General features: G+C 41.7%; 2 protein-coding genes across 7 annotated transcripts; both read left to right on the forward strand.

Annotated features, from left to right (window-relative positions):
* The first annotated feature begins 156,534 nt into the window (after positions 1 to 156,534).
* THSD7B (thrombospondin type 1 domain containing 7B) lies at positions 156,535 to 668,174 on the forward strand. Of its 3 annotated transcripts, XM_084643355.1 has the most exons (29): positions 156,535 to 156,651; positions 231,756 to 231,896; positions 245,756 to 245,918; positions 352,299 to 353,109; positions 363,323 to 363,574; positions 370,089 to 370,258; positions 378,846 to 379,001; positions 380,664 to 380,861; positions 440,075 to 440,266; positions 445,711 to 445,945; positions 449,005 to 449,120; positions 456,737 to 456,869; positions 459,540 to 459,643; positions 523,868 to 524,062; positions 537,016 to 537,279; positions 549,702 to 549,880; positions 609,160 to 609,293; positions 610,589 to 610,742; positions 631,326 to 631,467; positions 632,712 to 632,827; positions 633,420 to 633,537; positions 648,347 to 648,492; positions 656,822 to 656,981; positions 657,489 to 657,662; positions 657,758 to 657,853; positions 659,595 to 659,677; positions 661,101 to 661,293; positions 666,930 to 667,017; positions 667,926 to 668,174. In XM_084643355.1, exons 3-29 carry the CDS (start codon positions 245,783 to 245,785, stop codon positions 668,005 to 668,007), a joined length of 4,827 nt encoding a protein of 1,608 aa, XP_084499481.1. In that variant the 5' UTR covers positions 156,535 to 156,651; positions 231,756 to 231,896; positions 245,756 to 245,782; the 3' UTR covers positions 668,008 to 668,174. The 3 variants fall into 3 exon arrangements, with proteins under 3 accessions (XP_084499481.1, XP_084499480.1, XP_084499482.1); XM_084643354.1 differs by lacking the exon at positions 231,756 to 231,896; XM_084643356.1 differs by lacking the exons at positions 231,756 to 231,896; positions 666,930 to 667,017.
* Positions 668,175 to 757,198: 89,024 nt separating this feature from the next.
* HNMT (histamine N-methyltransferase) lies at positions 757,199 to 823,222 on the forward strand. 4 transcript variants are annotated; one of them, XM_084643226.1, is made up of 9 exons: positions 794,153 to 794,230; positions 795,097 to 795,151; positions 799,132 to 799,258; positions 800,372 to 800,518; positions 804,543 to 804,595; positions 810,192 to 810,299; positions 815,334 to 815,464; positions 817,742 to 817,835; positions 821,815 to 823,222. In XM_084643226.1, exons 4-9 carry the CDS (start codon positions 800,382 to 800,384, stop codon positions 822,168 to 822,170), a joined length of 879 nt encoding a protein of 292 aa, XP_084499352.1. In that variant the 5' UTR covers positions 794,153 to 794,230; positions 795,097 to 795,151; positions 799,132 to 799,258; positions 800,372 to 800,381; the 3' UTR covers positions 822,171 to 823,222. The 4 variants fall into 4 exon arrangements, with proteins under 4 accessions (XP_084499354.1, XP_084499353.1, XP_084499352.1 ...); XM_084643228.1 differs by lacking the exons at positions 794,153 to 794,230; positions 795,097 to 795,151 and adding an exon at positions 757,199 to 757,220; XM_084643227.1 differs by lacking the exon at positions 795,097 to 795,151 and having other exon boundaries at positions 794,146 to 794,230.
* The last annotated feature ends 249,193 nt before the right edge of the window (positions 823,223 to 1,072,415 follow it).

The following is a 1,072,415-nucleotide window of genomic DNA, read 5'->3' on the forward strand; positions in this document are numbered from 1 at the left end:
AGTACTTTACTAAACTGAGGCCTTTTCAGCATTCAGATAACCCATTTTTAAAGAATAGTTTGAAATTAGAGCTAGTTGAAAAATTTTCAGTGAAGCTTTTTTCTTTGTAACTAGAATGTTTCATGGTAATATATTTTCAACTGGAAAATTTGAGCATATGCCCCAGAATAGCCTGGTGGTTAGGGCACTCAGCTGGGGTGTGGGGAACCCAGGTTCAAGTTCTTGCTTCCAAACAGGGAGAACATGGACTTGAACCTGGGTCTCTCACATCAAAGATGGGCATCCTAATTACCTAGCTGTTCTGGGGTGGGTGGGCTTTTTCACGATACTTCTAAAGGTCTCATTTTTATTCTGCATTGGAAAGAAAAATTGTGAAACCTCAAAAAATTTCACAAGATGGAATTGTTTGTTGGCCAGCCCTATTTGAGATAACACACGAGTCAGAGGCTTAACTCTCAATTAAAATAATGAATAGAGTTTACAAAGTTTGTCTAGGCTCACCAATGAATACAATTGGGGAGCAGTCTCTTATTCTTTGTAATAATAATACGTGATGGAGCTATTTTGGATGAAAGTGTTGATCCATCAAACCACTATTAAAACTAAAAGAAACAAACACACACACACACACACACACACACAAAAAGGAGCTACCTCAAACACAAATTCATGTCTGCATTCAGCACACAGAATGTAGCACATTGTACTGTTGTCTAAGTAGATTTTACTAAAAGGGTTTTCTAGTAATTGCAGCTGAAATTATTGTGACCTCTCTTTCAGAAGATCTAAAGGAGTCTTTCCATGTACCAGTATTTAGTTTCTACAAAGCCCTCTTGCATTATGTACTTAGAAAAATCTGGCCACTCTAACTATATACACTATGGAGTATTATAGCAGAAGACAGGTAGTTTTTCTATAGCTAAGGGTAAGATCAGCTTTCTGTTTAAAGGTTGAGTGTTCTAAGTGGTCTAAAATCTGCATGGTTAACAGATTGCCTTGAAATTTGGTGTGTTTCATTGGGATGGAGGATATGGTCATTGATCGACAGCCTCTCTCTGTCTTCACCCCTGGCAGGCCAAGCAGAAATCTGGGGGTGGGGGGCACTTGACCTCACATGCTTCCCCTACATGTTGACTATGGTGCCTATCTCAGTGCCAAGCACAACAAGGATCTTGATTCCAGTTGGGGACTCTGGGTGTTACTATAATATCGATGTTAAATGATTTAATAATAATCTTGAGTAAGCACCTCAAGCTCGCACATTAGCCTCCCTCTATGAAGGCATTAACAATTTCTGCCATCAATGTATCCTTGACAGCAAAGGGTCTGGGTCTAACTTGCAGGCTGCCGCAACACCTCTAGGACTTGTTTGAAATAACTCCAGAGAAGTTGTTTGTCCTTAAGTCATGGCTCTGTCCCTGCTGTGGTGGCCATTGTTGTCTGATCTGATTGGTTCTTGTCTGCTACGTGTGAAGAATTTTTCCAACTATCATAAGGATCTTACTCTTTCCAGACAGATCAGGATTTACCAGGCTGTCAACTAGTTGATGCAATGGTGGATAAGTTGAAGAAAGATAAATATTTCTTGGGGAGAGGTGGAATCTTCTTCCGTGGCACAGAAGCCCCTGAAACACATCACGATTCTGGATGGGGAGTTTCCATATATTCAAGCTGCGAAACGGGGGACTGCTATACATGTGAGTGGTCTCTGTTGCATATCAGTCTGCTTAAATGGGGATATAGTTTGCATGGTGTTTTGGTAGAACTGTCTTTTGTAAGAGGGTGAAAAGTGACTTGAACTGCATCTTACAAATACTGAATGAACGCAACCTGCCTTAAGCTTTGCAGTCTCCTGTCCATTCACTTTCGCATACATTTGGCTGTGGAGTCAGGAGAGCCCAGAAAGCCATCTTTCTGCTTCAGGGATTGTAAATTTTGTACCTGCACATACTCTCTTTCTCTGTCTCAGAGAATCTCTAAGTAGGTCACCTATTGTAAATTAAATTAGGCTGCAATTAAATTTAAATTACAGTTACAGCAACCAAGGCATTGGGTAGCTAAAGTGCTGCAAATTAATTACACTGGTGTTGCTAAGTAATAAATAATTACACTTTTTTGAGTATGTAGTTAAAAGGAATTTGCTTTTCCAATGATCATTTTCTAGCTGTGCTGCCCACTAGCTCCCCGAACTTTCCATTCCTGTGACATGCAGGCTGTGACATCCTTATAAGCTCCAGATGCTCAGTCTCCACCCACCCACTTTAGAAAACATACCTGAATATTTAAATATGAATTAATTAATTCAGAATTTAAAAAATGACAACAAAATGTACCAAGATAAGCCTGCATGATAACATCAGCAGAGCAGGAAACAGCTGGGGCAGATGGCTTTGGGTCTGTCAGCCTGGCTGTCTGTTGCTAACGAGCTTGTCTGCTGACATCAGGTAGCACTCAAAGCCCTACCTTGGGATGAAGGGAGAGGGTATCTTTCTCCCTGCTCAGTCATGCTTCCAGTTTATCGCTTTACAGGCCTGCTCTTGGGATTCACAGGGCTGGGGGCAAAATGTAAAAGTAGCCTCATGTTTCCTGGTTTAAAATCAGCCCTCTGCTCCGATTCTCCTCCATCTTCTCTCTGCCATCACTGCCTCATCTATGTGCATTATTTTTAACTAGCTCTTAGGAGTTTTTAAAGATCACTTTGAAGTAGTTCTACAATAATAAGGTTTGTGTTCCTATTTGTTCTCAGCTGATGTAGCAACATTGTGCCAGACCAGGGCCTGGCAAGGAGCCAGGACTCATTTTGATCAGGTCAGTAGAGACTAGCAGGAAGGTACAGATATGTCCCTTTGGCTGTGCAGTTTTCCAACTGCAGAAGAGAAGTGGTGCAAATCTCTCTTTAAATGTGTTGCTGCTACTGGCTCCTCAGCATGTCTGGTCCCAGGAATGAGACAGACACTTTCCCTGAATAAAATATGCTTGGAATGGGCTGGGAAGATGTAACAGAGGCTATGTCTACACTGCATAATAAACCTGATCTGGTGGAGCCTGCACCTGCCAAATCAGTGTTTCCAAGCCCGTGCTTGAGCGTCCTATGGATGGAGTGCTGTTGTCCTTTATCAGGCTTTGGAATTTGTTGGAGTCTATGAGTGTTTGTGGTCTCTAACAAATTAGGGTCATGGGTCTTTCTTGTTGCCTGGGGGCTGGAGGGGCTGGGATCACTGCCTTAAATGATCTGTCCAAGACTGTGCCTGGGTCGTGGTGGCCTCAATCTTGACATCTAGGCTGAAGACCAGGTCCAGGGTCTGATTGGCTGCATGAACTGGACCAGAGATGACCTGGTGATAGTCCTAGGGAGGCAAGTGAGGAGATGAGTTTTGGGACTTTTGTATCTGTGGCGTTGCTAGTATGTATGTTGAAATACCCCAGACTTGTCATCCTGGGAGATTTATCACCATCACCAATACGGTACCAGTGAGCTTCTCTATGAATCTGTAGTCTGTGGCACTCCGTAAATGAGTATAAAACTTGTTAGCTTTGGCTCTGGTTTCTACTTTCAGATGGGTGAATTCAAATCAGGTTGTCTTACCTGAGGCACCTCTCTTACATTTGAAGTTTGCAGAGAAGATGAATAGACAGCTGCCTGCCTTCTTGTCTTGTCTAGGTCTGTGATGTGCTGCGTATCCTAGGGGATTGTCAGGCTCTGGGCTCTAGGTGGTGGTTGGAGCAATGGTTGAGGACAGGGAGGGGAGAGGGATAGCTCAGTGGTTTGAGCATTGGCCTGCTAAACCCAGGTTTGTGAGTTCAATCCTTGAGGGGGCCATTTAGGGATCTGGGGCAAAAATTGGGGATTGGTTCTGCTCTGAGCAGGGGGTTGGACTAGATGACCTTCTGAGGTCCCTTTCAACCCTGATATTCTATGATTCAATGACAGGGGTTGAAACCAGACATTGAGTCAGGACTGGGCCATGGGCACCACTGAAACTGGTGTCTGGAGACAGGCCATGGGTCAGAACTAAGGTCAGAATCTGTAGACAAGCCAAATCAGGACTGAAGTCACAGTACAGAAGCAGGGCAAAGGTTGAAGCTGGGCTGGAGTCAGTCTAAGAGCCTCAGGGTCAGGCGGCAGGTGCAGGTCTGGAGCAAGGTTGGAATAGGGCATGGACAAGGCTGAAGCAGGCTCGAACAAGGCTCAGGTGAGAACAGGGGCAGGATCGTGGGCAGGCTGGAAGCCTAGGGAGTCTGTAACACAGCAAGGCAGCAGGAGAGTTGCTAGCTGAGTGGTGCTGTTCCACAGACTAACTTGTGGCTCTGGCGGTAAGAGTGAAAATACCAGTGCCTGGGGGCCATCTGATCTGAGCCCGGCCCAGGGATAGCCCTCTGCAGCATGTCTGAGGGATGAGTCACTGCAGGCTCTGCTTGAGAGATGAGTCAGTGTAGCTGAGCGAGCAGCCCTGGTGTGGCTGCAGGTTTGTTTCGGAGTGATGAGGTGAGCTATTGCACAACTTGTGGTGTCATACAGCCAAGTCTCAGTGATGCAGCCTATATCGGGTGTCTCATCACTGATGAGGTTGTGTTCTGTTTGTTTGTAAGTGGCAGATTTTGCATTGATCAGCATTAACTTTCCTTCATGTCACTTTTTGCTGTCTGCATCCACCCCATACCTAGTTAGTGGTCCTGTGCAATCAATAGCTATTAGATGCCTGGAATCTGTGTTTTTAAAGTCTGCTTTCCTGGGTAGTTCTTCCCAATTTGAACTGTGATGAGTGAAGTGGATGATGACATGGGATGGTTCAGCAGAGGAATGGTTGTCTGGTTCATTAGATGCTATGGGAAAGGCAGGTCTGAAGGATACCTTCTGCAGCTATAAACTGTTTGAGTCCTGGGAATGGGTAGAGCTGGAACTGTGTGTTCCAGGAGTAGTGGTGAGTGTGCCGAAAGCACAGAGGCACAACAACAGAAATAGTGAGAGTAGTAAAAGGTAGGGATGAGCCTGACTTGTAAGGATCCTTGGGACTGAAACCTGGGTCTTCAGCCATTGGGACAGCTGATGTTCCCACATCTCCACTAGAAGGTTATGAAAAGCTGTGGCCAAAGAACACTATGGAGATTAGGCACCACAGGACGTACTGCTCAGAGTGTTCAGAGACAGCACCCTCTGGCCTTCTGATTGACCCAGGCTCTCTATTTAACCCTGAAATGTAGCCCAGGAAGCTGTTTAGGCAACCATACAGACTTCTGGTCTGCAGTGACTCCAGACTGCACCTTGCTTGCTGATCTCCAGTTTCTGACCCTGACTTTTGCCTTCTGTTTCCAGCCTGGTAACAATCTCTGATCTCTGACCCTGACTCTTGTCTATTGATCCTGGCTCTAGTGATTGTGCTGATCCCTGTGTGCTGACTACCACCCTGTGATCATCCTTGACTTGGTGACGCCAACCCAGATGTGACCAACAGGCAAGACTGCCTGCTCCCTGGACCCTGTTTGCTCTGACCCTTTTGACCCCCCGTCAGCGGAAGCCTCTTAGCAGGCATCTGAAAGGGGTGGGTCTGTCACCACACAGTGGACCGGGGGTACCAGATCTGCAGGCATGAGTCATTCAACTCCAAACCGAGAACCAAGTGCTATGGGCCCAAGTGGTGCAACACAGCAGAAAATCAGACACTCCATGAGTAGCTAATGCAGTCCCAGAAAGAGAAGACTCTGCTCCAGGCTTAGGCTGGGCCACTGCCCTCTGAAGAGGACCCCGGCATACTGCCACCTGAACTTTCTGATGGGAACTGCCAGATATTCAGGGGGTTCCTGAACCAGTGTCATCTCCTTTTCCTCTTCCGCCCTTGAATATAACCTATGACCAAGCCAGGGTGGGACTTGTTAGCTGGAGAAGTGCTGGATTAGGCCTCCCCACACTGGAGCAGGACAGCTCTGTGTTAACTGACTAGAACGCCTCCTGCAAGCGTTTTCCACTATTTCTGATGAGACACTTCATGCTCACTCAGTGGAAGCTACCCTGTGATGGCTCCGGCAAGGGCGAGGGCCCGCTGCCTCCTGCGCTCCTCAGTTCTGGTGACTCACAGTTGACATTGAGTGGAATGAAGCAGCTCAACTGCGCCAGCTTTGGTGTGGACTTAGTGAGGACATAAAGGGTGAGCTAGCCTGCACTGAGACCATGACCAGCTTGGATGCTTTTTTTGACCCCTCTCTCTCTCTCCGTACTGACAATTGGCTGTGTGAAAGGAGAAGCAGGGGACCATGCTGTTGCCTCATCCACATGCAGTGCCAGAAACCCCAGGCCCAACCACAAAGCAAAGGTTTTTCTGGGCCACTGATGCTTCCCCCCGGAAGAGAAGAAATTGCGATTGTGCAATAATTTATGCTTTTATTGCAGAGCACCAGGACAGCGGGGAGGGATAGCTCCGTGGGGGGGGGGGAGGGATAGCTCAGTAGTTTGAGCATTGGCCTGCTAAACTCAGGGTTGTGAGTTCAATCCTTGAGGGGGCCATTTAGGGATCTGGGGCAAATATTGGGGATTGGTCCTGCTTTGAGCAGGGGGTTGGACTAGATGATCTCCTGAGGTCCCTTCCTACCCTGAAATTCTATGATTCTATGCCCTTGCCTCGTAACCATAGCTGACTGCCACCAGTGAGGAATTGGGAAACAAGCAAGCCCAGGCTGTATGAAGGCCCAGGCTGGGCATCCCAGGGGACTATGCTTCAGAATTCAAGGGGAACCTGAACTGGGACATGCGGGTCCTCTCCACATTTCCAAGTACAGATAGGGTTACATACCGCAGATGAGGCCAGGTTGATTCCCCACGCCATGGACCTTGATCAGTTCTGGGGCTACTGATCATTTCATAGATGCTGAAGCTGCCCAAACCCTACAAATCTCCTTCTGGTTAAAGTTTGTCAATTCTTGTGGAGACAACCGATAGGGTCTCTCCTGTCCTCAGGGCCAGTGACATAGGAAACAGTACCCCTAGAGACAGTAATCCAGGGACATTGGGAGGTGCCTCAATTCAGTATGACTCATTCCCCATCATTCCTCTGATTCTCAGAGGCACCTGGCTTGCATCTCCCGGAGAGAGAAAAGAGTCAGCTACCATGCTAACCATTGCCAAAGGATCTCCCTGCATACTGCCAGCCCTGTGCCTGCAGCCATTTGGAGGTGACAGCCCCTGTTGGGGAACCCCCAATGATGGTGGCTAGCCAGAAGGAACTGCTCCCAGCCTGAGCCCCCATCTCCCTGATAAGTATCAGGATTATGTGGACAGTTTTTAAAAGAAAAATGTGGACACTCTACCTCCACACTGGGGTTATGACTGCCCCATAGTCCTGAAAGCCAGGGTGAAAGCGCCTTATGGACAAATCTATAGAATGTCCAAGCCAGAAATGGCAACTCTTTGTGTGTACATCCAGGGAAAACTGGCCAACACTTCATCCAGTGCTCCATGTCCCCATCAGGGGCTCTGGTCCCTTTTTTAAGAAGCGTGGGACGCTACACCGCTGCATAGATTACCTGGGCCTTAAACCAGCTGACGGTCTGAAGCCGCTATGCCATGCCCCTCATTTTGGAGTGTCTAGATTATGTACAGTCTGCCAGAATTTTCACCAAATTCAGAGAACCTGGAGTGGCATTTTTACCATGTTTGTTCCATCCTGGAAAGACTGTGGAATCACGGCCTCTATCTGAAACTGGAAAAATGTACCTGTGACCAATCCTCCACAGAATTTTGGAGGTATATCCTTTCTCCATAGGACATTAAGATGGACCCCCTCAGAAGGTGGAGGCCATCTGGGCTGGGCAGTGCCCAGGTCACACCAGGAGTTGCAGTGATGTCAACAGTTCAGCTGTGACTGCTAAGCCAAAGTGTCTGTGCCCCAGTCCTTTATGTACTATAGCTGGAGGAAATGTAAATGCCTCAGACATCAATAGAGTTCTGAGTTGTGAACTGAAATCTCCTCTCTTTAATAGCCATATTTAAACAGTTTGCAGTGAGTTTAGCTGGGAAAGATTGGTTATGTTTTAGGGTACTGATAGGTTTGATATGAGTGCTTTTAGGATTGGATTTAATAAAGCAGAATGATTATTATCTTGTTCTCTAGGGAACTGAATTATATCAGTCTCCTTTCCTGGTGATCATCTTACTTTTTCTTCTGCTACTATTCCTTAAATGTAAAAGAAAAGGCTTTTCAGTCACTCTTTTGAGGACAGCTTGTGTCTGGGATTTCCTATAAAGAAAGAACAGATAATTCCAAGTACACCACCTAGCCCTTATCAGACGTTCTGTATATCAGTGTGCCAAATATATAGCAAGTACTGCTATTTTTTAGCTAAAGAGTGATCCTAAGTGTAAAAACAGTGAAAAAGGAAAACCTTAATTTAAAAAGTTGAGTACCGATGCAAAGAAGTTAAATTGACCCAATAATGGCCTGCATTTGAGTGTCTTAGGTGTGACAGATCATTATGATACACATCATTCTCCTTATGTCTTGCTGTACATTTCAGTGAGAAATTGCATCTGGGTGCTTCAAAGATAGACAGTTACTCATTTGGAAGCATCTCGGTCTTCTGTATATTGTGATTGATTATTACCATTAGTACACTTTATTTAAAGGCTTTCATTAAATGTATAGTTTTTGTTATTAATTTGATACTAACAGTCATTAAAAAAGAACTAGGCGGATAAGCCTTCATTGACAATGGTATTTTATTCAGCCTAACTCTTCCTAATTAGGTGTTGCAGAACTATACAGTTGAATAGATGCAGTCTTTACTACATTTTGAAGCTTGCTAATTACTTTAGCAAGCCACTGGTTTTGAAAACAGGGTCGGCAATCTAGTAATAATTTAGAGCAAACATATTGAGATCCACCTTGGTTTGTGAACAATACTTTTTGTGTGGCTGAGACTTAGAAATGAAGTAAAATAACAAACACACTAAGAACTGACTCCTGGGATTTCTTAAAAGAAGGGAAAAAGGCATCCCATAGAGGGCATTTCAGCTAGTTAATGAACTGACTTAGCATGGCAATCTTATATAACTTGCTCTTAAATAATTTCAGTGTATAAAATTATAGCTTATTTTCTCATCTGCCCTTGGGAGAGGCTGCAGGTGCAATGTGCCCGAAGAAAACAATCCTTGCGGCACAGTATATTAGATTTGTATCTTTTAATACTTGTTCTTGCAAGTATCAAAAGTGAGTGAGGTGGGTAGGAAAGAAAGATGTGCTCAGGTTTGTGGTAGCAGTTCTAAAAGCGCACTGATATTTCCAAACCTTTATTATTATTATTCTATTATGTATAAATGTAAAAAGAGTAAGATCACTTAGGTGACCCAATCCCAATGCCTCTGACTTACCTCTGAGGGTATGTCCATGTTGCAATTAACAACCTGCAGCTGGCTTGTGCCAGCTGACTTGAGCTTGGGCTCAGGCTGAGGGGCTATTTAATTGTGGTGTAGACCTTTGGGCTCAGGCTGGAGCCCAGACTGTAGGATCCCATGAGATGGCAGGGTCCCAGAGCTCGAGCTGCAGCCCCTGAATGTTTATGCCACAGTTAAACAGCCCCTTAGCCCAAGCCTGAGTCAGCTGTCACAGGCCACCTGTAGGTGTCTAATTGTAGTGTAGACGTACCCTAAGAAATCGCAAGTGACACTACGTTTACAGCACCTTGGTATTATTTCCCCTCTATAATTTTGAAAATGGTCTCACCTTTGTTTTATGTGCTTGCTGAGAGTATTTGCCTTTCCTCAGTGTTACACACATCACTGATTTTATTATTCTGCTGTTGTTGTTTTACACTTTTTTTGTGCCTGGTGAGCTCAGACCATCCAGGCATTGTGAAAAGATTTGTCTAACTTTTAATATATTAATTTGATTGAAAGCATTTCACATTAAAAATAAAAAGAGCCAAAGGACTTCTAAGAAAAACAACTATGGACTAGAGTTGGCCGTTTTAATGGTCAAATAAAACAAGATCTGATTAGACTCTTGTTTATCCCCAATTCAGAGCTTCGGTGTGAGGGTGTATGAAATCCTCATTCATTCTTGTTTAACCTGTAGCCGGTTAACCATTTTCTAATGTGACTGTTGTTTTGGTCTTGCATTTTTTTCCTGTGGCTGAACTAGTTTTCAGACCTGGATTTCTTTATTTGCAACGTTTTGGGTCATGTTTTCTCATGACTCTCCAGTCACAGTGCTGGACACAAGTTAATAGAAATACAAATATAACCTTACTGTGATATGAACCCTGTAATGTATTCCTGACAGTATCTAGTTAGTGTTTGTAGGTACATCTACGCTGCAGAAAAACCCAAAGAAAATCCCCACAGCAGTGAGTCTCAAGAGCCTGGGTCAGCTGACAAGGCTAAATATTGCAGTCAGCCCGAGCTGGGTTACAGAGCTCCATTGGTTTCTGTGTGAATGATTAGTCCCAGCCCTGGCCAGATGTGCACAGATGAGATTTGGCAGGAGCTCAAGAGGCAGGCCAGGGAGGGCCATGCTGGAGGAGAAGAGTTGGCTAAGGAGAGCTGATTCTATGAAGAGAAAAGATTGCAGCATGGTGAGCAGGCTGCAGCCCTTTGAGCTCCGAACTGTAAGCAATCGGGTACCAAAGTGGCCTGCAGTTTGGCTGCAGTCATTTCAATGCTCTTTTCCAGTGTTTGTTGTCTTGTTGCAGCTTAATCAAGTGAGCTCCAGGAGAGTCTGAAGCCATAATAGTTTATAAAGCAGTATTCAGCCCCAGCAGCTAAAATCTTTACTAAGATATCAAACCCAGCACGATTCAAGACTAAGGACCACTCCAACAGATCTGCCATCGTCTCAAAGCAGAGGAGAAAAACAAATCTCTACAAAGAAGAGTATTGCTGATGATTAGTCCTCCAGCAAGAGCCAGGCTTCCACAAGAAAACTGCTGGCAATCAATAGAATAGCCACCGTGCTGCAGTGAAAGCAAAACATCCAGGCCTCACGGGGACTCCGTATTCATTTGGCCTCTGAATTATCTCATCAACATCTGTTTTTGTGCTGTTTGGTTTTGTTCAAACTTTTCCCATATTGTCACATGACGACTCTCATGGTATTGAAATAGTATTTTCCATTTCTCTAGTGCTTTCCATCCAAAGGCTGCTGTGCTTCACAAACATTACAGAGTGAATCCTTTGCTTACTACTGGGGAGAGGTTTTCCTGTGATATGATCGTGTTTTACATGCAACCATTTGTTTCCGTTTCTAACATTGGTTTTTATTTGAGTTTCTGTTCTTTCTCAGATTTCTGTTTCTTCTATAATTCAACTCAAGTGCTCTGTGTGATACATTTTTCAGAGTAGCAGCCATGTTAGTCTGTATCCGTAAAAAGAAAAGGAGGACTTGTGGCACCTTGGAGACTAACAAATTTATTAGAGCATAGGCTTTCGTGAGCTACAGCTCACTTCATCGGATGCATGCAGGAGCAGTGATCTAAGGTAAAACTGGTAAACTGTGTATGTTGTTCCTTTGGGAACAGAGGATCTGGGGTTTCTGTGGGTATCCAGTGACCAGGGACTGGATGCCACAGGGGGATATTTTGAGAGGACTTGTAGGAGGGGGTGTGTGCGCATCTGCCGTCATCCTGCAAGGCAAAGACAGGACTGATGTAATCCAGAGGAGAGTGCTTGAGTGGCTGACAGGATGGTTGTGTTGGGAAGCTAACACTTAGCTACTACAAGCTGGACTCCCTCACTCTGGAGGTAGGTGGAAACAAGGTGACTCACAGTCCAAGAAGTGTCATACCCACTCTTCATTCCTTTTGGTGTATGACCTTGATGAATGGCTTCTCTTTATCAAACATTGCAACCTTGCTTTGGCACTTAATAATCTGCACAAGCTTCTTAGCACTTTGTATGCTCCTCAGCCACCTCTTTACCTGATGATAAAAATATTTAAGTTGGCAGTGACTTTCATCTATGCAGCTCTGCCAGGGGATGGTCTAAAACAAAGACTGTTCTTTATAGCATATTTCTGAAGAAAGGCTCCTGGTTAAAATTGCAGTGCCAAATTCTATCTGGATCAATTTACATTAGCTTTAATAAATGCTTTGAAGTGCACGTGGCTACACAGAAAAATAATCATCTATGACATCAAACAGGTGTCTTGATGCTTACAAACATACAAGATGAGGAAGGGATATATGCAGTCTAAAGCTATGTCTACCCAATAAAGTTCAGTCGACTTAAGTCATGTTGATGTACAGCCACGGCTGTAATGAAGCTGCTGTTACATGTCCATACTATGCTCCTTGTGTTGGCAGAGTGCATCCACAGTAGCAGTTCTTGCATCGACACAGAGAGTAGTGCATCATGGGTAGTTATCCTGCTGTGCAACTGGCTGCAGGGTGTTTTGTGAAGGGTTTGAAATGCTTCATGGGGGCAGGTTCAGTGTCACATGATCCAGGTTTCTCAATCCCATCATTCCATGGGCATACTATGAGGTTTCCAGCAGCTTTTCAACTGCTCTGGTAACCTGCAAGCCAGCCAGCTGTGCCAGAAAGCACAGATCCTTCACTGCTCTTCATTATTGTTCTGTGCATTATGAACACAAGGCTATAGGAGGAGCTCAATGAGGGGGCTATGCACCAGCACCCCCCTGACCCCGGCCCCCTCCTTGTAGAAGCGGCATGTCTGCAGCTCTGCACCAGAGGTGACTGTTTGCCTCCCTTGCCTTCTGCTATGCCTGCTGCAGCAATTTTGATTTTTTCATGGCACTGCTGCGTGTCCCTGTCGGAGCCTTCTTCCTCCATGCCCTGAGTACATTCCTGCAGCTGGAGAGCTGTGACTGCACAGCCTCCTCTCCCCACAGAACCAGGAGATCACCACCTCCCATGTACTCCAGGCAGGAGTGCGTTTGCTGCATGGAGCCGACCTGCTTAGCTGGGCAGTAACTATGTGAGCTCTCCACACCAAGCAAATAGGAAGAGCAATTTCAAAACTTCCCTGGGCTTTAACAGAGGAGGGGCGTGTACCTGTGTACTTGGCTGCAGGGCAGTGGAGTTCAAAACTGTGACCAGAGTGGTCACAGTTGGTGGGCATTGTGGGATACCTCTTGGAGGCCACTTAGGGCGAGATAAGAAATGCTGTGTTTACACTGACACTGCATTGCTCTAACTATGTTGCCTTAAGCCCTATGCCTCTTGTTGAGGTGCTTTATTATGTTGGCGTAGCAGGTGAGTTAAAGCAGTGGGAGGAGCATTGCTATGTGTACCCCTCCATAGTTAGCTGCCTTATGTTGGCAAAACTGTGTAGTGTAGACATGGCCTTAAAGTGGATAGCATCATTAATTCAGCTTATAAAGCATCAGTGGATTGTTAGCAGAAAAAGTATCAACTGTGTTTAAACTGTGTCAAAAGAAAATAATCATGTTATCCAGAACCCAGCAACTTTTAACACAAAGCAGCAGTAGTCTTTCTTGCTGTCTTTCTGTCTTTTTTTCTAACAAAACTGCCCAAATGCAGCCCAGGTTTTGAGCCACTATTGGCACTTGACCATTAATAAATAAATCTTTTAATGTCTGAAAGATCTTCTATCCTTGAGTAACTCAAAATGGATTTTCTTTAGATTTTTTTCTTCAAGAAACATTTATTTCTATGCTGAGAACAAGCATGAGAAATTTCAGCCCAGAAGATAAAGTTAGAAGTTGCTAGAACTGAAAATAGGGGCTGAGAATGAAAATGCCATGTCAACTGTGAGTCATAATATCAAATCAAAAATGTACAATCTGCTTTAACATATTGTTTTGTGAGAGAATTAATGTGTATGAGAAACACAGTTGGTATAAGATTCAGAGTAGCAGCCGTGTTAGTCTGTATTCGCAAAAAGAAAAGGAGTACTTGTGGCACTAATGACTAACAAATTAGTGCCACAAGTACTCCTTTTCTTTTTTTAGAGTTCGTATAAATCTTCCTTAATTTTATTGAAGTCATATTAAACAGCTGTTCCTCCTAGATGAGTTAGAAGCTGTGAACTTTATGCAGTGAAAGCTTCACAAACTCTTGCCTAGTTAGCCTGTAATTGCCAGTTTCCTAATTCTTTTGAATATGGAAGAATGATGTGGTAGTTTCTCACAAATATTTACATTTATTTTAAGAATACTTAAGGATGCATGATAAGTTTGAGTGAAAGTTTATAAGACAATTACTTATTTTTATGGACTTGCTGAGGTTTACCGCTAGATGCTGGCATCCTACACCGTCCTGTGGTTGTCTAACCTAGAGGGGCGAGTAGAGGAATTTCTTCAAAACTGGTCTCAGGTTAATTCTTTTTGGTGTGCTGCAAAACGTCTGAGATGCACTGACTCATATCTTTAGGAAAATGCCACTTTTTGTGTGAAATTTTCCAGATTCTTGTTAATTTAAAGATTATATCACTTCAATTTGATTAAATCACATGCTTGGAGCTCTGGGCTTACTTTGCACCTGATTCACTCTAAGACATCAAAGGGAGGTGGGGTAAGGTGGAGCATAGGAGAACCATGCTTATAAGAATGAGGGTCAAGACAGAAGGCCTAACATTTTTTCAGACCAGCAATGACATCTGAAGTTGCCGCTCCTGCTTTCCAAGGCTGGCCACCTATGGTGAGAGGTGGTGACAACTACCTCTACAGTCTCAGCGTCTGAAAGACCACCCGTGTAAAAGCTCTGTACTGGCTACTACCTCATCTCAGTCTTTGACAGCAGCTAAAGCTCCAACAAGGTGAGTCTGTGAGTTTGAAGACCACAAGAGCTAAAGAGTTTGAATTTTTATTTTTTTGTACTTTTCTATACTTTTGTTTAAGAAGCTGGGAGATGTCTTCAGCTTTCACTGTTTTCAAATATGGGGATGCAAAAGTGTGTGAGCACCTGTAAATCTCCAAAGGAAAGTGACAGAAATTCCTAAGTTTAACTTACCCTAAGTGTCATCTCTTCAAAGATATTTGTTAGACTTTTTCCGTTAGAATACTTAGACTTTGTAAAACTGTTTATAGGCAAATTATTGAGCAATACTGTTAAACCCTGTCTTATTAGCTTTACCAAAGTCTTTATTGAGACTTTTGTTGGGGTTGGGGAAAACAATACTAGATACTATTTCACAGATAAAACCAAAGAGGGAGGCTTTGATTGTCTCTGAGATTGTAAATTAGACCTAATCAATAATTTGGTCTGAGCATTACATTATATAATCAGGTTTAGCTGATGAAGTAACCATGGGTTAAAGATCTTTAGTTGGGATATAACCTAATAGACAGCAACCTCCTTGGATTTCAGTTTAGGATTTGTAAGAATTCATTACTTGCATTCAGTGATTTCACTAATCAGATGATTTGATATTAATCCAATACCTCTGTTAATTCATTGGTTTATTAATTTGATAATTGTATTAATCCTTAGCTTAGTTCTATTTTTTTTTGCTTTCTAATTTTATAAAAAGACTGAATCATTTCCTTTTCAATAGGCAACCTCTGGTCAGAACTATTGAGAATCTGAGTGAAACAACTGGTTTACCCAAGAATCCCATTGCCTCCCTTTTTAAATTAAACTCTTTAGTTCTCACACTGCATTACAAGTGTATTTTCTCTCTAGGCAGGGACAACATCTAGAACCCTAAGTTATGCTAACTAGTCTACTTACTAGACCCTCATCCACTCCCCACTATCCTAGGATTATCTAACCTTACTAGACTTTATTTCATATCCACTTGCATGGTATTTTTTTTCCACAATAGCCCAAGGTACAATATATAAAAACTTGAAAGCTCTGCAGGCACTAGGAGAGACAAGAAGCAGTCTTACCGTGATCCAGTGTGTAGATTGAACAGTAGATTTCAGAACTCTCACTGCTTAACTTATTTCCCTGTCTGCCTGTGACTAAATAGTAGCAGACTACCCCACAAACCCAGAAACCCTTCTCATGAAGGATTCTGACAGGAAGCACTCGGAACAAAACTTCTGTTGAGAGAGGCAGGAAGACAGGTTTCAGAGTAACTGCACTTGTGTGAATTTAAGATTAACTTCATGGCCAGAAGCAAACCCTAATACTATTAAAGCCATCAATAGTCATCCAAGTAGCTCTCTCTGAGCAAATAGCTATAACAAAATGTAGCAGGCACAACCAATGCAAATAACTGTCCATGTTATAACATTATGAAAGCACCATGTACTGGAGTTCAGCTTCAGCAGATGAACAGCTTGCTTTGTCAACCACTGAAGGTGCATGTTCCTGCAAAATGGAAATCTAACTTTTGAGTGCACTACCTTTTAGGAGAGGGAGAGAATTTGCTTTGGGGTGGTGAAGGGGCAAACTGGCACCATCTTAAGTATAAGGATACTAACTGCACCAGCTAAATGCTTCCAGAATGATTTCTTAGATAGACAGTACATCTTGTCTGAGAGTTACATTTATTTGGATCAGTCTAATGTTAGCATGGGAGAGAAAACTTGTTACTGGACAGAAGAAGAATGGTTTCTATTGGGAGTGTGAGAAGATGTGTCTGAGCAGAAGACTGGAAGGCAGAAACTTCTATCTGCACTTGGCAAGTAATACTTTTTTTTAAAATGTCTGAAATATTTTCCATACTGAAAAGTCACCACTACTCTTTTAAAAAAAACTGGTTGCTTGTTTTTGTACTGCGATAGGCCCCAGCCCTATTGTGCTAGGCACCGTGAAACCACATAACAAAGATGGTCCCTGCCCCCAAAGAATTTACAATCTAAGTGCAAAGCTATAGACAGTAGAGGGATTAGTAAACAGATGGAGGGGGAGAGTATAAACAAGTTTGAGTGCGCCTAGGCATTACAGACCAGTGAGCTTTGCTACAGTACCGTCTACATTTGTTCAAATACGTTTTATGAAACATCCAGATAAACCTGATACTCACCACAGCCTCTGTAAAAGGAAATTATGCTTTTCACGCCTTTAGAATTGACTGTTTGGAGCCAGGAAACTTGTGGGTGATGAAGAAGTAGCAGATATAGCTTATTTGGACAAAGCCACTTGAGAACTAAATAGTCACAAAGTTCCAGCATGGATTAGGAACTGTTTAAGAGAAATAAATATGGACTATTATCAGCATAGGAAATAAATTAATAGCTGGGTGCCCCAAAGATTTGTACTACGAGTTGTGCTAATGATCTGGAAAAGTATGTCAACAGCAAGGTTCTGCAATTTGCAGGTGAGGCAAAATTACTTAGGGTGGATTAATAAAGAGATGACTGTGTGGAATGTTCAAAGGCCAAACCAAACTAGGCAATTTAGTAACACAATGGCAGATTAAATCCAGTGTAGACAAGTGAAAGTAATTCACACTGAAAGAACAATTTGAACTAATCATACTTATTGATGGGCTTGAAATTAGCTGTAACAATTCTGGGGAAAAGACATGGTCATCACTGTGAACAGCTCAGTGAAAACCACTTCTCAATGCACACCAGCAGTCCAAAAAGCAATTGAGATGCTAGGTTACATCAATGTGCTGTATTAAGACAATATCTGTAATATAGAAACTGATGCTGCACCCTCACCTGCATTACAGTGTTCAACTCCCCTCCATCTCAAAAGGCATAAAGCAGAAATAGAAAAGGTCCAATGGAGAGCAACTAATCTGATTAGAAACATGGAACTATTTCAGTATGAAGAGAAATTGGGATTATATAGGTTGGAGAGGAGACTAATAAAACATGACATGGTAGAACATGTATAAAAATGAGTGGTAGAGAGGTGAGTCTTCCTGTTTGCTCTCTTGCAATATGAGGAGCAAGGGACACTCAAATGAAATTAAAGGGCAGCATACTTAAAACTGATAAAATGAAATATTGTTTACACCATGTAGAACTAATATATGGAATTTGCTGCTCAGCCTTTTACTGAGACAAAGAGATTTGGGGCAAGATTTTCAAAAGTGACTAGTGATTTTTGGGTGCCCACATGGGCGGTGGGTATCATAGGCCAGGGGAGGCTGTGCCTCCCCAAACAGCCTTGTGTGGCCCTGCCCACACTCCACTACCAGACCCCTTCCTGCCTTCTTCCAGTTCCCTTCCCGCTGTTCTGTGGCTGAGAGGCTGGAGCAGGCAGGCTGAGATGGGTGCTTGCAAGGCCCGGGGCTGTGGGTGCAGGGGCTGGGACCTCGTTGCGCTGCTCAACCAGCACTCTGGAGCTGGGGTTGGGGGCACTCCAGCTGCACTGCCCACCTGGTACGTTGGGGCTGGGGGCTAGCCTCCCCCAAAGGCTCGTTCACCCGCTACCCATGGGTGCTCAGTACCTTAAAAGGATCTGGAGTGAGTTTGTTTTTTTCAAAAGGGCAAGTGCCCCGAACTTTCTGAAGTTCAGGACTCTTCATGGAATCTCAAGCTGAGCACCCCAAATTGCTAACCACTTTAGAAAACATTGTTTGCTAAAATAATTCTGAAAAAATAATAATTACCTGTTAGGTCAGTAAAGCCATTGATTCTGATCTATAATTGTTATTTTCCTTACACCTTAAGAGAGACAGAATGGTGTAATGGAGTGGGTAGTAGACTGGGACTCAGGCGACCTTGGGGCTATTTTGGGCTTCGCTATTGATTGTGTGACCTTGAGCAAGTCATTTCACCTCTCGGTGCCTCTGTTTCCCCTCCTACCATATTACAGTCTTGCATCTGGTTATGTGCTTGTACAGTATGTGTCACATGGGGCTGCAGTAACAGGGCTTCTAAGTGCAACTGTAACAGAAATCAACTATAACCTTAACCCTGTCTCTAGCACTAGAGACTAGAGCTGGGGAAGATAGGGGCAGCGATTCCTTAGCCTCGTAAGGCTCTGGACCATTTTCATATACAGGACCTCAGCCATGGCATAATTCCTACAAAAGATTTAGATTCACTGTTGAGAAGACAATAGTACTCATGATATTAAATGGACTGTCACTAGGCTGCATTTCTAAACCAAGCCATTCCCTCACTTATTTCGTCACTGGTTGGCTATGATTTCTAACCAGAATCACTGAGAACAAATTCTGCCAGTGTGCCTCTTTGCAGATTTTTCAATCTATAAACATATTGAATGCTCTTGTCTCTGAATAACATATTATATAAACTCTCCTTCTCCTCTTGTGTCGTTACTTGTTCCCTGCTATTCGCACCCTGCTCACTGAAATAAACGTGGTGGTATCGGAGCTGCTTTCTGTTAATTATATTTTAATTAATTCTTTTAAAATACCTCATTCTTGCTGTCTGATGTGGCAAATAATTGAGAATAATTGGAAACAAAATAGTTGGTGTGAATTCAGATTGTAACATGAGTAATCTTTTGCTGCAACACTGGGGTAATTAGACACGAGCTACAGGCATATTGTGGCACTTTAAAGTTAACTATAGATCAAAGGAAAATGAAATGGAAATAATAGATTACATTGATCTAGAACCCTGGGTTACTTTGCAGCTCCATACATTCAGCACCATTGAAATGTAATCCCCTGTGGTGTAGAGGGTGGCAGACAACTAGCATACTCTATACTGGACAAGTCTGAGGAAACTTTCTATGAGAAGTGACATGGGAATTTTAAAGAAACAGAAACTTTGTTCAGGGTTTCACCCAAAAGAGTATAATAATTATTTTACATTATATTTCAAAGTTGAATCACTTGTCATTATTTAATGTATTCATTAACTGGAGACATGGAGATCATGAAACTAGTAATAGTCCAGTGGTAAATATGGAGTATCAAATAGTTTGAGAGTTTACATTTGCAAGGGCTCTATATGAATCCTGCTTGCTGGTCCACAGACATACTTGCATGTAATGTTGTCCAGGCTGGCCAGAGAATAGATACAGCATTGGCAGCACGAATGTAAACTCTTCAGACATCTTCAATCACAATGAATTAGCTCATCAGTTGAGTAGATTTGGGTGACTGGTGGAAAACACTTTTGGCCTGATCCAGATGCCATTCAATTCAGTGGAATAACTCTCGTTGACTCCAACAGTGCAGTCCTTTATGGATGCTTGTCTGCACTGAACCATTAATTCATTTCAGTTCTGACCACACCCCTTCTCTGTTCATTTCCTGTGAATGTTGACGCAGTGATGTTTTCCTGGCAATAATATTGATGAAAAGCAATCTTTGAAGTTCTTTTTCCATGATAATTTGCACCAGAAACCAGTGGAGAAGAGTAAGAATACTGTCATAAATATAAAGGGAAGGGTAAACCCCTTTAAACTCCCTCCTGGCCAGAGGAAAAATCCTCTCATCTGTAAAGGGTTAAGAAGATAAAGGTAACCTCGCTGGCACCTGACCAAAATGACCGACAAGGAGACAAGATACTTTCAAAAGCTGGGAGGAGGGAGAAAAAACAAAGGGTCTGTGTCTGTCTGTATGCTGCTTTTGCCGGGGACAGAACAGGAATGGAGTTTAAACTTTTAGTAAGTAATCTAGCTAGTTATGTGTTAGATTATGATTTCTTTAAATGGCTGAGAAAAGAACTGTGCTGAATAGAATGACTATTCCTGTGTGTCTTTTTTGTAACTTAAGGTTTTGCCCAGAGGGATTCTCTATGTTTTGTATCTAATTACCCTGTAAGGTATCTACCATCCTGATTTTTACAGAGGTGATTCCTTTACTTCTTTTAAAAGTCTTCTTGTAAGAAAACTGAATGCTTTTTCATTTTTCTAAGATCCAAGGGTTTGGGTCTGTGGTCACCTATGCAAATTGGTGAGGATTTTTACCAAACCTTCCCCAGGAAGTGGGGTGCAAAGGTTGGGAGGATTTTGGGGGGAAAGACGTGTCCAAACTACGTTTCCCAGTAAACCCAGTTAAAGTTTGGTGGTGGCAGTGGAAATTCCAAGGGCAAAGTGTAAAATTAATTTGTACCTTGGGGAAGTTTTAACCTAAGCTGGTGAAAGTAAGCTTAGGAGATTTTCATGCAGGTCCCCACATCTGTACCCTAGAGTTCAGAGTGGGGGAGGAACCTTGACAAATACTAGGTGATTTATGCAGCTAATGATCATGAAGCATCACAGCTCAAATTTTGAGTGTCAAAAGAGTAACCAAAATGTAGCAGAATTTTGAATAATGCATTAATTTCTAAACATTGGGATCCAATTGAGGACATTCCACAAGCAAAAAACCCTCAGATTGTTCTTTTTGAATTCTATTCTACTGCTGAAAGCATCAGTTGGTGATTTGGATGATATGGATGCCTGTCTACTATAGTTTGGACTGAGGCCATAACTATCGTCCCATAAGTTACTGAATAACTTGAATAATGGGAACTCCCAATGTTCATGAGACATTTAACATTTAAAATGAGACTCATTAAGACGAAGTCACAAACTAGCATTTATTAAAGTTCAAAATTCATCACGTTACTTCAGAAGCTATGTAAATTAGTCAATAAGCTCCTGTATTCAGATAAGATACAGAGCATCCCTTTGGATGGCATTTTAAAGTGTGGTTTGTCATGCTGGAACCCCATGCCTTAGACATCAATATTACACTTTTTTTTAGTCGATACATACTTGGTGAACTATTGTTGCAAATATAACTTACATAGAGCGAAACACACAGAACAAGACAGTCACAGTACTATGACATGCTCTTGTCTTTGCTATTCCAGACACAGATAATGACTGTGAAAATAACAGTAGAGTGCATAAAAGTACCTTGAGTAAAGTGACTTGTAATAGTGCTTGACCTCTGTATGTTGCCTGTCCAAAAGCAGAAATAACATACATTATTTAAAACAGTTCTGTAGCTATTGAGTGATGTGCAGTCATATGTTTTTCTACTTTCTTCCCCGTTTCTTTGCTACCAAAGAAAATGGCAAAAGAAAACGTATTTATTTGTTTAAAAATGGTTTACTAGACACTTTTCTTCTAATGTCAAAGTGTTCTTATACTATTACTTATTACTGTGCATTGTCTGCAAGGGCTATATTTTCTATCACCGGATTTAAATTGCTTCTTGTGCTGTACGTGCTTTTCTGTATCTTTCTTTTTAAGGCAAGAAAGAAAATGCATTTCTCCATAACAGCAACAACGACATAGAAAAACTTTATTTTGTGTGGCAGGGAGAATAATGGAGTTGGAAAAAGCCTGTAAACTAAAAAAAATCTATTTTTGGCACTTAAAAACCAATCCCTTCATAAGACAAGTATGTGTCTGTTCAGCTAAAATACAGAGTGAAATACAGAAGCATAGACTGTAACATAATGCAATATTCTTCCTAATAAACCCAAGTCACCTTCTAAAAATTCCTTAAGTTACGCTAATATGTGGAGTTAAAGGTGATGATCGCACTCTGTTGTCTTGGTGTTGAACTGATTGTAGGTGTAGGCATAGGAGCCAATCTGCTGATCTGAATGTTGATTCAAAAGCTGGATGAATTAGTAATGAGGAGGTGAGGAAAACCAGAGTGACTGATATGAGGAGACTAGGAAATGTAAATCATAAAAGGACATGGAGGACAAATGAAATGAACACTGAAGAAATGATAGACCCAGAGCCAGTGTCCACCATTTGAGTGCCAAACATCCCCTTTAGTACAGTAAATTGTTGATATCACAAGAAAATATCAAAATGCATATAATAAAGTATAATTAAAACTGATCATCTAGTTAAAAAAGAGATTAAAATATCTACGATCCGATGTCTTTTATATTTTAGAGTAACTCTGTATTTGCATAACTGTAGCTTTTATGAAATTTAGATATGACAGAAAGCAACAGGTTTATTTGAGGCAGCTTAAAGTTTCACATTTCCCCCTCTTGCTCCAGCTAAGGGGTAAGGAATTATGTCAATAATAAACCAGAAAGAGAGATGTTTAAGTATGTACTTAAGCAGTTATCACGTTTGTAACGATGGCCACCATTCAAGCTGTGCTAGTTGCAGATGATGTAGAGTGCAATGAGCACATGCTTATCTTTAAGCTTGTGAATAGTTGTATTAAAATCATTAAGACTACTCACATGATTAAAGGTAAGAATGTTTTTAAGTGTTTTGCTGGATGGGGGCCAGAGAGCTCAACACCTTGCAGGATTGAGCCTACGCTGACCTGCCAATCGGTTGCTTATGAGGAGTAAATTTGGAACAGTTTTATTATCCTGCTGATAATAGCTCATCTTAATTAATTAGCCTCTTGCAGTTTGTATGGCAACTTCAACCTTCTCTGTATGTGTGTGTATATATCTATATCTATCTATCTTCTTACTGTATGTTTCATTCTATGCATCCGATGAAGTGGGCTGTAGCCCACGAAAGCTTATGCTCTAATAAATTTGTTAATCTCTAAGATGCCACAAGTAGTCCTGTTCTTTTTAAATTTGGAAGAGGCATTCTCTTTTCCTTCCATTTTTAATCCTGGTAACAGTTTATTCTTCCCTGTCTAAGCAGAGAGGATTATAACTGTATATGTTTCATACTTACAGCATTAAATGCACCTGTGACACTCTACCCACCGCCACACAAGGCTTGTTGGGGTTAAAGTGGCTAGGTAGGCCAATTAACTGCCCAGGCTGCACCTGAGGAAGGAGACAGGGAGCAAGCCACTAATTGGAAAAGGGCTCAGCTGGGCAGGAACAGGGCCTGTAAAATGCCCAGGAGCTATGTGTACTAACAGGGGCTGCAAGGAAGTAGTCCATGGCCACTCTTTAGGAGGAGGGTGTTGAAAGGCAGGTAAGTAGGAAGAAGCCCAGGGAAACAGCAGCAAGGGGCAGGACTATACAGACCCTGGCTGCTTGTTATAGGGTCCCTGGACTGGAACTCAGTGTAGAGGGCAGTCCTGGGTTCCCCTACTAGCCTCTGAGAAGTGATGCAGGGTCTTGAAGATGCCAACTGGTCTGGAAGGAGGACCTTGATTTTCCTGGAAGGGGAGGATCTTAGTGACCTGGCTGGAAGGCCAAGCTAGCAACAGGAATCTGTAGCTCCAGGAGTGAGAAGCACCACAGGATGAAAGAGATGACAGGCAGAGACACTGCCAGAGGAGGGCAGTGCCTGGCAAGAGCTAAACCCCTGAGCTACCAGCAGGAGGTGCTATTTGTGGCGAGTGGACCCTGTGAGAGGTCCGTAAAGGGAATAATCTAATAAATCTGTAGATATATCTTGCATGCAGCTATCAGATAAAGTATGTGGGTTGTTTTTTTTTTTTTTAAACTAATTTGGGCACAGTAATTTAAAAGAGAATATAAGGAGTCCTTATACATACCTGCACACTCTTTTTCTCTGTGGGTCTTTTGTGTGTTTTGATGGGTGCTGTTCTTCTTGATATTTGGAAATGTTTAAGCCAATATTGAAGCAGAGACTTTATTTAGTTTTTTGTGTTCTATACATTCCAGTTTTTGGCCCTATAGAACTGGAGAGGAAGGATGTCTTGCAGTGAGAGCACTGGAGTGAGTATCTGAAAACCTCGAGTCTAATCTTCACTCTGACACAGGCTTCCTGTGCAGCCTAGGGCAAGTGCACTCTGCTTCAGAACCTTATTTTACATTGGTGGAAAATACTTCTCTTCCACTAGGGATGTAGTGCTGCTATATGACTGTATGGAAAGCACTTTGTTTTCAGATGGAAGGTGCTACAGAAAACAAACCCATGAGGAGCCAAGGGAGCTGTGTGAGATCCTCAGAGCTTGGCTTATCCCTGGGTGTATAGCGGTCAAACCCTATATCAGGCAAGGAAGGAAGGAGACAGAGAAGTTAAAGTGGAAACTCAGTTATGCATTCAAGGTATGTATGTGTTGTTTTTTAAACAAATATTTTTTTAAAACTGTGGTAATACTCTGAGACTTGGTGCTGTAGAAGAGCTCTGTCAGTTTAAGGGTTGATCTGGAACTCATTGAAGTCAATAGAAAACGACACTCCCATTGATTTAACTGACTCTAGATCAGAGCAGTTGTCCATGTAGAACTTCTGTGTGGGCTAATGGGAACGTTGGGGGCACAAGGAATGAAAGATCTGGTCCATATATTGTTGCCATTTATCCTTTAGACTGAGGGGGGCGGGGGAATGGAGAAATTCTTAGGCCTCTTGGTGCAAAACTGCCATAGAGGCAGCATAGGTGGCTGGTGCAGTGCTCCTCGTGCACAAGGGAATTCTCTGGTGGTACAAACACTGTAGCAGTTCCTGTGCAACTGCCCCTCTCTTGCCCTGGCACAGTGAGGGTTTGGCTTTACCCACTCGACACCCTGGCAATTCCTGGCTGCCAAAATGACCCATGTGAAACTGCTGGCAGCTGGTTATTTTAAACAACCTGAGGCTGCTCTAAATCTACACTGGGGGCTGGGCTGGCACAGAACTAGCATCAAAATTGGTACAGTAGGCGCACAAAGGGCTAATTTGGGCACAGCTGAGAGTATGGCCTTTCGCCTTAGGAATGGCTAGACACTATAGTGCAGGGGTTCTCAACCTTTTCCTTTCTGGAGAGCCCCCCACCCCCAACATGCTATTAAAAACTTCACGGCAAGCTTGTGCCACAACACCACTTTTTCTGCCTATCCAGTAGATTAAAATCCAGGGCTAGCATTGCGAGGTAGCAGGCAGGGCAATTGCCTGGGGCCCCATGCCATGGAAGCGGGAGCTCCACAAAGCTAAGTTGCTCAGACTTCAGCTTCAGCCCCAGGCAATGGGGCTCGGGCTTTGGCTTCAGCCCGGGGCCCCAGTGAGTCTAATGCTGGCCTTGCTCTCTGGCTTATTTTGGCAGACCCCTTGAAACCTGCTCGCAGCCCCCCCATGGACCCCTGGTTGAGAACCGCTGGTATACTGCTTGCTGCTCAGTAAACACATTATGCGTGTGAGGAGTCTCTGTGTATTGTGTAAATGTTCCTTCAGGGACCTTTCAAAGCTGCTGAATTGTTGGGCCTATAGACTGTTACTTGATGATGTTGGTAATTTAGTTACAGGGGCTGTCTACAACACATAACATTAACTCGAGAAAATTCAAGAGTGTCATTATATCATTGCAGATGCAAAGATTTAAGTGTGGAAATGTATTCTAGTGGCTGGAACAGGAGACTGGGAGACAGGAGGTCACATGGGCTCTCTCTGACTCCCTTATTTATTAGCTCTGTGCCTCCGCTTACCCACCTATATAACACCTCAGAGTTATAATTCTCACAGAAGCATTTGTAGGCTCAGATAGAAGTTGGCAAAGATACTTCAGCATCTTGGCTGCAAGGTGCTACAGAAATGCAAAGCATTATTTAAAAAAAAAGGTGTTCAAAAGTTAAATGTGTGGTGTCGCCAGTTATGAAGTAACGGGTCTTAATTCCCTCCATCCTAAGTACTCAAAGGCTTTATTGTCTATGTATGAGGACCAATGGCCTAACCTTTATGCGAATGAAAAATAAGCCTCTGTGTTAGGGGAGCACCAAACAGCTTATCTCTAAAACTGCACTCTTGAAATAGAAAACTAGCTAAGTGCTCTCATTAAATGTGTGCTGCCCATTTTTACAAAAAAAAACGTGCTTAGTTTTGTAATAAAACTCTTAGAAAACTTCAACTAAGCTCTTTCCAATGGAACTTCTTGCCTCTACTTGTGGCTCATTGGAGCTACCTGTGTATTTTTCTGGGAATGATCGGCTCACTTAGTCACCAGGGCCTCTCTTCAGGGAGCAGGTTGGCAACGCTCCCTCCCAGCGTTGCCAACTCTTGTGATATTTGATATTTTTCTTAAAGCACCAGCTTCTAGAATTGAGAAATTTGTAAGGGAATCTCAACTTTTAGTTAACAAAAATAAAATAACCTCTAGCTTTCATAGTTGCAGAAAAAAGCTTGACAAGGTCACCTGAGTGCACCCTACAGGCTCAGAAACCAGAGAACAAACAAAAGGAACCCAACAGTTGTGATTCCCCCATGCTTTTTAAGCAAATCTCATGATTTTTGGGGCCTGAGTCATGATTTTCTTTGGACATTTGGGGTTGGCCGGACCGCTCTTCCAGTGGGGAAAGTGGACAGGTGCAAGGACCTGATGGCGAGTGGATGCCCTCAGTCTGATTAAGGAAAGCAAAAGTAGGCTGGAGGAAAGAACACAGTATGTGGTTCCAAGCTGCCTCGCAGAAATGCCTGTTTCTAGAGATTTAAAGGTACAGTACCCAGAAAACAAAGGCCATGGTTTCTTCCTGTAAACACCATTGCTCAAATTGTCCCTGGAGTAAATGTGCAGCATCCACACATGGCACATCACAACCGGGAGATCTTGGATGAAATTCTGGCCTCATTGATGTAAATGGTTTTCCCATTGACTTCAACTGAGGCAGGATTTCGCCTCTTGTGCTAAAACACTGATTCCTTATGAAGAAACTGGTGTACCTTCTTTAAAGGAAAACGAATATGTAAAACACTAGAGACAACACTGGGGGTTTCGACTGATTGCTTTTTCAGAGTCGCTACCTTTTAGGGTCTAAATACACTGACTTCTCTTTGGGTCAGACTTTATCTGCTCCGTTTCATCCCAGAGTACACTTTATGTCCACTGTATATAAAGTCCTGAAAACAGAGTTTAGAATGGAAAAACAGACCAAGCTTTTATTACAGTGCTGCTGCAGGTAGCGGCTGTAGTAAATCAAAAACTTAGTTACCACAAAAGGTATTCCTGAAACCTCACGCGTGATACTTCACTTCTAGAGAAGTCCCTCTGATAATGGAAGAACAGAATTGTTTCCGTGGGATGTAATTTGGATTTAATTATTGTATGTTAAGTGGTCATTGTGTGTGGTAAATGTCTGTTTAATGGGACACAATTTGTTTTTAAGTATAACATGAGGAGTTATACTTAAAAACTGATGCCACACTGGGCTTTTAGTAAAAGAGAAGGGAATTGGGTAACATATATCAGACTTCTAAGGGCAAGACTGTATTTTTTTATTAAAAAATGTAACTAGCAAATCCTAGACATAAGCATTCTCTCCAGAAAACTAATTCTAAATGACACATGTCCAATCAAAATTTTGAGTGTGCATGAACACTGTTTTGCAGATAATTTACAGACCAAAAGAGTTAATTGCCAAATTTAAAATCATTATTGAACTATACAAAAAACTGCAAGCTGCTTGAAAATAATTCAAAGAGAGAGAGGTGAAGTTAGCCAGATAAAGAATTTACTGTGCATTATTTGCCCAGCTGTAGTCTAAACAAATACTTTACATTGGCAAGGTACATGGGGGGGGGGAAAAAAAAGAACATTGTTTTATAAATACAGATCACCTTCACATTACTCTTTGGCACAACTGTTCCCTCAGGGATGTGAAATCATTGTACTTTACTTTTGGACTTTGTGAATTCTCATTATAATTACCCTAGTTATAACAAGTTTGTATGATAAATATACTATTCTTCTAGGGTTAGTAATATGAGAGTGCATACTAGAGACTACTTGAAAATGGGGAGACAGAGTTTAAACAAAATTATTTCACATAAAGAGTAATACATGTGTGCCAATATGTTATAAAGGGCCTTTGCAAGTAGAGAACATTAATTAACTCAGGAGACAACTAAACAAGTTCTTAAGTAAAAAGAGAATAAAGACAAATGGGAAGGAAATGGGGGGAGGGGGAAACAAAGGAGCAGGTATGAGGAAAATTACTCTGCTATGCCATGGAAAGCAGAAGAGCAAATCTAATGAGTGTCATTGCTTTCAGTCTTTTTTAAGAAAACGCCATTTCTCAGATATGAAATATCAATGACAGATAATGGACCACATGTCACGAAGATTACAGGCAAGAATATTTTATAAAATACACTGGCTAGCTTTCCTCCTCCTCTTTCCCCCCCCCCCAACTCAAAGTTCAGGGATAAAAGAACCTTGAACCACTAGGAGAAATCAAAAATATTTTTCTTCATATTAGTCAGCAAAAATCAATGCAAAGTTATAATTAGTAGCTGATCCCTTCTTCACCTATGAAGTGGTGCTATATAGGGATCTATTTGCTTGCCAGGCAATACCTGCACTGTCTGAAATGTTTTAAAACCCCTAAAAGGGATGCTAATCATGTCATGTTAATTATTCCACATAAGTCAAATATGTAACCAAAGTGCATATGCCTCTTCCTACTCCTGCTCTATTCCCAGTTAATTTTAGGAAACAAAATGACCAGATAATTTAGTTGCATCTGAGGAAGTGAGCTGTAGCTCACGAAAGCTTATGCTCTAATAAATTGGTTAGTCTCTAAGGTGCCACAAGTACTCCTTTTCTTTTTTAGATAATTTAAAGAGAGACATTGTCTGTTATACTGTGTATAATAAACCTGCCATTAGGGGGAGTAGGCAGATAGTTAAGGAAATGTTTGGCTGTTCCAGGGTTGTTGTGCATTGTCAACTTTGGAAAGTGTGGGTCAATGGAGCTATTGCAAAGATATATGCAAGTTGTCTGAACTAAAAAGACTGTTAATACTTGAAGTTGGATTATATCTCGTTTATATTACAACATATGGCGATGAGGAGGACCTGAAAGAAAAAAGAGAGAGAGAGACAGAGAAAAATAGGTCTGGGAAGACATCTGTAAGTAAGGTCTACACACCCATAGAAACACAGAGGAAATGGCTGCAGCATATGGGACCATTTCACTATTTAATCCACAACACTCAGTTTGGGAAGAATCCTGAAAAATATATTTTGTTCACTGCTAATGATGTTATAGGTGAAGATAAGATGAAACTGTCATACTTGGCATTGTAAGGACCAAGACTTGCTGTTTAATGAGAAACCTGCTAACCCTGAAAAAGCTCAGAGATAAAATCTCTTGATGAGCTTAGTAAAGCTGTTCTTTTAAAAATAAAAACCACAGAATCATTTGAGTTTAACTCTGGGTCAAGGAAATCCAGGATGACAGGAGGAGAGTTTGTGGCAGAACCGAGGAAGCTGTCTCAAGATTGTAATTATGGTGTGCCTCTGACACAAATGCTAAGAGACAGATTAGTCTGTGGCATTAATGATGACAAAATGCAAAGAGGATTACTGTCTGAACCACAGTGAACATTTGAAATAGCTCTGAAATTGGTCCAGGCTATGGAATCTGGAAATAAAAATGTACAGGATTTACAAACACAAGTCACAGAAGCCTGGGGAGATAGAAATAGCATGCAGGAAATACAAGGTACTGTGCACAAAATTGCAAGGCAACCTGGAAACAGATCTAATTGTCTAACAGAGAGTATTATTGTGGGGGCAGTTAAAACAGATGGTTAATAGGCACCAACGGTCTGCTGATTTAAAAATCACATTTGTGGATTGACTGGGCACATTCAAGAAGCTTGAAACAGAACCAAGAAAACAGACATACAAAACCATGATAAAAAGAAATCTAATAGCTATGGTACCTTTTGTGTACTGGAAGAGGAAAACAGTGAAAAGGAAAAAGTGGAAGTAGCTTATACTATCTATAGTAAATGGGTAACAAATATTCCTAAAGTAGGTCCCAGTCACATTGGACTCACTGTAGATGGGGGGTGGGGGGAGGAAGTATGATTATTATGAACCAAGAAGTATATGAGACCTTGTGAAAAGGTAGTGAACCACCTCCATTGCAGTAATGTAGGATAAAAGTAAAAACATATACTAGAGAAGTGGTAAAAATAGTGGGAGCCACCAATGTGAAGGTTTGCCATCAGAGTCAAGTAAGGCATTTATTGTTGCTAGTGGTTACTGGTACTAGCCCTAATTTGCCCAGTAGAATGTAGGCTGTCTTTTCACTGGAGTGGAAAGGAAAAATGCATCACTTGAAACCACAAGATCTAATTCTGGAAACTGTGAAATATATGTAAGGAAGCACTTAAAGATGAACTTGGCAATTTAAAAGGCACTATTGGTAAAATCTACAAACATCCAAATGTTGTGCTTTGTTGTTTCAAACCCAGATTTGTACCCTTTGCTGTGAAACAAAAAGTTGAAATGGAGTTAAAAAGACTACACACAACTGGTACTCTTGAATCTGTAAAGTTTTTTCTGAATGGGCTGCACCAGTAGTACCAGTGTGGAAGCTGGATGGCTCCGTATGCATATGTGTTGACTATAAACAGGGTTTCACAATTAGAACAGTAGCCAATTTCAAAAATTGAGGATCTGTTTGCAGTTTTAGTAGGAGCATAATTGTTCGCCAAGTTACACATGAGCCATACTTAACAACAGATTTGTCCTGGAAGAAGATTACAAGCAGTCACTCAAAATACTCTCAAAGGACTGTCTTAAATATAATCAGTTACCTTTTGGTATGTCCTCAGCCCTGGCTATTTTCCAAAGAACCATGGAGGGATTGATTCAGGGAGTTCCACATGGGGCAGTATATCTGAATGAAATGCTAATGACAGGTACCACAGAAACGGAACATTTACAAAATTTAGCAGAAGTGCTCAACAAGGTAAAGGGAACAGGTCTGCACCTAAAAAAGGATAAGTGTTTCTTCCTGATACATAAGTGATATACTTGGGATATAAAGTGGAGGCCCAGGTACTGTGCTCAGTGAAAGCAATTTGGGGTGCACCTACATCTAGGAATATTTCAGAGCTGAAAGCCTGCTTACGCTGGCAGAATTACTACAATAATCCTAAGAACTTTACTAAAAAGAAATGACAAGCCAGTTTGGTTTCCTTCTTTGACAAGGTAACTGGTTTTGTGGATGGGGGAATGAGGTGGACATAATATATCTGGACTTTAGCAAGGCTTTTGACACAGTCCCACATGACATTCTCCTAAGTAAGCTGGAGAAATGCAGGCTCAGTAGAACTAACATTAAGTGGATACATAATCAGTTAAACAACCACAAACAAAGAGTAGCTATTAATGGAATGATATCAGATTGAAAGAAGGTCTCAAGGGGGTGGGTTCCACAGGGATATGTTCTGGGTCTGGTGTTGTTTAACATCTTTATTAATGACCTGGATGTAGAAATAGAGAGCATACTGAGCAGATTGCAGATAATGCAAAATTGGGGTGGGGGTTTGCAAACACTTTGGAGGATAGAACTAAAAGTCAAAGGGAGCTTGATTAAATTGGAGAACTGAGCTATAGGCAACAAAATAAAATTCAACAAAAACAAATGTAAAGTGCTACATTTAGGGAATAAAAACTAAATGTACAAATACAGAATGGAGGATAACTGTCTTGGCAGCAGCACTGCTGAGAGAGATCTGGGAGTTGTGGTGGATTTCAACTTCAACATGAGTCAACGTGGAGTTGTTGCAAACCAAGAAAATGCATTTTTGGGTTGCATTAACAGAGGCATAAAATGCAAGTCACAGGAAGTGCTCTACTTGGTGCTGGTTAGGCCTTAGCTGGAGTAGTGTGTCCAACTTTGGTCACTGCTGTATAGGAAGGATACAGAGAAACTGGACAGGATACAGAGGCAAGTGACAAAGATGAGCAAAGGGATGGAATGCAAGCCATATGAGCAAAGGCTGATGGAACTGGGTGTGTTTAGTCTGGAAAGGAGGAGATTAAGGGGGCACAGGTTAGCCGTCTTCAAATACTCAAAAGGCTGCTATATAAAAGAAGGAGGAAAAATTGTTCTCTCTTGCCACAAAGGGCAGGACAAGAGACAATGGGTTCAAACTATAGCAAAGGAGATTTTAGACTAAATCTCAGGAAAAACTTCCTAAATGTAAGAACAGTAGGACAATGGAACTGACTGCCTAGGAAAGTTGTGGAAGCTCCTTCACTGGAGGTTTTCAAGAAGAGACTGGATAGCCATCTGTCTTGGATGGTTTAAACACAACAAATCCTGCATCTTGGCAGGGGGTTAGACTAGATGACCCTTGTGGTCTCTTCTAACCCTATGATTCTATGCTAAATTTTTACCAACTTTAGTAACACTTGAAATGTAGATGTTACTGAAAAAGGGGATTAAATAGTATTGGAAATCAACTCAGGGACAAATATTCCAGGATTCTAAACTACTGCTGTAGACTTCAGGATGCCAGCTACCATTCAAGATATTACAGGGTCAGTCTCGTACACTGTAATTCTGGGGGACGTCAGGGTTATGCACCTACATGTGAATCAGCTGCAAAAAAGGGATTATGGTTAACTCGGCAGATGTTAGTACAGCAATAATGGACCTGTCACCTGAAAATGCCCAGTTAAATTCAACCTCAGTTTCTGGAGGAGCAGCTGCTGGACACAATATCAACTGTTACAGAGAGATCTCATGGACAGACTGCTCCAGTTCCTACACTGCAGAATGACAGTTTTGAACCAAAATTTTTTCCTGAAAATACAACATTGATGGCAGAATTGCCTTTTGCAAAGATTAACTTGAGGTGTCCGGGGCGGGGGGGCAGGGAAATGCCCACCTATCTATTTAAAAGATTATACAGTGTAACAGTGACTGCCTATTTATTTCTTATTTTCAATTTGAAATGGATTACTGGTGGTGGTGGTTGTGTAGTTAAATACTTTAAAAGTGGGGAAATGTTATGTGTAAATAATAAACCAGGGGGTAGGCAGATAGTTAAGACAAGGAAATGTGTGTCTGTTCCAGGGCTGTATGTTTTGCTGGCAACTTTGGAAAGTGTAGGTCTGTGGAACTATTGGCATGTTGCTGAAATAAAAAGAATATTCATGTTCAAAGACATTGGAGTATGTTTGACCCTATAGCACTGTCCAAATAGCTTACCTAAAACAATTCCAGTTTTGGAATAGTGAATTGTAAGAGATTCTCTCTATGGGTGTGCTTTAGGGCAAAATACAAGCGAAGATTGAGGCTGTGATTCTCCAGCCCATGTTATTTCACTCCATTGGAAGCACACCAACATGGGACTTCTCATTAGAACTGGTCACAAAATGTTTTTCCTACAAAATATTTCAGTCACAAACTATTTTTCTTCTTCAGATGGGTGCTTTGGTGCCCCAGGGAACCTTCAGGTACTTTATATGCTCATTCTTCTCTATGGGCTGGGCTGGGCATGTAACATTTTTGTTTTGCTTCAGCTAAGTCTCAGAGATCTTAAAAATCTCCGGTGTTCAAGCCCTTTGAGTCTGTTCAATTTCTCCTGTCTCTGCTGAGTTCAAAGTAAAAATTTGTCATGATCAGAATTCCTAGCTCTTCTATCAGATCACACTTTCTCTAACATTTGTTTCCTATCTTACGACTTTTTAATGATGGGGAAAAGCCCAAACCATTTATCTAAAGTCCCCTCAGTGTTGGGAGTCAAATAAAATAAGGGATTAGTTACCTGTGTTTTGGTTTTGAATAAATAAAACCTGAGATGTGGCTTTGTCCACACTTAGCTCTTTGGCATGACCTCAGAGCATTTTTTATGGGGGAAGTAACTTTATATTTCAGCTCAGGAGGTATTTGCATGTGTAGTCCTACTTGGCTTCAGGTCCTCCTTTGTCACCATTCTCTGCATTCTCTATTTCAAGTACATTTAAAATAACATACATCAAAATTGCTTGAAAGTTTCTGAAATGAGATTACTCCTGACTCAAGCTCAATTTGACATCTCAGCTTTGGTCAGCATGGTCCAGGCAGAGTTGGGAGAGCTGGGTTCTCTTGCCAGCTCTACCACTGTCTAGTTGTGAGAACTTTGAACCAGTCGTGTCAGCTGTGTGTGTGCCTCAGTTTCCCTATTTGTAAATTTGGGGTAATGGTTACACCGTGTAGTTAATGTTGAGATCAATGGATGAAAAGCCCTATGGAAGCACTAGTAGGTCCTTGTGGCTGTTTTTATATCTTTGTCAATCTCCTCCCTACCAAACTTTGGAAAAAGTGTAAATTCTTTCTTTTCCCCAACCAATATTCATGTTCTCTAGTAAATCTAAGAAAACACAATTCAAGATGACAGGTTTCAGAGTAACAGCCATGTTAGTCTGTATTCGCAAAAAGAAAAGGAGTACTTGTGGCACCTTAGAGACTAACCAATTTATTTGAGCATAAGCTTTCGTGAGCTACACCTCACTTCATCGGATGCAATTCAAGATGATCAATATAAACTTCAAAGAAACCTTCAGGACAGGATGTAAATCATTGCAGCATTTTCCAAAATATTAACACACAACCATTTCCCTCCTCTTCTTACCATTCAGTCTTTCATGACTGGCTACCAAATTCTCTTCTTCCTCTTATTTCTTTTTTACTTAATATTTAAATTGAATGTATTATCAGGTGTGCGAGACCCAAGTACAAACTGATGACTCATACTTCATGCACATAAACCCTTGAGCACAGTGAGCCAAAATAATTTTTGAGATAACTCCACTGAAGTGAGCGAACTTACGACAATGACAAACTTGGCCCATTATTACTGAAAAACATGGCAATTTCTCACACGGCAATTATATTTTTTTCAATGATGCCTCTGTCTGAAGAGACTCTTTCCTTTCAGCTGAAATACAAAAACAACAAGGAGCCCAGCTGTCTGTCTTTCTTTGTGTCATCCTGCACACTTCTAGCTTTGATCGAATGTAAATGAGATGTATAGGATTTACATGATATGTAATGGGTATCCAGGCATTTAAATACAACCCAGTCCACTTTCAAGTGATGCCAGAACAGATAGGCATGCAATAAAGGGGAGGGAGATTGTTCAAATGAGCAAGTCACAACCATTTTCCTCTAATGGAATTTAGGAAAATTGTCAAGTTGCTGGGAGCAGCTTGGATCTATCAATGGTGAGCTCACACAAACAGTTGAATATAAAGCTCCAATCACACCCTCCAATTCACCTGTTGTAATTACCACATGATTATTCACATATCCTTATGTCCTAATGAATTTTTTATAGCATCTTACACTGTGTCTACATGGAGAATTTCACTGCTTAATAATTTGCATTTCTGTAGCAACTTTCCTCTGGGGGACTTAAAGCATTTTATAGCACTTCACTAAGACTCACAATACACCTGTAAGATTCAGTATATAATAATTATCGCAACGTTACAATGATTCTGTTTGTTTAACGGATTTACCCAAGGTCAGAGTTAGTGGCAGAATGAAGAATAGATTTCAGTAGCCATGACAGTCACACCCACCATTACATCATGCTTTTTCCAAAGTGGTTTGGCATTGTATTATTCCCCCTATGCATCTACCCATTTTATATTATTTCCACTCAGTGTTACATAATGGTGTAAAGGACCACCCTGGGGAGTTATGCCTAATACGTTTTAATACATGTAGAGTATCAGGGCTTAGCACTTGTGTTTACTGCATGCCTATGGAAAAGAGACTGTGCCAAATTCACCCCAGTGTAACTCCATTAAAGAGAACGAAGTTACACCAAGGATGTACTTAGTGCAATCTGTGTTTTCTCCCCATTACTCAAGTCTACAAAGCCAATGCAGGAAAGGGAAATGTGATTGTAAAGAGGAAATTGGAACAAATGCATATTCAGTGATTTTTTTTTTTTGGTAAGCAGTATAGTTTTAGCTATGTCAGTCCCAGGATATTAGAAAGATAACCACCTCACCCACCTTGTATCTCTAATTCAGTGATTTTGTAATTCTACCTATACTAAGGCCAGAACAGGGAAAATATGTCTTAAATATACCTCACAATGGTATTGCATCTCTCATTTATAGAGCATCTTTGTGAGCCTTGCAGATAAGAGTTGTTCATTCCTGGCAGGGTGCATAACACTGCTGAGTCCTTTAATCTGAGAGGCTGAAAGGTGGTCATTGGGCTGGGAAAGGGTAGTTAACAGAGGCCTTCTATTACTCTGTTGCTCAGGTTCATTCTATCTCTATCACAGCCCACTGAGAGACATTACTTCAACACAGAACAAAGGATTGTAGCTATACGACTCCATTATCAATGGGATATGTATTTTAACCCGCCATTCAGTGCTTTAAATATGTAAACTGATTATGTCATTTATTAAGTAAGGAAAGACCAAACTAATGTCACAATCTTGCATTCATGTTCTATGCAGACTTGCCATCTTCCCAGCTAGCATCATGCCTTTTACAGTATGATTAGAGTATAGGAAAACCAGAGAATATAGTGAGACCTGGAGAAACCTCAGGGAGTTCTATTTCCTGTAATTCTGATAGTTCTGCAGCAAGCCACACTGAATAAAGAAGAGTAGTGAACGGGAGAAGAGAGAAACTCATTAGAGTAAAAGTTCAAGGCCAAATTTTGCTATGAACTGAAAAATCAATAGAGTGACTCCAGTTTTACAGTGAGATCAGAATTTGGCCCTGTTATACCAATCTTCCATTTTTAGCTGCCCCTTGCAGGTACCCACGATGTATGGAGATTAAAGCTTCTACAGCCCCGTTGTGTTTTACTAAATCGCTCAGAGGCCAGGCAGTCTTTGTCTGTTCTTCAATAGGCATCCTTGCTGCTGATTTTTTGTAGTAGAGAGAGAAATATTATTCACATGCAGATGCACCTGCCCAGAGCCAAAGCATGACTTAGGTTTATGGAAGCCTTTGTGAGAGGCCCTTTAATGTTCCTGGTCTGAAGCACAGTTGCTCTGAATTCAGTGAAGTCCTCCTTTATTATAATAAATCATTCTGTGGATTTTACCTGGGAAACATCTCACAAGGAAGAGTTTTTTCTGGATAGGAGGATTTCATTGCAGCAAAGCAGACACTCAGAAGAAAGGGGAATATTCACCATGGTTTCAGGCAAAATAAACACTAGCCTTTTTAGCCATTTAAGGCTATTCAGAACAGGGCCTGTGCTGTTTCAGGCAATTAGTTTTCCTCATATCTGATCAGTTTTTTATTTCAACATTTCAGGTCCTTTGGGATCAGAGGCTTCAAATATCAAGATGCCTCTTTCTTATTTAAAAAGGAATCTCACATTTTTAACATGTCAGCCTGTTCCTTATTAAAACCACACTTTCTTCCCACACAGGAAATACACACACTGCGGGTTTGTTCAGCTCTGGGACGCTCCAGTATCTCTCAGCGTAACCCAGACACTGGGCTCTGGCTACAGAAAGTAATACACTGGGGGTCTGGGGTGTGGGGAGGGGGTGTTATAGTGGCACAAGGAGCCTACAAATGCTTCTTCTAGGGAGATCTTCAGCTGGTCAATGCTGTCCAAAAAGTGGACAGCAGTGGCTAAAGAGAGGTATGGCTCAGGCTGTCTGGAATGAGGATTTTCAGCCACAACTGCCCAGTGTCAAGGCAGCCTATGAGCATAGCTGAGCCTATGAGCATAGTTGAACATAGTAAGGCAACCTGATTGGCTGAGGAAGTCAACAAGCCTGCTCTTAAGCCCAACAGCAACAAGTGAGCTATGGCTTTGCTTAAGCGCTGCTCCTCCTTTGTTCCCAGCCCTGCTACTGTCCCACCCCATCTGCTCCAGCCCTGCTTGGTTCTATCCCTTGGCTCTGATTTTGTGCTCTTCCTAGCCTGACTGCCTCTGCTCTGACCACTAGGCACGATTGCTCACATGTTGGTTAGTGACAGGGGCACAAGAGATGATCTGATTCAGCATGACTATCATTGGCAGGGTTCCTATGGAACCTTCAACCAAAGTTACTTTCCCTCCCCTGGCAGAACCCTTTGGGAGGGTAATGATGCAAAATGCCCTGCCCAGAAGTAAATGCTCTCTTTGTTGCAGCTGCACCAGCAGGGTTAATCTAGGGCTTTTCCTTATCCTTATCGAGAGTGGCTGGTCCAGCTGGGTTTTGTGGCTTTCCTAGATCAGCAAAAAGCTGCTACCTTCAGCTTCTGATCTGTGGCTGATTTAGGGAGTTTGTCGCCTTTTAACTGTGTGACTCTTGCTTGGAAAAACTGTTTCTGCATGTGCAGTACCTGTGCCACTGTACAAAGCTTTATGAACTATTCTGTACACTTTTGTACTTCCTCATCTGATTGCAAGCACGATAGGAAAGTGGGGACATTTTACTTAGAACGTTCATTTTGTTTTATATTTAATTATAAATCAATTTCCAGCAAAAGCTAGGGTTGAACAAATGGTTTTAAAATGGTTTTCATTGCTTTTCTTGGAATCCTAATTCTGGACTTTGCATAAAGTTTGTACGAGATGCTTCCTGCTGTACAGATAGGTCACTACTCAGTCTGGCATCTTCACTGTTGATTTTTGTCAGGCCTAAAATCCCCATGGAGTTGTATAGCATACTCCATATTGCTCTGTGTTTGTGTGTGTGTGTGTGTGTGTGTGTTTTGCAGGAGTGAAGCTTGACAAAGACTGTTTGGTCCTCAAACCCTTTAAATGAGGAACATGATGATTTACTATACTTATGATGTATATCTAACATATATTGAAACAAATTACAGCAAGGTAATCTTATAATTAACTCTGTTGAAGTGAACTGAATACATATTAAGCTGTCTTGAATGACTGATGCCACTATGTAGTAGACTTGGTATTTAAAAGTTTAATTGTGATCCCAAGGCAGTCCCTTGGCCTCATCCTGAAATATAGAATAAGAAATGGAATATCTGGCACTTTCAGGATCACTTTCAGGATCTGAACTTGGGGCTCATCTCTATTTACAATGATATTTTAATCATTTTTGAATTCTAGTTCTACCTTTGACATATCAAGTGAGAGTGTGCACATGAACTTAACATTGTGGATATGTCCTCTCCCCCATTTTTTCAGGTTACTGATTGGGAAGTGGACCAATACATTGTAGATAAAGAAGCAGAGAGGGGTCTTAATGGAATAAATTGTGATGTTAAGATGTTTGATATAGCAATTACAATATAAATTTTAGAACTGCTCAACATTTTTAAAATTTTGAAATGTCAATGAAACTTTTAATTGTCAATTTTTGACAAAAATGGGAAAACTGAACATTTTCTCTTTTGCATACCATTTTGATCAGCTTCTATGAAGATTAATCTCATTTGAATAGACAAGTTTAACTCTGAATTTTGCAATGAAAATTAAATGCTATTTATCAATCAATATTTAATTTGATGTCCTGTGTATATATAATAAATAGCTGGTAAACAAATTACCATTGTCATGGGGGTGGGGAAAGAAAGACATAGTAGACTTTGATAGTGATGATCAATCATATGGCCTGCATGTTTTTAATTTAGATCAAATTTTAATATAGATTGACTACTTAGGGAGATGCACCTTGGAAATTAAATGTCTTCATAAGCACCTAACGTCGGAGCACAAGTTCCCTTGAAAATCAATGGGATTTGTTCTCCAGGTCGCTCTTAGGCACTTCTGAAAATTCCACCCTGAAGTCCTGAAGATCAGATCCATAGTTCAGACTATGTATCTTTAGCTGTCTTTTTTTCCTTCTGATCATGAAAATAATCTAGATCACATATACAAATAAGACTCTCATTTGAAACTTTCCTCTGGGCTTCTTTCAGCCCTGAAATAGGACTTGCCTTGCTATCTCCTCCCAGAACTGAAATTTAAGCACTGTTGTGGCTGGCTGGAGAGCTCCTTCTCCACCAGCTGCCTCAAATCTGATCTGCTGGGAATTTAAAATGCTAGAGACCCAGAAGCCTCTGCTGCTGTCCCCTTGGGCGTTTGTGCTGCGTTTAATGACAAGCTTTAACAGTTAGTCAGAATGCATCAGTTCCAAGACTGTCTGCTTCCTTTCTTCCCAAATAACTTCTGCTCTCACTCTTGTGTAGTTTGAGTTCCTTTGTGGGGAGTTGGGTATTTGGGAAGAAATCCTCCAGGGGGACCTGACACTTGACCATATATAAGGTTTGTTTCAATGATGTTCGCTTTTGGCTCCCCTTCTCTTCTCCCCACCACCCACCTGAAGCTTTTCTCTTGTACTACAATGGTGACAATAACCATAACAATAACTGTAAAGATATGACAGGTTTCAGAGTAACAGCCGTGTTAGTCTGTATTCGCAAAAAGAAAAGGAGTACTTGTGGCACCTTAGAGACTACCCAATTTATTTGAGCATAAGCTTTCGTGAGCTACAGCTCACTTCATCGGATGCATACTGTGGAAACTGCAGAAGACATTATATACACAGAGACCATGAAACAATACCTCCTCCCACCCCACTCTCCTGCTGGTAATAGCTTATTTAAAGTGATAAATGGACTTTAGCAAAGCTTTTGACACGGTCTCCCACAGTATTCTTGTCAGCAAGTTAAGGAAGTATGGGCTGGATGAATGCACTACAAGGTGGGTAGAAAGCTGGCTAGATTGTCGGGCTCAACGGGTAGTGATCAATGGCTCCATATCTAGTTGGCAGCCGGTATCAAGTGGAGTACCCCAAGGGTCGGTCCTGGGGCCGGTTTTGTTCAATATCTTCATAAATGATCTGGAGGATGGTGTGGATTGCACTCTCAGCAAATTTCCGGATGATACTAAACTGGGAGGAGTGGTAGATACGCTGGAGGGGAGGGATAGGATACAGAAGGACCTAGACAAATTGGAGGATTGGGCCAAAAGAAATCTGATGAGGTTCAATAAGGATAAGTGCAGGGTCCTGCACTTAGGACGGAAGAACCCAATGCACAGCTACAGACTAGGGACCGAATGGCTAGGCAGCAGTTCTGCGGAAAAGGACCTAGGGGTGACAGTGGACGAGAAGCTGGATATGAGTCAGCAGTGTGCCCTTGTTGCCAAGAAGGCCAATGGCATTTTGGGATGTATAAGTAGGGGCATAGCGAGCAGATCGAGGGACGTGATCGTTCCCCTCTATTCGACATTGGTGAGGCCTCATCTGGACTACTGTGTCCAGTTTTGGGCCCCACACTTCAAGAAGGATGTGGATAAATTGGAGAGAGTCCAGCGAAGGGCAACAAAAATGATTAGGGGACTGGAACACATGAGTTATGAGGAGAGGCTGAGGGAGCTGGGATTGTTTAGCCTGCAGAAGAGAAGAATGAGGGGGGATTTGATAGCTGCTTTCAACTACCTGAAAGGGGGTTCCAAAGAGGATGGCTCTAGACTGTTCTCAATGGTAGCAGATGACAGAACGAGGAGTAATGGTCTCAAGTTGCAGTGGGGGAGGTTTAGATTGGATATTAGGAAAAACTTTTTCACTAAGAGGGTGGTGAAACACTGGAATGCGTTACCTAGGGAGGTGGTAGAATCTCCTTCCTTAGAGGTTTTTAAGGTCAGGCTTGACAAAGCCCTGGCTGGGATGATTTAACTGGGAATTGGTCCTGCTTTGAGCAGGGGGTTGGACTAGATGACCTTCTGGGGTCCCTTCCAACCCTGATATTCTATGATTCTATGAAATCAGATGTCAAGAATTATAACATTCATAAACCAGTCGGAGAACACTTCAATCTCTCTGGTCACGCAATTACAGACATGAAGGTCGCTATCTTACAACAAAAAAACTTCAAATCAGACTCCAGTGAGAAACTGCTGAATTGGAATTCATTTGCAAATTGGATACTATTAATTTAGGCTTAAATAGAGACTGGGAGTGGCTAAGTCATTATGCAAGGTAGCCTATTTCCCCTTGTTTTTTCCTACTCCCCCCCCAGACGTTCTGGTTAAACTTGGATTTATGCTGGAAATGGCCCACCTTGATTATCATACACATTGTAAGGAGAGTGATCACTTTAGATAAGCTATTACCAGCAGGAGAGTGGGGTGGGAGGAGGTATTGTTTCATGGTCTCTGTGTATATAATGTCTTCTGCAGTTTCCACAGTATGCATCCAATGAAGTGAGCTGTAGCTCACGAAAGCTTATGCTCAAATAAATTGGTTAGTCTCTAAGGTGCCACAAGTACTCCTTTTCTTTTCGTAAAGATATGGTAACTAAACATCTCAATAAGGAAGATGATTGAACTTAATCTACCTCGTTTTTAACTAGTGGCTGTGGGAAAAGGCTGGGATGCACCACGTGTACCTGCCCCCTGTTGGATGGCAGGGGACATGCACTCATGGACACTGACATATTACACCCCGAGTCATCCCCTCCAGGGGCACCACGTATCAGCTATGCTGCCAAGGCTCCGACAGCCAGAACACTTAAAGATGCAGCCCGCAGGGAAGAGTGACAGATTAATACAGCCTGCTGCTCTAACGGCTTTCCTAGGGACTCCCTGTGGGGTTTGGGGGAATGAAGGCATGCTGCCTTGGATGTGGGCTTATGGAAAGTGATATAGCATCTCTGTATTTAGGGATTGGTCAGATGCAAGGACAGATCAACCCAGTAAATATTCCCAAGGCTTAGACTGTGTGTGCTCTCCCCCTTCCTTTAGTTCCCATGTGCATCTGCTGTGGTAACCCATTATACATTTAGCACCTGTAGCAACTGCTCCACTAGGATGTCTGCTAAATCATAGATTCATAGATATTAAGGTCAGAAGGGACCATTGACTGGACACCTATTGCTTCTGCTACTTGCACCTAAATAGACCTAGCCTGCATATTTATATGGCCTTCAGAACCATAGTATGAGAGCACCACCAATCATTAATAGAATTTATGCTCACAACACTATACTGAGTAGAGGAAATACTAGCCATGTTTTATAGACCAGGAGCTGAGGCATGAAGCAGATTGAGTAGCTTGCCCAAGGTGACACAGGGAGTCTGCCGTTGAAGCAGGAATTGAACCTAGGTCTCATGAATCTTCTCCTGCCCACTTGACTAACATTCCCACCTTTGCCTGGCTCTCACATTGCCTTCGGATTGCATCTTTCAGGTTTCCTTCAATTTTTCTCCCTATAACTTCAGCTGTTTTGCTCTTTCCTATGTTTTCTAATGCCCGAAGGATCACTCAGCAATGGTATTCTGTGAGCCTTGTCTGACAAAAACTCCATGGTGTTGACTGTCCATCAAATGAATAAGTCAGCTGTATAATGAAAGGGTATTCATATATAGTACCTCATGCTGGAAGAATGGGCAAATAGCTATTCAGGAGAGTTTTGCATATTAGTCTCCTGTTGTGGACTGGTGCGCCAAGATTATATTAAATGAATACATAATCCCATGTATTATGTAGCGATTAAAAGTGACTGTAATTTGCATCAAAATGATGATGGATGGAAGCTTCTTGCATATGCATTTGCCCAGTAAACTCCATTAAACAGCAAGTCTAGAAGGATTTAATATGCTGGTTTCAGAACAGACTAAATCAATAACATGGGTGAACTTGGCAAGATATTTCTTCTTTATTGTGTAGACCATAATGGCTCTTATTGAAAAGTGTTCAGTTTTTTAAACTGTGGTCAGAGTCTAGATATTATAGTGATTACCTAAGATAGATAAATGATCACCTACACTTCTCCCTCTGAACCTGACACTAGTCACATTCACTCATCACGTTTATTGGCATTATTAACTTCTCGTCTTTACAGACTAAGGAAAGTTACCAATATTCTGTATTGTGAAGGCTTTATGTTCCCTTTGCTGGAGTGTGTCTCATTTAGATGTCCTGGGAAATGTTCCCTCTTACCCCTCTAATTGCAGCATCTTTCTTGGTGAATAGGTGCGATGCCCAGCTCACATTGTAAACTGGTACTTCTGGTCTTGGGACACAAGAGGACAAACATCACTCATCTGATATCTGGTCTTCTCTTAACTAGACAAATTTCATCGAGAGGTCACTAACAGAGCTGAGACTTGCACTACCTCCGTGCAGGAAACTGCTAGTGCCACTCTACAAGTCATCAAGGCGGTAAAAGCTAAGATTCCCCAATAATGTAAAAGAGCTTTCAATAGTGCAGCTTGGCTCTTGGTTGAATACCATTCTGTAACTCACTCTTACAAGCCTAAGGACCTCTTCCACCCTCCTGGAAGCCCAGGTGCTATTTCAGCAGCAGTTTGTGACACCGGAACTCAATCTTAACTACCTTTAACTTTAAAAATTAAAACAGGAACTTTTCAACAGTTCTCACTTCAATTTTTACACTTCCAAGTGCTTGAGATCCCCAGAATGCTGCTGACGGTGCAACTTGGCATTATGGAGGGAAGGGCCAGTTTAAAATGGTCTCTCCTTCTCCATCTCCTCTCTTCATCCTAACCAACAAGCTGCCTCTCTTCTCTCTGTATCCTTGTTATCTTTTCTACACTCCCATACAGTATAATGGGCCATATGGGCTTTATTTTAAAAAAGGAAGTTCTAGCCATTGGGAGTTGGTTCAGGGCTGTGTCATCACCAAAAAATGTCCACTTGGCCAATCAGAACATGAGTTTCGACAATTAGTGCCCAAAGAAGGACTATATTCTTTTTAATCAGAACCTTATGGGGCCTTCATGGAGTTAAAGCTGTGTAGACTTCTGTCTACTGGGTAATATGTTCAATAAAATCTTGCATCAAGTGTCCATATGTTTATATAAATATAGCTAATGTTTTATCTTAATATTTGGCATGTATATAGCTCACTTCATGCACGGATCTCAATGCACTTTACCAAGGTTAGCAAACATTACTTCCCCCCATTTCATAGACTGATGCACTGAGGTTAAGTGACCAGGTTGCACAGCAAGTAATTAGCATAGCTTGGAATAGAACACAGATCTGCTCTAGTGTCCTACGTATTCAACAATACTGCTTCCCTTATGAAATGAATTTTCTATTGCAGAAGTTGAGGAGGAAAATGAAGTAAGACCAATAAAATAAGCATCACTTGTGCTATTACAGTTCAGGTCCATGAACAACAGGAGAAGGTGTGTGCTCAAATCCAAAGTGTGTTGTAGTTGCCATTTACATTGTGGGGACCATGCTAAAGTATGCATCTGTGCTGTTCATTTATTCACTCCATTGGGGAATAGTCCTGGTACATAATTTGTATTTTCAAAATATTTCTTGTCTACCTCTGGCTTGAAGTCAATTTTTCCATCGGAATACAGGCATCAGTGCCTTTCTTCAGTCTTTACCCCTTATATAATTTATTTATTTGACCAGTGCAATCCTACACATCTTCTAGAGATTGATAGTCCAACAGCCATCAATTTAGTCAGCTGTTTATTAAGTCCTGTTTCAGAGAGACCATATATCAAGGAAACTTTGGGGCTGTATATACTGACAACATTGTGCATATATATGAAGTACAGTTTAGTATTTCTAACACATCCTATTTACATGGCTATTTGCACCCAGAATTTCCATATTTCTCTACCTCCTCAAATCCTATGACATAACTCTTGTGGCTGGTTCTCCATTGCCTTGCACCTTGTATAAACATTTATACGTGTGCAAAGAGGATGTAAATGTGTCCAGATGAAAACTTGGGCAGTTTCCCTATCCATTTTGCACTGGTGTAAATGTCTACACAGAGTGTAAGAGGAGAATCAGACTTCCTGTTTCTAGTTTACACATGCAACCTTAGTTTGTTTATAATAGGCATTATAGAATGTGCACGATTCAAATGTTGAGGTGCAGAAATTTCTGAAAACTTGTCAAAGAAAAACCTTCAGTGACATTATTTTGAGTTGAAAAGGCCGAGCCTAAAAAAGGAGAATTGCTGAACATATTGCGGGAGCAGAGAGCTATTGAATGTATGTATGACATAGGGGAAAAAAATAAGATTACTGAGAGTTTGATAGGTTTCAGAGTAACAGCCGTGTTAGTCTGTATTCGCAAAAAGAAAAGGAGTACTTGTGGCACCTTAGAGACTAACCAATTTATTAGAGCATAAGCTTTCGTGAGCTACAGCTCACTTCATCAGATGCATATCGTGGAAACTGCAGCAGACTTTATATATACACAGAGAATATTCAGGAAACTGCAGTTTCCACGATATGCATCTGATGAAGTGAGCTGTAGCTCACGAAAGCTTATGCTCTAATAAATTGGTTAGTCTCTAAGGTGCCACAAGTACTCCTTTTCTTTTTGAGAGTTTGATGTACGCAAAGTGTTTTACTTGAAAGTGTGCTACAGCTCTGGATTAAAGGTAGAATGATTGGATTGAAAGAATAGTTGCTGGAAAATAAATGGAGTTGCCATTAGAAGTGATTTTTCCCATTTTATTTACAAAGCTGAAATAATTAGCCCTATGTAGGTTATCTATCCCCTATAATGTGGGTTATTTTGTGAGATAGTTGACAGATAATTACAGCTTCTTACACAAGCTGTCAATTTTTTGTTCTGGTCTATTCAACCCATAGTGTCCCGATTACCTACAAAGAACCCATTTTTATTTAGGTCGGTCACAGTCCTTCCATAGTTTAGAGTTATATATTGTGCTCTGTACTCCTGAGTTTTGCCTCAGTGAGGAATACAATATATAATTCTACTGAGGAAAGGTTGTGACCTACCCTAAATAGAAATGGGTCCTTGTTATGAAGAAGGAGGTCAAAAGATAGTCTTTAGATCTTAATGTGTGCCTGAAAGCAAGGATCCTATACACAAGTAATAAAGAAAATCTAACTCATGTATGCAGGATCTAGGGAACATAACAACAAAATGAGGATAACTCTTTTGCCCATGATCCGAGACCCACACATGCTGGAGAGTTATTGAGGGTTCAATCCTACTCCCATTAAAGTTAATTGAAGTCACTGTCATTGAAGTCACTGATAGCAAGACAGGGCCCTTATATAAATAATTAGAATGTTGCTTTCACTGTACTGAGTTACAGTATTAATGTGGGACTTAGAAACCTGAGAGATCAAACATTCACACAGTTGCGTTTCTTGCTTGCAACCCATGTTTTTTTTCTCTCGGTACTCTTATTAAATAATAAAGGCTACATAATGTAACATAATTTATAAATCACTTAATGATGAGATCTTTCTACTACGATGCACTCTGTGTTGGGGGGTTGGGCGGAAAGAGAGGGACATTGGAAACTGTTCAATTATATGCTCTCTTACCATTTTAAGAAGATGTTCCATAATAAATGAAAAGTAGTTTGTGAAATGGCAATTACTAGAGAAATTACCAATAAGCCTTGTCTTAAAAATGAGAGCCCTGTCCGCTTCCTGTTGAAAACAATGCCAAAATTCCCACTGCAGGCAGGAATCAGACATTAAAACATCATAGTTTTATAGTCAGGACATGTTATGGTAAACAACATGTAAATATCAAGACGACATCACAGAAAGCACTGAAAATGGAACTGATATTCAACTACTCTGGCATTTGCAGCCTGCCCATCATCATTATCCCCTTTTAACTCTTACAACATTTTCTAGACTGTAGGTAGTGAGTTGGACTTTAAAATTAATGTAAATGTATTGTGTATTGACTTGCAGAGAAATTTACACCTTTATTCAAATTCATTCTCCATTGGTCCACTTCTGGGGGAGTTTAATTATGTACTGTACATACAGAAACAGAAGCCCAGTGTTCTGTATGTATAGTGAGTAACTCTGTACACTAAGGGCCAAATTTTGCCTATCATTACATCTGAGCAACCTTATTGGCAAGGGCGCAGACATTGGGGGGCACAGTCACTTCTGTGGTGGAGAAAGTGGGGAATGGGCATGGGGTGGGAGTGGGAGTGGGGATCCATGGTATGGGGAGGGGGTGAATAGGGAGGCGCACAGCCCCTGGCAGGTGTTGCAGGGAGGGTGGCACACAAAGCTCAAGAGGGAATGGAGGAATACAAGGAGCCTCTGCTGTGTGGAATGTGCTCGGCCTATAGCAGCACACTCTGGTGTGTGACTGTCTAGTTATATTCTAACACTACTTTTATGGGAATATTATGTGGTATGAGTTGTGAATGTTTAGAACCACTATGTTTAGAACATCACTAGTGCGATGGCTACCGCCACTGAAAATGTAACCTGCTAAATAGATCAAACTGCAAAATGAGAACAATGGGAGATGGAATGCGTTACCTAGGGAGGTGGTAGAATCTCCGTCCTTAGAGGTTTTTATGGTCAGGCTTGACAAAGCCCTGGCTGGGATGATTTAACTGGGAATTGGTCCAGATGACCTTCAGGGGTCCCTTCCAACCCTGATATTCTATGATTCTATGATTCTATGTCTTACAGACCAATCAACTGCAGATGTTTGCCCATGCACTTAATGTACAAAAAGGTAGAAAGAAGCATGATGCTTTTCATGCATCATGGACAACTGCAGGGGTCAGCAGGGACTCAGGTATATACATATGTTACTCCCCAGGACCTTCTACACCAAAAAAATTAAAATTCTGGGCACAATATCTTAAAATTCTGCAAATTTTATTTATCAAATAAACGTGGAGGCTCAAACATGGCAGTGGGGAGCACAGCCACTGGCTGCCCAGAGGTGGGAGATCACTGTGTAGCTCCCCCACACCGCCCCAGGACTCGGACTCAGCGGTGAGGCTGCATCCAACCCTGACACAGTGCAAGGACCCAGCCTGCCCCAGAAACACCCCAGGGCCTTGCCCCTCTTTGTGTGGGCAGGCAGGCTCAGCAAGGCAGGATCCAAGTGTAGAGGGGCTTAATGTGTGGGGATCAAGGTGCGGGTTTAGAGGCAATCTGGAAGCAGGAAGCTCAGTGGGGATGAAGGTGAAAGTGGTTGGAGCTCAGTGGTGGGCAGGGTCCAGGTGTGGGGGGGATCGAGCTCAGCTGGGGGGGCCTGGGGAGCTCAGTGGGGAGTCCAGATGCTGGAGGAGTGGGGCTCAGTAGGGTAGGGATCCAGGTGCAGCTGGTTGGGGCTCAGTAGGATGGGGATCCAGGTGTGGCAGGTGTGGGTGGCTCATCGGAGTGGTCCAGGTGCAGGGGGAGTGGGGCTCCTGGGGAGAGGTTCTGAATGCGGTGGGGGGGACGGGACTTGGCTCGGTGGAAAGGTCTGAATATGAGTGGGTCTGGATGCATGGGGGTTGGGCGGATGGGGGAGCAGCTCACTGTATGTGGATCCTTCCCCTTGCAGCTGAGGAGCAATGGGTGCAGGAATCAGGGGGGTGGGGGTGCGGAAGGTAGGGGGGAGGGGGCATGAGGGGATTTTGCAGAGCTTCCTGCAGCCGGGGAAGAAATCAAGGAGTGGGTCTGACCTGGTCCCGGATGCTGTGCAGAGGAGGAGGAAGTCCAGCGCAGCCGGGACTAGTAGCTGAGCCTTCCATCCACGTCTTCCCTAGTCCTGCCTCCTGCCCCACAGTGATTTACCACTCTGCCGGCTACGCTGGGCACCTGAAACATACTACTGGGGAGGGTTGCGTGACGGTTCTTGTGGCTTCCCCGTCAAAGTCATTTTTCTGCAAGGAAGCAAAGAAATTGGCGGGGGACATAAATTTTGTGCATATGCAGTGGCGCAGAATTAACCCAGAAGTAATATGTCAAGTGCCTTGGTTGGGGAGGAGTGAGTGACATTGCGAGGAAGAAAAACCTCCGCTGCTGTTAAAAATCCTCCATGTTTGTTGCCCAAAGGTCAGGTTTTTTGATCTTTCTAGTGCAGCTGGAGATGAGGGAGTGCATTGGAAGGAAGTCTCCAGGCCTGGTCAGTTGTCTCCGGTTGGTGCAGTACTCCTGCAAGTATGAGCAAATGGTTTCTTCATTCTGGCCGAGTTCTGTTGACTAACTTGGATGGGCACACAAGCCTGACATTAGATGTTCAAAGACACAGAGCTCTGTCGAATGCGGGGAAAGCTAACCCAGTGTAATAGAGGCTTCCCCCCCCCCCACGCCCCGCCGTGGATGCTGAATAATATATCACCCTATTATATGTAATATTATATCTAATAATTGAAGCAATAAGCCACAATAGAAGGTGTATCCATGTGCCTTTGCTGTAGACCTCCCCCAGCACACCTGGGGCCTGATTCCCATTTCACTTGTCTCAGGGTAAATCAGATAGAACTCTACTGAAGTACAAAATAGTGAGAGGCAAATTAGCTGCACTGCCTTTTAACCATCTCATTTTCATTACGTGCTTTTGGCACCCAGGGAGCCATGGGAAATGGGTTAAGTTTGTGGAGTAGTTGATGTTTCAGCTAAAATGATCATCTCTCTGAGCTATTTCTGGCTGGCTGTAGGCTGGGTAGACAGTCCTGCATCTGTTTATACATAGTTTAGGCCTTCAAGGTTATGTTTCTATGAAGGCTAGAAACAAAGGATGTGATTTTCCTCCTATACCAGTTCTAAACAAGTGTAATTTCATTGACTTCAATGGAGTTACCCTGACTTGCACTCGAACAGGTAAGAATGGAATCACAAGAGATCTATGTGTAATGAAAGCACAGTTCTACATCAAGAGGTGGATTCTACAGCAAATGCTATTGCTATGGAATCCTGGGATACCCGGATCCCTGAGAATGATAGGCAGTTAATCAGCAGTGAGAGAGGAAGATGGCAAACACTGGTAGAGTCTGAGCAGTTAAGGAAGAAGGATACATCCAAGTGGAAAGAGGTGAGTAGTATAAGATCAAAGGTGCACTAATTCAAATGATGAGGGTTGTCTGGAAATTGTAGGCATAGCCCTGCAGTCCTTGCTGTGCTAAAGGCACTGGCAGAAGTTTTCAGACTTTCCTGGGAGTCTGGGGCCTGCACAAAGCTACTGGGATTTGTGATCTTCTAGTGTTGGCTGAGGCAGCAGGGGAAGGCAGATCCTGCTCTCACTCCTAGAGTCCATGCTATGTTCTGGCAGCTGGCTCAAAATCTGAGAAGCAACTTAATTCATATGATGTAAGCAAGACATGAGAAGCAATTCTTCTACTCTGCTCTGCACTGAGAAGGCCTCAGCTGGAGTATTGTGTCCAGTTCTGGGTGCTATATTTCAGGAAAGATGTGGACAAATTGGAAAAAAGTTCAGAGGAGAGCAACAAAAATCATGAAAGGTCTAGAAATCATGACCCATGAGGAAAGATTGAAAAAATTGGGTTTGTTTAGTCTGGAGAAGAGAAGACTGAGGGGGAACATAACAGTTTTCAAGGACTTAAAAGGTTGTTACAAGGAGGATGGTGAAAAATTGTTCTTATTAACCCTCAGGCTAGGACAAGAATCAATGGGCTTAAATTCCAGCAAAGGAAGCTTAGGTTAAACATTAGAAAAAAACTTCCTGTCCGGGTAGCACTGGAACAAGTTGCCTAGGGAGGTTGTGGAATCTCCATAATTGGAGGTTTTTAAGAACCGGTTAGACAAACACCTGTCAGGAATGGTCTAGTTGTTGCATAGTCCTGCCTTGAGTGCAGGGGACTGGATTAGATAGCATATTGAGGTCCATTCCAGCCCTATGATTCTATGATTAAGGAGCATCCTTGCTCGTATTACTAAAGGGAATGGACTAAGACATTTCTGAAAATTAGAGGATGAATTGTGTAAGAGCTAGGGAGAGGACAGGGATCCTGTGAAAAACTTACAGCACACTTAGAACATCCCCTTAGTAGATATGCTGCATCAAGGATCATTTGTAGAGTTGGACTAAGGCCATGTCTACACTGTAGTGGCACAGGTATAGCACTGCTGCTGTATCACTGTGGTGTCGTAGTGTAAATGCTTCCTACATCAATGGAGGGGATTTTTCCATTGACGTAGTTAATCCACCTCTCTGAGAGGCAATAGCTAGGTCAGTGGAAGAATTCTCCCATTGACCTAGTGCTGTCTACATTGCAGGTTAGTGGATCAACCTAACTATGGTGCTCAGGGCACTGAAATTTTTCACAGCCCTCAGTAACATAGCTAGATTGATCTAATTCTTAAGTGTAGACCAGGCCTAAAAGTATAGAAGATTTACATGAAAATAACATTAGTTTTATCACAGTTTAAGAGAAGGTAAATGGATTTGGAAGTTCTGGTGATATCTCAGAATAAGAACTGTTTGCAAAACTGCTGGTAGTAAGCCTATCTCTGGATAGAAATTTAGAGTCTTAAAAGAAAACAAGTTTAAACTTCACAGAGGCCATATACTATACACATTTCTAGTGCAGAAGTGTTTGGATTCTGCAATCCAGTTAGTTTTTTTGACAAATGAATGCTGGGAAGAAATAGTCCAAAATGCAATAGACTTGCCTTTTGAGATAGCTATTCTGTGTCAATGAATATAAGACTATATATACATTTTTTACAGGATTCCTTTGCAATTATATTAAAGATTGTGGAATTCAGAAGTGTTGTTATTATAATAGTGATGTTGACCTTTTTGTGCTTATCTATTTGTAGGTATGCGGCGGGGGGGAATAAAATATAATTGTTACACTGCAGACTATGCACTTGTATTTGAGGAGAAGAAAAGAAAGAGATAGGATATGGGTTGGTAGTTAGAGAGGTGGAGGGGTGGGATGGCTCTCTGAGGCTGGAGGAGCCCAGAGAATGCTTGTGTGATGAGGGGAAGGAGTGAGAAGTTAGAGGGGAAAGCTACACAGTGGGGAGGAACTGCATCAAGGGAGGTCAGACCGTCTGGGGGCCTGGGGTTGCGGACACAGATGGAGGGATTGGAGGCAGTGGAATCCTATGCCCATTATACACAGTGTGTACCATTGGCTGGGGTGCCGGTGGTGGTGGTGGCAGGGATATGTTGCCTGAGTGGGGAGAAAAGAGGCAGTTTTCCCTGTGGCCCCATTGGAGAGGGACCCAAACCAAGTGGCATTTTGACCCCATGTACCAGGTCGCAATGGCATTCACTGAAATTTGGCCCTGTGTCTTCTCCACTATGTTTAGTTATGCATACCATGTGAAAAATGTCTGCGGGCACCCTTAATTAGAGGTGGACAGCATGGGAGACACTTTTTTGTCATGGCAAAATTATTCAGGGGAGGGGAGCAAGCATCAGGGATATCATAGTCCAGCTTGTCAATCTTAGAAGAAATCAGCAAGAACCTGTACGACAAGGGAGAAGAGTACATGGTTGGAGGTTAAGGACTGCCATGAATATGCAATGTATTAATATTGAATAGATGAATACTGTTAGCTGACTGAACTTTACCATCAGTCAATAAAAGATGTTTCCTGTAATTTCTGGTAAGCGTATTACAAAATGTTCACTCTGTTTCCCTGCATGTGAGATTTCTATTAAAGAATCACAATACACAGTGAAACCTGTTTTTATAAGTGACCACTTAAGGGACCAGCAACATTTGGTTACCTAGCAAAAATGCACTTCAACGACAGGTTGAACGGAATTGTTCTGGAAACTTTAAAATGATCTCTTGAGGTAGTGGTGGCCTAATGGAGATGGGGCCCTTGTTGTGCAGCATTTGCGGTGTATGTGTGTGATGGGAGTGGGGCAGTCCCTTGCTCAGTTTCTGGAGGTATAATTATTTTAAGATCTATAGAAAATGTAAAATGGTAAGCTTTTTTTTTTTCCCCTCTGTTGGGGTCTGCAGATTTTACCAGGTTCAAATGAAAATAATTGGCTTTGACATCATTCAGACACTGAAACTCAATTTTCAGTGTAGGAAAGTATTAAACACAACCAAAACAAAGAAAAATGGCCTAAGTGCATATAGTTGTAATAGATGCTACATTTGTACCATCCCACCAGGATACAAAAACAATATCGTTCAGGCACTTTGCTAGGATGAAATAGCATCATTCCTGTGGTATTAGTTTATAGCACATGGATTCATCTCTCACTTGTGGGAAAAGTCACTGAAATAACTTATGTCACTATTAAACAGCTTCACTGCTGATGCATTGCAGCCTCAGCACATTAACTATATTTACTGTCTGAGATACAGAAAAGAGCCTGTGTTCTATCTGACGAGGAAGCAATAAAGTTTTAGTGAAATGGAAATAAATCAAGGTTTAAGTTTGCCTCGTAAAAATACACCCCGTTATGTTTTGCATCATGTTTTATTCATTTAAGGATTTTTAGTTAGCATTGTAAATAAAATCTGAATTTGTTGATAAATACATTTGTCATATTGTCTGTTGTTTTGGTCCGTTAATTCAACATTAACAGAAAGGAAAACAGAAGTGTGTGTCCAAAAATATCGTCTTTGTCTTCTGCAGAAGTTGGGAAATGCAGTGAACACCTTATCAAAGGGGAAGGGGTGAGCTAGTTAAAAGGTGTAAACTCCATTAAATTTTGAGGCTTGCAGTCCATTGGGTTCCAAGTGTATATGCTGCTGCATATATTAAAAGGGTTACCAAGGTAATTTAGGGTACGTCTACACTAGAGTGGCACTGTAATGTAAACACTTGCTACAGTAACAGAAGGGGTATTTCTGTCACTGTAGTTAATCCACTCCCTTGAGAGGTGCTAACTAGGTTGAGGGAAGAATTCTTCTGGTGACCTAATGTTGTCTATACTGAGGCTTAGGTTGGCTTGACTATGTCTCTCAGGTGTGTAGCTCGGTTGAACTAAGTTTTAGGTGTAGACCAGGCCTTAGAGTTCTAACATTCTTCTGAAACTTGTGGTTTTGAATACACCAGTTGCTTTATTAAATCATTCAGCAGGTAGCCATGTATTGCAGAATAGCTTCAAGGTAAAGCTTATTGCTCTCTGCTAAAGTGTCATTATGCCACTATGTCCGAGGAATCTCTTAATGCCAACTGGCAAAGGGCATTGAAGGAGTAAATAGGGGTTACAGGGAGGCCCTGCGTCTGAGGTATACATAATAGTTCACCGAAGGGTGATATGAAAGATCTGTATTGAAAACCTGTGTCACACCGGTCATCATAGTATCTGTACATACAGATCATAATTATTATGTAAGGAGTTGTGGTATATACTAAAAATTATGTTCTTCTGTTATGGGGCTTGGGGGTCAGTCACCAGAAAGGTGAAAAGCAAGTATTCTTGAGGCAAGAGATGTTTATTCATCTGTTTACATGTAAACTAGATAATTGTCTGGTTCACAATGGGGAAACATTTGCAGTCTGAGCCGAATGCTAATGAAGGATTGTGAAATCTCTGAAGAGAGGAATTTACAGGAAGAAGTGAACCAACAGCAGGGAGCCCAATTTACAAGCGAAAACAATGAACTTTTGGGTTGTAACTAGAGGTAGGTAGACTAAAGCTGTAGCCTTCACCTAGGAAGTAAACTGACACCAAGTTTGCTTCATGAAAAGGGAATCTCAGCCAGGCTTGGTTGAAAATGCTGGAGAGAACTTGGTGTGTGAGAGACTTCTCTAGAGAGGTGGATAACTTGTTAGTTAAGTTTAGCCTGTAGAATGTGTATATGACTTTTTTTCTTATGTAACCATTTGTTTCTCTCTCTCATACAGGTTTTAATTTGAATTTCTATTCTTTCTTAAATAAATCTCCTTTTATTTTATAATCGAACTTAAGTGCTGTGTGTGATACAGAGGCAGAGGTCTAAGGTAAAGCTGGTAAACTGTGACATACTGTTCCTTTGGAATCAGAGCTGGATATCAAAGGAGTACACTTTGAAGGGACTCGAGGCTGGGGTACATCAGATGTCAGCCTGCAAGGCAAAGGGGTAGCCTGGAGGAGAGTGCTCGTGTGGCTCTCAGGCTGGTTGTGTTAGGAAGCTAACATCCAACTAATTCAAGTAAGACTCCCTTGTGCTGGAGGCAGGTGATGATGAGGTGATTCTCATCCCTGGGTGCCCCAAGAAGCATCAGAATGCTACTCTGACTGCATAAGTTAATCAAAACATTATGTGAGTACAGGGACCAGTCTCCCTGATTTTCTTCCTGCCCTGATCCTACAAGACAATCACTCATGAGCACCCACTCACTCAGTGCTGTCCTTGCGCTCTCTCACTCCAGTGTGGAAGGCTGTGCCTTGTTAAAATACAAAAATGAAGGCTGGCCTGGTGGTGGCTATCGCTAGCATGTGGCAGAGCTAGATTCTGAATGTCATGCTAGTCCCTTGCTTCTTGGGTTGTGGAGGCAGTCTTGTCCCACAGCAACCCCTCTCACTCATTAAGGATTGGCAGAGACAGATGCCCAAGCTAATCAGAATCCCAGCTGCAAGTGGGAGGGATTCCACACAGGGAACCTGGATTTGGGTGGTAAAACTTGGAAATTGAAGGAGATGGCAAAAGGAATGAGGGAAATCCATTTCATAGGGGAAAATTGTCTTCTCTAAAGGGACTGCTATGCATCTCTTCTTGCTCCTGTCTTCCTTTGATATCTCTTTTGTAGCAGATGAGCTTCTTTACATCACACAGTGTTTGATTTCTGTTCTCTAGTGGCTCTAGGCCAAAATGATTGATTGAGGCATTGTAACCATTTTTAAAAGCCTCTGTGATGGGGTGAATATCCTCCCTGGCATAGGCGCCAACTCCATGGGTGCTGCGGGGCTGGAGCACCCAGGGGGAAAAATTGGTGGGTGCAGTGCACCCACCGGCAGCCAAGCTCCCCCCTGCCCCAGCTAACCTCACCTCCACCTCCTCTCCTGAGCGTGCTGCGTCCCCGCTTCTCCTCCCAGTGCTTGCTGCCACAAAACAGCTGTTTTGCAGCGTAACAAGCTATAGGAGGGAGGAGCAGGAATACGGCACACTCAGGGGAGGAGGTGGGGAAGAGGCGGGGCCGGGATGGGGATTTGGGGAAGAGGTTGGAATGGGGGCAGGGCAGGGGGTGGGGGAGGGTCAAGCGCCCACCAGTGCCAGGAGAAGTTGGCGCCTATGCTTCCTGGTGACACATGGAAGAAACTGTTAACAAGCTCCTGAAAGGGAGAGAAAAGTCCTGCCACCCCCCCAAGAATGTTGTGCAAGCCATCAATCATGGGGGGGGAGGGGAACCAGATATCTGGACCTTGCTAAGGGAGGTGTTTGAGCTTTATACCCACTGCTTGCAGCTAGCCCGTAGCCAGGGATGAGCCTGCATCTAGGACTTGGTGGGTTGCAGCATTTTGACTTCTAGGCATGCATAACCTGATAGGATAGTGGCCTCCTCTTAAGAGGAGCTGTCATTCCACTAAGGCCTGGTATACACTACACAGTTTTGTTGGCAAAAGGCAGCTTTTGCTGACAAAACAATGGAGGTATGCACACTACAAAGCTATTTTTGGCAGCAAAACTCTGCTGTTTTTGCCAGCACAATAAAACCACCTCGACGAGAGACATAGACTTTCTAGTGGTAAAGTTAAAGTGACAAAGCATCAGTGTAGACACTTCCGTTTGTTATGTTGCCATAACAGGCCTCTCCCAGTATCCCACAATGCCTACCGTGACTGCTCTGTGCAGTGTTTTGGACTCGGCTGCCCTGCATCTAGCTACGCAGGCAGGCCTGTCAACAAAAATTCCAGGCTCCAGGGCCAGGGGCGGAAGTGACGAATCTGTCACTTCCCGGACTGCCCATGCTGGCCTGCAGGCAATTTAAAAGGGCCTGGGGCTCCTGGCTGTTGAGCCCTTTTAAATTGCCTGGGTCCCTGGGCAATTGCCCCCTTTGCCTCTTCCTCCTCCCCCCTCGCCCCCAGTCAGTGGGCCTGTATGCAGGCATGCTCTCCTTCCCTTTCAAAGTTCTGGGAAGAGTTTACATTCCTCAGCCTGGAGAGCTCGCAGAGCTGCTGAGGATGCCACTCCTGATAGCTGAGGAGTCTGTGAGAACTCAGAGGGTTCTACAGAACCATAAATATGGAATCATCAGGCAGGTAGAGTGGGCTGCTGCTGCTGCAGGAGGGAGGTAGGAAGAGACTTCTGTGCAGAGCCAGGGGCAATTGTGTGTAGAGGTATCTCCTTCCCCCGCCTCAGGATTGGTTGCTTAGGTGGCTGGCTGAACTTCGAGACAGCATGCTGATACACTCGCCCCCAGTGCACACACTTCCCCAGCACACACACGGTCTGTCTCTCATATACATTCCCCGCCCCCCACCCACAATCTCTCACATACTTCCCCAACACACACTCTGTTTCTATCTCTTTCCCCTCACCCCCGTCACACACTCTTCCCTCCCCCCACTTCAGTTGAAAAGCTGCTGGCAATCTAGTAGGATACCCGTGGAATGAGGGGATTGAGAAACCTGCATCGTATGACACTGTACCTGCCCCATGAGGCATTGCAAATCCTTCCCAAAACACCCTGCGGCCTGTTGCACAGTGGGATAGCTACCCACAGTGCACTGTTCTGTGTCCATGCAAGAGCTGCTAGCGTGGATGCGCTTCGCCGACACAATGAGCATAGTGTAGACATGCAACAGTGGTTTAATTAATGTGCTTTAATTAAAGCCACATCACTTTTGTCAACAAAGCTCTGTGGTGTAGGTAAGGCCTAGGGCTGGGGCTCGCTGGTGGTCACACTTCTCAATGTGCTTTGGAACGTGCACTGCAGTGCGTGGCACCAGAATAGCTGCCCCCATATAAATCCTTCGTCCGCAAGAGGGAAGTGCTCCGCTGTTAAATCAACCCCTGTGTGTGACTCTCGGAACTGAGATGGGAGATGAGTCTTATTGTGCTTTGATTTTACATTCTCAGTTTCTTTCTCAATAGGACCATGGATAGGTGCCCCAGTGGCAGAACTGCCCTTGCAAATTCTGCTATGGCTAGGTACTATCAGGTGTGTTACCGATGGATATTAAGCATTACATTCCTTTGCTTCTCTTGGTTTAAATTTGATCCTTATGGTTACTTTACTGTAGTCTTCTCTTGTTTAGATTCTGAAGTTGTTACAAATTTCTTTTGACAGATATTGTTAAAACATGATCTATAATGCAAGATTGAGCTGCAATATGTCCAGGCAAAAGGATGTATTATCAGCTTGTATAGAATCTTTCATACAAACAATGTAACAAAGCTCAACAAGCTATCTCAACATGTCCCCATTGCCTATTTTAACAAATGCATATTTAAGATTGCCCAAGTACAGCAAGGTCACTGTCTGGGTAATCTGACACTGACAAAGAGATGCAGTGTAATATGTCTACTGGTCTCCAAAGAGTATGTATGGAAAACTAATAGTAGAAGTGAAAGATAACATGTAAGCATTAGTAAAATGGCAAATAGCACTTCTTAGGCATGTCAGTCCTGGCACCATCAGTCCTGCCACTAGCTAGATGGCGAATGAAAACAGAAAGGAAATGTCTCATTCTAACACTGAAGATTACATGCCATCAAAGTGATAAAATTCCCCAAGACTCATCCAGACTATCTAAAAAGAGGGATTGGATATGTACAGCACATTGAAACTCCAGCCCAATTTATCACTTTTGTGAAAACCAATATTATGTATTTTAAACAGCACACAAGGTGCATTAAATAAATAAACCAACCTTAAAGGCTGAGCCCAAGAATGAAAATCTGAGCAGACTTCAGCCTTCATCACCTTAGCTCTCTGGGTGTGACAGGCAATTTTCCTTTTTAATTTTCTCTAGCAGTGAGAAATCCAGTAGTACATCTTAAAAGATATGACCTTATCCTTGTAACCTACCTGAAGCTTGGCAGGAAATACGATGGCTTCGGTGCCTATGAAAGGCCAGCTTGAAGGGATAAATTCCCCTGGGTTTGCCTCAGTGGGCTGAGACATGAAATGAAAGACATGGAATGAAAGATTTGTTTTTTGCACACGATTCTTTTATTTAAAGTGACCTTATTGCTTAAGGCGCTTTTAGAGAAACATGCTTAGGAATCACTCAGATATTGCATCTTCCAAGGTGGCAGTACTGTGTGTTTGCTGTATATCTCTTCACTTTGGGCAGCATATCTCTTACATTTAAAGTTTACAGTCAGAAAAGTGACTTTTGGCTAGACTGTGAACCCCTTACTCGCAATTAGCTGTTACACACCTGCGTAGCCTTGCTTGAGCCTAGAATTACTCACCATTGTAAGCAAGGGGTTCATAATCCAGGCCATCATATAAAAGGTCACCACCTTTTTCACAGAGTTGCTCCCTTCAGACCAGATTCTGCCACCCTCAAGCTCACTTGTACTTGACACCACAAGAGTCTCTTTTAAAACCAATGGTGTAAAGTACTACTCAACATAGGGCTGGGGAGGAGGGGCAGAATCTAGCCCTTTGAGGTTAATATCTGCTATTGTTCTGACTACAATACATTTAATTCCACATTACAATCCCGTCAACACTGGTGCGTGTGCATAACAGGCAGTTTAAACTGTGGCTGTCTGCTGTAGGAGATGAGGAGCCGTTGTGTACGCTGGGTAAATAAGAGCAGAATTCAGGTTTTCTCCAGGCTGGCAGAACTCAGAATCTGTCTCTCTAACAGCAGACAGCCACAGTTTAAACTGCCTGCTAAGTGACTTGTCCAAGATCATAGAGGAAGTCTGTGGCAGAGCAGAGAATTGAACCTGGGTCTCCCAAGTGCCAGTGACTGATTTAGTGGGCTGTCCTTCCTCATTATTGGCTTTAGAGTTCATGCTCCACTGAAGTGAATGGGGCAAATCACATTTGTTGGGCTATTATTTCAGGTGTCGGCAGATGGATTGGTTTAAATTCATTTCAAAAGGATTTTTGCAATCATAAAGGTTAGAGACTTTTTTAAAAATGAAAGCAGAGACTCTGAAACAGAAGATACTTTTCCCTGGAGTCTGCAACAGTTCATTTGGTGGCTGGAGGCCAACACACTCTGCCCCTTTATTTTGATTTGACTTTGCAGGATAGACTCTGGGGTTTTTTTGTGGGAAGAAGGAGAGCAGATTAATCAGGAAGGCACTGAGCCCTGGTAAACAACCTCAAGATGGCACATTTACAGAGTCATTTTTCAGATTAGAAGCCCACTTTAAATAAGATGCATTATAACCTCCTTGCACTGTTACAGCGTCATTACATGCAATTATAGCATCAAATAGCAACGTTATACACTCCGGCAGTTTTGCTACATGTATTTACATGAATAGATCACTTTAAATAGTGAAATAGATTACTTTAAATAGAGCAAATTCATTGTTTGATTTGATTGTGGTAACTACATCATAGCATGATAATCAAATACCATTTGTAAAAGAATTCACAGAATTAAAGGAGCACTAAAAACCATTAAAATTAAAACACAAGCCTAGTCAAGACAGTTTGCAGTGAAGGAGTAAACAACCAATGCATAGACAAAATCACTATCCTGCTGTGCTCCATAGGCTTTAGAGCTAATTCTTACCCATGGATGCCCATGTGATCACAAGTTTGCCCAATAACCTTAAAAGTCTTCCAATTGTTTAGTTAGTCATTAATATATTGCTGTGTGCAGCTGCCCTTTGTATAGGGTGTTCTGCTGTTATACCAACCCAGGAAAGGGATCATGACTTCGTTAGCCTGCCAAGCCTTCCTTTCTCTGGCATGGCCAGAGTCTGTAGAAAATTACTAACCTCCTCCATGCTGGCTTAGCTGTGCTGGCTGGTGCATTGGTAGGGAAGGGTTGGAGCTACCTCTGCCTCCAACTGCTCAGGGGAGAAGCAGCAGCCGCTGTGCAGTTTCCTCTTTATCCTACAAAGCCCATACAGGAGAGACCATGAGGAGGTGCTTATTTTCTCTTAAATTTCCTACATGGCTGTGTAGCGTTGGCCACAATCTGGCACTTAGTTATTAGCATTTAAGGGCCTATTCTGCATGCCTCGTCGACTGAAAGGACACTCTGGCTCAACACTATGCACACCAATGATTTTTTTATTTTTCTCTTCAGTTGGAGTTTTAGGTATGTAAGTGTAATGGGACCTGGCGGGGGTGGGGGAGGAGCCTCCAGGCAATATTCTGTATCATTGTACACTCCCTTTCTTCCTGCACCTCAGTGTAACTCTTTGCTGAAGCACAGGCTGGAGTTGTCTCTTCATAGAGCATTACAAAGTTAAACTTCTGGTCTATTGTATGTAAACCCCTGATAAAGGGATGTTAATTCCCAGTCAATTTCTGAGAGAGAGAGTACTAGACAATTTGTTAGTAAAAGATTTAATGCACACCCAACCCATTGTAAGTAGTATACAATATTGTAAATAGTATTTGGAATATTATGAACAACTTTTTAAACAAAGTTATTAGTCAGCTTTCCTGCTTGTGTCTGTTACAAACATACACGTGCACATTTTCATCATGGCTTCTTCCATCTTCCGCACACATTGGCACAGCCCCCTCTGGTCTTTTCTCTGAGATGATTTCTCAGTCTTTGTAGCATGACCCTGGTATGTAGTGTGGCGTGTCACTTGGACTCTTCAGAGCTTGAAACATGGCAGCATCTCAGTCCATTCAAACACTTCAGAACCCTGTTAGCAATCAGTCTGGGGAGCTCCACAGCTAGTAGCATTCCAGCCCTTGTGTTAATAGCGGATTCGTCTTCTCAGTTGCTGGTGAAACAGAAGTCTGTAGCCTCTCTCCAAAGTGGTTCAGGGACTGGGGTCAGCATATAAAAATCCATTTCCTGGATCTCTGTAAGGCTTTCACTTTATAGGATACTATCTTCTCTCTGTAAATCCAGCTAAGTTAGGCAAGAATTCACAAAACCTCAGCACACTAAGTGCTGCCCCATTCTCTTTAATTGAGACACAATCCCAGTTTAGAGTTGATAGCTCAATATAAGTTCCATACTGTAGTGTCTGGGGATAACAGTCACTCCCTCCGCCTCCCCAGCTCTGTCTCCAGGTCCATAAACCACACCAGGGTGGGTCAAACATTATCCCAACAGAGTGTTTCAGAGTAATAAATAATGCTAGAATGGCCCTGACCTGTATCCAAAGTGATAGAGCAAGTAGGACCCAGCTCTCACCATAAGGAACATCTCTTGGTCCTGCATTGATAAGCCACTGAGTCCACTAGGCTGTCTTTAACTCCTGTATTTATAACCTTCCCCTGTTGTGCTCTGACTGGCTCAGCTCTCAGAAACTGGCTAAGGTGTTACCTACCAGGTGGGCCCAGGATGAAAGATTCATATGCAGCTTCAGAACAGCTACTGAACATGCAGGTAACTGTCACACCCTGTTCTGGTCATTTCTGGGTCTTTCTAGCTGCATGCGGCACACGGAGCATTCAACTAAGATCCATGTCTCCTTTGTAGAAACAAAGTGGAAAAAGACTGCTGCAATATAAAGCATGTGGGTTATACAAGGAATGCAGGGCTGAGCCCTAAACAGTTGTCCTTTGTCAAATAATATGAAATTGCTTACGCCACTGAACTTGTTTTTTCTGACTAAGGACGACTTTGGCTTTAAGGGTTGCATTAGTATAATGTCACCTTATAGCAGGCTGTTGACAGAATCCATGTTAGGGGCAGGGGTTTAAAGGGCTACTGTGTTAAGTCTGCAATTTGCTAATGACTGTCAGGAGAAAAGCACTAGCTAATAATGGGTTTGAGTCAGCAGATAAAAAGCTTGTCGATGACTATTAATCTACTAAAACTCCTGTACCCTTCAGCATCAAGTCAAAGTGCAGTTCTTTGGGGAAAAGTTCCTTTTCTGATCAGTGGGACAATTTCAATAATGCCACAACCTTTTCTTTTTCTGAGGGGAAAACATCTACCTAGCTAGATTGATTGATTCATCAGAATGATGTATGGGACTGTTGAATATGAGGAGACTCCCAATTCTCTTTATTGTAGAGAGAGTCTCTTTCTCTGCTCACACAATTCAGTCAGTTGAGGAGGACCTTAAAGGCTACATAGCTAGGGCCCTACCAAATTCATGGTCCATTTTGGTCAATTTCATGGTCATAGGATTTTAAAAATTGTAAACTTCATGATTTCAGCTATTCAGTGCAGTTGATTCAGTGCAGTTGCCTTCAGAGCTGCGCAGCTGACGAGCCGTGGCTGGTGGCCTGGAGCCCAGCTCTGAAGGCAGAGCCACCACCACCAGCAGCCGCGTAGAAGTAAGGATGGCTTGGCACGGTATTGCCACCCTTCTGTGCTGCTGTTGGCGGGATGTGCCTTCAGAGCTGGGTGCCAGGCTAACAGCCGCCACTCTCTGGCTGCCCAGCTCTGAAGGCAGCGCAGAAGTAAAGGTGGCAATACTGTGACCCTCCCCACCCCTACAATAACCTAAAAGCCCACCCCTACAATAACCTAAAAGCACAGAAGACCAGATTTCTTGTGGGGATGAGGGGGCAGATTTCATGGTCTGTGACACATTTTTCTTGGCCATGAATTTGGTAGGGCCCTATCCATAGCCCAGAGTTTGAGCTCTATCCTATCAGGCCCTGACAATTGTATTACTGAGCTCCAGGCATTTCGCGAAAGGGAGTGAGAAAGGGCTGTATTAAACAGCTGTATCTGGCTGACAGTGGGAACAATCAAGGAAGTCAGTAAAGAACAGGAAAAGGGACATAAGGGCTAAGCGATATGACTGTGGGTATTTAATTGCTGCCAGGGCCATTCCAGGTCACCAGTCCCACCCCAGGGTTCCAAGGTGCATTTAGCCCATCAGAGGATGAACGGCCTTAAAGCATTCACCTCTCAGTGTGGTCACACTGTACAGATTCAGCTCTTAGTTTGGGAGGCTTGAAATTGGAGTTCCAGTTTTTAGGCAGCTGTGCAGTTTTCGGTGACTGATTTCCCTAGTGGGCCAACCATTCTGAGGCACAGAGGGAAGAGATCCCACAGACACGTGGCAGTTGAGGCTTATGGCTTAAAGCTCCACACATGATTGTTTCTAAATAAAAACCTAAAGTAGGTTTTAGGTTTTAGTAGGCAGTAGGTAATTGGGGCAGGTTGTAAGGTTGCAGCACTTTGCAGGTAGGTGAGGGAGAGGGAAGTATCCCGTCAGCACTGTTCGTATTGGAGCTTTTGTTTTAATGCAGCTTCAGACAGATAAGACTTCCTGGAACTATTAATTTATCAGGAAAACAACAACAATTAGAGTTATCAGTTGCCCTTTTCTTTCCTCTCCCTCCCCCTAACGCTAACTGACGATTTACTAGTCCAACAGTGTATTTAAACTTATTTAATCTGAGTGCTGTATTAGTAAAGAGATTCCTCCTGGTTTTGAAGTCCAAAAGGGTGCTGATTTATAGAGGTTGCATTGTTTACCTTGAGAGGGAGAGAGACAGAGAGAGAGAGAGAGGAAATTACAAAGCAATAACTAGAGTTCTGAAAGCAGATTCAGTCATTCTCACACATCACCTAGAGTCTAGTTTCTTGGACTCTTGTATTTGTCTTCAATCAAAGGTTCTCATTCTCTTCCATACCAGGATCTCTGACTGCTGTTTGTGACACTCCCTGACCAGACTGAGAACCCCTCTCCAAGGTTACTTGAGAACCAGTTACTCACACGTAGTCTGTAGGAAATCTGGGCACTCAGTTACTACTGTACCGGGCACCTTAAAAATTCCTGTAATAATCAAGAGCCAAATCCTGAATGTATCCTTGATGTGAATGGGACTTCTGTCTGAATAAGGGAATATTAGGACTAGACCCAATTATGATGATAAATTCAATGATATAAATCTGTAATAGAATATGCTTAATGACTGATTCTTTTCTGCTGTGACTGTAGGCCCATATAACTCTAGTGGCCATGCAATTCAGTCCTTTAAAACAAGAGGAGAAAAATCAGTTTTAAGGCCCTAAAACAGTGGTTTTCAACCTTTTTTTCATTTGCAGATCCTTCAAATTTCAAATGGAGGTATGGACCACTTTGGAAATCTTACACGTAGTTGGTGGATGCCCAGGGGGTCCCTGGACTACAGGTTGAAAACTATTGTTCTATGGTAATGACAACCTTTCTCGGACCCCTTAGACATAGTCTGTGGACCCCAGGTTGAAAAGCATTACCCTAACTCCCCCCCCCCCAAAAAAAACAAACAAAAAACCTAATGACATTTATGGTAATTACTCAGGTAAATTTCCATTCCCTTCCTTTCCAGAACCACCCACTTTTTTGCATCTCTGTCTCTGAATGCCTGCCATTACTTAAGTGCCATAAACACAGATACTTAGGGGGACCTCTTTAAAGTGCATCAGAGCAGTGTAGAAATTATTTTTATATTATTTGCCCAGAAATAAGGACTGCTCCTCCTAACTTGATTTCTGAGCAGGGACACTTGCCCCATAGGCATCAATGAGCCACCGAGAAGAAGAAGAGGGTACAGCTTTAACAATGTTGTTTAAACACCCATCCTACTCCAAATCTCCCATTATGATGGGAAAAGATTCTCACTGAGAATAAATGAAACTGAAGCAGCAATTTCATTTTGCTGGAAAACCTTTTACCCAGCTTGGGTGTAATTATTTGGATGATTTCTTAACATATTTCTGCAGGTTATATGTAATCCAGTGCACAGTCCCAGGTTTTAACTGCCATTATTAAATTCATGTTTTAATCAATACATGAGTTACATGAAACTTCCTTTAGCAGTAGGTAATTGGGGCAGCTTGTAGGTTGTAAGGTTGCAGTACTTTGCAGGTAGGTGAGGGAGAGGGAAGTATCCCGTCAGCACTGTTCGTATTGGAGCTTTTGTTTTAATGCAGGCTGCCCTTTGTAACAGAGGTTTAATAAAAAAATAGCACAAAACACAGCTGACAAGCAGATGAACAAACAGGCAATTATCCCTTTCTCCTGCCTTTTTAATACACATTTAGTGAATTAGCCAATGTAGTACTGACTTTGTGATGGTGATTATGGCAATTTCTGCTTTGCACATTGTCTTCTGTTCAGACTAAATTATGACAGAAAGGTTGGGAAAGTCCAGAGAGGCTTGGGACAGGGCCCACAAGAGAGGAAAGGGGTGAGAATGTTAAGTTGACCCAGACACAACCTGAGAAAGGAGAGTGGGAAGGGAACACTTATTGCCTAATATGGAAACATGAGAATGAAGGGAAAATGCACTCAGACGGAGGAAAAGATGCCTAGTAGAGGAAAAAGAACAAATGCAAAAATGGCAAAGTAAATTTACAAGTTGTTAAAAGGGTGGATGCAAAATTGTACAATAACCACATGTAGGAAAAGTGATGATGTGAAGTGTCACTGGGGTTAACCCATATCCCCCCTGATTTTTGTTTTTTTATGTTGAATAAGGCTCTCCCTCCTGGTTCCCAGCGCACAGTCTCCAGAATTACAGTTGGGAACTGGAACCAGGATCTCCTGATGTCCATATCTACCTTCTACTACCATTCTCCCTGAAAATAGTGATTTTTCTGATTGGCTGATTTAGCAGTGTGAGCAGAACAACGTGCTGCTGTTTCACAGAACCAAAATTTAAGATGGATGGCCAGATCTTCAGCTGGTGCAACTTTGAATTCAGTGGAGCTGTGCTCATTTACACTGGCTGAGAATCTGGCCTCTGTTCCTGGATCCCTCAGACCCGGATTACTGAAATACATTTTCTCACTCAAGGATTCTATATTGAAAATGTTACAGCGTTGTAACTGAAGTGGTCCATTCTATAGTCTGAGTAAAAGATATGAAGCTTAAATAAAAGGATTTAAGCTGAACACAGTACCTTTTGAAATATGAAGTAGCTGCATGATCTAACAGGCTAGAGTCTTCAGTAAGCACCCATTGGAACTGTAAGTATTTTGGCCATGACAGGGCTCCCATATTTTTCATCAATTTTTACAATTAGAGCTGGGCAAGTAACTTGGGTTTTTTTGTTAGTTGCTGGTTCTGAAACATTTTGCACAATTTTGCAGAACCGAATCAGGAAATTCCAAAAAAAAATTCACCACACTGATGAAAGCCCTTTCAGGTCAAATGGAACATGTTGTTTCACTTGAAAGACTTTGTTTCCAGGCATTTTTAAAAGGGTAGCATCACAAAATGGCTGGAGGGGAGGGTGAAACTTGGATTCAAATTCTGTTCCAAAATGGGGACTCAAATCTGAGTGTCTCACATCCCAGGTGAGTGCCCTACTCACTGTGATACTATTTATAAGGTGGGCACCGCTACCACCACCTCCCCCTGCCATTTTGTGAATCTAATCTGAAACTTTTTTCTGGCTGAAACTATTTGGTGATCTTGTGTCAAATTCACAAATAGTTTTGGGTCAACCGAACCTTCATTTTCCAGCAAATTCTGCCAATCTCTGAATGCAGTAGAAATCAAATAGAAGAGCAATGAAGTTCATAGTGTATATTTCCTTGTTCATATCAAGATGTTAGCATTTACCCAAGAAATGTAGGATGAAAACATAAGAAAAGTATGATGTTGAAGAACAAACTTTTTCTTGTGGCTTAGACGTATCTTGTTATTGGTACCATATTGTACAGCATCTTTTTGTGAGACTGTAGAACGTGTAGGTCTGTTCAACAGTACTGAAGGTAAAATCTTGGCTCCACTGAAGTCAATAGCAAAACTCCCATTGGCTTCAGTGGGGCCAGGATTTCAACCAAAAGGAATAACTTGCCAGGAGAGTACCTAAAATGACTTAATATTCAATTACGTTTAGATATGAATATTAATGGCCTTCAATCACAATCCCAACTTTGATTTTTGAGTATGTTATGTGTCTGGGGCTGGATCTAGTTGTGCATAACTAAGAAGATTAGCTCGCAAATTGCATTAAATGCACACACAGATTAGGCAAAAATATTGCACATTTATGTTCTGACACATTCCACTCTAAAAGCAACGTCCTCAAAAGGGATGAAAGTGACTTTTAGTTATTTCTTCCATAAGGGCACAGTTTCAGAAGTGCTGAGTGCCCACAATTCCAGCTGAAGGCAGTGGGATGCTCAGCACCACTGAATCAGGCCCTACGTACTTCTAGATTGTCTTACAGGTGGAATTAAGGGGGGTACTGGAACCATCAAGATGTTCAAATAATTAAAGTTAAATGAGGATTTCTTCTCTTCCAGCTGGAGTCATGTTTTGAAAGTTTGGAAAGACAGCATGTTAACTTAGATTATAAGCTCTTTGGGAGTAAGGATATTCTTAGTGTTGCCTGGTTGTATAGCACTTAGAACAAGGGGGCCCAGAACCCTGACTGAAAGCTCAACTACTGCAATGCAAATTGTAATTGTGACTGAGGAAACTGTCTGGAGAGTAGAAGACTGCTGTACCAGGGAAGTAACTAAAAGTGTTCTCATTAAAGTGAATTTCTGATTCCTGTCTTTTACATATATCTGAAATACAGATGTGTAGATTGAGGCTTAACCAGTCTTACTTAATAATCAGTATGAGTGAGGCGTGATGGACTAAGAGTAATCTGTGATTTGCTCTGCTTTATTTTTCAAACAGTGCAATTTCTTCCTATTTTGTGTCCACTTTGTCTGAAATAGTATATAATGTGTAAGTACTTTGAATTTTTATTTTCCAATTAAAAAGGCATTTATGCCCTACATTTCAACACTTCTTCCTCCTGTTTTAGTGGGCAGAGAGATCGGTTTGTGCAAATTACTTTGTTCTGTTGATTGCTTTGTTGGCACTTATCTGTCACATTGCTACATCATCTCACTTATAAGATAGATTTGATGTTGCAATTTTCTAGTTCTTAGATAACTTCCTCTTTCTCAGAGGACATATATTTTGTATATTTTGAAGGGAGGAAGTTAATATTCTTTTACTGTGCATATGAGAAAGCTTTTCAACTCTTCAATAAAAGGGTTCTTGACTTATGAAGGCTGCTTACTAATATTGCTGAACTGGTTAACCAGTTCTGTAACTGTAAACTGCATGACAATCAGAAGTAAAAACTATTTTTTTGTAGTTTTGCAAAAAAAAAAAAAAAAAAGTGAACTTCCTTTTCATGTTAACTCATTTGATTAATGGCAGGGGAGATTTTCAAAGGCACAAGTGGCAGTTAGATGCCTAACCTTCGCAGTTGCAGCTGTCTCCTACCTGTATTGTAACACTGTAAAATGGCTTTTGGACATACACCCATAGTGATGTATTAAATGTTGTTTAAGTCAATTTTATAATTCTTTATTTTTCCATGACAGAGAATCCTAGAGCAGGCAACAATTAGGAACACTTACGCTATTACCCAGAAGCAAAGCAGCTATCTAATAGTAAGAACTTTGCCTAAGTATTTGAAGCCAAATTGAGCATAACTCCATTATCAAGGTGAAATACAGCAGTATTTCAGTCTGTCAGATATTTTAAATATCTGAGTACTCGTCACATCTCTAAAGCCTTACCTGTTATATTTACAAAGATAAAGGTTTCTTGAGCTATGGTCCTTGTGTTTTTGTTCTGGAAGAGATTTATAGTCAATTTCCATGAGACAGCACAAAGCAGACATTTGGAACCAGGTATTTATGGAATAAGGAATCTATGAATACAAATAATGGGCCTGATTTTTCATATGTGAGGTGGTGAGTGGTATGAATTTAAGAATAACAACACAAGATGTCAGGTAACAGGCTCAAGCAGAGTTTAATCAAACTCGATTAGTCAGAGATTAATAAACCATAATATAGAAAAGCTATACATACAAGACTAGAGAAATGACCTTGCAGCTTGATCCATTCCTGACTTACTCCCAGAACTCTTCCCTTTATATTCTGTTTAGAATGAAGAAATTCTTTTCTCATGATTGATCTGAGTTCTATTCCAGATATCTCAATTTATCTACTCAATAAACTAAAGATATCTGTGACCATTTCATTATTCCCAAAAACATTTGTGACAATAAGTGGTTCTTATATTCCTAAGCATCAATCAATAGTTCATTATTTCATCAGAGAACACATCTGATAACAACCCACCCTTGTCAATCACCAGGATCTCGTCAATCACAGAACATGTATGAAAACAAACATCTCTTGTCAATTACCAGTGGTCCATCTTTAGGCATCTGGACACAGTTTTCCACACTTTAATGGAGTCCGAGTAAAAGATTATACTTATTCTGTTATTGATTACACACATTCCTTCATTTGATCAACCTAAGTTTTTCCAGCAAAAAGGGTCAAGATATAAAAGGAGAGAACAAAGATGCCTGGCCACCTCTTTCCTACCCCATCTCTGGACTGGTGAATTCTAACCAGGGAAACTCTGAACAAAAAGACCGAGGTCTCCAAAAGTATTTGAGCAACCCAGAGAGATTTATAGAAAACTACAGGTTAACATCCCTGCTCTTAATTTGGATGATATACTTTGATCCAACTGTAGTATATTTTATCTGCTTTAACCATTTAATAATTCTCATTTCTTTTTCTTAGTTAATAAACCTTTAGTTGTAGTTTTATTAAAGGACTGGCTATCTGCATGGTTTTTGGTGTGTGATCTAAAGTATCCATTGATCTGGGTAAGTGACTGACCTCCTGGGGCTGGAAGAACCTAATGTGTGGTGTTTTTTTGGTTATAATAATGAACATCACAGAACTCCAGTTTGTCTGGGAGGTAATAAGGAGCTGGAATGCCTAACGGGATTGGCTGTGGCTCTATGGTAAAACTAGTGTAGTGATCCAGGAGTACATTTTTATTACTTGGTAAAATCTAATGATAGAATATACTGCCTGTTTGTCAGAAAACAGGGCAGACACTCCAATCTGTCCTGAGGTTGACATTTTTAGATGTGACTCACTCCAGGCAGCAAGACACTAGACCTTAAAGAATTGTAGGAGTTTTAATATCAGTAATACTAACAGATAGATATTTGCTGCCTAGATTTCCAGTCATGGCAGCACTAAACTACTTGGCAAGGTGTTTATATGAGGTTATTGTTAATTCGTTTATATGAGATTTGTTGTTTTTGTATTGCCATTTGTGTATTTTGTTAAATTAATATAGATAAACATAACACTATTTGTACAATAATTAAAACGAAACTTTAATGCATGTGTTGGAAATAAGTAGGTCCAAATCACCATCTCATATTAAATCTTCTAGAGCCCCTTCTCTTTTATGCATATCATTGCTCATCTGAACAATATGGCATCCTTTCAATCTAGCAATGGTTTTAAATGTATCATTATGGATAAATCTTTACAATAAAGACTGTTGCATTATTCTCAACATCTTTTAGGTGGTCACGTTCACTCTGAATAATAGTTTCATTTTGGAAGACTGACAGGCATAATTATAGTTGGGCTTGGAAGAATTAGATTTGTATTAGAAAATGTTTGTAAATGTCGATTGCACCATATACACACATACCACAAATATTTCCATTGATGATGATCAACATTTACAGATAGGCAAAGTAAGAAAAATGCTGCTTGATAACTTCTTAGAGTTTGGTTTAAGGATATTTACTTTGTATATTTTGACATGTGATGTTGACAATTTGTGTTTGAGCAGATATAAAGCTTTAACTTTATGAATCTCAATATCTGTCATTAAATAATTATTGTCTGACCCCACATATTTCCTGCAACTGTGAAAATGTAAATTCATAAAAATAAAAAAGCTTAAAAATATTGATATTATCTTTCACAATTATAAAAAATAATTAAATTCTGCCAAGCTTAATTATAATTTTGCCAATAAGACTGTGTGCTTGAGGAACAAAACAGAAATTTGGAAAGGGGACATTACATGAGAAGTTTCCATACAGAAAGTTCTTATGGTTAGGTACCATACAATATGTCCATTGATGCTACACGTTACTTTTATTGTTGGAAGAATAACATGGTTTACTACCACCAACAGATATTTGTTTCCCTTTTTTAGTCTTAGGTCACAGTCCTACAAAGTCAGTCTGCAAAGTAGACCATGGTCCTGAATTTCGCTGTGGTCTAAGAGTTGTTCTTATAATAAATAATTGTCACAGTATTCCTTCATATTATTTTTTCAGTTGGTAAGAATGGCTTTACTTGGTCAGACCGATGGTCCATCTAGCCCAGTAGCCTGTGTCTGCCAGTGTCCAGTGCCAGACACTTCAGAGGGAATGAGAAGAACAGGGCAATTTATCAAACTATCCATCCCCTGTCATCCAGTCCCAACTTCTGGCAGTCAGAATTTTGGGAACCCCCTAAAGAAAGGGGTTGTGTCCCTAAGCAATGTGTTGGGGGGCATGCGAGATCAAGTGACACCCCCCAGATTTCTGCTTGGCCTGCTGGCAGGGGGGAAGGGAGAGGGGCTCTCTCCTTCTCCCACTATGCCTGACCTTTGGCACGCTCAGGCCCTGTCTCTGGCAGCCAGACCTAGGTGGGGAGTGGAAGTGGTAGGACCAGCCACTTCTCACGCCAGCTGCTCAAGGTCGCTGCTCTGTGCAGCATGGCGACTGCCTTAGAGAGAGCCCGGCTGGGGAGGTTGCAGCAGCAGTGGGCTGCCCCCAGACCCAGCTGCTGGGGATAGAAGGGGTGGGACCTGCCACTTCTCACGTCAGCTGCGCCAGATCGCTGCTCTGTGTGGCCGGGCGCCCACCCTGTCCCCTCTGCTCCCCACCTGGGCCCGGCTGCTGGGGACAGGGGCCAAGCAAACCAGAGTCCCCTTTCCCTTCTGGCATATTTCCAGCTTGCTTGGCCCCTGTCCCCAGCAGCCAGCTCTGGGTGGCAGGTGGCCTGCTGCTGCCTCCTGAGCCAGGGTATCTCCAGCAGCTGCTATGCCGCACAAAGCAGCGACCTGGAATGGCCATCTTCAGCTACATGAGAAGCAGCTCTGTCCTGCTCCCATCCGGGCCTGGCTGCCAGGGAGAGTGTCTGAATGTGCTGGGGTGGGGGTGGGGGGCGGGGGAAGGTGCAGCAGGAGACGGACAAAGCCACCTACTCAGGTAACATGGGGTGAGGGGGAGCACAGCAGCCCCGGACTAGGCGCAGGGCAGAGGAGGTTGCTGGGCAAAGGAGACACATGGGGTGGTCATGTGTACTCCCCTTTAGATTGTGCTCCACCCCCAGTACGGGGAGGCACAAGTCATCTATGGCTGACCATCTTGATTTATGTAATTTTTTTTTAACCCAGTTATACATTTGTCCTTCACAACATCCCCTGGCAACAAGTTCCACAGGTTGAATATGCATTGTGTGAAGAGGTACTTCCTTATGTGTGGTTTTAAACCTGCTGCTTATTAATTTCATTGGGTGACTGTTGGCTCTTGTGTTATGTGAAGGAGTAAATAACACTGCCTTGTTGACTTTTCATAATTCACAATTTTATAGACCTCTATTATATCCCTTCCTTGGTTGTTTCTTTTCCGAGCTAAACAGTCCCACTCTTCTTAATCTCTCCTCATATGGAAGCTGTTCCATACCCCTAATCATTTTTGTTGTCCTTCCCTGTACCTTTTCCAGGTCTAATATATCTTTCTTTTTTAGATGGGCAACCAGAACTGCACATAGTTTTCAAGGTGTGGGCTTACCATGTACTTATATAGTGGCATTATGACATTTTCTGTCTTCTCTATTGCTTTCCTAATGATTCCTAACATTTGTTACCTCTTTTGCTTGCCGCTGCACCTTGAGCAGATGTTTTCAGAGAACTATTCGTGATGACTCCAAGATCTTTCTTGAGTGTTAACAGTTACTTTAGACCGCATCATTTTGTATGCATAGTTGGGATTATATTTTCCAATGTGTGTTTCTTTCCATTGATCAACGTTGAATTTCATCTGCCATTTTGTTGTCTAGTCACCCAGTTTTGTAGGATCCATTAGTAACTCATCACAGTCAGCTTTGGTTTTAACTATCATGAGTAATTCTGTTTCATCTACACACTCTGCCATCTCACTGTTGTCCCCCTTTCCAGATGTTCCAGATCATCTTTGAATATGTTGAATAGCACAGGTCCCAGTACAAACCCTCAGGTGACCCCAATATTTATCTCATTCTACTGTGAAAACTGACTATTTATTCCTACCTTTCATTTCCTATCTTTTAACTAGTTACTGATCCACAAGAGCACCTTCCCTCTTATCCCATGATTACCTACTTTGCTTAAGAGCCTTTGGTGAGGGACCTTGTCAAAGGCTTTCTGAAAGTCCAAGTACACTATATCCATTGGATCACCTTTCTCTACATGTTTGTTGACCCCTTCAAAGAATTTTAATAGAGTGATGAGGCATGCTTTCCCTTTACAAAAGTCATGTTGACTTCCCAATAAATCATATTCACCTACGTGTCTGATAATTTTGCTCTTTACTAGAGTGTCAACCAATTTGCCTTGTACTGAAGTTAAGCTTACTAGCCTGTAATTGCCAGGATTGCTTCTGGAACCTTTTTAAAAAAATTGGCATTACACGAGTTATCTGGCACAGAGGTTTGATTTAAGTGACAGGTTACATACCAGAAGTAGTAGTTCTACAATTTCATATTTGAGTTCCTTCAGAATTCTTGAGTGACTGGTCCTGGTGACTTATTACTGTTTAATAATAAACCTCCTCTACTGATACCTCAATTTGGGGCAGTTCCTCAAATATGTCACCTAAAAAAATGGCACAGGTGTGGGACTCTCCCTCACATCCTCTACAGTGAAGATGATGTGAAGAATTCATGTAGCTTCTCTGCAATGGCCTGGTTTTCCTTGAGGATTCCTTTAGCAGCTTGATTGTCCAGTGGGCTGTTTGGCAAGCTTTCTGCTTCTGATGTACTTAAAAAAAAATTCTGTTAGTTTTTGTGTCTTTTGTTAGTTGCTCTTCACATTCTTTTTTGGTTTGCCTTTATACTTTACACTTGACTTGCCAGAGTTTATGTTCCTTTCTATTTTCCTCAGTAGGATTTGACTTCCAATTTATAAAGGATGCCTTCCTGCCTCTACATATCTCTTTCACTCTGTTTAGCAATCATGACATTTTTGGTCCAGGTACTATTTTTTTTTATTGGGATATACATTTAGTTTGAGCCTCTATTATGGTGTTTTAAAATAGTTTTCAGGCATTTCACTTTTAATTTCTGTTTAAGTGGTCTCCTCATGTTTGTGTTTCTCCCCTTTTTTAAGTTAAATGCCACGGTGTTAGGTTTCTTTGGTATTCCCCCCTCCCCCCCCAACGATGTTAAATTTAATGACCGTATGGTCACTATTACCAAGCAGTTCAGCTACAGTCACCTCTTGAACCAGATCCAGTGTGCCACTTAGGACTAAATCAAGAATTGCCTCTTCCTTTGGGGTTCAATGACTAGCTACTCCACAAAGTAATCACTAATGGTGTCCAGAATTTTTTTCTCTGCATCCCATCCTGAGCTGTCATGTTCCCAGTCAATATGGGGATAGTTGAAATCCCTCATTATTATTGTGTTTTCTGTTTTTGTAGCCTCTCTAATCTTCCTGCGCATTTCACGATGCTGATCAGGTAGTTGGTAGTGTATTCCTACTGCTATACTTTTATTATTCAGGCAGAGAATTTCTATGCATAGAGATTCTATGATACTGTTTGATTCATTTGAGATTTTTACTGTAGTTAAGTCTACGCTTTCTTTCACATATAGTGCCATTTCACCACCAGTGTAACCTTCTCTGTCATTCCTATATGTTTTGTTCCCTGGTAAACAGCGTCCCATTGATTACCATCATTCCACAAAGTTTCTGTGATGCCTATTATGTCAATATGCTAATTTAATACCAGGCACTCAAGTTGACACACCTTAGTATTTAGACCTCTTGAATTTGCATAGAAGCAATTTGTCAATATTTAATTGTCTGCCTTCATGTGATGTAATTGAATGGGACTCTTTTCATTTGACTGTGGTTTTTTTTCAGCTCCTGCCTGTACTTTTTCAGCTTCTATCTCTTCTCTTTACTAGGATATAACATATCCCATTTAATAAATCCTCCCCTGAGGGAAGTCTCTGTCTGAACCGAATGCTCAAGCTATGTGCTCCTCTACACCTATCAACTTTCTCTCAGCCCTTAGTTTAAAAACTCTGCTATGACCTTTTTAATTTTACGTGCCACCAATCTGATTCCATTTTTGGTTTAGGTGGAACCCATTCTTCCTATATAGGCTCCTCCTTCCCTAAAAAGTTCCCCAGTTCCTAATAAACCTAAGTCCTTCATCCACACATTGAGGCCCTGCAGTTCTGTCTGTCTAACTGGCCCTGCGCTTAGAACTAAAAACATTTCATAGAATGCTACCATGGGGGTCCTGGACTTTAATCTCTTACCTAGCAACCTAAATTTGGTGTCCAAGACCTCTCTCCTACCTTTCCATATGTCACTGGTACATACATGTACCATGACCATTGGCTCCTCCCCAACACTGCACATACACCTGTCTAGATGTCTTGAGAGGTTTGCAACCTTCACACCCAACAGGCAATTCACCATGTGGTTCTCCTCATTACAAACCCAGCTATCTGTATTTCTAATAATCAAATCCCACATTATTATTTCTTGTCTCTTCCTAATAACAGGGGTCCCCTTCCCCAGAAAGGTAACAGGTCTCTGTTGCTCAAGCCAATTTTAATTCATGAGGTTTTTATGGAGAATCTTTTGACAATTCTTTTCCCACCTGCACCTGTTTAATTGCTTCTAATAACACTGTATCCTGCTTCTGTAATTCTTGCAGTCTGTATCATGCTGACTGCTGACACAGGTACAGCTCCTGTAGTATTAACTGCAGAAACAGAGACGTGCAGAATTTTGTGTGTCAAGATCCACTTCTCAACCCCTTTGAACATCGTGTTGTGCAGGAGAGTCAGCAACAGAATTTTCAAAATGAAATGGAACTGGTTTTTGCTATGGAGTTTAACCTTCAGAACAAAGGGAGGGGAGAAGCAAGGGAAGCAATATAGGAAAGAATTGATGCATGAGCCAGGGAAGATCATCAGAGCATACAAAGTTGTGAAAGTGCCGGAAGGGAATGAATTCTGTAAGAGCGCTGCAGGCCCACACAGCTTCAGAGAGAAAAAGTAATTGTAGATGAGAAGTAGCGAAGTGTTCCAGTGTGCACGCTACAGCAGGGAGTTCAGCGTACTGGGCTGAGTGAGGCTTACAAGAAAAAGGGGCGAGTATGATGGAAAAAGGACGAAGAGGCTAAAACCAGTGAATGGTTTCCTGTCTTTGTAGAAACTGGATGTCATAGTTCAGGGCAACAGCACCTGTATTTTCCCCTTTGTGGTCCAGCAAGGGCACCCATTTTTAGATTCCTAGCTCCTCATGTGTAACCTTTCTTGGGCAGAGACCCGAGTCCCTCTTCCTCTGCTGACCAGAGTTTTTCCAGGCTGCATAGTTCCCTGTTTACACTGTGTTATTCCTTGCAAGCTAGACTTCCTAGACAAGCCAGCATCTGCGCTTTGGCTTCTCCTAAGAGGTTATGACCAGGTAAATGTCCAGTTATACATTACCACACAGCACTTTATAAGCAAGCAGATTTATTCTTAAGATGATAGCATTACAGAGAAAACATATTAAAACAATAAAAGAACATACATGCATGCTAAAAAGCATACCAGAAGTCACCCCCAACTCCACTCTTGGGCTCTGGCTGGTGTCAGTCCTTCCAACTCTTCCCAGGAAGGATTTGGGCCCTCTTTCTTATCCAGCAAATGGACAGAACCTTCTATACCAGAGGGCCCCTAATCATTTGGATAATGAGACTCATGATCCACTTACAGTATAAACAGTATAGAGGTTTTCGACTTTGACTGTCACAAAGTCTGGGTGCATAGCATATCCGGACATATTTGCAGCTGGCTACCTTAAGGGAAAATAGGTGACAAAAAAGAAAGGCCTTGAATATTGTAAGAATAAATACAATAAATGTAAGAAGTGCTAGGTTAAATAAGGAAGAGGAAATAATGTCAGCCAACAAATAGAAAATGCTTGACCATGTTCTAATAAGGTATGTTGTTGGTCAGGGGACCATTTTATTTGCACTGGGAACAATTGACAAAAATGACTGTTGGAAATTGTTTGAATTGGAGACAGAGGGGAGAGATAAGGAGCAGAAATGCATGCAATGCAAGGACTTCATGAGACATGCATAGCATTAAATAATCAAGCTAGTTAAATGAAGGAGCAGATAAGGGAATTAAAGTGTAATTTAGAGACAGAAACTCAACAAAATAAGGAACTAAAACAAGGATGGCCTGAGTAGTCTTAACAGCTCTCTGTCTTGTTGGTTGCAGGAGGCAAGAGGGAATATTGGGGAATGCAAGCACAATATTCTTAGGAGAGCAGTAAGAGATTAAGCAGGCAGAGAAAGACTAAGGATTTGGGGAGTGCATACTGAGTAGAAAAGGTTGCAATAATTCATTAAATACATGGCTGTTATAATTCATTAAAATGAAACCATATCTTCTTAGTTTGGGAGAAGAACATGGAGGTAATAGTGCATCCTAAAACTAATGGCAAAGTGAACAGTGAAACAGAAAAGTGTAGAGAAGGAGGAAGAAGACTCAAGTAAAGGACTTTCAAGCAAGGTGTTTTGGGCATACTATTTGTGTCCTGTTCAGGACTAGAGAAATCTCAGTGGATTGCAAGTCCATGCATATTTGCAGGTGCTTCTGGGAGACTTTTGAAATTGTGCTGGGATATATGGAACCTGTATATAGAAAGATACTGATATGGATATACTTTTTATAGTAAATGGATACCTTTTTTTAGAAAAGATAACATTTTTATTAGCGTGCTTTTAAAAAAAAGACAGCAACAAATTATCCCCTTAATTCTAAAAATAATGTAGTCATCCAGTTCCATGCATAAGAAGCATAAGTAACTGCAGTATCTTCTTACTGTAACACTTATTTCCTTGGGCCTGACTATGTCTTGTTTTAAATGAGATTGCAAACCCTTTGGGTTAAGAACTATGTCTATTTGCTCTGAAGTGCATAGTGCACATTTAGACACTAGATAAATAAAAGAATTTTCTGTGACCAGAATAAGCCAAACATATAAAATGGAATAAGATTCCTTAAGGTATAAGACACGCTAACATAACTGGGGACTCTTGTGGCTGAGTAATACCCATTTTAAGATATGAAGCTGGCGCAATCTCTGAACATCTCTCTCAAACTCATGGGTATTCTGAATTCACAGGGTTTACTATATTTTACACAGCACAATTTGTAGATTTAATTGTTCTTTTGGTACAGTTTCTTGTAATTCTAATATGAGTAAATCACCTTCAGAGATCACAGTTGAATACAAAGCAAGGAAGTCTTCTCGGCTTTGCAATCTGAAAACTTCTGAACACAAGACTGTTTCCTTAGTAGGAAAAGTTGTGTTATAAGTTGTAGAAAGGCATCTAAGTGGTGTAAGAAAACAAGTTTTATTACTTAAAAAAAAATTAAATTAACTACAGGCTATTTCTTCCTCAGGGTACGTCTTCACTACCCACTGGCTCGGGGGGTAGTTATCCATCTATCGAGGATCGATTTATTGTGTCTCGTCTAGATGCGATAAATCGATCCCCGAATCGACGCCTGTACTCCACCTCAGCAGGAGGAGTAAGTGGAGTCGACGGGGGAGCCACCGCGGTTGACTCACTGCCGTGAGGATGGCCAGGTAACTCGAACTAAGATACTTCAACTTCAGCTACTCGAATAGCGTAGCGGAAGTTGCATATCTTAGTTCGAACCCCTCCCCCGCCCACAGTGTAGCCCAGGCCTAATACTGAAAAGTATCTAAAATCAATAGAACTCTTCATCTGCATCCTTGAAAATGATTTAAAGAAACAGTGCAACACTGCGATGGGGTCCCCAGGGTTCAGCCTGGTCCGTGGGACCTATGATCCCTCCAAACTCACCAGCCTGGGCCATCCCTCACACTGTGATGCTAATATCAAGCTACAAGCCTCTGAGCAGCACTGCACTTAGCCATTCACAGGCAGGGACAGACCCAACTGAGTTACATAAATGATCTCCCAGCCAGTCATGAACTCCCTTAGATAGTGCAAACTCATTAATTAGTTTGCCACTTCTTCATGGGAAAGTGGGCATGCCCCAGCCTTTGTAATCTGAGCTGAGATTCTCCAAGCACTTCAACCAAAACATACTGTTTCAGGTAAAATATAAAACAGATTTATTAACTACAGAAAGATAGATATTTTTAAAAAATGATTATAAGTAGTAGGCATAGAGATCAAAGTTGGTTACCTAAGAAATAAAAATAATTTTGCAGTCTAAATTCTAACTTAAACAGACTAAGTAAGATTTGAATCAAATAGTCCCACACCCAAACAGATGGTACAGACAGCTTATGGTTCCTCAATACACAGATGGACCCCCTTCCAGCCTGGGACCAATCTCCCTAGTTCAAAGTCTTTGTCTTCCAGACAATCTTCCAGGTGTTTGTTGAGATGGGGGGAGGGGAGAGGCCAAGTGATGATGTCAATGTCCCTCTTTTATACGGTCTTCCAGCTGCTAGAAAGATCCTTGCTGTGATGTGGATTAGCCTGCCCTCATTGCATACGTGCCTTTCCTGAGAAGTCTCTGGAATAGTTGATTCTTCTTGATGGGCCATTAACACTGTCTGGCCCTCCTTTGTTGCAACTGAAAGGCTGGTCTGGGTGTTTCCCAACCTCACAACATATTTCAGTAGCACGTATAGCAATACTTCGTAACTTCACATACAATGATAGCACATACAATCCAATAGCATATTAAAATTCAATAGATCAAGACTTTTTGAATGATACCTCATAAGGCATACTTTCTACAAAGCATATCCTAATCCTATGACAGTGGTCAATATGGGGGTTCCAGGGTGCTACTTTGAGGTACAGTGTCACAAACACCCACTATGTAATGGCTTACTTTATCGGTGTTGAGGAAGTCTAGTAAATTGACTAGCTGTGACTCTACAGTGATAGAACAGTGAGTGCTAAAAGACAATAACTTTTTTTTCAAAAGAAAATCTCAGTGCATCACTTGTTCCCTATAAAAAATACTGCATCTAAATTTACCATGCATCTATGTTATAGTAGTTTGTAATAATGGCACTGCTCTGGTGTGCAGCTGGACCCACTTACAGTAGAGTACTACATCTGCTCCGGGAATATATTTAATGGAGGACACTCATTATTCTACAAGACTACAAAGAACAGTTCAAGCATTGAAGTGCACAAACTCTTTTGAGAAGTTGAAAACCCCAGTCTAAAGAACCCAGAAAAATGACCAAAGTGGGAAAAATTATTAACACTGCTGATAATGTGTATGTGAATTCCTTCTTCTTTTTTCCAGCTCAACAAATAAAAATTTGGACAAAATAACCACACACGTGAAAATTAACACTTAGCATCTCCATGTTCTATATCATGTAATGCTAACCAGATATAGGACACCTTCAGGTCATTAGTTCAAATATGACCCAGGACAATAGTAATTAAAATCATTACCTTCTGAAGACTGTTCTGTGTGTTTTGAATGAGTTTCTACTGAACAATGTCCACCAAAATAACCAACATATTTGGCATTTTTGTTGCCAGTCTGCAAAGAAGTCAGAGACTGAATGCACAGGAAACTAAATCATTTTCCTAATCATAGATGTCATCCATGCTCAAGTGTGAGGCTCACAGTCAGTGTGGGGGAAGTCTGTAGTGCTGTATCTACTAGCAGGATAAACAAGCCCAAAAAAGTAACCTGGACAGGAAATCTGCATGATGTATTTTGGCATAAAATGCTTAGAGTTTCTGTTGCTCTTCAGTGAGGTGTTAGTAGCCATTTTTATGCTGCATAGTGCATCTTTGTGGTTCTGTGGTTCACTATAGCCAGGTTTAACTGGTAGACAGGTGATACCTAAGCCTCTGTTTAACATTCACTTCTGAGACCCTACATGACTTTATGCAAGTGATGTGAGAGTGTAAGCACTTCAGACTAGGGAGACAGGTTAATTGACACAAACCCTGCTAAGCAACTGTGGAGTATGTGGTGGGGTTGGGCATGCTCTCTCTCCATGAATTTGATTATAAGTTGGGGTAGAGAATGAGGGAGTTGCTTGAATTTTTTTTATATTATTGTTGTGTTTATATATATATATATATATATATATATATATATATATATATATATATATAAACACAATGAGAGAGAGAGAGAATATAAATGTGTTATATATAGTGATGGGTCAAGGCCAGATCGCTGTAGGAAAGTAGTGGGAGACAGATATATTAGCCCCAGGCTAAACAAATCCTTGTAACCAGGGTAAGCAAACAGCAGTTGCTCCAGGTCAATGAAGACACCTGGGGCCAATTAAGATCCTTCCAGAAACCAGGGAAGACAGCTTGGTTGATTGAAACACCTGAAGCCAATCAAGGGGTGGCTGAAACTAGTTAAAAGCCTCCCAGTTAGTCCGGTGGGGGCATATGTGTCGGGAGCTGTAGGAACACACACACACACACACACACACACACACACCTCTCTCTCTCTCCAACAGAGCAGTACAAACCCTATCAGGCACAAAGAAGGAGGCCCTGAGCTAACAGTGATGAAGATATTGAGGAAGTGGGGGCTGCTGTGGGGAAGTGGCCCAGGGAATCGTACTCATCCTGTTTCCAAAAAGTCAGCGACCAAGAGCTGCTACTTTTAGGGTTCCTGGGCTGGAGCCCGGAGTGGAGGGCGGGCCGGGGCTCCCCCTCCCTTCCCTGACTAATCACTGAGACTGGGAGACAACAGAGACTGTGCGAGGGAGGATAACTTCTCACCTCCCTTGCTGGCTTATGATGAAAATGGCTCAGTAGGCTGTGACCCTTGCCTCTAGAGAGAGAAGGGTTACATGGAGGGTCACAGTGAGCCTCTGAGGCTAGCGTAATCTGCCAGGAAGCGCGGGACCCACTGAGACAAAGTCAGAGCTTTGTCACTATATATATATGTAATATATAATATGCCCCTTATAAATATGATAGTTATCTGTGATATTATCCTAACTGAATACATAGAGTTAAACCAAAGGACACCGTAAGGGACAAACCAACAGAAAACAAAACAATGGCAAAGATAAGGTGCTATCATATGGTGTACCTAGAGTCCTTGAGGAAACAATGGAAAAATAATTAATAACAGGAATACTCCTGCCTGGATCCAACTAGTCTGGTGAGGTGTATTCTTCCCAGACCAAAAAGCCTAAGATCAAAGGGTATCCTAAACCTTTAACATGTCATCCTAGGGAAGAAGCAGAGGAGTGGGTTATCAGCAGTGTGTGTGACAGCTGGACTGACTGGCTGATATATAGATGAGAGCATGCTGAAGCAGGGCAGTCAGCTTCTCCCAGCCAAAGATGGGGTTAACTGGCCGGAGGGAAGCTTAGAAATAGTTCTTGGGAAAGATTGTGTAGGTAAGAAGAAATATGTATATATGACTTTGTTGTTGTAACTCTTTGCTTTGTTCTATACATCTGTGGGTGAAAGACTCAATAGTGCTTTGTTTGGAAGAAGTAGTTTTGGAGTCACTATTCAGCCCCTGTTACAGGCACCCAGAGGAAAAGCTTACATATGCCAAACTCAGTTGGACCTGTCAGGTTAACACAGTTGTGAAATGGGCAGCTGCAGCCCAGAGATCTGGGCTAAGAGAGCTTGGATTTCTCAGAGTGAGATGATTTCTCACAGAATGAGATGCAGGAAGCCAGGTCTGTCACCTGAAGAGTACACTCAAGATGGACTAAAAGGGGCCTAAATTGCAGATTGTCCAGTAACCATGACATCTGTCTAGAAAGGCTTTTATCTAGAGATGAACTCCAAATAGGTTGTTTTTCCCTGCAGCTTGCGTACACACTTACTAGTGCTCTGCTTACAAGTCTTGCTTCATGGAGGCATGAAGGAACTTTGTGAGCGTGTTGACAGTCTAGCTAGAGGCTGTCCTGTACTCTTCTTTGAAGAGGGGAGGAATCCAAAAGGCTGTCTGTTTTTAGATTGGCTACAGCCTTGATTTTAGTTGGCACTGAGGGAGGGGAAGCTGTCTTGGGAAAACAGCAGGAGCATTTTTTGGGAAGCTGGTCCAAAGTGCTGCCTCACTCAGTGCCCTAGACAAGAGTTCCCAGGTTCAAGGTGGACAGGAAGTCCTTTCTGCACTTGATAGTGAGACCACAGTGGGAAGTACCCTAGTGCTCCTCCTCTCGTGCCTGACTGGGAAAGAATAGCTAATTCCTTTTACCTTGGCTACTAAAGCACTTGTTGGGACAAGGTAACCAGACACTGTAAGACAAGTTCAGCATTGGATTTGGCAGGGCTACACATACAAGGTAGAAATAGCGGAGGCATGCTGGCATAAGACCTACTGGAACAATTCCCTAACAAATGTTCTTGGTCTGAGCATAGAAGATCCTCAGTACTTGGATTCTTTTGTGGCTTGAAGAAGGGTGATGCACAGCTTCGTAAGAAAGACTTTTATATTACACACACACACACGCATGTGTGTCTATGTGACCTAGCAAACCTGCAGATTCAGCAAGGAATAAACTTCTCCCTGAACAGCGCAGGACAATGGGTAGATTTTAAATGTGGCTTTTGTTGCTTTCCCTTTTTTTGAAATGCAAGCAGCCAGCAGGATACCAGACCTAATGGCTCATTGGTATGATCAGGTCTAGCAAATCCTATATTTCTACCACTATGTACCTCACAGATTTAAGTGCTTTATCTGCACTAATTTCAAACCATGCCTTTGTTTCTAATTCTACCAAACTGCAATTGTGGCACTAGTAATAACGTAACTGCAACAGAACACAGACTGAAATTACACCGTAACTGTGCAATAATATTTAGAGATTTGCCATGAACTCTCAATACTATATAATTGCCATTTGAGTAAAATGGAGATACACCAGAATCATAAGTAATTATCCCAATCACTCGTCGTGCCTGTGATAAAAATGTATTTCTTGGGGGTCATGACTGTAATTTTTGATAGAGCTATTCTTGCAGTCCTATTCTTCAGGTTATTGTTCCAGTGTCTCAAACCCACTTTGCAGGTCAACTGCTTGTGTCACTAGAATTCTTCTTATGCAAATGGGAAGAAGCTCTACCACAGAGGAACATGTCCACATTGTCAGATGACTGTTGATTAGGAGGCAACAATGTAAACCAGGATCTTGCCCCAAATCAGTCTTGCAGAACTCTCACCATATTTTACTCCAACACTAAATTTATCCTCTGAAGTCATGACAATGCACTGTTTTATAGCAGGTTTCAGAGTAACAGCCGTGTTAGTCTGTATTCGCAAAAAGAAAAGGAGTACTTGTGGCACCTTAGAGACTAACCAATTTATATGAGCATAAGCTTTCATGAGCTACAGCTCACTTCATCGGATGCATACTGTGGAAACTGCAGAAGACATTATATACACAGAGACCATGAAACAATACCTCCTCCCACCCCACTCTCCTGCTGGTAATAGCTTATCTAAAGTGATCACTCTCCTTACAATGTGTATGATAATCAAGTTGGGCCATTTCCAGCACAAATCCAGGTTTTCTCACCCTCGCCCCCCCCCCCCCACACACAAACTCACTCTCCTGCTGGTAATAGCCCATCCAAAGTGACCACTCTCCCTACAATGTGCATGATAATCAAGGTGGGCCATTTCCAGCACAAATCCAGGTTTTCTCACCCCCTACCTCCATACACACAAACTCACTCTCCTGCTGGTAATAGTTCATCCAAACTGACCACTCTCTTTACAATGTGTATGATAATCAAGGTGGGCCATTTCCAGCATAAATCCAAGTTTAACCAGAACATTGGGGGGGGGGGTAGGAAAAAACAAGGGGAAATAGGCTACCTTGCATAATGACTTAGCCACTCCCAGTCTCTATTTAAGCCTAAATTAATAGTATCCAATTTGCAAATGAATTCCAATTCAGCAGTTTCTCGCTGGAGTCTGGATTTGAAGTTTTTTTGTTGTAAGATAGCGACCTTCATGTCTGTAATTGCGTGACCAGAGAGATTGAAGTGTTCTCCGACTGGTTTATGAATGTTATAATTCTTGACATCTGATTTGTGTCCATTTATTCTTTTACATAGAGACTGTCCAGTTTGACCAATGTACGTGGCAGAGGGGCATTGCTGGCACATGATGGCATATATCACATTGGCGAATGTGCAGGTGAACGAGCCTCTGATAGTGTGGCTAATGTTACTAGGCCCTGTGATGGTGTCCCCTGAATAGATATGTGGGCACAGTTGGCAACGGGCTTTGTTGCAAGGATAAGTTCCTGGGTTAGTGGTTCTGTTGTGTGGTATGTGGTTGTTGGTGAGTATTTGCTTCAGGTTGGGGGGCTGTCTGTAGGCAAGGACTGGCCTGTCTCCCAAGATTTGTGAGAGTGTTGGGTCATCCTTCAGGATAGGTTGTAGATCCTTAATAATGCGTTGGAGGGGTTTTAGTTGGGGGCTGAAGGTGACGGCTAGTGGCGTTCTGTTATTTTCTTTGCTAGGCCTGTCCTGTAGTAGGTGACTTCTGGGAACTCTTCTGGCTCTATCAATCTGTTTCTTCACTTCCACAGGTGGGTATTGTAGTTGTAAGAAAGCTTGACAGAGATCTTGTAGGTGTTTGTCTCTGTCTGAGGGGTTGGAGCAAATGCGGTTGTATCACAGAGCTTGGCTGTAGATGATGGATCGTGTGGTGTGGTCAGGGTGAAAGCTGGAGGCATGTAGGTAGGAATAGCGGTCAGTAGGTTTCCAGTATAGGGTGGTGTTTATGTGACCATTGTTTATTAGCACTGTAGTGTCCAGGAAGTGGATCTCTTGTGTGGACTGGACCAGGCTGAGGTTGATGGTGGGATGGAAATTGTTGAAATCATGGTGGAATTCCTCAAGGGCTTCTTTTCCATGGGTCCAAATGATGAAGATGTCATCAATATAGCGCAAGTAGAGTAGGGGTGTTAGGGGACGAGAGCTGAGGAAGCGTTGTTCTAAATCAGCCATAAAAATGTTGGTATACTGTGGAGCCATGTGGGTACCCATAGCAGTGCCGCTGATCTGAAGGTATACATTGTCCCCAAATGTAAAATAGTTATGGGTAAGGACAAAGTCACCAAGTTCAGCCGACTCCTCCTGAAGGTTGAAACAGCAGACTGGACTTCTACACAGAATGCTTCCGCCGACCTGCACGGGCTGAAATTGTGGAAAAGCAGCATCACTTGCCCCATAACCTCAGCCGTGCAGAACACAATGCCATCCACAGCCTCAGAAACAACTCTGACATCATAATCAGAAAGGCTGACAAAGGAGGTGCTGTTGTCATCATGAATAGGTCGGAATATGAACAAGAGGCTGCTCGGCAGCTCTACAACACCACTTTCTACAAGCCATTACCCTATGATCCCACTGAGAGTTACCAAAAGCAACTACAGCATTTGCTCAAGAAACTTCCTGAAAAAGCACAAGATCAAATCCGCACAGACACACCCCTGGAACCCCGACCTGGGATATTCTATCTACTACCTCAGATCCATAAACCTGGAAATCCTGGCCGCCCCATCATCTCAGGCATTGGCACCCTGACAGCAGGATTGTCTGGCTATGTAGACTCCCTCCTCAGGCCCTACGCTACCAGCACTCCCAGCTACCTTCGAGACACCACTGACTTCCTGAGGAAACTACAATCCATCGGTGATCTTCCTGATAACACCATCCTGGCCACTATGGATGTAGAAGCCCTCTACACCAACATTCCACACAAAGATGGACTACAAGCCGTCAAGAACACTATCCCCGATAATGTCACGGCTAGTGAGTTTGTGTGTGTGGGAAGGAGGGGACGGGGAACCTGGATTTGTGCTGGAAATGGCCTACCTTGATTATCATGCACATTGTAGGGAGAGTGATCACTTCAGATAAGCTATTACGAGCAGGAGAGTGGGGTGGGAGGAGGTATTGTTTCATGGTCTCTGTATATGTAATGTCTTCTGCTGTTTCCACGGTATGCATCCGATGAAGTGAGCTGTAGCTCACGAAAGCTCATGCTCAAATAAATTGGTTAGTCTCTAAGGTGCCACAAGCACTCCTTTTCTTTTTGTTTTATAGCAGAGGAAACTGTAATTCAGAGTACTATTTGCATTTTTCTGTGCTTCAGTGCACTTCGCGCTCTTGTACAGCACCAAGAACCCAGTCATTGCTTAAGAAATATAAACAATAAAATGCTGTGTCACCCACAGCCTCTTTCAAGATGGAGTATCTGGTTAACAATGTAACTTGGCTTTGCTATGCATCAGGAGCAAGTATGCCTCTTTTCGCTCCTCTAATGCATTGAGCATCATCTGTCTTGTCCTGTTGCCAATACCACCCGAATAGATCAGTGCCTCTCTGAATACAGGTACTGGTCAGTAATTTCCATCCCTATAAAATTAATTCACACACACTTTCCCCAGATTTACATAAAAATCAAGTACATCCACTGATGTAGTGCCCACTCGTATAATCCTTAAACAGGTAAAACTCTCTCTGAAGGACAGTGCTCTTAAATCGGTGACTGGTAATTGAAAATACCATTGAATACCTTCAAAAAATGTTTTTAAAGGTGTTAATAAATGCCGAGCTGTGTTCTGATAAATAGTAATAGTTTAATTTTTAAACGGTCAAAACATTGTTTCAATATTAAAACATGTATACATTATATATGAATATGTGGGATAATGTAGGTCCAATTGTGCATTATCAAGTTGTAATTTTATTGAGGAGTCTTGGTGAGATCACAGTCCATCTGAGTAATGCTCAAGTGGATTACTCCCAAGAAATGGGATGCATGATATAGCCACTACAATCTGTATCTCATCTGCTGAGTTTTCTCACTCTGTGGAAACCAAATACTTTATTCTCCTGCCTATTCCCCGGCTGCTGTTGGGGGTAAATTGGCTTGCTGTCTGCCCCTAAGACAGCATAACACAAACAAGTGGGGGTTTTATTAATGCTTCCATTTGTACTGGCACTCCCTTGTTTGACTGTCAGCCCCTCCGTGTCCTATACATTACACAGAAACACCACTTTGTGACAATGTAGCACTGGAGGAAGCGAGCTCCGGATTTTGTCACAACAGTGCTGCACCAGATGCTTACAGTGCAGCTTTTTTCAAGCACTGATATCACTGATGTCAGAAACAACTCCCAGCACCATTTTTTTTCCAGGTCAGATTCTATTAACTTTGATATTGGAGCTGATTCTGCAAAATGATAATATGAATGTGAAAGTGTTGGCATCATAGGAAAGATGCATTCTGTTATAACTGACCCCAAAATTGAGCATTAATGTTAAATGCTTTAACTTTAAAATAAGTTCTCTCTGCGTGTGTGTGTACACACCAAGGAATGTTACAATTAAAAGAAACCTCAGCATTTGAATGTATGGAAATGAACAGTTAAGGGAAGGAAGATAAATATTCAGAGGTTCGAAAGTCATCACATTATAACAGGTTTCAGAGTAGCAGCCGTGTTAACTGTATTCGCAAAAAGAAAAGGAGGACTTGTGGCACCTTAGAGACTAAAAGTGCCACAAGGATCACATTATAACTGCAAAATATCACCCTGTGCACTTAAAGCCTGATCCTGTACCACTAAAGTCATTCAGAGTTTTGCCCAGCTTCAACCAATGGAACAGAAACGCTCTTAAACCCAATCGGTATCAGGTAGGCTTCTGATATAGGCTACAAACCTGCGCATAGACTACCATCCAATTTAGAACATGGTGTGGGCTAGCGATACCAGCTCGCCGCCTTCTTCCCACCATCTAGTGCAGCAGTTCCCACAGTTTGGGTTGAGACCCCACATGGGCTCATGCCATCAGCAATTGGGGTCATGGTCATGTGCAGATGCCATGTTGCTCCACAGAGTGTGACCTCACATTTATAGTGTGTGCAAGCTCATGATGCATGGAGGGACACCATTTTACTCTGCCCAGTGTGGCTTCGCATACACCGTATGTAGAAGGTCACAGTGTGCAGAGGATACCATTTTGCTCTTCAGAATGGTGTCCTCCATGCTGTCTGGAGTCCCAGAAGGAAATAATCCGTTAAAATGGAGTCATTGTGACAAAAAGTTTGAGAATCCCTGAGGATCCACCTTTCTCCTTACACTGTCCCAGTGTCCCTCTATAGTTAAAAGAGCAACATATTTCATCTTCTCCATTTACAATTCAGAAACTATATAACTTTTTCTACTTATTCCTTGATGAGGCAAGAACAATCTGCTTAACTGGTAACTCACTCTCCTACACAGACTGAAAAATCCTGCCATACCTTCCATACTCATCCTCTTGATACAAGCCATTTCCCAGATACAGAGCATATATCCACTTGTACCCAATCCATGCTGTGTGCCTCTTTGGTCTATGGACTCTTCATAAAAAGTGAGCATCGGGCCCATGCAAAGGTGTGTTTTGCTTTCCCAAACAATGTCTTATTCCTGTTACACAGGCCTTATGTTTCCTTCAAAAAGTGTGCGCATTGGCCTTTAATAGCAATTAATGTTGTCAAGATTAAAATGTTGTCAAGCCAATTTTAGCTAGAAAGATCTCTAACAACTGCACTTAACACTTTTAAGCATCTACAAACAATACAACATGTGAGCAGTTGCTTTGAATCTGTCAGGAGTTTGCCACCAATAACAACAGTATCTTATCCCCTTCAAACTTACGTTAGAATATTTTGAAAAATCTGAATGCAATTATAAATACTTTACTTTTCCCGTAAAAAAACAAAAACAAAAAACAAAACAAGGTTTCTAGGGCCCAATCCTTCAATGTACTTTAGAGAGGTGCAGAGTGTCCATAACTCCCAACACACTTTAATTGCACACTGCCTTTCTTGAAAGTGCTCAGCACCTTGCAGGAACAGTTTCATAAATCTGTATGGCAGTTAACAACCCAATCCATATTATGGAACATTTGGAATGTTAATAACTGTCTCTGATTTGTTATTGGCTTATTAGGTGCTAATAAACATTTCAAACTGGCATTTTTTTTAATTGCATCTAACACACCTTGACCTATATCTCTCCAATCTTTGCCAGAAAAAATGTTTGGGTGTGAGTCTGCTGTGACAGTCGTGTATATCTGTATCAGACTGTGAGCTGCATTTTCTATTAGGACCTCCATTTTGTATTCTGTACTGAACACCTGTCTAACCTTGCCTTGGACAAAGTTATTAAGTGGTTTTTCCATATGGCCAACTTGCCCAGGAAAGATGCTTAACACATGGTTGAAAGACCATAATTGAGAAGCCATCATAGCAATCTGGAGCCATCAACTTTGATTGTCTCTTAACTGCTCGCCCAACCCCAGGGAACAATGTTTTTTCTACGCAGGGGTACCAGTATGGCTGGTGGATCTGCAGCTTCTCAGAATAGGCACATGGCAAAAGAAACTATATTAAGGGGAGGGGTGCTTCTCTGAGCATTGAGGCAGGCCATCAGCACATGTAAGATGTCTGGCTGGAGAGGGATTGAAGGCAGGAGGGACTCTGCTTAGCTTGAAACACTGACAAACCTTTGGACCCGCAGAAGGGGTGAGATCAGACTAAAGGGGGCATTGCAGGACTTCTGTTGCTTTGCAAAGTTCTGTATCTCTCTCTAGTTTTCTTTTAACAGTAAAGTGACTGTGGCAAAGAAATTCCTTTGCTAAAGCCTGTGCTCCTTGCTTCCTTGCCTGAAGGGGTTAAACTAGAAGCCCAGAGTGCCCACAGCCAGGTGGAACCCTGAGGGAGTGTGTGCAAGTGACTGGAAGGGAGAATTTGGGAGGTTTGATTCTCTGATTTCAGGGTCTGGGGCAGCTGATCTGAGGAGTCCTACATCCCCAGGAAGAGCTCAGACAAAAGGTCTGAGCTTGGGTGTGTGCCCTAAAGACCCAGAGCTAGAAACAGTGACTAGAGTCTATCTAGAGCCAGTGAGTTTAGAAGCATGTGGGAACAAGTGATTTGGGCCACTCACAACAGACTGGTGTCCGTTCAGTGTGGTACTGGGGCAGGATGTGACCTCTTACTGCAAATAAACTCACACATTATTAGATAAATCATATGTGCCTGCAAAGCTAGGACAAGATCCTTGGTGCTTCAGCACCAAAACCACAGGTTTCTGCCACTTGAGCTAAAGGGGACACTTTGTTAGCTGCGAAGAGTGTAAGGACCGATTCTCTTCTTAACTTGCAATCAGCCATTACAGGGCAAAACTTGTCTATGTCTTTATGTATAGGCAGCAAACTCACTAGAGAACTAGATGCAACAATTTAAACTTTATTTCATTGCAACTTATTTTTCTTCAAATATTTCTTTCATACTAGTTTGCAAGGGGATGGGATGCTCAAATGTGCAGACAGAGGACATTTTAAGCTATAAGGCCAATGTTTCAAGTTATAGTAATTTAAGTGACCTCATAACTCAAACAGCATGACCAAGTTTCTTCAGATTTTTTAGACAAAACTCTTTTGTCTTCATAGTAAACCTGGCAATTTTCAGGCAAGGTTCCATTTTTTCTAACCAAAAATTATATGGCGCTGAAAAAAGAGGTTATCACAATTTAACTATGGAGCCTTGATCATGGTTCCGTCCTACTAATTAAAATAAGTGGGGGGAAATATATATAGTATGTATATATAAAACCAGACTGTGCTAAGAAACTGTGAAATGAACAGTGTTACCTTAAGACAGCTGTCTGTTTTCCTTCATTTCTATAATTTATCCATGATGGGTTTTCTCACTTCCGTCTTTCATAAAGTACATTGAACAGTGTGATGGGAAGGATTAAAAAACAAAACAAACCCAATACTTCTAAATGTTCCTGTCCGTCTGCTTTGTCACATAATTATGTTGTTTTGGTTATTTTTCTTTTGAGTATGCAGTGTGGCACAACTGAATGGTTGCAGCATGTTGATTTTATATTGCTGAGTGCTACAGGCTGACTTACCAGGCTGCTGGAGCAGTGTTAAGTGTCTAAGACAGATATATTTTTCTAGTGTGCTTAAAAAGAACCCTTCAGCAACTGAAAATAATAATTTCTACTTTTTTTTCACTATGTTTCAAGGAGCACTGGAATAACTTTTTTTTAATTCATAGTACTGTCAAGGTTCCTCCCCCACTCTGAACTCTAGGGTACAGATGTGGGGACCTGCATGAAAAACCTCCTAAGCTTATCTTTACCAGCTTAGGTCAAAACTTCCCCAAGGTACAAAATATTACCCCCGTTATCCTTGGAATGGCCGCTACCACCACCAAACTAATACTGGTTACTGGGGAAGAGCTGTTTGGACGCGTCCTTCCCCCCAAAATACTTCCCAAAACCTTGCACCCCACTTCCTGGACAAGGTTTGGTAAAAAGCCTCACCAATTTGTCTAGGTGACTACAGACCCAGACCCTTGGATCTTAAGAACAATGAACAATCCTCCCAACACTTGCACTCCCCCTTTCCTGGGAAATGTTGGATAAAAAGCCTCACCAATTTGCATAGGTGACCACAGACCCAAACCCTTGGATCTGAGAACAATGAAAAAGCATTCAGTGTTTTACAAGAAGACTTTTAATAAAAAATAGAAGTAAATAGAAATAAAGAAATCCCCCCTGTAAAATCAGGATGGTATATATCTTACAGGGTAATTAGATTCAAAAACATAGAGAACCCCTCTAGGCAAAACCTTAAGTTACAAAAAAGATACACAGACAGAAATAGTTATTCTATTCAGCACAATTCTTTTCTCAGCCATTTAAAGAAATCATAATCTAACACATACCTAGCTAGATTACTTACTAAAAGTTCTAAGACTCCATTCCTGTTCTGTCCCCGGCCAAGACGACTACAGACAGACACACAAACCCTTTGTTTCTCTCCCTCCTCCCAGCTTTTGAAAGTATCTTGTCTCCTCATTGGTCATTTTGGTCAGGTGCCAGCGAGGTTACCTTTAGCTTCTTAACCCTTTACAGGTGAGAGGAGCTTTCCCCTGGCCAGGAGGGATTTCAAAGGGGTTTACCCTTCCCTTTATATTTATGACACGCCCCCCAAATCTCAGCTAGGGTGAAACACTGGCTGGGATTTCTTCCTGGAGCTCTAGGAAAACAGAGTTAATAAGACACATGCATCTCTAAATATACTACCAAGTACATAAAGACTAACAATATTTTCCACATCTCAAGGACGATTTTAACCAGTTGATTCTGGGAAACTTTCACGGGAGAGTGCATCAGCCACTTTGTTAGAAGCTCCTGAGATGTGTTGGATGTCGAAATCAAAATCTTGGAGAGCTAAACTCCACCGAAGAAGTTTTCTGTTAGTTTCTTTGACGGTGTGAAGCCACTTTAGTGCAGCATGGTCGGTTTGCAGGTGGAAACGCCGTCCCCAAACATATGGGCGTAGCTTTTCCAGAGCGTAGACAATGGCATAACATTCTTTTTCAGTGACTGACCAGTTGCTTTCCCTCTCAGACAGTTTTTTGCTGAGAAACACTACAGGGTGGAATTCTTGATCAGGTCCTTTCTGCATTAAAACTGCTCCCACACCACGCTCGGATGCATCTGTGGTTACTAGGAACGGTTTGTCAAAGTCTGGGGCCCTTAGTACAGGGTCAGACATGAGTGTCGCTTTAAGCTTGTTAAAGGCCTTCTGACACTTTCCGGTCCACTGAACAGCATTTGGCTGTTTCTTTTTGGTTAGGTCTGTCAGTGGGGCAGCGATTTGGCTGTAGTGCGGTACAAATCGTCTGTAATAACCGGCCAAGCCTAAGAAGGATTGAACCTGTTTCTTTGACTTTGGGACAGGCCACTTTTGGATAGCATCCACTTTGGCCTGTAGGGGGCTGATAGTTCCTTGACCCACCTGGTGTCCAAGGTAAGTCACTCTGTTTAGGCCTATTTGACACTTCTTAGCCTTAACAGTTAGTCCTGCCTCCCTTATGCGCTCAAGGACTTTTTGTAGATGTTCCAGGTGGTCTGCCCAGGAATCCGAAAATATGGCCACATCGTCAAGGTAGGCGACTGCATATTCTCCTAATCCCGCTAGGAGACCATCTACAAGTCTTTGGAAAGTGGCGGGTGCATTTCGCAGCCCGAAAGGGAGTACATTAAATTCATACAGCCCGAGATGTGTGATGAAGGCTGACCTTTCCTTGGCAGATTCATCTAGCGGTACCTGCCAGTACCCCTTGGTTAAGTCCAAGGTAGAGATGAACTGGGCCCTTCCCAGTTTCTCTAATAGTTCATCTGTGCGTGGCATGGGATAGTTGTCTGGGCGAGTTACAGCATTTAGCTTACGGTAGTCCACGCAAAAACGTATTTCCCCATCTGGTTTGGGAACTAGAACCACTGGAGATGCCCATGCACTTTCAGAGGGGCGGATTACACCCATCTGTAACATATCCTGGATCTCCCGTTCTATAGCAGTTTTAGCTTGAGGAGACACCCGGTAAGGTTGGACCCTAATTGGGTGAGCATTACCTGTGTCAATGGAGTGGTATGCCCGTTCAGTCAGTCCTGGGGTGGCTGAGAACGTTGGCGCGTAGCTAGTGCACAGCTCCTGGATCTGCTGTCGCTGCATACGCCCAAGGGTCATGGAGAGGTTCACCTCTTCCACACCACCAGCACATTTCCCTTCGTAATAGACACCTTCAGCCCACTCAGCGTCGTCTCCTCCCTGGGCTGTAAACTGACAAACCTTTAATTCTCTGGAATAAAAGGGCTTTAGAGAATTAATATGATACACCTTAGGCTTTCGGTTGGAGGTGGGGAATGCTATGAGATAATTAACAGCTCCCAGGCGCTCCTGGACCACGAATGGCCCTTCCCACGATGCTTCCATTTTATGGGCCTGGAGCGCCTTTAAGCCCATGACCTGGTCTCCTACTTTGAAGGAACGCTCTCTGGCATGTTTATCATACCAGGCTTTTTGCTCTTTTTGAGCATCCTGTAAGTTTTCTCTAGCAAGGGCTAAAGAGGTTCGGAGGGTGTTTTGTAGGTTGGTTACAAAGTCCAGAATGTTAGTTCCTGGAGAAGGTGTAAATCCCTCCCATTGCTGCTTCACCAACTGCAATGGCCCCTTAACCTCACGGCCATATACAAGTTCAAATGGGGAAAACCCTAAACTGGGATGTGGTACAGCTCTGTAGGCAAAGAGCAACTGCTGCAATACTAGGTCCCAATCATTGGAGTGCTCATTTACGAATTTACGTATCATGGCCCCCAAAGTTCCATTAAACTTCTCCACCATGCCATTTGTTTGATGATGGTAAGGAGTGGCAACCAAGTGATTTACCCCATGAGCTTCCCAAAGGTTTTTCATAGTTCCTGCCAGGAAATTAGTCCCTGCATCTGTGAGGATGTCGGAGGGCCAACCTACCCTGGCAAAAATGTCTGCTAGTGCCTGGCACACACTTTTAGCCCTGGTGTTGCTTAGAGCTACTGCTTCCGGCCATCGGGTGGCAAAATCCATGAAAGTCAGTATGTACTGCTTTCCTCTGGGTGTCTTTTTCGGAAAAGGACCCAGAATATCCACAGCTACTCGCTGAAATGGAACTTCAATGATGGGGAGTGGCTGGAGAGGAGCTTTGACCTGGTCTTGGGGTTTTCCCACTCTTTGGCACACCTCACAAGACTGGACATAGGTAGAAACATCCTTGCCCATTCCCTCCCAGTGGAATGACCCCCCCAAACGGTCTTTGGTCCTGTTCACCCCAGCATGGCCACTAGGGTGATCATGGGCTAAGCTCAAGAGCTTGGCCCGGTATTTAGTTGGAACTACCAACTGTCTCTGAGGATGCCAGTCTTCCTGGTGTCCCCCAGAAAGAGTTTCCTTGTATAAAAGTCCTCTTTCTACAACAAACCTGGATCGATTAGAAGAGCTGAGAGGCGGTGGGTTGCTCCGTGCCGCCGTCCAAGCTCTCTGGAGGCTTTCATCTGCTTCCTGTTCGGTCTGGAACTGTTCCCTTGATGCTGGAGACATCAGTTCCTCATGGGATTGTGGACCTAGGCTTGGTCCCTCTGGAAGCGATATAGGGGATGGAGCTGTTTCTGTTGACTGTGAACCGCTCTCCGCTGGTGCACTATGTTGGGATTCAGGCTCCGGCTGAGCCTCTTGTGTAGGGTTATCGGCTGCTGCCAGTTCAGGTTCGGTGGGGCCCTCTGGTGTTGAGGTTGCAAGTACTGGATTCAGTGCTGACACGGGGTCTGGTGTTGGTTGTTTGGCTGGTTCCGGTTCTGGGACTGGTTCCGTCTGGGTCTCTGGGACTGGATCCACTACTGCTGTTGCAGACATTGGCCTGGGGTCCAGGTCCATCACCTCTGACCGGGTCCTGATAGAAGTTTCCGGAACAGAGCTAGGCCTCACGGCTTGTTTAGCCTGGTTGCGGGTGACCATTCCCACCCTCTTGGCCTGCTTCACATGATTGGCCAAGTCTTCCCCCAACAGCATGGGGATGGGATAATCATCATAGACTGCAAAAGTCCACATTCCTGACCAGCCCTTGTACTGGACAGGCAACTTGGCTGTAGGCAAATTGAAAGAGTTGGACTTGAAGGGTTGAATCGTCACTTGGATCTCTGGGTTGATTAAATTGGGGTCCACTAAGGAAGCATGGATAGCTGACACTTGTGCTCCGGTGTCCCTCCACGCGGTGACCTTCTTCCCACCCACACTCACAGTTTCCCTCCGCTCCAAGGGTATCTGGGAGGTATCTGGGCCTGTGGACCTCTGGTGTGATTCCGGTGCAATGAACTGTAATCTGTTGGGGTTCTTGGGGCAGTTGGCCTTTACATGCCCCAGCTCGTTACACTTAAAACATCGTCCAGCTGACGGGTCACTGGGGCGAGGAGGGTTGCTGGAGAACGGGGTGGTGGGACGATAAGGGGTCTGGAGGGTTCTTTGGGAGGTAGGTGGGGCTTTGGGCGGCCCCCGGTAATAGGGTGTGGTCTGGGGTGGTCCCTTCTGGTCTCCGCTCCAACTGCGACCAGTTTTCTTCTTCTCTGCCACCTCCACCCATCTGGCTCCAATCTCTCCTGCCTCAATTACAGTTTTGGGTTTCCCATCTAGGATGTATCTTTCTATTTCCTCAGGAACACCCTCTAAGAATTGTTCCATTTGCATTAGGAAGGGCAAATTTACTGGAGATTCAACACTTGCTCCTGATATCCAGGCATCCCAATGTTTTACAATGTGGTAGGCATGTCGGGTAAATGACATGTCTGGTTTCCACCTTAGGGCTCTGAACCTCCGACGAGACTGCTCGGGTGTTATCCCCATTCTGACTCTCGCCTTGGATTTAAACAGTTCATACTTGTTCATGTGTTCTTTAGGCATTTCAGCTGCCACCTCAGCTAAGGGTCCACTGAGCTGCGGCCTCAGCTCTACCATGTATTGGTCAGTAGAGATGTTGTACCCAAGGCAGGCCCTTTCGAAGTTTTCTAAGAAGGCCTCAGTATCATCACCTGCCTTGTAGGTGGGGAACTTTCTGGGATGGGAAGTGGTACCTGGAGAAGGATTGCTAGGGTTTGTTGGTATATTCTGCTGGGCCTTTATCCTCTCCATCTCCTCCACATGCTTCCTCTCTTTTTCCTTCTCCTCCTCCACATGCTTCCTCTCTTTTTCCTTCTCCTCCTCCACATGCTTCCTCTCTTTTTCCCTCTCCTCCTCCACATGCTTCCTTGCCTCCATTTCCCTCTTGTGGGCAGCCTCTTGGTGTTGTTCTGCCTCCCTTTCTTGTTCCTTCTTCAGCTGCATGAGTTCTATCTGTCTTTCATGTTCCCTTTGTTTTTCCTCAGCCTGAAATTTGGCTAATTCCAGCTGTAGTCGAGCTGAGGATTTGGCCATTCTAACCTCTCTGTTTTTAACTAACTTTACACCCGAGGTTTAGAAATAAACAAACAAAACTTGGCTGTAAAATTTTGCTGTGCTGGAATAGAATACCTATTCTCTGATAGTGATTGTCAGCCTACAGAAAAAGACAATCCCCTTGTCTCTGCTCTGGGCCCAAATTAAAGCAAAAAACCTCCAACTACTTGCTTACCCAGCCCAAAGAAAAAAAAAAATTTCTTTTCAAACCTGTGCTCCTTGTAAAACAAAAAAAAAAATCAAAATCCTAAAAAAACCCTGCCACTTTTGTCTCCAGGCAAATGGGTAGAGCACACACCCCCTATTTACTTTTAGGAAGAAAAGAAAAAAAAACCTCTGGGTTGGAAGACTGTGAATTTCCCTGCAGGAGTTAAGTACCCTGCCTCCAGGCAAAGAAAATCTGCAATTCACAAGATAATCCCCTTTTGTCTCTGCTTGGCCACAAAGCAGAGAGAAACCAAGCTGCTTTCAGTTTCAAAGCTGCCTTCTGGACTTCCTAAAAATTCCTTTTTAAAATCTGTATTTCTAGTTCAAAAAATCTCAACTGGATCTCAAAATGATTTCAGGTTAATCCCACCACTGTGCCACCATGTCAAGGTTCCTCCCCCACTCTGAACTCTAGGGTACAGATGTGGGGACCTGCATGAAAAACCTCCTAAGCTTATCTTTACCAGCTTAGGTCAAAACTTCCCCAAGGTACAAAATATTACCCCCGTTATCCTTGGAATGGCCGCTACCACCACCAAACTAATACTGGTTACTGGGGAAGAGCTGTTTGGACGCGTCCTTCCCCCCAAAATACTTCCCAAAACCTTGCACCCCACTTCCTGGACAAGGTTTGGTAAAAAGCCTCACCAATTTGTCTAGGTGACTACAGACCCAGACCCTTGGATCTTAAGAACAATGAACAATCCTCCCAACACTTGCACTCCCCCTTTCCTGGGAAATGTTGGATAAAAAGCCTCACCAATTTGCATAGGTGACCACAGACCCAAACCCTTGGATCTGAGAACAATGAAAAAGCATTCAGTGTTTTACAAGAAGACTTTTAATAAAAAATAGAAGTAAATAGAAATAAAGAAATCCCCCCTGTAAAATCAGGATGGTATATATCTTACAGGGTAATTAGATTCAAAAACATAGAGAACCCCTCTAGGCAAAACCTTAAGTTACAAAAAAGATACACAGACAGAAATAGTTATTCTATTCAGCACAATTCTTTTCTCAGCCATTTAAAGAAATCATAATCTAACACATACCTAGCTAGATTACTTACTAAAAGTTCTAAGACTCCATTCCTGTTCTGTCCCCGGCCAAGACGACTACAGACAGACACACAAACCCTTTGTTTCTCTCCCTCCTCCCAGCTTTTGAAAGTATCTTGTCTCCTCATTGGTCATTTTGGTCAGGTGCCAGCGAGGTTACCTTTAGCTTCTTAACCCTTTACAGGTGAGAGGAGCTTTCCCCTGGCCAGGAGGGATTTCAAAGGGGTTTACCCTTCCCTTTATATTTATGACAAGTACCATTCACAGAATTCTAATACAGAGCATAACACAGAATTAATCTTTTATAATTAATATAGAGAAATATAATGGAGGACTTGATATTTCTTTGTAGTACCTGAAGTAAAATTTAAAACACACAGGAGAACAGATTTAGATGCTTCAGGTATAATGCTGAATTAGATGGTTTGGGCATAATTTTACATACCGTGCACATACATATGCTTAACATTTTGCTTAGCTATACTCAATTCCCTGTCTTGCAAATACTTATGTCTATGTGCAACTTTACACATGTAATTCCATTGAACTTAGTGGGCCTGCCTTGTACTCATGTACAAAAAGTTACTCAGGTACTGAAATATCCATATGATTAGGATCTAAGCAATGTAGATCTCTGGACACTGTCAAACGTGAAACAATATCAGAATGTAAACAAAAATGTGAAGACTAATAGAGTAAATAAATAATAAAATATTATTAATTATAGTAATGCCTGCAGTTTGGACCAGCTGTTTTCCAAACATATTGAATGCAGTCCAATTACCATGAAGTAAATGGAAATATCAGGCTTGTAGTGAGACAAAGCCTTGAGGTAACTTAAATAAAAAAAGTAGTTAGGCCTATTAGAGAGAATTTTGTAGGCATAGCTAGTCCCGATCTAGACATATTATTTGTACAGCCCATTCAACTGATAAAACAGTAGTAAATGTGTACATAAAGTGCGTAAGCATCGTTCTTGGCAACATTTTCTGTAACAGAAATATATCTGGCTTTTGATAGCTATTATTCATTGAAATACTGATTGTCAATTTCAGCTCTGAGGTGATCTCTCTCATGCTGCTAGAATTAAAAGGAGATTTGTGAAACTGTGTAATGGGAGCAATGCTAGGTTTTTGTTGTTGAAGGGCTTGAGAGTTTATTATGAGTGCTGTGCTGGGATAATTGGGGATCTGATTGCAGAGTGTTATGTTGTATATTTTTAAAATGAGCATCGAGGGTACCCAGATTAGAATGGGCACTGTGTGTGTGTGAAATATAAATGTAACCAAATAAAGAAGTAAAAGGAACAAACCAGCATTATTTTTGGTGCCCTACAATATATGCTTTTTAAATATTTTAAAATATGATAATAAAAGCTATGACTGAAAACAAATAAAATAAAAATAACATCAAACATTTCTCATCTAAAACACCAGTGTGTCTTTCAGTTTGAGAAATCCTGAGAAGTTTGAGTTGAAAATCTGATGTTGAACACAAAAAGACCCAGCTATGCTTCCAACTCTGTTGTGCTGGGGATCATATTATAGTGCACTTGGTGTCATCTGTGCAGCTTGTACCAAATCGTGCCACAGCCCTGGTCTTTACACAGTTAAGCAACATGTTTTGCTCCCATCCAGACAGGGCAGTAACAAATATTTTGTGTATAGAAGCTGACAAACCCAAACCTGGCCGCCTCCTCCTGTGGTCCAAGGAGTGAGTCCCAGAGTTATCTGGGCTGGCTGCTTAGTCATTCAGTCAGCTCTCACTTGCATCGCGCATTCTGGGGTTAGTAGTATTGAACAAGAGACCTGCACTAAACTAAAAGCTTCAATCGGCTGAGCTAAAGGAGAACTCCCTTAGCTGTGAATAAGACAGTAGAATTGCCAGCCCCAAGCACTCAAAAATCATGACACAGCCCCCACCCCCAATCATGAGATTGGCTTAAAAATAATGAGATTTAAAGATAAAAGGAAGCAACATTTTAATTTCCTGTCTGGTTTCTGAGCCTTCAGGTTGCACTTTGGTCATGTTTTTAAGCTTTTTTTTTTTTTTGTGAAACCATGAGGGCTAGGAACTTACTTTTAAAAAAAAGAAAAGCTCATAAAATCTTTTGTTTCCAGCAGCTAGGACTTTATATAAACACCAAATATCACAAGATTTGTGATTAAAATCACAAGAGTGGGTAACTCTGAGGTAGCAAGCCATTATATTTTCTGTGGTCAGCCACTAGGCGGATCTCTCCCTCTCCCTCTCTCTCTTTTACACCTGTGACATTTAGACATGGGGTTTTGGTTCAGTCCCATTTCTTGTTCCTGAGCTGGTACAAAGCTCTGTTTAGTGGGTATTTCTACAGGATTTAACTATTGCAGACTCTCTGTGTTGGGTTGAATTTCACCCTTACATATGTAGAAGGTATGGGGCTAAGATAAGGCTTTGAGCCATAATGTTTAAGCTTAGGAAAAGCCAAACTACTCAAAAAGATGCAAAAATGCTAAAATTAGGCAATCTGCAAATCATGTTAAAGGAAAAATATATGCAACAATGGAAGAAAAGTTCTGCTTGTATGATTTTTCTTTTCCATTGCCAGGCTTCAGATTCAGGGTATCAAATGGATTATGATTGGTTCTTGATGTAAGTTTAGAAAGAGCTGTGAATATATAATGAATACGGCTGAGATAAAGATTTCAGTGTTAACTGGTTTAGTGATGCTTCACTTGCCTGTCTTTGCAAGTGGTGCCATTTGTGAAGACGTGGCTAATCTCCAAAGACATTCTAGACTTGTTTCATTTGCTGTTCTACTGAGTTTGCCTTTTGGCAAATCAGGAGCTGTTTGAATATCGAGGCTCAGAGGTCTGCCTTGAAAAGCTTCCATCTTGAAGTAGTAAAGTCTATCATTATAAATTACGGGAATAATAATTGAATATATAAATTCTAATTTTCAGTGACTGATATAGTGGCCATCGTTAATTTTTGCCAAATTCCTGAGGTAACTAAATAAATGTGACCTGAATATTTTTACAGTTCAAGCTATCCTTATATTAAGTACAGGAAATGCTAAAGTAATTGTAATTGCATATTTAGGACATGAATGGGTGACTACTATTAAGTTGATTAAACAGGTAAGAGAACAAACACTCATGTGATCAGCCAAAAATTCCTCATTCTGTAGGTAAGGGTTGTACCCAACCTTCAACGTTCAAACACAGTTGTGCTTTAAGACTTTGGAATACTTGAAAATGGTCACTTCAAATCTGATTGAAATTGGTCCTTACTACAGCTTTTTCTGTATAGAATACAGAGTGTGAGAAGAAAATACTTTATATTTCTCAGTTTATTTAATTGAATGCTGACAGGCAGCATAGAGAGAAATAAACAAAGGGAGATTTTTTGATCCAGTATATTTAAATTGAATGCTGCAATTTTATGGACCTATAATTTGAGAATGTATAACTTTTTCACATTTTTAAAAAGGGACCAGTGATTTCTGGGTGCCCCAGTTTCAGAGTGTTCAACTGAACACACTTATAAATGAGCCTGATTGTTTTCAGAGAGTGGGTGCTCATCACTTCCTGAAAGTTGGGCCATTCTATGGTATCTCAAATTGGGCACATCAAATATCACTAGTCACATTTGAAAATTTAAGCTGCGCTTTCTAGGCGGAAAACAAGGGAATTTTCTCATCCACTTGTGCCTTCTGCCTCTCCCCCACCCCATAACTTCAAATTCAAAAGCTCAAAAATAAATACTTTTTTCTTACAGATTTATTTAATCATTATCCAAGTACCACAAAGTGCTTTACAGACTTTGAAGGCCAAATTCCACAGTCAGTACTTACTAGGGCCAAACTCCCATTGACTTAACGGGACAAGTGAAGTAGTATGGTGAAGAGGAGCATGAAAGGGATAACCGAATTTTTGACACATATCTGTAAGTGTACAGTCTCTTTAACAAAACAATGAAGAATATAAATGATCTTTTTCTTTTTTTCACTCTGTTTATTCAATAGCTAAGGATTTTGTTTTTTATAAGTTTCCCAGATTTTATATTTTGAATTGATTTCTATTCCCCAAATCTTACTATCATTAAAGTATTTATTGGTGTAGATAATAAAGGCCTACATGTGTCATCAAAAGAGTAACTATTTTTTGGTAGTCTGTACATCATTTTTCATATGCTACTGAATTAGATATTGATATTACTTTGCATTGCTATACGAGGCTATGCTTAATTTTTTTAGTGTTCCAGTTTTATTCATTTCTGATATCTGTATTATACTAAATATTGTATTCATATGTGCAGCAACTTGCAGGTCTAAAATGTCCTTAAGTATGCCCCTGGGTGGGCTGTATTCTCATGTCTAAAATTACTTTTCTCTCATTTATAAACTTTTCTCAGTAGCTAGATACTCCACATTCCATATGGATGTGTGCTATCCTTTCCAGGATGTGTGCTATCCTTTCCATGTGTGCTATCCTTTCCAGGATGTGTGCTATCCTTTCCATGTGTGCTATCCTTTGTTGCAGTCTGCAATTAGAACCATTTACCTCAGAATTCCTGCTTCCCTAGTGTGTGTTGGTGTGTGACATTGATGATGTCTTCCTTACCCCTACTGTTTGTTTTCCAGTAAGTTTTTAGTTGAGCTGATGGATCAGACTACTTAAATGCTTGTTCAGTCTCCTTTTCCAGCTTGACTCTTAAATTGTGTCTGAGGAAACAAAATTCACTTCTCAAGTGCTCTAAAGAGAAACCTCCACATACAGTGGGAGACTGCTCATGCAAACAGGTCCCTGGGCCTACAGTTACCTGATTTTGCAAGTAGAAGCATGAGGGTGAGGAGAACCACATCCGAGGGTAACCCTCCGTCTCCAGGAATGTCAGGGCCCCTAATACGTGGGAAAGGGGAAGCAGAGCAGGATTTTCTGGAGTAGAACCCATTCCTGCAAAAATAGAATCTTCCCCTGCAATTGGGGAGGGGAGGAGAGGCAACTTCAGAGCCCAGCGACACCAGTGATGGCAGCAGTCTACATTCTATATGTTGAACTGTGGACGTTTTTGTCTGTCTGCAGATTGGTTGGTTGTTCCAAGCTCCTCCCACTCTTCTCCATCATTGTCCCTCCACCACTGGCCTCATTGTTCCTGTGTTCCATGCATCTCTTTGCATCCTTTCCCTTTCCCACCATGTCTACTTCTTCCTAATCCCATGTCCTATTAACTTATTCACTTGTCACTCCCCATCACCCCTTACCTGTAGCACCTTGATGTGTCTGAGTGCAAGGCTAACCACCTAGCCTCATAAAAACATCTCAGTGGTTACCGGAATGGAACCAATCTACCATTCCAGTAAAAATTAACACTGCCCATCCCTCATGCTGCATGAAGGCTCCTTGGGAAAGTCAGTTTCTGGAAACTAGGACTCTGAAAAGTTTGTGATTCTGGTGGCAAGAAAACACTTCAGAGTTAGTTACTGGAATGTGAGAACAATGTTTCAGCCATCAAAGATCTCACAGATCATCAGGGAGATGGCAGCTATAGACTTGAGGTCCTGGATATCAATGAGAGCAGACATCAGGTATTGGTAGGAAATGCTTCAAGCAAGGGAAAGATACTCAGGTTGCAGTGATAAAAAACACTCAGAAGGAGTACCATGCATTATGACAGATTTTGTGGAAGAATCACTCATCAGCTGTGACCCTATTAACCAATGCATCGTATATTCCATATTCCAAACCAGATTACTAAAGATGTCAATCATACAGTGCTATGGTCTGACAGAAAAACTTTGTGATGAGATAAAGATTGTGATGCTGGCAAACCATGTGCCAGCTCATGCCAAGGTCCCTGTGTGTCAACTGAACACTGACAAATACATAGCTGGAATTAGTCTGACTCACCTGAGTGTTACTGTTGTTAAAATAAATGTTAAGTTTATAAGAATGTGTTTAGACTTTAATATGTGCAGCCTCCTACAAGCACTTCATAATCTCATTTATAACATCTGTACCCTATAAGTGTTAGAACTGTGATCCTCTGTAATTGTGTAAGTCATCAAACAGGAAACAAACATTAATGAATGTAAAAAGCTGGCATCGTACAGAAGGTATTAGGTCCCGCCCACCAAAAGGGTCCATTGAAACCAAATGAGGCATTGGTGAAACATCAAAGAACAAAGACTTTGTTAATTGCATTCCTCACCACTCAACCCCCCAAGAGTGCAAGTGAACTCACCCATCATCTTGAACTTTGTGGGGAAGGGAATAAAGAACCCTGACAAGGAGAATCTATATCTCTATGCTGCTTGGACTTTGGAAGGGCAAGATTTTTTAAGGGCTTGTCCACACACTGCAGCTGCGCTCCTGTAGTGCCTCAGTGCAGACACTACCTGTGTCAATGGGAGGGCTTCTCCCATCAGCATACGTAATCCACCTCTCCAAGGGGTAGTGCACAGGTTGGCTGGAGAATTCTCCCCTCAATACAGTGTGGTCTACATTGGGGGTTGGGTCACTTTAACTGCATAATTCGGGGGAGGGATTTTTCATACCCCTGAGTTACATAGTTATACTCACCTATTTTCCTAGTGTAGACCAGGCTGAAGCATAAACAAGTGATACCCAGCTGCTTAGCGTGGATTAGCCCTAAAGGACATATAGAGCTTGCATATCATAGCAGCATTTATTAGCTTTTGGAACCTAAGACTAAGTAATTTTCAATATTGCCAAACCCAAATGTTCAAAAATCATGAGTCAGGCTCACCAAAAATCATGGGATTGACTTTTAAAATAATGAGATTTATGTACAAATATCAGCTCTGCAGTTCTTTTTATTTGCGTTCTGCTTTTTGAGCCTTTAGAGTGTACTGGGGTCACATTTTGAAGCTTTCTCCACAGCCATAAGGGCTAGAAAATTACTTTTTCTTTAAAAATGAAGGCTGAAATCATCACATATCCACTTGACGTCAGGAGCTTGGACTTTAAGAAAAACAATACTTATCGTGAGGCACATGACAAAATCATGAGACACGGCAACATTGCATTTGTGTGTATGTTTACCTACTTTAACTTTGTAAGTAACTCTTATTTCTTTTTCTTAGTTAATAAATCTTTGGATAGCTTAGTATAGGATTGGCTACAACTGTTGTCTTTGTAAGATCTAGAGTGCAGTTGACCTGGAGTAAGTGACTGGTTCTTTGGGATCAGGAGTAACTGGACTATTGTTGTGATTTTTGGTGTAAGGGACCATCTATCACAAAGGTAAGCTTGCCTAGGTGACAGAATAGACTGGAGTACCCAAGGGGACAGTCTGTGACTCCATGGTTAGGCTGTTATAGTTCATGAGGAGTTTACATTTGATATTGGTTGGTGAAATCTAAGTACAGAACTTACAGCCAGTTTGGCGTTTATGCCCGGCTGCTAAATTGTCTGCCTAAGGTTGGTGCTCATGTTCCTGAGCCACTCCAGACATTTTGACAAAGATGAGTTCTACAATTGCCTCCAAAGTGTGATTGATAAAGTACCTAAAATATGACTTATTCCTTGTAATGGGAGACTTTAATGCTAAAGTAGTAGGATGTTACAACCAAAGAATGGAAAGAGCAATGGGGAAGCATGGATTGTGAACCATCAACCAAAATGGTGAGAGACTCATTGAATGCTTGGTATCCAACCTAGTTCTTTGTAGTACCCTGTTTCCTCACAAAGATATATACAAAGAAACATAGAATTCATCAGATGGCAATATGAAAAATCAGATCACATCTGCATTAGCTCATGATTCAGATCATCCATCCAAGACATAACGGCACATCGAGCAGCAGGTGTAAAGATTGCAGTTGCTGGTTTCATTGCTAAACTGAAATTAAAATAGAGAAATATCAATTTCAAAATGGTAAAGAAAATCAACAGTGCAAAACTGAAAACAAAAAAGTACTGTGAGAAATTCCAACCTGAACTAAGGAATAGATTGAGGCACTGCCAGAGACATAGAAAGATGAGAGACAGACTGGCCCTGAAGAAGAATGGGCGGTGTTCAGAGACAATGTGACTCAAGCTGCAGCTGTCACAGGTAGATATCAACACAGAGCAAGAATTGGTTAAGCCAACAGATGTGATGTCTCATCAAAGAAAGAAAAGCACTGAAAGGAAATATCCTGACTGCTAAGACCAACAAAGTATTAGAAAAAGCAAAAGAGGAGTACACGAAAGCAGAAAAAGCCATGAGAAGCAATGCAAGGAAAGACAAACAAAGAAATGTTGAAGGCCCAGCAGCTAAAACTGAGACTGCTGCTATGGTAGGAAACCACAGAGCCATTTATCAAATGATTAAAACCCTCTGTGGAGATTTCAAAGCAGGACATGGGCCAATAAAAAGCAAAAACTGAAAAATACTTATATAAGAATATAAGAACAGTCATACTGGGTCAGACCAATCTAGCCCAGCATCCTGTCTTCTGACAGTGGCCAATGCCAGGTGCTTCACAGGGAATGATCAGAACAGGTAAACATCAAGTGATCCATTTACTGTCACTCATTCCCAGCTTCTGGCAAACAGAGGCTAGGGACACCATCCTGTCCATCCTGGCTAATAGCCATTGAAGGACCTATCCTCCATGAACTTATCTAGTTCTTTTTTAAACTCTGTTACAGTTTTGGCCTTCACAACATCCCTTGGCAAAGAGTTCCACAGGTTGACTATCTGTTGTGTGAAGAAATACTTCCTTTGTTTGTTTTTAAACCTGTTGCCTATTAATTTCTTTGGGTGCCCCTAGTTCTTGTGTTGTGAAGGATTAAATAACATTTCCTTATTCACTTCCTCCCTACTAGTCAAGATTGTATAGACCACTGTCATATCCCCCCTTAGTCGTCTCTTTTCTAAGCTGATAAAGCCCAGTCTTTTAATCTTTCCTCATATGAAAGCTGTTCCATACCCCAAATTGTTTTAGTTGCCCTTTTCTGTAATTTTCCAATTCCAATAAATCTTTTTTTGAAACACAGTGACCAGATCTGCATGCAATATTCGAGATACAGGTGTATCATGGATTTATGGAGAGGCAATATGATATTTTCAGTCTTATTATCTATCCCTTTCCTAATGGTTCCTAACATTGTTAGCTTTTTTTTTAAAAAAAATATTTTTTCTGCTGCACATTGAGCAGGTATTTTCAGAGAACTATTCACAATGACTCCAAGATCTCTTTATTGAGTGGTGACAACTAATTTAGACCCCATCATTTTGTATGTATAATTGGGATTATGTTTTCCAGTGTGCATTACTTTGCATTTATCAACATTGAATTTCATCTGCCATTTGTTTCCCAGTCACCCAGTTTTGTGAGATCCCTTTGTAACTCTTTGCAGTCTGCTTTAGACTTAATTATCTTGAGTAATGTTTTATCATCTGCAAATTTTGCACCTCACTGTTTACCCTTTTTTCCAAATCATTTATGAATATGTTGAACAGTAATGGTCCCAGTACAGACCCCGGTGCACACCACTATTTATATCTCTTCATTCTGAAAACTGACGATTTATTCCTACCCTTTGTTTCCTATCTTTCAGCCAGTTACTGATCCATGAGAGAACCTTCCCTCTTATCCTATGACTGCTTGCTTTGCTTCAGAGCCATTAGTGAGGGACCTTGTCAAGGTGCACTATATCCACTGAATCACCCTTGTCCATGTTTGTTTGACCGCATGTTTGTTGGCCCCTTCAAAGAATTCTTATAGATTGGTGAGGCATGACTTCTCTTTACAAAAACCATGTTGACTCTTCCCCCCAAAATTGTGTTGATCTATGTGTCTAATAATTCTGTTCTTAATTATAGTTTTAACCAATTTGCCTGGTACTGAGGTTAGGCTAACTGACATGTAATTTCAGAGTAACAGCCGTGTTAGTCTGTCTTTGCAAAAAGAAAAGGAGTACTTGTGGCACCTTAGAGACTAACCAATTTATTTGAGCATGAGCTTTCGTGAGCTACAGCTCACTTGCCGTTACAATTTACAGCTGAGGTAGGACAGAAAAAAAAAAGATGGGTGGAACATTTCTGTCATCAATATAGCCATCCTACCTCAGCATCAGAGTTTGATAAAACATGTGATCCTGGTCAACTTGACATTAACATTGGTCAAATAAAGATATCAGAAGTACAGGCTGCAATAAAAAAAACAAAAAATAAAGAAGTGGTGGGTGATGATCCAAATACAGCAGAATGCTAAAAGTACTTGATACAACCATTCTAACAAATTTGACAGAGCCGTTCAATTAAGTTGGAGAAAAGAGATCCCTCCTGACCGTAGAACAAGGGAATCATTGTCAGAATACCCAGAAGAGGTGATCTTACTGATTGTAACAACTGGAGCGGAATTACACTACTTTAAGAACATAAGAACAGCCATACTGTGTCAGACCAGTGGTCCATCTAGCCCAGTATCCGGTCTTCTGACAGTGGCCAATGCCATGTGCTTCAGAGGGAATTAATAGAACAGGTAATCATCAAGTGATCCATCCCTTGTTGCCCATTCCCAGCTTCTGGCAAACAGAGGCTAGGGACACTTCAGAGCATAGTTTTGCATTACTTTCAGTTGTAGGGAAAGCCTTTTGCAGTGTGATACTACACAGGATAGAAGAAGCACCTTAAAAAATAAGTGCCTACAAAAGATTCTGGGCATCGGTTGGAAAGACTTCACCAACAAAGAGATCTGAGAAATCACCAACCAGCAGCTCATTTCTACCAGAATATTTCTTTTGTAGCACTCATATCCACCTTCCTCTTTCCCTCCTATTGTTTGTAACACACTTGATTGTTGCATCCTATCTTAAATTAGATGGTAGGGTCTTCAGAATAGGGTGAATGGCCCTCTGGGGGGGTTTATAGAGTACCTAGTACAATGAAGACCTGATCCTGTTTGAGCCTCTTGGTCATTTACCACAATGTAAATAAAAGTATTAAATGGGTGTGCACCTATGAGATGCCTATTTTGAAAACTTGGCCTGTAAAATGGAGACATGCTGTGTGGTTTGGAACAATGTGCTTTCAATAATGTTGTAAATTCCCATCTTTATCCTAAATGGGTGGGGTGCCTTAGGCTTGAGCAGTTCCTGCATAATGTTTCTTATCTGGATATACTCATAGAAAGCTTATTCTGTACAACTTGGATTTCTTTTTGTTATGTAATTTTTAGACATGAATCTGCTTTTCAAATCACTGTCTTCCTTCCCCTCTGGGTCCTTTCGCTTCTGTGGAAATAGGCAGATTTTTGTCTTAATTGGTCGATTTTTGCCACAGTTCTTATGCATCCCTTTGTAGCTCACAGGTTCTAAAGCCATGTCTTGGAAGATAGCAGTAGTTCATATTTTGATCAGTTATACTGGAATCCATAGATGTTTCAAGCTGTTCTACTAACTTTTTAAACTAAGTACTCAATGTTTTCTTTGGCTATGTTAACTACTGTACTAGCAATGGATCACCAGCATATACTCATATTGTGTATATTCTCTTCTAAACTGATATATCTGTTTTTCTTTTATCCTAAATCTCTGTATTTTGCTGCATATGCAATGTCATTTGGATTAATTTCTTGCCTCATTTAAAAGTGACTCAAATATGATGCTACTGTCTTTGATATAGAAACAGCTTTTGGTAGGTTAAAATCAGCATATTAAGATATAGGCACAAATCTGAATGCAAATATACAAATAGAAAATGCATCATATGGTTGTAGTTCAAAGCAAGTAATATGGACCTTTTAAAAAAATTTCTATGCGTGTGTGGGGAAACAGGGTAAATATCTTTCCTCATTAATTGTTCTTGAGTGAAACCTTGCCAATTACAATACAAAAAGAGACACACACAAGTGCAAAGGAATATATGAATTCAAAAGCTAGTTCTGTGAAAATCTTAGTGCTAATTTCTTGCTGACTTCAGTGGGAGCTGAGAACACTCCAGATCTCATCCTACAAATAAGATTTAGTAATACAGTCCATCAAAGAAAAAAATTAAACATTAAAATATAATAAAAGTGAAAAAAGCTTTTACATGTGATTATGTGGGATATAAAATTGTAATACACTATTCCCAAAATTGTGATTAAAAAGTAGTGAATGTAGAACTCAGAGTATTCACTTTGGACAAGAGTCAGGGTAATTTTCCAAGATGGCCTCTCAGTCCAGATTGATCTGTAGCAAGTTGGCAGTTGCATGCATGACACCATCAGACTTGAACTTTACTTATAGGTTCATAAGGGTTTTCAACCACGGGAAAACAGGCTTCTATTCCTTACTCAGGCACACATTCGGCATATATCAGGGTTATAGTCACACAGCAGTGGACACTATTCACTGATTGTGGTGGCTACTTTTCATAGAGTTCTCCAAAGCCTTTTTTTGAGTTTCAAGGCCAGAAGTCCTGTTCTGACATCAAAAATTGTTTACACAGCTGTAGCCCTCATGCGCTAGCATAATGCTATTGAAGTCACATTTTCCAGCACTGTGCATGAAAGTTGGGATGGCTGGATATTCTGGTTTAACAGGATTGTCCCTGTTTGGATCTGGAAGGCCTACCTTGCTTGGTTCTAGTGAAACAGGCGTTTATATTGGTTTAATTGGAACTCATCATTTCCTCCATCCCACCAGTCACACACAACAGAAAAGGAAATAAATGGCCCAGGTGCAGGAGGAAGAGCAGCTGGGGAGCAGAGTTTGCTGCTGCTGCCCAGGGAGAAGGTGAGATGGGGTAGCAGCAGTAGGGCCTGCAAACAAGGAGGGGGCAGTGTTAATTGGCTGATGGTAGAAGAGTAGATTTTGGGGAGGAGTAACAATAATTAGTTGTTTGGAGAGGAAAGAAGTGGTTTTTAGAAGTAATATGTGATACACAGTGTTGCCAGTTCTTTCAAGTGTGATGGTATCCAGTGTTTGTTTGTTTTTCCCCCAACTCCAGCTCCTGGAGTCCTGTGATTAAGTAAGAATGCTGGCATTGATTTTTTTTTAAGTTTCTAGCCCTCTTCATTGCATAGGAAAGTTTGAAAATGTGAACCCTAAAGCCTCAAAAAGAAATAAATAAAATTAACTCAATTCTATCACTTTAAAAAATTCTTATTACTCTTTTTGGCCTGACTTGTGATTTTTTGAATGGTTGGGATTGATAATGCTTCCAGAAATGTAGAATTCAGGGGTTTCTAATTGTTGGTGATTTCTTCCAGAATTCCCAAACAAGAAAAGATGGCTTTTCGATTAATGTGAGTAGTAGTAGTCAATCCATACTTATCCCTTACTGTTTCTGTTGAGGCCAATGAAAGCTTGTATGAATAAGGACTAAGAATCACTGGATTTGGTACATAAGGCTTTAACTCAACTGACTATTCCATGTTTTATTTTAACAAAACTTAAAATTGGGGGCCTTACCTACTTGGCAATGTCCCTTAATAATAAGAATGCGCTGTTCATGAGTGTACTAAGATAAGGTGACCATTCTATTTTATTTATCTGTAATGTATGTTTACCATCAATATTTACTGCTAGGATTTTTTATTAAGGAGATGGGAAAGCTGAGTCTTATCTGGCAGGTGAAAAACAGAGAGGCAACAGAACTTTAAATTGTAAACCAGTTCAAATAATTATATCTATTTTTTGGTTCACCAAACTCTTTTTCTTCCCATGCTCTCTTATTTTAATGTAACTGATGTTTCATACCATGCAGCTCACTTCATGTTCACAGTGAATGTAGAGATGTATAATATACTTATCAACTTTTTATTTTCTAACAAGGAAAAAAGCACCATATCATTCCTAATATAATTTATAATAGCAATAATGAATCTTCTGGCATTTTAAACTAAGCATTTAATGACAAGCTTGCCTTGGGCCCTTAACTCCTTTAGACATTAATTGATCCACAAAAATATACCAGAGGAGTCATCATTAATTATAAAACTCTCATCGTGAACTCGGAAATTCTGTTGGCTGAAAATATTAAATATAGATTAATAAAACAAAATGCTAAAGTAATGATTAGCTGATTTCCAGTGAATCTGGCTGACTCAGCCTCTCATTTTATGTGGTACTGCAGTGAGTGCATCATTAACCCACACATAGCCTAATTCTGTTCTCAGAGACACAGGTGTACATCCAGACCAACCATTCATGGGGCTAATCTGGATTTACTTATACATAACTGGGCAGAATTTGGTCCAGGGTGCAGTCAGGGGTGGCATGCAAAGACAGCTGCAAAAAGGAGAAGGTCCGGAAAGGAATACAGGCAGAGTGAAGAGTGAAGCCAGGAGGCTCTATAAAAACTGCTGTGGAAGGCATTAGCAGAGGAATCTATTAATATCCTCACTGGAGCCAGAAAAGAGAGGCCGAAGAGCCATATTAATGGGTAACATGTAGCTGAGATTGAGATTAGGATAGGCTTTGAATTCCGATGGAAATCTATGCTGTACATTAGGGCAGCCTTGTGAAATTGTCATGAAAATTTACCAGCTTACCTGCAAAAATCTATTCTCCTACCAGTACCATGATTATAGGAAAATGTGTAAGTGTTCTGCAGACGCACCAGGGCATTTTTGGGGGGTGATAAAGTAAGCATAATTTTGCTAGTCTGTTTTATGAACTAATAGGCAAGGATCATAAAGCTAATAAAGTCCAATAAAGCCATTAGGATGAGGTTGAGCTTGAAGAATACCCACTTGCAAAGAGAAAAGGAGTACTTGTGGCACTTTAGAGACTAACCAATTTATTTGAGCATAAGCTTCCGTGTAGCTCACGGAAGCTTATGCTCAAATAAATTGGTTTGTCTCTAAGGTGCCACAAGTACTCCTTTTCTTTTTGAGAATACAGACTAACACGGCTGTTACTCTGAAACCTGCCACTTGCAAAGGACATTAATAGCTCACATTTAGTTGTATGCATGTTAGAGTGAAAGGGATGCCACAATTGCTTTCAACTACACTGGGCTATGCCATTACGGTTTACTTGAGTTGTATGCCACAATGTATGGTAAGAGTATGATGTGTCTGTCACTTCGTTGTTACATAAATCACTTCATTGATACATAACTCTCTTGTACCAGGAGAAACCAGTGTTGATTCTGCTGAGTATTCTCACACAGATAGTCTTCAAATGCTTTTGGAAGAAAATTTCTCATATCAGACCACACGGTGTTCTCAGTTTTACCACTGAACACCTGGTATAATTCTACTGAAACTAGTGGAATTACTCTGGATTACTATCAATGTAACAGAGAAAAGAATTAGGCCTTATTTACTCAGCACGTATCTGAAATGTCAGTGTGTAATGCTAGTTGAATTTCCCCATACATCTGTGTTTATTCCCTTGGGACAGATGTGGGGTTTTTTTATGTGCAGGAATTTCAATGTGCCCCTCTGAGAAAATGGATATACTTTGTTTTTTAAATAGCATAACGTTTATGACAGCATCTTAAATACTACTGCGATACACATGAGAAAACACCTAAAAATAGATAGCAGAATCATCTATCCCATGCAAAGCAATTTTTGCTATAGAATTACAATCCTGCAGTGTCCCATATCCATATCCTGCTTTATTGTTTCTATTGGGAGCTTTACATAAGGAAATAAGGGTGAAGATATGTACAGCTGTCTATCTGCCTGAATGTCATTCTTGTGGAGGTTGCGTCATGTCTATTATACTGGAATAACCGTATTGTACTAGAAGTGACCTTGTTAATATAAATACTAAGATGTTAGAATCCAGTGTAGTGACACAACATGCTAAAATGTTTTTGAAATTATAGTCCATTTTGAAGAAATCAGGGATTTAAGTTGCACGAACTATTTTATCCTCCCTAGAGCTCACTACTGTCTCCTTCTTAGAGTTCACAAGGTCAGCGGTGAAGGACACTGGTGAGGAAGTGTCAGGGAAGCTTACACTGTTTGTACCCATTCTGTAGGTAAGGAAAAATATTTTTCATCCATAGATTTCAAAGCACTTTACAATTTTTTTTCTCTATTTTACAGATCATGAAACAGAGTTGATGGGGTTGGTGAGTAGCAGAGCTAGGGTTAGAAATAACATTTCTAGACTCCTCATCTGGTTCCCTATTGACTGATTCAGAAAAAGAGCAAGCTGTTTGTAGAGTATTTATCTCACATTATTTATTAACTTAAATTTCACTTTAATTGGCTTTCAAAGAAATAGCCAGAATATGAAGGGAACCAATATACTGACCTTAACAAAAAAAATTAAAAAATTGCCTGACAAGACAGTGATGTTGAAAGCTAAAATTCAGTAGGGGTTGAGACTGATTGTCTGACAGTAAAGACTAGAAAAACAAAATATGAGACACAATAAAGGACAAACACTGGTAAAGGTAAAGCAAAACCCCTTTTGTAACTTAATAAGATTGCTCATTTTATTGATTTTAAAATAAAAAAGGTCCATATTTCTATGTGCTCCTGAATATACCTGCTGAATCCTGAAAACAAAGTTCATGCGGCCTCAGGCAACCCCCAAGCCCCTGGCCAATAACTCTTTCCTGAGTCAAATTACATGCCTTAAGTGTGCAGGTATTCTGTCTGCAAAGACATTCATCTGTAAACTTCCAGGAAAATGGAGGGAGAGGATTCTGATCTGCTCTTTATCAAAGACTCAGCCAAGGAAAAGCTGAAATTAATTTTCATTAAAAATTTAAAATAATTTTTAAAAAAGGGAGAAGAATCTTCTTTAAAAGTTCCAATTGCAAGAGTTTGATTAATATTTCATGTGAGAAGTTTCTTTCTTTTTTTAAAATAATTTGTTCCTGTATAAGGAAAGTACTAGACTTTCTGTTGCTGTCATTCAATCATTCAAGTTAGTCAAATAATGAAAAACCAGGTGAGAGAAAGGAAAAGTTCATTTCAGACAAAGCAGTTCCAAAGAACAAGGGGGAAATGAAGAGAAATTGGTTTAGGGAGGAAAAAAACCCGAAAGTTCCCTTATCAAGAATCCTTAGAAAAACAGTAACCTTCCTAATGCTCAGGTTCTCTGCTTGTGTAAATTAGCATAGCCCCACTGACTTTAGTGGACTCAAGCCAATCAACAGCCGCTGAAGATCTGGCCCAAGGATTCTGACTTGCAACCCTGTGTTTGAACAAATCCTCAGATAACTCACTTCAGAGCTGATTTTGAGGCCATTTGACTCTCGCTCTCAGAACTGGATAGATGCCTGCACCCCACCCAGAAACCCTGGGAGAGTCACTTCCCTGTGCCTCCATTATCATTGTTTGGGCAATCACTGATATTACTTTCAGGGAATATTGTGGGGTTGGTTAGCAGCTCTGTGGCAACTGTTTTGTTAGCCCTCCCCTTCTCAAGGCTTGAGTAGTTCTCTGTAGGCATGGAGACTAGTGAGCCCCCAGAACTCTGTCCAGGTGCTGCACCCAGGACAGGCTACAATACCATGGTGATGGGTGTGATATTTATAAATTTACACAGATATGGTAAGGATTTGGTCCAGAGCCAGTTACAGGTTTAGGAAAGTATTGTTTCACCCCTGTAAAAGTCATATTAGTAACTGGACAGCTGCTGTTTTTAGAAAGTCCAGGGATATCTATGGTGAGTTGTAGTTACTTCAGACTTCTGGAAATTGGAACTGAGAAAGGCAGGAATGATCCTGAAATGTCAGCGTACAGGTGAGCTCAAACTCCCATTTAACCACTTGATGTGAAAAGTGTCCTTATTGTCTGAAAAAGAAAAGGAGTACTTGTGGCACCTTAGAGACTAACAAATTTATTAGAGCATAAGCTTTCATCGGAAGTGAGCTGTAGCTCACAAAAGTTTATGCTCTAATAAATTTGTTCGTCTCTAAAGTGCCACAAGTACTCTTTTTCTTTTTACGGTTACAGACGAACACGGCTGCTACTCTGAAACTTGTTGTCTGTGTTTCTTGGGTGAGTGGAAATCTTTCCTTCTCTTCACATTATCCCCTCCTCTATCTATTCGTTCCTGTGCACTTTTTTGTTTTGCTAGCCAAACGACCCCTCAATAGTAGAATTCTCTCACTGGTGATGATTTGGTCCCACTGCTTGCTCCATTGCCTAAAGATGGCATCTATTTCCCAGCGTTCATTTTTGTAGCAGTGGCCCTTAGTGGAAATAGCATTTTTTAAAGAAGAGCATGGACTGGAGACTTATAAAGCACCTTGTGACAGAGAGTGGAGAGGAAAAGCTGGCACAATCTAACTTGCCATAATTTTTCCTTTGGCTATTGCTCGTCTGTGGAGCATATTTTGAAGACTCTGCCCTATATCACAAGCAATTTCATTTTGTAACCATTTTAGATTGTGTTTGGGACCCATGTTCCTTGTATTTTTGTACAGAAATGTGAGTAAATCAGTACTAGATTATATATAATATTTGAAATGAATGGATGAAGAAACTCAAACTCTGAATGTTTCAACATTTCATTTCCAACTCTGGCATTTCTTAGACAATTTCCTGAAAATTCCACTTGAAAATGGGCCTCTTATTCTAAGTGAAAGCTGAGCATGTTTGAAGTGAAATGTAGCTTCACAGTTTGTGTTATCAGCATTTTACATGTACTTAATGTGAAAATAGTCATGTTGTCATTTTCTCCCCATGTGGTAAAGTGAAATTTGAGAGGTTGGGCATGAAACAAGTGTAATTTTCCAACAAAACTGTGGAGCACTTTTCATCAATTTTGCATGCTCTTATACTAAAACACTGCCAGGTTTAACACTGAAATACGCATGAAATAAAACAGATTTTCCTAAATCTAACCCAACACTTGACTGATTTAAGACTTTGTATTCTAAGAGATACATGTATATAAGGAAATATGAAATAGCAACAGAATGCCTTGGGAAAATGGCCAATTTCTTCAAACAGTGACATTTTTAAATTAATTCTTTTATCAGAAAAGAAAAACAAACAAAACTAAAATCTCCAAAAGAGTATACTCCTAAAATAATCCTTGAAAGCCAATTACTTCAAGTGTTCAAAGGGAGTGCTAGAGCTTTATAGACCCCAATTTCAAAGCCCACTGAGTTAAATGAGAATCTTTCCATCCACTTTGAATCGAGTTCCACAGCATGTTCAGATATGGTGATGAACATAGTGTAACCACCTATATAGAAGTAAAAAATGGTTAGCAGAATGAAGACTGTGTGCACGCTTAGGAACCCGGATATTGAACATAGTGTGATAGTAGCATGAGCAGATTCATACCAAGGGCCCAATACAACTCTGATTGGAGTCAATGGACTTCTAGCCTGGTGCTTGATCTGAAGTCAAGGAGAGTCTTTTCATTGACTTCAGTGAGAGCTGGATCATGCCCAAGGGCATGATGGGCATGACTATGTGTGACCCTTTTTGAATAGTATTAAAGAAAATGGAAAAACAAAGATCTCATGGCTGGATGGGGGAAATATGCATAGTTTATGAAATATGCCTTCCATTTCACTAGAGAGTGGCGCTTCTCGATACAACTAACTGTATATCCTATTAAGAACAGTGCAAACGTACCTGAGATAATGTCTTAGACCTAACTTAAAGTATCCCCAGCTGCAGAAAGGAATAAATTGAAACATTTGTCTCTTATCCTGTGCCTCTTTGTTTGGCAAGTTGCTTTGCTTTGAAATGGCAAGCCCTTTTTACAATTATCATTTGCCTGGTTATGGTGGTGCTTCAATAAACTAACACATTAGTCAGGGAGGAATAAGCTGCCAGCACGCTTTGTAATTTTCTGGTTTGCATTAACTGTAAACTGTATTAGGTTTTTTGCTGCTTTTTGCCTTGACACTATCTTGTATGATAAAGGGAAGCTGGATATTATGAATCCATTTTGCAATGGTACAAAGCTAAGGCCTCTGATAAATGTGAGTGCTTCCTTAGTGTTTGTCTTGCTTATTTCAAACAAAATGCACTAACACTGTGTAAAGCAACTACTGTGTCTAACTCTACGATTGCAAAATGTATTAATATATTCTCTTTATCATAACCAATGGTGACTGTGCCACACAATCTGGCCCCTTTGCTTAGCATTTCCCCTCTTTGCTTGACCAGACAACTCCACCTGTGGTTGAAACTCTGCTCAGCCTGGCTAAGTTCAGGCAAAACAAGCTGAACGCCAATCAATGAATTTCATTAACACACTTGGAAATGTGTAAATGGCCCTGTGAGCCTGCCAACTAGGAGGCAGGCAAGAACAATTTTTCATATTGTGTGAAAAAAGATGCTCTAACTTCCATGGCTTGTGAGTCATTATGGACAAGGCTGGCATCAAAGCTTGTATAACTGCCACAACCACTCACCCTCAACCAATGGTACGTGTCTTCAGATTTTATTATTGGTGATTCTGCATTGCGGGAAAGGCTAAGTCCTTTCAGAGTGTCAATAAGCAATCTTAAAATAGAAGAAAAGAAAGGCAGAAGCTCTTTCAGCACTGCTGCTGGTAGCTCTCCTGCTCAAAGCAAAATCCAAAAACAAGCAAATATCTGAAGGAGGACAGAGAACTCATCCCTCTTTTTAACACTTATTTCACTGTAATTATTGAAGTGTTATTTTTCACAGTACTCCACTTAAGATTGTGTCAGCACTTCTATTGTGGGCTTCTATTTTCAAGGCTTTATAACTTGGCTGTAAACTCTTGCTCAGAGATAAAATTTGGCACCCAAGGTCTGTGTCTGAAATCAAACTCCTTTGAATGGACTTTTTTTAATCATTTTAAATTGCATGAAAGCAATTTTAATCATTTTAAATTGCATGAAAGCATAACAAAAGACAACTTTTCCAGTTTAATACACTGATTCCTATAACTGGAATACAGAATTGAGATATAAACCCAGATATTAACCTTTTGGTGGCTCCTATTATTTTAATTATCATCCTCACCAATCAGATGGCTAGCAGCCTGATACATGCCAGCATTTTGAGTGTCCATAGATTCATAGGTTCCAAGGCCAGAAGGGACCACTGTGATCATGTAGTATAGTCTGACCTCCTGTATAACACAGGCCATAGAACTTCCCCAAAATAATTCCTAGAGAATATCTTTTGGAGAAACATCCAATGTTGATTTAAAAATTGTCTGATGGAGAATCCACCATGAGACCATTGGTAAGTTGTTCCAATGATTACTTACCCTCATTGTCAAAAATTTACATTTTATTTCCAGTCTGAATTTGTCTAGTTTCAACTTCCAGCCATTGGATTGTGTTATACCTTTCTGTGCTAGATTGAAAAGCCCATTATTAAATATTTATTCCCCATGTGGATGCTTATAGACTATAATCAAGTCCTCCCCTTATACTTTTCTTTAAGATAAATAGACTCAAAGAGCTCAATCTATCACTATCAGGCAGGTTGTCTAATCCTTTAATTGGCTTTTGGCTCTTCTCTGAAACTTCTCCAGTTTATCAACATCCTTCTTGAATTGTGGGCACCAGAAGTGGATACAGTATTCCAGCAGTGGTTGCACCAGAACCAAATATACGGGGAAAATAATCTCTCTACTTCTACTCAAGATTCTCATGTTTATGTATCCCATGATCGCATTAGCTCTTTTGGCCAGTACTGGCACACTCATGTTCAGCTGATTATCCACTACAATCCCAAATCTTTCAGAGTCACTGTTTCCCACTGTGTCCCCCATCCTGCAAGTATGGCCTACTTTCTTTGTTCACAGACATGTACATTCACATTTAAACTATATTAAAATGCATATTGTTTGCTTGTGCCAGTTAATCAGGCAATCCAGATTGTTCTGAATCAATGACCTGTCCTCTTCATTATTTACCACTCCCCCAATTTTTGGGTCATCTGTAAACTTTCTCTTTGATGACTTTATGTTTTCTTCCAAGTCATACATTAAAAATTAACATTTGGCAGGCAATTCATTAATAATATGAGCTAGCTGCTTTTGGGGAGGAAGACTTTTTAATACAGCAAAGACAGTGAGGCTAAAAATGTTTCCATCTATTCTTAATCCAGAACCCTGTATCTATAGCTCATGTGGGTGCAAATCAGAGTTTGTGCCAAAGTAAAGGGTCTAGATTTTAAAATTTCCTGCTAGGAACTTTCCACCTTCTCCTTCATTACTGTTGCTCTCATAAAACTACTCTTGGGGTGAGAGTGTTTTTAAAAAAAGCATTTAAAATTTATTTTCAACAGAGACAGACTGTCTCTAGTAAACTGACATGAAATGTGATCCTAGGGTTTGGTAATCACCCTTTGACTTAATCACACTTCATTATATAACTCATTTTAAAGAAGGGATAAATAATCACACACACATTCTCAATTCAAAAACCACTCTGAATAAGTTGCATATTTGTGTATACTAAGGCTGTCCTTATGCAGCTTTGATTTGTGCAGCCAACCCTTATTCAGCAGTTCACCATAACTCTTATTGACCTTGGCAGCTGTCACATTGCTCACCAGGTTTTATGTTGCTAGGGGTGTCAATATTCAGGGGAAAAAATGTACAGAATATGTTGAGTTTTATTTGCAGGTTGGAGTGAGAGGCAGAACCCAGACCTCATTTCCAAAAGCGTTATCCTGAAGACAATAGTCCTAGAAGATCTGCAGTTGACTTTAACCTCTCGCTACTCTGCACTGGCTGAGAAGTTGAGACCAACAAATGAGAAAGTTTGGCCACTCAAAATTCTGATTTGCTCTAAACTAGAAGCTTCAGTTCTAGGGTCCTTCAATTAGCATGTTCTTCGCCAGATAAGATAAAACTAAGATCCAAAGCATCGTGGCATATTCTGTAAGAATGGTATCTTATACAACTTCTTATCCTGCAGTTAGAAAACCAATTTAGGCAACTTCAGCAGAGCATACTGAGGTGATTTAATTTTCAAATTTGCCTGCTGCTGGCCTGATTAGTTCTTCTCTACTTGACTGTGTGCTATGCAGCATAGGCTCTGTCCTGTAAGGTGCTCAGCACCTCACAATTGCCATTGAGCTCAGTGGGAGTTGGAAAAAAGTGCTCCGCACTTCGCAGGATTTACCTCTCTGTGGGGAGATTCTCACTCTTGTATCTGGAGCTACCGCCTGTGGGTATGGGTAGCACTCTTGACTCTTTCTTCTGAGTTAACATTTAAACTATATCCAAGCAGGATACAAGGGGCCAAACCATTGCTCAAAGTGCTGCCTTTCATGTGAGAGCAATTGCGCTCTTTAAAGACCTATGGCATATTTGTACGAATGAGGATGCTAATTTCTGTGGCCTGACAGCAATCCAAAATGTGGACAATTTCATTCTGTCTTCCTCAAGTCCTCCTGCATTTTGAACTGGAAAACATATTCTTTACTTCCTGTCCTAAACTGCATATGGGTTTCTGTGTATTACTGCATTTCAGCTGCAGAGGAAGCTATATGTCAATGAGAAAAGGAGTACTTGTGGCACCTTAGAGACTAACCAATTTATTTGAGCATAAGCTTTCGTGAGCTACAGCTCACTTCATCCGATGCATCTGATGAAGTGAGCTGTAGCTCACGAAAGCTTATGCTCGAATAAATTGGTTAGTCTCTAAGGTGCCACAAGTACTCCTTTTCTTTTTGCGAATACAGACTAACACGGCTGTTACTCTGAAACCTGTCTATATGTCAATGGTGGGTTAAGTAATCACTGTGCATAGTTTGCATATTATGCTGTTAAATTTGTAAAGTGCTTTGAGACAAGAGTGATTATATGCATGTAACATCATTCTTACAGTCATGACAGTCTTAGAGCTTTACACCTTGTAACTTGATGATGTCCTAATGATGTGGACAAACACAGAATCACAAACAGTTAATACTATAAACAGTCCTCAGAGTTTAAAACCTTTGTTCCTAACTCAACTGAGATTTTCTTTTGTTTCTTTGGGCTTTGAAGACTTGATTGCCACTAGGTACAATCTGAGAAACCTTCTGTCATAAATCAGTTGCTGCCACTGGGTACTAAGTAGGACTCGTGAAGCCATCCTCTGCTGATGGATGGGGCTTATAGAAGCTGCCCCAGTGAACCCCCCGGCACTAGCAATTGGGGCTTCTTATCTGTTATAATAACTCCTGATGACAGATGTCACCATTGTTGAATGGTCAAATCAGTGTGTGGCACTTTTATTTTGACCTAAAATTGACTAGCTCTTTTTGAAAAAAGGGTCTAGCAAATAATTATGCTAATCAAGATAAATCAAGTCACACAAGTCACAATTGAGCTGTGAAAGTCAGCATCATCAGATGGATACCAAATGCTCTCCAACCACTTGCTGATAAAGGTGGAAAGTGTCACAAAAATATTGCTTATAATTTTAGTATAGTGCTGTGAATGTCTTATTTATTGGCCTCTTGCCCTGAATAAATACCACCTTTGCTGTCTCTTATCGCTATAGTTAACTGTGCTTGGTTTGCAAAGGATCTCAATATAGAGAAATTAACCTAATTCTACTTAAACAGTATTTAAAAATGTCAAGTTGATTTAGGCCTTGTTTATGCAGCAAACCTTTCTCTCAGGTTCCAGTGTTTTGCTAACTTTCTTTAAGCAAGTATGAAATGAAAATGCAAGGACCATCAAGAAGCGTAACTTGAAACTGTAAAGAATTAGGGTGTTTGTGGGCCATCGATCTCTACCATATGGAATGTCATGAAAGCTCAGCTGTGTGTCACAATCCCAATACTGCTAATAGCCGGGGGGTTCTCCTATTTGTAGAGGCTTGTGCTGTTGGAGAAAAAGCATCTGAATTTTATCTGTGCTGTCACAGAACTTTATAGCAGATATGGTGTGCAAAGTAATGGGACTATCATGAAATCATAGATGACCATAGATTTGTTACAATATTTTCATTGAAATTAAATCGCTTACTAACCTTTTCACAGAGACAGTCCTCAGCTGCAACCTAGGATGGTATTTCCTGGAGAGGTGAAAAGTAGAGTTAGCAAGTAGTTTTAAGGTGTGAGAGCCAAGTGCCCCTCTCTGTAGAAAGGTTTCAGAGTAACAGCCGTGTTAGTCTGTATTCGCAAAAAGAAAAGGAGTACTTGTGGCACCTTAGAGACTAACCTAAAGGATGACCCAACACTCTCACAAATCTTGGGAGACAGGCCAGTCCTTGCCTATAGACAGCCCCGCAACCTGGATGACCCAACACTCTCACAAATCTTGGGAGACAGGCCAGTCCTTGCCTACAGACAGCCCCGCAACCTGAAGCAAATACTCACCAACAACCACATACCACACAACAGAACCACTAACCCAGGAACTTATCCTTGCAACAAAGCCCGTTGCCAATTGTGCCCACATATCTATTCAGGGGACACCATCACAGGGCCTAATAACATCAGCCACACTATCAGAGGCTCGTTCACCTGCACATCCACCAATGTGATATATGCCATCATGTGCCAGCAATGCCCCTCTGCCATGTACATTGGTCAAACTGGACAGTCTCTACGTAAAAGAATAAATGGACACAAATCAGATGTCAAGAATTATAACATTCATAAACCAGTCGGAGAACACTTCAATCTCTCTGGTCACGCGATCACAGACATGAAGGTCGCTATCTTAAAACAAAAAAACTTCAAATCCAGACTCCAGCGAGAAACTGCTGAATTGGAATTCATTTGTAAATTGGATACTATTAATTTAGGCTTAAATAGAGACTTGGAGTGGCTAAGTCATTATGCAAGGTAGCCTGTTTCCTCTTGTTTTTTCCTACCCCCCCCCCCCAGATGTTCTGGTTTAACTTGGATTTTAACTTGAAGAGTGGTCAGTTTGGATGAGCTATTACCAGCAGGAGAGTGAGTTTGTGTGTGTATGGGGGTGGGGGGGGATGTGAGAAAACCTGGATTTGTGCAGGAAATAGCCCAGCTTGATTGTCATGCACATTGTGTAAAGAGTTGTCACTTTGGATGGGCTATCACCAGCAGGAGAGTGAATTTGTGTGGGGGGGTGGAGGGTGAGAAAACCTGGATTTGTGCTGGAAATGGCCCACCTGATGATCACTTTAGATAAGCTATTACCAGCAGGACAGTGGGGTGGGAATAGGTATTGTTTCATATTCTCTGTGTATATATAAAGCCTGCTGCAGTTTCCACGATATGCATCTGAGGAAGTGAGCTGTAGCTCACGAAAGCTTATGCTCTAATAAATTGGTTAGTCTCTAAGGTGCCACAAGTACTCCTTTTTTTTCTCTGTAGAAAGACATTATCCTTTCTCCCAAATGCTATGTAGTTGCTATTGGAAATTCACCAGAACAATAGAAAGGAAAAACAAAAGCCACCATTTGTACATTCTTTTTGTCTAGGAGGGACAGGGCAGTTTGCTGCTGTTTTTAGTTGTTTGTTTATTTTTGTTTAAATTAGAAATTAAAAATATTAAAACTACCTTAGAACCAAAATACACAAATCCAGGAAATTTTTAAGATGCTCAGTTAAAAGCAAAACATGAGCAGCACTGGGGAGACACTTATGTTTCTAAAACTCTGATTCTTGCCCTCCCTCCTCCCCTCAAGTTGCTCAGAAAACTAGACAAATGCTGCCTTCACCCGGACGTGGAACAGAACATTTAAAACACTGACTTCCAGTGTAGAAACCCAACAGGCAGAGACCTCTTAATAGAGGTATAAATAAAAAATCTTCTCTGACCTGGGGCTTTCAGTGTCATCTCCTTTATCTGTCATAAATAAACAGTGAGGTGGCAAAATTTGCAGATGATACAAAATTACTGAAGATAATTAAGTCCAAATCCAACTGAGAAGAGTTACAAAGGGATCTCATAAAATGGTGTGACTTGACAAAAAAAGGCAGATGAAATTAAATGTTGATAAATGCAAAGTAATGCACATTGGAAAACATAATTCCAACTATCCACACAAAATGATGGATCTAAATTAGTTATTACCACTCAACAAAGAGATCTTGGAGTCATTGTGGATAGTTCCCTGAAAACATCCGCTCCATGTGCAGAAGCAGTTAAAAAAACTAACAGAATGTTAGGAACCATGAGAAAGTATTATGACATTATATAAATCCATGGTATACTTGCACCTTCAATACTTCATCTCAAAAAAGATATATTAGAATTGGAAAAGGTACAGAGAAGAGCAACCAAAATGATGGAGGTTATGGAACAGCTTCCATGTGAGGCACAATTAAAAAGATTAGGACTTTGGAGCTTGGAAAAGAAATAACTAAAGGGAGGTTATGTAGAGGTTTATAAAATCATGAATAGTTTGGAGAAAGTGAACAAGGAAGTGTTATTTACTCCTTCACATAACACAAGAACTAGGGTTCATCCAATTAAATTCATAGGCAGCAGGTTTAAATCAAACAAAAGGACGTACTTCTTCACAATGCGCAGTCAACCTGTGGAACTCATTGCCAGGGGATGTTGTGAAGGCCAAAAGTATAATTGGATTCAAAAAAGAATTATGTAAGATCATGGAGGTTCATCAATGGCTATTAGAACCAAAATGATTAGGGACACAACCCCATGCTCTTGGTGTCCCTAAACCTCTGATTGCTGGAAGTAGACGATGGGATGGATAACTCCATGATTGCCCTGTTCTGTTCTGAAGCACCTAGCCTTGGTACTTTTGGAAGACAGGAAACTGAGCCAGATGCACCATTGGTGTGACCCAGTATAGCCATTCTTGTCTTGCCTTGTCTAAATAATGAGCAAGTGTCCACTAAAGATTGTGAGTAACAGAGTATGGAAGTTGAGGGCAGGCGTGTCATTCTAAATAGTTTTCCTTGCAACTTTTTTTTCTTTTTTACTGTGTTTTTGTGCCTCTTGATCATATTGATTTTATTAGCTGTGCTAGCTGAGCAGCTCTCTGGATGAGTGATCATAATTATAACACATTGCATAGCTTGGGTAAACAGATCCATTGAGAAACTAACATTTTTAATTGTCTAACTGCAAATAAACATCAGTTTTTTGCAAGTGCCACTTCTGAAAGCCATTCACTTGTTACAAATCCTATAACACCTCTTCATTACTGTGTAGAAAAAAAGGAGAAATTCTGTGTTTAAATTCATAAATTGTAAAATTGTTCAAAGCAGATGAGCATTTAAGTGACAAAATGCAAGATAATTTTGATTTCATCTGACTAATTGTAACCTCTTTATTTGTACCTTTTGCCTTTGTTTTGACTGCTGTATTTGAGTTCAGACACTTGGCAGAATACATTTAAATGTTTGTTTTATGGTTGAATTGTAAATGTAACAGTAGTGCAAATGTTTCATATTTCATAGACAGTAATTGGTAATCATTATAAAATTCCACCCCAGAAAACAATGTTAAAAGAACGTTTAGGCTGCAAAGTGAATCTCTCAGAATTCAGGTGATGTCAAAGTGCTGGATGTAACCAGAAGCCTTGTGGGGGTGGAGTCCTGGGAAAGAGTGTGTTTATGTGCCGGGGAGGCTGAAGGGTTAGCACTGCGCCCAATGATGCGTGGTGGCTGAATAGAGTGTTCCAACACTCGGGTGTGGGGGGATGGATAGAAGATCTGCACCCGGAGAGTATGCCTAGGGGTTTCAAGAACTGGGCAGTGGCTGGACTCTGTTCAGGCTTGAAACACTACAGGGGATCCAGGGCACAGAGGCTTGGATTCCCCTCACAGTAGTCCTAGTGGGTGGCCAGGAGGGGGAGCTTGCTAGGATCTGTGACACATGATAATAATGGCCTATAATGAGGAATTTGTCCAATATCTGAAGGTTCCTTTTTTTATTACTACCTAGCCAAGCCTTATTCACTGGGCACGTGCAAAGTTTGCACAATTATAAAATAATAATATTCTAAAAAACTGAATCTTTGAAACTCTTCATAAGAGACAAACATGTGCAATGTGTTCCTAAATAGGATAAACCCAGAGGGGAAGCTTAAAGAGGAAATTGCTGGACAAAATCAGTTCTTTAACATGTATAACTGTGAGAGGGAGTGACCAGTGTGGGTAAAACTAGTGATGTGATTGGTTCCAAGGCCATATTGTTCCTTTGGTTTCCCCCAGGTGACCCCCATGGTTGTACCAATGGATTCAGTGGGAGTTGTGGGCACTTAGCAATTCACAGGATCAATCTCTTAGATGAAGACCAAGTCATTTCACTTTATGATTTGAACAGGATTTGCCCTCAGCCTTTGGGCTGAAAGGTTTGTACATTAACCCTTTGCATATTGTTTGTCTTTCCAGAAATTTCTCACTATTGTTTAATGCCAGTTAGCGCCACTTGTGGTAGCAATGTTGGAAACCCTAGTGTAGCATGGTCTGTGGCAGAGAGGGCAACTTCCTGCCGTATTCTTGGGAGACCTTATTGAATTATTAATCTTTTGGGTCCATTGTATTAAATGAATGGTTTCTGCTTTATGGCTGCCACAGTTCCTTCAGGAACCTAAAATTGTGGGAGGTGACTATGGCAAATCACCCAGATTGTAATACCCTAGAGAGGTACTACCTCCTGGGAAGGCTCGCATATACTAGTTCAGATTGGATTCCTCAGAGACGAAGAGCTAAAGAAAGGACTTTTAGATAAATAGCCTGAGATTAAACTGACTCAGGGCTCTTCCGTCAGATCCAGCAGATGGATTTTCTATTTCTATTTTCTATCACCCTTGCAGAAGGTTTGGGAAGACTTTAGCCTGCTAGGGGCCCATAAGACTGATGAGTAACTTGTGGTGAGCTTTTAGCAGGCACATTGGAATGTTTATTGGGGTTTTTTTTTTATTATGTGCTCTGCAATGCTTTCATCTGAAGAAAAAATGTTCTTGCTTAGAAAGAGCTGTGTGGTACATTTGTAGCTGCTGGCAATACACTGGTCCGAGCCCTATGAGAGAAAGTACGGCACGGGCACTGGCCTTTTAGGCAGACTGGCTTGCTGGGATTATCAATGTATTGAACAGGGAGTTGTGCAGTCTTAAAAACCCCGGTCAGGAGGGCATGAGACGTGAGTCTCCACCCAGGAAAGGTGACACCTGGGAGCTGGAAACCTTTAAGTGGGTGACCTCAAGGGACCATGGAGGGGGAATATAGGAGTAGTTACCCTGAAATTGTGACAAGGTCACTGGTTACTGCAGAATAGTAAGCATCATGTCATCTAACACTGCTCAGAGTAGATGATACAGTACTTAAAATTCCTGGGGCAGGTCTACCCCGGGGCTCTAATAATTGCTGCCACTAGTGGAGCTGAATGGTGTTACTAGCTGTGGAAATTTTTGCAAGTTTCCTTAGTGTAGACAAGTTCTTATTCTCTAGACTGTAGCATGAGGTGACCAGACAGCAAGTGTGAAAAATCAGGACAGGGGATGGGGGGTAATCGGAGCCTATATAAGAAAAAGACCCCAAAATTGGGACTGTCCCTATAAAATTGGGACATCTGGTCACCCTACTGTAGCATTTCCCCTTAGAAGGAAAACAGACACTGGACACATGCTCAGTTTTAGTGGAAAAAAGTTATTGCTCCCTAATGTTTTTATATGTAAGTAAACTGATGAAGCGAAAACTCTTTATAAGTATTCCTTCCTATTGGGTACATTATATTTTGTTAGGAATTTGAGTACTTCTGGAGATTGCACATGAAGGATATCAAGACAGTTTCCAAGCTGGGATGGTACATTTCTGGCAAAAGCCTCTTTTGTTTTATTGGGACATGACTACAGAATTCTTGCTACTGCTGAACTCTGCAATTAGATTAGAATGATTTTCAGTCTTTTTGGCCTTAGCTTGATTTGGGGAATGTCATGGTACTGTCTGTGAAATGCAACAATATGATCAATTATAAAGAAGAACTCCTGGACCAAGGAGCGTTCTTTCTGTTTTCCAGTTAACCCACTTATTGAGTGAAAAGTCATTTTCTAGGATGATCATTTTTGCTTAATTCATAGCACACTTTTTGGTAAATGTAAGTTCCAAACCCAATTTTTCACCAAATAGCTAGTTCATATTATTCAACCGTCTGTGGGAAGAATTTTCTCTGGCCAAGTCATGTTTCCCTGTAGGGGAAAAATCTGCATTGGGGGAAGAGAGAGAAACATCGTGAGGTTCCTCTAAAGGCAATGTGTCTAGATTTGGAGTAGGTAGAAACACTGCCACAGTGACAGCTCATGCACCCCTTTCCTTGCAGCGTGGGCAGCTCTATGTGTGAAGAGTCACTACTGCCTTTGGTTCTATGGTGCATGATCTGGTGTGGTGTTTGTGCATCATTATTATTTTATTAGTTGAGTACCAACGGTGTGTGTAGTCCTTTGAGTTTCAGAGTGTAAAAGTTTGGGCTGGTATATCCTGATTAATAACTGTATTACCACCCCAAAATGTTGAAAATATTTTTTGTTTTGTTTTTAATAAAACATAAAAAAAATTAAATGCTGATTTCCTATGATTGAAAAATCTTGCAAGTATATAACTAAACTAGTGTATTACACAAGCTTCTCCAGCATTGGGTATCTAAGACCCAGATCATCAAAAGTATTTAGGTTCTTAACAACACTGATTTCAGTGGGAGTTAAAATGATGATTTAACCTTTGATGATCTGCCCTAAATGCTTATTAGTCTTACTTTAAAACTCTGGAGGAAATAGGTGCAGTGAACACTTTCATTTTTCCTTTTGTGGATTCCTGAATATGATGACTGTGTTGAATTTGTAGCTGCTATTATTCATTGCAGAGAAGTCTCTAGATGCTGTTGAATACAATTCAAGCCAGTGAGGATTTTCAGAATTATTTATGTTGGTACCAATAAATGTTTACTATTTATCATTTGAGTGGATGGAAGCTCTTTACCTCCAGATAGACTGCAGTTAGAAAGAGCCCAGTAGTGCAAACCTTATGCACAGAGTAGCTCTTCAGTGAGTTGTCTCACTGAGATCAGCGTGACTCTAGTGAATAAGTGCTACTCACTGTAAGGCTTACACAATCTGGCCATAAGTAATTAGAACACTTATTGCATCACACCTTTGTGCTACAGTAGTTAGAAACACCCATTCCCTGTGAGTATTACATTATTTCCTGGTTTGCTGTTAAGCATTGTTGTACCTCAATAACCTGAGGCTGTTTGGCATGTGCAGTCTTGGGGATTTGTAAGTAAAAGTTCAGTTTAACAGCATACAGATCGAGCATGTCACTCAGCTCCCAGATGTCTTTTATTTTCATCTGTTTATAAGGAGTACCTGATTCATCTTAAATTTCTTTTTCCACTGGATAATAGATTTATTCTCTGTCAAATAGATAATAGGGAATAGATCTATTAAATGGATATTTGCCATTCTGAAAAGCATGTAAATGCAACAAGGTTAATGAACCACCATACTTATTTCTTAAGGACTTTTTTAAAGTCAAACAGTAACTTGAAGTCCAAGGGGGAGGTGCCATTCCTTTTATTACATTTTTATACTTGATTTCTTTTGGCAGGTTAAGACAGCAACTTTACATGAAATGGAAGACTGTCTGGGATTTTGTGAATTCTGATTTCCCAGTTATTTCATATCTAATCAATCACTGGATGGAGGGAAGTAGGCTTTTGTAGATGTCTCAGTATTCTTTTGTTAAAAAGACAGTGCTTTAAATAGTGTTTTTACTTATTCTCACCTTTGTCAGATTTCAGGGGCAAAGCTTTCCCCTCAGAAAGTCTATATGACCATTTCTATTATTCAGTGTTAGGCTTTGATTAAATGGAGCCATATAACCCATGTTGATAAAGGCCAGCTCCTGCCCCACATTAAGGCTCTTTGGGTATGTCTACACTGTAGCTGGGAGCGAATCTCCCAGCCCAGGTAGACAGACTTACAGTAGCAGGCGTAGCCATGTAGTAACTATAACATTAAACTTAAGAAAAAGGGTAAGGAGTTGGTAGTAGAAATGCAAGAGACCTGTAGCCTTTGACCTATAAGAATAGCTTAAGCAAAAGTGTGCATAAGTATAGTGCGTTATAGTCTGTCTAGGAATAGTTGCTCAAAAAGTTAGCATAAGTAAGTAAATTAACAGTGACCTTAAGTAACAAGATGGCCTTAAGTAACAAAGAAAAGGAGTACTTGTGGCACCTTAGAGACTAACAAATTTATATGAGCATAAGCTTTTGTGAGCTACAGCTCACTTCATCGGATGCATGCAGTGGAAAATACAGTGGGGAGATTTATATACACAGAGAACATGAAACAATGGGTGTTACCATACACACTGTAACAAGAGTGATCAGGTAAAGACTCTATTTATTGTTTTAAAATAGTACCAAGTGGTGAAAGAAGGCAGTTTGTACCAGTTTTAGAGTAGTTTTGGAGGGAATATTAGCAGATACTTAACCACAGGTAATCATAGTAATTCAATTGATGTATTGTATACATTAATGAGCTTTGCTTAATTAATTTACTAACCTATAGAATAAAGGCATCCCAAAATTATGAGAGTGTGGAAGTTAAGATATGGTAAAGGAGAGAAAAGCTATACATACATATGCATGAGGACTATCAAGGTCTATAAAACATCAGATCTCAGGTACAGCCATTGGAGTTTTTCGTTGGGATACCAGAGTCAGACCAGGATCTGTCTCAACCTTTAGCGGTCTCCCCAAGGATAGAGTGAGTATAGGCCTGTTCTGGTGCTGGCCATCCTTAGAGCTGTACTACATCGCCATAGGCAGTGAGTTATATGGGCCTGTGATGCCCGTGCTCCAGCAATACTCAAGAACGTGGGCCCAGCTCCACCAATGTAGGGCTGCTGTGGGCCTCTCCCCCAGCCCCGGAGCTCACTGCTGCCGTGGGGAGGAAGGGGCTCTTCCCCTGGATTTCGCTGCTGCTGGCGGGGAAAGGGCTGGGGGGAGTCCTCTGGCCCCAACCCCAGGGCAGTCTGCACCCCAAACTCTTCATCCCTGGCCCCAACCCAGAGCCCACACCCCCAGCCAGAGCCCTCACCCCCCGCACCCTAACCCTCTGCTCCGGCCCTGAGCCCTCTCCTGTACCCTGAGCTCATCCTCGGCCCTACCCCCACAGCCCTCATCCCCACATCCCAACCCTCTACCCTAGCCCTGAGCCCCCTCCCACACCCCAGAGCCTTCACCCCAAGCCAGAGCCCTCACTCCCCCCCGCACCTCAACCCTCTTTTGTAGCCCTGAGCCTCCTCCCTCACTGCAAACCCTCATCCCCAGCCCCACCCCAGAGCCCTCATCTCCCCCACACTCCAACTCTCTGCCCTATCCTGAGCCCCCTCCCACACTCTGAACCCCTCAGCCCCACCCCATTAATTTTGTTATGTGCAGGAATATTGAGGTGGTTTGTCACACATCACCTTCATATTGGTGCACATAACAAAATTCATTCCGCACTTGAGTGGGAAAAATTAGAGGGAACAGTGCTGTATATTGTCTGAGTGCCTGAGGGAAAAAATATGCAATTTAAATTCGGTGGTCAGTTTGGGGTATGATCGTGTTTAGCACAATACTTGATTATTTTGTACTCTTTAAAGTAAAGCATATAATTGGTTGTATAAGCGTGCAACAAAATATAATGTATTGAAGCAGGCAAGTGCTGATTCTGACGCTCCCCTTTTAAATGGCCCTTGTAATCTTGTGGCACAAAAGAAGGAGCTACATTTTGTTTTAATTTTAGAAAGTATTTGCTTTTGACGATTATTGATCCAAGAGTGCTTGGTTATTTCCATATTCAAAAGGGCTGTGTCATGATCATGTATAGACAGGAAGAATGTACTCAAACACAGTATGTCGTACATAAGTAGTAGTAATAAAGTTAATATTCTTAGTTAAATAAATTTTTCTTACAATAGTGATATTGTGCAATTCAGAGAAACTGTTAAACACTTACTGTTTCCAATCCATTATATCACTTACTCGGCACATGTGTGGGGAGGGACTTGGACCTGTTCTGGGCAACACCAAAAATTATACAAACCTGGCGCCCATGTACCTCGCTTTACTTGTCTGGATTGGTTTACTTATTGGACTAATTATTTTAATAATAAAAATTTTACAGTGACAGATGGTCTTCCCTGAGTGTGAGGGTTGTTGTCATGGGTGTGCCCCACAGGACTCCCAAAGCAGTAATTCTGATAATACTGGGCCTGATTTGAAGCTACCAAATTTCAGAGTTTTCACTGGGGATTCTAAATCAATAATCTAATCCATAGATCAGGCAACACGGGGCTTGAGCAACCATATTCAGAATAGCTATGTGGACATTCTGGCTCAGGCTCTCAAGCCGAGGGGGTCAAGTGGTCTTGAGACCTTGAGCTGGAATGTAAACTTTGCTATTTTTAGTTTGCTAGCTTGAGCCCTGCTAGCACAAGTCAATCTACCCTGGCTGGGAGGCTCACTCCCAGCTGCAATGAAGACATATCCTGTGTGCCTTTCCGGGCATGTAAGGAACCTCCTGGCACAAGGAAGCCATTAGTTTGTGTAGAAATAGCATAGCTAGAAGAAGTGTAGCTATAGCATGCCATGTTCCTGGCTGATCCTGGCTATCTCATGGCCCTTAGTGGCTGTTGCAGCTGGTAATAATTTAGAGCTGCTATGAAGCTACTCTAAATTATGCTTGGGTCAAAAATGGCCCTTACTGCCCCAAGGATTGTGGGAGCACAAAGGTGATATAGAGCTGTCTTTGCTCTCTTCTTAGTGGGGAAAAAAAGAACTCTGGCATGGGTCTAGCCCAATATATTTACAATTTTCATCCATGTTTATTTCTTCCGTTCTTTTTGTTGCTAGATAATCAATATTTATCATTTACAAGGATTGTTTTCAGATTTCTAGATGGATGGGAAAACATCAATCAAATCATGGATGCTTACCACCAATCAGACTTTGAATTAAGATTAACATGGAATGATCCAGAAAAAAATTTTTTTTTAGTACTGGACCAATGAAAGGGAGCTACTCTCAGTAATAAGTTGAACTCAACCACTTTATTAGTTCCTCTTCCCTCTCCTCACCAACCCAGAACTTTTTCCTGATTGACTGAAAGAACAAAGCCTATATACCACTCCAAGATTTACAATAGAACTGAAATATTCTATCGTGACAGGTTTCAGAGTAGCAACCGTGTAAGTCTGTATCTGCCACAAGTACTCCTGTTCTTTTTGTGAAATCTTCTAGACTCCACTGTACTTATTTTAGGGGTTAGGCTAGCACTGGATTTCATGTGAGCATGGCCTTGAAGATCTCTATTTATTCCCTCTTTAGCCCCATATAATGCTATTTGCCAAACCTTTAAAAACACTTTTCTACTATTTGGTGCTATTTTATATTATGCCTAGAAAGAATTGCATAAACAAGCTAAAAATCTGTGACTTTTTTCTGCTCCAGCTGCTCATCTGTCTTTAGATACGCATGGAATAACCTATCTCTTGCTACTGATCTCCTACCCTTAGCCATGTTGGAGCAGGATGGACTACCAGCAATGCACATCTGCTTAAGGGTCATCAAAGATGGTCAAAGTAGAATTGCAGAAGTAGTAGAAGTTACTGCTAAAATTTGTATAGGGATCAGATGAAACATGGGAATGCCTCTGAATCTGCTCATAGAGCATAACTGCAGAGGCAATAGCAAGAATAGATGCCTGTTCCACCAGACAAACAGTGGAGAAGCAGGAGTACTTGTGGCACCTTAGAGAAGTGGGTTTTAGCCCACGAAGCTCATGCTCAAACAAATTTGTTAGTCTCTAAGGTACCACAAGTATTCCTGTTCTTTTTGCGGATACAGACTAACACGGCTGCTACTCTGAAACCAGTGGAGAAACAGTCATGTATCCTTGATGTGCCCGATGACTTGGTGAACAGGGCACGTAGGTATGGTTATCAGTTCATCAGGGTGCTGTGGGATGAAGCTCAACATATGACACTCTTTTTGCAAACTCTATTCTATGAATTCCTTAGTCCTTGGTTCAGGATTCCTTTCTGGAAATTGAGCAGGCATACTGGCTGCCCTGCTCAGGCCTCCTGATAGTGAGAGATCACTGTCTATGGCTGAGAAAGTGTATGAGGGTAAATGATGGTTTCCCTATGCTGTTGTCTAAATCTGCTAAACCTAGATGATAGGGTCATGCCTAAGCCCTTTCTACAGGAGCACTGCTTCCATTGCTACCACCAATGGAGCTACCTAAGCCAGTGGGAGATTTTCCCAGGCAGTATCTGTAGCTCACAAAAGCTCATGCTCAAATAAATTGGTTAGTCTCTAAGGTGCCACAAGTCTTCCTTTGCTTTTTGCAAATACAGACTAACACGCCTGCTACTCTGAAACTTGTTTGAGATTATTGACTTCAGAGGTAGTTTTGAGTGTGAAACGAATGCAGAATCAGATCTTATGGCTCCTATGAAGAAGAAATATTTAAGAAACATTTTATTACAACAAATGATAGGACAGAAATCTCAAGAAAAGACCATCCAGTTATTATTGTCATAGTTGTGGTCCCTGGGAACTAAGAACACAATGGTCTTGTTGGTCTGACTGGATAACTTGATAATGATACTAGTGTACTGAAGACAATTTGGCCTACATGCCGTGGAAGTATTGTAGGATGCTGGTGAAAGGAAAACATGTGTAAAGTGCTGCAAAATGTAATGTATCTGCCACCTGTTCAACAATCATGACAGGGAAAGAATTCCACCTGCTGTGTAAAACAATAGGAGCATCATGGATGTGTTTCGCAAGCTATTAACCTTTCCTGATTGGAGTCTTGCTGTGCAGAAAGAGAGGCAGGCATGCTGTTGTAAAGCTGGGTTTTGCTGCAGAAGAATATCATGAATGTGATTCAGTACCAGGGAAACTGTGTGCTACTTGTAGTGATAAATTTTTGTGTGGGACTACTCTGGGACTTCTCTGGGACTACTTCAGGTATTCTGTTATGAAGGTGATGACAAGAGATAATAGGGCTCAGGAGTGGCTGTGGACTAATTATTTGATATGGGATCTGTCTGGAAAGTGGAAGATCCCATAAGTCTAGTGAAAGACTATGCCTCAAGGAGGTCCCGACCATTCAAGAGGATGCTCAAGCTGCATCATCTTTTGGTATGGTAAACACTGTTGCTATCCAACACATCCTGCAGGCTGTGCAGAGGGGACTTTCCTGGAAACCAAAGTCTACTGACTGGCCACGTTATGGGTACAATACAGGAAGTGGTGCACTACCTCACTCATGTGCTTCAAGCCTGATGTGGGGGCAAGAGGAGGGAACCAGCTTTAGAGACAACGACAGTCACCATCTGTGGTGGTGCTGGAAAACCAGGTGCAAGCTCTTGCCAAGGTTGTAGGCATCAGCTGAGCACTGACAAATTCATAAGTGAAAACCAGCCTAGCCCACCTGTATGTTAGTATTGTTCAGGATAGGTGTTAGGCCTGTAAAGATGTGTTTAGACGCTATAAAATGCTTGTAAGTTTCTGCATGCATTAATCTTACTTGTAACATCTGTTTCCCATGCTATCAGGTAATATGTAAGTTTTTTGCTTTATAACTGAAAAAAGGCCTGCTCTGAACTTGTGAACCTAGGCAGCAAGAGTGGTTCCCTCACCCATCAAGAAGGACAATCAAGACTAAATGGGCCATTGTAGGTGTCATAAATATAAACGGAAGGGTAAACACCTTTAAAATCCCTCCTGGCCAGAGGAAAAGACCTTTCACCTGTAAAGGATTAAGAAGCTAGGATAAGCTCGCTGGCACCTGACCAAAATGACCAATGAGGAGACAAGATATTTTCAAAGCTGGAGGGGGGGAGAAACAAAGGGTCTGGGTCTGTCTGTGTGATGCTTTTGCTGGGGACAGAACAGGAATGGAGTCTTAGAATTTAGTAAATAATCTAGCTAGATATGCATTAGATTATGATTTCTTTAAATGGCTGAGAAAATAAGCTGTGCTGAATGGAATGGATATTCCTGTCTTTGCGTCTTTTTGTAACTTAAGGTTTTGCCTGGAGGGATTCTCTATGTTTTGAATCTAATTACCCTGTAAGGTATTTACCATCCTGATTTTACAGAGGTGATTCTTTTTACTTTTTCTTCTATTAAAATTCTTCTTGTAAGAAACTGAATGCTTTTTTCATTGTTCTTAAGATCCAAGGGTTTGGGTCTGTGGTCACCTATGCAAGTTGGTGAGGATTTTTATCAAATCTTCCCCAGGAAGGGGGGTGCAAGGTTTTGGTGAGGATTTTGGGGGGAAAGACATGTCCAAATGACTCTTTCCCAATAATAAATCCAGTTAGACGTTTGGTGGTGGTAGTGAAAGTCCACGGGCAAAAGGTAAAATAGTTTGTACCTTGGGGAAATTTTAACCTAAGCTGGTAAAAGTAAACTTAGGAGGTTTTCATGCAGGTCCCCACAGCTGTACCCTAGAGTTCTTGACAGTAGGACAAAAACCTTGACAGTAGGACAAAAACTTTCTTGATTGCCCTATCCATCCATGAAGAAGTTACTAGCCTTTGTCCCATGGGTCTGAACTCTGGGAGAAGGGCAATAACCATTTCTTCTTGTGAGCATCTTTATCTCTTTGCTGTTTGAACTCTTATAGGGCTGGAGCTAAGAAACAATCACAATGATCCCCAGGGTCAACCTGAATTAGTTCTAAAATAGGGGTTCTCAAACTGGGGGTCAGGGGTCAGCCTCCACCCCAAACCCCGCTTTGCCTCCAGCATTTATAATGGTGTTATAAATTAAAAACACTTATAATCAAGATGGTCCATTTAGACAGTTGACAAGAAGGTGTGAGGATTCAATTTCCCTAAGTTAAGTATCCTCATACCTTCTTGTCAACTGTCTAAATGGGCCATCTTGATTATCACTACAAAAGTTTTTTTTCTCCTGCTGATAATAGCTCACCTTAATTAATTAGCCTCTTACAGTTTGTATGGCAACTTCCACCTTCTCTGTATGTATATATGTATCTTCTTATATGTTCCATTCTAATAAATTCGTTAGTCTCTAAGGTGCCACAAGTACTCCTGCTCTTTTTGCGGATACAGACTAGCATGGCTGCTACTCTGAAAACTGTTCTAAAAGACATTCAGTGGACAGATTATTACATCTCTCTCACCTTTTGGAACAAAAGAATGGACATAGTGGGTCAGACCAATGGTCCATCTAGCCCAGTGTCCTCTCTTCCGACAGTGGCCAATGACATGTGCTTCAGAGGGAACGCACAGAACAGGTAATCATCAAGTGATCCATCCTGCCGTTCACTCCCAGCTTCTGACAAAGAGGTTAGGGACACTCTCATGGTGTTGCATCCCTAACCATCTGGGCTAATAGCCATTGATGGAGCTATCCTCCATGAATATATCTAGTTCCTTTTTGAACCCTGTGAGAGTTTTGGCCTTCACAACATCCCCTAGCAAAGAGTTCCACAGTTGACAGTGTTGTATGAAGAAGTACTTCCTTTGGTTTGTTTTATACCTGCTGCCTATTAATTTCAGAGGGTGACCTCTAATTCTTGTGTTCTGTGAAGGAGTAAATAACATTTTCTTAATCACTTTCTACATAACAGCCAAGATTTTATAGACCTCTATCATATCCATCCTTAGTTGTCTCTTTTCCAAGCTGAAAAGTCCAGTCTTTTTAATCTCTCCTTACACGGAAGCTGCTTCATATCCCTAATCATTTTTGTTGCCCTTCTCTGTACCTTTTCTAATTCAAAAACATCTTTTTTGAAATGGGACGACCAGATCTGCATGCAGTATTCAACATGTGGCATACTATGGATTTACATAGAGGTATTATTATATTTTCTGTCTTATTATCTATCCCTTTCCTAATGGTTCCTAACATTGTTAGGTTTTTTTTGACTGCCATAGTGCTTTAACTGAGTGGGCTTAAATTCTACATGCTGCATATCTTCCTCAGGCTGAATTTTTTTGGTAAGTTTCAGCTAAAACAGTTTAGCCATTTCTGAGACAAAGGCTAGGGAAAAAATACGTAGTTTTGCTAATGTTATAAAATTCTTGGTGACCTTTTCTTTGAAAAGCTCTATTACTCTGGGGCGAGGACTTGAAATTTGACAAGAGGCAGCCTTGGTGTCAGGCATGTGCCTTTTGCCATCCCAGTGAAAAATCCACCCACATTTAGCCAAGTTACAAGCCTCAGGAATACCCCAACCCCCCCACCCCCAGCCCCAGTTTGCACGTGCTCAGTAGAGACTTTAATTTAAGCAGCTAAAATCTCCTTAGATTTAGTACTCACTAAGCATGCTTGAACCTCTCTCAGCTCTTAGTGTGGACCTGACTCTCCCGTGCTCTCAGTGACTTCTCACTGACTTCTCAGTGACAGGCAGTGTCTTCCCTGTGGCACCCAGGCAGCACGGAGGAAGCCGTATAATTCAAATGCAGAGGGGCCAAAAAACTGGATTAGGGGGAATGGATGCGGAGGGACTGGATTAGAAATCTGAGGGTGGGGTGTTGGAAAGTAAGGACAAGGAGCCAAGTGCAGAAAATTGAGACTTGATGAGAAACCTGGGGAGAGGGACTAGGACTGGAAGCCAGGGTGGTGGTGGTGGTGAGACAGAGAGAGAGGGGAGAGAAAAATCAGATGAGGAGCCAGGAAGTGGGGGGGTTAGATTGTCTGAGCAAGGAGATGGAGACAAGGAGTTGAGGTAGGAGAGTGGGAACTGGGATTGGCTGGGCAAGGAGATTGGGATGGGGATGAGAAGCTAGAGGAGTGGAAACTGCGACTGGGTAGGCAAAGAAAATGGAATTGGGAAAAGGAACTGTGAGTATGCCAGGGAGACAGGACTGAGACTGGGAGAGGCTGGAGGGGATCGGGTAAGGGTAGGGGTAGGGGTCAAGTTTCTGAGAATGGGCAAGAGTCTATGTTCACTAGAGCACACAGCCCTCCATAGCCTGGAATGGAACCCAAGATTCCAGAGTCTCACCATTCCTCTGCTGTCACCAAATAACTATGAAATCCACTGACAGAGTGTGTCCCATCCCCCTCTAGTGTGGGTCTACAGAAAGGAAGAACCATAGACTATAACTCATCTGTGCTTATGTGTTACCTGCTTTAACCTGTAAATAACTCTCGTTTATTTTTCCTAGTAAATAAATCCTTAGTTAGTTGACTATAGGATTGGGTATTGTGTTGTCTTTGATGTGAGATCTAAGGTACAAATTGACCTGGGGTTGGTTGATATCTTTCTAATTGCACAAAACCTGCCCCGTGCTGCCCTGCCCCGAGGCCCTGCCCTGCCCCACCCCTTCTCTAAGGTCCTGCCCCCACTCACTCCATTCCCCCTCCCTCTGTTGCTCACTCTCCCCCACCCTCACTCACTTTCACCAGACTGGGGCAGGGATGGGGGAGCAGACTCTGGCCTGGGGTAGGGGGTTGGGGTGCAGGATCCCGTGAGTGCTTACCGCAGTTCCTGGGAAGCGGCTGCCAGGTCCCTGCAGCCCCTAGACACATGGGCAGCCAGGGAGACTCTGTGTGCTGCTCTCGCGCCCTCAGGCACCGCCCCTGCAGCTCCCAGTGGTCGCAGTTACTGGCCAATGGGAGCTGTGGAGCTAGCCCTCGGGACAGGGACAGCACTCAGAGCCTTCCTGGCTGCCCATGCATCTAGAGGCTACGGGGACCTGGCGGCTGCTTCCGGGAGCCGTGCGGGGCTAGGGCAGGCAGGGAGCCTGCCTTAGTCCTGGGCCAACGCTGCGTCACCAACAGGATGACCACAGCCGCCAGGGTCCCTTTTCGACTGGGCGTTCCAGCATCCAGCTTGCTTGCGTGGCAAGATAGACTGGAGTGCCCGAGAGACTGTCTGTGATTGCATGGTAAGATTGTTACCGTGATCCAGGAGTTCACATTTGTCACTTGGTTGGTGAAATCTAATTATAGACATACCACCAGTTTGGGATGTCTGTCCTGCTTTTTGACAGTCTGCCCTGAAGGTGGCATTCATGATTGCCACTCACTTTAGACCGTGTGACACCATCCATGTCCATTCAACCCCTGGTCACTTCAGTGAGGGTCCCAACGAGGATGTTGATGAGTTTTTGATGCAGACAAGTGCCCACAGGAATCTAGTTTGATCAAACTCCTATTACAGAGCCCCGTACCCAGCCACCAGACTTTTAAAAAAGCTTTCACTCACTGCCAGCCTGAGCTGGATTTGCCTGCCTCTTTAATCTATGGCCAGTTTCTCTGTACACAAAAACATTTCTAACAATATTTTATCTGAGGAAATTCGTCTCCTCACTAGACTGTGGAATGATACCACAGCACAACTTATTACCGTAGCTAATTCCTGTTAAATTTCACATCAATTTGATATAAGATGTGCTCAGACAATATCTTGGCCTCTGCAATTTAAAGACAAAACAAATAGGATTTCAGATTCCATCCACTCGGTTTCTGTTGTGGAGTGATTGGGAATTCAATCAGTAACGTAATATTCTTTCATATCTTCCAGAAGTTGTTGTGATGTTACCCAGGGTACAATCTGGACTGTTGGACAGCTGTGTCCTCTCAGTTCTCCAACCTGGTATACCTTCTACACTACTTTGCTGTGAGAGCAACCACTCCTGGCTTGCTCTCTCACAGCCTTCAGCATGTACTTTACCTCCAGCTATACTGCAAGAGTGCTTCAGCAAGACAGCCTGCCACCCTTGAATTATACTGCAGAGCAACACTAGCAAATACCCAGTCCAAGACTTTCCTCCAGAAACTTGCATCTGGGCAAACTGCCCAGTACCTTCCTAGACAATACAAGCTCATATAAACTCTGTCATTTCATTAATAGAAAATGATATGCACAGACCTTGTTATCTCAAATGGAGTTCCCCAAACATGCCAATCCAAACCCACTGGCTTAGATAAAACAAGTTTGTTAACTATAGAAAGATAGATTTTAAGTGATTACAAGTGAGGCATAAAAGTCAGAATTTCTTTACAAGAATGCAACTAATAGCTAACTTAACAAACTAAAGTGAATTCAAAGAAAAGGATCTCTTTCACTACATGTTCTAGCAGTCTTACTGGCTGAATCCTTCCACCAGGATCACTTCCCAGTTCAATGATGCTTCCTTTGTTTTTCAAGTGTTGTCGATGCCGTGAGTAGAGATGAAGGGAGAGATAATTTGTGTCCTCTGCCCTCACTTATAGTTATTTTCCCTTTTGAAAATCATTTACAGCTGAGGTTCAGGTGATAGCAGTCTGTGGGATGGGAACTTCCAGCTGTTTCTTTGCCAATATGTAAATTTCTCGCTCACACCCTTTTTCCTGCCAAAGAATGGCCACTTAACCAGATGGTGGTCCATTTGATTATGCTGACACCTGCCTGAGGTGTTGGCTGGCCTTTTGTCTCTGGGGAACTGATTTGAAGCTGTTCCCTAGACTTGGAACATGTCTTAGAAGAATTTTATAACTTTACATACACTGTTGCCACTCATATTTTACTAGGACAGTAATATTCAGTGGCTTATGAGATTTCAAATGATACCTCACAAGGCATTCTTTGTACCAAATTTATTATAGTTTTGTGAAAGGGTGAACATAAGGGTACAGACTGTCACAGTTGTGTATGCCATTTAGACACAGAAATGAGGCAACACTTTCCACCCAAAGAACCCAAGCTCATAGAGATGATTGGGCTAGTTGTATCAGCCAGGTCTAATCACTGGATGCACTGCTCGTTTCTGACTGGAAAGCCTTATGTTAAATTTTGCTCAGGCGTAAACTACATCCCATGCAATCCCACTGAAGTCCTGTGACATTGCACAGAATATAGGCTGCTGAAGAATTTGCACCCTTGTCTTTGTCCCAGCTATCTATCATTTTTATAAAGGTGCCTGTTGTGTTGGTATCTAAATATTATACCACTTCTGGTGCTTTGTATACATCTGCCAGTGTCCTCACAAATATAAGAGTTTGTGTGTCTGTGTATAAGTATCATATATAACCTAATAAATACATAATACACAGTTTTACATCTAAATTGTAAACTCCTTCCTTGCAAATACTTGAAGAAAACTGGCAGACTCCTCGCAAAATTTAGAGATTAGGTCAGTTTGTCCATCGTCTCTGTTTCCTATAACATATTTGTCTTTGCTGAGGTCACAATTAATGCCATTCCATGAATCAGATAAGACATGGTACCTGTGAAGCAAACTGCCACCCTCTCCCACTTTCCTAGATCACAAGCTTGTCACAAGCGTGACATGCAGGAGCATCAGCAGCCTGGGTAGTGACAGACCCAAAGCCTTTCCTAAAGATAGCCATCTTGTGCGGTAGCATGCATCACTATTACTAAGTGATCAAGGCAGTCGTTCACATACTAACACCATACTTGTCGTTCCATAATCCTCACCACCTTATTTCCTACAGCTCCACAGTAATTTATGCTCAGTCTCAGAATGCACACACAATAAAGACAAACAACTTAGACAAACAGCGGTTTTACTGATTCATAGATTTAATGTCTTAATGGCCTTTCTGTACATATTGTCAAATCTGTTTTTAAAAGAGACTTTGTAATCCTAAACCGTACATATGCTGGAGCACATAGTTCCTCTCACTACAGTCTTCATTTTTCTAAAGACTCCACAGCACCTTGTAAGATGTATTTACAAAGCAAATCATTATACTTGTTTTTGCACCAAGAAACAAATGCACCTATTTTAGGCAAAGGCTCAGTGCTTCCTGAGGAGATAGCCAACTGATGGCAGAGCTCTCTGAACTTATTAGTCTGTGTTGAAGTGTTGCAGGATCAGTTATAATTAACTGTCATTGTGTCATTTTGTCTCCCAGCCACTCAGTTTTAAAAAAGACTCGCTGCAAGTATGATTAAAATATCCGTATTGGTTTCCTACTTACAGAGCTTTCAAGCTTTTCTCCCCCCAGTCCCCTATGCATTTGTTCACTGTACGCATACATAAACAAGAGTATTTCAAATAATAGCAAAATAGTAAGTTGCATAGTGTGTGAGACAACTAAGGCAAAAATTCAATATTAAATAAATGCGTCCTTATCAAACCCTTCAGTTTTTGCATTCCAGGTATAATAGCCTATGGATACCAATTGTTGATTTATTAGCTTTGTATTTCTTGAAGACACTTATTGCAGCCTGTAGATGTGTGTTCAAAAAATAATTAAAAGGATAAATATGAATTCATCAATGAGCCAATGTTACCTAATGAACCAATGTCAACTAAAACTAACCTAGAACTCTCCACAACTCAGGCTTCTCCCGGTTTGAAGTGAGAATAGACTTGTCTTGCAACATTGCTTTGAAGGTCAACAGAACCCAAGTTTTTCAATCAAAGGGGTGGGAAATGAATTCCAGAATCACTGAGAATACTGTGTACAAAAATAAAAATTGGGAAGCTCCTTTGTAGTATACATAAAACATGGGCTGTGAGCTTTTCCCCAGGTGAGAGTTTGCCATCTTTGTACAGTCTGGCACAAACGAACCAGTCCTTAATTAAAGGAATGCAGGACCAGGCCCATAAATGTAAATATTTTATGACTGCAGATAATCCTCTACATTAACCAGCTCTGTGTTGGATTATATCCAGTGTCCAGAGTGGTAATTATGCATGTAAAATATTTACTTTTTTTCTTCCCCCAGAGAAAAAGTTAATTTGCACTTTGATAACTTTATAATGTATAAAGTTCTAAAAGGGGCTCTTCCTGCTGTTGGATTTTGCCTTTTTGCAAGTTTCGTATTCGGAAGAAAAAGCAGACCCACCCCGCCTCAAACATTTTAGTTCTTAGCACCTCCCCCACAAAAAGAGAAATTGGCTGAGATCAGTAACTTTCAGAGTAAACAGTTTATTTACTTACATGTCCGCTATCCAAAAGGCTCTTTTGACTAATCTAGTTTTTCCAATACCCTAGATTTAATGGACAACAATTGTTACCCAATGTGGTATGTGCAGATAATGAGGGGACCAGTTGGAATAGGCTGCTTCTCTACAGGGTAGCCATGCCGCCACTATCTGATCCAGAACCACTGTTAATATTCTAGCTACATATCCTGTCTCTTTCCTACCTCTTAAGGAGCTCACTGCCCAAGTGTATGTTGAAGTCAGCACTGCTACCAAATTATGATTGGTGTCTTGATAAATCCCTCCATTATGTAGGATAATTGATTTCTGCCCCCCAAATAGGAATATTATTAAATTGAATATTTGTTAATCCCTGTTAAATCTGCCAGGGAGATATGACCCCTTATGAAGCATGAATGAATGACTTCATCTCTTTCTTCTATCCCCCCTCTAATTATAAATAAATAGAGTCCCCTGTGAATGCACAGAACTGATACTGCAAAGGAGATGCAAGCTCCCAATGCTGCACTTTGTTCATTAGCATTGATTTCTGAAGGGCCATCTCTAGGGGTGACAGGGTAGTTGGTTTTTTTTTTTTTTCAAATTCTCATAATCCAAGCACAGAAGAGACTATTAAAAATAGCTTCTGACCATTGATAGAACTCTGAAACAAACAGATTCAAGACAGTTTTCAGAACCCACTTTTCCGGGAAGTATTAAATCCCCAATAACTACAGCTACCCTCTGCTTGTCTTGTTTGTAAGATTTGCCTCCTTCTGTGCCTCTAGACTGTAAAACCTTTGGGGTTGGGATTCATTATCTGTTTGGCTTTTTTTCTTACTGTTTACAGTGCCATGTATGTTGACTTCACTACTTTACTATTATTGCAACAGAAAATGTATGGTATTTAGTACTTGAAAAATCCGCCATGGTTTTGCAGTTTCAGTACACTAGTAGGATTCATACGGTCCAAAGTTGTTCTCTTCCATAAATTTCCTTTAAAAAAAAAAAAGGCATGGGAGTAAGACCAGCATTGGTAGAATACTGTAAAAACACCATCACCAACAAAAATCCACTACCGCTTAACAAGAAGTATAAATCTGATTCATGAATAACAATAACTAACTTGGTTTGCTCTGATTTGTGGAGTCATCTTTACTTATTTGTGAATATATGAATAAATGCTGGGTATTTGTGAAAATGTTCACATATCCTGAAAGTACATCAGACTTCAGAATAAATAATTATTCTTACAAAAATCCGTACCAAAAATACTTAATTTCTTGTTTTTGTGAAAGTAGAATGAATTATATTGAAATTATAATTCATTAAAGAAATGCTACTTGAAGGGTTTGTTGAAATATAGTTGTCAGGAAGAGAAACATTTAGGAGTGTGAGACAATGGGTCCTCAAACTAATTAACTTAGAGCTCCTACTGAGCTAGGAGATTGGTAAACGTTAGTATGCAAATAAGATATGTATGTATATTTGTCGGTTTCTGCTTTCTTTTGTCTCTTATGTTAAACTGGCTTTGGCTTAGCTGTATAAATAAGTTATCTTGAGCCTCAGAGAGGGGCTCACATCTGGGTGCATTAGCAAAGCGCTTTGCTAATAAACAGAGTGGTCTGACAAATTATGTGAGTCCTGAATCTGACTTTGACATTTTGCATGTCATTATTTCCTTGTATTAAAATTAGGCTTGTAAGGATTAGATTTTTATTAGTCAATATTGGTAAATGTTGATTTCATGTTGTACACACAGGAACAGAAAAAAAATTTCTATGGCTGATGACCAAAATTTACAGATAAGCAAAATAAGAAAAATGCTGCTTGAGAACATCTTAGAGTTTGGTTTAAGGATATTTACGTTGTATATTTTGACATGTAGTTTTGACAGTTTGTGTTTTAATGGTTATAAAGCTTTAAGTGTGCAGACATCTATTGTCATTAAATAACGTTGTTTGACCCCCTCCATATTTCCCACAGTTGTGAAAATTTAAATTGATTTAAAAATGCTTAAAATAAACATTGATAATCTGTTGAAATAAAAAAAAATTGAATTCTGCCATGTGTAATTAAAATGTTTTAGTTATCCATACAGGGAGCAGAAAAAGTACCATGGGTTATATAACCAGTCCTGCAATATGAATAAAAGAATAGCAAAAAAAAGCTGAGGTAAACAGGTCGTACACAAGCCCTAGTCTTGAGAATTATTGGTTCAAACTATTCAGTGATTACTTGCAAACATTCAAAGAATAGGTGGATCAGTTTGTGAAAGATTTTCTAACAGAAAAGAGACTAAACTTGTAACTAATATAATTTGTAATGAATAGTTTGACCATCTTTAAGACAAAAAATTGAAGGTTTTGTTTCCTAGATAATTTTGCACTTAATTTTTTACTACTTATGGAAAGGAAAAAGCATACTTAGAGATGTGACTCTTAAATACAAGGTATTATATTTGAGCTGTTTTTCTCTCTCATGTTTCTTGAAACCCCATCCTTTTATTAGCCTGTAAAGCAGCCCAGGATATAGCAGGCTGGCTGAGACCCCCAAAGCACAGGGCATCAGAAGAGGAAGGCTTCTCTGCCTATCTTGCTGAAAATAGATCTGTCTGTAGTAAGTGACTTTCTGCCCAATTTCCTTGGAACTGGCTGCTGAAGTGTGAGTTGCCAAAATTTTGCACAATAACAAGCTACAATCTACATAACACCTGGCCTACACAAACTAGATTATTATGAGCTTTATCCAAACTGTCATTCAAGTGGCTTTGGTATTCCCATTTTAATCTGACCTAGTAATCCATAAAAGAGAATTATTTTAGCACTTCCAATACTCTATTGCAGGTTTCATTCTCCTTTACTTGAGACGAGTAGATCTACAGGACCCATCTAACAAGATGAGCAGGAATGACAGGAAGATCATCCAATTCCTAGATGAGGAAACAATGAACTGGGTTGAAAGGTGGGAAACTGATTAGATTTCTAAAATCCTCTCACTGTACAGTCTGTTTATCATCTCCTCATTGTCTCTCTCTCTCTCTCTCTCTCTCTACTGAGGCTCTGCAATTCAAATTGACCAGTGCAGATATGCCTCCTTGTTTACTTCATGCACTTCTTTTGGAAGATCTATTCTTCCAAAAGGCTTTGAGGAAATTTTAACTCTTGAGGGATTAGGATCTGAGCCAAAATATATGCTGGGGAAGGAATTGTCACTCATTTGGAATGACCATCTCCCATCCTTCTGCATGCATTACTGCTCTTTGGTGGGCTTGCTTTACACCTAAGGCCCTGTCTCCTCTGCGGATTTCAGCCATCGGTGGCCAAGCACCAGCGTAGCTGCTCTGGTGCAAACTCCTAATGTAGGTAGGCAAAGCTGATACAAGCAGCAACTTGCACCAGCGTAGACAGCCCCCTGCTTCAACTCAGGGTAAACTGCACTGGTGCAAACTGTACCTTTGCCTCTCTATACACAGTATCAGTGCTGCTACACTGAGGACTGGCAACTAGCTTAGCAGCTGGACTGGGAAATCTCCAGAACTGCTACTAGGTGAAATTAACTGCGTATGTACTCTAGTAGGTTTTTCTTTCCAGGGAACTTCTCAGGAAGATATCTGAAAACCAGAAGGAAATATGTGTTCCCAAGTGGATAGGACACATGCTTAGAAGTCAGGAGGCCTGGGTTCTATTCCTGGCTCTGCTACTGATTGGGGCGGTCTTCAGCAAATCACTTCACTTCTCTGTGCCTCTATTTCCCCTCCTACACTTTGCCTGTCTTCTCTGTTTAAATAGTAGGTTTCAGAGTAGCAGCCGTGTTAGTCTGTATTCGCAAAAAGAAAAAGAGTACTTGTGGCACCTTAGAGACTAACAAATTTATTTGAGCATAAGCTTTCGTGAGCTACACCTTACTTCATCGGATGCATTCAGTGGAAAATACAGTGGGGAGATTTATATACATAGAGAACATGAAACAATGGGTGTTACCATACACATTGTAACGAGAGTGATCACTTAAGGTGAGCTATCACCAGCAGGAGAGCGGGGGGGAGTGGGGAACTTTTGTAGTGATAACCAAGGTGGGCCATTTCTAGGAGTTGACAAGAACATTTGAGGAACAATGTAGGGGGGAGGAATAAACAAGGGGAAATAGTTTTACTTTGTGTAATGACCCATCCACTCCCAGTCTCTATTCAAGCCTAAGTTAATTGTATCCAGTTTGCAAATTAATTCCAATTCAGCAGTCTCTCACTGGAGTCTGTTTTTGAAGTTTTTTTGTTGAAGAATTGCCACTTTCAGGTCTGTAATCAAGTGACCAAAGAGACTGAAGTGTTCTCCGACTGGTTTTTGAATGTTATAATTCTTGACGTCTGATTTGTGTCCATTTATTCTTTTACGTAGAGACTGTCCAGTTTGACCAATGTACATGGCAGAGGGGCATTGCTGGCACATGATGGCATATATCACATTGGTAGATGTGCAGATGAACGAGCCTCTGATAGTGTCGCTGATGTGATTAGGCCCTATGACGGTGTCCCCTGAATAGATATGTGGACACAGTTGGCAACGGGCTTTGTTGCAAGGATAGGTTCCTGGGTTAGTGGTTCTGTTGTGAGGTGTGTGGTTGCTGGTGAGTATTTGCTTCAGGTTGGGGGGCTGTCTGTAAGCAAGGACTGGCCTGTCTCCCAAGATCTGTGAGAGTGATGGGTCGTCCTTCAGGATAGGTTGTAGATCCTTGAGGTGCGTTGGAGAGGTTTTAGTTGGGGGCCAAAGGTGATGGCTAGCGGCGTTCTGTTATTAGGTGTAGATTGCTGAATGGGAAATTGGGAAACATGTCTAGTGAACTAATTTTTGGTGCCTAAAGAGGTTGTCCCTGGTGTACAGTCATATCACAAAGGTCATATATTGGACGTAAAGGGCTTGATTGTCATTCATTAATGCCAGATTTATACCACCGAAGTCAGTGGAATTTTTCTTGATCCACACTGCTCATAATTAGGTTCACAGTATATGGAGTATAAGGATAAACCATCAGCAACAATGCAGAAAAAAGCCATGAGAAATAGCTGAATACATGCTGGAATAATTTCATTATGTATACAGTCATTTGGTACTTGGTTAATTGGATGTGAGCATTAAAATATCCTGATATAGGAAAAAGGGTTATTAAGTATAAAAATTGGTTGACTGCACTGAAGATAGCTTTTTTGAAACCTTCAAAAAGTATCAGTGAAGAATGAGAAGAATATTTCTTTTCTTAAAAAGTGACAGACTTCGCTCAAAAAATCAATATTCCCCCTTTATTTGAGAACTTCAACCAGTTTGGAGTTCTCTTGTACTAATAATTCAACTCTTGAAAATACAGGATAAGATTTTCAGAAGCATTTAAGTGACTTTGAAAGTCAATATAATTTGTGCTCTTGAGCCATTTCAGTGCTTTTGAAAATCTCACCCATACGAGTCATTATGGAAGTGCCTTAAATATTTCATGGTGAATACAATTGTAATGCTGAAGAAAATACAATATTGTGATTTTATTGTGCTAAATATAAAGAGTTCACTCAATATTGAGTTATTTCTTGGGATTATTATTAAATATGTAGTAAGAAATTTACAAAGTTCAATAATCTAGTTAATTTATTTAAGAAAAAAGAAAAGCAGTACTTGTGGCACCTTAGAGACTAACAAATTTATTTGAGCATAAGCTTTCGTGAGCTACAGCCCACTTCATCGGATGCATCGGATGCTGTAGCTCACGAAAGCTTATGCTCAAATAAATTTGTTAGTCTCTAAGGTGCCACAAGTACTTCTTTTCTTTTTGTGAATACAGACTAACACGGCTGCTACTCTGAAACCTGTCATTAAGAAAAAAGGTAAGAGTTTACTTTATCATGGTCTACAAGTACCTACCTAGGAAAGAGATTCTGACAGTAGATGCCTCTTCTTGTGTGTAGCAGAAAAAGGCATAACAGGATCCAGCTGAAGGTAGACAATTCAGACTAGAAATAAGGCACAAATTGTTAACAGTGAGAATAATTATCATTTCAACAAATTACCTACTGGTATGATGGATTCTCTGTCATTCAAAATCTGCAGATCAAGACTGTGTGTCTGTCTGAAAGATATGTTGTAGCTCAGAGAAAGAAGATGGGTGAGGTAATATGTTTTATCTGACTAACTTCTATTGATGAGAGAGACAAGCTTTTGAGTTTACAGAGCTCTTCTTCAGGTCACTGTAGTTCAATCAGAAGTTATGGGCCTGATGCAGAAATTGTCTGTGGATCTATGGACTGTATTATGCCAAAGGTCAGACCAGATGAACATAATCATCCCTTCTGGCTATAAAAAACTATGAATCTATGAAACTACGGTAGCAATAGTGGAAACTTTTAGAGAGAAAGAGCTAATATGGACATGCCCATAGAGAAGTAAAAGTCCTCAGTTGATTCAATGCATTTTAGTGGATTTTTCCTCTGTTTATAGTGAAGTTTCCATGCTAATCCCTTTAGAGTGCAGCATTTATCACCTACCAGATAAGTGTTAAGTGCTGTGTTCCAAAGGGATTATCATCTACTTCCTCTTCTTGTACTTGCTGAAGAGATAAAGTGAGTTGAGGAGAAGATGTCTCATAGGAAGAAGGCTTAGGAGGTTTCTTCTCTTGGTGCAGCTGCTCCTAATGAGGAGTGCAAGAGAAGCTGCTCCCTGTTGGAGTGAAGATATAATCAGACCTCTTCAAAGGTACTGCCTCAGCTATACCAAGGGGTGCAAAGACAGTGCCTCTATTCCTTGGGTAAAAAGGAGGTCATTTACCACTGAGCCCTTTCCCACTCTATCAAAACAGTTCCCGCACTCCCCCAAGCGTCAATATAAAATATCTACTTAAATATGGGCCAGATTCTGTTCTGACAGAGTACACTGTCATTTTCCTTAACTTTTTCACCATTGTTCTAGCACTGGTAATAACAGTGCCTGCGTGCTAGGTAGAACTGCCATTGTGATGTCTATGCCTCCCCACAATTAAAATGGTGACTGGAAGTGCAGGCTCCCACATCCCATGTCATTTCAGATCACTTGGCCCTTTGTAATTCAGTCCTACTCACCTGCCTAACAACTGACTTGCACACTTTGTTTAATCTCAAAATTAAAACTAATGAGCACTGGGATGGCTATTTTCTTCTTCTTCTTCAACGCTTAGCTGAATGGTTGGCTGTAGTGATCATTCACCATTTGGTCTGTTCCTGTGCGACCGCAAGGGCTTGACAGCCTGAGAGTCCAACACTGGAACAGACTTGATGAACCCATGTAATAGGGGGTCTGCCTCTGGGCCACCTCCACCCCTCAATGTTCGCTGGAACGTCTTGTCACGAGAACGCCACATGTCCAAAAAGCGTAAGATGCCATCTGTGGACAACGGCCCTGGGAGCCTGTAGACCGGAGTGACCGTAAACATCTGCATTACTAATGAAGTCATTTCACTTAATGCCCAATATATGACGTTGGCATTGTGTGTGGAAAGGCTCCAGCTTTGCCCAGTCTGAGCAGCATAGTGTCCAGGTTTCACAGGTGTACAACAGTATGGAGAGGTTACAGCTTGAATAGATCCTGAACTTGGTTGTTATGCTGAGATGATGCTGACTCCCCCCTCCCTGAGACAGACCTGTACCTCATCGTGGTGGAGGGCTGTAACATCTGAAGTAGAGGATTGCTTGTTTGAGCTATGCCATCAGCAATGAAGGCTTGTCCAAAATATCACCTTGGGCATTATGTGAGGTGGACAGGTCCAACAAGAACCGTGAAATCATAGCCAACACAGGCGGCGAAGATGCAGGGCAGCACCTAGCTACCTGAGGTGAAGGAAGTCACTGTGAGAGACTCAACGTCTCGGGCCGTATAGCGTGAAGCCAGTAGTTACAAATTACTGACAGCATTTCGGTGCTTTGGTGCAAACGACTGGCTTTGGCCAAAATCTTTTCTAAATGCTAGTCCCACTTGCAGTGTAGTGGGGATCCTTTTCCTTGGTTTTTATGCCACTTCTAAGAGAAGCCTTTACTTGTTCTAAATTCAAAGTTCTTTCTTAAGTGTTGCTGCCCCTAGATAAAAGGTGCAACTTGTTCTTCCCCTGTGTGCATCCTGCACTGGGCACCCGGGTGCTCCAGGGGCGGGTGACAGGCAGACTTGCTGCTGCTCTGGAGGAGCAGAGGGAGTGGAGAACCAGCCAGTGGAAATGAGAGACCCTCTTGCCTCCAACTTTGCCCTCTGTGAGGTCTGAGCCTTCTGTCTTCCATCATTCTCCCCCACCTCTGCTGGGGAGGGGAGGGGGATTAGGTCTGAACCCTCTAGCCCCCCCCCCCTTCCTGGCCAGGGAAAGGGTCTGGGCTCTCTGGCCCCCACCTCTGTGCAGGGGCTGGGGATATTTGAGACTTTCTCGCCCCTGGAGCTGCCCAGCGCGCGGCAGGTGTAGCGCATCCAGCAGGCACCTGAGGTCGGAGAATGGGGGCGAAGGATGCTCCCCCCCCCCGCAACAGGACAAGCCCAGGCTGCCGCGAGGAGCTGCTGTAATGCTCGGGAGAGGGCGGGGAGGAGGAGGCTGGGGCTGGCTCCCCCGCTTGCCTCGGGGAGTCACCTAGCAGCCAATGAGGCTGCCGCGCCGTACAGCAGGTGGCGTTCGAAAGCGCTTGTTCCGCCTCCAGCGCCGAACCCCTCTCGGCTGCTGCCTGCCCGCGCGCTGGGATGGGTGGCCCGCTGCGAAACCACCATCTTTCCTGCGCTCGGGGAAGCGCGCTGCTGCTCCCAGCCCCCGTGGCAGACTGAGGCAAGGCTGGTAAGTGCCCGTCCCTGAGCAGGGAGCAGCAGCGGCCTCGGCTCCTGCGCTTGCCGCCTGCGCTCCTCGGGGAGCCAGCCTCCCCGTGCTGACTTTGCAGCTCCTAAGAGGACGCTGATCCGGGAGCAGGCAGATTTGGGAGGCCAGTGTAAACGGTCACCTTAAACCTTGTCAGTGATTTCGGGACCTAGGCGGCAGCTGCTCGCAGGAGGGTTGAATCTCTCACACAACTGACTTTTCCTCCCCCCCCCCCCCCCCAGCTGGTTATTTTCTGAAAAAAACCTCCACAAACTCTGATCTGATTTCAGCCTCACCATGTTCTCAGATTGTTATGGAAACCTTTGAAGCCCAACAAACCCTGTTCCGCACTGTAAACTTGAGACGGAATGGAGCCGCTAGGGCGAGGAGCGCGTCAACCTGTTAAAAAACGAGAGTTGATTTCTTCTCGGTAGGGTTGTTAATCTGCATTGCGATTCCCCCAAAGTCTGTGCATGCCTTAAAACAAGGAAGAAATTCGCGGGGTTCTGTAATCCGCTAGACTATAACATGGTTAAACTGGTTTTATAGTAGGATCCTGTAGTCTAATTGACGGTCTTGTTTGACTAATATCAACTACTTGGAATCGGAGTTGAAACGCTTGCTGTGAAAGTGCCGCTTCTGTGGCATTAAACAAACGTTGCAACAGTGGTTAAACGAAGCAGATTAAAGCTGCGATTAAAATGTATATACTTCGTTGAAGAAATATCTACGTCTCCTAGCAGAACTCTCTGCAGTAAATGTCCTGATTTTAAATACCCTGCGATCCTGTGTAAAACTGAGATTTAGCTACATCTGTGAAAGCAAAACAGCGGATTTTTTTTTTGCTGTCTAGTTTCTGCACTGTCTTCAGTACTTTTTTCTTCTTCTTCCTTCAAAGAGCTTTGGGATGGTATCAGTTGCTTTTCATTTCTTTTGAAATACACTCTCTGTAAAAATGGTGGGAAATAGTTCATTGCTGCACTGGTCAACTGTAAACACCGGTTCTTGCATCACCAAAGCTAAAAGCATCTTTTGATTGGAAAAGTGAGGGATACTATCATGCAGTTCGTGAATGTACATAGCATCTGTCCTGCTGCAGGCGATGAACTGTCTCTGGAGGAGCTCAAGTAGTATTTTTCAGAATTATACAGGTAGTCTCTGCAGTGTTTAAATATCCTGAATATGTTGTATTAAATAATCATAGTACAGAATATGATAAAACATGTCCCCATTTTTTGAGGTTTTCTTTGTTCAAGCAATAGCTGAATGTCAAAATGATAAATTTATCTTTCAGGAAGAGTGTCAGGGATGGTACAGGTTTGTTGGGTAACTAGAAGGCAGCTAATCTTCAGAGATATCCCTTTGTGTCCCCTGGTATATGGCTGTAATAGCTGTTTTAAAACTGTCTTTAAAAGATCCAAAAGTGCTATTAAATATGAAATTAATCAGGGCAAAATATAATTACATTTTTACCTGCATGTGGAAAAAATGGGTTTGAGGAGATACATTGTAAACTCAGCACTTGTTTAAAGGCTTTTAAAAGTAGCATAGCTTGTACTCAGTTGTCATTTTTGGTTTACATGCACCTCATCTCCTATGTCCAGTGCTCGATGGCTACATAACTTCTGAAGTTGTACTTTGAATGTTAATAATGCAGCACATCTGTTTTGTCTTTTTTCTACATTAACACTTCAGTTAGTGATTGAAACAATGGACTTTTATATGTGCCTTATTTCCTTAACCACTGGGTTCTCAGGTTTTGACTTAGCCATCTTCATATTTCAATTTACTCCATGTCTTACTACTCAGCAAAGGTCAAACCATGTAGAAACCTGTTCTATATCTGTGTTAGAGACAATAAAGAATGATGTCCCGCAATAAACCTGTTATGATGAGCTAACCATTTGTGGAGGGTGTTTTAAAAGGATGTATGGCCATAAGGAGTACTTGTTGTCCATCGTCTCCAGTTGTCGCACATGATTTAAACCTTTATTGACATGAAACTAGCATTTTCAATATTTCATTTTTCTAATAAACAGAAAAACATTATGCATCTTAAATAATGAGATTTTTAATTTTATATTTCTTGGTAGTAAATTGTCTTTGAAGTTTGTGAAAGAAGCTGTGCAGAAGATGGAAGACAACTATTCATATTTTTATATCTGCTATGAGCAATAAAGAAGTGTGGTGAGGGGTAGAAGTGGGGGCGGAGGAGAATTTATAAATCATGAGAGCTAGTACAGTGCATCTGATATACGTGAATTTCAATCAGCGTATTTGAGAAGGGACCTGGTAATATTTTTTGCGGTTTGCACAGGCTGTGCTTTTACAGGTGTCTGATGCTTCCACAAGTTAAGCGCTGAGGGAATAAAATCTTTTCAGAAGTTTGAACAGAATGGGCAAACTTTTTAATGTTTGAAAGCACTAAAATGCTGTGTAAGTAATACCTCAAAGATGAGAAAGGTAACCTTATAATAACATTTATGAGGATCTTCAGAAATTATAATGCTTCTGAGATGGATACAGTACAATGAACTTTTAAAAATTAGAGCTTTCAGACATGTATACTCTTTAACAAGTAGATAAGCAATAAAGGGGTATTTTGATGCTTGAAAGAAACTTCTCATAATGAGATAAAAATGTACAATTAATGCTAATTTACAGTACTAATTAATGGTAAAGAATTACACTCTTAGCTACATTATTAGTGATTATTTGCATTTGATTATCACCCAAAAGCCCTAATCATCACCAGGCCTCCATTGGCTACATGTAGGTGGTGTACAGCATTCACATTATATAACAGATACTGAAGAAAATATTTTCCAGTGGGGTACATGCCAAAAGAATGGAATTTTATACTTCTTAATGTTGCACTACTAGTCTAAATACAGCGGTATCTCTTTGTTTGGGGCTCTTAAAAGAATTGGGCCCTGATCCTGAAAAAGTGTCTGTGTGTACATTTGTCCGTGAGTTTAATCCTGCGCGCTGTGGGTAGTCTCATTCATTTCAATGGGACCCATCAAAGAGCATTAATTAAACATGTGCACGAGTCTTTGCAGGATCAGGCACTTAGTAATTATGTGATCATTTAAAGTTCTTAAAATTCAAAAGCAGAGGGATTCTGTACCCACATATTACCTTTTAAAAGCGCTAATGTGGGCTTTCAATTAGCCTAGTGTTTAATATTTTAACTTGTGTGAATATTAATATGAGGAGCCTGATCCTTCTCTAAGTCAATGGTAGTTTTGACATTTACTTCAATGGGGTTGAGGAACGTGTATGATTACCTGATTATTGTTTACAAGTAAGTAGCTCTTCCTACTAAAGACTATCTAAAAAGTCTTTCCTCAAAATCTGACCAGAGATCTGTTTGTTTGTTTTTTTACTATGTTTCTGTGAGGAATAGCTATCTAATTTATCTAATCTATCTATATTAATAATTTGTAATTTGTAATTTGGTCGGATTTTATTATGTGATTTTAAAAAAACTTTTTGTAATCCTCCGAAGATACTAAAATACAATAAACCTCATATTTAAGGGTTAAACCTATATATTTTGGTTTAACATGATCTTCTTTCAGTGATCATGTTTCAATAGGTTGTAAATGGAAGACCAGACAGATGGTAGCTGCTGAGCTCCATATGTATGCACTAGGGGAAAGAGGTGATTTGTGCTCTGGGGTCATGTTACCTCCTACTTCATTACTTCTGGATCAGTAACAACATTCAGGAAAACTCTCTACTTGTTGTGGTGGCTGCTTTTTAAGTTGTGTCTCTGATGCTCAGGGAGTCTGAATTGAGGAATGGGATGTTTCTTCTTCAAGCTTTCTTAACTTCTTTGTATACACATGTATTGTTGACAAGTGCTCAAGAAACAGGACTTTTATAATACTGTATTGCTTGAAATTGGCAAACTTGTCTCAAAGTTTGAGTTTGCACGAGTTTAGTAGTTACTTAGGCCTAGTCCATACTAGAAAAGTTTCACCATGGGTAGGGGCTGTGACTTTTTACTGATATCATGATACTAGTATAATTCTTAGGCCAGGTCTATACTACACACTTATTTTGGTACAACTAGGTCGCCCTGAGTGACATAGTTATACCAACTTTAACCCCACTCTCCCCTGCCCCATGTAGATAGGGTGACCAGATGTCCTGATTTTATAGGGACAGTCCTGATTTTTGGGTCTTTTTCTCATATAGGCTCCTATTATCCCCCACCCCCATCCCGATTTTTCACATTTGCTGTCTGGTCACCCTACGTGTAGACAGCGCTATGTCGGCGGGAGAACTTCTCCCACTGACATAGCTACCACCTGTCACGGAAGTGAAGTTATTAAGCGGATGGGAGAGCTTGCTCCCATTGGCTTTGAGCATCTTCACCAGAAGCACTACAGTGGCGCAGCTGCACCAATGCAAGTTTGTAGTGTAGACCTGCTCCTAGTGTAGATATAGTTATACTGGTATAGCTTATTTTGCTTCCTGAACCAAAATCAACTATGTCAGTATAAGCACTTTTATCCCAGTATAATTGCATTCACACTTGGGGATGGGATGGGGGGTGGCATGGGTGGCTGCTTTAACTATCTTAGTATAACTAAAGCAGCAAAACTTTCTAGTTTAAGGGTATGTCTATGCTACTAGTGTAGTATAGACATTTACTACAGTGACAGAAAGGGTTTTTCTATTACTGTAGTAAATCTACCCCCTTGAGAGGTGGTATCTAGGTTAATGGAATAATTCTTCTGTTGACCTAGCTGTGCCTACAATGGGAGTTACGTTGACCTAGTTATATTGCACAGGGCATGACATTTTTCACTGCCGTGAGCGATGTAGCTAGGTTGACCAAAGTTTTTAGGTGTAGACCACACCTAAACAAGCCCGTAGTGTGGAAGCTATAGTGAGAGAAAAGAGGGGTGTAGTCTGTGGTTTTTTTTAAAACCAAAAATTCAAGAGTCTGGGAATCTTCATGCTCACAGCATAAACTAATTGGGGGAGGGTAGGAAGAAACTTCCATGCAGGCAGGTTAATTCATAACTCCCTATTCAGGGTTTCTTGCCCCGTCTGGTGAAGTATTTGGTATATGTCAATATCAGAGACAGGATACTGCACAAGATGGGCCACTGGCCTGATCCACTATGGCAATTCCTCTGTTCCTGTGTGTGTACAGAAATGTATGTAAGATGCCCTTGACCAAGGTACTGGAAATGAGGAAAAAGAGATATGACAGTATGAGGCTGTAAACAAATATAGAAACACAATTATGGTACAAAGAACATGAAAGCTATTAAAACTCAAGTGCATACAGCTTGACTAGGAAGTGTAGTATGAAAAGAAGAGTAGGGGAAGGCAAGTAAAGGAGCAATGATCATGCAGAGATAAACAGTTTCCAAATAATGAACATTTTACATTATTTAAATGTAGTAATGGGGGTGGGGGGGGGGGGAATGATAGAAGGAGACCTAAACAGAAAATGTGAAAAGGACTTCAAAAAAAGAAATAGTCTGAAAACAGTGAATATTGGGTAATATTAAAATGAATGAGATGATCTGGATTCTAAAGCAGAGTAGCAATAGTCTACTTCCATTCTGGCTTGGAATGAATAACTTTTTTTTTTGTTAATGGGCAAGTAAAATATCATCACCAGTACAGCAGCATAATGGTAACGGTGAGTACGTAGGTTTTATCCATGGGCTGGCTCATTTTCTGATCAGTTCAACCTTTCAGAATAAAGAAACATCAACTCACATAATAGCTGTAGAAATTAACTGTAATTTTGGCAGTTTCTGATCTATATTTCTTCAACAACAGGCAATAACACAAACAGCTGTATTTCCGTACTGTATAAGGGAAGCACACCGTCTTCTGTATGCTTCTGTTTTGTCAGATCATGGTGGGCAGAAGAAGCCCTGATGTAATCCCAGAAAACATGGCCAGTGGATAATCTCTACCTAGGAGTACTTTAGGGTCTCTGCTTGGGCATTTGATAACTTGAGTGTTCTTTGTTTTGGCTGTGGTACTCAGAACTGGTTTCCTAGCCATTTTCTTTTTACCAGAAATAGCAGAGACCAGAATAGGATCTGAGATTTACATTATGAGAGAGAAATAATTCCTGGGCATAGACGTGCTGGAACAATTTGTATAGTGGGGTTGCTGAGAACCATTGAACCAAGCTGTTAACCCTGTATCTGATGGAAACCATTTCAAGCCAGGGGATGCGGCAGCACCATCAGCACCCCTGGTTCCAGCACCTATACCTGGGCATAACACAGGATCTCTAAGATACTGTGACAACTAAAGGCTTGAGCAGTTCGGTACAGGTATAAACAGTAAACATAACTTATCCTTACTTATCATATCTTGTGTCACTGTTGCAACAAATTCCAGTGCATCTACTAATACTAAAAGGATATGTACTGCAACAATTTGCAGTTTATGTGGCAGCATTTTGTAGTGCATGACTTACTTTCAGTGAAACATAGCTTATATTTTTTGGGCGGTGAGGGGGAGGGAGAGGGCAGGTTGCCTGACATACTACCTAGACTGTGGCACACCTCATTCTAAATAAAAACAAACAGCAACAAAAACCCAGGCCTAGATTCCTTGCTCTCACTTTTTTTATATTGGTAATTGCCACTCGGTTGTGTGCTATGTCATAAAATATGCTGAAACAGATACAGAAAAAAGAATATTTCTAACCTATTTACCTGTTCAACGTGTATTCAGTTACACTATGATTATTTATAACATGACTGTTGCCCACAACATGGACTGCCTGTCTGTCTGTCAGATATGGTGAATAGTCATTAATTTATGAAATTAAAGCTCGACCTCTTTCTCTCTAATGGGCTGAACCCAGGGGTCACCCAATGAAATTAATGGTCAGCAGGTTTAAAACAAAACAAAAGGAAGTACTTCTTCACACAACACACAGTGGACCTCATTGCCAGGGGATGTTGTGAAGGCCAAACTATAACTGGATTAAAAAAAGAATTAGATATATTCAAGGAGGAAGGTCCATCAATGTCTCTTAGACCAGATGGTCAGGGATGTAACCCCGTGCTCTGGGTGTCCGTAAACTTCTGACTGACAGATGCTGGGACAGGATGACAGGGGATGGATTGCATGATGATTGCCCTGTTCATTCCTTTTGAAGCACCTGGCATTGGCCACTGTCGGAAAACTGGTTTCAGAGTAACAGCCATGTTAGTCTGTATTTGCAAAAAGAAAAGGAGTACTTGTGGCACCTTAGAGACTAACCAATTTATTTGAGCATAAGCTTTCGTGAGCTACAGCTCACTTCATCGGATGCATACTGTGGAAAATACAGAAGATGTTTTTATACACACAGACCATGAAAAAATGGGTGTTTATCACTACAAAAGTTTTTCTCTCCCCCCACCCCACTCCCCTGCTGGTAATAGCTTATCTAAAGTGATCACTCTCCTTACAATGTGTATGATAATCAAGGTGGGCCATTTCCAGCACAAATCCAGGTTTTCTGCCCCTCCCCGCCCCCCCCCCGGATTTGTGCTGGAAATGGCCCACCTTGATTATCATACACATTGTAAGGAGAGTGATCACTTTAGATAAGCTATTACCAGCAGGGGAGTGGGGTGGGGGGAGAGAAAAACTTTTGTAGTGATAAACACCCATTTTTTCATTGTCTGTGTGTATAAAAACATCTTCTGTATTTTCCACTGAATGCATCCGATGAAGTGAGCTGTAGCTCACGAAAGCTTATGCTCAAATAAATTGGTTAGTCTCTAAGGTGCCACAAGTACTCCTTTTCCTTTTTGTCGGAAGACCACTGGTCTGACCCAGTGTGGCCATTCTTATGAAACCAAAACCCAATTTCCAAGCACTTCTGAATTTCAACATACCTGATTTATATTTTCTTGGAGAATAAATTTATCCAGGAATCTAAGTGCAATATATTCTATATTTTCTGGAATAATACAGACAAGCCTACTCAGAGGCATTCAAGAAGCAGTACTTCTAGGGTTAAACCTTTGGGACTGGGTAGAGGAATAAGTACAACTTCCCAGAATGATAAATATCTGAATTTGGCTTAAACTTTATCAGCCTAAGTTACTTTATTGGGCAAATTCAGACATGCTATACAATCTGCAGTCACATGGCCCCATGATTCTGAGGGAGGAGTTTGCAAACTCTATATACATGTATTGTTTTGTGTGTGTATATGTGAAAATGGATTGTCATTCTAAGATGTTGTTTGTTCAGTGATGTTTTTTCCTGCTTCCTTAAACTTGTCTGTGTTACTTTTCTAAGTATGTTGCACTTACACTCCTGATATGTTGTTTTCAAACAGAATCATATAAAACTTGCATTAAAACTTCTCAATTTTTGATCACACTGTGTCCCAATTTCACTATCTTGAGCACAGGTATATTTAACTGTATCCGTTTGGAGAAAAGGTTTAGTGCAGAAATTACTGTAGGCTCTTCAAATACTTAAATTATTTGACTTTTTGGTGCTAAGCAATTTGTACTTTCAGATCCAGTTGAGCCCTAAGTATTTGGACAGTGTACTGAAACGATCAAGCAAAAAAGTGTAATTGGACAATGGTTGCTCCATGGTCTAATCTGGCTGAAGACTAAACAAATGTAGAGAGGCTTTAAAATGTCTACAGGTACCAGTAAGATAAATATGTGGTTCATAGAAAAGAAAACAGCTTATGTATTTAAAATAGCAGAAAATTACTTATGCTAAGGGAGGTGTAGAAAGACTATTAAAATTTGGTATGTGAATAAAAAGAGAGATGCATGAGTGAGAAATGGAAAGATGGTGGTAACTCAGAACTAAGAAGAGAAATGACAAGAAAGAGTTCTGGTGAATGAAAACAGGAAAGAGAGGAGGCAAACAAGGAAGCTGATAACAAAAAACTGGGACTGTAAATGTGTTCAGAAAGATCACTGGATTGAAACCATGGAATGACAAAGATGGAAGAAAAGGCAAGAAAAAAGACATGATATAGCTCTGGTTTTAGTTATCTGCAACAGAGAGAAAAAAGATTGGGGGTGGGGTGGGGAGAGCAGCTTATGCCACTCAGATCATGACATGAGTCAAAGCTAGAAAGGAGAGGAAGAGAAACTTTAAAGAGCAAACAAACGATGGAGAGAGAAACGGCTCAACAGAAAGTATAAGAAACAAACAAATACCCACCCAGTTTTATGCACTATACCACTGATGTGCTAAATACATCAGGCTAAATCTTTCTGATGCATCTACCTATACCAGGTCTAATTTTGGCAAGAAATGTGGAAAAACAAAACAACTCATAACAAACTAAAGAGGATCCCTTAAATACATCCATGATCAACCTGATGGCCTCTTCCCCAAGTGACACTACTCCAGCAGAGATCGGAGGAGCTTTCCACCAGGGTGATGTTCTTGAAAGATTCTCAATTCTGGAACTTTCTTTCACCCGGGTCCAAAACAGCCTGAATTTGTTAGCTTCCAGGCATGTTGCAAAGGTCATCCTTTTTGTCTCAGATGTTGAGGGTGAAAGAAGATTGATGAGCTGAGGTGATAGGGTTTGATTATTGTTTGGGAGGGAGGTGGGGGATCTGATCAATGTGGTTAAGCCGAATGAGTTTGTTTGTTTGGATATCTGGCGCCTCTAGAAGTCGGAATATTAATTACTTTCATTTTTATATTCAAAAATCAAAAGGAAGATGCTTGTATTTGGGAGTTTGTCTGAAGATGATGTGCATTTTGTTTAATTAAAACTGCCTCAAACACCAAGATAGAATTTTTTTAAAATTTAAATTAGAACGAATAAATTTGAAATAGGGCAGTATTAGACAGTGTCAATTCTGAGATGTAGGAAGAGAGGGGAACTGGAAGAGGGCAGACAGGTGCTAGAAATACAGGAGAACCCAAGAGGTTTAGGTAAGTTGTGGCTGTGCATCTAAAATTCTTTTGGGCGTACCCAAGCTGAACTTCTTAGCCCTATTGCCTCACTAATAATGATAGTAATAATCTTCCCCTGTAAAGGAGCATAAGGGAGTGCAGTAAGGGATGTAAGGCCCTGTTTATAAAGCTGCTAAAAGTGCTTTGGAAGGTGTTTGCCGGAATAGCTTTAGATGCTGGTGCAGCTAGATAGAATTGTTCAGTAAGGTTGGCTCTGTTTCAAAAGGTCTGGATGTTGAGTCAAGCCCTGAAGAGATGAATTTAAGAGAGTATTTTGCAAATCAAGATTTGAAAATGAAGATACAACTATTTTTCCAACCAAAATGATGACCGCATCTGCATGGTTAGAATTGATACGATCTGTCTTTTATGGGGATTTGCATACCTGCTGTTCTCTGCTACACTTGCAAAAGTAAAATCAGAATAATCCTGCTGGGACCAATAGCTTAGGGTCAGAAACGTTCAATAACAACTTTAATTCTTCCCTCTAAAGGAAAAAGGATCAAAACATTAAAGGACTCAATTAAGTGTAACAGAGAAAGTAATATTAATGACCAGTAAAACAATAACAGAAAAATTGACCTAATGGCCATATCTGAAATGCTTCACTTGCCAAATTGTCTATTACTTTCTACACTAAACAAGGTAAGCATGTTAATCACTTGTTTTGTGTTGTGAATCAGATACCTTAAGTACTATGGCTGTGCCCAAGAACACCTCCTTTAGCCTTGTCCTGTGTTCTAACACCATCTGCCTACCGAATCATACCTTGGATTGATGGATGATCATGCTTTTGCTGTGATATTTTCTAGGGTTTGGATCTTGCATGTTCACACGTCAGCCACTGCCCTGGGCCATCCCTCTGCATTTTAAATAGTATCTGAAGAGCACATTATTTCCCCCCCAGAAGCATTCAGTTTTAATCAAATTACCCTATACTAGAACCCATCTGTGACAATCAGGGTTCAGACACCCCAAGGGGAGAACAGAAGGTTTAAACCCCCAAAATGAGCAGTTGAATAAGCTGATTGCATACTATGTTATTGTACTATAAAAGTATATTAGGTGACATCTTTTGTGAAAGCTTGTAATAGTCTGCACTTGATGGTCATTATTATATATGTATACAGACTGCGGTTATAAATGTATGTATTTATGCATATAGAAAATTGTGTTAATAATCTATAATAGAACTTCAACTAGAACTTCACAGCAAGAAGGGGCCCCTGCTTAGCCAAGTGTTTACAGAAAACCAGCTCCAAGTAACCATCCATAGTCCGGACCAGTAAAAGCCAATGATGGGAAGTTTGAGACATCCTGGCTATCAAGCCAAGAGGGAATTTCCCCCACTCTGAATAACCATAAGTTACATGCCAGGAAAGGGCAGGGGGAAAGGAAAAAGTGTTTTTAAAAAGGAGGCTTGAAACTGAGGTTTTCATCCAGAAACCAAGGGACAGCCTCTATTCAGGAAGATGTCCATGAACACAGGAAAATTGTTCAAAGGCAAAAGGTAACTTCTATTAGACAAGGGATTTTATCTAATATGAAAGTGTAAAGCCTGAGGTTGTCTTTGTTTGCTTTCTGTGTAACTTGTATATGTTTGTGTCATAAATATAAAGGGAAGGGTAAACCCCTTTGAAATCCCTGGCCAGGGGAAAGCTCCTCTCACCTGTAAAGGGTTAAGAAGCTAAAGGTAACCTCGCTGGCACCTGACCAAAATGACCAATGAGGAGACAAGATACTTTCAAAAGCTGGGAGGAGGGAGAGAAACAAAGGGTCTGGGTCTGTCTGTAGTCGTCTTGGCCAGGGACAGAACAGGAATGGAGTCTTAGAACTTTTAGTAAGTAATCTAGCTAGGTATGTGTTAGATTATGATTTCTTTAAATGGCTGAGAAAAGAATTGTGCTGAATAGAATAACTATTTCTGTCTGTGTATCTTTTTTGTAACTTAAGGTTTTGCCTAGAGGGGTTCTCTATGTTTCTGAATCTAATTACCCTGTAAGATATCTACCATCCTGATTTTACAGGGGGGATTTCTTTATTTCTATTTACTTCTATTTTTTATTAAAAGTCTTCTTGTAAAACACTGAATGCTTTTTCATTGTTCTCAGATCCAAGGGTTTGGGTCTGTGGTCACCTATGCAAATTGGTGAGGCTTTTTATCCAACATTTCCCAGGAAAGGGGGGGTGCAAGTGTTGGGAGGATTGTTCATTGTTCTTAAGATCCAAGGGTCTGGGTCTGTAGTCACCTAGGCAAATTGGTGAGGCTTTTTACCAAACCTTGTCCAGGAAGTGGGGTGCAAGGTTTTGGGAAATATTTTGGGGGGAAGGACGCGTCCAAACAGCTCTTCCCCAGTAACCAGTATTAGTTTGGTGGTGGTAGCGGCCAGTCCAAGGATAACGGGCGTAATATTTTGTACCTTGGGGAAGTTTTGACCTAAGCTGGTAAAGATAAGCTTAGGAGGTTTTTCATGCAGGTCCCCACATCTGTACCCTAGAGTTCAGAGTGGGGGAGGAACCGTGACAGTTTGCCTTCCCTTACTATTTCATTTTTGAATCTGTGGTTTTCCTATAGAATAAACTTTGGTTTATTTTTATCCCAAGCAGGTCTCTGATGTGCAAACTGCATGGAGTGTGTGCGCTAAAATGAGCTGATAACTGGAGAGCTGTTTTCACACATTTGGGGGTGACAAACCAGAGGGGAATGGTTTGAGTGTCTGGCCCTTAAGAACTCAAGGAGGACAGTGCTGGGGACATTTAGGACTGGAAGGACTGTTGATGTCACATTGCAAGGAGTAACTAGTTTCTACTTTGTTGCTGAGTTCCCGTTACTTTAGATTATACTGAGAAATGAAAAAATACACATGCTTATTGAGCTAATGATACATATGCTGTCCCCAGTTGATGGTGGCATTAATGGGGCTAATATTATAAGAAATGTGAATTTTTTTTCAGAACTACAGATATAAAACTGCATCTGATGCATTCAGATGAAGTGAGCTGTAGCTCACGAAAGCTTATGCTCAAATAAATTGGTTAGTCTCTAAGGCGCCACAAGTCCTCCTTTTCTTTTTGCGAATACAGACCAACACAGCTGCTACTCTGAAACCAGATATAAAACTACAGTTCCATAGAATTACTGTAAACCTGACTCTGCGATCTTTGCTCACACAAAGTAGTCAGTAGGACTGTTTGCATGAGTAAGTGAATGAGCAATGGTTGCAGAACTGGCCTGGAAGGTTTAGCAGATAGTCATGGGTGGTGGATATCATAGGCTGGAGGAGGCTGTGACTCTCAAAACAGCCAGGCCTGGCCCCTCCGTTGCTCCGCCCCTAGCCCCCCTCCTGCCAGTTCCCCTCTGCATCGTGGCCCCGGCTAGGGCTGGTGCTAGGGCCACACTGCCCTCCTGGTGCTCTGGGGCTGGGAGGGCTGGGGCTGTGCCACCTGCCCTCCTGGCACACTGGGGTTGCACCGCTTGCCCTCCCGGTGCTCCGGGGCTGGGGGCAATAACCTGGGGTGGAGGCCGGCAGCCATGGGGGCGGGGCCCTCTGGGCTCCAGCAGGGGGTGTGGAAGGGGTGTGGTCTTCGGCAGAAGGGGCGGGGTTGGGGCTAGCCTTCCCACAGCTGGTGGTTCATGCACTGCCCATGCAGATATTAGGACTCTGTGAACTAAAGGTACTTTGCTTTAATGCCCTTGTTGCAGAAAAGACTTATAAGCTGAGCATGTACTAACTCCCATAGTTAAGATTGCTCAAGAGTTTTCATTCTAAAGGCAATTTGTGAATGTTTATAACGTTGCCAGACTTTTACCTTTTCTCATGCCAGGAGATTTTTTTTTTTTTTTTTTAATTTAAGCAAAAAATGAGTTGGCCGACTGTGGTAGTGAAGTGAGTGGAGAAAATATGCACTTCTGCAATCATGGGTATTTACTGAAACTCTTTTAAAATTGCTTTAGTTCCTCAATAGCACATGGCAGAAACGTGAAATTTGGCTCTCGTGTCTCAGATTTTCCTTTCATTGGTCTGGTGAAAATAATTTTGATTTGGCTAAGTTATAAATGTTCAGAAAAATGAACTTCTCCGATATGTGCAGCTTTTTGTAAAATTAATGATTTACGATTGTTCCACTAGTAATGCGTATGTGAGCTGATGGAAATATCTCTGAACGTACTGTGGGCATTCCGTTTACATGGACAATTTTATTTGTAATGTGTAGGTGATTGTGGAGTGTGATTTTGGGAGGGTGTGAATGGAACAAGACAGGTTTGGGAAAGAGCCCTGTATCATTCTGTATGATATATAATGCTGTGTATAGAATAGGTTCTTGCCCCATTATATACTATGTCAGGGTGGCCACCCTGTGGCTCCGGAGCCACATGTGGCTCTTCAGAAGTTAATATGTGGCTCCTTGTATAGGCACCGACTCTAGGGGTGGAGCTACAGGAGCCAACTTTCCAATGTGCTGGGGGGATGCTCACTGCTCAACCCCTGGCTCTGCCCCAGGCCCTGCCCCCACTCCACCCCTTCCTGCCCCCTCCCTGGAGCCTGCTGTGACCTTGCTCCACCCCACTTCTCCCCAGAGCCTCCTGCACACCACAAAACAGCTGATAGGGAGGTGTGGGGAGAGAAGGGGAGGCACTAATTGGCGGGGCTGCCAGTGGGTGGGATGCGCTGGGAGCAGGGGTGAGGGCGGAGCTGATGGGGGGCTGCTGATGTATTACTGTGGCTCTTTGGCAATGTACATTGGTAAATTCTGGCTCCTTCTCAGGCTCAGGTTGGCCACCCCTGTACTATGTGGACAGGACAATGTCTTCTTTTATTTCTGCCAGGCAAATAATTGCATATGATAGAATTTCTTTCTTTTTTCATTTTTGTAAAAAAAAAAAAAAGAATCTTAGGAAATTCCATAACAAAATTACATGAAGAGAATGCTACATGTGTAAAGCAAAGCACTCAGGTCAGAAAACACCTGAGTTGAGGTTGCCCAGTTAATCCTGTCTCTGGTCTTTGCACATATGTCTTAATTATATGGCATACTGTTCTCCCCTGCCACAAGATCCCTGCCCAATCAGTGTGATGGTTAGATGTGAGTGAGAAGGTTTGTGTGGCCAATACGGCTGACCTCTGGAGTGCCTTGTTGCGAGGTTTGAATGATATGAGTGTCTGAGGCATGGGGTTATACACTAAATGAGGAAGATGAAAACGTATATGCAAAGAAAAGCACTTCAAAGTCAGGAAATGCCAAAATTAAGGCAGCTCATGCAATCTTATTTCTGCCCCTTTGTGCCTATGCACTACAATAGTGTCTTTAATTATATGATCATATACTGGTCTTCCGCAGGCTACTCATTCAGGCTCTAATCCAGAAAAGCACTTAAGCATGCACACAAGTTTAAGTATGGGAGTAGTCTCATTGAAGCGAATGGAACTATTTGTGTGATTTTTAAAGTTAAGCACATGCTTGTTCGGCTAGCTCAAGGCCTTTATGTTTAGGGCAGACAGGCCTTTGTGTAATACAGCTATTCAATACTTAATGTTTGTTGTGTAGATTTTATATTGATTTTTGTATTTTAAAAAATTCTACAGTTACATATTGTAGAAAACGTGAGCATTTACATTTTAAATTAAATTTTCAATGGGCCCAGCTGCCCATTCAGTTTCAGGGGGTGTGGACTGATACAGAGGCAGGGAAGGTATATAGGTTTGTGTCCCAAACTGGACTGAATGGAGGTGCTTATCTTGGCTTAGCGATCTATGAACAGGAATGAGTCAGGTGGCTTAGGAGCCAAAGTAGTTTATTGCAGGAGTGAGTTAGGTGCCTGCCTCACTCCACACAAAATGGCTGCCACCAGAGAAGAAGGTGAAAGTGGGGCCCATTTTATAACTCTTAGCCCAGGGTTAAAGCATTCACCTGGGATGTGGGACACCCAGGTTCAATTCCCCTTTCTGCTGGAGGGGGAGGAAGGATTTGAATAGGGGTCTCCTGCTTCTCAGAAGCGTCATTCTCATTCCCTCTGGCCCAATGGCTGTCCACTGTGGATAAAGACTTAATCACCCAGAGTGGGGGGTGGGAGAGAGAGAGATTGAAAGGGGGGATGACTCTGTAGCCCAGTGGTTAGGGCATTTACAAGGGAGGTGGGAGACCCAGTGTCCAGTCCTCCTTTTCCAATTGCTCTTTCATTATTTAAATCTACAGTGGAACAGCTTCAGCAGGAGAGATTGAAAGGACCCTATATCTCATAGTTCAGTGGTTAGAACAATTTCCTGACACGTGGGAGACCCCTGTTCAAATTCCTTCCCCACCCAACACCAGGGGGAATTGAACCTGGGTCTCCCACAGCCCAGGCAAGTGCTCTAATCTTTGGGCTAAAAGTTATAAGGGATGGCAGCATCAGGACCACCTCCTCCTCCAGTCAGAGTTTGAATGGGACCTGATCACGTAGATAGTCTGTGAGCACACCTACTAGTTGGGTCTGCATGTGATATAGGTATTTGTCTGCCTGCCTGCCTTCCCCTGATCCAGGGATCACTCTGGGATTTATAAAAAGAAAAGGAGTACTAGTGGCACCTTAGAGACTAACCAATTTATTTGAGCATAAGCTTTCGTGAGCTACAGCTTACAGCTACAGCTCACGAAAGCTTATGCTCAAATAAATTGGTTAGTCTCTAATGTGCCACTAGTACTCCTTTTCTTTTTGCGAATACAGACTAAGACGGCTGCTACTCTGAAATCTGGGATTTATATGGTAGATAGGCTTCCAGACAGCTGGAGTGAGACAGCAGTGTGCATGACCGGAGGCGCTAGGGGAACTTTTATCTTTCAAACTTAGGTGACAAGTGAGTTGAAGCCCCTTCAGGGTTTGGTGGGAGTTTTGTGGATCTCAGTGGAGCCTAAAATTGGGATTGATGCACCTAAACATGAGATTTATGTGGCTAAATCTGGGCTTAGGTTCCTAACTACCTTTATTCCCCTTGTAACAAAACTCTGTGACCTGTCTGTTTTTTTCTACTTTTCAGAAAAGTTACAGAAGCATAAATGTCAAATTTCTTTAAAGTCTGAGCATGTCTTTTTAGATTTTAAGTTTAGCTTAAAATTTAAGGACTAAAGTCTGCCTTCTCATTATACTTAATTAGTGTTCTTGGCATTAGTTTTCTCAAGGTACCTTCTAGTATAAAACTCTAAAGGGTAGAATTTTTTGTATTCTCATCAACAGGTAAATGATTAATGGTATCTATGCTGCCTTCTGGATCACCTTGTGAGAGGTCTCCTTCATCAATCTGTCAAGGGGATTGTATGGCAGTTTGCACCCTAATTAGGGTCCCCAGCTGGGGATGTGCTGTTTAACAGATTACTTGTAGCTGAAGTGTAGTCATCACAGATGTAGTTAACCATATAGGTGTTTGACACTGTGTTGCAGTAATGAGATTTTCTTTTTCAGAAAAAAATCAGGTTAATATAAACAGTACAAAAGACAGCAAATGTTTAGTTGAAATTAAGCCTGTAATTTAAAGGCTTAATAACAACAATACTGTTTTTCCAATCTTTCACCTTATTTCCTTTCTTTTCTTGTGCTTTTATAGGCAAGACAATATGGCCATCCAGAAATTATTTTACCATAAAACATCAAGGTATTCTCTAGGGCAAAACAAAAGTAATCAGAAAGGTGCTTTTACAGATGATTGGTTTTAGCTATGAGCAGTCTACCCAGACTTGAGCACGTTCTTTTCACTGGGTGAGTCGTTCTCATTGACCTGGTTATCAGCTCTGTGGCATTGCAGGGTCATTAGGAAAGCAGTGCAGATTCCATGTAGAGTTTGGAGAACTTAATTGTTCACTTAAATTAAAACAACTTTCCCACCCAAACAAATCTGGATCTACTGATAAAGGCTAACTTGTTTAAGGAATAGCGTAATGTATGGCAGCAGGCTCTGAACTCAGCATCCTGTCTGATACAAAAGCCAGGTACTCATGGTATTTAGTGGGGTTGGGAAGGGGAGGGCTGGGCAAGGCAAGGCAAGGCAAGGATTTTGCAGGTGGATTGGATTCTGCACTGCCCTTGCATATAGGGTGTGTTGTAGCAATCAATATGGCCAAACCTGAGGAGGTAATAAGAACATAGGCTGGCATGCAGTGCTTTTTTTTTTTTACATTTTAGCTTCTGGGTTTTTCTTGTTCCTTGTCTTTAATTTTAGTTTGTTTTAATTTGTTTTATTTCTAGCATTTGTTTCCAAATAAACTTTGGGAGTTGTGCATTGAATGGTGAGCAGAGTCAAGATCTGCCATGTGGCTCTCAGAGGAGAATTTTGCCCCAAATTTGCAGCCAGGTGTAGCTGTGTTTACAGAGGGATTTTTGGTCTCTTTAATATCCTGAAAGCATTCCTAGTGCTGCTGTGCAGAGCTTAACATTTCCTGCACTACTGCTAGTAATGCTCTGGTGTGAGAGAACCAGAAATCTTCAGGATGATGTCTCTTGGGAATGAAGATCTGAAATCTTCCAGGTGATCCTAATTCATTTGTGGATTTATAATTTAACATTTGTTGTCTTCTAGAACTTAGAGGCCAACCTGACTGGGGCCTCATTGTGCTAGATGCTGTAAGTTGTATTGGTATCTCTGCTAGACTTTGAGGATTCTCCACTCTTCTCCTCCTCCCACTTCCCCTTCAGAAAATGAGGCTAGAAATCCTATTATGGATTTAAATCCCAGTCATCCAGTATCTGCAAGTATGTATAGGGGGCTGGAGACTGCGTAGGCAGAAGGGCTCCCAGGAAAAAGGCTGTAGGGAGGGAAATCCCGCATGGACTGGCTCCACCCCAAACCACAGAGTGCTTAAAATCATTTGGGGCTAAACTATGGAAAAATTAGGCCCTAAGAATTGTGGAGGTGGATGTTTTCGGGGTGGACTGTTAGTGTCTGTCTGTCTCCTGGATGGCTGATGTAATGTGAAGTGGTGCTGCATCTCATTGTTTTCTCTTAAAATTAGATTTAAAAGACTTTAAAAGTTACTCAGTGGAGAAGCAGTAAAATATTGCAGAACTATACTTGAAATCTGTGGGTCAGGCTTCTGGGGGGGTAAGGGCCTTCTGGATGAGTTCCCTCTACACCTCTGGGCATATCCAACCCTGATTACTAGCTATAACCAGTAGACACATATGAAAAAAGGGAGATGTGTGACAAAGGCTTCATCTCCTTGCCTTTGGAACCAGAGGAAGCCCCTCCCCATGTTTTCAACTCTGTGGATTCTCAAATAACGGCTGTGTGGAGATGTATGTCTGTCTGTTGGGCTTCCTTCCCCCTGAAAAGTAGAAGAATTGAGCCTGTCAGCATTATATTATACAGAAACCCTCATCCTCTGGGTGAGTGTTTAGAATGGGCTGTCCCATGACTCTGACCCTACCTGTTGCCAACACGATCACTTTAAACTCCTGTTTTCCAGTCTCTTGTTTTCCTTTTGCCCATGGAGGGAAGATTAGGTCCTTATTTACTGTTCAGAAGTCATCCTGAATGTCTTGAGTCCTTGCTTTTTCCACTAGAATTAAATGTTAGACTTTCCTCTTATTTTTTCTTGTTAAAGTGCACTTCTGATGTTACCTTCATATCTATTTCTCTCTCAGATGTAGTAGCAACATACTTCGATTTTATGTGACCATTCATCACACTTCTGTCTGCAGAAAGAATTCAGAGGAAATGATGTCAGACCAAACATCCAGCTAGCGTCTGATGTCAGACCAAACGTCCGCTAGCCCACTATCTACTGTTCCGACAGTGGCCAATGCCTGGTGCCCCAGAGGGAATGAACAGAACAGGCAATCAGAAAATCACAGCCTTAGCTTCAAAACTATATGCTTGTTTATGAAAAGTATCTGTAGATTGCTTCGCAGGTGGTGTCAGAGAGAAGACTTTAGATTCTTTGACCATGGGATGGTTTTCCAAGAAGGATGAGTGCTAGGCAGAGACGGGCTCCCCCTAATGAAGAGAGGGAAGAGCATCTTCGCAAGCAGGCTGGCTACCCTAGTGAGGAGGGCTTTAAACTAGGTTCACCGGGGGAAGGAGACCAAAGCCCTGAGGTAAGTGGGGACGTGGGATACCGGGAGGAAGCACAAGCAGGAGAGCGCGAAAGGGGAGGGTTTCTGCCTCATACTAAGAGAGCAGGACAAACAGCAAGTTATCTCAAGTGCCTATAAGTAAATGCAAGAAGCCTGGGAAACAAGCAGGGAGAACTGGAAGTCCTGGCACAGTCAAGGAATTATGATGTGATTGGAATAACAGAGACTTGGTGGGATAACTCACATGACTGGAGTACTGTCATGGATGGATATAAACTGTTCAGGAAGGACAGGCAGGGCAGAAAAGGTGGGGGAGTTGCATTGTATGTAAGAGAGCAGTATGACTGCTCAGAGCTCTGGTATGAAACTGCAGAAAAACCTGAGTGTCTCTGGATTTAGTTTAGAAGCGTGAGCAACAAGGGTGATGTCGTGGTGAGGAATCCACCAAGACAATCCAGGAAGTTTTTGGAAAGGGTAGGGGATTGTTTTTGGAAACAATCCAGGAAGTTTTTGGAAAGGGTAGGGGACCAATTCCCGGTGCACGTGCTAGAGGAATCAACTAGGGGCAGAGCTCTTCTTCAGTTCTGCTGCTCACAAACCGGGAACAATTTGTAGGGGAAGCAAAAGTGGATGGGAACCTGGGAAGCAGTGACCATGAGATGGTCGAGTTCAGGATCCTGACACAAGGAAGAAAGGAGAGCAGCAGAATACGGACCCTGGACTTCAGAAAAGCAGACTTTGACAACCTCAGGGAACCGATAGGCAGGATCCCCTGGGAGAATAACCTGAGGGGGAAAGGAGTCCAGGAGAGCTGGCTGTATTTTAAAGAATCCTTATTGAGGTTACAGGGACAAACCATCCCGATGTGTAGAAAGAATAGTAAATATGGCAGGCGACCAGCTTGGCTTAACAGTGAAATCCTTGCTGATTTTAAACACAAAAAAGAAGCTAACAAGAAGTGGAAGATTGGACAAATGACCAGGGAAGAGTATAAAAATATTGCCCGGGCATGCAGGAGTGAAATCAGGAAGGCCAAATCACACCTGGAGGTGCAGCTAGCAAGAGATGTTAAGAGTAACAAGAAGGGTTTCTTCAGGTATGTTAGAAACAAGAAGAAAGTCAAGGAAAGTGTGGGCCCCTTACTGAATGAGGGAGGCACCCTAGTGACAGAGGATGTGGAAAAAGCTAAGGTACTCAATGCTTTTTTTTGCCTCTGTCTTCACGAACAAGGTCAGCTCCCAGAGTGCTGCACTGGGCAGCACAGCATGGGGAGGAGGTGACCAGCCCTCTGTGGAGAAAGAAGTGGTTCGGGACTATTTAGAAAAGCTGGACGTGCACAAGTCCATGGGGCTGGATGAGCTGCATCCGAGAGTGCTAAAGGAGTTGGCAGCTGTGAATGCAGAGCCATTGGCCATTATCTTTGAAAACTCATGGCGATCGGGGGAGGTCCTGGATGACTAGAAAAAGGCTAATGTAGTGCCCATCTTTAAAAAAGGGAAGAAGGAGGATCCTGGGAACTACACTCCAGTCAGCCTCACCTCAGTCCCTGGAAAAATCATGGAGCAGGTCCTCAAGGAATCAATTCTGAAGCACTTAGAGGAGAGGAAAGTGATCAGGAACAGTCAGCATGGATTCACCAAGGGCAAGTCATGCCTGACTAATCTAATTGCCTTCTATGATGAGATAACTGGCTCTGTGGATGAGGGGAAAGCAGTGGATGTGTTGTTCCTTGACTTTAGCAAAGCTTTTGACACGGTCTCCCACAGTATTCTTGCCAGCAAGTTAAAGAAGTATGGGCTGGATGGACTATAAGGTTGACAGAAAACTGGCTAGATCGTCGGGCTCAATGGGTAGCGATCAATGGCTCCATGTCTAGTTGGCAGCCGGTATCAAGTGGAGTGCCCCAAGGGTCGGTCCTGGGGCCGGTTTTGTTCAATATCTTCATTAATGATCTGGAGGATGCTGTGGATTGTACCCTCAGCAAGTTTGCAGATGACACTAAACTGGGAGGAGTGGTAGATATGCTGGAGGGTAGGGATAGGATACAGAGGGACCTAGACAAATGAGAGGATTGGGTCAAAAGAAATCTGATGAGGTTCAACAAGGACAAGTGCAGAGTCCTGCACTTAGGACGGAAGAATCCCATGCACTGCTAGAGACTTGGGGCCGAATGGCTCGGCAGCAGTTCTGCAGAAAAGGACCTAGGGGTGACAGTGGACGAGAAGCTGGATATGAGTCAACAGTGTGCCCTTGTTGCCAAGAAGGCCAAGGCATTTTGGGCTGTATAAGTAGGGGCATTGCTAGCAGATCGAGGGACATGATCGTTCCCCTCTATTCGACATTGGTGAGGCCTCATCTGGACTACTGTGTCCAGTTTTGGGCCCCACGCTACAAGAAGAATGTGGGGAAAAATTGGAAAACGTCCAGCGGAGGGCAGCAAAAATGATTAGGGGACTGGAACACATGATTTATGAGGAGAGGCTGAGGGAACTGGGATTGTTTAGTCTGCAGAAGAGAAGAATGAGGGGGGATTTGATAGCTGCTTTCAACTACCTGAAAGGGGGTTCCAAAGAGGATGGATCTAGACTGTTCTCAGTGGTAGCAGATGACAGAACGAGGAGTAATGGTCTCAAGTTGCAGTGGGGGAGGTTTAGGTTGGATGTCAGGAAAAACTTTTTCACTATGAGGGTGGTGAAACACTGGAATGGGTTACCTTTGGAGGTGGTGGAATCTCCTTCTTTTGAAGTTTTTAAGGTCAGGCTTGAGAAAGTCCTGGCTGGGATGATTTAGTTGGGGATTGGTCCTGCTTTGAGCAGGGGGTTGGACTAGATGACCTTCAGGGGTCCCTTCCAACCCTGATATTCTATGATTCTATGATACATATCTAGAATACCCTTATAAATATATTATTAACTCACTGCCCTACAAGTTCTGGCTTGAGGCTCATTCTCATTTCTAAGGCTGTTGCCTATCTAATGAGTTCAGAAATAAATCATTTGACTGTGCAACAGGAAGTGGAAGGGGTAAACTCTAGTGACACATGTGGTGGTAGCTAAGGGCCTCATTCTGTGAGCAGAGCTCCCTATGAAGTCCATGTCTCTGTGCAAGAAGGGCAGGTCTACTTGCAGGATTAGGCTTTTGTCTTCTACAGTACTACTATTGTGATCTGCACCCAAGCTCTCCTTAGTTCAAGCTTAGCCAAATCCTACCATGAGCTATTCAGATGGATAGCAAGCGATGAGTCGTGGGGGGGAAATAGTCCCTGTTTATTCCCCTCAACTTTTAAACAAATGTACTTTCACTATTCTTGTTTCCCTTTTGTGTTCACTTGCTTCAAATAGTCACACAACTGAGTTTTGTTGGAACGATTACTCAACAAATTTCAAAAGACATGCACATATTTAGAGAAAATGAATGTGCATGGTGAGTATTTTACTCCTGAGGGAAAAATAAATGTGGAGGCTCCAGCATGGTATTGGAAAGCACAGGCCACTGCTGCACAGCGGTGGGAGATGACTGTACATCTCCCCTCTGGGACACGGACTCAGCAGTGAGGCTGTACCCGCCCTGACACAGTGCAAGGACCGGATCTACCCCAGAAACACACCAGGGCCCTGCCCCTCCATGCCAGGTGTGGACAGGCAGGCTCAGCAAAGCCGAATCCAAGTGTATAGGGGGGGCTTAGTGTGGGGGATCCAGATGTAGGTTGAAAGGGTTCTGTGTGGGGCAATCTAGGTACCAGTGGCTTAGTGGGGGATCCGCGTGTTGGGGGGATCGGGCTGCACAGGGGCTTGTTGGAGGGTTCTAGGTGTAACAGTAAGGGGACTCTGCAGGGAGGTCAGGTGAAGGTGGTTGGGGCTCAGTGGGGGGGTCTGGGTATGAGGGGGTCTGGATACACAGGGTTTTGGGGAGGGGAGGGGAAGATGTAGGAGCTCCCTGTAGAGGGATCCTTCCCCCTGCAGCTGAGGAATGATGCGTGCGCAGGAAGCGGGGCGTGGGGGGTGGAGATTGCAGAGCTTCCTGCAGCTGAGGAAGAAATCTGGGGATGGGTCTGACTTGGCCCCTGGTGCCGTACGGGCAAGAGGAAGTCCTGTCCTCCCCAGCCCAGCCAGGACTAGCAGCTGAGCCTGTCGCAGAGTAGGAGCCACCAGTGGGGTCTTCCCTAGTCCCACCCCTTGCCCTGCAGTGATTTACCTCTCTAGTGGCTGCCCTGGGCACCCGAAACATACTTCTGGGGAGGGTCGCATGACCGTTCTTGTGGCTTCCCTTTCTGAAGAGGAAGCAAAGTCATTTTTCTGCAAGGAAGCTAAGAAATCTGTGGGGGACATAAATTCTGTACATGTGCAGTGGTGCAGAATTCCCCCAGGAGTAGTATTTGAATATTCATCACAGCCATGCCTTCCAACTTTACCAATGAGAAAACAACCACCATTACGCAGATCCCTCAAGTGGTGTAAACTGCCCTAGCTCCATTGATGGAGTCAGATCTTCAGCTCCATGTGACTTATCTGACCACTCCCATCTACACACAGCTCAAAGAGTGAACAAAGATTTGCAGATGTTGGTAATCAATTTGTAGTTCCAAAAATTGCAGAAACCTTAAACCAATAATTTTGAATAATATCTGCAGAAGATGCAATCAATTCACAGATATAAAAGTGCTAAATTAATCAGAGCGATTATGCCGAAAATTATTTTCTTAGCTCTAATTGAAGGTAACTCCAGGGGCCAGAATGTTATCTGCTGTATATCCAAAGTAATTCTACCATTTTCCTTGGAATTACTCCAGATTTATAGTAGAGTAACTGAGATCAGAATCTGCACTGTTTACATGAAATAAAAAAATGTGAAAGACTTCCAGTCATTCAGCTAAGTGAAATGTATTGAGTAAAGGAGGAAATATATTTCTTTGATCTCCTAACTAGCCTGATCCCAGCCCACGCTGGGTGATGTTCTCCCCTTGTTTCTAATAGTAACTCCCATTTCAAAACCTAGCAAATAATACATTTTTTCTCATGAAAAGACTTTTTTTTCCCCCTCATAGCAACAATAACTTCAGAACAACCTAACTGGGGCAATTTCAAAGTGAGCAGGAGAATGCCACAGCTACAGGAACAAAAAAAGGAAGGACGGATAAAAGTACCTTGACTTTCCTTTCGTTTGTTATCAGTTATCTTTGTAGTACAATCTGCTTCAGGAAAATACTGATACTAATTTATCATTTAAAAGCATATTGAATTCGCAGCTAAGTTTGAACATTGTTCCATGTTAAAAAAAAAAAAAAGCTAGGGTTTTGAAACTCTTTTTTATTTTTTAATTAAAGCAATATGTTGAAGGATTTAGGATCTTCAGGTCAACCATGATTTAAGTTATTTTAAATTAACTGGAAATGTTTACTTTATCACAAATACACACACACACATTCTACCATCCGATGAAGTGAGCTGTAGCTCACAAAAGCTTATGCTCAAATAAATTTGTTAGTCCCTAAGGTGCCACAAGTACTCCTTTTCTTTTTGCGAATACAGACTGACACGGCTGCTACTCTGAATTCTACCATCTTGTTACCGAGACACATGGATATACATACACACAGACTTGTCCTTTCCCAGAGATATTGATATTCAAGGGTGATGTCACTAAGCACTCTTAAATTCTCTCTCAAAGATTTATGCACAAAGCTTCCAACTTCAGTAAGATTGCTTCTCCATTCCTGCCTAGTTTGTAATGCCATCAAGTGAGGTTCAATATTGTGTGTGCAGAGCATGCACACTCCCACCTGAAGACCATCAGAGTCAAAGGCAGTTGTTACCTTGCAGGAACCAGCCCTTCCTCAGTGATGTTCTAACATGATCCAAAGCAGTAGACTTGGAAGAGCCCCATAGAAGTTGTATAAAATCATACAAACGTAGGGCTGGAAGGGACCTCAAGAGGTCATCTAGTCCATCCCCCAAGCTCAGGCAGGATTAATCCTATAAAAACAAGATTCTGAGATGGCTTGCCTCCATGCAGGCAAAAATGAATTTAAGGCATGATCCAGAATAGTGCTAAGTACTTCCTGTGATATGCTGCGTGTCCTTAAATCCTTGAGCCTGGGAAGTTTTTCAAACTTAGCACTGAGCAAAATCAGGTCCTTAGAAGGGTTGTTTGATTTTCTGTAGAAAATGCAACTATGTTCAAATATGCCTTTAATAATTTTCAGAATGACTCTTCTAGGCAGTTTGCAGCCGCCATTTTGGAAATAATGGCATGATGGGATTTTATTACTTCCTTGATTTAGGATTTGGCTAAAAATTTACACTTTCTACACTTTTAAAGTGACATTTTATTATACATGAATTTTAGATCTTTTCAAAAGGCTTCGTGAACATTTCTCAGACAACACCCTTTTCGGGAAAGTAGGTACAGTAAGTACTAGTATCCACAATTTTCAAATGGAGAAACCAACCCAAACAATTAATCTACTTGTTTTTAAAGAGTCAGTTTTGTTTACCTCCATTTCTGGATACACAATTTGAAATACCTCTCATTAGGCCTGGTTTTTTAGAGGCTCTGACCACATGCAGGTTCCACTGAAGTGGAAGGTGGTCATGACCTCTGAAACTTTGGCCCTTTGGGGTCTCAGGTTGGGCACGTAAAATGAAGACACCTAAAATTAGTGAACTCTTGAAATTAAGCCCAAGTGATTTGCCCAAGGCCACACAGCACGTTAATAGCAGACCTGAGTCTAGAATTCATAAATGTCTAGCTCTGTGCTCAATCCACTTCAACCACATTAACTTAGCTTTAACAAGGAAAGAGTGCCTTAGAATGCCGAGCAATCGAACCAATCAGTGACTGACCAGTGAGAAGGTAATAACGTATAATGTGCTAAAGCTGACATAAAGTGAAACTCCAGATTAGAACACTTGGACAAAATCAGAATCTGAAGATTAAGCTGTTTTTCAATAGAATCATAGAATCATAGAATATCAGGGTTGGAAGGGACCTCAGGAGGTCATTTAGTCCAACCCCCTGCTCAAAGCAGGACCAATCCCCAACTAAATCATCCCAGCCAGGACTTTGTCAAGCCTGACCTTAAAAACTTCAAAAGAAGGAGATTCCACCACCTCCCGAGGTAACGCATTCCAGTGTTTCACCACCCTCCTAGTGAAAAAGTTTTTCCTAATATCCAACCTAAACCTCCCCCACTGCAACTTGAGACCATTACTCCTCATTCTGTCATCTGCTACCACTGAGTCTAGATCCATCCTCTTTGGAACTCCCTTTCAGGTAGTTGAAAGCAGCTATCAAATCCCCCCTCATTCTTCTCTCCTCCCAGTTTAGTGTCATCTGCAAACTTGCTGAGGGTACAATCCACAGCATCCTCCAGATCATTAATGAAGATATTGAACAAAACCGGCCCCAGGACCGACCCTTGGGGCACTCCACTTGATACCGGCTGCCAACTAGACATGGAGCCATTGATCGCTACCCATTGAGCCCGACGATCTAGCCAGTTTTCTGTCAACCTTATAGTCCATCCAGCCCATACTTCTTTAACTTGCTGGCAAGAATAATGTGGGAGACCGTGTCAAAAGCTTTGCTAAAGTCAAGGAACAACACATCCACTGCTTTCCCCTCATCCACAGAGCCAGTTATCTCGTCATAGAAGGCAATTAGATTAGTCAGGCATGACTTGCCCTTGGTGAATCCATGCTGACTGTTCCTGATCACTTTCCTCTCCTCTAAGTGCTTCAGAATTGATTCCTTGAGGACCGGCTCCATGATTTTTCCAGGGACTGAGGTGAGGCTGACTGGAGTGTAGTTCCCAGGATCCTCCTTCTTCCCTTTTTTAAAGATGGGCACTACATTAGCCTTTTTCCAGTCGTCCAGGACCTCCCCCGATCACCATGAGTTTTCAAAGATAATGGCCAATGGCTCTGCATTCACAGCCGCCAACTCCTTTAGCACTCTCGGGTGCAGCTCATCCAGCCCCATGGACTTGTGCATGTCCAGCTTTTCTAAATAGTCCCGAACCACTTCTTTCTCCACAGAGGGCTGGTCACCTCCTCCCCATGCTGTGCTGCCCAGTGCAGCACTCTGGGAGCTGACCTTGTTCGTGAAGACAGAGGCAAAAAAAAGCATTGAGTACCTTAGCTTTTTCCACATCCTCTGTCACTAGGGTGCCTCCCTCATTCAGTAAGGGGCCCACACTTTCCTTGACTTTCTTCTTGTTTCTAACATACCTGAAGAAACCCTTCTTGTTACTCTTAACATCTCTTGCTAGCTGCACCTCCAGGTGTGATTTGGCCTTCCTGATTTCACTCCTGCATGCCCGGGCAATATTTTTATACTCTTCCCTGGTCATTTGTCCAATCTTCCACTTCTTGTTAGCTTCTTTTTTGTGTTTAAAATCAGCAAGGATTTCACTGTTAAGCCAAGCTGGTCGCCTGCCATATTTACTATTCTTTCTACACATCGGGATGGTTTGTCCCTGTAACCTCAATAAGGATTCTTTAAAATACAGCCAGCTCTCCTGGACTCCTTTCCCCCTCAGGTTATTCTCCCAGGGGATCCTGCCTATCGGTTCCCTGAGGTTGTCAAAGTCTGCTTTTCTGAAGTCCAGGGTCCGTATTCTGCTGCTCTCCTTTCTTCCTTGTGTCAGGATCCTGAACTCGACCATCTCATGGTCACTGCTTCCCAGGTTCCCATCCACTTTTGCTTCCCCTACAAATTGTTTCCAGTTTGTGAGCAGCAGAACTGAAGAAGAGCTCTGCCCCTAGTTGGTTCCTCCAGCACGTGCACCGGGAAATGGTCCCCTACCCTTTCCAAAAACTTCCTGGATTGTCGTGGTGGATTCCTCACCACGACATCACCCTTCTTGCTCACGCTTCTAAACTTAATCCAGAGACACTCAGGTTTTTCTGCAGTTTCATACCAGAGCTCTGAGCAGTCATACTGCTCTCTTACATACAATGCAACTCCCCCACCTTTTCTGCCCTGCCTGTCCTTCCTGAACAGTTTATATCCATCCATGACAGTACTCCAGTCATGTGAGTTATCCCACCAAGTCTCTGTTATTCCAATCACATCATAATTCCTTGACTGTGCCAGGACTTCCAGTTCTCCCTGCTTGTTTCCCAGGCTTCTTGCATTTGCTTATAGGCACTTGAGATAACTTGCTGTTTGTCCTGCTTTCTTAGTATGAGGCAGGAACCCTCCCCTTTTGCACTCTCCTGCTTGTGCTTCCTCCCGGTATCCCACGTCCCCACTTACCTCAGGGCTTTGGTCTCCTTCCCCCGGTGAACCTAGTTTAAAGCCCTCCTCACTAGGTTAGACAGCCTGCTTGCGAAGATGCTCTTCCCTCTCTTCGTTAGGTGGATCCTGTCTCTGCCTAGCACTCATCCTTCTTGGAACACCATCCCATGGTCAAAGAATCTAAAGCCTTCTCTCTGACACCACCTGCGAAGCAATCTACAGATACTTTTCATAAACAAGCATATAGTTTTGAAGCTAAGGCTGTGATTTTCTGATTGCCTGTTTTGTTCATTCCCTTTGGGGCACCAGGCATTGGCCGCTGTCGGAAGACTAGCTACTGGGCTAGCTGGACGTTTGGTCTGACCCTGTTCTTATGTTCCTATGAACTTCATTGTAAATATGGATGATAATATTAGGATTAACCAAGGGGAAGAAAAATTGTTTACAAACTTTCCAAATAGAACTTTCATAACTATAGGTTAAATACAATTTCCACCTATATTTCTTAAGAGATTCAGTTTAGACAGGTTGTCAAACTTGAGATTGCAGGGACCTTAGAAATAGAAAGAAGCGTATGAAAGTCCTATGGACTTTTGAGCCTAATCATGTAATGGGCTGAGAAGCCTCCATTTGCCTGAAACCAGTGAGAACAAGGGGTACTCAGCAGCACCATGTAAGATTGGGATCAGATCAATTAATTAGACTGCAGGTAGTCATAGACAGAAGCCAGATATGCCTCTGTAAATGCTAAGGTTTATTAAAATGACAAATTACAGAAGGAAAAACATTGATTAACTTGCAAAGTAAAGAATGGGGAAGAAAGGCTTAATCATGTAAATACTCATGTAAACAACATTCTCACTTGTAGGGCAATTACATCTGTTTGATTTCATTCAAAACCAGAAGGTTATATTTCTGAATCAGTCTTCTAGTTCAGGAACAGTTGGCACAAACACTGTTTTGTTTTGTTAAAAATGGACAAAGGTACAATGAACTCTACACACCGACATGCTTTGAGTTTTGAATCTTCTTGGCACCAGTGGCAATCCAGAGTGACTGCATATATGCTGGTATAAATCCAATATAAATGGATCACACTCAAGCACTTCACTTTTACATTCTATTCTTGCAGGATTTTTCTCACTGATTAGTTAAGATTTCTCCATTTTTAATTTTATTTTAAAGGGAAAACTTTCTACCAATATTGAACGATTTAAATGATGCATTCTGTTTTTGTGTTCACTTTCCATGATCACTCTAGAAAATTAGTATACTGCCACAATGGCAGTATGTCTTTAGGAGCTGGTGGAGCTAAACTCCAACAATAGTTCCCTCGATGTGAGCCGTACAAGAGGCACTGTATGCCTCTAGGTGTAGTTCTGGCAAGTGTGTGGGAAAAGGCATTTCCTTCTCACCCACACTTGCTCCCAGTGCTTCTGGAGAGGGAAAAGGAGGGAGGGGCATGAGCCTCCCACACTTCCCCTTACTCTTCTGGGAGTGAGGATGAAAAAAGTGACTTGCCCCTGATTGTGAGAACATGAAAACTTGAAAACAACAAGGCGTCCGGGGCACCTTAAAGACTAACAGGTTTATTTGAGCATAAGCTTTCGTGGGTAAAACGCCCACTTTTTCAGATGCATGGAGTGAAAATTACAGATGCAGACATAAATATACTGGCACATGAAGAGAAGGGAGTTACCTCACAAGTGGAGAACCAGTGTTGACAGGGCCAGTTCGATCAGGGTGGATGTAGTCCACTCCCAACAATAGATGAGGAGGTGTCAATTCCAGGAGAGGCAAAGCTGCTTTTGTAATGAGCCAGCCACTCCCAGTCCCTATTCAAGCCCAAATTAATGGTGTTAAATTTGCAAATGAATTTTAGGTCTGCTGTTTCTCTTTGAAGTCTGTTTCTGAAGTTTTTTTTGTTCAAGTATAGATACTTTCAAATCTGTTATATGGCCAGGAAGATTAAAGTGTTCTCCAACTGGCTTTTGTATGTTACCATTCCTGATGTCCAATTTGTGTCCATTTATTTTTTTACGAAGGGACCATCCGGTTTGGCCAATGTACATGGCAGAGCGGCATTGCTGGCACTTGATGGCATATATCACATTAGTAGACGTGCAGGTGAATGCGCCTCTGATGGTGTGGCTGATGTGGTTGGGTCCTCTGATGGTGTTGCTAGAGTAGATATGGGAACAGAGTAGGCAACGAGGTTTGCTACAGGGATTGGTTCCTGGGTTAATGTTTCTGTGGTGTGGTGTGTAGTTGCTGGTAAGTATTTGCTTCAGGATGGGGGGCTGTCTGTAAGCGAGGACTGGCCTGCCTCCCAAGGTCTGGAAGAGTGAGGGATCGTTTTCCAGGATAGGTTGTAGATTGTTGATAATGTGCTGGAGAGGTTTTAGCTGGGGGCTGTACGTGATGGCCAGTAGTGTTCTGTTATTTTCCTTGTTGGGCCTGTCCTGTAGTAGGTGATTTCTGGGTACCCATCTCGCTCTGTCAATCTGTTTCTTCACTTCCCAAGGTAGGTATTGTAGTTTTAAGAATGCTTTATAAAGATCTTGTAGGTGTTTGTCCGAGGGATTGGAGAAAATTCGGTTGTATTGTAGGGCTTGGCTGTAGACAATGGATCGTGTGATGTGTCCTGGATGGAAGCTGGAGGCATGTAGGTAAGTATAGTGGTCAGTAAGTTTCTGGTATAGTCTGTAAGGTGCCACCAGGCTCCTTGTTGTTTTTGTGGATACAGACTAACACGGCTACCCCCTGATACATGAAAACTTGGCAACTGTGCACATTTCTACCACTCCAGCCAGAAATATTGCCTTTGGGTGGCAAAGTGTAGTAATGAGGGAAGAGCAACCCCGGTCAAAATTTAGTCCCCAAGAGAGCTATGTTGGGGGACTGGCTACCATATGTGCTGGAACATCACAGCCACAAGAGATGTGGTCTGGTGTCTTGAGGAACTGAGGTGCCTGGCCCCATGTGCACTGTAGTATATGCTACTACTGTAGTGTATGCTGTTTGCCCCCAGCCACTGTATGCCATCCTGACCTGTGCTGTCACTAGCATTTCTTCCTTTCTCCCCCTTTCCCCTCATATAGTAAAAGCAAGTTTTTGCTCAGTGTTTTCTAGCAAAAAATTTCCCACAAATGTTAAATCATTGTTGAGATAAAGAAAACTTAATGCGAAGTACAAACAAAAGAAAAGATTAGGTGATCTAACATATCAATGACCGTACCTAGGTACAGTATTGAGGGCAGCATGAGATGAACACCTGTTCCAAGGATCATATTGTTAATGCTGAATGTTCTTGTTTTTATGGTTTAAATGTGTTCATTAATGTTGTTTTAACATGTCTTTTTTTGTGTGAAATTGATATCTGCTTTGTTGATGTGAAGGTTGAATTCAGGGGGAAAAGATAACTGAGCCTTGATCTAGAACAGCCAACCTAGTTTACAATTCAGAGTGCAAATTTAGCTGAGCTATCATCACAGTTACAAAGCAACTTCCCAGCAAGGCAGATAAACTGTTACAAATTCAAAATATCATTAAAGCACTCAGATGGCAAACACCTGAGTGTGTTTCTTTTCTTTACACCTAAAAGCATGGGCGTAGTTTGATTTCTATATTTGGGAGGCAGCTCCAGTCAGGCCAACAGGGCTATGTGTGTGTGTTTGTGGGGAAAATTCCCTGCCTGCCAAAGGCTTGCGGTTTGAGGGGACAACACCCCTCTCTCCCCACCACACTATGCTCATGCCTAAAAGCCAGGATTTCTTAAAGTTGCCAGCTTTGTTGAAATACTGTGTAGGAGTATGTGTGGAATATTTTCTCTGGGTGTCTTCACTGTGTGAACTTCCATTAATGCTCATACCTTCATTCATTCACTTTCACACTATCACACCCTAAAAAAAAAAAAAAAAAAGAACTGAGGCATCCCCAGTAAATGAGATAAAAGCCCCCAAAATAAGAAACTAAGTGGTTTGTGCACTTTTCAGCTCTTGTCCTCTGGACAATGGTAGTTGCAGGCACTCAGTACCTTGCACAGTGCTGTATGTGGGGAGAATGGTCTGTCCTGATCCCTGCAAATGACATATTTCAGGGCATAAAATAAACATTTGATGACTTGAGGGTGCAGATCTACAACTGGTGGGTCCAATTTTGCAAGGCACTGAGTGCCTGCAACTACCATTGACGTCAATGGAAGTTGAAGTTTCAGGATGGAGACTGCTGTTAGCCATAACATTACCCAAATTATTTTAACGGTTCAGGCTTTTCAATTTTTACTCAAAATATAAAGTACTATCTTGCTCTGTATTTTTACACATTAAACGATACCTTCAAGGTTTTGTCTGTGAAAATTACTCTACATAATTTCTTGAAACTTATTATATAACTGTATATTTAGTCTCCTTTATTTGGTGATAAATAGCATTGATTTTATCCATTCACTGGATACAAATATGAGTCTTTCATCATGTGCTGGGTGCCAGTCATTTGAGGCATGAACACTGAGATTCTCCTTTTTACCAGTTGATTGAATTACAACAAAAATGCTTCTCATAGTTTGTCAGTTGAGTAAATTATGATATACTCTTAAATGTTCATGTGCAGCCGTGTTGCAGAACATTTTTTTAAATCCAGGGAAAGTGCAAAGCCAAGACTATTTGTATCTAATTAAATATTAACATATCAGACACTAAATATTTAATTGGCCAGCTGTACTGCACTGAGTAGTGAAGAAATATAAAAACTGCCTTTTCATGTGCAGACCATGTCTGTGCTGGAGAACTGAACTGTTCCTAATTGAACCAGTGGGATAGGAGAGATTTAAGCACAAACAATTCAGTGTGTCGCTGCTAGCTTTGCTAACTCATGTTCTGAACTGCTACAGTTTTGTCCTGTGGCCACACTAGTGTTGTTCTAAACCATTTCATTTGCAATGCCTTCTGGGTCTCTATTTCACATTTTCTGGCTCTGCTTCTGGGAGACTTGAAAAGGCCACCACAGTCAGCAGTCTGCTGCTATAATAGTGTGAACAGTTCAAACAACCTTCATCCATACTGGCATTAAAATGATGCAGAATAAAATGGTGCAGGTTGAAACAGTATTTCGATATTGTTGAATTTTTGAAGAGGCTGGATAATAAAAGATAAAGCGGTGACTTGTTAAGGATGCATGAAACCGTAGTTGTACACTGAGGAGAAAGGGTTAAGGCAAAAACAAAAATGCACAGTATGCTCTGGGCCAAATTCACTGGGAGCACTGCTGAGCAAGCAGTGTTGTAGAAACCCACTTTTTAAAAAACCTTCCCATTCTGCACTCTTAAATGTAAGAAACTAACACATTAACTAGAAAAGCTGTAGCACTGTGCAAGTTTCCCTGCATGCTAAATTCTGCCAGTACACCTGATTCCTGATATTTAATCCTGCTATTCCAATTATTGGCCTCTCCTGAGCACAGAGTGCAAATTGGAGCTGCATATTTTTTTCTTAAGTAAATTAAAAACCAATGAACCTCAGGCACTTTTGCCATTTTGGTTTTGGATGCAAATATTCTGAAGTTTAGCACAACACTTGCTATATTATGCATTTCCCCCCAGCATTTGAGTATTGTCAGTTTGTATATATCCTAACTGGGGGAGGTGTGTGGGTGCATGTGTGGGTTTTTTACATCCAGGGGTATGCAACATATCAGGGCACAACATTGGATGTGTTCCTATGGATCAGGCTTTGTTAGATTATGAATCCAGTTATCTAGGGGTATGTCTACACAGCAATAAAAAACCCATGACACTGAGTCTGGGTCAGCTGACTCAGCACATGGGGCTCAGGCTGCAGGGCTAAAAAATGCATTGCACACACTTGTGCTGTAGCCACGGTGTGGGTCTGAGTCCAGGCTCCAGCCCGAGCCCAAATGGCTACACTGCAATTTTAAGTCCTGCAAGCCTGCATAAGCAGATATAGCCAGATGCAGCCTGGCATGACTGCTTTTTGCAGTGTAGACATACCACTGGACTCCACGCTTAACACTTTTACCAAAGATATTTCTAACTTCACAGATTCCCTTGCTCTAATAGTGCAAACCCCCATTGCTTGAGCTTAATGATAACTTCTGATAGCTGTTCATGGTACAAAGTCTGTATCCCGTGGTTGGAAGAGCTCTGATTCTATTGCAGTTGAGACCGTGATACACCTGGGAGGAAGGAAAGACCCTGAACTGTAACTTAATATGCTCAGTCCTAACATAGATAACTCTGAAATCCACTTAATGGGGGAAGATTCTCAAGGAACCAAGTTGATTTCCAAAATACTCAGCAGAGAGAGCTGTCACTTAATGAGGGTTTTAATGTCACTTTATTGGAATACAAGCTGCAGCTTTTCCCTTCGAATTTCAATCAAAATTCCTGATTATTCTCTGTAGAGCTTCTGAACTGTGTGTGTCTCTACTGACTTTAGAACCTTTTCGGAGACAGGCATGGGTGTTTGAAGGTCCAAAGAGTTTCAAGTTTCTGTAGTGATTCCATCTCATACAGAAATAGGCATGTGTAAGGGGACTGTTGCCCCCTTACTAACATTCAGTGGGGGTGTTTTGGTTGGCTACCTCCCAGTACTAAAAGGGGAAGGGTCTATGGGAAACCAGGACCCTGAGACTGATAGTCCCTGGGATCAGTGGGGAGAGGCCAATGCTCCAGGTCAGCCTGAATGACAGGGCGAGCAGGCTAATCAGGGAGTCAGGAGGCCAGGGAGGTCCCGTCCTCCGTGTGAGCTGGATTTGCCTGGGTCAGACAGAGTGGGGCTGAGCTAAGGGGAAAGCAGGGGCCCAAGCTAAGCTGGGGAGCAGAGCTGTGCCAGATCCAGAGGGACCAGAAAAGCAGCCCAAAGGGATCAGACCCTGTCCTGGGAGCAGAGCTGCAGCCCCAAAGCCAGAGGCACAGCCCAGAGAGAGCAGAGTTGCCCTGGGAGGAGAGCTGCAGCAACCAGAGCCAGAGGGGCCAGAAAAGCAGCCCACGAAGCAGGTCAGTGCTGGGAGCAGAGTCACAGAAGCAGCCTGCAGAGCAGACCTGTCCTGGGAGCAGAGCTGTAGCAACCAGAGGCAGAGGGGCCAAAGAAGCAGCCCAGGGAGCTGGAGGCAGAGCAGCAGTAGTGAAGAGACAGAGTGGTGCAGCTGGGGCTGGAGCAGTCTGGAGCTGGGTGCGGTGAGCGGCTGGGGAGACCAAGGGGGACCCTGGGCAGCAGGCCCTGCACAGGGAGACGCCTCAGCCAAGAGGCTCTGCAGGCTAGGCTTGGATCATAACCCTTACAGGGCGGGGACGACACTGGGCAGAAGGGTCCTACCACTTAGAGCCTGAGAGCGTGTGGCCACCACCAGAGCAAGTGTCCAACCCACAGCATCCCTGCAGCACAGCCAGGGCCTGAGAAGAAGGCCTGGGACTTACAAGGAACAGACTGTGAACTGCTCTGACATTCCAGAGACACTGTTTGTGATGTTCCCTGCCACAGAGCGGGGTGATGTGTTTCCTTTAACCTTTCCCATTTTCCCTTATTCTTTTTAAAATTAATTGTTGATTAAATAACTTGCATTTGCTTTAACTTGTATGTAATGGTCAGTGGGTCAGAGAAGTGCCCAGTGCAGAGAGAGCTCCGGAGTAGGGACACCCTAGCCCCTGTCTTAGGTGACTACAGCAGGGTTGGGGATGGAGCCCTCCAGAAATCCTGGGCCCAGCCTTGTTGGGGTTAAGAGGACTCTGCCAGACAGGAGAGTGGAAGGGGAGTCCTCAAGGGCAGGAGGGCCGCTGGGTAAAGGAAGTGGGAGCGAGGACTCAGATCCTTTCGCTAGCCCACTTCACCGGGGTAGTGCAGAAGCCAGGAAAGTTCCCCACAATAGCGGGACTATTCCCCCCCTTACACATGGAACCCTGCAGAGAATAGAAGTTGTTATAATTGGAAAGGTTGCTTAAACTGTCTGGGAATGTCATCTTCCAGACAGTCTTGACTCAAGCAACTTTAACTGTATTATGGGATGGAAGGCAGCTATTACTTCTCTAATTACCTAGATTCTTATTAATAATACAAAACACCAAGATTTACTTCTGCTGATGAAGCAAAGATTTCCCCTCTCCCCCAGTGCTTCACTGCTATTTTGAGAGAGATTGGGCAGTGCAGTGAACAGTCCAGTAGAATGTTGTTCTTTTTTTAAAAAAATGAAAGTGGTTAACCTTTAACCTAAGAAAACAATACTACTATAACTGCTAACATCTTATGTTAGCCATGCAGAGTGAATACTGAGCTGTTGGTGGGAAGGTTAATGATTGATCCTTAGGAGAGGGGAAACACTGATCTATCATTATTTAAGTACAGATCTGAGTGCAAGCTCTGAGACAACTAAAATTTCCTTGTTTTTTAACTTCTGGTCTTAAATAGAATTTAGATTACAGAATCTACACTGAAATCATATTAAGCTTATATGAATAGGCAACTCTGAATGATAAGGCTATAATTCAATCTAGGTGCTCTGGAGATATCATAAACCACAAGAGCAAAGCTCGAGTGATTTTTATGCAGTTACCAGAACCCTGAGATGGAGTTATAGTCCCAAAACTCAAACTGCACTGTCTATTTTATATATCACATGGATCAGACTACATGCTGTGCATGGGATATTGATCCCTTCCTCTTCGAACGTGAGCTGCCCTGCTTCTTCCCCTCTTCTTTCTCCATTCTCCCATAAATGGGAAGCTAGGAATGTTATCCTGCAGATCAGATTTATCTGGGAAGTGTTTAGATACTATGGTGTTGGGTGCTATATAGAAAGCCTATAATAGTTAGATAGTTCTAACTTCTGGCTTGACCATGCATGGAGTTACTGTTCTACTCCTTGCCCACTGATCTGACCTGCGCTTCTGGGGAGTGGCTATGATCTCTTGCTATGTCAGCTGTTTATAGCCAAGGAATAAATAGCGTAAGATATTGATTGAATTGTGTAAGGTCACAGCCATGAATTGTGATTTCTCTGTGTGGATTTAGTGTAACAATTAATTTTTATATATCTTAACAAAGTATGAAAGCTGTGAACAATTGCCAAACCTAAGTCCTTATTCTTGCATCTAGAAATGATAAACGTTTCTATCATGCATTCTACATCAGATGCAACACATAGTAACCTTAGTTGTGAAATTCCAGGTTTTAGCTAGATACATCATTATACTAAATGTAGCTTATTTAACTATGCAAATAATTGAATTTCAGTAGTGGCAAAGCCAAAGATTCAGGTTCAGAATCCGTGGGTAAATCAACTGACTTTCTATTCAAAACATTGTTATGCAAATGATCTTCTATAGTACAAGAAGCTATATTCGCAAGTTAAATATTTTTATAGCATACATGTTCCTTCAAAATTATTCTCACCCTAGTCTTTATGTTGTGCATAAATATTGTTAAAAAACAGATGAGTAAATTCTGGTCTGGGCTGGTAAATTTTTATGATAGCTTTGCAAAGCTGATGTACTGTGACAATTAATAGAACCACATCTAGCAATCAGGACAACAGAATACAAACACATTCCTATTGCTTTATACTCATAATCTTCTTTTACTGGAGACCGAAAAGTATAGTTATAAATGTAATTTAAGAAATATTGTAGGGCATGATCAATGGCTCCATGTCTAGTTGGCAGCCGGTGTCAAGTGGAGTGCCCCAGGGGTCGGTCCTGGGGCCGGTTTTCTTCAATATCTTCATAAATGATCTGGAGGATGGTGTGAATTGCACTCTCAGCAAATTTGCGGATGATACTAAACTGGGAGGAGTGGTAGATACGCTGGAGGGGAGGGATAGGATACAGAAGGACCTAGACAAATTGGAGGATTGGGCCAAAAGAAATCTGATGAGGTTCAATAAGGGTAAGTGCAGGGTCCTGCACTTAGGATGGAAGAATCCAATGCACCGCTACAGACTAGGGACCGAATGGCTCGGCAGCAGTTCTGCGGAAAAGGACCTAGGGGTGACAGTGGACGAGAAGCTGGATATGAGTCAACAGTGTGCCCTTGTTGCCAAGAAGGCCAATGGCATTTTGGGATGTATAAGTAGGGGCATAGCGAGCAGATCGAGGGATGTGATCGTTCCCCTCTATTCGACATTGGTGAGGCCTCATCTGGACTACTGTGTCCAGTTTTGGGCCCCACACTACAAGAAGGATGTGGATAAATTGGAGAGAGTCCAGCGAAGGGCAACAAAAATGATTAGGGGTCTAGAACACATGAGTTATGAGGAGAGGCTGAGGGAGCTGGGATTGTTTAGCCTGCAGAAGAGAAGAATGAGGGGGGATTTGATTGCTGCTTTCAACTACCTGAAAGGGGGTTCCAAAGAGGATGGCTCTAGACTGTTCTCAATGGTAGCAGATGACAGAACGAGGAGTAATGGTCTCAAGTTGCAGTGGGGGAGGTTTAGATTGGGTATTAGGAAAAACTTTTTCACTAAGAGGGTGGTGAAACACTGGAATGCGTTACCTAGGGAGGTGGTAGAATCTCCTTCCTTAGAGGTTTTTAAGGTCAGGCTTGACAAAGCCCTGGCTGGGATGATTTAACTGGGAATTAGTCCTGCTTCGAGCAGGGGGTTGGACTAGATGACCTTCAGGGGTCCCTTCCAACCCTGATATTCTATGATTCTATGATCCAAAGCCCAGTAAGGGAATGGAAAGACTCAAATTGACTACAGTGTGGTTTGGATCAGGCTCTTAGATAACAACATGTATGAGCCATGTTATATCACAACTGCTTTGAGGTAACAAGTCTTAATATATTTTTTCCCTATTTTGTTACCAGTGTTGTTTTCTCCATCAAAACTGTTTGGCAATTCTTTCAACCATAATTGTATGGAGGTGTCTTAGATTTCCATTTTCTGAGTATTAAATGTTTTGCTACATGTCAGTACCTATTTCTTGGTGTTTGCTGGAAGATTTAATTTTTATTTATTCCAGTATACAGTCTTTTGGAGAGGGGCAGTTTTGCACATTCAGAACGGTGGCAAGATCTTTGCATTTAGTGTTCTGTTGTTTTCATAGTTTGCAACAAGAGAAAAATTTACAGGACAGTTTAGCTGATGGCTCTTAGAATTGCCAGCATTTACAATAAGTAGCTAAACTTGCTTGTTGTAGATATTCGGGTATCTTGTAAAAACTCTGTTCTGAAAACAAACACAGAGATAACGAATGGGATATATTTGACATATTTAATCTCAATCTTCTTTTGACATTGAGATGTGTTTCCCACTTACCTTTTACTTTCAGTATCAGTGGAAACAATGAAGACTTACTGCATTTGTTTGTATTGCCTGTCAGCACTCACTCACTCACACACATTTTTTGAAATTACCCAATTTAACGTTTTCTAATGAAAATGTTAATTTTGCCATTGTATAACTGACTGTAGAAATCAACACAAGTAGAGAAAAATAAATATGCAACACATGTATATTTGTTTTTCAATCCACATGTGTTTTAATACTTGATTATACTGTGAATTTGAACTCTGAATTGTCCTGTATGAGTCTCTATACTGAGTTAGGTAGATGTGAGTCAATGAGTGTTTTTAAGTTGTAATATATCCCAAATAAAATGGTAAAGCTAGAGTTCCGCTTTAATATTTGAAATCACAATTACTTATGTATGTGGTAACCCAAAAGCTTGGGGGTGGGGGGTTCTTTACTAACATACTTCAACTAACCATAGCATTTGTAATTGTACATAGAGAGAGGCAAATTTTTAAGGTACCAAGATCCCAGAAGGGCTTTACAGAACAAAATTACAAAAATTAGAAATTAAGCAAAGTCTAGTAATTAATATATCTGATAGTCAGGAGATGTAGATATCATTTCCTGGAGTATCACAGGCATGCTGTGTGACCAGAAGCAAGCCAGGTAACGTGTCTCTGCCTTCATTTCACCATGAGTAAAATGGGGAGAAACATCTCTACAGCAACTCAGTGGGAATAATTGCTTTAAGATTCTCAGATGGAAGGCGCTAAAGAATTGAAAAGAACAAAAAAATGAGGGTCCAATTTTAAGGCTTCTGATCCATTAACAAACACTTTATTTTGGGGCAATTTATGGTGTTTCTACAGTGTCTAGCATGGTGGGGGGCTGATCCTATGGAGCTGCTAGGTACTGCTGCAGTGCAAATAATAAGAATAATAAATTCATGCAGGGGTGAGGATTAACAAAAGACAAAGGTAAATATAACAGACTGAAACAATTGTATCCAAAAGTTAATTTTATGTAGATGCAAAACTGGTGGTGTTTTTTTGTGAAGATGGAAAAATATTTAGCTGAGCTTTGTTGTGGAGCTCGCTAGTTCTTGGTAGTCTAAATTCTTCAAGTGGCCTCTACACATTCCCATTCTAGGGATGCACCGATGGCAGAGCTTGGACGAGTGGAAGCTTCTAGGAGTAGTGCCCAGGAGTAGAACTATAAAAAGGGGTGTGGTATATTGACAATTTCAGTTCCTTCCATCATAGAAGCAGACCAGGAGCCTCTTTGGACACTTGGACCCCAGTTCATCAGACCAGATTGTTTCCAGTGCCACCACATTTTTGATTTAGTTAGTTAGTCTGTTCTTTATTTCTATTTTTTTATTTATTTTTTTGACTAAGGTTCTTAGTGTCCTAATGTAGGTCCTTGGTTCTGATATGTTGGAACCAAAGTCAAAGAAACCAAGCTTCAAGAGGTTCACCTCTTGCCCTGCCCTTTTTCCTGCTTTTGCCACACGTGGTATTTGTCCTGCTTGGTGGAAGTTAATGCGCCTTCTCTTTGCTCCATAGGCCATACCTTCACTCTGGTTACAGCTCATGACCTTCATTTCTGAGTAGTGGAATGGTAGTTTCTATTTTGCTACTGTCCTATTGCAGAAACAAAATGGTATTTTGTAAAGCAAAACTGTCAAGACACTGTCTTGGTTTTTTTCAAATGAGCTTAATACTCCAGGAAGCTCAGTAGAGAATTAGGTGTTTATGCATGGATGAAGAGAGGTTTAATGAATGGGGAAACTACTATCTTTACTCATTTTGGGCTTTCTACACTCTTTTCTTTCCCAAATGAAGTCTCCCCCCCCCCAAAAAAAATGCATTAGTAGCTCTGTGTGCCTATTCCTTTTGGAAGCTCTCAACTTTTCAGCATAGAAATTGGAGCCAAATGACCAAAATCAGAGCCAAGCTTTGAAAAATGGTAATGAAAATCTCCAGAAGCTGTGCCTTTCAGTGGTTTTAGATAGAATAACTTTTAAAAAAAGCAAAAAACCAAGTACAATATTATTGTAAAGTATGCCAATATTTTGTTTTTGAATTGCCTAGGCTTTGAGAATGACTGATTAACTTTTTGTCCCTGCTAAGTCTTTGATGGGAAAGTTTGCTGGCTACTGTATTTTATATGATTTGGGCAAGTTGTACTTACTCTGCGTGTGACTGATTTCAGTGCAGATACATCAACTAAATGTATAACACACGAAATGGTGCTGTTCGGTCTTGTCTGAGAGGAGACGAGTTCAGTTTTACTTTCCAGATGACCTGTAGAAGACAGTGAGGAGTAACCCAATAACATATGATATGTATTCATAACTTATGCCTGAAGGCCTAGTATATCTAATTTTTGTCCCACATTGTTGTTGGAAACAATTTTGTTGGGAACAAAAGGATGCTGTGAACAGTAGGGTTTTTAATCTGTTTTTCCATTTATCTGCTATAGAGGATTACTGTGAAAAAAGAATAAACTGTGGGCTATTGTACAATATGATTTTGCTGTATACTACAATATGATACCAATCAGTAGGACTTTACGCTCGGACCTGATTTTTGAGGGAACCACAGGACTCCAGCTTGTCTGATCACTAGATATCAAGCATGTTGGACAGACAATACCCTTCTCTAGGGCAAAAGAAAGGAATATGTCAACTATTCTCTATTGCTTCTCTCTGTTGATTGATAGCGTGCCAGTAGCAGAAGCACTGAAGGAGAACATATGTTTCAGGGGTGGGTTATAAGGTAATTTAAGGAATGAGGGGCATGATGATGGTTTTCACCCACTGCAATACTTTCCTGCCATAGAAAAGTATTAGCTCCTGATTCTGATTTCACTTACATCACAGTAAATTGGGAGTAACTTCATTGAAGTGTAAAACTTGTATAAATGAGGTCAGCAGCAGGCCCTAAAGTACTTCTTTTTCTGGGGAGGAAGATTTGTAAGGAAGGTTTTTTTTTCAATATTATGTAAGCAAATGGCTGGCCAGCATATTAAGGTTTCTCTATATTTGTTGTTCCCACACGTTAAATCAGCGGGTTACAGACTATACAATTCCAAAGTGTTGATTCAAGAGTATGATTTTTTGAAAAGCTAGAATTCTAGAAAGTGTTTTGTCAACTAGAAATACAAGAGGCATAAACACCAAAGTGGTAATGTAGATGTTTTGTGCCAATTTCTCATCTTGGTTATGCTTGAGTAAATCTGGAGTAACTCCCTTGATACTGGATGGAGTTACTCTGTGATTTCCACCTAGGAGGTGGCCCCCTTGGGCTGAACTCAGCAGTGCTATAAACAGTGGATATTGTTTAACATTAATATAGGTTTACCTGTCAACAGGGCCAAAAGGACAGTAGAAGAAAGGGGGCTGAGAGGAGGCTTTAGAAGGACAAGCAATAATGGAGGGTAAACTTGTCTTCTGAGAACTTCTTCTTATACCCTGCTGTTTGCTTTATTGTGCTGTTCTTGCCCTGTGTGCCCTCTCTCCCCCACTGCTGTGTAAGTTACACTTGTTTTGTACATCAGCTATAACACTAGATCAGTGTGAGTTGCACTACATATATTTATTTTCTGACCAAACTGCGCAATCATCTGTTGTCATTTGTATTTTTCCCAGATACTTCTATAGGAGTTGCACTTGTTTACATCAGATCTGATTTTGACCCAACTTTATATATAAAAATTCACATGTTTAGTTAGTCTAAGAAAAGAAGCAGAATTTAAACAAATACCTGTCTCCGAAGACTTTTCATATTGTTGCCAAAACACATTATTGTGTAGCCAGAGCTCAATCTCCTGGCTATGCCAAATACAACAATGTTCTGATTAAATATTGTACCTGCAAAATATATTATTAGATTTGCAAACTCTCTAATTCTGGTAGTTTAAGGAGACTGAGGAAAGGTTTAATACATTGTCCCTTCTGTTTTCCTGATCGTTGTTTCTGTAGAAATGGATAAGGCGATGAGATCAGAATCAGCTGTGTTTGCTATGCAGAGCCTGTGCTGCAGCTGCATGCTAAATCCTTGGGAAGGCATCTCATTAACTGCCACGCGCTTCGTGACAGGCAAACAGGCTTAGGAAAATGCAGTAATGAAATAATTTGCTCAAGCACTGACAAGATGTGTCTGTGTAGCTTAGCTCACATTATGTTCTTTTAAATGTTTAAGATTGCTTCTGTGCAACCAAAGCTTTCAGGAAAGTAATAGGTATAGGGAATTTGCAGTTTATTTTCTAATTGTTTTCAACATTACATTTGGGATTCAAAGAGAGAGAGAAAGAGTGTGTGTGTTTGTGTGTAAATACCCTTTTCAGCAAGAAAATGTTATAACCAGAACAAACTAACCTATTTTTGTAGTAGGTGTATTTGGCTTTTTATTTGTTAAAAATTTCAAAGTATTTTTTTTAGGGGTGGCTGTTTTTGTTTTTTTTTAAAGTCCTCTTTCCCCTCCTGTTATGAGTATTTTAAGTGTTGGTTGTATTCTTTCTTTCACTCCTTCACATACGTAAGATCACTGGAAACCCCAAATGCTTTGTACATCTCAAATTAGAAAGTGCCCTTGTGATTACAGGTATTCAGAGGAGTGTTAAAATCTAGTGACGGAGCCTTTTTCTGCTCAAGTAAATGGCAAAGCTTCCATGGAACCCATTTGGTACCATTCAAGTGAATAAAGCGAGCAGAATTTGGCTCAATAACTAAGCTACCTGAAACTAACTGAGGCACCCCTGCTCATAGGCAGCATGAGGGACTATGTGCTAGTGTTACCTTTGTGGGAATAGTGAGGGAAGGAATCCTTCCCCCCCCACCCCGGCAGTGCAGCTGCAGTAGCAGTCAGAGCAGCATCAGGGCTTCTCCATATCTCCTCCATCCGGTAATGGTCTATGGACCTTCCTTGGTCCAGCTATGCATTGAAATCCCAATACACGGTAACATGCAGAGCTGGACCACTAGGCCTATGGAGCCCTGCACCAGGTCCCTAAATCCTGCCCTTCCTCACAGTGGAATTTTATCAGTTTTATTGCATCTCTGCAATCTGCAGATGGAGCAAAAGTTACCGCTTAGTTAACATGCTATTTCAAACATCATTAATCCCAATCTCATGCCACAAAACCCACCATTTCAGGTGGTGCTTGTATTATAGTTTCAGCATAGGTTATCAAGATTGAAATGGATATGGAAACTGAATAATCCTTTCCTTCCTGGATTTGTGCTCTCCAGAGGAGAGGTGAAACATACATGTGTCGCGGGGACGCTTCTGCTGCTGTTTGTGGTGCTGTTATTTTTAGAGGCATCCGACATATCTCCAAGGTTTTTACTCCAGAAACTTTTACAAGCAAATTACATTTACTTAATATTCATAAAATGAAAGAGAGAGAAAATTAATTTAGAGACTACATTTTCTTGTCTTCTCAAGCGTGCTCAAAATCACTTGAAATGAAGAAAATAGCTCCTATAGGGAAGCGTTAGGTCTATAGTTATTCCTAACCATTTTCAGCTATGTCTTTTCCAGTCATTCTAAAGTTTTCAAGAACTTTAATTAGAGAGCAAGATGAAATGGTACAGCCAATTTATTCCTTATATATCAAGTTAATAAACAAAGAATAAGCAACATCTGGTACTTTACAAAACTGGAATTGACTATAAAGCCTGAGGTAAGTGCAGGTGTTGATATTTGATAAATTAGATTTAGCATGTAAAACAGTCTTAGTGATTCAGTTAAATGGTGGAAAACTCTTGGAGCTTCACAGCAAGTGATCTCTTCCTTACCCCCCATGGAAACAGATTGCAAGAAGGGTATTGCAAAATAAGCAAATCTAAACTAGCATTGTTCCTCTTTACTATTACTAGGGCAGCCTATCAATTTTTGGGGCGTGTAAATACCAGGTATAGAGGAAACTTTAGGGTAGCCAGATAAGGGGCAAAACTAAGAGTAATGGGATGAAATTAAGAATAGGAAAATGTAGGTAATCAGGAAAAACTTCCCAATAGTGAAAGCTGTTAGTGAAATTGACTTCCAGGAGAGGGTCTATGGGATTCTTAAAACTAGATTAGACAGGGCACTAGAGAAGATACACTTGGGAACAATCCCACACTGACAAGAGGTTGGACTAGATGACACAAAAAGGCTCCTTCATTTCTAATTTCTCTATTATTCTATTTGATGAGTTTATGCCTGACTTTGGAAAATAAAACACCTAGAGGTTTTAGGTTGGATATTAGGAAAAACTTTTTCACTAGGAGGGTGGTGAAGCACTGGAATGTGTTACCTAGGGAGGTGGTGGAACCTCCTTCCTTTGAGGTTTTTAAGGTCAGACTTGATAAAGCCGTGGCTGGGATGATTTAGTTGGTGATTGGTCCTGCTTTGAGCAGGGGGTTGGACTAGATGACCTCCTGAGGTCCCTTCCAGCCCTGATAGTCTAGGATTCTATGAGAGGCATTGTTGTAATGGATACAGAATATCTCTCTCATAACGGAGGCGGCTATCGTGAGGTAGATGGCAAGAGCTAGACTGCCTATACAAATCCTACTCCCACATAAACATATTAAAAATACAGTTAAAATTAAAATGCTTTTAGGAAGATTACACACTGAGACCCGAGTGTGTTTACATACGTCATTGTATACAATCTTCTGAAGGCTTGCACATGTGCTCTCTCTCTCTGATATGAATGAAGGGGATATATGATCAAATCCCAATTAGCACCTTGTTAACTTTGGTAGGTCCTATTTTTAGCTTCTTGCTTTTTTCAAGTAACTTTGTTTTATGATTTTTCTTTCTTTTTGATTATGAGAATAATTGAAGCAAACTCTGCCATATGAGCTATGGAAGTTCAAGTGTAGGTAAAGTAGTTTAAAGCGGTTTGTAATGAACTTAGTTAGACATATCTTCCTTTGCTACTTTCCTCTGGATTCAAACACATATTTTAAAAACTTCTGATTTAAACCCCAGTCTATAAAGAAGATTCAGTGTTTCTTATGCTCGGAGAAAAGATGCAGAAGGCCAAGTAGAATACTTTGGCTAATTACTTAACACCCATTTTTCCTTTTATGCAAGGAACTATTTTAATAGTGAGAATAACCCAAACAAGGGAATGGAATTAGTGTCTACCATTCTCCATTATGAGAGAGAGTACATTCTCTCTTGGGGTATGGGTGCACAAGTGGAACAGCGGGGTGTGTGTGTGTGAGTACACACACATATATACATCCATTCGTTCATTGAACAAATACAGAAAAGACACTAGAGATGTGCGTAGTCCCCTTTTCTGCAGTGTCTAATTCAGTAAAGCAGTGCATGCTACGACTAACCCTTCATTGTTGTCCTTAAAGTCAGGAGTTCTGTGATTTGCAATATTTCTGTTTAAATGCTCATGACATTTGACACTTTAGGAATTTTGAGCGTGGGCAGGTGGCTGCATGCATGATATGGTAACAGCTGAATTAATAGTACAGAACGTCAAGGACTGTCAAATTAAAACCTAGACCGAGGCTAAGGGCCAGATTCTGACTGGCCTTTGTGAGGAGCCCTCTCCCTCCAGCTGTTCCTTATGTGTGTATGGCCTGAGGCCAAATGCAATTTTCTGAGCTCTGGAGACCATGAGGACTGCTCCATTGTGTGCATCCCAGGGATGTACATCACCTCAAAGGATGCAAGATAACGCTGCATGTGAGCCCCACTCTTTCTGCACCAGGAGGCTCTGGCAGGGGTTGTACAAAGTTCTGATGCAGAGTTCCTCATGGAGTGGCTCTACTCCGCCTTTTATTTGGAGCCATGTCTTAAAGTGCAGTCCAGCCCTCAGGGTAGGAATGGATTCCCATAATTAGGGCTTGTAGCTAGACATGGTGTCATAAATATAAAGCGAAGGGTAAACCCCTTTAAAATCCCTCCTGGCCAGAGGAAAAATCATCTCACCTGTAAAGGGTTAAGAAGCTAAAGGTAACCTCGCTGGCACCTGGCCAAAATGACCAATGAGGAGACAAGATACTTTCAAAAGCTGGGAGGAGGGAGAAAAACAAAGGGTCTGTGTCTGTCTGTATGATGCTTTTGCTGGGGACAGAACAGGAATGGAGTCTTAGAACTTAGTAAGTAATCTAGCTAGGTATGTGTTAGATTATGATTTCTTTAAATGGCTGAGAAAAGAGCTGTATTGAATAGAATGACGAGTCCTGTCTGTGTGTCTTGTTTGTAACTTAAGGTTTTGCCTAGAGGGATTCTCTATGTTTTGAATCTAATTACCCTGTAAGGTATCTACCGTCCTGATTTTACAGAGGTGATTTCTTTTTACTTCTATTAAAAGTCTTCTTGTAAGAAAACTGAATGCTTTTTCATTGTTCTAAGATCCAAGGTTTTGGGTCTATGGTCACCTATGCAACTTGATGAGGATTTTTACCAAACCTTCCCCAGGAAGTGGGGTGCAAAGGTTGGGACGATTTTGGGGGGAAAGACGTGTCCAAACTACGTTTTTTCAGGAACCCAGATAAAGTTTGGTGGTGGCAGTGGAAGTCCAGGGGCAAAAGGGTAAAATAGTTTGTACCCTAGGGAAGTTTTAACCTAAGTTGGTAAAAGTAAGCTTAGGATGTTTTCATGCAGGTCCCCACATCTGTACCCTAGAGTTCAGAGTGGGGAAGGAACCTTGACACATGGATTCCCTAACTTCTTCCTTAATGGGTGGGGAAGTCATGGAGCTTACATTACAGGTTCAAGAGGGGTCAGTGCAGCATTACTGCTCTGGTTGCATCTGTACCATAGCCCATAATGGCTAGATTATGCCAAATGTGGAGGAGGAAGCAAGAATGTATCACTGAAGACATTACAGCAGCTTTGGCTCATCTTCCATCCTGTGCTGTTGTGGTGCAGAACTGGCCCTGGGGTAATAGTCCAACACTAAGACCATTTTAAGCAACTAGTTAAATGTTGTAATGTTGCTTATTGCAAAATAACAAATATTTGGATTATACTGATTCAACCCATAGCTTGAAATGGTGATTTATCTTAGAATCCCAGTTAATTAAAATATATTTAATTTCTTACTTACTTAGTGTCTTGTGTGTGTGCTTTATTTAAGTTTGTGGGGATTCAGTGCCCAAAGTGGTGGTGTTAGGCACTGGCTTTTAGCTCTTATGTGAGGTCAATGGAACTGTGAACACTTTGTTATGCTGTATTATGTTGAATCTTGTAGGAGCTTAAATTTGTCAAACAAAAAGAATTAAGGGCAGTGTTTTTTAAGAATTGCTTGAACTATACCATTATGCCCCTTTCCTTTTCATCTCAGTGATTTCTGTATTTTCAGACTAACCCTCTTAATGAAAAATTGCAGAGAATTATTGTATGGGTATGAAAAGCTGTTCAAAGAGCATACTAGTTTGTATGAAAACAGTGAAGCAGTTTGTGTGCCTTGTACCTTGTCCAGAAATAATTGACTCATTAATCTTAGCCATATCAACCTGGTCATAGTATGAGGGTCAAATGTAGGTTGATTCTCATAGGTAGATATGTGTCGGTTTACAGCTCATATCTGACAGTTATTTCTGTCCCATGAAAACTTACTAATACTTTTACAAATAATTTATGAAGGAAAGAAGAGTGAGATGGAAAAGGCTATGGCTTGAGATCAAAACATACTGCACCTCAATTTCTAGCCCCTCATGGGGCAAGGTTTTGGGAACCAGTAAATGAGGGGCAAAATCCAGAAGTCAAATGAGGGAGAAAAAACAATCAAGATTATTTTTCTTCCCTAACCCCTCCCTCACTTTCATTTTACTTGGTTGTGTGTTATTCAATAACCTGTGCACAGTTCAGTGCATTTTTAGGAATACATTCTTTTGGGTCAGTTATTCACCCATACATTTGGAGATCCACTTCTTCTGTAAGCAGACATTTAATTCTCTCTCCACCCAAAGTGGATTCCAGTCTTGGCCTTGCTTTTTCAGACAGAATCAGCCCCTCCCAAAATAAGCATTCTGTAGTTTGGTTGTCATGATGATGCTGTATGGGACTCTATGCATGCCATGGTACTTGCTGGAGTTCATCTTGTATAGCCATTTTCAAATGCTCTTATAACTGAAAAAATAACAGACAGAAATATTAGAAGATATGCCCCAAAGTCCACTGAAATCTTCATCTAGTGTTGTTCAACTAGGCTCTTACACACATTAGAGTCTTGTCTTAAGTTTTTAATGGCAGGATTCTCAAAAGTGCTCAGCATTTTGCTAGCTCTGCTTCTATTCATTTCAGTGGCAACGGAGGCCAACACAGAGCACTTTTGAAATTACCACCCTGAAGATGCACCATTTGGCACAATCTAGCCAATACAAACTACAGCACATGTTCTCTTTGAGCTTTTTTTGTGGCTTTAAATGATCCGGTAGAGCCTAATGCCATGCTTACACTGCCACTTATGTCGGCAAAACTGTTTCACTCAGGGGTGTGAAAAAAACTCTCTCCTGAGTGACATAAGTTTCACCGGCATAAGTAGTAGTGTGCAAGCGCTGTGTCGATGGGAGAGGTCTCTCCTGTCGGCATAGAGTGGTTACACTAGAGACCTTACAGAAGCACATTGCATTGGTAAGGTCTCTAGTGTAGACATAGCCTCAGGTCCGGCACTAATGAAGCTTGCTCAGATTAGTGGCACAGAACAGTGTTTCTCAACCTTTTTGATACCAGGAACTGGCTTGCTGCTTTCCTACACTGTATCAGGGAGATCTCTGGGACTGGTGCGAGTCCACATCTGGTTGTTGAGAAACATTGGCATAGAATGAAGAACTAACTAGAGCTATTGTAGCAGATTGGGGGGTGTGTGTGTGTGTGCATACACGATGAATGTGTGGATCAGAATATCATTCTTGCTTCAGAATGTAACATTTAATTTGCTATCTGGCAGAGAAATCTTTAAGTAAAAACTATGCCCCCTGGATTTCACTTCTTAACTTTGCTTAATTGGATTCCGGTTTAAAGGGCAGATGCTGTGCAGGAGAAGGGGAGGATATAGCTTTAAAACATTAGTTGGAAAACATCCTTACTGGGAAATTAAAAGGTGACACTTCAGTTAAATACCCCCTCTAAAAATAAGACCCCATTTAGAATATCCTCAAGTTGCTTTTGGTACAAATCCTTGAATTCCAGACACTTGTCCAAGAAGCCAAGCCCCCAGAAAGAATAGGATTAAAAGTTTTGAACCAACAAGGATACAAAGAAAGTTTGAGGCCGTATAAAGGATTCTTCAAGGCTATTCTTTTTAGGAGGATGGATTTCTCTCTCCATATACACAATGGCATCAGTCAGCTGTCAAAAGGATATTGTATAGTGTTCTTTCACAGTTTCCTTGTTCCAAGAACATTGATGTCTCCCATTTTTAAAAAAGTGTTCTCAGCTAAACATATATTAACCAGAATATTAAAGTAATCTCACATTTTATCACCAATTGGTATCAGAGGGCATGGGATGTCTTAGTGATGCCATTGATACAAATGGGTCAGACTGATGGATGCTCTGATTATGTAGCACAAACTTTCTGGAAAAAGGTGTAGATGTGGACAAGCAGAATTACATCCTTCCCTAGTTGAACAAGTGAACGATCCTAGTTTACCTCACATTTTTGTTTATGATCATTAGGTTAGATTAGTAGCAGTACTTCACTCTTCCTGGCTTGTACATAGAATATTTATTGGATATATAGCCAAAAAATTGTGCACACAAACTCTATGCATACTTCCTGTTTTGCTTCTTCATATCACATTACATTACCCTTCATAAACTATAATAAGCTCTTCTGGGCTAGGACTGTCTCCGTATGTGCGTATACAGCATCCTGCACAATGGGACTCTGACCCTGACTGAGGTCTCTATGTCTTACTGCAATTTAAAGAAGAACCTTTCATTTCCTTTTATGATTCACCGCTCATAGCACAGAGAAGTCTTGTCAGAATATTCCTACTTCCGAGATAGTAAAATTATACTGCCTCTGTTGCTCGCTGCAAGTAGGTAAGTCATCCTGAACAACACTATCATATTATGACTGGGAATCTAAATGCTATCAGAGATAGACAGAAAACTATAAATTCTGGTTTCAGAGTAGCAGCCGTGTTAGTCTGTATCCGCAATAAGAAAAGGAGTACTTGTGGCACCTTGGAGACTAACAAATTTATTTGAGCATAAGCTTTCGTGAGCTATAGCTCAAATAAATTTGTTAGTCTCGAAGGTGCCACAAGTACTCCTTTTCTTTTTATAAATTCTGGAACGCAGGGTAGTTTTTCTGGTGTTCCAAGTACTACACTGAATATCTACTACTAAGCAGTGCTCATGTGCTGTCAACAAGTAGTGTGAAATCAGGCACTCTGACCTCTGCTAAAGCAATGTTCTGCAACATTTTGCAGTTTAGATAAGATTAACTTGTAACATAACCCTGTCAAACGTCCATATTGCCACTGGATGAGAAGTTGTCATCCACAGGTGAGAGAAACTTTCAGCTTCCAGAAAATTCACAGGAGGAAGAGGCAAAAGTTATTTCAAAAATATTCTTTTAAGAATTGTCTCAAATATATAAAACATTACTTTGTAAAGCTGTTTTCTTGTACAGCTTTATTGATACTTTCTGCATTACAGGTAATGCCCAACAGTCTCTCTACATTTTAATTATAAGTAAATAAATACTTTTGTGCTTCTTGACAACATTGCCATGCTGTTACTTGAAGAGCAACTTACTGGTTGGTACTTCCAGGTGAGGTCTGGTGTTTACTATAATAATTAATAAATCATTGTAATTGTTAATAACTGACTCACTTCACTTAAACTGGCACTGAAATCCAGCTGCCTTTGGATGGGATATAACTGGCAGCATAACACTGCACGTCATTGTAACACTGTTTAGAACAAGAAGTGGGAAAAGAATACCTTATCTAATTTAAACAATAGTAGCAGTTTGAGGAATATGCCTGTGTCAAATTATGAATTACATTTTGTGAAATATTTTTTGGTTGTGACAGTCATGAATTAGATAATCGTTTTGGTAGTGGGCACTTGGTACATAGTGAACAGACAAGTATCAGAGGGGTAGCCATGTTAGTCTGTATCCACAAAAACAATGAGGAGTATGGTGACACCTTAAAGACTAACAGATTTATTTGAGCATAAGCTTTCATGGGTAAAAAACCCACTTCTTCAGATGTATGCACTCCATGCATCTGAAGAAGTGGGTTTTTTACACATGAAAGTTTATGTCCAAATAAATCTGTTAGTCTTTAAGGTAATATCTGGGAAGATGAAACAGGAGTATTAACTGAATAGCTCTACTTTGGTATAACAATGGGATTGCTCTTGGCAGAACCATTAGTGGTTTTTTTTAATAACTCTTTGCCCAGGAATCCCATGGGTGGGGGGAAGATGGTGGTTCATGCAACTTCCCCAGTGGAAGGACATAAAGAGAAAAGCATTAGACTGCTTTTAAAAAGAGACATGCTGTCTGAGCAAGGGAACCATGCCTTCACCAGAAAGAGAAGATGCCTCTGGAGAAGTGGGGCAGAAGGAACTTGCTTTCCACCTCAAGACACTGACCAAAAACCCAAAGAATCTAGGAAGGAGAGGTGCCAGAGAGTGGGAGCCTGCACTCTGGGATGCAGAATTAGAGACAGTGTCTATCTTGACTCTGTTCAGACCCAGCTGGCTGGAAGGAGATGGGATGCAAAAATTGGGTCTAATTCAGAAGACTGGTGACTGTCTGGAAGGAGGAACTCCACCAGGACAGTAGTGGGGGGATTTAGGTAAGCAGGATCCCTCCTCTTAATAAAACTGCTATTGGGCCTTTGATGCTCACAAATAAGGGCCCAGTTCTAAAGGCTTGTATATACTTCTGGCTAAATTGGCACTGCTGCCATAGATGCAGCGGTGTTGATTTAGTGGGTCTGGTGAAGACAAGCTAAGTTGATGGTAGAGCACTCTCCCATTGATGTTTGTACTTCACCTCTCTGAGAGGCGGAAGGTAAGTTGGCAGGAGAACATCTCCCATTGACATAGTCTGGTGTAGACATCGCTGTAAATTGACTTAAATTACATCAACTTCAGTTAAGTAACTTACATAACTGAAGTAGCGTAACTTAGGTCAACTTAAAGCGTTAGTGTAGACCAGCCCTCAGTCGCTTTCAAAAGACCGTATATTTCCCCAGGGTGTTGGGGCATGGTTATATGTAGCTATGTGTGTTTATCGTGCAATTTTCTGTGGGCTAGTTTACGCTAGAAGTGCTACATCGGTGCAGCTGCATAATAAATCCACCTCCATGAGAGGTGATAGCTAAGTAGTCAGGAGAAGCTCTCCCACTGACCTAATACTGTCCACACTGGTGCTTAGGGGGTGGCTTATTCACACCTCTGAGCAACGTAAGTTGTACCTAAGTGAGTTGCAGTGTAGACTTGGCCTTAGTGTTGCTTCTCTCTCATGAGGGGAGAGAAGGGGCAGTGTTGTGAGGCAATTTAGGGTGGCTGCTGTTACATAGCAAGTCTAACACAGTCTCTCTCATGGAGATTTGTTTTATTTCTATTACTCTAAATTACAAAGTCTTCCATGTTGAAAGCCACTAGTGATGGAAAACGTTACACAGACAGAGGGCTGATATAGACCCATAGGGAAGAGTTCCGCTTGCTGGATCACTTCCTGCAGCACTTGGATTCCATTTTTAAGCATTCTAGTTGGTTTTTAGATATTTGCATGAGGAGACCGGTAAAGAAAGAAGGCTAAATCATTCCAAACCATCTGCTAGACTATAAATTCACTCAGAGCAAAGTTGTGTTGCTGTTACTCATGCTGAATAGCTGTTTACTCCACAAGTACTCGTAATTGATTTTAATGGGACCCTTTGGGGAGTAAGGTCCTACTGTAGTGTGGAAAAGGATATTACAATCTGGCTTTCGGTGAGAGAGCTTGTGATAAGGCCTAATATTTAGTCAGTATTGCCAATCTCAAGCTCAAAATTGCAAGTGAGGTCCCCCCACAATCATATTTTAAAGCATAATAAATTTTGGGGTCTTTTTATTTGCCTTCTTGTTTTTGAGCCTCTTAAGATTCATGTTTTCAAGCTTTTCTCCACAGCCATAAGGGCTAGATACTTTTATATTTTTTAAAAGAAAAAAGTTGAGATTCTTGCATAACATGACTTCAGGAGCTGCGGCTTTAAGAAAAACACCAACTATTGCATGGGTCATGATAAAATATGAGAGTTAGCAATACTGAGTTTTTATTTCTAGCATACTTTTAATGTTTATTTTTAGCCAAAGTTCTTTTAGCATGCCAGCTGTTCATAGTCAAGTTTGCATCAAGTAATCGGGGCACGTAATATTATTTTACAAATTGTATCATCGGTTGTTTAATAAGGGAAAATAATAAAATAAATTAAAATATGCAGATATTTTGCCTGATATATTTTCAGTAAAAATCTTACCTTTTAAACAAGACCAGAATTTTGAATCAAAGACTTAACAGGAAGATATTGTTTAGATTCTATTATGATGACTTTGTTTTACATTAGAAATTGTGAAAAGCAATGAATGAATGAGTGAAGTGACATTAAACGACTGGGTGGCTTGCTGTAAGAACATAGCATATGTAGGACAAGATGCTTCATTTATTGCCACTTTCTTGTATATTAGTCTTGATTTATTTGTGAGCAGGAATTTATTGTAATTCAGGGTAGAGCTTGGAAGATGTATGGATCAAAGACCTGTGGAACATTTTCTGGTATTTTTTCCTTAACCACTTTACATGTCACAATTTTGTTACAACATGGTTTTAGGACGGAGCCACACTGACAGTCCAAATTGCTTTCTCTGTGCAGCCACCATTGTCAGCAAAAATCTTATCATGCATCAGGCGTTCTTAAAGGATTTCCGATCCAAAATAAATGCTTACATTATATCAGTTGTAATTGAATTTAGATTACAGAAGATGGCCAAATGCTTCTAGTTTGGGTGAACTGGATGTAGAAAATGTAAATCCTTTTTCTCATTGATGCTGAATGTCCCCTAATTCGTGATACATTTTTTTTTTTAAGGACTATTTCTAAGAGGTTGGGTGAGATGTACTTTTAAAAAATCATTGTAGCTTGTTGTGTATGTAGAACTGCTCAGTGACACTTTTTTCCATGTGTATGTCCTGGAACTTCACTCTGACAAATTGCCCGCCCCCACCCCAAGTCACACAGAATGGGACTCCGAGCCCATTCCTAGAGCTGAGAAAAACCAATGGCAAATGCTTACCCACTTCAGTGAAAACCGGATCAGGTCCAAAGATTACAAGGGATGTTTAATTTTTTTAATTGTGATTAATTGTTTTGAGTTAATTGTGTGAGTTAACTGCGATTAATCAATGGCCCTAGCGTAAACCCTTTCAAGAAATAACTGTAGTAATTAGAAGGCCACTGACTGTACTTGACAGGCAGGTAAATTAATCACAGTTTTAATCGCACTGTTAAACAATAGAATACCAATTAACATTTATTAAATATTTTGGATGTTTTTCTACATTTTCAAATATATTGGTTTCAATTATAATACAGAATACAAAGTGTACAGTTCTCACCTTATATTATTCTTATTACAAATATTTGCATTGTAAAAATGATAAGCAAAAGAAATAGTATTTTTCAATTCACCTCATACAACTACTGTAGTGCAATCTTTGTCATGAAAGCACAACTTACAAATGTAGATGATTGTTGTTGTTACATAACTCAAACTCAAAAACAAAACCATGTAAAACTTTAGAGCCTACAAGTCCACTTGGTCCTACTTCCTGTGCAGCCAATTGCTAAGACAAACAAGTTTGTTTACATTTACAGGAGATAATGTTGCCCGCTTCTTATTTACAATGTCACCTGAAAGTGAGAATAGACATCTGCATGGCACTTTTGTAGCCAACATTGCAAGGTATTTAAATGCAAGATATGCTAAACATTCATATGCCCCTTCATGCTTCAGTCACCATTCCACCATGCTTCTATGCCGATGATGATCGTTTTAAAAAAAATGTGTTAATTAAATTTGTGACTGAACTCTTTGGGGGGGAATTGTATGTCTCCTGCTCTGTTTTGCCCGCATTCTGCCATATATTTCATGTTACAGCAGTCTCTGATGATGACCCAGCATTTCGTTCATTTTAAGAACACTTTCACTACAGATTTGACAAAACGCAAAAAAGGTACCAATGTGAGATTTCTAGAAATAGCTACAGCACTCAACCCAAGGTTTAAGAATCAGAAGTGCCTTCCAAAATCTGAAAGGGATGAGGTGTCGAGCATGCTTTCAGAAGTCTTAAAAGAGCAACACTCCAATACGGAAACTACAGAAACCGAACCACCAAAAAAGAAAATCAACCTTCTGATGGTGGCATCTGACTCAGATGATGAAAATGGACATGCGTTGGTCTACACTGGTTTGGATACTCATCGAGCAGAACCCATCATCAGGATGGACGCCTGTCCTCTGGAAAGGTGGTTGAAGCATGAATGGACATATGAATCTTTAGTGCATCTGGCATGTAAATATCTTGAAACACCAGTTAAAACAGTGCCGTACAAAGGCCTGTTCTCACTTTCAGATGATATTGTAAACAAGAAGCAGGCAGCATTATCTCCTGCAAATTGTAACCACGCTTGTTTGTCTGAGCAATTGACTGAAGTAGGACTGAGTGGACTTGTAGTCTCTAAAGTTTTACATTGTTTTATTTTTGAATGCAGTTATTTTTTTGTACATAATTCTACATTTGTAAGTTCAACTTTCATGATAAAGAGATTGCACTACATTACTTGTATTAAGTGAATTGAAATAGTTTCTTTTTTACAATGCAAATATTTGTAATAAAAAAAAGTGAGCACTGTACACTTTGTTTTCTGTGTTGTAATTGAAATCAGTGTATTTGAAAATGTGGAGAACATCCAAATCTATTTATATAAATGGTATTCTATTATTAATTGCGATTAATTTTTTTTACTCGCTTGACAGCTCTAGTTTAGGCAAACCTTTTTATTTTCACCTTGATTTATTTTTTTTGTCTGAAGTAGCCTTGAGTCTTCAAAAATGCTTCTATCAGTCATGTAGTTCATTTTTTTTCCATGGAAAATCCACCCATTTTTGTTTAAAAATTACATACATAGATATGGCTTGAAATTTACCAACACATACTTCTTCAATGTCTGTTTCCTTCTCTCTCTCTCTACCCGCTCCATCTCTCCCTTTCACTTTGTTGTGTTCACTTAATTGAGTCCGATCTAAAGTTACCTCTTTAGAGAAAATCAGGCCTAAAAGAAAAGTAGTATTTTTTCTTTTTTGTGTTCATGACTTTAAAATATTCAGATTTTCTGTTTTTTCCCTCCCCTCCCCCGCCCCATGGTGACATATCTGCTTCTATTAAGACACTATAAAGAGTCTGATTTTTTAATGTGACAACAATACTCTGGCATGTCAGAGTTAAATATGAATGCAATATCTTTCCGAATAAGGAAACCAATGGGTGACTATTTTTCATGGGCCATGAGATCATCACAAGAAAGGACTTTCAACAAAGATATGTAATATGAGGGCTAATTTGGGGTTCCTCATTTTTTCATGCCCAACCTAAGACACCTTAAAAGGGGCCTGATTTTTAGAATATGCTGTGCATGCATTCTCTGAAAGTTAAGCCTCTTTCAGGTGTTTCATGATGGGTACCCAAAATCACTAGCCCCTTTTATTAAAATGAAGGGGAGAAGTATGGGGTTGGGTGGCTGGAGTGCATATATTTAATTTTCTTTATTTTTTTCGTTAAAGCACAAATAAAGTGAAGGTAATTAACCTTTAGGACAATTTACCTAGGAATAGGGTGAATTCTTCATCACTTGAAGTCTTAAAAAAATCGCATCTTGATTTAAAAAGATACTATAGCTCAAGCAGAAGTTATGGGCTTGATGCTGAAATTATTGGGTGAGGTTCTTTGGCCGGTGTTGTACAGGAGGGCAGATTAGATTATCATAATGGTACTTCTGGCTGTAAAATCTGGGAATCTTTATTACAATAAAACTACTAATTAAAATATTTTATGGAAAATAGAATTCTTTTGTTTGGTTGAAAGGAAATAAAATATCCAACCTAATAAGAACTGGCAATTTTTGGTAGTGCACTCATTTAAGGGGAAAAATGTTTTAAAAAAATTGAATGAATGGAATATGGATTTAGAAACAATTTAGCTACGTTGGAATGGAAATGCAGAGGTTCAACTGCAGATTACACAGTACTAGCTCCTCTCCCCTTTCCCCATTACTGAAGGGCTACTTCACCTTGAATGGTCCCTTAGTCTAGTGCAGTATAAGTGCACTTAAAAGTGAATTGATAGAGAAGTGAGGGAAAAGAATTGTATTACTGCATCAAAACTCCATATCCAATGGATGGTCCATGGAATAACATTTTTTAGCTCTGGCAGGAACTCTTAGGGTATGTCTACACTACGGAATAAGGTCGAATTTATAGAAGTCATTTTTTTAGAAATCGGTTTTATATATTCGAGTGTGTGTGTCCCCACAGAAAATGCTCTAAGTGGCATTAAGTGCATTAACTCAGTGGAGTGCTTCCACAGTACCGAGGCTAGAGTCGACTTCCGGAGCGATGCACTGTGGGTAGCTATCCCACAGTTCCCGCAGTCTCCGCTGCCCATTGGAATTCTGGGTTGAGATCCCAATGCCTAATGGGGCTAAAACATTGTCGCGGGTGGTTCTGGGTACATATCGTCAGGCCCCCGTTCCCTCCCTCCCTCCGTGAAAGCAAGGGCAGACAATCGTTTCGCGCCTTTTTTCCTGAGTTACCTGTGCAGACGCCATACCACGGCAAGCATGGAGCCCGCTCAGGTAACCGTCACCCTATGACTCCTGGGTGCTGGCAGACGCGGTACGGCATTGCTACACAGTAGCAGCAACCCCATGCCTTGTGGCAGCAGACGGTACAGTACAACTGGTAGCCGTCATCGTCATGTCCGAGGTGCTCCTGGCCAAGTCGGCGGGGAGCGCCTGGACAGTCATGGGCGCAGGGACTAAATTTGGAGTGACTTGACCAGGTCATTCTCTTTAGTCCTGCAGTCAGTCCTATTGAACCGTCTTATGGTGAGCGGGCAGGCGATACGGACTGCTAGCAGTCGTACTGTACCATCTTCTGCCAGGCAGGCAGGAGATGAGGATGGCTAGCAGTCGTACTGTACCATCTTCTGCCGAGCAGCCATGAGATGTGGATGTTATGCAGTCCTTCTGCATCATCTGCTGCCAGCCAAAGATGTAAAAGATAGATGGAGTGGGTCAAAACAAGAAATAGACCAGATTTGTTTTGTACTCATTTGCCTCCTCCCCTGTCTAGGGGACTCATTCCTCTAGGTCACACTGCAGTCACTCACAGAGAAGGTGCAGCGAGGTAAATCTAGCCATGTATCAATCAGAGCCATGTATCAATCTCCTTGTTCCAATAAGAACGATAACTTAGGCGCACCATTTCTTATTGGAACGCTCCGTGAAGTCCTGCCTGAAATACTCCTTGATGTAAAGACACCCCCTTTGTTGATTTTAGCTCCCTGAAGCCAACCCTGTAAGCCGGGTCGTCAGTCGCCCCTCCCTCCGTCAGAGCAACGGCAGACAATCGTTCCGCGCCTTTTTTCTGTGCGGACGCCATACCAAGGCAAGCATGGAGGCCGCTCAGCTCACTTTGGCAATTAGGAGCACTTTAAACACCACACGCATTATCCATATATATATGGATAATATATATATATGCAGCACCGGAACCTGGCAAAGCGATACCGGGCGAGGAGGCGACGTCAGCGCGGTCACATGAGTGATCAGGACATGGACACAGATTTCTCTGAAAGCATGGGCCCTGCCAATGCATGCATCATGGTGCTAATGGGGCAGGTTCATGCTGTGGAACGCCGATTCTGGGCTTGGGAAACAAGCACAGACTGGTGGGACCGCATAGTGTTGCAGGTCTGGGACGATTCCCAGTGGCTGCGAAACTTTCGCATGCGTAAGGGCACTTTCATGGAACTTTGTGACTTGCTTTCCCCTGCCCTGAGGCGCATGAATACCAAGATGAGAGCAGCCCTCACAGTTGAGAAGCGAGTGGCGATAGCCCTGTGGAAGCTTGCAACGCCAGACAGCTACCGGTCAGTTGGGAATCAATTTGGATTGGGCAAATCTACTGTGGGGGCTGCTGTGATGCAAGTAGCCCACGCAATCAAAGATCTGCTGATATCAAGGGTAGTGAACCTGGGAAATGTGCAGGTCATAGTGGATGGCTTTGCTGCAATGGGATTCCCTAACTGTGGTGGGGCCATAGATGGAACCCATATCCCTATATTGGCACCGGAGCACCAAGCCGGCGAATACATAAACCACAAGGGGTACTTTTCGATAGTGCTGCAAGCTCTGGTGGATCACAAGGGACGTTTCACCAACATCAACGTGGGATGGCCGGGAAAGGTGCATGATGCTCGCATCTTCAGGAACTCTGGTCTGTTTCAAAAGCTGCAGGAAGGGACTTTCTTCCCAGACCAGAAAATAACTGTTGGGGATGTTGAAATGCCTATATGTATCCTTGGGGACCCAGCCTACCCCTTAATGCCATGGCTTATGAAGCTGTACACAGGCAGCCTGGACAGTAGTCAGGAGCTGTTCAACTGCAGGCTGAGCAAGTGCAGAATGGTGGTAGAATGTGCATTTGGACGTTTAAAGGCGCGCTGGCGCAGTTTACTGACTCGCTTAGACCTCAGCGAAACCAATATTCCCACTGTTATTACTGTTTGCTGTGTGCTCCACAATATCTGTGAGAGTAAGGGGGAGACGTTTATGGTGGGTGGGAGGTTGAGGCAAATCGCTTGGCTGCTGGTTACGCGCAGCCAGATACCAGGGCGGTTAGAAGAACACAGGAGGGCGCGGTACGCATCAGAGAAGCTTTGAAAACCAGTTTCATGACTGGCCAGGCTACGGTGTGAAAGTTCTGTTTGTTTCTCCTTGATGAAACCCCCCGCCCCTTGGTTCACTCTACTTCCCTGTAAGCTAACCACCCGCCCCTCCTCCCTTCAATCACCGCTTGCAAAGGCAATAAAGTCATTGTTGCTTCACATTCATGCATTCTTTATTCATTCATCACACAAATAGGGGGATGACTACCAAGGTGGCCCAGGAGGGGTGGTGGAGGAGGGAAGGAAAATGCCACACAGCACTTTAAGCACAGCACTTTAAAAGTTTACAACTTTAAAATTTATTGAATGACATCCTTCTTTTTTTTGGGCAATCCTCTGTGGTGGAGTGGCTGGTTGGCCGGAGGCCCCCCCACCACGTTCTTGGGCGTCTGGGTGTGGAGGCTATGGAACTTGGGGAGGAGGGCGGTTGGTTACAGAGGGGCTGCAGTGGCAGTCTGTGCTCCAGCTGCCTTTGCTGCAGCTCAACTGTACACTGGAGCAAACTGGTTTGGTCCTGCAGCAGCCTCAGCATTGAATCCTGCCTCCTCTCATCACACTGCCGCCACATTTTAGCTTCTGCCCTCTCTTCAGCCCGCCACTTACTCTCTTCAGCCCGCCACTTACTCTCTTCAGCCTGCCACCTCTCCTCCCGGTCATTTTGTGCTTTTCTGCACTCTGACATTATTTGCTTCCACGCATTCGTCTGTGCTCTGTCAGTGTGGGAGGACAGCATGAGCTCGGAGAACATTTCATCGCGAGTGCGTTTTTTTTTCTTTCTAAGCTTCACTAGCCTCTGGGAAGGAGAAGATCCTGTGATCATTGAAACACATGCAGCTGGTGGAGAAAAAAGAAGGGACAGCGGTATTTAAAAAGACACATTTTATAAAACAGTGGCTACAGTCTTTCAGGGTAAACCTTGCTGTTAACATTACATACATAGCATATGTGCTTTCGTTACAAGGTTGCATTTTGCCTCCCCCCACCGCGTGGCTATCCCCTCAACCTTCCCCCCTCCCTGTGGCGTACAGCGGGGAACATTTCTGTTTAGCCACAGGCAAACAGCCCAGCAGGAATAGGCTCCTCTGAGTGTCCCCTGAAGAAAAGCACTCTATTTCAACCAGGTGACCATGAATGATATCACTCTCCTGAGGATAACACAGAGAGATAAAGAACGGATGTTGTTTGAATGCCAGGAAACATACACTGCAATGCTTTGTTGTACAATGATTCCCGAGTACGTGTTACTGGCCTGGAGTGGTAAAGTGTCCTACCATGAAGGACGCAATAAGGCTGCCCTCCCCAGAAACCTTTTGCAAAGGCTTTAGGACTACATCTAGGAGAACCACGAATGCCAGGGCAAAGTAATCCTTTCACACGCTTGCTTTTAAACCATGTATAGTATTTTAAAAGGTACACTCACCAGAGGTCCCTTCTCCGCCTGCTGGGTCCAGGAGGCAGCCTTGGGTGGGTTCGGGGGGTACTGGCTCCAGGTCCAGGGTGAGAAACAGTTCCTGGCTGTCGGGAAAACCGGTTTCTCCGCTTGCTTGCTGTGAGCTATCTACAACCTCATCATCATCATCATCATCTTCTTCGTCCCCAAAACCTGCTTCCGTATTGCCTCCATCTCCATTGAAGGAGTCAAACAACATGGCTGGGGTAGTGGTGGCTGAACCCCCTAAAATGGCATGCAGCTCATCATAGAAGTGGCATGTTTGGGGCTCTGACCCAGAGCGGCCGTTCGCCTCTCTGGTTTTCTGGTAGGCTTGCCTCAGCTCCTTCAGTTTCACGCGGCACTGCTTTGGGTCCCTGTTATGGCCTTTGTTCTTCATGCCCTGGGAGATTTTGACAAAGGTTTTGGCATTTCGAAAACTGGAACGTAGTTCTGATAGCACGGATTCCTCTCCCCAAACAGCGATCAGATCCCGTACCTCCCGTTCGGTCCATGCTGGAGCTCTTTTGCGATTCTGGGACTCCATCATGGTCACCTGTGCTGATGAGCTCTGCATGGTCACCTGCAGCTTGCCACGCTGGCCAAACAGGAAATGAGATTCAAAAGTTCGCGGTTCTTTTCCTGTCTACCTGGCCAGCGCATCTGAGTTGAGAGTGCTGTCCAGACCGGTCACAATGGAGCACTCTGGGATAGCTCCCGGAGGCCAATACCATCGAATTGTGTCCACAGTACCCCAAATTCAAGCCGGCAACGTCGATTTAAGTGCTAATCCACTTGTCAGAGGTGGAGTAAGGAAATCGATTTTAAGAGCCCTTTAAGTCGAAATAAAGGGCTTCATTGTGTGGACGGGTGCAGGTTTACATCGATTTAACGCTGCTAAATTCGACCTAAAGTCCTAATGTAGACTAGGGCTTAATCCTCCTCTGGATAGAGTTAGTGTGTGTTATCAGCTGACAGTTAATGGAAGGAGAAAAGAGGAAAATGTGGAAAGAGTAAAATTTCTGGCTGACTTCTCTACAAATGCTATCATATAGTAATAGGCTGTGAAATTCAGTTAAGCAATGTAAAACAAGTGAAGTGGACTCGTAAACTATTCTTTCACCATTTCGGTGTTGTTTCTTATGCTGTCTGAAGTGCTTGCAGTGTCTAAGCAGCACCAATTTAAATATATCTCTGAAATTAAAATATCAAAAGTTTATGTTCTGAAGCATCCAGAATAACTGTTTTAGAACAAAATGTTTATGGTATGTGCAGCAACTTCACCTGGGGATTTTAAGATGGGATGATAAATAACTTTGGTAATAAATACATAAAAAGGTGAATAACTAACTGCGGCTATATTCACTGAAGCTGGTGCATGGAGGTATACATTACACTTCCCTGTGTTTGCGGGGGATTTACCCCATGGGAATGTAGGCCTCTGCCACTACTGATTTCCCTCTCCTAAGGTTTCTGCTAGGTGGTGCAGCTTGATTTTTATACCAGGGCGTTAGAGGCTACTGAGGGGGATATAATGAATTGATGCGTATCCTGGCCAAGCCTCTTCCATTCCCTCTTGTGGTGGAGTAGTTGTGGCTGCTTTACTGAGCTATGGCCTCCTCCCTGGCAGACTGCCAGAGCACTGTGCTACAGTTTACATCATCAGAACCCATTATAAATCTTGGATGAATCTAAGCATGCTTCTAGGTGTGGGTGAGTGTGCAGTGTGAACATGTGGAGCGAAGGAGAGAGAAGGGACTGAATAAAACAGTTGTATTTACGTTATAATTTAAAAAGAAATCTTGAAGTTAATACCTAATAGGTGACGTTTACAAAACTTATTAAATAGAATTGATGATGATGTCCATAAATATAGTCAAATAAGATCAACATGAGCTTATGCACAGTTATATAATAGGAAGTACAAAGCTTTTTATTTATTTTTAAGATACTATCCTGGAACAAATGGGCATTAGTTTCCCCACCCCGCCCTTTCTTTTTCTTACTAATTTATTGTTTGTGAGTTCACAATTGACTGGTCAGGTCTTCCATACTAAGAAAACCCCTATATAGATACATGGATGATATTCAGCAAGGTGCTTCTAAAGATACAGAAATATGCTGAAATACTGGTTTTAGATATTTTAAGGCCATGTCTACACTAGCACTTATGCTGGCAAAACGTAAGTCGCTCAGGGGTGTGTTCGTTCACACCCCCTGAATGACAATTTTTTTTCCGGCATAAGCGCTTGTGTGCACAGCACTCTGTTGGTGGGAGACGCTCTCCTGCCAACATAGCTGCCGCTGCTTATTAGGCTAGTTTTATTATGTCATCGGCATAAATCAGCTACACAAGTGCTCTTACAGCGGTGCCACTGTAAGCTTAGACATTGCCTATGTCACAATTCATACTGACTTTTTATCTTCTCTGACTCACATCTTGGAGAACCTTACATTTTTCTAGAAAATTAGTTACCAGTCTTATTGATAGAAGTTATTTTCTCCTGGCTTTTTCAGTCCCACACATAACTATTACAATCAGCAATATCTGAACGGAGAGAGAGCAAAGGAGCTTTTTTGTGTGTGTGTAAGGAATGCCCATGCTAGTTCTAAATGTAGTTCTTAATCGTGGTCAATTTACATAGCACTTGGAGAGATTAGTGGCTCATTTATAAAGAACAGCACATATTTGATGGGTGTTTAGAATGCTCTCTCCTTGTTTTGCGGAATGTTGGCTGTAAATACATTCCCATTTGTTCACCACTGTTGCTACCTGTAAGTGAGTAGTGCACTCAGAAGCTGACTAACTTTTGTGATGTGCCTAAAACTCACTGTTTAGGAGAGGGTGCTGAATATTGAGCACTCTTTTAAAATTTAGGATTCTTATGTTTGCCAGAGTAGGTACAGCCAGGATCCAGGAGTGAGTTGCAATCCAGAGACAAAAGCTGCATTTTTCTGTGTTTTTTATTCTTGTCTCGCAAGGGCGGGTATGTGTGTGTGTGTCTCTCTCTCGCTCTCTCTCTCCCCCTTCCACCCCTCCCCCCCCGATTTGCTGCTTGGGGTGATTGTTAAAATGAAGATTTTTTTGAGCTTTTCAATTTAAATGTCCTGGGTTTTCATTTTATTTTTAATTTGTGTGTGGTTAAAAATGTTAAAGACTGTCTTGTATATAGCAAATTGAAATCCTTCGTAACAGAATGACTAACCCAAATTACTGTCAATGTTGTGGTAGTAAGAAAAGTAGCAAATGCGGTAACTTAAATCTTGCCTAGTGATCTTATGCACTTCTCACTTGCACATGTGTGTCTTCCTTTAGGTAAGAAAGATAGTCCTCCCTCAACACAAGAAAATCTTGAGTTTTGCCATTATTCTTATAAATAAGATGATGATAAAAAGCAATTTCTGGCACATCAACATCCCAATCTTTTTAAACGTAAGACACAAGATTTTACACTTTCTAAGGATCAATCTCTGTAGAACCCAGGGCAATTATGGTATGTTATTAAAAGACTTTTTTTTTAGTCTTGTATATTGAAGAAAAATTATGTAGCAGATATAGTTTTGGCTCTTGGTAACTCATGATTCCATACTATCTTTACCATTTGAACAAAAAATGTCTAATATGGCTCAGATTCCCATACTGCCTGCAAATATTGTCCAATAGACCAAGCTTTGAAGAAATGTACAGGATGTCAATAAATTATTTGCATGATTTTAAATTGTAACTTCATTTTAGAGTTGCTTGTCTAAATTGTAGCATAGTCAATATATTTGACTGTTTTTACCATCAAGGCAGGCATTTAACACTCATTCCCATCTCTGAGAGATTGAAATGCACAAGTTGGGTAAAACAGCAAAATAACATGGCAGACAATTTTGAGCGTAACTGGGAGGAAAAATTAAGTTTTTAATATTTAAAAGAGTTGTAGGAGTTGTCTCGGATGGTAGGTAAGCAGGAATTCAGTTAACTTGGTCGGCAATCAACAACAGAGATTTCATGTAATTTCAAGTAAAGCCATTTTGCAGAGGAAGCTGGTAATCCTTCCAGATATAAATCCACATGAGAGAGAATTTCTGCCAATATCCATTCCTCCCAGTTTTAAAGGATGTTGCATCAGTTTGTATTTCAGCATTGTTACAGATGGCAGAATGAAGGCTTAAATTTGGCAAAACACTGATCAGTGAATGTTCCCTTATAAAAATGTCTTTAGCATTGGATTACTCTGCTCTTCTGATTAATGCATGTAGGTTGGAAAGAGTGCCATTTGTGAAAGATTATTTACAATAAGGTGTTTTTGTTTAGCATGTGTGAACAACTAACACTGGAGTTTCTGGGGAAGAGGGTGAGGGAGTTTGGCCTGAGAGGAGAGTGGTGATTTTGTGTTCTGGAGGTTTAGTCTTGATTTTTTATGTGTGCGAGTGATTTATTCCAGGTGCATGGCTTGATTCAGTGCTTGGTGATATTCCTTAATGAGGGAACGGTGCTGATTTAATTTTGCTAGGTTCAAAAGCCTGTCAGTAGTGAACACTGGAGCAGCAAGCAGCTAAAAGCAGAGTTTCTGTGGAAGTTTGTAAGTGGGAATTTGGAGAGAGTCTGTGTGTGTGTGCTCCCCCACACCCCCCTTTCCTTTTTTTCTTTTTCTAACAATAGGGTCTAGGAAGAGAAGACAACAATGGCTACTGAGGCAGCACTAGAAGTGACCCAAGGAACAGAGGAGACAAGGAATGTGATCAGATGCCGAAGCTGCAGGATGTACATCACCCCTTGAGTGGGTATCTGATATAAGTCACTTATGCATGAATTGTCATTTGACAGAGTTCATGGCAGAAAAGATTCAGGGATTGGAGATGCAGCTGGAGGAGATGATGATGATAGGATTCAGATGTGGATTTGAAGATATAGTGCGTGAGAGAAGAGAAGATTTGCAGACACCTGATCAACAAAAGGACCTGGGTGGGGGAGACAGACTGTCAAAAGAACATGATCCATGAAAGAACATGCCCATGGAAACAAAGCAGAGAAAAAGACCAGCTAGTTGTTGTGAAATTGAATTGGGTAACAAGCTTGCTGCACTGGGGAACAAGGAGAAGAGAAACAGGTAGAAGCTGGGGAGGGGAGGAAGAAAAGAAGGGAAGCCATCCCTGCAGAAGAGAGGAAGAGATAAGGGAGATAGCCAGGGACCGGAACCAGAAGAATAATGAGGATGATGTACAGGGGATTGTGAGAGAGAACATAAAACTAATTCATACCAGAAAGAGACAGGTCTGTGTGACTGGGGATTCCATACTGAGAAGAAATAACAGGTCTGTCCCCAGGCCAGATCCAGAGGACAGAATAGTGGGCTGTCTGCCAGGAACAAGGATATCAGATATGGACATGAGGCTGAAAAAGGATGGGAATGGGGAAAAATCCATTGACTGAGCTGCATGTTGGGATGAATGACCCTGCTAGATTCCCTAAGGAATGGTTCAAGGATGACTACGCTTGGTTAGGAAAAATGTTTAAAGAAGTGGAAGCTCAGTTGAAAGTTAGTGGAATGCTTCTGGTCCCTAGAGAAGGAGGGTGAAGGTGTGACAAGATAATTCAGATCAACAGAAGGCTCAAGGATTTGTGCTGTGAGGAAGGTTTTGAGATGACCGGCCATTGAGTGGCATTCACAGAAAGAAAACTCTCCTTGGCTGATGGACTTCATTTGAGTCCCTGGGAAATTTAACCTTCTGGGGTAAAGGCTGGAATAATTAGTATTTTCTTTAACCTAGGAAATGAGGGGAGAAGTTTGGGAGAGATTCATGAAATCTCCATGCCTGGGTTCAATACACATGAAGAAGAAAATCAGCTAAATGAAGATCTACTATGGGATAGTGGACAACTACAAGGTAACAGTGTGGACAGCAAAGCAAAAGAAAGTACACATATTGATTGGAGTAGGAGTCAGGGAGATGTTGCACTTAGTAAAAGAATTATACCTAATCCATCTAGAAAACTGAGTGAGGTTTGGGTGAGACAACTGAGATGATTGTACACAAATGAAATGAGACTGGGAAATAAAATGGAGGAACTGGCCCTACTGGTGCAGGAGATCGAACTGGATATTATAGGGATTATAGAAACATGGCAGAATAGTATTCTTGACTGGAATACAGGCATTGAAGATAATTTTCTGTTTAGGAGAGAGAGGAATAATGATAGAGGTGGTGAAGTAGTGTTGTTCATCAATGAAGCTATAAACTGTGAAGAAATGAGAAGTGACAGTAAACAAAGCAAAATCTGTTTAGGTCAAAAATCATTTTGTGGAAGGATTGTAAAAGAGGTTCTATTGAGTCTGCTATAGACCTCCAGGGGTGGACTCAGGTATGGATGGAGATCTCTGATATTTATTAGAGAGAAATACTGTTGGGAATTATGTTATAAATGGACACTTTAACTTCCCAGATATAGACTGGAGAATAAATGCTACTAATATGGGTAAGGCCCAGTGATTCCTGGACATGATAGATTGTCACCGAACCAACAAGAGGGGATGCAGTTTTAGACTTGGTTTTGGTAAGCAGTGAAGACATCATAGACGAGCTGGTTGTAGGAAATAACCTTGGATTGAGTGATCGTGAGTTGATTCCATTTAAATTAAATGGAAAAATAATCAAAAACAGCTATTTCGAATCATCAGCAATTTCAAAAGGGTAGACTTTGGGAAATTAAGGGAATTTGGTAAAGAAGTCATCTGGACTGAATTGCTCAAGGACATAACTGTGGAGGAAGCTTGGAATTTCTTCAAATCAACTGTTCAAAAAGCACCTGAGACTTGCATCCCAAACAAGGGAAAAAACTTGTAGGGGAAGGCTCCAGATCCAGCTGAACGAATAACCACCTCAAAGAAGACATTAGGAGAAAACAGAGCGCCAACAGGAGATGGAAAAATGGTTTGATCAGAAGAGACAGGTACTTTGAGGAGGTTAGAAAATGTAGGAATAACGTGCATTTCTAAAAGTCAAGCTAAATTAGTTCTTGCCAAGCAAATGAAAATAAGAGGTTTTGTACTTTTATAAATAAATAAAAAAAGTAAGGATGAGGTTGAGTTGCTATGTGGTGTGAATGGGAAGGAGATGAAAGATAATCTGGCCCCATAACTAAATGGGCCATGGTTATCAATAAGGATGATAATATGGAAATGTGCATGAAGGCGGGACAACAGGTGAAAATGAGTGTATAGAAATGAAAATTTACCATCTCTGAGGTAGAAGGAAAAACTTAGAGTTTAATGCACTCTAATCAGGGGGAACCGGATAATTTAAATCCCAGACTACTGAGTACTGTGACAGGAGATTACTAGTCTGGTAGCGTGGATTCTTAATACATTTACCTAGGAGGGTAGTATCATATGACCTAGAGAATAGCTACTGTCTTACTTCTATATAAGAAAGGGGGGAGAAGTGACCCACGCAGTTACAGACCTGTTAATCTGATTTGAATAGTATGCAAGGCTTTCAAACAAATTATGAAAGAAAAAATAATTAAATTTATGGAGGTAAACTGTAAAAAGGATATAATGCAACATTGGTTTACCAAAGATAGATCATGCCAGACTAACCTGATTTCTTTCTTTTGAGAAAATAACCTTTTTTAAGGTAAGGGAAATGCAAAAAGTAGGAATGTGCTAATGAAACTTCCTGCTGATATAAAGTTGGGGGGCATTGTCAATACAGAAGATGATCAGAATATTACACAGGAAGATCTGTATGACCTTAAAAACTGCAGTGACAGAAATGGGAAAAAATTCAATTGTACAAAGTGCAAGGCCATGTAATTACAGCCTAATAGGAATTTATGCTACACGCTGGAGGATCATCGGTTGGAATTGACGGCGGAGGAGAGAAACCTGGGAGTGTGGGTCCATCACAGAATGAACCACGAATGTGATGCAGCTGTGAAAAAGGCAAATGCAATCTTAGAATGTATCAGATAGAGAAGTATTATTGTAATTGTACAAGGCACTAGTATACTTCATTTAGAATACGGTATACAGTTCTGGTCACCCATGTTCAAGAAAGATGAATTTAAACTGGAACAGGTGCAAAGAAGGTCATTCCAGTAGCTCTATCTTATGAGAGGAGACTAGAAGACCTTGTTTAGTCTAGCAAAAAGAAGGATGGGGGGGTGGAGAGGAGATGATTGGTCTCTCTAAATCAGGGGTAAACACCAAGGAGGGTAAAAAGCTATTTAAGCTAAAGGACAATATTGGCACAGGAACAAATAGGTATAAACTGGCCATGAGCAAATTCAGGCTGGAAATTAGAATGTGGTTTGTAACCATCACAGGAATAAAACAACCTTGCAGTTCATGTTATGGGGCAAACACCTGAATTGGTTTTGATAGAGAGTGGAACAAATATATGTACGATTGTATGAGAGGGTTGCTTCTGATGGTCGAAAGCAGGGCTTAGCAGTCCTGGGGTGTTACCTGCTCAAATAATGGCACCCCACCTATACCCTGCCGAGAGCTTAAAGCATAGGCTCAGACCTACAGGAGCTCAATACTGGTTTGTCTTATGCTTCTAAAAACTCCAGGGCTTTACCTAGTCACTTGCAATGGTCAGGAAGGGATTCTCCTCCCCTGTTCCCCAGTGTATTTTTTTTCTCTTTCCTCTGAAGCATCAGAGATGACCATGGCTAGAGATGGAACACTGGACAGGGTTGGCCCGTGCTCTGAGATGGCACTCATCATTTTCTCTCTCAGGTGCTTGACTGGCTGGTTCTTATTTAATGCTCTGGGTCTAACTGATTGTCATATATTGGGTCAGGAAGGAATTTCACCCAGGCCAGATTTGCAGTGACCTTGGGGTTTTCTCAACTTCCTTTGCAGCATGTGGATGCAGATCACTTGCCAGGATTATCTGGGTACATCTCATTTAATCCTTTTCCTGTCATTGCAGGGGGCTTGAGAATTGGTGCACTTTGTTCCCTCGTATTGTCTCCCTGAAGCACATAATAGTTTAGTCTCCTGTGGCTTGTGATACTTTTGGTCTAATTTTGGGTGTTGGTTTTACTGTGCAAGTGCTTGATGGTGTTGGTACCTGTGGTATATGGGAGGTTAGACTAGATAAGCTGGTGGTCTCTTTTGACCTTAAACTCTGAGTTAGCTAGCATATTCTAACTAAAATTGATTAAAACTCTAAAATGTGGACAAGGCAGGTTGTACTTCAGCATGTCCTAGCTGGTTGAATTGAAGTCTTGAAGTCTAGCTCCCCCCACCCTCTTAGGCTAATACATTCTCAAAATACATATTATATCCTATTCCCTGTCCTTCACCCTGCCCCTTTAATGAAGCTTTGAATTGGGCCAAATATGTGTAAACAGATATTTGTTCCTGTAAAGGTTATTAATATTGTAATATAGCTTTAAAGCAAAATTGGCCACTACAGTATTTGGTGTATACCTCAGATACTGATCTTGAGCCAAAATCAAGCTAGACCTTACTTGGTTTAAAGAAATTTTTAATCAGTTTAAAGTAATATATATTCTATTGTATAGTTCCCTTAATTGTGTGTGTGTGTGTGTGTGTGTGTGTGTGGAGGCAGAGTTAGTAGCGTTGCCTGTAGTTAAAGCTGCCCAATGTTTCCCCTTATAAGATTCTGTTTCAATTACAACTTTACCAATCTACGATTTGGGCTGGTATGTTCCATATTGTGTGTCTGTCTGAATTCTTTTTTTGGAAAGCTTGAGCTAAATTGATTCATTGTTTCTGAGAATGTCCTTACAGAAAAATATTTTGCCCATGTTTTAAAATTTGCAACTGTTCTGTTGAGACGTTCCAATGCCACCATGCTTTGGAGCTCGGACTTGAAATCTAGCAGAGGTGTCCTCCTGATGTCAGGTATGTCTTTTGTTAACCTAATGAAAATCTACCCAAGCTTGGAGAAGTTATAAGCCTCTCTGAGAAAATGAGTTTACATATGCTCTGTAGAAACTTGTTAGTTTGGCAGCTGAATGCTTTGAAGATTCAGTGTGCACTGAGCATGCTCCATCCCCTTACAGCTCCTATATGCCGACCACACTGTGTATGGACCCTCCCCACAGAATGTGACTGAGTTACACTTCAGGGCTGAGTATAACTTTCCCTGTTGTTCTGCCTGGCTTTAAGGGGCTGTTGTGGCTCCAGTCTCCAGAACTGAGAAAAGGGAGATTCCTTTGTTCTTTCAATGATCCCCTATTAGTACCCTGGCAGTGAGGAGGAGAAGAAAGGAAGCACCTTATTCTAATGCAGAAGTGTGATGGGGTGTGTGTGTCTGTGTGTGTGAGCCAGGGGTGGGGTGGGGAGGAGGGCAGGAGCTGTGTGCTGGGGGATGGTGGCAATAAGTAGTGGGGAGGTTGGCGGGGGGCAGCAGCCAGGATGGGATTGGGGGTGGATGGGACCAAAGGGGACAAACACTGGGGACATGGGCAGAACAGTCTATAATCATTAGTACACAGATCCCTTCAAAACCTGGAATTGAACCTAGGATTCTTGAGTCTCTGCTTTCTTCTGTGGTCAACAAGTAGTTGTGACACTTTTTCTCAGTGTGCCCAGGACTGAGAGCCACCTTGTTACCCTCTGCCTTCAGCGCAAGAGAGACTTGCGGGTGCTTAACTGGGGGTCAGCACCCAGACAATGCCAGCCTGCTAGCCATTCAATCTCCTCAGGGTAATGCTAGCCCTTGCTTTGCTTTGCAGCTTATAAATTGGTGAACCTCAGTCTCTGAGCCCCTTTGAAGCATTCACCTGTGATATCCAGCCTCTGTTACTGGCTACTGATAGACATACCAGGTTTGTTATGCCCAAGGGGACAGTGTACACAGCTCATTTGATTCAAATGAGGATCAATTCCTACACAACACCACAGCACTGAAATATATTTATTGTCAAAACAATTGTAAGATTATTATCAAAGGTTAATATTTAAAAGATGGTGAATAAGGAAAATGGAAACAGAGAGGTTACATATAAAACAAAACCATAACTTTAACTAAACTTAACTTTAACAGGCTGTCTAAAAGCAATCGTGCCATACTCCGTATGTCTTTTACAGCATTTCCAAAAGGCTAGTTGGAATTCCATTTTCATGAATGTAGTTGCTTTGCCTGAGTACTTCCTCAGGTGCAGGATAAAATGGTGCCCTTTTGCCTTCTCCTTATATACCTCAAAGGTCATTGTTTTGTCCCCAGAGTCACGATGACCTCATGGTTTCTTTCCTGATGTGCTGATTCCATGTTGCTATCACATCCTCATGTTGACATCGTATGGAAATGAGGCTTCCATTGTGTTGGCTTACAATGCTTAATTTACTTATGCACTGAGGAAGACAGGTAAATATATTTCCTTTGTCTCGGAGAAACATGTTTGTCAACCCTGCCTTGATTCAGACTTTTGGGAACATATTTTCAGTATTAATATACATAACTTCTTACATACTGTGTGTATGTACATTTCACAGTGATATTAATGATCCTGGCTTTCATTTAAGACTTCAGATGATATTCTTTATGGATAAATACTATGAAAACAGTGTGCTAGGTGTAGTGAGTATGTCAGGCCTATTAGGAGTTGCTGTTACAGAACAGTGAACACAATTGCTAGCTGGCATCAATGATGTGTGTGTGTGTGGTTGTATACATACAGTTTTGCTGCATTCTAAGCTTTAATATTTAACTCAGGGAAGAGTGAGTGAAACCCACCATTCTTTTGGGAGAACCGAGATGCAGAATATAGCTGCAATTACTTTTTTTGTTTACAATCTGGAAAGGGATACTAATAGTACACACGTGTCAGAAAAACGGATTTCAGAAAGTTCTTGACTGCATAGTTAAAAAGCAAACTGATGTGTTTTGTTTTTCAGTCAGCAATAATATGTTGAAGCTCTGAAATGTGAAATGAACTGATAATTTCCGAAGGTCATGCTCTTCCCCATAAACCAAACTGCTCTGCGCTCCCAAGGGGAAATGGCACAACTGGGTTGACTTCTCATTATTTCTTCCTGTGGCGCTTCCTTATTGAATTATTGCCAGGTAGATGCAGCAGATGCTCATCAGGCCACTGTAGGACTCCTTGTTAATTGAACTATAATGGGGATGACAGCAGGGAAGGTCAAAATGATAAGACCAATGATGTAACAGGAACTCTGGTCTCCTACAGGCTGAACAGATAATTGACCTTACTTAGATAATGTTATCATATTAGTTTTTATAAGTCCACAGCCTTATTATGATTATTTTTTTTAATTACTTGTATTCTGGTAGTGCCCGTAGCCCCACTCAAGATTGGGGCTCGGTTGTGAAAGCTCCAAACAAACCTGATCCCTGCCCGGAAGAGTTTACGCTCCAATATGAACCAACATACAAGTGAGTTTAAAAAACTCCAGAAGAGAAGAAAAGGGAAGGAGGACAAGGGTAATAAAGATGAAATCATGCAGTTCATGTAGGGTTGTGGTTTAGCACAACTGGGGTGATTTCCAAATCATTTGAATGAGATAGAATCATAGAAATGTAGCACTGGAAGTATCCTTCAGAGGTGGCTGTCTCACTACAAAAGCAATTTTCCTTCTCTTGGTATTGACATCAATTATTTAGAGTGGACTACATCCACCCTGACTAAATTGGCCATCAACATTGGTTCTCCACTTGTAAGGTAACTGCCTTCTCTTCATGTGCAATATATATTTATGCTTGTATCTGTAATTTTCACTTCATGCATCTGAAGAAGTGGGGTTTTTTACCCATGAAAGCTTATGCCCAAATAAATCTGTGAGTCCTTAAGGTGCCACCAGATTCCTCGTTGTTTTGAAGAGGTTATCTAGTCCACCCTCTAGAGCTGAGACAGGACCAAGTATACCTAGATGGGGTTCTGACAACAATTTTTTTTGTGGCCTCAGAGTGCAGCCACCAACTCTTGCTGGTGGCTGCTTTGATGAACCCATCTCTCTGTCCCTGACTTCTGTAGCCCTTCATCTAGCGCCTGTCCCAGGGAAGGTGGGTCAGGGATTCACCAATTGCCTATGGAGTCCCAGGCTGGCCATGCCTTGGCTGGGGGAGCTGCCTACGTGGTGCCATGCCGACTGAACACTGCAGCTACCTCCACTGTCACAATCCACCTCTGGTGTCGTGCACATTGGCCTGCATGTCTCCAGAGGCACTGCCCGGAGACCCCAAGGAGGCTGCGTGGTGCAGGGTGCTGATCCCTGCTGGAGGCGCCGGTGCCAACACCAAGGTGGCACATCTCTCAGCCCGTGATAGCAGTTATTCAGGAGCAATAGCTGGGTGCTGCAGGGAGGTGGTGCTTCTCCCCTCCACCCTGCCCCCAATCTCCAACCCTACTTTGGAGGCGCAGGTGACCGCAAAAAAAAATCTGCTGGTGGCCGCATGGCTATGGTGGCTGCATTTGACAAACGCTGATCTAGATCATTCCTGATAAGTATTTGTCTAATCTGTTTTTACCCTCTCCCCACTCCCTGTCCCCAGACTGAGATTCCATGATCTCCCTTCATAATCTATTCTAGTACTTGACTATACCAATAGTTAGAAATTTTCCTAATATCTAACCTAAATCTCTTGTTCTACAGATTAAGCCCATTACTTCTTGTCCTCACTTCAGTGGACGTGATCAATTTCTTTTGATCACCAGCTTCTTTATAGTAGCTCATAACATATTTGAAGATTATTATCTTGTCCCCCTCTGTCGTCTTTTCTCAAGACTAAACATGCCCTTTTTTTTAACCTTTCCTCATAGATCAGATTTTCTAAATCTTTTATAATTTTTGTTGCTCTCCTTGTCTTGCTTCATTTGTCCACATCTTTCCTAAAGTCACCAGTATCGAGTAGAGCAGGAAAGTTGCCTCCCATGCCTGACATAACATTCTAGTTAATAGACCCCAGAATGATACGAGCTGCGAAGGGGAAGCGTCTAGAATCCAGGCTGAGCCCGCATGTTTACACTGAAATTTTATAGCCCTGCAGCCTGTAACCTGAGAGCCTAGTCTACTGACTGGCCTATCCACAGGTATTTCATCGCAGTGTAGAAACACCCTTAGTGGCCAGAATGCTGGGTCCGCTCTAGGCTCCTAACACACTCATACGCTCACACCCCTGTCTGTCAACTTCTCTGAGTTTGTGTGTGTGTGTGTGTTCCAATATCCTTTCTGGACTTTTTTGTTACTAGCACTGTTATACTTCACAGTAGAATCCTCTTTACACATTTGTCTTAGTGCAGTATACCATTACCAGTTGTCTCTAATGACTGGAAGACCTATTGCAAATTGCTAAGTTTTTAGGGGTGGGGAATTGAAAAGAAAGGGCATGAACCAATGTAAGTCACAGAATATCCTTTGTTCATTTATTTTGACACCTCTAGCTTTAATTATTTAGAGTAAAATGTCAGAATGTGGTAGTAAATGTACTTATTACTGTAAAGTATATTTTGTAGAAGTAATGAAGCCTTAATTATATGAGAGCTTTGTTACAACACTTGGCTATTTGCTGGGACTCTTGTTTTAGTGTGTGGATCAGCATGGGTCTATTCTAGAACCTATCAATTTCTTGAGTCCTACAGAGTGCTACTCAGGTTTTCCAATCCTTGCCTTTGAAGGTTGATACTTAAATGTAGTGAGGTAAACATCTGATGACACAGCATGCGTTGGAACAAATGTTTATTTCAGCTCTTCAGAAATGAGTGGTTGAAACAATAGAATTTATCATGTGGATGTGTTTGTGTCTGTTTATATTACCCAATTTGTGTCTGGCCTAAAACTAGGTAGTGGGAAAGGAAAGAGTAATAAGGGCAAAATTCATAGGTACCAACACTGTGGAGACCATATTATTCTTTAAAATGTAGGCATTGCAGCAAAATTGAGTATTTTTATAGCTTAAAAAAGAATTGAAGATGGCCTATGCCATTTATAACTCTGCAGTAGCACATTATGGATAAGATTTTTTTCCAGTTATCTCCCAATTTTGGGGATACAGTTTTACACCCACAAATGTTTTCACGTGCAATTAATTGCAAGTAAAAATGGTTGCATTTTCAGGGGTGCTAGAACTGTGGTGGTGCTGGGAGTGTGGCAGGAACCCCCTGGCTTGAAGTGACTTACAGGCTTGTTCAGTGGCTTTCAGCACCGCCACTATAATAATTGTTCCAGTGCTGCTGAAAATTTTCCTGGATCTCTGTATCTGATCTCCTGAATCAGGTAGCTGGGCATGTACATGTAGTCATTTGTTCTGGCTGTTGTCCACACCCATGTAGAACATAACATTTTAGATTGCCTTGTGTGTTTCTGTCCTTTTAACAGTATATTAGAGCCAAGTCTTTTGCAGGTGGGCTGCGGGACTTGTCATTGCAACTGACACCAACTATCTCTGAAATGGGTGGCTCAAACCACCCTCCTTTAGTTATCAAATGGTTGGGGGAGGACTTCTTCTGATTCAGCTATATCCTGCAAAGCTCTTAAAGACTAGGGGGAAAGTGGATGGTTCTCCCCTTTTTAAATAAGGTTGAAATCAACCGCTGTGCTTGCTACTCGTATTTAAGACTAGCAAACTCTGTGGTGAGCATGCTACAGTGGAGGGGGGGGGAATTTCCTATGACCAGTATTACCCATATTAACATCCAATAAAATGTCAGAAAGCAAGCACAAATTATTGCAGTAAAACAACGGAACTTTTATGAACTAAAAGTGATTTAATAGGGTTGCTGTTGTAGAGGCAAAATTTGGGCAGGAAGATTGAGCTGCCTTGTAACTGATGACTTTGAAACTTTTGGTGTGTTTCATGGTGTGGGATTATGACCCTTTATAAGGGGACCTGTGCTGTACTGAATTCTGAATTCCAGGTTCAGCTGGAAAGGCAAAACTCTTTCAAATATTTAGTTTTAAAATTTATTTGTAATTGTTAAATCTGCATTATATGTAGGGTTTTGTTAATGAAATGAGACCCAACATTGTTTCAGCAAAAGCTTTGCAAATCACAACCTATTAGTTAAATAGAGATGGAAGGGTAGTGTTAACTAGATATATTTCCCTTTGTCCTGTTAATCGAATTTTAACAGCATTCCAGAATCAGCACAATTATGGGCACTATTCTTATTATAAATCAATGGGTTAGAGATGGGGAAGACTTACTGGATCATCCAGTCCATAAGACTGCCAGTGCTAAAAGGTGTGTCAGATATTAAACTGATAACAGACCCAGTCTGGGCACTAGCCTGTTGAAATTTTTTTTTTTGTACATCAAAGCATCACTTCGTAAAGAAATCCTAATGTTTGTACTTGAATGCAAAATTTTGCTTGTCTTGGCATCTTCAGAATATTTTTATTACACGTTCTATGTCTATTAATTTTGCTATAATCTGAGGAAACTTCAGGGAAAATTTAATTATCACTGTACTAAACAAACAGTTCAGGAATTTAAGTACAGTGTGCAAAGTAAAGACAGTGCAAATAGTATTCTCTGACACTTTCTGTTATAAGACCCTGTTTTCAATTTCAGTCAGAAAAATGAGTCCCTATGTTTCTCAAACTGGACACTCTTTTGACAATTCTGGCCTTAATTACTGTTGCCTTGTGTGTAAAATGGGAAGGATAATACCACAGAGATGTTGTGAAGATAAATTCATGAATGCTTGTAAAGCACTAAGATACAACAATGATAACACCATAGAAAAGTCCGTAAGGAAATAAATCTGTATTCAGTGCAGGGTTTGGATGGCGTGCAGTAAATAATGCATGTGGCCATGCGTTAAATGGCGAGGATAAAAAAATATTAAATTGGTAACCATTCAGTGAGCACCAAACATTCTGTGTGCGGAATAAGGCAACGTTCCTGTGGATAAAATACTATAAGATTGTGTAATTAAAACAGGAAATGCCAGCATTTTGATAAAACTTCTGAATTCTTGACTTTGCAGCCTTAATATTCTTTTAAATTAGGGTTTTGTTGTTGTTGATGTAATGTAATATAATATATACACTTGCATACAGATGAATTAAGTTTTGCTCCAGTTGCGTTTCTTTAAATGACCTGTTGATCTGGACTGCTTAGGGAAGTTTAAAATCATATATACTGTCTATTATTGACAGTCAAGTATTTTTTCATAGTATGTATTGTAAGTACTTACAATGAACTGGATGTAACAGCAGTATCATTTCACAGAAGTGTTGTGTTCTATCGTTGTTTTAATTAAAACCATTCTGCTCATGGAAAGTTCGTTCTCTGGTGTTTAATGTATTCGTAATGCATCTGTTTGGGGTCTCTTGCTAGAGATATCTTTTATTAAAACCCACTCATCTAAGTTTAATTATAAACTTTCTACATGTAAATCTTTATTAAGTTGCCAGGATGCACTCTGAAACCAAAGTTCATGACAGAAAACAGGAAGATTTTTGGGTTTATATGTTTCTCCCAATTAGGTCAATATAATTTCAGAAGCATTTCAGTGACAGTGCAACAATGGCCTTTACTGTTGGTACTTTAAGCATTACTTTATGTAATCCTTCAGTCTCCTCCATAGTTGCAGAACAAGAAGCAGGCACTATTGAATTTACAGATATAATTTAGAAATAATAAAGGTAGCGAAAACTTCTATAGTGGTGCTTTTTTTGGCAGCTAAACATCTATTCTTAAAAAGGAGTCACTGATTGGGGGGGAGGGATAGCTCAGTGGTTTGAACATTGGCCTTCTAAAGCCAGGGTTGTGAGTTCAATCCTTGAGGGGGCCATTTAGGGATCTGGGGCAAAGATTGAGGATTGGTCCTGCTTTGAGCAGGGGGTTGGACAAGATGATCTCATGAGGTCCCTTCCAACCCTGATATTCTATGATTCTATGTTATAAAATGGAAAAAGAACCAAATACTGTAGTTTGTATTGGGCCTTGTCTACATTGGAGTTACCAGCTACTGGTATAGCTGTCTCACTGTAATTGCATGGATGCAAACCCTTGGGTAGACACAGTGCAGTGGTATGACTTACTCTGGGTAATACCCCAGAGTAGACTGACTTAGACTATATATCCCCTAATTGTTTGCAAAAGTTCTCTTCCAGATGCAGATATATTATTAGCACTGTGTGTTCTTTTAAGAATATTTCACCCTCACAATTATTGTAGCAAACTACATTAAGTATTCTGCAGTTTAATGTTCTGATTTATATAAATAACCAATTAAGAAGCAACATTTAGAAGTAATTGCCAACTAATGTTGTAGATCTATAAATCTGGCACTTTTACACAGTGCATTTTAATCCATAGATCTCAAAGTGCTTCACAAAGGAGGGTAAATATCCTTAACAGCATTGTAGAAATGGAAAAGGGGAGGCACAAAGGTCCAGACTGCCATTCTTACTCTTGCTGAGTAGTTCTATTGAAGTCAGTGGGATTACTAGTACTTTACTCCACAAGTGGCAGAATCTGGCCCTGAGTGACTTGTCTTAGGTCACATCGGAAGTCTGTGGCAAAGCTGAGAATAGAATCTAGGTCACTGCACTTCAACCACAAGACTATCTTCCTCTAAAATATGTCAGCAGTGGAAGAATTGATGATGTGTGTATAAATCATATGGGCTTAAAACCTTTTTTCCGGTTTAGCTTAGTATTTTCTCATGATATTAAAAATTGTGTGCGTGCATGTACACAAAACAATAGCTAATAGTGAAGGACCAGATCCTGGCTCCGTGGACATGTCTGTACAGAGCTTACTCAGGGCTGGTGTAAATTCACAGTCTAGCTCATTATTTTGTCTTTAGTTTTTCTGTAAATCTCAGTGTTTGTAAAATTTAGAATAACTTTATCTGAAGACTTTTGATCCGCTGATCACCACAGGTTATCTGTGGCACATGTAAAGGGTGGTTTGACAGGAACTATTTCAAGCTATGATCTGCTGATGAGGAATCAAATAGGATTAGTCTTTGGATAATACCTTTTGCAGAAGGCAGGGCAGAGTTTAATAGTACAGGGTGTTAACATTTCAGAAAGGTCAAGATAAGTGAGAATCTATAAATCTTAGGATAAATAAGTGATGAGTTTCTTCCCTGCATTTCAGGCAAACTGTTATTACTGTTTTTAATTTTGTTTTTTCTGTTAAGAGAATTGAATAATCATTAAAGTGTTTTGTGCTAGACAGTTGCCAAATGATTTTCAGGTCAGATATGAGACCTGCAAGTGCTTTTTCTATTGTTGTTAAAATTGTGCTGATTTATTTTAGTTACATAATGTTTTTTGAATGTAGTAGTTTTACCAGCTCTCTTCATAAGTATTCTCATTGTAAAAGAAAAATACTAGGGCAAATTCAACCATGGCTGAAGTGGGCACAACTCCTGCTGAATTCAAAGGGAATTTTACTTCCTTATGACAAAGGTGAATTAAGTTCTTTGACTTGGGTTTTCAGACTTCAGCCAGTTCATTTTCAGGTTCAGTAACAAATACTGTGCAAATTCATCCAGAACAGGGCTAGATTTATGACTTCAGAAGCCACTGCAAGGAGTGTGAAGGGATACTGCACAAGTGGTAGTGATCTCAGCTATTTTCTCTTTGGGGTACATGCAGAAACATTAATAACTACACTATTGTAACAGGGTGCATTCATTGTGTATTTCCTCCAGTGCTGGTCACTGATGGCTGGCTGGTGTTGAGAACAGGAAGAGGCATAGCCTTGGGTACTCAGCAGTGCCAGATACCCTGCTGCTTTAAGAGTGTCTAGCACTGCTGGGACTCTGGTTCTTGTGCTCTAGGTGTGCAAGCACTAGCATTCTGGTTATCTGAGTGGGAGCGGGCAGCAAGTTTCATTACAGCCTCTCCATCTTGCTGTTCATCTGTGCAGGGAAAGCCAATCTGGTTGACAACGTTCACTGATTTCTCACTAGAAAATCCAGGAGTCTGATAACCAAATGAGAATTTTTAATATACAGAGAGAACAGAGTCTCTTGATGTGCTCTATAGCTGCTCACCTGTAAAGGGACTGGTAGTTTTGTTGTACTTGGTGGCTTCTGCAGCTTGCATTCTGTTGGGTAAATTTTCATTTTTTATCTGAGGTAGGTGGGTAGGAAAGAATTAAAAAACAAAAATAAACTTCCTACTAGTTAGCCATCTTTACTGTACTGTTTTTTAAATACATGCTCACTAATCAGATGACATTAGTGTTTATGATAATACATGTTACAATGTAGTTTCCATTTGTGGAAGGTATTTAAAAGAAAATGAAATTTTGAACCTTTACTTTCACATGTGCATGAGAACTATTTTATTCACATTCTGGTTGATCTTTAACATCAGGTCAAAATATAACGTAAACACTGTGGGCCTGATCCTTCAAACATACTAGTGTAGGACTGGGAGAAGACCTGATTTTAATGTTCTGAGAAATGTACCAATGTGGGTATTTGCAGGATTGGGCTCTATGTCGCTGTTGTCGTGGTGTGAAAATATAGTATGGGTAGGATACTCAGATAGATATAAGGATTTCATAAAAGACATTGAATAAGCTGGAAAAATCAAGGGAATGTTTAATGTGATGCCCCTATCCTGCAAGCATTATGCACATGTGTAATTTTAAACATGTGAATAGTCCAACTGAAGTCAGTGGGACTTCTTGTGCTTAAAATGTAAGCACATGCATAAGTGTTTGTAGGATCAATGCACATGTAGTGTTGGGGCATGAAATTATTTTAGGTAATGAGGTATCTTGGATAACTGTGGACTGTATAAATCATTGTTACCTCTCCTAATGGGCCACTTTTTAAATTTTGGAGTAAGTGGAGAGAGAAACCTAGAAGTGACCAGAAAAGAAAATACAGTAATAGAATTTTGGGGGAGAGAAAAAAAAAATTTTTTAAAATTTCAGTTGTGATTTGAAGTTTAAATTCCTCATCTGGGGAAAAAATAATTATAAGGAAAATAAATCATGAACATGAAGTGCTGATCAGAGTTAATAGTTTGAATAATCTGTAAATTATTTTTTTTAAATGTGAACTAAAGATTTTTTCCCCTCTGTATTTGCCAATTCACAGTTAACTATGCCTTCACATTTGGAAGTTTGAGATATTCAGTAACTAAATTTGATGTGAAATCTTGGTGGCCTTCATAATGTAATTTATTCATGCTAGTGTGGATGGCATATGTTGCCTGTGTGGTAACTTTTTATCATATCTGCACAGAACTGCTAGTGTTTCAAATTGTGTTATACAAACTGAGATATAGGGACAAATTCTGATTTTACTTGCATCGGTGTAAATCAGTGAACTCAGTGGAGTTACATTGGTGTAGGCGAGATGGGAATCATTTTCAGGGTCTTTAATTTATTCCTGTGGGGTCTTTTTTTTTTTCAGACTTAATGTAATCTCTGTACTCAGACAACAGCAGGCTGTTATTTTTGTAGTCTTTCTCAAGGAACTAACAGATGCCAAGCCTCCTGACTAGGGCAGGAGTCTCCTACCCTTGGGGAGTTACTGCTACCCACTAACCCTTCCAATTCTGAGCTGGAGAAAGTATGTTCAAAAGGCTGCTGATGAGTGCTCCCTGAGTTTTCGTTTAAAAAAATAAAACACAACTGGCAGTGAGTGTTGTCTGAGGTTTCTTTGGATTTGCGCATTAGGGTCTTTATCTTTCCACTAGAAGATATTTCACTAAAGTCCCTATCCTGGCCTTATTCAGCTCCACAGTGTAGAGAGCTGGCTGGGTCCCAGGTGTATAGAGCCCTACTTGGACCTATAGAGGTCTCATGAGGATCAGTAGAAGAGTGCCCGCACAGGGCATGATCCTGCAAAGTGCTGAGCACTCTGGCCCTGATCCAGTAAAGCTCTTTAGCACTTACTTAAATTTAAGTTTGAGCAGTCCCGTTGCATTCAGAGAGATGTTTTACATTCTTGAACTTAAGCACATGCTTAAGTTCCTTGTAGGATTGGAACCTGTGATGAGATCCCCGGAGTGCAGCCTGGGACTGTGGGACTGCTGTGCCCCCTGAACTCTCTCCAGCCTGGGCCGTCTCTCACAATGCCTTGCTAATGACCAGCAGCAAACCCCTCCAGGTGCTGTTATCACTCAGCACAACCGCATGTAGATGCTCCACGCCCAGCTAGATTACATGCATGCTCCCAGAGCACTCATGAATCACACAGAGAGGCACCAGAGCCAAATCCCTCCCAGCACTGTACCTCCAGAATATGCCATCTTGGATGGCTCAAGAGGGACAATGCAGATATATTAATTGGTTCGCCACTTCATCAATTGAAAGTGAACATATACGAGCCTTTGAAAAACCAGAGGAGATTTGCCACACACTTCAAACAAACTCACTGGTAAAGACAAACAAAAAAACAAATTTATTGACTACAAAAGATAGATTTTAAGTGATAGGCAAAAAAGTCAGAGTTAGTTACCAAAAGAAATAAAATAAAAGCATGTAGTCTAAACTCTCAGCCCTATTAGACTGGGCAACAACTAGACTAAGCAGTTTTTATCACACTACTGGATATTGCAGTTCATAGTACACATGGGTCAGTCCCCTCAGTTGGAGTCTTCAGAATGTCCTTGTTGCTTGCAGTGTAGATGAGTGAAGGAGAAAGGCCCAGTATGGGCCCCCTGTGTTTGGTTTTATACCCTCAGTCCATGTGCTTGGAAAACACAAGTCCAGGCATGTCTGAGTGCATTGCTGAGTCTCCAGGCCAGGGTGAGTAATTCCCCTGGTGTGGCCTCATGCAGGTGAGTCATTGCATTGTAGCTCCCTGGCTGGACAATGGTGGTTGATGGGTTGTTTGACACCCCACCCAGGCGTTGGTTACTTTCCTTGCTGTTGCCTCTGGGGAGCTAATATCTGGCTGAATCCCCATACAATACAATATGTTTTAGTGACAACCATACAACATAATTCTCATAACTTCATATGTGTTAATGATACACATATATGGATAGAGAAATTTACTTTCAGCAGATCGTAACCTTTCCCCTGATACCTTACAAGTCATGCTTCACAATCATAAAGAAATGAGGAATATGGGGGTTACAGGGTGCTCCCCCCAAGGTACAGAATGTCACAGAACCAATGTTGCCAAACCCTGCCAATTCCCCACCCCCCCTTCCCACTCCCGGACATCTGTCATACATAGTATCAGTCATGGTGATTGTGATGCTGGGAATGACCTTAGGGGAAGCGGTGCCCCTCGATATTTGTTGTGAAGTGAGGATTAGTCCAGATGAGTGATAGTTGCATAGAGTTAATTACAGCATGGCCTAGTGTTAGAGCTGGCCAAAAATTTTCCTGTGAAGCAGAGCTTCACCAGACAATGCTGGTTTGCCAAACCCGAAATGTTTCACAAGAACAGTGTGGGTTTAATGAACTTTAGTCCAATCACAGGCAAGTTTATGCTGGAAAGCTGCCTAGTGAGCTCAGGGTCTCTTGCAGCTTCCAGGGTCTGTGGCTTTGGGGCAGCTCCATGGTGCAGAGCTCCAGGACAAGGGATCCAACATTCACAGCTCTGAGACTCTGCCTTGGAGCTGGGAGCCTGAAAGCCCTGGGAACCCCAGGTCCAACCAATGCTTGGCTTCTGACTCAGCAGCTGGGAGCCTGGAAATCCTGAGAGCCCCACCTCTCACTTTTGGTTTCTTATTTTTTTTTCCCTTTGAATTTCTTTTTGGCTGAAACTTGCAGTTTTCGTTCTGAAATGTAACAAAAACTTTTTTGGAGCTTCCACTGGCATGGAATTGAGGGGGATGTGTGTGTGTTTGTGTGTCACTCTCTCTTGAAGTCATCCCATTTGCAATGCACTTGATCCACATCCTTCCAAAGAGCAGGGTGAAGAGCCCCTATGCCTCACTTCTGTACCAAGCCTGGCTGGCTTCTTGATTAGCCCAGTGCAGACTTGCTTACAAGGCCACTTATGGTCCTTTGACCCTGTAAACTTTAGGATTTAGCTGTAGACGAGGGACTAGGATTTGCTTTTTTTTCCTTCAATTCAGGGTGCAGTGTTTGTTCTTGAACTTGAAAGTCTAGGTCCTAAAGTTAACCCGAAAACATTGGGAAGAGTCCATGAATGCAAGTGTCTTACATTGCCTGCATTACTTTGCCTGTGTAAAAGCTCAATTTGATATCTTTACAGGTTTTGTAATGCAGCTAAATATAAAAATGAATTAAGCTAAACAGATATAACACTGTATCTTCCACAGCTGTTAGTAAATATCTGATTAACTATAATTACATGAGTTTATCATGATAGAAACTGTTTGAGTAATTTCAATAAACTCCAAATTAAAAGTTTTAGTGCATATCCACTATCCACTATTTTCAGATTTATCTTTGACTTCTTATCAAGAACCATACTTGTATTATGTATTGTAATAATGCTGCTTTTTATAAGGCTGGAAATGTAATGGAATTTCAGAACTAAACTTCTAATATCTGATAACTTTAATGAAAGGCACCAAATGATGCCAATAACATAAATGATGACAATAACATGCTGCAGAAGAACCTTATCAGTCTGCTCGCCCTGTCCCAGAAGGGAAACTTTGACATATGAAATGTGGAACTAATGACCGGTTACAAATGTAGGAATTCAGGAAATATTAATGCAAAAGCCAATCTTATAGGACAAATACCCATAGTATAAACTTGAACATTCAATTTCACATCAAAATTCAGTTCTTAGTTCTAATGCCATTTTTAAAGTATATCATCTACATACAGTATGCAGAGATGAACTGGCAACCCAGATCTTGTGTCTCAATGCCCTTGACTTTTTGGAAATTGGGATTCATATCCAGAGCTGAACTTTGCAGCTTGAATCTGTCACCATTCATGGTTTGTTTAACTATAAAATACCAGATATCATGGTGATGGGCATGTTAAAGATAAATAGATTGAAGAGAGAAAAAAGTGTTGCATAAATCTCTCGCATGGCATATTGTGGTGAAAGCTTTAAAATTCAAGGCAGAGACACTAGCAGATTGCTTTTTAGGAACTCACTGAGGGCTTTGGTAATGGCCACCATTTTGACTGACACCTAGAATTGAACCAGGGGCCTCCAGAGCTAAAAGTACACATCTCTACAAGTACCATCTCTAAAGTACCCATGTAACTGACTCTGCACCACAGAAGAGGATGTGTAATGTACACTGAGTAGCACTGAATCTGAGACTGATTGCTTTGCTTTATTACTATGTATTTTTAGCAAACTAATTTGCTTTTTCTTTCAAATGTAGGACTAGAGAAGACGACGAGACTGAATTATGTTTCTGAGGGATCTCTGGGTTTCTGCTCATTGGGCATGGGGCATGAGGAATATCTTGCTTTTACTTGTGCTCTCAATGTTACAAACAACTGATTTGGAAGCCAGGAAAGATCATCAATTTGTCTGGAAAACAGGTAGGAATAAACATATTGTTATTTATTTACTTTCTAATTCCTGTGATTTAAGAAGTCTGCTACCTATTCCTACTCTGATTTAGCACTATAAGAAATTCCCAAAGAAAAATGTCCTAATAGTGTTTTCATGTAGTTTCATTTATTTGTGTGTATATATGTGTGTCTGTGTGTATACATATATTTTCCCCTCTCCTTTAGTTTAATCCATCTTCTTGTTCACTGAAATGCTGTACCCTGCAGTGACACTTGGTATAGTCTGGGTTTTCACAATGCTATCACTTGAACAGAGGCAGCTAATAGGAGAGTTTTGGAGGGCATAGCCTGGGCTCTGTCCTGGGAGGCAGTGGTGCGTAGTGAGTGGTGCTTTTGCTTCATCTGTGGGTTCTCTCTGGACAGGCTGCATAGCTAAAGAGAGAGACTTGGAATAAAGAGCATCTTGCTGGGTGAATTTGAGAACCACAAACAGAGGCAGCTAATAGAGTTTCAGAGATTGTTGAGAGCAGGAGTGTGAAAAGCTTTGCTTCCAGGTTCAGCTCCTACATGCAGTTTCAAAATGGCCAGCGATGGAACTGTGGATGTCCTGCAATGGATGTGCCTTGTTTCCTTTCCTGCCTGAAGCCAGAAGGGACTTACTACGCATGAAGTGAAAGCTCGTGCTGGAGAAGCTTCTTGGATTGGACAGGCAAATAGAGACATTATTGAGAACCAGAGAAGTTGAGGAGTTCCTAGACAGCCCAGTGCAGAAAACATGAAGTACACCAGGTTCAAGGAGGAAAGAAGCTGGCCACCAAGGAGTTGGGGAGACAGGAAGTCAGAAAGGAGGTCTGGCCATTCAAAACTATCAGAGGCAAGAGGTCAGATCTGCATTTTTCACAGCTGGAGACAGAGGAGGATGGGTGGACTGTGGTTTCTAGAGATAAGAGAACCAGGAGGAATTCCATACAGCTAAAAGCTTCAAGTCCGTGGTCTCCAACCTTTTTATGCACAAGATCACTTTTTGAATTTAAGATCAACCCAGGATCTACCCCGCCCCTTCCCCGAGGCCTCGCCACACTCCCTCCATTCCCCCCTCCCTCCATTGTTCGCTCTCCCCCACCCTTACTCACTTTCACTGGGCTGGGCAGGGGGCAGGGGTTTGGGGTTTGGGAGGGGGTACAGGGTCTGGGCTGGGGCCAAGGGATTCGGAGTGTGGGAGGGGGCTCTGGGCTGAGCCTGGGGCAGGAGGTTGGTGTGTAGGAGTGAGGGGTACAAGCTCTGGGAGGCACTTTGGGTGCAGGGGTCAGATGGTCACACTGCACCTAATCTCATAGAATCCACTGAACATTTCATGAATGTTACTTTTTATTAGTGTCATTTGTGGTTTATAGATCCAAAATCCTTCAGGAATTGCACAAATTAGCATAACATTCTCAACTGTGGGGTGTGCATTGGCTGAGCCTCAGGCATGGGGTTGGGGTGCAGGAGTGAGGGGTGCAAGCTCTGGGAGGGAGTTTGGGTGCAGGAGGGGGCTCCGAGCTGGTGCAGGAGGGGGTGACGGGTGTGGGTTCTGGGAGGGAGTTTTGGTGCAGGAGGGGACGCCAGGCTGGGACAGGGGGTTGGGATGTGTGTGTGGGGGTGCAAGGTGGAGGATCTGGCTGGGAGGCTCTTACTGCAGGCAGCTCCCGGCCAACGGTGCAGTGGGGCTCAGGCAGGCTGCCTGCCTGCCGTGGCCCCACGCCACTCCTGGAAGCAGCTGGGCTGCTGGCACGTCTCTGCAGCCCCTGGGAGAAAGGGAGGCAGTGGGTCTCTGTGCGCTGCCCGCTTCTGCAAGCATCGCCCCCACAGCTCCCATTGGCCGTCCCTCCCTCCCATTGGAGGGGCAGTGCTGGGGGCGGGGGCAGCGTGCAAAGCCACTGCCCTCACCCAGGGGCCGCAGAGATGTGCCAGCTGCTAGCTGCTTCCGGGAGCGGCCACAGCAGGGGCCATAGCAGGTAGGAAGCCTGCCTGATCCCTGCTGTGCCGCCAGACTTTTAATGGCCCAGAGATCAAGATTGACTGGCAGAGGCTCCAGGATTGCCACTGCTTCAGGTTGATACCAGGTCCTCAGTGTTTAAACTGTGGAAGATACCTCTTAAGAACCAGGGGGTCTAAGGGAAAGGAAAGATGTATGAGACATGCCTGTGGATGGTAGCTAAGCCCAACCTCAAAGAATCAGTTTTGCCCATAAAGAGTTTCCTCAAACTGTCCAAGAAAGTCTGTCCATCCTTGCTGGAGGTTCAACACTCAGAAGAATCAAAACAACATTCTGCAAAGGATAAGCAGACAACAGGATGGTGTGCTGTCTTCTCAGAACCAAGACACAAGACATCGCTCACACGATATTGGAGGAATTTCTGAAGTTAATGGGCAAGGATCCATTTATGGGCATTAATGACACTGCATCACAGGATATATCACGGATAAAAGATGACTTCAGAGAACTCAGAAGCATGCTGAAGGACAATGTCCAAGCAATCTTCTCTGCTATCTTCCTGTCTCGAGAGCAAAGGGAGACAGAAGGCAGAAGATTATTAAAATGAACCACTGGTTAGGTAAGCGGTATAGGATTTGGTTTTGTGGAACATTATTCCAGTCTATTCTATGGGAAGAGGGAACTCAGTAGAAACGGAACCAATCACCTCAAGAACAAGCTGGCTTGAGTAGTAAGGAGGGTATTAAACTAAAATAACACAATGGGAGGGTAAAAAGAGGAAAGATATGAGAACTCATTTAGTGCAGAATCAAGAAGTTGAGAACAAAATTAACCAGGGAACCAAAGGATGTGAAGAGAAGAGATTCTTTAATTTCCTGTACACCAATGCTAGGAGCCTCAGTAGCAAACAAGAGGATTTGGCATTGTTCATTTGTGAGTATAAATTCAATCTAGTTGATATTACTGAAACATGGTGGGATGATTCACACATTTGGAACGTTAAAATAAATGTTTTAACCTGTCTAGGAAGGACTCAATGGACAAAAAGGGAGGAAGAGTGGCACTCTGAAAAATGGCATTACCTGTTTCTGAGTCACTGATGATTTGGGAAAATATTTACCTTGAATGTTATGGATGAACCTTCTAACAGATAAAACACAAAATGGGGTATTAGTTGTGTCTGCTACAGACCACCAAATCACAGTAGGAAACAGGATGACTGGTTTTTTATACCCCTAACTATAATGCATAGATGGGGGGGCGGGCAGGGGAAGCTGTGTGATAATGGGGGACTTCAATTTCAATTACATATACAGGAGGTCTTGTATTGCCAGTAGTAAAACATCCTTAGAATTTCTAAATATTGTAGATGATCATTTCCAAACTAAAAAGCTGATTGCAACCGACACAGGGGGATTCCACCTAGTATAGACAAGTAATGTGTAATCAGGTATTATTTAGAGTTTCCAATTTAACATTCCGTGGTTTGGCAGGGTTTATTTGCCTCTAGATCGGCCACAGCATCACAGTTAATTTGGGATTGAGGACCCCCAGGTATGCAAGACAGACACCTACACTTAGGCAAGACCTATTGAATCTGCAATAGTTTTATTAGCACAGTCAGCAATATCACAAACACTATGACGTAGCAAAGCAGACAGAGATAATACAAGCATCCAGAATTTGCCTACTCATACCATCCTTTCCAGGGAACCTTGTAGTAGTAAGATGACCCAGGAGTGGTCCTTCACTTGGTAGGCTCCAGGTCCATGGGCCAAGTGCCACCCTATATTAGAGGTTATGCTAATACTAACTAAGGCTAATGCATATTCAGTATGTGCATCAGCTCTTTTTCCTTATCTGTTTTTCCTTACCCTGCTAACGTTGGGGTGCCCTTTACCCATTAGTGAATAGGCCTTTTACTTCAAGTTTATTAGTATTAATCAGTTAGTTGTCATGGTATTCTCATGGTTCGACAAATGCTGCTGTGGTTAACTTAAAATATCTAAAGCTGATATACAGTGTCATTTTGTGGTTACCTGTCAGCAGTTTAGCAACACTTGTCTATTACAGCACTCTATCTTGCGATATAGGGTCATTTACTGGTTAGTTACTTATGTCAAGTCTTTAAGCCTTGGGCCTTAGGTAGTTTGGCTAAGCTATTGTTTTACAGTTTTGGGACCTGTAGACTTTTGCATTACTGAATTAATCCATACCTGTACCTTATTTAGCATATGCCTGTATATCAATAGCAAGAGGGACTGATTAGAGAAATAAAAATTAATGGTAGCTTAGGTGCAAGTGATCATGACTAATCACATTTATATTGTGTAAACGGAATAAAGTCCAGACCAGTTTATATATATATAAAAGCCCTGTCAAAGCACTGTGTGTGTGTGTGTGTGTGTGTGTGTGTGTGTGTGTGTGTGTGTGTATATACACATACACGCTTAGTGCTTTGACAGGGCTTATTTCACAAAGCTGAAAACAATTGAGTCAAATCAGCTGGGAGAAGAATTTAATCAGAAGAATGTGAATAATTGGGAACTGTTTAAGGACTTAATAGATGCCCAAAAAGGCACAATCTAGCAATTGAGGAAGGAGGCTGTATTGGTTTTAAAATATGACCTGGTTTAGAAGGGAAATGAAGGCAGCTACAAAAAATAAAACTGTAAATAACAAACGGAGAAAGTGAGAAGTTTATAGCAGTGACTATAAATACGAAGCTAGGTATTGTAGAAAATTGATAAGGAAAGCAGAGAGACTCAAGGAGAAATCTATGACCAGCATAATTAAAGACAATAAAAAGGAGCTTTTAAGTATTTTAGGAACAAAAAAGAATTGTGACAAAAAAGATAATATTGGTCCATTACTAGGTTGAAATGGTGTAGAATTATCAATACTAATGCAGAAAAGGCAGAAGTGTTCAACAAATATCTCTGTATTTGGGGGACAAATAGGTGTAGTCTCCTCATAGGGTAAAATTACTCTTTCCATTCCAGTAGTATCTCAGGAAGATGTGAATCACACCTATTGATTTTCACTAAATTGTGTGATGCTGGAGAATTTCCAGAAGAGTGGAAAAAAGCTAATGTGCCAATATTTAAAAAGTGTAAATGGGATGACCTGGGTAACTGTAGGCCTGTCAGCCTGACATCAAGCCTGGACAAGATAATGGAGAGGTTGATACAGGACTCGATTTAACAAAGAATTAAAGGAGGGTAATATAATTAATTATGTCACAGTTCTGAGCAATTTCATCGATATTCCACCTTTGTGGTCCAGCAAGGGCGCCACTCTTAGGCTTTCAGCTTCCCAGCAGTCACCTTTATTGGGCGGAGACATGTCTCTCTTCCCTCCTGACCAGTGTATTTCCAGGCTGCACAGTTTCTGCCTGGACTGAATTCCCCAGCAAGTCAGATTGTCTAAGCAGGCCTGCTTTGCCTTCTTCTCAGAGCCTGTGAACAGTGTAATTGCCCACAGTTAAATTACCACTTAGGTCTTTCTAAATAAGCATGTGCATTCTTAAGGTAAAAGCATGATAGAAAACACATTAAAAGTAATAAAAGAATGTACATGCATGCTAAAAGGTTGCCAGAGATCACCCCAGTGCCAATAAGGTCTCTGGCAGGTGAACAGTTCTTCAAACCCCACACAGGTTTTTCTGTGGTTACAAGTTCATAACACCTTTTGCTCAGAACATGTAAGCCCATGAACTGGAGCCCTGCCTTGGACAGAAAGTCCTATCCATTTTATGGCTCAGAAATCAGGCCCTGAGTCAGTTTAAACTCAGGTTATTTATCCAAAAGCCCTTTCTTTGTCTGTTGGTCTCTAGAGAATCCAATTTGAACCAGTATATGCAAGTATCTCCAGGTGGTGGTACATCTTTGGAGGTGTTACCACATGAGTGAATCTCCCTAATCCCACCACCCTGTTTTTTGTTCCTGGAGGGCTGTGATCCCCCTCCATAGGGTGACCAGAGAGCAAGTGTGAAAAATCCATATGGGGGTGGGGAGTAATAGGCGCCTATATAAGACAAAGTCCCAAATATCGGGACTGTCCCTATAAAATGGGGACATCTGGTCATCCTCCCCTGCCCCCATGGAATTACAAACAATCCCTGGCCCACAATTATATGTCGACTTAATTCAATAAAGTTTAGCTTAATTCAATAAGATTTGTTCAGGAAATTGCCACATTTGTCACACTTGATTGGCACTAATTATATTACTTTCCTTTATTTTTTTTGTTAATCAATGCGGGTTTATGGAAAATAGATCCTGTCAAACTAATTTGATATGAGATTACACATTTGGTTGATAAAAGTAATAGTGTTGCTATTGCATACTTAGACTTCTGTTAGGCATTTGATTTGGTACTGCATGACATTTTGATTAAAAAAACTATAACAAAATGAAATTAACATGGCACACATTAAATGAATTAAAAGTTGGCTAACTGATAGGTCTCAGTGTAATTGTAAACTGGAAATCACGGTGTGCATTTCTAGAGGAGTCCCACAGGAATCTGTTCTTGGCTGTATGCTTTTTAACATTTTTATCAATGACATGGAAAAAACCTGAAATAATCACAGATAAAGTTTTGCAGATGACACAAATTGGGGGAGTGGTAAATTATGAAGAGTGGACAGGTCACTGATTCAGAGTGAATTGAAACGTTTGGTATGTTGGGTGCAAGCAAGCAATATGTGTTTTAAAACGGCTAAATGTACATGTATACATCTAGGAAAAAAAAATCCTTATCTGATTGAGGAAGTCTGTCCTGGGAAGTAGTCTCTGCCCTATAGTGATAGATCAGGGGTCGGCAACCTTTCAGAAGTGGTGTGCCGAGTCTTCATTTATTCACTCTAATTTAAGGTTTCGTGTGCCAGTAATACATTTTAACATTTTTAGAAGGTCTCTTTCTATAAATCTATAATATATAACTAAATTATTGTTGTATGTAAAGTAAATAAGGTTTTTAAAATGTTTAAGAAGCTTCATTTAAAATGCAGAGCCCCCCGGACTGGTGGCCAGGACCCAGGCAGCGTGAGTGCCACTGAAAATCAGCTCGCGTGCCTCCAGTTGCCTACCCCTGTGATAGATTGAGCTACTTGAGTATATTTAGCTTAACAAAGAGAAAGTTAAGGGTTGACTTGATTAGTCTATAAGAACCTACAAGGGGAATAAATATTTAATAGTGGGTTTTTCAATCTAGCAGAGAAAGGTATAACATCATCCAATGGCTGAATCTTGATGCTAAACAAATTCAGACTGGAAATAAGATGTAAATTTTTAACAGTGAGAGTAGTTACCCATTGGAACAATTTAGCCAGGTTTGTGGTGGATTTTTCATCACTGAGAATTTTAAAATCAAGATTCTCTGGGGGAAGTTCTATGGCTTGCGTTATACAAGAGGTCTGACCTAGATGATCACGATGGTCTCTTCTGGCCCTGGAATCTGTGAAGGGTCATAATTTCATTGGATACAGATGATTGTCACCTTTGCTGCTTTCTGTGAAATATTTCATCCTTTTGTTATTCACGATTGCCTATCGAGGGTCTTGTTGACCTCTTTCAGCTAACTTGTGCCATAAGTGTCTACTCATTTGGCTATATAGAGCCAAAGTTCAAATGTCTTTCCATCTAGTTCACAATTCTACAGAATTTTAGTGAGTCAAAACAATGTTTTTTATAGAAAAGAAACTTCATGCTTCAGGGTTTAAACCAATCCCTAACAACTAAACATTAGGATGAGACATGCTTTGTGGAGGGGCAGGGTGGTGGTGGAGAATATCGCACATCTACCTATTGCAGGGTTTATTGCATCTTCTCTGGAAGCTTCTGGTGCTGGCCACTGCTAGAGAGAGGATATTGCACTCAGTGGACAACAGGTCTGATCCAGTATCCTATGTTTCTTCATAATGTGTTTCTCCGAGAGATTCACAAAATCTCAGAAGTGTTACATTTGAAAAACAAAACAAAAATCCTCTGGTTCCTGTGTAATGTTGTACAAATGGTTTTTGAATTAGCTTTGTGTGATGGGGTTTGCAAATCCCAGCCCGGGGCTGAGGCAGGGGAAAGGCTTGGAGCAGTACAGGGTCAGGTAAGCTCCGCACCTCAGGCACTGCTGAGCTTGATCCTGAGGAATGCAGCAATATAAAGAAAGGTCCAGCAGCCCAGGGAAAAGGAGAGAAGCCATTTCCCTGGAGGAGCACTGCCCTGTCACAATAGGAGAAGCTCTGACTGAGGCGGTCTGGCTGTGAGTCTTCCTCCTCTCCTTTGATACATCACCCAACAGGTAGGGAGAATCCTGAGTGCGGGCAGCAGAAGGTCCTCTTGTATCAGCTCTAAGACTCTGGGGTTTGAAGAAAGGGACTATAATTAAACAGCTGCCGTGCTTCAAAGTGAGGACCTCGTAGAATAACTGGGTGTAGAGGACAGCCTTGGACTGAGTAATTAAGAGCTAATTCAGATTAAACTAAATGGAAGGATAAACACAAACAGGTCTGCAAGTAGCGTACTTGATTTCAAAAGGGAAAACTTTAAAAAATTAAGGCGAATAGTTAGGGAAGAAGACTGGTTTGAAAAACTCAAGGGTCTGAATGTAGGGAGGCTTGGAATTACTTTGGCAAAATTGCAAGAAACAATCTAAACGCTGTATCCCCAAGCAAGACAGAAAAATTCATTCATGCAGACCAAACTGGATGAACAAGAACCTTAGACAGGTTATTGGAGAAAGCAGAAAGCCTACAAGGAATGAAAGAAGGGATGGATCAGCAAGGAAAGCTATCTCTTGGAGGTGAGAAAGTGTAGGGGAAAAAGTGAGAACCGCCAAAAACCACGCAGAGTTGGACCTTGCAAAGGAAATTGAAGAACTTTTACTTTGTTTTAGCCATATAAATAAAAACAAAAAAGGAAAGAAGAGGACCATTAAGCACTGAGGATAGGGTGGAGATTAAAGATAAGCTAGGCATGGCCCAACACCTAAAGAAATACTTTGCCTCAGTTTTTAATAAGGGTAACAAGGAGGTTAGGGTTAGTGCAGTGTTGCTAATGGGAATGAGGATATGGAAGTAGAAATTACCACATCTGAAATGGAAGTCAAATATAAACAATTTAAGGGGACCCAACTGGGGGGCCCCTGTAATCTCAATCCAAGAATATTAAAAAAGATGGCCTGTGAAATTGCAAGCCCAATAGGAATGGTTTTTTTCATTAATCCATAATTTTGGGGGTCCTACCTTGTGACTGGAAAATTACTAATATAGTACCTATTTTTAAAAAGGGGTGTGGGGGACAGCTGATCTGGGAAACTACAGGCCCGTTAGTTTGACCTCAATTGTATGCAAGGTCTTGGAACAAATTTTGAAAGAGAAAGTACTTAAGGACACAGAGGTAAACGTAACTGGGATAAGATACAACATGGTTTTACAAAAGGTAAATCGTGCCAGACCAGTGATTACCAATTTTCTAGACAAAGGAAATGCAGCAAAGCTAGCCTATCTGGATTTCAGTAAAGCATCTGATACAGTTCCACATGGGGATTAATACCAGAATTGAAAGGAACTGCATAAAGGGGATACTACAATGGGCCATACTGTAAGGTGAACTGACAGGCTTGAGGGAGGTTACTAGTGGAGTTCCTCAGGGATCGGTCTTGGGACCAATCTTATTTAACATATTTATTACTGACCTTAGCACAAAAAGTGAGAGTGTGCTTGTGACCGAGATCCCAGTGGGGGCGAATTGTGGTCACTCAATTAGGGTGAATTGCAAAGAATGGGGCAGACAATCCCCAAAAAGCTGGTGGATATTCCAATACTTGGGTACCTGGATGGAGATCTGAGGCTGGATCACTTTAAGGGACTTCTGAGTAACCAGTAAGTTAATAAAGAAGCTGTTTTATGATGGTTTGGTAAATCTAAGTCAAATATGATGATTTCTGAAAATCTTACTTCATCATATAAAAGAAAAGATTCTACCAATCCTAAAGGATCGGACACATTACCTCCCAGGTTATTGAATATTCCAGATTTTACCCAAATGATGCTACAACTAAATCTTATTAACTAAACTAAAATTTATTAATAAAATAAAAAAGAGAGAGAGAGTATGGTTAAAAGATCAATATATATACAGACATGAGTTCAATTCATTGAGGTTCAGATTTACAGCAGAGATGTTGAGCTTCGTAGTTGCAAAGAGTTCTTTCAGAAATAGTTCATAGGTTATAGTCCACTGTTCATATTTCAGGGCAATCCAGTTAGAACTGGGATCTCAGGCTTTGTGTCTTAGGCCTCCCCTGCATGATACCTATTGCAGATCTGGGATGACAGAATCAGGACCCAAGGATCTTTTATACAATTTAATGTCCTCTTTGACAAGTTGGAGTTCGTCGGGGAACAAAAGGTAATTTAGGATGACTTTGAAGGTAGTCCATCACTGGTACTTAGCTATACGAATTAACAGAAGGCAATTTACTTGTTCCTCCACCATTCACAATACATTTCAAAGAGAGATGAATACCGAGATATCCTGTGTTTGCAATTCATTTAAATGCTAGGATGTTCTTTTGATCTCTGAACTATCAGAATACAGCATAGACAGGGACTGCTGATTACATTGCTGACCCTACTTGTATATACGTAAATACACAAAAACACAAACATTATCTCTCCATATGTCTTTTGAGGGTTATTTATTTTGAAGGATATTTAACCCTTTCTGGCCATGTGTCACAGTGCTAATAACATTTGCAGGTGACACAAAGCTGGGAGGTGTTGACAGTACAGAGGAGGACCATAATATCATACAAGAAGGTTTGGATCACCTTGAAAACTGGAGTAATAGAAATTTGATTAAATTTAATAATGCAAAGTGCAAGGTCATACACTTAGGGACAAACAACAAGAATTTTTGCTATAAGCTGGGGACATATCAGTTGGAAGAGATGGAGGAGAAAGACCTAGTGTAATGGTCAATCACAGGAAGACTGAGCCATCAATGTGATGCAGCCATGAAAAAGGCTAATGCAATCATATGATACATCAGGTGAAGTATTTCCAGTAGAGATAGGGTATTACTACCATTACACAAGGCACTGGTGAAACCTCATCTGGGATATTGCGTACAGCCTGGTCTCCCATATTTAAGAAAGATTAATTCAAACTGAAACAGGTAAAGAGAAGGATGATCAGAGAAATGGAGAACCTGTCTCTTGAGAGGAGACTCACGGAGCTTGGCTTCTTTTCACTATCCAAACGAAGGCTGAGGGAAAACATGATTGCTCTGTATAAATACATTAGACGGATAAACACAAAAGGAGAGAGAGGAGTTATTAATATTAAGGGCTAATGTTGGCATAAGAACAAATGGATACAAACTGGCTTCAAGTTTAGGCTTGAAAATAGATGAAGGTTTCTAACCACCAGAAGAGTGATGTTCTGGAACAGCCTTCCAAGGAGAGCAGTGGGGGCAAAAAACCTAACTGGTTTCAAGACTGAGCTTGATAAGTTTATGGAGGGGATGGTATGATGGGACTGCCTACAATGGCATGTGGCCCATCTCTGACTGCTATTAGCAAATATCTCCAGTGGCCAGAGATAGGACACTAGATGGGGAAGGCTCTGAGTTACTACTGTGAATTCTCTCCCAGGTGACTGGCTGGCAGGTCGTGCTGACATACGCAGGATCTAACTGATTGACATATTTGGTCAGGAAGGAATCTTTCCCCAGGTCAGACTGGCAGACCCCTTTCTCAACTTTTGCAGTGTGGAGCCATGGGGCACTTGCTAGTTTGAACTAGAGTAAATGATGGGTTCTCTGTAACTAGAAGTCTTTAAATCATGATTTGGATATTTTAGTAACTCAGCCAGTGGTTATGGAGGAGTGACTGGGTGAGGTTCTGTAGCTTGCGATGTGCAGTAGGACAGAGTAGGTGATCAGTGGTCCTTTCTGGCATTCAAGTCTATAAGTCTGAGGCATTGGGTATGGTATGAAGTGGCCTGGGGAAGGTGAGCAGGATGTGGGATAGGCTGGGACCTAGTGGAGTAAAGGCCCCCAGGTCTCCCTACCCACCCCACATTCCACTACACCTAGCCCCGGCATATGCAGGACTAGGAGGTTACCAATAAGAAAGCTGACCCAGCTGAACCCCATTTTTGGTGGTCCTGAACATACTGAACCAAAAGAGAGAGACAAGTGGCAGGCCCTGAGAACTAAGCCTGCTGACTGAACAGACAACCCCACTATACTTTGGAAGGTAGTTTATATAAGAACAAAAGAAGTCCTTCAAGTTTTTATTTTATTTCTGTCCAGTTCTGAAATGCATTGTACTGTAAGTCTTTAGAGGTGTACATAAAATGTTCTGAAAATGTCAACTTCACTTGATTTCAGTTGACACAGAATTATTAAACCCTTGAGGGCCTTAGAAAATATGTTCTAGAACTAGCAAAAGGATGATTCAGTGGTTTTCATGAACATGCACTTCTGTCATGAAACTCCAATGAAAACAATAGAACTGTTCTTGTCAGGGTGCATGTGCCCCAGTGATTGATAAATATATCCTTTCCCGAGAGAAGTAAAAAAATTTTTTTAGCAGTCAAATATGTAAGATCCTAGGGCTGGTTTGATACAGTCAATCCTTAGCTGCAGTGTTGCAGTAACAATACTGTAAGATATATATTGTGATGCTCTTGTGGTGTTTATGGCTAAGAAAGAGGCATTTAAGTTATAAGCCTGTATTTTCAGGCTTTTAAAATTGTGTGGGGAAAATAAATCCTGCCCCATAGGCTGAACTGTCTTATAGTAGTAGTCCAACTGATGTTTAAATTAAAAAAAACAAAACAGAGTATGGAAAAATACCCTAGTGTTTTCACTGATTACATTTTCAGACACTTTTTTTTTAATGCTGAAAACCTTTCAAAAGATATGGTTTTAAAGCATTGGACATTAAAATTAAACGCAATAAGGTTGAAAAAGAAATAGGAAAAAGGGAATTAGAATAAACACACCTAAATTCTGCCCTCATGAGAGCGCACATGGCTGTCCTTTGTGTGTATCTCTAATTGGTATATTTAGCTTTACATGCATTTATGTATATGTACAATGAATCACATTTCTTTTTTCCCCTTATATTCTAATTTAAGGACTCCAAGGAAATATTTGGCAAGAGGAGGGAAGGAAGAGAACTTGCTTTCATGCAACGTAAAATGCAGAAAAATAAGGAAATTGTAAGACTTGGGGACTTGAATAATTTTACTGGAGTTAAATCATTGGTCCCAGACTGTTATCATGACCCCTTTCTGTAGTATGGCCTAGTTTAGGTATCTGTGGACTCACAACTTTGAATTTCTTTACTGTTGTAAATCCTAAATTTCAGCTACAATGTAGCTTTAGCTTACTTGACTTTGTGGAGTGTGGTTGTGGAGCGTGGACACCCATATGCAACTAGGGTTGCCAAGTGTCCGGTTTTCGAATGTAATGCCTGGTCGAAAAGGGACTCTGGCGGCTCTGTTAAAAGTCCGGTCGGTGGCGCAGTGGGGCAAAGGCACGCTTTGCGTGGCTCCCAGAAGCAGCGGCATGTCTCCTCTCTGGCTCTTATCCCTAGGGGCAGCCAGGGGGGTCCGCACGCTGCCTCCACCCCAAGTGCCAGCTCCGCAGCTCTCATTGGCCAGGAACTGTGGCCAATGGGAGCTGCAGGGGTGGTGCTGCCTCGCCATGTCTCCGCGTAGGAGCCAGAGGGGAGACATACCACTGCTTCCGAGAGCTGCCTGAGGTAAGCACCACCTGGAGCCTGCACCCCTGACCCCCTCCCACCAGCCCCAACCCTGATCCCCCTCCTGCCCTCTGAACCCCTCAGTCCCAGCTCAGAGCCCCCTCTTGCACCCCAAATCACTCATCCCCAGCCCTGATCCCCCTCCCACCCTCCGAATGCCTCAGTCCCAGCCCGGAGCACTCTCTTACACCCCAAAGCCCTCATCTCCAGCCCAACCCCAGAGTCTGCACTCCCAGCCAGAGCCCTCCCGCATTCCAACCCACTGCCTCAGCCCAGAGCCCCTTCCTGCACCCTGAACTCCTCATTTATAGCCCCACCGTAGAGCCCACACCCTCATCTGAAGCCCCCTCCCACACTTCAATCCCCTTGGCCCCAGCCTGAAGCCCCCTCCTGCACCTCCAAATCCCTCATCCCTGGCCCCAGCCCAGAGCCCATACCTTCTCCCACACCCCAACCCCCTGCCTCAGCCTGGAGCCCCCTTCCATACTCTGAACCCCTCGGCTCCACCCACAGCCCAGAGCCCCTTTCTGCACCCTAAAGCCCTCATCCCTGGCCCCACCCAGAGCCCGCAGTCCCAGCCGGAGCCTTCACTCCCTCCCACATCCCAACCCACTGCCGCAGCCCAGAGCCCCCTCCCGCACCCTGAACTCATTTATGGCCCCACCCTGGAGCCTGCATCCCCAGCCGGGGCCCTCATCACCTCCCACACCCCAATCTCCTGAGCCAGCCTGGTGAAAATGAGCGAGTGAGTGAGGGTGGGAAGAGTGAGCAACAGAGGGAGGAGGGATGGAGTGCGCAAGAGGTGGGGCCTTGGAGAAGAGGCGGGGCATGGGTGTTTAGTTTTGTGCGAGTAGACAATAATGCAACCCTCAGACAATGTTATGTTTTCACTTGAATAATAATATGCATCCATTTGTGTGTACATGCATATCAACTGTGGTCTACTTGGTAAATTAATTCTTACACTAAAAGAGATTTTCATAACTTGGATTTAACTGTCATGGTTTGTAATTTTGATTTTGATCATTCTGACCATTTTCTTTCAAAATAGAACCTTTAGTGTAAAATTGTTTTTCTAAAGAGAATTTTTGTATCCTCTAAAGTCATGGGGACACACATGAGCTCCTTACAGGATGTCAGAAACCTGAATGAAATAAACACTAAAGGGGATAAAATAGCGGTTTCCTTGCCTAGGTGCTAGGTTGAGTGTCTTATGAAAGTCCAGACATTGTAAAACTGGACTTTGTGGGCCAAACTGAGCCCTGGTGTAAGTGAGTGCATCTCCATTCAAATTTATACAATTGCAACTAAATTGGGCCCCATATTCTTAAACTGTAGGAACCTGAAAGTATGACTTTCATGAGGATTATACAATACTCTTCTCTTAACTAGTCAAGACTTCCACACTTAAATTTAATACAGGCTGCTGAACTTTCTTATTCAGAATGAATTTTTTTGAGCTCTGGAGACGATACATTAATATAGCATTGCACTGAGGATATCTGTTGGTTTCAGGATGCTGCTTGTCACCATACTTGTAATGTGACCACAAGCCTATGCATAAAAGCACTAATTATACCAATTAAATTACTCTGCAAATTTTAATGGTTGAATAATTCTCTAAAGCTTATCAATTGTTAACAAAGCACTGTTAGTGATAGAATCTGGCAAAAATCTTATTGTCTTTAAATGCTCGTAAATTAATAGTGTTCCTTGTGATATCCAATTAGTGATTTCCATATTTCATCATGTTAACTTTCTTCATCTCTTGAACAGTCCAAAACTGTATATATAATTTCTTTAATGCAAATATGGCTGTTGTTTTAACAGTGACAAATGAAACATTTTATTAAGTTTAAATATTCATACCCTTATGAATCTACAGTGCAGTTTTTACTTGGTATTTGAGACTGTGGTATGAAGATCTTGGTCTAAAAATGTTAAAAATAGGGATATATTTTTAGTGATTTACAAGTAATGGGAATAGCCAATTATGGGTTTAAAACGGCTGACAAAATTCAGGGATCAATGCTAGTTCACAATACTCCTCTGTATTTCCTGGGGATTGCCATGTGTTTCTGGAACTTAAGGGTGCATTCTTATGGCCATCAGGAAATGTCACTGGTGGTGCCTTTGACTCCCCATGTAATCCTCATATTTGTAACATGTAATCTGGGTCTGCCAATTTGTGGAAATTGGGGGAAGGGATAGTAGAGGCACCCTTTTCAGCTGACAATTCGAAGAAGTCGTATCTTTTTACAACATAGAACCAATAGTGATTTTAGGAATGAGTTCTCTCTTTCTGGTTAAATGTTCAGTGCACTTGGGAATGGTTTTTCTCTCTAGCCTAAAAGGAAAGAGAGCTGCCAAAAATCAAGGAAGGGTTTTGTGTCAGAATTAATCCAGAATTCAAAATCTGTTGTACAAAACCGATTACATCTACTAGTCGTAATCCCCTTTTGTGAAGACCATCCCATTGGCCTGGTGACAATTTGCTCAGTTCCTATTATTTCTCTAGAATCAAGGGGTGATGCCAATGGGAGGTTTGCCATTGAGTTCAATGGACCAGGATATCACCCAGGGAGTCTTATTGCTAGAAGATCAGGACAAAAATATCTGGCAGCTGAAATTAGTGCACTAACATGAAGAGGGCAGCTGAAAGAGACTAATATAGTTGGAGAATTCTTCAGCAATTTAAATCAAAGACTATCACTACTGAGCCAAAACTCTTTGAATGGGAAACCCACTTCAGTGAGAAAATAAAAATAGAAATATGGACAAAAGAAGAAAACAAACTATATTAACATTCTGGGAGAGAGTGGTCTGACAAAAACTTGAGGGATGTGCCAGGTAATGCAATTCTAACAAATGTAGACCTTAGACAGTTAGGCCCATTGCATTCCTCATCAGGATATAATTCCTCATCATATCAAGAGAGAAATACTTGCTTTTCTGAATGGAGGAACTTTAAGAGTGAGCCATCATGCTGGAAGAATAGTTTGAGTTGTAGGTAATCTCAGAAAACACATTTAATCCTGAAGAATATACTGTTCATTTGCAAGTATTTGTAGGTTGCAGGAAGCCAGGGTTCGTGAGACATAAATTTGATTGTCAAAGGTAACTAAAAACCTTTATTTTAGTTGTTACCAACATCTGAGTGGAACACACACACAAAAAACCCTGCTAACCTTATTTTGATCATTAGTCCTTCAGGAATAAACTATAATGGAAAAGTTATGATATCCACTTTATAGGTAATGCTCTTCTAATGAAAGAGGAGCCTTTGAACTATTAGTGAATATCGGTGACGCAGTTATGGACAAGACCAAAAAGAACCTTTTTTTTTGTTTCATTTTCAGATGATTCTGCCTCAATTTCCCAGTGTCTTAATTTCAGGAAGATCAGGTGCTAGTTTGAAAGTCCTTTTGACCTATTTGTTAAAAGACACTTTTTCATCTAAATACACCAAATGTTAAAACGGGTCTAAATCTTTATCTTCGAAAGACTGGATCACGAACCTACTGATAAGGGGTTCATTCCTTATGAAAATCAGAGAACCACCTATCTTCTTAGGGATTATTGAGAGACAAGTAATAGTCTTCCACAAGATGAGAATGAAAATCCATCTAAGATTATTAGGGCTAACTACATGAGGGAAATAAATACTTTAAATTACCTTTATATAGTGCCTATGTGGGAGTTTCATGGCACTTGAGACTCAGCTAAGTCAGTGTGCTTTTTACCAACTTCTGCTTTTGACCACTGGATTCTTGAAGCAGTTGCTGAATTCTTGCTGGTCTCCTACTTTTCTAACCCCCAACCCTTTTTTTAATGTAGGTACCCCTTTAATGCTACACACATTGGAATAAAACAGAGCAATGTTTCTTATTTGCAGTTTGAATTCAGTAGGTTATGTTGAATAGTATGTTGTAATGGTGTCAGTTGTATCACTATTTAAGGGTGAAATTAAGCCGTGAATCCCATTTTTCGGTCACTCATAATCTTCACCCATATTTCTTTTGGACTGAAAGTTTCTATGCTATTCTGTAAGCCAGAAACCTATGGAAGGTTTGACCGAAAGTAGTTGAGCTGTCTTTGAGCTGTATTTATACATTTGTATTAAATAACCAGCAAACACATCTAATGAGAACACGAGAAACCACGCCTCACTTACGGTTTTTGTAAGAATCTTTCCAAGTCAATGGGACTACACGTGTGCCAAGTAAAGTTATTGTGTACATCTTTTCAGGAACGAGGCCTCAGGAGAGTTGTTTGCAAAATTTCAATAGCAACAAAATGTTGATTAAACAAATGAAAATTTGATTTTCCTCCTCCCGCCCCCCATTTTTGCAACCAGCTAAAAAGCCAGTTGGAAAACTGATTAAGAGGGAAATAAAATATTCTGTCAACTTTTCAATATAGTTTAAATACAACTTCACTAGATAATCTGCTGATATGTTAGGGCCAGCAGATGACTGATGCTGTTGAGTGCTAAATAACAAATAGAAAAAAAAATTTAGTCTGGAAATAAGGAACTAACGTGGGGAACATATGCTGCATGGAACGATCATCCAGCACACTGATCAGAAAAAGGATTTGGGTATTATTATTTAAAAATATAAAAGAATCAATGCCTTCATTTTTTCTGTAGCTTGCACTGGGTTGAAAGCTAGATTGTATTGGCAGAGGGAGAATGTACATAGTCACCATATAAGTCACTTAGCAGACTCTGGGGTGGATTTAAGGCTCCAATAGGGAAATAAATAAGGTGCCCAATGGTAGTGGTTGGTGTGGAATTTCAGAGGGGTGGGGGAGAGAGGTAAACAAAATCATTTCTGACCTCAGATTGTGCAGGATTTCTTGCTCCTTTTTTCTTCCACTTTTCCTTCTCTTCTTTTTTCACTTTCTTCTTTGTATCACCTTTTTATCCTTTTCTGTTACTTCTTGTCTCTTCCCCACATCCCTATCTCCAGATGGCATACCTATTTTTTTCCCTATCTCTTTCTCACATTGTTCACATCCCATCTCTTTCCCCTTGCTTCCCAATTTTATCTTCCTCCTCCTCCTCCCCACTTCCTGCCTATCATAGTCAACTATCTTCAAGGAGATTTCAGGGTAATATAATGGACATTTTCTTAATTACAGGATTGTGCCTTCTCTCATGCTGCTAACTGGTCTGCATCCCTGTGGCTCCTGGCCCTTTCTTGCACACTCTCTCTGTTTCACTACTCCACTTCACTTCCCTGGGCTGCTACACCAACCCTCCTATCACCCTCATCCTTATCAATTCAGTTCTTCTAACACTTTCGTAACTCCACAAATATACTAGCTTATTAACAATTTTTAAAAAAAAATATTCTTGGAATAATCAAGGATAATAATCCATTACCTTTGTGACCCTTGGGCTCCCTGCCTCGTACCTCTGCTCATATCATATATCTATTACTATTTCTTGTTGCTTCTTGTATAACTTTAGATTGGAAGTTCTTGTGGCAGGGATCAGATCATGTCATGGTACATCTGAAGTATCTGGTGTGATTTTGAGTGCTATGAAAAAGATACAGCTTGTACAGAGATTTTTGTTGTTGTTAGCAAGGCATTCCACTAATGTTGTAATGGTGTCAATTGTATATGTAATGAGTGCATGTGCTGTCTCTCTCCTGATGTAGGGAGGAAGACCAGAGGAACTGCAAAGTGGCAGATCCTCTGACCTCCCCCTGCTCTCTACTAGCCCTGTCTCCGTTTCTCCTCTAAGTGCTGCCCTTCTGGTCACAACAGCCCAGCTGGGTTCCATGCTACACAGGAAGCATATACCCCTTTCACACCTCCCCCTCTTGCAGCAGAACTGTACTGGGTGTCCTGCCAAGGAGCCCTCTGTGGTCGTGGAGGCGGCATTGCTGATAAAAAACAACAACAAAAAACAAACCAAAACCAAAACTTGTTAGATGCTGTACTCTCCTCAAAAAGAGGTTGCCAAACTATCATCCAAGTATTGGGGTACTAGGCACAGAAAAAAAATCCATTAAGGAAGCGTGTGTGTGTGGGGGGTGGGAGTAGAAATATTCTAAAAGATTTTCTCCTTATATATTGGAAGATAATGTACAAAATACTAGTAATACAGGAGAATCCAGGAAATCGAATTCTGTATCCACTGCTACAGCTGCTAGCGTAAGGACCATACTGGTTAGACTAGTTGCAGAAAGAAAACTTTATTGCATATATCTGTTAATATTGGTATTCCTGTGCTTGTGAAACTATTTCAGTAGTTTTTACCCAAAGTCTATATACCTTTCAATATGTTTTTCTAGCAAACTTTAAGTGCACAATAGGTGGTGTTTTAAACTAGATTACATAGGAGATTCTTACACTAATCTTTTAATGTCCCACTTCCCTCCCTTACAATAATAGGTTATGAAAATAGGGCTGCTTTTTTGTTGTTAGTATAGGGAAAAGTATGAGTTAGCCATCTTATCCTTTTCTTTTCTTTATAGTTACTATGGGAACAGAACTGTGGGTCACACAGGAAAATCTGCAAATGTGGTTTCTTTTAAATTCTTTTTTTTTAAAGGTACTTTATTATTGGAATTTTAGTACTTTTCATTCAGCTTTGTTGGATTCCATTGTTGTGCATATTTCACTCACAAAAGAAGCACAGTGAGCGGTAAGAAAAACAGATGGGGATGTTTTTATACTTTTTCCTTGGGGTTAATATTTTTTTAATTGAATGTAGCTGTTGAAAAGATTTCTGTTGCTAGGTAAGAGCACAACATTAAAAATGGATAGTCACATTTCAGTGGAGTGCTTGGCTTAATTACTCTGCTGCACTTCAGTACTACATAGTATTTTTGTAATAATTTATATCTCAAGTTAGCTTCAGCAAGGGTTTTACTCAACAATTTAAATGAACTATTTCAATATATTGGGGATAATGGCGCATCCAGACAACTGGTATCTATTTGGAACACAAAATTAGTATGAGGACACTCTCCCTCTAATTGCAAAACACTAAAGAATATGCAAGAATGTTATCTGTACGCACATAACATGGATCATGATGGTTTCTAGGGGCCAGCAGTTGTTAAATAGACCTTTCCACTGATTTTAGAATTTCTCTAGATTTCTAATACATTTGCGGTCCAATCTCATTCCTTTTGAAATGGAAGTTATTGGCAGTGTTGCTATTGGCTTCACTTTGAGCAGGATTAGACTGAAAATGAGAATGAGAAAATGGGAATGTGTAAAGCATACTGTGTGGCAGTCTAACATTTTGGTGGTGGTGGCTGTACTGTGCATTTTAAATTTATTCCAGTAGCTGGTTGGTATCCAAAGTTTCTTCTTAATGTTTTGGGGCCAAATAGGTTGTCCTTCATTTGCATAGAGAGTTCCCATTGAGATCAATGGGAGTGATGTACTTTTATCGAGACTAGAGGCAGTGTATGGTCCCTAATGTCCATGACATGATATTTAATCCACTGTCTGCCAATTTTTCCTGATGTAGTGGGTTTTTTTTCGTTTTCTTTTCTGGCTATTCCTTCATTCAGAGACTGTGAAGTTTCATCGTGAAATGCATGAAGAAACTGTCATACTTTAGTATTCCAGTGATTTAGAATTATGGTATTAAATTTAGAAAAGCACGATAAAAAGCTAATGACCGCAGTTCTAAATATATTGGTTCTGTGTGCTGGGGGGTATAAGTAGTAGACAGTTGCTGAAACACAGCCTCCTTTTGTGCAGTGTGTCCTGGAAGGCTAGCCATGAAAAATCACTTTTCAAATTAGAACTTAATACAAACTTTCCTGTTCAGAACACTAAGCCCTACTCCCTGTGCGATTAGTGGTTTCATTTCTTTCTCAGCAGTTGGGTAATGATTATGGCTCCAGATGCTGTGCGAGTGATAAAGAGATTGATTAATTTCACTTGAAAGGGCATGTGTTCAAAGAGAATCCAGTCGGAACACCACGAACGAGGATCTGACATCCTTGCAGCACTGAGGCTTACATGACTTGGTAACCAACTGTTCCTGAGAAAAGTACTGACAAACCAATGTAATTTATCTAGTCAATACATTAAACATTTGGTTCTACCCATTCATTGCACAATTTTTTCGACTATTTTTTTTCTACAGTGACTACTCTTCAGAAGCCTTTTAGGATGATGCTATGTAAGACACCACCATTTTCACTCTACTGGACACTTTAAAAAGGCGACTGGTACCAGTGTTGCATTTTTTTAATAGTAAATACATTCAGAGTTTGGCTTACATACTATAGTAACAAAGATATGATAAAACAATATAAATTAGTGGCTATCAGCTGAAGAATTATACTCCAATTAAATTTGCAATGATTCCCCTAAATGTATTACTTATGAACAAAAGCTTGATATATTAAAGGAGTGGTCTCCAACCTTCTTACCCTCAACATCACTTTTTGAATTGAAGGGCAGCCCAGGATCTACCCTGCCCCACTCACTCCACCCCCCCGCCACCCTGTCTCTCGCTCTACCCCACCCTCACTCACTTTCACTGGACTGGGGCAGGGGTTGGAGTTTGGGAGGGGGTGTGGTCTCTGGGCTGGGGCTGAGGGGTTTGCAGTGTGAGAGTGGGTTCTGGGCTGAGCCTGGGGCAGGAGGTTGGGGTTCAGGAGGGGGTGAGGGATGCAAGCTCTAGGAGGGAGTTTGAGTTTGGGAGGGGGCTCTGGCCTGGGGCAGAGTGTTGGGGTGCAGGAGGGGGTACAGGGTGCTGGCTCTGGGAGGGGGTTCAGGGTGGGGCTTGGGATGCAGGAGGGGGTTCAGGGAGCAGGAAGGGGTATGGGATGCTCTGGGAGGGGGCTCACGGATGAGGGTTTGAGTGCGGCCTCCCACCGGGCAGCACTTACCTCCAGTGGCTCCCAGTCGGCGGCGGGTGCAGCAAGGCTAAGGCAGGCTCCCTGTCTACCCTGGCCCCACACTGCTCCTGGAAGGGGCCAATGTGCCCCTGCGGCCCCTGGGGTCGGGGGTGGGGGCAAGGAGCACGTGGCTCCGCGTGCTGCTTCTCTGCAAGCACCACCCCCACCGCTCTCCCAGACAAAGAAGGCAGTTCTTGCAGGCAGGAACTGCGCATGGACGGAGACCCCTGCCCCCGGGGCCACAGGGCTGCAGTGGCCGCTTCTGGGAGCAATGTGGGGCCGGGGTAGACAGGGAGCCTGCCTTAGCATCAGCCACATTACAGTGCCACCGGAGATCGCGATTGACTGGGAGATCCCCTAGGATTCAGTGTAATGTACATTCTGATTCATAGAATTATAGAATATCAGGGTTGGAAGGGACCTCAGGAGGTCATCTAGTCCAACCCCCTGCTCAAAGCAGGTCAAATTCCCAACTAAATCATCCCAGCCAGGGCTTTGTCAAGCCTAACCTTAAAAACGTCTAAGGAAGGAGATTCTACCATCTCCCTAGGTAATGCATTCCAGTGCTTCACCACCCTCCTAGTGAAAAAGTTTTTCCTAACATCCAACGTTAACCTCCCCCACTGCAACTTGAGACCATTACTCCTTGTTCTGTCATCTGGTACCACTGAGAATAGTCTATATCCATCCTCTTTGGAACCCCCTTTCAGGTTGTCAAACCCCCCCCTCATTCTTCTCTTCTGCAGACTAAATAATCCCAGTTCCCTCAGCCTCTCCTCATAAGTCATGTGCTCCAGCCCCCTAATAATTTTTGTTGCCCTCAGCTGGACTCTTTCCAATTTTTCCACATCCTTCTCGTAGTGTGGGGCCCAAAACTGGACACAGTACTCCAGATGAGACCTTATTGTATTTGAATAGTTTGCTCACTTTTTGCGCTAACTAGTAGAAAAGTTTTGATTTATTGTATCAAGAGAGATAATTTAAATACAGTTCAAATATGTAAAATACTCATGGTGGTGATAGGCAAATAATAAATGCAGAGCTACATGATAACTTAATTTGCAAACTGGATACAATTAACTTAGGCTTGAATAGAGACTGGGAGTGGATGGGTTGTTACACAAAGTAAAACTATTTCCCCATGTTTATCCCCCGCCCTCCTCACTATTCCTCAGACGTTCTTGTCAACTGCTGGAAATGGCCCACCTTGATTATCACTACAAAAGGTCCCACTTCCCCACCCCCGCTCTCCTGCTGGTAATAGCTCACCTTAAGTGATCACTCTGGTTACAGTGTGTATGGTAACACCCATTGTTTCATGTTCTCTATGTATATAAATCTCCCCACTGTATTTTCCACTGAATGCATCGGATGAAGTGAGCTGTAGCTCACGAAAGCTTATGCTCAAAAATTTGTTAATCTCTAAGGTGCCACAAGCATTCCTTTTCTTTTTGTGATAACTTGTGTTTATTATGATCCATTGACATCTCACCTGAACTCTGCCCACTAATCCATCTCAGATTTAGGGTTTGATCTCTTTTGAACCATTAGATATAGTGATATATATATCATTTGAATGCTTTTTAATGATACAGTACTTGCTTCTAATCCCTGTAGGTCTACACTTCTATGTATAGAAAAGTGACTTTAGGTAAATTTTAGCAGATATTAAAAGATATTAATTACATTTTTTTTCTGTTGCTTAGATTTTACAGGTGAACTTATGATACAAAGTCTGATTCATTTTACAGGCACAGTGTTCTTAAAAAAATCATTCTTAATGTTTCTAAAAATAGTTTTTCTATTAAATATGTACCTTACACAGAATGTATAATGATGTGGTACTCGTTCAAGATGACCAGCGTAACACATTTTAAATATCTGTGTTTGTGAGCAATGAATTCATGCTGAAATACCAAATTAATTACAGCATAATTTTTATACCACTTCATGTATTAATTATATACACTTGAAAATGGCAATATACTGCTGCATTAACACTACAATACAGTATTTCCAGTTGAACTCTAATTCAGTGCTCATACATTTCAAGTGACATTAGATCTCCGTTAGCATAACTGTATTTTAATTTCTTTGATTGAAATTAAGATAATATAACTAAAACCCTGATTCTACAAACACATTTGCAAGAGATTAACTTTACACACACACTGTGCATGTGAAGTCCGAGTTCAGTAGGATTACTCAGTGTGTAAACTGAAGAATGTGCACTAATCATTGCAGGATTGGGACCTAAACATTGTGCATAATGCAGTGGAATTGTGGTACTTATTTTCAAAGCTCTGAATGTTAAACTGTCTTAAAAAATCTGATCTTGGTTATTATGATGCGGTGTCCATCCAACACAGGAGTGGAAAGTGTTAAGGGGGGCCAGGGTCCTACCATATCCTGTCCCCAGAAAGGAACAGTGGAGATGAATCTTCCGAGCAGCATAGAGAGGGTGCATGGACTGCAGCCAATTAGAGAAGGGCTGCAGGGACCAGCCAATCCACGCCCAGCAGGCCCATATAAGAGGAGCTGTAGTTCAGAGAAGGGTCAGTTGCTGCTAGGAGCTCAAGATGTGAGGACTGTGTCTTTAATAGGCTGAGACCTGCGGCACCTTGAACAGAGCAATTGTTGGCAGGGACCGGGAGAGCAAGAGGAAGCTCCTGGCTGGCTGCTGAGACTGGGTAGTTGAATGCCCTGAGGTAAGGGTGAAGAAGATGGCGGGGCTATGGGGAAGTGGTCCAGGGAGGTGTAGCAGCATTGGGAGAAGCTAAAGAGTTGCAGCCAGAGGCTGCTATCTATCGGGTTCCTGGGTTGGGACCCAGAGTAGTGAGTGGGCCTGGGTCCCCACCACTCCATTAGCCACTGGTGAAGTGGCCAGACTATTGGACAGTGATTACCTCTCCCCCCTGGAAGGGGGAAACAGAGCAACTTAGCTGGAGGATGTGGCAGTTCATGAGGCTGAGAGAGGGGCCTCAGACTGGAGGGAGAGTCAGAGTGGTGGTGTGTAAACCATAGACGAGGGTGTTGGCCTTGAGCTAATCCCCAAAGTGAGCAGGAGGAGCCGCCAGCCCAGCGGTGAGTGGTGCACCCCATGACAGTTATAATAATCCGTGAAAACATTTTAATCAGTAGAGATCACACTTTTCTCTTAAACAAATATGACCCATCTACCATTACAGTTCTTCTTACAAAAAGAAAGGATTATAAAAATATATTGCTTCCAGAATTTTCTCCCAAATAAACAAAAATACTTTTTTAAAATGAAATTCGGGGGGGGGGGGGGGTTTGGCATTGATCTGCATACATTAGAAAAATATATTTAACTATTATATAGGGCTATAACTTCACATGCTGCTCTATCAAAATTAAAAGTGGTGATTGCTGTCCTTATGATCTTATAATCTAAGGACTAGATCATATTGGAAAGGACCTTGGGAGGTCATCTAGTCCAACCCCGGCTCAAAGCAGGACCAATCCCCAACTAAATCATCCCAGCAAGGGCTTTGTCAAGCCTGACCTTGAAAACCTCTAAGGAAGGAGATTCCACCACCTCCATAGGTAACCCATTCCAGTGCTTCACCACCCTCCTAGTGAAAAAGTTTTTCCTAACATCCAACGTAAACCTCCCCCACTGCAACTTGAGACCATTACTCCATTTTCTGTCATCTGGTACCACTGAGAATAGTCTAGATCCATCCTCTTTGGAACCCCCTTTCAGGTAGTTAAAAGCAGCTATCAAATCCCCCCTCAGTCTTCTCTTCTGCAGACTAAACAGTCCCAGTTCCCTCAGCCTCTCCTCATAAGTCATGTGCTCCAGTCCCCTAATAATTTTTGTTGCCCTCAGCTGGACTCTTTCCAATTTTTTCACATCCTTCCCGTAGTGTGGGGCCCAAAACTGGACACAGTACTCCAGATGAGGCCTCACCAATGTCAAATAGAGGGGAAGGATCACATCCATCGATCTGCTGGCAATACCCCTACTTATACAGCCCAAAATGCCGTTAGCCTTCTTGGCAACAAGGGCACACTGTTGACTCATATCCAGCTTCTCGTCCACTGTAACCCCTAGGTCCTTTTCTGCAGAACTGCTGCCTATCCATTCGTCTGCAGAACTGCTGCCTTGTCTCTAGCGGTGCATGGGATTCTTCCGTCCTAAATGCAGGACTCTTCACTTGTCCTTGTTGAACCTCATCCGATTTCTTTTGGCTCAATCCTCTAATTTGTCTAGGTCCCTCTATATCCTATCCCTACCCTCCAGCGTATCTACCACTTCTCCCAGTTTAGTGTTATCTGCAAACTTGCTGAGGGTGCAGTCCACACCATCCTCCAGATCATTAATGAAGATATTGAACCGACCCTTGGTGCACTCCACTTGATACCGTGGAGCCATTGATCACTACCCATTGAGCCTGATGATCTAGCCAGCTTTCTATCCACCTTATAGTTCATTCCTCCAGCCCATACTTCTTTAACTTGCTAACAAGAAGAGCATATCAAAAGCTTTGCTAAAGTCAAGGAATAACACATCCACTGCTTTCCCCTCATCCACAGAACCAGCTATTTCGTCATAGAAGGCAATTAGATTAGTCAGGCATGACTGGCCCTTGTTGAATCCATGCTGACTGTTCCTGATCACTTTCCTCTCCCATTAGTGCTTCAGAATTGATTCCTTGAGGACCTGCTCCATGGTTTTTCCAGGGACCGAAGTGAGGCTGACTGGCCTGTAGTTCCCAGGATCCTCCTTCTTCCCTTTTTTAAAGATGGGCACCACATTAGCCTTTTTCCAAGCCACAAATAGGTAGTGATATAGGTATAGTCACAGAAAGGGAAACTTATTGAGTTGTGACCTTTTGGATAGATTGAAGGGAGGCAAATGTGAGTCAGGGAAGTTGGAGGAAATGATTACAGTAATGTTTTTATGTCCTAATGATCTTATGAAATGCGCTGCTCAGAGCGGATTTTTGTTTTCACTTGAATTTGTATCTTCCAGTTAAGTCAATGTGTGTGTAAAGTAGATGGCAGAACTGAGCCTTACTCTTTCTTTAATTTTTTTTCATACACGTTTCTCTAACATACTCTTGTTAAGGCTCACCTCAGGTAGGTTTTGAGAACAAGCCCAACATGCTATTTGATTTAGTGATGGGACTTCAAGTTGGGCAGCTCCAATACTGAGACACTTTCACATTTGGTATTTATTGATGGCAATTTGACTGCTGACCTTTTTCTAAAATACCGTCCAAAAAGACAAACTGTGTGGATGAATGCCAGTGGAGGATTACAACGCTAAATCATTGGAATAAACTGGGTATGAAAGGAATTTCATGGATTTAAGCACTCCTCACACAGATAGCTAACTTTTAAACAGTGTTTGGAGAAAAAAACACAACTAACTTTTGCTTTGAAGAAATGTGTGCACTTCTTGAAGACATTGCATTCTTAAAAGAATAAAAAGTGTCTTTGAAATATTAGGACACCAGTACCTGAAATGTAGAATCCCTAGTTACAAGCAAGGTTGGAACTTGGATTATTTTTTGCTGGTTTCTATATTTTAATTTCATCAATTGATGTGACAGTGTAATGCTCAAAGAAAAGTAAAATTTGTCATCACTATTTCACCTTCGTTACTCTCTGATTTGTTTGTCCTTGATGGGTTTTGAAATAGATGAGCCAGCTTTCAAAGCCCTCAAAATTATTTAATTACAGCACACAAGGCACCAAATCAGATTTGCAGTATATTGATAGTGTGCAGAACAAACTAGTGAACAGATGCAGAGGATATGAAGTTGCTGATACTGGATACCACCATATTGACTTATAGGCCTGTACATCAGGAGGCTGACTTTAATTGTTCCACTTCATCTGCTATCTTTTGGGATAAATACATTGGTATCTTGTAAAAGAGATTCAGAGAGAGTGTGTATATATTTCACGTATATGCACATAAATAAATTTGTGTTTCAAAAGCAAAGGAGTCTGAGGTGGTAACTTCACAATTTATTGAATATATTACACAAGAAAATTAAATTAACAGATTGATTAAACTGAGTATAAAATTCAAATGCTATTCCAATATTAGCAGCGTTGATCACTAGCCCCAGTCAGCCAGAGAGTTATAGCCAAATATTTGGCTTAAAATGAAATAAAATAGTGAAACACTAAGAAGTAATTCTATGTTAGGTTTCAGAGTAACAGCTGTGTTAGTCTGTATTCGCAAAAAGAAAAGGAGGACTTGTGGCACCTTAGAGACTAACCAATTTATTTGAGCGTAAGCTTTCGAGAGCCACAGCTCACTTCATCGGATGCATCTGATGAAGTGAGCTGTAGCTCACGAAAGCGTATGCTCAAATAAATTGGTTAGTCTCTAAGGTGCCACAAGTACTCCTTTTCTTAATTCTATGTTGAATCCACTAATATATCCAATATAAGATGTACAATGCATCACCCTTAAAGTTACAGGTCCCAAGTGAACTGAATTAACTCTTTTCCCAAGGCATTTAAAATGCGCACACATCTCCAACTTTGAGCCCCACAAGTATCAAAATCCCATTTCTTAGATCATGACTGTTTAGGGTAGGGACTGTCCGTCTTTCTGTGGACAGTGACAAACCAACTGTGGGTGCTACAGTAACAGAAATAAGTAAGGCGATAAGAGGAGGCAAGAATATGTAAATGTGGATCTCTTTGTCTTAACTGGGACAGACCTTCATAAAAGTCCACAATTTTAGTCCTAGATATTTTACTTTCTTTAGAATTATTATTAAACAATATTAAAATTGTTGCTCTCTGTATGTAGGGAAAGACTTTCCCATTGGTTCAGTGGGAAGTAGATGGGACCTAAGTGGAGACTAAATTATCTCCTCTCATGGTAAGACAATTAAAGGGGGCTTTGTGGGGGAGGAAATATTTGAGGATCAAATCACAGAGCTTCCTCCAAATCATATAATAGCAGAAAGGGATGGGATTTATCCCTCATGACTGAGCACTTACTGTATAACAACTAGTTGGGTATCTTACTGTATGGCAACATATGGATAACTTGTCTTTGATGGCATTTTTCATGATAATGAGAAGAGGACACTTCAGGCTTTTTTTTTTTTTTACACATCTCAATACTTGAAGGGGCACTGTGTAGTATGTTTAACATGCTGTGCCATTATGATGGGATCGATACCCTTTCTACAGATCTCTTATCCTAATCAGCACTTTCATCTCTTTTGTCTTAAGTTTCTATACTTGTGCTTTATCTGTTGGTCATTCACCTAGAGTAATTCTCTCTCTATAGCTCTTGTAACATTGGGTCATTTTGTGTTTTCACATTCTGAGTATACCAGATTTTGCTTTGAAAATGTGTAATACTCTGATCCCATTTACTTCAGGTTCCTTTTCCTGCGTGTTTTTGCTTTAGGTTTTTTTTAATAGACCCTCTTGAAAATATTAACTCTAAGAAATTACCAGGCATGTATGTCACATTTATTGAGAGGTTTCAGAGTAACAGCCGTGTTAGTCTGTATTCGCAAAAAGAAAAGGAGTACTTGTGGCTGATGAAGTGAGCTGTAGCTCACGAAAGCTTATGCTCAAATAAATTGGTTAGTCTCTAAGGTGCCACAAGTACTCCTTTTCTTTTTACATTTATTGAGTACTCTCAAAACTTGATTATTTTCTGAAGTCTAAGTGTGTAATGCACAGTGGTTTTCTGTAACATGCTTTCCAATGGCTTATGGTCTGTTTCTGCTTCAACAGATTTCTGACCATATACACAAATGAAATCACCTGCAACCAAAACTAGCTATGATCAATTCTCTTTGAATCTGGGCGCAGTTCAGTTATGTTTTAGTAACTGCTCTGGAAGTTTATGCTACAAAATGTGATTATCTTGTGGGCTCCCAGTCCCCAGGTACTGTGAGTTTGCATCACATAAGATTTTGGACTTTGTTAATCTCAAAATATTTGAGCACTGTTTTTTTTGTAACAGCTTTTTAAATGCAAATACTGAAGCTCTTTATCTTGCCAATAATCCCTGTTTTTTCCTGAAGAGGCAGTCTGAGTGAAGGACTTAATTGTGACTAACTTGGGATGAATTTGCCAATGAATCTCTAAGGTCTCCTGTCCATATGTATAATTTTCTCCACTTTTCTTTGTCATTGAATGTGTCCTACATAACTAATCTCATTCAGCTTGATCTGGGATTTGTTCCTGTTCAGTTTAAGGTTCTTTTCTTTGGAATACTTCAGACCATAGTCTGTCATTGTGCTGGTTTATTTAGTCTAACTTCTTCTGGAAGTTTGTTCCACAGTCAAATCACCTTGACTGAGAATTCCTTATGTTGTGTTCCTTTTTTCTTTGTAGTGTGCTTCATGGGCTGTGTTAGTCCAAGGGCTGTGTTAGTCCAAGAGAAACATAGGATACATTTTTTTATTAAAGTTGTGGGATTTACTACATAAAGTAAAGATGGCAATGTGGCGGTGCGGTCACCCTGCTCTAGTTTGGAGGGGTTAAAAACGACCCTGGGTAAGGGCTGCCTTGGGGAGCCAATCATGCGTAAGCCTTGAGGCAGTCAATCAGGGCTCGGCTGGGCCAGTATAAGATGGGCTAAGGGAGGAAGTGGGTCAGTCTCACTCCAGCCTTGGAGTGGGAAGGACCTAGCTGCCTGGGAGCAGGGTACCTGAAGCAGAGCAGTGCTGGGGAGGGGCATGAGGAACTGGGGAGCTCCAGCCTGACAACTCCCCAAGGCTGAGGCCTTGTTAAGGCCTAAGGAGGTACTGGGGCTGCAGAGGTGCAGCCCGGGGATAGGCAGAGGCAGCTGGTCCAATCGCCTTGCCAATTATGAATGGCCATTATAGATTGCAGGCTGCCCCAGAGAAAGGGGGGCTAGATGATGACTGGCAGTAGCCACTGAGGCAAGGTGGGCATAGGGGGAGGGGGTTCCCCGGGAGGGGAAACCCAGAGTGTGGTGGAAACCCAGAGTGTGGTGGTGCTGCTGTGGGCGGAACCCCAAGATAAGAGGGCACCAGGGTCCGGGAGGGACACGGGGCCTGCAGCAGGTGAGACGCCAGCCTGCAGGGGGTGCTCTGAGACTGGAAAGAGCTAATTCCCAGACTGACCAGCAGGAAGCGCCATGGCAGTGAGTTCTCCGTCTGCTACAGGCAAGATAAGGCTAGAAAAACAAGATGGAAACTAAGCAAGCGCAGTATCCAAGTGGGTAAACAGGATGAGTTCTGAATCATGATTCAGAACTTTCTTTCTTTACTTACTTACTTTCACTAGTGCAATATGTCTAGGTTAGAGCTCGTGGGAAAGATTAGTCCAAAATGAAATTTTGATGGATAATGGAAACCATGCACGAAAATGATTGCACATTTTATTTTTTGGTTTACAGCTAGTTAGAAAACTAGGTTCTCATTCATCACATATGGTAGTTTTAAAAATCACCGACACAAGCATAGACTAGAGGTATGAATTATATCCTCAAAGTAAATAATCATAGTAAAAATATGTTTTAAACTTTTGCATGTTTAATTCATTCCTCTTTGTTTGTTAGTAGGTGCATCCATACTGTAAGGCATGAACAAGAGTTCTTCAGAAAACAGAAAAATATTGACTATAGGCAAATAAAATTGCTTGTAATGTACTGGTATCAGTACTTAGAATTACTTAACTTTCATAAGAAATTACTCAGTAAATTTGAATTACTTCTACCAGGTGAAATAACAACTTTGTTTATTAAGAATTACTTATCAATACTTTTTTCTTGGGAATTGTTAAATCACTCAGCAAAAGCAATGCAGGTATTTAACGATGCAGGCAAATTATGTCATTTCTGATAGCTCCCTCCACTAATATGGAGGTGGTTGATGTGTTTCAATGCCCACATATGTAAACAGGCTCCATGGTAATGTAAACATACTTTGTGTGGTGAAATGAGGGGTTTCAATTTGCTGATGCTAGTTTTCTTCCTTTTGATCTGACTTCCTCTGCATGTGGATTACTTTGTCTTTACCCTGACAGCAATCCTGATGTGACACAGGATATTACATGGAAATGATGATGCTTAATTCACTTAATGAATAATTCTGTTTTGTCTCTTTGTTTAACCAAAATGGTAGATGATGGATGTACTATTTCTTAGCTTTCTAAAAAATCCTTTCAGTGTATCTCTGGAGACTCTATTGATAAACTGTTCCTTAAGCATGCGTACAAATCAGATGAGAACCTGCAGCTAAAAGAAATTGCTCCAAGGCAATGATTCACAAGGATGAAAAATCAATAATAGTTTCATTAAGGAAGGAAGGAAAGTTTTTAGACATGCTCTTTGCTTTTCATATGGAAGGAAAGGGAACAGTCATTGACCATTTTATTCTGCTGTAGTCTTAGAAATGAGTCATAGTACTGATATGGCTGTTTTGAAGCATGGACATAATCCTACACGCAACCTGGCAGCCTTTTACTCTATCTTCCCAGCAAACAATCTTTCCTGTCTCCCCACCCACTTACCCTACCAACTCTTTGGGATTTATGCTCCTGTTCTTGTGTCTCATGCCTTCCCCTTCCTCCATATACCCGGCTTCTGCTAGAAGCAGAATTACCTTTTGAAGAAGTGCCATGTGAACTGTCTGCCTAGAGTACTCCTCAGAAAGCTGCTTCGCTGGGCTGTGTGTACTAGTCTGCAGTGTTTGAACTGGGACAGGGGTTTGAGATGGAGGTTAAGACTAGGAACTGAAGAGGTGTTAATGAAGTTGGTATGGTGGGGTGAATAGGGACACAATGTTTCTGTGAACATTTGTTCAGATCTTAAAATTATTAGCTCCTGTCACATATGCACGCCTTTTATGTTTGCTTTCTACAAACATTTGTCAATTCAGTTTTACTGGTATGAATGTTCCCAGAAAGCTAATTTCAAAGTTGTATGAGAAGAAACCCATTTTTCTCCAGGCATAGTTTTTTAAATTATATGCAAATGGCTGTTCATTGCTGTGTAGCAACTATTCTTCAAGCACCAGGGGTCTATCCCATCCTAAATATTGCTCCCTGAAGGTACTGGTGTGTTGTGAGGGCAGGTAGCATGGAAAAATTTTTATTGGAACTTATTGGTAAATTTCTCCCTATCTGGTAGAGAGAACATGGCTCTTTCCCCAAATCAGAATTGTGAGAGGCTCAATAGGTCACTCCTCTAGTTTAGTCACAAGGTTCCTAGCAGCTCAGTTTCACCATAGCCACTGTTGTATCTGTCCATCGTATTTGAAAAGCTGCAGTGCAAATTTATCCAGGCATACGTGGGCCAGGACTTATATGCAGAGGTCTGACCGAATGCACCCCTGTATTCACACCCTACACACTATTGTAATAATCTTTGTGCAAAATATGCCTTGTGAGGTAACGTCTGAAAACTAATAACTCAATGGTCAATAATATCATGGTGAAATGTGTGTAATGTGAAATATATAGAAATGTATGTAGTGTGATGAACATAAGCTGAAATTATGGCTGAAATATGTTTACCAGACAAGTCTGTGAAGGGGTAAATCTGTTCCTCAAAGGCAAAGGACGAGACAGCACTTTTAGCAGGAGTCATCAAAGTTGATTGGCAATCACCTGTCAAATGGTCAAGCTTTTGCAAAAAAGGAGGACAGGAGCAGATTGATTTTTCGTTGTAGCTAACATCAACATGGAACCTCTCTCACCACAAGACTTCATCTCTCTGTCCTCACAGCAGGAAGGAACTTTATCTAGGGGTGACCCTAATGAAAATGCATTTCAAAGGGTGACTGGACTATAAAAGTGAGGGTCAAAAGCACCCTAGGATCTCTTTCTCCTCCCCCCTTTCACATAAAAAAACAAAAGAAACAGTATTTCGAATTTGAGGCATCCTGACTTGAGAATTTGATCAGTCCTGCTGCTGGGAACATGTCTTAAGGATTTTACCTTGAACCAAGTCTCAAGCTACTAGTGTTTTATCTTGTAACTATTTTTGACTTTAATGCATTGTACTCACTTAATCTCTCTCTCTTTGTAGTTAAATAAATTTATTTTTTTAAAATCAAAACTACTCCAGTGTTGTGTTTAAACTGAGCTGTTTAGTAACTCTGTTTAAAGTAGCAGGCTGTTGGATATTGACCCCTTACGGAGCAATGGAAATATAATATCTGAACTGTCCAGGAGAGGGCAGAACACATGTTTTTGGGGAAAATTCAGGACTGGGTGTGTTGGGGTCACCCTGCAAGTAGTAACCAAGGCTGCTGGAAGCAAGAGCTTGGCTGGTGTTTGCTGACAGGTTGCTGGGGTCAGAGTTGCTGGACCAGGGCATAGACATGGACACTCAGGGTGTAACCTGCATGCTGTTTGTGAGCTGCCCAGGTTGGGATCTACAACAGCAAAGCATTGTGAGGCACCCAAGGTTGCAGAGCAGGTGACGATGCAACTCCTCACTTGTCTGGATTGCACCCCAGAATGTGAGAAGAGGATAGAATGTTGAACGCTACCTGGTGTCTGGCAGCAGCTAGCCATTCAAAGCATTGTTTCTCCAGTTGGTGTAAATGCTTCCCTGGTCCTGATTCACTCAATCTCCTCCCAACACCTTTAGAAAATCTTGTAATAATGACCAGAAAGCACATCTACTATATTTGGATGAGCTTCCCAGTGTTTTGAATGTGTTGACCTATTATCTAGTCTGGAAAAGGAGAATGTAATCCCTGGTGAAATTGTAAGTGTTCAGGAAAAGATCCAGAGAGCCCATTTATAACATGTATGTTCCATCACATTTGACCATCCAGATGTTCAAGAACTGGGAAAAAGGGTCTGAAATAATACTCTGGTATCTTTTCACTTGTCTCTTGGCGGTGAGCTGCCCAGATGCCAGTCTCTTTTACCTTGCTGTGGTGACACTCTGAGTTGCAGATCTGGTGGGCAGTGGAGTCCACAGGAATCCACTTCCCAAAATTCCTATTGTGCACCCAATCAAAATCTGTATGTCCATCCAGACCTTGGCTGCACACAATACAAACCTAATTTTCAGCTTGACGAGGCACACACACAAATCTTTGACAATGGAAACCATCCTGTGTGGATAGTGGAGCTCATATCTAGTGTGCACAGAGAAGAAAAATCTTTGGAAACTGTGGACCTACATACTATACATCTTTCTCTGTCAATTTCTGTATTTTAAAAAAAATTTATTACACATTATTAGCACTATTCTAGCAGTATTTTGCAGTTATAAGTCTGTCAATGTTTTCATTATAAACTCCTTTTATTAAAAGTTTAATGACCAAGTAAAATGTACTCAGAGCTGAAGCTTGGCAGATTCTCAGCCAAGAGCAAATTTATTTCCCACAGTCTGCTTGAAATGCTATTGCTGTTTGTGTATCCTACAAGGACAGGACATAATCACAGATTTAAATCCTAGATCCTTTCTGTTGGTGTCATTGTGTTTTGGGGTTGGAATTATTACTGTCTTCATTCTGTAAAGTGCCCTTCTGTTTCAGTCATGTAGTGATGCCTTTGGGATGCATATTATTTGCATAGCAGCAATGACATGACCTGTGCTTTATAGACAAATATGAAGTTTGAGTCTGAAGATATTACAGTCTAAACAGGTAGCGTACAAATGAAGACTAGAGGTTGGGATGCAAAGAATAATGGTGTGACTGAATGGTGAATGTAAGCATGCATCTTGTTCAACACTATATTTTATTTGGATTTTTTTATCTTAACCAAGCAAGTGACTAGGAGTCTAACACTTCTCTGGAGGGGATTGGAACATGCTGCATCTCACTGCTTCTGAAATCATCCTCCAGTTAACCATTTCTGATCATGCTGATACACTGTTACTGGCTTTTAAGGGTTTTTCTGCATCTTATTTTAAATGCAGACTATTCCTGTACAGCTCAAATATTTGTAGTGTACCATGAGCAATTGTCTAACTTATTTACACCTGCAGCGAATCTGACCTGTAATTTGAAGGCGTTTACTGCTTTGTTTTATAGCAAAATTGGAATAAAGTTGAAGTCTGTGTGGTGTATCATAAAGCTAAGCTTTGTGGTATAAGATGTTTTAAACAGTAATAAACATTTGTTCAGTGCTTAAGGTTCCAGGTTCCTGAAGGCTTTGGCCTGCCTAATAGACTGTCCACTTTACCCAATCTTTGAACAGTGGTTATTGAACAGATTGGGATGGATCTTGTTTCAGCATGGTTTGTTCTTGCAGCTGAAGCTACCAGATGATCACATCATATAAATTATTTAAGGTGCAGTATCTGTTACCGGAGCCACAAGTAAAGGTTAGGGCTCCGTCTGTTCTGCCACCCCTAAGGACTCTTTATTTTCAAAGGAAATAGTCTGTCTTGCTGGCTGACAGCATTAGAGTCAAGAAAATTCAAATATGCCTTGAGCTGTTGCCTCACTGTAGTGGAAAGGCCTAATTGCAACATCATATGCCAAATGCATCCCTGGTGGAACTGCACTGGCTTCAGCTGAGTTCCACCAAGGATGAATTTGGTACCAACTAGAACTAGACTACACCTATTGTAGAGGAAAAATGCTACATTAGGAGATCTGACAGGTTCTTCGTATATAGCTGTATAGTAATTTGAGGGCAAGACCTAATCAACTTTTGTTTCTAGAAAGTACTGTGCATATTTTGTCCCATTTGTTTAGCTTAAGTTAGTATTTTGCATGAAAAGCTTATTGTTAATTCATGTAGTATTATCAGTGTGCTTGGCATTGTACAGTCAGTTCTAATGGCTAGGGCGGCCTAATTTTTCCTGGAACACTGATGTAAATCATGAAGGCAGAGGAGTTACTCCATGTCTATAGTAGAGTAAGAGAAATAAGAATCAGGCCCTGAAGTTTAACATTTTACTTCATATGGATTTATTTATTTTTATTGCTAGTTTCATCATTGCCCAACCTAGGCAATCAAAAGTTCTGAGTCAGGCATCTGAGCCTTTAGAGTGCAGTTCAGTCCTGTTTACAGGCTTTTCTTCACAATCATGAGGGCTAGAAACTATTTCTTTAAATGAAAGCTGAGATGCACACAAAATAACATGACTCCTTGAGCTGAAGCATTAAGGGAAAAACCCAAAATGTCACAGCACTTGCAAAAAAAAAATCATGAGTTGGCAGCATTGCAGTTTAGTCCCCTAAAACAAAATAAATTTTAAAGTTTAATTCTGCCCTTATTTGCACCCTTACAACCCTTCAATGTATAAGCCTAAAAGACTTATATGAGGGTTTGAGTGATTTCACTTGAGGTAGAAATATGACAATATGGTGGGGGTGGGGAGGAATTAAATACCTACTGAATTTCTCTTCTATCACTGTGTCAAATATAGTTATTATGGTCTGTTCTTACCTTCTTCTGGTACAAAAGAAGAGATCAAAAACAACATTTCTACTCTTCTTTTTCTGGAAGAATACAATAAAGACCTTAACAACTAATATGATGTCAGCTGACAGCACCACTGAAGTTAGAGGAGTTAGTGATTGTATTAATGCTGTGTTTCAGACTAGTATATAACTCAGAGCTTTTGCTGAATGAAAACAGAGGGCAAAGTCAAGAGCACGGTGCTTTTCTGTGAATCTAGACAATTTTACTCAGTTACTGTTTGGCATTTCCAGTGTTCACCAAGAGCTTTATTTATTTTTGTGTAATTGCTCAAAAGTGGAATAAGTGTAGCCACCATATATGATCGCATAAGGTAGTTCAATCTTTTAGGGCTTAGTCTTGCCCTTTCCTCTGCAGCCATGGAGGGGCCTAATCCAATGGAACTGATGCATTTCTGCTACAGAACAGAGATTTGGCTACCCTACTGATCTCTGCTCCCAAGGGAAGCCTAGTGTACAGGGGGTGGATTTAGGGATCAGAGAGATAAACCGTCAAGTTCTGGCCACACCTGGCTGCAGTAGTGGAACCCATATATCAGCTTACAAGACAGGTTGTTGAGTGGGTCTAGGCAGGTTCCCAACAGCAAGCATTTGACGTGCTGAACAAATGTTAACTGATGCCCCTGTCATGAAGTACCACCAGCTAGGAGAGCCACTAATACTCCAGTGTGATGCAACAGAGAAGGGACTGGATGTAGTTTTCTTTTGCTGGAGCAGCCAGTTGCTTATGCTAGCAGAACCCTGTCAGACTGAATAGGGATACATCCAAATAGAAAAAGAACTTCTGACTGTGGTATTATCTTTTGTCCATTCTGGGAATAGAGCAGTCAGACCACAAACCCGCTGAGATAATCATGGCAAAGCCCCTCCTTAGTGTTCTGAAGAGATTGTAGCACCTGCTGCTGTAACTCCAGTGCTACCAGATGGAGAGCAGATATTATTCAGGATGGCTGCTGGTGTTAGCGGACATCCTGAGCAGAGCATGTATACCTAGCATCAGTGAGTTGGAGAAAGAGGATCAGGACATATTACCATGCTACATTGGTTTCAGTCTCCCAGTTTCAGCAGCAAAGCTGATAGAAATCAAAGGAGCTATAGAAAAAGACATCCGACTACGATCAGTCAAGAGAGCGATACTAACAGGGTGGCCACAAGATGTAAGCCAAGTATGGGTAGAAGCATAACCATGTTTTCAAAGTGAAGAAAAGCTGTGTTTGCAGGATAAAATCCTATTTCAAGATCAGAGAGCTCTTCTCCCCACCTCATTATGTAAGGATGTCATGCAAAAAATGCATGCTTTGCATCTGGGCATTGACAGCTGCCTTAAATGGGCTCAAGAGTGTGTTTACTGGCTGGGCATGAATTCGTAACTCCACTCCTTGATATAAAGGTAGGGTGTGACACCTGTTCATCACATAATAACTGCCAGCAGGAAGAGACTGTTACCTCATGTGTTGCCCACTGCACTATGGGAAAAGGTGGGAGCAGCCTTAGTTACCTGAAGTGAAAGCAATAATTGATCGCCCTGGACTGTTTAAATCTTTTGGGAGGCCAGTGCCCTGCTGACACAAGGAGCAAGTCAGTGATTGGCAAACTGAAGGCACACTTTGCAAGATACGACATTCTGGATATTATTCACTGACAATGGACCGCAACTTGCCTCAGAAGAGTTCAAGGAATTTGCATGCAAATGGGAGTTTGACAACCACATCTCCTCCCCAGCAGACTGACAGTGTAATTGTAAGATGGAATCAACTGTGAAAACACTAAGACTGCTACACTAGGCTGTTTCTTGTGGTTCAGACCTCTTGTTAGCATTTCTGGCACGCAGGAATACCCCATAACAAGGGTGCCAAAACAGTCTAGTGTAGGCATTGATGGGACAAAGGATCAAAACCCTGCTACCAATGAGGGGAGACCTGTTGCCGCAAGAAGAATGGAGACACGGCTGAGAGGAGATGTCCAATAATCAGAGAAAGCAGATGCTAGAGTATGACAGACCAACCAAAGACATACCAGCCCTGGTGATGGGCATTCCGGTGACAGTCCAGCTATTAGAGAGACACCAGAAAGTGTGAACTAAAGGACCCTTAAGGGATGCAGTGGCACCAAGGCCATACAAGGTGACTATAGAAGAGGAACAAGTGATCTAAAGGAAAAGGGGGCACTTACAAGACAGCAGACACAACACCCAGATAGCATACAGAGATCCTTACAGAATGCAGAGAGAGAGAGCCATCCAGCAGCCAACCTCACAGGGAGGAAGGAGACTCCACAGAGAGAGTTTGTGAGACTCATACAGGTGACAGGGAGATGGAGATGGATCACTTCTGGTGCGGACGCCTGTTGAGACCAAATTACAGAGACAAATTACTCTAACCAGCTGAATCTATGGTAAAGACACGACTCCAATTTGGCTACGTATTCGCAAACCTGGCCAAAGGGACAATGGGCAGGGGTCTGGGCATCACTTACTTGTTTTGAATGTTTTTATAGTGAAATATTTGTAAAATAGGGAAGAGAGATGATCAGTGGAACTGGAGGCAGAGGGCCGGTAGTCACTTGGTGGTGATGAGGAGGCCGGAAGTGTTGATGGAATACCAGGAAAACAGGGATGTGAGGAGATGTGCTGGAAGCAATGCAGCCACATGGACAGAGCAGTGCATGGGGTTAAAGTTTCCCTTGTTCAAATTAACCTTCATTCAGAGTGGCTCTTTGCTAATGAACCACAAAGGAGAGAGAAATTGCGGACACAGTCAAATCTTTGTGCATTCAAACTTTGTGGGGTTTCTACCTTCTGTGCCTCTACTGTGCTTTTTTGAGCTGGAAAGCAGAAAATATAATCTCATAAATTTAACAAAGGCAGAAAGACCACAGTGAATAAATACATTTGCCTTTCACTGAATATCTTTACTAGCAAACTTCTCTCCCTTCAGATTGGGCTCCACTGCCTTGAGTATGCATGCTCCCACCTGAATCTCTTTTCCAGTAAGAGAGTCAGTCTCTCTCTCTAGATGTGGCTTCCATGTCCTCTGTTTCTTTTACTAGTGATCTCCCATTCTTTGACATTTGCAACAGACTCCTATGCCTTCCCCAATGCACACCAAATTAAATACACATTCCAGCTGGTAGGAGCAGCAGCAGCAGCCAAAGCAAGGAGTGGTGCAATGGGAGGGGTAAAATGGGGCTCCCCTGGGGCCAGCCTCCCCCCCCCCCGAGTACCTCAACCCAGAACTGTGCTGGGGAAGGGACAAATTGATGTTGCTGGAACAACTTTTTATACTGGGTGTGCTGAAGGCAGAAACTGTGTATTTGGGTTGTTATTACTACAGCACCCATAGTTCCAGCACCTATGCCAATTGATGCCTCCCCTCCCTACCACTCTGTGGCTTTGGACAAAAACTGCAGAGAGGAACCACCCAGAGACTCTAGCTGCAGGAGGAACAGCTGCAGAAGCAGCCAAAGCAGAGACCTCTGGACATTGAGAACTTCCTATAGTTTTAATTGGACTTTCCCTACCCTGTCCTGATTGGCTGCTTGCTCCAGTATTCCTCTGCTTCAGTCTCTTCTCCGTAGCTTCTCTCCAGACCTGCCCTGACCACTTAGTCCTCTTCTTTTCAGTGTCCCCTCTCCTGTCCCTTCCCTATCCTTTTCTTTCCATTTACCTAATCCCCTCCTGAGGAAACTCCCTTAAAAAAAAGTGGTGGGGGTGGGGGGGACGACCTAACATGCCATTTGCTGCCATCATATTGTTCACTCTGCTTGTGTGTTCTGCTCTTCCCTCTTGTCTGTGGTGTCTATTTAGATTGTAAGGTCTTCAAGACTGCCTGCTACTCTGTGTTTGTACTGTATCTAGGACAATAGGGCCCCATTCTTGGTTGGGCCCTAGGCATTACCGTAATAAACATGATTATACTATTAAACTCTGCGAGTCTCTGATCTGGATGATTCTTGGATTTTTGTCTCTTGTGTGTGGGATGGGGATCTCTGCTCCTCAGTAGCAACGGAGCTGTCTGCCGGGAGGGTGAGCCACTTTTACGCAGAAAACAGACGTTTCTCAGGTGCCAGTCCTGTATTGTGGATTATCTTCCGTAGGATCTAAGAACCACCTCATACTTTCCCGTTTCCCATTCCAAATTTAAGTGCATGTGTTTGAAGTCACCTTCAATAGTACAACATACATAAACTTAAAACAAAAATCTTACTTTATATTTCTCCAAGTGAGAGGAAGGGAGAGAATCACAAATGAATGTTTCCAGTCATGTCACTTAGTACACTCTGAGAGGTGCTCAGATACCATGGTGATTTCATGGTATAAAAATATGAACAGAGTAGAGAACGTCAGGTGATTGTCATGTCATTTGGATCCGATGCAACATGAGTGACCGTATTTTGTTAGGTTTCAGAGTAACAGCCGTGTTAGTCTGTATTCGCAAAAAGAAAAGGAATACTTGTGGCACCTTGGAGACTAACCAATTTATTTGAGCATGAGCTTTCGTGAGCTTACATAGGTTGTAATAAGTTGGAGCATTGTCAATAAAAGACGACTATTTGTAATTTATATTGTATTGGTTTCTGTATGACCTGATGCAATGTCCATCTGTTTTTCTTTTTTAAATTCACAACTTTGGCAAATGCCATTATTGAGTGTGTGACGGGGCAGAGTAGGTCTGGAGGCCCCCTGCTGGAGATCTCATGGCCCTGCATTACCCTGTCCTAGGAAAAAGCAGAGGAAAAGTCCTTGAGACAGTCTAGAGTGGCTGCAATGGAGTAACCAATCAGAGGGGCTGCTGGAACGACCAGAAGGGCCATATAAAAGGAAGCAGCAGAGGCAGAGCTGTCAGTTGCTGCCTGAAGAGGGGGAGGACTGGGTGCCTGGCTGGTTGGAAGGATCAACAGGACCTTCAAAGGTCCTGATCCTGGCAGCAGGACCGTGGACAGCTCACTGCAGGCAGGACTCAGCCTAGGGAAGGTTGCTGAAGACTGGGTTGCTGGCTGGTGGGAAGAGTATCAGGACCATGGACAGCTCAGTGCAGGCAGGCTGAGCCCAGAACCTAGCCAGACTAGGCGAGGGTACTGTGATGTGCCCTTCTGGTCTGAAGACTGAACCCAGGTGAGGGCTACTGAAAGGAAACCAACCAAGGGTACAGAGAGGGATCCCTGTTGGGCTGTTAAAGAAGACAGTGCCTCCGGGGAGGAAGCCTTGGTGCTACGGCCCCATACCAGGCTGTGAGCTAGAGACTGTAGACCCTGGAAGGGGGACCGTGTATGTGACTTGGTTGGAAGGCTGAGTCACTGAAGACCTGCTGAACAACCATTGGCTGGGGGGCGGGGGGAAGAGGGGTGCTCTCAAGAGGTAGGTGCCACTAGGTTGTAAGAACTGAAGGAAAAGCAGGCTCACACCTGACCAGATAGGGGACATCTGTGAGAGGTGGGTGTCACCCCATTCAAAACTGAGTGATTGCAAGCATGTATCAGCCAGAACAGAGTGGGTGCTCACAAGAGTCAGGTGCCAATGCTGTTACAGGGAGCAATTAAGGTGAATTAATTCTCAACACAGTTTCTGTTGCAGTCAGTGGAGTTAAACTATAAATGAATTGGTGCCAACAAGATAAAATAACAATAAAGGCTTAATGTATAAAGAGGGGGGAAAACAAGTGATTTTTAAAAGGTATATCTTCTACTCTGCATTTAATTTATGCTGTCAGGTATTGTACCCTGTAGTTTGCATGTGAGCTATTGCTCGGTTCTGAGGTCATTTCAACACCTGGTAAAAATGTTTAATTGAATAACAGACTGGTAGGCACCCATGTTTAACATTTCCATGGCTTACTAGGTTTGCCAGATCTCTAGTGTTCATTCGAATGTGGGTTTTTAACTGAAAAATTCATCAACTTTTCACTAGAATTTAGTGAAATTCTAAATTTCACTCCCTCTGTGGCACCTGGCATTGGCCACTGTCGGTAGACGGGATACTGGGCTGGATGGACCTTTGGTCTGACCCAGTATGGCCGTTCTTGCATATTTAAATTAAATTATGGGTTCTGCTCCCTTTGTGTAAACTGAGGATGTAAATAGGAGATTTAACTTCAGTTAAGACTAACTGAGTTTCTGCAAACCCTTGAAAACTGATGGGAGAATCGGATCTTTCATTGCGAATCTTCATCTGCCAAATATCTGGAAAATGCCAGCGAGGGAAGGAGGGAATGGTAGGTAGGTAGATAGGTAGGATATGCCTTCCTCTTTAGGACAGCACAAGTGCTATGAAAATATTCCTTCCCTCAAACTGTGCTTGATCTGTTCTATTCATATGAAACCTACAGTACACCCTGGCTCAACTCTGATTTATTCAGTAACATTGAGTATCTGACCCTCTTTTTCTTACTGCCTTTGAAAGCAAATAACTTTGACTGTCAACAGATCCGTTTACCATTTAATAAATAAAAGTAACTAAAGCGTCTCTGGACTTGTGTTAATATCTTCTGGAGATAACCTTGTTTTGTTGTTTCTATAGGGAATATTTGAAGTGTGTTTGTTCCTGAAAGCCTGAAGCTTTTAGAATACCTTTGTGATGCCAGAGGGAGATTTTTTGCCCTTATGTTTAGCTGAGGTTGCAAACCAAGCAGGAGAAACAGCTCATTTGAGGCAGCACAATTTAAGGAAGGCTAATTAAACCAAATCGGCCTTCCTTAAATGGTGCTGCCCAAAATGCCCTGTCACCTGAACCAATGAAACTACTAGAGGCTGTGTTAAAGGATGTATAATAGCCAGATGTATTAGACTCTGGAATAAATTTCCTAAAGGAAACTGAGAACCTCGGGGTGCTTGAGACCTTTCAAACAAACTAGACTGATAATGGACAAAGCACTAGAAATACAACAGGCTATAAGGAACAACTCTGTGCTGTCTGGGAATGGCTAGATGACCTAATAGGTCTTTCCCATTTCTATCTTGTAAGATTCTGTCTTTTCTTGATGTGGTTAGAATTTCATGGAGTTTTAAAAAGTACTTTATCCTTTGGTCATTTTCTGCTGGTAAAGTAAAGATGGTAACCAAAAGAAATGAACAAACAGAAAACACCCAAAACAATTTTTTGGGAATACTGTAAACCGCTCTCCGCTGGTGCACTATGTTGGGATTCAGGCTCCGGCTGAGCCTCTTGTGTAGGGTTATCGGCTGCTGCCAGTTCAGGTTCGGTGGGGCCCTCTGGTGTTGAGGTTGCAAGTACTGGATTCAGTGCTGGCACGGGGTCTGGTGTTGGTTGTTTGGCTGGTTCCGGTTCTGGGACTGGTTCCGTCTGGGTCTCTGGGACTGGATCCACTACTGCTGTTGCAGACATTGGCCTGGGGTCCAGGTCCATCACCTCTGACTGGGTCCTGATAGAAGTTTCCGGAACAGAGCTAGGCCTCACGGCTTGTTTAGCCTGGTTGCGGGTGACCATTCCCACCCTCTTGGCCTGCTTCACATGATTGGCCAAGTCTTCCCCCAACAGCATGGGGATGGGATAATCATCATAGACTGCAAAAGTCCACATTCCTGACCAGCCCTTGTACTGGACAGGCAACTTGGCTGTAGGCAAATTGAAAGAGTTGGACTTGAAGGGTTGAATCGTCACTTGGATCTCTGGGTTGATTAAATTGGGGTCCACTAAGGAAGCATGGATAGCTGACACTTGTGCTCCGGTGTCCCTCCACGCGGTGACCTTCTTCCCACCCACACTCACAGTTTCCCTCCGCTCCAAGGGTATCTGGGAGGTATCTGGGCCTGTGGACCTCTGGTGTGATTCCGGTGCAATGAACTGTAATCTGTTGGGGTTCTTGGGGCAGTTGGCCTTTACATGCCCCAGCTCGTTACATTTAAAACATCGTCCAGCTGACGGGTCACCGGGGCGAGGAGGGTTGCTGGAGAACGGGGTGGTGGGACGATAAGGGGTCTGGAGGGTTCTTTGGGAGGTAGGTGGGGCTTTGGGCGGCCCCCGGTAATAGGGTGTGGTCTGGGGTGGTCCCTTCTGGTCTCCGCTCCAACTGCGACCAGTTTTCTTCTTCTCTGCCACCTCCACCCATCTGGCTCCAATCTCTCCTGCCTCAATTACAGTTTTGGGTTTCCCATCTAGGATGTATCTTTCTATTTCCTCAGGAACACCCTCTAAGAATTGTTCCATTTGCATTAGGAAGGGCAAATTTACTGGAGATTCAACACTTGCTCCTGATATCCAGGCATCCTAATGTTTTACAATGTGGTAGGCATGTCGGGTAAATGACATGTCTGGTTTCCACCTTAGGGCTCTGAACCTCCGACGAGACTGCTCGGGTGTTATCCCCATTCTGACTCTCGCCTTGGATTTAAACAGTTCATACTTGTTCATGTGTTCTTTAGGCATTTCAGCTGCCACCTCAGCTAAGGGTCCACTGAGCTGCGGCCTCAGCTCTACCATGTATTGGTCAGTAGAGATGTTGTACCCAAGGCAGGCCCTTTCGAAGTTTTCTAAGAAGGCCTCAGTATCATCACCTGCCTTGTAGGTGGGGAACTTTCTGGGATGGGAAGTGGTACCTGGAGAAGGATTGCTAGGGTTTGTTGGTATATTCTGCTGGGCCTTTATCCTCTCCATCTCCTCCACATGCTTCCTTGCCTCCATTTCCCTCTTGTGGGCAGCCTCCTGTACCTCCTTCTCCAGCCGCATGAGTTCTATCTGTCTTTCATGTTCCCTTTGTTTTTCCTCAGCCTGAAATTTGGCTAATTCCAGCTGTAGTCGAGCTGAGGATTTGGCCATTCTAACCTCTCTGTTTTTAACTAACTTTACACCCGAGGTTTAGAAATAAACAAACAAAACTTGGCTGTAAACTTTTGCTGTGCTGGAATAGAGTACCTATTCTCTGATAGTGATTGTCAGCCTACAGAAAAAGACAATTCCCTTGTCTCTGCTCTGGGCCCAAATTAAAGCAAAAAACCTCCAACTACTTGGAAAACTGCTTACCCAGCCCAAAGAAAAAAAAAAATTTCTTTTCAAACCTGTGCTCCTTGTAAAACAAAAAAAAAAAAAATCAAAATCCTAAAAAAAAACCCTGCCACTTTTGTCTCCAGGCAAATGGGTAGAGCACACACCCCCTATTTACTTTTAGGAAGAAAAGAAAAAAAAAAAACCTCTGGGTTGGAAGACTGTGAATTTCCCTGCAGGAGTTAAGTACCCTGCCTCCAGGCAAGAAAACCTGCAATTCACAAGATAATCCCCTTTTGTCTCTGCTTGGCCACAAAGCAGAGAGAAACCAAGCTGCTTTCAGTTTCAAAGCTGCCTTCTGGACTTCCTAAAAATTCCTTTTTAAAATCTGTATTTCTAGTTCAAAAAATCTCAACTGGATCTCAAAATGATTTCAGGTTAATCCCACCGCTGCCACCATGTCAAGGTTCCTCCCCTACTCTGAACTCTAGGGTACAGATGTGGGGACCTGCATGAAAAACCTCCTAAGCTTATCTTTACCAGCTTAGGTCAAAACTTCCCCAAGGTAACAAATATTACCCCCGTTATCCTTGGAATGGCCGCTACCACCACCAAACTAATACTGGTTACTGGGGAAGAGCTGTTTGGACGCGTCCTTCCCCCCAAAATACTTCACAAAACCTTGCACCCCACTTCCTGGACAAGGTTTGGTAAAAAGCCTCACCAATTTGCATAGGTGACCACAGACCCAGACCCTTGGATCTTAAGAACAATGAACAATCCTCCCAACACTTGCACCCCCCCTTTCCTGGGAAATGTTGGATAAAAAGCCTCACCAATTTGCATAGGTGACCACAAACCCAAACCCTTGGATCTGAGAACAATGAAAAAGCATTCAGTGTTTTACAAGAAGACTTTTAATAAAAAATAGAAGTAAATAGAAATAAAGAAATCCCCCCTGTAAAATCAGGATGGTATATATCTTACAGGGTAATTAGATTAAAAAAACATAGAGAACCCCTCTAGGCAAAACCTTAAGTTACAAAAAAGATACACAGACAGAAATAGTTATTCTATTCAGCACAATTCTTTTCTCAGCCATTTAAAGAAATCATAATCTAACACATACCTAGCTAGATTACTTACTAAAAGTTCTAAGACTCCATTCCTGTTCTGTCCCCGGCCAAGACGACTACAGACAGACACACAAACCCTTTGTTTCTCTCCCTCCTCCCAGCTTTTGAAAGTATCTTGTCTCCTCATTGGTCATTTTGGTCAGGTGCCAGCGAGGTTACCTTTAGCTTCTTAACCCTTTACAGGTGAGAGGAGCTTTCCCCTGGCCAGGAGGGATTTCAAAGGGGTTTACCCTTCCCTTTATATTTATGACAGCTTTGCAATTCATTTTTGAGCTCTATATATTGGACCCCCTACTGCAGGACAATAAAATGTCAGTGTGGTATGGTGACATGATATAGCTACTTCATTATCAGAATGAGAATCCCATCCATGGATTCTGAGAAACCATCAAGTCATGAATATGTTATGTATTTTCTTTTGTAGTAAGAAAATGGAGAATGTTTGAATGTGTGACAGAAACTCTTGTTTCACTTCTTATTGAGGGTGCATATGAAATGCTAGCTTTTTGCTTTCCTGTTGACTACACAAAGCTCACTCTATTTTACTTAACTTTCTCAAGTTGTAAGCAAAATGTGTGTCCTATCCCACTTTTCCTCTTTCACTTTCATTTTATCTTTGTCTTCACCCCAAACCAAAACCAACTCCCACCCCAGCCAAACTAGTTATACGTTCCAAAAGAGCTGTTATATTTCATGCAGCCCAAGTCCTAGTGTCCTCATTTTATAACGTATCACCATTATGGTCTTTGTTTGATCCCTTCTTTGGGAGACCGCTATTTTTTAATATGCTGTGCTGTTAAGAACTAATACTGTGGTATCTTCATAATTATAATAAACTCCACGGTGCTCATTTTCTAAAGACATAAAGCACAAATATGAAAATATGTTTTCCCTCCTTTTAGCTGAACATTTTGTAATGATTTAAATAATTTTATCATTAAAAGGGAAAGAATCTAGTTTACATTTACGGTATTATATTTGAAGTTAATAGTTTTGTACTTTCTTGCCTCTGCTATTACTCAGTAATTAATACTTTGTATTCACCTGTAGGTTGTACATTTTATTAATGTTGCAAATAAAGTTTAACACCTTTTCAATGAAATAAAATTAAATATCAAAAATCAAAATGGGCACATGCTCCAGTATGTTAAAAATGTCCTATTTTGGAAGGAAGCCTAGTGTCAGGAGCATTGGTAACAGATTGAATATAATTGCTTGTCCCTTGTTACCCAAAGTTACAAAAAGTTGGTTGGTATGTTTGCTTGTTTTTTACTTCTGCCATATTACAGAAGTAAGTATGCACGGAGTCCATTTGCCTTCTGTTTCTTTCTTCTCCACTCTTCTGGATCAGGACTGAGCATGCTGTTGCACAATAAACGCTATTTCCTGTTTTATAGACCAGTGAGTCAGGAATTAAGATTGTGACCCAAACTTAGATCACCAACATGGCAACATCTCTGCATAGATTAGACTGTATTGCTTAATGAAACATCTACAATCATGCTTCACTTCTAATTGTCATCATCTTACCACTGTGTAACTTTAAACATTAATTGAAATTTACAATAATCATCTCCTAGGAGTCTATTAATATTTTCTTCCTATGTGTTTGTCTCTTAGCTGTGTACTTTATTGTTGAAAACCTTAGACTTAAGAAGGAAAAAGCAAATACCATCAACAGCTGTATCCTAAATCTTGTCAATGGATGTGTGCCAAGTTATATACCAGATTGATGGAATAAATGATGAAAGAAGCCTTGTGAGATGTGAAAAGCTATTCCAAAAATATATTTTTTCTGTCTTTTTATTTTTGTAATCATAAAGAAATAGCTCATGAAAACTGTTTTATAAACATGAATGAGATAGAAAATATTACAACAATGTACATTACTAAAGAACCAGAAATAAAATTTTAAGATCAGATTCATCATCCTCCTTTAATTTGTACTCCTGCTGTACTGTAAATGTAATAACCATCAAAATGAAAAATGCAACAGATTGATAATACCATTGAGTTTTAATTAAACCACTGAATTGAAAAAGCCCAGATGGATAACTGGAAAATGTAGTTATAACCCTGCTTTGAAGAATGCTGGATTGCCAGTTATAGTGTCTTATAAACAAATGTTATGCCAAAAAATAACCCATTTTTATAACGTCTACCAAAAATTAATCATTTAAGTGTGTAAAACAGATGGTTTCTATATTTTATTTAATTTAGCTGCAAAATACTCACTGCCCTCAGTCAGGAAGTATTTTTTTTTTTCAAATCCCTATGCAAGTATGAAGTCCAGCTCGGTAGCTTCTTCTGTAAGTAGAGTAATAGTGCCAAACCATGGGCATTGACAATCTGCAAAGCCATCGGTTAGAATTTTTTAATTTTTGAAATGACACGTTCTGTTTTGTACAAAACGTAGTAATAGTTGAAGTAACTGCTGGAACATGAAAGAATCGAATAATAAAACCAACTGTTTTAGTATTTGAAGGGTGTCTACATTTATACTTAAAATGCTGAATGTGTTTTTGGTGCACTGATTTAAAAAAAGAGGCACTTTTGCCTCAATTACATTTAGAACAGCCCAAATAATAATTTGGTAGATAAACAAGGTTATATAAGTCAGGTAAGTCAAAATATAGGTTCTCCGAATTATTTTTTGGGGAGAACTATGAGGAATCCAGACACTATTATGAAAGGGAATCTTCAAGTCATCTTGATGCATTTAAAAAGAAAAGCATTAGTCTAATTAAATTAGGTGCTATCAAACCCTTAAATTGCATAGAAAGTTTGCAAAAATCAATAACTTGTTACTTTCAAAGCCTTTTATCTGTAACTTGTCATTAATTCATTTTAGAAACTTTTGTAGTAAATGACATAATAATAATTGATCTAAAGCTTTAAAAAATTTGATCAATAATTGTTTTTTAGTCAGAGAAATTCATTAACTCCTATACTTATTACATTGTCACATTCTTATTGAACTCTTTTTCTGATCACCACATTATTCTTGGCTGAAAACACATTAGCTATAAAAATTCATGAAATGAGAAACATAACATTATAAAGACTTGGTTTAGGTATAGTTAGCTAATGGGTTGTGCAGAAAAGTGGAACACGCTCTCATTTCCAGTGAAGATAAATTTATGTCTCTCATTGTTTTACACTTAAACATGAATATCTTTACTGCTTTATCACTGCATAAACAAATTATTTCCAAATGAATTTGGAGAAGTGCAAAATACTTATTTTCTCAACACAATTTAACAAGCTGATTTTTCTCCTATGCCAACGATATGTCATCTTCGGGGGTTGGGGTGGGGGGAAAGCAACTTAAGGCTAGATCCTCATAGGGTGACCAGATGTCCCGATTTTATAGGGACAGTCCCAATATTTGGGGCTTAGTGTTATATAGTGCTATTACCCCCCACCCTTTGTCCTGATTTTATGATCCTGTCCTATAATTGTCGAGTTGTCCAAGGCCTATAGCAGCACTGGGCATAAGTTCAGAGCAGCTTTAGGACTGCTCTAACTTATGTCTCGCTTCCTATTGTCACAGTCATTTGTTTCAGCAGCTGAAGATGCACAAGCTTAACTACTGCCACTTCAGACATGCACCCTGAACTGAAAGGGGTGATCTAGGGGACAATATAGTGTCCTGATGCCACCTGAAGATCTCCTCTGGGGGCTGAATCCCCTGGTTTTGTGATTCCGTAGTGCTGTCAGATTACTATCTTTCATGTTTCTAGCACTCAACTCTGAGTTCTTTCACTGGCTTCCCCTCCTCCACTGAATCACTTTCAAGTAGTTTGTCCTTGCTTTCAAGATCCTGCATAATTCTTGCCCCACCCTGCTCATCTGCCCGTGTCTTTCTGTGTGGTCCTCCCCTTTGCTTCATCAGCCATGTCAGCGTTGACAGACTGATCACTTCTCCCATTACTATCTCTGTGCTTTCTTCCACACTGTCCCTAAGGCATGTGAACACTTTTCCTGAGCTGGTCTGCAAGGCCACTACACTATCCACATTCTACTGGCCTTTGAAGGCCCATTTCTACCATAGTACCCTGAAAAAACTAGCTGACTAAAAATGGTAGGGCTGTGAGGTAGCTGTGGATATCTTCTATATATTGTGTGTGTATATAATGTGTTTTGAAAAAGTGGCAAAAATCCCTACATTGTGTTAACCAACATTTTGTTACCCCCATGTTTAATAATCTCTGCATTGACCACTATTCGTGTGCCACTTTCCTCCCTCTCTTCATATGTCTATTTTGTCGTCTTCTATATTAAACTTTTTGGCAGAGACTCTTTGGTTTTTACCTCCTTTGTGGTTACTGACCAAAATAAATTCTGTCCTAGTTACCACCCAATAAAGACCTAAAGCACACCCACAACGGATGTAGTTGTGCTGGCAAAAGCCCTAGTGTAGACATAGTTGTTATGCCGGGGAGCTAGTATGAGATATACTGGAAAAAGGACTTTTTTGCTAGTACAAACTCTATTAGCTATTCTAGTATTACTAGCAAACGTAGGCCTGGGCTTACACATGTGCCTCACCTTACCAACATCATTAGCTTTATTGAAACCAATGGGAGTGCTCATGTGCATAAAGGTAGCAATGTGCACAAAGGATTGTGGGACTGGGCTTTAAACAGTCATTTTAAATGAATCTAAAATGGATATTGTTTGTAATGGAGTAGCACCTGAGGGCCCTAATCAGGACCCTATTGTGCTAAGAGTAATGTAAATAGCATGTAAATAGTCTCTGACCCATGAAGTTTACAATCTTACCATAAGATGAAACAGCTCAATAGTGTAAACAAGCCAGGTAGAAGGTACACGAAATGATCCTGTTTAGTATAGTAAACTGTTTGTTTGTTAGTTAGTAAAAGCAGACCAGTTTTACATCAGTGTAACTGCGTTGACTTCACTGGAGTAAATTGCTTTAGGGTCTGGTCCATGACATGAGAGGCTAGAAGAATTTACGGAAGGTTTTAAAAGCACAAACTCTAATGCATGGGGTTTGTTACATACGAAAGGGATGTTTTGTGTTAGAACCCCTTGGTTAAAATATTGGTTATCCCACCCCTGCTAAAATTAGGGGAAAGTATTGATAGCCTTTGTTGGCAAAAAGGCTTCAAGGAAAGAGGAACATTTGATGGGAGTTTAGGTTTATATGGATATAGGAGACCACCTCCTGGAGACTTAAAATTCAGGAATTTTCCAACATACACTGCAAAAAGTGTGGCATAACTCCATACCTTTTTTTCCCCTTTCTATATGCTGAGCAGTACACGCCAGGAGAAATGTAATTTTTCTTTTATGCAATGTTTTGATCAAAACCTAATGTGGCAAATAGTTTGTACTATCCTCCCATCTGTAGCAAACTATTATAAATTATGACCCATCTGTTTCAAACTGCTGTTTTGCTAGCACATTCATGAATTCAATGTTTTGCATAATTAAGTTTATTTAAAAAATACACGTGAGTTCCCGTGTTTAAAATATTTCTCTGAATTGTAATGTTTCACTGAGTGTGTATTGTTAAATGGTGTTTGGCGAATAGCTCCTTTTACTTGTTGCTGATAACATGGCTTTTGGGAAAGAAAGTAACCATGTCAAAATATGGGGGCCTAATCATGTTCCTGTTTGGAACTTTTGCTACTGACTTCAATGACTTCAAAAGGTGCAGGAGTGAGACAATGATATTAGGCTGAAAGATTTATAACTATAGTATCCGAATTTGAGATTTGGGCAAGGTAAATGCCGAGGCTGAGTAACTCAAAATTATCAATTTTCCTCAGTTAATTTAGCAGAAGTGTAGGGGGAATCCAGATGAATGTGACTGGGCAGTAATATACATAGTCGCACTAGTGCAGGATCAGAGAAGAAGTAATCTTTTCAAGCCAGTAATTTAATGATATAAGAATGGCCATACTGGGTCAGACCAATGGTCTATCTAGCCCGTATCCTGTCTTCTGACAGTAGCGAATGCCAGATCCTTCAGAGGAAATTAACAAAACAAGGCAATTACTGAATGATCCATCCCCTGTTGTCCAGTCCCAGTTTGTGGCAGTTAGTGGTTTAGGGAAAACAAGAGCATGGGGTTGATATAATAAATCAAACCTCCCCCCCCCCCTTTCCCTTTTCCTTTTCCGTTTCCTCTCCTATTTTACTCCCCTCTCCCTTTTCATTTTGTTTCCATTTAGTTGTTTCTCTCTTCTTACCTTTTTCTGGCCCCCTCCTCATTGCCATGTCTAAATTAAGATGGCCAACGGTCCTTTGGCACTCATGGTTTATGGGCTCCCTTCCCACACTATATATTTGGTTTTCAAAACATTCAGGATCTCATGTGGATGTTAAACATATTCTTTTATTCATTTTTACTCTGGCTTCTAATCACTACAGTAATGAAAGTTTCAAAAATTGCCTTAACAGTCACATAAACTTTCAAGGCCAAAGATGTAAACAAATTAAAACTTTCTTCACTGTCTCCTTTGCCCACTATACCAATATACAATTTTGCAGACATTGAAAATCATTTCGTTGAATGATATAGCAGTAAAATGACATTTAATAGCAAACAAGATAAAAAGCTTTGCTGAACAGGGTTTGTCAAGGTTCCTCCCCCACTCTGAACTCTAGGGTACAGATGTGGGGACCTGCATGAAAAACCTCCTAAGCTTATCTTTACCAGCTTAGGTCAAAACTTCCCCAAGGTACAAAATATTACCCCCGTTATCCTTAGACTGGCCGCTACCACCACCAAACTAATACTGGTTACTGGGGAAGAACTGTTTGGACGCGTCCTTCCCCCCAAAGTACTTCCCAAAACCTTGCACCCCACTTCCTGGACAAGGTTTGGTAAAAAGCCTCACCAATTTGCCTAGGTGACTACAGACCCAGACCCTTGGATCTTAAGAACAATGAACAATCCTCCCAACACTTGCACCCCCCCTTTCCTGGGAAATGTTGGATAAAAAGCCTCACCAATTTGCATAGGTGACCACAGACCCAAACCCTTGGATCTGAGAACAATGAAAAAGCATTCAGTGTTTTACAAGAAGACTTTTAATAAAAAAATAGAAGTAAATAGAAATAAAGAAATCCCCCCTGTAAAATCAGGATGGTATATATCTTACAGGGTAATTAGATTCAAAAACATAGAGAACCCCTCTAGGCAAAACCTTAAGTTACAAAAAGGATACACAGACAGAAATAGTTATTCTATTCAGCACAATTCTTTTCTCAGCCATTTAAAGAAATCATAATCTAACACATACCTAGCTAGATTACTTACTAAAAGTTCTAAGACTCCATTCCTGTTCTGTCCCCGGCCAAGACGACTACAGACAGACACAGACCCTTTGTTTCTCTCCCTCCTCCCAGCTTTTGAAAGTATCTTGTCTCCTCATTGGTCATTTTGGTCAGGTGCCAGCGAGGTTACCTTTAGCTTCTTAACCCTTTACAGGTGAGAGGAGCTTTCCCCTGGCCAGGAGGGATTTCAAAGGGGTTTACCCTTCCCTTTATATTTATGACAGGGTTTGTCACATAATAATGCTTCTTCACATTTCAAGACCTCCTTAGATGACAAAAGTATAGCGTACAAAATATGCTATTTGGAAAAACTCACAGCAGATTGAAAATTCTTTCTAGCACAAGAACAGGCCAATTTTTTTAAAAAAAAGTTCCTGTTTTGTACTGTGGCACAGCTCATTGTGTGAGAGATTGGAATCAAGCAATGTCTGCAGAAAATGAACATAAAGGCATGTTATCCCCTTCTGAATACATGCATTTACTGCCTTGTAATGTTAATTTTGTTACTGTTTTGCAATTTTAATTTTAAAGGTTGCATTAGCCATCCGCTCTTACTTTTGTGAAATGTTGGGAAGGCATCTAGCAGCAATGGAAAACCTACTCAATATCATGCATTCTCTTGATTCAATACAATTGTAAATTCAGGTGACTGATGTAATTATTTTGGTCATAACTGCAAGAGGGGTATTTCTAAGATATTGCTATTTAATTTAAACTAGAGGCATGATGTATGTTGTAGAATATAGACCAAATCCTGTTACTCCGATGGGAATTTTTTGTCCCATTAGTGTTTCATTTGTACTGAAATCTGGTACACTGATAAGAGAACAGGAACATGGTGCCCTGAGTCTGCAATTGGATCCATGTGGGATAGCCCTGTGCTGGTGTTAAACCCCACCAAAGTCAATAAAGCTCTGCAGGATATGGGCTTCACTTCAAACTCTATGATTGTGGTTTCAGAGTAACAGCCGTGTTAGTCTGTATTCGCAAAAAGAAAAGGAGTACTTGTGGCACCTTAGAGACTAACCAATTTATTATTGTGGTTATATAGTGTAGTTGATTTGTCAGAGAACAGCAGAGGGAGGCTCACTCTTTATGTGAGGTAAGGAAATGATAAACATCGAAGTCAGAAGGTATGGGATTGAGCTTTTTTGTTTTTTTCCAAATATAATGGCCATAAAAGATGGCAAAATATCTTGATTGCTAGGGCCATAATTTCAGTAGTGCTGAGCTTTCGGCACTTCAGTTAGTCATTGGTAGGACCCTACCAAATTCACGGCCGTGAAAAATGCACCATGGACCGTGAAATCTGGTCTCCGCAGCATGAAATCTGGTCTTTTGTGTGCTTTTTACCTTATACTATACAGATTTCATGGGGGAGACTAGTGTTTCTCAAATTGGATGTCCTGACCCAAAGAGAGTTGTAGGGGGGGCCACAAGATTATTTTAGGGGGGTTGTGGTGTTGCCATCCTCACTTTTGCACTGCTACCTTCAGAAATGGGTGACCAGAAAGTGGTGGCTATTAGCCAGGTGCCCAGCTCTGAAGGCAGTGCCCGCCAGCAGCAGTGTAGAAGTAAGGGTGGCAATACCATACCATGCCACTCTTACTTCTGTGCTGCTGTCTTCGTAGCTGGGCAGCCAGAGAGTGGCGGCTGCTGACTGTGGGTCCAGCTCTGCTGGAAGCAGTACAGAAGTAAGGGTGGCATGATATGGTGTTGCCATCCTTACTTCTGCGCTGCTGCTGGCGGCGGCTCTGCCTTCGGAGCTGGGCTCCCAGCCAGCAGCCGCCGCTCTCCAGCTGCCCAGCTCTGAAGGCAGCACCGCCACTAGCAGCGGTGCAGAAGTAAGGGTAGCAGTACCGCGACCCCCCCTACAATAAACTTGCGCCCCCCCATACCCCTTTTTGAGTCAGGACCCCTTACAATTACAATGCTGTGAATTTTCAGATTAAAATAGCTGGAATCATAAAATTTATGATTTAAAAAATCCTGACTGTGAAATTGACCAAAGTGGACCATGAATTTGGTAGGGCCCTAGTCCTTGGGAGTTGTGGTCCCCAATATATTTAAAAATCATGCATACTACGGCAGGCCTTTTGGAGAAAGGCAAGGAAGTTATGTACTGTAGTTTAGCTCTGGCGTGTACATGGTACTGCATACAAAAAAGTTTAGTACAGCTTTAAAGACCACATTACATGGAATGAGTCCATATGAACCTTTATTTTTGTGGGGCAAAGAGCAGTTGAGATCAGTACAAGGAAAGGACTGTGCGTGAAATGCATTCCTCCCACATACAGCCACAATACTAAGGTTCTAGCTGGGACTGGGGCTGCAGAAGTGAAATCCAATCTAGCACCACTACACCCTGCCACTGTAGTAGTTCACAGGAGAAGGATGAATAAAATAGTTATAGCAAGGAGTATACAGACTCTTTCTATTTCTTTTTACTCCTTTGCATCTGCTGAACCACGGGCACGTTGTGCCCATGTAAGCCCATTTGCCCTTGCAACAGCAACTTGTGAGAACTTTCCCACGGAGTTTGTGTTTATCTGCTGGAGGAGGTGATTGGGCGCAGAAAAATGTCTCTGTACATAAGTGATCCTCCTCAAATTACGTTATTTTTGTGTGAAATGTTTTGCTTGTACTGGTTCGGCAAGCAAAATAAGCTACGCTGGCAAAAGCATTGCATCTGCACTAGAGCTTTTGCTGGCATGGAAAATGTCACACAAATTTCACCTCCAATGGAAGCTGCTATCCTAGCAAAAGTTTCTAGTGTAAGCCTGGCCTTCGAGTACATCGCTTTTTGATTAGCAAAGCAGCAATTATATATTACCACCTTCAGAGTCCTGTGTAACATTTTCCCTCCCCATTTATCTGCCCTGGCTTCAGGATCCCATAGAAGCAGGTCCATGGGGTGTGACTGGAAGACATATTGTATAACTATAAGCTGCCCGTTGGACATAAATTCCTTTACCTCTGTTCATTACATTAATAAATTTAGACCCAATATTTGTTATGTATTTGAAAGTACAAGTTCATTTAGACACTAGTCTAGCCACTGGATGTGAAGTGGTGATTTCCATTTCATATGGATCAAATTCTTTGCCAGCATGAAGGCTTAAGGAAGCCATCTTCTTTGAACTTACATGTGTGAAATTGAATACAAAGGCAGATACAAAAATGCCTACAACTGTAAACTTAATTTCATGCCAGCTATACACTTCTATGCCAATGATCTTCCCTGTTTTTTTTTTTTATCTTCAAGAAGTATACCCCAAATGTTCACAAGACTGCCACTGACTTCAGTCATTGGATTAGCCCCTATGGTGACTTTACTCTTGGTGATGGTATCAGTGTTCGTTTTAAAAAAAAAATCTGATCTGTGCCATTGTGTTTGCCAATATGAGGCATACAGAGCCAAATCCGCACCTGGTCTGTATCAAATCTGAATCTGGTCTGTAATCTGTTCCTAAATATATAAATAGTTACGGATGTGTTGCTGCTGGGCTTCTGTACAAAAATGTTATGTTTTGTTTCTGTTTATTGTGGAGAAATGGTGAAATTAATATTCCATTGAAAATTGTGTCAGATACTTTTGTATATACAAGCTTGTGAGGTTACTACTACCGGGACTACCTTAACAGATGCCTCAGAGTGTGGTCCAGGACAGCCTTTGCTTAGAAGCACTCTCTTCCACGTGCAGAGTCCTCTGCATTTTACGAACTGTGGTCAATTCTTAACCGTTTGAATAAGTTCTTAGAGGCAGTTATCATACATGCTTGCTGGATCTCTGCCCCCTGACCCTTTTCCGCCTCATACCATCCCTTTTACTCAGATTGGCTTCTTGTTATTACACAGAACAATTTAAAAAGGGATGCTGAGTTATCTATTTATCTGTGATCCTAAATGTTTCATGTAAGGTAACTTTCATGTTTTGCTTTAATATATTCAGTTTGAAAAGAGAGAGAGCAGGAACTCCCTGTTCACAATAAGCAGGCCAAATTCTGCAGTGACATAATTGACCACATAAGTTACACTTTGGGTTTAATTCTGATAATGTTGCATCACTTTTACATTCCTGTTAATCCATTGACTTTTAATGGAATAATGCCTGACTTACACCAGGATAAGTGAGAACAGATTCAGGGCCTATCAGTGGGAAACTAATACAACTTGCACTAGGTTAGATGCTGGCTAGGTCTCAGTTGGAGTACTGTGTCCAATTTTGGTCACCAATGTATAGAAAGGATGTGGAGAAACTGGAAGGATACAGAGGTGAGTGACAAAGATAATCAAAAGGATGGAATGCAAGCCATATGAGCAAAGGCTGAAGGAACTGGGTACGTTTACTTTAGAAAAGAGGAGATTGAAGGGGTACATGATAGTGGACTTCAAATACTTGAAAAGCTGCCATAAAAAAGATGGAGAAGTTGTTCTCTCTTGCCACAGAGGGCAGGACAAGATGCAATGGGTTCAAACTACAGCATAGCAGATTTAAATTAAATCTCAGGAAAATCTTCCTATCTGTAAGAACAGTAGGACAATGGAACAGACTGCCTCGGGAGGTTGTGAAAGCTCCTTCACGGGAGTTTTTCAAAAGGAGGCTGGATACTGATCTGCCTTGTATGGTTTAGACCCAACAAATCCCGCATCTAGGTGACCATGCAGTCCCTTCTGATCCTCTGATTCTTTCACAAACTTTGCAGAATGAGTGTGTGTGCTGAGAAGGTTAAGGCAGGAGTGTAGCAGGAAAGGAACTAATGAGGTTTTAAGACCAAGGGGCTAATCTTTCGGTGGTGTAAAGGGACTATGAAGCCATCTTAAATGGCTTCCTGAGGATTCCCCTAATGTTAGAATGGAGCCCTGGGTGGCCTTGTGTCATAGCTGGCTCTATGCCTCCTTCACTGCTTGAAACCAGCACAGGGAGGTAGCTGGGGAAAATGGAGTGTGCCTAGAGCTCTACTGCACTCCAGCTATCTCAGGCTGCCAGAATGGCCTGTTGGTGATGCAGACAGCCAGGTGCAATTTAAAATAGTCTTGAAGATGCTCTAAGTTGCATGATTGGCTGATTTAGTTGCTACTACTATTCCCAGGATCAGGACACTGAAAAGATTACATGAAATCACCTTTGTTCCAGGATCTGTGCTGAGTGCCACTGAGTCAGCCAAATACAATGATGAATAAAAGAAATTAATCTTCTTCCCATTTCATGAATTGGCACAGGAAATCTATTTATTGCCCACATTAGCAGCTGAGATTTCTCTAGGGCATAGGATTATAAAAGGAAGAATCTTACAAGTCTCAGGAGGCAAGACTCCATAGTGGCATATCAACACAAAATCAAATGGTACCATCTGTGGTTTGAAGCATACAGAGCGGAACATTTTACTAGCAATAAAACCTTTTCTGGTTACTGTGCTAGAAAGGTCCTCTGCTTAAACTTTCAGAATTTAAAATGATCACAACCTAATTTCTTAACTCTTTCTGCAGTGCTGCCTCTATTGATTCCTCTCCCCTATGCCCCTCCTTGGCAAAGGAAGTTGCTTTCTGTCCGGAAGTTCAAGGGCAGAGTTATCTTGACTCTGGAACCCCTACTGGAGCACTCCTTCCCAGACGATGTCTTCCAGAGTCTCTCTCACTGCCTTCAGGGGTTGGTGCAGGGGCATCTTTAGTTGAAATACAATTGCACTTGGTCTCTTGTTTTTATACACTTGGGTATCTTCCTGATGAACTTGGTATAAGTGTCTGTCTAGATAGAAAGACCTTTTAATTTAGATCAGTTCATCTGTGATAATTTTGGTCTCTTTCCTCGACACCTCACTAGTTTTTTCTTTATGAACTGTTTTCTTCTGTTTTATTTGAAGGGATGGGTGGTTTCACTGGGCATTGGGCCCTGTTTTTGTTTACATTCCATCTAGAGTTTTGTCTGGCATGTAAGATACTGTGTCTGACTCTGCTCTCAGTTACACCCACACAAAATCAGGAGCAACTTCTTTGAATTTAATGGAATTGTAAAACAACTTTTTTTTTTAAAATGAATCAGGGCTCCAGTCTGCAGACATGTTCTAAATTTTTCTAAAGAAAAATTATTCTGTGTAGGCAGTAATGTGGATATTGCTGAAAATGCAACTTTGGGGAAGTTGTTTTGAAGCTTTGTCGTATGATGGGTTACCAAATCATAGGACGGGAAGGGACCTTGAGAGGTCATCTAGTCCAGTCCCCGGCCTCATGGCAGGACTGTTATCTAGACCATTCTTGACAGGTGTTTGTCTAACCTCTTCTTAAAAATTTCCAATGATGGAGGTTCCACAACCTCCCTAGGCAATTTATTCCAGTGCTTAACCACCCTGACAGTTACGAAATTTTTCCTAATATCCAACCTAAACCTCCCTTGCTGCAATTTCAGCCCATTGCTTCTTGTCCTATCCTCAGAGGTTAAGAAAAAACATTTTTTCTTTCCTCCTTGTAACAACCTTTTATGTACTTGAAAACTGTTATCATGTCCCCCCTCAGTCTTCTTTTTCAGACTGAAAAAATTGGGTTTGTTTCATCTTCCCTTACAGATAATTTTTTCTAGACCTTTAATCATTTTTGTCGGTCTTCTCTGGACTCTCTCCAATTTGCCCACATCTTTCTTGAAATGTGGTGCCCAGAACTGGACACAATACTCCAGTTGAGGCCTAATCAGTGCGGAGTAGAGTGGAAGAATTACTTCTATTGTCTTGCTTACAACGCTCCTGCTAATACATCCCAGAATGATGTTCGCTTTTTTTGCAACAGTGTTATGCTGTTGACTCATATTTAGCTTGTGGTCCACTATGACTCCCAGATCCCTTTCTGCAGTACTCCTTCCTAGGCAGTCATTTCCCATTTTGTATGTGTGCAACTGATTGTTCCTTCCTAAATGGATTACTTTGCATTTATCTTTATTGAATTTCATCCTATTTACTTCAGACCATTTCTCCAGTTTGTCCAGATCAATTTGAATTTTAATCCTATCCTCCAAAGCATTTGCAACCCCTCCCAGCTTGGTATCATCCACAAACTTTGTAAGTGTACTCTCTATGCCATTATGTAAATCATTGATGAAGATATTGAACAGAACCGGACCCAGAACTGATCCCTGCGGGACCCCACTCGTTACGTCCTTCCAGCATGACTGTGAACCACTGATTACTCTCTGGGAACGGTTTTTCAACCAGTTTTGCACCCACCTAATAGTAGCTCCATCTAGGTTGCATTTCACTAGTTTGTTTATGAGACAGTCATGCGAGACGGTATCAAAAGCTTTACTAAAGTCAAGATATACCATATCTACCACTTCCCCCATATCCACGAGGCTTGTTACCCTGTCAAAGAAAGCTATCAGGTTGGTTTGACATGATTTCTTCTTGATAAATCCATGCTGACTGTTACTTATCACCTTATTGTCTTCTAGATGTTTGCAAATTGATTGCTTGACTATTTGCTCAATTATGTTTCCTGGTACAGAAATTAAGCTGACTGGTCTGTAATTCCCTGGGTTGTCCTTATTTCCCTTTTTATAGATTGGCACTATATTTGCCCTTTTCCACTCTTCTGGAATCTCTCCCATCTTCCATGACTTTTCAAAGATAATTGCTAATGGCTCTCATATCGCCTCAGTCAGCTCCTTGAATATTCTAGGATGTATTTCATCAGGCCCTGGTGATTTGAAGACATCTAATTTGTTTAAGTAATTTTTAATTTGTTCTTTCCCTATTCCCTCTTCTGCTCCAACCTCATTTTCACTGGTATTCGTTATATTAGACGTCCAATCACCACTAACCTTCTTGGTGAAAACCGAAACAAAAAAGTCATTTAGCATCTCTGCCATTTCCACATTTTCTGTTATTTCCCCCCCCCCCCATGCTGAGTAACAGCCCTACCCTGTCCTTGGTCTTCCTCTTGCTTCCTAATGTATTTGTAGAATGTTTTCTTGTTACCCTTTATGTCTCTAGCTAGTTTGATCTTGTTTTGTGCCTTGTCCTTTCTAATTTTGTTTCTACATACTTGTGCTATTTGTTGATATTCATCCTTTGTAATTTGCCCTAGTTTTCACTTTTTGTAGGACTCTTTTTTTGATTTTTAGATCATTGAAGATCTCCTGGTTAAGCCAGCGTGGTCTCTTGCCATACTTCCTATCTTTCCTACGCAATGGGATAGTTTGCTCTTGTGCCTTTAATGTCTTTTTGAAAAACTGCCAACTGTATTCAAGTGTTTTTCCCCTTAGACTTACTTCCCATGGGATCTTACCTACCAACTCCCTGACTTTGCCTTCTTGAAATCCACTGTCTTTTTTTGTGCTGTTCTCCCTCCTACCATTCCTTAGAATCATGAACTCTATCATTTCATGATCACTTTCACCCAATCTGCCTTCTGCTTTCAAATTCTCAGCCAGTTCCTCCCTATTTGTCAAAATCAAATCTAGAACATCGTCTCCCCTAGTAGCTGTCTCCACCTTCTGAAATAAAAAATTGTCTCCCATACATTCCAAGAATTTATTGGATAAACTGTGCCCTGCTGTGTTGTTTTCCCAACAGATGTCTGAGTAATTGGAGTCTTCCATCACCACCTAGTCTTGTGCTTTGGATGATTTTGTTAGTTATTTTAAAAAAGCCTCATCTACCTCTTCTTCCTGGTTAGGTGGTCTGTAGTAGACCCCTACCATGACATCACCCTTGTTTTTACCCCTTTTATCCTTTCCCAGAGACTTTCAATAAATTGGTCTCCTATTTCCATCTTAATCTCAGTCCAAGTGTATACGTTTTTAATATATAAGGCAACAACTCCTCCCTTTTTTCCCTATCTGTCCTTCCTGAGCAAGCTGTACCTGTCTATACCAATATTCCAGTCATGCATATTATCCTACCAGGTCTCTGTGATGCCAGCTCGATAGGTGGAACCCATCTCTGCTTAGCAGTCCTTCCTCCTGTAACAGCATCCCGTGGTCAAGGAAGCTGAAGCCCTCCTGGCGACACCATCTTCGCAGCCAGGTATTCATCTCCAGGATGCATCTCTCTCTGCCTGGGCCCCTACCCTTGACCAGAAGGCTTGAAGAGAACACTATCTGCACTCCCAACTCCTTCACCCTTACTCCCATATCCCTGTAGTCACTTCTGATCTGCTGAGGGTCATACCTTGCAGTATCATTAGTGCTCACATGGATGAGTAGAATGGGATAGTAGTCAGAGGGCCGATGATCCTTGACAATCTGTCCGTACTGTCTCGGATATGGGCCCCTGAGATGCAGCATACCTCCTGGGATGCCATGTCAGGGTGACAGATGCGTGCCTCAGTCCTCCTCAGAAGAGAGTCACCAACCATCACTACGTTTCCTCCTGGGTGTGGTGGCTGAGATCCTCCAAGCCTTGGGGGTACATGGCTTCTTCTCCTCCACCTTTGGGGGTGATTCCTCATCTCTTATTGGGCAGCATATTGGTTTTCCATCACCATGGTGGGTGGATGGGGAATAGGGGTGGAGCACTCCCTGCTGCCAGAAGTAACCAGCTGCCAGTGTCCTCCCTGTGAGAGAGCCATAGCCGCCTCCTCCCCCAGTGGCGTGATAGCAATCCTCTGTAGCTGGATAGCTTACTCAGCCTTGGATGACTCCATATGAGTACTCTCAAGGAATTCCTCTTGGGCATGGATGTTCCTCATAACCTGTCTCTCAAATCAACGATAGCACTGCAAAAGGAATCCTGTGGTCCTGTATAAATACTGTGGAGAGTGAGGGAGTTATGAGGAACAGTTTTTATAAATAGGATATTACACTTAGGTTATCTTGTGATTATTATCCTGCTTGGATGCACAGAGATAAATCGAAGGAGGCTGTAAGGAACAGGAAATAAAACAATGGCAACAATAAGGTGTTATCATAGGGAATACCAAGGATCCTTGGGAAAACAATGGGGAAGTTATTAAGTAGCAAATATCCTCCAGCCTGGTGCCTACTAGGCTGGCAAAGTTTACTCTTCCTAGGTCGAACCTAGGATCAAAGGTTAACATTTTTATAACCTTAAAGATGCTATCCAGGCAGGAAGTAGGGGTGGTGAGTGGGTTGGCTGTCAACATGCTGACAGACACAGAGTGAGGCAGAAGCTGCAGGAGAGCAGTCTGCTTCACTCAGCCTAGAGATGGAGGTGAGGGGAACTCTCAAAAAGTTTGCAAGGAAAGGTTAAGGTGTAGGTAAGACCCATGCATACAGAGCTTTTATTGGTATTACCCTTTGGTCTGCATAGTGTGTGCCTTTGAATGAAGGAATAAATAATTAGAACAGAGTGAATTTTTTCAGCAAATAGAAAATTAGGCAAAAACATTTTTTCCAGAGCACTAAAATTATTTGCAAATTCTGGTTGAATTTGGCAAATAGTTTCATTGGGGGAAAAAATTGTTTTGATCACTTTGAAACAAAATGGCTCAACTTCTCAAAACAACACACTGATTTGAAATGTAGCTAATTAAAAAGAAGTGTAAAACATTCCCGAACAAACCAAGGAGAAACTAAGAACCGGAAATACTTAATTTGTTTCATTAAAAACATTTCATTTGACTGCAAATGATTTTTTTCTCTTTATTTTGGCAAGCAAAGAAAAATAAGTTTTAGTCCAAACTAAATTTTTGGAGACTTTTTTTGGTTCAGACCCTGAACTCACAAAGCAGTTATTCCCTCAGCTCTAGAAATAATGCTTTGCTCTGAAGAAACTATTTTTCATTCACTTTAACAGTCACAGACTCACGGAGTAAAAAGGCTTACCAGGGCTAAACCCAGCTGCGTTGTTGTGTTAAAGCAGTTTGGAAATGCAGCCCAGTGATCCAGTAAGGAGAAGGCAGCAAAATCAGTCCCACAAAGGGGTACACTTGAGAGGGACTAAAAGTAGTCCAAAATACAGCATGCCATGTAACTGAGACTTAACATTTCACTAATTATATTGTAGCCTGATTACTTGAGAAAATCCACTGTAAAATATCTGTGATTGTTATCTTCTATTTTGGAATTGTTGTTATTCCAATCACTACTACCCATAAAAATAGTTTATATTGTTCTCCAGTATTTTAATCACATTAAGAAATAATTATCCCTAATTAACTTCTGAAGTCTGTGATAATTATAATCAAATAAGATATCCACATACAAGCATACAATTATTTTGAAGCAAATGCTTTTCTGATAATTAATTAATGAACTATCATCACTGTAGATGTTAGTCATTTTAGTTTGACAGAGTTAAATCTGATCACAGCAACTATTATATATTTAAACGTGAGTTTTGGCAGTAACTTTAACTTGTGACTATTTATTTATAATCTGTATCTTATCTACTGCAAATACTTACGTTCTGAGTTTGTTTCCTCTCATATATGTGAAAATGATGCTGTGAAAATGATGCTGATTATTTTCATAGGGCTATAACTGTACATAGCAATTTCCAAAACAAATAGGAAGATGGGGTCCGTGGCAATGCAACTCCTTCGCCTTGCTGCGCTCAGCACTTCCTCCTCTGGCAAAGGGGGGTGGCTGGAGTAAATTAGTCCCACTCCAGAGTGTTTTTATTCCACACTTGGGTTTTATTTTTCAATATCTTACAAGGTGGGCCTCAGAGTAGGTCCAAGCAACACTCTCTTCAGCCAAACCAAAGCAAAAAATTCATAATGCAAAAAGGGAATACTGTTCTCTGTTCCTTCTCTAAGGCATTGCTTTGTTATGCTGGCTCTGGGCTGCCAGTCCTTCCCCAAACAGTCAGTTAGCTTGGTTGCTTCCCCTATAGCTCTAACTGTGGCTCAGTCTCTGATTCCACTGCAAGGATCCCGGGAATCCCATGGGCTGTCAGGGCTTCCTGCCATTTACTTCAATGAAGCTACACCGGTATAACTGAGAACAGAATTTGGCCCTGCATCTTTGTTCTGGCTTTGGAACTTTAGCTGTTGGCATTAGAATATGTGAGTAATAGGTTTAGATTGGGATTTTTTAACATGGCTAATCCCTTGATTTGAGAATTTGGATTTAATATATAAAACATTTGGACCTCCTTGTTCAGATATTTTCCTTCTAGAACCAGCAAGTGTTTTATGAACAAAGTGTACTGGAGACATTAAAAAGGTCAGCTGCCAGCAAAAGCGATTCAGTTGCCTGGATCTTGAATTCCTTAAAGAAAGGAAATACACAAAACTCGACAGGAAGTGGCATCTGTTCTTCCCCAGGGCAAGAGACAGGTGTCGTGATCAGTGAAACCACTTATCAGTCAAACAAGGTAAAAGATACCTGATGACTTGTTGTATCAGTTTAGCTGTTAGACATTGTAATCCTAGAGAGTCAGACTATGCATGTTGGTGTTTCTGCACTGAACCATTTAAACATAATAGCATTGAATGCATATTTTACAGTAGCTGCTATCAGCATTTTCATTACAATTACAAGATTCAGGAGTTTTTTAGGTGGTCATGCAATTTTACTTCCCAGCCTAACTAAAGTTTTTCAAAAACACTTTTCAGGAAAAACAAATAAACTGATTGCCCATATTTAAGTTCTGAATATAAAATGTAGAAGCTCATTGATCTGCATGGTTTCATGTACTTGTAAAAATCAAAGGGGGCTTTGATGTAAATGTAATTTAACAAACCGTTTCTAAAACAGACTAATCAATTTTGGTATTTTGAAAAAAAACCGGAAAATATTTGAAAACACTATAATTATCTTTGTAGTGTAAGGTAACGTACTTCAAACAATGCTTGTGTCTGAAATGAAATCCTTTGAAATGATTTGTCCTCAACATTAGCATATTGCAGTAGTTATTTTTTTATGATGAACATTGATTCTGAGCTTTGAAATCTGGGCTAGACGTCTTTTTGTTCCTTTCCTAAGGGAAAGCTAGATTATGGCTTCCAATATAAAATCGTAGTTGGGAGAGTATTAAAGCGGAGTTTTTTGCAAAACTTTGCAGGCAGATTTTCAGCTATTCTCACTGTACGCATATTCATTATTAAATGCCTTGTGATTAGCCCCATGGGATTATCTTTCTTTCCTGGCTCGAAGAGTATAACTATAATTGGTATGGGGAGAGTGCGATAATGTCCCCAGCCTTTGTTTTACTCGGGCAGATGGCCAAGCAGTTGGTGTGAAGGTTCCCCTAGGATTGCCAGTTCTGGTTGGATATATTCCTGGAGGTTTCATCACATGACATAATATTTAATTAAGGGTTAATCTTTTATTCCTGGAGAGTCCAGGACAATCCTGGAGGGTGGGCAATCCTAGTTCCACACAGATTGGGGCCCTGTTGTGCTAGGAACTATACAGATGCACAGTAAGATACAGTCTCTGCCTTGAAGACCTTACAGCCAAATCAGAACTAATAGATATGGGGTTAGAGGAGAAAAACAGTCAGAGACGCGGGGAAGTGATTTGCATGAGGTCATGCAGCAGTCTAGAAGTAGAGGCTGGCAATAGAACCCAGCTCTCCTAAGTCCCAGTCTAGTGCCCTGTCCCTTTGCCCATGCAGACTTCCTGTTTTTAGGAAGCTTTTTCCTTTGTAACTGCTTGAGTCTGGCCTGGCCAGAATCGCTGCTATAAAAATTAAACTATTATATCTTTAGTCTCTAAGGTGCCACAAGTACTCCTTTTCTTATTGTGGGTAAGGGCATATGTAGAATTAATTTTCTGTTGCATAAAGTATTTGTGTGTGGTGCGTACATGTAATGGTGCAGCTGGATCCTCGGCTGGTTTATTAAATTGGCTCTGTGCTAGGGACTCTGCACAGGAATTTTGCACAGTCCATTTTGTGAGAGGTGTGGTCCTGAATTTATCTGTCTTTTAATTGTGTTAGTGACTGGAGTTTTGGCAACACTGAACCCATGGAGGTATATGGAGTGAGGAGCGGGGCACTGTCTGGGAGAAGCTAGCTTTCACCTCTCTCACAGAAGTGAAAATAACTCTCATAGCAAATTCCCTCTTCCCTTTCTCCAAGGCCCAGCTCTCTCTCCTCTACAGCTTGGCTGTGGATGGAGGAGCAGATACCAGAGGAAGTCCTTCAAGGAAGGAGAACCAGTTGGTCTTGTGCAGATATAGCGTCTTGAAGGTGGAGTCCTAGTAGCTGCTCTACCTTTTGTTGTTTCTTCTTCTAGGATGGATTTTGCTCTCTTAGGCAGTGGGTTCCAGGTACATTGGTGAAGGTGCATTGAGGAGATACTACTCCACCTGTCAAGGTCTTCAACTCCTCTCTGTTGTGTCAAAGTGCCCATCGTGTCCCCACCTGCACCTTGGTTTGCCTGCCTTTCACAGAGGCTGCAGGGGGCTTATCCCCTGCACACTGGGTCCACACAGGTGATGAGTGGATCCTTCCAGCCCTAACTCTCCTATTTTTCCACCCTACTCTGCCTCCCCTTCATTTTCTACCTCTCTGCATGGCTACCTATCTTCCATCTCTGGTAATCTGATAAACGTTTGTTTGCTATGCTACTCCATCCAAAATGAATTTCATTTAGACATGACATGGATATAACCATTAGCCTGAAACTCATTTCCATGAACAAAGCTTCATGTTCACGAGTACTTGCAAAAAAGCAATTGAAAACATGGCTCAATGAAATTCAGTTTCTAATTCAAATTTTTTGTCAGACAGGAGGCAAGATCTGATTGTTTTGGAAAAATCACATTGTCTATATACCATTGTGCAATGTATACTTCTAATCAAGAGTAAATAACAGACAATATTTGAGAGAAATAAAATTTCAGAAATCCTGAAGTGTCTTTGTGGTCCAAAATGTAGGCATTGGACTGAATTATTAACCTCCACCCCCCCACCCCCCAATCGCATGCCTATGGAAGTGCACATGCTAACCAATATTCAGCAAGTCAGCCATTGGGATCTGCAGTTTCATTACAACACTGGTTGTAACAGCCTGGCAGGATCTACAATGCCACTTAAGAATGTAAAAAGAAAAAGAGTACTTGTGGCACCTTAGAGACTAACAAATTTATTTGAGCGTAAGCTTTCGTGAGCTACAGCTCACTTCATCGGATGCATTCAGTGGAAAATACTTCTTTTGACTCACTCTGTTAGCAGGAGTTAGAAATTTGCATGTAGCTGCTAAGTAAACTCTACTGACTCATTGTCCAGGTCTGACCTAATTCCATTGGTGATATGGGACGTGGATGTTACTCTGATCAGAGAGATCTAGGGGTAGAAGAGTGAGATCCTGAAAGAAATCCTGAGCACAGCCAGGCTGAGTGGGAAAGCTAAGGCTGGGGACTGATATTCTGTTATGATATTGTTGTATTTCCCCCTTTCTGGGATTTGGTTTTATTGGGAAGTTTGACCGCATGCAGTCTTTATAAACTTGCTAGAAACGTATATGTGGAGAATGAATAGAAATGCAACGTAATCAAATATTTGTCATCAGTGGGAAATTCTTTGGGTGGCAATCATTATACAAAGACACATTTAGATGTATGAAAACCTTGCCTAAGTAATTATTAATATTGTGTACTTGCATATGTAAAAATTAAAACAGGAAAACATTTAGTTGCTTATTTTAGCTGCCAAAATGATATTATGGATTTAAATCAGAATATTTAGAAGAATAAGACAACAATATCCTGTAGTGGTTGAGAAGAGGAATTATACAAAGCAGCAGGAATTCATTTTGAGAAGTCGCACAGGAAGAAATGTTAGAGAAATCTGAAACTTTTGATCCATATATTATCTGAAGACTTAACATACAGGAGTTATGCTTCCATTGTGTGACAGAACATTACTGTCATAGCCCTGTGAGCAATAAGTAATATTAATGATCAGTAAATAACATTTTAAAGAAGACAAGTGAATATGTTAGTATTTTAGATTGCTTCCTGCTCTAGGAAGCAATGTACATTATCAGACACACGAATTTTCAGGAACTCTTTTTTGTTGTTGTCCTCACTATGGATATAAAGATCCAGTACAAATTAAAATCATGTGGAAAATCTGAAGTCATTAAGGGCTGAGTTTCAGAGGTGCTGAGGATTTCCAGCTCCCATGGACTTCAGTTGGAAGCATGAGTACTCAGCCACTCTGAAAAGCGGGCCCTAAATTGTTTTAAATAAGAAGTTAATATGTGATTCAACATGCCTTATGTCTCTCTTTAGCTGGTTGATTTGAACACCAAAACTCATAACTCTTTTACAGAAAATTAATCCTTTACATTGTATTCTAAGGGCAAATTTTGAAGTTATGCATGCATAGCTGAGACTCTTCCTCCTGACATTTCTGAGTTACATTTCTTAGCATTGTTGAGACCCTATCCTGCAATCTTTATCCAGACAAAATTCCCATTTAAAGCCAAAGAATGGGAGTTTTGCCTATGTAAATATTTCTTGATCACGCCTAAATGTTGACTTTTTTGCATTAACTATAGTAACTAAATCCAAATGAGCTAGAGCTCAAATCAGCTTGGGTTTAATGAGTAAGCTACTCAAGTGTAAGAGAATGTTAATGATACACATTAAAATTCTTCGGAAGTCCCAGATAAGTGTCCATCAATTCACTTAAAAATAACTTGAGTCAAATAGTATTATCTTCATAGCCTATGGCTCAACTCAGCTCTAACATGATTTTACTTGGTAGTCATCCAATCTCTTCTATCCATAGGTTCAAAATATGTAATTAATGATTAAGAGGGTTATTAGGATCTATTTCAAATTAAATTAACTTTACTAGTCTTGTGCCTTTTGTTTGTTTTTTTGGGGTTCAAAAGGAAGGAATGAGAGTCTCTAGAATGCTATTTTTCAGTGGATCAATGAACTGCGTAAGAGTGCCTGCTGGAATGAAAGCTCAGTTGGTAAAGTTATTTCAACCTTTTGGCTAGAGAGAACAGATCTTTCATATTGGACAAAATAGGGCAACCCTCAGGACCACTCTGCACTCTGTTTTTGTAGTTTGATGTGGCTGTGTAAATAACTGATTTTTTTTTTTTGGTTGAGTGGTTAAACTAAAAATAACTAGTTTTGGGTCAACCTGAAATGAATTTTTCAGTGAAACTAAGGTTGAAAAAATGTTTTGGGTCAAATGAAACATGTTTGATTTTGAAACAAATTGTTTAGTTTAATTTTGAGGGATTTTTACCACTCCTAAAAATAAAATGGAAGTAAACTTATAAACAAGCAGTTGTTTTGCATCAAAATGTTTTTCCTTTTGAAAACCTCAAAATAAAACATTCAGTGTTTTTGGCTGGCAAAACAAATTGGTGAATTTGATGCAAATTCACTTAAATGTTTAGGTTGACCCAAATGTGCATTTCTTTGGTGACAAAAAGTTTCATCTTAAAATTTTTGCCAGGTAGATGGGTATGCTAATCTCTAACGGTATGTCTACCTGCAATTAAAAATCTACAGCAGGCCGTGCCAGCTGACTCGAGCTCATGGGGCTCAGGCTAAGGGGCTAGTTAACTGCGGTGCAGACATTACAGCTTGGGCTGGAGCCTGGGCTCTCGGACCCTGTGCAGTGGGAGAGTCCCAGAGTTTGGGCTGCAGACTGAGCTGGAATGTCTACACTGCGATTAACTAGACCCTTAGCCTGAGCTCCAGGAGCCCCAGTCAGCTGGCATGGGCGAGCTGAATGTGTTTAAGTGCAGGGTAGACTAAGTTCTATTAATACCCTACGTTCATCAGTTTGTTGGTCATTGCTGCAGTTTGGACTTGCAAATGGAGCTTTAAAGAAGAGTCAGGTAGTTTGATTTCTGCAGTCTTCTCAACTGCTCGCATAGCCCATCTGTCTTTATAATTAAAATGTTCTTGCTAAATACAGTTTACTGTTAATTATGGTGCTGTTGAATTTTCTTTTGCTGCTTGATGAACCAACAGACGTGTGTCAATCAGCTGGCCACTAATGAAGGGGCAGTGACACCAAAGTGCTGAGAGGTCTGTGGATGAAAAGTGTTATCTAAATGCTAAGTATTATTATCAACACAGCATTGATTGTTCCTCTTTCTACTTTCTTGGACTGGTATAGGAAGGCTTGAAGTAAATAAATGGGTGGGAAGGAACTTGCTGTCCACTGGTGGTCATCATCAAAAGTTCACATACACCTTCAGCTACCATATCATGGCCTTGGAGATACTGCAGTTATTCTTACACTATGAATAGAAAAGAGACACAAACACAATACGTCAGAATGACAACAGTGGAATTTTTAGATGATGCCCTTGTATTTAGTTTTAATGCATTTTCTCCCCATTCTAAATTTCAGTCACAGTATGTGATGGATTAGAACATTGAATTTACAGTTGCACACAGTTCCCTGCCACTACAAAAGGTGTAACAGTAAATAATTGAGTCAGATACCTCTCTGGAATGTGACAATTTAATGGATTAATGTTTAGCAACATTATAAATGAAATCTAGACAAAACTATGGTGTTAACAATTGGTAAATGAGTTTTTGTTTTAGTAGAATAGGTGTACATTAAAAATGCTAACCAAAAGAACATGTATCTAGGTTAATCTTATTATATATGCAGTCCATTTCTAGTTGATCATTAAGTGCTTAAAGATTACCTTGTGATAGCTATATACTTTCAGTGACCCCACTTTATCAGTTGAATTCATACACTGCTCTGATTACACTTGTAGTAACACTGTTCGACTGTCAGTATTTAGCAAGTTGAGGGACTTCACGTCCAGTCATGATGAACCTAAAAATGACCCTATTTGAGTTGAAACCAGCTTGTGACAGGTACGCCTTTTTATCTTTTTAAAATCATATTTGAAAAGTTGTAATAGTTCTTTGAAGCATATTTAAATTAATAACCACTACATTTTCTTGACAATACTGGTAAAGATAATGAGATTTCTATTTTTCAGACCCAGTTATCTATCTTTTCCTAGTTAAAATGAAGATGATAAATGAACATCTCTCTGAAATGATATTTGAAAACATTTGATTTTCTGTGTTGGTGGCATAGCAGAACAAAGATGCTGCAGAAAGATTACCAGTGCTAATGTTTAATTCAAAACAGTCTAAAGATTTATACTTGACCCCTTTATAAAAGGTGTAATTTAGAAATCAATGCATGCTTCATTTAAAGCACGTGGGGTTATATAGGAAAGCTCTTTTAAAAATGAAATTTTCATGCAAATATCTATTTGTAATGTGAAAAACTGTTCTAGTTTTTCAATCTTTTGTGCAAATTGGTGATACTATGTGTGAATATCTTTGCAATTTGGAGGCAACAGTGGTACTGGACCTATAATTACATTAGTACAGATACATTACAAGAAGCTACTTCTAGGAACTAGAAACAAGTTGAATGTGAAAGTCTGCTTTTGGGAACATGCATGCATTACACACTATTAACCTGTTAATTTAACTTGTTAAGAGCTACATTTTCCAAGGCCTGTGTGAGGGGTGAGTCTCATTAAGTGATTACTCATGCATATGAAAATTTGACTCTAAAAATCCTCAGGTGCAGTGTGGACCAAAATTTCAAATACAAATGCCTAAGTTCAGCCGTACAATATGCACGCAACATATATGCCTGCAGATTCTGCATTTGTGCATGGAATTGTGCTTTTAGTTTAAAAAAATGTGGATGTGGTATCCTTTGTTTACACAACTATCTGATTTCTGATCGCACATGTATTTTTCAACGTGCAGTTTAAACTCCCACATGGGAAAAATTTGCCGATGTATATGTTCAACAAACACTATTGTAGTATTGTTCTTCATTCTGTACATCCTGCTGCATCTGTGATGGCCGTGGGAAAAATGGATCTGTCCTAAACAATGGAATCTTGGGTATAATGAAAGCATATCACTCAGTAGGTTTCTTAGGACCTATAAAGATCAAGCTTTTAAACTGTTGCTAAAAAGTGGTTTGTGGATGTACATGTAAAGTTTAGCCTTTGTATTCAATCCTTCAGTAGTAACTACTGCCAGAGCTGGATTAAGGCAGGGGCTTTAAGGGTTGCAGCCCGGGACCCCCGCAAAAATAGATCACAGGCAGCGATCTCCGGGCCCCTAAAAGGGGCGCTCAGGCAGGCTGCCTGCATGCTGTGGCCCCACGCCACTCCCGGAAGTGACTGGCTGCTATCGTGTCTCTGTGGCCCCCGGCGAGGAGCGGGGTGGAGGAGGCGCACTGCTCCCAGCACTGTCCCTGCAGCTCGGGGGGCGGCGCTTGTGAGGCGGGCAGCGCACAGAGACCTGCTGCTCCCCTCCCCCGAGGGGCCGCAGAGATGTGCTAGCAGCCAGCCGCTTCTGGGAGCAGCATGGGGCTATGGCAAGCAGGCAGGCAGCTTGAGCCCTGCTGCACCACCGGCTGGGAGCCACCTATGGTAAGCGCCTCCCGGCTGGAGCCTGCACCTCACACCCCTTCCAGTACCCCAATTCCCTGTCCCAGGTCAGAATCCCCTCCTGCACCCAAACTCCCTCCCAGACCCCGCAGCCCTCTCCTGCAACAAACTCCCTCCCAGGAAAAAGACTTGTATACAGGGGCCCCACAAAATCTAATAGCCCTGGGCCCACAGGAGAGTTAATCTGGCCCTGACTACTGCATATTCAGAAATGTATGACTACTACAATATTAGGATAACTAAAAAGACATCCTCTCTCTATAAGGTATACAGTTACCAGTAAAAAGCCTGTGAAAGGTAAACTAAACATCGTTTAAAATGGTCTTTCCATTTATTTTTAAAATGTGGCTTGAGATCAAGAAATTACGTGAAATCGTTGAAGGAAAAAGCATCAGTTTTAAACTGTTGATCTGTAAGATGGAACTAAAGGAAAATCTGTTTTTCTTTTTTCTTCATTCAAATTTCTATGGTGCAGCAAATAAAAAAGAGAAGTTTGTGCTTTTTCATTGCTCAGAACTGTCAGTTGATATTCTGCTCCCTGCAAAAGTCACGGTACTTGTGCTCTTGCTGATTTACTGACAACGAATTTATGACTGTGTTCCCCATTTTTCCTTAGCTTTTCTCTGGGCTTTGCTCACAGGAACAAACTGAAAAGAAAACACCCAGAGGAAGAAAATGCTCTTTATGTAGTAATTCTCTACAGCCCAGTATTATTGAGTCTTTCTGGTTTTTTCTCTTTTCTTTGTTCTAATTTGGGAACTGTGTTCACAAAGAAGGTCTACGTCCCTTCTCCATCCCAATCTTCCCCCTCCTCCCACCAACACAAATCCAAATCCCACATTCATACCCTCCTTTGCCCTGGCCCTTTCTCCTTCTCCCCACATTCAGCCCCCACACTCATCCTCACCACCACCTCTGCCCCCTTTATGCCACCATTCCTAACCTCACAACCATCCCCCTTCTTCCTGCCTCCCTGTTCCCATTCTCTTGGCATCTCTAGAATGATTGGGGTGTTGGGCTCCTACTCTCTTGTTCCTGCCTCTTCCAACCCCTTCTCCCCCTTCCCACTCTCTCATCTTTTGAACAGCTCTGCATCTGACTATTCTGTCCTCTGCCCTTCATGCTGCTGTAATTCACTATCCACCCAACTCCTCCTCGTCAGCTTCCTCTTTGATTTGGGCTCCTCTCTCTCTCTCTCTCTCTCTCTTCCACTCCTCACAATCTCCCACACTTATCCGTGAGGACTTCAACTTCCATGTTGATGACCCATCCCAACCCTTAGCTTCACATTTCTGTGATCTCTCCTCTTCGTTCACTCTGCAGCCCTGGTTCAGTTCACCCATTCACCAACATGGCTGTTCACCAAGCACTGCTCTCTCTTGCTGAGCCTCTCCCCACTTCTGACTATCATCTGGCCTTTTTCAGCATTGCTTTATTAGCCCCCTCTTTATGCCCTATCATTTTGGCCGTTCTGTGACTCCCATGCATCAGTGCTGAAAACTTCTCAGCCCTCTTCCCTTTCTTCCACTGATTTTTTTCTTATTCACTCTTCTCTGTCTTTGACTGTTTCCCCCTTTCCTACTGCAAGGTCTACCATGTCAACCATAACACTCTGGCTCACCTGTAAAGTCTGCTTCCTCCTGTTCTGCTGTCATGCTGCAGAGTTTATCAGGTGGAAATCATGTGGCCAGGCTGACTTCCTCCACTACAAATTCATTCTTTCTTTCTGCAGTTCTGCCATCTTTCTGGCTACACAACTATACTTCTCCAGCTTAATTGAATCTCACCTCTGCAATCCCAGCTGCATTTTCACCACCATTGACTCACTCCTTAAACCTTCCCTCCTCCTGCCTTCACTTCTCTCTCTGCACAGGATCTCACTGATTTCTTCCAAGAGAGAACTGACTAACTATTAGCTGATCTTCCCTTTCTCCTTGGCTCACCCTTCCCTTTCCACAGCTCTCTCCTCCTTTTCCTCTGTGTCAGATGCAGAAGTTTCTTGCTTGCTCTCCTCCTCTAACCCCATGCTGCCACTCATGCTTAGGAGGAGCTCCTCATAAAAATCCACAGAACTAATCTTCCTTCCCAAAATCCTCCTTAAAACTTTCCTTTGCTGTGATGCCTACAAAAAACAAAACAAAACATGACAGTGCTGGTGAGCTGATACCACTGGCCTATCATGCTGGCCAATATTGTCTTTGTGTCCTGGTACTCCCTTGTCTGTCTGTGTCCATGTCATTGATCTTACCTTGCACCCACTCTCATCTCTCCCTTACGCTTCTTTTTAACCTCTCACTCTGCTCTGGCTCTTTCACTTCACAATACAAGCATGCTGTAGCTCTCCCATCTTAGAAAAAACCCTCATCCTTGACCCCATTTCTCTCTCCAAAAACTGCCCCTACTCCCTTTCATTTCTAAGCACATTGAATGTGCTGTTTATAATCTGTCTTAAATTCCAGTCCTCCAATTACATCCCAGACCCTTTTCAATCCAGCTTCTACCCCTTATGCTGCACTGAACAGCTCTCACCAAAGTCTCTAACAACCTTCTACTAGCCAAAGCTCAGAACCACTGTTCCATCCTCATTCTTTTTAACCCGTCAGTTACCATTCACACTGTTGACCATGCTCCTCCCTTGGATTCTGTGATTCTGTCCTTTCCTGGTGCTCCTTCTGCCTCTCTGATTGCTCCTTCAGCACATCCTTTGAGGACTCTCCTTATCCTTCCTCCACCTTTCTCTGGGATTCCACAGGACTCGGTCCTCATTTTCCTAGCCTGCCACTTTGACCACGTTACCACCTCTTTGCTTCCTTCCATTAGTTCCCCTTCCTGGATCTTACCAAACATAACAGATTTTGTCTTCACTTTCAAGTCTTTTATGGCCTATCCCCATGCAACCTATCATCTCTCATTTGCTGTTGAGATATCAACTCCAGCCTCTGATTATCCTGTGATGTCAGCCTCCAGTATCCACATGTTACTTGTTCAAACAAGCACCTTTGTATTTTCTCCCATGCTGCCACTCTTGCTTAGGAGGAGCTCCTCATAAAAATCCACAAAACTAATCTTCCTTCCCAAAATCCTCCTTAAAACTTTCCTTTGCTGTGATGCCTACAAAAAACAAAACAAAACATGACAGTGCTGGTGAGCTGATACCACTGGCCTATCATCCTGGCCAGTATTGTCTTTGTGTCCTGGTACTCCCTTGTCTGTCTGTGTCCATCAGTCTTATATGTAGATTGTAAGCTTCTTGGGGTAAGGATCATCCTTTTTGTCTGTTTGTACAGCACCTAGCATAATGGGATGCTGGTCTATGACTGTGGCTTTGAGATGCTATGGTAAAACAAATACTAAATAATCAGAAGAATGGTGGTCTCTTCTGGCCTTAAAATTTATGAATACAAGGGAGTTTTTATGGTCACACTCTCCAAGATCAAGTTTGAAGTCTGAAAAGATAACTACACAATTCTAACTATTAGATTCTTCTAGCATCTCATCTTCAAAGAAAAGTGAGTTTACAGCACCACCATTCAATTTGGGGGAATGAGCAGTTGCCTCACCTTTTTTGCTCTTTCCTAAAGTGATCAATTTATTTAAGCCCTTTTATCATAGATCAGGGAAATGGGAATTCTGCAGTAAAAATTAATGTTCCCGTTCAGTAAATGATAAAAGGATCAGACACAATAGGGTTTGGAAGGAAGCACCTGGATCATAAAGTCCAACCTTCTGCATTACATTGTTTAGAAAGTTGCTTATCTCTCCCTCTTAGATTCAGATTGATTGGACTCTACTCAAAATTCATCTATTCTTTTTGATGGCAGCCTTTTCTCTAAGAATCTTTTAAACAAGCAGGTTGATTTACTACTGAAGAACATTTAAAAGACATCATTCTGAAATCATGGCATAGCAATTTATAATGTTTACTTCTACATATCTGTTTCCAAGTTCTGTAGATCAATGCACTCTCTTCTAGATTCATTTAGCAGCATTTCCTTTTCCAGAATTTGGAACCATGAAAATGTAATCTTACTTTACAGACAAAGACTGTAAATTAAAAAATGAAAATCTGCTCAATATAGTAATAGATCGAAAGAAGCTTCTCATCTAAAATGCATTGCATGCACATTTTTAATGTATTGTGTACATATTCAAAATTTCTACTCTTCACTTTAATTTCTTACACTTGCACAATAAATAGGCCTGCTAGCTCTGGTGCACTTTGTGAATGCCTTGAATGCTAATTAGTAGCCATGTTGACATCCTTTTCCACTCAGCATTCTCATATAACTTCCATTAATGTTAATGAAAATTGTACGCATGCACTGAGGGAAGAATAGACGTGTAAGAATAGATGTGCACCTGTGATGTTTTGGGGGATCCATCAGTACAGGGTTCTGTCACCTACTGCCCCGTAACCTTGTGGGCGGTTAGGCTGTGCAGCAAGGGTTCAATTCCCTGACACCAGTAGCCCTTCCCAAAAGCCAAGGTATCACCCTGGCTTCACCAGTCTACACTCCTTACAGGATAACACCAACAGCTCCTCCAATCCCGAGTCTTGCCAAATCCATACTTTCCTTGTTCTTAAGTACCAAGTACTCAGACCATTCCTCTGTGGTTCATCACACCCTGAAAGTTACCCTGTTACCAGTTCACTTTTGTATACACGCTCCACACAGTTCGCACACCAGAGACTGCTTGGAGTAAAAATAAACTAAAAACTTATTTAATGGGGGGGAAAACAGATTCAAAGGTGAAATAGTAAGAAAAAGCAAATATATATGAGTTACACAGAAAATAAATGTAAAGATGCAACCTCAGGCTTTACACTTCCATATCAGTTAAAATCCCTTTTCTGGTACAAGTTACCTATTGCCTTTGAACAGTTTCCCAGCATATTCCATCTCTAGGAGAGATTCAGCTTCCTGCCTAGATGCTGTCCCTCAGTTCAGTGGCAGATAAATGCATGGGGCCTGGGCCCAAGGGCCCAGGCCAGTTTGGGTGCCCCTAGGCACTGGGACCTAGGTAGAAGTGGGAGTGGGGGGAGGCACCGGTACCAGAACTGTGGCCCTGCCCCCGGCTCATCCTCCTTCTCCTGAGGCCAGGCCAGAAGCTGGAGCTGGGCAGTGGTAAGAATTGGCCAGGGAGCCCCGGATCCTCCACCTGTTCTGGTTGGGGACTGGAGTGCCCAAGAGCAGCCCTCGGCCCGTGTTCCTGCCCCCTGGGGCATGCCACTGCCAGGGGCAGGGGCTCCGGTCTGGCCTCATGCCCCCCTGCCCGGCACATGCAGACATGCTCTGCGAGGAGAGGAGGCCTTGCCTCCGCTGGGAGACAGCAGGGAGCCTCAGAGAGGTCACACTCCACCTGGGCTCACTCAGTACCTGTGCCCAGCTCCTGCTGCTGCCAGGCTGCTTCCACCAGGTCCTGCTGCTGCCAGGATGCCCTGCTGGGCCCCTCCTGCTCCCAGTGACAGGGTGCCCCCACTGGGCTTTGTGCCCGAGGCAGCAACTACGTGTGGCACTGCTCCTCCTGTTGCCTTTGGCCCAAGGTTTGCAGTCTGGAAGGACAACAACTCCTGCACCCTACAAATTACGCCCAGGCCGCCACTGCTCCACACCTACCCGAGGCTACTACGCCCATGTTAAAAAGTCGGGGAGGGCATGCCCCCCTGCCTCCCCGGTTCTGGTGCCCCTGAGCCCCCGGAGTGTGAGAGGCCCAAATGTTCTTTGTGCCCAGGGCCACAATAAATCTTAATCCACCTCTGCCTCAGTTTCTGGATGACAACTCTCAGTTCCAAGCCTGTTTTTAAAAGGCTTTTTCCTCTCTCTCTCTCTCTCTCTCTCTCTCTCTTTTTTTCTTCTTCTTCTTCCTCTCCTGGCATGGTGACTCATGGTTATTCAGAGTGGGGAAATTCTAGCCAGGATGTCTCGCTGTCTTCTCATTAACTCTCCATCATTGTCTTTTCTTGGGCTGGACAATGGAGGAGTACTTGAAATTGGCTTCTGGTAAACAACTGGCTTGGGAGGTGCCCTTCCCTACTGTTTAGCTGTAGTTGAAGTTGTAGTACAGGTTATGAGCAGAGTTTTTATATACATAAATACATAGATTAATAACCACAGTCTGTAAACGTATTTCATAATGATTGTCAAGTTCAGAACATTACAAGCTTTCATAAAATATCTTACTTGATATACTTTTATAGTACAATAATATAGTGTGCAATCAGTTGGTTCAGCTGCTCGTTACTGGGGTTTAAAACCTTCTGTTCTCCCCGGGGTAGACCCTGATTGTCACAGCATGTTCATGATATTGTTTGTTAATGTATACACAAGGTATTTAAATATGACTACTTCTCACTTTGGTGTCTTTAATAAAACTCTGATTTTCTTCTGTCTTGCCATGGGAAAACAATAATTGCATCTTTTATCACAAGAAGAGAAATATGGATTTAATAAACAGGATTTTACTTGTTTTACTGTTTAACAAATCTTCTGTTAGGATTTTTTATGCTTTTCATAACTTTATTTTGTATAAACAGGATAGAAACCTATAGCATGGAAGCATTGACAGAACTGCTGTGTTACTGATCATGTGGGATGAAAAGATGCCTATTCCAAACTCTCATATAACTGTAGGAGTTATAGCCCTGATTCAGCAAAGCGCTTAAGCAGTTAATTTTAGGTAGCACTTAATTCTTACTCTGCTAAGCACTTAACTTAATCATCTGGTTAGGTGCTTTGCTGAATGTGAGACTCAGTCCTGTATGTTTGATTCCAGAATGGACTGTTTGCTACCTAAGAATCCATAGAGCTGCATTTTATTATAAAATGTTTGAGTTTTTTAAAACTGTTTCAATTTTGCCAAGCTGTGTCAATGACAAAGATTTAATAAAATTCAGAGTGCTATTTTAAATCTTATTGAAACTTAATGAAAATTTCTTCACTGGAAGAATGAGGTACTTAAAACTGACTTAATATGAAGCCAACGGGCTGGATCCTGGACTGTGGTTGGTATAGCTAAGGTGTAGAAGATGTGGGAGGGAAAAGATGGCTTTATGGTGGCGGCACCCAATCCCGTCAGTCCTGAGACTGTTCAGTTGCTGATACAGTTCCTGGTCAAAAGCAAAGCACTCGTAGAGCTGTTGCAGCTAACAGAATTCACCAAGGAGCAGGTATGCCTGGCCATATTCCCTTGTTCCTGCCATCACCCTACATTAGGGATGTGTGGCATAGGATAAAAATACTCCGCTGGTCAGATCACATGAGGTTAGTGGGTTTGTGTCTGTGGCTTGGTGCAAAGTGGCCACAACGCATCTGAGAGTCTAAACCGTTGTTTTCAATTCTTACTGAAACTGACAGATTCTTGTGGTGAACCTTCTTAATGTTTTTTGGAGTGACACTTGCTCTGAAGCATCCCAGATTTGACACTCTGCACCACAAGCTATGAAATACTTTCAACTGTTGATTACTGAAAGTCATTAATGGTTTTCCCTAAAAGTGACTACGATGGCTGGACAGATGAACGTCAGTGGCAAGAAGCAGCACAATGTGTTGGGATGTTTGTGTGGGAGGGAATTGCAACTCTGGGACAACTGAACTTCAGTGTCTCAATCAGTAACTACTATTACTCCAGGTGCCGAAGGTTTTTCTATCTGAGGTGCATAGTCCATCTGTCAGAGTAGTACAGTGTTCACACTTGCTTTCAATGTCGGACACGCTTAATTTCTTGCCTGTCAAAATTGCTTTGAAAAAACCCGGACAACTGAAAACACAGAGATGGGCAAATATTATAACTCTAGCTTCACAAAAGGGTAAGAAAATCCAGATGACTGGTCTTCTTTGAGGAAATGCGTTTGCTTATCAAAAGTCAGATATAAGGTCTAGGCCTGCACTCCTTTCTCATGTGAAATACCCATTGAAATTAATGGGAATTTTGTTTGAGAAAAGGGACTACATGATGAGGTGCAGAGATTTATCTTTAATTCTAAGCATTTACGTTTTATAAACAAATCAGCCTCATTCCTGAGGTTTCACTCAGGGGCCTAAAACAACACATGGCAATTCTTTGTGATTTAAGCCGAGTATATTTCATTGTTTCTGAATCAGAGTAAGAATTTCTCCTTATGATATGGAGCTTGAATTCCCAATAGATGTTGAACCACCTGCCAGGGTTTCCTCTTTAACTTTCCTACTGTGGCCCTGTGTCAGGAAAATCAACCTCTAGTAGAGATGGCCTGGTTATGGCTCCCTTTGGAATCCATTAATGCTGCTCCATAAATCATCTGGTATAGTTCACTGCTGAGAGATGTGTGGGTCGCTCTCTTTCTGGCTAAGTATAACGCCTCTGCAGCAGTTTTACCCTTTGCAGGCCTGATTAGTGAGCAGGCAGGTCCAGACGTCAAATCTGGACCTTATGCATGGCGGAAGAATAAACTGGAACAATTCTCTTATGGACATAAAAGCCAGATGGAGCTAGGTCTGTGAAAGGAACAGGGAGGGAAAAAAAGGCTTTTGCTGACGTAGCAACTATCAAACTATAGGATTATGCACCTGAGATCATGTGTGGATGGACCTTGTGTTGTCAGAGTGGAAGGAGGCCTCAGTCAGTCATGGATTTGACTCCAAGCAAGGGAAACCTAGAAATAAGTACTCCAAGGGGCTTTGTATTGAGTTCTCCTTGCCTTTTTCACTGAGGACCTGATGATTCTGATCAGAGTGCAAAATCCTCAGTCAAAGCAAAATGATTAAAAAAATATTTTTTTGGTCAGGCTTTGTATAAAGGTTGCATTTATAAATAGCTGATAAGGGATTAATAAGTGTTTAAATAAATGGTTAATGAATTCTTATAGATTGTTAGAGAAAGTAAGAGCTTGCTTATAACCACCTATAACACCTTCTACTGATGTAGATAACTGTCTATAGCACTCACTACTTATTTCTGTAGCATGCTGATGATGTCTATTAATCATTTATTAACCAGCTAAAAACATTTAGGAATTGAACCTTACTATAAAGTGTGACCTGTCTTTCTAATTGTCAAAGTTATCAAGACAGTGAATTAGGAGAAACTTTCTCTCAAAAACGGCTGTATCGGTATTGTAGAAACAGCTTTGGTTGGGAGGTGTTTTCCTGCTTTCAAAACTAGGGAGTGGAGAGAGGGAGTATGTTTTCCTAGGCTGTCTCCTTGATGTGGGCACACGATCCAACAGCTAAGCTAATGCAGTTTACATTAGTGCTTAGTGTTGAGAAATTCTGCCTCCCAGTGCCAAGAGGTTAATAAATCGTTGGATCTTCATAAGCAGTGCTGTTCTTTATCCATTACTGCAGAACATCTTATTTGGTGGAGTGTGTCTATGGTGTGTCCCCATGTGGGTAATAATGTGAAGACTTTAATTGTAAAATTGTGGGGGGGGAACCACTGCACTGCTGTAAATCGCTAAACTTCATCCTTATTCAAATCTAGAGTAAGATGAATAACTAAGGCTCTGAATTACTTAATACTGTGTCATGAAATTTTTAAATAGTGCTGCACATATTTAAAATTAATCAGAAAAATCAGAGGAATTTTATATGCTCCGTATGACACACTACAAATACAATACAGTTTTATTTTTATAGCATCTTTCATAGAAATTATAGTAGAAGATCTTTTGCTGAATTGTTGTTTAATAATAAATAGCAAACTAATTGAGACAATTAAGTACAACCAAGACGAAAAAGCAATATTTCAACTGAGATTTGTTTTTCCAATGTCATGTCTTGGATGTACTGCCACCTCCACAAATTTAGTTTGTCTAAAACTGAATTTCTCATTTTTTCTTCTTTCCCCTCTTCCCCACACTGTTATCTATCACTAACAACTTTCCACCCACTCTCTCCCCTGAGACATACCCCTAACACAACCCCTGTGCTGGTGTACCTGGATTTACAGAATTTGCCAGCTTTGTGCTGCTAGAGTTTCACAAAGCAGGTGTGGGGGGCTTATAACAATGTATGCATATTAAAAATAAAAAGCACCAAAGTCCAGGGTGTCTGACAAGCAAGTGGGTTTCAATTTTACGAAACATCATTACAGACATCCTATAAAATCCGCAGTGACTTGGCCCTGGTTCCTTTTTATCTAAACTACCAAAGCTCACAGAGGTTTGACTAGTACTTCAGGATTTCGGCTCAGTTCCAAAAATGCAAATTTTAAAACATATATTCAGTTCTCATTGAAATTTATGTGTGTTTCATTTACGCTCTCTTTCTCATATTGTTTCCACTAGATAAAGAGTATTTTATGGGTAAATTTCTAGTAGAGTTTTCCAGGAAGCCAGTTTTAACTGATTTTTCCTTGCAACTAGTGACCAATAATTCATAATTAAAAAAAATTCTAAACAAAAAACTGACATTTTGTTTGAGTCAGCAGCACCTATCCATGAAGACATAAAAATAACTTATAGCCTTCTAGTGCGTCAGACTCAAATGTGATCACATGGAAAGATGCTGGATTTATGCCAACTGCAAATACTCAGTCCAAGTACACTGTGATGATCTTGACAAGTTATGATAGAAGCTGCCTGAAGTAATTCTTCAGTCTGGTAGTAATAAAATCATGATTTGCTGCTGTTATATTTGGTGATTTTTGTCTACTGTGATTATTAATACATTATTTTTAAAGAAACCTAGTTTCGGCCATGTACAAATGCTCCTTGGTATATTTTTGGTTTCTAAATATAACCCTTCTTTTATGATCTATGCCAAAAGACACAAATAAAAACAAACGTAAGAAAAATAAGACTGCTGGAGTTATTGCCTGTTCATTTTCTTCAGAGTTCTTTCATTATTTTATATATTAAATGTGACTGGGACAATATCTGTTTGAAATTTCAAACACAAATATTTAATTAATTGCTAATTTTGTCCCTGAGCTCATAAATGAGTACATAGCCAGAGGGACAAACTTTGAGAGAGATTTTTTGTTGATGATCTCTCAGATGGTGAACTGATGGCAAGTCAGCTAAATGTCATATTAAACTAATCATAATAGCCATCCTTATTAAGCAATAACACGCTTATTAAGCAACCCTTATTAAAGTGTACATTTTAGGGTTGATATTTAGTACTGAAACAGTTTATTTCTAATATAGACTCATTATCTAAATAGCTTGTTTTTTCTGATGTTCATGAGCCCTGCATGTCAGAGTGGAAGACCAAATGTCATTGTGTCCTTGCGAGCATAATTATTGCATAATTTTTAGTCTGTAGGCATGAAAAGCAATTCAGATTACAAGCTACAATTACTGTGTTATATTACTTGGTGGTAACTGAATTAGATAAGCAATATGGACTTTTTCTGTCAGATACAAGCTGGTAAATAAAATGATCTATAGATTTTTATATTGGATTAATTTAATTTAGTAACTGCTCTTACGTCATTATTACTCTAGTGTGTTAGACAGTTTGAGACATTCTGTGGAATCTATTTGTTTATGTTGTATTAAAATTTTCGAGAGTGTCTTTTTAATTTTCTCATTTTAGTGAATGATAATGAGATATAACAGGGTTCAAAAAAGAACTAGATAAGTTCATGGAGGATAGGTCATCAATGGCTATTAGCCAGGATGGACAGGGATGGTGTCCCTAGCCTCTTTTGCCAGAAGCTGGGAATGGGTGAAGGGATAGATCACTTGATGATTACCTGTTCTGTTCATTCCCTCTGGGCACCTGGCATTGGCCACTGTCGGAAGGCAGGATACTGGGCTAGATGGACCTTTAGGTCTGACCCAGTATGGCTGTTCTTATGTTCTATATTGGTTGAGTTCCTCCTCTTCTATGACTATAGAGGAGAACTAAGAAGGACTTTTTTCATACTGTTGTAGGTTTTTGGAACTCTCACCCTTGGCAGATCCAGCAAGTCTGCACTCACTCCAACTTCTATAGTCTTCACGGCAGAGTTAACCTGCATGATTGGCAGGCATGTCTGGACATCTCGGTTAGCCCAAGTGTGAATATCTTCACAGCAAAGCACCTCACTTTTTTTGCACTTGTCTGCGTGTGTCTGGAACCATATCCCCCTGGTCTTTGTGCTGAGACACTCTAGGATTCTTTTCTGATCAGTTGTGGGAGAACTTGTCTATCCTTTGGAGGGAAATATGGGATGGGCATTGGAGGACTGTTAGCACTGGAATGATTTTGCTTGTGTTCACTGTACAAAATGGGTGGGTTCTGAGACAGGAATGATGAACACAGGTGTATCTTGAGTTGACTGTATTCAATTTTATAAAAGTTATGTATATCTTTGGGAGTCGTGGATGGTATGCTGGCTGGTTGGGTGGGGGGCTGTCAAGGTCTTCAGGAATTAAAATCACTTGGGAATGATTTTAATACAAAATCCAAAAGCTGGTTATGCAGATACCCTGCTCTTTGAAGCTTGGGCCCCCTGTGGGAGGGGACAGTAAGTGGTTTTACCTGTTGTCAGGAGGCCGGGAGATGAAGGCTTTTGGGAAATAGGCTCAGGGGTCTTCCCTTTGATCCAACAAATGGAAATGACCTTTTGTCCAAGGGAGGACTCTACCCTGCTGAAGAGTTGGAAGGACTTGAACATCCCCGGGTCATCTTAGGACAGATGGGCTACACATGACTTAGATCTTTTCTTTGTATGCTTTTGTCCCTAAATAAAAGTACTTTGCTTTGTAAGAGCTGTGTGCTCACTGATAAAAATTCTGTCATTGTCTTGGACAGAAATTAAGGAGCAAGGGCTGGACATTTGCCAGACCTGCTTGGGATTGTCACAGTGAAGTACAAGGGGACTGCAGCCAGAAAACCCCCAGTTAGAAGACAGTGGGAGATGGATCTCGGCTCAGACACAGGTAAAGGCTAGAGGTCTGGGAACTAAGTGGGCATTCCTTGAGAGGACTGAGGAAGAGGGGTGGTGTTCAAAGCTAGTTACCTTGAAACAGTGACACGTTCCAGCCTGAGTTAAGCCAGAGGCCAGGTTCTCACCTATACACTCCACTATGTTAGCTAGCCAGGCTTTAAAGCAGCTCCAAACCTAGGTCAGAGGTTTTTCTATGTGGTGGTAGTGGTTTGGGGCTAAAACCAGGTTAATTGCGCAATGAAGACATACCCTAATTTACTGAATAGAAACTGCCCATGGAACACCGACAGATCCCAATCGTTGGTGGGCGGGATCGAACCTGGGACCTCTGAAGCTAAATGCATGAGCTAAAAGTCATATGGCTGTTAGGTAAAGCTGTAGAGCAGACTCATTAATCTCTCTCTAAGTAGTCTCAGTGCCACTAGATGGGACAGAACACCACACAAGTATGGTATACATATAGTACTCCTGGGGGAAGTCTGTGCCACTGAGTATGCTCAGAATTCATGTACCTGCAGATTTCTTTGCTTCCCCACAGAAAAATGACTTCTGACGGGGAAGCAAAGGGAAGCCACAAGAGCAGTCATGTGCCCCTCCCCAGCAGTACAGGCACATTGGTTTGAGAAGTCAGCGGGGAGACAAATCATCACCGAGGTGGGGAGGGGCTGGGAGTGCCTGCATAGGGAGCAGTGTTCCCTCTAATTTTTCCCATCCATGTGCGGAATTAATTTTATGTGCACCAATATGGAGGTGATGTGTGACATATCACCTTCATATTAGTGCACATAAGAAAATTCATGTAGTGGGGAGGACTGAGGAGTTTGGAGTGTGGGAGGGGGCTCAGGACTGGGGCAGAGGGTTGGGGTGCAGGGGTTTGTGGGCTCCAGCTGGGGGTGTGGGCTCTGGGGTGGGGCCGGGGATGAGGGGCTCAGGGCTGGGGTAGAGGGTTGGGTGCAGGTGGTGAGGGCTCTGGCTGGGGGTGGGGCTTGGCTGGGATAGGGGATGAGGGGTTTAGGGTGCAGAAGGGTGCTCCGGGTCTATGGTGGGGAGAGAGGACTCCCCCTAGCTCTCTCTCCCACACAGCAGCACCTGGGCTGCGGGGGAAAGGTGCCAGTCCCCCCTGCGGCAGCTCCAGGGCTGGGGCTGGGTTCGAGCCGTGCCGTGCTGCACTGGCCGCGGCTCGGGCTGTCCTGGACCACAGCTGGGTCCAGTCTGGGCTAGGTTGGGCAGGTTCCCTGACAGGTTCCCTGAGTGCCTGCACGACACTAAGAAGGCTGTTGCGCGGCTGTGCAGCTTACAGGGAACTTAGGTGGGTACATGTCATGACAACCAGGGGGACCAGAGTGGGTCGAGTGAGCGAGACTCTGTGTCTCTTGCTTCTCTATTGTGGCATACCTGGCATGGAGTGGCAGGGCTTTGGGGTGTTTCTGAGGAGGTAGGCGTGGGCAGGCTCTGTCCCCTCAAACAGAGCAGAGTGTAGCAGCCTGCCTGCTTAGTGAATTGTTCCATTGCTTGTGGAGAATTTCCCCAGGAGTATAAAACAGGTGTAAAAGATGTAAGGCTCTTTTACATTGCTGGAGTGGTGTAAAAGAGCCATATTGTAAATCACAGTATGGCCTTATAAATACTTATTGTGCTTTATTTGTTGGAACTGGTCTAAATTTTTGGACAGAAATTTTCTCAGATGGCAAGTAGGCATTTTGATGCACCACTGTGAGGCTGAGAGCATTGGCTTATGTTAGCAGACTCTTAGGGCTTGTCTCCACTTACTGGGGGATCGATGCGCGGCGATCGATCCACGGGGGTTGATTTAGCGGATCTACTGAAGATCCACTAAATCGAAAGCCGATCACTCTTCTATTGACTCCAGTACTCCACTGGAACAAGAAGCATACAGTAAGTCAATGGGAGACTTTCTCCTGTCAACCCAGTGTGGTGTAGACACCGCAAAAAGTTGACCTAAGTTACGTAACTCCAGCAACGTTCAACTTAGCCCTGTAGTGTAGACCTGCTCTGCGACTCCACGTTGGTCCAGTTCATACTTCAGCAGGCTAAATTCCACCCATCCTGTCAGGATCCCAATAAGGACAGTCCGGGCCAAGGACCAGAGCAGGAGCCAACCTGGGACTGGGAGTAACAGAGGAGTTTGTAGTTGGATTCCAGGCTGAGTTTGAGTCAGGTGGCGAAGTCAAATCAAGTTGAGATCAAAGTCAGGAATGCAGGATCAAAGAGCAGGAATGGTCATGGCAACTACAGGAGATCCGCACTCTTTCCTGAATGCTTCTTGGAGTGCCTGTTGAATTTATATAAGGCAGGGAGCCAATCAAGAGGCATAAGGCTGCTGTCTCTCAAACCCTGTGATGGAACTTCCCATGGTCTGTTTCCACAGTGGGTCATGGGAAGTGGAGCTCAAGCTGGTTACAGTTGTTGTTGGGTGGCAGTCTGGAGATGTCTGCTGCCTGGTAGTGCTGCAGGCCTGCGTTCTAGACCTTGAGGTCTTACAAAGCCATTCTGAATATGTTTAATTTAATGTAACACACGCACCTATGCCATATTTCCCTAGCACATTTACCATTTCTTGTTGCTGAGTTTCATTTCCTGTGAATTTCCCTTCTATAAAGGAATCATTTGTTGACTCTCAAGTCTCTCTTGTGGGAATTTTTCTTATCTCTTTTTCTCTTGTTCTCAGCTTCTTTCTTTATTGCTTTACCTCCCATTAGTTTTCTGACTGGGGTATGTAATATTGTTTACTCTACAATTTATATATTAAGGGTGATTTCTGGCTAGAAAAGGCATTGTATACCTGGACCATCCCAGCATGGCATCTATATATTGTTTGTTGAGACTTATACTTCTTTTGCTGACAACTATTGAATTATTTATCTGCAATAAAAATCAGTCAGACTAGAAGTTAATAAGTAAATTAGTTATCTGAGTTGAGCCCCTCTTGCCAATATAATCCATGGACGTTCAACTACGGCATAAAGGACCACTGTGATATCTTTTATTGCTAGTATAAATTGCTCTGTAAGAAAAGAATTAATTTCTTTGCTTAAATTTTGGGCAGTAAATTGTTTTTTCATTATGTAGCGATGGATGGAGATTTACCACTTTTCATAGGCTGATTTCTCTCACATATAAAGTTCACTTTATTTGTTGTTTAGCTTTAATTATGAGTGGCCTTCTATGTAAGGCCAGGACAACTAACATATCGTTTCAGAATGCTTCCTTTTTGGAGTCATCATTTTATGGGGTTTCTAATAAAGTATTGTTCATATTCTGCAGATATTTCTAGTTGATCTTAGATTTATTTATGGAAAAGTGTAAATAGCTCCTAAAAATAATTAACTACTAACTACAGAGCACACTACTGAGTTAAAATATCTGCATCCTTCCACTCTGTTAAGCTACACAGCAGGAAATTTGGCTGAGCAATGAAGCATTGTGGATTAGTTTACTCTCGTGTCCAAAAGAGATTATCAAGAGGTGCAGCAAATCCATATTAATGAGTCCTGCATCTGATTTTCTTACACTTACTTAGATTTTCCCCCTACATCTCTGGCATACAGCAAATTTCCTGGTTTGTGTACCACAGACTCATTGCAATTCGAGGCTGTGGTCAGTGACAGTCTCATTACTGCTGTGTCTTGCTTGATTGTGTTTTCTTAGGGTATGTCTACACTATGGAATAAGGTCGAATTTATAGAAGTCGGTTTTTTAGAAATCAGTTTTATATATTCGAGTGTGTGTGTCCCCACAGAAAATGCTCTAAGTGCATTAAGTGCATTAACTCGGCGGAGCGCTTCCACAGTACCGAGGCTAGAGTCGACTTCCGGAGCGTTGCACTGTGGGTAGCTATCCCACAGTTCCCGCAGTCTCCGCTGCCCATTGGAATTCTGGGTTGAGATCCCAATGCCTGATGGGGCTAAAACATTGTCGCGGGTGGTTCTGGGTACATATCGTCAGGCCCCCCCTTCCCTCCCTCCCTCCGTGAAAGCAAGGGCAGACAATCGTTTCGCGCCTTTTTTCCTGAGTTACCTGTGCAGACGCCATACCACGGCAAGCATGGAGCCCGCTCAGGTAACCGTCACCCTATGACTCCTGGGTGCTGGCAGACGCGGTACGGCATTGCTACACAGTAGCAGCAACCCATTGCCTTTTGGCAGCAGACGGTGCAATACGACTGGTAGCCGTCCTCGTCGTGTCCGAGTTGCTCCTGGCCACGTCGGCTGGGAGCGCCTGGGCAGACATGGGCGCAGGGACTAAATTTGGAGTGACTTGACCAGATCATTCTCTTTAGTCCTGCAGTCAGTCCTATTGAACCGTCTTATGGTGAGCAGGCAGGCGATACAGATTGCTAGCAGTCGTACTGTACCATCTTCTGCCGGGCAGGCAAGAGATGAGGATGCCTAGCAGTCGTATTGTACCATCTTCTGCCGGGCAGGCAAGAGATGAGGATGGCTAGCAGTCGTACTGTACCATCTTCTGCCGAGCAGCCATGAGATGTGGATGTTATGCAGTCCTTCTGCACCATCTGCTGCCAGCCAAAGATGTAAAAGATAGATGGAGTGGATCAAAACAAGAAATAGACTAGATTTGTTTTGTACTCATTTGCCTCCTCCCCTGTCTAGGGGACTTATTCCTCTAGGTCACACTGCAGTCACTCACAGAGAAGGTGCAGCGAGGTAAATCTAGCCATGTATCAATCAGAGGCCAGGCTAACCTCCTTGTTCCAATAAGAACAATAACTTAGGTGCACCATTTCTTATTGGAACCCTCCGTGAAGTCCTGCCTGAAATACTCCTTGATGTAAAGACACCCCCTTTGTTGATTTTAGCTCCCTGAAGCCAACCCTGTAAGCTGTGTCGTCAGTCGCCCCTCCCTCCGTCAGAGCAACGGCAGACAATCATTCCGCGCCTTTTTTCAGTGCGGACGCCATACCAAGGCAAGCATGGAGGCCGCTCAGCTCACTTTAGCAATTAGGAGCACATTAAACACCACACGCATTATCCAGCAGTATATGCAGCACCAGAACCTGGCAAAGCGATACCGGGCGAGGAGGCGATGTCAGCGCGGTCACGTGAGTGATCAGGACATGAACACAGATTTCTCTGAAAGCATGGGCCCTGCCAATGCATGCATCATGGTGCTAATGGGGCAGGTTCATGGTGTGGAACGCCGATTCTGGGCTCGGGAAACAAGCACAGACTGGTGGGACCGCATAGTGTTGCAGGTCTGGGACGATTCCCAGTGGCTGCGAAACTTTCGCATGCGTAAGGGCACTTTCATGGAACTTTGTGACTTGCTGTCCCCTGCCCTGAAGCACATGAATACCAAGATGAGAGCAGCCCTCACAGTTGAGAAACGAGTGGTGATAGCCCTGTGGAAGCTTGCAACGCCAGACAGCTACCGGTCAGTTGGGAATCAATTTGGAGTGGGCAAATCTACTGTTTGGGGCTGCTGTGATGCAAGTAGCCCAAGCAATCAAAGATCTGCCGATATCAAGGGTAGTGACCCTGGGAAATGTGCAGGTCATAGTGGATGGCTTTGCTGCAATGGGATTCCCTAACTGTGGTGGGGCCATAGACGGAACCCATATCCCTATCTTGGCACCGGAGCACCAAGCCGGCGAGTACATAAACCGCAAGGGGTACTTTTCGATAGTGCTGCAAGCTCTGGTGGATCACAAGGGACGTTTCACCAACATTAACGTGGGATGGCCGGGAAAGGTACATGACGCTCGCATCTTCAGGAACTCTGGTCTGTTTCAAAAGCTGCAGGAAGGGACTTTATTCCCAGACCAGAAAATAACTGTTGGGGATGTTGAAATGCCTATATGTATCCTTGGGGACCCAGCCTACCCCTTAATGCCATGGCTCATGAAGCCGTACACAGGCAGCCTGGACAGTAGTCAGGAGCTGTTCAACTACAGGCTGAGCAAGTGCAGAATGGTGGTAGAATGTGCATTTGGACGTTTAAAGGCGCGCTGGCGCAGTTTACTGACTCGCTTAGACCTCAGCGAAACCAATATTCCCACTGTTATTACTGCTTGCTGTGCGCTCCACAATATCTGTGAGAGTAAGGGGGAGATGTTTATGGCGGGGTGGGAGGTTGAGGCAAATCGCTTGGCTGCTGGTTACGTGCAGCCAGACACCAGGGCGGTTAGAAGAGCACAGGAGGGCACGGTACGCATCAGAGAAGCTTTGAAAACCAGTTTCATGACTGGCCAGGCTACGGTGTGAAAGTTCTGTTTGTTTCTCCTTGATGAAACCCCCCGCCCCTTGGTTCACTCTACTTCCCTGTAAGCTAACCACCCTCCCCTCCTCCCTTCAATCACCACTTGCAGAGAAAATAAAGTCATTGTTGCTTCACATTCATGCATTCTTTATTCATTCATCACACAAATAGGGGGATGACTACCAAGGTAGCCCAGGAGGGGTGGTGGAGGAGGGAAGGAAAATGCCACACAGCACTTTAAAAGTTTACAAATTTAAAATTTATTGAATGACAGCCTTCTTTTTTTTGGGCAATCCTCTGTGGTGGAGTGTCTGGTTGGCCAGAGGCCCCCCCACCGCATTCTTGGGCGTCTGGGTGTGGAGGCTATGGAACTTGGGGAGGAGGGTGGTTGGTTACACAGGGGCTGTAGTGGCAGCCATTGCTCCAGCTGCCTTTGCTGCAGCTCAGCCATACAGTGGAGCATACTGGTTTGGTCCTCCAGCAGCCTCAGCATTGAATCCTGCCTCCTCTCATCACGCTGCCACCACATTTGAGCTTCAGCCCTGTCTTCAGCCCGCCACTTACTCTCTTCAGCCTGCCACCTCTCCTCCCGGTCATTTTGTGCTTTCCTGCACTCTGACATTATTTGCCTCCACGCATTCGTCTGTTCTCTGTCAGTGTTGGAGGACAGCATGAGCTCGGAGAACATTTCATCACGAGTGCATTTTTTTTTCTTTCTAAGCTTCACTAGCCTCTGGGAAGGAGAAGATCCTGTGATCATTGAAACACATGCAGTTGGTGGAGAAAAAAGAAGGGACAGTGGTATTTAAAAAGACACATTTTATAAAACAGTGGCTACACTCTTTCATGGTAAACCTTGCTGTTAACATTACATACATAGCACATGTGCTTTCATTACAAGGTCGCATTTTGCCTCCCCCCACCGCGTGGCTATCCCCTCAACCTTCCCCCCTCCCTGTGGCTAACAGTGGGGAACATTTCTGTTTAGCCACAGGCAAACAGCCCAGCAGGAATGGGCTCCTCTGAGTGTCCCCTGAAGAAAAGCACTCTATTTCAACCAGGTGACCATGAATTATATCTCACTCTCCTGAGGATAACACAGAGAGATAAAGAATGGATGTTGTTTGAACTCCAGCAAACATACACTGCAGTGCTTTGTTGTACAACGATTCCCGAGTAGTAAAGTGTCCTACCATGAAGGACGCAATAAGGCTGCCCTCCCCAGAAACCTTTTGCAAAGGCTTTGGGAGTACATCCAGGAGAACTGCGAATGCCAGGGCAAAGTAATCCTTTCACATGCTTGCTTTTAAACCATGTATAGTATTTTAAAAGGTACACTCACCGGAGGTCCCTTCTCCGCCTGCTGGGTCCAGGAGACAGCCTTGGGTGGGTTCGGGGGGTACTGGCTCCAGGTCTAGGGTGAGAAACAGTTCCTGGCTGTCGGGAAAACCGGTTTCTCCGCTTGCTTGCTGTGAGCTATCTACAACCTCCTCCTCCTCATCATCTTCTTCGTCCCCAAAACCTGCTTCCGTATTGCCTCCATCTCCATTGAAGGAGTCAAACAACACGGCTGGGGTAGTGGTGGCTGAACCCCCTAAAATGGCATGCAGCTCATCATAGAAGCGGCATGTTTGGGGCTCTGACCCAGAGCGGCCGTTCGCCTCTCTGGTTTTCTGGTAGGCTTGCCTCAGCTCCTTCAGTTTCACGCGGCACTGCTTCGGGTCCCTGTTATGGCCTCTGTCCTTCATGCCGTGGGAGATTTTGACAAAGGTTTTGGCATTTCGAAAACTGGAACGTAGTTCTGATAGCACGGATTCCTCTCCCCAAACAGCGATCAGATCCCGTACCTCCCGTTCGGTCCATGCTGGAGCTCTTTTGCGATTCTGGGACTCCATCATGGTCACCTGTGCTGATGAGCTGTGCATGGTCACCTGCAGCTTGCCACGCTGGCCAAACAGGAAATGAGATTCAAAAGTTCGCGGTTCTTTTCCTGTCTACCTGGCCAGTGCATCTGAGTTGAGAGTGCTGTCCAGAGCGGTCAGAATGGAGCACTCTGGGATAGCTCCCGGAGGCCAATACCGTCGAATTGTGTCCACAGTACGCCAAATTCGAGCTGGCAAGGCCGATTTAAGCGCTAATCCACTTGTCAGGGGTGGAGTAAGGAAATCGATTTTAAGAGCCCTTTAAGTCGAAATAAAGGGCTTCATCGTGTGGACGGGTGCAGGTTTACATCGATTTAATGCTGCTAAATTCGACCTAAAGTCCTAGTGTAGACCAGGGCTTAGTAATTCTTTATCCTAAATTCGCATTTGACATAAAATTGTTCTATCTCCACTTTGTGCTCAGGCTTCTTCTCGTTCTTCTCGTTTAATTGTTGTTAAAGTTGCAGCTATTTTATGGATTAGCTAGTGAGCAAAACCCTACAGAGAAGAACAATTCTACTGCAGCATTGTGTAAACTCATTCTAATAATGCATTTTGGCAAGTGCACTTTGGCCATCCCTCCTTTATACCCTACGTTCCTTTGTTTTTTTACTTTGATGTATAGCTCTAAAAATGGTAAACGTTGTGTACATCACACTAATTAAACTCTGAAAATCTTTCATCCCTAAGAAAAGTCTTACAGCAATGGTGGGATATGCTGCAGAGTATCATTTAAACTAATCCAGTGAAATGAATAATTTAATTAAAAAGCTATTTTCATGAACTAAGTTGAAGCTTGAATATTATACTTGAGCCAATATATTTCTTAAGCAGATTGTAATTTATCAGTAATAATGCAGCTTTTTCTGCACCAAACAAAACACATCTTATAGAATCTATTAAAACTGCTGAGGATGAATATATAATATAATCAACTCCTGGAAAAGCTGCATTCTTCTTCTTTTTTATAGTAATAACACCTCAATGATCAACATTTCATAAATCTATTCAGTGCAATAATACTTAAATGATATGACTGCCTATTACTGTTATATGATGGCAGAATCTAATTATTCAGTTGTTATATATTTCGATAATTTTTGGGATTCAGTGTGGAATATTTTACAAGAAATGTCAAGAATGTATATTTAAAGTGCCCGTGGATCATTATACGTGATTTGATTTAAAAATCCTCTTTAAAATCTATTTTTTATCTATTAGCAGATGCTTATATAGTTCTCTTGGAGATATATGCCATATTTTAACTTTATCATATAGTTTAATGCAGCTTTTTCCTATCCAGAATATTTGTGTGCCTCTGTTCAACAACTGAATCTAATTGTGGAAAATACAGGCACAAGGAGTACAATTTTCAGAAGTGCCTTGGTCCCTTTTCCAAAAGAGACTTAGGTGCCTAAGTGCCATAGGAATCAATGGGAATTAGTCTCCGAAGTGTTTGTCACTCTTGAAAAGAAGACTTAGTTTTCTAAGGGCTACAGGGGGGCGGTGTAAAGATGCCACGAGTGCTGGGGAGGTGGCCTGGGATCCCCGCTGGGGGGTGGTGGTGGGAGTTGCTGGGGGGTGGTGGTGGTGTGCGGCATTGGCATGCGGCCTGGGAACGGTGCTGGGGGAGAGGGACCGGGTGGCGGCCTGGGACCCCTGCTGGTGCTGTCGGGGAGGGCTGGCAGGGTCCCTACCCAACTCCGCGTGTCCCTGCGGCTTGTGGGGGAGGGAAGGCTGGGGGGCTCCGTGTGCGGCCCCTACCATGAGCTCCAGCTCTGCAGCTCACATTGGCTAGGAACTGCAGCCAGTGGGAGCTCTGCCTGCGAGTGCGGGCAGTGCATGGAGCCCTTCCCCCCCACCCCTGAGGTAAGCGCCACCCCGCACTCCAACCCCCTGCCCCAGCCCTGAGCCCCCTCCTACACCCAAACTGCTCCAGCAGCGGCTAGTGCTGCTGGCCGATGGGTTGCCTGATCTGCTGAGGCAGCCCCGGAGCTAGTCTCACTGGCCCCTGCAAAAGTCACAGAGGTCACTGAGAGTCATAGAATCATAGAATATCAGGGTTGGAAGGGACCCCAGAAGGTCATCTAGTCCAACCCCCTGCTCGAAGCAGGACCAATTCCCAGTTAAATCATCCCAGCCAGGGCTTTGCCAAGCCTGACCTTAAAAACCTCTAAGGAAGGAGATTCTACCACCTCCCTAGGTAACGCATTCCAGTGTTTCACCACCCTCATAGTGAAAAAGTTTTTCCTAATATCCAATCTAAACCTCCCCCACTGGAATCCGTGACTTCCATGACCTCCGTGACAGACACGCAGCCTTAGTTATCACCCTATTATTATCCTCTAGGTGGCTACAAATTGATTGTTTAATCATTTGTTCCAGTATCTTTCCAGGTATCTAAATTAGGCTGGCTTGTCTATAATTCTCCATGTCCTCTTTGTTCCCTTTTTAAAGATAGGTACAATGTTTGTCCTTCTTGAGTTTCCTGGACCCTCACCCATGCTCCATAAATTTTCAGAGATAATCGCTAACGGTTCTTAAATTGTCAACTTGAACTCATCTAAGCTTTCATCTAAATATTCTGTAACCTGTTCTTTTCCTATTCTGGTTGCATTCTTTCCTCTGTGCGGTTATTGTTAATTGTGCCAAGTATCTGGTCACAATTCACCTTTTTTTGTGAAGACTAAAGCAAAATAGGCATTAAACATCTCAGTCGCCTTGATGTTATCTATTATTAGCTCTCCTTCCCCACTAAGTAGAGGACCTATGCTTTTCTATGTCTTTCTATTGTTCCTAACCTAATGCATTTAAAGAACCTTTTCTTATTGCCTTTTACGTACTTTGCTAGGAGTAACTCATTTTGTACCTTTGCAGTTCTGATTTTGTCCCTAGTTGCTTGCACTATTCTTTTGTACTCATCCTTAGTGATATGTCCATGTTTCCGCTTTTTGTAGGATTGCTTTTTGTTTTTTTAGGTGATTAAATGGCTCCTGATGGAGCCATATTGGCCTGTTGCTAGTCTTCCTATCTTTCCTTTGTATTGGGATAGCTTGCTGTCGTTTCTTTAATATTTTCTCACTGAGAAACTGCCAGTTCTCTTTTATCCCTTAGATTTTCTTTCCATTGGACCTTTCCTACCAGTTTTCTGAACTTGTTGAAGTCTGCTCTTTTGAAGTTCATTCCCCTTATTCTGCTACTCTTTTCCTTCCTTTCTTTAGAATCACAAAATCTATCCGCTCACTTTTGACCAAATTGCCTTCCATCTTCAGATTTGCAACCAATTCTATCCTGTTGATCAGAATCAAGTCTAAAATAGCTGGGTATTTCCTCCACTTTCTGAAATAAAAAGTTGCCCCCAGTACGTTCCAAGAACTTATTGCACATTTTGTGTTTTGCCATATTGCTTTTACAACAGATGTCTGGGTCGTTAAAGTCCTCCACACACACCTAACCCCACACAAAATGGGAGGAGGAGGCAAAGGTAACTTCCCAGGAGTTAGGGTTAGAGCATGCAGGAGACCTGGATTCCATTCCTCCCTTATCCTGATGTGGCAAAGGTATTTGAACTTGGATCTCTCCCCCTCCCGCACAGAGGTGGTTCTAATCCCTGGGCTATGGCATATTCTGGGACAATGGTCTCTATTACCCAATGGAAGAACTCCAACAGAAGTATCAGTAGTTATATATTCATATATTCACTGGAACCTGGGTTTTCCACATCCCAGATGAATGTCCTAGTGATGGGGCTAAAAGTTATAAGGATGATGCACTTCCCTTGGGTGTGTTTTTGCAAGAAACAGTTTTGCAACCTAATTTAAGGAAGCTGAATTTCAGGTTTATGGCTGAGAATCCCAAGCAAAGATAGGCACCCCCCCCCAGCCCAGAGTTAGGTGCCTAACTCCCCTTGAGAGGCAGGGCTTAGTCAATAGCCATCTCTTCAGCATTTCCTACTGGCTAGATTAACTGGCTCGCCACTCAGTGTGATGCCTTTTGCAGATCCCATTCTTAGGCACCTGACTGTCCCCATGCATTATACATGGAGCCTAGGCCTCTAACGTGGGGGTTGGCAAAGCACCTAAAAGTAAGGGGTTGCGATGCTTTGTTCTCTTGGACAAAAATATTTACATTTTAGTGTAGTTTACAATATTTTTACTGTATTTACATTTTTAGCTTATGAATTATGTCAAATTGTGGCTCTGCAGAGATCCTCTAGCTATCCATAAAGCAGGAGTAGTGGGGGCAGTGGCAGAATGCTTTCCCGTATTGCCCCATCAGTATAACTAAACTTGAACTGGTGGGGACTGGGGGTCTAGTGCAGGGGTTCTCAAACTTCATTGCACCACGACCTCCTTCTGGCAACAAAAAATACTACATGACTCCAGGAGCGGGGGCTGAAGCCTGAGTCTGCGTGACTCCCACTGCCCAGGGTCGGAGAGCCAAAGACCGAGTCATACTGCCCTGGATGGGGAAGGGGTCAAAGCTGAAGCCCAAGGGCTTCTGTCCCAGCCAGGGAGTCTCTAACCTGACCCCTGCCACCCAGGGCCGAATCCCTCAGGCTTCAGGAATAGGGTCGTGACCCACTCTGGGGTCCCAACCCACAGTTTGAGAACCACTGGTCTAGTTGAATCCCTGTGTCTGATTCTTGTTTTGCCTCTTTGCTGAAATTGCCAATTGTCTACACTGTGAAAATATAGCATGTTAAAAACATGCTAACATGTTTAAACTAGGATGGTTTGAAACACAGTTTTGCCACAAGTAAAATTTAAAAAATTGTTAGCGGTTTGTGGTTAACTTGAAAACATGGTTGCACTTGTCCACTAGCTTGCCTGCTCCTATCTTTTCTACAGCCATATATGAATGTAGCAACATGCTTGGGATCATTCTCCTTAGATCCATATGCTTGAGGCACCTTCAGCATACGGGGATTTAATTCCTTGTTAAATGTCTAATTGGCTTTTAAAAGCTGGGTGTGGGGATGGGCTGCTGTTTGTACTACAGAGGACAAGTACTGTCTGGTGCTTTGAGGTGAATTATCTTTACTGGTTATGTATGGTGGAAGGAGAAGGATTGAGGTCTGAGGGTACAGGGAACCCAGAAAATCCCAAACCTAAAACCTTTTCTTTGGTCTAAGATGTCAGAAATTACATTCTTACATGTCTTATAATACTTAGTATTCTATATTTCATAATGCAATACAAATACCTGGTGAGGCTTACTAAAGCTAGCATTATAATGATTTTACTTAAAAGCCAGGGCACAAACAACTAAATGTTATATTTATGAAACATTCTAACTTTCACACCTACAAGTAGTTTGGATGCTAGCACTAGGAAGTTTAACATAGCAAATATGCAAATTAACATGCAGTTCCATCTCTCTTCAAACAACGCCGCCCCCCCCCCCGGTGCTTGCGTATTAGAGGAAACAATAGTCTTGGCAGGTTTAGCACCAGAGCAACTTGCTGTAGCTCTGGGGAGGAGAAGGGGTAGCAATAATGTTTAGGGACAGAATGTTGAATATATTGTGTTCTTGTGTTCTCTCCTAATGCTCTGTTCAGCTCAGATATGCACCTCTACTCCTTGCTCAGACAAAATGGCTATTAATTTATCAGGAGTTTTGCTCTCAGTACAGATTTCAGTGGGAGGCTACTAGTCAGGATCGTACAGCTGAGCCTGGACTATACTCCAGACCTGAGCGTAATCAAGAAATCAACAGAAATACAAAGATCATCACAAGACAGGTCTTCACTCAGGGAATACTGCTTGCACCTGAGTCTGTTTTATGATGACTCCTTTTTTGCAGTTTCTTAATCCTCTCTGTTAAAAAAAAATGTTGAAAAATAGCCTACTTTGCAATGCTATGCTGAGTGTGTATTTGCATTTTTGATTGAACTACATTATAATATAATTGCGATTAAGTCTTGTTTTTTAGACTTGTAACCATATGACAGATTTTAAAATTGATAAAACAGAAATTAACGTAGTATTGTGGAGTTCCACATATTATTATAAATACACCTATTATTGCAAGTTGTCTTCTGGCTCTAAAAATCCTATAGGAATAGATTAATAGATTTTTAAGGCCAGGCGGAACCACTCTGTTATCTAGTCTGACCTCCTATGTAACAAAGGACATAGAACTTCCCCAAAAGAATTCTTAGCGCATATCTTTTAGAAGAATATCCAATCTTGATTTAAAAGTGGTCAGTGATGGAGAATCCACCACAACCCTCAGTAAATTGTTCCAAAGGTTAATTACTGTCACTGTTAAAAAAAAATTGTCTTATTTGTAGTCTGAATTTGTCTAGTTTCAGTTTCCAACCATTGGCTCGTTATACCCTTTTTCTGAAGGGTTTGAAAAAATTAGATTGTTATTAGAATGAAAACCCCATTGTAAGTATCTATATGGATAACAAATATTTAATAAACTGTAGTCAAGTCACCCCTTAACCTTTTCTTTGTTGAGCTAAATAGAGTGAGCTCCTTGATTCTATCACGAGACTGTGTGTTTTCTAACCTTTTAATCATTCTAGTAGCTCTTCTATAAACCCTTTTCAGTTTATCAATATCCTTCTTTTAAATTGTGCGCACCAAAACTGACACAGGATTGCAGCAGCAGGCGAACCACAGCCAAACAGAGGAAACATAACCTCTCTTCTCCTCCTCAAGATTCCCCTGTTTATGCATCCTAGGATCATGTCAGTTCTTTTGGACACAGTGTTAATATGGGAGCTCATGTTTGCGAGATTATCCACCAGTATCCCCAAACTTTTCAGAGTCACTGCTTCCCAGGATAGAATGTCTCATTCTGTAATTATGGTCTTATACAGTCTTTGTTCCTAGATGTATGCATTTACATTTAGCTGTATTAAAATTCATGTTTTTGCTTGCTTACAGTTTACCAAGCTATCCAGATTCCTTGGAATCAGTGACCTGTTTCCTTCATTACTTACCACTCACCCATTTTTTATGTCATCTGCAAACTTTATCTGTGATGTTTTTATGTTTTTAGCATTATCAATGACCTGGAAGAATAGTATAGGGCCAAGAATGAACCCCTGCTGAAAACACACCTGCTTGGTGACTATTTCCCCCTTTACAATTACATTTTGAGAGCTATCAGTTAGCCAGTTTTTCATGTGGGCTGTGGTGCTGTGAGCCCAGATGTCAGCTCTTGCCAAGGCTGCAGGCATTAGCTAAGAACTGACAAACTCATGGCTGGAGACCAGACCATTTAATTATGATAGTGTATTAATCTTATAAGAATGTATTTGGTGTTTAGACTCTGTAGAATGTTTGTAAGTTGCTGCATGCATTAATCTTATTTGTAATGTCTGTATTCCATGCTATACGGAAATATGCAAGGTTTGCTTTATAACTTTGAAAATGTTAGCTCTAAACTTGTGAATCCAGATGGGAAGCGTCCCCCACCCTGTCCAGAAGAACTATCAAAATCAGATGGTCTATCAAGGAATATCACAATACAAAGCATTTCCAAGGTTCAGTAGGTCCATTGACCAACCCTATGTGCAAGGAAGCTCGTCCTATGGGCATGGAGGCCAAATGAAGGAAATAAAACAAAGACACAGGATAATATTTCATCTCTTTTGCTATCTGAACTCTCACAGAGCCAGAGACACCAAACTGAAGCCAGAGATCCCCAGGGGCTACCTCCTGGGTCTTCCCTGAAAGACACTCTGTCACTTTTAAGATTTAGATTGCAGCTCATTTGTGTGTGTTTGCTTGCTTTAACCCGTAAATAACTAGGAAAAAGAAATAAGAAAGTTAATAAACCTTTGAATAGTTTATTACAGGATTGGCTGCAGGCCTGGTCTTTGGTGTGGGATCTAGGGCACCAACTGATCTGAAGTAAGTGACTAGTTCCTTGGGATTGGAAGCACCCTATGTTGTGATTTTTGGTGTAAGTGACCATTTATCACTAAGTCCAGTTTGCCTCGATGGCAAGATAGACTGGAAAGTCTAAGGGGACTGTCTGTCATTCCATGGTAAGACTTTTATAGTGATCCAGGAATTCACATTGGTTGCTGGGTTGGTTAAATCTAATTTTTGAACATATCACCAGTTTGGAGTGCTTTTGGTAGCCTGCCCTGAGGTAGGCACACATGGTAGTGAGCCACTCCTGACAGTGTGACATGAACCATGTTAATTTTAAATCTTCTTAGGTTTTTTAAATCAAAATATCATGCAATACCAAGTCAAAATGCCTTACAGAACTCTAAGTATATTAAATCAACACTATTACCTTTATTAACCAAACTTGTAATCTCATCAAAAAATCTTCATTCGTTTGAAGGATCTATTTTTCCATAATCTCAAGCTAATTTGTACTAAGTACATTATTCTCCTTTCATCCTCTATTAAGCGAGTCCTGTATCTGTCTCTTCAACATGTTGCCCTGGATTGAAGATAGGTTGAAAGGCCTATAATTATCTGGTTCATCCCATTTACCCTTTTTAAAAAGTGCACCAAGACTTACTGAAAATCACTGTTAACAGTCCAGCAAGCTCATCAGCCAGGTCTGTTAAAACTCTAGGACGGTTGCAGTATATTTTCAAGTGTACATTATATTCATAATATATTACCCAGTGAAATAGTGTTTTGACTGGACTTCGGAAACTTTCTGAGGTAAGGAATGATATTAATAACTAAGCTCTCATGTCAGGTTGGCTGTATTCCTTTTTTAACACAGCAAATTCAGTCCAGGTTTCTCTTTCCCCCAGGTTGCCAGTAATTTCATACAGCATAAACTTGATATCAGTTATTCCATAGAAATATTCTTTTTTGATGAAACAAAGCTGAAACAGCAAAATTTTGGCTTAAAACAAATGTACTAGCAACTCTTTAGATAAGATTTGTATAACTACGCTTAACAGTTCTGATGTGTTTGCATATGCAGTTACAAAATTTCATAATAAGTTTCCTTTTGGTCTCTGTGCTTGATGTGTCAGCTATGGTACCATGCAGTTTCCAGTGGCAGTACATATTAAATTTATTCTCTCCTGAGTAATTTAAAGTTCAATGCTTGTGAGGTGCTGATCATTTTCTGTTAGCTGTTGAACATCCTCTGCTCCCAAATGAAGCACCTCACAAAACCTGGCCTATACGGTACATACAGTAGTAGATGAGGTTAGAAAAGTCAGAACCTCCACTTCAGCCTCCAGCAAAGAGCACGATCTTATTTTTCTAGTTTTTTTAAATCTATCCTGGTTTTTGGCATCTCTGATGATTCAGCTGCCTTACCATGTAGTTCATTCCATTGACTAATTTCCCCGATTAAGAATATTTATTCTTTTGTCTAACCTGACTTTCTTTCCTCAAAACTCTGAAAGGGGTTAGCTCCCAGCGATGTGAATGGGCAGAGAGTCAAGTCTGGCTTTTAGGATGCATTCAGTATACTACAGGGTCAAGATGAAAATTATTTACTAGTATACAGAAACTGTGATATACTGTTCTATAGCTTGATCTTGCTACTATTCCACAGCAGAACCCTCATTGACTTCAGGAGGAGGTTTTTAGTATGGATTAATGGCAGCAAGGGATTCTAATTAGTCTTTCTGAAATCTCACTTTTCTTGTAGAAGAGCATTCTAACGATTTGCTCAATGTTTTCTTTCTTTCATAGGTCTTTGGGGGCGATGTATCGGTGACTGCGGGTCAGGTGGTATTCAGAGTCGTGCAGTGTGGTGTGTCCATGTAGAAGGTTGGACAACCCACCATTCAAACTGTGAACTGAGGGACAAACCTGAAAACCAAAGGAGCTGCTTTCAAGTATGTGACTGGCACCTTGAACTCTTTGAGTGGGAAGTTTCAGAATGGCAGATATGTGTGCTTGTTCCTTTTGCTCATGGTGAAGTCAAACCAAGGACTACAGACTGTGTGACTGCACAGCACGGGCTACAACACAGAAGCGTACATTGTATTCAGAAACTGAATAGAACTACAGTTGCAAGTGAAATATGTGAATATTTTATACCACAGCCACCTGTAGAACAAGCTTGTCTAATACCTTGTCCACGGGATTGTGTTGTATCAGAATTCTCCAAATGGTCTGAGTGTATCAAAGACTGTGTGAAGCGTTTACAACACAGAACTCGTTTTGTTATCTCTCCTCCGCTCTATGGTGGTTCCAATTGTCCAAACCTTACTGAATCAAGAATCTGTGATGTCCCTATCTCATGCTCTCTTGGGGAAGAGGAATACACTTACAGTCTTCAAGTTGGACCTTGGAGTAAATGCAGGTTGCCTCACCTTAAAGAAGTTAGTCTTAATGGAAGAACTATGCTGGATTTCAGTTCAGATTCTGCAGAACGAAGCACATTCAAACTGCAAAGTTATAAATCCCACCACTATTCCAAGCCATGGGATGTAGAGATAGGTTATCAGACAAGGCAGGTTAGGTGTACAAGGAGTGATGGGAAAAATGCGATGCTGAGGTAAGGGTATCTTCACATTCATCTTTTAATTTTATCCAAAATAGGTTTGTTTTGCAGAAAGCTGGCAAACAAACAGGTTCTGCCTGGTAACATGATGCAAATGCACGTAGTTTTTGAGTTTTAAAACCACATTTTAATGTACTTTTTGTTTTTTGTTTTGTTTACCCTCCTTGCAAAGCCAGTGTAAGTGGGCTATTTTGCATACTTTTACCATTTGTGAATGTTTACATGAATTTTGTTTTTAATGCTCCTTTTTGTGCTAGTGTAACCCACATACCTCCTGGGTGTGGTGTTCTGTCCCATCTTCTGGCACCGAAACACTTAAAGAGAGAGAGAGCTAAATGAGTCTGGTCTACAGTCTTAGCTAGCAGCCAGTTGGCTTTTAGCTCATGCTGTAGAGGTTCATGCACTGATGTCCCCGGTTCAATCCTGCCTGCTGACGGCTGGGGTCTGTTGCCGTTACATAGGTCTCAACTGATTTTTGTTTGGCCATTAAAGGAAATGGAAGAGTATATTGCTTTCTTTCTAATATTAACAATTCCAATTAAAAAAATTTTTGCTACAGATACAAATTATTCTCGTAGAATATGATATTACTTTTGTTAGACTGAATGTGCCAAAATCTACCCCAGCCTAAACTCCTGATATTCTCACTGATTACATGGGTGCAACTTAGTGAAGAATTTTGGCACAGTAACAATTGAGCTATTGATATTTCCAGTAATGTTGCTTTAGCTAATGGAAGTTCAGTAATACAATAGTTATATTTTCATCTAAGCATAATTATGGGCCTCCATATGCATATGCAACTCTTATTGATGCCAATGGTAGGTATGAGAGTATCTTGGAGAGAATGAAGTCTTACATTTCTTTCTGTGATAGCAGTTGTTGACTGCCCTCCTCTTTTTGCTACCTAATCATTTTTTTAGACCATATGGTATGGATTCCTATAATTTCAATGTCACAGCAAGCAGTGAAAACCTTTTATTCTTCCAATTTCTCCTCAGATTTTTATTTAAAACACCTTAACACTGCCATTTAATTTAGGATTCAAACTTTTTTTTTCAATAACATTAGAACTTCTTCAGAAATCTTGCTCCTGAATTTTTCAGAAGTCGGTGTATTTCTCACTAATCTGTAGCTCCTGGCACCTGCTCACATTCAGATTGGAGAGATCTGGGGTTATTTTGTGTTCGATGCTTTGCTCACATACTGAGATGAAATATACCCTGTAGCCTTTTTTGTACCTGCTTTTATTATATCTGCAGCAAAGTACAGATGTTTTTATTGGTCAGAAGAAGAGTCAGTGCAAACTATTTCAGCAGTTTCTGACAGCTCTACTTTTTTGCATGACTCTAAATATGTAGCCTGAATTTAATCTTGTTTACACCACTTTCACCCTCATAGACTTTAATGGAGCTATTTCTGATTAGTATCCCGGTGATATCAGAATTTGACTCATGGGCTCTCAGGGTATGTCTACACTTCATTGTAAACTCAGGTCTGTGGGCTCTGAGCTTGTGGACTTGGTGTTATCAGGCCTGATCTTGAGCATCCACACTGCATTGTAAACTTGGGCTTATAGTTACAGGACACTGGTCTCAGAGCCATGCTAACATGTCCATACTGCACTACCCAGAACTTCTGACTCAAGTCTGCAGTTTGAGCTGGATTCACACTGCGAAATTAAAGGGCTTGGACCTAAGTCACAACAGAACTCAGATTCTCACTTCCACCCCTCCCAAGGAGGGTCCTAGGACATGAATCCTGAGTGCTTGCTGACCCATATTAGACTGATTTGTATGTGGATGGAAGCAGGTCTTGGGCTGAAACCGGAGTCAGAGCCTGGGCTTAGTGTGCAGTGTAGACATCCCCTTATACCCAGTTAACTGATTTCCTGGCACTTACCATGCATGCTTCGCCACAGATGATGCATACAAAATTCTGTGTTAAGTTACACCATTCCATGCCACTAAGCATCCATTGGCAGATTCACCCCAAGAAAAGGAAGAGTGTGTTTCCACCACTGCATTCCCTATTCAGGCTTCCACTATGTCGGGGGAAAGGTGCAGATTCAATTTATAGCTGAGGTGCCATAGAGCCCCACTGTCAGAGACTCATAGACTTTAAGGTCAGAAATGACCATCATTATCATCTAGTGTGACCTCCTGTGCACTGCAGGTCACAGAACCTCACCCGTCCACCCCTGAAATAGACCCCTAACCTCTAGCTGAATTACTGAAGTCCTCAAATCATGGCTTAAAGATTTCAAGTTATGGAAAATCCACCATTCACACTAGTTTAAATCTGCAAGTGACCTATGCTCCATGCTGCAGAGGAAGGTGAAAACACCCCAGGGTCTCTGCCAAGCTGACCTACGGGAAAATTCCTTCCTGACCTCAAATATGGTGAGCACTTAGACCCTGAGCATGTGGGCAAGACCCACCAGCCAGACACCTGGGAAAGAATTCTCTGTAGTAACTCAGAGCCCTACCCATCTATTGTCCCATCACTGGCCATTGGAGATATTAGCTGCTGAAGGGATGCCATGCCACCTTCTTGCCCAGTCCCTTCCCCTTTTTTGGGCTAGTCCCTTTTTATAGGGCAGGTATAACTACTGCAACCTTCTTCTGGCAGACTTTCTTATGACAGATTCTTATTAATCTAGCTCATAATTTACTATTATTGCATAAATAAAATAAGCTGCCTTTAGTGATTTGGTTGGGGGTTAAAGATCGCGTTATTTTATTGTGCTCAGATTATCACGTTTCATTATAAGGGCATCTTTTTTTTTTTACTCAGTTGCTAGTGGAAATTGTGCGATTTGGTACTAGAAACCTAAACTCCAAAGCATATTGCACTTGGAATACTGGAACTAAAATGTCACCACTGCAACATGTCCCAGACAACATAAACAATCATTCAGTAATTTCAAACTCATTTCATTGCATGACATATTTGCTAGCTTGCTGTTGAAGAATGGACCAGATCTTGCAGGTCCTGTGAAGCATCTCTTTACAATAATGATAGTTTTGGCCACTGACAAAGAAGAGCAAACACATTTGCATAACCCTGAGCAGAGCTGAGCTTAGGCAGCCAAAAATCTGCTGTGGAACTGGAAAGAGAAAATGAGCCTTTTCTTTTTCCTGGCCCAGGTTTCTTCTTTGAGGTGTTGAATAGGTACTGATGACATACGTCTTTATAGATGAGAAAAACTGAAGCAAATGGGAAGTACCACACAATATGTCTGTACTGAAATCTCTCGTAGCATTGAATAATTATTATGATAAATGTCCTAAGAATTTCACCATGCTCATTAACTTTATGTCTGCTTAATCATAAAAGAAAAATGCCAAATAATCAAAGTGGTCAATTGACTGCCAGAGAGTAGTTCAGGAAGGTAAATACCTGTGAGTCTGATCTCAAATTTTAGAATGTTACAGCACATATGACTGTATCGTGTTAGTCATGATGCCTTCCCTATTATTGAAGTTGTTTAATTTGTGCGGTAGTTTGTGCAACCATTACTTTCGTTTGCTAGCCATAGTTATTGGAAATATTTGTGAGTGAGGATTACACAGTCCAGTCCTATATTTGCAAAGATGCCTCAGATGGAAATTAAACTCTCTGTTTTAGATAGTTACAAAGACTGAAACAAATGTATCTGTAAATAGAAAAGAACTCTCCTTGTCTGGCCAAAAAAGTGTATTTCGTTGATAAGGCCACAAACTGCTTTCATGTGTTATGAGGCGGAAGACAGCAGTCATCTCTTTGCAGCTGCAGGATTACTGAGGGGAATTCATTTTGGCTTCTTAGCCAATAAGCTTATGGTTCATACTAATAGAAGCTGCCTGCCCTTTTGAGATGGCTAGCAATGGTATGAAACTTACTTGCCTCAAATCTGCTTTTATTTTTGCATTAATTGTTGTTAACTAACATAACAGAAGCCAGCTGAAAGAACCTCCTCTGTCCAGCATGAAGCATTGTGTGAGAAGAATCCCCTGCATAAGGTATTCAGTTAAAAAAACCTGCACCCTACAGGGATTCATTTGACTGTTTCAGCCACAAGTGCATGAGCAAAATGCACCACCCTTGCAAAAAAAGAAAAGCTCTAAGCTAGAATTACTTTGTGGGGAGTTGAAGGTGTTGGAAGGGCGGCCAGACCTCAATCTTTTGTGGAAGCATTTTAATAATTACGGCCTGAAAAGGATCACTCTGAAATCAAACATCATGCATTCTTTTATTTCAGGGATTTCAAGAGCATTTCCATTTTGTTTTTCCAAAGAGTCTGCAGAGTTTGCTATGTGTTTAAATAGAAACCTCTGTGTGAGTCACCAGAATGTATATGCTGGCACTTCTTATGTTGGTGGTTTCTGCATTGTCACATCTGAGCAAACCTATAGGAGACTGGGCCAAGATCTACTCATTCTGTTGGGTTAGGTAGATCAGACAGATTTAGATAATCCTAAATCAAGATTTTCAAAAATTGGTGCCTAAAGTTAGGCTCCTAAATCCATTTTAGGTTCCTAAGTAGATCTGGTCTAATTTTCAGAAGTGCTGGACATGCTCAGTTCCTACTGAATGTACTCAGCACTTTTGAAAATCAGGCCAAACAATTTTAGCAGGCTAACCTGGATTTCAGAACCCAACTTTAGAAACTCATTTTTGAAAAACTTGGTCCCAGCTACCATAGTGATTATGACTGTGAGATAAATGCCTGCCTAGATAGCTTAAATAGAATTGTGAGTACATTTTTCATTTTAACAGGTCAATGCTTGTGCTGTCATAACAGTGAACATTTCTGGAGGTGGTCTCAGCCTAGACAAAGCTTTATGTGCTCAGTCTTTTCCCAAGCCATTTTCTTATTCCCATTTTGGAACCCTGAGTGAGCTAGGATTGGAATTTGAACCTAGGTCTCCCAAACATCCTTTTCATTTGGGCAGTGAAATCGCATCTTTGGCTCACAGGCTCAGCAAACTTAACAGCAAAGCCTTGCATGTCTAGTCTTGTGTGAGTTTGCCCCAGATACATCTGGAATACATAAGACTGCGTCTGAGCTTTTGTCCAAGAGGAAAGAGCATGTTTTTACATTTGGTTTTGGGTGACACTGCCACAATCATTTTGACTTCAGGTCTCTGAGCTAACAGATACAAACCCGTGAGACTCACATTTTAGTGGGTTGTTGCACATAGGAATCGGCTGGGGAGTAGATGTTATGAGGTAACATTGCCCAGAGTATGTGAATGTGTATGTATCTATTTTTCACTACCTTTGCTCACTCGCAATATTAAAATGAAAAGAAAATCCAGTTCTTTGACACCATTCAGGGCTGTTTACTTGCTTTACATTAACTTGTTCAATCCAGTTTTTGCCGCAGATTCTAATCTCAGTTACAGCTATAAACCCCCCAAAATAGAATGCGGGTACACAGCTGTATGTAAGGCTAGTTTCAGATGACACTCGCTTTAAAATGTTGGTATCAGGTGCCCTATTAGCCATGTTGAGATCCACTGAAATTTCCCAGTGTAATCAGATTGGCCAGTAATTTACTTTCACTAGCTCCTTATCTATTAGAAATTAGGAAGGTTTTTAAACAATATGTTGCACACTGTCTTACTAATGTCCTGAGCAATGTATAGATAAACTAGTAACAGGGAAATAAGGCAGTCTGCCTAACCTAATACTACAAAGAAAAAGATTAAAAATGGTTAGGGTGGGGATAAGCTCCGAAGCTGTTTGGATATGACTTGCCAATCCATGGTTAAAATGTATTGACATTTTGTACCTGTGCTGATGGTTAAAGGTCATGATGGAGGGGGTTAGTGAGTAAATATTACACCTCCCATAACTTAGATCCCAACACCTACTATATCTAAAATTAAATATTGTTATGGAGTTCTCATCCTAGGCCCCATTGGACAAGAAAGAACTATCCCATAGTGTTGTCAACGCTTCCCAGTCAGGTTTTTATACCGCAATCATCCTGATATCTGAGTGCCTAAGTTTGCATGTTTAGCTCATTTACAATCTTTGCTTAGGATAACAATAAGTTGCACTTAATGTTTCTACGCACTAATTAATTCACCCTCACAACACCCCAGAGGTAAGGAAGTAGTTTCCTAATTTTATAGGTGAGGAAACTAAGACACAGAAGGGTTGACATTAAACAATTTCAAATGTTGGTGCTTAAAGTTAGGCCCCTAAAGCCATATTTGGGCAATATATAAAGACCAAATCAAATTCAAGAAAATCAATGGGAATTTTGCTATTGACTTCAATGGTAGCTAGGTCAGCCTCTAAGTGGCCCTATTTTCAAATGTGCAGAGCACTCACAATGACAGTGCTCTTATTGACTTCAATGGGACCAGGATTTGTCCCCATTGTGGTGAGGGCACTTCCAAACTTCGTTTGTCTCAGGATGGCAACTATAGGTTACAGGAGCCAGCTGCTCTTTGAATGTTTTTAAATTATCCTATATTCTGCAAAATAATTGGTAGTTCTAATGCACAGCCTACATATCCATCTTTCCCCCCTGTGTTTGTTTCATAGATTCATAGATTCATAGAAGGTTAGGATTGGAAGGGACCTTAGGAGGTCATCTAGTCCAACCCCCTGCTTGAAGCAGGACCAATCAAGTCCTTCAAACTGTCTCCTGGTTACGAGTCAAATCTAAGTATAGTGCAAGAACTGCATAGCTATGTGTGCCCTTTGACTGGCAGCAGGTAATAAAGGTAGAAAAGAGGCATTATGTTTGCTGGTAAGGGCAAAAGTTGCAGACAGGAATGCACAAACCTCTGCCCATGTAAGTGCTACGCTTATTTAAAGTGTTGTAATGTTACTAATACAGCTTTCAGAGTATTTTTAGGAATGTAGTGTTCATGGCTACATAAAGCTGGGCTCTGGCTAAAGTGCTCTGCCTCTTCAAATGGCTTTCTGAGCATGTTTAACCCCCCTTCCCCCCACCTCACTGAAGAGGGTAGTATCCCTATTTTACAGATAGGGAGACTGTGACACAGGTGGTTAGTGACTTGCCCTCCATGACAGAGGGAATGAGGATCAGACCTGGAATTAGAATTCACAAGTCTGTGGTTCCCAGTCCCATGCTTCAGTCACTTGACCATCATAGTTAAATACGGTGGGTTCAAAAGTCCATCTCAGATTCTTACTTTAATAAGTGTAGAGAGTGGGCAGAGCTGGGGGAAAAAAGAGGGGGTGGGGGTGGGAAATGAAGAGAAGTGAGTGACTAGAAGTGTAAAGAAATCTTCAGAGAGAAAGAAAAATGTGTATGGCAGGGTAAAAATTCTTGGGTGTGTGTGTGAAATAAACACAGAGTGTTCGTTTGTGCCAGCTTTGCAGTAAGGGAGGGATTTGACTATCCATAGTTAACGCAGGTTTACCTTTGGCTAGAAAGTATTTTTCATGTATGTATTCAATTGAATCATGCTTTGGGGTCCATGGGGGAGAATATGGGTTTATATTGAAGGGAAAAAGGGTTTTGCAAGAAAGTAGAAAGCAGTTTGTAGGGAGCAAAAAAAAAAAAAATCCTGCTCTCCTTGTTCTCCACACTGGCATTCCACGTGGAATGCCTGTGCAGCTGGCCCCCAAAATGTTCCACAGGTCACATTATTTTTTACTGGGGTATGTTGGCGGAAAGTATATTAACAAGGAGCCAGAGCCTAATCCCCCGCACCCCCAGGACTGAGCCACTCCACCAAAGGTCACAGCCTATATGCTCCCCCTGTCCTCCTGCTTTCTCTCCTTCTCCCACAACCATCTCTTCTTTTTCTCTCCCATTCTACTTCCTGTTTTGTGGCCTGAGCTGGTCCACCAAACCACTACTTTCTTCTTATTGGATTCTTCCTTGAGACCTACTTCTACTGGGAGACTCAAAAGAGATGTTACATATTTTTTAAAATTGTCCACCATACATTGCTGAGTAACTGTATGATCTTAGTATTTACTTGTATTATGATAGCACCTACCCCATTATACAAACAAAGAGAAGGTCCTTGCCCTAAACAGCTTGCAATCTAAATAGCTGTTGATGTAACTCTTGTCCTCCCTCTCACAAGCCCTTCTTTCTGCTTTATTTCCCATTAGTTGTCACATGTCTGATACTGGACTCTAAGTTTCCAGGACAGGGGTCTCTTGTGTACTGTCAGGCACCTAGGACATTTTAGATCACGATGGAAGAATCATGTTAAAGGATCACTTCTATATTAGTTTTATAAGTATCCAGTTTCTAGTAAAGAGCCCTGAATGAAAGCATGTGCCCTGATGTATTTTCTGTACAGTAGGCCACGGTTAGTTTCACTGTGTTAGTAAGTAATCTAAAAGAGATTCAATAACTGATCCCTTGACATTTCTCACCTTTTAAGAGTTACACACTTTGCTCTTTGCATTTGGTAAAATCCTGACTGTTAGCCATTGGGGGCTGAAAAAGAATAAAATTACAAAGGAGAAGTCTGCACTTAGCTGCGCTACATTTGTAATAGTTTCATACCAACCTTGCAAATTAGTCATGGACATTTACAAGTCTGGGCAAATACCTGCTTACTCTCTCTTTCCCTGGGACTCCCCATCCCAGACAATTTTCTTTCCCTGCTGGCTCTATCTTCTCCACCCCCATCTCCACTTCCTTGGTGTCTCCTGGGTGAAACCTCTGTCCCTAAGTCACTACATCCTTTTTCATTTTACCCCTTCCACCTTCCCATTGCACCAGTTGCTATGGGACCTGGAGGGTGGGAAAGGGGTTTTCTTCTATTCTGGAGGGCCATTGATGGCTCTGTGGCTGAACTGCAGATTTCTGTGGAGGAGGTGAGACTGTAAAGGGGTGGAGCAGGAATGGTTGTTTTCTGCAGGTTCTTTTTTGTAGTTCTACTATATGGCATTGAGCAGAAGAAAAAAGGAAATTGATCAGGTAGCTACCTGCATACGTGTGCTTCTGTAGCTAGCATTGGGATATTTAATCGGAGAGAAAATGGGCACTTGACTTGAGTCTGCCTACTGTAAGAAGTTTCATAGTGGTAGCCATATTAGTCTGTATCAGCAAAAACAAATTTTGTTAGTCTCTAAGGTGTAATGAGGACTCCTCGTTGTTTTTGCTGTAAGAAGTTACTTGCCTGAAGTAATCAAGCTTATTTTTTGGAAATCTGGTATTTTTTGGAAATCTGTTTTAATGCTGTACTTCAGGGATTATTTGCTTTTTGGTTTTTTTGTTGAGGTACTCTTGAGTCATTCTAACATAAAGCTGTCTGCAGCTGTAAACTCTTAAGACCTGCTTCTCCACGGTCACCTGGCATAACGATGCTCACTTCTGTAAAGTGAGCAAGCACTTCACAATGATTTTGCACAGGTATAAATGACAAAAGGAGAAAATAGTGGAGAATCAGATCCACAGAATCCAGCTGCAAAATTCCAGGAGCTTTTTACTTTCATTTGGCTTTGGAATCACTCTGTGGATATAGAAATATTTAATTTAGTGGTTTTAATCTAGCCAAGAGAAGGCAAAGCTAGAATGTCTAATAGAACCAATATGTTTTTGGTTAGCATGTCACGCTACTTCTTGGTGTGATCCCAGAATCACAGGGTTAAAAACCTAATTTTATTGCTTCATCCTAAAGATGTTGAGCTCCCTCCAGTCTCTCAGAGAAGTGTTGTTCAGCAGGAACTGTTACGACTCCTGACTCACTTGGACTCTTGGATATCCAACAGAAAGAATGTGGTGACGTGAGCTGTTTATAGTGACAGCAATTCTGCAATATTCTGTGTTTTTTGTTTTGTTTTTTGTCCTGGATAGACTGTGAAGTACTGGCTTGATCCAGCTCATAAAAAGAAGTTTGCAGAGTATATCATCACTGTACTGCTTTTTGAATCTGTTCTAACTCAGGAGGTGAGCTGGACATATACTGGGCAAGATATTTTAGCATAAAAAAATCTAAATACAATCTTTCCTAAAACATGGCAGATTAATTATGCTATTGCACCTGATTCACCTTTCATTTACACCACTTTTGCCCTGGTATAACTCCATTAACTTAACTGAAATTACTCTGGATTTGCACTGGTGGAAGTGAGATCAGAACCTGGTTTATAGTATATAATTTTGGGGGGGGGGAGGGAGGGCAGTGAGGTGGGAGGGGACTGTAGAAAAATTTAAATCCAGCAACAAACAAGAACTCTTCTACTCTTTTTTACCATTTTCTCATCACAGCCTTTGTATGCAAGAAACCATCCCACCAACCTTTCAGTCATGTGTCATGCCTAAAGATTGCGAGACATCAATTTGGTCTGTATGGAGCACCTGCTCAAAGACTTGTCACTCGGGAGATCTCTCACCAGGATTCCGAAGCAGACACAGGAGCATAAAGTACATCGCAGTAGGCAGTGGGAAGGAGTGCCCTGAGCTAGAAGAGAAGGAGGCCTGCAACATAGGAGGAAAAGAACTTCTGCATCCATGCCCCAGGTATATTACATGCTTTTATCGGCACCTTTTCAAGTGGAATGCAAAGCCCTGTTTGCCTATTTGTTGGGAACAAGCAGAGCTCTTTGATAATGAGGGTCAAATTTATTCCTGTCTCTCTGCACCCTCTCTCCTTATTTTCGCAAGATGATTAGTGATTCAAAGATTTTTTTTTTAAGTATAAATGTGAACTTATTCCTGTATTAGTAGCTGGAAGCCCATGCTGCTGCATGGGTGTAATTCATAAATGGCTGAGATCTTAAAAATTGAAAGGTAACACACCATGAATCTCAGTAATCCTCTAAACACAAAAAAGCTCTCAGCTATGCTTGTAGTTGTTTCCAGTGCTTCACACAGACTCAGACATTCTGGTCTTCAGAGTAATGTTCGAGGTTATTGTGTATGTGCTGATTATGTTGATTTATGTGGGGGTGTGGTATGCTGGGAGAACTGTATGGATTTGTGCGGGTGGTGAATGAGGGGGCATGATATGTTGAAGGACAGTATGTGTTAGGAATTATTTTGTCTGTTGTGTTGGTGGTTGTGTTGATTTGTATCTAGGGAGTTGTGCTGGGCAATTTGTGTTGATTTGTGGGTGTGTCAGCTGGGCACACGGGTGTGGCAACTGGACCAAGTAATCCACTGTCTGAAACTCTTGAATGAAATTTAGCTGGAGCGCGAGACTGGTGGTTGGTTGAATTACCTCTGATATCACAATGGTCTAGGATTCTTGGAATGGTATAGATACATGTCTCATTGTTGCCTGGGTATAATATGTAAAGTCAAAATGGCTGAGAACTTAAAAATTGGGTGGTACCAGACTCTGAATCCCAGTGATGACTGAACAGAAAGCGCATTCAACCATGCCTTTAGCCACTTCCATTGCTTCGCACTGACTCGGACATCTTTGGCTTCAGAGTGACTTAGACAACGACAATCCTGGAATCTTATTATATAGACTCCTGAAGGTAATCCTCACGCTGCTGTGCTCCACGGCCCAGCTAGACTCCATGGAAAGCTCCCCCACTCAGGGACTGTGGCTTAGTTGCCACATAGAGGCCAGAACTAGGGGCAGAATCCGTGGCTTTGCGGGTGAGGAAAGAGAGCTCCTGTGCAACACAGAGCCTCTCTGACTTCTTCATGGAGGTGGGGGCAGGTGTCCATGGCTGTCTGTTAATTGGCTCCGGAAAACCTGAAAGGGTCCACAACAGGGAGAGAGCAGTGCAAGCTCATCTTGGATGACTGTTTCTTCTCTCTCTGTAGAAAAGAACATCCTCATGGGTAAATAGGGACTGGTGGGAGGGAACAGCATGGCTTTGACCTTAATGACATCCAAGCTCCTCCCACAAGGAGACACTTTGTCCCCACAATTGCTGACTCCATATTGCAGCCAAAAAGCCTCTGGTGGATGGGGTGGTGAGTGGGAACTCTGCAAGCTGCTCATCCTCTTGGAAAGGCTAAACCTGTGCAAGTGTCATTAATAGGATCACAATTGAGTTCCTTCAAAGTCAGCCAATTGCTGATCAGCTCTGTGCCCCCAGCAGGAGAGGGGGGGATTGAAAAAAAAATTCAGTTACTTGATTGGATCCAACAAACAAGCTCTCATATACTGATTTTTACTCTTCCACCTAAATGCACATCAATTTCAAAGTCAAAAAAATGAGAGATTGTCCTGCTGATTTTATGCTCTGTGTACAGTTGTTTCAGTTGATACCTGATTGAAATACACCAACTGCTGGTTGATGAGGAATTAAAGAGAGGTGTGTCTGTAGCCTAGTTTCCCATCCCTGCCATTATTATGTAAATCCCCATCTGTCTAATTAGAGCAAAGCTTGGAGGAAAGAACTCACTACCATCAGCTCCAGAAAACTAGTTTTTCTAAAGGAGACTTTTTGGTAAGACCATTATAAGTTATAGGTCCCCAGTTTCCACACATGCCCTGGACACTAAAGTATGAAGAGCTTTTCACTTTACAGTTAAAATTTAAAATACCTTCCTAAAATCAATAGTTTAAATGTGAAAAGGAAAATATTAAAGCAGCGTTAAGTGTTATAAAGCTTTGTGTGTACTTTTCTGTTTTGCTATTAGTTATTCATACCTTAGGATTTTTTCAAATGCTTGGCAAATTTAAACACACAAGCTGATTCTTCTTTCATTTACCTGGTTTAAATCAGGAATAAATCAATTAAAGGGAATACAGCGTTGTAAAACTGTTTATACATACAAAGAGAATCAATCCGATCGGCTAAAGAGATGAAGGGGTTCTCAGGGCCTGACAAAATTTACCCTAGAGTATTTAAGGAAGTAGCTGAAGCAATCACTAAACCTTTAGCAATTATCTTTGAGAACTCATGGACGACTGGTGAGGTCCCAGAGGACTAGAGAAGGGCAAACATAGTACCTATCTCTAAAAAGGGGAACAAATAGGACCCAGGGAATTATGGACCAGTCAGCCTAACTTCAATACCTGAAAAGATAGTGGAACAAACTGTTAAACAATCAGTTTGTAAGAACCTAGAGGAAAATAAGGTGACAAGTAATAGCCAACATGGATTTGTCAAAAACAAAACAAATCATGCCAAATCAACCTAATTTTCTTTTTTGATAGGATAACCAGCAGCGTGGATGGGGGAAAGCAGTAGACATGTTATATCTGGACTTTAATAAGGCTTTTACATGGTATCACCTGATATTCCCATAAGCAAACTAAGGAAATATGGTCTAGGTAAAATTACTATAAGGTGGGTGTACAACTAGGTGAAAAAAACATACTCAGAGTAGTTATCAATAGTTTGTTGTCAGACTGGGAGACTGTATCAAAGAACTCTAAGACATGATTTCCCTTTACAGAAACCAGGTTGACTTTTTCCCAACAATTTTATGTTCTTCTATGTGTCTGACAATTTTATTCTTTACTATTGTTTCAACTAATTTGCCCGGTACTGACATTAGACTTACCGGTCTGTAATTGCCAAGATCACTTCTAGAGCCCTTTTTAAATATTGGCATTACATTACCTATCTTCCAGTCATTTGGGTACAGAAGCTGATTTAAAGGACAGGTTACAAAACCATAGTTAATAGTTCCACAATTTCACATTTGAGTTCTTTCAGAACTCTTGGGTGAATGCCATCTGGTTCCGGTGACTTGTTACTTTTAAGTTTCTCAATGAATTCCAAAACCTCCTCTAGTGACACTTCAATCTGTGACAATTCCTCAGATTTGTCACCTACAAAAGATGACTCAGGTTTGGGAATCTCCCTAACATCCTCAGCCGTGAAGACTGAAGCAAAGAATTCATTTAGTTTCTCCGCAATGACTTTATCGTCTTTAAGTGACCTAATTCAAGTGTTACTAGAGCTGCAAAAATATTCAATGTCATATTTAAAGTATTTATATTTTGTTTCTACTGAAGTGTGTTGAGATCCACATAAGGACGGCCACACTGGGTCAGACCAACAGTCTATCTAGTCCAGTATCCTGTCTTCCGACAGTGGCCATAAGTGCTTCAGAGGGAATGAACAGAACAGGAAATCATTGAGTGATCCACCTCTGTTATCCACTCCCACTTTCTGGCAATCAGAGGCTAGGGACACACAGAGTTTGATGTTGCATCCCCACTCATCTTGTCTAATAGCTATTAGACCTATCCTCTAGGAACTTATCTAATCCTTTTTTGAACCCAATTCTAATTTTGGCCTTCATAACACCCCCTGGCAATGAGTTCCACAGGTTGACTGTGCAAATGATGGTGTGTGAAGTAGTATTTCCTTTTGTTTGTTCTAAACAAACCTATTAATTTCATTGGGTGACCCCTGGTTTTTGTGTTACATGATCATTTTGGCACAGCAGCTTTATCTGCTGCTCACCTGGGCAGAGTATGTGTGTCTATGCAAAAATGGTCTTCTCCTGAAATCTCCTCCCCACCCCCATTCATCGCTAGTTGTTAGGGGAGAGCTCATTCAGACCCTCCCTACATTAAGTGCAGGGAAATTCTGCTGTACAGTAGGTGATACAGTAGATAACTGTAGTGTATCCAATATCTCTCTGTATAGTTTTTTTTTAAGTGACAGCCAGTGTGTATATTTAAATCAACTAATACACGAGTAGGATTTTGCTTTTCGTAAACTCTTATTGCATCATAGGGCCTATCTGACTGATAAAAACAAGACCATTGAATTGATATGTTTTTACCCTCTACTTTAAGGTTTTTCTGTTGATAAACAGGCAATGACTACAGCACATGGTTGCTGTTAGTTAAGAACTGCTCAGCAGCAGAATATCCACTTATTCTGTATACTGCAATTCTAAGGGGATTTTTCAGCCTTGTAGACAGATGAGGTTTAATTATGTTTGAACTGAGATACATTTAATTATGTTGTATAATTCTGAATGCTAATGGCCTGATTTTCAGAAGGTCCAAATATCCAGAGCTCATACTGACTGGGAGGTGCAGGTACTCTCACCTCTGAAGGCCAATCCCTGGGGGTTGGGGAGGTGTCCAATCTTCACACTTGGTAAAACCTAAAATTACCCTGATTTAAATCAGTGCGTAAGTGCCTAAAACAAGTATTTAGATGATGAAATAAGGACTTATATATACCTATCTTTAGGCATCCAGTTTTGAAAACTGGGTCCTGTATACTCTAAAAGATATATTTTAATCTGCTGTGAGGAGAAATGTGGTAGATTACCTTGTTCAGTTAAGTGTCTTCATATGAAAATTGGAGACCTGCATTAATATTGAATATTAGAAAAGCTGTGATAACCTACAAAAGGAACTTCTGTACAGAAGAATTCTCCATTATAATTTGTGTATTATGGGAGTACAATTATTTCATGCATGTCATGTATAGACTGTATTCCTCTTTGATGGTAATAAATCCTGTGAATGTATCCAAATGTGCACAAGATATACTGCATATTATTTAAGAGAGAGCAAGACAGCTAATCTGTAAATTAGAAATAATTGGCAATATTCACAAACATCTTCCATGAAGACATTACAAAATTCATAAGTGCTTTGAGGCTAGAAATGACTCTGATATTAACAAGATATAATTTTTAGAGAATGTTGAAGTGTACTCAGATACTTTTTTAGAATTTATTATTATTATTATTATTTTATTATTTTTTGCAAATAATTTGCAGTTTGTTTCCTTGTAATATCTGTACCCTACCTACAAATATTTTCTAAAGACAACACACAGAATTTCAAGCTGGAAATCTTTCTCCACAAAAGACATCCAAAGATACATGCTCTTATGATTTATGTGACAAGATAAACATATCATGCAAATTTAACAACCAGTGAAATTGAGATAACCGGAGAGAGTGTTTTGTTTTGGGGGCAAAGGAAGGGATGAAACTTATTTTGCATATATTTTAAGAAATTAAGACCATCTGGAGACTGAGGGAATATGGAGAAAGGAAAGAAATAGAAAACATTGCAGAAGACTCGAAGGAGAATGGTAGATAACACAATACACGCATCAACAGAAACATTACAATACTTAGTATTTATATAGGGCTTTTTTATCTGTAGATGTTAAAGTTTTTCACATAGGAGAGGAAGTATTTTCTCCATTTTGCAGATAATCAATTGTTTCTCAGTCTGGTGTCCTGTTCGTTGGATCAGATTGTCAGTGCCGCTGAAGGATCCCTTACACTTGTAGACGAGATGGGAAAAACCTGATTTTTGTTTCTCTTCCTTTCCATAGTTTTAATTAATTCTTTTTTGGCATATCAGCCATTTTTAACCTCTAATTGCACTGTGTATTCTAATACACAAATCCGCAGATGTATCCAATTCAAATTTGGGTGCTTGTCTATGGGGCACTTACATATTTGTGTGTAAGAAATTTAAACCTTTCCTGAATAGAAAATTCCAAAGTATTTATGTTCTTTATTATACACGAATTAACTGTACTGAGAAAATACTTTTTATCTAAATCTGATGTGTGTCACAACTTCAAGAAAGAGAAATTAACTCAAGTATTGCAGTCCTCTTCTAGAAGCAATTGGTAGGTACCCAATAAACCCTAAAACTTTATGAAGCTATCAATCAGAGGCCAAATCCCAACATGTCTTTGAACACTGGGTACTCATAGATTCATAGATATTAAAGTCAGAAGGGACCATTATGATCATCTAGTCTGACCTCCTGCACTCTGTTGACTTTACAAGTGTTCAGTACCTCTCACAGTTAGGTCCTTAGTTATTGACAGAGAGTTATGGCCTTGTGATCTGAAGGCAGGATTAACAGCCAGCTTTCACACTTACTTCCTGTATGGAGCAAATCACTTAATCTCTGTTGATACATAGGTGTGAAAAATTCTACATAAGTACTGTATTAATATATTGCCTGGCACTGGAAGGTAAGTCTTGAAGTAGGAAGACAAAGATTAAAGTCTAGAGAATATTCTAAAGAATAACCAATTTGTAATATAAAGAACCACCCACTGCCCCATGGTCTTCTATAAAACCTTGTTTTACACACACTATTTTTCTTTCAAAGGTTTTCATGGAGGACTTCCGAATGGAAAGCATGCCAAGTTACTCTCCTCCTTGATGGACAGGACCCTCGCCGACATAAGTACACAGCCCTTTGTGGAGGTGGGATACAAGTCCGGGAAGTGTACTGTGTCCAAAGTGTGATAGAATCTGGGAAACACAAATTGAAGGAAGGTACGTTGTTAGAGGTTATCCTAAAATGTCTATTACAGGGATCTATAAATTGGAAAGGTAAAGAAATATTGTGAATCTCATCAGTAGCATGAAGCTGTGTACTTTTTTGCTGCCGCTGAGCTGGAGAAGTATGTTTGTGGGTAAGGATAAAAATGTCTCAGTGGCCTGCTAATAGATTCCATTGGAGTCATGCTGCCTGGAAGCTGGAGGAGGGAGTCAGAGGGCCCCAGAGTCAGCACAGGGTATCTGTGTGGAGATTCCTTGCCTCCTATGAGTCCCCCCATGATCTGAAGGGTTCTGGGTGTGAAACCACTGCCCATCATGTGTGGTGACGGAGACACTGTCTCCCACTCTCCAGTCTCCCTTGGAATGAGTTCAGAAAAGCTTAGTCTTCCTCCTGTCTCACAGGTCGGGGGGGGGGGAGGGAGAGCGGCAGTCCCACCTCACCCTTCCACCCCCATTTGTTGAATCCACTTGGCCATTTTTTGGTGTTGGTTCAGTTATTTATCAATATAGTCCAACCTGAGAGTTACAAACACCTTGGGAATGGAGGTTGTTCGTAAATCTGAAATGTCCCTAACTCTGAATGAAACATTATGGTCATTCTTTCAAAAATTTACAACTGAACCTTGTCTTAGTACAGCTTTGAAACTTTACTATGTGGAAGAAAAATGCTGCTTTTAACCATTTTAATTTAAATGAAATAAACACAGAAACCGTTTCCTTACCGTGTCAGATCTTTTTTTAAACTTCCCATTATTTTTTTAGTAGTTTGTTTAACACAGGACAGTCCTGTATGTGCATTTTTGGGTCTCTGCTGCTGCCTGATTGTGTACTTCCGGTTCCAAATGAGTCGTGTGATTGACTGCTCGATTTGTACCTCTGGTGTTTGTAACTCCGAGGTTCTACAGTTTGTCAGCCCATTCCTCGTATGGCTTAATCCTCTGCTCAAAACCAATCCACAACCTTTCTTATGATTTGTTGGGGAAAGCCAAAATATTAATGTTGCAACTTCTGAGCAGACAGACAGGTGTTGGGGTGAGAGTGAGTTATTTTGCTTTTGGAAGAGTAATGAGCAGATGAAGATGCATTATGAATAATTTATCCTCGTCTTATCTGCAGTGTGTACTGCTCCTGTAGAATATGGCTTTGAGCAGAGATGGTAAGATAGTAACAACACAACATTGCAGTTTAGACTTATTTACTTACAAAGCCAAAGCAAATCTTTTTTAATGGCAGATTGCATGTCCTATCTGCCTGCAAAAATACCTCTGACTATAGAAAAACAGGACTTCGTTTAGTCCATATACAACTGTTTCTTCTCTTGTTCCAAGAGACTGGAGCCTTGCTCTCCCAACACACAAAGATTCCTTTGTTCTTCATTATCTTGCAATGCATGTGTCACATCAAGTGAGGAAACTGTTTTAGTGACTACAGTAGCATAACATTTTGGCTGTCTTTCTTACCCTCACAACAGTTTCTTGCATTGACAAAACCACTGTAATGGGCATGTCCACATTCAATAAGCCTCAAAACTGTGATTGTGCTTGAATTTTATGATTTGTATTCTGGTAGCACCTAGGAGCCCACTCTCGGACCTGGACCCCATTCTGCCAGATGCTATATAAACACAGAACAAAAAGGTGGTTCCTGCCCCCAAAGAGTTTATAATTGTGATATGCTAAGGCCTTTCCCCAAAAGTGCTCAGCATTGTTACTAGAAGCAATGTTTTCTGCATAACTTCCAGATGTGGTGAACTGCTCTGTGAGATGATTGTGACTACGTTTGTGGCTTTGTTTCCACAGTGCAAAGAATCCAATGTTTGATCTGAAAAGATTCAGCCATCTGAGAAGAAGATTATCTCAGGCACTGTAACCAACCATAGAGTTTTTGAGGGAAGACTTAATGAAAAACTGTCAAATGTATTGTGGTTTTTTTGCGTGTCTCTATCATAGGACTTTTTTTTTTAAGTGAAAATGTAAAGATGAATCCATTTATTTAACTACAACATCTTGATTCAACTTATCACCAGAATGCAACTTCATTTCAAGGGTTGGCTGGAAAAAATCCATTTTGCAAAAAAAGTCAGGTTTTGAAACTTGTTTTCATTCCAAAGCAGAACAAAATCAAGACATTTAGAAATTTTAATGGAAAAATTGAGAGCACAAGATCCAACAATAGCCTATATAGCCTGGTGCTTAGGGCAGACACTGGGGATATGGAAGAACCAGTTTCAAGTGCCTGCTTGGGTCTCCCACATCTCAGGTGGGTGCTCTAATCACTGACCTATTGTCTCATCCAGGAGCTTCTCTCTTGTTTGTCCTCTGTCAGAAACACCATCTTGGTCTGGAGAAACTTTCCTGACACAAATTTATTCAAAACCAATATGTTTCTGGAAAACGTTTCAGTTTCAATTGAGAAAAGTTTTGTGAAAAATTGTTTGACTAGCTCTATTTCTGACCATACTCTTTCTCTCTCTCCCCACCTGTCTCTGCCCCTATTTAGAGAAAGAACACTACTGAACTATCTTGCCAACACACTACTAGGTCTTGTTTCCAAAGACTTTGGCATCTATAGTATATTTTCTTAAACATCTGTCCTCCATACACATATGAAAGAAACTAAATTCTTAAATATCATAAGTCATTTATTTCCCTTATGGTACATAGTATAAGAAATTTGGTGGCAAATTCTGTTCTAAGTTACAACAGTGTAAATTCAGACTAATTACACTGAGTTCAGTGGAGTTTCTCTGGACTTTCACAAACATAGTTTAGAACAGAATTTGACCTTTAGCTCCAGTTTCTGAACTTATTCAAGCTTTTCTTTGTTCAAAACAGAATATATCCTATACGTTATATGGGCCTTTACATTTTTCCAGAGCAGCATCAAAACCTTTTGGGAGATCATATCCCTGTTTAGGCAGCTCTTGCTCTCTTTAAAAACCGTAAATGTTGCCCAAGGGGGTGTCATGCAGCAGGATAAATACATATTTGTGCAAATGAGGAAGGGTATTAGCAGCCACTTTGGACTTGTTAGCCAGCTGGAACATATAAAGGACTTGTACTGTATTTGAATTAGCAGTAACCCTGTCCTATATTCAATGTGCACTGCTCTTCAAATTCATGCCTATATTGGTAAAGCTGCAGGAAGAAAAAAATCAATTTTTGACAAAGAAATTAGATTTTGGAGACTCAGATATTTGAGTCCCGACCTTCCTGTCTTGTTTGTGAAAGTATTTGGAAAGAATAGGCTAGAATGTATTGGCTATAGGAAAATTTGACTGGTACCCCGGGGAGAAAGATAACTGATGGTCAGCAGCGTCATTAAAGGATCTTTGTTTACTAACTGAGTGGTGGTGCTGAAGCTGGATAATCCAGCATCTGGATTAGTGGATCCAATTCAGAGTAACCTTTTTCTCAGGTAAGAAACAGGCCCCTTCTTCTCAAAATGACCTGGCTTGAGAAGATGACGAAGAATGTACCTCCACAGTGTGAAATATATGCAAGCATGCCTGTGTCAAATCTGCATTGTTGGGATGTTGAGCTATTGCTCTAACATTCTGTGAGCAGAATTTATAAGATTAAAGTCACATAATAGAATAATAAATATGTAACAGCTGGCTTCTTCAGTGGAAACCCTTTGGAAGCAAGACTTAAAATGATTTTACGCAAATTGTTGGGGTGTAAAGCTGGCATGTTTTAAATTTGTAATTCAGGAGCTTAAGGGTTAAAAGCAACCTTAAGGGAAAGCAACCTATTTATCACAGAGGTATAACATTTTTAGTTCCCAGATGTCTGGGAGCTAGCTGAAGTGAAATGAGCAGATTATATAGAAAACATTTTGAATGTAAAATACCTAACTTTTTTTAAAAATGTGACTTGTTTCTCATAAAGGTATTTGATATGACATGCAATATTTATTCCATTATTACTGGTGCATTTATTTATAGGGTTGTTTATTATATGGTAAGTAGTTAGCCTGCTTCGCCCAATCAATTTACAGGACACTGTAGATTTTAGTTCAGTTTCTTATCTTTGAAGTCTAACAAAAATCAAGTGTACATATTTATATTTTAGGGCCATTTATGCCACTGGAATATGTAAAAGTCATTCGCAGCCCAGTGATAAGGGCATTATATTTTTGCTTACTATACAAACAAAATGACTTACTTTCTCTTTGTTGGCCAAACTAGAACATCCACAAAGAAAAGGACAGTCACAAAAACTGAAGTTTTACTTAGAATAAAAATATCCTAATTTTAAACCGTTAGTGGAGGGTTAATCTCACACTGTTCCAAGGTTTGGTTCAGAGCCTTTCCTGAAGCATATCCAAAACTTTTGGATTCCCTTCCCTTTCTTCTTCATGACTTCTCTGGCAATGTGACTTCCAAGTACATTGTGGCCTTTTCTCAAAGCCTTCTAGTATCCTATGACCCTTGCTTTTTTGTAACCAATCATCAACAAACTACCTGCACACCCTCTCTTCCCATGATCACCTTCATTGGTCCCCAGTACCCCTACTCCCTTAAAACTCTTCCAATAGATTCTCAGCTACATCCTTCCTACCTTTTGCTGGTCAGTCATAGTACTTACAATAATAAGCACTATGCCCCATTGTAAATGTTTGCCAGATATATTTCTATTGTGGCAGTGCTGAGTTGCACCAAGCAGGATTGGGACCATGTTGTACTAAGAGGTGAACAAACACAGGAAGACATCTTTTCTCCTCCGAAAAGTTTATAATGTCACTTAATTCATGTAGCAGGACTTTTTGATAGTTCCTTAATATACTGAATCACCGTTGCTTCTGGCAACGTATTATTAACGTCTTTCCATTCTGAGATTAGCCTTTTATTTAGACTATGAAATAGTTTTCAGTTGATAATGGGACTTTACTTCTCACCTTGTGGCTTCCAATTTTTTTAAATGCATAAAAAGTCGCTTTCTATCAAACACAGGAAGCAGCAAGTTTCCTTAACAGTCTCATGTGAGAAGCTAGTATCAGAGCCATTTCTAAGCTAAAAAAAGGTGATCCAGTTATCCTTTGCCCACTGTTTTGTCATCACTATCAAAACAGTGTCTTTCAGGCAGGAGACATGTGACTTGTCTTTACAGAAGTTGTGATCATTTTTTTCTATTGTATACTCATGTAGGTGTTTTATATTATAAGTCAGTCTTCAATGATTTTCTCAACTAATTTCCTCTAGTACTGAAATAAGAGTCACTGGCCTATATTTCCTAGCGTCACCAATAACAAATTTTAAACATGGGTACTATCCCTATCTTGGCCTCTGGTAATAATTCACTCTGTATGGTTCTGCCAAACATTAAATATATATTGACTTCTGCTGTGGTGAATATCAAGATGTATTGCCCTGAAAGGTGAATACTAACTAAGGTGAAGGCAAAATTGAGATACTCCTTAAGGGACAATAAATCTCGACATCACATTGTTACATGTGTTTGAAATAGGCTTGCCAGAGATACCTAGAAACTTCTCCATTCTGGCCATGAATTTCTGAAATGTTTAGGTGTTCATTTTAAACTAACAATCTTAAGAGAGATGAAGTTAAAAGTCCAGGAAAAAATATTATTTACCTTCTGGGAGGAGTGAAAATTAGTTTTGGGAAGACTTGCTGAAGTCAGGATGTGCATTCGCTCTCTGATTGGTTAACATTGTTCTTTATCTCAGTATTGCCCTGTGTGACTATATTTATTAGCCCAGAATTAATTTATATAAGTCACTGCTATAGAACTGTGCAATGTTTCAAAGAGTTACAAGATTTGCATTCAATTGAGTTTTCAGGCTTATTCCACAGATCCAGAGGAACGTAGGATTTTTAAAAATATGAACAAACATAATCTATAGTAAATGGGCTGCTATTTGATTCAGGGGCATTGACCCAGAAATTCTGAGAGGAAACACAAGTGTTATCAAGCTGAAAATGTGACATTTTTTTCCCAAACAACATAAATGCTTTATTTACAGGATAAGTGCAATTATCAAACAAGTTAGAAGGTGCAAGAAACCCTGACCCTTCCAATACATAGACAGAGGTCTAGCAGTTCTGTCCATTTATCACAGCAATACCCTGAATTCTCTCCCACTGACCCTTTGCAATAGCATATCCTTGATCTGGGATGAACAATTTCTGCCTTGCATGTTTGATTGAGTTCTGTTATCTGGCAATGAAAAGAATCACAGAAAGAGACACTTTATTGTAACAATGAACAAAGAACTTTATTCGAATAAGAAAAACAGCATTATCCATAAAAAGAACGGGAGTACTTGTGGCACCTTAGAGACTAACAAATTTATTTGAGCATAAGCTTTTGTGGACTACAGCCCACTTCATCAGATGCATAGAATGGAACATAGTAAGAAGATATATATATAAAGATAATTAATAGCCTCTTACCGTTGGTATGGCTACTTCCACCTTTTCATGTTCTATCTATCTTCTTACTATATGTTCCATTCTATGCATCCGATGAAGTGGGCTGTAGCCCACAAAAGCTTATGCTCTAATAAATTTGTTAGTCTCTAAGGTGCCACAAGTACTCCTGTTCTTTTTGCGAATACAGACTAACATGGCTGCTACTCTGAAACCTGTCATTATCCATAAAGGTACTCAGCCTCTTCTTCTCTGCTTTACTGCAGAACCTTTACCCATCTCCTTCCAACTGGTTATCCTGCTACAGTTTTAAAGAAATACGTATACAGTCAGACGAATAAAAGCAAATAAAGCTCTGCTGGCACTCAGACCAGGTCAATGAATGGACTCCATCCTTGGACTAGTGGAAGCCACCTTTGAGTTTGGGGTTGTCTGTCAATCAGATGGCTAGACAAATGATGGAACTCTTTTACAGATGGTCAGTTCTCTATTAGAGTTCACCTCGCCTTCATGTGGCAACAGAAGGAGTGCTTTTACAGCCACCATGTCTAGTCGAAATGACTTAGTTCATTAATACTTATTAATGCAACCTATTTCTTTTTGTTCTTATTTCTGAAATATTTCATTAAAAGTTTTCGTCTCTGCAATATGCAGTAACTACTGGCAGAAATTTGGAGGACTTTTTGACATTTGACCATATCCATGTGCATATTTCTAATTCATCGAGTTATTTTTTAGAAATTATATATTCATGCTCTAAATGTATGGATGATTACTACCATTTTATTTCAAAATAATTTCAGGAGATTCACAACATGGCTGAAATGAAATAGTTGTACTAGAATGGGATGTGACTTAATTCTTAAAGTTGACCTCTGTGCCCTAAAACTGATTTGTTTTCATTTCTCCCAGTGAGTTAAAAAAATGATAAATTATTTTGCTAAACTTAGTGCTGAAGGGATATTAAGTAATGTGGGAAGCTCTTCATTAAAAAAAATAGCCTTATGGTTAAAATTCTAATATTTATCTTACCCTTTCTGTCATTTGACTTTTGCAATCTGTAGAAAAGGTCTATTTACTTTAGCAGTAAGGCGAATTGGATTCCTGCCAGCTTGGTGTAGTCTCTAAATGAATATGTCAAAGGCAATATTGTTTTTCAAAAATCATTCAGAAAGCAGTCTTTTTACATTAATAGTATCTTTCATTAGTTTTGAATTAAATTTAATCTATTGCCATTTAATAGTACAGTTATATCATAGAGTGCTTGAGGAGCAAGAGGTATGAATTCTGAGTCCATGAGTTAGAACCTAAGCTGCCGCTCAGTGTTCCTGCATCTGAACTTGAAGCACTGGCATGAGAGAACCTTGGTGCATTAATGTTTGCTGAGACAAGCACCGAAGCCTTCTGTAAAAGCAATTCAAGATCGTAGATTCCTGCATGCATAAAATGGTAGAAGATCAGGAAGAAACAAAGAAATGTTTGCTAATACATATAGCATATAGCTTTTTGAAAACACTTTTCCAGTCAGTCCCATGGTCCCTTCATTGAATATATTGTATGTAAATAGATCTGGGCCATATTGTCTTCCAAGATAGAGAGTCTGCTGGAATCTATCCATCATGCACAGCCATGGAGATCTACATAATTGATGGTGTGAATGGGGGCAAGATTTGGATCAACAGTTGGAATTTAGTTAAACCAATGTGGTGTTTGAGCCAGAGGAGAATTTAATTAATCACCTTATCACCATTGGTTTCTGCCAATTCTGTTAATAGCAGAAAAATGTGGTAAACACATTTTTTTCCTCTATAGCAAGCAGACCTGACCTGAATATTCACAGGTCGTGGATCTGCTGAGTAAGGTGTTTCATTTTTACATAGTTACTTTTCAGAGAGAATACAGCTGGTACTCTGATTCAGCAGTCCAGTCCTAGACTGGAAAGCCCTTAAGCATGTGCTTAACATAAGCCTGCATTTAACTGCTTTTCTGAACAGGGATGGGGACTTAAGCAATGCTTAAATATTTTGCCTTAGAACATAAACTCTTTGGGTCAGGTAGATTCTTTTTTGCTGCTTATTTAGGGCCTAGCAGATTTGGTTTGCTCCAGGGAACAAATGCCAATAGTAAATTCAGAAGCTCTGTGAAGTTTGTATGAATGAAACTACAGTCCATAACTTTTTTTCTGTTTAGTCACTAGGCCTGTTGACAAGAAGTTATGTGTTGGCCCTTCTCCCTCTGCCTCCCAGCTGTGCAATGTTCCATGTTCTTCTGACTGTTTGGTTTCCTCCTGGTCTGCCTGGGGACCCTGTGTTCATGAAAACTGCCAGGATCGCCAGGGAAGAAAAGGTGCATTTAACTGTTTTTCTCATATGCTACAGCCTGTAATTAGATCTGAATTAAACTAAACGCCAGCATGTTAGGATAGGAATTTAAAAGCAATTGGATCCAAATGTGGTTTCCTATTGAATTCATTTGATATAAGTTAGAACCCACAGGTGGAGCCTAGGGTAGAAGGTGGCCTTTGATGTTGTAGGCTATTGTTCTTGAAAAATACGGGTGAGATCCTCATCCCTACTCCAGCCCCTCTATGTTCGGTAAAAGGTCTGCAGAGACATAAAGGGGCTCTAAAAGTCTTCTGAGAACCTTCTCAAAAGTCTTGAGGTAGGGGGCATGCTGGGTGTGGAGCTTGAAGGTGGGAGGAGAATGTCAGGCTCAGAGTTTCAGCACGTATCAGTGCGGAGATTCCAGGCAGTGCTGGGGGCTTTGCTGAGTCAATGAGAACATTGCTTGATGCAGAATGGCTGAGCACCATGGTAAATCCACTAACTCAAACCATGGATATAGCTAGTCTATGTTCTATCATATCCAAAACAAACCCATGCTGAAAGACACTTACTTGCATACTAGCTCCACTATTGAATATAACATAGTTTTCATTCAAATGGCATTAAATTATGTACTCAATTATTTTTGTAACCTTTTTGTTCCCAATTTTAAATTTGAATCTCCCACTTTTAGAGGATGTTATTTTGAGGGGTCCAATATGAATTATATATCTTCATAAAGCAGAGTAATTATTTCTCAGTAAATTGGTCTTCTGTATCTCAGAACAAGACTTTTAAATCTGACTCCCAGAAAGAGGTTAACTGTGCTTTAGATTTTGAATTACTTGTTTGGTTGTCTTTATCTTTTTCAAATTGTATTGTCATCATGAGATTATCTATCTATCTATCTATCTATCTATCTATCTATCTATCTATCTCATGATGACAATACAATAGTTCTTACTTTATGTTGATGTAAATGTTTTACATCCAAGTTCAATGAAAAGGGATGTATTGGATCAAATGGCAGTGGAATTGCAGGATTGTGGAAATCACGACTCCTGGAATTCTGCAACCAACATTACGTTTGCAGTGACAACACTGTAAATATATAGAGATACAGTCTGTCTTTTTTTGAAGACAACAGGATTGCCTGTGCAAGGCCAGTGGGGTTGCAAATATCTAGAAGGCCTTATGAATAAGGCTAAGATTTAGCCATGGGTATTCTTAGTAAAAGTCATGGACAGGTATTGGACAATAAACAAAAATCCACGGCCCCGTGACCTGTCCATGACTTGTACTATATACCCCGTGTTGTGGAGGGCTCCGGGAGCACAGCTGCTGGTCTGGAGGGGAGTGGGGTCTGGGGTACTCACTGGTGCTCGGTGGGGGGAAGGAGACAGGTGCAGAGGGTAGCCTGGGGCTGCTGCCGCCACCACTGCTGGTTGGGGGTGACCGTGCTGGCCCAGGACTGCCACTGCTGGCGGGGTGGGAGGCACTATGGCTGGAATCTGTGACCTCCGTGACAGACTCGCAGCCTATACTTATGAGCATTGCTATGCAGTTTTTTAATTAAAAATATAGTTTGAAATGCCATAGAATTCCACATGCCCTATATATCAACTTTTGCAGGCAAAATATCTTAATACTGATGATAAAAAATGTCTCTGTTCTGTCTTTTTAGGATTTAGAATGAGACAAAGGCATGTTATTATGGAACCCATTGGTACATCTCAGGGTTGTCCACACTTAGTAGAATCTATTCCTTGTGAAGACCCAATCTGTTACCAGTGGGTCATTTCTGAAGGAGTATGTGTACCTGATCATGGAAAATGTGGGCATGGAAATCGCATACTGACAGCCATATGCAAGAATAATAAAGGTAGGTGCAGCTAATTTTAAGTTGGTCACCTTTAAATTTGCACATTGTTTTGTGTGTTCCTTTAAAATCTATTTTTGTTAAAGGGCAATTGCAAAAACTTATTATAGCAGTATATTTAATTTAATGTGAAACACCAGATTTTAGAATGGGATCTGAGTTTCCCCAAAGTATAGAGCTATTATCTGGGATTGTGGATTGAGCCCATCCCTGATTAAAACAAAATGACTCACTGCCACAAGTCATTTATTGCTGCTATGACCTATATTGCACCCCTCCCTAAACTAATATATTAGTAGTGTAATATTAATGGCCTGATTCTGCCCATTTACTTCCTGCATTCATGTTATAATACTTATGCCAATACTCTCATAGAGGTCAATAGGACTGTTTGAATACGATTACTCAGCATGAGTAAGTGTGTCAGAATCAGGCTCTTTGCATTTCCACGAACGTAGCACTAAATTCTTTCACAACAAATTTGGAATACTTTTCTCATCATAACTGTTTAAGAGCGCATACTGAGGAAAGCCTAGTTGTGATGCCAAGATTAATTATGCTACAAGAATCTGATATGTAAATGAAAAGATTTGTGCTGAGTAATACTTTTGTATTTACTTGCCAGCAGTTTGAGACTGACCCTGTGTTCAGTTTACAACTTGTTAATAATGCATAAAGCATATATTTTATAGGAAGTTTACAAACAAGCAATGAGAGCTTATTTCTCATATACAATTTGAAATGCAGCCAACAGTTTCATCATTCTCGATAAGGTCAATGTTGTCAGATCTCTAGATTCTATTACGTAAGGCATGATTTTGCAGCCCTTAATCACAGTGAGTTGTACTATCAGGTCAAAACTGGCAAAGTTTGGAACTTGCCAGTTTAATGCTATATCTGAGATGAAGATGATTCTTCTATTGCATGGTGTTTGAACAGGAAACAGTTCCAAGTCTATAACAAGTTGAGTTAATTGGCAAGTGTTTAAGAATATGTTGAGAGATATGGTGCATTAGAACCTGATCAACAATTAAATAACAGCTGCTAATCTGCTGAAGAGCAAAGATCCCTTTGAAATATGTATTAATGTTTGTAGCTTTCTTGTGTTCTTAGACTTAGCGGGCCAAATTCTCAGCTGCTGTAAATAGCTCCAGTGGAGTTAGGGGGTATCTGAGTGTCTTCTAAGTGATATCTGGGGTGATGTGATAATAATTTAGGCTGAATTCTGCAGTGATGTATGTGCAGGTTGATCCTTGAGCTGGTGTGGAACCCCACTGAGGCTACCCACTGGTGCAAGGGTTCATCTGTGTGCATCTTTTGGCAGGATTGGGGTCTTAAACTTGTGTCAACTTCAAACTCAGAGAAAACATGCAAGGTCACAAACTCACAAACCTGGGGTGATCTCTGATCATGGCAGCATGTTGCTCTGTAGTAATTATATGTGCTGAGACATCCCAATATTGGGGTATCTCTCTGCCGGTCTATCCAACAAGAAATTGGAACTTTCTATGTAGCTTTTTCACTTTCAGCCATTCAGCTCATGATGAGCAACGTGGGAGGGTTTTTTTTTTTTTTTGGTTCTATCAGTTTTGCTTTCAGATTTACAGAGTGCTTTTCAGTTAGTCTCCTTGAGAATGGAAAAAATATATATATTCTGAATGACTACTGGAAGTGAGAGAGTGATTGAAATCTTTCTTCTAGCATTGCAAGAGTAGCACAAAACTCCCTTTGAATTTCAGCTGGGGATTTTGGACAGTTTCTTTATTGTCACTATAACCGAATGTTTGTTTTGCTTGTCCAATCCTAATTTGGGAGATTTCACAAGACATACCATAGCTCATTTGACATGTTGGAAACATTCATGGATGCTCTTTTAAAACTTTTCTCAATCTCTATTGCAGCAGGATTTACTTACCGCAGAGTCATAGAAATCAAAGTTGAAAAAAGGGCTGTTTGTCTTGTTCATCCTTCTATGACTCTACTTAATACCATTAATTGCTTTGGCTATAGTTTCCACTCCTTACACAGTGCTGTCTTAGACAAAATTGCCATAGAAATCAATGGGATATTTGCCTAAATAAGAACTTTGGGACTGAGCATCAAAATTGCGCAGTGTCTCCAGTGGGACTAGTGACTAAATTGAGCTATGATTGACCTCTTAAGAGGAAGTTGTGACAAATCACAAGGCACACCAGCTATGGCTGCAATAGAATAAAAGCTGTACTAATACTTAGAACTTACACAGTTGATGCATGTTCAAAGCACTGCATTAACTATTGTCCTGATGTAAAGCTTTAGCATAGCTGCTTTACATGCTGATAGGTTCATTAGTCTCAGCTGCCTTTTTGGTGTCTACTGCTGCATCCTGAAATCCAGTCACTTGTCTAGTCCTCTGATGCCAGTGTGCTATCCAATATTCATGTCAGTATTCAGCACTGCATACACCTTCAAGATTGCTGACTTACTGAAGAGACAAAGAATAAATTATTTGGGCTGTGGAATGTTACAAAACCAACCCCTATTTCCTTGATGAAAGTAATACCTCATTAACAATAAAGTTCAGGTTGTGACAGGTACATTGAATTTAGAATACTCTGGTGGTTCTGTGTATGCTTGCATACCCGATTTCTTCCTCTTGATATTAGTTCCAGCCTTTTCTTCATGGCTGTCTTTTTAATTATTACTGTATGTCAGTTTATCTTTTTTAACATTTCAGGGACACTGTTCTATCAATCCTTGCCCTGTTGGTAACTAATCTTGAAGAAACCACAAAAGTAACCATTAATATTTTCTGGAGTTCCAAATGTGTCCATGTACCTAACCCCTGTGTCATTTGCCTCTCTTGGTTTTATAATATAGATTAAAAATATTAGAGTAATAATTCATTTTGATTTCAGCTACATTTGTGATCTTTGTACATTAATTTGCAATGCTCTTTCTTTAGGAATGGTAAAAAAAAATCTCCCTTTTTCTGTGACACTTCTAAAGGACTCTGGTATAGGAAGGTCAAGCTTAGCTTTGAATCCTCGTAGTTGTCTTAAGTGGCCATTTATTTGAGTACACAAGATTTAGACAGAATGAGAACAGAGGGTTATTTCAATGATGTATCTAAAGATTCCAGTGTTTCTTATAAGACTTCTTTGCCAAAGGAGTATCTTTTCTTAAGGGATACATACCAACTTCAATCACATTCCATTTCATTGTACTTCCTATGTTATTAGACTAGATATCTAGGATGTTTTTTGTTTCTTAAATCTGCTGTTCCAGACAGAGGATGGCCATGTAATGCTGTTTAGTGATCCATAGCTCAGGATGTCCGAGGAGGTTCTGTAACTAGAAGCCAGAGCCCATATCTTCATAATTTGCTCTGGAGCTTTTTTCATGGCTCAGTTATGGTTAGAGTTGTTGGGAGTGCAGGAGGATTACAGAGTTCATAATCTCTATTGATAATCATCTAATTACCTTGTGCTCTGCCTGTCAGTTTCTTGCATGCATTTGTGGACTCTCATTTTATTCTTAGATTGTAAACTATTTGGGACAGGTTTCAGAGTAACAGCCGTGTTAGTCTGTATTCGCAAAAAGAAAAGGAGTACTTGTGGCACCTTAGAGACTAACCAATTTATTTGAGCATAAGCTTTCGTGAGCTACAGCTCACTTCCTCAGATGCATATCGTGGAAACTGCAGCAGGCTTTATATATACACAGAGAATATGAAACAATACCTATTCCCACCCCACTGTCCTGCTGGTAATAGCTTATCTAAAGTGATTTCCAGCACAAATCCAGGTTTTCTCACCCTCCACCCCCCCACACAAATTCACTCTCCTGCTGGTGATAGCCCATCCAAAGTGACAACTCTTTACACAATGTGCATGACAATCAAGCTGGGCTATTTCCTGCACAAATCCAGGTTCTCACATCCCCCCCACCCCCATACACACACAAACTCACTCTCCTGCTGGTAATAGCTCATCCAAACTGACCACTCTTCAAGTTAAAATCCAAGTTAAACCAGAACATCTGGGGGGGGGGGTAGGAAAAAACAAGAGGAAACAGGCTACCTTGCATAATGACTTAGCCACTCCAAGTCTCTATTTAAGCCTAAATTAATAGTATCCAATTTGCAAATGAATTCCAATTCAGCAGTTTCTCGCTGGAGTCTGGATTTGAAGTTTTTTTGTTTTAAGATAGCGACCTTCATGTCTGTGATCGCGTGACCAGAGAGATTGAAGTGTTCTCCGACTGGTTTATGAATGTTATAATTCTTGACATCTGATTTGTGTCCATTTATTCTTTTACGTAGAGACTGTCCAGTTTGACCAATGTACATGGCAGAGGGGCATTGCTGGCACATGATGGCATATATCACATTGGTGGATGTGCAGGTGAACGAGCCTCTGATAGTGTGGCTGATGTTATTAGGCCCTGTGATGGTGTCCCCTGAATAGATATGTGGGCACAGTTGGCAACGGGCTTTGTTGCAAGGATAAGTTCCTGGGTTAGTGGTTCTGTTGTGTGGTATGTGGTTGTTGGTGAGTATTTGCTTCAGGTTGCGGGGCTGTCTGTAGGCAAGGACTGGCCTGTCTCCCAAGATTTGTGAGAGTGTTGGGTCATCCTTTAGGATAGGTTGTAGATCCTTAATAATGCGTTGGAGGGGTTTTAGTTGGGGGCTGAAGGTGACGGCTAGTGGCGTTCTGTTATTTTCTTTGTTAGGCCTGTCCTGTAGTAGGTAACTTCTGGGAACTCTTCTGGCTCTATCAATCTGTTTCTTTACTTCTGCAGGTGGGTATTGTAGTTGTAAGAAAGCTTAACAGAGATCTTGTAGGTGTTTGTCTCTGTCTGAGGGGTTGGAGCAAATGCGGTTGTATCGCAGAGCTTGGCTGTAGACGATGGATCGTGTGGTGTGGTCAGGGTGAAAGCTGGAGGCATGCAGGTAGGAATAGCGGTCAGTAGGTTTCCGGTATAGGGTGGTGTTTATGTGACCATTGTTTATTAGCACTGTAGTGTCCAGGAAGTGGATCTCTTGTGTGGACTGGACCAGGCTGAGGTTGGTGGTGGGATGGAAATTGTTGAAATCATGGTGGAATTCCTCAAGGGCTTCTTTTCCATGGGTCCAGATGATGAAGATGTCATCAATATAGCGCAAGTAGAGTAGGGGCTTTAGGGGATGAGAGCTGAGGAAGCGTTGGGACAGACCATCTTTTTGCTGTGTGTGAGAACAATGCCTGGCACAACGAGGGCGGGAGGGATCCTTGACTGATGCCCTGAAGCAGTACTACAATACAAATACAAATAATATAATAAAATAGATAAAAGGAAATAATTTGTATAATGGAGAGGGATTTATACAAGATGTCTCATCCAAATAAAATATTACCATAAGTGGGTTTTTATTTAATTACTTAGCAGTTACTTCATTAGCAAGACACATTACTTGAAAGATCAGTGTGCAAAATGGTAGGCAGGGGAAAGACAAGGAAAGCTTAAAGCCATCTGAGAAAAGATGCATGTGGTAGTATCATGGATTAGATTATTAAATTATATCCTTAGCAGATCTGGGTGTATAATTCAAAACAAGTAGTTTCTATAACAACTCAACCTTTTCTCTGTTCACAAATGATCTGTGAGCTGAGCATGGTTTTCTCTAATTTGTTGTTTGAAATTGCTCAACAAATAATTTCTGTGAATAATTCTCCATCTTTAACATTTTCCTGGGAAGTTTGTTGCCAGTATTTGATAGTTGAGCTCTTTTAATTGGACACGTACGTGAGAGCATGTATTGCTGTTCCCTGATTGGATGAGAGTAACTCTTGAAATATTTATTCATTTTTTCTTTGCACAAATATGGTCCATTTGCCTAAATTTCACTTGTTTCTGTGAACAGTTCCTGCCAGTAAACTTGCTTTCCTAAAATATTCTTGATTAGTGGATACAAAGACATGAACAACTCTTCTTTAAAAATACAAATAAATATTGGAGCAGTATTTTTTGAAAAATTCATATCGCTCTAGGTGGCTCTCCAGGTACTACTTTGTAGTGGCATGTGCACTTAAAGGTTGTATGTCAAGAATGAATATTCCATACTGTACCTAGAAGGAAACTCGAGATTGTAATAGCATTGAGAGCAAGATCTGTATGTAAAAAGGTCAATCCATTTAGGAGGTTAAATTTGCGTGGCTGTGTACGAAATTTCCCAATTTTTCATTTAGGTGCCAAGAAAAATTAATGTTGAAACACTGTTATTGTCTAAAGTTCAGATGGAGAGATGTGGGAACTGTCTTAATTATTAGTATATTCCCCCATCCATATTAAAGATGGCTTTTTTTAAAGCAATTGTAAACAGATTGAAGCAATATAAATGCTAAAGAGGAGCTCTGGAGTGTGATTTTAACAAATGTATGGTGTGTTACATGTTGGCTGTGAACAAACAAGGGCTGTGGTTTGTAGTGCATTCTGGTTTCTCTGTTACATACTTAAAATATATGAAATGAAATAAAAAGCTTTCATAATATAACTAGTGTGACTCATGCAAATAATCTATCAGTTTTGTCAAGTATTTAAGAAATGCTGTCATCTTAAAAATGATTATAAGGAGGTGTAAATTAAAATAGTTTCTACAGTCCTATGGACTGAATCTTAGCTATTGGCAATGTCTGTAAATTGATTATAAAATGTTTGGGTTTTTATTATTTTAAAGTCGATCAGTGGTGTTCCGCTAGTCAGCAATCTGCTTTATTGTAATACCCATATAGCCATTTGTTATTTGCTTTTTGCTGGTCCAATACCTAGCAAGAAACCAAATTAATAAACCAAAATAAATGTCTATGTGATCAAACAGAAGAAGAAATATTTTGAAATAAATTAGCAAAAATTGGTAAGTCTTGCAATAGTACTCTAGAAAGCAAACACTATCTTTCTGTGATTTCACTGGTTTAATATTTTCATACCATGCTTCTAGATACTAACTAGGGTGACCAGATGTCCCGATTTTATAGGGACAGTTCCTATATTTGGTGCTTTTGCTTATATAGGCACCTATTACCCCGGGGCATCTTGTCCCGATTTTTCACATTTGCTATCTGGTCATCCTAATACTAACTATAATCAAATAAGTTTTATTTCTAGTTAGGGGTAAAACAAGAGAATGGAGCACATGAAAAATGTAGGATCGGATCGTATGCAGTGCTGAGCACTCTCAACACCTCTTCACGCCGCAGGTTGCGGCCCTTACTGATATTGGAGTTCTTTAAACTGTGTGGGACTTCGTAAAGATTATAGTCCTAGAAATAGAACATACTATTGTCCTTATTGTGGGAGCTCTCTTGGCAGCAGAACACTTTTTAGTAAAGCATTCTCATTGAGGCTGATAATAGAATGAAAAACCAATTGGCTGCAAGCTACAGTAATAACTTAGGCAAAGGGAGTTAGCAGACGTAGATCTAGCTGTAATTATACCTCATGTCAACCCAAGGAACCTTAGCAGTGATAGATATGGGTCTGCACAAGCAACAGGAAAGAACATTTATGAAAATCAATTCTTGCTGTGTGAAAAATGAATCATTATCATCATTTTAACTGTGTTACTTTGGGCTGATTTAAACACTTTTGTGCTTCTAACACTGGCATTTTAAAGACAGGCTCAGGAGTCTTTACAAGGGCTGGTGAATGCAAGAAGCATACAAAACAGGAATATTCTTTAGAGTTTGTTTACTTGTTAAGAATTGATTCTGGTTTTCATAATGACCATTTTTAAATGTATTAATCCTATTGGTAGGTTTGCTTTTTAGAAGGAATCTATTTAATACTTCTAATGGCTCCAGTCACACACAGGTTAAATATGATGATTTCCTTTTATTTAACCATGTTTACTTTTAGAAACAATGCTTTGGGTTTTACACAGTCAGTGCTTGGAACTGGAAAGCATTTGCATCACTCCATCCCCCCCCCCCCCCGAGGCAGTTTGACCTTCAAATCACAACATTCTGATTACTATCTTGATATTTCTGTCCCATTCCCCTACTTCATCGTTGTCACAGTGGGATTAAGGCAATGCAGGGCTCCAGGCACACCATGTGACAGGCTCCTATGGCTCCACTACTGTAGCCCTGAACAGTGACCTTGCCCCTTACTTGGAGTGGCAGGCAGTGGCGTGGAGGCATCCTTCTAACATGAGGAGCAGCAGCAAGGATCCCTTCTGTCACTCAGAGAGGCAAGTGTTTGGCAGAAGGGAGGCTCACCCCGGTATCTTGCTAAGGTGGTCCAGGCCTACTGCACTCTTATTCTCCTGTCATACAGAGTCCTCTGTTCAGATGTATTGGTGGGCCCCATCCCAGTGCAGTGTGTCTTGGAGTCAGCACTTTGTTGATATGCATCGGGAAGTTTGCCCCTCTCAGAACTTTTTTTTTTTTTAAAGCTATCTACAGACTTAAGCAAACTCCACTATATTAGTTACACTCAGGTCACGTTTTGGATCTTTTACTCATAATCATGAGGGATAAAAACATACTTTCTTTTTTAACATGAAAAAATAAATTTGAAATATGTAAATGTGAGCTCAGATTCAGGATCTGTTGCCCTAGGTATGGACCAATAGTAGTTATACCCTAATGCAGCCCTGAATTATTGTTTTTGTTCTCTTTATCAGATATTTACATGCTCAATTTAACTGTGAGGTGATTTTAGCAGCCAATAATCTCATACACTGCCACAGTCGGGGTTAAGGCTGTACCATTTGAGAGCTGAGATTCCGAATTGCTATTAGCTCTACCAGTTCTTGAGAAAGCAGTTGCTGAAATCCTGTTGGCATTCAAGTGGGGACTGAAGGGAAGCACGGTAATCAGAGTGATGTCATTTTAAGATCCAATATTGTGATCTGCCTGGGCTTAAAAGGAATACACTGTACCAGAAATGAGTAAATAAATAATTTTTGGCTGAGTGCTGGTGTTCTGAGGGGAGGGAGGGAGGGTTTTTTCAGCTGATATTATTTGTTGCATTTGAACTGAATTCGCAAATAGTTTTGGTGCCTGATTTATTTATTATTAACTGAAAAAATTTCACCCTGCTCTAATCTATGCCACTGGAAGGCTGTGGACTCTTTGGGGAGGGATACTAATTGTGGTGTTCTTAGCTATATAACTATATATCTTTTTTCCTGTATGCCACAACTTTCAACCTCTAAGAACTATTGAGACAGCCAGCCACGTGAGTTCAGTTCAGTATAGGCTGCCACAAAAAGATGTGCACCCTCAAGGAGATTTTATGCTACTTTCTTGTCTCTGGTTAATCTAAAATAATTCATTTAGACAGAAAAAAGTGTTTGTGAATGGAAAAATACTTACAAAGCTTTCAAAATAATTTTGAAATCCTCAGGTAAAAGATGCTGTAAGTTCAAAGTATTTTATTGATAAAAGTATTTTATTTTATTTATTCCTTGTTTGGTGCATGTAGTTAACAATTTTACTAGGGGTTCTGATTTAATATGAACCTTTTCGTAGCCCAAGCCCTTATTAATGTTTTGAAGAATTAATTTTGAATTCTCCCATCCCTAATGGATTATTGGCAGGGTACAAAGTTGCAGTTTCTGTTTCATTTCTCAGAGAAGTTGATTTATTCTGTTCAACGTATTGAGTATGTGTTGTAAATTTGTTGCATTCCTGGCTTATGGCTAAGTACATTCTTAAATCTTAGGGAAGAGTGGTACGCCTAGATTCCAGCTGATCCTATAAATAAGAGCAGCATAATCTCACGTTTTGATCATTTGTCCTCTTAGAAAATGAACCATGAAATAAATTATTTAGTTGTAAAATAATGTGCTCATTTTTTGATGCAACATGGAAATGAACCAATCATGGACAACCTTAAAACAGAGAATGGGGCAAATCAGATTTCCAGATCTACATATATATTAAGCAATGGGGGAGGACTGAATTTACAAAAGAGGACAGATAAAGTGCTGCACCACTAATGATCAGTGATAAATGGGAAAAAAATTAAGAGATAAAAGTTATATGGTTAAGGACTAGGAGCTATTGTCTTTGGTTAAAGGAACTCCATAAAGCACTGAGACTCAAAAAGGGCCCTCTAAGCTTTATTGATCTTGTTTGCACTGTATGAGCATTAACTCAGTGAGAGTTTTGCCTCAATAAGGATGGCTGAAAAACTGTGGGTATGTCTATTCTTTGAGCTGGGGTGTGATTCCCAGCTTGAGGAGACATACCTGTGCTAGTGTTAACAGAGCCAGCATGATAAAAATAGAGTGACAGTGTGAGTGGCACGAGGGGGTAAGTACATAGCTAGCATCTTTGATGGGTATGTACTGAAGCAGCTAGACCTTCCCACCACTTGTGCTGCGACAGCCATACTTATTTTTACCGTGCTAGCTCAGTTAGGGCTAGTGTGAGTATGTTTCCTCAAGCTGGGAATTACACCCCCAGCTCAAAGAGTAGACGTACACTGAGAGCCTCATGATCCATTACATGAGTTATTCGAGTGTAGAACAGCCGAGCCCTTGTGATGGGGAGGTCCCAGACAATTGGAAAAAGGCAAATATAGTGTCCATCTTTTAAAAAGGGAAGAAGAATCATCCCAGGAACCACAGACTGCTTAGCTTCATCTCAGTCCCTGGAAAAATCATGGAGCAGGTCCTCAAGAAATCCATTTTGAAGCAGTTGGAGGAGAGGAAGGTGATCAGGAACAGTCAATGTTGATTCACCAAGGGCAAGTCATGCCTGACCGACCTGATGCCTTCTATGATGCGATAACTGGCTCTGTGGATATAGGGAAAGCGGTGGATGTGTTATATCTTGACTTCAGCAAAGCTTTTGATAGTTTCCCCCAGTATTCTTGCCAGCAAGTTAAAAAATATGGATTGGATGAATGGACTATAAGGTGGTTAGAAAGCTGGCTAGATTGTTGGGCTTAATGGGTAGTGATCAACAGCTCGATGTCTAGTTGGCAACTGGTATCAAGCGGAGTGCCCCAAGGATCGGTCCTCAGGCCGGTTTTGTTCAACATCTTCTTTATTAATTGTCTGGTTGATGGGATGGATTGCACCCTCAGCAAGTTCGCGGATGGCACTAAGCTGCGGGGAGAGGTAGATATGTTGGAGGGTAGGGATGGGATCCAGAGTGACCTAGACAAATTGGAGGATTGGGCCACAAGAAATCTGATGAGGTTCAACAAGGACAAGTGCAGAGTCCTGCAGTTAGGATGGAAGAATCCCATGCATTGCTACAGGCTGGGACCGACTGGCTAAGTGGCATTTCTGCAGACCTGGGGATTACAGTGAATGAGAAGTTGGATATGAGTCAACAGTGTGCCCTTGTTGCCAAGAAGGCTAATGACATATTGGGCTGCATGAGTAGGAGCATTGCCAGCAGATCGAGGGAAGTGATTATTCGCCTCTATTCAGCACTGGTGAGGCCACATCTGGACTATTGTGTCCAGTTTGGGGCCCCCACTACAGAAAGGATGTGGACAAATTGGAGAGAGTTATTAGGGGGCTGGGACACATGACTTATGAGGAGAGGCTGAGGGAACTGGGCTTACTTAGTCTGCAGAAGAGAAGAGTGAGGGGGTATTTGATAGTGAGGGGAGTTCCAAAGAAGATGGAGCTAGGCTGTTCTCAGTGGTGGCAGATGACAGAACAAGGAGCAGTGGTCTCAAGTTGCAGTGGAGGAGGTCTAGGTTGGATATTAAGAAAAACTATTTCACTAGGAGGGTGATGAAATCTCCATCCTTAGAGGTTTTTAAGGCCTGGCTTGACAAAGCCCTGGCTGGGATGATTTAATTGGGGTTGGTTCTGCTTTGAGCAGGGGGTTGGACAAGATGATCTCCTGAGGTCTCTTCCAACCCTAATCTTCTATGATTCTATGAATTTAAACTATAGGAGATTATTTGGAATTCTTCTTGGGGAGAGGGGAAACACTCACTATTTTATAAACCACTGGAAACAAAGATCCTGAAAGCGAGACTTTACTGACAGACTCCAAATAGAGGGACTCCTTGGTTCTGATTGATCAAGTTTCTTTACCTACCAAAGGTGTGTTAAGTTGGACTCTCCAAATAATTTGGAGAGACCCCAGGCTCTCCAAAAATAAACACAGCAAACAGCATATAACCACTTAGTCAACCATAAATTCTTGATGCCTTTAGCCCAGTTAACACACCCTGAAAGTGTTTCTGAACGACTTTGAATAATTTTCAATAACCATGAACTGGAACTGGGTCTGTAAATATTAGATTACAGCTCTGTTTAACAGTTACTGTACTTGCTAATTCATTTTAAAATCACAGCTAATAATGTATATATCAAAGCTCTAAATAGGGAACACAAACTAATGTATGGAAACAAAATTATTTCTGCCTGCCCCACACTCCAATATGCTTCTCATATCCTGGCTCCGAGAGGGAGGGAAATCTCTTTTTCCACGTATGGCCGCCTGGGATACTAGATTATAACCTGAGTAATCTATTGCATTGTGGCAACAAGGGCTCTGAGTGTTCCTAGAATAAGGAGTTGGAGTACATGACAGGTGAGCTGCTTTTGCATTCATGGCAGACTGACTTGCCTTTGACGAGACTATCCTATTACATTTAGCATAGCTCTGAGTTAATGGGTATTATTGGTCTCATCAAGCCCAAACTCAGTAAAATTACTACTATTGCATATATTTTGTAGTTGTCTTTGCAAGCATCCAGGAGCCAGATCATAGATTGTGTACTGCCTTAGATGGGGAACAGAACCATCATTAATTCAAGTAAACAGATAAATTCAAAGCCCTCACAGCGCTATTCTGAAACTGATGCTTATGTAAAGAATTCAGACCCGTTTTAGAACTTTTCAGGGGTGGGCAAGTTGCTGTAAAGTAAGGGCAGTGGTATAACATTTTAACACAAACACTTCTATCTTGTGAGCATTTTAATAATCTTTACTCATATAAGAGGACTGGCACACATGGTTCACTTGCTTAGGAAGACAGCTGTTCAGAAAGTCTAAATAATGTTATGCAGTGATTATGCTTGCAAACATAAATATCAGGTGGTAGATATACACCTTGAAGTCAGGCATGTCACAGCAAAATTCAGACTAAAGCATGGCTGTGCTTCTTCCGGTTGTGGTATGTGCTTTCAGTGTGGGATGGTGGGGCTCTTTCCTCCACCTTTATGTCAGCCACAAAGAAGGCAGGCAGGATATAGACCCCGCATTATTTTTTAGTACTCGGCTATTTGGCTGGCAGATGTTGTGGACGGTGATCTTTGATTCAAAAGGGACAGGCAGGCTGATTAGGGATGAGGCCAAGGCCCATGCTCCCTGTGCTCTATACCAGCAGGTATGAGGGCTGCTGGTGAGGTGCTCCTCACCAAGTGCCCCTTGAAGTATTCTTCCTAAGCGCACAGTCGCATGAGAGCTAAAGTTCCTATTCCCTTAGCTCTTCAGAGAGCAGCGAGGTTATAATTTGGACCTTCTTAATATTCTGCTGTAGTTAATGGCTCCCAACCACTTCAAAGACAGTTTCTAGATCCTCAGATGATCTCAACTGTAAAAATGGAGCATATGGAGAAAGGCAGTCTATTTTATTGTAATGTTCCAGACCACAGAGAAGTCTGGTTCTCACAGGTGCTGAGCACCAGCAACTCCAACAGTAGCAGCAGGTATTCAGTCCATCTGAAAACCAAGCTGCTTAGAACTTGGAGAATTGAAACAGTTGGGGTTGCACCTTTGAGCATATGGGAATCGCAGCAATTTTGTATAAGACAAACATCAGCACATTACAACCAGTTGGAGTACTGCCCTTTTTTATTTTAAATGTTATGAAATGAGTTTGACACCCGTTGATCTAAAGGTTATCTAAAGAGCATGGTGAGTCTGAGTGACCTGCCAGGCTGTTAAATTGGAGCTGTAGGTTAGAGTCTACTGAGTAGAATCATTAAAATGTATCTTGACAGGTTTCAGAGTAACAGCCGTGTTAGTCTGTATTTGCAAAAAGAAAAGGAGTACTTGTGGCTCTGAGGTGTCACAAGTACTCCTTTTCTTTTTTTAAAATATATCTATCTGTCTAGTTCAAAATACATAATTTTCAGCTGTTCATTCAAGAGGTGCCTACAGCTGGTGAGAAGAATTTTGTTCAGGTCAGCCACCTTTTTTATTCTTTCAATTACCAGACTAAGAAAATTCTCCACTTACTGTATCTTATAGCAGTGCACTTAAGTTTTTTCATTTGAAAAAACTTAGGATAGATTTTTTTTTCTCTTCTTTAAGTGGATTCTAGATACAATCCTATATGTATTGCTGTAATGCATAGCTTAAAGAACAATACCTATAAATGCCAATAGCAATGCCCTTTTTACTCTGTGAAACAAAGCATGCAGCATAAAATACACTTTCAACTCTTTTAAAACTAAATATAACTTCACATTTTTATTTTATGAACACAGTTTATTTTCTTTACAGAGATTTTATTCCTCAACACACACTGATTAAACAGGAGGGATATGTAAATGAGCAGAACTGGATGCTTTATACTTTTTTGAGCTCTACTCGAAAATGATTAAATTGTGAACAGATGACAAGTACTGAAATGATTTTGGAAAAAATGTTTTCAGAAGGGATAGGAGATTGAACAGATTAATGTGGAAAAAAGCTCTAGGAGCAGACTTCTTCTGGAGCTGCAGCTCTAGATCGAATTAAGGTTACCAAGAGAAGAAAATCTGAAGATTGAAACTTGAGTGAACCTCATCACAGAACAATTTATACAATTTATACATCATTAAACAAGTTTCAGAAATAGTTAAGAATTTCACCTTCTTCAAAAGCAAAGAACTATTCAATGAAGACTGCATTGTATTCTTCCAGTTTGTAATCCAGGAGATAGTGTAAAACACTGGGGGGTGAGATTCTGTGCTGAACCTCATAGGCTGTATCTACACTGCTTGTAAAACCTGCTGCAGCAAGTCTGAGCCTGGGTCAACAGATTCAGGTTCACGTGGCTTGGGCTACAGTGCTAAAAATAGCTGTGTAGACGTTTGAGCTCGGCCTGGAGCTCAGACTCTGAAGCCCAGAGTGGGTTTGATCCTGAGCTTCAGCCCAAGCTGCAATGTCTTAATTGCTGTTTTTAGTGCCGTAGTCCGAATCCTGCGAGCCAGAGTCTGTCAACCCGGGCTCTGAGACTCTCTGCCGTGGTTTCTAAAACAATGTGTAGATGTACCCTTGGAGCTGCAGCACAGAACCTGCATCTCAAATGGATGGGGGATATGCTGGCATTAAGCCATTTTTGCACCCTCCCAATCCTAGGCTACTCTGGGGCTTAAGTTACAGCTGACTGTCCTATCGGTAGCAGCATTGTTCAGAATCTCCAGATGCTGCATGCTTTAGCTCCACCCCGACACACTTCTCATGTCCCAACCCCCCCCCCCCCCCCCCCCACAGCAGGGCTTGAAAGGGGGTCCTCTGAGGACAGTCATATTGCTGTCATTCATATAGCCTGCATTCGGAAAATCCTCCTCTGGCTTGATATGGGGCTTTTATTGCCTTTGTATACTGTTGTGACCTGGAAGAAATCACACTACCTCCCTCTTTCACTTTCCCTTTTGTAGAATGGAGATGATAATGCTCATCCACTTTTGTAAAGCCCTTTGAGATATGTAGATAGGTAGTTTTATATAAGTGCTAAGTATCAACTCCATTCTTAACTTACCTCATTGCATGTAGGTATCACATGTAACACTTTTTTTGGAGGACTCTGTGACCAAGAGACAGTGGAGCACACAGCAAGTTGTGGTGTGGTGAATCATTCATTTAGGAAGGTTTTTTAATTTGCTCACATGAGGGGGTTGGTGATAGACAGCAGTACAGCGATGTCTGGGAGAAAAATTATCAATTATTTATCTTTTAAAGTATGTGATTTACAGTGTTAAAAAATACAATACCAAAAGTCAGCCTGTAGCGTGTGACATTTTTACTGTTTCTAATGGCCAGACAATTGTCAAATTACTAGTTTAATATGGATGCCACAATGGCACCAGTAACGAAAACTTTGTAAACTTTTGACAGGTTTTCACACAATGGAACTGGCCTTTTAAATAGTCTAAAAAGGGTACAAATGTGAAACAGAAGAGCATACAAATAAATGACCAGTGGTATCCTGATGGCATTGGGAGTTTATATAAATATTAAGGCGGAAATATGGCTCACAGAAGTAAAAGCAGTTTCAGGGGGAGTTAATTCCGTTCTGCATGTGATAGAATTGCTTAGGGTCTGTGCAATCCATGTCCTACACCAGAAGATATTGAAGGGAGCAAACTAAGGCCCTGATCCTGCAAAAACATTTCTGCACGTGCTTAGCTTTCAGCACTGGAATAGTCCCGTTGGCTTCAAGTTAAGCATACATGTTTGCAGGATCAGGGTTTAATATGAAAGCTCTGTAGGAAGAGAATGCAGAGTCAGTGCATTCCTCTTACCCCAGTCTGCAAAATAGCATGGATATGGAGAAGGTAAGGAAGTCATATGGGACATGGAGAGGGTAGGGAAGAGTTTGGGGTCCAAGCCCACAGGTCCATCCACGCAGAGAGATTCTTTGCATCCTGTTCTGTAACTGCCAATCCTCAACCAAGTAACATAAGCAGGACCATGGCTCTGTTGCCAGCTTTCAGTTGTACACTGTGCCCTCTTGGGCATGGGCCGGGGATGTCACAAAGCATGCCAGGGAATTAATTCTGCTTGGACCAGCAGTAACTTTGTTTTACTGGGCTTGGCCTACACTTCAAAGTTAAGTTGACCTAAATTGACTTCTTTCAATTTAGTTTTGCATGCCTTCACACCTAAATTTGCCCCCCCCCACGCCCGTGGGAACCGTTACATCGATGCAATAACACCACTCCCCCAAATGACACAGAGCCAAAGTTGACCGACTTCCATCGAAATAGACATTGCATGTGACAGTGGCAGCTCTGGTCCCAATTTTGAACTCCACTGGCTGGGGGTCACAGATATCGGAAGCCTGCCCCTTCCCTTTAAAAACTCAGTATGTTTTTGAAATGCCTTTTTCTGGTTGCCCATCTGGGTGAACACACCTACTAGTCCATCTTTGCAAGCATCCAACCATTCCAGCTCAGCGCAGACTGAGAGCTACACCTAGACATACTCCTGCCTGAATCTCCTCAGCCTGGGAGGTGAAGAGGCTGTGCAAACCCAGCTAAGGAATATAGACATCTGCATGCAGATTGGGCAGGGAATGCTAAGCCTGAGACATGACAAGGCTAAGAATCAAAGCCAGGTGAAAGCCAAGGAACGTCAGCGTGGATATCAAAAGGCAAATGGGGGAAGCAACAAATCTGGGGCTGCCTTGTGGGCTTGCCGCTTCTATAGCGAACTACGTGCCGAGCTTGGAAAGGACCCCACCAGCACCCTGACTGTGGACATCTTCAGAGCTGGGCGAGGAGGAGGAGGGGGTCATGGCAGGAGAAACAAACGATGCATTGAGCCAGTCCCTCTAGGAGAGCACAGATGAGCCTGGTGATGAAGGGGAAGGGAGCTCAGGTAGGAAAATAGATGCATTATTCCTTATGAACAGGTTTGTTTCCCTTTTTTGTGGCCAAAACCTTCCCTTCCCCCACCTCTCTCTGCCCTTCTTCCCCCTTTAAAGATGGTGCCCAGACTTGCATTTAGAGAACTAAGCCATCACCTTTTTAAAACCAGCACTGGGAATACAATTAAAGTTAATGCTTTAGAATACATATATAGTTGCCACTTCAGTCAACTAATATGGATTAAGAAAGGAATTCAAAAAGATGTGTACCAGTCTGCTTTACACAGTCGGGAACGGATTACTGTCCTGTGCTCGGATAGAGGTGGAAGAAAGAGGTAGAGGTGGCGATCACTTTTTCCTTTTTGGGGCTTGTTGTTCTATCACAGGGGCACAACAGTTTGTACCAGAGTACTTTATCTGAACTGGGATGTCAGTTTTACCCTCTTGAACAATCTCGATGAAACTCTCATGGAGATACTCTGCAGTCCTCTCCTGAATGCTTCCAGGGATGGAGGCCTTGTTTCTTTCCCCACAATAGGAGATACTCCTGTGAGAAGTTCCACTTACACATTGCAGTGAATGGGCTCGCAGCAAGTGGGTGATGGTGGCTTCAGGATGTCAGTGGTAGCTAGGTTGTCTGGACCTTTGTCACCCTCAGGAGTAAGATATCAGCCAAAATCACTGCCTATGAAATTTCACTGCACTTTCCCTATACCCTGCCTGGGGATACCCAGCATATAAACCTTCTATGGAACAGTTCCACTCCCATCTCCCATCTAGTCCATACTCACCATGGCTTGAGCTACAGAGTGATGCTGTAACAAGCTTCTCCAAAGCTGAAGTGGCAACTAGCAATTTTTATTGAAGGTCTTTATGAGAATAATGTAAGGGAGCTTTGAAACTTATCTTTCTCTTCCAGCTGCCAATCTAACAATGTATCTGTTTTCATCAGCAGTCTCTGCTGTGATGACCCTGAGAGGTGCCCCCTCCATGCTTGCTGAATGCCTGACCCAGATCAGACAAAGAAAGTGGAGGACAGAGGAGGATATGTTCTCTGAGATCCTCCAGTCTGCTACAGCTGCTGACCGTGAGCAAGTGATTAGAGGGGCTGGATGGCCAAAAGCAGGGTGAAAGACCAGAAATGGAGAGGTCAGATGCTGGAGCAGAGGCACAGGGAGAGACAGGTGCACTAGGAAGTGCACCAGGATGCTATGGCTGTGCTCAGGCAACAAATTCAGATGTTGCAGAACATTATTGAATTCAATGCATAAAGACCCTGTACACAGTTGCCTTTTCAGTCCATGGAAAACTCCGTGCTCACTACTCTTAAATCCCCAGCATAGCATGTAACAGTAAGGCATGAACCCTTACCCCTACCACTGCACACTGGGGAAAACAAGGAGAACCACGATAACACTTACGCTGACCTGTGATAACTACAGGACCAGTCAGAAAGCACACTGCACTATTTGCTTTTAGCATGAATGAAACATTGCAATATGTTTTTAATATATAAACATGTATGTTGTACTTGTTTGTTAAAGGGTGACCCATATTTATACAAAGTGTTGCTATAATTGTTTTTAATTTATTTGCACTTTAACTTGTTTCCTGTTTTATTTGCACACAATAAGGTTTTATTTTTTTTGAAACTCCGCATATAACTATTAGTTTGCGCCAAGCAAACATGCCACATTGGAGAATTCATAATGGTAGTCAATCCCTAACCCATATTTAGGGTCTATACACACATAGGCACACAAGTTCCCAAAAGAATCACATAGTACTACTGTGGCTATTAAAACAACCTTTTAAGGCCTTCAACCATGTAATTCCACCTAGCCCTTGTGTCTGTCTGGACAAAATCAGCAGACACTGCTCCACCTTACCCTTCCACCCTGCCAGTAGACTTCCCCCCTCCCCCTTTGATTCACAAATATAATGTAATAAACAATATGCAGCAATAATGATTGGACCTCAGCAGGGCAAATGTTCCAATCTAGTCATTAAACATCACCAGCAAGCTTTCAGTCTACCAAATGCACATTGAATGGTCATCCTGCACCTGTTTAGCCAGTAGCTAAATCTTTCTTTGGTGCTGTCTAGCTGGTTTGTATATGGTTTCATGAGCAAGGGGTAGGCTGAGTCCCCTAGAATCACTAATGGCTTTTCAACATCATCCATCTGAATGCACCAGTTAGGGAAGAATGTTCTTGATTGCATCCTCTGGAAAAGTCCTGGGTTCTTAAAGAGGCAAGTGTTACTCACCTTCCCTCACCTGCTCACACAGATATCAGTGAAGTGTTCTCAGTGATCCACTGGTGCTTGCATAACCATGGAAAAGTAACCCTTCCTGCATATGTAGTCACTGGCAAGGAGGGCTGGTGCAAGAATCGGGATGTGTCCTGTCTACCATGCCACCACAGCTTAGGAACCTAGTGCTTCAGATCCATCTACTGTTTCCTGTACATTACCAAAGTCCCAGTCCTGTGCAGTAAGATCCACTTAATGGCAACGGACTCCACTGTGGATTTTCCAGTTTTGAATTAATTTCTCACTGACCCAACAGCAATCTGGCATTGCAGGCTTCTGGAATGTGAGCTACACTTGCTTTTCCACTGTCAGTGCTACCCTCTGATTTTTTCCCCTACTCTCCCTGTGCTGGAGGGCTGGGGAGAGCTCATCGCCCAGGTCCAGGAACATGGCCTTTCACAGCCAAAAGTTCTGCAGCCACTGCTTATCATCCTAAATCTGCATTATTATGTGATCCCATTACTCAGTGCTTGTTTCTCGGACCCAGAAGTCCGCCATGTGGAGTTGCTCCATGAATTCCAGCAACAACCTGACATTTTTATTCACTGTTTTCATCATCGGGCATCACATCTTCATCATTAGTTGTAGTAGTAGCACTGAAGGTCCGCAGATACAGGTGAATTGTGTATCCTGTATTGACCGTTGCTAATGACAACTGCACTGAACTGAGCAGGATCCATGCTTCTGACAGAGAGAAGGTAGAGACTGAAAAGCGGTGTTCAGGACCATGGTAATTTTTAATATAATGTGAAAATTATGGGATGGAATAAGCATTATGGGATGGAGAAAGTGGGACTGTGGGAACTTGACCCCCTAGTTCCCAGAAATCCCTGGATGAATTTCTGGTGTCTCACAAACTTCTTCTGAAGTTCTTGAAGGGGATCATTCTAGTACCATGCACTATAGTAGACAACCTCCAGTTGGCCTGACCATTGCCTCTTCTGCAGCAGAAACAGAAGTGTGTTTATATAAGTTAACCCTTTCCCCTTTATGAGGCCCCACAGTTGTGTTTTCTGTTGTTGGATTCCCCCCTGAAATGCATGATCAGGGGAGTATTGGGATCTAAGTTATTTCTACATTATCCTTTACACAATGGTAGCTAAGTGATATTGAGTGAAAACTGAAGGAAAACATTACATTTCCCCCGAGTTCTTTTAATGAGCTAGCTGTAAAGCAGATCGGGTCAAAAAACCCACAAACATGGGCACTATATCAAAATTTCAAAACTTCTGACCAGCTCCACCATGAAGGGTTTAAGATGGGGCCGTATTGTGCCATCAGTTTTCAGGCAGAACTCCTGTAACAGGGCAGCCACTTCCTGAGCACTCCTCTTGTGGTCTGAGATGGTTTTGCCTGGCCTCAGCTTCTTCTCTTCCCAGCCCCTTAAGAACTCCACACAGTCTTTTTTATGGTGAATGGTACTCCCGCCCAGGGCTGGTTTAATAACTAACAGTTGAAAACAATAGTCAGAGTCCCAAAATAAAAGTCCACCAGACTCAGCTCTGGCTCCTTTACTGCACATGAAGCACTGCTTCTGTCCCAGTCTGCTGCTTGTGAAACTGCCACTCCCAGCCCTTTCTAGTTACAGCTCAGCCTTCTGGCTCAGCCTTCCTCCTTCTGTCAGCCTCTCCCTGTTCTGAGGGAGAAGGCAGCATATCTACTGCCCTCCTTTTGGAGAGGTCTTCAGTTGGCTGGCAGGGAGAGGAGCCCAACCTCACCATACTGCATTTGGCTCCTGGTCTCAGGCCCTTAAACGGACAGTGTCCTTGGTTTTTCCCATCCAACTACTAATTCCCCAGAACCTCTTCTTCTCTTCTGACTTTGGCCATTTGCCGAGTCTTTGTCCCAATGTTCCCGGAACAGTGTCTTCTGGCCTCCTCTAGGTTTAAAGGGCCAGTATACCCCATTACAACACCCCACTAAATCTGCTTCAATATTCACATGCACTGACTCTTTATTAGGTCTCTCTCTCTCTCTATGAGCCGCAAGAAGAGACTAGTCATGCTATGATAATAGACAGAAAACGGCTTGTATATGAGACAAGAGGAAGATTGGTAAGCACCTAGGATGGGTATGGGAAAGAACTTCCTGGACTGTATCTTAGAATAGAATATCAGGTTTGGAAGAGACCTCAGGAGGTCATCTAGTCCAACCCCCTGCTCAAAGCAGGACTGATCCCCAACTAAATTATCCCAGCCAAATCAATGGGAGTTTGGAAACTGACTTCTATGGGAGCAGTTTCAGACCTTCTTATAGATCCAGGGCTCTATTACAGACACAGGCATCCATGATAGTGGATTCACTTACAGGACTGAGCCCTAATTTAAGTCAAGACAAAAAGAAGCATGGGTAAGAACAACAAAAAGAGACAGAAACCGCTTTCATCTGCCACATTTTTTAAGCCAAAATCTAATTTTAAATGTTTTATCTGTAGATTGAATCCTGTATTTTAAGAAACTGAAGGTTTAGACAAAGTGCTAAACATAGAGTGAACTGAGAAACATTATAATCTTCTCAAAGAGTTAGACAATTTAAAATGTTATTGTTCTATATTTTTCTTTCATTCTGCTGGTATGAGACATCTGTAATTGTTTAAAACTAGGTATTGCCTATGTTTAAAGGAGTTACACAAGCAAAAAAGTTAAGATTTTTCATAGCTTCTTTTCAGACGAGCAGCCAGTTCAATGTATAGCTTTAGGCAGTTGGCAAATGGCTATACAAAACTTTTGTAGCAGAACATACATATGGGGAGAAGTCTGTTTAGAAATTGACTCATCCCTGTATTGCTGAGACACTTTTTCCACTTGTTGAAATATCGTTTGAACAAAAGTCCTCCCATATTGTATAGCTTTAATGAATCTTTCCAACACTCCTTAGTTCTGATACTTTTTTATCAAACTTTTACTGAAGTGTGGGAACTGGACTGTAAATATTGATTTGTTTGATTCTTTTCTGTAAACTGTGATGTGTATTTTCCCACCCAGTTGTGTGAAAGTGCAATTGTCACATGCACTCTCAAATGTCTGTCATATCGACCCAGTGGCTGCCACTCCCACAGCCAGAACAAATGAGAAATGTGAAAGATGAGTCAAAGAAGTTTTCCACACTTGGCTAACAACAGCTAAACATAAAACCAGGCCCATCTCCTCTCACATCACCAGGATGGGGGGGAAAAATTACACATCAGTGACAGGGCTTGATCCTGCTCCTCTGAAGTCAGTGGAATTCTGCTATTGAGTTCAAATGGAGCAGGATCTAAGTGAACAAGGAAGAGAAAAGCACCTATACATGCATCCAGGAATGATAATAATAATTGTTCCCAACAAGGAGGTGGGTGAGGAAGGCTCAGGGAGTGGTCTGAGCCCTGCCTCTGTGTCTCTATATGCCAGCCAGCAGAACTGGCCAGAAAGTAAGCTGTTCCCCTAAGAGGGTAAAGTAACTTACACCGTCCTCAAGACTAGGAAGTGAGTGTGATCTCAGAGTACAATTTCTTTTCCAGATCTTCTGGGACAGTGCAGCTATGTACTTTCCCTTGATCAGGGCTGAGCCTAAAGGTTCAGTCTAGCCCAGACTGACTGCTTCTGTTTGTTAATGGGAAATTTATATGCACTCTAGAATTTCCATTTTGTAGTAAAAAGCTTTATGCAAAGGAGACCAGTAAAGAATTCATGCAATGTGGGGAAACATTTCTTGCAACACTCTTTAAATCACTAGTTGGGAGGGTTGAAGTAGATGAAAGATGGGATTATTTTCTACCTACAGTACCTGGTACAAACCAAAATGATCTCTTAGGCTGAAATCCTGGTTCCATCTAACTCAATGGCACAACTTCTATTATTTTCAATGGAACAAGGATTTCATCCTAAAAGTTTTGCTATGCAGTTAACACTGTGTTTTTATGGTATATTTAGTATTACATCAAAGGCAACTAGATCCTGAAAGGGGGTTGGGGGCAGGGAGCGTCCTTTTTGTTTATGAATCTAAATAGGGCAGGCTGACTGATTTGGTGACTAACTTGAAAACTCACTGAGCTGCAGCATTAGCAGAGAGATCTCTAGACCTGCATAGGTAAAGATGGTAATTTCTTAGCTATCAGTAAATAAATATCTTATGGTTTTCACTTTAATGTTATATGCAATTTAACTCCCAGGAAAATAGTTCTACAGTGGTTATTCATATATTTCATAGTAGTCTGCATTAATTCAGACTGTGCAAGGTTTCCTGATACATTATTTATTGTGGTATTAAGAAATGTGTTTGTGGTACTGCATATGGTTGACCAAGCATTATTTTGTAAATCAAGAGTAAATGTGACCCTATTTTCCCAAGCTGTTAAATAAATGAATGCATTGAAATAAATCTGATTAAAAATAACTCATTTTCCATAGAAATAGTGTAAAATCCCCATAATCTCTTACTTTCACTTCTCTTCACAATAGCCTTCTACTTTTTTTTAATAGCTCTGAGAGGCTCTTCATCTATTAATCTTCTTTTCCTGAGAGAGAAATTAATTTTGGGCAGGATCCTGAATATCTAGCCCAGGTAGGTTTTTTCTGGGTAAGGAATGCTGGAGCAGCAACAATTTTGTAGTATCCCTTGGGTTCAATGAACAATTATGTTAAAGGGAGAAACAAGTGAACTCACATTTTCCAATAGTTTACAAAGCTTACAGATCCAATCATGTGAGACTGCAGTGCAAATAAGGGAGAAACAAATAGTATACAAAGCCTGGAAATGAATAAATCCTTTGGATGAACTTCTTGAGCCAAGTGTTGAGATTAAAGTCAACTATCTACTATATAATTGTTTCTGGGGTGGATTTGGAGCTGCTCTGTAATAATTTATGAATTCTGTATCTTGACCTGGTTATTGGGATGTTTAGTCTATGAATATATTGCTTTAGTTTAATAAGTGGCTGCTGGGGGCAAAAACAAGCAGTAAAGGAAAGACTGGTTCAAGATAAGCCACTTCTCAGCAAACAATTGGAAGTTGAGAGACAATGTCAGGACTGGAAAAGGCCCAGGAATGCAGAAGAATAAAAGAACTCTGGTAGGTTTAAACAGGAACAGTATTTCAGGAGAGGGCGGTGGTTGTCCAGGGGAACCAGTCTAAGACACGACACCCCTCGGGAGGCGGGCGGAGGGAATGTCTGAAGAAGTTAGGAATTCCTATGTTAACATCAAGGTTTGGTAAGCCTTTAGGTAAAGCAGACATGTGTATGGACTGTTTGTTTGAAAATGCTTTGTTCCGACTGTTAAACACTACTTTGGTTTTAAGGAGGCTGCCTGCTCCCTGTATACCACTAACCAGACTCCCAAAGGGAAGGTGCCAGAACATGCTGGTTAAGCACAGTTGATAAACAGGCCTAATCCAGCAGTTTTCAAACTTTTTGAGTTGAGCCCCCACTTGAGTTAAAATTTTTGGTTGATTTGGGCTTCCCCACCCCAGACAAAAATAGACACAATGCCTGCCCCTCCCACTCAGGTTTTCCGGGTCAGGTAAGGCACGTATGACTATCTCTGTCTCAGAGGCTGCCTGAGAGCAGAAATCGGCATAGTCACGGTGGATGTTAGCACTGACCCATAGGCTGGGTGGCCTGCTGAGGTGAGTCAGGGGGTGGAGGTGTCACTCTCTCCCTGAGCCCTGTCATGTCTGGCTGGCCTGAGCAGCCTGGCTTTGCCGCTTGTCCCCCACAAATGTTCTAGGTGGGCATGCCCCACAGTTTGAAAACCTCTGGACTAATCCAAAAGTGGGGAATTGAGAAATTCCACCCCGAGATTGGTAAAGGCATGATGGAGTGCACTCAGAGACCAGAGAGGGGACAGAGGTGCAGCTAGTCCGGTAACAGTGACAGCTTCCTATATATTTTTTTGATTATCCCTTTCCAAATTTAAGTATTCTAAATACTCTAGACTAAGGTACTTATTTCATAAGATAATATCTGCAAATTAACCTTGGATCTCTGTGCAAGTTCAGAAAGAAAGATATACAGAATTTTATCAGAAGTTACCAGACTTATTCGGTTTAATGTAAAGGGTATGCCAAGTAATACATTTAAACGGCATTTAAGTAGAGAAGATCTTAGTATTAAAGTCTGAAAGCAATAAACATTAATTTCTTCTGAAAGTGTTTATTTTGTCTCTTACTGCTTTTTATGTTCTTTTCACGCAATGTCATTTAATGAGGTTATGTTCTGTTTAAAGTAAGGGGGAACTAAGTAAAATGTTTTATTTCAGTAGATAAAATTTAGCTATTTAAACACAAGCCTTCCCTATGTCTTTTGAACTAGTTCTCCAGTTTTCACGTACATTATTTGGGGAAGCTGCTGGACTAATATATTTGAAAAATAGTCATCCATGCACAGAGTTTCATTTGAGATTCATATCTTCATTTTCTGTCACGTTGATTGAAAAACATTAAATATTCCTCTTCAATTATGTCCTCACCTACAGCATTGCCAGTCATGTGTTCTGAAGGTTAAGACGTTTATTGGCAGATTAAGGTTTTGACTTTGTCTAGACTCACCTATTCATTTTTATGGGCTGAAATAGGCATGACTACAGAGAAGCATAACTTTTTAAAGATGATATTCCATTGGGGTTATATTTCAGTGCAGCAATTTGATTAGAATTGGATCAGCTGTTTTTCCTCTACCCCCGAGGAAAATTCCTCACTTTATTACTGATGAATTAGAGCCTACACTATGATCAATATTCATGATGTCATTCTAGTGAGGTACATTTGTCTCAGTTGACCTATGGTGAAGGTTTTAATGCAAACGTACTTGATGCCCAACTGATACTTTTTTTTTTTTTTTTAGTAATGTCTTAATGGTTTCAATTAATGTGTGCTCTCAATATACATCAAAAGCCAGGTTGTTCCTTGAGATGTCATGCCTGTGGATCCGCAAGTACTGCCCTTCTTTCCAGACAACTTTAGTTTTAACTCTACCTCCAGCTTCACTGGTGGGTGGCAGTCACACCGCTTCTACCATTTCTCGCCATAAAGTATATAAAGAAAAGACCTTTGAATTATCGTTAGTTGCAGTCTACAGAGCTCTACCACACATCTGGTCTGTTTAATTATTTAGACATGTAAAGGCGAAGAGTTACCCACTCCAGGTTCTACGGCTCCTTGGCATTTCTTTGACAGCACAAATCTAAAGGTTAAGACAAAGCCAGCGGAAAATGTCCATGTTTTGTGCCTCTCTAGACTCCTGTCTCTCAGCAGGTTCAGAATGGCTATCAGCCAAGCCAGGTAACTCTGTGATATAGCTGACCATGAAGTCTAGAGAAATTCAAAGTGTCCCTCATTTGCATCCCAGCCACTCCCACAGTGGTGACTACAATGTACATGGACTCCAGCTCCTCAGGACATAAAGGGCCAGACTGCAGTTGTGACTTGTGCAGGTGCGAAAGAGGGACAGGAAGGCATTCATTGATTCTATGACAAGACAGAAGGCATGGTGCAAAAACCTAGACAGGAGGGTCTAAGGAGTCATCCTCTCCTCCATGTCCTGCATGCAGGGGCTCGTCACTGCTGAAGTTTGTGCTTTTGTAGTGTGCCTAAACACACAGAATCATAGAATATCAGGGTTGGAAGGGACCTCAGGAGGTCATCTAGTCCAACCCCCTGCTCAAAGCAGGACCAATCCCCAACTAAATCATCCCAGCCAGGGCTTTGTCAAGTCTGACCATAAAAATATCTAAGGAAGGAGATTCCACCACCTCCCTAGGTAATGCATTCCAGTGTTTCACCATCCTCCTAGTGAAAAGGTTTTTCCTAATATCCAACCTAAACCTCCCCCACTGCAGCTTGAGACCATTACTCCTCATTCTGTCATCTGCTACCACTAAGAACAGTCTAGATCCATCCTCTTTGGAACCCCCTTTCAGGTAATTGAAAGCAGCTATCAAATCCCCCCTCATCCTTCTCTTCCGCAGACTAAACAATCCCAGTTCCCTCAGCCTCTCCTCATAAGTCATGTGTTCCAGTTCCCTAATCATTTTTGTTGCCCTCCGCTGGACTCTTTCCAAATTTTTCCACATCCTTCTTGTAGTGTGGGGCCCAAATCTGGACACACTACTCCAGATGAGGCCTTACCAATGTCGAATAGAGGTGAACGATTACGTCCCTTGATCTGCTGGCAATGCCCCTACATATACATCCCAAAATGCCATTGGCCTTCTTGGCAACATAGACTCACATGCAGCTTCTCGTCCACTGTAACCCCTAGGTCCTTTTGTGCAGAACTGCTGCCGAGCCATTCGGTCCCTAGTCTGTAGCGGTGCATGGGATTCTTCCGTCCTAAGTGCAGGACTTTGCACTTGTCCTTGTTGAACCTCATCAGATTTCTTTTGGCCCAATCCTCTAATTTGTCTTGGTCCCTCTGTATCCTATCCCTATCCTCCAGCGTATCTACCTCTCTTTCCAGTTTAGTGTCATCTGCAAACTAGCTGAGGGTGCAATCCACACCATCCTCCAGATCATTAATGAAGATATTGAACAAAACTGACCCGAGGACCGACCCTTGGGGCACTCTACTTGATACCGGCTGCCAACTAGATATGGAGCCATTGATCACTAACTGTTGAGCCCGACAATCTAGCCAACTTTCTATCCACCTTATAGTCCATTCATCCAGCCTATCCTTCTTTAACTTGCTGGCAAGAATACGGTGGGAGACCGTATCAAAAGCTTTGCTAACGTCAAGGAACAACACGTCCACCGCTTTCCCCTCATCCACAGAGCCAGTTATCTCGTCATAGAAGGCAATTAGATTAGTCAGGCATGACTTGCCCGTGGTGAATCCATGCTGACTGTTCCTGATCACTTTCCTCTCCTCTAAGTGCTTCAGAATTGATTCCTTGAGGACCTGCTCCATGATTTTTCCAGGGACTGAGGTGAGGCTGACTGGCCTGTAGTTCCCAGGATCTTCCTTCTTCCCTTTTTTAAAGATCGGGCACTACATTAGCCTTTTTCCAGTAGTCCGGGACTTCCCCCGTTCGCCATGAGTTTTCAAAGATAATGGCCAATGGCTCTGCAATGACATCCGCCAACTCCTTTAGCACTCTCGAATGCAGCGCATCCGGCCCCATGGACTTATGCTCATCCAGCTTTTCTAAGTAGTCTGGAACCACTTCTTTCTCCACAGAGGGCTGGTCAGCTCCTCCTTATGCTGTGCTGCCCAGTGCAGCAATCTGGGAACTGACCTTGTTCGTGAAAACAGAGGCAAAAAAGCATTGAGTACCTTAGCTTTTTCCACATCCTCTGTCACTAGGGTGCCTCCCTCATTCAGTAAGGGGCCCACACTTTCCTTGACTTTCTTCTTGTTGCTAACATACCTGAAGAAACCCTTCTTGTTACTCTTAAAATCTTTTGCTAGCTGCACCTCCAGGTGTGATTTGGCCTTCCTGATTTCACTCCTGCAAGCCTGAGCAATATTTTTATACTCTTCCCTGGTCATTTGTCCAATCTTCCACTTCTTGTAAGCTTCTTTTTTGTGTTTAAGATCAGCAAGGATTTCACTGTTAAGCCAGGCTGGTCGCCTGCCATATTTACTATTCTTTCTACACATCGGGATGGTTTGTCCCTTGTAACCTCAATAAGGATTCTTTAAAATACAGCCAGCTCTCCTGGACTCCTTTCCCCCTCATATTATTCTCCCAGGGGATCCTGCCCATCAGTTCCCTGAGGTTGTCAAAGTCTGCTTTTCTGAAGTCCAGGGTCTGTATTCTGCTGCTCTCCTTTTTTCCTTGTGTGAGGATCCTGAACTCGACCATCTCATGGTCACTGCTTCCCAGGTTCCCATCCACTTTAGCTTCCCCTACTAATTCTTCCTGGTTTGTGAGCAGCAGGTCAAGAAGAGTTCTGCCCCTAGTTGGTTCCTGCAGCACTTGCATCAGGAAATTGTCCCCTATCCTTTCCAAAAACTTCCTGAATTGTCTTTGCACTGCTGTATTGCTCTCCCAGCAGATATCAGGGTGATTGAAGTCTCCCATGAGAACCAGGCCTGTGATCTAGTAACTTCCGTGAGTTGCAGGAAGAAAGCCTCATCCCCCTGATCCGGTGGTCAATAGCAGACTCCCACCACGACATCACCCTTGTTGCTCACACTTCTAAACTTAATCCAGAGACACTCAGATTTTTCTGCAGTTTCATACTTGAGCTCTGAGCAGTCATACTGATCTCTTACATACAGTGCAACTCCCCCACCTTTTCTGCCCTGCCTGTCCTTCCTGAACAGTTTATATCCATCCATGACATGCGTGTTATCCCACCAAGTCTCTGTTATTCCAATCACATCATAATTCCTTGACTGTGCCATGACTTCCAGTTCTCCCTGCTTGTTTCCCAGGCTTCTTGCATTTGTGTATAGGCACTTGAGATAACTCGCTGATGGTCCCTCTTTCTCAGTATGAGGCAGGAGCCCTGCCCTTTCACGCGCTCCTGCTCGTGCTTCCTCCTGGTATCCCACTTCCCCACTTACCTCAGGGCTTTGGTCTCCTTCCCCCGGTGAATCTAGTTTAAAGCCCTCCTCACTAGGTTAGCCAGCCTGCTTGTGAAGATGCTCTTCCCTCTCTTCGTTAGGTGGAGCCCGTCTCTGCCTAGCACTCCTCCTTCTTGGAACACCATCCCATGGTCAAAGAATCCAAAGCCTTCTCTCCGACACCACCTGCGTAGTCATTCGTTGACTTCCATGATTCGACTGTCTCTACCCAGGCCTTTTCCTTCCATGGGGAGGATGGACGTGAAGACCACTTGCGCCTCAAACTCCTTTATCCTTCTTCCCAGAGCCACGTAGTCTGCAGTGATCCGCTTAAGGTCAGTCTTGGCAGTATCATTGGTGCCCATGTGGGGAAGCAGGAAGGGGTAGCGATCTGAGGGCTTGATGAGTCTCGGCAGTCTCTCTGTCACGTCATGAATCCTAGCTCCTGGCAAACAGCAGATTTCTCGGTTTTCCCGGTCGGGGCGGCAGATAGATGACTCAGTCCCCCTTGAGGAGAGAGTCCTCAACCACCACCACCCACGTCCTTCTCTTGGGAGCAGTGGTTGTGGAACCCCCAACCCTAGGACAGTATCTCATGCCTTCTAATCGGCGGAGTCTCCTTCTGTTCCCTTCCCTCAGATGTATCATCTAGTCCACATAGTCTGGTCCAAAACTAACAGTGAAGGTTGGAGAAAGTAGGGAGAGATTAGGAAAACCAACCAAGTGGGAAAATTAAAAACTCTGGGGAAGGCATGTTTAGGGTGTTAGTTTTGAGCTAATTGACTACTTGAACATTCATTGTTCATTTCAGTGATATTGAAACAAAAAATACGAGACATTTATGATGTCTTTGTGTTCATTGTAATAAGGAAGACACTCAACATATCTCACTATTGATTAAACACTCAGTTTAGTCATGGTTCTATGTGAGAGACTGAGTATACACAGAGGAGAAACTGTCTGCAGGAAGAGACCTTTGACTGGGTGTAACAGAATCACAGTCACCTGCATTAGACTTGCAGGTTATTGAAAAGCATTTGTACCATAGAGTAGTACGAATGCGTGGCAAATAAGGATCCAACATGTACATTGTCACTTTGGAAGTATTCACATACATCAAAGGTCAGAATGGGACCAGATAGACTGGGACTAATCAGAAACAGCCTTATCCTGTTTACAGTTTGGTTTCAGGAAGAGAACTTTCAGCTTTCTGTCCCAGAAAGTTCAGTGATTGGTAAACAAACCCATGGACAGTCAGGAAGTGTGTGGAGACACTGATGTGACCCTACATCATTATTCTATATGTGTTACAGCAGTGCCTCAAGGTCCCAACTAAGGTTAGGTCATTCCCCATTGTGCTAGTATCTGTACATATAAGTATGAGACGGTCCCTGCCCTGAAGACATTACGATCAAAATAGATAACATAGATGAAGGGGAAACAACTAGTCCAGGGTAACACAGCAGGTGGGTAGCAGAGCCAGGAATAGAACCCAGGTTTCTTGAGTCCCCGTCCAGTGCCCATGCTGCCTCCCCAAAGCTCCTGTGGCCCTGATGGGCTGTTTTCCTGACAAGCTTTGCCTATGAACCTGCCAATGACAGCTGAAGGCCAGAGCCAGTCTAGCATGATTAGTGAGTACTTCACAGTGCTCACTGAGGCATACAAAATACATACAAAGAAGCCAACCCTATTGGGGCAGTAGAGATAAAGCAGGATTAGTATGGGGGAGGAGGCGTGAATTTAGTTGTCTTAGGGGGACCTCTAAAATCCAAACACCATCCTTAGAAATTCATGGTTATTTTAGGCCAGTATTAACAGATTGTGCTTTTTGGTTCAAATTCAGACTTGGAATAAGTGTAAGCAGCTCCCACGAAACACAGTGGAAAGAGTACTCACCTACTCCACGGTTGAATTTTGCCCTTTGCGTCCATTTCATTTCACTTGGAGGAGAATTTCATTTCCTGTTAGAGGCAATACATTTTTTGACTGCTCAGATAAGTGACTTCAGAGGTTCATCACCGGGATTTGAGGGAATAAGCCTGGTAGGAAGATGGATGATGACGGGGGGAGTGAAAGTTGTTATCCGGCCATTTGTCATGGTCTGGAACATTGAGATATATGGGCAAGACCGCAAGAGGTAAGTAAAAGCCCCTTTTCCCAGCAGTCTGTTGGTATGAATAATTTATCTTGTGCAGTCAGACAGGGATCATATGCTTTATGAAAGCTCATTTTGTTTGCATCTATATGTATATAGTAAGTAAGCAATAACACAGGGAAGTGTGTCAGGTACTGCTGGGACCTGCATATACTATACATCATCTGATTGTAACCCCATGATTGAATGTACGGTAGACCTCCCTAACATCATGTTGCTTCCTAAACACACACCCTAGTCCACAAAACACAGCTGTTAAGACCATCTTTCTTGCCTGTTGCTCTGACCACATAGTGACTACAATCTGGTAATGGATTGTTTGCTCCAGAGCCTCTTTCCTCCAAAAAAGCTATTCTGTGGTTTCCTGCTTCGTCATAGTCTTACTCTAGTTCTCCCCATATCTCAAGGGTTATACGGCATGCCATAGAACTGGGTATAATCTCAGTTTGTATGAAATGAAATTCTTATGTATTCAAATGGATGTAGGGGTGCTCATTATAGTCTTCTGACTAATTTAATCTCTTTTCAGCTTCAGATAAGGTATGTTGCTGGTGAGATGCCTTACAAGTGTCTTCCTTCTGACGTGCATTTGAATGGAGTATTTGAGGGTTTGTTACCCTGGCTTCACAGAAGGCTTTTCCATTACGGTTTCAGTTTAGCGAGTACATATTTCACTCAAAATCAGCAGAGAACTCTCTTCAACCTTCCATATTTGGCTGAAAATACTCTCTTGTAGCCACTTAATGATAACAATACAGAGGCCCAGACCTTGGCTGTTTTGTGCAATGCCAGTAGAAGCTTCTGGAACTACAAGTGATGTGACTGGCTCCAGGACAGTCACCTTAGTGTAGGGCATGGCGGGGGCTTGGCTACACCACTCCAAAAGTGCGTGTAAAGGTGACCTTTGCGCTGTCCTATTTGGGCATGCTGTGACCCATGCTGTTCATCAGCCTAGCTTTGATCAGTATAGAGGATATGCCAGCTCATTGCTTAGCTGTGACAACTCCTTTACTGAGAAGATTCCCCAGAGCTGCCTTACATGGGACTCAGGCTTGTGAAATGTACTCAGGCTTGTCTACACTTAAAATGCTAAACAGGCACAACTGCAGTTCTGCAGCTGTGCCACTGTAGCGCTTCACTGTACACACTACCTACACCAACAGGAGGGATTCTCCCACTGGCATAGGTACTCCACCTCCCCAACAGGTAGTAGCTACATCAATGGAAGAATTCTTCCATTGACATAGTGCTGTCTACACGGGGACTTAGGTTGGCTTAACTATCCTGCTACTGACTGTCATAGTTAAACTGACCTAATTTCCTAGTGTAGACCAGGCCTCAAAGTGTCACAGCCAAATACCTGGTGGAACAGATTGTTTAGCATACATAGTTAACACACATTTCAAAGGACCTTTCAAGGTGAAGTGATCCCTTAACACCTCTCCAATCCTAGGGGGAAAAAAAGGAGGGGGGTGCTGGCAGCAGAATAAGTGGGGGTTATAGATTTGTAATAGTAACCCCTAAATCCAGCATCTCTATTCAGTCCATGATTTTCAGGGTCTCGCAGAGTTATGAATTTAATCTCCTAGGCTCATCTTTTGAAGATGTTGTGCAGATTTTCTTTGCAGATGGGGACTGAGAGGTCATATATAGAAGGACTGCTTTACGAAAAATGTTCACCCAGAGGTGATATGGTATTCTTGTCTTTTATCATTTTCCTCTGAGTTCATTCAACAGTGTAATGATTATCTTGTTTTCACCACATAATTATTATTGGGGCATATAATGCAATAGATGAGGCACACCCTATGTGGTGACAAGCATGTCTAGGACTGTAGCCAGGCGCAAACTCACTGGTGGCACCTCCTGCTGGTCGTCTCAGGGAATTAGCGTTCCAGCCCCCGGAGCACCCTCTTCAGGACGGTGTCTCGCCGCCACTGCTGGCCCCCCGTGTCCCTCCCAGGATCCCGGTGTCCCTTTTACTGGGTGCTGCCCCCTGGCAGTACCCCCACAGTTCTGGGTCTCCCTCTCCCAGGGGAACCCCCACCCCCTATCCCTACCTCATCTCAGTTGTAGGCTCCTTCCAGTCACCAGCTAGCCTCCGTGCCCCGGGGCAGACTGCAGTATAAGCCACTCATCACAGGCACGGGGGTTGTTGGACCTGCTGCCTCTGGCTACCCATGGGCTGCCCTCTGCAACCCCAGTATATAATAGGCCTTACCAGGCCCGCAGCCTGGTGCTTTCCTAGGCCAGAGCTCCCTGGCTCCCTTGGCCTATTCCCTGCCGTGCCCCTCTTCAGATACTTAGTTAAGCCTCTGCAGCCAGGCCCTTCTCTCTCTCAAGGCAGAGAGAGACTTTCTCTAGGCTTCTGGCTCACAGCCTTTATAGAGCCAGCTGGACCTTGACTGGGGCATGGCCCCCAGCTGAGGCTGCTTCCCCAATCAGCCCTGCTGCCTTGCTCCTGAAACAGCCCTCTCTCAGGACTGTTTTAAACCCTTCTGGGCCCGAGCAGGTGGCCACCCCTCTACAAGGACCAATGCATGTTGAAAGATGCGTTGTTGGGGTGTTGGTCATTGTAGTGATGGAGATGTGTCCACAGGTTTTGCATCTGTTGTTCTGGCAGCCTAGGTAGTTATGCATGCAGATGACCAGACAACTGACCAGGTTAGTTTGATTAGCCACTTGTGATTAACTGACCTATTAGGCTTTCTTCCAGATGGAGGTGGTGAGGAGCTACATCAATCCAAAGCTGTATCTTCACTGCAATTATCTACACTTGAATAAACTCCTCTCAATTTAGCCTAGCTTGTATGAGAGTAGCCATACTGCTAAATAACACTGGAGCAGTATAGAGGTTTGAGTTCTGAACAGAGCAACTGGGTTAGCAGCTGATTAGCTATGGCAACTTGAACTATACCATGTATCCCAGATGGGCCAGCCAACTCAAGTTAAAAGCTCCAAACACTCAAGTTAAGGGTTTTTGTGTGTGGACAGTACTCAGAGGACAACGCTAGAGTTATAACTCGAGTTAACTTCTGCAGTGAAGACATGAAGCTCTGGGAGACCCTGTATTACACCCATTCAGTGCAGCATATTCCCCACTGTGCTCCAGACCCATTCCATAGGGTTTCCCCAGTGGAGTTATGTGAACTTTGGAGACGTCCCTGCACACTCCTGAGTCTAGGGACTGCAACTGTGACAGATCTGTGCATCAGGTATAGAGTGATGGAGGACTCCTTGTGGGCGTTCTCTACCTACTCACATGCACCCAGGTAGGAGCCAGTCATAATATTGCCTTATGTACTTTGTTGTACACATATTTAGGTTTTGAATTTCTGGCCATAAGAAACTTTCCTAAAGTTAAGGAGTGCTTGTGGCACCTTAGAGACTAACCAATTTATTTGAGCATAAGCTTTCGTGAGCTACATCCGATGAAGTGAGCTGTAGCTCACGAAAGCTTATGCTCAGATAAATTGGTTAGTCTCTAAGGTGCCACAAGTACTCCTTTTCTTTTTGCGAATACAGACTAACACGGCTGTTACTCTCTTTCCTAAAGTTATTCATCACAGGAAATTTGTGTTAAGACTGGGAACAGTTCTTATGAATCCCTGTGCACTGTATTCACACAACTATCCTTCCTTTGTGTAGAAAATCTATCTATTCCTCCATCCATCCTAAAATACAGTACTAAAATATTACAGCCTCAGCATAGTCTGATCTAATGGTTTCCCTCTTCTTTCCCTCTTACCTTTGCTCAGACAATTATTGAGAGAGAACATTGTATGCAGAAAGTCATGCAATTATCTGTTTTATTTAAATTATTCTGAGAACCATCAAAGTGGCAGTTATCTAACCAATGAAACTGAAGCGAATGTACTAAGTGACCTTTCAGAAGAAAACCGAGGTTGTGCCAACGTTATGCCTACAGTTCAGTGCAACATTTACAGTATATCATGTTTTTGGCTGCATAAGATATTACTTTTTTCCTTTGTTTTCTTCTTCGTATTCTACTCACGGAGTTAATGATTCCCACAGATTAAGATACATGTTCATGATTACTTATGATATTTTGAATGGTCAAGTCTCATCAGTATTAAATAGGGGTTCTTACCCATTTTAGGGCTTGATCCTACAGAGGGTCAGTTTCTGACCTTCATGGCTTCCCTTGCTGTTTGTTTCATCTAGACCAGCTCTTAAAAATGTTCAACAAGACACTACTCCCAGCTGACACTAAGAGTAACTGAAAATCCTAAAATTGGCCTCTGCATACCTCAACTGTATTCCTGGCACTGGACTTCAACAACCATGAGCTGGCTAAATACTCTTTCTCCCCCTCATCCATTACCCCCATGTTCCATCCTGTTCACCAGCGCTCAGTTGTGTTTTGCTTAGAGCTGTTCTCATAGTGCTCAGCATCATGAACATGGTCCCTGCATGGGCCTGTTCAATGGGACTTTTACCACTGACTCTAATGGCAACAGGAATGGGTCCAGTTTTACAACTGGTGCCAAGCAAACACTGAGCATCCAGTTCTGGCACTTTGGTTTTGTGCACTTCTTTGACAGTGCTCAGCAGCCTGGTGGATTGAGCCCTTAATTATTTAGTGTCTGTCGAGTTCTCAGTTATGACAGCTCCTAAACTAACAATATAATTATATTTAAACTCTACAAATATTATCTAGTTTTCACCAAACATATAATATGTAATTCTATAACATTAATATTAAAAAAACCCCGAACAAATCCTGTTGCTTAACTAGAACTTTAAACGAAATGATTTTTCAATTCCATTTTCAAATAGGTATGTAGATAGAGAGATTCTGTTTGCAGTGTCAGGATTTCACTAATTTATTGAATTAGTAAAGGTTTATTACATTTTTGTGCCTGCATGCGCTCAATCAAGTAAAAGTTGTAATAAATGAAAGTTCGAAGGTAAAATTTTATTGCTTTGCACGAAGGGAGAAAAAATAAATTAGAGTAATGTAATCATGATCATATATATAGTATGAATTTTGAACACTATCTATTAGAAAGTTTGTCAGAATATGCTTAGCTTTGAAAATATAGATTAATGCTGAAGGTTTTAATATTGTTCCTTATTTATTTCCTGAGTGTGTATGTATGAAATATCTCCTGCCAAAAGCAGTTGTCATAAAATGACACTTCCCCATTTTAATAACTGAATAATCAGAATGGAATTTTTTTTCTAAGTTACAGAGAGATTATTGCTTTTTTCTGGTGTGAAATTTTTAGTGGTAGGAAACCAAATTTTATCAGACATTCTCCAGTTTTACTGTTTTACTTCTTATTTTTGAAAATTGTGTCCAAATACTGCCTGACAAGCTTCACACATTATGGAGTTTGAAGAGGGTTTTTTTTCCTTCTGTTTCCATTTGCCGATTCCATGTTTTCCTTTAATCTAGTAGCAAAGTTAGAGTGGTAGTTGACCAACAGCAGGAAAAAACCTGTACAGAGACTGACTAGTTCGTTTCTAGACCATTTGCAATTCAGACATTTTAAATTTTACTTGGGACCTACACAAATATAGTAAAAGGCCCGTGCCCGTGTGGCATGGAGGCTTGGATAAGAAGGTTATCTACCAGTGTGTGCCATTCAGGCTCAGCAACTTATATGTAGACATGTAACTCTAACTTTAGCTTGTGCCTAAGATAGTTAATTACAGGTTTGTGCAATTATGACATCATAGGGAACTCCCACTCTCTTGTTTGCTCCTCCACCCCATGTCATTATTCTCACTTCTCCTTCTGTTGCTGCTGTATGCGCAGAACTTCATGGTATAGGGTGGCATTGGTAAGAGGTGAGCCACCCCCCTCTTCACAGTGTAGTTTGCATATTTTAGCCCTGTTGGTTGACAGGAAATTTGTCAGTGGTTGTCAAACATATATGCACTCTAGATCTTTTATGTGAATGGACCACTGGCTGATTGGTTATAAAGGGCCAAATCCCGGCTCTTCCTGCATGCTGGAGTAAGGGACATCAGGGATCCCCTTAGTCCCTGGAGCTGGGGCTCCATGCTGCCACTTCCTGTGTGCAAAGATAAACAGATTTCACAGACTTGTGATGTTCCTGCTCATGCAGGTGGCTGGGGATTGGGCAGAGCCTTGATTCAACCCACTCCAAAGCATCCAGCAATGTATGCTTCCTGATGTGTCAACATAACTACATTGTGACAAGTATACACCCAGTGCAGCATACTTCCCTCCTTGGAGCAACAAGGAACTAAGAGGAAGACTGTACATCGTCACATCACAATCTTCTTCCTTATCTAAAGGCTGATGATGATAATGTACATTGAGAGATGTTTGCACCTGCCATTGATATCCATGATACCAATGAGGTGTAATGAGGGTGGTATGCATGGACAGAGAGCACAATATGATCTTTATCATTTTTCTTTGGTAGGTGTGTAGATCTGATATTCTTTATCTAATAATTACACCATCCATACTAGGTTCTGTTCCTGCACTGCTTACTCCATATAATTTCCTGTTGAAGCCAATGAGTTTTTTGTCTGAGAATGGAGTACAGGAGCAGCTGCCAGATATTCTATTTCTCTGGCAGTGAAACACCTCAGTCTCTAAATAAAGGAGGCGATAGAATGCCAGATTTTTTTGAAGAACAAAATAAATTTTAAATCTTTTTAACCCTTTAGATTCATAAAATAACTTGAAACTTTTCTAAATGAACAGTCGCCATTGTAGACTATCCTAAATGATTCCTTTCAGTACACATTCTTTTATTGATACCATCATAGCTGAGTTGTGGGTAGGATTAGACTATTACAGTATAACCAGTGGACCAGTTATAGAAGATGGAGCATCTTAGATATTTAATATTCTTTAAATGTCTCCAAAGGAATCATGCACTACAGGGTATACGTGTAGACATAATTATTAATGATGTAATTAAGTTTCCAGCCTCAAAGGCAAAATGGAAGCACACTGAAAATATAACATTTATATTGTGCTGTATAGCTTGTTTGATTTCCCCCCTTCTGTTTAATATTTAATCTATGCCAAATATAGTATAAATTAAACACTTTCATGCTAAAATTGGGGATTTGTCTTCATTAGGAAAATGTGTTGAGGCTAGGTCAATGTGTGTTAGCTAACTGTAACTTAGACCAACTTAAAATTGCCTTGTCATCTTGATTGATATTTTGATACTTGGCATTTTTGATACATAGATTTTACTCGTTAACCCAAGATCACAGTTTCATTTGTATCTCTTTTTCTGGGAATAGATTTCAGACATTCTTTTGGACTCCTATCTGGTGGCCATTCTCGCTTACTGCTTACATTTCTTTTTTTCTTTGAGTCTGATTTGAAGCTAAATGAATGCAATGGCATTGAATTATGGTGCCTCAATATTATTTCATTCTTTACCTCATCTTACATTATCTTCAATTTTATCTGTGTTTTGGGCAGTAGAAGAGAGACATGGTGGAAGAAGAAAACAAATACATAAACTACCTCAGAATTCAATCCTTCAAGTGCAGAACATTTCCTAGCAGGTGCTGCATGCCCAATAGGAAACTCTCAGAATCTTGTTGCAAGATTAGGCCCCAAGGTGATGACAAAATATAATGCATTTTGTGTCAGTTGCTTCTAAATCGGCTCTCAGTTTTGAGCAGGAGGCATAAATCTAATTTTAATTTGCTCTTTTTATTTTCTTTTATGTTGATCCTCTTTTTTTGTAGAAACTCAGTTGCAAGCTTTGAGTGGGATGTATTTCAAAGAGTCCAGATATTCATAATTATTTATCATCATTAGCATTCACTATATGTGAAAATAAGAGTTTTGCTAACATGCATTAAAGCTGTTTGTGCAAGTCTGTTCTTTACAAATGGGTCAGTTTCTGATGCTAATTACAGCTTCCTCTTTGGGGCATTCATTTATGAGTAAAAATGATAGAATCATAGAATCGTAGTACTGGAAGAAGTCTTCTAGTCCAGCCCCTGCACTCAAGGAAGGACTAAGTATTATCTAGTTGTTTTGAGTGGGCTGATTTATCTGAGTAAAGGCATGGTGTATGCAAATTTTAAGTTTCCTGGATAGAGACAGAAGGCGTCCCAGTTGGTTATGGTGGTTATGTGTCATTAAAGAAATGGCAAAATACTAAGCCTCATTTTTGGTACATATTTGGGGGGTTGAATAGTACTTAGGCCCTGTGAAAAGCTATCCATCAAGTCTGTATCATTGTGTAACCCACACACCTAGGTGTGGTGTTCTGTCCCATCTAGTGGCACCAAGACCACTTAGAGAGAATTAAATTAGTCTGCTCTACAGCTTTAGCTAACAGCCAGTTGGCTTTTAGCTCATGCAATAGATGCTCATGCACTAAGCTCCAAAGGTCCTAGATTCTATCCCGCTGACGACCGAGGTCTGTCGGTGTTACAAGTGGGAGCTTGTCTGGGATTTCAATTGGGAAGTCTCTGAAGCTCCGGACACGCTTCCTCAGCTAGGGGAAGTATGTAACTCACACATCTTCTGGGAGTGGTGGTCTGTTGCATTGCTTGGCACCGAGACCACTTAGAGAGAGTTAAATGAATCTGCTCTACAGCCTTAGCTAAGAGCCAGCTGGCTTTTAGCTCATGTGGTAGAGGCTCATGCACTAAGCTCCACAGGTCCCAGGTTTGATCCCACCCGCCAGCGATGGGGGTCTGTCGGCATTACAATTGCACAGGATCTTTGGTTATTACACTATTCCTTCTGATAATCAGGGCCATACAGTGAGTATGAATGGCATTGTCGCACTTTTCTACACATAGAGGCTTTCAGTTAGACTGATTTGCATTCTTTTTATTGAGAGCAACTAAAGAAGAAAGAACAAAAGTAAAGTACCTGTGAGAGAGAATGTACCACAAAGAGGATCCTTTCTAACACTGTACCTGTGAGGACCAAGATGGTATGTTAGGATATAGATATTCAGGCCTGTCTGCAAAGGCCTGTACTCTAAGAATTTAGGTGTATTCTTATCACTTGGCTAGTGATAGAGGTATAAAAGAAAGAATCAAAACCACTGTCTGCCAGTGTAAGGGCCTTCTCTTACTGTGACAGTTTGTGGCCCTGTGCTTAGGCTCAGGCCTTTGGCTAAGCAGCAGAGGCAGCCATAAGCTGGGAAGCGAACGGTCACATCCTCACATTCCAAACTAGTCACATTGAAATAAGGTGCTATTGGGCTGTTAGGCACTATCAGGACAGGATTCTATTCCTATCACCTCCAGAGAAAGGGAAGTGCCTAGAAAATGTAAAAGGAAACTTAATTTGATAGCATCCTGTCTGGCAAGAACTCACTTATCAGTAGCTGGGATGTGAAATCCTCACTTCTGTATTATTTTGTCATTATAGTTCCCACTTTGCTGTTGTTTGTCTGTATAATCTCTGTCTGGTTCTGTGATTGTTCCTGTCTGCTGTATAATTAATTTTGCTGGGTGTAAACTAATTGAGGTGGTGGAATATAATTGGTTACATAATCATGTTACAATATGTTAGGATTGGTTAGTTAAATTTCAGGAAAATGATTGGTTAAGGTATAGCTAAGCAGAACTCAAGTTTTACTATATAATCTGTAGTCAATGAGGAAGTGACTGGGGTGGGGGTGGGGGTGGGCATGTGGGTGTGTGAGATGGGAATAGGGAATGGGGGTAAGAAAATTGGAATCATGTTTTGCTAAAGGGGGAAATGGGAACAGGGAATGGGAGTAAAGAAGTTGGAATCATGTTTGGCTAAGGGCAGGAATGGGAACAGGGACACAGGTGTGAGGCTCTGTGGTGTCAGAGCTGGGAAGGAGGATACTAAGGAAGGAAACTGGAATCATGCTTGCTGGAAGTTCACCCCAATAAACATCGAATTGTTTGCACCTTTGGACTTCGGGTATCGTTGCTCTCTGTTCATGCGAGAAGGACCAGGGAAGTAAGTGGGTGAAGGAATAAGCCCCCTAACATGGTATATGAACTCTGCACACAGGGAGAGTACTTAGACATTTAAAGATGTAGTCCCCTGATAATAAAAAGCACTATTGTCATTATTTATTATTTGCAATAATGCTCAAAAGGCACAGCCAGAACTGGGACTCCTTCAGTCTCTACCTGGGAAAATTAAAATGTGAATGCACCATGCCTTTAGTTGGGTAAAGCAACCCACTCACAACCATTATTTTCTGTTAAATATTCAGGAATATACTTCTTCACAGCACACAATACTTTTATTAATCCAGCTTGTCCATATAAAAGGTTCCTACATTATTTTATGTTGATTAACATTTTAAACGAAGCAATACAGAGAAGAAAATAGAGGTACACCTGTTTCAGTTAGACTACTGTGGCTCTTTCAACAACAAAACGTAATCCTAATCAGATTTGATCAACCCATCTGCATAAATTTCACAATTTATATCAAGCAGGAGGCAGTTGTAGAAAAAGAAAAGCTCTAAAGACAGAGGGAAAAGAAATAGAACCTAATACCGATAATATTAGTACTTACAGGGTGCTTTACATTTTCAAATTGATATGCAATGTTAATTAATTATTAGGAGCAACTACCTAAGCTTACATACTTTTCTCCAAGAATATAATGAGCTCAAGCTTGTTTTCAGATGCACCTGAGGAGTTGTGTATGCATACTGCAAGCCAGAATTAGTCCCTTTGTTTTCACTCCAAAGAGCAGCATGTACTTGAATAGCAAATTATTTAAGCACCTGGCTGTGTTTGAGTCTAACAATAAATATATAGGGGCCAGCTACTAATAAATAAGCATGTTTCAAATAACGTAACTAATGCAATTTCATCTGTTTCAGTAATTTTTTTTAACCTGGAGACTAGTGGTCATTTTGTAATATTGTTTCATGTCCACCGCCCACTGTGTATGGAAGGTCCTTCCCAAACTAGTTTGCTCCACATTTAAATCCCTCCCAAAGGCCCATTTTTATTGCGCTGGCACAAGACATAAGTCAACAGGACATTTTCTCATATATACTTATTTAAATGAAGACAGAAAAAATATATCTTGTTCCACCATACTGTGCACATGCCTTTGCTGAATAGCTATGTGATCTTATTTATATAACCCCTGTCCTTCTCCCCCATTATTACATTGCCATTTTCTTGTGTCTTGTTTGAACATAGATTGTAGGCTGTTTTGGGCCTGTGTGAGTGACACTTCTCTGTAGTGTGAAGTGCTTAGCGTGCTTTTGGACACTTCAAAAAAGTAAATAATTTAGAAATAAATATTAATAATAATCATTCCACTAAACCCCAAAAAACGAGTCATGAAAGCATGGTATTTTAAACATACCAAGGACTATGGAAAACAAATCTCACACCAACATATTATGCTTTTTCCTCTGTAGACTTTATGTCCCCCTTGTGGATACGAATGAAGGGTCCAGTTTTTTAACACGTTTGTCCACAGAGACAACATTGGTGTGACGCTGAGCCAGTGAGGGTTAAGCAATCAGCAGGTTGGGTGATCTGGACGCAACCCTTCGCGACATATTAGAAGAGTATTGAAGTGATAAACAGGGCCATTATGAAAGCCATGTTAAACAGACTAGAATCTTGAATATGTAGGTCTGTATTGTTAGAGAATCAAGAGTAGATACTAATTGTATTTGTCTGTGTTTATCTTGTTAGATGTTTAACAATGTGATCTAATTAGTTGGTAGATGCTAAACTTTTGTTCCTGTCTTCAATGATTCATTACAGTATTCTATTGATTCAGAGATCAAAAGGGGATATTATCGTTTAGATGGGACTTGTGGTATAATATTATTGTCCTCGTTTTTCTTTGACTCTTCTAATTTTACATAGTAAACTATCTGTGAACCGTTTTAGTCATTTGGATGACTTAATGTATTGTCTGAGAAAGGACTCACTGAATAGAGATCAAACTGTCTGCTTGCTTTCATCAAAGTCCAGGGGGTAGGATTATCTGTTAACACCCAAAATGCTTCAGCTATAAAGGAAACCCCGGACCGGTTGCTTTTTATTTTAGATCTGCTTAAACTTTCACAGGAAAAGTCGAAGCCCACAATACTTAGGTCTCCAAGCTTACTCTGGACCCACCCTGGAATTCTCATGGAAGAATTTGAACAAACTCTGCACACAGACTGCCTATTCGACTATAACTTTTTAAATTGATTCCAAAAGGACTTTTACAAATTAGCAGCCTCACCATCTCTGTTATGAAACTGACCTGAGAACTTTATTCGTATCTGTATGTATATTGATCTTTTAACCATAGCAACTCTTTCTTTTCTTGATAAATCTTAGATTTAGTTAATAAGGATTGGCTGTAAATATGTATTTGGGTGAGATCTGAAATATTCATTGACCTGGTGGGCAATAAGTTTGATTTCTTGGGATTGGTAGAACTTTCTATATGATGAATAAGGTTTTTAGTAACCCCTAACGGTTTTAGTAACCCCTGTTTAGGTGGGAGCCAAAGGTTGGATTGCTTTAAAGGGACTGTATTTTAGCTTCTTGGTAACCTGCATGGTATTACTGAGTTTTTTGTTATTTGCTTGGTGAATCTAATTATATAATAAACCACCAGTTTTGGGGATTGTCTGCCCTGTTCCTTGCAGTTTGCCCTGAATAAGCATTCTCGGTGTGGGCCCCGAGGCACCATGGTCACAGCTGGTTTTTACTTCAGAAAGTGCATTGTAAACTTCTTTTAGTGATTCATTTGCTGCCACCTTGGGCTGATGCACTAAATTAAACACTACAGGCCATAATCTTTTCTTTGATTACTCAGAGCACAGTTAGGGTGAATAGCCTAAGTTGCATGCGGGGGATGCACAGAGAAGAAAAACAGCTGCACCAATATTCCCTACACTGCAAAGCCATTTGTGCATAGACACTAATGCGGAGATTATGTTGGAGCCCACTTGTGCACAGCTGAGGGGGCATAGCCGGGGAGAGTGGGGTAGGTATTAGGGAGACTGCTTTTCATATTTTACAGTGATTATCCGTTTCTAGATACATTTTTTTCTTTTTTTTTCTCTTTCTCTTAGGGCTTCTCTACCTGCAATTCAAACTATGGGGGTGTGAATAGCAGTGTATACCAAAGTGCTGCACTTTAACTCCTCCAAGTGCAAACTAAAAGGTTCCCAGTTATCACTAATGTAATCCTGTTGAAAAGGAATACACTAGGAATCTTTGTCCACATGGGGAGTTACAGAATTGCACTTCCGGTGTGTACTGCTATTCACACCCCTGTGGTGTGCAGGACAGTGTAGACATATCCTTAGCCCCCTGCTTTTTCACACTCTCCTCAGTAGTTTTTAGTTCTCATTTGCTTGTTCTCCTGATACTTTACTTTTCTTTTTTTCCATTATTCATTTTCTTCTTCCTACAGTACACACTCTACATTTCCAATATAATTTTTTTCTTTCACATGAGGATCTATTTCAACATCCTATTCTTTTAGCCCATCACGTTCTCCCTCTCTCTTCTCTTTTATGTGGAATTTTTCTTCACACTTTTTTCTTCCATAGCCACATTTTTAACTAAGAATTTTTTCTTTTGTTCTTAAATCTGTGATTGTCACCTGCCTAATTGCTTTTTTTCTGTGAATCTTTTTAAACATATTAGTGTAGATTTCCTCCTTTCTCTCTTGTGCAATATTTTTTATTTTCCACTTCATTTTTATGGGTAGATTTTCTCTTAATTTATTCTTTCTTTCGTTCTATTACTGGTCCCTGATGATAGTGATGGACCATTGCAATTAGACTTATTCCACACACTGCTGCCTTCTGTGACAAACTGACAACACTTTTTACAGAGGTTCTTATCTGTTGACTGGCATTAGAAAAAATCAACCAATAGGTAAGAATTTCTGTGAAGTGTGATATTGGCCTTCACTATTGAGAGGTAGTGTATGCAATAAAACTTAGCTCAGAAATCAGCTGATGTGTTTGTCTAAATTTGGTGTTGCCACATGAAAAAATTCATGCATTGTTATTACGAGCTGAATATATCCAAAATTGCCTATATCCAATCTTTTATTGCTACACTTTTATTGTTATTCCTTTTAAATGTAATATTTCCATTAACTGATAAGTGGCTAGGCCAAGATTTTGCCAGCAAACTGCTTTTCCCTGAAGGAGATAGGCAATTGCTGTTAGTGAACTGGCATAAAGTCACTATGAATTTTTCAGAATTTACTACTGTCTGCTGACATTTTCCTCTGTAATAGGCAAGCATTTAATCAAAGTTTATTGGCACTCTTTTCTGAGATTTAAATGGGACATAAAATTTTATGATATGCAGAGTATTTTAGAAGACTGTTTCATTATTTTCAGTGGAAAATTTGAAGTGATACAAGGATAACTATTGATGGAGAACTGGTAATTGTCATTAAAATATGCAACATTTTTTGCAGGAGTCATTTTCCTTTTTTCCAGGTACAGCTGAAAAACTGTAAAGGGTGAAATTGCCTCCAATGGAGAGGGCCAGCACACAGCCAGGCACCACTATAAGCAGGAATGGGGTTCAATTTTATGACTTTTCCAGGGTGCCAGTTAAATGTTGAAGCTGAAATCTAACAAATTAGATTTGCCAATTTGATAAGTGTTATAGCTCACATTGGAATGGAACTTACTTAGGAAAAACCCTTTTACAGAGCCCAGGGAGTGTTGGCTTACTATTTTAAATGCTAGTTTCTTAGCGTAACTTTTACCCTGGACAGTATGTCTCAAACCAGGATGCTTGGTGCTCTTAACCATTCAAAACATTTATTAATTCACCCAGAACCACCTAATTGTACAACAGTTCTTCAGTCAAGTGTAGATCTAGTGAACATTCTAGGAACGTACTGAACACAAAATACATGTGAATTCATGTAAGCAATTAACATAGACCAGTCTTGGAGCCCAGCAACTACACCAAGAATCCTTATTACATTTCATTATCACCACCAGTTATCAATTCTTTAGTGCTTCTAATACATTTAGCACACTTCCAGTACTTCTCCAAAGAGTAAGGATGTATGTATCTTAAAGATACTTCTAGGAGCTTGGTCCCTGCTATTTGAATGGTTTGGTATGAAAGGGACAAATTTTAAATATCAAAAGCAATTGCTTAAAAGTATTAGATCTCTTAGGCCAATTTTTTTGGACTTACAAAGGAGAACATGCTTATAGCGTTAGTTAAAATCCAAACTGTAGTTACTTGAGGACTCATTAAAAAGACTGTAGACTCAATAAGATAACTTTCATTTGTTTGTATTGAAGGATAGAAAGAGAAATATAATCTTTGACATGATATCTCACTGCTGCTGCTTAGTCCTGTTAACCTGGGAGAAGGGGGAGAGCTGTTCATCAATGTTATCTGTGTGTCCAATAGCACTTCTAGATTCTGAAGTTTATTTGTATGTTCAGTCAACTCTAAGATCCACACAGTGACACTTTCCAAATTACTCTCAGCTTTCAGTTTTCTTAGGCCTTGTCTACACTACGGGGGGAGATGGATCTAAGTTACGCAATTTCAGCTATGTGAACAATGTAGCTGAATTTGCCGTACTTAAATCTACTTACCGCAGGGTTCACACTACACTATGTTAATGGGAGACCCTCTCCTGTCAACTCAACTTGCACTTCTTGTTCAGATGGAGTACAGGAGTTGATGGGAGAACGATCTATGGTCAATTTAAAATTACTTAGACAAGTTAGATATCTTCAAATCACCAGGGACTGATGAAGTACATCCTAGAATACTCAAGGAGCTGACTGAGGAGATATTGGAGCCATTAGCAATTATCTTTGAAAAGTCATGGAAGACAGGAGACATTCCAGAAGACTGGAAAGGGGCAAATATAGTGCCCATCTATAAAAAGGGAAATAAGGACAACCCGGGGAATTACAGACCAGTCAGCTTAATTTCTGTACCCTGAAAGAGAATGAAGCAAATAATTAAGCAATCAATTTGCAAACACCTAGAAGATAATGAGGTGATAAGTAACAGTCAGCATGGATTTGTCAAGAACAAATTGTGTCAAACCAACCTGATAGCTTTCTTTGACAGAGTAACAAGCCTTGTGGATAGGGGGTGTGACAAAGTTCCTGCGCTACCTTGGTGGGTCTTGCGCTTATTGGCGGATTTGCTCACCTTGGAGCTTCACGGCAGCCCTCAGCTTGGCCGTTTTTCTGAACCCACAGTCCAGGTCGACTCCTCCTGTGTCTGACCAGGAGTTGGGAGGATTTGGAGGGAACCCGGGCCTGCCCTCTACTCCAGGTTCCAGCCCAGGGCCCTGTGGAATTCAGCTGTTTAGAGTGCCTCCTGGAATAGCTGTGTGACAGCTACAACTCCCTGGGCTACTTCCCCATGGCCTCCTCCCAACACCTTCTTCATCCTCACCATAGGACCTTCCTCCTGGTGTCTGATAATGCTTGTACACCTCAGTCCTCCAACAGTCTGCGTTCTCACTTTCAGCTCCCAGTGCCTCTTGCTCCCAGCTCCTCACATGCACACCACAAACTGAAGTGAGCTCCTTTTTAAAACCTGATGAGCCTGCCTTAATTGATTCTAGCAGCTTCTTGATTGGCTGCAGGTGTTCTAATCAGCCTGTCTTAATTGTCTCCAGAAGGTTCCTTATTGTTCTGGAACCTTCCCTGTTACCTTACCCAGGGAAAAGGGACCTACTTATCCTGGGGCTAATATATCTGCCTTCTATTACTCTCCTATAGCCATCTGGCCCGACCCTGTCACAGGGGGAAGAGGTAGATGTTCTATATCTTGACTTTAGTAAGGCTTTTGATACTGTCTCCATGCCGATTAGGCCTCAACTGGAGTATTGTGTCCAGTTCTGGGTGCCACATTTCAGGAAAGATATAGACAAATTGGAGAAAGTCCAGAGAAGAGCAACAAAAATATTTAAAGGTCTAGAAAACATGACCTGTGAGGGAAGTTTGAAAAAAAAATGGGTTTGTTTAGTCTGGAAAAGAGAAGACTGAGAGGGAACATAACAGTTTTCAAGTACATAAAAGGTTGTTACAGGGAGGAGGGAGGAAAAATGTTGTTCTTAACCTCTGAGGACAGGACAAGAAGCAATTGGCTTAAATTGCAGCAAAGGCGGTTTAGGTTGGACATTAGGAAAAATTTCCTAACTGGCAGAGTAGTTAAGCACTGGAATAAAATTGCCGAGGGAGGTTAAGGAATCTTCATCACTGGGGATTTTTAAGAGTAGGTTGGACAAACACCTGTCAGGGATGGTCTAGATAATACTCACTCCTGCCATGAGTGCAGGGGACTGGACTAGATGACCTCTCAAGGTCCCTTCCAGTTCTATGATTCTATGATTTAGTGGGTCTTCACTTGACCCACTAAATCGACCACCAATGAACCGATTGCCGCACATTGATCCCCCAGTAAGTGTAGAGAAGCCCCATGTTTCTCTGCTACTTCTGTTGATATCCAGTAGATGGTGTAGGTATACAACAAATTTCTTCAATCTGTTTCTTATCGGAAGGTTTTTATGTTTGATTCATTTCCAAAATTGTTTTTCAGTATTAGCCCAGATATGAATTGGAATTGCCCCTCTTTTAAGTAATTTCTTTTAATATTCCAAATTTATGACCTGTTAGGTGTCTATCTTTCAATATTCTTTTTACTTTTGGTGCCATACAATTTATATAGTGTCTAGAGTGTAACAATTCTTTAGAGAGAAACCAAACATCTGTGATAGTTCCTACTCTGCACATTCTCTCATTTTACTAGAGAGATTAGATATCTAGTACCTTCTCTTCACATCTTTCAGGGCTTGTCCTGGGATATGCAACATTACATTGGAGGAACAAAGCAGATTATTCATATATAGAAAATTGTATTTCTGGTTCATAAGGCAGACAAATATACAGTTTCTAATTTGGGATGAAAAATCTATATTGGGCATCTTGGGGTATCAGGGAGTTTGATTTCTGGAACTTTTAGCTTTCTGAGTCATCAGCAAGCTGTTCCTAGCGGTTTAAACTTAAATTTTTCATAGTCATTTCTGGCTCTTTTCTGATGTATAGGAGACAAAAGAGCACTTAGCACAGGAAAAGGGGCAGTTATTCTTGTCTGTCGCCCAGTAGGGGTTCTCCTTTGCTAGACTGAGAGAGAGAAATTTTATCTGCATGTAAATTATGGGAGTCTGTGGTTTAATGGACTAACAATAATTGGAAGACTTCTTATCAATCAAAATTATGTACTTCAACTTTATTGATGTTCCCCAGGCGAGATGTCACATCTGTAGTGATGGTATGTGCATTTGATTCTCATTGTCTTTGACTCTGAGAGGAAGCTCAAATTTTAGAATATGCATTGGGGTAATTGTTGGTGTTCTTAGTTGCAACAGATAGGCAGAAAGGGCAGAAAGAGAACTGTAGTTGTTATCAATATATTTCCAAGGCATATTTGACAGTTATAGCGCTTACACCATTTATGTGTAACTGGAACCTTATTTTAAGAAGAGATGGTCAGTAATATTTTATTAAAATGACTTTTTGATGGAAAATGCAGTTTTTGCAGAATCTGAATTTCCACTGAAATATTTTAATTTTGCCATAAAAATTAATTTTTCCATCAAGGAAATAAAAATGAAATATTTCATTTCAGGTTGATTCAACACTAAGCTGCATCTCCTTGTTGTTGCAATAGTGCCTTATGGGAGCTGTGCATTGGGTGCTTCGTGCCCTTGCTCTCCCCTGTGGGTCTAGCTCCTAGACCAGACTACATTTGGACACATGTGCATCATGGGAGATGTGGTCTGGCCAGAGATCTAGCCCATAGGAAAAATGAGGACATAAAAATGGTCCATCTAGCCCAGTATCCTGCCTTCTGACAGTGGCCAGTGCCAGATGCTTCCGAGGGAATGAACAGAACAGGGATGTACCAGAACTACAACTTCCAGGAGGTATTGCAGCACCATAGGCAGATACCATTGAATGTTGAACTGACTCAGAATGAAACTTTTCAATTCCGTTCAACAAACTGAAACAAATGTTTTGATTTGGGAATGTCAAAATATTTAGTTTTAACCAAAAATGTCAAAACAAAATATTTAGACATTTCAGAACTGAAATTTATGGGAACTTTTCACTCTGTGTAAAATGTTGATATTTCAGATGGGAAAAAAATTAAAATATCAATTTCTTGTACGATGTAGATTCAGATTTCCACTTAGCTCTAATTTTGAGTTATACATAAATCGTGTATAGTTAGGCATGGCAGAATTTGTTTTTTTAAAATAATTTCAACTAATAATATCAATGTTATTTTTAAGCATTTTTTTAAATTATTTGATTTAAATTTTCACAGTTGTGCAAAATTATAAGCCTTTTTCAATTTTTATTGATTTAAAAATTTCACAGTTGAAGGAAATTGTAGGAGGGTCAGACAATGGGGGAAGGGTCATGTAATAATTATTTAATGACAGGTAGACATTGAGATTCAAAAAGTTAAAATTTTATAACCATTAAAACACAAATTGTCAAATCACATATCAAAATTTCCGAAGCAAATACCCTTAAATCAAATGTTATGTGTCAAGCAGCATTTTCTTACTTTGCCTATCTGTATATTTTTATTATTATCGTTGAAAATATTTTTTCACCTGTTTGTATGTATACAGTAAAATCACTCACATTTAACAATAACAATCAAATCTTTCCAAGCCTATGTATTGTTCCTGTGCTACACCTCTATGCTGGGAATAGTTTCACCTACAATTAATAGAAATGGGCTCAAGCTGAAAAATTTACATCCAGAATTGGATTTCCCTAGATTTCAGGAGTGTTTATTCAGTTCTGTAATGACACTGAGCTCTGAAAACAGTGGCCAGATGCTTTTGTAATGCACATTTTCCATCTGTGGTTTTGACGTTAGGCAATCCTTAAGTTTTGTTTCAGATTATTGGACCCTGAATTTAGGAAACTGGAACTGATTGCCTGTTATAGTTGTCTTTAGAAAGATAAGATATAGTATTTTGATAGATTATAGCATATTTATATAGCTCTGATCACCTAGTATTTAGGTGCTGTTCTTTTGTAATAGCATGCAAAACATTATAATCCTCTTTTTCAGGATCTCAGATATTTGTACCACATATCTCACACATTTCTACCAGATATCTGCACCACAAACGGAATAAATATGCATTTCACCCTTTTGCAGCAGGTCTTCTTGAGGCTGGTGTAACGTTTAAACCCATTGTAAACCCTCAGAATTGGGAAAAAGAAAAAATCATTGCCCAGACCAAATGCTACCAACTACATACTATATATCTGTAAATTGCAGAGAAAATCCGCTTCAAAGAGTTTAAACATCATTTCTTGGGACTAATTCTGGGCTGTCTGCCATGCCAAATAAAAGCAAGAGACCTTTTGTTAAATTGATCAGGTATTTGGGATTTCAAGAGAGCAAATGAAGGGAGTGATAAGAGTAGTAGGTTAGATTAAATGGAACCTGGATCCAATCCAGGCCAACTAAAGGGCCCCAATTAACCAAAGGGTTCCCCCCACAAAAGTGTCCATGTCCCTTTTCCCCTATCTGATTCTGTTGCATAAACATCAGCTTTTTAAAACAATATATATTTTTGTGGCTCTATTTACTAATGAGCCATAATTTATCTTTACACAAACATCACAGCAGTTGGCATATGGTAAACATGGGTCCAGTCTGCAAACTCTGGGCAATTACTGCATCCAAGGGAAATCATGACACTTGGAGTCGTCTTTTCAGATGTAGCCTATTGTAGTTTTTCATGGAAAATAAAAAATGGCCATTATATATTTTTTCTTTATATGCTATCTTTCTCAGAATCTATTTTGCGAACAGTCTAAGAAGTGGACACAGCGAATATGACTATAAAGCTAATCAGTTAATGAAATGTTATTTAGTGGCAAAGTCATCTATCAAACCATTGAAATCTGCCTCTTTCTGCTGAAGCGGGGGAGCCATGAACTTGCACTCAAGGTGCTGCTGCTGTCACTGTATTTGGCTGGAGTCAGACGTAGTAGTCAGGGTGAAGAATTGGAGAGGTGGTTGTGTTCCTGGCTCTCTCTCTCATCCAGTATGTATGGCACATCATAGCTGTTTCCCTCATGAATTCAGAATTAATGAGTACAAGCGCCCTCCTCCAAGCTGGGAGCAGAATCCTGCCATAACTCATCCCTGATAAGAGCAGTGCCATGATCTGAGTGAAGCTGCACATACTCTCAACAGGCCTGAGCTGAAGTCAATAGAAAGACTTCCATGGATTTCAGTGGGCTTAGCAGAGGTGTATTACCGTTTTGTGGGGCCCTGGGCCAGCGCAAGTGGGGACCCCTCCCCACCTCTTCTGCCTGCAGCCTCCCCTCCCCTGGCACTCCTACTGGGGAGCAAGGTTGGGGTGGAAGAAGCTCCCCTTCCCCGGCAGGAGTGCCAGATGGGCGGATTGGGTCAGGGAGTGGGGGCGCCCATTTTTCCGGAGCCCCCTAATTGACCAGGGCCCCTGGGCGTGGTGGCCCAGTGGCTAGGATCAGGCTGTCTATGACCTTATGCAAGATACCTCAATTCTTGTGCCACAATGTACCCCTTGGAAAATTGAGAAAAAAACAGGACCCCACTTACCGCCACGTTCTGAATCAAGAAGATTAAGTCTTGTTTAAACAGTTTTAGTTGGTCTGGAAACATTTTAGACAGACCGTACAAGGGAGAACAGCACAGATGCTTTCAAAGGCAAGGAGGGTTCAAGCACAGAAACAAAAACCAACACTTTTTGATCTGAGGCCCAGCATCTCCATCCAGCATCGGCAGCCCTAGGAGCACCACACACAAGCCTCAAGTCCACTATGTAATGCAGATAACTCCCTGCCCTGTGAGAGGAGAAACCCAGCTAGTCCATTCCAGCTCACAAACCTGTCACTATTTGAATGCTTTCTTCCTATGAATATAAATAAGAGAGGATAGATGTTTACTGCTCACCTCACCTCTAAATTATGTAATCCTCTAGAATTATAGCACCAATGACGTCTTAAAATCCAGACTCACCTGGATGTACACATGTGTGTTACTCCTGCGGAGGCAAGCTGTCAAAATGTTAGTAAGGACGTGGGTATCAAAATGACTTAGGGAGAGAAGTATATAATTGAAGTGTCGTTTAAGGTATTGGTTTTTTCCACCTTGGGTATCGGCATGATGTTAGCATCCAGACCAAGGGTGATAAAATGGACACTTTGGAGGGAATGATTAAACATAGTCTATAGGTGGAGAGAAAAGAACTTGCCAAAAGTGATGTACAAATACTCCTATATTCAACAGGACCAGAGGCTTTCTTTCAGAGAGGTTTTTGGATTTGATTTTATTATTCAGCAGGCTAGAATAATAGCGTGATCAGGGATGTCAAGTCTGAGGGAGAGGACAAAAATAAAATATTTTATACATCTCTCCTAATATGTCTGCTAGATTCTCTCTTACTTCTCATAATATCCTTAGAAAATTTTATTTGTACCTTAAGGGCTACGAGTCTGTCCTTACTGAGGGATGTGAATGCATGTGCTACTGTGGTGCTATTGACAGCTTTAAGCAATCTCACTACTAGCCCTACCTGTCTTATTTACTCACTGGTACATGTGCTGTCTTGCAAAAGCAATAGAGATTTCTACCCTCTTAGTTATAATTGCATCCTCAGCTGCCTTGTGAGAGACACAACTCCCATACTGTGTGAAGTGGGGAAAAGCTAGCTTTCTTTTGCAGCTGGCATTCTAAATTTTAATTTTTCTCTACTTCTAATTAGGCATAGATACTCCTTTGTGTTTTTCCTAGATTCATATGAGGTAAAGAAACATAAAAGGAAAGGTTTGCAATTATCCTAAGGGTGAAAGATGTAACAGTCAGAGTGAGATTGTTACTCATAAAGAGCTGGAGTTGAGCTTTAAAGAATTCAGATATGAGAGTGATTCAACAAAGTTACCAAATCTTCCTGCCTGCCTACATATTTTGTATACACAGCCGTATCCATTCATATCATTAAACAGGAGGGTCAGGAAATTTTTTACAGGGGAATGATTCAACAAAGCTAACCACATTTATTTTGAATCCATTTACAGTTATAGTTTGTGAGATAAAATTCCATCAAGAACAAAATCATGTCTGCAGAAAGGTATATTTCAGTGTTATATGGAATGTTGGAGACGCTTATATGGTTGGTGTAACAAAGTTATAAATAAAATTATTAGGAAATTCTGCTCCATTATTTTTTAAATTAAGCTATTCATTTATTTTACCTTGCTTTAGAAAAAAAAACAATAGATCTAACAACAATTGGTAAATAGATGCATATTGAAAAGGGGATTTGTGGTAGTCTTAATGTAGACTTTTATGATCCAGGTGCTTTGCATCAGACCAGGAGTATAAAGTAGCTGGAAATCCAGCTTAACTGGCTACCTCGGGATCCTCTTTGTGTCATCCCTCATTGTGATAAACTGTTCATAGATTCATCGATATTTAGGTCAGAAGGGACCATTATGATCACCTAGTCTGACCTCCTGCACAACGCAGGCCAAAGAATTTCATGCACCACTCCTGCAAAAAACCTCTCACCTATGTCTGTGCTATTGAAGTCCTTAAGGACTTCAAGGAGCAGAGAATCCTCCAGCAAGTGACCCGTGCCCCATGCTATAGAGGAAGGCGAAAAACCTCCAGGGCCTCTTCCAATCTGCCCTGGAGGAAAATTCCTTCCTGACCCCAAATATGGCAATCAGCTAAACCCTGAGCATATGGGAAAGATTCGTCAGCCAGATACTACAGAAAATTCTTTCCTGGGTAACTCAGATCCCACCCTATCTAATATCCCATCACAGGCCATTGGGCCTATTTACCATGAATATTTAATTACCAAAACCATGTTATCTGAGCATACCATCTCCTCCATAAACTTATCGAGTTTAATCTTAAAGCCAGATAGATCTTTTGCCCCACTGCTTCCCTTGGAAGGCTGTTCCAAAACTTCACTCCTCTGATGGTTAGAAACCTTTGTCTAATTTCTAGTCGAAATTTCCTGGTGGCCAGTTTATATCCATTTGTTCTTGTGTCCACATTGGTATTGAGCTTAAATAATTCCTCTCCCTCTCCAGTATTTATCCCTCTGATATATTTATAGAGAGCAATCATATCTCCCCTCAGCCTTCTTTTAGTTAGGCTAAACAAGCCAAGCTCCTTGAGTCTCCTTTCATAAGACAGGTTTTCCATTCCTCGGATCATCCTAGTAGCCCTTCTCTGTACCTGTTCCAGTTTGAATTCATCCTTCTTAAACAGGGGAGACCAGAACTGCACACAGTATTCCAGGTGAGGTCTCACCAGTGCCTTGTATAAGGGTACTAAAACCTCCTTATCCCTACTGGAAATACCTCTCTTGATGCATCCCAAGACCGCATTAGCTTTTTTCACGGCCATATCACGTTGGCGGCTCATAGTCATCCTATGATCAACCAATACTCCAAGGTCCTTCTCCTCCTCCGTTACTTCTAATTGATGTGTCCCCAGCTTATAACTAAAATTCTTGTTATTAATCCCTAAATGCATGACCTTACACTTCTCACTATTAAATTTCATCCTATTACTATTACTCCAGTTTACAAGGTCATCCAGATCCTCCTGTAGGATATCCCTGTCCTTCTCTAAATTGGCAATACCTCCCACCTTTTTATCATCCGCAGACTTTATTAGCACACTCCCACTTTTTGTGCCGAGGTCAATAATAAAAAGATTAAATAAGATTGTAACAGCTGTACTCCACCCCCACACTTTCTCTGATGTAGGAGGCATTCTGGAAAGAAAGGAGGTGTGGCTAGAGTGTCATCATGCTCCTGCTATACCCAGCTGTCAGGCCAAGGGAAACTGGGCATTAATGACCCTGGAAAGCCCCAGGATTTGGGGAAAGGGGCATAAAAGTGGCCTAGAACTACCTTTAATCCACTCTCTTGATTTGCACTGAGCTTAAATGGACCAGGCAATCTGCCCCTCGACTCGTATTCCTAGGGAAATCTCGCATTATTACCCTAAATTCACTTCTGTTTTAGAGACTTGCTATTATTTCATTTTGTTCTTAATTGTAATTTTTTACATCAGAAATGCTATTGCTTGATAGTGAGGTTATGAAAATCTTTGTTCAAGAAATAAATTAACTGAACATAATGCCGTGTTTCCTTCTCCACTATGTTTTCATTGTGTGCTTTGTTTGGGGTTTCTAATCACATACTTTCATGGCCTGTGTGTTTTACGTTTTGGGTGAAATCCTAGCCCCACTGAAGAATATGGCAAAACTATTGTTGAATTTAATGAGGTCATGATTTCACCCTTAGCCTTAATAGTACAGTGCTCTGAGCCCTCCTCTTCTTGGTTTTCAAACCTCTCCATAAACTTCCTCTGCCTACCATCTCTGGCCTCAACCTTCTGCTCTCTCACCCATGTCCTCTCACTCTCATTCCTCCAGTGTTTTCTTTACATTGCTCTGCCTGCCTCCTGCCACAGGGATTACAAGCTTGACATTGCTATCAGGGGTCCCTCATTTGTTCATGTTCCCTTGGAGTCACTGGTGCAGTCTCTCTCCTCTCCTATGTGAGCTCTAGCAGCTCTGTTTGCTTAGGCTATGTCTACACTAGCACTTTTGTCGGTAAAACTTAAGTCATTCAGGATTGTGGAAAAAAGCACCTCCTGACCGACATAAGTTACACCGACAGAAGAGCTGGTGTGGACAGAGCTATGTCAGTGGGAGACACTCTCCTGCCACTCATTGGGGGTGGTTTAATTATGCCAGTGGGAAAGCTCTCTCCCATCAGCCTAGGGCGGCTACACAGGAGACCTTACAGTGGTGCAGCTGCATTGATACAGCTGTGCTGCTGTAAGGTTTCTAATGTAGACATAGCCTATGTCTCTTAAGGTCTAAGTGAGAAGTACTCCAGGAATTTGGCACTCCACTCATTCTGCCTAGGCTCCCGCAGAGCTAGTAAAACTTTAGCTCACTGGTTTGTGTGAGCAAGAAAGGGGCATGTACAATTTGCATTGCTGGATACAAATCCTATAGCTGCAGAATTCTGGTAAATGTGGGGCCTTGGTAATAACTGATTTCTGTTGTTCCATCTGAAGGTTATTCATTTCGTTCCCTCATGATTGCCGTCTCCTAGATTTTTACAAATATAAAAGGCTTAGTTATTAGCAGTGTTCTCAGTTCCCGTGAAGCCGGCCTAAGCTTGTAGATCAAATATCAGACTTAAAACAAATTTTTGTTTTGTTTTTTCAAAGTGTAGCTATGTCAAATGCTTTTAGTGCTTTCTTTTCAAGCCTGAAATCCTGCTCAACAGTATTTTGCATACTGTTCTATACACGTATACACATTTTAAGACTTGTCTACACTTAAAACTCTGCAGCAGTGCTGCTGTAGCATTTCAGTGAAGACGTTACCTATGCTGATGGCAGGGGTTCTCCCATTGATGGAGGTACATCACCAGACGTGATAGCTAGGTCAATGGGAGAATTCTCCTGTCAAGCTAGCCCTGTGAACACCGGGGGTTACATTGGTTTAACTGCGTTGCTCAGGGGTTTGGATTTTTCATATCGCTGAGCAAAGGAGTTATACCAGCCTAATTTCTAAGTGTAGATCAGGCCTGATTGTATATGCAATGTAGAACACATTTGTTGAAAATGATCCCAAACTCACCCCACTTTTTTATGCTTAATTTTGTCTTGTTTGTTTCAGGTGAAGAGGTATCACATACCCTTTGCTCAGAGCTTCCCCATCCTGAAACAATGGTTTGTGAAGTACCGTGTGCAATGGACTGTGTCGTTAATGACTGGTCAGAATGGTCATCTTGTTCTCACTCATGTTCCAGTAAAAATGCAGAGGGGAAACAAAGCAGAACTAAATCTATCTTGGCACTGCCAGGAGAGGGTGAGTAGTACTGCATTTCGATAAGACCCAAACACCAATATTATAGTAATAATTAAGAATACCTCACACGTAGATGAATCTTTGCACTTACAAAGGTCTGTGCAAAGATTAATTAATCTGTGTGTTGCTAGATCATACCCATTGCCAATATAACTATGTTTCAATGAAAGATATTTAATAAATTTTATTCTGTGAATTATTTGATTTTAAGGGGCAGGTTCTCAGCTAGTGGAAATTGTCATAACTCTATTGATTTCAAAAGAGTTATCACAGTTTGCACCAGGTGAGGATCTGCCACCCCTAAAAGAAATTACGTGCGCGCACACACAAATAAAATAAATGTATGGCACAAACTCTCAATACCTATGTTACTGTATAGAAGCATATTAGTTCTAGAAGAGAACAGAAATATGTGTAAAATCAGATACTTTTAAAGCAAAAACATGTAATGTAGATTGGACGCATAAAATGTGCTCCTGGTTCTTTAATTTCAGACAAGAATATGTAAATAGCTTTATAGCTGTGTCCCTTTCTCTGGATCTTCATAGACACATGCATTAGGCATGTGTGTCTGGCTTACAGTAACATACCTGGTGAACTACATTATGGTGGTTCTTCTACTGGCACAGTTTTGTACAAAGGCTTCTTCTCAAGCACATAGTTCATTCAACTTCTTGGTTTTAGCATGTGCAGACCTGTGTTCAGGATTGGGCCATTGCTGTTCTCTATGCAACAGAAATTCAGAAAATACCAATATCATTTTTAAAATGGTCTGTATCCTATCTGATGCTGGCAATCCCATCAGATATGACAGACTAAGAAGTGCTGGGTCAGCATTTGGATGTCAGATCTCTAAGGCCTTGTCTATGTTTTAAAAAATAACCTTTATTGTCAGCAATGTGTGCGGCTAACCTGGTGCTTAACCATACTTTCCCCACAAGTAAAGAACAAATTCAGTTAAACACCATTTAGAAATCGTCATTAAAACCACAGGTTGTGTTTGTGTGTCAGCTTAAGCTTGCAAGCGCTTCCTCATGTGAGTTATCTTTATTCACATAAATGGCCCCATTAAAGTTTGTAAAGAACGTTGGGATGAAAACCGCTATATAAGTTTTGACAGAGTGGTAACTGCTATTAAGAAAGACTAAAAGGTGGCAAATAATTAAAATAAAAAATTAAAGTAAGCTGCATATTTTCCATGAAGGTAGCAATATGTTCTGAAATGCAAACAAGATAGATGCAGAATTTCAAAAGCAAAATAAAAATCAGAATTGTTAATTTGAAAGAAAATACATGTGCAAATATGCACACTCTATAATCTCAAGACTATGTGATCTGAAAACTTAAAATAGAAGTGAAATGCTTTGAACTGAAAACTTTGAATTTCTCAAAAGGAAATAAAACATGAATAACAATCAAAAGCCTCTGAACATTCTGAACAATGAATAAAACAGCCTGCTGTACAACACTAGGAAAAGATAAATACTGCTTTCTATCAGGATAAAAAGGGAGAAAAGGACTTTAGTGAGACAAGGTGGGAGAGGTAATATCTTTTATTGGACCAACATCTGTTGGCAAGAGAGACAAGCTTTCAAGCTTATACAGAGCTTTCCTTCATGTCTGAGAAATGTACTCAGCGGGTGTATTTCCACAGCAAAGAAAAACCCACGGCTGGCCCATGCCAGCTGACTCAGGCTCAAGGGGCTCAGGCTGCGAGGCTGTTCCACTGAATTTCATCTGCCATTTTGTTGCCCAGTCACCTGCGTTTGTGAGATCCCTTTGTAATGCTTTGCAATCTGCTTTGGACTTAACTATCCTGAGAAATTTTGTATTGTCTGCAAACTTTGTCACCTCACTGTTTATGCCTTGTCTAGGTAATTTATAAATATGTTGAACAGCCCTGGTCCTAGTACAGACCCTTGGGGGATCCCGCTATTTACCTCTCTCCATTTATTCCTACCCTTTGTTTCCTATCTTTTAACCAGTTACTGCTCCATGAGAGCACCTTCCCTCTTATCCCACTGACAGCTTACTTTGCTTAAGAGCCTTTGGTGAAGGATCTTGTCAAAAGTTTTCTGAAAGTCCAAGTACATTATATCCACTAGATCACCCTTGTCCACATGCTTGTTGTTCCCCTCAAAGAATTAGCAAAATGCTGAGGCATGATTTCCCTTTACAAAAACTGTGTTGACTCTTCTCCAACAAATCATGTTAATCAGAATTATCAGATACATAGTTCTTCACTATAGTTTCAACCAATTTGCCTGGTATTGAAGGTATGCTTACCTGCCTGTAATTGCCAGGATTGCCTCTGGAGCCTTTTTAAAAAATTGGCGTCACATTAGCTATCCTCCAGTCATCTGGTAAAGAAGCTGATATAAGAAATAGGTTACACAACACGTTTAGAACTTCTGTAATTTCATATTTGAGTTTCTTCAAGAACTCTTGGGTGAATACCATCTGGTCCTGGAGACTTATTGCTGTTTAATTTATCAATATGTTCCAAAACCACCTCTACTGACACTTCAATCCAGGACAGTTCCTCAGATTTGTCACCTAAAAAGAATGGTTCAGGTGTGTGAATCTCCCTCACATCTTCTGCAATGAAGACCAATGCAAAGAATTCATTTGGCTTCTTCACAACAGCCTAGTCTTCCTGGAATGCTCCTTTAGCACCTTGATAGACCAGTGGCCGTACTGATTGTTTGGCAGGCTACTTAAAAAATGTTTTTACTTTCAGAGTTTGTGTCTTTTACTATTGTTCTTCAAATTCTTTTTTGGCCTGCTTAATTCTATTTTTACACTTGACTTGCCAGAGTTTATGCTCCTCAGGAGGATTTGATTTCTAATTCTTAAAGGATGCCTTTTTACCTCTAAATGCCACTTTCACTATGTCAGTTAGGCCTGGTGGCATTTTTTGGTCCTCTTACTATTTTTTAAAATTTTTGATGTATATTTAATTTGAGCCTCTATTATGGTGTTTTTTTCAAAAGTTTCCATGCAGCTTGCAGGCATTTCAGTCTTGTGACTGTTCCTTTTAATTTCATTTTAGCTGGTTTCCTTATTTTTGTGTCATTCCCCTTTTTGAAGTTAAATGCTACTGTAGTAGGTTTCTTTGGTATTTCTGGCCCCCACCCTCCAAGATGTTAAATTTAATTATATTACGGTCTCTATTACTAAATGATTCAGCTATATTCACATCTTGGACAAGATCCTGTGCTCCACTTAGGACTTAATCTAGAATTGTCTGTCCCCTTGGGGGTTTCAGGACTACCTGCTCCAAGAAGCAGTGATTAATAGTGTCTAGAAATTTTATCTCTGCATCCTGTTTGAGTTTTCTGTTTGTATAGCCTCTCTAATCTCATGGAGCATCTTGCGATCACCTCGGGCTCTGGTGGGTGTCAGTTCTTCAAAACCCGCTACTGGGTTTTCCCCATGGTTACAAGTTCATAACTGTCAGATTCCGATCTGGAACAATCAAGAATATTTCAGTGTTTCCTTTGTATATTTTGGACCTTTGATCTTGGCCTCATGTAACAGGCGATCGGCAGTCAATGGCCTACTCCTCCGGGTGGAGCTTCAAAAGGCTGAGATTTTGCATAACTGGGGGTAGTAAATTTGCGTTCATCCCTCCTGGATATTCCCCAGGAAAACAACTTGACATTTGTTTGTTCTGAAAGTCCATTCTTGTCTAGCACATTGTTCAATATAGTCCTTTGAAGCCCCCTTCCCGAACGCCGATCCCACATCTGTCCCATCTCTCACCTTGAGAGGGTACATATAATCCTGGTCCATAATAATACATAAACCATTCATTTAATACAATAGACATCAAAGATACTTAAACGTAATTCAATAAGGTCTCTGTGACATACCAGGGCACAGTCCCGACTAATGGGGGGCTATGTCACACCTGCCCTGCAACCTTGGATGCCTTGCAATGCCTTGCTGTGGCAGCTCCCACCTGGGCTGCTCACAAACAGCCTTCCATCATGCAATCCATGCCCTCAGTGTCTGTGTGTAAATGCAGCCTTCCAGCTATACCCTGGCTCTCACCAGCCTTAGTTGTACCACAGAGGACCCCAACACAACCCCAATCCTGGATCTTCCCCCAGAAATGTATATCCTGTACTGCCCAGCTCTCTCTTGGGCAGTACAAATATATTAAGTCCGTTATTTATTTAAGGGAATAATATGCCATTTTATTATTTTAAATAGAGTACCCTGACACTCCAACTTAAACACACTGGATTAGCTAAAACAGTACAACAACTTTATTAACTACAAAGAGAGATTTTAAATGAGTATAAGTAATGAGGCATAAAGTCAAAAATGGTTACAAGAAAAATAAAGATAAAACATTTAGTAATATCTATTTACAAAAGTCTTAATTGCAAAGCAAACTTTCTCACCACATGCTCCAGCAGATTGCTGACCAAACTCTCGGGATAGGATCCATTCCCTAGAGTCAAGTGGCTGTTTCCTTTTGTCTTCTCAGGTGCAGAGTGAGGTGGGTAGGGAGAGGGGTGTCTTGGGGGCTCTACCCCCTTCATTTTATAGTCCTGTCCCCCCTTTGAGAAGCATTTCCAGTGAGGGAATATGACAGACACTTTAATGAAGAAAGGAAATTCCATGCTGTTTCTTTGCTAAAATGTAGACTTTTGTCCCTGCCCCCTTTCTTTTCAAAGAATGGCCACTTCGCAGGTAATGGTCCATCAGCCTTGTTGACACCTGGCTGAGGCATATGCTTGCCCTTTGTCTCTGAGGAATTTGTTTAGCCACTCCCCAGACTTATCTGGGAAACACACTTCAGTCGTGATTTCAGTTTATGTTCATAGCTTTACATATTATGTTGCTATATGCATTTTTTCCATGATATTATTGATCAGAGAGTTATGAGTTTTTTAAAATTATACCTCACCAGGCATACCTTTGTACAAATGTTCTTATAATAGTGTGGTGGTGTGAACACGGGTGTATTCTGTCACGGTCTCCCAAGGATATGGCAGGAATTGCTGTATCTGTCACAGAGTGAACGTATAGTTTTTTGAAAACCAGGGTGATGCTGGCATTTAAATGGAATCAATTAGTCTATGAATAGTAATAGCAGCGTGGGAAATTGGAAATCTACTTCACACATTTCAGTTTCCATTGTTTGTTCCTCAGAATTCAGTTTTGTGCAAGGCTCATTTAATGGGATGCAGTATTTTGGAAGGCTGTTACTATTGCCATAAATGTCAAAAACCAACCAACCAACCATTTTCTTTCTTTCTTTCTTTCTTTCTTTCTTTCTTTCTTTCTTTCTTTCTTTCTTTCTTTCTTTCTTTCTTTCTTTCTTTCTTTCTCATAAAACAAACTTTATATTTCCACATGTAGTATCCACAATGTTCTCTTGATTAATTGGTTTACAAATATAAATATATTATTCTTTTCACTACTTTCAGGTGGGAAACCCTGTCCTCCACACCGGGCCCTACAGGAGTATCGCTTATGTAATGATCATATTTGCACACAGCTCTATTGGGAAACATCTCCATGGGGTCCTTGTTCTGAAGACACTTTGGTAACTGCCCTCAATGCTACCATTAGCTGGAATGGAGAAGCTACTTGTGGAGTGGGCATGCAAACAAGGAAGGTCTTTTGTGTGAAGAATAATTTTGGCCAGGTTACAAATAAAAGGTATTGGAGAAAGAGGTTCTTGCAGATGCAGCTTTGACTGCATTGCTGGAGTCATTATTTGTAGTTACAGTACATTAAAAATGCAAATATTTAAGTGTGTTTTGGGAAAATTGAAGCTATGAAGGTATTTTTATTGCTAGTTTAATTTTCCAGCTGCCGAGAAAGGATCCTTTTATATAACAAAAAATGTATGGATAAACCAGTTTTTTTTGTAAATGTGGTAGTCGGTGGGTCACAAAACAGGTTTTTTTCAGTGGCTGAAAAATTTTGCAATGGCTAATCTATGATTCTTGTTCTGACTTTTGCAAATATTTTTGCTGCTAGGAAGTTGTGATGAAAATACAACCTGGAATTGAACATAACAGTTACCAACCTATTTTTAGCAAAGTCCTTTTAATAAAAGAGGTAACAGTTTACATGTTTGCACTTGGAAGAGTTGATTTGTATTGCTATTTCAATAAGTACACTAAAACCATTTATTTAGCACTGTGTATATTCTGATCTTCTACTTTGTTTTACTAACCCAGGAAATGAGATGCACAGATAATTTTCCCAATATAAAAAAAAATCAAGCCATTGATCATTACTTGCAGCCTCATTTTAAATCTTGTTGTATATCTCAAAACAATCATACTAAATATGGGCAGACTGTGGTCACTTCAATAAAGTTAATTAAAATTCTTGAGATTAATGAAATTAATTGAGCAAAGAAAAGAATGTCTGGTGCCCACTAATATACTGTAAATTTATCACCATTAAGTTATATCATTTGTAATGCCATATAATGTGTAAAATAATTATTTGTCCCCATCCTCTGCATACTAGCCAAGCAGAAATGGAGCTGAAATGAGAAAGTAAACACTTGGGTAGAATCGGAGGATGTATCTAGGACTAACAGATGAGGAAAGAGAGAGTTTTTACAGAGAAAATACTTGGGTTGTAGTATGAGAGAAATGGAAAATTATAGCATGCACTGGGATCTTCAGAATTCAGCACTCCTGCATTTTAAGGCTTCAGTGGAAATGTTTTGTTCAAATGTAATTGTATAGTTACATTGTGAATTGTAATGGAATGAATTGTATCAGAAAATGTGGAAGCCACTGAGCCACTAGGGAGGATCCAATTGGGATGATTTTGTTCCTCTTTACTGTGTTTTACAATGGCAACCCCCTTCACTCCCCCTTCTCCCCAAATAATTAAATTAAAGAAGCAAAACCAAACCTCTCTGAAGTCTCTCAAAAGCAATTTCTTAATTAAAGAAAGGACTTCCAGTATTTCAGAAGGAAAGAAGTAACTAGTGGAACTCCAAAAATGTTAGAAAAGTGTAAAAGAGAGATGATAAGAGATCATAATAGCCTGGTGTTTCCAGAGAGGAAAAGAATAGTACTTTATTAAACGTTTTGACTTTGAGCCATGATCCTGCAATGAGCGCCACATGTTTGGACCTCTTTACCTGTGTGGGAGCTCTTTAAGGGCTTAGGGCTCCTGGCAGTAAAATGGTAAGTTTTGATTCCATAATGATAGGAATATAACAGAATAATTGTTAGTTTTTAATTTATTTTACAGTATATAATTATTTATTAAAATTGACTAACAAGTTAGGTTTTAACTTAAATCTACTGTAGCAGTAGTAAACTAGCCACGTGACTTCAGGAAGAGGATTAATTTATCCAAAGAAATAATCTTTGTGTTAGCACACTGAATTTTTTACTTCATGCTTCTCTCCCTTCTCCCCCCACAATTATTGAAGAAATGGAAGCTGAAACTTAACACACCACCTTATGAAACTGAAAGCCACTGAAAAGGGGGTATAAAAAAGAATACTGAATAAAAATTGATTGCAGTGGCTTATATACTGTATCTAGATTAATGAAAGGGAAAAAAATCACTGCACACTGAGAATTCAGCAGGACAGTGGGGTGGGAGGAGGTATTTTTTCATATTCTCTGTGTATAAATAAAGTCTGCTGCAGTTTCCACGGCATGCATCCGATGAAGTGAGCTGTAGCTCACGAAAGCTCATGCTCAAATAAATTGGTTAGTCTCTAAGGTGCCACAAGTACTCCTTTTCTTTTTTTCTTCCCTCTTGAATATTCATGGTCATTGAATTAATGCATTTCATGGTATCTCTTTTTTGAAAACCTTGTTTGATACTTTTAAGCATTAGAAAAATGTATTAGTTCAGTTAGCTGAATTATGGTTTTCAGATTTATTTTTGTTTCTAATATCCTTTAGTGGTACAGTAATATACATATAGATAGATATTTAGTTATTGGTTGGATGTGTTCAGATAGGTGATGAGTATTTCTCAAGCAGTCTTTCTACTTGGAAATTAATAAAGATTGTGAAAGGCTAATTCTGTTTTTATTCTCCCACTTAGAACAGCTGATGTTCCTGATCACAGAGAACTGCCCCTTTCCCCTGCTGCCCATGATTCAAACATAGAGCTTCTTGCATCCGATTTTTTTCATTAGAATATGTATTTCATTTTTAAATTAGGAGTCTGAAATTGACTGCAAAATCACAAAGATCTATTTACTGTAGTGTACTGAGAAAATTAGACACAGATTCCCATAAAGATATAGGCCTAGATCCTGGGTTATGCCTGAAGAGTGCTATGTGCAGGTCAGGAGGGGGATTGCAAATGAAGCTTTAAGCCATCTTTGAACTTTCCCAAAGCAAAGGTTGGTGAATGCTGGGCCAAATCCTACGTACAATTTAGAGTAGCCTGAAGGCCAATTGTAAGTTGTGCTAGCTGCACACAGACCTCAAGGGCTGTTCTGGGAGCCAGCGGTGGCTGGGGTGTAATATCAGGCCTAGTATGAACAGAAATAAGCTTAGAAACAAGCTAGATGGTGAACCTGGAGGATTTTCAAGATGTAAAGAACTGAATTGCTGTACTTGTTGGCTATGCATTATGGAGTTCAACCACAGCCATGTGCATCCTTCTTTTATTGCTTAGCTGATCATATTCCTGAGAGTGAGTGTGTGTGTGTATGTGTGTATATATTAATTAATTTTAGGGACTCTCATATGTTGTATTTACAATTGTATTGATAGGTGTCCAGATTCCCTCCGACCTGAAACTGTGCGTCCATGTCTGCTCCCGTGTAAAAAAGATTGTGTTGTTACCCCTTTCAGTGAGTGGACACACTGCCCTACGACATGCCAACATGGTAAGATCCTGAAAATGAGAATACATAAGATTTTAAGCAAACCTGTTCACCTCAGCCCACCCAGGCAATGGTTTTCAAGACAAATAAAGTTTCACAGGTCTTTGTGTTTACAGTATGTCTTACCTTGAATAAATGAGTCCATGAGAAAGCAAATGGGTAAGTTTTGTCTCCAACTTTTATGCATGGTCAGATAAATAATTGTACCCTTAATCCCCAGTGATTATTAAACTACAGAATGGCCAGCGCATCAGAGGCCTCTCTATACTAATAAAAGTATAAGCAACTTGTTAACGTTTTTAAATGACTTCATTATTACAAAATCATTTAGTGTAGTTTATATTTTATTCTAATTTCAGGTTAGCCCTATTTAATCAAAGCCCTAGTTAAAACAAAGCTGTGTTACATTCTCCAGGTTTTCAAACTTGGCTGGCCAGCATCGCCTCACAGCATTAGAAGTGAGATCTGAAGTGTAGACTTTCAGACTTGTTGTGAGGCTCCCCCTCTTCTCCTGCCACCAGGCTTACCTGAAAGTTTCAGCTCATCCCTTAAATCTTCCAGTAAATAGCATTATGTCTGTTTAAGAGGGAGATTTTCAACAGTGCCTAAAGGATTTAGGAGTTCAAGTCCAAGTGGAGGTGCTTCAGAAAATCTACCCCTGTATTGATTTTCAAATCATTACTTCCATGTCTATCTGTTATTAGTCCAATCCCACATTCTTTATCCAAGTAAAACTCTCACTAATTATACCCATTGGGCTCTGTGATATGTAGTGGACTCCACTGGCTGATTTGGGTACATGAAGCTGTGCTGTGCAGGGCCACAGCTCCTGATTAGAGTATGCTTTTGGATCTGGAATATAGCGACTATGTCTGGTCAGGTGACAGTCCTAAATGGAATGTGGGGGGACAGAATGGCCTCACTGAAAGCTGCAAGATTAAACCCTGGAGACTATCACACGTAGGAGTGCAACTCAGGAACCCTTGCACCCACAAGGCAGAATGGTGAGTGGAAGTCAGGGTGACAGGTGAAGCAGAGATGCTTGTGATCTCACTTGGAGATCCGGGTTGCTCACGGTTTCTGGCTGAGCTAGAACTGATCAGCCAGTGGCTGCTGCTGTTGTCAACCTGAGCTGCTGGTGTTGGACTGCAGTTCTGGCTGCCACCAGCAGTGGCAACTATGGGGCTTGTTGGCTGGAAGGGGGCGGTGGGGTGAACGGAGGCTTGCAGAAGAGGGACGGCGGGGAGGGGGCAGTGATGGTTAATAGAGACCTGTAGAGTGTTAGTGGCCCCCTAGTAAAGAGATTTGAAATGTAAGTGGTCTTTATTTGAAACCTGTAACATTCTTATGCTTATAATTTCAAAAGTCCTACTTGCTATTGTGCTGATATCTATGAAATCAGTACGTTAGCCAACATTTATTTGAGTCCAGCCCAAACTTTTAGAGGCACACCAGGGTTGCATAAATAGCTTCCCAGCTTTTTTATCACTTGCATTTAGCTGATGAACTTTGATATGTCAGGTCTTTAGTCTCCTGTGTTTTCAGGGATCTGTTGTCAGTTTTTATGACCAATGCAGTACTTTAGAAGTAGTTTGGATTGAAGTGCTTGTTGTTATCAAAATACTTTCATTTTTGCTGCCAGCCTCCTTGCCCTTTGCAGATTGTCAGTGGACTACATAGCCCAGTCCTGGTTAGATTTTATTGGTAAATGAGTTGCCTTTTAAAAAGTGAATCCTGTTTTATTTAACAGTTTATTTTTAGATTTTAAATGAACTGTATAAAATGAAGTAGAATAAATTACCTTATAAATTACTTTGTTTATTAAATAATCCTTTACAATTAAAATGAGAATAAATAAATTATGTAATTTACTTGGCGGTGTTATCATTTTAATATAATTCTAAATTAAAACTTCTCAGTTGTGGGAGTTTGTTGCTTGCAGATTTGTTATTGATATGGCTGCATTGTAAAAATATTTTCATTTGCAGTGTGCAGTTAAAACAAACATGATCTGAAGTTTACAAGCCATTATATGTACATGGGTTGTTAGGTTTTTTGTTTTTGTTTTTTCTGCTTTTGTTTTTTGTAGAAGAGTTTTATTTAATGAAAATAATATGCAGATAGCAAAGGACTAAGCTACAGCTCAAGCAAGAGAAGATATTGCATTACAGATTTAAAATGAAATGTGTACCAGCATAACACCAGAGGTTAGATGAATCTGTACTTGCAAAATTCAGATTTACCAATTAAGCTGTTTGTGGTTTATCTTATAAAGCTGCATCCAACTTTTCTAACATTAAAATGGGTATTTCCCTCCATTTAATGTTATCACAAATCAGGTAGCCTCTTGGCAAAGGATTATCACACAACTCAGAAATGCAGGCAGCATCTAGGGCAACCACAGACTCATGGAATACATAATTCAAAAACGAATTGCAATTGAATCACATACCTGTGACGAGTCAAGAATACAAAGTTTGTTACAAGTACATTTATTGATTCTCTGCCATTTCAAATACTCCAGGTTGACTTCTGTTCACCCTGGTCTCCTATAATTAGTGTAATTGGTCTCTGAGGATGAAAGTGAAAATTATAACCAAAAAGGAATAAAATGAAGATTGCAGAATGTTCACCTCTAGAGTTACTCAATAATCTACGCAATGGATGGTGTTTGCACATGGGAGATGGCTACTTTTATCAGAGATGATGTGCTTCAATGATCTGTCAATAGAAGTCTAAAAGGGGGTGTCATAAATATAAAGGGAAGGGTAACAACCTTCCTGTACACAGTACTATAAAATCCCTCGTTGCCAGAGGCACAAAATCCTTTTACCTGTAAAGGGTTAAGAAGCTCAGGTAACCTGGCTGGCACCTGACCAAAAGGACCAATAAGGGGACAAGATACTTTCAAATCTGGGCGGGAGGGGGAGAGGGGAGAAGGTTTTGGTCTGTCTGTTCTGAGTGCTTGCCGGACACAGATCAAGGAAGCAAGCAATCCAACTCCATTAGAATCAGAAAGTACTTGCAAGGCAATGCGTTAGCTTATTTTTGTTTTGGCTTGTGATTTTCTCTGTGCTGAGAGGAAGGTGTATTCCTGGTTTTCTTTTTGTAACTTTAAAGTTTGGCCTAGAGGGAAATCCTCTGTGTTTTGAATCTGATTGTCCTATAAAATTACCTTCCATCCTGATCTTACGGAGGTGCTTCTTTTACTTTTTCTTTCTTTATAATAAAGTTCTGTTTTTTAAGAATCCGATTGGGTTTTTAGTGTCTTACAATCCCAAGGGTCTGGTTTGTGCTCACCTTGTTTATTTTTCAAGCCTCCCCAGGAAAGGGGGTGTAGGCTTGGGGGGATATTTTGTGGGAATAGGAACTCCAAGTCGTCCTTTCCCTGATTCTTTGTCTAAATCACTCGGTGGTGGCAGCATACCTCAGTCCAAGGACAAATAGAGATTTGTGCCTTCGGGAAGTTTTTAACCTAAGCTGGTAAGAATAAGCTTAGGGGATATTTCATGCGGGTCCCCACATCTGTACCCTAGAGTTCAGAGTTGGGAGGGAACCCTGACAGGGATTAGAAGTCTAAAAGGAAGTCTGTTAGAACGGGAAGGTCACATCCCTAAAAAAAATATTGTAGCAGGTAGTGGAGGATCTATCTACTGTTTCTTGAACCTTGTAGTGCCCTTACATTTTTTGTCTCCCTCTTGAGAGGAGATCATTCCTGAATGTGTTGGATACACTGACAATATCTGTGTGAATTGATATGATGTAAAGTTGGAATGAGAAGGGGTATTTGTCCATTGATTTTTAATAATGAAAGACAATGATACACATCCTAAACTATATTCAGATGGCTAGTGTAGGTCAGATGTTTTTCACTGCTGTTAATATTCATGTTAATAAGAAAACATGGTAAGATTATTTCATGAGCTTTTGATTTGGTGAATTGTATTGCTTGTGAAAGTTAAGACTGGTATCAAGTGTGTGATACATACATATCAAAGGGCATACACAAACTCCCCTTTATAGCTGTGTCAATGTATTTAAGTCTGCAGTACCCCTGCTGTTCCGGTCTGTGGCTGTCTAGAGTAAAGACGCAATTTCACTGTAGTTTGATCACCTAGACAAGTGTTCATAAAATCACATTTATTTTTAAAGTGATTTACATCAGATTTAAGACCAAATGGAACAAAGCTTGGTCCCTGGCAGATTTTTTTTTTCTCGGCTACTATGCCTGCTTTTTTGTGCTGCAGTTATGCTCTCATAGGTGGAGCTGGTAGAGGGAGGGGAGGCTGGAAGTAGTTGGGCAAAGAGACTGGGACTGGGAGCTGGTGAGGGAAATGGGGATGGAGAACAGAATAGGCAGCTATTTGGCTTGGGAAGGGATCAGTGCAATTAGATGAGGAGCTGTGTGGGGAGACTGAGACTAGAAAAGAGTGTGGGGAAGTGGAGGCAGAGGGAGGAGAGAAGCAGGGTGTGAGGGAAGAACTGGAACTGGCTAGGCAAAGAAACTGGGCAAGGAGCCATGGAAGGGGTAGACTGGGGCAAGGAGTTGGGTGGGGGAGGAGGATTAATTGAGGGTCTCAGAAAGAGAGATTAAGACTGGGAATCAGTGGGGGAGAGGGAGAGACAGGAGGCAGGAAAGGGGAACTGGGACTGGGTGGGCAAGGAGACTGGGATTGCATGTGGGAAAGGGGAGAGATTGGGAGTGGAGGGGGAGATTGGGACTTGGACACCAAACCCAAAGGGGAAGACTAGGACTAGGTAGGCAAGGAGAATAGGACTGGAACAAGGAGCCAGGGGTGGGGAAGATACAGGACTGGGATAGATTGGAAGAGATGTTGACAGTTTAGGGGGAATGGGCAAAAGAGTCTGTGCCTACTAGAGAACATTCCTGTCTAGAGATGGAACAGAACCCAAGATTCCTGAGTCTCACCATTCTTTTTTTGACAGCAAATATCTTTGAAACCCACTAGTGAGGTGTATGCCTCATCCCCTTCTAGTACTAGTTCACACAGAGGATGACAACGTACTACTTCTATCAGTTATACCATTACCTCCAGTGCAGAAGACTGGTTGGAGGATCTAAAGGTTCCAACTCTGTTGATGATCCATGTGGGTGTTGGTATGATGCCACATGATGAAATATCTGGTTTTTCAGTTTGCTTTTTTAAAAAAAATATAGGAAATCACACACAAACAAAACTGTACTACACAATCCTGATTTAGCCCCAGAGCTGGTCCACCTGTGCATTGAATGAGGCAGGGTTCCTGTGGGAAAAGTAGTTTGTGATCAAATAATGGAAGACTGTATCATAATGTATATGTACAGGAGGGTTGAATTAAGGTTTCACGGGTAACCTTAATTGTGGCATTTCCTAACATCTTGCACCCATAATAGTGTTCTTTTGCTGTAGATTTTTGTATGTAAGCTATATACACTATGATAATGGAGATGCTGCTGTATGATGATATGCAGATTTGAATAACGAAGTAATTTCTGAAGTTAAACCCCATTTGATTTTATGCATTCTTCTATTTTTCTAGTTTTTAATTTTACTGATAGCAGGCCCACATCCTTCCTCAATCGTTTCAGAAAAAAATGTCTTATCTACTTCAATGGGAGTTTGAGTAAAGACTTCAGGCTTGGTGCCTTGGAGCCTGCATAATAACCTTCAACTGACTGCGTGCTCTGTTGTGGGCAGCATTCGTTATACTGGGGAAGGGGTTCACTGATATGATACATGTTATGCTTTTCCACAAAAAATTGTACTATACATTTTCCAAATTGCAAAACTCTTTGTTTAAATAGTATGTAACTCATTAAAACAGACAGGCTTCTTTAGTCAAACATGATATTTATTATCAGAGCATTAAGTATGTCATTATCTTTAATGAAGCAGACACATTTATAATGTTGTGTTCTTTGAGGTGATGGTTCAGTAGCACTGGTTTGAACCAAGTCTTATGGATCTGATCCAGTAAGGATCAGAGGGATATTTAATAAGAGCGGAGTGTATGCATGCCTGCTAAGGGCCAGGTTCTATATGAACATTCCTCCCAATGTAATGTACCTCAGTCCTGGCCTGGAAAACTGCTGAGTTTCAATTTTGGCTGTGTTTCACAGAAAAAGACACTCCTTTTGTAATTGGGCTAATCTGCATGGTGATTTTTTTCTGAAGTGTACAAATTAGAGCTCAGCAAGGATTTGAGCCTACAGGATGCTGATCACTCTTGCCCTGATCCAGTGAAGCATTTCTTTAAGTGTTTGGGTAATTCCATTGACTTCAATGTGGACTACTTGTGATCTTTAACTTAAATACATATTTAAGTGCTTATTCATAGACTCATAGATTATAAGTCCAGAAGGGTCCATTGTGATCAAATAGTCTGATGTTCTGCTTAACATAGGCTGTGAACTGCATCCATAAATTTGTTCATCAAGTGCCTACCTTTTGTTTAAACTATAGTATATCCTTTTTGAAAGACTTCCAGGCTCTTGATCTAAAGACTTCAAGTGATGAAAAATCCACCACATCCCAAGCAAGTTGTTCAAGTGGTTAATTACCCTTGCTGTTTAAAAATAAAAATAAAATATTGTGCCTTGTTTCTACTCAGCATCCAACCATTGGACTTGTTGTCCCTTTTTCTGCTGGATTAAAGAATTCTCTGCTATCAGAAATCTCGTTCACATATAGCGACTTTTAGACCATAATCAAGTTACCTCTTAAACTTTCCTTGTATGAACTAACAACATAGAGCTTCCTACATTCTCTCATTATAAGGCACGTTTTCCAGATCTTGAATCATTCTTGTAGCTCTTTTCTGACCCCTTTCTAGTTTTTCAACATCCTTTTTGAGTGTAGACTCTAGAATGGGACTTGGTTTTCCAGAAAGCATTTCAACACCCTACTCCCTACTTCATATCCTCCTAAGGATATGGCATCTAAGGATCCCATTTGTCGTCTTAGCTACAGCACTGCACTGGAGCTCTTGTTTCAGGAGAAACTACCATTTTCTTAAGGCCTTTTCAGGGTCACTGCATTCCAGCATGCTGCCTCCAATTTTGTAAATTTGATACACATTCTTTATTACTAGGTAGTATGACCTTGTGTTAGAATGAGAGCCGATGTAGAATCACTACTAGTTGGTTGCAATAATTTTTATGTTAGAAACTTATTGTCTAAAATTTTTAGAAACTCTGAGTATCTTTTACTAGTGGCAGCCTGAGCCCTCTGGTATGTGTCCTGAAACCTCCCTCCCCCCCATGATAACACAAGTTTTGTTTCTCCACATTATAGATAGATGTTTAAGGAGCTACTCATCCTATTCTCTTGTTTGATTTGATGATCTGTAATAGATCCACCCCCATTGCCCTAGCTTGTGATTTATCACTTAGAAAATTGATCCGTAAGCATTCCGGGTTCTGTTCTTCTGATGTGTTGATACTCAAATAAAGGTATCTTTGATATAGAGCAGCACCCCTCCCTGCTTTGCAGGATCAAGCATTCAATGTATTCCTAGTTGTAACCTCAGGCGGGATTTTAACCCAGATAGCTAATGCACTAATTGATGATAACAACTATGCCTGATAAACAAATGTTTGCTGCATTTTTTTCTTACAGACAATGCTACAGCAATTAAACAGTTCCGCTACAGGATTATCATTCAGAATGCTGCCAATGGGGGACAGGACTGCCCAGACACCTTGTATGAAGAAAGAGAATGTGAAGATATTCCTGTCTGTCCAGTTTACAGGTTCTGTAAATAGTCAGCTAAGAATCTCTGACATTGGGTTTCTAGTTCTCCAGAAATACATTTTATATTTTAATCATGTGCAATTTATTTAATAATTTTCATCACAAAAAATACCAAATAAATATTAGCTCTGTATAAACAAAAAATGCATTTTAGTAGAACTAATGTGTGATTTCACCAAAATGAGCCTCAGTGTAAACACCATCCTAAAAAGGCAACCTTTGGTTTTAAAAATGTGTGAAGATGCCATGAGAAAACAAACACACCCTGAATGTATTTTAAATATCAGTTTAATCTAATGTGGGATTACAACCACTAAACTACCTTAAAAAGAAAAGGAGGATTTGTGGCACCTTAGAGACTAACAAATTTATTTGAGCATAAGCTTTCGTGAGCTACAGCTCACTTCATCGGATGCATTCAGTGGAAAATACAGTGGGGAGATTTATATACACAGAGATTTATATACAGTGTGTTACCATACACACTGTAATGAGAGTGATCAGGTAAGGTGATCTATTACCAGCGGAGGTGGGTGGGGAACCTTTTGTAGTGATAATCAAGGTGGGCCATTTCCAGCAGCTGACAAGAACATCTGAGGAACAGTGGCGGGGGAGGGGAAGAGGGGGAATAAACATGGGGAAATAGTTTTACTTTGTGTAATGACCCACTCCCAGTCTTTATTGAAGCCTAAGTTAATTGTATCCAGTTTGCAACTTAATTCCAATTCAGGAGTCTCTCGTTGGAGTCTGTTTTTGACTTAATGATAATTGAATGGTTATTGCAGATACTCCACCTTCTTCTCTGCAGGTGCACACAGCTCACTGATTGTTATGTAGTTTTTAGTTTCTGAGTAGACAATTAGCACAATGAAGGAAAGTATTTACCACTGTTCAGTAAAATTCTGTGGCCATGTGTGATGGGTTGGGTCACAGAAACCCCCTTGGGACTGCCACTTGATGTGCTGAGACTACTCTAAGCCCATTTTCCCTGGCAGCTTGGGACTTCAGGACCCTGCCTGGTTGTGCCAGACACGCCAACCTGCTACAAACGCAGACCCAGGTCTGAACCATGTCCCCCAGAAGCTGCAGGCTTAACTGAAAACAGCTTAAGAAGTGCTCCTGTCTCCAACACCCAGATACCCAGTTCCCAATGGGGTCCAAACCCCAAATAAATCCCTTTTACTCTGTATAAAGCTTATACAGGGCAAACTCATGAATTGTTCACCCTCTATAACACTGATAGAGAAAGATACACAGCTGTTTGCTCCCCCAGGTATTAATACTTGCTCTGGGTTAATTAATAAGTAAAAAGTGATTTTATTAAATATAAAAAGTAGGATTTAAGTGGTTCCAAGTAATAACAGACAGAACAAGGTAAATTAACAAGCAAAATAAAACAAAAACACACAAGTCTAAGCCTAATACAGTAGGAAACTAAATGCAGGTAAATCTCATCCTCAGAGATGTTCCAATAAACTTCTTTGACAGACTAGACTCCTTCCTAGTCTGAGTCCAGTAATCACTCACACCCCCCTCGTTACTGTCCTTTGTTCCGGTTTCGGTTTCTTTCCGGCAACTCTTTGGGGTGGATAGGCTGAAGACAAAATGGAGGGGTTTCCAGGGGCTTATATAGTCTCTCTTCTGGGTGGAAACCCCTCTCTTCTCCTTTGTAAAATCCCCTCCACAAGATGGAGTTTTGCAGTCACCTGGGCAAGTCACATGTCTATGAATGATTCAGCTTTTTGCAGCCCAACACCATTGTTTACATGTTAGTTTGAACATTCCTAGGAAAGCTTTTCATGTGGATTGGCATCTCCCACGGTCCATTGTTAGCTAAGTACTCCCAATTTTTCGCATAACTCCTTCACACTGTGTTGACCAAATCTGCCTTATGTGCTTCCTACAGCAAACACTTGAAATACAAGCATAGAGCCAATGCTCATAACTTCAGATATAAAAATGACACATGCATACAAACAGGATGAATACATTAGGTAGAACATAACCTTTGCAAAGATATGTTACATGGCATATCTAGCATAAAACATAATCCATTTATGTCATATTTACACTCATAAGCATATTTCTATAAAGCATTATGGGGTGCAACATCACACCATGTCTTATACAAGTATTAGTAAATAGAGATCCATTATATCTTTTTGTGCAAACTTCTGCTTCTCAGATCACAACATTACAATGTACTTAAAAAGAGTAAAAATGCATGTAGCGACAAAGCTGCACACTACAGTAGACAGATTCTAGAAGACAGATTCTGCAAAGTATTAAACGCATGAATAAGGGTTTCCAGGAGAGGACTCTGATCCAGACGTTACTAATGTCAATTATAAGATTCCCATTGATTTCAGTAGACTTTGAAAAAGGCACTAAGACTGTAAATAAGAAAAGAACAAAGAAGGAAGATTGGAGGCTCATGTAGATTTCATACGAGTTTAATCTTAAATCGGACCTTAAGTTTGTAAAGTTTGTTTGAGGGAAAATTACAACATTCATGTAAATTTTTTTTTACCCATAAATTACTGATATGTACCATCAACCTTCACTCCAGCATAATTTTTTTTTGGGTCAGGGAATATTAATTTGCTTCAATGCTGTCTTCACTTCCAAGCAACCATAACACTCCATAACTCTTTGTTTATTATCATAGATGGAAGACCCATAAATGGAGTCACTGTGTATTGGTGCCAGATTCTGTGAGACAGGGCATATTGGGAATCAATGAAGCATGTGGCCGTGGTTTGCAGTCGAGAGGTAAGCCTTTTTTTCCCCTCCCCCAGAAAGTTGAATCTAAGATTTTCATTAATTCTCTCTTATTGATAGACTGTAGTATATTTTATGTGCTTTCCATAGTTTGAAAAGTATATTTAATACAGAAAATTCACATTATTTTCATAGAGAATCCTTTGCTTTACTGATGTTGATGAGCAGACAGTGTAAATTGCCAGCTGTCAAATCCCCATGTTTTGCTTAAAGATTCTGAAGGAGATTGCGACATGATACAATAGTAACTTCCCTTGGCCACATAACACAGAGACAGATTTTGAAACAGTACAAGTCTCTGGATTCAACAAAGGAAATAGATGTAACACCATTCAGAAAATGTATGCACGCATTATATTAACTACAGCTTTTCAAGAAAGCATTTCCCAGGCTTGGGAACCTTTGCAGAAACAGGCTGTACATCGAATACTGATTTAACACTGTGGGGATGATGAGTTTAAAAGAGCGTAGAATGAAATCCTGGGCTAGAAAAATATCAACATGAAAAAGCTTTGCTCTGTGCTCAGAAGGCCTGGGGCAGATGAATGGAATCCTCGGAGCCTACCTGGTGTATATGCCCAAAGAGCTGCTTAACAGCCAGTACTACATTGTCCAAAGGGGAGTTGACATTTCAGCCCATTGTTCCTTCTCTATGTATTGTTTTGGGTGAGTGGTACAATTTGCTTCATCTTCAGCACTCTTTCTTCCTCACCCTGGCACTCTCGTTCCAAATCAGGTGTGGATCTGTACTCCAGGGTACCCAGGAAGCTGTAGAAACTCCCTTCATGTCCTCTCTGCTTCCTAGTTCAACACTTGGGCTTGTGTTGCCATTTGCTACATGTGAGGCTTTCCATGACCATGTAGATGTCTAATAAGTTTAACCTTTGTGGTTTAGGGCAGAAATAAACAGAATTTGCTGGGTATTTTGTATTGTACTGACTCTAGAAATGGTTGGTATTACTAATTTGATCAAATGTGTGCAGTGGAGAGTAGAACTTGTTAGAATCTGTACTCTTTTACACATGGCAATTTGGAAACAAAGCGATTGGAGCTACTAGGTTTTAAAATAAAATGCTTGAAGGAGGGGCCTGCTGAGTCTGGGGTGCAAAAAGGGCAGTACACTCAACTTTCAGAGGTGGTGGAAATGACATCTTTAAGGTAACCTTCTTTTGCTAGTTAAAAGTAAAATAGATGTGTTGTGGAAAGAGGTACACTTCAAAGCATTCTTCTGCGGGTGACAAAAGCCAGAAGAGGAAATGCTGTCTTATATCTAGGCTTGGAAGAAAACATTTGATATTTTCCATCTATTTTTTTAAAATAATTTCTGATTCAAGTATCAATGTTTATTTTTAAGCATTTATTTCTAGTTTTATCTTACAGTTTTTACAGTTGTGCAAAATTATGGGTTTTAAGCATTTTAAAATGTATCTACTTAATTTTCATAGCTGCAGGAAATTACAAGACAGTAATTATTTAATGACAGTACATGTTGAGATTCAAAAAGTTATGAAGCTTCAGCTGTTAAAACACGTTGTCAACATCGCATGTCAAAATGTACAGAGTAAACGTCCTTACATGAAACTCTGCATTCTCTAGCGGCATTTTTCTTTGCCTATCTGTAAATTTGGATGATTATTGAAGGAATTTTTTTTGTCAGTTGTGAGTGAATGGTGAAATCAACTTTTACTGACATTTATTGAGAAAAATCTCATCTTTTTATACATTTACCTTATTTTGATTATCAATAATTTACATGGGGGTGGATTTTCAATGGGACTATTTGAGATGTAAAGTACTGGTCAATGTGGGAGAGAGTGTCAGACTCTGACCGTCGATGGTTAAGCATTTGGACAGTATAAAGATCCAATTATATTGAGAGTGTGAGTGCAAAATCTGGAATGATTCCTCCATAGTGGCTAAGAGATTTGACTGTTCTCAGTCAGCTGAGAAATCAATAAAAAATTTAACTAAATATTATTTTTATTGGGAAAACCTTATTCTTTGGGTATCTTAAGCTACAAGTAATGTGACATAACAATTTACTCCTTTATAGGATTAGAATTTTTTTTTAAAGATAAACTACATTTGTTGCATAATCTGGGAACAAAGGAAAGGAAAGTGAAGCCCTGCTAGTGTGTGGGCTGCAAATGGAAGAAAAAGTGGTGTTTTTTAAATTGGTATTGAAAACTGAAAATATAGTTGACTACAAGGTTTTGACCACGTGACCTTTGGTGGGAGGTTTCCAAAGAGGGCTCAATAAATTGAAGTGTCGTCCCCATATTTATTTCCCATTCTCTGTGTGAACTGAAGATAATCTTTGCATTCTAACAGTGCACAAACTTTCTGTGAACTTCACTACCAAATTTCAAAGCATATTAAAAAAGTACAGTACTTGCTTTTGCTCTGGGAAAATCTCTCATACTTTAAAATAGAGGGCTTTTTGCTTTGTACCTCAGGAAGTAAAATCCTAAACCCAGGGAAGGAATCTGATAACATGGTGGGGTTAAGCAAAGTGTTGCTGATAAAATATCAGAATCCAATCAGATCTAATTTTCTCTAATTTTCCATAGCTTTGCTCTTTTATCTCTAGTTTTCATAACAGCTTCTTAATCCTGTGATATGCTAGAGCCAAACTGTTATGCATTACTGGTTGGCAGAGCCATTGGGAATGAGTGAGGTTTGCAGGAAAGTGAATTTTGGGGTGGGATCAATGTAAGGAGAATCTTTGCATGTTTCCTGCATGCCTGGGGTGCAGTGCTCTGTCACACTGGGCCTCTCCCCTGGTTTCTGCTCCCACTGCTGCTAAGAGGGAAGGCGCCAGCTTGTCAGTGCTCCTGTAGCTTAGCTACCAAAGGGAAGGGAAACCCAGTGGGAAGTCTCTCTCTGGTGGGAAAACCTTTAGAAAAAGCTGCTGCTGCTGTCCTGCTGCCTTACTCTGCTGCTTCCTGTTCACTTCCACAGCGGCGGGGACACGTACAGGTGGCAGCCGCAGCTGCGGAAAGGGGACGCCCCCTCATTTGTACCTCTTCCCTCAGCAGCAAGGAAGTCACCCGTTTTGGAGCTCCTGAAGTTGAACTTGGACAAGTATTTAGACGTCTGACCCCAGCCTCACTTCAGCAAACAACATTCATGGAGGCTGTCGAACTCTAGCATCAAGGGGTTGTAGAGCACAGGAATATCTTGACCTGCTACATTCAGATTCCCCAGGCCTGAGTCCACATACCAAATAGCAGCACCACGCTTCCCACTGATTAGGTTCCTTACAGCAGCTATAGAGGAGAGGCCAAATTTTTAAAGTTGAAGTAGTTTGCATGACATTGCAGCATATTTAGCCAAGATGTACTTATGCTCCAAAGAATGCTTATCTGAATTTCTTTCATCTCTCTTTTCCTGTCTAAGTAACGCTAATTATCCTTTTGCCAGTAGAGAGAAGCGGTCTCAACACATATTAGAGCATCAGTTTGCAAAAACTTTCCAATTTGCTGCCCAGGCCCTGCTGTCTATATCCTGCCTTGATAAGAGGATTTCAGTCTTCAGGGCTGTCAGACCTGGCAAATTACAGAAGCAATAAATGCATACCAATTATGTGTAATAAAATAAGCAAAAATCATTTTAAAAAGACATATTTATATTTAACTCCTCTTTAACTCCTCTTTCCCTGCCCCAGTATTTTATAGCGCTCAAACTTCCATTCCCATCTCTGGACCAGATTCTGATACTCTTACATATGTTGTATAACACCTTACTCCATGAACGGTCTCAGTGAAATCACTTCTGGAGACAGATGCTACTCACCATGAGTAAGAACATTAGAATCTGGCTCTGATTAATTTACAGTAAAGCCAGACATTTGGCAATCTTCTATACCCTATATATATTTGCACGTTTAATGATTGTTTATTTAGTAGTTATAACAATTTATAATAAGGTGTGGTTAAGCTACCTATAATGTGGTATTGCTTTGTTAAATAACAAATCTTTTATTCATATCCCATACACTGCCTTCTATAGAGTGATTTAGTTACAATAGAAAATGTCAGGGAGGTAGGGAAAAACAGTTTGCTATACCTAAAGCTAAAAAAAAATGTACTTGTCATTTAAACTTCATTAAGAAATGATTTGCAAGAAGCCCCCTGAGATAGGGCATTTCAGAAGGAAATGGGTTAGGGACTTTACTGTTACTTGACAGTGACATAGACAACATTTCCAAGAATAAATGAAGAGCTCTACAAGATTTTGTTTTGCTGTATAACTGTCACTTCGCTCGACAAGTGACTAATTTACTAGAAAGTGTCAAGACTGAGAAAATTGCTTCTGCTTTTGATGCCCTTCAATGACTTTACTGCTCTCTGATGTCTGTGATGGAGGATCCTCAAGAAATGACCTCTTACCTCAACTCTGACATAATCAAGTTGTCTTAGAAATTTAGATTGGGGCGGGCAGAGTGTTGCTCATTATAAGGATTTGGTGGTATTTAATTAGTGGATGCATAACCGATATTATGAAAGCTGCTTTGAAGTCTTTTTTTCAAAAGCCATTGGATGAAGTAAATATTCATGTATGACCGACTGTAATGAGGCTCCACTTAAAAGAACTAGTCATGAAAACACAGTGGTAACAAATTTAATAAAAACAAACCATTTTCCCTGCATGGAAATAATACCTATTACTGCATTTCACACATTGTCATATTCTAGAAGCATCATACTTTTCTCCCTTGTTTACTTCCAATCTCAGTTTTGTTTGCCATATTCTGGAGAGAAGACCACATATTCTGATCCTCCACCACCAATTACCAGAGGCTCTTCTGAAGAAAAGCAAAAACATCTCCTTAGAAAAGCCTCATTTATTGATTTAGATATTAGCAAAATAAAAGGACCCAGTGTGCAGGATTCGGAAGCCACCCTTGATTAGCTGCTGAAACCTTAATAAACCAACAAACAAAGAACTGCTCCAAGCTCCTACAGACAAGGGAAACAGTTCCCCAGGCATTCCCCCTCCCCTAGAAACTGCCCCCTTTTTTACCCCCTGACTCCACGGGACCTGAATATTAATGAAGTGTTGCAGTCATTAGTGGAGAATGCTGTAGTGGGACCCATTTATAAACTCTCAACTCATCTCAGCTGAATTACTTGCTTCCCTGCATGTGAAGCTCTCCTATCTCATTGGCCAAATTGCTGCTGCTTCTCTTAATTAAGGATAATAACGGGGGGGGGGCACATGAGGGGCATCTGTTGGGTTTCAGAGTGGTCTGTACTTCGCATCCCACCTCCCTGAGCCAAGGAGGTCTGCATATATATAGCTTCTGTTGTAGCCACTAGGCAGAAAATGTTGATTGAGAGAGAATCAAAGTAGTGCCTCCCCTTCAAGGACTGAGCAGTCTGTCTTGCATCATTTCCAGTCTTTTTCATCTGAGGAGCAAGAGAGAAACTCTTGATCTTCTGTGTGGTTGACAATGTGTTGACAATTGGCTGCTTGGCTGTCTTCCCTCTCTCTGAAATTCTAATGGTTTGCTTACCCACCCACCATAGCAGCCTATTTGAGTACGATAATGCATAAGATGAGTTTAGAATCTGTCCCCTCACTTTCTTCAAACCACTGTTTTAACTTTGGAAGCACCTTTAGGTACCCAGTACGTTAAGAGTTAGATATAGGCCATTTCAATAAAAAGGTGGTGTTTAAATGGATAATATAGAAATCAGAATCCAAGCAACATCAGACTCACTGAAGAGAATATAAGAATATTCTGTCTCTTTCAGTGCAGGTTTCACGCTCCGGCTGGTAACTTTTGTGATACCTGCAAGTATGTTGTATACACAGCTGTTTTAGACTGATGCACAGATTAAAAACTGATCATTGGATGCGGGGGGACGGACCAACAATCTGGCATTTCAGTTTCTATTGGCTGTGTGTTTAAATGTAGTGATTGTTTCAGGAAAATCTCATAGGTTTAAAACATATACGGAAGTGTCTCTAGAGATATAGTTTGTAATAAAGCGTTGAAGTAAATCAGTATTCTAAAACTAAATAAGAAAGAATTATTGTATTGTCTATGAACGTAGCATTCAGAAATGTGCTCACATTCCATATACAATTTAAAGTTATCGAGTGCATTATCAAGTTGTAGCATAGTAAAGGCTATATAACTTACCATTGTTTCTATTAGAATTATTTTGTGGTAACCCAGTTATAATGAGATGTGTCATTACAATACATCAACACTGTCATTTTTGTTTTGCTTGTAAAATAATTACCAGACACTGCTTATTAGTGGTTAGGTATGTGGTTAATGTAATTGCTGATTACCTGAATGAAAAGACTTATTAATTGTAAACTTAAGCTGTGAAATACTGCAGACTGTTTTCTCACAGAACCATTGATTTCAAGATGCACATATTGGAATTCTTTACAGTTGGCTGGTTAATGACAACGTGATAGTTTTAAGTTTATATTGAATAAGTTTAGGGCAGAAAATTCCGCAAAAATACTGACTCCTAATTAAATTTGACAGTGATATTATAGGTATTTGATAATATAGTCCTGTGTATAATTCTTTCCTGTTGTCAGTGGCTTCCCTGTAATGATTAGTGCCGCCTAAAAACTCCTTAGTTCTTAAATAAGAGCATTGGTACAATAAGGACCTTATCTTGAGCTGTTCAGTGGGTGTCATAACTGTCACTGGATCTGATCATGTTTCCAGCTGGAGTTTTGCCATTAAGATGGTGCCCATAATCTTTAGTGTGTGTTAAGGTTTCCCAACACCACTCAGTGATCAAACCCTAAGGGTATGTATACACTACGAAATTAGGTCGATTTTATAGAAGTCGATTTTTAGAAATTGATTTTATACAGTCCATTGCGTATGTCCACACTCAGCGCATTAAGTAGATGGAGTGCGTCCTCACTACCGTGGCTAGCATCGACTTACAGAGCGGTAGCTATCCCACAGTTCCCACAATCTCCGCCACCCATTGGAATTCTGGGTTAAGCTCCCAATGCCTGATGGGGCAAAAACATTGTCGCAGATGGTTTTGGGTACATGTCGTCAGTTGCCCCTCCCTCCATGAAAGCAACGGCAGAGAATCGTTTTGCGCCTTTTTTCTGCGCAGACACCATACCACGGCAAGTATGCAGCCCGCTCAGCTTAGCTCAGCTCACCGACGCTGCTGCTGTTGTGTCCTGGGTGCTGCTGGCAGCAGATGGTGCAGTAGGACTGCTAACCGTCATCATCCACCGCTTCCGCTGCAACTCTGCTCTGCTGCTATTGTCTCAATAGCGAATTTCTCCATGTTGTCTGTCATGGGCTCCCGGGTACGTGTGTTCTTCCTCGGGAAATGTGCGCGGTGCTAACCGTCGCCCTCCACCGCTCCCACTGCAACTCTGCTCTCATGAATCCACCTTGCAGGTCCTCTTGTCATTCTCTATAAATATCTATTCTCGTGGCATCCATTGTCAGCAACCGCTTCCGCTGCAACTTTGCTCTCCTGCAGACGCCATACCATGGCAAGCATGGAGCCCGCTCAGATCACTGCGGCAGTTATGAGCATTGAAAACACCTCACGCATTATCCTGAAGTATGTACAGAACCAAAACCTGCAAAAGCAGGCGAGGAGGCGATGGCAACGCGGTGACGAGAGTGATGAGGACATGGACACAGACTTCTCTCAAAGCACGTCCCAGCAATTTGGACATCCTGGTGGCAATGGGGCAGGCTCATTCCGTAGTATGCCGATTCTGGGCCTGGCTGCGAATGCATCCCAAGTCTTCAGGGCAAATTAATCATTAAACACACTTGCTTTTAAACCATGTATTATATTTACAGAGGTACACTCACCAGAGGTGCCTTCTCCAGCTTCATGGTCCAGGAGCCTGCCTTGGGAGTCTTGGGAAGGTATTGGCTCCAGGGTGATAAACAGTTCCTGGCTGTCGGGGAGAATGGTTTCTCCCCTTGCCTGCTGTGCACTATCCTCCTCCTCATCTTCCTTGTCCCCCAAATCCTCATCCCTGTTGCATGAGACTCCCCCCTTGCAGGTGACCACGGACAGGGGTAGGATAATGGATAGGGCCCCCCCTCACCCCCAGCATTGCATGCAGCTCATCATAGAAGCGGCATGTCTGGGGCTTTGACCTGGAGTGGCCATTTGCCCCTTTGGTTTTTTGGTAGGCTTGCCTGAGCTCCTTAATTTTCACGCGGCACTGCTGCGGGTCCCTGTTGTAGCCTATGTCCATCATGCGCTTGGAGATTTTTGCAAATATTTTGGCATTTCATCTTTTGGAATGGAGTTCTGACAGCACGGCTTTGTCTCCCCATACAGTGATCAGATCCAGTATCTCCGGTTCGGTCCATGCTGGAGCTCTTTTGTGATTCTGGGACTGCATGGTCACCTGTGCTGATGAGCTCGCCACACTGGCCAAACAGGAAATGAAATTCAAAAGTTCCCGGGACTTTTCCTGTGAACCTGGCTAGTGCATCTGAGTTGAAAGTGCTGTCCAGAGCGGTCACAATGGAACACTCTGGGATAGCTCCTGGAGGCCAATACCATCGAATTGTGTCCACACTACCCCAAATTCGACCCAGCGATGTCGATTTCAGTGCTAATGCCCTCGACAGGGAGGAGTGCAGAAATCGATTTTAAGAGCCCTTTAAGTCAACAAAAATGGCTTCGTTGTGTAGATGGGTGCGGGGTTTAATCGATCTAACACTGCTAAATTTGACCTAAACTCGTAGTGTAGAACAGGGCTAACATAGGATGCTAGGGACACCAGGGAGCCACTCAGTTTGAGAACACCAATTTTTTTTTGGTCTTCAGAGATATGCCATGAGTGGAACAATATCAGAAATGTGTATGCTTCACTGTTATCTGAACTGGTCAGCAATTGGCTGTGCATGTGTGTGTTTGAGAGAGACAGATGCAGTACACAGACCAGCTGACTCTGCACAATGGTTCAGTGATATTTTGGAGCCACTGAACCGTCTCCTATCACTGAGAGGAGAAATACAGGGAGGTGCTGCCAAAACTCCTGCAAACCACAAGAAAATGGAAGAGAAAAGCACTGTTGAGACCCTCATTGCTATGAAGGGGTGTGTGTGTGGGGGGCGTGTTTTGTGTTTAGGTGGAGGGATGTGGGAATCTCTTCTGTCTTGAAAGATGGAGAACGTATAGCAACACTTCTTGGGGATCATTCCACTTCCTGAATCCCACCACCAGGAAAATATTGGACTCCGGTATCTGGCAATTGGCAAGCATGTGGGGCTTGAGTCCCACTCCCTCTGCTGTACACATTGCCTTAGGAGGAGGATAGCTAGCGCATAAACACTGATCTAGTGTGTGACAGCATCAGTGATGAGGACTTGAAAAACAAACTGGAGAAAAAAATAAGTTTGCAGGGTGAGGTCAAGAGTAGAGTCTAATGTGTGTATATTTGGGAGGAGGGGTGAAAGTCCACCCAAGATCTGGATCAACACTTTGGGGGACAGCCCTGAAATTTGCTGCCTGAGAATCTTGTTTAGTCTGAATTCTCCCACACAGGAAAGGTAAGGTTATGTTTTATGTCATCATCAAATTATTCATTAAAGTTTGTGACTTGTTAAATTTGAATGAATTTTTACAAGGGTAACTGCTCTAATGTGTTTGTAAATTCAAGAGACTTGTATAATTTATATTTTTGCTGGTTTGTTAATAATACCATGCTTAACTACTCCTTTCCTATCATTCTCTCTTGGACCTTATCTCCCTTCCATCTTTTATTTGTACGAATGTCTTGGGATTCTGTGCCTTTTAACTGCTCTTCCCGATTAGGCCACAAGTAACCCTATCATCCCCGCCTGCCCAGTTTATCAACCTCTCCTTCTTTCTAGTGTCTCTTCTTTCACCTTTCTTTTCCTGCAATGTAGTTGCAACAAAGAAATCCTTTTTTTTTTTGCACCTAAACATAAACCCCTCTAGTTATACCCAGTGGCTCACATGTAAATGAAAATGTGGTAAATTGGCCCCTTTTAAAAAATGAAACAAAACTTTAACCAAATAAATAATTATTTTGTTAAATTACATTTTATTTATGTATATATCTATGTTGATCCAAAATGATTAATAATTACAAATCTAGCACTGCAGCCAAACTCTCTGTAAGACCATGCAAATGAAACAAACGACTGTAACAGACAAACACGTGGGAAGGGAGGACAAGGATACCAGTAATAAGCTCATGTTGTTTATACAAGTTTCCTGATAGTTCCAATTTAGTAAGTAACAAAAAATCAGCTACCCCTGACTGATGCACAATAAAATGAGCATTGATTTGTAGGTGTCAGAGCAGAGTTGGTCTTGAGGAAGCATTTATAGGAAGACAGAGTAGTGGACTAATGTTGTATAACATCATAGGACATTAATACACATCAGAAAAAAACAACCATCTGTTTGAACTACAGAAGCGCTATAAAAGCACTAAAAAGTACTAAAAAAAAAAAAAGCTTGAAATAAATTCCATCTCTTATTGGAAGGCTGTAATATTGCTCTGTTACAACAAAGTTGAAATTGAAATGAATGTCTACAGTTGAGAAAGACGAGAAATACTGACATATCCTTACCAGCAAGGTGCCAGTAGTGGTGCTTCTGTAATCCACTATCTTCTCTCATTTCTCTAACTACTTCTTTTCATGCAGTGAGGGTAAATTTGATAGTTTGTCAGGCACTCAGCTACTGTAGTGGAGTTATCTGAATAGCTATTGAGTGACAGAAAGAAAAGGAAGCCACCTTCTTCATTACTTCCTTTTCAGTTCTCATTTCCTGCAGATCAATTAAGTGTTAATTGGATATCATTAACCTGCACTCCCATCCAATGATACTCCCACTTTTTTATCTAGCTACTTAGTACTACTTTTCCCTCTAAATCATGAGGAGCACCTTGGACCCAATTGAAACCTTAAATGTTTCCCATAAAAGTTTTCCATCCATTGTTGTTTACCCATAGAGTGTGAAATTTCTTTATACATAGTTGGAATAGAATTTTCAACGTACCTAAGTTTCATTTCAAAAGTGACATAGGCATTTAGAAGTCTAAGTCTTATTGGCTTTTGATAACACTTAGGCCCCTAAGTCACTTAGATGCCGCTGAAAATTTGACCCTAGGCCTGATCTGCTCTTTCTGTAAATTTCTATATTATCTGTTCATGGGAAATAAGTTTCAAATCTTTAGAATATAAAATAATCCTGCATCTATAATCAAGTCCTTTCAAAATACCAACACACACACAGAGTCTAGGCATGAATTTTAATTTGGATTCAATTCTGCCAGTATCTCCTTAGTTTTTGGCAACCTTGAGATAAAATCTCACAAGGAGGAAAAAACAAGGAAGAAAGAGGAGAGGGTATTGGAAGTGAAAGGAGAGGGAGGAGGTCTTGCTAGAAAGGCTGTCACTTTTGCTCATACTGAGCTTCAATTGTGGAATTCCACATTTGGGGGAAGAGAAAAAGATTTTTGAGGCAGAGAGTTGGTTTTGTAATTATGTCTATTAAAAACTTCTTGGGGTTTTGGAATGTTAGAATCAGTCCTGGGAAAATAGATTAGGGGATAGAAAGCAAGTGAGTCAATATAAGGTACAATGGATGAAATGGTTCTGAGGGATTTATGGCTGCCTCTAAGATTTTTGGCAGCTAAAACACTTAGCTTTACAGGGGAAGGGATACAAAAAACCTACCCGAATAAAATTTCTTAAAACTCACCCAAACATTTGACGTGATATTTCTGTAACGCATGTGTTACAAACAGCATACATGGTGGCATGGTGTGGTACAAAGGGGTTTTATCAGCTCTAGTTGCAAATCACACCAGCATAACTCACTTGTGTTTTGCCCTATGCAGTTTTCTTCCAAGCCTATCTTACTTCTGTCTCCCTTACTCTGTGTACTAGATAGCACTGGTGGGAGAGGGGGTGCACACGCATGTGTGTATGTATAAAATTTACAGTTTGAGGTTAGGTTGTTGGAGTTGTGGCTAGAAATTAATCGTCGTCATTACTGTGCATGCTATTGATCTCCTAGTGATGTGTTCTTGCAGAATAGTTTTTTCTTCACTTTGATTTTAGTTGATGGTTGATCAAAGTGAAGAAAGATTATTTATGATTTCTCATGACACGTTGTTCACAAAAGAGCTCTTTCTTAGAAAGGAAACTTTAGCAGGTATCAGAAGCAAGATATTTAGTAGTGCTGTCAGAATTCCCTTGCCTTTCTGTGTTTAGTCCAGCTTCCACCTCAAATAGTTATAGTGGTGTCAGTATTTCAGAGGCTGTCAAGGAATTGGTGTCTCCCTCTTTTATAGGTACCAGCCAATAGCAAGAGAGAACCCAGCTCATTCCAGTCATTGTCCCTTTCTGCCTCCACTAAAATCACCAAGAGGACTCTTTATAAGAATTTATCCTGACAGTAATCTGTACAGTGCTACATTTTATCCAAAGGCAATTCAGCAATCTGAAGGGGTTTTCTGTAAAATAAAGATAAGGCCATGTCAGATAAAATTATACATATTTGATTTCCTGCAGTAACTGGCAATTTATTCCACTCAGACAAACAAACAAGCAGGTTTTCTAACATGACGTTTTACAATACTACTTGTATCTGGAAAACAAAACACACGTACCCAACTTAGCACTATGTACAGCTTTTATTTTCTATGTGAAAAGTCTTGATCAAGTATAAAAGTCTTTGGAAGCCAGAAGGCTTAAACACAGAAAACATATATTACAAGACATGTACCAATACGGGAATTGATAAAAGATCAAAATAATGAAGAGCAGAGCAATGGAACATCAAAAATTTCCAGGCTATGTCTTTCTGCCTTCATTAGGAAGAGGGGAGGAGGAGAAGGCGCTAGATCAATAGGAAATGGCTCAATCACCTCAGTCAACAGAGCCTTGCTATCCAGAGTGCACAATTTATAAAAACCACTAGAGCATTTCAATCATAAAAGCCCAATATGGTCTGACAGTGCACAGCTTGTCTTTAACAAGGATACAGAAAGAGTAAAGCTCATCTTAGCTGAAGGAGACTCCTCTTTAAATTTAAAGGGAGATAGATTTTCATTTTGTCTTTCATCCCGCTGATTAAGTTCATCTCTCTTTAGTCCTCCCTGGGTTTCTTTAATCTGACCTGTAGTGTAGGTGTGCTAAGCAACTATCTATAACGGATGCCATATTTTTGGTCCTTTTAAAAATGATGGATCATCATTAAACAGAAGGTAACAGAACAATGAAAGAAGCCTGAGGAGGACCAAACTGTTCTGGGACTTACTGGGGAGAATGAGAAACATAATGAAGAGCAATGCCTTCCCCCCAAACTGAAGGCAGGTGCTGCCAGTTCTGACTTCCTCTACAGTTGTTCAGAGACACATTGTCTTCCAAAGATTTAAAGATCACAGCTACATGCTTTTGGCTCACAGAGAGTTAAAACCTTATATAAAACAGAGCCTGGGACCAATCCTGCAAGCACTGTCCACCGGGAACTCCTCTGGCAGCTGATGTTGGAGCTCTGTGTGCAGAGTGTTATAACTGGGCCCAGTGCCCCACTGTTTGGACGCCAATCAGTTGGGAGTGGACCCAATTGCTGGGGTCCATGTCCTGTCAAACCAGCGGGGTCTAGGTAGAGTCTGACCATTGATTTTTACCTCTGGGTCTCTACGATACACTCCCGTGTTCCATGCTCAATGTTCAATGCTCCCCCAGAGCTTCACCTAGGCTGGGGTCATTCTGGACTTGTAATTTAACCCCTTGGGGCAAAGGAACACAGGCTTAGAAAAGGAATTTCATACCCACAGAAACTTTACTCTTAAAAACACTGGAGAGTTACAGATCTTTGAAAACAAAAGTCCCGAGACACACCCTACCCTAGTCTGAGCTTACGCCGTCTGTGAAGTCTGAGGGTCACCTGTCTTTCAGGTGGGGCTGAGTCCCTCTTGCCTTCTGCAAGTCCTTCATAGGTGTAGTGATGCTCGGCATACAGCAGAACCCTACTGTTCAATAGGCCCCTGTTTCAGTGCCATGTACTCAAACTGAGATGCTCCAGTCTCACCAGTTGTGCTGGCCCCTGTGGGCTGCCGTGGAGAAAACCCATTGTTCCATGGGGGTGAGCCAGCAGTTGAAATGCAGTCGAAGCCGATGACTCCAGAGGTCAGTCTTGATGGCTTCTTAGGTAATCCTGAAAGGAGGTGTTACGCACCTTTGCTGGGCAAGGCAGCTGTTTGGAATGCAGTGGGACAGGCTGCCCTCAGGCAAGTTGAGACATGTTCAATACATAATACAAAATGCAGGTCATAATTTGATACAGACCTATTCCACTTTGTCACATAGAGCACTTAGAGAATCGGGCCCATTTTAATGCAGAATTTTGGTTATGTGAGTTTTACACACTTTTATGGAATATTACTTGGGCTGTTTTCTAGTCTATGAACATTTCAGGTCTCGCTATGACTTCTGTGGATAGTACTGGTATAAGATCGGAGGAATTGCCATACTAGGTCAGAACAATGATTCTACTAGGCCAGTATCCTGTCTCTGACAATAAGCCAATACGAAATCCTTCAGAGGAAGGTGGAAGACACCCCATTAGAAACAGTTATGCAATAACCAACACATAGGGGATGTTTCTTTCTAGTCCCCTTCTGGTTTTGGTTGGCTTAGGACCTGAAGTGTAAGGGTATATAGCCCTTAATTAGAACATCTGACAGTTACATGAGATATTATCTGTATGAATGTCTGATCGCTTTCTTTTTGTTTTTTTACCAAGTGCTTGGCCTCAATTATATTTGGTAGCAGTGAGTTCCATAGGTTGATTATGCATTGTTAAACCAAATATTTTGTGTCAGTTTTAAATTTTTGCTGCCTCATAATTTAATTGAATGTTCCTTTGCTATGAGAAATTGAGAGGTCAATTTGCTCGCTCTCTACTCTTCAGTGTTTCATATGTCATTGTCTTCTCCCCTCTTATTCATCTCCTCTGTATTCTAAACAGTTCCAGCCTCTTTAGTGTATTATTGTACAGTACTGTAGTCATTCATTTATTTTGCTTTTTAGAATTTTAATGGAACCTTGTTATGTGTCTAATATCTAAAGCAGAGGTAATTGATGCCAGAATAATTCTAACTGATCATAAGATGTCACACATTTATGTTTGTTTACGTTTCGATTTACATTATCATGTATTTCCTAGAAAAATGGCTTTAATCAAAACTTTACCTCAAAATGGCCACTAAGAACAGCAGACCTTAAGCCTGGCCACAGATGAGGAAGTTTATGTAACAGGATTGCTACAATTGTCATTTTCCTGATTTGAAACCGTAGAGATTTTTGCTCCAACAAGTTGCCAGAATGATTTTTCTTTCTGTTTTTATAATGATCTCACTTAAACAGGATGTACGAATTCTGGGAAATTCCAGAAATGCGAATCATAGATATGAAGGGTTTTCGCTATCTGAAAAGGTTGAAGAATTTGCATTTATGCACCTTCAGAACAAAATGCAATAGGTGGTTTATTGTTGCAGTGTGGAAGTACCAAAATTAGGGTAACTAGGCAACAGCAAAAAAACCATGAATATTCCTATGGTGAAATCCTGACTCTGTTGAAGTCAGTGGGGTGTTAGGGATTTCACCCCTACACTTTTTTTTTAAACTGTGGGGTAAATAAACACAGAAGCTTTTATGGAAATGTGGGATTTGATTCTTAACACTATAATTTTGTTCACAGCACGCTGACAACTAGGGTCTGGGGAGGGATTTTCCTCCAGGGAGCCCTGACAAAGATTTGTTTTTGTATTTTCCCTACTTTTGTAGCGTTGATCAGGGAACATCTGTTAGGATCAATTTCTTGAGATGGGTGTGATGATGGACAGGAGAAAAGATCTGTACATTGGTGGTACTTGGCCATTGCTGCCTTTATCTTCTGGGTTTAACTGTATTCTTTGTGCAGAGTTTCCAGTTTCCTTTTAGAGATTACCAAAGTGAAAATTACATGGATGCTTTCTTTGCAAGTAATGTACTTATTTATACGGGTTTTCTATTTTTTAAAATAGTGTTTTAGTGGGAACATAACCTGATATTATTAGACTGAATTTAATGCATAGACATATTTTTGAAGCTCTTCATCTGTTCATTAAGTGCCAATTCAGTTTTTTGGTAGGGAATTATTGAATTTGCTTTCTTCAGATAAGCACATACTGCTACTCTACAATACTGCTAGCACTCTAGATAATAGGCAGCATCACTCTAGTGTTGCTAACTGGTATTCCTCAGCCACAATATTTATTTAATGTGACCCCTCGCAAAGTTGCTAAATGTTTCTTGATAGCATATTCATAAAATATGAAATTGTACGTTTATGTTCTTGAAATAGCCCATTTCGTGTTTCCATCAGCAGCGTGTTTAAAGCTGAGGTTTTACAATAGTGTTTTCAATTTCAGAATAAATGAACAACCCACAGTCAACCTGCCATTCAGAAATGCTGAGAGTTTATTCTAGAATTGGCATTTTAGATCTACTGTACAGTGATGAGAGATAGGTGGAATGGTTATGGGGACCTTATCTTGCAAGTTATCAGTGGTGCCACCAAAGCATGTAGCAATACCAGCAATTGCTGTATGCATCCAAAGGTGCTCTTTTTAGTTATCCCACTTTTGGAAGTGCCATTCCTACAATGACAGAGGTTTGTCATGTCTGGCCTGGCAACACAATTAATTGATAATACCTTTTTTAGCATTTGTATTTGTGGGAGAGATGAAGAAAAGGTACCATTGTGGTATCTGGGAGGTAGGTTGTTGTCAGGGCTGGGGCATGAGCGGCCTGGCCTAAGCGTTAGTGTCAGGCATGGGCAGAGTGTCTAGGGGCCAGGAGCCTATTAGCAGGATTCAGGATGGGGTGGAATAACAGGAGATCAGAATCAAGAGAGGGCAGGGATCCAGAGTCAGGCCAAATTAGGATACCAGGAGGTCAGGATCAGGCAATGGAATCAGAGTTCCTGAACCAAAAGGTCAGGTTTGGGCAATGCCACCAGGTTTCTGCCCTCTGGTTCCAGTTACCAAGAGTCAGGCCACCAGAAAGTCAGGATCAGAAGGCTAGAATAGGTAACACCAAACGTGTAGTCTGTGTCAGGGTGAAGCCCAGTTGTTCAGACAACTTCCTGCTTCCTTCTCTGGCTTAAATAGGATGTGCAGCCCAATTATGAAGCGTGGGGTTCTCCTGATCAGAATGTCGTGGCAGGGCTTGTGCCCCAGTTGGGCTTTGGGGACCTAGGTCCCACTTGCTGTCTGTAAGCTGCTGGATGGAGGGTTGGACTGAGGTTCAAGACCCATAGGACTTGACAGTTGTATAATCAAAATACTTTACTTAGCAGTGGCATGGAAATTATCTTCTATGGTCAGAAATACATAGAGGTGTTTGATCCATGTGGGCTATTTTCTAATACGATCTAATTATTATACAGTAATATTTTGAGCTCTCTTTTTGTGGGAGTGGCATCCCTACCACGTTCACTAAGTGTTTGAGTTGATTCAGTTCCCCCAAAAGATAAATCTTGTAAATCAGGGTAAATTCCGTAGAAGAAAATGGAGTTGCACCAGGGTGAAACTGATATGAGAGGAAAATCCAGCCCATATTCTTCAATTGCAAAAGGTGGTGATAAGAAGAACCTTATTTGTCCATTTTACAGCAAAGATCCTTGATCGTTCTGGCTGCTACTGCCTTTGTCTCATATATTAGGCACTACTTGTCAAATGATTGCTTTTCTAAATGTTAGTTTCAGGGTGTGTTGAGGAGTTTTTGGAGAAAATATTTCTGGTAATAAGACAGGGTCTTCCCAAAATAGATAGGATGTTCTCTGTCTGTTTTGAGTCTTGGATACTTAGTTTTTAAGAAAACATAGCTTCTTACCCCCTGTGACATTCTATACCTTGAGGGAGCATACTATGATCCCCGTATTCCTCATTTTCATATAATTGTGATCTTACATATAAAGCATACCTTCTAAGGTATCAGAGGAAAGGTTATGATCTGCTGAAAGTCATTTCTCTATCCATATATGTGTATCATTAATGCATATGAAGTTAAGAGAATTGTGTTGTATGGTGGTTCCTAAAACATGCTGTAAATTGGGGAATCAGCCAGATATTAGCCCCCCAGAGGCAATAGCAAGGAAAGTAATCAACGCCCGGGTGGGGTGTCAAACAACTCATCAACAGACATTGTCCAGCAAGGGAGCTACAATGCAATGACTCACCTGCATGAGGCCACCCCAGGAGAATTGCTCAATCTTGCTTGGAGAGACTCAGCAATGCTCCCCAGACATGCCTGGACTTCATAGAATCATAGAATATCAGGGTTGGAAGGGACCCCAGAAGGTCATCTAGTCCAACCCCCTGCTCAAAGCAGGACCAATTCCCAGTTAAATCATCCCAGCCAGGGCTTTGTCAAGCCTGACCTTAAAAACCTCTAAGGAAGGAGATTCTACCACCTCCCTAGGTACCGCATTCCAGTGTTTCACCACCCTCTTAGTGAAAAAGTTTTTCCTAATATCCAATCTAAACCTCCCCCACTGCAACTTGAGACCATTACTCCTCGTTCTGTCATCTGCTACCATTGAGAACAGTCTAGAGCCATCCTCTTTGGAACCCCCTTTCAGGTAGTTGAAAGCAGCTATCAAATCCCCCCTCATTCTTCTCTTCTGCAGGCTAAACAATCCCAGCTCCCTCAGCCTCTCCTCATAACTCATGTGTTCCAGTCCCCTAATCATTTTTGTTGCCCTTCGCTGGACTCTCTCCAATTTATCCACATCCTTCTTGAAGTGTGGGGCCCAAAACTGGACACAGTACTCCAGATGAGGCCTCACCAATGTCGAATAGAGGGGAACGATCACGTCCCTCGATCTGCTCGCTATGCCCCTACTTATACATCCCAAAATGCCATTGGCCTTCTTGGCAACAAGGGCACACTGCTGACTCATATCCAGCTTCTCGTCCACTGTCACCCCTAGGTCCTTTTCCGCAGAACTGCTGCCTAGCCATTCGGTCCCTAGTCTGTAGCTGTGCATTGGGTTCTTCCGTCCCAAGTGCAGGACCCTGCACTTATCCTTATTGAACCTCATCAGATTTCTTTTGGCCCAATCCTCCAATTTGTCTAGGTCTTTCTGTATCCTATCCCTCCCCTCCAGCGTATCTACCACTCCTCCCAGTTTAGTATCATCCGCAAATTTGCTGAGAGTGCAATCCACACCGTCCTCCAGATCATTTATGAAGATATTGAACAAAACCGGCCCCAGGACCGACCCTTGGGGTACTCCACTTGATACTGGCTGCCAACTAGATATGGAGCCATTGATCACTACCCGTTGAGCCCGACAATCTAGCCAGCTTTCTACCCACCTTGTAGTGCATTCATCCAGCCCATACTTCCTTAACTTGCTGACAAGAATACTGTGGGAGACCGTGTCAAAAGCTTTGCTAAAGTCAAGAAACAATACATCCACTGCTTTCCCTTCATCCACAGAACCAGTAATCTCATCATAAAAGGCGATTAGATTAGTCAGGCATGACCTTCCCTTGGTGAATCCATGCTGGCTGTTCCTGATCACTTTCCTCTCATGCAAGTGCTTCAGGATTGATTCTTTGAGGACCTGCTCCATGATTTTTCCAGGGACTGAAGTGAGGCTGACTGGCCTGTAGTTCCCAGGATCCTCCTTCTTCCCTTTTTTAAAGATTGGCACTACATTAGCCTTTTTCCAGTCATCCGGGACTTCCCCCGTTCGCCACGAGTTTTCAAAGATAATGGCCAATGGCTCTGCAATCACAGCCGCCAATTCCTTCAGCACTCTCGGATGCAACTCGTCCGGCCCCATGGACTTGTGCACGTCCAGCTTTTCTAAATAGTCCCTAACCACCTCTATCTCCACAGAGGGCTGGCCATCTCTTCCCCATTTTGTGATGCCCAGCGCAGCAGTCTGGGAGCTGACCTTGTTAGTGAAAACAGAGGCAAAAAAAGCATTGAGTACATTAGCTTTTTCCACATCCTCTGTCACTAGGTTGCCTCCCTCATTCAGTAAGGGGCCCACACATTCCTTGGCTTTCTTCTTGTTGCCAACATACCTGAAGAAACCCTTCTTGTTACTCTTGACATCTCTGGCTAGCTGCAGCTCCAGGTGCGATTTGGCCCTCCTGATAACATTCCTACATGCCCGAGCAATATTTTTATACTCTTCCCTGGTCATATGTCCAACCTTCCACTTCTTGTAAGCTTCTTTTTTATGTTTAAGATCCGCTAGGATTTCACCATTAAGCCAAGCTGGTCGCCTGCCATATTTACTATTCTTTCGACTCATCGGGATGGTTTGTCCCTGTAACCTCAACAGGGATTCCTTGAAATACAGCCAGCTCTCCTGGACTCCTTTCCCCTTCAAGTTAGTCCCCCAGGGGATCCTGGCCATCCGTTCTCTGAGGGAGTCGAAGTCTGCTTTCCTGAAGTCCAGGGTCCGTATCCTGCTGCTTACCTTTCTTCCCTGCGTCAGGATCCTGAACTCAACCAACTCATGGTCACTGCCTCCCAGATTCCCATCCACTTTTGCTTCCCCCACTAATTCTACCCAGTTTGTGAGCAGCAGGTCAAGAAAAGCGCCCCCCCTAGTTGGCTCCTCTAGCACTTGCGCCAGGAAATTGTCCCCTACGCTTTCCAAAAACTTCCTGGATTGTCTATGCACCGCTGTATTGCTCTCCCAGCAGATATCAGGAAAATTAAAGTCACCCATGAGAATCAGGGCATGCGATCTAGTAGCTTCCGCGAGCTGCCGGAAGAAAGCCTCATCTACCTCATCCCCCTGGTCCGGTGGTCTATAGCAGACTCCCACCACTACATCACTCTTGTTGCACACACTTCTAAACTTAATCCAGAGACACTCAGGTTTTTCTGCAGTTTCGTACTGGAGCTCTGAGCAGTCATACTGCTCCCTTACATACAGTGCTACTCTCCCCAAGCACATGGACTTAGGGTATAAGACAGAGTGGACACATGCTGGGCCCTTCTCCTGCCCCCACCTTCGCTGCAAGCAGCTAAGACGCTGAGAAGAAGACAAGACTCCAACAGAGCAGATTGACCCAGGTTTAAGGGCCAAACCTGTGTATTAAGGAATGCAATATCCAGTGGGGTGAGAAGAACTGCTTAATCTAGATGTTGCCCAGTCTAATAGGGTTGAGAGTTTAGACTACATGCTTATGTATTTTTTTCTTTTGGTAACCACTCTGACTTTTTGCCTCTCACTTTATATCACTTAAAATCTACCTTTTATAGTCAATACATTTGTTTAATTGTTTATCTTTACCAGTGAGTTTGTATGAAGTATGGGGCAAATCTGCTCAGGTTTGACAATGGCTGGTGTATATCCACTTTCCATAGTTGAAGTGGTGAACCAATCTATAGATTTGCACTGCTCATTTTGAACAGTGCAAGATGGTATATTTCTGGGGTACAGTGCTAGGAGCTGAGGGGACTTGACTCTGGTGTCTTTCTCTGTGTGATTCATGAGTGTCTCTGGGAGCATTCATGCACTCCAGCTGGGTGTGGGGGCTCCACATGCGGTTGTGCTGAGTGATCACAGTGCCTGGAGGGGCTTGCTGCTGGTCACTAGCAAGGCACTGTGAGAGAGAGCCCCGGAGGCACAGTCGCAGGCTGCATCCAGGGGGGATCCAGTCACACCCCCACCCCGCACTTCTTTGGGAAATCCCACCATCTGTATGTTCTTGCCCATACCTAGTTCCCAAGGGTCTCAATCCTGCTATCCAATATTTATGTTCTCTGATAGTACTCTAGCTGTTAAGGTGCTGAATCCTTATTCTAGCTGTGTCTCTTGGATACTCAGTTTTCTTTTCTTGCTATCCTACCCTTTGTCGGCAAAGCAAACTTCTTAATTAAAGATATGCAACATGAAGGTATCCTTCCAGCCTATTAAAATATAATTGGCTTTTTAAAGGCCATCTACTTCAGCACTTGTTTAATCTAGGGTGAATCAGTCTGATGTATCCTCAAGGAAGAACTGAGAGGCCAGATTTTCAAACCATGGTTGTGTAATAAGATTTTTTTAGCTGCTGCCCATAGTTTGGATAAGTCTTCAGATTCAATTTATTTTCTCTTTTCCACTATAAGTGAAGGTACTATTCCACTCTAATGTTAGGTACTCATTTAGAAATGTGTGAGGAAAATCAAAGGGAATATTGGTAAGTCCATGTCGCTGAATAGATATGTCTTACTCTGGGCAGGGTCTAAGCCACTCCTTCGTTTTCTACATTTTTTTTTAATTAAAAAAGGATGTAGGAAATGCTTCGAAAAAAATCTGTTGGGAACAAACCTGCATTTTCAGGGAGACAAACTGGTCACCAAGGGAACTTTTAATTCTCTGTCCTCTGACAGGCTGCTATTGCTATCTATCTACCATAGAGAGAACTCAAATATGCAAGAGCAGCCTTGAGGCATTTGTTTCCCTGGCTGTTGGAAATCAGGCATGCCATATACGTGGGGGGTTGTCCTGATCAGCGGGTGCTTTGTCAATACACCTTTGAAACAATTACTTAATAGAGCAGCATAAAAATCACTGTCTGCAAGAAAGATGAAGGCAGCAGAATTGGAAATGAATGGGTTTGAACAGTCTAGGTTACTGCTGAGCTTACTCATCAACAAAAACCCAAACGAATAGGAAATGTAGTTGTTCATTAAAATATATGGCTTTGTTCAGTACTTAGTTTCATGGAATATAAATTTTGATATAATCTAAGCACATCTGTTCATAATTAACTTCTGTGGTGGGTGAACAGAAAAGCTATGTCAGCTCTGTGGTACAAATAGAGATATTGTTTCATATTTGCTCATCATAATGATTAATTGTAGCCTTTATATGAAAGTGCCTGCTTTTTAATTCACTTTTGATTTTAGTTTATGTATCATGCTTGCTTTTGCCTTGTTCATTAACTTATTCAAACCTAATTCTTTGCACATTCAGAATGAAAGAATAAATTTACCAAGTTTAAGTTATTTGATGAGAAACCTAACAAAGTATTTCTGTAAGCACACCTTGCTTAAAATGTATTATCATCAGACTTCGAAAGATGTCTACCTTTTCTAGTTACATGAACTTCACAGATGAGCATATACATTAAAGTAGCTATAGAGAAAATTCAGAAAGATGTGTGAAATTCAATTTGACCCTGGCAGTCAATATTTCTGACAGCAACTATAATAATAGTAGTGAAACACATTATCGGTTTATGGTTGGTCTTGTGGAGCTGCAAGAATTAAAGGCTTAATATAAAACTGATAATAACCTGAGTACATTCCAGCAATTAAATGTACTTGATTTCTTGGGCTTTAGTTTAGTAAAATTTGAGCGTATTTTGTGGAATTCATGCTTTTGGACCTGTGGTGGTAGAAAAGGTGTTGGACATTTCAGAACAGCCTATCAAGTAGAGTTTTAGAATAGTGTCATTACTGAAGCCAAATGACCCTATTCCCCTTCCTCCCCGTTCAGTAATCTTCTGACCCCAGTGCGTGAAAACAGTAGATAGTTTAGTATTTAGAATATCCATGTTTTGGATGCTCCATTATGCATTTTGAGGCCTGCTTCCTTCCATTTCTGTATTGCAAGTGATTCAGCACCTGCCAAATCAGCAGTATGATAAGCAATACTTTCTTTTTTACCCCAGTTTCTTTTCAATCGGGAGTAAAAATCATTGCATTGCCTTACACACAGTCTCTCCCTGTAACTTTGGTCAGGCCCAGAGTAACCAATTTGCACTTGGTGCACTTGCACAGGGCCCCCATATCAGGGGGTCCTCTGACCACTGGATTTGGGTGGGTGGTGTTGCAACAGGGCAAACCTGAGTGATGCTGCCAGCCGCTCAATAATTCCACCCACTCAAATATGCTTCAGCTGCTCCCCTCCACGCTATCTTGATGGAGGAGTGCTTGGGTCAAATTGGAGTGAGTGGCGTTGCAATTTGGCAGTACCACTCAAATTTGATCCATGTCATGTGAGTGGCCAGGGGAGGCACCAGTGAGTGGGTAGGAAGGTCCCAGGCCGTGGGAAGGAACTGGGAGGGTCAGTGGGGAGTGTTGGGGGACTGCGGGATGAAGGATTCATGGTTAGTGGGGGATATTGGGGAGAAGTGAGGTGAGTTGTGGGAATTGGGGGGGGAGATATGAGGGAAGCATGGGAGTGGGGGCCAGGATGTTGGTGGTGAGTGGGGCATGTTGGAGACTGGGGTGAGAGAGATGTAGTGTCAGGGCTGCTGGGATGCCTGTGAGGGCTGTCAGGATAAGTGGGGGCTGGTGGAGGGATGTTGGGGTATACGTGGGGTGGAAGGGGCATTCAGAGGTCTGTGTGGGTGTGTATGGGATGGGAATGCTTTGCAGAGTGGACCTTCTTCATTCTGCACAGGGCTGGCAGCTGGAGCAGAGCCAGAGTGGGGTTGCAGCACCACCCTAGTTCAGATCAGCTGCACCTCCATCATGGTGGGTATCTATGGCAAATTTGACTGAAGGTGAGGCCCCCAATTTCCACAGGGTCCCAAATTCTTTAATTCATTACTGACTTTGGTAGCGAAATGTCATTATCACCAAATAATGGCTGTTGAACTCAAGCATGAATATCCAGAATTAATTTAACCATGTTGCACCCTTAAACGCAAGGGTGCCCGGAGTGCGGTGCGAGGGAGGACCAAATGCAGCTGAAGGAGTTCTAAAATTGGTCCTGCATCCTCCCCTCCCTGTGAAGAGGACAATAAAGGCTGATCAACTGCAAGTCTTCATTCCTGGTGAGCTCAAGCAATAAACTTCTCCTAGGGCAATGGAAGCGCTAACAATGATGCATGTTATGTAGAGCCCTCAATGTGTCTAAGTTTGGGCACTCTAGGTAGTGAGGTTGTGTTGTGACTGAGCAGAATTTAGCCCACTAAGTATAGAATAGCTCAAGAAAGTGATGCACTGATTTATGTATTTCAGGGGTATTTTTACTACTTTACCGCAAAAGCGTGTCCTTGCTGCTTAACTTTTTGCTATCTCATAAACAGGGGCTGGTTGTAAATTTTGTTTCCATGGGACTTGGGATTAGAAATTGTAAATTCCAGGAACCAGCATATGTTTTATTGGAACCAAAATATATGCTGCCAAGTGTTGCTTAAAAAAAAAAGGGCAAGTTAATCACAATAAAATACTCTGTGAAATCTCACTATAACTTTGAGGTGGCATGAAACTCCTAGTTTGAATTACACTGCACACATCAACACTATGTGGAAAAACCTCTTTGCCAGTTACATACACACATATTTTTGTTTTGTTTTGTTGAAGTGCTTCTTATTAAAAATCCAAAGTGTCAGGATTTTCCCAGTAGACAAACCAGAATCAACAAATACGTTAATGTTAATTTAAACTATTGCAGCTGGTATAAATGAACAGATATATAATTAGCAATTTGCAGATAAAAAGCCAACATTGTATGAAGTGTTTATAAAGATAATATTTAAGGTCTCATAGAATAAAATGGCATTCAAATACAATGATAAAAGTCAGTAATGTTGATGCAAACCCTTGTGTTAGATTAGATACACAACAGAGGGACTTTTAAAATTTCTCACATATGGAAATTCTTTTTGTGAATAAGAGTCAACTCTTGGTTTGAACTGGGAATAGAAGGCCTGATTCTCCACTCTGTAACACCAGTTTAACTCCCCTGAAGTCAATGGAGTTACATTGGCATAGACTGATGTAGAACACTGTTGAATCAGGCCTAGTGAGAATTATAGAACAAGAAGCTTTTTTCCATTTCTGAGTTTTCCGGATGCTAAGTATACTGTACGCTGTTCGGATAACTGCACCCGTTCTTTGTCTACCACCGGATTTACTAATGAAAAGGAAACTGCTGAATGTATGTGATTTTGATACAATGTGATGTATTGATTTAAAAATATTAACTCTGGAGTTCAACATTTGGAGTTCAAAGTGTGGAGCATCTTGTGGGATCTGATTCTCAGGGGAAAATGCACATTCCATTTCTAAGCCCAAGTACACAAGTCTGGGTGTTTGGGAAGGGGATGGAATTCACCAGCCTAACTGAGAGAGAGAGGAATCTTCTGGCTGCAATCTGAGGTATTTCTAACTCTATACCTCTTCTGTTTCCTGGTTTCCCATGCAGTAGAACTGAGGCAGCTTTGGTGCATTTGGGGCCTTTTGCAAGTGTGGAGGGGAGTTGGACAGGTTGTGGGATGCAACCCTAAATAGACGAATTCTATCGAAGTAAATGGCAAAGTTCTAATGGTTAAGCAGTGCAGGATGAAATCTTCATTTGGGCTTTTGCCTTTTGGCATTCCATTTACTTATGACAACAATTGTTCATGCATTATTGATTGGAGTAGCTCGTTATGTTAAAATGATTTCTTTGCTAAATTTCCCTAAAATTTGTTGCTACTAATTGATCTGGAGGTAGAATGTGGGAAAATTCGTTCAAGAAAAAGGTGTGATAGTTGTGTAAACATCTCCAACTTATTTTTTTTTAAGGTTTTCTTTTGTGGCCGTTTGGCATCGCTGCATTTCCTTTGTGCCATGATGGCTGCATAGTTATTCCCTTTTTTGCCTGACTCGGCAAGTGCATTTTATTCTGAAAGTACAGTAAACTAACTTTGATGAAATATAAGATAAAATAGAAATAACCCTTTACCTCTACCTTGCATAATTTAGGCATCTCCAATAGATTTGGAATGGATTTTGGAAAAAAAAATCTGATCTGCAACAAAATGATGCTTGGGTGGATAAAAGTGTTTAAAGGCAACTTTGAAAACTTTATTTCTGACGCTAACTTTCTGCCCGAGTGTGTCTTGTAGCATTATTATGGTGAAGTGTTATAGACTTCACAGTTATGCTGCACTAATTAAAGAAAATAAATGTTCAGGTAGTTTAACCTGTGAACATCAAGGGAAACCTCATGCAATGTGAACAGGTGGGTTTGTTGTACATAGCAAGTAAGAAAGAGATGAGACCAAGTAGTAACATCCTTTTTTTCTTCCATCTTGCTGGATTTCTGGAGAGAGGTCTAGCAGAGTATATGAAAGAATTGAATGTATAAATCAGCAGTCAGTCATGTATTGAGACAGGAATGTCAGTGCCATGTAGAAAAATGTCTGTGGCAATACTAGGCTAAGGTACATTAGGCAACCTCTTCATGCAACAAACAGTTCAGGTTCTATTTCTAAATGATTTATTCTTTGCAGACGTAAAAACTTCATGTAAGTTACATGGAAAAATTACTATAACAATTATAGTTTTTCACAATTGTTTATACGTTAATGTTTGTACAGAACTTAGACCCTGTAAACCATTTGTTGTGTTGATACAGAGGTGTTAGGCTAAGTAAGGAATAAGAAGTCAACAAAACCTTTAATTCTTCTTTGAGCAATGTCCCTATGGGTGCTCCATTTCAGGTGTGCATGTGCCTCTCGAGCCCTGGATCAGAGAATTTTCATTAGCAATGTCCATTTGGCTCATGCATACAGTCTCTGCATCCTCTTGTTGTGCAATGAGGCTATACAAGGCTGCGCAGGTGAACCGCCCTCAGTTCCTTCTCAACCGCCTCGGCCTGAGACGGAGCCTTAGTATGTCTGCCTGGAGAGTGCCTCAGCTATAGTTCTTGTTTATAGTTTTTAGTTTGTTATTAATTTAGTATTATTTAGTTTGTAGTTAGTAGATAGTAAAGTAGCGAGAGGATTTACCTTGTTCCTCTCCCAGCAGGGCATGTCTGGCTTTCCAGGTTTCAAACTGCCTCTCTTTCCAGAGGGTATCCTGGTAAGTGATGGCCATTCTAAGTGTTTCTGCTGCCTGGCAGCATCTTAAGTTTCCCAGAAATATAACTTTTGCCGGGCCCTCAAATCCAGAGCAAGAAGGAACTAGGAGATCAAGTTGAGGCTGCTGCTGATGGAGCGTTCCCCACATCAGAGTATAGTCAGGGCACCCTTCCCGCCCCTCAGGCACCTGATCTAGTGCCACTTCAACCTCATCTCAGGTTTCTAGGAAAGAGAAGACTTTAGAGACCTCAACAATGACTCCCAAGAAGAGAAGCTCTGACCCTCCATCATAACTAGCCTGCTTCCAAAAGACCTCAGTCTGCCACTAGAATGACAGTCTCAGAAGCCTCAACCTCTGAGCTCAGTACTGTAGAAGCAAAAGACTCCTCCGGTACTGGCAGGGCTGCAATGTCCTGGAGCTCTAAAGACAAACACAGTTCCAGCCAAGCCTCGGGAACCATTTACGTGCAACAAGGAGGGTACAGATAAGAACTCCTCCAGATTACTACCATCAAGCACAGCCTCATTATTGGTACCTCCCCAGTAGCTCTTGTTACTATGCAAACCAAAGCATCAGATACCATCACCACCTACTTTGGTACACTCTAAATCTATGGTACCATCTGCTTCAAGAACCAACCACACTGCTACATGGGTACCAGTCGTACATATGGCACCACAGGAATTTCGATACAGATGGACTTGAATCTCCATTGCTTGTGGGTGCTGAACTCTTCTTCATACTGCAACCCCAATCTCTGGGCTACCATCATTCCTGGTTCTGCCTGGGTCATCACCATTTTCTGCTAGTACCCTGCCCTCCCCGCGGGAGGAGAAGGGAGACCTCTCCTCAGTCTCATCCATCTCCAGGCAGGGTTTCCCTACCCAAACATACAGGAACCCACTCTTCAGTGCCCACAGAGAAGACTCTTGTGGTCGGCACCATGGATGTTGGGACCAACCCTGAGTGCCGCTCCCACAGTGGCCATACTGGGATCCTGGGCTGTGTACAGACAACAATTTGCCAGACCACTGACTACAACACATTGGGAGGATAGAGACAGTCAATCCCCTCCTTAACTGAGACCCCAGCATGAGGAGATGTTTCAGGAGCAGAAAGTTAGGGCAAATAAAGAGGCCACCCCTCAGACTCCTGTCTTATCATCATCTCCAGATAAGGCAGTCATGCCTCCACCATCATGTCCCACAATTTCTGGCAATTTCAGGATCTCTGGGTGGCAGATGCTCTTCAAATACCACTTGAAAAGGTCAAGAATTTGCAACACAAATTGCTTGACATTTTACAATCAGCAATACCATTCAGAGTTGCGTTGTCAATTAATGAAGTGCTTCTGGACTCAGCAAGGACTCTTTGGCAAACAGCTGCCACAGTTCCACCAACTTGCAAATAGGCGGATAACAAATGTTATGTCTCCTCCAAAGACTCCAAATAATTATTATTTCTTCCCTCCACCCCCACCTAGTTCTGTAGAATGGATGCAGTGAACAAACAGGGTAAGCAACACTACTCTAAGACTACCCTGTATGACAAGGACCAAAAGCCCTTGGACCTCTTTGACAGAGGGTCTGCTCATCCATGACTCCATGAAGATGGCCTTTTTAGTGGCTATCACATCAGCCCATAGAGACAGAGAAATTGGGGCCTTAATGGCATACATCCCCCTCTCTTTTATGGTGTTCTTCGAAGACAAAGTTTCTTTATGACTACACCCTAACTTCTTACCTAAGGTATTATCAGACTTTCATCTTAACAAGCCCATTCATCTCTTGGTGTGTCCCCCAAAACCATGTAAGTCTCAACAGGAGAACTCCTTTCATACCTTAGATGTCAGATGGGTGTTGGTCTGCTAACTAGATAGAATCAAACAATTTCAGAAGTCACCTAGACTATTCATTTCTATCATAGACAGATCCAAAGGGTCTGCTATCTCCACCCAACAACTGTCTAGATGGATCTCTGGGTGTCTTGTTGCTAGTAATAGTGAAGCTAGTGTTCAAACCCCCCTTCCCTCGCTGCTCCTCCCCTTCCCACCCCCAGCTCAAAACCCTGAACTGAGTGAGTAACCTCTTCTTGTTGTTACAGCATAAAACAGTTAAGTGTGGTCTGGAGTTTCTGTCAAATTATTGCTGGAGACTCATATTGTAATAAGCATAATTAAAAATCTTTAAAACTTTTTATTAAGCACACATTTGAAGTTAAAACATTTGAAATTAAAAGTTTAATAAGGCTTTCATTTTAATGATTTCCATAATTCCATTTCCCTTCCGTTATATGAAGTATGTTATGGGGGAAACCCTTGTTTAACAATCCGTTTTAAAAGTGGTGAAATATAGTATTATCTTGCCTTTTGGTTGGGGTGGGCAAGAGAAGAAGTTAGTTTACGTGGTTATGAGCAGCTGCTGTTGTGGAAGAAGTTTGATCCTGTTTCCTTGCAGACAAAACAAGGCAAACTCACACATAGGAAGACATCAGGATAGCAAAAAATAGAAAGTTCTGTCTCTGATGCTGATAGCCTGACGCTAGACTGCTGCGAAACTACAGACATGCATTTTTTTCAGCTACTCCAAGACTTGGGAAGCTTTTAACAGCATTAGATTGTTTAAAGCATTGCCTTTAGCTTGCCTACCTGGTTACAGTCTCAAAGCAGTGTTGCAAAAAGTGTTGTTGTTTTGGCCAAGTAAACGAGACTCTTTTTAGGCAGAATGGACAAACAGAAGGATAGAAAAGGAGAAATAAAGCAGGGAGAGAAACGTACATCTCAGGTAGAGGATGATGGCAGGAACCTCAGATTTATGTTTTAGCTGTTCAGGATTTAGCCAAAGCTAGTGGAGTGATGATGGTGTCAAGTTCCATTTCTCGTCTTGGTCTGTCCTGGAAATCTTTCAGGATCAGGATGGTGAAGACCCTGTGGCATCATGATAGATCCTGGAGTCCCCAAAAATGGTGAGAGCAGCTGCAAACAAGATGGTGAAGCTTGTTCCTTCCAGTCTACCCTGCCCTCTGTTCCTCTTGTTTTGTTTTTTTAGTGATCTGTTTTCTCCGATTCCCCCCAAAAAAGTCAGAAAAGGAGCAACCACCTCATCTGATTGAAATCAGACAGATTTCAGTGATTTCAGCTATAGAAATTTCTCTAAAAACTTTCAGCTTGTTGTTATGCCATCCTGTGACTTTCTAGGAGTCTTGAAGACCCCTTATTATGGTTCTTTTAACTTAAATGCATCCAGTGTTCCTGTCTCCAACTGTTCTTATTTTATAAACAATTTTGTATAACAAGTTGAGCTGGATTTTTGTTACCTTGGACAATTTACAGTATCAGCCTCTGCCCAACCCATCATATGTATGTCTATAGTTTTTTGTTTACCGCACTACAATGGCTCTTGGTTGATTCAGTCATGAATGCTGATTTATTAGACAATACAGACTTCTGCGCTGCTGGTGGCAGGGTGCTGCCTTCAGAGCTGTGCGCGCAGCCAACAGCCGCTGTTCTCCGGCTGCCCAGCTCTGAAGGCAGCGCACAAATAAGGGTGGTAATACTATGATCCCTCTAAAATAACCTGTGAATGTCCTGCAACTCCCTTTTGGGTCAGGACCCCCAGCGTGAGAAATGCTGGTCTCCCTTGTGAAATCTGTATAGTACAGGGTTGTAACGAGGCTGGTTCTGGCGTGACCCAACTGAGAGTGCCAATTCAGGACAAATTCCTTAAAGCAGGGCAGTTACAGCCCAAGGCTGGGGTTTCTATGCACACCAAGGCAAACCAAACCAGCCAAACAGAGAAGACTTTGGTTTTACCCCACTGGCTAACCACAAGTCACACAAGCAATTCCCTTAGACACTTCAGTTTCCCAGTATCACCACCAGTTCCACTTGTTATGGGGATGAATGGTTATGAAAACCAATACCCCAGTAAAGAAAAAAAGGTTCCCTCGATCCCAAAGGACCAAGCCCCAGACCCAGGTCAATATATAAATCAGATCTTACCCACAAATCACGCTGTTGCCAATCCTTTAGAATCTAAAAATCTAAAGGTTTATTCATAAAAGGAAAAAGATATAGATGAGAGCTAGAATTGGTAAATGGAATCAATTACATACAGTAATGGCAAAGTTCTTGGTTCAGGCTTGCAGCAGTGATGGAATAAAAACTTCAGGTTCAAATCAAGTCTCTGGAGTCTTGATCGTTCAGTCCTTGGTTCAAAGCTTCAGTGTAGCAAAGTTCCTCCAGAGATAAGAAGCAGGATTGAGGACAAGATGGAGGAGCTGCAGCAGCTTTTTATACTCTCTTGCCATGTGGTCTTTCTTTCTTTGTCCCAAGGACAAGCTGTCCATCACATGGCCTGGCAAAACTCAGAGTTCTGTCCATAGGCAGGTCATAGAACCATAGAATATCAGGGTTGGAAGGGACCTCAGGAGGTCATCTAGTCCAACCCCCTGCTCAAAGCAGGACCAATGAAGGGTTTCTCCAATTTTTGCCCCAGATCCCTAAATGGCCCCTTGAAGGATTGAACTCACAACCCTGGATTTAGCAGGGCAATGCTCAAACTACTGAGCTACCCCCCTTCCCCCGCATACCTTGCTGAGTCACGAGGCATGGATGGGCTATCACAAGCAGGAGAGTGAATTTGTGTGGGGGGGTGGAGGGTGAGAAAACCTGGATTTGTGCTGGAAATGGCCCACCTGATGATCACTTTAGATAAGCTATTACCAGCAGGACAGTGGGGTGGGAGGAGGTATTGTTTCATATTCTCTGTGTATATATAAAGTCTGCTGCAGTTTCCACGATATGCATCTGATGAAGTGAGCTGTAGCTCACGAAAGCTTATGCTCTAATAAATTGGTTAGTCTCTAAGGTGCCACAAGTACTCCTTTTCTTCTCTCAGTGGGTCACTTGTATAGCTGATGGTCCTTAATGGGCCATCAAGCAGACTAGGCAGAGCTGACACCAACTTGGCTGGGGTGTCACCCAGAAGCATAGCATAAGTTTGGAATACAGACAGTATAGAGTCAATACTTATATCTTTAAATACAAAAATGATACATGCAAACAGATAGCATAATCCTAACTAGCAAATCATAACCTCATCTTAGACACCTTTTTGACCCCCTTTATACAAGATTTGGCGCCACTGCAGGACCTTGGTTGCAACAATGTTCTGTACGGTCCCAGTTCAAGTCAATAACGTCACAATATTTCACGGTGGGAGACCAGATTTCATGGTCCATGACGCGTTTTTCGTGGCGGTGAATTTGGTAGGGCCATATTCATAGCAGCAGGTCTGTGTTTTAAGGATTGAAAACTGAGGTCTTGGTTCTCCACTGCCTTGCATCTTGAGTCATCACGTATACCTGTGCAAGGTTGATATAAAATGATACCAGGTCAGAATGATAGCATTTTATACACACTGTGTAAATGATGACACAGGTTGCAAGTAAGAGCAGAATCAGGCCCTGATTATTTCTTTTCTTCTGTGTAATCCCAGCTGTGCTCTGAATCTCTCAGAAATGTCCAGAAATTGTGAAGATAGCAGTTTGTTACAGTTTCAGGGCCATCTGTTTATGGGCAATGCTCTCATCTGGCCAAGCAAGAAATAGATTTAAGTTGAAGTTTTAACATGTTTCCATGCAAGTGAAGTACCAAGCAATGTGCAATTTTCCTTGCCACTATGTTTGAAAGAAAAAAAAACCCCTATAGACGTTTACATTGATGTGAATATTTAGCACAGTGTGTTATTTTTAAATGATTAAAATAGACATCAGATGTAGCCACCCAGGATATTGTCAACAACTTAAGAATGATTTAGCAGTTCTGAAATAATTGTTCACCCATGAGTATTTGGTAACATTATCCATATGGGAAGCCCAGCTTTTGTCACTTTCTTTTCCTGACCTTTAAGTTTCAGTTTTAAATACACTGTTAATCATGTACTTTTAACAAATGGTATTTAATTTACAGTCCTGGCCTTTTATCGTTTTTACCTTCTACAAATGATTCCTACATGGAATGTGCTAGGGATGTCTTTGCTACACAAGCCTAATGCTTTATGAGATAAATAAATGAGTAATTCAAGCTTTATAGTCTCCGGATGCCACATATGGACCTCGTCATAGTTTTTGAATTGTCTGTCACACATTAGATCAGAGTGTCTATTTGAAACAGCAGCAGTATTTCACAAGCTATATTTGACAGTTCATTATCTAATCTTTGAGAACTCTCTGCTTTCTTCAGCTCCTCTCCAAAACAATATTCCTGCAGTTGAACTTCTGGTAAAAGTCAAGGTCACAGCTTTGGAATAAAGTTTTATATTGGAATTACTTGTCTTCCTGTTGAAAATACAGGTAAATCAAATGTACTGAGATGGTATCTAAATCTACAGTATGTTTGCTTGCTTGGTATTTGAACTAAGGTATAATAAGTTTTACTGGCCTTTTAAAACTCTGTTCCCTTCATGACACTTTCTTCAGAATGTTTTCCACTGATTGGGATAAGCCTGTTTTATACTTTTAATCCTGTAGTAATAAGAGAAATTGTGATTGTCAAAGGAATGGCACAAAGCTTTAGCAGATATTCTTTTTGTTGCTGGAGTGGACTAATATTTATGTACACCAATCACAGACCTCTTCAAATCAAACTGACATGCATTTCCTATGTGGGCCATTCTTTGCGGGGCTTTCAGTCAGCAATGCTCCTCTTTCACCACCAATTTACAATTTTCTCATAGAACAAAATATTCATGAAATGAAATATCTTAATTTGTTAAATTGATTACATTTTGTTTCATCAGAGCAAAAGAGGCTGAAAAACAGACCTGTTCTGCTGTTTATAGGAATTGAAGTGAATGTGCCCAAAATACATTTTCTAAAAATCCATTTCAGTTTATGAAATAATTTAGTTTGATATGTCTAGATACCTTTCTAATAGGTTATGAAAATAAATCTTCAATTCATGAGCTTTTTAATTGCTTTGTAAAGCGTTGTCAGTAGGCAAAATCTATCTGACCTGTTAATGTTTTCTATAAATTCTATAATTCCAGTTACAATTTGCCACTATTCTAATGTTGCCATTACCCACCATATTAATTTTTGGTGGGTGCTTTTAAGAAAGACTTTTTACTTAAGTGATGAATATCTGTTTGGGTACTGATGGGAGTTACTGGGTGCTTGCTTTGCTGATTATTTCTAACAAAGGTGATATGATTATTTACACATCCATGTTACTGAATGAACCACAAACTGCCCGGAAAGCATTTGGAGGAAATCCAACCTTATAGAAGTTTTTGCGTAAATGGTTTAGTTACAGTATTTGTGTAGGAATTCCAGCCCTGAAGATGAATGTTTGCCTTTTAGCATGTCAATGAACAATTCTCTTAGATGCAGAAGGAGCAAATGTTCAGCATGGTAACACACTCTTTGTTCTTGATCTTTGAAAAGCTTTTCAACTTCAAGTACAAAAATCTAACAAACGCATGCTTCTGCTTCCTAATGACAAATTTACATTTTCATCCCCATGGGCTGAAACATCTGCTCCCATATATCCCACAGGGGATAAAGAAGACAAATGGCAAAGTACTTGGTCTTTTGGACCAAGATTTGCCAGACACAGCATCACCCTTCCCCACCCCGTCCCCGGTGATCATCCAATCATTTGCTCTTCTGTGTCAGCTCCATGAAGTCATGCTTCTATAGACATTGGTGAGGTTGGGCAAGGATGTAACAGCTGGGGGAAGGTAATGTCCATGGCATCCTCCTCCTGTGGGAATCTTCCTAAGCTTATGCTGCCACTGTCAAGGAAAGACCATTGTCTAGTGATGAGAACAGCAGGCTATGAGTCAGGACACCAGAGTTCTGTTACACATTGCTGTCATTGAGCGTAGTCCAAGTCATTTTATTTCTCTCTGTCTCCATTTACCCATCTGTAAAACAGGGTGCACACACCTTGGTACAATGCTTTGGGAGCCTTATGAGGCAGACTTGTCCAAGTAACATATTAGTAGATAAACTTCCATGAACGCCCACTGTTTGTGATCAAGTCCCTCTGAAAGGACAGGGTTTGGACCAGGCGTGAGCGGTGAGCCCAAGGGTATATTTAAACTGCAATCAGAGTTGTGACTTCAGCACATGTAGACATTTGGAGCCAGTTTTGTTCTAGCTAGCTTGAATAACAATAACAGTGAAGCCCTGTCAGCAAGGGCTAGCCACCCGAGTAATACAAAGGGCCCCAGGCAGGCTTATACTGTGGCTTCACTGCTATTGTTGTTTGAAGTAGCTAGATCGAAGCAGCAGTCACACCTCTGATTGTCATGTAGACATCTCAAGCCTCTTCAGGGAGCCAGGCAGCCATGAAAGGATAGGGAGGCTTGAGAAATGTTGGCAGGAAGGGGACTGGGTTCACATGCAACAGCCATGAGTTTCCAAGGATACGTTAACATTCACAGGATCTGTGCACAGATCTTGGTAGACTCTGTACTCACTCTTCCACTGGCCAAATCTCCTTCTCACTGACCTCAGGATGCTCTAAGAACGCTAGCCCCAGGGACATGGATTTTTCTGATTATATTTGGGTCTCCAGTAGATTTGTCTGTAGAGGGCTATGATCTGGGTCCATATTTTCTGCTTTTATTATCTTTTTGGTTTTAACTTCTCCCCACTAATGATCTAATTAGCATGGTTCATAAATTTTGCCTGGAGAAAGCCTTTGTAAAAATTTTACCTGTAGGACATATTATCCTTTATTGAGCCCTATAAAAAGGAGCAAGTGGTGTGGTATTTAGATAACACAAACAGATTTTTCCCAGCCTTATACTCAAAATTGCTTCTGCCTGGAAAAAAAAGGTATAGAATAAAAACCTCACTTGACCTTCTCTCCCTCACTGCCATCAGTTTCAAACTCCGTTCCTCAGCAAGCTTTTGAAGAAATGCTCTTCTTTTAGCTCTCTGAGCACTGATCCCAGCAAAACCTTCACTGCTTGCACAGTACCAACAACGCCCTTCTCTGGGTGGTTAGTAATCCCACCTTGTCGCTGATCCTACATCCCTCTCTCTTTCATCCTGCTGATCTCAGTGTAGATTTAAACAGTACTGATCACGCAATATGAGCAGGAAATTGATGGGCCAGAGAGCAGTAGTTACTCTGGATGCACACTGGTGTGTCTGAGAATAGATTCTTGGCCAATGCATCCACGATACTCTTACCCTATTTGAACCCCACCAATCTAATCTCCCCATTACAATTTCTGGAGGAGGATTTGTATATTTTTCCTTTGCTCCTTCCATTATGAAGGACTTCCGTGCTCTGCCATTTTCTCCTCTCTATCGGACATTTCATTGCCATCTTAAACCTTAGATGTAATTTCTATTCAGATGATACAAATTATGAACTCTTGTGCAGTTCATCTCCACCTGCATTTCTTCTGTGTCCTGCATTGTGGTCTGTAGGTGCCAGATACAGAATTAATCCACTCCTTGATTGAATCAAAAGTTCAAACTTTACAGGGTTTTTTATTTCTCTTTTTTTTCTTCATTCCACTTCGTCATTGGCCAGCCAGAGATTAGGTGAAAAAGCTGGTTTTATTTGACCTTTGATATGTAGTTGCCCAGTTATGTGCTATCAGCTAAGGATGTGACCCTCTCCTCACCAGTTCCTGGCTTGTCGCATTGGAGAGGAGTGAACTCCTGGTGGTTATAACTATGATGACATAAGCACTGCATTATTCTGGGTAACGTTAATGCAGTAAAAATAATGGATGAAATCCTGGCTCCATTGAAGTCAATGCCAAATGGAGCCAGGATTTCACACAACATGTTGTTTAAACAAGTGTGCTGTTGCTGAATCCTCACTCTACCCACCCCCTAAAATTATAACCCCAATATGAAGCTTTATTTTAAACAAGCTAAAATCCATACCTCTTAGGGCTTGTCTACATTATCCGCTGGATTGACGGGCAACGATCGATCCAGCGGGGGTCAATTTATCAAGTCACTGGAGTGAGAGGCGCAGGCAGAGTTGACGGGGGAGCATCAGCCGTTGATTTACCACAGTGGAGACACCGCGGTTAGTAGATCTAAGTATGTCGACTTCAGCTACGTTATTCAAGTAGCTGAAGTTGCGTAACTTAGATCGAGCCCTCCCGCTCTATGGAGACCAGGCCTCAGACTAGGTCTGACACTCTCCTCTGGAAACCCAGAACCGTAAGCCTTTGCCTCTCTGCCTCAGCACATGCAAGCTTTGCTGTTGCTGAACCATATGCCAGCTCCCTGACTCTGCAGTCTGTCTGCCTTGCCACCAAACTCCTCAAGACTCTGCCAATCTTAACCTTGCCTTGCATGTAATAATCAGGGAACCCTGAGTTCCCCAGAGACGTCTCTCTGCAGTGCCAAATCCCTGGATGCTCAGCAAACTTAATTGCTGTGCCTCCAAAGAGCACAGGACACACCAGTAAATTGGTTTAACTGAGGACTCACACTTACTTAGATATAAAAGCACTAAGATGGTTTTGTTAAAAAAAAACAAAAAACAAGAACAAGTTTCTTAATGAAGAACATAGATTTAAGTTATACCAGGCAAAAATAAGAGATATCAAAGGATTGCAAACAAAACAATGACATAGGCTTTCTAGTACCTAAAACTTAATTCTAGCAAGCTATATCTTTACCTAAAATAATTTCTCACTTACAGCAAGCTATCAGCAGCTTCAGCCAAGAGGATCCACCATTCACAGGCTCAGGGGGTGCTGTTCCCTAAGTGATAGATAACTGATGGGTTCGCTCCCCTTCTTTTTATAGTCCTGTGAACCTTTGAAGTGTATCCCCAGATAAAGCATTTCTTCACTGCTGCTTGTGCAGGTGCCATTAGGTCTCCCTCCTCCTCTGGCCAATTTGCTTCTCTGGTTGGCTTGATCACTTCATTTACATTAGATGTACATGTACCTCCGTTGTCTTTGGCCTCACCTTGCTCAATTTGCATTGGAGACACAGGCAAATAGGCAAAATAACATTCTTTGATCTAAGGAAAGCTTGTGGATCAAATGTCTCGAAAACATATTTTTAAGAAAATATCTCCAGCCTCATCTAACTCTACATACACAATCTGTACATATGCCACACAATTATAGTTATGGCCAGTGTGTTGCCAGTTTTTATGAGATTCTTTACGTCACTGTTTGGCTAGATATTCTAACAGCGTTATATTGTTTGTGCACTTTGCCAGTCAGCATAAGGGGCTTTTAGGGTCACACTCTGATCAGGAGCTGCATCGCTCAACATTGACAACCGTACACGTGAGCAAGGTTTCTTCTTAATAATATTTATGGTATGTTTTCATTTTGAAGGAAATTAATTAACTGATAAGACGTAAACCCTAGATTGTGAGTCTGAGAATAGAATGGGAAAAAGGTTTAAAGAGAAACTGAAACAACGGTTTCAGGCCGTGAAGGGAAGAGGATCTAGAAAAGCAAACAAAGGAATAAAATTTAGTGGGTCCATCAATTCTGAATACCTTTACGGATCTTAATTTGATAGACTTCGTGTTCAGAAAGTTTACAAACACAACAATTCTTGAGTTGTGAATTAATGGGATGCTACGAATGTTTATGCTTTCGTTTTCATTTTTCTTTCTTTCTTTCTTTCTTTCTTTCTTTCTTTCTTTCTTTCTTTCTTTCTTTCTTTCTTTCTTTCTTTCTTTCTTTCTTTCTGTGAGATAGTAAGACTAAATAGACTACTAGAAATAGTAAGACTAAATAATTTACTGTGTGTCTAAAATATACACTTAATTTTTTTCAAACATCAGTACTTTCTTAGAAAAGTGATATGAGGAGAATCTTAATGGGTGTTCAAAGTATTGAATTGTTTTCTCATTAAATTTTATTTCCTAAATAACTTATCTTAAAATTAAAGAGATAATTATCACTGTAGGAAGTTTTGGAAGCTCCCGTTTTATGTTTGCTTGGTTTTAAGCGTAATGGCAGTATCAGCATAATTGGTGTTAATCTTTGTTCCCTTCCCTCCAGCTTCATGCATCTGTGTGTGTGTGTGTGTGTGTGGACATTAACAAGAATTGCTAGCAGTGCTAATAGAGCCAGATCCTGCTCTGGACTGACTTCCTTGTGGTTGCATTGGGTGTAAGTCAGTTAAGATGACTTCTGTTTGAGGAGTTTGAGAAGCCTGGGTCAGTCCTTTATCTATTTCTCCCTCTTTTACTTTCTCTGAAGCAGCTGGGGGGCAGCTCCATCACTGACATTTCTCACATCTGAGCTGGGTTGGGGTTGGTTTTGCTGTCTGCAGGCAGGGAGGGTTCTTAGCCCCTTCCTGTTTTGTGCGTGGGTTTTAGGCCCTGTCACAAATCCCCTTTAAAGTGAGCAGAAGTTGAGGATGCTCAGCACCTTTCAAGCGCTCAGCACCTTGCAGAATTGGGCCAGTGCCAGTGAAGGTATGTGGGAGGGTACAGAAATGGACATTGGGGTTGACTGCTATGTCACTGGCGACATTACTGGGAGCCTGTGACTGAGCTGCCATCGCCTGTTGGAGCTTCTCTTGCTGTTGATCTGTTCTGGTGCCTTTTTCTATATTTTTGACGCGTCATATTTTTCAGACATTAGATGCATTTCAGAATACAGACACTTTTTTTTGTTTCAAAAACAGGTCACACAACATGAACCAAAAAATGAGAACATTTTTATAAGATTTATTTTATTCCACTTTACTCTCCAAAGACACCCACACACGTTCTTCCGACTTCATGCTCTCCTCATTACAAGTTTGAAATGCCCCAGTAATGCTGTAAGAGACAACTGGTGAAAACGTTTCGCGTCAAGTAGGAAGCATGCACTTAGCAATTTCAAGGCAAAAACTGCTGAGAGTTTTAGCAAAGGTGAACAGAAGTACACAGGTGAAAAGAGGGAATAAGATGACAATCGGACTGACAATTCATTATTGTTGAGATTAAAGATTTGCACTGGAAGGACTGTAATATAAGAAAACTTATAGTGGTATCACAGTCAGTCATACCCTAGGTATAGATAGAGTGGAACACACAGAGAAGACCTAAAAGTGTTAATGATCTTCTAGCAATGTGTATAGTAAGGCAAATACTGATGGAAATTTTTTTGTTGTCTAATTTATTTTTTGCTACATTTAAATTTTTACGTAAACCAGCAAGTTGTGCATCCATTTATCACTGTGAAGTTTCTATAGATCAGGGGTCAGCAACCTATGGCACGTGTGCCAAACACGGCACGTGAGCCAATTTTTAATGGCATGCTGCTGTCTGCCAGACCTGGGCAGACAGCAGGGTGCCACTAAAAATCCTGCCCAGCCCACTGTTTTCCGCACCCCGCCCACCGCTCTCTCCTTGCAGGGCAGGCAAACTTCCCCCTCCCTCCGCCTCTTCCCCCAGAGTGCTGGGTTCCTGCCCCTTCTCCTCTCCCTCCCTGCGCCTGATCAGCTGACGGCCCTTGCTACGGAGTGGGAGAGATAAAACCGGAGCCGCAGCGCGCTCTCTGCTCCGGGGACCCTGGGGAAGGGGGTGGAATCAGGGCATATCCCCTCCAGCCTCCTGCCGTGAGCCGCTCTGGGCAGGGGGCTGGGAGCACCCCAATGACCCCAGCCCTCTGCCCTCATCCCTCCTCACACACACACAGAGCCCTCTGCCCTCACCCCTGCACCCCCACACACTCCAGCCCTGTGCCCTGACCCCTGCACACACGCCCCCCACAACCCCAGCCCTGACTCCGGCACCCCCCACACATACCCAGCCCCTCCAGCCACCTGCCCTGACTCCTGCACCCTCCTCACACATGGCCAGCCCCCTGCCCTGACTCCTGCACCCCCCACACATATCCAGCCCCGCAACACCCTATGCCCTGACTCTTGCACCCCTCACATCCCCACTCCCACCCTGAACACCAAACAGGAGCTCCTGCACACCCCCTCCCCACATTCCCACCTGCACCCCTCACACCAAATGGGAGCTGCCTAGGTAAGCGCTCCACACCCAAACCTCCTGCCCCAACCCTGAGCCCTCTCCCTCAGTCTAGCTCCTGGCCAGACCCTGCACCCCAACCCCCAGCCTGCTCCTTCACCTCCAGCCCTGTTCTCAGCACACTCCCACCCTCATCTCAGTGCAGAGAGAGGAAGAGAATGGCTAGAACGAGGGAGAAGGTAGGTACCTACTCTATGTGGACAGGGTCAGGATCCCAGACTGGCAGCGGGCTGTGCCGCTCAACCCACTGCTGGTCTGGGGTCCCAGCCACCAGCCCCGCTCAGCCCACTGCCAGTCTGGGGTTCTGGCTGCCTGCCCCTTGCCAGCCGGGATCCCGGCTGCAGGCCACTCTCAGCCTGCTGCCGGCCTAGGTGAACAAAACTCCAGGCCAGCAACGGGCTGAGCAGGCCGGTGGCGTAAGATCAGCATTTTAATTTAATTTTAAATGAAGCTTCTTAAACATTTTGAAAACCTTGTTTACATACGACAATAGTTTAGTTATATAATATATAGACTTCTAGAGAGAGACCTTCTAAAAAATGTTAAAATGTGTTATTGGCACGTGAAACCTTAAATTAAAGTGAATAAATGAAGACTCGGCAAACCATTTCTGAAAGGTTGCCAACCCCTGCTATAGATGAAAATAATTATAATAATCTGGTTAAAACCATTAGGAAAGCAATCGTTAATGGAAAACTTTTGTGGCCTAATATTGTTGCTCTTATGCATTCATAATTCCCTTTGAAATCAGTTGGGGTTTGGTATATTCAAGGGCTGCAGGATTAGGCTCCTTATAAATGTACATTAAAGGAAGGTCTGTCAGGGCCTCTTCTTCTTCCCACTGCAATCAATAGAAGTTTTGCCAATCACCCCCATAATCTCCGTTCACTATAATAATACGGTATAAAGATCACTTGAATTACAGTTACTAATTGTGTAATACTGATTACACATTAATACAGTAATACTAATTACTGAATAGAGACTGGGAGTTATTGGGTCATTACAAAACCTAAACTTAATTTCCCCAATACTAATTTCTCCCTACTGTTACTCACACCTTCTTGTCAACTGTCTGTAATGGGCCATTCTCTTACCACTTCAAAAGATATTTTTCCTCCCTTGGTATCTTGCTGTTAATTGATTTATCTTGTTAGACTGACCTTACACCTGGTAAAGCAACCCCCATCCTTTCATGTATTTATACCTGCTCCTGTATTTTCACTCCATGCATCTGATGAAGTGGATTCTAACCCACAAAAGCTTGGCCCAAATAAATTTGTTAGTCTCTAAGGTGCCACAAGGACTCCTCATTATAGTTCGTAATTGAGATGTTCTTTCTTATTGGTAAGACAAAGCATAGGAAGTGGGAAGAACAGTAACACATTACAGGAGATATACTACCCTTTACATTTTTTCAGTCTTTTCTCCACTCCCTCATCCCCATCTTAACTAAACTAAAAGGAAAAGAAAATAGTCCAGGGGTCGGCAACCTTTCAGAAGTGGTGTGCCGAGTCTTCATTTATTCACTTTAATTTAAGGTTTCGTGTGCCAATAATACATTTTATTGGGTCCGGCAGACAGCAGTGTGCCATTAAAAATTGGCTCGTGTGCCATGTTTGGCACGCATGCCATAGGTTGCCAACCCCTGAAATAGTCCACTGAGATAGTACAGCCTTCTAATAACAGTAAAAATGAATGTGCTGTTAGTGATGACCTTAGCAATAAACATAATAGAACAATAAAAATAATAGTGTGTTCATCTCTGTCTAGAAGAGAAACCTATTTCAGCTCCTCTGTTGGATTAAGGGTGAATACTTTACATGATCCAGGAAAAATACTCGTTCCTATTCTTAGTGGGGATCAGAGTTTAAAATAAAATATTTAAAAATTCATCCTTCAGCATCATTATTGTTAGTCCATTCTTGTTGGTGATTTTTCGTGCTTAACAAAGCTATTGTACCCCGAGGAAAAGTTTCTTTAAAACATTTTCCCCCCACAATACCTAAGAATGTTCAAGAAGATGTGTAAAACATTTTTTTATTTTATTTTTGGATCTCCTGCACATCACAGTAGACTTTGTTCTTAATGGAATTCAAAGCTGTGTAGTTAAAAGTTTCCCATTGGGCAAGTCTGCTGAAAGGCATAACACTTTTGATTTCTCAAGTTCTGCCTGAGAACCTTTTCACAATCTCTCTCTTTTTTTTAAATACGTTTCAAAGTACAATGTGACCTTCCAGTCTCAAGTAACAATATCTCTATTTTGGCTCACATAAAGTGGACAATATTCTGGAATGACTGAGAAAGGTATTTAATTTAAATGTTATAAATTATTTGAATGTGCATTTTTATTACAGGCAGTCAGAACAGATTTAGTTGTTTATAAGTTTTAGACTGGAAGTTTCAGATGGCAAAGCATTTAAACATTCTTTATTATGCAAAGGTAAAGATGACAAGCCCCAGTGCTATAAAGAGTTGTCAGAATTTGGGAGAAACTTGACTGGTTTACAACAACAGCAACAACAACAAAAAAACCCTAATGGGACAAATTCTGCTCTCAGTTACAGAAGTGAAACTCCAGAGTAACTCTTTTTCTAGTCAACTGGTAGAAACAATGGAACTTGGAGCAGAATTTTCCTTAGTACTGCAGGATGAGTTTAATCAGTTTCAGACCAGTTCCCTATCCCATCCGTCAGTACCAGGCATCTGGACCAGATGACAAATAAATGTGAAGATTAGGAGAAAATGGACTGAATCCACCTCCACAGGCAACAAGCAACCACGTACCAACTCCCCTGAGACTTCAGTCTAATGATTAGAAGTACCTGTGACCCTAAGAGTTCCCAGTGTCAGTTGGCAAACTGTTGTCATGATAGATACCCAAAAGATGGCATGTAATGCATCACTGGAAAACTAATAATTCACAGATAATTAATATTGTATGTATGTGTGGTAAAGCCACAAATGACTTTATAGCTATGAAGTGGAAATACGTTCTTAACATGTGTTTGGCAAGCAATGCCTAAGTTGCTGTTCCAGAGAAAGGAATGTGGTTCTGCCTGCTTGAATGTGTCTCGAGTGTAAATGAAGCAAAGTGTGACCAAAGACAAAGAAACGCACATTTACATGCAAGGTAAACAAAGGCATCAGGGGAGCAAGTGGGGAAAATCATAATGGGGGATGGAGATTTCATCTCCAGGAAGCCTTCCTGCCTCTTGAAGGAAGGTCAATGAATTTTGAGAAGATATAAGGAGAAAAAAAGCCATTTTGGCATTCTTCACCTGAGGAGACAAAATAATCGAACACTTTGAGCTCTGTGAAGGGTCCTAGCCAGAGAGTCTGGTTAGCCGTGCAGGAATCATAGAATATCAGGGTTGGAAGGGACCCCAGAAGGTCATCTAGTCCAACCCCCAAAGGAAAAGAGTCTTGGTGAGAAACACTTTTCTCAAATAGAGGCTCTAGTTTGTTAAATCAGGTTTTAGTCTTAGAAGAGTATTTTTACTTTTGTTTGCTTGTAACCCTTTCTATATTCCTTATACTCGGTATAATTTAAACCTGTGACTTTTTGTTTAATAAACTTGTTTTACTTTTACAATAAACCAATTCAGTGCTTTGCTGGCTACTTTCTCTTTAAGGGAGCAGCTAACTTAATTTCTGTAAGTGTTCAGTGAGAGGGCTAGGCACTACAGGACAGACCGTTTTGGGGAGATTTGGGACTGGGGGTATGTTGGGGTCATCCTGCAATGAGTAACCCAGGCTGGTGGAAGCCAGTGTGAGGCTATTGTGCTGTGAGCATGTTGCTGGTGTCAGGGCTCTGAACCATGGCTACACAGCGCAGAGACATTCAGGGCTACAGGGCAGGCAGTGACACAACCCCTTACTGGTCGGGGTTGAACCCCAAAGCATCACACTGCTGTGCAAGCTGGATGCATGCTCTTTTGATAATGAGAAGGTACATGCAGCAAGGGACTATCTGACTGCCTCTCCCCTGTCCACTTGGCCCCTGTCCCAAGTGAATGCTGCCAGGAAGGGTGCTCCATATGGTTTGGTTCTGCACTGTAAAAAAGGTGTTCACTCCTCCATCCAGTCCATCTCCAACAGAAGCATCAAGGTGTGAGAATAACTATGTGATCATAGTATTGTCACCATTGTCCTTCCTTTCTGTTTCCCTGTGCCCCTTTTTGACTGTTCTGCTCCCTTGTTTATTGTGTTCTGTCAGATTTAAATTGTAAACTCTTCAGGGTAGGGACTGTATCTTTACTTGTTTTTATGAAGCACCCCGTCTATTTTTGGGAGCACAGGCTATGATTAATAACAGTGAAAGGAAACTTGCTGGTATTCAATGATCTTCACAAAGGCTCAAGTGTGCTATTTACTGCCCATCAAGTTCAAAGGCATCTATTATACCCACTTGAGTACTCAGTCAATCCAGATGTGCTGATTTTGGAGTCTGCCACCCTGTCTCATCACTGAAGTGAAAACAGTTAGGAAGCACGGGTCTCGTAGTGTAAACATTTGGGGCGTGGTTCTCTGATTTATATGCTGATGTAATTCTGTTGGCTTCAATGAGAATTATTTCAGATTTCTACCTGAAGAGAACATTCAACTACAGCCAAGCGTGCAGGGGGAAATCAGGGCCTTTCACTGCTTTCTCCAGACCCAGGGGGAAAGTACCCTCAGTATTTATTCTCAGAGCTTCTTGCACAAAACAACCAGCAACAACCGAGGACACAGGGATCAAGTCAAGGGCTTTCACTATGTATTGCCCTTTACTGCATCTGAAGGACCTCCAAGGATCAATCCTGTAGAACCTCTTGACATCATCATATTCACTTGATTTTTAAACTTGGCTTCAGGATACATATTTTTTCCTCATTTCTTGTGTTGTCAGTTGATTTTTTTGGTTCATCCTCATCCCGCCCTTCCAACATTGTAACCCCACAGGTCCCTAGGCTCATGCTCTCTGACTATTGTGGACTATTCGCCTCCTCTCTCCTTTCACTTTTATACCTCCTTCCCTATGAGATTTTCATTTCCTTTGATCACTCTCATAATTTCTTCCCCCTATTTTCCTCCTCCTCAGAGGCTGCTCAAGACCATCTGCTGCCTTCGGCAACACTTCAGTGTTCCGTCCCTCATGCTGCTCAAATTTAGCCCAGCTGCCCCTCCGTCATGACAGGGGTGACCAGGCCAAATCTGAATGAATGGCATTGTGACATGGTGTATGGGGTTGCAGCACCATTCAGATTTGGCCCAGCCTTTGTATCAGATCTGGTAACTTTATTATAGTAGATAATTTTGAGGCAAAGCCAGAAATTAGCCTGTGGTTCACTCAAGAGTTTTGACCTTAGCAAATCTTTTGTAGGACTCTATGTTCAGGGTATATAATAAAATTTTCATGTGGTCTGGGGATTTGTTGTGAATATTTCAAGTAGCTGTCGAAGTGATTGATATAAGTGCCCTGGTCCTTAACTGTATAAGAACCAGCAGAGTAAAAATCACAAGGACCTCCTTAGTCAAGAGAATGCTCAGGAGCTTGTAGAGCTAGAATAACAATTCATATGCTGTCTCTCCCTCCCTCCTGTGGCAGTGTGGGGGACTGTGGTCAAAACTTCCCTGCACCCTGGCTATACCAAGCTGTTGTAAAGGCTAGTTAGGGAATAAACAGTTTGTCCTGACTGGAGACCAGAACAGCGCACAGAGGCTCCAGGTTAGTGTAAATCCAGTGGTAGGACTGCAACCCCCAGCCCTTCCTTTGATGTGCTATGTACTTCTCACCCGCTGCCAAACATCCCTTACCAAGTTGTTTAATTAGGTCTATTTATGAGAAAGGTGCCATTCATCAAACTCCAGTTCAATTAACATGGAAATTAGTGGGACTCTTCCCACTGACTTTAATGGAAGCTGGATTAGGCCTGTAATATTTTTAGGCCAGGTTCTTTACTCATCTAAATCAGTGGCAAAACTCCCACTGTCCTCAGTCAGACCAGGATCAGTCCCTTCAAAAGTATTGTGCAAATTGATTTTCTAATTTGACTCAGTGAGTGTGTATTATTTTCTGCCTCTCATGTTACTTGATATATTGAATCCTCTTAATCTCATATGCAATCAGTGTGTGAGAGAGAGAGGGAGAGAGAAAGAGGGAGAGCCTGTCTTTGTTTATGTTCAAGTATTGCAATAAATAATCTGTCCTAAATAGGTATTTAACATGCTGGTTGGTTCTGCTAGTCATTTAAACTCCAATGCTCTTTGTCAAAGGTAGATCACAGAAAAAGGAAAAAAGAAAGATTCATTTTCTGAGAAGACTGCACTATGATTTCTAACATTAAGCATCTTACATATTTTCATTAATTTTTCCTTTTAATATACAGTGAAAATAAATACAAAATTGAAATCCTACCATAAAGCTAGAATAAAAGTGGGGCAAGGGAATGAGACAGCATCCATAGATTGTGTAACCCAGAAGAGTATTCTGTAGTGGGTGTCTCAATCTCTTGTTGAAGCTGTTCCACTTTGTATAAAATACAGTAATTGAGAGAGAGAAAATGGCTCCAAACCCCAGTGACTCAGGCACTTACCCAAATTCATATCTCCATTTGAATGACTATTACATTATTTATACACAATGTATTGTTCTCCCTAATGGGTGAGATTGAGAGCAACCCAACCCAGAATAGCTCAGAGCACTCATCTGAAAGGAGAGAGAGCTGGGTTCAAGTTCTTGGTCCACATCAGGCGGAGGAAGGATTTGAACCCAGGTCTCCTATCTCCTATGTGAGTGCTTTAACCACTGGGCTAAAAGCCATAGGGAGGAAAGGAGTAGAACTGCCTTCTGTGGCATTTTGTGTGAGGCCCAAATCTGGTGAGCAGAACTACTGGATCGGGCTCTGAAGGCAAGATAGTTTGAGGGGATCCCACTAAGGCTAAGGTGTTAACTGGACATCTGGGTGTTGGGATGTAGGCAGCTGTGTGCATGCCCCATGGCAGAAATTTAGGTGCTATGAGACCTTTAGGTGCCTACAGGGTTAGATGGCAGCTGAGCAGGATTTTGAGGACCTGAATGTTGGACTTAGATGCCTAAAGTGGCAGTTAGAACCCCTCCAACGCATTATTAAGGATCTACAACCTATCTTAAAGGATGACCCAACACTCTCACAAATCTTGGGAGACAGGCCAGTCCTTGCCTACAGACAGCCCCGCAACCTGAAGCAAATACTCACCAACAACCACATACCACACAACAGAACCACTAACCCAGGAACTTATCCTTGCAACAAAGCCCGTTGCCAATTGTGCCCACATATCTATTCAGGGGACAGCATCACAGGGCCTAATAACATCAGCCACACTATCAGAGGCTCGTTCACCTGCACATCCACCAATGTGATATATGCCATCATGTGCCAGCAAAGCCCCTCTGCCATGTACATTGGTCAAACTGGACAGTCTCTACGTAAAAGAATAAATGGACACAAATCAGATGTCAAGAATTATAACATTCCTAAACCAGTCGGAGAACACTTCAATCTCTCTGGTCACGCAATCACAGACATGAAGGTCGCTATCTTAAAACAAAAAAACTTCAAATCCAGACTCCAGCGAGAAACTGCTGAATTGGAATTCATTTGCAAATTGGATACTATTAATTTAGGCTGAAATAGAGACTGGGAGTGGCTAAGTCATTATGCAAGGTAGCCTGTTTCCTCTTGTTTTTTCCTACCCCCCCCCCAGATGTTCTGGTTTAACTTGGATTTAAACTTGAAGAGTGGTCAGTTTGGATGAGCTATTACCAGCAGGAGAGTGAGTTTGTGTGTGTATGGGGGTGGGGGGGATGTGAGAAAACCTGGATTTGTGCAGGAAATAGCCCAACTTGATTGTCATGCACATTGTGTAAAGAGTTGTCACTTTGGATGGGCTATCACCAGCAGGAGAGTGAATTTGTGTGTGGAGGGGTGGAGGGTGAGAAAACCTGGATTTGTGCTGGAAATGGCCCAGCTGATGATCACTTTAGATAAGCTATTACCAGCAGGACTGTGGGGTGGGAGGAGGTATTGTTTCATATTCTCTGTGTATATATAAAGCCTGCTGCAGTTTCCACGATATGCATCTGAGGAAGTGAGCTGTAGCTCACGAAAGCTTATGCTCAAATAAATTGGTTAGTCTCTAAGGTGCCACAAGTCCTCCTTTTCTTTTTGCGAATACAGACTAACACGGCTGTTACTCTGAAATAAATCCTTTTGTGGCTGTAGCCCTCAGAATCTTAAAAGTATGGAGAGTCTAAACGTGTGATGTGTACATTTCTTATGTTGTCCTCTGCACCTGGGAGAGCTGTTCTACCTGTGCATCAAGAAATCACCCTTTATTTCTTCACAGTCAATTGATGCCAGTGACATCTAAAAATGGGTAGGAAACACTGGTGATGTCAGAGTCAATTTAAAACCTGCTTCAGTATTTCTAAGTTGTCTTCCATCACTAATCTCCATCCCAACACTATTTGTTCCTTGTCTTCTATCTTTGTATTGTAATTTCCTACTCTAGGTCATGATTCTGCAGACACTTACACATGTGCTTAACTTTTCTATCATGAGTGGTTCTATCGAGTTCAGGAAGACTAATAGTAGTAGTAAAATTAAACACATATGTAAATCTTTGCCAGATTGGGACCTTAGCCTTCCTATACTGGTGGTCTACAAATAAGCCTTCCATGACTGCAGGTTGCATGGCACCCTGAGAATACTGTGTACCCCCACATTAAACTAATGGAATAGAATAAGTGTTACCATCTGGGTAATCTAGAGAAAATACACCTAGAAAAGGAAGCAGTTCTTTGTGGAAAATAAATGAGATCATCATGATGATTTATGAATCTATTCTTAGAAATGGTCAATATTGTGGATCTTTACAGTTATTTTCAATTTAAAAAAAAGCCAAATTATCTATAAATTCTCTTTTTCACAGCTCATTTGTTACCTAGTTACTGCTACATTGAGAGATAATGAGAATAATTATCTAACATGGAATATAGATTTTTCTGAACAATAATAAAGTAAGCAGTCATGTTAAAAATAGTTCAATTCTCATTATGCGCTGGCTCTAATTTTTCACAGATTCATAGAGAGTAAGGATCATCTAATCTGATTTCTATGTCACAGGTCATTAAAATTCCCCCAGTTATCCCTGTGTTGAGCCCAATAACTTGTGTTTGACTAAAGCATCACTTGTGTTTTAACTAAAGCACATCTTCTAGAAAGGCATCCTGCCTTGAGCTGAAGACATCAAGAGATGGAGAATCCACCACTTCCCTTAGTAGTTTGTTCCAATGGTCAATCACCTTCACTATTTTTTTTTAAAGTCTTATTTCTCATTTGAATTTATCTGGCTTCAGCTGCCAGCCATTGGTTCTTGTTAAGCCTTTCTCCTCTATATTAAAGAGCCCACTAGTACCCAGTATTTTCTCCCCATGAAAGTATTTGTCCACGGTAATCAAGTCACCTTTCAATCTGCATTTTGATAAATTTAACAGGCTGAGCTTTTTAAGTGTCTCACTGTAAGATATTTTCTCCAGCCCTTGAATCATATCTGTGGGTCTTTTCTGTACGCTCTACTATTTTTCAACACCCTTTTAAAACTGCGGACAACAGAACTATATGCATTATGCCAGTATTGGTCTCACGGATGCTGTATACAGAGGTAAAATCACCCCCATACTGCTACTGACTTCTCCAGCTTATGCATTCAAGGATCGCATTAGCCCTTATTGCCACAGCATCTCTCTGAGTTGCTTGTCAACTATGACCTCTAATTCCTTTTCACAGTCACTGCTTTCCAGGATACCATCCCCCATTCTGCAGGTATGGCCTGTATTCCTTGTTCCTAGGTAAAAAGCTCTGCACTTGGGTAAATTAAAACATATTTTGTTTGAACAGGCCCAAGTTACCAAGCTGTCCAGATCTCTCTTTCTGACTTCCCTGACCTCACTGAAATTTACTACTCCACCAATCTTTGTGTTACTTGCACATTTGATGAGCAGTGATTGATGAAAATGTTGAACAAGGCCTAGTACCAGTCCCTGTGGAACTCCATTATAAGCCCCACTGAATGATGATTCCGTATTGACAACTATGTTTTGAGATGTTTCAGAGTAACAGCCGTGTTAGTCTGTATTCGCAAAAAGAAAAGGAGTACTTGTGGCACCTTAGAGACTAACCAATTTATTAGAGCATAAGCTTTCATGAGCTACAGCTCACTTCATCAGATGCATATCGTGGAAACTGCAGCAGACTTTATATATACACAGAGAATATGAACCAATACCTCCTCCCACCCCACTGTCCTGCTGGTAATAGCTTATCTAAAGTGATCATCAGGTGGGCCATTTCCAGCACAAATCCAGGTTTTCTCACCCTCCACCCCCCCACACAAATTCACTCTCCTGCTGGTGATAGCCCATCCAAAGTGACAACTCTTTACACAATGTGCATGACAATCAAGTTGGGCTATTTCCTGCACAAATCCAGGTTTTCTCACATCCCCCCCACCCCCATACACACACAAACTCACTCTCCTGCTTGTAATAGCTCATCCAAACTGACCACTCTTCAAGTTTAAATCCAAGTTAAACGAGAACATCTGGGGGGGGAGGGGATCTGTCAGTTAGCCATTTCTTAATCTATTTAATATATGCTTTCTTGATATTGTATAGCGCTAATTTTGTAATCAGAATGTTATTTGGTACTAAGTCAAAGGCCTCACAAGAGTTTAGGAATATAACATCTATGCAATTACCTCTATCAACCTAGCTTGTAATTTCATCAAAGAATGAAATCCAGTTTATTTGACAAGACCTATTTTTCAATAAAACCATGTTGACTGGCATTATTTCTATTCCTATCCTTTAATTCTTTATCAATTGAATCTCATATCAGGTTTTCCATTATTTTGCCTGGGATTGGTGTCAGGCTAACTGGTTTATATCCGTGTCATCCCACTTGGCCTTTTTGAATATATTAACACTCTTACAGCCTTCTGGAATTTCCTCACTATTCCAAGATTTATTAAACATTAATACCAGTGGGCCAGAGATCTCCTCAGTCAATTCTGTTGGTACTCTTGGGTATGAGTTATTCAGGTTTGGAGACTTTAAAAAGTTTATCCCTAGTAGATTATGTTTAACATTCTCCTTAGCTTCTAGTGGACTGGAAAGTACTTGTTCATCCTCATGTGATGTAAGTACATCATCCTTCTTTCCAAATACAGAACAGAAATATTTACTGAACACTTCTGCTTTTTCCCCTGCATCATTAATAGTTTTACAATCTCCATCTAGTAAGGGTCTATTTTATTGCCATGATTTCTTTTGTTCCTAAAACATTTTACAATCTCCTTGTTCTTAGCCCTGCCAGCCATAGACTTTTCTCTATTGTCTTTAGGTTTCCTAATCAATTTTCTACACTTCATAACTTCTAATCTATATTGATTGCCATTTCCTCTTCTCTTCTATTGGTTATATATTGCTTTTTTATTTCCATTTGCTGCTTTCCTGAATTGGGGCCAGTGGACCTAATCCTGCAAGCCTCTACTTGTGTAACTCTGACACAATGGAGCTTCAGTGTGCAGTCTGCTTTTGAGCCCCGGATTGAGCCTAACATATGAAAAATATATGCTTTTGCAGTAGCCATATAAAACAGTGATGTTCCTCTAAAGATTCGTTCAGCATCTCTGTATGTTAAATACATAAAACTCTTGATTCCACCATATAAAAGTTTATAGAAGGAATTTCTGAAACTCACATTTAACTAGAGATAATTGTTATTTAAAGAATATAGTTTCCAGATGCCACAAATTTACATTATGGCACACATTTTAGTTGTATGTGTAAATAAAACACAGGCACATACTAAATCAAACCATTAGTTGCTGTAGTTTGGTATCCTGTCTCTTGACACTGGCCCATTACCAGATGGAAGGGGCAAGGTGCTCTTTCATGGAATAATCTGGGCATAAGGGAAATTTCTAACTTTATTATTAACCACAGTTAGTGGTTGGTATATGCCCTGAAGCAAAGGGCTAATATTCTGTCTAATGTAACTGTAATGTAGATACTCTTATTATTCATATAAATGTATGATCCTTTTGGAGTCCTACTGTGTTCTTGGCCACTGATATCTTATAGCAGTGAATACCTTTTATAAAAAATACTTTCTTTTATCAATTTTAACTTCATTTCCTGTTAGTTTAATTGACCATCATCTTGTTCTAATGTTAAGAGAGAAGAAATATGGGAGTGCCTGGTTTACCTTTTCTGTATCAGTCACTGTGTTTTATATTGAAGTCGATAGAGGTACATTAAATTATGACAGCATAGAACTTGCTCCAGAATGTTGAACTCATCCCTGTTTCCAATTCAGTCCTGTTCAGTGTCAGTGATGAGAATGACTAGCCAGAGTTCAAAAGGAAATGCTTCATTTCTCTTTTAGCCCTAGCACTTCATTCAACAATAATTTAAAATCATCTGGACTGCTTTGAGCTTTACTTCAAAATGTAGATTGGGAGCATCTAAACAGCATCTAACTTTAGTTTTAAGTAGAAGTTCAAATATAAAGCAGGCTGTCTCTTCTGTGGTATTTATTTTAAAAATACGTGAGATGGGAGTGTTAGTATAATTTATACTTTGGTGAGAGATGATATTCAAATATATAGGACTGCATTATGAGATCTTAGTGAGTCTGAAAGAAATCAGGTTATCTATAATTCTTATGAGGGATTTACTTGACTCCTGCACAGCAGTTCAAACAGGGCCTACTAGCCAGTGATGTAGCTGGGGATATGGGAATCAAAGTGATAATTTGTTGCACTTTGTTTGGCAGTGTCTTAATATTAGCAGTCTTTGTTCACATGTTCATATCCATTTATAAATGCTATGTAGTACAGAATCATAAATTACTGTTGGGTGAAATTTATATTTTGTTTATACTTCCTCAATCCATGAGGCTACAAGTGGACCACAACTGCCCTTGGTCCCACTCATAAAAAGTGGAGTGTTGATATAGCAGAAGTTGCTTCATATGAACATTTTATTTAGAAGCTTAATGACAGAACTGAGGATTATGGCAAAAATGTATCTCTGACCTAATGGAAAGCACACATGGGCCAAATACATCCTAATTTAGCACCATTGAAGACAAATATTTGTATTAATCAACCTTACTGGAGTTGCACTAGGAATAAATTTGATCAGTTGTGTTTATCAAAGGCATCTAAGATGTGTTTGATTTGAAAATCCTTTTCCTTTAAAGGACACCAATAAGTTAACTAGGGAGTATGTATGCAAAGTGCCAAAATGACTTGCTTATTTCCATAAGCTAACCTATAATTGGGTTCCTGCAGCCTTCCTGCTTCACATATGGTACTTATGAGTCAATTAAAGTGCCCTAACAAGCAATTACTGGTTTATTGTTTAATTTATTTTAGCGGCTCATGCTGTTCTGCTCGAAAGTTGCATATATATAAGTCAGCATGTAGCACAAATCATATTGTTGCCTTTGACTGAAGTGCTGAAAACAAGGCCTTGGAAGATCAAATAAATCAACTCATGTTTTTGATGACAATTCAAATAAAATTAAAGAAAAAGTCATGTATTTGTGGTATGACATGCACTGACAGTGGCTTTTGAAAATATGAAGCAGTGAATGAAAATGAGTTATCTACTACGATTGTGTGAATTCCAGTAGACTCCGCTTAAATCAAAGCACTTGGACAAAATCTGATTTCTAGATACAAATGGAGTTTACTGGGACCAGTTTTTCAGAAGTGACCTTTCATTTTGCATTCCCAAAATACTGAGAGTGCCTTTTGCATGCTCCCATTACTTCACTCACCTTGTCCCACAAGTTGTCAAGTTTCCTCCCCCATTCTGAACTCTAGCGTACAGATGTGGGGACCTGCATGAAAACCTCCTACGCTTACTTTTACCAGCTTAGGTTAAAACTTCCCCAAGGTACAAATTAATTTTATCTTTTGTCCTTGGAATAACCACTGCCACCACCAAACTCGAACTGGGTTTACTGGGAAACGTAGTTTGGACACGTCTTTCCCCCCAAAATCCTCCCAACCCTTGCACCCCACTTCCTGGGAAAGGTTTGGTAAAAATCCTCACCAATTTGCATAGGTGACCACAGACCCAAACCCTTGGATCTGAGAACAATGAAAAAGCATTCAGTTTTCTTACAAGAAGACTTTTAATAGAAATAGAAGTAAATAGGAGTAAAGGACTCACTCCTGTAAAATCAGGATGGTAGGTACCTTACATGGTAATTAGATTCAAAACATAGAGAATCCCTCTAGGCAAAACCTTAAGTTACAAAAAAGACACACAGACAGAAATAGTCATTCTATTCAGCACAATTCTTTTCTCAGCCATTTAAAGAAATCATAATCTAACGCATACCTAGCTAGATTACTTACTAAAAGTTCTAAGACTCCATTCCTGTTTGATCCCCAGCAAAGCAGCATACCAACAGACACAGACCCTTTGTTTCTCTCCCTCCTCCCAGCTTTTGAAAGTATCTTGTCTCCTCATTAATGACAGGTTTCAGAGTAACAGCCGTGTTAGTCTGTATTCGCAAAAAGAAAAGGAGTACTTGTGGCACCTTAGAGACTAACCAATTTATTTGAGCATGAGCTTTCGTGAGCTACAGCTCACTTCATCGGATGCATACTGTGGAAACTGCAGAAGACATTATATACACAGAGACCATGAAACAATACCTCCTCCCACCCCACTCTCCTGCTGGTAATAGCTTATCTAAAGTGATCATCAAGTTGGGCCATTTCCAGCACAAATCCAGGTTTTCTCACCCTCCGCGCCCCCACACAAACTCACTCTCCTGCTGGTGATAGCCCATCCAAAGTGACCACTCTCTTTAAAATGTATATGATAATCAAGGTGGGCCATTTCCAGCACAAATCCAGGTTCTTCTGTAGTTTCCACAGTATGCATCCGATGAAGTGAGCTGTAGCTCACGAAAGCTCATGCTCAAATAAATTGGTTAGTCTCTAAGGTGCCACAAGTACTCCTTTTCTTTTTGTCTCCTCATTGGTCATTTTGGTCAGGTGCCAGCGAGGTTCCTTTAGCTTCTTAACCCTTTACAGGTGAGAGGATTTTTCCTCTGGCCAGGAGGGATTTTAAAGGAGTTTACCCTTCCCTTTACATTTATGACACAGATAGAGAACTGTAAGGCTACTGAGTCTGTGCATGCCAGCTTAGTATCTGCATGATCAGCATTGATATGTACAAATTTCAGGAATGGTTTTAAGTTAGCTGAAGATTTGGCCTTTAAGGGTGGTATTTAAACATTATTTAAACTGGATAAATAAAAACTGTCTGGGAGTCTGTAAAGGGGGAAGGAAGTTACAGAAGGGTAGGGAAGTGTTCATCCACATATAATTTATTGGGTGGTCTAAATAATACCATCCAAAAATTATACTTGGATGGACACTTCCCTTCCCTTCTGCAACTTCCTTCCGCCCCTTACGAATTTCCAGACAGTCTTTGTCTTTCCACCATAGAACCCCTCCTGAACAGTTCTCTTTCCATGATGTGTAAACAGAAAGGTGCCTAAAGCACAGAAAGGGAGCAGAGTCCACATCCTAAATTGTTAGACTGTATCATCCCATTCTTCTTTTAATCTTTTACTTGCTCCCCATTGCCTTGAGTATCAGTTTAAAATGTCTTGATCTAGCTTTATTCACCATGTTTGATCTGCATTTGGAAGTTTTTTTTACCTTAGAGGACTTCAATAACTTAACTAGGAAATATGTTTGCAATGTGCAAAAATGAGTTGCATATTTCCATAAGTTACCTTATAATGGGATTCAGGATGCAGCCATGCTGACTTTGTTTCCTATTGTTTTCTTCACTCTGCAAATAACATCAGCCTTGACACTCTATTCCTTTTCTTTTGTCTCTCACTCCTCCATGGCCAATTTCTAAGCTATCTCCTATGGATGGGCCCCCTTGTTTGTTCCCTTTCACTTCTTGTCTCCAGGTTTTTTCTGTTCTGCTCCCTATGCATGGAATGACATCACTCTTCTTGTGCTCAAAGTCTCCCTGTCTCCTTCTCCAAGTCTCTGTTAAAACCCCACATTTTTCATGCAGCTTTCTCTTGTGCTATGTACTCCTCCTCTCCTGTGCCATTTGTTTCTCTTTAAAATATTATCACTTATTAGATAGGCATGCTGTATAATATGATTTGCATTATTATTTATTTTACTACCTTATTTTCCTTTGCCCACACTTTACCTTTATCATCAACTTTTCTGAGCTCCATGTTCTATGTCTAATATAGGCCCTGATCCCACGCACACTTAGATACATGCTTAAAGTTAAGCGTGTGAATGGTCACATGTAGCTCAGTGGACTAATCAAGTACTTAAAATTAAGCGTATGTGTACATGTTTGTAGGATCAGGGAGTTAAACTACAAGAGCTTTGGGACATAGAATATCTATTTTAAAATCTGTCTCTATTTGAAAATCACTTCAGTGTTAATATCATTAATTGTGACTTTTTGTCATACAATAATAAATATTGCTGCATGTCTTTCGATTATGCAATTGTAAATGCTGGAGTATAGTTCCTGTAGCATAGCATATTTTTCATCTCTTGGAGACGCTAGCAGTCATAACACATCTAAAGAGAAGTTTTATATATTTACTTTGCCTCAATTATACTTAAGATGGGACAGTATGGCAACTTTATATAAGTAATTTTTAGTGTCCTTGATGAAGATAATGAGGCTGTACAAACCTTAGGCATCAAAGTCTATTACTTGTTTAACCTTCCCAGCAGAGGACAATTACCATGCCTTATCATAGAGGAAAGCAACCTCTGCCCGTTTGCTTTGACAATTCAGAATGGGAATCTCTCAGTATCATTTTTGACTGCTAGTACTGAGAGATGGTAAGGATCAAAAAGATTGAAAGTGAAAGGCAAGGATCAGCAATTTGGAGGTAGTTATTAATATGCTGATTTATTGTCACTTGAGTCTAAAGAGACTTCAGCAACTCTCGATTTTATATGCTCTTTAAAATATTGAATTTTCCTGAGAAATCTAATTACATTTTAATACATTATTTTCCTCAATTTATTGCCAAGTCACCTCCTACTCCCAGAAAATATTTGTATCTTTTAAAAAAACTACTGTAACTTCATTCTGGCATAGCTTTCCTATGTATCTTCAATGACTAGTTGATATAAGAAAACAGCTAATTACCTTTACTTTTCTCTGGTGCACTCAGCTATATAAGGTGATAGAAAAAAATAATTATGCATAGCCACTAAAGTGTGGATTAATTCGTAATCTCCATAAAATAATAGAGCAAATCTTTAAAATTAAGACGACATAAAACCTAAATTAAATAATGTTATCCATTACAGCTTTATGGCATCGTTTGTGGCTTTACATGATGTCAGAGCACTTGTCTTAACTAGGCTCCTGGGGCCAAATTGTGGTGTCTCTGGTCCTTAAAGAGAGATTATCTAGTATCTAGGCAAGGGTCTTCTGGGTTTTGCTCCTATTCTGCCCCTGACTGATTGCTTTAATCAAGTCACAACCTGTCCCAGCCTTGGTTAACTTATATGTACTGTGTGTTTAGTAATCTCGAGAGTATTATGAGAATTAATTATTATTGAAGCTTTTAGATCCTATAATGAAAGACACTATACAAGTGCAAGCTGTTATGGTTTGTTGTGTTTGTCATCAATAGACTGAATCTCTGTCCTGGCCTCTTACACTGCCCCTGTAACTTAGTGTGTAGGCAGCACACAGACATTAATAAATGTATCTTCCCAAAACAACCGTGAAGTAGGGTTGTGTCATCGTCCTCATGGTGGCATTTAGAGATTGTGACTCTCCCAAGGTCACACAGGATTTGTATCCAGTTCTTCCGAGTCTGACTGCTGCATCATAACCACAAAACTGTCCTTCCTGTCACTGGATATTTCCATATGTTGATATATCAGCCATTCATGTCAGCTGTCTAGAAATTATTAGCATTTCAGAATCAGAATAATATTAACATTCATCTTCTAGACAGAGCAGTTGAGAAAAACATTTTTTAAAATGGCTATAAGTTTTCTTATTTAAAAAAAAATCATTTCCAGAAAAAGGTCACAGTCTATATAAAATAAGCTCTTAACACTGCTACCTTTAGAATGAAGTGGCAAGGCATATTGGGCCACATTCAACTCAATCCGACTAGATTGCTCTCAGTGAAGTTACACTGTGAATGAATTTGGCCCATTGTTTATGATTGGAGACTCAAAACAGTGTGCCTGATTTGAATTATAAAGCACAATATTTCCACAAGGAACAATTCATTTTACCTTTCTTTTTGTGTGAAATATCCTCCGTGACTCTTAATTTGATAGCCAAGGGCTCAGATCATCCGTCTCTGATATCTACAGTTCTGGCAGCAGGGCCTCCATGAGGTTATGGAGTTTGGCTGCTACAGAGCTTTTCATCTTTTATTTGGCAGAGTTCAGACTTAGCCTTTAGCTACCCTTAGCCACCATTCCCAAACAACATCATTACATGAAGACGTCTCCCTCTTTGTGCTGGCTTAGATGATGTGACCTACACATGATTCACTAATGACTGAAACTTTTATATGCCAAGTGAATCTAGCAATATCCCCAGATGGCAGAGAACTATTTGGAGCTGACTGGTACTCACATAGCTAAAGGCCTTTAAATAGAATTGTGTCTTCAGATTCAGGCAGTCAGGACTCATCTAAGAGGCATTTCCAGGCTCTGCATTAAGCATTATCATTATAGTATTGTCAGACTTTAAGAACAAGGGGCTCAGATCATTCCCGAACATGGGAAACCCACATGAGGGACTGGAATTTCTGTGAGATTCCCCTTACAGAACTGCCACCTGATTGTTCCATGGGGGCTGAAGAATGAGGTTGGCCATTCCTTGCAGAACAGGATTCAGCCCCCATGTCTTGCAGATCTCTCAGATCTGTCCATGCAGTCACAATGTGCCTCCAAAATACCTCTTCTCACTAGCAGCACAACCCAAGGAGAGTGGATCTAAGGCATGGAAGAATTGCATGCAAAACTAAGTACAAAGTACAGCCCCAGTCTGAATTAAGTTTGCTGTTGATTCTTCATTGCTTTTCAGGGTAAAGAGGCATATGTGTGTGTGACGTTTTAAGTGAGCCATTTCCCACATCCCTAAGGCTCTCCATTCCACCTGAACTGGTGGAGACTTCATCATGAGGATTGTGGATTAGTACCACAGAGGTGGAATTCCCCACATCCACAGAAGCAGGGGCAGATGGATGAGGCCCTCTGAGTATGGATTCTAGAGAGACAACCTGCCCCAAGATGACCTAGCTGCATTCTTACCCTCACCTATCAGAAGCGCAGTTAAGGCATAACAGGAGAATGGGAACTCATACAGAAGCAGCAATGTGCAAAGACACACTTTTGCCTTTGCTCTAAGCATCACACTGTAGTCAAATGTCCAGGAAAGCTCAGAACTGCTTTAAGGTTGAAGTAAAATAAAATGTAAAATTTCTTAAATAGCAGTGTAGTGTAAATTTGAATCTACAACAGTAAATCAGCATTAGCGATGCACTGGGGAACAGTAGGGGAAGAAGTGGCATTATAATGAAATCTTTAACTCTCTGACTCTCTACACAAGATCCCCAAAGAATGGGCTGAAAAATAATACCGTTGGACAGCAGACTGTCTCCTGAATTAGCAGACAATTTGAGGGCAACAGCCCTTTGTCTTTTAGCAGGTTTAAGAGCTGCAAACTGTTGAAGTTAGAGTTAACCCTGACATAAGATGCAATTTCTTAGCTGTGAGGGTAATTAAAGATTGGAACAGCTTCCCAGGGCAGGTGGTGGATTCACCATTGCTTGGCATCTTTAAAACAAGGTTAAATCTCTTGTTAAAAGATCCTCTTTAATCCAGCTTCTGGGAGAAATTCACCGGCCTGTGTATATGGCAGGTCAGGCTGGATGGTCATACTGGTTCCTTCGGGCCTTGGAATCTGATTCTCCCTCTTTATCCCCTTTCTCCATGGACGTGGGGAGAACAGGATCACGTGCATCACCCTCAACATGCTCATAACACTTGGAGCTCTGAATTAAGCCTGATTGTAATAAATCTCATGCTTCAGGACTTCAGCCTGCAGGGGACAGTGTGACAATCTCCCTAAGGGGAGAACAGGTTTAGACCCTCAGAATAAGCATTTAAACCAATTGTTTGCACACTGGGTTATTTGACTGTAAGAGCTATTGTGAAAACTTGTAATGCACTGAATTTAATAGTCATTATCTCTCTTTCACTCACATACACACAGTGTTTATGGTTATGAAGGTATATCTATGTATATAAAGAAAACTGTAATTGTCATGCGACTTCAGCTTCGCTTCACAACAGGGCAGTGAAGCAACTAGGTAGGGAGGGGCTACCTCCTCAACCAGACAAGACTTGTTTCAAGCACCTTGCCATTGTCCAGCCCAGGAAGGAACAATGAGGAACTGTCAAAGCAAAGGGGGAAAAGCTTGAAACTGAAAAGAAAACCTCAGTCTTTGGAAACAAAGAGAGGAAGGAATTTTCCCTACTTTGAATAACTACAGTGATAAGGAAAACAAAACTGCACACCCTTTTAAAATGGAAAGGGTTTGAACTGAAGAGCATTCAGAACTGGGGGACAATCATGAGGCAGGAGGCTGTCCATGAATGCTGGATCCCTCCTATAGCTAGGGGTATGGTGGGAAACTCTTTTAAGGCAGTAGGGTAACTCTTATTATTCCTTTTCTAATTAGAAATTCCTTTTCTAATATGAAAGGATAAAGGCTGAGATTGCACCTTTGTTTCTTTCCTGAAAAACTTGTGTATGTTTGCTTCCCCTTTATTATTTCATATTAGAATCTGTGGTTTTCCTATGAAATCCATTTTTTGTTTATTTTCATTCCAAGCAGGTCTGTGGTGTTCAAACTGTGTGGAGTTTGTATGCCAAAATGAGCTGATGAGTAGGGGGCTGGTTTCACATCTTGGGTGGGGGAATGGTGGTGACTAACCAAAATGGTGTCCAAGAGGCTGATAATTAAGAACTCAGGGAGGAAATATTTGGGGAGACTCGGGACTGGAAGGGCTGTTGGTATTACCCTGCAAAGAGTAAATGGGCTGGTGGAAAGCAGGGTGCGAGTTTATGATTGTGTGCTGCCTACTAGCATCAGGGATCTGAACCATGGCTGCACAGCACAAGGGCCCCCCAGCTTACAGGGAAGGCAGTGACAGAACCCCGACTGGTCTGGGTGAACCCCAAAATGTCAGTCAGAAAGGAACGTTTTTCCCCTAATGCATAATTGGCTAGATGTATTCTGTTTTTTTTCCCCTGCCTTGCTCTGAAGCATCAGAGATTCACCACAATTGGAGACTGGGCAGGGTAGATCAGGGCTCTGAGGTAGTACAGAAAATCCTCTTCAGGTGCCAGTCTGGTGCATCTTGCTCTCATGCTCAGGGTCACACTGATTTGGGGTTGAGAATGATTCCACCCACTCCCAGATCGGTGAGGACCTTTGGGGGTTTTCACTTTCCCCTGGAGCATGGAGTGTGGTTCACTAGATAGGGTCATTTGGGCACCCTGTCAATTCCCTGCCATTGTAAGGGCTCTGGACGTTGGTGACGCTTTGGTCTCTCCTGTTCTGTGCCTGTAGAATATGGTTGAATCTCCTGAGGACTGAAATGCTTAAGTGCAAGTAAAGTCTTTGAGCTTGATATAGGGATATTAAGGAGAAATTTAACAGCCTGTTGTGTATAGGAGGTTACACTAGGTGATCTAATGGTCCCTTCTGACCTTAAACTCTATGAAACTGTGAAATTGACTGTAAGATAAGTAGTCATTCTTTATGAGTACAAACAAGCATTTGCCTTTTCAAATGCTGTCATGTACAACCAAAGGGTTATATTCTAATTTCTGAAGCAAGATGGACATCATGAATTATCTCACATTTCTGTTATGGGTTGTCCAGCTGTAGCAGTAAATAGTTTTTGGATGGTCCTATGCATATAATTGGCTGGAATGTTGCCCACAAAGTGTAAAACAATTGACTCTTTGAGAATATTGAACTTTCAAAATCTGATTTACATCATAAGCTTTTAAAAGAAAGGATATGTTTTTTACCATGTCTGTGAAGCACCTAGCACACTGTTGAATGCACTATGAATAATAACTAAATATAACTTTTTTATATTATTGGTATAGAACAGCAAATCTTGCATATATAGGTAGCTGGTTTGTTAGAATGCAGAAACCAAATGTATACAGCATTAACAAAGAGGTTTTTTTTCTTTGTAGCTGTTGTGTGCCTCTCAGACAATAACCATGCTGCAGATGTCACTGAATGCATGAGGTGGACAGAACCTATGCCTTCCCTAGTACAGGAGTGTCTAATTCCCTGCAAAGATGATTGCACATTCACCCCTTGGTCTAAATTTACAGCATGCTCTTCAGATTGTGAATCAACAAAAAGTAGAAGAAGATCACTCACAGGTACAATCAATCTTTTATATGTTATGATTTATGGACAAGACATTTGAATTATCTTTTTCGATGTTGCTGGGTTGACTTTGAACTTTTGTCAGATTTCAGATAGAATATTGTTTATCTTTGACCAAATATGTGTCCATTTGTATATATAAAGGGCTCATGAATGTGTGAAAGCAGTGCAGGAGTTGACCCAAACTAGTTCAACATGGGCTGCAGATGGATCAAAAGTGATACTTACTGTGACATGCTCAGGACACCAGAACTCAGAGCCCAACTGTGTTACCATTTTGCCTTAGCAAGAGTGAAAGCTTTGCTGCTGCTAAGATGTGTGTCAGTTCCCTGACACACCAGCCCATCTACCTTGCCCACAAACTCTTCAAGACTCTGTCAGTTTGAACCTTGCCCTGCAAATAACAAGGAGTGGAACCCCAGTTCCTGAGTTCCCCAGAGACATCTCCCTGCCGTGTCCAGTCCTTTTCACTGGACATTCTCAGAAATTATAAATCTTGCTGCTTCCAAAGAGATGGCGCACACATCAGCCTTTGAGGTTAGCTGACGACTTACACTTAATTTTAATGCACAGCACTGAGGTGGTTTTGTAATAAAACAAGAATAAGTTTACTAACAAAGAAAAGAGATTTAAGTGATACTAAGCAAGAATGAGACAGATGTCATTACAAATAACAAAAAACAAAACAAAACATGTTTTCTAGTGACTAAAACTTAATTTTAGTAAGTTTCAATCTTTGCCTAAACAATTTTCTTTCTTACATCAAGTTAGCAGCATCCCTAGCCCTCCATAATAGGGGATCCAACTTTCACAGGCTCAAAGAGCACTATACCCTATGTCACCACAGTGATGGATAACTAAAAGGTCTTCTTGCTCCTCTTATGATACTCAAAGACCACTTCTCAGCCTCAAGAGCCAGGAAGGCTTCCTGGGGTGCAGATTCTGTCCTCCGGCATGATTGTTAAATGGTCATCTACCCCATTTGTTTATCTTTATGGCTTTGTTTACCTTGTATGTAAATGTACTTTAATTGTCCTCTACCTAGCCAAGCAGGTCAGTCAGGTAAATGCACATTTCTTTGTCTTTGGCAGACCGGGTTCTTCTTCTAGTGCTCATCCCTATGTGTATTCTATATGTGGGAATGCATGCGCACCATACCCCTGAGTCCAGAGATTCTTAACAGGCAGTGTCCATTGGCCTGCACATGTGCAATTGCTCTCCTCATGCTCCAGGCCAAGGGCATAAGAGGCAGTGCAAGCTGACAACTCTTCAGTTTCTTCTTACCACTGCATGGCCTGAGTTGGAGTCCTCAGCATCCACAGATTTTTCCAGCTTCTTTTTTATAGCCTGTAACTAGATATTGACAATCGTTTTTATATTAGCATAGAGTTTTTATAGTATAGCTTGTTTTTCCGCTTGCTGGGGGAGTCCCTTCCTGAAGTCTAGGACTATGCCCGGGGTCCTGGGGTTCAAGAATTGCTTCTCTTGCTCCTTCTCTGTGAGTGACGACCACCAATGCTACCTCTACTGTTTGGGTGAGATGCATATCTCTGCAAAGTGGAGCATTTGCCACTTGTATTCCCCCGTGAACATGCAAAAGTCATGAGCTTCAGGTGAAGAAACAGGTTATGGAGAAGGCTATGAGTTATCACTCAGATCTAGTCAGGGAAACCCCCTCTGTACATTGATGCCAACTAACAAGCAGCGCCCCTCCGAGCATGAACTTGGGAATGGAGCCTAGAGCTGGGTAAGCCCAAGCACTCATGATCCAGGGCTTCACATGAGAGTAAGGAGCACTGTCCTGGTTACAAGGACAGATTCCTGTCCAAGTCTGTTCCTAAGAGAAGAGATCCCTCCCCAACCCTGTCAAGGTCGGGTCAGCCTTTGTATGCAGATCCTAAGGGCTCAGGACTGCTTAAGGGAGGGGAGGAGATTAAAGTGCAAAAGAAAAAGAATAAGTCAATTTTGTTGGTGGCTTCAATCCTAAACATAAAGATCGGCATCCACCAGCTCCATCTAAGAGCAGTGGACCTGAATCTTGGATGGTACTGATCCATCCTTTGAAGGACTGGTCACCCACAACATTTTGCGATGCATCAGAACTGTTGAGCCTAATCGCTGGAACACCCCAAACACCAGGATGTATGGATACTTATGTCTTGCCAGAGGATATTCATAGATTCATAGATATTAAGGTCAGAAGGGACCATTATGATCATCTAGTCTGACCTCCTGGACAATGTAGGCCACAGTACTTCACCCACCCACTCCTGCAATAAACCTCTCACCTATGTCTGAGCTATTGAAGTCCTCAAATCACGGTTTAAAGACTTCAAGGTGCAGAGAATCCTCCAACAAGTGACCCGTGCCCCATGCTACAGAGGAAGGCGAAAAACCCCCAGATACCCCCAGGATATCTTCTCTCTTATCCACAGTCCCCTATCCTCTTGGGCCCAGTTCTCCTGAGGGACATTTCTGCATTGGATGACAAAACTACTTCAGTAACACTGGAACCATCTCCACTCCAGTGCTCAGGCAGGAGTGTTCACCCTCTGGTACCATCATCCCCACCAGTGGAACGAGAGCAGTTCTTCAACCTGGACGAGTCAGGTGCTGAGGCCAGTCCTTCATCCCCTCGAAGGGAGATGAGTCCTGATAGGCACTCAAGGAGAGCCGGATGCCCTCCTCCCAGATATGAATTTCCCAGGGACCTCTAGTACTTGATGCCATGGGGTCCCCCTCATCTGGTTGACCCCTCATAGTTGCCCTACTGGGACCTGTGGAACCATATGGCAGATGTCTTGGATCCATCAATGAGTTCTACCACACTTCTGCCACTCTGCATCCACTGGATCCATCATTATGAGGAGGAAATTGATCCAGATCCACAGGTACTGACAGGGATCTCATCCTCATCTCCAGAAGAAACTATCAGTCTGTTCTCACCATCTCCACTAGACAACTGCAGCAGCTCTTGGTACTGCCTCTTGAGGATAGCAAATGACCTTCAGATCCCACTGGAGAAGGTCCAGAATTCCTATCACTATCTCCTTGACATTCTGTAACCTACAGGTCCAAGCAAGGGGGCACTCCTGGTAAAACAGGGCATCATGAAGCCAGCCAGAGTGATCTGGCATATCTCAGCCTACTGCTCTCCCACGCCTAAAAGAGCTGAGAGATGCTATTTTGTTCCAACCAAAGGAGCTGAGTTCCTTTTCACCCATCCAGTGCCCAACTTCTAGTGAAGCAGGCAGTCATGGAGGGAGCAAGTCACAACATCCTAAGATCACCCCAGCTTTCAGGGGCTCCAAGAGGTTGGACCTTTTGGGAAGAAAGGTGTTCTCCTCTATGAGCCTACAGTTCTGTATCACAAACTTGAGGACAGAGCCCAATTTCAATCCTTCATTGAAGAAGGCAGACTAGTAGCAAAAACATCCCTACAGCTACCGTGGTTGCAGTGGACATGGTACTTAGAGGGTTAGCCACTGGTATAGTGGTGAGGATTCCACAAGGAAGTGCAGAACACCATAAAGAACTTACTATTCAATTAATCAAATTTGTTTAACAAGAAAACTGATGCGAGTCCACACTCTTTGAAAGATTTTGGATTGAACCTCCACTTCCTGAGAATTTACACCCTGACCCTGAAGAGAAAACACCAGTGGCCAAGACCACTGCCCCCACAAACATTCTACCACCAGCAGCCAGTCATACCTCTGTGCAAGCGGCAGAGGGTTCAGAGACCTCGATGTTCAGAATCCTCTTCTATCACAGCCTCTACCTTTTCCCACCCATCCATTCAGGGCTACTTTTGATGCCTCAGTTGAGAACTGCCCAACATTATTTAAGCCAACCACTTCTATCACCCTGCTTCCCCCATATTTGGGGATCATCTCTCACTTTTGGCCCACAATTGGGACTCTATCATGAAGGAAAAGTGGGTTCTATAAATTATCCAGCACGGTTACTCCATCTAATTTCTCTCCTTTCCTCCCCACAAAGCCTCTTCCTGGTTCCTCTTTATGGAACATTCTAAGGCAGACGTTCTTTGTCAGGAGACAAATTCTCTTCTCCAATGAGGGGCAATAGAATAAGTGACACCTCAGTATCAAAGGAGGTGGGCTATTAGATGGGGTGAGATCCGAGTTACCCAGGTAAGAACTTTCTGTAGTATCTGGCTGATGAATCTTGCCCATATTCTCAGGGTTTAGCTGATCGCCATATTTGGGGTCAGGAAGGAATTTTCCTCCAGGGCAGATTGGAAGAGGCCCTGGAGGTTTTTTGCCTTCCTCTGTAGCATGGGGCACAGGTCACTTGCTGGAGGATTCTCTGCTCCTTGAAGTCTTTAAACTACGATTTGAGGACTTCAATAGCACAGATATAGGTGTGAGGGGTTTTTTGTAGGAGTGGTGGGTGAAATTCTGTGGCCTGCTTTGTGCAGGAGGTCAGACTAGATGATCATAATGGTCCCTTCTGATCTAAATATCTATGAATCTATGAAAGGAGAGGGTTCTATACCCCATACTTCTTAGTCCCCAAAAAAGACAGAGGGTGGAGACCCATTATGGATCTTTGACAACGGAACATCTTTATTTAAAAGTCAAAATTCAGGATGGTTACACTAGCATCCATAATCCCTTTCTACAGGAGGGAATTTGGGTTGTGGCTCTTGCCATGAAGGGTGCCTATTTTCATGGAGATATTCATCTGTCCCACAGAAAGTTTGTTTAGTTCCTAGTAGGTCAGGAACACTACCAGTTCAGAGTCCTTCCCTTTGGACTAGCAACAATGCCCAGTGTATTCATGAAGGTTCTCTCTGTGGGGGAAGCCTAAACGAGACAGCACAGTTACACATTTTCCCCATATTTGGATGATTGACTCCTAGCAGGACAGCTCGGCGACTCCATCATCTAGCAGCACTGGGTGTCTGTGTGAACAAAGAACCCAGTTTTGACCCACATGCAGATGGCAAACTTTATTGGAGTGACAGTGGGCTTACTTTCAGTAAGAGATTTCCTCCCCAAAGAAATATTTCAGATAATGAGCAATCTGATAACACAGATTACTCGCAGACCAAAGACTATGGTCAGGGTATTCCTTTCTCTATTAGGACACAGTATAACAAGTACAACCCTTCTGGTTTGAGGCTTTCACCTGAACAACCACACATAACAGGGCACTTGGATCCCATAGAAGGTCAGGCTGCACGTTAACCTGCTGGAACTGAGAGCTGTCCACCTGGCCTGCAGGGCCTTCCTCCTGTTCATACATTCACTCCATATCCAAGTAATGGCAGACAACATCACCACAATATTTTATATAAACAAGCAGGTTGGAGCAAGTTCCTTTCCCCACTGCCAGGAAGCAGACAGGTTTTGGAATTGGTGCATTGGAAACCACATCTTTATCCAAGCCAGAGCAGCTATTGGCCACAACTCCCAGGGTGACACTCCCCTGCTGTCATGCACAGATAAACTCATATATGCCTTTCTGTCCAGTCCCCTGCTACCCAAGGTCTTGAGAAAGATCCACCACAACTGGACCAGAATTATTTTTATAGCACTCACCTGGCCCAGACAGTTGTGGTTCCTAGACCTTCTGAGAATGTCAACTTGTCCTATCAGGATCTGTGCCTTCCCAGATCTTCTAATTCAGGAAGATGGCCAAATCAGACACCTCAGTCCAGACCCTTTTCACTTCACGGCCTGGTGCTTGGATGAGCATCAGATCTAGAATGCTCATATTTGTTAGCCGTCCAAGCCATTCTTAATCAAAATAGGAAAGATTCAACTAGGACCTGCTACCTAGCTAAATGGAGAGGTTTCTGGGCATGGCATAATCAGTCTTCCTCAGACTCTGCAGATATCCCAGTCATTTTAGATTATCTCCTGTCATTGAAGAACTCTGGTCTTTCCACTAGCTCACTGTGTGTCCGTCATGCAGCAATACCTCCCTTCCTCCATTTTAATTCACTCAACAACAGTTAAATTCATGAAATGCCTAGTCAGGACCTTTTAGTAATCAGGACTAGTAATCAGCAGACCACCATTTGAACCTCTGGCAACATGTTCTGTGTCCCCCCTCCCTTCCCATAAAAGTTGCATATTTAGTTGCTATTACTTTGGCCAGAAGGGTCAGTGAGATGGGGGCATTCATGGCCAATCCACCATATACCATTTTTCACAAGGAATGGATTTCCCACTGCTTTCATCCCAAATTCCTCCTAAAGTTATTTCTGAATTCCATGTCAACCAACCTATCCATGTATCTGTTCTCTTCCTGAAACTCCATGCTTCTGCTGAAGAAAATAGGTTTCATTCACTGACGTCAGCAATTTTCTAACATAGGGACCAGCATCTGAAGAAGAAATCAAGGTTACTTACCTGTAACTGTTGGGCTTAAATCTGGTTGGAAATCTAAAGTTGTGGGAGTCATATAACTTTAATAATATAAGTAATGCTGGGTTTATGGAATTAGCCAAGAGCATTATACTGGTTTTAGTTGGTCATTTTCAGATATTAGTAAAACATCCTGGTTCAAGCCATTCTGCAGTAACTACTGGAAAAATATTATGTGTTATTTGAACACAGAACAAACTGAGAAGCTCTAAAATTTCAGAATATTAATAATTCAGGGACATTTGTTTTAATAACAGTCTTTTCTTCGCTGCACTTTGTTAAACCAAATTGAACTGAATGGCGGGGAGGGTAAGACTTACAGTAGGTATACTGCTTTGCATTAAAGCATTTCATATTTTCTATTTTGCATTTAAAAGGACCATAGTTTAGTTACTTTTTGTTATTCCATTGGTAGAGGTGATACATCAAAGGCGCTTACAGCAGGGTGAAAAATTAAACATGACGGCTTTAGTAAACATATACAGCATAATAATGTTTAGGAATCGAATAGTAGCATAAGTATGGTGGCTATCACTTTTCTTTTCTTCTGGAATAACTTGTAATCAACTACAAGATTATTTTGTTATTGTTTGGAGTGATTCAGGTTTTCAGTAACATAATTCCGTATACAAATGTAATGGAATCAAAGTGTTTTATTCATGAGCTCAGCTCATTAAAGAATAAAGGTACCCTTTTACATAAATGGCATTATTAAGAATTTTCAGTTGTTTCTGGCAAAAGATTTATAGTATAATGCCTTCCCTAGTGATCTCTGCACTTATAGAGAAATAAAAATTGTCCATCCATCTCTGATTACTCTGCCTGACATGTAGCTAAGCTGTTATCATAAGGAATTAGGTGAATAGCCCTTTTGTGATACGTTTAGCTATGTATTTTCTTTATGTTGACTTCTATTTGTTATGCTATATTATACCATGGGCCTAAATCTCCTCTCATTTTTACTCCAGTGTAAATCAGGAGTAGGCCCATCTAAGACGGTGGGCCTAAATGGGCGTAAAACTGACGTTCGCCTACGGTTGCTTAAATCAGTTGCTTTGCTCCCAGTGACATGTGTGAGAGGAATCTTTATTGCAATGAATTGGCTTTGCTGTGGGTACTGCAGCAAGGCAAATTCATTTAAGCTGCCTTAGGGAAGTGTCACAGATCTGGTCAGCACCCCCCTGCACCTGTCCACCAGATTGTTGTGAGGGATTCCCCAGTGTTTTAAGCTTCCTTGTGTCTCAGTAGGCTGTGCCTCCCTTGGCTTCTCTGGCACATTTCTTGGGCACTAACTTTGTCTGTTATCCCTTTATGGAATTGGAGCTCCTCAGCCCACTTGCCTAGGCCCTCAGGTCAAGTCGTGACTCCCTCTCCCAGAATCCCAGCAAAGGTGTGAGCCTTCTGGGTTCCCAGCAGGCATGTGATAATTGTGAAACATGTAACACACAACCACGTTGCACAAAGTCTAACAAATTATTGCTCTTTCACTTAACAGAAAAGGCACAAGGAAATACAGTTCATTTAGAAAATAATAAACATTCTAAACACAATGTTACTCACTACCTCATCTTTCCCTTCGGAGTCCTTGAGGGACCTCTGTGCTCAGGATGACAGGCAGGTCTTCTGCTTCATTAGGCTACTACAAGAAGGATTGCTTTTCTCCCACCTTGAGGTGAAGAAAAATGCCCCCGTCAGTGGATCAGCTCCTGCTCTCTTATAACTTCATCCACCTTTGTCAGGTGATGTCCTGCTTAGCTTCCTCAGGTGATAACAGACCCCTGCCAGGTGACTTTGTTACCAATGTGACCTCCTACCAGAGCTTATACTTGAAAAACTGACTTACCCTGGGAATTAGCCATATATTTGTTATTTATATGGCCAATCATCAACGTTTAACTACACTCTTTTTGTTAGGCCTTTGCCACTACCACAGCTGGAATTTCAGTTCAGCGTGTAGATAAAGAGACCACAGAGAAGCTGCACATTCAAAATGGAGTTTGTAGCGTGGTAAAGATATATACAGAGAGTTCATAATCTCACACATGATTCATATGTTGGACAGATTCTTCAAATTGTTACAATAAGTGAGTGGAGAATTAGGCCCAGCTTACTGTATTTAAATAAAATACAAACACCAATTTTCCTGTCCTTTAACACTGCTACACTTGAAATATAAGCACCTTTATATTCAGTGATGGCCTATACAAAAGGCCTTACTGTCCGTACATGCCTAGATTACCAAAGCAGCATCTCCGATTTCTATGTGCCATCTCGGCACAAAAACATAGAGCCTATCACTATACCATCTAAGTACCTGTAGCTATTCCTTGTTCAGGGTGTCATCCAATTCCAGGTGAGTGGGCGTTCACAAAGAAAACCTGCTCTACTAATTGGTAGAGTGCTCTATCTCTTGGTTTGCTAGTAGATCAGCTTGTCCACTCTGGCAGCCTTTGGTTGACAGGTATTAGCTTCTTGAGCTATAAAGTGGCAGGCAAAGCACAGAACGCAGTGAGCGCCACTGGAAGACTTTCCAACTATTTAAAAACATATTATCAAATTCCTATACAGTACAGGACTTCACTGAAGTCAGTTGAGTTGTATCCTCTTACCCCCGATCTGAATTTGTCCTTATATATTTGTTATAGGATGATTGTTGGCATTAAATAATTTGATTTTTTTTCCCTTTGAATATTTCAAGGTAGCTCATTTTCACAAACATCCCAGGTGGTGACTTTGCTATCTAATGGAACAGTGTATTTAATCGATAACTGGTTTGTTATCTGAGTCTGATCTAAGTGTAAGACATTATAATTTGTATGTCATTGAACTCCTGTCTGCAAAAATGTGGAAATGATTTCCCTGTTCTTTTTAGTTTTTGTTCCTATTTGTTAATTTGCAAAGTTTCCCATTTGCGAGTAAAATTATCCTTAGAACTCCAGAACACATCATTTTGAAAGAATTAGGTTTTGGAAACTAATAAAATTAAGGCCTTGCTACTTCTACATTTCTCTTTGGAAATATATGTATATGTTTGAGGAGTAATACAGATGAATAGAGAGTATGGCTATAATCCTGGTCTTGTTCCCACTGAAACTGGTGGCAAAATTCCCATTGCCTTAATGGGTATAGTATTAGAAAATTAGACATTTTGGTATGTAGATTGTCTGTGTGTATTCTGTATTTTCTTACTGTGTGCAATATTGGGAGAGAAAACATGTCTACTGACTTTATAGTTACATAGATTCAGAGATTCATAGATATTTAGGTCAGAAGGGACCATTATGATCATCCAGTCTGACCTCCTGCACAACGCAGGCCACAGAATTTCACCCACCACTCCTAAAAAGACCTCACACCTATATCTGTGCTATTGAAGTCCTCAAATTGTAGTTCGAAGACCTCAAGGAGCAGAGAATCCTCCAGCAAGTGACCCGTGCCCCATGCTACAGAGGAAGGCGAAAAACCTCCAGGGCCTTCCAATCTGCCCTGGAGGAAAATTCCTTCCCGACCCCAAATATGGCGATCAGCTAAACCCTGAGCATATGGGCAAGATTCATCAGCCAGATACTACTATTACTTACCAAACTCCATTTTACCAATGAGTGCTCCAGAGGTTGTGAATTGACATCTTGGGGGCATACTATTGTGATGAATTGTGAATATGTCTGTACAGTTTATTAATGGTACATGAGATTGTAAGTACTATGTGTCTGTCAGGCTGCAAACTCCATTCTGAATGTGTGGCCTTTTGCCTTCTACTCTGTTTGCCTCCAAGTAGGGTTGAAAATTCCAAGGCCTGGTGGCAAAAGAATAATAATAGAGGGAATTGACGCTTATCATTGGAAATCTATTCACTCTAGGCAAAAGACTAGCCCCCAGACTTCAAATTGGGGGGTGGGGAGGAGTAGGAGAGTCTTTACCGAATGCAAGCGGTTTGAAAACAGTGTGCAGCAAGATGCCAGGGTGTGTCTTGGCTGGATACTCTGCTGGCATCTTCTGTGCTGCCAAGCCCAGCTGTAGCAAGACTGTCTTCTCCCCCTTGTCCTTATCCCCTCACTCCCCACCATCTGCCTGCTTTCTCTCTTACCCCTAACTGTTCCTCCTCCCTTACTTGTGACACCTACCCCAGTTTTCCCTTCATTCTGCCCTGCCTCCCCTACCCCTTCTGCCCCACCTCCTCCCCCATTCATAACTCCCCCTTCTGCACCCACCACAGCATCTGTCCTACCCACCATTACCCTCCATCTGCCTTTTGCCCCTGCCTCACCTCTAACCTGCCTCTTGTCCCTACCCAGCCTCCCTGCCTGCTGGCCTTCTGCTGCCACCCAACAACCCCCCTCTCCCCTTCTGCCTCCCACTGCATTTAACACCCCTTCTGCCTCCATTAGCCCTGCCCTGATCTCTGCCCCCCGACCCTTTTCCCCACTCATCTCCCAGATTATTTATAGTGACAGCTCCTGTTGCCTTCCCTGTTTCCCCCTTTTAGGTCTCCCAACCTCACCCCGATCCCCAGATCTCCAACACCCCTTTCCTTCCAGCTCCCCTGGTCCATGACCTCCACTTCCCTCGGTATATTACCCCTTTTCTGTCTCTCTCCCCAACTTGTTGTTGGAGGAGGAGTGGTGGGATGGGACGTGGCAGGCTTGAGCCAGTCTCTGCTGAGCAGTTGGCCAGGGTGCCAGGCAGTGCCCCTCACTTCCTACTGGGATGAAGGGGCCCAGCCACTGAAAGTAGTAAGGAGCCAGCTCTCTTCCCCTCCCAAGACACCCTGTAATTCAAGCACCGCTGGTCCTGCCCAGAACAGAATGAGCAAGGGGGAGGTCACCCTGGCAATTAAGTCACCTGGCAGGAGTCTGTGCTCATGTGAGGAAACTGGTAAAGGGGTCACTTGACACAAAGGGCTGAAGTTTTTAAATAGCAGAAGCTGGCCTGCTCAGGAGCCACTTTCTCCTGTCCACGAGGGAGAGACCACTCACCAAGTAACAACCTGCATGTAGCAGGGGACACCCTGCCTGCCTGCACCCAGAGGGTTCCCCGAGAACTTCCAAGAGAAGGGTGAGCTAGTGAGATAGATTACAGTTTCAGATGCTTCTTTTCTTTATGATCTATACTCTCTATGCTTTACATGATTATGTATAAAAGAGCATAACTATGTTAGACTGTGCCAAGTTGTTGACTGCTTCACAACTATGGCGTGCCCCGACAGAGTTAAATTGTAACCAGAGGTTTCACACTTTTGGGGTGGATTTCTGGAGGAGGGTGTGTTCAAGTACTGGAGAATCTGAAGCTCTGCAAGCAGAGGAGCTAGTGGGGGGCTGGACAGTGAGTTCCAACACTCAGAGAGGGGTGCCAGTTAGAAGGTTTGTTCCCTAACAGGATACCTAGGAACCCCGAGATTGGGCTAGTTGCTTGACTCCATTCAGGCTACAGGAACTTGAAACACCCAGCAGAGGTTTGGATTCCCTGCACAGCAGTCTAACTGGCAGCGAGTAGGGCGTGCTCACTAGTGTCTGTGACAACTATGGGAGAGGACCCAAGATTCCTTCTTTCCAGCTCCATACACTTCTACATAGCAGCCAAACACAATCCCAATCACATGTTCGGGCAGCACAAAGACTACCCCATTCCAGACAGGCCAGCAGAATTAACCCCTTGCAAGAGAAGCAGATATTTCACCCCCTCACGCTCTAGAATTCCAGCCGGTAATCACAGAGTTCCAGGGAGCAGAGGTTCTACTACACCCTTTGAAAAAGAACAAGGTCTGCTCCCCCCATATGGGATCTGCTCATAGCCAGTGTGGAGTGAGGCATGTCCTTCAAGCACAATGTCTCTGGGAGGACCAGCTAGGGAAACGCCACGCTGTCCTCCAATGTGGGGCTATACTTTAAAGATAAATAGATGTGTTGTATTCCTTAAGATAGATACTGAGGGGAAAAGACCCTTAAGTAATATTCCTTTAAAATATATCAGAAGCATAGAGAGAGGGGGAAAAAAAGATACCACTTAAATGTGTTCCAGACTCAGTAATTTACCAGGGATTACCTTTTCTGTTTTCTTCAAAGTAGTCTGTGTGTAGGGTGCACGTTTAACTAATTTGTAAAGTAGCCTCAAAGAAAGAGTTGCAGCTTACTTAGACTCCTTTGTAGGTTTCCCTGGCAACCATTGATTGCAGGAAGAATAGAGACAGAATAATCAATTTGTTTTCATCTGATAATTAGGGGGAAATGATATTGCATACAATTACAAATAATTTTCTAGCCATACAATTACGACGGCAAGCCTTTTCATAGTGTTCAATGCTCTAGCCAACAGAAGAAAATTTGTCTATGTTCCTCTAAGGTCCCTGGTTGCCCCTGGAGATAACTACCTTGTCTTAGCACTTTTAAGCACTGGCAACAAGTAATAAATACTTTTGAAATATTCCTCTATATTAACATTTCAGATCGTCTTGGTTTTAATGTATTAAACTCCTGTATAAATAATATGACACACTGTTATCAAAAGCAGCAGATGTTAAGCTAACAAGCAGATTTCTTTGGTTGGAACAGGGAGAAGCAGAAAACGAGACAAATGCCAGAATACAGTGGTGTATCCTCAAGTTGAAACAGAAGCATGTCCCTGTGAAACGTTTATCACCCAGCCCCATGGAAATTGGTCCGACTGCATTATTGCAGAAGGAAAAACCGAGCTGCAATTAGGAACGAGATTCCAGGAAGAGATCAAACAATGTGGAGAAGGTGTGCGACTCCGAGCTATTGCCTGTTATGATAAGACTGGCAAACTTGTGGAACCATCCTACTGTAGTAGTTCTGGTAAGGAGATAAAATAGTGCATAATGAATGTAAACAATCCAGATAGTCAATGCTTACTTACTAGGTTATTCATTCTGCACCCTTCAGTACATAGGTAACTTTTCACTTGCTGGAGTGGAGCAACTCTGTTATAGATCCCATAAATGCTGAATGTGATTCTGCTTTCTTAACATATCAGTGCACTTTTTACAGCTCTTAGTCCAGTGTCCTGTGTTACCATTTTTTACAAGGGTCTGTTGGTATTTCCCTTCATAAAATCCTTCTCTACTGGAATTTGTAAGTGAATTAAATGGAAACGTTGCAGGTAAAGTAGGGCACACAGTCACAATGCAGGGATAGATTTCTTTTCCGCTTGTTTAAAAACATTATAAGAGCATGTATTGAGCTGGGAACTACAGAGTTGAGGTTCCTTCTCCCACCCTTAGTTTGATGTGGTACAACTATGTATTTTTATAATATTGTTATTTAAACTGCTCTTCTCAAATATAGAGTGAGAAATAATCACTCCTCGGAAGGGGTTCACAGTCTAAGATCCTGATCTTACAATGAGCTCTGTGTGGGCAGCTCTTGCACCTGCATTGAGCGCTTCTGAAATCACTAATGTGTGGGCACAGGTGCCTGCTCACATAGAATGGTTTGCAGGATGGGATGGGGTGGGGAAAGGTAGGAGACAGCACAATTTAAATAAAGGAGAGTGTAGAGTGACTGTTGTTGAGGGGCACAAGGAACAGGAAGTAATTTAATTTTAAAGAGGAATTTTGAAAAAAAAGACAGGCAGCGTAGCATGAATGAAGGTGTGAAGCTGAGAGTGGAGGGAAGGGCAAATGGTGTGGTTATTGAGTAAAACAGGGAGCCATTGAATGCGTCTGAGGAAATGATAGAGGTACCTGGGACCACATTGTGGAGAGCCTGCAGGATGAAGACAAGCAGCTTGAATTTGCTGTGGTAAGAGTCAAAAAGCTAACAAAGAGATTCAATCCTAATTTGAATTCCATGTGCAGCTGTTTATTACTGTTCCAGTTAGCTGCACAGATTCGTAACACTGCTTTTCCATGTTTTTGTTTTCCAACACCATGGTGCTGTACCAACTCCCCATGGTTCTCACATGGGACACCTGGTGTGCCGTGTAACAATTTATTATGATTCTGTGCTGCAGGGGAAGAGGAGCATTGCTTTTTCACACTCCTTCAAAACCCTTTTCTACAAAAAGGGAGCAGTTGGTGCTTAGGGAGGTGGATTTTTCTGTGTAGTGATTTGTTCTTTTGAGGAACCCAGGGCTTGTGTGACTACTAATTAAAAGGAGTTTACTGTGTGTGGCTTCCCTGAACTGATTGAATCCATTTTGAGCCATGGTTTTCTTTCAGTTATATTCATATGGAAATATAATGGCTGCAGTTCTCTCTTGAATGTAGTAGAGAGTGATGGCCACACAGAAGTGTTTTTAACTTCTTGATCCTCAGCCTCTGGCCTCAGTAGAAATTGGAGCAGCAGGGGGCCTGCACTGACATAAGGTCAAACACGGACATGACACTAGTGGAGGATCTAGTAGAATTCCATTCCACCCACATCCTATCTCCAGAGTGCCTCTGATCCACCTTCTCCCTCCTTTGACATTGGGCGTTGGGAGGGCAGCTGGTGCAGGAGGTGAGAGAGCTGTTTCCTTTAGCTTTGAGCAAGTGGGCTTTCAGCTGTGCAAGGACAGTTCTCTACCAGCTGTCTCCGGCCAGATCACTCGGTGTCAGAGGCCTTAACAAATGAAGGAATCTGGTTCATGATGGATAATCAAAAAGGTCTTGTCATAGTAAGGGACAGTGCAGAACTGCACCATCTCAAGGGGGACCACAGGGAGGCATTTGGCCTTGCAAAGGCAGTGTGTCCTCTGGAGCTCTTGAGGAGACATGCACCGAGCCCTCTTGCTCCTCTTCAGATGACTGGTGTCTGTCACCTCTGTGCCCAATTTGGAGTACCCTGTGCTCTCTCATGAGGGAGCAGGGAAGCAGCATTATTCCTTTATACTCCCCAGAGCACACAAGCTATCCAAACTGGTACACAATTAGGAAAAAATAATTTATTTTTCTTTCAGTGTATAATGATGGGACAAGAAAGAAATGTGTAGTCAAGGTTTTAAGTGATTTTCAGACATATTACAAGTGGAATCATACAAACAAAAATGAAACTTTGTCTCTGCTCCCCCCCGTAAACCAGAAAATAACCAACCAAACCCAACAATGAGCCCCAAGAAGAACCTTGCCCCAAAAGTCCAGCCAGATGTACTAGCCCTCAACACATCTCTCCTTCCCTGAAAGTACAAGAAAATGGATGGTCTTTGCAGTGTGCCTTAAAGGTCGAACTTAGTCATGCTGTTTCAGACCAACTTTCCACCATGTTAAAGTTGAACATTCTCTTCTCTTGAGTTGGATATATGCTGTATTTTTGTTTAATTACATATTGCAGTGTTCCTGCTACTATTTTTGATTTTATCATGTATATTAGTAGGGGTGTGTGTGTGTGAGATATATATATAAAATTAAAAAAATTATGTATATATACGCTATCACTAGCAGTTTACACCAAAATATACAGAATTACATGTAATTGTCAGGGGAAAAGAAACCTTTCAATCAAAAGACATTCCTAGGGGAAAGGATGTAACTAAGGATTCACCTTTTGTAACTTTGGTGCCATTTTCTGCTAATTGGTTTGCCTGGTTCAATTTGTACTGAAACTCCATATTTAGGTACAAGAACAATCTGTTTTAGTCCAACATCCTCACATGATGTGATCCTTCAAAGCTGTTGTCACCTTTGCCTATCAGTCTATCTAAGAGCTAAATGGGCTCTAAATTTAGCTCTGAAATCCCAACTGGACCCTCCTTTTCAACCTCTCTCAGATATTTCTTGTTGTTACTTTGAGTATAAAGTGGCATTCTTAATTACAATTACGTCTGCCATTGAATTTTGTGAAATTGGAGCCATATCTGTTAAAGAACTTTTCCTCCATTTTAATACAACGTATTACACACCTTCTGCTATTGCGTAGATTTAAAGGTAGCCATCCTGCAGCAAAAAAACTGATGTGTGTTGCATGTTTCATCAGAACTTGTTAATAAAATTATTGCTGTTAGATTTGTGGAACCATATAGATTTACGTCATTAGTATTAATTCATATATGTTCACATCAAGTTGCCAACTAATGTAAATATTAATTACATGAGTAAAACTAATAGATCTTGTTTTTTTCTAAATTTAGTCTATATAACAGGGCTTTGGAGCTGTGCTCCAGCTCCGCTCCAGCTCCAGGCAAAAACCTGCAGCTCCGCTGCTCTGCGTCCAGCTCCGGGCTCCACTCCAAAGCCCTGCTATATAATTAGAAACGGTTCCTCCATTTGGATGTCCCCTGAGCTGCTTGTTTATTTAAGCTGAGATATTTTGTTCCACATAGTTCAAAGGAAATTAATGGTGGTGTTATCAGTGGCCCTTAAAGCGATATACAGAATTGTACCTATACTCTGTAACCAAATCACCCCTTCTCTTTGTTAAACTAAATAGATTGATCCTCTAGTGTCTGTCACTATTAAATCATTCTTGTGGCTCTTCTCTAAAGACACTCCAATTTATCAACATCCTTCTTGAATTGTGACACCGGAACGGGACACAGAATTCCAGCAGGGGTCACGTTAGTGCAAAATACAGAAATAAAATAACCTCTCCACTCCTACTCTGTTTATACATCCAAGGATTGCATTCGTCCTTGTAGCCATAGTGTCACGCAGGGAGCTCCTGGTCAGCTGATTATCCACCATGATCCCTAAATCTTTTTCAGAGTCATTGCTTCCCAAGATAGGGTCTCCCATCCTGTAAATATGTCCTACATTCTTTGTTCCTAGATGGATATATTTTCATTAAATTAAAAGGCATATTGTTTACTTGCACCCAGTTTACCAAGTGATCCAGTTCACTCTGTGTTAGTGACCCATCTGCTTCATTATTTGTGGGTCATTTGTGAGCTTTTTAAGTGATTATTTTATGTTTTTTTTCCCCAGTCATCAATAAAAATGTTAAATAGTGTAGGGCCAAGAACCAATCCTTATGGGACCCCACTAGAGATACCCATTCGATCATGATTCCCTGTTTACAATTACATTTTGAGACTTATCAGTTAACCAGCTTTTAATCCATTTAAGATGTATCATGTTAATTGTATGTGTTTATAGTTTTTTAATCAAAATGTCATGTAGCACTTCCAAGCTGCCACCCTCATATGTCCCAGGTTCAGCACATCTCTATCCCCACTTTCATGTTAAATTGTTCTGGTAGTAACCCACTTGATGAGCAAACTCCACAGGATTTTTGGGCACTGCAGGGATCTTTTAGCTTAGGTACGAGGAGCGTTGCTGCAGAGCAAATGAGGAAACCAAAAAAACACCTATGGGGGCAGTTGGGGGGAGAGAGAGAGAAGCTACCAGCTTAATCATGCAAGTTATTTATTGCCAGGTAATAACCATAGAGGAGCCAAACAAACAAAACAGTTATAATATTAAATCTAACTTAATTTGATTATTAAAGTCAGGTTTAGAAAACTATAACGGATCACACAAGTCAGGGTCAGAAGGCTATACCTAGAGAGAGAGAGAGCTGGGTTCTCACCACTCTGTGAAGCTTGAATCGATAGGAGATCCCAGGTGGTGGTGGTAGCTGAGGGTCCGGAGTGCTGGAGACAGGCAGATCCCCCACCATGATCAGTCAGGAGAAGATAAAGTCCCAATGGAACTGATGCAGATTTTAGATCCAGGCATCAGAACACTTACTTGAGCATAGTAGGGGTTTTTGTAGAGAAACAACAATAGTTCAAGAGAGAACACTAGATTTGTTTATGTGTAAACAAGGGAGTATACCAAAGTTGTTTTGTTCAGGCTAGACCATGGGAGCTGATCATTCCTGGCTTTGGGCAGTGTTCTTTGTAGGGAGCTCACAAAATAATTAGGGAGCTTCACTGTTTTGGATACCAATAAAGGATTTATTACTAGAATTGGTCTGATAACTACTGAGCTGGGTGTGTGCAGGCATGGGTTCATTAACATCTGGGGCAGAGATCCCCTATCATGCAGTGCTTCCCTGCTTTTCTGGTCCCAGGGTTCCGTGGGTTTCTTGCCTTGGAATCTCTGTTCTCCATTCTATATGCTGATAGAGCTGCCTCTTTGTCCCTTGTTTGATGCAAATGAGGCTAAGGGAGTTTTCTTAATCCTGTCATCCTTATCCCAGCGGTTTAGGTGCATCTCCCACTGCCTTTTTATTGCTTTTTATAAGTCTTTCTTCTGATGCAGATTTGGCTCAAGTAGAGGCTGGTGTGGGGAGGTCTTTTGTGAGTCAGACAGGCTGAGTACTGTGGCCTGGTTCCCCAAGAACACAGAGCTGCTAGGTAACACACAGGAGAGACTAACTAGCTTCCACAATTCTCCCATCCTGAAGAAGCTGGTCTAGTGGTCAACCGGGCCAGCAAAACCTGGCTTATTCATTTGGGGTTGGAGACATTTGGGAAGCCATCTGGCTAGAAACATTTAATTCACTGAATTCCAGTGAAGGGACACCCATAAACAAGTCTTTATACTTTTAAGCCTCTCTGAGGATAGCTGTTTATCACATATAGATTTTTGTAAAGAAATGTGTATCCACTGCAATCTCTGAACATAGGGACCTCAGCATATGAACCTGTAAGTGGTTAACAAAGCAACTGTCTGCAAGGACAAGAGCAGGAAAAGAAAATTGTCATTCTGCTTCCTTTGATGGTGAAATATTGCTCAGTCTTGAGAACTGGTTCTGCTTTGGCATTATTTTACTGGTACCACCATCAAGATTTATTCATAGTATCTGTGGGGCGGGATTATCAGTTTATCACTGAAAGCAAAATAGAATAAATTGGACTTTCAACACTAGGAAGCCTTCGCAGTTCAGAGGTCTTGTGAAGGATCCCAATTTAGCTATATTAGAAAGAAATACCATTGATTTCTTCAGTTTTATTTGTTCTATTCATATTCCCTACTCCTCTCTAATGCCATGATAGCTCTTTCTGTTATAAATATTGGTCTTTCTCTAGACCTCTAGACCTTGTAAATACTGTTTAAAGCCTTAGTCCATTTTGCATCCACAGATCAGTTGATAACCTTTCTGGTTAATCCTACTTTGAAACAAAGCACTTTTTGTTTCTATTGAAAATTAATTACCTGGGCTGTCACACAGCCAATAAAATTGATATTTCACATCATTTTAAAAGAGCTCCAGTTCTGCCTAAAATGTGATTTACAAAAATCTGTCACTGGCAAAGTTTCTTTTTCTTTTCATAATTCATTGTAAATTGCTTTGAATGGCAGCCTCTTTAGTTGGTACAATAATAGTAGTGAGATATCCCAGGGGTCCATTTTAACCCCTATATTGTTTATATAATATAAGAATAAGGGGCATGCAAAATCCAAAGATCTCAAAATCTGCCACTAACACCGAAAGTAAATGAGTAGCAAGTAGCAAATGATGAAAAACAACGACTAATTCAGATGGCTTTGGAATAATAAATGAAAAGGCTGCTCAACACAAGCAAATATAAAGCTATAGATCAGACTGTAACAAACTAAAATAGTGTATGTTTTAAGTGGAACAGTCATGCAGGTTTACGTAAGAGTTACAGTAGGAGCTATTGCAGAAAAATTACTGCAGCTGTCACCCTTATTGTCTGCCTCCAGTTAAAAAATAAAAAAGAGGGAAACTTCAATTAAAGGAAGTGGTACTTCTATTACTGTGTAACCCTTCTGCCTGTCAGAGTTGGCAGCAACAAGGGCCGGGTTCAATATCTAGGGGATCCATTCCAACAGTGCAATGCAAAACCGGCTCAAGCCCCCACCCAGTGACCTGGCACAAATATATACCACCCCTGCTGGGCACCTCCAAGAGGCAATACTTCCCCTCTTGCAAGCACAGAGTCTGAGTGTGGCTAAAAGCCTTTTAATAACAGAGAGAAACAATGTGGCATTATGTTGGGGAAACACCACCAACAGGATTCATAACACAACCCATGAGCAAAAACCCACCCCAAGTAAATTGGGTCGTGTCCTTTCCCTTTGGTTCTTGAGTCCAGCAACCCGAAATCACCCAAAGTCCCAAAAGTCCAATGACCCAAAAGTCTCTGTCCCTGGTCAGGGCAGCCCCAGAGTTCGAAAGTTTATCTGCAGAGCTTTACCTCCCAACCTGGGTGGAGATCGGGGTGGGGGAGGGGGAAGAGAGGTAAGGGGCATCTTACATGATCTGAAGCTGATTGCCCCGCAGCTCCATAGGGCTCCGCTCCGCTCCACCAGCTCCGCGTCCCACAAGCAGCTCCCGCCGTCCCACGAACTGCTCCACCAGCCGGTCCACGAACTGCTCCGCTCCATGTCCCACAAGCAGCTCCCGCCATCCTATGAACTGCTCCACCAGCCTGTCCACAAGGCACTCCAGCCGTCCCGCAAACTGCTCCACAATATATCTTCAGGCTCCCCCACTACTTAACACAAGGCTCAGTGATGTCAGCTCTTAGTCAGTTCAGCTCTTTGGTGAATTCAGCTTGTAGTAGGGGAGCCTCAGTGCTGGTGCACCATTAGCCCAAAGTGAGCTCACCAGCCTGCAACTAGACTCCTAATGAAATCAAAATTAGCTCTGATATTCCACAGTGGAGAGAGGAGGAAGTGCAGTTAGCATGTAAGGCCCATACCACCAAGTATTAATACTTGTCTCCAGTCTCTGTCAATTCACAGAGTTTTGGAACCCATGACCCTTGCCTAGCGAGTGCTACTTAGTTGATGGTGAGTCCCTCCATCATAACAAAAGGCCAAGTACAGTTCCAAGCACAGTTCCCATAATCAGGGTAATAACAATGTATTCTTCCTGCCCCAATAACAGAGACAATGGGGATCCCACAGCAGCCAAAGTGACCATTTGGGCAGCTATGGCCTCATTCTAGGTGGAGTGGGTGTGCCTATGCAAATGAGATCAGCCCCTGAAGTTCTTTTCCACAGCTTGCCACACCTCACCACCAGATGTCAGGGTGGAGCTCATCCTGACTCTGCTTACATCATTGGAACACTGCAGAATCAGCAGGTTCAATCTTTGGCGTGGGGTACCTTGCGTAGCTCAGCGGTGGCATATGTAGAGTATTCAGAAGCAGTGTTTGATGATATCATAGGGTCAAGCTTCTCCCTGGCTCCAAAGCATGTGCTGCCACACCCAGTTCTAAACAAGGAGGTTTACTCTCTTAACAGGTTAACAAATATTCAGAAAATAGTCTGAACTCTGTCCGTAGCCCCAGGCTTCAGGCCACGCCTCCCAGAGATCTCTGGCAATCAGCTATACTTGCTTCCTGGCGCAGCAGGATGGGGCTACTTCCCTGAGCCCCAGGCTCATGGCTCCAGGGACCCAGCATAGGAGCTAACTCTGTGCCAGTGTGGATTTCCGTCTTCATGGCTCAACCTGTCTTAGACCTTCCTCTCTCCAGCTGCCTAGGTGTAGCACAGCCCTCTTTAATTAGTTGGATTGCGCTCACCTGCTCCGATTCAGGGGAGCTGGGCTTAGTCTATCACAGGGTCAGCTATCCTGTCATACAGGGCTTTTGAAGAAAGTCTACCTCTGGCCTTCAACTGCTGTGACTGTCACCCTGATGTTGAATGTGGACATCCTTCTTGTTAAAAACTCAGGCATAATCAAGTCTACGGTGAGATCCTTTGAATACAATATTTGCTGTATGCATTGGCTTTACACTACTATATCTGAGTGGCATATTTCCACTGAAAAACATTTTTATTAAAAAAAGAAGAAAAATCTATAAAACTGTTTTCCATTTTCTGACCAGGAAAGAGAGGGTGATTCAGGGGTTAGAGTGCTAGCGTATGATATTAATTGTGATATTAATAATATAATTGCTTTATGCCAACCAAAAAGCAGAAACAAGAATTCTAATTCTGAAAAGTTCCCTTCTGAGGAAGGCGGAATCTGAGATTAATAAAAACTCAGTATGTAAGTGCAGGTAGAAACTTAAGTCAGGTACCTCATAAGGAGTGAAGAAGGGAGGGCTGCTGAGGAGTGCATGGTTAGTGTGAGAACCAAAGGGAACCTATCCAGGTTGCTACATCTCTTCCAGTACAAGAGGATTCACAAGCTCCCAGGGAGATCACCAGAAGTGACTGTCAACCAGATAGATTATGTGAGCACAGAGAGATTGGCATCTCCTTTGAGAGATGTCAGAGTCATCTTTTAGTTACAACGTTACAACTCAGATTTAAAAAGATCCCAAAGTCAGACAAAAAGAGTATTATTATAGCAATAGAGCAGTTCCAGGACAAAGAAAAGCAGATAGCTTCCAGACTGCCATTTAGCAGCCTTTCCAGTGTTTTACAGGTCCAGGCTGATGAAAGTCTGGAAGAAGATTCTAGTCGCTTTAGTGGAGGAAGTAGTGGGCCGACAAAGAGGGCAGAAGAAAGATGCCTGGATTACATCTGGACCCTGGGCAGCGATTAGTGAAAGGAGAAATCTCAAGGCAAAAAAGGAACAATGCAAGACACAGGAACACTTTCAGAGGCAGATGTAAGATATAGAGAAAAGGACAAAGAAATACAGAAGAGATGCAGGCAAGATAGAAATCCGTGGGTTCAAAGAGAAGGCTGCTGTGGCAGAAGCAGCAGCACAAATTGGAGACTTCAAGCACCTATACAGAATAGTGAAAGACCTCTCAGGAAGAACCAGGCCGTCACAGGTGATGCCCTCAGGGACTATGTGGAGGTCTCAACTGGCTCTAGGTAGCCGGAACTGGGTTGGTTCTCTGCCACCATTTATCACTAGGCTCCACAGGGCTGGCACTCCCCAATCACATGCTAGATCTCAAAATAGTTTGAAGTCCCACTTTGTGTAGGTAGTGGGAGCCAAGGCTGTGCAGCTCCTCTCCCAGATAGAAACTCAATCCAAAAATGAAACAAAACTATTCCCTTTGTCTCTGAGGAAGCCTGTTCCCTCCCACTGAGGGACTCCACAGTCCTGGTTCCTCATTGGCCCAGCAAAGGGTCTTTATAAATCACTCCATCCAAAGCTCCTCATTGGCTTTTCTAGGAGTTTCCAGTCTATTCTGTCCCCGACCCGGACCCTAAGCAGGCTGGGAAATTATATCTGGAGGTTCTGGAGCCATGGTTGCTGTAGTATTGGGGGAGGACCCCTAAAGGCTCAGTTCTGTGTTCCAGGAGCTGTCAAACTCCAAAAGGGAATACACAGAAGAGCATACAACCTTCTGCATTCACTTTGGTCTTCATAGCTGTGATTCCAGCTTGCCCCACCTCAAGTTCTCTCACAAGAGGTCCCTGAACAAATTAGGCAGAAAACACATCTCTGACCCTGACAACCTGGTCCAGTCTCCTCAAAGTCATGAAGCTCTAGCCTGTGGTTAGCTTTGAAAATTCCCCTTTAACCAGCACTTTCCTTCAACTGTCTATTGCTGTAATCACAGATTATATGGGCCTCAAAAACATCAAAAGGGTGAAGAAGAAAAAAAAAAAGAGGCAAGTCTTGGGGAAGTTGTCCTGCCTACACCTCTGGAATTAATAGCCAACTTATATCAAATGGCCTCAGCAGCTGTTGTAGACTTCAACAATCCATAAAAATAATTAATTGCCTAATAAATCATTCACCCACTGTTCTCACACACGTCCTTTCTCTAGTTCTCAAAATACATTCAAATCGATCTCATAACAGCTGTCAGCCTAGTTTTTTTCAGAAACAAGAATTAAGGGACTGGTTAACTAGGTAAAGTTGTTCCTGGCCTTTACTGTGTGAGGGTTCACAACTTGTGTTTTCCATCTCAAAGCAGAAAGTTTGCTTTGCAACTTCAATATAAAATCCATTTAAAACAGAGACCATTGACGTTTACACTGTTGTGTCTCATATGAGCTGTTTCTCCCACATCAGTACAGAGTTTGTGCAGCTCTGTGTCACTGGTGTTTCCTTGCCACTGATAGTGGCTAAAAGGCACCTCCTAAGGATGACCTGTGTATTTATTTCCATCTTCTCCAGACTTACAGAATGGCAGATATTGGTTCTGGCTTGTACATTTTGGCTCACAGTGTAGATAGTATTTCAGCTGATGTCATGCTAGCTCCATAGGATTCAGATTCGACAGACAAGTGGATTATTTTTCTAGTACATTATAATAAAGTTATTTTGGGAGATGAATATTTCCTTAAGACCAGATTGTGCCTGGCTGTTCCAGATATAGGCAAGACAGGGAGGGTGCAAGGAACTTACTCTCTTGCATCCCTCTGCAACAGTTGGCAGTCCCTTTCCCCCCTGGAGCACAGAGACTTGTCCCTGAATGGACAAATGAGCTGTTTCCATGACCATTTGGCTGTCTTGGTCTCTGTTATTGGCCAGGGATGCCTGCCAATAGGAGCACATTAAATTAGCACTAGCACAATCAGTAAAGTAAGAAAATCCAGTATTGTATAGTGCAAAGAATGTGCAGAGGGGACAGGCAGGATGAAAACACTAAAGGGAAAGGGAAAGTATGGAAAACAAAGGCTCAGAAATAGAGCAGAGGTGTCACTCACCTGTTTGCGTCACCATTTCCATCACTATGTTCTCTGCTGTTAGCATGCGTGGGCCTTCTGATACAGTGGCTGATCCTGCAGCCAGTGGTGTATTGTTGTGGCCAGTTCCATTCTCTTGTGGTCCCCTCCCCCATACAAAATCTCATGTTTAAACCAAAATAACATCCACAGACATGAAAACAGGTGAATAAAAGTAGAGGAAGAATACAGTTTGCAGTAAAATGAGCAAGAACATATGTGGACAGCTAGTTCCATCCCAGTGGCCAAAGACAGAGAACACTATGTATGTTTAGATCTAGGGTGCGCACGCAGTCCCCTAGGGTTAACTTATTTTTGTGCAGCTTCTTATAAGGTACGCAACTGCCACTTAGCGGTTACTTCCAGTAGTTTTTTATTTTCAGGGTAACTCTCTTCTGACGTTCTCTTCAGTATTATTCAAGTTTATCAAGTCTTCCACGAGATTGTTCATTTTTTAAAAATAAATCCTAGTCACTGTTAGCTCCAGCCAATACTGCCATAATTAAGTGTCAAGAAAAGTATCTTCAGCATACACTGATTCTTCTCTTGATACCAGTGTAACAACTGTTATTGTTAACTGGATTTATCTTTAATTCTCCCCTCACTATTTGTGACACTTCTATAATATCTTCTCACTTTCTTCTGTCCTATAGAACATTTCTAGTTAGTCCTATAGAATATTTCTAGTTAGATGATTCTCAAACTGTTCCTTACATTACTCTGAAAAGTTTGTGGAGAAAGATACAGTTTATATCATATCGCTTTGACTAAGATGTCCTTTCTGAATTTTTGTTTTAGGATACATTGAAGAATCTTGTGTAATTCCTTGTCCATTTGATTGCAAACTAAGTGACTGGTCTAGTTGGGCCACTTGCAGTTCTTCTTGTGGAATTGGAATGAAAATTCGATCCAAATGGCTTAAAGAAAAGCCTTACAATGGAGGTCGTCCATGCCCAACACTGGATCTGAAGAATCAGGTGAGGTGTATCAAGTAGCCAATAAAATATTATCAAATATCTTTGCTTTGATCAGTGTACTATAAGGAGTCATTAAATAAGTACTGTTCTCAACCAAATAGCTCATGGATAGAGTTTGTAGTTTCCATAACGTAGTTACTGAGGTAGCTCCTCAAATTTCATTTTGATATGCTCTTCAGAAAAACTCCAAAGTATGATAAAAAAAATCTTCCATGCCTTAAGTTTTGATCTTAATTTAATGGTTTTGATCATGTCTGACTTGATAATTTAAAAACTTGGTCTTCTTTAATTGTTTTTAAATATTTCAAAAGATAACATTTTTTTGCTAATTAAATCTTACTGGTTAGAATTGTGCAAACTATTATTATTATTTATTTTTAAAGGTACTATAATTTTTAAAGGTACTATAATTACTATGATACAATTACAAGATAATTTTCAGGAATGTGCACTAATGCATGTAAATATAACACTAAACTATTTCGGATGGAAAATTAGGAGGAAAGCATTTCTTCAGATAATGTGGTAATTTAATACAGTAAAAGGATATTGTCTATTAAAGCTGACATCATAATATATAACTAATACATCTCTTATTTTTTATTTGTTTCCAAAGAGAACCACAACAAAATCATTCAGTATCAATATAAATTCTCCCTTAATTTTCATGTCAGGTATTTGTAAATGTTCACCTTTACTCTATTTCACCCCTGGAGGCAGCCACCTAATTAAGAAGGCAAGGTTAATACAAATCTCTTGTAAGAGGTGCCTTTGCTGTCCTTTAGTTTACTATAATTGTGTACTATCAAATACATACCTGACATTATTCCCTGGAATTTCACACTCTTGAGCCCATCATATCCAACACAAATTCAGATCCTATGATTTGGACTCTGTACCCCTCTAAACAGGAGGGAGCAGCACATCCTGGCACATGTCTGCACTAGGGGTTAGATGTGTGTCTAGCAGAGCCATGGTGGATCTATACAGAGTGCACATACAATGGACCACAAACCTGTATGTGGGGAAGAGCGACAAAGCACATCCATTACTCCTGTCCATATCCAGGCCCTGTAATAGCATTCCTAGGCCATTTGTCTGGGGTATCCCAATTTGCATGTTACTGAGATTCTGCCCCAACTGCCACTGTTGTTCTTTATTATTTGAATAGCGGCAGAACCTAGGTGCCCCGTTGCGGACCAGGACCCCATTGTGCTGACCGCTGTACAAACACAGAACAAAAAGACAGTCCCTGTCCCAAACAGCTTACAATCTAAATACAATCTAACTACATATGTTGCACCAGCAAATTGCTATTTACTCATTTGTTGTAAGACCAAGATTTATCTTTTAAATATTAGACTTTAAATTCATTTTATTTGTAAATCAGGTTCACAGGATTTCATTGTCTTCATTTTTCACTCTGAAAGTCATCTTTGTAACCTCACTTTGGGCCAAAGTTGCATTCAGTAGCTCCCATTGAAGTGAATGGAAGGTGTACACAAACCTTCACCTCACTCTGAAAATATGACTGTTTCATGAGTGTTATTAAAATAAATACAGTATTGATTAAAGCTGTAATGTATGGAAATGCCCTTTACTGTTAATCTGCATATGTTTAATGTCCAAGAATGGCTTTACAGGAAAAAATACCTCAACTATTATTGTTATTTAGGGAACTATATTATTGTTATTTAGGGAATTATTACCCTAAAAAAACTTCAACATTTTAGAAACAGCTACCTAAATAATGTTATATGTGGAAACAAGACTAATAGAGTTTTCATAACTATGTTGATTGATTTTACGCACTTCTACCCTAAATCAAATTGATCAAGCATTATTCAAAGTTTTTCCTACTCTCATATCTCAGTAGGTTCAGTCTGTCAAAATTAATTGGCAAAGGGACAAAAACACATATATTATATGGAACTTTGCAATAATGTTATTTGTTTAGGTCTTTCTTTATCTAATACCTTGCAGGTCCCACAGCTAGAGGAACCACTCATTTAAATTGCAACTGTGGCTGCAGTAACTGTATTCTGTATGACAGTTTTGAAAGCCTGGATTCAGAAGTGGCTTAATGTTATTCACAATTTATCCTTTTCTCCTTCTAGATATAGACAACCTTTTAAATCTTTTTATTGCTTTTTATACACCCAAATACAAAGGTGGCAGTCTAACTGTAGCGGTAGGGTCCCAGGAAATATAATATGAGAATGCAGGTAAGATTCATTATATCCATACCTCAGTGCTTTCACTTACAGAGCAGGCAGATCACCAAAGAAGCAAAATGTTATCCTACAGTAACTCATACAGCGACAATAAGCTCCTTTCATAATGAAAGGATATGAACTCTTGTCACCCACAGACACAGTAGATGATGTCTATTAAAAATAAATATGTTTTTATAAACCTTTCCCGGTCCCTTGCCTATTCGATTATCTAATTTCAAACCCCTTTTAGAAGGAATTAAAGGAAAGAGACAGTCAAAAGTTGAGAATTACTGACTTTTTCGGATTCACTGGTGTATAATCCTTGCCAAGAAACATGACTGTTAGTTAGCTAAATGGGGTTGAGTTTTTTGCCTCCTTATCTAGGCATCTGAGACATGATCTAAAGCCCATTGGATTCACTAGAAAGACTCCCACTGACTTCTATGTGCATTGGAATAGACCTATGAATGGAAGGTCCTGATGTCAGTAGAACCACATTGAATTCTCTAGCTTTCACTTGGATAATAGGCACACCTGTAAGGTGGCATGAGGTTAGATTGCTATCCGTGATGATAATGACTAGTCCCAAAATAGGATTTGTATTTCCCAACTGATGGTTCAGGAAGACCATTTGGATTTCACACATTCACAGATTTTAGGGCCAGAAGGAACCATTGTGATCATTTAGTTTGCCCTTATTTATAATACCAGCTCTAGAACTTCACCCAGTAATTCCTGCATCAAGTCAAATAACTTGCGGTGAGTTAGAGCATATCTTTTAGAAACACATTGAGGATGAAATCCTGGTCCCATTGAAGTTATTGGGAGTTTGGCCATTGACTTCAGTGGAGCCAGGATTTAACCTCTAATCTTGATTTAATGACTGTAAAAGCTGAAGAAGCCATCTCATCCCTAAGAAAGTTACTCCAGTGGTCTAATCTAGATTTGTCAGACTTCAGTTTCCAGTCATTGGCTCTTGTTATGCCTATGTCTGCTAAATTAAAGAGGCCTCTACACACAGACATTTTCTCCCCATGTAGAAACTTTCACTGTGATCAAGAAGAAAAGGAGTACTGGTGGCACCTTAGAGACTAACCAATTTATTTGAGCATAAGCTTATGCTCAAATAAATTGGTTAGTCTCTAAGGTGCCACCAGTACTCCTTTTCTTTTTGCGAATACAGACTAACACGGCTGTTACTCTGAAAACTGTGATCAAGACAACTCTTAACCCTTCTTTTACATTAGGTATATAGGTTAAACATTTTTAATCATTAAATCATTCTTGTAACCCTTTTCCAAACTCTCCAATATGCCAACATCATTTTTGAAGTGTGGACACAAGAACTATAAGAAATATTGCAGTAATGATCTCTCTGATGCCATACACTTCTATTCAATATTCTCCTGTTTATACATCCAAGGATCACAACTGTCTTAGCCACAGCGTCACACTGGGTAGTCATGTTTAGGTGATTATCCGTCAAGTCCTCTTCTGAGTCATTGCTTTTCAAAATCAAGTCCTAGAGCTGGGCAGAGAATTGTAATTCATTTTGTGGAGGTTTTTCGCTTTTCAACATTTGGTTTAATTCAGATATTCCAAAATACCAAAATTCTCTGGGGAATGGAATGGGAGCCCAGGCTGCTGAGAACCTTAGAACCATGTGGATTGCTAAGGAGCTAGGTAGGCAAGGTGGCAGGAAACCTGCTTGGTTTTCATCATAATTTCATTGAAATTGACATTTCTCCATGGAAAGTTTCCATTTTGATTAATCAGAAAATTTAGACCAAAAAAAAAAAAAGTCGAAACATTTTCCAGTCAGCTCTATACAGTTCCCATAAATCTGATCTATATTTTCTGTTCCTAGATTACATTTAGCTGTGTTAAAATGTATGTTGTTCAAGTGAGGCCTGTTTACCAACCAATCCAGGTCCTTCTGTAGGACTGACCTGACATAATTATTTACCACTCTACCAATTTTTTGTCATATGCAAACTTTACCAGCAATGGTTTTATATTGTTTTTCAGATCACCGATAAATATATTGAATAGTATTGGGCCAGAACAATTTCCTGTTTGACCCCAGTAGGAACACCCCCATTGGATGATGATTCCTCATTTACAATTATTTTTAGAGATCAGTTTTTCTAGCTTCTACTTCTAGCCCTGAGATCCTGTTATGCCTTTGTCTGCTAGTTTAAAGAGCCATCTAGTATCTGATAATGGTTACTGATAGACTTTGATCATTTTGCCTCTTAACTTTTTCTTCAATAACCTAAATATAATAAGCTTCTTAACTCTCTTATTATAAAGAATGTTTTTCATACCATACTAAATACAAGGTTCTTGTATCTCTTGAGTGTCTTCCAATTTTTCAACATCATTTTAAAAGTGTACACACCAGAACTGATGTAACAATCCAGTAATGGTGTCACTAATACTTTATACAGAGGTAATATCACCTTCCTCCTCCTGCTTGATATTCCTCTGATTTTATTTCAGAATATTTTGACCAGGCCTCTAGGCTCAGGTTTCCCAGTGGAGTTTGCAGGAGAACCTTGGTGTTCCAAAAAGTTTTAGGGGAGAGGGAGGGATTTTAGCATGTGATCCTATGACATGTTTTGTGCCCCTTCAAGTTATTGGGTACCACTAAATCTTGTAGGACCCCAGGAGACACTGCACTTTACAGGAAGCATTCAGCAGCTCATTGTATTGGCCGTTAGTCTTTGCCATAACTTCTAACTATCTGTCTGCTCCATAGTTGTTTATTTTTTCAAAGTGTGGAGCCCTTTCTCACAGTAAACTAATTCTCTAATACATATAATAAACTAATTCAGAATTAATAGAATTAATTCTGCTGTGATAAGTCTCTGCCTCTCATTCATGGAACCAACTGAGAATTACAGATTCAGTGGAATGAATCAGATCCTCATGGATTTCTGCTATGATTTTGTGTTCCTTTCTAATACGTTAGATTAAAAAACAAAATCCTTGTGGGCTGTGTGTGTGAGGTATTCTAATCTAATCATTTGATCTATGTATTTTATCACTTAAATTGCTCTACATATTTCCCTGTGAAATCAGTAGATTAATTGTGGCATTTTAAAGAAATGTACAGCCAGTGTATTAACACCAAACGCATGCAATATACTGTATCACTTTGGTGTTAGGACCCAAAGTGCTAAAAATTGTTTTTGCAATACCTTCAACACTAAATGGACACAGCATGTAAAAGTTCAATACCAATTGTTTCTAAACAGATGATTGGATTATGGGGTTAGTTGCAAGATAGTCTCTGCCATGCTGTGCATGTTAGAAGTTGCATAGCATTTACATTTTAACATTTTTGGCTCTTCTTTAAATATGCTACACAGCATGCAGCTGCTAAGCTGTTCAATATGTAATTCTACATGATGGAAGGTTAAATACAAACTAGAGGAGGTACATAACTTGAATATTTTTATACATTTTGGGGATTACTACAGAAATACATCTTATTTTAAAGACTCATGAATTCTAAGGATCATCTCTTTGTTGATTGCTCAGAAATATATTGTTGGCAAGTTAATTTTCCCTGCTGAGAACAAATAACTATTTCCTGCATTCTTTAATATTGCTTGTGAATATGTAACTACATATTCTTTACAGGTAGTCTTACTAGATCCAAATGTAGTACGAAAATATTTTGGTAGTTGAAATTTAGATTTACTGCTTTATTTTTTTTTTGAATCATAGAATATCAGGGTTGGAAGGGACCACTGACATTTTTAAGGGTTTACTCCAGAGAGGACAGTGGATACATTAGAATATGAGAAGAACAAGTACCTTACACTTTACAACAGATATGCTTCTTCTGAAATATATCCTATACCAAAAAAAAAAAAAAATACATGAAGAAAATGTTACAGTTTAGAAGTAGAGCTCTCAGAAGTTTGCATATGCCAAAGTTAAGGCTGCTTGAATTTTTATATCCTCTTGTCATTCTAGAAAATGATAGAACTGTTCTAACTCAAACTTTAGAAAAAAATGTTTTTGAGCTAACAACAAATATGCCAAATTTCATCCCAAAAGATAAAAATATTCCAAAGTTATCAGTTTCTGAAAGCAACTTCTAAGAGACAAAGGAATGAGCAACCTTAAATAATAGACATTACCGCGTACTACTGTCTGCAGTCCTGATCTCACGGCAGAAGTCCCTTTGATATATAACTGGTGTTGTAAGAACTGTAACTATAATGGAGCAAGATGTCATGTCTTATCTCAGGTCAACATATGGAACAAGGTGCATACTTAGGTATAATCAGGCATTCTCAGGGAACAATGGCATTCATGCACAATGAAAGATTTGAGAAGCAGACAGATAGCACTGCAACATTTTCCTCTTTTTCTGCCATCATCCTGTATACAAATCCTTATTTGGAGGACCTGGGTTAAAACCTCTTGCATGTATCTATCTGTTCACTGGTTGATTGTGACTAGTAGATATATTTCATGTTTATGCTCTTAATTTTGACTGTGTTCCATGCAACTGGGATCAGTTTCAGGCTTACTCTTTTTTTCAGGTAAGTGCATGATTAGGGTCTTTAACTATGTCAAGAATATCTGTAGTAAAGCACTCACTGCAGTACAGCCTGACTGGCTTGGCTTCTGCAATCAGTTCTGCTCTAACAGAAATGTAAACCAGAATTCTGCTGGTTGCACCCTTCCCCAACTCCTTTCCAATAGCACAGTTAGGTGGATCTTACATTTTTATTGGACAGGAGTTCTATGGAGCCATTTCTGTGCTCTATCATAGAATATTGTATCAATAACAATAACCTTACGCAGTTATTTATATGCTTCTTTTATCTACTATATGTAGCATATATGGAATGCAGTACACTGCTGACCAGTATGTAAAAGAACCATCATTGATATTGATAGAACGCTATACTGAGAACCTTGTTGAGATGGGAGAAATAAAAACTGCAAGTTCTGGCTTTGCTTAACTGGGGAAAGAAACCTTGTGTTTTTTCCATGCTGGCTCTGCCATTGTACTTTCTTTGATTTTCTTCATGTCCAATTCAGTTTCAGGTACCTAAATCCTGCTCTTAACCTCAATTTCTCCTACAGAAAAAGAGATGTTTTTCTCTTATTTCCAAAGTAAAAAGATAGAACTATAGTACAGATACTATTTTTTTTTCCAATTTTAGTCATTTTTAATAATATAGAAAAAATGATTTGTGTGTTTTTTTGCATAGCTCTGTGGAAAAAATTCTCAGTGGCAAAAAAACCTGAAAAATCCTGTATTCCATACAGACTTTTTTTTGCTAAAACTAAAATGAGTTTTTGAAGTGAATACAATATATTTTCCATCAGGATAACCATCCACTCTCTGAGTGGAGAAAGAAAGCAAAGCCTGACCTTTATAGGCTGCTAGTTAGACCCCCTGCCTTGTGAAAATGTGAAAGCAAACCTACATCAAGAACCTTGTACCACCCCATCAGATTCGCCAGTTTCCATGAAGATTACAGACTTATCCTTGATTGGATAAGTCTGGACAGTGGTCCGTGTAAGGCGCTTTAACTCCCAGCAGCCACAAATTCTGCATTCAACTTCAATAGCTATTTTTAAATGAAAGGATCCAAGGATATAAAGATACTTCAGCTTGTTCCCACCAAGGATGTTGCCTTTTTACTTATGACTCGATTTTCATAATTTTGCAGTCTGCTTGGAAACTGGTGAATCTGATGGGATGGTACAAAGTTCTTGGTGTAGGTTTGCTTTCACATTTTCTCAAAGCAGGGAGTCTAACAGTTTTCTATTGCATAGGCCCATTTTCATTCATGAGAACTAATTTTCCATGCAAAAATTGCCCAGCTCAGCAATTTCTTGGAAAGTACACTTGTTTCACTTTATACTCTATGCAGTTTTTTCACACTTCCCTATAATTATGCCGGTTAACTTTTACGCTCTGTAGTGCCTTTTATCTGAGCATCTGAAGGGGCTTTACAAACCTTAGTTATGTCTCCTAACACTCATCTACCTCACAGTAATAGCTATCTTCATCTTGCAAAGGACTAGATAGAGGCATAGACTGGCCCAGTGTTACACAGGGAACCAGTAGACGAGCCAGGAACAGAACCTAAAGGTACTAACTGGCAACCTCTTGCCCTGTTGACCAGACTGCATTCCTCCATTTATTAAAATCCCTATAAAGTCTTTAATTAAATGTGCATTCCAAGAGTTTTTGTTGTTGTAAAATGAAGTTATGTATTTAATTCTCTCTATGTTGGATTGAAAATGTGCCAGTAATGACATCTTCTGATTGAAATTCTGTGTTGGCTTTTTTAAGGGGAAAAGTCCTGTATCTTTTATGACCATGCACTAGAAAATACAGTAGCAGAGTAGGAAATGTACCGAGATTGTTTTATTCAAAATGCCACTAAATGAAAAGGCAGCCATAGAAGGTCACAATTGCCCAATAGACAAGGTATTATCATTTTACCTCAGGAACTGAAGTTAAATTAGTTTGGGCAGTATTTTTAAGGAACGAAGTTTGGTTTGTGCCAAATCTCTAGTGGACAGTATGTCATGTTGCAAGACTGTGTGTCATAAATCAGTGTGACAATGGCTAAGACTGAGGCTGAACTTACTCTTGCTTGTCTTTGTATTAGGAGCAAAGGAGCATAATAGGATTGATGCCTTAGTTATTCCTGGGCAGCAGATTTAGTCTTTTCTTTTTTTCTGTTCATTCCTTTAAAAAATTTTCTAATGCTTCTTTGCAAAGTCTTTTCAGTGTAATATTCAATACCCCTTGTCTCTGCATTCTGGAGAACAAACAGTCACACTCATTCTGAAAGGTAAATATTATGTCACATTAAAATCACGCGAGTCCAATTATGATTTGGACAAAAGCAAGAACATGCACAGTTAAAGATGCCAGTTTGTCCATAACTCACCCCGTTGTATTCTAGGTTGGTGTTACAGAACTCTGAGGACCATGGGTAACCTTTTCTGTACATATTATAACAGATGTGATAGCATTATCTAGAAATAGGGTGAGCCAAAGAGAGAGAAAATATATGAAGTCCTTTACGGTGGTAAATTTAATTTAAGATTGTAGGATTTTTTTGTCTTTGTCTTTACTTTCTCATATAGTTATATGTAAAAGAACAAAAAAAGTCTAAAGATTCTCTTATTGACACTGTAACCATGCTTGTCTTGTAATGGCTACAAAATAGGGATGTGTCAATTCCTTTGGACCATATTCTAAGTCAACCAGCACATAACAGAAATTAATTATAATTCTTTGCAGTTCTGTAACACCTTCCATCCAAGGACTCCAATTTTTTTCCACATATAAATGAAATAAGCTTCATAACCGTACTGAGAGGCAGATAACTATTATCCCCACTTTATAGCGGAGGAAACTAAGGCATGTGATGTTCCCAAGGTCTCCTGATTCTCAGGACTTTGTTTTTTTGACAATACCATCTTTCCTTTCCATTGTCAATTTTTTAAACATTGTTACATTATTTTATTTAGGTAAAAATCTTTGTTTTGACATTTATCAGGTCTTCAGTGTTTTTTGAACCACTAAGTTATCTTTGGAATGGGTATGATTCATGCTTTCCTATATTGGTGGAGAAAGTTTCACTGACTTCAAGACTTATTCTCACCAGACTTTTGCTCATGAGGATACGAAATAAGGAGAGCAAGTTAAGTCAGAAAGAACACATCTTTATACCATGACTGGGCTTATGTAATGTGCTCCCATTCACATTGTCAGATAAACCAGCATGGATGAAATGGATGCTGTTCAGAAACAATGGAGCAGTAGTTATACCGGCTGCTCCTCAGATGCTAAATTCAGAAACCAGCAAGAAGTTAGTATGAGGGATCTCAGGGTATGCTGAGGTCACATGCATCACTGCCCTGACTGAGCCAGTTGAGGAAGCCAGGAGCTATAATATGAGTGCTCTCTCTGTGGTAAGAATATCACACAATCCTTTCATTCAGGAGAACTAGTGGAGTGCTCCTGCATTCAGGGCCATTTGCGTCATCTCTGCCCTTGGACACATTTCACCATTGGTTAATAAGTAAGAGTTTGTCCCATTCTATTTGTTCCTTTGGCAAAATACAGTGTAGATACAAGGGTATTTAAAGTTCCTATTGACATTCTAGTCTCTTGGTTCTGTGGACCCTGCACCAATTCAATTGAGCCATTGCAGTATCATTGTAGAGCTGAATGTTGCTCAGTTAAAAGTATTGCAGTATTCAAAATGCAGTGTCTTTTTTTTATGGGGGAAGAATGCAAGCTGTGAGGAAGAGGGAGTAATTTTGGTTAAAGGCGCCAGTCTGCAGTGAGAAATAAATACCTATGACGTATTTATGTTTAAAGCGAATATTCTTCTATATTACAAAGCATGGCTTTTAATTACACTGCCTATATAAGATTTTCTATATTTGTACAATACAGAAAAAACATGGTTATGTTACCCTGTAATGAAGCTTCTTCTACATTAGATTATATCCTTACTCACAGGAATAGTCCCTTTTCTTTAAAATAGAGCAGGATACTTATTTTATGGCCACTGGATGACCTCCTCACACCTATATCAGAAAGACCATTGTAGCTAGGGAAGATTTTTAAAATTACACTGTCGATCAAGAAAGCATCAAATATTAATAAACCCTCCTCAAACCTTATCCAGTCTATAGCTACAAAACAATGTAATCAATCTGATCAATATTTTAAAGGAAAAATAAACTATCTCTACAGCAAGGTAATTGACTTCTATGAAATTTAAATTAAAATGGCAAATTAATAAACTTCTGACAAGCTAGGCATTTAACAGAAATGACAACTGACCTTAAACTATACCTTTTTAAACCTAATGCCATTTATAATGTCAGGAAGGATAAAACAGTCTGAACAAAATAATGTTCTCAGGAAACTTTTCCACATTACAGGATACCTGAATCCTGAATCAAGTCCTCCCACTGTGACTTGAGATTTTACTGTGTAAGAAGTCTCAGTATAATTAAAAGGTGATTTTTGTAGTAGTCTGTAATACCATGTTGAGGTTCTTTGTTCAGTCTCTTAAATGTTCCTTGCAAGACTTCTGGACTCAAATATGACATATGGTATCTCTTAAGGAATGACTTCTATATATAATATATATATAGAATATGAACATGCAGTATGATTTATCTTGTCAGGTTCAATTATTATTCAATCTAGTCTGATATCCAGAGGCTTCAGAGAAAGACGTAACACACAAACATGTGACAAATCCTCAACTGGTGAGCTGAAGTCAATTGTTGGTAGTTCCATTCACTTCAATGGAGTGATGAAAATTTACACCAGCCAAGGATCTGCCCCATGATGAACACAGTCAATTGTGTAATGTTGTATGTGGGCATATGAGTGTGTGTGTAAGCAAGAAAGAGACAAGTGTGAAGAAGTAGGCCCCTGCAGGCGATCAGGAATTACCCCGAAGAATTTGAGTTATTGCACTAAGCTTACACAACTACTGCTATCCAAGAAGTCAGGAAACTATCCAACCTTTTTTCTAAAAAGTCTAGGTTTTTGACTGTCGCCTGTGGCATCGATTACTTCTAGTTAATTGTACAGTGGTGACTATTAAAAATGCAACAAAAGTCACAAGGTACACACAAAGGTATCTGAGCTATCACATTTATCTTCTGTCCCGTGCACAGAGGAAGACTCTGGGATATCACATGCCACTAAGTGGTAAGTGATAATTGTAGAAAAAGACTGACTTTTAAAACTGGCCCGTGCGTACTGTAGTATTGGTATTTCCTTTTACTTATTCCAAATTTGCTAACCATCCTCTTCTTATAAAAAGAGAAACTCATAAGTGTTCATTCAGCCTTTTATTCATTTGAAAACCTCAGTTAAGGTCTGTCCAGCTTTTCTCCTTTCCATGCTAAATAAACCTAGTTTTTGCAATGATTATATTGTAGATATGTATGTTAGTACTTGGGCTGAGATTTGGTAGAACAGTGCAAGAGACTTAATCACATCTTTTTAATTCATTTTAATGGAAGACGTGTGGCTAAATTCCCTCTACTGCTTTGAAATCTCCAATTTAAGTTCTGCCATGTGGTACTTCTTCCCATCTTTACCGACATTAGCAAAACTGGCAGAAATACTCCGTATACATACACATAGACATATCCATGTACATGGATTAAACCATTTTTAGAGTTAAACTGTTCTAATATTTTCTATATTAATCAATGTAAACACACACTCAGATATTTTCTGTTCACTGTTTCTCCTAAATTGCCTTAATTGGAGGATCTTTCAAATTAAGGGGCTTGTAGCCTGATCTATAGATTATGAATAAAAATTCCCAGTTATCACTTTGAGGGTTGACAGCTTCTTGTCCCAAGATCAGGCCCAGTATTATTAAAATTATTATATAGCTGGGAACCCCAATGTAACAGGTGCAACACTCACACTATAGGAACTCATTTATTTACAAATAAAGAATTTATTAATACATTTAGCAAAGTCACACACACTCTAACTCAGTAAGGTAGACAGAGATAACACAGAAAGTACATCTGAACATCCATACTCACAACATCCCCTGCAGAACAACCTGAAATGTTAGCCATTATCTTCCTCATCACTGTCACCTTCCCCGTCTTCACCGGTGGCTATCATTCTGGCCCCTCCCAACGGCTACATCTCTCTCTCCTCTCTCTTCTCCAGAGCAGAGAAGTTCTGTCTGTGTTCTATCTCTCCTAACAATGTAGCTCAAGACTTTCTGATAGTCAGCTTGTTAACAATCTGTGTATATATATGAAATTAAGTTGTACTAGTCCAAAATAACGAGAATGAACATGAAGAAATAAATTATGCTAATTCAAATACCCAACACTTAGAACTTTTACTACAAGTCACATATACACCCATGTACAGCATCTGAATTACTTCCATTGTCAACATTAAAATGATTACAGTTTTGTCATTTCAAGATAATGTTGCTGTTGTATTCTCTGTACATTAGTACTAATTAATACCTTTAATATTTTTATCTTACACAGATTTATTGTGCTCATTACCCAAAAATTAATCTACTCATGTTGTTTAGTTTTCTTTGTCTTATCCATTTATTACACAGTATTATTCTCCTTCTGTGTTGTTCTTTTGATTTTTTTTCCCAAGACTGCAGCATAAAATAAAGTGAAACTGAACGCTTTCCATCTCTTGATATATCATCATGTGACTGTATAGATTGTTCCTCACTTGCCATCAACTAAGCATGCACAGTTAAGATAGCATCTGAATATTCAACTCTGACATCTTTTTCAATGACAGTATCAGGATCATCAGCCTTAACAGGCTGCTAGACAGAGAACAGCATTATGATTTTGGAGCTGCAAGCCCAATTACAGCTTTTTGAGGGTTAGACAAATGTCTTTCCTGTGTCAAAGACGTTGATTAAATGCATAGATCCTTCTATATAGATGAAATCCACTCCAGTTGCAAAGATTCCAGGTACTTGGCTTCTGTGAGGGTGTGAATTGGAGAAGACGGGGAAGTGAAATCCATCCCTAAACTACAGTGGAATGCAGAACTTCTTCAGAGCCCTCCCATAGCTGATATTTCAGCATTCACACTAGAAAAGCAGTCATGGGATCTCTGCATCAGTTGCACTCATTTATTCCCATACAGTTTGGATGAAGTGAAGAGTAAAATTTTACTCAGTGGTTCTTTAGGCTTGAAACCTAACCTGAGCTGTTCTGCTGGATAATCATCATCATCCAACATAAACCACCTGTTGTGTCTTATTGTTTAAATGTATTGTGAGATTAACCTCTTTTGGCTTTTACTTCTTAGTAAAGGCAGTTACTATTTTGCCAAACAGAGTTCAGTCCCTAGATGGTCTTTTATTGTTCATATAAAAGGTTACAATTAAAGATTCACATGTTCAAAGAGGACAAATTAGGTTAATCCACACTAATTTACTATTAGATAGCTAGATATTGGTTTGTCTTATAGATAAATATGTTGCAGGGTGTAACCACAGGTCGAGAAACTAAAGAGAAGTGGATTTTTATGGATTAATGAAATGTGAATGAATAGAGATCTTCTTGTATAATAAGATGTGTATTCTGCCTTGTCTCATTTTATGTACTGTGTACATAAATCAGCACTTTCGCACAGTCTGTGATTTATTGCTCAATTAAAAGGAAGTTATGAGGGCTTTTAATCATTCTATGATTCATGTTACTTGAGTCAGCTATTTCCAGTGTTTGTGTCTTAGCCATATGAGCATTATTATATTTAGGCAGCACTTTCTTGAATCCTTTCTATTCTCCAGGAGATGTTACACAAGCCAGTGTCACAGAGGTTGGAAATTGCTGTATGGAACATGACAAGAACAAGATTTATTTTCTGCATTTCAAATCCTTAACTCCAGAAATCTGTGAACTTTCTCCCACAAGTAGGACTAGCTGAGTCTAATGAATTGTGAGCATTCTTCAGATGATAGGGCCATGTCGAGCATTATTTTATGATGGCCCAGAAAGTCATAGAGTTTAAGCCTAGAAAGGACCACCAGATTATCTGTTCTTCCCTCCTGTTTATCAGCCACGATACACCTACATACTAAAACCAACAACCAATATTAGACCAAAGGATTACAGCCCACAGGAGACTAGACTATTATGTCTACAGACTGAGAATTGGAGAGATCGAGGTGCATGAATGCCTGAGGCCCTTGCAATAGAAGGGAAATGATTAAGTGAAATATATCCAGATAATCCCGGCAAGAGACATGTACCCACATGCTGCAGATGAAGGCATATCTCCCCCCGCCTCCTCAAGGTCACTGCCAATCTGTCTTGGGGGAAAATTTCTTCCTGAACCCACACCCTGAGCATGTGAGCAAGAACCAGCCAGTCAAGCACCTGAGAGAAAAAGGTCGCTCAGTGTGACCTCAGAGCCCTGGCACACCCCATCCAATGTTCTGTCTGCTTCCATGGCCATCGCTGATGCTTCAGTGGAAGAAGATATATGGGGGGTGGAGGGTATGAGGCAAAATCCCTCCTGACCCCTGCCAGAGGCCAGCTAAAGCCCTTAAGACACAAATCAGAAGTGAGCCCCAGCACTGTTGACTCCTGCCCCCTGCCATCACAAGCAACTCGTAATAAATTTGTCCCTCTCTCTCAAAACTGTTGACTCCTTTCGCATACTTAGTATAATAAGCATACTGAGTCTGATACCTTAGTGCACTCTGCAAGACAGTTATGATAGTGGATTGCAAAACAAATTTGCTATCAGGGTAGAATCTCCCTAAATTAAAATATCTACTAGATGTGTAAAGCTAATGTACGGATTCAGAATCAATGGAACTTAATTTGTGTATTAGTACTTATTAAATTACTAATTAAAGGACGAATTAAATATTTTATGGACATATTTGTTAGAGTTATGGATTAGTTTTAAAAGCAATCATGATAATTCTAAAGTAGTACAATAAACTGATGTTTAGTGATAATGATGCATTACAAATAATGTATTTTCACATACATTCTAGATTCTGACCTTGAATGTTTGTGTGAACTTCACAGAGACTGACTTCAGTGGAAGCCCCAATAGGACAGAATTTAGGCCACATACTACAGTGTGATAAATATAAACTTTACATGTAGAGTGGGAACAAGGAGTTGACTCTGTGGTACTTTGTTTGGTAATTAGGTGAATGCTTTATATTAACTTGTATGTACTGGAAGTAGCCTCTCCATACTTAAAGTTTCCACTACCTTACACTATAAAACTGTTTGTCTACATATAATTTAAGATTGGAGAACTGGCATGGCATGAAAATTGCCCTTTTTACTCTGATAGCAAAATAGAAAATTTCAGCAGTTCAAAGAAAATTTATCAAACTGTTTGCGAGTTGCATGTCATTGACTATTACTCTGATATGAAAATTGATGTTTGTATAACATTTGTCTCCTTCTAGTTCAAAAATTGCTCTTTATTATCTCCTCAGAATTTCCATATAGGTGAAAACTCACAAGCCAGTTTCATTTGAAGAAAATAGGTTGTGATTAGCGAACTTTGTTGTTTTTTTGCTGTGGCTATATTTGGGGCCCAATCCTGCCCTCCTTCATTTAAAATGGATTTATGGTCCCAATTCTGATTCCGTTGATGTCACTAGAATTGGAAGTCATGTTTGTTTTTTTGTTTTTGTTTTTTTGGCATTGACTTCAATAAGAACAACAATGAACATTACGTGTGAACATGTATGAACATGTATGTGTGAACAAGGTGCCCTCTCTTGGCTGGCTATAGCTGTTGTTTGTGATGAAGTATGCATTTCTTTTCACTTTCTTTCATCATTGTAGTACTCCAATTATACACCAGTGTAATTCCATTGAAATCAGAGGAGTGATACTAGTTTAGGATGTGGGCAGTGTAAGATTTCTGATTTCCTTATTTACTTGTTCTTGGATTTTGTAAATGATGTAATAGTTAAGTCATTGAGCTACCTTAACTGGTTTCTGGAACAAAGTTTTGTTTCTGGAGTTTATTTAACTTTGTGATTTGAGCATAGGTTTAAAAATCAGCATTAAAGATCCTACAACCCATCATTTGAGTTTTTCTACCAAAATGCACACAAGTGTTTCCATTAAGTATGAAAATACTTGTATTTTTTGTCATACTGTAAGAAAAATATCCCGGGCATTGTTTTATTTAACAATTATAAATGTCTTTCAGATACTTTCTGAAAAAAATACCCATATCCTGCAGAGATTTGAATATCAGCTCAAGAAATAGAGTCAAGTAAATAGGATTTACAGTATGCAATTCTAACTATTGACAAAGACTAAGCCATTTATTGTAGCACCTACATGGATCTCATTAATGCTGGCAACAAAAATGCGTTTTCTAAGTAGTTCTGAGTGACTTTATTAAATTTAGATGTAGAGTATTCTAAACTTTCATTAGTTATGGCTTAATTGAGAAGAGAATTTTCATTTTTTATCAAACAAAATTGTGTTTCAAGAACTTGCCAATTAATTATTGCGCAAACTGATATTTTCATGAGGTTTTTTGAAGAGGCTAAAATTGAGTTTTATTAAATAAAAAAGAGTAACATTCAACGGTATATGGATTTAGTAGCAGAGTCTCTTCTAAGTAGGACTTTCAGAAGCACAAAACCTGGTCAATATGCTATTTTTAAAAATTTGCCCTGTTTTTGATCTGTGCATTTGGCTGGGGAAGTAGTTAATGAATACATAGTTGTTCCTGTTATTGTATATATCAGAAAGGCGCTCCAATTTCCTACTCTGAATGCTAACCTAACCTTCAGAATAGGGTGAACAATGGTGTTGAAAGATTTCTAAGGAATAACATCACTTTATGAGTATGGGGACCCAAACCCCCCAGGAGCTGAGTATCCTTCAGTCTCTTTGATTTGAATGGCAATTTAGGGTGCAGGCTGCCTGTCCTGGCCCCACACCGTGCTGCTCCGGGAAGTGGTCAGACCACATCCCTGCACGGCCCCTGGGGATGAGGGGGCACAGGGGCTTGGCGCGGTGCCCTTGCCACGCCTCCAGGTAACTCCCCCGAAGCACCCATTGGCCGTGGTTCCCTGTTCCTGGCCAATGGGATCTGCAGGGGGCGGTGCCTGGAGGCAAAGGCAATGCACGGAGCCCTCTGCTCCCTCTCCCACCCGCCCCAGGCTGCAGGGACATGGTGCTGGCCGCTGGATCCAGCCTGCGGGCTGTAGTTTGCCCACCTCTGATCTAGTAGGATACAGACCTTTCAAAAGATATAGGCACCGAGATAAAATGGCTAGATTTCTGTAAGTGCTAGCAGCTCCCATTGTGTCCAGTGGAATCTGTTGGGTGTTGAGCAGTTCTGAAAATCTGGCCCTTAATCTATAAAAGGTTTCAAAATGTCTCAGTATAGGTCCAATCTGTTCCTTAACCTACATTCAGTAGTCTCATAAGAAGTCATCTGTGGCTGTCTGGGAATATCTATTCAAATGATTCCTTTGTTGTACCAATAAAATAAAAACCAGCAGGATCTTATTAAAGGGAAAAAGGCAAAACACCACATTTATTGTGAATACAGAGAGAATCATAGTAAGCAGTTAGTTATAGCTATAACATTCCATTCAATCTCATATTTATTCACACATTCATTCATACAAACACACACACACACACATACACACCCACACACACAGGTTCTGCAAGGTTGTTATCATAGTTACCAGCCTTAGAGTTGCTCATGCCAAGCCACTGGCCAGGTGGCCTGGACATGAGGAGGGAGCAGGGCCTTGTCAGATGCTCATCTGATGCTCCTGGAAGTTGGTTTGCAGAATCAGACCCCAAAGTTCTCACTTTTTAGAGTCTATTTTTATAGGAATTTCTTCCTATGGCAGTCTATGGGAATTGCTTCATCATGCTGTTGCTGAATCAATCAGCAGATAGCACATTCATGACGGCTCCAAGATGTTATCTTGTTCTTTGGTTCTCCCATTCTTGAGGCTGTTGGGTGGATTCCAGTCTGCCCTCCGGGGGGGTCCTCTGGTTATTTCCACGTGACGCCTTCTTCAGCCGATGGACACTGGATTCTTAGGCTGGCACCTCCCTGATCATTCAGTTATCATCTACACCAAGCATCCATCCACATACATCCTCTATCTCTATTTTAATCACAATTGTTAATACAACAAAAGGGCGGGGAGTCTCTGGGTGCTGTTTCTGTTGTTAGAGTATTGCTTTGAGTCTCTCTCTCTGTGAATTGCTTTGAGAACAGACTCTGTCTTAGAATGTACTAACACAATTAGCAGCTTGCAAGTTTCACACATAGAGGGAGAGAAACAGTACCAAAAACCAAGAGACCTCTTAATTAGTAATACCCTGGAATTTGAACTCTGGGGAATCAAACTCATTTGTGATTTTAATACAGAACTTCTTTAATATGATCCAACACCTTCACTGTCTAAGAAGCATTATCTTTGCTGCCACTCGTCCAATTATTATCCAATTGTCTTATCATCTTTCTCATTACAGCAAGCTACCCTGTGTGAAAAGTATTATCTGGGAATGAATCCTACTGCTATTCAAGTCAGAGGGAACACTCCTATTGGCTTCAGTAGGGGAGGACCAGACCCTTAATATCAATCCATGATAAAATATTAGAGTAAGCAATATCCTTAATAAATTCTGTGACTGTCAGAAGGACAATGTGATACTGCTGGTGTGTGATCTGGAAGTTATATAACTATAACTGCAGAGAAGCAGGAGAGTACACACAACAACGGCTTTCTCGGGTAACCACCCTTTGACAAACTTGCACCAAAGCACATAGAATTTCCAGACAAAAATGCTGTAACTTTCAGGCTGCTTAGTTACTTCCCACTTAAAAAGAAGTTACTGTAAAAGAACGTTATAGGGTAGTTGAAAAAAACTGAAATGCTCCAAAATTTGGAAACTTGCAGTTCATTATAAGTGAATTAGAGATGGACACCAAACCAAATGCAATTGAGGAAATCCAGATTTGGATTCAAATTTGTATGCTAAATTCTTATCTGGCCCTTTTAAAAAGAGCCAAACCCAAAGCTCAAGAATACTGAGAAAGTCCTGATCCAGATCTGGATCCACATTCATTGCTATAATTGCAATACATTTTAATTCTCATTAATATCATTTATATATTTAATTATGCCAGAATAACTGTTAAATATAGCACTTGAAGTTCTTTGCTTTAGCATTATAAAATCAATGAGTTAATGTTTGGAAAGTGTGTAAACATGTAATGTCCTACATAAGGGCTATGTAGCTATCTTATTTTTATTAAGGGCCAGATCCTGCAAACACTTACAAGCCATAATGCTTGCTGCCTTAAGTAGTTATATTGAAGTCAGAAGTAAATAGTACACCCAGCAGTGTTTGTGAGGATCAGGCTCTTGTTTTCAGTATAATGTTCCTAAAACATGAATCTCTGGGGGGGGTCTTCTGTGTCTCATTTTCCTGTAGCTAAGAGCTGATATTGGATAGGATTTATATTTGTGGGAGTTTTTTCATAGATAAAACAAACATCAGTAAATAGGTACTTTAGTAGCTAGAGAAGCAATAGATATGCATTAGAAAATCCATCAGAGAAATCAATTATAATTTGAGTTTGTCTAGTGGAAAGAGAATGTAAATATTCTCCTGTATAAACTTGGTATCAGTTGAGTAATCATCTGGTGGGCAGAAAACATAGATTTTATGGATAGTCTTGCAGGTGAGCAAAATAAAATAAATAGTCCTTATGTTCCCGTAACATTCGTTTCTTGAGAGTGAAGCCTGAAAGACTGTGCCCCATAGAATCAAGTACACATATTGCTCATCAGTCCTGAGCTGTCAAGTTTATAAAGATGATGATGAAATTCAATCAAGCTAAATACTTGCATAAAGGATATATTTATCATATTCAATTCAGGTATGTCTGCACTGCAATTAAATACCCGCAACAGGCCCATGTCAGCTTGTGGGACTCATGGGGCTCCAGTTATATGTTTAATTGCAGTGTAGATGTTCAGGCTTGGGCTAGAGCCTGGGCTCTGGGATGCTCCCCCCATCAAATATTTTCATCAACATTCATTTTTACATAATTTGCATTCCCTCCATGTCTGCGTGAAATCTGTAACATTTTCACTTTCAAAAATATATAAATCCTTGGTATATACTATATCCAGGTGAGAAGTTCTTAACCACAGAACTGTTACACAGGGTTTTCTCAACCCGAAACTACAATAACTTATATTCTCCTATCTCTAGGAGGTTTCAACAAATAAAGTGATGGGGGATACAGCTCCTCCGTCAGATAAATGATTGGTACAAACGAGTGCTTTTCCTCTAAAATCCTTTTTATTAGGTCTAAAGCACACATCTACAATAGCAATAGTCTACAGCAACTCTGATATAGTTACCCAAAATTTGAGGTGCAGTTGCGTGGTCAGTGGTAGGTTTCTGGTGGCCAGCCTTCCTTCTAGTCACTGGAGAGTTGGATCTTGGCCTCCTAGCTAATAGAAAAACCTCTTCAGACTTCTCCAAGTTATACATTCTGACTAATTTTTTATAGGTCACTGAAAACAAAGCTAATAACTCATAGTAACTCCTTGCACTCTAACAGTTTTCCTAACATCATCAGGCAAGTCCTAGTCATAATATCAGCAAAAACTCATAATCAGGAACACCCAGATCCAAGCTCAGCCATCCAAACTTCTGCCCATTTTTATGATTCTTCCAATTTTAGTTTCCATTCTTATCAGCAAAACTGCAGCTGCAGCTATTTTGTATGCTTATACAAAGCTCAAATTATTTCTAACAATGTGTTGTTCTCACTCCAGTTAATGGTGGCTGAGTGCACAAAATGGTTGTGATATAGTCACATCAATTTCTCTTGTAACAGAACCAGATTCTAAATATAGAAACAGTTTTGACTATACCTGGTTGTCTGCCTCCTCCCACATTTTTTGCCGTTACCAAATTCACTAGTGGTGGTAGCAAGTACAAATAGTTTGGCAAATTGAAAGGTCTTTAAGGAAATTTGCTTTTGTGGAAAGTTAAAATGCTAATTTTAGGCAGAAATACTCTGATTTCTTATAGACTGTAACTTCTCCACAAGATATGTAAATAAACCTTTCTAATAGGTTATGTTCTTGGTAAACATAAGCAGCAACATGTACAAAGCTCTTTATTTTTGTGTTATTAGACTCCTATATCCCTGCACAAGTCAATGTAATTGTTTGTTGCTATTGTAAACCAAACCGCATAAATGGGTACATTTTCATCCTGCTGCTTTGGGAGTTTGTTGTTAATATGAGTTTTGTAACTATTTTTCTGAAATTTATCCTAGGCTATGAAATGAAAACAAAAACTCTAATCAGTGCCTGTCAATAGAATACTTTAATTTTTTTATCATCATTAGGCAACATTTAAAAATGGGGTCTGAATGTGTTTTTACTCCTGTTTGACACTGGTGTGTTTTTAGTGATATTAAAGGAATTACTTCTGATTTACAACAGGATAAGTGATATTGGTATCAGGCCTTTTATGTTTTATATATATTTCTTCTTACAACAGTTCATGACAAAGGGCTATATGCTAGCTTTGATCTGCAATTAAACTTCATTCATGGGAATTTCATGTATGGATCCAGGGCACTATATAACCTATTTCCTTTTTACCTCTAACAACAAGCCATCTATGCCTGAAACCATGATTAGCCCTTTAGACAAACAATTGTCTGTGGATAACTATAATAATGTTACTAACGTACAGTTATAGGGCTAGATTCATGAGTATGTTCCAGTTACTTTTCACTGTTCTGGAAGTCATAAACCCAGTTTAACCAGCTGATTAAATTGATTTTTATGGCCGATCTGCAGCAATGGCGCATATCAGTATATCTGATATGATAGTCAAAGGTGCACACAGAGACCTGTTCTATAAAGACAGCTTTCTAAACGGTAGTGTCTACTGAAATTATCGCTACAATATCTGGCCTGTCTGTGCTTTCATTAAAGCTATTGGGAAAATTCAAACTGACTTTGAAGAACATGCAAGAACAGGTGGTTAGTGTTATACTGGTCAATTATTTTGATATACTAACTATTCTCATATAGCCATGAGTCTTGTTCTGGTTTTCAAATAACACGACAGGTTTATCAGTAGTTTATGTCTAAAAATTGAAAGATTTTTAGCATAAAATATGTTTTGATCTTTGTAACGTAATATGACCTTTGAATGTTCTATTACATCTTAAATGTGGAAAACATTTGAGTTACCTTTTTTAACATGATTCCTGGGATTTTAGTTTATAAACACCCATTTGTTTTAATGAGAGAGACAGCCAAATCTCCACATGCTGCTCTTAAACTTGCCCAATAATATTTTGCAAATATTTTATTGTAGATTTTAAATTATGAAATACAGATTGTATCTTATAAAGGTTTTCTATGCCAAGAGAGAAATATTAAATACAAATTATTTGAATGCACAGCCCTAAAATTGTGTGGTTATAGCTGGCATGCATGATTATATATGCTGTGTTTTGTAACTGAGACCTCATATCAGAAAATCAGTTTTTAGAATTACTGAGCAGACTTATCATTTGCAGGTGTCACACATGCACTGATAACACAACTGGTTGCTTAGTGTTTACTTACATGCTTGACAAATTCCTTTTGCATCTTAGAAATTTAAAAGGAAAGGAATATTTCTCACGAGAAGAAATTACAGAGGAACAAAATCAGCCCACAATAAAATTCTAAGATAATAACATTCCATTTAAAGTGAACTAGGATGAAAGTCACAAATTCTTGTATTGTGTTGCACTGCACTGTGCAAGTTATCACGGTTGTTATTGTGGTCTCCCTCCATTAAGTTCCATGGAAAAATGATTGTTTAGATATTTTTAGTTCATGCATGACTGCAGTATCTGGACACAGTATGTAGGTACCTAGATTTCACTTCTGAAAGAGCTCCATTTAACAGAATTACCAGGTTAACATATATTAGTTTTTATTGTTACATTTCAAACCTATGGGGATAATGAAAGTATGGAAAGTGAACAGCTCTTTGATAACACACACTACCTGCCTATTGCTTTTTTTCTTTTTAATAATTTTAAATATGTACAATAAAGATGAAGGGAAACTGTTGGATTAACCAATGGGCCTTATCCTGCTCCAATTAAAGTCACTTGATTAAAACTCCCCTTAACTAACTTGTATGGGAGCCAGAATGGCCTAATATGTTAATATTTCATCTCCACCAAGCTACCAGTTCCTTTCCCTCTTGGTATCAAAACTACTGCAGTATCAGTTCTCTGTAATCCGCACTCAGCTTTGTAAACAGTGCTCACTGTAAAGAAGGAGGCAAAAGACAATTCCTGCAGCTTTTTCTCATTTTGTTCCCATTTTATGATAAACTGTGAAAAACAAGTGATCTTAATCATATTTAGATTGTTTTAAATCTACTGATCTCTTCACTTAGATAACTGGAGTAGCACAAACCATGCTACAGTTGCTAAAGGCAAAAAATAGTTCATTATTTCCTTTGTAAAAAATTGCACCTACAGTAGTTGCACATTTAATTTGCATTTAGTTCAAGATTTCATCAAGAAAATTGTCTGTGATTCACTCTTTAATTGTGGGTTTCCAAGAAAATGAAGATCTCAGCACCCACAGGACAGGTGCACTCTGTTGTACTTTAGTGCTCTATTAAAGTAACTCAGGTTTACTTCTGAAAGATATTTATGGTATTTTCAAAACCTTGATTCTGAGTCTCCTCTCACACTGGTGAACCACCACAACTTCAGTGAAGTTATTCCAATGTGAGAGGAAAATCACTCAACCATAAGGCTTTATAAAGCTAAGAACTGCTAGAACGTCTAAGGATTTTTTGTTTGTTTGTACTAATCTTGAGAGCAGGTTGGAGAATTTTCAGTTCATCAATTTTTCATCAGAAGGTGCTGATTCATTGAAACCAAACCTTCCTATGAAAGGGCTCTTTTAACACAACTTTCATCAAGAAGGTTTCCTCTGGTCCAGGATAGAATTTCTGGTCAAAAGAAGAGAGAAAACCCCACCCCAGAATAGCCAGTAGCTTGGTGCCTAGGGCACTTACCTGGGATATGGAAGGCCCATGAAGAACGTCAGTCTCCCACATCCCAGATGAGTGCCCTGACTCAAAGCTATTGGGTGCTCTGGGGTGGGGGTGTCTCCCTCAATCTCTCCTGCAGGAGCTGGTTTAAATAATTAAATATTTGTTAGAGCAGGGTCTTAAACCTGAGTCTCCCAATGTCCTGTGAGTGCTCTATAGAGGCTGTAGAGTCAATCTCACACTCTCTGTTGCCCAATGAATATGTAATTGTTTATACAAAAATGAACATCTCCAACAGGAGAGATTGAGGGAGAGAGAGGCAGAGATTAACATGGTATTTCCTATGAAGCCTGTCGGGTGGGTGTATGATGACTAAGGTGTATGGCTTACAAGTGAAGTAAGAGAAAATATAATTTCAAACCAAGTTTTGAAGACCATCTAAAATGTGCATGTGTGTTTTTTAAAATAGTCTTATTTACAACATAAGATAGTATACTGGGGTTTAAAGAGTTTACTAGCAGCTATTTGAGATGACCTGCAAAATTTTAGTGGCACCATCCAAACATTTTGCCAGTAAAATTTTTACACTTCACCACACCGTCATGTATTTTTCTCCATCTTTATTTTTATTGTGTATTTTTTAAAACCAAGGTACCAAATTCTCAGATTAATAAAAGTCAACAGGTTATATACCAAATGTTTCACATGCATTCCGACAAGGAGACAGTCATTGTGTACAACCTTGTTACTCTTGAACCTTAAATTTAACACAAGCTTCAGAATCCAATTGCATTTATTGTGGTCTACAAATGCAAAGCTATTAACAGCTGATATTTGGAGAGTGATTTTTCACACTTTGTAATTAGATAAAGTAATTAAAGGTTAATTCAGTTGAAAAAATACATAAGAACGTGTAGTTCTTGTCATAAGGTCATGGACAAGGTGAAAAGAAAACAGTTTCATTATACAAAATATTGAAAACTGAACTTTACAAGACAATGCCCTTGATGATGTTATTTAGCAAAGTTTGTATTTAACAGAACCAGCAGGTGCTACAGATCAGATTGCAAAACTGTTTCATTTAGAGAGCCCTCTCTTTATTCACTAATAACTTTCTCCCTTGGGGCTGTTAGATGTCAGTTCAAAGGTAATTAAAAAATCTTTACAAAAATCTAGTTATTCATTCATGAGTTTGGCAAGTCTGAAATTACTGTAAAATATTATTGCCACACATTTGTCAGACAGCTCAAAAGTAGCTGACCTTTGGAGCTTGACGTGTGAATAGTGCTTGGAATAGGGCGTCATCTAAACTTGGAGGGGAAAAAACCACTTAGATAATTGAACTAAAAAATAGCTTTGAAGGATAGTTGTTAGACATCTGCTAAGATGCTCTAGGGGGAGTGAAGTGCTGTCCCTTTGACCTTTCCCTGTCCATGAAAGGAAACCAGAATAAAAGATTTGGGAAACTGTGAAGGTCTCTGTCCACAGAACAAGTACAATATGAGCAGCATCAGAGCTGCATTGCCTCACCAATGTTCTGGTGCCACCACCTTTGGGCCTGAGGTGATAGTTAAGTCTCCATCATACTCTTATTCAGTCCTTGGCCTCCTTGCTGAGATTCCCAACAGAAAGGCCAGCTAGCGGATGTGGTGGGGTTTTCTAAGAATTGGACTGACCCACAGACTCTCACCCCCCAGTTTATTTCACCTAAGGAAGGGCTTTACTGCTCAGTACTGTAGTTAAAGCATTTGAAATTGGCTACCAAGTTTAAACTGGAGAGATGGTGACATAGGGCTTTTTTTAGGTCTTAGTTGTGCTGTGTAAGAAATATGGTTTTTATTCCTTCCTTTAAAGATACTTAGAGCTGTTATAGCTCTCCTCCTCCCTAAATTGTAAATGAATGCATAAAAAAGGGTGCCATAGGTTATTGTATAGCACTGAGCTGCGAAAACCTAATTCATAGGCAGAGTAGAATTTACAAAGGAGGGAACTATAGGAGATAGATAGATAGATAGATAAACTCAGTGAAATAATTAGTGCCCTAGTAATACTTTGCATTCCAGCAGAACTTTCCATCAGAGGCTTTCAAGATGCTTACACAATGCATTGGAGGCAACACTTTCAGTGAAGCTAATGAGTATTTGGATTGAGTAAGGACTGGAGATTTGAGACCAAAGTTTGTATGCTACTTTGAAAATGTACAGTGTAATATAAATACTGGATGGTGATTATAGTTTTTTATTGTTACTAAAAGAGACAATTGTTCTGGCCCAGTAGAAAGGCTCTGAATGTCCAAATCCCTTGAACAGCTGTGTTCTAGTTTTCTTTTTAATTTGTGGTTACTTATATTCTTCATGACAATTTTTCTGCAAAGAAACTGTTTCCAGTTATTCAGTAGATTATCCAGTTACATTTTCACTTGTCAGTCAACCGCAGCATAACACAGAATATGATAATGGGCTAAATAGTCTTTAAACAATTGCAGATGCAGCTATTTTATGTCTTATTGTGATTTTTTGAGTATTGGAAGGTAGAGTAGGATAAATAGATTAAAAGAGTAGCTGTTATGTATGAGTTATGTAAGAGTATTACAGTAAAGCCTAAAAATCTCCATTATACTAGATGCTCCACAAACACATATGAAGGCACGTTTCCTACCCAAAAAAAGATTATCTACCTATCCTGAAATAAAGTACAACAAAGGAGGGTAACAAACATTAGGAACTAGTTGGGGAGGGAAGACAATAGCAACAGTAATAAGACCACATGGTTATGTAAGCTGGCAACATGCATGACATGATGGTTACAAATCATTTAGCAGTTGCTTTTTTAAACAAATAAAATAATACCAAATGTCACACAACCCAGACATCATGGTTGACTGATTTTGGTTGACTGTGGGCATTACAGCAGAAATTAATCTTGAGAAAGCATTGAAAGCTGGACGAGGCAGTGGTCTTACATATTATTTCCAGGGAGGTGTTCAATGTGTCTGAAAGAAAATGTTGGTACATTTGTGGGAAAAGTGGAGAAATAAGTGTTTAAGGTAGGCATCATTGGCAGAGTGAAGGAGGCAGAGGAGATGTCAGAGAGAAAGTGGCAGAAATAGGGTTTTGCATTGAAGGGGATGATTCAGGAATGAGAGAGAGATTTGCTAGTCATCAGCCTAAATCTGTTAGTTGAAGCCATGTGAGATGCTGCAATTGAGCAATACACAAGGGGCAAAGAAAGAAAAAAACAGAAGCCATGACAGAGTCCTGTGGAAACTTCATGGAGAATGGGATAAGAAAGGAGGGGGACCTATTGAAAGAGATGCTAAGGAAATGGCTACAGCTTGCGCTTTTATATTCTTTCTTTGGTGCAGTACAATGTGATACAGTGTGGAATGTATGCTCTTTGGCATAGGGATTATCTTTTTGTCCTGTGTTTATAGAATATCTGATACAAAGTGGTCCTGGTCCTTGACTATGGCTTTTGGCACTATGATAATACAAATAAATTAATAATGTGATCGTACTGGAATGCTACACACACACACACACACACACAATTCCTCTTTTTTATCCTGGTGTATTTAAATGTTTTTTGTTACTAAATTTCATAAGTACTAAGAAAATATTGCCATTCTGGATTTTTGTATTATTTTAACATTTGTCCCATTTAATAATGCTCCTAAGTATTGTTTGATGAGCCAGAGTTAGTTCTAGACCAAACAAACCTACAGCTGTAAGATATGACCAATGCCCACGCTCTCCCATATAGCTCTGCATGCTGTAAGCCACAATCAGGTATGGGCTGGCTGATTTGCATGGCTTAATTAATATGCAAATAATGGAGAGGTGGACAGTGGCATTGTGCTATGATCTGGTACAGAGGCTCTTCATTATCATGCAGGAAGGAACATTTTCATAATCAGAAAAGGTGCCTTTGAAAATCTCTCCTATAAATAGGCTTAGCTGAATTTGATTTGTATTTCTTTTTCTAATGATGTTTATTTTTAAACATTTTTAAACATTATCAATTTAAATTTTCACAGTTCCTGGAAATTATGGGAGAGTGTCAGACAATAATGACAATTTAATGACAATAGACGCAGAGATTCAAAATGTCAAAGCATTATAACTGTTAAAACACAATTTTTCAACAACATATGTTAAAATATACAAACTCTCAGAAGTTAAAATCAAACTCTCCGAAGTTCTCAAGTAACATTTTTCTTACTTTGCCTAGCTGTAAATTCAGGATATATCAACACAGGGATGAAAAACCCACAGCTGGCCAAGGTCAGCTGACTTAGGTTCACGTGGCTCCTCTCTGGGGCTCAAAAATTGCTGTGTAGACATGCGATGGTGGAGGGTCCCAGAGCTCAGGCTCCAGCCCGCGCCTGAATGTCTACACAGCAATTTTTAGCCCTGCAACTTGAGCCCGCAAGCCTGAGTCAGCTGATCTGGGCTGTGCCACAGATCTTTTATTCCAGTGTAGACGTACCTTTAGATTATTATTGGTAGAAATATTTTTTCATTGGTTTGTGTGTACAGTGAAATAGACAACTACCGACATTTATTAATAAAAATTGAATCCTTTGAAGCTTGAAGTTATAGTACTGTCATGTGACCAGTTGTTGTAGGTGAGCAGTCACCACTGTTGGAATAATAGTTTTAAGAACAATGCTGTATCAAGTCATATTGTAGCTACTATATGCTTCTTTCCATGGAATGAACTGTTCAAAGAAATGAACCAAAGATAATCTGGCAACAGTTTATTTTCATATCAATTAACTAATATTGCTTGAATTTTAATGAGACTCCTGAAAAATACATGTGATACTTTAATATGCCAAATGAATTATGAATGCCCTTGGATTTTTAATGTTCAGATACTTAGTGTCCCATAAAATTAGCTTCCATTAAATATACAGTATTGCTGTTATGGCAATATTGGAGATGTAACTGCCCCTTTCAGTTTGAAAAGATGAAACAGAACCCCTGACATTTTCAGTGAATTAAACAGTGTTTTAAACCTCCTGTGTTCAGCAGACTTAAAATCAGCTCTTTGAAATTTTAAAGTCTCTAATGAATAAGCTTCAGGAACTTAAATAAAAAAAGTCTACTGTAAATAAATCAGAGCCGATAGACTGCAAATCATTAAAGTAATAGGTCAATAAATGCAGTAAAATACAGTAAAAATATGTATCAGAAAAAAAGTAAAAACACTAGATATCAGAAAATAAATTCAGATTCAGAGAAGCACAACTGTGGTATATATGGCCCCTCTGCCATGTACATTGGTCAAACTGGACAGTCTCTACCTAAAAGAATAAATGGACACAAATCAGATGTCAAGAATTATAACATTCATAAACCAGTCGGAGAACACGTCAATCTCTCTGGTCACTCGATTTCTGATGTAAAAGTGACTATTCTTCAACAAAAAAACTTCGAAAACAGACTCCAACCAGAGACTGCTGAATTGGAATTAATTAATTGGATACAATTATCTTAGGCTTGAATAGAGACTGGCAGTGGTTGAGTCAATATACAAAGTAAAACTATTTCCCCTTGTTTATTCCCCCCCGCCCCCGGTTCCTCAGACGTTCTTGTTAACTCCTGGAAATGTGCTGGAAATGGCCCACCTTGATTATCACTTCGAAAGGTTTTCTCTCCCCCCACCCCACTCTCCTGCTGGTAATAGCTCATCTTAAGTGATCACTCTCCTTACAATGTGTATGGTCAACATCGATTTTTGCATGGTCTGTGTGTATATAAATCTCCTCACTGTATTTTCCACTTTATGCATCCGATGAAGTGAGCTGTAGCTCACAAAAGCTTATGCTCAAATAAATTGGTTAGTCTCTAAGGTGCCACAAGTACTCCTTTTCTTTTTGACTTACCACTGTTCTCTGCAAAATGTTAAACAATGTGAGTCACTGATAGATCCCTCCTCCCCTTCCCGCCCAAACATAATTGTGTGGAGTCTGTAATAATCAGCTGTTCATGCATCTCTTTCCAATCATGATATATATTCTTAACTTTTACAGTAAGAACCTGTCAAAGACATAAACTGCTTTCACATTTTTTAAAATCTCTTCAGGCTGAAACTCAAGCTGGCTTGCTCGATAGATGCTAGGTAAAGATGCTCGCTAAGCAATTTTTGACAGCATTATTTATGTTTGGTCAATTTGGCAGGCCTTACAGTGGGTGCAAGGGGAAAAGCTGTCTTCTTCAGTAATGTATAAGAAGTCCACTCCGCTTAAGATGGTTTGTTTACAATTACAAAACAAACACAGTCTCAGATTGCTCATTATTGATTACTCTCTAACCCAGGGGCGAGCAAACTTTTTGGCCTGAGGGCCGCATCGAGTTTTGGAAATTGTATGGAGGGCCGGTTAGGGGAGGCTGTGCCTCCCCAAACATCCAGGCATGGCCCGGCCCCCAGGCCCTATCCCCCCTCCCCTGCTTCTCGCCCTCCACTGCCCCCCTGAGACCCCTGCCCCATCCACCTCCCCTCTGCTCCCTGTCCCCTGACCGCCCCGGAACCCCTGTTCTGCAACCCCCGCCCCTGACTGCCCCCTGCTGCCCCATCCAACCCCCCCTCTCATTCCTGACTGCCCCCCAGGACCCCTGCCCCATCCAACAACCCCTTCTCCCTGTCCCCTGACTGCCCCCTGCTGCCCCATCCAACTCCTCCTTTCATTCCTGACTGCCCCCCGGGAATCCTGCCGTCCCATCCAAACACCCCTTCTCCCTGTCCCTTGACTGCCCCCGGAACCCCTGCCTCTGACTGCCCTCTGCTGCCCCATCCAACCCCCCCTCTCCTTCCTGACTGCCCCCGGGAACCCCTGCCCCCATTCAACCCCCCTGTTCCCTGCCCTCTGACCATCCTGACCCATATCCACACTGCCACCCCCGACCACCACCCTGAACTCCCTTGCCCTCTATCCAACCCCCCACTCCCTGCCCCCTTACCATGCTGCCTGGAGCACCGGTGGCTGGCTGCGTTGCAGCCACACCGCCCGGCTGGAGCCAGCCATGCCACCGTGCAGCACAGAGCACGGGGTCAGGCCAGGCTCTGCAGCTGCACTGCCCCCGGAGCTCGCACCCCCACCGCCCAGAGCAACTGCGCCGGCAGTGCAGTGAGCTGAGGCTGCACAGGAGGGTGAACAGCAGGGGAGGGGCCGGAGGCGAGCCTCTCAGGCCAGGAGCTCAGGGGCTGGGCAGGAGGGTCCTGCGGGCCATAGTTTGCCCACCTGTGCTCTAACCCCACACTCATACAGTGACCGTTCAGGGGAAAGGGCTTTTGTCCCTTCAGCCAGATTTAAAAGATCTTTCTTTCCTTCTCTCTCTGAAGTGGCATAGCCTGCGGCACAATAATGAGGTACTGTTCACGACCACCGTGTCATTTCCAGTCACTTTTAACATTTCCAGTTGCTCATAAGATTTTGATTTTTGAACCAAAGTGCTTCAAACATATCAAAGGTCCTTAACCATGAAGGCTAACTCCATGGAACGCTTGACGCTTCCAAAGTCATTTTGAATTATTTGAGCCAAGTAGCTTACTTTGAAGGGTGCTTTGCCCCATCCCCAATATAAGTCAAAAACAATTTAATTTACTGTATAGAAACTTTCCAAAATAATTCATTTTTGGGCTGAAATTAAACCTGAGAAATTTCATTCTCAAAGGAAATTTTAAAGAAACCTATGAGGGAATGAAAGGCATGGTGTAGAGTGGAATGGTTCTTTCAATCTGTGATTGTTTTGCTTGGTTTGGTACTGGTGATAGCATTTACAGTAGGAATTAAACCAAGAGTTCTGCAGCTAAGATTTCAGAGACATTTTAGTCTGAATATAAGAGAAAAAACATCTCGTAGTAAGATCCATTATACACTGGAATAGTATCCTAAGGAAAGTGGTGAAAGCCCAATTGTGCATCTTTAAAAACTAGATTCTACAAAGCACCTGAAACTGGCTGTAGCTCATGAAAGCTCATGCTCAAATAAATTGGTTAGTCTCTAAGGTGCCACAAGTACTCCTTTTCTTTTTGTACTGTATTGAACATTGGTGTAGAAGGTTGGACAAAATAATCTCATGGGAATTGTTCATCTCTAATGGTTATGATTCTAAATTGTGCATGTTGATTTCTTCCTTGATTTTATTGGTTTCTAATGTTGGGAATAATAACAATATGTATCATCCATTGACAAAGAGCATACCCTCCAAGGTCCACCATGTGGCCATTTGCACAGAACACATAGAATGAAAAGCACTTACAGTCTGACTGTAAGAATGAGGTTAACGAGAACGCAATCCTAACAAGAAAAATAGTTGTTGTAGAAAGGGGTAGAAACCGCCAACCTAATAATTGTAAACCAACCTCTTGGATCAAATAAATAATTCAGGAAGCCCCTAGATCCCCATGTATCTCGGACTGACTTGGTCATTCAACTTTCCTGGCCCTTGGATCCATAGTTGACAAGCATTATACCCATGTGAAAAGGGTTGTAGTTGCCCTAGGTTGACCCCAGCAGTCTGTACTATTGGATTTCACTGTCCTGAGACATCCATAATAATAATATCAGAATTGAGAAACCACCTGCCACTGAACTAAATACCAATTCATTGATACATTTCCCCTGCAAGAACTCTAATTTGAACTTCCTTGCACCTACAAAGTTGTGAACCTGGAACAAAGGTTCAACACATATAGAATATCCAACAGCAAACTGACCTCCTTGATACAGAAAAGTGCAGTAAGACCAGGGTAAAAATGTTTAAGGCACTTAAATGACTTACAGCTTATCAAGATGAACAGTTGATGTGCGACAAGCTGGGGTGGAAATCTACAGCACACTAGCTTGCCGTTCACTGTCTGTGTGGACCCTGCTACTGTGCAGTAAAGTTTCCCTAGTGTGCTCTGATCTATTCCACTTCAAACTGAAACTAGGTCACTGCACACTAGTGAATTTTTAGTGTGTGGTAGCAGCATCCACATGCACAATTAGTGCATGGCATGCTAATGTGCTGTAGATTTACATGCCATGACTATTCGTCTACACAAGCTCTTAGGACCTTAAATCCCTTTAAATGTCATTGACATGTAGGCTTCTAAGTGCCAAAGTCTCTTTTGAAAATGGGATGTAGGCTTCTAAGTCACTTACATGCTTTTGAGAATTTTAACCTAACAACTTATTAAAATACATCAAACCATAACTGCTTACAACAGAAACTGTAACTGTACAAAGAAGTTTGCTCCAGCACTGTTGTCATTAGATGGGAGTGGCCATCAGTGCAATGACAGTACAAAATGGTTCCCATGTCTCTCCTGACCTCCTCAGAACCTTTGGAGCCTTCCCAGCCCAGAGTTCCTTCACTCCACCAGCACTGAAAGACAGGTAGGATTACCAGAAAATTAATCTGCAAACATTGACAACTAAAATTTCCCTAACCATTTTCATGTTATGATGACAGAATGTCAAGGCAGGACTGGTGGAAAGGAGAAAAAAGAAAATGCACTGATACGTTGATATGCAGGAAGGCATTGGGAGGGCACCAGCTATTTATTAGACCCTATCATGTCATCAGCAACATTAAAAATTGGTAAGTGTGAGGGGAAGATAAGAGTGTGTACACAGGATAGTAGTAATGCCTGGGCGATGACCTGCATGAGTCTAGAGAAGCCTGCCAGTTTAATGTCTTCAGGTTTATTTGTGAGAAGAATACCAGATGGTTTTATAATATTGTAATGTACGATTTCAATTTGGGGGAACTAAATATTCACATTGCAAACTTCTGCTTCAGTTATAAGGAGTTAAGAAGGATGATAAGAATGGATGAAGAATGAGTTAAAAAGAATGTAGAGCATGTCCCATATATGTCCCATGTATGTCCAACTAATGGAGAGTATTGAGTTTAATCCCAAAACACTCAATTCCATGTTTCTTTGCTGTTTCTAATCAACAGAAGTGTTCTAGGCAGCAGGGCTAGCTATAAACAAGTTAAATATGCTGCTGATGTAAAACAGAATGGAGTAATGAAAGCACGGACACAGAGCCCCGTGCTTCCTTTCCCTTCCACACAGATGGCAGATGAGGCCTGAAGAACCCATAACTATTGGGAAGAGGAATGGTATGCTCCTACCTTCCCTGGGAGATGGCAGAAGCCTCTGACTCTACTTTAGGGGCTCTGTGGGCTTGGGAAGGGTATGCATCCAATCTATGTAGCAGGCTCTGCTCAAATAGCAATGAATTTCTAACTGGCCAGATCACCACTAGCACTCCTCTGAGTCTTCTGCTGGGATTGTGTGTGTGTGGAGGGGAGGTAGAATTAGTGAGCAGACATGATTGGGTTTGTATGGCTGAGCAACAGCTAAGGGGATTCAATGCATTTCATGAATACCTGAAGTGTGTTAATACCAAAGGGAGAAAGCAATTATACAGTGTGGATCCCAGGGGCATAATAGGACTAATGGGATGGAATTAAAATGGGAAATACAGGCAGAGTATAAGAAAAAAAATCCTTCCTAGCCAGTTGGCCCACACAAAAATGCCTTTGCAGACTAAAAGGGCTAGTATTTGAACAAGTCTGAGCTATTCCTTGAATGATTTCTCAGCTTCATTAGGTGCCATCTTGGGTCCTGATTCTGAAGTCATTGCTGTGTATAGTTCCATTGAATGGAATCAGACTACATGCAGGAGAAAGCACATAGTGGGCGTAGAAGTGTGCAGTATCAGACCCATTATTTCCTTCAATATCAGGCAAATGTCTGTCCTTTTTCAATCACTATATTGTTGCCATGCATGTAAGGTCCAACTGTACATTTGTTTAATTCCGTACTGTATATGTCTGATTGTCTCCTAGGGTCTGGAATACAGATTTATTTCCAAATATTTGTTTAGGTTCCCATTAAATAGTCCATTGCCATAGAATATAGTGGCCTTCTGTCAATGTCTACTCTAGCCTCTTCTTCTTTCTTACCACTTTCCTATTCAGGGTCAGCAACTCTTATAGCTTTCTTCTAAAAATCATGATCGTACACCAGGTTGTCATTCAAATTAGGCTTTCTGAGCTCTGTTGATGTCTGGTCCATGTACTGAATCTTTTGTCTCCCCCTTAGTTGTCCACTCTATCCTAATTCTCTTAAAATTTCCCAGGATGCTATAGCAGTGAGCTCTCCAATGGACCTGCTAATGTGGACAAAGGACTGGTGGCCTTTAACCATCATGTCTGTGCCATCTGCAGCTACTCAGAGCAAGTACTGACAACATAGTGGTCAAAATGCTGGCAGCCAATGATGCCTTGTCTACACTAGTGCTCTCACTGGTGTAGCTGCCTCACTGATACTAACGGAAGGAAATTTCAAGAAAAAATGGCAATATTTTCAAAAGCTGAGATGGCCTTCTCTCATGCTGACCAATATTGTCTCATATGTTCCCCAGTATGCTTGTCTGTCTTTTGTCTTATAGTTAGACTGTAAGCATCTGGCAGCAGAAAACGTCTTTTTGCTCAGTGCCTAGGCCAGTGGGGTCCTGGTTTATGACTTGGGCTCCTTGCGGCTATCACTATATAAATTATAATAATTAGGGCCCTAAATCCCTCTGACTTTCAATAAGACTTAGATTCCTAAGTGCCTAAATCTTTACTCAAAATGTAGTGTAAAATAAGACAATATTTCCAGTAGTTCTCTGTCCTAAGTGCTGAAATAATTCAGTATGTGAAAATCTGGTGAGCCTCTTTTCCCATGATCTCTTTCCCCATGACTGTTGTACTAACAGCTGACTACAGGACGGCAGAAGCAGTGGAGGCATCAGAGAGAGCCACTTTAAGGATGTCAGCATCAATACACCATTGAGGCGATGATAGCAAACATTTCCGAGTGTGTGTTCCACTTTTTACAGTAGTCAGGTGCCAACCTTAGTGATACCTCTGTTTTCCTTTATGCATATTGCATAAAATCATGCAGTTCCTGCGCACTGTGCAATAAGAGGTTTTGTTTGATTGCTTTGGTTTTGCTCTGCAGGTATAGTCCCTGTGCGGTTCAGAGGAGGAAAATCCCCTCTCCTTTTGTGTAGGAAATCTATACTCTGATACATTCACTGAGGCGTTTCCAGATGGCAGGACGTGGCAACACACTTTTCATGTTCTTTTTGTTTAATAATACATGCTGTATCCAAAACATCCACCCAGCTGCACAGAAGAATTATATAAGAAGAGGGCTGCATAAATCTAATGGTTTGCAATAATTATGCTTGTTTACCTATTATAAACCTACTGGGCCTGCCTCTGAGCTCGTGGACCCAGTTTTACACCTGGGTGACTTCCATGGACCCATTCCAGATTCATGCTGGAAAAGAGACATCAGAATCAGGCCTCATATCTATATTTAGAAAAGTCTCTATGATGTGTGTGAGTTTCTTCAGGAGGTAAGAAGAACTGCTGAAATCAGAGCAAATTCCCAAAGTCATAAGGTCTTAGTATAGAAATCTTTGTATCACACAGATACCATGCATCCGGATTACTATGGGCTCCCATTGTGATTTTGCCTGAGTATGTAGTGCAGGATCAGATTCTGATCTTTCTTGCATGGGTGTAAATCAGGAGAAATTTCATTGCAGCCAGTGAAGTTTCATCAGTGTCAAATGTCTGTCAGTGAAATAAGAATCAGGCCTTATCCTTGATTAATTTACTTTATTGTATTTAAGGAAATCACATTACAGCAAACTAATATTTTCCTCTGAGTTGTAATGTTTTGTATTTGTATTAGGAATAATACTTCCATATTTGAACATAAACAACTACAAATATCAATTTTTCTCCTGTGGTGGTTGTTGGTTGGTTGTTTTTTCTTCTCCTCCAGTTTATGCAGGAGAGCAGCCCTTTGGCATTTTTCCTCTCTGACAATGTTTATGGGTATAATGGAAGGCAACAGCCTGATTATTCTATTACCCTAACTGAAAATGAGTAAAAAAAATCTACAGTAGCTGTTACTAAATGTGATCAATCTGTCTGTGATCTAACAGGGATATTTCTCCAATATGCCATTTACATTTTGTTGTGTAAACCTGCCCCATCTACATCCTCTCCACATCAATTGTGTACCATTAGAAAAATGATATTTACAAAATGTGTCTGATGCATGTATGAAAATATTGGAAAGAATTCCCTGCCACCATTTAAATAACATTTTTTTTAAAGAATGAAGTGACCAGTTACATTTCTTGCCAATGTTTAGTGTTTGGTTACTTATCAAGTCTAAATGAAAGGAAAATGAAACACAGTGGATCATTTCCTAGGTCAGTGTATATTGAAACAGAAGGTGTATTTGTGGTGAATTACACTTTGTCGGTCTAAAAGTGACTGTAGAAATGTGTATGCTTCTGGAATTAGCACAGTGCTGTTCAGCTGCAGGATAAGATGCTTTGAGGTAAAGCTGATGAAGCTTGACTCCAACTCCTGCACAGTTTATCAAAGCCTGAATGTCCAAAAATAACTTTGTGAAACAGGTGTAGTGTAATTAGGAATTTTTTAGCTGTCTTAACCATTTAAAAGAGCAAAAGAAAGCATAATCTGAATAGCCATCTGACTGGTGATGAATATGAAAATAATAATAATTACTCAGACGTTTTCATTGTTCTCTAAAAATAAAATTAATCTTCCCCACACCCAGACGAGGTAGATAATTGTTATCTGTATTTTACAGTCAAGGAAAGGAGGAGGCAGAGATGTTATATGATTTACCCAGAGCCACAGAGAGTCACTGATAGAGCTGGGATTAGAACTGAGCAGTGGCTGGTGCCAGATCCAACCCGGGGCATTTTGCTGCTCTAGGCTAACTTCACTATTGGTGCCCTAGGAACCTATCCAATCCTAGCCATGTTTTGCTTTGCATTGTTTAACATTTAGGCATTACACTTTCTATTGAATTGTTGTTTTACAGCTCACCGTGTCTTCTTTGTGAGTGTTTTTGCTTCTCTTATCGTTTTCCTTTTCTTTGCCACTGATGGTATTTTTTGGTTTAACTTTTTCTCACTCTTGTTCTGTTTTTCCTTCAAGCTGATTTCAGTATAGTGAATATTTTTCCATCTTTTCTCTCACTCAATCACACTCATTCTCCTTCCCATTGTTTTTAGTTTTTCTCCTCTTCTCTTCCCCATCCATCCCTCTCTTTTTTTGCCACTCCAGACACCCTCAAAACTTTGTCATTGCCCCTATGCATATCCATTCTCTCAGCTTCTCCCCATCTTTGGGGATGCATTCATTTTCCCTAACCTGGACCTGTGGGACCTCATCTCTCCTGTGCTCTCTCATCTCTCCTATTCTCTCCCCCGGTGTCCTTCCTCCCTGTGGACACACACACACAGACTTACGCGCTTACAGTGGTAGTAACAATGCCTCTTTTCTTTTTCTTTGCACATGTGCAGAAGCAGGGCCAGGTGGAAGCCGTTTTGTAGCTCAGGATATATCTATACTGCAATTGGCTGGCCCTTGCCACCTGACTCAGGCTCATAAGGCTTTGACTCAGGGGCTGTTTCATTGCAGTGTAGACTTTCACGCTTGGGCTGGAGCCCAGTTTCTAGGACCCTCTGAGGTGGGAGGGTCCCAGATTTCAGACCCGAGCCTGGAATTTTACACTGCAATGAAACAGCCCCTCAGCTCGAGCCCCTGGGACCAAAGTCAGCTGGTTCAAGCCAGGTGCAGGCTTTTATTTGCAGTGTAGACATATCAGAGGCACGTTGAGGAGAGAGGCAGAATGGAAGGGGGCATGTTCTTGATTCAGGGGGTGGAGTTAATACCCACAGAAGGGAAGAGAAGCAGGAGTTGCTGGTGCTGACAGATGTGAAGCAGATTAAAGCACTACAGTCCATTATTTACCCAAGGGCAGGGGAGCCCAAATGGCATTTGCTGATTACGCTGTCCATTATATCCACCCCTGCAATGGGCAGAGATTGTCAGGAAGAGGCAGAGAGAAGATGCAGTCCCCACCCAGTGGAAGGGAGCTGCAGCAAAGAGAGGGCTTGTTCATTTTTTAATGATTTTTTTTCTGCTGCCCTCTTCAATTCTGCATAGGCAGGCTAAATAACAGCATGGAGAATCTATAAGATATGGTTATCACGGTTCAGTTCCAAATCCTTTCTCAGTCATCGCTTAGTAGCTGTAGTTAATTTAGTACCTTTTCAGATAACGTAGTAGAAGAGAATGTTGTCCTTTTTGTGGAACCCTGATGTGTTTCTAATCCACATGTATAGGTTGCCCAGATACTTAGTTGATGGCCCCATACAATTCATGTATGTAAATTAACCCCCTCAATTGCACTGCCTGTCAAGACATTTGCATTTTCAATAATAATGTTCAGTAGATAATTTTATAATTCTGCATTAGAAACATTGATTCATGGGTTCAAAAATTCTAATGATAGAATCATAGACTTTAAGGTCAGAAGGGACCATTATGATCATCTAGTCTGACCTCCTGCACAACGCAGGCCACAGAATCTCACCCACCCACTCCTGTAACAAACCTCTAACTTATGTCTGCGCTATTGAAGTCCTCAAATCGTGGTTTAAAGACTTCAAGGTGCAGAGAATCCTCCAACGAGTGACCCGTGCCCCATGCTGCAGAGGAAGGTGAAAAACCCCCAGGGCCTCTGCCAATCTGCCCTGGGGGAAAATTCCTTCCCGACCCCAAATATGGCAATCAGCTAAATCCTGAGCATGTGGGCTAGACTCACCAGCCAGACACCCAGGAAAGAATTCTCTGTAGTAATTCAGATCCCACCCCATTTAACATCCCATCACAGGCCATTGGGCATATCTACTACTAATAGTTGAAGATCAATTAATTGCCAAAATTAGGCTATCCCATCATATCATCCCTTCCATAAACTTATCAAGCTTAGTCTTGAAGCCAGATATGTCTTTTGCCCCCACTGCTTTGCTTGGAAGGCTGTTCCAGAACTTCACTTCTCTGATGGTTAGAAACCTTCATCTAATTTCAAGTCTCAACTTCCTGATGGCCAGTTTATATCCATTTGTTCTTGTGTCCACATTGGTACTGAGCTTAAATAATTCTTCTCCCTCTGTGGTATTTATCCCTCTAAGGCCAGAACAGATCATTATAATCATCTCTTTTTACCTCCTGGTTAGCACTGGCCATAAAATTTTACTCCGTAATCCCTGCATCAAGCCCATAACTTTTGGCTCAGGTACAGCATATCTTAGTAAGACACCCTATCTTGATTTAAATACTTCAGGTGATGGAGAATCCATAGGAACTTCTGCCACTGGTTACTTGCTCTCTCTGTTAAAAATGTTTCCCTTATTTTTAAACTGAATTTGTCTAGCTTCAGCTTCCAGTCATAGGATCTCATGTCTTTGTCTGCTAGATTAAAGAGCCCTTCTCTCTACTGTCAGACATCTTCTCCCCGTGTAGGTATGTACAGATCATCATCAAGTCATCTGTTAAACTTCTCTTGACCTTGAATCAGTTTTGTTGTCCTTTTCTGGAATCATAGAATCATAGAATATCAGGGCTGGAAGGGACCTCAGGAGGTCATCTAGTCCAACCGCTGCTCAAAGGAGGACTAATCTCCAACTAAATCATCTCAGCCAGGGCTTTGTCAAGCCTGACCTTAAAAACTTCTAAGGAAGGAGATTCCACCACCTCCCTTGGAAACGCATTCCAGTGTTTCACCACCCTCCTAGTGAAAAAGTTTTTCCTAATATCCAACCTAAACCTCCCCCACTGCAACTTGAGACCATTACTCCTCGTTCTGTCATTTGGTACCACTGAGAACAGTCTAGATCCATCCTCTTTGGAACCTCCTTTCAGGTAATTGAAAGCAGCTATCAAATCCCCCCTCATTCTTCTCTTCCGCAGACTAAACAATCCCAGTTCCCTCAGCCTCTCCTCATAAATCATGTGTTCCAGTCCCCTAATCATTTTTGTTGCCCTCTGCTGGACGTTTTCCAATTTTTCCACATCCTTCTTGTAGTAGCCCAAAACTGGTCACAGTACTCCAGATGAGGACTCACCAATGTCAAATAGAGGGGAACGATCACGTCCCTCGATCTGCTGGCAATGCCCCTACTTATACATTCCAAAATGCCATTGGTCTTCTTGGCAACAAGGGCACACTGTTGACTCATATCCAGCTTCTCGTCCACTGTAACCCCTAGGTCCTTTTCTACAGAACTGCTACCTAGCCATTCGGTCCCTAATCTGTAGCGCTGCATGGGAGTCTTCCGTCCTAAGTGCAGGACTCTGCACTTGTCCTTGTTGAACCTCATCAGATTTCTTTTGGCCCAATCCTCTAATTTGTCTAGGGCCCTCTGTATCCTATCCCTACTGTCCAGTGTATCTACCTCTCCTCCCAGTTTAGTGTCATCTGCAAACTAGCTGAGGGTGCAATCCACACCATCCTCCAGATCATTAATGAAGATATTGAACAAAACCGGCCCGAGGACCAACTCTCGGAGCACTGCACTTGATACTCACGGCCAACTAGACATGGAGCCATCGATCACTACCCATTGAGCCCGACAATCCATCTAGCTTTCTATCCACCTTGTCGTCCATTCATCCAGCCCATAATTCTTTAACTTACTGGCAAGAATACTGTGGGAGACCGTGTCAAAAGCTTTGCTAAAGTCAAGGAACAACACATCCACTGCTTTCCCCTTATCCACAGAGCCAGTTATCTCGTCATAGAAGCTAATTAGATTAGTCAGGCATGACTTGCCCTTGGTGAATCCATGCTGACTGTTTCTGATCACTTTCCTCTCCTCTAAGTGCTTCAAAATTCATTCCTTGAGGACCTGCTCCATGATTTTTCCAGGGACTGAGGTGAGGCTGACTGGAGTGTAGTTCCCAGGATCCTCCTTCTTCCCTTTTTTAAAGATGGGCACTATATTAGCCTTTTTCCAGTTGTCCAGGACCTCCCCCGATCACCATGAGCTTTCAAAGATAATGGCCAATGGCTCTGCAATCACATCCGCCAACTCCTTTAGCACTTTCGGATGCAGCACATCCAGCCCCATGGACTTGTGCTCATCCAGCTTTTCTAAATAGTCCCAAACCACTTCTTTCTCCACAGAGGGCTGGTCGCCTTCTCCCCATGCTGTGCTGCCCAGTGCAGCAGTCTGGGAGCTGACCTTGTTCGTGAAGACAGAGGCAAAAAAAGCATTGAGTACATTAGCTTTTTCCACATCCTCTGTCACTAGGTTGCCTCCCTCATTCAGTAAAGGGCCCACACTTTCCTTGACTTTCTTCTTGTTGCTAACATACCTGAAGAAACCCTTCTTGTTACTCTTAACATCTCTTGCTAGCTGCACCTCCAGGTGTGATTTGGCCTTCCTGATTTCACTCCTGCATGCCCGAGCAATATTTTTATACTCTTCCCTGGTCATTTGTCCAATATTCCACTTCTTGTAAGCTTCTTTTTTGTGTTTAAGATCAGCAAGGATTTCTCTGTTAAGCCAAGCTGGTTGCCTGCCATATTTACTATTCTTTCTACACATCGGGATGGTTTGTCCCTTGTAACCTCAATAAGGATTCTTTAAAATACAGCCAGCTCTCCTGGACTCCTTTCCCCCTCATATTATTCTCCCAGGGGATCCTGCCCATCAGTTCCCTGAGGTTGTCAAAGTCTGCTTTTCTGAAGTCCAGGGTCTGTATTCTGCTGCTCTCCTTTCTTCCTTGTGTCAGAATCCTGAAGTCGACCTTCTCATGGTCACTGCCTCCCAGGTTCCCATCCACTTTAGCTTCCCCTACTAATTCTTCCTGGTTTGTGAGCAGCAGGTCAAGAAGAGCTCTGCCCCTAGTTGGTTCCTCCAGGACTTGCACCAGGAAATTGTCCCCTACACTTTCCAAAAACTTCCTGGATTGTCTGTGCACTGCTGTATTGCTCTCCCAGCAGATATCAGAGTGATTGAAGTCTCCCATGAGAACCAGAGCCTGCGATCTAGTAACTTCCTTTACTTGCCGGAAGATAGCCTCGTCCACCTCATCCCCCTGATCCGGTGGTCGAAATCAGACTCCCACCATGACATCACCCTTGTTGCTCACGCTTCTAAACTTAATCCAGAGACACTCAGGTTTTTCTGCAGTTTCATACCGGAGCTCTGAGCAGTCATACTGCTCCCTTACATAAAATGCAACTCCCCCACCTTTTCTAACCTGCCTGTCCTTCCTGAACAGTTTAAAAGAATGAACGTCATTTTTTAAAAGTGCAGACACCTGAGCTGTGCACGGTATTCTAGTAAAGGTGTCATGCGTGCCGTATATGGTGGTAATTATGCTTCCCGACTTCTAGTTAATATTCCCCTGCTTATAAATCCAAGGATTGTGTTCGCTGTTAGCCACCGCATTGCACATTGCGCTCTTTTTCAGGTGGTTATGCATCATGACCCTGAAGCCCCTCTCACAATCACTGGTTTCCAAAATAAAGTCCCCATCTCTGTTCCTGGATGTATGACCTAGCATTTGTCTATATAAAAATATAGGTTGTTCAAGCTTTTTTGGCAAGATCAGTGTCTCATAAAACAATGTTGATTGGCCTTAATTATGCCACTGTCCTTTAATTCTTCACTGGTTGCATACATAGCAGCCTTTCCATGATTTTGTCTGGGACAGCAATAAAATTACAGCTATCTTTCCGTATGGGAGAGTGACTGAACCAACAGTTTCTGATCCACAAGTCTCTTTAATCTCCTTTCTCTCAGTCCTTTTAGCTTTGCCTTTTAACTTTAACTATCACTTTTAAGCCGATGAGCCTCAGCTGCCCATATCTGTTAAGGCTGTAATGACTCCCTGCTAATCACCTCTCTACCTGTCCTGATTAAATAAACTTTTGGCTTTGTTTCGGTCTTCCTCAGCTAAATGTCTTGAACATGGAAGTGGTTCTCTTGGGCAAAGAGAGGTACAGTTTCACTGCATCACCTCCTTGGACTCAGTCCCAGAGCCTGTTGAAGTCAGTGGGAGTCTTTCCATTGACTCCAGTGAATTTGGATCTAAAGAAGGAAATCCAAGAAGATGTCTACCTGCCTTAAGGTACAGAGCAGAGTTAGGGTGCTTATGGATCAGATTTTGACCTACTCCACCTCAACCCATGTAAAAAAAATGCTCCATGAGAAAATGCTCCCAACAGAAAGAGTAGGAAGTTCTGAGCAAAGATCCAAACAGTTTTGGAAAGTCTAGGTTTCGCGCTGCAGGGTGTTGGATAAGGGAGACAGTTTACCATTACCCAGTGTCTCAGGAGACAATATACATGTGCTTTGGCATGTATGCCATGTATTCCCTGTCAGATGCCAAGATTTCTTTTTTGGCTCCAGGGAGCCTTCATTTTACTAATTGCATTTATTTGCTGGGGAGCAGGTTCAAATAGAAACAGCGTTTTTCTCTGCAGCACATCAGCCTCATATAGCACATAATTTGGTGAATAAAATTAGGCTCTTTCATGCTTAACTCCTACTCTGGTGCAGCCACTTATATGATAACAGAACTATCCAAGAAGCCCCATTATTTGTCAGATTGTAAAAATACTTCCAAATCTATGAAAAAACCTTCATTCAGTTAGTTTATCATGAATGTGATCTCACCCCAATAACACAAAGAGGTCTGTATTACCTATAATTACACAGAAGAAATTACTTATGTTAATAGCATCTCTAGAGGCAGTGCTAACATCTGCCAACTTTGGAAGTAACTCAGGTACCTTTGCTACACTACCCTACAGGCTATCAAATACCCTGGTGTCTGGAGACACCTGCTCTTCTCAGACAGATTTCCTGATTCCAAGCAACACTAAGACTGTGAGCTGCATCCCCTTTTTAGTCCTGTGGCTAGAGGGGATGGATTAGACTCATAGACTTTAAGGCCAGATGGGACATGGGATATCCGGCCCTGTATGGCACTCGCTTTAATGCCAGTGCTAGTGATGTTGTTGCAAGTTGTCTGCCATTTACATCTCACTGCCAGTGAGCAGGGATCAGACAGTATATTGCCTCCCTTCTCTGTACCCACTGACAAGGGTAACGGGAGAGAATGCGCCCCTGTGAGCCACCCCTTCCTGCCCTCTGACGGAAGAGGGAATAACACTGTGAGCTGGGTCCCATTTCTGCTCCTGCTACTGGAGAGAAGGAATCAGACTTTTTGTTGCTGAGGGTACCTGAAGCCCTATCAGTCATTTGTGCAGCTTCTGCTTATAGCCAGTCAGGTATCCTCTCTGACAGTCCCCTGAGTATGTATTTGAGAAACAAAACAATCCTATGACTAACCAGTCTCTCGTGCTTCTTGGCTGGAATGTTATCAGTCCAACTAATCCCAGCTTTGCCTCTCTTGTGTCCAAGACTAAAATCAGGATAAGAAAGAAGCAAGCATATACCTTAGCTGGTTTAAGACATGAAGAGAAAATGCTGATAAACTACTTATGATGAGTTTGTAGACTTCTTTAGGAGAAGTTTTATATGATTGTGTTCCATATCCTAGAATGTTATTTATGTGATCATGTTGTGTCTTTACTAAATCAGAGATGGAGACAGAAAACCTAAATTTCTAAACCATTTAATGCTCTCCACTAACAGAATGAGGAAGGTGAAATTCTGACCTCAGCCAAATGGGGGAGTCAAAATGAAGTGAATTACTATGCTATAAATAGACTGCAAGAGCATCCTAAAACCAAGACTTTGTTAATGCTGTAAACGCAGTTGTCAGTTTTCCTTAGTTCTGCTGCGATTATGTTGGGAATAATATATCACAGCCAAGTACTGCGTCCCCTAGTGCCAAGACTTCTAGATTGCTGTGGAAACTTAATTCAAAATATTTCTAAAAAAGAAGAGTAGCTGAAAGTGTGCTCCTGGGATATAAATTTCTGTCCAGTGGTACATTTATTTCCTAGTGTGTAGAGATGCATAAAGAAGATGCTCCTCTGGTGCTATTGCTGCTCACTGTTTTTATTTTATTTCATGGGACAGAGGACTTGGCTGTTTGATCCAAAGCTCTCTGGCTCATATCCCAGCAGGGGCAGGTTTTTCACCTACAGAAAAGGCACTTTTTTTGGTTTAAAGGAGTGAATTTGCTATGTGGAGCAACACTGTGCTCGCATGGGTGCTTTCAGGGCTGCTGCAGCGTTGTTGAGAGATTTCCAAGGAGCTGCACCAGCTTTGGGCTTCTGGGACACTTTGACATGTGCATTCCTCTTGAAGGTTCATTACAATAATTGCAGTGGGGACTTTGTGCTGTCCAGATTGTATTAACAGGAGTTGATTATGCGCTGTTCACTTTGGCATACTGTTACAGTGAGATTTCCTCCAGGCTACAGAACAACTTTTATGGACACTTAAGTAATTCTGTAACTGCACTGCCAATGTGTTCCTTGCAAGTGTAGGTGTAAACTCTCCCCACACAATTGCATTCCTTTTGAGTGTTGGTGTACACTATATCCATGGTGCTGAATTTTTATTGTTCAGTTATTTTTCCATAATGGCATCCATTTTGTAGTCATTGATTAGTATTCATAGAGATCCAGCTCCATCTGATAAAGCACAGCTGGCTGTGTTCTGCCTGATATATATTCTATCGTAATCTATTTACTTCAAAAAACACAGCATCACCTAATTAAGATTTACATGTCTGCAAGTCTTTAATTTCTATTGTGATTGGTATTCTGCAATTGGGGGGTTTCTTATCACGTTTGCAGTTAAATTTCATAGGGTTTTTGACCTCCAAAACCTTAATCTTGAGAGTCCATTATGCTACCCTGAAGATACTTGAATGAAATCTGTTTCATTCTTCAGCACAGTTATGCTTTTCATTCACCCACAAATATACGTTTGATTTCTACTTGGAGGGTTTTTTCCCCCAGAAGATGGGGAAATCCAGGAATTTGATACAACCTTACATTACAGCAATTTTATTTATAAGCAGGATTTCTGCTTTATTTCAATACAGTAGCTGAACTAATTAATATACAATTTTCTCTCCTTTCTGCTTGTCATGCCCTGCTAACACGGACATCTACAAAGGCTCAGGTTGGTGTTGCAATCTGTCTTGATCTTTATTGTTCTCATTTAGTAAAGAAGGGACTTTGTTCTCCATCAGTCAGCTTTTCCACCTCCTCTCTTTAAGGCCGAATCAAACATTATTATTGCATAACTAAGAATGATCCAGAAAGGCACCACATTCATTTGTTATTGCTGAACGTATTCCTCTGCTTCAGCAAAATTTGTTGTTTCAAAACCCACAGTGTTAATTTATTCATATCTACGTAAATTTGCTATGCTTGCCTTGCTTTATGACAGGGGAAAAGCAAAAGCTACCTTATCTAGAGACTCTAGAATCAGCAGAAGATGTTCAAACATTCAACAGATTCTCACTAATGAGTCTGCACCTTAGTTCTGGCCCTCATAGATGGTAGCACAGTAACATTTTATTTGAGCACTGAACATGCTGGTGAGAATTGGGTACCCCATTGCATAATGCATTTCTGAGGTCCAGAACCACCATTTCTGATGAAATAGTTTTCTGATCGTGAATTAAGTCTGTGTGTGTGTGTGTGTGTGTGTGTGTGTGTGTAACATGTTGCCATCTCAATTTCTTCAGAATAATATAAGATTAAATTGCACTACATTGGGATTGCAACCAGCAGTAGTTTAACCAACTCTCAGAAATCTAGGAGCGGATCCTACCAGGTGCTGAGCACTCCAATCTGTGCTCAGCATCTTGTATGATAAGGCTCATAATTACAGTAAATCACTAATGCTATTCCTGTCTGTCTGTCTTCTTGTTTGAAGTATTATTGGTCATATAATAAATACAAAAATCATTAGTGTTTTCAGACCTATCGATACTCTAGAAGAAGCAATTCATATTAGCCCTTTGGGGTCAGCCAATAAGTGCAGTTAAAGTGTTTTGCACTGCCCTGAGGGAGTTCTACTTTTTAACATATCAGATCATTGGAAGGCAAAGAGTGAGTGTGTTGAGAAGGTCGTGCACTCTGGGTCCAGCACTGCAGGAAAGGTGCCAGCTGCTATAATTCTAGTTACATCTACTGGGGGAGGCAGTGGGGATTACTGGCTGGGAGCCTGTTCATACAAGTGCTGACAGAGCTTTAGGGTCTCAGAACTCCTGCTGCTGCTAATTAGAGAGATGGAATTTATTGAAATGAACAATCACTTAGAGAATATTTTGTCCCATATTTTCACGTTTAATTACACCAATTTCTTATTTTAATTTCCAGTAAAGAATGCTTACACATTAGCATAATACAGCTTGACATTTTTAGTGTGTGTACCAGCTTTACAGAAAATAAAAACATTTAGCACTGCTAAATATGAATGAATAAACCTTGGTCAGTGAGATGTTACTTCCGTAAGTACCAACCATAATAACTGTGGTTTAGTAGATCTCACTTCAATTAACTCTTTAAACAAGACATTTTCCATTCATTGCACTTATCAATTTGAATTACGGAGATACCTGTCTTTGCATATTTAATGATCTATTAGAAGAAAATGAGAGACTTACTAACAGACCAGGGCTTTTAAAGTTAGGAAAGAAGACAATGAGGGGGGAAAAAACACCTAAAGAATATGCTGAGGGAGTACTGGGAGTTCAGCTGTCTTTTTAACAGTATTCTACTGTCTCTTTCTTCATTTCTACTCCTTACTTCTAATCCCTCACTTTAAAGCCACAGTTTTGTATTGTAGCATTACCAGGACTTCCTTTGTTGATGGCTTCTCAGACTTGCCATTGTTTTGCTTGTAAAATGAGGGTGAGCCGGTGGTTAGAGCATGAGCCAGGGAATATGGCGGTCCAGCATTCGAATGCCAGTTCTCATACTGGCACTCTCTGTAGCTTGGGTAAATCACTTAACCTCCCAGCCTCAGTTTCTTCATCTGTAAACTGAGAATCAAACCAGGCTGCTTTGAGAATTATAATTAGATAGTCTGGCATGGAGGGAATTCTGAGTGGATTCATAAATGTTTCTCCCCCCTGACATCACAAAAATCTTCCTTGCTCTAGGAATCTCTTTGAAGCCTATCAGCAGTACTACCCACTTGACAACAAAGGTTGCTTCAGGCCAACCTGAAATGTCCCTCCTTTGGGAGGGCTGAGCAACGTACTGCTAAGCTCCCAGACAGCAAAGGGAACTAGAGAAATGAACTGGGAATTAACCTGGTCCCTCACGCTGTAGTTATATATACTAAGAAAACATCAGACTGGCCTTTGATCTTGGTTGTTTGTATTATGGCACACAGATTTTAGGGTAACATTGATTTCCTTTTCATCCACCATAATGTTTTGGACACCTATAGGATCACTACAGTGGTTTTGTGGGTTTTCTCTAAACTTAGTTGGGCAGCAGCTGAGGTTCTAGTAAACTTTATTAAGCTTATGAGTGATCCTCTTTGATCCTTACCATAAGGGCTAGTCAGGTCCTACTGCAGGTATATATTAATGAATGAATGTGCTTTATTTGTTTTGCTTTGATACGTGCGATCATATTACTTGCTATGTAGGATTATTGGGACAAATCACCAGCATTTATATGAAAAAGTTCATGAATCTCAATAGTTTCACAAATTTTAATACAATTATTTCTCCAAAATCCTATATCATGAATTATTCATTACTTTTAGTTCGTTCTTATCCTGACTCCAATCAGGGAGCAGAAACAATACCGTATGATTGAGGCAAATCATATACAACCCAGATACTGAATAACAAACAGCAAATGGTTGAAACTAGTAGTTTGCAAATACCCATAGCCTAAAAATGATTTGTTCAAACAATTTGAAAACATATGAATGGCTAATATATTTGCAGAAATCCTGGTCAGTATGCAAACTATCCTTACACGGTATTTTAAGTTTGACACTTTTAGTGATGTCATTCAGGATTACATGATTTCTTGTATTGTTGTACAATTGTATTGTATTGTATTGTTTCTTGACTTTAGCAAAGCTTTTGACATGGTCTCCCACAGTATTCTTGTCAGAAAGTTAAGGAAGTATGGGCTGGATGAATGCACTATAAGGTGGGTAGAAAGCTGGCTAGATTGTCGGGCTCAACGGGTAGTGATCAATGGCTCCATGTCTAGTTGGCAGCCGGTATCAAGTGGAGTGCCCCAAGGGTCGGTCCTGGGGCCGGTTTTGTTCAATATCTTCATTAATGATCTGGAGGATGGTGTGGATTGCACTCTCAGCAAATTTGCGGATGATACTAAACTGGGAGGAGTGGTAGATACGCTGGAGGGGAGGGATAGGATACAGAAGGACCTAGACAAATTGGAGGATTGGGCCAAAAGAAATCTGATGAGGTTCAATAAGGGTAAGTGCAGGGTCCTGCACTTAGGACGGAAGAACCCAATGCACAGCTACAGACTAGGGACCGAATGGCTAGGCAGCAGTTCTGCGGAAAAGGACCTAGGGGTGACAGTGGACGAGAAGCTGGATATGAGTCAGCAGTGTGCCCTTGTTGCCAAGAAGGCCAATGGCATTTTGGGATGTATAAGTAGGGGCATAGCGAGCAGATCGAGGGACGTGATCGTTCCCCTCTATTCGACATTGGTGAGGCCTCATCTGGAGTACTGTGTCCAGTTTTGGGCCCCACACTACAAGAAGGATGTGGATAAATTGGAGAGAGTCCAGCGAAGGGCAACAAAAATGATTAGGGGTCTGGAACACATGACTTATGAGGAGAGGCTGAGGGAGCTGGGTTTGTTTAGCCTGCAGAAGAGAAGAATGAGGGGGGATTTGATAGCTGCTTTCAACTACCTGAAAGGGGGTTCCAAAGAGGATGGCTCTAGACTGTTCTCAATGGTAGCAGATGACAGAACGAGGAGTAATGGTCTCAAGTTGCAGTGGGGGAGGTTTAGATTGGATATTAGGAAAATCTTTTTCACTAAGAGGGTGGTGAAACACTGGAATGCGTTACCTAGGGAGGTGGTAGAATCTCCTTCCTTAGAGGTTTTTAAGGTCAGGCTTGATAAAGCCCTGGCTGGGATGATTTAACTGGGAATTGGTCCTGCTTCAAGCAGGGGGTTGGACTAGATGACCTTCTGGGATCCCTTCCAACCCTGATATTCTATGATTCTATGATATAACATTTGTTGTTAAGGTATATTCTCCCTTCAAATGCATACCCCAGTTCAGCCCTAATTCAGATAATCATGTAAACACGTGATTAAATTCATCCCGGTTCAGGAAAACAGTTAAGCCCAGTAATTACTTGAATATTATTTATGTATTTGTATTGCTGTAGCACCTAAGGGTGCTTTGCTAATTTGTGGTCTTAATGAATTAAGCCTAAGAAATTGATTTAAAAAAAAAAACTTGTCTGAAGTTGAATGAAGCCAAAAGACAAAATATGTGCTAAGCGAGACAAAAATTATTTCTCATACTGGTAAAAACCGCATGTAACAAAAAGGAAATTCTCATGAAATTTGGATGAACTGGGATTGTTCAAGGTCAGCACCTAAATCAGAACTGCAGGTTATCACTGTGTGGCTGAGCTCACATTGTACTTTATAATCCCCCACTTTTGTGACCGGCAGACTGTTCCTGTTGAGGTTACAAAACATCACAGCAGCAGTAGTTCCAAATTTGCTATAGTTTCAATCATGTCAAGTTGTCTGTGAAAGCTACATTGACCATAGTTCAGATTTTAAAAAGTCATTTGGGCTCTACTTGGACTTTTACTGTAACAAAAGAAGAGACAATTACAACACAATTCAGTCTAACAGCTGCCTCCTCTTGAACTCTGGGCACTGGGGGAAAGAGAGTAAAGTGGATAAAAAAGAGTGAAAACCCTGCTGGAAAGTCTCAATAGGGGTGCTTAATATCTAAGTTCAAACTTCTTGCCACCAAGTGCCTTTGGAAATCAGAGCAAATCAGCTCGATCCCCTACAGAACAAGATTATGTAGCACATACAGCTTTTTAGTTTTATTCTTGGTGGTCTCCATAGTTTAAAAATACATTTTTATTTCTTGGGTTCAGGCTATTTAAACATATTTGGTATAGTGTATCCCTGGTGCAAGATCATTGACATGAAATGAGTTTACACCAGGGATGAATTTTTTCCATTTTGATAAAAATGAATAGCAAAAAGGATGTCCTCCTGGTTCCAGTCACCTGCTACAGAGATCAGTTTGGTTGTTCTAATATAATAAGCAGATATTGACTTCCGTTGAGGTAAACATCAAGATTTACTGACTGAAAAGCTAAAATATTGACTAAGGCAAAGCCAGAGTCGATATTTACCTTGACAGACAATAAATCTTGATGTTCACTGAAATATGAAGTCACTATGATTTCCAGAAGTACTGAGCCCGTGCAACTCGAGGCCCTTTGTCTCTCAAGTATTGCCATTATTTCTTTTAATCATTCAGATCACCTGTACAAGCACACCCATTTCAATAGGTGATCTGATAAGTAAGTTAACACTGCACTGCACCAACTTCTGAGGAAGTAAACAAGAGAATCCTACCAACTCATCACATAATTATTTTCAAGATGTTCATGTATTAGGACATTTCTCCGGCACCATTTATTCAAGAAGAAACAAACTGATTAATAATGTTTCTGTGCATTCTAATAAAATACTTAATAGTTAAGACTTGAAAAACTGAGGTCCATGGGAGTTGGGCTCACATTTCTTAGGCAAAGGTAGACCCTAGTATAATAGTCTCATTCTGTACAAATCAAGGCAGCTTTTGTCTTTATGTCCTTTTATTCACTGAAGTAGGACCTCTCAGGTACCAATTTTACAGTTAAGACCCAAAAGTGTCTTTAGTTTAGTTATAAGTGAACCTCAGAAAGTTTAGGTTTGATCATAAAAGCATCATATATTCTTCTTCATCTGTAATCAAGTTGTACTATTCTCGTCAATCTTCAAAATGTGATGAGGATCTCAAATGTATATGATTTTTCACAAGATTTATGGTGCTTCCTGCTTCTAATTCTGACGTGAAGACCATAAGTGAAATCCTGATCCCATTTAAAGCAGTGGGAAAACTCCCATTGATTTCAGTGAGACATGGTTTCACTCCATGAAAACAGAATTTCTTGTGGTATTTTGCATTTCTGGCCCAAACACATTAATAATAAATAATTAATTGAGGGAAATATTTAAGCAAATATTTTAGAAACATCAAAAGGTTTGGTTTGGATTCATTTTTAGAAGAGGGCAAATGTGTTGAGCAAGTTCTGCAAGGAGGAGCAGCACTGGGCCATTCTGGGAGCTCTACACCACCCGGAAATCTTTAGTCCAGCTATCACTGGTTTGTAGCTCCTCTCCACCAACAGAGGAAGGCAAAAGGGGGGAGGGAGATCACAAACCCTACTCCAGTTAACTCCCAATATTTAAAGAGGACACTAAGGGAAAGGGGACATGAAACTATTCAGTCAAGTCTTTTTTTGTTCCTTTCCTTGAGTAGTGGGTTGTGTTGCTAGTGCAGTGTTGTATATTTCTACACCTGTGGGTTTTTGTGAATATATTATCACTGTGCTTTGATTGCATAAATCCAGCCAACTCTGGGAATTTAGAAAAACAATTTAAGTAAACTATTTTAATGGTTTTGGTTGTACTTCACAGAGGGAGTGTGGATGGTGGTTGTCAGAGAGCAGACTTTATTATCTGCTTTATAGTGCACCAGAGAACATACAATTAAACTCTGTGAAGTTTAATTGGCAGTAAGTCATACAGAGTAATACAGCTGAGTCACACTCTCTGGGCAACCCAAAATAAGGAGGTTCATTCCCTTGATCTTCTTAAACAATATAACTATAAGCAGAAGATATGACCTGGAGACCCTCCTGCTGATACAAAGAGAAAAATCAGCATTGATTAAAATATATCATTGCTAGCAAGGAGAGAGAAATTAGAAAATGATCCTGTTCCACTGTGACAAGGAGCACAGCTTGTGACCAAGTTACACTTCATCATTTGTGAGGCCAGAATCAAAGTTACAAATAGTAGCCCCCATCCTGTAAAGAAATGTCGGAGTGCAGACCCTTGCAGAATCCCACTGAGGTCAATCTTGCATCTGTTTATAGAACAGGCCCTAGAACATATAACTGAGTATAAAGTATGTATTGAAATGGGGTATAGACTGTTCTGTTGACCTCACCTGTTAGCAGACGCTAGGAGCCTGCATAAATCCACTGAGGGTTCTCCTAACTCACTGTGACAGGTGCAGCTCTTTAACTCCACCCTAGATACAAGGGAAATGGAGCAAGTTTAGCGGTGAACCCTTTCCCCTGCGGATATGGCTGTGCACTTTTGCCTTGTGCTTAGTGGACTGGGCAAATCACGGCCTTCAGCCCACGGCCTGAACACCAGAGGTGCAGATTTGGGTGTGCCAACATGAGTTATCCACACTGATGGAGGCTGGGCAGCAGATGGAGGAACACCTGGAATCAGAAATGTCAGAGAGAGAACCAAGGCCACAGCTGCATCCTAAATCTGAGGGACAGTCAGTTAGACAAAGAAGCCATCATGGATAATAGTAAGACGGTTGATTACCCTAGGTGGTAGCAAAAAGTGTTCTTGAGGGAGTTGTGGGACGTCGTTTGGATGCTAACTCGGGGCTGCAGGGGGAATGGGTCTTGTTTTGGTTTGTTCACTAGGGTTGCCAATTTTCTACTCACACAAAACTGAACACACTTGCCCTGCCCCGCCCCTCCTCCAAGGCCCCGCCAATCCGCTCACTCCATCCCCCTCCCTCTGTCACTCACTCTCCCCACCCTCACTCACTCACTCATTTTCACCAGGCTGGCTCAGGGGATTGGGGTGTGGGAAGGGGTGGAGGGCTCTGGCTGGGGGTGCGGGCGTCAGGGTGGGGCCATAAATGAGGAGTTCAGGGTGGGGGAGGAGGTTCCAGGCTGAGGCAGTGGGTTGGGATGCAGGGGGGGTGAGGGCTCTGGGTGAGGCCAGAAATTAGAGGTTCAGGGTGAGGGAGCAGGCTCTGGGCTGGGGCAGGGAGTTGGGGTACAGACTCTGGTGTGGGGCCAGGGATGAGATATTCAGGTGCAGGAGGGGGCACCAAGCTGGGGCTAAGGGGTTTGGTTTGTGTGGGTGGGGGGGTGTGAGGGCTCTTTCTGGGGGTGTCAACTCTGGGGTGGGGCTGGGGATGAGGGGTTGGGGGCGCAGGAGGGTGCTTTGGGCTGGGATTGAGGGGTTTGGAGGGTGGGAGGGGGATTAGGGCTGGGTCAGGGGGTCAGGGGCGTAGGCTCCGGTTGGCTCTTACCTCAAGCAGCTCCCGGAAGCAGCTTAAGTGGCCATATGTTCCTTTTCCTCCGAAAGCCCTTGTATTGCACAGAGCACTGCAGGGATTCTGAGCTGCTGCACTGCCCATATACTGACCTGGGGAGATTGTTGTTAACATAAACCAGGGGTTGAACTGCAGTACAAAGGTAACATCAAGACTTTATGGTTCCTCCTCTCACCTGCCCTACCCCTGGCTGTTTTTATCTGGAGGTACAGAACAGAACTGAGCCCTCTGACTAGAATCTTCCTCGACCCACCATTCTTTCTAGGGATTTAAAGAGACATCAATGTGTCCTCACAGTCAGCATTTGATAACACCAAGAGGTGATGAGTCAGGCATCACACCACCATTCTGAAGTGTCACTCCTTTAATATTTTGTGACTTGTCATTCTGTAATGAAATGGCTCCACAGAGGTTTAGCACCAGTTTGCAGGTCATTTGGTATGTTGCTGGCTAAGTCTTGTTTTGGTTTTGCTTTTTCTGTCTATATTATTTGCCTCCCCATTGTGACAAGGATCATTCTGTTCACACAGAGAGCACCCATTTCAAGCCCATATCTTGGGAAATAACACCTTAATGTAACTGTTGATCTTCAATGGCTCTTTTATGATAGAGGACATTTTGATAGAGAACCTCACTTGGCAATAGTCGATTTTTCCTCAGCAAGAAAACAAATATTCCTCACATTTATACATGTAGTCTCCTGTATGCTTAATGCTTTGCAAATATTAATTAAAGGCATCACTATACTTAGCAGAAAAGAATTAATATGTCTATTTCACAGCTGGATAAACTAATTCACAAAGGTGGAGTAACTAGTTCAAGGTCAAATAGTCAGTGCAGAATCAGGAATAGAAGGAAAGGAATTTGGCACCAAGCCACCTGCTGTAACCACTGGAACACACTGCCTCCCTAGACTTTTCAGCAAAGACATTTGTCGTTCCCGTGTGTTAATGAAATTAGCAGTCCCTCCAATAAATGATAATTAAAGGGCTATATTCTCTTTTCATTGCACTTGTGTAACTCAGATTAATATTAATTAGAGTTAGTGTACAGCAAAATATATCAGTATTGTTGCTGCCAGACCACTCCTTACATGTGTAAGAAGGAATATCTTAGTATTTATATTAGGTCCCTAATCACAGATGTAAGTATCTCTGAACCTTATATATGACAGTGCCTCAGTGTAAAGACATGATTAGCTCAGATTCACTAGTTGCTGTGCAATGTGAGCTGATATTGAACTTTGTGCAAGACCCCCATCCCTCTGGTGAGGGATGAAGTTGGAAACATAAAATTATCCTCCTCCATCTCAAGAAACACCAAGATAAGGGTGCCAGTGTAACGCCATTTGCCCTTATTTATGGTGGCTCTGTACTGGCACGTAGGTTATTACATGGAAGTGTAATTTTCAGTCCTGTGTATTAGCACGAGTGAACCTGGCCCATTGTTATGTGCACACAGAGCTTAAAATATGACTCAGGCTTAAAAATATGGAGAAAGAACACATCCCACCCATGAACAAACTTTTATTGTCCCTGAAGTAGGGCCTTTGTTATATCTTGTCATACTTGATCCACAGGCTCAGTAATCTGAGATTTGTTGCATTTCCTTCCATTTTTATTCATTTCCATTATTTTTAAAAAGCTACACTTCTTATCTCTCTCCTCTTATCGCATCCTTCTAAGCTGACTTCTTTGTTGCAGTTATCACCTCCTTGTTCTAACAGCAATTGGCTTCTGACCCTCCTGTTTCCCATTTCAGCTTTCATGGCATGAAATATGATTCTTTTATTAGTTAAAGCCTTACTTTCCTTTCACCAATCCTCGCTTCCATTCCTCTGTCTTCTTTCATTTTGTCCTCACATATTTTCACTTTTCAGTTTATCTCATGTCCCTTTCAGCTAAACCTGAACTCTGTATACACAGAGCTGAAGACAGGCCTACAGTTAAAATTAGTTTCTGACATTGTTAAAAAGCACATTAGGAATAGAAAATAAATATTCTCCTTTTCATTTGATTTGCAACCAACATGCAGACACTGCACCAATATTGTTTTCCATTATACAGTGCTTTATCTCTAACCCTTCCCCCATCTCAAAAAGATATTGCAAATAAGGCTTCCTTATAGTTAATGCAAGAACATGCATGGACATCATCTGCCATTTTTTAATGAAATTATGAACTACAACAGTGTGGTAAAAGTTTCTCATTTTGTAAGAAAAGGTATGAATTACAGTCATTGTAATTGTCAGCATAGAGCTGTTCCCCAGCAGCAAGACAAAGAAGATTTTGGTGTGCTGAAGAGCAATATCTTACATGCAGTCTTTTTTTTTCAGCATGGTGTATTGTGTTTCATAATGAGCAATGGAGAGCACTGTGTCTTAAAAGTTCAGCTTCAGTTATGCAGGCAAGCTGGATTTATTGGCCAAGTTCAGTGAAATACAACCAAAATAAATGCACAGGAAGCTGCCCTGTAAAGTATTCCTTGAAAACAATGTTAATACTTTTATATAATGTGTTTCAGTACAGTGTTGCTAATAGCTTGAATAGCTGTTTTAAACATTTTTCAGGCTTTCAGGTGTATTCTTTACATGAGGAAAACAGAATTCACATGAATTCACAATAGTGTTTGCCTGGGAGACATATGGAAGTCAAGTGACTGTTAGGGAAAAACTTATTTACAATTTTTTGTTTAAAAAATGCTCAGAATGCATAAAATTTCATTTCTGTACAGCGAATGACTTATAACGACACACTAAATGCAAAAAGTAAATGCTTCTTATATTTCAGTTAGTGTCTTAAAGGACATCTACAGATACAATGTGCTGTATAATTGTGGGAAGGGACACCTGATAGATGTTGTGTGATGAGTCTGAGCAAATGAAATTGTAATGGAATTCTTGTTCAGGCTTTAGAAAATAGCTTTTTATTTATTCTTTTTTCTAGAGATGCTACATCCATATAATTCATTACATACTTGCACATCCTTCAGCAAGTCAATAATGAATCAATGAATTTAAACCTATTATACCATTTTTAGCATGACAAACGTAAGCCAGGGTGTTTTTCAAGTGGTGTCCTTTTTATTGTTGTTTTCCTAAGGCATTTCTGTGGAGATATTCAGTGGTTCAAATGAATAATTTTGATTCTTTTCCCTGGCAGGTGTATGAGGCAGTCCCCTGTTACACTGAGTGTAATCAGTATTCCTGGGTAGTAGAACCATGGTCTCCATGCAAAATCAACAGCGAACAAAATTCCCTCCACTGTGGAGATGGAATACAAACTAGAGAAATCAGGTGCGTGAAAAGAAAGGCATAATTATTTTAAAGATAAAGAAACTAAAACGTTTTTTCCCATAAGGAAAAAATAACTGGGCTTATGAAAATGAATGTCCAGCATCTCTGAAGTGGAAAAAGGTGTGCATTGACATGTAAAGGTTTACAGACAAAACCACTCTCAGATGCAGTTTTATTCATAGTCCTAGAGTTAAAGATCAGAAGGGCCTATTAGATCACCTCATATGACCACCTGCACATCCATCGTAGGTTACCAACGCCACACAGCACCTGCACACTAACCCAACAACTGAAATGAGACCAAAGTATTACAACCTGCAGGAGACTAGGCTATTATGAGCCACAGACAGAATAGGAGGGACCAAGGTTCACCAGTGCCTGAGGCCCTTGGAATGGCTGGGAAATGATTAGCTGAAATATACTCAGATAATCCTGGCAAGTGACCCGAACCCACATGCTGTAGAGGAAGGCAAAAATTCCCCAAGATCACTGCCAATCTGTTCTGGAGAACATTCCTTTCTGACCCCGCATATGGTAATTAGCTAGACCCAGAGCATGTGAGCAAAAACCAGCCAGCCAAGCACCTATAGAATGGTATGATCATGACTTCTTTGAAGTCATACAATGCCTAAATTGGAACTCTTCCTTTGACATTCCAGCTATATAGCAGAGCAGGCTAAATAACAAAACAATAAGGAAGAATTTGGATTCACTAATATTTTTTTCAAATGAAACCACCGCGTTCAGTTCACTGTGATTTATTGAGTAATATTAATTATTTGCAAGTATTCACACAACCACTAATTATTCAGGAAAGTATTCCTCTATCTCCAACTTTTTATGAATATTACTAGTGATTATTCCTCCAAAAATTTGTTCTGGAAGTGTGTTTATTATTTCATAGTCTCCTCTTTAAAACACTGTCTTCCAGTCAGGAAGCAGAAACAATATCATGTGACATAGGTGACCAATTATTTATTCATATTCACATGGTAACCACACAAAGCAAGACGTCAAAATTTAAAGCTTGCATCTCATAGTTTAAAATTATTCAATTATTATTGAATATTTACAAATAACAAATGCATATAGGAAGTCAGCATTGAGTTAGCATAAATTCATAATTAATATTATTTGTAACAAATAGTTTGATCAGCTTTATTGTGCAGACCCATGGGGTATATATAATGGCTCATTTGGAAACATACAGATCTGTTGTCAATAAGCACCTCTGTTGTTCTATACATTAAGCTGTTACTACCAGATGTAATAGATTATTAATTTTCTCCCTGTAGATGTGTAAATACTGCTGAGGATGGTGAAGGCAAGACTGTGCCCATTACGCTGTGTGATCAATCTGAAATCCCTAATGAAACCCAAAAGTGTAATCTTTACTGCCCTAATGAGTGTGTAATGTCTGACTGGGGACAATGGAGCCAGTGTCCACAGGTAAATGGATTTTACAGTGTCTCTTAGGGGAATGTTTTCATGCCTGCTTCTCAGTTTCCTCTTCTTGAGTCACTTTAGGCTCCCTTTTTGTAGTACACGTTTCAGTACCAAGGATAACTGACTTTCCAAGGGAAGTCAAGCTCAATGGATTCTATGTCCAGACTGGTTAAATCTTGATGATTTTAGATGTCACCTATTTCTCCAAAGACTTTGCCTTAGAAAAACTAATTCGAAAAACACATAGTACTTATTTATGACAGATGACCAGATTGGGGCTCCATTTGGACTGGTGCCAAAGCAGGTACAAAGAGGATAGAGAGCAGCAGCTCCATGGCATATCGCCTGCTGACTCCCAGGAAAGGCCATCTATACGGGCACAGGTAATTGTTTTATAGTGGAGTTATACAACTCTCATAGCTATCTACAGGTCAACCATAGCACTAGAACCACCTGGCTCTGGGCAAAGCAAGATTGGGGCTGAGACGATGACTGCTTTCCCCCCCTCAAACCTGCACAGAATTGCATTGTTATCTGGCACTGCTTCCTTCTTCACACCTTGAAACACTCTTGAGGCAGTGTTTGGGACAGCAATTAGTGAGAATCCCATTGTTGCATGATTGAGCTATAGTGCCATGAGGAAAGGAGAGGACTGTGAGTTGTGCAAAGGCACAGGCCACTTATCCCAATGCCCGTGCTCTTTGTAAGTGTCACTACATCCATGACGTTATTCCCCAAACACTCCCTCACAGAGAAGGATGGAGGGAAACTCTGAATCTTGTGCAGATTTCTGGTCCTGGTGGGTATGACATAGCAGAGTGTTTCTCACTCGCTAGTGTTATGATTCACACACTAATTGCCCAGCTTTACTTTATTATTTTAACTTAGAAAAATCAAGACAGGTTTTGTAACACACCTGTCTTATGTAATTTACCTATATGAGAGCACTGTACTTAAATGACAGATAAACATTGTCCCTGTATTATAGGGTTCATTATCAAAAGTGTGAACAGCTATTGGGCATGTGTTTCCATTATTGCAGGCACAGAAAGTTTCCTTGCACAGTCAGGCAAGCTTCTCTCCTTCCACATGGGGACATGTCAAATAAAAATTGTATTTTCATTCCTGTACTTACCCCAAGTGCGGCAGGGCTTTGATGCAGTATAACACTTTGTTCCAAACCTATATCTCTTTCTTGGATAGTTTTTCAGACTCCCACTGTGATAGCAGCAGCTTGTCTTGGGAAATGTCTTTTTCTTCACCAGTGAGTCTTTCCAGGAATGGAAATAGATGTTCTTCATGCTATCATGAAATGACCAACTCTGTAAACGTTTCCCCTTTGTCGGATCTTGTGTAACAGACTCACCATTGGAAGATGCTAAACCAGAAATTTTAGGGCATTAGAAGTGTCAGCATCAATTCAGTTTATTGAACAGACTGTTTGTTTTTAAAAGTTATGCTACCCACTTGCTGTGAAAGGGAGGCCTTTATGTGCTGCTGCAGTTTGATTTTAAATTGACAATTGATTATCATCTGGACATTCATATATATATATGCTTAACAGACATAAAATAACAGGTCTTTGTCTTGAAGAGTTTACAAACTGAGGGTCTGATCTTGCAAAAGCAACTAACAAACACAGTGCTTACTACTATAAGTTGTCCCACGTGCTCAGTGGGGCTACTCATGTGAATAAGAATTACAGGATCAGATTTGTTTGCACCTGTGAATATTATCAACCCACAACTAAGACCAGCGCAAGGATCTGAGTGAGGAGACTCTGTAGTAAGGAGGACGATGTCTGGTTCTAGGCTGGGGAAAATCTGCACCGGAGAGGAAATACTGTGGAGTGTGATTGTGGTGTAGCCTCCTGGCTGGTGAGCCAGCTAGTCCTCCTGCATTGTGATTCTTGGCCAAGACACTATGTAAACTAGATGAAATATACTGTTAGTTTAAATACACTTCAGTGAAGGAAAAGCAGGGAGTTTAGCTTTAGGAAATTATGTTCTAGATTTATATTCCTGAGCTGTATATACAGTTTGCTTAACAAGCTAATGTGTTGGGAATATTAAGTGTAGGCAGTAGCTTGTTTGGGTCTGAGACTTATTAAATGATGTTCCAAGTACAATCTACGAATTAAACAGAGACTCAGTTTTCAGCTCTATCACTAAGCCAACCATTCAAGTGGTGACATGAAAGAAGATTCCCATGGTAGAGAAGGTACTTTGGATTCTAAGGAATAAAAGCTGGACCAAGTCTTAGTCATAACATTTTGAACTGCCAAATGCATGAGGTCTTAAACTATGTGCAAAAAAGAACAGAAATAGACATCAGGTTTTCTTTCAGACGGGGACAAGGATTATTTTAGGAAAAAGCAATGCACATCACCTTTAATGATGAGCATGTTGAAACTCAGAGGTTAAAAAACCTCCAACTTTTAACCATTGTAATAAAATATCATTTCTGACCACACTGCTACACAAATTACATGAGAGCACCAGTGAATCAAAATTTCCAGTACTGACCCAGCAAAACCTGTTCCAGGGCAGCTGTACTACAGTAGTTAAATATCCACCCTGACTTCAGTTCAATGGGTATCCTTGTCTCAGGAGTTATCCAGGTCTTTGAGGTGTAACTTCAGTATCTCCAGTTGACAACATGTATATTCTGAGGGCTTAACTCAGTCTGAAATCTGTGCACAGAGAACTCTGAATACTTGATGTAAATTGTAAAATGATGATCCTTTTCTTCAGTCATTTTAGAGAGTCACCAAAACATTCAACTCCTATGCTATTTTGAGTAACACAGATAATTTAACAGCTCTGTTTCTTAACAGCAAAGAAAACACTGGTCTTCATGGGTAGATTTTTCAGAATGGTTCACTATTGGCCTAACACACTTCTCATACAAGTAAGTGAGAACTTCAGTGAGAACAGAGCTAGGCCAATGCTGATCACATTTGAATACCCTACTGTTATATTTCATTAAGCAAAAATCAGGCATTTCAGGCGATACAGACTCAACCCATAAGGGGCTGAATGCTCTCAACTCCCAAAGTGTCAAACTGAGTCAGAGAACTGAAATGAGAACTCAGGACTTGTCACTTGCCCCATAGTCAAATGACATTGGCCCAGTGGGAGTTCAAAGCCCTTCGTGCCATGCAAGAAGTGCTCTATGCCTCACCAGTCAAGACAGAACTATGAGACCACTTTGGAGACTTTGAAGGGATGGGGATCCTGAGTAGAACTGGAATAGCTTGGTCTGTATCACAGATACTACAGTAAAGGCAAATACTATAGGAAGACAGGAAATATGATGATTCGAGTAGAGAACTGGGAATCAGGATGCCTCAGTTCTCATTTCTGTTCACTGACACACTTTGTGATCTTGGGAAAATCACTTAACCTCCTTGTATTTCAATTTAATCATTTCTAAAATGGGTATAATAATTAATAATACCTTCTTCACAAGATGCTTGGAGGTTTAATTAAATGGGGATTGTACAATGCACTGATATCCTTTGATGAAAGTTGCTATATGGATTCAAATTATTATTAACAGCACAAGTTGACAGACAAACGTAGGATCTGACCATTTTCTATAGCAGCACCACTTTTGGAATAAAATAATTTTGGACACTACAGAGTAAACAAGGCTCTATCAAAGAGTGAAAAGCAAATCACTGTTGCTTTTATGAATTTCTAGAATAGTTGCTCATATTGACAATGGTGTTGCTGACAGCAGACATGAAGAAATTGGAGGTGGTTGAAGTATATGTACACAGAGTGGCCATTGAAAAACATTAGATTGAGGTACTAAGGGGTATGTTTTCAGCAAGGCCTCTACCATGCTTCTTGCATATGCACGTATACATACATGTGCCCAAGTCTTGCAGGTGCAGACATTTACACGTGAATAGCTTTCAAATGTTTAAATACGTTTGTTTACATTTGTTAAATATGAATGTTTAAAAAACACAAGTATTTTGTATGCACAGAGCGCAGGCATTTGTTATTGTGACCTTTATTTACCCACAGAATAAGCACAGCATGGACAATGGTGGTGCGTGCTTCCTCGTGACACTTCAGCCAACATATTTCAAACAATCTTCTTCTAGGAGTGATACCATATTATCATTTCAAAGTATGTCGATTCCATGGCACCCTACTGACTCTGCCAACACGGCTGCCAGTTACTGTTGTTTATGATGGCTGTTTTTGTAGTGTGGACAGCTGTCCACAAAGAAATGAACTGAACCAATTTCTCATTCCATTTAGGTCTCCAAAAACACATTGGACAATAACAACATTTAGTTGATACCAACTACCTGGTAGATATTAATGCATCATCCAAATGGTTAAAGTTCTGTTTTTGAGCCATCCGTCCCCTATATTTTATTGCTCTTTTTAAAAAACTTCAGTGGTAGAACTGTGAAATTATTTTAAATAATTTTAAGTTAGATTATGACACATTTAAATAGGTGACAGCAAATTTATTAATCATGGATCTATTACTCTCAAGGCAAAGCATGATTGTCAAAATTATACATATGTGGCCTGATCTTCGTCCCATTAAGATCAATATATATAGTACAGTATAGTGTATATATATATAGTATATATATCCATATATATATAGATTGAAATATTTCACACACATTTAGCGATAGATTTTTGTGAGACAGGTTGCCAGAATGCATTGTGGAAAATTGTAGACTCACCCGATTTGCTTCTCCATTCCCATGGTATTTGTAGCTCTCTTGAGAATAGTCAGTGTTCATGAAACTTCTTAGCAGTTGACAGGACTAAATGGCCACCATGTCATAGCTATCTCTGAAATGACCCACTCCTGTGAGTCTTAGATTGAAAAATACTTGATTATGATTCTTGTCATGCTAGAATTCCTTCCCAGACACCTTCGTGTACTGCGTTTTCTTAATTTAAGTGATTTGGATAATGACTGATAATAAACTCATTCCAGTAGGAGATTCGCTGAATCATAGCAGTTGGACACGGACCTCTTAGACCATCCAATCTATTCCTCGTCAATGAAGGATTGTTTCCCATGGTGTACTTTTTAGCGTCTTGTTTGGTATAGTTTTATATATCCTCTTCCTCATGTGGATTCCTAACCTTCAAGACGCTGTGTGCCCTTGACTCCTCTTGAAATCAGTCAGACTTGAAAGAGGTCAGTGCTCAAACAATGGACTCCTCACCTCTTCTTTCACCTGATATATTTGAAAAAGGCCTTAGTTATACCTTTTTGGTTATCGTAAACTTTGATTATTATTTTTTTCCTGCTCTTCTCTTTTTTGGACACTTCCTCTGACTCTAAGAATTTGTGTTTGTTTGCTCACTCCCTTTTCTGTTTCCAGTATGGTTTTGATTCATTTCAGATTTTTCTGCAGCTCCATCTTGGATTCTTTATTTCCAGTTGAACTGCAGCTTGCTGTACTTTGATTATTGTGCCTTTTAGGATTTCCCACCATTACTGCTCAGTGGCGGATTTTAATACTTCTTCCCATTGTACACTACCTTTCTCAATTACCCCAAATGTGCCTTTCTGAAATCTAATACCTGAATGTTGCTTTCTGTGATTCCATTCCTTTCTTTGCTGAACTCAGTGAGCTCAAGGTTACTTATTCTAAGCTTCCCTATTATTCTGACATTCTCTATCAGTAAGGAGTAAATCCAACATGGCTTCCACTGGTAGAAGACCCTCTTCTGGCCCATAAAGTTTTCTTTTTTGTAACTAAGGAACATCCATGTAGTTTCAACATGAAGGCTTTAATTCATTTCAAAATAAAAACAGTTTGAAGCTTGCCTGTTTTGAAAATTCATTAGGAAATTAGAGATTTCATATGAGTTCCAGTTATAATAATGTGTTCAGACATCACCTGGTTGCTCAAAGAACCAGCTAAACAGTCCAGAAACTGAAATTCTGCCATCTCTGTTAAATATTCAGTGATCAAATAACATGCAGTACCTACAGTGTCTTGACTGTGGATTCATCTGACTTGGAAATGTAATTAATTGACTTCAGTTGAATTCATTAAAGCATTCTTAAGCTGAGTTAATATGCAAGTTGTGCTGAAAGTCCCTGGAATAATTATCTCAATTTTATTTTATTAGCTTTCTGCTATCATGCTCCCCATATCATAGCCATAGTCATAGCCCCCATATCAGATCTGAGCGACCTCCTTGTTTGCCTCAGCTGTTGGCATTTACAGTAAAGAGACTGGAATTAGTTAATTATACAAGGTTACATATATATTCAGTGAGAGCAGCTGTTCCTGCTTCAGTGGTTGTTCTCCACATAGATCAATACCAATGTGTGGCCCTATATATGTAACAATTAAGTTATTATTCTCTTAAATCTGTATAATGTTTAAATACTGACTGATTTTAAAAGTGGGAGCAAGAGATGTGGTTGGCTTGTAGACTTGGCAGGGGCTTTAATTTTAGATGACAGGTCTGAATTGATGGTGATTGGAAATTCTTTCCCTACAGAGGCAGTTGGAAATGAAATAGTGGTCTCATTTCTGTTCTTGATAGACAACTGTATACATTACTAAAATTTTCATCACAACTGATACCTTTATCAGTAGTCTTTTCAGAGGCTTCAAGACATGGAGACTGGAGTAAAGAATTAAATAGACATGGAATTATATTTCCAAGACTAGAGATGGGCTATCCAAGTCCAGGGTGGGAAGTATTCTTGTCAGGGGACATTATGGGGAAAATTTACGCTATTTCTGTTGGCAGTGTACCTGTGGATAAATGAGTGCAAAGTTCTGCAGTTTAAGTAATGGAGTGGTAGCAAGAAACACTGGATTTCTAACCTCAGCTCTGCCACTAACCATGTATGCCTTGGGCATATCACTTAGCCTGTCTGGGCCAAATACTGACTACAGTTACACACATGCCACCCTCTTGAAATCAATGAAATTGCATAGATATAAATGAGGTCAGAAGTTTTGCTCTCACTTTTTGTTTTCCCACCTGTTAAATCAGGAAAATGTACCCGAAAGAGATGTTGTACAGTGTTTTGAAGGTGTAAAGCACCATATAAGTGCTAATTATTATTGCTAAATACATTTCCTAGGTCTGGTTTTATATAACTGTGCAGTATAGTCCAGGTTTCTTGCTTTATTTTAAAGATTACCTGGAAATCAGTGAGGAAAGAATAACTATTTTAATAAGTACAGGATGAATAAATGTATCAGCTCCTTTTAAATAATTACAGAGTGCAGAAAGCCCCACATGAACAGTATAGGCTAATACATTTACTTTATAATGGACTGGTCATGTTATTGTATAGAACATTTACATCTTCATGAAGATTATGATGAATGGTTCATAACACAGTTAAAATTGGTCAAACCCACTTGCTATGACTGCACGTACTCAAGTTTAAGAGTTGCGCATCTCTTTGAGTAGTTTGTTAAACATAATGTAGCTAGCCATGTATAGTGCAATCCACAAGCATTTCAATAAATTAAACGCTTTGGCTAATGTGTTCCAACTTTTGTACTGCATGGTTATGAAAACCTAGGTACATAGATAGATAACTCATTTATGGATCATAAACAAGGCTTAAATTGTGATATACTAGGGACTGTTAGATATATGTTAGAAACACTGTAAAACTCATACCTGGCAACCTAGCATTTTATAGCCTTACAATTTTATTCCTCATCTTTTACCATCCTCTTCCATAACAAACTTTTCTTGTGTTACATAAATGTCTTCCCTTTGTCAAAACAAAGGTGGATTATCTGTGCTGATTATATCCTATACTTCCTTTTGTGTTAGTTTATAGTGGGGCCAAGTGGTTACAGCAGATTACAAGAAATACAGTAGTTATATTTACGAAGATTTGCTCTGTTGGAATTAAGATGATGTCTTTCACCCTTCTGAAGTGACTGCACTCTTGTGGCACATGCTGATCCAGTCTGGTTTTGAAATGGTTTGCTTCTGGCATGTTTTTGTATTTTGGTAGTTTGTATAAACTAATCTCTGAGTCCAGTTCAACGCCATACATGTCATATAGAGATAGGAACTGGAAGGTGCTCATGTCAGTAAAGTTATGTGGTTAAGGAAACTCCTTGCAGCTGAGTCTGACACACTTGTGCAAGTGAAAGTGTTACTGACTTCAGACTCTAAGATATTAATTTAGGGCCTGAGCCTATTACCATTGAAGTTAAGACCAGAATTGCCATTTGTTTCAGTGAAAGTAGGATTGGGTGCCTGGATTGAAAGGGCTTTGTCTTGGAACTTGTTTGTAAATGGTTTTCAATTAAGCCCCAGCTGTGCCTTCATTTTTGTAGGCTAAATGTTTCACCGACAAATAATTCCCTTCCCTTCCCCCCCCCCAATGAATTGGGGTACAAATATTATTCATGGGATATGTAACTACATGGTGTAAACAAACAGATATTCAAAAGGAGATTTTTAAAGGCACATAGAGTAGTTAGGCACTCAACTCCCATAAGTCCTTTAATAACAACATATCTTGTTTTCAGACCCTGAATCTGCAGTCTTTTGGTTGCATCACATTTTTTCCTTCCCCACCTTTCAGCTTCCACAGTGTAGAAAGAAACCAATGTTTATCAGTACAAATATAATGCAAATTATAGTGTAGATTCAAGTTACAATTCTTTTCCTCTACAAGAAACATGAGCTCATGCAGGGCAAGAACCAACTGGGACTACCTTACCAAGAGATTATCACTTACCTAACTAGTAAAAAGAAGATTAATCTTTGATCAAAGAAAATAATAGTTATTACTAGAACACTAGGAGAGAAAACAAACTCTTTGAAAAGACATTCAGTTATGACATCTATTTAATGGACTAAGATTTGTCAGAAGTGAAGAAACTCTGTAAGATGCAGTTGAATCTCAGTAATTCTTTTGTATGAAAAATATAAATTCATATGCATTAGCAATGAACGAGAACTGTTAATCCATCCCCTTCTAAAACAGAGTTTTTCCCTGGGTATATTTCCTACTGCTTTCTCCAGCCTAGTGGCAGATGTCTCAAATTATGAGGACTCTAACATTTCTCACAGAACAGCATTTCAGAGCAAAGCTCTCATGATATCTTGTAATTTCTTCCTTTATAGTACTATCCTTTTTCCTCTTTCTGCACTATCCAAATCTCTTCCCATGCCTTGGGCTTCACTCACCTTAATCACTGGAACAGTCCCCTGCCTGACCCTCCTCTCTTATCTCCAGTCAACCTGAAATGCTGCTGTACTCACCTTCCTGCTCAGTCCTTCCAACCATGTCACCTCTAGTCAACAGTGAATTCTTTCCTTTGTTTCTTTTATGAGATCAAACACAAGTGCCTCTTCTTCATCTTTAAGACCATACAAAAACTTGTCCTTGCTCACAGCTACCTCCCTCTTCTCCTCTCACTCCCTATACTCCCAATAGTCACTCTTTCCCTTCATCTTCTTCACTCCCAGCTTTGTGGCCCCTGCTCTTGCATCATTCTCTGTTCATGTGTATCTCTAGCCTGCCACAAATCCCTCTTCAAAATCCATTCCTTCCAGGAATTATTTCTAATTTGTTTTCCTCAGATAATCTCTCCCCACCCTTATTTCTCCAAACTGTATCTTGCCTAGTTGTGTATATGGTCTAGTTTAGATTGCAAGCTCTTTGGGATGAGGACACATTTCGTAACAGGTTGGTATACATACAAACACTCATACGTTTGCAGAGCTGATTAAGTCTCCCTTCCAAACATGCTAATGTGCAGTGCAATGTCCGACTGACATCGCTGTGACTCTACTAACAGGTGCAGATGTCTGCACTAGCAGATCCCAATGCAGGACCTAGTGATCTAAACAGCTAGCAATTATAATGTCACCACTAATAATATCACCACTTAGAGTTTTTCCTGGTACGCAACCTAAATATTTGTTTACTTCACGCCTGCTGTGTATCACCCTCACCATTCCCTCTTCCTCCTTGGTGTTCACTAAGTTTGTACCCCTCAACTACACGCACACTGTTATAACCTTCTTAGTCAATTAACCAAACTGTAAATATTTTATTCTTCTAGGCTGGATTTTCAAAGGTTCCTAAAAGAGTTACATATCCAATTCTCACTGAAGTTCCATTGGATTTGATGCTCAGGTGCCAAAGGGAGCTTTGAAAATACAAGCCTTAATTTCTTTAATTGCAAGTCATCCCTTCCTGTGTCTTACTCAGTCCAAAAATATTTGCTTCAATTTTTTAAACAGATAACATGAAAGAGTAAAATCAATTCTAGCACTACACTGACTTTTCAACTTAGGTAAAGGGAAATTTAACAAATAATGCTACCAAATATTAGTTACAGTTGGCATAGCTTGCATTTTGCATATTTCCCAGGGACACAGCTTGATCAGTTGAACGCTTTTCCTTTGAGATCTTTTATTTTTCAGAGACAGTTGAAGCATACTGTTGTTTCCAAACATCATGGCTCATCAGCACAACTGATCAAAACGATGGCTATCAGAGCTGCAGCAGGCTACTTATTTATTTGGATATCAGTAAATGCAAGATGTACTCTGACCTGTTTGAATCATGGCTGTTCTGCTACCTGCTGTGGCTAGGAAGATACCTGAGAGGGAAAATAGCCCAGCTTTCCAGTAAATCTGTGTTCCAATTTGACAGCATATTGTGGTAAACCCAGGACAAACAGCTACAAAAGGGGGGTAGTAATTAGTCCCAGGGAATTAAAAGGCCCCTCCCTATCCACTGAGGAGAGAGAACGATGGGACAATAAGGTTCTGCTGGAAAAGGGGTAGCTAGGGAACCAATTAGGTTCAGCTGACTCCAACTACTTGGGACTTTTTTAAACCCTCCCCTGGGTGGTAGGAGGGAGACAGTGAGGGAGGGACAGGAGCAGGGAAGCTGCCAGTAAGCTGTTTGCAGCAAGACACCAGACCCTCCCAGTAGGGAGGCTGCACTCGCTCCCCAGAAGGGAAGGAAACAAGCACAAGGGACTGACTGAGGAGAGGAGTAGCAGGACCCTGTGCCACCTATAAGGATTCGCCTTACCCCAAACGTGAGTCTCCAAGGCTAGAAAGGACTGAGCCTACTGAGGCGAACAAGGTATTTTGCCACACTTGGTGTGAGAAGTGGGATGTGGTGAGTGAGTAAGGCTCTGTGGCAAGCCATCTCAGAGCAGGGTAAATCACACACACACACAAAAAAAAAATGGAGGACGTAGTGAAGGCATTGGTACAGGCCACTGCGGCCCAACAAGAGGCTACCAGGGTGCAGATGGCTGCCCAGCAAGAGTCAGTATGCGTCCAACAGGAGACGAACCAATTAATGATGAACCAGGCAACCCAAGATCGAGCCACCCTGAATGAAGTAGTGAACCAGTTAAAAGCCCTGACCACACTGACGCAAGGGGCCCCAGGGGATCTGGCTGCTGCGGGCAAGCAACTATTTACAGAAGATGACTACAGGTGACGATATAGAGGCATATCTCCTCGGCTTGGAGAAGACAGCACTGCGGGAGGCCTGGCCCCAAGACCAGTGGGCAGGTATCCTGGCTCCATTTCTGTGTGGGGAGCCCCAGAAGGCCTATTTTGACATGACCGCAGAGACAGCTATGGATTACACCCAGCTGAAGGTGGATATCCTTGCAAGGTCATGTGTGATGTCAGCCATATGGGCCCAGCGCTTCCATGAGTGGAAATACTGGGACAGCAAACTGCTGAGGTCCCAGCTATTTGATTTAATCCACCTCACCTGGAAGTGGCTCTGCCCTGAGACCCATGGGCCGGAGAAGATGTGGAAATCCTCATGTTGGACAGGTACATGAGGTGGTTGCCACCGGACATACGGGGGTGGATCCACCAAAGCGATCCCTCCTCCTATGATGAACTAGTTGCCCTCATAGAGAGACACCTAGCAGCCCAAGAACTTTTGCGGACCACCGGGGAAGGAAGGCACCAGAATCGGAGACAGGTCTCTGCGCCGAGGCCCCGGTTTGCCCTAGCACGAGGCCAGACTATGGAGGGGAGGAAGGAGGCCGAAGAGCAGCCAGATGTCCCGGAGAGACTTGAGGACTGGGGGAGAAGGGCTTTATCCCCTGAGCCTAGTAGCCCAAAAAATCGGGGGATGCCCCGAGCAGGATACCAATGTTATGCATGTGGAGAATTGGGGCATATCGCTGCCCAATGCCCAAATCTAGAAGAGCCCATGCAATGCAAACTGGGAGATAATAGGGGGACCATGTGATCTAATAAGTCTAGTAGGGGTTGCGATGGTCCCTCATAGATACACTAGACCCGTTAAGATGAATGGTATAGAGACCACCACGTTAGTAGACTCGGAAAGTGCAATCATGCTGGTCTCGGGAAAGCTGGTCGGGCCGGACCAACTATCCCGGGCCAAACGCTCAGGAATATCCTGTGTGCATGGGGATGTCAGTTACTACCCAACCATCCCCGTAAAAATAGAAGTTCTCGGAAGCCCCACTAAGGTGACGGTGGGAGTAGTTCCGAAACTCCCCTACCCAGTCCTTATTGGATGAAACTTCCTGGGATTTGATTTAGCCTACTCCCTGGGGAGAAGGTGGAAGAAAATAATGAACCCGGGACCCAGGGGGTGGGCCAGATAAATAACCTCCCCCCGACCCCGGCCTTCCAGGAATTTGGCCAGGATTTGTTTTCCCCTCTGGGAAAGCCCCGGAAGACTCGGAGGGAACGGAGGGCGGATAAAAGGAGAGGAACGAGGATCTTGACCCAGTACCAGAAATCTATGCTTGTAGGGGAAAGAGGTGGCTCAATGGACAGCGGGGCGGGGCAGGAGATCAATGACCCAATAGTTGGACCTTGTTCCCTGGGGGTTTTCCCAGAGGGGGAGACAGAGGTCGATCCCCTTGAGTTTAGACAAATGGGGACCTCACTCGGGAATTTTGGTCAGAATCAGGCCAATGATCCAATATACAGAAATATTTGTAAAGAAGTAGTCAGGGTAAATGGGGTCCCCCGGGAGGGGTGAGTCAAGGGCCCAGGGCCATATTATGTGGTTAAGGGTGATCTGCTATGCAGAGTAGTCCAGGTCCAAGAGCAAGTTGTAGAACAACTCTTGGTCCCACAGAAGCATCAGAGGGGCGTGATGGATCTGGCCCACAGCCATCTGTTTGGGGGCCATCTAGGAGTAGATAAGACCCTTGATCGGATTCTTCAAAGGTTTTTTTGGCCCGGCATTTATGCAGCTGTCAGGCGATATTGTACCTCCTGTCCAGAATGTCAGTTACATGGACCCCGACCACACCTAAGGGCCCCTTTGGTACCTCTACCAATTATTGAAATCCCATTCGAGTGAAAAGCTATGGATCTAGTAGGGCCACTGGAGAAGTCAGCCCGGGGTCATCAGTACATTCTGGTAGTACTAGATTATGCCATCTGATATCCCAAGGCCATACTCCTACGGAACACCATGTCCAAGACTGTCAAGGTTCCTCCCCCACTCTGAACTCTAGGGTACAGATGTGGGGACCTGCATGAAAAAACCTCCTAAGCTTATCTTTACCAGCTTAGGTCAAAACTTCCCCAAGGTACAAAATATTACACCCGTTGTCCTTGGACTGGCCGCTACCACCACCAAACTAATACTGGTTACTGGGGAAGAGCTGTTTGGACGCGTCCTTCCCCCCAAAATACTTCCCAAAACCTTGCACCCCACTTCCTGGACAAGGTTTGGTAAAAAGCCTCACCAATTTGCCTAGGTGACTACAGACCCAGACCCTTGGATCTTAAGAACAATGAACAATCCTCCCAACACTTGCACCCCCCCTTTCCTGGGAAATGTTGGATAAAAAGCCTCACCAATTTGCATAGGTGACCACAGACCCAAACCCTTGGATCTGAGAACAATGAAAAAGCATTCAGTGTTTTTACAAGAAGACTTTTAATAAAAAAATAGAAGTAAATAGAAATAAAGAAATCCCCCCTGTAAAATCAGGATGGTAGATATCTTACAGGGTAATTAGATTCAGAAACATAGAGAACCCCTCTAGGCAAAACCTTAAGTTACAAAAAAGATACACAGACAGAAATAGTTATTCTATTCAGCACAATTCTTTTCTCAGCCATTTAAAGAAATCATAATCTAACACATACCTAGCTAGATTACTTACTAAAAGTTCTAAGACTCCATTCCTGGTCTATCCCCGGCAAAGACCCAGCATACAGACAGACACAGACCCTTTTTTTCTCTCCCTCCTCCCAGCTTTTGAAAGTATCTTGTCTCCTCATTGGTCATTTTGGTCAGGTGCCAGCGAGGTTACCTTTAGCTTCTTAACCCTTTACAGGTGAGAGGAGCTTTCCCCTGGCCAGGAGGGATTTCAAAGGGGTTTACCCTTCCCTTTATATTTATGACAAAGACCATAGCCAAAGAATTAGTCTGGATTTTTTCCAGAGTAGGGATACCTAAAGAGATCCTGATGGACCAAGGGACCCCCTTTGTGTCTAAGTTAATGAAGGACCTATGTACAATGCTCCATATACGGACGGACCCTCAGGACGTCAGTCTATCATCCCCAGACTGATGGTCTTGTAGAACGCTTCAATAGAACATTGAAGAACATGCTACGGAAAGTGGTTAGTCGTGACGGGAAAGACTGGGGCACCCTGCTGCCTTACTTGCTGTTTGCTTCCACTGGATTCTCCCCATTCGAGCTATTATATGGTCGCCACCTCAGGGGCATATTGGACATGGCCAAAGAGGGCTGGGAAGAACAGCCGAACACCGGGAGAAACATCATTGAACATGTATTGCAAATGAAAGACAGGATAGCCCAGGTCGCCCCCCTTGTGCGCGAACGCCTGGAGAAGGCCCAAGGGGCCCAACGGACATACTACAATCGCCAAGCAACGACTTGGAAGTTCCAGGTGGGAGACCGGGTAATGGTGCTTATACCCACGGCAGAGAGCAAGCTCCTGGCCAGGTGGCGGGGCCATATGAGATAATAGAAGTCATAGGAGAACTTGACTATAAGGTTGCCGGAAGCTGGAGGAGATCTACCATATAAACCTGCTGAAACCATGGCAGGATAGAGAAGCGCATGTGGTTGCACTAGGGGCACCATCCCCTAAAAGCGACCAGCCCGACCAAGTGGGAATATCCCTGGAGTTGACTCCGGAGCAACGATCTGAAGTGATCCGCCTGATTAAACGCAACCAGGATGTGTTCTCAGAAAAGCCAGCCAGGACTACTGAGGTTCACCATCACATCCTCACAGAGCCTGGAGTGAAGGTGAATGTCAAGCCATACTGGATCCCGGATGCCAAAAGAGAGGAGATCAGGACAGAGGTCAGGAAAATGCTGGCCTTAGGAGTCATTGAAAAATCTCATAGCCAATGGTCAAGCCCAATGGTTTTAGTGCCTAAGCTGGATGGCAGCGTGAGGTTCTGCAACAACTTCCGAAATCTGAATGATGCGTTTGATGTGTACCCTATACCCCGGGTAGATGAGCTAATTGACAGATTGGGAAAAGCATGGTTTATGTCTACCCATGACCTGACCAAGGGCTATTGCCGGATCCCCCTGGCCAAGGCCGACAAAGAGAAGATGGTCTTTGCAACTCCAGAGGGACTATATCAGTACACCGTCCTCCCCTTTGGGTTGCATGGGGTGCCCACTACTTTCCAAAGGCTCATGGACAAACTGTTGCGACCACATGGGAAGTACACGGCAGCCTATCTCGACGACGTTATCATATATAGCCCCAACTGGGAGACACACTTGGAGAAGGTGGAGGCAGTGCTGGATACCCTGAGGAAGGCGGGCTGATGGCAAACCCCTCCAAGTGTTCGCTCGGGCTAGCTGAAGCCAAATACCTCGGGTATATAGTGGGGAGGCTCGTGGGGAGGCCCCAACTCAACAAGTTAGAAGCTATACAGAAGTGGCTCCGACCACTCTGAAAAAAACATGTCAGGACATTCCTGGGACTAGTGGGGTACTATAGACAGTTCATTCCCCACTTTGCCACCAGGGCATGCCCATTAATGGACCTAATGAAAGCTTGGGGCCCAAACATAGTAAGATGGACGACCACGGCTGAAGATGCTTTTTCAGATTATGGACGGCCCTCTGCACTGACCCCATACTCATGGCCCCAGACTGGGGGAAGGAGTTTATCCTACAAACCGACGCCTCTGATGTAGGGTTGGGGGCGGTACTTCCACAAATGGTTGGGGATGATGAACACCCCATCCTCTTCCTCAGTAGGAAGCTCCTGCCTAGGGAACAGAAATACGTCATTGTCGAAAAAGAATGCCTGGCGGTAAAATGGGCCATAGAAAGCCTCCGCTACTATCTACTGGGACGGAGGTTTATCCTCGACACGGACCATGCCCCTTTGCAGTGGATGCACCAAAATAAAGACAAAAATGCCAGAGTGACGAGATGGTTCCTGTCACTTCAACCCTTCCACTTCAGGTCTGGAATCCAACATGGCAATGCAGATGGCCTGTCGAGAGTGCACTGTTTTCCGACCCAAGTAGCCCAACCCCGTAGTGTTGAGCGGGGGGGGGGAGGGGGATGGGATATGTGGTAAACCAGGACAAACAGCTACAAAAGAGGGGTGCACATTTTCAAAAATCCCAGGGGATTAAAAGGCTCCTCCCTATCCACTGAGGAGAGAGAACCAGGGGGCAATAGGGTTCAGCTGGAAAAGGGGTTGCTAGGGAACCAATTAGGTTCAGCTGACTCCAACTACTTGGGACCTTTTTAAGCCCTCCCCTGGGTGGTAGGAGGGAGACAGTGAGGGAGGGAGAGGAGCAGGGAAGCTGCCAGTAGGGCTGTTTGAAGCAAGACACCAGACCTTCCCAGTAGGGAGGCTGCACTCGCTCCCCAGAAGGGAAGGAAAACAAGCACAAGGGACTGACTGAGGAGAGGAGTAGCAGGACCCTGTGCCACCTATAAGGATTCGCCTTACCCCAAACGTGAGTCTCCAAGGCTAAAAAGGACTTAGCCTACTGAGGCGAACAAGGTATTTTGCCACAGTATACAATGTGCTGTGCTGAGTTATGTTAATCTCCTATAATCATGCACAACTGGACGATGCTATATCCCTGCGAAGAGTACATATTTTCTGCCTGCATATTATCCTGTTGAAGGAAACAGAAGCAGGTATTTCAGAGCCAGCACATATCTGCTTCTTTGAGCACAATTATTGATTTTTGTAAAGTAAAGTTATGCAGAAGAACACTAACTAGGAGTGTCTGCTGAAATACCTTCTTTGATTTTTATTGGCAAATCATTTAAGTTATTCTTTCCTGTGAGAACAAACAACCACATTCATTGCAAGAAAGGTAATAAACTACTGGTAGACACTTATCACGGGATTAGTTTTCAGATAATTAAGAATAATTGCTTATTTTAGATGAGTAGATGACTGTTTCCTGAATAACAATGTACATTTCAATAAGACTACCATGTAAAATTATTTGACAAGGTGATAATAACTATCAGAACATAACAGTATTCCCTTAACACTGGGCAAGCGCATTCAGCTGAGCCATCATTGGCTGTTTTCCAAGATAGGGACAGACTCTGCTCTCACTTAGACTGGTATAAATTGGGAGGAGCTCCACTGATGTCAGGGAAGATGTTTTAGATTTACAGCAGTCTAACTGAGGTGAGATTTTGTGCTGCAATGCAATGACATTGCTTTTTAATATTCATAATAAGGGCATTACTCATATTTTCTCCCACATTCAGTTCAGTATTCACAGGCAGCTGCAAAGCAATAAGGCTGTGGTTTTTAAACTGATATCAGCATGACTTATTGAAGAATGGTATTTGAAATTTCCAAGCATTTGTGAAAATAGAAGATTTCTTACATCTTGCTGTCCAGAGTTTCCTTGGTATCTTTATTGTTCTTCTTTTGAGCAGTCTTTAGAACTAACGACATATTATCGTGAATTAAGTATACTCATGAACAATTTTTCAACTGCTTCCACTGTATACATTTAATACAGGCTTTCAGCAGGTATTTATGTTGGTGGTTAAAGTGGGGAAACTGAGTCATAAATCCACCCAATTTAGGCTTACTCAGTTTCAAACAGAATTATTGTCACTTATAATGTCTGGACACATGTTTCTGTCTGATAATAATAACAGACAAGGTGGAATTGGTAGGGCCCAAGTTACCACATTCTGGGGCAGCGGGAAGTCCTTTCAACTTCCATGTTGATCGTTGCCTCTTCTGATCTATGTCATGGTCTTTCAGTTCCACCTTTCAGTTTCTGGTCCAGTGTTCTCCAGTTTGGGCCTTGTTCACTTGGATTTTTATACATTTCCACATTTCAGACTACTTAATCTTTATCCAATCAGTTTTTAGCATGTGACCCCTTTGGGTTTTATGGAACCCGTACATTAGGTATGCAAAACTTTGGTTTACATAATTTCTGCAGTTTTGTTGTTGTTTATGTAGGTTTTGTCATGAGTTTTCCCAGTAAAAGGTTTCTTGTTGTTATAGGTCTGTGTGTTTTCACCTCAAAACTTCCGGCACAACCTACTACTGTTGTTCTCTCAGCAGTAACCTAATTTTAAGCAGACCAGCCAGTGATTCTATGTCAAAGAAGTGGCAAAACCACACTTATGCCAGCAAAAGCTTGGTCGTAGTGTTACCTTATCTATACTCATTCCCTGTCCATAATTATAAATCATTAAAATATAACTAACCAAGCTCTTAACTTTACCATTTAGCAATCCTTCATTTTATATTTATGTTATAAGTCAGTATATGTTACCCCTTAGTCTGTTAGGGGTAGGGTGGAGGGTTGCAGAGCGCTCTATGATTATTGGGGCAAAGCATGCTATAATCCTTCAACATTTCTTTATCTTTTGCAAACATAGGTTTGTCGGCGAATTTTTATTACTCAGAGTCCAAAGCCTTACATTTGTATCTTGCCAAATCTTGTCAGTGTGTGTTTTCTCTTAAAAATTTTGAGGTGTTTGTGTTTTGGGGACTTGATGTTTGGTGCTTTCAGTGGTACCCCAACATTTAGTAGCATGCTTTATTGGTTCTCCTGTTTCTGTGTGTCCAGTCCTGCTCTAATTGACAATGGCAAAGCTTCTGTTCATAGGGTCTGTTTTATGGCCCAATCCTGCACTCATTCTTCCTGTGCGTAATTCTTACTTGTTTAAATAATCCCATTGTCTTTAGAGTAACTACTAGAGTAACTATGAGTAACCACTCATAAGAATGTATTATAGGCGAGGACACTTACAACTCTAACTCTGTGCAACCCTAATTAGCCTCTGCAAATCTCGCAGGCTCTTTAGTCATTGAAACTAGACCACTAAGATTGTTCCTTCTGGGTAGCATCACACAAGAGCTCAAGCAGCTGTACTGGGTTGGGGGAGTTTGTGACAATTTGGCTGATATTTGGGGAGGCACTAAATACGCTCAATGTATTTACACTGTTGACCTAAGAGGGACCAGACTTTTCCCCCACCTGATTGACATTCAGTTGGCCCACAAAGAAAAGTTAACAGATGCACAGGCAAAAGAAAACATCTCTCTGGCTGCCATTTTTTCAAAAACATGGAGGCTAACTGTACACACAATTCTGGGTGCACCCGACGTGTACAGTGAAACTGAAATTTGCAGATGCCAGGACTGGTTTGTATGCACAGATACACAGATTTGCATTTAAATTTGCATGTGCACACAGATACCTACATAATATAGCACATGCTTTTGAAAATGTGGCCCTATGTTGTCTACAATGTCAAACACAGTATGTGCTGAAAGTAATATAAAATAAATGAATGCTCTGCTGTAATTTCTTCTCTTCCTTTCTAGCAGAAAATATATGCTTTAAATCTTTACAATCTTTCTAACTTGCAACTTGGTAACAGCCATCCTATATTCCTTGATAATGTTTCATACAGTCCTGGTATTAAAGATTCCTATCAGATGATGCTATCTGTTTAAGTGGGGGTCTTTAAGTTACAAATAACGTGACTGGCAGATGGTTAATGATTTTTTGAGAGTCACGAGAAAGGAGTGTTTAAGCATTAATCATATGATGCAAGTGTCACTCAGTGAAGTCCTGTGTCTCAGACAGACATCTCTTCCATCTCTCTCAGATGCAAGGCACATTTTAGCTCAGCTATAACAACTAGGGAAACAAAAATTATTGTAGTAACTCATTTTTCTTTGTGTTTATTGCTACAGAATTCTGCTTGGGGATCTCATGGGGGTGAAGCAGAAAACTACTAAAATTATTTCTTGGCCATCTGCCTTAACCCATTACCCTGATTGGACTGATATGAAGAGATGGGATTGATATTTAGAAAAGTTATATATATTTCAATAATCTCACAGAGGAGCACAGTAGATGCCAAGGCTTAGGAGAACTGGGTTCAGAATTTGTTAACTGTTGATCCTGCCTTCAAAACAGGTCCAGCATTGAAGACTTTTAAAATGTCTTAAACAACACAAAGGTAAAAGTAATGGGGTCTGATGCCAGAATAGCAAATATATGTAACAGCTACAGCTGATACATATCTATAATATTTACTAAGATCTTTTGTACTATTCAATGTTTTATCTAGGTATGTGACCCCAATATTATGCAAACACAGACTCGACATGTGTTAAGATCTCCTTTAAATACCAAGACTTGTCCTAAAGATTCACAAATGCAACCTTGTGTCCTCAATCAAAATTGCTTTCAATATCAGTACAATCTAACAGGTAAGCGGAACAGTAATTCACAAGAAAAATGCAAGGTGTCATATTTCTCAGTATACTCTTTGCTACAAAGTTAAGAATGTGACATGATAATTTTAAAGTATAATATTAAAGTGCAGTTCTACTTTTAAAAATAATTATGTATAAAAACACCTTATTACTTAGCAGACCTGCTCTTTGTTTGTATTTAGTTATGTCTCTTTACTGCAGTGATTAACATCCCAATCCTGCAGGTGCTTAACTTTAAATGTGTTAGTAGTTCCACTGAATTCATTAGAGCTAAGCGCATGTATAAAGCTGTGCATATTCGGATAAGATAAGATTTTATTACTTGTATTATCACTGCAAAAACATCATAAATAAGCAAGAATGAAATGGAGTCTATTCTTTTTTGTGCATTGTCAGTATTATTGAAGTCAGTCAGACCCAGATGACACCAAGAGTATACTTTGAAGACAATATAGGTGATACAGGTGTACTTGAGAGTCAAATTTGTTGTTCAGAATCTTAATTACAACTGATTATAGCTGTTTTGGAAACAAAATTGCAGACAAATGTTTTCCTCTCTTTAGCCAATTCAGCTAGTGCCGATACATGTGGACAGTACCCATCTTAACTTTCAGATCCTAGACTAAGTTTGTAGGTTTACCAGTTAGAAATGGTGACATTTCTTCATATCATCGAAATGCATTTGAACTGGAAGCCATTGAGCGACAGACATGAAACCTCATAATATCCTTTTTCGGAGGGTCACTTTACAGAGCAGGACCACACTTCGGATTGTTCATGATTTTCAAGGGTGTAACATTATTTTTTTCTTTCATCCTTATTTTTTTAAAAGCTCACTTTTGTGTGACTTCCTTTTTCACAAAATTTTGGAAGGATGCAATGACAATCAAGACTGACTGTAGGAGCTTAACACACAGTTGAAGACAGCTAAAAAAAGCAAGAGGTGGCCTTCTGCATGTGCCAACTGTTTTCAAACGATACACTGAATCAGTATTAAACAGTTTTTGACATACTCTGATGTGTTGCTTTTTTTTAAGGGACATTAGAGAGATGATAGTGAATTTCCCAATTCAGACTTGCTTATTTTCTTTAAGAATAACTTCCTTTTATCTGCCTTGTTCTTCACCTTCTAAAGTCCCACAGTTAAATGAAGATAACTAACTCACTTTGTAATTCAAGATAAAAATGAAGTACAATGATGGTTTGCTGTACTAAATGCAATTACACTATATCTTTAGATTGGAGTACATGTCAGCTAAGTGAAAATGCAACCTGTGGACAAGGGATTCGGAGACGTCTTTTGAGCTGTATGCGCAGTGATGGAAAATCAGTGAATATGAACTACTGTGAGCAGGTGAAGTTTATAAATACACTAAAGAAAGTCTTAAAGTCTAACATACAACTCAGTTCTTTTGGAAATTACGGTACTCTAACCTCTACACCAAGCTGTCACCTGGAGCTTTGAAGTTACCATTCACCTGGCATAGATAAGTTGCTATGATCAATATTGGATTTAGCTAGGGTCAGAAGTTTTCAGGAACCAAAATATAACAAGAGTACCAGAATAATAATGTGCACTGATTAGTCATCTAGCTTCTTCTTTCTACCCTAAAGGAGGATTTCAATGATGGAGTAATGTCTGTATGTGTGTAGAACTCAGTCCTACAGACCCTATTTACAAGCAGTCAATGAGTAAAGGATTATGTCCTTTTGAAGTCATGTGAATAATGATTTGCAGAATGGGGCCCAAAGTTTGCAAGGGTCTGGGGAGCCTTTGAGATGTAAAATGTCATAAAAATGAAAGCTATTATTACTGCTGAAAAATCTCCCTGTAAATGGTGACCTTGGGAGTATCACTTTAGTCACTATGAATTTTCAGTTTTCTAATTTTATGACCAGCAATAACAAAGTGACATTTTAGGTTGTTTTTTTATATATATATACAGTTAAACTTGGAAAAACCTGAAAAATTGAGCATTCATTGCCTTGTGGAATGTGCTGTGAACTGTCAGCTTTCCAAATGGTCAACCTGGTCAGAATGTTCAAACACTTGCGGCATTGGAGGTAAGTTTGTTTCTAAGACTATTGTCACATTTTATCTGCAATCCTTGGAATATTTATGTTTGGTAAAGAACACAAATACATCCCCAATCCTGCAGATGTTAATGCAATCCATAGGACATGTAAAGACAGTAATATAAATAATAATAAAGAGCAACATAAATTTCTGTGCCACTTTTAAAAGCATGATAATCACTTAAACATCTAGTAAATCATTAGAAAATGAGATCTGCTGACATTTTTTCAGGTTTTTTAATAGATGTAAGGACTTTTCTTTGTTTTGTTACATTTGGTAAAAATCCATCCGACTGTTTTTGAATTACCCACCCATGAAAAATGCAATTTAGAAAACATACTTGTATACAAAGGATCATCTAACTAATTCATTCCAAAATCTGAAAATTCAGTCATAGTTGAAAATAAACTTTTACATAGAGTTATTGGTAGGATTTATGTTGTGGAAAAGGAAAGCTGGTGAGAGTTTTCAGGATATCTTTTTAATGTAGTTCCTCTCTTGTGCTTTATTGTATATTTCAGGATTCAAAATTTCAGCACAGCTAACCTTACTATGATTAAAATAATTATTTATCATCTTAAGAATTAAAAAAAATGTAAATAGTACTTCACTGTTTGACACTGGTGAGTATTGCATCCAGCTTTGGTCCCCCCATGACAAAAGGGATGTGGATAAATTGGGGAGAGTCCAGCGGAGGGCAATGAAAATGATTAGGTGGCTGGGGCACATGACTTACGAGAAGAGACCGTGGGAACTGGGGTTATTTAGTCTGCAGAAGAGAAGAGTGAGGGGGGATTTGATAGCAGCCTTCAATTACCTGAAGCAGGGTTCCAAAAAAGATGGAGCTCAGCTGTTCAGTGGTGGCAGATGGAAGAACAAGAAGCAATGGTCTCACGTTGCAGTGGGGGAGGTCTAGGTTGGATATTAGGAAACACTATTTCACTAGAAGGGTGGTGAAGCACTGGAATGGATTACCTAGGGAGGTGGTGGAATCTCCATCCTTAGAGGCTTTTAAGGCCCAGCTTAACAAAGCCTTGGCTGGGATGATTTAGTTGGTGTTGGTCCTGCTTTGAGCAGGGGATTGGACTAGATGACCTCCTGAGGTCTCTTCCAACTCTAATATTCTAGGATTCTATGATACTTCCTTAGACCCCAGTTCTGTAGCTTAGTATGTGAGCACAGGTCCCTGTATCTGTGTAGAGCCCCAGTTACTTCAGGTATAGGTGTCCACCCACACAAAACAAGTTACAGGATTAGGGCCTTATCTAGTCTTGCATAGTTTTTCAAATCCTTGGAGAGGTCAGTTGAAGAGAAGTACTGTAGGTTTTATTTAAAATAGATCTGCAACATAATTTTCAAAGCTTCTGGTATGCGTTAATTTCTAATTGTCCATAGTCCAATTTATGTGAGGGCAAAGACAAAACAGATTGATAGCTTCTGTGGAGGGTTTTTTTTTTAGCTGGATTGCAGAGATCAAAGCATGTAATAGAAATGATCAAAGATTAATATTTGGATTAATCATGTTCTTTGTCTATTGAGTTTTCATCAGTTCAGTAAAATAGTACTCCTGTAACACAAATGAACAATTCATATATATTATTTAACAACCAACATGCTAAGAATATTAATTCCAAGCTGTATTTAAAAAAAAACTTTTTTGAGACTTAATTCTCATGTTATTAGATCAACTAAAGAAAGGCAACAAAAATTATTAGAGGTATGGAACAGCTACCATATGAGAAGAGATTAAAAGGCTAGGACTTTTCAGCTTGGAAAAGAAGTGACTAAGGAGGGCTATAAAATCATGAATGTTGAGGAGAAAGCAAATAGGGAAGTGTTGTTTACCTCTTCATCTAATGCAAGAACCAGAGATCACCCAATGAAATTAATAGGCAGGCTGTATGTTTAAAACAAACATAAGTTAGTACTTCACATAATGCATAGTCATTCTGTGGAATTTGTTGCCAGGGGATGTTGTGAAGGCCAAAAGTATAACTGGATTAAAAAAAGAATTAGATATATTCATGGTAGATTGGTCCATCTAGGGCTATTAGCCAAGATGGCCAGGAATGCAACCCCATGATCTGGGTGTCCCTAAATGTCTGTCTGCCAGAAGCTGGAACTGGATGACAGGGGATGATCACTTGATAAATTGCCCTCTTCTGTTCATTCACTCTGAAGCATCTGGCACTGTCCACTGTCAAAAGATTGGAAACTGGACCATTGGTCTGACCCAGTATGTATATATACCAAGTATATCTTACATGCGTAAGATATTGTACATTCCAAGTCTCGTTAAGGTTAGATGAGCCATACTGTCAAGTTTGTATAACTGAATTCAATATATCTCAGTATATGTTATGAGTCCCATTTTAATTCAAGAGGATACAAGTTTACTATAGCTACCAGACAGAGAAGTTCTCCTTCAAGTGGCTGTGCATATGTACATTCCTCTGCAGATGTGTGTTTGCCCTGTGCGCTTGTCGGAGATTTTTGCCAGGAATGCCACTAGCCAGTGCACACATCTCTGCTCTCATGCTCTTGTGTGAGGGCATAAATGGGACGTGTCCACCAGCTCCTTCTCAGTTCCTTCTCACTACCCAGAATGATGATTTGAGCTCCCTGTAGCTTTGCTTTGGTGAGCCAGGTTAGACAGCATTTCTGAATATACTTAGTTGATGTTTAATAGTTTACTTAGGCAGCTGTAGTTTAGCAGTTTCCCTGAGAGATTTATTATGAAAAAATCCCTGGGGTTTAAACAATGTGCTACGTGCAGGACTGTTTTCATTGTCACAGACAGCACATCAGTTGTTTAAGTGAGGGATATGTGAGGGACAGATGTTCCATTTGTACCTCCTTCCTCACCAGGACTAAATAGCAGAGGGACAGTTGCCTGAAGATTCACCTCATGATGGAGGCAATGTGACCTGCATCTGAACCAGGCCCTGACTGAGATACAGAGAACTATGATTCATTCTGAAGTGCCCCTCCAGCTGCTTCTCACTTGAAGCACAAGCTGGGTGAAAAAAGTCATCTTATCCCTCAGACTCAAAGTGTTCTAGACATCCTGACCCTGGCAGAAACGCTAAGACTTGGTCTCCAAGTAAATCTTCTATGTCCTCTGGTACTGGTTCGAAGCCCCAAAAACCTAAGCACTCACCCACTCCATCTGAGGAGGCACCATGGACTCTGGCTCTCTTGGGGCCATTGAGACTGGTGCCTTTACCAGTGCCGGGTCCTTCTGCCTCTCGTCAGCCAATTCAGTCTGCATCAGCACTGTCAGCTCAGTACACTCACCTCCAGTGCCTCCAGCTCCACAGGCCTTCTTATCCATAGAAGAACTACTTTGTTTTTTCTTACCTAATTCTCCCCTTGATACAGCTGATTCTACTGCTTCCTCCATCGATGTGCCCAGCACCACGGTCACCGAGACTATCCTGTCACAGCCTGAGTCGTCAGCATACTCAGTGATCAGTCGGACACTGGCAGTGCACGCAGAGATTGTGTCTGCACTGCTGGCACTGACGATACACCTGGCGCCATTGCCACAGTCTGAGGTTTTACTGGTACCACCAGTACCATCAACTTCCAACCACCACAACAGATGTGTGGTTTTGAACATTGTCTCTCTCCAATGACTGGACCACCTAGAACCCTGACGACAATTGCATCCCCCTATTCTGAGGACATTCCCGTTTTCTCTTCAGACTCTGAAAAGGAGGAAACTATTTCTCCATCCAGGTGTTTCAGATCTTCTTTCAGGTCTTCAGGCACCTGTCTTAAAGTGCATTGAGTTCCTTACAGGAACTCTCCAACATGGTGTCCTCCGCTGTGGATGGCTCTGTCTATGCCATTTCCTCTATGGGATGCCTGTGAGAGACTCTAGTCCTTCATCTCACACATTTTCTAGAAGGAAATCTCCTGCTTGTGTAGTGCAGGACTCATCTGCTCAGAAATCCTGCTAACATTCTTCAATGTCCTGTACTGGATCCCATGAAGGAGGGAGAATTATTGGAGGGGTCACTTAATGTTGCTTCTCAAATATCTTCATCTCCACCAGATGAAGGAGTTAGCCCGTAGTCGACATCTCCTCCCCCAGAGGACTTTAAGTCTTTTTTCAAGACCTTATGAGAAGGATGGCTACTTCTCTAGGAGTCCAAGCAGAAATTTTGCAAGAGAACTCGCAAGCTTTCCTGGACATTTTACAGACTACTGTTTCAGGAAGTGTTGCCATTCCTATCAATAAAGCACTTCTAGATCCAGTGATGATTTTACAGTAGACTCCAGCCTCTATACCTCTTATGGTGAAGAAGGTGGATAGATGTTACCAAATCCCTCCACAAGACTTTGGTCATTTCTTTATCCACCCACTTCCTGATTCCCTAGCGGTCGCAATCACTAATGAGCAGTCCTGACAGTCTCAATCTAAGGCCACCCCTGGGATGTAAAGCTTATTCCACTGCCATATTTCAAATGAGAATCATCAATTTTCCCTAAATATAATTTTCTTAATTATTCAGCCATCTCAAAGTTTGCTGATAAGTTGCTGAAGAATATAGGGAACAGTTTCTAGCTTTAGTTTCTGAGGATCATCTTACCCTTATATATCTCTTCAGGCAGCAATACATGCCACTGACACTGACTCACATTCTGTCACCACTGCTGTGTCCATGAGATGTTCATCCTGTCTCCAGGCTTCCAGCATTCCAAAAGAGCTGCAGAATACAATTGATGATTTACCCTTTGAAGGCTCTAAGTGTTCTCCGCCAGGACAGATGACATGTGAAGGACTCTTGTGCAACACTTCGCTTCTTGAGAGCTATGTTCCTGCTACTAAAAGAAAACTATTTAAATCACACCTCTACTTGAGACCATTGTTCCATCAGAGAACCTAAGGCCACGTCTACACTACCCGCCGGATCGGCGGGTAGTAATCGATGTATCGGGGATCGATTCATCGCGTCTAGTGTAGATGCGATAAATCGATCCCTGATCGCTCTGCCGTCGACTCCAGAACTCCACCACGGCGAGAGGAGGAAGCAGTCGACGGTGGAGTGGCAGCTGTTGATCCCGCGCTGCAAGGACGCGAAGTAAGTGATTCTAAGTCGATCTAGGATACGTCTACTTCAGGTACGCTATTCTCGTAGCTGAAGTTGCGTATCTTAGATCGATTCCCCACCCTCCCCAGTGTAGACCAGGCCTAAGAGAAGATCAAGAAGTTCTCAATGTCACCAGCCATCTTACACTGAGGTGGGCCCTTCCCACAAGACAAGTGATATCTCAAAGTCATTTTGACTGTACAATTGAGGATGGCACACCGATGTATCTCCTGCCTTTTGATTACACCTGTCCCTTTTTTAATGTGCTTTGCAGAACATCAGGCTAGGCAAATGGATACTTAGTACAGAAAAGGAGGGATATGTAATCCAGTTCGTCTCGCTCCCTTTTCCCAACTCACCTTCCCCATCGCTTTTCTGGACTCTTCTCACAAGAAGCTCTTGTTATTTCAAGAGCTATGGTCTCTTCTAGACTTGGGAACAATAGAGGAAGTTCCTTATCAACACAGAAGGAAAGGATTTTATTACCGGTACTTCCTGGTCCCAAAGAAATCTGGTGGCTTCTGCCCCATCGTAGATGTAAGAAAGCTGAACAAATTCATCAAGAAAATCAAGTTCAAGTCACTTCCACATGGCAATACCTCCTTCCCCCAGGAAGTACCATCAATTTGTGGTAGACACCAACCACTGCCAGTACACAGTGCTTCCTTTCGGCTTGTTTTGAGCCCCAAGAGTTTTCACCAAGTACATGACAGCAGGTTTTTGGGATTCAAATATATGTGGACAATTGGCCAGTTCAAGCAGTATTAAGCAATCATGTCCAGAACAGTGTCCTAGTAATCAGGCTGATGTTCTTCCTTCTTGGCCTGAAAATAAAATTGGACAAATCACAGTTACAATCAACTCAGGGCATAATTTTTATAGGAGCAGATTTCTACACTGGAACAGCCACAGCTTATCTTCCACAGGAACAGTTCCAATCTATAACCTTCCTTTCAGAAAGCTATCCAACAATTATCATATGAGCCTGCATTCAGCTTCTCAGACACATGGCCTTGTGCATGTATGTAACACTACATGCCAGACTTCACTTCTGCTGTCTGCAGGCTTGGCTTCATTTGGTATATCAACATTGTAGGCATCCTCTGGACATGTGGATTTGTGTACCTGCATGGGTGCTTCAGTCTCTGATTGGTAAATGTACACAAGGGAATTGTGTTTGTGTCCCCAGAACCATCAGTGGCTCTGGCTAGAGATACATCTACAAAAAGGCTGGGGGTCCATCTCAGTCAATTTCAGGCTCAAGATATTGGCCATCTCAGGAAATTTTCCCCCATATAACCATACTGGAGTTTAGGGCCATATGTCATACCTGAAAAATATTTATGCCCACCATCAAGAATCAGATGATTCAAGTTCTCATGGACAATACAGGGAGGGGCAAGGTCATCTAAACAAATGAACAAGCAGGGAGGGGCAAGGTCATCTAAATTGTGCCAGAAGGCTAGTCTCCTGTAGCATCTGTGTGTTTGTCACAAAGTGTCCCTGAAGGCCTTCCATCTTCCAGAAGTGAGGAGCACTCCAGCAGATTCCCTCAGCAGGGTTTTCATAGACCAACATGATTAGTCAGTTAGGCCGGATGTTCTCCTCCAGGTTTTCCACCATTAGGGGTACCCAACAATAGATATGTTTGCAACAAACCTCAACAGCAAATATGAGATTTGCTCGAGGGCGGATTGCAGCCTGGGTTACATCACAGGTGCTTTTCTACTTCCCTGGTTCAGTCAGCTTTTATATACATTCTTTCCAATTCCTCTCATTCCGAGGGTCCTCAGGAAGCTGAAACAAAACAAAACATCACTAATCCTCATTGCACAGGCATGGTCCAGGCAGTATTAGTTCACTTATATTTCTGCATTACATCTGCCAGTAGATAGTTTTGCCATATTTTCTCATCCTCCTGTTTCTTAAGTTTTTAAAGGGCCTGGTCAATGTTTACCCTTCTGTGTCTGATCTGGTACCTGTATGGGATTTGAATCTAGTTCTCTTCAAACTAATAGGAACTTAATTTGAACCACAACTGCATTTTCTTTATTGGCAAGGCAGACAGTACTTTTGGTGGAAAGCACTTCTGGTGGAGGATTTCAGAGCTTGAAGCTGCTTTTGCTGACCCTCCTTTTACTGTTTTTTTTAATAAGGACAATGTTGCCCTTAGGCCACATCCTATGTTTATGCCAAAAGTAGTGTCAGCTTTCCACCTAAATTAAACAATTAATCTTCACTTGTCTTTCCTAAAACCTGATTCATCTAAGGCTGTGGAGCTCTTCATACCTTGGATGTTCATTCAGCTGTGGCTTTTCTTCGACTGTAGTAGATCCTTTGGGACTACAAAATGGCTCTTTGTAATCTATACAGCAAGAATTAAGGGTCAATCAGTGTCATCTCAGCAAATCTCATATTGGGTCCCTGACTGTATCAAGCTCTGGTATGACCTTGCTAATATCTCTCCTCCATCAAGAGTAATTCCTTATTCCACCAGAGCTCAGTTCATTACATCAGGATTCTTCAGGAAAGTCCCAGTTGCTGATATGTGCAAGTTGGCAACTTGGTCATCTGCATATACTTTTCTCTACTCATTATGGCTCTGGGCATGCACACACCTATAGTAGAATGTACATGTGCACAACACCTCTCGAAGAACAACAGTTACTGCACGGTAAGTAACCATTGTTTTACTTCTTTAGCTCAAGCTGTAGAGGATCATGGTTTTAGAACTGGAGATCCTGGATGCAGTCCCCAGTGAGAACCCATGATAGCTGTCCTTACATTTACAGCCATCAGGGATTTAGGATCATATAAGGGGCTTATCCTTCAATTTTATAACAGGGCTCTGTGCAACTGCTAAATCTGATCCTAAAAGTAGGAATGCTGCATGCATTGGTTAAAGTGTTCTGCTTACAGCAGGAGTCTCAAACTAATTCTGAAGAGTAGGCCAAATTACACTGATAAATATGTTGTCCGGGCTGGGTCTAAAACTTGGGCTGTATAGTCTCCTTGAACCACAGCAGCTCTCCCATGGATACCAGGAGGAGGCTTGCAAAGATCCAGGGTAGAATTATTATATAGTAACTCAACTTTTAAGCCCCAGTCCTGCACAAAATTCCACTAGAGGAGACCCCTGTGGAGTACAGTCTCCACTGCAGCCATCCTCTTTCCTGTCCTTGGCCCCACTCCAGTTACAGAAAATCGGGGCAGGTAGACATTAGCCTGTTTTGCCCTCTGAGAACTGAAGAACCTCTTCAAAGGGCTGTGGTTACAGAAATGTGCTGGGCAAAGGTTTATCAAAATGAAATTCAGTCTGAGATCTTGATTAAAAACTAAGACCATCCTATCGTATGTAAATTGGTATATTGCTGAAGGTCAGCTGTGATACAGATGCTGTGCTTATCTAATTCTGCCTGTATATGCCTCCAGCAGCGTAATTTGAGGCGTCTCAATTTTAGTTACTTTGTCCTGTATTATAATAATGATCATTATATAGCTTCATAATTGTTCATTTCATTTTTCGGACAAATAAAATGGCATGTCCCTATTCCGAGCATCTTATAGTGTAAGATGATCTTGTTCCTTTGAAAATAATGGAAGTTTTGCATTGACTTTAGTGGGAACAGGACTGAGCCATAAATTAGACTTAAAACAGCAAAGGATAACAATAAACAAAGGAAACTATTGTTGCCATTGTCCTGAGTTTCATTTGCCAAATAATAAGTTGCACACTCCTCAAAAATAATCAATGGCAGATAAACCACATATACTGCTGCTAGAACTGCTCTCTCACTCCTATTTAGTATCTGAGAGTCAAAACAAGAATCTGTTTCTCTGACTTAGCTCAGAGTTAGTGAAGTGCCTGCTCAGGAAACATAAGTTACTGTAAAAGGGAAAAACAGAAATACTGTTGATGAGATCAACGTTTACTGTTGATGGATTTATGGTTTAATGTCACTTAACTCAATAACATCGCTAACACTTTTATTCTGCCCATCTCTTACAGTAAATTATTCTGCTGTGATATATTTTAATGGACTGTAGGAGTGCCCTATTGGATTCTGTTCAGGTTTGATGTTATGAAACAATACACAGCTACACCAAATCATATTTTTAATGTATGTGGCATGTGTGTTGCTTCGAGTGTGGCTGTGGTGTACAGCAGCAAAAGGGGAGCATATTGATTTTTATAACTGATGATCAATGGAGTGTATCTCTCTTTCCTGCCTTGGCCAAGCCTAGTAAGGCATAGAAATAAATTATATTTGCCTGTCACAGCTATAGCTTTCAGCAGTTTCTGTTATGGATGCTGTTTAGCGCTGTAGGCTGACTTTGTTTTATATGCTGAAAGTCCTCATACTTACTGCAGAACTGAGGTACAAAGATTTATAATACTATAGCTAATGGATAGTGCTCTGAGGTCCTGACCCAAAGGCCTACCAAAGGTATTGGAAAGACACTTCTTAAGGGAAAACTCCAGCAAATACATATTCTCTTTGGTAAGGAAATGAATATCTGATGAACCCTTTGTGGTTTTGCCTCAAACCTTTCATAAGGTTGCAAAAGGATTGTTTTCTTACCAGGTCAGAAAACTAACCAAGACCTGGCCTGATAGAAGTGCTGAAAAAGAAGACACTAAAACCAACCTTTTCTGACATGAGGTCATGGGGACTTAGCTGTTTGTTTAAACAATGCTATTTAAACTGCAGGTCATGCTGGGTCATTGGAAGTGCAAATGCTTTTTAAGTGGACCAAGGCTGTATGGGTTTATTCTTCTTCCCTTCTCTCTTGCTTAGCCTGGTCTCCCTAATCCTATTTCAGCCAGATTAATTGACGTGAAGCGTGAAGCCATCCTCTCACTGCTCTGCTCTACTTGCTTGATAAGGAATACAAAAGTCGACAATAGCTCAAGGCCTCAGTAAACAGATATCAACATTTCTGGCAAGGTGGTCTAGAATTAACTTTGGCAGATATTTTAGGCATCTTGGTTTCCACCGATGTCATATTTTGCTCTGTGGGGTTGGAAGGCGAGGAAAGGGAGGAGACTCTTTGATTGTAAAAGTATTCTCCTGTGGTGAAAAAATAAAGTCATAGTTCCAAAAGAAAATTTGCAGTAATAAGCAACAATAAGCCCAGCAATCTTCTCTTACAGAACTTTTGACAGGTTTGAGGGAAGTGAAGAGGCACTTCACACTTTCAGTGTTCAGCAGCCTTTATCTCTGCATTTTCAGATCATTTAATAGGATATAGAAGATGAAAGAGAAATTCAGTTTGTTCACAGAGATACAAGAACCAATAGAGATTTTACACTGCCACTTCCAGTCCAGAGATTGTACAGGGAGAAAGTTCATTTCAAACCTATGAAGATAACAGTCTCTATCAATGAGATATCTACAAAGTAAATAACTTTTTGAAAGTTTCTTCCACTTGAGTTGCTGCTGACCACCTGACTAGTGTATGTAGACAGAGAGAGAATCAGAGCTTTAAGGAATCCACTTCAGTGCATACTCCCAGGGGAAAATGCCCTTTTAGCACTGAGCTACTCCTTTTATTTTGCAATGATTTATTTACAGCATCATGAGAAAGGAGATAGCAACTATGGATCAAGTTCAGGTGATCCTGTGATTTTGTAGTTTATTGGTGAGCTAAATGTCTTGCATAAAATATTTCATGTCACGCAACGACTAGGCTATCTGACATTTTTGTTCTTAAAAATGAAAGTTTTCAATTGCCAGTCAATTTTAATTTTGCCAAAAAAAATGCCAATCTCAGCACAGAAAAAAGCAAATTACACCAAATTGTACACAGTGCAAGGAGCCTAGGTAACAAAATGGAGGAACTAGAGCTACTGGTGCAAGAAGTGAAACCAGATATTATAGGGATAACAGAAACATGGGGGAATAGTCGTCATGACTGGGCTACAGGTATTGAAGGGTATGTGCTGTTTAGGAAAGACAGAAATAAAGGTAAAGGTGGTGGAGTCACATTTTATATCAATGATGAGGTAGAATGTAAAGAAATAAGAAGCGATGGAATGGATAAGACAGAGTCCATCTGGGCAAAAATCACACTGGGGAAGAAAACTACTAGAGCCTCCCCTGTGATAGTGCTTGGGGTGCGCTATAGACCGCCGGGATCTAATTTAGATATGGATAGAGCCCTCTTTAATGTTTTTACTTTTAAAGAATGATTTTGATGCACTAAAGTAGTATTACTGTCAAAGAATTGGTCACTTGATCACTAACCACAAGGACTTATGGGAGTTGCTTTTTAACCACAAGGACTTATGGGGTTGGGTCACTGCACAAAATATGATTCTGTGATAGCTGAATACACTGATGTTGGCGAAAGCTTTTTGAGGAATTCTGTTACAAACCCCTAATTCCAGGGGATAACAACTCAGCCAAAAATAGTCTTAAAGTGGGTTTAAAAATGGCATACAAGGGCTCAGACCAGGAGAACGGCACTGTGATCATATAGACAGTCATTTTGCAAGGTTGCCAATTGGCAGCTCTTAAAGCTGTTTGCTTTTCGCCAGCAAAATAAAGCATAATCTTTTAGGTATCACACTCACTCGACATTTATTACTTCAGTTCTTAGCAATGGTTGACTTCTTTTTGTATTTTTAAGCATGGCTGTAAGACAAACAGTTAAAAATTAGCCGCTCTGTATACATAATAACTACAACAAGGAGTCAGCTCCATTTCCCAGCTTCCACAGATTTCAGGAGCATTTGCTTCATGCATTTGTGTTGGCCCATCATCGTTTCAGAGCACATCTACAGTACTGCGATCCTAATGGGCGAACCTTACCCTAAGTGTTTCCTTCACTTGCAGTGTTAGCATTGGACATGCCTTGCTTATGTCCATTTCAGGTGTTCATAATCTATCACTTAAGGAGACCCTTTTTTACTTTTCTCAGATTCAGTTCCTTCAAAACTAAGGCAGAAATTCTGTCCATAATATGATTTTAAATGTCACTTGGTTGCACAGCATGTGGCTTTTTCCTCCTCTTTAATTGTAACCAGGGTTCTACTTGGAACATTTTGTGAGGGAACCGTTTTCTGTGAGTCTGACTTTTGTATGGAAAGGAAAGGAGTAAGAAATGGGATTGCTGTTATTTTAATGAATGGTATTCAGTTCTATTATTTCTGAAATGGTAACCTAATTTTTCTTTTCCATTCAGTGGGTTAGGGAGTTTTCATTGAAAATAAATAGGATCTTGATCAACATTGTAAAAGTGGTTATGGACAGTAATGGCTATTAAAGTGCTTGCAATTTTCCAGCAAGTTGCATGTAATTTGGTCATAAAAATCAAATTTCCTTTGTTAAAAATGCAATGAAACGATATTGGAATGTTTAATGTTAAAAATGATGCTGCCTTCTGAGTTGTGTAGCTTGTAATATTTAATAATTCATCAGGATTTAGTCATGTATTGCATTAAATGGTTCACATGCACAAGGAATATATTTGGAAAACATATGAAAATTATGTTTTAAAGTAATATGATTGACTTAACCATAGCACTGAATATTTACTAAACATATTCAGGGTCAACTTGATAAGTGTTTTCTCCAAATATTTTGCCAAGATAGTTATACAAAAAAACTTATTGGTGCAAAATGAGCTAATAATAATGATAAACCTATATAAACATTCATTATATGTTCTACCTTATTTTTATTGATTAACTCAATAAAGAGGCACATCATAGCAGCAGTGTATGTTAGTTTGTCAGCAGTGTCACTAAGCCCTCATAGAAAGAGATGGAACTGTCAGATGGCTTTAATTAAAGAAAAATCAAAATACTTTCCACTACACTTATATAAGCAGTTGTAAAGTCACAAGGAGTAGATGATGGGCTTCTGTCCATTAATATATATATATATATATCTGTATCGAACAACATTAAAAAACAAACACAGAAGAGAATAACCCATTGCTATAACAGAACTTATATTATCAAGAATTAAACTTTGTATTAAAATACAGTAGAACTTCAGAGTTATGAACACCTTGGGAATGGAGGCTGTTTGTAACTCTGAAATGTTTGTAACTCTGAACAAAATGTTATAGCTGTTCTTTCAAAAGTTTACAACTGAACCTTGTCTTAATACGGCTTTGAAACTTTACTATGCAGAAGAAAAATGCCGATTTCTCTTTATTTTTTAGTAGTGTACATTTAACACAGTACTGTACTCTATTTGCCTTTTATTTTATTTTATTTTATTTTATTTTTTTTTGGTCTCTACCTGATTGTGTACCTCTGGTTCCAAATGAGGTTTGTGTGGTTGACTGGCCAGTTCATAACTCTGGTGTTCGTAACTCTGAGGTTCTACTGTACACCAGAGATCTCAGTCCTGCATGAGGCTCTGTTAAGGTGAATCCCTGCACATGTACAGAGTCCCTTTGACTTCAGGAAACTAGCAGGTCCTGTTGCAGGATCACGACCTTAAGCTGAGCTGATGCTTCAGTTTGATTGGCCTTCACAGGCACAGAAGAAAGAATGATTCTAAGGAAGGAAGGATGTGGAAAAGAGGAAATGACTGTGGCTTAGAGAAGGAGAAAGGGGTGAAGGAGAAAAGAGGAATAGACTTACAGAGGAGAGAGAGAGAGAGAGAGGTACTGGGTAAGAAGAGAGAGAGAATGACACTGGAGAGAAGAGAAATCAATTGAGAGGATAAAGAGGTTTGGGAAGAAAATATCAGGGAGAGAGAAGGAAAGAGACTGAAAGAGAAGGAGGGAAAGAACACTGGGACAGAGTAGGGGGGAGAGAAAGAGAAGAAATACTAACTGACAAGCTGCTCTGTCGTCTGGCTGACAGCCACAAAGAAATCACAGGTTTATCTCCTGTAACAATAATAATACCTAGCTTTCATGTAACATGTTTCATCACAGAATATCTGGGTCGGAAGGGATCTCAGGAGGTCATCTAGTCCTACCCCCTGCTCAAAGCAGGACCAACCCCCAATTTTTGCCCCAGATCCCTAAATGGGCCCCTCAAGGATTGAACTCACAACCTTGGGTTTAGCAGGCCAATGCTCAAACCACTGAGCTATCCCACCCCCCAATAGTCAATAGAATTCCCACCCCCCAATAGTCAATAGACTCAATAGATTCATAGTGCTTTACAGAGGAGGTCAGCATCATTATTCCTGTTTTACAGTTGGGGAAAGTGAGGCACAGAGACTTGTGTGAGGTCAATGGCAGAGCCAGGGATAGAACCCAGGTCTTCTGAGTCCCAGTTCAGTTCTCTTTCTGCTAGGCCCCACTGCCTCACGTTCAGCCACTGTTGCATTGGCATATGGTGATATTGCATTTTGGTGCAGTGTTCTCACCCATAGATACAATATTATCATGTTGTGAGTTCATTCCCTATCTTTCCTAACACTCCCATACTGCTGTAAAATGTCTCTCTTCTGCGATAGTGATCAGGTAGTCTGGCAGAATTAATGGAATAGCAGTCAAACACAAGTACCCTGCAGGAATTACATGAAAGGAACTACCAGAGTTTGCTAAGCTCTCCCCTTTTTATTATGTTACTCAAAGTATTTCCACTACCAGGCATTGTAGTCTGCTTCATTATTCGCCACTCACTGGAACACTACTATAATATTGGGAACTTTTCCATTTACAGTAAATTCTCAGTTTCTAGTACAAATCCTGTGTACTGGTATCTTTTCTATTTGTTTAGGCCAGATGATACGTACTCGGTCCATAATTATGCAGGCACAAGGAGAAGGAAGGCTATGCCCTACACAGCTCACCCAGTACAGAAACTGTCCTGTAAAGCCATGCTACACTTGGATTCTTGGGACGTGGTCACCATGCAAAGTAGAGGTATGTCTTGTTGTTGTTCGTATGAGGCACTTCTCAGGTGATGCTCGTAGAAGTGCATTTCATCAACAACAAATGGCACAATTAAGTTACAGAATTAATTTATACAGCTTTTCAGAGATCTAAAGTATTTTTGCTGCCATTAAGACCTTGCTAACATCCACTTTAAAACAAAGTGAGTTCATCATGAGTAGAACCATTGTGATCATCTAGTATGACCTGCTGTATAACACAGACCATAGAACTTCCCCAAAATAGCTCCTTGAACATATGTTTTAGAAAAACATCCAATCTTGTTTTAAAAATTGCCAATGATGGAGAATCTATTTCCTTGGTAAATTTTTCCAATGGCTAATTACTCTCACTGTTACAGACTTTCACCTTATTTCCAGTCTGAATTTATCTAGCTTCATCTTCCAATCATTGGACCATGTTATACCTTTCTCTGCTAGATTGGAAGAGCCCATTATCAAATATGTGTTCCCCACGTAGGTACTTACAGGTTGTAATGAAGTCACACCTTTAGAAACTAATTGTAACAGTGTAACAGGTCATAGTTGTGTACACATATATCAGCACTGAAGTGAGTTCCACCAACTCTTCCTAGAGTGCAGCTCTGGCAAACCTTTATTTAATTACTTACAGCAATGCTAGCAAGAAAATGTATGTAGCAGATTTTGGAAGTGTTTTATTTTGGAAGTAGTAATAACACTGACCCCGAGAATAACTGATGTCCCTAGACATCTAAAATGTCTTAAACACTTCAATTTAAAGTTATTCTTTGGCTTGTTGATTACTATATTCTTCTTAGTGACGTTATCAAAATGGCCTGAAAATGTAAAAGACTCTTAAATTGCAATGCATAGCACACATACCCCCTTTGCTTCGTTAGCAATGGGAATCTGCATTTTCTTACATCTTCATGTGGCTTTGTGCTTGCACTGATTTATCTTACACTTTTCCCCCCTCTCCTTAGTAATCTGGTCGATCATGGTTCATATGTTAAAGCATATTAGTTAGTCACGAACTCAAGTTCATTTAAATTGTTGGTGAATTTAGAAGTTACTCCTACAGGATGAAATTTGCTTCACCTCCATTAACCCATACTAACTGTCTTCTATGAGGAAGAAGTATGGGTGAAATGCTGAGAGGAAATCCACTCCCTTCACCCAGGGCACATGACCTCAGTGCAGATCTCACCAGGGCTGCTTTTCCACACTGGGGCAAAGAGAGCTAGGGCCGTTAGATGTGTGTGTGAAATGACCTCTCTTCTGATCTACCCTTGTCATAATGTAGCAGGCTTTGTGCCATCTTCTACTCCCACACTTCTCCCACAGAGGGCAGAGAGGATGCAGCAAGTGTGCCTGTGATGACTGCTGCAGCTGGCATGATCTACAGCAACCTTAGCCCACTGTAAATTGTAACAGGAACTGTTTTGACCCTTGGCCAGCCCACAATCAGGGAAGCAGAAAGATGACTTAGGGACACCCTTTCCTCCTGCTCTTTTCAGTTCAGCTAAATACAAACCAGGTACAACTGAGAATGTGCCCCATGCATGTAAATGTAATCTTTATGTAGCCCTAACACCCTGGGATCTAATCTTGTCCAGGTAAACAGAGTTAGTTCTGATGAGTACTAGATGGGAGGCTTTCAATTATAGGAAATAGTGCTGGTGATAAGGAAGTGGACACTTCTCTGTGAGTTAGGTACTGAATCGACACTTGATTGCTAAGATTATTAAGTCGACAGCACCTTTTGCAGAATAGAAACACGTTAAATCTGGAGCCTGGCCACATTTCAGCTGAGATAAAGTAATTACATCCTGTCTACCCCAGATTTCACCCTGCACTTTCAGTAGGATACAGTATTCTTCTCTCCTTCCTAAACTATTGTGCTGTCTTTCTGTGCTCTATTAAATGGCTGTCAGAGGTGGTTGCACTTCAGTGTGGGTGGGGGGAAGGAGGAGTGGTTCATTTACAATGTATTTTAGCAAAGCTCTTGAGAATGAGGCATGTTATATAAATGTAAGGCAATTTACTTCCAATTTTTTTCAGGGAATGAATCCTAAATTCGCCTTCCAAAGTATCAGAAAATCTTGTTTTTCACAGGTGTTCTGTTGAATTGACTTTGACTAACATGACACCAGAAAAATCTGTTGTGAAAGTAGCCTGACATGGTTAAATAAACAATATTCTTAATTATGAGTAGTCTACAATATTTATCTTTTCTGTATTATAGGATACCTGGAAAATATTTTGCAGTCTTAGAATAGTAACCATTTTAATCCTAAATTAGTTGATTTGGTGTGAATGATTAGAGCTGTTTGCATGCTTAGAAGTAGAGCCTGGCCTACCAGATGCCCTGCATTGCAGATTTTCAGATTATTTAAGCCAGGTATGACTGTTGGTCCTTGTGTCCTAAAAAAGATATGTTGGAACGCACTTCCAGTAGTGATAGTACCGGAACCCCTTTCCAGCTCCCAAAGACAGTGCAGAGGGTTCCAGTGCAACTCAAGCCCTGATTACCACTGCCCATAGACCTGCGTGCATCACAGGCCATTTCCAGTTGTGCAAGGAACAAACCTGCAGTCTTCAAAGAGATGGAAAACCTTTTAGAAGCAGTGAACATTACAAGTCCAAAAGCAATAAGGTACATAAATGGCAGTAAATTAAACCTGAGTCTGAATGTTTCCCTCTATGACAGCCTATCATAACCTGGATAAAAAACATAAACAACATGAAGTATTACTAATTTTTATTTTTTGAATTCTAAAGGAACATGAGACATGTAGTTAGACATTAACAAAACATTCATCCAGGGCCTCAATATCATTTCAATTATATGTATTTAACACCAAATTTCCAAAGGTATTTAGGCTTCTAAAGGTACAGATAGGCTCCCAATGGGATTTGGAAAAGTGCCTAACTTTCATTAATTGGGAGTTGGGTGTCTAGACACTTTTGAAAATCCCACTAAGCACCTATCTGCATCATTTGGTGCCTAATACCATCAAAAGTCTGGCCCTCAAAGTCTGATCATGCAGCCCTTTCTCACAAAGGAGAATGCATACCCGAATAAATGCTCACTGATGAGGGAAAGTGTTGCCCAATCGGGCCCTTAATTAACAACTCTTTTTCCTCAGGAGAGAGAACATTTACCAAGCAGGCCTTACTCTTGGGAGCTATGTATGTCCAATAACCTCCTCAGAGATCTTCCTCTGTTTATCACCTGTTGTTCAATTTGGGCTGATTACTGATATCCTTACTCTAGCAAATTCCCACTAAATGCTACTGGATGGTTGGAACTTCAGGAATGGGTCCTATATAATTTTAGGAAGCAAATAGGGACCACTATTTTTCTTCTGTGTTATTTATGTACCACATATATAGTAAAAAAGCAGGCTTCCCCTGTCCTCTGTAAATAGCATCATGACTTTCCATTTTCAAAAAGTCTGATGATCCCTGCCATGCAAGGATGTCGTTAGGTTTGGTTGTTTGTAAAGCCAGCTTTAAATAATAAACAGAGGTCACCATTAAAGGGTAAACATTTACCACAGCATAATATCTGAGATACAGTAGCTATTTCCTATTCCAAAGATGTCCCTGATGTATCACAGTGTAGTAACTGTGTTGACAAAAGATTGACTTTATAGTGGACAGCACTGTATTAGAGGTAGGTATTATTGTCAGCTAGAATAAGTGTCTTTTCATATCATTTTAGTCCTCTCCAATACAGATTAGTCATTTCCTTATACTTTTCTTCTAAGTTTGAAAAATACTGTAGTTTGATTAGACCCTGTCTTCCCAGAGAGTTCCTTCCACATCATATTCTGTCTCCACCTGTAATTTCTAAGAACTCCAACCCAGTTTGGGACCTGGATGAGCTATTCACGCACCATTAATCCAAGTCTGCAACAGAGGCTTCTGTGGTGAAATAGTAACTTAGAATAATAAGTTACATACAGGTTAGATTGAAACACAATGTTGAAAACTTAATGTCTAGCTGCATACAATAAATCTCCACTAATACTTCCCTTAGACACTTGATTACCAACTGCTTTAAATCCAACTTGTTATACCAGGGCTTTGGAGCGGAGCCCGGAGCTGGAGCACGGAGCAGCAAGTTTTTGCCTGGAGCTGGAGCGGAGCCGGAGCACAGCTCCAAAGCTCTGCATTATACCCCCACTTGTATTTCACTACCTGTCAGAGAAAATGAGAAAGGTACTGCATGAATATGGGAAAGCCAGTCTTGAGATTCCTGCTACCAAGCCCAGTGCTGAATAAATATACTTGATCGGTAACCCTTTAGGTCTGCGAATGAGGTCCATTATTTTCAAAGAATCTACTGCCAGGTGATCCAGAGTAGCCCAATAAAAGCAGAGTTTTTACTTAAGGGGTTTTAGAAAATGCTCATTTCCGTAAAGCTCAAGTTCCACACATGTAATAAACATAACATCACCAAAGGTTCACATCTTTAAAGAGAGGACAACAAACCCCATCACCTACAACAGCCATATCTTCCCTCCTTCCTACAGCATCCTTCAAGGTGTGATTGTCATTTTATCATCTGTTTAAAAAAGGTATTGATTTTCCAATAAATTTAGTCCTTTTCAATAAGTATTCCAGAGCAGCGCTGAAAGGCTGTATGACTCAGGTGACTGGTAGTAGGGTATGGAGCCTTTCAGCACGGGTTCAGATCTGATCTACTTTTGATAACCGAAAGTTGCTAAGTTTTTATGACAGATCAGTAGAGTGTGTGATATAAATTGATGATCTCTGTCCACTTTTTAATTGTTAATTGTCCACATAATAAAAAGAATAAACACATACGCTGTTGACACCATTCTCTGCAGTCTCATTGAAGAGTTCAAGGATTTTCATGGAATCATAGAATAATAGAATATCAGGGTTGGAAGGGACCTCAGGAGGTCATCTAGTCCAACCCCCTGATCAAAGCAAGACCAATCCCCAACTAAAACATCCCAACCAGGACTTTGTCAAGTCTGACCTTAAAAACCTCTAAGGAAGGAGATTCTACCACCTCCCTAGGTAACCCATTCCAGTGCTTCACCACCCTCCTAGTGAAAAAGTTTTTCCTAACATCCAACCTAAACCTCCCCCACTGCAATTTAAGACCATTACTCCTTGTTCTGTCATCTGGTACCACTGAGAACAGTCTGGATCCATCCTCTTTGGAATCTCCTTTCAGGTTGTTGAAAGCAGCTATCAAATCCCCCCTCATTCTTCTCTTCTGCAGACTAAATAATCCCAGTTCCCTCAGCCTCTCCTCATAAGTCATGTGCTCCAGCCCCCTAATCATTTTTGTTGCCCTCCGCTGGACTGTGGGGCCCAAAACTGGACATAGTACTGCAGATGAGGCCTCACCAATGCCAAATAGAGGGGAACGATCAGTCCCTCGATCTGCTGGCAATGCTCCTACTTATACATCTCAAAATGCCATTGGTCTTCTTGGCAACAAGGGCACACAGTTGACTTGTATCCAGCTTCTCATCCACTGTAGCCCCTAGGTCCTTTTCTGCAGAACTGCTGCGTAGCCGCTCGGTCCCTAGTCTGTAGCAGTGCATGGGATTCTTCTGTCCTAAGTGCAGGACTCTGCACTTGTCCTTGTTGAACCTCATCAGATTTCTTTTGGCCCAATCCTCTAATTTGTCTAGGGCCCTCTGTATCCTATCCCTACCCTCCAGCGTATGTACCACTCCTCCCAGCTTAGTGTCATCTGGAAACTTGCTGAGGATGCAATCCACACCATCCTCCAGATCGTTAATGAAGATATTGAACAAAACTGGCCCCAGGACTGATGCTTGGAGCACTTCACTTGATACTGGCTGCCAACCAGAAATGGAGCCATCGATCACTACCCATTGAGCCTGATGATCTAGCCAGCTTTCTATCCACCTTATAGTCCATTCCTCCAGTCGATACTTCTTTAACTTGCTGGCAAGAATACTGTGGGAAACCGTATCAAAAGCTTTGCTAAAGTCAAGCAATAACACATTCACTGCTTTCCCCTCATCCACAGAGCCAGTTATCTCATCATAGAAGGCAATTAGGTTAGTCAGGCATGACTTGCCCTTCGTGAATCCATGCTGACTGTTCCTGATCACTTTCCTCTCCTCTAAGTGCTTCAGAATTGATTCCTTGAGGACCTGCTCCATGATTTTTCCAGGGACTGAGGTGAGGCTGACTGGCTTGTAGTTCCCCAGGTTGTCCTTCTTCCCTTTTTTAAAGATGGGCACTACATTAGCCTTTTCCAGTCATCTGGGACCTCCCCCAATTGCCGCGAGTTTTCAAAGATAATGGCCAATGGCCCTGCAGTCACATCAGCCAACTCCTTTAGCACGCTCGGATGCAGCACATCCGGCCCCATGGACTTGTACTCATCCAGCTTTTCTAAATAGTCCTGAACCACTTCTTTCTCCACAGAGGGCTGGTCATCTCTTCCCCATAGCGTGCTGCCCAGTGCAGTAGGCTGGGAGCTGACCTTGTTCGTTTTATTTTATTGTTATAAAGACTGACCATCTTTTAACCACTAAGATCAGAGTTACGGTATATTGTCAGGGGAATGTATGTAAGCCTTCATTCCTTCCACCCATTACGTATCCATTCTGTGGAGAAACTGAGGATTTCAGTTTCCAGTGCTGATTGGGGAAGGTCTGAATATCATGAAAATATTTTCCAAAGCTCTATGCATTTCACACTTACTGGTTATCCAGACCAAATTCCTGTTCTAGTCATTGTGCTTTGTGAACTTGAATTCCTCCTGCAGAGTCACTGTGGTATTATACTCTTCTTCACTTCCTTGTCCAAACTGTTTAGAGAGTTATGCAGCTATTTAACAGTTATGGTCAATTCTACCCTGTAGAATTATAGAGGTGATTACATTTTAGTGCTGGCTAAAGTAATTTCTGTATACATCATGCTCGATCATGTCACTGAGGCCCAGTCCCTGATAGGGCAGTGTGGAGCTGTACCTACCACCATCCACCCACCCTGACCCCGAGAAGCTCCTGAGTTTTCTTCCTCAGTTCTTCAGCTCTACAGAAATCATCCTGCATCCTTCTGGTGTGCAGGGGAGGCAAGTGTACTGGTCCGTTCCTTCAGGCATCCAGCATACCTCCCCTAATAGTCCTGCAAGATCTGCTGATCAGTGCATGTGGGGAGAAACCTGGTACTTCCCTCCTTCCCAATCACAGCTGTTTCATAAAAGTGCAAGAAGGAGGTTTACCCTCCCCCCAACGTTGCACACCTGCAGAGGAGGTGGGCACAATCTAGTTACATAGGCCTGGATCCACAGCGGGTCTTAGGCATTGCAATGCTCAGCATCACTTCACAGTGCCTGATTTCTGGGCATCTAGAAAATCACAGGAACAACACTGCAATCTGCAAAACCTGTGTTAGGCACCTAGACAACCTATACAATGAATCAGGAGAGAGAGTCACCTAAGAAATGTGATCCACAAAAGCCAGCATGCCAGGCGAGGTGCTGTCTAAGCTAGCCAATGGGAGTTGTCGACAAGGAGGTGTGACCTAAACTGTGCCTCACTATCAGAGAGAGGTACCTAAGTCCGGCCTGCAGGAAGTGACCTACCTCTGCTAGCGATCCCCGAACAGGAACCCTTCTCCTGTAGTCAGGCAGCAAAGCTGCCAAAGGCATTTCTTGTGAGAATGAGTTAGGTGCAGGGTCCAGTCCCCCAACTCCCAACACTATGTCATTATTCACCCACTGGGGAACAACTTCAACAGGAGAGACTGAGGAGCCCCATATCAGAATATCCCACAGCTCAGTGGTTAGAGCACTCTTCGGGGAGGTAGGGAGATGCCTGTTTAAATCCCTCCCCACCCTTTGCCTGAGAGAGGAATTGAAAATATCAAAGTATCCTGAGTGCTGTGACCACTGGGCTGAAAAGCATAAGGTGGGCAGTGGTACCACCACCTCGTTCCAGGTTTGGAATGGGACCTGATCCGGGAGATGTCTACAGTGAGGCAGCAGTTTGCATGCCCAGAGGCAGAAACTTATGTGCTGAGGGACCTTTCACCTTGAAAACTTGGGTACTGAGTGACTTTAGGCACCTATATGGTTTGGCAGAAGTTTTACAGATCACAGTAGAGCCTAAAACTGGAATTTATGTGCCTAAACACCAGATTTAGGTGCTTAAGTGTAGGGTTAGGCATCTAACACCTTTGTGGATCGGGACCAGAGTCTGTATAGCACTTTGAGATCCTTTCAGTGAAAGTGCTATATAAATTCACTTATTATTTATTATTTGATTATTGTTTAAGTTAGCAACATGTGATTCTGGTATCTCCCACAGGGTGGACAATGCGGTGAAGGATTCCAAATCCGCAACCTCACATGTATGGTTCATGATGCGTCTAAGTCTGTTCCATCCAAGCAAGTAGAAAATGCATTGTGTGGAGAACTGCCATCAAAAGACAATGTACTACAATTACCATGTTCTGTGCCTTGCCCAGGTAAATTCTTCTGAAATTGTGTGATAAGCACTCAGGAGCAGGGATGCCTCTCTAGTTTCAACAATCACAACTTGTATCATAAATCAAACTGTTATTAATTATCTGCATTGTGGTAACATCCTTCAGTCAGGCTTAGGGCCTCATTGTTCTTATATAAGTACACAGGAAGATACAACCCACAAACAGCTTCTAATGTAATCCAAGACAAGACACAGCAGACTTTCTGCCAAGCAATTGGAGGGCATGAGGGAGAGAAAATGAAGGTGACAGTAATAAGATTTTGTGATTCTACAGATTAGCTGTGTGTTCAACCTGATGGTTTTAAATCTTTTGAAAGAGCTTTTCCTTTATTTTGCAGATACAGATCCAGTATGGTACAAAAATAACAGAAGAAGCCATGCTAGTGGGTTATAATTGGCATTATTTCCAAAAGACTAGCTGTACATTTAAACTATCCTTTGAGGCTGTCTCCTTCGGATAACAGTGTTTTATTCTTTTGACGTGTAGGTGATTGCCATTTGACAGGATGGTCAGAGTGGAGCTCATGTGAGCTAACGTGTATTGATGGCAGGAGCTTTGAGACCACTGGTCGCCAGTCTCGATCAAGAACATTTATCATTCAGTCTTTTGAAAACCGAGACAGCTGTCCTGAGCAAGTCTTGGAGACACGGCCTTGTTCAGGTATTGAAGCCACAGCCCTTGGCTTTATTCCACTCATGGGTTTCTGTTTTTGTAGTTATGTGAAGATTAATTGCTTTGTCTTGTTTAAATTGTAGGAGGGAAGTGTTATAACTATGCATGGAAAACCAGCCTTTGGAGAGATAATGAACGTACAGTGTGGTGCCAACGTTCAGATGGGGTAAATGTCACAGGTATGTCTACAAAGCACGGGACACAGTGTGAAAGCTTAGCTGAGAATGATTAGGGTTAGCATGGGAGGGAAATGTAAAGAGACTTTAAAATTTATGTGAAACTTGAAAGAAATAAAAAACATTGTTAGCTGATTTTGGACATAGATTTCCCAAAGTCCAGTTTGGATTGTCTGATTAGGTCCTTTAATAATGACATATTTGTGTTTGAATTTAGCTAGGAAACACATATGAATTCACCAACTTCATATCAGATCATTATAACAAATAGGATGTAAATGAGATGATTGCCCAATTTATGCACAGGTTTTGTTGGTGATTCAAACACAAGTATGAACTCACTAAAAAGACCTGAGTGGGCCAGTTTGTATATACATTATCAGTGTGAGTGTTATATAATTTTAGAGAAAGGAGAAATCACATGGGTGCTTGCAGATTCTGCAGTTCTTCTTCCCTTCTGTGCACCAGGAAGCTTCATCCTCTCACCTCTCCACCTCTATCAATAGGAAAGCATATTATATGGTCAGCACTTCCAGGTCCAGTGCCAAAGCCACCAGTGGGTCCACATGGTTTGCAAGTGCCTAGGATCTCTTTCTGGTTATATAAATGAGGAAATAGGTAGATATGAAAATAGAAATCTTCCCACCCCACTCCTATGTATAATGATTTTTTTAAATGTTATATAACAAAACATTAACTGCCAGGATTGCAAAGTAGTTAAAGGAGCTGATTCTATATAACAGGGTTCAAAAAAGAACTAGATAAACTCATGGAGGATAGGTCCAGCAATGGCTATTAGCCAGGATGGGCGGGAATGGTGTCCCTAGCCTCTGTTTGTGAGGAGCTGGGGATGAGCAACAGGGGATGGATCACTGGATGATTACCTGTTCTGTTCATTCTCTCTCAAGCACCTGGCATTGGCCACTGTCAGAAGTCAGGACACTGGGCTAGATGGACCTTTGGTCTGACCCAGTATGGCCGTTCTTATGTTCACATTTTCCATATTCACATGAAAGCTTACAGCAGTACAAGGAGTAGTGGGCATGCGGATTAGACACTGGTGTGAGGTGCCTGAAATCCTCCAGATTTCCTGTGTGGCCTCGAGAAAGTCATTTACTCTCTCTCTACCTCTTTTCCCCATCACTAAAATGGACAAAAATTCCATCTTGTGAAGCTAACTTAACTAATGAATCATACAGAAAAGGAGTACTTGTGGCACCTTAGAGACTAACCAATTTATTTGAGCATAAGCTTTCGTGAGCTACAGCTCACTTCATCGGATGCATACTGTGGAAAGTGTAGAAGATCTTTTCATCGGATGCATACTGTGGAAAGATGTAGAAGCATGAAAAGCATGAAAAAATACCTCCTCCCACCCCACTCCTGTACATCCTGAGTGGGGTGGGAGGAGGTATTTTTTCATGCTTTGTGTGTATATAAAAAGATCTTCTACACTTTCCACAGTATGCATCCGATGAAGTGAGCTGTAGCTCAAGAAAGCTTATGCTCAAATAAATTGGTTAGTCTCTAAGGTGCCACAAGTACTCCTTTTCTTTTTGCGAATACAGACTAACACGGCTGTTACTCTGAAACGAGTCATACAGAGTTACTATGATGATGAAGCTCCATAGAAAAGCATACAAATAATCTAAAAATAAGCAGAAAAATGCTTTTCAACAACAGCAAGATAAGCATTAATCTTTGTATTCTTGAAAGTACGTGGTGATGAGAATTTCTTTTACAGGGGGTTGTTCTGTTCAGACCCAGCCTGATGAAACCAGACATTGCAATCCAGAGTGCAAAAAACCATTCACCTACTGCACCCAGGTAAGCTGCTGCTGCAGAAGACATTTTAGGAATTATCTTATCTTCAACATCTTAGAAGCTTTCTAACCCCTCTAACAATGGTATATACAAGACTCCACCTAGAGACGATTCTGGGAATTTGTGTTTAGAATTTAGATCCTAAGAGGAAAAGGTGACTTGCGCAAATCCAAGCTGGGTTGATAGCGTTACATTTTTGGTTTGCTTTTTAATTAAGAGCTCTTCTGGATCTCCTATATGAGCTGTTGACTATAGATCTGGGAGGTCTGGGACTTCTTTAAAGATGGGAGCTCAGAGACTGCTCCCTTTCTACTCCCTGGGGGCGGGGGGGACAGAGAGAGCCAGGAGGAGGCAGTGACACATCCCCAAACTTACAGAATCAGGCTGGTGCACAGGGAAGCAAACAACTAACCCTATAGAGGTGGTGTAGTAGGCACATCCCCCTACCCACTGGGGGCTCTGCAGGGCACCCTGAGATTGGATGTTTGCCCTGGGGAGGCTCATCTCCATGCCATCCCTTACTCTGGGATACGCCTAATGGTCGTGACCTAGCCTGACATAAGCAAAGAGCTCTGTTGGTCCCAGAATATTAGAGATACAATGTGGGTGAGGTAATATCATTTCTCTCTCACCAACAGAAGTTGGTCCAATAAAAGATATTACCTCACCTGCCTTGTCGCTAATAAACAAAGAGCAGTATTTTCAAACTTGGATGTCTTAGACACCTAAAGTGGCATGATTTACAAAAATGCTGGGCATCTGCAACACCTGCCAGTGTCAACAGGAGTAGCAGGGGCTGAGCACCTCTGAAATCAGGCCTTTTCTGTGGGGTCCTGATCTGAAGCCAATTGCAGTGGGCTTTGACTCAAGCCCTAGGTGTCTAACTTTAAACATTGCTCTTTGAAAGTGTTCCATGTTGTTGTTTTTTTCCTTTAAGTTAATGATAGTTTCTCAGCATTAACCACATATTAACAACCTCTCTTTTTGTCTCAGAATGTGTAGCTCAGGTTGGTTACACAGTTCTGTAAGCGGGCTCAAGGGTGAAATCCTGGGCTCAGTGAAGTCAACAGCAAACCTTCCATTGACTTCGCTGGGGCCAAATTTCAAGTGGTATCTTTGGTGTCATCTGTTGTATTTTGTAAGCCCTGTCTCTGTAGGTTTTCCTTTTATCTAGCTCTGATATTCTAGTTTGGCTGCTGTTGAAATTAATAAAAGACTTTACTTTATCACTATGATTGGGAAAATATACTGTATACGTGGGCTTTTCACTGTTTGTATGCATAGCATAAGACATTTCTGAGAATATAAATATAAGCAAGTCACAAAATACTTGGGTGGGGGGATCAGAAAAATATCACAAATTTCCTTGATATGCTTAGTAGAATGTACTTTGTGGTTTAATAATAAATAAATATTTGTTGCTTAGAGCGGAGTCTGCAGTTGTGAGAGAGGATATACAGAAATAATGAGATCAAATGGTTTCCTGGATTACTGCATGAAGGTACCAGGTTTGGAAGATAAGAAAGCTGATGTTAAAACCAGTGCTGGAAAGAATAAACCTGTCAACTCAAAAATGCATGACATTTTCAAAGGATGGTCTATTCAGCCTTTTAATCCAGGTAAAAAAAAATTCAATAGAAAGAATGCCCGTTTCTCTATAGAAGTTATACTTTGTAAATCTTAAAATCAAAGATTGTGTAGGAGAGTTTAAATTGTGAGACCAGTATGCTAGTTTGTATCTCTTCTTTTATTCCTTCGCTGTCATATCCAGCATAATCATAATTTATTATTCTGAGAGATAATAAAGACTGAATGAAGCAATAATGTTTGGCAAAAGCACCCCCGTATGGAATTCTTGGAGTTACTTGGAATCACATCTAGCTACTAAATAGTGATGTTCTACAAATGTTGTGCTTGGTACCAGGGAAAGACACCTTGCATCATTAGCATTTCAAAAGGTCTTAAAGCAGAAGATTTCTTACAGGTTTCATGACTGGAGACAGGTTTGATTAATCATGTGTTGTTATGTTTTGAAAGGTGTGAAAAAAAATAGGCTAATGAATACAGAGACAAACTGGATTTAGTTTAAAAGGGTTTAACCAGAAGAAAGATTATGTATTAGGTTGTGATACCTTTAGAGTGAGTAGCAATTTGCTCCTTGAGTAGTCCCATTGTGGAGCTGAGGTGCTACAATAGCTGTGAATTAGGGTATCACAATCTGGCCAGAAGTTAGCATTTATGCACTGATGTAATATCTTGAGTTAGTACTTACTCATTTAAATCAATGGCAGACTTCCTATTTACTTCAATAGAAGGTAGATTTGACCCATGGGTATAGTATCTGATTACCAATTTGGATGTTATTCTTTATTGAAAAAAACAAAGAGGAGTCCTTGTGGCACCTTAGAGAGTAACAAATTTATTTGGGCATAAGCTTTCATGGGCCATAACCCACTTCATCAGATGCATGGAATAGAAAATACAGTAGGCAGGTATAAATACACAGCACATGAAAAGATGGGAGTTGCCTTACTGACTGGGGTGTCAGACCAATTCAATTAGGATGGATGCGGCCCATTTCCAACAGTTGACAAGAAGGTGTGAGTATCAACAGAGGGAAAATTATTTTTTGTTGTGACCCAATCACTCTCAGTCATATATGCCATCATATGCCAACAATGCCCCTCTGCCATGTACATTGGACAAACCGGACAGTGTCATGGAGTCCCTGGGCGATGCTCTGGAACTGCTCCCTACATAGCCAGTCAGAACTCTGGAGAAGGCTCCTTTCTGTGAGCAGACTGTCTTCAGGACACACAGCTCACACAGCTTCCACCTTCCTGGGTCTGACCTCGGAGCATTCAGCATCCTCTGCCCCTCCGTGCGCTTCCCAAAGCGAGTCCGCCCAGGTGGGGTCCTGGGGAAGCCAGAGGGTTCTGTACCCCAACTTCGCAGACAGACGTGACTCTCAGCCAGCCAGTAAAACAGAAGGTTTATTAGACAACAGGGACATGGTCTAACACAGAGCTTGTAGGTGCAGAGAACAGGACCCCTCAGCCGGGTCCATTTTGGGGGGCAGTGAGCCAGACAACCCCGTCTGCACTTCACTCCATGTCCCCAGCCAGCCCCAAACTGACTCCCCCTCCAGCCTCTCCTTCGCTGGGCTTTGTCCCTTTCCGGGCCAGGAGGTCACCTGATTCCTTTGTTCTCCAACCCTTTAGCTCTCACCTTGCAGGGGGGAAGGGCCCAGGCCATCAGTTGCCAGAAAACAGGGTGTTGGCCATTCTCTGTGTCCAGACCCCTGCACACACCTGCTCTCTATCATAGAATCATAGAATATCAGGGTTGGAAGGGACCTCAGAAGGTCATCTAGTCCAACCCCCGATCAAAGCAGGACCAATCCCCAACTAAATCATCCCAGCCAAGGCTTTGTCAAGCCTGACCTTAAAAACTTCTAAGGAAGGAGATTCCACCACCTCCCTAGGTAACGCATTCCAGTGTTTCACCACCCTCCTAGTGAAAAAGTTTTTCCTAATATCCAACCTAAACCTCCCCCACTGCAACTTGAGACCATTACTCCTTCTTCTGTCATCTGCTGCCACTGAGAACAGTCTAGATCCATCTTCTTTGGAACCCCCTTTCTGGTAGTTGAAAGCAGCTATCAAATCCCCCCTCATTCTTCTCTTCCGCAGACTAAACAATCCCGTTTCCCTCAGCCTCTCCTCATAAGTCATGTGTTCCAGTCCCGTAATCATTTTTGTTGCCCTCCGCTGGACTCTTTCCAATTTTTCCACTCTAGGGCTCTGCAACCATCATACACACTTATCCCACCACCTAGATACTTAAGAACTGCATAGGGGAAACTGAGGCACTCTCACACTATTCAGAGGAAACATTAAGAACAGTCCCTCTTTGTCACAGACAGTCTACGCAAATGAATAAATAGACACAAATCAGACATCAAAAATTGTGCTCTCCTACTGGTTTCTGAATGTTACTTCAGTCTCCCTGGACACTCAATAACAGACTTAAAAGTGGCAATTCTTCAACAAAAAACTTCAAAAACAGACTTCAGCAAGAAACTGCAGAACTGGAATTAATTTGCAAACTTGACACCATCAAATTAGGCCTGAATAAAGACTGGCTGTAGCTGGGTCACTACAAAAAATAATTTTCCCTCTGTTGATACTCACACCTTCTTGTCAACTGTTGAGAATGGGCCACATCTAGCATGATTGAATTGGCCTCGTTAGCACTACAAAAAGTAATTTTCCCTCTGTAGATATCCACACCTTCTTGTCAACTGTTGGAAATGGGCCACATCCACCCTAACTGAATTGGCCTCGTTAGCACTGACACCCCGCCTCCCACTCGTTAAAGGCAACTCCCATCTTTTCGTATTTATACCTGCCTACTGTATTTTCCACTCCAGGCATCTGATGAAGTGGGTTATAGCCCACGAAAGCTTATGCCCAAATAAATGTGTTAGTCTCTAAGGTTCCACAAGGACTCTTTGTTGTTTTTGTTGATAGAGACTAACACGGCTACCCAGCTGAAACGTACTTTATTGAGTAACCTAACCAACAGTTCTGGGGAACAGCATAACTATAACAACTAGGTATGGTTGGCAAAATTCTTCAATGGGAGAACTTCAGAAAATACGGATCCTACAGAAACAAACACACTGGGTTGCTCTTCTGGCTTTGATTGATCTTTTCTTCCCCACCCCAAATGTTGTTAAATTTTTATTTTACTTTTCCCCCATTTTGAAACAATATTTACAAGAGTAATTATATGCAAAAAACAATCATGAGGAAACATCAAGATGGACATTTTGATAGACTGAAGTCTCAGGCATACAAGTTAAGTTTCCCACAAGGAGATTAATTCTATAATACACAAAATGACTGTTTATTTGTATTGTATTGCATTATATTTCTTGTGTTTGCAAATTAGTCTGTGATGGTCACCCAACACTGGGAAACGTAATGAAAGATCCTATTAGATTATATGGGACAGAGTTAAGGCTGCCTGAGTGTCCTGATCTGTGTGACTTCAGCTCAACTTTAATGTTACATTAACTTATTTGGTTTGCAAACAATAATCGATCTCTGTATTTACTATATCTGAGATAATAATACAGTTAATGGTTTTTAGAGCAGAACATGGTCCAGAAAGAGAGGCAATACAACAAGCGTGGTTTGCGTGCCTTTCTCTAAAGTTTGACAGTTGATTTTTGAGTTCATTTGCTTGTTACATTTGTAAATATATATAAAATTACATTTCATAACACTTGGTGAGTGCAACATTTTTGTCCTCTAAGATGTATTGCATGACCATCCAGAACTAGTTTTGGACCAAATAATAATTTATCTAATTACTATTAAACTACACTCTGTAAAACAAGAGTGCAGAGACATTCCTCAAGTCAAGATGTAATTTAAATAATATTGTTTAAAATGTAAGGCTGGATCCTCCCCTGTATTTATACCAGCAAAGGAGAGTAGAAAGAAGCACTGGAATGAGTTACCTAGGGACTTAATGGAATCTCCTTCCTTAGAGGTTTTTAAGGCCTGGCTTGAGAAAGCCCTAGCTGGGATGATTTAGGTGGGGATTGGTCTAGCTTTGAGCAGGGGGTTGGACTAGATGACGGCCTGAGGTCCCTTCCAACCCTGATATTCCATGATTCTATGAAAGAAACAAATCAGGTCGGGGGATCTTTTTGGGTGACCATCTGAGTGTTTTCTAGCTCTCTGGTTTCTAGCTAGCACTGCTCAGGTTGAGAAGTGCAGCATGCTTCTCTCCTAATCCATTAGAAATATCAGCAGCAAAGTCAGCAGACACTCCATGATGAGGCCTTCCCATAGAGGGAGATAGAATGCAACTGTTGGGTTGGGAAGGAATCATGATACAGGGAAGAGATACCTCAAGTGTAGCACAGGGGGACAGCTTTCCCATAAGATCAGAGCCTCTTTTCTTGGTGTTTTATGGTTTTTGGAGGCTGCATCTGTCTGCCTCTTGTAACTCCCCCATGCTCCTTTTGGAACATCTGTGATACCAAGGGGGTACTGAAGACCCACTGTATCAGGAGCCCCCAACTACAATTGTACCACCACTGAAATCCCAGGTGTTGGTAGCATTGGAAAGTGTAGTACCAGGTAAATTGCACTTCCCTCAAGAAACTAATTAAAAAAACAGTAATCTTTGAAAAAAATCTCATCATTCAGATTTAAAGGCAATAATTGGCTGCACCTGTGTGATGGTTCAACTCTTACATGAGACTGAGTTTTGTACGGTCTCTGGTCTGTTATTCCCACTGGCTTGTGTACATTTCCCTGGAGCATGAGTTAGCAATTCTGTTCATATGAATCAGCACAGAATCTCTCACAAGGAAAGTATGCCTGTCTCATAGACTGTTTTTTAAAAATTTAAAAAAAAAAAACAGGAGGGAGGGTGTGAGGGTATCATGCATCAGCTGTTGCCATGGTATCTGGATATCTTGCAAGGAATACATTGATTCCAGAGCTTAATGAAATCATAATGTCTGTATCATGGGAAAATCCAAGATGCTGACATTTGTTGACATCATCTGGAATTTATACCAAACAGCAAAATCCTGAAATGTTTTTCAGAACAAAAGATTTTCATTCAGAATAGTCAGTTTTGTTAATCAAAAGGAAATGTTTCAGCATTCTCAAATTAAAACATTTCTCTTAGGGCCAGCTCAATATTGAACTGTGTCCACCAGAACTGCCATGGTGCATCATGAGAGTTGTAATTAGGTTGCCTTTTTTCCCCATTATCTTCTATGGACTGGACTCCCCATCTTGACTACTTTTCCCAGGATGCACTGTGGTCATCTGACTCCTGTGATACACCACAGCAGGCCAGGAAGAGGGGAGACTGTTTCTGTGTGGGATGACCTGAAATAAAATATTTCATTTTTATTTTTCCATAAAGAAAATAAAAAAATCAGCAACATTAAATTTTTCTTGTAGAAAATTTAGATTTTGCGGAAAACACTTTTTTTAAATAAAAAACCAGTTCTCCGCAAAATTACCAACCAGCTCTAGTTAGCTCCTAGTACCAGTTTTCTGTCAGTAATCTTAATATTATTCTTATGTGTTAAGACATTATGCATTCTCTTTATATTTAGACTGGTGGGAATTAGAAGTATTAGTAAAATAAAGCTTAATAAATGTGATTTGTATTCTGTCTCCTGTCCCCTTCCCCACTCCAATGTAATTTAAAATAGATGGTAGACTTAAGATTTGGGTGTATGGAGCATCAGCTGGTGGTTTTCTCATCATACTTTTCCTGATTTTTACATCATATCTTGTTTGGTAAGTACTCTAAATGCGTTGTTTGTTTTTATTTAAGTCATTTGAAATGCATGACAGTCAAATGCATCAGTGTCACAATGATGTAACTGGATTAAAGCGGATATAAATTTGGCCCATTACTTTGGCCCAGGTGTTAGAGTAATGCGAATTCTGCAAAAAGCTGTTCTAAGCTGCATCACAATGGGGTAGAGAATCAGGCAGCCATAACTGTCTCCCTGACAGCTTGACCATTCTGCTGTATCCAAAATCTAGCCCATATATATTTCTCTTGTTCTGCTTTTTTTACTCCAGGAGTGTATGTATTAAAACAGGATTTGTGTGTTTTTTTAGGAATTTTTGTTCCAGCTACTTTTTTTAAAATCAAAGCCAGAACTACGCTTTATTTGTGACCTCACAGGTTGAGAATATAGAGTTGTTTAGGAGTATGACATCACAAGTATAATTTATGATATCCCTTGAGAAATAAAGAGGAGTCTATAAAGTTCTGTGTACAAAATATTTCTACCTTTTTGCAATAAAAAGGGGAAAAAGAAATGAGGATTTCTGAGATACAGGCAGAATTGTTTCTAAATTGACCTGTTTCCGTTTTTTTGTGAGGTATAGTTGCTCTTTATTGTTTTTGCCTTGTGTACAGATTAAGAATAAAGATTATCTACATTTCAAATAGCACCTTAGCCTGCACTCTTTACCCAGGTGATAATTCTATTGAACTCAGTAGGAATCTTATTTCAGTAAGTGCAGAAACAGTACTATAACTTGTTTTCTCAAATGTATCCATTGTATGTTAGGTGTAATGTAATTTGCGAATGGAAATAGCTGAGCATAAAGTTTTATAAATTTGTAGGGTTTCAAATAGTATCTCAATTCAAATTTTTGATTTCTGAAGCATGTTTTCATTTTTCTTGCAGCAAAAAAACAAAACAGCATCAAAGTGCTCCTCCACAACAGAAGCCTCTGACCTTCGCATATGATGGAGATATAGACATGTAACATAAAAGAAATCCAAATGTATACTTCAACTGCCTTAACTGCTTACTCTTTTATACCTTTCAGATTCCTCAGTTTTTTGAGGAATCTCTTGACTTGTAATATACCAGGCAGAAATTAAATATTGCAAATGTGGAATTTTGCCTCTGGTTTATTTAAAAAATGGAGTCAAAGACCTTTAGATCTTGTGAAAAAATTTCCAAATTGTTTCTTGTGAAAATGCATCTCTTCCTGTTTGACAATAGGAATAAAAAAATTACGATTTTTTTAATAACATTTACTTTAAAAAAAAAGCATGACAATCCTATGGAAAATGTGACATTCAATATAAATGACAAGTTTGACACTTCATCATTATGCACTATATTAGTGCAGAGTTCTTTATTCTGCACTTATTTCAACAATGAGTTTTCTAGTGTTTATGTTTAGTTCAAAAGACTTTGAAGCTGAATTGTGTATTTTGAGAAATGCAAAAAAAAAAGAAGAAGAAGAATGTGTTGAAATAACTAGAATTCTCTGGGTTTTTAAAGTTAGTGCTTTCTTATGCCGTTTTCTAGCCTGGAATATGATTTTGCTCCATTTCCATCAATAGGACAGAATAAGGATTGTTTAAATTTACAGCACAAGAAGTGATATAGGTGGTTTCTTACTGAATATGTTTTTTAAAAGAGATGAATAAATAGATGTTTTGATGAATGGGTAGAGAATTTGATTGTTTAAAAATGTATTTTAAATTAGATCAAACCACGTAGATACATTTTGGCCATTTTAAATTATAATTCAGTTTAATTACTACAAACTCTGCTTTTGTAATTTAAATTTTCTTAACTGAAATATTTATAAATTCTTTTTTGAATTTAATTATCTGACCTCATTTAATATACATCTGACACAACTACTGTTTGTAAAAGGTCTTGCTTTTTTAAATGTTTGAAAAATACTGAAAAGTTACCATTGTAAACATCTTGGAAACATTTGAAGAAGATAAGTGTTTGTAATAGTATGTGTTGCAAGTAAGAAAGTGCCATCTTGTGGTATTGATGTGTATTTATAAGCAAATAAAATGTTAAAGAGAGTAAGAATTTTGCTCCCAGTATATTGAATTAAATGTGTGTTAAAGACTTTCATTCTGACCTTTCAGTATGCCTCAAATCATATTCTATACCGGATGAAAACCCTGGATAGTCCAGAGTTTTCACCTGAGTGGGTTTGGACATTGTCCCATCCTGTAACTAGTGCAGGTCAGAAAATTGAGTTTTTCTCCTGTGGAAAATGGTGAAAAAACAACAAGATATTATTCTAATTTTTGTAAAAAAAATTATCTTTTCAGGGAAAAATTGGAAATCAAAAATTTTCAGCCAAAAGCTAAAGTTTTTGATTGGAAATTGAAAATTTTGATTCGGAGATAATGCTGTGAAGCCTCATGGTAGCTGTCATTCAGATCTCTCGTGCCCCTTCAGCCACTCTCGCCAGACGACATTTCCCATGATGCAACCCAGGCTCCTTTCTCACAGAAATGTCCCAGTGCACCAAGAGAGAAATATGCCATGGTGCATCGTGGGACATGTCATTTGGCTGGGCACCCTGACCCACAGAGGAGAATGGGGGAATAAGAGTTGCAAACCAGAGCTCCCCAGGAGATACTGCAGTGACACTTCAGGATAGAAATACGTTGTGTTTTTGATGAAAAAAATCCAACTCTCAGCAGAGAGCAGACAATTTCTGCAAAATAATTTATTAACATGAAAAGTCAGTTTCTGCTGAAAAACAACTTTGACAGAAAATTTTCAACTGGCCCTACTGTCTAGTCTACAGCTACTAGCCGTGTTGAAAACAGGCCCCTTACTTGGTGATGGTTGGAGCCCAAGATTTTTGTGACAATATTATCAATAAAGTAGAACTTTGAATGGGATATACAGAGCAATATGTTACAAGAGAGGAAGTAGAATGCCAAAATGTGACAACAATTTTTTGTGGGAAAAGATGCAGGCGGAATACTTCACAGAGGAGCGTAAGGGAACAAACCCAATTAAACAAGCTGATGAGAGAACCAGTGGAGTGGGGAAGTCAGTGTAAAAAAGAAAACGACTGCAGATATTGGTTGCTGCTCTCAGCGGGAGCGTTGTAGTACATGCATTTTGAATTACAAGACCATCTGTGACGCTTCATTCTCCCCATGGTCACTGCTCGCCAATGAATATATATATTTTTCAGTTATAGGTCCTTGTTTTTCAACCACCGTTGGTAGCATCTGTTGTAAATGATCAATGTATTTATTGAACTGAGATGTTACTCAAAAAAGGGAAAGGTCTAAATAAGAGATCAGTTGCTTGTCATTATTGGTTTGCCTTCAGTTCACAAATACCGTGAGAGCTGGTGTTATATCAATTTATAGACAACCTGTGGATTGGAAGATTATTATTCTTCAGTATAATAAACAGATCTGTACAGAGAACTTCTCTTTAGATTGGGCATTCCTTATTTACAGTGTTAGAGTAGATATTCAGGAGATTTATAACCAATTAACTCTTTGGCCTTCTGTGCTGCACCACTGTGGTTGAGGTCATTGCTTTCAGAGACAAGCAAAAATGAAACAAATCATTTCCACATTAAACAGCAGTTACTGCTAATATTACATAGATTCCTAGATTTTAAGACCAGAAAGGACCGTTATGATGATCTAGTCTGACCTCCTGCACAACAATTTTAAATGAATATTACATCTAGTCCAACAATTTGTGGTTGAACTAGACTGTGGAATTAGATTGTGGAACTCACTGCCACATGAAATCATCATGGCCAAGAACTTAAGATTCAAAAAGATACAGGTATCCAGAGTTTTCAAAATGTGTGATGATTTTGGAAGGGATGTTAAACCTCATGCTTTAGGATTTACACCAACTTCTAAGATACTGGATGAGACCTAGTATGGGGAATGGAGTGGCAAATTACCACACATCTCCTTTCTCTGAAGCACCTTGTTGCTGGCCACTGTCAGAGACAAGATGCTGGACTAGATGAACCTTGGATCTAATCCAGTCTGGCAATTCCCATATTCATGACTAGACCGTATCTCTAGTCTATCTCTCAGTTGATGCAGCTCCCTCTATTTTTTAGCTGTTATACATGGTTTAGACCTCACTCTAAAAGTGTTTAGATCCACATTTTCTCAGCTATGGTACTACCATGTTCCTTTCAAAGAACACAGGATAGGAAAAGTGAGTCACACAAAATGCAGTAGAATACAAAAGCCAGATTGTCAAGAACCTTAGCTGTGCAACTGTTAGTCATATGCACATGCACCTCATGAATTGTGCTCATAAATAGGGTGTTTGCACAAATGTGGTACTTGTGCACTCATTTAATTGTGCTTAGTATATAACTTTGTTTACATACATGAATGGAAGGAAAGGAGAGAGATATTTTAAATATAATTTTAACTCTACTTCTCAATTGTGAAGCAACAATTCAGAAAGAAAATAATGTAGTTCAGATCCTTTAGTGTATTGGTCTTATTCCTGACCGCTTGATTTATTAATCTGGCCCCTATAACAGATTCAAATTTCATTTGAAAAAATTAAATGTTTAGCCTTATGGCTGTGAAAATGACCTTTCACATGTAACCCAATGCAATATGGAAAACATAGTTCTGAGACACAGGTGAACTGCCACCATTCATCTCAGTGGGGTGTTAATTCTGAATCCTAATTATGGCTATTTACATTTAAGTGGTATGGATTAAATTCTTATCCCATTGAAAAGAATGGAAAGCTCCCATTTATTTCAATTTGAACAGGATTTCACCCTATCTTTATAATTGTCTGGTTTTCATTCATTTACAATGTTTAACTTGGACGTTGTCTTAGGGCATTTTTAGTGCTGAGAAAACAGAACTCAGAAGGTGATTCCAGTGGAAGACTTTAAATATAAACCTTGGTGTAAATATATAAATGAAATCTATTACATTATACTTTGAAATTAAACATGCATGGCCTATATTTCAGAGGTGTTGAACGAACCTCATGCCCATAAAATTCAATGGCAGCTAAACATGCTCAATACCTTTGAAAATCAGGGCAGCTATAAAGCAGTAGGGCAAACATGGCCCTGGTATAAGGAGGGGCAACACCAATGATTTCAATGGAATTGCCCAGTTTAAAACAGAGTTAGGTTTACCACAGCTGACCTGGTTCTAAATCAGTTATTGCTTGTTGTTTAATCTTGAATTGAAATTGAGAGACATTTCCTACTCCAAAGTCCAAAGAGCACAGTCAAGATACTTCCTCAAAGTTGCAGAGTTAATGAAAGACTTTCCTTCCTGTCAGAGTTACACATAGTCATTATTGAGAGCTGTCACGGTTCCTCCCCCACTGTGGGGACCTGCATGAAAACCTCCTAAGCTTACTTTCACCAGCTTAGGTTAAAACTTCCCCAAGGTACAAATTAATTTTATCCTTTGTCCCTGGATCTCCACTGCCACCACCAAACTCTAACTGGGTTTACTGGGAAACGTAGTTTGGCCACATCTTTCCCCCCAAAATCCTCCCAACCCTTGCACCCCACTTCCTGGGGAAGGTTTGGTAAAAATCCTCACCAATTTGCATAGGTGACCACAGACCCAAACCTGTCATTGAGAACAATGAAAAAGCATTCAGTTTTCTTACAAGAAGACTTTTAATAGAAATAAAGAAATCACCTCTGTAAAATCAGGATGGTAGATACCTTACAGGGTAATTAGATTCAAAAATAGAGAATCCCTCTAGGCAAAACCTTAAGTTACAAAAAAGACACACAGACAGGAATAGTCATTCTATTGAGCACAGTTCTTTTCTCAGCGATTTAAAGAAATCATAATCTAACACATACCTAGCTAGATTACTTACTAAAGTTCTAAGACTCCATTCCTGGTCTATCCCCAGCAAAAGCAGCATACAGACAGACACAAACCCTTTGTTTCCTTCCCTCCTCCCAGCTTTTGAAAGTATCTTGTCTCCTCATTGGTCATTTTGGTCAGGTGCCAGCGAGGTTACCTTTAGCTTCTTAACCCTTTACAGGTGAGAGGATTTTTTCTCTGGCCAGGAGGGATTTTAAAGTGGTTTACCCTTCCCTTTATATTTATGACAAGAGCAAAAGACAGCAGAAGTGGCATCATGCTATTCAGCTACCATAGAATCAGCAATTAACAGTAATATACTGTAGAGGCACAAGGGATAAAACCCCATTCACAGCTGCATGCTCCTATCCTGGGCAGATACTTGGTTTATATCCAGTTTTATGAAGCTGTATTCTGGGTAGACATCACTTATTCAAGTGCCAACAATGTGCTTGATGTTATTTGATGCACTGAGCTACCTCCTGACAGATACTTAGTTACTTTCATTTATGTGTTGGCATCGCTTGTACAACTAGCCGTGCCAATAAAGATAATGCAATTTGATTTGAATTTGTAACACTTTTAGTAGGTTACAGTTCCAAGCTCAGGCTGTGCCTATAATAGGAGCACTTTACTGGTATAAGAATACTAGTATCCTATGCCAGCAAAATGCTCCTCATGTGGGCCGCAGCTAAGTATGGTAAAACCACTCTCCACACAGAAAACAAGCTATACCAGGGGCTTCTGCCAGCACAGCTGTGTTGGTCAGAGATCACACCTCTTATACCCATGACCAATAGAACTATGTGAGCAGTAGTCTAGTGAAGACCTGGCTGTAGTCAATCATAAAACCTAAAGTAAGCCTCACAGTGTTCACTGTTCTTTTCCCTTTGGCTCCAAGCTCATCCAGAACTAAAGTGCAGTTCTCCTCTTGCTTGACTCAAAGCAGCCACCCTCCCTCACCCACTCTTGTACTAAGACCTAGGCTAAGTGACTGCTATTCATCCCCCGCTCCAGATTTGAGCCAAAAATGAAGGCCTGATCTATATTCAGTTTTTGTACAATTATTTTGGTTAGGGTAGTGATATTTTACTGATATAGTTATACTGGAATTGCTTCTAGTGTGGATGCAGTTATGCCAATATAAACATGCCTTATGTCAATATAGCTTATTCCTCTTCCTGTACAGAAGCAGCTATGCCAGTATCCATGCTGGGGGGCTTTAACAATAGTTAAAATGGTAACACTTGTAAACGAGGCCTTACAGTATCATATGCATGGATTTGTTGCTTGGACTACACCCATAAGCAAGACTTAGAAGGATTTGGCTGGTTTTTAATTAAAGGAATAATTAAATTGTGTAATTTTGTTTTTTCATACTCAGTAGGTATGAACAAAAGTCTTAAAATATATGTGCTATAGTATTGGTTTGGGGGCCAATCTGCTGTTTTTTGTATTTTGTATTCTGGATACAAGTTTTATTTACACTTGAGGGGAAAAAATGAATGAATAATCATAATGCTAATCACAGTTACTGTATGTCTGCTGTATAGATTTTAATGTGTCCAATTTTTATCTTCCAATCTAATCTAGTTTATACTTATTTTAAAATGTAAGCAACCCTTGCTTATGACATAATAAATGTCCTAGGAAAAAATTATAAAAGCATATTTCCCCCCTGCCCTTCCTCCAGTAATTGCAATCATTACCATGGTTTGTTGTAATAGAATGCAAAGTGGACTGTGGACAGATGTGAGTTAAAGCAATTTATGGGATTTCGCTTGGCTTTAAGGCAATGTTTTGATGGAATAAAAATAGAAATCAAGATTCAATTTCCTTCTGATAAAAAATGTTAATGTTGTTCTTTGCTTTATGAAGGTTCACATTTTGAAAAATTCTGCAAAACAACTCTTTCAATGGCAAGCAAATTAATTGGAACACAAAGCACTAATTGTTCAGGTGGAGGAAGGTAGGAATTGAAAAGCTACTGTTGGTGCAATTCAATCGTTGCAGAAAGCCTAAGTAATTAAGTTTTAGCTGGCTTTCCTGCAAGGGCTAGGGATGAATACAATCTAGCCTTGGTGCTATAGCATGGCTATTACTCTAGTCTTCAAGTCAATGGCCTTGAAGTTGCAGGTTTTAACACAATTATAACGATATTGCTTAGTTTTCAATAGGAGCCAGCATTGTGTTAGCTCTGAAATTCATACTAAATGGGATGTTGAATTAGCTGCAATGCTGATAGTGCCTATTGGCAGGCAGCATACCAAAGCAGGCACCATTGTGTTCATTTGGGGCCTGTTCCAAAGTCAATAAAAGAAGAAACAAGAGCAAGTATATGGATTATATCACCAAACAAACTGAAGCAGCTGCTATAACAGGGGATAATAAAACATTTGACAAGGTACTAACGGGCAAGGAGGGCCAGTCAAGGATAAATGAGGAAAGCCTTTAACAACAAAGAAAATAATGAGGGAAGCACCTTCAAGGAGTACTAAACAGACCAACACCACAAGAAACTATTGACTTTGACAAAAAAATGAAACACCCAAAACGAGACATCGTAACAGCTCACAACACAAACAAATGAAAGACAATACCAAAGTTTAACCTTGGGAAAGCTGTGGGTGAAGACCAAGTCACTGGGGAAATGATGAAAGCTTCTGATGAGGAGACCCATTGATAAAATCACCAAACTCTTCAACAAAGTACGGGACCAAGAAAAGTCATTAGAAACAATGGCATCATAGTCAAATTACCCAAGAAAGGTGACCTAAGCTATTGCAACAGCTGAGCGAGGTGAGAACTCCAGGAACTCTTGATTCAAACCTTCCATTGGAAAGAAATGGAATACAAGAGTTGAGTCAATTCATGTACGTTGGCAGTAATGTGCAAGCCAATGGGGATGTCGAGAAGGAAATAAGTTCATGAACTCGCATTGTGGTAGCTGCATTCACAAGCATAAACAAGATTTGGTTATTGAATATCTATAACTCAAAGAACAAACTGTGACCTTCAGCTCTGGTTTATTTCTAGCTTTATGACCTTCAGCTCTGGTGGATTTCCAGCTTTCACATCTATCTGTTAAGGTGGAAATACCATGTAAGGTATAGACAGACATGTAAATGCCTTCAAAAGCAAATGTCTTAGAAAAATACTAGATATTAAGTGGAATGAATTTGTAACAAATGCTAAGGTTCATCGAAGAGTGCAATAACCCTTTATCTTTAAAGTTAACCAGCAAAGAAGATGGAAATATCTTGGATATATGTTAAGAATGAAGCCAGATTGTCTGCATGCCACTGATGCCATTGTCCCGTTGGAGGATCAATCAAAAGGGGCAGACTGAAAGAATCTCTTCATCTAACACTATTTAGAGAAGAAAAACTTATGGGACTTAACAACATAGAGGTCATGCAAAAAGTGCCCCCAAATAGACAGGGTGGGGGGGGGGAGCCTTGTTCATGCCCTAAGCAATGTTTGAGTGTGTGGGAAGAATTCATATGTAGCTTGACTTTAATGGAATTTGCATCAGGCCCTTTGTGGCTTGCTATTTATTGCTTATGTAATACTGACAGACTCCGGTCATCAGCGGGCAGGATCAAACCTGGTGTTAGGGGGCTTATTCCTTCACCCACTTACTTCCCTGGTCCTTCTCGCATGAACAGAGAGCAACAATACCCGAAGTCCAAAGGTGCAAACAATTCAATGTTTATTGGGGTGAACTTCCAGCAAGCATGATTCCAGTTTCCTTCCTTAGTATCCTCCTTCCCAGCTTGACACCACAGAGCCTTACACCTGGGTCCCTGTTCCCATTTCTACCCTTAGCCAAACATGATTCCAACTTCCTTACTCCCATTCCCTGTTCCCATTTCCCCCTTTAGCAAAACATGATTCCAATTTTCTTACCCCCATTCCCTGTTCCCATCTCACACACCCACATGCCCATGCCCACCCCCACCCACTCCCAGTCACTTCCTCATTGACTACAGATTATATAGTAAAACTTGAGTTCTGATTAGCTATACCTTAACCAATCATTTTCCTGAAATTTAACTAACCAATCCTAACATATTGTAACATGATTATGTAACCAATTATATCCCACCACCTCAATTAGTTTACACCCAGCAAAATTAATTATACAGCAGACAGGAACAATCACAGAACCAGACAGAGATTATACAGACAAACAATAGCAAAGTGGGAACTATAATGGCAAGACAATACAGAAGTGAGGATTTCACATCCCAGTATTGATAAGTGAGTTCTTGCCAGACAGGATGCTATCAAACTAAGTTTCCTTTTACATTTTCTAGGCACTTCCCTTTCTCTGGAGGTGATAGGAATACAATCCTGTCCTGATAGTGCCTAACAGCCCAATAGCACCTTATTTCAATGTGACTAGTTTGGAATGTGAGGATGTGACCGTTCGCTTCCCAGCTTATGGGCTGCCTCTGCTGCTTGAGCCTAAGCACAGGGCCACAAACTGTCACAGTAAGAGAAGGCCCTTACACTGGCAGACAGTGGTTTTGATTCTTTCTTTTATACCTCTATCACTAGCCAAGTGATAAGAATACACCTAAATTCTTAGAGTATAGGCCTTTACAGACAGGCCTGAATATCTATATCCTAACACCTGGGACCTCTGGAGCTAAATGCATGAGCCTCTGCTGCATGAGCTAAAAGCCATATGGCCCTTAGCTAAGGCTGTAGAGCAGACTCATTTTGCTCTCGCTAAGTGGTCTCCATGCCACTATATGGGACAGAGCATCACATCCAGGAGGTGTTTGGGTTTAACTTACTTAGAGCTTTTCATCTTGAAAGCTCTTTTCAAACAGTAACTAATTAAGCCTTGTAACACCCCCGTGAGATTGAAGTCATGTGACCTAATTATTTAAGTAATTTGGATTTACCTTGTGCATTCCCACTCTGTGATTGCACTGTAGAAAACAAGTGGTGATGGGTACTTGGGCACCTTGAAGATCAAAAGTGCGAGAAATTATGCTACTGCTGCTGCCCCTTCTCCAGCAGAAAGGTTGTGGTGGAGTTTTGACTGCTGGTGACTCACATGTTCTGTAGGCCAAACCGTTAGCTTGCCAGATATGCCCAAATTTACTTCAGTGGGGTTTCGTGTCTCTAAATAAGGGCAGAAGGTGGCCTGGTGACTTCAGTTTCTGGACCTTTCCTCTCACCACCTTTCAAATTTTGAGAAATATCATGCAAATAATTCAGAATAGACTTCAGTAAGTATTTTTCCCATTTAATGAATGTTTGAACAGTTTCTTGACTATCAACATTGATCTTCTCTCTACACAAAGGCCTCACCATGAAATGGGTAACACAAAATACAAGTGTCAGGAGCCTTGTTTACACTAGTTGTTTTTTCCTTAAAATTTTCTACCCAGCTAAGAATGGTGAGAGCTCTAGCATAGACACAGAATTGGGGGTGATTGTGGTTTAAACTGCTGTATCTCATCTACATCGCTAAGCCCAGCTTGCCGTAGACTGGAGAGTCTAAGGGGACTGTCTGTGACTCCATGCTAAGACTGTTATAGTGATCAAGGAATTCATATTTGTCGCTGGGTTGCTGAAATCTAATTATGGGACATTCTACCAGTTTGGGGTGTCTGCCTTGTTTTTGCCAGTCTGCCCTGAGGTAGGCACTCAAGGTCACAAGCTACTTTCAGACTCTCTCTTGACTGACTTGTCTATTCTATGGCTATAAGAATTAAGTTAGGTCTGGTTTCCCATTGTTTTGAAGTACTATGGGATATTGCCACTTTTTTTTCCAACAGTAAAATAAATAGTGTTATATGTTTGTAAATTATTTCCTGTATGGTACAGCTACTGCATTGTATGACAAAAAATGTCAGACTCAGATAGTTAATGCAATCAGCTGATGAAGCCTAGGACAGTTTCAATTGAGATAAAAGGCTCTAATGAAGACATTTGTAGCAAGTGTCACATCCAATTTGCTTTGTCTATTTATCTCGTTCTGAAGTAATGCTGATTTGCAACAATTATTTCTCACCGTAATGTATATTAGTATAAAACTGCATATTAAAATATCTATTAATTTATTGGTTTCATGCTGAATAACTTTTAGTCAGATTTCTCACTAAAACAAACTGCTACCCTCATTTGAGAGGACAGGATACATTTACATTGTGCCACCATAATTCAGACTTTTCTACATAAATTTGGTCATGCAACTGTTCACAATCTTTATCAAATTTTGTCTTCAATAATTAGCATGATGTGCTCTAAGGACCTGAACTAAACTCCAGTGAGATTATTAGGAGTCTATTCATTTACTTCAACGAGCTTCAGATCAGACCCTGGACTAGAATTTCCATTATTTATTCCTCAACCATACCTATGAAATGCATGACTTTGTGGCTGTATGAAAATAACCCCCAATCTCTGTCTTTACTATGCTGCACAGTAGGTTTAAAGTGCTAAGAGAATATCATGTAAATATGAATGGTGGCCTCTATGTGCAATTAGTTTGAAGGGTCTCAGTTCCAGCACCACATAACAAACTTACCACCACTGGAAGATTCAGAAAAGATTCACAGAATTGCCAGCCCCAAGCATTCAAAAATCATGACTCAGGCTCCTAAAATCAGGAGACTGGCTTCAAAAATTATGTGATTTTAAAAAAACCTAATTTGCCTTCTGGTGTGGTGCTTTTGAAGTGCATGTTCCCCACACCCATGAGGGCTAAAAACTTACTATTTTAATAAAAGGAATGCTGAGATTCTCACATGAATGCACGAATGGGGGTTTTGCATTATGCACGAATGGGAGTTTTGCATTATGCACGAATGGGGGTTTTAGGAATGTGATGGGGTATACAGATGCCACACTGGCCAGGCAGGAGTTAACAAGAGCCTGTTTACAAAGTCAGGCGCACCTGGCTACTCCTGTGAGCGGTGTCAAGCTGGGAGGGAGGAGATAAAAGAGGAAAAGACCAGGGGAGAAGGAGCTGAGCATTCACGTTAGTCCCTTGAAGGGGAGGCCTGGCTGGGGGCAAAGGAAAGCTACAATTCCTTAGATAAAGTCTGGGCTCGGGCCAGAGGCTATCTTGAGATTGCTAGATGGCAAAGCCTCCCTGGAGCAGGTAGGGCTGGCACAGGGCCTTTACATTTTCTTTTCTCCCTTTAGCTAACTGATCTACTTTTCCTGGGATCTGCAGAGGAGTGAGCCCAGGAAGGGATTGAGAGAAAGGGCTTGAGACAGGCTGAGGTAAAAAGTAGCCCCAGGAGGAAGTAGCAGATCTGAATAGACAAACTGTAGTTGCTTGCTACAGGGACCTTGATCTGGAACCAACAGTAGAAGGGAAACACAAGCTTGTCCATCAGCCACCAAGTATGGTGATACAAAGACCTCCAGTAACAAGAGTGGAAAAACCAAAAAAGCCTGAAATTGGGCTGAAGATCTGGTCTGAAGCCACTGAACCACTGTTGTATTGAACCTGTTGTATCCCAAATGGGGTGGGACTGTACTTGTCCCAACTATCGGGCTGAGTCAGAAGAAGAAGTAGACCACCTCAGAATTAGAGGGACTCGGGGGTTACTAGCAAAGGGATGTGCCAGAGTAACGCTGACAGACCCCAGTCAGTGATGGGCAGGATCAAACCTGGGACCTCTGGAGCTTAGTGCATGATACAAGTGCTTAGTGCTGTTAGCTAAGGCTGTAGAGCAGACTCATTAATCTCTCTCTCTATGTGGTCTCGGCACCACTAGATGGGACAGAATACCACACCCAGGAGGTGTGTGGATTACACCAGCAGTGAGTTACCCTTTGTCATATTAATTTCAATGGAATACACGGGCCCAAAGAGTCAAAGGTGTTAACATGACCCTGAAACTGTCCAACATTAAACAATTTTAAACAAGGTTCGGGAGTTAGTATAACAGAGACCTCTGCCTGCTTTAGTACAATGGAAAACACATCATTAAAAATCCTTTTTAACCTTCTATTAAAGATACAGACAAAGCAGGCAAACCAGTTAAATAACTTGAAATGTAAAGTATTAAGTAAGACTTTCATGTTAACAACATTTTTGTTTCTTTTCCTTTAGCTGGAAAGAGTTTTTAGAAGGAACCTCCCCACATTTGACAATCTTTTAGATGAGCGACAACGTGGGTGAGGTAATATCTTTTATTGGACCAACTTCTGTTGCTGAAAGAGACAAGCTTTTAGCTCTTCTTCAGGTCAAAGCTCTGTGTAAACTTGTAAGTTTGCCTCCCTCACCAACAGAAGTTGGTCCAATAAAGATATTATCTCACCCACCTTGTCTCTCTAATATCCTGGGACAAACAGGACTACAACACTGCATATAATCTCTTACATAGTAATAACTATCCTTTTTTGGGAAAAGAGAAAACAATTAGTTGAGATGTGCTTGAGCTGTTATTGTTGCTGTTAGAGTCTGGTCCCATTTCCTCCAAAACAAGACAAGTACATGCAAAAGAGGAGAGAAAAGAACAGCACAGATAGAAAATGCAGCTTCTGTTTCTGGCTTTGATTCTCATTTCAGTCCCACTACTGGAAAAACAGGCATGTCTCTTGTTCTTATTAGCCAGTCTGAGATCTGGCTGTTTAAGGCATTGCTTTAGTTGTCTGCCTCATCAGAGGCTTAAAGCAGCATCACATGACATATAGTCTTGGCCTGCTAGGCAAGACTATAAGACTGGAGGGGGAAAAGGAGGAGGAATAAGAAAGAGAAGAAATAAGGTGGGAAAGATAAGGAACATGCAAAAAGTGTGTGTGTACTAAGTCTCACATCCCACCTGGTATTTGAGTGTAACTATTTGGGGTTTAGAGAGCATGGCCCCTTTAAATCTTTTTCCTATTGGGGAGGGGGAGCAGTGAGAGAAAGGAGGGAAACTTGTCGGGGTGTCTCTGAAGCCCAGGGAGAGAAGGGCTGCAGCAGGGAGACCCTGGACAAAGTGAAGGAGGGAGAACCTGCCTGAAGCCTGGGAAGGACAGAGCAGCTGATCGGGGACACCCCAGGACAGGAGCCAGGAGGAGCACTGTGCCAGGGAGGAATTGCCCGAGAAGGACAGGCCAGAGCTGGACCCAGTATCACTGCCGCCCAGAGCTGCATGGGGCTGTGAGTACTGGGGCTTGTGACTCTGCATTGGGAATAAGGAGGGAGGCTGCTAGTTAGTTAAGTGGGGAGGTTGTCGCTCTGTGTGGCTTTCCAGAGAGCGGCAGAAGAGGGCACCGGAGGGGTTTGTTGGGGAAAGTTCACTGGCGCCAAAGACGACCAGGAGCACCCAAGACTCAGCACTGGACTGGAACTTTGCTCAGGACTCCTGAACTCTGTGTGCAGACACATTGCTCAGTGTCTGCCCTTTCAGACTGTGCTACCACGGGGCCTGTGGGGCCTTGGTTTGGATGCAACCCTGTTCTACTGCTTCTCCTACATTTCCCCTTGTCGTTTTTCTCCTCTCATCCCTCTGTAAATAAAGATCTCCCTTTGTTATATCCATTGTACTTTTCCTGTGGGTGGGTGTGTTCACTCTGGGGGGTTTGGAACAGATGCCCCTGGGGTGGAAAGAATTTTTCCTGCTGCATTCCTGCACGCGCCATCTCTTGGCCCGAGCTGCCTGCAGAGCAGACTCCATCTTGGCCACGAGGGCGCTAAAGTTACATGAGATTCAACTGGAGTCAGTAGAGGTGACAATATTATCTGGGTTCCTTTCTCTGTCCTAGTCTGGTCAGGACATCTCTGATGAGCAAGATAACAAATGCCCAGTGGTGTTACAGTAGATCCCAGGAGCTCAGAAAATGGCAGAGGTGGCAGCCATGACAGTGAAGCTTGCTCTGGCCCCTTCTTTCTGTCAGCATTTGTTGCATTCCCTTCCCCTATCAAATTTCCCAAAAAAGTGTTTTCTTTTAAGACTCCCAAAAGGGGGAGTGGTGGACAGAGTAAGCTGTCCTTGCATTATTTTATAGTAATTAGGCCTAATTTCTGACACACTAATTTTGATTCAGTGATTTTTTCAGTCCTACACTTCTCTTGTTTACTGGGCATGATTTTTCCACAGATCTTGAGTTATATCAGTCGGTCTTTTTTTTTTTTTTTGGACTAATTCAGTCCATCTGATTCCCTTTTGCATCTTTTCCAATCAGCATTTGTTGTTGTATGTTATTGTGACATTTTATAAACTTTTGTCTGCTTTCCCACAATTGAGCTCATCCTAAAATTAGGGTAAATTTTTAGGACCAATTGTTACCATACCTTCTACATGGAAAAATATAAAATATTGTGTGACTTGTGATAAAACCACGAGAGCTGGCAGCACTGAACTCAACAGAGAGGCCAAAAACTGCATAGGCCATGGAGCTTGATCTGCCCTGCAACCCCTGGAGAAAGTTTTCCCCAGAGCACACCTAAGGCATATTGGGTGTTTGTGGGAAGCTTGCTTACCCTTCTGTGGCCTTGCAGATAAAAAGAGGGATTCATTCACCAGGGCTTCATGAGCATTAAATCTACAAAATAGTTAAAAGTCAGCTTGCAGCTGCCAACATGCAAATTAGCTTATTACTTAATTTGCATAAAATGTCATGCATGGAGCTGCACAAAACAGGTAGCTGTACTTTATACCCACTGGAAGGACAGGATGGGGATGGGGAAGGGAAGGCTGGTCTGGGGGTTAGGCCATTAGCTTCAGATTCTGGAAACCTGGATCAATTCACTGTTCTGCCTCAGACATCCTGTGTGACCTTGGGACTTAGTCTCTCAGTGCCTTGTTTCACCCTCTATGAAATGGTGGTCATAACCCTGCCCTACCTCACAGGCCTGTTGTGAGGATGAATACATTAAGAATTGTGAGCTGCTCTGAAACTACAATAATGGGGGCCATCTAAGTACTTAGTATTTAGACAGAGAAAGGCTGAGTGACATGCAAAAGGCATAAAATGTTGAAAAGTAAATGAGAGTTGTAGCTTGGTGTTTTCAAAAGCACTCAATATTGGCTCAAATCTGTTGCCATTGAAGTCAATGGGGGTTTTACTGTTGACTTAAATTGGCCATTGGCTGCAACAGCAGCAGTTATGCCAATGTTGAGAGCTTTGGAAAATGCCATCCTGAAAATGCTGTCAGTTGTAATAACCTGAAATTCTATTAGCAACAGAGTGAAGAACCCATCTTTAATAAACTTTTTAACCTTTATGGTGATTTTAAAGGGGAAGGAAAAGTTCTTTGAGTGATGTAAATCAGCATAGCTCCATTGACTTTAACACCTGAAGCCTTCACACAGTGCACAATAGAAACAAGTAAGTCCTGTGCTTTCTTTTTAGCAATTTGTCTTTTATACTTTTGTCCTGTTTTCTTAGTGCCTATCATTGTTTAATTTAGCTTTTCTTTTGCTGTGCCTTTGTTGAGTTTGATTGTTTTCCATAAAGCTTGCAATCAGCTTTTTAAAAGAAAAAAAATCTAAGGGAATCTGTTCATCCGGCCACTTTTTCCTCCCTTCCTCAGTTCCAATTCTGATGCTAAATTAATACATATCAGAATTGCCATTGGCTTTTTCCACATCCATTTGCTTAATAAAACAAGCTTGACAGATCAGTTCTACTTTGATAAACCCAGTGAGGAAAGAGCACTTTCTAACTAAATGTTGTTTTATGACTTGTTTGTGACTTCAAAATCCTGTATACAGTTTTAAAGACAATTTATGCCTTATTGCCCTTGAGTCATTTTATGGGAGACTTGTGTTGCTCCAGACATAAAAATGTCACCCAACAACATGATGAATATTAAGTAGGTGCTTGAATGAGAATGAAATGAGACACTCTGATAAATCCATTTAGTATAACAGATAGAGAAGAAAACTGAAACATCGGGGATGTGTTAAACTGTGAGTGCAGGCAAGACTATTTTACTGCATTCTTATCAAATGACTGACCTCACAATATAGATCTGCAAAACTGTAGGGAAGTGCATCTTATGGGATAATGTTTCCTGCTAGCTTCAGGAGTCCCTGCCCATCTCACCTTGAAGGAAAGCTTGCATGAAAATAAGGGACCAGATTTAGTTACTCACTTGAGTAATCCCTTACTCCATGGGTAGCTTCAATGCAAAGGATGAGTATGAGTAAGCATGGCAGAATCTGGCCCAGTATAAATTTGTTATTAGGATAAATGCGGGGACAAAAATCTATTTGTAGAAGAGCCAGCGTTAGCACCTGCCCCTGTCAGTGAAAAGTGAAAAGAAAGGCAGGTATGGAGGCATCAGTAGCAAATTCCAAGTTAAGCTTGTGTTGAAATTTTCACGTAAAGCAGGACTAAAAATTCTTCTGATTCACACTTGAATGAATGAATGTAGTGTTCAAATTTCATCCAACAATGTTTCGGTTGACAGCCGTGCATTTCCTGTGTCACTCTTTTTTTTTTAGTAAGCATCCTATAATGTTGAAATTCGGGCTTGTTTTTCTCACATTTCCTTGGGTTCCAGTGGCTAAACCACCAGTCTCCACAAACTCTAACTCACACCAGCATTCTGAGGACACCTCAGACATAGGCCCCCTGACCATTACACACCGAGTGTGTAAGAGCTGATCTGTAGGAGGGCAGAAGGGAAAGTGGCAATGTGGATGGAGGAGGGACAAAATATGTCAACGTTAGTGCCTGCTGATTGTCTAAGATGAGTGTGGAGACACTTAGCTGTGGAATGGTGGAAGGGAAGTAGTTATGGCTGAAAAGGGAACCTGATGGGCAGAGTGCAGATGGGATGCCTGTTGCTGAATGGGATATCAAGTCTCAAAGTGTTTGTGTGGAAATCACACACCTGGATCGATTGGTCTTCAGCTGTCGTTAAGACTGTGCCGATTGCAACACGTCCGCCATTCTTCTTGCACTCTCGACTTTCTTCTCCACATTCATCCGAAACGTTTAACAATGTCATCTTCCCATCTTCTTGGAGGCTGGCCAGGTGGTCTTTTCTGTTCTTGCGGGTACCACTCAGCAATGATTGTGGTCCACCTATTGTCCGTGAGCCGTGCTGTGTGGCCCGCCCATTGCATCTTATGTCTGCTTTCCATGACAATATCTTTCACACCGCTGTGTTCTCTAATCATTTCATGTGAGATGCGATCTAGAAGGGAGATTCCCAACACAGCTAATTCCATTGCCCTTTCAGCTACTGACAGCCGCTGCTCTTCTCTCTTCGTCAGTGCCTACATCTCACTGCCATACAACATGGCTGGCAGCACTGTTGAATTAAAGGTATTTGCGCATGTGGTCTTGTCGATTTTTCCTTTGAGGACATCTTTGATGGAATTGAATGCACATCATCCTGCCTGAATCCTTCGCGAGAGTTCTCCATTCAGATCTTGGTGCATATTGACTTCTTGGCCCAAATATACGTACTGTTCCAATTCTTCGATTTCTTCTCCTGCTACCATTATTCGGGCTTTTCGTAAGATGTCTGATCGCATATATTTTGTTTTACAGTGGTTCATTTTCAGGCCAACGTGACTGCTTTTCTTGTCGAGTCTTCGTAGCATGTTCTGCAGTTGGTTGGTGCTTTTGGCAATAAGCACGATGTCGTCTGTGAATCTGAGATGAGATAATCGTTCTCCATTTATGTCAACACCACTCCTCCAATTGATCTTGTTCATAACCATTTCAAGGCAGGCGGTGAATAGTTTTGGTGAAATCGTATCTCCTTTCTTCACGCCATTCTCGATTGGATGCGGAGAGGATTTTTGAGGAGAGTAATGTCTGTTGCACATCCAGTATTGGCTTTCTTCAACAAACTGATGTACTGCATGTTAATGCCCTGCTCTATGAGCGCCTTTAATATTGCATTAAACTCGATACTATCAAAGGCTTTTTCATAGTCGACTAAAGCAATGCACAGCGGCAGTTTGTATTCCCTCGCTCTTTCTAGGAGCTGGCTAAGGGTAAATATATGGTCGATCGTGCTGAAATTTCTTCGGAATCCTGCCTGCTTTCTCGGCTGTTGTTCATCCAGGCTCTGCAAGAGTCAGTTCATTATCACCTTTGTAAAGAGCTTGTAGATGTGAGAGAGCAGGCATATAGGGCAGTAGTTCTTAAGATTTTCTCGATCGCCCTTTTTGTGCAGGAAGATGGTATTCGACTCCTTCCAGCTTGATGGTATTCTTCCTTCTTCAAGATATCGACTGAATCTTAAAGTGAGGGCCTTCCAAAGTTCTTCGCCTCCTGCAGAAATCATTTCTGACGTTATTCCATCTTTGCCTGGAGCTTTTCCCTTCTTCATCTGGTGTAGTGTGCTTCGGACTTCACTGACAGTTATTGGGGGGATGCATTCTTCTGACTCTTGGAGCTTTGGGAGAGGGACATTAATTCTTGATTTGAACAGTTCTGTATAGAAGTTGCTGCAGACCTCCTCCATCCCTGCTCTGTTGATTACTGTCTCTCCGTTCTTGTTCTTCAATGCTGTTACGCTCAGTCTGTACTGCGTCAATTCCCGCTTGCATATCCTGAGGCTCTTGCGTGATTCAGCTGTTTTGAGGAGCTTTTCCTTCTGGAAGTTCTCAAAGCCGTCCTTCAGTTTTCGCTGTATAAGCTTGCACAGAATGGAGTACTCGTGGTTGTTCTCCGAGCTCCTTTTCATGTTTCTCCACTTCTCCAACAAGCTTTTCATTTCATTTGAGATTCTTCCCTTTGCCTCCTTCGGCTTTTCAATTTCAGCTGCTTTTATGCAACGTCTCACCTTGTCGGCAAAGATACTATAGTCCTCATCACATTTTTCCATGTGGCTCCAGTCAAACCCAGAAATCAATTTCTTCAGCTTTGCTTCATCAAATGTCTTCAGCTGCTGTTTCCTGTTTGCCATCTGGAGTGCCTTCTTTTCCACCGCTTCGTCAAAAATCAACTTTGCTCTAAGCAGGCGATGTGTGGAAATATAGGGCCAGATTATTCCCCCCACCCCCTTTGGCTGTTTTGCACTGCACAGCATCCAGAAAGCTGCCATAGTGGGACAGCTAGGGATTTGCCTGACATAGAGAAACTCCCAAGTGGCAGAAAGCCGTTAGCTCTATGCTACCTGCTCTTGACCTCCTGGCATAGGGGACAAGAGGGGGCATGGCCAGGGATGACCTTGTACTCCAGATCCACAGCGAACAAAATGGTCTCAAGGGCACCATTACTCACTGCAGAACTTAGAGCAGCAATGAGCCTTTTCTAAGGAGACCTGTGTGGAACCTCAATTTTCCATTTCCTGGGAAATCCTGTGAGTTTTGATTTCTTTTTTCCATCGGAAACTGAATGAAAACAAATAGAAAATGAAAGTTCCTATTAAATGAAATTTTAAAAAAAATCATTTTGGCTTGATAGAAACATTGTGTTCTGCTTTTGACTTTCTAAATAGTTTAATATAAAAAACAATCAATTTTGATTAGAAAAATCAGCCCAGAACAAAAACAATGAAATGTTCCTTTCCAAAAATATCCAAATGGGATGTTCTGACATTATAACAAATGCTTCATTTTGTTTTTTCTACAAGAAATTTTGTCAAAATTGATACCTTTTTCTGAATTGCTTCATTTTCAATGAAAATGGAATTTTGTTGAAAAAAACAACACTTCTGAAGAAAACTTTATGACCAGATCAAGCTCCAGAGTTTTATATGAACAAAAAATACAACTGGGTGGACTGGTTCAACCAAAAATTTTTTGGGGGGAGGGGGCAAAATTTCCTATTTGGAGTGACCAAAACATTTCACAAATTCATGTTGAAGTTGCCACATTTTGTCAGTCAAACCCTGCCTTCATTTTTTGGTCCTAATATATTTGTAAAATATTTTCTTGTTACCCTCTATATCCCTAGGTATTTTAACCTCATTTTGTACCTTGGGCTTTCTAATTTTGTCCCTGCACACTTGTAGTGTTGGTTTATTTTATATTAATCCTTCATAATTTGATCTAGTTTCCACCTTTTATATGCCTCTTTTGAGTTTCAAGCCACTGAAAATCTGAGGATCTTGTCTGTAGAACTTTTTCCACCTAACTTCAGCTTCACACAAATACTCAAATAAAATGATGTTTTGGCCTCTCACTAACAGTTTTGCAGGCTTCGGAATTCCTGACAACTTATTTAAAAGTGGGGCTTTGGATGTATTCTCATATGTTACGTACTGTATGTTCCCACTTTACAGGAAAGAAAGCAGTCAGTTGATGTGATTTTAAAAATCACTAAAAAGAAGACAAAATATTTTGCTCATCCTATTTTTAAAGGAATCTTAGGGGGTGGTCAAATCAATTCCTTTTTCAGTCTCATACTCAGACGGACAATCCTGGAAGTGTTACCTTCCCTAACCTTTAATATGGTCAGTCATTCTTCTCACTTAGAGCTGTCACTGCAGACTTCCACATTCCCTTTGGGCAAATTTTACTTCACTTAGCTGCACTCCAACTGAGAGAGAGACAGCCTATACTGTCAGAAAGCCACATTTAATATTATAGAGAATTAAAGCACTGGAATTCACATTTGCTAACTGCATGAGAGGTTAAGGTCTTCCAAAGCTGCTTTCTTCACTATGTTCTATATTTGCTTTTTCAAGAGATATTTTTTTCCTCCAACATGAAAAAAAATCAATCCATCCATCCAACTCCATAATGCTGCAATTTCTGAAAGTGTGCAACCTGACCCATAAATATAGTACATAATCACCACAAATGGGAAATAACAGGGAAAATAATGGGAAATAACTCATAAAAAATCAATCCATCCATCCAACTCCATAATGCTGCAATTTCTGAAAGTGTGCAACCTGACCCATAAATATAGTACATAATCACCACAAATGGGAAATAACAGGGAAAATAAATGGGAAATAACTCATTATTTATTCACATTTTTAAAGTTTCAGAGTAACAGCCGTGTTAGTCTGTATTCGCAAAAAGAAAAGGAGGACTTGTGGCACCTTAGAGACTAACCAATTTATTTGAGCATGAGCTTTCGTGAGCTACAGCTCACTTCATCAGATGCATGCCATGGAAACTGCAGCAGACTTTATATATACACAGAGAATATGAAAAAATACCTCCTCCCACCCCATTGTCCAGCTGGTAATAGCTTATCTAAAGTGATCATCAGGTGGGCCATTTCCAGCACAAATCCAGGTTTTCTCACCCTCCACCCCCCCACACACAAATTCACTCTCCTGCTGGTGATAGCCCATCCAAAGTGACAACTCTTTACACAATGTGCATGATAATAAAGTTTTTAAAGTTGGATGTAGGTATTTAATCCCATTTCACTGGGCAGGTTGGCAGCTGTCTGTTTTAGCACTAATGCATTTTGTATTAGCACTCCTGACACACAGTACCAGCTATCGAGCTGTGTATAATCAATTGTTTGTGGACAGCTGGGGTTCTGCCTGTATTGTTACACAGTAGTTAAAGCTGTATTTGTATCTTCATTGAAAAGTTCTCCTTGTTTTTCTTCTCTTCCCGCCCCCCCGCCCCCATGAACTTTATAGCTTAACTGTCAAAACTGTGATGGATTATACTGTGGCAAATCAAGTTAGAGACAAATCCATTTAGGTGTTTTAAAATTACAGTACAAGGCCCTGATCCTGCCAAAACTTATACCCATGCTTTACACATAGGAGTAGTCCCATTGACGTCAATGGGATTACTTATGTGTAATGTTGAGCGTGAGCATAAATCCTTGCATGGATTGGCATCTACCAGCCCAGCCTTGCAAACATGTGCGTTTGCAACTTTATGCTGTTGTGTTTGATCACAGTTAAGAATCTGAAATAGCACCATGCAGTTAAACAAGTTAGAATAAAACAAAATTCCACAACATTGTTATAAAGGAAAAGTTCTTGGTTTAAGCACTAAATGACTCAGACCTCATCTTTTTGTCTTAGGATAAGCTTCTTTGCCATATTCAAGGTGGATTGCCTATCTGTCATGTGCAAGAAGACTTGCCACTCTGTCCAGCAGCTATACATTCTCCTAACTCTATCCACATATGTTTCCCCATCTGTGTATAGCTTTTCTTTTCTGCCACAAATGCAAAGCAGGCCAGATTATCCTGTCTACGGCTCTGCTGCTATCACTGTGTCCAGTTCTGGTGCTCACAATTCATACTGATAAATTTGAGAGGATTCAGAGAAAAGCCACGAGAATGATTAAAGGATTAGACAACCTGCCTTATTGAGTGATTCACTCAACCAGCTCAATCCATTTAGTTTAACAAAGAGAAGATTAAGGAGTGACTTGATCACATTCTGTAAATACCTACATGGGGAGCTAGTATTTAATAATGGGATCTTCAATCTAGCAGACAAAGGTATAACAGGATCCCATGGCTGGAAGGTGAAGGTAGACAATTTAGACTGGAAAAAAGGGCTAAACTTTTAACAGCGAGATTAATAAACCTTTGGAAAAACTTGCTAAGGGTCACTGTGGAGTCTCCATCATTGACGGATTTTAAATCAAGATTGGATCTTTTTTCTATATGCTCTAGTCCCTTCAGGCCTTGGAATCTATAAAATCTATGTCTATCTCTATTGACTCATCCACCCACCTCACGGACACATTTTTATCTTTTAGTTTGAACTCCCTGTCATAACTTTGTTTGTAAAGACACTAGTAGTGGAATGATTAAAGATGCTACTGTTCTTTTAAAAGAGTAATCTTATGAACAGCAAATGTCAGCAGTGGCCTTTCTGTGCTGAAATCTATAATGAAGGGAGCTCTGGTCTTTCTTTTTTTTTTTAGTTTTAAGCAGATTGTGTTGCTGTCTCTTGTGTATTTTAGTTTTTTGAGGTTGAAGGGGTTATTCCATGAACTCAAGCTCCATTTGTTTGTATAAGCATCTGACAGCATAAAAATCCACTGAAGGTAAAATTGTTTTGTTAATATGACATAAGGCAAACCACTGTAACCTTTTTTTGGTAAAACAGACCAGCTTTATGGATGAGTGCTTTTTTTGTGTTGGCATATTTACTGTCAGTGAATAGAAGAATAATTGTGTCTGGAATATACATGAATATACATGTGTTTAGACCCAATGGACAGCATGATTGTCACTTGTTAGTTTAGCATGAAAAGACTAATTATTTGCACTACATAATTAGCATGGAGCATACAGCGAAAATCTACTAGAGATTATTTTGATTAGTGGATTTTATAAACTGAACTAAATCAAATAAATATTCCCCAAACCACCGAGGAAGGTATGCCAGACAATCACATTCGTAATAGGAGGTAAAGATGAACCTGGGCCAAAGCCTGGATCAGAGCTGCTTCCTCCTTCCCAAATTTTGGGGAAATTCAAGTTCAGCTGAGTATCCTATACTGATTTTTTTGGCTCTGGAGCCAGAACTCCATATACAAACAGTCCTGAGTGTGGATATGGCTCAAAGCTTTACAGCATCAGACAGTCTCTAGCAGCAACACTTAAATATGCTCTGGCACCCAAGAGAGCTCACTTCCCTATTAATGGTATCGCTCCCTCTACCAAATATAGATTTGATTTAGCATAAATAAAATAATTCCACAATAACTCTGTGATTTTGGCACTAGTAAAGAATGTAAGTACTACATAAATGGTATCCAAAATAACACTTTCTAGTATTAAAACAGCATGTCGCAGCAAAACCAACACGGATATAGCAGAACAAGCAGCAATTCATATGCAGATGTAATATCTCAACTCATAAAATGTATGAGTTATGCAGAAGTTCCACTACTAAAGTAAGTGGCAGGGGCATACCCAGACCCAGTAAGAAAGCAGCATATTCCAATTCGTCAAGACAACTATCTTATCCCCACTGAAGTCAAAAGGAGTTGCTATTGCCTACAATGGGCCAGGATGTCACCCTATGGGGGTGGGTCTGTTGTTATATAAAAGTTCAAGGTGTATACTATGCCATATTTTCCTTTGTGGGATGTAGAAGGGCCTCTCTCTTCCACACTCTGAAGTCTGAATTGTCTTTGTTTATATTTTAAAATGTGGGTTTAAAAATGCCAGTGGAAGATCTGCACTGCAATTCTGAATTCCTGGTATTAAGGTATATCTCTTTGCACCATTTGCTGCTACTGGTCTTTGTCAAATTATACTTTGTACATTCCACAGTGGTGAGCTGTGTTTCGCCTTTTTAGCGCACTTAGGTTTTGGTGACTCCTGGGACCCAACTTCGCACATACAAAGATAAACAGCTGATTCAAGTATTGTGAAAAAACGGCATGCCATTAGAGTTGAATGCACAAATACAATTGCACACAGCCCTATGTGAGACTCAGTTCAATATGTCACAGTGGAGACTGGGGTTAAAGTGAGGTCAGCCTGTGCAGGTATGGGACCCCCCCCTCTGCCCCGCCCGCACATGCTTTAAAAATTTACATGTTCACATCAGCAAAAAGGTTCATTCCAAAAATAGGGGTGTTCATATTCACCATATAGAATCTGCAGGTACATAACAAGTGTCTCTGGGTGTCATCTGGGAGGGCTGGGGTTGCTGAGGCTTAGATTCTGCTTTTATTTTTGTTGCTTTTTGTTTTATTTGTAGTTGATGGTGGTTTGCTTGTTTGTTGTTGTTGTTAAAAATCTTTTCAACCCAAACTTTTCTGCATAAACAGTTGGGCTAAAAGCTCTTTTCTGTCAAAGCATCAATATTGTCTCCTGCAGTGAGAGCAAAGCTGTAGCTCAGGAATTGGACTATGATGATTCTAATGTCCCATTCTTCTTAGCCAGTTCTCCAGAGAGCCACAAAAAGTAAATAAAAGTCACACACATTATATATATGTAAATATGTTTCTAGCTGTCCTCTGAATGCTTTAATACCTTTTTCTGCTTTGCAGTTTGCTTTTCAATCAGCAAAGCCCAAAGACTTCTTCCAACAAGTCACCCAATGCTGTTTAGGTTGGTAACCTGCACACACTGAGGGCATTGCAGGTAAAGTTTAAAACAAATAAAAGGAAGTATTTCTTCACAAAATGCACAGTCAACCTGTGGAACTCCTTGCCAGAGGACGTTGTGAAGGCCAAGACCATAACAAGGTTCAAAAAAGAACTAGATAAATTCATGGAGGATAGGTCCATCAATGGCTATTAGCCATGATGGGCAGGAATGGTGTCCCTAGCCTCTGTTTGCCAGAAGCAGGGAATGAGTGACACGGGATGGATCACTTGAGGATTACCTGTTCTGTTCATTCCCTCTGGGGCACCTGGCACCGGCCACTGTCATAAGACAGGATACTGGGCTGGATGGTACCCTTGGTCTGACCCAGTAGGGCCATTCTTATGTTTTTAAGTAGATGCATGGAAAATGGACACAGCTGAACAAGGGGCAAGCCTTGGTTCAGTGGACCAAGGATGTGCTCGAAAGTTGTGTTTGCACCAGGGAACTTCACTAATGCCAACTGAGCCAGTAGGCTCGCACGGGTGTAGGCATCAGCAGTGTAGTGCATCCACACTAGCTGTGCTATCTGGGATTATCAACTGTTGCAGTTTTGCCTCACCTCCACCCTCACACTGATTTACACCATTGCATTGCTCTTGTATGTATTTCACAATCCCAGCACAAGTCTCGGAAGCAGTTGTTTCTGAGCTAATTTGAAATGTCTTACAGGATATATAATGTAGCCCAGGAGAATAGAGGGAGCAGTCGAACTACCATAATCTGCTGGGAAACTCCCATCATTCCCTTGGGGAACCCTGCAAGTCAAATAGTACCATTCCCAAACTATTTTTATGTTACTTGCTCAGTAAGAAAGGTTTCTGCTAGAACTTTTGAAAAGCCATTGGGAGGTGAAGCCAAGGGAATGAAGAATGTTCAGCATACCTGCAGTGAGCCAGAGCCCAAAGCAAGCAGCTCACAGAGCTCATCAGTCAATGGTCAAGTACTCACCTCCGGCTGAGTCTATGGCTGTGTGCTGCATGGGTGGATGGAGGGCATGTGGTGGAGTCTGGACCACAAACACAGACTAATGAATACAATTTTTTTGGAGACTTGAGATGAGCAACAGTGGCTGAAGAGCTTCAGCACGAAGAAAGAGACTTTGTAACTCTCTGCTAGCTTGTTTCCACTACAAAGACAAGATTTTCCCCCCCTTCACCATCAAAAACTAGAGAGGTCATTGCCCTATGAAGCCACCTACAGGTTGCAAATCTCAATGTGGCAAAGCAATTTATGAACAGGGTGAGGTGAAATACCATTATCTGCCCTGAGGACAGGAACTCAGGAACAGAGAATTCACTTGGCTGATTTTGGGAGTGGGAGCTCTAGTGAAATGCTTTGTTTTTTCTACAGTAATGGCAGTTGTAATAATTTGTAAGGCTATTTTGTGTCCTTGGCAATATGAACAATGGCAGGAGGTCTTTTCTGATCCAATGGATCCCGAAATAGTACTTTCTAACTGTATGAATTCTACCCTATTTGCCACCATCTTGTCAGCGGCTTCTGTGCTGGGTTAGAGATTACACAAGTAATGAATTAGCTGCTGGATAGGGCCTATAGTCTCCTAAGCCATTATTTTAGCCTCTGCCATATCGGACTCAATTTGTCTAGCAGTAAGTTCAATTTTCTGCAGTTAGTTCTGGCTCAGTCAATAATCATTCATATATGCATGGCATGACTGTTTCTTCACAAGCTAGTCTTGAGTCATCTTGTCAGACTTATCTCAGTTGACATGTAAAAGTCTTTCTAATACCACATTCCCTTTAGGTGTGAGAGAAACTTGAAACTAAAACGGTGGTAGGAAGTCAATGTTCAGAAAGGGGAAATGTATAAAATATACACTGGCTTTAAGTACTTAAACAATTAATTAGCAAACTTCACTTCCTAGCCATAGGTTATCCTTATTAATAATAGCAAAGATATAGGTCTCAGACATATGACTATATTTGTAAATGGTATTGCAGGTTAGAAATTTAGGTGGTGTTTAAAGGGCAGTATCATTACCAATTATTCTTTAATTTTGACAAAGCGAGAGCATGATTATGCAATGTAAAGAGCATTCTATCAGCAGAAGAACAGATGCACAAAGACAATGGATACCAGTAAAATGTCAGGACTTTCTAAGGGGTGCCATACAGTCAGATCTGAGCTATTACAATTTTCTCCTGTACTTGGAATAGGAAATTTTGTGGTAACTGTGCCGTATCACTCAGCACTTGCTGACTCTTTAATGCTGACCTATATATGCTGTAACACCAACTTCCAAGGTAATTCACATCATGACAATATCCCTTAAAGGTCCCACAACATCACTATCCTCTGCTACGAACGTAAAGTCATAGAGTTCATCTAGTCTGACCTCCTGTATGTCGCAGGCTATCATCTTTCACTCATTTATCCCTATACTGAGCCCAACAACTTGTGCTGGGCTAAATCATATCTTCCAGAGCGGTATCCAGTTTTGATCTGAAAACATCAAGTGACGGAGAATTCGGCACTTCCCTTGGTAGTTCTATGTGACATTGATAGCCCCAAGTCATGACAATGCAGTGGCAGAGCTATTTTACTCCTTCATCTTTATAAGTAGTGGCAGGCTGAAGTCAGCACGGAGTTACTGTGAATTAGCCAGAATGTAAGGTCCTTTCTTAGCTTTATCTAAACAAAGGAATAAGCAGGAATGTATGCAAGTTCTAGAACAATGTGGCTCAAGTTCTATCATGTGGCCCAAGAACAAAATACCCATTGTAGAAGGTGCTGGTTGCCGTTCTCCATTGCCCTAAGTGGAAAGACCACCTCACCCAAAATGGCAGTTTAGAGAATGGCACTGGGGAACACTGGGGACTTTCCAAACCTCAAATGATCAGACTTGTCAAAAGACTTTGAAACCATCTAAAAGAAAAATTTATCCCCTGGCCATGCTGTGTACTTGTGTTTGCTATGACTGCATCCCTGGAGCAACAGCAGAGCAGGCTTTGTTCTTCCTCAGTGTCTGTTTGCTGTGTGCCATTCATCATTTCTATTCTCTGTATTTTTCTATTACTTCTTTTCTCTTCTTTCAGAGATGGTGGCTGCAAGCATAAGGCCAAATTCTGAGAGGCATGTGTGACAGATTTATGTTACCAATCTGCCTGAGGCTTCAGGTGATCAGGCTGAGGCCACAGGATCGTTAGGGGAGGAGATGAAGGAGCACACCAAGTGACTAAATTTTAAAGCTTTATTAAGCAAATAACAGCAGTGAGTGCTGGGAATGCTCCCACGTCACTCGGAAGAGGAAAGAAAGCGTTAGTGCTCCAGCCCTAACCCACTTCCATACTCACACATGCACGACCTGAGGCTGGCCAAGCCTGAGTGTAACATAAGAAGAAGAGGGGGAAGGGTGGAACAGAGTTCTGTCCTGTGCACAGGCCATCCAGGTTCCGACTTGATTTCCGACTTGCTTCAGCTCTAGGGAGAGTTTTGATCCCTGGGTTCTTCTGGGGCATTTCGTCCAAGGACCTCTGTGCTCTGTGCTCTTTGTACCAGTCCAGAATGGCTGGCCGCAGCTCCCTTAGTTTCCCAAAAACACACTGGCTTCAGGGACGTGAGACTGCTATTTTTTAACTTACTGACCTTTGCAATCTTACTAGTTTTTGCAACCCCTGCAGTTCTGTTCAGCTCAGTTCTTTTTTTTTTTTTTTTTTTTTAACGGATGGCCAGGGTTGAAATACAGGCTTTCAGCTTTTTAGCATTAAAGAGTTTGTTTGTGTGCATCGGCCTTGGGCAGCTGGAGTTAGCTTCTTATCTTCGGACCTAGCTGGAGGGTCTACTTAACCCATTCCCTTCTCCCTTCCTCCCTCTTTGGCCTCTTGCAATCTCCAAAGCAACCTTTCACTCCACATTTACACCTTTAACTCTTCTCAAAATACATTCCAATGCATGTTGAAGTGTTAGCAACTGTCATAAATATAAAGGGAAGGGTAATCACCTTTAAAATCCCTCCTGGCCAGAGGAAAAATCCTTTAACCTGTAAAGGGTTAAGAAGCTAAAGGTAACCTCGCTGGCACCTGACCAAAATGACCAATGAGGAGACAAGATACTTTCAAAAGCTGGGAGGAGGGAGAAAAAACAAAGGGTCTGTGTCTGTCTGTGTGATGCTTTTGCCGGGGACAGAACAGGATTGGAGTCTTAGAATTTAGTAAGTAATCTAGCTAGGTATGTGTTAGATTATGATTTCGTTAAATGGCTGAGAAAATAGCTGTGCTGTATAGAATGAATATTCCTGTCTGTGTGTCTTTTTTGTAACTTAAGGTTTTGCCTAGAGGGATTCTCTATGTTTTGAATCTAATTACCCTGTAAGGTATTTACTCTCCTGATTTTACAGAGGTGATTCTTTTTTACTTCTATTAAAAGTCTTCTTGTAAGAAAACTGAATGCTTTTTCATTGTTCTTAAGATCCAAGGGTTTGGGTCTGTGGTCACCTATGCAAATTGGTGAGGATTTTTACCAAACCTTCCCCAGGAAGTGGGGTGCAAGGGTTGGGAGGATTTTGGGGGGAAAGACGTTTCCAAACGACGGTTTCCTAATAAAAATAAATCCAGATAAATGTTTGGTGGTGGCAGTGGAAGTCCAAGGGCAAAGGGTAAAATAGTTTGTACCTTGGGGAAGTTTTAAACTAAGCTGGTAAAAGTAAGCTTAGGATGTTTTCATGCAGGTCCCCACATCTGTACCCTAGAGTTCAGAGTGGGGAAGGAACCTTGACAGCAACATACAATGCTGATTTTATTACCCAGGGGATCCCGGGGGTGGGGGGGGCATGTTATTGTGACATTCCCCCCCTTGGCTCCGAATCAACAACCTGTTGTAAGGGGTCACCATTTAGGTTTCCACCCTCCCTCTGACACTGTGGCTAGTGTTACTGTTGGCCTCCTGCATACACAGCAATATAGCACAAACAAAATTATTAGTGCGGCAACAATTGCATACACCAGCTAGTAGTGGCTTCTGGCTTTATTAGTAACATAGCGTAACACATTTTTTTGTTGGCATAGATGCCCCATCCGAATGGCTGTGGCAAAGGCAGATTTTTCCAGATTGAAGATGTGCTGCAACACTGTAAAGGAGGAGACATCTGTCTGGAACACAGTTAGTTGCTCCCGGGTGTGCATTAATGGGAGAAAAACATTGGGTGTAATTCATGAAAAATTAAACACAATATAGTTAGAAATATTAACAATACTTTGAATAACAGCGGGCTAATGCACTGAAAAATTTTGTGCTTGAGATTGTAACAGCAAGTCGAGGGGCACTCTGGGGTAGGTGGTCCTTCAAACACATGCAGAGGTATTGATAAACAAATGTGCCTTGGTGGGGCCATATTCCAATGCCTCCCCTTCCCAGCAGATGTGTTGACCCACCTTATAAAAGTGGCCTGGCATTGCCTTTTTTTTTTACACATTATTTGAGGGGGCTGCATAGGCCATAGCTGCCAGGTGTTGCCCTTTGAAATTCATATGTGCTGATAGTCAGGGGATGCAGTCAGCACATGCCGCTTAGCCATGTCATTGGGGGGGAGCCACCTCCCACATATCGCGATGGACCACCCAGTCCCAGAGGCAGCCTTCCCAAAGAGCTCACCAAGGTCTGCTTTTCCTGGGTGGGGGGGGGGGAACAATGCCTGCGTAAAGGGGTAAGTTGGAGGGTGGCCCCCCTTGATACAATTGGGAAGGAAGGCTGAGACTTAAAAGTGCTTCAGAGGCAAGTAAATGTTTAAAGCTCCCAAGGTGGCATTGAGGAGGATCCAGCGTTGAGTGGCTGCCACCCACTGCGTGGCTGGTAAAATTTGCCACCATACATACATTGTATTACAATGAAGGATTTTGCCGACCTGAAGCAGCAAGAGCGGTCCCACCACTCCTGTTTGGGGTGTCCTTGGGCTCTCGCTATTACTGCTTGTTTTGTTAATAAAGCAAAAGGGAAAAAAAAGAACAACATAAATGCACCTATTGGAGAAATTGAGGCACATACAAAAACTATTTAAGTTACTAGTTGTTTCATTACAGCCCTTCCTGGTTTTCGTTGTGGATGTCGTTTGCCTTGTTTAGGAGGTTACAACAACAATATTGCGTTCAGGGATTAGGGATTGCTATTGCTTGCCAAAGGGCCTTTTATTCCACTTTAGGCTACCACATGAGGAACAGGGTTTGTCCCTCTGGAGTCGAGGGGAGGTCCGGGGCCACCCACCAAGTATTTTGCTGTGGCCCTACTGTGTTTATTCGGACTATGCGCTGCCTCCCCTCCAGCCTTGCGCCACACTGTGGCTCGGGCCCCATCAGCAGCCCGAGCCAGGGAGAGCCTTTGGAGGTATTTTTTGTATATCTTATCTTCCAACCTAGCTAAAGCGTTGAGTTAACCCGTTCCCTTCTCCCTTCCTCCGTCTTTGGACTCTTGCAACCTGCAAAGGAACCTTTCACTCCACACTTACACCTTTAACCCTTCCCAGAATACACTCCATGTAAACGCATTAGCAATATACAATGCTATTTTGCTTATCCAGGGGACGCCACGGCGGGGGGGTGGGCATTTTATTGTGACACATGCGGGACCTGCAACTCTCCAGTGGTGCCAGTTCAAATATTTATTGGGCTGGAGGGCAAATTCTGGTCCCTGCTCCCCTGACGGGGACCCGGTTCTAGTCGCTGCTCATCCTGCCCTTTTCCCACACCAAGAGGGACACCAGGTCTCCCTCAGCCAGGGAGTCTCCTCTCTCTATTACCCACACAGTGCATGAGCCAGTGCCTCCCGGAGTTGAGTTCTCAGCAGACTCCCCTGTATCAAGTTGCAGCACCACTCACTAAAATTTGGCCTGGCTGCCTCTCCATCCATACAAAGGGGTGGCTGGTCAAATTTTAGTGGCATTCCATCCTCATAGCCAGAGCAATGCTCCAGACTGGGCTAGCAGTAGCCATTCTAGTTTAGCATGGCCTCTGCTTAAAAATGGTTGGTCCATGGTGCCCCTGGCTCAGTGGACTCTGGAACTTTGAGCAAAAACCTGGGGGAGATTTGTCCACCCCCACCCCAAATTGGTGCCACTGCAAAGGAGCCTTCCAACATTTCTGTACGTCCCCACTGCGGCTTTTCCTCCCAATGCTCCCCACTTTGGGTCCCTCCAGTTCCTACTATGACCTACCCTCTTGAGCCCTGGTGGGACCTAGCCCTCTCCGCTTACCTGAGTTCTAATCCTGGCTCTACCACTCACTCTGTAGCTTGGATAAGTCTCTTGACCTCTCTTCCTCCTTTTTCCCATCTGTAAAACAGGCTGTACCATTATTATACTCAACTTCCTGCAGTACAGAGATACTGGGAGGATTATTTAGTCATTTAAAAACACTTAGGAGAGAAAAAGAGCTCTGTCAGTGTTAAGCAATATTACCCCCTTCCAGCTCCCAGAGGATCCCTCTTCTGCTGCTGCCTTCCCTTAAGACCAGCAGGCATGATCTTTTGGCCCCAATTACCTTAATAATGACAGGATTTTGACAGCAGTGGGTGGGCCTTCAGAGCCTGACTCCCACTGGGAAGTGGTTCAATCTTCCTGCCAAGTCCTGCACCTCCCCTGTGAGAAAGTCAACGTGATGTTTACAAACAACTCTAGTGTGTGTGCGCACACCTGCTTCCCTGCAGTTCAGCACTTGTGGCAGGCAAGCAGCCCTTAGCTGAAGTGACAGGATTCTGCAGCTTTGACACAGTAAACAGAGGATTGCAACAGCATGGGGCCGGGGCCACTGCCAATGCTGCTAGCGCTCCCTAGTTGTAGGACGGGAGAGAGAAATTCAGGGGACTGACACAATCTCTGCTGGTACCACCCAGTTCATTATAACAAATGGCATTGCCTTGTATTGTAACAAATGTACAATGCTGCATTCCTAAACTCCCTGACTGAAAGCCTGGCTCTATTCAAATCAATGGCAAAACTCCCACTGATTTTCCATAGAGCCAGGATTTCACCCCCTGTGATTACACCATTAGTAATCTAAGAAATCTCTCTCATTTCATTGACCTAGGGCTGCTTATCATTCACATACAGGCAACAACACACGCTAAAGACCATGGAGAGGAAGTATTCCATAGCACAGAGTGACCATATTACATGCCACATCCTGCCATTGAGCCGCATGCAACTGACACTTGACTCTGGCTCTGACTGTTTGATGTTGTGCTTTGATGTGTGATTGCTAGAGGAACTGTACGAATGAAATGACAAGGCTCTCTAATTACTTATGGCATTGCAGGTAGTTTAAGCAGGACTTCTGCTAAATATTTTTCCAAGTTTAAAAAAAAATATTACTTTGAGGAACATCAGCAAAGAACAAATCATGAAAAGCTAAAAGCAGTTTGTGCCATCTGGAGCCCTTGACTCACATAACCTCCATGGGATTTTGTATCTCAAGGTGGGTATATAGCCCCCTAAAACACATATTCACTTGTTCTGAATTCTGATTAAGGAGAGAATGGTGGGCTTGTTTTTTCTACATAGAGGAGCCCTTTCTGAAAAAGAGACCTAATTAAGTGATACCTGGCAATCCATGTGCAACGGGCTGCTTCAGACATCTAGTAAACACTGGTACGTGGGATACAATGGGTACAATCTCCAACTGTGCCAAGCTCATATTCATCCGGGGGCTGGGGAGAGGCAGGGAGAAGGTGACTTCAGGCCACTTCTATGCCTCCCCTGACCTGTGGTTGCAGCTACAGGGCTGCTCTAGCATATTACGCAGGCTAGAATAGTCCCTACAGACCAATCCCGTGGTGATAATCAGTAGCGTGAACTGTACTCAAATACTGCCAGCCTCAGTCCCATCATACTTGTTTCCTGCCCTGGAATTCACAGATTCAAAGGGCAGAAGGGACTATTGTGATCATCTAGTCTGACCTCCAGTATAACACAGGCCATAGAACTTCCCCCACAAAAAATCTTTTTGGACTAGAGCTTATCTTTGTTCAAAATAATCCAATCTTGCTTTAAAAATTGCCAGTGGTGGTAAATCCTCCATGACCCTTGGTAAATAGTTCCAATGGTTAATTATCCTCACTGTTAAAAATGTATTCCTAATTTCCAGTCTGAATTAGTCTAGATTCAACTTCCAGCCACTGCATCTTGTTATACTGTTGTCTGTTAGATTGACGAGCCCATTGTCAAGTATTTGTTCCCCATATAGGTAGTTATAAATGTGATCAAGCCATCCTTTTTTGATAAGCTACATAGATTGGGTAGTAATGGATGGGAGTTAGGTGCATAAATACATTTGCGGATCTGGGTCTATATCCGTAGGCAATCTTTATCACACAAAGGACCTTGCATTCTATCCAACTATGTATTCACACCACACGGATATATCCCCAGAGTACTACTGGGAGCTTTGTTTGCACATGGAATGAAGGGTTGGGCTCAAAGTACATCAACATGAACAAAATAAATTTAATATAGTTTTGATGTCTCAAATTTGTGAACCACACTTTGAAAGACTGGTCATTTTAGTATAATAAAGAAATGGGTTCAAACCTCTCCGTGTATGCATAATAACAAGAGCTTAATATCCTATTTATTCAATTTAACTAGATGTGTTTATTGGAACGAAAAGTAAATGATTAAATGGCATGTCAATTGTAGATGAGAAGTATATTGATAGCTGTTAGCGTCACTAGAGACTAGTACATTTTATTAACATTGTCACTTCCAATCCATAGCATCATAAGAGGCTTGGGGCATTTTCTATTTACGGTGGCATATCTTAGCATCAGTAAAGCAATGAGTGTGGAAAATTAGGTAGAAACTGAAAAATAATTAAAGGTCTGTTGACAACTTCATATCTCCAGATAACTGAGGAGTCAGTAACAAAATCTAAATTTTAATTTTCCCCATATAGCTGATAGGGTCTAGACAATATTATTCAAATCTAGATTGAAAACATTTTCATTTATTTAGGGAAGCATATCCACACATTTATTATTTACTGAAAATATAAAGAAGATTAAAAATATTCTGAAAGTGTAAATCCAGCATTAAGTTACTTCGGAGAACAATTGTAAATTCTGCAAACGATGGCTTCGCAAGATGGATGATTTGGAGTGGGGAGGAGGAAAACAGCTTGGAAATGGGTTATCCAATCTTTCACTTTACTTTGCCAGTTGAAAACCAGCCCAGCCCAGTCAGGACTGCAATGTTTTGCCAAATGCTGTCTGTCTGGACCCTCTGTGAAATGAGTTGGTAAACCCTAATCTAGAGGGCAGGTGTGCATCTCACAATTGGCACTAATTAGAAACATCACAGCTCATCCCATTATAAAATAGGGCGACCAGATAGCAAGCGTGAAAAATCAGGTTGGGTTGGAATAGGTTGCCTATACAAGACAAGGCCCCCTAATATCGCAATGGTCCTGATAATATCAGGACATCTGGTCACCCTATTAGAGGACCAGTGGACCTATGCTGATTTATCAACAGCTGAGGACCTGGCCAAAGGACTGAGCAGGCTTGGAGGCTGTACTACCCTCTCATGCTGATAGAGGGGGTCCCTCCGGGCCCCGGCTGTGTCACATGGGTGAGGCACTGTGGCATGGGCGGTGTGTATAATAGGCCAGGGGAGGCTATGCCTTCCCTAAAACAAGCCCTGGCCCCGCCCATACTGCATCCTCTCCCCCAAGCCAGTGCCCAAGTCAGCGGGACTGGGAGCTTAGTGCCAGCTTAGTGGCCCACTGCTGGGGCTGGCCCTGGGGGCGGCCTGGCCCTGGTGGCAACGCTGAGGCCAGATGGCAGCCCAGTGCTGGGGGCAGCCTGGCGCTGGGGGGCAGCCCGGCACCGGGGGCCAATGCTGAGGCCAAGCTGGTGGCTTGGTGCAGGGGGCCGGCACTGGCAGTGGCGTTGAGGCCAGCTGGCAGCCTGGCATTGGGGGTGGCCTGGCAGCCCGGTGCTGGGGGCTGCTGGGGCTTCTCTGGCCGCAGGGCGGGGTGGGCACTCAGGGCTCCAGTGAATGGGGGGCAGGGCCTTGGGCGGAAGGCTTGACAAAGCCCTGGATGGGATGATTTAGTTGGTGATTGGTCCTGCTGAGGGGGTCCCTGAGGTCCCTTCCAACCCTGATAGTCTATGATTCTAAGGGGTGGGGCTGTGTGGCTAGGCTCCCCAAAGTGGGGGACCCATGTGCTAGCCATGCACTGTGGAGATGCTTTCATTGCCAGTGCCCATTATGCACATATTCTGTAGTTAAACAGAGTGCTTCACTCTCTAGACTTCATGTCTATTTGACATCTTTAAACAGCAATAAATTGTATGGGGTTGTATTCTGAATTGGCTCTATGGTGTTATTTATATAAGATACCATTGTATTTGGCATACTGTGATGGGGGTTTACAGACCTTATACAGAGACTAAGGGGATGAAGGAGCCATACTGAGCCAGGAGGGTCCCACCTTTCAGCTGCTGTTGAGCATGGTCCAAATGGAGAACATGCTCAAAAGGGGACTCTGATGGTCAAGCAGGGAGCTGAGTGAAGGAGAGACTGTCCAAGTGTTGTGTCCTAAGTGATTTTCATAACCTGATAGTTTGAGCATCCATCACTCAGTGAGAGCTGGTGGGCAAAAGAAGGGATTATTGAACAATGGTTCAAGAGGTTTGTGATCAGTCAGAATCATGAAATGACATCCATAAATGTATCAATGAAAACAGAAACATCCCCATGCTACAGCAAGAGTGTCTCTGTCTGTCTGAGAGTATTGTTATTCAGTGGGTGACAAAGCCTTGATGGCATAGGGAATGGTGTAAGTTTAACCACATTGGACAACTTTTCTGAGGACTGCTCCTAATCCAAAAGGGCTGGTATCTAAAAGTGCAGTTCTTTTACTGAATCAAAATATGACATGACTATGTCACTGATGTGCATTTCTTTATACAAACGTATTTTTATGTTCTTTTGGAGAACACTGTGAAGACATAAGAGCTATCAGCTCCTGAGGTATCAACTTGAAGTGCATTAACTTGATCTTGTCGTCTTTTTGGAAATTTGTCTTGACCTGTGGGGAAATAATAGATCTACAGATGTTTGCATAGTGGTTTCCTTTTCCACAGCTACAACAGAGAACCTTTTTTGCTGGGCAATCACCTTGGCGTGCGTGTGAGCCTCCACACTTGTAGCATTTTACGTTTGTCACCTTTGTGGCTGAAGCTTAAGTTTTCCCAGGTTGGTCACTCTCTTGATTCCTGATTGAGTTCTTAGTGTGGAGTGCGTCTGCTGTCTCTGTACTTGTTGCCAGGTTTCCTTGCTCTGTTTGTTGAGCATTTGGTTCTGAGCATATCTCATTTACTCAGTGTCCAATATTCTGAAGAGAGTCATTTGGGGTTCTCTGAGAATTTGTCTTCTCAGCTTAGCTCACTTGCATTATCTGCCCTCTTAACCTGTGATCCACATTTGTGAACTCACATGTATGCACAAGGCGCAGTAGGCAGACATGAGATTAATCCATACTTTCCCCTTCTAACTATCGGAATGTATATTGTTCATAGGCAATGTTGGTTAAAGTGCCTCATGAGTGCTGTTTTAGCTTTCTCAGTGTCGGGCAATGTTTTAAACGTATGGTGCACCTCACTTCCTGCAAAGTGTAGGCGCATAGCACGTTTTGTGGTACTCATCTTCCTTCATTGCAAGAAATAGATTTTTTAATCTCTCAAGCCAGTGTTCCCATCTGGGTCCCAGAGTGGAATAAGAATTATGGGCAGGGAACTCCGGGAACATTTTTTTTTGTTTTGTAGTTACGTCTGTGTTACAGCAAAGCGTACTGTGTGGCTGTGGGAGATGAGGTAAGCCTTGATAGATTTGTTGTCACAAAACCTTGATCAGCAGTGTTCTGTGTACATGGTTGGTGTTTTTTTTAACTTAAGACAGACATGGTCAGGCTTTCTGATGCAATCTGGAGGATGTGCCACACACAGAATGGCTGCCACCAGGATTCTGGTCGGACAGAGCTAGGCACAATCACTGCAAAGTGCCGATTACAGCATGGCAGGAGAGTGCTTCTGCAATTGCAGGTAGAGGGGCTATTGTTTCTATGGGCAGCATTGTACAGTCTAAAATGTCAGCAGCTAGAAAGAGCTTTATACCTTCTTTTTTTTGTCGACTTTTTTTGTATGTTTCATTTTCTGGGTCTTGTTGGTCCTTGTCACCAGTGTTGTGTCCTAGCTCGTTAGGAGCTTCTGGAACGAATCACACAGCTCCTGTATGTAGTTTTAAAGTAAGATTGCACAGATCCATTGGTTCAATCCTGCAGCTTGCAGAACATAGTATGCAACCTCTCCATTTGTAGCTAACAGCACTCTAGTCAAAACCAAAACCTGGAATGGATCAAGGTGAACTAACCGGCTGCTAACCGACTGCTATGCTATATATAAAGGACTAGCACAGAGAATGGAATGGATTCTCCCCAACACTACAGCCAGTCTGCAACTTCTGGGGATAAAGCAATCTACAGGAGAGGGCTGAACCGTGGGTAAGATCCATCCGAGAGGGGAGGGGCAATTATATAACAGTGGTAGCAACAATGATCTACCTGGTCATGTTTTAATCATATAACGTCACATATGGTTACGTGGAAAGCAAAGGAAGGGGATAGGGAGAGAGAGATGGGAATATCAGAATCAATAATTACTCATATTACAACAAAGGAAAATATGTCAATAATAATGTTGTATTACACAGTCACTGAAATTAAGACAAGAAATACATGCTCGTCCTATTAGCCAGAAGAATGTTAATTAGCCTTAGTGTCTGAGTAGAATTTAAGATCTTGGTTCTAACCCCTAAAGCCTGAAATAGGTTGGGACTTGCCTACCTGAGATGCTGCCTCTTTCCCATAGTCATTCTGGCCCAGCTGTGGTCAGTGGAGATGGTCAATCTGGAGTCCTCTTGATATAAGATGGAAGAGACTCCTGACAGGGCACTACCTAGGAGGGCCCATTCATTCTGGACTCCCCTCCCCGAGCCTGACATAGCCCAAATCTGCTGACTCTCATGGCTCAGGGCAAGGCTCATCTGAGTTCTTTTTGGGGCTTGCAGGGAAGATAAAGGCACAGAGGGGCAAGTTCTGATATGTAATAAGGTATTGGTTTTCCATTTGATTTGATGACAGCTGCACTTGTTAGGAGGTGCAGCTCTCTTAAGTGGTCTTTATAAATTGTAAATGGATAGAAGAAAAGGCAGAGAGCCTAGCATTTTTGGATGCCCAACTTTATATTGTTGTATAAGTCCAAATAAATAAAACATTAAAGGTTAACAATAGCATGTAGCTTCTGGAACTGTAAAGCAGCCAGCATTCTTGGAGGAGACAGTAGGCTGTGTGTGGTAGATGCCTGTGGTAAAATAAACCTGCCTTTTCATTTATATTTTTTTTGAATACTACTTATGTCAATATCAGTCTACAGATACACATGGGCAGGCATACACAGAGACACACTAAAACAGCAACAACAACAAAAATCCTAACATTAACTCCTTTTGGCTGTGGAACCAGTTCTCGTTTGACACTTTTGGGGCCCTTAAAATTAATGACAAATGGTATTCTTTCAAACCCCTAGTTAAATGAAGATGCTGGAGGTTACAAACAGCATGATGTATAGAATGCATGATGACCCAAGCAGCTGAAACAAAGTGAATCAGTGAATCAATATATGTTTCATTATTTGGGGGGAAAGAAGGGAGGAAAATGTCCCCATTGCTAGACATGGAAGTGCAGAGAAACTGTTCTATATGTAGGGCCCTACCAAATTCGTGGCCATGAAAAACGCGTCATGGGCCATGAAATCTGGTCTCCCCCCCGTGAAATCTAGTCTTTTGTGTGCTTTTACCCTGTACTATACAGATTTCACAGGGGGAGAACAACATTTCTCAAATTGGGGGTCCTGAACCAAAAGGGAGTTGCGGGGGGGGTCACAACATTATTTGGGGGGGGTCACAGGATTGCCACCCTTACTTCTATGCTGCTGCTGTCAGAACTGGATGGCTAGAGAGAGGCGGCTGTTGGCCGGGTGCCCAGCTCTGAAGGCAGTGCCCCGCCAGCAGCAGCGCAGAAGGAAGGGTGGCCATACCATACCAGGGCACCCTTACTTCTGCGCTGCTGCCTTCAAAGCTGGGTGGCCAGAGAGTGGCGGAAGCTGACTGAGGGCCCAGCTCTGCAGGCAGCAGCGCAGAAGGAAGGGTGGCAATACCATACCAGGCCATCCTTACTTTTGAGCTGCTGCTGCTGGCGGCGGCTCTGCCTTCAGAGCTGGGCTCCCAGCCAGCCGCCACCGCTCTCCAGATGCCCAGCTCTTAAGGCACCGCCGCTGCAAGCAGCAGCACAGAAGTAAGAGTAACTGTACTGCAACCCCCCGTACAATAACCTTGTGACTCCCCCACAACTGAGTCAGGACCCCTACAATTACAGCACTGTGAAATTTCAGATTCAAATAGCTGAAATCATGAAATTTGCTATTTTTAAAAGCCTATGTGAAATTGACCAAAATGGACCGTGGATTTGGTAGGGCCCTACCTATATGTGGTGATTATAGTGCTGCATTAAGTGTGTGTCGTGTTTTTGCATGAATTATTGATCAATGGTACTGAACTGATTTTGATAGATAATACAGCTTGGCTAACTTGTGGAAGAATGACTGGGACTGCCTATCTGCTCTATCTTAGCAAAGTCGCATCATAGTGTAAGACATTTTGGATATCACAGGACTTCAGTATTAGGCCTCCCTACCCCAGCACCAATTTTGCATCCTGCCTGACACCTATATTGCAAGTTATGTCAGGGACTGTCTCATCAGTATAGTGCCTAGCACAATGGGGCCCTGATCCATGACTGTGGTTCCTAGGTACAACCATAATATAAAGAACAAATACAAATAATACATGTTGCTATAAGACTGGGACACAAGAGAGTGTTTTGTGGCAGAATACAGAATTATGGAATCGTTGTAACTTGTATTACAGTAGCTCCTGGCGACCCTAAGTAAGACAGGGTCCCTTGTGTGAGGCACTGGACAAATACATAGCAGGGGACAATCACTGTCCCAAGGCACTTACAAGCTAAATAGACAATACAAACAAAGAGCAGGAGAGGAAGGACTTGGCCAAGGTTGCACAGCTGGTAAGTGGCAGAGCTGGAGATAGAGCCCAGGTGTCTTGAGTCCCAGTCCATTGCCCCATACACTACATCATGCTTGCTCTCAGTTTGTAATTAACTGTAGAGCAGTAACTACTGAACTTATTAAACATTTCCCCACCTGAGAAAAAAACTCCTGAAAGCTCCTGGCTGGCTCCCCAGACTGCACCAGAGAAAAAGATGGAAAAAAATGTCCTCAGCCCTGACATGGGTATTGTACTAGTTGACCCATGATTTGGGGTCAGATTGTGCCACCCAATCCATATGCAGAGAGGAAATTCCACATGCTGATCTCAGCTGCTCTACAAGGAAGGGAGGTTCAGGCCCTGACACCCCTAGCACCCTGGTAGCATGAGCAAACAACACATACTGGCCATTCCTGCCTGGATGCTTGTTTTACTGAAAGCTCATTTGGCTTTAGGTTCCCTTTCCTGGAAATATGAAACAAATCAGTGATGAAAATACTGAATGCCTTGGTCAACTCACTGGCTAAGCAGTGCTCAGCATGGGGAAGGGTCATGTGTGTGGCACAGGTGGCTTGACACTATCTTTGTGCCGCAGAATCTTGGGAACAGGTTGGCATCTGGCACAATTTAGAGCTGCACTATGGTGGTTCTCCAGGCACACACCCTTTTCCTGGGTCTGGCTACGCTGATTTTCTGGTTGCTTTGCACCACAAGAGCAGTACAAAACAGCCAGATTGCAGAGGAAGTCAGGGCCCTATCAGCTCAGAATGTTAACATTCTTTACTGGAGTCTGCAATGCCTATCATATCTAATCCATAAAGATCAAATAGCTTCATGGAAAACTGACAGTCTGAGGTCACCACAAGGAGACTACTAAACAGTAAGCACAAAGTAAATACAATGGGTCTTCAGTTGAAACCTTAGCCCTAGGTACTGAAAATACTTTTGATGGGAAAAACCATGTAACACCTGGACAGGTAGAGGCCTGAAAATGCATAACAAAGAAATAAATGGGCAAATAATCCATGCTGTGCTTTGCTGCCATGGCATAAGAGCTGGGAGATTACTTTTTTAACAAAACAGAAGTGTAGATTCTCACATGTTCATATGACTCCAGGAGCAGGCGCTTTAAGAAAAACACCAAATATTGTAAGATGTGCAATAAAATTGCAAGAATGGGCAACACTGTGTTTACAAGATAATTCCAGTGGATAATATTCAGCATAATTTAGAGCAGGAAAGTGTGTATATGTTTGCAGATCTTGCACTAGAATCTAAGGGGGAAAGTGAGGAAAAGACACTATTTCTGAATGTATCTCCCCTTTATTCTCATAGACAATGCTGATCTCAGAGAAACAACTGCCAGAGATTTAACTGATGAGCATGAGGAAGATCTACCAGCTTTTCCCCAAGGTAACTATTTCAAACTACGGACATCATCAGACATTACTGGTTTACAGAATACATTTTCCTATATGTTCAATATGAGCACTTTTCCAGCCTATACAGGAAGCTTAATGAGAAACATAAAAGCTGAGTCCTTTTCCCTTCTAGATGGAAAGGATCTGTGCCTGGAATATATTCTCCCATCAATGAATTACATTTTAACAGTCAGCTAAACTGTATTTCATGTGGGATGAGAAGTCCAGTAGAGAAGTGGGACCCTTCAAAAAAAGACTTCTGTCAGTGACTCGGGGAATTCTATAAAAGGCTGAAAAGAAGAAAACATCTTATTGCAACACTAATGATAAATTAAGCAAAACTGAGTAAAAGTCTCAGTCTTTGTCTCCAAGTGTGACAGGACCAACATGAAAGTAACCCTGCAGCACCATCTAGTGATAAAATAATAACAAGTATTTTTTCAAATGAATACAGAACAAATCTGGTCTCTTTCTTGTTTTGGTCCACTCCATCTCTTATGCATCTTAATTTTTTGCAATCTCCTTAGTAATAAACTAGCCATAGGTTCCAACCTGCATTTCATAGTCCTACGTACAGACTTTGGGCTGAGGGGAAACTGCCTGGTATTTTACCCCTAAGTTTCTTAGCTGTAATGTTTAAGGCTTTCAAAGTCAGTTTATCTATCTGTCATATATTTTTGTTTGAATTTACGTGGTGTACAACACACAATATATCTGTTAGATACAGCAGGAACTTTATCTTCCAAGTATTTGTAAAGAATGGCTTATATTGACAGTGTGGTATAAATAATTCTAGCCTACAGCTAGAACTGGACCATGTAGAACACAGTGAGCGGGAAGAAAACGTTGAAACAATTTTCAAGGGGGGTCCTTCTGTTTTAGCAAAAAAAGTTATTTTAGGAGCAGGGTGAGCTAGCAGATACACCAGCCAACACTGTGCAGTGTGTGAGCATCTGCTGTTGAGACAGCTGTTGTACTGATGCTTGATCCACTGTAGAACATTCTGATACAAACCCTCTGCACAGGGAAGAGGATCTGCCTCACACAGAGGTGTAACTCTACCTTGTTTCCAATATCAGTACAAAAAATCCTGTTTATTTTATGTGGTAGATACGGGGCTGTCTAGCTTGGACAGTAAATGTTTGCCAAGCAGGTTAGCTTGTCTTGCAAAGGCTCCGTCTGCTGCAAATGTCCAACCTTCTTCTCCTTTGGATGAAGTGGTAACAAAATACCTCACAGTAAGTGATGGGCTGGAACTCCAAAGGTTCCATTTGATTTTCTTTTGTATAAGCTCTCAAAAGTTTAGACACTGATCCCAGTTTCTAGGTACAATTGTAACACAACTAGTAATAATAATAGTTACATTGGTGGTATTTGATTATTCTGTAGTGTGAGATCATGTCATTATGGTCTTTGCCTATGTGATCAGTGGACTGGATCAGGTGCTTAGGACTCCTGAGGTCAGAATAATCTTGGCTCTGCCATTGACCTCTGCTCAATGACTTTGGGCAGGGTATGATGTCAGTCTCTTTCCCCCTCTGTAACATATCAACAATACTTGCCTATCTTACATGGTATCTTGGTATCTTACCATCTTAATGGGTCTCATTAGGTTTAGCTAATTAATGTTTGACAAGTGCTTTGCAAATATTTTATACTATGTAAGTGCACACTATTGTCTCACTTCACCCACATAGTTGTTATTGGGGCATTTGCGACTATGTGGGTGAAACAAGACAATTACTAGGCTGCCTAATGAACTCACACAGAAAAACAATAAAAGACAAAAACACCCTATAGCCCATGGGCGACCACTTTTCACAAAGCGATCACTCCATATCTGACGTCTCAATCCTCATGCACAAAGGAAATGTACACAACACCTTCTAAAGATGAGCCTGGGAGCTTAAACTCAGACCTTTGCTCGACACAAAAAATCAGTGACTGAACAGAGATGTTGGATTTATGGTTTATTATAACAATCAATAATCCACTATCCTCCCACCCCATCTTTTTTTTCCTCCCCCACCCCATGACTGCAGAGGTGCTAACTGACCACTTCACTTGAATGGTCCCTTGAAATATGTGTGAATTACTTATGCTAAACAATCTGTTCCACCGTGTATTTAGCTGTGACACTCTGAGTACATTTCCCAGACCTGAAGAGGAGCTCTGTGTAAGGTCAAAAATGTGTCTCTTTCACCAACAGAAGTTGGTCCAATAAAAGATATGACCTCACCCACCTTGTGTCTCTAATATCCTGGGTTCAACATAGCTACAACAACACTGCAAAATACATTGTAAACACTAAGAGCTGATTTTCAAAAGTGGCCTTTAGGTCTGTGTGCCTCCTTTTTTGGTAGTTCAACTTGTGACAATTTTAAAACAGAGATAATTAAAATCAGTAGGCACTGCAGAACATGTAGGCGCAGGTATTTCCATCTCTTTGATTTTAAACCATGAGGTTACTGCAGACTAGAAGACATAAAGATCCCACACAACCACACACAGCCTGACTTAGGCCATGTCTACACTACCACTTATGTCGGCAAAACTTATGTCACTAAGGGGTGTGAAAAAACACCCCCCAAGTGACATAAGTTTTGCCAGCATAAGTGGTGGTGTGCACAGCCCTATGTCGGCAGGAGAGCTTCTCCTGCCAACAGAGCTACCACTACTTGTTGGGGGTGGTTTAATTATGTCAGTGGGAGAGCTTGCTCCTGTCGGCATAGAGCAGCTACACAAGAGCTCTTACAGTGGCAAAGCCGCATTGGTACAGCTGTGCTGCTGTAAGGTCTCTAGTGTAGACATAGCCTTACTTTTCACTCGATGGAAGGAATCATTGAACCCTGCAGGCAGTATTAAGCTCTTCAGTTCGTCTGCTGGTGGAGTCGGGGGCTCTGCTTTTGCTTTCAAATTAAGATGATTATGTGCCTTTTATTTTCAACAAGATAGCTTCTAGAAGCGGCATGCTGTGTTTCTTGATAATATACGGGCAATATGCTGTATCATGGTACCTACCCATTCAGTTTCATATCCTGTGCCTAAAAAAAAGGGATATGTGATTAACCAAATCCATGTACTGTTCTTCTCCACGCATATTTTAATGCTAATTTGGAGGAATCAATCAAAGTCAAGAGGATTTCTTACTGAGCATAAGTAAGGGCAACACAGTCTGACACTGGTTTTTTGTTTTTTGGGTTTTTTTAACAGAAATCATACGTGGGTGCAAAAATCTATCCCTGCCTGCTAACTAAACAGCACTTTTTGTTGTCTTGGTCACCGCTGCAATACTTTGGAGGACTTTCTATTGCTGCTGCTATGATTTCTGACAATAAAGGTCTCTTAATTTAGCAGGCAAGGGAATAACAAAACCCGGAAGCTGAAGCTGATGTTGGACAAGTTTTGACTAGCATATATGGTGCAATTTTTTACAGTGATAGTAATTAACCATAGAAATCTTGACTAAGGGATGTAGGTTCTCCATCACTTGAAGACTTTAAAACAAGACTGGATAAAAAGCTTTCTAAAAGATATGCTCTTGCTTAACCGGAATTAAGAAGTTGTGGGCTTGATGTAGGGACTACTGCGCAAAAATCTCTGGCCTGTGTTATGCAGGAGATCAGACTCACTATAGGATCATAATGGTCCCTTAAAACCTATGAATTTTTTTCTCCAGTCTTGATTTTCAAAATAATCATTTTCCTACAGAATAATATTTAAATATAAAAATTCCTTAATTCCTCTAATTTTGTTTAAACTCCCAAACTCCCTTTAATTTTGTTTAAACTCCCAAATCCAAATCTATCCAGGATGGGTACAATAGCTTAATTGATTGTGGGGTTAGTGGAGAATGCAGTCTGCATTATGGCAGCCCTGGGAATCCTGTTTTAAACCGCCAGGAAAATGGTCAGCTAAATACATTCAGCAATTTCAAAGGCCTGCCAGGACTTCCTTGGGCCACAATTTGTCAAAATATATTCGTACCAAATATTTCACTCTATAGAACATAGATGCTACCTTTTCTAATGATAAAGGTATGACCAGAAGACCAATAATAATTAACTGACCAAAAACATAAATTAAAAAAGACACTGGTACAGAAGAAAGGTTAATAATACATTGGCACTAACAAGCTTGGCTCAAAAACAGAATAAATATTTTATGCAAGCCTTAACTCCAGTCCATTATCGTAATTATAGTTAAGGGCTTGTAGAATAATGATCTCTGTAAAGGTATGAAGAACTCTGTAGAGATTTCTCAGCCTAACCTTTTGACTTCTTCTCCATCCTAACTATTGATTATTGGAATACATTAGAAGATAGGCTCATTGAAATTCCAGATCCTTCCAAAGATGAAAGGGCCAAATTATTAGTCTTTTTAATTTGACACAATTCCATCTACAGCAGCACTATCTTATCTTGAAAACATGTAGCAGTGAGCACGGTGAATAGGCAGACACGAGACAGGAGGAGGCAGAAAGAAACGACTGGGTTTGTGAAAATGCATTGTTGCTGGAACTTGCCATTGCCCAGGTACTTTTCTATGGAGTTAAAAAATCAAGGATTTGCGTGATTGTACAGGGTAGAACAAAGTAACAAATGTGTTTAAAAACAAAACTACTGGCTGTGGTGGAATCTAATAGAGAGCAAACTAAATTCATTGGCTACACTGGAGAGACGCAGGGGTAAATTTGGTCCATTGTGCCCATAAATGATGTGTGCAAAACTTTCAGCTGTTTCCACAGAAAAAGGCATATGACCCCTAGAACAGGAATAGACTGGGGAACACATTACTTATCTATAGTACAACCCCATTTGTCCTAATCTCTTTTAACCAAAAGCCTTGTCTAAGGGCAGGTCTACACTTAAAACACTGCATCAGCGCAGCTGCACTGCTGTAGCTGTCAAGTGAAGATGCTTCTGTGTTTCATGGGAGAGCTTCTCCTGTCGGTGTGGTTAATGTTGATGGGAGAAGCTGTCCCGCTGACATACTGCTTTCTGTTTTTTCTTGTGAGGCCTGAGGCCTGAACTAAAGTAGTGGTCAAGCTTTGTTGATATGAAGCAAAGTTAGCAGACCTCACACTAGGCCTCTGATACAAGGGCTGATGTTTCAGGCTCCTTTTCTTCTACACTTTCTGCATGCGGGGTTATGTCGGTATAACTACATTGCTCAGGGGTGTGGATTTCTCCCTGAGCGATGTAGTGATACTGATATAAGTGTGTAGTATAGACCTGGCCTGAATATACATTCTCTGGTGCCAGGTGTCTGGTTTTCAACTGGGATGCCCAGGCGAAAAGGGACCCTGGTGACTCCAGTCAGCACCACTGACTGGGCCATTGAAAGTCCAGTTGGCGGTATAGTGGGGCTAAGGCACACTCCCTGCTTGCCATGGTTCCGCGTGGCTCCCGGAAGCAGCAGCATGTCCCCCCTTTGACTCCTAGGCATAGGGGCAGCCAGGGGGCTCTATATGCTGCCCCGGCCCCAAGCACTGGCTCTGCAGCTTCCATTGGCCCAGAACCATGGGCAATGGGAGCTGCGTGGGCTGCACCTGCAGATCGGGAAGCACACAGAGCCGCCTGGCCATACCTCCGCACAGGAGCCAGAGATGGGGCATGCCGCTGCTTCCGGGCACTACTTGAGGTAAGCACCACCTGGAGCCTGCACCCCTGACCCCCCTCCTACCCCCCTTGCCCCAGCCCTGATCCCCCTCCCACCCTCCGCACCCCTCAATCCCAGACCGGAGCACCTTCTTACACCCCAAACCCCTCAGCCCTAGCCCCACCCCAGACTCTGCACCCTAAGCCAGAGCCCTCATACCCCCCACCACTACAACCCCCTGTCCCCTCCCAGAGGCCCCTCACACACTCTGAACCCCTCAGCCCCAGACCAGAGCCCCCTCCTGCACCTCAGATCCCTCATCCCTGGCTCCACACCAGACCCTGCACCCCAGCCGGAGCCCTTATCCCCCCGCACCCCAACCCCCTGCCCCAAGTCACCCTGAACCCCTAATTTCTGGCCCCACCCTGGAACCTGCACCCCCAACCCATACCCCCACCCACACTCCAACCTCCTGCCTCAGCCCGGAGCCCTCTCCCATACTCTGAATCCCTTGGCTCCACCCCTGAGTCCGGAACTCCCCCTACACCCCAAACTCCTCATCCCTGGCTCCACCCCAGAGCCCGCAGCCCCAGCTGGAGCCCTCACCCCCTCCTGCACCCCAATCCCCTGAGCCAGCCCTGTGAAAATGAGCAAATGAGTGAGGGTGGGGAGAGCGATCGACAGAGGGCAAGGGGATGGAGTGAGTGGGGGCGGGGCCTAGGAGAAGGGGTGGGGCTGGGTGGGGCCTCAGATGAGGGGTGGGGCAGAGGGCTGGGCAAGAGTGTTCAGTTTTGTGTGAGTAGAAAGTTGGCAATCCCAGTGAATCACCTAGTTAACAGTTGCTCCCAGTTATACTACTGCATTATGCGTCTCATTATCTGACCTCTCACTTATCGTAAAGCTTTTCATTTCCAGGCAGCATTTCAGATTCATGTGTTTGTGCCATACCACCCAGTCAGCTTGCAGAAATTGCCGCTGTACCGGTTGTCACAAATGCTGCAGATAAAGTGAAATTTACAGGCATTGTAATGCTTAAAACTGTGACAATGCAAGGCAAAATTTGCTGACGAATGTGGAATTTTAAAGGGATACAGAAGATAGGATTTAATTGACCACATAAAAAGACGAGCTGCCAATCAGAAACTTGTGCATGCAGGCTGATGAAGTTCAGGTAGGTATTCTCTGCAACTGGAGAGCCACATTGAGCATCCATTCGCCTAATCCATGGGGAAAATGAAACATGCAATTCTACTTAATAACTCTAATTAAATGTTGCAGTTATAATACCTGCGACAGCACTGTGATTTTGATTTACATTGGTGTAAATCTGGAATAGCTCTAATAATGGAGTTACTCCAGCCTTGCAAGGATGTAGGTTAGATCAGAATTTGCTCCTTTGATTTATAAATTGTGCATGGCAGGGTACAGTATAGCAATGGGGCAGTCATAAGATTCCCAGGAAAGTAAGTCATAATAAAAAAGGATGCAGTGTATAAAGACATAATGTATCTCAGGTTATTCTCATTGCAAGGAGCCTCCCATACAGTGTGTCATACCACTCTGTGACTGACAGTGTTCGCACTGACTACGGTAGAGCTATTTCAATATATACCCACTGAGGATCTGGCCCATGAAGTCAGTTATATTATTCTGTTCAGCGTGTGGCATGTAAGCGGCTGTTCTGCTTATTAGCTCTTGAATAAAAGTGAAGCTGGCTGGTCCCTGCACTCCTCCTTCCCTAACCTTATCTAACCTCAGCTGGGAACACATCCAGTCTCGGTTTGCTAAATGAACGGTCTGGATGTCCCCTTTTCACCTGCAGCTCATTGCTTCCTGGTTAACAGGCATGTGTACTGTGCTTCATGGCAGGGGAGAGACAGGGCCAATTGGAGTGAACACAGGGGTTTCTTTGTTCAGGATGCTAGGCACTCTTAGACACCATTGCGCCTTGGCTCTCTTTTATGCAGGCTAAGGAACACAGCCCATGCTGCACGGTATGACTACATAGTTTCTGGCAATATCCTTTTGGGAGTGCGGGGATGTCAGGAGGAGGGGATGTTCTTGGGCCCAACAATTTTTGTACCCAACCAGTCCTAGATAGTGGGCTGCATGTAACACTGGTCAGGCTGTAGGTGCTTCATCGACAAGGACCTAAGGCTCTAGCACCGGGTGTGTCCCAAATCACACCTCGCAAACTGCCTCCAATCACCACATTCCTCCCAGATAGCCTGACTCTCTGGCCAGTTCCCCACCAACTGCCACCCTATATGCCACAGAACTGTTCTTTCCTCTGCTTTTCTAGAATAATTTCTAAATTATCTCCCTCAAGTCAGCACTGAGCTTGAGTAGATTCATTTCACTGCTCTCTGTTGATTCATGGCTGCTCAGCCATTCCACAACACACTTGCCTAAGCACCTGGCTATCGGGGGCGGGGGGTTCTGAAAACAATTTTAAGGAGGGGATGTGATAGATAATTTCTGTAGCTGAACTGCAGAGGGAATTTCGCTATGTAAGATAACCACTTCTGCAGATCAGAAAGGAATGGCCAGGATTTTTAGAGGGAGGGTCTCTGTTGGGGGATGAGGCTGTTCTGTACTATTTCCCATGCAAAACATAAATTTGCCAAAGGAATCAAATTCTTGATAGCTTTAAAGGCACTATAGTACCCTAGAGCCCAGCACTCCACTCCCTTTGGCATGAGTATATGGCTGTACAGGTATATATATAAATGCCAATGAATGAAATACGGTACTGTAGAACGTCCCAGCTGCAAGAAAAATATCTGGTAACGGAAGAGAAATACTATATTCTGATGCCAGTTGTGCTTCTCTGTAGAACTGTACTTTGACTTATGGGTTAGCAGTGGATATCAGGCATGCTCATGTGTCACAGTATGTTATAGGCAGGGCTTCAAGAAGATGGTCACATTTCTAGGCCAATTTGTGTGATAAGTTTAAAGTAATTCTGCAGAAAAATATACTAAATATATACCTTTTTTAGCTACATTAGCATAGATAATATGCAAGCTAATAGAATTAATACATACAATTGTGCTTAACAGTATGATTGAGTAATGCATTGTATGCCCTGATCATTTCATCTTGGAAATAGAAAATCCACTATAAATGTTCTGGGACTTGGATGTGGCACGGGTAAGGTGTTTGCACCTTGCAGCAAAACAAATTCCCTACATTTGTGCATCTATTTTTAAAGAGCTGGTCTTGCTGTAGAAAGAACTGTCAGCACTTTCAAAAAACTACTGAAGTGTTATGTTAACAACTCCAATTTGTGTTGAACTGGAAAGCGGTGGTAATGGGCGTCACCATGCACAAGTGCAATGGCCTTTCATTTTTAGAAACCTGGGTTCAAATCCTAGTTTATTTAACAAATGAAATGAATTTCACGATCTTGCTTTACTCTGTATTTGGACACATTTGAAGTTGGAAAAATTGAAATGTTAAACAATGAAAAATGGTTGCATTTTTAATCAAAACCTTGCATGGAAAATATATATCATAAATATGGAGTTCATAGATATGAAACTGGGATTCTGAGTTTGGCACCTTTACATTTCTGAGAATTTAGAAGTCATTTGTTCTCAGAGTTGCTACAGACTGTACCCAAGATACATACACTGTGCTCTTTCATGGAGACATTCGTTTTGTTACCTTCTGATTGTTTTTCCCTGTTCTAAAATTTGTTATTTCAGACTAAAAGTCAAATCCCACTGAGGAAAATAGAAAGGAGCATAAACTCCGGCAAGTCAATTGTAAAAGTATAATTAGGCAGGTCAAAAAAAAAATTCAAACTGCAACTAGTAAAAGACACAAAAACTAACAGCAATTTTTTTAAGTACACCAGAAGCAGGAAGTCTGCCAAACAATCAGTGGGGCCATTGGACAATCAGGGTGCTAAAGGAGCAGTCAAGGAAGACAAGGCCATTGCAAAGAAGCTAAATTAATTATTTGCATCAGTCTTCACCACAGAGCATGTGAGGAAGATTCCCACACTTGAGCCATTCTTTTTAGGTGGCAAATCTGAGGAACTGGCCCAGAATGAGGTGTCAATAAGAGATTTTTTGAACAAGTTAATAAATTAAACAGTAATGAGTCACCAGGTATTCACTCAAGAGTTCTGAAGGAACTCAAATATGAAATTCCAGAACTACAATTTCTGGTATGTAACCTACCACTAAAATCAGCCTCTGTACCAGATGACTAGAGGATAGCTAATGTAATGCTGATTTTTAAAAAGGCTCCAGAAGAAGTCCTGGCAATTATGGGTTGGTAAACCTAACCTACTAGGCAAATTGGTTGAAACTCTAGTAAAGAACAAAATTATCAGACACATAGTTAAACATAATTTGTTGGGGAAGAGTCAACCCAGATTTTGTAAAGGAAAATCGTGCCTCACCAATCTATTAAAATTCTTTGAGAATGTCAATAAGCATGTGGAGAAGGGTGATCCAATAGATATAGTGTACTTAGATTTTCAGAAACCCTTTGACAAGGTCCCACGCCAAAGCTCTTAAGCAAAGTAAGCAGTCATGGAATAAGAGAGAAGGTCTTTGCATGGATCAATAACTGGTTAAAAGATAGGAAACAAAGGGTAGGAATAGATGGTCAGTTTTCAGAATGGAGAGAGGTAAATAGCATGGTCCTCCAAGGATCTGTACTGGGACCTGTGCTGTTCAACATATTCATAAATGGTCTGGAAAAGATGGTGAACAGAGAGGTGGCAAAATTTGCAGACAATACAAAATTACTCAAGATAGTTAAGTCCAAAGCAGACTGCAAAGAGTTACAAAGGGAGCTCACAAAACTGGGTGACTGGGCAACAAAATGGCAGATGAAATTCAATGTTGATAAGTGCAAAGTAATGCACATTCAAAAATGTAATTCCAACTGTCCAACCAAAATGATGGGGTCTACCACTCACAAAACAGATCTTGGAGTCATTGTGGATGGTTCTCTGAAAACATCTCTCAATGTGCCATGGCACTCAAAAAGCTAATATAATGGTAGGAACCATTCAGAATGGGATAGATAATAAGACAGGCAATATTGTAATGCCACTGTATAAACCAATGGTACACCCACAACCTGAATACCGCAGTTCTGGTTACCCCATCTCAGAAAAGATATTTTAGAATTGGAAATGGTACAGAGAAGGACAACAAAAATGATTAGGGATGTGGAACAGCTTCCATATGAGGAGAGATTAAAAGACTGGGATTGTTCATTTTAGAAAAGAGACAACTAAGAGGAGATATGGTAGAGATCTATAAAATCATGAATGTTGTTGAGAAACTGAATAGGGAAATCTTATTTACCCCTTTGCCTAACACAAGAATCAGGGGTCACTCCATGAAATAAATAGGCAGCAGGTTTAAAAGTAATATAGCGAAGTCTTTCTCCACAAAATGCAAAGTCAGCCTGTGGAACTTATTACCAGGGGATGTTGGGAAGGCCAAAAGTATAACTGGTTTAGAAAAGAATGAGATAAGTTCATGGAGGATAGGGCCATCAATGGCTCTTAGCCATTAGGGACGTTACTCCATGCTCTGGGTGTCCATAAAACTCTGACAGCCAGAAGGTGGACAATAGGGGTTGGATCACTTGATAATTAGAGCCCTGCATGGATACAAATTTATATCTGTGGGTGTGGATATCCGTGGAGTTGCAGGGCTCTACCAGGAACTGCAGCAGTGAAAGGAGCAGCACATTGGGCCGCCGCTCCCAGGACCCAGTGCCCCGCACTGCCTGCTCCTCCTGCGTGGCTGTACCACTCACAGTTCCCCCCACCCGGACCCGCCCACTGGTGCGGGCACCAGGCTCACTGGCAGCTGTCCCTGCTCGTGTGTTCAAGCAGCACGCATGCCCCCAAACGTCCCTTCCATGTAGCAGTCTGCGTCTCCTGTCTAGGGGTGTGCCAGATGTGAGCCACTTGAACACATGAGCATGCCCAGGGACATCTGGTCATTCTTACGCTCTTATGTGCAGAGATTCACCCTTTTGTCTTGTCAGCAGTAGAGGGAGGGGGAACCCTAGGGCATCAGTAGCCTCTCAGCTCCAAGTAAGGCAGGTGCCTCAGGCAGATGAGGACAGGCAAGGTCTTATGTAACAGGAGGAGCCTGAGGGAGTTATCAGATGGGTTACTTTAAATGTAACTTATAGTGTTGGGTATCGAGAGCTGCAGAGTCTGTATGGAAGAGGCAGCAAATACTGTATGTAGAGGCAGCACCTCCCCCACCCCCGCCCCCGCCCCCTGGTTCCAGCACCTGTGGCATATGGGACAGTTCAACAGCTGGGAGAGGGATTGGACCCTGTGTCATGGGTGTGAAGGGAAGGGTAGACACCTTTTGGGGTCCCTCCTGGCCGGAGGAAAAACCCTTTCACCTGTAAAGGGTTAAGAAGCTAGGATAACCTCGCTGGCACCTGACCAAAATGACCAATGAGGAGACAAGATACTTTCAAAAGCTGGAGGGAGAGAGAAACAAAGCCTCTCTCTTGGTCTGTGTGATGCTTTTGCCGGGGACAGAACAGGAATGGAGTCTTAGAACTTAGTCAGTAATCTAGCTAGATATGCGTTAGATTCTGTTTTCTTTAAATGGTTGAGAAAATAAGCTGTGCTGAATGGAATGTAGATTCCTGTTTTTGTGTCTTACTTAAGGTTTTGCCTAGAGGGATTCTCTATATTTTGAATCTAATTCCCCTGTAAGGTATTTACCATCCTGATTTTACAGAGGTGATTCTTTTTACTTTTTCTTCTATTAAAATTCTTCTTTTAAGAAACTGAATGCTTTTTCATTGTCCTTAAGATCCAAGGGTTTGGGTCTGTGATCACCTATGCAAACTGGTGAGGATTTTTATCAAACCTTCCCCAGGAAAGGGGGGTAAGGTTTGGGAGGATTTTGGGGTGAAAGATGTTTCCAAACGAACTCTTTCCCCATAACCGGTGTTAGACGTTTGGTGGTGGCAGCGAAAGTCCAAGGGCAAAAGGTAAAATAGTTTGTACCTTGGGGAAGTTTTAAACTAAGCTGGTAAAAGTAAGCTTAGGAGATTTTTATGCAGGTCCCCACATCTGTACCCTAGCGTTCAGAGTGGGGAAGGAACCTTGACACCCTGTTAAAAGGATTGAGCTGGATGGGGACTACAATGGGGGGTACCAGGTAGGTTCAGTTGTTGAGAGAGGGATGTGTCTGGAGCTTATTTGATGGAGTGCCACTAGAGGAGGCTTGGTGTTTGGGTGACAGCAGTGGAAGAGTTTAGCAGAGGAGATTTGTTCCTGGCATTGGCAGGGATGAAGTTTGGCAGCTGGGAGGAAGTTAAATTAGAGGTTGGGACTAAATCAGAAATTGCCCATCCCTTTCTAAATAGAGAGGCAATTCTCAAAGGAGAGAAGACAATTTCAAGCTTTTGAAAGAAGATCATTTAACAAAAGGGTGTGCTTGCCTCTGTGTTGTTTAATCAGGCCATGCATTGTTCTGTTTATTGGCTTATTACTTAATTGTTTACTTTATTTATTATTAGATGCTTGTCTAAAATATACCGTACTTCCATGGAGACTTCTAATGCTGTTAATTTTTGCTTCTCCAAATCAAACTGAGCATTAATGCTACGGTACAACACGTTATCATGGTCACTAGAGGGCCACATAGCCCAGCAGTTTAAAACTCACTTTTAATTCATTTCAGATACACAGATGAGGTAACTGAAACATATAGCTTGTTGGACTGAAGTTAGTTCAGATTTGATTTGCTGGGTCAGAGCATCTTGGTATCAACTGTTCCGGAGCCAAGCTCTGGTCTACCCTAGAGTCCTGTTCTTGGCACAATCTGACATTGATCTTTAGGCTGCCAGATCACATCATGATCCACTGCAAAATTCTCATACAGGATGGATGCCAATGATATAGAACTATAATTTTACTTTAAACCCTTTTGGCTCAGAGACACGATTGATTGCTTCTCAAATACATGTCCTGAGACAGCTAGCAATTTTCTAAAACGGAATAGGTCAAAAACTAAGGCTAGTTTTATTGGTGTAAAGAGCAGGAGGTATTTAGAGGTATTGGGCATTGTTCTGCTCTTACACTAATTTTACACCAGTAAAATGGAGTTACTTCTGATTTGCACCAGGACAGAATCACTTAGGGTTTGATTTTTCTATTGCATGTCAGTAATTTTCTTGAACTGCTCTTATTAAATAAGAAAGTATTTGGACCTACTGAGTTAAACTCGTGAGGCGCATGGCCATTCTGTCAACTGTACAAATAGCTACAATCTCTCCGTGCCCTTAAGTGAACGCATCTGCTACTGAGATCCTGGTAACAGGCCTTCCTTACTTTCATGTAGGATTAATGCCTTGTAGGGTACAGAAGCAAAATGTGGTTGTTTTCAGGTTGCATAATACTGAATAGTTTGTACATTTTACCCTTTGCTTTGGGTCATAATGTAATTCCTTCAATTTTATGGCACTACACTAGTTAAGTGTTTATGAAAGTATATTACTGTCCTGTGAGAAATTATGAAATATGGCTCTTATATAACAGTATATTTTTTCCTGGGGCTGCATTTCCCTCTTTTGGTGGTTAAATACTTTTCCTTTGCAACAAGTATTAAATTTTAAAAAACAGGAACAGACTCTATCTATTTGTCTACACACGCACACACACACAGTTATAACTAACAGCAATCAGGAAACAAGAAAAAATAAAAATGATGAGCATTCAGAAATCCGGAAGGGTTTGTATGAGGGATGCAGGAAATCTTTGGATATCCACGCCTTTCTCCATAAATAAATACATCAAACAAACATAGAAAGCTGTAAAGAGAAATCCTAAGGTCCTGAACCCCAATGTATATGTACTACTTGTACATATGTACAATGTATATGTACTCCAAGAGTACTAGGCTTAGTGCAACATTCCTCAAATTTGTGCTCCCTTTGGAAAGAAGCTGTGCAAGAAATTCAGAATGAAATAATTTCTACCATTCCTTCATCCCTGTGCTGATTTTCAAGTCATGGTTTGGTTTGGGGATGACCTTGCACAGTACTGGATTTTGCCGCAGGAGAACTCCCAAGAAAACCTTGAAGGGGCTGTTCAAGTCCAGGAAAAAGTCCTCGATCTGTTTTCCTTTCTACATGGACATTGAGGAGAATTTCAGGGAATCTTGGGAAAGCCAGATGATTGCCTGGTCCTAAAATGCACATTTTAAAATCACCTGCCTATGAGATGTTATTAGACCTTGGGTGTCCCCACCATGCACAGAAGAAGTCAGCTTTCCTAGTGGAATGGTGGCTTTCCTGAAAGATTCTTGTGATAGGAAGCTCTGGAGAAATCATGAGCTGGTTACAAAGCCAGTTTTGTTGGGTTCAACCACTGCTATCCAAAATGTTAACCATTGGCCACATCCTCTGGATCCAGACTCTCTGGTGGATCACAAGTAAATGAGATAGGCCTGGATTTATCTCCAGGTAGCTTCCAACTTCTTGTATGATACTACCCTGAAAGCCTCCCTGCTGCTCATAAATAACCTCACAGGGAGAAGGACTCTTTGGTTAGTGTCATGACACCAAGAAGAGGCTCTTCGTCACTCCTTTTAAAGGCAAGAAGCTTTTTTAGGAAGGCACTGGATCAAATCCTTCAGGATCCCATGTTGAGAAGAATGACCCTGATGAACTTAAGTCATGCTACAAAATGAGGACCCAGATATTGAACTAAACAAGAGCACTAAGGAACCAGTCTAAAGTCAGTGTTGTTTGACAAGATGATTAAGGAGAATTTGGTACCAGGGAAACAAGTTCCCCAAAGAGGCATGGCTGCTTCCTGCCTAGAGTGATGTCTGTTCCTGGGGAGAGCTGAAATGTATAGAAATTAGATAGTATCCCTTTAAATTGTTTGGGAGCACTGTAATGGGCCTCCCTGTCTTCTATAGCAGAAGCCCACCAGCACCTAAAAGAGTAGAAGTGGATGTTGCTAAGGCTTGTATGTTACATGGTTATTTGGAATCCCACGCTGACTGTGTGGGTTCTGCATATTCTTAATGTTAAATAGAGAGAAAAAGTACCACACACCCTTTACTTGGCATTTCAGAGTCAGTCACAAGACATAGCCCTTTGAATGCAGTGTCTCATGAGTTGTGGTCACGCTTCCCCTAGTTCTCCTATCTCAGTAAGCCTACTCAGGGTTTATCTCAATTTCTGCTGGGCCTAACCCAACGTCCAGTAGGGTACTAGAAAAGTCATTTTACAAGGTAAAGCCTAAATCTCCCTTTCTTTCCCTTCCTGCCACTCATATTAAGTAATGCCTAGTCTCTAAAAAGGCTCTTCTTATAATCTTTTTATTGCCTTACATACTCTTGCATCAGGCAAACCTAAAACAGAAGGTAACTGTAATTGGATTCAGAGGCTATCCTTCTAGTAATAAAATATTTATATAACTCAGCATGGGAATTCAGGTTTGAGCTTTGACACTCAACAAAGGAGATTCTGGGTCATCCACCCCACACTACACTACCTGAGGCCACTAGTTTGGCAAAGGCAGCAACTGCCACAATTTGCAGCAAAGATGTTGTTCAGCCCCTGTTATCCTTTGCTTTGAGCAGAAGTAGCAGCAAAAATTATTCCACTAAATATATTTGCAGAGTGCAAGCTGCAGAGTACTTGTGCTGGAAATATTTCATTTCTGAAGAGTGTTTGTACAAAATCTAAGATGTTGAATCCCAGGGGAGCTTTTTCTGAGAAACAACAGGAAACATCATAACAGTAGTTTCATTTCCACTAGTCAGTGCCTGATAATCTGATAACACTTCCAGTTAGACCTGCTAGCAAGTTTGGGGAGAAAACATATGTTCTGTCATATTTTGTAATGATACATCTAGTGACTATACAGACATGCTAGAAAAAAATTCATGACACATTTTAGGTCCCCACTGTTTTATTAACAGATAGTTACATTCAGTGTGATTATGCAATCTATTCAGTATGCAATCTATTCAGTAATTCAGTATGCAATCTATCAATAGCTGATAATATAAAGAGTATGGCTGCCATGGCTGTTTTAAAAAAATTTTTACTTGTTTTTAACTTTAACTTCTTTAACTTATTTTGCTCAATGTGAGCAAGATCGAGCCCTTTACTTGTATGAACATTTTGAATGCTTTCATAACTGAAGCCAGTTTTGTTGTCTAATGCAATCAACTAGAGGGTACACATTTATTGGGGGGTGGGAATTCTAATCTACTTTATAGTGCTGAATGAATAGTTCCAAAAACACTCTTGGTTCACAAACATTTTTGTATGAATAAATGTCAAGCATGGTTTGTTGTGATTCTATGGGGCACATTATTTGTTATTAATGAATATTGGCACAGCTGGTAGGTATCTGGGAAAAGCTGGTCTGCAAAGACCAAACATTTTACAAATTTAAGCACAAATGATTATTTGTACTACAAGTGCTTTCTTCATTATTTACTCCTTACAATCATCCAGTGCAGGAGCAGAAAACAGTATCATGTGACTTAGGTAACCAGCCATACAATAGGAATAACAAATACTGAATAGTCAAAGCAAACAAATTGTGAACAACCTAAAGTCTGAAAAATATTCACCCAAATAATATACCTACTCCTTTTCCCTAGGGTTTGGCTTTATTAGCTAAAATGCAATGGCAAAATGTCAATCTCAGCCTAAACTTCTTCCCTGAGTTTGCTTGTTTCTAGGGTTTCCCTCCAAGACCTCCTCCCTCTTGACTCTATATTTCCCTCCAGCATAAAGAGATAATCCATCTCCTAGTCTAACCCAAAACCCGTTGAAGTTAATGGAAAGATTCCCATTGATTTAAATGGACAAGAGATCAAGCTTTATAGCTTGTTTTGGACCAAACTGGACTCACCTTTTGGCATAACTCAGGAGGTATTACTGCTGGATCTTAATCCAGGATTTCAGCTCCTTAGCCTATGGTGACCCAATAGCATGCATTCCTCTAAGTCTGCCACCCCACAACAACTCTTCCTCCTCCCGCCCTTCCCTCCCCACCAAAGAGCAGATGTCCTTGGCATATACGTTATCTAAAGAAATCATTCCCGGAGGGGTGGGAGGGATTTTTATTGGCCTAAATTTAGAGAATGTTAGGTGTATCTGGCTCTCCCTCTCTAAACTCCCTCACAAAACTCCCCTTTGCTGGTCCTTTTCACTTGGGATCTGGCTTTTTAAACTCCTGTTCGCCCTGAGTAGCCCCCTCATCAAGGGATCGGAAAGGTATTACAGACTGCAGGGTGGATTGATTTAAAGCAGGGCAATTTAAATCAATAATTTAAATAACGATTTAAATTACCAAGTGGAAAGCCTCAATTTAAATCAACTTTTCTGTTTGTACTTCAGTTATTTTCTAAAGAAAGGTGCATTCACATTGGATGATGTAACCATTAAAGCCTGTTGATTTATAACTAAATAGAGATTTGGTACATCTTTTTGTTACCTCAGAGGGTGCACTATAACTATATACATTTATTTAAGCAATTATATAGCTTATATTTTCAGGTTTTTATAAATTGTACATATTTACTCTGTTAGAAGATGGTGAATAATATATAACTTATTTACTAGATAATTAGCTTGGTAACTGGAACTTAATAAAACACACAAAACAGTATATACAATTTATTTTTATTCAACAAAACAACATTTAAATTATTTTTGGATACATAAACTTCTCATAACAAAACATGTTTCACATTTACAACTAAATGATTTATTAAATACAGGGATTAACTGTAGTCCATTAACTAAACTGATTATTTGAGGTCAGCCTGGGAAATTTTTCAAATATGCCTAAATGAAAGGGACTGGAGCCTACGTTCCTATTGGTCTAAGACTCTTGACAATGAGACAGTCTCCTAAGTTACTTATACTGACCTTGTGTGCTATATTTATAAACTTGATCTCAAAAGTTAGATTTTTCCCCTGATCCTTTCTTTAGAAAAGCAGCCTTTATCTCAAAATTTTTGCTAGATGTTCATGGATTCAGCATATTTATTTTTTATTTAAATGTTTTAAGAGATTATAATAAATTTAGGCCTTAATATATGTTGACTTACATTTAAACAGGTGTGTTTTTAAAAGAGAAACGTATTATAATTCACATAACAATAAAAATTCCAATTTAAATTAAAAAATCCAATTTAAGTACAGAACATCCCATTTTTTTTCAAAATAATCATTGATTTTTAGCCACAATTAATTGTTATGCAATCTTAATGACAGTAGTTACTTTTATTATAATAATCCATTATAATAGCTCATAAAAATATTCAGTCTGATCTAGAACAATTGCAAGTCCACGTTCCTTAAAGGTGATTGGATTTTCTTCCTAGAATAGTTCTGGTATCAATTTAATTTTTAGATTTAAGAACACTGTATGTATAGTATCTCCAAATAGCTTATGGGTGGAATTCACAAAGCTACTTCAGCACTTAAACTTCCCCTGTGATCCACAAAACTCCCATCGAACACTGTAGGTGTCTAAACTCACTCAGTGCCAACCTTTTTCAAAGTAAAAATGAAAGTGTGATTGGACTACAGAATTACTCTGTAGTCCAGCAGTTAGGGGATCCACATGGGGGGCAGGGGATCATGGGATCCAATCATCACACATTGGAACAGTTTCAATAGGCGAGACTGAGGGAGCCCCCATATTAGCATACGTCATAGCCCAGTGGTTAGGCCATTCTCCAGAGGGCTGGAAGATCCCTGTTCAATTCCTTTTTTCCCCTGAGGTGGGGAAGAGAATGAACCTGGGTGAGAATGAACCTATTTGGCTGAAAGTTAAAAATTAGGCACCACCAACTGGTCCTCCTCCTCTTCTAGCCATTTTGTGTGGAGTGAGGCAGGTGCCTAACTCATTCCTTCAGGAAACTACATAGGCACCCATGCCAGGACAGGGGTTCCAATTCATGGATCATTAACAGAGCTAGGTGCCTATCTCTGAGAAAGGGCCAGGGCTTAGCACATTGGCATCTCCCATTGGTTAGCTTTGGTGGGGTGCGGCCTAGTGTGCTGGTTTTTATGGATTGAAATCTTAGGTCCCTATATCTCCGTATTTGTATAAGGACACCAGGTGCCTAACTCAGGCTTTGTGGATCGCAGTGTGGTTCCTGTGATTTTCTAGGAGCCAGAAAGTCAGGCCCCATGATAGTCAGCATTGCACAGAGTTACCAAACGTCCCAATAAAATTGGGACTGTCCCGATTTTTAGGTATTTGTCCCGCATCCCAACCAATGCATGGCTTTTTTTTTTTTTTTGCTTCCTCCATGTGTCCCGATATTTTCTTGGTTTCATCTGGTCACCCTAGCATTGCATCACGTAAGTCCCTTTGTGGATTCCACCCTAAGTGCTTGAATGCCAGGAGAACAGGATTTGAATATGCTTAGATAAATATAGAGCAAGCACCTGTGCAACCAAACGCAGAGCAAACTCTAAAATTCAAATGTATAGTAGGTGTTGCACGACAAACCACAATATGGTACTGGCACTTTAAGTATTTCAAGTATTTTTTGGAAACAGGTTGCAAATTAGTTTTTTGTTTTTTCTTCAGCACTGATTGCAAACACCCCAAATGTCCTTAGTGTTAAACTCAGCTGGCATGAGATGACATCAACTGAATAGGAACTTACAGTAAAAAAAGAAAATGTTGTAAAAAATGTGACTTCAAACACATGAGCCAGGTAATGACTAGCTTATGGCTGAAATTCACTCTGTGCAGAGGCCTGGCAAATGTTCAATAAGCCACATTAGCCCTTTGTTAAGGGGCATACGTGGGATTCAAAGTGTGCACAGGCTTTGTACTGGACCACTGCACATGGGTGAATTGCACCCTGTGAGTCTGAGTCAAGATGATCATTTGGGTGTGTTCAGCTAGTCATGTCAGCAGAAAGAATTTATCCTTTGAACTTCTGGTTCCTCATTTTCTTTCTCCTGGTGGGGCACAAAGTCCCCTTTTGTTATAAAGGGCAGTTTTTGCTTACAGCAGAAATGAAAGCAGTGCAGTGTCAGATTTTGGTGCTTTGCCTATTCATGAAAGCAGAGGGAAGTAAATTTCATAGACTCCAAGGGCAGATTGCATTACTGTGATCGTCTAGTCTGATCTCCTCTAGGACACAGGTCCTAGAACTTCCTCGAAATAATTCCATTTGAACTAGAGTATATCTTTTAGAAAAACAGCCAGTCTTGATTTAAAAATTGCCATGACCCTGGGTAAATTGTTCCAATGGTTAATTTACATCTTATTTCCAGTCTGAATTTTGTCTTGTTTCAACTTCCAGCCATTGGATATCTTGGTACACCTAAATTCCAGCCACCAGGAGAGCAGCATTAACATGTTAAATGTTCATATGAAACAAACACGAACAAGTGAGATAATTTCTTTACCCAGCTAAGCATTCCTATTGAGCTCCCTCTTTGGAAGTGTGTGCAAGCCCATCCAGCATGAATGCATGCAACTCTGACATTTGCTTCCTGTGATCATTTGGGGTAGTAAAAGTCAAATATTGATGCAAAATGGTGTGAACATGGACAAAGTGAATTCATTCAAAAATGGGAAGAGTCACAAAAAAGGATTTGCACTATTTGCTCATCTTTGCTATCATGTGATGGCTTGAGGATTTTCTTTCTTTGATAACTGCTTGAAAGGTACTTAGGCTGCTATGGTTATTTCTTCTGTTGAATCGGTAGCTCAGATGGTTCCACGTTTGAAATACATAGAAATGAGGTTGTACTCGTTAATCTCTGTATTTGATGTAGATATCATCTACTGAAGATATCACCTTTGTTGAAGGACTGTTTGCTAATAGTTTGAGAAAGCCCTTACGGATCTGAGAAATTTCCATTGAGGAAAGAGATTTTTGTGCTATAATAATAACTTGCAGTTAAACAGACCCTTTTCTCAAGGATCTCAAAAGCACTTTTTATTCATTAATTAAATCTAAAAATAGCCTTTTGATTGGCTAACTTGTTTTGACTGATTTGAATCTATTAATACATCATTGGTTTGAAAATCCAGCTAACTCAGCCCTTACTGGGTTTATATTCTGCTTTGGTAAGATTGTGTAAAAAAGCACCAAGGAAAGGCCATACTAAAAGATCCAATAAAATAGTGCGAATGCAGCACTATTAGAGTGGAATGGTGAAAAAAAACAATGCAGAGAAGCCAGGACAAAAGAACAATGGTGAGGAAAGAAAAATTCTAATGAAAAAATATAATCTGCTGAGTACAAACCACCCACCTGTGCTAACCCAGCTGGAAAGCATTGAATGTGATCTCCCTGTCCATTTCTAATTTAACAATTCAGTATTGAGTACACTTTCTCACATTTCTATTAACTTTATGATAAATCTCAACAGATGGTTTAGATACAAATTAGAAGCGTTGATCCTGTCTCACTGGAGTCCCTGGCTGGCAAAAATTCTACTGATTTCAATGGGAATAGGTACAATTCCTTCATCATTAATGTTTGCAGTGGTTGGTGTATGTTTGAAACGTTTTGCCAGGTTCCTTTTAAACTGCACTGTGGCTCATTACCTACTTCTATAAAGTATTGTAAATCAAGGGGCATTCCAGCAATAACCAGAAACTATTTTAAGTCTCTACCATGCAATGGGACCCTTTAGCATTGACCCCATACCCTGTGGTCTCTGCATGAGCTCTGAGTCTCCAACAGCATGTTCCAAACCAGGGTTGGGGCCTTTGTTACTAATATGACCCAAAATGCCTACAATAGCTATGTAAAAAGGTCTATTTATTTATTATGTATATTACTGTTCCTAGAGGCTCTGGCCAGGATTGGGTCATCTTTGTGCTAGGCCCCAGCAGGCCTTTGCAGGATTAGTGCCATTAAGTGTGAAATAATCCCAGCCACAAAGAGCCTAGAACCCAATATCACAAGTACTTCAGCCAGTGTATAACTTAACTCCCGCTGACTTTTATGGGACTATCCATGTATAAAGCTATGTATGTGCTTAAGCATTAGTAGGAGGGGGGTCTATAGTAATACAACGTACATCCAGGAAAATGTGGCAGATAATGGGAGAAGAGGCCAGTTTAAAGTGGACAGAGTTTACATAGACCTGCTATGTGCAGGATTTTCAGGTATCACATTAGAAAAACTTGAAGTAAACAGAAGATATTAATAGATTACAAATCAGGTTTTAATTTTGTTACAAGAAATACACTGATACACACAATATCTAATAGAAACAAAAAGGAAGAATCTCTTATACTGTGTTTGAAAAAAATAAGAAAATGTAATTTCTTTTTTTTTAAGAAAAGTGATTTCTTTAGTATTTATTCATTTGAATTTGACTCTAAGATAACAGCATTTAGAGTAGCTTTTAAATATCGAATTGAAATATCCAGCTGCAAAAAAAACAGTGCACCGGACTTATGTGCATCCGAATGACGGCGTCTTGGAAGATGCTTTACATTCTAATAACACTTCATGACCCATTTCTAGCTTCACTATTGTAGATATTAGCATACAGCTCTTTTAAGGAAATAATTCTGTAATAGCACTTTTCTACCTTATATTGCTGAAATACAAAATAGAGTTAGGTACAGAACATTTACTGTTTTTAATTTATTATATTAATAAGCATTTTGTTATGCTTTGTGTTTTCCTTATAATATGTCTTTCTTATTTTTCTTTGTCTATCAGGCACTCTGAAATCTTGCTCTTTTTCATAAACACTTGATTTTAAAATGTCCTTTTCTTTCTAACAAGACTGTATTTGTGGAGTTATTTTTTGTAAAGTTCCCTAAGCAGAGATCTTATCTGTAATTATTTCAAAGGCTTAATAAAAATATTTTAAATGGAATATTACTGTTCTATGGCTTTGCCATAATTATTTCTAGCATAGAATAGCTATGTCATTAGGGGACTTAGGCCCAGCTCCACAAAAGGTGCTTAGGTGTCTAAGTCCCACTTTTAGATGTCTCTGTGCAGGGCCATCCCTAGGGGGGTGCAGGGCCTGGGACATAGGAGCCAAGTTTCTAATCTGCCAGGGGGGGCTCCCCCCTGACTCCACCCAGGCCCCACCCCACTCCACCCCTTTCCCCAAGGCCCCACCCCTGCCCTGCTTCTTTCTACCACCACTCTGCCCCACCTCTTCCCACCCAGTTCTGCCCTGCCCCCTTGAGCATGCTGCACCCTCGCTCCTTTCCCCTCCCCCCCAGCGCCTCCTGATGCTGCGAAACATCTGATCCACAGCAGGTGGTAGGAGCTGAGAGGCAGGGAGAGGGGAGGTGCTGATCTGCGGGGCCTATCGGTGAGCAGGAGGCGCTATGAGGAGGGGAAGGTTCTGGTAGGGGGGCTGCCGGTGGCCGCTGCTTGCCTCCTTACCCCCCCCCCGACCTGCCTGCTGCTCACCTTCCCATTCTCCTCTTGACCCCACCTGCCTCCTCACAATTTTATCGAAGTGCGGGGGCCCCCACAAAGGGCGGGGCCTGGGGCAGTCGCCCCGATTCACCATACCCAAGGGATGGCTCTGTCTCTGTGATCCACAGAACTCCTGCTCAGCTGCTGCCCACCCTGTAGATGCCTAAAGTCACTCGATGTCTAAGTGTTCACAGTAAAAGTTCCCTTGGTGCCTAATTTCCCACCTCTGGGAATGCATGCTGCTGCCTTACTCTAGGTGTCCAGAGGCCTACCTCCTGCCTAAGCCCTAGAATGAGCCATGAACCAAGGAAAGATAGATACTCCTCCACTTAACTTGTGTATGGGGCCAGACAGGGGTGCCATTTCAGATTTGGAGGGGGCAACTTTAACCATGATTCCAGAGGCTACTTGAGCACCTGAAAACTCTTTGTTTTTTTGCAGATAATAACTTAGATACAGTGCTTCTGTCAGATAATAATTTCTAATTCCTATATAAAGAAAGAAAATTAAATAAATATTAGACCCGCTCAGCTCTAATACTAGCATCTTGCATCTATTCACTTAAGGTTAGGTTTAAAAATGCAATGTATATTCTTACTTTGTTATTAACTCTTGAATACAACAATTATAACAATAGTAGAAAAATCTAGACTACTTTCTATCACTTTTCTGCAGTTCATCAAGCTTGGAATAAATCATTTAATGTTTGGAAACATCCTACTAGGGCAAGGCCCCGTGAGTTTATACTGCACCTGCCTGGGGCTCTAGGGTTGTTACCCCACTACACATAATAGACTTGAAACTGACAGTTTCAAGTCACTTTCATAGTATTGCCAACTCCAAATGTTTAAAAAATCATGAATCAGGCTCACCAAAAATCATGAGATTGGGGGATTTTGATTTTTTTTTACATTCTGCTTTTTGAGCCTTTAAGGTGCACTGGGGTCACACTTTGAAGCTTTCGCAACAGCCACAAGGGCTAGAAATGTCATTTTTCTTTAAGAATGAAGGCTGAAATCATCACATCACTTGCCTCCAGGAGCTGGGGCTTTAAGGAAAACAATAGAAATTCATAACAAAATCATGGGAGTTGGCAACACTGCTTTCACTTCTGTTTAAAGGCTAGTTACTTTCCAGAAGGGTCTTAAACACAACACTACAGCGACTGAGTTGCAGTTTTCACAGGAGACTATTTTAAATCAAACACCTAGAAAATTCCACATTTTAAAGCTGGGGGAAAAATGAGACTTCTGAGATATATCAGGGCCACTGCAGGCAGGAAAGGAAAATAGGCACAGGAGCTCTGGGCAGCTCTTCCTCTTGAAAGAGAGTTGGAGGGTCAAATCTTCTAGTCCTTAATCAAGAAAAACTTCTATTGCCATCAGTGCCTCCGCTCATAGATATTAACATCACAGTGACCATGTGATAACATGTGTGGTCAGTCACTATACACTTCATACTTAAATGTCTGAGCCATCCTATCCAGAGTTACATATCTTATATGCATTGGCTCAGAGACTACATTTACTGGCATATCTTAACAGTGCTAAGCACATAGATCGTGCCCAGTGACTAACACAAATCATGACAATAATTATCGACTTTATGGACTCTGTGGATGCAATTTCTGTTCTTTGTTCTGTAATTGGCCTGCATACAGCTGAGACAATAAGAATTTGAGGTATAATCACATCTGATACTTATATGACACTTTGTCATTCCTTCCTTTTCTCAAACTCAGAACAAGAAATAACAAAACAAAATGGTTTTCAGTTAAAATCTAGAATTGCACAGCAGGCATTGTTGTACAACCCAGCCTGGGGCAGAACCTACCACCCATGGGTCGGTAAGTCCTCTCCTCTCATCTGACTCTCATTCTCTTTCTTTCTTCATCCTTCCTGACCTCTGTGCTGCTTTTCATACTATTAACCATGACATCCTTCACAATTACGTGGGACCAACTACTGGACACTCAGCGATGGAAGAATCCCATGCACCACTACAGGTTGGGGACCGACTGGCTAAGCAGCAGTTCTGCAGAAAAGGACCTGGGGATTACAGTGGATGAGAAGATGGATATGAGTCAGCAGTGTGTCCTTGTTGCCAAGAAGGCAAACAGCATATTGGGCTGCATTAGTAGGATCATTGCCAGCAGATTGAGGGAAGTGATTATTCCCCTCTGTTCGGCACTGGTAAGGCCACATCTGGAGTATTGAGTCCAGTTTTGGGGGGGCGGGGGGACACTACAGAAAGGATGTGGACAAATTGGAGAGAGTCCAGCGGAGGGCAACAAAAATTATTAGGGGGCTGGGGCATATGACTTACGAGGAGAGGCTGAACTAGGCTTGTTTAATCTGCGGAAGAGACGAGTGAAGGGGGATTTGATAGCAGCCTTCAACTATCTGAAGGGGGGGTTCCAAAGAGGATGGAGCTCGACTGTTCTCAGTGGTGGCAGATGACAGAACAAGGAGAAATGGTCTCAAGTTGCAGTGGGGGAGGTCTAGGTTGGATATTAGGAAACACTATTTCATTAGGAGGATGGTGAAGCTCTGGAATGGGTTACCTAGGGAGGTGGTGAAATCTCCATCCTTAGAGGTTTTTAAGGCCCTGCTTGACAAAGCTGTGGCTGGGACAATTTAGCTGGTGTTGGTCCTGCTTTGATCAGGGGGTTGGACTAGATGACCTCCTGAGGTCTCTTCCAACCCTAATCATCTATGATTCTATGATTCTATAAGAGCTCCACCTAGGAGCCCACCTCCTGTATGAAACTCAGGGCTCCCTAATTGGCACCTTTGGGGCCAGATTTGGCAGGCATGCACAGTCTGCCTACAGCTACACAAAATAGCTGGGGACGGGGTGGGGAGGAAGACCAGGAGGCCCTCCCTTGTGATCTTTAGCCCCGTGATTAGAGCACTCATATGGCATGTGAGAGACTACTGGTTCAAATCCCACCTCTGCCTAAAGAGGAGATGGGATCTGAACAGAGGCCTCCCATCTCTCAAGTGTGTGCTCTCTTCTATGCAATACATTGATGTGGGGCTCTCTAACTCTCCTATTGAAGTTCTATTTTAAATTAAATAATTCAATAATTACATATTAATTGTTCCAGAGAGACACTGGTAATGACTCCATAGCCCCAGTTCATGGATCACTTGCAGACAGAGGCGCCTCCCTGCAACCTGGACTCAGGTGCCTATCTCTGAGAAAGAGACACATCTCTCCCATTGCCGGCTCCCATAGGCTAGTCTGGCAGTTCCTCACCTAGGATGCCAGCTTTGTCACAGTCTAAGGTGCCTACCTCTCCACATTCATTGTAGGCATCTAGGGGTGGAATCCATAAAGCAACTTAGGGTCCTAACTTCCATTGAAGTCAATGCTAAAATTCAAATCAAATCATGTGTGAAGTTCCAAAAAGTTTGATTAACATATTTCCCCAATTTTCAAGCTGCTGCAATTCTTGCTGACGTGCTGAAAAATCATAGGAAAGGGTAGTCTCATGGAGCCAGATCCTTAGGTTGTGTAAATTAACATAGGTCCAGTGAAAGCCAATGGAGCTATGTAGATTAACAACAGCTGAGAACCTAGCCCAGGATACTTCAGGCCCAGCCAAAACCTGGAATCAATGACAAGATTGGTGAGGTTATTGATGTTTAGGTGGAAGAGGAAAGAGGTATCACCTGTTGATATGACAGTAGAGCGTGGATTGAGGAGATTAAAGAATTGGAGAGTAAGGTCCTTAATGGGAGAGTCATCGGTAATGGAAAATCTATAATGTACCACTTGTGCTACTGAGTGGTTAATTCTGATAATGTAAGGCTGTTTTGTAAGCACGTCGGAGTCAGGTTTGTAAGGGGAGAAGACACAACACTTATTAGCAGCACCAGCTGCTCATCTCAATCTGACCCAGGAAATATCTAGTTCAAACTGACCATGCCTTCTGGATGATAGATGAAAGCACCAGAGTAATGTAGTAGGATTTTTCTTAATGACTACTTAATAAAGCACCCTTGTTGGCTAACAGATTGTGTTAACGTTTTCTGCCGAAAAAGGATTCCTGATGTAGCCCCTGCACTGCTCTTGCCAGAAAAGCACAAGCAATTATTCTGATTACTTTGTGAGTCCTTTAGAATTGTGTTTATGAAGCAAAGACTAACGAACGGTGATGGCTCTTTTATCTTCCAGACCAGCAGCAGGGCAGAGAAGACCTATTTACGAAACTGTTTAAAAGCTTAACTTTGGTTTGTAATTGACCTAATGTCTGAATGATTCCCATGAGCATAACAGACATTGATGCAGCATGGGTAGGCAACACTAAAGCCATTTGTTTATCAAGGGAAGTGTTGCTATAGATCGGAGTTAAATGCTTATTTGTGCTCCACGCTCTAAAGCACAGAAACTAATTATTAGGGTTAAATTAGCCTGTGTGACACTAATGGAAGTCAAGAATCTTGTGTTCTGTTCCCATCTTTGACTTCACGTATGATAGTAGGCAGATGGCTTTATTGCTCTCTGTCTGAGGTTACTCAACAGAAGATGGGCGTAATATACCTCAAGAGGTACGGAGAGATGTAATAGATTGCAAAGACATTTTTGGATGAAAAGTGTTGTATGTGAAATATTATTTAAGCTTTACATGTACATACAGAAACTTAGGTGCCTCGGGAACTTCTATCCTGAAAACATAGGCACTGAGCGAGCCTACAGGGTTTGATGGCAGCCAAGTGGGAGTTTTGTGGATCACAGTGGAGCCTAAAACTGGGACTTAGGTGCCTAAGTACCTTTGTGGACCTGGCACAAAGTGATTTGCAATTCTACCATATGATGGAGCGCTCTTGTAGCCTATGCAAATGATGTAGTCCTGATCACAGATAACCCCGATAGTCTCAAACAAGTGCTTGATGTCACCAGCCAGGCTGCCAACTGGATGGGACTCTGCTTCAAGGCTAGGAAGTTGCTCACTTTGGACTGTAACTGTTAAGACTGTGTACCTAGGTATTGGTAACCTCTCTCTTTTCTGACAGCCCTGGTAAAGTACCCTTTCACTTAGCCATATGTTTGAGTGCTTATTACAACCCACCAGAGAGCTAGTGCCTACAAGGCCTAACTGCTGAAGCACCTACAGTGTTTGCCTGAAAGTTGCAGTACACCTGGCACGTTACTGTTACTCTGATGATTTGGTGCACTCCAGCTGTCAGCAACCCCCAATAATTAGACCCAGAAAGCAGTATGCTGTGACCACATCCCCACCCGACTTCTGACATGCAGCCTGTTCTGGGGGTCTGCAGGAAAGTGGATGTGGGATCCACCTAAGTTTGATAACTGCTTTGCTTCTTCCATGGGACCAGGCCTTTAGGTATTTGGTCAATATAACCAGATAGCCAAACCAGATAGAGAAGATCAGTAGATATTTAGCAAAGGTTCACAGCACACCTACAAACAATTCTTAACAAGAACAATCCATATTTTTATAAAATTCTGGTTTGACACAGTTCTAATTATTCAAAGCAAGACTTAGTTGCCCGGCTAGAGAACCACATACAGCACAGGATCAGGAGAAACATATTTCTACTGGATTCATTTAAATATCTCTTCTTCCTCTACTGTCCTCTCTCTACCATGGAAATTTGGAAACAAACAACACCACACTTTGGCTTTGTGGCTTTAATTGTTTGGTGGAATCTAGCCAGTTGATAAAAACACTGAATCCATTCATACAGGTTGCACAGTTAGTGGCTAATTGCATATACTTACAACTAATCCTACTCCTATAGGAACTGTTTAGAGCTTGTAACCCACTTGTTTTAAAATAATTTCCTAAAGTTATAACTCCTGACTCTATCAAAACATGTGCTATTGTAATAGAAACAATAAGCCAAGTTCTCACAGGTTCACCTACATGGAAATAATATTCTTACTCACTTGGTCTGGAGTTGGCATGCTCTTCAGGACGATCTGTTCTGACGAGGATGCAGTATTAATCTGTTCTGACGAGGATGCAGTATTAATCACATTCTAAAATATATACACATGCATTAGCTGAACTTTGTAAAGTACTTTGTAAAGGTAAATTATTGGTACTAATGCTGGGCCAAGCTAGCAATTTCACTATTAGACACCAGAGGGCAGTATTGGCCTATTAGTTAAAAAGTACCATTATTTTTTATTTTTTCCATTTAAAAATAATGAATAAATATTACAGATTATGTCTTCTTCTGTTTCACTACAGTGAAATGAGCACAGTCCACACCTTTGAGCTACAGCATCTACTTGGGAGCAGCGTTAATGATTTGGCATATTAATCAGAACTAGAAACGGATGGTTTGGGTAAAAAAACTGCCTCCTAATCCGTTTGCAAGTTTTCAGAACCAGACTTCTTGAGGTTGGTATTGTTTGATTAAATGTTTATATCAACTTCTTATGCTGCTCCCAGTGCATAAATAGGTCCAGGAAGGATGCTTTCATACTTTTACGTTAAGGGTACATTGTGGGTAAGTTGCAACTGTGAGCAGTATGTGTTATAGAGGTTTATAAGATAGTAGCTAGTGTCACCGGTGGCTACAAACAATGTGTTGTACTCTATAATCATTAATGAATCATTTATGAATCCTTTATAAATGTGTCCTTGATGTCAAGTGTGACCAGGACAGAGACAGAAGTGCTCAAAGTCATCAAAGGAAGTCTGCTCTTAAGGGTATGTCTACACTACGAAATTAGGTTGAATTTATAGAAGTCGTTTTTTTAGAAATCATTTCTAAATAGTCGATTGTGTGTCCCCCCACACAAAATGCTCTAAGTGCATGAAGTGCATTAACTCGGTGGAGTGCCTCCACAGTACCAAGGCTAGCGTCAACTTCCGGAGCGTTGCATTGTGGGTAGCTATCCCACAGTTCCCGCAGTCTCCGCTGTCAGGAATTCTGGGTTGGGATCCCAATGCCTGATGGGGCAAAAAACATTGTCGCGGGTGGTTCTGGGTACATGTCATCAGGCCCTCCTTCCCTCCCTCCCTCTGTGAAAGCAACGGCAGACAATCGATTTGCGCCTTTTTTCCTGAGTTACCTGTGCAGACGCCATACCACGGAAAGCATGGAGCCTGCTCAGCTCACTGTCACCGTATGTCTCCTGGGTGCTGGCAGATGTGGTACTGCATTGCTACACAGCAGCAGCAACCCATTGCCTTGTGGCAGCAGACGGTACAATAGGACTGGTAGCCGTCATCGTCATGTCCGAGGTGCTCCTGGCCACGTCAGCCAGGAGCGCCTGGGCAGACATGGGTGCAGGGACTACATTAGGAGTGACTCGACCAGGTCACTCTCTTTAGTCCTGCAGGCAGTCCTATTCTACCATCTTCTGCCGAGCAGCCAAGAGATATGGATGGCTTGCAGTCCTTCTGCACCGTCTGCTGCCAGCCAAAGAGGTAAAAGATAGATGGAGTGCACCAAAACAAGAAATAGACCAGATTTGTTTTGTACTCATTTGCTCCCCCCTCCCTCTGTGAAGTCCTGCCTGAAATACTCCTTGATGTAAAGCCACCTCCTTTGTTGATTTTAATTCCCTGTGAGCCAACCCTGTAAGCCATGTCATCAGGCGCCCCTCCCTCCGTCAGAGCAATGACAGACAATCGTTCTGCGCCTTCTTTCTGTGCGGACGCCATATCATGGCAAGCATGGAGCCCGCTCAGCTCACTTTGGCAATTAGAAGGACATTAAACACCACACGCATTATCCAGCAGTATATGCAGCACCAGAACCTGGCAAAGCGATACCGGGCAAGTAGACGATGTCAGCGCGGTGACGTGAGTGATGAGGACATGGACACAGACTTCTCTCAAAGCATGGGCCCTGCCAATGTGGGCACCATGGTGTTAATGGGGCAGGTTCATGTGGTGGAACGCCGATTCTGGGCTCGGGAAACAAGCACAGACTGGTGGGACTGCAAAGTGTTGCAGGTCTGGGACGATTCCCAGTGGCTGCGAAACTTGCTTTCCCCTGCCCTGAAGCGCATGAATACCAAGATGAGAGCAGCCCTCACAGGTGAGAAGCGAGTGGCAATAGCCCTGTGGAAGCTTGCAATGCCAGACAGCTACCGGTCAGTTGGGAATCAATTTCGAGTGGGCAGATCTACTGTGGGGGCTGCTGTGATGCAAGTAGCCAAAGCAATCAAAGATCTGCTGATATCAAGGGTAGTGACCCTGGGAAATGTGCAGGTCATAGTGGATGGCTTTGCTGCAATGGGATTCCCTAACTGTGGTGGGGCCATAGACGGAACCCATATCCCTATCTTGGCACCGGAGCACCAAGCCAGCAAGTACATAAACCGCAAGGGGTACTTTTCAATAGTGCTGCAAGCCCTGGTGGATCACAAGGGACGTTTCACCAGCATCAACGTGGGATGGCTGGGAAAGGGACATGACACTCGCATCTTCAGGAACTCTGGTCTGTTTCAAAAGCTGCAGGAAGGGACTTTCTTCCCAGACCAGAAAATAACAGTTGGGAATGTTGAAATGCCTATAGTTATCCTTGGGGACCCAGCCTACCCCTTAATGCCATGGCTCATGAAGCCGTACACAGGCAGCCTGGACAGTAGTCAGGAGCTGTTCAACTACACGCTGAGCAAGTGCAGAATGGTGGTAGAATGTGCATTTGGACGTTTAAAAGCGCACTGACGCAGTTTACTGACTCGGTTAGACCTCGGCGAAACCAATATTCCCACTGTTATCACTGCTTGCTGTGCGCTCCACAATATCTGTGAGAGTAAGGGGGAGACGTTTATGGAGGGGTGAGAGGTTGAGGCAAATCGCCTGGCTGCTGGTTTCACTCAGCCATACACCAGGGCGGTTAGAAGAGCACAGGAGGGCAAGGTGCGCATCAGAGAAGCTTTGAAAACCAGTTTCATGTCTGGACAGGCTACGGTGTGAAAGTTCTGTTTGTTTCTCCTTGATGAAACCCACCACCTCTTGGTTCACTCTACATCCCTGTAAGCTAACCACCCTCCCCACCTCCTTTCGATCACCACTTGCAGAGGCAATAAAGTCATTGTTGCTTGACATTCATGCATTCTTTATTCATTCATCACACAAATAGGGGGATAACTACCAAGGTAGCCCAGGAGGGGTGGTGGAGGAGGGAAGGACAAGGCCACACAGCACTTTAAAAGTTTACAATTTTAAAACTTATTGAATGCCAGCCTTCTGTTGCTTGGGCAATCCTCTGTGGTGGAGTGGCTGGGTGGCCGGAGGCCCCCCCACCGCGTTCTTGGGTGTCTGGGTGAGGAGGCTATGGAACTTGGGGAGGAGGGTGGTTGGTTACACAGGGGCTGTAGCGGCGGTCTGTGCTCCAGCTGCCTTTCCTGAAGCTCAACCATACGCTGGAGCATATTGGTTTGATCCTCCCGCAGCCTCAGCATTGAGTCCTGCCTCCTCTCATCACGCTGCTTCCACCTTTCAGCTTCAGCCCACCACTTACTCTCTTCAGCCCGCCACTTACTCTCTTCAGCCCGCCACCTCTCCTCCCGGTCATTTTGTGCTTTCCTGCACTCTGACATTGTCTGCCTCCATGCATTCGTCTGTGCTCTGTCAGTGTGGGCGGACAGCATGAGCTCAGAGAACATTTCATCACGAGTGCTTTTTTTTCACCTTCTAATCTTCAGTAGCCTCTGGGAAGGAGAAGATCCTGTGATCCTTGAAACACATGCAGCTGGTGGAGAAAGAAAAAAGAGACAGTGGTATTTAAAAAGACACATTTTCTCGAACAATGGCTACACTCTTTCATGGTAAACCTTGCTGTTAACATTACATACATAGCACATGTGCTTTCGTTGCAAGGTCGCATTTTGCCTCCCCCCCAGCACGTGACTAGCCCCTCACCCCTCCCCGTGGCTAACAGCGGGGAACATTTCTGTTCAGCCACAGGCAAACAGCCCAGCAGGAACGGGCACCTCTGAGTGTCCCCTGAAGAAAAGCACCCTATTTCAACCAGGTGACCATGAATGATATCACTCTCCTGAGGATAACACAGAGAGATAAAGAACGGATGTTGTTTGAATGCCAGCAAACATACACTGCAATGCTTTGTTCTACAATGATTCCCGAATATGTGCTATTGGCCTGGTGTGGTAAAGTGTCCTACCATGGTGGATGGAATAAGGCTGCCCTCCCCAGAAAACTTTTGCAAAGGCTTTGGGAGTACAATCAAGAGAGCCGCAAATGCCAGGGCAAATTAATCATTAAACATGCTTGCTTTTAAACCATGTACAGTATCTTAAAAGGTACATTCACCAGAGATCCCTTCTCCGCTTGGCAGGTCCGGGAGGCAGCCTTGGGTGGGTCGAGGGGTACTGGCTCCAGGTCCAGGGTAAGAAACAATTCCTGGCTGTTGGGAAAACCGGTTTCTCCACTTGCTTGCTGTGAGCTATCTACAACTTCATCATCATCTTCTTCTTCGTCCCCAAATCCTGCTTCTGTGCTGCCTCCATCTCCATTGAAGGAGTCAAACAACACGGCTGGGATAGTGGTGGCTGAACCCCCTAAAATGGCATGCAGCTCGTCATAGAAGCAGCATTTTTGGGGCTCTGACCCGCAGCGGCCATTTGCCTCTTTGGTTTTCTGGTAGGCTTGCCTCAGCTCCTTAAGTTTCACACGGCACTGCTTCGGGTCCCTGTTATGGCCTCTGTCCTTCATGCCCTGGGAGATTTTGACAAATGTTTTGGCATTTCGAAAACTGGAATGTAGTTCTGATAGCACGGATTCCTCTCCCCATACAGCGATCAGATCCCGTACCTCCCGTTCAGTCCATGCTGGAGCTTTTTTGCGATTCTGGGACTCCATCGTGGTCACCTCTGCTGATGAGCTCTGCATGGTCACCTTCAGCTTGCCACGGTGGCCAAACAGGAAATTGAAATTCAAAAGTTCACGGGCCTTTTCCTGTCTACCTGGCCAGTGCATCTGAGGTGAGGGTGCTGTCCAGAGCGGTCACAATGGAGCACTCTGGGATAGCTCCCGGAGGCCAATACCATCTAATTGCGTCCACAGTACCCCAAATTTGACCTGGCAAGGCCGATTTAAGCGCTAATCCCCTTGTCAGGGGTGGAGTATGGAAATTGATTTTAAGAGTCCTTTAAGTCGTAAAAAAGGGCTTCATCGTGTGGACGGGTGCAGGGTTAAATCGATTTAACGCTGCTAAATTCGACCTCAACTCCTAGTGTAGACCAGGGCTAAGAGAGATTCCTGGCTCTGTTTACTGATTCAAGCGATTCAAATAAGCAGAAGCACTTGAGATGGAGGTCCCCCACTTCAGATTACAGGCGGTGACTGGCAGGGCCCTCGTCTTTGGAACATGTTCATCTCCTCCTCTTTAATCCACCAGAACCTGGAGTTATTGCCCTTCCAGGTGTGCCTTAGTGTTCACATTTGGCATTTGGGGGAGGGTCTGATGGGCAGCGTGTGGGTGGGTGAGATGGATTTGGGGATTAAGCAGGGAATTCATATGTAGCAAGTTGGTTCATATTGTTAGGATTTGAGGCCTGAATACAGTGAGAAGTAAGAGCGACAAGATGGGTGAGGTAATATGTTTTATTGGACCAACTTCTGTTGGTGAGAGAGACAAGCTTTTGAGCCACACAGAGCTCTTCTTCAGGTCTTATATCCTGGGACTGACATGGCTACAGCTACACTGCATACGTGAGTAGAAGCTGTTTATTAAGGGACAGATTCTAATCCCCTTATAGTTCATAGTACTTTACTCCTCACATAGCACTCCTGAAATTAATAGGATTGCTCAGTGTGCATAAGAATAACTGAATCTGGCTCTCAATGGTTTTGTGCACACCGGGTTAGATTCAAAAGGGGGACTTAGGCATTGCAATGCTCAGCATTGCTGTGCCTCTGTTAAGTGCTGCTGTATTAATTTAAATAGAGAAAATGTGTTGGCAGTGTTAACATAACCAGCCACTGTCCAACATTAAACAGGGTTAAACAAGGCCTCAGCCTGCTCAGTACCATGCAGATACACCATTAAAAATCCCTTTACCTTTTATCAAAGATACAAAAAGAGGGGAAACAGTTAAAGTGTTTGAAATGTAAAGTATGAAAGAAGGGTTTCGATTTAACAATGTCCCTTGTTCCTTTTCACTTTAGCTGGGGAGAGTTTTAGAAGGAGAACCTCCCCCTTGCCTGACAATTTCTTAGATGATATTCGAAATGGTATAATGCTCCTTTTGTGGAAAAGAGAAGAAGATAGTTGGTTGAGAGGGGCTAGAGCTGTTGCCATTGCTGCTGTTAAAGTCCAATCCCATTTCTTCCCTAGGCGTGTTTGGGATTCATCTGAAGTTGGTAGGGGTAGATCTCTCTCTTTGGTCCCTGCTGGTCAGGATATCCCTCAGGATTAGGATGAAGAAGGTCTGGGGTCCCAGAAAATGATGAGGCAGCAATGGGTGAAACTTATTCCAATAGACTCTGTCTGTTCTTTCTGTTTCCTCCCCTCCTGCCCATCTTTCTTTAAGGACCCAACGGGGTAGAATAACCCATCCCCTCATTGTTTGGCCCATCAATTAGGCCTAACTTTCTACACAACCATTTTGTTTCATTCACTTTTGTCTTCACATCAACTGTTTTTGACAAGCATAATTTCATCAGTCCTTGGATTATATTAACGGGGACTTTTTGGTGTAGACTAATCCAGTTTCTCTGTCTGGTGCTTTTGCACCTCTTTATAATATTCTTTACTGAAAATAACTTGACCTATTTTCCATGGTAAATTTCTAAGCAGGCAAAAGTAATAGACCAATTCTCACAATAGTGCCCTGCAGTTTAATGGATTTCACAGCCTCAGGTTAGGTGCCCAGACTCTCTATCTGACACATGGGGAGAGGTAAGCACCAAAAATGGGATCCCCAAAAGCCAGCACCCTGCATGGGGAGCTGCCTAAGTTAGCCAGTAGACAATGCCAAGGAGAATGGTATGACATAAGACAGGCCCTCAGAGGGAGATAGGTGCCTAACTCCAGGCCAGGGGAAGCACCTCCTTCCATTTGCGATTGACAGTCATGTGCCCTTTTGCTCCCGGTGTTAGGTGAAGCAGTGGTGGGTCGCTTTCCTGCCCCCACCCTCCCAATAACCCAGTGTTTAGAGCACTCATTTGGAATAGGGGCGATCCAAGTTCAAATTCCCTATCTGATTTGGGGCAAGGACTAAAACTCAGGTCATCCACCTCCCAGGTGAGTCCCTAACCACTGGGCTATAGGGTATTCTGGATTGGGGGGTGCCTGTCTCTCCTATTGAAGCTCCTCCACTTTGCATGAAATACGTAAATAGTCAGTGGGCCACAGAGCGAAAGAAAGAGGGGATGATCCTATATGTGACACTCCCTGGGAGGTGAGCTATTGGGTATTAGGGGGAGCATTACCACCTCCTCTGGTGTGGGGTAGGTGTGCTCAGAATATAGCCAACAGATCAAGGCCTGCAGGTAAAGTAGGAAGAGGAACACCCAGTCTGTGAATCCCATCGGGGCTTAGACATGAGTATGGTCCTGAGCAGCTCAGCAGTGTCAGGACTAAGGCAGATTTGCACAAGCTCAGTGGTGGAAACTTTGACACCCTGGGGACTTTAGACACCTACTGGTTTAGGTGGCAGCTGAGCAGTGGTTTTGTGAATGCCAGTGGTGCTTAAATGTTGGACTTAGGTGCCTAAATCCACTCTGTGACTCTAGCCCTAAGAATCTGAGCCTCAGTGCTATAAAATACAGAGAAATAAGATCCAAAGAACCAAGATAAACTTTCCAAAATCATCTCAGCTTTTGGATATTTAACCCAGACACATTCAAATCAAAATCCTTTGGCTGCTCCCCCTATGCCTAATTTGATCTCCAGAAAGGGGGCTAAGAACTCCCACATAGTAATGCCCCTCTTTACATAGCTTTTGATGTTCCGACCTGATCATTAACAGCCAGACAGCATTTAGGGCACATATTTATGTTGCAACGGTGCCAGTGTTGTCCCTCTAGTTTTGTCCGCATTTCATTCCAAAACCCTTTTTTCTCTGCTGTTTATCTCCCACCTATGAAAGTGCCCATCAGAGTGAGCTTGATGTACAGAGCATCAGCCTGGGATGGGTATTTTATTTTTACCACATTTTAGGGAATGGACCGGGGTGGAAGTGGATCCCACTGGTTTTAAATTACAGGGCTGGTGAAGGAATTGTTTATTTTTTCCTCACATTTCTAATTGTCAAAAATAGCATTGCTTATCAAGCTAAAATTAGGCAGGCAAATAGTCAATATGGTAGAGAAGTGCCCTTGTGTTGAGTATATTTGGAAAACAATTTGAAACAAATGAGCTATTTTGTTCCTCTCACACAGAAATTGTGTGTGTATGGTTGGCAGCTGTTAAAGTCCATCTGGTCAAGAATGCACAAAGACCATAACGTAAAAGTCCCCAAATATGAATTAGCACCACAGATTGTCATCTCTCTCCTGAAGGGGTTATGGCTTTTCAGAAGGATAATATGTGTTTTTATAAGCCCCTGAATACGTTTTATGCAGTAATCCATTGCTGTTACGGTATATTGGGATAACACCCAACGTGTACATATCCTGGATGACTAGACTGTACATACAACCGTTATTTTCATGGGCCAGGTCCTGGCCCCCCTCCTGGTTGCTTTGTGGACCAACCCCATCTGAAGATTCTCCCTGGGGGGAATCTGCAAGTAGCATAGAACCCTCTCAGAGGCTTTTGTGACACTGACACAGTGCAGGAGGCATTGCTTGGAGAAATGGGATGTGGCAGGACTGTCCCTTATGCACTGGTGAACGCTGGCAGCCAAAAAGCCCCTCAGAGACTGTTTGGCAGCCAATGCAAAATTAAAGCAACTTTGAGGCTTCTCCTGTTTATGGCAGGGAGTAGCCCAGCAGGAGCTGGCCAGTCCTAGGACTGGGGATGAGGTAAATGTAAAGGTAGCTTTACACAACCTTTGTTTTCACGCTCCCCCATGAAGTGCCAGGAGCAGTTTCGATGGAATCAGGCATCTGGGCTGAATACTTTTCTTTCATAGAGTTCTTTTAGGGCTATTGTTATTACACCTCTACCCCAATATAATGCGGTCCTCGGGAGCCAAAAAATCTTACCATGTTATAGGTGAAACCACATTATATCAAATTTGCTTTGGCCTTGAGCATTTCCGTTATTAATAATCACTTCCCGCCCCCTGACTGACCCCTCAGAACCCCCAACCCATCAACCCCTCCCGCTCCTTGTCCCCTGACTACCCCCTCCAGAGAACCCCCACCCCTAACCACCCCCTCAAGACCCTCACCCCCATCTAAGCCCCCCTGCTCCTTGTCCCCTGACTACACCGACCCCTATCCACACCCCCACTCCCCGTTCCCCATCCCCTGACTGCCCCGCCCCCAGAAACTCCAAATCATCCAACACGCCCCCCGGCTCCCTGTCCCCTGACCGCCCCCCAAGACCGTCGACCCTGGCCCGGCACACATAACATGCTGTCAAGGTTCCTCCCCCACTCTGAACTCTAGGGTACAGATGTGGGGACCTGCATGAAAAACCTCCTAAGCTTATCTTTAGCAGCTTAGGTCAAAACTTCCCCAAGGTACAAAATATTACACCCGTTGTCCTTGGACTGGCCGCTACCACCACCAAACTAATACTGGTTACTGGGGAAGAGCTGTTTGGACGCGTCCTTCCCCCCAAAATACTTCCCCAAAACCTTGCACCCCACTTCCTGGACAAGGTTTGGTAAAAAGCCTCACCAATTTGCCTAGGTGACTACAGACCCAGACCCTTGGATCTTAAGAACAATGAACAATCCTCCCAACACTTGCACCCCCCCCCCCTTTCCTGGGAAATGTTGGATAAAAAGCCTCACCAATTTGCATAGGTGACCACAGACCCAAACCCTTGGATCTGAGAACAATGAAAAAGCATTCAGTTTTTTTACAAGAAGACTTTTAATAAAAAATAGAAGTAAATAGAAATAAAGAAATCCCCCCTGTAAAATCAGGATGGTAGATATCTTACAGGGTAATTAGATTCAAAAACATAGAGAACCCCTCTAGGCAAAACCTTAAGTTACAAAAAAGATACACAGACAGAAATAGTTATTCTATTCAGCACAATTCTTTTCTCAGCCATTTAAAGAAATCATAATCTAACACATACCTAGCTAGATTACTTACTAAAAGTTCTAAGACTCCATTCCTGGTCTATCCCCAGACCCTTTGTTTCTCTCCCTCCTCCCAGCTTTTGAAAGTATCTTGTCTCCTCATTGGTCATTTTGGTCAGGTGCCAGCGAGGTTACCTTTAGCTTCTTAACCCTTTACAGGTGAGAGGAGCTTTCCCCTGGCCAGGAGGGATTTCAAAGGGGTTTACCCTTCCCTTTATATTTATGACACATGCCGATCAGAGCAGCGTGTTGGAGCCAGACATGCTGACGCGCTGATCCCCTGGAGTGCACAGCCCCGCCCCGCAGAGCGCTGCTTTACCACGTTTATATCCGAATTTGTGTTATATCTGGTCATGTTATATCGGGGTAGAAGTGCACTGGAAATGCCAATACAAAAAGTACAAGGAAGACTGAGTAACTTGAAAGCTGTGCTGTAAAGTGATAATGGTAAGGAAGAGTGGAGGAAAAGTTACATCACAGGCTTAGCTTGGCCTGAGGAGCTGAGGTGTTGCAATTATCTTGAAATCAGAGTGTGATACCACATCTAGACACAAGAGGTAGTAGTAAGAGAAATGTGGAACTAATAGCATTCACTGCCTAGAGCGAAGCATGGGCACTTCTCTACCATATTGACTATTTGCCTGCCTAATTTTAGCTTGATAAGCAATGCTATTTTTGACAATTAGAAATGTGAGAAAAAATAAACAATTCCTTCAGCAGCCCTGTAATTTAAAACCAGTGGGATCCACTCCCACCCCGGTCCATTCCCTAAAATGTGGTAAAAATAAAATACCCATCCCAGGCTGATGCTCTGTATATCAAGCTCACTCTGATGGGCACTTTCATAGGTGGGAGATAAACAGCAGAGAAAAAAGGGTTTTGGAATGAAATGCGGACAAAACTAGAGGGACAACACTGGCACCGTTGCAACATAAATATGTGCCCTAAATGCTGTCTGGCTAGAGGTAGGAATTAAATTTTAGGGGCTGAAATTCACTTTGCAAGTTTGCTATTGCTTTTATTTGTAGATTGGTCTAATCATGTCTGTCTAGGGCACACAACACTGCAGGATGTAAGATGCACAATCTGACTTGCAACAATTTTTCTAGTGTCAGACTCTGGAAAACTGTCAAATGTTTGCAGTGTCTCATGTATTTTTGTGTGTGTTTCCCATGTCATGTAATGTAATTTAATGTGACAATATGGTCTAATGAAATAGATGTATTATATCAGAACAAGCTAGATGGATACAGGGTTTCTATAGTAACTTTTGATCTCTGGAGATTTGGAATCACATCCTTAATAAGTTTGGTAGCCTTATCTTTGTCCCCAGTGGATACTTATCCACATCATGAAACTACTACACAATCTGGCATGATTCATAGTCTGTGCTCAGGAGAAGCCTAGAAATAATGCAGTAGGAATGCAAACTGAACTGTATAGCTTGGGAAGAGAGAAGTACGAGCCAGCACTATGCTTCGCTCTAGGCAGTGAATGCTATTAGTTCCACATTTCTCTTACTACCAGCCTCACCCCTATGAAATCCTAAAGACAAGTTAAAAAAATCAACCATACCAACCCAAACTCCTGCTTCTGACCTAAGCTGTCTCACTCGAGTTCCATCATTCTGTTAGTCTGCAAGAAAATAGTTCCAAACTTTTGGCTGGGGGCTCATCAAGCCTCATTTGAAGTAGCTTGTTAAACTAAATGTAATGGTCCAGGTTTTCAAAAGTGACTCGTGATTCTGGAGGTCTCAATTTTGGGGAGCCCAAATATAGGCCTTTTGAAATAGGCTTGATTTTCAGAAATCACTGAGCACCCATCCTATGGAAATCTTTGGGTATCCCAAAAATCATTTTTGAAAAAAAAAAAGCTGGTCTCAAAAGATAAGAAGGTCTCTTGTTACACTGCCCCTCAGCAAATTAACTAGAAAAGGGGTACTTGTGGCACCTTAGAGACTAACCAATTTATTTGAGCATAAGCTTTCGTGAGCTACTGATGAAGTGAGTTGTAGCTCACGAAAGCTCATGCTCAAATAAATTGGTTAGTCTCTAAGGTGCCACATGTACTCCTTTTCTTTTTGCGAATACAGACTAACACGGCTGTTACTCTGAAACCAAATTAACTAGATGGCTTTTAAAATATATTAATAATAGTAATGCACTGATTTTTTATTTTTAACTAGCTGTGACATGGCTGATACTGTTCTAGGGATCGTACATTCTCCTCTGTTATAGGCAGCCAGCCACATACCCACACCCCAGCTGGGAACCCGGTATCCCCCTCCACCACCACCACCCCATACAGTGCTTTGCCTCTAAGAGTTTAGAAGAAGTAACTAGAATTCTAATTGATTTTCCACTAGAAAGGATGTCGGTGCACACAATTATAAAGGACCCTTTTACCTACTTCAGAAAGGTTCCATTAGTATCCGAGATCAAAAAAATGACCCAGCCCCCCTTTGCAATTCCCAGTGCCTACTAGGTCCCATTTAGGTGGTAAAGGAAAGAGAACAAACAGTTAATGAAAGATTAGGCAATATGGAGATGCCCAGGGGATGGGGGGTTATAAGGCTATTTCCTGATGTGCGTGAGGTCTGAACACTAATCAAGGGTTATAAAGTGGCTGTTGCTGCTCCCTGTGGAGGACCGTGAGGATGAGCCGAGGGAGTTTGACTGAACTTGTAAGAGAGTCCACGTTGGTTCTTAGAAGAAAAGACCAAGCTGCGGGATACAAACAATGTGAAGGCTCAAAGGTTTATGAACTGAGAACTTGGGCTCTATTGTGTGAGGTCAAATACCTATTAATGTTTAGCCTGCATAGTTCTTAGAGCCCATTTCAGTTTGACTTTTCATGGTTGTGGCTAGAAGAGAATGACTTTTTTTTGCCTTTTCTCTCTGTATTACATAGAATCATAGAATATCAGGGTTGGAAGGGACCTCAGGAGGTCATCTAGTCCAACCCCCTGCTCAAAGCAGGACCAATCCCCAGTTTTTGGGCCAGATCCCTAAATTGCCCCCTCAAGGATTGAACTCACAACCCTGGGTTTAGCAGGCCAATGCTCAAACCACTGAGCTATCCCTCCCCCCAATATGGAGAGTGTCTTATTTGAACACAGTCATAATTTGGTTGATTTGAAGGATTCAGCTGCTATTTGAAAATGAAGGAATCTCTACTCTTGGGGCAGCTAGAGAAAACAGGTGGGATTCACTGATTCATAAATTCTAAAGCCAGAAGGGACCATTGTGATCATCAGTCTGATCTCCTGTAAACAAGGTCATAGAACTTTCCCAAAATAATTCTTAGAGCATGTCTTTTAGAAAAACAACCAATCTTGATTGAAAAATTGCTAGTGGTAGAGAATCCACCACAATCCTTGGTAAATTTGTTCCAATGGTTAATTACTCTTCTGTTTTAAAACAAATGTCACGCCTTAATTCCAGTCTGTATTTGTTTATCTTCAACTTCCAGCCACTGGATCATGTTATACCTTTCTCTGCTAGATTGAAGAGCCCATTATTAAATATTTGTTCCCCATGTAGATACTTATAGACCGTATTCAATTCGCCCTTTAGCGTTCTCTTTTTTATGCTAAATAGGACTGAGCTCTTTTGAGTCAATCACTAATCCTTTAATCGTTCTTGTGGCTCTTCTCTGAACCCTCTCCAATTTATCAACAACCTTCTTGAATTGTGAGAACTCGACACAGATTTCCAGCTGCAGTTGCTGCCTATCTCTGGAACTGGAGCAAACTCCTTGACTTGGTCCTTGGCTTAGTTTTTCCTTATTTCTTACTCAGGCAAATGCCCAATGACTTTGCTAAGAGTTTTCCTGTGCACCGACTGAATTAAAGCTACCAAAGAACCTAAGGCTATGGCCCATACAAGAGCAATACTTAAGTATAAAGATGGCACAGAGGATTCCATCTTAAGAAAAAAAAACAAACACATAAAGAAACAGGGATGCCTTTGTCTCTATGTAAACGAAAGACAAATAAGAATCAAAATAGTAGTGTAGCTATTTCATAAAACCATGGTATCTTTGAAATTACCAGATCACCATTTATTTAATCAGGAAAATAGCTGGGGTTTTAACTAACTGCAATACAAAGCCTGCATGAATGAGAGACTGAACAGGAGGAGCTGGGTGTGAGAATATCTTGGGAGGATATGAGGCTTGAAAAAAGCAATGATACAAGCAGACTGCCTGCAATGGTACTGACTGGATTGAGGTGAGGGGTTGGCTGGCAAGGGAGAGCAGGAAACATTCCTATAGATAAGAAAGGCGAGTGAAAGGGCTACAGTGCTGATCATAAGACTGTCAGTTACCCACACTTTGACAGGAATAGGAATTCAAAGAATGACACATTGGAAAATACCAATTTCTATAGGTAGTACAGAGCCACTTTCTTATTGTATCATTTGCTGGCAGTCAATGCTATAGTTTATAATATGTTCAGACATTCATTACAGCCCCTGTTTTTACATGCTCATAGATTTCTGAAAAATTCTCCTTTTCAAAGGAAATCTTCCATGCCTGGCCTCAGTCCATATGTGCCTTTAGTTTAATGTTCGAGCAAACTCCATTCACTCTTTTTGAGTCCTGGTTAAAAAGAAGGGAAAAAAACATTTTTCAGTCCCAGAAAAGCTTTAAAGACTTTTGTGCATGCATGTGAAAATGGGTGAACTTTGGAAGTGGGAACTTTCTAGTTAAAGCTACTGTAGTTTCCAGACTCACTTCCAATTAAAAATAACGGAGTTATATGTAACTGAAAAGCTGCTATTGTACTTTACAGCTAAGTTATAATACTGCTGATGGGATGGTGGGATGATCTATGTACATACTACCAATAAGTAGTAGCTATGGAGGTTTGGGTTTGTGCTGATATTTCACTGTGAAATTCCATATTTGTGCACACATTTATGGAAGTACACAGTGAAATCAATTGTGAAATGAGTGTTTTAGGGAATTAATTGTAGCCTGGCCTTATCTAGGGAAGCAATTTAAGCTTGTTCGATGACTGGCCCTAAGTTTACACTTTGTATTTCTCTTATTGTGGAAAATGAAAATTACTGGGGATGAGTTTTTCTCTTTTGACAGGCAATTTCACTTTCAGGTCCTTAGGAGTGCAACATTTGGGTTTCCATAAGAATGGCCAAACTAGGGCAGCCCAATGGTCTATCTAGCCCAGAATCATGTCTTCCAACAATAGCCAATGCCAGGTGCTTCAGAGGGATAGAACAGAACAGGCAAGCATGGAGTTTCAAACACTACATGGCAATATTTGTTTAATATCTGTCCCCCCAGATTTTTTTTTAATTGTTTGTGGAAATGTTAGTAATATCAGGATTTTATAAAAGCTTGTTTTTGTTTGTTTGACAAAAAAAATATATTTGTTTGTTTGACACTACATATATCACATACACAAACACACACACACACACACATTCAATTTGGCTGTGTCCCTTTAAATCTTAATCTATTAAAGTCTGCAGTTTGTTTCTTATAGACTCTAACTCCCACTCATTCTTGAGAGGCAGAGGGTTAAACAGAGCTGCAGTGAGACACACCAGATGGACAACAGGCTGCCACAGAGTCTGGGGCATGTGCACATCTATGAGGTGGACCCACGAGCACTCTGAAGGGCACTTTTGGAGCCTATAGTGGTAAGTCATGTTGAAGTAACTATTATCTTTTTTTTTTCTTTCTAACTATACTATGGGTATGTCTACACTATGAAATTAGGTCGAATTTATAGAAGTCGGTTTTTTAGAAATCGGTTTTATATATTCGAGTGTGTGTGTCCCCACAGAAAATGCTCTAAGTGCATTAAGTGCATTAACTCGGCGGAGCGCTTCCACAGTACCGAGGCAAGCGTCGACTTCCGGAGTGTTGCACTGTGGGTAGCTATCCCACAGTTCCCGCAGTCTCCGCTGCCCATTGGAATTCTGGGTTGAGATCCCAATGCCTGATGGGGCTAAAACATTGTCGCGGGTGGTTCTGGGTACATATTGTCAGGCCCCCGTTCCCTCCCTCCCCCTGTGAAAGCAAGGGCAGACAATCATTTCACGCCTTTTTTCTGTGCGGATGCCATACCAAGGCAAGCATGGAGGCCGCTGAGCTCATTTTGGCAATTAGGAGCACATTAACCACCACACGCATTATCCAGCAGTATATGCAGCACCAGAACATGGCAACGTGATACCGGGCGAGGAGGCGACGTCAGCGCGGTCCCGTGAGTGATCAGGACATGGACACAGATTTCTCTGAAAGCATGGGCCCTGACAATGCATGCATCATGGTGCTAATGGGGCAGGTTCATGCTGTGGAACGCCGATTCTGGGCTCGGGAAACAAGCACAGACTGGTGGGACCGCATAGTGTTGCAGGTCTGGGACAATTCCCAGTGGCTGCGAAACTTTCGCATGCGTAGGGGCACTTTCATGGAACTTTGTGACTTGCTTTCCCCTGCCCTGAAGCGCATGAATACCAAGATGAGAGCAGCCCTCACAGTTGAGAAGCGAGTGGCGATAGCCCTGTGGAAGCTTGCAACGCCAGACAGCTACCGGTCAGTTGGGAATCAATTTCGAGTGGGCAAATCTACTGTGGGGGCTGCTGTGATGCAAGTAGCTCACGCAATCAAAGATCTGCTGATATCAAGGGTAGTGACCCTGGGAAATGTGCAGGTCATAGTGGATGGCTTTGCTGCAATGGGATTCCCTAACTGTGGTGGGGCTATAGACGGAACCCATATCCCTATCTTGGCACCGGAGCACCAAGCCGCCGAGTACATAAACCGCAAGGGGTACTTTTCGATAGTGCTGCAAGCTCTGGTGGATCACAAAGGACGTTTCATCAACATCAACGTGGGATGGCCGGGAAAGGTGCATGATGCTCGCATCTTCAGGAACTCTGGTCTGTTTCAAAAGCTGCAGGAAGGGACTTTATTCCCAGACCAGAAAATAACTGTTGGGGATGTTGAAATGCCTATATGTATCCTTGGGGACCCAGCCTACCCCTTAATGCCATGGCTCATGAAGCCGTACACAGGCAGCCTGAACAGTAGTCAGGAGCTGTTCAACTACAGGCTGAGCAAGTGCAGAATGGTGGTAGAATGTGCATTTGGATGTTTAAAGGCGCGCTGGCGCAGTTTACTGACTCGCTTAGACCTCAGCGAAACCAATATTCCCACTGTTATTACTGCTTGCTGTGTGCTCCACAATATCTGTGAGAGTAAGGGGGAGACGTTTATGGCGGGGTGGGAGGTTGAGGCAAATCACCTAGCTGCTGGTTACGCGCAGCCAGACACCAGGGCGGTTAGAAGAGCACAGGAGGGCGCGGTACGCATCAGAGAAGCTTTGAAAACCAGTTTCATGACTGGCCAGGCTACGGTGTGAAAGTTCTGTTTGTTTCTCCTTGATGAAACCCCCCCCGCCCCTTGGTTCACTCTACTTCCCTGTAAGCTAACCACCCTCCCCTCCTCCCTTTAATCACCGCTTGCAGAGGCAATAAAGTCATTGCTGCTTCGCAGTCATGCATTCGTTATTCATTCATCACACAAATAGGGAGATGACTACCAAGGTATCCCAGGAGGGGTGGTGGAGGAGGGAAGGAAAATACCACACAGCACTTTAAGCACAGCACTTTAAAAGTTTACAACTTTAAAATTTATTGAATGACAGCCTTCTTTTTTTTGGGCAATCCTCTGTGGTGGAGTGGCTGGTTGGCCGGAGGCCCCCCCACCGCGTTCTTGGGCGTCTGGGTGTGGAGGCTATGGAACTTGGGGAGGAGGGCGGTTGGTTACAGAGGGGCAGCAGTGGCAGTCTGTGCTCCAGCTTCCTTTGCTGCACCTCAACCATACACTGGAGCATACCGGTTTGGTCCTGCAGCAGCCTCAGCATTGAATCCTGCCTCCTCTCATCACGCTGCCGCCACATTTGAGCTTCAGCCCTGTCTTCAGCCCGCCACTTACTCTCTTCAGCTCGCCACTTACTCTCTTCAGCCCTCCACCTCTCCTCCCGGTCATTTTGTGCTTTCCTGCACTCTGACATTATTTGCCTCCACGCATTCGTCTGTGCTCTGTCAGTGTGGGAGGACAGCATGAGCTCGGAGAACATTTCATCGCGAGTGCGTTTTTTTTTCTTTCTAAGCTTCACTAGCCTCTGGGAAGGAGAAGATCCTGTGATCATTGAAACACATGCAGCTGGTGGAGAAAAAAAAAGGGACAACGGTATTTAAAAAGACACATTTTATAAAACAGTCGCTACACTCGATCAGGGTAAACCTTGCTGTTAACATTACATACATAGCACATGTGCTTTCGTTACAAGGTCGCATTTTGCCTCCTCCCACCGCGTGACTACCCCCTCAACCTTCCCCCCTCCCTGTGGCTAACAGCGGGGAACATTTCTATTTAGCCACAGGCAAACAGCCCTGCAGGAATGGGCTCCTCTGAGTGTCCCCTGAAGAAAAGCACCCTATTTCAACCAGGTGACCATGAATTATATCTCACTCTCCTGAGGATAACACAGAGAGATAAAGAACGGATTTTGGTTGAATGCCAGCAAACATACACTGCAATGCTTTGTTCTACAGTGATTCCCGAGTACGTGTTACTGGCCTGGAGTGGTAAAGTGTCCTACCATGAAGGACGAAATAAGGCTGCCCTCCCCAGAAACCTTTTGCAAAGGCTTTAGGACTACATCTAGGAGAACCGCAAATGCCAGGGCAAAGTAATCCTTTCACATGCTTGCTTTTAAACCATGTATAGCATTTTAAAAGGTACACTCACCAGAGGTCCCTTCTCCGCCTGCTGGGTCCAGGAGGCAGCCTTGGGTGGGTTCGGGGGGTACTGGCTCCAGGTCTAGGGTGAGAAACAGTTCCTGGCTGTCGGGAAAACCGGTTTCTCCGCTTGCTTGCTGTGAGCTATCTACAACCTCCTCCTCATCATCATCTTCTTCGTCCCCAAAACCTACTTCCGTATTGCCTCCATCTCCATTGAAGGAGTCAAACAACATGGCTGGGGTAGTGGTGGCTGAACCCCCTAAAATGGCATGCAGCTCGTCATAGAAGCAGCATTTTTGGGGCTCTGACCCGCAGCGGCCATTTGCCTCTCTGGTTTTCTGGTAGGCTTGCCTCAGCTCCTTCAGTTTCACGCGGCACTGCTTCGGGTCCCTGTTATGGCCTCTGTCCTTCATGCCCTGGGAGATTTTGACAAAGGTTTTGGCATTTCGAAAACTGGAACGGAGTTCTGATAGCACGGATTCCTCTCCCCAAACAGCGATCAGATCCCCGTACCTCCCGTTCGGTCCATGCTGGAGCTCTTTTGCAATTCTGGGACTCCATCATGGTCACCTGTGCTGATGAGCTCTGCATGGTCACCTGCAGCTTGCCACGCTGGCCAAACAGGAAATGAGATTCAAAAGTTCACGGTTCTTTTCCTGTCTACCTGACCAGTGCATCTGAGTTGAGAGTGCTGTCCAGAGCGGTCAGAATGGAGCACTCTGGGATAGCTCCCTGAGGCCAATACCATCGAATTGTGTCCACAGTACCCCAAATTCGAGCCGGCAATGTCGATTTAAGCGCTAATCCACTTGTCAGGGGTGGAGTAAGGAAATCGATTTTAAGAGCCCTTTAAGTCGAAATAAAGGACTTCATTGTGTGGACGGGTGCAGGTTTAAATCGATTTAACGCTGCTAAATTCGACCTAAAGTCCTAGTGTAGACCAGGGCTATGTGCATTCAGCTACTCAGAAACAGTGTGTCAGTTTAATTATCCTCTGTTGCCCGTTGCTCATGATGATGACGTACAAAGGCTGTAGGTACTGTTCCCATGCAAGTCACTGCTGTAACTTGGAGTGGAATGAATATCTGTGGTACTAAATTTTACTAGTATTTCACTTATTTCCCTCTGAACATTGTGAGACGTACTGGTAGAAGTGGAGAATAAGGAGGATACGCTACAGAATTATATTAATTTTAACAAATGACTTGGGATTGATATAGGCTGGGTTAATTAGTTCAGAGAAGGTAACAGTTCTCTCAACTTTTCTTCATTGCAAGAACTGATCTTGAATTAAGGCCTTTATTAAGATTCTGGAGGTTTCGGGGGGGGGGGTTGTTTTTTTTTCCTGATGCTTTGCCGAATCTGGAAGCAGAAGTACTGAAATATCATCAGAGACTGCACGCATATTTCCATCCATGCCCAGAAGCAGAGGGGCAGGCCTCATGGAAATCTCATGAGAGAGGCTATTCTTGTGGTCTGCCTTCCCCAGTTTTCAGATACATTTCCAAATGCCTGGCCCGATTCTCCTCTAACATGGGTTTAAAAGTATTCTAACTCCAATGAAATCAGTAATGTCAGAGGGAGAAAAATAAGGCTCTTGGATGCTTAGATAAACTGAACCTGATCTCCCAGCCTCCTGTGATTCACTATCTTCAGTACAGCTCCCATGGAGTGATTAAAGGATGGAAAACATGCTTGAGACTAATAAACTCAGGGAGCTCTATCTATTTAATTCATCAAAGAGAAGGTTATGGACTGATTTTATCAGTCTGTAAGTACCTACATGGGGAACAGAAATGTGATAATAGAAGGTTCTTTGATCTAGTTGACAAAGGTATAACAATATCCAATGGCTGAAAGTTGAAGCTAGACAAAGTAGGCTAGAAATAAGGTGCAATTTTTTAACAGTGAGGGTAATTAACCATTGGAATAATTTACCAAGAGCTTAGATTGTTTCTCCATCACTGAATATTTTAAAATCAAGACTGGATGGCTTTTTAAAAGAGATTGTCTTGTTCCACCAGGAATTAATTCAGGAAGGCCTATGGCCTGTGTTCTACAGGAGGTCAGACTAGATTATCACAATAGCTTTATAATCTATCTATTCTATAAACTGTGAATTTTCTTATCCTCCCCACCCACATGGGAGAGGGGACAGGAGAGCTTGGCAGCCCTATTGAGGGCACTCGGACAGGGATCATCCAGCAGCATGTATATGTGTGCGTGTGCATGCAAATGTGTGGAGGTCTCCAAGAAGTTTGGCCTTCTACAGCCAGACATTTTCTGTGCCTCTTCCTCCTCCTCCTCTCTTGGTATATTGCTTTCTGCAGAGGAAATGAGGCAAAATCAGCTTTGTAGGCAGCTTCTGAAGATAGCAGGGTAGACTCAAACACTTAAAAATCCAGATGTCATATGGTGAATACAATTTGGGGGAGGGACTAAAGCTCAGCCGGTTCCTGACCAATGCTGACCCTGAGGACAGATCAGAAAAGAGCTCCTTGTGTTCACATACTCAGTAGCAGCCTTATTGATTTATAGGGTTTTTAATCCTCCTAGCATAAGAGAATCTCACAGATATGAATGAATTTGCTTCACAACTCTACTGTGGGCCAGCAAAGTAGTATTAGCTCCATTTCACAGATGGGGAACACTAAGGGAGGGGTAGACTATGAGACTTGCCCAAGGTCACAGAGGAACACTGTGCTAGAACCAGGAGTGGACCCCAGATCTGCTTCGTCCTAGCGCAGAGCTCGATCACATGAATTCAGTACCTTCCTCAGCGTATTCTAAACGAAATGGGTGCAGTTGTCCTCTTACACCAGTCTAAATCAAAGTAACACCTACAGTCTAAAACCAGAATGAGAGGAAACTGGGCCCAATAGTAACTTGTTCTCTTTACACATTGTGCTATCACTGTAGAGAGCAATAATATCTAAGCCCAATAGCTTCTCATCCTGTTTATTCCTGTAAACTTAAAAATATTTAAACAAGTTTTGTCAAGAGCAAACTCCATTCCAGGCTGAAAGAACTTGTTTGCTAAGATTCAGCCCTGAATGAATTGTTATGAGTAATGGACATGCCCCTAGTATGTGCTTTTATAATGACACTTATGATATGATCAGATTAAGTGCACATACGAATGATAGTGCTATAATAAGAAAGAAGCCAACACATAACTATAGAAGGAGTTCTCAAATATTAGGGAAGGTACTAATGGCACAAAATATTACATTTCCAATAAAGAGATTTAGAGTGAATGCAAAATGTAGAGGAGAAATGACTGGAATCAAACTGACAGCAGATGTCACTGCAACATTCTTCGAATAGCTAGTGAATATGGCCTAGAAAGAAGGTGTTCAAATTCTTGTATATCCTTTTTAAAATATGGCTTCTACTAATCATGTAATCTAATTAGTCAGTAATTATACGAGGCAAGGAAAATTAATAATGCTGGCTTTACTAGTTGCGAATGTATGTTATATAGACATTGGAAAGTCAGTGATTTTCTGAACCTTAAAGATTTGTTGCAGGCAATGTCTGATGTGACAACCTATGCAAGAAAAAGATTTTGACGTACAAAGCTCATGGGTCTGCCCCGCTTTCCACCTGGAGTAGTCATGTATGCCGTGTCAAAGTGGGTGCAAACTGATGCCATTCTAATCCAGTATACCTTCACACTCACGTTGCTACGGTGCAACTGACTACCCACGATGCAAGGTGGGAGAGATAGAAGCCTGAGGAGTCAAGGGAAGAAGGTATTTACTAACTGTAAAAGAATAGAACAGATGTTATATACAGAGCTTGAGCAAAATAATATACTTTTACTGAATCCGATAATGGCTTGAAGAATCTAGCCTAGAGCTGTTAGTGATAGTGATATGGGCACAGCAATAGGACTGTTAACACATTTACACAAAGGCATTTAGAATACACATCAAGTGAAATGTTTTAGCATAAATCTATACTATATACTGGATTGAGAGAAAGTGAGTACATGGTGATATGGTAGTATAAATTCATTAGTTGCATCAATTTGGGAGGGCTGCACAAATTATTTGCAGATGATGAAGCCACGTGTGAGTCACACGTGCGGATAGAAATTTTAAACTATTGGGCACTTTCATTTATTTTGATAAGATGTACATTTCACTGCTAAACTATTAGAGCAGTTCACAAATATTATATTAGTGTTCTTTTGTATACATGTGTACATATGCCTGCAACAGTTGCTTTAGTACCATTAGTTCAGCTATGCAGGCACCAAAAGAAGAGAATTATACAGATACTTTGTAGAAATCTCCTAAAATTATCTAAACTATCTTTTTCTATGCAGAATTTCTGTTGCTGTTTTAAGGGTTGGTACCTGGGCTAGAAACTAAAGTCTTGTATCATTAGAAAAGAGGGAAACTCTCAGCGCCTCTTCGCTGGTAGAAAGGAGCCATTTCTAGTCCTTATGCTCCATGAGACATTGTGGGCTAGATCTTCAGCTGTTCCCTTTGCACTCCCCCAATCCCAGGGCTAGTTTTCCAGCATAGGTTAGAGCGGTCTGTAGGCTTAAAGTTGCTTCTGAAGTTGTATTGTGTGCTGTAAGGTGGAGATCTGGGCCATCTTGCCTGATTCACCACTGCCATAAATTCTGTAGAAAAGTAGCATTTAAACCAGTTGGGTCCATAGCGATCAAATTCTGCAGGACTTTTCCATAAAGGTTTCACTCAATTCAGTGTATTTATACTCCTTTAGTTGCCAGTTGCAAACATTTCTGAAACGTGAATATCAGGCTGGTAGCCAAGATTAGTTTAATCAAGACAGAATTTTTGTCTTCATCTGCTTTAGGTGGAAGTGGGTAGTAGTTTATAGAAGTTAGGTCAATCAGATGGGGAATAGAGCACTTGATGTGCTTTGCCAGTCACAAATCACAAATGTTGAATGCTGTTTACAGAACAGTTCACAAACAATCCTTAGCTCAAATGGGCTCATAAAACCAGTTGTACAATGATTTTTAATAAGGAACAGATTTATGAAAATTGTGATCCATTCATGGGTAACACACATAAAGGGACGGAGTGATACATTTATTGAATAGAGTACTTGTGGCACCTTAGAGACTAACCAATTTATTTGAGCATGAGCTTTCGTGAGCTACAGCTCACTTCATCGGATGCATACTGTGGAAACTGCAGAAGACATTATATACACAGAGACCATGAAACAATACCTCCTCCCATCCCACTCTCCTGCTGGTAATAGCTTATCTAAAGTGATCATCAAGTTGGGCCATTTCCAGCACAAATCCAGGTTTTCTCACCCTCTGCCCCCCCCCACACACAAACTCACTCTCCTGCTGGTAATAGCCCATCCAAAGTGACCACTCCGTTTACAATGTGTATGATAATCAAGGTGGGCCATTTCCAGCACAAATCCAGGTTTTCTCACCCCCCCACCCCCCTCCAAAAACCACACACACAAACTCACTCTCCTGCTGGTAATAGCTTATCCAAAGTGACCACTCTCCCTACAATGTGCATGATAATCAAGGTGGGCCATTTCCAGCACAAATCCAGGTTTTCTCACCCGCCTCCCCCCCACCCAAACTCACTCGCCTGCTGGCAATAGCTCATCCAAACTGACCACTCTCCTTACAATGTGCATGATAATCAAGGTGGGCCATTTCCAGCATAAATCCAAGTTTAACCAGACCGTCGGGGACGGGGGGGGGGTAGAAAAAAACAAGGGGAAATAGGCTACCTTGCATAATGACTTAGCCACTCCCAGTCTCTATTTAAGCCTAAATTAATAGTATCCAATTTGCAAATGAATTCCAATTCAGCAGTTTCTCGCTGGAGTCTGGATTTGAAGTTTTTTTGTTGTAAGATAGAGACCTTTATGTCTGTGATTGTGTGACTAGGGAGATTGAAGTGTTCTCCGACTGGTTTATGAATGTTATAATTCTTGACATCTGATTTGTGTCCATTTATTCTTTTACGTGGAGACTGTCCAGTTTGACCAATGTACATGGCAGAGGGGCATTGCTGGCACATGATGGCATATATCACATTGGTGGATGTGCAGGTGAACGAGCCTCTGATAGTGTGGCTGATGTTATTAGGCCCTTTGATGGTGTCCCTTGAATAGATATGTGGGCACAGTTGGCAACAGGCTTTGTTGCAAGGATAGGTTCCTGGGTTAGTGGTTCTGTTGTGTGGTATGTGGTTGTTGGTGAGTATTTGCTTCAGGTTGGGGGGCTGTCTGCAGGCAAGGACTGGCCTGTCTCCCAAGATTTGTGAGAGTGCTGGGTCATCCTTCAGGATAGGTTGTAGATCCTTAATAATGCGTTGGAGGGGTTTTAGTTGGGGGCTGAAGGTGACGGCTAGTGGCGTTCTGTTATTTTCTTTGTTAGGCCTGTCCTGTAGTAGGTGACTTTTGGGAACTCTTCTGGCTCTATCAATCTGTTTCTTCACTTCCGCAGGTGGGTACTGTAGTTGTAAGAATGCTTGATAGAGATCTTGTAGGTGTTTGTCTCTTGTTAGGATATAGATATTCAGGCCTGTCTGCAAAGGCCTGTACTCTAAGAATTTAGGTGTATTCTTATCACTTGGCTAGTGATAGAGGTGTAAAAGAGAGAATCAAAATCACTGTCTGCTGGTGTAAGGGCCTTCTCTTACTGTGACAGTCTGAGGCCCTGTTCTTAGGCTAAGGCCTTTGGCTAAGCAGCAGAGGCAGCCATAAGCTGGGAAGCGAACGGTCACATCCTCACATTCCAAACTAGTCACATTGAAATTAGGCTATTGGGCTGTGTCATAAATATAAAGGGAAGGGTAAACCCCTTTGAAATCCCTCCTGGCCAGGGGAAAGCTCCTCTCACCTGTAAAGGGTTAAGAAGCTAAAGGTAACCTCGCTGGCACCTGACCAAAATGACCAATGAGGAGACAAGATACTTTCAAAAGCTGGGAGGAGGGAGAGAAACAAAGGGTTTGTGTGTCTGTCTGTAGTCTTGGCCGGGGACAGAACAGGAATGGAGTCTTAGAACTTTTAGTAAGTAATCTAGCTAGGTATGTGTTAGATTATGATTTCTTTAAATGGCTGAGAAAAGAATTGTGCTGAATAGAATAACTATTTCTGTCTGTGTATCTTTTTTGTAACTTAAGGTTTTGCCTAGAGGGGTTCTCTATGTTTTTGAATCTAATTACCCTGTAAGATATATACCATCCTGATTTTACAGGGGGGATTTCTTTATTTCTATTTACTTCTATTTTTTATTAAAAGTCTTCTTGTAAAACACTGAATGCTTTTTCATTGTTCTCAGATCCAAGGGTTTGGGTTTGTGGTCACCTATGCAAATTGGTGAGGCTTTTTATCCAACATTTCCCAGGAAAGGGGGGGTGCAAGTGTTGGGAGGATTGTTCATTGTTCTTAAGATCCAAGGGTCTGGGTCTGTAGTCACCTAGGCAAATTGGTGAGGCTTTTTACCAAACCTTGTCCAGGAAGTGGGGTGCAAGGTTTTGGGAAGTATTTTGGGGGGAAGGACGCGTCCAAACAGCTCTTCCCCAGTAACCAGTATTAGTTTGGTGGTGGTAGCGGCCATTCCAAGGGGTAATATTTTGTACCTTGGGGAAGTTTTGACCTAAGCTGGTAAAGATAAGCTTAGGAGGTTTTTCATGCAGGTCCCCACATCTGTACCCTAGAGTTCAGAGTGGGGGAGGAACCTTGACATGGTGGCACAGTGGTGGGATTAACCTGAAATCATTTTGAGATCCAGTTGAGATTTTTTGAACTAGAAATACAGATTTTAAAAAGGAATTTTTAGGAAGTCCAGAAGGCAGCTTTGAAACTGAAAGCAGCTTGGTTTCTCTCTGCTTTGTGGCCAAGCAGAGACAAAAGGGGATTATCTTGTGAATTGCAGGTTTTCTTTGCCTGGAGGCAGGGTACTTAACTCCTGCAGGGAAATTCACAGTCTTCCAACCCAGAGGTTTTTTTTTTTCTTTTCTTCCTAAAAGTAAATAGGGGGTGTGTGCTCTACCCATTTGCCTGGAGACAAAAGTGGCAGGGTTTTTTTTAGGATTTTGATTTTTTTTTTGTTTTACAAGGAGCACAGGTTTGAAAAGAAATTTTTTTTCTTCTTTGGGCTGGGTAAGCAGGTTTCCAAGTAGTGGAGGTTTTTTGCTTTAATTTGGGCCCAGAGCAGAGACAAGGGAATTGTCTTTTTCTGTAGGCTGACAATCACTATCAGAGAATAGGTATTCTATTCCAGCACAGCAAAATTTTACAGCCAAGTTTTGTTTGTTTATTTCTAAACCTCGGGTGTAAAGTTAGTTAAAAACAGAGAGGTTAGAATGGCCAAATCCTCAGCTCGACTACAGCTGGAATTAGCCAAATTTCAGGCTGAGGAAAAACAAAGGGAACATGAAAGACAGATAGAACTCATGCGGCTGGAGGAGGAGGAGAAGGAAAAAGAGAGGAAGCATGTGGAGGAGATGGAGAGGATAAAGGCCCAGCAGAATATACCAACAAACCCTAGCAATCCTTCTCCAGGTACCACTTCCCATCCCAGAAAGTTCCCCACCTACAAGGCAGGTGATGATACTGAGGCCTTCTTAGAAAACTTCGAAAGGGCCTGCCTTGGGTACAACATCTCTACTGACCAATACATGGTAGAGCTGAGGCCGCAGCTCAGTGGACCCTTAGCTGAGGTGGCAGCTGAAATGCCTAAAGAACACATGAACAAGTATGAACTGTTTAAATCCAAGGCGAGAGTCAGAATGGGGATAACACCCGAGCAGTCTCGTCGGAGGTTCAGAGCCCTAAGGTGGAAACCAGACATGTCATTTACCCGACATGCCTACCACATTGTAAAACATTGGGATGCCTGGATATCAGGAGCAAGTGTTGAATCTCCAGTAAATTTGCCCTTCCTAATGCAAATGGAACAATTCTTAGAGGGTGTTCCTGAGGAAATAGAAAGATACATCCTAGATGGGAAACCCAAAACTGTAATCGAGGCAGGAGAGATTGGAGCCAGATGGGTGGAGGTGGCAGAGAAGAAGAAAACTGGTCGCAGTTGGAGCGGAGACCAGAAGGGACCACCCCAGACCACACCCTATTACCGGGGGCCGCCCAAAGCCCCACCTACCTCCCAAAGAACCCTCCAGACCCCTTATCGTCCCACCACCCCGTTCTCCAGCAACCCTCCTCGTCCCAGTGACCCGTCAGCTGGACGATGTTTTAAGTGTAACGAGCTGGGGCATGTAAAGGCCAACTGCCCCAAGAACCCCAACAGATTACAGTTCATTGCACCGGAATCACACCAGAGGTCCACAGGCCCAGATACCTCCCAGATACCCTTGGAGCGGAGGGAAACTGTGAGTGTGGGTGGGAAGAAGGTCACCGCGTGGAGGGACACCGGAGCACAAGTGTCAGCTATCCATGCTTCCTTAGTGGACCCCAATTTAATCAACCCAGAGATCCAAGTGACGATTCAACCCTTCAAGTCCAACTCTTTCAATTTGCCTACAGCCAAGTTGCCTGTCCAGTACAAGGGCTGGTCAGGAATGTGGACTTTTGCAGTCTATGATGATTATCCCATCCCCATGCTGTTGGGGGAAGACTTGGCCAATCATGTGAAGCAGGCCAAGAGGGTGGGAATGGTCACCCGCAACCAGGCTAAGCAAGCCGTGAGGCCTAGCTCTGTTCCGGAAACTTCTATCAGGACCCAGTCAGAGGTGATGGACCCGGACCCCAGGCCAATGTCTGCAACAGCAGTAGTGGATCCAGTCCCAGAGACCCAGACGGAACCAGTCCCAGAACCGGAACCAGCCAAACAACCAACACCAGACCTCGTGTCAGCACTGAATCCAGTACTTGCAACCTCAACACCAGAGGGCCCCACCGAACCTGAACTGGCAGCAGCCGATAACCCTACACAAGAGGCTCAGCCGGAGCCTGAATCCCAACATAGTGCACCAGCGGAGAGCGGTTCACAGTCAACAGAAACAGCTCCATCCCCTATATCGCTTCCAGAGGGACCAAGCCTAGGTCCACAATCCCATGAGGAACTGATGTCTCCAGCATCAAGGGAACAGTTCCAGACCGAACAGGAAGCAGATGAAAGCCTCCAGAGAGCTTGGACGGCGGCACGGAGCAACCCACCGCCTCTCAGCTCTTCTAATCGATCCAGGTTTGTTGTAGAAAGAGGACTTTTATACAAGGAAACTCTTTCTGGTGGACACCAGGAAGACTGGCATCCTCAGAGACAGTTGGTAGTTCCAACTAAATACCGGGCCAAGCTCTTGAGCTTAGCCCATGATCACCCTAGTGGCCATGCTGGGGTGAACAGGACCAAAGACCGTTTGGGGGGATCATTCCACTGGGAGGGAATGGGCAAGGATGTTTCTACCTATGTCCAGTCTTGTGAGGTGTGCCAAAGAGTGGGAAAACCCCAAGACCAGGTCAAAGCCCCTCTCCAGCCACTCCCCATCATTGAAGTTCCATTTCAGCGAGTAGCTGTGGATATTCTGGGTCCCTTTCCGAAAAAGACACCCAGAGGAAAGCAGTACATACTGACTTTCATGGATTTTGCCACCCGATGGCCGGAAGCAGTAGCTCTAAGCAACACCAGGGCTAAAAGTGTGTGCCAGGCACTAGCAGACATTTTTGCCAGGGTAGGTTGGCCCTCCGACATCCTCACAGATGCAGGGACTAATTTCCTGGCAGGAACTATGAAAAACCTTTGGGAAGCTCATGGGGTAAATCACTTGGTTGCCACTCCTTACCATCATCAAACAAATGGCATGGTGGAGAAGTTTAATGGAACTTTGGGGGCCATGATACGTAAATTCGTAAATGAGCACTCCAATGATTGGGACCTAGTATTGCAGCAGTTGCTCTTTGCCTACAGAGCTGTACCACATCCCAGTTTAGGGTTTTCCCCATTTGAACTTGTATATGGCCGTGAGGTTAAGGGGCCATTGCAGTTGGTGAAGCAGCAATGGGAGGGATTTACACCTTCTCCAGGAACTAACATTCTGGACTTTGTAACCAACCTACAAAACACCCTCCGAACCTCTTTAGCCCTTGCTAGAGAAAACTTACAGGATGCTCAAAAAGAGCAAAAAGCCTGGTATGATAAACATGCCAGAGAGCGTTCCTTCAAAGTAGGAGACCAGGTCATGGGCTTAAAGGCGCTCCAGGCCCATAAAATGGAAGCATCGTGGGAAGGGCCATTCGTGGTCCAGGAGCGCCTGGGAGCTGTTAATTATCTCATAGCATTCCCCACCTCCAACCGAAAGCCTAAGGTGTATCATATTAATTCTCTAAAGCCCTTTTATTCCAGAGAATTAAAGGTTTGTCAGTTTACAGCCCAGGGAGGAGACGACGCTGAGTGGCCTGAAGGTGTCTACTACGAAGGGAAATGTGCTGGTGGTGTGGAAGAGGTGAACCTCTCCATGACCCTTGGGCGTATGCAGCGACAGCAGATCCAGGAGCTGTGCACTAGCTACGCGCCAACGTTCTCAGCCACCCCAGGACTGACTGAACGGGCATATCACTCCATTGACACAGGTAATGCTCACCCAATTAGGGTCCAACCTTACCGGGTGTCTCCTCAAGCTAAAACTGCTATAGAACGGGAGATCCAGGATATGTTACAGATGGGTGTAATCCGCCCCTCTGAAAGTGCATGGGCATCTCCAGTGGTTCTAGTTCCCAAACCAGATGGGGAAATACGTTTTTGCGTGGACTACCGTAAGCTAAATGCTGTAACTCGCCCAGACAACTATCCCATGCCACGCACAGATGAACTATTAGAGAAACTGGGAAGGGCCCAGTTCATCTCTACCTTGGACTTAACCAAGGGGTACTGGCAGGTACCGCTAGATGAATCTGCCAAGGAAAGGTCAGCCTTCATCACACATCTCGGGCTGTATGAATTTAATGTACTCCCTTTCGGGCTGCGAAATGCACCCGCCACTTTCCAAAGACTTGTAGATGGTCTCCTAGCGGGATTAGGAGAATATGCAGTCGCCTACCTTGACGATGTGGCCATATTTTCGGATTCCTGGGCAGACCACCTGGAACATCTACAAAAAGTCCTTGAGCGCATAAGGGAGGCAGGACTAACTGTTAAGGCTAAGAAGTGTCAAATAGGCCTAAACAGAGTGACTTACCTTGGACACCAGGTGGGTCAAGGAACTATCAGCCCCCTACAGGCCAAAGTGGATGCTATCCAAAAGTGGCCTGTCCCAAAGTCAAAGAAACAGGTTCAATCCTTCTTAGGCTTGGCCGGTTATTACAGACGATTTGTACCGCACTACAGCCAAATCGCTGCCCCACTGACAGACCTAACCAAAAAGAAACAGCCAAATGCTGTTCAGTGGACCGGAAAGTGTCAGAAGGCCTTTAACAAGCTTAAAGCGACACTCATGTCTGACCCTGTACTAAGGGCCCCAGACTTTGACAAACCGTTCCTAGTAACCACAGATGCATCCGAGCGTGGTGTGGGAGCAGTTTTAATGCAGAAAGGACCTGATCAAGAATTCCACCCTGTAGTGTTTCTCAGCAAAAAACTGTCTGAGAGGGAAAGCAACTGGTCAGTCACTGAAAAAGAATGTTATGCCATTGTCTACGCTCTGGAAAAGCTACGCCCATATGTTTGGGGACGGCGTTTCCACCTGCAAACCGACCATGCTGCACTAAAGTGGCTTCACACCGTCAAGGAAACTAACAAAAAACTTCTTCGATGGAGTTTAGCTCTCCAAGATTTTGATTTCGACATCCAACACATCTCAGGAGCTTCTAACAAAGTGGCTGATGCACTCTCCCGTGAAAGTTTCCCAGAATCAACTGGTTAAAATCGTCCTTGAGATGTGGAAAATATTGTTAGTCTTTATGTACTTGGTAGTATATTTAGAGATGCATGTGTCTTATTAACTCTGTTTTCCTAGAGCTCCAGGAAGAAATCCCAGCCAGTGTTTCACCCTAGCTGAGATTTGGGGGGCGTGTCATAAATATAAAGGGAAGGGTAAACCCCTTTGAAATCCCTCCTGGCCAGGGGAAAGCTCCTCTCACCTGTAAAGGGTTAAGAAGCTAAAGGTAACCTCGCTGGCACCTGACCAAAATGACCAATGAGGAGACAAGATACTTTCAAAAGCTGGGAGGAGGGAGAGAAACAAAGGGTCTGTGTCTGTCTGTATGCTGCGCTTGCCAGGGACAGAACAGGAATGGAGTCTTAGAACTTTTAGTAAGTAATCTAGCTAGGTATGTGTTAGATTATGATTTCTTTAAATGGCTGAGAAAAGAATTGTGCTGAATAGAATAACTATTTCTGTCTGTGTATCTTTTTTGTAACTTAAGGTTTTGCCTAGAGGGGTTCTCTATGTTTTTGAATCTAATTACCCTGTAAGATATATACCATCCTGATTTTACAGGGGGAATTTCTTTATTTCTATTTACTTCTATTTTTTATTAAAAGTCTTCTTGTAAAACACTGAATGCTTTTTCATTGTTCTCAGATCCAAGGGTTTGGGTTTGTGGTCACCTATGCAAATTGGTGAGGCTTTTTATCCAACATTTTCCAGGAAAGGGGGGGTGCAAGTGTTGGGAGGATTGTTCATTGTTCTTAAGATCCAAGGGTCTGGGTCTGTAGTCACCTAGGCAAATTGGTGAGGCTTTTTACCAAACCTTGTCCAGGAAGTGGGGTGCAAGGTTTTGGGAAGTATTTTGGGGGGAAGGACGCGTCCAAACAGCTCTTCCCCAGTAACCAGTATTAGTTTGGTGGTGGTAGCGGCCATTCCAAGGATAACGGGGGTAATATTTTGTACCTTGGGGAAGTTTTGACCTAAGCTGGTAAAGATAAGCTTAGGAGGTTTTTCATGCAGGTCCCCACATCTGTACCCTAGAGTTCAGAGTGGGGGAGGAACCTTGACACAGCCACATTTAAAGTCTGAAAAAACTCTTTCCATTACAAAATGTACAATCATCATCATAGTAAGCAGGCTTTTAAAACAATTAAAAATGGCTGAAGTTTGAAACTTGGCCTGGACATAGTCCTCAATGAGAATTAATACATTTGCTTGATTTGGGGGATGGTACATATAATTCTTAGATTTTTAAAAGCAATTGAATAATCACTTCTGTGCATGTTCAGGGGGCACCTGCTAGATTTAGCAAAACTTTGACGACCAATGAAGATCTTTGACATCACAGCATATCCTCCCTTTTGGGCAAGGGAAGTATGTTAGGCAGTAATCAGGATTGGTGCTGAGACAACTAACATGAGGGAAAAGACTAAATGATCCTCCAACATTAACATCAAGGGAAAGGGAAAAAAATTACAGGCATGAAGAAAATTATAAATCCCACATTTTAAGATCTTAAAATTTAATTATTTGCTTCATTCTATCATACTTTCTAAATCCAAAAATGTCATTCCAGAGGTAAATTTCTATCTCCATCTGAATACTGACATTTATAATGCACAAGCAATTGCACACAAAAACCCACACAAAATACCCTCTGTTACAGAAACAAAGTTTGCACAGCTAAAATTAGTAATAGTGGAGAAATGATAGCTGTGATTGCTGGGAAGAAAACTGGTATATTTTTCCTATGTACTTACACATCATTCTTTGCAAAGTAGCTTTGTTTAATTTTTTTAAAACTATTACGTATTTCACAATGAGCCTGTCAAACTACAATAATTTATAGATGTTATTGTAAATCCTCTAGTCAGACAAGAAAATGAAAGCAACAGAGGATGGTCCCAATAATATTTTTTGAACTTTCAACTGTTGAGTCTTAATATTAGTTTTTTGAATTCAACATGCATTATATTTGGCCCTTGTATCCATGCTCCCAACACAAAGTGAACCTTCTGTCTTAGCAAATAAAAAAAAATATTATGTGTAACATTTGGGTTGGCAGTTTTAACCCTGTAGTAGAAAAGTATGCAACACTGTAGCTTTGATTCATAAGTAGTGTGCAAGAAAATTTCTTTGGCTTCACTTGTCATTTCTCACACCCCTTAATTTTGCAGTGAGTCCAGGATTTAATCAAAACTCAACTTTAAATGCCAAATTCACTGATTTTAAATATTTATATAGTTTTAACTTGAAGCTGTAAATCTGCTCAGGTTCCCAAACTTTTCAGCAAGCACCTCAGAGGAAATCTTGGCCCTCCTGCAGTCAATAGAAGTTTTGCCACTTATTTGAATAGGGCAAGGATTTGACCCATGGATTATTACTAACCTTGTAAAAAACATTACACCAGGCAAGTTTCCTATGGTTTCAGGCTTCATAATCAAACTTTTCCCACAGCTCATTATGACTCTCACATATGATAGTTAAGGACAGCAATGCTTTCTAAGATACAGAGCCAAATTCTGCCTACAGTTACTGTTAGGGGGCTTATTCCTTCACCCGCTTACTTCCCTGGTCCTTGCATGAACAGAGAGCAACAATACCCAAAGTCCGAAGGTGCAAACAATTCAATGTTTATTGGGGTGAACTTCCAGCAAGCATGATTTCAGTTTCCTTCCTTAGTGTCCCCCTTCCCAGCTTTGACACCACAGAGCCTTACCTGTGTCCCTGTTCCCATTCCCACCCTTAGCAAAACATGATTCCAATTCCCCCAATCCCGTTCCCTGTTCCCATTTCCCCCCCACACACTTCCTGATTGACTACAGACTATATAGTAAAACTTGAGATCTGCTTAGCTATACCGTAACCAATTATTTTACTGAAATTTAACTAACCAATCCTAACATATTGTAACATGATTATTTAACCAATTATATCCCACCACTTTAATTAGTTTACACCCAGCAAAATTAATTATACAGCAGACAGGAACAATCACAGAACCAGACAGAGATTATACAGGCAAACAGTAGGAAAATGGGGACTACAGTGATAGAACAACACAGAAATGAGGATTTCACATCTCAGCTATTGATAAGTGAGTTTTTGCCAGACAGGATGCTATCAAACTAAGTTTCCTTTTACATTTTCTAGGCACTTCCCTTTCTCTGGAGGTGACAGGAATACAATCCTGTCCTGATAATGCCTAACAGCCCAATAGCACCTTAGTTCAATGTGACTAGTTTGGAATGTGAGGATGTGACCGGTCGCTTCCCAGCTTATGGCTGCCTCTGCTGCTTAGCCAAAGATCTTAGCCTAAGCACAGGGCCTCAGACTGTCACAATAAGAGAAGGCCCTTACAGTGGCAGACTGTGATTTTGATTCTTTCTTTTATACCTCTATAAAAAGCTAAATGATAAGAATACACTTAGAGTATAGGCCTTTACAGACAGGCCTGAATAGCTATATCCTAACAGTTACGCTGGTGTAACACCACCGGAAGCCAGCAGCCTTGCACCAGTGTAACTGCAAACACAAAGGATATGTCTACACAGCATTTTGGGGCGAGCTTTCTAGCCCAGGTCGACAGACTGGGGCTAGTGCGAGTGCTCTAAAAACAGCTGTACAGACAGCACTTTGAAGTTGTAGCTTGAGCTGGAACTCTGGGTCTGATGGCTGGGGAAGAGAGGTGGGCTTCAGAGCCCAAGCTCCAGCCAAACTTCAACTTCAAAGCACTGTCTATACAGCTGTTTTAGAGCGCTACCACAAGCCCTGCTAGCCTGAGTGTGTTGACCTGAGGCTCTAAAATGCTGTGTAGACATACCCAAAGTGCCATGTATTTAAGTAAAAAAAAGGTTTGGGCCAGCATTACCCATACAACCTGCTGTTTTGAGCCGCTCCAGAAACCCGGATTAGCTGGCATCACCAGAGCGACACAAGCCCGCCAAATTATATCAATGCATCTAGTCCTTCAACCCTCTGCCCTACCCCCTACCCCCACTAAAAAGTCACAACAGACTACAATTGCATTCCAAGTAACAGATGCCATTTAGTGTAAGAGCAGAAGCTTAGCAAGTGAAAATAAAAATACATATTTGGTGTTTTGTGTGTCTCATAAAAGCAAAAGATGTTTGTGTTAATTTCTTTCTTTAATTACCCATGAGCCAGATTCTGTAGTCCTTGTTTAAGCGAAATTCTCATTCATTTCAATGGGAATTTGAGGCTAGCTTCTGTGCTGTGCTACCTAACAGGGCTGCTGCAGAGGTCAAAATGGCCCCCAGGCTTCAGTGGGCGGCCTATAGCTTGTGCAGCAGCCCAGAACACTCATCACTTTCACCACTACAGGCATGCCTCTGACCGACTCCTGTGCCAGGAGAGGTCTCTCCTCGCCCCCTGCAGCTCCTGTACAGCCTCCCTACACGGCTGTAGTAGCGTATGGGACAGGTGTCAGGACCAGAATTGGTCCCCTTGTGTGCACCACCCCCTACAATTCCAAAACCATAGGAAACTTAGGGCTGAAGTCCTCTCTCTGAGAAAACTCTGTGATTTTACACAACTTACTGTCAATACTTAGCCCTTGCGAAGCTCTATAATTTTTCTAACTCTTAACAAATTTAACTAATTAGTCTTCACAACACCACTGCACGTCTGCTCCTACTCCCCTAGTCACACAAATATGTATTACAGCAGACTGCCAGGTCTGCTATAGTTAAGGGTTAGACCGGCTTTTTGTGTACAGCTGGACTCTTCTAAGGGCTCTAAAAGCTGCAGTTACTCAGATTTGCATACATATTAGACTGGAAGTGTTCATGTAGCTACCCTGAGAGCAGCATCAGGCCCAAAGTCAGCTGCCGGTAACCTGACCTCCTCCCCTGACATGCATTCCAGAGGGAGGCTACAGCAGGAGTTCAGGGATTTTCAGGGCCGGCCACAGTACAGCAGCCAGCCCTCCTTTCCGTACTTCTCTCTCTCAGGATGGGCTGTTGCACAGCTGCTTTCTCAACTCTTCTCATACAGTGAGATGCGGTGGCATTTCCTTTTTGGAATTGTGATGCAATGTCACCACACAGCATTACCATGCAAACCTCTAAAAAGATAGTAACTTCCCTTTTGTCAGACTGAAGCCCCTATTGCGCTGAACCACCAAAACACTTAAGCACATACTTAACTTTAATCTTGTCTGTAATCTGCTAAACTACAAGTTAAGCACATTCCTAAATCCTTTGCTGGAGCAGGCCCTGTGTTGACATTCTGTTTAATACATTTGAATAAAACTGTTTTGGACAGGTTGAGGTTTATACCAAAATTTGCCTTGCTTTCACCATAACCCACCGTGTCACTTAACTCCCAGTGCTTAGACCTCACACTGAGGAAGGCTGCATTAAAACATTTGTAAACTAGACTATGGGAGTTGCACATGTATGAACTTTTGAACAGTATTTACAGAGTTTTATTATTCACTATAACTTGGATGATACGTAGTGTAATAGCTACAGTAGATACTGAAAATAATCAACAGCCACATTCTCCTTTGCTCTGCACTATGCAGTGAGGAGCAAGGTGGGGCAGAAATGCCCTCAAACAAGTGGAAGGGGAAAGGACGCTCCCTCCCTGGAAATCCACTGTGTAAGAACGGGGTAGGAAGGGCTCCATGGAATTGGGTTGCTGGGTAGGGCACAACTGGAAAGCAGCCCACATCAGCAGCTTGCTCCTGTCTGTGCCACACTGACTTTTGCTGCAAATCTAGCAGCAGATCATACAAACTGAAGGTTTTTAGCTGTAGAAATTCCCTTCCATACATGTAATTTCTTTCCTGGGGATGGGGGGGATGCATAGCTACAGAAAATGAAGCCAATGGCCCCATGTTCTCAAAGGGTGTTGGGAATGGAGGGGGTTACCCTTTATTGGGATGGGCCAAGTTTCATGTCATTCTGTACAGTTTTTCCAGCAGATGCCCAAGAACCTCTGATTACACCATTCACACCTCTGCTTCAGCTGCATGCACCTTCATTCTGCACTAAAAGATGTACATTACATTCTGCTATAAATCGACCGAGTCCCAGTTAAATCGGTGGATTAATACTGAGCTGCACGAGCTGAGGATCCAACCTGGAAGAGGGTGAAGCACATATTATTTAACCTCATTGTTTCCACAATGTTAGTGCTGCATTGAGCCTAAAGTAAGGGACAGTGCCTATTCAGTAACACATACTCTGAGACAGTGTTGTAGTGACTGGAGCATAGAGCTGCTGATTATACTCACAGCTCTAATGATGAATCTTTCTGTACACCTGGGTCTGTCAATAACCTCTATGCCTTCCTACTCCCATTTGTAAAATGGAGATAATAGCACAAACTTATTTACCAGCTTTTTAGGAGTGTTCTGAGGATTGACTAATTAGTTAACATTGTAAAGTGCTTCAGAGAGGAAAAGTGCTATCCAAGTACTGAGCATGGTTAACGAAAAGCCAGAGTACAGACAGGACATTTGGGATCAACTATTAGTTACAGGTGAAAAGGAGAGCAATTATAAGCAGAAAGAGGTGAATATTGAATTTATCGTGGAATTGCTCAGAGTCTTGGACTAGCCCACTGGACGTATGCATCAAGCTGAAGTGACACTTTGTCTTAGTTCGAGAAACATCCCATCAGTGCAGGAACTGAAGTCTGTAATCACTTCAGAGAAAAGATTGAGCTATGGGAGTAGGAAGAAGATGTCTTGTGCAATGTTTTGAGCACATTGAGGCCAAGAACACAAAAAAGCCCTGATCAGACATTACAAAAGGATAAAGATCTTCCAAGAGATGGTGTTTGTGGGGAGGGCTTTAGAACAAAGGCCAAATGGAGATATTTCTAAACTGTTGCCAAACTCAAAAGCATTCATAGATGGGACCAGACATCCATGCCCACAGTTAGATCAGTTTATTTGACTCCCCTTTGAATCTGATTTAATCTTATTCATTCAGTCTGATAAAAGGAAAAACTAGACCTTGTTTAATGTTTGCAGAATTACTTCTGCTGTCTTCTAATAAAGCATACTGATGTAAGCCACACTTGATAACAAGATTTCTGTATTAGGCTAGCAAAATCTCATTTTGCAGGACAACTGAACTGTCCATTGCAAAGAACAGACAAGTTATTGTTCATGTTTCTCCAAGGTTCTTGTTATTAAAATGGAAATTCTCCAAGCTTTGTACATACGTGCCCACATACCCTCTCACAAGGCTAGAACTGTCCTCTCTAATTCCAGCAGCTCATTTATTAAATTGGTTCTCGCCATTATACTTTAGATAGCTTACTGAATAAGGCCAAGATAAACTTGGTATTTAGTGCAACCCTTCTGCCAGGGGGAGTCGGCAGCAACAAAGGTCAGGTTCAATATCTAGGCATTCCTCCTAACAATACAAAACAGAGCCATCTCAAGCCCCTACCCAGTAATCTCAAAAAACCTAACATCACCCCGGCCACCTCTAAGGGGCAATACTTCCCCACTCACAAGCACTGAGTCTGTGTATAACAAAAGAGAACTCTTAATAAAAGGGAAAGGGAATCCAGCGTTAATGTGGGAAAACATCACATTCAAAAGCATGTGACCATAAGCAAACCAGACCCCATATAATGTTGGTCAGTTGCCCATCCTGTGGTGGGAAAGCCCAATGAATGAATGGCCTTTTAACACAGCACTCCCCTCTCCCTCCTCTGCACCTCACACACAGTTGGCTGTCCTTGGTTAGCAAAGACCCAGAGTTCAGAGGTGCATTCACAGGTTTCACCTCCCCTGCACCCGGGGTTGGGGGGGCAATTGAGCAATGCCTCTGCTGCTGTTTCTGCAAATGGCTCGCAGCTACCACCGCTGGCCCCTTTGGCCGCCACCCCTCTGCTTGCTGCTCCCATGATGCCACATTCGGAGGTTCTACCACTTAACCCAGCCCTCGGTGATTTCAGCAAGTAGTGGGGAACCTCACAGCCAGTGTAGTCTCTGTGTTCACTGTCCTCACACAAGGTCTGAGCTTAGCTCTTAGACTAGCTCAGCAGTAATGTCAGCGCTAGGGATCACCAACTAGAAACAAAGACTGTCAGTTAAATCTAATCAGCTGTCACTAAACACTAGAAACAGGCAGGTCTAATGGTGTTTAGGATGCTTTGGGGAGAGTCCACATCACCAGGTAGGATGTCCCCCACCTACTCTCATCTTCACTTGGATTTGTCATCCCTATGCTCTGCTTAGCCAGTGAAGTTCAGTTGAGGGTGACCCTCCCCTCAGTCAGGGCATGCCAAGCACAATTCTGTGGCCCTTTACTCATACAATAACGATAACAACATTTTATTACCCCTGCATTCAAATACTAGAGTGATGTGTAACCCAACAAGCCAGAATTGATAATTTTGGCAATGCAGCTCCAGCTGCTGTGCACCTGGACAGAGTAGGCATGTCTATGCAAACATGGTCTGCTCCTGAAGTCTTTTCCCCCCAGCTCATCGCTAGATGTCAGGGAGAGCTCATTCAGACCCTGCTTACGTTAGTACAGTTAGCCCTATAGCAGATCAGCAGTACTATGCTATGTAATTACAGTCCATGTGTGAAAGATTTATGGCCTAATTTTTAAAAATCTCAATCTCATTTTTTGTCACCCACAAATAATTTTTGCAGATGCAGTACTTTATAGGTGCAAATAGGAACAATCTGCCTGTCTGATTGCACTTGCAGATGAGGTAGGTAGACTTCCAGATGCCTCAGCTGCACCCACAAATAACCATGCCCATAAAATTTCACATGCAATTATTTGTGGATCTCTTCCCTTCCGCACCCTCAAAAAGAGAGACCATGTCAAAGTTACTTTAAAAATTAGGCCCCTTAAACTCTTCATTGATCATCATTTTTACTGTTTTCTTTACAATATGTATCACTTTAATTTTGAACTCTGTTGTTTGATATATAAGAATGACCATACTGGGTCAGACCAAAGGTCCATCTAGCCCAGTATCCTGTCTTCTGACAGCGGTCAATGCCAGGTGCCCCAGACAGAATGAACAGAACAGATAATCATCAAGTGATCCATCCCCTGTTGCCCATTCCCAGCTTCTGGCAAACAGAGGCTTGGGACACCATCCCTGTCCATCCTGGCTACTAGCCATTGATGGACCTATCTTCCATGAATTTATCTAGTTCTTTTTTGAACCCTGTTATAGTTTTGGCCTTCACAACATCCTCTGCATTTATCAACATTGAATTTCATCTGCCATTTTGTTGCCCAGTCACTCAGTTTTGTGAGATCCTTTTGTAGCTCTTCGCAGTCTGCTTTGGACTTAACTATCTTGAGTAGTTTCGTATCATCTGAAAATTTTGCCACCTCACTGTTTACCCCCTTTTCCAGATAAATTATGAATATGTTGTATAGTCCCAGTCCCAGTCCAGACCCCTGTGCAACTGTTTAATGTTATGGATATATATCTTGCACTTAGGCAATGCCTTTCATTTGCAAGGATCCCAAAATGTTACAGAATATACTGTAACTTTCCCTCCTCCCCCCCCCCCCCATGAAACATACGGCATATTTTGAGCACTTTTGTTTAAGTTGGTTTGTGCTTATTAATTTTTGTGCTTGTCAGCACTGAGGGAGGGCCCCAACTTCTTGTTGATCAACACACTCTCCTGCACTCATCCCAGCTGCTGCTGGTGTTGTACTTGCTCTGTAAGCATGTTGCTGAGCAACATGTTGAGGCCTCCCTCTGTGTGGGGGCCTCGGGGAGCATCACTGCTGACCTCAGCACAGAAGAAAATAAATACTGATTTCAATTTATTTCAGCAGATTTCAGATCCACTAACATAGTGGAAATAAATGTACAGCAATAGTTTCATATTTTACTGTCTCACCCGCACACCTCCAATCACTACGTCACTCACCACTGTAATAGAGCCACCTCCAGGATAAACTATAGCAACTGTTTAACAGCTCAACCCCATACAGCAGTTTAGATAGCACGTGAAAAAGCATCCTTTATCATGGGAAATTTAGGTTGATCAATTGTATTGCTTATCTTCAGAAAATTTCAATATGCCAGTGCTGACAGCCCTACTCTTACATAAAAGTGTCATGATATGTTGAATGACAACAAGTGGCCAGACTTAGAACTGACTAAATTTTTCATTGTGAACACTCTATTCAATGGCAGGTTTCAGAGTAACAGCCGTGTTAGTCTGTATTTGCAAAAAGAAAAGGAGTACTTGTGGCACCTTAGAGACTAACCAATTTATTTGAGCATGAGCTTTCGTGAGCTACAGCTCACTTCATCGGATGCATACTGTGGAAACTGCAGAAAACATTATATACAGAGAGACCATGAAACAATACCTCCTCCCACCCCACCCTCCTGCTGGTAATAGCTTATCTAAAGTGATCATCAAGTTGGGCCATTTCCAGCACAAATCCAGGTTTTCTCACCCTCCACCCCCCCCCCCCAAACTCACTCTCCTGCTGGTAATAGCTTATCCAAAGTGACCACTTTCCTCACAATATGTATATTCCTACCTACATGCCTCCAGCTTTCACCCTGACCACACCACATGATCCATCGTCTACAGCCAAGCTCTGCAATACAACTGCATTTGCTCCAACCCCTCAGACAGAGATGTTAGGGGGCTTATTCCTTCACCCACTTACTTCCCTGGTCCTTCTCGCATGAACAGAGAGCAACAATACCCGAAGTCCAAAGGTGCAAACAATTCGATGTTTATTGGGGTGAACTTCCAGCAAGCATGATTCCAGTTTCCTTCCTTAGTATCCTCCTTCCCAGCTCTGACACCACAGAGCCTTACACCTGTGTCCCTGTTCCCATTCCTGCCCTTAGCCAAACATGATTCCAACTTCCTTACTCCCATTCCCTGTTCCCATTTCCCCCTTTAGCAAAACATGATTCCAATTTTCTTACCCCCATTCCCTGTTCCCATCTCACACACCCACATGCCCACCCCCACCCACACCCCACCCCAGTCACTTCCTCATTGACTACAGATTATATAGTAAAACTTGAGTTCTGCTTAGCTATACCTTAACCAATCATTTTCCTGAAATTTAACTAACCAATCCTAACATATTGTAACATGATTATGTAACCAATTATATCCCACCACCTTAATTAGTTTACACCTAGCAAAATTAATTACACAGCAGACAGGAACAATCACAGAACCAGACAGAGATTATACAGACAAACAACAGCAAAGTGGGAACTATAATGACAAAACAATACAGAAGTGAGGATTTCACATCCCAGCTATTGATAAGTGAGTTCTTGCCAGACAGGATGCTATCAAACTAAGTTTCCTTTTACATTTTCTAGGCACTTCCCTTTCTCTGGAGGTGATAGGAATACAATCCTGTCCTGATAGTGCCTAACAGCCTGTCAAGGTTCCTCCCCCACTCTGAACTCTAGGGTACAGATGTGGGGACCTGCATGAAAAACCTCCTAAGCTTATCTTTACCAGCTTAGGTCAAAACTTCCCCAAGGTACAAAATATTACCCCTTGGACAGGCCGCTACCACCACCAAACTAATACTGGTTACTGGGGAAGAGCTGTTTGGACGCGTCCTTCCCCCCAAAATACTTCCCAAAACCTTGCACCCCACTTCCTGGACAAGGTTTGGTAAAAAGCCTCACCAATTTGCCTAGGTGACTACAGACCCAGACCCTTGGATCTTAAGAACAATGAACAATCCTCCCAACACTTGCACCCCCCCTTTCCTGGGAAATGTTGGATAAAAAGCCTCACCAATTTGCATAGGTGACCACAAACCCAAACCCTTGGATCTGAGAACAATGAAAAAGCATTCAGTGTTTTACAAGAAGACTTTTAATAAAAAATAGAAGTAAACAGAAATAAAGAAATTCCCCCTGTAAAATCAGGATGGTATATATCTTACAGGGTAATTAGATTCAAAAACATAGAGAACCCCTCTAGGCAAAACCTTAAGTTACAAAAAAGATACACAGACAGAAATAGTTATTCTATTCAGCACAATTCTTTTCTCAGCCATTTAAAGAAATCATAATCTAACACATACCTAGCTAGATTACTTACTAAAAGTTCTAAGACTCCATTCCTGTTCTGTCCCCGGCCAAGACTACAGACAGACACACAAACCCTTTGTTTCTCTCCCTCCTCCCAGCTTTTGAAAGTATCTTGTCTCCTCATTGGTCATTTTGGTCAGGTGCCAGCGAGGTTACCTTTAGCTTCTTAACCCTTTACAGGTGAGAGGAGCTTTCCCCTGGCCAGGAGGGATTTCAAAGGGGTTTACCCTTCCCTTTATATTTATGACACGCCCCCCAAATCTCAGCTAGGGTGAAACACTGGCTGGGATTTCTTCCTGGAGCTCTAGGAAAACAGAGTTAATAAGACACATGCATCTCTAAATATACTACCAAGTACATAAAGACTAACAATATTTTCCACATCTCAAGGACGATTTTAACCAGTTGATTCTGGGAAACTTTCACGGGAGAGTGCATCAGCCACTTTGTTAGAAGCTCCTGAGATGTGTTGGATGTCGAAATCAAAATCTTGGAGAGCTAAACTCCACCGAAGAAGTTTTCTGTTAGTTTCTTTGACGGTGTGAAGCCACTTTAGTGCAGCATGGTCGGTTTGCAGGTGGAAACGCCGTCCCCAAACATATGGGCGTAGCTTTTCCAGAGCGTAGACAATGGCATAACATTCTTTTTCAGTGACTGACCAGTTGCTTTCCCTCTCAGACAGTTTTTTGCTGAGAAACACTACAGGGTGGAATTCTTGATCAGGTCCTTTCTGCATTAAAACTGCTCCCACACCACGCTCGGATGCATCTGTGGTTACTAGGAACGGTTTGTCAAAGTCTGGGGCCCTTAGTACAGGGTCAGACATGAGTGTCGCTTTAAGCTTGTTAAAGGCCTTCTGACACTTTCCGGTCCACTGAACAGCATTTGGCTGTTTCTTTTTGGTTAGGTCTGTCAGTGGGGCAGCGATTTGGCTGTAGTGCGGTACAAATAGTCTGTAATAACCGGCCAAGCCTAAGAAGGATTGAACCTGTTTCTTTGACTTTGGGACAGGCCACTTTTGGATAGCATCCACTTTGACCTGTAGGGGGCTGATAGTTCCTTGACCCACCTGGTGTCCAAGGTAAGTCACTCTGTTTAGGCCTATTTGACACTTCTTAGCCTTAACAGTTAGTCCTGCCTCCCTTATGCGCTCAAGGACTTTTTGTAGATGTTCCAGGTGGTCTGCCCAGGAATCCGAAAATATGGCCACATCGTCAAGGTAGGCGACTGCATATTCTCCTAATCCCGCTAGGAGACCATCTACAAGTCTTTGGAAAGTGGCGGGTGCATTTCGCAGCCCGAAAGGGAGTACATTAAATTCATACAGCCCGAGATGTGTGATGAAGGCTGACCTTTCCTTGGCAGATTCATCTAGCGGTACCTGCCAGTACCCCTTGGTTAAGTCCAAGGTAGAGATGAACTGGGCCCGTCCCAGTTTCTCTAATAGTTCATTAGTGCGTGGCATTGGATAGTTGTCTGGGCGAGTTACAGCATTTAGCTTACGGTAGTCCACGCAAAAACGTATTTCCCCATCTGGTTTGGGAACTAGAACCACTGGAGATGCCCATGCACTTTCAGAGGGGCGGATTACACCCATCTGTAACATATCCTGGATCTCCCGTTCTATAGCAGTTTTAGCTTGAGGAGACACCCGGTAAGGGTGGACCCTAATTGGGTGAGCATTACCTGTGTCAATGGAGTGGTATGCCCATTCAGTCAGTCCTGGGGTGGCTGAGAACGTTGGCACGTAGCTAGTGCACAGCTCCTGGATCTGCTGTCGCTGCATACGCCCAAGGGTCATGGAGAGGTTCACCTCTTCCACACCACCAGCACATTTCCCTTCGTAGTAGACACCTTCAGGCCACTCAGCGTCGTCTCCTCCCTGGGCTGTAAACTGACAAACCTTTAATTCTCTGGAATAAAAGGGCTTTAGAGAATTAATATGATACACCTTAGGCTTTCGGTTGGAGGTGGGGAATGCTATGAGATAATTAACAGCTCCCAGGCGCTCCTGGACCACGAATGGCCCTTCCCACGATGCTTCCATTTTATGGGCCTGGAGCGCATTTAAGCCCATGACCTGGTCTCCTACTTTGAAGGAACGCTCTCTGGCATGTTTATCATACCAGGCTTTTTGCTCTTTTTGAGCATCCTGTAAGTTTTCTCTAGCAAGGGCTAAAGAGGTTCGGAGGGTGTTTTGTAGGTTGGTTACAAAGTCCAGAATGTTAGTTCCTGGAGAAGGTGTAAATCCCTCCCATTGCTGCTTCACCAACTGCAATGGCCCCTTAACCTCACGGCCATATACAAGTTCAAATGGGGAAAACCCTAAACTGGGATGTGGTACAGCTCTGTAGGCAAAGAGCAACTGCTGCAATACTAGGTCCCAATCATTGGAGTGCTCATTTACGAATTTACGTATCATGGCCCCCAAAGTTCCATTAAACTTCTCCACCATGCCATTTGTTTGATGATGGTAAGGAGTGGCAACCAAGTGATTTACCCCATGAGCTTCCCAAAGGTTTTTCATAGTTCCTGCCAGGAAATTAGTCCCTGCATCTGTGAGGATGTCGGAGGGCCAACCTACCCTGGCAAAAATGTCTGCTAGTGCCTGGCACACACTTTTAGCCCTGGTGTTGCTTAGAGCTACTGCTTCCGGCCATCGGGTGGCAAAATCCATGAAAGTCAGTATGTACTGCTTTCCTCTGGGTGTCTTTTTCGGAAAGGGACCCAGAATATCCACAGCTACTCGCTGAAATGGAACTTCAATGATGGGGAGTGGCTGGAGAGGGGCTTTGACCTGGTCTTGGGGTTTTCCCACTCTTTGGCACACCTCACAAGACTGGACATAGGTAGAAACATCCTTGCCCATTCCCTCCCAGTGGAATGATCCCCCCAAACGGTCTTTGGTCCTGTTCACCCCAGCATGGCCACTAGGGTGATCATGGGCTAAGCTCAAGAGCTTGGCCCGGTATTTAGTTGGAACTACCAACTGTCTCTGAGGATGCCAGTCTTCCTGGTGTCCACCAGAAAGAGTTTCCTTGTATAAAAGTCCTCTTTCTACAACAAACCTGGATCGATTAGAAGAGCTGAGAGGCGGTGGGTTGCTCCGTGCCGCCGTCCAAGCTCTCTGGAGGCTTTCATCTGCTTCCTGTTCGGTCTGGAACTGTTCCCTTGATGCTGGAGACATCAGTTCCTCATGGGATTGTGGACCTAGGCTTGGTCCCTCTGGAAGCGATATAGGGGATGGAGCTGTTTCTGTTGACTGTGAACCGCTCTCCGCTGGTGCACTATGTTGGGATTCAGGCTCCGGCTGAGCCTCTTGTGTAGGGTTATCGGCTGCTGCCAGTTCAGGTTCGGTGGGGCCCTCTGGTGTTGAGGTTGCAAGTACTGGATTCAGTGCTGACACGAGGTCTGGTGTTGGTTGTTTGGCTGGTTCCGGTTCTGGGACTGGTTCCGTCTGGGTCTCTGGGACTGGATCCACTACTGCTGTTGCAGACATTGGCCTGGGGTCCGGGTCCATCACCTCTGACTGGGTCCTGATAGAAGTTTCCGGAACAGAGCTAGGCCTCACGGCTTGCTTAGCCTGGTTGCGGGTGACCATTCCCACCATCTTGGCCTGCTTCACATGATTGGCCAAGTCTTCCCCCAACAGCATGGGGATGGGATAATCATCATAGACTGCAAAAGTCCACATTCCTGACCAGCCCTTGTACTGGACAGGCAACTTGGCTGTAGGCAAATTGAAAGAGTTGGACTTGAAGGGTTGAATCGTCACTTGGATCTCTGGGTTGATTAAATTGGGGTCCACTAAGGAAGCATGGATAGCTGACACTTGTGCTCCGGTGTCCCTCCACGCGGTGACCTTCTTCCCACCCACACTCACAGTTTCCCTCCGCTCCAAGGGTATCTGGGAGGTATCTGGGCCTGTGGACCTCTGGTGTGATTCCGGTGCAATGAACTGTAATCTGTTGGGGTTCTTGGGGCAGTTGGCCTTTACATGCCCCAGCTCGTTACACTTAAAACATCGTCCAGCTGACGGGTCACTGGGACGAGGAGGGTTGCTGGAGAACGGGGTGGTGGGACGATAAGGGGTCTGGAGGGTTCTTTGGGAGGTAGGTGGGGCTTTGGGCGGCCCCCGGTAATAGGGTGTGGTCTGGGGTGGTCCCTTCTGGTCTCCGCTCCAACTGCGACCAGTTTTCTTCTTCTCTGCCACCTCCACCCATCTGGCTCCAATCTCTCCTGCCTCGATTACAGTTTTGGGTTTCCCATCTAGGATGTATCTTTCTATTTCCTCAGGAACACCCTCTAAGAATTGTTCCATTTGCATTAGGAAGGGCAAATTTACTGGAGATTCAACACTTGCTCCTGATATCCAGGCATCCCAATGTTTTACAATGTGGTAGGCATGTCGGGTAAATGACATGTCTGGTTTCCACCTTAGGGCTCTGAACCTCCGACGAGACTGCTCGGGTGTTATCCCCATTCTGACTCTCGCCTTGGATTTAAACAGTTCATACTTGTTCATGTGTTCTTTAGGCATTTCAGCTGCCACCTCAGCTAAGGGTCCACTGAGCTGCGGCCTCAGCTCTACCATGTATTGGTCAGTAGAGATGTTGTACCCAAGGCAGGCCCTTTCGAAGTTTTCTAAGAAGGCCTCAGTATCATCACCTGCCTTGTAGGTGGGGAACTTTCTGGGATGGGAAGTGGTACCTGGAGAAGGATTGCTAGGGTTTGTTGGTATATTCTGCTGGGCCTTTATCCTCTCCATCTCCTCCACATGCTTCCTCTCTTTTTCCTTCTCCTCCTCCTCCAGCCGCATGAGTTCTATCTGTCTTTCATGTTCCCTTTGTTTTTCCTCAGCCTGAAATTTGGCTAATTCCAGCTGTAGTCGAGCTGAGGATTTGGCCATTCTAACCTCTCTGTTTTTAACTAACTTTACACCCGAGGTTTAGAAATAAACAAACAAAACTTGGCTGTAAAATTTTGCTGTGCTGGAATAGAATACCTATTCTCTGATAGTGATTGTCAGCCTACAGAAAAAGACAATTCCCTTGTCTCTGCTCTGGGCCCAAATTAAAGCAAAAAACCTCCACTACTTGGAAACCTGCTTACCCAGCCCAAAGAAGAAAAAAAATTTCTTTTCAAACCTGTGCTCCTTGTAAAACAAAAAAAAAAATCAAAATCCTAAAAAAAACCCTGCCACTTTTGTCTCCAGGCAAATGGGTAGAGCACACACCCCCTATTTACTTTTAGGAAGAAAAGAAAAAAAAAAACCTCTGGGTTGGAAGACTGTGAATTTCCCTGCAGGAGTTAAGTACCCTGCCTCCAGGCAACGAAAACCTGCAATTCACAAGATAATCCCCTTTTGTCTCTGCTTGGCCACAAAGCAGAGAGAAACCAAGCTGCTTTCAGTTTCAAAGCTGCCTTCTGGACTTCCTAAAAATTCCTTTTTAAAATCTGTATTTCTAGTTCAAAAAATCTCAACTGGATCTCAAAATGATTTCAGGTTAATCCCACCACTGTGCCACCATGTCAAGGTTCCTCCCCCACTCTGAACTCTAGGGTACAGATGTGGGGACCTGCATGAAAAACCTCCTAAGCTTATCTTTACCAGCTTAGGTCAAAACTTCCCCAAGGTACAAAATATTACCCCCGTTATCCTTGGAATGGCCGCTACCACCACCAAACTAATACTGGTTACTGGGGAAGAGCTGTTTGGACGCGTCCTTCCCCCCAAAATACTTCCCAAAACCTTGCACCCCACTTCCTGGACAAGGTTTGGTAAAAAGCCTCACCAATTTGCCTAGGTGACTACAGACCCAGACCCTTGGATCTTAAGAACAATGAACAATCCTCCCAACACTTGCACCCCCCCTTTCCTGGAAAATGTTGGATAAAAAGCCTCACCAATTTGCATAGGTGACCACAAACCCAAACCCTTGGATCTGAGAACAATGAAAAAGCATTCAGTGTTTTACAAGAAGACTTTTAATAAAAAATAGAAGTAAATAGAAATAAAGAAATTCCCCCTGTAAAATCAGGATGGTATATATCTTACAGGGTAATTAGATTCAAAAACATAGAGAACCCCTCTAGGCAAAACCTTAAGTTACAAAAAAGATACACAGACAGAAATAGTTATTCTATTCAGCACAATTCTTTTCTCAGCCATTTAAAGAAATCATAATCTAACACATACCTAGCTAGATTACTTACTAAAAGTTCTAAGACTCCATTCCTGTTCTGTCCCTGGCAAGCGCAGCATACAGACAGACACAAACCCTTTGTTTCTCTCCCTCCTCCCAGCTTTTGAAAGTATCTTGTCTCCTCATTGGTCATTTTGGTCAGGTGCCAGCGAGGTTACCTTTAGCTTCTTAACCCTTTACAGGTGAGAGGAGCTTTCCCCTGGCCAGGAGGGATTTCAAAGGGGTTTACCCTTCCCTTTATATTTATGACAGGCTGAAAGGTTTTTAATTAATCTTCTTAAAATAATTAACCTTGCAGTAGAGAAAACATGGAAAATTTAAGCTGAAAAGGCAAATGTTTTGTACTTATGAACACTTGAACACAAGAGTGATAGTTGACACAGGGTGCATTTTTTACAGCATTGTCTACTCTAAATCACTTAGAAGTCTAATGTCAATTAAACTTGTGACTAAGGCACTTTGAAAATGTTACTCACTGTTTATAACCTTAAACCAGCACACAGTATAATACTGGAAAGAAATGCTAGAATGTAACCATTACTACAATAGGTTTTATATAAGCAAAAGGTAAACAATGTTGCATGGGACCATGAGCATACACCACAAATATCACAGCAAACTGCTTTTAAATTTCCCTGGGGCAACATTTCTTATATTATTATTGGCAGGTTTCTTCTGTCTTTTATCTGCCCTTTTATGAGCACACTGGCTGCAGCTAAGCTCCCCTGCTGTGGTAGTGGTTTCTGTGTGCAATGCCATGTCTGTCTTGGGAGGCAACATGCATAAGCTAGGTTGAGGGATTGCAGGGAATGGATTGGACAGTGTGTGTACAGATTTGGAATTGCTATGTGGTCGTGAACTGGTGACCGTGCTGTGTCCCTGGTGAGTTCATTCAACTGTTTAAAACCACACCCATCTACATCTGGGGACTTTGGAAAATTATAAGTGGTAACTATTTTCATTTAAAGGGAAGATGATGCTGGATTGGGTTTGGATCTTCATTTCAAAACCCCTATTTCCCCTGCCCTTCACCTCACCCCCACCCCCAAAGTGTGGCTGTTCAAATCTGAGGTTAGACGGGGGGGGGGGAGGGAAGAGGGGGAGCAGTGCTAAGTCAGGTCCTGGCTTAAGTCCCTATTTCAGCATCACCACCTTCTACTGAAGTTCTGGACTGTTAAGATTTGGGGGGTTGATTTGGGTCACTTCCAAATAAAACTGTACAAAAATAAAACTAAAAAGGGAGGCAAACAATGAGCCCTGAGTAAAGATGTTGAGCCTTTGCAGTTGTGATGATTTGAGGGTTCTGTCTGTACCATTTCTGAATTGTGGATGATTTTATGAAAGTACATGGAAAGCCTCGGTGGATCCCCCATGAATTAGCAGTGTTGTGTCATGTCTCTGCCAGGCCAGAAAGAGATGATGGGGAGTGATTCCCCAGCACTCAATGATTGTCTAGTCAAAGTAAAACATCGTGGGACAATGAGCTGGCTTTAGCTGAGAGAAGACAACTCCTCCTCTTGTCTTGTTGGGTTTGGGAGCAGTGAAAAGGCACCAAAAGGCAGAACAAAAGAAGCAGGTGACTCCCAGCATGAATCTTTAAAAGTATTTGCGGGGGAAAGGAGGAGGATGGGGATGGCGAGCCATTTTGCATCAGATTAAGATGAAGGGGGCTGCTGCAGGGTCAGGGTAGGCAATGTCATGGTAGACCCTGCCTGCCTGAAAAAAAGAGAGATGATTCCCCAAGAGAGGGTGACATTGTGTTTAGGATGTTGTATTGTTTTCTATATGATCTGTGCTGTTTGTGCTTTATCTGTTATGAGCAAAGGTGCTAGAATATGTGCAAAGCCCACCTATTGGTATATGTTAAGTATTCATAACTACCGTGTTGTCCCTGAGAGAGTTCAGCTGTAAACCAGCAGCTTCACACCTTTTGGGGAGTGTTCTGGGAGAGGGGTGTTTTTATGTACTGCGGAGCCTGAAGAGTCAGTGTTGCCCCCAGGGTGGGTAGGTGGCTGCACAGCAAGTTCCAATGCTCAGAGAAGGGTCTGCACCCTGAGAGGGCCTAGGGACCCCGTTCAGGCCCCAGAGGCATCACACACCCAGGGGACCCAGAGCACAGAGGCTAGGATTCCCCTCACAGCAGTCCTGACAGGTGGCCAGGAAGGGGCACTTGCTAGGGTCTGTGACAACAGTGTATAAACAACTGGCAGTGATTCACATCCTTATGCAATTTTTGCAAGTACTTATTCAGGCAAATTTGTGTGGAAGTGAACAGGAAGTTGAGTATGACTGATTAAGGCTCTGAAGATGTAGTCCTAGGAGATGTCAGTACCTCTCATATAGTTTAGCTGCTTAATATTCTGGCATGCTCAGTATGTACAAGATTCTTACAGTGATAAAATACATTATTCCATTTAAAAAGTAGGTGCAGTCTCTTATTAAAACTACCACTCTTACGTATATTTCTCTTTAAATGATAAGAATCAAATTCTACAGTTACACTAATAAAAATCTGAATTACTCCAGATTTACAGCAGTGAAACTGAGCAGAATTTGTCTCTCTGTTGTAAACCAGATTAAAGGTTGTGTTGCTTATTCCTGATCAGAAATACTGTAATGGCTTTATGCCAAAACCTGATTCTATGGGTGGGGATATAATCCGTCTGTAACAAACAAGCTGATTTGATTCAGAGTCCATTTCCTGCACATTGTAGCAACACTCAGAGAAACTGAAGTGAGCTGGCTCTCTTAAGGCACAGACTTTATACATGTAAGTACAAATGCTTTCAGGAGAAGCACAGGCTTCAAAGTATTTTTCACTAAAGTTCTCAAAGGGAAGGCTAATGTCTTCCATATTTTGGTAGCATTCAGCAATAAGAAATAATCCAGTTTACAATTACTTCAGGAGTGCTCACTTTGCTTTCTGATTTAATTTGAAGGGTTTAAAAGGTTTTGCTGTATGGTTCAGTGAGGGTCCAATTCACACCAGTGTAAATCAGGAGTAACATCAATTACACTATTGTAAGATCAGACTCAAGCCTACAATTTACAAAACCAAACGTGTAATATTTGATTATCAGTTAGGGCAACTTGTCCAAATGAGCATTACTATCATTAGTGGTCTGTTTGTAGAATTAATTTCCTCCTCCTCTTTCCCCACTTCTAAGCTAACTGATTGCAGGCCAAATTACAATCAATCAATCGTCAATCAATAAAATGAACAAGATAAAATTCCTTAAGCTGCATCTAACATGAAATTAATTTATTCTGTTCTTATCACTGTGGTTGTACAAAATAAACATGCAAATTAAATCACAGCAACTAGTATGGTTATTATACAAATAAAAAACCTTGACTATCAAAAGACTAATAACTGTAGAATATTTTTAGAAGATTGAAGGTTGTAAAATGTTTTAATACCAAATGGTATAAGCCTGCGTTATTTCATCTACACTAAAGAATAAACTGTTGGACTGAGCAAAGGAATGTGTAAACATGGAATGTACCATTCTTTTTTATGGGTGGTATACAGTGTGTTTCATAACCCCTTTGGACATTCAACTATTACTTTGTTTTCTTACTAAGCTGTACAATTCTGGCAACATTTTAATTTGTCTATTTTGAAATATCCCCTAGTTCTCTGATTTTGTTGGAGGATTTCAATGCTGAGCATCTAAGAAAGAAAACAATTGTAAGTGAAACTGATCCATATGCGTGTCTTTACGTCTGGTTATGTGGCAGCCTGAACAGTTTTGTAGTTCCTAATGCATAACTGCATTTTATTCTGTGTTTATTCACTGCAAATTTCACTTGAGTGCACCAAATACTTACTGAATTGTTGGCCTAAGGGCTGGTAATTCAAATAATGGAGTCAATTTAGCTGCAATTTGTTAGTCTGTCTTTCTAATGCATACACAAGATTACGGCTCTTATCTAACAAAAACGGGCTCATTAAAACAATCCCCAGCAACAACGAACAGAGACTAGGTGCTTCACAGCTACCTGAGCCCGTGTAGTGTACTATGTGAGGTCCAGATTTTGGAGCCCCTATTTACTGGTGACCCCTTAATCACATGATCAGATCTTTTGTTTTCTGTGAGACTGCTTGCCTGAGTAAGTGCTTATCAGGGTGAGTAAGAGCTCTACTTAATATCCTTATTTAACATTTTTCTCTGAGTGCTTTTAGGGTACTTGAAAGATTTAAAGGCCATTTCAGTTGGATTGAGTCATTTTTCTTGTCTCTAGGTAACTTTCACGGGCAGGGCCAAATTCTGATTGCTTTGACCCTGAGTATAACTCAGTTACTTTCAATAGTTGCTGCGGAATTATCCAGGTGTAACTGAGGTCAGACTCTAGCCCACAATACCGTATCCACCTAGGTACATTGAAATTTATAGGTGTTGGTAGAGTTGGCCCAGCTCTTACGCCACTCACAGAATTGTTACCTGAAATGTAGTTACCCTCCCTTTCCTACACAAGGTGCAAGGCTATCGTTTCCAAAAATAAGTGTAAAATGCAGTGATGAATCTGATATAGGCGAATGAATGTGGCCATAGGGCAGTAGGAAGGAGAAGTTTCCACACCAGTTAGGAGGATGGTTTGTCAAGAGTGGATCAGTGAGGTAAGCTATCTTGAGGAGCACAGGACTTGAAAGTGGTTGGGTTCTGGTAGCCAGATCATGAAGAGCTGGGACAGTTGTCTGAGTTTTTGTTTTTTAAATTAGCTACCAGTCAAGTGGAAGTGGAGCAGGAACTGTTTGGGAACCACTGTTTCAGCATGAATAAACAGTGCCCAGAGACGCCCATACCACAGAAGTGAACACTGAGTATGTGACCTTGAGGATACCTAATTACCTCTAGTGGAGGAATGGACTAAGAGCTGTCACCCAGGATATTAGGCTTGAGGATTAATAATTTTTCTTTTGGACTTCCCCTGAAGGTTAAAACTACCCCAGAGATTACATTATGATGGTTAATTGAAACTGTTTAAGCTAATGAGCCTAAGGTATTTGGGATCCAGTGAATCATCCTTTCGTTTGAGCTGTGTGCCTGAATGATTATTGGGTGGGACCCACCAACTGCTAAAGCCAAATGGGCCTTGCAGTTTAAGGACCTTAAATGCCTGTCATGCAGTTGATCTATACCTTGTGTGCTACCAGTCACTGTTTCTGAAAAGGATACCTTTCCCACAGCACTCCAGGAATCCCACTGGTGCTACCCAATCAGATGGCTTTTTACACCTGCTTGACACTGGTGTATATGGCTATCCAAGCTGTAAGGCATGGAAAATCAGGACCTTTGTCTGTTTTCTCCATGACTTGCTAGGGATTGTCAGTGAGTGCTGTTTATGGTGATGGTCTTCATAGTGTAGGGTACTGTCCACTGGGGACTGAAGTGAGACCACCAAGCCCATTTCACCCCAGCCACTCAACAGCAATAATGATAGGTTTCAGAGTAGCAGCCATGTTAGTCTGTATCCGCAAAAAGAAAAGGAGGACTTGTGGCATCTTAGAGACTAACACATTTATTTGAGCACTCACAAAAGCTTATGCTCAAATAAATGTGTTAGTCTCTAAGGTGCCACAAGTCCTCCTTTTCTTTCAACAGCAATAATATATCTAAAAGTATATTGAAATTGTGGGACAGCCCACAGTCTGATGGAGCTGGCAGATTTTGGGCTACCCAATGAACTTAATATTTTTTTAAAAGAAACCCCACTGTCTGTGGCAGTTACTGGTTTACCCATGGAACAACAATTTAGCATTCCAAGAAAAATCTGGATACATGTAAAAATTGTCTCCTACTCCTGTTGATGAACTAGAAATGTGCACAGAATGAGGCCTGAGAGGGCGACATGGCAAACTCTAAGAGAAAGCCCCAAAGAGAGCAATAAGGAGAGAGTTTGCCCCATTCTAGTGGGGTACTGGGGCTCTGAAGGCATCATAAAGGGCCAGGGACAATTCCCTAGTGCAGGCACAGTACAGTGCCACTGTAAGCACCTATCCCATGAATCCCAGCTGGGCATGGTTGCGGGGTTTGTTGATATGCTCCCCCATTCTTGGACCCTATGGAAACTACTCTAAAGTTCTCCACAGGGTGCCATATCAACAGGCTGGAAGGAGGGGGTGGAGCTATCTTCTCTTAGACGGGCTCTGCTGGATACCCACAGAGCACAGTGGCACAAGTTGCTATAGACCGGTGATTCTCAAACGTTTGTACTGGTGACCCCTTTCACATAGCAAGTCTCTGAATCACTCCCATTAAAAATTAAAGCCACTTGTTTATATATTTAACACTATTATAAATGCTGGAGGCAAAGCGGGGTTTGGGGTGGAGGCTGACAGCTCATGACCCCCCCCCCACATAATAACCACAAATGCCTGAGCGGTCTCGACCCCCCGTTTGAGAACCCCTGCTATAGACCAGGTAAGCACCAACAGCACAGCTTTCCCCTCTGTGCTGTGGGGTCTCCCTGAGGAAGTTCCAGGGTTGCTCCTGGCCACACAGATCCTGGAGGAAAGTATAGTGTTGCTCTTCTTTGTTATGTGCTGTGGCAACTTTGAGAACAAAATGGCTGCTGAACTGCTCATTGAGAGAGTTTTGGGAAATGTAATGGTGCAGCACCCTGAAAGGAAGAGGCATCCCAGTTCCATAGCACATGCTCTAGCTGAAACTCTTTTACTTTACCCAACAAAGATTCGCCTAAGAATACAAATTCAGCTAACGGCCTGCAGACAGGGGGCCCAACACACAGAGAAACCCAGCTAAAACTTTGCATTTTATCCGCAAAAAGAAAAGGAGGACTTGTGGCACCTTAGAGACTAACAAATTTATTTGAGCATGAGCTTTCATGAGCTACAGATCACTTCATCGGATGCATTCAGTGGAAAATACAGTGGGGAGATTTATGTACACAGACAACATGAATGTAACCATTCACACTGTAACGAGAGTGATCAGGTAAGCTATTACCAGCAGGAGAGTGGGGGGGAAATACCTTTTGTAGTGATAATCAAGGTGGGCCATTTCCAGCAGTTGACAAGAATGTCTGAGGAATAGCGGGGTGGGGGAATAAACATGGGGAAATAGTTTTACTTTGTGTAATGACCCATCCACTCCCAGTCTCTATTCAAGCCTAAGTTAATTGTATCCAGTTTGCAAATTAATTTCAATTCAGCAGTCTCTCGTTGGAGTCTGTTTTTGAAGTTTTTTTGTTGAAGAATTGCCACTTTTAGGTCTGTAATTGAGTGACCAAGGAGATTGAAGTGTTCTCCGACTGGTTTTTGAACGTTATAATTCTTGACATCTGATTTGTGTCCATTTATTCTTTTAAGTAGAGACTGTCTGGTTTGGCCAATGTACATGGCAGAGGGGCATTGCTGGCCCACGATGGCATATATCACATTGGTAAATGTGCAGGTGAACGAGCCTCTGATAGTGTGGTTGATGTGATTAGGCCCTATGATGGTGTCTCCTGAATAGATATGTGGACACAGTTGACAACGGGCTTTGTTGCAAGGATAGGTTCCAGGTTAGTGGTTCTGTTGTGGGGTGTGTGGTTGCTGGTAAGTATTTGCTTCATGCTGGGGGGCTGTCTGTAAGCAAGGACTGGCCTGTCTCCCAAGATCTGTGAGAGTGATGGGCATTTTATGTTTTTCCCCTTTTTGCTCAGTGGAGATAACAGACCAGAGTTGGAGCCAGTGGGCTGCTATAGTGGTTGCACGGCAACCAAGTCCAGGAAATACGGCACTGTAGCTCTATTCAGCTGGCTGCTCTCATTCCAGAATTCGTTGGCTAAGGTAGGTAACTGCTTTGACTCTGTTTAACCATTCCCTTTGGGGGGAATTCAGCTCAGGGGATTGGAGAGGGGTTTAAACAACATTTAGGCGAATGACTCCACACAGGGATAATGGAGCAAAGAACTACTGGCCAGCTGGGAAAAATGGGTCAAGCATCTATTCGGGTCTATTTGCTCACAGGCACAACCTATTCATACAGTGTATTTTGCCACAATATTCCCCACCATACACAGTAGCAGAAGAAGAGAGAGAAAGCAGTGTTTGTTGGTTAGAGCACAGGACTAAGGTTCAGCATTCTGGATTCAATTCCTAGCTTCTTCACCGACTGTCTGTGTGACTTTGCCATGCCACTTACTCCACTTTCTATGTGCCTCCATTTGTCCATCTGTAAAATGGGGTTAAACTCTACTAGTAGCTCACATGACTTTTGTGAGATTTAACTAACTAATGCTGGTGAAGCATTTTAATCTTCTCAGATGAAAGGTGCTACATAAATCAAATATTGTTTATTAGATTGTTATCGTTTTCAACAACCTATCTACAAAAATACCGCTACTAAGAGTCCTCTATAAAAATACCAAATGGCTGAAAGCAAGAAATAGCAATTCCTAGCTTCTGTGGGAATTTATACCTAGCTTCCTTCCAATCCCCACATTCAAGTGCCTCTATTTAGATACCTTCCCTCCCCTGCAAATAACCTGTGTAGATTTTAATTGAATCCTACCTGACTACTGTGATAAAATGGTGACATTTTGTCAGTGGAGATTATATATGATTGATTTGTAACTGTGACTCAAACCTGAACTAGGGCTTTTATTGTAGAATAGTGTCATGAACTTTATAAGAGAAGCTCCTTTCACAGCTCTGTTTCTAATCTAAAGCAACAGGCCAAGGTCTCAGAACAAAGTCCAGCAATAATGTAGCTATGCCAATTATACATGCACATTGTCAGTGTTCGGACCAGATATAGCACTGGCATGGCATTCTGAAGCAGTCTGAGACATTGGGGAACTTGTAACTGTAGTCTGTGTGTGTTTGATTCATTACTAGGGCTGAAGAAAGAGTTAAAACGGGGAGGAAAAAACCTACCCCATTCTTTTGTGTATTCCATAGGAAACCAAACATGGCATCTTCTATGAGGAGCTTGATCTCAGACCACAACCAATATGTCGAATCTTTTCATCTGTTCCTTGAGAATTCGACAGAGCACCAATGCATGCTGGAATTCATTGAGAAGAAGCTGCCGGGCATAATATCAAGGTAATGGAGTCAGATGTTTTATCAAAAGGACAAACCCCTGGTACAATTCTGCACGAGTGATGAATGTATGCTTCCGACTACAGGAGCCTGGGCTTGCAAGGGCTGCCTGAGAGTTATAGATTGCCCGCCCCCCCCATGCTGCTGTGTAGATCTTTGATAGTGCTTTAGTTAGAGATTTTATTTAGACACTCCACTGAAAGGCCTCTTTTTGTGATGAGGTCTGACTAGCAGGAAATAGCTAGATTTAATTGTTTCCTTGTATGCAAATATAAATTAGATTTAATAAACACTAATGTATGAAAAATATATTAACAAACTGCATAGGATTTTAATCATTTTATTTAAGGCTTTTATGTTTTTTTTAAAAAAAACAGATAGCATTTAAACTGAAATTAAAAATTCTTTCTGGCTTTCACACAATCCATTTACTAATCAAATAAGCTTACGGACTACCTTCCCTTGAAGACCTGGAGTGAAATCCTGGATCCACAGAAATCAATGGGGCAGGATTTCACCCCTGGTTTCTGTTCCCAACCCAGCCAATGCCTTGTAATGGGATCTCGAGCAAGTTATTTAACCTCTCTCAATGCTTCATTTTCCCCATCTGTAAAATATAAATACTTTTGCAAAGTACTTAAAAAAGCTAAAAGTACTTTTATATTATACATGCAATATACAGCCAGTTAAAATTTTCCCAACAGAATAGTTTTCAGTTCTGTTGAATCAGCATTTTCCAGTGGAAATGTTTCATAAGAACGTGTTGATTCCATCAACTTTCCTGCCAGCCTGTCCCGCTCCCTGGGATCTCTGGCTCCTCAGCTCCATGGCTGCCTGCCTGTCACAGGGGGGCTACCTACGCTTGCCAGCAGGCTGGCTTCCCAGCTGCTCAAGCAGGCCAAGGAGCTGGACAGCCCAGCCACCCACACAGCAGGCAGCTGGCAAGTCCAGGGAGTGCGAACATTTTATTCTTTCTGAAACAATTCTTTTGGAATTTCAGTCCCAGGAACAATTTAGTTTTCATCCTGATTTAGGAAATCTCATTTTCAAAAACTCAAAAATTATCACAGGATGGAAGTTCCATTTCCCCGGCCGGGCTCTGATTCTCAAAATCCATTCTCCCAGAGACAGAGGGAATTGCAGGGCTCGTGCTTCAGAATTTTTTTTTAGTTGTGTGTAAGTCCTCTGGCCTGTAGCCTGAGAGAGAAGGGAGTGCTGTCGTGATGGTTCTCAGGGTACCCTGAGCTGTGACTCACCTCCTTACCCCCTGCCTCCTGTGGTAGGGAACCTGGCCTGTGCGGAGATCAGCAACAGCTTCCCAACACTGCCAGCCTTCTAGCCACTCAAGTGCTCTCCTCTGGGGTATGCCTGTAATATCCAGCCCCATCACTGGCTACACACAGAAATACCTGGTCTGCTGTCCCTGTGAACCATGTACACACCAGGCTGTAAGATTCAGCTCTGGTCCAGCACTTGTAACACCACAGCAGTTTGGTATATTTGAAGTGTAAACAAGAATAAGTTTATTATCAAAGATTCAAGTGACAATGAGTAAAGTATTAGAAACAAAAGGGTACATGTAAAACAATCATATCATGCTTTCTAGAGACTAACAGATTAAACTCCTGTTAAAGACATTCTCTCACCCAGGGACTTTTGCAGCTTTACAACTAAGGTTAGCTGAGATCCCGTTTTCATGAATGAATACACTGCCTGTTTACTTCAAGAACGAGGGAGTGTCTTCTTTGCCTCCTATTTATACTGCCAAGTTCAATGTCTGCCCTCCTGTGGCTTGTTTTTCTTGTGTGCTGCTTCCCTATTTACTTCACATCTCTTCATTGGCTTTGTATCTAAGTGGGCATCCATTGGGTTTCTTAACATGCTTAATTTAGATACTGACAGAGAGAGAGGTGAATAAACATCTCTTATCTGACAGCCTGTTTTTTCACCTCTTGTCAAGGTTCCTCCCCCACTCTGAACTCTAGGGTACAGATGTGGGGACCTGCATGAAAAACCTCCTAAGCTTATCTTTACCAGCTTAGGTCAAAACTTCCCCAAGGTACAAAATATTACACCCGTTGTCCTTGGATTGGCCGCTACCACCACCAAACTAATACTGGTTACTGGGGAAGAGCTGTTTGGATGCGTCTTTCCCCCCAAAATACTTCCCAAAACCTTGCACCCCACTTCCTGGACAAGGTTTGGTAAAAAGCCTCACCAATTTGCCTAGGTGACTACAGACCCAGACCCTTGGATCTTAAGAACAATGAACAATCCTCCCAACACTTGCACCCCCCCCTTTCCTGGGAAATGTTGGATAAAAAGCCTCACCAATTTGCATAGGTGACCACAGACCCAAACCCTTGGATCTGCGAACAATGAAAAAGCATTCAGTTTTCTTACAAGAAGACTTTTAATAAAAATAGAAGTAAATAGAAATAAAGAAATCCCCCCTGTAAAATCAGGATGGTAGATATCTTACAGGGTAATTAGATTCAAAAACATAGAGAACCCCTCTAGGCAAAACCTTAAGTTACAAAAAAGATACACAGACAGAAATAGTTATTCTATTCAGCACAATTCTTTTCTCAGCCATTGAAAGAAATCATAATCTAACACATACCTAGCTAGATTACTTACTAAAAGTTCTAAGACTCCATTCCTGTTCTGTCCCTGGCAAGAGCAGCCTACAGATAGACACAGACCCTTTGTTTCTCTCCCTCCTCCCAGCTTTTGAAAGTATCTTGTCTCCTCATTGGTCATTTTGGTCAGGTGCCAGCGAGGTTACCTTTAGCTTCTTAACCCTTTACAGGTGAGAGGAGCTTTCCCCTGGCCAGGAGGGATTTCAAAGGGGTTTACCCTTCCCTTTATATTTATGACACCTCTTCTGGTGACACATACCTTGATTTAGAATCGAAGAACATATTTTCAGTGTGTGTATATTTATATACACACATAACTCCTTACATAGTATCTACACGTATATTTGGCAATGATGATAACGACCATTGTGACTCAGCTTTCATTTAAGACCTCACTGACATTCTTCATTGAACCAGAATGTACCAGCCAGGATAAATATATTCCTATTATTCCCTCACCAGGTATCATTAAAGGGTTCTTAGGTCACACCTCCCCTCCTACAATGCAGTAGGAACAGCCACAACCCTCTAAAAAGAGGTAAAATCCTGATCCCACTGAAGTCAATGCGAGTTTTGCCATTGATTTTAACAGAGAAAGGATTTCGCCCCAGGCATTAATGACCTCCTTCTAGCTAAAGTAAAGGTGTGCTGCTTTATTAGTCTAGATCTCTCGGCTGCATTTACCACGGCAAATCATTCTCTGCTCTACCTTCTTTTCTCTTGGCATCTCTGACTCTGCTGTTTTCCTGTGCCTCAGTTTCTCCATCTGTAAAATAAGGATAATACTGACCTCCTTTGCAAAGGGTTTTGAAAACTAGAGATAAAGAATGCCGTACAAGATCTAGGTATTAATGTTTTTATTCAATAGAGTTACTCTGGATTTACACAGATATAAATAAGATCTATGGTGTGTGCTACTAAATAAACATTAAAACAAAGTCTATGCTTTGAATAGCGTATAAACCAAAACCATGATCAGGTGCAATCAAGTACAATACAAACATATACATAAATAGATAGATATTCTAATTCTAATTCTAATATGGATAAATTATGTATACGTCTGAGGACACACTCCCCTCCAAGCACAGAGATGGGAGAAAACGTGTGGTGGCCCCAGTTTGCTTTCAGCCCTAAGACATGCAGAACTCCCATGGATTGCCTGAGTAATGACTGAATAAACACTGAGCATGAATCCTTAGCCTGGCTCTATGCCTGCCATGGACATTTATGGTTCTATGTTAATATAAAGCTACACATATCTGTGTACATAGTCCTATTGTGGGGGGTGAGTGTGTTTTCCTAAAGGTGTTAAATCTTTGCACGAATGAAAACAATCTATTAAATATCTAGCCTAAAATATGCAAATCTATTTTTGTTTTCAGCATTGGAAATGGAAAGTCTGCAATCAACATTCTAAGTGTAGGTGGTGGTTCAGGTAGAGTAAAACCTTGAGGCTTTGTGTATATTTATTCTTTTCCTTGGGGAACATTGGATGGCAAATCACAGATGAGACTCTACACCACAATGGGCCTGGGTGGATGCATCATTCCTTTAAAAATATGGGTTCAAATCCAAACTTGGCTCACTAGTAGAAACAAGCCTGGTGATATTGGCCACTGTCCACCAACCAAAAGCATCACACAGCTGTCATTCTGTACTCAGAATAAATCCATGGGAATAGCAGAGCAAACTAACAGGCTTATTAGAGTTACCTTCATAAAGTAATCTATAGAAACTGGCTGATTACTTGACTCAAAGACTCATCTACTCCATGTGACTACTTAGAGACCTGTTCCTGCTCACCCTTACTTACTTGAATAATAGTTTTTTTGGTTTGAGGGACTGGGAAATCCACTGCAGCCCAACTTGTAGCCTTCACACACCCAATACCTTCATTTTCACACAGCTGGAGCCCTGCAGAGATTCTGTGAGGCTGGGGAGTGAAGGGGGATTATGCTGCAGTTGAAGTATTCCCCTACCTCCCCAAATTCTGAGGGCCTGGGCGCACTACTCGGTATTGTATAAGGCAGAACTCCTGTTGATTGCCTGAGTAAGGAGTGAATACAAAGCAAGCAAGGATTTGGGATTTAGCCCCATGCCTGCCATACACATCTATGGATCTGGCAGGTACTGATTATTATCTTTAGATAAGAAGAGAAAGGGAAAGGAAATCAAAGGAAAGGGAAAGAAACTAATTCTGTAAATTCTCTTAATCTTCCATATTCCACCCAGGACACTGCACACAATGGGGGACACAGTGTTTGGTCCTAGTATGTGTTTCTGTCCCAGGTGTGTGTGTACAAGCAGGGTACAAAGAACCGCCTCCTGCCCCCTTGTGTACCTCTCATAAGAAATCGCTCCCTCTGTGGCACTGTTCTCTACTGTGCCTAGCTGGCTCAAGTTAGCCCACAGTGTTCACACCCCAAAACCAGTTCACATGGCTGTCCCATCTTCCTTCAGTTTTCATCTTGCCAAGCTCATAAAATCCCTTGAGCCTTCACATAAATCAGTCTCTCCTGTAACTCGTTCAGTTTTACTGTACTTCTGTGCACTGCCTATACAGATCTGGATCTTTAGGTTCCAACGATGGAGCAGGTCACGAATAAAGTTTAAAAAAACAACAACCCACAAACCTATTTCCTTCCTCGTACATGAAGGCCTCTGTGTATGAACCCTAAAATCTCTAGCTTTGGCTTTGTTCGTGCTGTCACATTACATTACACGTTCATATGAATAACCACTGACCATGCTCACTGCAAAGGTCTCTTATAGAAATTACTGATTCCCAAGAATCCCTATGCTTTAGACAGTTATAACACCATCAGACATGTATCTCTGAATCCCCATTTGCTGAAGGGATACTGCGCAGGGGACAGACACTTTGAGCTTGTCACATAAGGGTATTTTCCCCCTAACATTGCCCACTATTGTTGCCACCAGTTCTGGTCCACTAGTGGCAGTGATGCTAGGGTAGACAAGGTATTGGTAGCTGCCATCTTTTCAGCCACTGTTGTGTCTGGGTGCTGTTGAAAACCTAAAGGTATATATGTAGATAAATAAGGGAGTGGCCTCCCTACATGATATAATACCTTCCTAAATACTGCTTACATAAGTCCCCGCCCTTAATACCGATGTCCCTTAGTTCTAGTCTGCCCATTAAACTCTATTGGAGCAACAAGTTTAAAGTAATTTAAATGCTTTAGTCATGTCATCTCTGAAAACTAATCTCATTCTTTTTCAGTCTTTCCTTATAAGTAAGAATAGCCACGTGTAAATGCCGAGTCATTTGTTATAACTTTGACAATGAGACAGAGTGGAGAGATTTATTTCTAAACAAGGGGGATAATTTTCTGCCCAAGAAGGTGGTGTTTCTCACAGGATCATTTGAGTCAGTCAGTGGGGTGTTTAACTGTCTAATCAGAGAGACGCAGCTTAGCGTGACGGACACTGATTCAATAAAGTGGCACTTGCTCATTTTGCCGTAACTGAAAAGCGGGATTTTCATTGGTTCTGAGAGTGAACTAAAGTCATATGCTGCACTCAGGACAGCTCATTTGCTGAACTACAGTTATACTTTAAGAATAAGCTGTTTTCTGATTTGCTGAGGTTTCTCCTCACACCCTGAGTGTTTGTGAGTCAATAAGGAAGGTTCAGCTGTTTGTTATTTTAATGGGTTCACACCAGTTTCATGTAGAGGTAGGCTGTAGCCTTTAGCCTCAGGCCCATATTGAGGCCAGTATGAAGCTGTAACATCCTGTCAGAGCTCAGGAAAGATTATTCTTCCTGGGTCTCGTCCCTTCAGCATGCAAGGAGCATGATTGTTGCTGGTCCTTGGTGCAGAGAGTACAGGTGGATGGATAGCTCCATGCATTCATCCTGCTTCTCTCATCCCTAATGCACCCACACTAAGGCCAGGCACGATCTGGCCATCCAGTGTAGCTGTTTGGGCCCATTATAGCAGACGACTGAGAGAGTCTGCTGTTGACTACAGCTTGTGCCTTATTAAGTTTCCACTTCAGTGCACAGCATCCTAATGTTGCTGTACCTGTAAAAAACATAAAAGGCATCAACTGTGCTGTAAACTATCCCTTTATTTAAAATTTTTAATTAGAAACTTGATGGTGAACATAGTGATAGCCTTTAAAAGGTAATTGTATTAGAGAGTTTAAATACTTCCAAAAGTCTAATTGCCAAATTGTTGATAACGCAAGCTGCTGCATATTTGACTATAAAATGCCTCAGGACACCTGTTTGCATATAAAAGAACTAACTGAAGTTAATTAAGGCTGTAGATTAAGTCATGAGTCAAAGTTTTTTTGTTTCAAAATAAAGTAAGGGTGGTGTGGCCATGGAAGAGTAGAAATTTCCATCAACATATGGAGATGGGAAATTCAGATTTTTTTTCTGAGACTGGCACAGCCTCTCCAAGGGGATAATTCACTTTACAGAAGATTGATACAGAAAATGAACTCGGTAGTAGTTAGTTAACAATTCCACGTTTCCAGATTTTCCCACAGCAGACTGTGAACAAATTAATTTGCTCTGATTTTCAATAAAAAGAAATTTTGTGATCGCAAAACCACAGCTATTTGTTACTTCTGAAATTCAATTTCCCTTTCTTGAAAGAACATGCTTACACAAATGTCATGTAAATATTTGTTTTTAAAAAGATACTTAGCTCTGAAAAGATTAAACCCTTCCTTATGTTTTTATGTCCCTTTAATAGGGCCTTATTCACACACATACAGTGCAAGACTTGAACCCTTCAACTGTAGTGTGTAGTTACAAACTGTAATGATATGTAGCAGAGCATGGCAGGGCCCTCTTGGTTCCTGCCTCTGCTAAGTCTACAAAGTCACTCTGAGACCCTGGGGTCAATAGCCACTGGTGCAATTTATTCACAGGCTTGTTCCCACCACCGTTTCACAGTTGGTCCTTCATCATCTGCAGGCAGGAGGGAGGGGAGAACTACCTTCCTGCTTCCACTGCCTGCCTTTTCCCTTCCTTTCTGCCTCCCCACCCTGAGGCTTTTATACAGCCCCAGGCTAATTAGGCGGCAGCTGTCTCTGCATCCCCAATTAGGGCCAGGTTATCTACAGCCATCTCTAATCTATCACCCTGAATAGAAGCTGGCGTGACAGAGGGCTGAATCAGAAGCCCTTTGCCCAGCACCCTGTCACATGACATTTAGTAAGACCAGAAGCAAGGCATGGACCTCTTCATGTCTGCAGTGGTATGATGAGAAGAAGGATGGTCCAGTGGTTAGGTCACTAGCCTGTGATGTAGGCAACCTGAATTCAATTTCCTATTCTATTGCCAACTTCCTGTGTTACCGTGGGCAACTCTGTGCCTCAGATCCCCATCTGTAAAATGGGCATAATAGTACTTCCCTACCTCACATGGTGTTGAGGCTAGATAAGTGAAGACTGTAAGGTGCTTAGATAATGGGAGTCATAAGTACCATGTGTATCAAAAAAAGTCCCATTAAACCAAGCTGGTGAGGAGAGGGGGAGGAGGGAATGAGCATGTGAAAAGTTGCCTGCTTGCCTCCAGGAAGGTCAGCCAGCCTTTCAAACACATCTGTATCTCTTCAACTTACCAAATTCACTCCAGTTATCCATTTTTGCCTACGTACATTAATGCTGCTTCACTCAACCTACTCAGCTGGAAGTCCATTCCAATTATTCACCATCCCTCCATAAATTCTTCTTGCATACATTCTCTGTTATCTTAAATCTCTGCCCCTAGTTCTACTTTTGATTGAGTGTCAAAAATTTTATACTTTAACATAGTTTAAATGCTTCAATCTTGTCACCTTTCATGACTAAGTTCACCTGCTCCTTGTAAATAAGACACTCTATTCAATTTTTCATTTTAGTTGCCCTCTGTTTTCACTCTCTCTATCTTAACTGAATGTTTAGACAAATAAGGTAACCAACACTGGACACCAAAACTATGCAGCCAATGCAGTCCAAGCAATGCCTTTATAAAGTATTACAGCACAGTGTCCTAGGTTTCCTTCGTCATACAAATGAACATCTTATTTACTTGCTTTACCGGCGCTGCATATTGGACTAGGAATTTAAATGTTGGGTCTATCAATACACTCATCAATAAAATCACTGCAGCAAATCTGAATGATCCCTTGTGTACAGAGAAGAAGCAGCCAGTGCTGTAATATTTGCTTTATGCTCTATACACAGACACACAGTATTGAGCTTAGTCAGTCACAGAAAGAGCAAAGGACTTTAAGGACCAAAGGAAAAAATGGAGATTTGCTTCAGCTTTCAAATTAATTTTCTTTTTTTCCCCTTCCTCATGTGTCTCATTAGCCAATTAGCCTTTGGGACAAAGACCCCTAATTCACTCTCAAAAATAAACACAAAACACTCTCCAAATAGCCTTGTAAAATACAAATGGGGGAATACTGTGATGGCTTAGGGATTTTCTAATAGAACAGAGAGCTTTTTACCTCTGGTTCATTGGTTCCACACCAGCCTGGGTTGGTAGTGACTAGAAATGGGGCAGATCTGCCGTTTGGATCCAGATCTATACTTGCCAAAGATCAGGGATGATTGTATCCCGGGTTTTGGTATTGATCACTCTCTAACAGTGGTTAAAACCAGATGACAGCTATTTAGTGGCATGTGTGAAACAAAATAGGAGGTTCAGTCCATTTTTGAGAGGACATGTGCACATATCACTACAGAACATCACATCTGATACATCTGATAGTGTCAGAGAAGTCAGACTCATGAGGGAGTGATGGAATTAATCGTCAGTCCCTAGAGACAGATCTTCCAGAAAGGAGTTGAAGAAGTTCAGTAAGAGCAATATGTGGAAGACTACACTGCCAATGCCTGTGTGATACCTGTCCAGTACATAAATAGTGGATTTAATCGCCATGGCAATTGATCTGAGACCTATATTTTTTTTTAAAAAGAGGGATTTTGGGAAGGATGATAGCTAGCAGAACCCTCACATCTATCCCTGCTCTGACCTTTTCATTCTGTTTCATATTTGTATCCTAGGTGAAATCGACCTTCAGATTCTCTCAAAAGTACAAGCTAAACATCCAGGAGTTACCATTAACAATGAGGTGATAGAACCAAGCAGTGAACAAATCCTCAGCTACAAAGGTATTTGAACTAGCAAATGCATTTAACAAAGTTGACCACTGGTTAACATGTCATCTTTATAAGGCTTTTTGTTCCAATTTCGCCTCAAAAAGAGGAAATTACTATCTTCATTTAGGATTAGTAATTATTAGTAATTAGTAATTTTTCAACTGTACTGCAGACTCCTGCCTTCTTAGCAAGGTCCTAGTTCTTGATCTTGCAAAGAGCTCTGTATGGACAAACCTTATAACTACACAGATGCCTCTACTGTATCCCATTCTTAGAGTGCTTTTCATGGCACTCTTTTTATCAGTATGTGCAGTGTTGGACTGCTATCTGCAGCCATGCCTCTTTACATTGCTAGGTGATCAGATTTTATAAACTAGATAGGGTTCAGTAACTGCATGAGAGAGCTATAAGTAAAACCCTGATGTTTTAGAATGTAGTGTTTGTGTTTCAGTGGTGTGGTGTGCTTCCCTCTTCCCACTGACTCAGTGTCCCAGAATGGCATTGAGGGGTCTGCTTGAAATTGTGTTTAACAAAAATGTCAAGAACTATTTTTAAGTGGTCTGCAAATATTAACTACCTAATCCTCATAATACCCTACTGAGTTAAGTATAGTCCTCACAAATTAGGTAACCAAGGCATAGAGGTTAATTAGCTTGTCCAAGATACAGACAGCGTTAATGTACAAACTGGCATTCAAAAGATCTTTGCTTTCAGTCCTATGCTCAGAGGTCTGGAACATGCCTCTCTCCATAAATCAGAGATCCTCACTGATTGTTTTGTGAGAAATGCCATGGCATATCTAATAAAGTATGTGTTTAGCCTTTGCGCCTGGCCAAATTCTCACTGAAGTTTCAACTAAATGTATTCATTTTGATTGCCAATCTTAGCCAGTTATGTGCTGTCGAACACCTACTGGGTTCGATCAGTACATGGCTATACATATTCTGGTGATGGGCGAACTGATTTCTACATATAGATTGTACTCTTTTGGAAGCAGGGACTGTGGCCAGCCTTGCACCTCGTGGGCGCAGACCAGTACCAGATCAAAATGTGCAAGTGACTACACAAAGTATAAGGCAGTGGAGAATCAGGCTCTGCAGCTTCTTTATGGAGAGTGCCTGGAATGTGTTGGGTGCCCTCACACTATAAATAATACACTATTTTCTCTCATCTAAAAATGCTAACTTTCTAAGTGTATGTCTCACTGCAATTAAAAACCTGCAGCTGGCCTGTGCCAGCTAACTTGGGCTTGTAGACTTGGGCTGCAGGACTGTTTAATTGCAGTGTAGATGTTTGGGCTTGGGCTGGAGGCCAGAGTTTAGGACTTTGCGAGGTGGAAAGGTCCCAGAGGTTCGCCTACAGCCTGAGCCTGAATTTCTATACTGCAATTAAACAGCCCCTTAGCCTGAGCCCTGCAAGCCTGAGTCAGCTGGCATGGGCCGGCCGCGGGTGTCTAACTGCAATGTAGATATACCCTTAGGTTTAGAGGACACCTTTAAAAATGCAGGATTCTTAACATGAAAGAACTTGGAGAGACAAGGTATGTGAGATAATATCATTTATTGGACCAGCTTCTGTTGGTGAGACAGACAGACAAATAAGCAGGTGACCCAGAGAAGAGCTCTGGGTCATTGTGGATCGTCCTCTGAAAACATCCACTCAATGTGCAGCAGCAATCAAAAAAGCTAACACAATGTTAGGAATCATTAAGAAAGGGATAGATAATAAAACAGAAAATAACATATTGCCTCTAGATAAATCCATAGTACTCCCACCTCTTGAATACTGCGTACAGATATATTGGAATAAAGATATATTGAAACTGAAAAAGGTCCAAAAAAGGACAACAAACATTATTAGGGGAATGGAACAGTTTCCATATGAGGAGAGATTAATAAGATTGAGACTTTTCAGTTTGGAAAAGAGACGACTAAGGGGGGATATGATAGAGGTCTATAAAATCAGGACTGGTGTGTCAAAAGTAAATAAGGAAGTGTTATTTACTCCTTCTTGTAACACAAGAACTAGGGGTCACCAAATGAAATTATTAGGCAGCAGGTTTAAAACAAACAAAAGGAAGTATTTCTTCACACAATGCAGAGTCAACCTGTTGAACTCTTTGCTAGAGGATGTTGCGAAGGCCAAAACTATAACAGGGTTCAAAAAAGAACTAGATAAATTCATGGAAGATAGGTCCATCAATGGCTAGTAGCCAGGATGGACAGGGATGGTGTCCCTAGCCTCTGTTTGCCAGAAGCTGGGAATGGGCAACAGGGGATGGATCACTTGGTGGTTACCTGTTTTGTTCATTCCGTCTGGGGCACTTGACACTGACTGCTGTCGGAAGACGGGATACTGGGCTAGATGGACCTTTGGTCTGACCCAGTGTGGCCATTCTTGTGTTCTTATCCTGGGACCAACATGGCTACAACAACACTTGCATACACAAACTTGCACAGTCTGAGATATTCTGCAGGAAATCCTAGAGAAATCACCATTATTTTGTACAGTAAGTTCAAAACCTGGGGAAACCTCAAGACACTTGCAGGAAGCACATCATTTTTTCACTAGCTGCCTCCATCACACACCTTTCTGTTCATTTTAAAGGTAGTACATAGGACATGTGAGGAGATGAGCACAAAAGGGGGTTCATAGGCAACCATTAATAAAAAAATTGTCTGTCTCAGAGCTATAGTGCAAGCTTCCCTACTAACTTTTAGATTGCCCCAGATTTAGACTATTGATGGTCGGACATCAGAAAGTTTGACAGTTTGCTCTGGGTATGCATCCAATAGTTCTGATCCTTCTGGAAACTCTCTCTCTCTGAGAACTGTCTGAATTTATGGGATATGCACACCACACAAGACAAAAAGAAAAGGAGGACTTGTGGCACCTTAGAGACTAACTAATTTATTTGAGCATAAGCTTTCGTGAGCTACGGCTCACTTCATCGGATGCATTCAGTGGAAAATACTGAATTTCCACTGAATGCATCTGATGAAGTGAGCCGTAGCTCACGAAAGCTTATGCTCAAATAAATTGGTTAGTCTCTAAGGTGCCACAAGTATGCCTTTTCTTTTTGCGAATACAGACTAACACAGCTGCTACTCTAAAACCACACAAGACAAGGCTCTCATGAAATCTTTGTGTACTTTATGATCACCTCTAATCTCTAGCCAGTTAATTGGCTGTATAATCCTATTTGGGGCATTTTTTCGGGAAAAGGTAAGTAGGAAAAATTAAGTTGTTTCCCTTATTTTAAGAGTTCTTAAACTAAAAATTAAATACTAAACTAAATTTCTAACTAAAATTCTGTTGATTTGTAACCATGTTCACAAAAAGTATCAACCTAGGTTTTTAGCCCCAATTTCTCTTTCTGGAGAATTGGAAATACAATCTGTTTGGTAATTCAGAAGTCAAATTATCAGTCTCATCTGCTACTCACTCTCTGGGAGGAACAAACTAATCCTCTAAACTAAGCACATCAGTCCATGACCCTAGATGAGCTTGGGTCTACGCTGTGACTCCAAATAAAGCCTCCACCTAGATTGCAACACCCTCTGAGTTTCCTGGCCAGCAGAACATTCTCTGATATACAGCCATTAAACATGGTGGGTCTGATTCTCATTTACACATTAAAGCCCCTTTGTACTGCCAAGAGCCTTATATTTCCAGTTTCAGTTGAAGCCAAAAGAACTTTTATCTGTTGTAGTATTTCGGGGCTTCTGAAACCAGGGAGAGGACCTTGGAAGACAGAACTGCCATGCAAATCTGGAATAAACTGGGGAGAGAATTAGTAGAACTTTGCAGAACTGCTAAAGGGAAAGTTTGGGGTTCAGATGAATTTTTAGGTGGAGACTCCTATTTTATCCAAACCAGTTTGCCTTGTTTGGATTTTGACATAAAGGAACTATGCTGTCTGGGTTGGTCAGTGATCCGATTTTCTTCCTAATGTCTTCTCACAAACTGTCTAGCAATTAAATTGAATCAGATTGTACCAGATTATTTGCAATAGTGATATGGACTGCTGCTGAATGATGGCTGAGTTTAAAATAGCAAATTAGATTTGAACTGTGGGCACAGAGACCAGTGACTGGTTAATGGAAGAGAACAGAGCAACATCAGCAGCATCCAAAAATGGTAACCCATCTCCACTAGTAAAGGAAAAGAACATAAGCACTGATGGAGCATTTCTCATCTATTCTGCTGGGCTATATCATCATCAAAGCCCTAAGAAGAGAAACCCTGTGATTAGCAGTGTTAAAGTGCTGATTTTAACAAAGCATGTTCTTCTGAACAAGTGTTGCACATTTTAGGCTGAATTTACCACTGTCATGCTGCTGTTTTTATGCTGATATAACTACTGGAAACGACGTAGTTATACTACATAAGACTGGTAGTACAGTGGTGAATCAGGCCCTTGACTCAGAATGAACCCACTTTAAACACACTTCCCTCTTCCTAATATTCAGTCTTTTTACACACATTAAAACAATGCTGAAAATATTTCTCATATTACACTCCTATAATTAACATCACTCTAATACCCTCCCTTTCTTCCACTCTTCAGTATAAGACCCTGAACGAAAGGCTTGGCTCTGAACACACTCAAAACTTGGAGAAGTTGGGATAAGGATCTAAACATTGCTCCTTTCTGTTATGGTCCAAACCAAAGCTTGGGTTCAGGCACTAGGATTTTGAGGAAGCTGGAGCCAGATTAAGTTCCTAACTTTCAAATTTTTGCTCATTTCTACTGAAAAGTCTCTACAGCTAAGAGTGACAAAGATAAAGGCATCAGAGCCCATTTGTACTTCATCCCACAAAGACCTGACCAGTCAGTCCCTCACAGAACTGGGCCTATCGTTACTATTTATTACCTTTATTTGTTCACATACTATAACATATAGGCTTCATTTTTAATATTCTGTTATTACTTTAAAAATGATGCCAACATGTAACTTTTGGCTACATTACAATTTTGAATGGAAATTGTTTCCACATTTGCTCAAATGAGATAGACTAAACACCATCCTCTCTGTATTTTAGAACGTGTAGCTAAGACATCGAACCTTGAGAACATAAAGTTTACCTGGTATAAGGAGACGTCATCTGAATATGAAAGTCGAATGAAGGAGAAAAAAGAGTTTAAGAAATGGGACTTTATTCACATGATTCAGGTAAAAGCAATGCATAGTAAATGTTGTTGACGTCTGTCTCTACAGAATACACCTAAGGTCGGTGACCTCGTTGTGCACTTTAATGAGAAGAAAGGTAAAGAATTATAAAGAAATAAACTCAACCTACTTAAATATAAGTGAGCTGCAAAAATGAAAACTGAGGTACAGCAAGGCAACTTTAGGGTTCAGTATCCTCATTAACCAGGCTAAAGGTGGCAGTCAGCTGAGAAATAAATGTTAACTGATGTTTTTTTGAATTTTTCCTCTCTGTGAAATTTTCTTTGTACTTTTAGGTTCACTGAAGTTATCAGTGTATAAAAATCTGTGTATTTTTTCCCCTCAGGGTAACTAATGCAGGTGAGCTAACCCAATGTAAAACCACAGTGGAGACACGCTACAGATAAGGTAGGCAAGGTCAAGCCCACATGGGGATATAGTGCTCACCTCACCTAGTTTAACTGATGGTAAAACTGTAGTTTTAAAACAACTACAGTTTTACCATCAGTTAAACTAGGTGAGGTGAGCACTATATCCCCACGTGGGCTTGACCTTGCCTACCTTATCTGTAGCGTGTCTCCACTGTGGTTTTACCTTGGAATAACTCAACTGTATTAGTTACCCTGAGGTAAAAAAGGTAAAAAGACAAGGGTCCAGTGAAGACAAAGCATCAGAATGATTAGTGCAGTCACAGAAAGGCACATTCATGGACCAGACATTGCCAGAAGAATTTCGGGAAGGGGGAAGGGAAGAATGTTAACAAACATTAAATTAAACACTTCGTGCTGAAATCACCACGTAGCCTGGTTAGTGCTGTCATTCAGAGCCAGTACGCCATGCCAGACCATACCGGCTTCCCCAGGCCAGCAAATTAAAGGGCCTGGGGCTCCCTGCAGTGGCCGGAGCCTTGGGCCCTTTAAATTGCCACCTGAGCCCCACTGCCGCAGCCCTGGAGTAGCGGCCGCAGGGCTCTGGCAGTGATTTAAAGGGCCAGGGGCTCGCGGCTGCTGCTACCACAGCGGAGCCCCAGGACCTTTAAATCTCTGCCCGAGCCCCAGGGTAGCGGCAGCAGCCAGGAGCCCCAGGGGCTTCATCGGCGATTTAAAGGGCCCGGGGATTCGCTGCGGGAGTGGCGGCCGGAGCCCTGGACCCTTTAAATGAGCCCTGGAGCTCCCAGCCGCCTCTGCAGCTGGTAGCTTTGGGGTGATTTAAAGGGCCCCGGGGCTCCCAGCTGCTGCTACTGCAGCCGGAGCCACGGCGCCTTTAAAGGTCCCACTTCTTCTGGTTGAAGCCACGCCTCTTCCGGTTGAGGCCACGCCCCCTGCTCAGGTCTCTGGCGTACCAGTAAGTCCTGTAAGTTTCTTTCACCCCTGATGGTACATAACCTACATTATTCTGGACACATCCTATTTTTATTGGCTAGAAACGGTATCACCAGCAAAATTTTCAGCAATTACACAAAAGTTCTTAGTTTCATTTTTTTTAAAAGGTATACAATGCAAACTTGGACAAAAAACTTAGGGCAAGATCATCACTTGCCCAACATGCCCAGACAAGGTGTAAGTGGGCATAGACACCCCTTCACTCCTCTGTGCAGGGTAGCCATGTTGCAGCTACCTCCTCTCATGCAGATGGGTGGGAAGTGGGCGGAGCTTATACATTGCCCTTGCCCACAGCGTGTCAGTCTGCAGGGGTGAGCTGGTGCAGAGAAGGAAGTTATCTGCTCCAGGTCAAGGGCTGCTGCAGCTTACTTACTTACTGGAGCAAAAGGGGAACCAGGACCAAATTGTGGCTCTGAGCAACTACCTGATGCCTCTTACTCAGGGCTTGTAGTAAATACAGTATTTAGGAGCTGACCCTTAGGGTTGCCAACAGTCCCTTAATACAAGGGACATCCCTTATTTTTTCATCTCTGTACAACAAGAGCAGGAGTTGCTGAAAGCTTCTCCCCCTGACATAGCTACTGCTGCTTGCAGGGGCTGGAATAATTAAGCTGACAGAGCTCTTGCCCAGCTACATTTGAGTGGCTACATTAGAAAGCTTACAGAGGCGTAGCTGCATTGGTGCATCTGTGACTCTGTGAGCTCTCTAGTGTAGCCGTAACCTCAGCTTCCTCTCAGGGATACCCTTCCACTGCTGCTCCCACTCTCTGCTCATTTTCTGCCTGCTTTCTGGCTACACACAGACAGATGCTGCCCATGCCCCTGCATTTGCCATCAATCTCCAAGGAACCTCTCAGGCTTGGAGTATTTATTTTACAGTATTTCTTTTCATTTCCAGATGCTCTACTATGTAAAAGATTTTCCTGCTACTATTCAATACTTTCACAGTCTGCTGGAAGCTAAGGCTAAGCTCCTTATTATTCTTGTATCAGGTAGGTGATCTTAAGTGGGTTCTTTCCACACTCAGTGCAGATCTGAATGTGCACCTATGAAGACTGCATGTGTTCATGTGTGCACACATCTGAGTTCATCATAAGCCAGTTCTCAACTTAATTGCTGTACTATAGAACTTAAGCTCCTAGCTTAGTGAATTGCCAGCTGACCAGACATGTATTATATGGTGTGTGTGTATGAGATCTATGTTTTATATGCAGTAGACTGTATGCCTCAAAGCTCACAAAATAAAAACAGAGCTTTGTGAAATTCACAAATCAGAATCTTGGCAACTTCATTTGTAAACAAGGATAGTGATAAACTCATAATAGACAGACAATGAACTAAACAGGCTTGATCCTGACACCCTTACTCAGTTAAGCAGTGCCATCGATATCAGTGAAGCTACTCATGCATTACAGGTTTCAGGATACGGCACAAAGACTTGTAACTCCTAGACACATGTGGCATTAAGCAAACAGCAGCAATGGTGCTCTGTTATGCCGTACAACAGGTGTTGGTGGACATATGGTCCATTTTCCCCTTTAACTGCCCATTTCCTTAATATCATCATTTTGTGGAAAATCTCATCTGCAGAATTAGATTGGCTGTTTCACATCTGATTGAGATACTGTATGATCGATTCAGTAGCAAAATGGAAAAACAAAATGCGTTAGGATTCTACAGTACTGTGACATCAGGTGACTATGGATTTATTAACATTACCATGACTGAAGTCTAACATAACCCTCTGGGAAATTTCTCATACAGTTATAAGGGATTTTCTGACGCTAGGATACAGTAACATGTAATCGTTGCTAAGATATATAAACATTCACCTATGATTGTTTTGGCAAGGCCCTTAGGCAACTAAATACCTTGGAGGAACAGGGCCTCAGTGCTTAAAAATTTTGTTTTTATTAGATTTGGGAAAATTTGTAAATTATATATTGTATATGTAAAATGTATATTTTAAATAATGAAGCTCACCCCTTTTTGTGTTTGAGAAAATTGTGCTTTTTGCAGGCAATTCATAGATGTACTATTCAGAATTGTTTGTGAATCATATTTGGCTGGTAGCTTGTTAGTAAGCTGTTCAGTGCAAGTATTCCATATTTAAAATTACAATAGTTTACATTAGACACACAGGTGACATGTTTCAGTTCCCTAATTGTATGAGCATAACTCTTGAAATCAGGTTCCTGGCACAGATACCCGGAAATCTGAATTTGAAATTTCTTGTCCATGAATGTTCTGGGATATTCACTTGACTCCCTTCAAGCTACCAGTAAGTGTATTCACTGGGATATTCATGGGAGGCAAACATAAAAAAGGGTATGAACACAGTCAAAAGGAATTTTTACAAATTTGAACTAATGCATTAAATATTTGTAGTCCTCACCCAGCGTTACAGTTTTTGCATGGTATTATTCCTTATTGTACTTCTCTCTGAAAATGCAACTCATAATTCACGATTGCATGAGTCAATCTATATCTACAAGTAGGGCTATTAGAAAACATATGTGGACAGTAGTGATTGCTGTGTCTGCAAGTCTGAGTTATATGTCACAATTTTTGATAGGCCAGCCCTCCCACTCGAGTCAGAACAAGAGTCTCTAGGGTAGGATTTCTGACCTAGAGTGAAAACAACGAGGAGTCCTTGTGGCACCTTAGAGACTAACAAATTTATTTGGGCATAAGCTTTTGTGGGCTAAAACCCACTTCATCAGATGCATGGAGTGGAAAATACAGTAGCAGGTATATATACACAGTACATGAAAAGATGAGAGTTGCCTTACCAAGTTCAGGGTCAGTGCTAACAAGACAATTCAATTAAAAGTAGAATACCAAGGCAGGAAAAATCACTTTTGTAGTGGTAATGAGGGTGGCCCATTTCAAACAGTTGACAAGAAGGTGTGAGTAACAGTAGGGGGAAATTAGTATGGAGATATTAGTTTTTGTAATGACCTAGAGTGGCCTTTAACCTGCAGAGAGGTGAACTGGTGACAAGGAAAGGAGGAAGATAATGGAATAGAGAAGAGCAGAAAGCAATGGAACCAACAAGGGAAAGGAAAACTGAATCAGAGGCAGTTTAGAATAGCAAAGAATAAAAAATAAATAAAACTAAGGGAAGAGGGGGAAAAAGAAGGGAAGGAGAAGAGCTACAGAGAGAATGAAACAGGAAGAGAAGGGTGAGATGGGAAAACTACAAGAAAATAAATAGGCAAAAACAGTTTCAAAATATAGCTCCCTCCAAAACAAAACAAAACAAAAAACCCTGGCACTAAAAAGAGAAGAATTGATAAGGATATGTGGTCCCTCTATGAAGGTTTCAGTCCCTCCCAGTCACTCTGTACCTTTCGAGAGGCCAGGACAGCTACAAGAGTTAAGTTGTAGTGTTTTTAATCACAAATCAAAAAAAAAAACCCATTAAGTTCACATCATCTTGAAAACAAAAGTAGTGCCATATGTTGCGCCCACAGAGAGCTATTATAATAATACTCCATTCAAGTAGTGTGTAATTGCTCAGCTCAGAAATGGCACCAAGTCACTGAACACTGACACCAGCAACTTTTCTGCAATTAGTGCTCCGCATTCATTTTCAACCAGGTGAGAAAAAAATAGCATCAGAGTCTCCTCTAAACCACTGAAGTATTTATTACACTGTAGGTAACTGTTTACAGACAAAGCCAGTTTTGGAGAATGGTTTATTAGTTAGGGGAATTTAGAGTCCTCTCTCTCAGCAGGTCCTCAATTAGGCCTGGATTTACTTCCAGCCCACCCAATCAGGGTGGTGTCATCCTTCTTATAAATGATTTACACTGGAAATGCTGAATCATGGAACTGAGATTAGAGAGAATAAAGAAATAAATCCTGCATTGTCATCAGCTTCCCTGACTCTTCTTTTTCGAATGTCCACTGTCTCAGTACCTCATTAATTCGAAGTATGTCTCTGCTGTGAATATGTACTTGTGTACAAACCTGTGATCACTATGGGGCAGATTGTGGCTGGTCCTTACATGCATGTGGAGGATTGGGGAAGGCTATAGGAGCATTCTCATAGCCCCCCGCCCACTGCCTTGCACAGCCTGAATAAGAGCCAGCCAAAATAGCAAGACCTGATTGCTCTGCAGAGGTGCAGAGAGGGAGGAATCTACCCAAGACTGTCCCTCACCGGCTTGTGTAATGGGACTGAGGGGTGTAGCAGCAGACATACTCACTTTGTACCCTAAGCAGCTTTGAGGTAGAATTTTGCCCTAGCCTTAAAGTGGTGTGGCTCTGTACCATCCTTTACTCTGGGCTCTAGGCAACTTGCACAGCCTAACCCTATATAAATATTAGATATAACTAAGTGCTTTGTTTTATCATTAACAAGCATTAAACTTTAAACCTTTAAACTGCTGAATAATCCCTGTATTCTTTCAGGGCCAAGGCTTCTATATGTCCTGGATAAAGGGCCCAGTCCTGAATCAGTGGTTGTTTTGTCATGGACAGCAGTAGCAACAGGATCAGGCCTTTAATGAACTGTGCATAACGGGGCTCCCAGGTTAAGGGGTGGGTCTGTAACGGAATCCTCCCTGAGGCCACTAATGCTGCACAAGCTGTCTTATGAGTGGGGTTCAGTGGGTGAATCCATCCTATCCCTTCCTCCAAACCCCACTAGGTATTGGTACAAGGGAAGCAAAGGCAGGGGTGTGTGGATCTCCTATGCAAATTCTGAGGATCATGCCCTTTTGCTGCCACACCCGTCTGCCTTGATTCCACTGTGTGCAGGCCCACATGCACTCAGGGGTCTTACCCATTTAGTGTAGCAATTATTTTGCATATAGCCTCTGTGCTCCTATGTCATGGGGTGTGTCTCCTGGGCTGTGCCTCCTGAACGGTTCAGCTCAGAATTGGGGCCATAATGCTTAAAATAATCCATCTGAAACTTTGTTTAAATACACTCTTATTTTTAATATGATTTTAATCTGGCAGGAACCAGTGGCTGGGCTAGGCTGTGGAAGAAATATGGACCTCGCTTACCTCTGAACGATCTTTGCTTATATGTTTCATCTGCTGACATCAAAGAGCAACTCAATGCAATAGGGCTGAAGTATCAGGACTATGAGCTTCCATCCACTATGGACATAACTAATTGTTTTATCAAAGGGAATAAAGAGGGGGAGCTGCTGCTGGATTTTTTGACAGAAACCTGCTATTTTAGTAAAACTGCTCCTCTTGACCTAAAAAATGAAATAATGGAAGAACTAAAAAAGCCTGAATGCAGCGAGGAGAAAGATGGAAAGGTTTTTTTTAACAACAACTTGAGTGCAATAGTGATTGAGCCATGACTAAGATCTACTGGATTTCTCAGTCCAGAAACAAATGATCATATACAAACAGTTAACCACTTAAATTTCTGAGTGTCTTTTATACGCTACAAATTAAGTTCACTAGGGTATGTCTGAGAAAGTTTATAAACAGTTAGGAAATTAATATTAATAGGTGTTACAAATACATGTTAATACATTACTAATTCTTCAAAAATATATTAATACATAACTTGCTATTCAGCAAGTTATACTTTATTATATGACAGTTCTATAATCAGAGTACATATAACTAGCACCATTAATCAAAGCCCAACAAATACAAAACAATGAACTTCTGATGGATGGGTAAGGAGTAATATTGACCTTGAACAGATATCATTATAATTTAAATATGCTATCCAGCCAAATATTTTTTTAAATGAAGTATGTTTGGAAATCCCCAGTACAACTCCTCAACTTAGCTTACAAAACTCTTCCCCCATAACTATCGATCCTCGGGTTGGTTCCTCTGCTGCTGATGTGGTTTTGAAGTTGTTGCGACACTGCCTTCAAAACAACATACTTCTGGTTATCCTCTATAGGAATTAGTTGCATACATCTGCTGCCCTACTAATCAACACCATCCCATAGCACTGCTCCCCTGTTCACGTATTTCCAAATTTATTTTGTTTCACCTACAGCTTCCCTTCCCCATGAATCAGATTCATATACACAACTGACTCTGGAGAGATAAAGCTATAGCTCTCATAGACCATTTCTCAAAATGAACATACTCCCTGGGCAATGGTGATCATAACTTCCATGCACATAGAATGTATTGGCTCTTCACATCAGGTGCCCAGATCTCTGCAGCACTGGATTAGAAAATAAGGTAGCATGCAAGTCCTTGGTAGGAATGAGTTGCTGCTGATCTTTTAAACCAAAATGTTGTCTCAGGTTTGTATTTTCAGTTAGAGAAATATGTATTTTCCCTCATTTGTCTTAACTCTTGTGTAACAAGGGCTACATGTGTCTGGTGGCCTCCATAATGTACAAGATATAAAAATAAAACTTAAAGGATGAAACAGAAATGGCATCAGTGGGATTCTTGTTTTCAACAGAGTTACACCAGGGCTGGATTGGGCCCAGTGTCATCTATAACACTGGTTTTCAAACTTTTTTTCTGGCGACCCAGTTGAAGAAAATTGTTGATGCCCGTGACCCAATGGAGCTGAGGATGAGGGGTTAGGGGTGTGGGAGGGGCTCAGGGCTGAGGCAGGGGGTTGGGGTGCAAGAGGGGGTGCAGGCCCTGGGGTGGGGACAGGGATGAGGGCTTTGGGGTGCAGGAAGGGGCTCTGGGTTTGGGGGAGGCTCAGGGCTGGGGTAGGGGATAGAGGCACAGGCTTACCTGCAGCGGCTCCCGGTCAGTGGTACAGCAGGGGTGCTAAGGCAAGCTTCCTGCCTGCCCTGGCACCGGGGACCACGCTGCGCCCCAGAAGCGGCCAGGAGGTCTGGCTTCTAGGCAGAGGTACGTAAGCAGCTCCACGTGGCTCTCGCCCACAGGCACCGCCCTCAGCTCCGGAGTGCGGAGCCAGCACGGGGGTGGGGGCAGAGCACGGAGCCACATGGCCTCCTCACCTAGGCATGGGACCTGCTGCTGGATGCTTCTGGGGCACAGCGCGGTGTCAGAACAGGTGGGAACTACCCTGCCTTAGCCAGGCAGGGACTTTTAACGGCCCGATCGGCGGCGCTGACCAGAGCTGCCACGACCCAGTGCCTTACATTCCGCGACCCAGTACTGGGTCATGACCCGCAGTTTGAAAACCACTGATCTATAATATAAGCCATTCGGCAAGAAGCATCTTCTTCTGAAGTTATCTAAGGACATTGACCCATTTCTGACTCGGGGTACGTCTGCATTACAGCTAAGAAAATGCTTCCCAGCTCAGGTAGAAAAACCATGCACTAGCTCTGCTCTAGCTAGCAGGCTAAAAATAGACACATAGCTGGGGTAGCCCAGGGCCAGGGGCTAAGTAATATTAGTGGGGATCTGGGCAGGTTTGTATTTGGGAGTCTAGGCCAAGCTACTGCCCAACCTACCCCCAGCTACATGCTAATTTTTGTGTGCTATCTTGAGCACACTCCCAGCTGTAGTGTAGACATACCTTGGAGGACTTTTTCATGCTTCTCAATGCTGGTGAAGTGACTTCATCCTAAACCCCTTTCCTAAACATCACTGTCTTCACTTCAGTAGTTGATTAATTTGTTTTAATAAATGATTTCATGGTTTTAGTAGCTACTATGCTATATACAAGATGCAGTGCTTAGTGGAATACAAGGTAGGTGCATGAGTGAATTGAATAGCTTGAACACTCAGTTCATTCAGTGAGGCAGGTGAACTTGATTCAATATTGAAACGGTTTACTGTAGATAATGCTTTAGCTGCAAAATGGGATCTTTAATTTTGTATATACAGCCAATTCAATATCGATGTATTAAATATTTGAGGTGATGGGTGATTTAGTAGGAAGCGCACCTGGCATTAATAGCGATTTACAGTCATGTTGGTGTGAATTGTTTTACATATCTATATCTAGTAATCAAACATTAATCCCAGTGTACTTTCGAATGTACCCACTATATTTCACAGCTGCTGCACTGAACAGAAACTACCACCACTTTTATACAGCAGCATGTGCAGTTTCAAGGATTAGCAGACCTAAATATATCCTGTAATACTCTGACAAATTCTAAAAGGGGAGGGAAGGAAAATCTCCCCTTCAGACACAGTGCTGTATGCATTGCTAATGTACAACAGAAGAAAGAATTCAGCCAGTCATCAGCTGTTATTGGTGGTATGTCCTCTTCAGTGATACATTAGGTGGAACTCTTGAGAAACATGTGTTGTCATGTTGCCACTAAATCAAAGGCAGGGGTGGGGAATATAACCCATCAAGAGCACCCTCTCTGGATTCTGTGCCAATTCAATCCCAACCACAGAGGATAGAACCCTGGAAACTTACAGAAATACATTAATGTATAAACAAAACTTTATGACTAGATGGAACATAAGAATGATCATACTGGATCAGCCAATATCCTGTCTGACAGTGGCCAGTACAAGATGCTTCTGGCACGTGGAGGTTTAGAGACACCTGGAGCATGGGGTTGCATCCCTGATAAGTTTGACTAATAGCCATTGATGGACCCATCTTCCATGAACTTATCTAAATCTTTTCTGAACCCAGTTATACTTTTGGCCTTCACAATGGCTTATGGCAATGAGTTCCACAAGTTGACTCTGCGTTTTGTGAAGAAATACTTCCTTTTGTTTGTTTTAAACCTACTGCCTATTAATTTCCGCAGGTTACCTCTAGTTTTGGGGTTAAATGACGGAGTAAATAACAATTCCCTATTCACTTTCTCCACAACATTCTTGATTTTATAACCTCTTTCAAAGCCTTCCTTAGTCATTTCTTTGCTAAGATGACCAGTCCATCTTTTTAATCTCTACTCATATAGGATCTGTTCCATTCTCCTAAACATTTTCATTGCCCTTCTTTGCAGAAAATGGCCTTTTCCTGTTGTTTGTCTGTTTGTTTTTTGCTAGGGTTATTTTGGAAGTTACTTTATGTGTAAACTGATCTGTCAGCACAGATTTATACAAAGGAACAAGGTTCCAAGCCTGTTGAGTGTATTCCAGCATGGTGGGAGAGTTAAGGTTTTCCCATCTCTTATAAATTGACTGAGCAGCCAACAGAAAGGTGCTCAACTTCAGCCTATCTATCAAATGCAAGGTTGAAGTATCCCAAGAAATGAACTTCTGGGTACCAATAATCTAGTGCTGTTTTTGAGGCATTACGGAGCAAATCAGGAGCTAATTTGGGACAAGTCCAGACAATCTGAAGCCAGCTGTACTGTTTCCAGAATCTGGAATGTCCATTTTAAGCAATGTTGGCACCATTGAGGGTAACAAGCCTTGTGGATGGGGGGGGAGGGGTGGTAGATGTGGTATAACTTGACTTTAGTAAGGCTTTTGATACTGTCTTGCATGGCCTTCTCATAAATAAATGATGAAAATACAACCTAGATGGAGCTACTATAAGGTGGGTACATAACTGGCTGGAAAACCATTTCCAGAGTGTAGCTATCAGTGGTTAAGAGGCAAGTTGCAAGGCCGTACCAGGGGCAGGGACCAGTTCTGGGTCTGGTTCTGTTCAATATCTTAATTGATTTACATAATAGCATGGACAGTACATGTATAAAGTTTGTGGATAATACCAAGCTGGGAGGGGTTGCAAGTGCTTTGGAGGATAGGATTAAAATTCAAAATGATCTGGACAAACTGGAGAAATGGTCTGAAGTATATATGATGACATTCAATAAGGACAAATGCAAAGTACTCCACTTAGAGAGGAACAGTCAGTTATACACATACTTCCCCTCTCCCCTTGAGATTTATGCAATGTTAGCTTAGCTGAGTCCCTTTCTGTGCCATATATTATTGTTTGCCTTAGGAATAGAACAGATTGTACCAAAGGGCATGTATGTTTTTCCCAGAATAGCTTTGCAGAGGAAGACTCCTGCACTGTCCTGCAATGTTTGTCTGTTTAACAATTGGCATTGCCTCTCTCATTGGCTTTGGCTATGATGAAGCATTTCAGCTAAATGGGTAGATCTCCCCTCATTTCTCTACTTTATGAGCACATGCACTCAGGGTGCATGGGGTTTAATCACAGGAAGTGGGAGAGTTAGTGGGACTTTGTCAGAATATTGACAAAACTTCCAGCTTTCTGCCTCACCTGCAAATAACTGCGGGCTCATGGCTCTTGAGCTGTGTGATCATTCCCAGAAATGGCTCCTGCAAGAGGTTTTGTTTATAGGAAGAGTGTTACTAGGTGGACATAGATCAAAAGGAACTTGTAAGGACTGGACTGTTGGAGTGATGCAAAACATAGGGAAAGCGCATAGCCACAGAGAGCAGAAAGGCTGGTTCCAAAATACCCTTCCTTCCTGCTGTATTTGGCCTCCAAAACCCTACCCCTACTTAAGAGGGCTCCAGTTCTCACAAACTGGCTCGGTTCCATGCCAAATCCATTTGTCTGAGCAGCCTCAAGACTGTCACTTTAGAATATTTTTATGTACAATTTAATCATGCTGGTTAATTACAGCAGCAATTTGAACTATTACGTTTACATCTCAGATGCTATCGTCATTTTCACAATGTCCACGTAATTCATGCCTGCAGCTCATGATGGGATTTTTAATGTCATTACACAGTAGGGCAACATCTTCATATTAATAAAAATACAAATGCTAAAATGAAATGGATTAATATCTAATTTTATATCTTCATTTACATGATGTGCAAAATTATCTTAAATATTTGTTATGGATGAAGCAGCTTTCCACCAATTTAGGCTTTTTTCATACTGGAGAATGTTAACATAAATTGTATCATAAATCATAGCCTTGTAGAGTACCAGAAGGCACATATAAAAACCCATATCTTTACTGCACATATTTCCCATTAACCATAATCTATTAGTAATTGAAGTTCATTACAAATTCTTGTAGACTTTATTGCTATCATGCTGCATGACATACTGAACCTGGCTTGCATAACAAGAAGTCCTTGCTGGGAAATATCCTATTAACAATGACAGTGCATTTGTCATAGTGATAATAAACCCAAGAGCTGCCTCTAGATTATAAATTATTGCAGCGCCATTTGTGCTGCTGTAGTTTAAAGTTTTGTCAGCACTTCCGTTTTAAAGCCCTGTTTTTCAGGGAGTTATGACTGAACCGTAAAAATCTGCAACAAGCTGAAACATAGATTTCAAGGTCTCAGACCAAGAGATAGGGGGTGTTTGTGTGTGGTTGAAAGACTTGGTTCATTTAAGTTTTAGAAGGAGAAACCTAGTAGTTAAATTAGAAATACAAAAGGAAAAAATACATCTTAATTGATTCTACCGGAAAACATGAAAGTTGACAAGCAAGTGGCCAGTATTGTTTCTAAAACTTTTGTTAGCATTAAAAATAAAGCAAGAAGAGGATTGTAGCATGACCAGATGAATAATCATACCCAGCTATGCCATGAGGCCTTAGACAAGCTCTGTGCTTCTGTTTCTATCTGTAAAATGGGATAATAATGTTTTCTTGCATGCGTTGCAAAGACTGATAATTAAAGGGTGAAATCCTGGCTGAGCTGCAGTCACCTTTATGTCTATACAATGCTTTGAGCATGCAAAGCTCTATATAGGTGATAAGGCTCAAAATAAAGTTACCAAGGAGTTACAAAGTATAAATATTATTTATGGCCCAGAGTACAAATGACATTGGGTCCAAGTCTGCCCTTATTTAGCTTCATAATAAATTACTTCAATTTAAGTGCATCTAACATATTTCAGGAGAACCATGTGTTTAACTAGATAGATTGACAGTTATGCTTAGAATATTATAGGATGAAATACTGCCCCCACTGAAATTAGTGGCAAAGTCCCCGACTTCAATAAGGCTAGGATTTCACCCCATACCTACAGTACGTATTCAGTCTTAAAGTACAACATGTGTCTGGATGGGCTACATAACAGATCTAATAGTAAATAATCATGTTTCCTGTATAGAGCATCTTGCATCTTAATGTCCCAAAGTGCTTTAAAATCTTTAGATGCAAAAAAAATCACTTCCTCTACCACTGAGGTGCAGCAATCTCTCAGGTAAAATTTAGCAGCTGTTTAATTGCTCACAGCACCATTACACAACAATTCATGGCAGGAAGTGAAGAATTCTGTAAGCAGTTGAAAGTGAGGAAATTTAGAGAAACAGAATGTAATTACTCAAACTGGAATTTCGCCAGGACATCAGAGCTAACATCTCTCCTCATGCCTTACCCATCTATTTGGGGGTGACAACAATCATGAGCCAGTTAATATAGCATATTTGGACTTTCAGAAAGCCTTTGACAAGGTCCTTCACTAAAGCCACTTAAGCAAAGTAAGTTGTCATGGGATAAGAGGGAAGGTCCGCTCATGGATCAGTAATTGGTTAAAAGACAGGAAACAGAGGGTAGGTCAGTTTTCATAGCGGAGAAACGTAAATTGGGGAGGGGGGCCCAAGGATCTGTACTGGGAGCAGTGCTATTCAATAACATGATCTGGAATAGGGGGTGAATGGTTAGGTGGCAAAGTTTGCAGATGATACAAAATTACTCTAGATAGTTTAGTCCAAAGCAGACAGTGAAGAGTTGCAAAGGCACCTCATCAAATTAGGTGATCAGGCAACAAAAATGTTAGATGAAATTCACTGCTGATAAGTGCAACGTAACGCACATTGGAAAATATAATCTCAATTTTCCATACAAAATGATGGGGTCTAAATTAGCTGTTACCCTCAAGAAAGAGATCTTGGAGTCATCATGGACTGTTCTCTAAAAACATGTGCTCAGTGTGCAGCAGTAGCCAGAAAAGCTAACACAATGTACTCAGCAGATCTTGTCCTTGCATAGATTGGCAAAGCTAATGAGGTCACAGCCTGACATGGCAGAGCTGGGGTTTTACAAAATATCTAGAAATTAGGACATAAGCACAGGTCTCTATAGCTACTCAATAGTCTTGAGGCCAGATTTACAGTTATGCGCCAGCCTATTTGTACTGCCTTGAGGAAAGGACATGGCAAAGTTCTGTTAAATAACACTGATCCTCCACTGGCATTCAGTTCCAAAGGGTCCATTTGCCAGGAGTGTATGTCAGAGCAGCCTCTGGAATGCTCAGACTAATGCTGCATCTGGGGCAGGCACAGACTAATCCATGGGATCAGGGAACCACAACTGGCTCCCCAACATCTGCCTTCTGCTGAGCAGGACATCCCACCTCCAGCTCCCCTCTGCTGAGACATCTATGGGAGTAGCAGCCTACTTCTTATGCAACAGGGGACAAAACAAACTTTGACTCTGCCCATTTTCCCCCTCTGCCCATATGCACAGCAATGGAGCTGGAGCCAGGATGAGGCCTTGGGCCCATCTTGCTCATAGTGGCTGAGTACGGCACATATACATTATTACACTTTTTATATCATTTTACTGCAAAATCATATCTTCAACTAATGAAGGATTTAGTATTGTCCATCCTAGAATTTGGGAGGGGATGAAAATGTTTCTCTAATAGGTTGAGCTGTGTTTTCTGAAAGGAAAAAAAATAGAGAGAAGCTTGTGGAAGCTGTTTCAAAGGATTTAGAAAGTTAGAATAAATCCCCATGGAAATGGATTTGTGGTTAGATTTTGGTGGTCTAGCCAAAAGTGCATGCGCAATGTAATTTATCTCCTGGCTATACAGAAACATTTTATAGACAAAGGTGGACAGACATATGTGATTAGATGGAAAGGATGAGGCTCAAAGGCTAGAACTTAGTTCCACTGAGGCAGATAGCAAAACAGCCACGGCTATCACGGATAACAAAATTTGACCTTCAATTATTAATTTCTTTTGAAATACGAATTTCCAACCAAGAATGAAAAACAGTTCAATTTGACATTAAAAAGCCAGTAGATTTGCTTTGCTATTTTGTTCTAATCAATATATTTTGGTATTTCCCCGTCTATATTTAATATTCTGCTATTTTTAAGTTGTAAACTAGCAAATGTTTTAAGAGCTTAAAAATCATTTTAGTAAGCAACAGTCAAACCGCTGGAGAGTATTCTTTATTACGTGCTAAGTTATTTTCAAGTTAACAAAACAATAGTTTATTTTGTTCACTTCCAACAAAACTCATACGTCAGAATCCACTTTTCATACCAAATCGGTCTGTCTGTAAGACAAACGGTCTAGTGCACAGAGTGTTTACCTACACATAGCAAAAAGATGTGCTACATTAACTTCAAATTCTATAATATGACTAGCTACCTTCTTTAGTCTCCTTGCTAAACAGTGATGGATATCTGTTCTTCTGCATTGCTTTCTTCTCATCTCTCTTTGTCCTGCTCCTATAATCGATCATAGATTTTTCTATCAGGCTTCATGTCATATTAGAATAGTGGACATGACCTGTTAAGAACAAACTGCATCAGAATGTACCAAAGTAAGCTAAGCAGTCGTGCTGTACTAAAAATTATTACTTTGAACAGATCTATGAAGACAGTAATAAGCTTTTATTTTTAGGTAGTTTGGATAGGCATACTCTAGACACGGACATCAACTCTGCTATATAAAATGAGAAATATTCTGCATATCATATTCCCATTTTAGAAAGAAATCACTGATTCAGAATAAATGGAAATATGCTGCACTACTTGCATATGTATTTTATCTGGGAAGGATTCAAATTAAGAATATGCACTTAACTTGTATGTGTGGTGGTTTATGTAGGATATCTAGAAGAACTTCCATCTTGGGTTTCTCATGCATCTACATCTGTGAAGAGTCTAAGTGAACACCCCTTCAATGAGAGCCAATCAGTTATTTACATTGCAAGCTCTTTGGGTCAGGGACACTTACTCTGAGTTTGTACAATTCCTAGTACAATGAGGCCCTAATCTTGGCTGGTGCTTTTAGACATTACTGGAAAACAAATAATAAATTATTTAAGGGAAGAATGTCCCTGGATGAGGAGCTACAGCATTTTGACAAGGTAACTGCAGACGAAGATGCTAAGGAATTCAAAAGTTTATTTGTTCAAGTGCTTATTTTGTGTGTGTGCGTCTTAGGTAGAAAATTGTTTTCCCCACTGATTGTTACATATGACGCTTCTTGAATTGCATACAGAAAGTAAGCACCCATTTTTGGAAACTGAACCCCAAGTGTCTTACTTGCCCTACCATTTTTCTTGTCCTAGTTGTAGAACCTGAAAATCTCTTTCTTCGCATGTATGTGAAGGAGATTGGAGCATGATTTTAAGAAACATGAACAGGGACAAACTCTGATTTTGCCATGCTTGGGACAGGAATACCATTAGTGTGTTTATACTTAGGAAAGAAGCATAACCTTTGGTAGCAAAAAGTGTATGAACAGCAAATCCTTAATAATTTGTTCCACAAATGAATAAAAAACTTTCCCATGTTAGTAGTCTCTGATGAGGAAATCAATCAATCAATCAAGGTTAAATTTATAGAGGGATCAGAAAAAAGAGTTCCCTATAACACAATTTAGAGTTTGTTCTAGTCCAAATTTAAATGCCCACACAGTGGACTACTATTAGTCACATTCTGGGGTGCAAATCAGACCAGTAAGATGTTGTGTCACTGTTTGTCCAGTCAATCTAAGTGCCTGGAAATGCTCTCCTGCTGTGGCTCCTTGTCTGGATGCTCCCAGCCAGCAAACAAGCATGCACTGAGTGTCTTTGTGTTAACCAGCCCTAGTTCAGCAGCTCCGACTCTAGCAGTTTGCTTGTTACAACACAGCCACATTCTGGTCTCCACTTGTACCAAATGACCCCAACATACTTCCAGTCCTGAATTTTCCCAAAACTGAAGTGTCCAGCCCTCTCCTAGAACATTCAGAAGAGTAACAAGGTCCATTGTTCCTTTAAAGAGGCAAAAGCACAGCAGCTTGTTGCTTTAGCTGGAGTTAAATCACTTCAAAAATCAAATCTAGCACTGGATTGATTTAAAATAAAAATAAAACAGAATTTATTTAATGAAAGAGAGAGAGAGAGAGAGAGAGGTTTGAAGTGAGTTCAAGTATAAAAGAGAAAGCCAGAAATGCCTACAAGCAAATAAAAGTGAAAAATGCTTCCTAGTGACTAAGGCTTAACCAATCTGTAGTCTTCATTCAAGGGAATATTCTCACTGCACCTACTTCCAGGAAGATGGCTGATCATCCCCTGGGTCAGGATCTCCCACAAAGTCTGAAGTGCTCAAGTCCTTTGTCATCTTAGTAGGGCCTGTGCAAAGAGGTTTCGCGCCCTAGGGAAAACTTCCACCTTGTGCCGCCCCCGCCCCGTTCTGCGGCAGCTCCCTGCCGCCACAGCCCCCTCCCCTCGGCCTGGGGAGCCCCCCCTGCGGCAGCTCCCCGCCCCAGTTCACCTCTGCTCCGCCTCCTCCCCGAGCACGCCGCCGCTTCTCCTGCTTCCCAGGCTTGCAGCACCAATCAGCTGTTTGGCGCGCAAGCCTGGAAGGGAGAGAAGCAGAGTGGGGCAGTGCTCAGGGGAGGAGGTGGAGCAGAGGTGAGCTGGGGCGGGGAGCGGTTCCCCTGTGCACCGCCCCCCCACCCGTTACTTGCTGCAGACGGCCCTCCCCGCACCCCCCTGTCCCAGCTCACTTCCGCTCCACCGCCGCCCCCCAACCACTTGGTGCCCTAGGCGATCGCCTAGTTCACCTAGTGGTTGCACTGGCCCTGCATCTTAGGGCTTGTCTACACTACTGGGCAGGGTCGATCTAAGATATGCAACTGCAGCTACATGAATAGCATAGCTGAAGTCGACGAACTTAGATCTACTTACTTGGTGTCTTCACTGTGGTATATCGACAACTGACTCTCTCCTGTCAACTCCACTTGCGCTTCTCGTTCTGGTGGAGTACCGGAGTTGACAGGAGAGTGCTCAGCAGTCGATGTATCGCGTTTATACAAGATGCGATAAATCAACCCCTGCTGGATCGATCGCTGCCTGCTGATCCAACGGACAATGTAGACAAGCCCTTAGTTGTAAGATACTAATGCTCCTGCTGTGAGGGAAGGTGCCATGGGGTCTGATGGAGAAGACTCCATGCTGGTTTCTTCCCCCTGGTACTTTCTGCAATGCAAGTTGATCTGTCCCTGCAACCTGACATGCCAGTGAATGACCGCTTGACTGTGGTTGCCAAATTGTCTGTGAGTGCATCACGATGGAGAAGTCTGCCTTTTCTTTGTCTCGAAAAAAAATCTGTTTACCCACTACCTAGACTTGTCAGGTTCAAACACATTTTAAGTCCATATTTCCTTTACATGTGCACAGCCCTTTGTGTGTTTAACTATACATACACCATGCAAGAAAATTAATGCTCAGTGTGTTATTAGTTTTCCAATTATATCTTACACAACCCTTATTAGAAACAGATTATGACATCAGTTAAATGGGATTCACTGAACTGGTGAGGCCCCCTGAACCTCATTACCAGATACCAGTGAGCCCCTTGCACTCTGGAATTGGGATGCTCTTAGGGTCACAGAGGCTATTCCACTCAACATATTAGAGTGTGAAGACAGTTTTTCTTGATATTGATATTCTTGATATTCAGCCTACAGTCACACTTTCTTTCACAGTGTGAAGCTGTGGCCAAAAAGGGTGAATGCGATCCTTGGATGCATAAACAGGAGAATCTCAAGTAGGAGAAGAGAGGTTATTTTACCTCTATTTGGTCCTGGTATGACCATTGCTGGAATACTGAGTCCAGTTCTGATGTCCACAATTATAAATCGGAGAGAATTCAGAGAAGAATCACAAAAATGATTAAGGAATGTTTTCTAATCCTTTATAGTGACAGACTCACCACCTCTTCGCAAAGTCAAAAAAAAGGCATATACGCCCCTGAACAAAGCCCTTGCCACCAGGCCTGCACCCTACCCAGAAGACAGTAGTCTCTCTTTCACTCTCCCAGTCCAGCCACATCTACCCAACCATGTCAGACTGCAGTTTTGGCTTGGGTGACCCCTTCACCCCAGGCACATTTGCTGCAGCTCTCTTATCCTTTCATTACCTGAAAAGGATAATAATGTTTTGTGACACACACACACACACACACACACACCTTTAAACTTAACTGAATTTTGACCAAAATGACCTGTCACAAGGTAGGGCTTCTCCTCAGCCTGCAAACACACACTGCCCCATCTGGTCTCTTTTAAATAGCTTTATTGTCCAAACAAAAGCAAAATCAACACAACAGTTCCTGAGCTCACCCTTCTCAGTCCTTATTCCGCCAGCTCCACTGTCCACCAGATCTGTTACTTTGCTGGAATAGCAGAGCAGGGCAGCCTTCCTGGACACCTGGTGCCTTCCTCTAGGCCTTCAACACAGGAGTTAGACCCAGTCCTCTGTAATACTTCTATAATTCCAGGTGTAGACCCGCCCCTTTAATGAGCTTAATTGGGTCCACCTGCTCTGACACGGGGCATCGGGTTTGGTCTTCTCACAGGGACCAGCTATCCTGTGACATGCCTCCCCCCCTTTCTAGAAAAAACAAAAACAATTCTTTTTTTTCCTCTTTTGACCTGTGAGGTGCTTCCTGGGACTACTCTCACCTGCTCCCAAGGCAAAATACATGTCCACAGGCATATTTCACAAAATATTCCTTATAATACTCCAGCCCCTCTCTGAAAGTGGTCCCCCAAATTTTTCCATGCCAACCAAAATGTTCCCCCAAACTTATTTATCGGAATACAAACATTCCATCAAATATTTCACGTTACACAAACTCAGACACATCACAGAAGGTTCCCCAAGTCCCAATCTCATAGGAACGAATTCCTAATCCCAGTTCTTCTGAATTATACGCAGTGAGGGTCACATAATCAGCCACAGGACAGTTAATATACGGTCTAATTTCTCCACCTGGACATCAAGATCCCTAAACCGGTAGGCTTGTGAGTCTCCATGTGCAGTTTCTAATTCAAATTCACTGACCATGAGGAATAAACATCCTCTTTCCTCCTGGGTGAACTAAAGGTCCATTACCAGTTGCTATTTCCCATGTCTGAAATTCCACTTCTAATCAATCTGTGAGCTCCCCAGCCTCAAGGATGGGAGCCATAAAACAGGCTCTCTCCTTTCCCATACTGGAGCCCTGTTTCCACCTCTGGCTGCTTATCTGGGCCTCTACTTGTTGGTGAGACCATGAGACCAATTACCCTGTTTAATTGGAAGCCTAATATGGGTTTCTATCGTACCCTGTTGAGTTTGAGCCTCCGGTTGGGTTTCCACTGTATCCTGTTGGGTTCAGACTTGATTTGGGTTCCCACTACCCTCCATTCCCTGTTCTTTTCTCTATCTGGAGTGAGGTCAATTCTTGCTCCAGATTAAGCATCACTGTTTCCCTTTCTGTGAGGTGCTTACTTTTCCTGTGAGGTGCTTATTTCCTCCAACCCTTGTAAACACCTTTTACGCTCCTCCCACAAGCCTTTAGGATGGTTGTGAGCTCCCTCTTCATTGTCCTTACTCCGGCTTCCAGCACCCATGCTTCCTTTTCTGCCCTGGTGCCTCTACCTGTGGATTTATTTCCCTCACTTTGCAGGGCTCTTCCCCTGCCTCAGTCACCATTCCTCTCACATTCTCTCTTCAAGGTGCACAGCTACATGATGTGTGCCATTTTCCCACACCTGCAACATTCAGGCCGTCTCCAAACCTCAGTCCAAACCTCCCTCAGGGGTTGCAGTGCCACATGGAGCACCCAAATCATCAGCATCCAGGTTTCCCACAGTCTACATTGTTGAAGGGACAATAGCCTATAATGTGCCCCATCCCTCCACAACCAAAACATTCAACCCCCAAGAACTCCCCCCCACCATCTTTGCCCCTTCTTGAGCTAACGGAACAGGCAGGATTCCACCCAGAGTGTGGTGGGATATGGGCAGCCAGGATTAGTGGTCAGAGCAGTGGCAGTCAGGGGTAGAGGTAGGACCCAGAGTCAAGAGCCAGGAATCAGAGGTAAGGATTAGAAATCAAGAGCTAGGAACCAGGAGTCACAACACTGGTTAGAAATAAGGAGTCAGGAACCGAGTAGGGGAGCAGAACAGGGACAGAAGCAAACACAGCTGTGAGTGTAAGCACTGAGTAACCGCTAGCAGGTACCAAGGCTGGTTTAAGAACAGTACTGGCAATGCAGCTCAGGGATTTCAGGTGCAGCTAGCTAACTGATCACATGGCCCAGCTGCAGGCCCTTCTTCCTGACAGTATCTCACCCACCCCTTCAAGGATGCCTCCCAGGAACTCTAGGGCCTGATTTCTCAGGATGAGCCCAGTGGAGGTCCTGTAGCAGGTCCAGAGAGTGAATGCTTTCAACCAGTTCCCAAGATCAGTCATCCAAACTGTAGCCTTCCCAGTTCACGGGGTACTGGGGATTTCCTCTAACCTCTGGGAGTCAATGATTGGTCAGACTAAGTAGTCTTCTTGCCTCCAAATGGTTATGGTGAGGGGTTTAAGGAGGGAAATGGGAAATACCAGATGGATCTTGAGGGAAGTGGGTAGTTGCAGCTTGAAGGCTACAGGATTGACCTGTTCCAAGATCTTGAATGGGCCCAGGTACTGGTGATCAAGTTTGGCTGATGGGTGGGCTGGCTTGAAGTTCTGGGGAGAAATTCAGACCTTGTCCCCTACCCCTAGGTTGGGGGTGGTCCGAGGGCCCCGGTCAGCATGGTGTTTTCTTTGCATATCTTAATTGCTCCTTGAGCTCTCTGTGTATTTGGCACAGGTGGGCATCCTAGTCTGCAGCTGCTGATACTGGGGAGTTCATGGGTACATCAGGATGGAACCAAGGATGAAAATCATAGTTCTCAAAAAGAAAAGGAGTACTTGTGGCACCTTAGAGACTAACCAATTTATTTGAGCATAAGCTCATGCATCCGATGAAGTGAGCTGTAGCTCACGAAAGCTTATGCTCAAATAAATTGGTTAGTCTCTAAGGTGCCACAAGTACTCCTTTTCTTTTTGCAAATACAGACTAACACGGCTGTTACTCTGAAACCTGTCATAGTTCTCAAAGAATGGGCTTTGTTGGGCTGAGGCATGGGTTGTATTGTTACAGATGAATTCCACATAGTGGAACAGTGAAAACCAGTTGTCCTGGTGGTAATTCAAGAAACAACACAGGTAGTGTTCTAGAATCTGGTTGACTCATTCTGTTTGCCCATTGGTCTGTAGGTGGTAAGCAGACGAGGTAAGGGACTCTATCCTGAGAAGTCACAGAAACTCCTGCCAAAAGCAGGAGATGAACGGGGGTGGGGATGGGTTTGCAGTCTGATGTGATGCCAGTTGATAACCAATGATAGTGGAAAATGTTCTTCACAAGGAGGTGTGCTATTTCTGGGATGCTAGGCATGGCAGGGCATGGAACAAAATGTTCCATTTTAGTTAGGAGATCAACCATGACTAGGATTACTGGGTGCCCATGCAAGCAAAGCAGCTCCACAATAAATTCTATAGATACGTAGACTAGGGTTTAGGGCTAATGGACAAAGGCTGGAGAGAGCTGAGCATTTAGAGGGTGAGCACTAAACGATGGTTGCAGGACCTTACATACTCTGTGATGGATGTGCATAGGCCAGGCCACCAGAAACTCTGCAATATCAGGCCCTGGGTCTTGGATTTGCCAAAGTGACCAGTAAGTGGCATAGTTTCAGGACCTGAAGTTTATGTTGACCCTCTGGAACGTAAATAAATCCCTGTGATAGAGGATACCATCCTGTAGCCTGAATTAGGAACCAAACTGAGCAAAGATCCAGTTTGGTGAAGACTATGGTAGATGCAGTCTTTCAAAGAACTCACTAATATGGGGCAAGGAGTACAGTTCCAGATCATAACCTTATTTAATGCCCACTTGTCCACACAAGGATGCCAGGAGCCATCTTTCTTAGTCACAAAGATGATCAGAGCCCCAGCCTGGGGATGTGGTGGGGCAGATGAACCCCTTTTGTAGGTTCTCCTTGAGATAGCTTCAGAGCTATAGCTCTGGCTTTGAGAGAGAATAGATTCACCCAAAAGGGACCTTCCCTCCGGGCTGGAGGTCAACAGGCTAGTTGAGGCTGCAATGCAGTGTGTCAGCCTTTTATTGTTGTTGCTGCTGAACATCTCTGTGAAAGCCTGATACTTGGCAGGAATTCCCAAGGCAGCTGGGAGAGTAGTGGAGACTGCCAGGATTACTTCCAAATTTACTCCTTCAGCCTCAGGTTCTTCTGGAGGACCTCTGGCCTGCAGCTGGGTTCTGCAGTACAAGATGCCAACAGTATGGAAACTTAAAAAGAACCATGACAGTCCACCAGCAGATACATGGGTAGTAGATGATGCACCATGAGATGCCAAGAACAACTGGAGAGTGTGGTTTGCAGACCAACCCTTGTGAACACCTTTTAAGCTCCTCCCACAAGCCTTCAGTACTGGAGAGTGACCTTTAAGGATCATTACTTCTAAGAGGGCTGTTTGGTGGGCGGGGTAGGGGGTGTGACAGGGCTGAAAGAGAAGAGCAATCTGTCAATGGCCTCCACAAAGTCTGGAGGGGTTTTGTGATGGGTTGGGATATTATGCACTCAGACAAACTACAAATCCATGAAATTGCTTGAAGCACCAGAGTCCACTAGAGCTTCTATGTTAACTTCCAACACACGAGGGGGCCAGAGAAGGCGTAGGAGTTGGAGGGGTGTCAGACTGCAGTCAGGTGTTGCCCAACTCCCTGTGGACCTGTGTCAGAGTGAAGTGCCAGTAAGAGGGGGGAAAGATGCCAGTCACTGGGGGTGGTGGACTGAGCCTGATGAGACCAGTGGGGGTTGGGATGTCAACCTTCTGTTTAGGTGGAGTTCTGTCAGGCAGTCATCAATCTTAATACTGAGCTCGGTAAAAACATCCAGGCCAGCCCCTGTCTCTATTAGCACCAGCTCATCTTTGATTTCATCTTTGAGGCCAAGCTGGTAGTGGTAGCCTCATTACGTGTAGTATCAGTTACCAAGCACCAAATCTCAGCGGCATACTTAGCAACTGACCAGCATCCCAGCCACAGGGTCATGAGTGCAGCCTCGGCCATGTGCACATGGCTCGTCAAAAATTATCGCCAAGACTTGAGCAAAGCCCTCAAACTGATTCAGGAGTATTGCTCCCCTTAACCTGTGTGCGTGTACACAGATCCTAAACCCCGCGCACATGGCTAAACACCACGTGCACAAAAATGTACACAGAAGCACAATAATTTGCACACAAGAATTTTTTTGCACACATGACCTGTCAAAAATTTGCACAGAAGAAATCTTTTGTGCACATGGCCTGTCAAAAATTAGAGGGAACATTGTTCAGGAGAGGGCTAGACTTTTCCAGAAGTGGGGAGCCCCAAGCCAACGTCTCCCTAGTCAGCAGGCTAATGATAAGTCCTATCTGAGACTGGTCAATTGGGAAGGACTACAGGGGGAGCAGGAATAGGAGCCAGCACTGGTTCATAAAAATGTGGAACTGGCTGTGGTCACCACCAAACTTGTCCAGCTGGAGAATTTTAGGTTCCCAAGGGGGAGAAATTGCAGATGACATGGCCTTTGCCTGCAGTGTAGCACTCTGTGCCTTCGGGGCATCTACCTGCATCAGTAGGTCCTGTAGGGTAGCCACTATCTCTGACAGGAAGATGCTGACCCTAGTGGGATTCAACTCAGTCCTTCTCCCCTTCTTTTTGATTGAGCTGCTCAAACTGTCACAAACCAGGTTGTGGGTGGTCAGGTCTAGCTGTCAGAGCCAGATCCAGGAGTCAGAGCCAAGGGTCAGGTACCAGGAGTCAGAAACTGAGCAGGGCTGGAGTGGACTGGAGCAGGGCAGGGCAGGGAACAAAGCAGTCACAGGAGCGATCACAGCTGTAGGCAAAATCACTGAGTAGCCACTGGCCAAGTGCTACTGCTGGGCTTAAGAGCAGTCCTGGCAACACCGTTCAACCAATCAGGCAATCTGGCCAGTTGGGGGTTTCAGCTGCAGTCAGCTAGCTGATCCGAGGCCTAGCTGCAGGCCCTCATTCCTGACAGGAACACATGCGCCTTATATGCCCCACTCACCCATAGGCAAAACATTCCCTCCTTATCTTCACCCACCAATTCCTTTCCTCTACAGGATCTCCAGCTGCTGCTGCTCCTCGAGCATGATTAGTTGCTCCTATATCTCCAGTTGCACCTCCTGCTGCTTCTGGCCACCTGTGGAAACTGGAATGCCTCTCACTGATAGAAGTTGGTCCAGTAAAAGCCATGGAGGATAGGTCCATCAATGGCTATTAACCAGGACGGACAGGGATGGTGTCCCTAGCCTCTGTTTGCCAGAAGCTAGGAATGGGTGACAGGGGATGGATCACTTGATGATTACCTGTTCTGTCCATTCCCTCTGGGGCACCTGGCATTGGCCACTGTCGGAAGACAGGATACTGGGCTAGATGGACCTTTGGTCTGACCCAGTATAGCTGTTCTTATGTTCTTATTACCTCACCCACCTTCTCTCTGAGATGTATCCACATACCATTAAGCAAAACCACATTCCATTCTGATTTACAGGAAAGTGTAAAATTGCTCTGTAACAAAACAAGGGAACACAGATGTCCCAGCTTACTGTTCAAATGGCTTATTGATAGGAGAGGTCATTTGTCAGGGGTTTATAGTCCAGCTAGTGTAAAAGCCGATATCACAAGAGGCACAACCGTTTCCGTTCCATCTGCACATACTAGCCCTTCCATTGTTTGCTCATTACCTCCCGGCATGTTACTGTCGTGGCAACAACTATCTGCAAAGCTGTAGATGCATCAATGTGCTCTGAAGGTGGAATGTGTCAACAAATAACATAACCTGCTGTAAAAAGAGGCAGGGCCTCAGTTTACAAAACCTCTTTCAAAGCTCAAAATTTATTAATAGTTAAGCTTAATATATGAACAATTCCATCAGCATTCAGAAGGAGCAGCTTCTTCTGAAAATAAGCTTTTCATTTCCATTTGCTTAGTTAATAAAATAAATGTAATGCCACCACATTATTTATTATTTGTATATCATATATGTGTTCGCTGGTTAACCATACATACAAGTAGGCAGTTCCTGCCACACTAAAAACTGGCAGTTAGGAGATGGGATGTACTGGGAGAAAGAGACGTGCGTTAGGCACGCAGTTGACAAAAAGCAAAACCAACACTGTATCTATATATCATTATATAAAAGACTGTTACTGCTCAGGGCCTTCACGGAAGAGATGGCAGAGTAGGTGAAGTGCTAAAGCTGCAGCTGAGCACTCCCAAGGAACGGCTCCCTGCCAGATGCTATCGGTAGCATGGAAAACAGACTAAAGAGCCTTAAAACAGGAGGGCTGTTCCTGCATTCTTTGCACAGCTAAGGCTCTCACTGACCTAAAAGGAAGCAGGCTCAAGCTCTAACTTATTATTTGAATTATCATAGCTCCGCTGAGTTAGGTGCTGTACAAACACAGAAAAAGAGTTTACAATCTAAGTATACGGTGAAAGACAAAGAAACATTGAGCTCATATGACTGGTGTAACAAGCAGCAGGCACAGTGTGCCAGCTGCCTAGCCATTGTCAAGTGTTTTGTAGGCAGAGGCAAGTCTCAGAGATTTGATGGGTAGTGCGGCACACTCACAACCATCTCAGGAATACTAATGAAGAAGCCCAGAGAGGAATCTTTTTAAAAAGCCTAATTATTCCAAATGGGATCAATAATGTGAAAATAAAGTAATGGAATAGGAGTTTTTTTCCACCCAAGAGAAGGAATATGTATTATAAAGTTATTCATTTCTTTTATATTCTTATACTTTCTTAAAAGCAATCAAAAGTTATGATGCCATCATATAACTAAAGCTTTGCAAATCCTCCAGTTAATATGTCAGTATTTTCTGTGACTCTTACTTTGTTGCTTTCTAGCTAGTAAAATAATAAATAAAACCAATCTCATCATTTACATTTATTTTGACAATAAAAAATGGTGGCTAATTAAAGAGGTTAGTTGGAATCACTGGGAAACTTTGATTACCTTAATTAGCATATTTAAGTCTAGCTTAGAAATGGTTTCTTCTCTGAAACATTACATTGTTAAAATCTGTTTAGTGCCTATAACCATTCTGCTGATTTTCTCAAAATATGTTCTCCTTACAGGCCAGTGCTAAACTGTGCATATGAAATGAGTTCAGCTTAATGTTGTGTTAAAAGAGTTTGGTCTCTAGAGCTGTCTCTCTTCTTAATAATATGTAATCATAGGCCATCTATTTAGTTTTCATTTAACTTGCCCCATGCAGGCAATGAATCCAGTTTAATTAAATGTTCCTTTAAATAGGCAAATGAACTAGTTTGCACCTATAAAACCTATATGCCATAGGCTTAGGGTGCCCTCAAGATACAAAAGAGAACATGTAAGATGTGCATCTAATAATCCAGAGGAAGTTTGACATTTGCTATGTAATTTAGTGAAACAGGCATTTCCTCATGGGCTTCATGAAAGATTATGGTGAGCAGCACCATTTTAATGGCTCCTGGAGAGCCATATTTTTAATAATGTTAATAAACAATTAATTTAAAGATTAGACTAGCATGTTTTAGAGTGATATTATGTACATATAACAAATTATACCCAGCTGCTGTAGGATATAATGCTTTGGGCTAGTTCCTGAGCCCTGCTACAGCCCCTTAGCTTTAATATACCTCATCCTCATTCCTGACCCCAAGGCATGTGGCCAAGGATACTCCTCTGAAGTAAGGGAGCCTGGCTAGAGTGCTCCTAAACTCCAGCAATCCCCTGTTGGTAGACGGCCCCTTGGACAGCCCTGAGGCCCTGATGACAAGGAATGTTTTCAGTTTAAAACAATACATAACTGAAAATCCCTACCCAAGGATAAGAATAAGCATTTAAAGTGAGATTCAGAAGTGGGATTTAAACTACAATGATCAGCATTGCAACACCTACGTTTTAGGTGCTCTGCTGCTTAGTGGAATCCAGAGCCCTGAGTTACTCTCCCAGGATCCCTATGCAATTTATGGGGAAAGTTAGGAACCGAAGACTTGGATTCACAAAAGCCAGCCTGCTGAGTGAGGAGCTGCCTAAACTAACCAGTAGGAAATGTGCAAGATGGGTGTGTCCTACACCCTGCCCCTCTAACGGAGTTAGGTGCATAAATTTGGGCTGAGGACAACACCTAACTCCACTCAGGATTATAGCCCTGAACTCTCCCCAGGAGTTAGGCATGTAAGCCACGTCAGCCCCTTTTCAAGAAAAGCTAAGGAGCAGCAGTCCAGTGGTTAGCACACACACCCCAGCTGTGAGAGGCCTAGGCTCAAATCGCCATTCTGCCTGTCTCCGATCCAGGTGCCTCAGACACTGCACTAGAGGGTGTTGTAGGGCAGGGCTCTGTCATTCTCTCCTGTTCCGTTGGGGAGAAATAATCAAACGGACATTGGACAAGAGAAAGGGCGAGTAACTCTACAGACCAGTGGTGAGGGCCCTCCCCTGGGAGATCCAGGTCCCACTCCCCACTACTCTCATGAATAGTTCATTATTTATGTAACCCTTCTGCCCGTCAGAGCTGTCAGCAACGAGGGCTGGGTTCAGTATCTAGGGGTTCCATTCCAATAACACAATGCAAAACCGGCTTGAGCCCCCACCCAGTGACCTGGGACAAATATATACCACCCCTGCTGGGTGCCTCCAAGAGGCAATACTTCCCCTCTCGCAAGCACAGAGTCTGAGTGTCGCAAAAAGCCTTTTAATAACAGAGAGAAACAATGTGGCATTATGTTGGGTAAACACCACCAACAGGATTCATAACACAACCCATGAGCAAAAAACCCACCCCAAGCAAATTGGGGCATGTCCTTTCCCTTTGGTCCTTGAGTCCAGCAACCCAAAGTCACCCAAAGTCCCAAAAGTCTCTGTCCCTGGTCAGGGAAGCCCCAGAGTTCAAAGGTTTATCTGCAGAGTTTTACCTCCCAACCTGGGTGGAGATGGGGGGGGGGGTTAAGGGGCACCTTACGTGGTCCACAGCTGATTGCCCCACCTCTCCATGGGACTGGGCTCTGCTCTGCCAGGCACCCCCAGGAGCTGCTCCAGGCATCCAACAAACTGCTCTGTTCCACCAGCTGCTCTACCATATATCTACAGGCCCCCCCACTATTTAACACAACACTCAGTGACTTCAGCTCTTAGTCAGTTTAGCTCTTTTGTGATTTCAGCTTGTAGTAGGGGAGCCTTAGTGCTGGTGCACCATTAGCCCAAAGGGAATTCAGGTCAGCAGCCTGTAACTAGACTCCTAAGGGAATCAAAATTAGCTCTGACATTCCACAGTGGAGAGAGGAGGAAATGCAATTAGCATGTAAGACCCTTACCGGGGGGCCCATACCACCAAGCATCAATACCTACCCCCAGCCTCCCTCTATTCACTGGGTTTTTGGAATCCATGACCCTTGCCTAGCGAGTGCTGCTTAGTTGATGGTGAGTCCCTCCATCATAACACTGTCCTTGATTCACATAATCAGGATAATAAGAGTTTATTCCTGCCCCAATAACAGAGAAACTGGGGCTCCTACAGCAGCCAAAGTGACCATCTAGGCAGGGGGTGTGTGCCTATGCAAATGAGATCAGCCCCTAAAGTTCTTTTCCACAACCCACCATGACTCGCCACCAGATGTCAGGGTAGAGCTCATCCTGACTCTGCTTATATTTATATCAAAGGGACCAGCTCCAACAGGAGAGCTTGAGAGAGCATTGTCCTAGAATACCCCTTCTGCCAGTTGCTTGGCTATCCTTCTTAGAGACAAAGAGACCCAAGTTCACACCCCTGCTCCAGTCTGGCCAGAGTAGGATTTGATGCCACATTTCCTGCATCCTGGATATCGGATTAACCACTTATCTACTGGTTACACTCAATGACAGGTAGGTGCCTAAACCTTTTTGGATCAGGACCTTAACCCAAGCCCATGTAAGTCAATGGGGATTCATTTCATTGAGCTTTGGAACCGGCCCTCATTGATTATTTTAACTGTTCATGAAATTAAAATATACTTTTAAAGCATTGTATAGCACCTGGTGCTGAAATACATCTATTAAAAAAGAGGTGGGTTTTAAATGTAGTCCAGTCCCTTCTTAGTCCTAGTCTTCTCTAGATCAGTCAGTTCTGGCCCACTGCTTCAGGCAAGTGTTCTAACACTTATGTTTTCAGAGGGCTGAAGTGAGGTAGAACAGAGAAATGAAGCAGAAATTCATGAAAACTGATTTTCCTTGAAAGATTTGGGGCCTTTTTAAAATTACTAATGCAACAAGGAAGGAAAGACTGAAGCACCCAACTCATTAGTAAAATGCATGCAGTGGCTAATATATGCACTGCACCTGGAGATGCCCATTCACGTAATTACAAAAGAGAAAAACACCAAAGAAACAAAATAAGCATGAAGACAATAGCATTAGAAACAATATTAAATTAAACACTCCTTTCAAGATGTACGAATTTGCAGATTAAATTGTGCATTACAATCCCTGCCTTGACATCAGTTAGCTAGAATCCCAGAGAGAACCTAGGAAATTTAAAACAGCCTTTCGCTTCGTATTGAGATACAGTTAGAAATAATTTTTTTAAAAGATGAAAACATCTTTCCTTTTTGCCTACACCAACTTGCAGAAATCAGCATAATGCCTCAGTCTGAACAAACTATGGATAAGGCCACTTCACCAGTGTCTTTAGGAGAAATAAGAAACCTGACAAGGAGTGCACAGTGTGGAAATATCCCATGCCTAGTGGTGTATTAATATCTACCTTGACCTGATGCAAAGCCTGTTTAAGTCAGTGGGAGTCTTTCCATTGCCTTTAATAAGCTTTGAATCTGGCCTTTAGTGAATGTCTCAGGTGAGGTTGATCTTGTAGATATGAGAAAATATATGAGAAAATAATAGGGACGTAATTGTTAACACATTTTAATATTATTTTGAATATATTTATTGTTATTATTTATAGGGTTTTTTTATCTAATTTTGTTAGGTTTCTTGAGTAATTGAAACCCTTCTCTCTACCAATCACATGGAGCCCAGCTGCCCTTTCAAAATTGGCTTGTAACCCAATCACAACTTTCAACTCACCTTGTGATATAAAAACTAAATTTGCAACATTGAATGGTTCTCAGTTCTCTAGAAAGTGGTTTGCAAGTGGCCAGAGGCCCCCAAAGCACTGATGAAATGGTGTCTTTGGGGGGAAGCTAGCAATTTAAAGCGGTCACTTTTTCTCCTCCAGGTCTCCTTTTGTTCTCCTGTGCTTTCAGGAAAAGGGACAGAAAACTGAAACCAAAACAGGGCTCCCTACATAAAAACTCCCCTTTATCAGCAATCATTGCATAGAAAATAGAGAATAGATTAGTTGGAGGGAATGGCTACTCAATGGAATAAGAGAACCGTAGGACAAGCCACCCTGGTTGTGGTGAACATCACGTCCTATGCTGGCTGAGTTCTGTTAAGAAATGGCTTGGATTAAAAATGAATGAATACCCTAACAGAGAAAAAAATAATTTCTGCTGTTTGTCAAGGTCCCAAGCAATGAACATATTCAATATGGTAGCTTTGTGTGGGCCATTTTATACTTTACAATTAAGAGCGGAATAGCCTATAAAGTGACACATAACATATTAAACACCTTCTGTGTCTTAGAATGTGCAGTCTACGTTTTGCTAATGGACATTCATATGGCCCAGCTGCTGTAAGCCATATGGCCGCTCTGTTAATTGTGCTACAGTATATTCAGAAATGTACTAGGGCTCAAATTGGATAGCAACAGGGTATGCAAAGAGGCATAGGATGTGTGGGGAGTTAAAATTCTGTTGGTCAGATAATGTGCTATTAAATGTGGTTCTCATTTTAGCATTTGTGGATTTAATTCAGCTTCCCTATTTGTGATATGTAGAGTAGCCAAAATAAGTCCATAAAAGCTAAGCAGCTGAGAATAGATGAAAACAGAGCTAATAATATAGTAATTAGGAATAGAGCCAAAGCAGCAATTACAGATGTCTAGGGTGAAAGGAAAAGTCAAAGAAGGGAAAGGAATTTGAATACCCTGGAAAGCAAGAGGAACATAAATAGTGTCATAGAAACCATCTATATCAATGGGCTAGCAAGAGGCAATGCAGCCAAATGGGTTGGTCTAGCAGTTGAAATCACATCTTCCCCAAACTGGAAGTCCATGTTTAACACTTGGTCACTTTACTTCCACCTTCACCTTGTGGATGACATGGGAGCAAGACCCAGGACAGGAAATCACTTAATGGACTGGGCAGGAGATGAGGGAGGTTTCAAGCAGGCATTCTTTCAAACATACAAGACTCTCTGGGTATGAAACAGCAAGTTTATGTCATCTTGGAAGATCAGGGTAAGAACTGCTCAGCGCTCTTCAAAATACAGATGCGTAAGTAAGTACATTTTGGGATCAATTAACTGCTGGAGTCACAATAAGTTACAATGCAGGGGACAGCAACCAAGTGTTTGAAAGCAGCAAACAGGCTGCCAGAGGAAATTCAACAATGACTATAAAGCAGAATGCCTTAGAGAGTTTTCAGCAAATTAAGTGCTGAGTGAATGGTTGCATTGGGTTTAGAGCAGGCGTGGGCAAACATGTTGGCCTGAGGGCCACATCGGGATTCTGAAACTGTATGGAGGGCCGGGTAGAGAAGGCTGTGCCTCCCCATACAGCCTGGCCCCCACCCCCTATCCACCTCGTCCCACTTCCCGCCACCCTGACTGCCCCCCCTCAGACCCCCCCACTCATTCAACCCCTCCTGCTCCTTGTCCTCTGACTGCCCACTCCTGGGACCCCCCCGCGCCTAACCAGCCCCTCCAGCATGCCCCCCATCCAACACCCCCTGCTCTCTGTCCCCTGACTGCCCTGACCCCTATCCAAACCCTCACCCCCAGACAGGCCCCCCGGGACTCCCACGCCTATCCAACCCCACCTGTTCCCTGTCTCCTGAGAGATTCCCCCCCGCCCGAACCTCCACCCCATCTAACCGCCCCCTGATCCCTGTCCCCTGACTGTTCCCACCTGGACCCCCTGCCCCTTATCCAACCCCTCCACTCCTTGCCCCCTTACCATGCCATTCAGAGCACCAGGACTGGCAGCTGTGCCGCCCAGCTGGTGCCAGCCATGCCGCCGCACAGTCCAGAGCACCAGGGCAGGCTGGCGGCTCTTGCAGCTCTGCTGCCTGACAGGAGCTCGCAGCCCCACCGCCCAGAGCGCTGGTGGCACGGCGACCTGAGACTGCATGGGAGGGAGGACAGCAGGGGAGGGGCCAGGGTCTAGCCTCCCCGGCCAGGCGCTCAAGGGCCTGGCAGGAGGGTCCCACAGGCTGGATGTGGCCCATGGGCTGCAGTTTGCCCACCTCTGCTTTAGAACAGAAGAATGGCTATAGTGGGTCAGACCAACGGTCCATCTAACCCAGTATCCTGTCTGCCCACAGAGGCCACTGCCAAATGCTTCAGAGGGAATGACCAGGACAGGGCAATTATTTTATTACTTTTATACTGAGATTACAGAATTAGAAACTGAGCTCAGCCTCTGAATGCATCCGATGAAGTGAGCTGTAGCTCACGAAAGCTCATGCTCAAATAAATTGGTTAGTCTCTAAGGTGCCACAAGTACTCCTTTTCTTTTTGCGAATACAGACTAACACGGCTGCTACTCTGAAACCTGTAACAAACTGTGTATTTTATATGCCAATCTCAGCACTAGAGATGGCAAAACGTGGGCAAAGCACTCAGCAAAATTTCAGTGCTGTTTGCTTAATGGCCCAAGAGTTCGGCTCCTATCACGGTCAGAGAGCTTCCATCTGAGGCATGAAAAAATGTTCGAACCGTATCACAACTTATTTATTCTAATGTAGAATTCACAATGCTTATTTTCCGGCTGTGCAAAGAGGCTCTGCCATTGCACATCCACTCACAGAAAACTAAAAGTGGCTTTTATCAACAAGCATGTGAGACCTACCTCCGCTGCAGAATGGAAGGGGGGTTCCAGAGAGCAAAAATGGGGCACTTAAAAATGCATTGTTTTGTTTCAAGGACAAAGAGTATTGTTTGACCCTAACAGAGGCTCGCAATGATAAAAATGCCATTCATTAAATGATTCAAGGTCATATTTCAGATATATTAACTAGAAAGTGCTTTGTTGTTGTTTCTTCTGTTTTCTTCAGCTTTCTCGGGTGCATGCCATCCAGCCTTTCAAATTTTTAAGATTTAGAAAAATCCTAATTTCTTAATCACATGTTCTGGAATGATTCTGATTTCCCTCAATATTTCCTCCTGCCCCTGGGGAAATATACCCTATGCCTGTTTCTGGCATCTGTCTTCCATAATCCTCTGTGCACACCAAGGCAGAGGATTTACTTAATGGTTTAGAAATGTCCTCCTTTTAAATTATTTTTGCTTGCGTTGTTCTCTCTTAGTGGGAGGAAGAGTGCTAAAGATCGTTTTCTTAAAGTGGCACTGTCAACTTAAAAGTCACACTTCTGTCTGAACATTTTTTTACCTACTGTTGTTACAAGTAACACCTAAGATCACCATAATGAGAGAGATTAGAGGAAAAATATATTTCTATTCCCATTCTTCCTCCCTGAGTGTCTCTGCGCATGTCTACGCTGCCCTGCAGTTTGCACTGTGGGGGCATGAATGCTTCACGGTAACTCCCCCATGTGGATGCTGCAGGTGCAAACTAAAAGGCTGACACAAACTAGGAATTGTTTAGCCTTTTCATTTTCACCTGCAGTGTTCACATGAGGTAGTAACAGGCCCACTGCTATCTACCCCTGTAGTCTGGACTGCAGGGCAGTGTAGACATACCCTCAGTTACTTGCCCAAGGTTAGGCAGGAAGTCTGTGGCAGAACAGGGAGCTGGACCTACATCTCCTGAATCCGAGGCTAACACCCTAAGACCTGCCTGATCCTTCATCTCAGAGGAGAGAGAAATATTTTTAAAGAACACGTTGTAAAAGCCCAAACATTGGCAGGGACAGGTATAGAACGTGAATATTCTTAATTATTTTTAAAAAATGAATTCAATTTCAAGTTGGCAGTATCCCTTTGACCACTTGTGTCATTTTGTTTGTCCAGGTACTTTTTCTTCTATTCTTTGTTTATAAAAAACCAACATTTTTAAAAGGGGGGTAAGATGGCTTTTAAAAAGCTGCTTTGAACCCGAGACTTGTGCCAAGAGAGGAGATTTTCTCTTTCCTCTTCACTTCTTGAGTCATGCAGAAATCTCTCATGCCAAACCATTTCACTTCTTCTATCTTTATTACAGGCCTTAGGGTTGCATCATTCTGGACCAGCTGCAGTCCAATCTGACCTAACTAATACTTCTAATATAATATTTATAACAAACCCCTTTGAAGCAGGGGTGACTTTTGCCGACGAACGCCATGAGCTCTCTCTCTCCTTTCCATTTTATTGTCTGCTGCTTCTGGTGAAGAAGGAGAAGATCTGATCATGAAATTCTCCTTCGCCGTTTTAAAGGCACAAGCACATTTGCTCTACAAGCCTATTCATTAGCGAGTGCTTGCTGATCAGATGCTGGGACATTCTAGGGCAGCAAAAATGTGATTGCAATGGATACCATGATATTCTGAGCTCATAGCACATCAATATCATGATGCAGTTGCACACTGACTTTTACATTTGTTGTTTTGGGGACAAATAAATTGTTGATCAGTCTTATCCAAGATATTTTGGACACAGGAGAGTTATCGGGTGTTGCAACAGGAATAGGAAAGTACAAAGTACAAATACCAAGTTTCATAGGACTATAAATTGGTGTAAAACCTTCTTACAGGTGAGCAAGTATCTCTCCTATATTTGGTTACAGCAGAGCATTAGAGCATATCCTGTAGGGAACAATCCTCCGTTAGCCGGCGGATGGACTAAATAACCTACTAGACTTTTTTCCTAACGTTTATGATTCAAATAGCTTCACCCTTGCAAAAGTAGTTTTGTGGGGATATTAGGTTTGGATAATAATCCAGATTACATGGAAGACCATAAAATGCCTGGAAAAATAAAGTATCCACTCTGGTTAGAGATACCCAACATTTCTGAACTCTTCAACCCAATTCAAAACAACCAAGTAGAGACAGTAAACAACAAAGAGATTGTGGATCTAAACAACACACTAAGCACACCTTGGTTTTAATGCTGCATCGTTTTACCCACCCTCTGCCTCTAATTTGTCTAATTAGATTACAATAGTGTGAGGGAAGGATTTATTATATAAACTAGTGAAAGGAAGGTCAATTAAATATATATGGCAGCATTGGGAAAAAACATGGAGATGTTCGCGAGAGCAGCGGACAAGTGGGGAACAAACATTTGGATGATAGGTCTTTTCCATCTCTTCCTCGTATGATTTAAAGCCAACTGTCAACTCTCATTTCATATTGTTACTCACTACTGTAAACCAAGGATGCTCCTTTAAACAGACCTTCTGACATGAGGCAGAGGTGACCCACAGTGGTGGTCCTTGGATTGTCCAGATCTAATCTAAGTACACAGCAAGAAAAATGCATTCTAAATACAAGGCAAACAGCAAGTAGCTTGATACTTTCATTATTTCAATTGTGAACTATGGCTGTATTTGTTCTTGGATAGACAGGGGAAGTGATTTATATGGAAACTCTCCATTTGCCACAAGAAGCAGAGTATCATTGCATTGTGGAACCCTCATAGTACCTATTTTAGAGTTTTGGCTCTTCAAGGCAAAGACAATGCCTTCCTTTCTTTGCGTACAGTGCCTAGCCCATTGTGATCACTAATGGACAACAATAAATGTTGTCTGAACAGCAGCAAGGTAAAGCCTATGTCTGACTGGTATTGCTCAAGTGTAACTGTTTTAAATGTGGGACAACTTGCCCAGTTCAAATCCGCCTAACAAGCTGCCTTCTAGTCGATTCTTAATATATGACAAACCAAAGAGCAGTAAAACAAGACAGCAGGTTCAGACAGTTAAGCTCTAGATTGACTTCATCCAACTTAATGCTTTTTAATCACTTTCTGAACAAAAGATTTAGTTCTCATAATCCTCCTTTTGCTCAATTTGCTGTTTGTCCTTTATATGGAATCTACTATGTTTAATTTCCCTAGTTTTTTTCTGAATGAGTTTTCATAAGAAAAAAAATTGCTAATATCTCAGGACAAATGATTTTTCAAGGGCCATCATTTTTGCAATGCCATCTTCCCTCATATGGGTTCCTCTTTGGAAAGCAGAAGCCAAAACCACATGTAGTCTTTTTCAGTGTGTAATCTGCATGCTCTTGCTGTGCTTGTGTTATTCTTTATTGCACTGAAGTACTGTTACTGTGCATTTATCTAATGAAAAACATACAATGATTAAAGCTAGTTTGAATGAGAACACTGTCTGCCAGCCCTTCTGTCTCAAAATTCTGAAGTACCAACCTTTCAATTATCCTCTAAATATGCACAGTGAGTGCCTGATTTTCAGAGATGCCTAGTACCTGCAGTTCCCATTGACTTTAACTGGAGCTGTGTGGGCTCAGCACCTCTGAAAATCTGTGCAGTTAGTCACAAACTGCCAGCCAAGCTTTTCCCAATGCACAGTTCTGGCCCCGTGAGTATTCCACGCACATCCCCTGGACTGCAAAGCTCTCTCTCCTGAACAGTGCAAGAACAGATTCGCTACATTCTAAGGTCCACTGCCGGAATCTTTAGACTCTGTGGTCATGTCTACAGAGCATGCAACGCCCACCGCACTAGCATGCTAAAAGCCCACCCCCGCTCTACCGCTGAAGCTTGAGAAACTGAGCTCTAGCTCACCTTGCATCAAAGCAACATCTACATAGCTATTTTTAGCACACTCGTGTGAGCCCTGCTAATAGGAGTCCGTGGACCTGAGCTGGAAGGCTCACTTCCAGATGCAGTGTAGACATACCGTAAGAGGACCTGGGGCTAAAATGTCCAGTTAGGCTTGAGTCCATTATGCTTCTATGTGCACACTAGGGCAAATTCTCCTCACAGTGAATCCATGTAACTCTTGATTGTATGCAAGTCTCTGGGTTGGGGGTTGTGTGTGAGGACAAATTCCGTAAACTGCAACTAGAAAGGGGGACACAAAGGCATGTCCAATAAAAGGGAGTTTTGTAATACCAGAATCTGTAACACTAAGGTTTTTTTCTATTTCTGTAAATATTAAGGGCCAAATTCCTCCCTCAGATACATCTGTGCAACCTCATTATCTGCAGGAGGCCAAATCCTGAGATGGTGTTAATTGTGGCTGATTTACACCAGCTGAGGATTTGGCCCAATGAATTTGGAATTTCCAAGAATTTGGAAAATACTGTCTTTTCAGACATACGTAGCAATGGTGTGAGCGTGTTCACTTTATATAGTATTACTGCATCCTGTTTTACCCATCCTTTAAATTTATTATGGGACAAACAGGATGGATGATGACTCAGCCAGGGGTGGCTTGACATTCAGAAGCTTCGACTTGCTCCCACTTCCATTAAAGTTCACAACAAAGGTATCGTGGGTTTCGGGGGGTGGAGGTGGGGAGGAAGCAGGCATGCGTCACATATTTCTTGGCTGAGATAACAGGCAGGCTGGCAGGCTTAAACAAAACCAACATCCTTGATTTTTTAACAAACACAAAGCTATGCTTCCCCTCCAAAAAAACAGCTTCTCTCTGGCATTATTTTTTGTAAGCTGACTGTAACATAGGTGTAATATCCATGCAAAGTCTTCTTATCCAGTCAAGTCGTTCCCTTTGTAGATTTAAGAGTGTGGGGAGCAGCTTCAGCATCTCTCATTTGTCTCTGATTTTTAATCAAAAGGTTTCTTTCTTTAGGCCAATGATCTCTTGTATTAAAGACTAACAAGACTCAGGGTGGAGAAAAAAGGAAATAATCTCACATTCTGAAGTAACTGTTAAGAGGATGCTGGTTTTCTATGCATGGACAAGGAGCTCTCATCATGTGAAGAGATTCTATTCAGAATGAATGAGGATTGACAAAGTGCTGGGAGATTTAAGAGCATCTTAAGCTGCTGGGCTCTAGGACATGTTTATTCTAACCTATAAATGGCTTGGACCTGCTTCCTGAAAGACCACTACTCCTACTAGTGTCACTTCTGGCTGGCAAAGTTGCCTGAGCTGCAGCTCCCTTGACATAATAGAGAGGAGCCTGGCGGTAGAGTGTTCTCCAAAAGGAGCCCCCTCAGCTGTGAAACAGGCTTTTGTCCTTGCTGGAAAACAGTCCAGGAGCACTGGCCTGCAGGGCATGCTGCAAGGCCTGTCTTTGTGGTGGGCTTTTCAAGAGGGTGGGGCAAATTGTTGGGAGAGGGGGAGATTGGGCATTCTTGTGGGGACATTCCCACCTATTGAGCTACACTGAGGTTGGAGCTTTGCTGCTGGTTTTGGGTGGGACAAGAGTTTATTTTTGTGGGGATTTTTGTTAAATAAACAGTGTAGTGGGTGGGCACCTTTGAAAATATCCCTATCAATCTATATATAATTAAAAAGTTGCAGCCTCAAGGATTGGGTCCATCAGAAGGATGATCCAAGATGTCCTAGCTACTACAAGTCCCATGGTGAGTGTTCCAGGTAGGCTGACACACCCTTAAAAGCAAAGTAATTAGAGGGCTGATAGGCAAATAGTTTTCTTCATGAGCCACATGTGGAGGAGGCCTATGTATTAATTTTGTTTGAGTTGCAAATTCTATAATCCCCATAAGGGGACAGGGGAAGGACATGCAAGTGCAATGGTCTTACTCCTGGCCTTTGTGAGATAACTATAGTCTGTTTTTATTAGCTGTGGGTCTCATTTTGGTCTTATCCTGTCTGCCACTTGCCATGCATTTCTGTGTTCAATACTGCCTCAGGGTATGTCTACACTATGGAATAAGGTCGAATTTATAGAAGTCGGTTTTTTAGAAATCGGTTTTATATATTCGAGTGTGTGTGTCCCCACAGAAAATGCCCTAAGTGCATTAAGTGCATTAACTCGACGGAGTGCTTCCACAGTACCGAGGCAAGCGTCGATTTCCAGAGTGTTGCACTGTGGGTAGCTATCCCACAGTTCCCGCAGTCTCCGCTGCCCATTGGAATTCTGGGTTGAGATCCCAATGCCTGATGGGGCTAAAACATTGTCGCAGGTGGTTCTGGGTACATATTGTCAGGCCCCCGTTCCCTCCTTCCCTCCGTGAAAGCAAGGGCAGACAATCGTTTCACGCCTTTTTTCCTGAGTTACCTGTGCAGACGCCATATCACGGCAAGCATGGAGCCCGCTCAGGTAACCGTCACCCTATGTTTCCTGGGTGCTGGCAGACGTGGTACTGCATTGCTACACAGTAGCAGCAACCCATTGCCTTCTGGCAGCAGACGGTGCAATACGACTGGTAGCCGTTCACGTCGTGTCCAAGGTGCTCCTGGCCACGTTGGCTGGGAGCGCCTGGGCAGACATGGGCGCAGGGACTAAATTTGGAGTGACTTGACCAGGTCATTCTCTTTAGTCCTGTGGTCAGTCCTATTGAACCGCCTTATGGTGAGCAGGCAGGCGATATGGATTGCTAGCAGTCGTACTGTACCATCTTCTGCCTGGCAGGCAAGAGATGAGGATGGCTAGCAGTCATATTGCACCATCTTCTGCCGAGCAGCCATGAGATGTGGATGGCATGCAGTCCTTCTGCACCGTCTGCTGCCAGCCAAAGATATAAAAGATAGATGGAGTGGATCAAAACAAGAAACAGACCAGATTTGTTTTGTACTCATTTGCTTCCCCTCTCCCCCCCCCGGGGGACTCATTCCTCTAGGTCACACTGCAGTCACTCACAGAGAAGGTGCAGTGAGGTAAATCTAGCCATGTATCAATCAGAGGCCAGACTAACCTCCTTGTTCCAATAAGAACAATAACTTAGGTGCACCATTTCTTATTGGAACCCTTTGTGAAGTCCTGCCTGAAATACTCCTTGATGTAAAGCCACCCCCTTTGTTGATTTTAATTCCCTGTAAGCCAACCTTGTAAGCCATGTCGTCAGTCGCCCCTCCCTCCGTCAGAGCAACGGCAGACAATCGTTCCGCACCTTTTTTCTGTGCGGACGCCATACCAAGGCAAGCATGGAGGCCGCTCAGCTCACTTTGGCAATTAGGAGCACATTAAACACCACACGCATTATCCAGCAGTATATGCAGCACCAGAACCTGGCAGAGCGATACCGGGCGAGGAGGCGACGTCAGCGCTGTCACGTGAGTGATCAGGACATGGACACAGATTTCTCTGAAAGCATGGGCCCTGCCAATGCATGCATCATGGTGCTAATGGGGTTCATGCTGTGGAACGCCGATTCTGGGCTCGGGAAACAAGCACAGACTGGTGGGACCGCATAGTGTTGCGAGTCTGGGACGATTCCCAGTGGCTGCGAAACTTTTGCATGCGTAAGGGCACTTTCATGGAACTTTGTGACTTGCTGTCCCCTGCCCTGAAGCGCATGAATACCAAGATGAGAGCAGCCCTCACAGTTGAGAAGCGAGTGGTGATAGCCCTGTGGAAGCTTGCAACGCCAGATAGCTACCGGTCAGTTGGGAATCAATTTGGAGTGGGCAAGACTACTGTTGGGGCTGCTGTGATGCAAGTAGCCAAAGCAATCAAAGATCTGCTGATATCAAGGGTAGTGACCCTGGGAAATGTGCAGGTCATAGTGGATGGCTTTGCTGCAATGGGATTCCCTAACTGTGGTGGGGCCATAGACGGAACCCATATCCCTATCTTGGCATCGGAGCACCAAGCCGCCGAGTACATAAACCGCAAGGGCTACTTTTCAATAGTGCTGCAAGCCCTGGTGGATCACAAGGGATGTTTCACCAACATCAACGTGGGATGGCTGGGAAAGGGACATGACGCTCACATCTTCAAGAACTCTGGTCTGTTTCAAAAGCTGCAGGAAGGGACTTTATTCCCAGACCAGAAAATAACTGTTGGGGACATTGAAATGCCTATATGTATCCTTGGGGACCCAGCCTACCCCTTAATGCCATGGCTCATGAAGCCGTACACAGGCAGCCTGGACAGTAGTCAGGAGCTGTTCAACTACAGGCTGAGCAAGTGCAGAATGGTGGTAGAATGTGCATTTGGACGTTTAAAGGTGCGCTGGCGCAGTTTACTGACTCGCTTAGACCTCAGCGAAACCAATATTCCCACTGTTATTACTGCTTGCTATGTGCTCCACAATATCTGTGAGAGTAAGGGGGAGACGTTTATGGTGGGGTGGGAGGTTGAGGCAAATCGCCTGGCTGCTGGTTACATGCAGCCAGACACCAGGGCAGTTAGAAGAGCACAGGAGGGCATGGTACGCATCAGAGAAGCTTTGAAAACAAGTTTCATGACTGGCCAGGCTACAGTGTGAAAGTTCTCTTTGTTTCTCCTTAATGAAACCCCCCACCCCTTGGTTCACTCTACTTCCCTGCAAGCTAACCACCCTCCCCTCCTCCCTTTAATCATTGCTTGCAGAGGCAATAAAGTCATTGTTGCTTCACATTCATGCATTCTTTATTCATTCAACACACAAATAGGGGGATGACTACCAAGGTAGCCCGGGAGGGGTGGCAGAGGATGGAAGGAAAATGCCACACAGCACTTTAAAAGTTTACAACTTTAAAATTTATTGAATGCCAGTCTTCTTTTTTTTGGGGCAATCCTCTGTGGTGGAGTGGCTGGTGGCCCCCCCACCGCATTCTTGGGCGTCTGGGTGTGGAGGCTATGGAACTTGGGGAGGAGGGCGGTTGGTTACACAAGAGCTGTAGTGGCAATCTGTGCTCCAGCTGCCTTTGCTGCAGCTCAACCGTACACTGGAGCATACTGGTTTGGTCCTCCAGCAGCCTCAGCATTGAATCCTGCCTCCTCTCATCATGCGGCCGCCACATTTGAGCTTCAGCCCTCTCTTCAGCCCGCCACTTACTCTCTTCAGCCCGCCACCTCTCCTCCCGGTCATTTTGTGCTTTCCTGCACTCTGACATTATTTTCCTCCACGCATTCGTCTGTGCTCTGTCAGTGTGGGAGGACAGCATGAGCTCAGAGAACATTTCATCACGAGTGCGGTTTTTTTTCTTTCTAATCTTCACTAGCCTCTGGGAAGGAGAAGATCCTGTGATCATTGAAATACATGCAGCTGGTGGAGAAAAAAAAGGGACAGCGGTATTTAAAAAGACACATTTTATAAAACAGTGACTACACTCTTTCAGGGTAAACCTTGCTGTTAACATTACATACATAGCACATGTGCTTTCGTTATAAGGTCGCATTTTGCCTCCCCCCACCGCATGGCTACCCCCTCAACCCTCCCCCTCCCCGTGGCTAACAGCGGGGAACATTTCTGTTCAGCCACAGGCAAACAACTCAGCAGGAACGGGCTCCTCTGAATGTCCCCTGAAGAAAAGCACTCTATTTCAACCAGGAGACCATGAATGATATCTCACTCTCCTGAGGATAACACAGAGAGATAAAGAACGGATGTTGTCTGAACGCCAGCAAACATACACTGCAATGGTTTGTTGTACAATGATTCCCGAGTACATGTTACTGGGCCTGGAGTTGTAAAGTGTCCTACCATGAAGGATGCAATAAGGCTGCCCTCCCCAGAAACCTTTTGCAAAGGCTTTGGGAGTACATCCAGGAGAGCCGCGAATGCCAGGGCAAATTAATCCTTTCACATGCTTGCTTTTAAACCATGTATAGTATTTTAAAAGGTACACTCACCGGAGGTCCCTTCTCCGCCTGCCGGGTCCAGGAGGCAGCCTTGGGTGGGTTCGGGGGGTACTGGCTCCAGGTCCAGGGTGAGAAACAGTTCCTGGCTGTCGGGAAAACTGGTTTCTCCGCTTGCTTGCTGTGAGCTATCTTCCTCGCCCCCAAAACCTGCTTCTGTGCTGCCTCCATCTCCATTGAAGGAGTCAAACAACACGACTGGGGTAGTGGTGGCTGAACCCCCTAAAATGGCATGCAGCTCATCATAGAAGCGGCATGTTTGGGGCTCTGACCCGGAGCGGCCGTTCACCCCTCTGGTTTTCTGATAGGCTTGCCTCAGCTCCTTAAGTTTCACGCGGCACTGCTTCGGATCCCTGTTATGGCCTCTGTCCTTCATGCCCTGGGAGATTTTGACAAAGGTTTTGGCATTTCAAAAACTGGAACGGAGTTCTGATAGCACGGATTCCTCTCCCCATACAGCGATCAGATCCCGTACCTCCCGTTCGGTCCATGCTGGAGCTCTTTTGCGATTCTGGGACTCCATTATGCTCACCTCTGCTGATGAGCTCTGCATGGTCACCTGCAGCTTGCCACGCTGCCCAAACAGGAAATGAGATTCAAAAGTTCGCAGTTCTTTTCCTGTCTACCTGGCCAGTGCATCTGAGTTGAGAGTGCTGTCCAGAGCGGTCACAATGGAGCACTCTGGGATAGCTCCCGGAGGCCGATACCGTCGAATTGTGTCCACAGTACCCCAAATTCGACCCGGCAAGGCCGATTTAAGCGCTCATCCACTTGTCAGGGGTGGAGTACGGAAATCGATTTTAAGACCCCTTTAAGTCGAACTAAAGGGCTTCATCGTGTGGACGGGTGCAGGTTTACATCGATTTAACGCTGCTAAATTTGACCTAAAGTCCTAGTGTAGACCAAGGCTTAGACAGCACTGCTGCTTGCTTTTGTCTGCCTCTCTTAATTTCTCTTTTCCTCTGAACAATGTTGCACATTCTCTAAACTCTAATATTCACTTGCCTAGCCACCTGCGTGCTCTCTCTCTCTCTGTGTCCAAAAAACAACCCCAACCCCACCCTAAAAAAATCCTCTTTGCTCCTTGGCCTGACACAGCAAAGGAATACAACTGTGTACAATTCAGGAGTTTTAGTTCAGAGAGGTTTGTATGAATTTTTGGTTTGGTTTTGAACTTCCTGAGTTTGCACCCCCCTGAGAGTCACTAGATTTTCAGGTTCAGAGAAACCCCAAAACTCAAAGTAAAAACTAGTTGAAACCACTACCACCTGGCTTCATGTCAAAACAATAAGAACCTGTGAATTTCACATGACTGCAGTGAGAAGCTATAAAATAGCCATGATGGAATGAAGTAACTCTTGTGGTGCGTCCCTAGAGCAAGGGGCCAGAGGCTCCGCAAAGCTGTGTCCATCCCAGATCCAATTTAATGCTAGCATTATTGCTACTGGTTCGGCTGTCATGAGAGCTACATAATCAGATATGCTTTTAGATGTACTAATTCTCAATTTTGGTATGCAATATGTTGTCCCTACTCTGCCTGTTTTCGTGATCCCATCTGTATATATTTCACCAAACCAATTCCACTTTTCACTAGGTACTGGTACACTTAATTTTTAATTCTCTTTTTTACCCTTAAATTTCTAAAATTAACCTAAATCCATGTTTGGGCATTCAACTTTCCATCCATAACGAATTTTCCCATGACTAAGACTTTCAACTTCATTCAGCTTTTCATTGTCTTTCAACTCCTGCATCCACCCTTTACTTCAGACAGCCCGTGGCACTCTCACACCGGTCGCTATAGCTTGCCTACCGCATTCCCAACAGTTCTCATATATTTGGTTGGTCCTTTTGTCGTTGCAGTTCCCGTTAGCTCTGGCCCAGAAAGTTAAGTCCGGAATTCTCATTCGTACTGTAACTGGCGTTTCACTAGAAGCTAGGTGTAGTGCATATAGGCATTGTAATAAATGCACCGCACACAATTTGTAGTGGCTGGGCTTGTATTAAATCTAATTTTTTAGGTTCTGATTTTGATGCTGACTTCAAAGCTTGGCAGCCGTAGTCAATAACTGGTCTGATTGAGGCTCTGTGTACTATCAGCTCTGTTTTCTTATCTGTCCCCCAATTAGCCCGAGCAAGAGTTCTAAGCAGGTTAATCATCCCTGTACATTTACCCTTAACGTCGTTTGTATGATCTTTTCAAAGTAATTTAGTATCGAATATTACCCCTAAGAACTTACACCCTTTAACTATATCTATTTGTTCTCCATACAGATACAGTCTGGATTCCTTCGTAACTTTCCTTTTAGTAAAGGACAATCCTTTGGTTTTAGCAATGGAGAACTTGAAATGCCATGCAATTTCCCCAGTTGGAGGTCTCGTTTACCTCCCCATTTCCTGCCCTCTGGCCACTCTTTATAGGGGCAGTGTGGCCCATCCCCCTTTAATTGACTAGATTGGGACCAGCTACCCTGTCATCAGAGTCTTTTACTCTTGACAGTGTCCTTTAAATGCTAGCAATTATTGTTATTCTGACATACCAAACATTTGAGCCCATATTAAGCCTGCATATAGTTAAGTTTTATAAAGCCTAATGGGAACACAGGAATTGCCATAACAGATCTGAACAGCGGTCCATCAGGTCCAGTATCCTGTGTCTGACAGTGGCCAGTACCGGATGCTTCAGAGGAAGGTGCAATACATCTTGTTGTAGGTTATAGGGACAGTCCCAATATTTGGGGCTTTGTCTTATCGGTACCTATTATCGGCACCTATTACCCCCAACCCCCATCCCAAGTTTTCACATTTGGTGTCTGGTCACCCTGTTGTGGGTAGTTATGGAATAACTTCCGCTTAGGAATAGTTTCATTCTAACCTCCATTAGTTAGAGGTTGGCTTATGCGCTGAAGCATGTGAGTTTATATCCCTTCCAAATGGTTTCATTTATGATTCACAGGGCCCCCAAATAGGTGTAGAAAGGTAATTCAGTGTCCATATCTTGCCAACAAGGACACTGATGATGATGATGTGGACACCTGTCCATTAGGAACTAGAATAAGTTCAACACATCATTTCACATAGGCCACCAGTCAGATTCCTGAGTGCCAACAGAATGCTCAGTGCTGGGCAAATATAGATGGCAGAGCCCCTGGCACACAAGCTGATGTTACAGATTGTAACAACTTTAAGCCATTTTTTCCTAGAGCCAGAACTCAGAGTTTGATAAATCTCATGAGGAGATTATTTTCTTTGCCCACTGTGCTGGTCATATCATACCCTCTTTGAATTGCTCTTGCTTCCTGTTTTTCACTACAGGAAATTCACCAGGCGTCCTGATCTAGTTTTAATTTCAACTGATAACTTTTAAGTGAAGGTTTCTACTATCCATTTCCAATGCCCCCAGCCATTCACTCTTTCAGGGGACACACAGTTGAGCTCTATAATGCCTAAATATATCCCAGATGTATCATAGACCCATTATGTAAATGTAGTTGCAAAAATAAAAAAGCACCCTTTATCTTCCTTATAATTTGCAAAATGTAAATTCAGCACATCTTTCATTACTTCCACTTTCAGTCTAAATGAAATCAATTAGATTTCACTATAAACATCTTACAAACGAGACAATACTGTTGGCATATTTACCCTTTAAGTTGGTTATAAATGTTGATGCACTTCCTGCCATTGTGTAAAGTCAGACAAAGGTGATCAGATACACAGGGACATATCAAATATATGTAAAATCCTCTCCCAACAGGTTTTGCTGGTGAGAGACAAAGAATATGCCCTAAAACCATGTGAAGGAGAGAAGGCCAGATGACTGGATTGAAATTATATCTAGATTCATCTGGAAAACAGGAACATGGTTTCTCTGAATAACAGACACAGAGCCCCAGGCATTTTATATGTTCAAAAATTAAACTTACAACTGGCATACATCTGGCAACGATCCTGTACACTGAATCCATTTGGTTGGCCAGATGGCCTGAGACTTGCAGCTTTTTAATCTCACACACAAAGCAGTTCAGGCTGGAAAAAGTAATAAGTACAACATAATACAGCATTGTGACACAATGCTCCTTTTATTGGGTTTGGAACTTTAGGTACTGAAAAATATGGGCAAAACAAATGCTTTTTTCACAACTTACTTTCCAAATATGACATAGTCTGCCACTGCTTCCCCTTTTCTTCTGTTTCCAAACGCTTATTTACCATCAGTCTGCATGCTGTAGACAGGGAAACTGCATAATTTGCCACTATTCTTTTGCAGTCAGGTGAAGCAAGAGTGTTAAGTCTTAATACTCCTCTATTTTCTAGTCTCTTCAGAAAAAACAGCCCATAATGACTGTCTATTAAAAAGGGAAGCAGCTTTAAGATGTAAACTTCTCTATAGTCAATATCTTCAAACAGTCATGGGCTAGAAACACCGGACACTTTATTTTCATTGCTCAGGATCTGAGGTTTTTCAACAGAAAACTTTCTTGGATCTCAATTCCAGTTCATTCTATTTCTCCCATTAACTTGAACTGGAACGGTTGTCTTTTCCCCTATATATAATCTGAATTCCACTAATCAGTCCTTAATTGAAGTTTCTCATATAGGACCTGATGCAAGTCAATGGAAAGACATCTATTGACTTCAGTGGAATCTGATCAGGCCTTTACTAAACCATCATGTCCCTATTTTAACTTTCACACAGTCTGTCTCTTAGTTCAGTTTGTACCACCAAAAAGGGGAGTACATTGTTTTGAGTTTGACTTCATTCATCTGGGTTTTTGGTAGAGCTATACAGTAAAGGTACAAATACTGCATGCCTGGTGAAGGAGGCAGAAATCCAAACTAGCCATCTAATAAAATCTGTCAGAATTTCTACTCTCTCATCATGAGCTGTATTTGTGTGTTAATAAAGGCTACATATTACACCCAGCTGATTGCTTGTCATAAATGTTACTTGCCTTACTCTCTGGTTAGTGGTATTATTGATCCATAGTCTGCTCTGGATTCTGTTAACTCACTGTCCACCTACAGTTTGGTAGAACAGTGTCTTGATTCATTGGTAAGGCCACCATTTAAGTGATGTCTTTTGGATTGATTCTTTGTGTTTGCAGCTTTAGAGACATCTTAGTGGACAAAGTATCTGACCTACTGAAGTAAGTATAAAGAGAATCCCTCTCTCAATTAATTCCTCTGCTCCAAAAATGCATAGTTACTTTTTTTTTTTCTAAGCAGCTTCCAATTTCATTAATCATTTCAGACATTTTTAGGTCCCTTGGGTTGTCGTTTGGCTGTAGATTCCCTTCACTGCTATACTTTTCCCAACATTTTTGAAACATTCCTACCTAAAAGGTCACGCCTCACGTCCACAGCTGGGGTAGCTGCATTCAACTCAATGCAATTCATTGAAGCTGGAGAAGCTGAGGCTCTGGCCCCAAGTTTCTAATTACAGAAACATCATGTAAATCTCTTTGCCTTAAAAACCAGTCCAAAATGCTGATTTTCACACTCACATATTTACAAAATGGTGTGGAATTTAACTTCTTAATGGAAAAGTTGGGGGGAATTGCCCTTTTGCACAACATCCAAGTGCTTCACAGACACTATCTGAATATAATTAATCCTTCCAGCGCATGTGCTAAATAGAGATAGCCATTCCCATTTTACAGATGAGAAAAATGGAGGCGGAGAGGTGGTTTTCTCCCAGGCCACAAAGGGAATCCATGGCAAACCTGGGATAAGAGATTAGGAGTGCTTAGCTCTAAATTCTGTGTTTGGCCCACTAGATCATGCCTGTCTTGAAAGTTTCCTGAAATGGCTGTAGGACTGAGGTGTGGCGAAGGGGTCATAGTCCAGACATGAATTATGGTTCTTTAAGAAGGGAATGCACATGAAAGATGCAGTGATGAGCCTAGCATTGGCAGTGACCAGTTAGTCTGTGTGAGGCCTCTAAGCAAAGGTTTGAGCTCCAGGTTGAATCCTTTAAATAATATCAGCTTCTTCAATGGGAGCTGCAGATTCTTTGCACCACTGAAAAGCAGAGAAATTTAATTGTGTTGTTTTTAGGTCCTTTTATTTAGACACCCAGGTCTTTAAATGTTTTTAGTATTCTCGTGATCCCATTGATGATTTCATGCCAAATCAATTTTGGCATATTACAGTGATTTGTCTGAGATCCAGCAAAAGAGATTTTCTAATAATCTGGCCCCCAAGGTCTGAAATGCCAGCATTGAGGTAATATTTGCTAGCATAGGTGCACTCTATCTGCTTTAAAAAATTTAGGAAGCTTTTATTAGAATTAAAAGCACTTTAAAGTATACTCTTCCTTTCTAAAACTTTGTCATTTATTTTCTCTCTGGGACCTTTGTACTTTAAGGTAATTTTTTAAGAGAGATAAGTTACAACTGTCATTTAGCAACACAAAACATATATCTCAACTTAGTCTCTAAACTGGCCACCACAATTTTGCTTACGCATTTATTTATGATGGCAAGAATGCACAAGAGCATTCAGAATGTGCCCTTTCAGAGTAGGACTGAACTATTGGATGTGCATAACACAAACAATGTTTTCCACTTTTTGTAGGCACAATGACTGTGCATGCAAAATTGGGTGCAAATTTAGTAAGCCTAAATATTTTGCATGCTCACATTGATAAATATTTGACGCAAATGACAATTACATCCAAAAAATCCTTAGGAATGATAACAGATGGATATCACTAACTTCAGATTAAATGTTATGTTTCACAGAAATTTGATGATCTCACATTTATATGTTTGTGAATATTATATATCAGAAATTTAGAATCATATAACAAACTTTGCAGGCCTGAACAAGAGCTCTATGAAAGCTCAAAAACGTATCTCTCTCACCACAGAAGTTGGTCTAGCAAAAGATATTACCTCACCCACATTGTATCACTTGCAGAAAATATTATTGACACCACATTTTAAGCTTCCCACATGATAAAAAAAAATTGGACCCTCATTTTGGCTTTGGAAGTTTAAATGGTTTGGCTAGAAGCTTGTCTTTTTGGAGAAAAAAGGTCCAGAGTTCTAACAAGCGCTGACACTTGTGAAGTGTAAACAGCCATAAAAGTTTAGTGGTTGCCTGGTTTTTAGACATTTGTACAGTGTCAGCAGCCAGTGATCCAGTGGTTGCAACACACTGGATATGTCAGTTAACACAGAAATAGCCAGTAATGATAAATAGATTGAAACTGAGTACATCCATCAGCTCTACTGCCAGCCTTTTAAATTAGCATTTTAGTTTATAATGTATATATTCATTGTTATTATTACTATTATTGATTCACATTCTCAGCTAGCTGCAACACAGAGACAGAACTGCCCTCAGTCCATCCAAAAACATGTTACCAGAATTCATAAATCCTAACAAACACATGCAAAGAAAATTAAGATGAACATTACTGCCTCTTTATATTATTTTCCCAGTTATGGGGTTGGATCACACCCCAAACTTTCAGCTAATTGGGGTCGTGGTCGATCAGTGAGTTAGCCAGTTGTCTGAACTGTCTGCGGTCTGGTTTTGGAACCTCAGAGCACAGAGAAGGAAATGCCATCTGGCTTTCCAGACTAGTTGGAGCATGGCTTCTCTAAAACTAGCTAGAATTTTCTTAACTGTCTCCCAGGGCAGATGAACCCAGACAGCAGACTAACAAGCCAGTCAGCCCTTTCCAGTCCAGTCAGGACCTCCTCATTGTGCTCTGTGATTTGGAGACTAGGGGACAGATCATTTACAGGTGTAAATCTGCATGGCTCCATTCAAATCACTGAACTTCACTGGAGAGATGCCAATCTACATCAGCTGAGGATCTGGCACTAAGTATAACCTGAAGAGCTTAGTGCAGCTCAGGGTGATATTTAAGTGGGCTTCAGCTAATGGTAGTTGGAGGTAACCAGAGTTTGGTCGTACAGAACAAAATAAGCACACACTTTCCTAGAGCCTTATGGTAACAGCCTTTGAGAATAGGTGTGTGTTACAGAAACGGATATCATAGGTGAACAAGATAAGCACATTTTCAACAGATTTTGGCCCTCTGGAGGCTAGTAGAGAAGAAGTGCCTTGCAAGATGAGTCACAGAAACAAGCAGACAAAGGAATCTTTATACACTAAATAAATATATTGACAGCACAGATTTTGTCGCTCTGGAATGTCTCAAAGAGTATTATTTTTTTCCTACCTGGTGAGTGAATTTCTATGTGTTTAGAGTTCATGGTAAGGTTTCTATTGGAAACCCCATCCAGATGGCCATCAGACATGGGAGGAGTCTCTTGATCTCTCTTGACATTTATTTTATAACTGAAGAAATTGTTTTCTACAACGTTCTTCTGCCTTTTCCGTTATTGCGCACCACATTGATGAAATAAGCTCCTTTTCTTCATTAAGCTCTGTGAATCCCACAGAAAGTTTAAATCCTATCAGAAGGTTCATCTTTTTAGATGTTCTTTTAATTTCTTTAACTCTCTATTTCCCTTATCTTCCTTACTATGTCACTCTCTATGGCTAAAGCTTTCATAATATTTTTATACAGTGCCTGCAAATGTCATAAGCATTTTATATAATACACTAACTTTAAACTAATATCTATTATGCCTTGTGTACAGTATATGATGCCCAGAAAATTACACTGATGTATACATTATTCAATACACAGACAAGTAGTTAGACAGATAAATAGATGCCTGATGTATGCTCTATTCATTATTCCTGTTTTCAGTTCTTTACAATAAAAATGAGCCAAGCCTTTAACACAAAACATGTTAAATTAAATCTAATTTTTCTTCCTCTACACCGCTTAAAATATTCATTCTTTTCAGTCCCAACGTTCTCTTCTTTTGCTTCAGAAACAATCACTCTCCTGAACTGTGGTGACACTTTATCTGCTGCAGGCTCACTTGTCAAAGAAACTATACACCGCTTTCTTCCTTGTCTAGGAGTGAAACCCAACAAGTAAGACCTGCCACTTAGTGCCTACACAAAGTATTGATACTACTAACAGAATGAGAACTTCAGATGTGATTATCACAGCTACACAGTCTGAAACACTGGAGACATAGTCACAACTCAATCTCTAAATTGCTGTGCACAATTGTTTTTAACAAAGAATTTTATAACAAATTACAGGTATAGTTTGAGGCAAATTCTTCACCCCCACAACATGAACTCTACAACAGGGTCTGTGGTGAGGGAGTAGTGACAGTAGTCAGCTATGCTTGCTCTCTTTCCTTCTGGGGACTCCTCCATGGCAAGGTATACTCAGCAGGGGACACCCTGCTTCTTTTTGCTTCATTTGTGCCATGGGAGCATAAGGCTGAGAGTGATTTGCTACTGTATCTTTTAGAAGAATGAAATGGTCATGAAGGAGGAAAGGCTAGTGTGGTGTTCCAATCATAGCGGAATGCATGGGAGAGGGCATGTAGGTTAGAATGGGAGAAAGACACAATGCAGACAGTTAGGTCTGTGGATTGGGTGGAGCAAAGGTGCAACAAGGGAAGCACAAAGATGAGACAAGAGAGGTAAATAGGAAGCAGACCGTGCAAGGCCTTGAGGCAAGGAGAAGTTTGTATGTGATGTTCTGGAAGGTTAGGTGTTGGGAGTTCTCTGCTTTTAGGTAGACATTGACTATTAATCAGATAATGTTCTTCATAGACAGTAAAGCTTCTTGGTCGGTGTTTGTCCTTTGAAATCATATTAATCAGTGAGCATGCATTTTATTTGAGCAAGAAATGGGTGAGGTTTTATATAATGAACTCTCACAAAAAATATCAACTTTAGTACGATACATGTTTCCTTAATAATACTTTGAAGGCAACCTTCTTGAAGCCTACATTTGCCTTATTGAAGCATGCAAGATTTTGAATAATTGTTACCATTTCACAGCCACATATATAGCTTGAAATATATGCCAAGTAAAGTTCCAGATATAGCTTGAAAAGTATGCCAAGTAAAGATAGCTAAAGCCAGTCAGTATGGGCCTGATCCAAAGACCAATCAGTTCCAGAGGAAGGATGGACTGTGTTTAGAATGATAGCCTGGAACTTGGGAAACCCAGCTTCCATTCCCCCTGCTCCATCACTGTGTGACTTTGGAGCACACAGTCTTTCTGAGCCTCAGTTCCCCAACTATAAAATGGGGATTAATTGTATTTTCCTACCTCACAAGGGTATCGTGAGGACAAATACAGAAAAGAAGTTGAGGTGCAATAGATAGTTTTTCTATTGACTTTGGATCAGACCTTATATGTGTTGTGTATTTGTTGCAATGTTCTCTGTAAGTAGTTATCATTATTTCCAAATGTTCTCTCTCTAACAATGTTCTTACAAAGGTATGGTAAAGGCTGCTAGGGCAGAAGGACGATATGCTGCAGAATTTTAAAAAAGGAGGAATGTAATACATTCTCAAGACAGCATCCTCCTGTGACTGTGAGAAATGTACATACCTCTGAGCCTGAGATTTTTCCTTTGATTCCCTGAATCATCTTGAAGAATTTATTTGTGGCTCAGGTGAATAAACTGAAATGGCAATCTTCTGGTCACACTGCAGTGAAAGGCATTGCTAGGTCAGTGCCCTAGTGGATCCTTAAAGGAAGAGGTAGTCTCCTCTTTCATCTCTACTGTATCATTGAAACATGAATTTATTTTGTGATACCATGGGTCATTTTCAGAAAGGGGTAGCACGTTGTTACCAGGGCATTATGTCTTGCCACAGGTAAACAAAGGCTACCCACAAAGTGATTATTGTTACCTGGCCAGACACCATCCACAAACGTACAGCTTTGCTGGTACAAAAGGTGGAAGACTTGTAAAGTCACATGAAACTGGACAGCTGGTTAGATATGAGCCTGTCTTCCACTGACTTCAGTGGGAGTTGGAATAGGTTTTCCCAGAGAAGGTCAAAAGCAGTTATGCCAATTCCCCAGGACTGATTTTTTTTTAATTTTCAAAAGGCAAACACACAACACCTCTCCCTTAACTTTTGTAAAGTTTGTCCAGAAAATTGTCTTCTATATTTCTTTTCATTAAGCTAAAAAACAGAATTCAGCAGAAAATGGCTGTGCATTGTGTTATTAGAGTTTCTGGATTTGTTCTGCTTCTGTTGCAGAAGATTTCTGGGAGACAGAGTGTCAAGGTTCCTCCACCACTCTGAACTCTAGGGTACAGATGTGGGGACCTGCATGAAAAACCTCCTAAGCTTATCTTTACCAGCTTAGGTCAAAACTTCCCCAAGGTACAAAATATTCTACCCTTTGTCCTTGGATTGGCCGCTACCACCACCAAACAAATACTGGTTACTGGGGAAGAGCTGTTTGGAAACATCTTTCTCCCCAAAATACTTCCCAAAACCTTGCACCCCACTTCCTGGACAAGTTTTGATAAAAAGCCTCACCAATTTGCCTAGGTGACTACAGACCCAGACCCAGACCCTTGGATCTTAAGAATAATGAAAAAGCATTCAGTTTTCTTACAAGAAGACTTTTAATAGAAATAGAAGTAAATAGAAGTAAAGAAATCACCTCTGTAAAATCAGGATGGTAGATACCTTACAGGGTAATTAGATTCAAAACATAGAGAACCCCTCTAGGCAAAACCTTAAGTTACAAAAAAGATACACAGACAGAAATAGTTATTCTATTCAGCACAATTCTTTTCTCAGCCATTTAAAGAAATCATAATCTAACGCATACCTAGCTAGATTACTTACTAAAAGTTCTAAGACTCCATTCCTGTTCTGTCCCCAGCAAAGCGGCATACCAACAGACACACAGACCCTTTGTTTCTCTCCCTCCTCCCAGCTTTTGAAAGTATCTTGTCTCCTCATTGGTGATTTTGGTCAGGTGCCAGCGAGGTTACCTTTAGCTTCTTAACCCTTTACAGGTGAGAGGAGTTTTCCTCTGGCCAGGAGGGATTTTAAAGGGGTTTACCCTTCCCTTTATATTTATGACACAGAGAAAGTTATTAAAAAATTTAGAAATCTTTTAGGCACATGTAAACTGGTAAGAGCTGTAGTCTGGTGTTCAGAAACGTGAACTGGCACAATCATGAACCAATTGTCATGAACCAATTTGCATTCACTGTGAGCCAGCCTTGGCAACTGTTGTATGTCCACTCTGCCATTCCTCTTTGTGCATCTTCTTCCATGCTGTCCCTTATCCATGGAAGGGCAGAGCTGGTCAGAAAATGGATTTTTCCCCCCCATGGAAAATTTTGAAAAGAATTAACATTTTTTCTTCATCGAAACATTGAAAAACGGATTTTTTATTTTATTTTATTTATTTTTGGAGGAGAGATATGGCAGAGATATGAAAAATGTGGTCCAAAACTGTCAAATTTCTGGTTTTGGGTTTAAAAAAAATCAAAATTTTGAGGAAAGCAGGCATGTTCCACAAACAAACATTTTCATTGAGTCAAAACCCCAGTTTTCCATTGGGGGGGAGGAAAGTTTTAGTAGAAAATTTTCCACTAGCCAGAACAGAGGGCCAGAATGTTGAGAAGTATCTAATTGTACAAATAGCCCTACTGAAATCAACAGGACCACTTGGTGAGTAAGATACTACTCAACATGAGTAAGGCTGGTAGAGTTTGGCCTGAAATGATACTTTCCCAATCCTAGTCTACTAAGTCCCCATAGTCTCTTTACATATGGTTTGATCCTGCAAGGTACTGAATGCTCTATTCCCACCGACCTCACTGGGAGCTGAATGAACTCAGCACCTCACAGGAATGCTCAGCACTTTGCAAAATCCTGCTAAAAATTGACTCCCATGTGATCTGCCTAGAGTAACTCATTTCAGTCAATTGCCACCTCCAGGCCAACATTAAAGTAATCCTGTCCCCCACAAAAAATCGGAAATCATCAAACCTTCCTCTGGATTTCCTAATGCATTTTGGCTTCTCTGGGTGGAATCTGCAAAAATACCTAAGAGATTTAGGAGCCTAAGTCCCATTGAAAGTCAATGTGTTTTATGCTCTTGTGAAAATCCTTCTGAGTCTATCATCTAGAGTACAAAGTTTCTGAGATAGGGACTTTATTTGTGTTTTGCCCAATGCCAAGCACCTCTAACATTTAATACTAACAGTTTGCAGTATCTTACATTTTGCTTTAGTCACAGGTTTTAAAAGGTATTTAGGCATTGCTGCACTCCCCAGTGTGAGACCTAATTGATTTAGGAGCCTACATCTCATTTTCAAAAGGGATTTAGACATTTAGGAGCCAAAATCACGTTGACAGTCTAAATGGTATTTAGATTCCTAAATGTGTAAAATCCCTTTTGACAATGAGATTTAGGCTCCTAAATCAGTCAGTTGCAATGCTGAGTAACACCTAAATGTCCTTTAAAATCTGGTCTTTAATCTTTAGAATGGTTTGCACTGACAAATGCACATTTTGTTAACATTATTTTCTGACCAGTAGGCAAAGCATAAAATAATGCATCTTTACCCTCGTCATGCATGCTATAAAATATTCCCTCATAAATGATGGTTTCATCAAACATTTCAGTTCTGAAGTAGGTATAAGACTTTCTTTAAGGAGAATAATTATTAAAATTATTTTTTTAAATGCAACTTACCTCTTTCCTTTCTCAATGAATGTGTATCTAACAAGCTGGATAACTATAAATGTATGTCATATGCTCTTGCATGCCATACAGATCTATGATCCTGGGTTAAAGAATTTCAGTTTTTGATCCAAAAAATGTACACAACAGTCATCAAGGTGTTAACATTCAGCATCCAAAACTTTCAAAGGAGAATACAAAACATTCCTTCCCAAGGAATACATTTCTATCTATGTGTGAATAGGCCTGTATATCTGAGAAATGTTATCAAGGTTAATTAGAAAAATTATCTCATCAGAACAAAAAAAAATTAGGTGTGTGGAATCTCTGTGCCTGAGACACACTAATCTTTCCTAGTTCTGTTTCAAGTGGAACTGTGATCCATCAAAGTCATTTCCTGTGCAATCCCTAGGGAACATCAAAAGTTTAACCAAGCATGGCAAAATTGAATTGCACCTGTTGTATTAACGAAACTGTTTAAGGTACTCCCTACAGCAGCATGCAATAAAAAATAAGAGTAAGGCAGACATACCAGTGCAATTAAATGATGGATATTTACATGGTCTTCATCACCATAGTATTTGAACACCTCCCGTGAGTTATAAAAGATGAGTGTTCTCTCTCTTTCTTCATTGCCTGACACTTACAGGCAGGCTTAGAGGTTTTGAAGGGGTTTATTTGTCTAATTTTTTCAATGACTCTGTGAGAGTGAGGACACTATTATGCAAAAGCTGGGAGAACTAGGGTGCTTTTTTCTGAGACAGGAGTCCACAAGAAAGGTTAGTGATCCCTCTAAAAGAGCAGCTCAAAACTCTGAATTTCCAGTTTGTGTGAAATTTTGAAATTTCCTGCAAACCGGACAGTTTGAAAAATTTGATTTAGGAAACAACAAAACATTGTGGTTTTGAAACAAAATATGCTCCCCTCCTTTCCCTGCAGCAGCTGTGTGAAATTCACATGATTCTTGTCAGTTTCAGGGTTACTCACCACTGAATAGCAGCAGTGAAACTGAGAATCAATGATACTCAGCAGATGCTGTAGATTCTGGGGTCTGCGGCTCCAGGGTAGCCCTGCCATGGCGCTGGGGAATCCAGGACTTCCAAAGTCCTAAACCACCTGACTCTCTGAGCTGCCAGACTGCTGTAGCCTGGGGGGCCAGCTGCCCCAAAAGTCTGGAAACCATCGGGTGCCTGGTCCCAGAGCAGTCTGCATAGTGTGGCTGTTGAGGACTCTGGAAGCCCATCCCATCTTAGATTGGCATTCCCGGGCTTCCAGGTTCCCAGCTTCACATCAGGAAGCCTGGAAATGCTGAGAGCCCCTGCGCAAGCCCAGAGCCTCAGAAGGGAGCCTGGAAGCCTGGGGTCCCCAGGCCTGGGCAGGGTGCAGGACAGGGCTGCCTATGAGCTCTGGAGCCCGGAAGCTCAGAGTCCCCAAAAGCCCTCCAGGAAAGCTGGCAGGAAATAGGCAGAAACCTGCCTATGGTTTGTGGAAAGTTCAACAAACCTGACTTGTTTTCACAAAAGATTTTCGATTTCACAAATCGGCATTTTCCAGTTAAATCCCATTTCCTAGAAAAATTCACAACCAGCTCAAACCACTAGCCCCACAACTGGGAGAGCAGGTGAATATGGACAGAGGAATGCCAATGCTTGAGATGGGTCGGAGGGTGGGGTGGAGAGAGGTTGGGAAATTAACCCAAGTAATGCTTTTGTTTGTTTTCCAGGACTGATACCTTGCTCGTCCTGCTACCATTTATTTCAAATAGCCCAATATTAAGAGTGCGCTCCTGCAAATTCTTAGTCACACAAGTAGTCCCAGGTAAGGGGATTCACTACCCATTTCTCGTGCAAATGGGATATTATCTGGGAAAACTATAGTGGAAACCAGTAGCTTTTATTTTCAGTTATAACTATACTATTAAGTACTCTCCTTTGCTGGGCTAGGGGTGGGGAGAGATCTTTGTCCCTAGTTCCTGGTCGTATTTCTCTTCATTCACATGAGCTGTCCCTTTAACTTCAGTGTCAGGAAAGCAGGATTATGTCTCTCTGTTTCCTCCAAGAGCAATAAACTGTGGATTGTTTTTAGGTTTTATTTTCTTTACCTTAGATTTCCCTGCTCAGTGGATTCTGTCCTTTACGTGATCTCTCACTAGTAAGGCAGAGCACATCAGAGATGCGAGTGAAGTGAACTCCTAAGTGCCAGCTTGAGATTAAGAAGCAACAAAACTGTCAGACACTGAAATCTATTTTTATATTTTGCTAGAAGATGTCAACATAAATAAAGGGAGAAATCACTTATGGGGCTCTCTCTTTCTTTCTCACTTTATCAGTTGTTGTCCTTCCCACTACAGCAATACAACACAAGCAAGCAAGGAAACAAATTAGTCTATGATGCATGGAAGGCAAATGACATTTTATCCCAGCATTCCCACTAGAATTGCCAGTTCGTAACTGCGGGGTGGGCAGGAGACCTACCAGTGTCACTGCCACTGTGGGTGTGAGAGATAGGCTGTTACTTTTCCTACAGCACTGTTGCATTTGATATATTTCAGAGTAGCAGCCATCCTAGTCTGTATCCACAAAAAGAACAGGAGAACTTGTGGCACCTTACAGACTAACAAATGTATTAGAGCATAAGCTTTCGTGGGCTACAGCCCACTTCATCGGATGCATAGAATGGAACGTATAGTAAGATAGATAGATATATACATACAGATAAGTTGGAAGTTAACATACAAACTGTGAGAGGCTAATTAGTTAGTTACCTTTGCAATAAAGGAAATACTAATTCAGGCCTGTTTGTGTTAATAGAATTTGGCAGTGATACTTAAATGGGTACTAAAGATTAAATGTAGCTATGAGTAGAAATAATCCCTGGTATACCTCCAGCACCCTCTCAAACTGATTCACAGACATTTGTTAGTTAAAAGCCCATCTACATTGCCAAATCTACACTGTCAAGGAATGGATTTATCCAGTAACATTGTCCTTGTTCCAGCAAAGCATTCCAGGGCAAATCTAAGGTAAAGAAAATAAAACCTAAAAACAATCCACAGTTTATGTGCATGTGCTTCACTATAAGCATGAGTAGCCCCTCTGAAGTAAATGAAAACTGGTTAAAGATCCTGGAAAAATGTAGCAGGGGGAATTCTAAAAGATACTATAGTCTTAAAATTCTGTGTGACCCATCACTGCAGACCTCCTGCCTTGATCTATACCAATATCACGCGTGTATGCTGTTATGGATTAGATATACCATGTATATATGGCACATTTATACTTGCACACAAGCACCTACATAACCTGTTCTATGCCTATAAATGAACAAATATATTAACACTGTATATCAGAAACTAATGTGTACATGAGTGAATATTTTAACTAATTTTCTGTTTATGCAATCGCTTAGTATTCAGACTGCTGATCAAACACAGTAAATACATAAGGATTTGATTCTGATCTCACTGTAAATCAGGGATAATTCCACTAAAGTCAATGTAATTCTACCAGTGTAATATTGGTGTAACTGAGATCAAAACCAGGCCTATATATGCTTAATAGAGAGGTGTTTTAAAACTTTTCAACTTCTTCTTTGGCACCTGACACAGAGGTTGGCTCTTCAAATTTTTTTTTTATTTTTTAAATAAATTGGTTTTGTTTTCAGTACAATGCACAGCTAGAAACCCTCCCATCTATTGGAATGTGTTTATTTTGTTCAGTGATGATTTTCAGTGTCCCTAATGAGCAGTTAACAAGATGCCAATTAATCATGCATATGAGCAGAAACAGATATTAAAATGATTGTGCTATCTGGAGTTAAAGGATGTGGCTTCTCAGTATTTTGTATTTCCTATTAGGTTCATCTGTTTTTCTTTTTAGGACTTTACTCAGTTGGACTGTTCATGTGCTGAAAGATAAGCCCTGGCATAAGTGCTTTGCTGACTAAAGGCGTAGTGATTGTGAGTTGTACTCGGATCTTGTCAGCCAGAAAAGAGAAAGGAAAAACCTAAAGACGGCCAACTGCAGTGCTCCAACCACTGGGGAAGGAGAGCCTTAGCATCTCAAATAATCAAACCATTGGAACCCTTCTGCCCGTCAGAGCTGGCAGCAACAAGGGCCGGGTTCAGTATCTAGGGGTTCTATTCCAATAACACAATGCAAAACCGGCACGAGTCCCCACCCAGTGACCTGGGACAAATATATACCTCCCCTGCTGGGCACCTCCAAGAGGCAATACTTCCCCTCTCACAAGCACAGAGTCTGAATGTTGCAAAAGCCTTTTAATAACAGAGAGAAACAATGTGGCATTATGCTGGAGAAACACCACCAACAGGATTCATAACACAACCCATGAGCAAAAACCCACCCCTAGCAAATTGGGGCATGTCTTTTCCCTTTGGCTCTTGAGTCCAGCAATCCAAAGTCACCCAAAGTCCCAAAAGTCCAACAACCCAAAAGTCTCTGCCCCTGGTCAGTGCAGTGCCAGAGTTTGAAAGTTTATCTGCAGTTTTACCTCCCAACCTGGGTGGAGATGGAGGGGGTTAAGGGGCACCTTACGTGGTTCAAAGCCGATTGCCCCACCTCTCCATGGGGCTCTGCTCCGCTCCACTAACCATCCCACGAATTGCTCTGCTCTACCAGCTGCCCCCATGAGCCACTCCAACCGCCCCCACAAACTGCTCTGCAATATATCTTCAGCCCCCCCCCTTAACACAACACTCAGTGATTTCAGCTCTTAATAAGTTTAGCTCTTTTGTGATTTCAGCTTATAGTAGGGGAGCCTCAGTGCTGGTACACCATTAGCCCAAAGCAAATTCAGCTCAACAGACTGTAACTAGACTCCTAATAGAATCAAAATTAACACTGATATTCCACAATGGAGAAATAAGACAGTACCATTAACATACCCATACCCCTCTTTCAATTCACTGAGTTTTGGAACCCATGTCCCTTGCCTAGCGAGTGCTACTTAGTTGATGGTGAGTCCCTCCATCATAACAAAAGGCCAAGTACAGTTCCACTGTCCTTGATTCACATAATAAGGATAATAACAATGTATTCTTCCTGCCCCAATAACAGAGAAACTGGGGATCCCACAGCAGCCAAAGTGACCATTTGGGCAGCTATGGGCTCATGATAGATGGGGTGGGTGTGCCTATGCAAATGAGATCAGCCCCGGAAGTTCTTTTCCACAACTTGCCAGAACTCACCACCAGATGTCAGGGTGGAGCTCATCCTGACTCTGCTTACACTATATTGGAGATTCTATTAATGAGGGACTACTGCACCCATCCACAGTCACCTAGAAAGTAATTCCTATTTGTAGCATAGACTTAGTTAAGGGATTGCCAGGAGTGAAGATGATTATTTATGGCAAATAAAAATTGGAGAACTCATGTATATGAAATCTGAGCCTTCAAGGCAGCTCTGCAACATAAACCCATGAAGTCAGTGTTTATGAGGTTTCTGCTACAGGCCAACCTCTCAGCCTGCCATAGGGCCAGGATCTGCAGCTTTCTGAGGTTTGAATGGTGCAGAGATTTTAGGCTGGTCTGTATACCGGGCCATAGCAAGAAATGTTTAAGACTCGTGGGTTTTTGTGAATATCAAATTAAACCCGAAGACTTAATTCTGCTCCCCATGCTGCAGAAGCACAGGTCCAGCAGCACTGCTGGGAATCCGCTGTGCATGGTGGTGCATCTGCAGAGTTCACACATGGAGCTAAACCCACCTGCACAGTAGGATGCACTGCTCCATGGGCAGCACCAAGCACACAGAGATTGGGGTTGGTGCAAGAGCATGACCAGTGGCTACACAACCACACAGAGCCACTTGCCAAAACCCAAGTGTCACAGATCTCGTTGAATGCCCCACCTTGGGCACTCAGCAGACTGTTGTAAACACTGAATCTGAACAGAGTCCAGGCGCTGCCCCTCGCTTGGGGTCTCTAGGCAGCCTCTTGGGGTGCAGATCCCCTGTCTAGCACCCCCTTCCAAGAGCTGTAACCCTATGATCCAGCTGAGATCTAGCCCCAGAATTCCAGACAAGTAGCCAGAGGGTAATTCTTCTGGAGCACATGATAAGTGTAACAAACACACACATGTATTTGCACAGGATTCTTACACCATTGCTCTTCACTAGGTAACCAGTGAAGAGATCGAGACAAAAAAATAATAAACCTTACACACATTTTCCGCTGCTTCTGTTTCCTCACCACTGGAGAGCACTCTTAAGGCTAGGGTTAGAGTCCCCAGAATCCTTCTACTACAGTCCCTGGCTTGATTTTTGAACCACGGAGCCTCTCTCTCTAGGTCAGCTTGTTCTCTCTGACCTTAACTGATGCCTCAGCTAAACCAGTGTCTCTGTAGCTGTGAAACCGTGCTTGTCTTTTCCCCTCCTCTGCCCGTAACTTCTTGCATGGCTTTGAGTTTTCCCCTAACTCATCCAGCCTCTGTGATTTTTAATGGCTAGCATCAATAATTTAGTGTCTTTATTTTGCATTTAGGGATTTTCCACTCTTTCCCTATCACCAGCCCCCTGATGCGAGGCCTGAGATACCTCATTGTTCTAAGGTACTGCCATCTGAATTTACAACAGTTGAGTTCTAATGACCCCCCTTGTACTTGGTCTGGGAGGCTGTGACACATCCCTTGTCAGCCAGAGTACAAGCCACGTACACACGGAGGTATTCAAAAATACAGCAGTTTCATAACAACTTCATAGCATCAACTAGCATTCATAGGCTGTCCAGACAAACTCCCCAAATCATCACTGCAGGGGTGTGAAGCAGCTACTGACACAAATACAGCTCAAGGGCTGCAAATGTGGTCATGCTGCTGCATAGATGCTGCATTGTCTTGTCTAACACACACTCCCCTTTGCCCTGCTCTGCTATGCACAGCCCATGTACCCTGGCATTGGGCAGGGGGAGGATATGCGTGCTGTGTATTTGTCTAACTTAATTTGGTTTTGTAGTTTTGTGTTTTCTTGACCGTATTTATTGATTTTACTGTTCTTATTTCTAGCAACACTCGTCCAGAGATTATTTGAAAGGCTACAAAGGCAGGTGGGGAATTACTCTTCTGCTGTTATGATTTAGGCTTGAAGTTGTTTAATTGGTGTTCCTGTACTTCTCATTTTCAGTTCCCCAAATGACTGTATTATTTTGCTCCCTATTATTCCCAATGACAAGGCAGCATTTTGAGACACTTAAAACCTCCCTCCTACAAACTGCAAAACTCTAGCCCCCTTATTCTGTTTCAAAGCCCCCTGGTGAAGAGAAGCCAGGAGGATGCTCAGTAATATCACATATGGGGAAGGCTCTGCTAAAATCTTAGCTGAAGACCACCGAGCATGCTCAGAAATAAAGTTGTCCAATCACTTGTAACTTTTTCAGTTTAGTTAATTAGTGCTGGCATTTTATTGGCTTTCTTAGAGGAATTACAATAACAACAAGGCAATAAAAACACTTCAGTAAAATACATAGCAATAGCGACAATGACAAGAATAGTAGAAGAGATGGAAAACAGAGGAAAGACGGGCCGAGGAATAAAAGTGAAATCAACAACCAATACTGGAGGAAAAATATTATGGGCTTCTTTACAGTTATATTGCTGTAAAGTAGGACTGATTCCATTTTAGTCAATGGTATTATGCCAGTGTAAAATGGATCTCAGAGATCAATCACACCCAATAGGTGTTTATACTTTAGATATTCTTAATCCTGGTGCAATTATCCTTACATTTTATATATTCCTGCATACCAGGTAAAGGTGCTAGTTCTCAGTGAGGACTATCTTCATACCAAATTTCTGCAATTTTCATTGTAGCCCTTTTTGTTCGTTTTATCAAAATGTAGCTACCAGGCCACTCCCACAGAAGTAATAATAAACAACAATCTCAACATTAGAGAAAAAATACATATTTCCTCTGTTTTTTGACTGCTGGCCCAGTTTTCAAGCTTAGGTGAAACTATAGTGAGGGCATCCAGTTCTGCATTTTGGCACTCAGAATGGAAATATGTGCCCAAATGCCTGTTTCAGGTTTCCAAATCTATAATGCACCCTCTAACATAGGCTGCCAGGTTTGAAAATTAAACGCCCCCATGAGTAATTCACAAAGAGTGTGTGTTGTAATGATATATTTTCTGATGTGCATGTTTGGTGCTCCAAATGTGTAAGGTTTATGGGGCTTATGTGTTCCACCCATTGATGGTCATTCCATATAAATCTGTTCTTCTCTTTGTATGTTACTTAATCATTTATAAAACTATAGTTAAGAGACAAGATTAGGTTTATTATATTATTATATTATATGGTTATAATTAGAGCAACTATGTGCATGGTAATTTAACAGCTGCATAAGCAACTTTAATTCTGCCATTTTCTAACTTTGGAGCGCTTGACTTTGTAACTGGGTGGTAATGTTCTTTTAATATCGTGTTTTGTGTGTAATTTCCTGTTCGTTTGTTTTTAAAGCAAACTGAAAAAAACCCAGAAATGCCATCTGTGGCGTCATATCAACACCCACATGGTTCATCAGCAGGGTTGGATCCTTTAGTTCCACCACAAAGACCTCTGCCATTTGAGCTAGCAGAGTAGGACAACCTCCTATGGCTACCAGTTACTTGGTTAGTGCCAGTGGCAGTGAGTCCCCCTCCCCCAGCCCACACCTTCTAGTCTCAGCCTGCCCTCCTCCATCACGGCTTCTAGTCCAACCCTTTCCAACCAACCAGCCTCAGCCTGCTCTTCCCCTCAACACCCAGTTTCATTGTTCAATCAGCCCCTCCAACTCTCAGTCACAGATTCTCTCCTCCCATCCTCCATCCCAATCTCACCAGACTCTGTTTCCCAATCTGCTCCTCTCTGCATTTGAATCAGATGGCTTCCTCCTCCACTTTGTTTAGACGATGGGAGGGGAGGGGGCATCGAGAGCACAGAAGAGACAGGGTCCCTACTCTCAGTTCCATTGCCCAGCCCTACCTTGGCTCGGAGGAGCCATTACAGAGAAAGTTATTATCTGAATTATAGTCATTATAGGCTGGAGCATACTAAGTCATTCATAGGGATGCTGCATGCACAGTCCAGTCACTTGCAGGAGCTGTGATGAATGGAACATGCTCAGTCTCTCTGTGGTGATGGTGCATGCATACAGTCTGGTCAACATTAGGAGCTGGGAGAGACTGGAGCATGCTCAGTGAGGATAGAATCTTCAAAAATTTTAGCTGTTAAACTCTGACATCTGAACATGGACTAAAAGGATTATAACTGGGTCAAATTTGAGCAGATTTTAATGGGAACAGCAACAAGCACATATCTGACACAAAGGCCACTCCTCTGCCAAATTTCAAGTTCAGGGAGTAGCAGAGTTGTTTCTGGTACCTATAGAATTTAATGAGGTGGTCAACATTGTGGAGTAGTCATTGTTTATTGTTCTTGACAAACATTTTAATTAAACCTTTTTCGTAACTGGACTAGATTTTACTGGTCATATTTGCTTGGCTAAGTATGTTTCCAAACATGGGCAGTCCTAAAAATAATCTTTACTTTTTATAATCCAAATTACATTAAACTAAATTTTAGCCACCAGATATCATATGGGACACCTGCCAGCAAGTGACAAATGGTAGCCAGTGTGATCTTTGTCATGCTGGGAAGAAGACTTCATTCTGTTCTATATGCCAATATATTTCTGTTTTGATATGTGTTAGTGTCATCCCAACATATGTTCTCCCAAGAAAACTGCATGTGGTTGAAAAATTATGCTAATAATTCTGCAATAAAATCCATTGTTTCCTCAGTGGAGTGAAGTCATTTTAGCATTTTGAAGCCTTAGATTTCTATCTGAGCAACACATCATACAGCAACCGCCAATATTATTGACAAACACACCAGTTAAAAAATACGGGAACAAAACATATAGGGAACATAAGAAAAATTTAACAAAGATGGAGTCTCATAGTGAAACAGATGGCTACCTAAAGGTCTTCTACATTTATATTGTTAGAGTGAACAAATCCTGGAAAAATTGTGGCCCTTTTGCAGATTATTCATAATGTTGACTAATATATGCTGTTTAGTATATTAATATATATATATATATATATATATATATACACACATTAAGCACCAAAAACATTAAGCACAAATATTGTAACAGTAAGATAGCCTGAACTGGCCTATACCATAATCCTGTTCACTTACGCTAAGTGTCCCATGATTCCTTACATTTGCTGAAGTAAGCATTTGGCATTAACAGATAGGAAATCTGTCAAAATACATTCATTCTGTGTCTTAGTACAAGCTTAGGGAAGTACCTTCATGGACCAATATCTGAAATGCTAGTATCCAAAACAAAGACAAGGAAGGAACAGAGCAACAAGATAGGGAACTGAGACAAACCGATTGGTTGGATTTTAGTGATGTGTAACTTGTAAAACCATCATATAAATAATACCAATTGAATTGTGTTAACTTTGGGAACATAGCTTCTGCATAAGGTGATTGTAACACCACTGCATGAGATGGCTTCCCAGAGACTGGTGTTGTACAGAATCTTTTTGGTGCAGTATATTATTATTGGCTTAGAGCAAGAAACCTGACTGATATTGGTTATTGGACCTCTTGAATATATTTCATAACAAACCAAAGTGTGGTCAAGCAATTGACTATACAATTTATCAACAATGAACAAAAATAAATGGTTTGTTACAATAAATGAGTAGTTCTGCCTAGGTTGGCGTACAGATAAGAGTGAAAAGAGGGTAGTTAAGAAATATCTGCTTGGTTCTATTTTCCAGGAAAGGAACTGAGGGGCATTTGAGTCTGTGTGCCTGTATCTATTCTTGGTCAAGATGTTTGGATGCACTAGGGAGCATGTTCAGAGCCTCAACAGACTCAGATAGTCAGAGCGGCCCAAATTTACTCACTGGGAAATGCGTCATCTCAGAAGTAGGGCTCCATACAGACAGACAGTCTCCTTGAAGAACTACAGATACCTGAGAAGTAAGCTTCTTGGCCTACGATCATACCACCAGACCATGATTCCTCTTTTAATGGGCAACACTTTCATAAGCTATATCAATTTCACATAGTATTCTTTGCCTCTTATCATATGAGATGTTTGAGGACCTGAACAAGCTACAATTTAAGTTGTAGTTTGATATTTATTCATATATAAAGAAAATAGCAAACTCAAGCTACTGCTGTTCAGAAACATTATTGAGCAAATGATGATTTTTGCCCAATTTTATTCCAGTCGTTTTGTATCTTTGATGTAGTGCAGTGGGTCACGTGGGTCAAAATATGCACCATGCACTTTTTGTTTTCTTTGAGACATGTATTTGGAATTAACTTAGACAAGGTGCATTACCCTTGAATTATTTTTGTGAGCTAAAGCAAAGCAGCTGCTGGAGGAATGTGATTATCTTGGTAATGTTTGTGAAGCAGATGTGAATGCAAACAGTAGAATAAAGCACACGCCACTATTATTAATATTCCTGCCAGCAGGTCGACAATTCATTGCATCTCAGCTACCATCTTACTTAACTTACTGAATAAATATGCAAATAAATATAGTTTGAAGGGTTTAATACCTGTATATCTACCCAAAGTAGATTTCCCATTGAAACTTTAAACCAGTGGCAAGCTTCATTTTTCCTAAAGAACCAGTCCTTGACAGACGAGGATCAAGAATCATATTTCTGCTCACCCCTCTTTCACTCTCAGTACTTGGATTTATTTTTCCAAAATGCAAAATATTTAAAAAACCACAAGACCATACTCTAGCTGCTGCATGTACTAGATTCTGACTCCTGAAAGCAGTCGGAGACCATGCTGTAAGTCCTTCACAACTTTACTCACTGTTAAGCACAGAGGGAATAAATGGTGTTATGTTACGGATTTTGAACCATAGCCCTGGGAGTCCCCAGACTGCTGCTGTATCCTACCCTCCACCCAATATCTGGTGAAACCTGGTGGGCCAAGAAGCTAGTAGGACTATAGCCTTAGCCAAGGCACACATATGAGAGCCCTGATTGGAGGATCACCCAGCTCCACTAGTTGGTCCAACCACAGTGTGTAAGCTAGGAGGCAGCACAGGAAGTTTGTCTGAGCAACAGGGTTATTTCCTATTGTGGCTGCATTGGGCCCTGCTTGTGCCTGCTTCCTGTAACCAACTCTGTTCCTGATTCCTGCTCTGCTCCTAGCTCCTGCCTTACCCCACCTTTGCTCCTGTTCCCACCATGTTCCCGCTCCATGCTTGATCCTCGCCTGTCCTGCTACCCTTATGCCTTGCCTCCAATCATCAGTTACCAGTCCTGGCTCCAACCCCAGCCTCCAGCTTCTGACATTGACTCTGGCTTGACCTTTGGCATCAGCATTTGGTATCTGACTGCAGCTCTGACTATCAGCTTTGATGCCTGGTTCTGACTCTGGTTTGAGCCCTGGCTCTGGTAACTAGCAGCTGACCCTGGGGCTGACCCTTGGCTTCGTTCCCCAACCCGGACGCCTGCTTCACGCACTAGACCTGACTCCTGCTCTGACTACTAGGCCAGACCATCTACATCCTGGTCCAAAACAAAAGGCCTGAGTCCAGAGCTCAAGCTCCAGCCCGAGCCCAAATGTCCACACAGCTATTTTTAGCACCACAGACTGAGCCCCATAAGACCGAGTCAGCTGCCCTGGGCCAGCCGCAGCTGTGCCATGGGTTTTTTAAGCCAGTGTAGACATACCCACAGTCACACAGGGTACATGTGACAAATACAGGAATAGAAGCCGTCTCTCCTACTGCTCAGTCTTATGCTTTAACTGTGAGGCCATTTTTCTTCCCAGCCAAATTTCTATCAGTTACAGATGAACTAAAGTCAGCATCTGTGGAGAAGTACACATCTTCTAGGGAAGCTGCTCTCCTCGTACTCTGAACCGCAGTTAGTACAGGTCAGAAAAACAAATCCTTAAAGAGATAACGTAGCAAAGTACGTTGCTACCGTAATACTGTAGGGAGGAAAACATAGAATATATATATATATATATTTACTATATTTCCACTGAATAAATATAGAGCTCTCGCATCCCCTTCAATACTGTGTAAGAAACTGAATGTGAAATTCTTACTTGAAAACCTTTGGCACAAACAACTATTGTGCACTATTTGTTTAGAAATCCAATGGGGCTTCATTGAAGAAGAGCTAATATCTTTATACCGGTAGTTAAAATAAGAACTCATTTCATGCACAATTGACAGTGCATAAAGAACTTCCTTAATATCCAAAATATCAAAAGATTTTATGAGGTTGCACATGCATCTATGATTATTTAAGATTCTGTTATAATGAGGATCCTTTAAGGATAGGAATATATTTTCATTTGCATAAAGACAATAAAATCTCTTTTAGAAGCAATTTCCCCATATATAAAAAGTGAGAACATAGCACCTTAGTGGCACAGACATCTGTTACTTAAGCAGATGCCACCATGTAAACTCAATCAAGCAACACTATTCGCCAATTAGAGACTACCCAAATTACATCTGAAACTGAAATTCAATGGGTGGTTGGGAGCCTCAAAAACGGATTGAGAAAAGATGGTTTTTTCTTCAAAGTCCTCACTTACATTTATCAGTTAGCAAACTCTACTGTATCTTATGGCTTAGTAGCTGCTTCTTGGTATAATGTTAATCTCTAAGATCTACAGTGTCCAATTCTTACTCATGAGATTCATATCAAACCAGCATTAGCTCTTCAACATGAGATAAATAACCACTTCTTTGTTTCTCATTATAAATATAGCATAATGTCTTCCTTCTGCAGCTGATGTATCAATGTCTGTGAAAAAGATTAAATATTGCTTGCTTAAACAGTATATACAGTGATACAAAATCAAGGGGCTGCATCCCATAGTTACACAGTGCCTAAAAAGTCTGAAACTTATAAGCCCTTTCTGAAGTTAGCTTACACTTCTAAATCAGCAGTTCATGAAAGGCATTAAGAAAAACTATTATACTGTGATAATGGATGGCACTACAGTTTTATATGTTACACCTTGAAGTAAGCAGTAGGATTTTCAATCACCTGATAACCTTGAAACTGCTAAGGTATCAAATTGCTATCATGAATATTGTGCAGGAGAAGAAATAACTCAAAAAGCTGCCTTTGTGAATAATAATCTGGGAGAACACAACATTTTCATGGAGAAAATGAGCTGGAGTTACAGTAGCATCAATAATGGAATCTACATGAAACTAAGGCATGTATTTAAACAAGCATATTTCCATTTGACTATACATCAATCAGTTATCACCAGTTCTGTTACATCTTACCTGTTCCATAGGGAAAATGAAAAGCTTGCTGGAGAACTTGCCATGCTGGGAAAAAACAAAGAAACTCAATTTTATATATGAAACCAAAAACAGTTAGAATAGAATACCCTGCAATTTGGTAAGTGGTACATCAAGAAATGGGTATTTAATAATAATTATGATAAAAATTGTGATATGAAGGAATTTAAAAACTAAAACAATAAATCCTTGTATTGTATACTTTTAGCGTTTATTAAATCCAAAGGGCCTGATTCTGACTTCATTCACACTGGTGTAATTCCACTGATTTACACAGGGTAAGAGAGATCAGAATTGGCCCTCTAGACTCTCATCTGAATCCATGGGGTTTATAGCAAACTCTGCCTTTGTTCTAAAGCAAAACACGGTTTTAGTCTTTTGGCATTTTCAGGTGACACAGCCTACTGAGATCATTTGACAGCCATGTGAAAACTCAATGTCTGGAGTGATTCATCATTGTGTCAGATTGTCCTGCACTTTGTCACAGTGACTGACAATAGAGGAAACTTGGAAATAATACAAAGATTCTACGTTCACTGATAGTGCCTGCATTGTGATTAGAGAAGAAAGCAGAGAATGTGAGAAGAATCTTAATTTCCGCCCCCTGCTTCCCCAACAGAAGAAAAATCGTAGTGGTTTTACCCTTTATGGCAATAGTTTTCATTTAGGCTTTTCTATTGTGAGTCATTCGTACAATTTTTAAATTCATAACTATTTTCCAGTGAGTTAAAGAGCTTTATTATTGCAAATCCAAAAAGGCAAATTATCATGTAGAATGACAAACATTGTCAATAATATTACACCATTCCAGGTAACAAATTTTCCTGTTTGGTCAGTCTTTTCTTTCCTATCATCTGAAGTTTTTGTGGCATTTTACCATAGCAATAATAAAGAATGGTTTTGCTCAGTAAAATCCAAAGCTGTTGTGAAAATCTACCTGTATGTTTACAGTTGTTTGTATACAGGGGTATTGTGGAGGATCTTAAAATGGTGATCAGTGAAAAGTTTTCTATTATGCTATATTAACATGAAACAAATTCAAAATAAGCTGCTGAGCTATAAGACTCAGTAGGGCAGTGACACACAAACAATGAGAAAAGCTGGTTGCTTCAACCTTCAAGCTCTAAAGCTCCTCAAGCTTTATCAGAGTGTTTGCAGCAACAACATCAAAGACCACAAACAAAACTGCATAATTAATGGAGAGAAAAGGAGTGGGCATTCCTAAGGGCTCCGAGCACCAAAGTTACTATGTATAAAGGATAGATGAAGAAGAGGAAACAAAGACTAAGTAAAAAATCAGGGTCCCTATCAAAGTAATGAAGGCAGCAGAATCTCTTTCACTTATGCTTATATCAGAACAGCAGTAACATAAACCATTAGCATACTGTGGTCATAATAATGTGTGGCCATTGTTTCAGACCAGAGGGTCTGGCTCCAATTCTGGCCCCTATATGCCACTCCAACATATGTGGACTGTAAAGGTGCCACAACCATACAAGAAGAATTCCGCCAGCCAGGACCAGTGTAGGGTGGCTGTATGCAACTCTTTGCTGCCCCCTCCCAGTCCATGGAGCAGGGGGCATGCTGGAGGAGGTGACAGAACTATGGATGAGAAGGGTCACATCACAGGTAGAAGGGAAAGTCCCCACAGCACTGCAGTGATTCTAGGCTACTCTGGACTGCAACATGGCACATAGGCAACCCAAGAAAGACTGCTCTAATTTCTGCTGGGTGTTGCATCAGCCCCAAGCTGGATCAGAATCCAAATGATGGACTTGTAGCATAAAGCCACCTTTGCCCCCTGTATCCTTGAGTTATGCTATTTTTGCTGTCTCTTGCACAAGGAAGTCCATGATGGAGGCTGGTGACCTTAAAGGATGGTGGAGGACGGCAAAATCACCTTTTGAAACTGTGCCCAAAGCCAATTTACAAGAGAAAAAAGATAAAAAGAACACTAAAGCTGTTCTGAGGACAGAAGTTCCATTTTGTGAAGGATTTTGAGTTTTCAAAGTTTGGCTTCATTCCAAACGGGAGTGAAAACTGAAAATTTCAAAATTCTCTGTGAAGGAAAATTCCCAAATGCTTTCCCTTTGAGTCATCTGAAATATTTTGTTTCAACAAAATCAAAACAGCTTTGAATTTTTTTATTATATTCTAATATATCAATACAAAATTTAAAAATTGAAATGAGAAGTCATTTTCAAATGAAAAATATAAACAAAATAAAAAGAAATTCTGGATATATTGGGCAGATTTTGAGAAGCATTTCAATTTAGCCAGAATCCTGTATACTGATGAAATATAATTCCGTTCAAATTTCTCTGACCAGCACTAGATAACACTGCATCGAACTCACCATAAAGGTGGTATAGTCTGCTCAGGCTATCAGACCATAGGGAGCCTCCACTTATCTTTTTTGTTCAAGAGCTGTAATATGGACTCTTAAAAAACATAGATTACAAGGTAATTGGTTGATAAAAGTCAAATAGTCTTGATAAAATATACTTAGAATTCTTTGAGGTGTTTGACTTGGTAGCACACAACATTTTGATTAAAAAAACTAGAAAAATATCAAAATAACATGGCACACATGAAATGGATTAAACACTGGCTAACTGATATTTCTGAGCATTTAATTGTAAACAGGGAATCATCATTGAGCGGGTGTGTTTCCAGTAGGGTCCAGCAGGGATCTGGTTTTGGTCCTATGCTATTTAATATTTGTATTAATTATCTGGAAAAAAAATTTAAAATTATCACTGATAAAGTTTGCAGAGCGCACAAAAATTGGGGGAGTAGTAAGTAATGAAAGGACAGGGTACTGATTCAGAATGATCCTGGATCACTTGGTAAAATGGCTAAATGTAAATGTATACAGCTAGGAATAAAGCATGGAGGCAACACTTAGAGGATGGGGGCCTCTATCCTGGGAAGCAGTGACTCTGAAAAAGATTTTGGGGTTGTAGCAAATAATCAGCTGAACGTGAGCTCCCAGTGTGACGCTATAGCTAAAAAAGTTTATGCATCACAGGCTCGCATGAGCAGGTGAATCTCAAGGAGGAGGAGAGAGGTTATTTTACCTCTATATTTGGCACTGGTGTGATTGCTGTTGAAATACTCTGTCCAGTTCTGGTGCCCACAATTCAAGAAGGATATTGATAAATTAGACAGTATTCAGAGAAGAGCAGTAAAAATGATTAAAGGATTAGAAACCATGCCTTATAGTGAAACTCAAAGAGCTCAATCTTTTTAGCTTAACAAAGAGGATGTTAAGGGGTGACTTGATTACAGTCTATAAGTAGTTTCTTGGGAACAAATATTTAATAATGGTCTCTTCAATTTATCAGAGAAAAGTATAACACAATCCAACAGATGGAAGTTGAAGCTAGATAAATTCAGACTTGAAAGAAGGCATAAAGTTTTAATGGTGAAAGTAATTAACAATTGGAACAATTTACCAAGGGTTGTGGTGAATTCTCCATCATTGACCATTTTTAAATCAAGGTTGGAGTTTTTCTAAAAGATCTGGTTTAGGAAGTATTTTGGGGAAGTTCTGTAGCTTGTATTATACAGGAGGTCAGTCTAGATGATCACACTGGTCCCTTCTGGCCTTGTAATCTATGAATCTATAACCTTTAAACATGGAGAGGATTTGGCCTTGTTGTGAAATGTGTGTGTGTGGGTGACAGAGAGAGAATAATTACAGAAACAGAATGGAAGAAAGAAGAGCCTGGGATAGACATTGTTGTAACCATCATTGGAAACTTTGCAGAAGGCACTTGAATTGAATGTCCTGACATGAAAGCTTTCCAGAATAGCATCTCGGGCTTCATTTCCTAAAGTCTGTAAGAAGTCATGCATTGATAAGTATCTTTATAATCTGTTTCAGTTGAATTTTCTATGTCCTACCTTGTGTATTATTTAAAGGTAATTTAAAATTCCTACATACAGTATATTGAAACTTTTCATTTCATCTACTGTACAGTCTGTTTTATCAAATCTATTCAGTCATTTTTGAATTAAACTGTTGCATTTAAATATGAATATAATCATAAATGACAAGGTAAAACTTAAGCCTCAGGAGCTATTAACAGCAACGTAAGAAATATGAGCATTTTCAAATTCAAGATGCTGATATTAAAATCCTCTGTCAAAGGTATAGTTAACTATTGAGACCCAGCAGTCACCTGTAGGCAAGCTACTCCATTTACTCCACCTAGCAGCAAAAAAATAAGTTCTGCCTAAAACCCACAAATGATATTTATAATTTCAGGGGCAGACTTTGCACAAGTAGTTTCGTTAATGTGAAGCAAAATCTTGATTTAAATAAATGATAAAGGACTGATGGGCAAACGTTGAAAGGTTGATGGTCCAGTGCTATCTGCTTTGGCACCGCCAATGCCAACCCAGTGTGGAGCCTCAAAGTTCACACTCAACTTTGTAACACAGCAGGGTGATTGGTACAAAAGCACCACTCCTCTCTTAATTCCACCCTCACACACAAGAGGGACACACTGGCCCATATGCTCAGGGTTCAGCTGATAGCCATATTTGGGGTCAGGAAGGAATTTTCCTCCAGGGCAGATTGGAAGAGGCCCTGGAAGTTTTTCACCTTCCTCTGATGCATGGGGCACGGGTCACTTGCTGGAGGATTCTCTGCTCCTTGAAGTCTTTAAACCATGATTTGAGGACTTCAGTACCTCAGACATAGGTGAGAGGTTTTTCACAGGAGTGGGTGGGTGAGATTCTATGGCCTGCATTGTGCAGTAGGTCAGACTAGATGATCATAATGGTCCCTTCTGACCTTATTATCTATGAATCTATAAACGGAACTACACAGATTTGCACCAGTTTAGGATCTGGCCCACTGTATTCAATCCAGTTTAGGGGCAGAGGGCCTCCTACACTTCAGGATACTGGATGCCAATAGCACAGGCACAGTGAATTCTCCATTCCTCTCCTTACACTGACAGTAAACCCTAAGCCATGCCCTCCTCTCCCAAGCCCCAAGGGTCTTTGACTTGCAAGGCACATACCCGTTCCCTAAGGAGTTGGGGTGCTCCCTCAGGCAGAAGGAATGAGGTGAAGGTGCACAAAAGCTCCCAGCGGTGGTTGGGAAAAACAGGGACACGTTTTAGGCAACCCAACCTGAAGATGGTGATGGAAGCAATAAGGAGAATCCCCAATGGCTTTGCTCATTCTCTTCCAAAACAATTCCTTTACTCCCCATCAGCTCCTCAGGAGGAGGATTCCTCTCTTCCTCTCCCCACTATCTCTGAGGAAGGAAGGGTATTGGGAATCTTTTACTTGCATTTATTGGAGGGAAAAGTGCTAAGAAGCATTGATGCACTCCTATCTGCCAGCAACTTGGATGGACCCCAAGCCTTGTCAGAATGCTGAATTATTGCTGTTCTAGTCTCCTGCATAACTTTAAACCCGCAATGTTCAAATGGCCTTGAAATGATGTGAACCGTGTTCAACTGCAAAGCAGCATACAACCATGACCACTAGAACTTATATACTTTTTACTGAAGTAACTATTTACTTTCACAATCTTCAATTCTCTCCTCAGTTACACCAGTGTAAATCAAGAGTGACTCCACTGAGGTCAGTGGGGTTACACTGGCATAAAACCAGTCTGAGATTGGAATCAGGCCTACTGACCTCTCCCTTCTGACTGAAGGGCACTTGTATTGCTCATCTGCTCAGCCCTCAGCACTCCCTCGTTTCATTAAAAAAATCCCCCCCCCCCGAACCCTCATCTCATTATCATTACTGATTCTTTTTCCTGTGGAGAGAGAGTCCAATCTGATTTGGGAGATTATTAGATTTGTTTCAGATTAACAGCCGCGTTAGTCTGTATTCGCAAAAAGAAAAGGAGTACTTGTGGCACCTTAGAGACTAACCAATTTATTTGAGCATAAGCTTTCGTGAGCTAGTGAGCTCTAGCTCACGAAAGCTTATGCTCAAATAAATGGGTTAGTCTCTAAGGTGCCACAAGTACTCCTTTTCTTTTTATTAGATTTGTGTTTTCTAACCTCACTTTTTCCACCTCTGGCAGAGACTGAATGGGACACTTTCTTTTCATGAGAGGGATACTCCTATACTGGGAGGAGGAATTGTGGGCAGGGATTTCCCTACAACCCCCCCATGGGGGTGTTTACCCCCCCGAATTTCCTCAACACCCCCCCCCAGTTATGTGAACTAGTTACATGCAGTGTTGCCAATTTAGTGATTGTTTGGAAATTTGAATTGAAATTGAAACATTAATACACACTTTAAAAGCATATAAAGTGTATGATAAAATACGTGTATCTGAAAAAGTATAATAGATTTGAAAAGTAGGAATATAGACTAGCTTCCTTATACAGCTGTTGTTTTTAAGACCATGTCAGTGCATTCATTTCAATGATACTGGCCAACCTAATAATTTCAAATTATGATTTGTAAGCAAAGTCTAAATGAGCTGTCCCTGAGAAGCCAGTGATGAGCTGGGGGCTAGGGGGAAAGGCTTCAGGACCAGATTGTATTTATATTCACACCTAATTTATCTAGGTATGCAGCAAACAGAGTTGTGTTGCCCAAGTGATAGATTTTGGTGGGGTTGGGTTAAAAATCACTTGAATGCGGGGGGTAAAGAAATGTTGTCATTCTTATTGTATGAGTAAAGGGCAGTAGAACTGTGCTTAGCCTCTGCTGATTGAGGGCAGCAAGAGAGAGGGTGGGGACAGGTGTTTTGCTCAATGGTCTGCCTGGGTCACAAGTACGATTTGATTTGCCCCTCTCCATTGTTTAAAGACAGAGCTGATTAGGCTCCACAGATAGTCTTTTGTTGTGTTAAGTGACCACTACAGTTGAAATCACTGATAATCAGGTCTAAGTGCTTAGACCTGCTGTGGGACAGTGTTTCTGTAGAAGAGACGGCCCAGTCTGCCCTAGCAGTGAGTTTCCCCCACTGAGAGCTCAGCTGAAATTACTGAGAGCTGGGTGGAACCTCAAGAGACCAACTCACAGAGGTCACAGTGGCAGGTGGCAACAGAGCCATTGGCAACAGAGCAATGGAGTGAACAGTGGCACAATGAACAGTGGCCAGAGTGAACAGTGAGCAGCTGGAGGAACGAGCAAGGTGCCTTCTTGCCCCCCACCTGGTAGATGAACTCATGTGAAAGCACCTCTGAACTCTGAGTCTCCACTGACCAAGGACAACACCGGTGAGTGTTAATGAGGCTGTTAAGAATGCTGGAGACACAACACAGTTCATGCGAACAAACATGGCTGTGGCATCATACTTTCTATTTAGGCAAGAGATATCATACACTAGAAACTGGAGGCCAATGTTAAGTGCATTGTCACTTGTTCATCCTGAAGTTGAACACTGGTTCCAAACAAGACCAGCAACTGCTCACTATCTTTCTGCAAGAAACTCAACTGACTGGCTAGACACATGTGGTGCAACAGTGAAAGATTCAACAGTTGAAAAAGTGAAGAACTCTCTCACCACATTCAAAAAATTTGCATACATGGCTAATGAATGCACCAATGCAAATGGTCATCAAGTATTAAGTTATTGTGTACGTTATCTTGATGTCAGTGGTAGGCCAGTACGTGCATTTCTAGAAGTTCAAGTTATAGAAGACAGATTGGCTGCATCTGTGACAACCCACATCTTAGAAGAGTTAAATGCTTGTCAATTGGACCCCAAACAGATGGCTGTTTGTGCATTTGATGGAGCTGCAAACTTCTCTGGAAGACATGGTGGGGCACAAGCTCTGCTCAGAGAAAAGTGTAACCCTAATCTCTCCTATACACACTACAGAGGCCATCTACTCCAACTAGCGCTAGTACAAGCTGCAGACTCTTCAAAAGACATTAAAAAGCTATAAATTTAATGTCTTCATTATATTCTTTTTTCAGCAAGAGTCCAAAAAGACTGAATATCTTGGAAACTATAGAAGATATACTAGGACTGAAGTTCAAATTAGTCCAACCTGGGAAAACCCTCTGGCTTTCTCATGAGCGATCCTTGGCTGTAGTCTTAAAATTACTCCAGCCATTATTACTGGCTTTGGAAAGTATCTACCAAGATGGGATGGATCTAAGTAGTGAGGCTGGTGGATTACTTTTGCTACTACGTTCAGAGAAGACTATTGCCATTCTCTCTCTTTTAAGTCTACTGTTGAAACCACTTGGGTCATTAAACAATGCCATCCAGGCATCTGCTACAGCAGTCGTAGATCTTTGTCCAGCAATAGAATCTACATTTGGATCAATCAGAGAGCTATCCATTGAAAAAGTACTGGAAGAAGCAAAGACTTCAGTCCAGAAGTTGACTAATGAAGGCATTTATATTGAATCCTTAAGTGAAGAGAACAAGAAATGTTTGTTAAGACAACTGAAAAAGTACACAGACTTGATTCTTAAAACTATACAACAGCAACTTCTAGATTCTACTCAACCTCTATGTAGCTTTTACAGATCCCTGTCTTATAAAACACCAACAGCTGAGTGGAGTGAGGCACTACCAGCAATGGGGATGCCATGTGCTCAGGACAGAATAGAGAATTTGAACACAGAGTGGAATATCATACGACAAATGAATGAAATTTGACTTCAACTTCTTCTTTTATCATCACTAGTGGCTTGACCCGATCTTTATGCTATGTTTCCTGGGCTGAAAGAAGTAGGAATTCATCTCTTGCTACCCTCAGTCACAACAGCTACAGTTGAAGCGTTCTTTTTCATCATTGAATAGAATTTTGTGTTTTGAAAGAAGTCGCATTCTGCCTGATCATGTGAATGAACTAATGAGCATATCAATTGAAGGAATGGAAGTACCGGACACACGAGAAGCCACCAAAGATGAATGCATTGCATTCAAATAGTTCATTAACAGTGTTGTGCAAAATTATAACAAGAAACCAAGAAGGATGTAGATGTAGTGCTTCACAGAAGGCTTGAGTAGACAACTTTAATTTGTGTGATGATTTTAAAATCTAATAAAATGGTCATGAAACATTTTTCAGTTTTTACTATGGTGCCATACAGCCCACCTTCATGGTCTCACCCCTCATCGGCCCTGACCGCCCCCCTGTAAATTTGAACCCCCCCACCTCCCCCTAATTTCAATTCCTGGGGAAAACACTGTCAACAAAACAAAACACTGGTGGACATGCCTTTTGGGGGCAGGGCATTGATCAAGAAGTGCAGTCAGAAATCTGAGGTAGCTAGGAGTGGGTGTATTTTCCAAGTCTTTTGTTTCTGACAAAACTCCAAAAACGTTGACAAAATGCTTGAAAATATCTCACGAACGTTTGCAAAACCTTGAACTTCACAACAACCCTCCCCCACACCCCAGTTGTGATATTGTGCTATGAAGAGAAATGTATAACCTTATTTGATGAATGTGGTTTAATTCAGTATGGTATCAAGAGAAGTGTAGGAATATTCTGGGTATTTTTCATTTTTTTGTTTTAACTATCACTATACACAGTCTAAAGATTAGAAACATGTCAGAAGTTTTAAATTAAACTCCACAAACATTACAAGCTGAAAGAGAGAATGACTTTACTGAAAAATGTCATCACTGCCTTCATTTTCCTTAAAACCACCAGGAAGACAAACAGATGCATTTCTTTGACTCTGTCTCATTGGCAAGATGAGTTTGAAACATCAGGTTAAGGTTTCTGGACCTCTGTGACAATGGTGATGGAAGATGGGAGTTTCCCAAATTGTATTAACAACCCCAACAACATCTGTCCATGTAGATATTAAAGATACAGTCAGTGAACCCAATACAAATCCATAATGAGATTATGGTATAAACAGCAGGGAAACAATTGCTATTCTCGATCATTCTAGTGAAATCGTTTCTGGACTTTGATATCTAATTCAAATAATTTTCACTGTGTTATTACTTGCCTATAATTAACATGTTGTACTTAGCACTGGATCTAAAAAATCCCTTCAAAACTGTTTGCAATTATCTTTGAAATACTGCAATATTAAGAAAACAGTATAAAATAAAAAGTGGTGTGTTTTTGAATGTTCCAGTTTAATTAAGAAAACGTTCAAGAAATTTAAAAATTAGGCTTTAAATATATCAATTAAGCTTAAGGCAAGTTTTTCCTATTAATTTTGATGACACCAATAGAAGGGCATCACAGTGAGGTGATCCTCTCAGAAATAGGTTAGTCACAGTACCAAACTTGGCTGTATTGGCTGTGGTGGAAAATAACAAACTGAGCCCTGATAACCACGAAGCACTTATCACCATGAATAAACTGTGAGATGTAGTTTTCTTTCAAGGTTTGAATTACGATTTTCATTATCAGACTTCTGTTGTGGGCAGCCATCTTGTTGAAAAGCAATAACACATTTTTACTGTGATGGGATGAGAGCCCTGGCTCACTGGAAAAATTCCAGTTCCCATTCTGCTATAATAATCAGAGAAAAAAGCTTTCTGGGTTTGATCCCAGAAGCCCTCTATTGTAGGAACTTATGTGCCCCCCCCATTACCATAGTATCTGAATGCTTCACAGTCTTTAATGTAGTTATCCTCATAACATCCGTGTGAGGTACACAGAGACTTCACTGATGGGGCACAGAGAGACTGTGGGTACATCTATACAGCAGACCGAGATGTAATTTTCAGCTTTGATGGCTGGCTTTGATCAAGCAAGCACACTAAAAATAGCAAGGTAGCCTCAGCACAGGCTAGTTGCCCAAATGCAGTCCTATCTGAGGCCCTAGGAAAGTACTTAGGTGGTTAGCCCATGCTATCAGTAGCTCAATCACAGCTACCATCTGTAGATCGATCTGAGATGGAAATTGCACCATTTGCTGCACCATAGATGTACGCTAACAGGCTTGCCCGTTATGACACAGGAAGCCTGTAGTGGAGCAGGGATTTGAACATGGGGTCTCCCAGGTCATAGGTTAGTGCCATAAACATACACAACTGTCCTTTCTGGGGCTGGGGCACCCACTGATGCTAAAATAAGATATGTGCTGAAGGAAGAACCCATTAGAACTTAGATTAGTGCTAAAGGAATTAGATGTCTAACTGCTGAGCTTGAATCTCAAAGTAGTATTATTTTGAATTAATCTACCCCTTTAGTTTACCTGGCTCATTGGTTTACTATGAGCAATCTTCAAATATTAACAACAGGGAGGCTACAAAGTATAGGCTAAACCACGACTAAAATTAGCAACTTTGGTATACAATTATAAAAATAGTTTGCCAAAAAATACTTTAGGTTTAACTTTTTGTAAATCCATACAGCGGATCTTGATGGCATTAATCTACTCTTCCCATGTGTATGGAACACACAGCTTGAGGATTAAGGAGGAAATTTCCTCAGTTTTTTAGGCTGAAAAAAATATCTCCCCTCTTGCCACATAAAACTCAGTCTGAAAGCATCTTCAGGTCCTGGTCAGCTAATCAATAAGCAGATTCTCTGGGAGCTCTAGCTGCTTTGCACTGCTCCAGTAATGCAAAGCAGATAACTGGCTGGTTATCATGGGTTTATGGCTGCTTTGCATTGCTGGAACAGTGTAAAGTAAAAGAAGTGTAATAGTAATTCTAGCCCAAAATATTTCTAATTTATTAGAGCACAGAGAATTGGGCCCTACAGTGTACTTGTATAAATGTAAATATAGGACTGCAAATCCTTACACCCAAAAGTAGCTCTTATTTGTGCATGCAATTTCATTGACAAAAAATCCCATATAAATAGTTCCATTGGAGCATCTGGTCCATAATTTAAAAAAAAAAAGGAGGAATAATAATTATTTTTAAAATCATAGAATCTGAGTGTCACAGAAAAATAGTGCTGTAAAGAACCTTGAAAAGTCTTCTACTCCATCTCCCCATGCTGAGGCAGGACCAATAGACCATCTCTGACAGGTGTTTGCCCAACCTGTTCTTACAAGCTTCCAGTAATGAAAATTCTACAACCTCCCTTGAAAACCTATTCCAGACCATTACTGCCCTTATAGTTAGAAAGCTTTTCCTAATATCTAACCTAAATCTCCCTTGCTTCAGATTAAACCCACTACTTCTTGTCCTACCTCCACTGGACATGGAGAAAAATTGATCACCGTCCTCTTTATAACAGCCCTTTACACATTTGAAGACTTATCTGTAGGGCTGGATTAATGCAAAGGCAAACTAGACCCAGTATGGCTGTTCTTATGTTTATGTTCAATGCCACTCACACAAATTTGGCCTGGCCACCCCCGCAACTATCCCCCGTCATGGCAGGGGGGCAGCGGGCCAAACCTGAATGGCACTGCAACCCCATGCACCAGCTCACAACCCCACTCACATCAAAACATGACAGAGGGGTGGCTGGTCCAAACCTGAGTGGTCAGCAGGGTAGCCAGGGCTCCTGCTCCTTGCTGCTGCTGTGGGGCCAGCTCCTGTACCAGAGCTCCCCCCGGGACCTGCCCAACCTTGCCTCATTTCCAACAAGTCCATGTCCCCTCTGTTCTGCTTGCAGGACTCATTCAGCAACAGCCTCAAGATATGTTATAAATACAAGGAGCTGCTGTAAATGCCCATAAGGCATGAGAGGGGTGACGAGGATCCCTTGGGCTGGAATGGACATGAAGGAGTAAATAGGGCAGTGTCTGTACAGCACAAGCCAATCTCTGACTGACCTGGATAGGAGAGTGTTAACTAAGCAACATCTGATGAAAATACATCTGATGAAGTGAGCTGTAGCTCACGAAAGCTCATGCTCAAATAAATTGGTTAGTCTCTAAGGTGCCACAAGTACTCCTTTTCTTTAAGCAACATCTGTGCAGCAGGAACCAGAGGTGCTTGAGTTAATAGATCTCTAGTGCTGTCCAGAATAGTGTTAATATAAATGCATCCAGTAGAGAGACCCAGAAGTGTCTGCTTGACTAGCGCCCAGTGTGGCTTAATCCAAACCTGGTTATCAGGTTCCCCATCAGCCATCTTTTTTCAAAACTAAACATGCCCCCTTTTTTTAAACCTTTCCTCGTGGATCAGATTTTCTAAGACTTTTATCATTATTGTTGCTCTATTCTGGACTATTTCTCATTTGTCCACATCTTTCCTAAGGTGTGGGGCCTAAAACTGGGCACAGTTCTCCAGCTGAGGCCTCACCAGTGCTGAGCAGAACACGTCTTGGATGTCTTCTATACAACACTCCTGTTAATAAATCCCAGAATGATATTAGCCTTTCTCGCAACTGCAGCGCATGGTTAATTCACATTCAATTTGTGATCCACCAGAACCTCCAGATCCTTTTCTACAGTACTACTGCCTAGCCAGTTATTTCCCATTTTGTAGTTGTGCACTTGATTTATCCTTCCTAAGTGAGATACTTTGCACTTGTCTCTACTGAATTTCATCTTGTTGATTTCAGACTAATTCTCCAATTTGTCACAACCATTTTGAACTCTAATCCTGTCCTCCACAGAATCTATAAGCACACCCTCCACTCCATTATCCCGTTCATTCATTAAAATATTGAATAGTACCAGACCTAGTACAGACACCTGTGGGACCCCATTAGATACATTATCCCCATCTGACAGCGAGCCATTGATAACTACTCATTAAATACGGTCTTTCAACCAATTTTGTACCCACCTTAGAGTAATTCACCTAGACCACATTTCCCTAGTTTTTTTTATGAGAATGTCACATGGGGATGTTTCAAAAGTCTTACTAAAATCAAGATATATCAGGTCTACTGCTTCCCCCTGTCCACAAAGCCAGTAACCCTATCAAAGAAGGAAACTAAGTTTGTCTGGCATGATTTGTTCTTGACAAATCCATGTTGCCATAATGTATTACCCTATTATCCTCTATGTGCTTACTAACTGATTGTTTAATAAAATGTTACAGTATCCTTCAAAGAATGAAATTTAATGTTCAATAATTCCCAGGTCCTCTTTGTTTCTCTATTTAAAATGGATTCTATATTTGCCAATTTCCTGTCCTCCATGAGTTCTTGAAGATAATTGCAGTTCCAACACTGCTTCATGTAGCTCCTTAAGTACCCTAAGTTGAATTTTCATCAGGCCCTGGCAATTTGAATACATTTAACTTATCTAAATATTCTTTAACTAGTCCTTTCCCTATACCAGCTTATGTTCCTTCCCCTTGCTAATATTGTGTTAAACAACTGGCCGCAATTAATCTTTTTAGTGAAGAGAGAAGCAAATTAGGCATTAAACACCTCGGCCTTCTTCATGTTGTTTGCTGTTAGTTCTCTTTCCATGCTAAGTAGAGGACCTAGGCTTTCCTTTATCTTTTTCTTCCTCCTAATGTATGTATAGAACCTCTCCTTATTGCTTTTGACATCCTTTGTTAGGTGTTTTTGTGCCTTAGCCTTTCGGATTTTGTCCCTACATGTTTGTGCCATTTCTTTTGTATTCATCCCTTAGGAACTTGTTCATGTTTCCACTTTTGATTTTGGGGTCATTAAAGAGCTCCTGGCGGAGCCATATTGGCCTCTTACTATTTTTCTTGTATTCCCTTTGCATCAAGATAGTTACCTGTTGTGCCTTTAGTTTCTCTAAGAAACTGCCAGCTCTCCTGAACACCTTTTTTCCCCCCTTTTCTTCCCAGGAAACCTTTCCTTCTACTTCTCTGAGTTTGTTAAAGTCAGCTTTCAAGTCCATTGTTCATATGCTACTCCCTTCACTCTTTCCTTCCATTACATTATGTTTTACAGTATTGCTTTTCCAACAGATGTCTGGGTAAAGTTCCCCATTGCTATCAAGTTTTGTGTTTTGGATATTTCTGTTATTTGTTCCAGTAATGCCTCATCTACCTCCTCACCTGATTTGGTGATCTATTGTAGTAATGAGATTTATCCCACCAAGCCTCTGTGATGTCAGTTAAGTCATAACTTAGTTTAAGTATTAATACTTCCAGTTCTTCATGTTGTGATACAGCAGGGCCAGAGAGCAGTGGGAGAGTGGAGATATATAAGCCCTAGGCTAATTAAGGCTTTGTTCCCTGTAGACTAGGGAGGGTTGCTACAGGTTAATCGGAGCACCTGTAGTCAATTAAGGCCCTGTCAAGAACCTAATAAAACCCCCTGCTTCAGGCAGACATGGGTGTGTGTGAGGAAGGAGAGAGGTGTGGAGTTTGGAGGTGTGTTGCTGAGACTTGAAAGACCAGAGAACTGAAGGAAGGTAGACCCTGTCCCAGTATCAAGGACCGAGGATAACCCTACCCAAGGAGTTGAGGGGGGTTGGGGCTCAGAGTGAGGAGCAAACCCAGACCCTTCCCCTGCTTCCCTCCTCTATCACCTTCCCTCGCTGTCCCAGGATAAGGGGCAAGGAGTGGTGCCTTAGCCCCTGGCCACGAAAAACGTGGAACCTACCATACCAACATTGGCCATTTTGTCACAATGTACTCCCCATACTCCTTCTATTTGTGTATAGACATCTAAGATATTGAACAGATTCCCTCACTATTTACACTCTTGTCACTCCTATGACCCTACTGTAATTTATCCTTCCCCACACCTGCAACTTCTAGACCTCTGTTAAGCTCACCTTTTTCTTACCTATCTGTGGACTTTTGTCAGTTGCCTCCTTTAATCTTGTTTAAAGCCCTCCTCACTAGATTGGAGAGTTGGTGTGTGAATAAGTTCTTCCCCTTCTTGGTCAGGTGGATCCCATCTCTTCTCAAGTGTCCTCCTTCATGGAACAGCATCCTGTGGTCGAGGAAATGAAAGGCCTTCCGTTGACACCTTTTGCACAGCCATGCATTTATATCCAGGATGAGTGTGTCCCTATCTGTACCTGTACCTTCAAGTGGAAGAATGGACAAAACACTGCCTGTGTCCCCAGCCCCTTCATCTTTGCTCCCAGAACCATGTAGTCACTGCTGATCTGCTTACAATCAGAACTGGGAGTATCATTACTGCCCATGTTGATGAGCACCATAGGATAGTGATCAGAGGGATGGCTAAGTCTCAGCAACCTTTCTGTAACCTCCCAGAGGCAGGCTGAAGGAGGGCAGCACCCCTCCTGGGATGTCAGGTTATCAGACGGATGCCTCCGTCCCCCTCAAAATGGAGGCCCTGACACCTCCCCCCAAATATTCTATTAATGATATGATTACACATCTGTCTGACATGCTGTATCATTTCAATGTAATCTAAGGCAGAAATGCTGCAAGTTCTTTCATAACTATTGGTATTTCAGAGGCACTAACAATGTTAACAAGGAAGTAGTTCATACAGTATCTGTTACGAGTGTTGACAGCTGCCAGTGTCTTGGATAGCCAAACATATTGATAAGCAGAGGATAGATTTCAATATACATTCAGATGAGAGTAAAGACCTTGTGAAATTACTAAATTAGCTAATTACTAAAATCAGGCTTTTTATGACAGATTTATCTCATATCATCTTGATTTTAAATCTGTTAATGAGGCAAAATCATGCTCTCTCTCAGGTAGGACACATTGATTCTCATGAAGCACAGAATTTATTGTGACCTTTGAATTAATTGCAGATACCACCATCATTTCTTCATTATTGAGTTAAGTGGGGGTGATCTATTCTCTCCAGCAAAACTTGAACAAAATGCCAAGGAAGGAGCCCTTCTGTAAGAAATCAGCTGTTGGTCCAAAGCAATTCAACTTTTCTTTAATACATGTCTTATAAGTTCTCTTTGGAAGAATCTCTGGGGGATCTGATCTTATATCACATCCACTGAGTCTCACTTAACTATTCATAGCTGAGGAATGCAGCACATTTGCTACCACAAAGTCCAATCTTATGCTTTATGGGCCTGCTCCCAAGCCCAGGGAAGTCAATAGGCATGATTTAAAAAAAACAAAATCTCACCCGCTGGAGACATCTCTTTTCATGGTCTGTGTTACATTCTTTTTTACGTATTTATTTATTTTTGCAAACTCATATTCTGAAATGACCCTTTTTTTCCCCCCCAATCAGTTGATTTAAGAGTTTTCACAGTTGGATTGGCAAGAATAAAAAGATAGTAGTACAACGCTACTATTCCAAATTCCTTCCATAAACCATACTCTGCCCAGAAAATTAATCCCTTTGGATGCCAGAATGAGATGCTGTTCATAATAGGCTGTGCTGATTATACATGCCTTCTGGCCTCTACAGGGCTACTTGAGTTTAGTTCCTCATAGTGGGGTTTGACTATACCATGCGGCTTACCTGGGCTCCTTGAGCTTGGATCCCCCTTGGTGGGACTCAGATGCCCTATTGGAGTTGCTGGGGCTGGCTTCTGCTAGACTCGGGCGAGGGGACAGAATGGTGTTATTTTCCCAAGCCCAATCATCTGTGGCACCAAAATGAAACTGTACGAATCTTCCTTATCTGGTCCTCCCTCGCCTTTCCTCCATACTTTTCTCAGCAGTGAAATAGTTTGTTAACATTTGAGTATCATTATTGGGCATCGGAATGAGCATTTCCTGGAAATTATTGGGGTAATTCATTTGTTTCAGGCTCCCTGCAAACTCAGGCAGACACCTCTGCATCAATTACCATTGATTCACTTTCTCAAGGTTTTCTTCACAACCATAACAGCTAGCAGTTGTTACTGGGACTATGCCAACTGGCAGCAACTGAGAATATGGCCCACGGTCTCTGCTCTCAGAGGTGGATTGTGGCCAAATTTTTGTTTAGACCAAACACATCAAAATTAGCCATCTGCCACAGGAAAAAAATTTGTGCGAGAGTGCATAAAAGGAAAACAAACAAACAAAAGATGACAAAGGCCAAATTCTACCTCATATACACATGCACGGAATGGTTTCAGTGGAAGCCACATGCATAGTTTAGCACGTGTGTATAGTTTAGCCCTTAATGGTCCCTTCTGGAGTTAAACTTACTAAAAGGAATGGAAATCAGGAATTTTTTAAACCATAACTTTTTAGATTGAATGGAAACATCTCTCAAGGAGCAGGGCTGTTTCTCCATGCTTGCATAACATTCAGCTCAGCTGGGTCCTGATCTTGACTAGGAACATTGGGATCTGTCATATTAATCAACAAACAACAACATTACTACCATATTTCTTTTTTTAAAAATTATAAAACAAGAAAATCATAAAAAGAAATCTTACAATAGTTTGTCATCGGGAAATTTATACTTTGCAGCTTAAATTTATGCAAAGTTTCTGCATAAATAATTCTACTTTTATGAACTCTAGCCTAAGTAACATGGAAAACAATACACAGTATAGATATTTTCTTTTGAAAGTTCAGTGAGTTATACTATTACCCAGCTTAAGAAATTTAAAAGCCTTGGGCAAACAAGCTAAAGTAGAACAAGAATGCCTAGGAATTATTTGTATGCTTGATTTGTTTTACTGGGCTTTTGGTCTTTAGTTTTGATTGGATTGTTTTACTGAAACATGAAGGGCATTTAGAAGGCAAGAAAGCGAACAGGATACATTTGCAACGGTGTGCCCAAAAGCAACATCTTAATGTCAGAAGTAAATTATAACAACTTACATTACTGATGACATACATTATAATTCAAAGCTTGGCAAACTACATCAAGGTTGTTCTTACTAGGTAATAAGAAAGAACATCTTTTAAAATCTTATGTAACTTAACTTTAGAGTAACCAACCTTTACTTATGTCAGTACTGGCATAATGTAGAAAACAAATAACACCAGAAGTAAATATGAATTTCTTGAATGCTGCAGTCTGAAAAATGAAAACATTAATGCATATATTTCACATGCCTATACCTATAAAGGAAGGATTGTTCAACAGTTAGGGTGTTAGCCTGGGACTCAAAACACACAGTTCAATTCCCTGCTAAAGACTTGTTGTGTGAGCTTGGGCAAGTCACTCAATCTCTGTCCCACAGCCACAAAGGTGTTTAGGCTTCTAACTTCCATTACTTTCAACCAGAAGTGAGGGGTTTAAACACTTTAATGCCACTGTTTCCCCATCTGTAAAATAGAGATAATAGCACTTTCCTACCTTATGAGATCCTCAGATACTTGGTAAAGGCGGCCTTATAAGTATAGATAGATTTATTAAATCAATATGTATTTTTCACTTATTTCAAATGTAAATTACACTGTGGATCTTTGTCTTCTCTAATTTGATCCTGGCCTTTTTTAGTGTCAACCATCCCTAGTTCAGGACTTCAGCCTGTCCCTGCCCAATTCACAATTGGTCACTAGCCAGATGTATTCTATTTTGAGTGGGGTTTTTTGACCTTCCTCTGAAGAATCAGAACTTGACTAAGGCTGGAGACAGGACACCAGACATGGTAGACCAGTGCTCTGAGGTGGTACAAAGAATCCTCTTCTCAGATGCTTAACTCATGAGTCTCACTTATATGTTCAGGGTCATACTGATCCAGATGCCAAATCTGGGGAAGGAATTTTCATCCAGGTCATTTTGGCAGGAACCTAGCAGCATGATGGGGGAAAATACCTCCTTCTGCAACATGGGGTGTTGTTCACCTACTGAAATCATCCGGACATATCTGATTTAACGAATTCCCTGCCATTGTAGGGGCCTAAGGCATTGGTGGCACTTCTGTAACTTCTGATCTCTGCTTCTGCACTGACACAGTTTAGCCTTCTGAGGATTGAAATGCTTCAGTCTAACTAAAGTCTTTGGGCTTGATATTGGTGTGTCTCAATGAAAATTAAGGGATTGTGATATACAGGAGGTCAGACTAGATGATCTAGTGGCATCTTCTGGCCTTAAACTCTATGAACTTATAAAATGCACAATAGAAAATGACAATGTTTTACACTATTGTACTCTCATCAACTTCAATGGACTTACTCCTGATTTATTATGCTCCAAGGAGCAATCACTTCGAAATCAGGCCCACCTAAAACCAAAACAGACTGACTCACAAGCTTTAAAAAATAATGGGGCTCATTCGTCTCTCATTGTTACTAGAGTAAATGAGAAATAACATCACTGAAGTGTAAAATTGTTAAGTGAGAGGAGAATCAGATTAACTGTGTATTTAAACCAGTGATGGATCAAATAAAAAAAAAACAGCTGCAAATTCTACCACAAAGTTTAGAAAACAGGGATCTATACTCAAACTCTGTCATGATGATTACATTGCAGCCTCTTGATGAATTGTTATGACATGGGCATGATTGTGTCATTACACCAACTCAAAAGAGGTCATTGGGATGGAACTCGGGGATGGAGGTGGCAAGAGAAGGTGCTGCTTCCTATGATAGTCTCAAGGAGCTCAATCTGTTTAGTTTAACAAACAGAAGATTAATGGGGTCACTTGATCACAGTTTATGAGTACCTACATGTGGAACATATATTGCTCTTCACTCTAGCAGAGAAAAGTATAAAACAATCCAGTGGCTGGAAGTTGAAGCTAGGCAAGTTCAGACTGGAAATAAGGCTTAAATTGAAAACAGTGAGTGTAATTAACCACTGAAACAATGTGACAAGGGTCATGGTGGATTCTCCATCACTGCATTTTTTTAAATCAAGATTAGATGTTTGTCTAAAATATATGTTCTATGAATTCTTTTGGGAAAGTTCTATGGCCTGTGTTACACAGGAGGTCAAACTAGATGATCACACTGATCCCGTCTAGCCTTGAAATCTGTGAATCTATCCTCTCTGGAGGACAGGCTAACAGAGTATGGGATGTGAAGGGCTGGTGGTGGAATACAGTGATGTCATTCTTTGAACCTGAGCCACTAGGGTTCTGGTCTGCTGAAGCTGGTTTCAACTTGGCTAGTTTTTAATAGTTCATAATGTTTTTGAACATTTTACACTGCCCAAATTTAACCATACTATATAATTAAATTCCCAGGGAAGTGAAATTACTCTATGGATATGCAAAAAGAAAAGGAGTACTCGTGGCACCTTAGAGACTAACCAATTTATTTGAGCATAAGGTTTCGTGACCTACAGTTCACTTCATCGGATGCCGAATGCATCCGATGAAGTGACCTGTAGGTCACGAAAACTCATGCTCAAATAAATTGGTTAGTCTCTAAGGTGCGGAGTACTCCTTTTCTTTTTGCGAATACAGACTAACACAGCTGCTTCTATGGATATGGATATGCCAATCCAGATCCTCATTCTTTGTGTACAAAAGGATTTGCATTTTTTTTAAAAGATACTATTATTGTCTTCTATTTCCCAGAAACCGTAAAAAATCAGTGGAGAGAATAGAACAGAAAACAAACCTACTGGAATATTTAAAAAATAACAGAAAACTTGTTTTAGGTCAGCATTTGCCAGTTCTACTGTCTGTGGAGTTTTGCTTTCATTGCCATCTTGGTAGGATAGGTCTCTCTGTGTGCATACGGTAGTTTATCCAAAGCAAAACCACAGAAATTCTTTATGCATATATGCAGGGGCTCAATTGATTCCAATGAAAAGCTAATAACTCTTATAGTTTTATTAAATGAGAAACTAAATAGTGACCCATCAATATGAAAAGTGGAGCTGCTACCCTCCAAAAAGAAATATAAAACACCTGAGAAACCTTATGGTGGAACTAGATGGCACACAGATTCCTTCCCCACCAACGCGATTAGATGGGAGAGGATCTGTGCACCTAACAAAAGCCTACATTTCTAAAAGCAAAAGATTGGACCCAATCCTTCAAGGTGCTGAGTGATGCAAAGTGTCCTCAACTCACATTGAATTCTTTTGTACTGCTTGCCAGATATTTTACTATGTAAGCACCAATCCTGTAACCATTTCTCCTGGGAGTAGTTCTATTGAAGTCAGACCAAGGTTATTAAGATCAGGTAGTTCCACTCAAATCAAGAGTTTCAGGACATTGTCAGAACACCGTGTTTTGATTTTATGTTTCAAAACAACTTCCGGTTGCAATTTTGTTTGTTTGTATTATATGTTATGTTGTACTATAAAATAAAAGCCAAAATTGAAACAAAATATTCCAATTTTGTTGAGGTGAAATGTTTCAGTTGATTCAAGAAAATTTTTGTTTTTTAAATTTTCTTCTGAGGAAGTTTCAGATTATATTTCATTCCAAACTGGACCCAAACAAAATTTCAAAACCTCAAAATGCTCAGCAAAATGGCATTTCTGTTCTCTGCACAATTCTAGACAATTTTCAGCCTTTTGTCACATCTCCCAGCTTCCACTCATGAAAGGAGAAGAATTTGTCTCGATAGGTTATTTTATAGATCTTGCATTTACAATGGCAGTTACTTAAAAAGTAGGAAAACATGAGAAACTCAATATTGCAATGGGGAAGCTATTCCTTGTAGGTCAGGCTAGATGACATTGATTACAATGAAGGTTCCCACTAATTAACAAGTGATAATTTTTCATGCAGTCAGTCCTGCTTTTGTTTTAGAACCATTAGTAATACAGGTTGTAGGGGTTTTATTTACTGACGAACAAGAAACAGCTTTTGTGCTTCATCCCTCTTTCAGTGTTGAGAAACATGTGCTGATAGATGGGTTATCTTCATGTATATAACTATTCATCTGAAAAAGCTAGAAAATGTCCATTAATCTTTGAGTACGTGACTCCCTCTTAGAACCAGTGTTGCATCCACTAGTTCATTTGAAGGAGAGCTGAGATTGTGAGGGGACCTTTTAAGGGGTAATTTGATCTTCCTGTTTGAATTCTGCTTCTCTGCTGTTGCATCAGCATTTACCAAATACTTTTCTTCATCTGGAAGCTACCATTACCAGCACCATGAATTTGGTGTTAAGCTGCTCTGTGACAGACTGAACAGCTGCTTAACATACCCTCAAAATCCATTCCATAACAGAATAGCTAGGATATGTTATCAGTGCCAAATTTCTCTCTTGGAAATGTACTCAGGATCATCTAAGTCTCTTTTGTTTTATACTTAAAACCTGGGAATACTAACTTTATGATTTTGCATTGTAGTATGGCACTTACTACCCATTCTATCATCCACAGCATATAAAAGAAAATTTTTCAGTGAATTATTTCCATAAAAATGTTCACAGAATTCAAATATTGCAAGAAAGAGGGAAAACTCTTAAAGACAATTATGCAAACACAGGACCCACCACCAGCTGTGCACAGGCAGACTGTATTAAAAACAGACAGATGTTCTCACTTGCACCTCACTCCACAGCCTCTTGAAAATAAGTTGAGAGGAGTATTATAAGCACCAACAAATACTGAAATTTCACAAAGCACTTAACACTTGTTCTTTAGAAGGTCAACTGGTAAGACCATTACATTTTTGCACCAGGGTAATACTACATAGCTCTAATGCTTTAAAGATCATTTCATTAAGAGGCAAGGATCCTGGTTAATAATCTACCATATGCCCCAGTATGACCCCTGTATATTGTAATATCCCATATTCTATAACAGCATTTAGAAATCTTATTGAGAAACATAAGTGTTAGAGATGTGAGTCACTATTTCTATAAGGGTGGGTTTGAAGAAAGGTATTTGAAGAAATCTATCCATTAGATTCACTCTTCAAAGAAAAAGGGCATTGTGTTAATCTAGTTTTTTTAGCCTATGTAAAATGTTCGTATATGCTGCTATAGAGGGAGCTAAACAAAACAAGTTCTGCAGAGAGAGACCTTTTGGCTCTCTGAACAGCATAATGCTATTGTACATGGCAGGAATGTACACCATGCAGCATGGAGGCCAAATCCAGCTCTCAACCACCTTTTGGATGTAAGTGAACATGATAACAAAGTGGATCAGCTTCAGGTTTTTCCTGCTCATGACTCAAACAAGCAATTTCTAATAGTTCAAGGGACACATGAGTACTAGGAAATATTGTGTGTGTATTGTTATGACAATGTATGTAAAAATATGCAAATGAGGCATGACCCTCTCACTCTGTGCAAGTTATCAATGAGACAATAGGGCAGGGATTTTAGGATTTTCTGATACAAGGTTCTGATTTTGTCCTAGCGCTAGATGGTAAGTTGGGACAGACAAATATTTCTAAAATAAACAGTGCAAACATGTCAAAAACATACCACAGTTATCCCAACAATAAGAAAGTGGCCACTTGTCCTCTAAGGCAGATTCCCACAGAAATTAATGAAGTGACCTACATGTGACAAAGATCACGTTAGGAATGTTCCTTTAATTGTTAGAGATGCTCCCGAACTAAAGCTTTGGATTCAAGCTGAACATGTTCAAACTCAGTACATCTAGATTTGGATCTAAAATTTTTAGCAGCCCCTCTTTTAATAATAAACCAAACTAGATCCAAATGCTTCTGATCTTTAGGGGCGTAAGCAAGGTCTGAATGAGCTCTCCCCTGACATCTAGGGATGAACAGGAAAAAAAGACTTCAGGAGCAGACCACGTTTGTATAGACATGTCTACTCTGTGTAGGTGTGCAGCAGATGGAGCTGCATTGCCACAATGATCAATTTTGGCTATTTTGGGTTACACATCACTCTAATATTTGAATGCAGGAGTCATGAAATGTTATTATCCCTATTGTACGAGTAAAGGGCAGCTGAACTGTGCTTAGCATGCCTTGACTGATGGTTTCACCCTAAACTGAACCTTGCTTGCTAAGCAAGGGGTAGGGATCCCAAAGCTCAGTGAAGATAAGTGGCGGTGGGGACAGATGTTCCTACTTGGTGGTGTGGCTGCTGCCTAAAGAGTCCTAGACACCATTTGACCTGCTCTCTTCCAGCAATTAATGACAGCTGATTGGACTCAATTGAGAGTCTTTGTTCCAGTTAGTGATTCCTGGAGCTGTCCTCACTGCTGAGCACGTCTAAATCTGAGACCTTGTGTGGGAACAGTGAAAGGCAACACACACTGCACTGGGAGTGAGGTTCCCCTCTTTCTTCTGAAGTCACTGAGAGTTGCGTTAAGTGTGGGAACCTCAGAGTGTGATGTTTCGGCAGCGGCCAGCACCAGCAGCAGAGAGACAGCAATAGCAGGGGGATGGTGGTAGAGAGACAGCAGCAGCTGTGAGTCGGTTACAGAGGTGGCAGCAGCAGAGGCATTGCTCAATGCTGCCCCCTCCCAGGAGGGAGGTGATCCCCCAGGAATGCACCTCTGAATGCTGGGACTTCGCTAACCAAGGGCAATCAACTCTGATTGGGGTGCTGTGGAGGGAGAGTGGAAGGTGTGTTAAGGACAATAGTTCAGACTTTATCACCGCAAGGGAAAGGACACTCCCCAATGCATAGTGGGGTTTCGTTTGCTGATGGTCACATGCTTTTGAATGTGGTTGTGGTGTTTTCTCAGATTAATGCTGGATTCCCCCTTCAATAAAAGTTCTCCTTTGTTATACACAAACTCAGTGCTCACAAGATGGGCATCGTTGCCTCTTAGAGGCACCCAGGGGTGGTGGTAGGTTTTCCCAGATTACTGTGTGTTGACTCAAGCCAGTTCTGTTTTGTATTGTTAAGAGTACCCCAGGATATTGAACCCAGACCTTGTTGCTGCTGACTCCATCTGGCAGAAGGGCTACAGGGGGTTTTAAGGTCCATATGCAATCTCTGCAGTTCAGACTCATCTCTACTAACCATGAGGGTTATTATAAACACTAGGTGCCAGGAAGCGTAGTGGACTAGTACCCAAGTCTTATCTCTGGAGACTTGAATGCAAAGCCTTGGCCTAAATGGAAATTAATTTGAAGCTTTCATCAAAAAACTGTTTCTCCAGTACATAATGCTACTATTTCATTCAACATGACTGGCACTCTCCCTATGACAGACACAGAAATGGAACAGCAGCAGGGTTGCACAGGTCAGGAATGCGGTGCTTTTATAGACCTAGAGTGGAGCTTAAATCATGCCTGCTAAAGTCATGCCTGCACAGTAGCTGGTGCATGTTTAGTCCCTTGTTTTGATGAGCACCAAATTCACAGAAAAAATTAGGAAAAGTGGAAGCCATCCAACCCTGGAGGTGTATTTTGAGTAGGATGAACTTTTGTATGCAAACTGGCCAGGTGCCAGCACCCTGATATAGTTGCTAAGTGCATATTTTGTTCTTATGCAGAACCAGTAAGCTGCCAGCTTATTTAAATGAACTTCAGGCCCTCTGGGTCCCAGCCTATAGATTTCAGACGATTGACATAAATAGCTGGCATATAGCCAGTCCAGCCGCAATGTTTATTTTTGTTAGAACAAGGATAGGTTTATATTTTTTCATTCATGCCCTAGACTGTGGATGCTAGTTTAGAAAGAGATTGGTTAGGGGCTAATGTGAGGAACTCTTCCTTGTGAATGCTAGGAATCTCCTTGAATTGTCATTGGTAGAAGGTGGCTTTCTGGCCCGCCTCACATACTTCCCCATGTTAACAAAGAGTTTGATCCTGAGTGCTCAGATATGCAGAGCTGCACTAGTGAAATAAATGCCATTTATAAATTACCTGAAGAAGATCTCTGTGTAAGCTCAAAAGCTTGTTTCTTTCACCAGCAGAAGTTGGCCCAATAAAAGATATTCTCACCTACCTTGTCTCTAAGTTTGCATTATTTATCTTCAGTATTCACATTGTCTTCAGAACTCTAAACACCTCTGTTAGCCTGAAAAACTGAAGAAAACCCTCAAATGTGCTCCATTTCCAAATTGCGTTATGATATTAGTTTCTCAGACCAGAATGTACCTTTAGGAACACCCATTTTAAAAAGGAGGAACTCGACTGAAATCAATGGCTTGACATCTGTATAAAACTGTTGTGAGACCAGAATCAGGCCCTTTGGGGTCAGTCAAAATTTATTCAAGTGTAACTGAAAGCAGGGTTTGGCCCATGGGCTCAAGAGAGGTCATATTCCAGATCATAAACTGGAATGGAATTGGAACTCTTCCTGGGAGCCTTCACCACGTTTTTATATTTGTAATAGATTTCATCCATATGTCACTGTCAGCATGTGTATTAAGTTCATTACCAAGGGAGTCAAAGCAAGGAACACAGACCCTGGCCCCCCTGCCCATCCTACATAAACCCCTTTGGTGAGATTTTGATCTCAGTTACATCAGTGGGAATGAACATTATATCCAGAGAAACTGCACTGATATCAAACTGGTGTAAATGAAACCAAAATCCTGGCCAAAGTATAGGGGATTAGGACCATTCGTATAAATGCAGCCTGGAATGAAAGGTGTAATGCCCATGGAACATTCTTGGCTTGATTTAGCAATGAGAAACTATGTTGTAATTTAGTTAGAAAATGGAACTTAGTATTAAAACAGAGTAAGATTCACTGATTTGGTATTCAGTAGGCAGCTAAAATGAGTGTCACTTGCAGATCATCCCTTCTTTGTACCCCAAAATAGAGGAAAACTCAAACTTGAACTTCTTCCCCTTAAAAGATCTATCTTTGATATCCATGACTTGTCCAGGTCATAGAATTAGTTCTGCAGAAGTATATTAGTGTCTTCCAAAGTGACCATCATCAAAATGACATGAATCTACTTTCTGCTAAACTACAGTGCCCTTGAAAAAGCAACATTTGCTTTCAGCTACTATATGTTGGTATCTGAGAAACAACAGTATTTCTCATTACTTAGAACAGGAAATAACTGCACTCTTTCACAAATCACAAAGAGGGCAAATGTTTATTTTTAATGGCTACTACCGTATCTGCTTCTCTGCTGTCGACATCTTCACCTAATATTAATAAAGTGAAATCTCACTAAAATCTCTATTAATTCCTCTTCTAAACCACTGCACAGAAGCTGGGTATCAGAACACAGATAGCAAACTGTAATTTGTCTTCTCTCTTATTACCTACTGTCCTGCCATTTGATTCTTCATCTCTCTAATGAAGGTCACAAGGCCTGTGGATTAATATTTTCAAACTTTGAAGATAAACAACCTCACTTTTTAAAATCTCTCCAGGCCAGTTCAGCAACCAGCTTGTCAGACTCTGAGAGCTCTCCCTGTTATCTGGGCATTGTCAGATTCCCTGAGCAAACTCATTTGAGGCAATCATCACAGATAGTTTTCAATTAAAAAACAAAAAGAAGCTATTTATTTATAAATGTGAGAAATATATATAAAAATAAGTGCATTTTTGGAGTGTTTAGTAGCAGCCTGGGCTGTAGGTTCATCCCATTGCTCACTTCTCACAACCTGTTCCCTTTGAAACTTTATTAAGGCAAAGTTTCAGTAAAACATTAACATACTACATTGTACATTACTTATTCAGGATCAAGTTAGTATTCAAAGAACCTGGCTAAAAAAGGTGATCAAATTTCTAAGGGCCTATCCTCTTTTTAAAGAAACAAGGTGGGTGAGGTAATATCTTTTATTGGACCGACTTCAGTTGGTCCCAAAAAAAAAAAAAAGACATTACCATACCCACTTTGTCTCTCTACTATCCTGGAGCCCACACAGCTACAACAATACTGCAAAGAACAATGGAAGATGTAGCCTTCTCTTGTGTATGTGCTTGGTGTGAAAGCTTTTCCACTACAAAGACAGTCCACATTTTACTATACCACAATTCTATGGGAGGAGAAGTCACATTTATCCAGTAATGTGCAATTTAAAACCTTGCTGCTAACAATAAAAAAGAAATTCCATGGATGGTCATCAGCTAGTTGGCAAGCAAGGCTGACCAAAAATATCATTATTTTTTTCTTTCTTAGCTAGGGGTAATCACTATCGAACTGAAAAAGCCAAGAGGAGACTCCAGCAAGTATCTGCTAAAGCAAAAATTAAATGTAACCCACACACCTTCTGGGTGTGGTGTTCTGTCCATTCTAGTGGCACTGAGACCACTTAGAGAGAGAAAGAGCTTGAGTCTGCTCTGTAGCCTTAGCTAGTAGAATGGCTTTTAGCTCATGCTGTAGAGGGTCATGCTCCAGAAGTCCCCGGTTCAATCCCGCCCGCCAATGACCTGGGTCTGTTGGTGTTACATAAACACAGCCCATGACAATCACATATTTCCTATCCCATGTTTTGAAAAGGACCATGAGAAAAGTTAGCCCAAATTCATCAAAACACAGTATTTCCATTGTCGAATTGTGTTTGCCCAAGTCTTTGCTTAAAAAAATCCAGAAATAATTGATATTTTTGTGACTAGATTAATTCTTTTGTACAGCTTCAAGTGCCACTCGCATGGTTAGAAAAGGAATCACTCTCCAGATGTAGAGCACTGCTTCATTTGCTGATAGCATTGCTATTTATATGGCAACAGTCAGTTGTGCCAAGAGCAGATGGATATCTCGTAGTATTAAAGAATTGCCTAATTGGTTGCTGCTGTTTCTCTCAAGTTCATGGGGGAAAAAAAACATTGGTGTTCTTCAGAGCAAGACACGAAGAAACTGGTTCAAATCGTACATTTGGCAAAGTGACCAAGTGTCTCCTGTGCTGGTATAGGAAAGACCCTGAAGCAAGAAAATACATGGCAGATGCTATTTTAACAGCCACTAGTAAAGCATGACTCCAAATAGTAGCACTTTCAAAATCTCCCATAAGGTCTTTACAAAAATTCTAAAGACAGAAGAATTCACTGCGGAGATTTGGAAGTGAATGTTCATTGGCATCAATGTATATCTTAGATGATATATACAAATAAAAACGTTTGTACTCACCCAATCCACTTAATCATCTGTGCCCCAATCTATGTTTTATCAACATACATCCCTTTCAATTCCACACATATTCCCCTCTCAATATGTTGGATGGTGTCTACTAGCTGACAAGGAAAGAGCATGTCTATACCTATGTATCTCGGCATGACAAAATGATTTTAAAATTACCATGTCTGTACATTGTCTGCTTATGACATTATGCATCACATTCCAGTGAAATCTAAACAATATCAAGTAGCAAAAAATGCTGCTTGAAAAACTGATGTGTTCTTATCTAACTTTTGGGGGGGGAAATGGAATTTAGTATCATACTTATATGTCCTGATTCTTTTATATAAGCACTAAAGAAAAATTTAGTTAGCTTAAAAAAGTCTCAAATCTGATTTATCTGTGAGACACACTTCACAACACAAACCAATTTTGCTGTAGTAATACCATGTCAATATTTCCTGACAAGACAAATGTTGTTATTATTTTGCCATTTCTTACCTTTGTAAAAGTTTAGAATTTTACAAAACGACTCTTCTTTACATGTCAGAATGGAAAGTTGGTGTAAAGAAAAAAATTGAAGCCATTCTTATAGCTAATGACAGTGACAGATTCTGCAGTGAGGTTAAAAACGATTCTGGCATGATAGAGGCATTTTCAAAAGTGAAAAATAAACAAAATTTTAATGGATAAATGCATTTTTTCCCTGTATAAAAGGGGATAGGTAAGGTAAAAAGAATTTTAACAGATTTTTTTTTATTGCTTCAGCTCTCTGATACTAAAGGCAAAGTTATTCTTATACTGTCTGCTAGAGCTATATATATATTACTATGTATACTCATTCCATATTGATATTCTTCCACCTTTTCAAAAAAGTAGTCCATCTAAAGAATTTTTCTTACCTTCATATTAAATATTATTTTGTTGAAGCTATGGGGGGGCACATTAAAAATGAAGCATCAACTTTTGATTCAGTTTAGGAGATTTTCAAAAGTGCCTAAAAGGTCCTCGGAGCCTAGTTTTTTAGGACTTGTGCTCCCAAATCCTTGAGGCATTTTTTTAAAATCTCCCCTTTAACATCTAATATATCCCAGGTTAAGGGATCATGTCCTGCACTTGCAGGCAGATTTGCTGAGTCATTCTAACAGGTATTGTCCAATTCTGGCTATTATGATCTCTCATGGCAAACAATCTTGTTTTTCCAGAAGCCTGAGAGACTTTGTCTCTTTGCCTTCAGCTGGGGGCAGAGGAAGTTGTTCCCTTTCTTATCTTGAAGGGTAAGTTGTGCTGAGAGTGGCTGACTCCTCCCACTAATGCTCTGGTGTGGGGGGAGGCGCAGGAGGTCATGCACATTTCTCTCTTACAGTGGGGAAACAAGTCCCTACAAACAAAGTGAATGTAGAATAGATGGGGAAATAGTCTACTGCAAGGGGGCAGAATGTAGGTGGGAGTTGTAGTGAAGTGATGACTCACCAGTGCAGTGCCTCCTGCTGGTAGTCTTGGGAATTAGCTCTTCCAGCCTGGAGTGCCCTTTGCAGGCTGGTGTCTCACCTGCCTTAGGGCCCCCGTGTCCCTCCTGGACCCCAGTGCCCCTTACCCTGGGGTTCTGCCCACCGCAGTACCCCACAGTCTGGGTCTCTCCTCCCTCTAAACTCACCTTGCCTCAGTGGCTACTGCCAGTCATCATCTAGCTCCCGCTCACTGGGCAGACTGCAGTGTAATGGCCACTCATCACTGGCAGGGAGGTTGGACCAGCTGCCTCTGCCTATCCTCAGGCTGCCCCTCTGCAGCCCCAGTACCCTTTGGGCCTTTACCAAGGCCTGCAGCCTGGGGTTTTACCAGGCTGGAGCTCCCCAGCTCCCTTTGCCCTTCCCCAGCACTGCTCCACTTAAGGTACCTCACTATCAGGCAGCTAGCCTTTCCCACTCCTGGACTAGAGTGAGACTCCTTCATCTCCTGACCCCCAGCCCTCTTATAAGGGCCAGCTGGACCCTGATTGGGCTGGCCACACCTTTGATCAGGTAGTCACTCAGTTTTCCCAGCCACAGCCCTCTCCAGGGCTGCTTTTAACCCCTTCAGAGCCGGAGCGGGGTGACCATCCCACTACCGAGTAAATGTATTAGGGTAGGCATATCCAGAGATGAATATTGCATGAGGATGGGGGTTTGCATGAAAGGAGAGTATCACCGAGTGGTCTGGCCCTTTTAGGGTGTTGGACTTCGTTATTTGGCCCAAGGTGATAGAATTGGCTGGAGTGGGTGGGTGGGTCAGCTGACCAGGTATCATGTGACGGTAGCCTAGGGCAGTGTTTCCTAGAAGAGGGATTCTGCTCAGATAGAGAGGGAGAGTGACCTGCTGGGAATCCAGAGATGACTGGATTTTCCATACCAGCCAGATGGAAAGGACTGGCTGGAGCTACCAGCAGTGAGGGCAGCAACAGAAGCATTAAGAGGAAGAAGCTTGAGGAAATACGAGTCATCAGAACCTGGGTTTTGGGGAAAAAGCTGTTGAGCCCAGCAAGGGGCTGAAGAAATTGTGGAATGAGGGGAAAACTTGTTTTGATGTACACTGACATTTGAATTGTAGTGTTGTTTCAATAAACCAGACCCCAAGAAGGGACATTATTTGACTCAAAACTGGCTAAGTACCATTTTAGAGAAGCCTGTAATGGGAAAACAGAAAGAGAAGCGATGTCCAGGGTTGGATCTGGTAAGAGCCTGTCACTGATGGCATGTTTCTTTTGTGGGGAATGCACTCAGCTTTGCTCTCTGACAAAACATGGGAACAGTTTTGTGTCTAGGAGAGAAGGTGTTTCACAGAAATTATCAGCAATGGCACTGTATCCAAATGATGGGTCTTTAAATTAGCTCCACTCTGATCTGTATCTCAAAATACATTGTTTTTCTTCTATTTATTTTATGACCAAAACATTTTATGAATAGTGTCACAACATACTTCCATAAATATGCTATATTTTGATGGACAGAATAGCTCAGAGTCTGGCAGGGGACGGGGGCGGGATAGTAATGGACTATATTTAACACATCAAATCCACCCCAAGTCAGTTGTGACCAAATGTTGTCACCAGATGACTGTCTTAGTGCTGGCCCCAATGTACAGGTGTCCACAGCACAACTGGCACTAACTGGCCCCCTTGCTGCTTGTGTCAGTAGAAAGACCAAGCATTAAATGGACTAGGATATTGAACTACATTCTCATCCATATTCAGGCCAGAGTTTAAGGACAATGTATGCATGCTGACATCAACACGGTACCTGTTCTGGAGAAAGCTAAATGACTTCATTCTTTCCATCAGGTACAGAGCTGGTCAAATGATATTTGTCAGCTCAAATGGCCTTTTTTTTGGCCTTCTCAAAATACTTATAAATCAATCCAGTTATTTGCAGATCTATTCTGTCTTTAAAGATATTCATCAACTATTAGAAACAAACAAATGGCAGTTTATTGTTTACTTGTGAAGCATCTAATGTTGGCTTGGTATTTAAGCTTCAGAACTGATCACCCAAGACACTAATGAGTTAAATACACCTATTTCACTTCAAATATTGAATCAAAAATACAAGCTTGAGTAATTTGATACTTAATATATTTGACTAAATTATGCAGTGAAGTTTTGAAACTTTGTGAATAATAAAAGTCTCAAAGACCAGTATAGTCAAATATAGCCAAAGCCATAGTATTCACATGCCTTTGCTTTTAATATTCAAATGGCTGTAGTCATGAATTTTTTGTAATTGCTAACATTCATAGACACATACAAAACCAAGAACTATGCTATATTTTTTATGAAACTAAAGATGATAGAATGAAGGCAACAGTCTTTTCACTTATACTGGTATAAATCAGGAGTAGATGCACTGAAGTCAATGGAATTACATTAAATATTACTATTGTTACAGTAGCTATGTTGGTGTAAAACTAAAATAAGCAAGGAAAGAATCAGGCCATATTTAACTGCAACTTGTCCTGCAGTTTCAAGCTGATTACTTTAATACGTTTCCCAAATCCATGCTGTGCAAATAATTGTGGATTATTGTTATCTTATATTGCTGAAATGACAAAAATGATATATCATCTATAGTATGGCAGTAAGGGTACCCTATATACAGAAATGTTATGGAAAGAATTCAGTTAATAACTTATCTTTAACTCAGCCTAATATGTAAGTTGAAAATAAACTTTTGCCTTAAAAATTAGGTTTCTAAAATAACCTCTCTCTTAATTCTTGTCTACTACTATTACAAGCAACACATAAGATTCCAATAATCAAAGAAGTTTAGAGAAATATTTCTTTAATTTTCCTGTTTGTTTCCTTTGTACAATGGGTAGCACATTCTCTATAGCTAATTGCATAGTTTCTCATGTATATTTGCTTTTTAGAAGAGTTGGTCAAAAAAGCCACATACACTTTTTGCAATAAAGTGCCAAATTGTCATTTTTATCCTCCCTTTCCCTGCAAAAGAATGACAAGCTCTTTTAGGTCCTTATTTTGTAAAGACCATATAGCATGTGAGTAGTTCCAATGATTTCAATGAAATTGCCCATTTGCTGAAAGTTTAGAACATGCATAAGTGTTTGCAGGACTGAGGCCTTAGCTTGTCAATTTTCTCTTTGTTCATGTGTGTCTTTCAAACAGCCACAGGGAATCAAAAGACATTTTCAAAAACAGGTGATTATAAAACAACAAAAATTGAAAAGGCAACTCGGTAGCAGTTATAGTAACTGAAACTACTTTTAACTGTTTGAAAATAAAACTGACCAGATTTTAAGTTTCTGGGGTCTCTTTTTGAATTCCCAGGCTTTTGTCACAATGTTAGAATTATTTGCATATAATTGGCCAAATTCTCTATTGGCATAACTCCATTGAAGTGCATGAAGTTATCAGAAGAGAAGTTCACTGAGTAGTTTGGAAGGTTGTTTATCACCATTTTTTATCTAAAGAAATATTAGCATGATTTTTTCATTAAACTAAAATATGGAAAATACTGCATTTTTCAGTGCATCTATAATATTTCATTAGAATTAGATACAATGTGCCTGATTCTCCTCTCAAATATGCCAGTCTTACATTGGTGTAACACTGCATACTTCAGTGGAGGTAATCGTGATTTCAGCCAGGATAACTGAGAGCAGAATTTGTGCTCATGTGTAGAAAACAGTTTAGCAGCACTTATCTGAAAACAAAAGATAACTAGCTGTCTTTGAGATGAGATTGCCAGATTTATGCCAGATTTAATTTATTCTCCAGTTATGAATATATTATCAAGTTGCTTTTCTAAAGCATAATTACAGTTACTTTTTTTCTCTAGATATGCTGACAGGTTTTGTTTTTGTTATTTTGGGGTTTTTTTTTACAAAATACACTGTAAAAATCAGAACCATATAAAGGAAAGAATAGAATAAATTTAGATCTTAAGAGGAAAGCAAGAAGATTTGCAGTTTCTACTAGCTGAAATCACAAATGACTGAGATCAAGTTATTAAAACCTTTCTAAAGTTTGATTGTGTGTGTGTGTGTGTGTGTGTGTGGGTGTGTGTACAACACACGCCGATATATCTAATCATAAAAAATACGCATATCAAGTATCACTAACACAGAACTCCATCTATATTAGTAATTTCAGTACTATAATCTGTATTTGCAGTAAGTAACTCCAACCATAATCCCCCAACCTGAGTTAATGTTCTTCATTCCCCAACAACCGTATCCCATTGTTACACAGAAACCTATTCTCTACGACACATGAAGCAATTAATTCGCCCTGCCAAACACAAGAGGAATGTAATGCTTTTTCAAATATCAAATCAGTCCAATTTAATTTAGACTTAAATGATTTTTCTGGTCCCTCTTCATGTAGATACCTCTGCAGTCAATTAGCATTGTCACTTTTAATCTGTAGTATTCAGATACTGGTCATTTCCCATTAGAGTCTCATTAAATAGATTCTTATGGTCAGACAGAACCTTCTGCAGTGTAATATCTGAGGAGAAAGCCAACAGTCATTATGCAGCTGGCATTTACTAAAAGGTTAGATATTACAGATAACCTTAATCACAAATTACTTTGAACATCAGCGAAGTAGCTCACAACTTTGCATTTCCACCGAAACAGCTAAGTTTTCACTCAAACACTTTTAGGCTGTTTCTCAATTAAAGTTAACTAGCTATATGTTTTGTTTCCTGATTAAGTGTTCTTAAAACTTTATAGAATTTCTGAAAAGATCCATGGATTCCAGAAATTGCAATATGAAAGGAAGTCACATGAACACTTGCTACTTCTTCAGAGTGCTGCTAAAGGATAGATTTCTTAGTTAAAGAGAATAGAAAAATGCCTGCAGCCATACCCACTTCTGGCTGTGATTGTGGCTTAGCCTTACCAAAGGATGCCATGACTAGAAATGGATTAATACCATAGCATTTATAGCAGGAATACATGATGGTGTGATGGTATAAAAGGTTTAAATCAGCATGAGTTTGGAAAAATTGACTGGTGAAGCCATAAGGCTATTATGCTGATCAGCGCCAATGAGTGTAAATAAAAGTTTTAAAGGACACCAGACTTTCATTCATTGTGTCCATGTTACATATTTCACAGATAAAATTATTTTAGAAATGTCTTGGAGAGCTTTAAATACATTTATTAGGACCATTTTTTGTATCCCTCTGCCTATGAAGCCAAGTGTCTTAGTTACCCCTCAACTGCTCAGGATGAAGCCATAAAAACCTCTAAAAGTAACCTAAAATAGTTTTTCTGTTCATAAAAATGTCAACACTTTGAAAGCTAGTATCACAGGACCTTCCAGGGATAGAAATATATTCTGTGTATCCTCCTGAAAGGCTGGGCACCTCTCCTTTCCGATCATGTCAATACCCAATTTCTAGCAGGGTTATGCACTACTGTGCCTTCAATCTCCCATTGTCTCATGCTGAATATTTTCCATCCTGGGTATCAGACCAGGAGAACATTTCAAATACTTGGTTGGGAGAGAAAGGAAATTGGGGGACAGGGAAATGGGGGTGGTGATTTTCTTTTAATAGCAGATGTATGAAGCTGCCTTGGACTGTGGAATATGAGTATAAGCCTTAAGGGAGATGATTTAGTGGGTGGAATGCAAGTGAGGGAACAAAAGGTGCATGATAGATACAATATGTCACATGGCTCCACAAAACTAAAGCTACTGCAGAATGCAGCAGCCCACTGATCAAAGGCCTGATTCAATGTTATTTATATATATCACGTGGCCATCACCACACACATGATCTAATTGAGACTTGCACATCTATACTCCCTGCCTGATTGGTTAAGGATAGTCACATGACCATATCTTAATGCTTAATGCACTGTTGGCCTCCCAAGCAATTTACATCTGACATATCTGAACATGGAGCCTCTTCGAAGAGACTGGCCAACATGGCAGCTTGGCTCTCCCAAGTCTCCCTTTGAAAAGATGAACCAGCCTCTCACCTGGGGAGGGAAGCATTGCCTTGGGTGACACTATGATATTGCTTTCAAGGATTAGCTGTTTTATGGCCTCTGGATGGTGGAGTATACAGATGGATTTTCTTTACATATCGATTTGTGCTTTTTAAGAAAGAAAAGTGCCCAGAGCCTGGGAAATGTACCTTTTAATATTCTTATAAGGCTCAATACAATTACAGATGGGGAACTGAGGCACAGAGAGAGACTAAATGACTTTCTCAAGGTCATACAGGAAGTCTGGCAGAATAGAGAATTTAATCTAGATCTCCAAACTCCCAGACTAGCCCCCACCCCAGCCACTCAACCATCCTTCCTCCATATATTTTTAAAAGAAATCTATAAAATAAGTTGAGAGTGTAAGCAAAAGCAAGCTAAAGATCTCCATTAGTTATATAATTTGATCAAAATATCTAAATATTTCATAGCTAACGGTGTTTTTATACTTCAAGTTATTTAACTGATTGCCTGTCTGATAATTCTTACTGATTGTTTATCTCTAGTGGCATAACAGCAGATACAGAGCCTAAGATGCAATTGTGACAAGAGATCTTACTGTATGGAATAATTCAATGGCTCATTAAAAAACAGAATTAGGCTTTGTTTCAGGGACTATCTGCCAAGAGATTTTTGCATATTTATAGTCTTGTGATGTCAATTGTATTGATATGTACAGTTGATCAGATGGACCCTCATTAATTAAGCAGACAGGTCAATGTAAATTAGCTTATACATGATTTTCAGAGGCCATGGAACTCTGTGTCTATCTATCTATATATGTAATTCCATGCCACACACTAGTGTTCACAAAACATTATAGTTAAGAAATTATCCATGATTCGGATCCTTGTGTTTACGTGTTATAATCTCACTGTATATCTTTATACATGCTTTGTCCGACATTACAATATGTAAAACATATTGGTATTTCTTATACAACCTTACTTCTATATGTTTCACAGCTGAATATACAGTCCATAGACGGGCTTTGTTTTTAAATCTCAGTGGGATCTACAAAACAAGCCAAATTTGAGGGGGAGAGGAAAAGCACAGGGGAGAAACTCAGGCATTGTGGGTTCTATTCCCAGTCCTGTCAATGACCAGCTGAATGACTCTGGGCTACCTTCAGTTAACTTCTTTTTGGTGCAGTTTTCCCACCAGAATATAATAATGGTGGGGTTACTCAAAGAAGAGTTGTATGGATTAGCTCATTCATATTTTGAGGTCATCAGATGGAAGAATATAGAAATGCAAAGTATTTTTTCCAAATCTTTATGTATAAGGTCTTTTATTAGAAGAAGCTAGCAGCATATTATACATTTTTCAAGAAAACACATGTATATGTGGGGGGATTAGGAAAGAATTTAGAGGATGTATATGTATACTTTATTATGCGATCTTTAATTATATAATAACATATTACTTCCACAAGATCTCTGCCTCATTCAGTGCACATGATGTGAACCAGGATGTGTTACAACTTATTTTAAAGTCACTTATTAAAACAGAAGTGAGGAGAAAGGTGTTCATGAAGTTTTCTACTAGTGGAATAGGGTGAGCGTCATATTTGACCCCAGACAGAGAGTCAGGTTTGACCCCAGAATGCAAACCAAGCCTGCGTAACTCCTGGGGAATCTGCCAGAGGCCAAGGACATCTCTGACCTCCACTCTGCCTCATGAAGCCCTGTAATTCTTGCCCCAGGTGCTGGGACCATGATGACTGGGCTTTTCCTCCTCTTAAAGTGGAGCTCCGCAGCACAGAGGAGGCTCCCCACAGGCAGTGGCTGACAGCCCTTTCAGCAAAGGCAGGGGAGATCCAGCTGTAGAGTAACTAAATGAGCATGAGATTTCCGGACACTGCATGCACCACATACCCATCCCATGTAACACCAAATAGTTCTTTCTATTCCATCTCCTAGCACTTTTTCTAAGAGCCTCACAAAATGTTTATACTAAGTCAGTTGCAGCTGCTCTGTCAGGAACTCACTAGGCACTGCAGCCATCAAAGCAATTAAAAAAATTGCACAGAAGGTAATTAAAAGCCTTACTGGTTCTTGCTATTAGACTGACATTTTAAATGCCTCTAGATGTTTTATTGTGCCAATAACCTATTTCCCTAGTCTCCAAGAGAAATACAACTGACATCAGTAATTTACCAAAATACTCTACAGGTACTACAACATGTGCCAAATAGAAATCTATATTAAATCAGCGACAATATTCTACTCTGTGCAATTCATTGCATACCTTAATGGAACAATGTTATTTGTTAATAGCTTTGTCTTATATTTTCATTCCCGCTAGTCCTCTTGGTAATAGAAGTATGTGTGCCACAGAAAGGGGTATTGCTGCTTATCAGGTGAGAGTATGCAATGGAGGTGTGGGGGATGGAAGGCAGAGAATTTCCTTCTCCCAACACACCTGGACAGAAACTGTAAGCAAAATAATATTGAGTATTCTGAAGACTTTATGTGAACCTGAAGTGATGCATAGGCCTTGAGCTGGCCCTCTCCACAGAGATGAATTTCACCCTAAGTGAGGTAGGTCTAATGTTTCTGGCTACCCTCTTAACCCCAGTGGGGGCAAGGTCTGTTTGAGGAATTGGGAAATAGCTGTATTTTTTATTAATCTGGTTCAGGCTCCTATGTGTGTGTGTGTGTTTATGATGTGTTACTTACTATGGAGTTAGATCAAAAGGGGTTGTTAAAGGAACCAAGCAGGGAAAGTGAAACAATGGCTGAGGTACGGAGCATCCTGACATACACACACATACATATAGCCAGGGTTATAGCCACGAAGGGAAGATTCCTTGGTCCCAATCCTGATAAGATAGCTATTTTGGCCCGGCTGGGAAGAGGGAGAGATCAAAAGTTACACTAAGCCACTACAGGACCTCAGCGCCTAGAAAAGAGAGGGGGTTGTATGAATGGAAGGGTCAGTGGAAGTGGACAGGCTGGCAAGGAAATACACAGATTGGATTGGCAACTTTCTACTCGCAAAAAACGGAACACCCTTGCCCTGCCCCGCCTCTCATCCGAGGCCCCTCCCGTGCCTGCCCCTTCTCCGAGGCTTTGCCCCCTCACTCCATTTCCCCTCCCGCCCCCCGCTCCGTTGCTCACTCTTCCTACCCTCACTCACTTGCTCATTTTCACCAGGCTGGCTCAGGGGGCTGGGGTGCAGGAGGGCTCCGGCTGGGGGTGTGGGCTCTGGGGTTGGGCTGGGGATGAGGGGTTTTGGGTACAGGAGGGTGCTCTGGGCTGGGATCAAGGGGTTCAGAGGGCAGGAGGGGGATCAGGGTTGGGGCAGAGAGTTGGGGCCTTGGAGGGGTTCAGGATTGCAGGCTCCGGGCAGTGCTTACCTCAAGCAGCTCCCAGAAGCAGCAGCATGTCCCTCCTCCACCTCCTCCACAGAGGTGCAGCCAGGCAGCTCTACATGCTGCCCCATCCTCAGGTGCCACCCCCGCAGCTCCCATTGGCCACAGTTCCTGGCCAATGGGAGCTGCGGTGGCAGCATTTGGGGCAGGGCAGCGTGCAGAACCCCCTGGATCCCCTATGCATAGGAGCCAGAGGAGATACATGCCAGCTGCTTCCCTGGAGCCACACGGTGCAGAGACTAGCAGGGAGCCTGCCAGCCCCGCTGCACGGTGCCACCAACTGGACAGTCAACAGCCTGGTCAGACTGCTGACCAGAGCTGCCAGGAACCCTTTTTGACCTGGTGTGCTGGTCGAAAACCAGACACCTGGTCATCTTAAGATAGCCAGAGCATGCTGCAAGCAGGACGGTCTGCTTTTCCCAGCCATGTTTATGGGACTTTTGTTGTTTAACCCTTTGTTCTGCATGATATATAGCTTTTGGGGAAGGACCAAACAATGCTGTGTTTTGAAAACTCTTTACTGCTTTAATCTGCTCGCAGGTCATAGAAGCCTGGAGTGAAAGGGCTGCCAGGTGCCAGACACTGTTGGGCCTGTTGTGTTAAAATGGTTGGGAAACAGCAGGGATTGGGATTGCCACCCAGAAATCTAATCTAAGGGCAGTCGGACCATGGCTCCACCCAGAATGAGGTGCAGGGAGTCAGGCCTATCGCCCAAGGGATACACACAGGAGAGTCTAAAAGGGATCTAAGGTGCAGCTCACCCCATAACCATGACAGTCAGACAACTGAAAGCATGGCCAGGCCCCACTCCCATGGGCCTACTGATGCCCACTTGCAGTTGTTAGTGTTAGTATAGTTCGATCCTTTTTGAACCAGCCGTAAGAACCACTGCTTCTCTTTCTCTCTCTTTTCACATCTACAGTATTTATACAGTCAGTAAACTGTTATATACTACATTAATAATAAATTATTTTGCAAAATAATTGATGAGTCCTTGAAATACATTCCTTCCATATAAACTACTACACACTCAATAGAGTCTTCTGATTTCATTCAATCCTGTATAAATCAAAAGAAAATCCATTGACTTCAGTGGTGTTACATGGAAAACTGCAGGTTTGCACTGGGTTTTCTAAGATGGATAAATTCATGGTATAAGCACAATGCTGTAGGAATGTGAGTTGGTGTTGGCTCTCCAGAAGATTTTGTACTCCAGTAGTCTAAAAACTTGTCCTTTCAAATGTGTTTTCATAATTTCAAATCCAAACCACTGACTTCAATGGAGCGGGGCAGGCTGCATAGCAGCTGAAGATCAGACCCATAGCTTTAGTTTAAATCAGAGTGGTTTGGCCTATACAACTATTTTATTTTTTTTTCCCCTCAAAATGTGAGAAATGCATGTATGCACAAGGAAAAAAAAAAAAAAAAAACCAAAAAACACAAGTTAGTATTACTCCATATGCTCTCATGCTAACAAATATAAAAAGTAAGGTTTTAAGCTGTATCCATGTCATAACAAGACACAGAGTTTACTGTGTCTAGTATGACACTCTCCTCTGTTTTAAATATTGTCTGTTCCTGAAAAAATGTCTAAAAAAGAGCAATTCTAACTATATATACAAGTAAACCTCACGTGTTATGAGAAAACGAGGATGAGTGGCAAACTAACGAGGAATACTGAAAGTTTTAAATTGGTCCATGATGTCTGTTCTTAACTAGGAAAAAAGTAAAAATTAACCAAATAAAAAAAGTGGCAGTATAATTGTACTGGAGTCTAAGTGTCTATGTGCTTATATGGTTCTCATCACCACAGGTGTCTGAGACCAGAGAGCCACTTAACTATATTCAATTAACTCTAAACTGATCAGGATTTTTTTTTTCCCAGCAAAAAATTTTGTTGTTGTTTTTTTCCTGAATTTTTCATTGAGGATACTTGAGTTTTTGCTGAAAAATCAAAAAAATTTCAGCAGCCAAAAATGTTTTCCATTTTAATTTTGACAAAACCCTGAAATTCTGACAAATGTTCACTTTCCACAAAAGATTTTATTTATTTATTTATTTTACAGAAAATGGCTTTTTTCTACCAAGTTCAGATTAAAAGAATTTCAACCAGCTCTAGTTAACACCTTATCAATCTGTGTGGAGTAAAATCTCAGAGGAAGAATAAACATAAATATGAAGATAGTTAGATACAGGGAAGGAAACGAGAGATGAGAAATAAGAGTGACTGGGAGATCCATTCTCCTTTGCAATGAGGACTGGCAATAAAATGTGATAATAGAGGTGCTTTTCTAGTATCGCGCAGTGTCATTTAGCCACAGAAGTCCAAGTATTCTACTATATGCATGTGGTCCTGCACATGAGAGAAAGAAATTTGTAGTTATCATGTTAGCATCAGGTTCCAGGAAGAGTCATGATATTATATTTTCATGTAGCTATTTTAACTGCAATCTCTCAGCAGTGTTGTAATGTTTTAATTTCAGCTAACAATTAGACCTTTCATTTTGCATCTTCAGCTCATTAGTAAGTATATTGAACATTAGTCAGTCTTAATATGGATCCCTAGGGCATCCACCATTAACTTCTCTCCAATCTGACAAATCGCAATATAGTCCCCTCAGTTTCCTATATTCCATCCAGTCTTTAATCCGGGTCAGGACTACACCTCTCCCATCATGGATTCTAAGACCCTATCTACACTACCTTTTAAACTATATTCAGTAGAATATGTTTTAAAATTATTCTTGCTACCAAGATGCTTATACAAGACCAAATCATCCTTTCCAAGAGAGAACATGTGATCTGAAAACTCCACAAATTTCAACTCACTCTTCATGGCATCCACCTGTCTGGAAAAGAAGGTAAGGTGGTATTTGCACGAGTTTTCTGCCTTCCATATGCACATTTTGATGAGATAATTTAGTCCATAGCCAGTACGAACTCAAACAAAGGCAAACTCAATAGCCACCCCTCAGCAAAAGGGATCAATCCCCATTGGTACAAAGAATGGAGAGGGAAAGCTGGAACAGTGGATGCCAGGCATATTAATCAAGGGAGGGGACACAAAAAGCAGATTAGGAATAAACCAGGTAAAGTAAACATCTCAAAGCATTACACCCTAAATGGTTCACTGCTAAGGAATGAGAAATTCCTGCCCTTTGCCTGTTTTCAGTGGAACCTAGAGCCTGAGACTTCATAACCATTTGGTTAGAACTATAAAAATATACTACAGAATAGCCTATAAAGTAGATTCCTTTCTCCCCTCAGTTCAGCTTCAGCCCCCTTTACACAGACCAACTATCCTAGCACCTTCCTAGCAAGAACACTTCTGGATAACAAGGTTTGATGGTGTCCTTAATTGCTTTTGTGAGGAACAACTGGTTTCCTTTTATTTACTGTTCTGTTGATTGTAAGAACTCTAACAAGCTTGACAGACACAATTTACCCTTGCAGAAGCTATGCTGGTTTGTCCCTATCAGCTGATATATGGCAAGGTGATTTACTCTGTCCTTAACTATTTCTCTGTTGGCCCGCTAGGTTACTTGTTGTGCTGCCATCTTTTCATTAACATCCCACTGACGTCAATGATACTTTAGAAATGTAACTGATATAATATTCAGCAGCACAGCAAGTGCATCCTGCCTGGAAGTTTGGCAGCAGTCAAGAAATTAATAATAGTTTCAGTTTCTCAACTATCTATAATTTCTTAGATTGCTCTGATGCCTTTTTCACTGCTAGGCACTGCTATGACCACTACTTTTCAGAAACAATTGATTATTTTATGAGCATGATCATTAACAGACTCAAGAGGGCCTCCATTCCTTCACCACTCCATTAGTACCACTATAGATGACTGGTATTCAGAGTTAATGTTAGTTGTTTATGAACTGTTGTAGTGAAGTTAATGCAATATTTGTATGTTGTTGGCTAGCATCTAGATAGTTCATAACAGCATAACATGTCATTTTTTTCTTTGCTGTTTTCCAGTTAGCTTTTTCTGTTGCTGTTTAGAAATGTAGGCACTGCAAGTGGCTTGAGTATGGCTGCTGTTTTCATATGCTTACATATGGGGATAACGAGTGTTATTTAATGTTCTTATTTATTTGTCTAGAATTCTCTTTAGCTTTCCACTTTCCTCAATTTTTTTTAAGTGTATTCTCTTGCTCAGTGTGGGGAATTTGCTTGGATTCATTTAACTCTTTTTTCACATACGGATAACTTGAATATTGTCATTGTGGTTTCCTTTGTTTCACTGCAGATAGGATCAACCTGTATTTTGCTCCCCTCCTCTCTTACAGCTGGTTGTTTTTGTGATCCACCTTCTAAAAAGCAATTATATATTTTCCACTTTGCCATGACTAGTACTATCAACAATGCTCTAAGTAATGCTCAACTATACTCGATGGAGCAATAAAACTGCCTGTATCCCACTTCAATTTATATTATATTTGGCTAGTAAAACAATCCAGGCTACTATTTGATTTGTTTTTCACTGCCACTGCACACTGGAATGAAGACTGTAGGGATTCTTTTAATGCAGAAATTCCCAGATTGCTTTAATTATCTGTATCAGCACTTTCTCCTGTTTACAGACAGCTTTTGTTTTTATTCTTTGTTCTTCAGTTACCAGGGCTGAAATTTATTTGTCAGAAATAAGCATAATTTAAATTATCTTGATCTCTTCCCAAGTGAACTATTCTTGCTCTTTTACAGAAGTTCTCAATATACTATTCTATGTATATTTGGTATTCTTTTTGGGTTTTTTCATGCACTGGGTTGACATGAGACTTGGAGAGTCAGCTACTAATTAAGCCTCATATTCTGCTCATGTTGAATAGAATCATCCTCTCCTATCAGTTCCATACATTTTCAGTGGGACTAGTGGAGGAATAAGGGCAGCAGAATCTGACACTAATATGTTATTTGTATTTCAGTAAAAACCTTTTTCCAGCAGTCATTAGTAAATCTAGATTTACAGCTGGAGAATGATCAATAACTACTTTTCATCTAAGTTTTAGTTTGCACCTTTTACATCAAATTCCCATGTAGACTACCATGAAATTCCTTCTCAAAATCTAAGTATAGTCACTAGTGACTGAGACAGCAATAACTTGAGATTTTTTATTGAGCTACTGGGCTAGCAGATACCATCCCCTGGAATCCATATTACTAAAAGAAACACTTAAAGACACTCCAAAGACACTTATACACTCAAAATTAGGCCTACTGTGCTTTGTTTTTGTCATGTGTAATAAGTATGCTCAAAGCCCATTCAATTCTTTATGCATGCATACACACACATATTTAGAATCAATTGCTTAAAGGATGATTTTCCTAACAAAATTAAATACCAACAGCCCAGCATGTATATATAAAACCCTAAAAACTAATCAATGTGTGTGGCATCTTCTGGAATTCTTTCTACTGATTATGAAAACACTGCTTTCTCACGGAAAAAAATGTTATCTCAAATTATTTATTGTTCTTTATTTGTATCCCAGTCTTGGGATCTTCCTGTGACCAACAGGCAATGTGATTTTCAGATATGTCAGAGGCAGAAATGGGGTTTAGGCGGTAGAAATGGGGCCATTAAAGGAGAAAGACACAGGGAGATTCAATGTGAGAGTGTTCTGTAGATCTCTCCTAAAGGCAAAGATTCAAGGCAGGGGTCAAAGAAAGACAAGGAATGTAAGAGGAGAAAAAAAGAGACTCTAGCATCGTAGAGCAAGAAAGCCAAGTCTGAAGATCAGTAACAAATAATTGAAAGGAACTCCCAGCAAAGGGAGAAGTCACAGCTCCTCCCTCTCCAACCCCATTTTAACATGTCTTCCAATCACACACTATGACCAAGTGCAATTAGTCAGAAAATATGTTTTTATTGTACTCTGAATAAATTCCCTGATAAAGACCAACATATTTGGGAAAAGTTCTACATTACCCCGAAATGTTTTGCTGAACAACTGAACTTCCTGGTAAACTGTGAAGATTTTGGGGGGTGTGGGAAATCCCCAAATTCCCTGGGTTCTTCCCTCAGCTTTTTGGATAAAAAGTCACATTTTTTCCTACTCATACAGATGTCCTTTGACTTTGTTGTTTTCGTGTTACTAGCAGTTTTCATCTTCAAGCCAGTGGTAGATATTGTTTATGTGGCAGGTAGGGCTGCTCTATAGCACTGCTGCTGGCCCAAGTCTGGTACTACAGGTGCTCCCTGCCCCAATCCATTAGTTGTGGCTGTTATTTTGGCATCACTCTACACCCAATTCAATAACAAACTCAGCTTTGGCTGTCTGTGGCTTTAAATACACAAACAAAACAAAAACTCCAAGTAAAACACCTATCTGCAATGGCTCAGGGCAAGGCCTTGGCCTGAGCTATCACTGAGGGGGGTTCTGCTCTGACCCACTTTGACCCTACCTGGCCTGGGAAGAAGCAGGCAAGCCTTCTTAATTGGCCTGCTGGCTCATGATTGGCCAGTATTTCCACCTGGCCTTACTAGGCCTCTGGAGGACTGTCTTGGTGGTAACCTGGTCTGAGTGGATTTTCCTTGAGTACGGGTTGTCAGGGCAGCAGTGCCTTCAAAAAAAATTATTCCCACCTTAGTTGATGTGAGAGAGACCAAGTCAGAGTCTTCTGCTTCATACTCTGACTATATAGAGGCTTCAAAGGAGGAAGTATGGTTAAAGTGGAACTAAACTATATGATTAAAACAAAGACCCTGGACCTGTAAGCAAATGTGTAGACAAACCCCTATGCTTGGGTCAAGCCTCATTTAGTTTACTGGGCCTCTGTTCATGGGTCCAGACACAAAATTCTACTGGTGGCAATGAGGCCAAAGGATGAAAAGGCAGGACCTATCTGAAATCATCACTTATAAATGGAAAATACATCCTAAGCTGATTGTGCTGTAAAGGTTACGCTATTTAATGGGTGACCAATGGAAAATAATATCAGACTGTGTAATGAATTTCATTTCTTATTTTCAACAAAAAAAATATTTTTAAAAAAGGCCCACCACAGCGTAGATGTTCACCACGTTCCATCTATTTTTTTATTCTAAACATGACCTGCTGTTTTCTGAAGCTCAGACTGGAATAGCTGATGATTTTTTAAAAGTGGTTCAACAAACTACATAAAGAATCAGCACTGTATTATTGCTACAAATACGTACTCTTAGTTATTTTGCAGTTCTCAATCTAGTCGATGTCAGGGTATTTAATATGACCCACTCTTAATAAAGAATAGTCGTCCCATTTGCTGCTACGAGATTGATAGCTCTGCATGTTATCAATCCTAAGAGCTCTGATGTGCGCCATGGACCTCAACCAAAAGATTCCTTTTGTACTATCAATCTCATGGCTCTGTACTCTCTCCAAGTCTTAAATCAGGCTGGTTGATATCTTGCCAGTTTCTGTACTCCTGCATTAGCAGTCTGTCTAAATATGGCCATCACTCAGTACCACTGTTTCAGCAATGGTTACAAATACAGAATCATTTTCTGCAATGCTACACTATTATTGTCATTATTATTTATATTATAATAGCATCCAAAAATGAGCTCAGTACTTTCTAAATACAGAGTAACACACAAACTCTGTCCCAAAGAGTACACAACTCAACAGAGCCTGGTGAGACTTCCTGTCACAGAGGGCCTTTTAAACTTTGAGTGAAATAGATAAACATATAGTCATTCCTCTGTTGAATAATTGATTACTATAACATTTGTTCATTTACTGGTGTTCTTATGTTTAGTGCTTTGACATCAGAGGGGCCACTAGTTTCTGCCATGTATTTTGGTCTTGTGCTGCCTGTTCAAGCTTCTGAATGACATGTTGATGGATTTGACTTCTTTCTCTATTCTGGGTAAATGTTTCTGTAGGTTGCCCTCTTTTTCCTTGCAGCTGCTGTTCATATTATCACTTGCCCTGGAAGTCATGTTGGTGGCATCCTTAAAGCATTTCCTTAATGTGTCCATCACTCTCTTCTGATGCTTTAGATTGATTTGCTCTATTTAGAATTTCTGATTTGCAAGAAACTTTTTCCACTGGACTCTGAAGATATTCCTCGGGCATTGATTTTGGAATGAGTTGATCTTCTTATCAATTTAATGATCTACAGAAGTTCTCTTTAGAAGGGCTCACTTGTAACGTGTTCACTGAAGGATATTGTTCTTCTCTCAACTTTTCTAACAATCATTAGCTTCCCCTCCCCTTCATTTTACAGTATTGCATACATTGGTTCAATTTCTCACAGTGGTTACATCTACATCATGAGACTTTTGCAAGGCGACATCTAGTTTAAAAATAAATTGTATGTCAAGATCATATTTACAACCTGAATCTTGGTAAGCATAAGAAATCTTTGGTCAGAGGCTCATGGCCCGCATAAAGAAGACTGGAAATGCCCTCATATATTTGACTCTTAATATAAGCTGATTAAGAAACTGTCATTATTGTTGAGTGTGAATTTAAAATCCTTAAAAATCTGGAAAATGTCAAGTCACCTTTCCCACTGAGATAAATTAGCAATTGAAGTGTATGAGTCATATCCTTCATTATTGCTTCCATTATGTAAGGGTCTTAATTTTAAGCCCACTCCAATTTCTATAGCAGGTTCATGACATTTTGTGAGAGCTTTGCTTTGACAGAGCTTGCCTATATGAAAATGGTTATTCAAGATTCTACACTGGAATTTGGGTTAAATATGCTCAGAGGCAGCCATCACACATAATTGGACTCATGCTCCCTACTTTGGGCCCCCTATTGGTTGGCATAAAAAAACAAATAAAAGAGCACAAAGACTAAGTCCGAACCAGTGGGGCCCCCAAAAATAAATGAACGGAAGCAATAGCAAATGAAGCAGGAGTATTTCTCCCCGGTGACCTTACCCCGCAATGGGAAAAGTTACAACCTTGCACCCATACCAGGTCAGGAGGGAACCATGCTCATAAAATAGAGATGGAGGAGTAAAGAAATTGTGTATCCAAATCAGAATAAAGGCGTAGGCTAAAAAAGAAGCCTGGAGGGCTGGGTTGTTATATTTTTCATATCAGTCCCTTGTTGCTATTCTAAAGAAATATTTAGAATAAGTAGTGATGATGGTATTAGAATGAGACTGGAATAGAATCCATCATCTAATTTAGTAACAGTGAAATCTTTCATTATTATTCTTATTATTTATGATTTTATTTCAGTAGCGCATAGAGGCCCCAGCTAAGGTCGGGGCCCCATTGTGCTAGGCACTGTTCAAAAAGGCTTTACACTGAAGAGTTTACAGTCTAAATAGACAAGACAGATAGAATGGAAGGGAATATAGAGATGAAGGTCTCACAGCAACTCACTGGCATAGTATCCAGCTCTCCTGAGTCCCAGTCCAATGTCCTGTCTGCTGGGTGTGCTGTCCATCAAGATAACATGATGATTTTAAATTGTTTATCCAAATATTTTACTCCCTAAAGTGGTATTGCATTTTGCATACCAGTGTGTGACAAGGTAAAGCAGCAACCTGGAAAGGGTCAAAATATCACTGCTTATCACCCACCTGGGTGATATATTAGGAAGAGGAAGGTCGCTCCAGGAGGTGGGAGTGCCATATGGAAAGGATGTGTCCCCCTGCTGTTTGTAGCATGGAAAAGCCTCTAGAGATTGTGAGTAGGGTTTTCAGTGGAGTTGTTTTATTTTATTTTGTTTTGTTTGTGACTTTGCTGTAAACATGAATTGCCGCTTTGAGAAAAGGGACTGTGACAGGGTGTATCCCACACCAGGGAGGAAGGCAGCTCTTGGCTCAGGTAGCCCTGCCTTGCTGCACATGCCAATCTTGGAGGAGGAGCCTTGAAAGGACAACGCCTGGATCAGAAGGCCCAGCCCTGGGAGACAGACAGAGCTCTCTCCACTAGCTACTAGGAGGCAAACACCAGTAAGAGAGGTCTGACTTGCAGAACCCTCTGACGTAGGGACTAACTGGGAGGGAAGGGGCCAGTTGAAGAAGCTGACTGAGGTCATACAGCAGGCTGAAATTACAAACCCAGCTCCACAGAGGACTCTGGGGGACACCTGCCGTGAGGAGAGTGAGATTGAGGAACTGCCTTGAACCACAACCCCAGCTCCACAAGGAGTACTGCAGGGGACCAGAAATTGTTTGAAATTCATCCCAGCTACGGCTGGAGAGGCTGAGGGCAGTTTTACAGAAGCTTCTCAATAAGCAACTGGAATAAGCTGTGAGGAGGCTCAACAAATCCACGGCAGGAATAGCAGCATTCGCAGACCTATGGAAGATGCTGGCAAGCAAAGTAAGACAGGAGCAGCCCAGGGAAGCGGTGGGGGGGGATTGAGTGAACAATTTTTAGCTGCCTAAAACAGCGCTGAACCCAGAAGGAAAGGATGGTCCTGGGTTCCCCTACCTCTCTCCCACATCAAGGGGAGAAGAGCAGGCTTCCAGACTGAAAGGGGTCAAGAACAACAAGCCCCAGATGGGGGCTGAAGGCCTGGCAGTGAGGCTACTAGACTCTGAGTTTTTCCTGTCTTTTGGATTTGACTCCGAATTGCCCTGAAAGGGGGCAAGACTCAAGAGTGCCCTGGCTGGAGGGGCAAATCATAAAAAAGGGAAGCCACCAGCAGATCTGGATGACATCAGCAGAATTATAGGAGAGAAAAACCCTGCAATGCCACACCCAGCTGTGAAGGGGCAGCCCCCAGCTGGTGAGTCACTTTGTCACAGGACCTTAAGAAGGACTTGGGTGTGGAGTGTGATTCCCTTCCCTAGCTTGGGAAATCTCCTGTCAGCTACACAGTGGGACACCTGATCACACATGCACTGTGAGAGTGCTGATGAGAGCAAAGTTACAAGTAGGTCTGGTTTTGGTTCTTCCTCCATTGAGCCCCATTTTGCCCACTTGTTAAATTTTCAAACACACACTGTACTTCTTTCTTCCTGCATGCTGCCCCTCATGCTTCGGAGCGCTGTCCGTCAACATCCACAATACGAATCCATGTTTACCTTCAAATCCCTTCTCAAAGCTCTCCTTTGCCATGATGCCGACAAAATACTTGACAACAGTTAGGTTACTAGTGTGCAGACACCATGGCCTATCATGCTGATGAATATTATCTGTCTGTACCAATCCATTGTCTTTTGTCTTGAACTTAGATTGTAAGCCTCTTGGGGCAGGAACTGCCTTTTTGTTCTATGTTTGTACAGTGCCTAGCACAATGGGGTCCTAGTCTATGAGTAGGGCTCCTAGGCATGACAGTAGTATTAATGAATAATAATAATAGGTGAAACTGAAACATCAAACACTATAAATGTGACTGCCAGATACTGAAAGAAAAGGAGTACTTGTGGCACCTTAGAGACTAACCAATTTATTTGAGCATGAGCTTTCGTGAGCTACAGCTCACTTCATCGGATGCATCCGATGAAGTGAGCTGTAGCTCACGAAAGCTCATGCTCAAATAAATTGGTTAGTCTCTAAGGTGCCACAAGTACTCCTTTTCTTTTTGCGAATACAGACTAACACGGCTGTTACTCTGAAACCTGCCAGATACTGAGTTATCCAAGCTCTTTCAGGACAGGAGAGGCCACCACTCTAGCGCTCTACACCTCTGTGAAAAGCAGGGATAGCTACAAAGAAGGAAATAATTAGGTATTTCTGCAAAAAAATTTCTACAAAATTCAGGCAATCAAATTGGAGAGCCCCAGTGGACTTTTCTGGCACGATTATGTATGACTTGGGAAAACAAAGTTGCTTTTGACTTGCAAAGTTATTTACTGTTTCATAACCAATAAAATGATTTTCTGTTGAGTTCATCCATACAATCCATGGTCCCTTTAATGCCCACAAATGATGTATCATACCTGCTGTAAATATTGAACAATTTCTCTCCTTGACCTTTTGAGGAGAGATCTCCATTTGAAACTGAACTTTTTTTCATTGCAGTAAAGGTCTCTTATAGGCATAACTTCAGTCCGCAATACATTTATTTGGTGAACTAATTTACTCCTCTCTCAGAAATATAATTACTTGTTTTTATGTAAACTGTTCTTCATGCAAAAAGAATTGATTTAACTTTTACAGATCATAGTGTATGACTGAAGAAACGGATGATTCTTACAGTAATAACTTTACAGTAGACAAATGAGGATATAAAACCTGAAATACAGTTCACTTAGATTGCAGTTTAGTAGAAACACAACTGCTAGAGTGTCATGTGCAAGCCCTTCTCAGTAAATTATGTTGCAATGATGATGCTATTAATCGCACAATAGTAAGAGATATCTCATATCTACTCAGTCTTTACTGAAGAAAAAAATATGAGGAGCTCATTTATTGTCTAGTAAAGAAAAAAATGGAAGCAAGTTAATTAGTTGTATCAGTGATCTGGAATCCAAAACATTAGCATATGCCAAAAACAATAGGAAAAAAGCAACTGGTAATTATATCAGTAACACTGTTCTGTTTATTGACAATAAAGCAAACAAACCCTGACTTATAAAGCTGTTAATATGTGTAAATCAAGGCCTGGAGAACCAAGGTCATGTGAAAATTTGAACTTAAGGAAGAATAAGGAACAAAGTAAAATTTCATGTCCTGTAGTATATAACAATGGTAGCTAAGGTGAGGTGAGAGTATATAAATAGGGCACAGGACTCTACTCTGTGCAAAAAAATATTCTGTTTAAGGTCCAGGATAATTTAAAGATTATTTCAGCAAAGGAGTCAACTGTTCTATGTTCAATGTCACATTCACTGTTACAATCAGCACTAAATACTAAGATATGCATGATAGCAAGTAGCCAATATGTCTTCCCCCTATACTACATGTTAGACTGGATCATAGATTGTTTAGATGAACCATATAAAAGGGTTATTCAAAGAATATTTATTGTTGCTTATTGATTTTGCTTGGGTTTGGGAAAGGTTATTTTTACTGTATTGCAAGGTGCATCCTAAGAATGATGTTCGCGCTCTGAATCCTCCTACTATTCTTAAACCTTCAGTTCATTAGTAGACTTCAGTTGTATTGATTGAAAAGGCATCAGTTTTCAAACTGAAGTAGTTAAGTTAGTGTTCCCACAAGGCTGAAACAAATTGGGGGTGGGAGCGGTATGTCTGTGTGTAGAGCATTGAGTATGCAGTGCTATCAATGTGCAATGTCACTCACACACTGCAACATTTCTGTTTTCCTAAATTATGTGTAAGATCTAAGGGAGATAGTCCTTGCTCTGCAATGGACAGTGCAACGGACAGTCCTGCAAACGCAGCTGCATCATCATGATTTGGCTGGGGCTATGTAGTGTGACTCCACACACCTATTTCAGATGCACTGTAGAGCTCCACAGCATAACCACAAATTACTTGGGAGCAGGGCATGGTGGAGGCCTTGCTAGTTGGTTTTCTTGTCATGATCCACTGGCCAAAGCTTTCTAACTAACTAAAGGCCAAATTTTCAAGCATACAAGAGAAAGGATATATGCTTTCCTCCCCATTTGCCCCACATAGACAAATGAAACCATGACTTTTCTGCACAATCTACTTTTGCACATGCATTGGGATATTTGCACGCTAAAGCTGAATATACACAAATGTTCATGTATACTTTTGTGTACACATTTGAAAGTTTGGCACCAAAACAACCAAAGAAATGACTAATTCCACAGTATGACCTGTTTTTCTAAATGGACATTGACCTCTGTGTGCACATGTGTACGGCCACACGCATGTATATGTATATAAATATATATATATATGTATATGAATTATAACAGGTAAGCTATCGGCTTGATAAGGAGCCAGAACAGAACAAAACTCCAGAACCCAAAACTTCATTTATCACAAAGGAAGAAATTGAATTTACTTAAGATGGTAAAAGAAGCCATTTCAAAGTAGATAACATCTCAAAGTAATGACTCCCAGTGCTGTAGTTTAACACAAACCTAGCAAATCAATTATACAACATACTCAGTTCATTAAAAACAACAAACCAGCTTGTATATGACTTGTATCACCATCATCAAATATTGGCCAAATAAGATGCTGGGAAATGCAAGGTCTATTTGAAAAAAAATCTTACATTTATAATCCCTTCTAAAGACACCCACTTTAGATTCAACAGTTAGATAAAATTATTTTTCAGGGCTAGTAGTACAAAGATGAAAATAGCTCTCATCCTGTAAACTTAAAAATCTTATGTCTAGCCTATGTAAGGTGCAGTATTAGTCACAGAATTCATGATTCAAAATATTTTTGTTTTTATGCAGTTAACCATATGACACACTGCCTTGGATTTCTTGTTAATGAGCATTTGTTCATTTAAAGCAAATCAATGGAGAAGAGAATGCCAATCTACTTGAGAAATATAGTTCAAACAATTTTGGACTTGATCCTTGATTTCAAGAAGGGTTGAGCCCCTGACAACTGCCACTGTCTTTAATAGGAGTTGAAGGTGCTGAACACCTCATCTAAGCACTTAGTGACTGGCAGACTCAGACCTTTTATGAACAATGGTGTGTGTTTTAAATTGGAGCAGTACACTGTGACTAGCCATATTGTTAGACCTTTTTTTCCATATATTTGTTTTGGAAGAATCTGTCATTTTTAACAATAATGAAATATATTTTAAAAATTAAAAATTAGACGGGATAAAAGGAAAAAGGGACAGGAAAACATCATTACTGTGCGGTGTTCACTGCCAGCTTGTGAGTTCTGATTTGTAGACAGAAATGTATAGACCCCAAAGAGATGCTGTCAGCACCTCCCCCAGCACAATATGGAGTAATAGCTACACGCAGATTTTGGCACTGACACCTGAAGTACAAATAAAATTTTTTTTAAAGGCAAAACATTCTGCCAATAATTCCCACGACATGTAATTCCTACAGTAATAAATCAATGAATAAGAAACAAGGACCAGCAAGATCAAAAGCGTTTACATCTCCATTTTTAAAAATTGCTCCAAAAAACTCTTCAATCCAGGTTTACTCTACACAATCTAACTTTCATACTGTTGCTGTACTAATATAACTGTATACTAACTGTCATAAATATAAAGGGAAGGGTAACCACCTTTCTGTATACAGTGCTATAAAATCCCTCCTGGCCAGAGGCAAAATCCTTTCACCTGTAAAGGGTTAAGAAGCTAAGGTAACCTCACTGGCACCTGACCCAAAATGGCCAATGAGGGGGCAAGATTCTTTCAAATCGAGGGGGGACGACAAAGGGTTTGGGCTGTCTGTGTGATGCTTTTGCCGGGAACAGATCAGGAATGCAGCCTTCCAACTCCTGTAAAGTTAGTAAGTAATCTAGCTAGAAAATGCGTTAGATTTTCTTTTGTTTAATGGCTTGTAAAATAAGCTCTGCTGGAGGGAATGTGTATTCCTGTTTTTGTGTCTTTTTGTAATTTAAGGTTTTGCCTAGAGGGATTCTCTATGTTTTGAATCTGATTACCCTGTAAAGTATTTACCATCCTGATTTTACAGAGGTGATTGTTTTACCTTTTCTTTGAATAAAATTCTTCTTTTAAGAACCTGATTGATTTTTCATTGTTCTTAAGATCCAAGGGTTTGGGTCTGTGTTCACCTGTACCAATTGGTGGGGATATTATTATCAAGCCTTCCCCAGGAAAGGGGGTGTAGGGCTTGGGGGGATATTTTGCGGGAAGATGTCTCCAAGTGGTCTCTTTCCCTGTTCTTTGTTTAAAACGCTTGGTGGTGGCAGCATACTGTTCAAGGACAAGGCAAAGTTTGTACCTTGGGGAAGTTTTTAACCTAAGCTGGTAAGAATAAGCTTAGGGGGTCTTTCATGCAGGTCCCCACATCTGTACCCTAGAGTTCAGAGTGGGGAAGGAACCTTGACACTAACAATGGAACAACCTCCATCTGGATAACAACTTATCATCTGTCTACCTAGGTAGTTATCTTGTGCTCACCATTATGGCATCTGAGCACCTTATCTACCAAGACGTAGAGAATGCTTTACACTGTTTAAAGTTTGATTTGTTTGATCACATTGGTTTTGCAATACAGAAGACACAGGGCCCAGTTCAATTCTCAAAGTGTATACTGTGCACTGTGCATGTAAACTAGCCACCTGAGAGACAGTACAAAGTGTGAGTGGCATTAATCAGGTTCTTTGATCCAGAATGTTCAATCCATGAGGCAAAGAGGCCTGAGCCATCACAGCAAAGGCACAACGAGGGTGTTAGTTTGCTGGCTAATGACAAAGGCAAGAAGATGCTTATAACACATGATAGCCCTGCTGGTCACCACGCCAGTAGAACCATAGCTGTGCCTGTTATGGGGCCCCTTGGTATTATTCCTGCTCACTTTAAGAATATTTATTTAAAATAGTATCATGCTTCTGTAATGGCTGTTGAGAGACCAGCAGCATGTGGCAAATAGGGTATTCATGTTAGTACAAAGATTTCATACTGTCTGGAAAGTAGCACAACAATAGAATTAAACTGGCCAGTCCACATTTTTAGCACAGTTTGGGGACACATGTAAGGTCCCAGCTACACTGTAAGATGGAATGGTGTTTTAACTGTGCCTGGGGACAAACATACTGGAACATGGTTGCCTGTCATGGTTGTATTTGTAGAGTAGATGGCTTGCACCGTTGCTGTTCCTTACTCTATAATGGATCGGTAATTCTGTAAGTTTTTTCCAAGCTGCTGGTCCTACCAATGCTATAAACCTATGTAGATACTCAGAAAGTGGGGTAGTAGGTAACTTACCACAAATAGTGGTTTCCTATCCACAGTGTGAGGCATGAAGCTGCACCACTATTTCTGCTGTCTTTGGGGTTTGTTCAGTGCTTAATTTGTGCCAGGGCTGAGCCATGGCATGTCTAGGTTTGGCAGTTCATAGTCCCGGCACCTCTGGGCTTGCTGCATCAGTTCTGAAAGTAAAAAAATTGCTTGAGACCCAGCACCTCTTTCACTATAAATTAAGCGCTGGGTTTATGATGTTGAATTTTTGTTTGTTTCTAATATTAGGCAGCATTTCTAAGATCTTCTATTGAGGGTCTTACTCAACATGAAGGTACAACAGATTCTTGAAAATTCAAGGATATAAAGTAAAACATGTTCATTTCAGTGCAAGTGAAATCTGGCAATAAAAAACTAATAGATTCATAAGTGTGAGATAGACAGTATTTGCAGCTGCTTTGGGATTGTGAGGAAATTTTTTTCATACAATTTTGGCAATTCTTAAGTAATCTCTCTCCTTCATGAAACTGCCCCCAGAGAATCCCAGTCTTAAGGACTGGTGAAGCAGCAACACATTCCTGCATGAGGAAGAGGGCTGAGAGATGGACTTTTGATCGTCTTACAGAGTTCTTTCCTGGAACAGACATCTGACCTAACTTCACAGTCAAAATAGTAATGCTGAGTAAAGATGTACTAAGTACATGTACTGTACATGTTAGAGGGCTTTCCCTTCACCACCTCCCCTGGTTCTTGTCATGCAGACAGAAAGCAGAAGACCAGAAGTCCAAAGTGCAGGCAATGCAATGTTTATTGGGGTTAGTTCCAAGCAAGCATATCCATAGCTCTACACGCCAGCAGATTCTGTTTCCCAGTGTTCCCTTCCCAACTTTGATGCCGCAGAGCATGTAACCTGTGTCGCCATTCCCAGCTCCGACACCACAGAGCTTTGCCTGTATCCCCATTCTCCATTCCCCTCCTCCTTCTTAGCAGGCCCAAATATACCTGCACTGCACACATCTAGTCACACCCCTTACAACTTATAGTCATGTTCTGTTTTGGAGGGTCATGAGTTTGGGGTCTTTGTCCCACCTCTTTTGTATCCCATGGGAGGGATAAGGAGTGCGGTTGTGTTCTGGCCAAGGTCAGGCTTTTCTTTGGCTTTAAGTGTTTCTTATGCCTCTCCCTGATTGATTGATTGAATCATAGAATATAGAATATCAGGGTTGGAAGGGACCTCAGAAGGTCATCTAGTCCAACCCCCTGATCAAAGCAGGACTGATCCCCGACTAAATCATCCCAGCCAGGGCTTTGTCAAGCCTGACCTTAAAAACTTCTAGGGAAGGAGATTCCACCACCTCCCTAGGTAACGCATTCCAGTGTTTCACCACCCTCATAGTGAAAAAGTTTTTCCTAATATCCAACCTAAATCTCCCCCACTGCAACTTGAGACCATTACTCCTTCTTCTGTCATCTGCTACCACTGAGAACAGTCTAGAGCCATCTTCTTTGGAACCCCCTTTCAGGTAGTTGAAAGCAGCTATCAAATCCCCTCTCATTATTCTCTTCTGAAGACTAAACATCCCCAGTTCCCTCAGCCTCTCCTCATAAGTCATGTGTTCCAGTCCCCTAATCATTTTTGTTGCCCTCCGCTGGACTCTTTCCAATTTTTCCACATCCTTCTTGTAGTGTGGGGCCCAAAACTGGACACAGTACTCCAGATGAAGCCTCACCAATGTCGACTAGAGGGGAACGATCACGTCCCTTGATCTGCTGGCAATGTCCCTACTCATACATCCCAAAATGCCATTGGCCTTCTTGGCAACAAGGGCACACTGTTGACTCAGATCCAACTTCTCGTCCACTGTAACCCCTAGGTCCTTTTCTGCAGAACTGCTGACGATCCATTCGGTCCCTAGTCTGTAGCGGTGCATGGGATTCTTCCGTCCTAAGTGCAGGACTCTGCACTTCTCCTTGTTGAACCTCATCAGATTTCTTTTGGCCCCATCCTCCAATTTGTCTAGGTCCCTCTGTATCCTATCCCTACCCTCCAGTGTATCTACCTCTCCTCCCAGTTTAGTGTCATCTGCAAACTTGCTGAGAGTGCAATCCACACCATCCTCCAGATCACTTATGAAGATATTGAACAAAACCGGTCCCAGGACCGACCCCTGGGGCATTCCACTTGATACCGGCTGCCAACTAGACATGGAGCCATCGATCACTACCCATTGAGCCTGATGATCTAGCCAGCTTTCTATCCACCTTATAGTCCATTCATCCATCCCATACTTCTTTAACTTGCTGGCAAGAATACTGTGGGAGACCGTGTCAAACGCTTTGCTAAAGTCAAGGAACAACACATCCACTGCTTTCCCTTCATCCACAGAGCCAGTTATCTCATCATAGAAGGCAATTAGATTAGTCAGGCATGACTTGCCCTTGGTGAATCCATGCTGACTGTTCCTGATCACTTTCCTCTCCTCTAAGTGCTTCAGACCTTGGCTTGAGAAAGGAGCCAGGCAGCCTTTCAGTATATGCTCATATATTACACTCCCACCGTACTCTGTAACATTTTAGTTCTATCCCTTATCTCTTCCCATTATACTAACAAACCCATCTGGCCAGGCAGAAGCAACACACACAGTGCCTTTGTCCTTTGTTCACACCTATTAGTATAAGATATAAGAGTATCAAAAAGTCAAACCCAAAATTCTATCTCAGGTTAACAAACCAGCCTATATACTAATAGTACACATTTTGGAAGGAGAAAGTTAAGCCTTAGAAGCTACTAAAGCCTTGGGAGATTAAGCCTTCATTCTTCCTAGTATCTAAACACAAGCCTCCTTAAAACAGACTTCCATAAAATCAACAACAGTCTATTAGGGCAATTTCTGCAGTGATATCAATTACCTCTAAGATCTATGTCTTTGGGTAACAGAAGGAGAGAAGATTATGGACTTTTTTTTTCTCTCAATGAAAAAACTAAAGGGCTAGATCCACAAAAGGACTTAGGCACCTAAAGTGACAGCTAGATTCTGAAGTCCACTTTTTAAGCACTTGAGAGATTCAAAACTCCTCTCTGCTGCTGCTTGACTCTGTAGGTGACTAAAACTATGAGCACTTAAATTTCCACAATTAAAGTCTCTTAGGCACCTACACTTCCGCCAGTGAGCATGCGCACAATGCCCATCTAGGATGCCCATGTCCCAGCGGGATCCTCAAACTAAGCATTTCCCTGCAAGGGCCAATCCAGTAGGCAGTCTCAGAGCACATCTAACCCCCAAAACAGCAAGAGGAGCAGGTGGTGGTGGTGCCCTTATACATTTTAGCTGAGTGGTTACATCACTCACCCAGAATGTGGGAGGTTCAGGTTCAATTCCCCATATCCCCCCCGCCACACACACACACACACACACACCTGATGTGGAAAAGGGATTTTAACTTGTGTCTCGTGGTGTCCTGAGCACTGAGTTATGGTGTATTCTGCAGCAAAGCTCCCTCTTTTTCTCCGGTTGAAGCAGCTCCACCATGTAGAAATAATTAAGCAGTAATTCAATCAAGCACTTGAACTTGGATCTGCCACATCCCACCTGAGTACCCTAAACAGTGGGCTGTAGAATCATTATGACTCTTTCTGGTCCTGGGAGCCCTGGTTCCAGGGTAGTCTTCCTGGAAGGCTGCCTTGTAGTCTGCTCCACAGCAGCCTACCATGTGGACTGCTGCAGAACAGGGGAGCTACCAAGCTGGAAATGATTTTCCAGTGGAAAGCTTCAATTTTGTGGAAAGTGAATTTTCTGTCAGAAACTCATTGATTGAAAATTCCCAGCTAGCTCCAATCTGGACCTCACTCTCGCTGGCTTGAAAGGGTTCCTGATCAGGAGGAGCTACCAACAAATTCCTGAAGGTCTGAATCATTCCCACAGATGAGGACCAAATTCTGGGAGATTGATGGAACTCCCACTAGCTGAAAAGTACAGCAGAGACCCTTAAAGAGTCACACTGACCACCAAGCAATGAGCAAGCAAACGTCTCCCATCTAATGAAACAGAGACTGCCCTATCTGCTGCACCATGTTTCAGTGATAATAAATGCAGATCAGATTTAACTATACTTACCAGGCAATTTGCTACTCTTAGCCAAGCGATTATGCTTGTCACATTAATACACTTTGTACCATGTGCTGGCAAATAAGTTGTGGCATCTATCAAAAGCCCTTTTTGCTGAACCATTTTCTTTTTATTTTGTCATTTTATTCCTGTTATCCAGCTCTGTCCTTTGATGATATAAACTGCTTCTGCATCCAGATTACTTAACCTGAGACTTTACAGGTGCAGCAGCCCTTAAACTGATATGTGAATTACTTTACTGCATGTTACACCTCCTGTATGGTGCTTTAAATTATGTAAATTAATTTACATTTCTTTAAGAAACATTTGTAGAATTATAACTATTTACAATGTGTTCACTGAAGTTTATCAATAATAATAAAAATGATTGTGTTTAATAAATAGTTTATCAGGAATCACAGGTGGAATAGTAGGCAATATATTTAATTTTTATTTGATTCACATTATAGTGAACTGCCAGCTCTGCTAGTTAAGGTTGAGAATTATATTTATTTCTTTGGTGTGTCTGTAAAGGCCTTGAAGCATCTAAGTTAACAGACAAGTTAGAGAAGTTAAAACAAGAATGTTTTAATATTATAAATGTTAAATAAAATAATGAAGACAATACACATTTCAAATAAGGCCTTTTATATTGCTACTTAACATGTGTCCTTTAAATTGATTTGATTTTTAGTTTTCCTAGGAATACCTTAACATTTTTTTCCTGAAAAAACATCCAACAGTTTCCATAAACTCTCCTTATAACAGGCAGCCTGCCTCTTTAAAAGGCTAGGAGGCCTGGGGCTAGCCAACCTTGTTCAATCAGCCCTGCCTGTCCCTTAATTAGTTACCTTAGAGACTAACAAATTTATTAGAGCATAAGCTTTCGTGGGCTACAGCCCACTTCATCAGATGCATTGAATGGAACGTATAGTAAGAAGAATTCTGCAACAGAAAAGCTTCAGAAACAGACTCCAAAGAGAAACTGCTGAGCTTGAATTAATATGCAAACTAGATACCATTAACTTGGGTTTGAATAGAGACTGGGAGTGGCTGGGTCATTACACATATTGAATCTATTTCCACATGTTAAGTATCCCCACACCTTCTTGCCAACTGTCTAAATGGGCCATCTTGATGATCACTAAAAAAGTTTTTTTTCTCCTGCTGATAATAGCTCATCTTAATTAATTAGCCTCTTAGGTAACTTCCAACTTATCTGTATGTATATATATATATATCTTCATTGTTCCATTCAATGCATCCGATGAAGTGGGCTGTAGGCCACGAAAGCTTATGCTCTAATAAATTTGTTAGTCTCTAAGGTGCCACAAGTTGTCCTGTTCTTTTTGCGGATACAGACTAACACGGCTGCTACTCTGAAACCTTAATTAGTTGTGTCCCAGCCTGAGGGGACAGGACTAATCGGGGTCAGGTGACAGCCTGTTAAACATCAGGGCCTGATGAAAGGGCACAGAACTCAGTGCAGAGGAGGAACCACAGGGAGCAAGCTGGGCTCCTGTTACTAGGCCCTGATCTGGAAAGACTCCCGGGAAGTAGCTTGGAAATCAGTGCTCCACCCCGGAGCACAGAAAAAATAAACATAGCCCAGAAGGGCTGAGACTGTGAGCGGACTCAGGAACTCAGGGCTCTATCCCAGAGCAGAGACTCAAAGGGAGCCCAGAAAGCAAGATGAAGAGGAGCCCAGATGGGGCAAAGAATTTTATTTTTTTGGACTTTTGGTACCCTACTAGGGGACTGAACTCAGAGTGACCCCACTGGAGGGCTTAGCCACATGAATTCCCCAGCAGAGACAGAAAACCAGGGAAGAGGAGACTGAAGAAGGGAGAGCCTGCAATATCATGCTCAGCCAGCAGGAGATGCTATGGGGCAGGCACACCTAGTATTCTCTAGGATTTGTGCTGGAAATGGCCCACCTGATGATCACTTTAGATAAGCTATTACCAGCAGGACAGTGGGGTGGGAGGAGGTATTGTTTCATATTCTCTGTGTATATATAAAGTCTGCTGCAGTTTCCACGGTATGCATCCGATGAAGTGAGCTGTAGCTCACGAAAGCTCATGCTCAAATAAATTGGTTAGTCTCTAAGGTGCCACAAGTACTCCTTTTCTTTTTGCGAATGCAGACTAACACGGCTGTTACTCTGAAACCTAGTATTCTCTGTGCTCCCAAACTAGTTCTTGGCTCTCATAAGTGCTCCTTTCTACACACCACTGACTCCTCTCCAACAGCACGTACACAAATATTCCTAAAAGCTCCACAATGAACAAGAAATCATTTCTCCCTTGAACTGAGTACAGCAGCATATGGATAGTAACCTAATTACACTGCAAAATATACCATAGGAAGGAAAATGTTCACACTTTATGGCAACAGTGACTGCCTTCTTCCACATTTGGGGCTCAATTATAACCCCCCCACACACACCCCTCCAGAGTCGCTTGGGTGGGAAAGAACTCCATAGGAATGTCTTTCCACTGCTAACTTCTGTCAGTGATTCCAAGAGGGGAGGGCAACTTTTAAGCTTTCTGCCTGGACTTTCACAGAAGATGCTGCTCCGGGGAAGTACTAAATCAGAGAATCTCCCAAAGGCCCTAGACCAGGGGTGGGCAAACATTTTGCGAGGGCCACATTGGGGTTGTGCCATTGTATGGAGTGTCTGGTAGGGAAAGCTGTGCCTCCCCAAACAGCCTGGGCCCTGCCCCCTATCCGCCCCCTCCCAGAACCCCGACCCATCCAACCCGTCCCTGCTCCTTGACCCCTGACTGCCCCCTCCCGGGACCCCCTGTCCCTAACCGCCCCCGGGACCCCACCCCCTATTCCAACCCCCCCCGCTCCCTGCCCCGACCCCTATCCACACCCCTGCCCCCTGACAGGCCCCCTGGGACTCCCATGCCTATCCAACCCCCCCATTCCCCGTTTCCTGACCGCTCCCCCCAGAACCTCTGCCCCATCCAACCACTCCCTGTCCCCTGCCTGCCCCCCGGGACTTCCTGCTCCCCTCCCCCTTACCATGCTGGAGCCAGCCACACCGCCATGCTGCTGGTGGTGTGGCGGCGTGGCTGCGGGGGAGGGGGGACAGCAGGGGAGGGGCCGGGGAGGGGCCAGGAGCTAGCCTCCCCAGATGGGCTCTGGGTATGGGCTCTGGGCTGGGGGTGTGGGTTATGGGGTGGGGCCAGAAATGAGGGGTTCAGCATGTGGGAGGGAGCTCTGGGCTGGGGTGCAGGGAAGTGAGGGCTCCAGGTGGGGGTGTGGATTTTGGGGTGGGGCCAGGGATGAGGGATTTGGGGTACAGGATGGAGCTCCAGGCTGGGATCGAGGGGTTCGGAGGGCAGGAGGGGGATTAGAGCTGGGGTAGGGGGTACGGGCATGGGAGAGGGTCAGGGTACAGGCTTGGGGCGGCGCTTACCTCAGGGAGCTCCTGGAAGCAGTGGCATCTAGGAGCTGGAGGGGAGACATGCTGCTGCTTCTGGGAGCCGTGCAGAGCCAGGACAGGTAGGGAGCCTTCCTTAGCCCCACTGTACCGCCGACTGGACTTTTAACAGCCCAGTCAGCAGTGCTGACTGGAGCCACCAGCGTTCCTTTTCGACTGGGCATTCTGGTCGAAAACCAGACATCTGGCAACCCTATATCCTATATAGGATGTCCTATAGGAGTTGCTATGCAATGTAAACTGTGTAAGTGAACAAAAGTAGACCTGAGTGTTTCATATGGGGTAGCCACTCTCTGAAGGAACTAGTTCACTATCAGACATAAAGGAGAAAGAATTGTATATGGGGCTCAGGAACTGACCAGATCTCAACAAGGCAGGAAGAGATTCACAGTTGTAGTGTTATCCATAGCAATGGGCAAGTTTTTAAAGTTGACCACTCTACCTGAAAGGGAATGGTGCTTGCATACACGCGCACACACACCTTAGTTTTTAAGTAGTGGGTTCCAGTAAGTTTCAGTGCACTTAGGATGCAACCCTGCTCCCACTGAAGTCAATGGGAATTCAATGTGTGGCGTTAGAGATTTACACTGTTAGATGCTTTGCTGCACTGCTATGATACTTTTTTCTGGAAAACTATCAGCTAGAGTTTCCTCAGTATCACTGCAATAGAAAGTGATCAGCAAAGAATATACAAGTATTTTGGAAAGCTGGTGTGTTCTTGCCTTACCTAGCACAGTACATAAGGGCATGCCAGACCTCTACAGATAAAAGTCTTTCTCTGAAAAAAATTAAAGTGAGACATATTCACAACTACAGAAGTTCATAAAATATTTCCTTAGATGACATACGATCACTCTCTAGAAATTAAATGGTAATTTACTAGTTTCCTTAATTCTGCACACTGAAAAGCAATATACTGTACAAGACATCATTTTGCAGCTAAAGAAAGAGCTCCAGTCCTTGGATCTATACCATGACTTTCTCCAATGAAATGTAATTGCAGGCTAGAGAGAAGTACACAGTGAAGCAGTGAATTAAGCATGAAACTAACCAGTAGGCAGTTGGCCTGCCAACCAGAGAGATGCATCCTTTCCACAATGGATTTGCTTGACTACCTTCTCTATTACAGAAACAAGGTGGATGATGTAATAGCTTTTATTGGACCAACTTCTTTCAGTGTCAGCTAAATACAAGCTAAATACAAGAAGAGAACCAAACTTAACAAGTACCACAAAACCCTGTATGACATACACCAACCATTTGAAATGCATTATAAGGAGAAGGCTAATTCTTTCAGTGAAACTACTGCTTAAGTGGTGCAGTAATTGCAGCAAAGCAAGTAAAATCAATACAATACATTGCATTGCGACTAAATTTTATGTTCCTTATATTTTTATACACTTCTTTAATATCTTTCCCCATAACTACTTTTGTCCTTTATTGCTTCTTCCTGAAAAAGGCCTCAGGGTGGAAACATAATGCTGACTTTATTTTCCATTATCATCAAGAATTTCAGATGCACATTTTCTTCCACTTGCAGTTGAGGCAGTGCCCTCTGGTTTCTTGTTTCCATAGAAGTAAACTTAAGAATACTGTTCTTTCACACAGGTGGCTGCTGCTATGTCACAGCAGGTAGCCTATTCTTCATGTTAATTTAGGATTAGGGTCTAGTTTTCAGGAGCGAGTATGTTAGGTGGGAGAGAGGACATAGGAGCAAGTTTTCCTCCCAGCAATCCCACTTAGCAGGCACCCAGGATGATGCAGCCTGCACTCCCTGGGCCAAATTCTCACCATTTTACATGATTCCTGCAGACTAAAGGGGTCCCAAAGCAGGCAGGTGGTCCAGGTTCTGAATTTCCATTGTGCAGGGAGTTTCACAGGGTGGTACAGAGTTGGCATAACAGCCCTACGCAGCTTCTCCCCCTTGCAGTCCCAGGGGTGGGGTGGGAAGGAGTGCTGTGGTGTGGTTGGAACACTAGAGTGACTACCCTGGACTGCCAGGTGGTCTCTTGTGGCCCTTTTGCAGCCCAGGCTTAAGTTACAGTAGCCCCCTGCAAAGAGAACATGACTGACCTGGTTGAGTGAATATACCACAACTACACACCAGCTAGTCCTTAGGACAGTGGTTCCCAAACTGGGATTCGTGAACCCCTGGGGGTTCACGACATGTTACAGGAGTTCTACGGAAAAAATTCCCTAATGGCGGACAGAGCTGTCCCTAGGGACCCCGGGCACCACGGGGCCAGCAGCCCAGAGCCCCTGGACTTCTAAGAGCATCAGAACAAGCATATCTATCACACTGAGGAGATTTAAACTTGAAAACTCCTTATAAGAAATGGAAAGGGAGGTGGATATTTTTTGCTATTTTTAAATTAAATAGGCAGCTAGTATTGTTTTTAAAATTATTATGAAGAACAAGTTTAAGCTTTGTTGTAACGTGCATTGTTTGCCTGGACTGCTCAAGACCTGAATGCTCTTTGAGCTGGCTTCTTAAATACCTTCATGCTGTTTCACACCTGATACTCCCTGATGAAACGTAGGAGTCTTGTCTTATAACAGGCTTATTGAAAGTGATACAAGCTATGAAAGTGAGATCTTGGAAGAGTGTTGCCATTTTCATGATGTAATAAAAATAATAATTAATAATAAATAGTGTGTACTAAACATGTCATAAAAATAAATTTTATATTTCCAAGATCACAGCTTTTATAATTTATACTCAGGTAAAGGAGAAAATCCCTGGAAATATTCATTTTTAGGAGGGGGTTCATGAGACTTGACATTTTCGTGAAAAGGGTTCACAGGTTGTTAAAGTTTGGGAACCACTGCCTTTGGACAAGGCCAGTGAAACATGCTACGTCTTTTCATAGGTTACAATAGTCCCCAGTGTCTCTAACAGTATTCTACTTCTAGTTGCCCTCTGTGGGCAGAATAATGCCTATGTCCCCAATCACCACTGCTTTGGCTACACTCTGCAGGCACAACCCAACATGACTACCTTGGGAACACTGAATTTATCCCAAAACACTATAACATCTGGGACTGGGATCATGTTGCACCTGTCTGTGGAGCTCTTGAATCATATCAATGAGTCTCTCAATTTTGTATTTGTCAACAGTAGCCTCCTTATTTCTAGTTCTGAACACATCGCTCCCCAAAATACCCCCATTCCTTAATACCCCAAGTGAGCCTGCTGCTCTTCTCTGGACACGTAGAGATGGACCCAACTAGCAGCATCTCGCTTTACACTTTCCAAACACTTTTCCTTTGTTGCTTTCATGCCTAGTGCTCTAGTCTTTGAAATATCACTCAGTACATCAGTGATACTAGGCATTTTATCAGCCAGGGCAGAATACATTTTCAGTGACACCCCCGGAATGGCCAAGCAAAATAACAAAAGGCCAGTCAACCAGCAGAGCAAAGAAAAGAATCACAGTGGTACAGCACCCCCTGGAAGTTGGCACCCAGGGCAACCATCCTGATAGCCCACTCCTAGAATGGGCCCCGAGTCAGTAAATTTTGATACTCGGCAATTTATTCCTGTTTCCAGGTCATTTAGACAAATATCTCAAGTAGGATTGGTCCAACCTCCAGGGAAACTCAATAATTCTGTTTTGCCAATTTACTTGTTCTGCTTTACTATCACCCTTTGAATTTTTCATTCATCAGTGACCTACCTATATCATCTTTCACTGATTGCACTTAGAGGTGGGGCTGAACCAAAACATTTAAACAAATGCTAAACGTTATGCCTATATTTCAATGCTTTGCTGGACCAGGTCCTATATTCCCTAACCTTTGTGAGGGCTTTGGAATCCTAACCAGGAACCAAATTTTGCAGCTGGCCAAGTGTTTAATGGTCCAAACCAAAACCACGGATCCAAATACCTCTGAACTTTTGAGTGTTTGAAATCCTAATCCAGATCTTGCAGGCAATTTTTCAGGCCCCATCTCCAATACTGGTAAGTTTATCTGCATACTAACTTCTTATGAAAATCTTTGTTGAAAGCTGTGCTGAGATAAGAGGAGTTGACATCCACTGCCCATAGGCAGAGGGTTAAAGTATTCTATGGGAGACAGGGGAAGTGCTGAGTGACCAGGCTTCATGGTCTGTGGGGAAGGACTCTCTAGGTGCATGGAGTGGGCAATACCACTCTCCACCCGCATGCGGGGTGGGGACAGGTCATGCTCTCTGGTGTATGCAGGGGTGGGGGTGTTGCTGTGCAGTCTGCATCCAAGCTCAGTGCAGAGGCGAGGCCCTTGAGGATGTGGGGAAAGGAGGCAACCGGAAAGCAAGTTCATCTTGCATTCACCCCAGGCAGCGGTGGCTCTGGTCCTGTGGGGCTGGGCCCAGGAATTCAGAGCAAGCCGGCCCTACACTCATCCCAGACAGTTGGCAGTTCCTGCCCATGGGGCTAGGCCTGGCTCCCAGCTTCAGCCCATTGAGTCCCAACATTAGGAGGAGCCCATCGCAGCATAATATACATGTTTGCACACAGGCAGCACCTTCCGCCTGTGATACCCTGTCCCCGGCACTCAACAATATCTTTCTTACCCCAGAGATGGGTTAAGCAAAAATGGGTGACTGGACAACAAAATGTCAGATGAAATTCGGTTTTGATAAATGCAAAGAAATGCACATTAGGAAATATAACCCCAACTACACGTACAAATTAATGGGGTCTTAATTAGTTGTTACCACTAAAGAAAGAGAACCTGGAGTCATTGTGGATCGTTCTCTGAAAACATCCACTCAATATGCAGTGGCAGTCAAAAAAGCGAACAGAATGTTAGGAACAATTAGGAAAGGGTTAAATAAGGCAGTAAACATCATAATACTACTATATAAATCCACAGTACACCTGCACCTTGAATATTGTGTGCATTTCTGGTCACCCCATCTCAAAACAGATATGGAAAAGGTACAGAGAAAAGCAACAAAAATTATTAAGGTTATGGAACAGCTTCCATATGAGGAGAAATTAAAGCAACTGGGACTGTTCATTGTAGAAAAGAGACAACAGCTAAGGGGGATATGCTAGAGGTCTATAAAATCATGAATGGTGAGGAGAACGTAAATAAAGAAGTGTTATTTACCCCCTCACCTAACATGAGAACAAGGGATCACCCAATGAAATTACTAAGTAGCAGGTTTAAAAACAAACAAAAGGAAGTATTTCTTCACACAATGCACAATCAACCTGTGGAACTCATTGCCAGGGGATGTTGTGAAGGCCAAAAATATAACTGGTTCAAAACAGAATTAGATAAGTTCCTGGAGGATAAGTCCATCAATGGCTATTAGATAAGATGGTCAGGGATGCAACTCCATGTTTTGGGTGTCCCTAGCTTCTGATTGCCAGATGCTGGGACTGGACAACAGAGGATGGGTAACTTGTTAATCCCTCTGTTCTGTTCATTCCCTCTGAAGCATCTGGCATCGGCCACTGTCAAAAGACAGTATACTAGGATGGGCCATTGGTCTGACCCAGGATGGCCATTCGTATGATCTTATGGACCTGAGCTAGAGAACTACATCAAAACACCCTAAAACTATGGATCAGATTCAAACTGAAACATTGCTGGAGCCCATTTCTACTGAAAGGGTGCTGTCAGTTTAAAAATCATTGATTGTAAATAGACACTTCTTTATGTATGGTACTAGGGACATCTTAGAGTATTGAAAGGTAGAGAGAAATGTTAAAATCCAGAGTACTTGTAAGTAACCCAGTTCATAGTAACATTTTTCTTAGCTTGCTCCATGAACATCAACTCTTCCAGTTTCACTTTTATTTATAGTCAGTTTCATTTGCAGGCCCTCAGAGCTGCAATGCCTCCGTCTCATTGTTTACTTGTTTAAAAATAGCAGTTTTCAATGGAATTGAAAAAAAAATTGTGGAAACATTTCTACTGGTATTAGATTGCAAAAAGCTTGTTCCCCTTATCACACACACACCCCACACTAACACACACACACCTCAAAAAAATCAGGGCTCAATTTAAATAAACATTATCCCTTTAAAAGGGAAGTACAGTATCAGTTGCTGTCAGCTGTCAGCCCCCTAAATCCTGTCAGTGTCCTCACTATAATGGCTTCCCTACAGAGAGAAAATTACCTTTTGGGGGGGTGTGTGTGTGAAGTTTTTCCAAAAGGTTTTTCCTTTTCACAGCCAATTAGATTAACATAGTGTCATTATTAAGTGAAAAAAAATCAAATAAACCTAGCATTATAGATATTACTATAGAGGCAATGAAAATGTTGTTACAGTTCCCAACATGCAGCTGCAATTCTATCAGAGACATTTTATAGCTGCAATATACATGCTCTTGCTGTATTACTAGATTTCCGTCTTGTTTATGGAATTTAAATTGTCTTGCCTCTGCCTACTCCACATCCATAAGAGATCTCAATACAAATTCTAAGCTTGTATTTTACCGGCAATAAGGCTAAATCCCATGTACTGATCCTCTGTCTCTTTCAAATACAAGATATTCCAGAGAGCTGAAGTACTCTGCCTTGACAAATACGTTTAAGACCAACAAACCCACCAACACAGAACTGAAAATGGTTTCCACTTGTGGAAAATCCTAGTTATTAAACACATGTATTTGGACCCAATAGGCCAAATTCTTTCCTGGCATAACTCACTGATGTCACTGTGGGTGGGGGTGGTGCAGGATGTCACACTGGAGGAATTTGGTCTGCTAACGTCAAGATCTAGATTCTGTTCTAAATCAGACTGTGAGATTCTCACTCCTGCTCTAGCCCCTTTAGGCTGGAGGGCCAAAACGGCTTCAAGAGACTATAAAAGCTCAGTTCCAGCCTAAAGCATCCTTAGTCTCCCTCCACCTGGGCTGAAAGTTTTGTGCTGAGCCTCATAGAGTATGGCTACTCAGCAGCTGGGAGGTGTGATTCCCGGCCTGGGCAAACAGACACACAGCAGCACAAGTAGCCACCCAAGTACAATCCTGCCCGACCCTCTTGGCACATTCTCAGGCAGCTAGTTTGAGCTGTTGCAGCCATGCTGCTATTTTTAACACACTCACTTGAGCAGAACTAGTGTATTACCCGAGTTCGAAGTCACACCTCCCAACTGCTGTGTAGACACACTCTTAGTGGAGCTGTAGAGAACGTCATCCATAGTCTTTCTGGTCAAATTCTGCTCTCAGTTGCACTGGCACCTCCATGCTGGATTTCAGTTCTAGGAATGGGTGGTTTCAATGAGTTTCTGCTAGTGCAAGTAAGAGCAGAATTTGACCAATAGTCTCCTTTAAGAGCCTGATTCTGAATTCACCCTGTGTAAATAACCCTTCTGGCAGGTGTTGTCAGAGCAACAAGGGTTTGGTTCAAATAGCTAGGGGTCCTGCTTCAAACTAACGATCACCACCAGCTCAAGCCCCAACCAGAATTTCTGGGATCACTAAATGCCTTCTTTAGTTGCCCTCATAAGCAATGCTTCCCTACCCCCAAACACTGAGTCTGTGTCTGAGATCAGGAAAACTTTATAGGGGGGAAAGGAAACAGCATCATCTAGAGAAAATACAACAATCTCTATATGAATGATAAATAAGACACCTTCCAAAATAACATTGGCAGTAGTCTGTTCCCACTCTTTTGTACCTGCCAGTGTGAGCATATAACAGATATCTCCTTTACTCCATCTGCTAAACCCTACTCATGGGTTGGTAGCAGGGGGCAGCATAGAGCACCTGAGTCCTGGAGTGTGCTCCAGCAGGCCTATCTCCAGTCCCTTAGGAAGTGCTACCTGATCCTATTCTGAGGCTCTACCAACTAACCCAGCTACAGTGATTTCAGCTTTATTTAGGGCCTTACTAGAGTTCTTTCAGCTCTGCTACAGTTCTCTCCCATCAAAAAGTCCTCCCAGTAGAACAAAATCACTAGTAGAGAAGACCCTGCAGCACATAGGCCCTTAACAGACTTGTAACCACTCAGCAACACACTTGTGAGCATAAAGTAGGAACCATTTTCCCTTCCCTTAGTTCAGTTCCACTCCTGATGAATTCTGAGATTATGTTCAGTTATGGTGACTCTCAAAGTGTCTCCAGAAGAATATTGGGTAAAAAGCTTACGCAAATTAGGCCCTTTAGGTTGTATTTTCCCCCTCTCCCTGTCTATTCACAAACAGATGGGGCATAGAGTTCCTTCACCTATGGAGCCTCTGTCCATCTAAGAATTCTGGGTAAATAGCTTATGCAGCTGAAGCAGCTCTGTGGCCATTCTGCACCCCTGTTCATCAACAGATAGACACATAAAGCTCCATGCCCTTGAAAGCTTCAGGCCGCAGGGCTTACATGTAAATCTGGAGTAAGTCACTGTAAAACTGGTATAAGTGAGATCAGAAAAAGCCTCTGAATCTTTAACCTTACAGTACTGGGACTGCCAGCATTATTCTGTTTATTCAGCCTGTCTTTCAAGAAAACATTCAATTTAGATAATAGCCAGTGGGAGAAGCAAACCCCTTTAGAGATCCACAGTGGTCTTTATATTATTTCTTAACAACTATTTTCTCAGCAGCATACAAGTCTGCTGCTGAAATAATTCATTTGTAGCACATGAGAGTGTAGCCTCCAGAATTGCTTGTGTCTGTTAGAATAGAGACAGCTCCCAAAAATGTGAGCTGAGGATTTATAATGTAAGATTTAATCATTCATAACAAATGATTTACCAATTAATTCCACCTCTTTTTCTCAGGTCACAAACTGCTTATTATCTGAACACATTCATAGAAAAATCTCTTGGTCTGTAGCTTGTTTATGAGCAAATATTAGATCTTCTAAATATGAATTGTTTTGACTGGACACATGGTATATTTCTGGTCGTGACTGGGGGCCAGATTGTGCCCTTAGCCCAGGATATAGCCCAGGAGGCCTTGCATGTCAGAGACACCCCTCCAATGCACAATTTCCTCCATTTCCCTTTGGTGACAGAGAGGGAAGGAACATGGGGAGGGCACATTGTGTGTAATAATTTGTTGCTGGCATATATGATTTTATAGGTGCTGTGATACTCAGCATTGCCACACATAAGTCCCTTCATGGATCCAGGCCTTATTCTCTCTGTGCCTCAGTTTGTTCATCTGTAAAATGGGAATCATAGCATTTCCCTACTTCCTGGAGGTGTTGTGAGAATAAATACATTAAAGACTGATACGCTCAGATACTATGGCAATGGGAAGTGGGGGGAATGTAGTTATCTTGGCTACAAAGGTGTTTTCTTCCCAAAACATTTTTATGCTACAACACAGTGGCAAACTGCAAGGAATGCTCTGAGTTTGCAAGATTGTAATTAGATCACACTTGAGAAACTGCAACAGTAAAGAGGTAGATAAAAGCTTTTACACTGAAATCCTCCCTGAAGGAGACATGAAAACATATGTCTGTCATTATTAATACTGATCCATAAGCCGTAGTATGACAGCTTTAGCACTCACATTCACAAACTCACTGACTCACTGTATTTCTACAAGTTGGTAGAGACAGACATCACCTCTAAAGGGAAACTTAAAACTACACGATAAAAAGAAAAACTCTGACAATAAAGAATTGATTTCATTTGGAGAATAACTGAGCAAAGGAAAAATGAAATGAAAAATGATGGTCATAAAAGCCCAAGAAAAGTTCAAGGCATATAGCAAAGTCCTCATTCCTGCTGACAGGAGCAAATTCATAATTGTAGAGGGAAGGGAGAGAAAAGAAGACAATAGAGAAAATTGAAGGCAGCAAACAAAACATTAAGGTGCAAAGTTAATTTGGATGATCAAAGTCTACAAAATGTACTCCCATCACCAACATACTTCCTTAAAGCACTAGGTCACAGTGAGCTTCTTTGGCCCAGGTTAGAGTTACAGGACTTAATCTGTTGGCTAGAAGTTAATCAATCTATCCATGAGATATTGGCTGTCCCAAGGGAATGAGCACTAATTGGGAATTTTCCAGCAAAATGATTTTTAATGGAAAAATGCAATATCTACAAAATATTAATTTTCCCTAGCTCCATTGGGCTGGGCTTGTTGGCCAGATTGCAGTGCATCATGGAAGATGCAGTCTCTTCTCTGAGGCCTGGTCTACACTGGCGGGGGGTTGGGAGGGGAGCTAAGATAGTCTAAGTTATGCAACTTCAGCTACGAAAATAGTGTAGCTGAAGTCGACGTACTTAGAGCTACTTACCGTGGTGTCTTCACTGCAGTAGGTCGACTGCTGACACTCCCCCGCTGACTCCGCGTACACTTCTCACTCCGGTGGAGTACTGGAGTCAACGGGAGAGCTCTCAGAGGTCTATTTATCGTGTCTTCACTAGATGCGATAAATCAACCCCTGATGGATCAATAGCTCCAGAGGTAAGTGTAGACATGCCTTGAGCCTGTGTAAAAATGTAATAAGAAATGCCAAAAAAGAGTTTGAAGAACAGCTAACCAAAAACTCAAAAGGTAATAACAAAATGTTTTTTAAGTACATCAGATGCAGGAAGCCTGCTAAACAACCAGCGGGGCCCCTGGACGATCGAGATACAAAAGGAGCACTTAAAGACGATAAAGTCATCCCAGAGAAACTAAATGAATTCTTTGCTTCAGTCTTCATGGCTGAGGATGTTAGGGAGATTCCCAAACCTGAGCCATCTTTTGTAAGTGAAAACTCTGAGGAATTGTCACAGACTGAAGTGTCACTAGAGGAGGTTTTGGAATTAATTGAGAAACTTAACAGTAACAAGTCACCGGGACCAGATGGCATTCACCCAAGAGTTCTGAAAGAACTCAAATGTGAAATTGCAGAACTATTAACTAGGGCTTGTAACCTGTCCTTTAAATCAGCTACTGTACCCAATGACTGGAAGATAGCTAATGTAACACCAATATTTAAGAATGGCTCTAGAGGTGATCCTAGCAATTACAGACCGGTAAGTCTAACGTCACTACCGGGCAAATTAGTTGAAACAATAGTAAAGAATAAAATTGTCAGACACATAGAAGAACATAAATTGTTGTGCAAAAGTCAACATGGTTTCTGTTGTTAAGGAAAAGTTAGCACATGTGACTCCATTTTGGTTTGGGACCCACCATTGTTTAAATGCCAGCACATCATACACCAGGCAACAGGCAGCCCTATTCCACCACATCAGCCTCGACACTACCAAAGCCGGATTCCAGGAGGTCTGGGACTGGCTCACCTCATGGCTACCAGATGTGGGGACTTGGGGACGGTGTATTTTGTATTTACTTTTTTTGACTGTTATTGTTTTTGCGTTATTTTTTGTATGCCGACAATGCTGCAGTATGTGCTGTCGGCAGTTGCTAACCCTGCAGCGCGGTTACTCAGCCCTGATATAGCTTACTGACGTACAAAAAAAAAAGGGAGGACTGTTAAGGAAAAGTTAGCACATGTGACTCCATTTTGGTTTGGGGCCCACCATTGTTTAAATGCCAGCACATCATACACCAGGAGGAGTAATCCTTAGATATTGAATCCCTGTGAAAATCCTCCTCCTTGTCTCCAGCCTGCCTTGACTCCCAGTATCTGGTTTTTGTCAGTCTCTAACTCCCTGTCTCTTGGCCTTGATGTGAGGCCTCCCATCCTGATAATAAAAGTTACTGATGCATAGCTTTAGGACCATGCTGTGTAATTAACATACTGGTATAGCACGAGGAATGCACCAAGCAGGGATAGGTGGTAGATAAGACAAGGGTTTGTTTATTGGCTAAGGTTTCCGATGCACGAGGGCAACATGCTTTGCTAAAAAGTATATAACCTTTGTATAATCTGCATTCAGGGTCCCCTCCTGGCTAGCAGGGGGGCACCACGCTCGAGCGTAATAAACTTAGTGTCTTTTGGGAACTCTGCAGTTGTGGACTTTGTTTCTGTGCCTCAGCCTAGATTCGAACTGTGCGTGACCTATCAGGTATAATTCGCAGCACTGGTGTGCGTGTCCTATCAGGTATAATTCGCAGCATTTGTGAGCGTGTCCTATCAGGTGTAATTCGTAGCACTTGTGTGCGTGTCCTACCAGGTGTAATTCGTAGCACTTGTGTGCGTGTCCTACCAGGTGTAATTCGTAACACTGTAAAGGGAAATCATGTCTTACTAATCTATTAGAGATCTTGGAGGGGGTCAGCAAACATGTGGACAAGGGGGATCCAGTGGACATAGTATATTTTGACAAGGTCCCTCACCAAAGGCTCTTATGTAAATTAAGTTGCCATGGGATAAGAGGGAAGATCCTTTCATGGATTGAGAACTGGTTAAAAGACAGGGAACAACAGGTAGGAATAAATGGTAAATTTTCAGAATGGAGAGGGGTATCTAGTGGTGTTCCCCAAGGGTCAGTCCCAGGACCAATCCTATTCAACCTATTCATAAATGATCTGGAGAAAGGGGTAAACAATGAGGTGGCAAAGCATGCAGATGATACTAAACTGCTCAAGATAGTTAAGACCAAAGCAGACTGTGAAGAACTTCAAAAAGATCTCACAAAACTAAGTGATTGGGCAACAAAATGGCAAATGAAACTTAATGTGGATAAATGTAAAGTAATGCACATTGGAAAAAATAACCCCAACAATATATACAATATAATGGGGGCTAATTTAGCAACAACTAATCAGGAGAAAGATCTTGCAGTCATCGTGGATAGTTCTCTGAAGATGTCCACGCAATGTGCAGCGGCAGTCAAAAAAGCAAACAGGATGTTAGGAATCATTAAAAAAGGGATAGAGAATAAGATGGAAAATATCTTATTACCTTTCTATAAATCCATGGTACGCCCACATCTTGAATACTGCAAACAGATGTGGTCCCCTCATCTCAAAAAAGATATACTGGCATTAGAAAAGGTTCAGAAAAGGGCAACTAAAATGATTAGGGGTTTGGAACGGGTCCCATATGAGGAGAGATTAAAGAGGCTAGGACTTTTCAGCTTGGAAAAGAGGACACTAAGGGGGGATATGACAGAGGTATATAAAATCATGAGCGGTGTGGAGAAAGCGAATAAGGAAAAGTTATTTACAGTAATTGTTCCCATAACATAAGAACTAGGGGACACCAAATGAAATTAATGGGTAGCAGGTTTAAAACAAATAAAAGGAAGTTCTTCTTCACTCAGTGCACAATCAACCTGTGGAACTCCTTGCCTGAGGAGGTTGTAAAGGCTAGGACTATAACAGGGTTTAAAAGAGAACTGGATAAATTCATGGAGGTTAAGTCCATTAATGGCTATTAGCCAGGATGGGTAAGGAATGGTGTCCCTAGCCTCTGTGTGTCAGAGGGTAGAGATGGATGGCAGGAGAGAGATCACTTGATCATTACCTGTTAGGTTCACTCTCCCTGGGGCACCTGGCATTGGCCACTGTCAGTAGACAGGATTCTGGGCTGGATGGATCTTTGGTCTGACCCAATATGGCCATTCTTATGTTCTTAATGCATCATCTGAGCCACCTGAGTGTGGTGCATCATGGGATATGTAATCCATCCAGGGAACCCATCCCACAGGGAAGAATAAGGGCATGAGGCATACAATTATCATGAAAATGCCTACAATGGCATGTAACTGATCTGCATCTGCTAGTAGCAAATATCCCCAATGGCCAGTGATGGGACACTAGATGGGGAGGGCTCTGAGTTAATACAGTTTCCCAGGTGTCTGGCTGGTGGGTCTTGCCAACATGCTCAGGGTACAACTGATTGCTATATTTGGCACCAAGAAGGAATTTTCCCCTGGGTCAAATTGACAGAGACCCAGGGAGTGGGGGGGAAGTTACCTTCTTCTACAGCATGGGACATGGGTCACTTGCTGATTTAAACTAGAATAAATGGTGGAGTCTCTGTAACTTGAAGTCTTTAAATCGTGATTTGAGGACTTCAGTAACTCCGCCAGAGGTTATGGATCTATTAAAGAAATGGGTAGGCAAGGTTCTCTGGCCTGCAATGTGCAGGAAGTCAGATTAGATGATCATGATGGTCCCTTCTGGCCTTAAAGTCTATGAAACAACTACCACAGCACCTTTGGCAGATGCAGTTTAATGTCGAACTGACTCAAAATGAAATCTTTCAAATTGGTTCTGTACATCAAAATGAAAGGCTTTGATTCAAGACTGTCAAAATGTTTCATTTTGATCAAAAATGTCAGAACATTTCACTTGGACATTTCCAAATTGAAGTTTCTCTGAACTTCATTTGCTAAGAATTTTGATCTTGAGTATTTGTCCCAATTCAAGATATAAACAAATATTAAAATTTCCCATGGGACAGAAACTGATTTTCACTCTGCATTAAGAAGCATAGTGCATCTGCCAACAATACTAATTTGTTACATTTCCAGAGCGGTTCCCAGTGGAGCACGAGTGGCACTCACAAATAATTCTATAGACACGTGTCTGTACTTCCCTTGTGGAATTAGGTCTCCTCGCTTCTACTCTTTTCCATTTTCCATTTACAATTCACAGTTTAACAGCAAATACCTTACAATTAAAAAAAATGTTCATTGTATTTGTTATTTGAAATTATTCCCTGAGCAATTTGGGGTTCTGATTCTTGGTCTGCACATTGTATTCTAATAGTTAGTGATAAGAATTCAGTATTCAAAATTCAAATGTGTTAGATTTTGTTTTATATCTTTGGCCTGATCTAAACTACAGAGTTAGGTGGATGCAAGGCAGCTTACATCCACCTAACTCTGTAAGAGTCTGCACTAAAATGATGCTCCCATGTAACTCGCTTGCTACACTGACTTAAGTCCACCACCTTGAGAGGCATAGCACTTAGGTCAACGCAGTATCAGTGTAGACACTGCATTATTTACGTTGACTTTAGTGGCCTCCAGAAGGTGTCCTATAATGCCCCATTGTGACCACTCTGGTCACTGTTTTGAACTCTGCTGCCCAGCAGCCAGGTACAGAAGTTCACACCTCTCCCCTTTTAAAGCCCCATGAATAATTGAAATTCCATTTCCTCTTTGCTCGGTGTGGAGAGCTAACCTAGCAACTGCCCAGCTGACAATGCCAGCTCCACACTCAGTGCTGAATTTGTGCCAAGGCTGAGCCACGGCACCTCTAGGTTTGGCAGTTCATAGCACTGGAACCTCTGGGCTTGCCATGTCAGTTATGAATGTAAAAAAACTTGCTTGAGTCCAGGCACCTCTTTCATTACAAATTAAGCACTGTCCACACTGCAGACACACTCCTGCCTGGAGCATGCAGGGGGTGGTGAATCTCCTGGGCCTGTGGGGAGAAGAGTCTGTGCAGGCACAGCTTTGATCCAGGCACAGGAACGTTGATACCTATGAGCAGATCTCTCATGGCATGGGAGAGAAGGCCTACAACAGGGATCCGCAGCATTGCCTTGTGGAAGCCAAGGAGCTGCGGCAGGCATACCAGAAGACAAGGGAGGCTAACAGTCATTCTGGTGCAAAGAGGGTATGCCATCCTCAGCAGAAACCCCCATCACCACCTGCAAGATCCCTGTGGATACTTCGGGAGCTGAAGTCACGGGCCCCCAGAGTGTACAGCGAGCAGGAAGGGGAGGAAGAGAATGGGAGACAGATGACCAGGTGTTCCAGTAGCACAGGGAGCCAGGATCTGTTTTTGACTCCAGAGGAGTTGAGCCAGTCCCTAGAGTCCAGCACAGGCAAGCCTGATGCAGGGGAAGGAACCCATGGCAAGTATGCAGTTTGGTTTGATATTGTAGGGACACATCAGTTCATTTACTCTTCTTTAATCCTGCTAGAAGAGGTAGTGAAATAACGAATAGAGGTGGAGTCGCTATCTGCTTCTCATTCCCTTGTACAGTTAAGCAGAGGGGTCCTGCAGAACAGTTTATGTGCACTGAGATGTCCCCTGAATTCTCCAGAGAGATCTCTAGGAAATTTTCCTGGAGGTAGTCTATAATCCTCTGCCAAAGGTTTCTGGGGAGGGCTGCCTTATTTCTTCCGCCACGGTATGACACTTCCCCATGCCATTCAACAATTACTTCAGTAGGTACCAGTGCAGCACACAAGCTAGCAGCATATGGACCCAGTCTTCAGGCTGACACATGCAGAAGCTGTTCCCTTTCAGCCTCCATTACCCTTAAGAGGGAGATATCAGCTAAAAATCACCACTGCCTGTGGAAAACAGTGCCAGTATTCAATTCAATGGCCCTATTTACAAATACTCAGGCCTGTGAACTACCCCCTCCTTACTGTCCCAACTCACTCCCTCTCTCCAACAGGCTGTACTCACCATGGCTGAGACTGACGCCATGCTCTATGAATCCCAAGCAGAAGTGAGACTGTAATGCTTGCCACTTGTGTGGCTCAAGGGAATGAGTTCAGTATACCACATTTCCATTTATCTTGTCAATACACTCACAATAGTACCTCTGTGTATTGTATCATTTGCAGCTGGAAATGCGGCCTTGAGGGTCTCTCCATCCACACCAGTGGAACAGCTCAGCCAGGTAAGGAGGAGAAACAAGTGGACACAGGATGACATGTTCCAAGAGATTCTGCAAGCCTCTGGCATTTCAGATACCGATCACAGGGGTTGGAGGATCATCCTCGTGGATAGAATGGACAGGGATAGAACAGAGAGGAGAAAGGCACAGGAAAAGGAGAGAGACATGCCACAGGAGCAGCAAACAGCAGCAAACAGACTTGCTGGAGACTCTTGTTGATCTTTAGGTTCAACAGATCCATGTTTGCCTCCCTCTGCAGCCCACAGAGAACTGCATTCTCAGACCTCCCTATACCCCCCATTCCACATGGCGTCCAGGGCTGCTCCTACCACTCCACCTCGCAATCACAGCCATGCATACACTGACCTGTGAAAGACACGGTTGGTGTATGTGTTTGTGAAATGGAAATGACTGTTCTTTCTCCTTCAAAGGTTCTTTCCCTTCAAAGTTTCATTCAGTTATAAATATGTCTGTTGGCCTGTGTCTGGAATAAAAGTCTATTTATGGAAACAATTCATCTTTATTAGTTCACAACATATGCTGGCTGGGGCTGACATCATTCACAGATACTAGCAACACTCACAGCACTCATTACAAGATTCATACCGGGGTGCAAAAACACCCAAAAACCAAAGCCAGGCAGAGGCAGCACAGCCATGCACATTACTGTGTTTCCCTAAAAAAATGGTCTTTCAAAGCATAGCTCCCTGTTAAGCTTTTCTTATAGCCTTTGTATCTGGATGCTCAAAATCAGCAGACAGATGTTCCACCTTTGCCCTCCACCCTGGTGGAAACTTTTCCCCCTTTGTTCCACAGATATTATAGAGTGCACAGCACGCAGCTATAACCATTGGGATACTTTTTTCACGGAGGTCTGCTCTTGTGAGTAGACAGCACCAGCCGCCTTTCAAGTGGCCAAAAGCACATTCAGCTGTCGTGCACCTGCTGAATCTGTATTCGAAGTGCTTCTTGCTGCTATTGAGGTGGCCCGTGTACAGCTTCATGAGCCATTAGTAAGGGGTAGGCTGGGTTTTTCGGGATCACTATTGGCATTTCAACATCCCCAATAATGATCCTCTGTTCTGGAAAGGAAGTCCCCACCTGCAGCTTTCTGAACAGGCCTATATTCTTAAAGATGTATGCGTCATGCACCTTCCCTGACAAGCCCACACTGATGTTGATAAAACATTCCTGGTGATCCACCAGTGCTTGCAATACCATAGAAAAGTAGCCCTTTCTGTTGATGTACTCTGTGGCAATGTGATCTGGTGGCAAAATAGGAATGTGCATGACATCTATTGCCCCACTGCAGTTCAGGAACCCCATTGCTGAAAAACCATCCATTATGTCCTGCACATTGACCAGAGACAGTGTCCTTCATAGCAGGACACGATTAATGGTCCTGCACACTTGCATCACAGAAACCCAGTGGATTTCCCAATTCCAAACTGATTCCCAGCTGATCAGTAGCAATCTGGTGTTGCAAGCTTCCACCTAGTGATTGCCACTCACTTCTCCACTGTCAGTGCAGCTCTCATTTTGGTGTCGCTTGCTGCACTGGAAGGCTGGGGTGAGCTCAGCACACACTTCCATGAATGTGGCCTTATGCATCCAATAGCTCTGCAGCCACTGCTCTTCATCCTATGCCTGCATAACAATGCGATCCCCCCAGTCAGTGTTTGTTTTTTGGGCCCAGAACTGGCGCTCCACCATCTGTAGCTGCTCCGTGAATGCCAACAACAACCCTGAATTGTTTCTTTCTAGGTCCAACAGCAAGGCAGCCTCCAAGGAATCGGCTTCTTCTGCCACCTGGCTCCTCTGGTGGCTCTGCAAATACTGTATGATCAGGTGCCCCATGCTCGTAATGCTTATCACAAAAGTGCAGAGCTGTGCAGGATCCAGGCTTCTCACAGAGATGGCGGCCGTGCAGGTTTGCAGGGCTTTTGACGAGAGGTGTGGAACATTATGGGATGCAGATAAAATTATGGGATGAAGAAAATTACATCATAAAACATCGAAACCATGTTCCCAGGCACCCCTGCATGACTCATTTGCTCCCATGAGGCATTGCAAACCCTTCCCAAAATACCCTGCACTAGATGGTGGCAAGTTGCACAGTGGGATAGCTACCCAGGGTGCACTGCTTTCTGCATCGATGCAAGCGTTACTAGTGAGGATGTGCACCGCTGACACAAGTTGTATAGTGTGGCCATGCAAAAGTGATTTAATTACTGCAGCAGCTGTACATCGACATAACTTTAGCTCAACTTAATTTTATACTGTAGACTTGCCCTTTCTCTTGTCCAACATGAGCAATCAGGATTCTGAAAATCACATTTCTGATGTGAAGACTCACTCACAGAATCATAGAATCATAGAATATCAGGGTTGGAAGGGACCTCAGGAGGTCATCTAGTCCAACCTCCTGCTCAAAGCAGTACCGATCCCCGACTAAATCATCCCAGCCAGGGCTTTGTCAAGCCTGACTTTAAAAACTTCTAAGGAAGGAGATTCCACCACCTCCCTAGGTAATGCATTCCAGTGTTTCACCACCCTCCTAGTGAAAAAGTTTTTCCTAATATCCAACCTAAATCTCCCCCACTGCAACTTGAGACCATTACTCCTTCTTCTGTCATCTGCTATCACTGAGAACAGTCTAGAGCCATCTTCTTTGGAACCCCCTTTCAGGTAGTTGAAAGCAGCTATCAAATCCCCCCTCATTCTTCTCTTCTGAAGACTAAACATCCCCAGTTCCCTCAGCCTCTCCTCATAAGTCATGTGTTCCAGTCCCCTAATCATTTTTGTTGCCCTCCGCTGGACTCTTTCCAATTTTTCCACATCCTTCTTGTAGTGTGGGGCCCAAAAAACTGGACACAGTACTCCAGATGAGGCCTCACCAGTGTCGAATAGAGGGGAACGATCACATCCCTCGAACTGCTGGCAATGCCCCTACTTATACATCCCAAAATGCCATTGGCCTTCTTGGCAACAAGGGCACACTGTTGACTCAGATCCAACTTCTCGTCCACTGTAACCCCTAGGTCCTTTTCTGCAGAGCTGCTGACGATCCATTCGGTCCCTAGTCTGTAGCAGGGCATGGGATTCTTCCGTCCTAAGTGCAGGACTCTGCACTTCTCCTTGTTGAACCTCATCAGATTTCTTTTGACCCAATCCTCCAACTTGTCTAGGTCCCTCTCTATCCTATCCCTACCCTCCAGTGTATCTACCTCTCCTCCCAGTTTAGTGTCATCTGCAAACTTGCTGAGGGTGCAATCCACACCATCCTCCAGGTCATTTATGAAGATATTGAACAAAACCGGCCCCAGAACCAACCCCTGGGGCATTCCACTTGATACCAGCTGCCAACTAGACATGGAGCCATCGATCACTACCCATTGAGCCTGATGATCTAGCCAGCTTTCTATCCACCTTATAGTCCATTCATCCATCCCATACTTCTTTAACTTGCTGGCAAGAATACTGTGGGAGACCGTGTCAAAACCTTTGCTAAAGTCAAGGAACAACACATCCACTACTTTCCCTTCATCCACAGAGCCAGTTATCTCATCATAGAAGGCAATTAGATTAGTCAGGCATGACTTTCCCTTGGTGAATCCATGCTGATTGTTCCTGATCACTTTCCTCTCCTCTAAGTGCTTCCTAATTGATTCCTTGAGGACCTGCTCCATGATTTTTCCAGGGACTGAGGTGAGGCTGACTGGAGTGTAGTTCCCAGGATCCTCCTTCTTCCCTTTTTTAAAGATGGGTACTACATTAGCCTTTTTCCAGTCATCTGGGACCTCCCCCGATCGCCTTGAGTTTTCAAAGATAATGGCCAATGGCTCTGCAATCACATCCGCCAACTCCTTTAGCACTCTTGGATGCAACGCATCTGGCCCCATGGACTTGTGCTCATCCAGCTTTTCTAAATAGTCCCGAACCACTTCTTTCTCCACAGAGGGCTGGTCGCCTTCTCCCCATGCTGTGCTGCCCAGTGCAGTAGTCTGGGAGCTGACCTTGTTCGTGAAGACAGAGGCAAAAAAAGCATTGAGTACATTAGCTTCTTCCACATCCTCTGTCACTAGGTTGCCTCCCTCATTCAGTAAGGGGCCCACACTTTCCTTGACTTTCTTCTTGTTGCTAACATATCTGAAGAAACCCTTCTTGTTACTCTTAACATCTCTTGCTAGCTGCAACTCCAGGTGTGATTTCACTCCTGCAAGCCCGAGCAATATTTTTATACTCTTCCCTGGTCATTTGTCCAATCTTCCACTTCTTGTAAGCTTCTTTTTTGTATTTAAGAGCAGCAAGGATTTCACTGTTAAGCCAAGCTGGTCGCCTGCAATATTTACTATTCTTTCTACACATCAGGATGGTTTGTCCCTGTAACCTCAATAAGGATTCTTTAAAATACAGCCAGCTCTCCTGGACTCCTTTCCCCCTCATGTTATTCTCCCAGGGGATCTTGCCCATCAGTTCCCTGAGGGAGTCAAAGTCTGCTTTTCTGAAGTCCACGGTCTGTATTCTGCTGCTCTCCTTTCTTTCTTGTGTTAGGATGACCATTTCATGGTCACTGCCTCCCAGGTTCCCATCCATTTTTGCTTCCCCTACTAATTCTTCCCAGTTTGTGAGTAGCAGGTCAAGAAGAGCTCTGCCCCTAGTTGGTTCCTCCAGCACTTGCACCAGGAAATTGTCCCCTACATTTTCCAAAAAGTTCCTGGATTGCCTGTGCACCGCTGTATTGCTCTCCCAGCAGATATCAGGGTGATTGAAGTCTCCCATGAGAACCAGGGCCTGCGATCTAGTAACTTCTGCGAGCTGCTGGAAGAAAGCCTCGTCCACCTCATCCCCCTGGTCTGGTGGTCTATAGTAGACTCCCACCACGACATCACCCTTGTTGCTCACACTTCTAAACTTAATCCAGAGACTCTCAGGTTTTGCTGCAGTTTCATACTTGAGCTCTGAGCGGTCATACTGCTCTCTTACATTCAGTGCAACTCCCCCACCTTTTCTGCCCTGCCTGTCCTTCCTGAACAGCTTATATCCATCCATGACAGTACTCCAGTCATGTGAGTTATCCCAACAAGTCTCTGTTATTCCAATCACATCATAATTCTTTGATTGTGCCAGGACTTCCAGTTCTCCCTGCTTCTTTCCCAGGCTTCGTGCATTTGTGTATAGGCACTTGAGATAACCCGCTGATCGCCCCTCTTTCTCAGTATGAGGCAGGAGCCCTCCCCTCTCACACGCTCCTGCTCGTGCCTCCTCCCAGTATCCCACTTCCCCACTTACCTCAGGGCTTTGGTCTCCTGAGTGTCCCCACTAGTGAATTTCTTCACTAGACTATTAATGAAAAAAGAACACATAAGAGGACAAAAGCAGCCAAAGCAAGACATTTAATAATTCAAATGAATATATGTCGGGCTTTTTTTTTTTTTTGGCAGGATGTGCAAAATGTATGTTGCAGGAAGGAATCTAGGGTAATATAGGAGAAAAGAAGAAAAAGCTAACATGGAAGTAGATAAGAACTAAGGCAGCATTACTGGAACAGGGCTCCTTTGCCAAGCCCAAAGAACATTTATTGAATTCTTAAGCACAAATTTGTAACTCTGGATGATCCAATAATTCCTTGTTAAATGCTGAATGAAAATTGTCAGTGGATGACCAGAATGCAAATCATTTGATTCCTCAAGAGAGCCAGACAAACAGCCCTGCAGTGCAAAGTGACTCAAAGGAAAATGGGCAGGAGGGTCATGGAAGAGATTGGTCCAAATTGTTTTTTAACACCAGTGTACACCAGACTAACACCACTGAAGTTGGTTAGACTAAACTTGGCCTTGTGACTTTTATGAGAGGCTCACATTCTGCTTCTGGTTTGACAAGACCGTGGTCCAACGTCTGACCTCATTATGCTGCGGCAACCTCTGGGGTGATTGCACTTCCAGGTACAAGTTCACTCATTCGCTGATTTCACTGTATATAAGTATATAATCTAACGGGGATTGCCTGTAGATTAGTGAATGCAGATTTGTCTCTGTCTGATGTATACTTGTTGGTTTTGTGAGGGGACAGTTTTATAAGTGTTTTAGTGACTTTTTTGGGGGGGGAGGAGGAGAGGGAGTTAATTTTATGAGGGGGTCAAAGTGAGTCTTTTCTATTCCTTGTGTGTGGACAGTATTTGTCACGATCGGCCTCTAAATAACAGGGGCACCTCTTGTCACACAAGCCAGCATAATGCACCGAGGTAACAGGTGAGGTGAGGTGGCAGCAGGTGCAGCACTTCCCAAGGCTAAATATGCCGATCACATTATATCATCCATTAGCAAAGGTTAAACTGGCATCTCAAGCTCCTAAACCCTTTGACTCGCGACATCTCCAATTACGGGATAGTTTGCTTTGGGGCACAGGGAACTCGAACATCTCACTTATGGACAGATTCTGATCTCATTTACACAGGTGTGACTCTGGATTTACCCCAGTGATCTTGAGATCAGCATCTGTCCCTTACCTTCAGTAGTGCAAGACTTCAACAAGATGCCATGGAATATGACTTAGCGTAGCTTTTGTCCCCTGGGGTCTGATCTCTCTCTGACTGATGTAAATGAGGAAGTGAATAGAGGTACACCAGCATTGTGACCTGATCCAAAGCCCACTGAAGTCACTGGAAAGGCTCCCAGCGGATCACACTCCCATGGAAAGTAGAATGAGATCTTTATATTTTGAATGTAATTCGATAATTTCCATAACATTATAAACTTTACATTATGGCCAGCACACTCCAAAACAGGCAGTGGCAGGGGTGAAACATAGCACTACACACAGCTTGGCAGCCATGAGGCACAAGCAGGTAGGGGATGGGTAGGTTGGGGGTCAAGGGACACTGGGACTGGAGGGGGAAATGGCAGTAATCTGGGATTAGATGGATGGATATTGGGATGTCTGGGCCAGTGGATGGTAGAGGGTAGGCTGAGTCTGGGGCTGTCTAGGGGTAGCTTGATGCTCTCAGGAGGGGTGATTGTATAAGTGGGTGAGAGCAGCGGGGTTAGAGTTGGATGGGGGTTAGGATGTTCAGGAGCCCTGAGGTAAGTGGGTGGTTGCTGTCTGGGAAGGAGTCTGAGGTCTGTGGGGGCTGTGATCCCTTTGGAGGACCGAGATCTAGGTTCTCCCAGGTATGGGGGGGCAGGTGTCTCGGGTCAGTCTCTGAAGGGGAAGGATCAGCAATCTGGCTGGGGGCTGAATTTGGCTGGGGGAGCTTAGGGACACTATTGAGCTGGTTCACCAGCTTCCGTCACCACCAGCTGACCCACTAATCACTGCTGTTGCCATCTCTGCAGCCTCTTCTAGTTTCACTGATGATGCTGTCACTGGCTGCTTCACTGCTTGGATCTAGCAAGGGAGACAGACATGCCACTTAGCCACCTGAAGCCAAACTCCTCAGTGCGCTCTAGGGACTGCAGGAGAACTGCAGCTCAGCCAGATGTGACATTCCAGCTAAGCCACAGGCAGGTGCGACAGGATGCCAAATACATTACAGTCACACAAGATGAGTGACACTTGACAGTCAGGTTATATATTACATACACAGTTGTGTTTTCCATATGCCATATGGAATATATATATATATATATATATATATATATATTCCAGATACTGGCCTTGATTCCCCTGTGACAGAGAATATTTTCAATTAACTGTTGGAGTTCATGTAATCATTTGCACTCTGGAGCTATTTTTAATTCAACAGTAAATATTACAGTCCAGGTTTAGCAGCAGTAGTTCTGCTTTCCCACCCCCTGTTCACTTATATCAAATAGCTCTCCAGATTCAATATCACATTTGCAATTTAAAAAAATATAAAAACCCCACAAACAACAATTGTATTTCCAACTAAGCTTAGATTACATTTCAAAATTACCATAATGAATAGGCTGTCCAATATGGTATGACATTTATAGTAACCAACTTAATTAAGTAATATCAAAGACAAATTAATATGTCTTAATCTTGCTTCAGAAATTTGCTTTATTGACAAAGAACACATGAAATTACATTGCTTGCTACCTTCCTAAAGTGCCTGTTGAGCCTAGCAAATGGCTTTTTTGGCGCTGCCATGCAATGGCCAGATCCCAAACTGTGTCAGAAGAGCGAGAGGTATGTGCAGGGGGATAAGGTAGGAGGTGCAGTTGCAAAAGTGGTTTTAAGTCACCTTTGCTGTGTTCCTTACCACTCTGCCCACTCCTAGGGCCACTCTGTTCTCCAGCACAACTCAGACCAGCCAAAAGGCTTATTACAGTAGCCATGGATCAATAGAGTACAGAAACTCATCAGTAAAATCCATTAGTCCAGAGGGTGGGAGGTGTAGGAGCTGCTTCTGTGGCTCTATGCAACTCCAGGGACCACCACACAAGGAAGCTCCTCTAAGGGCTGAGTAAACTGGCTTTGTGCTGGATCCTATTCCCAGTACTACAACTAGGCAAGTCACTTCAACTCTCTGCCTTATTTCCACCCCCATCCCCCGGCCCACACACACGCCTATAAAACAGGGTTAATGACACTTATCCTTCTTTATTGAACCTGTGGAAATCCTTGGATCATATAATGATGAGTGTTAAGTATTATTGTATCTAGGAACCATTCATGTTTCATGTAAATAAACTGTTTACTTATACTCATACCCATGAGCTTATCATCTCCTTGTACCCAACCCTTCTTTACTTTCTTCTGTTTTTTTCATCATGACATAATTTTCTTAATAGTTTGACTGACTTTTCTAGCTTTTTGGTAGTTGTGCCTGCGTCTTGCTGGTATATTATCATATCTACAGACAGGCAGGGCCTACTCTTTTTAGCTCTAGTTAATTCTTAATTTTTCAAGATTTACAATAAAATCTATGTAGATTTAGATCTTTTTATCTAGCCTTTCAGTTTACACAGACTCAGAGGGTGACGCTAAATTTCAATGACACACCTGTGTGGGGAATAAGAGCCTTGCTTTTACCCCTCCTTGGGCTGCCAGTTGCACAGGAGTGCATCTTGGGTCCAGATGCACAGGAGTACACACCAGCTCACTCCCGCACAGAGCAAGTGGGTGGGGAGCGGGCATAGACTGAGCGGAGCTTTGGTTCACTGAGCCGACATGGGGACAGGAGAAGCGTGGGGAATAATTTAGTGCTGCTCGAGGCCTGGGGAGGGGAGGGAGGAGGGAAGGCATTGTGACTCATGGGATGAGGCAGCTTATGTACCAACACTGTTAGGGATGCGCCTACAGTCAAATACTATCCCAGAGTTTGCTGGAGATCATCTCTGGGAATTGCCAGGAGCATATTTTGTGTGGAGTGCTGGGGTTTCTTCAAGTGTAATTTCCACTAAGCTGTGCAAGGTTCACTGGATTCCTGTGTCCTTTCAGTTGATTTGTTCAGTGTGTCTTGTTTGATGATGTATAACAGATTGCAAACTGTTTCAGGGCAGGGATTCTCTTTTGTTCTGCATACATGGTGTGATAAATGAAAGGGGTGGGGAGCTCTTTTTTACAGACACCCAGACAGCCAGTTGCTGTAAAATCACTCTTAGTTGCTGTTCTCTAATTGCTCTACCTGTAAAGGGTTAAAAAGTCTCCCTGCTATGCATAGGTAAAAGGGAGTGAGTGGGCATCTGGCCAAAAGAGCCAATGGGAAGGCTAGAACTTTTTGAAATTGAGAAAAGACTCCCCTTTTGTCTGTCTGTTGTGTTCTCCGGGGAGAGGCGGACAGGGCAAAGTTATCCTCTAAGAAGCTTGGGGCCAGGTATAAAAAATCCTCAGTATCATACCTAGAAACTACTCATCTGAAACCCAAGAAATGTAAGTAGATCAGGAAATGTCTAGGAAGACTCGATTAGGTTTATCTCTTTTTATTTCCTTATGGCTTGTGGATTCCTCTGTGCTAACCCCAGGTGTTTTTGTTTTGCTTGTAACCTTTAAGCTGGACCTCAAGAAAACTATTCTTGATGCTTAATCCTTGTAGTTGCTTTTTTAAACCTAGCAATAGCCTAAGTTCCCAGATGTATTTTCTTCCTTTTGTTTTTTAATAGAACAGAATTGGATTTTTGTGTCCTAAGAGGTTTGTGTACATGTTCTTTAATTAGCTGGTGGCAACAGCTGATTTCCTTTGTTTTTCTTTGTCAGCTCTTCCCTGGAGGGGGAGAGGGGGCAGGTGAAAGGGCTTAAGGGTACCCCACAGGAAGGAATTCGCAAGTGCACCTTCCTGGGCTCTCAAAGGGGTTCTGCACTTGGGTGGTGGCAGCATCTATCCATACAAGGTGAGAGAAAAGCTGTAACCTTGGAAGTTTAATACAGGCCTGGAGTGGACAGTATTAATTTTTAGAATCCTTGCGGGCCCCCACCTTCTGCACTCAGGGTGCCAGAGTGGGGAATCAGCCTTGACACATGGCCTAGGACAATGGGGTCCTGGTCCATGACTGGGGCTCCTAAGCAGTGGCACAATATAAATAATAAATAAAAAAACAACAAAATGATGACAAACAGTAGCCCGATGCTTCTGGGCAATGCTGACTAGGGTCCAGTTCTGCTTGGGTCAATGGAAGTTCTGCCACTGACTTCAACGGAAGCCAGACCAGGCTTTATTTCTGACAAACCAGCACATGCTCTCATATCAAAGTGACTCAGCCTTTTTTTCAGATAGGACTGTAACTGCCCTCGTATTGTTCTGAAATACAGCTAACCTTGGCTTCCGTTACGCACCCTTGTTTTTGGCGCGGGATGCAAAATTCATATTGCAATCAATTCACTTGCAGCAGTGCAAACAAAGGGAAGTATTTCTTCCAAATCAATCCCAGCTAAATTGCTGTAACAATTAATAAAGTGGTCAGTTTGCAAGCAGAAATCTGTAGGCAGCTCATGTTCTGAATCACACCAAGTTAAGAGCTCAAGAGTCTTCTGTGCAGGCATATACACAGGGGACCATTCATGGATGGCTCTTCCCCAGAATGTGTGAAAGTGTTGCTTTCACAATATCATTCAAGAAGGGGTCTCCAGAAGTTTTGGAGGAAGAGCCAGGGGCAAGAACGGGTGGCACCTGGATACTTACTGCAACTCCATCCCCTGCATACCTGCCCCATTTCCACATGAAAATCCAGTAGAGTGTTTGTAAAGCTTAGAACTACAGAGGAATCGAGCCAATAGCTGTTCAGCTTGTACTGGAGACATACTGACTGGTGAGAAGGCAGAGGAGATATACAGAAGGCCAGATGCCAACATGGTTGGCTCATGCCTCTACAGATCTAGTAGTTCCACAGATCCCTGGATTGGGAAGTCTCACCGTCTTCCAAATTTTGTGGCCACCCAAACCCTTGAGAAGATAATTTGCTGGAAACTCTACAGGTTCAACCCCACAGGATTTTCTTCCTTCTCTCCCTATCTTTGCAGTATTTCTCCAGGAGGAGGGGATGGTTTGGCCCTTAATTTTTTTCCCCTAGGATAAAGCTTAGTGAATATTGGAAATACAGTGGACATAGATTTCAATATTTAATAATTGAAAAATACTATGCTTTTGACAGGTGCGGAGGAGCACATGGTTCAGATAGAGACATTCCTTAGCAGAGGATTTATTAAAGAGGTTACTCTAAATCCTAATAAAGAGGATAGAATAGAAGTTGATAAACTACAGTCAGGAACTGGAGAGATACAGTCAAATGAACAAGAGTTCCATTCAATTACATAGCATGAAGGCAAACAACTAAATATTGACAAATTTTATAAGTGTTTATATACAAATGCTGGAAGTCATCAAAATACTAAGATGGGTGAACTTGAATGCATGGTATTAAATGAGAATATTGCTATAATAAGCATAACAGAACATTTATGAAACAATGCTAATCAATGGGATATGGTAATACCAGGGCACAAAATATGTAGGAATTACCATGCTGGTGATGGAGTGGCACTAGAGGTGAAAGAAAGCAGAGTCAAATATAATAAAAATTTTAAATGAATCAAACTGTACCATAGAATCTCTATGGATAGAAATTCCACGCTTCAATAGTAAATGTATAGCAGTACTGACCAGGATGTTGACAGTGATTGTGAAAAGCTCAAGGAGATTAGAGAGGCTAAAAAACAGAAAACCCAATACTAGTGGGGAATTTTAACTATCCCCATACTGACTGGGTACATTTCAACTCAGGATGGGATACAGAGATATAATTTCTAGCTACCATAAATGACTGTTCCTTGAAGCGGCTAATCTTAGACCCAACAAGGGAAGAGGCAATTTTTGATTTAGTCCTAAATGGATCAAAGGATATGGTCCAAGAGGTAAGTAATAATGACCATAATGGAATTAAATTTAACATCCATGTAATGGGGGGAAATACCAAAGAAACCCATCATGGCAGCATTTAACTTCAAAAAGGGTAAGTACACACAAAAAATGAGCAATCTAGTTAAACAGAAATTAAAAGGTACAGTCACAAGAGTGAAATGCCTGCAAGCTGGATAAAAACTATTCTACAACATCATAACAGAGGCTCAAACTAAATGTATACGCCAAATAAAAAACAAAAGGAAACACACAGTAAGAAGACCAAAAACTACCACTATGGCTAAACAGCAGAATAAAAGAGGGTTTTAGAGGCAAAAAGGCATTCTTTAAACATTGAAAGTCAAATCCTAATTACAAAAATAGAAAGGAGCATAAACTCTGGCAAGCATAATTAGGCAGGCCAAAAAAGAATTTGAAGAGCAACTAGTAAGACACAAAAACCGAACAGCAATTTTTTAAAGTACATCAGAAGCAGGAAGTCTGCCACATGATCACTTGGGCCACTGGACAATCAAGGTGCTAAGGGAGCACTCAAGGAACACAAGGCCGTTGCGGAGAAGGTCAATCAATTCTTTGCATTGGTCTTCATGGCAGGGGATTCTTTTTAGGTGACAAATCTGAGGAACTGTCCCAGACTGAGGTGTCAATAGAGGAAGTTTTGGAACACATTGATAAATTAAACAGTAATAAGTCACCGGGACCAGATGGTATTCACTCAAGAGTTCTGAAGAAACTCAAATAGGAAATTGCAGAACTACTAATGGTTGTATGTAACCTACCGCTTAAATCAGCCTCTGTACCAGATGACTGGAGGATAGCTAATGTAGCACTGATTTTCTGAAGGGCTCTAAAGGCAATCTTGGCAATTACAGGGTAGTAAATCTAACTGCAGCACCACGCAAATTGGCTGAAACTGCAATAAAGAATAGAATTATCAGACACAAAGATGAACACTATGTTGGGGAGGAGTCAACACAGCTTTTGTAAAGAGAAAACATGCCTCACCACGCTATTAAAATTCTCTGAGGGTGGCAACAAGCATGTGGACAAGAGTGATCCAGCTGATATAGCGTACCTGGAGTTGCAGAAAGCCTTTGACAAGGTTCCATACTAAGGCTCTTAAGCAAAGTAAGCAGGGATAAGAGGGAAAGTCCTCTCATGGATCAATAACTGGTTAAAAAGACAGGAAACAAAGGGTAGGAATAAATGGTCAGTTTTCACAGGTAAATAGTGGGGTCTTCCAAGGATCTGTATTGGGACATGTGCTGTTCTACATATTTATAAATGATCTGGAAAATGGGGGTGAACTATGAGGTGACAACATTTGCAGACGATACAAAACTACTCAAGGAGTTAAGTCCAAAGCTGACTGTGAAGAGTTACAAACAGATCTCACAAAGCTGGGTGACTGGGCAACAAAATGGAAGATGAAATTCAGTGTTGATAAGTGAAAAGTAATGTACCTTGGAAAAAATAATATCAACAACTATTCATACAGAATGATGCGGGTCTAAATTAGCTGTTACCCTCAAGAAAGAGACCTTGAAGTTAACATGTTTTCAGAGAACTATCCATCTGCTCAATGTGCAGTGGCAGCCAAAAATGCCAGCAGAATGTTAGGGGCCATTAGGAAAGGGACAGATAAAGCAGAAAATATCATAATATTACTATACAAATCCATGATACACCCACACCTTGAATATTGTGTACTGCTCTGATCACCTCATCTCAAAATAGATATTAGAACTGGAAAAGGTACAGGGAAGGGCAACAAAAGTGATTAAGGGTATGGAGCAGCTTCCATATGAGGAGAGATTAAAAAGACTGGGACTGTTCAGTTTAGAAAGAGATGACAACCAAGGGGGAATATGATAGAGGTCTATAAACTCATGAATGGTGTGGAGAGAGTGAATAAGAAAGTGTTATTTACGCTTTCAACTAACTCAAGAACCAGGAGTCACCCAACGAAATTACTAGGCAGCAGATTTAATACAAACATAAGGAAATACTTCTTCACACAACCTGTGGAACTCATTGCCAGGAGATGTTGTGAAGGCTAAAGGTATAACTGCATTCAAAAAAGATTTAGATAAGTTCATGGAGCATAACTCTATCGATGGGTATTAGCCAAGATAGTTGGGGATGTAACCCCATGCTCCAGTTGTTCTAAACCTCTGACTGCTAGAACCTGGGACTTGATGGCAGGGGATGGATCATTCCATAATTGCCCAGTTCTGTTCGTTTCCTCTGAAGCATCTGGCACTGGCTAGAAGACAGGGTACTAGGCTATACAGACCATTGGCCATACTGGGGCAGACCATTCTTATGTTTCTATATGATATACTCTAAGAAAAACTAAAAAAGTGTAGATAATACGGAAATACTTTAAAATGGAAACACAGTTGACTACAAAAATTGGAACACAGATAATTATTATATATTCAGCATGATGTTGGGAAGAGGTGACAAGTGGAGTCCTGCTCCAAGGGACATTATTAACATAATTAAATACATTAATTTAGGGCCTGATTTCGCCATCAGTATACATGAGCAGCTACCAATGAAGTCAATGAAACTTTATGAAGGCTGCAACATTTTATGGTGGCTGTTACACAAGGTACACATTGTATAAAGGAAGTTGTCGCACAATGCCTCCCTTCTGACAGGATGGGTAAGGATGGTAAAGTGGGGAAAGCATTTCGTAGCATGGATTTCTAGAGTTTACCCATTATACAGCATCTCTGTTCGCTAGCCACTGGATGCCATTGTTTCGCCACATGATCCCAGACAATATAATAATCTGGCAATCAGAGTGTAGGTTTTAAGAGATCACATACCAAATGGCACATGTCTAGCTTAATATCAATACCATGGCATATTTTACTAAATCATATTATATTTTTAAGGATTAGCCTCTATAGTGTCAAAACACATTTAATCAGATTGTTAGTTTTCTCTAGAGATTTGTCTGATTAAGCAGACCAAATACTACATTTTGAAAATGCTGGATTCCCTTTACTTTATAAATAAATTTCTATTTCAGTGCTGTTATACAGCACATAAAATTTTCATATAACTGATATGAGCTGTGTAAGGTAAAAGTAAATGCCAGCAGGCATGTAAATGTTATAGGCTCTGTTATATTTTACACTCTAATCACAAATGTTATAAATCTTCCTTGAATTTTAGACTGTATTCTTCAAACTATTGAGAGCTAGTGTAATTGACATTTTTAATATACCAAACTACTGAAACTGTCCCTTTGCTTTCTGCTAGCAAAGTCTGTCCATCTTATGTTTCCATAAGTATAAGTTGTCCAAATAGACAGTTACATTACCTTCTACTAATATTTTTACGTATCATTAAAGTGTTACTTTACTTTTTTCATCACAATATACATTCTTATGTCTATATATGTACATAAAAAGTACATGATTGTGTGGGGTAGTATATACCATGGTCTTTGATTTTCAGAACACATTTTATTTATTTGAAGGAAATAATTACTTTTTTTCCTACTATTGGGGGACCATCTGTGCCACTAAGATAAGAAGAGTGGGCTAAGCAGAGCTGGGCAACACTGATGAAAACTTTGGTCTGGAATTTCAGTACATCTTCACATCAAGCCATGTGAAAAAAGGTAAAAAAAACACTTTCATGCAAGAGTTTGCAAATGTGAGTTTCCAGCTAAATTAAAACCCACTTATTCAGCTGGAGAAGCTTGCTTGGGCTGGAGTCTCAAGCACAGAGCTGAGAGCCTCTCAGTTTTAGCCATGCTTCTGCCACTCTTTGACCACAATATTTTTGCACTTATAAAGCAGTAGATGAATATAATTTAGTTATGCCTTTGTTCACATGAGTACCATGGAACCATTGGAACCAATGGAACCATTGACTTCACTTGGATCACTTGTGAGTGATGATTACGTGGTTTGCAAGAGTAGGTTCATGGTTCCTTTCTTGAGACAATCCATAGAAATTTTCCTTTTAACACATTCATCTTATAGTTGGAGGCATGAAAATATATCTTAGCACTTGTGGTTGCTAATATATTACAGTGCAAGGTGACATTCGTTTGAGTAGCAAACCTATCTCTTTTGCATCTTATACTGTTTACAAATTTAGGTTATTAACAAGTTATACATCTAATTAATTGAAAAAAATCAAGACCGGTTTACAAGCAATGAAATATTAAAACACTGAACATCTGTAGAGACATGTGTAATGAGCAAAGACAATTGAAGGCATTCAGTGTCCTAATTTCCACTAAGTTGACAAACAATGCCCCAAAACTGCCTTTCTGATCCAGCATTAACTAATAAGCTAATCAGAGCAGAACAAGCCTTGTGAGTGACTTTAAAATAAAGAAATGTGAGTGTATTGCAGCGACATATAGAGTGGCTTGTGTTGGGTGGCTGTTTGTTTCACAAGAGGATAATTCGCTTTGCTAAAAATCACCTACTCATGCTGAATATTGTGTTCAATATTATTATCCTGTTCAGTATAAAAGTGGCCAGATTCTACTACTATTACTGCACATTCAGTAGGAGCAGCAATAAACTCTGAGGTGGTGAACTCTGGCCATCATCCCTCTCAAAGCTCATGAGATGTACTTCGTGCCATACAGCACTGCCATTTATCCAGTGAGCTTGTTTTCTATGGTGACCCTCAATGTACGCACCAGTCTTGTAATAATGAGTGCTTTACAAAAACGTCCTCATAAAGCGTGATGCAGCTTGGGAACATTTTCTACAGAAGAAAGGGGTAGGAAGATTCTGGAAGATTCTATATCCAGCTTACAGAGTGTTTTAGTGACTCCACAGAAAAAATGTTAATAGAAGGCTTTAGGAAGTAACATTTTTATGTAAAGTAAGAACTCTTTGTTGTCTGAATTTATTTAATTGATAACTGAATTTGTGGCAATGAAATTGGTTATCCTTCCTACAGCAACTTGAGTTTAAGGCCAGACGGGACCACACAAGACCACCTATATAGCACAAGCCAACAACACCACCTAGCACCGGCACATGACCCTAACAACCAAAAGTAAATATGGTTTGAAACAATAAACATGGAGCTACCGTGATGTCTGCCTGCCGTCACCCTGATTACTTGCATTGTATCTCTTTACTCTATGCTTCTGTCTTAGAATGCAAGTTCTTTGAGGCAAGGATTGTGTCTTTCTGTATGTTTGCATAGCACCTGACCACAGGGCCCCCAAACAAGACTGGGGCCTTTTGGTACTATTGCAATATAAATCATAAATAAAATCATCTTAAAATGGGGTATAATGATACCAAAGGATAATCAATATTAGATTATTTCACAAGTCATGGTTTTTTAATTGGAGCTCTCTCTCTCTCTCTCTCTTTCTCTCTCTTGGCATAATGTGTCCATTTATGTATCTAATGAGGTTACCACTGTTCTACCTAGGCAGCAGGATCATAGAAGACTAGAATGGAAGCAACCTATTAGACAGAGCTGGACTGATAACAGTGGAAACTGCAGTTCTCTCTTTATCCATCAAATACACACCGAGAGAGCTAGGTGAAAATCAAAATGTCTGTTCTGCAGGAAATTCAGGTAATTTGATATTTGTTTTCATCCCAAACAGGATGAAAAGTCAAAATATTAAAATTTCTCAGACAGATAGTAAAGGAATAAAGCCACTGAGTGAATGGACCCAAGCCTGGAATAGATTTGGCCAGTGCTGTGTATCTGAGGAAAGCCTGTTAATGGTCAATCGAGAGAACTCCGAGCAGAAACAAAACTGTGGTTCATCTTATCAACCCCTTTGTGTCTTTTCTGTAAGAATGCGGAAGTGTAAACCTGTGCAGCTGACTGTACGCATGAGGCTAACGCTGAGACACGCACAGCTGGTTTTTATGCAAAGGATTTGTGGACAAGTTAATGTTGCAGTGAAGAAACTGCATCTTAAGTGTGCTGATAAAAATTACCTTGTAAAACTACTATCTTCAGTCAATTTTTTTTTTTTTTTAACTAATAGCAAGCCAGATTGTGGTTCACCTTGCACACCGTCTAGGAGAGTAAGGAGATGTAACGTGCATCCCAGCTGATGCAGGATACTTCCCCTGGCCCAGCGCAGAAAGAAACTAGATTGCAGGACTTGTTTACATGGGCAGTTAATGTGCAGCGAGCTAGGGTATGAATTTAAAGTACGCTAGCTACTCTGCACTACCTCCCTGTGTGGACATTCTTACTGACCACTACAAGTACCTTTGTGCACTGTAGCTTAACACATTGTAAAGTGTACCTAAACCTCCCGAGGGCACATTTAGTGCAGTAAGAGCACAGGCAGCAAAAAAGTAAATCAGCAATTAAATATGGCATAGGTAATATGCTGTAAATTCACACCCCAGCTTGCTGCACACTAACTTCTCAGTGCAGTCAAGCCCTAAGATTGTCACCCTGATTCACAATTGCATTCCTGGTCTGCTGCTGGGCCAGTGCATCTCCTTGCAGCTCCAAACGTGGGGCTTGTAACAAAGACAAGAGTAAGTCCAAGAGTTCTCTCTGGAAGCAATCAATCAATTAAAATGTAAAGGCAGCATAACAATAGGCTAGCAGAGTGAATTTGAGCATGGCCGCATGGAAATTCAGTTGTCTAATCTCAGGTTTGTCAGTGGCTTTGGGCAAATCACTTAACCTCTGTGTCTCCATTTCATCATCTGTAATGGAGATAAATACTATGGTCCTTCCTCACCATGGTATTGTGACGATTAATGAATTATTGCTGGCAACGCGCTTCAATAACGTAAAGCGCTACGTAAGTCAGTGACACTCAGACCGAGGCTCGTGTCTCCTGCGGCTCTTTGCAGCACATGATATTAGAACCCTGTGTGGTTTAATTACTAACCAATCAGGATGCTTTTACTATGTTATTCACCAATTGTAGTTGATAAAATAATTATACTTGGTCAGTCATTTTGCTGTGAGAATTATATATTTATATATAAACTAAATTATTTCCCATCATACTGTTTAAATATGAATATATAGTAGTATAGTAAATGAAACAATGAGTTCACCCTACTGTGGTTCTTTTGGGCAATATTGATTGCTAATTTGTCTCCTAAACCACTGAGGTCTGAGTATCACTAATGTAAGTGATAAGTATTGTTAGGATTATTGACATGCCTCAAAATGTTGATATATGGTGGATAGGTCTCTTGAAAATTACTGAAAGGGGTAGATCTCATTAGAATTTATTGGCAAAAGGAAGGCTGCGTGAAGACTTTATTTATACCAGCACATCAGTCCGTTGGAAGATTCAGCAGCTGCAGTATTTCAGTCTGGTGTGATTCGTTTTGTGGGTGACACTCCATTGCCTTGGTGGAAACCACACTTGGGATAAGGCTCAGACACCAGAGGGAGAACTGGTGATATAAGAAGAAAACATTGAGAAGGGGGACATTTTTTGAGGCTGTAAAAGAAAATCACCATAATTCCTGCGGGAATACAATACATCTGACCACTTGATGTCAGACTTGACCTACAATTCTATCAGCTTCCAGGGTAACACGAAGTTTCAAATGGGTTTCACACAGACCAAATGCACATTCAAAAGGCTTTAAAATGCGTTCGCTAGACAATTCTTTTGGGAGGCAAGGGTGGTCAAGGTCAGTAAATGAAATAAAGTGAAAAGCTTTATTAAAATCTTAAAATACTCCAAAGAATCATATTACTAATAAAATCTTCTGGTGAGAGAGATCACACAATACCCATCCTTCACTATTTTGACTCAAGATGGATCTGGACAAAAACCCTGGATCCAAAGAGCCCTAAAATTTGTTGGGAAAATTTCAGAATCCACATCTAAATCCAATTTTTGCAGCTGACCCTGCTGTCTGTAATCAGCTGAAATGAACCCCCAATCCAGATCCTCACCCCATAATTTTGTGGAAATCCAAATCTAGTCTAGATTCCAAATTTTGAAGCTCAGGGCTATCACCACCAGTAAATACTAACGTCTCATGTTGCTCTTTGTAAGAAAGAATGCTGTAAGGCTCCAATTCAAGAAATTACTTAAGTAATGCTCTTAACTGTAAAGCACATGCTTTAGTTCTGTTGAAGTCAATGGCACTAAAGAATGCACTTAAAGTTAAATACATGCTTTAGTGTTTTGTTGAATAGACATAAACTTAAGCACATTCTTAAATGATTTCCTGAATGGGTCCTAAATCTTCATAGGATCCTGACTAATCAAAGGCAAATAGATTGGTCCATCTGAGAAGTAAACACAATACTTCATATCATCTTGTTCACAGGCAGAAGGAAAGTAAATCAGCAATTAAGCATTAAGTTTATGCATATTTATTTTGAGTCTGCCTTCATTTACTCACAAAGATACCAATTCAACAGAGAAGTTAAGCACTTACTTAAAGTTAAGCATATGCTTAAGTTTCATTGGTTTCAAGGCAGCTTAAACACATGCTCAAGTGATTTGCTATACTGTGGCCAAAGTTTTGGACTTCTAAAGCCATACAGGTCTGAAGCTTTGGGATTCTCATTGCACTTCTCGGCAAGACTGCCTGGTACCTTACCTGCTGTTTGTGAATGCCTGATGATTTGTGTATTTTTCAATAGCGCTATCATCATCTTTATCAGAGCATTCAAAACCAAAAATCATTACCCTAGCCTCAGTGACTACAGTTACTCTTTTGAAATGTGTAATGTCATTTCCTATCCTGTACACTGATTTTCAGCAATCATGAAAGACAGGCCCATCTAGCATCCAACAAAGCAATACAATAATCTGTATTCCCTGTGCTAAAGTGGGGGGAAAAATCCAATTATTGAAATCATACAGTGTCAGCACAGTGCATGAGGCATTAAAAAATAAAATAAATAGAGAAGCTCATGCATTCAGCATGAAGGATGGCTAGATAATTAGTAATAGTTGTAGTAATATTGTCAGAATATTTTTATTCATGCAAAAATATGAAACAAAGTGACCAGTATTTGATTCGTTAAAATTTGGAAAGTTATGATTTCAGTGTTTTTACTTACTATCTGTAATTTACTCTCTAATTAAGATAGCCTTTTATCTTTCTACCTCTAACACAGCCAGACAATGAATTCTTGTAGCACCTCCCCTTCTAGCTTCAGCAAGACAGAAAAGGCACGATCACATTTTTTGTATCACCTAAACAGGAGTTGTCATGTCTCTGAATTTAAATGACTAAATAGGAAAAAATGGATTCATAGAATATCAGTGTAGGAAAGGACCTCAGGAGGTTATCTAGTCCAACCCTCTGGCCAAGCCCCAAATCCATAAATGGCCCCCTCAGTGATTGAACTCACAACCCTGGGTTTAGTAGGCCAATGCTCAAACCACTGAGCTATCCCTCCCCCTATCCTACCACACTGGAACTTTACTGGAACAGAGCAATTGTCATTCTAGTCCTCTGTCCCATCTGACCATGGCCAACTCCATAGGCTGAAATGTCAAACTGCTGACCATTCAATATTACACCATGGGCGAGAAGAATTTCTTCCTGAGCCAACTGACAGGTCAGGTTTTGCTCTGAAGCCTGAAGGCTAATATAATTTTCACTCTCCCTGGTAGAACTGTAGCTGCCATTATTATTCCTATAAGTATTTGCAACACCCTTTCCTAGATAGGACAAAAAAGGTTACACGAAAGCTTATGCTCAAATAAATTTGTTCGTCTCTAAGGTGCCACAAGTCCTCCTGTTCTTTTTGCAAATACGGACTAACATGGCTGCTACTCTGAAACCTGACATTTTTTTCTAGTGTAAGTTTACATTCAACCATCTCTTATCTTTTCAGTTTACTCATTAGAGATGGGGTGGGTGGTGGGAAATAAACCCAACCTTCCTTCAAGTCTAGCTGAGAAATCTTAATAGCAACGTGCCTATGGGCCAACTCAGTACTGCGCTGTGTTGTCAACAATGTCAGAGCAATTCTGGGAGTGTTTCCTAGTATTGCTCCCTCTGCTAGCTGGCTGACTCACCAGCAATGGAATGCAATGGGCCTGATCCTGCCCTGAATTAAGGTTGCTTTGTGCTGCTCCAGAATCCATGTTTTTAGGTGCTGTGATAGGCTGGGACTTTACTTGCCCCCACTTGGGTGTTTTCAGAGTCTCTTTCCCTTCTAAAGTCCTTTCTCCCTTTGGGAACTTTACTTCAGACATTCAGTCTCTGAATTTTCCATTAAGAGAATCTATAGCAGTCTGGCTTGTTTATAGCAGTTAGGTACAGTTAAACCCCAGGTCAGAGTTTACCTTCAACACTTCCCTGAGGCAATCAGCTTGGATCTGGTCTGGTGAGTCTTTGTGGTCAGCAGAGGTTTCCAAGCTTTCTCCCATCAAGAGTCAGCAGCTATATCTACACTACAGCCTGTGTCAACATAAGTTATGTTGGTCAGGGTTATGAATAAAGGAGATAAAAGGAGGCAGCCCAGCTCAGTCGGCAGAGGAGAAGGAAAGACACATGCTGCAGGCTCCTAACAATGAACCATCAACTGTGCAGGCTGTAGGGACCATTGACCCAGACTTCTGTGTGGACAAGCAGCCAACTATGGAGACTGACCGGGATGCCGAGCCACTGCCAGCCAAGTAGATGCCCAAGATGGGATTTTTGGTAGGAAGTGACCCAGGTGATGTTAGGAGCCGATGCCTGAATCCTTAATAGGCAGTTTACTGGTGGAGTAGGGTGGGCCCAGGTTCCCCTTCACCCCCCACCCACTTGCCACTAAACATGACTATCAGGGGCTCCAACCATAGACTGATTGTTTGTTCTGCCCTGCCCTGCCCCAGGGGCTACAGACTGATTGTTCTGCCTTGCCCTTGGGGCCAGAACCCACCAACTGCTATTGCCTGCCCCAGCCAGGAGACTCAGGAGCCCTACACTGAGTGTTCGCTTGCTCTGTCCTACCCCAGGGGTTATGGACTGCTTGGTTGATCTGCCCCGTCAGGGGTCCTGAGATACCCCGATCATGATTGTTTGACTGAACAGGGAATCCCAACCACCATGTGATGGGGCGTATCGACCCCTCAGAGGGCAAAAGGGGGCGGCCCTGCTCGACACGCCACGCCCCCGTGACACAGTGCACTTTTCCTGCAAACATAGCTTCTGCCGCTCGCGGAGGTGGTTTATTTATGCTGGTGGGAGTGCTCTCTCCCATCGGCACAGAGCGTCTTCCCCAGACATCCGTACAGCTGTGCCGCTGCAGCACTGTATGTATAGACATGGCCCACACAGCAGCCTTCCCCTCAGTGCACACCCCTCCTGTGGGAAGTTCTCCCTTTTAAGCTTGCTTCCTCCAAGTGGAGCGGACTCTGCAGTTGTGCCAGTTTAGAACTGCTTGAGCCGAAAGGAGCTCCGTAGCCTTCTCCTGATTGGGATGGGGGCATGCCCCACCACACAGACACCTACATGAAAAATGACCTGATTCAACCAGCTTTCGCTGCTGGTGCTCAACACCACTGACAATCAGGCCACTTTGTTTAGATGCCTAATTATGGATCTTGGTGCCTAGCTTTAGATATCCAAATCTGAACATTGACTCAACACATTAATTAGACTTTAGACTAAAATGCTCAGTTGAGTGAGTACTGATTTGGGATGTACATTTGAAATTCAGCACGATGCAGTTACATAGCAATTACTGTCAGATACATCATAAGCCTGAACAAACTTACTGAGGCCTCCATACATGAACAACGTCTGTACAGAAACATACCTGCCCTTTCAGCCGAAAAAGAATTATTATTATTTCTAATGAACTTCCACAAGGAAGAGAGTCTAACCAGGGATAAGCCTAAACAAAAATGCAGCTCCAAACATCCCTGAACTTTAGAAACTGGATCTGAACTTCCATGACTGAGGCACTTTTAGGCTTCTTTGAAAACTCCAGCCTTCAAGGGGTGCCCTTGGCTTCACAGGCTATGGCTACACTGCAGCTGGAAGCATCCCTCCCCGCGCGTAGAGACTTGCACTAGCTACACTCAAGCTAGCATGCTCAAAATAGCTTGGGCTAGCTACCCAAGCTCAGACCCATGGCATCAGGCAAGACTGTACTCAGGTGGCTAGTCCAAGCTACCATCTGTGCTGCAATGTTCACAATGCAATGTAGACATACCCACCGTGGGCTGAGCCAAAATCCCAGGTGTGAAATCCTTGCTCCATTGAAGTCAACAGCAAAACTCCCATTGACTTCAGTGGGACCAGGATTTCATCCCAGATCTGAATTCCCCCCTCCACTGAACATTGGAAACATGTGGCTTTAGATCCTAAGTGTGTAGAAAGGGCTCATTTTTACTTTTAACCTAACAGACACTCTCTCAATGGAAAGTGAGGGGGAAGGTGAGAGGATTATTGTTGGCTATTCATATTCAGTAGCAATTGATCTGCCTTTGCTCAGTTAAAAACAAAGGAGCTCAGTACAAGAAGTCAGGTTGATCAGAAGGATTTTTTTTCAGCTCACTGCAAACCTTTTTTGGCTGTGCATATAGATGGATAAAGGACTAGTAAGATGTCTGCACCCTTGTTTACTGCTTGGTGCTCCTGCACAATCTAGGCTGATCACATAGCTATCTTTGTAGCACATCAACTAACTAGCATGGGATGGCTGGTACCTACGGTGGCTACTTTCTGTTGGAAGGTGGAAGGCCTCCCTCTGCTGTGTAGGATGCAGTGAGCTTTTATTGCCACCATCACAACAAATACCACATGTCAGAATGTTCATGATGGATACCGAAAGCTTCTCTCTCGAATGATCAGCCTGTAGCTATCAGATGGCACATTTTGGCTGTACAGAAAGAGAATTATATTGTATCAGTGCTACTGACAGACATGCTTGGAATGATTCTCCACACAAAGGAAAAATCCTCAAGCAGCCTAAGGCAATCCAAGTTTTAAAGTTAACATGCATATTAAATCTGGGTCAGCGTATATTTTTCTTAATAGTGCTGAAATATTGTCTCTGCAGTGATGACAGCCCTTTGAAACACAGGGCACTGTGATTGTGTTTGGCCATTATCTATGACTTCCCCAGACTCCTCTCCCTGCACAACAATGGAAAGATGATTTGGATGAGATCAAACAGAGATTATGATACAACTTGTGCTTGCTTACATTTGTTTTTCAAAATGTCTGTCGATAAAAGTGTCGATAAAGATGTCCTGAAAAACCTGTGTGGGGGGGAATTAAGGAGTGGGTGGGAGGATTTAGAGGGATCCATTCAGGAATGTTAATAGATGTTGCTGGCTGAAACAATTTATCATTTCTATGGAAGTGGGTCCTATGAGATTGCATTCCCTATCACTCGAGTTCTTTTATTGAGATTGCCATTGCACTCACTGAACACATTAAAAGCCAACATGCCAGTTAATGCACTCCTAGAAGAGGTTGGGAATGCTTTCAGAGCAAATGCAAACCCACTTCAACCTTCCCACTTCAAGCCTTCCCACTAAAACAAATAAAAAACAAAACCAAGTAAATTAAATACACACACATACACACAAACACACAATGGGCCTGGTTCTCGTCTGACACCAGCACAAGGCACCAGCTTCAACAGGACAACTCACATGGTTAAAGTTAGGCATGTGCTTAAATACCAGAAGTAAATTTTCCAATGTCCGTGGGGTTCACAGTAGTAAAAATCTAGGGCTATGTACACCCTACAGCTTAAGTCAGTATAAGTTATGTCATTCAGGGGTGTGAATAAGCCACCCTCCTCCCCCAAGCGACATAAGTTGCACCAACCTAAGGGCCGGTGAGGACAGTACTATGTCAACAGGAGAACTTCTTCCACTAACAGAGCTTCCGCTGCTCACGGGGGCTGGAGTAACTAAGTCGATGGGAGAACTCTCTCCCGTGTGCTTAGAGCATCTCCACAAAGCCATACTACAGCGATACAACTGCATTGGTGCAGCTGTGCCGCTGTAAACTCTGTAGTGTAGCCATAGCTCAGTACAACTGAGAGGTGAAAGAGGCGGACTAGGTTCTGTTTCTGAAGATTAGGAGAAAGGAGAAATATCTCTGTCTGCAAACTCTGTAGTTTTGTGAGTGGCTCAGATATCACAGTAATGAGCACAGTCCCTGTAGCTACAATGTAAACAAAAAGGCTGGAAAATGGGGGTCAGGGGCAACTAAATACCATTTCCCTGCTTCTTATCTATTTACTGTCTCAGGGGAATATTAGCCAATGAAGAATCAGATCCTTGCATCTTGGTTATCCTTTATGCCTGTGCAAAGTGAGTACACAACTGGAGGTAAAATGCTACTAAAACTGAATAGTAACGTTTTCCACCCACTTTTCACAGGTGTAATTGGCCACACAAGGTGTAAGGCAGTAAAGAGTCTGGCCCATTTTTTCTTTCTACACACTTGATTTAACAGCATAGGAAAAAAGTTCAGTAACCATTTTAGCTGATGGGCTACATTGACAGTAACATGACCATCCAATCTTGGTTATTTTCAAACATACTCATTGTTCTTAAGAATTTAGCAAAAAGTTTGTCTGAATAATTTTCAGATTATAGTTTATTTGTGAATGGTTCACTTTTACTATTTGCTTTTTCAGTTGTGTGGCCTGTCACCTGAGTCATATGCTATTGGTCCTGCACCTTCATTGCCTGACAAACATTTATAAGAGGAGAATAATAAATAACAAATAATCAAAGGCACACTTCCGGTACACCGTTTTGGAAGGACAATCTTTTGTGCTGAAATTCATGAGAGTCTGAGGATGAATGAATTCTTTTTCAGTTACTAGGCAAGTATCTTAACACTTTCAATAACAAATAATATGAACCCATAAATCATAGCAAATCTAACTGGTTCACAAATACATTTTCTTTCTAAATAATAAAAGCAGAGCAACTATAGTCTATCAAGTGGGGCCCTTATATTAAAGTGATCATTTAGTTCCAGAAGGTATTTGAGATATTAGCTATTTTTAGTGGCATGAGATTTTTACAACCTTTGACTCAGAACCTCCCACTAAAAGCCCCCTTTCAAAAGAATGAAATGCTTAAAGGTTTGTCTATATTATTCAAACCAGCAATTAGAACCAGATGTTACTGCACTTTATATTTAGACACCAAATTTCAATATCTTAAACAGAAAGAACACTCATGAAGGACAGAAAGAATAATTTATAAATGCAATTACAGCATATTGTTTTGATTCCCTCTCATTAATTCACCTGATTGCAAAGTAAAATTAAATGAGTTTTTATTTAAATTTAAAATTGGACCTGTGAGTAATTTAATGTCGCTTTGTTTTAACTATGTGTAAAAAGAAAAAGTAGTTTCAGTGTATATTTAACGTTTCATTAATCAGCCTTGTACTGCAGATAAGACAGCCATAAAACAAGGAAGCTTTACAACATACTTTTACATTTAATGGCAAAAAAGATATTACACTTATTTCGTAACTAAGAAATAACTATATTGCTATTGTTATTTAGAGGCTTGAAGCCTCAGAGGTGTTTTTCCACAAGCCAGATGACGAGTAAATTCAAACTTAACTCAATTTAGGGCATGTCTATGCTATAAACGTAAAGGTATCCTATTGGGCCCAATCCTGCAAACCTTTATTTGTGTGAGTTGTCCTGCTGAAATTAATGGGACAAACCAAATGAGTAAGAAGTTACAGAATTAGGCTGATTGGGCCCGATTCTTCTCTCACATCAATGTAAACCAGAAATAACCGATTTCATTGGAGTTACTCCAGTTTTACATCAGTGTAAGTGAGAGCAGAATATGAGCCTTTCTTGTTACTCAACCCATTAAATTAATTAGGAGATCCAGAACATTTTGAGGGTCTTCCACCCTAATCAGATTTGCCAATATGCTTTGGCCTTTAAAAAAAATCACACATTTTGCTCAGAGCATTGTTCAGACAGTTCTCTCTGTGGTTATCTGTTTTATTTATAGGCATTTCTTTGGCACTTAACTGTAGTACCTTAGGGCCTCACATGCATAAATGGATTTATCCTACAACATCCCTGCGAGTGGAATGAGGTATTGCTGCTCTGCATTTCTGCCCCACGCTCTATGGGGGGATGATTTGCATCCTCATTCCACAGCCCCAGGATGCCCTGTCCTCTCCGCCCCGTTCCCGACTATCTTCCCTGCTCTGACTGAATCCCAAAGATTATGTATTGCCTAATCTAGGCAAAGAGGAAGAATCAGCTGAGTCATTATTCTGCACCAAAGGGACAGATGAATACACAGTGGGTCCCTCCATGTGTGGCTCAGAGGAGCACATTCAGGCCCACAGTAAGCAAATCAATTAAAAATGTAAGTGAATGTTTTGAATAAAATAACATCTCGTCTACCCAGTTTACTATAGATATGAATGGTGAGCCCAACAGTGCAGTATGATCTCAAAGATAAAATGGGGAATTCCTATCTGGGTAATGAAGTAAACGGGCCATGTATGGTTGATTTTGTTATTCTCCAGTTTCAGTGTCTATATATATATATATTTGAGTGCCCTTCAGGCAGAGCCTGAACTGTGTGGATCCCTTATTTGATTAAAGGGCCCACATCCCATTGGTTTCATTGGGAACCCATAGCTGTAAGATCAGAACCAAAGCCTGTCATTTTGTTGCAAGTTTTATTACCCTTTCTATCCAGACAATGACCAAAAATTGTTTCAAGTCATTGGCAGCTGAGAGTAAAAATTCTGGGTTCCAGATTATGATAATTTGTTTCTCTGCAATCTGAAGTGCTCTGATAAGTATCTGTTTGTATTTGTCTATTGTACGGCAATTTCTTTATCAATGTGCAGCAAACAAAATTTAGGAACCAAAACCTTGCTTGTTGTTTGTTCTTTTTTTTTTTTTAATAGGATGGAGAATTTCAATAATCTCTCTCACTGCAGTATACATTTACAATCAGTCTCTCCTTCTGAATTATTTCTAACTCTCTTCTCAGCTGGGTTTAGAGTTATTTCTGTTTCTGCCTTTCATTTTATGTTCTCTCACCATCAGGACAAAGAAAATCTGCCTGGATTACTTATAGGCTTGTTTCCTCCTTAACATTAATCCATGATCTCTTGTTTTAAATTAGTTCATGACATGGAAACTGTATGTTGGCACCAATCCATTTTCATTTGTTCAGGATTTTATATACCTATATCCAAATCACCCTTTAATCTCCTGTTCCTTAGCTATAGAGGACAAATATGACCAATCTTTCTTCATAAATCATATCCTTGTTACTAAATCATTTTGGATTGCCCTCTGCTGCATCTTTTCAATGTCTTTCTATAGAAAGGTGGCTAAAACTGAGCATAGTATGTTTTAATGAGGCCAGTAGCATGCCAGAATAATTTCTGCAGGTTTGACACTTAGAGATATATTTCAAACTTGTTTGCTCTTTTTTCATTATTCTTGGTGTAACCAGAAAATAGTGCTAATGGTTTACTTTATTATCTACAGTCCCTTCCTGCCTATGAATGTGTTGTGCTTCTATATATACTGTAATCTTTATATTTATTATTTGGTAATTGGCTACATTATTTCACATTATGCTGCACTGAATTTTATGAACCACTTATCCACCCAAGGGCCAATGTGTTTGTACTATAAATATTACTTCCGTAGTCATTTTTACTCATTTCAGGTAATAACACTATCATCAGTTCTTAAATCTTTAATGTATTCCACCCTGAAAAACACCTTTGTGCAGTATAAGTACCTGCAGTTAAATGGGCCAGCTGCTACTTTGGGGTGGCGGGGGGGAGGGTGACCAGGTCTCTGTTTTTTGACCAGAACACCTGCTCAAAAAGGGATCATGGCGGCTCTGGTCAGCACCGCTGACCGGGCCATTGACTGTCCAGTTGGCGGCACCACACAGCAGGGCTGGCAAGCTCCCTGCTAGCCTTTGCACCGTGAGGCTCCGGGAAGCAGCCAACATGTCCCTCCTCTGGCTCCCATGCGTAGGGGCAGACAGGGGGCTCTGCACACTGCCCCCACCCCAAGTGCCACCCCTGCAGCTCCCATTGGCTGGGAACCACAGATAATGGGAACTGCAGGGACGGTGCCTGCAGACATGGCAGGGCGCAGAGCCACTTGGCCGAGCCTCTGCATAGGAGCTGGAAGGGGGGACATGCTGCTGCTTCCGGGAGCTGCTTGAGGTAAGCACGGTCTGGATCCTGCACCCCTGCCCCAGCCCTGATCCTCCTCCTGGCCTCTGAACCCCTCAATCCCAGCCCAGAGCACCCTCCTGCACCCCCAGCCAGAGCCCTCACTCCACTCACTTTCTGCCCAGAGGCCCCCTTCTGCTTGCTGCTTCCCCCTTGGCCCCAGCCCAGGCAGGCTGCTCCTCTTCCCAGAAGTGTGCTGGGTCTGGGGCTCATGCTGGGGCTAGAGCAGCTGGGGGGCTTGGGTCACGGCAACTGGTGCTCCAGGGCTGGGGGCGCTGGGGCCACCTGCCTGGTGCTCGGGCCTCCCAGCACTGGGGCTGTGGCATCTGGGGCTGGGGCCGCAGCACCCTTGTGCTTGATGGGGTGGGAGGTGCTGAGGCCCAGCCCTCTGGGGCTGGGGGTGCTCAGGCAGGGCAACATGGAACTGGGGCGGCGGGGTGGTGACTGCAGGGAGGAGGCATGGGCTCAGGGCTCCAGCACGGGAGGGGCATCAGTGCCTCTGGGGCGGGGGTGGGGCGGGACCAGAGGCTAGCCTCCCTCAATGGGCGACTGACACATTGCCCATGGTGGGCTCCACAGGACTCTGTTCTTGTTCCCCTTCTCTTCCCCCTAAACAATATTTCTGGGTAATCTCATCTGCAAGCACAAATTCAACTTCCAGACCTGTCTCCTATCCAAACTATAATCTCTGCCTGCCTCTCTGACATCTCCTCATGGATGTCAAGCTGTGAGCTCAAGCTAAACATGGCAAACACAGAGGTCCTAATCTTCCCCGCCACATCCTTCATCAATCACCATGGACAACACATCATCCCACCTGTCATTCAGGTCTGTAACCCGTATGTCATCTTTGACTTGTACCTCTCTCTAAGACCTCGCACCCAGGCTATGTCTAAGGGTATGTCTACACTGGAGCGCTCAGTCAACCTATGTTAGGTCGACTTATAGCCACCTCAGTAATTACTGTAGTGGCTGATGGCCACACTCCCCTCCTGTTGGTGGTGAGCATCCTCACCAGGAGTGCTTCCACCGACTGAAGGGGGCAGTGGGAGGTGCGGGGTCTGAGAGCTCCCAGCTGGGAGCCTCCAATTGGCCCCCTGAGCTCCCCATAAACATCTACAAAGCCACCTCATTCTTCTCCTGCAAAGCCCTTCTTAAAATGTTTTCCATGAATCTGTCATAGGAAGACTCCTGTGCCTGTATGGAGCCCCACGGGAATCATAGGTGCCATGAACAAAGGATTAAATGAGGAGAGGGTAGTGGCCTTCTAGACCAGTTCAAGGAAAGTGATCTAGGTGAAGGTCTCCTATGTGAGGCTGAGGGTGTGAAAAGAATGGTGGGAGAAATGGACAAGTGACCTATTAGCGCTAGCACGATGGGCAGAGGGTGGTAAAAGACAAGAGTGGATAAGCTGTGTGGAGCACGGGTGTGATAGAACTAGAAGCATGAATGTGAGACTTCGGGCTTGGCTACACTTGCAAGTTAGAGTGCATTAAAGGAGCCCCGGGCGCCCTAGCTCACTAGCCATCTACACTGGCAAGGCACGTAGAGCGCTCTGACTCCATGGCTAGAGCGCTCCTGGTACTCCACCTTGGCGAGAAGATCAACGCTTGGTGCGCCTTGGCTGAAATGCCTGGGGGCATGGCAACACTTGCATATGTAGAGCGCTTTGAGTTAAACCAGCCTTCGTAGAGCACAATAGGGAAAGTGCTGCAATCCGTCCACACTTGACAGCTACAAGCGCACTGGCATGGCCCCATTAGCAGCTCTTGCAATGGCCACACAGAGCAGTGCATTGTGGTAGCTATCCCAGCATGCAAGTGGCTGCAATGTGCTTTTCAAATGGGAGGGGGTGGGGTTTGTCTTGGAGCAGATAAGCAGTGGGCTGTCAGAAATGGAGCTTTGAAAGGGCATATCTGCATCCCTACAGCGAGTTCAAAACAATGACAAGAGTGGCCACTTGACTTAAGGGGGTAATGAGACATTTCCGGAGGCTGATCAGAGTGCAGTAATGCAACAGCTCGTTCACACTGACACCCAGGCGTTTCAGCCAAGGCACACCAAGTGTTAATCTTCTCGCCTAGGTGGAGTACCGGGAGCCCTCTAGCCATGGAGTCAGAGCACTCTACATGCCTTCTCAGTGTGGATGGGTAGTGAGCTAGGGCGCACGGAGCTGCTTTAATGCGCTCTAACTTGCAAGTGTAGCCAAGCCCTGGGCATCGGTGTGAACGAGGTGTTGCATTACTGCGCTCTGATCAGCCTCCGGAAACGTCCCATAATCCTCTTAAGTCAAGTGGCCACTCTTGTCATTGTTTTTGAATTGCTGCAGGAATGCGGATATGCCCTTTGAAAGCTCCATTTCTGGCAGCCTGCTGCTTATCTGCTCCGAGACAAAGCAACCATTAGTGTGGAATGCTGTGTGTGTGAGAGAGGTGGGGGGAGGGAGGGGTCTGCTGCTGTCTGAACTTACAAGACAGCATGCTGACATGCTCTCAGCCCCCCCAAAACACACTCTCTCTCCCCCCACCTACACACAATGCACTCCCTGTCACACTCCACCCCACCCCACCCCCATTTGAAAAGCACGTTGCAGTCACTTGCATGTTGGGATAGCTGCCCATAATGCACCGCTCCCAATGCCGCTGCAAGAGCCGCAAATGTGGCCACACCAGTGCGCTTGAAGCTGTCAGTGTGGACAGACTGCAGTGCTTTCCCTACTGTGCTCTACGAAGGCTGGTTTAACTCAACATGCTCTACATCTGCAAGTGTAGCCAAGCCCTTAGTGAAGGGATCTGAGGGGAATGGAAGGTGACCTGGTTAAATTAATGGGCAAAACAGATAATCACACCGCTTCTTTTTGAAGGGAACAGAAGGTTCATTGTGGGACTCAGGAAGACCAAACAGGAGGAGGTTACCAAAGGTAGGAAATAATGAAGGCCAGGCCATGAGTTATAACTGTGTGGGTTGAAATGTTATGGAAGAAAAAAGGCAAAATTTGTACATAACCTGGTTGTCTGCGTCATTTCTTCTATGCCTAGAATTTTCAAATTCCTGTTGAATAGTACTGTTTTCACAGCAGAATATACAGTGCATCTATAAAGGCCAGCTCATTTCACAAAGAGAAACACTACCTTTTATTCTGAATCTTCCCATTCTTCTTAGTGATGATCCTATGAGGTGCTAAGTACCAAGTATGAGGCACTAAACATACTCCACTCCCACTGAATGAGATCTGGGATTACTCAGCAGCCCATAGAAAGTATTCAGCACCCTACAGGATTGGGTCTTTATTTCCTTCCTTTTAGCCTGGAGCTAGGAAGAAAGTGCCAGATTGCTTTTTGTTTATGTAACTCTAGCAATTCAATTATTTTCCCTCAAATAACTTTAAGCACTTCAGATGGCATCTTTACATTTTCATTTTGATGCACATTTTATAAGAGCAATGAAATGACAAATGGAAGGACACTTCCTTTTTAATGAGTTGTTTACCACTGTGTTTACCCCTTTAAAACCTATTAGCTTTGCTACAGCTTATAAACCTATACTGAAGGTTGAAAGGAAGGCTCAGAATGAATGTATTTCAAAACTAGCAAGGGACGTACAGCTGGCTGGTGTTTAAAAGAGAAGATATATAGAGAGACTTATGTATACTATACATATGTATGAGTTAAAGATGACATTTTAAACGGAATAAATTTGATGACTGTTACCGTTTTTAAAGGACTCAAATCAAAACCAACAATTTAAAATGGCAACAGTAGGAGAACCAGAAACTGCTCATCAATTGGAGTAAATCAGTACAATTCCATTGAGTTCAATGGCACAATGTTGATTTACACCTGCTGAGGATCTGGTCCTCAGATTCTTGTAATACCTGTTAGACTGCACAGACTAGGTCAGTTATGGTTTAAAGACCCCTAAACAGGCTGCTCTTGGATTCACTCTATTTTCTTAAGGAACATGTCAAAGATCAGCATAGTACTAATTGACCACACAGTACAGTAGCAGCATACAGTGTGTTTGAGAATAACAAAGATCTGGACAAGGCTAGTTGGCAGATGCTTTAATGCCATTCCTGTAAATACTTCTACAGGCAAAAGCTCCAGCAGTGGCTTAATAAAACTAAAAGATAATCCAGATCCTCAACTACTATAAATCAGCACAGCTCTGTGGAAGTAAATGAAGCTACACTGGTTTACACCAGCTGGGGATCTGGTCTCTCGTATTAAAATGTAGGAACTACTTTACAGGAATCAAGTTCAGTGACTTATTTCAATCCTGTTCTATTTCTCATTACAATATTTTAGCAGAGTTATTGTAGAGGACCCTTATGATTCATTTTGCCTTTGTGGGATTCATTGTTGGAAGAGGACGTCAAAGATCCTGCTCCCTCTATGCCTGTAGAAGTCAATGGCAAAACTCCCATTAACTTCAAAAAGAGAAGGATCAGCCCCAGACTTTGTTGCAGAGCATTGTGCTCTTCTTTTACCTCCTCCTTTTTTCTCTTCAGCCTTCCTCCCTTTTTCCCTTTCTAATTAAATGATCAGCACATATTTACACTGACAGTATTTTGGACAAGGGACTGTCATTGTCTATAAGTTTGTAAAGCACCTTGCAAAAAGGGGCTTCATAACCCAGATGGGTGACCTGTGGTAAGCTTTTAGTATGCAAATAGGAACCTTTATTGTTTTTAAATGTTTTCTCTTTAATGATTAAGAATGAATGTGCTTGCTTAGCAAGGTAATTTGTAACTGCTGGCAATCACATTGTTCATAGCCTTGGAAGAGAAAGCAAAGATGCTGACCTGTTTGGCTTGCTGCAGATATTGCAGTGCACACAGGGAAGTTTGCAGCCTGAAAAAATCCTGGTCAGGCCGGTCAGGTCTCTGCCCAAGAAAGGTGATGGTTGAGGAGCCAGGTGTTGAGGGTGGGTGCCCTTGGTGGACCAGGTGCAGTTGCCCTGAACAATGACATAAGTAATATTTAATAATAATAATTTTAGAGGCTTTTATTCTGCCTTAAGTCATAGACTCAGTAGGGAGCGACCCTGATGGGGTCTGAGGCAAGCCCAAAGCTTCTAGGAGTGCTGGTAAACACACACCCCCAACGACCATTGCTACATCCTTTAATTAGAGGCAGCATGTCCTCCTCCCATCCTGGCTTCTGTCTGCTAGCCAGTATGGCAGGCGCGTGAGGTCATCCTCTTCGGGGAATCTAGTGCCCCTGCCTCTAGATCCCTTCAGTCCTTGCATAGCAGGAGCATACAGACAGGACAAGCTATGCACAAACTCAGTGAGGTCCCCAGTGAACTCTTTCCCCTCTTATGCCTTGGTGCGCACATGTGGAGCCAGCCACAATCTGGCCCTATCCATAGGCAGCACATTCTTTAACTGCTGATTATTACTATGGTTTGACAGGCAATGAACTTTGAAACTGGATCATTTGTGCAGATGTGTTAGGACCCACACCTCCTGCAGGTTTCTACCGCTACCGGGCATCCCAGTGTGCACATTTGGTGTAGGTAGGACATCCGATCTATCATCTAAAGGAAAAGGTACACAGCTGGGCGCACACCACACACCCCATTCAAAGAAAAGAGTGGCTATCTGTCTATGTGCTTCAACTTAATATTTCATAAGTCCTGTTTAACCATATGAATTAAAAGCTTGCTCCCCTCCCTAATGTGCATCTGGGTTAAACGTGGGTATCAGAGCTCAGCCTGAATAACTGTTCCCATGCATCCTGGAGGGAGGAATCTACTTCTGCACTCCTGATTATGGACTAGTAGCAGAGCTACTCTGTAGCCTGTCCTGGAGCTTATGGGATGCTGTAGCCTGTATCTCTGACATCTTGCCAGCTCCTTCTCTCCCTCCAAATAAAGAAGAGCTGGTAAATCCACATAGATGTGGCTCCACTGGTCCTGCCTCAATCTATGGGCTTCCATCCCCTCCCCCATAGCATACAAAATGATTCCCTGCAGAGCTTTACAGAGGTGCAGAGAGTGTGCACTTGCTATGCGGGCTTCCAGCATTTTACTGCTACTTTACCCCAAGGTTGTGGAAATGCAACAGTTCCATTTGCTGACACGGGCCTCCCCTGGCACTAAGAATAGGAGCAGCGTTATTCTTACAGTTGGGGTTTTTTTTAGACAGTTGGTCAGTAGCAATTCCAGTGGAAGTTGAAAGAGCATTTGATTGGATAAACTGACCCTCCAGTATAGGCAGCATCTGAAATATTTCCTTAGTGTATGTACTCAAATCTTACCTAAGAAACAGCAGATTACTTTGTGAGCCCCTTCCTAAAATAGTGGTAATGAGTCACCAGAAAACAACATTATTTCAGATTATTGTTATGTCTTTCCACATATATTTTCCAGTAGCTGGTACCAGATCTTAGCTGTTGATGAGAAAATCTGAGAGTGGGGAGCCCTACCCTTCGCTTATTATCCATTCTTTACAGATACTGTACATTTAACAGGTGTTATTAAAGAATCTGGCATATGCCTTAGTATATTTTCTGGTTTCATGATTAGCTGATACAAAACTGAAGTGTAATCTGTACAAATGTAATCAAGTGAGGATTCATTTTTTGATTAGCCATTGAAATGATCTCAAGCATAATCAGATATGTGGCTAGTTTCTCAGCCTCTAGCATGGAATCTTTATTTCCAGTAGCTGTTCACATATAGGAAGTTTGATTTAAGTACATGTGAGGGACCCTCTGAATCATCTTTGAGAGTCAAAAGAGACAGAATAAAAAGGAATGTTTTGGTGTGAAACTTCTACTTTATGTAATACTCCTTCACATGCAAAAAGATGGTTTTCAAAGTCATTTTGGATTTGATAGCAATGTGACAAAATTAGATATGGAATTTACAGCATATGAGAGAGATTTTATTGGGTCAAATGTCCTATGCAGGTTTAGCTGCAAAATCAGGGTCTGCAATACTGCGTGGATAAAGGCAGTCTCCTTCTAAGTGATTTTGATTAGGGCCAGAATTATCTAATATCAAGACTACCCCGTCTACTCCAACTGATATGCCAACTCTTAGAGGCAAATCATCTGACCTGCATTCAGTCCACGTTGCTGGGCCAGGTTGTTGGGGAGAGCGGTAGAGGGGAAGAGGAAGAGGACTCCACCCTCCAGGCCAGAGAGAAGCTATTCTAGCCCAATGGGTGCAGTAAACTCTGCAGCCCCAGCAGGGGTGAGAGGACAGGAAGCCCCACACAACACAGGATACTTGCCACGGACTTTCCCTTGCCCTGCCACTCAGAATGCTGTCTACAGTGGCTCCGCTGTCAAGGGACTCTGCATGGCCAGAGGCAAGGGCCAGATTTGCACACATGAGTGTTTCATCTAACCTCTGTGTAAATGTTTCCTAGGATGGTATCTCAGTGACCTCTCTTGGGCTGCCTCTCCACTACCAGTCTTCATACCCAAAACTCAGCACCGGTGCTGCTCCACCAGTAGTAACAATCCTGGAAGCTGTAGTGCAGACAGGGCTCACGTGATTTAATGAACCCTCCTGAGAGATACTCGGGCGAACAATAGGCTATAACTGCAAAACACAATCTGATTTATTTTAATTCACTCTGAAGGAGGCATTTCTCTATTTGGCTATGTATAGAGAAAAAATAGTCACTACTGAAATTGTTGTGTGTAGTAGAGTAGTTTCTAAAGGCCCCATTGTGTGTACACATGTAAGAACTAGAGCTGGTTTTTAAAAATCCATCGAAAAATGCAGTTTTGTCAAAATCAAAATGTTTCACAGAAACTTGTAGATTGTGATTAAACTTTTTGACAGGAAAAACTCAAAATGTTTCATTCTGACAATGTCAAAACATTTCATTTAGATTTAACCGTCATATTAAAATTAATAATTTATGTTTATATAGTTAGTATATATTTATATTTTAATATAACATAAAAGTCCAAACAAAATGTGTTGACACTATCAAAATGAAATACAGTCCCAAATCAAATTTTTCAGAATTTTTGTTTTGTGCAAAATTTCATTCTGATTCAGAAAAAAAAATCTTTAAAAATCTTTTACAATGTTGGAATTTCCCATGGAACAGAATTTCTAGTTCCCAGCTAGCTCTAGTAATAGCAGAAATAGTCCCTGATTCAAACCCTTTTTAATCTTAACTCAGGACAAGAGACACCAAGTGGATACAAACAGGGAGAAGGGAAGGTTTAGTATGTCACTGCCCACCAACACAACACAACAACTGAGTCGCCATTGTCAAGTGTCCATATATGAGTAAATAGACAATTAAATGTCTAGCTAATGTCTTTTATCCAGTTGTGGAAAAGAAAAGTAACAACATTTGGTATATTCACCTATCCTTTAAAAAAAAAATTGAAGGTGTATAATGAGCTCCATTTCAGCATATGTTTATAATTTAAATCTCTTTTGCACAATAATTTACGGCAAGTAGGGTTTGTGTATCTGATTAAAACCACTGAGACTGAAAAATTACTACACCGACATATGAAGTGACTGTGTTTTTAGCATTGCTGCAGGATCCGAGTATGATTTTTTTTTTAATACTACATATCTTAAGTAGTTTTGCCTCATTTCCACAGAAATTACTGAGTTCAGAATTAATTCTGTTTGCTGGAGTATTTTTCAGTATTATTTTTAAAATTTTTCAGAATCACTGAATGAAATTACCATATCATTCTGATACATAAAACAATTTCTCTTTGCAGTTCTTCTAAAACAGCCTCCATCAATCAAGGATAATAGCTGAGGCATTTTATAAGCCACACATTATCACCTTAAATTAAAACATTGCTGATTGGTAACAAAAACAATTCTTGCTTTTCTGATTTCTGACACATCTTCTCATCAATAGCTGCTGTTTAAATCTCAAGTAAAGACAAAATGCTATTACAGTATTGCAAATATGTCCTGAATTTAGAAGGGAAAAAATCCACTTGGGGTTTCAGGTTCAGATTTGTAAAACTGAAAATATGCTTGTAAAGCATTCTTACTTCTAAAAACTGTTCTATATTTTAAAGTCTGAATGCATGAATACAAATTATTTACAAAAACAAAAATGTTAACTAAATGTAAACAAACTTAACCCCTCAAATCAAGTGTTAAGCTTAATCAACAATTACCTACTGATAGAGTTTCCCCTAAGCCCTGAAAGCCAGTTGAATCGAAAAGGGAAGCTAATTTTAGAGTCAAGGACCTTCAGCTTTGAACATCCAGCCTCCAACCCTAGAAATTCAAATCTAGTCACTGAACACTAGAGTATTCCACGTGATTTCAGCTCTCACTCAGGGCGTAAAGAGAGACGCAGTTTCTCAGCCTCCAGTGATGAAAAATCCTGGGCACAATAAGTGCTGAGTATTGTACTAACTGTAAAATAAATTGAATGCATCCGATTAAGTGAGCTGTAGCTCACAAAAGCTTATGCTCAAATAAATTTGTTAGTCTCTAAGGTGCCACAAGTACTCCTTTTCTTTTTGTAAAATAAATTGTAATTGTAATTTCAGGGGATGGGGCAATACTGTATATAATGACAACACAGCTAGACCAAGGGAGAGGGACTGTGAAAAACTGCTTCTAGACCTGGCCCCATGGAGGGCCACATTTAGTTCAACCATAAGCAAGAGCTACTCCACTGACTTCACCAGGACTGAAATTTGTGCTAAGGACTTTTTTAGAAGTTTAGAATTTGTGCTAAGGACAGTTTTTAGAAGTTTTTAAAATGGGCCAAATTCATCCTGGTGTAAGTCTGCTGATTTAGATGGAGTTTCCACAGGAATGAAGCTGACACTTGATTTAAGTTAAATATGACTCCAACTAAGCAACACTCTAATAAGATTTTTACCAGCCAGGGTGAATAGGGCCAAGCCATGCTGGAATCATTACCAAAACCTATGGCAGTATGGCAAGGAGGGGTGGGGGATGATTAGTTTTTCTTCCCAAAGCTAATTATATAAAACAATAAATTAGTACTTAATCCTGCCAGTAGAAATTGACCAAACAATTTTAGAAGCTGATTTAGCTGGAACCATGCTTAAGCCAGGTTTCAGAGTAGCAGCTGTGTTAGTCTGTAGCCGCAAAAAGAACAGGAGTACTTGTGGCACCTTAGAGACTAACAAATTTATTAGAGCATAAGCTTTCGTGGGCTACAGCCCACTTCATTGGATGCATAGAATGGAACCTATAGTAAGAAGATATATATATACATACAGAGAATTAATTAGCCTCTTACAGTTTGTATGGCAACTTCCACCTTCTCTGTATGTGTGTGTGTGTATATATATATCTTCCTACTATATGTTCCATTCTATGCATCCAATGAAGTGGGCTGTAGCTCACGAAAGCTTATGCTCTAACAAATTTGTTAGTCTCTAAGGTGCCACAAGTACTCCTGCTTAAGCCAGTTTACATGAAGCATATTGAAAAAGAAGGAGAGGGCTGACTGTCTCACCTGTATTGACCAACAACCTCAAGGACATGGCTGATGGGAAGGCATGACACTCACTCTGATATCACGCTGTGTCACATGATATGGTACCTCTAATCTCTCGCCACCCCTGCAAAACAAAATATGAAGTTGTAGATAAACTATGAAATTGCAGGGCTTAAGGACTCAATCCAATGCTCACTGAAGTCAATGGAGTCATGAGCTATATCACTCATACCATTTTTGGCATCACGGACATGATTCTGTAAAGCCCTAAATACTCTCCAATCATTTACTTTCAGAGGGGTCAAGGTCACTTGGCTACTCTCAGGATCACGGCACAAGAGCATTTAGGAGATCTTTAGGAAATGAAAGACCATATTGTCCCCCACAAAACATATTAAAGCTCATCTACATTTATGAGGAAAGTGCAAGCTATATAAAGATACTAAATGCAAAGATACTAACAAACAGAAGCAGAAGAAAGGAAAGGAAGGAAAGAAAAATCTGGCCGTAAAGATAAAAATAGAATCAATGACAGTTGAAAAGAAAAAACAATAAAATAGAACTCCCACTCCACTTGGCTTTGCAGTCCAATATCTTGGAACCAGAATGGCTCATGAGACGCCCTATAATACAAAGTAACCCTCAGGGCACCACGTACATTTATGATCTCAGAAATAAAATAATAAAGAAAACTGAAAAATGTAAATTGGAAGAAATTCTAACAGGAAAATGTTTCTTATCAAGTATTATTTCCTTCTAAAATGCATACCGGGATATATATGTATTTGGAAAAAGATCTTGGGATCTTCTCAACAGAACAGCCTTCATCATCACTACATTCAACATGACATTGTAAGTTGCAACCAATTCTCATAGGCTTCAGTAAAAGTGGACGCTAATTGGAAAGGTCAGTGAACAGTGGAGGACTCTGAGTAGGATTGATTTCAATATACAAAATAATCCTTAAAGGACTCATGGGAAACAATGGTGCAATGTAAGCCTTTCAAAAGCTCACTTTACTGCAAGGCATCTCTAAAGTATTCAAGAACAATGCTAAGCAGCCATTACCAGGTTGAGCTTTAAAAGAAAGCAAAATACAGCAGAGCCATTCTAAAGCCTCCTCATGACTTCCTGGTAATAATCAGAAGTAAGAGGGCAGTGGAAAAGCTTAAGGGGACAAATATTATAGTCATTACTGCTGGAGTTGGCCCAAAAAGAATAAAACTATTTCCACTTAGTTTTATTAATTTAACTCATTTTCAGCAATGTCCATGATTTCCAATGGAACAGTATGAGAATGCTCTAAAAGTGCCAGAGAACCTAGGGAACGCATGTATAGTTTGCATATTTTACTAGCACTTGACAATGGATGGTTGCATCCACCTGTCGTCTCATTTCATACTTAGGTTGTATAAGCTCCTGGGGACAGTGTTATGTGTTGTATGGTGCTGGCCCCATGGGGTCCTAATCCGGGCCCCTAAGCTTTTCCATTAATACAATAACACTCACTTACGTGAATAACTGCTGAATGAATAAAACATCTATGAACAAAACCTTTTAATATGCCTATCAAGGATATCTGCAACCTTTAGGACGATGCCCAACCTTGGGGGGGAGTGGGGGGAGTATATACACATGGAAAAGTATATCCAGTTTGAAACAGAGCTTGCCTTTTTGTTCATTTTTTAAAGAGGGGACTTTTGGTTATTTTAGTTCTTTAACTTCCTCTCTCTCAAGGAAATCCCTTTTAAACTCCAGGGCAGAGTAATGTTTGCAGGGGTTAGGAAAGATGAAAAATTCCAATATGGGCATGTTGATTGCCACATTTTCTTAATGGTACAAGGCATATCCAACTCTTCCAGTATCATATATATCCTACATGCAGTTCTTTGGAATTTAGCTTTTTAAAAGTAATGCCCACTATAAAATATTTTGAATCATGTGCAAGGATTTTCCATGCAACTCTTGTATCAATGGAACATTCATATTGCTCTTTTAAAACTATCCCAGTGCACAAGAATTTACACTTAGAACCAAGGACCTAGAGCCTACTTGCAGAAAGGAATTTTTTCTATGAAGCTGCATATGTTAATGGCAAACAGTGAAACCAATTATGACCAAATTTCCTACCTAATTAATGTCACTCATGATTTTTCATTTTCTTCAGATTAATGATTTCAGAGCTGTTGCTGCTACAGTTACATTTAAATTAAAATTCAGGTATACTTTTTGTATGTTATGTAAATTCACTGTGCTCAGTTACGGATTTGTTTATCTGAGAACTTTTGGACAATCCTGTTGTAACCCCAAATAAGCTATTAAATTGCAAATTCTAAAGGTAGAAAAATAATTTCCGTTACATTGAATGCTGAAATTAGCAATTACTACGTATCTAAATAGAAACCAGGAGGGGATGTGGTGGAAATGTCCCAGTTTTTTCCTTGGATGTGGAAACACAGATAAATTTGAGGCTACCCAGAAAACTGATTTTATTTATTTTAGAAAGTTAAATAATAGTAACCGAGAAAGAGACTCACTGATGGACAGAACAGGTGACTTTTAAAAAAAATTATCTTTATAGATAAATCCAGACTTTTCAAACCCGAATTTATATTATTACAATCCTAAATTCATAGTTAAGAACCCAAGCAGAAATAGGCTGATTTGCAAAGGTGCTGAGAACCTGGATAGCCCATGAGAGTTGGCATTTCTCAGCATTCCTAAAAATCAAGCCACTTCTAGGAGGAAATCCAGGTTTGCAAAATTTGGATCACTGCCTACAATGCTCACATATTTGACTCAACTTTGCTGTCATTCTTTTACAATCCTATAACTGTCTTTAAACTTCCCCTCTATAGTTTACCAGGTTAAAATCTTCCTGGGCAAGAAATATCTGTTTTTGTATCTTCTACAATGAAAAGAACGAACACCTTTGGTGTTTCAGAAATAAAGTCTATTATTATTTTTTACGTATGATACCATGGTAATTATCATTCCTAATTCTTAGCCTACCCTTATACTTTCAGGTAGATAATCTTAATGTGTTGTCTTCCAATAAAATTGTTAAGGAGTTTATCCTTGAGAGTGTTGAACAACTTTGGGAACAAGACACAAACCTGATACATTTCCAACCTCACTTTAAACCAGTCTAACATTTCAGCATCAATTCTCATACAACTCATCATTCTTTTGTATATATCCAATCCTTCTAGTGAGTCCACAGAGTTCCATCAATTTCCAGACACAATCTTTCCATACTGAGTAATACAGTTGTTTAAATTCCAAAAAACATATCAACCTACCATTTCCATAGTTCCAAGCCTATTTGTTTATTCATCTCAGCAAAGCACATGCATTCTCTCCTGTAGACAGACACAGTTTCCTGCAGCTCCTAAGAGTTGTAAGAGTACTCAGAAGACACAAAGAGATTAATGCCTTTTGAATTCCTATATAGATGCCTATTCCCTTTTTTATGCAGCAAAAGATAGTTGCTATCACTTTTCTTGTTTCTCCACAATATATAGATATTATGATGTTTTTTCATTATTTTATGTCTATAAATAATTTAGACATTTCACACGCATACAGCTCCATGTGCTATTTCAGGTCATCCTCTGCCTGACCACTTATTCTGCTTCCTGCAAATCATATCCCTTTCTGAGGTTCTCATTAGTCCGAACCTTTGCTTTCCTTTTATAAAGGAAGTGTTACTTAGATTGGGAATACACTTCAATAATAATATTACAGAGAAATCATCTCGTATGGCACCATCTTTAACCTGACACCAAAGCTTAACTTTTTTTTCTTTTTGTATTTGCCTTGCAACTCGCCAGATCCAAGCCAAGGGCTTTTCAACATTCACAAGCCCAAACATTTTCCAGCTACTAGAACCCAGTATGTCACAGCACTGGGGTTTTTTATGATGTCACTCACAGAAGTATTGTTTCTGATTGAATGTCCAGGGATTATGAAGTGGTCCAAAGCCCATTGAAGTCAGTAGGGTTATTTCCATTGACTTTAATAGAATTCCATCAGGTCCTAAAGCATCTAAAATCAAGACAAGCAAGTTCAGAGGCATTGTAGGTATTTTAAACAAAATAGTTGACCTAGCTCTTAAAACTCAGGAATGCTTGGAAATACCCAACTGTGGTACCTGTCTGACTCACCTCTAATTGTAACTTCCAGTCTAGGCTTGGAAGTTGGAACAATTAGACGATATCATGAAGTGTTTTCACTGTCCAGGAATCACTGTTGCTAAGTAGTTCATTGAAATATTCATTTTCTTTATCTCCCCCAATGACTAGTTTACTGTCTTCCTCATTTAGCCTCCCACAATCCTTCTCAGCAGCCAGTATTTCCTTGTCCAAGCATTCCTGAAATCATGGACACTCAGCATTTCTTCTTTTTATATTCTTTTTATTTTTGTGATATTTTATTCTTGCTTCTAGCTTTTTCTACAATCTTGACTTTGTTCCCACTGAAATCAGTGGCAAAAATATCATTGATTTCAGTGGGAACAGGAACAAAACTGTCATTCATAATTATAGTCACCTGTTCTTTGCAGTGATCACAATAAAATGAGTTATGTGTATTAACAGAGTGACAAGTGACAGCTCCAGAATGACATATTTAATAAAGAATGCAAGCAGGCATTCAATACATGGTCATCCCAACAAATTGCTCTGGTTGGGCTCAAGCATACAACTGGAGGCTTCCCTTCAACTTTTCTTGCAGTGAAAGGACCACACTTACTCTCTTCATTATATCTTCCTTGTAGAAAATCTTGACATGCCTTAATCCTTCACCAGACCAGCTAGCTATCCGAACAAACAAAATAGTACTACACTTAGCCCATCTTGTTCTGTTAGCTCCTTCCAGTCAGAGCTCATAATCATGAATGATGCTTTGCATTTCCATAGTGCCTTTTATAGGTGGATCTCAAACTACTTTATGAAGTCTAATGAGAAGCTTCTCAACACTCCATGAGGTAGCTAAGTACTGTCACCCATTTTACTGCTCAAGGGCACACAAAAGGAGATTGAGCCTTCCATATGTACTTAGAAGATTATATGTTTTAAGACTTTAAACACTAATGATGTGTAGGGGGAACTGTTATTTCCAAATATCAAAATACAAACAAGCTGATGTAATCTCACAACAATAAAATCATATAAGCAGTAAGATAATCATAAAAATATGGGCCTGAACCTGCCACCCATATTCCCATGAACAAGCCTTATTCATGCAGGTAGTCACACTGAAGTCTGTGGAACTATTCATGTTAGTAAGGATTATCTGTTTGAGTAAGGGAAGTACATGCCACTGATAGGTCAGATGTTAGTAAATTCAGAGAAAAGATAGTATTTTCTAGTCTTTCAACTTCAAAATAATAACTAGCAATTAACTTACAAACTCTTAGATTATTGTTTATCCATTCACAGATACAGAAGATGGAGGATGTTAAAGAAAGGTTACAACCCAATCTTTTAAACTCCACTGAGGGGACTAAGAAAAGTTTCAGCAGATGGTATTTTCTGGTCCTATTCTTCATCAGTGTTTGGATCCTCACCAGAGGAGTCAGTCCTTATGTTATCCAGCAGCTTTAAAAGACCTATCCCATTTTTGCTTTTTCAACAATTCCATTATGACCCAAGCATTTAACATAATAGTAAAGTCCATTCCCTCCCAGGTGATGAAGCTGTCCCTAAGGAAAATCAGGTCATCTATGGACATTCTCAGTTGGAAATACTGCTCTAATATAAAAATCCACTATCTACTAGGTGACCTAAATGATCTTCCTGATCTTCCTAATAGCTCAAGCTATTAGACACTTAGGATCTGGTCATGTGGTTAGATGGCATAATGTTCAAGTGGAGGCAACATTACTCTTTGAAGTGAACAAGGATGATCTGTCATCATTATTGTTGCCCTTAATAACCATGCTCAAACATGTGATCATACGACACCATACATCTCTCTAATTTATTTTCATGGAACAGACATTCAAACACAAGGGATATATTTTTTTTCATATTTTTCTATAGATGTTTCACAAGTACATTTGAAGAATAAAGATTCTTCAAGCTGAAGAATAAAGATTAATAAGTCCCTCAAGAAAATACCCATTGTCTCTAATTTACAAACAAAAGTTCCCAATTTATATGATTTATTTTCATTGCTACATTTCTTTTCTGTGCAGATGTTGCTGCAGGATCCCCTTCACCCTGTCCAAATTCCCTTCCTAAAAGTGTGTGCTCGCACATGCATGCAGTCAAATCTCCACCTTTGATGTAAGGAAACTCTATTAGCTGGCAGTAGTAATAAAGTTGATATTTCCTTTTCAGTACTCAAGCTACAAGAGGGCAAGAAAGAGAACAATTAGAAACTGATAATCCTCTTGATACAATAACAGTCCCTCCCTCAGACCATAAGGTTATATACAGTCTACCCCTTTGGTGTTGCTTTTGATGTTAAGACATGAACAAACCCCAAACTCAAGCTACCTTCAGGTGAAACCACTTGAGTCAGCCAAATCCATAAGAAAGCCACCGAATAAGTAAAAACAATAGTAACAGTAATTAGTAATAATAAAGATTTATATTTTTGTACCATCCAAAGGCCACCGTCAGGACTGGGGACCCATTATGCTGAGCAATGTACGCACAGAGATCTAAGGAAAATCCCTAGTTGCGTATGGTTTCCACCTGAAACCTTAACAGCTCATAGTCATAAGAATCTTTTCCCAGGTTTACTCCAAACATAGCCCCAGGTTGAGGAACAACAGCAAAGTCTGACGGAATTTCAGTAATTTAGTAAAACATGAAATAAGGTGAGATTTGCCTGGTTTTGGATTTCTTGCTGAAAATTTCCCCCAGCATGATGACACCAGAGAGACTTTCTTAAAATAGATATGTCCTCACCTTTTCTTACTTTGTAGTTCATACGAGGAGTAATTGGTATTTTTAGGCTAAATTGCTACATTTCCAAATACTGAAAGATAAATCTCCTCTGACTGTCCAAAATGACTGAATGCCATGTCATTTTTAATAAATGTGTGGGAAGATGCTTAGAGTTGATATAAGAAGTACTTGTGGCACCTTAGAGACTAACCAATTTATTTGACCATAAGCTTTCGTGAGCTACAGCCCACTTCATCGGATTCATGCAGCTCACGAAAGCTTATGCTCAAATAAATTGGTTAGTCTCTAAAGTGCCACAAGTACTCCTTTTCTTTTTGCGAATACAGACTAACACGGCTGTTACTCTGAAACCTAGAGTTAATATAATGTCTACAATTAAAGTGTAACCCTACACAAAGTATAGATTTTTGGAATTCTGACAACTATACTTTGATATTTATGCAAATAAGCTCTTTATTGTACTGCATCTGTTGCCTCAGTCACATAAAGTGTTAGCTTGTTGCAGAAAAACATACGTAATTACATTAGGTTGGCTGCCAAGAAATCATAACTCTAAAAGTAAAACCTATTGATCAGACAACTGGTACATCATTCTGCATGTCATGTCACAGTTGCTGCTAGAGGCTCTGGGATCATTCCTTTGTTGTACTTCTAGTTTTTCATAGTTTCACGCACTGATTTCCTTCACTCCATATAGTAGTGTATCTTAATGAGGTAAAGAAAGCACCCTCATTTTTTCCACACTAATAATGACAATTGTTTAAAATCTTTCTTTCTCTCACTCTTTCATATATGTAAGTCTTCATATATAATACAGAAATATACAATCTCTGCAGTATCAAGTGGATTTTCAAATTTGGGTTTGGGTATACAGCAGGGAATTTGACCAATCCTAAATAAGGAAGGAAGGAAGGAAGGAAGGAAGGAAGGGCAGATGGTGTTAAAGTATTGAAAGTTTAGCCTGTAGTCATGGCACAAAAGATGACTGCATACTCAGCCACCAGGATTTTCAGAAGCCAGCTACCCCATAAGGTAATGGTAGCCAGCTATTGTTTTGCCACTGACTTTAAAGGATGCAGGATTTAATCTTAACTTCTCAATCATCAGATGAGATGTTCACGCTTCCACTTCCATTTAGTGAATGCAGAGAAAATTACATGTTACAAAAAGCAACTTGAAAAAGAGTACTTGTGGCACCTTAGAGACTAACAAATGTATCTGAGCATAAGCTGTAGCTCACGAAAGCTTATGCTCAAATAAATGTTTTAGTCTCTAAGGTGCCACAAGTACTCCTTTTCTTTTTGCGGATACAGATTAACATGGCTGCTACTCCAAAAAAAGCAACTTGTTTTCTTAATCCCTTCTTTGAATGGATGTTACAGTCAAAACATTCTCACCTTGCTTGCAAAGCTGCACAATTATCAGGTCAATGTCTCCATTTCAAAGATAGACAAGCAAAGACACAAACATAGATAAAAGTCAAAACAAAAAGGAAAAAGAAACAAGAACAGGAGCACTAAGGCTTTGTCTATACTGGAATTTCCTTGGCAAAACTTTTGTCGTTAAGGGGTATTAAAATAACACCCACCTCCCCCCAAAATGACAGACGTTTTACCAACGAAAAGCACCAGTGTGAACAGCCGCTGCCATTCATGGTGGGGTGGAAGTTTTTTGTCAGCAAGAGAGCTTTCTCCTGCTGACAAACAGCAGCTATACTGCACGCCTTCCAGCGGTACAGCTGTGTTGCCACAGCCGTGTCGCTAAAAGCGAGGTAGCGTAGACAAAGCCTTAGATACTACAGAGGTGGGTGCTATAGAACCCCTTAAAAGAGAAAGGCTTTTACAGGTTCCCAATCCACAACAGAGCCCTTATTTGTAGGAGAAAATATAGATAGATAGATAGATAGATAGATAGATGTACATAAAACAAATCAAGGTTACAGCCAAAGGGCTTATTCACAAGTATTGATTTTAAAGTAATGTAAGCCCTGTGGTCTGAATCTCTAGAAGGTAAAGAGTTCTCTGCTCCCATCTGTTGGTGAACAGGGGAAAGAACAGCCACAAAATTGCTTCATCTGCATAAGGAATTTACCCAGAACTCCAGATGGTCAGCAGCTCCACAGGGGAAGGAGCTCTCTTAACAGAGGAAGTTAACAGGGGAAGTATGGCTACTTAACAGAGAAGGCTACATTTGCATAAGATTTCTACCCAGAATTCCTCTAGAATATCTTGGGAGTCACCATACGGGTGCACAGACTCAGAATTGGTTGGGTAGTGGAAGTGAACAAGAAGCAAAAGGGATCTTACTTTGTGACAAGGATTTTACATAAGGGCTCTATAAACTAGTGGTGTGTCTTATCACTGAAAATTTTATGCTGTAGGGAGATAACGCAGAGGACAACAGTAAAGCTGAATGAACTCTGGTGAAATTCTTCTTTTCCATACACTAAATAAAGATGAAATCACTGTTGGTGGATTAGCTGGCAGACCTGCAGGACGAGAGCACTTAGTCCTTCCTGAGGGGCTGGAGACAGCCCTGACTTTGTGCACCTCAGGATTCTGGCCCTATACTACCCACTGATACCAAAGTGTAAATGGGGTTGAGCAGATGAGTAAGAGAGAATTTATGGGGATAAAGTAATATCTGCCTGCGGGTGAGGAACAGAGTTATCCTAGAGGAACGTTTTAGTTATCATTCATGTAAATATATTGTTATTGTGTTCCTTTTTTCATACACAGCCTCAGTGCTTGCAAGTGGGGTAATATTGCCTATTAGGGTGCCCAGGAAAGGTATTTAGTGATCCCAGAAATTATGAGTGGGGCTTGAGCCAGTGCTGTTTGTTAGTTTTAAGAGGGTCCTTTCTACCTAACAGAACCCAACTCTTGTTGCTGCCAACAACACAGAAAGGTTACAGTAGTGTGTCAAAGTGTATTTTCCAATAAAACAAAATATATTAGAAATCCATTTTATATTATTTTTTATTTTAAAATATTCTAAAAACAATTGTCTGAGTAATTAAGTCTGCCAACACCTCTAATTTGGAGAACACATCATATTTATGGTCATTCCTAAAAAGAAATGCAGAACCTTCCCCTTTTACATTATGCTCTGATGAATAAACCCGTTAAGATCTCATATTCCGATTTCATCTAGACAATACAGTGTTTAAAAGTAAACATGTTCTGCTAAATAAAGTACACGTGGTTTTTTAGGGCTTGATCCTGCAAGGTGCTGAGCACTCAACTCCCACTGACAACTGCGGATGCACAGGGTATCACTTCATTGCAGGATTAAGCCCCTAACAAATTATAAGTGTTGTGCTTTATTTTGTTCCATTCCATTTACTAGTAAAAGGAGCTTATTTAGATTGTATCTTTCTTTTATAGGAATCCTGACATTTCCGATGGAACTCAACACAATACAGCTTTTGGGCCTGATCCTCCAAAGATGCTACAGCTGAAATTCACTCTTCTGCAGAAGGTCAATGCAAGGCTGATGCACAACTTAAGCCTTATTTTAGTGCTTAAATGGGACTTACACCTTGAGTTGGTGCTCTGCACAAGGAAAATACCTCTCTACACACAGACTTTCCACTCAAGTCAATGGGAAGTCTGTGTCCAGAAGATTGGGGCTCTATTTTGCCTAGTATGTTTCATGCACATTCTATCCCAAAAGGCATCTAATAAAAAGGCCCCAATCCTGCAATGGGATCTGTATCAATGGATTCCTATCATTGCAAAGATTCCATTTCAAGTCCAGGGCACTGAAGCCCAAAATCAAAATTATCATTACTCAGAATAGTTCCCTTGACTTCATTGAGACTAATCACATATATAATTACTGTTCACAGGTAAGGTGTTGCAGAATCGGGCCATAAAGAAATGAGAGAAATGCAAAAGCAAGAGGAGTTTAGGTCTAGAACATGACTTACCTTGAAATGTTGCAGTTATGCACATGCTTAGCTTTTCTCATGAGAATCATTAAGTCAACAAAACTACTCACATGTTTTGTTAAGCATGTACCTAAGTATTTGCAGGATTGGGACTTAGTTTATATGTATTTTAAAATACCTGAGAAGCTAATATTTAGAAAATTTTAAAAAATAAACACTTTTCGTGAAAATCAGAGTTTTGTGCTCCCTCTGCTGGCTATTCAGAAGAAATTTACCAACAAACACTCTTCCCCAATGCTGATACCAGTGCACCAACAAAGATGGTACTGCATTTGCCATGAGTTTGGGCAGATATTTCTAAGAAAGTGTTATAAACAGAAAGTACAAATAATGAACATTATACAAAATGACTTGACAGTGTCTTTATAAAATGTGGGTTTGTATGAAAGAAAATATAATCTTATTATGACTTTGTGCTAACCTGTAAATTAACAACAATTGAAACTGTTAGCTGGGAATTTACTCTGGCTTTCAAAAAAGAAAGAGCTGAGCTCTTTATCAAACATGGCTGACTCTTAGATAAGTCATTTTCTTCCATTAAAATAAAGGAAAAGTTTTCTAGAAAATTGTACATGACTTTCCTGTTTCCACTACTGTTTCTCCAAACCCCTCATACAAAAACTGAATATCCCTGCTCCTTTCCCCCAGCCCTTGACTCCTCCTCTCATCACCTGCTAAGCTCTTGTGTTGGATGAGCACTCTAGCTAACGGAGGTTGGATGGGGCTCATTCTGAACAGCAAGAGCACTGCAAATGGGTCAGCCAAAGGGAGTTGATATAAAGTAAGAGGAGATGTTTTCTTCCCACAGCAGCTGAATGCATTTTCTCAAATAGCAGCCCCTGCCAGCCTGAGAATGAAGGACTGAGCTTGAGTGTCTGGTGCATTGTACTACAGCTGAACTCTGGCCCAGACCCTGAATATTTTGTTCATATTTTTTGCATGGAACTTATTTTGTTAGCAAGGTTCAATATTTTTTGCCCAGTGTCCCCCACTCATTAGAATGCACAAGAGGAGTTTGGCTGCAATGTTGGTCAAGGTGCAGCCCCTGAGACAGATGCAGTCTACAGAGTATGGCCCATAGCAGCCCTCAGCTATAGTTAACATGGGGTGCAACTCTTGTAGCTGACAAGCTTGCAGAGCTCCAAAGTGATATTGATTAGAGGATGCCTGACCTTGCTGGGATCTGTTGTCTTAGCAGACCAGACCACCATATTAGAGATGTGTGTGGCTCCAATCTACTCCATTTCATTCAAATTATGTCCTCCCTTGGGTTTCTGGTATGTTGCCAGTGGGGCCTCATTCAAAGTTTGGATACCTTATCCTACTGTATTTATCTTTAATTACATCTGATCATCTGCTTCCAGAACTAAATAATTACAACACAGCCCTCCAGGACTGACTGTTTCCTGCGATTCCTGAATTTGCTTTTTCAGCAGAAGACACATAAGGTATATGAGAAATAAAGCAGCTATTTAAGAACTACTTCCCCCTTTTGAAAGAAAGGCTTTAATAGGAAATGAAAACAAGTACCATATAATGTGCTGTTAAATAAAATCATGATGCCCACCAACATTAGAACTGAAGGGCAGTTTGCTAAATGAGAACATATTTAAACAAGCCTGATAGTTATACAAATATTAGTTCACTCTCTAAGGCAGATATGGAGCGTAAAACTAAAAAGATACAGTATCACTGAGCAACTATCCATGAGAAATTGATCATTATCAACAGTTAATGCCTACTTTATCAGCTAATGGACTGGGGAGAAATCAAGTGTGATTAATATTCCCCAAAACTAATCACAATCAAACTATGGCAACACTAATTATGCAAGGGGGTTACTACAATCTAAGAAGAAATAAATGTAAAACCATAGTTACCGCTTTAGGAACATTAACAAATACCTTTTTAAAAGTTGTTGGATGTGTCCTATTAAGTTAAAAAAGGATTGCCATTGTTACTCCAAACAGAGGCTCCTTTTTGTGCCTTCAGAACTACTGGGATTAATTTAATCTGTAAATTGAAGTACCAGGCAGCCTCCTGACCTCAGTAGACCAGGGCAGGGCAATTAGCTACTTCTCTCTGATGACAGTGGTAGAATTAAAAAGAGGGAAGGTGGCTGATGACCCACTCCTCTTCTCTGAAAATAGCAATATTCTCCTGACTTCTCTTAAAACCAGATCTAAGTCTCATTTAAGTCCATGTAATGGCTCACACTGAACTTTAATAGGAATTGGATCAGGCCTTTATTCAGACATGCTTGCTTCTACTATGTGGCCCTGACTCAGTACAGCAGTACGCTCATATTTAAATCCATCTCTTCTCCAGAAATCACTTGGGCACATACTTAATTTAAACCTAGGCTAAAGTCTCATTGAACTCCTTGGGACTGAATGACATGCTTAAAGACAAGCATATGCCCAAGTGATTTCCTGGATGGGGTTGCTTTCCTGAACTGGGGCCAAGGTAATTTATCTTTTTGCACTGTGGTCGGTATTTTGACTTGAAATAATAGCATCTGAAAAAATGGTGCATTATTTTCTGTTTTCAGATTAATAACAGATCTGACTACTTCTTTTAAAAGATATTTTAATTTTACACAGAAAAAATAAGACAAGTACTGGAATAAATGGCAGTGCATCTGTTAATCCCACACGACTAAGAAAGAGGAAGGATGAGCCCAAATATATCAATTTTACTTTGAAGGACTTACTAAAACTTAGAATCTAAAGAAGCTTATTTCCCTTGGAGACTATTTTTTTATATAGTGATATCTGACATCAGTGTAACCAAGGACGTTTCCTCTGCCGATACAATGATGCGCTTCAAGTACTGTGCTAATTATAGATTTGGCAGAAAGTAAACTCCTCCACATTAGTGAGTACGTATTAGTCACTATGAAAAATCCAGAATACAGATCAACAATGTAGCCCAAATGCCACAAAGCAAAAGGAAGGGGGTCATATGACCACAGCCATCAATTGCAAAATGATCCGATCCCTCTGCAACTGGCGGGAGGAAATCTGCAAACGAAATGTCAAATCCTGCCTCTAAACTCCCTTGTCCCAAGAAGCCCCCATATTAATACAAACACTGTCAGGCCCCCACCCATTATTAAAAAGAAAATCTCTCTAAAGGAGAACTTTTCCCTATGCTCCCAGTGCACTTTTGTCTGTCTATTGTTAGTCCCCATCCTAAATCGTGTAAAATCTCTCTTTTTCTGTCTCTATTACAGAGCTAAGCAGGTTATTAGAGCTTAATATCTTTAACCACTAAACAAACACTTACCTTTGATGTAGGTCTTACGTCCACTCCTGTTCCCATATAAAGTAATAGGAGTTTTTTAAATCTTTGGAAGTAGGACTGGACCAGTAGAGAAGATGGTAAATATACTGAAAGCTGGTGGTTGTGGGGACTAATATCTTTTATAGGACTAATTTCTGTTGGTTAAAGAGACAAGCTTTTGAGCTTACACAGAAAGGTGACAGACAAGAACTGGTGCTACTTCTGCTGTGAGCTATGTGGTTGGATTTCATTGTACTTAGTTTAATGATTGCATTACAATTTAAAATGCTAGAAAATCCTATTATTAAGCCTAGTGCTCGACCTGAGATAACACAGAAACCTCTTTTCTTATTGGTGCCAACTTCTAAAATGTCAAATCATATTGATGCAAGTCTGATGCTCCAGAGAATAAAGTGAGAGTGCGAGAGAGAGACAGAACATGAAAAATCCTCATTTTGCTGCTTCTACCTCTTTAGGTACTTCCTAAAGCTCCTCCTCTACACAACCTGGGGCTCATGCATACTGTCATCCACATTTCTGTCTACATATTTTTATAGGGAACTGCAATATCTAAGAACCAAGGGGGGGGGGATCCTCTGGTGATGGGTTCATTAGTAATGCCCTAGATAGAAATGCTTTATTATTGTCTTTTACTGTTACAGTTAGGTAATGTCCAGATTCCCAGCCGGGTACATGGCCACATTGCACTTGACACTATTGTCATAACCGTACAGCTAAGCGTAGCTTAGAGTTCCTCCTTATCTGTAAGGGATTAAGAAGTTCAAATAACCTGGTTGGCACCTGACCAAAAGGACCAGTGGGGAAAGAAGATACTTTCAAATCTTGGGGAGCGGGGGAAGGCTTTGTTGGTGTGTTCTCTTTGGAAAGCGGAGAAGCATCAGGTCAAAAAACTCCTTTTCCTATAAACCATCCTGTACAAGTCTCTGATATTTTCAGAAAGGGGCAGTACATTGTTACCCGGGCATTATCTCTTGCCACAGGTAAACAAAGGCTACCCACGAAGTGATTATTGTTACCTGGCCAGACACCATCCACAAATGTACAGCTTTGCTGGTACAAAAGGTGGAAGACTTGTAAAGTCACATGAAACTGGACAGCTGGTTAGATATGTTTCAGAGTAGTAGCCATGTTAGTCTGTATCCGCAAAAAGAACAGGAGTACTTGTGGCACCTTAGAAACTAATAAATTTATTAGAGCATAAGCTTTCGTGGGCTACAGCCTACTTTATTGGATGGAACATATAGTAAGAAGATATCTATATACATACAGAGAAGGTGGAAGTTGCCATACAAACTGTAAGAGGCTAATTAATTAAGATGAGCTATTATCAGCAGGAAAAAATCTTTTGTAGTGATCATCAAGATGGTCTATTTAGACAGTTGACAAGAAGGTGTGAGAATACTTAACATGTGGAAATAGATTCAATATGTGTAATGACCCAGCCACTCCCACTCTCTATTCAAACCCAAGTTAATGGTATCTAGTTTGCATATTAATTCAAGCTCAGCAGTTTCTCATTGGAGTCTGTTTTTGAAGCTTTTCTGTTGCAAAATTGCCATTCTTAAATCTTTTACTGAGTGGCCACAGAGGTTGAAGTGTTCTCCTACCGGTTTTTGAATGTTATGATTCCTGATGTCAGATTTGTGCCCATTTATTCTTTTGCGTAAAGACTGTCTGGTTTGACCAATGTACCTGGCAGAGGGGCATTGCTGGCACATGATGGCATATATTGCATTGGTAGATGTGCAGCTGAACGAGCCCCTGATGGTGTGGCTAATCTGATTAGGTCCTATGATGGTGTCACTTGAATAAATATGTGGACAGAGTTGGCATCAGGCTTTGTTGCAAGGATAGGTTCCTGGGTTAATGTTTTTGTTGTGTGGTGTGTGGTTGCTAGAGAGTATTTGCTTCAGGTTGGTTGGACAATGGAATAAAGGGGCTACAAGAAACACTCCTGGGCAGGGGACCAATATTTGCAGCAGTCCTATCAAAAAGAAAGTGACCGAACATTTCCATTATATAGCCAACCATTCTATTAGAGGGCAACTGTACGTGTACTGACACCTTGCTCCACTTTTCATAGGATTGTCTCCCTGCTTGCTATATCAAAGCATTTGCCCCCCAATCTATAGCTAGCGTGGAGCCCTCTGTCTTCTACCATAGTGTTAGCAACTGATCAAATCATTTTATTTATATTTCTTGCTGACCTGATTTTTCCCGATTTCATTTTTAAACCTCAAATGCCTTAAATTAATCTTGCACAGAGTTTGTAAGCCCGGGAAACTCATTAAGTTTGAAAGAGATTTCCTATAAACACAATGGATAGTAGTAGAAACAGTGAATGTCTTCTCCCAAGTCTATTTCCAGTGAATTTCAGAAGGTTAAATACCTCCTGACAAATGTAACTGACTGTTATCAAGTCAAAAACCAAGAATGGAATGAAAGATGGCTAAAGAAAAACTACACATGATCAGTAGTTTGAATTCAGGTGAAAACCTCCTTTTGGAGGTTACAGTATATTTGTTGCATGGGAAATTAACCACACACTTGTCTCTAAAATTAAGGGGTGTTGCAGAGCCCTATCCTTGTGTGTACAACTGATTTCCTTAAATAAACTCTTTTCTTACTTAGTGGTATGTTATGAAAGCAAAATAAATATTGTTTGTACATTTAAAGTGAGAGTAATACTTGTAATCATGAAAGTAATACTTAAGTTATAAGAATCTTTCTTTATATGCTTAAGTTGTTTGCAGTGTGAAGCCATGCTAATATAATTGATCATAGTGGCGACATATGACTCCTCGTGTGATGTAAACAGTTCAGTCTGATGAGGACATCCCCTTTCTACTGCAGTGATATTAGAAGAGCGCCCACGGTATACAGGGGTTGCTCATGTTGTGTACCTAATGCAACCTTTTGGGCTTGCTGCGTACAATGCAATCAAGTCATGAGAGATCAGATTGTGAATTTAAGGTATTTCAGGCTGCTGCAATTACTTGTGGACTCCACACATCCATACAAAAGAGTCATTCACTTCCTAACTGCTTATCTGTCCTTCACTAAGTACACTAAAGGGGGAAGGCAAAGGGGTTTGGATTTAATGGAATGCACTGTGCATTGGTCATGTAGGAATCAGGACAACTCCTGAAGTGAAATTGTACAAACTGCAAGAGTACTCTGCCAAACAATGAAGGAATAAGCACATTCTCATGTGACTAAACGAAGACCTACCATGTGTGTGGAATGAACAGTATGGGACTGGATAAGAAGTAGCACCTACTGAAATACGATATAACTCTTTACATTTTTTCTTTAAATTTTGCAGTGAAGTAATATGCTATATTCCAAATACAATGGGGGCACTTACTGTTTCTACTACTATCCATTGTGTTTACAGGAAATCTCCTTCAAATTGGGATTGAGACACAGCAGTGTTTCTGTTCACAATACCAATGCCAGTGAATGTAGGGGCAATAGAGCTGTGATGTGAGCTTCTGATGAATATTGTAGTTGCATTTTATAGCCCTATTTTCTAGGGAAATGAATGATATTTATTGTACTGCAATAAATGTCTCAATTTCTTGCTGATTATGAAGAACCTCTATTCATAGTAATAACTCCTAACCTTTCCCTATGTCCTGTAGAGAATGAAGGTCCAGATACCCATGTGAACAGCTGGAAGTAAAAGGATTATAAAAAACGATCGGCTGTCTTTAAACCAGTGGGAAATGCTCTTGATCAACGGCACATAGTGTGTTATATATCAGTCAATAAACCCAGATGAGGGGCTGCCTACCAGTTTGCTAACTTTCTAAATAAATAGCTGCACATTCGTTCTGTAAAGCCAGGCAAGTCCAGTACAAGACTCATTGATTAAAGGGGTACTGAATGGATATTGAATTGAGGGAGAGAGGAGCACACAGATTTAGCCATTACACAGTATGTCATTTACATGCTCCGTTTCTTACCACCAATACGTTACCTGGAATATTCTGAGCTGAGGAACTCTACTGCTAATAAAAAAGGGGTGCCAGTCACCAAACTTCCCTCTATTCATTTTATGCTGATGTTAGCAGTGTTAGGGAACACAGAGTATGAACAGGCCTGTGCAGTAGTGTAATTAATTTCCATGTGTAAGCGGGGAAATAGTCCTCCTATTGTGGGGAACTTTCCTGGCTTCTGTACTAACCTGGTGAAGTGGGCTAGTGAAAGGATCTGAGTCCTCGCTCCCACTTCCTTTACCCAGTGGCCTCCCTGCCCTTGAGGACTCCCCTTCTACTCTCCTGTCTGGCAGAGTCCTCGGAACCCCAACAAGGCTGGGCCCAGGATTCCTGGGGGGCTCGACCCCCAACCCTGCTGTGGTCACCTAGGATGGGGCTAGGGTGTCCCCACTCCAGGGTACTCTCTCTGCACTGGGCACTTCTCTGACCCACTGACCATTACATACAAGTTAAAGCAAATGCAAGTTATTTAATTAACAATTAATTTTAAAAAGAATAAGGAAAAATGGGAAAGGTTAAAGGAAACACATCACCCCGCTCTGGGGCAGGGAACATCACAAACAGTGTCTCTGGAATGTCAGGGCAGTTCACAGTCTGCTCCTTGCAAGTCCCAGGCCTTCTTCTCAGGCCCTGGCTGTGCTGCAGGGATGCTGTGGGTTGGACACTCGCTCTGGTGGTGGCCACACGCTCTCAGGCTCTAAGTGGTAGGACCCTTCTGCCCAGTGTCGCCCCCGCCCTGTCAGGGTTACAATCCAAGCCTAACCTGCAGAGCCTCTTGAGGCGTCTCCCTGTACTGGGCCCGCTGCCCAGGGTCCCCCTCTCTCTCCCCAGCTCTGGACTGCTCCAGTCCCAGCTGCATCACTCTGTCTCTGCACTGCTGCTGCTCTGCCTCCAGCGCCCTGGGCTGCTTCTTTAGCCCCTCTGCCTCTGGTTGCTACAGCTCTGCTCCCAGGACAGGTCTGCTCTGCAGTCTGCTTCTGTGACTCTGCTCCCAGCACTGACCTGCTTCGTGGGCTGCTTTTCTGGCCCCTCTGGCTCTGGTTGCTGCAGCTCTGCTCCCAGGGCAAGTCTGCTCTCTCTGGATCTGGCACAGCTCTGCTCCCCAGCTTAGCTTGGGCCCCTGCTTTCCCCTTACCTCGGCCCCACTCTGTCTGACCCAGGCAAATCCAGCTCACACGGAGGATGGGACCTCCCTGGCCTCCTGATTCCCTGATTAGCCTGCCCGCCCTGTCATTCAGGCTGACCTGGAGCATTGGCCTCTCCCCATTGTTCCTGGGGACTATCAGTCTCAGGGTCCTGATTTCCCATAGACCCTTCCCCTTTTAGTACTGGGAGCTAGCCAACCAAAACACCCCCACTGACTGTTAGTAAGGGGGCAACAGTCCCCTTACACATGCAGGTTGAGCCAGCTTGAGCACCTGTTCCGGGTTGGCTGTTAACAGCAAGGTTCCACCTATTACACAGCTGCAAAAATTTGCCATGGATATCACACCTTGTTTCAGAATTCTCCCTTGGAATCTCAGCTTTCACTTGTTAAAATAAATAAGCCTTGAGGCCTTATGGTTATGAAGAAAACAGTAATCTAGTGTAAATTGATGCAGTGGTGCCCACTGCCTAAGCCTCCAAAGAGCTGACACAATGGCTCCGAGTGGTGTAAACTGCTCCCATTCATCCCAGTCAGCACCACATGCACTGGGAGATCCTGTGGCTGCAGGACCACGCAATTCAGCATTCCTGTTTCCCATTTGACATTTTGCTGTAATCGGTGCCCAGCATTTTTTTCTTCTTCCTGACCTGCTGGGATCTTCCTGCAGCTGCTCCTTGTTCTCCAGATTTCCTAACAAGGTAGAGTTCATTGGAGTGCAGCATATAGGCTCACTACAGTGTTCCATTGAGCCACAGAGCAGGATGGCTGCAGAGCTGAAGCTGGAGTCCAGCTTGCAGTCAGGGAGCAACGGAAGCCAGAAGTGTAGGCTGGCACATAGTGGATGCTCACCTACCGTGGCGATAGGTACAAGAAGGACCCAGATAGACTAGGTTCCAGCTGGCCTCTCTGGGATGGATAAGTGGGTCTTTACAAAGTATACCAACGACTTCTATAAAAAAACGTATGAGGATAGGCAATCTTGAAACTTTCTTCTGCATAGCACTTGAGATGTTAATTACAGTCTTATTAAAAGAGGCATTCTGGAGATTATGTACACTACCTCTTTTTCCTTCTTTGTTATTAGTAGTCTGACTCTGAAAGCTAGTTTAGACTCTTCTAACGATTATCTAGCTCTGTTTAAGTGTTTCTGTGCAGTACATACTGAGAAGACTACCAAATTTTTTTTAAAAAATCACTCATATTTAACTGCAACAGCAATCCTATAACCTTACTGCCGTTCTGACAAGGCATTAGGCTGAAAAGATTGTGCATATAAATTACATATCCATTTATTAGCTAAAAACTATTAAAATCATCTTGCAGCATGGACCTTTAAGAATTGAGACATTAAAAGAAAGTAAATTATGCAGCTGTGCAGGAGGAACAAAAATGAATGTTTACTGATCTTAAAGTTGTATGGTGATTCAATTCATGCAATTTCACTCTACAAAAATGTTTCATTGTTTCAAATGCCATTAATATATCCATATTAGTTGAGAGTTTGTGTCTGTGAGATGTTTAATTTCTCCTTGTCAACTTTTCGATATTTGCACTAAATACATATCAAATTCACTTCCAAGATCTTCACTTCAGTCAACCCAATTATGTATATGGCTTGTTGTTTTTTCCACATCACAAATAATTTAAATGAGACCTTTCATAATAGGTATAAAACATCAATGTATTGCTTGCAAACAGCCTGAAATAAAGGTGCTAAATGGGCTCTATGGCTACAGAGGGATTTCAATCTAACCAAATTAACATGGGCCTGATCCTGCAGAGCTCTGAATGACCACAACTCCCAGCTATGTGCTAGAGGATGGACTCTAGAGTAGGTTCTTGTAGGAATGACACAATTGGGGTGGGCCTCTCCACCACGTCCAATCCCACTGAGGGTTACCCTCTGATCCCACTGAGAGTTACCAAAAGAAACTACACCATCTGCTCAAGAAACTCCCTGAAAAAGCACAAGAACAAATCTGCACAGACACACCCCTGGAACCCCGACCAGAGGTATTCTATCTACTACCCAAGATCCATAAACCTGGAAATCCTGGATGCCCCATCATCTCAGGCATTGGCACCCTGACAGCAGGATTGTCTGGCTATGTAGACTCCCTCCTCAGGCCCTACGCTACCAGCACTCCCAGCTATCTTCAAGACACCACTGACTTCCTGAGGAAACTACAATCCATCTGTGATCTTATTGAAAACACCATCCTAGCCACTATGGATGTAGAAGCCCTCTACATCAACATTCCACACAAAGGTGGACTACAAGCCGTCAGGAACAGTATCCCCAATAATGCCACAGCAAACCTGGTGGCTGAACTTTGTGACTTTGTCCTCACCCATAACTATTTCACATTTGGGAACAATGTATACCTTCAAATCAGCGGCACTGCTATGGGTACCCACAAGGCCCCACAGTATGCCAACATTTTTATGGCTGACTTAGAACAATGCTTCCTCAGCTCTCGTCCCCTAACGCCCCTACTCTACTTGCGCTACATTGATGACATCATCATCTGGTCCCATGGAAAAGAAGCCCTTAAGGAATTCCACTATGATTTCAACAATTTCCATCCCACCATCAACCTCAGCCTGGACCAGTCCACACAAGAGATCCACCTCCTAGACACTACGGTGCTAATAAGCGATGGTCACATAAACACCACCCTATACCGGAAACCTACTGACCGCTATACTTACATACATGCCTCCAGCTTTCATCCAGACCACACCACACGATCCATTGTCTACAACCAAGCTCTACGATACAACTGCATTTGCTCCAACCCCTCAGACAGAGAAACACCTGCAAGATCTCTATTAAGCGTTCTTACAACTACAATACCCACCTGCTGAAGTGAAGAAACAGATTGACAGAGCCAGAAGAGTACCCAGAAGTTACCTACTACAGGACAGGCCCGACAAAGAAAATAACAGACCACCACAAGCCATCACCTTTATCCCCCAACTAAAACCTCTCCAACGCATCATCAAGGATCTACAACCTATCCTGAAGGACGACCCATCACTCTCACAGATCTTGGGTGACAGGCCAGTCCTCGCTTACAGACAGCCCCCCAACCTGCAGCAAATACTCACCAGCAACCACACACCACACAACAAAAACACTAACCCAGGAACCTATCCTTGCAACAAAGCCCGTTGCCAACTCTCTCCACATATCTATTGAGGGGACACCATCATAGGGCCTAATCACATCAGCCACACTATCAGAGGCTCATTCACCTGCACATCTACCAATGTGATATATGCCATCGTGTGCAAACAATGCCCCTCTGCCATGCACGTTGGCCAAACTGGACAGTCTCTACGTAAAAGAATAAATGGACACAAATCAGACGTCAAGAATTATAACATTCAAAAACCAGTCGGAGAACACTTCAATCTCTTTGGTCACTTGATTACAGACCTAAAAGTGGCAATTCTTCAACAAAAAACCTTCCAAAACAGACTCCAACGAGAGACTGCTGAATTGGAATTAATTTGCAAACTGGATACAATTAACTAAGGCTTGAATAAAGACTGGGAGTAGATGTGTCATTGCACAAAGTAAAACTATTTCCCCATATTAATTCCCAGAGGGGCAACTGGTAAGTACTCCATATTAAAAAATATCAATTTTTTAGTAGGACTGGCAAGAAAGAGAAAGGTTGCAAATAACCCAGGGCACAGTGGCTTAAGCAGTTACTCTTCAAGATAAAACAGTAGCAGTTCATAGTTTGACCCCTGGGGGCATCCAAAAGAGGGTAGGGCTCCTCAGGCCTAGTTCTAGAGGTGCCTGTTCCAGTCCATTTCTCTATTAAAGGCAAGTAAGTAACCCACAGGTCCTTTGTGTGTCTGCATTGGGGTGCTCTGTGTGGTCCCCCTGCTGCTGCAGTAGCGCTTCCTGCACAATTCCTAGAATGAAGTGGACGGAGATAGCTTATAAATAATGATCCCCCTGCCCCCATGTTAACCTGATCCAGTTGTTGTTGTTATTCATATCCATTTAAAGTCATTATAGTTAACCGAAGGCATGAAAGATTTACTGGATTCTGAAGACCTATCTTGGTCAAGATAAACACTCTCATATTCTAATCCAGACAATAGCTGAACTGCCAGAACTTCTTGCATCTAACAAACAGGGGTATAAATCTAGCCAAAGCCTATTTTCTTTTGAGATTTCATATGCTTCCTGGTTTTACTTGGTCTACAAAAACTGGGAGAAAGAATTACCTGGCTCCAGGTCAGAATCAGGAAGGGCAGAGGCACACAAGAATGGGAAATAATAAAATTCAATTAGATTCTAAAATGTTTGTCATTTGTTTTTTTTGAACTGGGTTGATTCAGATTAGGTCTGTTTTTGAAGGTCAGATCTGTTCTTCTTTTATCCTAACCACCTATCACTATTTAAACATATGCTTAAGACCTGGACCTATAAAAACCAAACATTTTAGATGACTCAGAAGCATAGTACTACTGTATATGCTGCACCTACATCCATTAATATTGTGTTTGATTTAGCACAGCCATGTTATAATTGTGTAAGTTCTGTATCATTAAAAATACTATTGACCAGCTTAGTTGAGCGTTCTAAGAATCCATATAAATTATCCTGATCATTGAAATAATACAAGAGAGCAATTTTTGCTGCCATAATAATATAGTCTCTGGAAGAATTGTCTTTTCATGGGTACATATTACATAATGAGATTCTGCTTGCATTTCAGAGTAAAAACTGAACTAGGTGAATGTCAGGAAAGAACCCAGCTATTTTAAAATCATAACTACCCATTCACAGCCAAACATAATTCACTTTCATTTGCTAAAGTGGCAAGAAAAAGATTTAAAATTTCCTAAAATGTCTTAGACCTATTTATCTTCTTCCTGGCCTAACACGCTTCCTCCCTTTGTAATGGGAGTTCTAACTATTATCTGCTCTTGTCTCTTATCCCATTATCTGGCACTTCTCCAGTGATATCAACCTCAACCACTTCCATTTGCCACTTCTTCCATTCCACTCCTCCCTGAAATGCCCTCCCTGAACTGATCCCTAACAACCACCACCCTTCAAATTGCTTCTCAAGGTCCACATTAACCATGACACTTGCAAGCTATGAGCCAGCTAATAATGGCTCAACAGAGGGGCAACTAGCAAGTACTCCATATTAAAAAAATATCAATTTTTTAAGAAGTCTTTGTATGGCTTATTCCTCTTCCCCTCACCATTCATATGTTGCCTGCCTAGAATATTGAGTCCTGCCATGAATGCAGGGGACTAGACTAGCTGACTTCTCAAGGTCCCTTCCAGTCCTATGATTCTTAGAGACCAAATCTGCAAATGCTCAAGAATGTAGTTAACTTTACTCATGAGACTAATCCCATTCAAGAGTTTAAGGGCTTGCTCCTGTGAAGTGCTAAGTACTCCTTAGGCGTTACTTAGGGCCCTAAACTCCCACTTGTCCTAACTTGCACCTTTTAGAATTAAGCACCAAATGCTTGCAGGGTTGGGCCAACAGATTGTAACATCTTTGGGTTAAAGGACTGAGTCTAACTATACATGGGCTGACAATGCCTAGCACATTGTAGGCCCTACCTTAATGGAAATAATGAACAATAATGACTTCTCACATCAGTCAAGATAGCTCATGTCACATGAGAGTGTATTTGCAGGATTGGGATTTGAATGTGTAATTGTACAAAAGAACTCAAGGCAAATGTTGCACAGTCTCAGAAAATGTAAACAATGTGCCGTAATTTATCAAAATCTTGTCCCTTTCCATCTTCACTCCTTCTACTCCTCCCCCGCCTCCCCCAAAAGAGAAGCCCAAAAGGAAGAAACAATGCCATGGGTTGGCAGAGGAGGATTGGCTCTTTAACACTATAATATTATGTGATTAAACAGTGTAGCTGGCACTGGAAAAACAGCAGCAGCAGCTTCCAAAATTAAAACAAGTAGCCTTTCAGATGGATGAGCCCTAGCACTTACAGGCCCAAATCTGCAAACATGCCTGTGAGTAGTCACAATGAAGCCAATGGGACTGCACATGTGAGTAAAGGTTTCAGAGTAACAGCCGTGTTAGTCTGTATTCGCAAAAAGAAAAGGAGTACTTGTGGCACCTTAGAGACTAACCAATTTATTTGAGCATGAGCTTTCGTGAGCTACAGCTCACTTCATCGGATGCATACCGTGGAAACTGCAGCAGACTTTATATATACACAGAGAATATGAAACAATACCTCCTCCCACCCCACTGTCCTGCTGGTAATAGCTTTTCTAAAGTGATCATCAGGTTGGGCCATTTCCAGCACAAATCCAGGTTTTCTCACCCTCCGCCCCTCTCCCCCACACAAACTCACTATCCTGCTGGTAATAGCTCTTCCAAAGTGACCTGAGCTTTGGATGAGCTATTACCAGCAGGATAGTGAGTTTGTGTGTGTGGTTTTTGGGAGGGGGGTGAGAGAACCTGGATTTGTGCAGGAAATGGCCCAACTTGATTATCATGCACATTGTGTAAAGAGTTGTCACTTTGGATGGGCTATCACCAGCAGGAGAGTGAATTTGTGTTGGGAGGTGGAGAGTGAGAAAACCTGGATTTGTGCTGGAAATTGCCCAACCTGATGATCACTTTAGAAAAGCTATTACCAGCAGGACAGTGGGGTGGGAGGAGGTATTGTTTCATATTCTCTGTGTATATATAAAGTCTGCTGCAGTTTCCACGGTATGCATCCGATGAAGTGAGCTGTAGCTCACGAAAGCTCATGCTCAAATAAATTGGTTAGTCTCTAAGGTGCCACAAGTACTCCTTTTCTTCATGTGAGTAAAGGTACTCATATGCATGCTTGCAGAACCAGGCCCTGTAACTGCACATTGTACCACCAATGAAAATTAGCTCAACATAAACCTGTTTATAGGACTATGTCTCTCCATAGGCATGACTATAGTACGAATCTTAGAAGTATACCTGCAGTATGACTGTGGCTGTCCAGATGGCTGCTGCTCATGCTGTATTTTACAGGAAGAATGAGAAATGGCAAGTGTTGGAAAGAAAAGAAAGGCAATACAAATCTACTGCACATGACTTGGAATAGTGGTCTGAGGTCTGGTCTACACTAGAAAATTAGGTTGGTTTAACTTCAGTCAGAGGCGTTTAAAATCACCACCGCTGAGCAGTGTTGTTAAGCCAAACTAAGTCCCCATGTAGATAATGCTAGATAGCACCTCTTGGGAAGTGGATTACCTACACCAATGGGAGAACCCATCCTGTCGGCATAGGTAGTGTCTACGTTGAAGCATTACAGCAGCAACACTGTAGCATTTTAAGTGTAGAGAGGCCCTAAGGATCTGCGTATTATGAGATCTACACACATCTGTAGGATAGAGAAACAATGTTTGCTCAGAACAAGTAGCTATAAAACTCATATTGCAGTAAAGGAAATCCACACAAGATCTGAATGTCACGGAATGTATAAAGCACAGGAGTAAGTGAGTTAGCCTCACATATAAATAGAATGTGGGATTATTTTCAGGAAATAATATCCTTGTATACAGAACTATATGATTAACTAATTGTTTATGCTAAAAATGATTTGCTTCTTAAGATCTAAAACCTTTAAAGATTTATAAACTATAGTGTGTGTGTGTACACACAGGTATGATATGTATGTAAATAAAATGTTAAGTATATGTTTAAAGTAAGTTATTTGTCAACATTATTGAATCTATGTCCATACAACCATTGAGGGCCAAATTTTGCCCTGAGGTGTGTGAATGCAACTCCCACTGAAGTCAGAAAAACTCATGTACATGGCTATCTATGTGAAGGCCATGAACTGTGGTACTCATTTTCCAGAGGCAGATTAGGGGTTTGTGGGGCCCTGGGCCAGAGCAAGTGGGGGTCCCTTCCTACCCCTTCCATGTGACCTGCAGGCCCCTCCACCCTCCCACCGGCGCTCCTGCGGGGGAAAAGTGGTCAGGGCACGGGGGCTTCCCCTGCCTGCCCGGCACTCCTGTTGGGGAGTGGGGTCGGGGCACAGGGGCTTCCCCTGCTCCCCGGCAGGAGTGCTGGGCAGGCGGGCAGAGCGGGGCAAGCCCCCCACGCCCTGTGCCTGCTCCCTGGCAGGAGTGCTGGGAGGGCAGGGGAAGCCCCCGTGCCCTGACCACTTTTCCCCAGCAGAAGCACCAGTGGGAGGGCAGAGGGGCCTGCAGGTCAGGTAGAAAGAGTAGGGAGAGGCAGAGCAGGTCGGGGCAGCACCCATTTTTCCAGGGGCCTCCCACAAAGCCAGTGCTCCTGGGCACGGGCCCCACTGGCCCAGTGGCTAATCCGTCACTGCTGGTTTCCGCAAGCTCCTAGGCTGCTTTCCCCTTATTTTTCATTTGTAGTAAGAGAGGTTTTGAGATTGATCAGACACCTGAGCTTCAGTGTAACACTTCCTCTTGACATCTGTTTATTGCTTTTTCATACTAGAAAGTACAGGAATAAAAATATTATTTTAATTAAATGAGGGTTTGGTATTTGATTTTTAATAAAAATGTTTCACAGAAGTTTCAAAAATCTTTTTGTTTTTATTCACCTAAGGTGCAAACACATTTTAAAATACTTTAATATTTGTAGCTAAGCACATATTTTGAATGTCAACCTATCAAATACATATAAACAAAGGTACTTTGCCTCCGGATCAGGAAAAATATATATACTGAGTGTGTAATGTTGAATGAGATCAAGAAGGGAACTAAATCTAATAAAGCAGCAATAACGGTCCGATGTTGGGAAAAGGTTTAGGGAAGCAATTTCTCAACATCTTGAGACATTGCTTCTTGAAACAGCTACTTCTACAGCACAGTAGAGGAGAGACTATTCTCATTTTCATGCTTTGTCTACATTAAGGAAATTTGCACTAGGGTAAATTTAAGTCCTGTCTATATTAAGAAAAATATACTGGTGTAAAAACATGCTTCTGTACGTTGCTGGCTAAAGGAAAACTGGTGTGTAAATCCCACTTTATGCCAATGCAGTGTATTTACATAAGGGCTTTGTATATATGTACGTTTCTGTCATGCAGATGTGGTCGTAGGATGCAAGGAATTTGGTTCAAAAAGTAACTATTTTCAAACACAACACCACAAGTATTAGTGACTACAATGCCATAAGCTATATAGCTGTAGTTGATACTCACTCCACAAAGGGATTTTAACCCATGCATCTGGCTGTTACCAGTCTCCCATCCCACTTACAAATTCCCCCTGTGAGGTCCTGCAGAGTTGAATACAGTAGAGCCTGGCTCTATTGCACACAGGAGGAGACTTTAGAGTTCCTCCACTAGGCCCTTTCATATCTCAGTTCTCTGAACAACCACCCTACGCAATACAATGAACTAGTCTTAATCTCATTGCTTGGTTTACACGAACGCCTCCTGAACTGCTCCATGCTGGGGGGCGGGAGGCAGTGACATCCTTTCGGTAAAGCAAACTTCTGTTTGGAGTCAAAAGGGCATCCAACCTAGTGAGGGGTAAGTTGGGTGGCTCCCCTGCTGGGAGAGCGCATTAAAGACAGCACAGGCCAAGTCCCTTTAAGATTTCCAGCTCCCATAAGACTTTGGTGGCAAGCCCGAGATCTCGCAGGATTTGGAACCATAACAGGAACCCTGCAGTCAGGGCCACTTTCTGTTTGACAGTTTGTCTAGCAGTCAGGAGGACCAGAGCATGCAGAGCAGCTCTGTTCGGCATGGGTCATAGGCAGCTGACTGGCAACAACCTAAATCTGCTCGATTGTGCTGGGCACATGGGCAGCACAATGTGTGCCAGGGCTAAGTAAGCATGAAAGGCAGCGATACCCTGTGATGCTACAAGACCAGGTGGGCACCAGGATGGGCTAACTGACACATTGCAGCTGCTTGATGCAGGGGGCCATTTGTTGCCTATCCCGGACCAGCTGGAAAGGTCAGGAAGGAGAGAGAAAAGAGCAAGAGGCCAGGAAGGGAGCCATGTCCTAAGCAGCCAGAGATGGGGCAACTTGTGAAGATGATGCAGTCCACTTCAGATCGGTTTGGAGCACTGGAAAACAAGGGTCAAGCGCAACAGAAGATACCCTGGCCCCTGCAGCAGGTTGAGTTCACAATCAGTCACAGTCCAGTGGGAGTGCATGGGAAAGATCCAGTGGTCCAGGTATTTGGGGTTCAGCATATTCCCCTAGTGTGGCTGCATGGTATCAGACAGGCAGTTCTGATGTGAGGAATGGGCGGGGTTCCGGATGGCTTCAGGCTCAGGCCTCTGGGGGTACATATGAACAGAGGGTCACAGAATAAGCCAGCTGCCTGCAGGTATACAGTGTGGGAGCACCCAATGCCCAGGCACTCTAGCTGACAGCCCTCCATCTGATGACTCCTCATTTGACAGCCTTACAGCTTCCAGCATCACAGCCATTTGCCCCACAGCCTCTGGTTTCCTTGTTCCTGGCCCTAAAGCCTCAGGATCCTCACTCCCTGTCCCACAGCCTTTATTGCAGCAACCCAGAGGGTCTACGAATGTTGGTCTGAATATGGGCTCATATGCAGCCGCTTCTGAGCCATTGGTGGCACATCTTCTCAAATCAAAACATGAGAAGATATGGTGGAGGGAGTATATGGATATATTTTCCCTGCTGTTCAGGGAACCTATAAATGGAGGAGAGGAATAGGGCCAAAAGGAAAAAGATAGGAAGAGGCACCCAACATAGAGAGGAACTGCAGCCTGCATCACCTACATGTGGGTGATGGTGCAGTTATGGTAGTCTATGGGCCTGTGCTAAAATATTTGCTTATTACATGTAGGTCATATAATTCATTTTCAGGCACTTCAGGGCTCTTGCATGATGAGCATGATAGAATGAGAGCCGCCCTGAATGCCTCCTTGCATTGGGATAAAATTGATCAGGAACTATGACAGGAGTGCATGGCTCAAGGGCACCCTTTAATAGGACCCTGCACCAATAGTAGACATATACGATAAAGTCAGGGCATGAGAAGGGGGACAAGTTTTAGCTTAAGGCATTGAAACCTGACCAGCCCAGGCCTTTGTGCTGGGAATACAATGAGAGAGGAAAAAATCTGTGCATATGGTAGGTTTCGGCATGAATGTGGGCATTGTGGAGGTAGGCACACATCTTCAGGTTTCTGGCATGTTAAGTGCATCTTCCCCAGGGAATGTGGGCAGCAGCCCAAGCCCATGCAGAGTGGGGCTTGAGGCAACATGGCTGAAAAAGGGATTATAGCCAACTAATTTGGATGTTTTAGCCCCCCTTTTAAGGCATAGTCCCAAAAAGGAGAAAGGGATATACTTGTAGGATGGTTTTGTTCATGATTATAGGATTCCCTATGAAGGGGAGAGGGTGTACGTCATGGCAAATAATCTCTGATCTGTTAAAGGCATAAGGAGCCCAGCTAGGGACAAGATCCAAAAAGGAGGCCAGATTGGGCAGGGATGCAGATCCTTTTGACAAATGCCTTTCTGACAAATCTCCAAATCTCCTTTTTTCTTAAGGAAGTAGCTGGTGAAGGTCACGTCATTCACCATCTCTCATACCCTAAATGTGGATCGGTAAACAATGATATTAACCCCAAGCAGTGCACCATGTGCTATGTGTCATTCAACACATTGATTCACATGATCAACTCATGTGGTCCTGTACTTTGCTATCAAAGACCGACATGAAGTTGGCCTTCTGCCTCCTGCTCTATCCAACAGACTTTCACCTCTTGGGCTTTTTTCCCCTGATCATCAGTTTTATGTAGACAAATGTCCAAGGGCTGTGCTATTTTATGGGTAGCCTTTGAAAAATTCAGTACAATAATGGACTAGGTGGTCAGGAGGCACCCAGAGTACCCACAGGTAATTCACTACCTGGATAATTTTTTGTTTGTGGGGACGGCCAGATCAGATGAGTATGAAAACTGTTTGGGGTTTTTCAAGAGCTGTTGGGAGAATTTGGTGTCCTCTGACCGAATGAAAAAAACTGAAAGCCTTGCAACCACATGACATACTTAGGCACTGAGCTTGATACAGTCCATGGCAGTCCCGCCTTTCTAGGGACAAGCTCACAGCACAAAACCATATGGTTAGCCATAGCAGCAGGACCAAAGCGGTTTGTCTGAGAAGTCTCCAATCTCTGTTGGGCCATTTGAATTTTCCACACAAAGTCATAGTGCCCAGGCATGCCTTCTGCATGTGGTTTGCTACTGTGACAATTGGGGCAAAGGTCCCACACCATTTGCTATGGGTCATTCTGGAGATGAAGGAAGACCTGGTGACCTGGCACCATTTCCTCACGCACTGTAAAGGGATGTCCATCTGGAGGGATGTTTACATGTTAGAGGTTGACCTGCAGGTCCACTCAGACGCAACAGCTGTGAAAGCTTTTTTATTTCAGAGGCACTAGAGTGCCTGGGAGTGCATGGAAGCTGCAATTTTGAGGAACATCCTCATTCTGGTGGTAGTCATCTTCTGGGGTGGGGAGTTCAGGGACAAGATGATCAGGTTTTGGTGCCACAATCTAGAGGTTGTCCATATGCTAAAGCTGCCAGGGTAATGAGGTTGGTGAGGCCTTTCATTCTCCACTGGTCCAGTAAAAGATATTACCTCACCTACCTTGTCTCTCTAATATTAATTTCACTGTCAAGCATGTGCCTGGGCTGAACAATAGCATCGCCTATGGTTTTTCTCGTTTGCAGGTTGACAGATTCTGAGCACGGGAGTCTGAAGAGGTGCCTGAAAAAGATATCAGCAGCCCTATGGAATCTTGGTTGCTAGAAGCAGTATCCATGGCCAAGAGACCACTTAAACCACACACCTTTCTGGCTTACATGATGGTGTGTGAGGAGTTTCAGATATTCCAGGAGGTTGTGGGTCTATCCATGCCCTAGCCTATACCCCCAATTTGTTGGTTTGCGATCTCACTACCTATGCAGGGGCTTGCACCACTGACAATAGCTAACCAGTTAGTCAGGGTGCCTTTTGTAGAATATCAAGGTTGGAAGGGACCTCAGGAGGTCATCTAGTCCAACCCCCTGCTCAAAGCAAGGCCAATCCCCAACTAAATCATCCCAGTCAGGGCTTTGTCAAGCCTGACCTTAAAAATATCTAAAGAAGGAGATTCCACCACCTCCCTAGGTAACGCATTCCAGTGCTTTACCACCCTCCTAGTGAAAAAGTTTTTCCTAATATCCAACCTAAACCTCCCCCACTGCAACTTGAGACCATTACTCCTTGTTCTGTCATCTGCTACCACTGAGAACAGTCTAGAGCCATCCTCTTTGGAACCCCCTTTCAGGTAGTTGAAAGCAGCTATCAGATCCTCCCTCATTCTTCTCTTCCACAGACTAAACAATCCCAGTTCCCTCAGCCTCTCCTCATAAGTCATGTGTTCCAGTCCCCTAATCATTTTTGTTGCCCTCCGCTGGACTCTTTCCAATTTTTCCACATCCTTCTTGTAGTGTGGGGCCCAAAACTCCAGTACTCCAGATGAGGCCTCACCAATGTCAAACAGAGGGGAACAATCATGTCCTTGATCTGCTGGCAATGCCCCTACATATACATCCCAAAATGCCATTGGCCTTCTTGGCAACAAGGGTACACTGACTCATATCCAGCTTCTCGTCCAGTCACCCCTAGGTCATTTTCTGCAGAACTGCTGCCGAGCCACTTGGTCCCTAGTCTGTAGTGGTGCATGGGATTCTTCCGTCCTAAGTGCAGGACTCTGCACTTCTTGTTGAACCTCATCAGATTTCTTTTGGCCCAATCCTCTAATTTGTCTAGGGCCCTCTGTATCCTATCCCTACCCTCCAGCGTATCTACCTCTCCTCCCAGTTTAGTGTAATCTGCAAACTTGTTGAGGGTGCAGTCCACACCATCCTCCAGATCATTTATGAAGATATTGAACAAAACCGGTCCCAGGACCGACCCCTGGGGCATTCCACTTGATACCGGCTGCCAACTAGACATGGAGCCATTGATCACTACCCGTTGAGCCCGACGATCTAGCCAACTTTCTATCCACCTTATAGTCCATTCATCCAGCCCATACTACTTTAACTTGCTGGCAAGAATACTGTGGGAGACGGTGTCAAAAGCTTTGCTAAAGTCAAGGAACAACACATCCACCGCTTCCCCTCATCCACGGAGCCAGTTATCTTGTCATAGAAGGCAATTAGTTTAGTCAGGCACGACTTGCCCTTGGTGAATACATTCTGACTGTTCCTGATCACTTTCCTCTCCTTTAAGTGCTTCAGAATTGATTCCTTGAGGACCTGCTCCATGATTTTTCCAGGGACTGAGGTGAGGCTGACTGATCTGTAGTTCCCAGGATCCTCCTTCTTCCCTTTTTTAAAAGATGGGTACTACATTAGCCTTTTTCCAGTCGTCCAGGACTTTACTGCAGGTCTTTCAGATCGCTGTCAAGGATTCATGGTCTGCAGGATTCTGGAGGATTCAGATCAGGCTGTCAGGATGCTAATTACCTTGCACGTTCTTAGGAAATTAGTTAAGGTTCTTCCTCAGATCTGCTGTTTGGGGGTGGGGGATTAGGCTGGACTCTTCAAGGCAGCTTTTCTGTTGGCTTTCTCCAGTGCCTTCCAGGTCAGTGAGCTGGTCCCTTCAGCCAGGGGACACTCTTCTGGATGGGCTCTCAAACTAAAGAGCATGAAGTGGGAAGCAGACACCATCTGACTCACAGTCCACAGGTCAAGAACTGATCAAATTGGGGGTTGGCAAGGCTATTGCTCACTCCACTGTGGTGAAGGGGACCTGTGACCTGTTCTGGCACTGTGGGCATATGTGGCTCAATGGCCACCCAGTGGGGGTCCCCTGTTCCAGCATGGCAACTGTTTCTTCCTAACCAAATTCCAGTTTGTGGGAGAGTTTAGGAAGGGACTGTCATTTTGGAGCTTGCCACCCAGAGAGTATGGCTCCCACTCCCAAATAGGAGCTGCAAGAGTCACTACCCCATTGGGTCTGTATGCATGAGAGCTCCAGGCTCTAGAACATTGGCAATCCAGGGCCTATACGTCCGACACTCAGTTGCCTGATGGGAGGCCAACACTAGTGATGGGCTGTAAGTACCACAGCTTTTAACCATGTCTGCTTCCTTCCCCATGTCTATCATAGGACATAACAGTGTACACTCTAGGCTGAGAATATGGATTTGTGGGCACAGCATTTGCATGGGGCATAGAAGAGAGCATGTAATTCAGTTAGGCATTTGCAGCCTGGTCTTGGGCGGGATGCGATTTTGTCATTGTCCACTGTGGCAAGAACAACCTGGGAACATGCTCTGCATTCAAGATGATTCAGAGGAATATTGGACTGCTGGCAGATGTGTTTCATGGTGTGGGGACAGTTTGGTCGGAGATGCTGGTCTGCAGTCCACCCACAAAAGGTGGATAGGGCCGGGGGGTGGGGGTGGGGAAGTCCAACCAGAACGTGGTGGGCAACTGGCAGCCCGTGGACCACAAGTGGCTCATCAAGGTAATCCGCTGGCAGGCCACAAGACAGTTTGTTTACATTGACCATCCGCACGCACGGCTGTCTGCAGCTCCCAGTGGCCACGGTTCACCGTTTCCATTCCCAGCCAATGGGAGCTGTGGGAAGCAGCGGCCAGCACGGTCTCACGGCCCACCAGCAGATTACCCTGATGGGCCGCACGTTGCCCACCACTGAACAGAAAGTATCAGCATGGCTGGAGTCATGAGGTGGCTTGGTTATCTGGCATGACTGCATAGTCCAGAGTGCAGCCAAGCTTTATTGAGAGGGTGGCTAGTACCTCACTGGTATGGGTCCTGATTTGTTCCTGGATGATCTGGGTATTGGATTGGCCAGACTCCTAGATAGCCAGCATAAGCATCTCCTTGTGGCAGGTGCCCTGTCAAGGTTCCTCCCCCACTCTGAACTCTAGGGTACAGATGTGGGGACCTGCATGAAAAACCTCCTAAGCTTATCTTTACCAGCTTAGGTCAAAACTTCCCCAAGGTACAAAATATTCCACCCGTTGTCCTTGGACTGGCCGCTACCACCAAACTAATACTGGTTACTGGGGAAGAGCTGTTTGGACGCGTCCTTCCCCCCAAAATACTTCCCAAAACCTTGCACCCCACTTCCTGGACAAGGTTTGGTAAAAAGCCTCACCAATTTGCCTAGGTGACTACAGACCCAGACCCTTGGATCTTAAGAACAATGAACAATCCTCCCAACACTTGCACTCCCCCTTTCTTGGGAAATGTTGGATAAAAAGCCTCACCAATTTGCATAGGTGACCACAGACCCAAACCCTTGGATCTGAGAACAATGAAAAAGCATTCAGTGTTTTACAAGAAGACTTTTAATAAAAAATAGAAGTAAATAGAAATAAAGAAATCCCCCCTGTAAAATCAGGATGGTAGATATCTTACAGGGTAATTAGATTCAAAAACATAGAGAACCCCTCTAGGCAAAACCTTAAGTTACAAAAAAGATACACAGACAGAAATAGTTATTCTATTCAGCACAATTCTTTTCTCAGCCATTTAAAGAAATCATAATCTAACACATACCTAGCTAGATTACTTACTAAAAGTTCTAAGACTCCATTCCTGGTCTATCCCCGGCAAAGACCCAGCATACAGACAGACACAGACCCTTTGTTTCTCTCCCTCCTCCCAGCTTTTGAAAGTATCTTGTCTCCTCATTGGTCATTTTGGTCAGGTGCCAGCGAGGTTACCTTTAGCTTCTTAACCCTTTACAGGTGAGAGGAGCTTTCCCCTGGTCAGGAGGGATTTCAAAGGGGTTTACCCTTCCCTTTATATTTATGACATGCCCAGTGCAGGAATTAACTGATTTAGGCTTCCTATCCAAAAAAGGTAACATAGTGAACGCTCCAAGGATATCTCCTTATGGCAGCAATGTGTCTAATTTCTTGGGGGTTAAGGCACACCATGGGCTGGGACGCTATCTGGGATGGGGGCAGGAACACCTTACTGATGTTGTTTACGGTGGTGCTGGCAGGGGTTGAAGTCCCCTCTTGCCTCAATGTCCCAAAAAGGGAGAGGGATGCTAGTGGATGGGTAGAGTAACCTAGAGAATTTCCTATTATGACGACTGGCACCCCAAGAATTGTCAAAGGATTGGTGCCCCAAGGATCAATGGAGTGCGAGTGACTGTAGGGGGCTGTCCCCTTATGGGAAACTTGGATATAATTTGACTAGTAAAGTTGCAGCCTGGTTAAAACTCACACCCTGGTGTCCTTACCTTCTTCCATGTCACGAGCACACCAACAAACAGATGGAAAGAGAAGAGTTCTTGTAACAGCTATATCTTCCTAGTGTGTTTTGACACGAGGCTATTACACTGCTGTTCCACTGCATTATGGGCCTTCTACAGCTCAAAGATTTCACATAGAGAGCTCAGTCAATTTGGTAAGAAAAGATTTTGGCTTGGGGCCTTTTACAGCTGTTGTGGTAGGCAACTGGCTAACTCTAAAAATTTAGAAAGAAAAAAAAAAAAAGAGTACTAGTGGCATCTTAGAGATTAACCAATTTATCTGAGCATAAGCATCTGATGAAGTGAGCTGTAGCTCTTGAAAGCTTGTGCTCAAATAAATTGGTTAGTCTCTAAGGTGCCACTAGTGCTCCTCTTTTTATTTTGTGAATACAGACTAACACGGCTGCTACTCTGAAATCTAAAACTTTAGATCACAAACATCTCAGATGAGTGTCCTCCCTGTAATTTAGTTGGTCAGAATGCAGTTTAGAATTTCATTCTTCTTTTTTATGCAGTGTTGTAGCGGTGTTGGTCCCAGGATCTTAGAGAGACAAGGTGGGTGAAGTAATGTCTTTATTGGACCAAATTCTGTTAGCTCGAAAGTTTCTCTCTCACCATCCCACCTTCACAAAATACATTTTTCCTGGTGTGCTTGTTATTGGTATTCTGGCATCTAATTTTCCCGAGGTGGGTTGCCGGAAGATTGATGGAGTGCTCTGAAATGACTCATTCTGCATTAGTGTGATAACTGTCAGATGTCACTCATTCAAATAGATCCAGATGCCCACTTTTCCTCTCATGCTGGAGGCCCTACCTCATTGGTTGAATGTTGTATGAGAAACAAAGATAAGCGTTACCAGTAATTATAGAGATGCATTTACGCTATTCTAATTAAGGTGGTATCAGTGGTTTCATTAACCTTTAAGTTGCTGGTATTTTTCAATGTTGTCATCCAAATGAATAAATAACGTTTAAGAAAAAAAAAAAAAACACAACCAGTGGATTTAGTGCATATAAAGAAGCTAGAATTCAGAACACATCCCCAGTGCCAGAACAAGCATCTCCCCACAGTTCTCTTACCTGGAAAGACACAGAGCTCTTCCGGGACCAGATCCTCAGCTTGTGTAAATCGCTAGTGCTTCACTAGTGCTCCACTGTATTCAATGGCACTATGGCTGTAAGGCCAGATCAGTTTTTATTCCATTTCACTTCTTGGCCTCTCTGCTGAGACTAATAATCAGGATCTCAAAGTGAAAAGTTTTTGCGCAGTCGGCACCTGTCCAATAGAAGCTGATCAGAAATCTCCAACATATTTCCAATAGGCCATTGAAAGGAAATTGGATGATAGAAATTGCTACTGACATAGGCCCAAATAAATAAAAAACAAAACTAAACATTCAGGAATACAAAAATAGAAATTGTTTCCTTTTTTATGGTTCAACTTTTAGCTGTCATGAAGTTGCATTTTTTTAAAATCCAGCACAAAGCCTCCTATATTATTGCTGCAACTGACCTCTGAATGGAAAACTTGCTCACATTTAGAGAGGTTATGGAAAGGACATGCATGACAGAAACAATGGTTTCTAGAGTAGAGGAACTAAATCTTCTGAAAATAATGTTTGCAGATGTAGCTGTGATTAAGCGAGGGAAGATTTTTGTGTCTCCATATTTCACAAACACTTCAAAAACCAAGGTTCATTCTTCAGAGGCAGTCTGTGAAAACACTTCCCAAGAGCATATGAACATCCAGGAACAAAACAGAACTTCTGGTGATGTTGTGTTTTTTTAAGACTGTTTCTGCCAACAGCCAGCAGAGTACCCAGAAGTCACCTACTACAGGACAGGCCTAACAAAGAAAATAACAGAACACCACTAGCCATCACCTTCAGACCCCAACTAAAACTTCTCCAACGCATCAAGGATCTACAACCTATCCTGAAGGACAACCCATCGCTCACAAATCTTGGGAGACAGGCCAGTCCTTGCTTACAGACAGCCCCTCAACCTGAAGCAAATGCTCACCAGCAACCACACAACAAAAACACTAACCCAGGAACCTATCCTTGCAACAAAGCCCGTTGCCAACTGTGTCCACATATCTATTCAGGGGACACCATCATAGGGCCTAATCACATCAGCCACACTATCAGAGGCTTGTTCACCTGCACATCTACCAATGTGATATATGCCATCATGTGCCAGCAATGCCCGTCCGCTATGTACATTGGTCAAACTGGACAGTTTCTACGTAATCAAGAATTATAACATTAAAAAACCAGTCAGAGAACACTTCAATCTCCTGGTCCCTCAATTACAGACCTAAAAGTAGCAATTCTTGAACAAAAAAACCTTCCAAAACAGACTCCAAGGAGAGACTGCTGAATTGGAATTAATTTGAAAACTGGATACAATTAACTTAGGCTTGAGTAAAGACGGGGAGTGGATGTGTCATTACACAAAGTAAAACTCTTTCCCCACGTTATTTAACCCCCCCCCCCCGGAACGTTCCTCACACGTTCTTGTCAACTGCTGGAAATGGCCCACCCTGATTATCACTACAAAAGGGTCCCCCCCCACCCTTGTAATAGCTCACCTTACCTGATCATTCTTGTTACAGTGTGTATGGTAACACCCATTGTTTCATGTTCTGTGTATATAAAATCTCCCCACTGTATTTTCCACGGTATGCATCCGATGAAGTGAGCTGTAGCTCACGAAAGCTTTTGCTCAAATAAATTGGTTAGTCTCTAAGGTGCCACAAGTACGCCTTTTCTTTTTGCGAATACAGACTAACATGGCTGCTACTCTGAAACCTAGTTTCTAAGGTAATTCCATGATATCATCCTTCAAAGTTTCCAAGCACATGGCTAAAATAGCAAACTATCACTCTTCCCTCTGTTTCCCCCTGTCACAGGTTCCACTCACCATGAGCGGCACCTCCTGCCTGTTGTCCTGGGGATTACTTCTACCAGATTGCGCTCTCCCTCCCGTGTTTTCTTCTCCCATCTTGTCTCGCTCTGCCGCCCTGCTCAGTCCCGGGTCTGCAGCTTCCTCTCCATGGCTTGGCCCTCCTGCCAAGTTGCTAAAGTCCTCCCCTTCCAGGAAATTCAGACTTTCCAGACTGGCTGGCACCTCCAACATCCTTTGCCACTCCCCAGTGCCTGATAGGGGAGCCAAGGTCTTCCCTTTACACTGGGTTCCAGCCATAGGCCTCGACTTTCAGAAGTGCTGGGGGGTGCTAGACCCCTGGCTCTGCCCCAGATCCCACTCACACTCCACCCCTTCCCCCAAGAACCCACCCCACTCTGCCTCTTCCTGCCCCCACTCCACCTCCTCTCCCCTCCCAGTTCCACCCCTCCCCCTTCTTCCCACCCAGTTCCACCCCTTCCCCAAAGCATGCCACATCCTCACTCTTCCCCCCAGCCTCCTACACACCACAAAACAGCTGATTGTGGCAGGTGAGAAGCACTGGGAGGGAGGGGGAGGCACTGATCATCAGGGCCACCTGAGGTGCTGGGGGAAGGTGCTGATAGGGGGGCTGCTGGTGTTCAGCACCCACCATTTTTCCCCTGTGGTTTTCAAGCCCCAGAGCACCCATGGAGTTGGTGCCTGTGGTTCCAGCTCGGAGACCCTGTAACAAGCAGCCACAGTCCCTGTACAATCCTACCTCTTGCTACTGTTTTCCTGGCTTTCCTCCTCTCTGGGTTTGCCAGCTTCCAACTTCCTTCACTCAGGGAGTGACTGCAGCCTACATCCCAGCAACACCCCCTGCGGCCAGCTACTCCACTTTTTACAGGTCCTGCCTGTTCCAGCACAGATGAGCCTGTTCTTAATCAGCTGCCTCTAGCCTAAATCTCCCCTGCTTGCAGCCTAATTAGCTGATTGGGCCCACCTGGCCTAATTCAGGTCTTGCAGGGATAGGGTGAGGAATCCACCACATCACACATCTTCCCCCTTAAGACTGCACCCGGGGTGGGCAGGTATTCTCTAAATCACCTACTCCTTACCTCTCACAGCTGGGCTCTCAGGTCACCCCTTTGATGTTGTAGGTCCCTGACCATGAGCCACAGCCTGTTCTCTTCCTCCATTGCATCTCTACACTTTTTCTCCAGGGTCTGGGTCCTCACAGTAGCCTGTTTCACCTCCACTGTCGTTCCCATTTCAATCTGGGCCCCTTCTGTCCTAATCAATTTATCTAGCAACCCCCTTCTTCCTGTCTCACTGGGGTCCATGCCTTCCTCTTTCCTACTCTGCCCTTTTTTAAGAGGGGAATGCCTCTTTATATGGCCAACCTCACAGCACCGAAAACAAATCCTTTGCCTCCTGTTGGCTGTAGGTGTCCCTTTGGCCTATGACCAATTTACAACAAGTCACTCTTTTCATGGACTAGTTGACTTATATAACTGAACTCATGCTGAAAACCAAGAGCCAATAACAACGTAACTGGGGAACATGGGTGCTGAACTAAACTAGCTTCCCTGTGAACAGGCAAAATCCCTGCCTCCCTTCAGACACTGCACATACACATGCTAGGTTAGAGGTCAAAACTAATTCTTTTACTGGGGTTTTCTTTAGGTTTAATTATACCTAATCTAGCTATTTTTAGGGATTCCTCCCAAAAAGAGACCACAAAACCCTTATTTGTACCATAGATTAGAGCTCATGGATGGCACATGACTCCTGCATTTGGGGAGGCTGAGCATGAGCACGGAAGCTCCCTAGAAATGTGGGGGAGCCACCGGTGCCTGGACAGTGGCCCAGCACCCTGCTCCACCCCAAGGCCCACCCCTACTCAGCCTCCTCCCCCAAAGGTCCCGCCCACGCTTCACCCCCAGGCCCTGCTCCCACTTGGCCCTCTCTCCTGAGCCCTCCCTGCCCGTGCCTCTTCGCTCTCAGGTGACGAGGTGTCTGGTTTTCAACCAGAACACCTGGTTGAAAAGGGACCCTGGTGGCTCCAGTCAGCACCACTGACCGGGTCATTAAAAGTGCAGTCGGTGGTGGTGCTGCAGGGCTAAGGCAGGCTAGTCCCTACCTGTCCTGGCACTGCACTGGAAGCGGTCAGCAGGAAGCGGCCAGCAGGTCTGGCTCCTAGGCGGGGGGGCCACAGGGTTCTGCGCACTGCCCCGAGCACCTGCTTCGCACTCCCATTGAACAGTAACTGGCCTCTTCACCCCCTGCACCTAGGACCCGGACCTGCTGGCCGCTTCCGGGGTGCAGTGTGGTGCCAGGACAGACAGGGAGCCTGCCTTAGCCCTGTAGCACCACTGACTGGGAGCTACCTGAGGTAAGCCCATGCCCCAACCCCGAACCCCAATCCCCTTCCCCAGCCCTGAGCTCCCACCCCCAAAACCCGGATCCCTCTCCTGCACCACAAACTCCTCATCCCTGGCCCCACCCCAGAGGCTGCACCCCCAGCCCAGAGCCCTCACCGCCCTGCACCTCAACCCCATGCCTCAATCCACAACCCCCTCCTGCCTCCCAAACCCCTCATCCCCAGCCCCATCCCAGAGCCTGCACCCCAAGCTGGAGCCCTCACCCCCTCCCACACCCCAACTTCCTGCCCCAGTCTGGAGCCCCTCCCACACCCTGAACCCCTCATTTCTGGCCCCACCCTGGAGCCCACACCTCCAGTTAGAGCTCTCACCCCTCCCGCACCTTAACTCCTTGCCCCAGCCCAGTGAAAGTCAGTGAGGGTGTGGGACAGCGAGCCACCAAGGGAGGGGGAATGTAGTGAGCGGGGGCGGGGCCTTGGGGAAGGGGCGGGGTAGGGGGAATGGGCAGGTAGTTGGTAACCCTACTTTGCCTCCTCCCTCCCAGGCCCCCCCGCCTGCCGCTCACACCTCTTCACCCTCCCTCAAGCACCCCCACCCTCCACTTGCATCTCTTCGCCCCTCCCCTGAGGCTTCCCTACCCGCTGCTCATGCCTCTTCACCCCCTACCCCGAAGGGCCCCCTGCCCGACACTCGCACCTCTTTGCCTACGCCCCCGAGAAGACCCTCCCCCATCCCTCACAGAACTTTGAGCAAGTACAAAAACTGGGGGTTTGGGGGAGGATTCACTGCCCTCAGGCACCCCTAATTGCTGCCTGCTGCTTAGCAGAATGCTCTGAATGGCTCTGGGCCAGATGGAGGTGGCAGGGGATCACATTGTCCTGGCCATTGCAGTTGGTATTGCTCAGCCACCCAGCTTAACTGGCACTGGCCCATGAATGGCAGGGGGGAGGGGCCTCAGGGGAAGAGGTGGAGCGAGGGCGGGACCTCCGTGGAAAGAGGCAGACCCGGGGCGGGAAGAAGAACAGCATGGGCAGGGCCACGGGGAAAGAGCAAGATGCAAGAGGGGGGCCTTGGGGCGGAGCGTGGGCAGGGCCACGGCCTGCGCGCCTTTTCAGCGGCAGCACTCCAAAGGCAGCAGGCCGGTGGCATGCCTCCGAAGGGAGATGCGCTGCATCCCGATTGAGGAGGCTTAGATTCCCCTGGCCGCTTATGCCTGCCATCCATGTTGGAGCAAATGAGATCCATTGGGCTTGCATGAGTCAGCAGAATAGCCCTGCCTCTCTGTTCAGACTCCTAGTGTGTTCTTATCTCCTATCATGTTCTTCTATGGTGGGGGGAGTCACGTTACCCCTCCCTCTGCAGCAGCCAGTTTACCGTTTGCTGCACCTGCCGCTCTACCGTGCAGCATATGTCCCCTAGAGTCCGAAGAGAAATTTTGGTTGGGTCACCTGCACTTCAGTCTGGAGCATGGACATTTCTACACGCCAGTCCATTGGGGTGTTTCCAGGGCTTAAAGTCAGCTGGAGCCATCTGGAGCAGAGCTCCGTTAAATATTTTCAAACCCACCCTAGCTCTGGCCCCTCCTGCAGGGCTGAAAGTCCTGAGCCCCGGGCCCCCACGTGGGGCAGAAGCCCTGAGCACTGGCACCTCCCACAGGACTGAAGCCCCGAGTCCCAAATTGCGGGGGCAGGGAGGGGGTGGTTCCGGAAAATAATCTCTGAGATTTTAAGCCCTGGATGTTTCAGTTGTGGAGAGAGAAGTACGAGATGTTTGAGATGGGAAAATACATAAATGTACAACTTGAGGTACTCCATCTTTGTTTGTTTGGATGGTTAGTTTGGTAATATGTACTGGGTCATGGTTGGGTGATGTGTTTCCGATATTGGGTGGGGGGACCCTGAACTAGCAGGATTTATGAATTCTAAGATAAAATGATATATGATTCATTCAGAAGCTTCTCTCAACATCTTAGAAGCTGTTCTCTACTATGACATATTGAGAGACTCCAGTACAATTTGTCTTTTCAAGCTGTCCCTGAAAGAAGATTCTGGTGGATATTTTTTAAGTGCAGAAATGTGTGCTGTCTTCTTAGCTTTCAGTTTATATCCAAGTTATAGAACAGAGAAAATTTTATATCCTGTCAGTTTTAATGGCATTGGGACTACTTTTATAATTGTGTCATTTGTGACATTTTGTGTGAGCAGAATCACGCTGGTTTGTAAAACTGTGACATGTGGAAGCCATTTGCAGCGATTTAAAGAGAATTTTCTTTCAGTAATCACTGAACAATGGGTCACAAGCCATCCCTGTGTAAGTTCTCCTATGGAGGGTCTTGGAAACTGTGAGTTTCCTCCATTTCTCCCATCTGGGAGATAGGATTTGCCCCCTAGCCCTGTAGCAAGGGGTTCTGCCCCCTAAATTTTCAGGTGTCCTGTGATCTGTGAATCTCAGGATACTTTCAGGAGTCAGAATAGAGGCCAAGTGCTTCCACGCAACTGCCTGGACTTTTTTCTTATGTGGTGTCTTCCAGTAACTGCTGCAGAATTCCTCTTTGGAGTGTAACCGCATGAGGGAGTTGCTGCTGGCTGAACCAACATTAAATCCTGGATTAAATTCTGTGTGAAAATTATCCGACACCCAAAAAGAGCATGCCATGTCCAGCAGCTGCTCTCTGGCTCTCTCTCCAACTCCTGCCCTGCCCACTCAGCATTGGAAAGCCCCACGCTCATGAAAGACTTTCCACAGAAATCAGACGTCAAGAATTATAACATTCAAAAACCAGTCGGAGAACACTTCAATCTCTTTGGTCACTCGATTACAGATCTAAAAGTGGCAATTCTTCAACAAAAAAACTTCAAAAACGGACTCCAACGAGAGACTGCTGAATTGGAATTAATTTGCAAACTGGATACAATTAACTTAGGCTTGAATAAAGACTGGGAGTGGATGTGTTATTACAAAAAGTAAAACTATTTCCCCCACCACCACCACTGTTCCTCACACGTTCTTGTCAACTGCTGGAAATGGCCCACCTTGATTATCACTACAGTCCCGTCCCCCGCGCTCTCCTGCTGGTAATAGCTCACCTTACCTGATCACTCTGGTTACAGTGTGTATGGTAACACCATTGTTTCATGTTCTCTGTGTATATAAAATCCCCCTACTGTATTTTCCACTGCATGCATCGGATGAAGTGAGCTGTAGCTCATGAAAGCTCATGCTCAAATAAATTTGTTAGTCTCTAAGGTGTCACAAGTACTCCTTTTCTTTCTTCACAGTGTGTAAGGTAAAGAAGAGCAAATGCTGCAGAGTTGCTGCTCTCCTTCACTGCCAGCTTAAGCCTTCTCTACATTGCAACATTATGGCACTGCCAGCACTATTCCCTCTCCTAGCTTGCCTCTAATACATCATGCAGCCAGACACAAAAGTTAGCCGTGGCACACAACATGCACAACTCTTATGATTGCACTTGTTCTGAGTAAGCCCTTGTCTTCACTGCTAGGCTATGGCTACACTGTCACTTTACAGCACTGCAACTTTCTCGCTCAGGGGTGTGAAAAAACCTTCATGGAGGTGGAGTACCAGGAGTGCTGGGAGAGCTCTCTGCGAGAGAGCTGCCGCAGGAGTGCTTTGAAGTTTCGAGTGTCGCCATGCCCCTAAAAAGATGTATTTTTTACCTTGGGATAATTAATACACATGAGCTGCCCCAAGACCAAAAAACACAGTGAATATGAGGCATTTTAATCTTACCATGAGGCAGACTTGGTGAGGTCAGTGCTACGGGTCTGGTGTTTACCTTGTGGCAGGGATACAGAACTGATCTCACCAAATTTACCTTACGGTAAGACTAAAGTGTCATTTCTTCATTGTTTTGTCACTTGGGGTAGCTCACATGCATTAGTTTTGCCAAAGTAAAAAAAATACACGTTTTTTTTTTTAGCAAGGAAGTCAAGGCCTAGTGCTAAGCGTGGTGTTAACCAGCATGTCACACTACATAGCTGCAAAAAGAAAAGGAGGACTAGTGGCACCTTAGAGACTAACCAATTTATTTGAGCATAAGCTGTAGCTCACGAAAGCTTATGCTCAAATAAATTGGTTAGTCTCTAAGGTGCCACAAGTCCTCCTTTTCTTTTTGCGAATAACACGGCTGCTACTCTGAAACCTACATAGTTGCAGTATCACTGTAACCACAAATGCTGCTGTATGAGCTACATTGGCTCAAATTGATCCTTCCAGATCAGTCCCATGCTGCACCAGTCAACCTTTCAGGGCCTGTGTGTATTCTAATGGTATGAGGTCAAATCTTCTAGAAAGTCCCTCATCTGTACAAAAATAGCTGCACAAACCTTGCATAATGACAGGTTTCAGAGTAGTAGCCGTGTTAGTCTGTATTTGCAAAAAGAAAAGGAGTACTTGTGGCACCTTAGATTGGTTAGTCTCTAAGGTGCCACTAGTACTCCTTTTCTTTTTGCACAAACCTTAGCTCTCATTGTGGGCCCTTTTTTCTCCAGCATTTGCTACTGTGGGATGACTGCATTCCAGCCTACTTTGCTAAACTTTCCCACACAGATAATAGCATATGTCTCAATGATTGTAAAACACTCTGAGATCCTCTGATGAAAGGCGCTATTTAAATGCAAAGTACCATGATTAATAATACTTGTTATTTCAAGTAGATATTTTTATAGAATTGTCTTTTTAAATAAATCAACAAAAACACAATGCCCTTGAACCATAGTCTTTTCACAGGTAGAAACATCTGCCCCTGCTGAGAGAACATCACACACTAATTGCTTTCAATTTGCTATTGTGTGATTGTGTGCATTTGAAGAGAAAATAGCCAAACCTTTAACTTGAGGTGAAAGGGCCTGAGGTGTGGTACATATGCTTTTGAGATAAGGCCTATATACCTCTGTTTCCAGCTGATGTCCTTCTGGCAGCACATTAACACCTCCCTTACTCTTTGGGCACAATTATAGTTCCTATAAAGGCTTGCTCCTCAGATGACAGAAGGATGTCTAAAGGGAGAAATGATGCTCTAGAAACATGACTGGAATAGCTAACTAGGGTTTAAAACACATTTGGGAATTCTTCCTCTTGCCTAGGTCAGAGACCACATGGTTAATGATGGGGTTGGTTAATGTAAACTGGCATTGGAAATGACAGTTATTTTAAGTTGGCTTTAGAGAAAGCCTGCTTGTTAGAAGTTTGGTCAGCCTGGACTGGTTCAGAAGTGACAATTTATCCTCCTAAAGGCACTCTATTGATGCTGTTTAATGGACAGTGTGTTGGAACTTCCACAACCTCTTTCAGGGTTTGGAAGTCAAGGATTAAACTCCTTCACTGGACTGAAGGAAGGGAATCAAAGATGTTTTCTGGGCTGTCAAATGGAGAGATTAGGACCTCAGTTGGGCAAGGCTATATAGAATCTAATGGCAGAAAAGAAGCAGCTGAATATAATAGGGTATACAAAGTGAAATTGGATTGTGTTGACCTTTCTGTTCACCAACTCAGAGGTGGAGGCTTATTTTTTCTAGTCAAGGAAACAATTGAAATCTGTATAAAGGACCCGTCTTTTTCAACTGATCATGTGAACAACCCTGAGAACATTGCTTGTGAAGATGCATAATGTGTGTGCACTTGTGCAATGGGGAAGTATAGCCTGAATGAAGCCTCTCTGCCTTTGGTCTTCAGTTTCAGTGAATGTTTCACCTTCCCAAACACAGCCAGGGATTTACTCTGTTCTCTGAGCATCAGTGCTGAGGGATTATCACAAAGATGAAGTTATGTCTTCAGGAAGGCACATCTTTGCAGGAAATTCTGGGGGTTGGTCATTCACAAGAGGCTTTTTCATCACTTGAAGTCTCTATGCCAAGAGTGGCGCACCTTCTAAAAGATGTGCACTAGCTCAACCAGAAGTTAGTCATGTTGATGCAGATATTACTGGTTTAGTGGCTAGGGCACTAGCCTAGCACTTGGGAGACTTAGGTTTACTTCTCGTCTGCTCTGCCACAGACTTCCTGTGTGATCCTAAGCAAGTCACTTAGTCTATGTCTCAGCTCCCCCTCTGTAAAATGGGGATAATAGTTCCCTACCTCACAAGGGTGTAGTAGAGATAAACTCACTAAAGATTGTGAAACACTTTGAAATCTAGTAATGAAAAGTGCTATATAAGAGTTAAGTATTATTACTCTGTGAAATTCTATGGACTATGTTGTGCAGGTCAGACTAGATGATCACATGGCCCTTTCTGGTCTTAAAGTCTATGCATATTCATCAAAAATGCATCTTCCTTTAGGCCAGAAGTGAGAACTAGGGGATGGGCACACGTTTTTTATAGGACTCACCATATCCATCAAAATTTACAACCATAGATTATGTTGCCAGAATGGCAGACAGGCAAATTGGGACCTAACAGTCCCTTTAAACTATAGGCTGGTTGATGTGATTTTTCTGTTGATACACTCTGACCACCTGTGCCCAGCTCCTTGAGAGCAGTTGCAGAGAAACCATATTGAAGAAAAGTCAGAGAAATTAAAAGGAGTACTTGTGTCACCTTAGAAACTAACAAATTTATTTGAGCATAAGCTTTCATGAACCACAGCTCACTTCATCGGATGCATTCATCTGAAGTGAGCTGTAGTTCACGAAAGCTTATGCTCAAATAAATTTGTTAGTCTCTAAGGTGACACAAGTACTCCTTTTCTTTTTGCGAATACAGACTAACACGGCTGCTACTCTGAAATCAGAGAAATTAATGTCCTTAATGGTTGATAAAGCCCAACTGGTCAAAAAAGAGAGGCTGATCAAAGTGTTAAAACCAGTGATCTTTACTATCACTCCAGTCACTACCAAATTATTTATTCTTTCATAGACTATTGGCTGAAAAATAAAAGCAGATGTCTACAACAGTCAGATACCAAAGCCACAAATCAAAATATTTTAAACAGACACTTTGATTAACTGAACTAAAGCTTTCTCTTGTGCCAATTCATCTCAGTTTCTTTTCTGCCAGGTATCACTGATGATCTATGCCTTGCCTCTCAAAACACACTGATCATATTCAGTAGTGTCCTTAAAATTATCATTAGCGAGACATGACTCAAAGAACCTTGGATTGCCTCAAGCTATACTATGGATCTGTGACTATTGCTTCCTTTCCATCTCTTTATTTTCAACCTGTTGTTATTGTATGCATCCAATTAAGTGAGCTGTAGCTCACGAAAGCTTATGCTCAAATAAATTGGTTAGTCTCTAAGGTGCCGCAAGTACTCCTTTTCTTTTTGCGAATACAGACTAACACGGCTGTTACAAAGCCGTGTTAGTCTGTACTCGCAAAAAGAAAAGGAGTATTTGCAGCACCTTAGAGACTAACCAATTTATTTGAGCATAAGCTTTCGTGAGCTACAGCTCACTTCATTGGATGCATACTGTGGAAAGTGTAGAAGATCTTTTTATATACACCAGGGAGAAACTGTTGAATTGGAATTTATTTGCAAATTGGATACAATTAACTTAGGCTTGAATAGAGACTGGGAGTGGCTAAGTCATTATGCAAGGTAACCTATTTCCCCTTGTTTTTTCCTACCCACCCCCTCCTCGGACGTTCTTGTTAAGCCCTGGATTTGTGCTGGAAATGGCCCACCTTGATTATCATACACATTGTAAGGAGAGTGATCACTTTAGATAAGCTATTACCAGCAGGAGAGTGGTGTGGGAGGAGGTATTTTTTCATGCTTTGTGTGTATATAAAAAGATCTTCTACACTTTCCACAGTATGCATCCGATGAAGTGAGCTGTAGCTCACGAAAGCTTATGCTCAAATAAATTGGTTAGTCTCTAAGGTGCCACAAGTACTCCTTTTCTTTTTATCTTAGACCTTGTTATACCAAACAGATGTTTTGGATTACAAGCCTACTTTTTCACTGTGCAGTTTGAATGCATCTTTCAAAAGTTTCATTCATGGCTGTCAATGACTTTGAGATAACACACTTTATTTTCAAGACTGTTTTCAGGATCAAATGACAATTCTGTTCTTTACACAATAGCATAACCATCTTAATTTTAGGGGGAGAAAAACAGGAGTGATTAAAGGAAATTTATCCAAACTCCACTTGCTCTAAAAGAACACTATCAGGATCAATGTAGATTTTATTTTAACTAACTTCCTTATCTGTGTTAATAATACCAGCATAGAGTATTGAAGCTGAAATAACATAATATGTTAGCTCTTGATGGGGCAAAGACTTACCATGTTTTATGCATGTTAGTAGTTTCATTCTCATTGCCATAAAGTTAAGCATATGCTTAAGTACTTGTATTATCAAAGCCTAAATCTTTGCTTAGAGATCTGACAGAGAATTGGACTTGCAACTGTTGCTCTGGTGATGCTCAGCCACATTTGGAGAAGCAAGGGTATTGCTATGACGTTTAAAATGAAATTGCTGCAGTCTCTTGTCTTGAGCATGTTCCTATACGCATGCAAGACATGGTCTCTAAAGAAACAGGAGAGTAAGAGGCTTTCTGCTGTTGCAATGAAATACTACAGGTGATTGCGGGGTGTTAGCTATATGTCACACATGACTACTGAAAAGATAGTCACTTCAATTTACAACAAAACCATGGAGTGATACTTCATATCATCGAGGCAATCAGAAGTACAAACCCTGAGTTTGCAGGACATGTGGGTGACATGAGCAGGGAAAGATTGCTGAAACAAGTTTTGCAGGGGATTGGGCAAGGTTCAACAAAGTGGCTGACTGGACTGAATGTGATATGGTGTACTTCTCAAGCCTATGTGAATACTGGCTAATGACTCCCACGTGTTGCGTTTACTGTTTGTTGTGATGCCACTTTATGGTGCTTTGCACTATGAGAATAATAATCAATTAGTCTGTGCAGGCCTGGGGCCTCAGATCTGCAGTTGGATCTGTTTGGATAGACCTTTGGATCTGCATGGAGCCCTTAGTTGGGGCTCCCTGTGAGAGCAAGCATTCACTAGTGTGGAGCCAATTGCAGGATCAGGGCCATAATGTCCTCTTTGCTATTTTTGCTGGCTGTTATTTACTTTTTATACTTCATTAGGCTTATACAACAAAAATACACTAGTCAGCTTGACATCCTGGCTAGCCCCATTCTCATCGTTTGGGTTGCAAATACTGCAGGGAAAGATTTAAATTCAAACAAAAACTGTTTTTCTTGAAATTAATTCTAATATATTTATTACTTATAATAATATATTATAAAAACTAACGTTAAGCCAAAACTACTTCTCAGGCTCTCTTTGAGAGAAAGAGAAATAATTCTTTATCAAACATATTTACCAAACAACTTTATCTGAGTCCATTATTCATTACATAACAAAAGATTATCACAAGCAGTAAGAAACTACTGTAAACCATATGGGGCCCACAATTGTCCCTGCAAATTAACCTATGTTTTAATTTTTTAAAGTTATTTTATAAAATTCATTAAAAAACCCCTCATCGTAAGTTGGCACTTGTGGAGTGTGAGGTACATATCGAACTGATCACATAGCTGAAATGAAATTCCTGGGTCAGGCAATGTAATCATAGAAGCAACAAAGAGAAGGATTCCTCCTGGAGACAGCAAAATGTGATGGCACCTGCTATCACTGACAGAGTGAAGGGCCTGAAAGTCTTTTTAATATAAATGCCTAGTTTCAGATTTTTATAACTGATCATAAAAACTCACTCTAAGCTGAAGGTCTCTGCCAGAGAGCATTTTTTTAAAACAAATGTTCACAAAAATATGTACGGCCATTTTTAGTCACCATGTAAGCAGAAAAAAATAGCAGAGTATTCGCCCTGTACACCTTTTCGAGGCATAAACACCTCACCTAAACACAACGTTCTTTTTTTAATTAAAAGCCCCAAACATATTGTAGATTTTAAGCGATGTAAATATGCAGCTTTGCTGAACAGCAATATGAAGAATTTATGTTCAGTTGTAAGTGCTGCACCTATAAAAGTGAATTAGTAAATCACATTCCTGCCAATAGGAAATGGGCTAATTAGTGGTTAAAGGAGGAGGGGGAGTGTGCCAATTTTGGTTTCACAGATCTCAGCAATGTGGCATTGCATCTTGTGGTAAACAGAGGCAGAACAAATGGAAGAGAATGGGGACGATCTTATCTAGGTTTTTAATACCATTGCCATGGTATCAGAGCACCTAGGGGACATCTGCACAGGGATAAAAGGCCCTCGGCATGGCCGTGGCTGACCTGGGTCAGCTGACTTGGGGTTGTGGGACTTGGGCTGTGGGGCTAAACATTGCTGTGCAGCCCACGCCTGAGCTCTAGAACCTGCCACCTTTCAGGGTCCCAGAGCTTGAGCTGAAGCCTGAGCCCGAATGCCTACACTTTTTTCCGCAATTTTTCCGCCCGAGCCCCGGGAGCCCGAATCAGCTGAGCCCGGCCAGCCAGGGTTTTTTTTACCCTTGTGTAGACATACCCTTAGAGAGAGAGAAAAAAAGAATTGTATTCAAAAAGAGTTTGTGTTCCCAAGCAGGCTCACTGTCAAGCAAGCAAAAGTGTATGTGTGTATATGTGTGTCCCGTGTCTAGTTACATAGGGGCACATTTCCCACTCCTGTTTTCATAAATACTACCACTTACAAGTGACTCGGTTAGAGAACATAGAATCATAGAATATCAGGGTGGGAAGGGACCTCAGGAGGTCATCTAGTCCAAACCCCTGCTCAAAGCAGGACCAATCCCCAATTTTTGCTCCATATCCCTAAATGGCCCCCTCAAGTTGTATGTCTCTTTAAAAAACTCAAGGGGTCCTTTCCCAGAAAGTTTTGAATTATCTGGTGGGATTTCCTGCATGTTGGAAGATTTAAAAAATTTCAAGAGATTTTATACAAATTTTGTGTCATGAATCTGTAGGTCCGGTGAGCTGGAACAGCTCTGGAACTGTCCCTTCGGGTCTCACTCTTTCACTAAGGTAAGCCACTTGGCTTCACTGCCTTGGACCAAACTTTGGAGCCTTCAGCACCTCTGCATGACACCGTGAGCTCCCTTCAGCAAGTCCACCTGATCTGGACACCTGAGAGATACCCCCACCTTCAGCATTTGCAGTGACTCTCAGCCAGTGCTGTAAAAACAGTAGGATTGATTCAATGTCTGGAACACAGAGTAGAAAGTCCTTAGCACAGAGAAAAGAAAGTTACAGCCTGGGCTATTCTGATTACCCAGAGCCATAGCCAAGTGGTGTGCACCCTTTGCTTTGGCTCTGTCTCCCTCTCTGTCCTCTTTGCTGCAGTTCCTGGGACAGTCCCATCTAGCCCCTCTTCAGTCCTTTGTTGTCCAGCTGGTCAAACACAGCGGGCTTCCTGCAGAAGGGAAGGGCCATCCTGGTCATTAGTTGCTAGGTAGCAAATGTCCCCATGTTTGGCTTTTCCATTGTCTTCATGGACCTGGGCCTCAAATGCAAGACAGCTAGGCGTCAGTCACACCTGCCTCTCTGGGCCTCTGCAAAGAATAAAAAGCCCTCTTCCTTGCACCTAGTAAACAATGTAGCATATAGGGGAATCTGAGGCACTGCAGTATTCATACAAAATATTACATAAAATTCTCATTCCGTCACACTCTGTTCTGTATCATTTATCTGTCTCCACATTGCAAATGGGACCCCAAGGGGTGTGTGTGTGTATCTGTGTGGTCTGTCTTCCACTCTTGTCCTAGAGAAGAAGGGGAAGCATCAAGGGATTTCTCTTCCTTGTCCATCCTGGAGGGAAGGCAGAACCATCAGAGGGACAGATTGTCCTTTAAAGAAAGAAAGGGATGTAGGACTCCTGATTGGGACCTCACTTCTCCCAGCAGCTGCTGCTCTACCTACTAGCTCGAAAGGCTTGGAGCCCCAGAAACTCCTCAGCAAGGCATCAGATCCTCTAGCTGCTCCCACTGCAGGTTCCCTTGCCTATTGGGTCTTCACCTCACCAGCCAAGGAGGAGGGGAATACTGTGAGAGCAGCTTTCAGAGTAGCAGCCGTGTTAGTCTGTATTTGCAAAAAGAAAAGGAGTACTTGTGGCACCTTAGAGACTAACAAATTTATTTGAGCATAAGCTTTCGTGAGCATCCGATGAAGTGAGCTGTAGCTCACGAAAGCTTATCCTCAAATAAATTTGTTAGTCTTTAAGGTGCCACAAGTCCTCCTTTTTTTTTTGTGAGAGCAGGGCTCCCTCAAGCTGGGATAAGGAAGCAGGGGATGTTTCCTTAGTACTAAGTAATACAGCAGGCTAAGTTGCCGGGAAGAGATCTCTATTCAGTATGTTGAATGGCAGGTATTATGTGCTGAGGCTCTACAGTTAAAGAGAGAGCAAGAGCAGCTGCGTCCCCACCTACAATCCCGTGCCTCTGATGTCACACCAAACTAGGTCTCTTCTGAAACTTCTGTTCTGACCGTCTTTCTCCGGGTCTACTCATTGTACCACTCCTCTTTAATTTACGTTATCCTCTGAGGCTAGTTACCTGTGAGATCTGAACTGTATAAGTAATCAAACAACAACAGAAACGTGAATCATTCGTTAGAGATGGGTTTCAGAGTAAAAGGGACTCCAACGAAAGACGGCTGAATTGGAATTAATTTGCAAACTGGATATAATTAACTTAGGCTTGAATAAAGACTGGGAGTGGATGGGTCATTACACAAAGTAAAACTATTTCCCTATGTTTATTCCCCGCCCCACTGTTCCTCACAGGTTCTTGTCAACTGCTGGAAATGGCCCACCTTGATTATCACTACAAAAGGTCGTCCCGTCCATCCATCCGTCCCCCCGCTCTCCTGCTGGTAATAGCTCACCTTACCTGATCACTCTTCTTACAGTCTGTATGGTAACACCCATTGTTTCATGTTCTCTGTGTATATAAAATCTCCCCACTGTATTTTCCACTGCATGCATCCGATGAAGTGAGCTGTAGCTCACGAAAGCTTATGCTCAAATAAATTTGTTAGTCTCTAAGGTGCCACAAGTACTCCTATTCGTTAGAGAGTTCGTCTTACCAAATATAATAGGTACAATCATACTCTAGAGGCCCCCACAAATAGTGAGTGATCTTGCACACAGCACCCCATATGCTGGAATATCCAGGCTTAACGTAGTGAGTTACGAAAGATTTTCATACTTAAATCTGAATATCTGTGAGTTATTTAGATTTAATTCAGCCCTTAATGATATTTCTGAACCCAGTTTCCTATTAGGATGATTCTTTTAAACTGTAAACATGACGAAGGCTAGTACTTATTCTTCTTTGTAAGACTGTCACAGTGTTGAGAAGTCTCAGCCCCAGCACTAAGCTGTCTTGTATGTTCTCAAAGCAATATGTGGCCATTTAGCTGTATGACTCCTATTAACATCACTAGCAGCAGAGCGACAAAAGCACAGTATAGCACTTTGATAATTTAGGGGGAAGAGGGTAGGGTGGCCTACAAAATCATTTTGAACGGAAATATTTTTAACATACATAGGTTAATCTGACTGAGCAGAATCACAGAAACTCATCCTTTGATGGTAACTGGATAAGGCTAGTGTAGATTGGTTCAAACTATTAATCTTTGTTTAAATTATACAAAAATTCATTTTGCAATACCCTCTTGTTCAAAAGGGCTACAATATATTTCTTCAATGCATAGCTCAAATCATATCTTGGCATTGTTTCTCGAGTTGATCTGAAGTTAAAAACAGCTGAGCGTAGACCACGAATTAACTCATTAGAATTCAGTACCATTTTCATGGACAAAGATATCTATCTGGCACCCATAACCAGGTTATGCTACTGAACTATTATTTATAAGTAATTTATTTGAACAAAATAATGTGTTTTATGTTTAATTGTTTTATAGATAACTTCGGTTTTTTAAGATGTGACCATTGTAGAACCAGCAGGCCTGATTTTCTCTCGTTTACACGGTCTAACTCTCTTGAAATCAGTGGAGTAACTCAGGTGCAAAACTGGCAAGAGAGAAGTTCAGACCCTAAACTCCTAGTATTTAGTGAAAAATGTTGAAAGACAATCAAGACGGAAATCAGTCAAAACAAGAAAAATGATTTATCTTTGAATTTTAAGAACCTGGGGCTTTTTATGGACTTAAATATGGAAATCTTAGTAATTCTAGCACTAAAATAAATACAGGGAGAAATTTGCATATGAGAAGATACAATACCATCCAGTGCAACTACTAGAGTCATGGCTTTCTTTTGTCCAAAAAAATCAAAAGTGTCAGTAGATTACTTCAGAAAAATATTCATTAATTTCACCTTTGATAAAAGTGTGTTTTTTACCTTATCTTAACATAGCATGAATGAGAGTTTACTGTTTAATTTTCCTCACCAATTAGCATTTATGTTATGTAAATTTGATGTAGCAGTTGAACATAAAATATCTAAAATATCAGATATACCATTCATCCAATTACAGTATTATAGAATGATTCATGGGGCAAACAGGAGCTGTCAGATCATTACACTTTATGTCTGTGAACAGAGTCTGACTCAAGAGGCCAGTGTCTGTTTTAATTCATTTCTCCTGACCACTAGTTTTAAACTTTCTATCTCGATGGCATATACAGTATTGAATGATGAATTCTACTTATATTACATTTTTCCTTTAAGCTACTTGAGTTAATGCTGTTGTTCTAGGAATCTGAATGTTCACATTCTGATCTATCAAACCCCAGAGTTAAAGGAAACTACCAGAGTTATGAATCACAATATGTCATGAGATTTAAAATGCTTGTCACCAACAGGACAAAAATTACAAGAAAACATAAGCAGTGGGATACCTCTTATTAATGAGAAATATAGAACTTACAACAACATTGAGCCGTAGGAAAGATATTAAATCTGGACTAGTGGCAGTAACAGTCTATGATAGGCATCAAACACTAGGGAGATATTTCCATTGTTTATGACTTCATAGCAGCATTCTAAGGTTTTCCACATGAAATTTCAATTTTATTGACTCCTTGAAATGTTAGCCCTATTTAAAAATGAATTTCAACAACACATTAGTGTATTTACTTAAAAATAGATATTTCAAATCCTGAAAGCATTTCTTGAGGATTAGACCCTCTCCATGGATGTGAATTTGTTTTATGGGCTTATGTGGGACTAAATTAGTGCATAGGACCTGTGCTGGCCTTCCACATGGGGTGAATTTCATTCTTAAAACTTCGGCTCAAAATAAACTACTTATAGATAAAACTTTCAAAAGTACTTAGGTAACTTAGGATCCTAAATCACTTCAGTGTTTTTGAAAATGTACCCTATGTCTTTTTAAAGTAGTAATTTTAGTCTGTGACAACATATTCTTCTGTCAGATACCTAAATCAAAACACTCAGGAATTCTTAACAGAACTTGGCATTGTCACTTGGCATTGTCACTTGGCATTGTCTTACTGTTTTACACTTATATTGTACTTTACAGAGTAATTTTTTTCTAATCCAAAGAATTTACAATTTGAGCCCAGTCCTGTGTGATCAATGGAGCATAAGGACACTGTGTCTCTCAGGACTGGGCCCAAAGTTAGCCAAGACATGGTGTAGAAGTTCAAGATAAGGTGAATGAGGGGCTTATTGATGAGAAGGTAGAAAGGATTCCTCCTGAAAGAAGTGCTGTGTGGGGGTGTTTCCACCCCACACAAGTATTGAAAGAGTTAAGGGAGCTTGAAAGTGCTAGTCACCTCACTGATTGCACCTGGAGAAGGGGTGGTCAGGTGAGGACGGATTTAACAGAGGAGAGAGAAGGTCACTAGAGAAGGAGACATAGAGGAGAGGATGTAGTGAGTGTCTGTTGCCTGTGAAGGGGCTGGCTGGCTGGAAGGGCAGAAAAGCAGAGGTCTACTCCCCAGATGACCCTGAAGCCTGAGGAAAGATCAGGGCCACTGAAGGGTGACGGCCTTCCTGATTACCTGGCAAGGTGGAGAAATGGGCCAGCCCAGGACACTGGATGGAGTGAGGCACAGGAGCCACAAGATAGAGGTGATGATATTGGGGTGTACCTGAGGCTTGCCTGAAAGGGAGAGTGCGTGGTCAGCAGAGTGAGAGCTGAGGACGAGAGAGATGTGAGAACACTGCATTAGAGATGAGGATCCTCTTGTGAGGGAGAGGGCTGGCCAGCTGACCCAAACAAGGGCTGAAGATTTAATGGCCTTCTACTTTTGTTGAGCTTATTAAAGGACTCTGTGGCACTAGAAGTGGTCAGACTCTTGCAGGTGATTTGACCAGAGGGTCAGACCATGCCTATGGCTAGAATAGGCTGAAGAATGGCAGGGAAACTGAGGCACAGATGATGCAAGGTTACATCCAGCCACTGGAAGTGTGCTGGAACAGCAACTTTGGTACAACCACACTTATGGATATTGCTTAGGGCTAAAAACCATTTCAAGGGGTAACATGACAGAAGTCCCAATGTTCAAAATAACCTACTGCTGAAATACATATCCTTTCCTCTAAGGTGAGATGTATGTGGGGATTTTTGGTCTCCCCTAAACATTACTTTGGAGTACAACATGAAAGCTGGCAATAGGATCTTTGTTTAATGACCTAATACTTAGATGTCATCAATGCTATTTGTGATGTCACTAAGCCGTTCATAAGACGAAGGTCTAAACATAATTCTAGACATGTAAATGATGAAGCTTGTGTGCCCACAACAAATGACTTAGGCTTTGTTGTGGTAGTTTTGCATTTGCTTTCTTGGCTGAATGTGACTCAGACTTTAAACTGTTCATAGCTATAGCCAGTCTCTCTTGTCACTTGTATTGTGATGAATATGAAGTTTGAATTAGCAGAGTATATGATGAGCATATGCTCTGTTTACTTGGGCTCCAGTGTCAAGTCTTTTAACTGTAAACTAAATAAAGCTTGCACTCTTTACTGTTCCTTTCTGGTGTATGAAGTCTGCTTAAGTGTTCTCTAAAACAAAGTTTTTCCCTGCTTATATAGGGGTGGTGTTTGGTTTTTGTTTGTTTGTTTTTCACATTTAAAAATATCAGCTCTTGATTTCCATTTTCTTTAGGACTGGAAGGATATAGATATCACAACAAACTTAAAACTGAAATGTGGCTTTCTCACTCTTTAACTACAGGAGAAAGTTGAAGTGAGTTTATAAGACCAACAATAGACCTTGTCTCCTGTCCACTAGAGAATTTTCTAGACTTCCCCACCAAAATCAGGAATTTATTCTGTCTCAGGTGACTTCCACCAGGTGATTCCTTTCCTAAAGAATCAAGAGGTTGTTGTTGTTCTTCTGATAGTTCTGATTTGCAAGTCTTTCTTTTAACTTTATCTAGGGGGAGTGGTATTGACCCCCTGTATTTAGATTGCCTGCCACTTTTCATGATGAAAAATTTCCCCACTCTTTGTTTTTGTGGTTTGTTTGTTTGTTTTGGAAATACCTCCATGGTTTGCAGCAACAATTTGAAATTTGGCAGAGTGATAACACTGTGATCAAGGACTGCCCTTGCCTATTTCTGTGAATTTGTTCTGACTTGGCTGAGTTATAACTTTAAGATGCCAAATATTGCTGTGTGTAGTCTGCACTATGCTGCTACAAACTAAACATTCAAACTGCACAGAGCATGCTCCATCCCTAGGGAGTCTCCTCGTGGAGCCTATCATGTTAAGCTTCCTCCCTAGCACTTTCCTAAATAACCACATGGAACCATAGCCCCAAAACACAGGAGGGGTGGGATGGGAGTCACAAGACAACCTCCCCACAAATCTCGTTTTCTGGCAATACTCCCCAACCTCCACCTCCTCTTTCTGGGGAATTAGTATATATTCTCAAAAGATGTTGCCTGACTGCTTATCTCTAATGTTCCCTCAACCAAACCATTTTCTGTTTTCCCACCCTAGCTTAGAGCCTTTAGACAGAAGAGGATGCAAAATATTGCAGGAGTGTCCTGCAACAGATTCTCTGCCGATGCCTCCCAACGGCTAATAGCACTAGGAGCGCTAAAGGGGCGGGAGAGTAGAGAGAGTGTGGGCAGGAGGATGACAGAGCACAGCTGTATGGATTGTGGTGTGGATGACTGAGCTGTAGTAGATTCTGAGGTACTTGCATGTGTCTGAATATCTGCTTGATAGGATGTAGGGGAAAGGAAGGTATGCGAGACTTCAAGGGGTGGTGACAGGGAAAGACCATGTGCAATTTTGGGATGGGAGGCAGTAGAGTACATCTCCATTCGAGAAATTTTGAGGGGAGCAAAAGACAGCCTGTAATTTTTTGGGGGGAGCGAAGGGTGTGGAATTGCTGAAGAATGCATGTTATTTGTTGTAGCAGCCAAAGTCCCCAGTGAGGATTATGGCTCCATTGTGCTAAGCACTGTCCATACATGTACAGTAAGAAGAAACGACCCCTGCTTCAAAGAACCTGCTATATAATTTAAGACATAACCAGTGAGTAACAAACACAAAAATGGAAGGGAGGGGAGTTGCCCTGTAACCCTTTGTTACAATGTGTCAGTCACATTGAAACAAAGTGGCTGGGCCATAGAGGATAACTGCCTATTCCTGCTGCTAGCTAATGCTGTTCCCATATTCGCTCTAGTGGTACATTTCTTTATAGTGGTGAAGTCCCAGCATTTGAATGCAACTTGTATGCAAACTAATAACTCATGCATTACAGCAGAACTTTTTTCCCTTTCTTTTAGGAAGAAACCCTAGAAAATTACCCACAAACTGTTTAAAAGAAAAATATTCAGGTTGTACAGTCAAGCACGGAAAGTTGGGAAATGCCTTGATAGGATGTTCATGTTCATGCCCCAGGTAGCTGCAACTGAAGGCAGATGTGGCTCTTCTTGCAGTAAGGCAGTGTGGTCTGGAAAAATGGATGTGCAATTGGGAGTCAGGTGGTCCTGAGTTCTAAATCTGTTTCTGTCACTAACTCATTAGATGGCCTTTTGCAAATCACTTCACCTTCTCTCTCCATTTTCCCATCTATAAAACTGTAGTACTAAAACTTAACCACCTACTACTCAGAGGTGTTGGGAGGATTAATTTTTTAATGTCTGTATAGTGACTTGAATATATAAAATGCTATGTATCCTAAAAAATGGCATAGGTGTCTCACATTGGGTGCCTAAACTCAGTGGAAACTTTCACAAGTTTAGGCTTTCATCTGTGTGCCTGAGTTATCTATCTGTTAAGAAGTTTTTCTTCACAATTCCACTCTGATATATGGGGATAAAGTATTTGTGAAGCACTCAGATATTATGGAGATAAGTGCCCCAGAAAATCTACTGAGGAAATGAATAATTCTGTGTAGATGGTGTGCAGTAAATAAGGTAAAGGACTACTTCCAGAATGATGAGGTTAAAAAGAAATATTGAACAGCTAGCTATCTCATGCCTTCAGCACTGTCACTGTGTATCCTGTACAGCAAGGCAGAGGTCCTGTGAAAACAGTATGCAAATACAATCAAAATACAGCCAAACAAGCAAGGTGACTAAAGGTTAAATTGCCTAATTTGAGTGTTTGACTTTGCAACCTTATTAACATTTCTTTATATTAACATTTCTTTATATGTAATTTATATTAATAGCATACAAATTGTCAACTCTGTTTTCTCAAGACTGCATTTAGAATAAATATTTCCCTTATTCACGAGTTTCTTTATAAAGAAACATACTAAATTTCACAGATCTGGAAAAAAATCATTAGGATACCCTAGCCTCTAAAATTCTGCTCCCACTGCAAAGCTGCATCATTATATAAAACTGAAAGTAGTTCAAGTGGAATTTCTTAGACTTTTGAAAGTGCTCATAAGACAGGGAAACTTGGTTGGGATTTTTCTGGGCCTCTTTTGCACAGATCAGGCTCTGCATTCAATCACAACAATGACAAACTCATGCATAGATCTGTCTGTGCTAACTATATTCATTTTCTTTCGAAAGTATATAGGGTGCAACAAAATAAGACATTTATGACGTACCACAGTGCTTCTATGAAATACTTCTTTTGGAGAACACAGGAAAAGGGATAAAGGTTCGTTATGGTATTTAGTAACTGCCACTGCTCAGGTACTCACTGAAAATGCTAAAAAATAATTTGCTTGAGAAACAGGAGATGAAATGACTACTTTCAAACTTGGCTGAGACTTTTTTAGATTATAGTTTATAAAATCTAGCAACAGAATGTGAAAAATGTTATTATAGCAACAACTCTTTATACTGGTAATATTACCTTTTTAGATACTGCCTTTCACCAAACAGGCTCCCAAAGAGCCTTACTGTATACAATTAATACATATAGTTTCACCTCTGAAATGCAGATAGCTATGGGGTAAAGAATGACAGCTGCTTACACCCTAATCCTGCAAATCATATATTGGTAGCAAGAAATCTGTTCCTTATCCACTTGAGAGCTTTGGTTAAAAAATACAATTGTGTTTGATAGTCAAATTTAAACCTAATTGAAACAGAACAGTTGATGTAAAACATCTTCTAGCTAAGGCAGAAGCCTAGACTACAGATTTGACTACATATGTGAAAATATCCCAATGGAGCATGACTGAATCTTGATGCCATGAGACAATATTTTAAGCACTGTGATGGCCTGCAGTATGGTCTAGGCCCTGGGAATAGGTGTACAAACTGTGGGGGGAGCCCCTCTGAGGAGGGAGGACACAAGGTGGTTAGCAGGGGCATGTGAGGACCTGATGAAGTAGAACAGTCCTGTATCCTTGCTATTTTCTGAGGACAAGGAGGCAGCACCTCTCCAAGCGCAGGAGCAGGTGCACGACGAGGAGAGGTTGGAGACCACACTACCTGTTTCTGGTCTGGTGTGGAGGGGTTGGAGCCTGAGCCTTGCCCCACACACCCTGCCCCAGATACTGGGCATAGGAGCAGGGCCTGGGCAGCAGCAATGCAGAGGAAGTGGCTGGACCGTGAAGTCAGCAGGTGCAGCCTGGTAGGGACTGTGGCCTGGGGAGGGGGAAAAAGGGGCTAGCTGTGGCTGCAAGAGGGGTCAGCATCCTGGGAGAGTGAGAGCAAGGGTGTGGCAGGAGTCAAAGCAGGTGTTTGGGGACAGGGCTGGACTTGGGAGGGGAGAAAGAAGGGGGTGGTCATGGGACATGAATCTTTAAAGTTGGGGTGCAGCAAAATAAGTCTTGGAACCTCTGGTT

Source organism: Lepidochelys olivacea (assembly GCF_965140295.1).
Source record: "Lepidochelys olivacea isolate rLepOli2 genome assembly, chromosome: 11".
Classification (NCBI taxonomy): Eukaryota; Metazoa; Chordata; order Testudines; family Cheloniidae; genus Lepidochelys; species Lepidochelys olivacea.

Excerpts from the sequence above, each read along its gene's own strand:
- THSD7B (XM_084643355.1), top strand. The coding sequence starts at position 245,783 with ATGTTTCTGAGGGATCTCTGGGTTTCTGCTCATTGGGCATGGGGCATG. Across the intron at positions 456,870-459,539 it reads CCTGTCTGTCCAGTTTACAG|ATGGAAGACCCATAAATGGA; the intron begins GTTCTGTAAATA and ends TTATTATCATAG. Across the intron at positions 549,881-609,159 it reads CACTGGATCTGAAGAATCAG|GTGTATGAGGCAGTCCCCTG; the intron begins GTGAGGTGTATC and ends TTTCCCTGGCAG.
- HNMT (XM_084643228.1), top strand. The coding sequence starts at position 800,382 with ATGGCATCTTCTATGAGGAGCTTGATCTCAGACCACAACCAATATGTC. Across the intron at positions 800,519-804,542 it reads CTGCCGGGCATAATATCAAG|CATTGGAAATGGAAAGTCTG; the intron begins GTAATGGAGTCA and ends TTTTGTTTTCAG. Across the intron at positions 804,596-810,191 it reads AAGTGTAGGTGGTGGTTCAG|GTGAAATCGACCTTCAGATT; the intron begins GTAGAGTAAAAC and ends TTTGTATCCTAG.